The sequence below is a fragment of the Onychomys torridus genome, chromosome 1 (assembly GCF_903995425.1).
Source record: "Onychomys torridus chromosome 1, mOncTor1.1, whole genome shotgun sequence".
Lineage (NCBI taxonomy): Eukaryota > Metazoa > Chordata > Mammalia > Rodentia > Cricetidae > Onychomys > Onychomys torridus.
In genome coordinates, this window is record NC_050443.1 from 93,286,780 (window position 1) to 94,440,212 (window position 1,153,433).

The window sequence follows — 1,153,433 nt, forward strand, 5'->3', positions numbered from 1 at the left end:
GAAGAAGAGCCGAGAAGCCTCAAGTTTCCAGTGCCATCATTCCAGAAGCCTAGAAGCTCTAATGTTCTTTGTTTTTAATGTTTCAAGTTTCTTACGTCCATGGGAAAACTACCCAGTAGGATTTTATTCTGCAAACAAAATCTCTTGGCAAGAATGAACAGTTCCCCCAGGGGGGTCTCTCAGTATGGATGGAAATAGAGTTCATTTTTACCTGCAGATTTGCTGGAGCTGAAATGAAAATCCTCTCCTATGAAACCCAGGGTCCATGTGAGCCATGCTTTCTGCCAGGGTGTGAGAAACTCTGCACATGATCGGTTTGAGTGAATCTGCAGTTGTACTGAACAGCTAGCATGGCGGCTGTCATAGGGGAGAACAGAAAGCAAGCAAAGAGTCTTTGATCCTCAGTCCAGCCAACTTCTTCCAGAAAGTTGAACAGGAGATCAAACATGAACAGCAGTGTAGGCGCTGGGCTCCATCCAGGGCTATCGGAATCCAATACCCAGATAGTCATCCAACTTCGACAGAAGTCAACCCAGGAAGCTTGCCAAGGAGAAAGCTGGACCAAGAAGAGGGCTGAAGCTATGACCAATGAGGGAGATGCAGCGAGGAATGTACATGTCCTTGGGTTGTCCTTACTGGAATGTCCCTCCTGTGCATTGCTCCCAGCACAGCCAGCCTTTCTTATAGCAGCCAGCATCAGGAAGAAGAAGAAAGGTGAAGTTGCATAATACTCTGTACTTCTTGACTCACATAAAAGGATCAAGGGTCTGGCGTGTGTGTGTGTGTGTGTGTGTGTGTGTGTGTGTGTGTACAAGTGCACATGTGGACTTGCATGTGGATGCCAGAAGTCATCCTCAGGCACTTTTTCTCAGGCACTGTCACTCTTGGGGTGTTGTTTGTTTGTTGGATGATTGGTTTTTGTTTGTCTATTTTGTTTGTTTGTTTGAGACAAGCCCTCTCACTGGCCCAAGTATGCTAGGATTCTCACTAGTAAACTACAGGGATATTCTTGTCTTGGCTACTTGTAAACCCAGTGCTGGGATTACAAATGCATGCCACCATGACTGGCTTTGTTATGCAGGTTCTGGGGCTCAAACTCGGGTCCTCATGTTTGCACAGCAAGCACTTTACTGACTGAGGCATCTCCTAAGTCTATGGTCTTTTGTGTTCTATGTATTAAGGAGTCACACAGCCATAATCCATGGAATTAATTTACCATCCAGACAATATTGTGGAAGATGTGTCACTCTAACACATCTTCCCTTTGAAACATGACAGTCACCACAAAGACCTCACACCTGTAAGCAAGTCACACTTTTCTCCAGTGTCTAATGGATCTGAAATGGGGTCTATGTGTTATAGGATTCAGAACTGATTACTCATGACTTCTTCATGTTGTTTTTCATTCTGCAAATCCCAGTCAGAGTGATGCAGGGGTCAATTTGATTTGAGCCCAGGAAGTTGGCCATCATGGTACTCACACTTACTACAAGAGGCAGAATCTTATGAAAGCTGCTGAAGTACAGCCAGCTGATATTTGGCAGGAGACACAGCAGACAAATAGAGTAGTGCTGTCTCCAGGTTCAGAAGGAGATCATCTTAGTTTGGGAGGCTCATTTCATAGACAAGGTAGTACATAAACCTGTGACTTTAGTCTTGGACTGTACTAAAATGCTTGGTCCCAAAGACATTCTTCAGTTTCTGTAGCTCACAAATGTCTTATTATCTACTGCCACACCATTTCTCCCTTTGTTTCCTCTCCAGGCCCAAATACACCTTTAAAGTGCTGATCCCCTGCCAATATCAATCAGGACCTAACAACCCTGTACCTTTAGTATTCTTCTCAAGTATCCTCACCAAAGAATACTATGCAGCAAAATAAGAGTGTGTTAGCAGTGGGGAAACCATCAACACACCACAGGGTGGGATCTACTGTTGAGTCATCACAACCTGCAGAAAAGAAGCTAGCCAGAAAGAATGAGTTCTGGAGCCATTAAATGTGGCAGACTAGGTGTTCATCCATCATCAAGGTGGGTTGATGTTACTCACAATGGGTAACAACACACAGTCACTTCTCTTGGCAGACTTAGAATATACCAGAGAAGTCAACACTCAACTTGCCATTATAGTCAGGGGTGATGATTATGACAGGGCTCCTGGAGAACACTGTCTACCACAATGAATGTATTCACCCTGATAAGCTAACATAGTCCACTGGTCTGGGGGAAATCATTGGCATTAAATCTGGACTGATCACATGATATCAGTGTTACAGGCCTTAACTGCCTCTGGTTAAGATTGAGACTTTCTCTTTTCTAAGCCTCTCTCATTTCAAACGTACAGCTCTCTATACCCCTAAAGGACCCTCTTCAACTTAATATGTCAGCCATTGCCTCACTATAAGTGCTGAGGTTGCAGGGACTCATCTGTTTCTACCACTGCCATATCAGTAGGCCTAGAGCAGGACAAGTTAGCTGATGAGTCACCAGTAAACATCTGAAAATAAAGAAAAGAGTAGCTACTTGTTTAACAGAGGGCTGCAGAGCACATGTTCCCTCCACACTGTAAGCTGTTAAGTCAAGACAAGACATTGCCACTGCATTTAAGTACCAGATGAACAGTGTACCACAAACATGAATGTAATGAAGTCACAACTAGAAACCACAGGCACATGAGCAGGTCAAAGAATGGCTGAGAATTCATAGGAAAATGGATGGACATGGTCCCTTTAGAGAACACCTCAGCTTTCTACTGTCATTACATAGCTTACCAGTGATGCTTCTCAGAAAATCTCACATTGGTATCCTGGCACCAGTGGGTCCTCCAGAGAGGGTCTTGACATCACCTGAACCCAGCATCATAGCAGGGAAGCTCATGAGCAAGCAGGATGGATTCCTTGTTAAATCAATGGAGTGCACAGGACAGCCCTTACTCAGAGTTTGTCTGGCTTTAAAATACAGCTCTGTTTATAGAAATTCTGCCCCCTTGCAGACCTGCTGATTGTGAGCTTCCTGATCTTAGATGATTCCAGCTTTTTGATGTCATCTCCCTCCTGTATTCAGTGGGGATGCAGAGACCATTGTCATGGAGTTTGGGCTGGAGATTAGAACGGTTCTGGGCTGAAAAACAATTGTTCTATTATGCATAAGATGAAAGGTAACTTGAAATTATCTATTCTAAATTTTGACACCTTAAAAATATTTCTATTAATTTTTGAAAATTTCATGCATGCATTTTGATTTCTTTTTTCCTCTTTTAACTCTCCTAACCATTCCCAGATCCACTCTCAGGTCCTCCCAACTTCATATCATTCACACACACACACACACACACACACACACACACACACACACACACACACATCCCACTGAATTCAGTTTGTATTGCCCATATACATATGGGTGTGCAGACATCCACTACAGTATGGGTCAACTTACTAGGAATTACACCCTTAAGAAATGGACTCTTCCTCCTCCAGAAGCCATCATCTGCCAATAATGCCTCAGTTAGGAGTTGTGATTATGAGTCCCTTCCCACTTCCTGCTGGAATGTTGACTGGCTTGATCTTGTCTTGGGCAGGCAACCAGAGTTGCTGTGACCTCATGAGTGAAACATTGCTGACAATGTCTAGAAGACACTCTTTTGCTCTGGTCCTTCCAACTGAAGGCTCTTTCAATCTTTCAATGCCCTTCTTCCATAATGGTGCCTGAGTCTTGTAGGGGGGTAGATTAGCAGTGGTGGTAGAAATTGGAATTAGTCTAATTATTAATCTTTGAGTAACTCTAAAGATAATATTAAGTAGTCTCTATTCCTTGTGTAAATTAAAGCTCTCTGCCCATGTCATTCCAATCGTTTTCTCACCCTTGAAATCAAGACAGGAATCTTGACCCTGTATGACTAGTCCAAGGTTCCAATTATGTAATCTAGATAATGCATTAGTATTTTGTTGAACACTCAGCCCTGGAGGAGGCCATAGCCTGCCTTGAGCAAGACAGAGATAGGGATGACAAAGAATTTGTCTTATCTCTGGGAACTTTAAAATGAAGATCAGCTAGAAGTGAGCAGCCTAAAGTTAGGCATGATGGTTATAAACCTGTACCTAGCACACAAGAGGCTTAGTCAGGAGAGTAACGGTGAGTCCAAAGCCAGCCTGTGCTACATCACAGATTCTAGGCCAGCCTCAGAAGCACAGGGACTTTGTCTGAAAAAGAAGAAATGGGTAACAGAGTGATGACTGGTTATAAAGTCTTGCCATGGCCCTTTAGGAACAGCAAAAGAGGCTTTTTGTTTCACACCAGTGGTGACTGGAAGGATGTCTTAGAATAAGGCTGGAGGGTCAGGTTTATCCTGTCTCTCAAGCCACCTGGTTAGAAAGACAATGATGCTCGGAATGCACTCAAGGGAGGCAGGACTACTGGGAGGGGGCTAAATGTTTGGTTAAAGGAACATTTGTCCTATGAGTCAAGGTCACCCCTCAGCTTCATAGAGTCTTGCCTGTAGCAAGGAGTTCTTGGGTGCTGTTAGTAGTTCCTGTTTTTATTTCACTTTCTCCAGAGGCAGGGAGCCACTACACCTGCTCGGCTGGCCCTTGTAGGATAGCATTGCAGAGGCAGGGATGGGAACATCCCTGGTGTTTCTTGGCCAGTCAGCCTAGGCAAATCAGCAAGCTCTGGGTTCAGGGAGGAAAATTAACATGGAGAGTCACTGAAGAAGACACCTGGTATTGACCTCTGGCCTCCACACACATACACATTATGCAATTATGATAATATTATTGACAAGGGCATTTGTGGTCTAGTCATTTTCTGGGATCTGATATTTACTCAACATCTAGCATATATTATGCAATTTCAGGAGGATGTTATGATGTTATGTACATATGCACTCTCATCAGTCCTCAAGGAGACCAGATAAAGCTCAGGACAGTCTACTTGTGGACTGGTAACATGACTGAGGGTAAAGTGCCTGCCAGGCAAGTGTGGGATTCAATCCCCTAGAACGTAAGCACACTCAAGATCATGTTTCCATTCAGAAGTAGATGGTGACACAGAACTCACTATCTTTCTGCTTCCTCCTGGTCCCCAGTCTAAGTGACCAGCTCTCCCTGGAATACCTTTTCAGTGCTCCAACCTGGTAGAATGGAAAGGAAAGAGGCTTTTAGCCTTACCCTGGGTCCTTTTTGCACATCTAACATTCCTCACCCTTAACAACGATCAAAGCAGAAGCCAGATGGTCAGAAAAGAGCTGGATTAAAATCCTGGAACTCTGTGCTAATCTCTTTGGGCTTCTGTTTCCTCAAGTGCTGAGTGAGAGCTGAAGTCTGGAAGGTTCTCCAGAGGTTTAAATGGAAACGTGTTTCTAGAATGTTACAGAGCCAGAACTAAGGTTTTTCTTCCCTCATACAGGGGCAGGAGCCTGGAGTGAGTTTGTTTTTCCATCTTGACCACTTTCCTGTCTAAATGCGGAGCTTTATTAGGTTCTTTTCTCATTGTTCTGACGGTGCTTGTCAGAGCCACTGTAAGACAAGGACGCTCACTTTGGCTCCTGGGTCCAGGATATAGTCCCTCAGGCCTGGGAAGGTGTGGCTACAGGAGCATGAGGCAACTGCAGTCAGGAAACAGAGAGATGGACACTGGTGCTCAGCTTGCTTCCCACTTTGTATTTAATCCAGAACCCCCAGGCAATGAGGGGCTGGCTCCCATTTTCAGCGTGGTCTTCTCTCATCCAGTAAACCTTAGTTAGGGACTTACATGAAAGGCTTGAGAAGGGCTCAACTCTTGTGTTCCCAGTCTGTGAAACTGACCTTTGGATACAGCCTGAATGGCACACCTAGAAACGTGTCACTAGGCAAATCTACGTCCCATCAAGTTGACTAGACTAGTTATTGGAAAGACCTTCTGGAGGATTGTGATATTTCCTATAAAGGTTAGTTAATTCTGAGTTGAATAAGTACCTGTTGTTACTGATTATGAAGCAATTATGATAGTACCTGGCCTGCAGCAGGTACTACATACAATTTAATTCCATCTATGGTTTCCTTCCTTCCTTCTTTGCTAACTCTAGCTTGGTTAGTGATGGTTGTCAACCTGATAGCGTTAGAATCACCTCAGGGACAGGACTCTGGGAATAGGGGTTAAATGTGTTGCATTGATTCCGGGAAGACCTGTCCACTGTGGATGGCACCATTCCCTAGCTGGAATTGTGGACATAAGTGGAGAAAGGGAACAGAGTAACCGCATGCACACATCATTATCTGTTCCAAATTATGAATAAGACAGAACTAGCTGCTTCAAGTTTGTCCTGCCTCCTTGACTTTCTTGCTATGATGGACTCTACCCTTGAACTGTGAGCCAGAAGAATCCCTTTGGCTCTTAAGTTGTTTTTATTGGAGCATTATTATCACAGTAACAGAAAAGAGACTAAGACCCTGTCTGTTTGGAATCCTCCACATTCCAGCCACCAACTCCTCTCAGCATCAAAGAAGTTAAGACTCCTTCCAGGGCCAAGTGCACAAACCATGTGCTGCTCATTCTTTGCAGAGGCGAAGGCCTTGATCCTTTCTTACTGTAACTACTTCAGGAAATTTGTCGTGCTAATAATGTTAATATGCCTTATTTCCACACTGCTCACGCCCCGAGCTCTCAATCACTTCAAAACACAGTGATTGAGATTTTTCAAAAGTCTTTGATTTGGAAGTTGTTATGTAGAACACCAGTCAAGTATAAATATGGTAGAGTAATTTAAGGCAGTGGAGGAATTGGAATATTTAAGAGACCCAGAGATGGTCACTTGGAATGAAAAGCTTTTTTTTTTTTTTTTTTTTTTTTTTTTTTTACATGGGTTCCCAAGGTTTGGCTTTGGGAGTGTTTAGCCAAGGGGGACTGTGCCCCTTAGTGGTCTCACATACATCATCAGGTTCAGATGCTGATAAGGAGATCTGGGGTGGGGTATACACCTAAGACCTCAATGCCTGGGAGATGATGGACGGAGAACCAGGAATTCAAGGCCAACCTGGGCTACATGAGTTTAAAACATGAATAACAACAATGAAAACAGATGTCCATTGGCAGTCTATATCAGAATACCTACCCTACAGTCATGATCATTATCTGAGAAACTCCTGACCCACTCATCCTCTTGATTTGCCCTCCTCCAGATGTTCCCACTACCAAGTCTGTTGGATCTGTGCCAGTGTCTTAGCTTACCTTCTGTTGCTGCCATAATCACCATGACCAAAGCAACTTGAGGAGGAAAGGGTTTATTTCATCTTACAGCTTACAATCTGCTGTGAAGGAAGTCAGGGCAGGTAGGAACTAAAGCAGAGGCCATGGAGGAATGCTGCTTACTTCTTTTCCTTGGCTTGCTCTGCTCCATTCTTATATAACTCATGACTACCTATCCAGGAGTGTCACATCCAACAATGGGCTGAACCTCCCCACATCAATCATTAAACAAGAAAATGCTCCCACTGACTTGCCTATAGGCAAGTTGATGGTGACATTTTTCTCAATTTAGGTTCCCTCTTCCCAGAAGACTCTGGTTTGTGTCAAGTGACAAAAAAATAACCAGTATAGCTAGACTGTCCCAAAGGTTACTTCATGATGCTTTCTCTGCCTAGATACACAACACGTCCCTTCCACTTTCCACTTTGGATCCTCCATTCAAAGAGGAGGGCCACATTTATATGCAACTGGAAATTCAGGAAGGAAATAGCAGAGGACCACCTTTGGCTGATAGAAAAACATGTTAAGTCTGTGTGTTCCTACTTTATACTTCAGTTGACAGATTAAAGATGCGGTTAAAGTCTTTTCATTTCACCAGGCTCAGGCCTGGGGCTCAGATATCCATTGTTTGTGGCAATGGCCCATTCTTTAGCATCTTTTGATTCAGCTTTCCCAGCCTACACCATTTCCCTCTCTCAACCCTAGATCAAGTTCATTCTTTTCAGAAACCTGCACACACCAGCATATGCTGCAGATCTGTTTCCAGGGGAACTCAGAAATTACCTGCATCTAGAAGGATTGGACTCAAGAAAACAAAAACATTCCAGGCCCCCACACTTTGACTTGGATGGACTGGAACAGAAGGATTCCAGGGACAAAGGGAATGAAGCCAGAGACACCTTCACACAGAAGGACAAGGTGACCTAGTTACCTGAGCACAGAATGACCAAGAGGACATAACTACCTCAGCACAAAGGGTCTGCTTGACACATTTGCTTTCAGCAATACAGAACCTATGAACAGGACTACCTCAGTGGAATGGATGCATCTCACACAGTAGCTACAGCACAGGTGGGGGTATGGGGTAGAGTTAGATGGCAAAAACACCATCTTGTCAGACAGAAGTTTCCATTGCTTCTGTGGAAATGGGTGAAGGCCCCAAGTTTGCTCAGCATGGAGAAACAGAGGCTTGGCATGGGAAGTGAGGTTGGTAGCCTCATTTCCACCACCCCTCATGTCCCCTGTGACACTAGCTCTCTTTCTCTCTTCTGCTTGTGGAAAGCGTATGAGGAAACCTTTGGTTTTGAGCTTGGCAGATCTTCATTCCTCTGCTGCCTTGTGACTCAGGCATTCACTACAAGTGTCCGAAAACTATCTCCTCTTTTATTAATGGGAAATAATAAAGCATGCAAGAGTGGATTTTCACATCTTCTGCAAAGCTGTAAAATACACTTAGTATTGATAATGCTACTCCATAGAAAATGCACACTTCATAGAAGGAGCTGGGGAATGATCATTATTACATTATTACCATTACTGTTATAGTTATTATTAAACAATATTGACATAGCTTTTAATTACAAAGCATCTTCACTCGATCTTGTAAAAAATCCACCTGGCTATTTATGTCATTGTTCCTCTTTCCACAGAGAAGGACACTGCAAATAGCAAGTGGACTCTTCAGACACTTGGGTGCTGAGTGGGCACAGGGCAAGACTTCTAAGTCCATATCCCTTGCTGTGTTGCAACAATCCCAATATACCAGGATGGGCAGCTTTATTTTGAATAATTTCTGAAGATAATTGGATCATGGTGTTCTGACTCCTTCCTTGGGGTGGTGCAGGAGGAGGGGTACCCAGGTAGCACTCACATCATGCTGTCACCAAAAGAAGCATCGGCCTACATTTAAGGTGATGATACATGATAGGCAGTATATTTCTGGAATGTTATTGCATGCTGGGGTGATCGTGGGAAGCTGACCCTAAGGACATTTCTTTGAGTGTCATTTTGTTTATGTTAGGGAATCACATATAAGTCAAATGACAGTCACTTTGGAGGTGAGACTGGCATGGCATCATATCAGCACCAGCCAATCTTCCCCTCTCCTCTCTCTCTCTCTCTCTCTCTCTCTCTCTCTCTCTCTCTCTCTCTCTCGTGTGTGTGTGTGTGTGTGTGTGTGTGTGTGTGTGTGTGTGTGTGTGTGTGTTTGCATGCAGAGCCAGAGGACAACCTCAAATAGACATCATTACTCAGAGAAAGTCTACCTTGTGTTTTGAGACATTGTCCCTCATTGTCTGGGGCTCTCTGGTTAGGCTGACTGGCAAGTGAGCCCCCGGGATCTCTACCTCCCCGCTCCAGTGCTAGGATTACAAGCATAGCTACCACTCTTTCCATGAGTTGTGGTGATGGGAACCAAGTCTTCATGCTTGCACAGCACACACAACTGAGCCATCCTTCCAGGCCCCCAGGAGCCTCTTTCTTACCTAGTCCTCAAGTGATTTGAGGCTTGAGAAGCACTTAGATTCAAAAATCAACCTTAAATATGAGAAATTGTCAGTGTCTTCCAGGACAAGATGGCTTATCCCATGGGGCCAGAACAGCATCACCTGGGTTAGCTGGACTTAGGGGTGTGTGAGAAAGAGCATGCCAATACTCGCCAGTGGATGCTCACGGAATTTACACATCTCAGGGCCTTTGTGGTTGTGGTTGTGGCTTTGCACTTTATTTGGGGGTGAGGTCTGTTCTCTTTGCTAGGTTAAGTGAGTAGCAGGCAGGAATGATGGCTGTCAGGATGATCAGAAACAGACCTCTGAGGATCTGGGACTGGATCTCTGAGCTCTGATGTCCCAGCCAAGGTGAGGCAAATCCAGGCTGCTGGTCTGTTCTCCATGGGTTGTTCTTGTGTGCTGCAACCAGGAAGTGATTAGGACATTAATATTTTCCAGGGATGTTGCCCTCAGGGAACTGACATTCTGGAAGAAGATATAAAACAAATACGCTAAGATGAATCCAATATGGGGCAATAAAAGAACACTTAGCCCAAGTCCTGCTCTGCTCTCTCCTCAGTGTTTGGCACTGAGTTAAGGATGGGGGCTACGTAGACAGTGCCTGCTGAGGGATTGACAGGCCTCAGTTTTATTTGTTGTTGTTTGTTTGTTTGTTTGTTTCAGCTACAAGTAAAGTGAAATCAGGGGAGGGGTCCCTCCTTGCAAAATAGTAGAGGAAAATTTGAGGCTGTGGAGTCTGTTCCATGATGAAGACTTGAGGGCAAGCTTAAAGGCTACAGTGGAGCTCAGGTCCCCAGAACCGATGAGGATAGCCAGGTGGACATGGTGACTGCCTGTAATCCCAGCATTCAGGAGGCACAGACAAGAGATCCCCCAAGTTAAACTGGCTATCAGACTTGCCAGAATTACCAAGCTCTAATTTCAGTGAGGGAGACTCTGCCTCAAATAAAGCGGTGATTGACTGAGGAAAACATCCAGTGTCACTTCAGACCACCACACTCACCTGCAAACACATGCACCTGCACACTGGTACACCCACATACGTGTGAACACACATACAGGAGTGCATACTACATACCCATACACATGGAGAGAGAGAGAGAGAGAGAGAGAGAGAGAGAGAGAGAGAGAGAGAGAGAGAGAGAAGATTTTATGGCCAGCCATAAGCACTATCCAGTTGTGACTAGTAGTGGAGGATCTGATGACACATGTCACTGGCAAGAACAGGAATGGCTCTGAGAGAATTCTCTTGAATGTTTGGAGTCCATGAATATTTCTAGTCTCTCTCCTGTTCTCCATCTCTATGGATGTGAGTTAGACTAGACATTGGTTGTCAAGAGCTTCCATCGACTGACGCTGGGGCAACATCTGTCTTGTATACTAACTTGAGGGACATTGAGATATTTTATTTGTCCTGGGGAGAAGTGATCAATTAACAATACGTTCCATAGATTTGGTTAAGAAATAGGCGGTACATTGATCTTGCCATTATTTGCTTCAGCCCCAACTTTCTCAGCTTTCTGATTGGGCTCCATCTTCCGGTGCCATCCACCCTAATCCATACGTGCTGCTGCCACCAAAACACAATCTGATCATGACACTGTCCCTCCTAAAGTCGCTACGGCTTTTTTTCTTCTTCCCCAGAATACAGCCAAACTCCTCAGCAAGACCTTCAAAGCCCTCAGCTGTTTGATTCCTAGCTTCCTTTTAAATCCTCTCTGCCCAGAGTCCCAGACTGGATTCCAGGGACATTGACAGCACAACCAGCTTCCTTCCCAAGCACCACCACCCCTCCCCAAGTGTCTTGCTGGCCTAAATTCTTCTAGTTTTCTCTTGTGTGCTCATTTTCATTCCTGTGTAGCTGTCCTTTCTCTTCTTCAAGTAAAATTGCTGTCTTCTCCTTCATTCCCTCAGCACACCACAAAGACACCTATCATGGCATTTATCCTCCATGAACAATATTTATTTGCTATTTACCTCCCTTATTACAGTGTGAAATTTGCAATCCACAGGACTATGTCTTATGTATATAGCTTTGTATTCACCCTTACTACTGCTTTACATAAATATGTGCTCGATAAATATTTAAAGAACAAATAAATGAGTTGCAGAAGGCACTGGATTGGCCTGCCATGCACACAGCCCTTTCTATGAGGTTTTGCTTTCATAACCATCACCCTTGGATATGGTTCACATAGGGAGGACACACACCTGAACCAGCTAGTGGGTACCTTGCACAGCACCTCTGAAGAGTACTCTGATGGCCAGCACTCATGTGGTAATTGTCTTCTCATTCCTGAATTTGAATCTGAGATACAGCAAAAGTTAATAGCAGAAGCAGAAAGTAAAGGCAGTTTGGTCAGCACAGACCTCAGAAACTATGACTAAAGAGAACTGCCAGGGATGCCATCCACAGAGAGCAGACTAGAGAGCATGGCTGGTGGATGCTGGATAGTAGGCACAGCCAACTCTGGTCTCCTGGGGCTGATCTTTGGAACCATCTTAGATACTACAGGTCTTTCTGGTTTCCATTGGTACCTTCTGGTTGCAAGGACAATTTCAAACTTCTCTATTTAGGTATTTTGATAACTATGCACTTACTTATTTCTATATTGACATTTTCAATTTCATGTATGTTAAAATATATTTCTCTCTGAAGAAAAGACAGAAAAACATTAAGTGGTTTATACATAGAACAAAATGAATGTTTGTTAATTTAAATAAATGATTCATTAGGACTAGGCACAATGGCCAGGAAAAAAAATCCTGCAAGTTTTATTCACTGATATAAGTATATCTGACATATTATGGGTACCTAGCTAGTGTTGGTTGAATGAATGAAAGTACACCAAATCTGACAGCTGGTGTGTGAAAAACTTATCCTCGGCTCTTACTTGTTATGCTATCAAAACACTTGGCAAGGCAAGAAGCAGGTCAAGACAGCTCTGTAGGTTGTTTGTCACCAAGGCTGATGACCTAAGCTCCACTCCCATTCTCCCACTAACCATCTCCAAAGGGCAGACTTACCCCAGGCTTCACTGTAGCCAGCACTCTTCTGTTGGGACAGTATCGTTTGGTATTAGCTGGTATCAGCAGGGAACATTATTGTCCTGCTGATGTCCCTCATTTCCTTGGTGATTCTTTGGGGCCATCTTGCTCTTGCCCCTGGCTTTCACTCTACCCTCCACACTGGCACTCTTGACCTAGACCTTTGGCTAATGGACCTATCCAGGGTCGATGGGATTCTTGTGTCTATTTCAGCCTCCAATCTGGACTCCCTTCTGACTCCTATATTATTCATACTCAGCATACAGCACAGCTTCAGCAACTCTTTCCCTTCCCACCTCTTGTCCTATTTACCTTAACCCTTGTTGTCTTGCCTGCACCTTCCTCTTGAGCCTGGGTTCTAGAAAGACCTTAGGAGGCCCAGACAAGCCTCTTCCCAGCTCATTGTGGGCTGATGGGAAGGAGATTCAGCCAGCTCTTAGCCACTTCTCTTTGCCTCATTTACTGCCCATTTCTCTAGGCCACAGGTCACACTATGACCCTGCTTCAGTGTCATCCCAAAGCAAGGAAATGGGACTGAAATTGAACCTTGGCCAAACAGAAACTATTTTTGATCGTGCTTTTGTTTTTTGAGATACTCCATAACATGTCTTGTTTGCAAAAAAAAGTGGGAGGACTCCAGTGTCTGCCTGATAAGCATATCTGGCGAGCCCAGGGATCATGGGAACCCTGAGAGCATGGCACTTTGGGGTTATGGAGCCTTGGCTGTACTCAGGGACAGAACAAGTGCTATTGAAAGATGATGCAGACCAGAGCTCAAAGCAGACACGGGTTTGTCTTGTTCTCAGAGGAAAGCTGGCTGGAAATGGGGCTGGAAGACAGGGTCAAGACAGCAAGGCCATCCTGGCCAGCAGCCCTCATCCCCAGTCTTGTCTGCACAGACTCTCTCTGGGAAAAAGACAGAACCCAGAGCAATTCATGGGGCTGTCGTCTTTAGAATTCATCGTGATTGATATTCATCCAAGGAAGCGAATAGATTCAAGAAGGAGAGAGAGATGTCTCATCAGAAGGCCGAGTGGGCTAGCTCCCAGATTTGCTTTCTGTCCCATTAAAGTCTAATTAGGACTACTCCTTTGGGACATCTAAGATAGTCACTTTGGAAGCACTTGGGAAAGCAGATATTTGGGCAAGAAAGAGAACTCCATTTGGCTGTCTTGTACTCCCTGGAAGAAACAGCAAAGACAGCAAACAGAATCACCAGAGTGGAGAAGAAACTTGGAGGTTATCAGAGTCAACTTCTCCATTTCAGAGAGGAGACAGACACGCAGAGAAGAAAGGGGACATGCTCAAGGTGGCAGTGACACAGGCATGGGGTGGGGGAGGTGAAGCAGGACCTCCCTCTGATCTCCTGATGTTGAACCCCTTGCATTTTTCCTTGCATTCAGCCTTGAAGGACAGCCCAAGCATTGGCTAGGATGCCTGCTTCCCTTTGATGTCCTATGGAGCCCAGGCTCTTAAATGCAGCTCCCAGGGAAGTCTCTAGCAGGGTGTCATTGCTACTGCCAGTGCTGAGCTGGCAGAAGAGGGTGGAGAGAAGTGCTTAGAAATCCTGAGCACTGAAAGGTGGCCTGTAATTGTAAAATTCCATTTCCTTTCAATTAGCAGCTGATTGCCTTTGATGAGCTGCGACATTGTTTCCTCCGTGTAGATTAGGAGTCAGAGCAGTCAATGAGCTGTGAAATTCTCTCGCTGCTGAAACAATAGACAGTGATTAAAGCGCAGCTAATCCGATCATTACAGCCAGAGCCCACTGATCATTAGCTGCTAACCAGATCCCAGAGAGCCGCTCTAGCCTGGCCAAGGCAAAGGCAGGCACCAGGTCAAGGCTACCAACATGCTGCCTCCCTCCTCCCATGCAGGGGAGGAGCTGGGAACAAAGCAGGATGCAACAGTGGAGACAGGGAAGGAGCCTACTAAGGGCAGCAGGATTTCAAAGGCATATGTCCCAGAACCGGAACCGAATCCTGCCCAAATCAAACCCAGGCTGAGGCTTAACCTTTGAGCCTGAGATAAATTATTTGTACCAAATCCTTAATAATACCTTCCATGTGCAGTTGTTCAGAGGATTAATATTACAGCCTAGGTAAGATCCTTGGCATGATGCTCAGAGTCGGTGATAGAGTTAACTAACATTTTCAAGTGTTTGCTACGTGCCTAGCACTGTTCTCAGGGCTTTATATGGATTAACTTGTCTAATCCTCGTAACAGTCCTGACAAAATACATGCTATTATTATCTCTGTTGTTCCAAGAGGAAACAGAAGTTCACTACCTCATTCAAGATCATTTAGCAAGGGTAGTGGAGCTGGGATTTGAACCAGGCAAGCCAACACAGAGACCCCAGGATGAACCACAAAAAATCCTAATGTGCATTGCTTGTCTTTTTGGGGGCCTGAAGATTGCAAATTTTACTGTGTGAGAGAATTTATCAGAAATAGGGATCAGCATGCAGATACCCAGGTCCAAGCCATGGAAACTGACTCATTAGGTAAGGGACAGGTCCCAGAAACATGTGTATTGATTACAGAGCTAAGGTCGTAGCCTAGGACCTGATTGGAGAGATACCATGTGTTCTGCTGTGCATGGGACTGTCTGTCCAGGACCTGCACCCTCCTGTATGATGCCACCTCATCCAGTCAGGAAGCCAGGCCCTGATGAGGAAAGCTGCAGCTGCACTATCAGAGGAGAGGAAGGGGGAAGGCAGGAACAAGTGCTAGAGCCCTGTGTGTTAGCTTTTGGCCCTTCCCTTACTGGAGTGGCCATTTAAATCATCAACTAAAGCAGATTCAATGAAAGGAGCAAGTGTCTGTCTTCCTGGGACTGTGCTGCGCAGGTTGGGCACACTGCTAGGGCCCTGTTTACCTCCTATACTTGTCACCTCTAGTACTGAGATCTGCTATCTGTGGAGCCCACAGTCTAAGCCCACAAGCCAGTGGAGGTTCCTGTCCACAAAGCAATATCAACTGATGACAGAGAGATTATAGATAATGCCCCCAGTGGTCTTGCCTATAGAGGTGAGCAATAACCAAATTGTGTTGTGCTCCATCTCCAGAGTTGCCAGCAAGGCTGAGCTCCATGTACCATGTAAGTGTCTTGCTGACTCTATTTACACTTTCTTCTCTCCCATCACGGCTCCTTTTACTTATCCTTTTGTCATCACTTTGAGCTCAGAGCAGACATTTAGGAGCTATGTGACCTTGGGCCTGTCTTGAAATGTCAGTTTTCTTAAGAGTAAAAGGGAATGTGACTGGGGAGATGGCTCAGTGGATAAGAACCCTTGCTGAGCAAGCATGAAGACCCAAGTTCAGACACCAGCACCCACATAAAAATCTGACTGTGTTCATGTGCACCTATAACCCTAGCACTGTGCATGGGTAGAAACAGGAGGATCCCTGGGAATTGTTGGCCAGCTAGCCCATGTAGAAAGTTACAAGCTCCAGGTTCTTTGAGAGACTCTATATCAAAAGAATAAGGTGGAAAGCTATAGAGCAGGACACTGGACATTCTTCTCTGGCTTCTGCATGGACGCGCATGAGTGAATGTATACACAGACATGGTGGGGGGGGTTGTCAGGAATAACAAGAGCATGTAAAAATATAAGATACAGCAACCACTGGGGTCTAATGCAATTCTATCAGTAGTGGTATTTCTCCTGTGATGGTAACATTGGGAAACTGGGGCTCACACCCAAAGGTATCTTTTCTCTGCCATCCTGCATCTGTATCCTATCACTCCTCTGGACTGTTGCAATAGTATTTCAGTGATTGTCTACTCCCAGCCTCTCATACCCCAAGTGGCATTTCCACTGTAACCAGGTTGCTGACTCTTTACTTCATTGCCCCTGTCATCCTGCTGCATAATGGGCAGGTGCTAGGCTCCGAGAAATCTCAATATATTGTTTCCTACTTGCTTTGGGAAATGATTTTGGGATAGCCACTACTAGTGAGCACACACGAGATTTGCTGTCTGCAGAAGCTGACGACAGATGTTAAAGACCAACACACATCTGTGAAGTCCGGGGTTGATCATCCCCCTTTTCAGATCCTTCCATTGCTGCCTCTGAACAAGTCCCAATGTCACTGCCAACAGGTCTGCTGACACTACTTTTACCATAGGCCCCTCCCTCCAGAGAAACAACACAGACCGCCCTCTGCCCCGTGAGGTTCACCCATACTCTATACTTGCCTCAAAGGAAACAAATGAGAAATGCAATCACCTACTCCTTCACATTCTTTTTGCCAAGCACAGTTGAACAGCTGATTTCAGTCATTTCTACCTATGGTTTCCTCCTTAAAGCTAATTAGTTTCTTTTCAAGTAATTGCAAATAGTACATTTTCCAGGCCCTTGGAGTCAAGGCTGACAACTAGCTGGCTGGAGTGGGCTCTTATCAATAGTTCAAGGAAATTAGACATGCAAACATCCCACCAGGGCCCTGAGGGCTGCTCTGAGTTGTTTAGAATAAATGGCTCATGGAAGGCCCAGAGCTCTTTTATGAATGGACCCACTCATGCCAAGTCTCTGGGATGTGGTGAGTCAATATAAGATCGAGGAAGTTCTAGAAGCATCAGTTGGACTTTGTTCCATGTGAGGCATCATGCTTTGTGCCCTGACTATAGTCACTGGGTAGGGGCAGAGGGGATGGAGTTGAGGCAGATAGGTACCAAGAGAGTGGGAAGAACTCTCTTTAGGGGACTAGAGTTGGCCACTGGCCAGTCATAGTACCCAGCCTCCAAGAACCAGAGAAGCACCCCTGCCTATTTAGCTCCCAGCTCAATTTTGGGGTTTTGATAAGTGCTGATTTTCTGACTCACTATGACTCTGGCTTTAGATTCTGAGATGATGTCTTTTCTTTTTCTTTCCCTTTAGCCTTTCTGTCTCTGCTGCTGCTGCTGCTGGGTTTGGACTCAGAAGGAGGGGAACATAGCTCTAAGGCTTCTTAGCTCATCACCACCAATGAGTTCTCTTGAGTGCCTTTATTACAATACTCATTTCCAGCATGCTACAGCTTGGTATGAACTGCTCTTCGCAGACTCAAGGGCTTGAATGATTTCTCTCCCCAGCTGGTGGTGCTTGTTGGGAGGCTGAAAAGCCTTTAGGAGGTGGAGCCTAGCTACAGTATGGAAGGGCCCCGAGCTTGACAGCCTAGCCCACTTCCTAATCTACTCAGAAGTGAGAAGCAGCCCCAGGCTCCTGCTGCCATGGCTAGAAGCTGTTCTAGCACCATGTCTCTCCTGCCATGATGGACTACACCTTCAAACTGTGAATCAAAGTAAACTCTTCCCTCGTTAAGTAGATTTTTGTGAGCTGTGTGGTCACAGCAAAGAGAAAAATGACTCAGGATACAACACACATGCATTCTTTCAAGGTTTGGTAAATTTGAAGTCTGACTCAAATCTTAGTGCCAGAAGGTGGAGGTGCTCACAGGGTGCATCATTTTCATGGTTGCTGTAGACAAGAATGTCTCTTTGCATTTTCCTGCTTTGAAGGGCCCCCCAGTTCCCTTAGCTCATGAGCATTCCTTCCAAATCCAAAGGCCTGGTCCCTTGCGCACCTCCTTTGTCTTAAGCAGTTGTATCTTCCTTCAACTGATGCCCTCTTCCATGTTGAAAGGTCTTTATGGTAATTCTGTGCTCAGGTGGATAGTCTAGAAAATAATCTCTAGATATGCCTGGGAGCAGCCTTAACTTCCTCTATCTACAAACAGAAGCCCCTAATCATGAGACATAACAAGTCTGCAGGTACTTGAGATTCGGATGAGAATGTATTTGGGGAAGGAAGACATTAACATGCCTCTCACCATCTTGAATCCTACTTCCATACCTGTGTTTGCTGATACTCAACCCTATGGCAGCTGACACATACTCTGATCTATGGACAATTCATGTCAATGTTTCAGAAGACAAAGAGGATCTCATGATGGCAGCTTTCATTCAACACATCTAAGGTCTCATCCATTGTCATGTGTCACTGAGTTTGATGTTTCTAACTGGTTGTTATTTCATGGTTTACATCTCTCTCATCTCACTCCTCCATTCCTCCATTGTCATTCTGCAAAAGTGTCTTAAACATCTAGTGGTTCAGATGCATTACCCACTCTCTTTACCCTAGTTCCTGGGGATGGAAAAGAACTAAAAGCCCACCTGCTGCTGTTTTTTCAACTAACTTGCCAAAGTTTAGCCTGGGTCCATTCCTTTCTCCTGCAAATGGTCCTACTCCAATCCCACAGCATTCTTTACCCAGAAAATTGCATTTCCCTTCCACTTGATTATGCATGTTCCCACACTTTCCTCCACTAATCCTTCCTTCACATAGCAGCTAGAATAAATATTAAGAATATATCAATTATACCCAATTAATCCCTCACATCTGTTGACATCCCATTGCCTGCCTATGGGATAAAATCCACATGCTTTGTCCTTGTTTATAAAGCTCCATTGCAGCTGGTTACACCTGTCTCTATGACCTCAAAAAAATGTCACAATTTCCCTTTATCCACCACATATCAGCCTTCTTTCTAGTCCAGAAATAGCTCCCTTCATCTCCATATCTGAGCCTTTGTGGTGATTGTCCTGTCTTGCCAGAGCCTCTCCCCCATGTGATGCTCAGGGATGGCTCTTTCCTGTCACCCATTCAGCAGATCTGCTCTTATCTTCTATGTGGCACTTACTCACTTTTGGGCAGTATTAGTGGATTTCCTTATGGGTGTGAGGCCTATTGTGTTAGTTAACCTTGCAGTGCTATCATCGCAATACCTGGCAGAGCAGCTCAAAGGAAGAAAGATTTATTTTGGCTCATGGTTTCAGAAGGCTTTATATTATATTATATTATATTATATTATATTATATTATATTATGTTATGTTATGTCATGTCATGTCATATCATATCATATCATATTATTATAATATTAATCATATTTAGACAGGATATATTTAGTCCTGGCTAGTCTGAAACTCACTGTATAGATCATAGAGCCCTTGAACTCACAGATATCTATTGTCTGTGCCTCCCAAGTGCTGGAATTAAAGGTGAGCACCATCATGGCTGGCTTAACATTTCAGAAGATTTTAGCCCCATCATTTGGGGGCCTGAGGTGGAGGTAATTTCAGATTCAAACCATCCCACCTGGTTTACCCTACAGTGTCTGAGTTGAATGGGAATGCTTTAATTTCTCTTGGTCCCTACTCAGTCTCTGTCTATGGCAAAACTTTGTACAGACAGGATGCTCAACAATGTCTGAGAAGTGAGAGTGCTTCTCAGTCTTGGCTTCCAGCAAGAATTGCCTGTAGGAATCCCTGCCCTGCCCAGACCATCCTGGGCATAGGGTACAGATATAGGCACTTTTTAAAACCTCTCAAATAAGACATCTGGAGCTATGAACCAAGCATTCCAAGAACAGAGCCAATCTGCAGCAGGCCAGTCTATGACACCTCCCTGCACTTTTATATTTCAACTCAAGCGAACAGAAGAATGTTGCTTACTTCCTCTAAACTGGGATGGAAGTATCTATGTCCGGCTCCATCTGAAGCCTTGTCAGCTTGTCAGCCACCACTGTATCACCACTCCAACTACACCACAGAAATGGAAGCTAAGCCAACTGGACTAGGAGCGAGGATTGAGACAGATACGTAAGAAGAGGGCTGGTAATGTGGGAGCCAGCCACTGGAGCTGTGTATCTCACACCACATAAGTCCTCTCTGGTTCTAAGGCTGGTCACCATTAGGCTCTGTCACCTGCCACTAGAAGAATCCTGACCAATACTCCACCTAGCAGACAAGTATGGGTCTAGAAAAGAGCGGAATAGAACCCAGAGACAGAATACTAAGGCAGTGCCTTAATCAACAGATCGGCAATTCCACTTATAGGCTGTTGCTAAACTAGAAATAATCCTTCACATTGCTTATTTCAGTAAACACCAGCATGTTTACAAAGGGTTGCTGTTAGGCATTTCCACAGATGAATGAGAAGTGTTAGATCACTTATGCTTAATACAGGGAACAAATTAGCCATGGAACTGTCTGTGCATTCAACACACACACACACACACACACACACACACACACACACACACACGACAGTACAAATAAAGATATATTTAAATCAAACAACTATAATGAGATTTTTGTGGGTTTTTAAGATTTCTTTAACAAGTTCATACATGTATGTGTATTACTGTTTCCACCACCACCTTTACTATCCTTCCCTCTCTCACTGCACTCTTTCTTCTTCCCAACAAGTCCCTGCTCCTACTTTCATGTCTTTTGTGTATGTGTGTGACCTACTGAACGTGACTGAGGTGACTCACATGGGCATGGGTCTGAGGTTATTTACTGAAGCAAGGGCAACTTACCACTACTGAAGAAAATGGTGGCTTCTCCCCTCACCAACCATTCAGAGATGAGTGGGGCCTCATGAGTCCCTCCCCTAACCATGATGAAATGTTTATAGGTCCAATCTTGTGAGATAACCACAGATACAAGGAATTCCTGGGATGCAAAAGCCATGCCATGTCCTGAAGGTAGTTATACAGCCCTCCTGTCCATTTCCCATTTCTTATGTTCTTTCCCTTACCTCTTCCATGATGTTTTCTGAGCCTTGAAGAAGATGGTATCAGTGCTCTATGTGACTCAATAGTCACTTATTCTTGACATTTGAAGAGATATGAGGCTCTGCATTTGCTGCTTTCTACAGCAAAAAACACAAGCTTTCCTTAGGGAAGCTGACAGCAGCATTAATCTATGGCCATCAGCATTAGAAGATAGTTTGCCACCGTGTCCACTTAATGAAGCAACAGTAGTTGTTGCCCCTCACCTGGGACTCTTGACCAATGATTCATAGTACCAGTCATGAATTCCCTTCTGTGGGACAGGCCTTAAAGCCAAACAGAGAGTAATTGGTTACCTCCACAACAGTTATACCACTATTGCACCTGGTATGCCAAATAGGCTTTTAAAGGTAAAATAAGCTTTTAAAACAGTGAGTGTCCATGGATTTTTCACATATCTTTAGTTTGGGTTACCCTTACTCCTTACCTCTTTCTCTCTTCTACCCTTCTGCTACCAAGGTTATTTTTTAAAAACTCTTAGAAATGTGATGTTCACTCCCCTACTCTTCCAGTGTGTTTTAAATATGATTCTTCATGTATGAATTCTGGGTTTTGGCCTGTGTCTTAGAGTTTCCACTGTGATGATAAAGTACATAATCAAAAGCAACTGAGGGAGTAAAGGGTTTACTCTCAGGTCACACTCCATCACCAAAGGAAGTCAGAGCAGAAACTCAAGGCAGGAACCTGGGGGCAGGAACTGAAGCAGAGGCCATGGTGGAATGCTGCTTACTAGCTTGTTCCTCCTGGGTGGCTCAGTTTGCTTTCTTATACACCCCAGGACCACCTGCTTAGAAATGGCACCACCCATAATAGACTGGGCTCTGCCATACCCACCATAAATCAAGAATAATGACACCACAGACTTGCCTACAGGCCTATTTGATGGAGGCATTTTCTCAATTGAGGTTGCTCTTCCCAGATATATCTAGGTTTGTGTCAAGTTGACAGAAACCAACTGGCATAGCTTGTTCCTTGGTTTCCAGTAGGATGTTAGTGAACATGGCGTAGAGAACAATTTGTGTGTCTATGGCCACCATGAAAAGAATAAGCTCACTGACAAGCAGGAGGAGCACCTCGAGTGGAACTGAACACAAAGTACAGCTTCAGTCCACGCCCAGGGTAGGTCATCTCTCACTCATTCTTATTCTCACATGAGTGGGGATAAACCAGTTCATTGTTAGCTGAGGTATTCTGCACTCAGTAAGGCTGAGGCATGAAGATTCCATGGCCATCCCAGCTGAAACAGTGAGGAGTCTGAGGCTAGCATGAACTACAATGTGAGGCCCCCATCTTTAAAATACAGGAAGAATAATGAAGATTTTCCAAAGTTTGTTCTGAAAACCAAAAGTCAAAAAGGAAAGCATTCAGATAAGGAGATATGGGGTGAAGTTGGATACCTACTTCTTTGGTAGCTCCCAACCTTATGTATTTGGGGACAGGGTCTCTGAACCTGGAGCTTGAACCTGGCTCTTGAACTTTGACTAGTGTTGCTTGCTCCAGGGATTCTTTGTCTCAGCCTCCTGAGTATTGGGATTACAGGCAGGCCACCACACCCACCTGTCTTTAAGTGAGTTTTGGAAACCCAAGCTTGGTCTTCATGTTTATGAATTACCTGATGAGACATCTCTCCTGTCCCCACTTTATCAATTCTTAAAGCTGTTGGTGGATTTAAAAATTAAAAAAAAAAAACCATAAATTAGCTTATAAATTTCATCTGTGCTGGAAATTAAAAAGTGATCTTTAGTAGATGTGGGTGAGATGAAGGAACCGACAGAAAAGGTTGGGATACATGGAATGTACATGCAGTGATGAGGTAGCTAGGAAAAGGAGTGATGTCACCACTCTGTATGGTAATAAGAGCATTATCCTATGCAGTCCATTCATCTGTGTAGTACCTTCTCCAGAGAGGACAGTGAGATGTCAGGGCATGATGGCTGCATTATGAACCTTGAAATCAAACAGCTGTGGATTCAAATCCTCACTCTGGGAGTTATACAAATAATGCTGCTGAGCACATTAGTGTGTCTGTGTCTTTACATTTATAAAATAGAAGTAAAATCTACTGAGCAGTATTACCACGAGAGGAAAAAAAAACTGAGATAAGGTCTAGAAAGCACTTAACACGAGACCTGTCAGGAAATAAGAGATTGTGGAATGTGGACTCTGCTCCCTTCTCTGAGAAATACCTCCATAGCTAAAACACCTCTTCATGCATTGAGGAATTAACACCACTGTTAAGAGATTAATTCACAGCACTGCACATGAAAACAGTGATTCCGAGCATGGCAAAAAACTGTAATTAAAGTACCCAGTATTGTTTGATTACAGGGTTGACTTGACTCACTTTAGCACTTTGTAGGTAGGGAGCAGCAGGCTAGAAGCTAAACATGGCTTTATTTTTCTGAGGGATTCCTGACCACTTCTCAGGGCAGGGAGATAGTTATTCTTCTGTCCATTGAAAAGTCTGAACCACAGTAGAGATAGGGAGTGGAGATGGGAGAGAAGGAGAGAGAGAGACAGAGAGAGAGAGAGAGAGAGAGAGAGAGAGAGAGAGACTGACTTACATTTATTAGACAGCTACTAATGTCCCTGGCCCTTTAATATTCATTCATACTTTATTATCCCAGAAATCCCCCTCCAAAACTCAGTACCTTCTGATCACAAATAGGACAGAGACACACAGATCAATTCAGGTAGCACCTTAAGATATCCTTCCTAGTAATAGATGGTACTCCCACCCATTGGTTCCCACTGGAACCAATCCAAATCCATTGTTAAGAGGCCCTCTCCTACTTAAGGCACCAAATTTGAGGTTATTTAATAGAGAACACTTTAAAGTACTTTAAATGTTATAACAAAGATTACTAGGTAGCTATTAATCTTATTGTTTTCTTTCTTAACTGCTAAAACCCAAGGGTTTGTTCTGAGTATCCAATCAAAGTGTCCAATCATAGTTGAGTATTCCCCAGTGTTTTGGTTTTTTGTTTTGGGTTTTTGTTTGTTTGTTTGTTTTGTTTTTTTTCAGCTAAGGAGACTCAAATGATCTAAGAACATACACTAGAATTACTAGGGAATTTCCAAGCTGAGTCACCTGAGAGATAAGAGCATACAGCCTCCTTCCCTCCACATTCCCTCCTACTTCTTGTCTAGAAAACACACTGAGAGTTGGTACCTGGCCACCATATAATCCACAATGCTCAAGAGAAGACTTTGCAAATGGCAGTGAGCACTAGCAATAGTACAGCAGAAACTTAAATGGCATATCAGAGCCTTTGAGGACAGTGGCCAGTGACAGACTGACAGCTTTTAAATCTTTACAGAGTGAAGGAAGCCTATAGTAAGTTTATGTCAGTGTTGCAACTGAACACTTCCCATCACCCCTACAACTTCCTGTTGAATCTTTCTGTTACTTCGTTTTCTGTTGCTATGATAAAATGCCATGACCAAATCAACTTATAGAAGAGTTTATTTTGGCTTATAGTTCCAGAGAGATAAGAGTCCATCATGGCTACAAGGCATGGCAACAGGAGCTGAGAGATCACATTTTCAATAGCAAACAGGAAGCAGAGAAAGAGAAGATTGGAAGTGCAATGAGGCTATAAACCCTCAAAGCCTTCCTCCAGTGACATACATCCTCCTTCAAGGCTGCACCAGGTTCCCAAACAGCATCATCAACTGGGAAACAAATCTTCAAACACCTGAGTGAATGGGGGGCATTTCCCATCCAAACCACTACAATCCTTCAGTATCCTATGAGGTTACATACTCTCTAACTCCCCAGCATTTCTTGTGAGATCACTGGCACTGTGCAATGAGGCCCCTCCCACCAGATCAGTGAATGAGTAAGTCACAGAGTGATTTCACCTCCATCCAACTTCTGATGTTGAAACTCATATTAGCCTGTGCATCGGACTCAACATCAAAGACTGTTTCCCCAAGCTGGAGAACTTTCATGTCTCAGTGGAATTTTCCTTCAGAATCAAACTTTTTTTCTGATGGCTTGAGCTCTATTTGCATCTGGCACGAGGTTAGTTTTTCATTTTGTAAGAAATAACATTCTAATGGGTTTTCAAGGGCCCAGTAGACTTGTTAGCCATTCCCTGGCTGCCGCAGGACAAACTCATTAAAAACATCTGAACAAAACCAACAGAACTTGAAGGGCAACAAGAAAAAGAAGACACTCTGTGGGCGGGGTTAGAGAACCCGTGCAGTGTACTGCACATACTGAAGGCCCTCTCACCCTACTAGGACTGGGCTCTGTACCTTAGGCATGTCACCTGTCTATATTCCAGGGTCGCACAGTCTGGAAACAAGAGTCACAATTGCTTATTCATTATTGTCTGAATTTCAATCAATAAGACAATTTGGATGTCCTTAGAGTTTTCTCTTAATGAGGTTTCTCCCTCTGCAGACAAGAAGTTTTCTAAGCAAATGAATGAAGCAAATAAAATTAGAGGAAAAGTAGTAACTGAGCTAAAGAGGGCCAATGATTTTTTTCAGCCTTGGAAAAGTACCAATTAGAGTAAACTATGGTGTAGCCAGGGTGCTCTGTGTTGATGCTTACTATGTGTTTACACTTGGATCTGTAAAATGGGGATAATCCCACTAGCATCTCAGGATGGTGAAGTCACTCTGAGATGCATTTGGATGCTTCTAGCAGCTTCTGGGACCCAAGACTTATCTTCCTGTTCTCTCTCAGCTTCTGCACCATGGTCTATAGAAGATACACAGACTGATTTATTAAAAAAAAAAAAAGAAGAAGGAAGAAAAGTGTATGTCTTCTGTTGCCTCCAAAAACCTGTACAGAGAAGAAAGCAATGGCCCCAGTATTTTTCCAAATTCTGACAGGGTTGTAGTTGTTTTGGGGGTTAGGGGCAGGAAGTACCTGTCATTCAAATCCCTGTCTTCCAGTTTTTAATCCCTGGACCCTAACAGGGGAAGCACAGCACAGAAGGGACAAGCATGGACTCCAAACTCAGTAGGCTTGTCTCAGTCTTCATCTACGGCAGCGCTTCGCAACCTTCCTAACACTGTGACCCTTTAACACACTTCTTCATGTTATGGTCACCCCAGCCATAAAATTTGCTACTGTTATGGCTCATGATGTAAATATCAGATGTGCAAGATATCTGATGTGTGATCCCCAAAGGAGTGGAGACCCACAGGTTGAGAACAGCTAATCTATGTGATCTTGTGAGCTGAATATTTGCAAGGCAGAACTGGTGATCATGGGATAGTTGGTGATGCTCAGATGTCAATCAGCCAGATAATACATGTGAAGGGTTAGAGCACTGACTGTCCAGACAAATCACCACTGGTTAATAGATGAAGATCAAAGTTAGCAATTGAAACTATAATTGCAGGGTCTGTGTGGGCTCTCTTCCCTTCTGGACTCCCCCTCTTGAGAATCAGTAGCAAAACAGCCTTCATAAGAAAGGAATGGAGAGAGGCCCCAAAAGGGGTCCTGAAGATAGTGTGGTAACCTTCTGTGAAAAGATCATAGCTGAAATGTTGGAGCTTGCCACATAGACCAGGCTTAAGTCTTTATTTCTCCAATGATTAACTGATTCTGTGACCTTGGACAAGAGCTTAGGGCCTCAGAATGTCCGTGGAGGTCAAAGTGTGCCTCTGAGTTTGCTAACTGAGGAGTTAAAGGCATGTAAAAATGTTTAACTGTGTAGCCAATGGCCAGGGCTGGCTGGGCCCACTGGCTGCTTAGAGGAATGGCCCACATAATCCATTTAGGGAAGGCTTGCATCAGGGGCCACCCACACCCTAATAACTTACAGTGATGGCCCTTGCCTTTGCTGATTTGCTCTGGGCTCAGATGGGCAGGGAGGGGGAGTGTCTGACTCTTGATAGACAAGTACTATTCAGACTGGTTTAGCCTCCTTTGCACAATTGCTTTAAAGTAAGATGCTGCTAGGTGAATTCTTAAGACAAAACTAAACTGAAATTGAGAGTACTGGGTAGTGAGCTGATAGGCTTCACTGAAAACCAAGAGCCTGGCAGAACACGTGGTCTGTCTTCCACATTGCTGGGAAAGAGAAAAATGTTCATAGTCTGGGCTCACTTTGCCTGCACACTCAATTCACAGCTCTCACTGCATCCAACCTCACCTCTCAGAGGCAGGCATCTAGCAGAGGTTCTGGAGCATTTTCCTGGGCCCCAGATAAAGGATCTGGCAAAGAGCACAAAGAACCCATATCGGCGTTCAACCTGTGTGTCCCCAGGGGCTGAGAATCTGTCAAAAATGATTTAATCTAAATAGGAAGGCCAAAGAGATATTTGCATACTATTGTTAGTGCAGCATGGTGCCTTGATTTAACAGAATGACCTTTTGTTCTTCTCCCTGTATGGTTCTGCCTTCCTGGAAGAACCTTCTGAATCAGCACACTGTACATGCAGCTGTCAAGAGAGACCCAATCACCATTGGCCTGTTCCACAAAGACTTCCCTGGTCCCTCCTCCAAAACACCTAGTGCCAACCCCAATCGGATGAAATAGGATGAAATTCATCAAGTATTGTGATGCTTGGGCATCATTTCTGTTGTCCCATTTATGTCCTTTTCTGTAAAATGGGCATAATGGGGGCATATACCTCATGAAGTTGAGATGGGAATTTGGACCAGTGTGTGACATATAAACCAAGCTCAGTTGTATTGTTGTCAACAGACATGACTGGCTGTGACATATGCGATCTCCTCATCCCTTAGCTGCTGAGGCAAGCACATGGCCTTAGAACCCAATGATACTCAGGAAAAAAAGAAAAAGAAAAAAGAAGAGTGTTTGGTAAATGAGTGCAGGAGAGATGGGAGCCAGCAACAAGAGCAATCACTGAGCCAGATGCATACTGTTCCCAATCCCTCTACCTGCCTGTGCCACCTAATATTACTAAGTGACCATTGTTCAAAGCCAGCCAAACTTCCTTTCCACATTGGCTTCAGGCAGCTTCAGCTTCAAGCAGTAGCCAGAGCTGAGATGCACAGGCATACAGCACCAAAGAAGGAACATCATTGAAGCTGCCCCAGGGGCTCTGTTCCTTGCAGGGCTGGTACAGATGGATGGAACCCATGCTCCTGGCAACAAGGCCTGGTGTATCTGCCATCTCAGTTCTGCCTTGGGCATCCATTAATGAGCACAAGCTTTTCCGTTGTCTCTTGAATTTCTCAATGCAGACCTGCATCATGGATGTCAGACTACGAATTTCTTATCATGTTTATATCTAATAAGTGAATCACCCTGTTTTTTTTTTTAAGTCAGCTTTTAAAAATACTGTGTTTGAACATCTGTCAAGGGCTGGGGATTAGCTGAATAGGCGCTGCATGCCAGGATATTATATTCTCTCTTATCTTTTATACTGTAATTATCTTGATCCTCAAACAACTCAACACCAGTTACAACCACTTTCACAGACTTGTTGTTGCTGCAAATTCAAAAAATTATTTTATTTGAATCTAAATTAAACTGATATGTAACAAGGTTTTTTTTCATGTGAAGTCTCAGAAAAAAAAAAAAACAGTATCTGCAGATGATTAAAAAACAGTAAAACATGGACAATTTCAAAGTTTATTTCAAAAATAAACTCATGAAAATTCATCTAATTATGTAGCAGTGTACCAAAAATAATCTTTTCCAAACCTAAACTCGTTCAACAAAACACACAGTCAGCTCAGCCAAATGAGAGGAAACCTGTGTTTATGCCACTGTTGCCCACCCTCTCCCCTGGATGCGGGAGTGGGCACCAGCGCTTGGCAGTGTTCAGAAGCCCATTGGTGGCTTCTGTGTCCTGATGCTTTGCTTTTGTCCTTTCTGATGGGAGGATCATTGATCCCAGAGATGGACTTTGTGGCCATTCCTGGGAGTGGCCCTGCTCTCAGTGGTACAGCATTGGGGTGGAGAGGCATGGACTGTCAGGAATTTAGAGACACCAAGAAATCACTCACCAGAGCACACAAACATTTTCTGTTCCTTCCTCTGCCTGCTGATAACAGCACCCAGGAAGATGACCGCTGGCGGAGCCTTCAGGCTGGGTCAGGCATGTGTGTGAGCTTCACCTTCAGAGCCATGGTAACCTAGGAGCTGGTTCTTATTGCCCCTGCTTTACAAATGTGAAACTGAGTTCAGAGGTGAAGAGCCATCCTAAGTCTACATAAGTCATGAGCAGAGGCTTCAAGTGCCCTCTTCTTAAGCTGCTACCGACCCACCTTAAGAAGGCACTCCTGAGAGTCACAGCCGTCTTGTTCTCAAAAAAGTTGTTGTCATTCTGTGTTGCTGCTCCCAGCTGAAATGGAAGAAACTGAAGACACAGCAAAAAGTCAAGAACCATCATGAAATATTATCATTCTATTGGGCAATACCTCCCGGAGGAGAAGGGAGTGTGCTTATTTTATTCGTACTGATGGTCCCAGGACCTCCTGTAATCGTGTCTCTCACTGTGTTTGACTTAGAGGAGAAACTATTAATGTGTGGGAAGTAGAATGATAACAGGGGCTTCCTTCCTGTGAGGTGGAAGTTGCTTACACTTTCTTTGCGAAGAAAAAACTAACTGGTGTGAGCAGATGAGAGAACAAGCCCAGCGGGCACGTGTCATCAAGGAGGCTAATTAGCTGCAAATTGGCCACCTATCAATACTATCTGTTGGAATTGTCCCTCTCTAGGCAGCAGACATTAGCTTCTGGTCTCAGCACCACAATTTTGTAGCTGTGTGAATCTCTCTGAATTTCTTTCAGAGACGAGCCATAATGATCTAATGCTGCTTTTCTCCCAATCCTGTTGTGAAGATTCCTGAAGTTCAGAAAGCTCTATCATAGACTGTGTGAAATGTCATGACTGCCCTTGCCTTTGACAATGAGATCTAAGAAGCAAGGTGACCTCAGCACAGGAGACAATAAGGAAAGGCCAAATTGTGAAGGAAGAAGCTTCCATAGTGCACAAATGGGCTCCTGAAATAAGCCATTTCTATCAGTCTCTAAGTTCCTAGAGGCCCCGAGTATCCTGGGAAGCTCGCTCTTGTCACTTGCCTCTAGGAATGAGGAAGAGTCTCAGTGAACATTCTAAAATTGGGATGGATTTCAAAAATATAGTTAAAGCCCTAAAACTCACCTCTCTCCCACTCCACCACAAATCCACTGAGATCACCCAGAAGACTTCATAAAGTCCTGTGGCCTGTGCTGTTGGAAGTCTGCTTTAACTTGGGGTGAGGGTGGGAGTGAGGACGGAGCTGGGCAGAAGGAAGGGGACGATGGACTCCATGGACGCCATAGGCAGAGTTTTCCATTTCAGAAGTGGAGGACCTGGGGTTGTCTGGTAGCAGACTGGTCCCACATCCCTCAAATTCTTTAACACCTGCTTTTCAATGTTTCTCTCCGTAGTGACAGTCTCCTATCTCAGCATTCCTTTATTAACCCATAAAACAGCTTTCATCCCTGTTGCTTGTCTGGACCAAGCTGGTCTCTAGACCATCAGGCCTGTCTTTTTTATTTTTTACATTCTGTCTCTCTTGCCTTGGCAAAACTCTGAATCTCCCTGCTCCTCTGTTTACAGATGGATATCCTTTCACAACCTTCCAGAATCGGTGGGGGAATCTAATGGTGTTAGAGTGATCAGCAGAGGGAGGAACAAGGACAAGAAAGAGCAATGTGGGGGGGGGGGAGATGAAATATCACATTTGCTCTCACATGTGGGATGGAGAATTAACGCGCATAGCAAGACAACATCAAAGCAGAAGAGGAATGAGTCACGAGGGAGGAGGAAAATCACTGGAGGGGACAAGATGGGAGTGAGTGTGAACAGATCACAGTGATTGTACAATGCCAATATTATGATGAAACCCACTGATCCATACACTAACCAAAAATGATTAAAAAGTAAACAGCAGCAAATATAAAATAAAACAGAATGCTTAGCATACTATCCGACACATGGTGATTAAAAGAATTGACAGACAACCAATTAAAGCTTAAAAAAGACATCTTTGCATCTAGCAAGGGGATAGTTCACAGAACTAATGAAGAGGGGAGCGGGAAGTAGTGCACACATATGCAATAACACAAAATAAGAATAGAAAAAAGTCCAATTACATTAATCACCTGCCAAAAAGCACTCGGATGCCCACCATCCATTCCCAGTGAGGTCCACTCCAGGGACTCCAGTGTGAACTAGTATTCACACTTACATTAAGATTCTATAAGGATAAATGAAATGATCTTTGTGAATCAGAGAGTAAGAATGCTGCAGGTCCACAGCCAAGTTTTCATGGACTATCTTTAGTCCCTTTAGTAGCCATGTATTATCCAGCTCTGTATCATACCCAATCCTCTTTTAACTAACAGGTAAAAGCATTGTAATATATTCTCAGGAGAGGGGTAGCTTTCACCAACCCAAAAACTAAGAACGCACCAGATAGTATGTGAAGCCTGTAGCAGAGACTTCACACTTGGCTATAGCTGCCCACCTGCTGCCCATATAATGTATTGCTGAAAGACTTAAACTTATGACTTTCCTTTATTCTATGACTATAAAACTCTAGGTAATTGCTGCCATGTCAGAACCTGTCTTTCAGCAACCCAAATCCACGTTCCTAGACCATGGTATTTGGCTCAGAATAAACGTGTTCTTACTCCCTTTGAGGTGAGAACTATGTATTGAATCAGCACTTGACTGGCCAGCTCTCTCTCAGGCCCACTCCATGGCCACCATCCATCTCTCCTCCTCTGCCTCTTGTGGAGCTGACAGACCAGTTCCCCAAGAGTCCTTGCTCTCTCTCAGCCTTGCTTCTGCCATGGCTCTGCACATGCCACTCCCTCTTCCTGTAGCAGTTAGCCAGAGCAAGCCCAAGGTCAGTTCCACAAAGACCTTTCCTGGTCTAGCCCTCCTGGGCTAAGATTCCTTCTCAGATCAACTTCTCAGCAATGTCCCCTGGCTGAATTCTAACATCCACCCACTACATCTTCATGGAAAATACAGCCAACATGACAGTTAATAAGAAACATATCAGGGGACCTTGCGGTGAGTTTTCTCAAGGCTTTTCTTCATGAATACTCACTGTCAATCACTGAACTAAACATTTTACATACATCATCTCAACCACACTATACAGATGAGGGAAGGGAGGTCCAGGGAGTTGACCCCTTCACCTGAAGTCCCATAGCAAAAGTGTCACTGTGGGTGCCACAATGAAATAGGCTCCATCTGGAAGCGGACAAGAGGCCTCTCTCCACACCCACCCCCCATCTTACTCAGATATCACATATAGCTAGCATCATATTTCTCATTGATAGAACTGTGTGTTATCTCACAGGATCTCAGATAAAGCTGAGGAATAAGCAAGTTCAATGCTGCTCTCTCACAGATGCAGAAATGGAGGCCCTGAGGAGTTGTCCACCTTACACAAGGTAACACAGCAGGAGAACAGAAGTGTTGGGCTCCTTGTTACAGCATCGCCTGTAAAGTGAGATTTAAAAAGAAAACAAACAAATAAAAAACACCAACAAAACATTAAATGCACGAGATAAGCTTGTTTCATTCTAACCTTATGGCTTTGCAGTCTGTCCCAAACATCAGCTCCAGTCATTGCATTTCCTTTTATTTATCTATTCATTGCTTCTGTAAACATTTCCTGGTGTACTAGTGAAGTATGTCACATTCGGGGAAGAAGGGAATTTAAAAAGAATAAGTCTGACAGAAACGAACAGACAAACAAAAAAGTAAAAAGAATAATTGAAAAGAAAGAAAGATGTGGGATAGAATAAGGGAATAAAAGGGCAATTAGGTTGGGAATTTAGCTCAGTGGTTGGGGATTTAGCTCAGTGGTTGGGGATTTAGCTCAGTGGTAGAGCGCTTGCCTAACAAGCACAAGGCCCTGGGTTCGATTCTCAGCTCTTAAAAAAAAGAAGGCAATTAGTCATGTTAATATTATATGAGTCCAAAATTCAAATATTATAAAATAAAAGATGTTTGAAAAAAAAGAAAAAAGAAAGATAAAAAGGAGAGAGAGAGGGAGAGAAAGACAGAGAGAGAGGTTAGTTGACCCCTTGCCTTGGGTCCCACACTGTTCTGAGCATTTTACACATGTGTATGTGTGTGTGTAGAATATTTTCCTTTGTCTCATTGAACACGTCACAGTTTGTAGTTACACATTTAAGTTCTGCATGCACTCATTCAGTGTCTAACTTTTTGAGGACTGCATGTTCTGTGAGAATGGGTTCTGCTCCCTAACCACTGTTCCCTAGGATGTGGCACATAGGTCAGAGTTCTGGGCCATGATAAGTGGCAAGCCTGGCATATTGTCACCTAGAAGACCAACTTGGGAACCTGGGGAGTAGCTGTAAAGTGGAAGAGAAGCCTCTAGGGACAGCAGTGACAAAGAAAGCCTCTATCTTTCTTTCCAAGCTGCTCCACGTGCTTTTAAGGTCCTCAGTGTCTCAGGCAGGAAGTGGGAGAGAATCACCACATAGAGCAGCTGTTGAGGCCAGTCATGGGATTAGACCCACAAGAGCCCCTGGACTGAGTCTTTTCCACACCAGAGCTGTACAACAGATGGATCAGCTCATCCCTTCAGCTGCCTGGCTCCTCATCTGGAGGATGGGAGCAATAGTTCTGCCCAACCTCCCTCAGCGGATTCCACTGACTCAACTGTCCTTTGTAACATCTGTCCAACAGAATGAGTCCTGTTGTGCTTAAGTTTATGTGGATGTTTAGCAGGGCATCAAAACCAAAAAACCTGTTAGAGCTGGACTAAGCTTAGGATGAGGATGTTGGAGAGGCCCAAGAGAGGAAAGCTAAGATGAACTCACTGCTGGTAATGGCAGAGGATGGTTTCTGGTTTAAGAAAACTAGATAATAACCTTCATTCATCATTCATTCATTCATTCATTCAGTTATTGTGGAGCATCTCCTATGAGCCATGTCCTGGGAAACAGTGATTAAGGAGCAGAACCCGTTCTCACAGAACATGCAGTCCTCAAAAAGTTGGACACTGAGTGAGTGCATGCAGAACTTAAATGTGTAACTACAAACTGTGAGGTGTTTGATGAGACAAAGGAAAATAATCTGCAAGACAGGAAAACAGAACTGGGTAGAGGGGGGGTGGTCCGTGAGTCCTTACTTCCCCGTTCCTCCTTCCCTTCACTCACCTCCTGCCATTCAAAGTCCTGACATCTCTATTCCAGCTGATTGCTGGTGTTGGGAAAGAATGGGACCTCAGAACACACTGTGTATACACACTGTGTCCATTACCCATGGGCATCAGGTACCTTCACAGCCATGCTTCCTACAGCCTTCTCTGATGGCCCTCTGCACTTTGTGACCACTCCATTTACACATTGAAAATGTTCAGGTCAGGGTAACTGTTGGTCCAAGATGCTGCTGCTAAGATGGTTGCATGGAGCTCAGAACTCTTCAGCACATCAAAGGCTGCTTCTGTCTACCACATTTGTAGTAAAATCCAAAGGCCACAGCCCTACCTTATCTCTTGTTAATTTCCCTTCCTCACCAGGCTCAGTCCACTTGGGCTTTCCCAGGTTCCCCCGGTGGGACAAGATCTTCCCTGTGTCCCGGTCTACACACCAGCTCTGGCCATTGTCTAGGGCCCTTCTTTGCCCTCTTCAATCCTTAAATTCCTTATCTTCTTTTCACTTTCTTTTCTTTTTCTTGTCTCTTTTCCTTCCCATGCCTTGTCTCACCTCATTTTGGTCTTTTCCATTTCTTTTTTAAATTTTTTTTTCAGTTATTCCATTGGTTAGTTTTTAAGAGATATATAATACAATGAGTTTCATTATGACATTTTTTTTCAGAACTAAATACATATCCTTTATTTCTTCCAGATCAGAGACTTGGGGTTTAATCATATAAATATGAAGAATCAAGTTTTGCAACCTAAAAATATTTACTTATTAAAACTATATTAATATTTTAGTAAACTATACAAAAAACATAAGAAGACAAACATGTACATTTATCGAACTGCATGTCACTCAGGCCAGATCCTGCAGAGGGAATTCCCAGCACAACCTCGTTTATCTGTGAGGACACAGAGCAGCAGCAGTCCTTGTTTAGACATACACCATCTTGTTATGTATATTATGAAATTTTATACATGTAGACAATGCATTTGATTGTCTTTACTCCCCACCACCTTATCTCATCTCCTCACTCTTCACTCACTTCCCAACTAACCCTTATCTACCTTCGTGAATTTGTGTGTGTGTGTGTGTGTGTGTGTGTGTGTGTGTGTGTGTGTGTGAACTAATGAGTTTAATTAGGGTTGCTTATAGGAGCATGGCTAGGCAGCTATTTTACAGGAGCGTGGACACTTAACAGTGACTATACCACTGAAGAAACTGTCTCTCCCTCCTCCAGCAACTGCTAGTCTTTGAGACAAGGTCTTGCCCTGTAGCCCGGGTCAACCATGAACTCCAGATTCTCCTACCTCAGCCTCCAGAGTGCTGAGTTAACAGAAGATACCACTACCTAGTCCAATTTGGTTTTCTTTCATCTTTTAATTTTATGATCAACTTCATCGAACTGTTCTTTGCATGCAATACAATCCACCCCTTTTGGGAATGCAGATCAATGCACTTTGACCTGTATGTGTGCACACTCAAAACACCCTCTGATATGCACCCTCAAGAACAAGATCATTTCTGGGACTCTTCACGTCCAGTCTCCTCCATATACCCCAGGCAACCACTATTTGCCTTCTTTCATCCTTCAAGTTTGCATTCAACCATCTGCTACCCAGACACCACTCTCCCAGAACCCTCTGCTGCCTCCACCTGAGAAGCTCTCCCACCCTACTCATGCACACTTCCTTCAGAGGCCTTGGATATTCTCTTTCATACTCACTTCATTTGTACATCTATTTGTTTGGTTTGTTTTGGAGACAGAACCTTGCTATTCCTTATGTGGCCTTGAACTCCTTATGTAGACCAGGCTGCCCTCCAATTTGCTGCAACCCTCCTGCCTGTCTCCCATGTGCTGAGATTATAGGTGTATAGCACCATGCCTCACTTACTTGTTCTGTCTTCTCCAAACCCTATAAGCTCTGTGAGTGAAAGGCCCCAGTCTTCACTTAGGCTCTTGGAACCCCAGAACATAATGGGCAGCACATTTATTGGATGGATGGATAAGTGGTACTGTTTCCATTATTCTAGTACTTGGGGAGCTCAAAATCAAGTGGAAATCTTGTGACAGTATGCAAATAATTTGAGGCTTTTGAAATCCCCTTACCATGCACTAATAATGCACCTACTGAATGCTAGGCTTGTTCTAGGCCCTTTATAAGTAGTCATTCATTTAATCTCATGACCATCCTGTATGGAAAGCATGATTATTGTGTATTTAAAGGTGAGGAATATTATTTATAAAGGGGTTTAATAACCCCTGGCCAGCCTGTGCAGACAGGACTAGGGCCCAAATAACACAGACACTAGTAAACAGGAGTGATATTAGGAAAAGATGGGAGGAAAAAGCCGAAGGCATGCCCTGCTCAGGGAGGTCAGATGTCCAGCACAGGTGAAGGTCTAACGCTCAGGAAATCAGAAATAGAAATATTTACCATAAACTCCATATATGTCCCATTCTGAGAAGCCACCAGAAGGTCCTTTAATTCCAGGGGAAGGGTTTTCAGATCTCACAAGAGTCCCCCAAATAAGTCAGAGCACCAGGAGTTCAAGAGGTCTGGTTGAGTTGTTTCCACACAATGTACCGGAACACTCTGGAAACTGAGGTTTCAAGTCAATGGACAGGGCGCACCCCAGGGATGCTACGCGTTCCCCAAGGCCGCTTCCAGGAGGCTTGCAGTTCCCAGCTACGGACAGTAGGTGGCAGTAGGTCGTGAGAAATGTGGGTTCTCCTGTGTCCCGGCTGTTGAGACCTAGCCTGCAGAAAAACGTGGCTGGGCTTGGGCTGCGCCAGGGAGTGCTCCCCACACCCCGGGGGTGGGGTGGGGCGTGGGCCGCACTGCCCAGGTCAGCGAGGACCTTGGTGGGCGGGGGTTCTTTGGGTGCCTGGCATCCCTGCAGCTTTGTAGTCATGGGGAGTTCCCAAGGAGGGCCCAAACCAGCCTGCTTCCTCCATCAGACCTTGTGCCAGGCGTGGATTACCCGGTCTGGTCAGACAACCTGTTTTTGTTGTTATTTGGAGATAGGGGGGTAGCTAAAAATGATTTTTTATTTTCTAAGCTAAAGAATAAACTCCTGCTCAGAGTGGTTAAGGGATTTGGCCGCGTCCATACAGCTCATGCCTGGTTGCACAGAGGTGAGGTGTGCTTTTTCCCCCCATGGTACCAGCGCCTGGTGGGGTTCACTGGTAGAGACACCTGTTCTAGCCAGACCTCTGGTCTGCAATTACTGCCAAGATCTGCGCTGCTGCAGTGGCCTTAGTAGCAGCCAGCTTTGCACCATTTCGGTTCAGTGTGTCCCAGGTGGGCTGAGAAGCTGTGAATTCTCTCCCTCTTCTCTCAGGACCTGGGCATTAGCCTGCCTAGGCCGGGTCTAATACCATCTGCACAGACTCTGTCAGCCTCCCTTTCACTGAACTTTGCATCACTCTCCTCACCCTGTCCCCCACTTGCAGCTGGCAAGCTCTGGCAATCACCCTAAGACAAGTGGAGACTGACCAGTAGGTCTCTGGGTGAAAAATGGTTAAAGGGTACAGTCAGTAGTCCAATGCCTGGCCTCGAACCTAGGACTTCAGGGCCTCCTCCACCCCCACCTCTCAGCAGCCACAGGGGTGCTACTGCTGCCAGCATACCCCCCATGAGCAGGGGGAGCAGGCCAGCCAAGAAAGCACACAGACAGCCCCAGTGCCTCTTCCTCTCTCACTCAGTGGGCAAATTAATTCACGCTATCTTTACATTATGTATAATGCTGCATGATTTTATTTTGCTTCATTCCCGAAATCTTTTACAGTAATTAGTAGCCGAGTAAAATATAAAAATTAATGCAATATAACACTTTAATGGTAATAATACACCATCCTGTCTAATTAATAAAATCTGTTGTTTCCAAGCACGATTATTTATTTGACAAATTGATGGCACACATCCTGTTCATACCCCCTTTCCTGGCTCCCATCCTTTCAGTTTATTGAATAAAATTGTATCAGGAAAATAAACAGATTGTCTTCTGACCTGACAAGCAAGTGAGAAAAAAACCCCTCACTCATACAGCCCTAATTGTTCTCAATAATATTCGCTAACGTGCATCTAGAGCGCTTGAAAATGAAGCTTGGTTTCCTATCTCCTGTATTTTTCATTTAATTTAAATCTTTATAATTCTGTCTTCTTATTTTAAGGAGTGGGGACCTAGCTCTTCAGTCTCCCTGGTGGGGGATGAGGGGTGCTTGTTTGTGTGCGGCCAGTTTGTGTGCTGTGTGTTGTCATTCTGAGATGGCCTTACCAAGTGGGGATGGTTCCCATTCTGCAGAGAGATCAGAGCTAGGGTCTGGGCTGTTCTGAGCAGGAGAATGCTGAGAACTCTGAAATCACCTCCAGGGCAGCAGAAGAGGACCATATGGGGAGCAGGGGACAGTCACATTGGAGGACTAACATTAGGGGTTGACGAAAGGGAAAACGAAGAGGGCTTAGGGGCAGGGTACTGAAGCTTGGTCATGTCTGGGGAGAGGAGTGGAGAAGGGAACAATGTCCAGCCTCAGCATGTGCCACTGGGACGGAGTGCTGGTCTAATTACAGGCCCACTCCATCCATGCTCTCTCATGTAAGATGGGACGTTTATATGCTAAGTGTGAAAACATGAAAGCGTTAAGCTATAAATAGAACCTCAGAGACAGAGACACACACAGAGGAAAAGAAGGCAGAAAGAGGAAGTAAAAGAGAGATTCACCACTTGCAGGTTAATTTCCAGCATTTTTCTCTGAAAGAAAAATGATGTGATGCAATCGTGTTCACGAAGAGCCCCTGTCGCCAGCTTTTAAGCTACATTTACTAGAAGAGAAAAGCCCTCAAGTGCACACAGGTGAGGAATCACCCTCTCCTGCAAAGTGGCTTCTATGCAGAGAGAGGAACACACATTTACACAGAGACACACAGAATGCAGACGGGGGTGAGCTCCACATGCGAACATGCCCTGTAGAGTCCAGACCACTGAATCAACACAGTCTCATCTCTGGATGCCTGGAACATTTTACTGGGCCACCACAGTAACACCATCTTTTCTCTGAGGTGAGTGCAGGACTCTGGTTATAGTAGCCCTTCCTTGTCATTTCCTCCCTACCCACCTCCTTACCGTCACCGCTATTTTATGCCAATGCATTATTTTAATAGTTATTATAACAATGATTAAAAGTTTAAGTAAGATTTATCCATGAAGAGGTCACTGAAACTTTCTGGCCAACACCCAGGTACACAGAAGGTGATCAATAAATGTCACGTGAATCATTACCTTCTACAATATGCTGCCTACAAATTTTTCCATAGTCCAAGTTACGCTGTCTTATGAAGAGGGCACAGTCTCCTTCTAAATGGAAACAGTGAGGTGTTCAATGAGAAATGGTATTTGCTGAGCTATTTGGAGGTTCCAAAACTGTTTAGTTTAAAGGCATGCCATATATATATTGCCAGAGCTGAGGACCGAACCCAGGGCCTTAAGCTTGCTAGGCAAGCGCTCTACCACTGAGCTAAATCCCCAACCCCAAATGAAACCTTAACAGTAACTCAAAGAGTTATTGTTACCATCCGTGTGATAGATGCTATGTGATTTCAGAAAGTCTATGTTAATTGGCTTAAAATTACACAGAGAATATAGAATGACTGGGATTTGAACCCACATCTGTCTGGACTGGAGCATCTCAAAGCCATGCTGCAGTCCTAGCTGTGGTTAGCACCTTGAAGAAGGATTCCTGCTACTCTGCCTCAACTGTAGAAAACTGAAGTTCGACTGCTGGGTTTTTACAGCTGCACGTGGCATGGTGCATAGGTTAGGAGGGTCATCCAGTCTAGCTTGTTCCTTTCTTCTTCTGTCTGTCACTCACCTGGCTGGCATCTGACTGACAGCTCTACTGGCTGTGTCTGCACCAAGGGAGTGACAGATGGGCTTCCATGGGCCATTTGACTGTTTGCAGAATAAGGAAATAACAACAACTGGGAAAGAGAAAGCCAGCTGAGGCATGAACAGTCTGTACAGTGCCTGGTTCATGGTTGACATGAACAGATAGGAGGAAGAGAGAGAGCCATGGGAATGATGTCCTAGGTCTCTAAAGGGCCCATCCCACCTAGCCCTGACACAGAGAAGACAGGAATGTTCCAGGGGACAGTGAATGTCCTGTGGGCCTGCTCAGTGTCATTGATCAATATGTTTTATGATGGATCTAATTAAGCTCCCTAACGAGGGATCAGGAGATAACAATTTATACTGGAGCCATCAGTCATTAAAATGCTATTTCAGGAGATGACATCGTTCCAGCCTTAATTAGTGGAGCTCGCGTGACTGGAATCTCTTGGGAGTAGAGATGCCCCTTGTCATTTGCTCATCACCTCCATAGCAAGGGGTCTCAAAGGGCTCTGAGAGCCACATGATTTTTTCAGCATCATGTTGCTTACTATGCTGAGATCCCTGAACAGGTTAGGCAAAGGTCGAGGCAGCAAAGGCCCAGGTCCAGAATCAAGCTCTGGGCTGTAGTCAGTTCCTGCAGGGAACTAGGCAGGCAACCCTGGGAAGAGAATGCACCTCTTAGGGCCTTAATTTTCTTTTCTACAAAGAGACCTGCCCAGTCTGCAGAGATGGCTCAGTGAGTGTCACACTTACCAAAAAAGTGTGAAGGCCTTCATTCAAATCTCCAGAATTCATCTCATGGCCTTAAATAAAGCCCTGTAGAACAATGCATGTCTATATTCCTAATACCTCTCAGCATGAATCTGTCTTGTAGGTGCCAGACTTGGAATTTCTCTTTGTGTTATTTATATATAATAAGTGAAACACTTAAGTAAGAAAGTTTAAAAGCCCCAAATGCAGAGACAAGGAGGATCTTCAGCAGCTCCAGGGTCAGCTAATACAGCATAGCCAGATATAAACAACAAAGATGTCTTTCTCAGATGAGGAAGAAGCTGAATACCGGCACCTGAGGCTCCTCTGGCCTCCACATGTGCCACAGCATGTGAGCTCCCACAAATACATGAGTGCGTACAAAACCATACATGTACATACATCATCTACATATATAGTACACACAATGAATAAAGTAAAGAGAGGACTTTCCTGCCTTCTTGGCCACTTAGAAAAAAAAGGAGATTTGGCATCAAGGTTTTCCTATAGCTATAAGCTGTGTTACTCTGGGAGAGTTGCATTGTGTCTCTGAACTTTTGCTTCTTCATGCAAAAAGCGAATCAATAATAGTGTGTATTCCTGTAGGGTTACTGGAAGAATTTTAAAGGCTTGATGGGCAGCCTAATTTCTGAGGGTCCTTGGAACACAGAGATGAAGAGACATGGCCATGTTCTGAAGGAGCCTGAGGCATATATATCAGAGAATTATCTGTGTCCAGGACACAGTACAAGCCTACAGAGAACTTGAGTGAGTTGTAGACACCATGAAGGCCACAGCCATGAGGGAGGAAGGAGAACATTTGATCTAGGTCTTGAATAGAAGACCTACCTTATCGAGTTGGAAACACATCCTACAACAAGGCAGTGCATATACAGGGGTTGGAGAAAGTCTCCAGAAAAGAGCAGAGATATGGGATGGCTAAAGGACACACTTGGTACCAAAGGGATGGAAAGCCAAAAGGACCAGCAGAAGGCACATTACTAAAGTCCTTAAACATCATACGGAAGCACTGGAATTTATGAGGGTCTTGAGACCTCACAAATGATAAGTTTAATGAGATCTGATTCCAAAGCTTAGACCTCAGGGAAAGAAGAGGAAGAAGAGGAAGTGGAGAAGGAGGAGAAAGAGGAGAGGGAGAAAGGAGGTCGAAATGAAGAGAAAAAAGAAAGGAGGAGGTAGAGGGGAGGAACAGGAGGAGAGGAAGAACAGAGGAGGAAGAAGAGGAGGAGGTAGACAAGAAAAAGGGCAGATTCAGGCACTTTTGTCATGACAGTGACTTTAGGGGATGCAGACAGATTCCACCTGCCCGAGACCAGGAAGCCCTGAGTACCAATGTGTCAAGTGCCACCATTCTGCTGAGGACACACAAAGCTGGGGAACACTCAAGTGGCACCTGATTTCCTCTGGAGATGGAGACTAGTAGGGAGGAAAGAAAAATCTGTGGTTTGAATCCTGGTCAGCTGGTTCCAAGCCAGAGCTTCTACAGCAGCATGCTCTCTAACCAAATATTGCCACTTCAAGGACTGCCAGTCCTCACGACTTTAAGGGACAGGTAATCTAATCTCCACCCTCTCCACTAGAGCAGAGTACTGAAAATAAGAATTCTTCAGAAGCCTTTTGTCCATGCACACTGTCGCGGGTTGAATAAGAAATGCCTTCCCTACGCTCTGGTTTTGAACACTTGGTCCCCAGATGGCAGCAGCCGTTAGTAGTTTGTGTAACCTTTAGGTAGTGGGGTCTAGCTGGGTTGTTGTAGGGAAAGCTGGCCTTGAGGGTGATGGCCTGGCCCCACTTCCTATGGAGTTCTGTTCCCTCCTGGTTTCTGGGGATGTGAGCAAGTAGCCTCAGGGTCAAACTGCCACTAGCTGCCATAAAGCTCTGCCACACTTTTCTGACCATGACATACTGTACCAAATCAGATCGTGAGCCAAAATAAACGATTCCTCCCTAAATTGCTTTGTTTAAGTATTTTATCACAGTAACGAGGAACAGACGACAGGCACTGTACACCCCAAAACTTTGATAGGAAATACAGATGTAATTTTATCTGACAGCAACAGTGCTGGGGAGCCTGCTTGCCCTGGACACTGAGGGGATTTCATGGTCACATTCTAGCTGCCATTGCAGAGGCCATTCATCTTGGTCTACTTGTGACTCCACCAGAAGATGCAGTCACTCATGGCTCTGCGACTTTGAGGATATAAAGGTAGGTGTTGGGGACAGTTTCTTATTGTGTAATGAAGTCATTTCTTACTGTGTCTAAGTCAAATGCTATTGGGAGGGGGGGAATATAGAAATGTAGTTAGAGATAGTTGAAGAAAGAATTCTCTCCTAAGCATGAAGCTGTTCGGGTAGATGTGCTTGTAACTGGGCTTTACAGAGTTCCTGACAGCCTCTACTTACACTGCTTAGAAGTTGCAATTAGTACCAAAGGCTGGGATGAAGAAACAGCCCATCACTGGCATATTTATAAAACAACTTCCATCAGCCGAAGGAAAAACGGACAGAACTCTATTACAAGCTTTTTATATTTGAAGAGCAATTTCTAATAATATCTCTAGCAGCCATTTCCGAAATTGACTTAGTGTGCATGATCTGGGATTAATGTTTTCTGCAAAATCACATGCTCATTTGAACATAAACATTTTGCACTTCCGTTCCACCTCCTGGTTCAGAAGAATGCACCTCCAACGTAGAAAATGATCTATCAAAATTAATTGTGAATGCCCTAATCCAATCAAGTCCACCTCATTAGGCAAACATTTAAATTATTAAGTTAAATAGTGGGATATTTCAATATAATCTTGTTAGGCTATTTTTATGGCATTACAAATGCTGTCTACATATGGGCGCAGCTTCCTAGGCTTCCCTTTGTTAAAGTGTTCCCAACCTCTGTTGCTGGATTTCACTGGTTTATCATCTTCCTACAAACCCCATACACACTTTCTTCCCTCTCCCAGGCGTTACTAATGGAGCACCTAGTATGTGCCAAGGGAGATATAGAAACTGAGGTTCTGAGCAGTTGAATGCTTTTGGACGAATCACACAGCAAAGCTGTGGCAGCACATATGTAGAACCCTGGCTTCCTGCATCTGTCTGCAAGCCTCTCCTCTTCCCCTGCCCTTCCCTTCTCTTCTATGCCCATTTCCTTGTCTGATTTGGATGTAAATGTACAAATAAAACAGATCAGGCAGGCACCTTCTATGATTTTTAAAGATTTGTTTTATTTGTATTTGTGTGTGTGTGTGTGTGTGTGTGTGTGTGTGTGTGTGTGTGTATCTGTGTACGAGCACACGTGTGCCATGTGCATGTGAGTGCTCAAAGAAGCCAGAAAAGGGTGTTAGCTCCCCTTGGAGCAGGAGAAACTGACAGTTATGAGCTGCCTGATGTATGGACTGAGAACTGAACTTGGACCCTCTGAAAGAGCAGAGTGTGTTCTGGATTGCTGAGCCGTCCCTCCAGCCCTCTTGTTTTAAATAATAACTATTGTGCAAAAATTATTCTCTTATCTATGCTGTTGATGTAAGAGCTTTCTCCCAACCTGGTTGTGCTTTGCAGAGCTTTAAATAGCTCATCTCTTCCAAATTCTTCCAGTCAGCAAACCACTACTTATCATTTGATATTTCCTTGAAGTCAGCCCAACACAGGCATGTTGAAGAAATAAGATCTTGATTCCTCAGACTCCAGCCCCCAAATTAGTCTCCAGGTTCTGTCTATGAGAAGGAGGAAGAGCAAAGGAAGAAACTAATAGGAATTAAGGCAGGCTGGAGGGCTAGCCTTGACTAAAGTTCAGATGATATTGTCAGGATCCTCTTGGGAAGCTTAAGAATAAATGCTATCCTTACCTGCTCCAAACTCATTGCTTCACTTCAATAATGTGCTCAGTTCCATGCTGTCGGTTTCAATTTTACAATGGTTCCAGAGAAAGGCTAAGGACCTCCTTACAACATGAATTAAGGGACATGCAGTGCACTTGTGTTCAGGTTCAAGTGCAGGCAGTGTCCTCTTTTTTTTTTTTTTTGTCTTAACAAAGAAGCTTGGCTGAATCAATGCTTCAACCATCACTAAGCTATTCCTGAAGGAGCCTGAACCCAGAGAGTGTCATGAGTCCCAGTTGATTCTCTCTCTGGTTCCAAAGCTGTGCTCTGACTTTCCTGAGCTGTAAGTACAACTGCTTTCAAGGTCTCTGTCTCCCATTTAGATAGGAATGCAGATGGATAGATAGATACACACATACATACATACAGACAGACAGACAGACAGACACACACACACACACACACACAGAGACTAAAATTACGATGATAGCAATACAAAGAGGGGTATATTAATATTTTAAATTACAACATTTTCTTTGACCTAAAATGATCTTCCTCAGGTTTTTCTAAGAACATAGTCTGTGTGTGTGTGTGTGTGTGTGTGTGTGTGTGTGTGTGTGTGTGTGAACTTTGTGGACCTGGCACTTAGATGACTGGGAAGGCCAAGAGGTAAGAGCCACTGTCGATGTTTCTATCTGACAGATGGGTGCTGAGAGACACCAACATCTCAGAGATGACTAGGATCTCTGGGCCTGGGCAGGAAGAACAGCAGACTCTCCAGGCCTCTCACTTCCTATTTCCTGCCCAGAGACAGGCAGGTTGAAAAGCACTGGTGGAAGCAATTGTCATCTTTGTTAACTCCTGTCAAATAGACTCTTCAAGGTCCTTCCTGGAGATGGGATGACCTTTGCTCTCTGCCTTCACAATCGAGATTCAATGTCCTTGCCACCATTACACTGGTCTTGTGTGTCACCACGTCCCTTGTCCACCAACACATGACATATATATATATATATATATATATATATATATATATATATATATATATATATATATATGGTAAACAATCTTCCAAAAGGAAAGTAAACATGGAGGCTATTATGGAGCTATGACACACAAATAAATATAGGAAATTATGTAACCCTGGGACACAACCAAGTCAAAACTCAGCCTTGGTTTTTCTCAGATTGCTAACTCAACTTTCCCTACTCTTAGCTTTTCTCACAGCAGTTTAAACGTGGGAAGAAAGATCAAGAAGAAGAAGAAGAGCAGGAACATGCGCCCCAAGAGGGATCTGGGTGAGTCTACTTGTGTGCTTTCCCCTTTAATTCACGGACCGAACACTGCTGAACAATGACTTTCATCATGCTCATAGTAATGCTCAAAGATATGTGTGGAAGCTGTTGACTTCGCTGCACGGGACGGTCTTAAAGAAACCTGGGAACAAAGAGATTAGCCAACCCCTCCTCCCTCAGGATCTGCATGCAGCATTCCTGTAGCCCTTTGATGCATGTGCAGGCACACAGAGCATGGTATCTAGCTATATCAAGCAGGCAGTCTTAGGATCCATCTACCAAGCTATCTCAAATTCTATTTCCTGCACACATCCCTCCATCTTCTTGCCTCTGACTTAATGTGGTTTCCAGCTTCGCCAAGTCCTCCTGGCATTTTATTGAACTCTCTTGTAGACTGATTTCACTCTCCCCTGGGCCAGGAACATTTCATACCACCCTCAGCACCAGTCTTCACACCCTTGAGTCCCAGAGACCCATGCATCTCTTTTCATGATGCCCTCCCATGCCTGCCCATCTCAGCTCTCAGGGAACCCAAAACTAATACATTATATTGGGTCTTTCATAAACCAGACAGTGCTTTTCCTAGGCTTTTTTTTTTTTTTCACTAGATCTACAATTTCCTCTCTAGACATGCAATTGCTTCAGTTCTTCACAGACTTACTGTACAAAAAAGAAAGAGACCCAGGGGCCAGCACACAGACACTCCCATGGGAGCAGTCAGCCAGCCGCTTGTATCCATTCTGTGCAAACACCTTAAGTCCCAACTACCCCTGTGGAGAGCAAGCCAACACTCCCCAGGAAACCCCACACACTCAGGCATTCACACTTCAGGAAAAATAAAGATTCTGAACAGGAGGGGAAAAAAATCATGGGCCTCAGCCATCACACACAGTGAGAGGCACTAATTATTCTGTGTAGCCTGAGTTTTTCTTAGTAGGCAAACTCTTTTGAATATTAACAAATATTTATTTAGGAATTAATAATTGACATCTATTAAAGCATAATTTATGGAGAGTGAATTCCTCTTGGTTTGGGTTCCCACTGCTCTGCTACATCTGGCTTATCCACAGCTACTGTTTCTTTTGTTGAAAAGCAAGGTGCACAGTGTTAGGGGTGCATTACCAAGGGGGCAGGGTGCACTATGGTGATCACATAGACAAAGGCTGGGAGAGATGGTGGTGGGTAAAGATGCAGATGGAGACTTGCAGTTGCTCCCAACCCCCACTCTTGTCTGTTTGGCTCGGGGAGCCCCTCCTGCACCCCACTGAGCATCTCTGCAAAACTTAGCATCAGACAACTTCCACTCCACCATCGGGTTGGACAAACCTGTTTCTCAGGAAGGAAACTCTTTTGCATCTGGGCTGGAACACTAAGAGGGGGTAGCTGGGTAAAGAGGCCAGGTCACCTCTGGAGGTCCTATACAGAGGTGTGACTGGGCCTCTGGGACTGCTGGTACCAGTGCAGGCAATCCCTCATGCCCTCTGTTTCCCTTCTCTGTGCAGTTTTTCTTTCCTTTGTTTTTTGGTGTCTTCCACTTTTCTGGTCCCCATGGCAAGAGCACAGTCTCCTCACAGCTCCTGAGCTTCTCTGACACACCAGAAAAGACAGCTCTGTGCCTATGTCTGTTTACTCTTTGTCTACATTTCCTTTCATCCCACATCCTGCTTCGTGCAGAGATGCTTATGTGGCATCAGCCATGGGCAGCAGTGCAGACATTTGATAAACCCCTGCACCTCTTCACACATGCATCAATTAAGTCGGTATGTACTTACCGACTTGCACTGTGTGTCAAGCAAGTTCTGAAGGCAGAAAGGTGTGCACACTAGGCACTCTCTCCATAGGATCAGGCCCTTCCGAGGGAAGAGAGCAGTGTCACCAGACTTGGTGTGTGATGACACCAAGATAGATCTGAGGTCCTGCAGAAATATAGGTTGTTGCTATGATCGTGGACATTTTCAGGGAAAATTAAACAAGTTTAAAAAGGAAGAAACGGAAGGAGGAAATCCAAAGTTAAGTCCACAGATTTCAAAATAGGATAGACATTGATTTTGGACCAATAAAGTGATTAATTTAGTATTTGGGTCCTGGAAAACTAAAAAGACAGTGGTGAACTTGCTGTCTTTGTGGAAATATCCAACTCAAAGCTAGAAAGCCCCTGTCTAGGCTGACATGGTCTAGGCAAGAAACAGAAAGACAAGTTGGCTGAAAAGGTCCTCTGACTTTGTATAATTCTGGGGATCAGTTTTCAGAGCCCAATCCAAAGGACACGGTGCCATACTCCTGGCCTTTAAGCAGAGCAGTGGCTCGTCATCTTTCCTAGTCTCTCAAGACGAGAGCATACACCTCATCTTAACGTTAAATAAAAAGCAGCATGTCATCTCCTCTGGAATGCAAAACTGTGAATTTGAGTGAAATATGCAGTTTTCATTATGTTAAAAGATCTACTCATTACAATCAGGGTAAGAGGATGTGAAAAGACAAATTGATCCCCACTTTAAATGTATTAATCAGCTCGCAACTCTTGTCACCAGTCAAAACAGAGCCACCAGACATTTATTCTGTCTCAGTTGTGTTTTAGAGCCCATCCCGGGAGGTCACAGAATCAGTGAGCCACCCTGTGCCATGTATTTGAAAACAGCCACCACACATGGCAGAGTCCTTGCCTGCTTACAAGTGGGCTAAGCAGACACAAATAAATGTTTGCTCATTGCAAGCCTCTGCGCATCCTTACTGATCACATACTTTGTTCCAGACATTGGCCGAAAGTGGTCCTTGCTCTCTGCAGAGTTTAACGAGGCAGCAGGGGGAGGGGGGGGATGAGCAAGCAAGCCCTGACAGTAACATGTAACTGGAGATAAATCAGTGGTCTGTGTGCAATGCTGTAGCACTAAACGACAGACTGGAGGCTGTGGTTCCAGGCAAGTGGGCAGGCAGGAAGGATGACCTGTGTAAGTACTGCCTAAGTTTTAGGTCTAGGAAGAAAGAGGCTTAATGAGAAGAGAGCCAGCCATCCTCAGAGTCAGCTGTGTCAGGAGGGGACAAGGGTCACTTGTCCAGGAAGGGTGTGTCTTTTAGCAGTGTAGAACTCCAGGTTGATGTCCACATTAGCTAGACTCACTCAGCCCAATGAAAGTGAGGAAGTGCCTATGGAGGGCCTTCCCTCTTAGCGGGAGAGAGCTCGGGGTTCTGAAACAGCCTGCATGAGTGGAGGCAAGCAGAGGATGGAAGACTGGTTCACACAGAAGGCTCAGGCTCCTTGGAAGTGAATGTCCAGAGGCAGGATAGGCCGGGAGGAGGTACTGGCGGCTGGACTGGGTTAAACACGAGCAGGAGTCCTACAAATGAGAACCCAGTGGATGGTCTTCATTTTCTGAGGGTGCATTAATGATTTAAGGACTTAGGTATCATGGGGGAGAGAATTATTCATCAAGCTTGGGACACAAGGTAGAAACTTGGTCAGAATCAGACTTTGTCAAGAATGAGCCTCATTGTTCAAGACCAGCCCCTTGAACCTCCTTGTCTAAGGGGGAGGGGAGGCAGGATTAACCTGGTGAGAAAGTACTCCTTGTCCTTCCCATTGTGCTCATTCTCAGAAAGACACGTGAAGTGGTTAATTTTCATCGTCTGCAGAATTAGACTAGACTCTACACAGAAACACTTCTTCTGAGTATGTCTGTTCAGGTGTTTCTGGAAAGGGTTAAATGAGCAGCTAGGCCCACCCTGAATGTGAGTGACACCATTCAGCCAACAAGCCAGCTGAGCACAGCATTCATCCCTCTCTGCTTCCTGTCTCTGGATAAACAGCCAGCTGTCTTGGGCTCCTGCTGCCACACCTTCCCCGCCATGGTGGACTGTCCCCTCAACCTGTGGTCCCAGACAAACTCTTCCTTCAGTTGCTCTAGCCAGGTATTTTGTCACAAAGTGACAAACACAATGTTTATCAGTGCCGGCATAGATCCATGTCAAGCCTAGCTGAACTCAAGTGCTGAAGAGTCAGTCAGGTATCATTGGGAAGGCAGAGGGAACCATCTAGAAACAGGTAATAGTCCACAAGATTTCTTTTGATGCCTTTGCTCCAAGCCTTATGGAGAACACGGAGCAGCTAGCTACCTGCAGTCAAAGAAGACCAAGTCACCACTGGTGTGATCTGCTTTTCCTCTGGGTAGCCCTGGGGTCAGACAATCAATGCATTAAGTTGAACTTTACAAGTGACAGGATTTTTTTTTAACTCCAATTATCTGCTGTTGACAATTCCATTATGGGGAGAGAGAGGAGTGTAAACTGGATCTAGGATTCTCTGGAGCAGGGCACTTATCTGTTTTATGAGCCCATGAGAGACCATAATGTATGTTTTATGAGCCCATTCTCATTTTTAATCTGCTATGATAAGATCAGTGTGCTAGAAGGACAGAGAAACTCACTGGCAAAACCAGCCCAGAAGAGAGGCAAAGCCACTAACTGGAAAAGCCTTGGCTCTTTCAGGGATTACCCATAGTGGGGGTGGTTTCTGGATATGACCTCCTTGGGATCCTTTCCCAATCAGGGCTCAACCTTGCTCATCCTTTCAGACACCACTTGATATGACTCAGGAAAGGTTACCATTGAAAGGGGATACAGACTTCAGACACAGTCAAGTCACCTGAACCCCTCTGTCAGGTCATAACAACAATGGCATTTCCCAGTGAGAGGCTGGTATATACACAGACTAGGAGAATACAGTTTTCATAGTCATAGAAACAGTCTGAGGCACAGATATCAGATGCCAGATCTTTTGGTCAAAGGTTGACTTAGTTGGACCAGGTTCCCTACTCCATTCATCATCCCTGGCATGGCTGTCTCTAGTCACCTTCTACTGGGATCTTCTAGTCCGAGCAAGAGTACTGCTGAGTAGAAAGAGGCAAGCAATCCTTCCTGAACTTCAATATGTTCCCCCTCTGCTTCCTGGCCTCCTATGCAGCTAAGTCAAGCAAAAGCCAGATCAACAGTCAGAGAGTAGAGGCAGCCTGTGTTGCTTATAGCCAAAGTATCAGAATTAGAAGGAGGAATTAAGCCTGGTCTCAAGAGACTATTGCAAAGGTTCTTCTGACTCCCTGACACACGGTGACTTTATTAAGTCACTGAAGCTTGGGGACAGCTTGTTCTTGATGATTAGTCTGTTCCCTTGGAAGTGACAGGAAACAGCCCTGTTTATAGACTTCACTTTTTAAAAATCCCTTATTGTGTTCTTTTGATTACCTCCATATATTCTCTCCCTCCTCCTTCCTCCTCCCCCTCCCTTCTCCTTCCTCCTCCCTCTTCACTCCTCTCTCTCTTCTCCTCCATCCTCACTGTATGCCTGAAGGGTCAGCTGGCAGTGGCTGCTTCTGGTTGAGGTCTGGGATAAATGAGGAAGGAGGTGGGACTTTATTTACTATTGCTCCTTAGACACACGGTCTGGCCATCCTGGGGAAACAGCAGAGAGGCACTTGTCAAACCTCTGGCGTCATAGAGAAAGAGGAGAATGGAGTGGCCTGCTCAGTGGCATATGGTGACTTGGTGACAGTCTGCCTGGAAATGCTGGATCCAGCTGTGCGTTAAGAACTCTCTGAAAAGCCTGGGAAGATGGGTCAATAGGAAAAGGGCATGGAGAGAACCAACTCCACTGTCCTCTGACTCCTACATGCACACTGTGGCACAAATCACCCACTACACAGTTCCTCCTGTGTTCCAAGCGCTGCACTGGGTACTTTCCAGAATTATCTCCACATACCACCATGGATGTTAGTGCTGTTTGGGGAGGTCTAGCAGGTGCCACCTACCACATAAAACTCTATCTTATGCCTGCCCGTCCTGGTTCTAGAGTCTCTAGATCTGTGTTTTCAGAGACTCCCCTGAGAATCCAGGCTGCTGTCTAGACCTGGCAGACTCCACGCTTTCTTCTGGACATGACTGTCACTGGTTTTATTGAATTCAGCTACTGCAGGGTGCCTGAATACATATGAAGTCCTGATTTCCAGGGCTGAAGAGATGATTCAGTTGGTGAGCACTTGCCATGCAAGCATAAAGACCTGAGTTCAGTCCCCAGAATGTACAGAAGGAAGCCAGGCACACCCTTGCTTGTTAGCCCAGCTCTGAAGGGCAGAGACAGGCAGATGCTTGGGCCTCATTGGCCAGGCAGCCTAACCTACTGTGTCATTTCCAAGTCAGTGAATGAAACCCTATCTGAAAGATGCAAGTGAGTGAAACTCTACCTTAAAAAAAAAAAACAACGAACAAACAAAAACCCCACCAGGTAGATGGTATCCAGTGGGATGATTCTCAAGACTGACCCCGTTCTCTACACCACACATCTGAACACATGAGAACTTGCACACATACTGGTACACACACACATACACACACACACACACACACACACACACACACGACACATACACACACACACACACCAGTGTGCATGTAGAGATCAGAAGACAACCTTGTGGAGTTGGTTCTCTCCATCCCCTTTTTCTGTTGACCCATCTTCCCAGGCCCTTCAGAGATTTCTTAACACACAGCTGGACACAGCATTTCCATGCTGACTGTCACCAAGTCACCATGTGCCATAGGGCAGGCCACTCTATTCTCCACAACATCAGAGGTTTGACAAGTTCCTCTCTGCCGTTTCACCAGGACAGCCAGACCTGTGTGTCTAGGGAGCAACAGTAAACTTAAAAAGTAAACAAATGTTCTCTTTATTTACCACAAGAAACAACCGGAAGCAGCCTCTGCTGGGTTTAGGTACACAGTGAGAGGGATGAGGGGAGGGGGGAGCATATGAACACAGAGGGAACTGAGGGAACTGAAAGGGTGAGAATGGAAAGGTACAAAAAGAAGTGGGCACAAGGCTGTCCCCACATGGACTTCTGGTGAAAAGAAAGCACCTCAAAGTTTACTAATTGACTCGGTGGCCCCTGGAAGTTAACCAGTGGGCACAGGCTTCTTTTACTCCAAAAAGAGGGGGTGGGAAGTGTAATGAAAAAGAAGATTTAAAAGCCACAAACACACAGAGCAGAGATTGAAGATACGGGACAATAAAAGTCCTGGTCAAATTGCCAATCCGAGTGTCTGTATTAGGCTGCGTTTTGTAGCCTCTGCATGTTGAGTGATGGAGAGGCCTGATTGTGACCGGGAAGTCACAGAACAATGAGGCTGATGCTTTGTTCCCACTTTTCAAAGGCGCTCCCTTTCTTCCCCTCCCAGTGATAAGGGCCAGGAAATGGTTAGTGACATGCTCGTGGGAACCTCTGGAGAAGAATGCACTGGTATCAATGGTGCAGCCACAGGCCCAGGAGCAGAGCCGGGGGTGGGGGAGCTGAAGGTTCCCAGTGTGGGCTGCAGTAGTGAGATAGCATTGAGGAGGCCGCTGGAGCCCTGAGCCCCTAGTCTGGGGACCAGGCCCCTTTATTCAGCCAGAATGGGTGGAAGGCCAGACAATGTAGTGCTATATTTGGTTTGACAACAAAGGCCTCAAGAAAGATTTGATAGTGTGGGGATGGCCCGGTAGGCGGTACAAGAATCCTGCACAATATAGGCTTTGCAAAGGTATTTAGTGAGGTCTTTTATGCCAGGAGCGTGCCAGGGTATGGATATGTCCTGATCTCTAATGTGTTTCTTTTTTTGTCCAGGTCAGGTTCTGTTTGCTAAAGTGAGGTCCCTAGGCAGAGCTCAGAAGTGCCAGGGTACTCTGGTGCCCCATCCCTCAGCTAAGGCTGGTACTCTCTTCCACACTGCCCAGGCTCCTTCAAGCCCAGACACCTAAACAAGGACAAGCAAGATCGGGGCCTTTACAGTCACACAAGTACACTAACTAGAAAGAGGCAGCTGCAGTTGCAAGTATATTCTGAGCATGTAATTATGAAGTTTACTGAAGTGGTTCACACACCTGGAAGCTGGGTAGTCCCACAATGGCCATTTATTGTGAGGCGGGGAGCCAGAGAAAGCAGCAGATGCTAACCCCAAGATGCTGGGAGCCTTGGAACAAGAGGGCTCAGTGGTGCAGTGCCACTCCAAGGCTGAGGGCCTGGAGGAGCCTGGAGAGCCACTGGCTCAGACTGTTTCCAGTGGCTGACAAGGTAGAATTTGATGCCCACAGTAATGGCAGCAGAAAAAAAATGTTTGAGAAGTTGCCCTAATGCTCACCTCACCTAATGCTGGCCTCATCTCTTCTCCTTGTCATCAATGGAAGTTCCCCACCTAATGGATGTGCAGCCCTCGTTCAGGGTAGATCTTCCACTCAGTGTGCTCACCTAACTCCCAGTTGAGCCTGCCAATGCCCTCACAGACCCACCAAGAAATGAGTTTTACCAATTTTCTAGATATTTGCCAATCCAGCTAAGTTGAAAATCAAGATTAATCTTCCTTCTAACCAGAAAGAAAGCACCAAAAAGGGCCCAGGCCTGCTCAAGAAGGCTAACAAGGGTCTCGAAAAGCAAGCTTCAGGCCATGGGGTATCTAAGGAAAGGATGTAAACTGAAGACAGTAACCTCAGAAATGCAAGGTACAGGGAAGTGCAGTCCCAAGCTGCCCAGCTGAATTAGGGGAGTGTTTTGGACAACAGATGTGGAAATGGGGGCAAGCATTTGATAAGAACTTTGACAGATGGAGGCCAGGCATGGAGCATCAGTGACTATTTTAAACCTCAATTCTGTTTATTCATTATTTGTTTGAGCCTGGTAAACCTTACTGGGTGCTTTTATACCAGTTCAAGAAAATGAATATGATAACAGGCAGACTGGGGCTGGGACAAGAGACAATGTAATGCCCTCAGGAGTCCTGGACCATCAGACAGAGTCCCTGTCATTACTAGAGTAGGGCAGAAGGATGAAGCTCAGTGTAAGGGGGAGACCCCTAGTCTGGGAGTGCTCCCTTCCCACAGATAGCCTTCCTAACCCCTAGTCTGGGAGGGCTCCCTTCCCATAGATAGCCTTCCTAACCCCTAGTCTGGGAGTGCTCCCTTCCCACAGATAGCCTTCCTAACCCCTAGTCTGGGAGTGCTCCCTTCCCACAGATAGCCTTCCTAACCCCTAGTCTGGGAGTGCTCCCTTCCCACAGATAGCCTTCCTAACCCCTAGTCTGGGAGTGCTCCCTTCCCACAGATAGCCTTCCTAACCAGAATCAACTCCATGCGGCAGAGCCTGGTGCAAAGATTTCCCTCAGAGGAGGCTTCCCCAGTACTGTGCTCACCATCAACCCCATAGAAGGTTCTGGAACATCCCTGGAGATTTCCACCCAGCCAGCCACATGACAGACTCACTCCAAAGTGTCAAAGATTACCCCAGTGCTATCAGAGTATTGGGTGCCTAAGGCCCTGATTACCTAGACTAGTAAGAGAGACAGCAGAGTCAACACAGCAACTGATACAAAATCAGAAAGGCAGTCTTTAGGTGCCTCATGGGAGGGAGCATCGAATCCTGCCCAAGAAAACATACCTTCATAGTGAAGCCAGTATTTAACAAATAAGTGAATTTGGTCTATTTTATCCATGGAACTGTGTCCCCTCTTCCAAATTTTTACTTTGTAATTTCAATCCCCCACCCTCAAAATTCTGATCATATTTGGAAATGTGTGCCATGAAGTAATGAAGTTAAAATGAAGTCATTATGGTAGAATTTAATCCAATATGGCTGGCATCATTAAACAAGGAAAAAGTTTGCACATGGGCTAGTACTAAGAGCAGACAATGTGGAGCCACAGGGAGGAGATAGATACTGGTCATCTACCAACCAGAAGACAGCTTGGAATACATGTTTCCCTTATGGTCCCTATCAGAAGCCAGTCCACGGTCACCCTGGTATTTTATTTTATATATGTAAGCGTCGTCTGCGTGTATGCAAATGTATACACATGCATGCGGTACTTTGAAGTCCAGAAGAGCGCATCAGATCCCTTGGAACTGGAGTTACAGATGGTTGTGAGCTTCCATGCTGGTGCTAGGAATTAATCTGGGGTCCAATGGAAGAACAGCAACAGCAGGCTGAGGTTTATTTTATTTTATTGGCAGGGTTTCTCTGTGTAACTCTGCTTGTCCTGGAACTCACTCTATAGAGCAAGCTGGCCTTTAACTCACAGACATCCACCTGTCTCTGCTTCCCGAGTGCTGTGATTAAAGGAGTGCACCTCCCCTCCACCCAGCTGCATGAGACTTTCTCCCAGATCCTACTGTCATCTTGATCCTGAACTCTGAAGAAAGGTATTTCTGTTGCTTATGCTGACCAGTCTATGGCACACTGCCGTGGTAGTCCTAGCTCACTGATCATTTGATCGCTCCAAACACTGACGTTCTCTGAGGGAAAGAGCTCTAGACATAGGCTTGGCGAATAGAGGTGCCTAGGAAGTGCTGAACTGAATGAAAAGCAGCTCGTTTTCACTTGCAATTATATCAACCTCAAGCAAAGCATGCAAACTACAGAGAAAGCAGCCCTGTTCCTAATGGGCACCCAGCTTCCACCTCAGCTTTCATTGCCATGTATTAGCTGCTCTAGTTGTTGTGACCAAATACCTGATAAGAAGCAACCATGAGAAGAAGGGTTCATCTGGGCTCAAGGTTCAGAGGAACACAGTCCATCATGGTGGGGCAGGCATGGAGGTGGTAGCAAGAGGTAACTGGTCACATTGTATTCTCAGTCAGAAAACAGGGGGGAATGAATGCTCATCTTCTCCTTTGCTCCTTATCATTCAGCCTGAGACTCTAGCCCATGGGATAGTGTTGCCTTCAGGGTGAGTTTTCCCTCTTCAGCTAAACATCTCTGGAGACATCATACACATGACCAGAAGCATGTCTCCTAGGTGCTTCTAATTCTAATCAAGTTAATAATTACTATACCTGTATACAGTTAGTTAATAGGCTGGTATTAAGTAATTATGAAGAAGAAGCACCTGTCTGGTTATTTATCACCCTTCTACCCTCAACAGCCACCTCCACCTTAGCAATACTTCTGGAACTGTCCATGACCTTGACCATGGTCCAAATCTACTATGCTGTATCTGGAAAATACCACCGAGCCTTGCAAAGAAAGCAGATATTACTAGACTACTCTAAATTCCTCACTAATATAAGCACCCCCCCCCCATATAATTATGGTTTTGTCTTTAAAAATACTATACCCCTGAACTTGGGCACCAAGAGACTTTCCAGAGGCATACATGAACCCACTCTTGGTCTAGCCATTGATAAAGGACTCAAAACTTTTAATTTGCTTAGTCAGTGTGGTTGTCAGCAACTATCTCATGGATCATTTCAACATCTCCATCAGTCGGAGGCCGGTGCTTCAAGACAAGTTCCACACACCATGGGCTGAAGTTGATGACTTTAAAGAGCATGCCTTTAGTATACCTTGGTGAAGGGCTGAGATAGGGCACATGAACCAGAAGAATAGAAGAGGGACCAGTTAGGGGGTCTTAGGACAGATATCCAGAATTCCCTCCTATTGACCCTTGGGAGTATTCCTGGTCCTAGGGCTGATACAAACTAGTAGATCCCCAGGAAACTATGAGGAGTTTCAGCTTCTAATTGGCAAGCATCCAGCTACCGGTAGTGATGAATGATCAGAAGACGGAGAGCAAGTGTGTGTGCTAATGAGGGCAGGGGAATCAGCCAAGAAGCCACACAGCAGCATCTGCCACAGGATGACAGTGATGGAGGCAAAATACACACGCATTCACATACACATGTGCACACACACAAGCATGTGCAATGTATGCTTTTATTGGCATGGAAGGCATACTTACTATTCTATGCTGTGGCACCTGCACACAACACACAGGGCAAGAAGTACAGGCATGACATACATACAAAGCCTGGCATGTTCAGCATGTTCATGAGCACACAAATGCATGGATGTTTCTAAGACTCCGGCCACTAGAAAACTTCTCATTCTAGGGCATGGAAGTTATGTCAGACTGAAGTTATGTCAGACTTGTTACAGTGTATGAAAGTCACCTTTCCTCTGGGTCGGTATCCTCCTCATTGTTTTAAAATGTCCTCCCAGGGCCCAGAAGAAATAGATGATTTGACCCTCCAGGTGAGAGCTTCTTCATCTTCCCCTACATGCCTTCTATAAAAGCAGATGAGAAAGGCACTCAGTTACTTTGGAAGCCACAAAGTACCTCTCATAGATTATCACCACCATTATTGATCTTTAGGGAAAAAATGACAATATAATGCATATCAAAAAGAAAAAAAGAAAAATAACAGGCTAGCAATCAGAAGCTATCTATGGATAATTTCTCCTCAGATTTCTTTGTAACAGCTATGATAAGGTGTGTTCTGAGGCTCCAAACAGGCTCTTAAAAAAAAAAAAAGTGCCACATTTGATTAGTAATGCCAAGTCAGGATCAAAAGAAAAGTATGTATTAATCAGGCTTGTCCAAAGAAATAGAACTGACAGAATACATAAAATATTAAATATATATTAATACATATATTAAAGGGTGTTTTATTAGATTATAGGGTTTGGTCTTTCTCACACTGGGAAGGCTAAGGACTGGCAGCTGTTCAGTCCATGAGACTGGATGTCTCAGCAGCCCCTGTTTGTCCTTGAAGGCTGGAGGATGCTAGTTTCAGTCTACATTGGAAGTGAGAAGAAGCTGCTTCTATGGTTAGTGAAGGGATGCTGCAATAACAGATAGATGAACTCGCCAGCAAGAGTGGGGGCATGCAGGCAAAGCTGCCTTATTCCATGGTCCCATTATCCAACCTGCCACCAGAGGGTGTGAACCATATTTAAGGTGGGTCTTCCTCCTTCAAATCATCTGATCAAGAAAATCCCTCACAGGAATGCACAGCAACTTATGTTCTAGTTAGTTCTAGATGCAGTCAAGCTGATAGCCAAACTTAACCACCATGGGGTGTGCCTGACCTATATCTTCACAATCAGCTTTAAGTGTGCACCATGAGGACCCTCATTCAGCATCTAGAGGTCTGGTGGCATGAGTGTGGACAGGGACCACACATGCTCCTCTTTCTTCTCTCCCAGCTCTCCACCAAACTTAAGAAAACCTGTGGATTGTTGTAAGACACTCTGTTACCTGTGGGAGTTCCACTGAGACTCAGTTTATCATCTATTTTTGAAGGGAAGATGTCCTTCCTTAAGGAGCCCCAAAGCCATGCAGTAAAGCCTCAGCCCGTGGTCATGAAAAGAGCTACAGGGGCTGCCCAGCTCTTTCTGGAACATCCTCTGCAACTCTGTGGAACAACGTGCTTGCCTTTCAGTTTCCAGGGTAGCCCCGGATGCTGAAGAGCATCTGAATACTCTAAGCCTTGACTGTGACTCAAATGGACACAAGGGTGAGGGAGGACTAAGTAGGACTGAGACCCATCACCATTATAACACTACTCAGATAAAAACAATATCTAATGAAGGAAGGAAGGCCTGTCCTTAATTTCTGCCTCCTTATATCTCAGCCCTTTTTCATTAGGTCAGACAAATTCCCAAGAGTAGCTGAATTTTTCTAATGTGCCAGACACTAGACATTATGCCTCAGGTTACTTATGCCATTTAATATGCTCCACTTGCCTATTAGAGAAATAATATCTGCATTTTTAAAGTCAAAGAGAGGTCAAATTGGAGCAAAGAAAAAGTTGACCAGGAGTCTGTACCCTACCATGGACTGGTTCTCCCATGCTACCTGGCACTGCTGTCAGTGACAGACCAACCTGCCTCATCACTCCTTACTGCAAAATATACTCATCCCTTCCATGGGCATTTCCAACTGAGGGGGATCCTTCCCGGAGTGGAAGAATTGACCTTTAAAAGAGTGGAAGTATTTTGAGAGCTGTAATGCAGGAGAGGCCACCACACACACAGCCAGGGCTCCAAACAGCACCATAATGTGTCTCAAAGAACTGGTTGTGACAAGAGAACCCAGAAAATACTATTTGAAATGTGTGCCTTACCCCCAAACATACTGATAACTTGCCAACCTACAGTTCATTTTCTATAGTCTTAAGACCAAGAGACTCATAACATGATGCTTGAAAAATGCAAATCCAAACCTGTTCAGTGCATGAAAAACTACAGAAAAGTAAAATAGAAAGGATGATCAAAATGCTGAGAATGAGACTGAGTGTGCTAATGGGAAACCTATATTGACATCCACCCTGAAAGTCTCAGAAAATACCACCAAAGAGGAGGCAGAAAGAACCTAAGACCAGAGAATTGGGGAGGAGTGCTGTGAGATGTTGTCTTCTGGACATGACATGGCTGCTCCAGTTCTGATCTCACAGCAGCTAGAGTCACCCACAGAAGATCTTCATAAGCTCAAGCCAATCAAAGTCCCACAAAGATGGGGTAGGTATTCTCTGGGCGCCACCTTTTACTGAGAAGCCATTGGGAGTTGATAACTGATAGTTTCTAAGGGAAGAAGAATCTTCCTTTTGGGGGCTATGGTCACTGGTTGGATTCCAGGGCCCTAGTATGGCCTCATACCTATTCACACACAGGCAGCACTAACTGGTTATCAAAATTATAAAAAGAATAAGACATGAATTTGGGAGGGGGATATGTTGGAGGGAATATGGGGAGACTTAGAAAAGGTAAATACCAGATAGATATGATCAGTTTTCATTGTATGAAATTCTTAAGAATGATTTTTTTTTTATTTTTCAAGACAGGCTTTCTCTGTATAGACTTGGATGTCCTAGAACTCATTCTATAGACCAGACTGGCATCGAACTCAGAGATCCACTTGCCTCTGCCTCTCAAGTGCTGGACTAAAGGCATGCACCACCGCTGCTCAGCAAGAATGAAATTTTTATTGTAAAAGGTAATATATATAAACTCAGAGGAGAATAGATATCCTGTAGATAATATCTCACATAAATGACACAGATTTTTGGAATCATCAAAAATATAAGAAGTAAGACTAAATATACTTGACACAATAAAGCAATGGGGACTTCAAGAGAGAGAAGACATAAAAGACTAGTGGAAATTTATGGGGCTTAAAATGCACTATCTGAAGTTAAATGGGATTGCCTCAATAGTACAAAGGAGAAAGAAAATTAGGAATGTGAAGATGATTCAATAAAAACTGTATGTTCCATCCTCCACCCTCTGGCTTGTTTCCACCTCCTCTAGGTTCAGCAGTCATGGTCCTAGGGTGACTAGGAAGAGGCTGGCTTTGGGATAACTTTGGGATAACACACCATGATGGGTTGCCTCCCTAGAGTGTAAAGCATGCTCGCCCATGCCCACCCATGCTGCAGAAGTACAGAGCATCTTTGGCAGGGGAGGGGGGGTGTCAGTGTCTAACACTAGACTAGCTCCTTTCCTGCCAGCACATTCCTCTATCCTGATCCTGGCTTTCAGGGTCCTTTCCACACCTCCCTTTTCCTCTTTGGTTTTCATCCTGACTTTTAATCTTAATAGCTAAGCATTATCCTCCCTGATTTGACTTCAAATCCTCTCTAAAAACATTGGTTTACACTTACATTGAATTTCCAGTTAGCACCTCAGGATGTGTGTGTGTGTGTGTGTGTGTGTGTGTGTGTGTGTGTGTGTGTGTGTTTATGTGTGTATTTGTCAGTTTATGCATGCACATATGTAATTATGTATGTTGGAGGTGGGACAGGAAGACATCAAATGACCCAAGTCTGAATCTTACCTTCTCAGTTATACACCACTCTGTTCCTGTTTTTTCCTCTGTGGTTTGTATGTCTCTAACATAATATTTTAAAATCACTCATGCAATAGGTGCTTCTGTGGTTACAAATTGTGTTCACAAAATATTTCCAAGTGCTCTTCACTCTCCTCCTCATCCATCTTCACCTTTGAGTAACATAGTAAAGTTGAGTTTCTTGGCCCTTTTGTGAAATGGTAGGGTCATAAGATGAATTGTGTCTCTTGTATATAAATAAGAAATCCCTTAGAACTTTCTTCTCTCCTGCTACAAAGGACATATTCCTGATATCAGCTACCTAGTATCCCTGACTCATACCAAGCAAGAGAATCAACCTTTCTTGTGAGGTACATCAATCAAGAGAATCAATCAGCCTTGTGGGGCCAAATAACTGAGATTTTGGGATTATTTGTCACACAGCACAACCTGACCTATACTGACTCAGTTATCAAAAATAATTAGATAATTTATGTAAAAAAATCACTTGTCCAATGTGTCCACATATCTAGAATATCAATTAATTTCACCGTTAACCATTGACGTTACTGCAACTCTCTTTTAGCATTGTTTGCATGAGTACAGATGTGTACATATTCCTGTGTTTCTCTTGCTGCACCAAACAACTGATTAAACTTCCATTCTTGGCACTCAAGGGGTAAAATGGGGTGTGGCTTTAAAGTCTCAAAACAGTTGTGGTAGAGTCTTTTGACCTAAGGAAATCCCAAAGGAGTGCTTTGGTCTTAGTGTCATCCACAGACTTGGGAAATATGTCCTAGGCATTTTAAACAGGCAAGTCCTATTATCAATGTAACTTCCCCAAAGTAGGCTAAAGCAAAAACAGAAATGGAGATGGTTCCTTTGGCCAAGGATGAGAGACAGGAAAGAGCGGGTTGGATCATCCTTCCCCACAGTCTGAAAGATGGTTGGTCTATGGGGACCACAAAAGACCTCCGATTAATTATTACTGGAGTACATGAAATCATAAACAAAATTCCTTATAATAAATTTTTCAAATGAGATCACATGTTTTATTTACAGTACTGGCCCATTTTGGGCTTTAAAATCTAGAAACAAAAACAAACTTTTTTTTTTTTCAAACAGATGGGGAAAGTCCTCTATAGCTTTTCTTTCTCTGTGTCTGGGGAGTACATGTTCTCTGTGCTGGAGAGGGCAGGCCAGGCTCAGTGAGCTGAAAGAGTAAGTCCCTCATTTGCTGTTGAAAGGATTTAAGCTGTATGGATCTCTTTACTCAGGGATCGGAGAAACAAATTCTTGCTGAGGTTCTGATGGTTTGTTTCTGAATTCAGCATGGTTCTTGGCTAGAAAAAAAAAGATATGTAAAGGGTAAATTTCTGTAAGTGAAGAAGCTTCCAGGGCTGAAGAGATGGCTTGGTGGTTAACAGCATACAATACACTGTTCTTGCAGAAGACTGGAGTATGGTACCCAGCATCCACATTAGGCAGCAGACAACTGCTGTAACTCTAGCTGAAGGGGATCTAGCACCCTCTTCTGGACTCCATGGACCCTCCACTCACTTGTAAATAGCCATACACATATTCACATAACTTAAAATAATAGTGATAATAAAGACACTTCTTTCAGATCGTTCTCAGGAATCCAGTTGACAAGAAATTCTACAAAGAATGTGAACAAAGAGAATATAAGTTGAGATCCCATGTCTTCTTGCCTTTTGTATACCCGTAGCCTCATAAGGTAGTTTATGAGCCTTGGGGAAGGGGTACTACATGGAAACACCCCTGTTCTTGCAGTCTGGAATGTGCTGGACTAGGTGATACCAGTTACTAAATTGTCCATATTATCTATTTGCTGACAAATGTGTGGATGCAGATCCACAAGGATGACAGACTGAGGCATTAAGAAATCAGATAGGTACCCGTTTAGGGAAAAATGCCGCAGCTAAGGTTGTTGTTTTCCAGTGAGTGTTATCAGTATAAACCAGTAATAGTTTGACCTGTGTCCTTGTAGATGCTGCATAAAATCACTATAAATTAAAAAGACATAAATGTCTCCAAAAAAAAAAAAAGCCAACCCCCACCCCCCAAAACATGAATTGTTCTGTTATGGAGGGAAACTAGACAAAACCATTATTTTGATGAAATGAAAACATTTCAAGGCTGTGTAGCCTCCAGAGTCTGTAGTAGAAAATCCCTTCCTTTAATGAGAGTACAACCACAGCTCCAGAGAAGCTAGCTCACAAGGAGGACTCTAAGAGGTACCCAAGGATCGCCCTGGGAAAGGGAAATAGATGAGAGCTCCTGAGTAAACTGGGGGCAATAGAGGGTAGGGGATAGGGGATGAGAACATAAGGGAATGGGATGGTCCAGCTGGAACAGGGACAGAGTAGGAGAGCAATGAAAGAGATATCTTGACAAAGGGAGATATCATGGGGATAGGGAGAAACCTGGTGCTAGGAAATTTCCCAGGAATCCACATGGAGGACCCCAACTTAGACTACCAGCAATAGTGAAGATGGTTCCTGAGCTGGCCTACCTGTATAATCAGATTGGTGAATACCTTAACTGTACTGACATCATAGAGCCTTCATCCAGTAACTGATGGAAGCCAAGCACCAGGCCAAGTTCTAGGCATCCAGTTGAAGAGATGGGAGAGGGAACAGGGATTCCTTGATGCAAGGGGCATCAAGATCATGATAGGGAAACTTACAGAGACAACTAAACCAAGCTAGTGTGAACTCATGAACTTTAGACTAGCAGCTGTGGAGTCTCCATGGGACTGGACTAGACCCTCTGCATAAACCAGACAGTTGTGTAGCTTGTCTGTTTAAGGGACCCCCTGGCAGTAGGATCAGGATCTATCCTTGGTGCATGAGCTGGCTTTTTGGAGCCTATTACCTATGGTGGAACAACCTCACACAGCCTTGATGGTGGGGAGGCTCTTGGACCTGCCTCAACTGAATGTACCAGACTCTACTGACTCCTCATGGGAGGCCTTACCTTTTCAGAGGAGAGGATGGAGGTGGACTGGAGGGGAAAGCTGTGTGGGGGTGAACAGGAGGAAGAGTGAGAGGGAGAATCTGTGGTTGGTATGTAAAATGAATAAAAATTTCTTAATAAAGAAAAGAAAATCCCATCCTTGTATCTCCCAGCTTCTGGCAGCTACTAGTACTCATTGGTTTGTGGTTGCATCGTGAAAATCTCTGCCATCATCTTCTCATGGCCTTCTAGTCTTCCATCTGCCTCTCTTTTCCCTCTATCTTCTTTTATAAAGTTGTCTGTGGTGGTGTGTAGGCCTACCTGCATAATCCAGAACTATCTCACCATTCTCAAATCCCAGCTAGTTGCATCTACAAGGGCACTTTTCCCCCTTTAAGATAACATTTACTGTTTCTAGAAATAGGAGGTTGATATTCCCAAAGATCATTACTGAGTCTACTGTAATTCCCAGTAGTTATGAAACAAGAGCCTAAGAGTCAAGTGTGTCTGAAGCCTTGCTTTTCATCTACACCATCTTGATTTCTTCTGGGTTCAAGGTATTGCTCACCAGAGAAAGAACATTTATTTCTACCATGGGAAACAGAATGTGCTCCATTAAACCTGAAATAGTGTCACCAGGTCATTTAGAGATCCCCATGCAAGTAGAGCTACAGGCAGTGAGTGAGTAGTGCGATCAGGGATGAATGTGCCTAGACTCCAGAAGACTCCCTAGGCTTGCTGTCTGGCTATTCCATACTTAGCAGAGAAGGTGAGTGGATAGATAAAGCATTGAAGGTCCAGCATAAGCAAGGGTACTGAAACTTCGGATTAATTAGGATGACAGTCTAAGTCACAAAAATGGGCAAGTATCTCAGAGTGGTTAAATGTTTATGAAGAGGTACTGGGACATGTGGTAGAAGAGAGAGGTGAAAAAAATCACCAGAAGGTGATAAGAGTTTATTCAGCCAGATCTCTTGAGGTAAAAATTTAAGACCACCTACAGGTCCCTTCTGCACCATATTCAACCTCTCCACCCAGCCAGATCTCCCAAATCCTTCTCCAGGACCTAGCCTGATGACTCTCTCTGACCCTTCCCATTCATGTTTTCTCCCAACACTACAGAGCTAGCCTTGGTCCCACATTCAGTGACCTGCCCTACTCTGGCCATCCTGTTTACCTTGGAACCAACCTCTAGTCTTCTGCCAATACCCTCTCTATATATCCCCAAGAACACAGGCCCCTTCTATGCCACATCTAACCTTTCCCTCTGCCAGATCTACCCTCACACTCAGGCTTGGACCAGGAGACACATCCTGTACACCATTCTAGTCTACTCTACCTACTGGACTTCATTCCATTCAAGCCATTTCCAACCCCTAGGTCCCACCTGCCTGCACATCCTTTCTTTTGATCCAATTTGCTCTGTCCACATCAGGCACAGGACTAAGTCCACATGCCCAGATGTCATTGCAAAAACACCAACAACATGAAACATCAAGTTGGTATGTACTCTCCAGAACCTACCAGTTCTGTAGTAAAGTTGCCAGTGAGAATCACCTAGGTGAATTTTAGGACACAGGATTTAAAAGAACAATCATAAGCTTCATCAAAGAATTCAAGGAGTTTAAAGAAGACACAAAGAAACAGCTCAATGAAACTAAGGGAGAAAAACCTTACTGGGAATAAACGCCCAAATGATACCCAAGCAAACACAAGCATAAGGCTAGTGGAAATAACAAAGGCAATCCAAGACTAGAGAGAAAAATTAAATAAGGAAACAGAAACATAAAATAGGCCTCGAGTTGAAATAAAGATAGAATTGAAAAACCCAACAACAAAACTAGAAACGCCAAAGGAAAACTTCAGCAGTAAAATGAGTCAAGCAGAAAAGAGATTATCAGGATGTAAAGAGGATTCGGTCTCTTTGTTCTGGCCTGTGGGTCAAAATGTGATCATTCAATTTTCTACTCCTGCTGCCACACCTTCCCCACTATTAAGGACGTCTAGACTCTGGAACCATAAGCCAATCTCCATGTGGATGCAGTAGTTACTTTCCTATTTCTGAGATCAAATACTGTGAACAAAAGCAACTTAAGGAAGAATTTATTTTGGCTTTCTGTTTCAGAAGGTTACAGAGACCAGAAGTGAGGCAATGCTACAAACCCTCAAAGCCCTCATAATGTACTTCCTCCAGCATCCATGTCCCCCTAAAGTTCCATAACTTCCCCCAATAGTGCCACAGACTAACAACCAGGTGTTCACATATAGGAGCCTATGAGGGGCATTTCTCATTCAAACATCACATTCTACTCCCTGTCTCTGGTAGGCTTGTGGCCATCTCATGATGCAAAACTCATTTAGCCCAACGTCAAAGGTCCCCAAAGTCTTTACTAGTCTCAATGCTGTTCAAAATTCCAGAGTCTATAACCCTAGCACTTGGAAAACAGAGATCAGCCTGGGCTACATATTGAATTCCGGGCTATCTTAAGCTATGAATTGAGACTTTGTCTCATATAAAGAATCACATAGAAAAGGATGGGATAGGATAGGATAGGATAGGATAGGATAGGATAGAGAGGGAAGGGGAGGATAGGATAGGATAGAGAGGGTAGGGTAGGGTAAGGTAGGATAGGATAGGATGGAGAGGGTAGGGTAGGATAGGATAGGATAGAGAGGGTAGGGTAGGGTAAGGTAGGATAGGATAAGATAGAGAGGGTAGGGTAGGATAGGATAGCATTGAGAGGGTAGGGTAGGATAGGATAGGATAGGATAGAGAGGGTAGGGTAGGATAGGATAGGATTGAGAGGGTAGGGTAGGGTAGGGTAGGATAGGATAGGATAGGATAGGATAGGATAGGATAGGATAGGATAGAGAGGGTAGGGTAGGATAGGATAGGATAGAGAGGGTAGGGTAGGATAGGATAGGATTGAGAGGGTAGGGTAGGGTAGGATAGGATAGGATAGGATAGGATAGGATAGGATAGGATAGGATAGGATAGAGAGGGTAGGGTAGGATAGGATAGAGAGGGTAGGGTAGGATAGGATAGGGTTGAGAGGGTAGGGTAGGGTAGGATAGGATAGGATTGGATAGGATAGGATGGGATAGGATGGGATAGGATGAATAGGATGAATAGAATAGAATAGAATAGAATAGAATAGAATAGAATAGAATAGAATAGAATAGAATAGAATAGAATAGAATAGGATAGGATAGGATGGGATAGGATGGGATAGGATGAATAGAATAGAATAGAATAGAATAGAATAGAATAGAATAGAATAGAATAGAATAGAAATAGCATGGTGACCTAATTTCTTGGTATATATGAGTTTATTTACTCCCTTTAGTCACCCTAAGAGATAAGTTATGAAAAGTGATAGGGTACAGGTTCACAGCTGGTCCTGAACTCAGGACACAGGACTTCAGGCACAACATGATTTCCACCCTCCAATCATGCAGCCTACCTGCAGTGTAGACAGTGTTGGTGAGGTTAGTGAGGACTTACTTGGTATATCAGGTGACTAATTTGGTATTTCTATTAACATGGTGACACATGAGAAAATGCAGACATTGAGGGACACATGGTACTGAGGCTATGCAAGCTGGATCAACTGTGAATCGGCCAGGTTTAATCCATTCATTCTGTGGCTGTGTATGTAATGACTTTGCTCCGTTGTCTCTGTCCCTGAACTGTGATACCACCTAAATTGATAAGCTGGTGGTGTCTAGAGAAATTTTTCTCAGAACCAATTTTTACATTCCTGAGATGTGAGTTTCACCAGGCCAAACATCCAGATGGAGATTTTCCAACAAGGCCAAGAAGCAGGGTCCAGCATGGCTGGCTCTGTCCCCAACTTTCCTGCTTCTGAGGCTGACCCTTGTCAGACAATGGGCATCAAAGCCTGCAGGTAATGGGCAGGGACATCTCGAAGGCTCCTCATTGGCCACGCCCCTTCAAAGACACCCTTGCCAGTCTGCTCCACTGAGTCTGGGTAGATCAAAGGACCCTGCACAGAAGTTGGGTTTCTAGACAGCCCCAGTTCTGATCATCAATTGTCACTTTGGCAGTGACAGCAGAGAGTCCAACATGACAAGACTGCCACAGTCAAGCTTCCCAGGACAGACATCAGAGCAGCAGCTCCAAAGGGTAGGAAGCAACTGAAGGCCCCTCTGGGCCTTGACCCCTGGTGGGAGGGGAGGGAAGAACTAGAGAGGCCTGGGAGGAAGATGTCTGGAGCAAGATCACTAGAGTAAAGTTGCTGCGGGCAAGAACCCAGTCCCTGGCACTGACATTCCTGCCTCTGAGCCAGAACTGACTGCTCACATCACTGGGAAGCACATTTGGCAAGCTCACACACATTTATTCTCTCACACATACATGTGGTTACAAACCCAAATACACATACCTGGCCAGATGCATGTGATTCTGACCATAGCCTGCTCACACAAATTCTCATGCAGACACACTATTCATACACAAATTTTCCTTACAGCACATATGCATAGAACATGGCACACGCCTAGGGATACAAACACATGAACACCTAGGCACACATACCTGATCGTTTGCTAATTATAAGGTCTTAGATTTGGAGTTAATTAGGGGTATTGAAGCAGATAGTCCTTTCAGGTAAGAGATTTATGCAAAGAATTCTTAATGCCACAGACAGGTAGCATGGAGGGGCTTCTACAGTAAGTTAAAAGACACAAGGTTTTGGAGATGGGGCAATGACCCTTGCCACATAGTCAATAAGTAGTCCACAGTACGTGCTTATAGTCAGGTTACCTGTGACTTCTGCATAGTAGGGAGAGAGGAAAGATTTGTCCCTTTAGTTAAGTATCTAACATATAGGATGCGTCACCTATAGCCTCGATTGCTGTTTGGGGTGCTTGATGAACTTCCTGTGTGGATGTGAGAACAATATGCACATACCCTCTAAGGGCTTCTAGCATCTTCTAGGGTCGGATTCCAGCATTCTCCTCTCTGAAGGGAAGAATCATGATTCAACAATAGTTTCCAAGTGCAGAAATTGCCTATAATTCACATCTGATGCCAGCTATTCACCAACTTCTCTATAGAAAAATCTAAACATGACGTCCAAAATCGTATCAAACAGGATTTATGTCAGCTCTTGGAAGGGACTTTCTGCCAACAGCAGCTATAAAAATATCAGCATGTTAGATTCCTGTTCACTGAGGGATAGCTGGTTTCCAGAAATTTCACAACCAATAGAGATATAATTTTTACCTTAGAAAATAGTTACATGTTCTGAATCAATAGGGTTTTTTTCCTTTTTAAAACATAATGGCCTAGCTGTAAATCAGAGGAATTGATTATAATTTGGGAAGCTGAAAACACTTTAAAAAGCAATTAATATTAGAATTCCATTCAGTTTAAGATTTAACTGATGAAATTAAGTAAGGAACCTTTCATAGTTTGGGTATTATTCAAGCACCTCCTGGCTCATGATCAAAACCACATGACTGAGAATGCTAGCAAAAGTCCCTTAAAACAAGTTCAGGGTCCCTTGCTTGAGACCCATTCCTGGAAAGACTGAAGTCAGCACTTGCAGAGGATAGAGGCACATGCTGTCAAGTGCGTCAGAGCAGTGGGCTGCTGGGAGTGTGGCAGCTGCTAGTTTAGGTGGGAGCCCTCTCCGTGGTGATGTTTCCTCCCTGGGGCAGATGTCTATAATGTCTGGCCACTGTGAATGTACAAAGTCTGGCTCTCTTGGCCCCATTTGACAGTAGCAATGGGTTATCCCAACCCAGATCCCTGCAGGACCAGCCGAGGCTTCTGTAATGACTACAGCAGAGTGTGACTGAGAGCCCCAGTAATCCTCCTAAACGCACATTTTTTCAGATGTAGAAATTGGCCCCAGCTGACTTGGTCTATTGTAGCAGCATCTCTCATTAATGTGTTCTTATCAGACCTTGCAGTGTCTTATTGATCACACTACAACATCAGCAAATGTGTTAATGGCATATCCCAAATCTCCTGGTCTCTCTTCATCTCCATTCAGTAAGAGCCACATCTCATCTGGCCTATCTCCATCAGTTTCGAACCTGGTAACTAGGTTTGGCTCTGGATCTCCACATTCTATGCGCCACACAGTAATGAAGGTAAGCTTGCCAAAACGTAATTTAGCCATGACATTTCTTTACTTAGAACCTTTTGGTATCTTCCTGCGTTATTAAGAAAAAATCCCCAATTCTGTGTCTGCTGGCCTCTGTCTTATGTGGCCTGGCATCTCCTTGCTCTGTAATGTCATATCTTGCCTCCTCCTCCTTAATTCGTCCCATGCCCTATGCCATTGCCTCTCCTGTTGTTCCTTGAACACAAAAGGCATGCCACTGGGTGCAGGTTGAACTGGCAGCCTCCATCCTCGGATACTTGGGGATTATTCTTAAATCTATTTGGTTCTTTTCCAAACCCTACTTCACCTGAGAGGTCGCCCCAGCCATTATCTAAAATATCACAATCTCCCACCTGTCACTAGCAGCCTTTTATTGCCAGCACTTTGTAGCCATGATCACCACCTATGATAGCATATACTAAGTTACTCTCTGTATCTACTCAGTGTGGACACCAACCTGTACTTCTGACTGCTAGTGTTACAACTTCACTATGAGCTTCTAGCAAAACACAAGTTGCAAATACAAAGAGGATCACAGTAAACAAGCATTGCTTTACATGTGGAAGTTCTAATCTGGAGAAGAGATTAAAATTTATCAGAGTGGGGAGACTTTGGCAAAGTCCATGAGAATGTTATTAGAGTAGATAGGTGTGTACGTGCGTGCGTGCATGCGTGCGTGCGTGTGTGTGTGTGTGTGTGTGTGTGTATGTGTGTGTGTTTGTGTGTGTGTGTTGAGGGGCATAGTTTGAATGACAAATGTCCCCCATAATCTCAGGCACTTGAAAACTTGGTCCCCAGGTGATCCTGTTTGGAAAGACTTAGGTGGTGAGGTCTTGAGGGAAGAAGATTAAAAGCCTCTCATCATTTCCAGTTTGAAATTTCCAAATTCAAGATGTGAGCTCACTCAGATTTCTGCTCCCACCACCATACCTGCTGTTGCTGCCATGATGCCCCTACCATTATGGATTCTAAACCCAAAGAAATACTTTCTTCTATAAGTTGCCATGATTGTGATACTTAACCGCAATAATAGGAAGGTAACTAATACAATGGTATGTCTCCAAAATAGATCCACACCCTGCCCTCCTGGGCTGAGATCCAGGGCTGACCCAGCGTGAGAGTGCTCAAAATTAGTTATGAGCTCTGGGAAGGCCGATAGGTGCTTAGATGCCCCCATCTTCTGGCTTCAGCCAATGATAACAATAATTCTCTTGTAATCCACCATGAAAGGAACAGGTAGATTAGTTGTAGTGGCTTGAGACATCCAGCCATAAGAATTAATTCAGAGTCACTGTATTTTCCACAGAGTCCGGGAGGTTTCCAAAGTATAGAATCTGTTAGGCGTATGCCCAATCTTTTTTGTCGTCTACCAAGTTTCGACTCAAAAACAGTGCATTGAGTTATTCCAGAAAAAAAAAATCCCCAAAGAATCTCCGAATGTTTGAAGTAAGTTTACAATTTTATGTTGGCCAAATTCATAGTACTCGTTGGACACACCTGCCCAGGTGCCACAGGTTGAACACACTTTAGCATTTAAAAAGTACAGAAGCCATAAGCTGTCCTGTGAAAACAGACAGCTGAGGCTGGCAGGAGTCTAGCTGTCAGTGCAGGAGTAGATCACAGCCACTTCCTCTTCCCCAGGCCATCTACCCCATCTCACAGCTTGATGCCATGTCGCCCTCAATTATGGAGAGCTCCAATGCTACCATTTGGGGGCAGGGGAGGAAAAGAGGAAGAGCCCCCTTGTTATTCTCTGCTAAATGTACCCCCATAGGTTCATGTTTTAAATGCTAGGACTTGTGGCCCTGTTTGGAGAGCTGTGAAGCCTTTAGGAGGCGGGGCCTAGCTGCTGATAGACATAGGTAACTGGGGTCTGGCATTTGGAAATTATAGACCTACGTGTATTTCTGTTTCCAGTCTAGCTTTCCCCTGCTCCTGGTCTGTGCCTTGTGAATAGCCACAGCCATGTGTTGCTGCCACCACAGACAGAGCAGTCTTTGCCAGCATGCTTGCCCAACCAGGATGAGTGAAAATCCCTATGACTCTATAAGCCAAGATAAATCTTTCCTCTGTTTGGCTGTTTCTGTCGGGCATGTTGTCATACCCAGAGGTAAAGTCATGCACTTTGAACCAGGACTGTGTTTCTTTCAACAATGGGCTCCTGAGTTTATAAAAAATAAACTGGTGGGTTGGGAGATTACATTAGCTCCCTAAAACCACTGCAATGGCATGTTGACTGACGAACTTGTTTCAACATCCGGCTGCTTCAGTCTACCTGAGGGAGTGCAGGAAACTCACTAGGAAATGGACATGACAATTGGTAAGAACCCAGGTTTTCAAATGGACAGAGGTTAATTCACATCCTGGCTCTGCCATATGCCAACTATGTGACTTCATTGTGAACTTGTAAGTATCAGTCTCCTCGTTCCATTATGAGATGGAATATCCCCATGATTACCTTACTAAGTGTCACTGGGACCCAATGAGATAACACAGGCCCTGGCCCAGGTCAGAAAGTCAGTTAGTATTGGCTGGTGCCTCTTGCTTCTTCCTTAGCTTCACAGATATGGTTCTCTCCTCTCAAATTGGAACCAGAAACCTCCTCCTTCTATCAGCATATTCTCTAGGCCTAAGCTGAGGTGTCTTCCACTGTGCCCTTCACAGAGGAGGTTTGAAGGGTTCACAATGACCTGTTTCAGTTCCCCAAGCTCAGCCCAATCATAGCATTCATCATATGTTAGCTGATGACTCATGTTCATGTTCTTCAAAGCCAAAGAATCAGGGCTTTATCACTGGGTTCCCTTACAACCTTGCATCCCCTGAACCCTGAGAGGACTCAAGGAATAAATGGAGGCTCTTCTTGAAGGCAGTGGGTCAGGGAGGTGTTAGAGCCCTGACTGAGGAAGAGTTGGACTTATAGTTCTTCCCATGGTTCTGTGAATGTCCTCCACCTTGATTGCTAAGCCCTCAGCATCCTGGCATCCCAGCAGGCTGGGGGACAGGGTTTCCAGGTCATCTTTCATCTTTGCTCATAGTGTTTATACTTTTGATCCTTGAGCAGATCAAACAAAGCTCACTAATCAATGACTTCCTCCTTCCGGAAGAGATCATCAAACATGCATCTCTCCCTGTTTCCATCCTGCCCTCTCTTGTTTTCAGATGTAGCAGGTTGCTCTGAAGTCCAGCCTGTGGCCCACCTAGCACCAGCACTCCAGTACTGCAGGTGTGGTTATCTGTTTAATCTCTTTAATTCTCATTAGTATAGGGATAGTGCAGGACTTACTTGTGGATACATGATGGCTATTTGCCTATGAACATGGTAAGTGGATCCAGATTCATACTATCATTCCCTCAGATTAATCTGGGAAGCACATGGAGGGGGAGATAAATAGGGTCACCTAGCAAAGATGAATTGTTCTGAGTCCCTTTCCAGTTTTTTTAATGGAATGTTATTTCTTGTACTGTCCACTTCACAAGGTTTGAAGTGAGGATCTGGCAAGTTAATAGATGTCAGACATCAGGAGAAAGTGCTGCATTGTAAGTGCATACAAGTGTTACTTCACCTACAGTGGGATTGTGTGGATATTCTAGTCACTTTTCCGTTGCTATGTTAAAAATGACAATCCAAAGCAGGGGAGGAAAAGGTTTGTCTTCTCTTATGCTTCCAGGTCACAGTTCATCACTGAGGGAAGTCAGGACAGGGACTTAAGCAGGAGTAGAGTCAGAAACCACCGGGAAAAGCTGCTTACAAGATCTCGACTGGCACTGGCCAATGATACCAGTTTTCTTACACAACTCAGGATCACTTGCCCAGGGAATGATGCCACCCATATAGGCTGGACCCTTGCACCTCAATCAACAATCAAAACACTTCCCCCACAGACAAGGCTACAGGCCAATCAGATCTGAGAAATTCCTCAACTGAGACTCCCTCTTCTCAGGTAACTCTTGATTAGGTCTTAGTGACAGTAAAAATTAATCATGACAGTATGGATAAACCCATTGTTTACCAAGTGTTACAGCTTAGCAATATGGTACTCTGCTGGGTTGATTATTTCCCTCCTTGATCATGGGGCTGACAAGGAATTATAATTAAATCAAACTATACATTTTTAACATGGGGGGACATTAAATTATAAAAATGGAAGTGCAATTTCTACTGATTGTATATTAATTACCCTTGTCCCCTCTTGAAGTGAAAAAATAAAAAATTATAAGTAGAACTACTGTAGTTTGAACACATAAGTTCTCATCTTTCCACACCGTGACATGGAAGAGCTAGAGTGATTGTACTTCCTGTTTTTTTTTCAAGGACTAAGGCAATTCCTAGGGTACAACCATGACCTTACAGTAAGGTCATACCTGAGAATCTTTGTCATGGCTGAATTGTATATCTTTCTAAAACTCATCTGTTGAGGTCCTAAGCCCCAGACCCACAAAATATAGCTATTTGAGAATGAAATTTTTTTTTTCTTTTTTGGAGCTGAGGATTGAACCCAGGGCCTTGTGCTTGCTAGGCAAGCACTCTACAACTGAGCTAAATCCCCAGCCCCTGAGAATGGAACTTTTAAAGAGTAAGTCTAAATTGTCATTGGAGTAGACCCTAACCCATTCTGACAGATGTCTTCATAAGAAGAAAGATTTCCAATATGAAAAGAGACACTGGCAATGAGCACACATAGATAGGGAAAGGACCTATGCAGCTTCAGTGAGAAACAGCCACACACAAGCCACAAGGGGCTGCAGCAGCCCACTCCTGCATCTCAGACCTGTGGTCTCCACAATAATAAGAACTTCATTTCTGTTGTTTGAGGCACTCAGTCACTGGTATACTGCTCTGACAGCCTCAGTAGATTAATATAGTGCCCTTGAAAAAGAGGAGCAACGGTAAAAGCTAATGGTTATAGGGCAGTAAACTGACATACATTAGCACTTGTTAGTCTTCACCGTAAGTCTGTGGAGGGCTACATCATTTATCCTCACTTTACAAAGAAATGCCCGAGGCAGAGCAAGGCAAATCAGCCTGCTCCAAAGTCATAGCTAGTAAGTGGTGGCAGAGGGGTGGCTTCATTCTGTGTGCTCTGGAGAGCAAAGCCTAAGGCTGGAGTTAGAGGACTGACTTGAGGAACCCCCTACTGGGGTGCTGAGGATGAGTTAAAGTGGAAGGTGAGGCAGGGGAGATTCAAGGCTGTGAATCTAGCTGGCCCAAGAAGGTAAACCTCCCCTGATTGCAGCAGCTTGCCTAGTGGCTAAGCTACAGTGCTGGAGTTTTAGGTATCATTTGCAATGAGAAACCAGTTCTTAGTTATTAAAAAGACGGTGGGCACTTAGGAATGTGGCTGCTGCCAACTCTCTTTTCTCACTGACTTGGGACCACACCATGGGAAGTAAATTCCCTGCACTCTTGGGTTTCACCAGCCCAGGCCCACCTCTAACATATTTTAGGCTAAAAAAGCAAGAATAGGACTGTAGACATTCTTGCACAGCAGTTTCTTTACTAACTGAATCATGTACACACCCTGATTCTTGAATTTTTTATTATTATTTTTTTATTTTTTTAAGCTTACAACATGTTAGAGGTGGACCTGGGCTGATCCAAATTCAGATCTTCAGCACATACATAAAGGCCTGACACAGTGGTGTGTGTCAGGAGCAACATTAGTACTGGGTTGTGAAGGGGACTAAGGACAAGAAGATTTCTAGAGCTCTAGGCAGCACAGCCAAATCAGTGGGTTCTAGATTTAGTGAGAGACCCTGTTTCCAAAGACAGAATGGGGCAAAGGATAGAAGAAGATACCCAACATCAAACTCAGTCCTCCACATGATCACACACACCCATTCACATGTATAAACAAACACTAACATAACACACACACACACACACACACACACACACACACACACACACACCCAAGAGGACAAGAGGCTATGAGTGAAATATGTAGTTGAAAATTTTTATGTTGAAACCCAAAACTCTAATGTGACAATATGTGGTTAGGTTGGGAGTGGGTGTCTTTGGGAGATCATTAGATCATGAAGGTGGAGGAACACTTTCTGTGAGAACAGCAAAAAAGTAACCATTTGCAAGCTAGCAAGAGTCTTCACCAGAAACTTAATCAAGCAGAAGGTTGAGCAATATGTTTTTTTTACTGTGTTTGTATTATTCAGTACAAAGTGACTTGTTATAGTAGCCCAAATGAATTAGGCAAATTAATCCAGAAACCCACATACCATATGTCTATCTAGGAGTGACTCATAAGGAAAACTAGCTGATGAAGGGCCTATTTCTACTCTTCTCTATCAAGCATACACTATTTAAGACTCAAGAAGCCACATCAGAATGTGGAATTTTCAGGACTCTGCTATTGGAGGTTGGATGAAGTCAGTAGGGGAGACAGACACTCCTGGTTCTCAGCCTAAAAGCTCAGCTTATCTTACTCCCACCCAGGTTTGGACTCCATATCATGAACAGCCTTACAAGTTCACATGTGGGAACCAAGTTCCATTTCCAATCTCACAGTCACCCATGGGTCACATTTCAGGCTTGGGACAACTCAATGATTGAAGGCTATTTTTAGGAGTAGAGGCAAGAAGAGGCCCCCAAAGCAGTCTGAAGATTATTTTCTCTGGGAATTATGGTATCCACATGCCCCTAGTGTAATCTACAAAGAGAAAATGAGGATGGTAGGTTCATACATTATGCTAGTGGCCCCTCATTTTTCTCACTGTAAAGGGAACATTATGGGTACTCCATATGACAGGTGGGACCTAGAGCAGAGATCCATACTTCTCCTTTCTGAAACAACAGAATAGATCATATCTCATACCTATGGCACAGCATTCTACCACAATCTGGAGAGCTCCATCCAAGAGAGAGAAAATAAATACACTAGGCTGTCTGAGAAGGGCAGGAATTTCAAGTTAAGCACTACAGGTTTTGAAATTGTGCTATCTGGTTCTCTAGTCTATCCTGTTTGTACTTTACAGTGTTTAGGAGACAGATGCAAAGTAGGGACAGCCAGGAACATTTGAATGAACAGAGGCAGCTAACTGGAAACACACACTTGGGGTTGCCCATGAAGGGCACCTCTCAAGAATTTGAAGTCAGTGATCCTCTTGCCTTTAATTTTGCAAACTCAGTTCTTTGAGCCAGATCTTGCCTTTTTCTGAAGCTAGTAAAGAAAGGCCCCAGGCACTTTAAAGAAAGATAGTTACTCACAAAGGAGTGCCTTCCTATGTAAGTTACACTCATAGACTACCTTTGGATTACACTATAGATTAAGCCATCTGAGGCTTGGAAAGGGAAGTGGCTAGTTTGAGGTGACTGAAGTCGGGATTTGAATTGCAGCATTGTCTTACTCCAGGTTCCCAGTGTACTTAAATTGTGGAATACTGGGGCCGCCCATAGTGACACTAAGTGATACTCACTCATCTGCAAAGGCATTTATTAGGAGCATTTCTGTGCCATCCATTGATTAGCTGCCAGGAGAGAGATGTGGGCCAGACTAACTAGAGTTGCTACAGACCAAGGGGGAATGGACAGGTAAAGTGTGGGAGTACCAAGTGGGTGGTACCAAGAATCAAAGCTTTAGAAAATGCAGGGAGCACCCAGAGGAGAGTTGCCAGGAGTCCTTAACCTGGACCTTTGAAAGTGAACAGGAAGTAGCAGGGAACAGAGGGATACCCTCTCCAAAGAAGAGAGATGCGAATCAGATCAGGTATGGCTGATCCCAGAGCAGCCTAGAGGCCCCTGGACTTGGAGCAGCCTGGAGTTTTGAATGGGGAATTGTCAAGCTTACCAAAGCCTAGCTGGTGATGAGCAAGGCCTCTGAATGACTTTAAGCCAGGAAATGCCAAGATCATAGGCTACAGGGTCATTTATGCATGGCCCTATTTATCTTGAAAATGTCTCTGACCTTGCTTCTCTTAACCCTGTCTGAATTCCTGCTGAACTCTGTACCCATTTCCAGCCTCTGCCTTGGGTGATGCCTGTCATTCACTTGCTAAATGAGCAAGTGAATAGATAAAAACAAATGAGTGAATGAATGAGTGAGTGAGTGAATGATTAAACCATTGCTACATGGTTGCCTCCTGTTGTTTTAGTTACATTTTATGTACTGTGCTGTTTCTGATTTTAGCAGAGCACTGAATGTGGGCTCTGCACACAGGCCCTGAGGCTGTGTGTGTGTGTGTGTGTGTGTGTGTGTGTGTGTGTGTGTGTGTGTGTCTGTGTGTGTGTATTTTTACATCAGCCAAACCAAATAAACACATGGCAGAACCCCAGGCCTGGGGCTCCTCCACTTGGCACATCCAGCTGGCACGTGGCAGCCCCTCCTCAGCCACCCTTAGCACCTCCCTCTGAGTTGGAGGTTTGGCTGGGGATTTGAGAGCACCCCTCCCTCAAACTCAGGCAGTAGCAGCAGGACTCCGGGTGCTTGCAGAGCTGTTCCCTTTAATTAGAGAGAATTTGAAACCATTCTGTCTGGAAACTCTTTGGTGCATTGGTGGGCAGCCCGAAGACAATAATCACCCAGTGGACAGGGCTGGGAGCACACTCCCTGCCAGGACAGGACAGGCATCTGACCCCTTACAGCTTCTTGCCCCACTTTACCCTGTCCAGCTACACCTGCTGCCCACTTCTAGTGAGCCAGGGACAGACGTTATTTCCCAGTCAGAAACAGGGCTAAAGCTAGACACCTTCTTATACCAAGATTTTCACGTGATGTTTCTATAATACAGGGCTCCAGAAAGAAGGCCATTTCCATGCGAGTAGACAGTGTGAGCACATTGTCCCCATATCTTACATACCCCCTTTCTCCCACTTCCCTGAGTCCCATCTACTTTCCAGTCCATTCTGTAGCTACTTTCATGTCATCAAGACATATATGATACTGTGTATCCCTGACATCTAGGACCCACAAATGAGAGAAAATGTATATTTGTCTTTCTTAGACTGACCTAATTCATTTAATGATTATCTCCAGAGGGAGAACTAGCTCAGCACTTAGGGTACTTGCTGCTCTTCTAGAGGACCTGAATTCAGTTCCCAGCACCCATATTGGGTGGCTCAGGACTGTCTGTACCAGCACCTTGGAATCCAGGAGGCTCTAACACCCTCTTCAAGTCTCAGTAGTCAACTGCACGAATATGGCATATATACACAGAAACATACACACACACAATAAAATTTAAAAAAAATTAAACTTTCAGACTACCTCCAGTTTTATGCATCCATTTTTCAGCAAATGACATAACTTCACTCTTTACAGATAGAAAAAATCCCATTGGGTATGCAGGCCATGTTTTCTTTATCATTCCTCTGTATTTGGACGCCTACGTTGATTCTATGACTTCACTATTGGGCCTGGAGCTGTAACAAACACTGATGAGCAAGTGGCTATGTGATGTGCTGACCTGTATCCTTTGGATAAATACCCAGGAAGGTATAGCTGGTCACATGTTAAGTTTAGTTTTAGTTTTATGAGGAATGTTCATTCGGATTTCCGGAGTGGCTAGACTAGTTTACATTCTTCCCAGCCACGTACCAGAATTCCCTTTGAGCTTCATCATTCTCTGCTACAAACAGCCAGACTCAGCAGGCACGGTAGTCTGCTGTCTCACCTCCCTGAGGTGTGTACCCAGCTTGGATCCCATTGTCCATATAAAAGGATAGATAGGGCCCAGAATGTATCTGTAAGAATCCTGGGGCTTGATGATTGCCAACCTAGCCAAAATATCCAGAGCTGTAGATCTAGAGAGAAGTGACAGACACTACATCAAAGAATGTAGGGTAGAGAGTGATAGATGAGGATACCAATGCCTTCCCCAGTCTCTGTATACACACAGGCACATGCATACATACACATATGCACACACATTTCAATTAAAATGATTTTATAAAAGTGACTTCCTCACTTGAACCTTATGTCAACATTTAAAGAGAACTCTCAGCATTCCCTTCACTGTGTACTCTTTGCTCTGTAGTCTCTGTTATTGTGAGAACAGGGTCTCAAGTATCTTCGACTATCCCCAGACTCAGTATGTAGCAGAGGAAGACTTTGAACTTCTGACCCTTCCAGTACATGTATTACAGGCATGCACTAACCATACTTCATATGTGAGATATTGAGAATAGAACCCAAGGCTTGGTGCATGCTAGGCAAGCACTCTGCCAGCTAGGCTACACACCCATTTCTCCATTTAACCTTGAGATTCAACCCTACTTAACCCCCCCCAACCCTGGAATCCATTGGACTCTTATGGTAATCAAGTCATCTCTGTCCTCTTGGTCTCCCCAGTGAGTGTAGGCCCCTTCAATTGGTTCCCTCTATCCTCCAAAGCAGCAGAGAATTTCCCTGCTCTGTCTGGTCTCTTTCATCTCACTTAATCCCATGTGTTCTACACTGTCCCTAAAGATACCCACAGGGAACACATACCTGACATATTCCCCCTGCAGGGAGCACTTTGCTCCTGGGAAAACGATCTTCAAAGAATGCCTTCAGAGAATAGACAAGAAGAAGGCAGGGCCCCACTTGCCAGCCGCTGAGGACCTTAGAAATAACTCCTCCAGCTGCTTGGTTCTAAAAAAGGAAAGCTGAGACCCAGAAAACTGGAGTACTTTGCCTGAAAGCATGCACGTTTTTGCAAAATTCTCCAGCATTTTGGGTACTTCGTAATCCATTTCTCTGCGTGCATCTTGGAAAGATGTTTTAGAGCAGGTGGAAGAGTCAGCGCTACAAACCCAAGCAAGTGCATAAGGTCCTCTTGGTGAAAGGACCTGTTTAGGGATTGGAGCATTTGGGGAGCCTCCATGGTCTGAGTATGTCAAGAGGGCAGAACGTTGAGAACCAAGGCTCCAGAGCCTAGCAGGTGGGAAGCCAGGTGGGAACATTAGTGTGTTTTTCCACTTTGACCCTTTGTCTTTCTTGTTGGCAGGAGCCTGACTCCTTTGGGGGGAGGACAGGGACACCTTGATTGACTGAAGAAGAAAGTGAGTGTGAGAGCCTGTCTTTAGTAACACATTAGGCAGCCTTTTGTCGAAGCCCACCGGTGGGCTTACTAGATGCCACTAACCATAGCTGCACCCTCTGCCCCTCTCAGATAAGGCTGGTCATTTTACAGCTTCACCTCGGCAGCTTTGACCACCCCGTTTTGTTCCTTTAGACACAGAAACCCAGTATTCACGGTGAAGCCCAGCCTCAGTAACTGAGCCTGCAGTCAGGGTCTACGCCACTCATTTCCCTTCCTGAGGGCAGATGACCCCCCGTGTCCCCCAAGAAGCCCTGAGCATTCAGCTTTAAACATTAGGATCAGATGACAGGACTTCCTGCTCCTGGCAGGAGTCTAGAGAACCTGTTGTTTATACAGTGCAATCCACCATCTTGGTGACATCACTTCTCTCTGTAATTGGAACATCAGCATTGTGAATTGGGGTGCTGGTCCAGGGTTTCTAGTCCAAAAGAGAGATGCATGACTGGAAGCCAGAAATGCCACAAGATTCATCCGATACATAGAACAGATTCTGCATACCTTCTTCAGGTCTTGGTGGGGTTTTTATTTGTTTGTTTGTATGCTTAGGTTTTTATTTGTTTCGGTTGGTTTGTTTTTTTGCCTGTGTGGAGTAGGTGCCTTCCAGTGGAACACTGGTCTTCACTTAAGGCCTCTTGCCAAGGATCTGTTTTCTGGAGACAAGACCTGGGACCAGATGTGATGGCAGGTACCAAGCTGAAGAAAAGATTATATTTTAATGTTAAAGGAGAGATCTGAAGGGCAGGTATTCACCCTAAAGTTCCATGGGAAGATGATACTCTTGTCACTAAAGTTCTTAGGACACACACCTGAGCGCTGACATCTCTAATAATTGAGGCTCAGGTCCCCTCCCCCTTTCCCGAGTACGCTATTTAAAGAAACAGACAATAGTGAAAAGTAGAGAAAGGAGATGCTTTTCAATGTGGCCCCATGGAGAAGAGGAACAAATAAGGAGGTCCAGTGTCTTAGCAAGGGTTACTATTGCTGTGATGACACCATGGCCAAAGCAACTTGGTGAGGAAAGGGTTGATTTGGCTTGTGTTTCCATATCATTGTTCATCATTGATGGAAGTCAGAACAGGAACTCAAACCTTGAGGCAGGAGCTGATGCAGAGGCCATGGAGGGGTGTTGCTTACTGATTTGCTCAATGTAGCTTGCTCAGCCTGCTTTCTTATAAAACCCAGGACTATCAGCTCAGGGACAGCACCACCCGCAATGGGTTGGGCCCTCCCCCATCATCAGTAATTAAGAAAATGCCCTAAGCCAGAGCATATGGAAGCATTTTCTCACTTGAAGTTCTCTCTTTTCAGATAACTCTAGCTTGTGTCAAGTTGACATAAAACTAGCCAGCACATCCAGCAGCCCCAAGTCTGTCTTTAGGGTATCAATGTGAGGTTAAGGTTTAAGTGGCAGGCAAGAGGTAAATATTAACTATGAAGTCCTAGCCAAGATATGATCCTGCTTGTCACTGTTTAGGCTCTTAATCTGTCCTTCAAGGTGTTCTGACAAGGCATCCCCAGAAGAGAAACTTCTCTTGATGTACCAGGCTTTAGCCTTTTCCTTCCTTGGCATGAGATTCCTAGGAAAAGTTTAATTCTTCGGGGGCTTGTTTCAGTAGCCTCATGGCCAGAAGGACACAAAAATCTCTTTAGAATATTTTGTGCCTGCCAGGATGGTTATACTTTCATTTTGCTGCAAACACATCTACCAGAGAAGAACTTTCTACTGAAATGGATGAGTGGTTGGTGAGTCTCTTTCCACCCAGTGACAGACCAGAGTGCCTGAGAACTTGTAGCCTCTGCTCAGGCCATATCTTTAGCAGCCCCCTTTCACAGATACTGACAGTCACCCTACTGTGACATTATCTGAAGACTTCCCTGGGTTCCATGATCACTCACCTGAGAAGTGAGTTTACTTCAAAGCCACACATGATGATCCCTAACTCCATCCCAACCTCCTGTGTGGCAAACAGAGAACATGGCCTCTGGCTCTTACTGTGAAACCCCCTCTCATCCTCATACAGTATAAGAACAGTTTTCTACTTCTGCCAGGTGGGCTCTGATGTCTCTTCAGAGACCCCGCTATTCTGTCGTCTGAATTTGGTACTGGGGTCTGAACTCTCTTTGGACACCCTGCCATGCTATTTCCTCTTGTTTTGTCTTTCAATGGCATTAATAACTCTTCTTATACACTCATTAACCCCCAGGAATCCACCCCGATTTCCTCTTGAACCCCTCTTCCTGTCTAAAACCTAACAGAGTCACTGAAAGTATGTACCAAACTACACTGTGGAATGTCTTAATGAAGCAAGAACCTTGCCCTTGAGGGTCTATTGACCCACATATGCTGATAGGGATCCTGGTCCCTAAATTCCTCCTCACTAGAATATTGCTAGAATCTAGAACCCAAAGTGGCCAGAAGACTCCTTTTTCCAGTGCCTTCTTTGTCCCTTTGTCCCTGTTCTTTGTGGTCCACTGACCTGGTGGTGGATTGTACTTGAGGGCTGAAACTCTGCAGTGTATGCAGGTCTTCATCTGCAGTTGCTGTTTTTTTTGTGGTCCACTGATTTGGTGGTGGATTGTACTTGAGGGCTGAAACTCTGCAGTGTACACGGCTCTCCCATCTGCAGTTGCTCAATGTTGCTGACTTCATCAGCTGTGCTTATATGACTTGAGTATCTCCACAATGCTGTCATCTCTTCTGTCCTTGTTTGCCACCAACCTAGCATTGGAAAATGCAACTGTAGTCAATGGGAGGAACCGTTGCTTTCTTCAGTGGTATGTCTGCCAATAACCCTGGTTTGAGGAAGGACCCCGTAAAATGAAATAATACAAAAAGCAGGTTTGTAGGAAATAACATTTTACTATACTTAGAAACATGCGTATGTTTCTTATTGATAGTTGCCTGAAATAAACACCATTAATTCTTTTAGATTTGTTTATTATTTTATTTTATATGTATGAGTATTTTGTTCTCAGGTATGTCTGTGAAACATGTGCATGCCCAGTACCTTCGGAAGTCAAAGGCAACACTAGATTCCTTGTCATTAGAGTTATGGATGATTATAAGGTGCTAAGTGGGTGCTGGAAATTGAATTCTGGTCTTCTGCAAGAACAGCAAGGGCTCTTAACCATTGAACCATCTCTCCAACCCAATAAGCCTTTTTACTGATAGTCTTAGGCTCTCAGTGGCTCCTTAACTGTAGCAACTAGGGTTTAGGCCACCTACTCTCTGCCACTATGGGCTCCCTTGCTTAGCATTTCATGCCAACCTAGATAGCTGGACTTCAATCATTACCCCACTACTGACTCTTAAATGGAATTGCCCATGAAAACAAAGAAATGCACATTTCCAATTAAATTTAGCCACATATAAAGAACAAGATATATACATAAGCAGTCCTGGTCAAGATGTGGTCCCTCACATCAGTGTTTCAGCAGTCCTTTAAGACAACTTGATAGGGAACATGTCATTCATTCATTCTACAAATGTTCTGAGCATTTGCTTTGAGTTGAAGTTGCACTCAAAGACAGGGCTACATTGACAGGTAAACCATGGTTCTTGTTGTCCCTACCCTTCAAAACAACTTTGTAAGCAAAGCTGTAGTGGTTTGAATGAAAATGGCCCCCATAAACTCACAAGAAGTGACACTTACTAAGAGGTGTGACTTTGTTGGAGGAAGTGTGTCATTGGGGGTGGGCTTTGATGTTTCAGAAACTCAAGCCAGGCCCAGTGGTTCATTCTTTTTCTTCCTGCTACCTGCCAATCCAGATGTAGAACTCTTGCCTCCTCCAGCACCATGTCTGCCTATATGCCTCCATGCTTCCTGCTGTGATGATAATAGATTAAACTTCTGAACTGTAAGCCAGCCCCAATTAAATGTTTTCCTTTATAAGAGTTGTCATGGTCATGGTATCTCTTCACAGCAATAAAACCCCTAACTAACACAGAGGTGGTGCATGTTAACTACATCCAGCTATAAATACTTTGTTCTCTTACACCTACCTGGTAAATGTTTCTGGATAGGTCTGTTGAAATGAACCTTCTCCAAGGCTGGAGAGGTGGCTTAAAGGCCAACAGCACTTGATACTATTGCAGAGAATCTGGGTTTAGTTGCATCCCCTAAACTCTTTAATCCAAAACCATTGTGAGTTCATGTCTCTTAGGGTAGCTGTTGGCTGTTCATGAGGCCTGTTCTCTATTAGAAAGGCTGTTTCTTCCATCTTTGTGGGTAAAAGGAAAAGGATAAGAGAATTTCAGTTGAATTAAATCTCTCTGTAAGTGGCCTGTTCCTTGGTAGACAGGAAAAGAAGCCTGAGTGACCCACAGCTGTGCTGGGGCTGCTCCCACCTGCAGGCCTGGCCCTGCCCCAGCTCTGGAGCAAGGCCGGAAGTTTTTAAGCACCTTTGGAACCTGATCCAATGAGGCTTACAGTCATTGCCTTGCTTGCCTTCCTCATAAGTGAGTCATTTCCCCAGTTCTGGGTTCTGAATTCCAGGGCTTCCCCAGCTCATCTCTCACTGTTGGTCTGACCTAGAAATCCGTTTGTAATATCAACCAGGCTTCTGTGTCCCCACAGCCTCCTGCCACCTCTACCTCACGCTTGGAGCTGAGCCTTTCTGTAAAGTGCTTCCCAGTGCAAGACTGGAATGCTTAATCCCAATCTCTGGTGACTTCTCCAGCCACCGTTCTTGTAAAGTGGCTTAGGGGAGGGCATCATAATCTTGCCAGTCCCTTCTCCAGATGCTGAAGTTCTTCTGTCCCCAGCTGATCTCTGACTAGACAAGGAAGGGCACAGTCCCCATTAAGATTTAAAGACTGCAGCACTACTAGGCACTCAGCTCCTTGAAGGTTGAGACTGCATTCTAGAAGGCAGATGGGCCTGTCTCATGTATATCACCAAAAGAATAGTAGATGAAGAGAATGGAAAGATATGTGCCCAACCTTACAGCTCAGCTGTCCTAGGATGAGGCAACAGAATAACCTGGCCTTAGACTATTCACTCTTGTAGATCATATCCTTCTCTTAAATTCTTCCCTTTCTGACAGCAGCTTCTATAGCAGAGCCTGATATCTCAGTTAGGGTTTCTATTGCTGTGAAAAAACATCATGATCATAGTAACTCTTGTAAAGGAAAGGATTTAATTGGGGGCTGGCTTACAGCCCAGAGGTTTAGTTCATTGTCATCATGGCTAGAAGCATGGTGGCATGCAGGCAGATGTGGTGCTGAAGAGGTAGCTGAGAGATCTACATCTGGGTTGGCAGGCAGCAGGAAGAAAGAGTGATACCACGCCGGGTTTGAGCATCTGAAACTGCAAATCTCAGCCCCAGTGGCATACTTCCTCCAATAAGACCACACCTACTCCAGCAAAGTCACGCCCCTAATAGTGCCACTCCCTATGAGCCTGTGGGGGCCACTTTCATTCAGACCACCCCACCTAGATAGCCACATCTCAGTCCAGCTCCTCTGAGCATCATCATTTGCCCCCAAATTTCAGCCCTGCACTACTGTCCCTTCTTTCCTACTTTGACCAGTCTCTTCCAGCACCATATTCTGTGGATTGGTCTGTCCCCATAGAGAGGCATGTCTGTGATGGTTAGTCTTTATCATTTGACACAAATTAGTTATCTGGGAAGAGGGGACTTTGACTGAGGAATAGCCTCCATCCATTGGCCTGTGGTCATGTCTATCATGCATTTCCTTGATTTAATGACTGGTACCATGCCTGGGCAGCTGACCTTGGGTTATATAAAAAAGGTTGTATAAGTAAGCTGTGCAAGTCATGAGAAGCAAGCCCATGAGAAGCTTTCCTCTATGGTTCCTGCCTGTGCTTTTGCTTGAATTTCCGTCCTGACCCCCCCCCAATTATGTACTAGAAGTGAAAGATGAAATAACCCTTTCCTTCCCCTAAGTTGCTTTTGGTCATGGTGTTTATCACAACATAGAAGACAAACCAGGACAGGGTCCTACCATATGAGTTCTAGAGTCCAACTCTCCAAGCCCTTTATTCATCAGAGCCTCTGTACATGTACTTGAACCATCTATATATACTGCCTCCAGGGCCAACCTTGAGCCTCAACTGTTTAGGATGATAGAAAGAGCTTCACAAACAGCCTTTCTACCTAATTCCATAGGAGAATCTCTGTATTCAGGCCCTGCCTCTGAGCCAGCTGTCCCCCGCCCCATCCGCATCACACACAAACATATTTCTTACTGAGATGTAGAGACCTAAAACCATTTTGATGGAACTTACCACTCCCCATGGTTCTCTAATGCTATAATGAAAAGCCCTGTATCATGGCTAAGAAGGAGCATGGAAGGCTAAGGGGGCTAAGGAAGAAGGCCCCCAAACACTGAACCTCTCTCACCATGGTCTCTGTTCTCACAGAATTCTGTTCCAGGGAAGGAAGGGCTATGACCATCATGGCTAAATCCAGCAGGAGCAGGAGGAAAAGGTGGTCAGAGAGAATGGAGACCTGTGGAATTGGGACAGCAAGGGTTTCTGAGGGAAAGCTAGGGATAGACAGCACAAGCTGCAGTTCTTCTTTACTCAAGACATAGTGTTGGGGTAAAGAAATGCTCAGTTGCTTAAGTGAGTTCAATCCCCAGAACCACATTAAAAAAAAAAAAAAAAAAAGAGCCAGGCCTGGTGGCATCTGCTTGTAATATCAGCACAGGAGACAGGAGGATCTCTGGCTTTCACAGTCAGCCAGTCTAGCCGGCTGGTGCTCTAGGCCAGTGAGAGGTTCTGTCTGAAAAAATAAAATAAGTGGCTGGGCAGTGGTGATGCAGCACGCCTTTAATCCCAGCACTTGAGAGGCAGAGCCAGGAGGATCTCTGTGAGTTCGAGGTCAACCTGGCCTACAGAGAGAAATCCAGGACAGGCACTAAAACAACACAGAGAAACCCTGTCTTGAAAAAACAAACAAACAAAAATAAATAAATAAGTAAATAAAAAGTGCCCAGTGTGTGAGGAATGATATCCAAGTCCGTCCTTTGTCTTCCACAAGTATACATGCATATGTACATGTGAACCCACACACCAGAGCACCCCCACACAGACACATAGTCTCTTCTCTTCTCTCTCTGTCTCTCTCTCTCTCTGTCTCTCTCTCTCTCTCTCTCTCTCTCTCTCTCTCTCAGAAGCCATACATTCCAATAGAGCAAATCATTCACAACCCTTTGGTAGAGTCAATCTATACAGAACATCTCAGGTACCAGAGATCTTGCATTGCCATCCCCAGCACCTTCATGTACTACGCTCTTCATGAGTTGAACCGAAGAAGCCTCTCTGTGTCATAAACTGTTAGTATCTTAGCTCTTCTTTCTGTACTTCCATGATGCCTCCACACAGCTTGTGGGGAACTCAGGTCACCCTCAGGAAGGCTAATCATCCCCCAGTTTATAACCCTCTGCTGAAGCAACTAAAATCCCATTTCTCTTTAAATGTCCCTGTGGGGCTAAGTAGAGTGTCTGATAAGAAGATACAGTTGTGAGTTCAGAAGCCCGTTTTGGGTCATTAAAGCACATCAATGTCTTCAAGCCATTTACTTATGCTCTGTCCTAAAGAGAAACATCTCCCACCCTCACTTCATCAGATCCCTCCAGCTTTGAACCCTTGATAACTGAGGGTAGCCCCCACCCTGTAGCCTCCCTCCCAAACTCCATGCCTGCACACACTTCTCATCTCTAACACCCTTCGCCGTGGGGGCTGGCTTTTTTTACATGCAAATTTCACATAAAATCTTTCAAATGAAAACAGGTACTTTTCATTTTGCTCCCATAAACAGACACTTTCTAAATATTTAGACATCTGTATATAATGCCCTTAAACTGTTTGTTCTGAAGCATAAATAGGTATCTACATGTTTGAGTTACTGTCTGATGTGTTTCTCATTTAAGGAGAAAACATAAAAAATAATTGGAATAACCATAGCCAGGAACAATGCTTACCCAGCATGTCAGTGTCGTTTATTATGTCTGAAAGGAAAAGCTCCAATTGTGAGTCTTTCCTTGCTCAGGAAAGGAACCACAACATGTGCTGATTAACCCTTTCCAGGTTTCAAGCAGCTTTGAACAAGGGCAACAGTTGCATGCTCTGTTTCAGAGTTCAATAAGCTTGAGGCAGCCGACTGGCTCTCCATTCCTTATCCTCCCTTTGTCATTGAAGGGGATAGATTCTTCTTCTATTTCCAATGTGAGAAAAGTACGTCCCTTCTTTCAGTCCTCTATTTACCTCCCAAAGTGAAGAAGAGTTGAGAAACAAGGACAGAAGCCCTGTAGACTCACCCTTCTGACTGTCAATCCCTATAGTCTCCATTAGGCAGGCTTGTATTTTCCCAACCATTTTACAGGGATCAAGAAGTCTAGTTCAGGAGAAAAGGAAGATTTACGACCCAGAATAGAGAGATCAAAGCCTTTTTTCTCTACCATTGGGTTTATACTAAATTTATCTCTTTTATCACTCTGACTATAGTGGGCTTTTGTTTATTGTAATACACAAGTATATGCATCTCTTCCTTCTGTCTGTGCATACTTCATGGATGTGGAGGTCAGAGGTTGATATCAGGTACCCACCTCCATCACTCTACCCTTTCTCTTTGGAAACAGGTTCCTCTCACTGCACCAATAGCTCATCAATTTGGCTAGGCTGGTTGACCAATCAGATACAAAGATCCACTTCTGTATCTGTGTATGTCTGTGTCTCCCCTTCCAGCTTTGGATGATAGATGTAAACTGCAGCTCCAGGCTTTTATGTGCTCCTAGGGAGCTGAACTTAGGTCACCATGCCTGCTCAAGAAGCATTATACAGACATAGCCTTCTGCCCAGCCCCTTTGTAGTTGCCTTAAATGGCTGGATTTTAATGTTATACAGTGGGATAAGTTTTACATCTCAATTGTTACTATCAAACAGGATACCCCTGACTCCTGAAGCTCCTCCAGTGAGCAGGTGAAATGTTAAATTTTACTCCATCTTCATGGGGAAGCCTGCACAAATTATTATTCATGACTTGCTTCTGGGAAATCGAATTCATCTCTCCCTATAGCATCTTTCAACAGCCAAAGAGTTATCCAGCTCCTGCCTGGACCTCCCAGCTGTGGGGAGTTCTCTACTGTAGGAGTTCTCTGCTGTAGGAGTCAGTCTCTTTCTCTGTTTCACTCTTTCACTGCTAGCTCTGGCTAGTAGAACTATTTTGCTATTGTTGTTATGTTTTGTTTTGCTTTGCCCATTGGCCCCATTCATTTGTTGTTTGACTTACAAAGTGGATAATGAAACAGCAATTTTATAAGGTACTCTGCTGTGTGCTAAAATGGAAACAAAGGTAAGGAAGGCACCATGTCTGCAGAGTCAGTGAGAAAAAAATAAGATACAAAACCAGTAATTTTGGCTTCACGTGATGGCCATTGTGACAAAGGACCCAGCAGACAGACCCATTTTCGTCTGAGAGGAGGCTAGCACCTGAGCCCCTGGAGAAGAAGGATAGCATGAAATCTTGCTTCCTTAGGGTAGTCTTGGATCTTCTTTGGAAGTGGGGAGCAGCAGAGACCATTCCCACAATGTAGTGTAGGTTCAAGACCTTGAGTCTGTGGAGATCCCAGGATCCATGCACACCCACATATTCAGAGTAGAGGAGTGGGTTTCCCTAGCCTATGGCTGAGCAGCTCCAGGGTAGTTGGGAGTGGGCAAACTCATGAACTCTTCCTCCTCCTTCTTCTCCTCTTCCTCCTCCCCTCCTTTCTCAGTGAAGCAGCCAGAGGGACCCTTCTTGGATGTTAGATCATTCCACTGCTCTTGTGGAAGCCTCTAGAAGCTGAAGAGAACCCAGATGGAAAACCAAGCGCTATGAGGCTTGCCTCCCCAATCTGTCTTCATCTGTCTTCTTTTACTATTATAACATAAAGCTAGATTGGTAAGTGACAAAAAGAGGGGTTTATTTTGGTTTATGATTCTGGAGTTCTAAATTTGATAGGCCTTTGGTCACAAAGTCCCAAGGTGTCATAGGACGTCACATAGTAACAATCAGGGAGCTCATATCATCACATGGTAATAATCAGGGAGCACATATATGTGTCCATCCATATTCTCTCTCTCCTCTCTCTCTCTCTCTCTCTCTCTCTCTCTCTCTCTCTCTCTCTGTCTCTGTCTCTCTTTCACACACACACACACACACACACACACACACACACACATACACACACACACACACACCTTCAGTCTCCCAAACTTTAAAATCTAACAACTATTTCAAACTAAAACCAGAAACAAACAAATAAAATATTGTACAGGCCGACAAGGAATATCTTCATCCCAGTTATTGCCACAGGCTACCACTGAAGACCTTGGATAGGCATTATCAGGCCATACAACACCTCTGTAAAAACTTTAAAAAGTGTCATCTCTAAGCAAATGCACCCTCTTGATACATGGTTCAAAGAGCAAGTAAGACCTACGGCTCAGTGCTCCCAACTCCTTTCATCTGTAGCTTTGTATCACACACAAACTACCCAACCATTTCTCTCCATGCCTCTCTGAATCATGTTGATACCAACCACCTCCAGTCGCTATCACTGGCCCTAATTCACACAGGGCCATGGACTCTCTGGTTTTGTTGTCAATCATGTAATTATTTAGTCAGTGGCTGTCTTTCCAACTGGGTGATTTGTTGGAGGAGGGGACAATCTTTCCTCACAGATGAGCAGTCAGGCACACAGAAAATGCCTGATGTAACAACCAGTTAAAAACAGCACTGCTATGTTTTGGCTCCTTCTCCCAAATTTGAGATGGTCCCAAACCTGAAGCCATTTTATTCCATTGTTTGGGCTCCCTGATCATCTTGACAATAACATGCTCTCTTCTCTACCATGTTGTACCCAGGCTCTGGGCCCCTTGTTAGCACCTTTGGGACTCAGTTTAGCTCATCAGTGGTGTTTGAAAATTGTTTTGACTCTTTAGTGTGTAGCCCTGGCTAGCAGGGGAATGGAAACTTGGCCCTGTGCTATCAGGTATGTGGAAGCTGATACTTTCCCCAAGGCAGAAAACAGAACTTTGGTTAGAACATTTGTCCCATTTCATTAGAAATGATGACTCCTGGAGATGAGATCGCTGGTCTAACCAAAGTCACATTGCATAAGTGGAGGGACTGGGACTTTGATTGTTCTGCCTCCCTGAAGCCATGGTCTTTCCATTATGGCAGGTCTCTGTGTTCCATCGAATTAGATTTACATGCCAAGTCAGGGACCATCCTGGGTCCAGATATCTCAAGCATGAGTGAGCTGGGATTGTGGAGGCAGGAGAGGTCAGAGTCAGGAGTTAGATCCACTGAGAGCCCAGCACCAGCCTCTCCACTGAAAACCAAACACCAGCCCCACAGAGGAGAAAATGGCTGAGGCTGGGGACCGTTGAAAGGATGTTTATCAGGACAACCGGGAGGAGATTATCCTGCTCACTCAGGAAGCCCCTGAGCCTGCACTGCTGTTTACTGCCAGAGCAGCAAAAAGCCAAATAGAAACTTGTTTTTCTTCTTTTCCTGGTAATAGCTTTTGGCATTCATCTCAGGACAAAGAGAAAAGGTTACAGACCTGGGCCAACTGCCATCTCACTCCATCTCCTAAATAAAAGAAACATAACTCCCCAAATGAGGGCAGCGGAAGGCCGAACTTCCTAACCTTTAAATCTCAGAGACTTTGGGGGTCACCAATAACTAGATGGATTATTTGAGTTTGGTGTGATCTTCAGAATCTATCATGTTGTAAGGGACACGTCAAGGCAGCTGGAAAAGATGAATGAGGCCAGTCATCATCTGTGAACAACACCCTCAAAACTCAGCTGGAAAAAAAATCAAACTAATATTTCCAGAACCAAAGAACATATCACCTGTTGATTCTAGGCTTATTTTTATCTTTAAAATGTACAATTAAGACAGGCACATTAAAAAGAATTAGAGAAAAATTTTACAGAAGCAGATTTTTAAAATCACATAGACAGGGTTTGCCTCTGGCTCATCATCTGGTCCAGATGCTCTGTGTTTGTTTGTACTTCTGCCTCATCTTGTCGAGCTGCTATGTGCAACTGGGTTTTAATCACCCAAATGACTATCTGAGTCAGTGCTTCCGGTGATCAAAATATGATCTCAGGCCTGGAAAGGTGACTCGGTAGTTTAGAGCACTTGTTCTTACAAAGGACTTGGGTTCAATTCTAGGCACTCATACGGTGGCTCATGATCATCTGTAACGGTAGTTGCAGGGGATTCAATGGCCTCTTCTGACTTTTGATGGCATTAGGCATGCACCTGGTGCACCTATATATATGCAGCCAAAACATCCACCACATAAAATAAAATAAATCTAAACAAAAGAGAAAAAAGATATTACAGCACCTGCCACCACAGGGAACTGTCTAATGTAGTTTTAATTGTTCATTGACTGTGGCATTTAAGCTACTTCTTATAAAGGGATAAGATAGCGATTATTAATTAATAGATTGCTACTAAATCAATTATTGTTTAAATGTAGTTGAATGCAAGATATTCAAATTCAAAGATATTGAATGCAAGAGGCCTTATTTTGTAGGGAACTGCAAATTATACAGTATACTGATTAAGTAAGAATTAACTACTTGATTCTTAGAATTTTAGAATCAGCTAACTCAAATTCTAATTGTGAGAGTCTCCTTTAAGTCTGGGGTGAGCATATTCAGTTGTGGGAAAGGCTCTGTGCACAGAAGTGGCCGGGTCTACCTTAGTGACCAAGACACATTCCTGTCAGCCACTTCTCCACAGAGTGAGAAAAAAGGAGGACCTTCCTTTCCTGGAAGAGCACCACTCTTCTCCTCATCTAAGAGAGCAATTACGAAGTCACTTAATTTGTATCTAACCATTTAATAAATATTTATTGAGGGCTTCCCACATGTCAAACACTTCCTGAGGCAATGGATTGGAGTGAAGAACCCCACATACACCTCAGCTTCCAGGGATCTTTCAGTATTCCAATGTAGGCATGTTTTGGAAAACAAAAGACACGTATGTGGAAATCTTACACAGACTCCAAGGAAAGAAGAAGGACCCCAGAGCTGGGATGAGAAAGTTGGGTCAGTCACTCAAAAGTCTATGGAAGGTATGTTAGGCAGGACACAGTATCCACAAGGGCTGAGGACTCAGAGAGGCAATGTAAGGGTGACCCCAGCCTGGCCCTCTCTCATGCCATGCACTTCATAGTCAAGCTTCATGTGGGTAACACACTGCCCTCTGACTAAGGAAGCATAGGACTAAGGAATTACAGATATCATATCCCTATGGACTATCTAGAGATGCCATGCAGCCCTGTTTCCCAGAGTGTGTGCCAAGGAACACTGCTTACTTGAGTCGTAAAGGTTCATACTGGGATAAAAAGACTTCTCTGTCAAAATACATCCTGGATACACAAGGTTAAATAGAGATGAGTACATGTCTTCACCGGGTGCTATTAAGTGTGCTTCCCAGGCACACCATCATGGTCATTCTCTAGGTGACTTTGATACATGGCAAGGTTTCTAAGTGCTGTGCCACAAAATCATTCTCTGTGAGATACCTAATGACACTAAACTTCAATGGGAATCATTTTCTTTGGGAAGTTCAGACCAGTCCTGATTTTTTACTAATGGAGACACCAAGGCTAGGGAGGGGAAAAGAACACAGAGAAGAAGAAGAGCAACCAGACCTGACCCTCGGATCTGCTCAAGTGTAATTTGGTGTCTCGCAGCTCTGTTACCCTTGAATGTAAAGTCTCCCTTACAGGCTCATGTATTTGAACTTGCCCCTGATGGGTGTCACTATTTGAGAGATTGGGGACCCTTCAGGAGGTAAGGCCCTGCCAAAAGATATGGATCTTCCAGAGGTGATCCTTGACAATGAAAGCTTGGGCTCCAGTTCGGCCCAACTCTCTGCTTCCTGGTCTCTCCACATGTCTGGTAGCTGGTCAGAGTAATTAGAAAAGGCATTAATACAGTCGCTAAGCTAATGCCACCATAATCTATTTTCAGCCTGTCCTAGAACCTACAGTATATAAGCTGTTAAGTCCACAACTGCCCTGAAAAGAGGTGGTCTGGCGGCAAGGTTTCCACCTGGCCTTAGGTCTATGCCTTGTTATGGGCACCTTTTTCCAAGTCCTGCCTATATTTGCTGGAAGTACCTGGGTTCTGTATTCCATCCTACCCTTCCTTGATGGGCATGCTCTTCTGATACCTCTGTCACTAGTCCTCATGATGAACGGGCCCTGGATTCGGGAGAGGCCAAGTAAAAGTGAGCTTAACAACCGCCCCATCTCAGTCCTACAGTCAACCAGTTTAGAAATGTCCCTCTGTCCTCTGTTGCACTCACAGGATCAGCCCCTCTGGGTCTGGATAGCTTCCCAGAAACAGTTACCCAGGCCCTGTCCAGAAGCCCGGCAAGAGCCCATATCCAGAATCCACAGCTTTCGGGTTTAGGGCAGGTGGCTGCTGGGCAAAAGCAGTTCGCTTTAGAGGCTACCTACCCTAGCCTCTTTTTTTACCTCCAGCTACACTATAGAGGTGACTGGAACCTACCCTGGGGGATCAGTGCTGGCAGCCAACAGCCATCATGTTTGACTTGAGTAGCAAAGAGTTTCAAGATGATTTGTCTAAAGAGAAGCAGCTATGGATTTGCCTTTGATTGCTCTTAATTCTCATAATGAGAAAATCTATAAAAAGCACCAGGAGGAAGAGGGATTTTTATTGTCTTTCTTTCTCTCTTTAATGACAACAGGGAGACATAATGAGGAGAGAAGAGGGCTTTCTTGTGGGTGCCGGGGTCTATCTCCCACAAGAAGGGCCTGGCTTCCTCCCAGCTCCCAGACAAGGAGCGCGTGAGAAAAGAAGACAGTGGAGAACAATAAAACTTCCAGCGACGGACATGTGTCTTTGCAGTGAAAACAGGAGCAGCTGAGGGAACTGAAGGATCTTGATGAGATCAAGATTTGTATTTGGCCCCAGCCGCAGACTTCAGCACAGGCAAGGCAGGCGGCTGCTTCAGAGATGGAATCTCTGGGAGGAAACACGCAAAGCTAGCTCACAGCCATGCTCCACTTGCACTGTGGCTTATTCTTAACTTTCAAACTGTGAGAAGTGTGAGACACTCCAGCAGTGCAAGGCGAGGGCAAAGAGGCAAGTGTGAGCTCTGTCCTCCATTTGTCAGTCTGTCAGGAGCAAGATGGCCACCCTAAAACCCCTGACCCTGATTAGGGGTATAAAATTTTGAGTGCGTATAGACTTACTTCCCTAACTTCCTGGGCCCTCTATGTATCATCCTGGAACAAGATAATGCTGATAAATTAGCTACCACAGGCCCAGAAGAAAGCATCTACCCTTTAGGCCTAGCTTTCTACTTGGGGGCATTGTCTTAGGCCTGGCCTTCAAGGGCATTTCAAGCCAAAGAAATCAGCTGCTATTGGTGGGTGTATGATTGTATGGGATATTAGGCCTGAAAGGTGTCTTGGGATAATTCTTTTGAGCAATTAACAGAAGATGAAATGGAAGCCAGACAGGGAAAGTGACTCTGTCAGGAACATTTGGATGATTGAGCCCAAAGCCAGATGTTTTGAATGCTGTGGTCGCTCTCTTTCCAGGGCTTATGACAGACAGGACCAGGTATGAACAGAGACATATTGAAGATGTAGGCTATAATGCCAGTGAAGGAATAAACTTGACATCATGGGGACAAGCAGGCAAGAAACAAAAGCTTCCCTCTTCCATGTTCTTTATATAGGCTGCCACTAGACAGTGTGGCCCAGGTTAAAGGTGGATCTTCCCACCTCAAAAGATGCAGATTAAAGATGAATCTTCCCACTTAAATGATTTAATTGAGAAAAATCCCTCCCTGTAGAACCCACCTGCTTGAGTTTTAGTTCATTCCAGATGTAGTCAAGTTGACAACCAAGAAATAGCCATTACACATATACTCAAGCAGAGCCTGTCACCAAAGTTGGCCTCTGTGTCTGACAGTCAGATCCACTTCAGGTGACATCTTCTGAGCAAGATGACAGAAAATGAGGCAGACGTTAGCATCATTTATTGGAGGGATCCCTGGCTTCCTGATGTACCATTTCCCTCAAATGTTCCCTTTATGATGCAGCTTCCAGGTATGAGCTTTCAAAAGTTCTCCACAGTCTAGGTTTGGTTAAGAAAGTGGTATGGGAATAAGAGGTTGTAAACCTCCACTTGAGGTTTCCATGAGTGTGAGAAGAATGGGAAGAATGAAGATCTTTCTGGAAAGCTGCAATCCAAGGCACAGAGAAAATGAAATAGGTATTGCTGAACTGGAGAAAGGAGTCCTTCACCCTTGCAACTGGGAAGAGACTAAGAAGAGGGCTGGAAGATGCTGACCATCACATGTTCTGAGAAGAATGACCTACCCTTCCTACCTTCCAACTTCAGACATATATCCTCTCATTGGCAAGCTCACACAAAACTCCAGGGGAAAATCAGGCTGTCTTTCAAAGGGCTTGGAGACGATGCTGTCATGGTGACAATAACCAGTGTGATATAGTTGTATTGCTGGAGACCAGCTTTTTAAAGACATTTATAGCTCAGATACTCCAGTCTGACAACCCTGCCTATTGGGTCAGAGAAGCATGGTACTTCATGCCAACAGCCGTCTGCATTCTGAGATAACTACAGATGTCCTTAGGACAACTTTATGGTACCCAAGTCAATAGTCTAAAGACTGGCCATCTAATCCTAATGGAACCAAGTGATATAAAAGGGGGGCAAAGTAGAAAACCCAGTGGCTTTGGCCACAGGTTCCTGGGTGGGGGAGTGATGCAGGGTAAGTGGAAAGACTACAATGTAGCTGGAGAGCTTCTCTCCAGGTGCCACCAAGCCTCTGCAGTCCCACAACCCAATGTATAAAATAATCACTCAGATGCTTATATTACTTATAAACTGTATGGCTGTGGCAGGCTTCTTATATATCTTAAATTAACCCATTTCTATTAGTCTATAAGTTGCCACATGGCTCATGGCTTACCAGTACCTTACATCTCGCTTTTCACGGCAGCGGCTGGCAGTGTCTCTCCTTCTCTGCCTTCCACTTCCCAGAATTCTCTTCTCTGCTTGTCCCACCTATACTTCCTGCCTGGCTCCTGGCCAATCAGTGTTTTATTTTAACCAATTAGAGCAACACATTTGACATACTTGAACATCCCACGGCACCACAATGCTGATGTTCCAGTTTGGGCAGGGTTTCTATAGCTCTGTCTTCAACAGTATCTGATGTCAGAATCATCTGGGAAAACTAAACCAAGATTCAAGTAGAATCATAAACTGTTCTTAAGAACAGAAGATAAAAACAATTCAATTTCATCATTTTTTTTCTCAATGAGTCAACCAAAATAATATGGAATTATTTTCTTCAAAGTTCCCCTGGATAATTGTTCAACAATGCTTTTATTATACCAATTTTCCTCATGAATAATATTATATTACTTTCTAAGTAATCTGGTTTACATTTTCTGATACACAATCTAGAAAGATGTATAATATTTTGACTACACATTGCTTTATTGTACTCTAGAGTACACCTCTTGTAACTTCAGAAGAAGCTTGAATTCACTCCCTACTTTTTATCCATACATCTAGTTTTTATCTCAAGATCTGCATTGTGATGTTGGGAATGTATTGGAACCTGTAGACATGAGAGCGTCTAATAAATGGATATTATTTCATCTATAAAACCCCCATGACTGTCCATAGAATTGTCTTGTGACTAATAATGATCTGCTCGCATGATGTCAGTGGAAACTTTGAATCAAACAGTACAATTATGTTTAGGAAGATAGACCAGTCTCTGCCCCAGGACTGGAGGGATGCTCAGAAGGTAAGGGCACTTACTGCTCTTGCAGAAAACCCAGGTTCAGTTCCCAGCATCCACAGTGGCTCACAATCACCTCTAACTCCAAGGGATCCAATGTCCTGTTCTGATCTCCTACAGTACTTCACACATGTGATGCATACATACACTCAGGCGTACACACATATACATAAAATAAAGTAAATAAATAAAATTTTTGAATTATTCTTGAGCCAAAGGGGCTCAAATAGGCAAGGTTCTGTCCCTATGGTCATCTCATTCCTAGGTTGGGATTCATACATCCATGCAACACCTGCTAAGCACCCGTTATATCCACAACAACTTCTTGGGTGCAGTAAGGATGCTTGGACATTCTATAGCTGGGTGATAGGGAGAAACATACTACTTCAGGTTGACATCACTGAATCATAGCTTGAGAAATTGAGGTGAGAAATGAAGGAGTAAGATGACGAGAAGCTGGTGTTAGTGACTGAGTGGGTTATTGCTGCATGCCTCAGCTGACCAGCATAACTCCAGCCCTTGCTGTCATAATGGCTCATGGATGGCACTTAAATCACATTGGTTCTTTCTGTAACTAAGAGTGTTTGCTAGCTGAGCAAGAGATTCTCTGGACATGAGCCAGGGCCTAAGATAGCTCTTAGGGCTATCAGGCTACATCTTATCACCACAGGGTCAACCTTAAGATGGAACTGAGCTATAAAGAGGCAAGGAGATAGAAACTGAGTCTCAGTGCCATCCTGAGGTAAACTCAGCTCAGCCCTGTCCATCTCCAGTAGGTACCACAATCTCTAGCTCTTAGGCTAGTTTGAGTTGACTTACCTGATACTTTTTATATAAGAATCTTTTATGGTACATTAATACCACATATAAGGCATTTGTAATAGAAATGACACATTCTAATAGAATATAAATGGTATCTATTACCATAGAAGGAAATGCCACCAAGTGAAATTAAATCTTGTATAGACTCTTCAAATTTGTGTGTTTTTATATGTACACAGGAATTGGGAGAGGGTATATAAAAAGTCTAGAGAACACTAGATGGTGAAAGTTACCACTGTCTGCCTCTGCTAGCTCACCTGTAGAGACTGAAACCCATCAACAAATCTCTAAGTCCATGAGAAACCTCCTCTCTCAACTTCAGTGAAAAATCAGTCTCTGGATCCAGCAGGTGTATGGTCCTATACACTAGGATAGGATGACAATTTCTGGTTCCCTAATGCCAACACAAAGGCCCATCTCAGAGGCTTACTTCTCCAAGTTCCTTCTGGGTCTCCAAATTCCCTGCTAAATTTGTCACTCTAGCCTACACCCAGAGCAGATGGCCAGGGGTTGACAGTTCCATCATCTCTTCATATTCATTTTATCCACTCAACCTTAGTGCACATACATGCACAAAGATGCCCCCACCCCACGGCAGGGTAAGCCTGTGCTCGCCCGGGATTGCAGTGGAGGTACCTGCTTCCCTGAGTTCTCAGGTAATTCTCAGTTCCTGAGCTGCTTCTTGTCAAGATGCACAATGTGGAAGCAAGGCCAGGACATCTACTGCAGCCTGGCACTTCCTCAAGAAGGGAAGAGATTTGGGGGTTCTGTTCCATTAGCTTCCCCCTGTGAGTCAGAGAGTGACACCTGCCATCACTTTTCTTCACTGCACCTATCCAGACAGAAGGACTTGAATTATACATCTTACCCATGCCTATGTTCTAGTTCCTGATTTTATATCTGACACCCAGAAATACCATCAACATTTATCAAATTAAAAATAGATTGTGTGTGTGTGTGTGTGTGTGTGTGTGTGTGTGTGTGTGTGTGTGTGTATGCAAATGGGTATATAGATGATGAACGAATTGCCACCAGGACTAAGGACAGAGTCCCTTAGAATGGGAAGGGACCTCTGAGAAGAGCCAGCATGAGCCTTCATCTGCACAGAACTCCCCTGTGGTCCCCAGATGAGGCTGCACCAATTCTGTTGAACACTGGCTGTAATTGAGTCAGTGTGAAGAGGTGGTAGGAGTTCACATTCCAGATCATTCTCAAGCCTCCAGAGCAAGAAAGGATTAGCAAACACTGGCATCATTTATTACAGCTTAAAAGATCTTTCCTAAAGACATAATCTTTTGACCCTGCCAGCAAATTTATACTGATGAGGAAACACACTTAAAAGAAGTTAAAGAAGTCCCTTGAGCAGTCAGCTAGCCGCTGTTCCATCTCAGGCCTAAATTTAGGTCTTAAATTCCAGAGCCAAGGTTTCAACTCTGTGCTATCCTTTACAAGAAAGGGGTTAGTTTTGTTTGTTTGTCTTCCTTTTGGAAGAGGCAATAGATGCTATCTAAGGACTGCACCTAGAGCCTCATGTATGAGACTAACACTGAGCTGTATCTCCAGCCTTCCTTTTACATTTTACTTGATGACAGGTTCTTACCAAGTTGCTCAAGCTGGCCTTGAACTTATGATCCTCTTGTGAGCAGCTGGGATTACAAGCTTGTACCTCCAGGCCTGGTTCCTTTACATTCTTGAAATGACATTAATTTTTTTTTTTTTTTTTTTTAGAAATAAATGTATATTGTCTAAAGAGCCTGAGAGCTGGGATAAGGCAATGGTTCACTTGGCAAAGTGCTTGCTGCTCAACCTGTGGACCTGAGTTCAGATCTGCAACAACTACAGGAAAATCCAGGTATGTTGGGAAGCACCTGTAGTCCTAGTACCCTGGGGCATGGAGCATGGAGATAGAAGGGTTCCTGAGCTCATCTTACTGAATCTGTGAGTGTTGGGATCAGTACAAGACTCTGTCTCAAAAAATAAAGTGGAGAATGACAGAAGACACCTGACATTAACCTCTGGCCTCCACAAACATCTGCACATAAGTGCACTAATGTGCGAGCACACACACACACACACACACACACACACACACACACACACACACACACACACACACACACACAAACACACACACACACACACACAAGGAGGGGGCACAGAGAGTGAGACAGAAAGAGACAGAGACAGAATTTTCTAGTAGCATGAAAGAATACAGGGAGAAGGGACATAAGAATAGTCTGAGTTGCAGGGGAAAGACATTTGTATTCAATATTATTTTACTTTCTTTTCTTTTTTAGAAAATAAACCACTAACTTGGAACAATTAGAATGTAGTTACAGAGAGCTTAGAAGAGGATGTTTTAAATTAACAACTAAATTGTCGGGTTTCTTTGTAAAGCATTTTACTGGCAGGCACAACATTTGGAGAGAATCAGTCCCGGGTGAGGCCCGTCTGCTGCTCACTGTATTCTGTGAAGCAGATGAAGGCCACATAGCATGTCTCCTCCTTCCTCCCTCCAGATTTTGACACTCTAGCCACGCTTCCTGGGGCCACCAAGAGTGTGTACAGGGTTTCTCAGAAGGGAAAGGACCTAGGGAACAGCATGAACCTTCACCTGTGGAGGAATCCCTCCTCAGTCCCCCTCATCCTCCCTCAGTCCCCTTCATTCCCCCTCAGTCCCCCAGTGAGACTTCATAAATCCTGCTGAGTGGAGTCAGGGTGAGGGGCCAGGAGTTCAAATTCAAGCTCTCTCTAGCTCCAGGGGCTCAGACCAATTCCAAAAACTCTCTGGAATTCATTGTGTAAAAATTTCAGAACTATAGCGAATACATCATGGCAAACAGCATACAAATGCCCAGTCTAGGCCCTGGCTGGCAGTAGTGAGTACTTAATAAATGCTAGCATTCCTTCCATCTGTTCATTGCTGGGGTCCTTTGTGACTTTCTAGGTCTGGTTCATCTGATTGTGGGGAGCAAATCTTTCTGTCATCCTTTGCATACTGACTAAGGGCCCCTTCTGCCCTACATTGCATTTCCTTCTGTACTAAACACATGGATTTTTCTGTTCTTTCTTATCGAGCATGGCTTCTCCTGTGCTTTTGTGTCCAAGTCTCTCTGGTCTGTGTGCACACTGCACTCCAAACACCCCCCCCCTAGTATCTAACCCCAATCAGAAGCTCAGCAGTATAGGCAACCAAGTTAGATGAAGCTAGTACTTCATCCTTCCTAACTCTCCTTCTGTTGCGGAATTATTTCATTTGAATGGAAACATTGTGCTTCTGGGGGGAAGAGAGCTCTTAAGACTAAGGAAGCTAAAGAAATACTAGAAGGTTCAGGAAGCTCCCCAAATGTACAAGACTCAGGAAACTCAGAGGATTAAGAGACCCATAAGGCCCCTCCTCAGCAGTAGAGTGTTGCTGAAGAGGAGAAGAGTCTTCAGTGGATCTGCCTACAAGATGGGCAAAGAACTCCAAAGTTGTAGCTTTCTTGAATTGTCACTTAAACTAGGGCGAGAGCCTTTTGGTGAGTAGCTGACTTTGAACCACCCATGCTCCCGTACCATCAATAAAGTCATCAGCTCACCATGTTAGACTTGGGTGGAATCATTTCTTCTTCTGTTGTCAGTGTCCTTTCTCTCAGGAAAGCCATGCAGAACTTTCTTTTCTTCTTCCACTTTAACCTCAGATTCTTTCTGTCTTTGAATGTTATGAATTACCCACAGATGGCCCAGGGAGAGGAAGGCATGTTGTTGGATTCAGGCAAGGTATAAGTAAATATGCTATGAGAAAGATGCGTGCCCATCTGTCTGTGATGTAACTACATAAAAGCATCCCCCAAATCCCTGTACCATCAGCCCTCCCTGCCCTAATGAAGGAGGACCCACATTGCCCACTCTTGACTTGATGATGTTCTGAAGGACATTCTTACTTCTCTACCAGCTTCTGAGTTACCAGGACACATGGATACATCATGGATGAGCAAGGGCTTATTCATGTGAAGGACTTTGAATTCCTCATAAGCACTAGAAGTTACTGCAAAGGGAAACTAGTAGTTGGAGCATCAGCCAATTTGGGTCCCTCCCATCCCTGTGCCAATTAGGGATGCTTTTGTGAAAAGCCAGGACAGTGCTAACATCATAAATATGGGCTGAGTTCTTTAATGTGCGTCCAAAGCATTAGAATATGTAAAGAGATTTGCAATAATTAGGGGCAGATTTTTGAGATTTTAGCAGCCCCTTCCCCTAATGTCTGATTTATTTATTATTAGAAAATCAAAGAACGCTTTGTGTCAGTGCGGTATCTAGGCTAGGGCCTCTGAATGTGTAGACTTCAGCGTCTACATTAAGATCAGGGACTTTAAAGGGACAGACATGTAATCTAGAAGCAACTCATTTAGAACTGGGACTGAAGAAGCTGAGGCTGGGTGTTGTGGGCTCAGCTTGTTTCAAAGATAAGTCACCCCAGGTGAAGGCTAGAGGACATCTCACACTGCCTGCACACCACCCCGTGGTTTCCTTCAGTGCCTTTGTCCCAGAACAAGTGTTCAGAGCCTGATGTGGGTGTTGATGTGGGACTTCACAAACTGAAGTCCCCTCCCCAAACTGTTGGCTTTCAAATGCAAGGATCTTAAAATGTAACCTTTCTTTAGATCTATTCAGGTCAGGGGCTGTTGAGGTAGCTCAGTCAGTAGTGTTTTCCTTCTTTAAATTCCAGCACTATTTAAGAAATCCTATCTACCTTTTTTTTCCCAAGGAAGTAAAACTCCACATTATCTTAGGATATGCTAACAAATGCTCCATTGAAAAGCTAATTTCTTAGCTCTGTTTCTTTAATACATGTTGTCCGTGTGTTCTAGCCATCACATCTTGTAAAACCCAAACCCCCAAGTCAAATTTGTTTCTTTCCCCTTTCCCAACAAAAATACCAGAAAACAAAGAATCTCAGGGTTAGTTTCCTAGAGTTCAAGACTTGAGGCAGCAAGACCTATTGACCTCCACCGGACACCAGCTGGTAACACTGGAGCCCAGAGAGAGAAAAGCAAACTTAAGAGAAGAGAGAACTTTAAACAGCACCTAAAATATAAAGTGTGCTGTGGGACATGGAGCAAGTGACCTTAACTTGACGGTAACTTCTGGAAACAAAGATCATTTCTAGTGTTGGGGAGGTGCTGTGACCACCAGATGAGGCCAATACAGGAGAACCGTCAATACAGGCTTAGTGTTATAAATTAAGTGTGTTTCTGCAGGCTCTTACTTAAACTAGGAAGTGGGAGCAAGTTGCCAGTGAGCACCATGGGGCATGAGAGTCGGGGAGGGGCCCTTGCCTAGCTTGGAAGCTCCCCAGGGGCCGACTGCTAGGGTCCTGCCACTGCCAGGAAATGGTCCTTTGCCTAGTTCTATAAAGATCAAATAGCCCACTGTGCTTGGTGTCCAAGGAAGAACAAATATAGATGCCCTCATCTTCCCTGAATCATTGATTCTGTTTGTCTTGGGAAAAATTATATGGCCGTCTTTATGGCAAACTGTAAAAAAGTATTTTTGTTCCGCATTTATCCAAGAATAACACAATCCCCCTCTAAGTAGCTATTTTATTATGACCGCAATCAAAGCTGAAAACAATTTCATTTTCCTCCTTTGAGGTCTTCGGAAACAATTTTAATTTCCTAATAAAGTGAGGCAGCCCAGGGTTCATTTCTAAAAGGCAGCAGTCGGGGAGTGTGAGGCAAGAATCCAGAAATCAGAGCAGAGTCTGTGCTGGGGGGCTCTCCTGCAACCTGTATTCCAGATGGCTTAGAAAGCATCCCAGAAGCCATTTTCAAGGCACTTTCTCAGAAGGTTCTGGTCACAGGAGAGGCAGAACATGCATCCAGGTCTCTTGAAAGGCTCTGGAGATACAGCCTCACAGAAGCAGTCCAGAGTTTTAACAGGTAGCGCTGGGCTAAGGACTTCCCAGGGGGCCAAGGGCATCATAATTCCTGTCATGTGTCATGATAGCTACCAGCAACGCTCTGCCTGTGAACCCACTGGGAGAATGGCACCATTTCTGCTGCCCAATGTCTCATGTCCCTGCCTGTCTTCAGACGCCAAGGCTTCCTCATTGTTCCTTTGGACTTTCCTGGGATTTGCCTTTCCCCATCTGCCTGTGACTACTGTTTGTTCCCACGCTACCCTGTGGTGTTCACAGTGCTGCTCCCTGCTGCTGTGGAGTCCCCAGTCATTCCTCCTACTCATCACCAGTTCTACTTTGCATTTAAGTCCTCTACCTAAATTGTTTAAGGCCACTCAATGACTTTGAGCATTAAAGTTCCAGATTCTTAAGACTCATCATTGTTCTGTCTCTGATTACCCCCTGAGCCTTCTCCCCCATCTTATCTGTGCCACTACATATATACTGAGCTGTGGCCATTCAGGTCACGCTTCTGCTTCCAGGTCCATGGAGCTGAAGTACTTCCCCCCAGCCCTTGCCTGCCTAGTGAGCCCCTTCCTCTTTCAAAAGCATTACATCCTTTGAGAAGCCATCATGGACCCTCTTTTGTGTGGACCCTTCAGATGATTCTGTTTTCATTTGCTTATATAACCACGTGTCATCTCCTTGATTAGTCTCTCCGTATTTGAATTATCTTTATGGTTCCTTGTGACCAATGTAGTCTTGCACATGTGGGAGCAAAATAAAGGAGGAAGAGATGGGGAAAGAAAAGACAAAGAGGAGAAAGAAAGGGGAGGGGAGAGGAAGGAAGGGCAGGAGAGAAGGGGAGAGGGGAGGGAAAGAAAGGAGTCTCACTCAGTTCACAGAAACATCTTGTCATGGTTACCCAAAGATCTTTCCACTTGGAGACTTAAACTTGTATGGAATTTAGGCCCTCAATAGGACAGTAAAGATGCATGTGCATGCATGTCTGAGTACGTACATTCCCGAGAGCTTGCATATGTCAGCTGTGTGCCTTTGGGAGTGGTGCAGTTGGTACTGACAAAAGCCCCAAATGTTATTTAGAAGGCATTATCCCCTTAGAAGAGTCTTATAAAAGTGGGGCCAGATCCTCACCGACATATTTCCTAAACATTTTATGGTGAAAAAATTTTAATGGCCAGAAGTTGAAAGAATTATGTAGTGAACATCCATATACTCTCAAACTACAACTAACATCTCACAGTATTTGCTCTCAAGTACTGTATATCCACCCATTTCTCCACCAAGTATAAGTTCAACTTAGTTTCTGGTGCATTTCCGAATAACTCCCACATTTAGTTGTGCTGTACCCACTCCTTCCTTAGACAAGGCTACAAACTGATGGAAAGAACTAAGAGTTACATGTGAAGTTGAGCATTGAAAGATGAAGGCGGGACAATGGGAGAGAAAAGGAACTTACCAGGCATCTCCAGACTATTACCTACTACTACAGTAGATCTCCCATATCCAGATCTGTTGTTTCAGTTACCAACTACAGTCTGAAAATATCAAGTGGAAAATTTTAGAAATAAGTCACAATTTTTAAGTCATTTGCCATTCTGACTCATATGGCGACTGATACTTGCTTCATCTTTCTGTCTTGCCCAGATCATTAATCTATTTTGTTTTCCGGTGTCCACACTACATGTATTACGCTTCCGTTAATCACTTAGTATCAACTCAGTCCCCACAGATGACTGTTGAAGTATCACAGTGCTTGTGTTCAAGTAAGCCTCAGGCAGCAGCCTACTACTGTTTCAAGTGGTAGCCTGAGTCACCTCACGATCATGAGGGTGTTTGATGACGTCACATTGTTGGAAGATGAGTGAACACAGTGTGACAGGACAATTCAGACATGGAGACACCACATCCACGTGCCTTCCACTACAGCCCACTGTGGCAACTGTTCGACGGCACCATTAGCTACTATTCTTAATCTCTTACTGTACCTAATTTATAAATTAAACTCCACCACAGACATGCATGTTTTACATAGGGGGAAATATACTAAGGTTGAGAATCACTTTTAAAAAATTTTTGAGACCTGGAGTGGTTCTGATTTTGGAGCTTTTCAGACTTGAAATATTTGCAAAGACCTTAGAATGTTGGAAACTTTGAACATCACGTCAGTACTTGAAAAAGTTTTATTATCCTCAGAGCATTCTGGAGCTGGGTTTTTCACATGAGGGATGCTAGGTTGAATATTCATGGTCCAGTAGCTGTTCCTGGGCTCAGTCATCACTGGAAGTGTTGAAAACAGAGCATCCTTGGAGTCCACTGACCAGCCAGCCTGGCTGAGTTGATGAGCTCCGGATTCAGTGAGAGGCCATTTCTTAGAACATAAGCTAAAAAGGAGATTAAGGAAGACAACACACACACACACACACACACACACACACACACACACACACACACACACACACGGGCGAGGGGAGAGAGAGAGGTGATAGAGGAGAGACAGGGGAGGTGGAAAGGGGCATAGAGGGAGAAGACTGGAGGGAGAGTGGAAAGGGGGAGGGAGAGTAACCCCAACTGGAGAAGCTCAGGTCTTGATTCCTCCCCTGACGTCACTCAGCTCAGGCACCTGCACTGAGACTTCAGTTTGCATCCTGCCTCCAAACAATTTGCATTCCTTACCACGTGAATTTCTAGTAAGCACAACCCTAGGGAACTTTTGAGTTCTGCACACATTTGGGCAAGGAGAAAGGGGAAGCCTTTCAGCTACCCACAAAATCAAAGTTTCTCTGGAAAAAGTGCCCAGGTTCGCTGAAAGCAGAAAGGTTGTTCCAGTGAAGTCAGAAGACAGCAGAAAGTCCAGTGCCCCGATGGAGGAGTCTGGACTCAGCCAGGCAGCAAGGGCATACGAAGCAGGGAGTAACGAATGGATTTCAGCCTTGTCAGTCCACGGCCTTCACGCCTTTCCGATTATGGGGCCTCGGTGCCCGACCTTGCACTATCACCATGGCAAACGCGATTAGAGTCACCCATATCACAGCAGCCTGTATTTCTGCTGGGTTACCTAAGGACAGGAACATAAAACTTGCTCAGATAAGGGTCGCGTGCATCCCAGCAATCTTGCCCATTATCCCTGCGCTCATTTGCATGCGCGCCTCCTCGGATGGCATCAGTTAGCAGAGGCTTTTATAGGTGTGCATTGTGCTGTCAGCTTGCTTTACAGCGCAGTTAGTCCATAGACACTTACAATGAATGAGCTTCTTGCCAGTGCTCACAAACACATTAACAGAGAGCAGGTAGCAAATTATCCACGGCTTCCCATAATCTGCACTTATGTAAATACCAGGTTCTTAGTAGGCTAGGATTGTTTAAAAGTCCCTCATCATTTGTCAGGTGGTATGTCAGCTTAATGGGTCTCTGGGCTCATTTGTGGGCCACCATACCCCACTAGCATTGTCTGTATTGTCTGGCTGCTCAACGTGCCTCCAGAAACCAACGGTGTCTGAACGTGAACCAAACTAAAAGCCTGAGTATTTGGACCCCGATTTCTTGGAGGTTTTGCTAAGGAATCCACATCCACAAGAAAGACGCAGATGCAGGCAATGATGAAGAAAGCAAGTCTGGACTGAATCTGAGTATCTCTTTACTAGCTGTGTGGGTGGTACATGGCCTCAGTTTCCTCAAATGCAAATGGGAGTACCTGTAGCTCAGACATAAGTATGAAACGAAGTAAAGAGCATTGGACAACAGAAAACTTAGCCAGCACTGAACTGAGAGGTATAAATGGTGCAACCCCACCCCCATAGGGCCCAGCTCTTGTGAAAGTAACTCTATCTGCAAACTAAGCCCACCCCCTCCCCCCAGAGGCTCAAAGGCACAGCTAGCCAGTGATGGCTACTTCCCAGTCTCTATTCTTCTCCAAGAGTTACTGTGCTGGTTGGGGGGGAACCAGAGAAAGATGAGTTAGCTCTCTGAGAGCAGGGAATCTAGAGAGATAAGTGGACCAGGCACCTTAGCTTTCAGAAACACCAGTTTGTGAGGGAGACAAGACCGTTGGACTGTTTGGTTCAGAGTGCCACTGGAGTAACCACACCGCTAGCTGTTCTTGCTACATAACAGTAAGTTATTTGTAACATGGACTCTAAACGGTCTTTTAATAGTAAACAAACAAACAACCAGTGCCAGATATTGAGGTAAATGCTGAAAGATCGGAGAGACAAAGGAACAAGCCACTTCTTACCTCTGGGACTCCTCAGCCTGAAAAGGCCTCTGCCAATAGGCCTCTAGCTGAATGAGCTTCCTCAGCTAAAAAGCCTTTAGCTTTTGTCTCCTTGTGCCTTATATGTCTTTCTCACATTAAAGGCGTGTGTGCTTCCCAAGCATTGGGATTAAAGGTGTGTGCCAGCACTCTCAAGCTCTAACCCCAATACTGAATGCAAAGCATGTCCATGAAGGAGGTATTAGAACCCATTTTACAGACAGAGATACTGAGGTTGAGATAAATAAATGGGGAAACCACCTGATCACATCTTCTGTGTTAGATGCTACTATAAGAGAAGCTAAGGACTGTAGAACAGACCACAGAATAATAGACCGTGTGCAAAGGCATTAAAAACTTGCATGGGGTTGATAAAATACAGTCACAGAGGGGCCCCTGAGGGAGAAGTGGTACCAGAAATGGATCAAAGAGGAGTTCACAGAGGCAGAAAGTACCAGAACAGAAAGGAAGTAAATGTGACACAATGTGAAAACCTGATAAAGCTTGTGGTGGGGACGGAGGCGTTCATTATAGTGTTTGCAACACATTTCAGAATGTGCTGGAAATATGCATAATAAAAATTAAATTAAACAGATGAATCACACAAAGACCTCAAAGATCAGTTACAGCTTTGATCACTAACATTAATTCTCCTCAGGAAATGTCCATGGGTGAATCTCTGCCTGCTGCAGCCACAAGCATGCCTCGTGAGGACATGTCTTGAATGGGTCTTTGAAGCTGGCTGATACAGTCCCAGCTAGACAACAGGAAGTTTACAGTTCAAAAAACTGTTGTGCTCCAGCTGTGGTAACCAGGAACCCAGGAGCCATGCTGGGTAGGGCCCAGTGTACTTCAGGAGACAGAGAAGCAAATGTCCTCAGCTGGGACGAGTCTTAGTATCTGGAGTCACACAGGCCTAGAGGGTGACCTAGAGAGGGACATGCTTTTAAGAGATGAGAAGACAGACGTGGAGTGCTTCCTGCTCTTAGAAATCCATAAAGTTCTCCAAATAGTAAATAGTCATGCCATCAACTCTTTACAATAACTGATCAGTAGCTATAATTATATCCATTTTACAGATGAGGTTGACTATGATTCAAACTGATAAAATGACCTGCACAAGATATGCAACAGGAAACTGAAACACTAGAATCTACCCGTCCAGATCTATTGTGATTTTAACACAGCTGCTTCTATTCTACCACTACGGGTTCCTCTGGGAGTTCCTTTCTTCCCAAGACAGTCTCTTTCTCTGTACATGTACAAGGCAGCAAGAGTGAGTTCTGTTACCTGGAAGACTGAGGAAGACAGAGGCAAGAGCCAGCATGGTCAGTGAAATGTTTGCAAGCATGAGGCTGAGGCTGATCAATCCCTAGAACCTACCTATAAAAGACAGGCATGCTGCATGCTTGTCATAGCTGAGCAGGGAGCAGGGCTGAGCAGAGACCGCCAGGTCACTGAAGATTACTGGATAGCCAGTGTAGTTGATGCAGTGAGTTACAGGCCAGTGAGAAACTGTCTCAAAGAACAAGGTGGGTAGTGCAGTTGCCCTCTGGCTTTACACACACACACACACACACACACACACACACACACACACACACACTTAAGGAAAAAGAAGGGAGTAGGCAGTAAAAGAGAAGTCTAAGCCAGAGAAATCAAGAAGGCAGCATGCAGGGTGGTTGGATGGCTTTGAGTATTTCTTGCCATACAGAATGGCAACAGGCACAGAATTCTCCAGAGATGACAGGTGAAGTTGAGGATCACCCACACTAGAACACCATCTATGGACAGCAATTCCTTCTTGTTTTCCAGAACAATGGATGCCCTAGAAGAAAACAGAATCTGGCCAGCCCCAGGGAGATCAACCACCAAGGATGTGGTCAGGCAATTGACATCCACGGCACTAAGCATGCCTGGTTGCTCAGAGGGTGCCCTTGCCACCCCATGCTTCAGACAAGTTATAGAAAGGCCCCAGTCCCAGTTCTTACATGAATAGCAGACTTCTTCATAGAAAGAGTCTCTTCAGTTCATCTCTTCCCCAGAAGGAATTTCCCAGTGAGAGAAAAATCAAAACAAAACAAAATACACAAAAAAAGACCAATGGTGTGGTAGACACTTAAGCATGTAAATTCACTCCAAAGAAAGAGTTAAAGTGCTTTCTAATATAAATTGGTTTTCGGTATTTCAGTGCCAATATAATTAGGTTGTAACAAGCAAAGCCCTGTAACATAACACAGCGAAAATTTAAAAATTGGATTCTGTCTGGCAAACAACCAAGTCCCTGCGTGTGCGCAAACCTGACATTAATAAGCTACAAGAGATTACATGATTTAGAAAAGAAGCACGTGGTGTTACCAAATCAAATAATAGATCTCTAGGCTATAATTAGGAGAATTGGGACTCAACAATGAAGTCATAATACTGTAATTTAGCTGTGAGTAACAGAGCCACAAAGTCACATTAGGAGGTGGGATAGTGTCGCAGTGGCATGTAGCTCCCAGCGGGGCCACTGTTCCAACACGCCACACACAGCCACTTGTTGCTACCAGGAAGCCACATCACGGACCCTGGCCCTTGGCAGCTTCATGGGACCCTAACAGTGCTTTAGAAACACCACCTTCAGATGGAACTCCCCAGGGAGAGCTTAGTGGGGGGAGGGGAGGGGAGCTCCTGCCAGGGCGATGTGGGGCAAATTGATCCCTCAGTGTGTGTTGAAGCCTAACAAAGGACACATTATAAACATAGAAACACAAGCAAAGCAAAACAAACACCATGGAAAATAAAAAGAGAGAGTGAGAGAGTCCACCAGTACTGTTTATAGTCCCAGGCTGCTGGGGATTGTCAGGTTGGGTGAGTACATTTTTCCTTTGAAATCATTTCAACTTAGACCAGACAGGGTATACTCAGCCACCTCCTGGCAGAGTAGTAACACAATCCTCACTCATAGGTCATAAAACCATATAATTTCATGTTGAAAAGAAATCCTAGCAGGCCTTCTTAATCTAGGGACCCCCCAAAGGGTCTGTGGATAGAACTGAATTTCAATATAATTGGCTTGCTTTGTAATCCAATGTATTTTATGCATTTCAAAATGTGATCCTGAGAGGGGGTCTGTGGTAGATGCTGTAAGTGCCTCTCCTTACATCCCTCTAACTTTCTCATAGGCCCAGCTGGCTTCCAAAGCCAGTCTCTGAGAATGTTCCCCATGAATAGCTATGCAAAGCAGCACTGTCTAGACACCCACAGGACAGGTACAAGAGCCAGAGTCTGAACATCATGGAACCCCCCAGCTCCTTACGTTCTGTGGGATAATTCAGAGAAGTAGCCTTGCATCTTGCCCCAGCATCCCTGTAGGGTAAAGCTCCAATTTTCCACTTTATTGCCTTCTCACATCTCCATGGATATTTTCTGTTCCTCCCAAATAAGTGACTTGTGCTTAGGGTCTGCTTCTGGGAAAAATCCAAACAAAGACAGGGTCATACATCAATCAACTGCTAGGGGGGCTTGTAGCAGTCAGAAAGGTTGGGAGCCCTGTGAGGTCTCTTCTCTCCAATTACCATTTCACAGATGAAGAACCCACAGTGCAGAGCTAAGCACCTTCTCGGCATAAGTTGCAAATCATGGCATCTGCTCTCCTGTTGCTCTCACGATCATATCTTGCTTACGTTTTTTTGTTTCACGAATTCTGCTCTTTCAACCTGGCTTCTTGTTCTTGTCCAAATGCTCTCTACTGATAGCTATGGGAAAGCAATCCCCCACCCCCATCCACACACACACATTCCCACCTTGGATGCATTTGGCAAGGACTTTGTCCTGTTTGACCTACTTCTGCAGCCACTCCCAAGCCTGAACTCCAACAAAGTATGGGCAAGGCATCTCTCTTACTACATCTAACATAAGTGTCAGTCACTATTGGGTTGGAGGACACCAGATTGTTGTCTCCATCCATCACAGGGTTCCAGAAGAACAGCTACTTTGCTTTCCATCGCTGTGATAAACACCACCAAAGCAAGTGGAGGAGGAAAGGGTTTATTTGGCTTACAAGTTACAACCTATCATTAAAGACAGCCAAGGCAGGAACCTGGAAGCAGGAATTGAAGCAGAGACCATGGAGGAAGGTTGCTTACTGGCTTTTACTCCCTTGATCACACTCAGTGGCTTTTTATTATACACTCCAGGCCCACTTGCCTAGAGATGGCACCACCCACAGTGGACTGGGCTCTGCCATATCATTCAACAGTCAACTAAACACCCCTATAGGCATGCCAATCAGATGGAGGCAATCCCTCAGTTGAGGTCCTGTCTTCCCAGGTGACTCTAGGTTTGTGTCAAGTTGACAGTTGAAGCTAATACCGTTTCACTCATATTCATGTGATTGGCTTCTGAAGGACGTTGCTCCAGTCATGATGTAACAATACTACGATGTAAAGAAAGGAGGTTGCAAGGATAACAGATAGAAGGCAAATGAAGACACACTGTGCTAGGGGTACTATAACACATAAATAACACAGGGCCTTCTCATCATAACATCGATGTTGGCAAAGCCACCCACATTTGTTGTTCCATTCACTTACCACTAGCAACTCTAGATGTAGACATTCGTACTTTGAGATAAGAAAACTTTCCAAGAGCATTTCTTTTAGTTTGGTTTCAACTGCTGTGATAAAACACAAAGACTAAAAGCAACTTGAGAAGGGAAAGGTTTATTTCAGCTTACAACTCTCAGGTCATACTCCATCACTGAGTGGAGTCAGGGCAGGAACTCAAGGCAGGAGCCTGGAGGCAGGAACTGAAACAAAGGCTGTGGAGGAAATTGCCTACTGGCTTGCTCTTCATGGCTTGCTCAGCCTGCTTCCTTATATACCCCAAGACTACCTGCCCAGGAGTGGCACCACTCACAATGGGCTGGCCCTCCTACATCAAACATTAAACAAGGATTATTCACAGGCCAATCTGGTAGGGGCATTTTTTCAGTTGAGGTTTTTTCTGTTTAAATGACTGTGTCTTGTGTCAAGTTGACATTAAATAAACACAGCTTGTATTTTACCATTCACTTCTCAAGCCTACAAGTTATTTCCTTTTTCTTACTCTTCCAGACTATAAAAAAGTCTCCTTTCCTTTCTTCCCTCCAAGATGGAGAGTGAATGTCGACTTGCAGTGGAGACAGAATCCAGTTCATATCTTTTACATTTATATACATTCCTATAAATGACTTCTAAGATCTTGTGATAATTGTCTCCAGTTAATCAATACAAATCACCAAGCTTTATATATTCTGACACAAAAGAATGCTGCAAAAATTATTTCAGGTGCTATAAGTAGAATGTCTCCAGACAATGGCCCTTCCTGGATTCCACAAAATTACTTCTAAGACAGGTGGAATTTCTAGCCACTATGCAATGGTCAGGAAGGGAAAGGGAAGGGAGGGGAGGGGAGAGGAGAGGAGGGAAGGGAAGGGGAGGAAGGCAGCCCTAAAGTGGCACATCATTTGTGGGCTCTGAAACCGATTTCTCCCATACAACAGACTTGCCCTCTTTGGTCTGCCCTGCAGCACCTCAAATAATGGAGAAAATGAAGAGCTCTGATGATTTGCTTTCCTCCTACAACTTTTACCGGGTCACTATAAGAGAGAGTTCAGATCTAGGGTCTAGAAACTATATTGTAAGTCCAACCAACTCCACTTTTAAATAACACCTCACAGCAACCCCCTTAGCTGTGGTTTTGATTTCAGGGCTTTTAGTTACCTGTAGTCAACCAGAATCCCAAAATCACCACATCACATTTGTACCCCAAATCACCACATAGTACATTTATATGTTGACAGGACCAGATATCATACTGACACACATGTTGTTTACTACAACATCTTCCTACAGTGCTCAACTTTATAATCCATTATTGTCAATTTCTTGTTGTGCATAATTAATGTATTAAATGTTATTATAGATGTTTATATAGGGAAGAGCACAGAATGTGTAGAATTGAGCATTGGCTGAGGTGCCATGCAGTCACTGCAGGTTTTAAAAGGAGCATCCTGAGGCTGACAGGCCTGCTATACCAGTCTGTGTTCCTACAGGGAGATGCCACACAGCAATTCAGCCTGGTTCTCCCCTTCCCTTGGCTCATGTTGTAATCATTTCACTTCCCCCTTTGCCACACACACAGTGCACTGTGGCTGTGACCGGAGATACTGACTGGAGGGAGGACACACTGGAGACTTTCCTTCTGCTTATTCTGTTGGTCACACCCTTCCTTTCTCTATGCAGACCCACTTTCTACTTTACCCAATTTCCCTATCATTTCTTGTGAGGAGGTAGATAGGTGATGAAGTCTCTGCATTTCTGTTTGTCAGACAATGTCTTCCTTTTTCCTTCTCTGTGGAAGAACAATTAAACAGGATAGAGAATTCTAGATTGATGTTTGTTCCTTTTCATACTTTACATCCTTAACTCAACTCTCTTCTTACTCACATGTCTTCTGAAGAGGAATCTTCTAGGACTCTGACCTTGTTCCTCTTTAGGGGAGCCTCTCTGGTACCCCACCTTGCCTTCTTTCAAGACTCTCTCACCGTTTTAGTTTCATTTTCCTTCACTGTTACACTTAAGTAAAGGGCTTTGGTGTGTACTTACATGATCTGTGGCTTGGTGTCTGTCATTCATTTTGGAAAATTCTTCAAATATTTTTAGATTTCATTCTCTTTTCTTCTGTTTTCCAATCACACATATGTGTTACTGTCTGAATTTTCTCAGTCTTTGAATAGGGTCTGTTAGTCCTCACCTCCATTTTTCTCTTTGCATTTCATTTTCCAGGGAGCCTCCTATTCTACTCACGAGTTACTGATTAGTTCCTTGCCTGAGTCCAGTCCACTGAAAGCTCATTGAAAGTTTGTCTTCACTTCTGCCCCAATGTTTCTGATTTCTAGCATTTCCTTTTGATTCTTAAAATCTGTATCAACCTAGTTACGTGATGTATCCTTTCTTGCACATTGTCTGTTTTCTGCATTAGGATCTTAAAAAAACATTTTATTTTTAATTATGTGTGTGTATATGTGTATGTATTTGTGTTGGTATGTACACATGTGAGTGAAGGTACCCTCCAAGTCCAGAAGAGGGTGTCAAAGGTCCTTGGAGCCAAAATGAGATAGTTGTGTGACAACCTAGGTGGGTGCTGAGAACCAAACGCGAGTCCTTTGCCAAAGCAGTAACACATCTGCTGAGCCATCTCTCCAGCTCCTACATTAAAGTCCTTAGCATGTTCGTTGTGGCTTTGTTAAATGCTACATCTAGTAATGAGGACATCTGTACAGTATCTGAGGCTGGTTCTCATGCCTCACACTGTCTTGACTTTAGCATGCCTGGTAATATGTTACTTGTTGAAAGACAGACATGCTGTACTGAGTTGAGGAACAGGGACTTTAATGTGATGATTTGCAGTGATCTGGCTTGGATTTGGGCTATGTTAATATTGGCTGCAGCTGGGGATGCAAGAGGCTTTGAATTCCTCTAGTGACCTTGGTTTTGTCTCCGGGCTTCACTGAATAGTCTTTAAGAAATCTGTGACTTACCACCCATCTAATTAGCTACAAGCCACTGTTACTATCCGGGATCCCTGCTGGTATGGTGGTAAGGTTTGCAAGAATAGATAGAGTATTCTTTAATTTCAATAAAACTCTTCTTAGTAGGCCTAGGACATCCACCATCAGTGTGACGAAATTGTTCTACACCGCTTCTCCCTTAGGTGAGACAAGAAGGCTAGAGGGGCTTGTGGTAGGAGGAATTTCCTTCCCTCTGGCAAGGCAAGGCCTAGGGAAGTCTTTCCAAACCTCTTCTTCCCACAGAGTGCCTCTCTGTCATAGAGAGTCCTCTGGATGTTTCATAATGATTATTCCTCTTCTGTATCAGAGTCATCCATAGATTTTTCTTGGGTCTTGCTGATAGCAGATATGGGGTTCCTAGAGGTAACCCATGAGAGTAGGAGATTCCCGTGACTGCAGCCAACTAGGCCACACAGCCTTAAACAAATCATCGGAACCACCCTTGCCCTGTCCCTGCCAGTCTGGGCCAGCAGCTTGTGATGCGCTGAGCAGATCTCAGCTGTGGCTCTCAGGCCTACCCAACTCTATAAGTTTGCATCTGTGCTTCTCTGATGGGCCAGTGAGTCACTCCACTTTCAATTGCAGAAGAATATAAATGCATGCAGTTGACTTTGGAATAGAAAGTTTAGACAAAGAAGGAAAAGCCTATTGTTCTGTGTGTGAGCTCTTTCTTGTAGCCAAAGGCAAGAAGCAACCCCTGAAGCAACATTTTAGACTCCCTTGTCACACCAAATTACAGATTGAGCTATGAGTATTAAACACGTCCTGTGATAGCCACCAGGAAGCAAAGAACAACAAAATATTGGAAGTGTGTGTCTGTGTGTATGCATGTACATGAATATGTGGATGCATAGGTGTGTGCCTTTGGTGTCATTTCTTCAGACACAGTCCACCTGTTTTTGAGATAGGGACTCTCACTGACCTGGAACTAACAAGTAGTCTAGACTGGCTGGCCAGTGAGCCCCAAGGATCTGCCTGTATCCATCTCTCCATCACTGCAGTTACAAACTTGCACTGCCATGCCTCATCTTTTATGCAATGGTACAGAGATTGGACTCAAGTAAGGAAAGAACTTTACTGAACCATTTCTCTAGCCCAATTTACTTAGATAAGACACATCTTCTCTGTGACCATTTGACACACTTTGATCAACTTGTCTATATCAGTAGTAGGAGCAATCAAGAAAACTGGCCTGTCTCACTCACCACTGTGTCCTGATCACTGAGGTATAGTCTGCCATATAGAAGGTGTGTGACTAATACTCAATGAATGAATATTTTATAAATCTTTGTCAGTTGAGATACATAGGTGAACCTCAAAATATTGTTACATAAATTGATATCTACTACTAAAGACATTTTGTATATTGCCTTATCTAGATATGTAAAGTCAGTAAGGTTGACAATCACTAACCCAAAAATCTGAAATCCCAAGTGTTACAACATAATTCTCATTGGCACATTTTACAATTGTGATATTCAGACGAGGAATACTCAGCAGGAAATACCCATACACATGTTCAAGCATTTCAGATAAGGGCTACTCGGCCTGAGTTGTTACCCACTGTTTTCAAATGAGGCAGTTGAGGCACAAAGAGCTTATGTGGCACACTCAAGGTCACAAAGCCCTTAAGAGTCAAAGCCAAGATTTCAAATACAGGCCTTGGCATTCTACCACAGCGCCTTCTCCCCTCAGCTTCTCCTGTGTGGCCTCAGCTCACCGCCTCTGTCCCCTCCTCCCTTCATACCAGATGAGCCACAGACGGCTAAGTAGGCAGCGAACACTTCGCAAGATGTTTTCATCGATTTTGCCAACACTCAGCTGCTTTATCGGCTCTGATGAAACACTTGTGACAACCACAGCAATTGCAACGATCATTTCCATGCTGAAAACATTTGCCTACAAAGCAGACATTTTTTTTTTCTCTTTAAAGTAAACACTGGGGCTGCCTATGCTCCCTCTGAATCCTCGAAGGCAAAATCCCCCAAGCGAGTTGGCAGCGGCTGGGGGACAGGACATAGGCCCTCTACTCCAGGGAAACTTGTCTAACATCTCCAGATTTATCTTGAGGTATCTCCGCTCCCACCTCCATCCCTCAGCCTGACATTGGCACTGACTGTGCATGTGGTTGTATCTGCTCTGCATCTTGACTGCATCATGAAAGGAGTGGGTGGTATTCTCCTGATCTTCAGCCCAGGGCTCTATACCTCTGCTTCATTAATGAATTAACAGTACAAAGAAGAATATCTTGAACCACACTTCAGCTGGACTGTTTCCAGAGGAAAAATTAGACAAAAGACAACACAGTGGGATGGAAATGTTTCTCCGTAAGCCCCATTTCAAAGGGTGCCAATGGGCAGCATTGGTTTCATTGCCAAATCGGTTAAAGTTGAATGTAATGTGAAAGGTTATTTGTGGGTCTTCTTGGAGACCTGGGCATGTCAGCTTGCATGTTAAATTATAAAAAAAAGTGTCCAGAAAACGCAGTTGAGCCTACATCAGTTCTTGCCTGGCTCCTCTGGGTCCAGGTGTACCACAAAACAACCTTGCAGAAATGCAATCTACACAGCCAAGGGTAGAACCTCCAAACATTATAATGCTTGCATACACACCAAGGGACAGTCCACAAAGATCATTTGCCTTCCGTAGGCTAGATGACAGAAGCCTTCCAGAGAATAGAGAGATTCTCTAACTTATGTGGCATCTTGGTTGGATCAGCCGGTCAGACACAGGGAAGATCTGGCTGTAGGGCCAACTAGATCTTCTCAGAAACCTAACTCAGCCTCACCAGCCTTACAAATGTGCGTGGCATCTTGTCACCTGGGTCAGAAGTTCTAAGAGGGATATCCAGTCTTGATAGTGCATATGATGTTATTATCTGCAAACATGCTGGACCACATTTATAACTATCATCAAATACATGTAGTCTATGCTCTGAAAGTTGGACATATGTGGCAGAACCATACAGGCTTGGCAGTAGGTACATGTAGGAGCCCTAGTGATCCCGAGTTGCCTAGATTAAGGCCACATCTGAAAGCCGTGCACAATGTGCCTTTCATCAAAGATTTGGGGATTTGAAAGTCTCATCCTGTCTTTGTAGGACCTAACCAAAAGCCAGCTACAACCCATGCCAGCCAGCAGGCAGGTCAGAGAGCCCCACCCAAGCCAGCCAGCCTCTCCCCCGTGTCTCATCTGTACGGCGACTCATGAACTTTGTCAGTTCCCCTAACTGACTGTGACTGCTTCGTTTTCAAAATATCAGTCGGCCCGTTCGAGTAATTTTATACTTAAATTATTTAAATGCAATCTATCTATTGAAGCAATTTCCCCTGCACTGGAGAAGTGTTTTCTTTTTTAGGAACTGAAGCATGATAAATAAATGAATAAAGACTTGGAGCTGTGTGTCTCTCCTGAAGAAGTGCTTCAGCGGCGACTCCCTCCTGCCAGAGATCTTGGAACTCGTAATATTCCCTGTGGCTCTGCTGCTCAGCATTAAAAATAACCAAAGACCCGAGTCACAGTTATTTTTTTTTCCTTCCTAGACACGAAGCACATTTTATGCCACAATGACTGGGACATCACGGGGACAGTGCAGAGCTTGCTAATGTTCTCCGCTGCCTCTCTCCCCAGGCCTGCAAGCAGTTAGAATGGCTTAGCGATGATCACAAACGCTGTCCCATTTGGAAAGCTCTTCTTTAAGACAGCACGGATTAAAATTCATGAAAGGCGGCTTGCTTGCATAAATAAATTAAAAGATGCAAAACTAAAGTTTAAACACCCATACACAACTAGCATTTTGCAAACACCATATGCACCACAGTTCTCAATTCGGGGCTGTCATGCAAGGAGGAAGGAAAGAGGCCTCACTGGGGTTGAAAGCGTAAAATCGGGAGCACCAAGAGCACCTTTGGCACAGAAGCGGCTCTGCAGCAAAGTGTGAACTAATTGATTTGAACCTTGTCTAAGTGGGTATGGATTTTAGAGGCGCATGCTGATGTCTGGAGCATCCTGTAGACTCTGAGAGGGAAAAGTACACCATGCTGGGTTAAATGCTGAGTTCTTGACTGCCTTTGCTAAATCATGGCCGGTGACTGACACCCCAGTTTTGTCATTTGTGAGATAATCAAAGGATGGCTGAAGAGATAGTTCAGGCAGTTCAGTGTTTACCTTGCAAGCACGAGGGAACACATTTGCACTCTAGAAACTGCATAAAGCTAAGTGTGGTGGTGTGCAGTCATCTCAGTGATGGGATGTGTACATCCCTAGGGCTTGCCGACTGCTCAGCCTAGCCTGCTTGGTGAGCTCTGGGTCAGTGGATGACATTCAAAGAATGACAGCTGAGATTTCCCTCTAGCCTACACACACACACTCACTCACTCACATGATACACACTTGAACATACATACTCACAGGTATGCACCTACACAGGTGTATGCATAGATACATGCATGAACATACACACACACACACACACACACACACACACACACACACACACACATTCAACAAGGGAAAGTGAAACTGTGACTTTAGCCTGACATGTGGAAAGGAAGGCCTCTACTGCTCCCACATCAGCTGGTTTAGAGTAGATGCCCCCTCCTATCTATCTCCATCTTCTTAATATCTGCTGGGCTTTTCCCTGTTGTCACATCATGGAAAGAGAGTGGGTTCTGAGGTCAAAAACGTCAGAGCTGAGAGTCTTACATCTGCTGCCTATTGGCTGTGTGGCCTCAAAGAGTTTCTGTTTCTCTATTTGTCAGCTTGGGATGCAACGCCTGTCAAGTATCTGGTCTTTGCAATACTGTGAGTTAAGCATGGCCACAAGCTCATCACCATTCCAATAGAAGTAAGCTGATGCTGAGAGATGGGACCCAAAGTCACCTGCAATGGCCTGAGGAACTCAGCCCTGCAACTCAGTGCCATGTATATTTTTGGTCTTGTTCTGTAGTTCTTTACCTTCTTTCTCACCCTACAGATGACCACCACCTAACAGGTTAACATCTGGCCCAGTTCTATGTAGCCGTGGATGTTTTGGTATATGGCCTACTTTGGTGAGATGAATGATTCATCTTGAAGTTTAAAATCTTTGCCACCCACTTCTGACTCTTCAGTGCAGCTGGCATCAACACAATGGAGTTCATTCCATGCTAAGAAACAAGTGTGCTTTTTGATAAGGCTTTTCAAGGAGCCCAAGCTGCTGGCCTCAGATGGGGAGTGTGATGAGCTGGAAACTGGAAAACCCTTGCACAGGAGCACTGAGTTCTTGGCAAACAGCCTATAAGCATAAACTACCAGTTGTTCTAGCACAGGATCCCAGGAGCATTCACCTAGCATTCTCAGGCTGGCACTGTCAGGAACACAGACCTCAGGCCCAGATCCAAGGGAGCAGACTCTAAATCATCTTGTATCTGTCAATGTTCTTGATGTCCAGCAAGAAAAACAAATTAGAATCAATGGAAAGGAATTTAAATGTGAGCCAACTTTTTGCAAATATCAGGGGAAATATCCTTCCAAGGTAGGATGGTGGCCTGAATTCCTCCTTTCCCAAACACCTAGAAATGCCAGAAAGAAATGGCCAGCAAGGCTGGGGTAATGGCATAGTTGGTAAAGTTCTTGCCTCATGTGCATGATGACCTGCATTTGATCCCCAGAATCCATGACAAAAGCTTGGCATGGCAGCACATCCTTGTCATCCCAGAGATGGCAAGAGGGCCAAAGCAGACAGACCTAGTTAACCAGTTTAGCCTACTTGGCAAAGTTTCAGGGCAATTCGAGTCCCTGTGTCAAGCAGGAAGCAGAACATGCCTCAGTGGAGGAGATAAAGCAAACACCACCCACGCACTGACCTGGGAACTGCTCTGAAAAACCGGTGGGAGGTGGAAAAGCAAGGGAATTCCAGCATCACTGACCTAAAAGATTGAGGTTTTTTTGCTGACATTATAAAACAAACAAACAACAAAAGCCGATAAAACCTGCACAATTTGATGCTTGAACAAAGGCCCTCACAGAAACTTGGGATCCTCGAGAAGGAAAGAACAGACTTAACAGTCCCTTCATGCACAGCCTGCATACAGGATACTCATCTGTCTCAAAAGGGCTCTAAGGTGAAAAGTAAAACCTTATCCAAGAATATGTATTCATAAAATAATATGTTGCATGGGTCTGGATTTCAAATGTATTTTGCATTATTTGAAAGAATGCCTTGCAATGAAACTATGGAATTGCAAAACCCCCCAGAAGCAGTAAGAGAAGAAAATGGGTTAATGGACTGTCAGAATGATTCTCAAAAGAAACCAGAGAAAACAGAACTTAGAGGAATAATATTGTCAAAGCACTAAAGAAAACAGTTGTCAACCTTGAGTTCTAGACACAAATAAATGCCATTCTTTAATCATAAGAGTAATGACAAGGACATTTCTGGACACACAAAGACTAAGAGAAATGGTACTGATGGACCTCCAGTTTTCAAAATTACTAAACATGCCATTTCATGACGATGAACGCTGGGGTGAGAAGGAAGAATTAAGCTCTCAGAGTCTAACTGCTAAGCACAGAGGAAATGAAAGAAACATAGCATTTAGTAGAGAGATAAAATTCCCCTAAGGGCTGAGGAAAAGCATGGGAACTTTTGGTTAAAACTACAGGGCTTGGTACATTATTAATTACACTGTTATGCCTCTGAAGTCTCACTCAATGACAGTGATAAGTTTTAAAAGCTACACCATGGGAAAGGACAAATCAATAAAAACAAAGGCATGAGAGAAGTAAACAGTAAGAAAAATGCTCAACTTGGGATGTTAAATAAATCTGCTGAGTGTAGATCCACCTTCCAGCATGGAGGGGACTGAGTTCAAGACCAAACTAAGTTACACAGTATGAGCTTCATGCCAGCTTGGGATACATCATGAGATGAGAAAAGAACAAATAAATACCCAATGGTAAAACTGAGAAAGCTGAGTACCTAAGCCAGCAATGGGAAAAGTCAAGAGTCAAACCAGTTTACATCATAGAATTTTCCAGAGGCTCAAAACTGTGTAGCAGTAAGACCTTGTGGGAACTGGCATGAAGATTGGGGCTAGAACCCTGTGAATTGGGTTTAAAGTCTGCAGGGTAGCCGCCTGGATCCCACTCTGCTGCCCACATCCGGGCTCCTGTGGCCATTCACCACCAAAGGCCCAGTCTCCAGAACAGCAGCCTCTGCATCACAAACAACCTCAGTCCAGCAAGCCATGGTCCCTGGATGCTGCCTCCAGCTGAGAGGCGGGACCCAGCACCCTGTGATGCACAGCCTCTCCAGGTGAAAGCAGAGAAGTGCTGCTCTAAAGTAAGGGGGCTTCAAGGAGCAGGTTGCTGAGCACATCTGACAGAGATGTGGCTTCTAGGGGGTGCTGGTTGGAGTTTGCTTGCTGAATATGGTGACCCATCTTATTTCCTGAGCTATGGTGACCATCTCATAACACAGCTAAAATCTCTATTCAGCTTGGAAGTCTAAAATTTGGTCAAATAGCCATAAGCTGTAAGTTAGTTACTCGTTATCTGAGAAAGCACCTGAAAGCCACATCTTTTTAATGGCATAAAAATGGAGAATCACCAAGGAAAAGGTGGCCAAGCTCTGGAGACTTTGGCTGATTATATTCTTTCCTTTTTAATGGTATTCTTAGAAAACATGAGTGTAGTAAAATTTGGAAGTGGAATGTTACAAGAGTAGACTGTGGAAATCTAAACCATTCTATCAAAATAGGAAAACAAAGCCGAGACCTTTAAATTAGAAAAGCTTCTATAAAATACAGAGGAAAAGGTAGGTAAAATATAAAATAAGTTAAATATAAGCTTTGGGCACTAGTCATCAAATAATAGAATTTCTGAAAAATTTGAGGAAATGAAACATACATATACGTTCACATACACACATATGTATGTATATATATACATTTGTATATACACAATGCATGTATATATTTATATGTACATATGTGTATGCACATATAGGCATAAATTTATGTGTATATACATATAATATATACATATGACATTCACACATATATTATAATAGAAATAGCCAGGACTGAAGAGCATAAGTACATAAGACAAGATAAAAAACATTCATTAAGACATGAACTTTTTCAAAGTCCTTTTTAAAGACCACACAGCAAGGTTCATTACTGTGAAACTTCCAAATGCCCAAGACCTAGAAGCCAGATATGGTAGTACATGGTTTTAGGAGACAGAAGGCAAATGTCTAAGAATCCAATAGCATTAGAAATATCTGGCCCAAGCTGGGCAGTGGCACACACTTTTAATCCCAGCACTCGGGAGGCAAAACCAAGCGGCTCTCAGTGATTTCAAGGCAAGAGGGCCAAAGCAGACAGATGTTCCCTAGTTAACCAGTTTAGCCTGCAGACAGAGAGGGAAACAGAGTAAGGAGAGGATCCAGGGGCTGGGGAGATGTCACAAGTAGTAAGTACCCACCTTACAACTGTGAGGACCTCAGTTCAGATCTCCAGAACCCACATAAAAATCCAGTATAGTGGCACATGCCTGCAATCAGTGTGACAGTGAGATAAGAAGCTCAGGCAGGCAGACCCCTGGAGCTCACTGGCCAGTAGACCTAGTCTACTTATCAAGGTTCCCAGCCAAGAAAGTCCCTGCCTCAAAGAAAATGTGGAAGACACCTGAGCAAGGGCATCCAAAGTTATCCTCTGACCTATACAGACACACACATGCACCCACATGAATACACATACCTACATGCACACAACAGAAAAGAAATCAAAGAAAAGAGGAACTCAGCACAATCAAAAGATAAAACCTAAACTGAACAATCAAAAGAGAGAGGGTATCACTGAGTGTCACGGGAGTTAGTATCAATGCTATGAGCTTTTGGGAGGGAAGTGGTTGCCTCTGGAAGAGGAAAGATGCAGGCAGGGAAGTTTTGTTTGGTGTGATTTTGAAAAACTATTGAATTCTTTTGTCATTATTCTATAATTCATAATATCCGACTTTGGCTATCACAGCCTGATCATGGTCAGAACAGGAAAACATCTTGACAGCTGCCATCATTGAACCAAGAATGACCTTGGGCCAGATATTTTTTTCTTTTCTTTTCCTTTCTTTTTTTTTCTTTTCAGTTTTTCGAGACAGGGCTTCTTTGTGTAGTTTTGGTGCCTGTCCTGGATCTCACTCTGTAGACCAGGCTGGCCTTGAACTCACTGAGATCTGCCTGGCTCTGCCTCCTGAGTGCTGGGATTAAAGGCATGCATCACTGTCCAGCTTGGGGAGATATTTCTAATGCTATTGGATTCTTCAACATTTGTCCTTAGTTTATTTAAATAAGAGCAATTTAAAAACAAAGGGAAACATTAAAAGAAGGCCTGGAAAGTTCAGTTTTACTCAAATATGATCATCTTTAAGAAACAATGTAACTAACAGAGGTATGGTCATTTTTTTTCTTACTCAAATTAGTTCATTTTACTAAATGTATTTTTAGATGCTCTGAGAGTAGGTGGGGTAGGGATATACTGTTCTGTAGGTGAAATGACCGCTCTGAGATTCTAGTCTTGTTACTGCTCCTGGGAAAGGCAGAAGAGGGGAGCAAGACCCATTGCTTCCAGTTGCTTGGAGACCTTGCTGGAGTCACAAGGCAACTACCCAGATTGTTGGAGACACCCCTGACCATGTCAAAACAGCGAGTGGCCTCATCTTCTGCTTTAGGTTTTTCCTAACAGGAAAGGAGAACGCACAAAATAGTTTTTCTATTTTTTTCCACAGCCCTGAAGGAAATTGACTCCAATTTTAATAGCATTTCTCTTTCTTGTTTATCATCACACAAGCCTTATAAAAACTGCAGACTCTAAATGTGGGGGATGGGTGAAAGAATGAAAAAAAGAAACTGTTTCTTCCATCCAGTCTTTTATTTTATTTAACTAAACATAAGACCTATGTTGATTTTGCAGGAGAAAGTAGATGGATAATAGATGGCTCAGGCCTGCCCAGCCAAGCCCTGAAGTATACCAAAGACCACACCACAGCACTGGTAAAGAGCACCAGACAATTCCTGCCTCACCCAGGCCTGACCTTGCCTCCCACACTCATGACATAACCCACTATGGACAATGTTTAATGCTGCTCTATGCATATTCTCCAGTGATGTTCTGCTCTTCAAATGCCCAGATGACAAGCCAGCCTCCTCTGGGTCACTATTTCCTGCGTCACCCTTCTCCTGATTAGAAGTCCCACTCTCATTTCTGCTGGTTCTCCAGATCATAAATCCTTCCCATGGCTACAAAGAGAGCTAGGAAGGTGTCCATATGGCATTTTCACCCATCAATCAACACCCATGAAGGGCCAAGCCAGGGGCAGGGAAATAACCAGAACACTAACTGCTACTGCCTGTCATAACATGGGCACTGTCACATGGTAGTGACATATGCAGCTTCTACGGGCAGATTACTGAGTCCAAATCCTGACTCTTCTTCTCCATTAGCTATTCAATCAAGCATCCTCTTAGCTCAGGACCTACCTTCCTGCTTCCCCTCTCTGCAGGGTTTGCTTCTTTTGCATATGGGACTCTTCACTGAATTTGTTCTGGTGAGGTACACTATTTACATGCACATCATCCATGGTCCCCAACCCTCTTCTATAATTTTATATGTACCCCTGAAACTTGTCAGCATAGGTTCTGCTATTTGATTATATAGTTTGTCTTCTTCCTTACTGTTTCCCCGTATTTAGCCCTTTTGAATGTAAGATACATGAAAAAAGGGGGCTCTGTCAGTCTCTGCTGTATTGTCTAAAATTCAAAGGTCATCCTATAAATATTTGGTGGTTGGACAAGTTGGAGCAGCTACCAAGTTGCTTCTCTGGATCATAGCTCATCATCTGCAAGATGTATTAACATTCAAGCTACATCTTAAGGTAATGTGAAAGATTAAGTTAGGCCAGAGTTTAGGTAGACAAATGGTGAACATGCCCACTCAGCTACCTTGCCTCCCTTGATTCCAACTAAAGCCTCTCCTCTGGGAGCAATTGGGTTGACATTCCATCACTTTAAGAAAGCTGATATGGTAGAAATAGAGAGCAAAGATGATGCTTTAAAGTTCAATACCCTCAGTCCAGAAGTAATACAGAAAATACCTGAGAGTGTCGCAAGGTATTTGATTACACTGTATAAAGATATGTCACTATGATTGATTTAATAAAAAGCTGAATGGCCAATAGCTAAGCAGGATTTTTAGGGCAGAGAGAACACTGGGGAGAAGAAGGGTGGGGATGCAGAAAGTCACCAGCCAGACAAAGAGAAAGCAGCATAGGTAGTACAGAGTAAAGGTAATAAAGCCACAAGACAAAAAGTGGATTGATAAAAATGGGTTAATTTAAGTTGTAAGAGCTAGTTAGTAACAAGTCTAAGCTATCAGCTGAGCTTTTATAATTAATAATAAGTCTCATGTGTTTGTTAGGAGATGACTGGTGGGATGGAGAAAGTCCTACTACATGAGAGAGCAGGCAATCAATTAACTCTTGTTTTTACTGTCTTATCAGTTACCTGTATAAAATTCTCCAAGCATATGATAGCAAACAAAAGAGGTGTGAAATTTCCACTTGGCTCCATCTCCAACCTGGGTGCCAGTGGCAGGAGAGAGGAGAGATCAGCAGACTTTTGGGCACCAGGGGAGCAGACCCATCCTTAGGGTCCATCTAGCCAGTCAGAACATAGCAGCATGACGATACACAGCATCAGAGAGCAGTGCCACAGCTCCTAGGCTTTTAGGAGTCTACAGTGGCTCCTGCATGGTACTTTGAAAGCTTTGTGTTTCTTTTGCACTCCATGAAATGGTGTTAGGATGCAGAGGGAAAGATGTCATGAAAGGAAGCAGCAGGGACCATGCATCTAAGGACCAGGTAATTTAATGTTGTAGTCTCTGTGTGCCTGGGACAAGAATACCAGTGACCCAGACCAGGAGTTGTATCTTAGTAGCCACTTTCATTAGGAAAAGAATGGCCTTGGGCCAGAACCTCAGTCTTTCCCTTCCATATACCTGAGCTAGGATAATTCTCAACCTTGGAATGGAAATGCCCTATGAGAGAGTGACAGAGGGGGAAATTTTTTTGAACTTTTCCTGAGCTTGAACCCAAAGCAACTTATGAGATACTGCAACATCTGATATTCTCTGGTGGCAACTAGAATTGTGTGCATGCCACCAAGTTGCATGAAGACTTGAAATAAAACATCTAGAGAGATGATTTTTAAAAATTAGAGAAAATTCTAGAGAAATAGGCAGAGAATGATATGTATTTAACTCACAGAGTCTGTAGCTTCTTGCATACCATCCCTGTAAAAATATGCAAAGAACTCATTGCAGTGTCTGGCATTGGTGAGGAGGAAGCTAAGTGTTGGCTGCTGTTATCACAGTTAGACTGGCCTGACACAGGCCATCCACTTTACCTGCATCATTCCTACCTCCCCTAACTGCTCTGTGAGGGAAGTATCTTCTTGTTTTTTATTTACAAATAAGAAAATTGAAGCTTTGGGAAAATTCAAAGATATGCCAGTCACATACTTAGACTTTGGATCTGGGTTGCCTGATTCTGTCTCAGCTACCCACAGTTATGTCACTGTTCTGTTTAGGAAGGGGATAGATAGCTGGTCTGTGGACATAATTAGTCAGGACACACTGACTGGTGGCACTACTAATCATTAAGGTCATCCTATCCAGTCGTCACAAGGGTCCCAGGCTATGAGTAGCTATCCAAGGCTGTGTTGGCTTCTCCAACATTCTCCAGTAGACAGAAAATTTGTTGTGGTATTGAGAGAACCCAGGGCCTCTGGCCTTTGAACTGGGACATTGGTGGTTTTTCCCTACAAGGTCTTTTAATTCCTCAGCCTCAACACTCTCAAGCTGGCAGAGTATATGGGAGAAAAGAAAAAATTTCCTCTGAGAATCCTGAAATATAAGGTGAGGTGCAGAGGGATGAAATCTTTAGCATCTCAACAAGGCATCACAGTCAAAGGGCCACAGCTATGGATCTGCCCTCTTCATGAGGGAAACATAGGTCCAAACTGTGGTTTGCTATCCAAGGGAGGAGCCACAGGGCCCAATGCCCTTCACAGCAACAGTGAGCCACGTGGATTTTAAAGGGGATGTGAGGGGGCTGGGTTACAGAATCAAACACATTTCTATTTCCAAAAACTCATAAATGCATGCTCTTAGATTTTGCTCACTGAATTGGGAGGTGGATAGAGAAACAAAGGGCAATATCATTACACATTGCCTTCTGGGTAACTTGGCTACGTTTCACCCACTTTTCATAAGTCAGACACACACACACACACATACACATTCTGCTCTACAAACTCTGCCTAGTCACTTGTTGGAGCTGTTATTTTTCAGGGTTCCTTTAACCTAACTCCATTCCATCTCCCATTTCTGCACATCACCCCAGCACCCACCTAACATTACCTCCTAGACATAGAGTCTAACTTTCCCTGTAAGTGCTCTATCCGTGGCAAGTCTGTCAAAGGCAGATGTCCCCTGCTTTGTGATGCACCTTCTAGGCTGGGGACATCAAGGAATGTCCTAGGCTCTCACTGAAGAACTAGAAGGACTCAACACAACCCCAGGATAAGCTTCTTGAGCGAGAACCCAGACACGCACCACCACCACTCAGTACAATGAGCCCAGGCAAGAAGAGAGAGAAATTTGGAACCACACTGCTCACTCTGTGAAGGGCCTTTTGTATGTCACCAAGACTGAGTGGCAAGGCTACAGAAGCAAGGAACAGAGTTGAAGTCAATGAAAACTGCCTGATAGGTAGGCACCCATCCATGCCAAGTTGGATCCCTCTATCTGTGCACAGGGATGGGTTGAGGGAGGCATTCTTGTGATGGAATTCTTTGGACAGAAGCCCAGAAGGGCACAAACAGATGTTTTTGCTCTATAGTACTTTAAGACTTTGAGCAAAAAGGCTCTGTCTGGTGACATGCCCAAACCACACCCAGCACAGAACGTGGAGGGCCATGTGTTCCAATTGGGGGGATCTCTATGCCAGAAGAGAGGACACCTCATGGCCTGTGAAACGGTTGTGAGGCGTGCATCTCCCCTGATGCTGATCTTTTTGAACTGTGATGTCTTTGCCCTCTCATGAAAGCTCCCCACTCTGACAGGGAAAGAAGAGGCCCAAAGCCAAAGCATCAAGGTGCTCTCAAAGAATTCTGCTGAGTCTCTGCTGCATGTCAGGACCTGTTCTAGGTGTGATTTAGTTCCCACCCCACATAACCCTTCCCTCTCCCTGCAGGTAGGTACAGTGTGCGATCTTCAGTGTGATCATTGTACAGGCAGGAAGGCTTCATGTTGTCATGATCCTATCTAGTTATCTGCCCCACCCTGACCATGAACTGCCCAAGGGCAGACACAGTCTCTTTTTTTATCTACATTTATTCTCAAATCCCAGCAAAGATTATGACTATAACTAACGCTTAGTAAATGCTTTGTTGAACCCCAGGTCTGTCCTTCAGAAATCTGCACCTCTGTAGAGAGAAAGACAGTGTCTATTGAACTCTGGCTACCTGTGGCCCTGGCTGTGACAAAGATGGATTAGGATTCCTAGATGAGTGGGATCAGGGTCTTTACCAGACACAGAGAGGAGGGAGTAGGCACTAGAGAGTAACGGGAACCAGAACCAACTGCAATGTGTGAGTACTAAGACGGAACAAGAGGGTAAGAGATTAAGAAAGGGGTCAGGGTCCTCCTGGCAAGGAGTCTGACAGCTCCCCAGCAGATCTGTTCAAGGCTGGAGGCTGAGGGAAGCTAATGAGACTTTTCCCTCCCACCACTTGGGGCACAGCCTGGAGGGGGGGTCAAATCTAAAATCGAGGCCTTCTGCCCCCTTGGCCAGACTCTAGTGAATCAGTCACGAGTTTGCCTATTTCCTAGACAAGTTTCCTGCTTGGTGGTTGATGTATACAGTAGTGTCTATCTGATACTTATGTCAGGCATCAATATCCACTCCACACATCTTCACACAGGCACAGACACACAGACACACACACAGACACACACACAGACAGACACACACACACACTCGCACACACTCTCGCACATGCACACGCCTCAGGCACACACAGAGAGACACCTACAAACAGAGAAATACACTTAGACACACAGACACATACACATGTACTTACACAGAGAGATACATACAGACACTTTTACACACACACACACACACACACACACACACACACACACACACACCACCGCTAATGACCACAGGCTTAATGAATTTCTCTCGTTCGTGTGAGTGGCATTCATGATTCTATCTGGTAATAAATAAGCCTCACAAATCGAAACCTAAAAACTTCCAGATTTCACCCTGCTTTTCCTTCTGTCACTTATTTTATGCCGCATGAATTGAATATTAGTTTCCCGTTTCGCTGAAATGTCGGATCACTGGGGTAGCTTGAGCAGACTCAATTTCGCTTCCAGTAATAGAGTGAGATTATTCAAAATTATTTCCAGTGGGCTGCGCCGGCCTATTCCTTCTGTTAGGAGAATAGAAGTAAACAGGTCCCCACCCTCCTCCCGGGCTGACATCCTGACCTGGCGCCCCTCCGCCTAGCTCCTTAATCACGGGAGCATTTTGGCGTTAGCCACGCTCAATTAATTCATCCAGGAAAGTGTCCAGTCACAGGGAGTTGATTTGAAGTGAGATAAACTGGGCATCTGCTTGCAGAACCAGATGATCCCAGACACACATGTCTTCCTCGTCCTGAGAACTTGAAACGCTCTCTCCACATTGAAAGCAGCCACTTTTCAGCACGGTTGTCTTCCCTTATCCCTTGAGAATTTAAGCAGCATCATTGACAGAGGCAATAAATGGCGAGCTTCTCCAGAAATCTAACAGAACACCAAGAAGTCTCCCAAGGAGTTGCTGTTCCCAGCAGACCCCAAGTCTGGCCTGACCAGGTGGAGAGCACTAGGGCATCTGAGTGGAGCAGAGTTTTTCTCCCATGCTGGACATGCGCAGCTGGTTCATCTCTCCAGTCGATCAAAAAGAGCTGAGCCAGCACCTAACAAAATGGGATGTCAACATTTTTTTTCCCTCAAATTTGATAAGCAAAGGGAGATTAGCACCCTTCCTCTAGACTCCATTTGGAACAATGTTCCTTTCAAGGCATCCAAATTGGCAAGGGAGCCCAGGCCCTGCAGACAGCCCTGAAGCTTGTGGGGAGAGAAGAATGTGTTATCATCAACCCAAGCCCAGTTTTGGGTACAGTGGGGTGTCCCTGTAGGGCAAGACCGATCTATCCTGAGAGCCCTCCCAAGGCCAGTTCCACAGTGCTCTGAAGAAAACAGATAGAAAAGGATTTGTCCAGTAGAGAGGAGGACCCCAGCTGCTAGTGGCCTTAAGCCACCCTCAAAATCCTACTTCCACAGTAACGAGAGTATTGCATGGTGCAAGCATTCTGGGAAACCAAGGACCAACGGGAGAGCTGAAAACAGACTTTCAGCTCCAGGGACGGTCAAGGTTTCCACCCTGCTGCCACCCTCACATTTTCCACTGATGTCACGTCAAGCACATCATTGGTGAAAAAGAGACTTAAAGGGGAAGAAAGGGCCTGTATGGAAGGACAGCGGGATGGAGGAAAAGACAAACAGAAGGCTGGGCCGCGCCCCACTGTGATCACATCTTATAGTCACTTGGCAAGCAAGGTTGTGGGCCAGCCTTTTCCTGCAATATGTAGCTTCCTCTCCTGACCACAGGAAACCACACTGAGGGAGGCATGCTTCTCCACCAGAAAGGAAACCTCTTCTTCACCTTGTATCCCATGCAAAGAAGCAGAGAGGTAAACTGAGGCTGGGGACCCTGCCCTATCTCTACTGTGCTGTGTGATACTGAAAGATCTGCAGTCCTTCTCTGGGCTTTGCCTATAGAGAGATAGCCCTTGGCCAGTGTCTGTTTATACAATAAGCTGGTCTCGGAATATGTTACCAACCCAATCTGTAGGTCTCTGCAGGTAGCTCACAACAGTTGACATTTGTTTGTGAAATAATGATTCCATGTCTCCTGTGAGCCAGGCACTGTGCCAGGTACTTTGCTTAGAACAATTTTATTTGACTTGTGTATCAACAAATGATTCGTTACGTGTTCTCTGTGTAATCGCTCGGCTGAGCACTCAGTCAGACAAATATCCCTGTCATCACAGTACTCTAGCTTGCTCAGTTTTACCTGGTGACACCACAACAAAGTAGTAATGGCAGGCTATTCTATATCATACGTGAGGAAATAGCAGCTCAGAGAGATGCAGTAACTTACTCAGGGTCACAAAGCACTCAGGCAGAGTCAAGAAGAGAACCTTGGTCTTCTGGCTCTCAGTCTGTGACTCTGCTCATTCAACTCAGAGCTCCCTGCACAAACCAGAAAGAATGTCAAAATACTCTCCCATTTATGAGAGGGGGACAGTGGGGAGGAGGAGAGGGATGAGGGAGAGTGAAGGAGGGAGGAGAGACAGTGGAGGGAGGAAGAGAGAGAGAGAGAGAGAGAGAGAGAGAGAGAGATCTTTACATCTCTAACAAAATGGTTTTGTGGATCTGCCCCTAGCTACTACTCTCTGGGAGGCCAAAGCTATGACCTGAGCAAATTCTAATTTGCTAAATCCAAATATTTCTTATACCAACCAGGAAAAAAAAATGCTGAAGGGGCCAACAAGGAAAAAAAAAGAGAGAGAAAGAGCCAACCAAAAAATAAGGCTCTTATCATAATAATAGGCTTACATTAAACCAAATAAAGTCATTCTGAAATGACTATAGAGAAATAGCAGAGGCTCCATGCCCCTGGGCTGGCACTCTGTTTATGCACTGCACATTACACCTTTCGTCACAATTACCTAAAGTGGTACATTTGTAATTCCATAATGTATGGAATTCATTACATAGTTTTGCAATGAAATTATCACACTGTGCTTGGGACATCTGCACTCTGTCATACATCATTCTATTCATTTCTAGTTAATTTAATCCCAATATCTGCCCACATGATAAGACAGATGTTCAGCTACGCTGCAGCTTCAATGGCTTTCTGCCTTGAAGAAAGTTGAAGCCGTTGAAAGAAATGGCATCTAGCAGACGGAGCGCTCACAGTATTAAAGTTGGGGCGTTTGCCTCTTCACTGCCATTAGCTTCATTATTTGTTGGTCTATTGCAGTAACCTTTGCCATGAGGATCAATATAAGGCTCTCCGAGGAGGCAGGGGCTGATGGGAGCACTTTTGTGAGCATTTCTGGAGCCTCTGGAAATGAATTCCCATGAAAACTCATTTAGAAATATCTGCATGTCATTCAGGGTGGGGGGGAAGTAGACAATTTGCGCTGCTCCGTGAGTCACATTCCCTGTTTCCAGGGGGGAAGGAGACAGCATGGAGAGGCTCCTGTCTACCTGGCCAATCTGAACTCTTGCTTTTTGTAACAGATTTGACTCCCCTTAGCCTCCCCGGAAGGCAGCCACAGGGTAGCCAGAACTGTGACTTAAATCCCCACTGCTCACCACCTCTCTAACAGAAGCTTCCATTGAAATTCAGTGTCATCCACAGAATAGCTTCCCCTGGGTGGGAATTCCAGTGGGTGAGGCACCATCTGTGTGATGTGGGGTAACTGATTCACCAGTCTAGAACCACATTTTTGCCATTTTCATAAAGTAAACACTAATGGCTAGTCACAGAGGTGGAGCAATGAGATGAGATAAAGTATTGAGTGCTAGACAGGATAAAGTACTTAACTTGTCATGTAAACAATAACATCCAGAATATTTTTAACAATAGAGTCAAACTTCACATGTGTGGGAAGCAACTGGCATGATTCCTGCTCCGCTGTGGCATCTAAGGACATTCACACTAATGTCACTATAACTGTTACTCCACAATGAATCATTTTACATACACGATTTTTGTCCCCAGAAGCTATAAATTTAAATCATTTCTAATGTTTTCAAAAGTCAATTATTGTCCTTATTAGCATATACAAAAGTGGACCCTGGAAATACTGTGGGCATTAAAAGTGTTGATGATAAAACAATGGCAAGTGAAATAAAAACATCATTTCATGTGGGCTAGCAGGATATGGATGTACTCCCCAGCAGGTCTGGTCCCTTAAAGACAGGAGGAGTCACTGCACCAGACCTGAGGAATCTAACTGCTGCTCTGTTTATCCATGAAACATTAGTTTCCACCTAAGAACCAGGAACTCTGATGGAACATTATATTGTTCACCACTGGAGTAGAGCAAGAGCATATGCATACATGCACATTTCACACGTATAGGTACATAAATACACAGACTTACCTTACATGTGACATTTTAATACAAACCCATATTTTAGCACAAAATAACTTACTCGACCTTGGGTTTGGACTCACGTTCTTAGTTCCCCTACCATTCTAGCATGCACATTTTCAACTGAATATCTGTTCAGATGGCAGATGCCAGCTCCAAGATAAGCTGGCAAAACTCTACCCTACAGAATTTTGTCTGTGTAACATAATCTTCAGTGTCTTTTCCCATCGTCCTGGGATGGTAGCAATGTCCAATATAGTCTCTTTATTTTCATTTTTCACTCTGTTCTCAATTCCCATATTTATATTTTCATGTATTCACGCGACTTATTTTCTATAGTCTTATCTTGTTTTTCCCTCATCTAACTTGCCATTGACACAGCAAGAGGCTTTTAAAAGGATCAGTGAAAGGATTGACTAAATCTTGGGGCTCTACCCATCCACCACTCTATTCTGCCACCAAAATCTGACTCCTTCCTGACTCACTCCTTCTGTTATAAATGGAGCATTCAGCAGCAAACCACAGCAGAGCTGAAGGAGGAGAAAGGACTGGAGAGATGCGCTTGCTCTGGGTACTATGGTCTAACCAGAAGCCTAAAGGATGGGATGCCAGATGGAACCACAGATACTGCTCCATTCAGGGACTGAGCCAAAAACAGTAAATACTAGAGAGCTTAGAATTCAGAGCAGCATTATAGAAGATGGAGAAGTGAAGGAACTTTCCCTTTGGCAAGCAAGCCCTGACCATCAGCTTTCCAGATTTAGCAACATTGATGCCAAACAGTGAGAGAGAGTGGCTTGCTCCTTCCCTGGGAAGAGTTTGGGATTCACATTCTGAGATGGTTACCCTGGGTGGCATAGAATATCAGAGGTAATGTTCTCCTATGTCGATGAGAACCATGAAACTGGGGAGAGTATTTATATGTCATCAGCCTACCACTTCTTCTCTTTGTGACCATCCTTTTGACTTTGTGTGACAAATTCTTGCCCAGTTATGAGCTCCCTGGTGGCTGTTAAATGATGGTTAAATGTACCAGAATGAGGTGAAGGCAAGAGAAGTCTAAGGGTATAATAAATTAATGGAAGGATCTCCAGTGGAACTCCCACCTCCAGTCGAAACAACCTTCTTTCCAGACCCTATCACCACCAGATTTGCCTTCCCAGAGTCCCGACTACAGAAGGACCCACTGCAAGGACTGGGAAGCTACTCCCCTGCATGCATCACTCCTAACACTTCTCATTGTTCCAAGCCTCCCATCATTGCCCATCTTGGCTTGAACTCTGAACTCAAAGGTCAAGTCTATTTACACTCTGGACCCCAGTTTTGCCATCTTTAACTTGACCATTGCCTGAGATCACTCAAATATGTTCTCCCAGTTTTTGTTCTCTCGCTGTTGAATTCCTAGTGCTTCAAACAGTACCCTGATGGAGTCAGTCTTCAAATATTTAATGACTACACAGTAAATCAACAGCCTAGCTATTTAATCAGGTTCCAGCTCATGGGCGACCAATTATTAGAAGTAAACCCCCAGAGCCCTGCTTTAAGAAGACATTGAAGACAGTTCTGAGGCTTTCAAGGAATGAATGTAGAAACCAATGAGCTATGCTGTCACAGGCACAGGACTAGTATAATGCTGGTGTTGGCTGATATCAGGCTCAATGGATACCACCAGGAGCATAAGGTTCTTGTGTCCCCAAACAAAGGATCAAGTAGAGGCACACAATGGCAGCAGTAGCAGACACAGTAGGATAAATCCAAGAGGGAAATGAGTCAGAGCAGGCCAGAGAAAGCAAGAGCAATAGCTAGAGTAAGAGAAAGAACCATCCTAGCCTCCACCCACTCTGCACAAAAGATGGGAGTTTTGTGCAACTCTAGAATGGATTTTATGACTCATTCTCAGAGCATGCTGTTATGCTTTAAAAGCGAACTATGCCCCATAGGCTTGTGTATTTGAAATTTTGATCCTAGTTGGTGGCATTGTTTGGGGAGGTTATGGAGCCTTTAGAATATAGAACTTTGCTGGAGGAAGTACGTCACTTGTGGCAGGTTTTGAGGGTTTATTGTAGCTATAGTTTTCTCTCTGTAGTTAGAGTTTTCCTGCCTGGCCCACAGTCAGGACAAATCTCTCTTACCCGCCAATATCACAGCCACTCAGACCCAACCAAGTAAACACACAGAGATTTATATTGCTTACAAACTGTATGGCCGTAACAGGCTTCTTGCTATCTAGTTCTTCTATCTTAAATTAACCCATTTCTATTAATCTATAAGTTTCCACGTGGTACATGGCTTACCAGTATCTTAATATCTGCTTCTTATCATGGCGGCTGGCAGTGTCTCTCTGACTCAGCCTTACACTTCCCAGGATTCTCCTATCTCCTTGTCCTGCCTATACTTCCTGCCTGGCTACTGGCCAATCAGTGTTTTATTTATTAATCAATCAGAGCAACACATTTAACATACAGAACATCCCACAGCAGTTTACAGCCTCACTCCACCTTCTGCTAGCTCAGAGGCTTCCTGTGTGCAGTTGAGATGTGATTGCTCAGCTTCCTGCTTTAGTTGCCATGCCTCACCCTCCTATTTTGAATGGTCCCTCTGGAACCATAAGCTGGTGTAAAACCCTTTATTCTACAAGTTGCTTTTGGTCATGATGGGTTTTTTTTTCCTTCACATTATCAGAAAAGTAATGAATATGTACCCAGTTTTTGTCTCACTTTCATGGTACATGTTCTTGCTTGTCATATTAGCATCTTAAACATCCATGCAGGGTTGTGAGATTTAGTACTATCGTGAGCCATCGCTTACAGGTCGAACATTCTAGAGTTCCTCTGTACCTCAACCAGTGGTGTGAACCAGATTTAGTTGGTCACTGCTCATAGACTCCAGCCTTTCTGTTTGCCAATTTCCCCCCTCATCTTCTAATTCTTTGAATAAGGCTTTTGGGGCCTCATTCTCTGCCCTCTTCTCTCTTGGTATGGCACAGCATTCATTATCACCATACAAGATAAAACAACAGCAGGAAAAGAGAAGAAGGATGGCATGCAGTTTGGTTTTGTGTGAAGAAACCCAGAGTGATAAATTGGAATCAAAGGTAAGATGAAAGATAAAAGCTACCACTTTCTGTCTCCAACACACTCATCTCAAAACAGGGTTCGTTCCTGTTACTGAGAGCTGCCACTTAAGGCATTCCTGAGCACTCCTTCCAATAACTTGGCACCTCCACTTCAGAGGCCCCTCCCTCTTTGCAGAAAGACCTCTTTCTAAGACCCAGAATCTGGCCGAGCTGGCAGGCTGTTTCCACTGAGAGCAGAGATTGCTTCTGCTGTACATAGGCAACACACAGCTCAGGTTCCAGGGTGGTGGGGGGAGGGGGCAAACATTGCTCTCTCTGACAGCCAGCTCTGCAAATCATGCCTTATTTGACACAGGGAAAGTGGTTTACTCTCTCTTTGTAAAACAGAGCTAATAATAACAGCGCCACTCTATAGCATCAGTAGAAATGAAAGGGCTTGGCACTCTGTGAATCTTTGTTTTAAGATATCTCCTTCCTGTCTCACTTTGTCTTAGAACAGTCGGGCTGCCCCAATATTATCCCCAAAGAGCCACCATTGCTTAAGTGGGTGGAAAGAAGAGGCCTCTCCTCTGTGGTTTGATGCCATAGGAGCTGTTCTTTCTAGATTCTGGAAGCCAGTTTAATATTAAGTTTCCCGGCTGGGGGCCTCCAGATACGCCCTGAGCATATTGAACTCCAGCTGTTGAGCTGAGCAACAGCTGGAAATTACACAATTGACACCTAAATGGAGGCGGTGATCCCTGCACAATCGCCTCTCTGTTACCTACATGATACTTTCTGCCTCAGCCTTGCTGATTTTTTCCCCTGTGGTTGCCCAAGGCCATGCTGACTTCCCAAGCTGTCCTAAGCAGGGAAGTATCTGCAGGTGGTGGTCATGGTGATGATGAGGTGTGTGCGTGGATGCTCACTTATGTGTGTGTTTGGCTGATTATCATAGCCAAATTGACACAGAGCCTGGGGAAAGCATACTGATGTCTCTCATCTGCAACTCTGCTTCCTAATGCATCCAAACCCTGCAGCACCCGTTTCAGCAGCCACACAGTGAGCAAAGCAAAGCTCTTCTTGGCCGTTTTCAGCCCTGGGGCCTGAAGTATCGATGGATCCTGAGAGACAAAGTAGGGAGATCAGAATAGCATGGTGGGCAGAACACAAAAATCAGCTCTCACAAAGTCCAAATTCCAGCTCTCTCATGCCCAGCTGTTTGATTTTGAACTGCTCTCCTCACCCCTCACCCACCACCTCTCTCCCATAGGTGACTTACACAGGTCACACTGGGGCGCGCTGAAAGAAAATGATTCAAAGTGTGGTCGTTGTGTGTACAGGTGAGTTTCTTTGTCTGGAGCCCCCGCTTCATATTCTCTTCCCGTCATACTGTGGCCAAACACGGGGCAAGAGGCAGCTCAAACAGAAAGGATTTCTTTTGGCTTTGGGTTTGAGAGTGCAGTTCATTAAGGTGGGGACAGATGGCATGGTACCAGGCTCAGCTATGCCAGGGCCATATCTAGATGAATCAGTAAATTGGGAAAGGACGTGAAATAGGCCTGGCCATCAACCTCAAGCCCTCCTCTACCCCAAACAACCTACTTCCTCCAGAGAGGCTGTACCTCATACACAGCCCACAACTTCAAAAGCAGTGCTGCCAGCTAGGAACCTAACGCTCAAATGCACGAGATGACAGAAAATTTTACAACCAAACCACGACAGTCTTGCCCAGCTCTTAGGCAAATGGCCTTCCTCATGTCTATGCCAACCAAATCTGAGCCCATGCAGTTATCGGTGCCTGTAAGCCTCGCCTAGATCCTCCAGCCCACCTATCTGCCACTCCCTGCAGCACACACTGGAGATGCTTCCATGTCTGCGGCCCAGATAGAAGGAGTCTCCCTGTATCCAGTCCTGGCTCTCTTTTCCTTACAAAAGGCAAGAAAAGAGAAACAACTAGTAAGGTTGTAGAACCTTCCGGGGGCTACGATGGCTAATAAATCTGCTCATCAAGCATCCTTCCTTCCTGACTCGTAAATGGTGTTTCTGAGAATCATGGAGACAACGTGTTTCACCTACATTCCCACAGATAACAAATAAAAAATGCTAACTGGCTTTGGTGATCAGCCCTTAGCAGAAAAGAACGTCCCAGCCAGATGACAAGATCATAAGCCTTGCTATCTAAATCTGTGGCAGTGACCAGGGAGGTAACCTGAGGCAATCGAGCAGGAGTAGTAATTAAAGCTGACAGGAAGGAACCAAATGGCAAAGACCAGACAATGGGTGGAGAAACAGCTCTGAGCCTAAGAGCAGCTCAGGAGAAGAAAACCTTGGGCAGGGCAGTGGAAAGTAAGAGATCCCCGGGAAGATATTATAGTCAGTCTCTCTAGTCAGTCTCTCTAGCCAATCTCTCTCTCTCTCTCTCTCTCTCTCTCTCTCTCTCTCTCTCTCTCTCTCTGTGTGTGTGTGTGTGTGTGTGTGTGTGTGTGTGTGTGTGTGTGTGTGTGACATCTTCCTTAATCTCCTTTTTTACCTTATGTCTTAAGAAAGGGCTTCTCACTAAACCTGGATCATCAATTCAGCCAGGTTGGTTGGCCAGTGAGCTCCAAGGATGCTCTGGTCTCTGTCTCTCTAGCACTAGGATAACAGAGACATGCCACCTTTCCTGGCTTTCTATGTGGTGCTGTGAGCTAGGTCCTTGTGCCTCTGCAGCAAGCACTTTGCCTGCTGAGCCACCTCCCTAGAGATTAGAGACTACATGCTCCATTTCTTCATCACTGAGGCCCCTGTTATTATCATGACTCTCTTCTTCAGCTGGAACAGCTTAACGGAGTCAGACACACATTTCCAGAAAGTGTAACTCTGTCTCCTCATGTGCACATGCACTGCAATCTATATTAGGAAATCGAGCGGAAACTACGCACAAGTACTCTTAGCTGAGTACTCCCTCTAGGCATATAAACAATCGAGACGGCATGGCAAGCCTAGGTCCTTTTCACTAGAGCCTTACTGCCGGTTCCTGAGAGACACAGAGGACAAAGTACAAGCAAAGTAACATAGAGACACGGTAGCCAGATGGTTCCTTGAAATCTGCTTGAGGTTGGCTCAAACCGAACCATTGGGACTGGTAGGAGACAACTAGCTACTAACGCGCGGATAGAGGTAAGGATGCCTCCACTTGGGCGCCCATAAGCACCCGCATTACTACTCTTTCCACTTCATCACGACGTTGAGCGCGAGTTCTACAAGAGAACATGCTCGCGTCCCACAAGTCATACATCCCACCCTGAATGGTTATAAGGGTATATATCAAAACAACACAAAAAAAAAATTAAACTCTTAGCTAATCGCTTTGGAGAGGCACGAAGACTATCAGAAAGTAAATATTCAAACAAGAATGTAGAAATGAGAGAAGGAACTGGTACGGATTATTCTGTAGTCTACGCAAATAGTGCTGGATAACCCAGTTGTTAGTAAAGGTCAGCTAAATTACCACTCGCTAAAGAAATCTTCAAACAATAGAATTAAAAATTCAAGACCAGCACCAAATGCTCCGACTCACTACAAGTCTCTCTATTAACCATGATATTAAGTTACTACATTCCTCTGGAATACCACCGTATAATGCTAGAGTGGTACCGACAGTACTTAGGAACCTTCCTTCTACTAAAATCTCTGTTTTCGCCGTGGGTTCTATGAGATCAAATCGATATTCTTTGGATAGGATTTTCACACTTCGAAGCAAGCTAATAAGGTACAAGACCACTCGATGGTGAATTGGAAGTGGTGGTCAAAACCTGGTGAAAAGCTGCATGGGGATAGTGATAAAGTATGCCGCCACGTGGCTGAGGGGAATGCACCTGGAATCGTATCTCTTCGTCCCCGGGTCTCTAGCACCACCGCTCTGTGGAAACACTTGCCACTCGACTGGACTTTATAAAGGACATTGCTCACGCACTAGCACATCATTCTCCAGAAAGAAGAGTCCAGACGCAATGAAGACTAAGGCAAGGGGTGGAAGGCTGATTCTAAGGGCAGTGTGCGACTAAACTGAGGAGAGATGACATACCTACTTCTCTCGCAGAGTAAGGAGAACCTTCCTCAATGTAACGACTTCCACAAAACACAAAACCACAAGGCTACTTCCCTTAGAAAACACATCTGCACGCATGTTGGCTCCACAAGATCGTTGCATATGAGGACATATTCTTACGTCTTGGCCTCCGTGGCCATAGAACCAGCGTCATCTGCTCCTCTTACAGAATCAACAGGTGACAATCTTAGCTCAGTGAGAGTGACAACTTACTGAAATGAATGATCAAAGATATATGCTATGCTCACCATATGTTAGATAGATCTTGAATGACATAACATGCCACATTAAGAAACTAATGAATAACGCACCTAACATATTAACAGAATTTAACAAGTTGGCGCCAAGCTTAGAACGCACACTTAGTAAGGAGGATCAGATGTGCTACCTACCTGAACCTCTCAAGTAGGGACCACGCCCCACTACCAAGTGAGTAAAATCATCACCCTCTGAACTGCTTTGGTCATCAGATAATCAGGGGCAAGAACTTCCAGCGCCCACAAAAGACTTCATAGCCACGACAACAACGTAGTTAGAAATTTTCCAGCACTATCGTATGCCCAGCGAACTGACCTCACAGAGTTTTGAATCATTAAGTATTCTCTCCATTGGAGCTAATGAACTTGCAGAACAAAAGTTTAGTTAAATAAACTCTGAGCCTGTCTCCTCTATTTCCACTCGGAACCAGCATATATTCACTACACTGTCCCTGCAAGGTTTACAGCAAGTTAGAGTGAGATTTAATATGAAAGGAATGACAAACGGCTCTCTGCACTAAGCCTCGACGCTCTCACGAAATTGTTACGCTATCTCCACTATTAGTAGTGAGGTACTCCTATAAACCCTGCTGGCAGGAACTTACTCACTCACCAGAATCACCCACCGGGCAAAACAGCATTCTTATCTTGATCACATGCAAAGACCTAAGAGAATGGATTATACAGTATGTGATGCTATGAAAAGGCCATGTTTTGCTGCTGAGTCCCAGGGCTGAGTCTCCCAGTTTGGAGTGAGTGGCATGGATGGCTGCTTGGACTTGAACTGCACGAAGCCTGCAGATTCCTGCCTTTCAGAGATCCGTGTACGTGCCACTCACAGATCTGTAAGGCACAAAGCAGCCTGATAAAACAGCAGTGAACTTGCACGGCTGACCATATGCATCTCACACCTGAGGACGCACACCAAGCGAGCGCGAAAGGCCTACATTGACAGTACCGTCTTGTCTCTTTTCCAGGAGCTGCAGGCTGGCCCAGCAAGATGTCATGCACGCTGCCCTGCGGGTAGCAAACCAGGCTTATGCCATTGAAAGTAGCCCGAAAACATGTCCAGCTGTATGTACTCATGCGGGACGTAACATCGGCCTCTCCTCAGGGGGCGAGGCCGCCCAGTGTCCTACTTCCTTCCAGCACCTCACAGAGGCCCAACACCCGGATACTGTACGGCCAACCTGTGATGACATCAGCCAGCTCAGGCTACTCCTCCACCCAAGACTCACCTCACCATTCGTGCGTCAACCACGGATCAACACATAAAGATAAGCGCATTACTTCTAACGAACACTATTCACAGTAAAGGTCACAGCAGCAATTTAAGACTCGCAACTCTACAAGAATGGCACGAAGATAGACAGATATCCTCGGTCATATGTCTGCTAAAGTGCATTCTCGTTAAACAAAATTGAAGAAATGGGTGTGGACTCTAGTGGAGACAGAGTCTAATTCAACAGCGCTCAAGTAGGGGAATGATCTATGATATCGGACCCTTGAGGACTAGATTGCTGAGGACTTAGATACATAAAGCCATTTAGTCAGACGCCTATAGCACTACCACTCACACCCTGGTGCTTCTTCCCCCAAGAACCCCTACCCAGTGAGAGACTTGTCACAGCACACTCACTACTAATCGAATACAGCCCTCACGGAGCCACCCAATTCGCAAGGTGCATCAAATCTAACACAAATAGAATTTGCTTTGGTTCAGTTACACCAGTCTCGCCCAGCGTGCCTCTTCCCTGGGCAGAACTCTGCCTTTGGCTATTTTGCTAGGTCTCCTCAGTTTCGTTATTACAGCTCATTCATCACTTACACATAGTCGATCTACCTGCCGGCAAGAGAGTGTGACCTTCACCAATTCACTGCCAATATGTCCTCACCCCGGCTGTTGAGGTGTTGGTGGCCAAAGAGCGACAGCTCCTCTTACACTACTATGAGTCTTATACATAACGATATTCTTACCAAATAGGATTGTTCAGCAGAGTGGGGGTCCTCCTAAACAATCGCAGGACGATCATAATGAAATAGATATAGAACTGAGTGAGGCAGACCAAACCGTCTATACCGCTAATGACGATGTGCTAACAGAAGTCCAAATTCATAACACGCACGCACATGTGATACGACCTCCGTTGGTCAGTTTCCCGAGCTGGTATTAAGTTATTGGCAGCTATCATTACTCGAATATGTAACGGGAGCCGAGACGCGTATGACAGACATTTGGACAGACAGGCCGAAAGACTAAGAAAACCACAGACATTCAACTCCGGCCACAGCACAACTCTGGATGGTATCACACATGCTGAGACATGCAAAATGAGCAACACATCACCACCAGCACCAGTACATACCTAGCAAATCTACAGGTTCTACTGTCTCTGCTGGTAGATTATAAAACCACCATTACTGATCACTTATGTGCACACAATAAAAGCTAAGAATATATTTTTCATATTAAAGCTAATTACCTACTAGGAAATGATAGGAAAGAGTCATCACAAGATCTCAACGGGAAATCCTTCTCGCATCTAATAGCCAGCATGATGGAACAGAGTTCTATTAATCGACATGCGTACTTTCAGGCTCACACGCACGAAACAAAGAACACAACCGGGCATAGCCACACGATATCCGTGGTCTCTGACATCTTCTTCATATGTGGTCGCTTACTGCGCTGTGTGTGAACACTACGCAGTAGCAACACACGAATCAACACAGCTGGTCGATTTCTATACACAATTCACTCTTCGGCTTCCAGTTCAACTCATTGCCACATGAGGCCCCACCTACACAAAGAAGGTTGGTCAGGGGAAGGCTCATGGAAGAGCCATTGCTAGAGTTATGAGGCAAGAACAGCAACACTTTTAGAATTGCAATGGACGCCACCATACCCTCTACGATAGCCGGATATTATTCACCCGAAAAGGCAGACTGAACACCTTAATCCAGCTGGATCAAGGAAGACTTTATTATCGGAATTTCAACCACAGAGTTATAACACGTTACTACACTAGGGCGGACAACAAGAAGGATTAACTGCACTAGAACTTTCACTGGTTGATGAGATACCCATAGTATCCTGTCTTGGCTTTTTCTAAAAATATCAAGTCTTCTATTTCTCATAATTCAACTATATTCTCCTCGATATCAGCCACAGATGGCTCGGCCGTCTCCTGGCCTCCCTCAGGGCCTCCTATATCCCAGTCCTGCCCCCAAAACAAACCAAACACATATGACCATGCCAAATCACCCACTACCCACCTCCTCATCACAAAGGAAAGAGCTCTCCCCGTGGGGCGATCAGTCAGCCTGGTAATCAGTTCGAGCGCAAGTCGATGTACGCCTACTTCGACAAGATGAGAGCACCTCCAGCTATCTCTCAGCATCAGGCCCTGCCACGCTTCCCAAACAAGCAGCTCAGACCAAGCGAAACGGTCCTGGCTTCTCTCCATCTGCGCTGGCGTGCCTCCCAAACCAGCCTCAACACAGGTAATCGAGACCTGTCTCCACCTTCTATACACGAGAGGCGCCTTGGTCCAGTTCCCATGGGGGGCTCTCAGCATCCTGCGTTTCCTCCAGGCTCTGCATGAATGACCCAGCCATCGACATATCCAACATAGTTTCATGGCCTATTTGCTCTCCTATGCGTATTCTGTTCTAAGGATATCCGGTCCTTCAATAATACTCTCATCCTGTTCCATTGACAATCTGCTGTGCCGTACTCCTCGACCTTCGCCACGATCCCTGGACTCAGGCTGGCACGCTCTTCACCTGGCGTCGCCGTCGGCGGGCCGTCATTGGCATCGCCATATACCTAGCAGTGCCTTGCAAAATTCCTCACGTTTATGGTGGAATGAGTAGTATCCCCAACCACCAGGTTTCTCAACCTCCTTACACTTATAATTTGCCCGGGTTTCACTTCCATTATGGGCCTGTATTGTGTCTTTCCTGGCAGGTCCAAATCCAGCTAAGATAATGTGGGTCAGGTGGAGCCCGATGGACTCTATTATGGACCATTATCACTGATCAAATGCAAGGAAGCCAAGGTTCAGTGGTCAGGCCCTCGTCTTCTCTCTGAAAACCGCATTGGGGTTGATGCTCTGCAAAATACTCAGTCTATGACAAAGTGGGAAGCGAGTAAATGGATTGTATGCTGGACGGGGCTTCGCTGGCGAACCTATCTTCCAGCTACTTCTGCTTACTGTCCTATTTCCTCCATCTGCCTGGTTGGCTTCACATTGGTGCTCATGAAATTTTAAATTCCCCTCATAATATCTCTTAAGGCTGGTGAAATTTCCGGGCATAATTTTCACAGGCTCTCTGCACTGTATGGCCCATCCTCACGGTTCCTCAGAATATATCGTTAAATACCACAATTCTTATGTAAGCAGTAATACAGCAATGACGGTGTGCGTTCAATTTAAAGTGTAAGAGGAAATCAGGGGGTATAGGTGGCAGCTCCTCCTCCATGTATCTGACAAGGACTATAAGGCCTGCTGATCTATGGGGTACTTGGATGGAAGATCTAGATCATAGAGTTACTTTATATGGCACCCTAGTGGTGTAGAAGACACCAATGTACAAAATTAACGCTAGGTACAAACAACAAGCAATCACCTTTTATGGACATGAGGTCCTCTAGGAAAGACTAAACACAGAACAAAGCCAGCAGGAGGAGGGAGAAGAGTAAAGAGACAGGGACTCCCCGTTCGACAAGTCTCAAATTAGGACAACGCCACGATCTGCACCCGCAGAACACTCTGTCGTCTTGAGATGGATTTGTCGTACAGACTGGTCCAAGCGTCATTGTAGATCTCAGCAAGTCATCAGCATTTGGAAGACAAAGAGAAAGAAACCAGAAACAGTAAAATCACAGCTGCATGGACAATAGGCCTTCCTACCAGACACAGAGAAAGCCAGATTTCCACGGCGGCCTCAGTGCACAGGACCTGCCCCTTGCACTCAGGGGAAAATTTTGATAGCTCGAAACATTTAATATCAAGACACATCTCCTTCATGGAACGAGTTTTCAACTCGGGAAAGCATTCTGTCTGTCAAACCTCTTGCACCACACATTTTATCTCTTATCTTCCATCATTTTGTCTCTGTTTCGTCCACCTGCTTTTGAGCCACATGCTTCCACAGCATTCGATACCCTTTGCCTCACTCTTCCCTCTGGGACCCCTTGGTCCTTTTGGTTCGGTACAACAGGGACCAACGTCCTGGCACCTCCATCTGGGGACCACATCCTGGGCTTTCCTAAAGCCTCAATTCAAGGAGGCAGATCATTCCCTTTGGGCCTCCAATAGGTCCGGAGTAAAAGCCAGTCACAACCCTCATCTGCCATCACATCACTTGGGTATGAACCTCAAATTATACATAGCTGTAGGTCTGTGAACTGGCATTTTGATGCTGAGCGCCTATAACTGCCTAGGCTAACTATGCACGGGAAGTAGAGAATAGGCGGATCCTCTCGGTAGGATTTCGCCGCGGTTCCAGAGCAAAACCTGGATCTATTGATTACGAGTTACATTTGTCAGTACAAGGACGCCGCGATTGAACACAATAGTTACTAAGCAGTAGAACCCATGGGCCCGCAACACACATTTGGAAGTACATCAAAAAACCAAGAAACCATAGGCGATCCCACCAACTATAAACAAACAAACAAAAAAAAAAAAACCTGACTCATAGAGGAGATGACAAGATTCTGTATTTAAGCCAAGACACACTATCTCATTGTTTAAGACTGTGGACAACATGCATGTCTGAGTCTTCTAAGCCAAAGCCAACAGACATCACTCGGTGACAGTGGTGGCAGCAGCTGGGTCAGATGAAATGTGCAGAGACTTAGCAAACTCTCGGAAGGCAATTGAGGTTCCAGGAGAATGAATGACCTCACTCAGGAACACCCGGCTGATAGGTGGTGGGACCACATTTCCTGAGGCCTTCCATAGTGCTGTGCCATCCATGCAACCTTTAACATTTGGTCCATCAGTCTAAAGAGAATACATTTAGCTGAAAGTGGCACTATTGAGTGTTTGCATTTACACCAGAATTCCCAAAATTAAAAATGACTTTCAAATGTTATGAATTTTTCTCTTCAAAAGTGATGTATAACTGGGCAATGGAGGTGTACGCCTTTAATCCCAGCACTTGGGAGGCAAAGGCAGATGGATCTCGGTGAGTTCGAGGCCAGCCTGGTCTCCAAAGCAAGTTCCAGGAAAGGTGCAAAGCTACACAGAGAAACCCTGTCTCAAAAAACAAAAACAACAAACAAACAAAAAAAAACCCAAAAAATAATGTGTAGATGATTTTATAATCTGGGTGATTAAATGCACTTTCATTAAATATCTTTTGGTGCCAACTTCCTGTCCATGTGGAGAAATCTGGTGTAGTAGTAAAGAACTCAGGCCCTGAAGCTGAAACTTCTGGTTCTGATTGGACCACTGTGGTGCAGAAACGTGGACGTGACTACTAACCTCTCTTTGCTTTAGTTTCTTCGTCTATAAAGTGACAATAAACACAGTGTCTGTCTTATGAGTTTGCTTATGGCACAAGTGAGTGAGTGGCATGGATGTATTTGGGACAGTGCCCAGGCAGATGGAGAGAGAACAGGAAAAGCCTGCTGCCCAGAGCATCATCCCTGCTCTTTTGCATAGTTGAAGTTTGCCATCCTCAAACCAAGCGTTCAGGATTAGACTCAAGTCAAGTATGCTACAAATGATATTCATCTGCCTGTCTCCACTGAAAACCCAAGTTACTTACTCTCTGGACCTGCCAGGAAAGAGACACCACATACAGGCCATAATGGAGAGTTGAATAACAGGGCATCTATAAAGGTTTAGGAAGGATTAAAAGAAACCAACCAGAACTGGTGGGTGGCATTCTAGGGCTAGCAACAGTGTGGGCTATGACCACTCATTGGCCCAAGGAGCTGACAAAGGGCACAGTGATTAGAACCTAGAGACGAGCTGTCCCAGAAGCCACCTAACAGGAGCTGACCCTTTAAAGAAGGGACCTAACCACTCACAGGACTCTATCAGAGGGGACTGAGTCCTATGTTTCCAGATGCAGCTGGCATTTTCCACACTTCAAAATCAAGCAGAGTCAGTAGACATGACAGTGAGGGAATGTGAGCCAGCTTCCCAGGGAGGCCTCCTGTGACAGGGCTGGACAGAGGAAGTGGGAGGCCTGGGTGGGCAAAAAACAGTGGAGGAGATGCAATCCAATTCCTTTCTTACTTGGCTATCACATCCTTGTTTTTCATGTTTATTTTATGTGAATGTGTGATTTGCATGCGTATATGTTTGTTTATTATGCATGTGCCTAGTGCCTGTGGAGGCCAGAGGAGGGCCTCAGGTCTCTTGGAACTGGAGTTACAGATAGTTGTGAGCAGCCATGTGGTGCTGGGAACTGAACCCAGGTCCCCTGGAAGAGTAGCCAGTGCTCCTAACTGCTGAGCACCTCCTTTATTTCCTTGATAATCGGTGCACTTCGGAGGAAAGGTCTGTGCTGGTGGCCTCTTGGCAGCTGAGTTCTGAACTAAAGACCCGGGTCCCCAGCACAGTCTCTACCCTGGAAGCTCAGGCAGGAGTTTGGAATAACCCCCTGAGTGACAAGGGGCTCTGCAATCTCAGGAGAAGGATAATGAGAACAAATGGTGCAATTTGGCTCGGTCCTCCCCTGAAAGCTGCAAGGAGACAATCAACATCAAAAAGGCTCCTGATCTGGATATCTATGAGGAAGGAACTACGGATTTTGTGCTTTTAATTTTCAGCTGAACTAGGTCTTAATTAGAACAGTATCATTTATTGTGAACTTGTCTCCATGTGGTCTCGTAATCTGCTGCAGATAAGGATTCCTACTGTGGACTAGTTTATGAGTCTCTATGTCCTCTGGCTTGTATAACGGTGACAGGGGAGTATGGAGTGGCTTGTTCTGCTGTAGAGATATCACCACATGCAGCTGGCAAGGTTATTTGGCTTGCCCCTCCTCGCCCAAACAGACAGATCTTCTCTCTCTCCCCTGCTGATGGAATCCCTTGCAAAGAACAGCAATAATTAAGATGTCTGGTCATCAGTGTTTTTAAAACTAACTCCAGCATTTGCCTAGAGAGAAAAGTTTTCAGGCGCTCTCTTGAGCCAAGTGTGCAACTTCTGTTGAACACCTGTGGTACTCTGCAATTGTGGGGATGGTATGTATTAAACAGACTCTCCCAGCAAGTGGCTTAGAATTAGGTTCAAAACCAAATGCAGACATATGAGCAGTAACCAACAGTGACAAGCTAACTGGAGAGCCAGGGATTCTTCCTGGATCCCACAAGCTCAGCTCATCACAGAATGCTTCTGGGCCACACAGTCCTTAGGGTCCCAGTGTGTTCCTCTGTAGGACATTGACGTCTAGCTCAGAGTATTGCTGTGAGAATTAAAGACTCTTTGAAAAATAAAAAATAAAAAAACCACTGTCCTATCCCAGGTAGTATATACCAAAGTGCACAAAAAGTATCAGGAATGTTTCAGAGGAACGGATTCTTCCTTGTTTTTTGTGTGTATGTATGTCTGTGTGTATCTATGTGTCTGCGTATGTGTCTGTCTATGTGCCTCTGGGTGTGCCTGTGTGTGTATGTGTGTCTGTGTGTTGCCATCCAACTGTTTGTTTGAGAGAGTCTCACACTGGCCTGAGCTTTATGATTCAGCTACTCTGACTGGTCAACAAGCCCAGGATTACCTGTCTCTTCCAGTACTGAAGTGATGAGTGGGTACTGTCATGCCCATATTTTTCACATGGGTTCTAGGAACAGTACTCAGGCCTCTGTGCTTGTATGGCAGGTGCTTTGTAGACTGAGTGATCTCCCAGACCCCAGAAATTCATTTTAAGGGACTCTCACGGGGTAAATCTGAAATAGTTTCTTAATCTGACCAAGTAATACAACTAACTATAACCCATGGTATATAAGAATTGTTGAGCCTAGACTAAGAAATAAATTACATTAACAATTTAATGAATGGACAAATTTTGAGAAAAAAGAGATATTCTTCCTTATAGTAGAACATCAACACTAACAACTGTGTGAAGAATTTGATAAAAGGAAGTGACTATAGGGACAAGCTTTAGGCTAAAACTATCAGGTGGAATTGTGAGGAGAAATAGTATATATATCTAGTCAGAGTGTCTTCTAAAAAGATCTATTCAACAAGGAGAGAAATAGCAGATCCATGAAGAAGCCTGTGGTGATCTCCTTAGCTGATCCAAGTTAACAGCATCCTCGTAGGGCAGAGCTAGCCCAAGGCTGATCCTCTATAAGGAGACTTACCACCATTAACCCCTGTGATGTCTGAGCCAAAATAACTCATTTTAATTTGATCATGAAAACTGAAATTACATCCTAACTGAGGGGCTGGTACCCTAAAACTGACCAAAACTCTTTAAGAGTATCAAGGTCATGAAATAAGAAGGGAAAAAGAAGGAGAGGGAGGAGAGGAGGAGGGGGGAGGAGGAGGAAGAAGAAGAAAAGACAAAGATCCAAGGAACAACCCACCCCCACCCCAACCCAATTCCCACCCCAATCCCACTCCCACCCCAACCCCACTCCCACCCAACCCCATTCCCACTCCACCCCCACCCCCACCCTGCATGCTGTCTAAAAGGAAAGACATTACAAATAAATACATGATCTCAGTTAGAACCAGAAGAAGAAATTTTGTTTGTTTGTCATTAAGACTATTACAACAATTAGAACATTTATTAAAGTCTATATGGTAGATGATAGCATTGTGGTCATAATTTTTAAACTTCTATTGTTTGAGATTTCATGCTTTTTTTAAAGGTAACATAACCACATGAGTTCAGAATAAAGAGGAACCAGGTATTCAGCCAATTCTTTTTAATTTTTAAAAATCTTTTATTTTATTTTATCTTATGTATATGAATGTTTTGCCTGTTTGTATGTCTATGCACCATTTGTGTGTCTGATGCTTGGGGAAGACAAATGAGGGCATCAGGTCCCCTGAGTGGAGTTACAGCCAATTGGGAGCCACCATGTGGGCGCTGTAAATCCAACCTGAGTCCTCTATAGGAGCATGCAGCTAGCTCTTAACTACTGAGCCATCTCTCCCACTCTCCAACCAATTCTTACGTGGCTCAGAAAAACAAAGCAGAATAATAAAATATACATGTCAAAATGTAAATATGCAGAAAAAGTGAAAAGGGGGTATTGGAATAATTTGCGCTATTTTTACAACAAATTTTCCATAAGTTTGAATTATTTAAAAATGAAAAGTTTAAGATATAGTGCTGTGTTCTGGGGTTGACTTTACTAAATGATGTTTGCATTTCTTAAACATTCTACAACTAGTATGTAATTAACTAAGATCAGCTCAGATGATCACATGAATACATCCAATGGAACAGTTTTACATGACTTTGTTATCAATATCTCTATTGTGTTTTATGCTTTACTGCAACACAATGATTTTCCAATTGTGACTGATTCTTTAGAATAAAATGTATCACTTGGTACTTTCATCCTTGGGAGCCCTGAAGCCACATAAGTTTTATAATCTGCTGGGAAGTATACACACAGAGGCACTGTGGAGAGGTGACCTGTGACCCATAGAGTGAATGGTCCTAGTTCAAAAAGACTCAGAGAGAGACCATCCATATTAGCACTCCAGCAAACCTTCCCTGATTCTTGTAGCTATAACGGAAGGTCTTGTAAACTACAGAGGCTGATTTAGAAGCACACAGCTTCCTGTTATCTCACATTCAATTGATCCTGTATATTGAATATAGAGCTCAGTCAGGCTGTAGCAGATGGGAGAGGTTGACATTATGCTGGAGGATCTTCCATCAGAACAGAGAGTGAACATATATGTAGTGACAGCCTTGTGGGCGATGGCGTTCCCCTGCTCAGTTTGTATGAACCACAGGGATGGGAGGGGCACCAGGAAAGTCAGGATGTGGGATGGAATTTGGGTGGCATATGCCTCTGAAGGTCAGAACATATAATGAAACAGTCACACCACCTCTCCTGGGGGAGGCAGATTTGTCATGGCACATTCTGGAAAAATCAACTAAGTGGTCATGGGTTCTGTTATTTCAAGAGCTCAGGGTCTTAGAGGAGAAAGAGCAAGGTGAGGTAGAGCTAGCTCTAAGGTGCTAGAATTCTAGCCAGCCTCTCCTGGGGAGACACAGGGAAGTCATTGAAGCCAAGTATCCTCTGAAATAGCCTTGGTTCCTGGAAATGCCTCTAGTCCTTGGAGAGAGATCAAAAGTCCCTGGAAAAAAGCCAGGACATGGGCAAGACAGGAGATACACTAATAAAAGAGACAGCAGCACAGATTCACAGTGTGGTGCCAAGAACTAAAAGGAAAATAAATGAGAGAAAGTTAAATTCACTCCCCACTACTGTGGCCACAGCAGGCCTCAGGAAGGAGGGCGGCTTCACAGGCAGTTGAACCACAAGCCTGGGTGTCCTGGATGATCTGCCAGGATGAGACTGAGCTGCATTCCCAATGCTTCTCCACTGAGCTAGCCCTTCTCTAGGCTAGGGGAATTCTAGGACAAACAGAGCTTTCAGGATTCAGTTAAAACATGGTTGCTTTCTGAGCATCCCAGCAGGAGACTTTTCTAGTTACACCCTGGACAGACCTATCCCAAGTTATGCTGGGACCTCAGCTGTTCAGAATGAGGGGATGGACAGGGAAAGAACTGACCTTAGAGTAAAGGAAGAACCAGGGGACCATGAAGGAATCCACCTGTGTATGGCAAGCTGAAGCTTTAACTGGGATGTGCTATGTGCCGAAAGAAGCCTAGTCATGGGGGCCAACTTGGAAACAAGAAGTCTAATCTAAATGAATCCAGAAAAATGGGAAATAAATAACTGGGGGTACTGGAGTCACAAAGGAACCCCAGGCCCACTTCAGCAAAAGCCAACAGTAGCTTCTTATAAACACAGGGCTGAGCCTGGCAGATATTCAGTTGGCCTTGGTCACTACTTGATTGAAGGCTCTGGTGTCAAAATCTCAAGAATGGATCATGTCAGTGATGGGGGCCTCCAGTTTTCTTCAAATTTTCCATTAGATAAACAAATTTAACCTAGCAAAAGATATAACTATATCAAAGTTCATGTTTTCGAGGGGCCAGCTCTCACTATGTACTTCTATTAAAACCCTTCCTGATGCTGTAACCGGTGGCTCAACATCTCTCTTCTACCAGAGATAGGAACAGAAGACATGTTTCCCTCCCCTCTATTTTCATCACTCTGATCCCACCTGGGAAGATGAAATATTCTTCAGCGACCTCATCTGTACTCTCTTGCAGCCTGGCAACATTCTAAATCATGGCCTCCTTCACCCCAGCTGATTGTCTTAAGTTATCCCTCCTTTGTGCACAAGTCTCATCCGCACCTCTACCTAGACAATCCCCAGACATCTCACAGGCATATTTTAATGAAGAAGAGAAGGTATAAGCAGATCCAAAGCAAAACAAAAACAAAACAAAAATCTACTATGGACGATCTGGACTGGTTGTAGAGCTTATTTTTTTTTCTTTCTGAATAGTATCTTACACAGTGATCTAATCTACATAGATGACAGAGATGTCCCAGGCTGCTAAAGGTGGGGAGGGATGCTGACAAGGCAAATTTTCCAGTCTCTGAGGGACTCACAGGCCCCCACAGGGAAAAATAAAACAGTTTAGATCACTTCACTTAATTGACAAAAGAGAAAATGGAGGACCAGAGAATGGAAGGAGTCTGCTCTGAGTCATGGGACACATTGGTGTCAGAGTCTAAACAAGGACCTTTCTGATTCCAGACTCTGCATCTGAAATATATTCAAGATATTCACATAACAGATAAGCAAGTCATAAAATATATCTATTTTACTCGGACATGACTTGGGAAATGTACAAATAAATCTATTAAGATGTGAGATCATAATTCATTAATTTCATCTCTCCTTGTTAGAGTTATTAGAAACATCTTAGGAAGTAGGTTGAATAGAAATTCATACATTAAAGGAATAATTCAGGGGCTAAGGATATGGTAAGTAAAGAATTGCCATGAAAGCATGGAGGACCTTAGTTTGATACCCCAGAATCCAAATGAAAAAGCCAGGCTCAGTAGTATGTACTTATAATCCTAGTACTAAGACAAGCAGAGACTGGATTTTCTGGCCAGTTGTAGCCAAATGAATGAACTCTGGGGTCAGTGAGAGATCCTGCCTTAGGAAACAAGGTATCGAAGCTGGGAATATGCTTCCACGGTTTAAAAACACTAGCTGTTCTTACACAGAAACTGGGTTTGATTCCCAGTATCCACATGGTGACTAATAATCATCTGTAACCCCAAGGAATCTGACCTCCTCTTCTGTCCTCCATGGGCAGCAGGCATGAAAATGGTACACAGACATACACGCAGGTAAAATACCCATATTCATAAAATAAAACAAAAATAAAATAAAAAGCTTTTTAAAGAAAGTAAGGGACAAATGAGGAGGATGTCAATGCTGATGTGTTGCCCCACAAGCACAGGACACACATACATATTCATTCTTCCAGGCACACATCCCCCAACACACAAAGAGATGGTTCAAATATGCTTTGAGAAACATAATTCTCTAATATGCCACCGAAATAATCTTTTTACTGAAAACTTCATTATTGTTTTAAGGATACTAATAGCTAGAATCGGCATTTGTTTGAAGCAAGTAGCAAGTGTAGAAAACTGAGCAGGATATGAGGTTTGGAAATACCTATAGTTGATAGGAGAACTTAGTCCTGGGACTCAAGTTTTATAACACACACATGGTAGCCATATTTTCTTAAGGAAAAATCAGGACATGCATTTGACAAGCAAGGCTATCCTTATGGGGACAGTGGAATAGATACAGCAGCTTGGTCAGCAACCGGAGACCCTGAACCATATGGTCCAGAGAGCAATCTGCAGAGATAACTTTGTGGGGCTTGTCTCCTTCACAATTTACTGTCACAGTCCGGGGTTTGCAAAGTGATGTATCTTCACCATATCTGAGTCCTTAGCTTTCACTTCGTCCTCCTAAGGCAAACTTTACTAACAAACAAACTTACTCTTTGAAAAGTTCATGCATTGTAGAATTAGGAGCATGTGTTACTATTAACGTGACTATAAAACAATGGACTGGTCACTTTTCTCATTACAAAACTCCTGGCAGAAGCAGTTAAGCAAGAGAAGGCTTTATTTTGTCTCACAATTTGAGGGGATGTGACAGAGAAAGTGTGGAGGCAGGTGTGAGGTGGCTGCTCACACTGTGTCCTCAGTCAGAAAGCAGAGAAACTCTGGGGCCCCAGCCATGAGATGGCGTCACTCACATTTAAGGTGGGTCCCTCAAATCTCTCTGAAAACACCAGCCCAGATATGCTCAGAGATGTGTCTCCTAGACAATTCTGAATCCAGCCAAGGTGACAATAATAGCAATACTTTACAACTACTTAAGAAATCTATTGTTATGTGGACAAAATATGTGTTCGTCTATCTACCCAACAGATATCTATAACATTAGCAGACTGTGTGCTGGACATTGGAGACACAGGGATGAATCATATTTTGAGCCTTCTTCTTCAAGAAGCTCGGTATCAAACCAGCACATTATGATAACCATAATCATAGCATAATGTATATATATGCCTGTTAGCGCCGAACCCACGCTTATATACTTAATGTCTTAGTTCATGGAACAAATACTTTCATTGCAATAAGCCTCCATTACCTCATCTTTCACATGAACAGAATTAATACTCATTTCCCATAGTGCAGAAGGCTAAAGAGACTTATGAACATAATTTGCCATTACCAAAACCCACCTAGAACTTGATGCTTTATATTAAAAGTAGGAAAGTGGAATGTAAAAATAATGTCAGCATATTCAGGTCTTCAGATGAACAATCTTGGCACAACAGACTGTAAACTACTAGAATACAAGAGACTACACAACCACTAGTCCAATTCACTCTGACTCTGAAGGTAGCTTCCTTCAGCTAAGAGGCTGTTCTGCATATTTCTGCTGTAAGTCTTATAGAACTCCACAAGTCTGTATTTTGATTCCCTGTGGTTTTCTGTAATGGTCTCTGTCTGTTGCAAAGAGAAGTTTCCTAGATGAGGGCTGAGGACTACACTTATCTATGAGTATAAGGACAAATATTTAGGAATTATACTGGTTTAGTAAAGTGGTGGTTATAGGTTCTCCTCAAAGATGCATGACTTACTAGCCCGGGGTAGCTGGATAGGTTTTCAATACTGGGCATGTTTTTAATATACATCGTTTTGAGTGGTTCTTAAGTCCAATTAGAGAGCTGTTGTTTAGTGCCAAGGTATGTGGGCCACTACTGCACCTTAGGTTTCTTGTGCCATGCTGGTCCTTGGGGTTCATGGACGTCACAGGTGGGTGGAACTCTTGGTTGCTTTTCCTCCTTTGAAAGCTTGCATGGTGCTTTCTGGTATCATGAAAGGTAGTCCCCAGGAAGGAGACATTCAAGTCAGTTCTAACTCAGGGGCCTCTGGGCGCTATATCTAAAGTGTGTGGTGTCTTCATCAAAAGGGACTTACCTCCACCTGTGGAAGGCAAACAAAGACAATACCAATAGTTCTCTTGGAGAACCCTCACCAATAACTCAAAAGAGGAGTGTCTCAAACCTGGTGTTGCAGCTTTGGTTAGATGGTCTGTGGCTCTTGGAGAGAGCATAGCCAGCTCTGATGGGACATTTTTATTTAACTATATATGCATATTTATAGGCCAATGTGTTTTATAGGTACTTTGGGCTAGAGGGTTAATAGTTAATAGTATGATTCCTTATAACCTTTTGAAACATCTGTATCATTCTTTTACCTCCTCCCTCCTTCTTCTGCATTAATCTCCCTTCCCGTCTCTAATTAGAGAACTCCATTTTCCCCTTCCCTCTCAGATCACTCACACCCTGCTATTCCCATCTCTATTGCTCCATTATTCCCCTATCCCTACAGTAGTCACTTCTTGCTTTCCTGTTTCTGTCTTGTTTTTATTTCCAGGTTTGACAGGTTTGACAGCATAGTATGAGATCCTAGCAGGTCAGTTGCAAGTCCTATCTCCACAAAGACACACCAGATACTTGATCAACAACACCCCCACCTCCCACCATGCACACAACCCTGGTAAGCTTATGCTTTTTACCCTTCACATGTATGTGTGTGTGTGTGTGTGTGTGTGTGTGTGTGTGTGTGTGTGTAATGTGTGAATGTGTGAACATATGTATGCATGCTTGTGTGAGAGTGTATGTGTGTGCATGTGTATAGAGGCCTGAGACTAATGCCAGGAGTCTTCAATGGGTCTTCTCCTTGTCCACTGAGGCAGGGTCTCTCATTTGAGCCCAGAACTCTCAAATATAACTAATCTTGCTAGTCAGCTTGCTTTAAGGATCCCTTGTGTCTGCCTCCTGGAATTACAGGTAGGCTGCCATAAGCACCCAGTATTTAGGGGGTCCTGGGGATCTTAACTCCCACCTGATGCTTGTGTATCAAGTGTTTTAATTACCAAACTGTCTCCCTAGGCTTGTACCCCTTGAAATATTCATGAGAGCATCCCCTTACACTGTGCCCTGATAGGTTGTTCTTTAACCAGAGAAATGTGTGTGTTCTTTGGACAAAGAAATTTGCATTTGATATTGATGGAACATTTAACTTCTATGCCCTTCCATCTTCCTAACATCCCACTAAGGACTCTAGCAGCTGGCAGCCAGAGCCTAAACGCCACCAATGGCTCTCTCCCTTGTTTTCTCCTCCTATGCAAAGTATAGAAGGAGTGACCACAGTGTCTCTTCGGAACAAGTAAATAAGGGAGCAGGGATCACTCTGCACCCAACACCCTACTCAGCAAAAGCCATGATCTGACTCCAGACACCAGAAGCAGGAGGACCAGGCCTCCGTGCAGCAGCAGCAGCAACAACAGCAGCACCCTGTCTGTGGTCTGTGGTTCTCTGCTGGCTACACCCCAAAGGGCTCTCCTCCTCCAGACGTGGAGGCAGTGGAGACAGGAAAGGATTTCTCTGGAGGCCAGGAAGCCGGCCGGGCACCTGGGAATGTAGCCATGAGTGACACATACAGCATTCTCGCCATAACAACTGGTTAAAGGGAATAAACCATCTTTTATTTAAATGACAAGTGATGAGGGCTGTTCATTTTTGCTTTCAATAGCAGTACAAAAGGAAAAATGTTTAAGAGAATGAAAAATGAGCCCAACTCACTACTTGAGCAATGAGGCAAGAATTAGAAGAGGCGTCCTACATTGAGACCCTGGCAGTGGGTCCCCAAATGGCCCCTTTTCATCATCCTGCTCATTGAAATCTCTTTCTTCTCTCCCTCTGATGCCAACCTTCTATTAAGCAGGAGACTTTGTGGGTGAGTGATATAAATCCAATTGCCGCGCTATCTGAATTTTATATTGATGGGTTCTGACTCTACACACAAGCCCCTCTTTTCCCCCCTTTACTTTGCTCTTTTTTTTTTCTCATAGACCTGTATGTAGCGTGCCTGCGTGTACATTTGTGTTCACATGTGTGTGGGTAGACATGTGTGTGCATACCGGCGGAGGCCCATGGTTGACACTGATCATCTTCCTTTACAGTCCTTCACTTTATTTACTGAGCGGGGGCCTCTGGGTGAATTGGGCGCTCATCATTTCTGCTAGTCTGGCCAGTCAGCTTGTTCCAGGGACTCCCTGTTTCTGTCTCACAAAACCTGCCTGGCTTCTACATGAGTCCCAGGGATCTGAACTTCTGTGTTCCTGCTTGAACAGCACGTGCTTTACCTACTGAGACGTCTCCCCAACCCTGCTATACAAACTCATCTGTACGTAAAGCCCAAAGGACAGGAGCCTCTGTCAGGTGTCTTGTTTATCCTGTCTGAGGCCTCCACCCAGAGCCCAATGTTTAACTGTGTGACTTCTGTCCTCACAGAGTTGGTTTTCCTGCACAATTTGTATATTGCAGGTCGTCTGATAGAATTAGAGCACCATCGTCATCAAGGATGCTTTGTCTCAAAGTATAAAAATGACTACACAATCTCACCTGGTTCTCCAGGAAGCCAGTTCTTACTGGGGACATTTGTATCTGTTCTTGGTTGTTTCCAAGTCACTTTACATCGAAGTATTCCTCCGCTCCCACTGGGTGTTGGGATAGAAATCCAACACCTCAAGCATGCTAGGAAAGGGTTCTTCTGCTGACCCGCACCTCCAGCTGACCCGCACCTCCAGCAAAAGAACAGCCTGGGTGAGCTAGCCTTAGCTCTCTCCTGAAGAAAAGCTGGGGACTCCTTTCTGTGGAGTGAGCCCACCTGCATCACTACTAGCTGCTACATCTCATGCCCTGGAAATCTCTGTCAACCTCAAAGAGATATTCAACATGTTTAGAGAAAAATAAAATACCTTAACAGCACTGCCAAATATTTCCTGGGGAAAGAACTGCATAAATCACTACAGGCCTGACTGGGACATCTATGTAAAATCTGTTTAGCATAGGCTCCCCCCAACCCTGGGCAAGTAGAAAGCCCCTGAGTACACAAAGTTGGATGCAAGGACCGTGTCCACACCTCAGGCTGCAGAGAATTGGTGCATTTTTTAAAATGATGTTGATCAGGGCTCGGTTGTTTTTCCAGTTTAAAACTCAGACACAAAAATGGAATTTTTAGCCAGTAACTCATACATTTTGATTCCTGGTTTTTAGGTTTTGGAAAAAATGCACCTACTTGTTTTCTTATTACAATGCTGCTGGTTTTGTTCACCGGTCCGTGTTTTTCTTGGACTGTGGTAGAGTGGAATGTTTTAAATTACGGGCTTTTGCTTTTTACCCTCCGATGTGTACTAAATAAATCCATCGTCTAATTCTAAAATTGGGAAGCAGCAAACTTGCTCCTGTCGCCAACAAAGCTACACTTTTATTCCAGAAAGGGTATTTCTGTTCTAAATTTACAGCAAAATAGCTCCAAAGACAAAGGCGGGATTTTGGCTAAACCAGAAGTGTTCCTTGTAATGGCATGTCGCTTGCGACGTGCTGGCTGGCTCTGTTTCCACCACGCCGAGATCTGTGCATTGTTAAAATCTGTCGTAAGTGTTTGAAACCCCAGCTAATGGTGAGAAACAAACAAAAGTAAGTGATTGGAGCCAGGCGTAGTGGCACACAACTTTCATCCCAGCCTCAGGAGGCAGAGGCAGGCAGATTTCTGAGTTTGAGGTCAGTCTGGTCTACCTAGTAAGCATCAGGACACATAGAGAAACCCTGTCTTGAAACAAACAAACAAAACAAAAACAAAAACAAAAAAGATTGGCTGTGTTTTGATTTAAGCCAATAAAACAAATTGCAATAACCACTGCAAAAACAAACAGACCCTTCTGCCGGAGAAAGCAGGCTGGTGGATTTGAACTGAAAGGCTGAGTTGTGTTTCAGGCTTTCAGTACTGGGCACATCACCAAGCTGTGGGTGGAGCTGTCGCAGGAGGGCTGATTCCTCGCCCCTCTTTTTCTACAGAAATCCTTTCCATGCTTAGGCTCAGGGCTGCATGCTTCTGACCTCCAGTGCCCCTGCCCTATGGGAGAGTCAGGCTTCTTCTGTATCCAACCCACTCTGCATTAGTAATTCTGATTCTCTGTCCACTGTGTGCCACAGGCTCCTCTTCCGAACACACGGTGCTCCCTAGCTGTTCGAAGGACTCATGAGTTCTTATGACTAATGAAGCCAGCACCCTTATGTCTTTTTTTCTCTTTTTTTTTTTTTTAAAGAGGCATCTAGTTATTGATTCTGATCCTGCCAGCAGCCAGGAAACCAAAGGTAAAATGATAGGCACTTGGGGGGGGGGGGGGCTTTTAACCTTAAGTCACTTACAGAAAACAACAAAAACTCTCCATGAATACCTTGCATTATATTCACAGTTAGCATGCCTACTAAGAATAAACAAATCAAATGCAGACAGGAAAGATATTTGGTAATTACTCCCCCTCCCACCTTCTCTCCTTCTGTTTTTCTTTGAGTCTGAACCAGTCAGCTTAGTGACCATGTGAAAACTGCCAGTTGGCAAGGACGGAATTCCGTCACTGGTCCCATGTGATGTTTTAGGAGCGAGGGAAGGATGACTCCACTGTAGCCACCACCTTTCAGCCACCCACACTCTTCAGTCCATCAAAGACCAGCCTCCTGCTGGCCATGCCGGACGGTGAAGTGAGAACGTTCTCTCTTTGTCACTAAAAAGCCATAGGAAATCAATGCCACTGACAGAGACTCCTGTCTTCCATCCTTGTCCTAAGTTACTAAGCCATGTCTTTTTCATTTCCCATCTACTCCAGGCCAATGGCAGGGTCTGGGATCCTGACAGAAGGCTCTAGGATTACAAGACAGGGGAGCAGTGTGGGAGAGAAGAAAGTTTCATGCTCATAAGACACACTGTGCAAAATGGAGTCGGGGGCCAAGGCTTCGCTGATGGTGCGCTTGACTATTATTCACCAGGCCCTGGCTTCAACCCCCAACATGATGTATAACAGGCATGGCTGGTGGGATGTACCCAGAATCAGAGCACTCAGAAGGTGGAGGCAGCAGGATCAAGATTTCTAGGCCACCCTCAAATATACAATATATATTTTGCAGGAGTCTAATTGGTATACTTTGACATCTTCCTTAGGAATTTCTTGTCTTGATCCCTACTGCTTAGGATCTTACCTTTACTCAGGGGCTAACTTTGCTGCTCATTTTCCTGTCTCACAAGCCACTTACTGAGTACAGTTCCACCAACCCCCACTCCTCTCCTTTTCTCTCCCTCTGCATTATATGTGCATGGTGTGTGGCTGTACACTTGATATCTGTGTGCATATTTTTGTGTGGCGGTACATGTATGTTGCATGTATGTTGAGGTCAGAGTTTGACATAGATTATCTTCCTCAGTTCTTCTCCCACCTTATATCCTGAGGTAGATCTTTCACCTGAACCCAGAGCTCCCCGAATCATCTAGGCAAGGCAGCCATCTGCTTCTGAGATCACCTATCTCTGCCTCCTGAGCATTGTTGGTGAGCCCCCCTACTCACCTGACCAGTTTTGAGGTGCAGGCTGGGGATCTGAACTCTGGTCCTGGAGCTTGCAGCCAACATTTCATCAACTGAGCCATCTCTCCAGCTCTAACACAGTTAGTTCTGATGTCTCCCCAGCCCTTCTAAAGAATACTCATCACATTTGCCTGCTGTGACCCTGGGACCTGCTCCTTTGGGACCTCACTCTGCACTGGTCAAGGTTAGGATATCAGAGGTGTGTCAGATGCCGAGAGGGAGGTGGGGCAGTTTTTGTTAGAGGTGAGATACCATGTGATTCTAAACCCATCACTGTAGAATATTATATTCGCCAGAGGGAAAACAGCTGTCACTACCTATGATTTGAAAGACTGAAGTTAAATCTTCCACACTCCTCCATTCTAGGAATGCCCTAGGGTCCAGAATGCATGGGTCAAACCTTCTGAAGTTCCCTATGAAAATGATGTCAATTATTTGGGAAGTGTGTCTACACTTGAGTCTTTTCTGTGTAAAATTGTAACAAATAGATTTTTTTTCATATTTATAAAAGGTCCTCAGGTGTCTCCTATCTGCTCAGTCATTATGCCAAAGGAGAACTCATTCATCTCTGCATGGTTCCCTGCTTCATATGAAGTTAATCCTGTTTAACAGTGATCCTAAGATGCTGGGACATGGCTGGGATTTAAATTCATCTTTATCACTTTGTTTTGGGTTTTTATAAAAACTGTCTAATAAGTAAATACTACTTAATTTCAGTAAAGAGGGTGCCTTTATTGTCTTAATATAGAACAAGTAAGTTCCATCCTATATGAACCAAATCCTGAAACCCTTACACTGTCTTTTGTGACCTTTGTCCGGGCGTCTGACCAATGTTTTAATCTTTCTACCTTATGACAAGCAGGTGTAATTTTATCTTTTCTGCTCCCACTCTAAGTACAAGGTCTCTCGCCTATCAGAAGTGTGATGGTTGGTTTTAATGATCTGCTTGAGAAAATCCAGACTTATTTGGGAATAGAACCTCAGTGAAGGAGTGTCTAGATTACAGTGGCCTGTGAGCACACCTGTGGAGAATTACCTTGATTCTGTGGAGGTGGGAAGACCTGCCTGCCTACAGTGGGTGGCACTATTCACTAGGCAGGAAATCCTGGATTCCGTAAAAGTGAAAAAGGCCAGCCAAGCACTAGTATGCATGCATCACTGCTTTCTGTTTCTGATTATGGATGTGACATGACCAGCTCCCTCAAGCATCTCTTGCTGTGACTTCCTCCCAGGAACTATGAGCTAAATAAACACTTTCTACCTTAAGTTGATTTTTTAAAGTATTTTTTTCACAACAGGAAAAAAAACCTAAGATGATTATTGTTCAACAGTATAATGGATTTTAAATATAAAACATCTAGTCTCAATTTAGTATACACAACAGTGAAGTGTTACCCTCTTTGATATGGGTAGTATACCTCTATAAATACAGCCTTTTATGACCTTTGTGGTGATATTTTATTTATGCAACCCAATAAAGATTATCTGAGGATCAGAGAAAAAAGCCAGCCACTATATTAAACATAGAAGTCAGGCAATGGTAGCACACACCTTTAATCCTATAATTCGGGAGGCAGGAATACTGTCTGGATCTCTGTGAGTTCAAGGCCAAACTGGGAACAGAGCCAGGCGTGGTGGCACATGCCTTAAATTCCAATACTAGTTAACCATAAAGGTTTGGAGGTCTGTACAGACAGACAGGAAGTGACAGAGCTGGGTAGGAAGAGGAAGTAATGTAGCTGGACAGAGAGAGCAAATGAGATGGCAGAACAGAAAAGCATATAGGCATGGGTACACAGGAAGTAGGTCTCTTTTGGAAGCTGAGGGTCAGTAAGGTGAGGTTAGCTTAGGCTTTTCCTATTCCTCTGATCTCTCAGGTTTTAAAACCAATATCTAGCTCTGGGTTTTTTGTTTAATAAAACCATTTAGTAATTCATCTACAGACTCTTTCTTACTTAGCAATCACAACATACTTTAGATTTGATTTTTGTTTTGCTTTTATTTTCCATTGATATAAAAATCCTTTCTGATGTATATATAATTTTGTTTCAATCTTATACTTGAATGATTGATTTTAAAACTTAAAGGTTTGACATTACGTCTTGCACTTTAGGTTCATTATTTTAACTCTTCAATATTCCTATGAATCTTGTTCCTACCATTTAAACACCAGTAATAAATGCTGAGTTATGCTCCTTCAGTGAACGTCATGGTCATGAACTAGGCAGACCTATAGTGGGCCAGGGATTCCCCATTTGGAAAATTTGACTCCAAGATCTCAGGGGTGATTTCTAATTGTCTGGGAGATGGTGTAAATTAGTATATCTAAAGCTTAGTTCCTTCTTGTGATGAGTTCTCACTTCCTCTACTTGAGAGTATTGTAAAGTTAAAGAATTCCAAGAAAATGCCTAGGAAAAATGTCTTGTGATGGTTATATTGTCAACTTGGCAGGGTCTAGGGTCACCTAGGAAACAGGCCTTCAGGAACACCTCTAAGAGATTATTTGATTGGGTTAGTCTACACGCATGCTTGGGAGTAATTGTCTTGATTAGTTTAATTGTAGTAGGATGGATCACCCTAAAAGTTGGGAAGACCATTTCCTTGGGTCCTAGATTGTATAAAAAGGAAAAAGCCAAGTTTTCAGAGTGCCACTAAGTTATCGCTATAGTAAACTCTGTAAGTTATAATACCAACTTGCCAGACAAGGTGCACCCATCAGTACAATAGTGGCACAAAGATTATGGGGGTAATCAATTGGTTTTGGATTCAGTTCAGGCCTGGTACTGAAAATGGGCAAAAGCCCATCATGGCATGGGAGGCCACAGGCCCTAGGAAGAAGCCTACTACTGTTGTTTCGCTAATGACATGTTGTCAAACCATCTTCTAAAGATTTATGTTTATACCCATAGGTTAATGAAACCCTCAACCTTGCCCAGAGAAGCTTCTCTTTGCAGTGGTCAGCAGTTAATGCAGAGCTGATAACTGGAAAAGTGCTGAGAATAAGTTACTACTGAGTTCTCAGTTATAAATGAGATGTCTATATCAAATCTCTCTCCCTCAAAGACTAAGAGAACATCACAGAGGAGAAGCATAAAATAGTATAACAGTTGGAGGAAGAGGTGAATGATGTGAGATGGTGTCTTCTAGACACAAAAGGATCATTGCACTCATGAACTCACTGCAGCTATGGTTACCTGAATGAGACCTGAACAAGATCAATCTGATCAGTTAACATTCCAACAGTCAACACTAAATGGACTCAGTGAGTCATTAACAACAAAAGAAGACAATAATGAAGGAAGGAGGGGCCATGTGGGAGGGATGAAAGGGAGAAGTTTGGGGATTCTGGTGGAAGTTGGGAGTTTATATAATCAATATTCATCATTTATATGTATGAAATTATAAAAGATTAAGTAAAGTATTCTCTTTTCTAAAGGTCAAAGCCAGCTGAACTCCAGCATCCATCATTGCATTCATCATCTCTGCTTCCTAATTAAAGGTATAATGTGACCAGCACCCTCAAGTTTCTGCTGCCAGAACTTACCCATCACGATGAATCGTACTCACTAACTGTAAGTCACAGTAAACCCTTTCTCCCTTAAGTCATTGTCAGGATATTTTATCACAGCAATGGGGAAAATAACTCAGACATGTCTGTTGCAGAGATGCCCTTTTACGAACAGCTTCACTTCCCACTTTGGTGAAACATATTCAAATAACCAGGAACTCAAGTGGCCAGACTGTCCTCCCCCATACATATGGCTAACTGCTCTGCAGAAAGCCACTTCTGTCCTGTATGTAGTAGTTCTGTCTGGAGTCTACAAGATACCCAATAACAGGATGCCCTTCAGTGCCCTTGAAATTCAGCTTTATTGTCTGTCCTGTTTCTACAATAGCCGTGTGTCAATGTCATAATGGTATAAGATTTTAAAAATGTAATTATTTGTAATAACACAGTTTCTCATATTTGTGAGGGATTTGGGGATTTGCAAGAGGTTTTCAAGGACACTGTCATCTGTTTTTCATAGCAACTCTGTCCATTTAGGATTTCTAACCCCACATTACAGATTAGCAACTTGATATCTGAAGCATTTCAGTGACCTGCTCAACGTCACATAACCAATGGCTGAGCTGCTCCACAACTCGGATCTTGTGATGGCTGGTTTGGCACTCCTTCAATCTACCCAAGCCTATTTTAGTTGTAAGAATGACTAATGATCTCAAAGGCTATGAATGAGTAGATGGTGGAAATGGCCTGGCTTAACACAGATCAGAACCATTTCTTCATGAACTACACGAATCTGTTTACCAGATCAGCCCAGGTAGAGAGCAGATGACTTTAAAGGGCAGATAACTTTACATAGAGAAAAACAGGAAGTGAGTACTCAAAGGCCCAAGCAGTTTCGCTAGAGTGTGACTCAACCCCAAGAAACCCGGAAGATGAAGGTAGCATTGGAGATAGTCTTTGTCAACATCACATCACATCCCATCCAATCCAGCTCTGTTTATAATATGTATATCTGTACTCTTCATCATGAGGTATTAGGGAACACCTTTCTGCTCCCCAGTATTCCTCATGAGCCTCAGCCTTGCTTCCTCTATGGTCTGTATGGTTTGCCCGCATTCACTCACAAAGTAACTGCTCGCAGATAATACCAAGGAAAGCATATGCATAGTGTGGTCCTGGTCAGTGTCTGAGGACTCCATTTAACACAGTGGTGCTCAGCTCCTTGTTGCTGAGGATGCCTTCCTCTGTGTTCTCTAAGGAGCTCAGTACATCCAACTACGGCAGCAGTTGACCATCAGATCCATAGGTGGTAACCAGCATCACTAGGCACAGGAAAAGAAATTCCATCCCAGTGCACACACACGTAAAGATGCAGGCATATTTGTAGATTTCTTGACCTTATTTTGAGCAAGTACGTGTTTCCATTAGGCTTACTTATTGATCTAAATATTTGTTTGTATGCATTCATGTCCCATTTCTTTCCACTAAGTATTTGAAATGACCTAGTGCAAAAAAGCAAACATCAAAACAAAAATAAACAGAAAAAGTAGAGGAGTGAAAGCATAAATGGAACATCAATATGAGAAAACAGGGGCACCAATATGAATATACCAAGCTCCAGGTCAGCAGGAGTGTCTTGAAAGGCAGCCATCCTGACACATATGTATGGCAGGTAACAAAATCAATTCCATTTTTATTGAAAGGGGGATTTCTGTTGCTTCAAAACCTGAGAAAGCACTAAAAACTCTTGCTTCATCCTAATGTTTTCAGACCTCAGAGCTTCTAAACAATGCAGCTAAAGGTTCATTCCTGTCTGCACACTTGCTTTCCAATCCTATTAAGTCCTTAATAAACCAACAAGAGGTAACAGCAAAGAAAATAGACCCGCAGACCACACAGCCCTCCTCCTTTCCCTCCCAATTTGGCCTTTTTAGGGAGGGATGGAGAGGGATACTCCTTCTCCCCCACAAGCACAGGCAAACACTATTAAAAGGGTGTGAAACCCAAGAAATTACTCCATTACTGTGGACTATGCACATGGGGGCTCATGAGCTGGAAACAGTGCCAGAATATCTAAGTCAACAAGTGGCCAACTTGCCAGAAGTTAAAAAAACATCAGCAATAGAACTAATATCCATTTTGGTGTTTTGAATAGGGGGGAAATTTCAATAGAAAGTGCTGAAGTGAACTGAAACATATAATCAGCTGGAGGGTGGCAAATTTGCTCTGTAAAAGACTTGCAAATAGTAAATATTTTAGGCTTCACAGGTCATATACTTCATAATTATTAGACTCAGTAAGTAGAGTTACAGAATGAAGGAAGGCATGGAAAATGTGCAAATGAATAGATATGGCTGCATTCTAATAAACTTTATAAGACAGAGTAATATCCGGTTTGGTTCCTAGGCCATAGTTTGGTAATTTCTGCCAAAACTGGAAACCAAAATGCTAAGCTCTTCCTTTGAACAATGACTATTCATAAGAGTGGCTGTGTGCTAGGCAATGGTGGTACATGACTTTAATCCCAACACTCAGGAACCAGAGGCAAGCAGATCTCTGTGAGTTCAAAGCCAGTCTGGTCTACAGAGTGAGTTCCAGGACAGCCAAGGCTACATGGAGAAACTGTCTCAAACAACAACGAGAGAGAGAGAGAGAGAGAGAGAGAGAGAGAGAGAGAGAGAGAGAGAGAGAAGCTGTGCATTGTGAACTCCATGGGTCCTTGGAGTTTACATAAATGCTAGTCAAAGAGCATGCATCATGACCTGTGTTTCTTTTCCAAATGATGCTTGATCTGAGAGTTTCTGCACTACAAATAAACATAAGATCAGGAAGCATGTACTCCAGTGAAAACACTAAAGACACTCTTGGATACATATAAGATGCTTAGTTCTTTCACAGATGGAAGTAAGTTTTGTTTCTCCAGCAATGCTATGACTCTTTTTTGGTTTTTCAAGACAGGGTTTCTCCATGTAGTTTTGGTGCCTGTCCTGAATATCGCTCCATAGACCAGGCTAATCTCAAACTCACAGAGATCCACCTGGCTCTGCCTCCCAAGTGCTGGGATTAAAGGTGTGTGCTACCACCACCTGGTGCTATGGCTCTTTATAATCATCATATTATTAAATCTCTTAACCCTCTGATATCAAGGCCACCCAAGAAAGTGATGTCTCAACCATAGCTCCGATGGAAATATTTACAGGGGTGGAAGAAGATTCTTAATCATGTAATAGTTGTACCAGCCCAAACAATAGTTCCTGCACAATTCATAAATTGAAGCAATTGTTTCTACTTAAAACATTTTGCATAGCCAGAAATATGTTAGGGTAAAGTAAACAATTTTTCCTATTACAAAATATGGCTCCAGAAAGTGGGATGTTTTGTTCTCAGAATTCTTTTAACAGAATAATTGCTGTGCAATGAGGTATTTGACTTTTTTGTAAATATCCATCAACTTTATCATAAACTTCACACCTATTTGCAAAGTACATTTTCATTGTTTCATCATAAAAAGTCCAAATTGTGTAAAAAAAAAAAAAAGTATACTAAAGACAATAACATCTGAAAGCAAATGGATCAAACAACAGGTCCTCTATCAAGATGTTTGTCTTATTGGTCTTGTTTTCTCTGGCTGGCCTGCTATTCACAATATAGCCCAGGCTTGTTTCAAAATCTTCCAGCTTTACCATCAAGATTCTGACAAACCATTTTTCTAGACTATTCCATGTCAGATCCCTGTGTCTTTTGCTCAACAATATGTAGATTTGCATGTTTTAAAAAACAAATGAGTTTCCATGGAATTTCATGTGATGCCATTATACCAATGTCCTACCACTTAGTGACATGCTTCTCTTTCTATTTGTCTGGTTGTTTCACTACTAAACATTATTCTTCATCAAACATACTGACATTGGTTTTTTCCCATTGTCTCCATTAGATAAATTCTTATTAATGGGGCGTCTGAGATCTACAGTGGGCATAGGACCTATCAGACCTTTCAAACCCTGCCTTTCTGTCTCATGGTCATTCTGTCTGTCCACTTCTACTTGAATTCTCCCATTTCCTTGGGTGCCTGCCAGTCTGGACACTGCCTCTTTCCCTTGTTTCCAGTCATCTCAGTTAGCACATGGAACCCAAGTCCTGACTTTCATGGTTTTATTTCATCAGCAGATGAGTTACTTCTTCAGGTGTTTATGGACATTTGTGTTTGTTTGCTTTCGAAGGCAGCCCACAATTTTTACCTAATTTACAATTCAGTTGTTTGACATTTCTCTTATTTGAGAATGTTTCACAGTTTATTCCTAGAATTTTGACTTTACATAATTTTCCTCACACAGTAATATTTAACGGGGTCAAATTCTGTCTTTATTGTTTATGAGTTTTGTGGTTTACCCTAAGAAAATAATAACGTTTATGACCATTTTTAGTATCCATGACTTTAATTTTTATATTTCAATATAAGAGCCGTCTGAAATTCATTTTTATACAAAGTATAAAATATGAATTCATTTTCTCAAATAGCCAATCAACTTCTAACACTATTTATTACCTAGTCTATATTTCCTGTCACTTATATAAAATACCATTCATAAAATATATTCCCACATTTCTTGGAATTTGCCTCTGAACTGATCAATTTTAGTCACTTGAACTATCTTTCTAGTCCTAAAGGAATACTGCACCATTTTAATTAAAACAACTTTATAGGAGCTGGAGAGCTGGCTCAGCTGTTAGCAGGACCTCCTGCCTTCCCAGAGGCCTGAGCTCAGTTCTCATCACCCACATCAGACAGCTCATAAATGGCTCCAGGGGATCGAATGCCCTCTTTTGGCCTTCACAGGTAGCTCCTCTACCCATCACTACACACATATGCATACATAAAAAATAAAACTTAAAAAATAGACTTGTAGGTTTTTTTAGCCTTGCATACTGTATTCTTTCTGGCAAGCCTTGTATATTTAAACTCTCAGAGTTTAATTTTAGGGTAATACTGATTAGTTTCCATGGCGAAGACAACACTGTAGGCTTTAATTCAATTTGATGTTAGGAGGTCTTTTACACTGGCAAGAGTACTGAAGCCAGACAAGGAGATATTCCCCCGAGGCTGAGACTGGAGGGCCAGAGCAGTGCTGCCAACAGGCGTGAGGCCTTAGGTTAGAGACCCAGTGCTGAGAACTAGCAAAGGTGGGGAGGGGCAGGAAGAGAGAGAAGGGGAGGGGAGAGGGGGAAGAAGTAGGGGAAGAGGGAGAGATTTCCCTGCTCATGTTATTTTATAATAATGTGCTGTCTATCAGCTTCTTCAAACAGAACTCACACATTTCTTGTTGGTTTTACTACTTAAGATTTTTTTTTCCTACAAGAAATGAGCATTTTATTTCATTTATTTGTTCTTTGTAGTTGAAATATGGGAAAGCTATTATGTTTTGTTTTCATTAATCATTACCTGAGCCTTTTAACTTAATACTTATTATTTTCTAATAACAGCTGATTATTATGCAATCATATCAGCGAGTAATAATTGCTGTTTCCTTTATAATATTCATTCACACAGCAATCTGTACTAATAGTAGTATGCAATGTAGTGGGAGGGCCTGTTTCCAAGACTGCCACACTATCCATCACCAGCAAGGCCAGTTTACAGTCTTACCAACCTGGAGGTTGAGCCCAGTACGGACTCCTCTGAGCTAAATCCCAGGTATTCACAGGGCTATGCTTCCTTTCTCAGAACTCCAATGGGAAGGGGATTTCCTTGGCCTTCTCCATTCTTCCTGTGGTGTCTCATATTCCCTCCTCCATCTTCAAAGTGAACTACCTTGCATGTCTTTGTGCCTGACCTCTGCCCTCCCCTTTCCACCTTTAAGGACCCCAGTGGTTACCTTTAAGGTCATCTGTTTAGTAACATTAACTCCACGTCCTTCTTTGCTGAAGAATGTAACCTGCTCCCAATTTCTGGGCAAGAGAACCTAGATGAGTTTGGGGCCTTAGGATACTGCCTATCACAGCAGCTGTCTTTGTTTCACTGCTGAATTTAACTAGACTCTGTCTAGCAACTCTCATATTTGACAAGCATATTTCAATAGGTGCACACCCAAGAAATGGAAAGTACCTTTCTATCTACTCTTAGGATGTTGCTGTCATTGTTTTAGAATCAAGAAAAGAATTTTAGTTTTGGTAAGTTTTCTATAACCAGGGCAATATGGTGGTCTTTTTCTTTTGACCTGTTAGGATACTGACTTACACCAATATATGTCATGGTATTTGAGACAGGGTCTTACTATGTAGCCTTGCCTGTTCTGAAACTCACCATGTAATCCAGGCTGGCCTCCATATGACATAGTATGAACACACTAATCATAGCTCAGAATGGGAAAGTCTATGACAAGCAGGGATTCATTCATCTGTTGTATTTACAGTTACAGACCCACACACCAGAGCATCACAGCTCCTCAGCAATGGTTTAGTACTTCAATCTGATCATTGAATTGCTTCTTTTATTTTAAATTGAAAATTGAAAATTTTAATAAAAATTTATGAATAGAATCAAGTCATGCTTTTGAAAACCAAACTTTCAGACCTCACAAACTCATTCTTCCCGAGAGAAAATCGACATTTCAGCTGAGCTATTCTCATCTTGTTTTTACTTTAACTTTACCGTACTTTTCTTTAAAAACTCTACCATTTACAAACATTTTAACTGTGATTACCTTGCTCTGGAGGTATAATTATATGTTTCTCATATTTAATATTCAATTCCATCCTTCCATACTCAGTTTTACCCATTCTTGAATGCTTCGCTTTCATTGTACTCAAATACCCCCAGGCTGCCTGAAATTCTTCTTTCACTTTTTTCAAGAAAAGCAGGTGAACAAAATATTTTCCAAGTCCTTTTATACTTCAGCACATTGTCTTCACTTTACACACTGGTTAGCAGCTCAACTGCTCACAAAATTACTGTCTCTTGCTCATTTTTTCCCCCAAATCCTGGTCAACTTCATTTTTTTTTTCCTTTTACAAATGAAACTCTTTTGAAATTCAGAGGAAATTTCCAACTTTCTTTTAAATTAGTGGCTTTATTGGACAATAGCTGGTGGAGTTTTGTTCCCAGAAGGATCTGTTCTTCAAGTTAGAATTCAGTCCTTCAACTTTGGAACGTCTTCTCTTGTGTCTTTGGATGCATTTCTAGTCTAGCTGTAGTGCCTCCTTTCCTTAGATACCACGGCTATCTCTCTAGTGTCCAGTGTCCATCTGTCTTTCCGGTCACATCATCTGCAGGTGAACATGTTCATCGTTTCCCTGTTCTTTATCCTCTTGTTTTCTTGATTCTTGATACTTGCTCTGAGTGTGTTTTCAGGTGTTGGTCATGGGAGCTCGCACCACTATTACTGAATAGTCTTTTCATTTTATTCCTTTCCTCATCTCTACTAGCTTCCTTCTTCTCTTAATCAGTTGCATAATTATTGATAATATCTCACTGCCCAAAGTCTGTTTCCTTGAGGTTGTGAATTAGCTTCAACTAAAGTGGTTTTGGACACTTGTAAAAACTGGTCACAGCAAAACATGTCTGTAACCTCAGTACTGGGAGGGCAGACAGGTGGATTTCCAGTAGCTCTTGTCTAGTCAGTCTACTTAAAATGAAGAGCTCCAGGTCCAAGGAGAGACTCCGTCTCAAAAAACAAAATGGGAGCACAGTAGAGTAAGACACTTGATATCAGCCTCTAGTCTCTACATGTTCATACACACACACACACACACACACACACACACACACACACACACACACACATACACACACACACACACACATATACATATACACAAATAGAAAGTAAAAGTTGAGATGTCTTTCTATTTTCTTAAACATATCTTCCTTCAAACTTTGCTCTGTTTTGGCAGGGAGATGATTCAGTGAGTAAAGTGCTTGCCAATACACAGTGTGAAAAGACATCCAAAGTCAGCCACAAGTTTCTACATGCAAGCATATACATGTACACCTGCACCACAACATGTGAACACACATATGCAAAAAATAAAATTTGCTCCATTCATAGTTTTTAGTCATATTCCATTATTCACGCACATTTCATTGTTGTCTATTCTCATTTTGGGGGCATTGCTCCCCTTCTGCTTTGAATGACACCATTGTGTCTGAAGGTGCTCCTTCCTTTTTGCTGTGCAGTTACAGTAGCCCTGTGTTCTGTGGAAATCCTTTCCTTGGAAAATTAATTGGGACACTGGATCTTCCTCAACCCCCTCTGGTCACTTAAGTATCCAAAGAGTGTAGACAAGTTGCTGGGGGTTCATGTAACCACAACTAGAGAATTCTGTCTTTTTTTTTTTTTTTTTAAATTTCTCCGTAATCATCGGAAATAACTAACAAGAACGTCCCTTTCTGGTGACTCAGTTTGCCTGCCTTTCATGGAGGATCAAGGCTGAGTTTTGGGTTGGTGCTCGCTCCCACCTCTCTCGATGACTGACATTAAAAAGTGCTGGCATCCTCAAAATCCTTGTCTCCAATAAGCCTCTGACTTAGATTATTCATGTATCAATTTCCACACTCAACTGAGGCTGTGTTTGCTGCTGTTGCTGGATCAGTCCAACTTGACTCCTAAGAAACTGCCTGTCCATTCCTCCCCTACCATCTGTCCTACCAAAGGTCAAAGGAAACATTGGCAGCAATTCCTGACAACTTTATGGTGCATTTTATCAGCATGGGGAAAGGTTCTTCACAGGAGGTAGTTCCCCGGAACAAGCTGCATCTCAATCCCAATGCCTCCAAATCTGGAAAGTCAGCGAGTTCAGTGCTCCCTGCCCTTTCTTCTGGCTTGAAACTTGCTAAGAGCTAGATGCCCACACTAGGCATCTTTGTTCAATGGCATCGAAATCTAAAAGCACCACTCCTCACACTTAGAGTGTGAACTTGGAGCACATGCCCAGTTTCAGTAGCTCCTCCAGAGTTTGCTACAGTTGCTTCAGTACTTTAAATTCTTATTTATTTAAGAAGAACATATGTACAAGTTACTTTCTGAGTGCGGCTTTCTTTGAATTTTATTTTCTAATTCCCAAACCCTTTATTTACTCATTCATTCACTCATTCGTTTATTTATATTCTTTTTTTGGAGGGGAGGGGGTGCAATGCCTTAACTTTGCAGCCCAAGCTGTCTTTGAACTCCTTTAGCCCAGGATAGCCTCAAACTCACAACAATCCCCCTGCCTCATCTTCTTGAATATTGGGATTACAGGAGCGAGCCTGTTGTTTCTCATTTTTACATCCACTTGTCCTGTTTCACAGTATGCTTTAATAAAATGACAGTACATCAGAAACAGCCTATGGAAACATCATTCATTTGTGTATTATCTAGTGTGTCCCTCATCTCTCTGCCATTATCCCCCATGAGGCAGTCTTTCATCACTTTCCCTTGTTCTAGGAGTTCATAAGATGGGAAATGCTAACCTGGATTTTGGAGACCTATCGTTGCCCTTGGTGTTGGGGAGCTGCCTAGAGAGTGCTTGGAGTGACAGGAAAGGAATGAGTTCTAATCTGTCACTAAATCACCTGGATCTGAGAGCACACAACTGTGAACAGTTCAGAGCATCCTGCTGGAATCCCAGCCCTGAGACTTTAAGAGTCTGTCAAACAATCAAAGGAAAACAATGGTTCGGATTTCAGCCACTGGCTTGGAACGTTAACACATCTATCTGGCAAGCCTCCCAACAGACATTGTAGGGGAGGGTGAATACTTGGAATCTGAACTTCACTGCTAAAAATATGTATTCTTTGAGAGCCCTGGTGAAACTAGATGCAGCAGCAATCACCCTCCATCCACTGGCATGAATTCGTTGGTGGCTAATCGCAGCCAACCAACCTTTTATCTTAATGCCAGTTAAGCAAACAGACAAGCATGCATCCCAGGAATTTCACAGATCTCAACCATATTTAAGCAGCTCCATTCCTAAATATGAGGACTAGGCTGTCCTCCACAAAGAGCCATCTTATTTCACTTATCCAAAATCTGGTGCTGAACTGTAACCCCATCATTCCAAGATGGAGGAGCTGTGGAGTTCTGGATAGACAAGACTCCCTAGAGCACAGCATTCTTGTGGTCTGGGTGGTCATGAAAAAGAGAAAGGCAGAGAGAAAGGTGGCATAATAGGGGCCAGGTAAGACTTGGCCAGGCCCTGAAGGAGGTCCATATTTCAATGCTTCCTAGGTTGCTAGCTTGCTTTGTGACTTTTAGTCCTAGTAACTCTGACATTAGCTTGGATCTCCTATCCTCCTTGCTGTCTAGACAAAAATAATAATGATAATAAGGAGTCCAAGTTTCATTTCATGTCTTATATGTGTCTACTATAAATTCCAAAGGGCCTGGGGAGTATTTATTCAGGTGCCCCTGCTCTGGGATGCTGTCTCTTTTCTATATGGATCCAGATATTAAATTCATTCTTGTGCTAATGGAATGCCTCAGTGGGTAAAAGTACTTGCAGCCAACCCTGAAGACCTAAGTTCAATTCCTGAGATCTACATTGTAGAAGAAGAAACTGAATCCCGAAACCCGTCTTCTGGCTTCTACATAGTCATCATGGACAGCTCCACACTCCCCTCTCTCTTACACACACACACACACACACACACACATACACACAACTAAATTTAATATGCTTATTCTTTTTGTAAAACTCTACTGAGGGGCAGAGCTGAGTCAAAATTCTGGAAGAAAAATGAAGACTTGATAGAACATGGCACTGTCTGCCATAACATCTTCTGGTACCTTCTGCTCTTCTTCTCCCCTCCTCCTTCCCATTCCAGCCACTGACCTTTTCACATAATTTAATCACTCTTGTTCTTTCCTAGTGCTCTTGCCTATCAACTATGAGCACAACCTCAAAATGCTGTTCAATTAAGCAGTTTCTACTCCCGAACTTCACCTAACAACACCAATCTATTTACCACCTAAACCAACAGTTCATAAAAAAGGGGAGTTTTAGCCAGTAGATTATGTTAGCAGAGGCAAAATGACTGTAGTCCTAACAGTTGGGAGGCTGAGGCAGGAGATCACCAGGGACAGCTTGCACTCAGCCTTGGCTATAGTTAAGACCCTGTCTCAAAACAAATAAGTGAAGCCCCCTTGAAATGATTGCCTAGATTGTGGTAGCAGGTAAACCTACAATGGACTCAGGTTTGGGTGTTGAGCATGCTTCCTCTGTGTCAGTCATAATCTTTTATCTCCTCAGTTGTGGCTCCCAGTATAGCCACACCCCAAACCACAGTCCCTGGCACAGAGAAACACTTGCTTGGCAAGGGCCAGGATGCTCCAGAGCTGCTGAGTATGTACTCTGCAGAGGACAATGGGAAGGTTGTTCTACTTCGGTGGCCCTGAACTGTTTCCCAAGGCAATCCAATTTCACCTACCTGGGTTTAACTGAGGCCAACTGGAAACAATAGAGTGTCTTTGGATCCAATTAAAGATGTTGCATATAAACAGTAAGTTTTCATGGCATTCATTAGATGGAAACACTATTTTATAGCCAAGTTTCTGAACACAGTTTTCTTTTCTTTCTTCCTTTCTTCTTTCTTTCTTTTTTTTTTCCCCAAGGGAGATTTTTATCCTGGAAAATGTGAAACAAGACTTCGGGGGTGTGAACATGTTGTTGAAACAACTCGTCCAGACACAATGTAATCCACCCAAGTTAATTATTTATCAAATCCCACCTGCCTTCTGGAAACATCTTTGTTTTGGCAGAGTACTTTCCATTCTCCAGGAAGTAGGTCAATGGATTTTTCTGGCACCTTTCCTTACTGTGGTACCTGACTTTAAGAGTGCGCCTTTTCAAGCCAAGCACCCAGGTGGACTGTCAAGAGAGCAGCGAGAGGGCTGAGGAGGTGCTTCAGTGGATAAAGCACTCGCCCTACAAGGGTAAGGATCAGAGTTAGGATCCTCAGAACCCAAGTGAAAAAGCCAAGCAGGTGTCTTGGTCTGCCTGTAATCTCAGCATATCAGAGACAGAGAAGAGATCCCTGGGACAAGTCAGCAACTCCAGGTTTAACAGGAGAACATGCACAATAAATGAGAGTCATTGAGAATGCCAACTTCCAGCCTCCACATATGTACATGTGCACATATGTGTGCACCTGCGTGCATACTCTGACCACACATGTGAACATGTACACACAGCCAGCCACAAGAATACCACAGACACATTCAAAAAAAGTTGTGAGAGAGACAGGCAAGAGTACCAAGGCTTCTGGCTCCTGATCCCCCTTTAGGGGTGATCCTAAAGCAGAATAAGCAAAAGCTTTTTAAATACTCACTATATGTCAGGCCTTGTAAGAGACATATGACTCTGTTTTTATTAGTCCAGTGAGACAGTTATGGGTATATCGGTTTGCGAGGGAATGTAATTAGGCTGTAAGACCTTAAGCGTTTCCACTGCATCCCTGTCTGTCTAACTCCATGCCATAGACTCCCCATGTCTGAGGAGAAGAAGCATGAACTATGTAAACAAGGTAGCCATTAAACCAATAACTAGCCGTAGTGACTTACAGAAGCCTATAGGGCTAGCCTTGACCAAGGACAATCCCTATATCAAGTGAGTTCAAGTTTGATGCCCTTGCTCTAGCCCTTCAGGCTTCTTTAAATTCCCAGGGAACCTCTCTTCTGTCCAGATCTGGAGTGGCCTGCGAGAGTCAGATACAACAGAAGCAGCAGAGAAAGGCAGGAAGAACAGCAGGAGGGAAAGGAAAGAGAGTCTGGTCCTTGATGACTTGCAGCAAGCAGCTTGATTCCCCAGGAGTGCCCAGTTAGGCTGCTTACGAGTGCCATGTCCCTTTTAGATGTTTTAGCTCAGGAGAAGCCTTCTCCATCGTGTCAGTAGAAATGACTTTACAATTTTAAGTGCTTGGGTCTTGTGGAATGACGTCTTTTATTTCTCAAAACTCATTTTCAAACAGTTCTCCCAGCATGATTCCATCTGTCCATCAACCTTTAAGGATGAGAAGGGATCCACAGGGCATCCCCTTCTGAGCAGGAGATCTGTCATCTGCATCTGTTCCCTAGTCCCCATCCCTGCCAGCAATGCTTCCTCCTGATACATAGTCATGTGGTGCCATTGCAGAACTCTGGCCCACTTCCCTGGTGTTGGCACTGAGGCACGTTCGGAATAATGTCTCATTTGTCTCTATCTGCGGCTCAGGCCAATATGATCCTCTGAGGGAGGGTGACCCCTGGGTGACTCCACTCCCTTAGGCCATTCTTGGCCCATACTCAAGGGTGGTAGCTGCTAGAGCCCCATCTACAATCACACATAGCCCTTCTCACCTTCATCCCTTCTAGCCCCAGGGATGCTGTACCTGTGAATGAACCATCACATCCAAGTGGATCAGTTTAATCTAGGCTTAATCTCAGAGCAAGACTACTTGGCCCCCTTTCCCCATACCCAAGGAAGAACTTGAATGTGATTGTTTTAAATATGTGTCATACATGATTCTGGTGCATGTGTTGGAACCCAAACTAAAGAGATGATGATTTAGAAACACAAGCATCCCAGCTTACCCTTGAGTTTGCATAGAGAAGGTAAGAGTCTCTATACACATCACTGTGTTTAGAGCCTCCCTATCCCACACCTTTAAAGTCTTTCTTGCCAAACAAAATGTGCTCCAGTGGGTCACTGATCCATCTGGGACATTGAATTTCCAAGCAAAGTTTGACCTGGAAGCTCTTTCTGAGATTCCCCTAGCTAGGGGAGTAGACATTTGTGGCAGAGCATGGGAACTCTTTCTAACATGAGTTACTCTGGAGCAAAAGGCCATGCTGCAAACTGAAGAAAGATGATACACTAATTTGTCAAGGATAATTTGAAGTTATAACTAGGTTTTCCTTATTTTACATGGAGGTGGCTCCTAGAACAGGGTAATTAGTTCTCACCAGGTATTCCATGCCCTCTCTTTGCTCTCCCGCCTCTCTTGTAATTGGACTGGGGCCATGTCGGAGTTCAGAACAAGCAACCGTGAGTGAAAGTGGCATGGCCGTGCCACTTTCAAATCCAAGCACTTAAAACCCTATGCCTCTCTCTCTCTCTCTCTCTCTCTCTCTCTCTCTCTCTCTCTCTCTCTCCCATTGCTGCAGGCTGAATGAAGACTTTGCATTCCAAACTGGAGTTAAAAGATCTTGGGGTATTTGACAGCTTGGGCCCCTGAGTGACTTCATGAAATCAAGTCCCCATGATGACTGATGGTGATATTATAAAATAAACGAAAAATAGACATCCATGTCACTGAGCAGCTAATATAGCTACAGTAGTACAGAAACATTCTGAAACCAATTGATTTAGCAGATCAATAGGTTGAAAAAACAGTAGAGGGTCAAAAGGCTAATGGCAACCTTCAAAACCGTCAGTACGTGACAGGTCTTACAGCTGCTCTGTAGGCACCCATTTGTCACTTCCCAGGATGAAGAGGTGAAACAGGAAGTACTATGTGTTGAATGTGTTTGTGCTACCCACTGTATATAATTCCTGCACTTAGTCTACCCAAGAGTCTTCTATTACTAGTTCATGTATGCAAAAACAAGCTTTGTTGGTCATACATTACTAGCTAAATGGTAGAGCTAGGGTTTGCAGGCAGGAAACTTGCCATTCATAGCTCTAACTTTGGGAAATGGACTTCTAATGATTGAGGCAGGGATCCGATGGCTCTTACTGCTGCTCCCTGGAGTCTTCAAAGGTCTCTCAATAAGCTCCCGTGCTTTTGAAACCCTTCTGGCCCAATCATTCCCTTTATATCCTCATGTCATCTTCTCTATTTCTATTATCATTTCACTTATTCTATTTCTGGTGCAAATCTCAGGATGCAGTTTTGGGTATCCCTGTATCATGCATTCCCAAACCTGCACACCCAGAACTAGAGATTGAGCCTAGGGTCCCATGCTATACCATTTAGCTCTATCCCAAGCCATAAGGTTAACATCTTATTTTGAGACAGGATCTCACTAAATTTCCCAGGCTGGCCTTGTACCTCAGTCTGTAGTGCTCACTGCCCTTGAACTTGTGATCCTACTGTTTTAGCATCCTGAGTAGCTTAGATTACAGGCCTAGTTCATTGCAGGGATTCTTCAGCTATAAGTAACATTTCTAAGCACAACTCAAAACAATTTAATGCCTTTTCCACTCATATAATTTAAAGAGCCAAGGCAGGGGGTGTGGTCACAGTTTAGTAGGTGCTAGCATCCTCTTGGAGTGACTTTACTTACAGACCGACTTCTCTCAAGGTTTCAGAATGATGCCGAGCCTCAGTCTGGACCACATGTTTCCTGTCCACACCAAAAAGGGACAGAAGAAATCCCATGAGCACTAATATGAAGAACTCCATGTCAGCCTTTTGGAGCACCAGGAGAATAACCTTGGTCTCTTTGTCTTAAGCCTGCATTGCCAAAACCAAGTTGCTATAGTGGGAAGAGACTCAGATTGATTTCCACCAACTAGCACTTACCTGTAGGTTCAGTCCCACCAGACTTGCAAGTCTGAGAGTACACAGAAAGGGAGGATGGAGCAGGGGTCCAGTCACAAGGCTAACTAACCACCCGTTACTTGCAGTTCCTTAAATTGGGGAGGGGGGTTCAAGTTCAAATTAATTTCCACACTCCAGTACTCATTTTTTTTTATATATTTCATTTATTTTATAATAAAAAAGTACATTTACATAAAAATAATGAAAGCAGTAAAACGAAACTGCAAACCAAAGAGGGAGCACCCTCTGAAACACCTGAAGCATGCTCCCAGCATCCCTGCTGCTGGCCATTTCTGTTCTGCGCTTTCTGTTGGAGGCTTTGTTCATGACGTGCACAGGTTTGACTCAGCACCTAATGATGGTTGATGGTACCATTTCCACTTTCTAAGAATACTCAAAAGATGCTACACCACCTCATACCAGAAACAGGTTAGTTAAGCACCTCAGACTTCCCTAGTGACTCACTGAGATAGATACTTTGTGGATAGATTTCAATCCTCGATTGTTTTTCCTTGTGAAAAGTTTCTGAATACCCAGCCCTGTACTATTTTTTCAAAAACTGTATATTAGGCTGAAGAGATGTTATACTTAATCACACAATTGCTTCACTAGCATGGGGATCTGAGTTTGATCCCCTGAGCACCTATGTAAAAAGGTGTTCAAAGTCTTACAATCCAGGCTCGGAAGAGGTACAGACAGGAGAACACTTGTGGCTCACTGATTGGCCAGCCTAGCCAAGTGTTCCAGGATAGCGAGAGATCCTGTCTTGAAAAACAAGGTGGATGGTGCCTAAGCAACGACACCTAAAGCTGACCTTTGGCTGTGATAGGCATGCACACAGATACACATGTACCTCACACACACACACACACACACACACACACACACACACAGGGGGGGGGGGGGCGACAAATCATTTTCCATTATGTAAGCTTTGACACTGACTCAGAGTTCCAGAAAATAATTTTTCATTTCCACATCTATCCCTCAGTTTCTTCTTTCTTCATTCCTGTTCCTACTTTTAACATGACTCCCATAAAGACCAAAATCAGATGACCCACACTGGACTTTTTTTTTTTAAATACTTGGTTTCACTATATACCCAAGGCTGGTCTCAAGACCTTCCTGATTCAGCTTCCTGAGGGCTAAGACTGTAGGCGTACACCACAGTGCTCTGCTCTAGATGTATCTTTCATGGTGCCACTTTCTACACAACCCCTGCTCCTGAGCCGACTTCATGATATAGCTTGGGATCTGATTGGAGCCCTTGGAAACAGAGATACTCTGAACTGAGGACATCACAGCTCAGGACAAAGAGAGCAGGAGGGCAATGGGTCCATAGGGCCAACTTGGTTGAAAGTACGAGTGGCTTTCAGATCTGGTTCTCACCCATCCTTATATAGCAAATCTCTCTGGCACTAAGATTGCCTCTGTTGCTTGCCATATGATCTGAGTGATGCTTCCCCAAAAGGCTCCCTTACCACTTCGATTCACACCTTCACACTGGTCTCCCCGGAGAGAGTTCAGCTATGGCTGTGTAAACAGACAGGAAACATTTGGGGCACTGAGATGTCTTATAAGATTCACGGAAGTTGCGAGACTGAGAACACATGTGTTCACATCCTCCCAGCCCTCGCCTCTGTCCCTGATCTGGTACTTTGTGCTCCAAACCCACTCAGAACTTCTGTTGACCCAGCCAGGTCATTCAGATACACTTAATTGTACAAAGGTACAGCTCTGCCCTGTCCCCCACCAGCCTTCCTGAGAATTGTTCTGTGAAAATGCTATCATTGTGCCCACGGCTGGCCTCAGGCAAAAGTGGGAAGTGGGAGAAGCTTGCATTTGGCTTTCCCCAACCTCTCTCAGACTCTCCCCGCTGCAGCTGCCAGCTGCACCCCTGACCTAGCTTTTCCCATCCCACTGTGCCTCCATTAGAAACCACCCTGTCTGACTGCCACTCCACAGGGCCTTGCTCTTGGCTTGACAGATGCCAGTGGGTTTTCCTTAATAGGACTTTCTTAAGAGTCAGAGACTTAACCCCCAACTGCTGTCAAGTTGGAATGATGTCTTTGGGCAGAAAGAACATTATCCATTTAAGGAGACTAAGAGGCACACCCAGGCAGTCCTAAGCCACCATGCCAGTCATCACTTTGCGCACCAAGCCCCATGCCCCAAGCTTGTACCCCTTGCTCCTTTGTGGCCTTTTGTGCTTCTGGCTCTAAGATCCTCTGCCTCCCATTTCCCATGCAAAGCCTTGCCTCTCCCTTTGGCCTCAGTCCATAGGGATACAGTCCTTAGCCTGGCTACCCCTCCCATTCTTCACAGGCCTCTAACCAAGCCCACCTCTTGAGGTGAGCCCTACCCTCACTATACCCCTTAGCAGTCTCCTCCACCCATGCCAAGTTCTGACCTCCTGTAGGATCTAGACAAAAGTGACCCAAAGGCAGGAGTCCCAGATCTTAATAGAGAAGGAGTAAGTACTTGACCAACACTCACAGCTCACATCTTAAAGATACAGCATTTCTCTGCTTCAGGCCCTCACATTTGAAACACCAATAGTAGTGGTCACTACAGAATGCTCCTGTAAGGTCACTGGTGAGCACTTAAAGACACAAACATGCCCAGCACAGAACATGTGTTCTGAATCTTATCCAGTAACTGGAGTAGTTGTATTCCTGGCAGGAATGTTCTGGGTGTTCTGGGTCAGGTCTAGCAAATGAACTGTGACATGGGTTGCTTGGCCAGATGGGGGCAGCAGAGAGCCATCTAAGGGTCAAGCTAGGCCCCACGGGGCCACCTGGGGGTCCAAAGTGGACGGTCAGGACCCAAAGCCTAAAACCAAGCAAAGCAGGCTAGACAAGCCATGGAGATAGGAAGACCCTCTTGAGCCACCTGGCTTCTTCCTGCCTGTCCTCCCTTTAACCTCCCTTGGATTTCCCATCACCATTGCTAAAGGCTGATATTTCTAAGCAGTGCATTCCCTCTCCAACTGACACATTTGAATGGCTCCACTGTGAGAAAAGTCAAATGACCTTAGGTAGGAGTCCAAGGCTTTCAAGGAACCAGGCATGGACCAAGCATGGCCTTCCTGCTTCCTCCTCATCCAATAGCTGAACGGGTCCTTCCCGAGCATGCCTCTTCTGCTCTCTATTAAGAATGCTGTCTGGCCTATTCCCCCATGCATGCCAGAACTCTGCCTGCTTTCCACACTTAACTCAAATGTTCTCTTTGTAAGGAAGCCTTCCTGGGTTTGGCCAGTACCTAACTAGAAACATTTCTCTTTGGATGTCTCTCAGCCCTTCACATTGGGATTTTCCAGTGGTATCTGTGGCTGTCAGCATCCCATCCCGCATGATAAATAACTAAATCTCTGCCCCATGATGCAGGACCCCTGTCACAAACTGTCTGCTGGGAAAGAATGAATGGAAACTGCTTGGAACCAGCCTAGTGGTGGCAAGCACATGGGGACTGTTTTATCACTACTCTATCTTAACATCTTCATTATGGAGGGGCTTTGCTCTCTAGTGGCCAAGGATAAAGCCTTGAATCCTCAACTTGTCCTCAAGACAAACTCTAGATTGTAAAACAACAACACCAGTAGCAATAATTGAGGCCAGCAAGATGGCTCAACTAGTTGAGATACTCGCCTTCAAGTCTGAGGACCTGAGTTCAAGTCTAGGACTCACAGAGTGGGAGGAGAGAAATGACTCCCACAGGTTGTTCTCTGTCTCCATCACCACTGTGGTGGCATGCGCGCACGTGCACACACACACACACACACACACACACACACACACACACAGAGAGAGAGAGAGAGAGAGAGAGAGAGAGAGAGAGAGAGAGAATAAGTAAAATGTAATAAAAAGTTTAAAACAATAGTAACTACTTGTCTGGGGCCAGCCTAGTCATTTCAAGCCACAGAGTCAGTGGAGGAGCCAGGTGCCCCTGGCTGAGGCAGCATGAGAGTAAAGGACAGACGATGACAGCGACAAGAGAAGGAAACTTTTTGTTGTTATTTGGAAAGATAGGGATGTTTTCGATAAAAATTTCAACCCGGAAATTAAAATTTAAACAACGTAAGTGCCTGGGAGAACCAAGCAGCAGCAAGCAGTCCCTTAATGGCAAGATGCACAGCCTTTATTTTTTAATGTGGAGAAGGCAAGGATTTGTCATTAAAGTTTAAAAATAATCAGAATCTCAGAATCAAAATCCCTTTTGTTCCATCGGGCTGGCAGCGTCGAGGGGTTGCTTGTGTGTGCTGAGTGGTGTCCAGGAAACAGTCGTCACGTGTGTGTGTGTGACAGGAGTCTCATCCAAATCCAAATTTCAGCAAGTGTTGGCCTTCTTGGGTTGCATAATTTTTGGATAAATTATCCCAAACTAAGTGTCAAGAGTAACTTGTGCGTGCTCTTCTCTCTGTCCCCTCCCCCTTCCTCTCCCCTGCATTTAATAATTATAACACTGGAGCCAAAATTTGCTGGCCAGCTGTGGTGGGCTAACTGTCTGGTTCACTCATTACTTCTAGAACTCGATACAATCACAGCCTTTGAGCCAATTAGGATAAAAATTTGGTGTGTTGGTATTCTGTCCCACTCTCCCACCACCTCGCCAATGTGAGACACAGACAGCTTATGCGTATCATACTAGAGAATTCCATCTTCTCAGATCCTATAAGCCACAGTACCCACTGATGTGTCTGCCCTGCTCCCTCCCACAGTCTGAGAAGGAAAGACAGACTGAGAAGAGCCTCATGTGACAGAGTCAGACAGCTCATCTCTGCTTCTAAACTAGCTGTGTGGCCTTGGCTCACTGGACTAACTCCTCAGAGTTTACTTTTTTTGTCTTGAACATGTGGCAACATTGGTCAAGACAGAGGGGCTGAAATCAAATGTCTTGTCTTCAAATCTCTCTCTTTTTTTTTAGTTATTTTTTTACATTTATTTACTTGTGGTGTACATGTGTACATGGTGGAGGATGGGCATATCACAGCATGGAAGTTAGAGGACAACTTACAGGAGTTAGCTTTTCTTCCCACTATATGGGTCCTAAGGATCAAACGTGGGCTTGGTAGCAAGTTTGTCCACTGAGCCATCTCCCTGACCCTTGATCTCAAATTATATGTCTACTACCTTCTACACAACAGCAGATAATGTCTCTGGCCCTCGATATCTTTATCTGGAAAATAGGTGTAATAACACCAACTGCAGCATGCAGTGTGTGTGTGTGTGTGTGTGTGTGTGTGTGTGTGTGTGTGTGAATAAATTAAAATAGGTGAAAAGAGAAAAATACACACACTTCAAGTTTAAACTCTATAAGAGTGTGGGGTCCTTCCTGCCTATCTTGTGCCCTTCTCTATCTATAGGATGTAGGAGAATGATCTCAATTTTCCTTAGACGAATAAGGTGGCTAGTATATGTTTATTCACTCACTCCTGGCTTATTTTTAAAAATGATTCTTCATGATTCACAGTAAAGCAAACACAATGAAAACAGAACATCACAGCCCCGGAACAGGAAACAGCAAGCTAAGGAGGGATATGCTCACCCTCAAAGCCAGCTAAACAGCCTCTGAGGGCCCTTCTATCCCTGACAGCAAAGGCCTCACTTGAGAGTCATAGCCAGGATTCCTGACTTTGATATGATTTTTGCAACTAACTCTCTAGCCCTCTCCTAAGCCACAGTTTTTCCATTTGTAAAATGTGACAATTTCACCTAAAGAGCTAAAACTCCCTGTGGGAATAGAGCCAGTGGCAATGGGGATATGAAGACATATTTGTGCTCTAATCAATAAAGCTTGCCTGAAAATCAGACAGAGGAGCTAGCCACTAGTTAACTCTAGAAGTCTGGAGGTCTGAACAGACAGACAGGACATGAGAGAGCTGGGCAGAGAGAGGAAGTGATAAGGCAGGGTAGAGAGGGGAGCTTGCTTCTCTTTTGGTGGAGGATTTTGTAGGGGTAAGAACTAGTGGCTGGCTGCTCTGCCTCTCTGATCTTTCAGCTTTTACCCCAATATCTGACTCTGCGGTATTTTTATTAATAGAACTGTTTAGCAATTCGTGTTACACAGAACATTTGATTTTTTTATCATCCAGGTCTTCCCAGTTCTTCCAGCATGCTGCAGTGCACACATGTGGGACTCTGAGTCAAGGAGTGTAGCGCACTGCTACAGAAGGAAAGTTCCAAAGCCACATCCCAGTGAAGAAAAAGGATACTCTTGTCTAACGAAAACCAATGCAGCCTTCTGCAAGACCTGTAGGTTGGCATGGTCCTTTGATCATGAAAACAATTAACAGATATCCATGAGGATAGAATTCCTAACTGATTGGAGGAATATGGAGAAGGACTGGAGGCTACAGTATGTAGCTCAGAAATAAAACTAAGAAGCCAAGCAGAGATTAGAGGTGGAAGATGTGTGTGCCCACACCTCCAGACATCTTGCTAGTCAATCACAGGTTTATGCTGCTGAGTCAACATGTGGATTCAGCATTCTCCTCAGCCAGTGTTCTAGGCAGCCACAGGACAGAGGATGGAACTCAAGTTCCCTTACACACATACTCCAATGGTATATATGTAAGCATATCTGTATCTAAAATACACACACATGTTTATACACATACACCAATGATATAAATGTGAGCATATCTATGTCTGATGCATATACACATATATGTGCCAATGATATAAGTGAGCATATCTATGTTTCTATTATATATATCTCACAACTGTCAATGTGTAAATATGTGCACATCTGTCTACATCTCTCACATATCTACATATGCTTATATTTGGTTATATATATGTACATATATGTAAAGATTTGATCCAAAGAGCCAAAACCTAAAGCAGAAAGTAAGCCTACGAACAAGGCAGAACCAAACTACAGAACATTTTGTTGCTATAACCAAGAACAGGAACAATGGACATGCTGGTATACCCCTCCAGGCTCAGCTGCTCTCGTCACACTGAGGGGCTAGCCGTGGGGTTTGTGGGCAGCAGACCTCACAGTCACACACATACAAGAACTGTAGGAGTTGAAGCCATCCCTGCCGAGGATTTCCGCCCTTCATCTGGCCCGTAATCCACCTCCCAGGCCACACAGTGCCTGGCTTGTGCTTAAACAAGGCACACACTGTACCAGTGTTCTCACATCACGCTGCGGGAAGGCAAACAGAGCTGGGGACCTATGCCAAGGTTTTCAAAGGCTGCCCTGAAACGTAAATGTGGCCTCTGTACATTCTTCAGGCGACGCTGGGGATCATCTCTGTGGTACCAGGGCCGGCACAATTACTCTATTACTACCCGATGGCGGCTCTTGATGAATGCATCTCTGTGATGGTTCCATTTAACCTGACGACAGGAAAAGGAAAATCTATGGAAGGGGGCATGAGGCAGAGTTCCATGAGCTCATGTCTAGTGGGGAAAGCTAAAAGCATGTGAAGGCTGGGGGTGAGTGGATCACATTGTTTCTGGCTTCAGGGGCAATGCTATGCCCCTTCCTCTGAAGATCTCCACACTCAGCCTCAATGTGTAAGGACATCTACCAGCTAGAATTCAATGGAGCAGGGGCCACAAAGTGGCCAGGATGTGAGCTCAGGTTAGTGTGCCCTGGGCCACATCTCCTCTCTCTCTCTCTCTCTCTCTCTCTCTCTCTCTCTCTCTCATTATCTAATATATATATATATATATATATTAGATAGAGAGAGAGAGAGAGATAGGTAGGTAGATAGATAGATAGATAGATAAATATAGATATATAGATATCCTCATTAGTTCATCTTCTATCCCCTTTCTAAAGCCTCCAGGTAACTTCCCTTAAGCATTTCCAACATCATGGAAGGGAATAAAATTTAAATAAAAGATGTGCACAGTTTTTGAAAAACCAGATAAAGAGAATATAAAAATCAGGTAAAGCCCAGAGTAAAACAAGTCACTTAGGTTTTCTGTGCCTCCAGCTCCACATCATCAAATAAGGAATAGTGATATCTTTGTAAGATGTTTGAGGGGGTGGTGAAATGTCTTCTTCTACCCGCTACCACAGTAGAAAAATGGGGGCGGGGGGGCAGGGGGTTAAGGACACTCGGGTCTGGTCTAGCCTGGCTTCTGAATCAGCTTCTCCTCCCAGAAACCTCTGCAAGCTTGAAGCAACTCTATGAAGTAGGGAACACCTGCCAGGGTCAGCAAGCAGATAGAGGGATGCTCTGTGGTGTCCAGCATCTGTGGAATACTTCTCATGGCTCTATGGGAGACTTGGATTGTTGCAGCTATGACATATTTCATGTGTGTCTAGTTCCGTCTCTGCAGATTTCCTTGTCCTGCCCAAGGCCACAGCAGGTCAGGAGAGCTGGGAAGAAACTAGCCTTCATGACTAAATGCAGAGTCCCGACCTTAGGAAAAGTGTGGTAGTCCCGACCTTAGGAAAAGTGTGGTAGTGGAATCTGGCTGAGGCCTGTGCTTAAAAGGAAGGGGTCCTGGAAGGAGAAACCAAGTCTGGCCCTGGGAGGTGATTTTCCCCAGGTGCAATGTCATGGGGAGAGTTTCAGACGAAGGGCCCAGGCAGGTTAAAGCAGAAGTACTGAAATGTACGGCAGTCGGCAGGAGAAGCTGACAAGGCTTTTTGCAGCTCACCAAGTGCTCCTCTTTGGGTAACGTGTCCATCACCTCTCCTCTCACAGGGACAAGAAAGCAACAGAAGAAAGGGTCTGACTCACACGCTTGAAGAAGGAAGGGATGGAGTCCATTCTGAAGAGGACAGCACAGCAGGAGGGTTGAGCCAGTCATTCTATATCTGTAGTCAGGAAGCAGAATGTGGACACGAAGTAAGGCTGGGCTGTGAACCCCCGGCCCTCTCCTGGTGATCCACTGCCTTCAGCAGGGCTCGATCTCCTAAGGTTCCACACTTTCCACCATCAAAGATGTTTCCTGTCCAAACCACTGCAGGTAGCAAGCAACATTTGCATTGCCTGGGGAGTTCCTGCTGTCAGACTCTTAATCTATGTGGCTTGAATTAGATTAATCTCACCCTACCTAACTCCAGGGGAAACACGTGGTCTCCAGCCCAGGCAATGAGGGTGCTTTGCCCCTTTCTCAGGGTGACTGACTTAGGGATAGATGTGTGCCTGGACATGACCCAGTGAGCCTCATAAATGAGCCTTCTCTGCAAGACTACAGAAGAAAAACTCTTTCTACAGGCCTTTCTGGGCTGACAGGTCAAGGGCTATTGGTGTGAGTGGAACTCAATTACCCTGAGAAGGCAGGCACCCCAAACAAAAGTCACTCTGGGAAATAAAGCAGGGACAATTGTCAACCTCATGTGGGGTCCCTTGCTCTAGTCACACCCGCACTCCCAGGTGCCTCTTGATTTCACTCTTCAGTATTTTGTAAATATTGTGTGTCTCTTCTGCACTTGACCTAGGGAAGAAATGTTCTCATTTGTATCATACTTAAGCCAGAGCACTCTGCACACCTGCCACTCACATCTCTAAGAATTCTGCCCAGAGATCCAGATGAATGGACATTAGCCACTGCTGGCGAGACTGTGGCTGTGGCTATGAGGGAGGATGGTTTCAGGGTGAGCTCTAAGCCAATAGAGACCAGGGGAGCCTTATTTGCCAGAGGTGATAATGAAATCCTTAGTAGAAGGAAATACAGAGTTCTCATAATTGGAGAAAAAGTTCCTTGTCAATGGGAGAGACCAATGGGAGTGGAGCCAGCAAAGCTGGTCCTGCTGGAAGCTCATAAGAACCCTAGGGCCAATCAGCATTAGGATGGGTGACTCCAGCTCTTCCCTGGCCTGGTACTATGTGTTTGAGCCTCCTGCTGGGCCAAGGAGTGACTTTCCAGGCCCCAATGAATTTTCATCACTTCCCAGGGACCTTTCTGCTTGGGTTTGGCTCCTATGCCAAGGCCCTGACAGCTTTATTAGCACCTATAATTCAATGCGAGCATCAATGTGTTGGGAAACACTTTGGGGCTATCTGTTAAAGTCAGTTTAATTCCCTCTCAAATGCCTCTTTGTTTGCCAAAGTGCCAGGCAGAAGACTTCCAGGTAGGCGGGGAGATGAGCGCCAGACAGGGATCAGCGGGATGTGTCTGCTGAGCGCCCAAGTCACTTTGCTGGAGGCTGATGTCATTTCCAGTTAGTGGGCTCCTGGCAGGAAGGTCTGCAGAGGCTCAGATGACATCACTGGAGACTAGGCTGTCATTGGGGGAGATAACGAATGGAACTCAGCCCTTGAGTTCCTGCTGCCTCAGGAAGTCTCGATTCATTCCTTGGCCTCACTCTGAGAGGTGTCTAGAAAGGAGACACCTTGGACCCCAGCAAACACTCCTGTTGGCTGCTTTATGGAAATGAAACAGTGGGGCATCTGAACTTTTCTCAAAGCTCCCAGTGACTGTTATTACAGTCACAGGACAGCCTTGATGCAGCAGCACACGCTGCTGTCATCTACCCTGTGTCCATTCTCCTTCCTGTTTCTAGAATCTGCCATGGTCACTAAGGTGTGGTGCCCTTCAAAAGACTGAATCTCCCCTCGTAAGTAATACCTTACTGGTCTAAGCCATTAATTCAGTCATTTAACAAGCTTTATCTAGTGAATATTTCAGGGAATATCTATGCACTAAGGATAGCTATTTTAAAACGAAAACTCAAGTCTTTGCCTCCACGAGTCTTAATTCTGGTTGAGATGACAGGAAACTAGCACAAAATGTATTATACAATAAACATGTGATGTCAGGCCAAAGTTGTCTAAATACATGATGAAAACAAAGCTGAGAAGCAGGCTGTCTGTTTTAAATGAGGTGGTGATTGTGGAGATGGTATTTGGGTCTTGGGAAGAATCGTTTCCAATGAGGAATTCTGATTGGTTGAGTGAGTGAGTAAATAAAGTAAAACTGTAAACTCTGATGCTCACTCAGCTCTTTTACATTAGAATCAGAATTGGAAGACCTGGCTTCTCGGTCTGCTTCTTTTGCCTGTTCATTGTAATTCTGAGTGAGAACATGTGCTTTCAGGGGCTCAGTTTCCCCATTTGCACACTGAGGAACTAGGGGGTCAACAGCTTCTGAGGGCCCAGCTTCCTCCGCCATTCTATGAAGTTGTAAAAACACAGACTTTGGGACCTATTGTCCTGAAAATGTCTCCCTGCCATCTTGGCATGCAGCTTCCAGCAAATCAGAGTTCCTATCCAGCAGTGTCCTCATTTCTGGAAGGATGGTGACTTATTTTATGGTCTGTCCAGTCTAAATTTCTGGGAAGTCACAATGTGGTCTCCTGAATTTCCCTCCTGCTGGAAATGGTGAAAACATAGAACAATGCCTGGATATAAACAAACACATAGGCACACACTTAGACACACATGCAAAGTCACATCAACCATGTACATGCACATATATGTACACTCATGGAAGAGAAACTAGGCATTTCCTTTTAAAATAACTGTACCTAGACACCAAGCCTGGTCAGGGCGGTTGATATGATCTAGGGGAGGTATTGGCATCCTTCAACACTTCTCTAATAGCTAGAAGCCACCCTAAAAATCTCAAGCTCAGATCTTCTGAGTCACTCCTGTGTGTCTACTGAGGGCTTGGAGATGAATCACACAACCTGTGGGTCTACAAAGCTGTTACAGGCTAGACACACAATGAGTGTTCAACTGTCTTCTAGCTCAGACTTCTGTGTCTAGAGGACTAAAATAACAAGTGAGCATAACAGTAAAGTATGAGGCATCTATGGAGCTCAAAGTTCAGTGTGAGCAAAGTCAATGGTGTCTTAGTCTAGTTCATTTATTAAAATTTTCTAATAAAAATTGTTAGCTTCTGAAAGAAAAAAACAAAACAACAACAAAATCCAATGGGAAGCCTTTTTGTACTGTACTTATTAAGCCCATCCAGACTAACTAAAATGTTTGGTTTCAAATTATATCTGTTCCATGTTATTAACATTATTGACTCAATATCATATGTTAAAGTTGATTAGAAGTGGATAGAAAATTGTAATGTAAATGGTGCTTTATGTTTTAAGACTTGATCATTTGAAACTTACAGGAAGAGATTAATACAAGGGATCTTCTATACTGAAAGTTTGGGGGTCAGAAGCTAAACCATTGACTTCTGGGCCAGAGAGTTGCTGGGCATTCTATCACTTCCTTTGATGTCCAGATCCCAAGGACCTCTGAGCAATGTAGGAGTGACCCCAAAAGCACAGACTCCAGGAAAAGAGGGAAGACACACTCCACTGACAGTGTCTAATTTCATTTCCAGTTAACTGGCTTTGGGCAGATAGGCTACAGATGTGCAGATGACCTCATTAGGGGCCAGGATGTCAACAAGACAGATACAAAGAATCCTGCACAAGATCCCCACAGGACCTATAGCCTTGGGATCCCATATTTCCTGAGCTTTTCAAAGGGAGAAGATTTCAGCTGATTTTATATGGCATCATAAAGAACTCTAGGGGAGATTGAGTTTATCTTGTTTGAGATGGGCAAGTTGCCATAAGAGACCAGGTCTCCCCAGCCTTTCCACCTCCCTTTATGTCTGCTCTGTCTTATGAAGTCTCTCCAAGCAGATGGAAAAGTAGGCATGGCTTCAGAGGTGTCAGGGTGTGCAGTCACCAACTCTAAAGGAACGAGAAAGCCTGTGCCTCTGTCACTTTCTAAATAGCCCTAATAACCAGGCTGTGTCAGATGTTCTACTATTGTGATGGCCAGAGATGGGATATGTGAGTGGACAGGCTTGGATATGTATCTGCCTCCACACAGTGTGAGGCTGCACATGGCTGAGGATTCTGATTCTGCTTCCTGCCACAACCTGTCCCTGCCTGGAGTCACTCATTAGGGAACGCTCAGTAGATATGTGTGGAGCAGAACCTATTGCTCAGCATAAACCAGGAAAGAACCAGGCCTAGAGAACATAAAAACCCCAGGGGTGTCATAGCCAATAAACTCCTGCTAAAGCCAGGAACAAAACTATATTGCGTAGCACCTTACAACATGATCAAAGATTCTGATTTTACTTTGGTACAATTCAACAATTAATGAGGGTCTCTCAGATGCCAGGCACCACTCCAAAGTTAACTGTGGCAGTTGAAATAGACCTGGCACGTGCCCTCAGAGAACTCTCAATATAGTATGAATGAGATAGCAAATAATTGAAAGAATCATAGCAACTAATCAATTTACACAGGGTACTTGTTGTATGTCACACCCCAGACTGACTGCCTGACACATGTCAGCTCAGTTCATCCTTGCCATAACCGTTTGATATTGGTAGGGGTATGAGCTTTGGGTGACTTATCCAGAGCAAGCAAACAACAGAGCCCGGGTTCAAAGCCCTGTCATCTGGCTCCTAGCTCTATATTCTTCACCATCATAACTGATCCCCTAGTCAACAGCAGTGAGTGCTGCCAGCGTTCTAATGGAGGTAGAGGGGTAAGGGAAGGCTCTAAGCCTTTAACCCAGTCAGATCACAGCACTGGATCTGCCAGTCTTAAAACATGGTGTCCTTCCCAGCTGTGAATGGTGAAAATTTGGGGCAGTAGCAAACTTGCAGATCTCTAGAGGTCCAGATCCAACTTCTGGCTAGCGTTGTTCTGTTGCTTTGCACAAATGGCTTTTAGACATTCATCTCACCTTGCAAGGACTGAGAAAGCAGGAGTAAAGGTAACTTGACTTCAAAATTTGGATATAAGGATATGTTGCTTTGGAAAGGAGTCTCTGCTTTTGTTTCCACAGAAAGCCAGAGGCTGTGGATTTGTTCCAGATTAAGATACATCAGGTTTGATCAGCCAAGACCACCTGAAAGGTCTCCGATGACACCATGGCCCAGATGATCCAACATCCAGAATGCTTTCAAGGCAACTGGCTCAGAGGTTCACCCTAATGGACTACTCCATAATCCTAAAATTTTCTTTGTATCCCCATAAGATACAGCGCCCCCCTCCAGCAGGAAGTAGTAAGAGAAACTACGCCCACATTCCCAAAATTATCAAGCTGGCTTTGGAGATGGAATTGGCTCACTCCTTCTCTAAACCCAGACATATTGCTAAAAGAAAAGGTTAAGAGATTCTTGTGTCCCAAATCAGAAGAGCCCTCTGGTGTGGGACAGAGAAAAAACAATATTTTTCTTTAAAGCAGGTTGATTATAAATGAGATCTCTTTCTAAAAAAGAAAGGGGATATGATATTGATATAATAGGATGAAAGGGTAGATTAGGGAACTTACTTCTAAAGAGCAACAACTTGTTTAAAATGTTCTACATTGGTATAGATTTTAGTCTATTGATATAAACTTAAAGTTAATTTTGTTATACTGTATGTATATTTCTAATCGTGTTTAAGGTATTATGTTTGTATAGCTCATTTAAAATTGTAATAGATAATTAAAAATAGATTAATAATTAGTCATCTATGATAATCATACTCATAGCCATGTTAGTTAAGTCTTCTAGGTATACAAAGAGATATTTCAGGTAGACAGGTAATCTTCAAACACTTCAAAGGTCTACAAAATATGACATTTAAAATATTTTCAAAATTTAGACTTTCTGGACAGTGAGACATGTCTGCTCCTGGCAACACCGATTTACTTCAGAGACAACGATGGGCATTAAAGACACTTCATATCTTATCTTCACCTTGGCAAAAATAGCCATTTGGGCAAGAAACTGTTCTTGCCTGGACTGCTTGATCGACTGGACATGCAGGACCCATAGAAAGGTGACCACTGAACTTTGCTTGACAAAATGGTCCTTCAGGTTCCTTCTTCACAGAGGAAACTGCCAGACATTCTACAGGACACTGAGAGAAATGACCGAGAGACTCTAGCCCTGTGGGCTAAAGACAAATGCCCCAACATTACAAAGGAACATTAGGTGACTGTTCAGGCTGCCAGCTGTCTCTGTCTACTCTTGCAAGACTCCCAAAAAATGCTTGCATCCTTCTCCCGGTTCTCAGGTAATATTATATCCTTCTAAGGTCTTTGATGTGGTTGAAGACTAGATAGTTATAATTTCCTCAGTTATAATAAAAGATAAGTTAGATATAAAACCTTAGACTCACAAATATAAGATAGATAGGATATCTTCTTTAATATTGTAACTGTAATTCTTGCTTGATAATTGTTTTGTTATATGTAATTGTACTATGTAAAAGTTAAAACCTTCCTTAAAAAAAAAAGAAAAGGGGAAGTGCTGTGGATATCGCTCTGTGTAAATAAAGTTCTGATTGGCCAGTGGCCAGGCAGGAAGTATAGGCGGGACAAGAGAGAAGAGAATTCTGGGAAGTAGAAGGCTGGAGAGAGACACCGCCAGCCGCCGCCATGAAAAGCAACATGTAAAGACACTGGTAAGCCACAAGCCATGTGGCAAAGTATAGACTAACAAAAATGGGTTAATTTAAGATAGAAAAGGTAGATAACAAGCAGCCTGCCTCGGCCATACAGTTTGTAAACAATATAAGTTTTTGTGTGCTTTCTTGGTTGGGTCTGAGCGACTGTGGGACTGGCGGGTGAGGGAGATTTGTCCTGACTGGGCCAGGCAGGAAAACTCTAACTACAGTTGTCGAACTTAGTTCAAGCAGGGTGCTCTTGATCTTGAGAACCATGAAGGAACCCTGGAAGGTTACTTGCTTCTGTTTATATTTGAAGTCAAGGCGTTTTCACACACTCATGAACATACATGCAAAGTAGGAGGGTAAGGGGATGAGGGCCTTCGGAGCAGGTGACTGGCCAGTCAGCACACTAACTAGCAGTGAGAATGCTACTCTTGCTGTTCCCTAACTTCTGGGGCTCTTTTGTTCTCTTTTGTTCCTTTTTTTTTTTTTTTTTTTTTTTTTGTTTTTCAAGACAGGGTTTCTCTGTGTAGCTTTGTGCCTTTCCTGGAACTCACTCTGTAGACCAGGCTGGCCTCGAACTCACAAAGATCTGCCTGGCTCTGCCTCCCTAGACCTGGGATTAAAGGCGTGTGCCACCACCACCCCACTTGTTCTCTCTCTCTCTCTCTCTCTCTCTCTCTTTCTTTTTTTTTTTTTTTTACTAAAGCAAAAAGCCATCTCTCTCTTTCCAGAGCTCCCAGAGTACGTGTTAGAATGGGGAGTAAGGTCTCCAGACTGGAAGAAAGGAGAAGATAGTTTGGACTCAAGGCCCTCTCCTTCTCATACTGCAGCCTCTGTCCTTGCCAAGAAGTGCCCCAGCTGACCTTGCCTGCATGCTGTTGAGCAGGTAAGGGGCCTCTACACCTACTAGCACTAGGGACAACGTGCGAGCAGGCCAGGTGGCAGAGTGACGTGGAAATGTTAACACGGGTGCGCTCATGGACACTCAGTGTGGTCAGATGCTAGTCCACAACCCTCTCATCTAACAGGCATTTACTTTGGCTGATATAATTAGCAACACCCCCATTTGAAATACACACGGAGAATGAAGCACTGGGTTCCATATTCAGGAAAGGAGGGGAACCCTAAGGGGAGCTTACATGGGGTGACCTCAGCCCCAGCAGCAGGATCCTACTTAAGTCACCAAATTGCACTAGGTTTGGAGAGCCTTTCCCCAACAATCCTTCTTTATGGTTTCTGCTCCCCCCAAACTTGATGTTCTCAAGTGAAATGAGACTTGTAAGTTTCCATACATATCCTCAATTACCACCAAAGCTCCCTTCTATGGGGAGGGAAGAAGCTGGAGATCAGCCTGTAGGACACAGACAAGTCAGTTCCTGCTGAAGAGGGCGGTAGAGCCAAGCTTCTCACCCCACTGATAAAGGAGAAAGAAACAAAACAAAACAAAAAACCTTTGTGGGACACTGAGGTTTTTTTCCCCTGAATCATTTCTCATTTCTCATTTTTTATTTAGACTTCACACTTTTCCTGGGGCCTCTGGGCACCCTTCCAGCCCATATTCGTGATTGACTCTGAGTTCCCAAAGTAAGTGATCTGTCAGTCCTGGGCCCCGGGAAAGGGGCAGAGGCAGCCCGCCTGGGCTGTACTTGGCTCAGCCCCCTGACATTGTACACACTAATGTGATGTGAAGTAGCAAGTCTAAATAGCCTGTCCAACTTTTTTGATGTCCCTGAACTCACAGATGGGATTCATTTCCATGCTGTTCGCAAAACGTAAACGATACAAGGACATTAAAGAGCATTAAATGACTTGATGACATTTTGGTCACATTAATGAAAAGTGGCATTTTTTAAACTACCAAAAAGAAAAAGGTGGGTGGGTGAGTGGGTGGGGAAGGGGGAAGTAAAGAAGAGGAGAGACCCAGCAGGGTGGAGGGTGGAGGGAAAATAGAAGGATTTGAGTGCACCCAGGATGTGGAAGAAATGTTGGCAGCCTCAGCTCCTGTTGTCCCTGCAGGGACTTCAGGGAGCAAGAATACGAGCTCCAGTGACTGACTGGAGGGGTCTGCAGCACACACGGAATCTCTCTCTCTCTCTCTCTCTCTCTCTCCCTCTCCCTCTCCCTCTCCCTCTCCCTCTCCCTCTCCCTCTCCCTCTCCCTCTCCCTCTCCCTCTCCCTCTCCCTCTCCCTCTCCCTTTCCCTCTCCCCCTCTCCCTCTCCCTCTCCCTCTCCCTCCCTCTCCCTCTCCCTCTCCCTCTCCCTCTCCCTCTCCCTCTCCCTCCCTCTCTCTCTCTCTCTCTCTCTCTCTCTCTCTCTCTCTCTCTCTCTCTCACACACACACACACACACACACACACACACACACACACACAGAGCCAGACTCACAAAGGCTGTGTTCTCTTCCATACTGCCTAGTTTGGCCAAAACAAGTCGAGGACAGGAGAAATGTGATTCGCTTCCTCCAGGATGCTGTCTGTGAATGATCCTCTTGCCTAGACTGTCTCTTCTTTAGACTGCCAAACAACCCTCACTAAAGTCCACAACACTTTGCCATTTAGCTGTGAGTTAAGTTGTCAGAAGTCAACATCCTCTCTGGGTTATGGGCTTCTTGAGGGATTAAGTCCGGGTTAGGAGCATAGATCTAGTGAGAAGAGTTATTAATTGAGTGACCTGGAGCATAACTCATTGTCCTCTCTGGGTGTCAAAAATGCCACCTGTAAAATGGGGTAAGGAGAAAACTCAGCTCTTGGCATTCTAATGGGGCCAAATGAGGTAGGGAAATCACTCAGCCTTATGCCTGGTTCCTAACATCTGTTATAGATTAGCCTCTGCCTTGTGCCCAGCACCCCAAGAACTTGGCATACAGAGAGTACTCAATAAAGCCTACTTAAGAAGAGTTATCTCAACAGCCTCACTTAAGAGGAAAAGAATCAGCTCCTAGGGGAGCTAAGGAATGGGATTTGGAGCCATAGAGAGTAAAAGGGGGTGGCAGAGACTTAACTTACCAAGCCCTATACACCTCACTTGAAAATCCAATTTTTTAAATGTTAGCATTGGAACCTGTCTCTTAGGGGTACCTGGGGAGGTGTCCTGCTCACCTCAACTAACCAACCAACCAACCATGGCTGGCAAGTAGGGGTGAGCAGGCCCCTATTCCCTGCCCTCTACAGCCTTGGCAGGGCTTTCTCCTAGCCCTGGTGGTTACATTAATTGCCAATGACAATGGCAACCTTCACTCTGTGTGGTTTCCTGCCCAGATTCTGGACACTTTACAAGGCTCTCTTTTCTTCTCTTTTTTCCCCCCACAGATAGGAAATGCAATCCGAGACGTGTAAAGAAAAAAAAGAGAGAGAAAGAAAGAAAAACAGTGTGCTTATTGTCATAGCCTCCACTCCTCCTGGGCTCCCAGGCGTCAGGGCTGTGTGTGCTCTGGGGTGCCTGCCCCGCCACAGGGAAGAATAAACCCAGACTCAAATCATAGGAAATTCGTCAACTGTGCTTCTTAGAATTGTGTCTTTCAAGGTCTGTTCCCTGCCATATGATCTCTATAAACCACATCGCTGCTAGCCAGGGCACAGGACCAGAGGCGCCGGGGGCTCCTAGATAATGAATGCCAAATGCATGTGACAATAGTCTGATCAGAGAGCAGGATGGAAAGTTCTGCATTGTGTTTTTATATATACACATAGACCTGCTGCACACCTATGTGTGTGCGCATGGGCCCTGCATGTTCACACTTCCGCACACCCTGTGCATACATACACATAGGTCAAACACACAATAACTCTCCATAGAGTAAGTGTCTGCTGCCAGACTCAGGTAACTAACCCCTCAATTACCCTATTAAATTATGAAGGTAAAGAAGCCTTGTGGATCAAGAGAATCAAGTGAAAGAGGGGAAAAACAGTCAGACCCCACTTCAGCTGGAGCATTTGACATGGAAAAATTACAGATCGGGCTTGCAAAGTCAAGGTCGGCCTTGTAAATTCAAGATGTCCTATGCCCAAGGACTGCCACAAGATACAACACATACAAGGGGCCCACAACTGAAAAATAAAAAGCGAGGATGTGTCCCTAAACACCAAAAGTAAGTGGGAAAAAAAATTGCCCAAAATGTAACGAATCACCGGTGATCTTCCCAATAATCTTTCGATTCCTCCCAAGTCTGTCCAAGTCCTTTGGTGGCTAGCCAGTCACCAATATGGCTGGGGGAGTGGGAACTGAGGAGGGGAGAAGAGGAATTCGGGGAAGAAACTAGCAGGCTTTAGAAGGCCAAAAGGTAATTAATGCTATGGCCTTTTAGGTTCTAGAAAGTACTACACTGAAAACTGCAAGTCAGTGAAGCAGGTTGTTGGCGACCAATAAACGAATGCTTCCACATTCACAGGCATCAGCATTCTTCCCGTTACCCTCCCCCCACAAAAAAGTAATAATACATACATATTAATGGATTACATTTTGTCCTTTGGGGAACATAATTTTTAAAAGGGGCAAGGCAGCAGTAATATTTTCCTTAAAAATTCTAAATGCTGTAATTGTTTTCTCTGAATTATGGTGCTAGGATTTAATTAGTGATGAATGTGCAGTGTGGGGTTTGGACATTTTTGATGAATTCAGCCAAACAGAAAAGTCGTCTTGTCCTCATGGCTCCCTCCTCATGGTCTACTGTGTAGAAGTAGTGTGTCCACATTGGGTTTTTACTTTCCCCTGTCTGGCCAAGTTAGGAAGGAGGTTGATTTAACCAGAGTTCAAGAATAAGCATGAAATGCCCTGCAACTCGGTGCACATTTTGAAGTTCCTTGGTTATGAGAAAGAAAAATAATAATAGGTAAATGGCAGAAACATTCACAAGTTGCACAAATCTTGTGTCTGAGCTCAGGACTTAAAGACTCCTGACTGTTAGCATGAAAGGCATGGCCAGGCTAGGGATTTTTTTTCATTCATCTCACAAATGGGAAATAAGCAAGGTCTACTGGGCCCAGATTCGAAACTGGGCATTGCTCACAGGGCCCTGGCAGTCGAGTCCTTGCCTGGGGGTAAACACAATTGCTTTGTTCTGCTGCTCTGAGCTAAACCACTTCTTTATAAGAGCTGGAGAGAAGCCCAGACCAGCACCATCCACAGGGACAGAATGGAATTGTGGTGGCCCACACAGCAGGGCCCCTTGGGGCCCAGCTTGCTCTCCTCCCATCCACCTTCAGGACTTCTTTCATCTGAGACCTGGAAGCTGTCCTGAGTTCCCTGGATCCCCTATTAACATGCAAATATTCCTGGGAAAGGTGACACCTTGAGGCCCCATCAGCTAACCTCTGGCTCACTGGTTTCTTCTTAGCAAGGATTAGCTGAAACAGAACACCAAATAGGGTCCTGGAGAAGCCTGCCAGAGGTTAGGGTTGGTGGGGAAGGGCGGTAAGAGACCTCTTTCTCATGCTAAGAGTTTTCTGGACAGTCAAGTTTTTAAATTTGGCGACAAGTCAATATTTTCATTCCAATATAGGTTGATGTTTAAAAAACAAAAAAAAAAACAAAACAAAACAAAACAAAAACCAAGTCCAGTTCTCATACCAATAAAGCTGTACACTTAAATCTATTCACAAATCAGGGATCATTCTGGACTCCAGGTCTTCTGATAAGAGCACAGGAATGCAGTCTTCAACTTTTCCCTGATTATATCACCTGCTCCACAGTGTTCCTGGAGAATAGATATGCTGATCCCCAAAAGGCGGGTTCAGATGGTCAGTAAAAATGGCAGAGTCTGATGGTATGTTAAAATGACAGACCTAGGTAGGTAGGTAGGAAAAATGGCAGACCTATGTAGTCAGTCAAAAAGGCAGACCTGGGTAGGTAATATGCCAAAACAGCATACCTAGGTGGTCAATGGAAGTATTGCTCTGTCCAATGCTCCTTTTGTTTTCCTCCATCTTCTCCTTCCTCTACTCCATTATTATTTGCACCTCCTGTTGACACCACAGCAAGTCATCATTCCCACATTCACCCACTCTATTCTTCTCTAGAGATCCGTTGAAACCCATTGGTCCAACTGCCAGGAAATGCTATCCTTCCTCTCAAGGAAAGACTTAAGATGCCATTCTGTAAAGAGTCATGCTTGAGAGCAGAGGACCCGGAATCAGTAAGAAAAACCTTGGTTCAAATCCTGGTTCTGCTACTTCTAGATACTGGAAAGAAGGAAGGAAGTGACTTCTATTCCCTATTCATCTATTTCCTCATTTGTCTCACAAGGGAATGGGTGACATCAGCATAAGGTCTCAAGAAACATCTCTACTGTTGCTGCCATAACATACTCCTATATTTATGAAATAGAACTCCCAAGTAATGTTCAGGTGGTTATATACACATTTGCATCTATGTATATATTATAAACAGACATATATGTATATATTATATACATATGTGTGTTATTCATACATGTATATACTCTATAAATATATGCATATAGGCATAAATATTGTATACATGTGTTATATACATATATGCATGTATATCACATATATGTTATATGTATATAGTATATGTATATGTGTGTGTAATCATATAAAGAGATGGGGGTGATGGTGTCCTTGTGTAGGTGGTCATGACAGGCAGGGAAGTGAACTACAAAAAGGTGAGAATAAAAACTCCATTCAGATTGACTTTGTCAACCTGGATCAAGGCCTCAGGGAGCCTGACCTCCGACAGTTTATTCCCAACAAATTTAAACACAGATAATTTGGTGAGGGGAAGTTTCCCTATATAGTACATTCCCCAGTGCACAAGGAAGCATAATTACATCAAAACTAAATTCAGGGTATATTATTTCTTCCAAGAAGATGTGTTATAGAGATAGGCTACCTGTACTAGCTTAAGGGCCTAAGAAAGAGTCAGTCATGCAGATAGTGTAGAGGTCATTTGGGCTATTACCCACCTCTGGTCTTGGTTGTGAGAACTTGGGGAGCCCCTGGCTGTAAGGATCATTTAGATTACTAGCCACCTCCAGCCATGGTTGTAGGAGCTTGATATCCAACAGATAACACAGGTTATCAGGCTCTTATTCACTTCTAATTCCTAGCCTCTAGATAGAAGAACAGGTTTTTCTTTACATCTTTTCCATTGGTAAGACAATTCTTGTGCTTAACCTTTGTGGTTTCTCTGGAGTTCTGTGAACACAAGGACTTTCATGTTGTGCTACCAACATAGGCACCATAATGAACAGATCTAGTAAGTATCTATCTCCAAAGTTACTCTATTTGGGAAATGGTTCCTTATTTCAACATTGTGTCACTTTACATAATTATAATTCATTCATGCCTTCATTCAGCTGAACAATGATTTAGCATACCTCCACTGAGCTGGGTATTTAGGACATGGAGCAGGACAAGCTTGATCCAGGCTTTTATCAGCTCACCCTAGCAAGTGAAAACAAAGTAAGCAATAATGAATGAAGGTGAATGATTATTAGAAAACTATTAGTAATAAACTAGCTGTTAGTGGGAGATGGGGAAGGAAGATATCTGAGCTCTGAATTAAAGGAGGATAATTATTATTGAAATTTATCAGGACTTCCTTTGTATAGTCACTGAGGAAGAGTTTATCACTTTAATTTAGTCTACAAATGACTATGCAGGGAAATTCCTTCTCATGTGGCAGAGAATCCTGACACTCAGAGAGTTGTATATCTGCAACTGTACAACTCTATATTCAAATAACAGACTTCAATAGCATGCCAATTAAGCACTCATCTCAGCAAAGGGAAAATAATAGTTTATAGACACATCTGCTTTCAAATTCTGTAATATTTATACATACAAAATAATGTACTAATGTATTTATCATGTAGAAATATATACTTATTTTAGAAAAACATGAAGAATGATATATTCAGGTTACAGGTATATATGGATATGTTTATTGTATAGATGAATGTCTTGCCAAATGTCTTCATACATGGAGTAGACAATTTTATCTATATGCAGATATGAGCATGTGCACAACTTCCTTCTTTGCTCCATGACAGACCAAATATCCTATTTCACAACTCAATGCACATCTAGCACACCTTATTGTTGTATAATCTTTGGAGGGATATATACTATTATTGATTCTACCTCATCTCTGTTCAGAAATTTAGAGAAATTTCAATTTTCAAATTATTGTGGTTTGACATGGTGTTGATCATCTTATGTAAAAGATACATTTCTAGAAGAAGAATTGCTGAGTTACATGTTTAATGTTATTTGATGGATTTTACCACATTGTGTCTTATTATGTACAAATTGATATATCTATTAAAAGTTTATAGAGGTATCCCAACATTTTGAGGTTTTGATGTTACTATGTTTCTTTATTTAAATCTTAGTGATTTGTAAGAATTCTTTACATAATAAGACTCAACGCCGGGCGGTGGTGGCACACGCCTTTAATCCCAGCACTCTCGAGGCAGAGGCAGGCAGATCTTAGTGAGTTTGAGGCCAGCCTGGTCTACTAAGCGAGATCTAGGGAAGGCACAAAGCTACACAGAGAAACCTTGTCTCAAAAAAACAAAACAAAAAAAATAGGTTGGGGATTTAGCTCAGTGGTAGAGTGCTTGCCTAGCAAGCACAAGGCCCTGGGTTCGATCCTCAGTTACACACATACAAACACACACACACACACACACACACACACACACACACACACACAAAAGACTTAAGGTTCTTTGCTTTTCATACATTCCATTGCACATTTGCCTTATAAACACTTTTACATTTTATAAATGAAATCTATCATTTTTATGACTTCTGCAATTGATGTAATATTTAAGCAAACCTCTTCACAATTATCATTAGATATGTTCTGGCACAATTTGTTTTTACTTTTTAATGTGTCCACAATGTAATGCAGTATATGGTATATGGAAATAATCCAAATTATATGGTTCCCAGCCCTCCACATAGAAAATACTACTTCTCTTATGATGAAATGTACTGACAAGCTTCTATTATTTTCCATTGAACTATGTCTACTTTTTCCCACAGAATCATTGCTGCATCACATATTTCTTTCTGTTTCTGGATTCCGGGGGTGGGATGTAAGGTGGCAGATGACCTTAAATGTAGCAGTCTTTCACCCGTGACAGAGGACACTCACTGTTCATTCCCACGTCCTGTAGGACTCTCTTGGTTTTCAGAGTTGGTCTGCAATGTTCTATCTACCACTAGAGCAGTTGTGCTCTGTTTTGCAAGGTCCTTGGCTGGCAGTTTGGTTCATTCTGTCCACTAGAAAGCCAAGTAAAATGACAGTTAAGAACACAGTTCTAGCTGTGTGACATTGGGGTAGCTATTCTATGTCTCTGACACTCAGGGCCCACCTTTGCCTTAGGACATTCACATAATTCTAACACACAAATGACCATATAAACAAAATACATTTAACCAATGTTAATTAGCATTATCGCATCCTAATGATCTTGTCATTCCAAGAGTTTTCTGATTTATCTTATAACAGGAGAAGAAAATTGATGGGAAGATATTAAATCAAGAAGCATCAGTTGAGTAAAAGTTTCTAGGAATGAGAAATTACTGTGAATTGTTCCTTCTTCTGAGATTCACAATGTTAAGTCTTTAATGAAGACTATGTATGGTGGTAGCAGGGCCACATGGTATCATGTGAGGATTCTGAGCAAGTCAGTTCATTAGAATCTATTGTAGATTCTACTTGGCATCCTGGCCTTGGCTTTTGTCTGTCAGATCAGCTTGGGGCTCAGATAGTCACTCAGTATGTCTGTTCTGTTGCTGTGATAAAAAAAAACATGAACTAAAGCAACTTAAGGATCAAAGGGTTGTTTTGGCTTATAGTTCCAAGAGAGAGCATCCATCATGGAGGAAAGACATGGCAGGAGCCAGAAACTGGCTGCTCACATTTTCATCTACACACAGGAAACAGAGAGAAAGAACAGGAAGTAGAGTGTGGTTATAAACCCTCAAACTCTGCCTTTGGTGCTGTACCTCCTCTAGTGAGGCTCTCTCTCCTAAAGGTTCTATAACCTGCCAAAATAATGCCAGCAAATGAGTACCAAGGGTTCAAATGCATGAGACTATGGAAACATTTCTTATTCAAATCACCACACCCTCTTTCCTGACTGCTTCTGCTCTACTATCAGCTGACATTCTGTAGTCACATGGCCCTGGATTGACGCCACAACTCTATCCAAGATGAAGACGTGGGGATGCCAGGCTACCCCTTCCAACCTCCAGTAAAGCCTGTGAGCATAAAACACATGGAAGCATTTCATGGAGTGCAAAGCCTGCAATAAGTGATTCATGAGTGTTGCTGTATCAAGAAGAAATGTCTGATTCTTAGTAGCAGAAAACTCAATCCAAACCGGTATAGTCGCATCAATGAAGGCCAGAAAAGGAGATGAGATTGCACACGCTAACTAGGTGATCCACAAACTTCATAGTTAAAACTAAAACCACCTTCATGCTGTGTGTAGTCGGTACTTTCCTGCTGCTGCTCCAGGGGACAAGAGGCTATTGTGGGAGGAAGGCACAGAAGCAAGTGAAAGAGCAGGTGTGGCAGCCAGGGCAGAGAGCTGGGAGATCACATCTTCAACATCAAACATGAGGCAGAGAGCCGAACAGGAAGTGGAACAAGGCTATAAACCCCCCCAATCCCACCCCCAGTGATGGACTTCCTCCAGCAAGGCTGCACTACCCCAAACTTGAGCATCACCAACTTGAGGACTAAGTATTAAAATGCTTGAGGGACACTGGGGGATATTTCCCAGTGGGAACATCTCTCATTTGAATGGCCACACAGGGCCAGAACTGGGAAGAGATAGAAGAGCACAAACTAGGCCAAAGTTGGGTCATTCCTGACAGAAGGGGACATGGTGAGGGGGCGGCCAAAATACCCACTCTTGTTTATTCAGTTCCGCAGCAGAACACGAGTCCACTGCAGCTTAAGGCCTTCAAGTATGGATAGATTCTGGGTCAGCAAGGAGAGGCGTGTTCAGCCCACCACATAGTGACTAAAAGTGTTTTCCTAAACAGCAACAGGGATGGCAATAATGACAAGGTACAGAGTGAAACATGCATTAAAAATAGTCTTTTCTAAAGAACAGAAATGCCATTGTTCTGGCCAAACCACTCAAGAAGCAGTGATTCAGATCTGTGCTGATGGCCAGAGAGCCCTTCACGGGCACAGCTGTTGCTCTCTTCTTCTTTTCTTCTTACCTCCTCTATGTTGCCTCTGTTTCTGAGACTCTCCTCCTCAGGCAACCTCTGGGCTTCTGTTTTCTGGCTTTCTTTCCCTTAGCACCTCAGAAAGTGTTAGAGAGAGGGCACCACAGAAAAGCTGGGGTCTAGGTGAGCCCGTGTGATTTCTTAGCTCACAGGATCCACTGAGGAAGACTTGTCCCCCAAAAGGTCGAATGATCAAGCTCCAGTAAGCCTTTCATGCCTCCAGGTTGCTAAGCAACAAACACTTCAAGCTTGGAAATCTTTATCCATACCGGATATATTATCCTGGCAAATTGGACTTTCAGATCTGGCAGCAATGGAAAGAGTAACTTCTTTAAAAATAGAGACAATTTAGATGATTTCAAAGACATCTGTTCTCTTTTTCCAGCATGCCCGCTCCTCTCTTTCACTAGCTCATGGGATCCAAACACTTCACATGGAGGAAGCCCAAGGTCTCTGAGGAAAGACCCTTCTTAGTCACAAAAACCCAGCTACAGAGAAAGAGGGTTGCCGGGTGGAAAGATCTAGAATGGCCAAGGAGGTGGCACCAGGGCGTGCCTTCATTCCTTTGCCCTCTTCTCAACTAGTTTATTTCTAGTCTTCACTCTCTCTGATTCTCTTAGTTACAACTTTCCTTTCCCCCAGTGTTCTCTCTCTGTGTCTTTCTCTGTTTCTGTCTCTCTCTCGCCCTCCCTCCTTCCCTCCTTCCCTCCCTCCCTCCTTCCCTTACCTCCCTCTTTTCTCCATCCTTAGTCTGTTCTCTTTCTCTCTAACTTGCCTTTCCTCACATCAAGACAACACAGGAACAAGGAACAGCTTGGAGACTAATGACTGGGTTTCTTGATCTCCCTGCCCATCATCTCATGGGACCATGGAGGTGGAAATTCCTCTTTCACTCAGTACTCATAGTTAGGGGGATCTCAGAGCTCAGTTTTTTCTCCCTCCCTACATCCTTTAAAACCAAACACCACATACCTCCTCCACCTGCATGTTAATAGCTGAAATTCCTCCAACAGAAAATGTTACATTCCACAAGTAAAGACCAAGGTTAAAGCATAAATAATAAACAGTTCACATCTGGGCAGCTAGTCACAGTTTTCCAAACACATCCAGCTGTTTCCTACCCTTGTGTGACCCCCACAATCATCTGAGGATGGAAGCATTGGTACTGAGCCTCAGAGATATTAGGTTGGTACACCCTTCTGTCTGACTCTACAGTCATTTCTCTAGCCCTGACCCATCTCCCTGCTCAAGAGGGAACCCTACAGCCTGGCATGAGAGGATACCTTCTCCAGTTTCCCCAAACCTCTGATTTCCTGCTGATTCTTCTCTCTACAGAATCCTTTACATGCAGTACTGCTGACACCTGGCCAGTGAGGTATGCTGCCACCAGATGGCAGATGACACAGGCTTCCACAGTGAGCCCCAGGCTTTTACCATAACTAAAAATGAGCTAGTTTTTTTCTATATTTTATCTTTTTATAATCAAAATTACAGTTCACTAAAAAATAGCTCAGCACAGCAGCATTCCCCATCTATCCAGATGATGATATGGAGGAAGATATATATTTAGAAGAATAAATACACAGGTTGACTGTATGCCTATGAAAATGTTCACTGACTCTTTCAACTCTCTCTCTCTTCTGTTCCCCACAAAGTCACAGCTCACTTCCTGTTCTGAGATACCAGCAAGGCACCCCCACGGTTGCTCTGTTCCTACCCTGACAGAGTTCCTGAATACCAGCTCTGTTGGAGAAAAAAAGAATGGTTCTCCAACCCTGCATCATCTAAAACACCTAAAGGATTTGTGAAAACCCCAACCTGAGTTTTAGATTCTGAGTTTCTAACTCAATGGGCCCAAATGGAGCCAGAGAACTTGGATTTCTAACTAGTCCACAGACAATTGTTGGTGGCCACACTCTGGGGACATCTTTAAAGCTACTAGACTATAGCAACACTCTCTGCTATAGCTCTCATGAGCTACCCCACCCCTTTTCCTTTACCTCTCATCATATCATGGAGTAGTGAGGTTGGTTTTATGGGCTTCCAAGCTTGAGTCTAGGTTCCTTTAACAAATGGTCAACAGCCTAAAAACTGTAGCTGGTACTCAATTAACTTTGGGTCATTTTCAAAAACTGGGACTCATCTATCCCAGGCTATGCTAGAATGTTCTATACCCTCTACACAACTGAACATGCCATTGAAATCTCAGCTTTACCTCGCAAGCATGCAGTACTGTGTCTGTTTTATGGGGTGCTGGAGATAAACCCAGAACTTTCTGCATATAGACAGGCACTCCTCCCAACTGAGCCACATCCTCAGCCCTTAATACATATTTCTGTTGTTTAAGATCCCTTCTGATCAGTTCTCTTGTTCAGTGCCTACATGTACTATACACACTGCTAATTAGGAGAGGAAGAGCTAGCCTTCATTAAAGCTGCCAGTCCTGAGGTAAAGACTGCTTTTATTGACTCATCAAACCATCATCATCATCCTATAAGAAATGATTTGGTTTGTAGCTGGAGAGCTTCTCTCCAGGTGCTACCAAGCCCCTGCAGTCCCATAACCCACTTATAAAATAATCACTCAGATGCTTATATTACTTATAAACTGTATGGCCGTGGCCGGCTTCTTGTTGTCTACTTCTTCTATCTTAAATTAACCCATTTCTATTAATCTATACCTTGCCACATGATTCGTGGCTTACTGTACCTTACATCTCACTTGTCATGGCAGCAACTGGTAGCGTCTCTCTGCCTCCACCTTCCACTTCCCAGAATTCTCTTTTCTGCTTGTCCTGCCTATACCTCCTGCCTGGCTACTGGCCAATCAGCATTTTATTTATACAGAGAGATATCTACAGCAATTTAGTTATGATTCCCTTTTTGCAGAAGAGGAAATAGAGGTCCAAGATTTTAAAACCAGGACATTACAGTATCTGGACCAAATACCAATGTGTTTGTCTCCAGAGCTGTTTGGACTTGTAGAAACTGATTCTAAGTTTTACATGGACAGTAAGTGCGATTTCCTGTCTTCTCAAATTGGTTTCTCTAGGCTCTGGCAGTAAAGGGTGATACTTGTCTCTGCTGGTGTATGTTCATACTCCTACTAGCCTTCAGATGCCCAAATGCCCTCTGCCTTACTCCACTATACTGGATGGAAGGAGACACAGATAGAAGATGGTTCTTCAGGCTCCACTAGCCTCTTAGATGAAGATGCATCCTGGATGGGAACATTAATTTCCAAGCAAGAAAGAATCAAAACGTATACTGAGCATCAGGAAAGGTGAGATGGTTGAGATAAGGCAGCCATAAACATCTGTCCTTTATTCAGTGTAGCATGAATCTTAAAGAGTCTTATTAATATAAACAAACCCAAGGCTAGTTATTGGGGTGAATGCTGGAAGATCAGAGAAGCAGAACAAGCCACAGCTTCCTCACCTCACAATTCCTCAGCTGATCCTGTTTCCTCAGACTGGAAGCCAAATGGATCTCAGCTGAACTGCTTCTCAAAAACCTAAAAGCTTAACCAGGCTGTAGTTCCTTATCCTCGTGCCTTAAATACCTTTCTGCCTCCTGCCATTACTTCCTGGGATTAAAGGTGTGAGCCATTATGCTTGGATGTTTCCAGTGTGGCCTTGAACTCACAGAGATTCAGGCGGATCTCTGCCTCTGGAATGCTAGGATTAAAGGCATGTGCTACCACTTAACCTCTATATTTAATATTGTGGCTTGTTCTGCCTCTCTGATCTTCCAACATTCACCCCAACACCCAGCCCAGATTTGTTTTTATTAATAAGAACTTTTAAGATACTTGCTACAATTTAGGGAAGATCTATGCAAACATTTCTTTTTTAAAGAGAGAGAGAGAAAGTGGAGGAAGAAATAAAGAGGAAAAACAAGAACCAACCTTAGAGAAAACGTGGCAAAGAACAGACAGGAATTTGTCATCACTCTTTCGTGTTGTACACCATCTTAATAAGAACATAAATCCAGGAACATAGGCCTGAAAGACAAGATAATGAGCTTAAAAACAAAAAAAACAGAGATGGAGGATCTAAGAGAGCAAACCAAGGACCCAAGCCACCTCATTACTGAACCAGCACCAAAGTTAGAGAGAGAAGAAACAGGTCGAGCCTCTGAATCTAAATTATTTATGTGGATGTAAGTTTGAGAGAAAGAAAATGCAGATGAAAACAAAGACATAAAAGCTGGTCTAGAGAAACTAGTTTATTTTAAAGCACTTAATTATAAAAAGAGAAGACTCCAAATCCAAAAGTAAAATTTTTTAACTATCCAAATTTTAAAAATTGAATATGGAAACTAAAAGATATGTCATATTCTGGGAAAACTCAAATCCACTCAAGATACAAGCTGGTTAAGTGATGATACTTCAGACATTCAGACAGCCATGGAGAGCAGGCATCAAAGGGGTTACATCCTGGCTCATTTTAGCACTCTCCAGGTAGCACTCAAAGGCAAAAAAGAAAACAATATTCACAATGTGTTTAGAGAAAGAAAATGAACAGGGCATAGGGTAGCATACAATAATGTTATGTGAAAAAACACCAGTTTCTCAAATGTAATAAACCCAGTGATACAATACCCACAAGCCCTCCTTGAACAAAACTCTATGACAGTGGTGGTCAGTCAACTGAGAAAGAAAAAGAAGAGAATAATTTAGGAATAAAACCCTATGAGGAAGCGCTAATGGAGGCAATCCATCCTCCCGGTACTTATACTAACACTACACAACAGCTCTCAATGAAGTTCCTCTGTCTTGTGCAGTTGGCAGAACTGCACCCACAGCATCCTTAAGACCTTTGCGCCACTCATGAGATAACTTGTGGCTGGCTGTCTTCCTTGATGTTGTTTGTTATCCTCCTTCCCTCCCTCCCTCCCCCAGCTATGCAGCTTAGTCTTCATTGTCAACTTCACTGGATTCGGGGTCACCCAAGGGATATGTCTCTGGCTGTGTCTAGGAGAGGGTTTTCAGAGAGAATTTACAAAAGGGGGGAGACCCACCCTGAATGTGGCAGCACCATCCCCTAGGCTGGAGTCCCAGACTGAATGAGAGGATGAGAGAGCAAGATAGGACCAGGACTCATCTTCCTCTTCCTCCTGACTGCAGATGCAGTGTGACTAGCCACCCTGCACTCCCAATGCTGCAACCTCCTGTCATGGCAGACATGACCCCTGAAACTCTTTCTTCCTTAAGTCGCTTTGTGTCAGGAATTTGGTCACAGAGATTGTTTTATCAAATAACCAACACACCCACTGCCCACTAAGAGTAAGTGGGCCAGGGGATGGGATAGTTGTATAAATAGAATTATCCTGGCCATAGAGCCATTGGTCTGAGTGATGTAAAACTAGTAAGGTAACTAATAGTAACCAATGGAACTCCAGCTGTCTGGGGAAGGAGCAGGAAGAGGTCACAGAGCACTCATGAACTCATCCTTTACAGCCCAAACAGCACTGCCACACACCTGGATGTGGGCATGGCCCCACCCCCCCAGGTTCCGACAGACAGACCTGGCTTTTCCTCTCCTTTTTTCCACCCTGTGTTTTCAACCCTATTGATGTCATTTGACAACTCTGACCATCATTTTACCAATTAGTAAGACAGGTGTTATATTGGATGGTTTCCAGAATTTTCAGATGACATTTGGTAGCCTGAGAAGTTCTTCATCGAAGATTCTGGTGTTGGAGGGACCATCCTCTGGGAAAAGGTAATACTGGCCTGTGAACAACTGAACTGTCATTGCCTTTTAAAGTAAATGACGACAGCCTCTTCGGATTAACCTTAGACGTGTTTTTGAGAAATACTATTCCACTGTAAAAACGCATTTCCTCGATACTTCTGTAGTCTTATTTGAGTGTATTCTCTTCTGTTAAATTCCAATGAAATTGAAAGTGGTGCCTTCATGTTTTAAAATAGCATTTAGAATTATGAGCGCATTTTATTAAAGTGTTTCTAGGGGTCTATATTTTTCTGTCTACGTATAGGCAAACCCATAGTACCATGCGTGCTTGCTCTCAGGAAGGGATGTTTCTGATGTCACTGTGTCCATCTTTCAACTTTTTCTGTTTTATTAATTACTTTTAAGGAGCACATTTTCCTCGAATATAATGAAGTGGTTTGGTTTTAAAGAAAGGGAAGGAGGGGAAGGAGAGGGAAGTGGGGAGCACTCACAGAGGAACCACACGTCAAAGCACATGGGAAGCTCGGGTGCAACTAACTGAATTTGGGCCTTCCTCTTCAGCCCTCCTCTCTTCTCCCCCCTCCCACCCCCTCCAAAACTCTGTGTTGGGCTGACTACCCAGGAGGAAGGAAACCAACATTGACCTGAGAACCCCACCAGGCACTTTCCTATAAACTCCTGGTTAAGCTCATGGGGTAAGAATCATGTCCATGGCATAGAGGACAATCCTGAGACTCGGGCAGGCTGAGCTCTGTCTGATTTCATGGAAATAATAGTGACAACTGCATAATTAGCTGCCCTGAGCTGGGCCCCAAGCTAGGCAGATCTACAGAAAACTAATCCCTCTTCCTGATCCTAGATTTAAATATCAGCCCTTCCTACTTCTCTTTAAAGCACAGTCCAGACAGATGAGCTTGTATCACAAATGCTGAACAGTCTGGACGAGGACTGTCAGGGCTGCCTCACACCCAGTCCTCTGCTATTTCTTCTACTCTGCTTTCTCTAGGCTAGAAGTGGAATGGCCTGTGGTGGCTACTGTGTGAGACTGTGGCAGCAGGACCAAAGAACCTCACATGTTCAGAGGCCAGGGAGGGACAAGGAGCAGGGATTCAGGGATGGTAAAGTAGGGTCAAGTAGGATAAGAAGGAGTCAAGGAAGGTCAGGGAAAACCAGAGGTAGTCAGGGAGGGCCAGGAAGAGTCAGGGAGAGTCAGGGAGGGTCAAGGAGGGCTAGGGGGAATCAGGGAGGGTCAGGAAGAGTCATGGAGGGTCAGGGGGAGTTAGGGGGACTATGGAGAGTCAGGGAGGGCCAGGGAGAGTCAGGGAGGGTCAGGGAAGGTCAGGGAAGGCCAGGCTCCCACTAGGAGCTGCTTCCTGCCACTGTCTTCTCTCCTCTTGGATGTCTGGGTTGAGCTGGACCCACAGAAGGGAAGCTCTGATGATTTCCCAAAGTGGGTCCAGGGCCAGCTTCCAGGGAACCTAGGACCTACCTCAGTCAGTGTTTGGTAGGTATCCATGACACAGTGAAGACCAAGAATGGGCATCTCAGTGTAGAGGATGCTCTGTGCACTGGGTGTACACTGGAAAATAGAGATTTCATTCCTCTCCTGCCACTTACCCTGTGGTGTAACCCCAGGGAAGACCCATGACGACTCTAAGACTCCTTTTCGCCATTGGTAAACTGAAGCTGGGAGTTTCTGGAGGTGCAAGTTCAGTGCTTCCATGATTTTGTGGAGGAAAGAGGTTTTCTTGTCCTTGTGCAGCCTGGGTGGTTAGGGATAGCATTTTCTTTGAGAAGGCAAATGGCTGGAGCCAAGCCAGCAAGAGGCCAGAAGGCGGAGGGCATTAACTCCAGATGGGCAAGGAGAGACTTAAAGGAAGCCAGTTTCATTCTGAGGCCATGGGAACTGAGCATCCTTAGGTCAGACCAGTCTCTCCTCCTGCAATGGGTCTTGGCAGGCAGCCTGAAGGCCTTGAAGGATCATAGACTATGAGATTACCTGCTAATCATGGTCTGGACATGAGCCCACAATAGGTGTCATCTGAAGAATGAGATGCTTTTTTATGATGTTGTAAAAGAGAGAAAAATCACCTCGGCCTTTAGACTCAGCTTGCATTCAATAAGAGAGGTACACCAGCACCCAAACTACTGTAGCCAAGGGCTCTGGACTCAGAATTTCCACCTGGGGCTGCTGTTTCCTAATGGGGCCATATTGCAGACCAAAGGAGCTCTCTCTCCCTCTCCAGATGTTAAGGTGGGGCTGGGGATTGCTAGCACTACGGCACTAGTATTTTGGAAGAGATAGAGTCCTATGTGTGACATGAACAGCTTAAAATACTCAACTGGATGGGTGGCAGTGGCATATGGCTTTAATCCCAGCACTTGGGAGGCAGAGCCAGGCAGATCTCTGTGAGTTCGAGGCCAGCCTGGTCTACAGAGTGAGATCCAGGACAGGCACCAAAACTACACAGAGATACCCTGTCCTGGAAAACAAGAAAACAAAAAACAAAACAAAACAAACAAACAAACAAACAAAAAAACCCACTCAACTGGAGAACATATTCCCAGGCATATCTGGCTAGGCATTTCCTTCTAATTTCTCATTCTCTCTGAAAAGTTGACTGTGCTCAGAGTGGCTGTTCCCCCCACTGACCACTTCTATTCACCGTTGGAACATCTAGTGAAGATTTTCACCCCAAAGATAAAGCAGTGGGTTCAACCCTCATCACCTGGCTGCTGAGTGTGTGCTTGCTGAAGGTGAACACCTGAACATCCACCCAAGGGATGCAAAGCTAATGACACCAGTTAACTTCCTGATTTTTACAGCCAGGGACATTCAGCCAAATCCAAACTGTAGCCAAGGGTTTGGGGATATAGCTCACTGGTAGAATGCTCATCCAGCATTCAGGAAGCCCAGGGCGAGGTCCTCATCAACATGTAAACTGGGCTCAATAGCTTCTGCATGGAAGGCTAGCACCAGAGAAATACAGGCAAGAGGATCAGAAATTCAAGACCATGCTTGGCCACATATCAGGTTCAAGTCTAGATTGAATAACATGGTTTCTCCTCATCTCAAGGGGAAAAAAAAGCACAGTATTAATATCACATCTCCATTTCACAGATTGGTGTGCTGAGTCCCAGAGAGGTTAGATAATCTTCTCAGGATGCTAGAGTTGTTGTGTTGCAGAGACACACATCAACCCCAGGCAGGCTTGTATCTGCACTCACATCGGACTCTAGGAACTCAGAAATACTATACCCTCCCTCCTTTCAGGAGACTCCTTCATCTCAATTCAAGGAGGAAGAACTAATCTCTTTTCCTCGCTGACAGTACTCCCTGAGTGGCTTTTGGTCATGGAGTTTTATCACAGCAATAGAAACCTAACCAAGATGGTCACCCATTTCCCAGGCAGAACAGGGTACCTTTCTGTCACCTTGACCTCTGCTTTACCCCCCCCCCCCCAGGGCTGAGGACCAAACCCAGCTCCTTGTGCTTGCTAGGCAATGGCTCTACCACTGAGCTAAATCCCCAACGCCTTGACCTCTGTTTTTTAAAATTAGGTGTGGTGGTGGCACAGGCCTTTAATCCCAGCACTCAGGAGGCAGAGACAGTGAGTTCAAGGCCAGTCTGGTCTGAGTTCCAGGAAAGCTAGGGCTGTTACACAGAGAAACCCTGTCTTGAAAAGCCATAAAGAAAAAAAGAGAGAGAGAAAAAAATAACTGGGCATTGTCTTTACATAACTCAAAAGAACATCAAAGGCTTGTCCAAGAGCAGGAGAACAGATGTCCTATCTGGTTGCTGGGGGAAGAGGAGGAGGGAAACTGAGGATCTGTGTGCAGAGATACAGAGGGGCTCTACCTTCCACGGATATCATTTCTCTCATTAATAGACAGGAGTCTTAGGTTTGGGTATTTAAACAACAGTTCTGGGATCCATAACTGTTAAACAACCACGAGACACAAAATCACTCAGAATCTTTGCTCACTGAAAGCAGCTGGAAAGTGACAGATCCCAGCCCCCAAGCTATGAGAGCCTTTCAGAGCACTGTCCCTGCAGAGGAGTGAGTGGGGGCTGGAAGACTGAACTCTGAAGGCAGCATGACAGGGTAGCCCCCAGGACTTTAGCCCCCATGATTCTTCTGAATCTTCATGTAATGCATTTTTCTAAGGCCCTTCCAGACAGAGAAGTCCTCAGGCTGAAGTTATTTCTCTGATTCAGGCAAATTCTGTTCACTAGCGAGTGTCAAGGACCACAGGCCAGTGATCCCATGTGGGTCATCCTAAAGCCACAACCCATCTCTGCAGAAACACTTCAAATCCTTGCCGCTGCAATTCTCAACCTGACATGCTTTTGTGCAAGAAACAAGGCGTGTGTGTGTGTGTGTGTGTGTGTGTGTGTGTGTGTGTGTGTGTGAAGAGGTACAAGGCAAACTTGGATTTTAAAAGGAACTATCGAGACTGAGAAAAGGTGAAAGCAGGGCACCCTAACTGACAGCCATCAAGGTGTAATCCTAACCCTTCCTCTGCATTAGTTACACCACTAACATCCCCCACTTGCACCTGTCTCCTGCCTCTAGCCCCAGCATCTCCTACTCCACAGTGCACACCACTCCAAGCCCGCTAAACCTCTCTTGCAGAACTATTTTTTCACTGTCCCTTTCCTCCTTGCCTGCTCTCTCCTCTTTGGCTAATGAATGCCTATTTGTCTTTTTGAGGCAAATAGGCTTAGGCCCCTCCTCTAGGAACTCTTCCCAGCCTAGACTAATTGCCAGCACTCACAGGAGGCAGCCTACAACCTCCTATAACTCCAGCCCCAGGGGACCGGATGTTCTCTTCTGACCTCCACAAGCACCTGAATTGACCTCAACACACACACACACACACACACACACACACACACACACACACACACACACATACACACATACACAGACACACATGCATAGACACAATTTAAACAAACACAATTAATAAATTTATTTCTTAAAAGGAAATATCTTCGGATATGTTGCTACTAGTTTATAATCTATCATATGGCATGCCCAAGCCTCTCCATGAAGAATTCTAGAATTCTAAGATTCTCCACAGCCTCCTATATTTCAGCAAGGTCTCTAAGCTCCCTCCCATTCTATTCTTCCTATTGCCATCAGGACTAACATCAGAAAAGGAGAAGGAAAAGACATTGGCATGAACTCTTTTTCTCATCCCCCTCACCATGTTCCTGGGCCCAACATCTTGAGTCACCTGTAACCCTTTTTCCATCTAAGAAAATTATACATGACCCTGGGCATACAGATGTATAAAACAGGTATACAAGGCAGATGTTTACTGATAAGTCATCAGTTTATTTTGATATGCTTTATGGCACGCGTATTGTGATAGTTAATATTCATTGTCAACTTGAAAACCTCCAGAATCACTAAAAAGACAAGCCTCTGGGGTGTGCAAGGAATTTTCTAGATTAGGTTCTATGAGCTGAAAAGACTTATATTAATACAGGTGACACCGTCCCATAGGCTGGGGTCCCAGGCTGACTAGGAGAAAGTGAGCCCAATACCCATTCATCTCTCTCTGCTGCCCTGTGGTGCAATGGGAGCAGCTGGTTCTTACTCCTGATGCTGTGACTTTCCCAATGTGATGCACGGCAGCCTCAAACCATTAACAAGAGTAAGCCCTCCCTTCCTTAGGCCGCTTCTGTCAGGATTTTTTGTTTGTTTGTTTGTTTTTGTTTTTGTTTTTGTTTTTTTACAACAATGACAAGGACAACCAACACAGACATAATGTTACCATTTATTAAAGATGAAAGTAAATACATACTAATTAGATAGGTGTGCTTGTTTATTTTTGCACAAAGAATCACTCTGGTGAATATTTGGTAATGTAGGACACGGAACATCAACACTTTTCGGAGTTGATCAGTATTCTGATTTTAAAATAGTCAGTGTTGAGAACACTGCTTTACATAAATATGTAGTGCACTGTGACAGAAGTTGTGTTGAGGGCCATTTCAGAAACCTCTGGAAAGTCCTAATCTCAAGCTGTAATTCATTTAACAGGATCTTTTGGGTTTTGTTGTTGTTTTGTTTTGTTTTGTTTTTTGTGGGTTTTTTTTTTTTGTAAATAAAACTCAAGTCAGTATGTCAAATAGCAGTTTTTAAAAATCAAACATTCTAATCCAATCTAATGACAATTTGCTATTTTATGCTATGGAATGATAAGTCTTTACTTCCTGAAACTAAATCATTGTTTACATAAGAGCTGAAAACTTTGTATTAAAACTACTGCCATTTATAATATGCTTTTCACTCTCACAGAAACATGTCTCAAGAATCCTTCTGTAACATTCTTCATTGTGTATCTGGATTATTCTATAGTAAATTCTTAGGTCACTTGCTGTGTATACAGCTCATGCATCTTTACACTCAATGTGTGTCTTATGTTTTGCTGCACTGAGTCAAAATTCCCAACAGAACAATTGAAACGGGGAGGGATTTATCTTGGCTCCTGGTTTCAGAGGGTAAAGTGTGTGTTCACTAGCTACCACAAGCGTGGGCTGGATGTTGTGACAGGAGGAACAAATGACAGAGAAGAGCTGCTCATGGCAGAAAGCAGTCAGGAATCATGGAGTCCCACAGACCTGTCCCCAGTGACTGATTTTCTCCCCCTCAGTCCTACTTCCTAGGTTTTCAGAGTTCCTCAACAGCATTACCACCTAGGGACCAAGCATTCAAATCAATATGCATCAATGTGCTCTTCTACCATCTTGTAAGACAGTAGCTGGGTCCTAATGTGCTTATCAAAACTAGAGGTCAACAGTACTCAACTGCTCTTAGTATTATAGCTAAAGCATGGTTTCTCCTCTTAATTTCCATTTTCTTACTACCATAGAAGCTGATAATTGTCTCATGAGTTTAAGGAATCACTGTTTTTACTATGGCTGGCCTGTTTCACCTCATTGTAGATGAACTGCAATGATAGCCCCATTATTTGACTTTTGGTAGTCATGGCCTTGTGTGTAATCTTTTCCCCTTGTAGATGACCTCAACCTAGTGGCTTGCTTCTAAGGGACAGAATAAATGAGGGATGGCAGTTTGTACTTCAAAGGTTAGTTTATAAGGCATGGGCTTCCACACTGTCTCTCTTTTTGTCTCATCTTCAACTAGATAAGGCAAAGTGCCACTGTTTGCTACTATTTTTAGAGTGTTAAAACCCGAGATTAGAACTAGGGCCTTGCACATGCTACACAAATATTCTGCCACTGCTGCCTTCTGATCTATCCTCTAGAGAAGCTCACAAGGCCAAGAACGAAATGTGGCTCCTAGGAAGCAACCAGCAAAGAACTAAAGGTCTCAGTCCAAACCCCTGTGTGGTGGTGTAGTAGGAATCTTAAAAGGTACTTGTTAATGAAATCAAACCTGAGGCCAGTTATTGTGGTGAACGCTAGAAGATCAGAGAAGCAGAACAAGCCACAGCTTCCTCGCCTTGCCAGTTCCTCAGCTGGTCTTGTTTCCTCAGATTGCAAGCTTCTGTGTCCTCATCCACATGAAACTCAGTTAAACTGCGCTGCTCCAAAGCCTGAATGTTAAACCAGCCAAATGCTTAACTAACTACATGCTTTTTTCTCCTTTAATTCCTGGTCCTCACGCCTTATATACTTTTCTCTTTCTGCCCCCACTCCTTGGGATTAAAGGTTGGGTTTCTGGGATTAAAGGCGTGGGTCACCATGCTTAGCTGTTTCTAAAGTGGCCTTGAACTCAGAGATCCACCTGGCTCTGCCTCCCAAGTGCTGGGATTAAAGGTGTGTACCACCACCGCCCAACTTCTGTTAGGGCTTACTCTTCCTATTTTCTAGCCACTATTTTTGGCTTTGTTATAGTGGCTGTCTGTTCTCTGACCCCAGATATGTTTATTTCGGGGAACACACAATATTTCAGGGAACACAATACCCACCACATGGTGGTTTAAAAGGAAATAGCCCTCAAAGGAAGTGGCACTATTAGGAGGTGTGGCTTTGTTGAAGTGTGTATGGCCTTGTTGGAGGAAGGGTGTCACTGTGGAGGCAGGCTTTGAGGTCTCATATATGCTCAAGCCATGCCCAGTGTCTCAGTTCACTTCCTGTTGCCTTTGGATCAAGATGTAGAATTATCCAGCATTGACCATGTCTGCCTGCACACCACCATACTCCCAGCTACACTGCATGATGATAATGTTCTAAACCTCTGAAACTATAAGCTGCCACCTCAATTAAATGTTTTTCCTTTATAAGAGTTGCCATGGTCATGGTGTCTCTTCACAGCAATGGAAACCCTAACTAGGACACCCTGTAGCAGTGGAATCCTGTGGTCCACAAGTGACAGAGCTTGGAAAGGGGCCTTCTCCAGTACACCTTGGGACTATCACTGCCCTAGCCTGCAGCCTCCCAGGAGACCTGAAGCAAAAAAGATGCAGGTAAATCTCATTGCAGACAATGAGACAAATGCTTTATTGTATAGCCAGATATTGTCTACCAAACTCCAGTTATCATTAACTTTGACTATCAACTTCAAACTCTTTAATTTCTCAACTACATACATTATCTATGTCTCTTAAAAATTGGTGCCTTGCTTTAAAAGTCTTTTTTTTTTTTTTAAACTACTGAGTCACTTACATGGTAATTATGCACCTGCTTCATTTAGCCTTATGGACACTGAATTCTGTGAGGACTGGGGCAGGGCATGCTCCAAGGCTTGTTTGTTTCTGGACTTAGAGCCTCAGCCCTGAGCATAGAGAATGGTTCCTCATGCAGAGCTGGCATTCAGAGAAGGCATTCTGCAGACAGACTTAACAAGTCCGCATTCCTCCCTCTGTATATTTGCCCTGATGTCTAATCTGTTACCTGGGTTTCAGACTGAGCAGGTGTGTATCTCTGCTTCCTCTTTGCTAAGATAAAGAACAGATCCCCTCCAGCTCCTCCCAGCCCTTCCATCCCTGACCCTAGTCAAGCACATGAATGCTGCCTTTCTCTGTAACTGCACAGTGGGACTCCTCCAATGGCTACAATGGCAAATACCTTACACTCTAAAAGAGAGAAAACAGAGGAAAGTAACCTGAGGATATCACTTCAAGTGCCAGGAAGGATTCGCTGTCAAGGGATGTAAGAATTTACAGTGAGAATTAAATTGACCAGAAGATGCACTTAAGGAGAATGTGAACCTAATTGAGCCCTGACTCTCTCCAGGCCTTGAAGATAAGTTAGAGGCTAACAGGGACAACAGCCAGCATGGAGAGACTTCAAAGTCAGATGACTGAGGTCGGGCCAGGGGCTTTTGACATGTGCCACAGGACAAAGAGTTAAAGCTTGGCGGGATGAAAGAACCAGGCACATGGCTGTCATTTCATACAGAGAAGGATGGCTAAGGATCACACACTGCACTTCCACCATCAATATGAAACCAAGTCCCAGAGAAGTGAGGTGAATTGTCCACAGAATCATTTCCGGTTGACATGGTCAGGGGCTTTTCCATGGAAATAGACACAGGATCCAGGAGGGAGTCCAGACTTGAAGTAGAGGAGTGCCTATCACTCTCCACATGTCTAGAAGACTCAGTGTGAAAGTCCTTCTCCTGGGGAAGCTGAGAAGTGAGCTAGCAGCTGATGTTGCTGAGGATGCAGAGCAACTGGAATGCCCAGTCATTGCTGAGTGATGACGAGTTGGTACAACCTCTTTGGAATATCAGAAGGATTGACCAAAGATGACCAATCTATTCCCTGTGACCCAGAAATGAAACACTTGAGTTTATACCTAAGATAAATGAGTCTTCATGCCTCCCAAAAAACTTTATTAGTCATAGCCCCCAAATACCCCTTAATAATAAGCACAGGGGAAAATATCTAAACTTCTAAAATGGGATGGAACAAGATATGAAAGCAACAGGATACGGCACATCAGTGAGGAAGAATGATCTGTTACATACAACATGGGAGAATCTCACAGCCTTAGTAGTGAGCAAGAGAATCAGGCACACAACACATATTACATCTTTCTAGTCATAGACATTCAAGGACAAGCAAACCCACAGTGATGGAACACTAGAAACTATCACTGTTGTCTTGGCAAATGGGCACAAAGGAGCCTTCCAAAGTGTTGGGCTGAGTGGTGCTTACATGTGTGTATACACATGGATTTATCATGGATCTATACACACTAAAGAGACACTCTGTTAAACCTCAATCAAAGAACGAAAGAGAAAAACTCACAAGTGCTACATAACAAGGATTCTTTTATGGTTTCCAGATTTCACCAATGAGGAAATACAAATTCAGACAAGGCAGAGGGAATGAAGTTTAATCTCACAGGTCTTTGCAAAGGAGAAAGCCAACTGAGAACCATCTCTTTCTTTCCCTGCACTGGCCTGATGCTGGAAGAGTTGCTGGAGGTGAAGATAGAGAAAGTAATGAGAGCAGGATGTTTTGAATCTAAGCTTAAGAATATGAACTTTGACATGGGGACAAGCATGCTAGAAGCATGCTCAGGAAGGTGAGTGCCATGCTTTTCATTCACCAGTGCATACCCTACCCATATTAGGTGGTAGAGACTAAATCAAGATGTATTAAACCCATTGGTTGTTTCAGGCTGTCTCTAAAGCCTAGCCTGGGTGGAAGAGTGGGGAGTTAATCTGAAGAGATTAAAGGTAGAGGCAATAAGAGACTGGTCAGAAGATCCAGTCCTAGCCAAAGCAGCAGAGAGCCAGGCTCCTGTCTGGAAGGGAGGAGAGGAAGGAAATTAACCCACTCACTGAGCATTCACATACTCAGTTGAGTGACATCTGGCCAAGGCTATGCCTTGGGAAGTCTTTCTACCTGTAATATGGGGATAATTAGAGCATGAATTTCATGGAAATTTGAGGGTCAAATGAGATCCTGGCGCAAAGCTCAGTACATACTCAGGACTCAAAAAGAAGAGTCTTCAGGGTCGATGAGATGATTCAGCAGGTAAGAACACCTGCCACTAAGGCTGATGAACCTGAGCTTAATCCCCAGAGCCTACATGGTGGAAGAAAGAGAACAGACTCCTGCAAGTTGTCCACTGACCTCTGCAGGCACACAACACTTGAATATTTACACACACACACACACACACACACACACACAAACACACACACACACACAATTTAAAGGCTAAAGAAAAATAGTATTCAACAGTATATTGCCATTGTTACTTCAAATGCAAAACCTTGGAAGGAGCCCTACATTGGCAATTTCATGACATCACTGTGGCTCTGGCTGAGTTTAAACTATCATTTTCACTGGCCCTATCAATAAGACCAGAACAACTAACTGACTGGGTGAACCTTTTAGCACTCATTCCCTGCATGCTTAGCTTTGATCCATCAGCCTAGATAGAAAAACAAAAACAAAAACAAAAACAAAAACAAAAACAAAAAAAACCACATGTCAGGAGAGGGCGAGACAGAGACCCACCAGAACAGAGATTTAGTGTCTGTCATATTTTTGGTTTGATCCCTGTGTTGTCGAATATCCCAGAAGCAAATTGGAGGACAAAGAATGTTAAGTGTAACATCTCTTCAAGGGCTCTTTATTAGTGGGATCATTAGTGCAGGGAGGGGGAGGCATATCTCCACATTTCTGAATATCTGTTTTCTTCTTGTAAGACAGGGAACAGAATCCAAGCTTTCAGACGGTTTGTAAAGTAATCAGCATTAATTTGTTCTGCTCAGGTTTTAATTATACACTGCAGGCCATTCTGACAGGACACTGCCACCACCCGAGTCTGTCAGAGGAAATAATTTCCCACCAGGATGACCACGTACCTCATGAATTATACATGAAACTCTGTTTCCCTGTGACTGTTGCTAAAAGATGCTGTCAGCCTCCTGAAATCTCCAAAGATCCACAATTGTTTTTTCGATAAGTCTAATTAGCAGGAAGTGGGTGGGGAGGTGTTAAGAATGACTTCCCAGTGATGTGAGATGCTGAGAGTCCCTGAGTGGTCCCCTTCTCAGCTGGGGACCCCAGAGGGCTTCATGCAGGCCTTGGCTCTGCATTGGTGTTGAAGTCAGGTCAGGGAACTTGCTCCCATGGGTAACAAGATTTACACTTGTTTCGGGGAGACTGAGCCCCAGCCAGCCAGCCCGAGACTCTAGACATAATTCTGTTATTCAAATGGGGGAAGAGTTTGATAGCTATGCTAATGACTTTTATCTGTGAAAACATAACTAATAGCTTGGTTTACATTTGCGTACATTTATGAGCATAATTTTAGCACATAATTTTATTGCACAATAAAACATAATGCAGCATTAGTCTGCTTTGCCAAAAAAAAAAAAAAGAAAGAAAGAAAAGGAAAAGAGATACCTCCAAGTGATCTGCACGTAAACCTTCACATCGCATTTATATGACAGTATCATTTCAAAACACTGGCCTGTTTGAATTAATGAAAGTTTCCTGGTTAACAATTAGCTACATAAGGCCATTTTCTGCAGGCATAATATTGGAGGCAATGCTTATGATTTGCTACATAATTCACCATACCATTTATTGCTAAAGATTGTTTTTCAGCACTATCATTCTTATGGTTAAATTGGATTGAATTGAGGTGGTCCTTTCTGTGTCCATACATAAGCTTTCTCAGAGCTTGGTCTTGTGGCTCCCATTGAAGGGAAAGAGATCAACTAGATCAAAGGGTCTCCCTTTGGGTTTGAGGAACACAAGACCTTGGAGGTGGCACCCCTTTACAAAAGAGATCTAATGATGCAGAATCCAAATATGAGGTTCTGGGGGACAAGGAAGGATGAGAAACCTAGACTGGAGGTGAGGGTCACAACTAGCCAAGGCACAACAAGGACACAGTGATGTTTAGGAGGTCATAAAGAAAGGACTCTGCGTGACCTTAGCTGAAGGAAGAGTCAGAAAGAAGCAAGGTTGGTGATGTTCGGGGCCAAACACAGCTGACATTCCTAGGCACCCTAGGGAGTGCCTGTTCCAGTGGTTCTCAACCTGTGGGTCATGACCTACTGCAGGGGGGGGGGATGTCAAGCAACCCTTTCACAGGGGTCACTTAAGACCATCAGAAAACATAGATATTTATATTCTTAAAAGTAGCAAAATTACAGTTATGAAGTATCAGTGAAAAATAATTTTATGGTTGGAGTCACCATAACATGAGGAACTGTATTAAAGGGTAACAGAATTAGGAAAGTTGAGAACCATTGTGCTAGACTCTTGTTTGTGTGTATGCACATGTGTGTATGTATATATACAGGTACATGTGTGTAGGATGTATACTTGCATGTGGAAGCCACAGGTCAACCATGGGTATCATTCCTCAGGACATTGTCCATTTTGGTTTTTGAGACAGATCTTCTCATTGGCCTAGAACTCAGGGAATTAGGCTGTTTCTCTGAGCCCCAGGGGTCAGCCTGTCTCTGCCTTCCCAGCACTAGAACTACAGATGTGCACCACCATCCATGGTAGAGAAGGGTGTGCGAAGAAGGGGCTCCACAAGAATCTGCCTCAAAAACAAACCAGCAAACAAACAAATGGACTTGGAAGAATGGGTGAGAACACAGAACTGAACAGGGAGAAGAACATCTTTCTGAGTGAAGCAGGAATATTGGAAGCAAGCAGCAGAGAGGATAGGGAAAATCAGGGCCTGTGGGAAGCAGCCCAGGTTCCTCTGCCAGTTTCCTGTTGCTGTTTAACAAGTGTTTTTTGAACCAAGTGGCTTTAAACAGTGTGCTTTAATTTCTTTCTCTACAATATACACCAGGAGGCCAGAGGTAAAGAGGTACAGGACCACCTTCTCCTGGTCCCACCAAAAAGGGCTTCCTGCCTTTCTGGTCCTGATAGCCATGGGCATTCTGTGGCTGCATTACCCAGATTCTGTCTCCCCTGTCTCCCACAGGACATCTGTCATTGGAGTTAGGGTCCCCCCAGGAAATCGAGAAGTGTCTCATCTCCAGATTTTAACTTGGTGACACCTGCAAACATCCCTTTCTAAATAAAGTCATATTTGCAGATGACCTACTGTACTACTCTAGCAAGAGAGGGAGTTCTGACAGGTGGAGTCTTGTGGGAGGCTACCATATAACCACTGCAACCAGCAATCAGTCAGGCTTGAAGTCATCACAGGTGTCTCTTGGTGATGGAAGAGAAGGTGACCTCAGGCAGGGCTAGCATCAATCTCAAGTCCTCAGTGAAGTTCATGATCTGCATCCAAGATGAGGGGAAAGTTGTATCTTTTGTGTATCTGCATATCTCTTAGGAAAAAGAGACAAAATTTCCCCAGTGGGCTGCAAACAAAATTTGAGTCCCTAGAGTTTATCTCTGCATGAATCTTGTTATGTAGATACCCATTTCCTTATTTAGTAAATAACTCTAACGTGTCTGTTAGTATTTCAGAATTTTCAAGAAATAAAGTGACCTACATTGATAAGTAATAGATGCCAAGAAATCAGTTGTCTAGCCAATCGTTGAGACATCTCAAAGAGAGACACCCATCACAGAATCACTAATCAGTGAGAGTGTGGATGGTGACATTCACTGGGTGCTTGGAGGTGGGGGACTGCTCCAAGACGTGGTGGTTTAATCAATCCACCCTGTCTGACAGCTGTCTCTGTCAAGTTCCCTGAAGTGTGACATCTTAACTGGGAGGCTAAAGCTGAGCATGTGGCCATGCTCATACCTTACAGAGGACACTTAGCACCATCAGCAATGAGCTTCATCAGTAGAAGCACAGTGCAGGCCAAGCCACAGTGAGGCTGAGACAAGATGCCCTTTCCTCCTGCTCCACTGTCTTCTACTTGTCCCATTTTGCAGAGGGGAAAATGGAGTGTCTTGGAAGAGAAGGATGCACCCTCTTTCTCACAGATCTTTAGTGGCCAAGTTGATGTTTAAATACAAGTTCCTTTAAACTTTGATATTCTTTTGGGAACAGGATCTTCCTCACATAGCCCAGGTTAGCCTTCAACTCTTTCATCGTCCCAACTCTGCCTCTGTGAGAGTGTTGGGGTTACAAGTGTGTACTACTATGTCCAGTTAATAGGCTACTAATAATGGTACCTAACTTCACCTGTTGGCACAGCCCTTGGGTTGATCTATCCTGCTTACCTGTTTGAAGTAATTGTTAAGACAAGTTCGTATCACAAATATCACATGTGACTAAGCCAGGAGAGGCAATACCATTAGCAATTCTCCTTAAGTTGGCTGATTTCAAAGAATAAGAAAGTTACATTTTCCTTAATCATAGGGAGATAAAAGTATGAGGAGATATGAAGAGAGCTCAGCTTCCAAGTCCAGGCGAATCCCTTTCTTTCTCTGTCAGGCTCTGCAAGATTTAGAAGCAGTCGTGGTTTGAAGATTCATATCTTAATGGTATTCTAAAAGCCTGTTCCTTCTTTCTTTGCCTCCAGTTGTAGAGGGAGACTAGAAACTGACTTGGGTTTCTTGTTTGAGGAATAGTTCTCTGGTCCCAACTCACTTTTTCCTCTTCTCACCTCCTTCTTTGCTGTAAAAAAATAAATAAATAAATAAAAATAAATAATAATAATGACATTTTACCCTTAGTCCTTTGTCCAGCCAGATCATCTTGGAGAAGGCAGTCTACCTCTTTACAAGCCACTAATGACACCTACTTTGGTGCCTGAGGAGATAATGGCTCAGAAAGCTTTCTCTGTGGGACTAGAGCCCCTGCCTATATGTCCCAACCACAGCACTAGGCAAGTTTTGTGCAAGTAGAGATAACTCCATTTAGAAAAAGACAGAGACCTGGCTGGGCCTGTTGTATCTAAAAGACACAGGCCTTTGGAATGTTTTTCTCTCCTTGAAACCAAATATCCAGCAAATTCTGAGATATCTTTCTTAGAACCCATGAGAAAAACAAGTCAACCCCTATAAACAGACATGACCAGGGAAAGGGAGCATAAAGAATATAGGTAAATGGGAAATTCCAGTTTTCTGCTAGTTAACCAAAGGGTCGTCTTGGTTTTGCTTTCCCTACCTGACCCATAATTCCCTAGTTCCAGGTTTTTCTGGAATACTGAGCAAAGTTCCCTGTGTTCTCTTTGGGGTGATCTGAGAAACCCAGCCATTCCCTCCTTAGCTGTTTCAGGAAGTTCAAGTGTCCCCAGGATTCTCAGGACCTTTGGTTCAGTTCTGAGGGCACTTGGCTAAGGGTTACTCATGATTCGCAGTAAGCTGTATCTCTCTTGTCTCTGGGCCCAGAGAATAGGAGGGTCAGTCATTCCCATTTGTTGAGGAAAAGAACAGCATTCAGGCTCAGGGATATTTTATAGCTGGAGACCTTTTTTCCAGCCCCCGCCAAGCCCTGTTAGTCCAACAACCCACTTATAAAATAAACACACAGACACTTAAATTATTTAAACTGCTTGGCCATTTGCTCAGGCCTACCATTGTCTAGATCATACTCTGATATTTAGCCCATTTCTATTAATCTGTACTTTGCCACGTGGTGCATGGCTTACCAGTACCTTACATCTTTCTCGTCATGGTGGCGGCAGGCAGTGTCTCTCTCCCCAGCCTGTCACTTCCCAGAATTATCCTCCTCCTTGTCCTGCTTACCCTGTCCTTCCTGCCTACCCTGTCCTTCCTGTCTGGCTACTGGCCAATCAGCACTTTATTTTAACCAATCAGAGCTACACATTTGACATACAAAAAAATCCCACAGTACTTCCCCTTTTCTTTTTTTTCAAAAAGCAAGGTTTTAACTTTTATTATTATTATTATTATTATTATTATTATTATTATTATTATTATTATGTGTTCTAATTTTATACATCAGCCATGGGTTCCCCTGTCCTCCCCCCTCCCACCCGGATAATTAGGGATGTTGAGCAATTCCTTAAATGTCTTTCAGCCATTTGAACTTCCTCTGTGGAGAATTCTCTGTTTAGTTCTGTAGCCCATTTCTTAATTGGACTGTTGGGCATTTTGATGTCTAATTTCTTGAGTTCTTTATATATTCTGAATATCAGCCCTCTGTCAGATGTGGGGTTGGTGAAGACCTTTTCCCATTCTGTAGGCTGTCGCTTTGTCTTCTTGACCATGTCCTTTGCTCTACAAAAGCTTCTCAGTTTCAACAGGTCCTATTGATTGATTGTTTCTCTCAGTGTCTGTGCTACTGGTGTTATATTTAGAAAGTGATCTCTGGTGCCAATGCATTCAAGAGTACTTCCTATTTTCTCTTCTATCAGGTTCAGAGTAACTGGATTTATGTTGAGATCTTTGATCCACTTGGACTTAAGTTTTGTGCATGGTGACAGATATGGATCTATTTGCAGCCTTCTGCACATTGACATCCAGTTATGCCAGCACCATTTGTTGAAGATGCTTTCTTTTTTCCATTGTACATTTTTGGCTTCTTTGTCAAAAATTATGTTCATAGGTGTGCGGGTTAATGTTAGGGTCTTCAATTCGATTCCATTGGTCCACATGTCGGTTTTTATGCCAGTACCAAGCTGTTTTTATTACAGTAGCTCTATAGTAGAGCTTGAGGTCGGGGATTGTGATGCCTCCAAAGGTTGTTTTATTGTACAGGATTCTTTTGGCTATCCTGGGTTTTTTGTTTTTCCATGTAAGTTGAGTATTATTCTTTCCAGATCTGTGAAGAATTGTGTTGGTAATTTGATGGGGATTGCGTTGAATCTGTAGATTGCTTTTGGTAAGATCGCCATTTTTACTATGTTAATCCTGCCTATCCATGAGCATGGGAGATCTTTCCATTTTCTGACATCTTCTTCAATTTCTTTTTTCAGGGACTTAAAGTTCTTGTCCTATAGGTCCTTCACATGCTTAGTTAGAGTAACCCCAAGGTATTTTATATCATTTGTGGCTATTGTAAAGGGTGATGTATCTCTGATTTCCTTCTCAGCCTGTTTGTCTATTGTATATCAGAGGGCTACTAATTTTTTTTGAGTTGATCTTGTATCCTGTTATGTTGCTGAAGGTTTTTATTAGCTGTATCAGTTCCTTGGTTGAATTTTTGGGGTCACTCATGTATACTACCATGTCATCTGCAAATAGGGAGAGCTTGACTTCTTCCTTTCCAATTTGTATCCCCTTAATCTCTTTATGTTGACTTATAGCTCTGGCTAGAACTTCAAGTACTATATTGAATAAGTATGAGGAGAGGGGACAGCCTTGTCTTGTTCCTGAGTTTAGTGGTATTGCTTTGAGTTTCTCTCCATTTAATTTGATGTTGGCTGTTGGCTTGCTATAGATTGCATTTATTATGTTTAGGTATGTTCCCTGTATTCCTGATCGCTCCAAGACCTTTGTCATGAAGGGGTGTTGGATTTTGTCAAATGCCTTTTCTGCATCTAGTGAGATGATCATGTGGTTTTTTTCTTTGAGTTTGTTTATATGGTGTATTACATTGACGGACTTTTGTATGTTGAACCACCCTTGCATCCCTGGGATGAAGCCTACTTGATCATGGTGGATAATTGTTTTGATGTGTTCTTGGAGTCTGTTTGCCAGAATTTTATTGAGTATTTTTGCATCAATGTTCATGAGGGAGATCAGTCTGTAGTTCTCTTTCTTTGTTGCATCTGTGTTTGGTTTAGGAATCAGGGTAATTGTAGCCTCATAGAAGGAGTTTGGTAATATACCTTCTGCTTCTATTGTGTGGAACAATTTAAAGAATATTGGTATTACGTCTTCTTTGAAGATCTGGTAGAATTCTGCAGTGAAACCATCTGGTCCAGGGCTTTTTTTGGTTGGGAGACTTTTAATGACTGATTCTATTTCCTTAGGGCTTATTGGACTATTTAAATGGTTTATCTGGTCTTGATTTAACTTAGGTATGTGGTAGCTATCCAGAAAATTATCCATTTCTTTTAGATTTTCCAGTTTTGTGGAGTAGAAGTTTTTGAAGTATGACCTGATGATTCTCTGGATTTCCTCATTGTCTGTTGTTATGTCCCCCTTTTCATTTCTGATTTTGTTAATTTGGATGCTCTCTCTCTGTCTTTTGGTTAGTTTGGATAAGGGCTTGTCTATCTTGTTGATCTTCTGAAAGAACCAACTCTTTGTTTCATTAATCCTTTGTATTGTTCTCTTTATTTCTATTTTATTGATTTCAGTTCTCAATTTGATAAATTCCTGGCATCTGTTCCTCCTGGGAGACTTTGCTTCTTCCTGTTCAAGGGCTTTCAGGTGTGCTGTCAAGTCACTAGCATGAGATTTCTCCAGCTTCTTTATGTGGGCATTCAGTGCTATGAATTTCCCTCTTAGCACTGCTTTCATAGTATCCTATAAGTTTGGGTATGTGCTGTATTCATTTTCATTGATCTCTAGGAAGTCTTTAATTTCTTTCTTTATTTCTTCCTTAACCCATTGGTGATTCAGTTGAGCATTATTCAGTTTCCATGAGATTGTAGGATTTTTGTATTTTTTTCTGTTGTTGAAATCTAACTTTAAACCATGATGGTCTGATAGAACACAGGAGGTTATTCCAGTTGTTTTGTATCTGTTGAGATTTGCTTTGTGGCCAAGTATGTGGTCGATTTTAGAGAAGGCTCCATGGGGTACTGAGAAGGAGGTATATTCTTTTTTGTTTGGGTGGAATGTTCTGTAGATATCGATTAAGTCCATTTGCGCCATAACATCAGTTAAGTCCATTTTGTCTCTGTTAAGTTTCAATTTGGCTGATCTGTCCAGAGGTGAAAGTGGGGTGTTGAAGTCTCCCACTATTAATGTGTGGGGTTTTATATGTGATTTAAGCTTTAGTAATGTTTCTTTTACATATGTGGTTGCCCTTGTGTTTGGGACATAAATGTTCAGAATTGAGACTTCATCTTGGTGGATCTTTCCTGTGATGAGTATGTAATGTCCTTCATCATCTCTTTTGATTGATTTTAGATTGAAGTATATTTTGCTGGATATTAGGATGACTACACCAGCTTGCTTCTTAAGACCATTTGATTGGAAAGTCTTTTCCCAACCTTTTATTCTTAGGAGGTGTCTGTCTTTGAATTTGAGGTGTGTTTCTTGTATGCAACAGAAAGATGGGTCCTGTTTTCATATCCATTCTGTTAGTCTGTGCCTTTTTATAGGTGAATTAAGTGATATTAATGACCAGTGATTGTTCGTTCCTGTTGTTATTTTTATTTTTTGGTGGTAGTGTGTGTGTGTGTACTTCTCTTCTTTGGGGTTTACTGCTGTGGTGTTATCTATTGCCTGTGTTTTCATGGGTGTATCTGCCTTCCTTAGGTTGGAATTTTCCTATTAGTGCTTTCAGTAGGGCTGGGTTTGTGGATAAGTATTGTTTAAATCTGGTTTTGTCTTGGAAGGTCTTGTTCACTCCATCTATGATGATTGAAAGTTTTGCTGGGTATATTAGTCTAGGCTGGCATCCATGGTTCTCTTAGTGTCTGCATTATATCTGTCCAGGCCCTTCTGGCTTTCAAAGTCTCCATTGAGAAATTGGGTGTTATTCTGATGGGTTTGCCTTTATAAGCCACTTGGCCTTTTTCCTTTGCTGCATTTAATATTCTTTCTTTATTCTGTACATTTAGTTGTTTAATTATTATGTGGTGAGGGGACTTTTTTGGGGGGTCTAGTCTGTTTGGTGTTCTATAGGCTTCTTGTGTCTTCATAGGCATTTCCTTCTTTAAGTTGGGAAAGTTTTCTTCTATGATCTTGTTAAATATATTTTCTGTGTCTTTGGTGTTGGTATTCTTCTCCTTCCTCTATCCCTATTATTTGTAGGTTTGGTCTTTTCATGGTGTCCCAAATTTCTTGGATATTTTGGGTCATGACTTTGTTGGTTTTAGTGTTTTCTTTGACTGATGAATCTATTTCTTCTACTGTATCTTCAACACCAGAGATCCTCTCTTCCATCTCTTGTATTCTGTTGGTTATACTTGCCTCTGAAGTTCCTGTTTGTTTATTCAGATTTTCTATTTCCAGCATTCCTTCTGCTAGTGTCTTCTTCATTTTTTCTATTTCCCTCTTCAGGTCTTAGACTGTCTCCCTTGCTTTTTCATGATTTTCTTTCAAGGACTTATTGTTTTTTTCTGCTTTAATTGTCCTTTCCTCTAGTTTTTTTATAGTGTTCTTCCCATTTTTTGTTTGTCTGTTCCTCTACTTTATTTTTGACTTCTTCTATATAAGGCTCTAGCCTCTTCATGATGTTACTTATAAGGTCGTTTTCTTCTTCTTCTTCTTCCATTCCGTGATGTTCAGGTCTAGCTGTTGGAGAAGGGCTAGGTTCTGGTGATGCTGTATTGCTCTTTATTTTGTTGTATGTACTTCTGCCTTGACGTCTGCCCATCTCCTCTTGGGTTTGTTCTTGGTCTTATCAGTGTACTTGGTCCAGAGAGAGCCGACAGATTTAGGGAGCCTCTCTCTGGTCCAGATGGAAGCTCTGGGCCAGATGGGAACACTGGTCCAGATGAGAGTGCTGGCTGAATAGGAGCTGGAGGGCTGGACTCTGAGTCTCAGGAAGTCCCTGGGGTCTCCTTATTTTGTCCAGATGGGAGCTCCTCTTGTCCAGATGGGAGTTCCTCTGGTCTCTGGTCCAGATGGGAGTTCCAGGGCAGGATGGAAGCTGAGGGCTGGTCTCTGATTCTCAGGAAGTGGCTGGGGTCTCCGGCAGATGGGTGTGGGGGCAGGGTGTGGAGACTGCAGGGTCTGTCTGCAGTCTTGGAGAAGGGGAGCCTTCCCAAAGGGCCTGCCAATTGGCCCGGAAACTGGGGCTAAGTTGGGCAGGTCCTCCCGGGATGGCCTGTGTCCAGCAATGGGACCCAGGGGCAGTTGCCTCTCTGGCTATAACCCCAGGCACTCACCTCTGGCCCAGATGGGAGTTTCGGTTTTAACTTTATATAGTAAAATTTTAGATAACAAAATAATTATCAAGCAACAATTATAGTTACAACATTAAAGAAGATATCCTACCTATCTTATATTTGTGAGTCTAAGGTTTTATATCTAACTTATCTTTTATCATTACTGAGGAAATTATAACCATCTAGTTTTCAACCACATCAAAGACCTTAGAAGGATATAATATTACCTGGAAAACAGGAGAAGGGATGCAAGCATCTTTCGGGAGTCTTGCAGGGTACACAGAGATAGCTGGCAGTCTGTACAGTCATCCAATGTTCTTTTGTAAAGTTGGGGCATCTGTCTTCAGCCCATAGGGCTAGAGTCTCTTGATCACTTTTCTTAGTGTCCTGTAGAATGTCTTGCAGTTTCCTCTGTGAAACAGGAACCTGAAGGACCATTTTGTCAAGCAAAGTTCAGTGGTCACCTTTCTACTGGTACTGCATGTCCAGTCGATCAAGCAGTCCAGGCAAGAACAGGTGAAGGTAAACTCCATATGAAGTGTCTTCAATGCCCATCCTCCTCTCTGGAGTAAATCTGTGCTGCCAGGAGCAGACATGTCTCACTGTCCAGAAATTCTAAATTTTTAAAATATTTTAAATGCCATATTCTGTAGGTCTTTGAAATATTTGAAGATTACCTATCTATCTGAAATATATCTATATATACCTAGAAGACTTAACTAACATGGCTACGAGTATGATTATCATAGATGACTAATCATCAATCTATTTTTAATTATCCATTACAACTTTAAATGAGCTGTATAAACATAATACCTTAAGAGTAGAAATATACACACAGTATAACAAAATTAACTTTAAGTTTGTATCAATAGACTTAAATCTATACCAATGTAAAACATTTCAAACAAGTTGTTCTTTAAAAGTAAGTTCATTAATCTACCCTTTCATCCTATTATTCTCTGTGTAATATCCATCTTTACATGGCTTATTTTTTTTTTATATTACCTTTACTGTCTCTTTGAAGACTTTATTTTTAAAAACTATCTATTTGTTTATATAACTGCATATATTCCTTTTTTTTCTCTCTTTCAAGCCTATGTATATTTTTATATACATTGTAAAGTATTTAAAGTCTTGTTCCATCTGAATTTGTCTTATTGTGAATCAATTGCTTTAAACTGCAGCATTTCTAAGACTGAAATGGCACTGGCGCTCCCACCCCACCCCCCATCAGCTTCCCAACATGGTGGTGGTCTGGAGACATGTGTACCATCAACTGTCAGAAGCAGTTCTACCAAAGCAGTGCATAGCCCAGAAACTTTTTTTTTTTTTTACACTAGCAAAGGCTAAATCCACCATGTAGCAGAGTAAAGTGCCGCTTGTAAGCTCCTCAGCTCCTCATTCCTGCCACACTGCAGGTCAGACGCACACACCAGGAACCCACCATAGTAGCTCAAACCAGCAGGCTGCCGCTGGAGACCTTCTCTCCAGCCCCCTGCCAAGCCCTGTTAGTCCAACAACCCACTTATAAAATAAACATACAGACACTTAAATTATTTAAACTGCTTGGCCATTTGCTCAGGCCTACCATTGTCTAGCTCTTACTCTTATATTTAGCCCATTTCTATTAATATATACTTTGCCATGTGGCTCACGGCTTACCAGTACTTTACATCTTTCTTATCATGGTGGTGGCTGGCAGTGTCTCTCTCCCCGGCCTTCCACTTCCCAGAATTATCCTCCTCCTTGTCCCACCTACCCTGTCCTTCCTGCCTGGCTACTGGCCAATCAGCACTTTATTTTAACCAATCAGAGCTACATATTTGACATACAAAATATCTCACAGCAATATTTCACCCAGAATTTTGTCCTCCCCACTTACAAATGACCTGGCCAGTGGCAGAGAATGTACAGTGGGCAGAGAAATGGGGAAGGGTAACAAACTGGACTGGGCTCACAAGAGATTGTGACTGTAGAGAAGCAGTTCTGGAAGCCCCAGCAGAGTGCTCATAGCTTCCCCTTAAAGGGAGAGTTATGAGTAAATATTTATTGTGAAGTCTTTTGCCACCTTTATTTATTACTTTGAGATAATGTCTCTAGATGTATCCCAGGTTATCTGAAACTCTTGTTAATCCTCCTGCCTCAGCCTCCCAATCACTGGGATAAAGGTGTGAGCCACCACACTTGCCGCCCTCACCCCCAAGTCCTTAATGTTAACTGTAAAACTAATTAACATAAATGGAGTGAACAATAGATACAAATAGATGTAGGAGGAGGTTGCTAGGGTTGGAACTTGGTTTTGTACAAAGACCTGGGTTCAAATCTCAGTACTCCAAGAAATAGTTTAGGTAAATACAATTTAACCAGCAATAAACTTCTTAGAATAAAGGCCTTCTCAGATGGCTGGTGATGCCAAAAGGTTCAGTGGCCACCGAAAATTAAGGCACCTGGTAAATTGAAACAAGTGTGATAGACAGGTGTCATTCTCTGCTGTGGAATACAATATTTGTTTAACTATGTAAAGATGTATTGCTGTTTTACCTTGCCTGCCTAGGGCACCTGACTGGTCTAATAAAAAGCTGAATGGCCAATAGCTAGGAGAGGAGGGATTAGCAGGGCTGGCAGACAGAGAGAAAAGGGGAGCCAGCCAGCTAGATGGCAGCCAGCCAGGCATGGAGAAAGCAGGAAAGCAGGATGGACAGTATGTAGATGAGTTAACCCTTAGGAAAACACCTAGATTAACAGAAATGGGTTAATTTAAGTTTAAAAAAGCTAGCTAGAAACAAGCCTAAGCTAAGGCTGAGCATCCATAATTAATAATGTCTCCATGTCATGATTTGGGGGCTAGCAGTCCAAGAAAGCATGCTACAATTCTCCTCCTGTTTTCTTAAAAGGCTAGGCTCAATGCTCTGTGTCTCGAAATTGGATGGGGGACAGAAATTTCCAAAGATGCTGTTCTATTAGGTTTTTGACTACTAGGCACAAACTAGAGTTGCCTGGGAAGAGGCAATTGAGTAAGTGCCTCATCAGATTGGTCTGAGGAGCATTTTTTTTAAAATTAATGATAGATGTTGATGTGAGAGGGTCCAGCCCACTGTGAGCAGCATCAACCCTAGGCAAGTGGTAGTTCTGGGGTATAGAAGAAAACAGGCTGAGCAAGGTACAAGGTACAAGGAGCAAGGCAGTAAACAGTATTCCCCATGGTCTCTGCTTCAGTTCCTGCCTCCAGGTTCTTTCTTTGAGTCTCTGCCCTGACTTCCCTTAGCAATGGACTGTGACCTGGAAGTATCATTTCCCTCTCCAGGTTGTTGTTGATCACGGTGTTAATCATAGAAGCAGAAAGCAACTTAGGGCAGTTCCTGGACAGAGTGTCATCTGTCCTTAGCAGTACCCTCAAAGTACTGAGCGGCAGAAAAGGGAGAGTCAAGGCAGGAACCACAGGTGGTTGGAGGTGTGCTGTACAGCACGCAGGCAGCATATCTCCATCTCTGGAGGGACCCCGAAGATGAGGTGTGGAAGCTACTACCTGGTAACTGCCTCAGCCATAAAAGTAACACTGTGAAAACTCCATTTGGTGGGTAACAATGAGAAGTTAATGTAGGAGCCATTGCCCTTTCGTTAGCACAGACGTTGGCCACGACTTTTCCAGGCTCCAGACAAGCCTCTGGAGAGCAGCAAGCAGCACAACCCAGAAGCACTCCATCACTTATATGAGTGAAAATGAGTGCAAACAGATTGTCGAGATGTCTGCTCACATCACCTCTTTTTTCTTGCAAAGGATCCCCTCTGTAATTACATTTTGACTGTCAGTTCATAAATTTTTCTTATTACAAACTGGCCATTATTGATTGCTTTTTAAAAGTACTAAAACCGAGCCCAAAGCTGTAGATCTCTCTGTAAATTCAAAACATGCTGTGTCAGGTCCCAGTCACTGGCCAGGGAGGAGAAGGGGAAAGTCTCTGGGCTCCTTTGTGGCCTCTAAGCAGAGGCAGGCCTCCTACCACACATGCTTCACTTTACAGGCCCAGCTTCGAGGCCTTTGTATTCTAAGCCACAGTGAAAATAATAAAGGATAAACTGGCTTGGCAAACCCTGGCACTTTGACAGCCAAGACCTCGTTGTTCTTCCACTGGGTCTGACTACTCACAGGGTTCTGTTTGGACTTCAGGATTTGTGAGCAGATGCCACCAGCTGAAGAAGAGAAAGACTGTGGGGTGGAAAGACAAGAAACACTTCCATCTGAAGCCTCTGGTTGGAACTTTCTCAAATGTTTCATCTTGTGTTTCATCTTGTGGTGGTTGTATATTTAAGCCTATCTGGTTTTGTTTTGTTTTGTTTTGTTTTGTTTTTTTTAAAGTCTCAGGTGAAGTCTATGTTCTGGGAGAAGAATGGGGTTTATCATGTTCAAGGTTAGAGGGAAGTTTCTGGAATCTTCACTAGTCACGAGGAAGGAAATACACCATCAAAAGACACTTCTGATTCCAAACCTCAGCTTTGGCTGAGAAGTTTGAGCAAGAGGAGGTCCCTAAGGTAGGAACTCCCCGATGCCTCTAGCCCAGCCCCTTCATGCAGTCTCAGGAAACCCCAGGGCAGGCTGCCAGCACTCAGCTCTGTAACCCACAACTATACAGCTTGGGCTGGGCAGAGAGGGGAGGGAGGAAGCTGCCTCTGAATGATGGTTGCTGATTGGGACTGGATGGAGCCCAGCAACCTGAGGGCCCCGGAGTGGTTTGCATGGTCCCCTGTTTTGGGGAGCTAGCTCAGGCAGGCAGTGCTACTAAGCTGGCCTGGAAACAAAGCCTCTTTCAGGTTTGAATCTGTCCTTAATATCAAGATACAAGCTGGGGTCTCCAGAAGGGAAGAAGCTAAGCCAGGCCAGGATGGCAATCACACCTGAGTCAACCAAGGGCGCAAGATGGGAGACAGAGTGTCTGAAAAGTGGAAACACTTAGGGTCCTTGTAAATGTCTGAACAATGCACCAACCACACTTGGGAGTAGGAAGCCATATCACTCAGAGGGTGGCCCTGGATAGGTGTCAGCCTCTAAAGAATGTCAGAAATACAAGTTCACTGGTCCCCTTCTGGCTTCCAGGCTTCAACCATTCCCATGCATTCTTGAGAACTCTCAAGTGTAGAAGACTCTGAGTCAGAAGCCAGTCCTAAATGCCCCCTGGGGATGACTGAGGGGCCAGCAAAGGGCACAAGAAAGCACAGAGCTCAGCATCATTATGCCTTTGCTACCAGCTCAGCCTGTGACTTCTGTCCACACTGCACACTGAGTTTGAAGACGGTTGGAAGGGAGTCACTGTCCTGCTTCTCAGTTCTCTCAGAGCTGACTCCCCATTCCAGAGGAGACCAGCCTCCTCTTCCACCCCAGCCACTGGTCAGGAAGGAGGTGGGTAGGAACCACCTCCAAACCTTATACCCAGAATTCAGTGTCGTCCCCCTGCCCCTGACAATACATCTGTGGTGGCACGTGTAAAGCAAGTCATCCCCATCAGGCCAATGGTACTGAGGGAACCACCAGACAAGCAGAAAAGCCTGAATACAATCTCTGCTCCTAGCTAGAACTGGCAGCCCCAGGGCCTCTGTGCCTTGTGCCTTCATCACGCACACAGCATCAGAGGCCCCATTGCCTATATTCTGGTCAGCACAGTGGGAAGGAACCATGGAAAGCTGTAGGATCCCACTGAGTACAACCCTGCCTTCTGTCCCAGAACAAGTACCCCACAGAAACATCCCATGCAGTACCCTCTGCCAGATCCAGGACAACAGAAAGCTGTGGCCTTCATGGACCAGGACCCAGCCTCAGCCCCTGCCTGAGTGCTGCACGGAGTACTTCCAAGCATCTTTGTAGTCCTGCCTACTTCGCCAGGAGGGGAAAGTTCCCCGGGTCTGCAGCCTAGCTCCCTCTTCATCCAGCTGTGGGGATCACACTGATTTCACTGGGTATGACCTATGCAGAGGTAGGAAGGTTTGGCTCCTCCTTCACTCAGCAGGGTCTGCCTATACCGAGACAACCTAGAAGAGCCCTTGAGGCTCCCTTCCTCCACTGCCATCGAGGACTAAGCTAATACTCTGACGAGCATGTAAATGTTTTTGTTTCTTTCCATTTTCACTGTTTTCCAAGGGGACCAGAAATGGGCTTGCCAGCATTTAGACGGCACATCAGAGCAGCCTCTGGAATCTTCTCTGCCAATCCAGGCTGTCCCCACTGTTCTCCTTATGCCCTGAGCCCACACACTCCACGCTCCTCATTAACAGCAGAGTCAATAATTGCACTTCTTTGACAAGCAAGAGTCAGACCCATCCCCAGGCACCCCCAGATGCCCCAGTCCTGTGTACTTTTCCAGAATTCATATTTAAGAAAATATGATAATGATGGCTTGCTCCAAATGGCGGCTGCTTCCTCCTGACCTGTGGCTTTGGCTTTTGCTCCTGAGCTCAATTCTGAGGCCTGAAGCTCAGGGGCCTTCATGTGCAGGCAGAAGGGCCCCAGAAGGCCTTGGGGCACCCCTCCCCAACCTTCCCAGTAAGTGATGGGAATGGTCTCCTGAATTAGACTCTCTCTTTAAGTTCTGTAGCCTGCTAATGAGTGCTAGCACCAAGGCACTTGGGAGCCCTGAAGAAATTATTTGAGAGCAAAACCAAGTGGCCGCCATAAAATCTCTCACTAGTTTAGTCAAAGGAGCGCCCCCACACACACACCCCGCCATACACAGGACCACCTGACACAGCTCAGCTGGGGTATGGTGAGAAATTAGACACACTGACTTTCCTAGGGAAACAGGCCTCTCTTTGTATTCCCCCAGTCCTCTGTCCTAGGCAAATTATTTCTCTATCAGCTGACCTCTGCTTAACCCTGATTGTCACTCACCAAGTCAGGTACCAGGCTCTCCTTTTGTTCTGCCAAGGGCCCAGAGAGGGTTTATGAATTGTCTGAGGTTGCACAGTAAGGATACACAGGGCAATACTACCACTTCAGGCTCCAGATTTAAGGTCATCCCGTTGAATAGCTAATAATTCTGAGTGTTCCTGAGTGGCAGGCATTGACTCATATGTTCCTTTGTCAGATAATTATTCAATTATAGGCCTGCTGGGCCAAATTCCCTGGTGTCCTGGATCTTACATTTCAACCAGGATAGCAGCAGGTTGCAAACATATAAGATAGTCCCCTACTGCCCACTGCATCACAAAGGAAAATGCACAAGATAAGCAAATAGAGAGGGGCTGGATACTTGAGAGGGAAGTCAGGATGGCCCATCCTGAGGAGGGGCAGCTGAGTAGAGGCAAGTGTAGGGGTTTCCTGTGTAGTTTTTGTGAGGAAACCATTCTAGACAGAAGGACAAGGGGGACAAAGGTCCTGAGGCAGGAGCCTGGTCAGCAATATATAATCAAGGGTCCAGCAAAGGTGGGAACAATGGGGCACCAAGGAGCAGATTATTCATGATGGGTGTGTGTGCATGTGTGTGCAAGAGAGAGAGAGACAGAGACAGAGACAGAGACAGAGAGAGAAGCTGGGCTTGAGGAAGGGGCAGATGAGTGGGTAAAATCATCAGCGACTGTATCGGGTGGGTCCAGTTACAGTAAAGTCACTGGAGCAGGAGAGATTAAGGAGCTGGCTCTATTCCAGTTACTGCAGACAGGCTGACCACGAGTGGCCCAAACCCGGAGCCCCCAAAAGACCAAAAGACACTAAAGACCAAGGAGGGAGTCACCACTTAAGAAGCTCTCCTCTTTCACTGGCTTCTGCCCAACCCTCAGCCCAGCCTCAGTTTACTTATAAGCCAGCATTTGGGGGCCTCCCCATGTCCTGGGCACCAGCAGCCAGGGCTTTGATGGCCAGGATCCAGTCCTAATCCGCCCAGCAGCCCAGGGCTTGGTATATTACCCAGAGTTAGCATATGACAAGGATCCCATTCTCTCAGCAGAGAGAGCAAACACATTCCAAAGCCGATTTGGGTTTAACTCACAGAAACCTCAGCATTTAATCGACCAAACCAGAAAGTAATCCTCCTCTTGGCTGGCCTGGGAGCCTGGGTATGCCTGCAGTCATGGGGATCCATGACATGAATTTACCCATGTGCCCACTGACACATATCCCAGGATCCAGTGCCCAGCAGGTCCCTGAGACACTCATCTCACTGAGTAGGCATCTCAGGGCTCCCTATGCACCCACGCTATCCCTGTCAGACACTGTGCTGTCCTCAGGCTATGTGGCCCATGGCCTATGCCTCTCTCCCTGACAAACAACAGCAGTGGGCTTCTCATTGCCCTTGGTCTGCCTTCCTCTGGCACCCACACCTAGATCCACCACGTCCATGCTGCTTTGTGCTGAATTCCCCTGTATAACTAAGTGACAAATTGGGCTGGCTTACTTCTAAAGGCTGCCTGGAACTTACTGACACTAAGTCACCCTTCTGCCTTTTAAAAGAGGCCTGCTTAGACCTCTGATGGGTCCCCAGTGGCAAAGAAAATTGACAGTGTCTTTGAAGGCAGGAAGAGGACAAAGCCTTTCCTTCTCTAGGGAAAGTCCTTCTGTCAGTGGCTAAATTTTAAAGCACCTACAGTGTGCTAGCTGTGCCTTAGCTGTTCCAGCTAGGGAGTTAAGTAACATTCCAGTAACTCAGTGTATAACTCGGGCATGGCGTGCATGAAGGAGGAAAGGATGAAATCGATCCTGTAAGGTTCTTCACACTACTGATGAGAAGGTTAGAGCTTTCTAGCAGACTACACTGTGAGGATAAAGCCAGTAAAGTGGCATGGTGTAATGGACTGGCTTGTAAGTGTGAATAGGGAAAAATAAGATGTGTTTACTGCCTAATGTCTTATAGATTTGTTTTCTTCCTGGACTCCTCAGCAAAACAACAAAACAAAACAAAACAAAACAAACAAAACTCCCATCCTAAGCATGCCCTGGGGGTTAGTAAAATGTCCTACACTGGTTTTAGCAAGGGAGCAGCTTTGTATTAGTGCTCATAACCTCCCATGGATCCCCAGGACCTAAGGAACCAAGATGGCATGAACACAAAAAGCCCAAGGACTCCTGCTGAGATCCCCAGCCTCTCCCAGTTCCACCCTCACCCCTAAGGGTTTTCTCCTTCTCCAAAGTCCCAAGCTGGAGCCTGGTTCCTGTATTATGATACCATCATGGTCCACCCTGCATCAGAGAGCTCCATGGGAGAGTAAGCTGGCACCATTATGCTTGACTCCACCCTGTAGAGACAAGGAAGTGCTCAGGGCCATCAAGACACAAAGATGCTATCCAGAGATGCAATGGATTAACCCCATAGGCTCTAGAGACAAGGGTCTCCGCCCAGGCTGAACACAGTTTCGGTTTCAGTTTCCAATGATGCTTGACCTCACCTTTCCTCCTAGAGATTTTTAGCTAATTTATGGACAGTGTCATCAGGACACAGAGATTTTAAAAAGCTCTACAGATGATGTTCACAGAGACCAAGGTCAAACCACTGATCTGGAAATCTGACTGTAAAGTTCAGTTCTCTGGGCCACCAGCATAGTTGGTTACCTCAGGTGGCCCAAACTCCCAAGCTCCACGGCTTGGAAGAGTAGAAAAGGATAAGAAAGTGCTGACTTCTGGGAAGGACTGGAAGGGCCGATCAGGTAATGCACACCAGGTTTTTAATAAGAGGGGTACAGTACACATGCAGGCACATCCCTCAAGCTGCTGAAATATGGTGTATGTGCTATCCTTGGTATTCCCAGAGGCAGGGTATGCTAGACTAGGGTGTCTGACTCTCGTAGGGCCTGCACAGAAACAGCCCCTAGGAACTGACTGTTGTTCTTGAATTCCTTTAGTTGAATCCCAAAGGTAGCCATTCCTCCTGGAACTTCCCTGAGAACTTGGCCTCCTTCACCAGGTTGGCCATTTTGGTCCTCTCCAGGACCTTTTCCAAACCAGTTCTATGAAGCAATTGAAGGTTCAATGAAACACATGCCCTGACATCTACCATCACCCCTTCCCATCTCATCAGAGGTTTGGTTTCACGGTCCTCCTGCCCAACCCCAAAGGATTCCAGCCAAGGCCCTCAGCACTCCCACCCCAGCCTCCACGGTCCTCAGAACCTAGAGAATTTCATCACATGGGTTCATAAAGACCAGAGAGGCTCCTACCAAACTCTCAGCTGCCTCTCAGATTTCTCAGTCCCTTTCACTCTCTTGCCTTCTCCTCTTCCCCTTGACTGTCTATGCAGCAAAGGCTAGATCCAACCAGGGGAGGCGGCATCCCTTCTGCCTCTGGGGCACCTTGACAATCAAGAGCAAGATGCTGACCAAACAAACACCTGGTCTTAGCCTGCTTCCTTAGCCTTCTCAACCTCCCACCAGTCCCCAGCTTGCAGGCAGATGTGTGGAAGTCCACAGCTCAGTTATAGGGGAGGGTGTGGGTGCCTCGGGGTGTGTGTGTGTGTGTGTGTGTGTGTGTGTGTGCTCTACTGTTTTGTGAATCAAGAGCTACAAACTCAGAAATAAGAGAGGATCACAACACTCCCCAGAGACACCACTTGGAGCTGCGGCTAACCCTCCAGAGGCCAAGCAAGGAGACTGTCTGTGGAAAGAAAGGAGAGTTAACTTGGGCTAGCTTTTTCCTCGGACCCCTCACAAAGAAAGCCATCCTCACCTGTTGGTAAGGGGCTGGTGCCTGAGCAGCTGAGTCGCCTTGTGGAATCCTAACCCCATGGCTCCCCTGCAGGCCCCAGGGCTCCTTGGTGTGACATGGTTGGTAGAGGGTCAGTGTTGCCCTGCATATTCACTACTTTTCATATTTCTGTGATCAAATACAGGACAAGAAGCAACTTGAGGGGAAGAGGCTCATGGTTTAAGAAGGATAGGGTCCATTTTGGTAGAAAAGAACGGCATAGGAGCTTGAGGCTGTTTTGTCCAGTCAGAGAGCAGAGAAAGATGAATTCCTCTACTCAGCTCAATTTCTGATTTATATTCAGTCCGGGACTCTGGCCTGTGAGACAATGCCTCCCATATTCAGAGTGAGTCTTCCCTCCTTAGATACCGTCTCCGAGGTAAATTCTGAATCTAGTCAATCAACAAATGAAAAGTAACCATCACAGACTCCTAGTCTCCTCTCCTCACCCGACAGGCAGGCTACAGCCGTGTTGCTGACAGTGTGGTCCATGTCTCAGTTGGGCTGTGGGCTGCTTGGTCCTGACCTATGATAGCAAAGAACCTGTACCAAAGTGGAAACTGCCGCCATGCATACAGTTTGGCCCTGTTAACATTTTTTTCCTAGCAAAACTTTCTTGTTGAAAGGACCTCATGACAATTATCCTGTTACAGAGGAATGGTAGGCTGTGGAAGGCTCATGTCAGATCTCTCTGTGCTCCGGCCCATTTTTCATACACACACACACACACACACACACACACACACACACACACACACACACAAACCACATTTCTGTTCCTAAAGCTTTAGCAATTGATGCTCCTCACCAGGTAGCCTGTCCTGTACCATTCACAGGGGGGCTGAGGAGAAAGTTACTGTGATAAGGAACCATGCAGATCAGCCTGCTGACTCTCACCACCTTGTCCAGGATTGGCCTTGGTGTGGGTCACCAGGATACCATTAGTCTGTTTCTTGCCTTGACCTTTTGTCTAACTTCCCAGTTGATGCAGAATATGGGAGCAGACAGTAGTGTTTGTCAAGTTCTCTTGCACCCTCACACACAAGGTAGGTGCCTGTTGCCAGACTGACATATAGCATCACAGTATCACATGTGGAAGGGCACAGTGCAAGCCAGAGGAGGTCCAGCTGTGCCTTTCTCACTTTCCTCTACCCGTAGCTGTCCCTCTAAGCCCTGCAAATCAGGATGGCACCACAGCTGGCATGGAAGCCACCTGGTTTCTGAGCCCCTGAGCCCACTGGATCCCAGAGCCAAATGCCCAAGCCTCAGCCACTGTCGGCTCCCAAGTGGGTGGTAATCAGAGATTCTAGCACAGGCTTTGATGCGGCAGCCGGCGAGGCAAGCCGGCACTGTTTGAAGTGCCTGCCTGTGTAATAAGGATTCCTAATTCGCTCGAACCAAAGCAACATTTGCAGTAAAGATCATTTTTGGAATGAAAAATAAATTGTGACTGGAGGGTCTGGGTTTGTTTCAAAAAAGGAGATCACCCACAAGCATCACGTCTCCAAGAAGCCACCCGCCCGTGTGCGCTCAGATGGAGAGCACGCCACTTGGAATTTCAAAGTGCTGCTAATTAAGAGCAGTTTATTAAAATGTCAATCTTTTCAACCAAAACAACTCTCTTCCCCTGCTTGCTGAGTGGCTTTTCCTGCCACTTTTCCCACCTCAGATAATCCAGTGGGCAGCTTCACCTGGGACCCCTGAAGTAACTGTTGCCCCGAACAGCTGGAGGAGAGCTTCTAAGTATTGCCATTCCACTAAGGAGACTCTCACAGTACCTGTCTTTCAATAGTCAGGAAGGCCAGCTAGGCTTGCTGGCACAGGCCTGCAATTTTAGCACTCAGAAGGCTGAGACAGGAGAATTGAAGTAAGTTTGAGGCTACCCTGGATGAGTTAGAAGCCCAAATCAGAGACTTGGTGAGACTGTATCTCAAAATGACGTGTGAGCCTGAGCGTGGTGGCACATACCTATAGTCCTAGCACTCAGGAGGAGGAGACAGGAGGATAAGGAGTTCAAGCATTAAAAGTCTGAAGCTAGCCTAGGATTCATGAAACATTGTCTCAGGGGACAAGGGCAAAACCAGGCACATGGACCCTAATGCTGTGTGACAATGAGCAAATAATAGTTAAGCTTTTTGTGTCTCAGTTTGTTTCTCTGTAAGTGGAGTGATAGTGCTCCAGTCTACTAGAGGTGATGGTGAGGATCGGGAGCAGTGGTGTATGGAAAGCTGCCGAATACTAACATCTTATGGGCGTTAACACTATAGCTTCCTGAATGTGCCATGAGAAGGCACTCTTATGTCTCACATCTTTCCAGGGACATGTCTCTTGCAAGGTAGAAATGAGCTTTCTCAGTTTCTCAGCCTCAACAGTTGAGACCCAGTAAATGTGAGTTGATAAATGTCAATTATTCTGCACACCAATGAACATGTGCAATGTGCAACCCATCCTTATATTCAGTAAACACAGCAATGTTAGTATGGGTCCCTGATAGCTGTCCACGTAAGATCAGGCTGTGAGGTGGGGTGGCTCCTTGCCCTGCTCACTACTCCCTGGTGTCAGCACCTCCCCTGAGTATACTCCAGACCTAGGGAACGGAATGTAGCAAAAGCAAAGGGAGGCAACAAAGAAACCCTGCCTCAAAACAAACAAACAAACAAACAAACAAACAAATAAAAACAAAAGGAGGCAACAATGAAATCCTGTCTCGAAAGAGCCAAATAAATAAATAAATAAATGCAAAGGGAGGCAATTCCATGTAGCATGCTTAAGCCTCAGCATCTGTCTCTTGGCACTCTCTCGCCCTCTCAGCTTGTTGGCTTTGATGAAGCAGGCTGCCACACTAGGTAATCCTGTCATATACCATGTGAGTTAGTGAGCATAGATCTGACCATTATCCTGTTGAGTTTGGACACAACAGTGCCACCAGTTGGGACCCAACAACAGCCAGTATATGACCTGAAGCTGAGGACCCAGTCAAACTGCATAAGAACCTCTTACCTACAGAAACCATGACATAAGACATGTGTCATTTCAAACCACTGAGCCTGGGGTTCCTTTGTCATTCAGCAGTACAGGCTGTAAGGGAAAGGAACTCTTCACTGGGAACAGGAATGCTGTCTTTCACCTATCTGGGATCACCCATCCTTCACCTTGCTCTACCAGCACACAAGAGTCATATTCCAGTCCAAGGGACCTTAGGAAGAAAGTGCATATAAATATGGTGGGCTGAGTTTAGGTCCTGATTCGTGTTACTCTCCACTTCCCTGTGTTAGAGGAAGATCAGTCAGCTGACGGCTGGTTGTATTGGGAAGTCAACATCATAGGTGAGAAACTGGTTGGCAAAATTCCAGAGCTTTCAGAGTGGAAGCAGCTAGGAAAATGTACACACTCTCACTCTGATGGCTGAATGAGACCCAGCTGTCTCTCACAGGAATCAGCACACAATTATGAGGCATTTATACTGTGTTCCAGGTATGGTGCCAAGCAGCAAGAAGACAGCAGTAAACAGAAGTACAGTCCCAAGCACTCCTCACAGAGGCCCTCTCCTGTGGGGACAGAGGCATTGAAAGAGTGTGAAGTGTGGTCATAGAAGTCCAGGGGCTGTGGGAGAGAAGAAATGAGTGGCATGACTTAGAGGTCTTTTTAAAGACATAGCTTTGAGCTCCAACTGAAAGGGGCAGAGGAGTTCCCTGAGTTGAAAATGTGGATGGATCAAAGGCCCAGTGTACATTGATAACAGAACCAAATCCCTTCTGGACTGTGGATTCAGCATACTCAGTATGCCAGACGCTATTCTAGGCAACTGAGTCACAGCACTGAGCAGAATAGACCACTTCCTTCCTGTGAAAGTGTATGCTTAGGCGGGGTTATCATTCCCAAGGGAAATATAGAAAATAATATAGAGGAGACCTCCAGGGCTGCCATTTGACCTGGAACCTTGGTCATGTGAACAAAGGCAACTTCTGAAGGTACACTGGGAGAGGAGGGACATACTTCCCATGGGGTAGCAGGCAGATGGAACGGTAGGAATGACTTGATACTCAGAGGCTGGGTAGAGTTAGGTCTAGTGCTAGAGCTCGGGCACATGGCACTCACCTCTATCACTGTTAAGTGGCTATAGGATTAAAGAGCCCACCCCAAAGGCTGTGTTTATGTCTCTCCGATCACCAAGACCTGACTTCCTCCTCCACAAGCTTCAAATCCCCGGTTAGAAAAACAAGTGACAGATGGTGTCTTGTTCCTCCTAGCATTGCCACCCAATCAGGCTTGACTTGATAGGTCCCATGGAGCCCAAGGATTTCTTGTTGTGGGTGATATTTTATTTGTGCTCTAACAAAGACAGCTTGCCTGGGGATTTGAGGAAAAAGCCAGTCACTGTATTAAACATAGAAGTCAGGCAATGGTAGCACATGCCTTTAATCCTAGCAGAGGTAGAGATTCATCCGGATCTCTGTGAGTTCAAGGCCACACTGGGAACAGAGGCAGGCATGATGGCACATCCCAGCACTAGTTAACTATAGAGGTCTGGAGGTCTGGACAGACAGACAGGAAGTGATAGAGCTGGGCAGAAAGAGGAAGTGATAAAGCTGAGTGGAGAAAGGAAGTAAGATGGCAGAGCACAGAAAGACATATAAGTGAGTATAGAGGAAGTAGCTCTCTTTTGGGGCTGAGCATTTCCTAGCAGTAAAAATGTGGCTGGCTTCTTTCTGTTTCTCTGATCTTTCAGCTTTCACCCCAATATCTGGCTCTGGGTTTTGTTTTGTTTTTTTATTAATAAGACCATTTAGCAATTCATCTTACATCTTGCTAGTCTCTCCCTCCCTTAAATTGATATGTTCTACATAGGTGAGCTCTATGGGTACCTCCCCCCCTCCATAGTACCAAGCAAGCAACTGGCCAGGGATGTCCTGGCCTAGCAGCTCTGAGTCTTGAAATCTCTCCTTGGTGTCTCTTTTCTGGGGCAGGGTTTGAGGGGGACAGGGGGCTGAGACAATCTTACCCCATCATGGAATCATCAACACCTACCTAGTACTCAATAGTCGTGCTATGAACAAACAAATGAATGACAACTATGGGGATAGATACACAAATGAATGGACAAATGAATGCCTTTAATAATATGTCAGCTACTTTGAGTCATTCATCCAGCCATTGCATCAATATTTGTTGTATGTAGTTCCTTCCCATCTGGGCCTCCAGGGTTTTGCCAACCCCTCACCAGAAAGGTGCCCTTCAGGGGTCTCAGTAAACAGGCACCCAAGAGACCAGAGTATAATAAAAATAGGCTCTGCCCTGCTCCATCTGATGAACTTTGACTGCAGTCCAGCTCTGCTTACACACTAGGGGAACCCTCTCTATAGCCAGCCCTGGAAGGTTTCCCTCCCCACGCACAGAGTGTATAAAGCCTAAAGCCATCTCCTCTCTAAACACACCCCCTTCCCTCATCTTGCAGTTGGGGCCAGGCATCCCTTGGTTCTCACCTTAGCTTGCTGGGTCTGGCCACTCTTGTAAGTATGAAAAGGAGCAAGGAAATCCATACTGTTGTGGAACATTACTTTAACTATGCAAAGGTGTGTTACATTTGTTTGTGCTGCATTTGTACAATGAAGTAAAGATGTGTTACATTTGTTTATGTTGAATTTGTTTAACAATGTGAAAATGTGTTGCTTTGCCTGACTAAGGTACCTAATTGGTCTAATAAGAAGCTGAATGGTCAATAGCTAGGCAGTAGAGGGATAGGTGGGGTTGGTGGGCAGAGAGAGTAAATAGAAGGACTCTAGGCTCAGGAGAATGGAGACAGAATGAAAGAGAAAAAGAGGGAGACACTTGGGGCCAGCCAGCCAGGCAGCCCTAGACAGACAGATGGAGTAGGACATACAGAATAAAAGAAAGGTAAAAAGCCCCAAAGCAAAACATAGATGAAGTTATAAGAGGTAGTGGAACAAGCTTAAGAGAAGGCTGGGCATTCATGACAAATAATAAGTCTTCAAACTGTTAATTAACATGGTGTTTCTTACAAGGCTTCTAGCACATTTCCTACCAATAGCTGATCGATTTCATCATTACCTTGTACTAGAGGTCCTGGTAGACCCATATGGGATCTGATAGTGTTGTGTACAAGGGATGTTTTCTATTTCTTATTATTTGTTGTAGTTGAATAAATATCAAAGTTAATTCTGAATCATCAACAATAAGTTCAACAGTTTCAATATGTAAAACAACTCTTTCTGTATATTGAAAGTCAGGAACTATAATAAGAGCTTCTGAAAAACCTGATATCTTGAGAATAGCATACAATTCTGATTTCTGAAATGAATCCTAAGGACTTTGAGCTACTTTACTTATCATTTCTGACTTTTAACTTCCTTTCCTGATTTATTTGCATCAGTGTAGAATATAGGGGCTTCAGAGATTGGCCCTGCTTATGCACAACTTGCATGGTCTGTGCTCATCCTTGATAATACCTTCTAATATTTCTCTCAGAAGCATTCCTTAACTTCTAGTTTGTTTCTGAGACTGGGGGAATGTTGATCTGTATTTTTCATTACTGCAACAAATCACATCCCCATAAATTCATTGCTGTGCTATCCACATCTGGTTTTAATTTTCCTATCTATCCTTCTGGCCCTATACACTCGACCCATCCTGCACTTAGCTTTATCTAACATAAAGTTCCAATCCCTAGAAGATGAACATTTACCTCCTAAAGAGGCCAATCTGGATGCCATAATTTTGGTGAAATTAATGTTACATCTGCACCTGTGCCTACTGAAACCTCAATTTCTATGCTATTTATTTATATTTTTAGTTTTGGTCTTTGATCATTTATAGAAGTTTGCCAAAATCCTAGCTTTATGGTTTCTCCTGAAAATCTTGTTTTATCTATTGATGCTGTTCTCTCATCCAGAGCAGTGTAGTTTTTAACCACAGGCATTAAATCTTTTAATTGCTCTGTGAAGAGGTTTCCCCAATTCTGTGAGGAAATGATTTAATCAAATTTGATATTGGGGCCTACGGAAGGCCCCTCAGGGCATTTTCCAATGCCAAAGGGTTATCTTGTCTGTCCCTTGTTAATCTGCATTCTACACATGGCAACAAGCCAAGGAAACAATAAGGAAATGTCCTACCTTTTCTTTGTATAACCAAAGTCCACTACCTGCAGGAAGTAACCTAAAGGGTACTCAAGGAAATGAAATTTGGCAAATGGATGTGTTTCATTTTGTAGAGTTTGGAAAATTAAAATATGTGCACCAGACAAGAATACACATTCAGGATTTCAATTGAACACTGCTTTAAGTTCTGAAAAGTCTGATTCTGCAATAACAGATTATTAGAAGTCATAGACATTATAAAGATATCTGTACAACTTAAGATTGATAATGCTCCAGCATATGTTTCTAGTAAAATGAAACAGTTTTTTTTCTTGCATATTACAACATAAAACATATTATAGTTATACCACACAATCCTACAGGACAGCAGTTTATAGAAAGATCTAATTGTACTTTAAAAGATATGCTTAAGCCAGGCAGTGGTGATGCATGCCTTTAATCCCAGCACTCAGGAGGCAGAGCCAGGCAGTTCTCTGTGAGTTCAACATCAGCCTGGCCTACAGAGAGAGATCCAGGATAGGCACCAAAACTAAACAGAAAAACTCTGTTTCAAAAAAAAAAAACAAAAAAACAAACCAAAAAAACCATGCTTAATAACCAGAAAGGGGAAAAAAAGACCCCCAGAGAGAGAGTACATGATGCTTTATTGACTTCAAATTTTTAATGCTAATAAAAGAGAAACAACAACTGCAGATAGACATTGGATAACAGAAAAAAAGCTAAATTAAATCAGCCTATATATTTTAAAGATATGTTAACCTCAGAATGGAAATCAGGATATGTGTTACATTAGGGAAGAGGTTTTGCTTTTCTTTCCACAGGAAAAGAAAAGTTATGGATACCATCAAGATTGATAAAGATTAGTTTTGAACAGGAGAGCCTTCCTGATGAGTAGAGGCCATAGTTTATCAAGCACCTTGGTCATTCAATCTAAACTAACTTATAAGACTAACAAATGTCTTTCATTTGATCAGGTATGAAAATAATAATTTTTATTAGTAAAAGATAATGCTTTTTCTGTGGCCACAAAACATTTTATCTTCACAAAGATATAATCTGACAGAAAAGGAACTCCCAAAAGTTAAGGTTGGAGCAGGGATTTATTTTTGTCTTTCCAAGAGAATGAAAGCATCCAAGTAAGGAATCTGAAGACCACTGAACAAATGAGACACATGAAGCAGGACAAATAATCTCAAGAACAATGTCCCAAGAAAAAGAGTAAAACTGACCTAATGTTATTGCACATTTCCTATAGGATAAAATTTCATAAATTTTCCCAAATAGTTGTTTCTGTTCTCTTTACAAACATAAAAGGCAAATGGTCTTTTTGTGGTCTCAATTTGCTGTGGATATTGCTCTGTGTAAATAAAGTTCTGATTGGCCAGTGGCCAGGCAGGAAGTATAGGCGGGACAAGAGAGAAGAGAATTCTGGGAAGTAGAAGGTTGGGGGGAGACACCGCCAGCCGCCGCCATGAAAAGCAACATGTAAAGACACTGGTAAGCCACAAGCCATGTGGCAAAGTATAGACTAACAGAAATGGGTTAATTTAAGATAGAAGAAGGAGATAACAAGAAGCCTGCCACGGCCATACAGTTTCTAAACAATGTAAGTCTCTGTGTGCTTTCTTGGTTGTGTCTGAGTGACTGTAGGACTGGCGGGTAAGAGAGATTTGTCCTGACTGGGCCAGGCAGGAAAACTCTAGCTACAAATGGCGCCCAACGTGTTGGCAAGAATTTCCACCTAAAACCTGAGAAAAAAGATTCTAAAATGGAGCTAAAAGCAGCTTCCTAGTTGTCTCTCTCAAGTTAGTGGCAGCCTGCCGGTTTGAACTACTATGGCGGGTTCCTGGAGTGTGCGTCTGACCTGCAGTGTGGCGGGAATGAGGAGTCTACAAGCGGCACTTTACTCTGCTGTGTGGTAGATTTAGCCTTTGCTAGTTTAAAAAAGAAAAAAAGTTTCTGGTCTATGCACTGCTTTGATAGAACTGCTTCTGATAGTTGATGGTACACATGGCTCTAGACCCAGAGCTGGCGGTAAACTGTCCCACCGCCATGTTGGAAATCTGAGGTGGGCGGAGCCAGCAGCCACAGTGGCATTTCAGTCTTACAAAGATGGATATTACCCAGAGAATCTGGTTTATATTGTCTTTGGGATTTTTAACTACAAAAAAAGATTTGATCATAGACGCTGTTGAGTTAAACAAATATGTAAATTTTAAAGACACCTTGACTTCAAAATTTGGATATAAGGATATGTTGCTTTGGAAAGGAGTCTCTGCTTTTGTTTCCACAGAAAGCCAGAGGCTGTGGATTTGTTCCAGATTAAGATACATCAGGTTTGATCAGCCAAGACCACCTGCAAGGTCTCCGATGACACCATGGCCCAGATGATCCGACATCCAGAATGGTTTCAAGGCAACTGGCTCAGAGGTTCACCCTAATGGACTACTCCATAATCCTAAAATTTTCTTTGTGTCCCTATAACATACAGCGCCCCCCTCCAGCAGGAAGTAGTAAGAAAAACTACGCCCACATTCCCAAAATTATCAAGCTGGCTTTGGAGATGAAATTGGCTCACTCCTTCTCTAAACCCAGACATATTGCTAAAAGAAAAGGTTAAGAGATTCTTGTGTCCCAAATCAGAAGAGCCCTCTGGTGTGGGACAGAGAAAAACCAATATTTTTCTTTAAAGTAGATTGATTATAAACACAATCTCTTTCTAAAGAAGAAAAGGGTATATGATATAGATATAATAGGATAAAAGGGTAGTTTAAGGAACTTACTTCTAAAGACCAACAACTTGTTTAAAATGTTTTACATTTGTATAGACTTTAGTCTATTGATACAAACTTAAAGTTAATTTTGTTATACTGTGTGCATATTTCTACTCATGTTTAAGGTATTATGTTTGTATAGCTCATTTTAAATTGCAATGGATAGTTAAAAATAGATAAATATTAGTCATCTAGGATAATCATACTTGTAGCCATGTTAGTTAAGTCTTCTAGGTATACAAGAGATATTTCAGATAGATAGGTAATCTTCAAATACTTCAAAGACCTACAGAATATGGCATTTAAAATACTTTTAAAATTTAGACTTTCTGGACAGTGAGACATGTCTGCTCCTGGCAGCACCGTTTTACTTCAGAGAGGAGGATGGGCATTGCAGACACTTCATATGGAGTTTATCTTCACCTTTACAAAAATAGCCATTTGGACAAGAAACTGTTCTTGCCTGGACTGCTTGATCGACTGGACATGCAGGACCCATAGAAAGGTGACCACTGAACTTTGCTTGACAAAATGGTCCTTCAGGTTCCTGCCTCACAGAGGAAACTGCCAGACATTCTACAGGACACTGAGAGAAGTGACCGAGAGACTCTAGCCCTGTGGGCTGAAGACAAATGCCCCAACTTTACAAAGGAACATTAGGTGACTGTCCAGGCTGCCAGCTGTCTCTGTCTACTCTTGCAAGACTCCTGAAAAATGCTTACATCCTTCTCCTGGTTCTCAGGTAATATTATATCCTTCTGAAGTCTTTGATGTGGTTGAAGACTAGATAGTTATAATTTCTTCAGTTATGATACAAGATAAGTTAGATATAAAACCTTAGACTCACAAATATAAGATAGATAGGATATCTTCTTTAATATTGAAACTGTAATTCTTGCTAGATAATTGTTTTGTTATATGTAATTGTACTATGTAAAAGTTAAAACCTTCCTTTAAAAAAAAAAAGAAAAGGGGAAGTGCTGTGGATATTGCTCTGTGTAAATAAAGTTCTGATTGGCCAGTGGCCAGGCAGGAAGTATAGGCGGGACAAGAGAGAAGAGAATTCTGGGAAGTAGAAGGTTGGGGGGAGACACCGCCAGCCGCCGCCATGAAAAGCAACATGTAAAGACACTGGTAAGCCACAAGCCATGTGGCAAAGTATAGACTAACAGAAATGGGTTAATTTAAGATAGAAGAAGGAGATAACAAGAAGCCTGCCACGGCCATACAGTTTCTAAACAATGTAAGTCTCTGTGTGCTTTCTTGGTTGTGTCTGAGTGACTGTAGGACTGGCGGGTAAGAGAGATTTGTCCTGACTGGGCCAGGCAGGAAAACTCTAGCTACAGGTAATGGTCAGAAAAAAAGCTATGCAAATGAGAGTGGATTTAGGGGTTTCATTCTAAAAAGAAAAGGGGGATATAGAAATGATAGAAGGGTAGATTACTAAATCTACTTTTAAACCAAAAAAAGCAACTACTGGTCTTACTGGTCTTCAGTATTTCACATTGGTATGGATTTTTGTATATTGATACAAATTTGAGATTGTTTTTCTATTATACTGTAAATATGTTTCTACTCTTGTTTAAGATATTTTTGTGTATTGATATAAATTTAAGGTTATTTTTGTTACACTGTGTATGTCTTTCCACTTGTTTAAGATATTTTTTGTATTGTTACAAATTGGAGGTTATTGTCCTTTTACTGTACATCTGTTTCTATTTTTGCTTAAGGTATTATCTATACAGCTCATAGCTACACAGCTTATTTAACTATACAACATAAAATTTTAGTCCTTAAATGCTATTTAGGATAATGAAGAGGCTAATAGTCATCCATAACTATCAAACTTATAGTCATGTTAATTAGATTTTCTAGGTATACAGAGATATATTTAGATAGATGGTCTTCAAACTCTTCAAAGACCTACAGAATATGACATTTCAAATGTTTTAATAACTTAAGACTTTTCATGACAGTGAGACACATCTGCTCCTGGCAACACTGATCTATTTCAAGGAAGATAACAGACATTGAAGAAACTCCATATGGAGTTTACTCTCTTTATGGCAAAAGCTAGTCATGTGGGCAAAGAAACTGTCCTTGCCTCAATTGCTAAAAGACACTGTCCAAACTGGACCAGCAGGATGCAAGAAAGGCAACTACCAAACTTTGCCCAAACAAGGTAAGATAGTCCTTCAAAATACTCTGCTTCACAGGAAAGTCTGTCAGATATGCTAGGCCTGTAGGCCAGAGCTGGATGCCCAATGCTACAGAAAAACTTTGAGTGACTGTCCAGGCAGCCAGATGTCCCTATCTTTAGGTAATATTTCACCTTTCTGAGGTCTTTGATGGAGCTGAAGACTAGATAATTATAGTTATAGTTTTTCTTGGTTATGATAAAAGGTAAATTTGATACAAAACTTTAGACTCACAAAGATAAGATAGATGGTAGTGTATTTTCTTTAATTTTGCCAAATACAAATGAACTAGATATTATAACTGTAATTCTTACTTAATAATTGTTTTGTTATATAGAGTTTTACTATGTTAAGGTTAAAAACTTCCTTTTTAATGAGATAAAAAGGGGGAAACACTGTGGAATAATTCTTCTATACATTGTGAATATGTGTTACTCTCACTGGTTAATAAAGAAGCTGATTGGCTTATAATAAGGTAGGATAAAGTTAGGTGGGACAATCAAACTGAGGAGGCTGGGAAGGAGAAGGGAGGAGTCAAAGAGTCACCAGCCAGCTGCTGAGGGAGCAGGACATATAGAAAATTAGGTAACAAACCACAAGACATGTGGCAAAGCATAAATTAAAAAATGCATTAATTTAAATGTAAGAGTTATCTAGTAACAAGCCTGACTTATTGATCAAACATTTATAAGCAGTATTAAGCCTCTGTGTCAGTTATTTAGGAGCAGGTAGTCTGGACAGGAAAACATCTACACTGAACTTTGTCAAGACAAGGCAGGAAAGTCCTTCAAAATTCCTGCTTCATAGAAAAGTCTGCCAGATATTCTAAGCCTGTAGGCCAAAGATGGATGCCCCAGTATTGCAGAAGAAACTTGGGTTTTGAAAGTTGTTTGCTCTGTACTTTCTGGTTACTTAGGTAATAGTATATCCTTTGATGGAGTTGAAGACTAGATAGTTACAGTTATAGTTTTCCTTTGTTATTAAAGAAAGTAAATTAGGTATAAAACTTTTGACTCACTAAGATAAGATAAATAATGGAATATTTTCTCTGAATTTATCAGATACAAATGAGCTGGATATTGTAAATGTAATTCTTTTTTTATTAAATATGTTTATTTATTAAACTTTTTATTAAACTTTTTTTTCCAATTTACATACCAATCCCAGTTCCCCCTCCCTCCCTTTCTCCCACCTCCTCACCTCCCTCCCAATCTGCCCCCATCCACTCCTCAGAGTGGGTAAGGCCTCCCATGGTAGTCAACAAAGTCTGGCACACCAAGTTGAAGGAGAGCCTAGCCCCTCCCTATTGTATCAGTAAATGTAATTCTTACTTGATAACTGTTCTTATTGTACATAGTTTTACTATATTAAAGTTAAAACCCTTCCTTTTTATTTAGACAAAAAGAGAGAAATGTTGTGGAATACTACCTTAACTATGCATAGATATGTTACATTTGTTTATGCTGAATTTGTTTAATGATGTGTAAAGATGTGTTGCTTTGCCTGTCCAAGGCACCTGATTGAGCTAATAAAAAGCTGAAAGGCCAATAGCTAGGCAATAGATGGATAGGCAGGGCTGGTGGGCAGAGAGAATAAGTGGAAGGAAGACTCTAGGCTCAGGAGAATGGAGAAAGAATGAGGGAAAAAGGAAAGGAGATACTCAGGGACAGCCAACTAGGCAGCTGTCAGACAGACAGACACAGCAGAGTAGGACATACAGAATGAAAGAAAGACAAAAAGCCCCAAGGCAAAACATAGATGAAGAGAAACAGGTTAAATTAAGTTATAAGAGGTAGCGGGACAAGCATAAAATAAGGCCAAGCATTTGTGACTAATAATAAGTCTCTGTGTTATGATTTGGGAGCTGGTTGATGGCCCAAAAGAAATCCTGCTAAACCCTGCAGGATCTTACCTTTTAGTAGAAAGGGGACCTACCAGAAGTGTTGTAAGTTTCTAGAAAAAAAAATCACCTATTAAGGAGTAGTGCACACTTCTTTGACTTAGGATATTTTGATTGATGGTTTTTCTACTCTAAAGTGGTACATGAAGCCAGATACTGGAAACCAAGCCAGTAATCCCAACACTTGGAAAGGGGGCAGATAGATGGTTAGAGTTCAAGGCTAGGCTAGGCTACATGAAATTCTATCTCAAATTAAATTTTTAAAAAATTGTGTTGGGATTTTGATAGGAATTGCATTGAACCTATAGATTGCTTTTGGTTAGATTGTCATTTTTACTATGTTAATCTTTCCTATCCATGAGTATGGGAGATCTATCCATTTTCTGACATCATCAATTTCTTTCTTTATAGACTTAAAGTTTTCATCATACAGGTCTTTCACTTGCTTAGTAAGAGTTACCCCAAGGTATTTTATATTATTTGTGGCTATTGTAAAGGGTGATGTTTCTCTGATTTCTTTCTCAGCATGTTTATCTTTTGTGTATAGAAGGACTGTTTTCTTTTTTTTTTTAAGTTAATCTTGTATCCTGCCACATTACTGAAGATGTTTATCAGCTGTAGGAGTTCCCTGGTAGAATTTGTGGGGTCATTTATGTATACTATCATATTGTTTGGAAATAGGGAAAGTTTGACTTTTTCTTTTCCAATTTGTATCCCCTTGATCTCCTTTTGTTGTCTTATTGCTCTAGCTAGAACTTCAAGTACTATATTGAATAACTATGGGGAGAGCAGACAGCCTTGCCTTGTTCCTGATTTTAGTGGAATCACTTTGAGTTTCTCTCCATTTACTTTGATGTTGGATGTTGGCTTACTGTAAATTGCATTTATTATGTTTAGGTATGTTCCCTGTATTCCTGATCTTTCCAAGACCTTTATCATGAGGGGTGTTGAATTTCGTCAAAGGCCTTTTCAGCATCTAATGAAATGATCACATGGTTTTTTTTCTGTTTCTTTTAGTTTGTTTATATGGTGCATTACATTGACAGACTTTCTTATGTTGAACCATACTTGCATCTCTGGGATAAAGCCTATGTGATCATGGTGGATAATGTTTTTGATGTGTTCATGGAGTCGATTTACTAATATTTTATTGAGTATTTTTGCATCAATGCTCATGAGGGAGATTGGTCTGTAATTCTCTTTTTTGTTGCATCTTTGTGTGCCTTGGAATCAGATTAACTGTAGCCTCATAAAAGGAGTTTGGTAATGTTTCTTCTGTTTCTATTGTGTGGAACAATTTGAAGAGTATTGGTATTAACTCTTCTTTAATATGGTAGAATTCTGCATTGAATCCATCTGGTCCTGGGCTTTTTTTGGTTGGGAGACTTTTAATGACTGTTTCTATTTCCTTGGGAGTTATTGGTCTATTTTAAATGTTTATCTGGTCTTTAGTTAACTTTGGAATGTGGTACCTATCCAGAGAATTGTCCATTTCTTTTAGATTTTCCTATTTTGTGGAGTACAGGTTTTTGAAGTATGACATGATGATTCTCTGGATTTCCTCATTGTTAGTTTAATAATATTTTAATAAACATTTCTGATTTTGTTAATTTGGATTCTCTCTCTCTCTCTCTCTCTCTCTCTCTCTCTCTCTCCCCGCCTTTTGGTTAGTCTGGATAAGGGCTTATCTATCTTGTTGATTTTCTCAAAGAACCAACTCTGTGTTTCATTGATTCTTTGTATTGTTCTCTTTATTTCTATTTTATTGATTTCAGCTCTCAATTTGATTATTTCCTGGCATCTATTCCTTCTGAATGACTTTGCATTATACCTTAGAATGGCTAAGATCAAAAGCACTGCAGACAGCTCATGTTGGAGAGGATGTGGAGCAAGGGGAACACTATTCCACTGTTGGTGGGAGTACAAACTGGTACAGCCATTTTGGAAATCAATATGGCAAAAATTTGAGAATCAGTTTACCTCAAGACCCAGCTATACCACTCTTGGGCATATACCCAAGGAATACTAAATCATACCACAGGGACACATGCTCAACTAAGTTTATAGCAGCATTATTCATAAGAGCCAGAACCTGGAAACAACCTAGATGCCCCTTAACTGAAGAATGGATTAAGAAAATGTGGTACATATACACAATGGAGTACTTCTCAGCAGAGAAAAACAATGACATCATGAAATTTGCAGGCAAATGAATGAACTAGAAAATATCATCCTGAGTGAGGTAACCCAGGCTCAGAAAGGCAAACATGGTATGTACCCACTTATAAGTGGATACTAGATATGAAGCAAAGGGTAACCAGGCAACAACCCACAACTCCAGAGAAGCTAACTAACAGGGAAGACCCAAAGAGGGATGCATGGACCACCCTGGGAAGGGGAAATAGATAAGATCTCCATGAGTAAACTGGGGATGAGGAGAGAGCAATGGAGGGTAGGTGATGGGGGATGAGAACATAAGGGAATGGGATGGTTGAGCTGGAACAGGAAGGGAGGGGAATGCAATGAAAGAGATACCATGATAGAGAGAGATTTCATGGGGATAGAGAAAAACCCATTGCTAGGAATGTTGCCAGGAATCCCCAAGGATGACCCCAGCCTGGGCTACTAGTAATAGTGGAGAGGATATCTGAACTGAACTGGCTTGCTCCAGGGATCAGACCAGTGAATACCCTGTCATCACAGAACTTTTCTCTAATGACCAAAGGAAGCAGATGTAGAGATCCACAGCCAATCACTAGACAGAGCTCCAGGAGTCAAGTCAAAGAGAAAGAAGAGGGATTCTATGAGCAAGTGCATCAGGATCATGATGGGGAAACCTGAAGGGACAGCCAAACCAAACTAGAGGGAACTCATGAAATTTGGATCAATTGCTGTGGAGCATTGGGACTAGGCCCTCTGCATGGAGAGACAGTTGTGTAGCTTGATCAGCTTGGGAGGCCCCCTGGTGGTAGGATCATAATTCATTTCTGGTGCATGAGCGGGCTTTGTGGAGCCTAATACCTATGATGAGACACCTCCTCGTGCAGCCTTGAGGCAGGGGGAAGGGCTTAGACTTGCCTCTATTGAATGTGCCTCACCATGGGAGGCCTTGCCCTCCTGTAGGTAGGAGTGGGGGGTGGGTTATAAGGGGGAATCTGGGGGGGGCAAGAGGAGGAGAGAGGGGGATTTTTTTTTTCTGAGACAGGGTTTCTCTGTGTAGCTTTGTGCCTTTCCTGGAACTCACTTTGGAGACCAGGATGGCCTCGAACCCACAGAGATCCACCTGCCTCTGCCTCCCAAGTGCTGGGATTAAAGGTGTGTGCCACCACCACCTGGCCCAAGAGGGGGATTGTTGATTGGTGTGTAAAATGAATGAAAAAATATTCTTAATAATAATAATAATAATAATAATAATAATAATAATAAAATATTTTTTAAAAATCCAAGCATGGCAACACATGGCTTTAATTTCAGCATTTTGAAGGCAGAAGCAGGTGGATCTCTATGAGTCTGAGGTCAGCCTGATGTACACAGCAAGTTCCAGACCACATATCATTATACAGTAGAACCATGACTCAGATAAAATTTTGTGCTTAAGCATGACACATTCAGCAGAAACTATACTTTGGGTTTTGGACTTTGACCATCTCCCAAGCTAGTCCAAAGCTGAACAGGCAATAAGCCACAGCTCTAAACCAGCCCCATGCTCAGGACCCAAGACAGCTGAAGCTGCAGAGGGCCGGGCTAAGCTGAAATCTTAGTAGGTCCAATGCGTGGTCTGCATGCAGGACTTCTGATATGTCCTCTTTGTGATGAGTTTCAGTGGACCTGGAGACTCGCTAAGTGGAACAGCATCTGTCTGTGCTAAAGGAGAAGAGAATCTGAGAAGGCCTCAATGAGAGTGTGACAGGAAGTGACAGGAAGTAAACAAGACACCCACAAAGGCTCTGAAGTTTGTTCTCCTTGACCAAGGACTGGAGAGAAGGTCCAGCCTGGCCTGACCTCTCTCAGGTGCCAAGTGGGCTTCAGAGACTATACATAAAGGGCAAGAGGAGGGAGGGCAGGAAGAAAGGGCAGGGACACTCTAGGGGCAAGTAGGGTGTTCCTGGGGCAACACTATGAACACCCCACTAACCAATGGAGCCACCCTCACATTCCAATTGATGCAGTCTTGGATATTTCACTCCTTAATCCAGATCAAGGCTCAATCCCACTACTCATTCATGTCCCTGACAGCCCTGTCTTCTAAGGACTCCCCTTGGGAACTGACCACCACCCAGACTACAACTCACAGCCAGAACTAGTCCCCAAATTTTCCCATGACCCCAACAGCCCTAGGCAGAAAAAAGCTCGGCACTAAGAAGGGGCTGTACCCACACCTTCCTGCTTCCCTCCTCAGGCCTAGAGGCCACATCAGAGAGCCATAGAGGGTAAGGGGTGAGGCATGAGGGAGGTAAGGGCCAGCAGAGGGCAGCCCTGCCTGTGCCAGGGCCTAGGACATCTGTCCCTGGGGACTCTCCCCCTTTGGTGATTGTTTCCCAGGCTCCCTGGAGCCAGAGGAGGATGGAATGTTCTTATCGCTTCCCAGAGGGAAGGCTTTCTTCTTCACAAAAATGTTAAGCTTCATAATCCGATGGAGAACCTGGACAGGCTGCAGCTGGTGGCCTGGGTCCTACTTCTGGGAACTGCAAGAAAAGGGAGAGACGTGGGGGTGGGTCTGGGTGAACTACTCCAAGGAAGGGGGACTAACAATGATCATGTTCTGTCTGTGGGGAGCTTTCATCTAGAAATGCCTCCTTGGTCCACACTCAGGGATTGGAGCTGCCGGCCTGTGCTCCCAGTGCTGGAGAGAATGTTCAGGCTGCACAGTGAGACTCTGTCGATAAATAAATCAACACATGAAGGTTAAAATATCCCTACTCACAGACTTGATATTGTCACTGCCATCATTGTGGGGAAGAGGCCTTTACAGAAGAGGGTGAGACTGGTAGCCCAGTGAGGCCCCATTCCCCTGAGTCCCTGAGACTCAGAAGTCCTGTTCCAGCACACACAGATCATGTCACCAAGGTGATTTGGCTTTGTTCAGTCAGCTGACCATTTTGTAAATGTTTGCTCAGTATGTCTGGGTAGAAGCCAGCTACAGAGCTACCAGGGTCTTGTGAAGCCTCTCTAGAACCCTTACTGCCATGGGGACCACAGCTGTGGGAGGCTTTCCATCATCACCAGGCCATTAGTGTGAGGGAAGAGGAGTGCCAGGGGACCCAGGGCCAGACCTGGCAGATGAGGCTTGCCGTCTCTCTCTTCTTCTATACTCTATTCTGAAGGGGTGACCTCAGCTAACTGCTTAGCTCCAGTTTACAGGTGTGTGTCTGACTGGTCAGGCTAGGCCAGCACTCCTCTTTACACAGAGCTTACTACCCACCAGGTGGCTCATTTCCCAGTTGGGCATTCTGTTAGCTAGCCCTTTCCACTTTAGTTAAAATCCAGTGTGAGCATTCATGAGCGGAAACTGGCTTCTTAAAGTCAACATGAAGGGTGGACATCTTTCTCCAAATGGATTAATTTCATCTTTATATATGTAAGTACACATATACATATAGATTAAGAAATAGCACTGTGTCTAAGTGGGGTTCCATATAAGATGTTATGCTACCTGAATTTTTATAAAGGATACATTATTTTATAATAACAAGAACATTTATATTCTAAAATTACATTGTTTGGTAAAAGAAAGCCCTTATTTTGGAGCCCTAAGATAAATTATAGAAAAAATGTTAATATTTAAGGGGTTGGGAGAATATGAGGGTAGAATTGATCAACTTGGTGCCCAAAGGCCATCCCTCCCCGTGACCCTTCCCCTCCCCAATCACCAGCATTTCTGAGGTAAGTTTGTCCCAGGAAAGGACCCAGCCTGGTTCCAGAGCACTCCCAAGCCAACAAAATCCAAGTCCAGCCATCAGTCTAAGAGCTGTGCCCTGTAACACCAAGTCATCATCTTTGGGAAAGATAGATATTCCCATGAGACCAGTGTGCTACTGTCCTGGGGACCAGAGACAGAACCAGCTGCAATGTGGAAGACTCTGACAGTGCCACCTCTCCACTGCTCAGGGGACAGACTCCATCCCCCTTCAAGTTTCAGCAGCTGCAGGCTGCACCTCTTCAAAGCTGTCAGGACCCAAGGTGACAGCTAAGGCCTCTAGCCAGGGACCATGGCTCTTCAGGGATACCAACAGGTTCCGTACACATGATCTTAAGTTGAAGAAAACCAGAAAAAAACATTCCAAGAGAATGATAATGAAAGATGGCACCTCTCTCCTCCTGGGAAGATGGCTTCCCAGGGACAGGAGACAGGCACAGCTGCAGGTCTCTACAGAGGACATTATGAGGACACCAGGGGAAGTTGAGACATGAGGGACCTTTGGGTATCCCAGCTCATTTGTCCTTACCTTAGGAAATCAAAACCAAACTAATCTAAAGTTGTAAGCTGCCCACCTGCCTAAACCTGAATTTGTGGGTTCTGTACACCTCTCTGCTAGTCCTTTGTCAACTATGAACATTCTTCTGCATCAGAGGCTTTTTCCCAGAGGTCCTGTGTATAGGCAACCCACCTTTTTCTTTTCTTTCTTTCCTTTTCTTTCTTTCTTTCTTTCTTTCTCTCTCTCTCTCTCTCTCTCTCTCTCTCTCTCTCTCTCTCTCTCTCTCTTTTGACAGAAGCCAGAACTTAATCATCCACATTCTCTTATGGTGAAAACTCAGGCCCAACCTATGTCCTCATCCAGGGGCTGCCCTCACCCAGGGGATCCTCTCACCCAGAAGCTCCCCTCACCCAGAAGCTCCACTTACCTGGAGGCTCCCCTCACCCAGGGGCTCCCCTCACTCAGAGATTCCCCCCTAATTCCAGGTCCAGTGAAGGCAGCTACAACCACCACACTGATTTCATGAGACCCAGAGCTGAGTTTCTGTAACATCTAACCACCAGGGTAACTGACTACAACGTCAGGCCTCAAGGTGACAGCTAAGGCACTCTCCTAGGACTAGCCAGTTTTAGGAGGTGATTTTTGGGTAGTGTTCCTGACTTCAAGGCCTCTAGCCAGGGACCGTGGCTCTTCAGAGATACCAACAGGTTCCGTACACATTTTAATAGAGCTTTTTGGCCCACATTAGCCAGAATTGGTTGCTATGTTTGTGAGAGAAAGCCAGGCCTGCATCAGAAACCTGTGCGAACCAGGGGGCGGGGAAAACACCTCCGAAAGTACAAAGGGAAGAAGAGTCAGTAGTTGCTCCAAGCCCACCCTCCCTGGGGACCTGTTGTCCATGGAGAACTAAGCACCATCTCAGTGGTAAGGCCCCACACCCACCCACTCCCACCCACCTCCACCCATCCCCTGAGACCCTCCACCCAGCCCTGGCCTGTTCCTAGCCCAGCACAAGAAGAAACAAACTCACTCCAGAGTTGTGTCTGTCTGTCACAGATCTTAAGTGTATAGGCCGAGGGGTGAGTTAAGGTCCCCTTTCCCAGAACCATGTGTATGAACTACTCAGTGCAATCAATACAGCCTTGCTCCATACCCAAAGTGATACCCTCACCCTGTACCCCATGAGAGTAACACCTTCACTGGCAGCAGAGAGATGTATTTGGGAGTGAGCCTCTGGCGAGCGTGGGCTGGTAGAGTGGGACATTTTTTGCCTCATCCAGCATTCCAGTCCTCACAGCTTCCCACTGAAGCACCCACTCTCAGGGCTGTACAAGATGTCACAGTCTACACCTTCTCTACTTCCCTTGCTCTAGATACGCCCTCCTCTTGTGCCTCCTTTGATGGTCTCACTACTGAGGCCTGTGAGCATCCCTTCAAGGCCAGTGCCAGAAAGACTTGTGGAGCAGCTGTGAGGCTCTCCACTCAGAGATGGCACGGCCCCGTCGCTGGAGGCCCAACATGCCAGTGGCAGCTCTTCACTCTTGCTCTTCCAGATAACACAGCCAGAGCCACAGCTCCATCTGGGTCTGTGTCCTACGCCATGCCCTGGAACCAGAGGCCAGGTATCTGGGTTTAGCTAGCCAAGCTCTTGGCAGCACTAAGACCTATGCTAGACCAGCAGTTCAGCTAGCCCACTGGCCACCAGTCAGTGGCCTCTGAGCCTATCCCATTAACATCCACCCATCACGCTCTTCCCTCAGCGCAGGTAGGCCTTGCAGAGGTGTAGAGGGAGTGAGCTGGATAGGATGCCCTGGCTCACTGAGCTCCCAGGACCTTTCCATGTGGCAAAGCGAAACCCAAGCTGGGGCCAGAAACAGAACATTTTGAATGACTTGAAGGAAAAAGTTACTCGGACCAATTTTAAGACATCTGAGAGCTCAAAGGGAAACCCACAGCCCCCTCTTCGGGGGCTGGTGTGTGTTCTCGCCAAACCCAGACAGCTTGGACGGAAGCAGTTTAAAGGCAGAGGACTGGCCTGATGCCTGGGCGCTGCTCTCAGGGCTACCAGGTACTTCCTCTCCACTGAAGTCCAGCAAGTCCCCTGTTTTCAGGACTCCTATTGTGCCAGGCCCAGGCTCAGTGGCATACTACCAGCCAGAGTCATCTTGTTGGCCCTGAAGCCAGCTTCATGGTTTCCGCGGCCCCTCCAGGACACCTGGCCACGTTCACATCCCTGACTGAGTCCCAACAAGCCCTAGGCTCTGTGCAGGGAGTTTCAGATGAGTCATCCTGGGTGTGAGGTGTGCCAAGCAGGGCAAGAGGGAACAGCCTAGACTCTGTCCAGTCTTTGCCACTCCGCTGACCTGACCTCCATAGCCACACAGATACACATAATACATACACATACACACAGTAGACAACAGACAGATGTTCTACACACATTCCATACAACACAGATGCCATAGCATAACGCTCACACAACAGAAAACAAATACATAAAAACATGAACATCCCACATATACACATCCCCAACATACCATTATAAACATATACCAAAACACACACAATACATATACCACACATTCTACATAAACCACACACCATGCCCATACATGCCACACCTCACATACCATACCACATATGCAGCATACCAAACATATACCAGCCACACATTCTATACATGAACATATCATACATATTAACTTATCACATGCTGCACATACACACAACATGAACATATTATACATATTATACATTTTACACATCAAAATAATTATATACACATATATACCAGATACATCACAACCAACATGCACCACACGTGCAAATACCACACATTGCACATATGTACATGTACCACAACATCATACATACTATCCGTAATATATAAATATATATATACACATATATATACCTCATACACTGTACACCCTCCACACCATGCACATGTACTGCTCGCCACATACCACACAAACACATATGCACCACACATACCACAATTCATATATATATATATACCATGTGCTCACATAGCACATGACACATATTAACACCTTTGCTACATGTGCCACACGTGCACATACCACACAAATACATATACCACTCATTGCATCCAAACAGTACATATAGATGCCATGCATATCACATACACCACCATATCATACCTACATACATCACACACCACGCAAATCACAGGCAACACAAACATATATGCCATAGTCATGATATACTACACAAACACACTAAAGGAGCATATCCTCCACACATACAATTAAATACATCATGTCCACCACACACACATGAGCACACACACACACAGACACACACACATACACACACACGTGCATGTGCACGCCCCCCACTGCACACACATAAACTTAGCTCGTGAATCCCATGGTGGGCACACCTGAGGGAGTGGAGGCATCAGACCTGACAGGTGAGGCCTGTCTTTCCTAAGCAGTCCCAGTGGGGCCTGCTCATGAGCAGCCTCAGGACAACCACAGTGCCATTGGAAGCTGTGGACCTGCAACAATAGAAGGACCACATCTGGGAGGTTTTCAGTCAGATCTCTTTAAAACAATGTGTTGTCTACTTTCTGTGGCATTTGATCACATTTAATAACAAAAGTATTTTGTTTAGTTTTTATTTTACCCGTTTAAACAGTTATGGGTGCTTATAACAAGTGGAATTTTAGCAGCCAGAGTCCAGACATCACAAAAAACATGTCACCTCTTTCGCTCTTGCCCACTCCCCTTCCCAGAGGTAGCACTTTGACACACCTGACCACTCCTCAGCTTGCTATTTGTGCACGCACGCGCGCACACGCGCACACACACACACAAACACACACACACACACACACACACACACACACACACACACATACACACATGGGTCAGGACAGCTCTCTTATGTAAGAGCTGTACACATTTTTGCTCTTTAAGTATATCATCCAACCAGCCAATAAATCTTTGCTGGGACCCCGTAATAGGGAGTTCAGCCCCTTACCATCCCAGCTTCCACAGTCCAGGGACAGACAGTGTTGAGTCCTTTCACTAGAGGCCGTGAAAGCCCCTGTGTGAGAAGGAGAATCTGCTGGCAGCCAGTGGGTGAAGAATCTTCTCTTGGAGGAAAACACTTCATCTGAGGCCAAAACATGTGTCAGAGGAAAGGCCATCAACACAGAGGGGCCACAGTGTGGGCTGAGGTGATGAACTTGGCTCTGGACTGAAGAACAAGAAGGTTTTAAGAAGGACAGAGATGCTATCTGCAAAGTGATACCCACCTCCAAGATGTCCACATTCTGGTCCAGAACCCTTGAATGTGGCAAGAAGATATGAGACAGAATTAAGGTTGCTAAGCAACTATCCTAAAGACCAGAAGACCACCCTGGTGGTATGGAAAGAATCCAACACCATCATAGAGACCTTAAGGAGGGCTGGGGAGATGCTCAGTGGCTAAAGTGCTTGCTGCACAAGCATGAGGATCTGAGTTCAGGTCTCTAGCACTCACTTAGAATCCGGGCATGGTGGCACACATCTATAATTCCAGTGCTGCGGGGGCAGACATGAGCAGATACCTATGGCTTACTGGCCAGCCAGTCTAGTCCCATCTGCCACCTCCAGATTCAATGAAGAGACCCTGTCTGAAAACATCAGAGTGGAAAGCCATTGAAGAAGACACTGTGCTTGACCTCAGGCCCCTATATGAATACAAACATACATGTAAACACACCTATACCACACACAACACAAATGTATAAGAAATGAGTAGGGGAAGGGTGGCAAGAATGGGTAGTCAGAGTGATTCAGTGCAGGACTAGGCTTTGAGAAGGAATACAGAGGCTTCTAGAACCTGAAAGAGGCAAGGAACTAACTTCCTGATAGAGCATCCAGGATTCAATGAAACCCTACTGACACCGAGTTTCACCTTGTGAGACTATTATCAACTTTAGAACTATAGAATTACGAGATAGAAAAATGATATTGGCTTAAGCCATTACATCTTTATAAAGGTAAACAGAAGCTAACTCAGAGGCTGAGAGGTCCTGGGATGTGAACCAATGAGGTGATAAAGAACTAGATAGATCATAATGAGAAAGAGAGAACTCCAGAGAGGGTCATGGTGGGGGATGGCGATCAATAGGCTGTTGTTCTCTAGCAACAGGAGACTCCTGCATGGCATTGGGATGGGGAAGACAGTGAGGTGTACACTTTGCAAGACCCATGAGGGCAGGGACCTTCTATCTTCTACTGCTGTGTCTCCGGCATCCATCAGGATTCTGGGAACACAGCACATGCTCAGTAACTGCTTGCTAAATGCTTAGCAATTAAATAAAAGAGAATCAGAAGCTCCAGTTTGAGAACGAAAACCATGAGTTCAAAACTCGGTACTACCTCTTCCAAACTGCTAAGTATTCTCTCACACCATCAGACGTATCCTTGGACAGAACACCCTACTGGGTAGAAGAGACGGGGTGCTGAAGAAGAGCCCCCAGCTATACTGACTCTCTGGGAGGGGAAGCCGAACTCAGTGTGGCTGGCCATCCTCCCAGCTAAAGGCAGCTCAGTGCTGACATTACCTACTAATAGGAGGTCCTTAGCACCTGGGATGGAGCTGGACGCTCCACTTAATTCAGGGGAAAGCTACTCTCTGGGAAACAGGTGCCAATTTGTAGCAATCACAATGAGAAACATCCTCTCTCTGGCTGATGCAAGCCAACAAGGTAATAGGGCATTGTGCAGTGGGAAGAGATCAAAAGGATTTCCCCCCCAAGCCCACAGTGTGCACTTAATACATCTTTCGCTCTCTCTCTCTCTCTCTTTCCCTCCCTCCCTCCCTCCATTATAGCCTGTGGACATACTATTTTTGGCACCTGCATTAGCAGAGCCACAAAACCACTTTGGAAGGAAAGTGAATTAGAAATGAATTTGAAATATACAGGGCGGCTCTCACCACCACCTCCCGACCCTGGCCAACAGCACCTTCCTGCCCTATGAAGCCACAACTCCCAGCACCAGTGGCATCCACCCAGAGACTATGGACACAATGGCTACAACCCATGAAGCTGGTGTGAGGGGACGAACCATGGTATACCATGGGTAGAGTGTGTCAACTGATCTGAGCCAGGAAATGCTAGTATGGGAAGAGAGACTGAAAGAAGTACTTCCGGGAAATGGGTTCTGGAGGACAAGTCCCTTTGGACAGAGTCCCTTGTTCGAACCATCATGGCTCTGTAGGGTCTCTGGTCTGTAGGGTCTCCTGTCAGGGCCAGAGACCCAGCCTTCCTTAGGACCTTTCTACTTTAAACTGAGGTAGCCTCATGATTGACAAGGAGCTTCCTATATAGAAAGGCCAGGACCATGGCTGGTAGATGGCCACTGCCCAGCTTCCCGCTCCCACCCGCTTTCTCCTTGACTCTCCCAGAATGCACCACTCTCCCTGATACATAGACACATTCCAGGTGTAGGATAATTCCATGAGGGCAGAAAGTCGGGGATGAGAGTTTTCCCTCTCCTGAGCAGAACCCCAAGCCTGGGTCCTTCCTTGTGCATGAGAAATTTTGTGAATGAGGAGACTTGCCTATAGTCCCTAAAACTGGGACAAGGGCCTGACTTTGCTGACCCTCAGCCAATGCTTTTGTCTTCATTTGAGGAGTTTAAAATCTGAGGTCTACAACTGGGAAGAAACTTGGACTTCAGGGAAACCTTTGGTTTTGAATTGGAGCTAGAGAGGGAGAGAGTCGATTCCAGCTCCATTTAAATTGTCCTATTTGGGGGCTGTCCCTTAAAAGTTTCAAAGTCAGCAATAACCCAATGAGGGTAGAAATGAGGACACATGGTGCACATGGCTGCTGCCCCTGCTGTCTCACTGGTGTGACATACTCTAAGGGTGTTGGGTGACTGACTTCCAACACTCAGGCTTGTGATTCCTTCTCTTGGAGCCAGCTGGGCCCAGAAACTGACTTGCACACATGAGGGTCTAGAGATCCGACTTCTGTCTTGCCCAATCAAACTCATGAGTCCACTCTCTGGTCCCAGCCCTGTGACAGCTGCCACAAGCCACATGGTGAGCTTCCCTTCAAGGAGACCTGCTTGACAAGCACACGAGGACCCAGGCCCACAGCCAACGACACCCTACCAGGCCTATATTCTGAACTCAAGAACGATGAGAGTTGAGGCAGGGTAACTTATCTTGGTACAGAACACAGCAGATGCAGGACACTTTCTGGAAGGGAGCAGTTCACATAAAGGTCCAAGCTGAGGAAGCAGGTGTTGCCATGGGAACGCCACATTATGGTGACCAGTGAGAAGACCCAGGCATCATTCCTGCCACCATTCCTCTGTGTGGTCTTGGGCAAGCTCCTGACTGTACAGCTTCCTCTGTTTTTGCCAGTGTCCTGCTGTGGGGGTGGGCGGGTGTCTGCTGTGTCTTGTATGTGTCCCAAGACTGGGGAAAGGAGGCTAGCTGCCGGAGGTGACAGTTAAGGTCATGAGAAAGAAGATAAACTATCTCTTCTGCTCTTCTCTCCAGACCTGACCCCCATGACACAAAGCCTGGCCTCAGCTTTCAGTGACTCTGTGATCTCAGAAGGCTGGGAGGTCTCCAGAGCCTATAGAGGAAGACTCTAAACACAGGGATTTCTTGGTGCTGTCTTCCTACCCCAGGCCCAGTGTGGATCCCACTTTCTGCCTGAGGGAATTCCAAGTTCCAGTCCTCCGTCCCCTCCAGCACTTACTGAACACTTCTAGCTCAGCTCCTGGCCCCAGGTAGAAGACCTCTCAGGGGCTTGGTGTTAAAAGGAGAACCACAACACCACACCCTTTCTTTCCCCATCAGCAGTACAGGCCCCTGAGAAGAGACAAGCTTCCCCAGGCTTTCCCTTCTGTGCCCAGGAGGGGGATGGGTACCCTTCCCTCCACAACGGGCTGGCATGGTCCCCAAGGTCCCACTTCCCTCCCTGGAGTAGCAGGAAAGCCTGGGAAAATCCAGGCAGTCTTACAGCTTCTGGGACAAAAACAACCCCAAATAAGGGCCCATTTCTGAAACATTCCTGTAGTCTGAAGGGAATGCCAGGCCAGGGCAGGCTCCCATTGCTGCCAGCCCCATGGCAAGGCCAGGCCAGGCTTGCAGAACCCACTCTGGGAAGAGCTATCCTATAGTGGTCCTCTCTGCAGCCCAGGTGATAGGATAGATGGGAACCAACTCTACCCTCCAACACAGGACTGGGAGGCCAGGACTTGTCTGGGGCTCTTGCAGCCACAGTTACAAGGTGCTCCTATTGACCCCTCCCCCCGATGGCTCCTGTAGCCTTCTAGGCTCTGGCCAACCCTCTCTCCCTCTAGTTTCTAGACTCTAAAAGTCTAGAGACTAGAAGCTACTCAATCCTCTTAAACTCAGGGCTTCTCGGCTATTCTACATTGCTATCGGGACTAGTTAGTTGTTGAGGTGGGGACCAGGGGACCTGGCTTTGACCACTTTAGAATGTTTATAAGCATCCCTGGTTTCTACCCACTAGATGTCAGTAGCACACCCCCACCCTGACAATTGTACCAGCCCAAAATATCTCCAGGCCTGCCAGCTAGCAGCCCCAGTGGAGAACCACTATCCGAAATGTGTGGCGGGACATTTTTGCTGGCCACTGGCCATGTGCCCTGGCTGCAAGGCTTAGTGAGAAGGCAGGAAGGAGCAGAGGGGAAGGAAATCCATGGTTCCATGTCTTCATTCCTCCACCAGTCCTCTCTTTCCCAGTAGACACACTGAGTCCAGAGAAGATTAATCCAATGCTCTTGACATGTGAGGCTGGTACAATATTTGCACTGTTAATGAAGTGCCTGAGGGTCAGGTGGCTCTTCCTAGACCATACAGCTAAGCAGAAGCAGGGCTGGGACTGAAGTCAGGCTCACCCTGTAACCCATGTATAACGCCAGGTTGACATGCAACCATTTTACACTGACCACTGACAACCATCAGCATCTTCAAGGTCCAAGAATAGAAGGCATTTCCTTCATGGTCATACTGCTGGGAGTACCACAGTTCACTCACACATATACCCTGCTGTTCCCACCTCTGCCACATTTCTTAGGCTTCCTTGATTGACTGTGTCTTCCAGTTGCTCAGTTGTCCTGATGTCTGGTAATCGATTTGCATACCATATCGATCTCAAGGGCTGTGTAATATGTTTGATTTGTGGCACTTTGCATAATTTTCTGATTAAGTTACTTATTTAACCTATTGACCTTTTCTCTTAATTAGAATACCTGTGTATGGCAAATGTTGAGTAGTAATTAAGTTGTATATTTCCATGAGTGAAATTCATGTCCTCCCCACCTCCCTGCTTCTTCAAGCTCTGCCTTGCTCTGGAGTGGGTTATGTTGAGCCAGCTGGCCCTCCACCTACCCAAGAGGAATGAGCAGGGTACACAGGGGCCAGGCCTTCTCTGTCCCCTGCTGCAGAAGTTTGATTATGAAGCGAGACAGGAAACAATGTTGGCCCAAGTAAGTGTTCACAGCTGAGAGGACATAGTGAGACTAGTGTGACTCAGAGGTTTGGACACTATGTCAATTAGCTCTGTGTACATCACCCAAATGTAGTTGCCTAAAACATCAATTCTTTGTAATAATAGCCATTGCTGTTTTTCAAGAGGCTTCTGGGTTGTCTAGACAGTCCCAACACTCTGACATGATGTAGGTTGAGTTAAGTTTCTTTGCTGGTTAGTTGGTACTGAGTGGGTTGGGGATGGGCTGATCTAGTGTGGCTTCAAGTAGGGTCACCATGGTCTCCTCTACTGTGTCTCATAATGCCTCAGCGTGCTGATTTTCTACCAGACAAGAAACTCATGTTCTCATGAAGCAAAGAAAAAGAATAAGTGACCAGAAGGAAGAAGTATGAATGACCAGAGAGCAATGCCTGGTGCATGAAGATCTATGGGCGTCACATTTATTCCCATCCTAATGGCCAAAGCAAGCTGGCCCAAGTTAAGGGCTTGGTACACAATGGGAAGAGTTAAGAGTTGGAGCCCACAGGAGCTTCTTCTACTTCACAGGAAGATATGCACAACTTAATGATGATAGTCTTCACACATGTGTGAGACCAAGATGGACCTCCTCTTCCTAACACACCTATCCCTGAGTACCCATTTCAAACTTGAAAGCTACATACCATAAACTTGAGGCTCAGGGAAGTGAGAATTCGAGGTGCATGGTCAACCCAGTGTCTCTTGTTGAACACCTGCCTCTTGAAGGACTTGAATAAGCTCCTTTTATAATCTGTTTATCTTCTAGCCACATTGAGGATGAGAAAGGCTGTCACAACCCCTCTAGTCTCTCCTTCCACAAAGCCCTGGATTTTCCTCCAGTCAAACAAGGGATAGCTAGTTTCCAGCTCTCAGGACTTCCCAGGTTGGGGGTACAGGGCTTCTCTCTACTCCCAGTTCATCACACCTGCCTAAAATGGGAAAAGCTAGAGAGAGCTCTAGACCATTGGTCAGAGATACCCTTGTTCTCTCCCTTTTGTGTTAGACTGCCAGTGTGGTCAAAGTCCACTCTCTGCTCCACCAACAAAGGGCTCAAATGAGCATGCTTAGCCCTTTTGACCTTCCACCACAGGAGGACAATGTTCAACTCCTTCTGCCCTGGGAAAACTCAGCAAGAGGGATCATCTCTGAAGCAGGAAGCCTTTACCAAACACCGAATCTGCTTGTATGTTGGTCTTAAAGTTCCCGATCTCTAGAACTATGAGAAGATCATTTTTATTGTTCATACAATGCTTAGTCTAGTGAATTTTGTTGTAGCAGGTGGAATGGACTAAGACAGGGATGGTTACCAAGAAAGTTGTTATAGTTGTGTACAAGTCTACATGTTTTCATTCTCTTGTAGCATCTGTAGAAGTAGATTATCTATGTTGTGTGAAAGATGTTTACTCTTTTAAGAAACTATCAGGCTGAACTGGGTTTAACAACAATTTTTATTTTTGTTTATGAGAAGGTGTGTCTGTGCGCACATGAGTGCATGCAGTGCCTAGAGAGGCCAGAAGAGGGCAGCATATCAACTGGAACTTTAGTTACAGACATGGATTTGGGGAACCAAACTCCAATCCTGTGGAAGAGAAGGAAGTGTTTTATCCACTGAGCCATCTATTCAGCCACAAGCTGAGCTGACTTTTGTCTCATTTTGCTTTTGAGACAGGGTTTCTTTGTATCTTCTTTCTTGGCTGTTCTGAAACTAGTTCTGTAGACTAGACTGGCCTCAAACTCAGAGATCTGTCTGCCTCTGCCCCCATAAATGCTGTGATTAAAGGTATGCACTACCACTACCCAGCTGAGCTGATTTTTTTTTTATTGTTTTTCCTTTTTTTTTTTTTTTTTTTGGAACCAGGGTCTTGAGCTTGTCAGGCAAGTGCTCTACCACTGAGCTAAGTCCCCAACCCCTCTGAGCTGATTTTTTAAAGTGGTAACACAAATATTATATGAGAATTCTAGTTCCACACTCTTGCCAATGTGTTGTATGATCAGCCTTTTTAATTTTAGCCACTGTTGTGGTAGTTTAAAAGGGTCTCATTGGCTTAATTTATCTTTCTTCAGTGACTAGTGAGTTTACATTCATATGCTCATCTGCCATCCATTCTCCTTCTTTTAAGTGGAGAAATTTGATATTTAACTAGAAAATATTCTTTCCAGCCTCTCTTGCAGCTATGTGGACACACTTTTTTAAACTAAGTGTTCACCTTTCATTTTTATTTAATTGCTTAAAAGATTGCTTGCCCTCAACTTGTGTGCTGCATCTGTCAGCTTTCTCTGATGTATAAGATGACTTCCAAATTCAGATGCAAATAAGACTAAGTTTCTTGCTCACATGACGTAGGTATCAAACCTGTTCTGAGCCAGTGTAGAATCCAGGTCAGTTCTACATGCCTCAAAGGCAGACAGATCTCTGAGTTTGAGGCCAGTCTTGCACCAAGCTCTACAGGTGACAGCTACTTCATGCAAACCCCATACATAGCCCAAGTCAGAAGCTGTCAGGAGCACATACCCATGTCACTTCTTACAGCTTTAATGTGGTAGTAAGGCAGGAAAGTTGACTTACCAAGTAAAACTGGGTCCAAAGAAACATATTTGCTGAGCAATGTCTTTACCAGTGCATTCTTCCTTTCCTACCAGGTGGATGTGAGTGTGTCTAGAACTCATGCTGACAGTGGAACAGGTGGAGGAATCTAAATCCCTAATAGTCCTTGTGGCACATGACCGCAACTGTGGCCTACCCTTACCCTCATGAGGCTCACTGCATGAGAACAAAGTATTTTCCTCCTTATTCGTGACATTTATAACCCATTGCATGTGCATGATACATGTTTCATGTATGTCCAATGTATTTGTCCATGTCAAACACCAAGGCCAGAAAAGGGATGCCATAGGTCTTATGCTTTTACTCTCTACCCTATTCCTTAACTGAGACAAGGTGTCTCACTTAACCTAGAGCTCTAGGCTGGCAGCCAACAAGCCATTTTCCTGTCTCTGTTTCCCAACAGTGCTGGTGTTGCAGGTACCCATGGCCATGCTAGGCTTCTTACATAGGTAAACTCGTGTTTGCACAGCAGGAAGTTTAATGCACTAAGCCATCATCTCTCTAGCCCCCTTGAACACACCTTATTTCAGCAGCCCAGACTTTAGTTCATGTTCCAGATTTTTCTTTTCAAGCACAGGGTACGTTTCTGGTTTTGCTTTGCTTTAATCTCTTTCAGGTAGGTGGGGGAAAATTCCACATATCCCACAGGCATTCTTTCATGTCTATCAATCCAGATGAGGAAAGATACAGAGATCAAAATGCAGATGTTATCACATCACATTTCCACCCACAACCCGAGCTTCTGTCTTGATATTTCCAAGCATCCCAGGAACCAATCTTGTCCTGGTGAGACTGTATCCTTCTGAGTACCTCCTTACTCTCAAAAAGGAACTCCTTCCCTCATACCCAGGGCCAGTCTAGCAAAGCCAGGTGTCAGCCCTGGCAGGGCCTCCAGGCAGCCTTATGGCTCCACTCCACAAATACTAAATGACAGGCTGAGCATCTCCTGGAGCTCTGTGCTCATTAGCACACAGGGAGGCAAGTGTAGGCAACTGGGGAGCATGTATCCTGCAGCAACAGGCTTCCCCAGTGGAGGCTAAACACACCCCAGCAGGTAGCAAGTGCAGAGATGGAGTACCTCAAAATGTACATTTTTACCTCCCAAATAGCCATTCCACTAATGCCCACATCTCTTATAGCTCTTGTCCATTCTCAGAGTTTCTTTTAGCAGCCATGGCTGACAGGCTCTTCTCTGGGGTAGTTTCCCGGGAGCCTGCATTGCTACAACTTCACCTGGTACCTCTCCTGCCTAGACACACTCTCTGTCCACCTCCAGTTCTACACCAGTCCCTTGAGCCCCAAACCCTACTGTCTATTCATGTCTGCCTGTCGTATCCAAGGCTTCTTCTCACTTGGCAAACTGCCACACAGTCTCCAAGTCCTGATCAAATTGTACTTCCTTGAGGCCTCCCAAGCACAGTGGTTATTTTGTCCCCTGGCTTCACTCTGTATCCCTGTTCCAATGGCAGAGAAATATCTATTTCTCCCATGTACCAGCCCCCTGCAAACTCCTAGGACAAGGTCAAGATGGTCTACATGTTTGAGTCCCCAGTGCCTGGATTAGTGGCCAATGACAGCACTTGTGCCCAATCAGAGGGAAGAGCAATATACAAAAGCAAACAAATGAGTAAGCCAGCGGCTGGCTGGCTGGATGGACAGAAAGCTGCTTGGATACACTTTCCTGGTCTAGTACTTGGAGCCCATCTCGGGCATTTGTTTGGCTTCTCCTCTCTTACCCTCTTGGCAGCTTCAGAAATTCATGGGCCACATCTATTTTATTGACAACTCTAGCCTCAGTAATCAGGTTGGCTGGGGTCTCTCTCAGAGGGTGCACGATAAATATCCTCCATGTAAGTTAAGGAGGAAGAGCTGGCAGATTGTGGGGGAAGTGGGGGAAGGACTGGTACTCAAAAAAAGCAAGATGGCTCCAGGCATTTTGTCATCTAGGGAGACTTGGAGCTTTCTCTTGGGGGAAGATAGCATTGTAACTGATCTCCTGGGTACTTTGTAAAGTCCAGGCTGTAGTATAGGAAGAAGCAGGGCTAATTACTTTGTAAAGAGAAATAATTCTTTCTGAGTCTTTTCTGTGTACAAGAGCGGGTAGCTGTACTTTCGTGTGTGTGTGTGTGTGTGTGTGTGTGTGTGTGTGTGTGTGTGTGTGTGTGTGTTAAGAAAGATAGATTTCCACTGGGCTGTTTGGTTACTCCTGGTGAGGAGACAGACAGAGCACTCATGGCTCTGAGTCCAGACAGAGAAAAGAAGCAAGAGAAGCCCCTGGGCTGAGTGGACATAGCAATAGGCCTCCTTAGCTCCTGCAGCAGGTGGAAGAGAAAGTATCATGAAAGGGTTCCTCATGTTGGGCCATGCATGACAGGCCTTAGTGTATGAGGTTGAACTATTCCTTGTCTCTCTCACCATTCCCTTAGGATAGCCTCAGGACTACCTGGGACTCATGACAACTTTATGTTCACAGAGCTTGAGAGACTGAAGAAGGCTGTTGCATCTGTGCTTGAATGTGGTTGCCATAGCGGAAGAAAAGAGTCCAGAGGGGCAAGAACAGAGAAGCCAATGTGCAGCTCAGTGAGGGACTAATGTGCCATAGCTAGTGCAGAGTGAGGCTCAGAACTAATACCAAGGGGAAGAAAGATCACAGGCCCTGGAAAATGGGAGGATACAGATGATGGGTAGATGGATAGACAGATGGATGGATGGATGGACACATGATTAAGAGAGATGGATTGATGAATGGATGAATAGTTGGATGATAGATGGATGGACACATGATTAAGAGATAGATTGATGAATGGATGAATGAATAGAGATGGATGATAAATGGATAGATGGGTAGGTAATTGAAGGATGGATGAATGACAGATTGGTGGGTGGATGCATACATGCATGAGAGGTAGGTAAATAGATAAGTAGATGACAGGGGGTGGCAGATATATGAATAGGATGGGTGATACATGGACAGACACACAGTAGATGAATGGATGGATGGACAAATAGATGGATAAATGGATATATAGCGATAGATCAATGAATAGATGTGTTCACTCACAGGATGATAGGTAGGTAAGTAGAGGGATGGGTTCATGGAAAGATGGGTAAATTCATTGATAAAGGGAGACAGATGATGAGTAACTAGCTATAATTGCTGCCTCTACCTTCAGGTTATTGGCCAAACATAGTGAGTGGTTCCCCAGACACAAGCATTATAAAGGAACTGAATGCCTATATGACTTATATGGAAAGCACTTCCTTTTCTAGAGTTTACAGTGAAAACTTCACTGTCTCTTTTGCTTCCTAGCCCTCAGGTTCAGACACCCCTGTCACAGGCAGACAGTCCTTGTACCTCAGTCAGCCTGGGGGAAGAAAGTCCTAGTTAAACACATTCAGCTGAGCACCAAGTATGTACCCTGCTAAGTGAAGTGCAACCTGCTTCTAGCAACTCCATGCAGCAGCGGGCTTTGCAGGCAGAATGGGCAGGCAGAGAGACCATCAGCCTCACTCCCAGCCACACACTGGTCTCTGAGAGTAAGACCTAACCTCATCAGTTGCCAGCTTGGGTCACATTGCTAAGCACCCCATGTAATCATTAAATGACTGTGTTGGGGAAGAGCCTATTGCTCAGCCTAGGTTCAAGTTTCTTCAGTATAAAAACAGTTTTGTGGTCCCTGTAACAAGATAGTGGAGAGCCTCCTCTAACTCACTGGAGAGCCACAGTGGTACCATTGTGGCTTCTAGAATTTTCTATCATTTTATGCTTAGTTGAATTGTTTCTGCTCATGTCCAGTGAGAGAAAACAAGAAGAGAGCCAATGCCTGAAGCCCAGGACATGGCTAGGAAAGCAAATGTTCTGCAGCTACCTCTGGACGTCTAGCCAACCACAAATCAGCCAGGTATCTTTGGTTCTGGGACCCTTTGTCTATCAACAAACCCACAGGTGTGAGGCCAAGGTTGGAGAAGGACAGGCATCTCTACAACCAGCACAAGGGGTTCATTGGTGAGTTTTCCTTCTGGGAATAATTAGAGACTGGCTTGATTCTGTTTTCGGGTGCAATCCTTGGCTGCCAGGAAGAGTGCCACTGTGGAGCACTAGAGTTCTGCTGTGTTTTCTCAGGGACATGGTCAGAATGTACCCAAAGATTTGTTATCAATATTCTAAGTATGTCTTTATCATCATCTTATTTTTTCATGAATTCAGAGACAAGTAATTTGGGGTGATGCAGAATGTGAGATGGCATCATGTTACTCTGGTTTCTCTTTCCTCATCTCCCTCCTCCTCTTCCCTGGTTCCTCTCCCATACTCTTCCTCCCCACATATTTTATTAAGTAGCATTGGGCAATTTATTCTTTGGCCCTTCCACCTAAGAGCTAAAAAAAAAAAAAAGAAAAAATTAATTTACCCTCTAGCCCAGGAAATCTCCTATTGCTACTTTGAAAGCTGAAAGTGTTTTTACAAAGATGTTCACAACAGTGTTTTATATAACAAGATGCTGCATACATAGAAGTAATGTAGAACCTAAAATTGAAAAATAAGGAAAGGGTTAAATAATTATAGTGCAAAAGTTCTGTGATATATGATATAGTCAAGAGCAGTGAGATCCAGGGCAACATCAAGCACTGTGTAGGACGCCAAGCCTGAAGAAGAGCCCATTACCTTAGAATCCTGGCTCATCCACTCAAGACATACTAACCACCTGTGACATGCTGCTTCCTTCTTTCCCAACACCATCTCTCCTTCCCCTCAGTACTGATCACACCAAGACTGTTCCTCTGTGCATTCAGGTAAGATCATTCAAGAAGACTTCAGGATGTTGCCCTGCCCTGCCCAGTGCCTTGGACTCCCAATGTCCTGGCAGCTTCATACTGCTAAGAGCCCATGGTAGAGGCCCAACCAGAGAATGGAATCAGTTCTCTGATTCTATGCTTGGAAAAACAGCTTCAATAGCCTCTCAAAGTCCCACCACTGGACACCACACTGATTATAGCCGATGGAATTCTAATAACTAGACACGATCTTAAGACAGACCATCTCCCCCACAGATGAAGCTAACTCAGAAAGAGCCCACAACAGACATGACCAGACTCATCTGGAATGAGTGAGGGTCAGAGGTTGACAAGCATTTAACCCTCTAGACCTTGGCACATTGAAACTTTAATATGTAGGCCACAAATAGAATCCTATGCTAAACAAGAAATGCCTAAAACATGGAGCTAAAAAGTATGCAAGGAACAGGAAACTACCAAAATTGGCCAAGCAGATATGAAGATAAATAAGATGATTTTTTAAGAAATGAAATGAAATGAATTTTTTTAGACATTGACTTTGGGTGAATATGTTAAAACAGCATAGCAGACACAATTGAATGGAGGGTCAGTGATTCAGATTACAGAGTGGAAGGAATGTTTAAGACTGTCAGTTAGACAGGGAGATGGAAAACACACACAGGGTGGAGCAATGTGAAGAAGAAGAGATGAGCAGTGGGCAGTGGGCAGAAAAACAGCCAGTGGACCTTGGTGTGCTCACACACACTAGGGAGGCTGAGGTAGCCTGGACTATACAATAAGACTACTTCAAGGGGAAAGGAGGAGGGAAGGGGGGAGGGAGAGGAAAGAGAAGGGACAGTATAAAAAGAAGTAATGTTTGAGGGCCTATAGGCCAACAGGATTGCTTACTCGGTTAAGGCACCTGCCACCAAGCCTGATAACCTGAGTTTGATTCCCAGAGCCCCCAGGGAGGAAAAAACAGAACCACTTTCAAAAGCTGTCCTCTGACCTCCCCATGCATATATGCACACACATACACTTAGGTTTTTGTTTTTTTTTAATGTAATAAAAACTGTTAAAAAGAAGTAATGGTAGAGGTTTTTTGTTTGTTTGTTTGTTTGTTTTGTTTTTTTTTTTTGTTTTTTTTTTTCAGAACCAAAGATACAAATCTACAAATACAGAAACACAAATGTGCCAAGCAAGGAGACTGAACAAATAAGTCCAGACCTATAATGAAATCAACACAAAGAAAAGGCCATGACAACAACCCATAAAAGCAGCCAGAAAACAAAAGCAGCTCATTAGCAAGTGGCCAGCGGCAGAACCACAGCCCTGTGGAGGAGTGTGGTGGAAGCCAGCGTGGTGGTAGAACACCAGCGGCTAAAGAAAGCACTAGCTCCAGAACTCCAGAAAGCCAAAGATGCGACAGGGTGGCTGGCTGGGGACATGGCTCTGTGCTTGCCTGGCGTGCACAAGACCCAGGGTTCAACAGAAAACAAGCAACGGTGACAACAAACCAGGTGAGGAGAAGATAAAGTCACGTGACATAAACAAAGTTTGCCCTCGGGCAATTTCTAAACAGTCAACTTCAGAAGGGAAAAAGTTGATCTCCCAATTATCACAGTCAAAAAGAAAGAAGATGGGAAACATGTAGATAACCAGTCTCTGCTACGACTCATGATCACAACACAGACTATGCAATGCGGTAAAGTAAACTGAGCCCAAACACTCAATGACAGTGTCACAGAGGAGAAAGTGACTGCAGTTGAAGGGACTAACTGAAGCACTGGAACACTGGCGTGTTCCTTCTTGGGTTAAGAAGAGACATTTAGACATTATTTACAGTGTCAAGTGTGCAAGATCCAATACAGTAACTAAAACAATGGAAACTAAATTTGTAACTTACAAAATTATAGAAGTGGAAAAAAAAAAGTTAAACCAATGAGCAAAAACCCACAAGAAAGAAACAGTACAGAAGGGGAAGAGCAAAGAGAAAGAATAGAGAGATGTGCAAGGAACAGACACAAGTGTGTCAACAATCAGGACACAGACAACGAAAAGGACTAAAGCCACAAATTGAGATGCAGAGCTTATATGCCTGGACTTTTTTAATGTTCCAAATTTGTCATGTGCGCACTCGCGCATGTGTGTGCAGTGCCCTTGGAGACCGAAAGAGGCATCCCGTGCCCTGGAGCTGGAATCACAGTTGTGAGCAAACCGCTGTGGGTGCTGCAAGTTGAACTCAGGTCCCCTGTAAGTGCAGCAAGTGCTCTTAACTGCTGAGCCATCTCTCCAGCCCCTGACTTCATTCTTTTTAAAATTATACACTTTTGAAAAGAGAAAGGTCTAAAACATAAAGACAAAAAGGTTGAAAGTAAAATAATGGAAGAAATATAGCCAGCTAAGTTTACTTAAGTAAATCCAGGTTGGCTGTATTGTTTTAAACATACACTTTTAAAAAAAACATGGGTGTCAACATGTTACAATAACTGTCCCACTCTTCAAGAAGTTGTAGAGCCTGTTAGCTTACATTAAACTAATAAAAAAGTTTTAAAGATTGTTAGAAATAGAGACGTAATTGAAAAAGAGAGAAAAAAAAAAAAAACAACTTAACTCCATAGTTAAGGAAAACTCAGCACAGTTCCCTAATTTTTCAAGAAAAACAAATTTAACAACAAAACCAACTCCCTGAATTAATACTCCATAACCTGTCATTGCTTGACATGTCCTCCACATAGATGGGAAATTTGTAAGGTTGGGTCACATTTTTGAAAACAAGAAAAACTATCAATCAATCAATCAATCAATCAATTGATGAGCTTAAAAATAATGGATCACACACTGGGCCACACCATAGTTTGCAAACAATTCTCAGCATGATCCCGACCGGTCACTCAGAGACCACTTTGAAACTTCTCTTACTCATTTCAAGCATCAGGATGGCCCTGGACATTTCACAGAGCACCTGACATGCAGGAGCTAAATCTTGGGAAATCCCAGTGAAGCAGGCAAGGTTATTGCCTCAACTGGCCTCTTGGGTTAAAGTGCCCCCCCCCACACACACACACAGCAGCCACTGATGGGCCCCTAAACATGTTCACTGTAAAACAGCACCACACATCTCCGTCAAAAGACTTCCCATTCCAGAAAGCATCCGCAGGGCCTGGGGCAGTTTGGTTCTGAGAAGCCCCAGAAGGCAAAGCTTCCATGCCAGAGGCCAAAGGGCAGCGGGCTGAGTTTAGCAAGCCGGATTCCTCCAGCTGTCCCTGGAAGGGGCCCCTGCCAACTTCTTTGATGTCTCCACTTGAGGATTGGGATGGGATTAGTGTTCCCCCACACCCCACGTACTTACAGATGGACAGGAAGCTATGCAAAGGAAAGAAGGATGGATTAACATCCACACACTTGGAGTTCTGGCTTTGGCGCTGCCATGTACCATGTGACCTGCAGAGCCTCATCTATAATGCACATATTGAGGCTTCTGGGAGCGGGAGTGGCTAGCTTTGGAGGGATGAGTTGGCAAGAGGGAAAGCCATGTTTCTGACTGCATTGTTATTCTTTGTCACAGTCTGGCTGTTGTGACCTAGTCTGTCATGAGTGGCGGTTCTCCGGGGGACCCACAGAAGACCCACATATCCCATATGTGTCTAAGTGGTCCAACTGCTGTGGATCCAAACTCCAGCAGCCCAAGGAAGGTAGAGCTTTCCCCTCTCACAGCACAGGCAGCCCCGGGGTGGATGCTTGACTCCAGGATGGCTGTGGTGTAGGGTTCTCGCAGCTGCCACTGCGCTGGCCCTCTTACCATGCGGTCTAAATGCTGCTCGGCCTGTTTCTGTTTCAGGAAGCAGGTGGAAGGAATGAGAGCTGCCTTCCCCCACTGTCCACAAGCTCCCATTGGATGGAATTCAGTCACGTGGCCATCTCACTGCCCTGGAAGCTGGGTTATACAGCTGTTGACTCTGCTCTAGCCAGTTCTCTATTTTTACTAATAAAAAGGAGGCAAAGACACTAAGGGGGCAATTTTTGGCCTTTTCCATCCTCATGAAGGAAGAACAAGGAATTTCTAGGGTTGAAAACGGACGTTCTAATAGTTTGGGGTTTGGCAAACATTTTCCACTAGCTGTGATTTATTGAGTTCTTATTCAGCAGTCAGTAAGTCAGAAACCTCAGCAAACTAGCACCACTCCATCCAGATCAGTGCAGGAATACAATGAGTGAAGCCCCTGTGATGGTTAACCTTGATTGCCAGCTGTTTGGATCTGGAATCAGCTAGGATGCTCTGGGCCAGTCTGAGGGGACTTTTCCAAGAGACATGAACTTAAGAGAAGATGCTCCCCAGAATGGGTAGCCCCGTCCAGGTGGCCCAGATAGAAAAGGGTCCACTGAAAGAGGATGCTGTTTGAATACCCATTTTTGCTTCTTGCTGCTAAATCCATCTACCATCATCAGCCATCCTTCAGTGCCATCAGAACTCAGCTTCTTCTGCTTTCCAAGGGATGGACAGATCCCAGAGGCTCTTTGGGAACCCTCCAGGAGCATCCTGCCTGGGCCAATGTTGCTTGGTTCTCAGACTCTCTGGTGTATAGCCAGCCATTGTGCTACCCAGTCCAAATGAAGTAAGCCAATCCAATACAACCCTTTCATAATATATAGTCATTCCATTGACTCTGTTTCTCTAAAGAATCTTAATATATATAGCTCCTTAACCGCCATACTCTCAAAGGAGGATTCTGCCACAGTTGCTGAAACACAATATTAGAATGTTCCCAAAGAGGCTTCCTAATAACCAGAGTAATGGTCACACAATAGGCCTCCCTCTAGCCCACGGAATGCCTGGACCCTGGTCACCACACTTCATATCTTCAGGGCAGAAATGAGTGACATGAGCATCCAGAGAGTCCATGAATCCATCACCATGAGCTTGTCATCTGCAGAAAGCAGGTGTGGTAGCATTGTGTTCCCCAAAATATTGAACACCCTAATAAACTTATCTGGGGTCAGAGAACAGAATAGCCACTAGATACAGAGGCTAGAAAATAATAGCACTCGCGCCTATAATCCTAGCCTTCCAGAGTCAGAAATCCCTCTGTATCTCTGTGAGTTCAAGGCCACGTTGGAAACAACCAGGCATGGTGACACTCGACTTTAATCCGAAGAAGTGAGCCTTTAATCCCAGGGAGTAATGGCAGAAAGTAGAAAGGTATATAAGGCGTGAAGACCAGAAACTAGAAGCATTTGGCTGGTTAAGCTTTTAGGCTTTGAGCAGCACAGTTCAGCTGAGATTCATTCTGGATGAGGACTGAGAGACTTCCAGTCAGAGGAAACAGGATCAGCTGAGGCACTGGTGAGGTGAGGTAGCTGTGGCTTGTTCTGCTTCTCTGATCTTCCAGGGTTCACCCCAATACCTGGCTCAGGTTTCATTTTATTAATAAGACTCTTTAAGATTCCTGCTACAAGCAGGGGTTGAGAGCAGAGCCCAAAGCTTGGAGCTGAATCTCAGGGAACATCTTGCCTTCAGCTGACAGGCTGCACCCTCACTGTCAGCAGCAGGCACCAGTTTGAGGCCACCAAGACTGGCAAGGTGGGTAACCAGGCAGATGTAGCTGGAAGCTCAGGTGTCCCTTCACTGCGTTGTGGAGCCCCATTGTAGACCCAGAGCCCAATGACAAGGGTTAACAGAACCTTGTGCACAGGGCAGGAAAGGTGGTAACCACATTCCCCTGGAGCACAGCCCTGGAACGTAGAAGAAAATCAGAATACCAGTGTTAATTCAGTAGTTTATAGAGGCCTGTTTGTGCCAGGAGTCATCACATGGACTTTATGTATATATTTTAATAGAGATAAATTATTTATTCTTCACTGAAAACTGTGGGGAATGAGGAAGGTGAAAGTTAAAGAGATCATATAACTAGGGAAGAAGAAGGGCAGAGTCTGAGTAGTTTCCTGCCATTGGAGAAAAAGCAGGACATGTAGAAAATGAAGTAACCAAACATCAGCTACATGGTAGAACTTATATAAGAAATATGGGTTAATCTTACACCCATAAGAATGGCTAAGGTCAAAAATACTGAAAACAGCTTATGTTGGAGAGAATGTGGAGCAAGGGGAACACTCCTCCACTGTTGGTGGGAATGCAAACTTATACAGCCACTCTAGAAATCAGTATGGCGGTTTCTCAGAAAATTGGGAATAAGTCTTCCTCAAGACCCAGCTATACCACTCTTGGGCCTATACCCCAGGAATGCTCAATCCTACCAGGAATGCTCAATCCTACCACAAGGACACATGCTCAACTATGTTCATATCAGCATTATTTGTAATAGCAAGACCCTGGAAACAACCCAGATGCCCCTCAACTGAAGTATGGATAAAGTAAATGTGGCACATATACACAATGGAGTACTACTCAACAGTAAAAAACAATGATATCATGAGATTTGCAGGCAAATGGATGGAACTAGAAAATATCATCCTGAGTGAGGTAACCCAGACTCAGAAGGACAAACATGGTATGTACTCACTCATAAGTGGATATGATGTGAGGGAAGGGATGGCCAGACTGCAACCCACAGCTCCAGAGAGGCTAGCTACCAGGGAAAGACCCTAGGAGGGTCACATGGATGACCAAGTGAAAGAGAAGTGGATGAGATCTACATGAGAAGACTGGGTGTGTGGGGGGTGCCAGAAGGTGAGGAGTGGGGGATGAGAACATAGGGAAATGGGAGGGCTGAGCCAGAGCAGGAATTGAGTGGGAGAACAGGGAGGGAGATACCATGCATGATAGATGACATCATAGGAATGGGAAGAGGCAGGGTGTTGGGGAGGCTCTCAGGAATCCACAAGGATAAACCCACCTTGGACTGCTGGCAGTGAACCAGAGGGTGCCTGGACTGGTCTACTCTGGTGATCAGTTTAGCAAATAACCTGTCATCATAGAGCCTTTGTCCAGTGGCTGATAGAGGCAGATGCAGAGATCCATGGCCAGGCACCAAGCTGAGCTCTGAGAATCCAATTGATGAGAAAGAGGAGGATTCTGCAGGTGGGGGACGTTGAGATCATGATGGGAAGATGTGCAGAGATGACCAGCTACACTAGAGAAAGTCCATGAACTGTAGACTAGTGGCTGTGGAGCCCCCATGGAACTGGACTAGGCCCTTTGGATACAGAAGACAATTGTTTGGCTCAAACTGTTTGGGAGCACCCACAGGATCCATCCCTGGTTCATGGGCAGGCTTTTGGGAATCCAGTACCTGTGGTGTGATGCCTTGTGCAGCCTTGGTGCAGTGGGAAGGGTCTTAGACCTGTCTAGGCTCAGTGTGCCGGGCTCTGCTGACTCCCCATGGGAGACCTTAATTTGGGGGATGTGGGGTAGCTTGGGAGAAAGGGCTGTGGAGGTGGGAGGAGGTAGATCTGTGGGAGGTATGTACAGTGAATAAAAACTTTCTTAATAAAGAAAAATGAAAAAAATGGGTTAATTTAAGATATAAGATCTAGTTAGTAACAAGCCTAATCTATCAGCAGAGCATTTATAATTAATGATAAGTCTCTGCGTGGTTATGTGGGAGCTGGAAAACTCCACCTACAAATGTCCAAACATCCAACACCTACATCCACATAAAACCTGAGTAAGATTTTTAAAAAATGGTTCTAAACAAAAAAAATGGAGCCAAATACAGCTTCCTAGTCTTGTGTATCTCCTGCTAGCTATGGTACAGAGACATATCTCCCAGCTGCTGCCTGTGGGCTTGAGCAACTAGTGTGAGCCCCACCAACATGCCATGAGCTAAAAAGCATGGCAGGTTCCCACAGTCTCTCACTTGGGCCATGCTATGGAGAGGTGTCTCCTGGCTGCTGCCTGTGGGACAGAGCCAACCACCAAATACCATGCACTACTGCCATATATTAAGCTAAGCAGTGTCAGCAGCTGACATAGCAATCTAAGATTCATCTCATGTAATCAGAGAACAATACAGATACTCAATAAAGACACCTCTAAACGGGTACAGTGTGTTTAAAAATATACATAGGCTTAGGAGAGAAAAGTGAAAGAGCATATATAGTCATAGAGAAAAAATAGTTTAAAAGTAATATGGTCCTTTAAAAGGGACTAAAGTAATAAAAAAAATAGAATAAGCCATGTAAAGTGGGAAATACACAGAGACTTGGATCCTGGATATTATTGTGTTGTCTTTGAATTTTTTGACTGATGAAGGAGCAATAACTGCTAAGAGACATTGGATTATGAAAGATGCTAGATTAAATCAACCTATATATCTTAAAAATATCTTGACTTCAAATGGAAGTCAAAAGGTATGTTGCTTTGGGTAAGATGTTATGCTTTTATTTCCACAGGAAATGAGAGGCTATGGATTTATTCCAGGTTGATGTGGATCAGGTTTGATCAGGGAAGCCCCCTGAAAATCCTGGCTACAGACATAAAGAAATAAATCTAGAAAAACTACAAACTACATAATGCATATTTTACCTGCTCAAACATAAAACATAAATTGTCTTTGGCTAACTTGTAATCAACACATAGTTTATACTTATATTAATCCAGATATGTATGTTACTTTTAAAAGTTTATGTATTTTCAGAGCAAGGGGACCATACACCAATAAAGATAAATGGCCCAGGTGATCCAGCATCTCAAAATGCCTCTGTTGCAGTTTCCTCAGAGTTTTGCATGCCAAACAGCTTCAAGGCTGCTGGCTGAAATGGTCCAGCCTCACAGACTACTCCAGCCAGGGCTTAATAGTTATCATGATTTTCTCAAGTTTTTTCCGAAGATGCCAGCACCCCCAGACAACAGGAAGCAGTCTAGAAAAAAAAAAACAATGCCCACATTCCCCAAAAGATGGGCTTTGGCTGTTTGTTATTATTCAAGGGAGGTTGGTTATAAGATGTTATTGGTCGTAGTCAGGAAAACAGCTAAACAAAGAAGTTAAATTCAAAGATCTCTTTCTAAAGAAAAAAAAGGGGGATATGATATAGGAATGATAGGATAAAAGGGTAGATTATTGAATCTACTTTAATCCAAAAAACAACTATTAATCTCAAAATATTTTGTTGTTATGGATTTTGGTTTATTGATATAAATTTAAAGTTATTTTTGCTATACTATATGTATGTTTCTACTCTTGTTTGAGATATTGTGTTTATGCAGCTCATTTAAAAATGTAATGTATAATTTAAAAATATAGGTTAGTAGCTAGTCATCTATAATAATAAAACTTGTAGTCATATTAGATATGTTTTCAAGGTTAAACAGATATATTTAGATAGATAGATGGTCTTCAAACACTTCAAAGAATCACAGAATGTGGCATTTAATATGTTTAGTAGTCTAAGGCTTTTCATGACAGTAAGACATGTCTACTCATGACAGCACCAATTTGCTTCAAAAGGGCATCAAAGAAACTCTGTACGGAGTTTGGTTTCTTTATGGCAAAAGCTAGCCACACAGGCAAAGAAACTGCCCTTTGCCTTAATTGCTGACAGTGTATTGTCCAAATTAGACCAGCAGGATACAAAAAAGAGACTGCCAAACTTTGCCAAGATAAGGTAGAACAATCCTTCAAAATTCCCTGCTTCTAAGAAAAGTCTGTCAGATATACTAGGCCTGCAGGCCAAAGATAGATGCCTCAATATTCAGAGGAACAAGCAGCCAGATGTCCCTGTTGCTAAGGTAACATTACACCCTTCTGGAGTCTTTGATGAAGTTAAAGGCTAATTAGATTTAAAGTTTTCCTTGGTTACAATAAAAGGTAAGTTAGGTGTAAAACCTTAGACTCACAAAGATAAAATAAATAACAAAATATTTTCTCTAAATTTGCCAAATACAAATGGACTAGATATTGTAACTATAATTCTTACTTGATAACTCTTTTTGTTGTATATAATTTTACTATGTTAAAGCAAAAACCTTCCTTTTTAATTAGACAAAAAGGAGGATGTACAAAGATGCTGTGGAAGAGTTTGTATTACTCTCGTTGATTAATAAAGAGCTGACTGGCCTATAGCTGGGCAGGAAGAGATTGGGTGGGAGAGCCAGACTAGGAGGATGCTGGGAAGCAGTAAGGCGGAGTCAGGGAAGTTGTGAGGAGACTCAGAGAGAAGCAAGATGAACACGCTATGCTGAAAGAACACATGGCAGAACATAGATAAGAAATATGGGTTAATTTAAACTGTAAGAGCTAGTTCGTAACAAGTCTAAGCCATTGGCCCAGCATTGATAATTAATAATATGTCTCTGTGTGGTTATTTAGGAGCTGGCTGGCAGGATAGAGCTCACTGTTCGTCTCAACAAAAAACTCCACCTACAGAGGGGTTCAAACAAACGAAATGGGGGATGGGTTGTTCACATTCAAATCAAATCACAGGTCTATCATCATTGTTCCTTTATCCTTCTTAGCATATTTCATTCCCTGATGTATTAATTATTTTTTATTATTTGTCTGTGCTTGAGAATGTAAGCTTAATTAGGATAGAATTTTTTATTATTTCTGGCTAACTTCTGTACCTTTAATGTCCAGGTAATAACAACAAAATGTGAATACTAGTAATTTTTTGTTTTCTGTGTTTTATTGAGTGGGGGGAGCTTAAGAGCCTTTGCAGAGGACCCAAGTTTGATTAATAGCACCTACACAGAGTCTCATATTAGTCTATAACTTCAGTACTAGGTGATCCATTGCCCTCTTCTGACCTCCTCAGGTACTTTACACACATGGTGCATAGACAACATTCAGGCAAAATACCTCTATACATAAAGTAAAAAATATTTTTAGTTGGGCAGTGGTGGTGCACGCCTTTAATCTCAGCACTCGGGAGGCAGAGGCAGGCGGATCTCTGTGAGTTCAAGGCCAGCCTGGTCTACAGAGCAAGATCCAGGAAAGGCACAAAGCTACACAGATAAACCCTATCTCGAAAAACCAAATATATATATATTACATGTATATGGTGGGGTTGCCTGCAGAGAAGAGAAGAAGGTGCTGGATCCCCTGAAGCTGGAGTCACAGGTGATTGTGAGCTATGTAGCAGGCTTTCTTTGTGCCACCAACCAGCTCCCAAATAAAGACATGGAGACTTCTTAATGATTATGAATGTTTATTTAGCCTTATGTTATGTTTGTCCCACTAGCTCTTATAACTTTAACCTGTTTCTCTTCATCTACATTTTTGCTTCAGAGCTTTTGACCTTTCTTTCATTCTGTATTTCTGACTTTCCTGCTTCTTCCATGTCTGGCTGGCTTGCGGCTGCCTAGCTGGCCTTGAGCATCTCCCTCTCTTTCTCTCTCATTCTCTTCTTCTCTTCTCTTGAGCCTAGATTCTTCTTCCTACTTATTCTCTCTACCTGCCAACATTGCCTATCCCTCCTCTGCCTAGCGATTGGCTATTCAGCTTTTTATTAGAGCAGTCAGATGCCTAAGGCAGCAAGGTAAAACTGCAACACAGCTTTACATAATTAAATGCAGCATGAACAAATGTAGCACATCTTTACATAGCTAAAATACCATTCCACAACAGAGCTGCCTTCTGTAAAAACAGCCAGTGAGCTTTACTGAGCTGTAACCCTGTGGGTTGTTAACTGTTCAGCCATCTCTCCAGCCAGGGGCACCAGTAATGCTTGATAAATGGATCTCTCTACCCATCAGATAGACAACGGTGGTTGGTCTCTACCTATCTTGGGACTAGAAACTTCTATAGATGAAGCCTTACTGAAGTAAGTTGATCACTTGGGGTTAGGGAGGATGGAGGTAGGGTGTGGTTGGTGGGGGTTGGGTATGGTGTGATGGGTAAGGGGTAGGGGTATAGGATGTGAGGGATCATGGGTGGGCCTTGAGGTCTTATAGCCTTGCTTCACTTCCTTTTTGTTCTCTCCTTTCAGTTTGAAGGTACAGTGGGACCAGCCTCCTCATACCCATGCCCTTCCCTTCATTGTGGACGATCTCCTCAAACTGTATGACAAAATGAGCCCAAAATCTAATAGAGTAAACAAATGCTAATAGATTTAATGCAAATGAATGAATAAATGAACTTCTAACAGATTATACAAATGCCTTCATATATGGGTTAAAGAAAATTTGTTGTGCCTAGGTGAGCACATGTGCACACACGCACATACACATACACACACGATGTAGAAGGTGAGAATGTTTAGGTCTTTAGGACTTTCAGACTAAGCCAGATAGGGTGGTAAATGTATGCAATCTCAGCACTCAGAAAGCTGAGGCAGGAGGATCTAAAATTGGAGGTGAATCTGAACTACATAGTCAGATCCTGCTTTGATCTAAAAATAAAATAATGACAAAAAAAAAAATCCCCATATTGCCATGGGTTGGCTTATGCCCTCCTTGAGAAACAGAGACATGGCATAGCCCCAGGCCATCAGTTTCCCTGCCTAGACTCACTCCCTTCCAGCTGCCCACACAAGACGATGAAGAGTCTCTTCCAGCAGCTTCTAAACCACCCTCCACTCCCCCAACTGCCTTCTCTGAGGCCACAAGCCTCTTTAGAAGACAGCCTCTTTGGGTTCCCCAAAGCAGGACACTCTGTCACTTGGCATCCCAAACAAGCTTCTATTTGCTTCCACCACACACAGAGGGTTCTGGAACGTCCTGAGGAATGGGCTTTTCTGGCCAGCAAAGTCAAACCCCAAGAATCAGAAAAACGGCAGCAGCCAGGCCTCCACCCCTCTTGGGGCTGATTCATGAGGCACAGGCGTGCCCTTTAGCTGCCAGCTCAGGGCCCTGTGTGTTCAGAAAAATCCTGCCTGGGGTCTGGGGTGGCGGCAGGCTCCTGAGAAGAGCGCCTCCTTCATAAGCAGGCGTCTGCCTCTGCCTGGGAGCCCATCCGTTATTCTCCGCAGCACAAACACCTTCCACTTTGTACTAACATTTTGGCAGTTCCCTACAAACAAGCACTTAGCACTGCTCCATAACTCTGCGTTGTTGCTGGGCCCTGGCTGGCACAGGCAGCCAAGTGGGCTGTAAAAACAACAAAAAAGGGTCGAAAAGCAAATGAACCATTTGTGCCTTTTTTTATTTCTTGGATAGGCCTCTGCAGCCCCCGCTGCTCCCCCTGCCCTGTGGCATATACACAAGTATGAGTTCAGACCTTGCACCACACATTTTTTTGGACAGGCCCTAAAGGATGCCAGCTCTGCAGGTTTCAACAGGAGGGATTGCAAAGCCCCAGGGTGCCACTTTGTGTCCTGGGCCAGTGACTTCCTGTTTTGTCATCCTGGACTTACAGATTCCACTCACCCACCACTCATTCACAGTTTGGACTTCACTTACCATCTGGGTACCCATGTCACAGGCTGTTCAGAAAGGGAGGATGGAGAGTCTTAAACGCAGTTGCAGGCTGTCCAAAAGTCTGTCTCCACAGGCCTGCCCCACACAGACCTTGGGCCTAACAGATCAAAAACTCCAAGCTTTGCCTGGCAGAGTTAGAGTGTCTCCACCACAAGAAACAGGTCCAGGGTCCTGCCGATGGCCACCACAAGGGCTTGTCTAGCCAGGAACTAGCAAAGGGACTCCAGGGCTAGGTAACAAACTGGCTGCCTTGTGGCCCTCTCTGGACACCCACATGCTGGTTCATCCACTTAGCCATTACCTCTTTGAACATTCCCTGGATCCTCCAAGAGCTCAAATTATTTCCAAGGTACTTGGGAGGGCCTGTCAGATGCTATGTGCTGCTCTGGACACTTGACCACTAATTTCTCCATTAAATCCTGGAAACAAGATTTAATTCTGGGAGTGAGTATTTCTTCCATTAGAAGGCAAAAATGCATGGGCTCAAAGTGACCTGCCCCGGGTTATACAGGAATAAATGAGGATTCTGGAATAGAAAGGAGGCCCAGGAGTACATCATTCTTGGGTACATTGTGAATTCAGGGCCATCCTGAGCTACTTGAGAACCTAATTAAGCTGGGTGTAGTGCTGTATGTTTTTAAAACAAGCACTCATAGAGGTGGATCTCTATGAGTCTGAAGCCAGCCTGCTCTGTGTAGTGAGTCCTTGGTCTCCCAGGGCTACATAAGAAAATGTCAAAAAAAAAACAAACAGTAAACAAAAACACCCTAATTAATTAATTAAAGAATGAATTACTTCTGGGTCATACCTTTACCACCAAACCATCTTGAACATTTTTGCCAACTTTTAGGGATAGCATCCTGTGGTCATGTGCTGTGCACACAAAGAACTGTGTCCCCTCCTTTCTGTCCTGGACATCTGCACAGTGAAGGGCCCAGGCCTGGTCTTCTGTCTATTACAATTATCTGTTGTAGCTCTGGTCCTCAAAAACTGCCCATCCTTCTACTCTGGAGCCTTTCTCTTTCCTGTCCATTCACAGTTGAGGCATTGGCCTCCAGCCACCACCACCCCAATAGGAAACAACAGTGCACCAACAGGAACCGACAGTGCACCAACAGGAACTGACAATGTACCAACAGGAACCAACAGGAACCAACAATGTACCAAAAGGAAACCAACAATGTACCAACAGGAACCAACAATGTACCAACAGGAACCGACAGTGCACCAACAGGAACCGACAGTGCACCAACAGAAACCAATAATGCACCAACAGGAACCAACAGTGCACCAACAGAAACTGACAATGTACCAACAGGAACCAACAGTGCACCAACAGGAACCAACAGTGCACCAACAGGAACCGACAGTGTACCAACAGGAACCAACAATGCACCAACAGGAATCGACAGTGCACCAACAGGAACCGACAGTGCACCAACAGGAACCAACAGTGCACCAACAGGAACCGACAGTGCACCAACAGGAACCAACAGTGTACCAACAGGAACCAACAGTGCACCAACAGGAGCCCCTGTGTGTAGTGTAATCAACCACTACAAAATGTGCACACTCCAGGTCACTGGTCAAACATGTGTCACTGGCATCTACACTCAGGGACAAAGCAAGTGGGAACAGTAGAGGGCTAGGGAAGAAGTGAGGTCCAGGTAGAGCAAGGGGATGCAGCTGACCTAGATCCAACCCAGCTTGACTGAGGATATAAGCACTGGAGAGGGTGGTATGAGTTGGGGGGTAGGGTGGGTGACAAGCCCAGCCTCACATATAACTGGAGGCAGGGCACAGGCTAACCAGAGCTTGGTAAGTCAGCCATCTCGAGAGATGGCTCAGAAGGAAAGCATGCGCTGCACCAGAGCTCAGATCCCTAGCACCCAGATAAATGTCAGAAGGGTGTGGCGGCCTGCTTGTAATCTGGACTTGGGGCAGGCAGAGACAGGGAATACTCAAAGCAAGCTGGTACCTAGAGTAGCCAAATGTGGGAGCTCTGGGTTCAAGTGACAGATCTTGCCTCAAAACAGAAGGTGGGAAAGTGATGAGCTCACCCACATCAACCTCTGACCTCCACACACATGCACGTGGGCATCCACACATGTCTTTCCCACCTTTGCATGAGCATATATACACACACTACACACACAGGCATTACACAAAATGAGTAGGGGGAGGGGAAGAAAAGCCACTGTCACTGCCTCAGCCTCTGGCAGATGAGCTGGTGCTAAGGGCTTTGTCCCAGGGTAACTGGAAGCCATGGGAAGTGTGAGCCATCTGATCAGAGGTCAAGCCTGGCAGAAAATCTCAAAACCCTGAATACCTCACTACCTTGGTGATGAGCCTTGCTATTACTTTTACATAGAGGAGGGAGCCAGTAAGAGGTCTTCCCTCCTAGGCTCAGCCTTGAGTCCCACCAGAAAGGCTCAGACAGAGTCTCAGGGAGATAAGCCTGCCTAGTCATCTTTCCTAGGGGAAACCCCAGCCTCAGACTAGCTGCAAGGTTCTGCAAGCCCTGCCACTCAGGCCTGGGAACTGACAGGCCAAGCCCACCCAAATCACCCTCTCTGGACATCTGCCTTTGGTTAAAGGCACAGCTCTTCTCCGTAGCTCAGAACATCCGCCATAAACAGTGCATCTGCATGGCGCATGGTGTCGTTTAAAAATAGCTCAGGCTTGGGAACCACATTTTCCTGCCCTGGGAGTTCTTGGAATAGAAGAAACATCTTTGGCTGATTTAGTCCTCTAGCTCGCCTCTCCAGTAAGCCATCTTTGGTCTCAGAGCCCTGGACAGAGTGGACTGCCATGCTTGCGCAGTTCCCAAAACAACCACAAGATGGCGCCAGGGCTGCCTTCTGGGGGCCTAAGGGCCCTGGGGCCCCAGCACTGCTGCAGTCCTGGCTCGCCCACCCCTGGGCCCAGGAGCTGGCTGCGGGCAGCCGCTTGGCAGCCTAGAGCTGGGGGCGGAAGGCGGGTGGTGTGGGGTTTCAGCCTCCCCAGAGGGCCCTCACTGCTGTGTGCTGAGCAAACGTTGGGGCCTGATGTCGGCAACATGCGGAACCAATTTGCAAGGGAACTCAGCAGCCAAACCAGCCACCTTTGGGCAGGAGGCAGGATCCCTGTCCCTTCCAGGGGGCTCAGGGTCTCCTGTTTGGGAAAGCAGAGGTCTCCTTATGCCCAGTCCAGCTGAAAGTATGGAGCCAAGGGGTGGGGTGGGTGAGCTCCCCTGCCCTAGGCAGGGCAATTTAATTCAGGGCTCAAAGGTCATGTTTCATAAACTACCTAGTATCCAGGCCATCATCCCGGGCCCAGTCTTTAAGGAGTGCTAAGACATCGCTAGAATAAACTAGAAAGGCGACCTGGGTTCAGGACACTCATAAAGTAACCTGACTCCTCAGTAAGTACTCCAGGGCACTTACACACAGAGCCCTCAAAAGCAAGGCCATGGGGTGGACACCAGAGCGTCTCCTGATGTGGGCAGCAAAAGCAAACTGACTCACAGTTCCAGGCTCCATCATGACAGAGTAGTCATGGCACTGGACCCTTGAGGGACCTGGTCACTTGGTGTCCACAATCAAGAAGCAAAGAGCAGTGATCGAATGCTCGCTCACCTGTCTTTCTACAATCTCAGAACCTCACACAGGGAATGGCTCTGACCACAGTGGGTAAGCATGTGCATCTCAGTGAACATAACCAAAATAATTTCCCACAGGCCTGTCTTCCAGGTGATTCTAGGTTCTGTCAAGATGAGAACACTCACCATTATGCCCTGTGATTGCTGGGAAGCTATGTTGACTAACTACCAGCCCAAGTGCAATACCCTACTCTTCAAACTTCTACAGAAGTCCATCTTCAACTTGCTAAAGACACAGCCTCATCTCAACTGTTCAGGAGACAGGTGTAGAATGATTTCAAGTTCAAGGTCAGCTTGGACAACTTAAGCTCTTGTTTCAAAAAAGAAAATGAAAAACAGTGGGGAGTGTAGCTCAGTGGTAGAACACAAGGCCATGGATTCTACCTGCAGTTCCACAACAAACAAACAAAAAGACATCAAGTCCTCATGTCCTTCCAAGCCAGCCAGGTGGCAGTCCCACTGGTCCTTGTCCAAGAGTCAGCTAGACCCAACTTTCCCTCCCTCCTGCTGCCTGCTTCAGCCACCCCCCATGCCTGCTTTTGCTCCCCCCCCCCCCACACAACCCATTACCTCCTTGGGCAGACTGATACAGGGAGTGGTCAGGCCTGCCCATCTGGCCCTAACCAGCAGGTATGGCCAACATTGAGGACTAGTCAAGATTCATTTCCTTAACTAAGGAAAACCATGGAAGGCCCCAGAGAGTTTATGTTGATTAGAGCTGACAGATAGGAATCTATGAATCACAAAAACAAATGTAGAATAAAACCAGGGCCTGGTGCTGCAGGGGACAGATCTGTGGTGCTAGGCAGGATTCAGCAGGTGTCAGGAGCCTTCTGGGAGATGCTGATGGCTACAGCTAGCTGCAGGTTAAGTAAGGAGGGAGCTAATGCTGGCAAAGGATCTGTATGAAGACACAACAGCACGTACAGCCATGGGTCTGCTGAGGGGGTGTGACTGTCTCCAGGCCATCTGACATAGGAGAGGTGAGTTTGAGAAAGCTGCAGAGGCTGTGCTATGGCCCGGAGCTTTGCCCTTTAGATGAATTGGGGCGGGAGCTGAAAGGCTCGAAAGCCTGTAGGGCGTTGAGCTTGTATGTTGAATCGGGGTGTCCTGTCCCTCCAACCTGGAGAGGGAAGGCATATGATCCATACTCTGGGTAGCCCAGAGGGCCTGTTGCTAAAGGAAAGATGGGGAGACTCCAGGAGTCAAGAGAACCTGAATTGAGGCTTCCTTGTTCTTAGTGATGAGACTGTTCCCACCACACCACATTCCAGAAAATAATCGATGAAGTTCTTGGGTTGACAACATATAGTACTTTTGCATTCAAAATACCCTGTTGTGAGGGAAGCAAGCTTAGGTAGGATATTCTGACCCCTTCCCTTAACCTCACAGGACAACAGTCAGACCATACCAAGATCTCTGGCCATAGGGACAAGGCACATGGAGCATGTGCTGCAATATGTGTGCTGCAGCCAGGATGGAGGGACCTGTCCGGCCATGGCCTCAGCCAACCAGTGCAGCCTCCCTTGCAGCAGGACTCCTTGCCTCAGTGGGCAGGGTTTGCAATTCAGAGATAACAGGAAACAGGACATTTTATACAATTCTAGATATAATGGTATATATTTATATACTTACTCCTGGTACTGGGTTAGATGAGCAAGGGGGGCTGCTATCCGAGACACAGGCATATGGAGACTGGGAGAGCTGTGGACCAGTATCATTGGGATGGAAGTTCCAGCCCCCAAGGAGACCAGAGGATGTGAGGCAGCATGGCTGACTGGCTGCAGCAGGGAGTTCATTTTGACAAAGCAGGATTAGTGTTGAATTGAGAGACATGTGACCTTGAACAAGGCAAGGCCTGTCACCTCTTTTCCTCAGCTATAATACTTGGATAATAATTTGTCCTGTCAAGAAGATCATGGAGATAGTGGCACTCCATGATGTGTAGGGTGTAGGGAATGAGAGGCCTTAGTATTTTCCCACAGGGACTCTGAACTCAGGACCAGGGTAACAATGCAGGAGCCTTCCCCAGAGCTCAGGAAGCAAGAGGCACTTGCCATTTCCTCCCTCCACACCAGGCTGTTCCTGTGTCCTGTAACAGATCTGACCCATGAGTGATGAGTTCCTGCATGCCCTCACCATCTGCCACCCAGGATGGAATGCAAGCAATGTCTGCATGGCTTTGCCCCGATGTTAGTATGTCCTCCAAATGCTCTTCCTTTATTATTGTTCTTTTGTCATGGGGGAGGAGGGTAAACTAACCTTGGACTAGCTATGTAGCTGCAGATGACCTTGAACTTCTGCCTTCCTGCCTCTACCTTACACATGCCCAGTTTTACGAACTGCACAGACTACTAGGCTTTGTGCATGCTAGTTAGGCTTCCAACCAATTGAGCTGTACCTGCTGGCTGTCCCTTACCATCTTAGTCCTGTAGTTTGCCATTAGGCATGGTTTCAGCTATACTTTTGCACATATGCTACAGTGGTAACATTCCTCATCTCTCTGATGACAAACAAATCCTCCAAACCTGAGAGGTGGCTTTTGAGGGGTTTGTTTTGGGCTCACGGTTTCTAAGAACACAGTCCATCATGGTGAGAAAGTGTGAAACCTTGTGGCTGGAGCTTACCTTGCAGTTTTGTTTCCATGTTAGCAAATCAGGAAGCACAGAACTGGGTCAGAAACAGGCAGGGCTGCAGTCCTCAACGCCCTTTGCTAGTGGCCTACATCTGACAGATAGACCTCTTGTCCCAATGTTTCCATAACCACCAATAAGTGTGCCACTAGCTGGGGACCAAGTGCTTACACACATGAATCCAAAGGGAATATTTCTGGTGCAAGCTTTATAACAATGTACTTCACCAGTTAAGAGTGTTCACTTCCACCACTCATGGCAAACACTGATGGCGGTACCTAAGGTAGGCAAATGATGAAGAGAATGCTGCAGAAAGATCGTGAGTTCTGAATTCAAGGTCAGCCAGCCCCCACCCCCCAGAGAGAGGGAGGAAGTGGGAAGGAGAGAGAGAGAGAGAGAGAGAGAGATTCACTAAAAGTTACTGAGAGCAATGAGATGCAATGGGGCTCAAGTGTTTATCTGCATCATTGAGGTAATACATTCGTTTTCTCATTTGTTCTTTCACGTGTGAATTATATTTTATAATATTTATTGCTTTCAAATAGTAAACCAGGAGGCTGGAGGAGGCTCAATAGTTAATGGCACTGGCTGCCCTTGCAGAGGACCCAGATTTGATTCCCAGCACCCATGTGGCTGCTCACAACCGGAAACTCTAGTTTCAAGGGAGCCAACACCTTCTTTTGACTTTCATAGGCTGCTGCCTTCACATGGTACACATGAACTCATGCAAGCACACACAATACATAGAAAAGAAATAAAATTACTGAAGAAATAAAAAGATGGTATATTAAAACAACCTTGAATTCCTGAAATAAACCTCCCTTAGTCATGTTTTATTTTTCTTTTGATACATTGTGGCATTTCATTTGCTAGTGTCAAAATTCTTACATGTTGTTTGTTTTTTACTCTTTTGAGGGGCCCACCACCCATCTCCCAAACAAATCACACACAGAGGCTTATTCTTAATTATGAATGCCTGCCTTGGTATGTTTCTAGCCAGCTTTCCTTAACTTTAAATTATCCCATCCACCCTTTGCCTCTGGGCTTTCCCTTTTCTTACTTCTGTATGTCTTACTTTTGCTCTTACTCCGTGGTTTGCTGTGTAGCTGGGTGGCTGGACCCTGGAGTCCTCTTCCTTCTCTGGCTTTTTCTTCTTTGTTCCTCCTTCTATTTGTCCTCTCTGCCTGCCAGCCCCGCCTATTTCTCTCTCCTGCCTCACTATTGGCTGTTCAGTTCTTTATCAGGCCATCAGGTGTTTTAGACTGGCCAAGTAACACAGCTTCACAGAGTTAAATGCAACATTTAAAGGTAACACACTTTAAAATAATATTCTACAACATACATCTGTGCACCAAAGATGCTGTCAGGTTTTCACTCTTTCCTTTGTCAGTCCATCCCTCCACCCCTCCCTCCTACTTATCCATTCCTCCACCCCTCCCTCCTACCCACTCATCCATCCATCCATCCCTCCCATCCATCCACCCTCCATCCACCCCCCTTTTCCTCCCATCCACCTATCTTTCCTATCCATCTACTCCCTTCCTTCCTTCCTTCCTTCCTTCCTTCATTCCTTCCTTCCTTCCTTCCTTCCTTTCTCCCTCCCCACCACCCTTCCTTATGAAGTATCTGTCTGGTTCTAACATCAGAGTAATACTAAAATCAGAGAAGGAACTAGCTAAAGTAGTTCGTTTCCTTAAATATTTGAGTTTACCAAAAACACCTCCAAACCTGGAATTTTCTTTGTGGGAAGAATTTTAAGCACAAAACCTCAACTTATTTTAAAAACTAGGAAATTATTCATCTTTTGTACTGCTTTTAAATCCCCTTGCTAATTTTTAAAGTGCCCTTCAAATGTATCGGCCAAAGCACAAGGGAATTTCCCAGGGTTTCCTATTATCGCTGCCCTCTGGTTTCTGTTGTCCATGGGGGGTTTGCGCTCCTTCTTTTCCTCTAGCTCACCGTCTGTAGAGGTTTATCCATTGTATTGACCTTCTAAAGGAAGCGGCTGATGGTTTCTTTGATTTTCCCATTGCTTTCTGTTTTCTAGCTCATTGATTTCTACTTTTTACTGTTTCTGCCTTCTGCGTACTTTGAGCTAAAAGAGACTTTCAAGCACTTGGGTCCACCTTCCTAAGATGACAACCACATTTGCAAACAGTAACTCTGCTGGCTCCCAACCTGCTCCCTACCCTGCCTCCTCCGGGTCCATCAGTCAGTAACTTCCCCAGAGTCAGCCTGGCCTGTCACTATCCAACAGCAAGTCATAAAAGCCGACTGCAGATGACATGTTTTTAGGTGAGCATGGCTGTGCTGCAACCCTGTCCTCTCGCACTGGGCTGGAATTGCACAGACCCTCCCTGGGTCTAATGGGTCAGGCCTCTTCCCTGTGCAGTCCAGACACACCTGCTCAGAGTAGCTTTCCAAACAAGTGTAACTCACACTGTAAGCTATACTTCACACTTCCACACTTCAGATGCGGCCAAGCACTTACAGTTATTCGTTGTGATCAGTTTCTATTTTTTTTATTATCAACCCCTTTCCCCCACAGTCACCATTTCAGCAAGTGGTCTGTTAAAATTGATGTTTGTTCCCCTTGCTAACTCAGGACTCCCAGAACCACTGCATCTCTCCCTAAACAAGTCTGATGTCAGCTCCTGGCTTGGGCTAGCTGAACACTTAGCTCCCAAGTCCCCTAACCTCAGCTGTGTCTCCCAGGTCCCCTTTCTGTACCTGATTGGTCTGGTTTTGCCTTCCAGGCTCACTTCCGCTGGGCTCATTCCTTTGAATTCAGAAGGTGAGCCCACACTCCAGAAGATGGCCATCCCAAAGGAGCAGGACCATTCCAGCATGGGCCTCTGCTTGTATGGACAGCTGGAGGCCTTGATGGGAATGGTTCTTCCAAATGCCTCCTCCTTGCTCTCTGTACCACGTGTTCTCTGGCATCCCAGCAAGGAGACTCAGACTGGATAGCTTCTTGTCCAACAACTCGAAGGAGCCACATGCCACATTCACACCTAAGGACCCTCACCTTACACAGACACTTCCTGAACTACATGCCTCTGTAAGTCCCAAGGTTCTCACACAGCCAAGTTAAAAACAAAGAACACTATCCAGAAAAATGTTTTAAGACATTTGTAGTCTATGGACCCAACTAAATTCTCATGGGACAGAACAGGTTCTTAGGGAAGAAGTTGAAAATATGAACACCTGCTGGAAGAGTCTCTCTGTGTTCATACAGCCCCACTGAGGATCTTTGGGATTAACTATTGGAATCCAGCTTTCCATCAGTGGCTGGCCTGTACTTTTCTCTCTCAGTTTAAATTCAGACTGTTTCATGGCTGTGGGGTAGATCCCTGAGCAGAACCCCCTTAAGGCTGTGGAGGCTGTAGCAAGACCTGTTTGAGGTTTCCCAAGCATGCTTTTGTATTTATGACTTCTTCCTAAGTGGCCCCTACAGTTCAAGTCATCCATGGGGTCCATGATGGCCAATGTGGTACTGCTGGTCTCCTGCTAGTTTATGCCTAGACTCTCAGCAGTTGGGAGCTAGAGGTAGAAGGATCAGGAATTCAAAGTCATTCTATGCTACATGGTGAATTTGAGGCCAGTTTGGGCTACATGAGACACTGCTCTTCCAAAAAGTAAAATTAAATGAAACAAAAAATTCAGTTCTCAGTGTTTCTGGCCACATTGCATCAGCACCTGTGGCCAGAGGCCCCTCTGGGCCAGTGCAGGTTTTTTTCTTCTTTTAGAAAATCTTGCTAGGTGCTGCTGTCTGGATCATCTCTGATGGACTGTGTGGACATAAAGCTGACTGTTTCCAGGGCAATGTGGGGCTAGCAGTCTCCTCTCCTCTTAGTGCTGGGTGGGGCATTGGCCTTCTGTATCTGCTTGGAGAAGAAGCAAACCTGCCTTTGGATTGATGAACATCTGCACTGTGTCAGACCCTCTGCCAGGTGTTTCAAGGAAGAGATGAGGGCTGTGCCCTTGGAAGCTGATGTCCAAGGTATAGACAGATCATGGAAGCTTATTACAGCTGCCTTGGACTCAGCACTCATTGGAAGATGAGCCACAGGGCTTGAGAAAACTGTTCAACATTCTAAATGATTACTGGGGACTTCTCTGGCAGTCCCAGCCAAGAAGGGAGCTCCAAAAATGAGGAAGAGATGTTGTGCTTGGCTGAAGAGCAAGGTCTGGACCAAAGGGCTGGGTACTGTAGTGAAGTTGATTTACATGTAGGACAGTTCAACCCAACACTTCCCCCACGTCCATACAAAACACCATACAGGTCAGCTAGCTGCTCAGTAAATATGCAGACAACTGAACACTGGTTCTAAAACCCCAGTGTACAAGAACAATAGTCTGTTATTCTAAGCTTCAGTTGATTTTCTCTTTGTAGTCCTCGTCATGTCTGGATGCAAGGAACTCAGATTAAGGGATTATGGGTAACTCTCTCTGGGGTAATGGATCAGATCTCTTCAGAAGGTTGATCTACTCTGTAATTTGCTTTATGATGTTTCCCCCTTGGTTTTTATTTATTTATTTATTTATTTATTTTTTTGGGACATAGTTTCTCTCTGTAGCTCTGGCTGTCCTGGAACTTATTCTGCAGACCAGGCTGGTCTCAAGCTGGCTGGTCTTGAACTCGGAGATCCATCTGCCTCTGCCTCCTGAGTGCTGGGATTAGAGTTGTGCACCACCACATCCAGCTAATTCTTGTGCTTTTAAGCTGCATAGGGTTCAGGTTTTCTATCATAAAGAGCTCATTTACAAGAAGGAAATTGGGACTTAGAGAATTTGAGTGAGTAGATCGCATTCTCGAGGAAGTGAGAATCACCTGGAAGACATGCTAGAACCAGGATTTCCCAATCCCGTCCTCAGATACAGAGTCATAACCTTGAATTTGAATTGCAACAGTCCCTGGCTGCTGTTATGTAGAAGCATCATTTTGACAGGTTCAGCCTCTACTCAATTGACCCAGAGTCACTCTCTTGTCACCAAGTGGCAAAGTACAGTCTGAAATATGTCCTCTTTGATTCCAAGCTCAGAACTTTTCCTACCCCTGACAAGGCATTTTAGCAGGAGAATACTGTCATGACTACTTCTTGTCAACTTTACACAAACCTAGACATACTTGGGACAAGAGAATCTCAGTTGAGGAGCTGCCTCCTTCAGCTCGGCAGATGGGCATGTCCATTGCTGATTGATGCAGAAGGCCCTACTGGTGGCAGGGCCATCCCTGGGCAGGTGGGCTTGGATTGTGTAAGAAAGGTAGCTGAACAAGCCAGGGGAAGCAAGCCAGTAAGCAGCACCCCTCCATGGCCTCTGCATCAGTTCCTGCCTCCAGGTTCCTGTCTTGAGTTTCTGCCCTGACTTCCCTCAGCGGTGGAGTGTAACCTGGGAGATTGAATAAACCTTTTCCTCCTCATTTCAGCTTTGGTTAGTGTTTTATCATAACAACAGAAAACTAAACTGGATCAGATCCTAAATATGTTTGTTTTATTGACAACCTGGAAAAATGGTTTTATAAAGGGCTAGGGGTAGAGGGCTTGGGTAAGTCGTTTGCAGCTGCCCTTGTTTGAGGACTATGCCTTTGAACTGCCAGTCATGTTCCCTGTCTGGCTATCTCTTACCCTCAGAGACCTGTTCCTCTTTATACACATGGTACTTCATTATGTGGGCCACTTCATTACATGAACAAGGTGGGATGAAATTTCATATGTCCACGTGGAGCTGCACTAGGCGATATTTTCATGTTACTTCCAGTCACTGTGTGAAAGTCATAACCTCACCACCACGTCATTTCTTAGAAATTCACACCTAATACTGTATGAGTAATGCTAAAACCAAAGAAACTTGCTTTGTTCACCCCCCCCCCCCATCCCTGCACCCTTCCCTCAAAAGACCAACTACTGCTGTAGGGAATGCTAAATGCATAGGAAACTCTGAAAGACTGAAGATTCTTAACATAAAACTGATCTGTGTCTCCAAAGCTAAGAAGGCTGGGGACCTGGGTGTCCTGTTTGGGCCAATTTGTTGGGGTATGTGTGTGGGGGGGGTGATGTACCTTTCACCCCTGAATAATTCAGTTTAAATTAGGTTTTGCCTTACTCTGTAGCTTGAGAAAGAGAACAGGAGAATGTCAGTGGAGAAGGACCAGGAGGAAGGGGTGAGAACACACCTAGTAAACCCAAAGCCATGAGAAAGTAAGGTCGTCTGGAGGCCTGGAATTACCCACGTGTGGGTAGCATGCTGGCGGATTTCAGTCCACTTACATGGTGGAATGTAAGCCCATGAGAGTTTGGGCTGTGTTTATTTAAGTCCAGTAAACATTTAGTGTGCTAAAGAGGAGGCTGGGCCTGTGCTAAGTGCTGGGGACCTGGAGATGAAGTGAGTACTTCCCCGTGTGGGAATGATGGCTGGGGATTTAGGTCAGACACTGGTGTGTGGAGGTGGCATCAACCCCACAGAGATCTTCAGCAAGGATGTGATTACAGTTACCATTTGGGGAAGGCCATTTTAGCCAGAGGCCATTGTTATTAGCCAGAGGCCATGTGTTATTGTTTCTCTGTGATAAAATAGTATGACTAGGGAAACTTACAGAAGAAGAATGCATCTACCACGGCTTACCATCCCAAAGGGATAAGAGTCCATCCCGGTGGGAAGGTACGGCAGCAAAACAGGCTGGAGTCGGGAGACTCATATTATCAGTCCCAAGCAGGGAGCAGAGACAGCAAATTTGAAGTAGAGCAAAGCTTTTATCTCAGAGCCTGCCCTCACTCCCCGTGACGTACTTGCTCCAGCAGGGCCAGCCACCTAAACCTCCTCAATCAGCACCAGCAACTGGGCACCAAGTCGTCAAAGGCCTGAGAGTATGGGGGACACTTCCCACTGAAAGCAACAATGATGGAGTGCTGCACTCAGATGCAAAGGTCCAGGCAGCAGTCCTGCCACATGGTCAGGAAAGAACTCTTCAAGTCTGGAGGTCCTGCAGAACTCTCAGGAAAGCAGGCGAGTTGGGGAATGCCAGGGAGGCTAGGATGCTCAAGCCTCAGGTTCAGATGATTGAGAGTTGACAGCAACTTATTCAGAGGACTGTAGCTTTATCAGCTGTTTCCAAAACCGATTCAATTAGTCATCCTCAAACTCATTATTAGCCTTTGGAGATTTCAGGTAGTTACCTCTGCTTGGCAGGGGAGGATGTAAGCATCCTATGTGATTCTCAAACACTGCCTTGGCTGACAGCAGTTCATCTGAGGTTTCTCTAGAGGTGGAGCCAGCTTAGTTCAAGTGAGCCATGGGACTGTCTACCGTTCCTCAGAATTGAGCCTCCCCGTCCTGTGTATTTTGGTGTATGGCCTGATTTCTCCCAGACCTGGCCCATTTCAGAATCTTCATACCCATTCACTTATCATACTCTGAAGACCAAGAGGGAGAGGGATTTTGTGTATCCTGGGGAGACATCAGAGCCAGGGGCTGGCCCATTACCCACAGTGCCAGAGATGTGCTGTACCTGCAGCTCTGAGACAGATGTGTCAGGTACCTTTTGGTTGCTATGGCCAAAATACTTGAAAGAAACAGCTGCCTGAGGCAGTTGAGCAGTTGGTCCCCAGTTGGTGGTGCTGTTCGGGGAAGTCTAAGAGGTGTGGCCTTGCTAGGGAAAGGATGTCACTGCAGATGGGCTTTGAAAGTTTAAGGCCTGGCCTTACCCTTAGTTATCGCTCTCAGCTTTGTGACTGAAATTCAAGGTGATTTTTCGGCATCAGTACCTGTTGTCATCCTGCAGCTTGCTGCCATGACGGACTCTTCTCCCTCTGGAACTTAAGTCTCGATAAACCCTTTCTGCTCTAGGTTGCCTTGGTCATGGTAGTTTCCACAGCAACCTAACTCATACACATGCTCTAGATGCAGATTTTAAAGTTCCCTCCAGAATGGGGCCTGTGGAAGCAAGCCCAAGCTCTAAAGGAATCATTTTTATGTAAGAAATATCAAGGTCTAATTCTGGGAACGTTAGTCTCAGACTTAGCAGCAGAGGCTCTAAAACCATCCTTGCATTGCTGTTCAGAATCAGGCACGTGTCCAAGCCAGCCCTCTACTGCTGCCTTAGTGAGATGGGCAAGACCTTGCTCTCCAATCTGTGTTTGCTCCCTCATGAGAAAACAGGAATGTGGCAGACAGCTAGTGCTGTGTGACGACTACTATGAGCCACACTGAAGACCAGCTGCTGCAGGAGATTGCACAGGTGATGTCAGCAACCAGCTGCCAACAATGCAGGTGATCCATGCTCACACATCCATGCTCACACATCCATGCTCACACATCCATGATCACACAGAATCATGGGGCCATTTCTGGGTCTCTTGAAAAGAATCCTGGAGATTCCACCTGCTGTTCATAAAGCCCTGCCTGTGCAAGGTACCAGGGACGTCCAGTACCTTCCTCTGGCACCAACTTTCATCTACTCAGTCCATATGATGAAGGGAGGGGCTGCTTCTGTCCCTTCCTTTCCTGGGCCATGGTGACTGGCTCTGCCACAGTCCTGTGATGAAAGCCAGTCCAAGGAGACCAAATTCCAGAAAATCTGAAACTCCAGAAATTCTATATTGGAGAAAAAAAAAAAGGTTTTCCTGCTATTGAGCTCAAAGCTGGGTTTATAGAAGTCTGGAACCAGGGAACACTGCTCCATGGGAAGAGAATTCTGAGAACATGCTCTCCTCAGTAGCAGCGAGAGATGGAGACAACATCTCCAGTTGGCTTTGTTGGGTATCTGTATATGTGTGGTATATGTGTATATGTGTGTGTATGTATGTGTATATAGGTATGTATGTATGTGTATGTATGTGTGGTATATGTGTGTGTGTTATATGTGCATATATCTGTGTATGCATGTTTGTATGTATATGTGTGTATATATGCTTGTATGTGTACATGTATGTATAAATATGTGTATTTGTATGCATGTATGTATGTATGCATGCATATGTGTGTGTTTATGTGTAGGTATGTGTGCATGTGTATACATTTGTGTGTGTGTGTGTGTGTGTGTGTGTGTGTGTGTGTTTCAGTTACAAGTCACTGATTCTATTTTGCACTTTAAACCATTTAAGCTGGTTTCCAGTCCCTTGTAGTCAATAACTGACAACCCAAATATAAGTGATATTTGGCTTCACCAATATTTTATGGTGTTTGTTTCTGAGGTCTCGGGTGCTTTAACTCTGAACCAAGCACTCCACAGATGGCCAATCAGAAGACTGACTGCAATTTACAAGTCTGATTGTTCAGATCTTAATATTGCAGGAATCAGTTAATCAAAGAGTCATCAATCAACCTTCAGCCTTGTCTAGCAAGTCCTCCCTTTAGTCTGTCAGCATTTAGGAGCTGAACCAACACACACAGGGTTCCATTTAAGCTCCAAGCAGCCTATTAAAATTTTCGAAGCTAATTTCAGCTCCAAGTTTTGATGGACCCGTTTACCTCTTCTGTGTGTCATCTCCTCAGATTTTCTTGTTTCAATTAACTGGACTTTTGCCACCCCTTGCAGCAGAGAGCCCCAGATACCACACTCAGTTTGGCAGGCATTTGAAACTCAACAGCCTGCAAGCCGATTCAGTGTCTGGCTGTATTTATAGTCGCAGATTTATCCCCCTTGGTGTGTCTTATCTGACACAGTTTAAGGTCCAAAGCTACTAGGTTTCCACAGCATTGTCCAGGACGGGCGTGCTCGGCTCATACCCCCCAGCACGTCCACAACCTGCCTTCCTGGGTTATATACATGTAGTCCTGGTTACCTCTGCATGTGGAGACTCTAAGGTGCTAGGGCCTAGGCATAGGGCACTGTGACTGTGTGGGGATTTACTCACTTCTCCAGTGGCCCAAGTCCAGGCATTCAGCAGGTGTTATTCTTTTCAACATTCACAAACAAGTATCTTTTCCAAGTGAATTAACTTCTGTAAGATGGACAATAATTACACATGGTTTTATGAGGGTATTTATGCAAATATAGAATATGATTGCTTTTTGCAATTAAATGCATTCTAATTTCCCTGTGAGCCATGACAGCAGGACAGTGTATCATGGCTAAACAGCTGGCTTATTCTTGGCTCAGGATTCTGATTGTTCTTGGGTGATCATACAATTCTTTTAGATGTTGTTTCTCTGTCTTAATTTTTCCACTTGTCTGTGTAATCCATTAATAATGACATCAGTACTTCTTTAATTTCCAGAATACCTGCATTCGTCACTAGTTGGGATAGAAAGAATCTCAACTCAGCATTTCCTATGATATGATGTACATCTTCCTATCTCATCGTTTACAAAGGCAGTACTGAGGGGTCACAAAAATTAATATATACTGTTACTTTAAATAGAACTATAAGATTCAGAGAGACAAATGCACTAGTAACCATCCTTGCTTGAGTGTGCATGATAATGTTGATTAGCCTGCTAGCCTTGATCCAAGATCAGAAACTCTGAAGATTTTGTTAAGACTGATAGTTTTCCTCAACCTAACCTTTTATATGTAGTTGATGATACAGGTCTTTTAAGGACTGTTAGAACACAGCACTAGTATTTTCTAAGCCAGAAAACTGTTAAATTATTTTTATGACTCTGTGGCTTCTCTGATGATTATTGCTGGTTTAAGGCATCTTTTGTTGTCGAGCTGACAGAAACATCAATACGGGCACTGTGTAGTCACTGGTATTTTGCTGAGTGACATTACTTTCCTTGATGGGCTTGTATCGAAATGAATATTAGTCAAATTCTATTGCAAATACTCCAGGGAACTCACCCTATTATACACACTGGCATAGACTGGTTTGAACATTTCTTTAAGTATCTGGACTGACAGGGAGCCCAAATCCCTTCTCAGCAAGGCTGTAACTGTAATGCCTGTTACTCACGTTTGTTTGCCAGTGTTTGGTGCTCCATGAGTTACTTACTTCTGGCTGTACTCTTCTGGGATCCTTAGGGGCCTGGGAACTACATACTGGCTTTGGCAGGATTGGACCACAGCTCAATTTAAGACATTGACATCAGTTCCAGCCATTAGTGTCAACACTGGCCCCATGCAAGGCCCTGTGGCTATAAGCTGTAGTTGGGTGTGGGGTACCAGGGTCAGAGGAAAGAGGCACCTAAGATAGCACACTTATGCTTGCCAGAGTGTCACGGCAATACCCAGACCCTACCATAACTCCCCCAACAGAGGTGGAGCTGGTTTCCTCTACTCTCAAACTAGGCGAGAATCCTAACTTGCAGTTTGGGTTATAAAAGAAGACACAACTTGACCTGTTCCTCTTTATCTCATATGCTGCTCACTCTTAACATACAACCACCACCATGTTGTAAGGCAAATACAGCCACACTCTGGCCCGGGTGTGGGAGCAGCTAGACAGGGGCGAGCATAGGAGGAGCGCAGCTGGAGGGAGTGTCTGTGATAATTGTTGACTTGACTGCATTTGGAACCATCTAGAAGACATGTTTCTGGTGAGCTGGGTTTCCAGAGATGTTTACCAGGAGGGAAGACCCACCCTAAATGTGGGTATCCCCATTTGATGGGCCAGGGGTCCTAAACAGAGTAAGGGGAGAAAGCTGAGTACCAGCATTCATTCTCCTTTGCTTCCAGACTGAGTTCGATGTGACTGACTGTCTGTCAGGCTCCCACAGACACTTCCTCCACCACGAGGGCTTGAACCCTCAAACTGTGAATCAAGATAAAGCTTTCCTCCCTTAAGAGACTTTTGTCAAGAATTAGTCAGATCTGTGGGGGAAAGTAATACAATGTCTAAAAAGGTAGGGGTAATTAAAAAACAAAACAGGTGAAGAAGTGAAGAAACTCTGAACTAGAAAGTACTGGAAGAGTCAGAGGTAGCCTGTCCAAAGAGTCACCCTCTGACCGGCCAGAAACCCTAGAAATGGACTTGACTTCTATGAATTTGAGTCTCATCCTCAGAAAAATATTGAATAACAATGGTCACAACATGGGAACTGAGGCACACATGTCCCTCCCAAACTGTTGTGTTCGAGTCCAAAAACTGGGACCTGGGGAAGACCCCAAAAACCAGTGACAAAGGCAAGTGGGAATTTCCCAGAGAAGGGGGAGATTTCCCTCAGAAGAAGGGAAACTGCATGGCCCAAGAGGAGTGTGAGAGATGCAAAAAAGGAATTATAGGTAAATTAGACCTGGGCAAGGTGAGGCTGTGAGCATGTGGAGGCTTGGCTATCAAGGGAGGAAGTGAGTCTGACCTGCTCATCATGAACAGCCAAAGACTACAGGAAAGCATGGGAGGGCAGGCCTGGGTGTTGTGAAGACCAGTGGAGGAAGACAGCCTGGGAGAGAGTGCACCTTGGAAGAAGGAGACAAAGCCTCTGACATGCCTTTTCCTTCACCTGGCTCAGTGGGCAACAGCTCCAATAGTCTCTCTGGCCCAGTCAGACATTCACCTGGCAGAGATGGCAGGTAGTCTCCTGGTCAGGCTCTTTTGCTGACCCACTGCCATGCACCTTACACCTGCCATCTATCTCCACACTGCTCCCTCCACCAGCTCTCCCACCCTGAAGAGTAGAGGTGAAGATCCCATTTGACAGAAGGGAACACTCACTCAGCTGGCAGAGCTAGGCTCCCATGATTCCAAAGTCCATTCATTAATGCCAGGCTTGTTTAAGATGTTCAAAACCTATGGACAACTGGGAGGGTGGTATACCAGTGCAATCTCAGCACTCAGGGACTCAAGGCTAGCCTTGGCTACATTGTAAGTTCCAGGTCACTCTGACCTACATGAGACCCTAGACAGAGCAAACAAAGAAACAAACAACTCATAAAAAAGCAAGAAACAGAACAGCAAAAGCCTTTGGGGCTGTAGGGAGCCTCGTGATGCAAGGTTCTAGATTGAAATCAGCTTGTGTCAACTTGCTTCAGACAAAGTCCCATAGATTCTTGGCTTCTCCCTAAAGAGGACATTAGTATAGGGAATACCAAGAAAAGAAGTCACCCCACTCTCGTCACTCTGGCCTGGCCTAGCTTTGATTTGACAAGTCTACTTTAAGGGGACCCCACCCACTCTGTCATCTCAGACCCTGAGCCCTGTTGAATTTATCTGCAAACACCTTAAAAGCTCCCATTGCTGGGAGCTGGAGCTCCCTCTGCAGGGATTGGACTCTAGAAGGAGCTGGGAGCTTCAAGGAGGCATCATGTCAGCACTCCCATGCACCATAAGCTGCTATGCTTGGAAAGGCTAGGTAGAGGAGGAGAGAGGTGAGGGGGACTGGGGGGAGGAGGTGCTGGGTGGGGGAGGGGCTGATAATGAGGATCTTCACATTTATTCCAGCTCATTCACTCTCAAAAAGAAGCCAGGAGAGGCAGTGACCTTCCCTCTCATCTTTGAAAAATCCATGTCTGCTCCTGCCTCTTATCAAAATCCACAAACACTTCTTGCTGCAGCAATGTGTGGCCATGAGAAACAGGCTTGTCTTTCTGGGTGAAGGGCTGGGAAACTGTAAGGCCAGCCTCCATCCACCTTGCAGTGGGTTCAGGCAGACACCACCATAGGAAGCTTGGGACCTCCAGGCTCTGGCAGTAGGTGTCTATAAGTTTGGGTCTCGCTGTGCTCTATGGAGGAAGGGTTTGGGGGCATAGACTAAGCCAAACACAGATGTCATAAAACAAAATTTATCTTTAATTGGTAAGTGTCAACAGCAGTACAAAAGATGGAGTGATGACAGCTAGTTCAGGGTAGAGGACAGTCTTGAGGTAAATGAGCATAAATAGGCAGTTCCTATAGACACTCCCCCGTGGGCCTGAGCCCCATCGTGGCATATACATTATCATCCAAGGATGGCATGTCTAACACATATCAGGAAAGCACCTTGTGCAAAGAGGGGGGAAAGTAGCTCAGGTGCCAACGTATTCCAGGATAGACAAAGACGGCATGCCTATCTATCTCATCTCTTCCCTTAATGGTGAGGCAGAGCAGGGAAGCCCTGGAGAAGTTCCACTGGAGGGTGTTCCATGCTGAGGTTGTCTCATGCCAATACTGTCCAACAAGATCCAAGAGGTCTGTGTATGCAACAAAGCTAAGGGCAGTGATCCACTCCTTTTGATTCCAATTTCCCATTTCTTTAAGTCCTTAGCAAACTTCTTTTTTTCACTATCCAGAGGAGAGTGTGTGAAAGCTGTGATGGTTACCCTTCAGGTCATTTAAAAACTTTACACTGGACTGTACAAGATTTTTTTTTGATAAACTATTTACATTTTCAGACTTTCAAACATATTCAAAGCAGCAATAGACACTAGTTTTTTTAATGCTTGTTTGTTTTTCTAATTGCCCAAAATAGTTACCAGCCATGGGCCAAGTAGGTACCTGTGGTATTCACAGAATTTCAACAAAGAGAATCTGCACTTAAAATTTGCTGGAGGGTGTGCTGAAGATCCCGAGAGTCTAAAGGGTCACACCCACAGTGTTGCTATGGGAACCAATGCACAGTACCTTGACAACAGAGTTGGAGTTGTCCGGACAGCCCTACACAAGCTTTACACTTCAAAACAGCAGCCAGCATGTCAGTCCAGCATGTCAGTGAGTTGTGCTGATTAAATTAACATAGAATACAATCTCACAATATACATCACAAACAAATTACAATGTAGGCAAAGAAAAGAGTTACAGTAAGATAAGTTATGCAGTAACAGCTTAGAGGCTTGTATAGGGTAATTCAAAATTGTATGTGGCAAATACAAGAATGAGCCAGAACAAGCCCTAAACATCCTGATGTCTACAAGCTGGAGGACACAGTGAAGATCGCGTTAGAGAGCTAGCTAGCGAGGGAGTGAGCGAGCGCATGTATGACGAAGGAAGACGATGGAGGGTACTCACCAGCAGACCTGCGATGTGCAGCAATGATGATAGTATTAGCACATTCCCCAGACTCCAAGGGTACCCACACTGAAGCCCTGCTCTATGCCTGCACTTCCATGGAAATAAGACACCAGCAAGAAACATCACCCACTGCCTGCTTCCAACTCCTTTGTCAACAGAAGGGAATCTGCAGGAAGCCTTACTTTTTCAGCCCTTCCCCAGTCACTCCATCTCTGCTCTCGAGCATCCCCAGTGCCAGTTTATAAGCATTTGGAAATGACAGGATGGGGACAAAAAAGAACTTTGCTTGCGTATCATGATTTTCAATCTATTTTTGATGTGCAGAGCCCTGATCAAGAGTATGTGGCATCAGAAACAATGTGATTAGCAGGAGAAATAGCTGCTTATGAAGAAGCCGTGTCAAGGGTAGAGGACCTAAAAACTGCAGTGCAAGTGAGACCAGTAAGATCACCACTGTCATTCTACTTTCAGAATGAGCTCAAGTGCCAGGCCAGTCCTTGGAGGAAATGTGGACAGCAGGCAAGGCCACCGCTGGTGGTGTTGCCACTTTCTTAGGTAAGAGGCAGACCCCACCCGCCATCATGTTGGTCTGTTCCTCTAGATGCATCTCTTTGCAGTTGTTGGCACTTGGCACAGGACTTCTATGGCTCAAAACGATGAAGGAACTCTAAGGAAGTGGTAAAGTCAGCTTATTGAAAATGAATGAGGAGAGAACAGCAGCCTCCTGGGTGGCATCAGTGTGCCCAGGCCATGTTTCTACTGAGGAAGGTGCTCATCCCTAATTGCTGAGCTCCAGGCTCAGGAGGTGGTACACTAGAGATACAGCCTGGCTTTGCTGAAGCCTTGTTTCAGCTCCAGAGGGCTCACACCCTTCTTGAGCACTCCTGGCTCCCATGAGGCTGATGGCCAGAGGAGGCCAGCACTTGACAAGTGAGCCCACACCTGAACTTAGAATGTGGCCTGGGAGTCTGTGTCAGGCCTTGGCAAAGGAATTCAGGCCCAGGACAGGCTAGAAGGTATCAAATACCAAATGAGGCAAACCCGAAAGGCTGAGAGAGTGTTTGCGAAAACAACAACATGGTCTGGAATTTGCCAGTGAGGAAGAGAAATTGCCAACCAGGCTTCACATGTCCATGGAAGGACCTTCTTGCTCTCTGTCCCCTTAGTCCTTCCTCTCCTCCTTCCTTCCTTCCTATCCATAGAACCCATTCATGAATAAGAGGACTGTCTAACGAAACCACTATTTCCAGTTGACAAAGAAAAGCCTGATCCTATGGGTTTTTTCATGGAGACAAACTTGGGTTTTGATTTAAAGCTAGTGTAAAAGAGGGAATGTTACAGGAAGGTGACTTTAGAACCCCTTGACTGGTACTGTGGGGTTAATACTAATCTTATAGGCAGATCTTTACCTCTAAAACAAAACTCCCACTTCTTGCCATTACAGGACCACAGAACTATCTGGGGAGATGGATCTGGATTCACAAGCAAACTGACTTTCTCCTTGCTCTGCTGGAAACTGAGTGTGTACAACTCCTCAGCTTTCTATAAGGAAAAAGGGGGGAGTCTGAGCTGGGGGACCAGTGGAATCTGGGCCACATGAGAACAGGTGGGGGTCCTGCTGTCTTGGCTGAGGCTGCCTCACTGGAGCTGATAACTCTCTGTCCACACTAAATGTGACTGGCCAGCTTTTAGTGTGGAGCAACACATATGGATAGAGAACAGAAAGAAGACACATAACTTATATGTCACTAGGAATTTATGAACCAAAAATAAATTCTATTTCTATGTTATATTTACACAATTAGAAAACTCTAAAAATGAGATGGTGAAGTCATAAAAACTTTGTTTAAGCCCCACTGATGTAAGTGACCTCTGTGATTGTCATTCTCCATTCCCATGGATAGTTAGAGCCAAATGTGGCTAATAAATAGAATAAACTGTGTATGCACAAAATTTAGATTAGAATACAGCATCACTGTCTGAAACCAATGAGAGGCATTCACACTGATCATTCCCAGACAGCCTTTGTGTTTGAGAACATGGCTAGAAGTTCCTGGACCCAGTGCCGAGGCAGAGCTGGAGCTGAACAAGAAGTTCCTACACACGTGTATTTTGCATAAATAAATGAAATAACAAGACATAAAAATGACTCAGATCCGGCAACTGTGAGGCAAGCCCACACGAGTCGAAACAGATGACTTTTGTTCATATAGTTTCCATACCAGTTTCACATTAGTCAGTGATAAAAATACCATTTATATCCAGTGCTTGTAACACTTATGAAACCAGCATCTGTGAGTGTGTGTGGTTTTTTGTTGGTTTGTTTGTTTTTCTTTCTTTCTTTCTTTCTTTCTTTCTTTCTTTTCTTTTCTTTTCTTTTTTTTTTTTTTTTTTTTACTACAAGCAAATCAAGTTTCAATCTTAAAGAACAGTCCTTTGTTCTGCACCAGCCCAGAATATTATTTTGGCATGGTCATAAAAACAAACAAAATTATCTACTATGCTAAATGTTTGCCTTTGTGCAAAATTAATTTACATACAATACAACACTAGCCATATAACGCTCTACCTATGCAGCACAATTTAAAAAAACAAAACAAAACAAAAACAAACATACCAGTGAGAGCAGAAGCCAAAGAGGAGGGAGGAACATGAGGAGGAGTGGAGGAGGAGACAGAATCCAAGAAATCAGTAAGACATAATAAATACTCACTTTGTTTTTGAAAAGTGACCTCCTCCTCATATGAAATCAATGTACAAGAACAAAGTTCCAATCCCCAAATCAATATTAAGAACAAAACATTCCTATCAGTACCTTAAACAGCTTATGGACAGTGCTCATAGCTAATGACACAGCTGGTCATTTCTTGGCTAGACCTACTTATTGCTATTAGGTATGGCCTGGAGCACTCTTTAAATAAATATGAAGTTTTACTACTTTCTCTCAAGTGACAAAATGGCTCGAAAATTTTGATGGAGCTGTTCTTTGCCCTGATGTTCAGATTCTGGGCTGTCCTGTTCACTGACTTGCTCCCACTGAGGGGTTCTGGGTAAGGCTCCCTGTAAGCAACCAGGCCTGGGTTCAGGAAGGTTAAAGTTACAACATAGTAGAACTGCCTGTAGTTAGGAGATAGGAGAGGAAGCCTCAATACATCCATCCCAGAGGCATGTCTCCAGAGCTCCCCTTGAGTGACAAGATCAGATCACCCCATTTACAAGCAGCCACTGAGAAATGAAGTCTGCCAGAGGAGCTGGTGGGCTGCCCCTGAAGCCATGTGTCCTGCCGGCTAGCCGGCTAGCAGCACCCTCATGCTTCCCCTCCCTGTGCTTTCCTTTCCCCCTTGTCTTTGTGTTGAGGCTTCTAACATCCCGGAAATTTTGCAAAGATCTCCATGGATATGCTAGTCGGGACCAGGTTGCTCAGTAAAGGTGACGGCATGCCAGCTCCACTGTAGACCCCCGTGTGGCCCACGGCCCTTGGGCTTCAGAGTGGCTGCCAGAGGTTACTTGACTAGCAGTGACCACTGCTGACCTTCACTGCTGAATGGAACTCAGGTTCTACTGTTTGCTGAGAACTGAGTGAGGGAGAAACTGAGGTCACAGTGACTCACAGAGGCAGACATGTTTCCATGTAAGACACCTTGACCCAGATGCACAAGCCTGCAGCCAGATATACACTCATCTTCAAGAACAACAATGTTTGCTAGCATTACCTCAGAGATGTCCCCAGAGCCCTGGGGACGTGAGATTGCTATGTACATCTTTTGTATCCAGCAGGAAACGTAGGTGAAAGGGCAAGGAGGGCAAAAAAACATTAAATTAATGCCACCAATAATTTTTAAAATAAATAGTAAGTAGACCCTTGACATTCTGGAATGAATAAATTACTTAAGAGAACAATGTGTTAAGATTGAATGTCAGGGTGAAAGGCAAGGGGAGAATGGATGTAGTGAAAGGTGGTCTCAGGCAGGGGAGACCACCGTGTTGGTGTCTGGTGTGGTGATCACTCTGGTGCATGTCATCCCACGCCACACACTGATGGCACATCAAGAGGCAAACACAATTGGGTTCACGCACTGTGGCAGCCTTGCTCATTCCTTACAATATCTTGTCTCCAGATTCCTGAGTACTTCACCATTTTCTGGAAAAAAAAAATGTGGTTTGCTATTTTATTTTAAGATGCCAAAGATTGTCTAAGACTTTGCAGTGTCTCCTGTAAGACTTTCAAAAACAGTTAAGATTCAAAAGTTATGAAAAAAGTTTGGCACATTCAAAGTTGAATTCTACACATGGACAAAAAATGGAATTCCGAGGCCTTTTGAATATGTTCTATATAGCCGCACACGCCGTGGACTTGTCCGGTTTCACAATATGAAATCCTCAGTTGTTTTCTAAAGTAATTCAGAATAAAAACACATTCACAACCTGTAGCCGGCACAGCATACCTGAGTGAGAATGTTTAACCCCATCTAAAACAGTAACTTAAACCCTTTGTCAACATCCCAAAGAAAAATAGTAAGACAGAAATGTAAGACTTGAAAGACGGCGATGGGCGGAGATAAGTTTCCAAGTCCCGGTGTCTCATATTTAATACGTCTTCACCTAAATAAACAACAACAGTAACGGTAACGACAAAAACTCAAGTTTATGAAAACTCAGGAAAACTTAATCTGTCTCACACGTTACGAAGCGATTAAGACCACTCTGCTGATGTACGGTGGAGCCACAAATGCATGCGGGCTCTTTAAGAACTTGGTTGTTGTTGTTGGGGAAAGGGAGTGAAATGTCAGAGTGTTTTAATTCAGCAAACAAAAGCTCCTCAGTTGGCACTGACAGGCTCTGGGGCCTCATTTTCACTGCTATAGTCTGATTTGGGATCATCTTCGTAGTCGTCATAGGCTTCCATTTCATCCTCTCCATTAATCATGTCGTTCCCAGCCAGGCTTGCACCGTCCATCTTCATACCATACGTGCTCTGGATGACAGGGAGGCTGGGCTCTGGGCTGGCAGAGGTGCTAGAGCAGTCAGATGTCATCTGAGGTGATGGTGTGGTCGTTGCCATAGTAATAGCACCAGGATACACAACACCTGTTCCTGTGGTGATGGGAATCTGAGGCTGTTGCCTGTATAGAGTCAGAAACAAAATGAAAGAGAGGGAGATCTCTATAGGTTCTCACATGAGACCCAGGACTTCCTAACCCATATTTTCCAAACCAAGCCCTCTGTAACATGTTAAGTGTCTAGAAGTGACAAAAATGTTCCTTGGAAGAATCCCTGGACTGTCCCTGATGCTGTGGCTGGTGGTTAAATAATATAACGCAGCAATTTGCTGACAGTTTCACAACATAAAGGCAGAACTTTCAACTTGGCAAATATCACTGAGCTCAGATCACACTTGGCATTGGGTCGGGCACAAATGCTACAGTTAAGACCACAACAGTTCATGTGAGACCATTTTAAAAGAGAGCAGCTTTTTTTTTTTTTCTTTAATAGTCAAGAGGCATGAGCATATTATAATGATACTCTTAAGTGGGTTGGTGTCATCTTCAACTTGGTTTGAGAATTTGAGAACTACGGATGAAAGAGGAAAATGGGAAAGGACCTGGCAAGTTGTAAATTGTCAGATCTGGCAAAGGTTTCATCCCATTCTGTTCTAATGTGTACTTGTTGCCGAAGCTGGACTTGCTAGGCTAGGATCCTTTCAGGATAGTTATCTTAGATGTCACTGCTCCTGAGGCTGAAGATGGAGCTAGGGCTGGAGGACTCATGGTAATAAAGAGCAGTGAGCTTTGCACCCTAATAATAAGATATACCAGGCATGCTACTCCTGCTACATCCCAGAAGATGCCAAGTCAAGTCACACCAGATCACTTCTTCATACTGTGTCCCCAGTTCAAAAAACCCAGCAGATCTCATGAATTTCGAGCTCTCCTGTGCAGGAAGAGCTACCACTGTGTGTCTCCTTTCACCCAACACACAACTAAAGCTCCATCCAGCCCAGACACTGTGTCTGAGGTGACATTTTCAACTATGTAAAATTTATCAAGTGGTCCTCAGTTGTTATGGGCAACAGATTATAGTCAACATACACCTCAGGCTTTATTGTGCTGGCTCTTGCAGAGCCTTGGTATTTATGTTTCTAAAACTGGGGTCAGGGTATTCTGGAAGGTCCTCCTACCTGTTGTAATCAAGGCTTCTAGTCAATTGTTATTTGAGTAATTCTTATTGGCCTTCTACACCAGCAAGACTTTCTGCCCACCCCATTCTCAGGAAAGACATGCATATTTATGAAGCAGCTCTGTTGCAGGCTGGTCAGAATGGTCTCATTTCCTCATAGATGCCTCCAGCCTTGTTTGTAGAAGGAGAAAGGCCAAGATGCCTGGAGATGTGTGCTCACACTGCCTTTAGGGACCTTCAGCCACCACAGGATGTCCCCCTGATTCTTTAACCCTTTACTCACATAGCATGTGTTTGTGTGGTTATAACATGTAAATATAAATATATATACATACAATGACATATAACTGCATTAACAAACATAACCACTCCTTAATTCTCATTAGTCCTGAGATGACAGAAGCTGAGGCTCAACAGTACCTAGCTGAGCTGGTACTAACACTGGATCTGATATTAATCTAGTTCCGATGACTCCTATGTTGAATCTGACCTCCTGAAGGAAGCAAGTGACAGGGGAAGCTACTGTGCCTGTAGATACACACCATGAAATCCTGCTCCCCTCAAATTCTAAAATCATATGCTTCTAAAAGTTGGGGTAAATTGGCACAAATTTAATTTCATGCTAACATTCTCAGGGGTTGCTGCATTACATGTATAACTGATTTTGGATAATAACAGTAGAATTATTTTTGCCTTAATTTACAAGTATATCTAGAACATTCTTCTGCAATATTGACACATTTTACAGATTTCCTGATGTAACAGTTATTCTAAACTTTGCAGACCAACAAAACTATCAAATGGTACATTTTCTTTAAATACAGGAAACATGTGCTTTTCACAAGAACAAGTGGTTGCTTTTTGAAATTTTGTAATTAAAATATTTGTATGTTATGTATATCTGTTATTTTTGTGTCTGAAGTAAATGTAAATTGAGTCCAAATCCTAGCTCTTGGTTTGGCAGAGCCCTCTCCTAAGCTAACTTTCTTCCCATTCCTGGGACTCCCCCATGGTTCATTGCTAAGCTCCCCTTCAGGCCTCAGCTCCACCTACCACCTTCTTAAAGGTTGCTTCACTAGTGGGTCTGGGGGTGGGGTTGCTCTGCCAGGCACTCGATGAACTTGGGTGGAGGAAGTACAATGCATCTGCTTCTGCTCCTACATTTAAAATGTGAGTTTTGCACCGGTCTAGACAGCATACGGCTCATTCTCCCAGCCTACTCTTTCTCCTAGACAGTCTGTAGTACTTTCAACACTCATCAAATATCTGACTCCTCACTCTAAGATGATAACCCGGCTTTTCATATCATGTGGCAACTAGACACAACTAGAAGAGACTTTCTGCAGGCCCACCATCACACGGAATCTTGTGTCTCTGAGCCCAGCCCTCTGCTTGCATTGTGGATGTTTAATGAGTTCGGAATCTGACATAGAGGCTTCTTGCTTGTCCACAGAACTTATTTTCCATGGCATACTACCTTTCCTCTCCTCTCTAGCTGCTGCTCTGCTTTCTCTGATGTTCTAAAACAAAACTCAGGAAGGTTGTCTCTCTCCATTTCTTCCTCTCAGTTCTTCTGTAGACCCATTTCGATTACTCCTAATACTGTACTGAAACAACTCAAGAGGAGATCACCAATAATTTCTAAGATACTAAATCCAAAGTCAGCTTGGTCCACATCCAATACTGTAATTTTAAATAGTAGCCGTGTGCTGGTAACACCAAAGTTTGTATCTCTAGCAAGTACCTTCCTCCTAAACTCTCTCACCAACCCCCCATACAAACTCACACTAGTGAGTGCTTTTATTTGGATGCTAAAGGCTATCTCAGTCTTACAGGTGCAAAACCAAACTCCTAGTCACTCTGGATTTCCAGTCTTTAGTGGCCTTTCTGATCTTGACTAATTAGTACTTCCAATCTTTCCAGTTGTTTAAGCCAATCCTTTGTAAGAGTTCTTTCAATTTCTGCAGTTAATCCATAAGCAAACCCTGCTGGTTCTCCATCAGGAAAATCTCTAGAATCTATCTACTTCTTGGCTCCTCCACTCTTATACACCTGGTCCAACCACCATCAATTCAAGTGTGATTTATCCTAGGAGCCTCTTTTCAAACAGGCTGTTCCTCCTCAGACAAGTTTCAACATAGTGACTCAAGTGATCCTTTCAAAGCTCAGCATCTTTTGTCTGGCTTTGTTTCTAATTCTTCAAAGCCTTTCCTCTGTGCAGAGTCAAACTCAACTTCACAATGGTGAATATGGCCGTTCACAGTGCGGCTCTCTGTCATCTCTCTGACATTTCTAGTTCTTCCTACCTATTGCCTTGCTCTGGCCTCTGTCTTCTCAAAGGAGCAAGCAGAGCTGTGTTGGCAGCCATTGTGGAGTGTCTCCTCTGCCTGCTACCTGAACAACTCACTTCCTTACCAGCTCAGTTCTCATACTCTCAGGAAAATACTGGGGCTACCCTAACCACTGGAGCAGCCTCCAAAAACACCCCACCACTGTCCCTTCCCTATTTACTTTTCTCCGAAGGCATTTGTAGCTATTTTACACTTGTTTATTCATTGACTGATTGTCTGACTTCTTCCACCACTAGAATATAAGCTTTATAAGGACAAGATTCTTCACTAATATAGCTCTGGAGTCCAGACAATGCCTGACCACAAAGCACACTCAGTAAATACCATTTGATTTCATTGAGTTAGTGGATGAGGAAACAGTAGAAAATGGGAGGGAAAAATGGAAAAATGTAAGTGACATTTCAGACAAGAAAAGATATGAGATTAGAAATCTGGAAGGAACAATGACAAAGAAAAGATAAGGATGTGACTATCTTCAGAGGCTAAATGATTGTCCTCATAAACAGGAGACCAAGCTGGAGAACCGGGACCTGCTTGCAAACCAACAGGCAGACTTGAGAGCAGTGAAGGAGAAATAACCTTCTGCTATTGGAGAGGTTTCCCAAAGGAAATAGCTCCCTTGGGAAGTGGCAAGTCAGCCCTCACAGAGCTTTAGTGGAGGTGCTAAGGATCACAAGGGTGGTGGGTGACAGGAGGCAGAGAAGATCTAAGAGCCCTTGGAGGCTACAGCAGACTGTGGGGATGAAGTCCACAGCTATCCACCATTCTGGTTCTGTCTTCTTATTAAAGTGAGCACAGTCTCAGCTGAAGCATCGTGGCTCTCACTGTTGCTACAGCCAGCCTATCTTATACTTTCATCACTACCTTCTTTGTACTATTGGACATTTGACATTTTCTACCTCACACATCCACCCCCTCCTTTATTCTTAGTTATGAATCTACTTTCTAATAGTCAGACCTTCTCAAACCTCAAGTGCTTCCCTCCAAAGCACATATGGCTGGTTTGGTCTTACAACATAACAAACTTCCTTCCTCAGCTTCTATGTGTCTAGATAAGCATTTCATCGTGCCATACTGTGCACACCATCTGTACTGTGGCTGGTGTACAAACCATTATCAGCTAACCCAGTATGGTAGTTTGAATGCAATTGGCCCCCATAGTCTCACAGGGAGTGGTACTATTAGAAGGTAAGGCTTTGTTGGAGTGGGTATGGCCTTGTTGGAGGAAGTGTGTCACTGTGGGGGTGGGCTTTGAGGATTCCTATGCTCAGGATATAGCCCAGTGTCACAGTTGACTTCCTGTTGCCTGAAAAATGTATCTCAGCTACCTCTCCAGTATCATGTCTGCCTGCATGCTGCCATGCTCCCACCATAATGATAACGAACTAAACCTCTGAAACTATAATATAAGCAAACCCACTCAATTAAATATTTTCCTTATAAGAATTGCTGTGGTCATGATGTCTCTTCACAGCAATAGGAACCCTAACTCAGACACCCAGTCATGCATGTGTCTGGCTTATTTAACTACTGAATGCTCCAAAAACTCTTGTCTATAGGAACAATGCCTCATCCTTTGGTGATTTAGTACAGAACTGGGCATCTTGCTGGTTTCTAATAGGCTCTTAACAATTGACTGGTTAATCAATAAACAAACTGGAAAAAAATATCATCCAGGATCATCAAGGGTTGTCTATCAGGAATCACTTTCCTAGAAAGCACTTTTCCTTCCTTTACAGATCAATTTCAAAGACAAAATTCAAACACTGCAAATTTCACAGACAGAAGTAGCTAGCAGGCCTTGGGCTTTACAAATAATGAATGTGCGCACCAAAACAGAAGCTGAAGATATCTTGCAGGGACAGGAACAGAGTTGGCCGAGAACAGAGTAGTACCTGGGCTGGATAGAGATCAGCACCAAGACATGGTTTTTAAATCACTACAGTAGTTCTGGAACAGTTTGGCTTTGCCAAATATAAAAGATTACATGTTTATACTGGCGAACCCCTATGGCTTGCTCACCCTTAGACCCCATCAAGGTCTGTAAGTGTAGGCGGCAGGGCTTGGTTCATGAGAAGGTAAGGTGAGTTGTATGGCTCTCTGTGCTGATGCTGTAGGAAGGGGTGGAGTATGAGCAATCTTGCATTATCTACTGGTGGTTCTAAGCTGCTTCCTTACTGGACAGTCAGTGTCCTACAGGCTTCACTTGACTCCTTTAGATTTAACATCAAAATAGCAGGGTCCCAGATCACCTAGGGCACAATTATCTAATATAGTAGGAAATAAATGCCTGACACATAGATTTTTCTAACTGCATGTTAGACAGTGTTCTTGGCTTTTTCCATTTGCTAAGCCATTCCATCTTCTGAGGGACTCATGTTATTGGTGCCATTGTCATCCTTATTCTACACATAGAAAACTGATGGGCAGAGAGCTTAAGGAAGTATCCTAAGGGCAAGTGGAGGCATCTGAGGAACAAAGAGCCATACATGCCAGTACAGTAACAAAAACACAGTCCAGCATCGGAGCCTGAATAGGCTGGCTCTGGAGTCAATGCCTTCACTACTGTCCTACATGGGCTCTAATTGTATGTAATGGGGCACACACAACATTAAGGCAAACATACATTATACCCATAGCAGCCTGACTTAAATCTCAGCAATGCACCTGACTATGTGCTTTGTACAAGTGACTTCATGTCTACCAACACAGTGCTTGTCAATCCTCAAATAGCGATGGTGTCTATCTAATATACTTGATATATTTTCAATAACCTACATTCTTCACTCAGCACAGCATATTGTACACTATGAGTATTCAATACTTTTCCCATTGCTGCTTAAAACATCATCCCACTTGGATACTCGGCAGTATCTTCGTAATTTCAGGAGTAAACTACTAAATGTGTTCCAAGTAAAAAGCCTATTTAGCAATGATTCATGGGAAAAATATAACATTGTAGCTACATAGGCCTCAGCAAATATCAGTTCTGTATTTATAGAATGATCACAAAATCCTGATACCTAATCTGCCATTTAAAAGAGTTAAATCTCAGCTAGAAGGAAACTCTATTACATATTATTGACAGAATTTTTTTTTGTAATAACTAAGATTCCTAACTCATCAGCTACAGTTGTATAGTCATTGAAATGCACAAAAATGTCAAGTAATGTATGTGGTATGACTGGCTGAAAGGGATGCATGTCTTTTCAAAATCAGCTATAAAAATCGATCTTGCCCCATCAAGATGTCAATAGTAATCTTTGAGTTTTTGTTTGTTTTGCTTTCTGCCTCTCTGGTTGTAACCTTACAACTAATGAAGATCAATTTCCAAAGATAACCCTCAGGGAGTTATCAATCTATCAGATTTAACTATTTAAAAGAAAATACAAATCTGTAATAAGAAGGGATACTACCTAGCTTTATGTAGCAGATATTCCTGGAACTGGGCAGAAGGAAGCAGTCAGCACTGGGGATAAGGAACAAGCCTGATGGTGGTGGCACATGCCTTTAGTCCCAGCACTCAGACAGCCAAGGCTACACAGAGAAACCCTATCTTAAAAAAACAAAACAAAACAAACAAACAAAAACACACAAATGGAACAAAATAAAAACAAATTAAATGAAAACAAAACCCAAAACGATGTTCTGGTCATTGCCTGCCCTTTGGCAGCACCGTTTGCTCCAGAGAGTGAAGCCACCCTTCCTGTAACAGGTCTTCCTGCACTGTCAGGAGCAGCCCAGCCCCCTGCAGCTCACCTCAGCACATCCCACAGTTGCATACTGCACTGATTCCAAGGTCCATATGCCCTTCACAAACTGCACACTGTACTCATGTCTATTCCAGAAGAGTTGTGAGGCACCTTGTGGGGAAACACGGTAAGTTGGGTTTCTTTGCTGTTTGGGATGACAGGTGAACACCTGGAATTGAGCTTTCATGTTTTCTCACCTTTGGGATCTATGGGGACTCTCGAAACCTTAATTTCTGTATCTTATTTAGAGGATCCTAGATTGTGTGACTTGGGGATACAAAGCACCCACTGCAGTGTGGGCACCCGGTAAACTGTAGATGTCACTAAGTCATCTGAGTTTCAGGGAATTATCAGTTTATTATGTTTCAAAGAAACTACCAGTCAGCACCAGTATGCATTGGGATATTTGGATACAGACTCATTTTAAAGTACACTGTAGCAATGACTAAGTTAAATATCATGGGTACAACTCATCTATTCAAGTAAGTATCAGGAAACAAACAGTACTTCTTATAATTCTTTAGATTGTGGTCAAAGAGACCCAGCAAGTATCACTAAACACACAGGGGCAGAAAAAGGCCAGGAATCACAAAAGCTCTCAAATTTAAACTTTTTCAAAGATAAACACAGTCACAGGGATGCAGTACCAGGTTAAACACACAAGATGTTTATCATGCAGTCTTAAATCCATATTGTGTCAAAATGACTAGCCTACTGAAAGGGCACTATGAACCTGCATTTTTCATAAATTGTCTCATTATCATGTGAATGATCTAATTATATTGCATTGTGCTTTCTGTGTTAAAAGCATTATTTTAAAAGGTGCAAACACTCACAGCACAGAGGTATTTGATAAGCCTATTTTGTCACATCTTCATTTATTAACATGTTGGAATCGTCAATTAATAAGGTGGGACAATTCTCTTTATCCCTAAAGGGTCCATTTGCCAGAGTCTAGAGAAACTCATTGGTGAACTAGGATGATATATGGTTTTGCTGGGATAGTGGATACCTAGTAAGTCCAAACACTGATACTGGGTTTGTAGCTACTGTCTTAAGTACTGTCTTCTACAAGTTCTGCCTTCTTGAAGTGTCTCAATAACTATACAGGATGCCCGCTGTCACTCCTCCCACTTCCCACGTGAGGAAATGGAAGCTGGGTAAAAAGGGAAGGCCCCTGCCTAAGCAGGTGACAGGGTCAGCATTTGTTGCTCAGTCATCAAACCCCAAAGCCCCATTTCTCCCCAAGACCCTGGTGCACCACACATAGAAAGCTCTTTTACTGACTTCCTGGTTGTGCTGTTTGTTATTTGAATTCATTTCATCCTTTTAAACACATGCTTCTAAGACCAGCATGTCACATTGGGGTTGGTTTCCCTTGGAGCATCCTTAAACACAAAGAGTGCCCTGCTTCCCTGTAAGGCCTCCCTCTTTGCACCTTTAAGTGGACTCTCTTACTTGGCCAGGGCACAGCTACCCTTTCTCACTCACATGTCCAGCTAATGTGGCTTCCTTTCTGCTTCCTCCATTCCTCTTTCATCCCTCCCTGAGGATTCTCCTTCTGCCTGCAGCTGCAGCCTCTGTCTCCAGAGTGCCCCCCACCCCCACCACCATAGGCTGCTAAGGTCTATGTGCTGGAATCTCCAGGCATCTGCCCCACTTATCCTGACTACTGTGGTTAGGAGGGGCTGCTTTTGAATGCAGACAGCCCGTCAGCCAAGTCGAAATTTATACCAGAAATCTATTACCTAATTTTTAAACAAAATGACATGAAATCAGACTTGAAGATATCAAAAACATGCCCAGTTTCTGATTTAAGCAAGAAAATCCACATTGTTACTGCTTCCACCACAGAATAATTTACTGCAACAGGAGTTCTGGATAAGATGCCAAAAATGAGGTCTTCTAACCACTGTCAAGGCCAATTATCTTGTGGTCGATCCCACAACAAAAGCAGACCATTGTAACTACAGTCAGAAGCACCACCAGAGAAGCCGGGAAGCTATGGGGATTTCTAAGAGTCAGTTTTTACTTTTTCTCCCTGTGTGTCTGTCTAAATAAACTACCCAGATCTCTGTGTGTGGGCACTGGCTATGTCGGGTGAGCATGGGAGACATGCCATCAGCAGGTTTGTGCGGAGTGGGGGCAGGAGACAAGCTGTAGGCTTGTGACAAGGCGGAGTCTCGTCATTACTATGCCCTCCATGTGCCACAACCCTCCCCTTCACTAATCCCTTTCCCAAACACACACGCCAGGAGCATCCTACGGTTCTTTCCCAGGAAGGGGAGGGTGGGGCTCCACTCAGGATCACATACCCCACAGTGAAGAACTGTCGCATCTCCTGCCTCCGGGAGCGCATCAGTTGCTTGTACTCCCCAATCCGGAGCTTCTTGCCATCCACGATGCACGTACGCTTCGGCCGGGGTTTGTACTTGTAATTTGGGTACTTCTCTAGGTGGATTTTGCTTAGCCGGGCCTGTTCTTCATAGTAAGGTTGCTTCTCCTGGTTGGACATGGATTTCCAGCGAGACCCTAAACATGAAAGTAGCCTTAAGTATACAAGAGGTCATGGCGATGGTGACATGTTCCAGATCTAAATGACTGGTCATATCTCCCATTACTTCACTGCCTTTGCTTAGGAGATCCTGTTATCACACACCACTGAGACTCCCAACTTGTCCTTTAAACCACAGAGCCAAACAACAACAACAATAACAAAAAACTACAATGCATTTATCATATTTTTTCTCTCAATATTTTATGGCTGGTGATCTTATGGTTTTTTTTATCATCATTATTCTGAGTGGACGTGGGCGTTTGGGTGTGTCAGGGGACATCTTTGGGAAATTCTCTCCTTCCACTTTCATATCGATTCTGAGGATTGAATTTATGTTGCCTCGCCAGGCTTGTGAGACAAACATCTTCACCTTCTGAGGCAGCCCCACTGTGCAACTGTAAAAGGGTTTTGCTTCCGGAATCAAGAGCTTCCCTACTTAACTGTCTCTCGGCTTCCACCTCTCTCTCCTTCCATTCCCTCTTCTCTCTCTCTCCCCAAGGGTTAACAACACAAACCTTCAAGATATGCTTCTGAGATTGGCAGGGTTCTCAGGGAGCAGAAGCCTTTCTTGGTCTCTGAACTGGGAATCTCTCCCACACTCCCAGCATCTTTAGGCCAATGGTAGCATTCTTACATATACAGAAACCTACCCTGTGTACTATCACCTCTAGGATGACACACCTCTACTTAAGAGGTGGTAGCTATGGAAGGGGAGACGCAGTGGAAGTCACGTGCAAGATTCTCAAATTCTATAAATGATCATTCAAAGATGAACTAATAAAAGCACAGCATCTTTAAAAGTATGGTTTATACAGGAAGGAGGAGAAGCATTCCCTTCTCTAATATTGTTTACAAAGAATTATCTAAACACTTGACGGAGAAGGGATGTGCTTTTTTTCACATGTATTGAATTGCATTTTTGTGTCTGGTGGATAAAGTGGTCACAGCTGTGCAGACTGGATGCTAGCAGTTCTTCAGTGGAGATTTTTCACACGTAAACAAATGGCAAAGTTGTACAAATAGTCTCAGTAGCCAGCAATACCCTGGTTTGCTCTTACAGCATCCCTGTTCTTTCCTGGTGGTTGCATGAAATAGTGCAGATCCCTCGGCTGTGCCAATCAGCTTGTTATGCCGGCTGCCAGCAGTGTAGGGCCCCAGGTTAGGATTCCTGGCACTCTTGACATGTGAAATGCTCGTGCATAACAGTTTACATTTTAATGAATATACTTTTTATGTTCCTCATAATGTTTTTACAGGACGTATATCAATAATAGAGATTCTTCAAGGCTGCCAAGATGGAAACAGAGGGCATCTGTGCCTATCTGAAAGCTTAGAAATGCTGCTACCGAAATGGCAAGAAACAAACATGAAGTTAGCAGCAGCTGTGAGGCTGGAGTAACACTGATTTCTTTTATATGTCTTTGAATTTAGAATATATATATATATATATATATATATATATATATATATATATATATATATATATTCTGCCCATTAGGAACATTTTTAGCTTGTATTTAAATTAAAAAGAATATCATCCCTCTGCCTATCTCTGAAACCCTAAAATTGAAATTTCTCTAAATGGAAGTGATATTTAGCATTTGCTTTAAAATTCAAAAGTAACAAACAAAAAGAAAAAAGCCTGTGTTTCCATGTTCTACCTCTATTTGGTCCAAAGTATGTTTTAAATTTTCTTAGAGACTCCTGCCTCGTAATGTCTCAGAATCAAGTTAAATCATTTATTTTGTGACAAAACACATGTATTTGTGTGTGCCCAGATCACTGGTATTTACTCAGGTTAAATATTTATTGCTCTTGAAGAAAACATTTAAAGAATTAAAGCCACAGTTTAAGCCTGGTGCTTTCCAGAATCTTACGCAGCTCCTTTGGGTTCTGTTCTACAATGGCAGCTTAAACAGAACAGGGCCGTCTGTGTTTCTTCTCTCAGAAGAGGAAGCATGTTGACTGTAATGCTGCATGTTGAATAAAATATGTTCAATATGTTGAGCACAACAGTTCCAAGCTGTGAAATCTATGCTAGGCAAGCTTACCCTGATGGAATATGGCTTGAGTTTAAGCCTGGGAAGCTGGAGGATGGTGCTGGCAAGGCAGGTCTCTGCCCTGAGTTTGCAGCTCAGCTCACGGCTATGAAATTTGAACTGGGCATACAGTGTCAGATTAAATGTAGCTTTATTTTACAAGTCTTCAAGTTGTCATTAGAGACACTATTCTGCACCCCATTAATTTCACACCATTTGGAGTGTACCCCTAGTACTTGGTGAATTCTCCCAGTGGACCATGTGAACCTGGGCTGTAAGGTCTGTGTTTACAGGGCTGCCTGGCCCTAGGAGTCCTGTGACCTCACTCAATAGTTGCTACATTTACAATGTAAGCACATTACTCTAAGAAGTTCAACTCTAAATTTAAGTTTTTAGCCAGGTTTACCCTGATGACTCTGTCCAAGAAGAAAGTTTATAGGCCTTGTCTTAGTAGACACAACAACATCCCTTCACCTGAACTATGGTGTGGTGGCACTAAGAGTAAATGTCGAAGGCTGCTGTGGACACTTTCTTGAATTTCATTTGCCCCTGACAATCGGTCTCCCTTAGGGAGTCACTTCCGCCCCTGCTTCCCACCCTTGCACCCACCCCACCCTCCTTGTAGGGTAAGAGATCAGCATCAGCTGGGCTGCAGCACTCGCCTAAGATTTTGCTAATGTTGGAGTTATGCATGTCAGGAAAAGCCTGAAGAATTTTCCTCCTTTCGTCCTTCGCCCAAACCATGAACGCATTCATTGGTCGCTTGATGTGAGGCTCGCTGCTGGCGCGACCGCGGGCATCCCTGTAGACGCGTGCTTCAGCCACAGTGGCGCCTCCTGTTGGCCAACAATAATACTGCTGTAGTTTAGCTGCAGAGCCATTCACTGCTTTGCTTCCTGTAGTGTTAGGGCAGGAAGAACAAGACGGGGAATGCATGATTACGAGGCCATTTCATGCTTTTCTGCCTCCACTGCTGCCCCCAGGCTCGTCTTCTGTTCTAAGAGACAGTTTTGGAAGCAGACAGTTTTCTACGATGCTTCCATAAGCCTTCCTGACACAGGGTCAGAGACAGTAGCCTGAACTGATTTTGCACGTTGTTCCGTCTCTACACCACACACTACAGTAAGTTGTAGGTGGTAAGAAAGTAAGATTTGGGCTGTGGTCTGGTGGACTCCCTGATGTAATGCCTTCCTTCAAAAGCAAACTCTTACCAGTCATTTCCCAAAACCTGCCACTTCATGTGTATGTGCCCATGTCTGCTCCAGAGGCCCTCTACCCCTCCATGCTAACACCACTATCTTTCAAGTCCTAGTCAATTGCTGTTGTTGCAGGAATGAATTAATTCAATGAAATGTATTCACTGAGCAATCACTTAAAAGGGAAGTTTTATGCACTAGGCACAGAATAAAGCCTTCAAGAAGCTCACAGTCCAGGGAGGCAGACAGTTATGAGCAGGTATGTGGAAAATTCTGCAAGACTGGAATTAGCAGGGCACCAACAGAACACAAAGCAGGATGGTCAGTCAGTCAGTGCATCCTGTGAGACACGACATCTCAGCTGACTCTGGAAGGGTGAACTGGAATCAGCTGGTAAGTGAGAGCGGGGATGAAAGGAAACCAGGAAGGACATTTAGGCTACAAGATGATGATGAGGCTCTCCATCTAGGATGCACTGGCTCCTCTGGCCCCCAGGCTCATGCCCTGAAGTAATTACAGCTTATGTGACTGTCTCCTTCTTCAGTTCCACTCCATCCCTGGAATGTGAAATCCCTAAAGTTAGCAACTCTCCTATTCTCACACTTGTATATTAGGAACTCACAAACAACATAGTAAATAGTCATTAAGTAAAAAGTAATTGGTCTTCAATGCAAAAATAGTAGACTAAGAAATACTGTTTCAAGGGTCCTGATATGTTTCTGTTGATTAAAAGGATTTCTTTATTGTTTATGAAACACGGACACTTTCTGAAGACCTAACTTATTAGCACACAGGATAAATAACTCCACAGTGCCAGGCTGGAGGCTGAGGCCTACTTGCAGCAGTGTTCCTGGGATCTGGTGATGGATCTGGCACACATAATTCTAATTACTAAAGTGTGTTAAATGAATGAGTGAATGAGGCTCTCCCATTTTCATACACCCCACAAGTGTGACACACTGATGGATGCTTTGCCTTATCTTAACTACTGAGTATCTCTATGTAGACTGAGAAGTTCTATGGTAAAATGTGAAGTAGGTACAATTGGTGGCCTCAGCTGGTATTCCTACTACACAAACTAGACATCCTGCCCCCAAATTCAGTATGTATTAAAACCACCACCTCTGTTTTTGTTTTGTTTTGTTTTGTTTTAAGAAAAATGCATTCTGTGCAGGCAGAGGAGTTCTTCAGGAGCAGCACGCCCCATCAATCTCTGCCTTCTGTTCTACTTCCAGACACCTTGCTTAAGGAGCAATTTGTTTGTGTCAAAGCCAGTAAGAAATTAGGACATTAAGGGGTGCTATTATTTGGAAGATATGGTCATCATTTACTACAGACAAAAGACAGGACAAAAGGGTAGAATTTGGGTAATAGTGTGAATTTTTCCCTCAACATGAAGGAGGACAGTAAGACCACTTTCTGAAGATTATGAAAAAAAATAGCACACATTTTATAAACAGCCCTCCTCAAGCCCACTAGACAGAATGATGCGGTTACTCAGAAAGGCTCAGATCCCAAGATGCATAACTAATATGCTACCTTTTTGCCACCATACCCACAGTACATTAATTTCATTTAAAATGCACTGACCATACAGGATAAATTGATTTCACTTTATGTGGGTTTGACAGCCATGTTTATTGTGCAGTGAAATGCAGTGTAGCTTCCAGCTGACAATATCCATCAACATGGGGCAATATGCTGACTGCTGGGCCAGATGAAGGCATGCATTACTCTGGAAGCGAAACACTCATTCAGATACGACAGTGTCTTCTCCTGAGGATCACCGTGGTAATTTATGACACCTTTGGTGCCATTACTTTACAACTGACATGGATGCAGCAATTTATATACTGGCATGTGTACACATAAAAGGAGACGGGTTTGTGGAGAATGTCAGATGCAGAAGCATTTCAGTATTCTTCTCAGTTAACTCTTATGCCACAGGTGAATAACACTCAGGACCTGCTTTTACTGCTGGAGTTTCCTCTCCACTAGCAACACTCAATAGCCAGCATCTCACTCTCTTCCTTTGCAGTGCTATTTCATGGTGACATGGGTTGCTTTTCCCTCCCACAGACTGAAAGAAATCATGGTGGGATTTTAGAATTTAGTCCAGAGACCTTCCATATATTCCACACCACACTACTGATACTGATATCGATTCTTCTAGAGTTGTGCCCAATTCTCTCTCCTCTCTGTTTCTCTTCTCCCCACCCCACCCCCTTAAGGCTGCTACACAGCCCTTGTTTATTCCTCTCTTCAGGAGCTCCAGTGATACTCTGCATCCTACAAGGGACATAGATCAGCTTCTCCCTCCACCCAAGTCTTCCCTTGTTCTCCCTAGCATGCACCACCTACACCATCAGTCCTGGAGAGGAGCTTTAGGGCTCCACAGATGAATCCAGACTGACAAACTCCAGCACAGTGCACAGCACTGTACCACATAAAGTAGGAAGGAGACGGTCAGTACTTGAGGATACTGTGTCCCCCTCCATATCCCCTCCCAGCCTCTTTTTCTTGTCACCTCTTTTCTCTTCCAGAAGGAATGAGCTGAAAAATGGAGGGAACATCTTAAACTGGGAATGCTACTAGGAAAAACCAAGATTTGGAAGAAGAGATTTATCCAAGGAGACCAAAGCTTAAAATGATGAATTGGATGTGATACCTGACTAGCTGTTACTGCAGTATGACTTTGAATATGGTACAAATCTGCTGTGCCCAGGCCTCGCTGCAAACCACAGCTGGACAAATGTGTTTGCCTGGCTTCCCTCCTCTTCCTCCTCCTTTTCCTTCCCCTTCTCATGTTCATATCCTTTCTCTATTGTTTCCACATCTAAGGTAGCTCACGACTATATAAATGATATCTGAGATGTCACTCTCCTTTTTAACCAGTCAATCAATGACAAGTGACAACTAGCTTACATTGCACATGACAACTGGCCCTCACTCAGACTCACTGCTGCTAATATCCTAGAAAGGGGAAGTCCTTTCCAGACCTTACAACACCCAGATTAGTGTTCAGGTTGGGAGAGGAAACGCAGTACTAAACTACAGATGCTCCACAGGGATGTGCTGAGGGCATCTTCTATTTTCAGGTTTTGCAGTGGCTGTACCTAACACAGCTCCATGAAGCTATCTAGAGTTCTCTGTGCAGAAAGATGCTTTCTAACAAAGACTTCTCGGGCCACACCTTTTGATAGGAAACATCTCTTGGTATCACTTTCTTTTTTACTGAAAGATGGTAACTCATCTATCACTTGAGCTTTGGCTCTAGATTTGAAAAAAAAAGTGGGGAAAGAATTTCACAAAGATGTGAGAGGCGGGGGTGTCACTAAACTTTCCTAAAATCTCCTTTATGATACAAGAGGGTTGGGGACTATTGTAGCCCTAGAAATAAATACATATACTATACATATATAAATTCAGAGACTAAAATGGAAATTACATTTTAAAAATCTCTTGAAAAAAATATAAAATGTTTTACAGGACACAATACATTATTTTCAAAAGATTTTCTATCAATCTATATACTAGAAACCCAAAATTGACCTCTGTTTTAAGTAACTTTTAAATTCCATATATCAGGTATGCCATGGCCTATTCAGTTTTGAAAATATCAGTAAGTGCATAAGGAAAAGTATTTCTTCTTAAATAATCAATTCTTACATCAGAATCCAGCACCAGATTCTAATAGGGATCACTCAGTGTTGGATGAAGGACTTTTAACAAGCAGAGGAAAGATTTGTGAAGTCAAGAGGATCGCATAGGAAATGGCTGGAAGGAGTTTAGACCCACAGCAATGCATCCTGGACCATAGCTTCCCTGCTGACCTTTGAGCTCCAAGGACAGCTACTGAAGGCCAGGAGGACAGCAGCACCTACCAGGAGGCTGAAGCCCCTGTTTGCTGGGACCTCCTGCTCTGTACAGTATCCCTGCCGGGGGTGGGGGGTGGGTGGGAGGGTGGGGGAATATTGCTGGGAAGGTCTTGTGTTGGTTAACTCATTACTCATCTCCAGAGAAGGCTATGTAAATACAAAATTTCAGGTAAACAAAGGAATCTGCAGGGAGAGGATGGAAGCTGCCAAGACAAAGATTTCCTTAGGAAGCTGTGAAGTGAGTGATTTAGAGAAGACAGGAAACTGAGTTTTTCCAGATGGGTTGTTAAGAAGGCCAGTTCACCACCACAGCCTATGGCAATGGTCCTGAACTAATCTTACAACGGGGTCTTCCTGGGTAAATCCCAAGGACTGTCTGGGTGAGTGAGTGTTCAGTGTGGGTTTGTGTATATACGAAGTTTTCTCTAGGAAGACATTCTGGATATTTCTATACTATGCTTGATACTCAGCCTTACACATTAATTTAGCAAACTCACGACAAATTTTCAGTGTACTGGAAGCACCAGAATAGGTCTCCACAGAGGTAAATAGCACAGAATTTTTAAGGGGTTGTTTGGATGGGGAGCACACCTAGTTGGAAGTTATACAGCAGTGCTAACAAAGGTGATTTCAGAACACTGCAAAAGAGAAGAGTAGCAGTCAGCATCCTTAGGGTGGACAGAGGTGCATCAGAGGGAGACTTCAGAGATAAAGCACTGCTTTAACCCTTAAAGAAGGGCAGGGTTCAGTGAGCATGGTGTCACAGTGCTCCAGGGAGTCAGCAGGAAGAAAGACACAGACTTGCAGCTGGAGCACCGTAAGATGCTGGCATTGGCTAGGGTTTGTGGCGGCGAGGGGAGGGGAGTACTAACAGATGAAATTAGAAAAATAAACATCGCTGGATTGCTAAGCACCTTGAATGCCAACCTCAGAAGCCTTTAAGGTATTTAAGCCAGGAGAACAAATGTATTCTAGAGCAGATCAAAGCAGAAGCTAAATGAGCGAATACCACCAAATAGTCTCATGATTAAACTGTGAACTCACACAGGGAACAGAGAAGGAAGATGCCTAATACTTTCTAAAAAGCTTTTAAAACTTACATTTTGTCAGACTGAATGAAAAAGACTGGAGTAAAAAAAAAATCTACCCTAGCATCTAGTAGTAGCAGATAGCTTTTATCAGACCAAACCTGAAAGAGATAAACACTTGAAATTCTGGGCCCCAAGCTGAAAACACAAGAGAGTTATCAAAATCAAGCAGAAACTGTAGAGGCCTTTATTCTAGAAGGAAGGGAAGTCCATGTAATGAAATCCTGTTTTTGCAGATTTTCCATGTGAAGATGCTTCCCAGGATGCATGAGACTGGCTAGATGCAAACAGAAAGCCTGTCAATGCTGCTTGTGTCGGAACACAGACTGTGGCTTCCAGTTCTGAACCCTGAATCCCACAGGTAAAGGGCACATCTTTTGGGTTTTTCAACTTATGAATGATAAAGAGATTGAATGTGGGTCAGCAACAGTACAGTGGCTCAGCAAATGGACACAGTGGCTCAGCAAATGGAACTAAGTCACTAAAGTTTAAGAACAACTGAGGACTCTGACACACCCTAGAAAATCATTAGAAATGCAGCTGACCAATCAGCAGAGAGAAGAGGAGGCTTTCAACACAAGGGAGGCAGGCATGAAGAAGCAACATGGAAGATTTTTTTTTTTAAAATGCAGATTATGTGACCTAAGCCCATTACGTTCAAAGTCAGGATAGATAAAAATGCGCTAAATAACTCAATTTTAATTCAGAGATTTTAATAGAAGAATGACACAATAAAAATAATGTTTAAAAAGCAAAGGCTTAGTAATTTGAAAAAAATCAATAAAATTGGCATACCTATTTCAGACTAATCAACAGACAGAAAGAAAAAACAAAACATCAATATTTACACTGAAAGAGGGAATTTCACCGTGGGTCCTATCCACATTAAAAAGACAATAAAGGGATATTTTCAATGACTGAATTTTCCTAAATCTGACAACTTAGATGAAATGAATAAATTGCCTGAAAGACACAGTTACTAAAATTTACTCAATAAGTAGAAAGCATGAATTCTCTGAGAACTGAGGAAGAAATTTGAGTTTATAAGCCAGAAACCTCCCTGAAAAAAATCTAATTCTATGTTTTCCTAGTGCCATGGATTCACAAGGAAATTTCCAGTATGTAAGAAGATGATGATGACCATCATCACAAATAAGACTTGAGGAAGAAGGAACACTTGCCCATCACAGGGCAATCAGCTTAAGTTGAGCTTTAAATCTCAGGAATGTAAGATTAGTTTAAAACTTAAAATTCCAACAATAAACTTCCCTTATTCTATTAGAACAAGGAGGAAAGTTTGACTAACACAGATTCAGAAACCAGCACTGCAAAACTTGCTCTTCTTTCCTTATGTAGAAGAGCAGAGAACTTTGTCTTTGTGTTCAACACATTTAAGAACTACAGCTCACACCACACTGAACGGCTGCTCTTCACCATCGTTAGTCAATAGGTAACAGAAACACACAGTTTAGAGAACAGCACATGCCAAAATCTGTTCAAAATAATTGTTTGCAAAAATAAATTCTAAGGCATCTATAAAGACAATTACTAGAATAAGTGGATTTTTCAGTATTGTGGCATCAAATAACACAGAAATCAATCATATTTCTATGCACTGACAGTAAATGATCAAAATCATTTAAAAAATGAACTAGGCATGATGACACACATCTTTAATCCCAGAATTTAGAAGACAAAGAAAGGTGGATCTGTGATTTTGAGGCTAGCTAGGGCTACACAGTGAGACCCTGTCTCAAAGATAATAATATCTGACAGTAAAATACTAAATTCAACCAAAACGTGTTCAAGACATCTATACTGAAAACAAAACATTGGGACTATCAGAAGGACTAAATAAATCAAGAATGCACCATATTCATGAAGCAGAAAAGTCAACATTATTAAGTTATCAGTACTCGCCAAATTTACTTACTCCTCAAAGAGTTTCTTGTAGATATTGACACATGATTTCAAAACTCCCATGAAAAGGAAAGCAAGGAGAGGAGCAAGGCAGGCTTCAGCAAAGCTGGAAGACTTAGCATGCCTTAGTAGAGAGGCCACGGCAGCCACAACAAGAACTGACAGTCTTCCAACAACTAGCACTAAGGAAGGGAATAAATACAGTGAAAAGAGTGACCTTTGTCTTCTCATCCCACACTCAACAATTCATTTGAGATGAGTTATGACTTAAAATCAAAAGTAAAATTATAACACTCCATACAAAATAAAGAGTAATATTGTAGAGTGACTTTGAGTTAATGGAGTCTTTCCATGGCACATACAGCTCTAAGCTTTTAAGAAAAGCAACCAATTGAATGAACTGCATCAAAATAAAAGCTCCTATATTTTTGGTTGTGAGCCTAGCCTTTAACTGCTGAGCCATCTCTCTAGCAGGAAGGAGGGTCTTGGACCTGCATCAGCTGAATGTACCAGGCTCTGCTGACTCCCCATGGGAGACCTTGCCTTGGAGGAGGTGGGAATGGGAGGTGGGCTATCGGGGAAGCTGGGGGGTGGGAGGAGGGAGGACAGGGGAATCTGTGGTTGGTATGCAAAGTGAATAGAAAAATCTCTTAATAAAAAAGGGAACTATAACAGCTCTATCATCAAGAGTCATCACTGAATGGGAGGCCAGCTATGGGTGAATACCTGTCATCCTACTACTCCTCTGGCTGAGAAAGAGGGTCATCAGATGTGCTAGGCCTGCATGGCCACAAAATGCATTCCATGTCAGTCTGGGCAACAGAGTGAGCCTCTGTCTCAGAAGATAGAAAATAAACAAATAAATACCCAAGTGTAAAGAACAGGCTGGGGAAAATTATTCAATGCATTTGTCTGGTAAGACTTTCAATTTAGGCTGGGCGGTGGTGGTGCACACCTTTAATCCCAGCACTTGGGAGGCAGAGGCAGGAGGATCTCTGTGAGTTCGAGGCCAGCCTGGGCTACCAAGTGAGTTCCAGGAAAGGTACAAAGCTACACAGAGAAACTCTGTCTCGAAAAAAACCAAAAAAAAAAAAAAAAAAAAAAAAAGACTTTCAATCTAGAATAAACAACAGCTATAGAAACAACACAGTAGAGCAGCCACCTCTCTCTGCTTCCTGACTGCAGACAGTGAGCAGCCACCTCTCTCTGCTTCCTGTCTGCAGACAGTGAGCAGCCACCTCACACCCCTGCCATGCTGTCCCCACCATCCACTCTACCCTCCAACTGTGAGCCAGGAGCAACCATCCATTCCTTAAAAACAAATGGATAAATGCAGACATCTCATTTTAAAAAGGGCAGAAGACAACAATTCATAAGAGAAGATATAGCCAATGAAGGCAGGGAAAGCAGTTCTGTATAATTAATCATCAGGAAAATGCAAATTAAAACCACAATGAGCTCTCATTCCATATTGTTACAATGGCTTAGAAATGGGATGTTGGCAAGCATAGGGACAACTAGCAGAAGTGTGAAACAGTAAATAATTTCCTGGCAGTTTGTCCTCTAATATAGCAGTTTCACTCCCAAGCGCCTCTCCAAATTAAATGAAAATTTCTGTCTAAAAATATCATAGAAGTTCTAGTAATAGTAGACAAAATTTGAAATAATTGGAAAATGAGTAAAGTATACAATAGGACACTGCCCAAAGAAAAATGTTTTAAAATCTGTTTAAGAAAAAATAAAAGCAATAAAATTGTAAAATGGAAAGCCAACCAACTTACAGAATGATTTTTTTTTCTGAACATTTTTCCTAGGAGCCCTGAGAAATGTATGTTATTTTCAGGTCATGGTTAACTCGAAGACATCCTTGTTCACCAAAACAACATCATTAGGAAGGGTCAAGAAGCTATCATTGGTTGCTTATGAGTAAATGACAGTGGGACCCAAGTTATGTGGCTCCATAGCACAGTGCACAATCACAGCATTTCAGACTACTTCATTGTCAACAAAATGATGATTTCTCTCTCTGGGATTTTTGAGTTACCTGATGCATGTGATAGCCTCTTATATGGATTAGTTGGATGAAAAAGGAATTCTGGGAAGAAGAGTTAAAAATCACATTCAGTTTGTTCACCACACTTATCCCACCCAATCCAAATGGCTGTGGTAGAGATGCAGCTGTTGACACTACATTGTTGACAGCTGTCTGTCTCCTCAGGAGAGCCCTTTGCTAACTTCTGTTCCTGCTTACTGCCAGAATGGTAACTGACTTTCATTACAAGAATACTTATTGAAATTAAAATTTCATTTCTTCTTGTTTAAAACAAAAGAAAGGAAGTAAAAATGGGGAAAGGAGTTGGCTATCCTAGCAGTTAACTTAGTAGGAAACACATTCGGTGGCTGAGAAAGCCTTCATCATGTTTGAGAAACAGACTGCCAGGCCTGCAGGGCATGGCTTATCCTTCTGACTTAGAGATCATCAGCTAGGTGTGTTCGTTTGTTTATTTTGCTGGAGACCAACCCAGTGCCTTGCACATGCTAGGTAAGTGCCTCACTGCTGAGCTACAGGCTAGGCCCTTGCTGGGCAGATTAGTGACACTGGCCTGCTGTAGGGGAACTGACTTGAGAAAGACATATACAGTCGATAGATGATTGGTTCTTCTGAGTTAGAGACTGGTGAACAACTTAAAGCCAACAGTGCAGGAATGAAAGATGGGGTGCCTGTGGTCCTTTGACTAAGGCATTAATTCTTCATTTGCCAGTGTACGGAAGACCACAGATGAATTTTCATCCCAGGATTCTACAACTCAGTTATGACAAATACCCTACATTTACTTCAACTATAGAACTTGTTTATACCAAGAAACTTAGTAGATAAACTATAAAGGTAGACAGATAGTGACATGTAGTATACAAATGAAACAAAAACCTCCTTGAATACAGAAATAGTTTATCAGTCCTCATTCCAAAAATGCTCTTTTAGGAAGCAACTTAGCTTTTTGATAGACTAGGCAAGAAGTCACATTCTAGGAGAGCACAGCAGGTGTGCTATGTAATTGTGCATAAAACAATATTTACACAGTGCTTTCATGAAATACATGATCTCAGTCCTCCTCATAATACTTTGAAATGGGTATGAAGGTAGACAGCATTTGGACCAAGGCTCCTACATTATGGGACCATTCTCTGTCATAATCAGTGTCCATCATACTAATAAGGAACAGCCCCACCTAGAACTCTGCCAACTTTCAGTCTAGCACACCTCCTCTGGGGCAAAGTTCCCAAATCAGCATGAGGACATTTGAGAAAACTGAATTTCAGAGCCACCATTCTCCAGCTGGAATATACGTTTCTCCCTGTAAGGATGTTCTTCCTTGCACAGCTAAGCACACCCAAGAAGCCGGTGCAGGGTTTGAAGTTCACACCCTTAATTAAGGCATTCTGAAATGCTGTCCCAAAGATGCAGGCACACTTGCAGAAAGCACTGAGGACTGAGATCACAGCAGGGATTAGAAGGGTGCTAAATGAAGGCATCCCCTGATTTCAGAGTTATGGGAGCGTTACTGTAGACAGCGCTTCTCTGTTTTTCTATTAGAAACTCCCTTCTTTTTAAAAGATTAGCAAGAAGAACCAAAAGGGAATTCCCTAAGGTCAGCTCTGAGGAAACATAGACTCTAATTCAATAACTCGGCTACTGCCCTGAAAAAGGCTTTATTATTGCAACATCCATATGGAGCCAATTGGACATTAATGGCTAATCAATCCCTCTGCTTTCTATTCTACTTAAAGTGTCACAAACCATGTTTAGATTAGCCTGTTTCCTGCTAAGGATTGCTCAAGATGTCTTTTGTTCTTTCAGGCCCAGCCTGATGGAGGCAGCTTAAACAAACACACGAGCGGAGTGGCGCAGGAGTTATAAAGTGCCATATGTGAATGAACAAAGGGGGCTATACTAAAGCCTTTTGTGGTATTTGTTAATGTTTTTCATCTGAGCTTAAAAAGGCTTAATGACTTTGTGGTGAGCTGGTGCCTGTGGCCCGTGGCTTTGCCAAATGAAGGGAATTCTCACCAGTGGCTCAGCAGTTTCCTGCTCTAGGTTTTGGTTTAATTTTTTCCTGAATTCTCAAGTTATATTTGCTTTATACAGATAGCTGAACAGAGTCCTTTAGCGTGTTTCAGCTACAGACTCCCATGGCAGCTGGAATGACTTCTGAGCTTGTGTATTTTAATGACCTGAAAGTGTCACAGAGCATGGGACATTCCACTTATCTGTATGCCATGTGGAGCTCAGGAGGGCTTGTGTGCCAGTGAGCCCAGGTGAAAAGCAATGCTCAGTTTGAACTAGAGATCACTGGGGATGAAATAAGACAATAACCAGTTTGGGCTTCATAGGACTTCAGGGGAACCAGGCTCTGGTAAAAGCGGAGGCCCGGAGAGGACACGGAGGCTGCTGAAAGCTGGTAAACTAAATAATTCACACAGCTCAGCAGCTTCTGGCTTCACCCAGTCCTGTTTCTACCACAGACTATATGAAATGAAGCACAAACCAAGGCAAAGAAAAGCTTTTAAAGAAGACATTACTTGTTCCATCTTCCCGATTCTCCCCTTGCTGATTGCCCCGCCCTCCAGGTCTCTACCATACTACTTTAAATCTAACCTTCTGGTTCGTGTTCTTACTTTCCAGGTATGAATACTTTAACCTCCACAGAAATACCATTTTCTGACTTCAGACAGAGAGGAACGTCACACATTCACTTCGGACCAGGCCATTCCTATATCTAAACCTCTCCAATGGCCCACCCATCCCCAGGCCCATCAATGAACCCTACTCCCCAGAGCAGCAGGTAAGTTTGTTTCTCTCTATGGCTCCAGTGCCATTTCTTGCTGCTCTACCCAAAGCATGTTATTGTTTTGTTTTTCTTTTTTAGTAGTCTACTTCCTCTAGTTCCTGCACACTGTTTTCATACTGTGAATCCCAGCTCTCTATTTTCCTGCAGTGGTATGTCCATCTTGCAATCACTCCCTGAAGACACATTTGAAGGACTGTCCATCCTATGAATGTCTAACATGTTTGCCAGGTTTGACTAAGCATTCTAGGTTCCAATAGGAGATACCCTGTGCCTTATGCCTATCTCTAACCTGATGTTTACCCTAATTTATCTGTATCACAAGTTACATGTGTCTACCTTCTCCAAATGCAGTGAGTGCATGCTGTTCTATTCATAGTTCACACCAGGGATTAGCAAATCAGCCATAAAGTAAATGCTGAAACAGGTACCAAGACAGCAGGATACAGCAACTATCTGCCACAATAGAAATTTTAGAGACATGCCTGTTGTTTCCTGGTATCTGGGGGTTTCTGCACTTGGACTGTAACTAGGTACCCATTTGATTTCTGATATAAGAAATGGCAAGTGTCAGGTAAGAATAGCTGTGATGGGAAAAACAAACCTCCCCCCCCAAAAAAACAAACAAACAAACATATGCCTATGGTTTTTTGAGAGCCAGACAATGTCATTTCTCCTTTTGCTACTTCTCTTGACTTGCCACACTGAGCAGCTCTCATCTGCTACTTTACCACTTCCTGGACAACCCTGGCAAAACAGTAAGAGGGTCTGAACTTCTTAAGTCTGAATGCTGTTGCCAGTACCGTAGGGTGTGTGTAAATATGTAAACGGATGCATGCATGAACTCATAAAACCACACAATGGAACCTTCCTTGAATAGCATAAAATTAGGGTAAGACAAGCTCATAAAATCAGAGAACTTGTACATAAAAAGAATAAAAGGAACACTTAATACACACCTATTATTCCATGGGAAGTAATGAGAAGTCAAATGACACCTGAGCCTCAGTTAGTAATAACATAGGCACACTGGAAGCTCTGATGTTACTGCACCAAGATCACATGCTTGCCATCAGCATAAAGGTTGAAAATGGTAGAGTGAATTGTCTTAGCCACCTCTATACTTAGCTCACAAACTCCTAGCAATGAACTTCACAGGCCCCTCTCTCTTCTGTGTTTCACTTTATTTCATTTGTTCTAGGGAGGCTTTCTCTTCCACATTAGAATGGGAGAATGCCATTTATGGGTCCAGGAAAAACTAACTTTGTTTTCAAAGCTGGCATATGTAAAGGGTATGAGAAAGAGGTGGCCCAAGACTCAGAGTAGTGACTGCAACTACAAGAGCCAGCAAATATCTCTATCCTAAAACCTCAACAGAATAATTAATGATATCTGATATCTGTATGGTTCGAAGTATTAAAAAATAAAGCTTTCACACATGCTTTTCCCCCTCGGTTTTTAATGAAAAGCATAGGAAAAGCTATTCCAACATAGGCCATTGGTTCAATCAGTTATTTTTGGAGAAAACTGGGAAACAGTATGGCTAAGATGCTATGTGTGCATTTTTATAGATCTGACAATGAATTATACAGTTAATCTTTCTTAGATAAGTGAATTATTTCTCCAGTCTGTAATTTCATCTGCCTATATAAGAGGGTTAATAGTTTCTACTTTGCAGCATTTTAGTTGAGGAGGAAGTAGAATGCTTGTAAATTCCTAGCACAGGGACTGGAGCCCCAAGAACCTGCAGCAGCAGCAGCAGCAGCGTGTGTGTGTGTGTGTGTGTGTGTGTGTGTGTGTGTGTGTGTGTGTGTGTGTATGGCAGAGGGTGGTGCTGTATTCATTCCAGTCGTGCAAGGGCAGAACAGGTGACCTCAGTGGCATCTATCTTCTTTCTGGACTCTCTTCATATCTGTCTGATGCTTCCTGGTCTGTTCTTTAGATGGTTAAAAATAAATGCACATGTTAGCTGGAGGGGGTGGGCACAATTGACGCCTTCACAGAATAAAGCTCCAAAGCCAAATATGTGTCCAAAGGGTCTGTGTGATGCAAACTAAAAGGAAGCAAATGCTCATAAAGTCCACCCAAAGTCATTCCATACCTCTTGCTTCCCAGACCCCATGTTCCTAGTGTGAGACCCAAACCTGGATGCTGGGCCAAATAAAGAGTCAGTCTGTCTCTCTCTGTCTCTGTCTCTGTCTCTGTCTCTGTCTCTGTCTCTCTCTCTCTCTCTCCCCCCTCTTTGAGACCATGTCTCAGGTCATCTGGCTTTAAACAAACTAAGCAGGTGAAGATGGCCTTAAAGAGCCAATCCTCCTGCATATCCCCCCTAAGTCCTGGGGTCACAGGCATGCACCACGGCCACCCACAGAGCATGAAGTTGGAGGGACTGGACCCTTGGCTTCCGTGTTCTAGGTGGGCACTCAACCAACTGAGCTCCACCCCCAGTGCTGGAAGACAGTGCTATCATATGAACTTAGACCCCAGGTTTTTCATGAAGGACCCAATGGAGTGACAAAGAGTTGGGGTCATTGGCTATAAAACTAACAAACAGATGAGAAGGTCCTGGGGGCTCCTTCAGGCTTGCTTTTCCACCTTACACTCTTAAGTGGCTGTGACCACCAATGCAGAGCCACCGTCACCCTGCTTTTCTTTGTTCTCAAGCAGGACCCACCTTCCCACAGAACATGGGATGGACACTGTGACTTCTCTGCCATGAAAGTAAGCCTATATTATATTTACTTGAGACACTACATTGTAGTTCAGTTACTTTTTTATGAACGAATCCTAAGTGTACCTGCAGACAACATAGGTAAACACTGATAGGTTACTATGCAATCTTTCTGGTACCATAGTCTAACATTGGGAAGGCATGTGTAGGATTTTTTTTCCTCCTTTTTTATTTACTATATTTGTGTTTTAATTTTACACATCAGCCATGGGTTCCCCTGTCCTCCCCCCTCCAGGCCCTGCCCCCACCTTCTCCCCAGCCCCTCCCCTCCATTCCCATCTCCTCCAGGGCCAAGACTCCCCTGGGGATTCAATTCAACCTGGTGGATTCAGTACAGGCAGGTCCAGTCCCCTCCTTCTAGGCTGAGCAAAGTGTCCCTGTGTAAAGGATGTTTTAAGCATATACTAGACAAAAGCAATTGGAACATTCACTCTCCTAAGTGAGGGGTCCAAGTCCAAAACTGATTTGTCACTCAGGCAGATAGGCTTGTCCACATCTCAGAAGAGAGGAGAACAATAGTTGTTTTCAGTAGATTCCCATGAAAACCCTCCTAACACCTGCTCAGCTTTTTTATGGCTCAGCATGGACAGGAGGATTTCAGGGCTAGCTGAGCTCTAAGCCCCCCTTGTTGCTTTCCCTTACTCTCAGCCTCTTGGATCTATATCATTCTTTAACAATGAAAGGTTAATGCCTGTCTATTTGATGACAAAGTCCAAATTCCTCACCCTGGCACTCAAGGCCCTCTGCAACAGGGAGTCCAGCTACTTCTAGAAGGTATTCAAGTCAGCAAATGTGAGTGGAGTATAAACGTAAGTGAGGCTTAGCATAGAACAGAGGAGGGCACAGGCGAGAAAGCTGACTCCGTTCTCCTGGAGCTACCCACCTGCTCTCTTGTCTGGGTCTGTTTTTATTATTCTGTCTGCTGAGTGTCCCCGCCCTTTCTGTCTGTCTACACTAGGCTTGTTTCCAGCAATACCCTCAGGTCTTCCAGAATTCATGCTGTCCATAAGCACTACAGCTTCCTCCTCTAATGGGCACTTCCTCTCTTTCCCTAGAGATGTGCTTAAATATGGAGTATGGTAGACTGCTTTGCCTCTTGTGTGTATGAGTAACTTGCCTCAGCTGTATGAGTAACTCTTTGAGAAACAATGTGGCATATTTTTTTTTAATCCTTTCTTACACATGGGGAGTGGAGAAAGCCCCAAATGAGTAAAATCTTGAATGAATTCGTATTCTTTGACATGGCTATGTCATGTCAAGGATCATACTCAGATGATAGTAAAATATAGGATGAAAAAAAAAAAAAAACGAGGAAGTCAATAACAGAAAAATGGGGAGGTCTTTATAGGTGTTAGTTCTTCAAAACAATGTAAAAACAAAACAAAACAGAGTTCCAACTTTGAGGGAACAGAAAGAGCCAATTAAGCTAAAAGGTTAGTTTCAAGTTCAGTCCTGTCTGTAAGCAAAGAAAATCTCAAGAGCATTCAGAGCTGGCCTCATGCGTTTTGAATCCCACTAACCTAAGCTTGATCGGAATGTTACAACCTCATATAGAAAGCAAAATGGCTCTTGTTGCCAGAAGAGGAGTGAGTATTCTGGGACAGGGACCTAGTCAAAGATCATGGCTTAGGAGCTCTGTAGTCCATGCATACATGCTACATAGACCGCTGTGAGCATGCTCACTCTAGTAGACTAGTTGACATGAAGCTGATAGGCCCATGGCTGAGGAAACAGTCCCATGGGAGCTTGCTCTGGCTATTCTTGTCTTGGGTCTGATTTTCATGGTAGGAGGTATTAATCCTTGTCATTTGTTTGCTGTAGAGTTGGGGACCACTCTGTGATGTAGCAATCACAGACAGGCATCCCTGGGATAAGCACATTCTGTCTGAAGAGTATCAGTGTGTGTGTGTGTGTGTGTGTGTGTGTGTGTGTGTGTGTGTGTGTGTGTGTGGTGATTATACACACTGTCACTGATAGAGCTTTGCAGTGCAGTCCACAGAGAAACCACCCATTGGGTGGGGCTCATTTTCTCACAGGTAGATGGGCTCTTCAAGCCCAGCAACTATGGGAAGCAGGCTGAGTTCCCCTTGTGAAGTATTGGGACACACTTACATAAAACCCTTGACATTTCACTCTCTTGCCCCATCAGGCCCATCTATCACTTGAAGAGTTCAATGGAAATTGTTTTCTCCAAACATTAAAAGTTATTTGGGAGCTTTTAAGACACAGCAAATATATGTCTATAAGAGAAGTTTATTTGCTTGTTTAAGAGCCCTGCACTTTATATATAGAGCTGATATAAAGTGGTGCACAGGAACCTCTAAAACGGTTTATATCCACAGTAAAATACATTTTTGTGATACTCATACAACAGCTAGCCCAGAGCTGAGGGCTTTGTGAACTCTGCTGATCCCCTGCCTCTGCAGCTGTTACTCATCTCTGCATATCTCAGGCCTCCTTCACTGCCCAGCCTGCCTCAGACACCTGCCTACCAGTTCCTTACAGTTCTTTTGCCTAGGGTCTCTAAGATGCCTCAACATGTTGCCTCAGGCAGCCATAAAGGGCCATATGATAGGCCTGAAACACAGCCCTGGCTAATACACCTGCTGATTCATTGAAGTCTTTTATGCTTATAGGTCTATTTCTTCACCCTTTACTCCTGGTACATGTTCTAGCAGCTGGATACCCTTCTGAGAAAAGACACACCAGCTCTGGTATATGTCCACACACACACCAAAAAAAAAAAAAAAAAAAAAAAAAAAAAAAAAATCACTGGGATGGGGGTATAGCTCAGTGGTAGGTCACTTGCCTAGCATGGACAAGGCTCCATGTTCAATTCTCACTACTAAAAAAAAAAAAAAAAAAAAAAAAAAAACAGACCAACAAACAAATGGCAAGATCACATGGTCCCTAATTGATGCTTGCTATATTCTAGATGTGTTAAGAGTAAATGAGTCCAATTACAAGGCAGTAAAATTAGAGAGTTAAAGAAACCAACAGCCCTGTCACTAGAAACCATCTAAATGATATCACTATTTCTTAATCTCTGAGTCACTGCCCGCACTGGACCATTTAGCCAAACATAGAGCTTGTGAAGAGGGTGGTAACAGTAAAAAGGCTCCTGAACACACAGTGACCCAAAACTAATTTAAAACCAAGCACATAATGGACTTGAAGTGTTTCTGGAAGCATCCACCAGTGTTGTAGCTGGTAGGCTCACTGCAGCCTGGGCGCTGAACACAGGCTATCTGCCTGACACTGTCCTTGGCATACAGCAACAACAGTTGAGAGCTGCCTTCCCTCCTCTGCTCAGGTCTGAGATCACAGCATGCTGTGAATCAGTGTTTTCACTGGACTCATGGTGTTATGTTCTTACAAAGACATAATGGCTTTATCATAGAAAACAAAGATTTTTATAATCTTTCTACCATCATCTGTTAACATGTTAGCATCAATCAAACAGTGTGTCTATGGATTGTATTGCATTAGAATGCTCAGTTTTAAAATTTGCCAATTGAGACACTGACTTGGGTTTCATAAAAATCACTAAATTAAATTTTAGCTTGGGATTAGGACGATTTCCAACAATTTCTGAAATGAGCCTAAACACACTTCTGCTATTTTGTACTGCCTATTTAGATAGAGGGGATTTCTCAACATTGATAATTATAAAATCGAAGTGTCAATCAACTCTGAAAAATGCTGAAGGTGCCCCGCCTCTTGTAGCATCAAATATACAGCCAAGATCTAATTCCTCCTGCAAAAACAAACAAGCAGAGCTATCTCAGTAGCTACAAGTGTGCTTTTGTCTTTGATAAATTAGAAAATTAGATTTACACCAAAGAATTGTTTAAAAGCATATTTATTATTTTCTATGAGTAAGTGTTTGATTCAGATACCTCTTTTATATACTTATATGGGTATTTAAAACGCACAAGTTCTTGTCAACTTTCTCAAGTGAAAGTGAGTAATGAGGAAAATTTAGAGCCCTGCTCTTCATCAACCTCCTGACTCCAGGGTTAGAAAAACTGTGGAGAGAAAATGACTGCCTAGTAGGAAAAAATGGGATACAAGTCCTCTAGCTCTTGAGCAGACTTGTGATGGGTGAAGGAGAGGGTGTCATCTAGCATGGTCCCAAGTCTTATTCCGTCGGAGTCTAGAAATCAGGCTAGCCCCTTTAGGTAGAGGTTAAAGGAAGCAGACATACATTGGTCTATAAATTATTAACAGAGAAGTAAGAACATTACAGTGAGCCTTTCAGGAACAAGCCAGTTCATCACTCTGGATCATCTGAACAAAGTGACCAGGGACCAGAGAAGGAACTGCTTAGCTGAACCCGCAGGGGGCAGGAGTCCTCTGCTTTGTTCCAGATCTAAGGATCTGCTGTTGAAAGGTAAAGCAGTGTATTCTGGTGGACGTGAACCAGTGACCCTCACACCCCAAGGTACAAGTAGCCATAGGATTTGAATCCCACTTCAGATGAGGCCACAGTTTCTTCTGCTGCCTCCAATGAGTCCTGTATCATGAGAGCAACTGTCTTTTCCCTGCAGGAAGAAGAATTCAGAGAGAGCAAGAGAAAGGAGAAAGTGTCAGAGACTTCAGAGTATGGGCCCAGGGGGAAGTGGGACTGCCAAGAGAAGACAGGCACACAAGGTAACTGACACATTTTGAAGGAAAAGAAGGAAACACTGCAGTCTTCCAATTCTACAAGCAGAGCTTTAAGCTGGGGATAATAAAACTGACCTAAGATATTAGACTCTGGAACAACTCCTCCTTCAAAGAGGAAGAGGAGGAGGAACAGGAGGAGGAAGGGGGAGGAGGAGGGGGAGGAGGAGGGTGATGGGGAAGAAGAGGAGTTGCTTTAAGAAAGGCAACTTTTGGCCGGGCGGTAGTGGCACACACCTTTAAACCCAGCACTCAGGAGGCAGAGGCAGGTGGATCTCTGTGAGTTCGAGGCCAGCCTGGTCTACAGAGCAAGATCCAGGAAAGACACCAAAACTACACAGAGAAACCCTGTCTTAAAAAAAAAAAAAAAAAAAAAAAAAAAAACCATAAAAAAAAAAAAAAAGGAAAGAAAGAAAGGCAATTTTTGTTGTAATCCATTTCACCACTTAGGAAGCTGAGGAGAGCTACACACCTATACAGGGAGTCCCTAGAATGGAATATCTGTTCCCATCAAATCTACCTGATGGGGTTAGGTCTCCAGCTCTAGGGAAAAAAAAAAGACAAAATAACAAATCTAACCTGAGTGCCTAACACACAGAGGACAACACACTGGTACAATTCCAATGCAGATTACAAAAATCAGTCAAAGGCGATCATCTTCAGAGTTTGTCCCAAAATGATAGGAGCATATTCCATTGCTCCTCACATCAAAAATGAGGGACAGATCCCTCCGAGGCTAGGCATAGTAGCTGAAGGTGAAGGGAAAATGGGAGAAAGCTATGTTTTCTTACACAAAACATGCTGCAAAGCAGTGTAAAACCACAGGTTCAAAAGGGGAACTGAGTGGGAAGGAACAGAGAAAAGAGGAGAGAAATAGGTGGGGGAGGGAAAGAAGAAGGGAGGGAGGGGAGGGGAGGGAGGAGAGGAAAGGCAGGAGAGAAAGATGGAGAGAGAGGGACATGGGGGGAGAGCTTGTGCCGGGGGAGGTGAAGCTCATCCACAATAGGTAACAAATACTGCTGAAGTGCTGTTTTCATTAATAAACAGTGAAGCACAAAGAACATGAAAACTCACTTCAGCAGGTGGCAGAAATAGATCCTTGAAGGCATTGTTCCCTTATTTCTCTGAAAATGAAAACCTAAATGGAACTGACTGAGCTTCCTGTGGATATATCATTTTCCTCACTAGAAACAGACTGTGTTTTCTGAAGACCATTACAACAACCATGGGATTGGAAGGAAATGCAGAGATAATCAAATCCAACGTGCCTCTTCTAAAAGAGAAAGGTACTTATGCTGGGAGCATCAGTTGCTTGTCTCCAGCCATAGAGCAAAGGAGCTGTTTTCCAAACCTCCCAATAACCAAGCCAAAGCCCTTTCCATTGCACAATTCAACTTTGAAATCACAGGATTGGGGTAGGAAGTGAACTCTTGCCTACAAAGAATTGAGAGAGGGGAAACATCATACAGAAAGTCTGTGGACAGTTCAACGGCTGTTTGTCATTTTTAATACAAGGTCACCAACCCAACTAATCAACTCTTCCCATTCTTACAAATCCTAGAGGGAGTTAAAATGTTGTGTGGACTCCATACAAGTTAAGTCTTCATCAGCTTCTAAACATAACAGGACCTTAACCATGCTTCTTAAGTCCCTAGCGCCAGTGAAGTCGTAGCTTTATAAATATCGCGGTGAACAAGAAATGCTGTCTTGTCACATTCAAGCCAAATAACAGCTGGACTTTAAAAATAAAATTTTGAAGACATTTGCCTTTTATATTTCTAATTTCTGTTTTCCTTGCTTATGGTTTTGTCATTTGATTTTGATGAGTGGTTAATACACATGCACAGCTGCCTCTTTGGGTGACCTTTTCTCTGCCTTCATGCCTAAGGGCTGTGAAGCAGGCCTTTAAGCTGCTTACTGAGAAATAGCATCCTTTGCATGGCTGGTAGACACAGACCTGGGAAGCATGGCTGAGACAAGACCTGCCTTCTGGTTGGCATACTTTTGTACTTAAGAAGCTGCACAGGACAGGCAAGAAGTATAAGGAGGGCAGAGATGACTGTTCCAAGGATGGAAGGAACTTGGAGATGATCATGGATGGATAGAAAGAGGTGATCTCCCAAGCTGGAGACATAGCTCACCTTTCAACTCAGGCTCCCTAAAGAGCTTGCTTTCTGGGTGCTTTGTAGAGGACCACAAAATTTTACTTTTAGAGTTTTGTTCTTAATGATGAGAAGGTACCATTCATGCACAGATTTCCCTTTGAATCTTATATCCCCTCCCCTCCCCCACTGGACCATAAGCTCCAGCTACTGAAGGGCATCACTATTTTAACTTCACATGGTTTACCCAAGGTCTAGTGCAGGGGACTGGCACACCATAGGCAGTCAAGAAATGTTGGCTGAGTGTTTGTTCTGTTGGACCCCATGGGCTTAGTGGGGAGTAAATATACCTGATTGTTGTTACTCTGACCCTCCAGCCCTTTTCCATCTTCATGCTGAAGGAAATGAACAAGCAGAGTAGAAAGACTATTATGTGTACCTGCTAACTATCCTGACTTTAACATGAACTCTAACTCCAGCAGGATTTGCAATCAGCTCGGGCTTGAACAGATGCCAAGAACTAGCCTGGAGTCAGCAGAAGGCTGCTCCCCATCCCAGAAGTCCTCACAAAGGCACTGCACTGCTGTCCATATTAGTGCAGGTAACTCGACTCCATTCATGAACTCACAGTCCCCCAGAGGCACATGAGGTCTCAATGGCAACTTTGGGCAAGCTTCTGAAGGGAGGTTTTCACACGCTCCGTAAGCTCCTAGGCCACTACAGCCTGTCTACTGTTACACTCATCAGCATGCTGTTCCGTGTGATGGGGTAACATGAGAACTGATGTATGGCATGACCAGCTATATTTAGGGGAGAGGAAATGGGCCTTACTGAGGAAGGTCACAAGAATTTTGTTTAAAAAAAAAAAAAGGCATTACAATTATCCAACTATACACAGCATAATATGGAAGCTAGGACCTGAGTCTTCCACCCACTTTTCTGTCACTGCTGGCCTTGTCACCTATACCACATTATTCATTTTTTTCAGCCTCAACCTTTTAACCTGTAAAATAGGGAAAAATAATACTAGCCAGGTGTTATGGAATATAGCTAGCATTTGGGAGACTGATATAGGAATATCATGTGTTTAAGGTCAGACTGGGCTACATAATAATAATAATAATAATAATAATAATAATAATAATAATAAAAAAGACTTATTCAAAGAGTATTTCAAGATTTATGAGAAAAGGCTGTAAAAATAACAGATCCTCTGGAATATGAGCACCATATAGATGTTTGCTAAAAAAAATATAATTAGGAAACTATATTTGAATCTATATAATGTGGGCATTGAGTGGAGTTTCCACAATCCTTCTGTAGGTTTTTCTCTGCTGTTAAGGCTTTTATCTTTTTATAATGGCCAGTAGTTCCATTCACCCAAGCTCATCAACTTGATTAGCAGCATTACTGGGAGGCAACTCACTGTATTTAGAGCTAATATATAGTTAAGAAATCACATGAAAATGCTGGCAGAGCAAGGGTCGGTGACAGACAGAGCTGTGCAACTCCTGGTTCATGGCCAAATGAACAGACTGGACTCCCCCAAAGTGATGGAGACTGCTTGCCTCACTATATCTAGCCAAAGATTTAGGCACTCCACAGTACAACTTCGCAAGGAGACTGACACGGGCCTGATCTCAAACGCTCAGACGGCCAGGCCACCTCCTATGTCTGTGTCACAGTCAAACTATTAGCCATGTCGAGCATTTGGAATCCACAGCTGGCCAGATGGAAGAATCTCAACCCTTACCAGTGGAAGCCTGCTGGCAATGACAGTGTTGTGCCTCTGACAGTGTTGCTGTGTCCAATACACACATTTATGGAGGGGAGCAGGTAGAGTCCTGTTCTTAAATGCCTTGTCCCTCACTTTCCTTTTTCTCTCTCCTCTCCTTCTTTTTGTCTTTCTTTCTGCTCTGCTGCATTCTCTCTAGCACACAAGCACACACAAATACATACACACAGCATTCAACATGTATGTTAACCCTTCATACCTTTGCAGGACAACCCTCAAGAAGGAGTATCTCCAACTGACATGGCAGCCATGCCTTCTGGAGACTCTGAGGTCTTGCTGCTGTCTGCCACCACCCAGCTCTCAGGGTTCACTCCAGGGAGTTCCAAACTGTCTGGGGAGGCCCTGTTCAGATGTTGCTAAGAACTCTCTTTGTGTGTGTTTAAGGGTCCTGTAAGAAACTCTACCAGTAAAAGGGTAACCAGCAAGATTCTCCCTTCAAGCTAAAATAGGACTTTCACTAGCATCTGAGATGGGTAAAGGATCCCGTTACTCTTAGGAGAGCAAATTAATCTTCCCTGACTGGTGGGATGGATTCTGCCAAAGAAACAGCTAACGGGAAAGCCAGTCTCCACTCTGTGATGACACAGTAAATAACCAGGCCACATTACTAGCAAAGTGCTGACCTAACCTATAAATTGTACCCAGCCTCTGGGGAACAATTTCTGCTGACGGCTGCTTGGTGCATTTAAGACAAACAAACAAAAAGGAATCAGAAGTCAGGCATAGACAGAGCTGCAGGTAGACATCCTGAGAGTGAAGCTGTTCGTTCCAGCAAACACTGAGAGACCTCAGCCATGGTTAGTGCATGGGCCCAGAGCTGGGTCTTTCCTAAGCAACCAGGGGGCTTCTGCTGAACCTTTCAGTCCCACCTGGTTTACTGTGCCTAGTAATTGCTTAATCTAGATTTTCAAAGAAGTCCTCTTTGTATGTGACTTCTTTTTCTCAATAGGAATCTAGTGAGGTAGGTGATACTCTGAGATCTATTCATGGGAATGTAGGGGATTTTCCACTAAAACTTTTAAATAGTATTGTGAGGGACTTGGATTGTTGTGTGTTCAGTAATAGAGAATCCAGCAGTGTCTCAAAGTCCTCAACTATAATACATACTGAGGACCAACGTTTCTTTTCTTTTTCTTTTTTCTTTGTTTTTTTTTTCTTTTTTTTTTTTTTTTGCCTAGAGAATCCAGCTAGTGACTCCCAAGAATGGCCATGAGGATCCCATGCCTGACTCAGACTCACCTTCAGAAACCCAAGCCAGGGAAAAGGTACTCACCCTCTGCATCTTCGGGCCGAGTGAGATCGATGATGCCTGGGCCCAGCTTCCCATCTTCACCTGACTTCCCTGTTAACTGGGGTCCCAAGTTCTCAAAACGTGTTCTTTCCTAGGAGAAAGAATAAGCAGAGGCTTACCCTAGGTTCACAGCAGCTGCTGGCTTCCTTCTCATTTCTCTTTTGCTTAATTGGCAAAGCATGGCCTTCTGAACATGTCTGACCCACTTGGGCTCTGGAGAAAGACTGCTGCAGGCTGAGCATGTCACTGACAAAACCAGCAGTGTCTAAAAGGCCAAACCTGGAAGGAAGGGGAGGCCCTGACAGGGAACCTGCCAGCACTGCTCTGCCTGTCTGGTCCCCTATGTGTTTGATTTGCTTCTGGAATTTATACAAGGAATGCAACAGAGAGAGAGGGGTCAGATGTGCAAAAACTTAAGAATGTTCGAACTAAAGCCTACTGCTCAACTGAATGAGAGAACAACCTTCCCAGTTAGAGATCAGGCTTTTGATCAGTATTCCTGAGAAAAGTACAGCTTAGAACTTTATGTGCCAGCATTCCAAAGGCAAACGTGTCAACCTTGGTGGGGTGGACATCAGCATTGCTCCTTTTCTTGGAGCAAGTCTTTCAACTGTGAGTTCCTGGGAACTGAAGTGTGTATGACTCTCATCCTGTAAAGAAGCCAGAAAGGTTTAATATCCCTACTGCTTTAGGAGGGAACCCCAAAGGTGTTTGCTTATTTACCAGTTCTTCTAAGAGCAGGAGTCTGAGGCAACATGATGGAATGAGTCCTATGCCTCTCAGATCAGTGGCAAAGGCTCACTGGCCATTGTTAATATGGTGGTGTGATCTGCATACACCCAGCACTGGTACCCCATGCTCACTTCCCATCTCCATGCTTAGTCTCCAGACTCACACTTGGCTTTGTGTTATCCTTATGAATGAACGAAGCCTTGTTGTTCGTTACTATGAAACGATATTAAATGTCATGTCAGCTTGAATGTACAGACATGAAATAGCAGCTTGCAGCTCTGGGAATGGTTTCTGCATGTTATACTAATGCATTATGCAGCAGTAGAGTGCTGATTGCTGCGCAGTCTATTGTTCAATGACCTAGTTCTGCATCGAGCATGTTCGGCATCTGATGGAAACACGCCGAGCGTTCTGTTCTGTAAGATGTTTAGAAACTTGGAAATATTCAGAAGGAGCAAACATACAATTACTTGATAGAGGATGTGCCTCATTTGTACAGCCTCACTGCGTTTGTGCTGTCTAATATGATTATTTTTGAATATCATTATATTTCTATAATTAATTCCCATCAGTCAAATTGTTGCAGTAAATCTTCCAGTTCCCCTTCATCAGAGACCACGTTGAAATCTTCATTGGAAGAAAACACAGCATAAGACGTGCTTCTTAATCTAGCACTGCTTCTAGGAAAGCTTTGCAACAAAACCCAATTATCTAGTCATCATTGCTCCAACTAGGTAACATAACTAGTTTCAACAGCGGAGTGTGGGGAAACCTCTGTAATAGAACACATATAACAGACAGACTGATCATCAAAACCGAAGTGAATGTGGCTCCCTAATACCTCCTCCTCATGTGAAAACACGGCTGCATGGGAACAAATTAACCAGACGCAGTATAAAACACAAAGCCACCACAGCCATGAGCTGTGTGGGAGCTTCACACATGGTCAGGGAAGAACAGCTGCTTTCTATCAGCCCAGTTCTATTTTTGAGTAGCACTTCGGGTTGTGGTGATATAAAGAGAGTCAAAGTGAAGCACACTGGAAAGCCATGTCCAACCTTTGTTTCTGGCACTGTTTCTCTGGCATATCTGCATGTGAATGCCTCTGCTACAGGCCAAGAGTCCTTCTCTCTCCTCGGAGGAACAACCTTTCACTGCATTTTCAGGGCACATGGGGGCGGGACAACTTTCACTGAAAGACAACACTATGCAACCTATCAATATGCATATTCCAAGAATCTTTCTAGTCATTCATTCTCTTTGATTTTACTGGAAAATATTCTCAGTTAAAAAAAGTTCCTGAAAGACTATCAGTATTTTTTACAGGGAAGGAGAAGAGGAAAGATTACATGCCATGCTTTGTAAGAACTCCAAGACAACAAAGCTTACATGATGATAATATTTTTTCTTTTCTCAAAGTGAAGTGCACTCACAATGCAGCAGTATCAGCTTGTTTTTAATCATAACAAAAAACATCAGGATGATCCACAACACATTCACGGTGTCTTTGAAGTCAGACAATTTTTCCGACTTCATTGAAAAAAAAAAAAAGATTCTTCTGGAAAGACACTTTCCCTGTAAAATATCAATATTTTGACAGTGTAGGAGACAAGGAAGAGCATCCTATGATACTGGTTAAATAGGCAGAAAATAAATCAATGATAAAAAGTGTTGGGGGCAGTGGGTTGCATTTTCAATTTGATAATATTAAACACTGTGTTTGAGATTAAAGCAGGACCCTGCAAAGCCAAGCCCTTTCATATAAATTTCCACTCTGTCTCCCAGAAGATTTCCTTCTTTTCTTCAAAGAATAGCTCAGAATATTTATTTGCCAGCCACAGAACCCTAAGACAGGAAGGCATGGGTGTCTACCAGTTAGGTCTGTGCAGCTGAGCTAGGCACAGTTTTACCAGTGCAGTGGACATGAGCCTCATAAACACAGGACGTGGATATGGGCACAGATAAAGTATGGAGATGCTTCAGTGTAAGAAGCTGAGTCCCTGGCTATTAAACACCAACAGGTTTGTTACTGTAAGGAACATAGAGAGTGGAGGACACGTCCTTAGGTCCCAAATAACCCATCCCCATCCCTTGAACTACTTCTCCTAATGTACACAGCTCCCAAGTAGGGTGATTTAGAGATAAGAGCAGAATCCCTTGACCCTGTGCCCACTCTTGCAATCTCCCTGGTTTTCATGTTGATGGTGGAATGCATGTTCTCATTGCTGCTCCATCAACAGACTCCCACTTATGCATTGTCAGTCACAAACATGCAGGCAACATGAAAGTTACTGGAAAAAATTAAAAGTCAGCTCTGCCGTATTGTAGGGACTGTTGGCTCTCTAAGTGCTTTGAAATTATGATGTATGAGGTAGATGTTGCATATTAAATAAAGATATTTAAATGATAAAGCCCCCGTTAGTGAGAGCTGATGAATGTTAAATGTTACAAGCCACAAGATGGTAGCATCCATCATCTTCATGTGTTATCAGCATCAATGATAGGGTGGCCTCACTGCTGACAGACAGACTCCAATTATTATCCCTTATTTCCAGAGCCAGTGAACAAACCATTCAGATCCCCCGGCATTATTTTTAACTTTGCATTAAATTAGCAACTTTTCCCTCCCTACCGTGGCAAGATTGATCAGTTACATCTTGGTACCACTGGAGAGAGAATGAATTTGGGGGTAAATAAAAGACCAGGGGTTTGTTCTCATTTAAGCAAGGAAATCAGCTGCCTCTTCCCGGCAACAAATGTGAAACTGTGATCTGGGGAAGGAACAGTGATGAAACAGTAAGCACACAATAATGGCTTTTCTTTGCACTTAGATAAAAGCGGAATTTTTGATGTGCACAATATATTTTAATAAAATTTTATATACTGTGTTTTATACACTTATTGGCTATTCCATAATAATGTGTGTGCTCACAGTAAAATTGCTCTTAAATTTATGTGTGTTATTTATATGTTCCCACGTAACAATGCTTTTTGTTGTAAAAAATATTCTGTTTATTAATGTAACTTTACAACCACTGCATCCAAGATCCGTGGTAAATTAATGACATTTTTATTATTTTATAGTGTCATTAAATTTTTACTGATCACTCCATCAAACAGAGGCAGTAAAGGCCATAATGTAAACTGGGACACTTAGATCAGGCAGCAGGAAGACATTCCATGGAGTCTGAAGAAAACTGCTGGCAATAAATGATATTTATACTATCTTTAAGCATGTGAGACTACTTGGATAAGTTTGGCAAAACCGTTTCAGTAGTAGAGTGGATGGTGTACTTAAATAACAGTTTGCTTGCCAGTGAGACAAGCCACTTTCAAACCATATGCAAGATGACGGATTGTAGCCGTCTCCAGAAAACTAACACACAAAATGTAATTCTGTTCCTCACCTGCCCTCTGGGTCACTGAGGGTGGCCAGCCTGTACCATGCCCTAAGTCCTTTCAAGGTGGTCCCATTACTACAGCCGGAAGGGGAAAGTGACCCATGCTCAGAGGAGTCTTTGTTACTTTACAAATGGACATATTCCACTCTAGACCTGTCTAGATAATAGTACCATATGCTTTACTCTTGTGGTCTAAAAGAGAGGCACTTTACCAACCTTTATTCAAAAGCCCATTTGTACAGATTGTCTGAGTGTGGTGTCATTCACAGCAGAAACAAAGCAAACAGCTGGGCAGGGGGAGTGTTACCTATATTGTAGTTTTAAAAGGTGAAAATTATCTTGGGTTATTTTTACACATAAAATACATTATAATTGGGATGTGCTCAACACCGACTTTCTTAAATAAACTTAAATGTGTGTTATTAACTAATTGCCAAATATTCTATTTATGTATATATGAGGTAGTAAATAGAAAATTCTGTGCCCATATAATTGTGAAATTAGTAGCACCAATCTCTCGCATGGGGAATCTGACATGATTCTTTTTTATGTAAATAAGAATTTTGTTGTTACATAGACAAATGAGCATTTAAATATTTAAAACATTTTAAAACCTTTCAGGTTTGTAATAAAGGTTAACATCACAGCTGGTCAATCATGTGTTTGTGTCTTCCCAAAGCACAGGTACTGCAGAATTCTGAAATACTGTCTACTCTTGAAGTTCCAGCTCTGTCTAATTATTGAGCACTGCCTGAATGAAGTCTTTTTGCCTTCATATCAGTTCTAAGTTTCAATCTTTTCTGGATATTTAATTTCACTTCTATATTGGACTGGTTCTTCAGTCCAGGAGAAAGAGCCCTGTCCTAAACGAAATAGAAGAACCACACTTTACCCAGCATCCCCCGTGTCCTGCATTTGCAGCAGCACCAACTGACTAACAGTTCTTGTCTCACTTTCTTCTTTACCTTTGTCTATCCAACCACCTGCGACGGCTCATTTTCCATCTACAGAGCTTTCTGTCCGCTCCCCAGGACCTCCTGTCATCTTTAGCCTGGCAGAAGCCTTGTGGCCTGAAGCCTTCCCTGGATGCTGGAGCCTCCTGGCTGGTGCTGGCCCTGGTCACTTTTTCCTCTGGTCTATCTGTTCATACTGCCTCCTCAACTTGTGCAATTCCAAGTGTCTAGGTTAGAACATTCCATCACTTCTGTTTTTTTTTCCAGTGCACTTTAGTCAAATCCCTGGCTTGCAAGGCACTTCATTCACTGCTGCCTACACACCTTTTCAAACCAAATGCTGCACAATTCCCTCATCAGACATCTTCTCCTAGTTCTACTAGAGGTGAACAATGGCTCATCTTTTGACAACTCCACAATCCTGCCTTTCTTCTAGCCTCTGGGACATGCTTTCTTCTCTGTCTTCTTGTCAGGTCCTCTTCATATTAAAAAACCCACTTTGTTTCTGAATTCTGTATCCTGTCTAATTGACCCACTTTCTAATATGCCCAAATTCTAAGTCTTGACTATATAATCAGCCCCTGGTTTTCATGGTACTATGTTCAACAGCCAGGCTTTGGTTCATGTACATTGCTAGATCTCTGGCATCAAGATCAAAAGATTTTACAAGTCAGGGATAATATCTTAGGCCTTGCTATATAGATCTTACACAGCAGCTCATGTCTGTGTCCACAAGGACCTGTGGTCTCACAAGGCCACACAAGGGAGTATCTAGAAAAAACAAGAACCACTAGCTTTGCAACATTCCATGTTTGTGAATGAGATGCTTAGATTCAACACACTCCCCACTGTATTGGTGAGAGTTCCTTGAACAAAAGAAGCCAAACAAACAAAGCTGATAAGAAAATTAAATATCCCTACAGGAGGAAGAGAAACAATTTTAAAGAAAAGAAAAGAAAAGAAAAATTCATTTGATTATATAGCTTAATATAAATCTAACTTGGAATTTCTACAGGTAAACACAGGCACTTTTGCAAAATCTTCGTAAAATTTTGACAACAGAAGACATTCCCTACCAAAGACACTTGGCTTATAAAACAGTAAACATTTTAAAATAGACAGTTTTGTTTTGTTTTGTGATTCTATGGCCCATTATGGCCTGCTTTGGACATATCTTTTTGTGATTCGATTGTCACAAGTCATTCTCAACCATACAAACAGTCCTATTATTGAGTTACCATATACATACTTTTATTTTATATTCTGTAGTTTATAATGAGTAATTTAATGATAAAAAATGTTTCCAAATGATCAATAAACATGCTCAGTGAGTAAGAGGATACGAATTTGGTTCCCAGCATCCACATAGGGTAGCTCACAGTCATCTGTAACTCCAGTTCCAGGGGATCTGCCGCCATCCTCTGCACTCATGTAGTACACATAAGCTCACACAGACACTCATACACACATACATATAAATAAAAGATAAATAAATCAAATGTAGGTTTGACACATAAAAGGGCATAAGTTGCCCTAGAAGCATGGGTATTTCCAGACTCAGTACTGATGATAATAAAGCTGCTGGCCGGGAGAAATGAAGCTCATCATCAAACCATCTAGTGCAGTAATATTTTGTTAGCTAACATTCTTACTTTGTCTACTCCTAATTCATCCTTAACATCAATATTGTATTAGTTAGTATTCATGAATGAGTTAAGACTGAGTTTTCTGACTTATTTGCCCCAGAACAAAAGACATCTATTGGAGGAGAAGAGGGAAGAGAGCCACATGCTGACTATCTTGGTAGAACAGAAGTCTCTCCAGTGAGAATTTTCACCAAGCTGGTCAGTATGTGGCTCTCTGTCCTCTCATTTCTAAAGAAAAATTAAACTGAGATTAAAATGGCTTTGCTTAAGTGTTATTCTACTAAGTTTCATCAGAAATGGACATTATTTGTTTTGTTTTGTTTTGTTTTTCCAGACAGGGTTTCTCTGTGTAGCACTGGCTGTCTTGGAACTTACTCTGTCAAGGCTGGCCTCAAATTCAGAGATCCACCTGCCTCTGTCTCCTCTCAGTGCTGGAATTAAAAATGTGTGCCACAACTACTTGGCAGAAATGGACATTTTTTTTTTAATCAAAGAGAATTGCTAATAGACTGCTAAGTAGTGTAAGAGGAATGTTTGGGGAAGAGTTGAGGTTGTAAGCAAAACTGTTCACATAAAGTCCTGCCATATAGATTAGAGTAAGATGGATTTCCTATTTCCCAACAGGGGCCCAGCCTGACTAGAAGGTCTTCTATTGCTCAACTGATTTACACACCTTAATTTTCATTTATTTGTCTTTTAATAATTAAATATATCTTTTTAAAATAATCAAATTAGATTTCATTGCTTTTGTGAAAAAATGAAAAATAATTTTATTTTGCTTAATAGTAAAACAAAATAGAAGAAAGGGGGGTTATTTTTGGCAGAAGTTAGCTACTGGAGTGTCTAATCTGTTACAAAGCTGGTAAGACAGACACTGTATCTTTAGAGCAAGCTGGGGAGCCACATAAACAGACCCATAAGCCAATTGTCATATGTATTCTCTATGGCCTCAGGTGACAGAAGAAAAGGGAGTGTGACAGATTTTACTTGGGACTGGTAAAAAGAAGTCAACAACTGGGTGGTGGTGGCACACGCCTTTAATCTCAGCACTTGGGAGGCAGAGCCAGGCAGATCTCTATGAGTTTGAGGCCAGCCTGGTCTACAGATCGAATTCCAGGACAGGCTCTAAAGCTACAGAGGAACCCTATCTTGAAGAAAAAAAAAAAGGAAGTCAACACAAGATTTTGTCAAGAAGAAATGCTTTAGTTGAGCTAATTATAATGTCATCAGGAAAAGAATGGCATTTTAGGAAAAAAGTATAATATATGGGAGTCCAAAGGGCTTTGGACTTCTACATTCAGAAAACTCAAGAGTTGTATAGTATCTGAACAGAAAATCTGAACTGAGCAGGACATGAAGCTGAGCAGGGGAGGGAAAGTCACTTCACAGAAAGCCAGGTGAGCCATGGAGTCACTTGTTCCTCACCACACAGGTTGTAGGGAGCCTTTGAGTGCTTAGAAATGGACGTAAGACCTGACTACCACATGACTACTAGAACAAAGGACTAAATTTAGTTGTGAGATGCTTAGTCAAAGCAAAAGGAATGCATCTCTAGTGTGTAGGTCAACAACTGATGCAGGAAAATGGGTAGTTTTAGATTGGGATACTGTTAATGTTTAGCTTGGAATATTTAGCAATAATGTCTTTAACTGTTATGATATTTTATTAATTTATTTCCCCTTCTTTCTTCTTCCTTGCCTTTCTGCAAAGCATCCACACATATGATCTCCCATTTAATCATTTATCTAAGAGGTTATTTGACTAATCTACTCCCTCCCCCATCTCTGTCTCTCTCTCTTTCTGGAAAGCACTCATACATATAACCTTTAATTTAATTACTGTAATCCCATAGCACCAGCATTTCCTTACCAATTTAAGGATGGAGAAAAGACATACAGTAACCAAATTTTAAATTTAATGATCCTAAATTTACCTCAGCACAAATAGCTACCTAAATTGTAATTTAATGGTTAAAAATATTTTTAAAATCTTATATCTCACCATTGTTTTTTAAGAATGGCCATAGATGTAACCTAGTCCAATGAGGTTGTTACAGTCAGGTATATTAAGAGGGAGTTTGGACACAAATGTGTATACACTGAAGAGAGACCATGTGAGAACAAGAAGGACAAATATAGACGCCTAGGACAGAGGCCTCAGAAGAAAACAACCCTGCTGGTATCTCTAGACCTAGGACTTCCAGCTTCTAAGACCAAGAAAACAAATTTCAGTTGTTTGGGCCACCTAATCTGTGGTATTTTGTGATATACAAGAATCTCTTACAATGACAACTTTGCTTCTTACCTCACAGAAGTTTTCTTGTCACGGCTCAAAATATATCACATAATCAAAAAGTAAAGTTTAGAGAGATCATTAGCTTCAGCAATGATCCTTCAAAAGCATTTGCAATCAGAACTGAGTAGCAGTTCTGTGTTGATAATTCTATTATCTGTCTATATGTCTGTCCATCCATCTATCCATCCATCCACCCACCCATCCAACCGTCTGTCTATCTATCTATCTATCTATCTATCTATCTATCTATCTATCTATCTATCTACCTATCTATCTGCCTATCATCTATCACCTAATTTTCATCTACCTATCTTTCCACCATCTAGCTATCTACAATATATCAGTCACCTACCTATCACTTATCATCCTACCTACCTACCTATAATCAATCACTTTACTATCATCTCCATCTATGAATAAATCTTCAAAGAAGAACATTTCCCCTTAAAGAGAAGGAAAGCTTAGAATGACTCATCAAAAGCTGTCAAAGACCAGAAGGGTGAAACTTGAAAAAAAAGAATCATAATCAATAAGAGTGACATGAGCTGTTCAGATTTCTTCTTGGCTGTTGGGTTAGTGTTTTTTTATCCCTGGACTGTAGGGAAGGAAAAGTGTACCACACCACTCTCTCCCTCGCTAGCACTGGGCCCTGTAAGCAGAGAAGTGCCATGCTACATATGCCTGCTGAAATGAACAACTGTCAGCAGAGCTTCTTGGGGATGTGTTTATGGGGCTTTCAAAGACATTCTCAAAGGATGTATGACAAGCTTCCCCCAGGATGTGAAGGGTGCACCAAGCCAGAAGAGTTCTGTCTCTACAATCCTGGCAACAACAGTCCCATGCATTTCCTGCAACATGCTTAGACTCATGTCACCAACCATCACTTGACAAGTGACATGGCCGCATTAGTCCTGAAGACAGGAGGCCATTTTAGCCTTGGGAGCCGCTGAATTCAGTTATGTTTCTCTGGTTGACAGTACTTACTGAAGCCCTGCAGCTAAGTGCTTTCTGTTTTGCTCATATGGTTTTAATATGGTTTTAACCAATTGCAAGGTTATTTATAAGTTTGCAACTCCCAAGTAGACTTATAAAGCACCCAGATTTAAGCAGATCCAGTTGTGTGGCAGCCAGAGTCCTGCTTGCATGTGGTTTCAACTTTTCATTCCTACACAGAGGCATGTGGCAGATTTGTTCCTGAATATTCTCTGATTATTCGGTAACAAGTTCACAAAAGGTTCCATTGTAAAATTACAGAAGCTACTTTGAAGGCTAACACATGGTTTAAAAGGGGAATTCTATCTCACTTAAACCACCAAAAAGACTCTGTTAGTCTAACATTCCCCATATGAGCAAAGGACTTCAAAACAAAACTAATGGTGAGCTAGCAAATATCTCTGTCCAAAACAGTATCTTGGGGATCACATGAATTTGATTTCAGATATCTATGTAATTTGCAGTGTGTATTTTCAACATTGTTTGTGGGAACACAGGTACAATTTATGCAAACTAAAGACATCAAAACTATACAAACCAAGAGTGAATATTTTCTTCAAAATTATGCATTCTACTTCAGTTTTAGCAGGCCAACTGATAATTTTGAAGATGCTTCCCCCACAGAAATATAAACACACAAAAATGGAAAAGCATAAGGCATTACCACAATGTATCTGTTTTAATTTATGAGCTATATAAATACATCATATCCCCTAAGAGGTTTTCCTGTAATTTAAAGAAAATGTGTGTGCTACAAAAATAGTATATGTTCTTAAGAGAAAAATAGGGGTATGGAGAAGCTGTCACTCAGAGAGCACTGAGGCTAGAGAGGCCACGAGGCTTGCTTGAAGCCCTGCAGCTCCTACCAACACATTCAGTGTCCACCCTGGGACCTCCAGGCTCTCAGTCTCCCATTCCTTCTGCTTGGCCACTCTGTGCCAACCATGTTAGTCTCTGCTTACTTCACCTGCAGAATCAGGGAGTTAGCTTATCTCTGTGAGTTCTTCCAGCTCTGAAACTTTCTGACCCAGTGATATCCGCCTCTCTAGCTCTCCTAGCTCTCAGGCACACACTGAACTCACGTCACTGTGTCTCAAAAAGCTCTTAGCAATTATTCATATTCTCAAGAAAAGCACTCAAAATTAATCCCTTTGTTGAACAAGCCTACCAAGCTATGGTCGTATTTGGTCCCCAAGTGCTGCTTGCTGCTTCAGAGACTCTTTGGCCTCCACTCCACTCCACAGGCAATGGAAGGGAGAGGGTGACAGAGGAAGGCAAAGAAAGGAGGTAGTGGAAGTCAGAGGGAAACCTTTTTCATGGAATTGGCTTTAAATCTGCCTCTGTCTCCAGGCTGTAGGGGCATTGGGGTACCAGGTACAGTGCACCCCTCCCACCTGCAAGCAAAGTTAGACAGAATGGCTGCTACTCATTTTTGAAGACAGAGACTCCTTGATGTCAAGATGTTGTGAAAGGAAGCCCTGTAGAGCCAAAGGACACCACCAATGAATTTGTAATAAAAATCATGTATAATTTGGAATTACATCTGACTAGAAAAGAAGCTTTCTTGAGTAAAACTAAACTTAGGAACTGTCCTAGTTTAGTAGTAATCTTTAGAAGTAATTCTAAAAATCAACAATTTTAATAGGCATTTAAAAGAAGAAGAAAATATTTAGGAACCCTGTTGAAAATAATACTCCAAAATGGCATGTCACAAAGGACAAAAGAAAGTGCCCAACTGTGGCGATATGTGTTAATTGTATGGCTTTCCAAAGCTGTGGGAGAACTGGTGTCAATTACAGTATAATTACCATTACTTCCAACAGAGTTAACATGGAGTTACTACCGAGTAGCGCACAATTAACTGGTGTCACTAAATAAGTACAAATTAAAAATTCCCAAACAGGATCACAATATTCTTCTAAAAAATAAAAATAAACCTAAAAATAAAAATAAAATTAAACAAGTTTTCCCTGGTAATGTCACACACAGCCTTTTCACATAATTACTTCAGAGGGGGGTGTTCAATAGATTTAAGTGAGCACACACTATTTCTAGGTATTAAATAAAAAATGGCTCAAAGGCATAAATGCACACATTAACAAAGACTTGAAATTTCTTAAGCTAATTCTATTGCAAATAAAATCAGAGTCTTCTCACTTCTTTCAATCCTTGAACACTGAACAACCCTTTTTGAAATCAAATTCAAGAAGGCTTTCTGTTTTTACTGATGGCCAATATATTTTGCTTTATTTAATCAGCACTGGACTAGAGAGTGCCTGAGTCGTGCTACAGAGGCACACAGAGATGAGTAAGGCTGAGTCCTGGGACAGGGGAAGGAGCTTACAAAGACTAGCAGGTTATTTGCTGTGTGCATCAGTAAATCCCGTCAACTCTTTATCAGGAGGTGAACGAAGAGGAAGACTGGTACAGCTCAGTCCACAGGAGTAAAGTTCCTCTTTGGGATGTCTCAAGTCAGCAGTAACAACACAGGAGACAGGGGGAGTGTGGGAACATGCACAAGCTAAACACATATCCAGGTTTAATTGGAAGGGAACTGTGAAACTGATGAGGGAACAAAGGGGAAGTAGCTGTCTTTAAAACATAGCTACACTGTGTCTGCTGTATCCTTTTCAAACATCTGGGCTTCTGATAGAATTCCTGTGTAAGCGTTCTTCAGAAATACTGCTCAGGACTAGAGAAAGCTGATGGCTTTGTAACAAACTTCCAGGATAGAACTCTTGCTACAGTCTTAAATAATCTGAGTGGAAACTGCTATGGAATTGTCATCTTCTCATTAGCATGCTAAGAATAAACTTTGTAAATAACATGTTAATTAGTGTAGCAGACAATATTTTATTAGCAACTTGTGTTTTGCATATTTTTGAACTTTTCTTTTAATTTCCCATGCCTGACTTTTCTTTCTTCCTTTTTTTTTTCCTTGTGGTGTCCAATGCCTGCTTGAGATTAACTGCAGCTAGGCACATTTGTAAAAGGCCGTGCATCTCCTTTGAAAATGACATAAGCACATTATAGACCCACAAAGCTTTGGGGCCATTTGTTCTCCTGAAATCACCTTTTCCCTCGTTTTACTGAATATGAAGCCTAGGAATAGACATTTATTCTCATTTCTGTTTCTGTAATTTATACTATTAGATTTCTGTCTATTTGTTAGACACCAAGGGAAACCAAGCTGGTTCAGAGGGGTGACAGGGAACAGTGATGGGTGTGTGGTGACGCCAGACCACTTCCTCTTGTTCCCAAGGTGCTGCTACATTCCTCTGATTATTGCAGTCTCAGAAAATGTGCTGACCACTATGTGTGCCAGCAATTCCACCAAACCCAAGGAGCTAACATCCCAGCTAGAGTACATTATGCATGGGATGTAGATGAGCTAGGGGCGCTCCAGATATCTACAGTTTGTCATCAGAGAACCCACAGACAGAGAGAAGTATGTTAGTAATTACTGCCCCGTCCACTGTGTGAATAAACAATGAAACAGATCAAGATCAACTGATTTTGGAGTATTTTATTTATGGTCATTCTATGGGTGGGAAGGTTGTCATCTCCATATTCAGAAATGAGAGACTCGAATGCTTTGTATTATAGCAGAGACAATGAAGTTTGGAGCTGCACCAACTATGTTTTTTAGTAAGTCAGAAATCAGTATTCAGATTTATTGTTGCAACAATTTCAGTGCCAACATGATGGCAGCATTGGAACTGAATTTAATTTGTTCATAACTTTGAGTTTCAGTTGATTAGTTTGGGCCAGGCACTAAATAGCAAGGTGTTTTAAAATCCTAGTTTTTAATTCTTGTGTCCAAGTTTCTATATATTTGGACAGTCATTTCTTCAAAGTTAGAAATAATGCTTCATCCACATGAACTGTTTTCTAAGTGATACAAGAGCAACCCCTCCAAGGGCTTTGGCCTCAAAAAACAAGCCTGTGTGTCCTGCCTTCTCTAGGAGAGACCGGCAAAACCAACAGAGGCAAAGAAATTGTTCACTCAGCCCTAAGACTGGCTAAGGAGAGTTACTTAAAATGGATCTGCACAGTCTCAAGGAAAACAACAACAGTTATTCATATAACAAATAACTTCCCATGTGAATATTATAATTAGCAGAGGTTTGAAATGTTTGCAGAACTTTTAACAGTAATTTCAGACCAATTAATGAGTTGAGAAGATCATAAGAATAACAGTTACAAACTATTGAAGTTTTAAGAATATAGTTCCTTGGTTTTTGTGTTGATTTTGCTTTTGAGACGTTTCATCATATAGCCCTGCTGGCCTGGAACTTGCTATGTAGATCAGGCTGGCCTCGAATTTGCAGTGATTCACCTACCTCTGCCTCCCAGGTACTGGGATTAAAGGTATGCAACATGCCTACTAAAATTTGATTCTTATGAAACTCTACTTACTGTCATATGGAACCCAAAGAAAAGAAAAAACCTTTAAAAAGCTTATATTTAAATTTGTATTAATTAGGACAGTCAGTTTTAATAAATGAGGTGATAGCTAAAAGAGTAGCAAATTGATTAATTAATTAATTAATTAATTAAAATAAACTTGGCCAATCAGGTTAAGACCTGCCATTCAAACAAGATTCTGAGTTGTGAGCTTGCTCTCCTGTGGGCACTAGAGTATGAGGACAGACTATTAGAATGTTCAGACCCAAAGGAACAGGTCTGAAAATAAATACATCTATTTAGGATCTGTCTGGCTTAAAATATTAGCCTTCTCTGAAGATTAGTCAAGATGTCTGTGGGCAAACTCTTGTCTTCATTACAGTTTTAAAATGCACATGTGCTGTTCTAAATAGTCATGAGTAGTCTTACCCTCTAGAAAACCGACTTAACTGCAGAAGGGAGTCTTGGTATGGCTTCTATATGGACCGAAATCAGTGTCTTTGGTCTTTAAACATCCCTTTATGCTTTTGATTTCACTAAGCCACCATCTAACATCATAAAAACCTGGGAAACGTCTCTGGGAGCCATATGAAATCCATACCTCTCAGTACTGTGGCCTTGCCCTGGGCAGGATCAGTAGATGTCAGCTCTCAGCTAACTTTCAGGTCTCACTTACTGCTCTGAAGAAATTATAAAATGTGTCCTCTAAACACCAGAGATCTTGGGCACAGCAGACCTGATTTATTCAATATCGACTCCACTTCCTCTCTACAACCTCTCCTTCCCACCACCACCCCAAGGATGATAAACAAAAAAATTGCTTTATTTATGGAAAACCAGAGAGGACACACTACTTATTTATGTATCAGCCTAAGGCTGCCAAGGAGGTTGCAGCCAAGAATCCCAGAGCATGGCCACACTCCCCTTCTAAGCAGAAGCCACTGCCTTACTTCTCCTGCTGCCTTCAGACACTGAGAGTCCGACTTAGCCATGGTGACATCAAAGAGACTGCCAACCCTGTGCCTACAATCTTATTGGAAGCCATAATCTATTGATGCTTCAGAATTTCCTGAGGGAGGCTCAGTAATTAGAGACTTGCCTGAGCCCCCTAGAAAACAGGCCTCTTGCCTTAGCATCCAGACTCAACTCCCTCTGCCATTTTGCATTGCTTCATTTCCAAGACTTCACTTAGTGTTGTAGGTATAGATCAGGCTATGAGGAAAGCTCCACATCGGCTCCTGAAGCTCTGCCACTTGGTACTCACATCACAGGTTTCAATTTCTGAAGCTCCTCCAGGCCAAGACTTCACACCCTTAGCACTTAAATAAACGAAACCAACCTTAAATTCTGTACAAGTCTGTACCCCTGTCCCCTCTCTACTGTGCTGTCCTCACGCAGCACTTTCTTTGTGGTTTGGGGGACCCTTCACAGGGTGCACACACTGGAGCTCCCACGGCTATATTACTACAAAGGACACAGAACATACAAGAAGATGTAGTTATTACATACAGTAGCCCTTCTCTAGAACAATCCTTACCTTGCTTACAATGCTCTTATCACTGTAGTTTTTGGAGAAAATTCACCAGTAATCAGAGACTGCACCCTAACCACAGCAAGCTTCAGACTATGGCGGGAGTGCAGGAAGGAGGGAGGGGGAGAGAGGAGGAGAAGAAAGACAGGATGAGGCAGAGAAGGACAGCAGATCAGAGAAAGAGAAATGCATTCCCACACACAGGAGGAAGCAGAGACAGCGCAGCACACACTCAACCCCAAACCCAGCACTGCCAGAAGGCGGGAAGTTGGCAGCGAGGCAGAGCAAGTAGAGATTTTGATTGCAAAGCTCTCCTGAAGCCCAGCAAGAAGAAACCTTGTGTAAGGTTCCCTGACTGAGCAAAGCCAGGCACATGCCAGTGTGGAGACAGACTGAAAGAAAATACAAGTTCACAGGGCTAGTATGTTCACAGTTTGGTTTCCGATCACAAGCACACAGCCAGTGCATGATGATTTTAGACTCAGTGTCAGGGAAGAGCACGGGACAATTAGGACAAAGGTTCTTCCTTTGCATTACCAACAACAGTAAGTCCTGGGGGTGGGGGGCAGGAAGACAGAGCACAGGAGAAGTGCCTGCTTTGAGTCCTCAGGGCCCCCCTTGAAAGGGGCCAGCTGAAAACAAGAGCTCTGACAGGGTTTCCTGAGAGGAGAGTAGGGCTCCTGACCAGAGGACTTCTAGTCATAAATGGTCATGAGCTAAGCTAATTACTTCAGTTTTTCATTTGCGTTGATAGCCCCACGTCCCTACCTTTGTCTTGCTTGGAGGGAATAACTTATTAGTCGCTACATAACAAGTTCATTTTCAGGAAGTTTATCTGGGGAAATACACTGTTTACCTCCGCCACTACCCTCCCTTCTCCTCCTCCTTTCTTTCCCCCATCTCTCGCCTCTCTCCTTCATCTCTGTCTGTCTCCTTCACACCTCCCTCTCTCAGTCACAACCATTGACTCAGTCTTTCCTCAGATATTCAAGACCCCTGTCGCTGAAACTTTGCTGTGCCCTACCTTGGAGCATGGAGCTCGTCACAGCTCTTTACAGATAAGAAGATGAATACCGGTGTGCCCGAGTATGCTTGCTTGGGGGTCTCATCTGGATGTTTCTCAGCAGTTTCTATGGGGCACTGCTAGTGCTTCCTGTTGTCCAGACCCCACCCCACAGTCAGCAGGGCCTCCTTTATCTTCAAGTGCCTCAAGCCCCTTACTAATGGGTGCCCTGTAAGTGGCACATGGAACTGACCTAGCTTGTCTCCTAGATGAGACTGCATTTTCCATTAGGGCAGAGAGTGACTGGCCAAGCCTATGCACAAATATGCCCCTCAGATGAGACGCACTTCCTGCCCAGCTCTTTGCAATGCCCTAGTGCTGGAAAACCATGTGGAAGCCAGAAGATTTGCCCACATCTGCCTTACTTCACATATACTGTGTGATTGGATCTTGCACACAGGCTTGTATATTTATCATTTATGCCTTTCCAGTGAGTAAACAAAGGCACTCAAAAGTAGCAAGCCACAGGTGTCACAGCTGTAAGGCCATGTGGTTGAAGTGAATGGAGCATTCATTAGACTGAAGCTGAAATTCTGACCTCACTGTGACTTATTTAAAAGAGTTTGTTCATTCTTCCACTGATGATGTTTGCCTAGACCTGAGGATGTTATGTTATGGCAGCTACATCAGTGGTCTAGAATGCAAAAGACTAAACCTGCTTCAACCTCCTCTGCAGGGGTGTTACTAATTTAGGGAATGCATACTCTTAAAAGAACAGAAGGGCCCTGTCCTATTGGTGAAATTATTAAGGCCACTCCACGTAGTTAAAAGGGAGGTTTATTTTGTGGGGTAACTTACAAATGAAGGGATAGGTTGTAGGGTCTGGCAAAGGTATGGCGCAGTCTGGCGGTATTCTCTGGAGAACTCTGCTCAGCCTACCTCCTGCATCCAGCGTCCCAGAACCAAGAGAGAGCCCTCCTTCCGATCCTGGGTCTTCTGCTTCCTCCTCCGCCCCGCCTTGTGGGCGTGACCATTACCGAAGCCTCAATGGGAGTTGAAACTTCCAGGCCAATGCTGGGATGGCTACCCACTACACTGTCCCCTTCTTTCTATAATGGCAGGGATCAAAACCAGGGTCCAATGTATGGCAGGCAAGTCTGTACCATGGAGTTTCATCTCCAACTCTAGGAAGTTCTTGATATGCCAATGTGACTTTTTAAACTGTGAGTTCATTACATTATTTCATTAAATTTGTTTCTGTTTTAGACGTGGAAACACAGAAACTGATTTTAATGTTGAGAGCTTACTAGCAACATATATAAGAGGATCCCAAACTTAATGTTTCACTTTTTTTATTAAAAATTACATTGATTCTCCCTAATAGAACAAATTCAAATGATCTTTTTGGGAGTTACTGGGGACTGGCAGCCAAGAAGATATATGAACGAGGGCTAGTGGGCAATGCACATCACAAGACACCCTTTGTGTTTCTTCAAAGCCAGTGCAGTTGACTTCATTTATAAAAAGACATAAAGGGCAAATCAGGGTTGTACCAAAAATAAAAGCAAGCATTTTTCTCCAGAGCAGGAAGATAGAACTTTGGAAAATTCTAATCTTAGTTGCAAATGTCAAGATTACAAACTGGATCTTAGCTAAAAGTGAACCTCTGCCAGAATGCTCCTGAAGGTACATTTGGGACAAGCAGCTTCAAGGCAATACTGAGAGGGGATCCAGGAAGGCAAGAAGGTCACATCCATATACTCTAAAGAGGCAGAACTGAGACCTACCAACTGAAATTGAAAACAATAAAACACAGCAATAGTCACCACTATTGAGAGAGTAGAACAGAATCTGAAATAAACACAGATAGACATATGTATTCCATCATAAAGCAGCTACATATGCACATCCAGGTCAACACACACACACACACACACACACACACACAGACACACACAGAGAGAGAGAGAGAGAGAGAGAGAGAGAGAGAGACAGAGACAGAGACAGAGACAGAGACAGAGACACAGAAACACAGAGACACAGAGAGAGAGAGACACAGAGAGACAGAGAGAGTGAGCACCATTATTTAGGGTTCCCTAGGACTCATGTCAGAGACTGACACTGTGGGAGAAGACGAAGTCTGCTACAGGGAAAAGATGTAGACTATGAAACCATGAGTGTGAAGAACTTCACTTCAGTGCTCCTGTATGCATGCCATCCAGTGATTTGAACTCTTGGAACATCACTTTTACCTGCAAAGGGGAATGATAGAAAAAGTCTATCTGTAAGGAGGGCTGTGAGGGCCAAATGTAATAGATAAACAAGAAAAAAGTGTTTTGCAAACAAACTGATATCCTCATTATTCTCAAAACTGCAACTGCTAGAGGAGTCTCATCAGGTAAAGAAAGATGCTAATGTTACTCACCTGCCTATTGATAGAAAGGCTTATGTAAACCTTTGACAACTGAGAACTAAAATGTCATATGAAATGTATGTACAAAAATTCTGTTATTGGCATCAACTTAAATCATTTCATATGCTACCAAGTGCTTACTGTGTACTGAACATACCCAGAAAACAAATGTTTCCTTTGACCTTAACTCTAATAAGGCATTATATACCTATATATTATGTATGTGTGTGTAACATATATCATATATACATGGCTCACTATCACAAGGAGTATGCACTAAAGTCAGTACTATGTAAACTTCTTAACTTAGGACATGGACGCTGTCCTGGGATCTGGAATGCACACTGGCCAGAATGCCAGGGAGGTGGGATCTTGTACCCTTCTCTAATACCTTATATTTTACAGCAGGCAATTGCTCCAGTTCTCTCTGCCTCAGTTTCCTCATCTGTAAAGTGAGAGTCTGTACTGTCTGGTCTGTAAAAGCTTTCATTGCCAAGTCAACTGTCCTTACAGAGTGATGGATTAGAGTGCTGGGTAGTGCGAGTTTGGTTAGGAGAATGCAAAATGTGAATTTTTACTTCTGTAAAAAATGAAAAGGTTCCTAATTTAAACTGCTGGGGAGAAAAGCTGTACCACTTGGGGAGTGAAAACATGGTGCACATCCAACTCTGTAGAGCTGGAAAATGATTAGAATATTTGTGAGAGGTCTCTAAAGAGAAAGCAGACCCTCAAGGTCCCCAGTACTCAGGGTGACAATCCCTGAAGAATCCAGCATCATGAACTCAGACAGCCAGGTCTCAAGAAAGGCCCACACTTACAAGCAGAGAGCCTTCCTCCTAGAGCTGAGAATGCAGGTTCCAGGGCTCAGAGGCACCTAGGCAAGAGCACAGTTATTTCAAGTGGTAGGTGGTGCTTCTCTGACAAGGCTGTGATCCTCAGGGGCCTTCTGTATTGTCCCCAGGTGCTTGGTTAAAACAGGGAATCAGGTTAGAGATTTGTCAGCATTCCTAAGGTTGTGTTTGAAACAGAATACATGTTTAAAGTATTATTAAGTTTTTAAAAACATGACAATCATTTCTCCTGAGACGCAATTTCAGTTACAGAACAGACATACTGGGGATCTTATAACACATTTCCATGTTGCCTGTTTACCAGAAAGCTCACAACTAGGTTTCAATATCCATTAGCAATTTAGCAAATATGAACATCACAAATCGTTGTGTACTTATTTTCCCACACTGTCATGTGACTTCCCCTCACTCTACTTGTGAGCCTTAGTTTCTTACCAGTTGTTTCTTTTTCATACCGTCTCCTTTCCCTGTAGCTCTTGTTCCTTACTTTATAATATGTATCACTGAAAAGCACTCCTAATGATCTTTATGCATTAAGCAAGGTATAAATACAAGTTACACAGTTCTGCTAACAGTTTTTGCCCCCTAACTCCAAGGGAATTAAACCTCAAAACTCTATTTCTAAGCACTTACAATGTTTGAGTGGAAGATGTTGTTAGATTAAGGTGCAAATACGTGTGAAGTGCTATCTAGAACTGCATATAACCCCTGCCCTGAAACTTCAGAGGCCCTTTAGAAGGTCTAATAAGTCAAAATTCTTTCCACAGTAATACTATGACATTAGTTGTCCATTTAGGTTCTTTTCTCTATTGTGCAAACAATGGTGCTCAAAATGTTACATGTCTAGAATAAAATTTTAATGACAAAGCAGAAAAGAGAGCCTGGCTATTTCCAAAAGGAATCAGGCACTACAGGAGTCTGTACAAATTAAAAACAAAGTCATCCATGTTATAATTTTACTTTAAAAAGCACGCTAGTGCTCAAAATGTTGTTTCTAATGATATCTAATTGATCTGTTATTATTTTAAGTAAATTAGTATCCTAATGTTTCAGTTTTATAAGTAATATGATGGATATTGGTTGTTATTATCCATGTAAGATAGCTCATACAAATTCAAAATCTTTGAGGTCTTTAATAATTTTCAGACGTGTAGAAGGGCCTTGGGACCTCAAGAGTTGAAACTAGCTACTAGAAAGACTAGCCCTGCAAGGATGAAGGCTTGGAAAGTGCCTGCTCTGGTGAGGTACTTAGTTAATAAGTACGTTCTACAAATTGTGCAGGTGATAGCTCTTCCAGAAGATGAGTACACAGCTATGACCTGACTGCAGAGAAGCTATACATGTTCACTGGGAGAAATGGTAACTGAATTTGGCATTTTGACCTAAATACTTGTAAACAAAACTAAAAAGGCTTCATACTGCTCCAAACCCTCACCTCTGTCCTTAAAAAGCATCTTGGTTCTTAAGTCCATACTAATTCTCACCATTCTTCCCAGTGAGAGAACAGAGGAAACAAGAACCAGAATCAAGGAGTTGTTGTTGGTTATTTCTTTTCTTTCTTCTTCCTTTCTTTTTTTGATCTCTTTTTCTTTCTTTCTTTCTTTCTTCCTTCCTTCCTTCCTTTCATTTTTTCTTCCTTTTCTTTTCTTTTTTAATGAATTAAGCCTTAAGCCAGTATCTAGGCAACCAATGAAGTAGCCCTGACAACAGGGAAGAAAGAAGGTAATGGTTGCAGTCAGCCAGAGCCTACACACAGCACCTCGAACCTGCCCAGTGCTACTGGTTCAAATGAAAAATGCAGCATTAACAAATCCTCACTGCTCTCTTTCTAATTTTATACCACTTTTGATTTGTGCACATTCTTTTAGGAAAACACCAATGCAAATATAACTATAGCTGTGCATTTCAAAGAGACTGTAGGAACACATGTAGCCACCTGCAGCTCACAATAGTGGGGTGGTCATTAAAATGGATGTTTGAAACTTGGATATATACCTTGGTTCAGAGTCTAAGTAAAATTGCCCCATCTATCCCTGGAGATATGGGGAACAAATGGGATGATGGAGAGAAAGCATGCTGGGGAAGAGTGGTCTTAGCTTCCTTACCTGTAAAATAGGAACAGCAAAGCCCATATCCTTGAACAGATCAAGAGAAACATGGCGTATAATAGATAGTATTTTGGGAGCATAAGGCACTATTTAAGCATTGTTTGTCATGTTGTGAAAAGTATTGTACAATGTCTTTTGAACTGACTGCTGCTCTTCTTTGCAAACAATGATGATCACAGAATCTGTCCCTTCCTGTGAAATCTCCACTGTGCTCCACATTCCTCCAGAGTGACAGAGGAGACACTGCAACTGAACGTTCCAGTCAACTGCAAATACAATAATCCCAATTAACTGGTTCTGTGTACACTTAATTTGAAAACAGTAAGCACCCATTGGTCTGTGTAAGGAGTTCAGTCATTCCACAGTTTGCCAAATAGCTTGCTCTTAGCCCCCTTCACTTGTTGTATGGCTGTATTGACCTTCTGATTACACTTACCCTGTCCTGCAGCAGTAAATATCTGAATCAGCTGTAGAGATAACAAGAAGATGTGGCAACTGACCATGAGAAGCAGAGTCTCCATCCCATATTCCTTTCCCAATTAGAGGGAGAGCTTTATATCACTGTAGTGAGGATGCTCTGAATGTGCAAAGTCAGGTGAGGAGCAAGGATCCACACTTGTAAAAATGCAACAGTGGCTTTTAAGTAACTAGGAACACATTTACAATGTGCCCCAGTGAGGGGCTTCTCATTGTCCTATCTTATTTGACTAGGAAAAAAATACCATTTGGGCATGAGTAGTGATTGTTGCTATCATACCAGGCAGAGTATTTTTAAAGAGAAAGTATGTATTAAAATACATTAATTTGGAAGATAACAAAGCTCCCTACCAACAGCAAATCATTTTGAATATTATCTTGTTGGCTATATACAGATTCTAGCAGTTTAACTAGTACATGAAAGTTCCCTGAGGGTTAGAGAGATGGCTTGGAGGGTAAAGACACTGCAGCAAGCCTGAGATCTGAGCTCAGTCTCCAGAACCCACTTTAAGGCAGGAGAGAAGTGACTCCACAGAGTGTCCTCTGACCTCCACACATGACACACATGCCCACACTATCATGCACACACATCCAATAGGAATAATAAATACAACTTAAAACTTTAAAGTCCCTTTGAAAACAAAAATGCAAAATGCACAGATGGCTTTGTGAGCAGCCCGTTAGGGATTTCCTAACCTTCACTCTGATCTTAGACACTGTGGCCCCCAGGGCACAGTAGCCCCCGACCACTGGAGTATATCAAAGAAAGGTAACGAGAGGAACCACATGGTGTCAAAGTGAGGAGGATGCCCATACCAATAGAGCATTCTCCACGTGAAATGACTGTCACACTCTTCCTCAAACAACCTTCAAGGAAAAGAGCTTACCTTCATCTCACAGCTCTGGTCACTGAAACTCAGAAAGGTAAAGTAACGTACTTAGGTAAGCTCATCAGAAAACATCACAGAGAGAACCAAGACCCATGGTCAATCAACACCAAGACCCGGGCTCTCTATCACTTATTTGTGGCCTCAAATTCTGTTCTGCTCCTCACCTAGCCTCTTCTGTATCTGTGTCTGCATCACCCAGTCTTCTGTTAAGGTCCCAGAGGCAAAAAACAGAGTAGCAGGAACAAGGCACTGTGGAGACAGAAAGGGCCATCTACACAGAGCTCATGCCTCTACACCACAGCTTTCCTTTACTCCATCAAAGGGTTGGGACAGGCAGTGTAAAAGTTCTTTGATATGCCTAAGGCTTACACTATCATAGAAAGTTGCTAACTAACTCTAATACTATACTCTCTGTGGAAATAGTAACCTGGGTGAGGAACACTAAGACTTTATTCCATTTTTGCTGTAATCCCCAGCTGTTGGTAAGCTCCTTCCTTTCAGTGGGTTTATTTCTCCTTTGTAACCAGTAGTCACTACACCAGATGGATGTAATGCTCCCTTCAATTCCCTCATGCTAGCAGGTATTGGTGGTTGAATGGTTTGGTTTGCTCTGATTTTGGCAAACCCAGGACTGTACATAGGCTAAGTAAGCTCTCTAGCACTAACTCCATCTGCCCACACTATAGTTCCAGTTGCAGCCATGTACTCCAGACACAGGTAAGTGTGGTCCTTTGATACTGTGCTCATTTGGACATCTCCTAAGGGTCAGAATCTTTCTCAAGCAATTCCCAGAGGGAATGATTCAGGCCACATGTGTATATCTGCCCATTTCTGAGGGTCACCCAGCATGATGCCTACACAAGAAAATTTTCTATCCAATCACTGAGTACATATACACGCACGCACACACACACACACACACACACACACACACACACACACACACACCAAACATGCCACCACACCACCTCACCTCTCTCTTAGCCAGATGCCCTGAGCTTAGCTCCAAGACATTTATAAGCAGCGTGACTGAAATTCTGAAGTGGATTGTCATGACAAAAATACTTAGAATTGTCAGAAAAATTAAATGTGGTAAATAATTCACCATAATATGATCATATGATCTAATTGCATTGGTGCTCCAGTACAGATGGGGCCGCTGGTGTTCATGGTGGGGAAAGCTAACTGAGAGCCGAGACTCAGCCTTCTGGAGGCAGGACACTCACAGTGTGTGTGCAGAGGAGATGATGGCACAGAAGAACTCCTGAGGTGCCGTTCCAGTCTACTGTCCCCACAATCTATGTATTTAGCAGACCCTGAACACCCTGCACCAGCCACCCAGCACAACTCCACTGGTGCCGTTCTGGCCGATCAAGTCAGTGATGTTTCCTACTAAAGTGGCAAAATAAAGATTTGCTCAGGAAAGTGAAACAGATCATGGGTAACTATATATTCACATGGACACACATATAAACCTGTGTGTGTGATAAAACACAACTTTCCTGTGCCTGGGCCATAAATGTTAGCACACACTTGTTATATTACAGTCTGTTTAGTCACACCTAGTGTGAGAACAGACAACGGTTGGCACTGGGAGTTGCTGCCCCATCCCCTTCAGTACTGGAAGGGTCTATCTATCCCATTCGGCCTTGTTTCAGCCAAAGACAGTCAGCTCAGCCAAGATCAAGTCCTCTTCTCAGGGTAGCTTTTATCCAGGGACTGGTTAGCACAAGTATACAAAACTAATTTCCCTCTCTAAATTTGGAGCAGTTCTCAATAACTTTGGGGTCTTGAAGCTTGTGGAGGAGTTGCTGGTGGAGGCACAGTGCAACCATTTCCTCACCCAGCCCTGCTTTGTCCTTGTCCCTTTTACACATGAAGGTTTGGAGAGGTTGCCCCCACCACACACACACACCTGCCACTAACATCCAGCTAATGGCCTGCTTCCCAGGGAACACAGGTGTGTGCTATGTTCTTTTGTAAAGAATGTTCAAGTAAAAGAGAGAAGTGTCCTTAATAAATGATAAGGTTTGGGGCAGCCATGCTGTAAAACTTACCTAAAACTGAGACACGGGGTCCAAGGAACAAATTACCAAGTCTAATTTACAGGTCTTTATATTTAAAGAAAACTGGCCAATAATTCTAAGCTAGGCAATTTTAAAGACAGCAAATTGGATTTGTCCTGATAGCCTTCCTAGTCTTACTACACACTATATACTTAACCCCTTTGACTTAGAAGAAAAAGTGAAAAGAAATGGTGGTGTTCCTATGGAAGGAAAACCAGAACTTTAGGATGGAGATCTCAATCATAAGCGAACTGAAGCTGCCTCCCTCATGGGACTCTGGTGCTCCTGATGCATTCCTCTAACTCAACTAGCCTAACCAACCTGGCAAGTACAGAAATCCCCAAATAAGGCCCGTACAATCACACCAATCACTTCAAACTGGTGCTGTGGTTCAGAAGAGCCAATGAACATATAGAACCTTCCTAAGGGCTTTTCCGGTGTCCCAAATCAACACCAGAGAAGTTGATGCAATGACTCCCTTCAACTAGGAAACCACAGCTTTCTGGTTCTGTAAAAATGGCTTTGCAGTTTACCTTCAGGTACTCAGTTGTCCTCAGCATGTTGTATTTTAGGTTATAATTTATTAGTGTGTTCAAAGTCAACCCCATTTCTCATTTTTTCTCTCATGAAAAATAGAGTTGGGATTTTTTTCTATTTTTTGCTTCAGATTTCATCCTTACAAATGAATTAATAAAAGTCAATGGGAAGTAAAAATTAATCTTTGGAATTTGAAGTGTATAGTGTCCACACTTGACCTTCAGCTCCAACTGATCATGGCAAATAATAACTACATATGATGCAAGGTATTAATTTTTATTTATTATTTTATAGGTTTTTGTGTGTGCCTAAGTTTATATGTGATGTGCCAGTTTGTATATGATGTGTCACAGTACACGGGCACCTGAGGGAAAATCACATCTTTACTAGGCTTTGAGAAGCCAGCTCTCTCTGGAGCTAAGCTTCCTAGTCCATGTGAGGTTTGGAGTATCCCCTCGTATTACCAGCCCCATTCTACCCTGCACCCAGACATCTCCAAGTCTGGCCTAAGAGTACAGGGGTAAGGGCCAGAGGTGGGAATGAGCTATACTTTTGCACACCTTATAATGGGTCACATTGTTTCCTTAACAGAAAAGTTAATTTTATGCAACTGTGAATGTGACCTTGTTTTGAAATAGAGGTTTTAATAGACGTCATTAAGTGAGAGTAAGGTCACAATGGATTAGATGGGTTAGGTAGCAGACACACAGACAGAAAGCAAGTAGGAAAGACAGGAGGAAATTGGAGTAATGCAGATGTAAGCCAGGGTTCTCACAACAATTAGAAGCCAGGAAGAGAAGGGGATGACACTCCTTGAGGGCTGCAGAGAGCATAGCTGGTAACACCTTGCCTGGGAACTGGCCTCCAGGGCCACACAACTCAAGCCCCCGATTCTTTCTACAAGCCAGTGTGTTGTCACTTGGGAAAGGATTACACCTGTGCATCCACATGGTCTTGTCACACACAGGAACACAAATAGCACCACACACTTCCAACTTCTTCAAGAGCAAATAGGAAAACCCTTCGGGGAACTGAGGAAACCACAGGCTTTTCTCTTACTGTGCAAACTCTGTCCTCAGTATAGTTAGCAAGGACTGAGACAAAGCGGGGTCTCCTGGCCTGAGCCAGCAGCCTGCAGTTTTAGTTCACGGAATAAATACACACAAGTGTTTTAACATTTACTGAACAACTATTTCTGTTGTCGTCTATCACAGTAGTCATCTGTCCTTCACAGTAGCCCTACAACTAAAAGTAAAGGAATAAACATTTTCTCACAGTTCCATGCTGGGCAGTATTTGTGTATGAAAGGACTGAATGACTTGTTCTCCTGGGCAAAGTCCTCCCAGGCACCCATTCCACTCTTCTTCAGGAAGCCAAATGGTCTTTCTGTATGTCAGTCAGATCTCATTCACACACTGGACAGATCCAGTGTGGGATGAAATGAAGAAGCTTCCCAGAGCCCACCAGCTCAAACGTGCTTTGCCCAGGCTATGACTTCTACCTCATGTCCTCAGCTGTCCCCTCTCTTATGATCTGGCCACTTTGGCCTGTACATACATAGCTCTGGAGTGCCTTCCATCCTGCTCCTCCTGTGGCCACACTATGGCTTCATTCAGGTCTCTATCCTGAGTCATATCCCCAGACAGTCCTTCCTGCCACTTCTAAACTAACTGTCTGAAGCTGGCTTCTTCCCTTTAACTTGCTTTTATTTCCCCTTGGTTCCCAGCCATGTACCAAAACAGCCTTCTTCACAGTCTCTGCCCCTACTAGTGTGTACTCTGTTTAGTCCAGGCATTTATTCCACACTCCCTTACTTCTGTATAAGTCTATCCCAGAACAGGTACTGGTTTGCTGAATCAAGAAGATGAAAATTGAATGCAGTTTGAAATTTGCTTGTTTTGTTTTTTACTTTTTGGTAGGAAGCGGAGCATTAAGTTTAAAGGTAAGCAACAATTCACTTAACCGTTACTGGGAGCTCATGGGTATATCCTTTGAAATAGTCTTACACTCTATTCTCACTCTAATTACATAATTTATAGTCTTTAAAAGAACGATCCTAAATATTGCAGGATGGGACAGAAAGACACCAATAGCAGGTAGGTTGAGTACCCAGGAGGCAACCTAAGTGCCAACCAGCGGGGCAGATCTGAGTAAGTGACTAGGCAGCCCTCAAGTTGGAAGCCCAGATCATTGGTAATAGGCAGGTTAGGACCTGGAAGCCTAAAGAAAGAGAAATGAGAGAGTGAGCCAGTGGGCGTGCCATTTAGTGGAGAGGGATGCAGGGTTACCTTCTCATTCCTGCAGTTGCTCAGCCCCATGTTGTTCATGGAGGACAGTTTCCCGTCAACCCCGTGTGGCTGTTGTTGCTGCTCCCGCTGGATCTGTTCTCGCATCTTCCGAGCCTCCTGAATGGCTTTCATCACTGTGTCCTGGTCCCCAAACAGGGCAGGAGAGTTGAGACTGGACAGGATATCTGCATACACAGGGTGCGTGTGTTATTAGAGGCTTGTGGGGCCCCTGTCTCTCAAGTGTTGGCTATGACCCACTCCCCAGGGGAACACGGTATTCTTTGAACAAGGAAGGGGCACATTTGCTATTAAGAAAACTACAATACTAGTTTGAGCACAGAAAGCCAAGGCAAGTAAGCTGTACTGGGTCAGGGTTCAGTTAGGCTGTGGAAGACACCCTGGCATTCCAGGCTGGTAGGTTGTCCCCACCCTCTCTCAGATGATTGGTCCTAGGTTCTAATATTGTATGTACCGGGGGCATATATTTGCTTTGTTTGTGCCTAGAGTATCAATGCTCCTACATTCTATTCCTAGCTCTAGTGGGAGAAAGTAACTGCTTTGCATGTGTCTATACTTAGTGTACAATCTTTCCTGATCAGTGAGGGAGGGACAAGGCTGGGGATAGGCAGAGGGGCGACTAAAATTTCTGTCCAGATACTCTGTTTTATTTGGTGTGTTTTGTGTAGGAGAGCAGTTTGAGGCTTAACAGGATAAGACCTGTGAGGGTACATGGCTACTACAGAGACATCTGTATGTGTGTGTTTATGTATCCACTGCAGGAGCGAGGGGGTGAGAAGAACACACCACGCTCTCCATTCTCCAAGAGCTAGCTGGTTAATGAAGCATTCTTCTTATCATGCTGCCTCGGTTATTTACCAAGAGAATGACAAGCCTGCCCCATCCTCAGCTTGGACACCCACTGCTCCCAGCCCTCTCCCCCACCCCCAATCCTGACGTACAGTGAAACAGTATGTGTAGCAATGGCTTTCACATGAGCAAAACTCCTCCAATCAAGTAAGAGAAACTAATTTTTCTCTACACCTTGAATTTGACTAAGCTTAAATGAATACCTTAGATCATTTTTTTCATTTTTAGACAAAGAAGGGCAATTATTTGGTTACTGATAAGTTTTATCTGTTGTTGTGTATTTGACATGATCTACTTGTGTAAGGTCCTTTGTATTTCATCACACATGTGTGTGAGAGACATGTATGCATATATGCATACTCCTGACACACAGAAACAGGGAAACCAGATTGCAATCAAGCTCATGCCACACACCTTGTATGTATAACACATGTGCATATCCATGTGAGTTGTGAAGTTCTGGAAACTGTCTACGAAAATGTGTTTTAAAGTCAGTTACTTTATAGAATATTAAACAATCGTTTTGTTTTGAAGTTTTTTCTGATAAAAAGACCACTTTTATGCAATATTTTGTGTGTAAGATTGCCGTCTAAGAGCAGATACTTTGACTCTGGCCCATCTGGCCCAGACCTAAGAAGCACACTCTGCTGCTGATAGGAGCAGAGCCTGTGACATACCAGCTCTCTCCCTGTCCCTTTGGATGAGCAGCCCAAGGAACAAGTGAGATGTGGAAGTGGGCTGCATAGGGGCCACTTCAAGAAGCAGGATGCTTTCCTTATGCTGCCTTTCTTTGTTCTCATCTCCTACTGCCAAACGCATCCCAAACAAAAAGCTGACAGTGATGTTCCAGGTGTGTATCACTTCTCTCTCCTCACTGAGCACCCCTGACACAGAGTGAAAACTGTAGCTCCCATGAGATGAACCTGACTGGGAAGCAGAAGAGACTGTTGTCCACATCCTCCCCTAAGTCCCAAGTGTCAGTGAGGACACTGTGCCTCACTCTTACCCAGTTGAGCACACCTCTACCAGTGAGCTTCCTGAGAGCATCAGGTTATGGGTGAGGAACTGGGTATCAGCCCCTGGTTCTGCTAGTTCACAGCACAGGTCTGGGGCTCAGTCATTCTACCGGTAAGAACTAAACTGCCTAACTTGTAAAATCAAGTGAAATTAAACAAAGCGGCAAGACTAGACATAAAATTGTCATGAGTCTACCCACACGTTACCATATACAATTATAATAAGCAATAGGCTCCACAATTCAATAATGCAAGGAAGGGAATGTGGCAAAGAAAGAGTGGTCTAATTCCAAACCCCTTGGAATCTCACTGTCTTTATTTGGCAAGCAAGAGACAAGAAGAGCCCAGGAACAAAATCCTCCATGCTTTTGGTTTGACCCTGCTGAAAAACGCTGTCTTGCCTATTGCTCCAGTCTACCCAAGAACATGAATGTGTTGGGATTTACCTATCACAGTCTTTGAAATTAGAGAGCTTCGATGTCCAGGACTCTGTAAGAACCTTGTCAGGGGGACTATTCTCTTCTGACCTCACAGCAGCCCATGAACTACACAATTGTATTCCCCATTCAGGGTTTAGGAAATACTAAAGTCCGGAGTCACAACATTAACCAGCAAAGGGTTTTGGTTTAGGCATGTCTCATTGTAAAACCCATGCTTTTGCTCCATACTTTCAAACAGGGGTGTGGAAATCCCTAGAGAGCCTTGAAAATGCACATCAGAAAGTAAGAAGGAAAAGGCATATTGTGGCATGGCTTCCTGAATGAAGCCAGTTCCTGATGCCCTTACAGAATTATTTTAAGGCAAAATCTTGACAAAATCCAGGCATCCATAAGTGTCTGATGGCAAGACTCCACTATCATCTAAAAATCGATTGTAGAGGATTTGAGACATTTTTCCAAAGTTCTAAGTTGTATTCTGTTTCAGTAGAAAGAGTATCACTATCCTTCCCAGAGAACACACTGGACCCAAGACAAGCCATCACAGGCCCATTTTGTTTCTATTCTAGGTCCCAGGTCTCTTCCTGAAGTGGACTTTTCCATTTACCTAAAGAGGATCCTCTCCCCAGGCTTGCTCCAATGGGGCTAGGGATGCTGCTCTTGTTTGGCAGGTTGACAGGGCTGGTTTTGCTGGCTGGGAAGAGGCTCTGGGTGGGAGATGTTGGGGACTTCACAGGCTCTGCTGTCTTAGGCCTCGATGAGAGATTCAGTGGCTGGGCTGTTGTTTCATCCTACAAGAGTTTAACATAAATAATTATTTTAAAAAAGACAAATGAAGCACATTATCACTTAGTAAGCCACAGTTATTTTACACCTCCGAGACAATGCCACGTTCTCCTACAATAATAACAAAAGAAGCTAATTATCTACCTCCTTGAAGATTCATCGGAAGGAACCTCATTAATTTCTCTGTGTTATGCTTCTATTTACATTAACTGTGTAGTTGGATCATTCTTTTTGCCAAATTAAAATCTGAATTAGCTCACATTACAGCTTAATTTCCTAATGTGTTTTCAGGGATCTAAATTAACCTAGGGCATTTACAAAGAATTATTTAAAATTTCAGTAGCTCTGTAGTGCTTTTGTGTTAGTCTCTCAGAAAAGTTCCTGTGACTATAAATAGTCCTTGCAGCTAATTTTTTAATATATATTTTAAATCAAACAATTGCAAGTACTTTAGAATGGAAACATGGAGAGTCTTCTTCTGCTCTCCAGGGCCTCTGCCCTCAGAGTCCCATGCCACACCACAAGCTTCTATGTGGTTTTCTGGGTGTGGGTGCTCTTGTGGTTTATATTCTGGTCTCTATTCATGTTTAAAATTAATTTTTGTGAAGAGCAAACATACATTATAATTATGTTTTACATGCTATACTATATGCAATTTATTTTTCATGTTTAAAGTGATGTCTTGTTACAATCTTTGCTACATATATTTATGGAATGTCTATTTTAAGACCATACCCCTCCACACTGAGCCCAGTATTTCCATCTCTGGCTTGGAACCCTAGGTTAGCCAGTGACTTGAAAGTTAAGCAAGTTGTTTTCATTTTGTCTCATTTATCCTACTGTCAAAGAGCTGCAGACAACATTTTTATCATTTAAGAAATATAGATCTGAGTATGTGATTTAAAAGTTCAATTTTAAGGCCTGCATTACTGCATTCTGAAGCAAAATCATCAGCAAATGTCAGATCCTGTTTCGTTTCTGGAAGGGCACAGAGAACTTGCTTTCAATGACATTATTGAAAACACACAACAGAGTCTGGTAACAGAACATTCTCTCCCATGGTAAACATGTGACCTCACTGAGCCTTTATTTCTCCATCTATAAAAAGATGGCCATATACTACAGATGTTGGTCAACAGACATGCCAGAAAACAACATTGGAGGGAGAACAAGAGCATGTGCAGGAGTGACCATGTTCCAGGCACAACACTAAGCACCTGCACTGCATTAGCCCACTCAACCACTGATGCCATTAGGAGGATAGGCCACACTACACAAAATTTACAAATGGGGTGATGAACATCAAAATAATAAAAAACACCTTCCCAAGGCCATCTAAGGAGGGAAGAATCTGAATATAATTTACTGGACTACAAATCTCCACCTTCTCTTCTACCAAATGACCGGGGAAAAAACCATTTGTATATTTTGTAGTGATGATCTATGTTTTGGTTTTTGTTGTTTGTTTGTTTGTTCAGTATTAACAAGAAACAAGTGCTCTGTCCCATCTGTGTTGCAATGCACTTTATATTTAGAATAGGACATGTTCTGGGGAAACAAAGATTAGATTCACTATGAATGTAAAAATTAGCTAATGTACTTAGCTAAATTGCTTCTTTTTGCCCTTAATTCAAAGGATATTTAAACTAGTCACTTCTTTCACTCATATTGGAATCATAGCACTTTATATGCTAAGTATTTGGTTCATGTTCTCCATACTTCTTTCATTTGGGGTTTGCTGAACTTCTAAAATGTCTGAGTTTAGAGTTTTTGTCAAGTTAAAGAAACATTCAGCCATTATTTTTTCAAACAAATTCTCTTCTTTTCTCTAGTTGTGTGTGTTAGACAGGTCATGTGACAGTGCCCAGAACTGAAGGTCTTTCCTGTGTTTTGGTTTGCATAGTTTTGTTCTGTGTCTTCACTGTCACTGTGTTTCCTCTGCCGGTGTTGAGACTGCCATTAACCTCACCATTTACTTACTGCTCATCGAAAGCACCGCACTCGTCACTTGTAGGCAACTAATTAGGTTGTCTGTGCCTTGCCTTATTATATTCACGTTTTTCTTTCATTTTCACAAAAATGTAGAGTTTAGTACAGCTTTTTCAGTTTTAATATTCCATAACTTATTATCTATAACTCACAGTTAATGTCAAGGTGCTCTGCATTGTAATCATGATTGAGGAACAGGATCAGGTTTACTTTTGAAGTTAAGGACCCACCCTCAGGACACAGGACATGACTATTAGTGCTCTTCAGACATCAATGCTAATAGCCTGAGATAGCAATTTCTGAAATAAGTGAATTAGAATTAGACTGGTCCATTTTATTATCTAGAAGGAATTTTTGGGGAAATGGCACAGGGAACTTAGCAGCTTCCCTAAGTAGAGAGTTCAGAGTTTTGAATGTTAATGTAGACAGAACTTTTGAGGTAGGGTACCAGCAAGGACAGACAAAGAGAGGAAGAGAGAGAGAGACAGAGACAAACAGAGAGACAGAGACAGAGAGATAGAGAGAGAGAGGAAGAGACAGAGAGATACAGAGACAGAATGACAGAGAGAAACAAAGACCAAAAAAATGCCAAGGAGCTTCAAAAGATTGGACTGTGTGTTTAGTTAGTTGAGTACTGACCAGAAAATGCTTATAAGAAGGCAACATGGGCCTGGGGAGAGGGAAGAAGGGAGTAGGCAAAATGAATGCGTGTTTACCAAAGACTGGGAATGGCTTCCTCCCCCAGTAACACAGTGAAAGGTCCCTTGATGTCCATATAGGGCATTTAGTCTCCAGGAAGTTGCTGCCTCATAATGGGACTAAACACCCTCTGAGATTCTTGCCTGTTTTGAACCTGACTAAAAAATATGAAACATATATCCAGAGAGGATCCAGGGGTGCTGTGTCTCAGAATAGATTTCAGATACTTAAAGAGATGCAAACACTTTAGCAGCCAACACTGTGAAATTCAAAATGTGTAGCATCTATTTAATAACTATGGACTTACACAGAAACATGAAAATATGAATAAAGAAGAGAAAAATCCAACAGATTCTAAGCAAACCTCAGAATGACACAGATTGTAGAGCCAGCAGGTAAGATAGGGGAAAAAACATAGGAGACTAGGATGCAGGCAAATCCACTCTCTTAAAATCTGGAAAAATTGACAATGACCATGTCACCAGTCGAGAATGTATAATCTGAGAAAACATTTATGTCATTTCTATGTAATAATTGTGAAATTTTGTGACATTTTTGATAGGGTTAACTATATTCACCCTCTACCCAGTCTAAGATAGCACAAGATGTTTTTCAGGGGACAGGCTGCAGGGACTTAGAGAGCCTTGCCAGGTTGAGAAGGCTTTTGCTGTATATAGAACTGATAGGTGATACTCATAGCTCAGCTCAATGATTCTGGATCTTTCTCAGTATGGAACTCTGTATGCAGACACTTCCATGCCCACACTGAAACTACTTTCATCTCCTTCATGATCACCACGAGCATCCTCAGTACCACCACCATCAATAGAATGCTCATTACAAGTTAGAAAACATATGGCTTCATGTAAGGCCCATGACATTATCAACTCCCAGATTACAGTGACAGACTGAACAGATGAAACCCTGTGTTTATCTCTGCTACCTTCAGCAAACATTGCCCTGTCATATTTTACTACATAATGCATGATCATGCTCTGGGGAGGGAAATGACTGTAGTGAGGACCACGATGAAGCTGGGTGATCAAATCTCCTCAGTAAGCAGACTGAGCTTACTCTCAGAAGTTCTTCAGTAATAGGAGCATTCAATTTAAATGCCCACTTTGAGTCTTGGTTTATATATTCCTGCTCACATACATAATATATGATCTAAGAAGTATAAGAAATGGGTCCTTTGTTGCTAACATAAAATACAGGGAAGTCAAACCATACAGAACTCTCATACCTAAGAATTTGCATGTGGTCAAATGAGTAATAAAATCTGTTGGCCCACAAAGTTGGAATGGTAAAAGCAGATAGAAACTTGAATTTAGCCAGGGAACATTTACTCATCCAGTAAAGGCTTGGTTTGGTACAGATCCAGTTGGCCAACTTAAATTACAAAATGACTTTTTCATGTTAAAATATTTAATACCCAAATAGCCCAAGTTTCTAGCGTTTCACAATACTCTTTCTCTAACAACTATGAAGAGACTTATTCCTTGGGTTGAGCTGCTGTGCTGACTTGGATTCAAAAATAAACTTTTGGAACTTAAAATAATCTATTTCCACAAACTTACAATTCCTGTGCTAACTGTTTTAGCTTAAAACCTCTAACAATTAAGTGTAATTTCACTCTATTTCTCTAGAGAATCATTAAGTTAATATTTGGGAATGGAACACAGACAGGCTGTTGTGAGGATGGTCATGTTTTGGTTTTCAATACTTGGAGTCCATTATTTTTGCAGACTTTCTGAAATCTCAACATGGCTATCTGAAAATTTACCAAAATAAGATAGCTTCTATGACTGCAGAGCACCCAGTAGTGGTCTTGGTTGCTCTCAACAGTTTGCTATGTGAAGATTCAATAATGGCCAAACTCCCCACATGTAGTACTTCTGCCAAATCACAACCCGCACCCACACTTAGCACACCTCCCCAAGTTCATAGTCAATTACATACAACAACTGTTTCTCCAAACTGTGTGAATTTATTAATTCAATATAGGAAGTAGATACAGTCCCCACAACCAACTTGTACTATGTAGAGACCACATGCAGCACAGATTTGATGCACCTGATCATTTCCCTTGTCATCAGGCACACCCCCCACCACCACTCCATGAACAGTTTGAGGACACTAAAAACCAGTTAAGAAAACCATGTGTCAACACTCCACCCATAACTGTGAAAACCCATTTATCCTCTCATAATGACATGGTATCAAAAGCACCATCAGCCATTGACACCCTATTCCTCAGCACCTCATTGTACTCAGTTTTGGAGGACAGAGCTCCACAAACTATGTCAAGTCCAGCATTAGATTTTCTTTGATCCTCTTCTAACACTGAGGATTCCAGGCCCTACTCCAGTGCTGTGAGTGGGCTCCCCACCTGTTTGAGGAATGTGGAGAGAAGTGTTGCAAGTCTGTGACAAAGTCTGACAATAAAAGCACAGCCCTTCCTGCCAGAGGACATTAAAAACTGAAACCCAGACTCTGAAGGGAGAAATTTTTTTTGAGGAGTGAGTCTTTGGAGTTAGGGAAGGATCTCACAATATAGCACTATTGTTATCAAAAAGGAAGCACCTGTTTCTCAATGCTCACTCATGACATTCCCCATAAAGAGGGCTGCTTATTCCCAGCATAGCCTGCTTCACCACCTTTCTTACAAAGCTATTTTCCAAACCATTTCCATGATCCTGCAAAGCAAGTACCTTAACTTGAGTTACAGGGCTGGTCCCTCTCTTTTCATTTTTTATCCCAGTAGGTGAGACCGTCCCTGCTGTGTTTGGTGGCTGTGGAGTTGATGGCATCTTTGCTCCAGGTGACACCTGCATGCTGGCCAGCTGAGCGGCATAGAGCTGCTGCAAAACAGAGAAGGTGAAGTTGGTCTCGTTAAATGAAGCTGAAACGGGTTCAAAAAACTTACCCTATTGTCAGATAATATCTCTCACAACTCTGCAATTTCTCTCTCACTTTCTTTTAAGAATAGGAAAATAAGAAAAATCAAGTGACTCAGAAAGGAAGAGGACTAGAATGGGAAACATGGTGCTGTAGGTATCCCAGCAATGACCCCATAGGCTGGGACAGCACTGGTCTCTCAAGAACTAAGTTCCCTCAGTTGTACTAAAAGGAGTGGTTCCTTCTAAGAGCCTGAAATCACTGTACAATGTTCTCTAGTGTCAGGCATGTCCACTTGTGGACTAAGAAACTAACCTGAACTTCCCTAGTGGACCGCAGTCTTCCCATACTTCTCTGGGGATGCAGAGCCTTCCTGAAGATCAGTGCTACCTCTGAGCCCCTAGAGTCTGCCAGCAGTCACTTTCCTCTCCAATCTTACCTCTAGGCACCATAAAACAACCTTTGGCAGGGTTAGCCAGATTGGTAGCCATAGAAACAAAAAGGCAAGCTTCTTTTCCTGGCCCAAGTGCTGAAGGAGATAACTTAGTTTCCCCTTTATGGCCAGAACAGCTCTGGTGTTTCCCCAGGCTCCCCTTTGGCTTGGAACTCTAGGCTTATTTCCCTATCTTTCTACTGCTGTCTTCTGGCCTTTTCTAAGTATTTGCTAACTTGCTATCGTATCCATCCTCTGCTCCCTGTTACAAGTGCTCCTCTTCCTGAGACAAGGTAAACAGACAATCTGATATCATTCATCTTAAAATGATTAACATTAAGTACATTGATTTAACTGAATACAGACTCTAGATTGGGATATGGGCCAATCTCCCTTTTAGATAATTTTAACTTTTATCAAAATAATATTATACATGGTTTCATAAATTCAATATTACTTTAAGGCTTTTAAATAAAAAGAAAACCACAACAACACAGTCACCTTAAATAAGGCAAAACCTCTACAGCCACACATGATGGCCTTGGCCTTCCCACACTGGCCTCTCCACCTCACTCCTACTCTGTGGAGACCACCCCTTTTAAACTTGGTAGATGGTTCTTACTTAGCACCTCGTTTGCATAAGTTTATATGCTGTCTGTCTTTATCTGCTGATCTCACACAGGAGGTTGAAAGCTTAGCTTTCTCACATCACCAGCCACATGTGCCTCATGTTTCCCTCCAATTGCTTAATGTTAATGTCACAGATTTTAAGTTAGTCTTGCTGTTTCCTACTACTTTGGCACTCTTCATAGCTGAGCTATACAAAGAGCTCAGGTTCACTCTCTTCTTCCCACCCATCTCCCTCTGGTACGAGGATTGCATCTAGGTCCTCAGGCTTGCTGGGTAAATACCACTTAGCTATATCCCCAGACTTCTTTCAATTTTTTATTTTGAGGCAGGCTATCACTAAGTTGTTCAGGCTAGACTTAAACTCACTCTGAAAGCCAAACACACCCTGGACTTACATTCTGTCTGTCTCAGCCTCCCAAGTAGTTGGGACTACATGGATTAGATACAGTGGTAACTTTTCTCTTTAGCTTTTTGTTAGATTTAATATTTGTATTGTTTATCATTTTATTTTTCATTTCTCTTTTTGGTTTCTGTAACTATCACTGGGTAATTCCCAGGCTCTCCAAAAGATCAAGAAAACTTAACACAATACAGCTGACTATATGGCTAATCTCTGTATCCATTTTCCCCCTTAGAGAAACCCTCTAGAATTCTCAACACTCTTGCTCCAGTTTTTCATTAGGCTGGTGTTACACAGAAGTCCCCTTTGTCTCTGCTATGTGGGATGCCATTTTCTGTCTGTCATTACTTCCTGTCTCTTAGTTAATTGTCATATTTTCGATAGTGCATACACTCCAGGAAATACTTGAGAAAAGTGCCTGTGAGGTTTGTTTTTTAGGAACTAATGATTCAGGAAACTATTATTATTATAAACTCTTGATACAGAATTCTAAGTTAAAAATGATTCCCAGAATTCCAAAGACAATGACTGTACTCTTCTTGCCAAGTAAGTCTGATGTCATTCTGATTTCAGATTCTTTGCATGAAATTAGTTTTCACTTGAGACAGCAATGACTTCTTCCCTTTATACCATGTGGAGAGATTTCCTGCTGAGGGCTGTCTGCCTATTGACTTTGCACTCACTAGTCTGGAGCCTAGCCCTTCGAATGTATAAAACCATGTGCTTCAACTCTAGGAAACACTCTGGGGTTTTCCCATCAACCCACACTAGTAAATGCTAGACATCCTATTGAACCCTCTGGTTTTAGTTTTTCCTTCTGTCTCACACTCTTAAACATTTTATCTACTCTATAACAGGTTATTTTCATCATCTTCTTCTAAGACTTCTAATGAACTTTCCACTGTCACAATTTTAAGAATCCTTTTTGTTCTCTGATTGCTTCTTTTTATAGCATCTTGATCACTATTCTGCTCAGTAATATTAATGATGGTTTTGAATTTGATTTTTGTTTTCTGTTCTCTGCACTGTTCTCTATCTTTTCTTTTAATCTTTTGAGCTCTTTCTCTTACATCTTTGGGTTGTGAGCCTAGCCTTTTAATGGCTGAGTCATCTCTCCAGCCTTGAGCTCTTTCTCATTGGAGGATTTCTAAAGTCTCTGGTGATCATTGACTACCATAAAGGACATCACCAGAAGCTGACTGGGAAATCTAAGTGGAGGGAAGAATTATTGAATGACAGGCTTCAGTATAAAATTATAATGCAGAAAGTAGATTTTTCCCCCTTGGAGAATCCGAAGTGTCAACACTCATAAATTATTTCTCTTACACAAGCCATCTTCTTAGAGGGATACCCCCAAATTCTTGTCTTAGCTTGAAGATTCACTTAAATGCCATTATTAGGTCTGTTGTTCCAAGATTTAAAAAAAAAAAACAAACTATAAAAACAGCTTCTCAAGAGACCAGACTTTCAGTCTCTTGCTAGGCTATGTCCTGCTCTTGAATAGTGGGAGGAGTCAGTAGCCATTACCATGCATCAGCCATCTTGTCGACCATTCTCCTCCTATCTCTGCCTTCTATGGCATATCACCTTTTTCTTTTCTGATGACAGCTATAACTCAACTATCCATTTGTCATGCCTCCAGACATTTACCAGCTCTCTTTCTACTTGTACACAAAGGCTGCCACTTCTAATCCTTAATGGTCCCTGTATTGAGACTTGTGTGAAACTGGTAATAAATGAATGTGTTAATTTGCCATGGTTGACCAATAGTCAGATATCCCAGACTTAACACTGTTGGAGCTTTAAAATGTCATTCAAATATTTTCTTTTCCTCTTAGAATCAAGAGTACCTTGATGGTCAGATTTCTATCATAATAGAAAGCTTCCTAGTTCATCAACTACAGAGAAAATAGCTCAAACCTAGGCATATTAGTAGAGGAAGAAAAACAGGTGGTTTGTATATAATTTCTAGCATTACTATCATTCAGATGGACAAATAAAAAAAATTACAGTAATCAAAAACAGACCTTTCAGCACATGTAATTAAATGAAAGCTTAATAAAGAATAATTTGCAAGAGCCAGATGTGCCTATGTCATGATTGTTGCTTTCTTTGGAACAATTTTTCTAATATAACAAGCCTCTAAAGAAATTAAAGTTTCTTAATTCTGTATGCAATGACTCAGTGGCAAGAAAAATTCACAAGTAAGAGTCAAACTGCTATAATTTAGGCAAAGGAAAGGCTGTGGTTTTGTTTCTCTTTTACTTTGATGGATCTTTTTCTTTTGAAATTTAGCAAGGCTGAGCATGCAGCTCAGGTGGTAGAGTGCTTGCCTAGCAAGCACAAAGCCTGGGGTTCCTTTCCAACACTGCATGAACCAGGCATGTTAGCACAATGTTTGTAATCCCAGGACTTGGGAAGTGGAAGCAGAAGGATCAGGAATTCAAGGTTCGAGTTCCATATTTATCAAATTTGAGGTCAGTCTGAACTACATGAGACCTTAGCTCAAATTAAAATAAATAAAAAGTTTGTAAGACACAGGAAACATCTTCTCTGGAACTTCTGCTTGAACTAGGCCAGCAAAGTTTGATAATGAATGACGTGGATAGAGGGAGCTACAAATAGAAATGCAAATTTGGGGAGCTATAAACAATAACTGGATATTAAAGAGTCATGAAGTTTTAGAGATACAAGTCCTTATAAATAATCTATTCCTTATTAAAAGAAATTTCATTTTGTTTTACTCAATTTTGAATCTTTCAGAGAGCTGCAACTAATAATGCAAAGGGGAAAAACTTTAGAAATAAGTCTATATTTTCAATGTGTGACTCAATTCAAAGATGCTTCAGATTTACTGGACAACAGTTAATTTTTAGAAATAAGGTAGACTTAATTGCTTTCTCTAAAGTTCTAGTAATCATTTCATACTCATACCCATAACATAACATAAGACATGACAAGATCCCAGAAATTCATCATGCTCAGAACTGGTTCTTGTGAGTTGTGATTCCTGAGGCATTGCAAGCAGGGAGAAGAGCTACTGAGTGAAGTGGACAATAGGATGCAATATACGACTCAGTACAATAAGCTTTGAGATAAGAATCAGAAAACAGAATGCAACAAGAAGAAAGAGGGCACCCGTGAAAATCAATTTATCACATTCTATCTAATGAAGCATAGTCATTTAGCTGTAATAATCATCCTCAAATTGGAGATTTTAGATTTGATTTAGATAATAAGAATGCCATTCATCAAATAGGCATCCATTTACAAAGCAATTTCATAGTTAACTTTCTAAGCTACTATCAGCTGAATGCATTCTATCTGCAAAGCTCTGTACCAGGAGTGGAGGAACCAAAGTCTTGGGCCAACATTCAGCCCTGGAGGTGTGAACTGGAGATCTCCAGCTCTTGACTGTTTGCTCTACTGTGGTATCCATCACTTTTGACCCTTGTTTGGTCATGTATGTGTTGTTTCCTATCCTTGACAGACTGTAAACTTCATGAAGACATGAGAAGACACATGATTCTAATGTTTGTTGAATGCCTGGCACCAATGACAGCAGCTTAGGAGTAACAAGTACCCAAGGAATATTTCTGAATCAATATACTACACAGATCACTGCACAGTAGAAGAGGTTCTGCAAATGAGACAGTCACACTCAGCCATATTTATTATATGTCATGAGAAGTTTCATTATGTTGAATTCTAAAAAAATTAAAACCAAAGGAATATACACTCAGTCTTTGCTAAGTTACATTGCTTCACATGACTAGTGAGGGAGGAGAGGACAAAGGAGGCGAATGAAGTATAAGTCACATAGATACTAACAGGTCTCAGAGAACCTCATCACTTTATATACTAACCTAAAAATTAACTAAAACACAAAATTTAAAAATTATTTTGTTTAACCAAAAAATGGATCTTTTAAAGTGGTTTGATTAAAAAAACAAACAAACAAACAAATAAAAAATAAAGTGATTTGACAACACATTTACCAGGTGTTGAACTACTAGCTTCACTGATTTGCTAAAATTTGTCACACAAATAGCATTTGGAGCATAACTAAGGAATAGTGCCAGGATTTCTTTTTAATATATTTACAAAGAGATCTAACAGTTTTCTGATACTGCATCTTTTTTGGGAGAATATAAAAATATTAGTTATTCTAACAACATAGCTTTAGTTGGAAAATCTCTTAGCAGACTAGAGGGTTAGAAAGGAAAAGGGTCAAACTCTGATTATGTATCTCGTAAGGTTTATAAAAGCTTCATTCCATGGAGGATTCTCAGACCAGAGTTCACAATCTACTGATGATCATGAACAGCAACTCCTAACCACAGTTGAGGTCTGAGAAATTAGCAATATAGAAAAGTGGACAACAGGCCGAGTAAAAGTCCCATAAATAGTTCAATTTGGTGAAAATTTTTGCAAACACAGATTTTTTTTCCACTTCAATTTTGTAAAATGCTTAGTGATTTTTTTTTTTTTTTGGGATATTGAACTGCTTTTTTTTTTAAATCCACAACATATACAAAAGACATGCACATAAAATTGAGCACTTATATTTTGTATTTTATAGTGTATTAAGAAAATTTTTTAACTCCATTGCTAAAACTGCTCCATCCTTACTAGCGGAGGTTTAACAACATACTGAGCATTGGAACTTGGGTAAGTGGAGCAACGGCACACAGAACTGAGGGGCTCTAGCATGTTGCTTAAGCTAGCCTGACATCTTCCTTGTACTGGTACACCGTGTTGCAAGGAGCTGAAGTGGTTTCCCAGGACCATATTGTTTAGTACTGGAACTGGAGGAACCTTCTAGCTCACTTCATTACCTGAATGCCAGTGGAACTAGAAATTGGTTATACGATCAGTCTTTATACCTTCCAAACACCTTTCCTGCATTGATTCATTGCTTCATTCAATTTCAAATTTCAAAGTTCACTGACTAAACTTTACTCCATACTTACTAAGCCTTGTACTAAACATCGGAAGTGTATCAACAAGACCCTCAGAAACAACACCCTTTTGAAGGAGAAGCTGAAACTACATAGCAGCCTAGACAATGCTTGTAAAATTACTCTTAGAAATGACTGAGATACACAGAGGATTTCAAGAAACTTCCTACCAGAGGCATTTGATACTGTCTGGGGGATCAGCACAGTCTCTCCAAGGAAGATACATCTTATGTAAGCAAAATGTTTTCCAGGTGAGAAGATTGACAGGAAGCCTTCTAGAATGAAAAACATCGAGCATTCTAGCTCTGAGGTGGAAACCAAGGCAAGCCTTTGAGGAACTTAAATGCTGGTGGGTCAGGGCTGCCCAGTGCAGGTAGGATGACAGACGAGGAGGCTGGTGGTAAGGTGGGGACAGGCCTGTCTCAGCCCATTTGTAACCGCCGCTGCTGCCACCACCACCACAAAACATGAGTGGGGTGATGAAGGAACAAAAGAAATGTATTTCTCACAGCTCTGAAGGCAGGGGTGACCAAGGCCAAAGCACTGGAAGATTTCACAGATGGTAGGGACCTTCTTACTCCTAGAAGACTGTCTTCTCACTCTGCTTTCCACAGTAGAAAAAGTAAGTGTCCTCTTTGGTGCTCCCTTTATGAGGGCTCCATACTCAGGGGCAAATCACCTCCCACAGGCTTGTTTTCTGACATCATTATGTGGGGATTAAGGCTTTCAGCATATGACTTTTGGTGGGAACATAAATATCCAGTCCAATGCCAGGTTACATTAATAATCCTAGAATTTATCCCTAAAGACAGGTACTTAGAAAGAGAAGTTAGCTAAAATCAGGATTAAGAAAATCCTCTGAGATGTGCACAGACCTACAAATTACATGCCTCTAACAATGCTCTCAGGAGTTCTGGACCTCAGGACCAGCCTGATTACAGCCTTTCTCATCTTTGTATCCTAGCGACCCTCTCAGCAGCAGGTCTGCACAGACTCAGCACAAGGCACTGGGTTCTACCAGTCTAACTCAGCTTTAGGGCAAAATGCTTGCGAGTCTTCTGGGACACACTGGCTGACACACTTTGTCACAATCATGCCACACCACCCTTGTGTTTGGGAAGAGACCAACAGCTAAGGTGATGCCAAATTATAATGAGTGGCAACATGATGAATCTACATTTATCATATTGTAAAAAACACCTTTTATACTTGTATTCTCCAGCAGAGAATGCCACAGAGAAAGGATACATGGCTTTTTTCATTCATAGTCATATCATTTTCATATAACTATTCTGCCCATCACCTAGTTACCCACTCCCATTCATTCACAATGTAATTCAACATACTGAATATTAAACTAAGGTATGGTGGTGCTAAATATTTGGATTTATTATTTTATTTAATCTTTATCATAATTATATAGGAAAAATAGTTAACTATGTTAGCAAGTCTCACCTTTAATCCCATTTCTTCTTTTAAAATCAAATTGTTTTAAGTAACTAAGCAGTGACTCACAGTGAAAACCATATCTGGTTCCTAGCCAACAGACAAGGATCATTGTCTAGGAGAAGAAAGATTCTGATGTGCCCACTGTTCTGAGTTCTCAAACATCAAACTACACCTCCAGATAACTGATACTACTCCTTTAAAAATGGCATTTCATAATGCACAAGTAACTAAAGAAGACTCAACACCACCAGCAGCCATCATATATTTACTCTAGACAACTCCCTCTTCAACCAGTCTAAGCCTCCATAAAGACCGAAACCACCCTTGTTCAACCATCCAACAGATGGGAGAACAGAACCATGCAGAATGTGGTTAGAAATCAGGAGACTCAGTAGGCAGGGGTAAAAGACCCCAGGTATGTTCCAGAAAGTGGAAAATCAACACAAAAATCACAGCATAACTTTATATATTCTGGATTCTCTTTGGAGTAGACTCTCCTTGCATGTCATTTCACCTAATAAGGACATGGAGTGGCCTGCCCACGTCTGTCTCAAAAGAAAGGGAAAATTCTCCTTCAAGCATATATTGCCTATTGGTAGCTTAAAAAAGGAAAGGACACCAATAAATTGTTCAACAAAACCAGATGCCACCATTTCTACCAACAGACTCAACTCTTACTTGTGTATTTATCCCTATTAGTACCTGAGAGCCCAGGCCTAGTGCAGACCCAGGCTAACAGATCCCACTCTGCTGTGTCCCATACTGCTCAAGAGGACAGCAGAACTGGGAGGTAACAAGTAGGGTAGGAAACGGAAGCATCTGGAAGGAAGTGACATTATTTACCTGGCTCATGCCCCAAGCCTAACTCAGTTCTCCAGGCATCTCCTGGGCTCCTCTGCCTACCCAGGAAGCCATGCTATAAAGCTGGACAAGTTCAGCTGTGAAGAGGTGGAAACAGAGGCAGGTAATTAAGAAGCCTGATTTAGTGCTTGTTTAGCAGAGAGGAAAATATGTCAGTACCAGCCATTCCAGACTAAAGGAGAGGTGAGGGGAGAGTTTAAAAATAATTACTTGAAAGGTTTACAAATATGTTTACTTCTCATAAAGCTTCAATGTCAACAGAATGATCCAGGAAATACAGCTGTGGTTTTCTGGAAGGACAGAACTGAAGTCCTGTTTTCAACACAGAAGGTACTTGTGTGGCTAGTCCATTAATACTTGAGGCCAAAGAAGCCTGCCTGTGGGGGTAGAAGGTGAGAGAAGGAATAGAGGAGGTCGGCAGCTTTCATTCTCTGTCCTGAGTTCACTGCCAAGTCAGTCTTGCCTTCCTGCATATTTTATCCTATGCTCTTTCCCTTTCTTTTTTTTTTCCAATTTTTTTTTTTTTTTATTAAACTACAATTACTTCATTTTCTCCCTTACTGCCTCCAACCCATTTCGTGACATCCCCTAGCTCCCTTTCAAATTCATGGCCTCTTTTTCTTTAATCATTATTGGTGTGTATGAGTGTGTGTGTGTAAATATAAACATACAACTTTCTAAATCTGTTTAGTGTTTTTGTCTGTATATGGTTTTTGGGGCTGACCACTTGGTATTGAATAATCGTTTAAGGGGCTCATCCCTGTAGGGTGTGGCTAATTTTCTTTCTCTCAGTAGTCATTAACTGCCTGCAACTCTTTGTCTAGGGGTGGGGCCCATGAGATCCCCTCCATCTACACTGCTATTTCACATTCTACCTACCTTTGAATCTCAAACAGAGCAGTTCTCTGTGAAACGTTCCCTCCCCTCTGGCCTATGACATTCACCTCTCTAGCCTTGTGTACTTTATGGACTTCCCTTTATTCTCTCCATGTCTTTCTCTTCCACAAAATTTCTAGATTATCAAGAAGTGAACAACTGGGTCTTCTTTAATCTACCTTCCTAGTATATAAGACAATGTCTGGCATTTAATAGCGGTCCTGCTCACACTTGGCCATTAAATACCTTTCATTTCCATTCGGTGTCATCTCCTTGGAACTGCTACCATTTCTGCCAAAAGCCTTTTCTCCGTTTCATTTTGGCTGGTTTTGTGTGTCAACTTGACACAAAGTCATCAGAGGAATGAGCCTCAGTTGAGGAAATGCATCCTTAAAATCCAAATTTCTTATTTAGTGATCAATGAGGGAGGGTCCAGCCTGGCCTGGTGGTCCTCGGTTCTATAAAGAGGTAGGTTGAGCAAGCCATGGGGAGCAAGCCAATAAGCAGCATCCCTCCATGGCCTCTGCATCAGCTCCTGCCTTCAGGATCCTGCCCTGTTTGAGTTCCTGTCCTGATTTCCTTCAATAATGAACATCAATGTTAAAGTATAAAAAAACCTTTCCATCCACAACTTGCTTTGGCCATGGTGTTTTGTCACAGCAATAGAAACACCAAGCCACTCCCCAAAAGGATTATCAAAGACAGAGGTCATCTTTGCTTCTGTCTTACTGAAGTTCTGGACATGCAGGTTCATTCTTACACAAAAATACTGGGCAGTGTGACATTAGCAGAATCACTGTGAATATCGTTCTCTAGTCTCTCCTCTGTATACTTGAGGAAATATCAAGTCCAGAGGATAAAAGTGGTGTGCTTAAAAACATTAGCTGGCAAGCAGCAGGAAGAGTGAACCCAGAGCTCAGGTTTATGGCCTTTCCCAACCACCCTGGAAGCACTTGTGCCTTCCTGTCCTCTGTTCCCTGAGGGACTGGGCTGCAAATAGAATTTGTACATTTTATCAGGGATAATTTTATCCTAAAAATGCTTGAGAGCTAATCTGCAGGTACCCAAGAATGATTTCTTTTGGAGAACTTTTTTTGATATTTGTTTTTAAATGTACATATTTAAAAGTGCCACCACAGTAATTAGGTTAAGGTAATTATAATCATGTTGAGATATTCTCAGATTTTTAAAACTAAAGCTTATGCAATTATAGATAAAGGGGTGAAAATGTGTCTCTGGTAGTAGTAGACCTGAGAGTTTGCTTAGTCTTTCTATAGTAGCCCAAAGCAAACTAGAACAAGTAAGCCACTGTAAGCTACTGAATGCCAGGACTTGTTGCATTTGATTCACTACTTCCTGCAGCCAACTCAAGAAGGTCAACAAAGGAAAAAGAATGCAAAGGGTAGACCCCTGGAGGTCCTCTTGCCTAGTTCTCAAGCATGCAGGAACTGGCTTCTGTGACTTGACTTGCAGCAAACAGGGGAGGCAATGTGTTGGGTGTGAAGGAGAGGAGGATACAAGAGAGGCTCAGGACACCTTTTTAAAAGCCAGAATCCACCCAATGGCAGAACTTCCAATCCTCTGCTATAAAAAATAATCAATTGAGATTCATTTTCCCATTACACAGGTTACCTTGGGCTACATTTTAAAAGAGTAATTCCTCACATGTCTATGCTGTGTGGTACAGTTTGCTAAGAATAAATGAAGCATCTCCCTCTCTGTTTCTACTCTTTTCTTTTATGATACTAGAGAAAATACATCAATATATAATGCCTTTTTACATAAATGAAAGCAAGTCACTGAAGCACTTGGTGACTCCACTCATGAAGCAAGGTATCCAAAGAGGTGATAAGAACAGATAGAAAGCAGCATCACCAGAAGCAAGCTGCTCCATGCCCATTTCCAAGAGTTGAGCAGGCACTGCTAAGAGATCCATTTCTCCTAATGCAGTGATGTTACTGTGACTTTGTAATCACAAAGCCAGAGTTCATGAGCAAAACCCCAGACTAGTGCATCTCGACTCTATCAAGAGGACAGACTCAGTTGTGAGTCTGGAGTTTGGGTTTGAAACTTGAGTATTAATTCTCACACACACAGAGATCTGTATTTTTCAGCACATGTGTTCTTTTGTATAAATGTGAGTTTGTCAATATTGAGAGTACAGTTTCTTTACAGACATACAATAAATTCATTCATCCTATCATCAATTCATTCAAAAAATATTTGTTGTGTGTGTGGCTCTATGGGTACTAGTAGATTTTAGAAAAACACAAGTGTGGAGTGCTTTGGTAGGGAGGAATAGGGAATGGACAGACAAATAAGCATCCATTTGCACAATTCTGTTGTGATGTTTACTATGAAATATAAAACAACTGGGTGTGTCAGCATGCTTGGTATTTATTCTATTGAGTAGAAAGATGAGGAAAATTTAAGAGAAGAGGACTAAATGAAGTGAGGGATGCTGGGGGCACAGAACTCAGTCAGAGACAATATGTGAATGGCAGTCCTGTGACAAAGGTGCCCTTAGAAATCAAAGAATCCAGTGTGGTAGGAGTAAGTTGCACCAGGCACCAGAGAAAGAATAATGTGTTGGACAGATAGAAGGTCACATCCTGTAGGCCTTATATATTACAAAATGGACTTTGGATCCCACACTGAATTTCTGGGTTTCTAGAAAATACCATGTTAAAACAATATGGCTGACCTGGAAATTCTCAGCAGTACCAACATGGAAATCTGGAGACAGGCCAGACTTCCTTGCCTGGGCCCAAAATGATTGCCAAGGAACCAGCTGTTGTTGCTTGAAAAATATTCTACAACTGCCTGGCTTCAATCCCTTTCAAATTCTGTCTACAATGAAGCTTCCAGGCCAATACTGAATGAAGACAAATATGGGTTACTATGTAACTAAATAAAATATTTAAATTGTTAAAAATATATATGGAAAAACAAAAATTGAATGTAATACAGTATTTTCTAAGTGGTACCTTCCTGCTTTAGTTATTGAATGGAACAAGTGTTGCTGATTGGAAACGAGTGTTTAGTATGTAGAACATCGTGCTAGTTTCATGATAAACTTGCTTTTTTATTCCTCAGCAGCCTTTGGAAGACTGAGCAGACTCATGCTACTAAACATAGTTCACACCTATAATAAAATCCACAGATTTATTAAAAATCTATTTTATATTAATGCTAAAGTAAAATTTGCATTTTTAGAACTATTGAAGGAGAAAGGGATGTAGTCTGAACTCACCTGTAAGTAATCAGGTAAATAATAAGGAATAATGTAAAATATTCTCTTAATTTCCTCATATTTTCTTCTGTACTTTCTTCAAATTTGAGCAAATGTTTTGCCCTATTTCAGGGCCAATTCTGCTGTCACTGTTTAAACAGCAAATTATTACTATTGCCAACTGGAGGAGTTTGTCATATTTTGTAGTATGTAAATATGCCATCTGCACCTTGCAGTGATACCCATAGTTTGCTCTCCAATTAGCAGAAAAGGAATACTTTGTATGTGGTGGCCATAGTGCAAAGCCATTCAAACGATGGCTAACAGCATAGGACATGCTTTATTGTCAGTAGATACTGATGGACAGCTCAACAATTTACCTTGAACATTGCTTACAGCAGACTAACTAGGGGATAAGTACACAAAGGGCTGAATATGAAATTTAGAAAAATAAGATTGCATAAGTTGCTCTGAGAAGCAGAATGTGCATCATGACCAGACTGCTCCTCCTTCAGACATGGATGCTCACTAATTGTGATCTTCTCTGTGATCTTCAATAAGCCATTTAGTCTCTCACAGGTGAGAAGTGGAGACGCAGGCAGAACATTCTGCCCAGGTTATGTATGCAGTGAACTGAACTCAAGTATTGGAACTTTTTGTTCTTACAGCACACTCTCCTTAAGGGAAGGCCATTCTTAGAGCTGAGGCAGGGGCTTGCCATGTAGGAAGCCAGAGGTGAGGTGGGGGAAAATGGAGGGAGAGAGGAAGAGAGGAAGAGAGAGAGAAAGGACATTATTGGTTGGGGATGTAGCTCAGTGGTAGTAGAGTACTAGCACATGCAAAGCCCTGGATTCAATCCCTAACTCGGTGGGGATGGGAGGTATATCAGAAATGAAAACAAGCAAACAACAAACCAGGACAACAAGGACTAGTCTAACTAGTCATTTACAAATCACAGAAACACCACAGCTGCAAAGGCTTTGACTAAGGGCTCTTAGCTGAGCTTTGCTCCATAAAGCCCCAGAAATAGGCCCTTTGTTAGCTGAAAGGTAAAACAATAACCATGAACAGAATGGGCCCAATCCCTGCACCATGCTTTGGCTGTGGTTAGTAATATCTCCTCTCTGCTCATTCCTCTGGGCTGGGATTGGGAGGCTGCACACTACAGAAATAAGATGTTCATGCCAAGGGTCAATGTGTCGAGTCTATAGCAGTTCCCTCCCCTCTGGTGACAGGGGAGCACCTTGCTATTCTCTGGAGAAAACGAACTTTGTGCTGCCTATTCTTAGAAAGAGAGGAGACTTTAAACGTTCAGAACCCCAGGATTTTGGAGGGCTTTCTGACTCTTGTCATGTCCTCTAAGCCTACTGTAACATGTCCAGAAAACTCTTACTCCTGATGTCAGATCACGGCTCTGGTTTGTTAAGAAAGCTTCTGCACAGCTCTTTGAAGGAATAATCTTATGGTTTCGTGGCTGTCTTGGGTCAGGGGTTCAAATCGGCATTTCTTTCTGTCATTCCTTCTATGCTGTGTGATAATCTACAGCACAGGAAGATGAGTCCCAAAACCAAGTGATTATTTGACTTCAGCAACTAGTTCTAGTTAATCAAAGACTTCCAGCCTCATCACAGCATGAAGTGCTGTGTGGAGAGTAAGAGAAGAACAAAGCATTTTGTCAAGCAACACACCTCGTGACATAAATACACATGTCTCTTAAAGGAAATTTTATCGTTTCCACATTATCAGCACACAAAAGGCACATTCTTGTCACAGACCTGGTGTGACTGTGGAGTCATCGTCATTGGAAACAAGAGCCTGATTAGGTTCCCACACAGATATGAATAGATTTTCCTTTTTTTGTGTGTGAAATAGCTGCTTTTATTCCTTTTCAAACAGACTGCTAATTGTCACCCTAAAAGCACTGAATTGTGCTCAGACAACATTTGTTTCTGCTCTCTCTTCTTGTCATTTTAGAATCGGCCAATAACATGACTGTCCTTCTGGTTGGTCTTCTGGTGAGTCTGAGTTAATCCACAGCTGTGTGGATGTGGAAAAGGTACACAGCAGGCTGCGGCTGCTGGGGCTCTTGTCTGCTAATAAAGTGTGCAGTCTGTGGGACAGATGTTAGGGGATCTGTTAAATAAGTCAGTGACAGAGATCCTGACCTCTGCCAGGGAACATTTTATTATTCCAGAAAGGGGCATAATTACAGCATGTTAACAATGAGAAGAACCAGAGCCTTTCTTTACAGATTTAACTTCTTGTTATATATTTTGGGTGGAATAAGAGTATTCGGGCCTATTCACTGAGAATCAGTTTGATTGGGTTGAGCACAAACTACAGATTATGGGATTTCCCCAAATCCCCAGGAAATGGTTGGACCTTGGCTTTGTGTCAATCTTCCACAGTGTTGTTTATTCAGCGTGTATTGTTACACTATTTCTACAGTGTCACTTGCCACAGGGCACCATTGTTCTGAAGGGACTATCAATCTTACCCAACACAGTTCCCTAACTATTAAATCCAGTAAAATGGGAAATGTAAACCTAGAGATCAAATTAATAGAGGAATATCACACACTATATCTTATATTGCTTTACTATTTCTGGTATGAGTAAAATCATGTTTACTACAGGCACTGAAGATCCCCTCATGTTGAGTAAAAGGCCTGCTGCTCTCTGACCTCATGCTGACCTCTCCAGTCTCACTTCTGATTGCTCCTGCACACTTAACCTGGACCAAGTACTTCTAAAGGTGCCACACTGCCTGCTGCTATTGTCTTCATGTCTCCATGCTGCTCTGTTTGTCTGGGGATCTTCTCTAGGTCTCTGCCACCATGCATCCCTCCCCACACTCTCTTTCCAGGAGTCAGTATTGCCAGCATCTTACCCAGGAAGTTTGCCAGAACTCCCCCAGAAAGAGCTAAGTTCTTCCTCCTCCCACAGTGTTTTCAAACTGGGAACACATCTATTTTAACTATTATTACATTGCTTGCTAGATCATGGGCCCTCAGAGGGCAAGAGGTGAGTCTTACTGATCTTACTATATCCCAAACAGAAAAAAATGCTTACTATGTAGTAGACATTTAATAAACAATTAGGAAATTAGTGTATAAGTGAACTAAAGAATCATTTGTCATGCCTACCAGCACTATAACAAGGTCTTTTTTTAATGGATAATCTTAATTAGATTGGTACAACCAAATGCAAACTCTCCCCCACAACACACACACAGACACACACACACACACTCTCTCCCCCCCTCTCTCTCTCCTAGTATTTATATCACCCCAAATAGGTAACAATACAATGCATATTGTCTTGTTGACTATCGTTCTCAATTCAACCAACACTTGTTTATATGGAGCAATGGGGTTTGCTCTTTGCACTGGTACCTGCACTTCTCTGTCCCTTCACCCAGACCACTGATAAGCACTGCAGCTTTAGGTAAGCTAATCTATCTCTTTGATCTTCAATTTCTTCAACTATAAAATCAAAAGATTCCTATAGCATTTGGCGATATGCAAGCAATTTCCACAGGAAATTTCTTATCCTCACTGGCATCATCCCTAAAGCCACTTAACAGAAGGATTTGGGGATTGGGAAGGTTAATTTGCCCAAGTTCAAGTAACAGACTAGAAGTAGGACTTGGCAATTGAGACTACTGGAGGCCTTTTTATCTTCCCAGCTATGGAAATCTGTGGGTTTGACAATCTTACTGTTGATTTGTGAATTTTTTTTCTTTCTGGATGTTGGGTTTTTGTTTTTTGTTTGTTTGGTTTTTTTTAATCAATAGTAAATCAAAAATAAAGTACTCTAATTGCCAACTGGCTGTGATTCATACTAGAGTGCACTGTATGGAACTTCATGATTTTTGAAGTCAGGAGCAGGAGCATCAGATACAGATATGAGGTCAAAATATTTCTCAGTGCCTAGATTCAAACAGTTTTGTAAATAAGTAAACACCCATAACAAATGAACACCCCTCTGCTATCTGTTCCCATCACTTTGAACCACTGTTCATTACTTGATTTCCTGTCTGGAGTATAAGAGGGTAGAAAATTGTTTAGTTTGCTTGTTTAATTGAAGAACATCAGACGGACATGACTTAAAATTGTTTGGTAAATGGGTTAGAATATAAGCACAAAGATCCAGAGGCAAAGGATACTGAATATCTAACCATGTGCTCTAACCTTGTGCTCCTATGGCTTTAATTCTCATGACTACCAATGGAGACGGGAGTCCCACTTCACAGGTGAGGAAGATGAGGTTTAGAGGATGTTAGGAAGTGGTCACTTGGTTCTTTTAGGGATCTTGTAGCACTAGGAGGTGATGCTTTCACAAAACCTCCAAGCCACTCACTAAATTACAAATCAGAAAGGAAGAGAAGAGTGTGAGCCAGGGCTGGCAAGTTGGCCAGGGGTACAACAACGGCTACACAGGCCTGGCAATCTGGGTCAGATCAGTCTTCAGGAGCCACAGTGGAAGGCTGAAAAGAAAGAACTCTCAAAACCTTCCTCTGAGCTCCACTCATAGGACATAGCATGTGAATGTGGCTCCTGCTTCATGCACTTTTGTGGACTAAAATGAATGATTTATTTATTTATTTTTTTTTAAGAGAGAGCAAGCCAGCTGCTACACAAAGGATGACTTGCAATTTCAGTCACTGGTCCTGACTTGATATATAATGACATTCAGGTCTCCTAGTGAGGTCAGGAAAACCCTGTAGACAGAGGTGCAGAACTAGTAGGTTGTGGCTTCATAGAGGGAAATTCTAGAGGGCTGTTTTGTTTGGCAACTCCTAAATGTTGTTTTCTGAAGACCACTGGTAAATGGATGGGAAACTGAGGCACCTACATCAAAGGAGTCACATGTAAGTATCTGAATAAAGCTTCTCTATTTTGTGTTCCCCTCCGTGCTCTGCTGCTGTGTCTGAGCCAATCCCACAACTACACACTGTGTGGGGACTGTTCCCTGGGGTGTGAAGGCAGCACATTTTGTAGGTAAGGAAGGTGCCTTAAGCAGGTGACCAGCATCCCCACCACAAGGGGTGTCTTCTTGTTCTATGGTGTGGAGTCAAGCTCCTGAGAGTGGAATCAGTGAGAATGCCCTACGCAGCATTTCTCCTTTATTTTAAAGTTTTATATTTTATTTATTTGCTTTTCTCTTCAAGCAGACCAAGTGATAATCCTCTGGGGATGCCACGCTAAAGCACTTTTCCTACTGAGTTTTGAAATGGGGCCTCCGAGAAGGAGTTTGATACAATTCAATGACTGAAACAATACCTTTGTCCATTTGAGCATGCAATGGCCCACTGCAATACAGCTTAGTTAGAGGGAAATTCCAGAAAGAGGACTTTTTTTTTTTTTCTTTCCCAGTTGACTAGAGTGGGGCTTGGAAAATGGAGCTCCCTCACTTCCCCAGCCTCTCACCAGTGTTAATTAAATACAAATCACTTAAAATGGGAGCGGTTAACCAAGAGCAACACAATGTTTCTAACACATTCCTGTGAGCACAGATGCGGTGATCCCGTTATAAGAAGGCTCTCGAGCCCAGAGGTCTCACTGATGAAAAATTATAAGAGGCAAAGCAACATAATGTGACAACTGTTCCCAGAAAAACACATTTTTAAACTACCCATTTCCATATCCATTGTGCTTAAGTAACACGTATCATAAAGGAAATTGGCGTAACAGATGGTTTTGGCGTTGGGGAGCCAATGCAGAGCCCGTTTCACATGGTGCAGTCAAAGCTCCATGTAAGCCAGCTGGCTTCTTACCTACGAAGTCCGCTTTCCCTCAGTTAGAGAAAGTTCGCAACACTATGAGGATCAGCATATTTCTCTGTGTGTCAGCCGCCGCCACATCGTCTAACAGCGTCAACTGGACAAGTTGCCCAAACTCTAAAAATGGAGCTTGCTGAACTGGCGCTTCTGTCCCGGCCACTTGAAATTAGAAAACTCTTCAGCTGCTCCACTAATGGTTCTGGAAGTTTCATACACTGTCTGGATCTATTTGTAAATTAAATCGTTTAAAATAAAGCTCTTTAATACTCCATAATCAGTCCTGTCTCTCAGAACATGACTTTACTGTGAATGCTCCTTCCTGGCTCTCCTATTGTCCCGAGGTTCCCGGGAAGGAGGCACCCAAGCGATAATTCAGCATTATCACTGCTCCAGTGCACTCATCGCTTAAAGAGAAGCAGAGGATCAGGCTCTCTGCCCCTGGCTCCCAGGCCCCCTGGCCCCAGGCAGGCATGGCAACCCAGCCACAGCCAGATGTCAGGAGGCATACTCAGCTCCTCATGCAGCAGGCCCTCACTCCAGTATGGTCAAACATCTGCTTCCTCTGCAGGCGAGCAACCTGCTGAACACAATCCGAGGGCTGTGCAGGGGAGGCATGGCCAAGGACACAGTCCCCAGCTCCTCTAGGAGACTCATCAAAACTCTGAAACTATAAGACAGCCCCAGAAACTCCCCCAAAGATAGAGCTGCACATAGCAGAAGCATCCAAAGCATTTCCTCCAAGGAAAGGAAGCTAAGGAGTAAGATGGGGTTCCTCACAGTCCTTCTCAGTTTTGTTCAACTCTTTTCTTCTAGACAGCTGGGAATCTGAAAAGTATATCAGCTCCTTGGGGTGTGGTGAAGATCCCGCTGTACGATTCAGTTACATCGCCTCCACTCACTCACATGCTACCGTAAGAGGGACTGTGTCGGGTATGGAGTTCCAGAGTTGAATGACTGTCTCACCACCAGTCATCCAAGTTCAAGCAAAGAAGCCTCTCTGAGAAACCATTCCAAACTACACTCAGCACCTACTAGAGCCTCACTTCTCACATGGGAGGGATCCTGGTCCAAATCGCTTAATTCACCTGAGCTTTCATTTCTGCTTTAATCCTTCAGGGATAATAGTAAAAACATTTCTTACAAAGGCTATATATAAATTGCCTTTTAAACCAGAAAACCGGTGTGATGTAAGTATATATATGAATACATGTGTACACATACACAATGTCACAATATTCTGTCAGTATACAATTAGCATGTGAGTGATAGGTTTCATTTTGACATTTTTATGCGCATACATCATTACACCTAGTTCTTATTTCATGATTTTCACAGCTAGCTTTTATTTTGCTTTGTGTCAGAAAGGAATTCAGGTTACCTTTGCATCATTTACTTAATACACCAGATACAGGCCCTTTGCCAAGAATGGCCTCATTCATACTATTGGTTCTAAGGAAAAGTGCCCCCTATAAAAGGTAATGACCAGCTCCCATATCCTCACCAAATTTCATATTCATATCAATCTCATAGATTTGTATGCTGTCGAAGTAAAAATTAACACTCCCTTATTGAAAGCTAAGCACACACTGTGCTTAATTCCGTTGGGAGAGCTATGGCTGCCCTCAGCAGAACTGGCTGGCTAGTATAAAACTTTGAGTTTTAATGATCAGAGAAAAGCAAACAGGACAGAATAATCAAATGGGTCTTGATTTGTAGCAATCTGCCCATGTCTGGGTAGACAGAGAGGTTATTTCTGCCACAGTGAGTGGTTGCTAGGTCCTATTCTTCCCTCTGTTTTCTCTTTCTCCCACCAGAATGCAAGCTCAGTGAGGGCAGGGCTTTGTGGCATCCACTGGTACCTCCTAGTATCTAGATGCCTAGTACCTTTTTTCAAGCTCAGCACTGCTGACAGTGTAGGTAGGGTGTGCCTCCATTGCCAATGGCTGTCTAATGTATTGCAGTATCTTCAGGATTACCTGTCTGGTGATCTCTTCCTAATGCCACAGTAATCTCATCGCCCTCTGCCAATCAAAGCAAAGTGTCTCCAGACACTAGCAATCAAGCCTTCAGGAGAAAACTGTCCTCAGTTCAAGACTGCTATCTAAAACAACATGTGGTAAGCAACAGATACTGAGTAAATAGTGGCAAATAACCAAATCACTACATTTCTTATGTTTGGACTTCCTTACCATCCTTTTCTTAAAAAGACATTAGCTTTAGAGCAGTTTGAGTCTGACTGTGAAATTAAGAAGGCACAGAAATCTTCCACGTCCCAGCCCTTATATACACAGTCTCCCCGTTATCAACATCCCCCCAGAGTGGAACAGGTGGTAAGGATGAGCCTATACAGGCTCATCGAGGACAAGCAAGCCTGCATCAACTTGCATATAGGAAGTTATAGGAAGCTTATGCAGTGTTCCACATTCTCTACAGTTCCACATATCCTGCATTTACAATCTAGAGAGTATTTTCACAGTTCCTAAAATCTCTGTCCTGTCTAGCCCTGCCCCTCTTTACCCGTAACCTTAGAAAGCACCGTTTTCACATATACATTTCATTTTTCAAATTTGTTAAGCATAAATCACTTATAAAATCTCTTAAACATGTATTTTGATACAATCCTAATAATACAATATGTGGGGTTTTATTTTTTATTTTTTAGACAGGGTTCATGCAGCCTGGCTGTGCTAAAATTTGCTATGTGGGCAAGTCTGGCCTTGAACTCCTATTTCTGCAAAGGGCTGAGACTACAAGCATATGTCTCTGTGACAAGCTTAGTAAGTGTTGATTTTAATAGTCATATCCAAGCACATTTTAAAATTTTAATTTTTATTGGTTCTTTAAGACTTTCAGGCTGGTTTGGTGGTACACATCTTTAATCCCAGCACTCAGAAGGCAAAGGCAGGTGGACCTCTGTGAGTTCGAGGCCAGCCTAGTCTATAGAATGAGTTCCAGGACAGCCAGAACTACACAAAGAAATCCTGTTAAATTTTATACAGCATGTTTTCATCATATTCACCCCTCCCCCAACTCCTCCCAGACCCACCCTTCCCTACTCACTAGTAAGATGCAGTAAGATAGATTTTTAAAATATGTATTATTTCATTATATAACTTAAATGGATAGGTAAATTAGCAAACAGTTGATAGATAACCCAGTAGGATTTCTAGATAACAAAGAGTTCTGTCTTGAACTGAATTGAAGCAAGTGCAATACATTAGCACCTTGGAGGAGGTGAAACAGTGAAACACACCATGTGTCTTAAGCAATGCTCTCCATACAGATCCTTTACTTTTATTTTTCTTCATGCTGTTCAATGTCAGCACCTCCAGGGAAAACACTGACAAGGTACCAATGGGCAAAGCCTAGGCTAAGTTATATGTCCTGACATCAAGTGTTGGGACAAGGCATTGTGGCTAGTGTAAAGGAAACAGGACAATGAATGGACTCTTCCACAGCCTACCAGAACTTGAGATTTCTAGCTTATAATGTTTGCCTCACCAATTAAGGATGACGGAAATCATGGCAAATTTATTTAGTTCTTGGCTTTCATTCTTTTTAATTTAGTAAACAGGAATGCAAATTCTTAGCTATATCTGTATTTATTGTTTATTTATATAATGGAATTGTGTCTGTTTATAAAACTGGGGGAAGGAAGAGTTTGTTCCTCTCAAAATTTTGATTTAAAACAACTACTACTAATTATGAAGATTAGAATATATAGTGGTTCTTTTTATATGTGTATCATTCAGCACAGAATAGTTGTTTATAATGAACATAAAAATGAATACCTTGTTAGTATCTACCTATCATCTATCATCTATCTATCTATCATATAACAGTTTAACTCATTATCAAAACCCTTATAATCTCGAATAGCCAAAACTTGAGATGGTTTCAAACAATCACATAGAGGGTGAACTGTTACAAAACTTCCCTGAAGTGACAGTTGGGTAGACTCTTACCAACCTGAAGGCTAGTAGCATCTGAATGCTCCCATGAGCAAAATAGAGAGGTAGATCTGGGAGGACTAACCACAACATGCCAGCCCTCAGTGAGAAGTTTTTCAGTGCACTTGGGTTATGTCTAGGAGGGGAAACTCCTCCAGCTTCTCAGTCTCTTTTATTAAAATATCACTAAGAAATGTTTTAATCTTGATCAGTCTTATCTGTTACCTGATATCATTTTCCAGTACAAATTTCCTAACTATTGACTGTACTTATTCATCTTGAAAACTGAGGAAAGACTCTTATGACACAGAATGTTTTGCTTTCAAACTTTCTGACACATTCTCAGTCATGTTGTATCTCTAACTCCAGTATAGACATATATAGATAATACCAATCCAACATGCTACAAAGCTTATTTGGTGAAACAATGATAACAATGCTATTATAGAAAATCTGTTACTGTCTATTTAAATGCAAGGACAATTGTCCCTAGGTATCAGTGGGAGATTTTTTCTCACCACCCTTTGGTACCCAAATCTCTGGATGCTCAAGACCCTTACACTCAACCCTTATATAGTTTTCTGTGTTCTTCAGTTCATCTCTAAATCTTGTATAATACATAATGCAATGTAAATGCTATGCAAAAACTTGCTATACTGTATTATTTAGGGAGTCATGACAAAAATAACCTGTACACATTCATTAGAGATGCAGTTTTCACAACATTTTTCTCCCCAAGGACAGCTGAATTCATGGATTGTAGAACTCACAAAAAAAAGTAAGGGCTGACCATAGTGCAAGTTTCTTGATTGTGGAGTGACTGGTGGGGTTGAAGCTGAATGACTCTTGGTGGGGGTGGGGAGCTCTTCACCTTAGTAGAGATGAAGGACTTCACAGGTTTTCACTTCCAGTGTACTGGCCTCTACTAACTATATCTGAGGGTATAGTCCAACACCCCAAGAACCAAATAACAAACAAAAGGTAACAGGGTCTATGAAAGAAGAGCTAACTCTCTCAACTTCAGGGCACTTACTTAAAACTAAGTGAAAATCTAAAGGAAAACTCTTTCGCTCAATGTTTGATTACTCACTCATTCATGGGGAAGAGTACAAATTCCAACTTTGCCAACCACAGTAACCAGTTGGATTTCCAAGAACTAGGAATGCCTCTGCATCTAGCAACTTACTTTAACTTGTTTGTATTTCCTTCAGCCTCCATCAAGATTCCCCAAGAACATGTACATTTTCTAAAGGAGCCATCTGGAAATGAAGGCTTGTTTATATGCTCCTTACAGACAGAGCAAAAGACCAAACCTTTTAAGAAAAGTTTTAAAGAAGGTTTACCTGACAGCCAACCAGAGACTAATTAATTAATTCATTTATTTATTTATTCATTCATTCATTCATATGCTCATTTTGTTAAATGCAATGCCAGAAAACAGAAATAGTGCTGGGCAAACAGCAAATAAGCATTGGTAGGGACTAGAGCTCAGGGTCTGATTCCTTAGCTCAAGGCACATTGGATCCAGCTGCTATATTCTCTCAGGTTTTAGTACCTTCTGAAAGTCAAGAAACAAAGCCGAGGAGGTGAATGCAGGTTGATTAATAAGAGGCAAGCATTGCTCCTCAAAGCACAACTCCGTTGATATCTTGGAGAGAAGCTTTGAGTCAACAACTCCCCTTCTTCCCCTTCTCTCCACTAGGTGGGAAGTTCTCTCCCTTCTTCCCCTCTTTCTTCCCCTCTCCCTCTCCTTCTCTCTCTGATAACTATATTAACTTTCAAGCCCATACAGCAAAGCTAACTTGTTCTCCCACCCCCACCCCCACCCCCAGCATGAGGCATGTTTACAATTTTCAAAAAGAAGACAGGGCCCCAGCAGCTAGAGAGCCCCTAAACACAACAGCCAACAGAGGAAGCTGGAGCTAAATTAGCAATGGAACCTTTCCCATACAAATGGACATTGCTTCTCTTTGCACATGAAGCATCGAATTTAACAGTGTTGTTTAAATTAAAAATGTGTTCCTTTTCATGTTAGCAAAACCCTCAATGTTCTCTCCCATCTTTCTAAACTTGGCAAGACTTTTCCTCTAAGCCATTAGGGTAACCAACAAATGTGAAAACCTAATTTTATTGATATTTTTTGAATTTGCACACTCAATTCCTTCATTTAGGCTACTACCCATGCTACCACTATACAAACCGGTTTGTTAAAATATGTTGCAACTAAAGCTTGGTGGGCCTTGAATGCTGGAAATCTTTCTCGATGGCTAATGAAGACAGAAACTCTGCCTGTTACAATGTTAAGTTTGTTTCCTCTGGTGATTCAGAGAAGTGAGCAATCTGTCAGCAGTGCGTTGAGGGAAATTACTTGTCTTGGAGGAATAACTGCTGACAGTCACTTTATCTCAGGGCTGACCCAAACATCTCCCCACTGACAAACAAATTACTGTCTAACTTTGCAAAGGTAGCTAGCTAGTTTTAATTTTGATTGCTCTTTTCAGAATCTCTTATATGCCCACTCCCACCATTTATTATATTTTTAAAAGGGTAGCAGATGCATGCAGCAGTGCATGTGGGAGGGCAGACTTGAATTCATGAGCAAGAAAAGGAAGACAAATGATAAGAAAAGGAACTGCGAGGCTTCAAGACTGTGCATGAGGAAGCTGGAGAGCGACTCGACATTAAGACTGGCAGCATTACCAGGGACTGACTGGGTGAGGGAACACATTACCCACACAGCACTGTAGGAATTAATTTTCTTCAATAAAATGATTTTTAAGGATCATATATTTCACAATCTAAACATATGTCACTGTTTCATAAACAAAATAAATGGATTAAAATAATACATTACCAATATGCTGACATGTGGAGATATTTTAATTAGAAATTCTTAAGCTGTGTGGTGTTTAACTGCTGGATTTGCCAAAGAGAAGCACGCATCATTTAATAAGAAGGCAAGAGGCAGGTGTATCACTTTGCATATGGTACCAGATTGTGTTTAATATAAGCAACAACAACGAGACAACATTGCTCCCAATTAAAAACAAAACAAAGCAAAATTATTGTAGGATCTATCATAATGATAGTTGCTACATGAAATGAATCAATACACTGAAAACACTTTTAAATAAAAAAAATCCAGAAGTCAGGTTCTGAGACAGTATTTTCTTCAGACAGAATCTGACATAGTATCTATTTAAAGGCCATATTTACATGACCACCTCATTATTCTAGTCCCCTTTCCTGAACGTTCTCTTTGACTTATTTAAGGACCAGTGCTAACACAGCTACAGAAAGCAAATGGCAAATGGTCCAGAAATGTATACGGTGAGAGCCTTGGAGTGAGTAGCAATATAATATATTGTTTACTGTGGAAAGTGCCCTCTGTTCTGGAAAGGTCAAAAGCATTGTAACCTCAGAGTTACAGTTTCCGATTGTTCCCAGGGTTAAATACATTATCAAAATTAATGATTCTAGCCCCTCAGCCTTCAGATATATGAGTATTCATCCCTCCATCTGCTCAACTGTTTAACTAAAAATAGCACCTTTGGCCTCCTCTTTCCTGATACTATGCCCCTGAGGCAGAGACAACCAGGCCTTAGATCAGAACAGCTTTCAGTGTCTTCCTTAATTTAAAGACAAACTGGAATATGCTAATGTCAGAAGGGTCATTCGATTTTTAACACCTTTTCTCCACTTGATGAAAACTTTCAGTCTTTAGGGTATAACTAATGCTGCTAAGGTTGCAGATTTATTGACATTAGAAATGACAACTTCTGAAGGAAGGAGGGAGAGAAAGTAAGTTCCAAGCAATGTATTGGATAAAGGCCAGTATGTTACAGAGTACTCCTCCTAGGAAGCTCTATTTGTAACGAAAGCCGGGCACTTTCACAGTTTATCCTTACCCTAGTTATTGACAGAACCATGACATTTTAGCTTGTCAAAGAGAGGAAGAAAGCCCCAGCTTACAGATTACAGGTAATTTAATAGCAGTAAAGCAAGTTATTATTAGGTTTTTGCTCTAAATATTCTAATATTGTTCTAATAGTCTAATATCATTGCCCAGCAGTTTAGATACAGGTCTCTACTGTGTTGTTTAAAGATGTCCCAATAAATATACCATGCTTAGGCCAGGAAATCTGGAAACCTGCCCTTCACACAAGTGTAACCAGAGAAATAACCTCAAAGGCTTGTAGACATGCAGGAAAATAATCTTTTTGATGGAAAGAAAAAAAAACACATATCCTTTTTCAGATACAGATCTAACAGAAAGGCTGCCCCCCATCTCCACACACCTCTTTAGTCCCTCTGGATCAGCTGATTTTCATACTGCCCAGGAACATGGTGCATTTCTATAGCCAATAAAAGGCCTCTAAAAGAAATCTCCTCTGGCTATGTAGAAGACAGCAGGTATTGTGTGGTCTGTGTCTAGTCATGTCCCCTGCCCCCATCACTGGGGAGTGACGGAGAGTACTGCAGGCCATCCTCAGTCCATTTCAGGGTGGCCTTTTATTCTTGTCCTCTTCCTCCTTAGATGTGATCACCCCATCATTTACCATCATTTTCCAAACAAGTAGATTGAAAAGTGGCAGAGGAGAGCATGTCAAAGGGTCAGAGGTTACTGATATATCCACATGGATAGGACCAAAGGGCTGAACATAGATACAGTGAGAGTTTTGAGAAGAGAGGAATGGGTAAAGTTTCCCATCTGGGTTAGAATATAAAGTTTGGTATTTGGTCTCACCCAGAAAATGAATCTTTTTATAAAATCAGTAGCTACCTGGCAATATCTGCCAGTCCCAGAGAGGGATGCTCAGGGTTGACACAGGACAGGGATACAGAGTGACACCACAGAGAGAAGGCCAAGTTCCTGTTGCAGAAGGACTTCATCTTCTAAAGGGACACATACAGAGGAGCATGAAGTCCCTATAAAATGGCGGAGTGTTTTTCTGGGTGGTTAAACACTTTAAGGACACCCAAGAAACTTGTGGGCCCAGCCAGGCCTAGGCACCCAAATTCAGCCAGTGAAAATTGAGTCAGGAAAGCAGTTAAACAGGGTTAGCAACTATGGGTGGTCACCCCGACGCCCAGAGTATTTAACAGTTGTGGCAGGCTCTCTGGACCCCTCTGCCCCTCAGCTGTAGAACTATACAGTCAGAATCACAGTTAATCAAGGTTCCAGGGGAGGATAAGGTCAAATGGGAATCATCTTTAGTTTATGTATTTGTTACACACAATACAAGATTCTACATGAGAATGGGTAAGAGAGTGTGGAAAGACAGCTTTGAAGCTACTCACAAGAACACAGCAGAATATAACCTAGTTCTATTCTTCAGGTAAGGTTTTGCTTTTTTCTCTGAAGGAAAAGGAAAAAAAGAAAAGCCTCCTTAGGACTGAGGAGAAAAAAAGATTGGCTTTAGCATTCAGGCTGTTTGCCACTTTTCAAAAGGCCTAAAATATGCTGGAACCATCCAGTCCCCCACCCAAAGAAGCACCGACCGACAGAAGCATTCATACCTCAATCTGTTTGTGGTTGTAAGAGTGGCCACCACCATGTTCAAAGGTGTCCAAATTCCTGCCAAAACGGTCACTTATGCCCTTTAGCCTTGGGTTAATTTGTGGGTGGGAGATATGACCCTTCTGTTTAATGGCATATTCAGAAAAAAAAAAAAAAAAGATAAAACATACTGTCAGAACTCATGAAACAACACGGAATTCAACGCAGGGTATAGACCACATCAAAGAACAGAATGCAGTCCTAGACCTGGCCTCTCTGTTTTACAGAAACTGGTCACAGGGCCAACCAGTGAGTAGAGCGCCCACAGCACAGCCACATATGTAGGCGAGAACTAGAACAGGGTCACCAACAGGAGGACTCCTTTATAGCTTCCCTGCTGCTGGGAGCCAGCCCAGTGTTGGGAGTATGTAAGGCAAATGTCTTTGAAGAGAAGTAGCTGGCCATCCTGCTGCCAAGATGTCCCTGTGCCAGGTATGTCTAGTGGGGACAATTTTATGCTGCCCAAGTGAGGCCTGTGATAGAAACTTCTCCAGTGTTGCAAAAATTCTCCTTCCTGATCCAACTGAAAATGTTTAGTGTTGTGAGTTTTTGTTTGTTTGTCATTGTTAAACAGTGGCACACTTTTATGGTTAAGTCTCACAGGCAATTGCAACACAAAAATACTATCTGTTCAGAAGCTCTTCCTAGATTCAGAAGGAAAGCTCAAATAAAATCAAACAAAACTGTCTTGAAGGAACTTTGAAGTGTATGGAAATTTAACTTATCATGTATTTCTAAGTAATCTAATACTAAAACTTTGACTCTTTATTTATGGCTTTGCTGGGGGTGTTAGACATGTGTAAAGGCCACCCAGGCCTCTTCTAAATACCTCATTTTGCTATGAGGAATGCAAGATGCAAATACTTTTTCAGTCAGCTTCCAAGCACGATTAGCTTGATAAACAAGGAACACTGACCCAGAACTGAGTTGGGTACCATGCCTAGACCTTTAACCCTGGTGAGAACAAGGTCACACTACACACTTGGGAAGTGTTACTATACTTTGCTAAATAATAAAAGTAACTAGAAATAATGGCTCCTTGTTCCATGAGCTACAAGGAGAAAAAGGCCCAGCGTTGTCTCTGGTCTAAAGCTGATGGTAGATAAGCTAATCTATATATTTGTGTCTAATGGAAACGCAGATGAAACGTTGATAAGGAAAAGGGTAACACATTCAACAACTAGCTTCAAACATTGTAAAACTGTTAACTTTCCAAAAGAGAGCACACAGTACCCAATTGTGACGTGAGATTTCCTTTTTAAAAAGCTGTAACTGGCATTTTTCTCTTCCATTTCCAGGATGCTAAGTACAGAAGGTGTTAATTCTCTGGACTATGATTAAAAAATGATTTACCATTCAGGCCATTATTTAGAATACAGCTGGCTTGCAGGTTTCCACTAAAGCACTGGCCCTTCTCCCACATTCTTCTTACCTCCTGGCACTTACCTGAAGCTGTAAAGGGCTGAGTCCAGAAGCAGCAGCAGCTGCCATTGTTGATGGAATGAACTGTACGGGGTAGTTATCACCTGTCGGGAAGAACAATGCGTACAGGTTTAGACAATGCACAGGGAATCGCAGCAGACAAGTATAAACATGGTCCTTGGCTCGCCCCAGCTTTACAACATTGCCCTAAGCCCAAACATCTGCAGAAACAAAAGGCTTAGCCGGGCACAGGCTTGCGCTGTCGCCTTGGAACTTTTTGTTAACAGATAGCTGGTAGGCAAACTGGCAAAACATGAATGTGATGTTGAAAAAAATTAAATGTGCAATTCAAGCATGTTCACTCCACTACAAATCTTGTAATACATCATTTTTTTTTTAAGAGTCAGAAAAGAAATCTTAAAGCCAGGCAGATGCTCGGCACACTGTAAAAAGTTTTGCTCTTAGAGAAACTAAGTTTGTGCTTGGTAGGTAAAGTGTAGTCTTAGAATCCCAAACAAGACTATTGACTGATGGCTGGCCATAATACTAAGTTTTATCTCATGAAAAGTTAATGACATGATTAAAAAAAAAAAAAAACCAAACCTCTCCTTTAATATGGCTAATCTTCCCTACTAACACCCTGAAATGCTGGCACGTTACTGACTGGAAATCTGTGTCTTTTGATATTACCTCTAGTACTAGAGGAGTGGAGCCTAGTGCAGAATCACACACACAAGGCACTGATTGAACCATTTTTGATGATGATAAATAAATAACTACACATTTTGCATGGGCTATCTGCACTGAAAACCTGGGCGTGAGTGCTCTCTCTGCTACTGTAAGGTGTTTGAAGATCTAGCCAACAGCCACCCAGGAGATGGAACACCTTCTGTGACCTGAGACAAAGGCCATGGCCAGAGACCCAAAGAGCCAAGAGAAGGGATGAGGACATTGTAGAGTGGCAGCAAGTGAACTAAAAATTAATATCTGTGGATGAATCACACAATATCAATGATTTAATGTAGTAGTACTCTGGATCTAACTACTTATTTAAAGTCAGTGTTATGTACTATCTCGAGGCTATATTTTAATAGGCTGTTCCCCCTCACATTTTTGACATTTATAATATCATGCTGTTTTGCATGAACTTTTCCACACTGAACACAGAATGTAATGATGAAGAGACGTTGCAGGAAGAATTCCAGGCACTGAGATTGTCAACTAGAAAGCAAGAGCATCGCTTGTTTTTCTGTCTGCATGGGTGCTAACACCTGCAGCTTGCCTGGTACCTTGCTTCCTTGGAGCTCATCCTGCTTGCCATGTGAAGTGCTACTCAGCCGGCCCAATGTGAATGTTAAGTCGCTTTCACTTTTAACAAATTGTTAGCTTCTGATCTGCAGAGTCTCTTTGCGTCATATCCATAATACCTCATCAGACCATTGAGCACAGTGTGTGCCTGTACACAGTTCAGTAACAATTGGCTTCTGATTGCAAACGGGGTGCTGCTGCAGTGCATCGCTCACGCCATATTGTGCCGGTCTCCTATGGAGTAATGTTCAAAATATCTGACCTTGTTCTTCCCCTTCCATGAGGTTGATTTGAGTCTGCCCTACGCTATGAGCTTTTTAAAAAGATAACGAGGCAAAATTATTTTCATAGTAAATGACTATCACTTTATGCTTAAATAAGTCTACTGATCTTCTGATATTTAAACTAAATTATCTGAAGAAAGACTATCTTGATCTAAGGCAAATGGTATTTTTTTTCTCTTTTGGTGGATATCTTATCAGCTTTAAAAAAACCCACAAATGATACTGAATTAATGATGTTTCAAAAATAGAGGGAAAAAAATAACCATTCCACTCATCAACACAGACCTCCTCCCCAAACATTTTAAAGCTGTTCTTTCTTTAAATGTCATGCATTATTCATGCAACTCTGCACCACAACCCCCTCCCTGGAAGTTTAATACCAGTGCCTTTATTTGTACTAAAACATTTTTCATGTCAAACATATTTTAAAAAATCAAACTCTGAAAGAATTCCCCAGGGCACTCCTTCCCCATAGCTGTCATGCCACTGTGCCGTGAAATAGTCGGCTTTTTACATGGTTTCTGGCTTGCCAGTTAATTTATGACTATCTCTACCACACCCTGTAGTACTCTCCAGCTCACCTGCTGGCTACAAACAGCTTTCTTTCCACTGTTGACAAGCATATTTTCAAAATATTTTTAACCTTTCTGCGGGTTTGAATCTGCATATCTGAATAGATCTTCAGAAAGCTATTTCTCCAGAACCCATCATTGTATCAGTACTAAAAGTCAAAATGAATACATTAGAGCAATGGAGTATATCACCAAGGATGGTTATAAGAGGGAGGGGAGTGGAAAGGCAGGAGAAGGGGATGAGAGTTAACCATAGGGAAAAATGTAAGAGGGAGAGAGATTTCAAGGCAACATGAGTTTAGCTTGTGATAACAAAGTTACACACTTCCTTCTACCCACTTTAATTTTCTAATTTGTAACAGTTGATCAAGAAAAGTTTGCAGAAGCTGACTTGGCAGGGGGTCAGCCAACATGTCCCAGCAGGTTTTTTGTTTTGTTTTGTTTTGTTTATGTTTGTTTGTTTTCCGATTTTGTTTCTGGATGTGAAATGTTTGCATGAGGATCATTCTTTTTAAATTTGTACAAAGGAAGAGGCAGCCTGTTGTAACAGGTTTGCTTTAGACATGACTGTAATCTGGCCCTTCTCAGACTGTAAGTCTGAGAACAGTCCCCAAACATCAATCTGAGAAGCAATGGCCATTCTCTAAGTCTATCTTCTAACCATCTAGCTATTATTGTAAAGCAAGCACAAAACAGAATTGAGACCCACATAAATGTGGCTAACACTGAATTTATTCATTAAAGCAGGCAACATTCCTTTGGCATCCCCTCCACACCAAGAGTCCCAAATGAGAGAGAAAGAGTAAATTCTTAACTTTCCAGAGACACTGAGATAAACCCAAACCTTATAGCATTTAATTAATCACTAGAGGCGGAGAACTTATCCCAAGAACCTGGAACACACTAGACACCCCTCAGAATATTTTGAGTGGATGCATTTCATATATAAATCCTACTTTCTAAAAGGAGTCATTTAAAAAAATCAGAAAAACACACTCAAAATCTCATGGTAAAATTCTGACCAACTATTTTCATTTTTTTAGAGAGGCAAGGGATTGGGAGAGTTGTAGATCCTAAGATTTTTTTTTAATTATAGCTATTAATTCACTGTAAAAGTCATTTTGAGACTTGGGAAGAGTAGAAGGTAGAAAGAAAAATCAGAAATAGTGAGGACTCAGATTCTTCAGTAATGGAATAAAGTCTCTTACTTCATTTTCCACCCTCCAACATAAAAGACCAATATGTTACACATCCCTAACTTGACAAATTATTACGTTGGCACTATAGGAAGTTGACAAATCCATGGGCCATACTTTCATGAGGTATCATTAGAGTAATGTCACTATATAAAAGTTTCTAATACAGACTTGAAGGTGTCACTTTTGTCCATCATTTCTTGGTCCTCTGAGAAGATAAAGTAGGTTCAGACTTACCCTTGTGTGATGCTGCACTGTAGCAAAGGTTTGCAGGTAACGTGATATATTTAAAACTCTAACACACTATTTTCAATTTGTTCAGGGCATACAAAAAATAGAAAGCATTATGATATACATTGCTGAAACCAGCAAACATTCTCATTTCTCCTTCTAAATTTGTCTTCTATTCATCAAATACTATTCAGGTGAAAAGATTTTAGCTTGGTTTTATTTATTTATTTATTTATTTATTTATTTATTTATTTATTTAACTATCACATATATTGCTCTACATGCCTCTTAAAAAGCTAAAAATCATGGGCCATATTTATCCCTTCACTTATTTTGTGGATGCATCTTAGATTCTTGGCCAATCATCTGAAAATCATGGCATTTGCATGATGGCAATTAAGTAAGTGAATATGAATGAACAGATACAAACCGTTCCCATAAGAAATCAACTCAAATGACATAACTACAGCTCATTTGTGACAGAATCTCCACACATGAGAAGACACAGGAAATAAACCTTGATGTTCATAGCACAGGTTGGGTTACACCAATGAGGGTATCTTCTTGTTGGACCTCAGCACTCACACTGAAAATAGAGGCGCTGGTGGGAGCATTGCAAAAATGCTTCCATTCTAGACATGTGGATTGAATTAATCCCTGTTCCAATGTTGGTGATACACCTCTACTTTGAAATATTCTGAAAGAGCAATAGCTGGCTTTGTAAGATATTGCTTGGATAAGCTCAAACAAAATTATTTTTTAAACAAAAAGTTTAAGAATTCTTTAAGATTATACTCATTTAGACTATGTTCCCAAGAGTATGAAATACCCATTTGGAGAACTTTAGCCTGAATGCTAAAACCATTGTTTTTGAAATGTAAAGCCCCAGAAAACGTAATTAACACTTAAAATTTTTAGTTTATTCTTTTCATTTAATAAATAGAATACCACTTATCCCACTTATATCTTAGGGTTGTTATAAAAATTAATGAGATTACTCACACACGGGGTTATCTTGGCAAACAACTGGTATGCGATAAAAGAAAAATCAGCTAACAACTGTATGCATTGTATGCCAACCAATTAAACAACTCAGAAGAAACAGAAAACACAAAAATTACCTAACTACTCAAGCTCAAATAGGACATCTCAACAGACCTATAACAAACAGAGACTGAATTAGAGATCAAAACCCCCAACAAAGAAACAACTGGACTTGAAGGGTTCCCCAGCGCTCTTTCAAATGCTGAAGAAACATTTATACCAGCTTTATGAGCTCTTCCAAAAAACAGAACAATTCTTTCTATTCTATGAGGCCTCAAATACCTTGATGACAGGTAAGTATGTCACAGGAAAAGAAAATTTAAAACCAATATTCTTCATGAGTGTAAATGAAGTATCTTTAATAAAATACAAGCAAATACAATCCAACAGAATATTGGAAGCATTATTTGCCATAACAAGCAGGATTTATCCAGAAATTATAAGGTGGTTCCATCTAAGCTAATCAATTAAATACATTACATAATAGAACAAAGGTGCATGGGGGAGTCTGGCATAATCATCTCAAAATTATACAAAAAGCATATTCAATCATTCCATGATAAGAACTCTCAGAACTATGAGTAAAAGAAAAACTCAGACTGACCAAGAGGTAAAGATTTCCAGTTAACACTGTACTCAATAGCAAAACTAAAAGCTTCACCTCTAACATCAGGAAAAGACAACAATACCCATTTCACTGGTGTCATTCATTGCTGTATTGGAAGCTCCATCCAGTACTACTACACAAGCAAAAGATGGGAAAACATCCAAATTGGTAAGAAAAGTGAAAAAAATAATCTATTTTGGAATACATACCCATTATATATATATAATGTGTGTATGTATATATATATATATATATATATATATATATATATATATATAGTGTATGTGTATGTATATATATATATATAGTGTGTGTATGTATATATATATATAACATATACATATATACACAAAAGCTCAATTTAATTATTTGTGCCAAGAATAAATATAAATAACCCAAAGGGAAATTAAGAAAGAAATTCCATTTATAATCCTGCCTAAAAGAATTTAACACCTGGGAATAAGTCTAACCAAAGAGATGGAAAAAGTTACACCCTGAAAACTATAAAACACTGTTGAAATAAATAATGAAGCCATGAAATTGCCTAAGTGTCCACCAACTGAAAAAATGGAGGAAAATATGGACACACACATGGAACACTATTTAACCACAAAAGGATAAAAGTGTGTCTGTCATCTGTGTCAACATGCATGAAACTGGCTATCATTGTGTTAAGTGAAACAAGCCACAGCACAGAAGGACAAGTATTGCATGCTCCTGTTCGTATGCAGAAATATAAAGTCAGTAGTGCTCATAGAAATTGAAGGTAGAATAACAATTGCCAGAGGTTCGGAGAAACTTGAAGGGGAGAAGGCATGAGATAGTTTGATGAATAGGTACTAAGATACAGTTAGGAGAAACAAGACCTGGCATTCCCCACTGCCCAGCATGATGACTACAGGTCATGATAATGAGGTAGTATGTATTTCAGGAATGAAGAAAGATTTTTTAAGTGTTTCAGCATTAAAATATTACAAATTTTTGAGAAGCTTGGTAGGCTTACCTTGATTGAACATTATATCATCTACCTATGTATCAAAACATACACCATAAATATGAACAATCTTCATTTATCAGTGGATATTTTTAATTCAATAAAAGAAATAAAGACAGATACACACAGAAAAAAGTATCTGTATTGACAAGAAGACAACATTATTATGATGTCAATACTGTTCAAAGAAATCTACATATTCAAGAAAACCCCTATCAACAACCCTTTATACGAAATGGAGAAGAGCTGTTCTTAAGCTCATTTGTAATTGCAAGGGTCCCTCAAAACCACAACAATCTTTAAAAAGATGAATAAAGGTAGAAGACTAACACCACCTCAACACTGTATACAAAGCTACAGTCACTTACACAGTGTTGTACTGACATAGAGACAGGCTGGCCAGCACAGCAGAATGAACAGCCAGAAATAAACCCTCACACATACATTCGATTTATTTTTGAGAAGTTGTCACAACCATTAGAAGGAAGTGGGTGGTCTTTTCCACAAATACTGTGAGAAAAACTGGATGCTCACTTGCAAAACACATGGATAGTCAATTTGTATATTTTGTGTATGACTTTCTCTTTCACAGCAGTCATATATTAAGTTTTAGCTACTAGCATAGAATAAGGAGTGTGTGGAGGGTCCAGGTGCAAGCACACATCCTGTTCTTAGAATCTCTGAGGAAAAGTCAAGGGTGTTGGTCAGACATAATAGTTTTAAAATCCCAACTACATATGGCAGTGGTCAGCTGCCTCATCCTTGGAATACAAAGCAGGCTAGACATGTTTTTATTTTTCAGGCACGTCAACAATGCTCTGATGTACACACACCAACAACTGTGAAGGGGTTTTCTCTTTTGATTTCAAGCATCCATACTCTAGTGTGTTTCCTGTCTCCCTGACTGTTGCATTTAGGTCTCACAGTGGGAGCAAGGAGAGCAACTAATGTCTAGGGATTATGTTCTGGGCCCTTGTGGATCCCTATCTAGAAAGATGTCCTAATTATAGGACCAAATAAGAATAAAAATTGAGGGATTAGAACTTAGTAAAGTTACTTCTAGAAAAGTCAGTCTTGAGATGCCCCCTGAAGATGCCTTCTGTATAGGCATCTGGCAGCATCCTGGCAACAAGCCTCCTCAGCTACTTGGAGGTGGAAGATCTCATTTGGTGTGCGCCACAGCTGGCACCCTACAATTTCTAGAGACACAAGTCACACAAGTCAGATCACCTGGAGGAGAGTGAAGACTCAGAGCCCTAAATGTGTCTGTGATGCTATTCTAACATAGGATCCAAAGCAGCCAACTTCAACAAGCAGTGAGTGACACCCCACAATGGTTCTTACTTCCAGCAACCAGGATAGCTGTTCAATCAGCTGAATCAGTTTAGTTAGCTCACAAACACCAGGAAAATATGGCTGTTCTGGGAGAGGTGGAGGAAGCCAAAGGAAAGGAATTCATGTTCCTTTATAAGGACCAAGGAGACACTTGCTCCTCCTCCTCTCAGTCCGGGAGCCCAGATGCGGGTGTGTGCCACCGTCTTCAGGCTTGTGCACCTCTCCTAGTCTAGCGCTGTTCATGGACATTTCAAAACAACTGATCATAACTGAGTTTGGGGCTAAGTGTTTGCCTGTCCGGTCTCCAGTTCACTAGTGCTTTCCTCATTTCCTGGGATGGCCAAAGACTGCATGGTTCAGTTTCACCAACCTGTAAATTCTCTACTCATAGCCTAGGTGTGTTTAATCCACTTCAAACATATATATTTTATTTATATTAAAGTTTAGATTAATCAAAGGACTTAAAATTCAGGTTAAATTATTTGATATAAGATTGGAGTTAATCAAAAATAACTTGAGATAGCAGCTTGCCTGTGATTGAGACTCTTCCTACAAACCTGACCCATTGTGCTGCTCTCAACAGGGTTGGCCAGCCTAACCAAACACAGCTTTGAGTTCAAGGACACATCTCTGAGTTCACTGAAAGTCACTAAGTCCTATACAAAATTGTCCCTGTTCGTATCTTCTCACTTACATGGTACAGCCTCATCAATGCCTGTGGGAAAGAAACAACCTTAATTCACTGAACACATAGTCATATCTGCCCCCTGAGAAATGATACCATTGCTGTAACAAAATTAGGCAACATACAGTAAGATATCTACAGTAGCAGAGAATAAGGCCCCTGTGTGGTTGTGAGCTGTGGAGAATATCGGTGGTAAGAATATTAAACCAACAGACAGTATCTGTGCATAATTTACTGAAAGGGTCCTCAAGACTGGCTTAGGGATGCCAGTTCTGAATCAAGATGAAACAATAAACCTAGTTTACATCAGTGGTCAAAATGAAGTTGGCATAAAGAACTAACTCAGAGCGCACTGATGGACATATGCTCCCTTGTACTGAATGCAGAGGCCAATGCTAATAGGGAGGGGTAACTTGCTGTGAGAATTCTGTTGTAGGAAATTGAATGTTTAACAGTTTGAATGATGTAATTTCTTCCACTAAGGTTTCTAGAAACCTCATGGGAATACAGGCCCAGGAGCCATAATCTAAGATGTGGAAAACAGCAGTACCTCAGATTTTAGAATATTTGCATAGATTTACTGATGAAGAAAAAAAAATAATACAAAATGTTTTAAAAGCCAAAACTTTTCAACATCATTGTACACCTACCATTTCCTATCTCAGAGTACTTTCTCTCTTTTTTGAACCTGAGATGCCCACCCTTGACTTATTTATGTTTGAAGATTTTTTTTAATCAGCCTTTAGATGGACCAGTCCCTCAGCACCAGGATCCTCCTCACAGATTCCTTCCCCACAGGAAAGGGAGTTTTCTACCAAACACAAGTGAGGCATCCATGGTCAGAGCTTCCAGGCTGTCTCATCAGCTCCTTTAGGATCTCAGGGAAGTGGTTTATATCTGTGGCTTAAGCATATTAAAATGCCTTTGTTCATATTTGAAGCAACATATGCAAGAAACTGCTGCCCTCAGACTGGCTGCACCCTGACTAGGTGGTTTGTATAATCAGGTTAATATGTTATAAAGAACTTGACACAGAAATTATTAATGAGCAGAACAAGGTCACTACTTCTGAGCTGGGGTCACTTACAAAGAACGCACAAATGAAATTGAGGCTGGCTTCTGTGTACTTGGCTGTTTTCTTGCATTGGATTCCTTTGGCAGCCTATCTTGAAACATTTAAAGCCATGTTTACAAGGAGGCTCTGAAAGAGCTTCAAACCATTATGCCCCTAATTGAATTCCCCAGGAGTCCAGTAAACTCAGAGGAAAAAAGAAAAATCATAACATTTGCTAAATCATCTCAAAGCATATTTCACTACAAGGTTATGTGACCTGCTTTTTTTTGAGGTTCTAGGATGAATGAAGAATATTACTGAATGCTTCATTATTTAGACCAAAATCAAAAAGAACTTTACCCATTAGTGGTGAGCTAATTAAATCAGCAGTTTTAACTTATTTTTCCCTAAGAGAAATCTTACCAAAAAAAAAAAAAAAACCAACAACACCAAAACAAAACACCAGCATTTTCCACAGTGTGTGACCGGTTTCCTGGTGTGTGAAGCTCAGTAGAGAAAGAAAAGATCTGTGGACAACCAAAGACACAGCTAACAGTAAAGGTGTGTGCGAGAGAAGCAGCAAGAACAGAACAGGACTTCATCTGTGAGTTCAGAACAAAGTCAAACAGGAGATGAGAAAGCAAAAGTTCTAGAGACCAACTAGTTATTACAATGCCCACCTCACCAGCTCTGCTTTTACTTTAAAATAGGTTTTTTTGGTGTTTTTAACTATAGCTCCCTTGTCTGCTCCTATGTTTGTTGTGACTACTGAGTAAAAACATATGGGCCTGAGCATTTCCCAAACTGTGCGTGGCTCTCCACTTACCTGGCTTGTATGTTATTCCAGGGGGGAAGAGGAATCCCTGTTGGGCGGCAGCAGCTGCTGCCAGGGTCCGCTGGTCATGTGGAAAAATTGGGATCATGAGCGGAGGCATGTGCCCCTGAACCTGCTAAACAGAAGAGAGCCTGTGATCAGAGAGGGAGCAGATGACGCCAAGACCGTTTGTCTCCCACTGCTGGAGGTGCTTTGGTACCCACACAGCTACCCACCTCTAACCTCTTTCCAGATCTGAAGCTGAGAAAATTCAGGCAAATTTCACCTAACCCCTCTCCTGGAATGCCATTAGGACCTCAGTGCCATCACTTCACCACAGACCAACCATATCCCTGCATTCGCTACAAAGTGGTTAATGGCCTTCTCTCCTGACTTGTTTTTCTTACCTTCTTTCTTGAAAGAAAGAACAGGAAAACTAAATGTTCTTTTCTCTCACCCTGTGGGTGAGCAGTTTTGCCCTCTCCGCTGCATTGCATTCTAAGCATCATTGTAAAAAAGTATTCGGTGTCCTTGTCCAGAAAGTAATGTCTAATTGTTATATATTCCAGAAGCTGTGTCTCCCTCGTTGAGGAGCTTCTTCCAAAGCCTCACTGCATTATATTAAACACACAGAGCTTCAGATTTAAGGCTACTATATCTTGGCGCCCAATTAAACTAATATCCTTTGCCATACACACCTCGATGTAACATATAAATTGCTTGTCAGCTTTATGCACTGCCATGTAGCTCAGTAATTATGGAGTTGTATCCACTGAGCAACTCATAATAAATCCTACTATATCAGATTTCATTTGACCTCAATAAACGTATCAAAGACCACAAAAATGCAAAAGAGAAAAATATTCACTTTACATCAGTATTTGTACTCCATATAAAGGGAATCAGAGCTATGACAGAATCATGCTCCTGAAAATCACATTTTAATTTCCTAGCTCCTTTCTTTACTGGCATGCTGCCCTGGTTCCAGCAAAGCAGAGCAGAAAGGCTTTGTCCTGGCTTTGGGGACCTGATTCCATAGGCTGAGCTATGGGACTTTACTCATTTAAAGACCAGAACAGAAATGTGTCAAAAGGCATGCTCTTTTGGTTCAGACAGATCTATGGCTTTTTACTAGCATGAAAGAGCTATGTGATATACTATTTAAGATATAAATGTTTGCCAGCAATTCTACAAACCCAAATGCTTCTTCTGTCTAAATTTCTAAATCTCTTCTTTAGGCAAAATGACCACATATGAGCTGACGCCACTATCTAAAGGGTACCAGCTTGCCTTCTCTTGGCCCTGGCCCTTCACAGCCAGAGACATTGTGCAAATGCTTCTGTATGGGTCTGAGAGGTTTCATTTGCCAACAGTCTTTCTCTGGGGAATGCCCTAAGATGTGGGTTAATAAAGGGCAAGCAAAAAATAAACACTTTACAGTATTTTTTCTGAATTCATTTCTCAGGAAAATCAACGTAAATAAAAAGGTCTTTGTGCAATTACTACCTTGCCAGTGGGGCGTGAAAGAAACTAGCTTTGAGCAGCTATTTCTTCTCTTTTAGCTGAGGTAAGCCCAAGCTTTGTACATGGGGGAACAAACTTTGCCTGCTTAAATTGGTGCTGAACCTCTATTGCCCATGTGTCACCTTTAACCTGGGAGAAAGGCACCAGATTTGCTGTTCAGCCCGTTTTCTGTGACCCTGTACACATGTGCAATGTCCACGATGAAAGTGACGTGTGCCATGCCAGAAAACGAAGCACAATGTCATTATGAGTGATCACTGCTCATCAAAGAACATCCTTTTATGGTCCTCCAGAGGTGTGGCATTCACATGTGCCTAGAGTACCATACAAGATGCTTTACCCTGAAGAGAAGGCAACATGTTGTTTCTTTTTTCTTTCTTTTTTTCACCTAGCAATGAAATAAATTGCTACTGTGTATTAAGGATTTGAGAAGCAGCTGAAAAAAAAATCATCCCACTCAGCTTAAGAAAGAGAGAGAGAATAATATGTTACGTGTCATGTACAGAAGATGATGCTGAGACTGAGCAGTTACAGAGACAGAACTAGTCTCAAGATGGCTTTTAGGGAAGCATTGTACAAACATAAATTTTCTGATAAATTTTTCCAAAAATAGCTCTGAGATGGGGCAGCACCTGCCCTTTCCCTAGAGGTGCTGTATATTTCTACATAAATGTGTGTGCGTGTGCACGCGCATGTGTGTGTGTGTGTGTGTGTGTGTGTGTCTGTATGAAAATACATATACAAAACATATGAAGCCATTCCAACTTTATAATTCTATGATTACTAAAAAACTGGCAGTGGAGTGCCTCAAATGGGACATCTACATCACATCAGCTTCCAAAGGCTCAGAAACCATCCCAGAAGAGGGAGCAGGAAGGTTCTAAGAGGTAGGGGTCAGGGAGGATGGGAGAAATATAGTGTGTTCAGATGTGACAGGATTGCTGCCCTCATGAGTTCACAGCAGCTATAGCTGCCTGCACAAGATGACATCAGTCAACATTCTAGCATAGAAGGGGAAGCTCATGAGCCTCTACCTCTAACTGAGGAGCTACAGACAGTTGATCGCTTCTGGGCACAGAGAATCAGTTTTCTTTAAGGATGTGGCCCCTGTAGATTGACCATGCTCCAAGTGATGGTCTCACACTCAGGAAAGTGTGGGCATCACAAATTGTACTAGAGGAGTTATTTTTAAAGTGATGGGGTGAGGAGAGGCTGCAGAGATGGCTCAGCAGTTAAGGGCACTTGCTGCTCTTGTGGAAGACAAAGTTTGGTTCCTAGCACCCACATGGAGTCTTGCAACCATCTATTACCACATATCCAGGGTACTAGATACCTTCTTCTAGTCTCAGTGGACACAAGGCATGCATGTGGTACATATACGTATGTTCAGGCAAAATATTCACATGCAGTAGGTATAGAGAGGTAGGGATAGATCTGAGAGGAACTGAGGGAAGAGTGAAAGAGCAAGGTGAATGTGACCAAAATCCATTGTGCTACAATAGTTAACAAAAATACTTTTAAAAGAAGACAGTGTGACACATGTCCTTCATTTATTCAACATGTATTTATTGAGAACTTACAATGTCTTTGTTAGTGAACAAGCCAAAATCTGTACCCTACATTTTCTGAGCTGTGTGGTCTTGAAAGACTTAACTCTCCTGACCCTATTTGTCAAATTTGTGAATGCTGACTAGGTACTTTACACAGTCATTGTAAGGATATGACAGACAATCAAAGCCAAGACTGAGCACATTCTCTAACGTAATAAGTGACGTTATATTATAGTGAACATTAGGTCTTTGGATTTTTTTGTATACTTAGTAAAAGAAATTATCAAATGGATAAGCAGAAAACAGTGGATCTTCCCATAACTCTACTTCAAGAAGGAAAACATGAACTAACTGAGTCCTTCATTTGAGAGAGCAGAGGCTTGTCATGCACTTAGCAGACAATGTGCCTCAATGAGTGTAACCCAGTCCCAAGCTTCTAGAAAACCATGAGAAAGAAGAGGTGTAATAACTGTCTGGAGATGAAACGTGGGGGTCTCACTGTTCCTTGTTAAGTAGCATCTTAGAATGAAATCAAATTTAATTTTCCATCTGCCGTGTTCAGGGAGCAGACAACACAAGGAGCAGTTGAGAGGGACAAGGGCTTAGCTCTTGACTGGGATTGTCCATCTGAAAGTTCTGCTCTTGCAGTAAATGGATTGGTTGTTTTCATTTTTATTATGTATATGATGTGTTTTTTTATGGTGTCTGTAGTGTAAATGTGTATGTTCATGTATATGAAGCCTGTGTGTCTGGATAAGTCCACCTATGGAGGTCGGAGGACAACCCTGGGTGCTCGTCCCCAACTTTCACTTGTTTAAGACCATCTTTGTTGTTGAACACTGCAAATGTCAGGCTAGCTAGCCTGTAAACTTCTAGAGTCTCCTGTCTCTGCCTCCCAGCTCCTTCTGAGAGTACTGGGATGACAGATGTGTGCTACCACACCCAGCTTTATGTAAGTTCTGGGAATTCTAACTCAGATCCTCAGATTTGCACAACAAATGTTTTGCCCACTGAGCTATCCCTCCACTCCCTAGGGTTGTTTTTAATGTTAAATACATAAATGTAGGTGTTTCATCCTGTAAGAATTTAGGGTCATTCTTTTCTATTATACTCTACAAATTAAGAAGTTTAAAAAAACAAAACCCTCATTGATAACTATTATCCAGAGGCTGTTTCCATAAAGAGGAGGGAATAGAGATAGTTTGAGAGCAGTAGTGCTAACAGAACCATAGTTGGACTGGAGCACAGAGAAGATGTAGGCTGGTAGTTGACAAAGTGAAGTGTTTGTCCAACAGCATCAGCAGTATTTTCATAGAGCAATTCTCCAGATCCACGGCACATCTTCTGAGTCAGATACTATGAGGTGAGGTCCAATGATCCAAATATTAAAACCAAAATTTCATGGAGAGTGGTGATGCTTTGGTGTGCATCCAAACACACCAGAGGGTTCTTTAAAACAGACAATGCGCTTCCTCAGGCTCATGGACTTGGGGAATCTTTGTATTGGAGGCAAAGCTGGAGCATGGACATTTCTGAGCAGCTCCCAAATAAAGCTACTACTGCTGACCCAGGGACCAGTACTTGAGAATCCGCATTAGTCCAGTCCTCAAATTCAACATACAAGGAAACAGACCACTAGATCACTTAAGATACAAGCCTAGGGTTACACTGCATCTGAGAGCTGAACCTAGAGTCCAGAATGCCAATCACTCCACCTAATGTGTTTGTTATTACATGGTGACTTTAGTAGTAGTAAAAAGAGAGATTGGTTTTTAGTCAAGGGACCTAGAGGTCTCCCGCTGACAGTAATTCTGCATGTCAGGACCATATTCTTGGAGACAGTTCTTGAGTTTGAATAATGTAAACACTATCAAATTTTAAATAAAGTTTTCTCATTGTTACCCAAAATTTATTTGCTCTTGATATTTACTGTCATGAATTCCAATCACTGATTACAACATATTCATTAGCTACAATCATTTAGCTCCACGAAATGAAATTGTCCTTAACATTTTATTCTAAATGATGGGGATCAAACATAGGTCTTTGTACATGTAGGTAAGAGCTCTACCACTGAGCTACATCCCCAGCACCTTGCCTTTTAATTATTTTAAATAAAGCAATAATGTGGTGGGGCAAAGTGCCCTTTTTTAAAGCCAGGATAGACACTCACTGGTGAGAATGTATTCTGAGTGCAGACACTACATTTCCTCCTAGAGCTTTAGAGAGGTAGTGATGCTATCTAATATCTCCCATTGTTCCCTTTATGTCTCCCTTGAAAAGGTGATATGTTTACCCTGTCTCATTTAATCCTCTCAAGCCTGTGAGACACTCACTTTTATCTTTATTCATTTAATGAGAAAGACAAAGCTGGACAAAGTTAAATACTCCATCAACTAAAGAGTGGTATGCCGAAGATCCAAGGTCAGATCAAGATCTAAGTTTGTGCTAGTCAGGTCTGAAGCTTCTATTACGAATTATCATGCTATATTAAGCCTGAAGTTGTATCTTACAAAGCAGATCTAAATGGCATTAGGAATGCAGTGCTCTGTAATAAGAAAGAACTGGCAGTTTTACAGACAAAGTTGCAGGTTTCCATGCATTTGTAGTAAACAATACAGAAGATCATACACAACCTTTATCCAATGTCCTTCAATGGGAAGATGCTAGAATTTATACTATAATAGCACAAGGAAACTGACAGTATCCCCACAACTGACTCAGATTTGCCCAGCATGTTGAAAACATTATCTTAAAAGATTAGCAAGGGTAATAAAGCTCACTGATACTTCTATTGTCCTCTACAGCCTGCTTACCAGCAGGTTCTCCATGTGTACACTATAGTCTGTTGAACATGGGAATGAAAGGGAAAGAAGGGTTGAGTAATGAGTAAAGACTGGGGAAGAGGGCTTGGTGGCCATACAAAAACCACATAACAGACACAACACTTTCTTCTTCTACAGGCTGTGAACTAAGGTCATTGCTCTGAGTGTCACTGATAGGGTGGATGAAGCATTATGAATACATAAAACTTGTATGTGTTCTGAAAAATTTAATCCATTCTGACTTCGATCTCTCTCTCCCCCATACCCAACTCACCCATTTGGTGACATGCTGGGAAGGGTAGTCACATGGGAGAACACAACTTTCCAAAGAATTTTACTAAAAAATAAAAGTAATCAAATTCCCCACACTCCATCAAAGAGTAACTAGTCTCCACATGTCTTGTCATGTGGACATATCAAAATTTCAGATAGCATTTTTCTTTCTTGAAATGGTAACTTTCTTTGTATATATTGAGATATTCTTTAATTATTCTATACATAAAGAGAAGAAAATGATTTTATTAGTATAAGAATAAAGCTTGATGTAGCCAAAATAAATCTCAGCATGAAAATGTCATTATTTTTACTGCTTTGGAAGAAAGCACTAATTGGCAGGGTACTGGGTGAGTTAATGAGAAAGAAGGATCTCATCATGGGTCAAGCTCAGTGCATCCTGGAAGAACAAATGACCCCCAAGCACAACTGTGTCCCTGTCCTACCCTTCTGCAACCCCTGACCAATGCATTTCCCTTTTAGAGAGGGTGGGGAAAACATTGTCCATCCAACATGCCTAGAAATTTTAATTGGTAGGGTGTTCCTTACATCTTTCAGGAAGGAAGACAGCAGCAGATGCGTATGAAACACTTGGGTCCGCTCCCTTCCAAATTCGTGAAATAGCATTGCTGTGTCAAGACTCATGCCTTTGTTTTCCCAGTGCTAAGTTGTTGACGATGCCATTTCTTGCCATCTGCCCCCAGCTTCATTAAAGATACATGAATAGGCTAACTCTCGCCTGATAGCTTGTGAGGGACAGGTGCTATTGTTTGTCCCTGAAGACTTGCACTAAAGATCTGACTCAGAATACTTGAGAAAGAGCATCTGTAGCAGTCAGTCAGAGAGCAACTTGGCAGAGACCTGGCTGTGTGCTAATATGCAAACAGAGTGACACTCAGGGGGCCTCATTTTCTCTTTCATGGAGATGATTTCACTTTTTTTTTAGTGATATGCAATAAGTATTTGTATTGAAAAATCATGTGAAAATTAATGTCTATGTTTGAGCTAAAGACCGAGAAAGTGAGGTTTGTTTTGTTTGTTTTTTTTAATGATCTATTTCTAGAAAATAATTCCTGGTATGGTTTAACTGGAAAAAGTTTTTTGAAATGTTGGAAAGAAAATCTCCAATGTATGTACACCATAACAGAAAGAAAGAGGAAGAGAGAGAGAGAGAGAGAGAGAGAACACAGACAGACACAGTGGAAAAGGGTCAGTGTCTCTAATTGCCACACTTTTCATTGGAAAGAACAGCTGAGTCATTTGCATAATGTATTATTACTACTGCAAAAACTACAGCATCTAGAACAATGAATAAAAGGCCCAGGGAACTTATATGAAGAGCTTTCAAATGTAGACAGGAGTCCCCTCTGTGCCAAAAGGTGCATGTCAAACTGCAGTGCTTGAGCAGTTCATTTTGGAGGATTATGAAAGGAAAGGTCTCATTTGGCAGCATATATTCTTGCCTCAATAGAAACCTTTTAGCAGAAGATGTTCTGCTAAGAATGTGGAACACCAGAAGACTCTGCTCTGTCTGCTCTTTCTTAGAAAGTCCATACACTGAGTTATGTTGGCCACAGTTTCCAGGATCCACTATGCTCTTCAATTCACTAGCCATGTCTTTCTAGGTACACACAAAGATGCTGAATGGCGAGTGGCATTTTTATTTTAATCTGCCCCATTGCGTTCAACATAGGGATAAGAGAATATCAGACATGTGTAATGACTGACCCATGGTTCAGAACAAGAGCAGGAATTTCCATTTTGTGGTGATATTGTGCCTACAGATGCAGAGGGTATGAATCACAGTGTTCTTGTTCCAGAAGAAAGTATCAACACACATCTTCATATAACCTTGTTTTCATTTGCTAGTCTTGTTTAGCAAATGCATAGCTGACTGCAGTTGAAGAATAATCAAAAGGAAATCCTGGCATAAGCAGGTCTGGAACACACATCTCCTAGAGAATTTGCACTCCGAATCCCACCAACAGTCAATGCATGCACACTGGGTGGATGATGCAGTCCACCCACAAAAGGATGCTTGGTTTCTGTCTGTTGTTAGGAGAGCTTTCATCTCACCACCTTTCCTTCTGGCCCCTTCTCCTTTTCATCTACTGTCTCTCTCTTTTATTCTCATCTTTCTTGGGTGCCAGAATGATAATAGACAAAACAATCTGTTGTCATTGTTAATTATTCAATTATAATATAATTCAGTGTCCTCCAGAATTTTTGAAATTCTTACTAATTGGTGCAGAAGATCCCCAAAGGTAGTAAAATTTAAAAGCATCCTGCACAAAGCCTAGCCTCTTACTTCCCTTCCGTCATCTTCTTTGGTGAGCAAATTAACAAAAAGCTAGCATTATAGTGCATGTGTACCATTTGTCCTAGTATGATTCCCGATTCTGGTATAAGCACCATGACAAAATGGAATCTGGGGAGGGATGGGCTTATTTGGCTTACTCTTCCCAATTATAGTCCAACAACAAGGGATGTCAGGACAAGAACTCAAGCAGGAATCTGGATGCAGGAACTGAGGCAGAGATCATGGAGAAATGCTGTTTACTGACATGCTCCTTGCAACTTACTCCTCCTGCTTTCTTCTACTATCCAGAACCACCAGCCTAGGGTAGCATCATCCACAGTGAGCTGGACCCTCCTCTACCAATCAATAATCAAGAAAATGCCCCTACAGACTTGCCTGCAGGTCAGTCTAATGAAGGTAGTCCCTCACTGGCTTTCCCTCTCTCCAGATGACTCTGGCTTGTGTCAAGGTGACAAACTAAGCCGCACATGACTCTATGTACTCCACACCAACAAGTTAATTTAAGAGAGCAGCTACAGCACTTCTTTCTCTTTACTAATCAGACCTTTCAGTAATGAAACATGAAATATTTACAGAAGAAATGAAAGAGACATGGCTTGTCCCCAGCTTCTCATTATGCCCACAACTTTGCCAAGAGTGAGTGAGATAGGCAAAATCAAATCAATTTGCTCAGTCGTCCTTACAACTGTTATTCACTCCTCTTCCAGCCCTGCTCTCCTTGCTTTCTTCTTTGGTTACTGAGGAGAGAAAGGATCTGCGAGAGGACAAGCACAGAGGCTGTCAGTCAGTCAGTGGGCACATGTCCTACAACACTTCTCCAGATACACCCCAAAAAGAAAGGCCAGTCCTGATGGAGACGTGCATCCTTCTCAATACCTCTTCATACCCACTGCATATGCTATCCACCAGCCCTACTCAGACTTTAAATGGCCTGACATCTTATTAATCTACCAGATCCCAATAATAAAGATTATTGCTTTAGTTCTCACTTATCTATATATGTTCTCTCTATGCATGGAACTTTTCAGAGGAAAGAACATGGTTTTTTGTTTTTGTTTTTTTGTTTGGTTGGTTTTTTTGTTTGTTCGTTTTTGTTTTGTTTTGTTTTGTTTCAAGACAGGGTTTCCTTGTATAGCTTTGTGCCTTTCCTGGATCTTACTCTGTAGACCAGGCTGGCCTCAAACTCACAAAGATCCGCCTGCCTCTGCCTCCCAAGTGCTGGGATGAAAGGCGTACGCCACCACCGCCTCAGAGGAAAGAACACGGACTTAACATTAACTGATTTACTTTCTACTATTGTCTCTTACTGTCTTGTCCCTTATTCCTTATTCCAGGAAATGAAGAGCTTGACACATAGCAACCTCTGACACTCTTGGGAGGCATGTTACCTCCTGAAGAAGGAGGAAGTGCCAATTTTAATTCAACTCTTCAAAAAATAGATATCACATGGATGGCTGGTAGCCTGGCACTGGAAATATAAGGATGTCCATGGTCTCATTTCATCACAAAGTACTATTAAGTTAGTCCTCACTACACCCTATTATAGGTCCTCCTGTCCATCAGATTGCTTGAGATAATGCCAACTAAGCAAGGAAGAATTTGCTGAAGAAGAAAATCAAATTATGGCCAAAAAATTCCATTAAGTATTGCTTCATGGTATTTCCATGATGCATATACCAGAAAAAATTCAAGAATATTTATGAGGACATAAGTCAGATCACTTTCTAAAAAAGAAGATAAATGTTAATTAAATGTGCTTAAGTTTCCTTACTATGTTTTAAGAAACTCTCACCAGGAGGGAAATAGAATATCCCAGCCATAAAGAAATTAATAAAACATGTTATGCAAAAGTAAAATTTATGATTCATTTGGAATTAGATATCTACCACCTTTTCAATCCATACAAATGCATAATCTTGTCAATTAAATATTATTGTTAAGGTCTAGTAGTATGTTAAAATCACTTTAAAGTGCAACTAAGGAAAATTCATGTGTGTTTATTACTCCTTAAGGGTCTATTAGTGGGCATTTTATTCAGATCTGTGCTGTAAAATCTGCATAAACTCAGCATATTGTTATCCCCATGTGTGCATTTGTTTGCTTAAAGCAGAACAGCAAATCTCAATTTTTGCAACTTCTGGAAAAGTCAAGAGAACTAAAGCAGTCTTAATTTTAATCAGATACAAACAGTTATCACTACAGAAGTGAAGAGTTGACTATTATGCAAATAGTCACAGTTAGTGGTCACCAGGCCATCACAGAAGACCGAGCTAGTCAATTACTCTGGATATTTCCAAAGACTAGTGAAGATGAATGTCTTATGCTAGCCTGTCTTCTGTCCAGAGAAGTATGAAGCATTTTAGAGACTGATGATTGTTGTTCTTAAGTGGAAACCTCATTAAATACACAATGATCAAAGTGTTTTGCCAAGATGAAAATGATTTCTTTTTCATATTTTGTACAAATGCCATGTGAGTGCATTCCCATTTGTAAAGAATGTGTGTTCCCGCCTCTATAGCAGCCATATCCAGATATAAAGCTTTCATAAACTTTTGACCTGTAATGAAGGCAAACTGGCTTTGACTCACGAACTATTTTATACAAGCTTATTCTGTTAGCAATGACCACAGTTCAATTATTAAATTCCTCATCTAGACATGCAGGTTTACATTTGAAACTGCAGGTCTTGTTAAAGTTCTGTTCCAGCAGCTACAAAGCACGGGCTTTGTACTCACAAGGGCTCAGTGAGGGGCCTTGTACCAAGTAGGCTCACAGGAATTTGTGACAGATGCATCCAAAACTTGTATTGACTTAAAAACCAAGGTGAGGCCACAATGAAGATGTTTATCTGCTTGATCAAGTCAAAGTCTGCAAGCCTCACATGAAGGTGACAGGAGTCAAAACCTCCAAGCACAATTCATGATGGTGAGCTTGCATCTGCCTATATCAAAGTCTATCCTCCAGGGTTACTATTTAGTAAGAAAATTTTAAATTGATTTCATTCATTTATCAAGATTTTTTTCTAATTTTATCAGTTGACATTTCTCTTTACTATAATTTTTAGATAATGCTAAGAGCCTTCACCCATTGCATCATTCCTGCCTAAAAGGATGAAATGTTCTTAACAGAAGCAGGAATATATTTTTCTAAAATAATGATTTTAAAAAGTAAAGTTTGTTATGCCATCTTGGACTGATTATATGATACATATTCTAGAAGAACATCTAAGCTCCAACTATCACAGAGAACAAAAGCTGTTTCCTTTTAAGCAAGAAGGCCCAAGAAATACACAGTGCAGGGTATAAAGAGAAGACTCCCATGTTGTTGAGGGCTGGCATGTGGACAGTCTTAGGGGGCATCATTGGGAGACAGCTCTGTACAGTGTGTGGTTGGAGGACAAGCAGGTGATACTCAGAAAATGGGTCCTGAGGACAGGCATAAACAGTGACTGTCACCACAAGACAGATGGCCTTCAGGTCTGTGATCTACATTACACATCAGGCTTTAGAACAGAAGCCCTATGCCCTGTGATGTCACCCTGGAGAACTATGTCCCACTCCTAGTCCACTTTTAGAATGTATACCACACTTACATACATATTCGCAACACATACAGCATACACACAAAACACTCTCATACAACACACACAGTACACACACAAAAGAGCCACACTTGAACAACTCATGTTAAATCCAAGCCATATGCATGCAAAACACACATATACAAAAACCACATACAGTACACACATATACATATATGCCACACACACAACACAATGTAACACACATATAAACACCGCTATATATGTACATATATATCCTATACACTCACATACAACATACACATGTTCACCCACATGCCATATACACACAAAAAACACACACAACATACTTTAATACACCACACACATATACACACAACATATATATGCTCATACACAACATACACACGCAACACATACAATATATTTTCATATACCACACACAAACTCACACACAACATATACATGCTCACCCACACACTATACACACATAGGAAACATACATACAACATACTTTCATATACCACACACTCACACACACAACATGCATATGCTCACACACAAAGCACACATACAACATACTCTCATCTACCATGCACATACACAGTACACACACTCATACATACACATACTCATATAATATATACAAGCTCACACATACAATCCTACATCTGCAACCCAAACTTGGTGAACAAGTCAGTCATTGGGCCACAGGAAGTTGGTGTGGGAGGCAGGAAGGACTGAGAACTTTTTGGATGTGGATGATCAAAAATGTCTCTAAAGGAAGACAGACAATAATGGTGGGAAAATATGCACTGAGGTTAGCTGAGAGGATAGAGATTCTGGCAGAGGGCTGAGAATGCAAAGATGCTAAGGCAGCAGTGATATCCCAGAGGGGCAGTGACACCAGAAGTGAGTGGAGAGTGGGAAGGAGGGACTAGAAAGTCAGAGACACAGCAGGTCCTCCAGGGCAGGGAGGAGCTCAGGAAGGAAACTGGGTTGTATTCTGAGAGTGATGCAGAGTCACTGAGAGGGCTGAACAGAGTGGAAGCTTAGACCTAACTCAAGCTTAGTACAGGGGAAATGAAAATAGAGAACAATTTAGACTTCCTCAGTGGTCCATAAGCAGAGGCAAGGTGGGCCGATTTCCCTCTTGCACATCTTCTCTGTTCGACAGAAGAAAACATGTGGCAGACACAATCACAAAAGGCTGCCAGGAGAGTGTCTCCAAATGCACTAGGAGAAGAGAGAACATGATATTGGTTGACCCATGGTCTGCTGAGGGCCTCCTTGGAGATGAAAGCACACCGCTTCAACTCAGGTGCTCCTCCACGCTGCCAGTGGAGAAGAGTAGATCCTCCAAACCGCATGAAGCCTGCTGTGCCACCACAACATCCTCCTACCCACTGTGTCCCTTGATGAAATTCCAGGCAATGGAGAAAGTTACAGACAGAAACTAGATGCAAATTCTTAATTCAGTCTCTGTGTAAAAAATGAATATTCAAAACACTTAAAGGTATGCAAAACATGCCTACTGGGAAAATATCAATAATAAAGATCACAAAGCAGAATTTAATAATGCAAACTGGCCCAAATATTGGTTAAATAAAACTTCTCTTACATTCTCTTTTTTATTTTCATTTGTTTATTTATTTATTCATTTATTTATTTTGGTAATTAAGGCTAATGCCTCATTTGCCAAATGAAGGCAGATTCTGCAGTATAGAATCAGATGTGACAGTCATTCACCTCTCAAGACTCCCTGCTGTTAAAATGACCAGCCAATAGTGTTGTTCAATGTAGACTGGCACTAACTCAATAATGCAGTCAATAACCCAACAATATAATCACAACTAAAAAAGCAGAAGCCAGTGGTGAGGAGAAAGGGAAAGAGGCTGGTGAGCCACCAGGATAAAGTGGGAAACAGAGTTCATGGTGGGGACAAAACCAGTGACTCTTCAGTGTGATTGTATTCACTACAACATCTTACTAAGAACTGGAAGAAGGGTGAAAATGCACCAGGGCACTTGGGAGACAGGGGCATGAGCATTGCCACAGGACACGGCTTGTACTGGTTACATAATAGACTGTCTAAAGAGGAAATAAAGAACGAAACAAGCTAAGTATGGTAATTCCAGTACCTCTGAGGCAGAAAGAGGATAGCCTACAAGTCTGAGGCCAACCTGGCTTACACAGCAAGTTCTAAGCCAGCCAGGGCTACTTAAAAAGACTTTACCTCTAAAAAAAAGAACACTGAGAGGAGAGAGAGTAAGAGACAGAGAGAGATAGATGGACAGACAGACAGACAATGACATAGAAACAGAGAAATGGATTTTAAGACTCCTTTCTCCTTTATTTTGATGCATTCATTTTTACTTTAGCACAATATTGCATTCCCTTTGATGACAATTCTTGATGGAAACAACTAAGAATGCACATCTCAGATTTAAAAGTATGCCCATATAAAGTCGCCCCTAAACTTCTGGACCAATAAAAGAACATTGTGAGCTGGATTTGTTCTAATCATGAGATGTGAAGGAAAGAGACTGACTAAAATAGTATGGCAGGAGCACTGAGGGGAAGAGCAGACAGGAGCAAAGGCGCCATCTCTGCAGCAAAGGACATCAGGACACATAGTTTGACCCCTGCTGCCATTCTGTTCCCCGTGTTTCACAAAAGAAGACTCTAAAGCTGAGACTTCCACTACCTTAGGAGTATTATGTCAAGATCAGAATGACAAAATGCTCCTTGCAAATTGAAATTTCTATGAAAACTTTAAAATTTTAATATATAAAAAATGTGTGTGCGAATGTGTGCATCTCTGCATTTATATGTATTTCTTGGGCTTTTCTTTGGCTCTTCTTCTGTTTCTTTGTTTTGTGGTAGGAGGGGAAGTGAGGAGGAGCTGGCTGGAGCTGGGGAAGGAAAACCATAATCAGAAAATATTGTGTGAAAAATCTATTTTCAGTACAAGAATAGAAGGAACCCTTTCATACATATATTCATTTTAATTCTTCTTTTGTATAGATACATGTGTTCATGTATGTGGACATGTGTGAGAGTACATTTACATAAAGTGCATGCATGTAGGAGTCAGAGGTCAGCTTCAGATGTCTTCCTCTATCATCTTTCACATATTTTTTTGAGGCAAATTCTCTCCCCAAACCTGGAGCTCACTAATTTGGCAAGAACGGCTGACTGGCAAGCACCCAGTGGCCCACCTATCTCTGCTCACAGCGCCCCAGGCCCTGAGCTAGAGTGACAGGCATTTACTACACCTGGAATTTTTGGTGGATTTTGGGGGTCTAAACTCAGGTTATTATGCTTTGAGTTATACATTCAGGCCCATATATTCACTTGCATGAATTACTTTAAATTGAAATTTCAAGTGAACATTGAAAAGTTGTGTATTTAGATTGCTAACCAAGTCAGGATAAATACATGGGCTGATCCCCCAGTGCCCTAATCATTAGCAGCTACTCCTAGTATAGGAGGTGGTGCCTATTGTACCATATAACCATTTAAGAAAGGTTATTTCCTAATCAAGCCTTTCAGGCTTATACAAGTCATTTTAAGCCGTATAAATGTTTATAGGTACAAAAGTGAAATGAGGAGAGAGTGAACCTTGCTCTCCTACTGCACCCCTTCAACACATGGGCAGGAAAAAGAAAGCAAAGATGTTCATCTCTTATTTCCACTGCTCTCTGCCCACTACTTCTCCAGTAACTAGAGGCAATCGGGCTTTTTGTTAAAAATTGGAATACAGGAGAAGTGCACACAGCCATGCCCATGTGGCTATTACAGAACTGATTTAACACAATAATCCAGCAGATCCATGTCTCCAGCTGCAGTGCTCATGATAAAGGAATCACATGGCAAAGCCCCAATCCTCAGATTTAAGTTTTGACATTGCATAGGTTTTTGTTACTATCTGAACTCCTAAATATTTAGCTGTCAGTTTGTGAGCAGATACTGCCCATAGTCTTATTACCAGGTCCACAATGATCTGGAAGCATGATCAAAGCCACAGGCAGTTTTTTTGTTTTTTGTTTTTTTATTTAGATGCACATTAAAATTTCCCCAAGTCAATGACACAAAGCCCAGCTTTGATTTTCTTTAGCTCCTTTTTATTTACGTTTAAGAAATAAGCCCTTGTTAGCTCCTTCAATGCTACACTATGGCTGTAGTCTCCATGGTAGAATGAGGGTTGAATGTACATGGAAATTATCGGTCAATAACAATAGGTCTTTGTCCAGCTGTGACTACTTCCCTCCTCTCCGACTAGTCCTTATCTGGCTCAGGAAATGCCTGTTTTAACTGACAGGTAGGAGATTAAATCCACAGCTGCTGCAGCACAATCTCGGCTCTGTTAGATGGGCTTTCATTGAAAAGCACTACAAACACGTAATTTGTTTATGTTGTACCAGCAATCTCTGACAAAGCAGACTGTCTAGCTGAGACAAATGTGGTTAAACCCATTTATTGTATTATTTCTGCTACACAGAACAAGCTCTTAAAATGCAGGAACTAGACAGGGCACAAGGCTCGGGCTGTCTGAAGACATCAGGAATAGACGACTTCTTGCTACACTGGCCTTTTACACGGAGAGCACAGTCTCCCCTGAAAAGCTCTGATCTTGGTTTCTCTTTTAAGAGGACGGCTCGATTATGTTTATGCTTTCAGTTTCTAAGTTTCTTTTGTTCCTTGCCTGCATAAGCATGCATGAAATCCTAGATCCAAACATCTTTAAACTCAGGGACATGATGAATATTTACAGCGAGCACTGTGTCATGTCCTCCAAAAATACCCATAATGATAGATACTGATGACAAATATTTATTGCAAATTCTGATCATGTTATTTGATTTCTTTATTTCATTTAATGAGAAAGATAAGTTCATAACTCATAAGGGCTATGAATAGCATTTCCTTCAAGTTAAATAGTCATGCAAAGAGACATCTAACTTCGTAAAATGTTAAAGGAAAATCTTCACAATAGTAATGGAAAGGGACAGGCATCGTCGTACTGCGACTATTGCTCTCTATTACAAATGACTAGAAACTAGGGTAATAATAAATCTTAAACAGAAATGGAAAATAATTTTGCTTTCATTTCTAAAGTTTCTCCTCTATATTTTCACTTTTATATCTAAAGTATACTTACTCAGCTCAATCTAGTACTCTGAATATGTTTATGTATAAACTGTAACATTAGTAATAGCTACAGGTTAAAACTTTACATACACATATACATATGTGTGGGGTGTGTGTGTGTGTGTGTGTGTGTGTGTGTGTGTGTGTGTGTGTTAGGGGTGATAATCAGTGTAACCAGATAGCAGATGGTATATGATTTAATTTTAAAACAGGAAAACAGATGTTATCATTCAAACTAGCTTGAAGAATTAGGGAGAGTGGTGTAAGAGACAGGATTGTAGAACTGCACATGAAACAGTCAAGGGCCTCACACTTGAATATGTCTTCACTCTTTAAAATCTTACTCTATTTTACCTTAATCATCACCATAAAACAGGAGAGTGAAAGAAGAATCTTCCAAGTTAGAACACTCGGAACCCTGAGTTAGTCTTAAAATACAACAAGTATGCAATAAACTAGCTGTATCCATGGGGTCTCCCTCAAACAGTATGGATAATGAGGGGAATCCATAACAGACATAAACAAACCCAGAAAGATGTCTAGACCCCACATCATTACGTATGATATATGCCCAAGATAGATGGGCAGACATTTGAATGTTCAAGTTCAAACTTGGCTTCTATTAGACTGATTCAGTCACAGCATGGGGCTTTTTTAATAAACAAACCTCAGTGTTAGAAAATATTGGGGACTCAAATCATGTATTATGCCACAGCTAGTTAAAGGTATGGTGTTCTAATGCCTTGTATTCCTTAAAGCTTTCTTACAACAGACTATAAATAATAATAAAGGAAAACCATAGCATGTAAAACATACAGAAGTCTTAAGATTCCTACATTGCCTGTTCAGAACAGCATATGTAATGCTAGCAATTCAACACATGGGCAAGAGAATTTGTATAGTCCATTAAAATTAGAAATGGTTTTAACTATGTGGGTGTTGGTTTTATTTTCCATTATTAAAGATGTGGAATACATCCACATAAAATATGTAACGGTAATTATTTATCTTACTTCAGTAAGTTCCTTGCCAGGCTGACATACATAGTATATATACATGCAATTATAAAAAAAAAATCACTAGAATCATATAGTCTTAAAAAGCTAGAAAGATTTTTAGAAAAACATTTTCCAATGTACTCATTTTAAACATAAAGACAATGAAGCCCAGAGAGAACTGATTTGCCAAAATCTCAAAACCCAAGGACAAAGCCCAAACTGAAAGCCAGGTCTGTCTCTGTTATTACTCAAAATGTCATAAAATCCAATTTCTAGGGATGAAAAAGATTTACAAACTATAATCCAGTCATTTTCACATAGACAAGGTAGCTCTCCTGTGCTTTTCCAGAACTGCATTTGCCCCCACCTGCCTTCTCAACAACCACAGGTGACAAAGAGCCAGAACCTCTCTGGGAAGCTGTGACTAGTTGATGGCATTACCAAGTAAAGAACATATGTGTTATTAAATATGGTGAAATCCTATTTAAGGGATTTTCATTTCCATTGGCAGTTTTTGTTTTGTCTTTTCACTTAGAACTTAAAAACAGGCCCTCTTTTCTTCTCCCAACTTTACTCTAAATGAGTTAGCACAAGTCCATACCATGGGAAGAGAATGAAGACAAATCTCACTTTGTCTGAAGGGATGCTTGGCAAATGGCTACCAGGTAACACTGGTAACTGCCCTTCTTCCTCTTTACCCGCCCCACAAATTTTTATGCCTGTGATATACATTCAAATTAGTCATGCAATATCTTTTTTAAAAATATATGAAACCATTAATTCTGCAAGCAGAATGATAACCTTTACCTTCACATTCCCGCTAATATACAGAGCTTTCCAAAAACACCTTAGTAAAATGTAATTGAGTGTGTGTATGTGTGTGTGTGTGTTGTTCATAATCCTGAAATTAAGTTTTAAAAGCTTGGTTTAGCATTTGAAAACCAACCAATGTAATTCATTATAATGAAACTAAAAGAGCAACAATTATGTTAACAATACAAAAGAATTTTTAAAATTAAAATTTATGATTTAATAAAGAAAACCTTCAACAAACTCAATTGGAAGGGAAGTTCCCCACTACCAGTAAGGTTATTTGATGAACCAGCAGTTGCTGAAAATAAATGAAATTCACACAGTATGGAAAGAAAGAATAATTTTTATCTGTGGAATACATGATCATGACCATAGAAAACCAGAAAGAACCAAAATATTGTAAAAAGCAACGAACTAACAAGTGAATCAACAATCAACTTGTTAATAACAAAAAATCAGTTTCCTTTCTATATTGGCAATAAACAACTAGAAAAAAACATTTTGAAAATTCCACTTGTGCTAACATAAAAAGGACTAAGAAAACCTTAGGCAAAAACCCAAACTTCTGTGCCGAAAGAACATAGACACCAAAAGCCACAGTACATAGCCTAAGAACCAGGCAAACAACACTGTGCTGCTATTCACCACTGGTGAAGAATGAGGACTTTGGGCATTCTTAACCGCTCAAAGGAAATACTTGTGTAAGATAATGGAGACACTGTGATCATTTCATTACATGGAACACATAAAAGTAGGATATTATAAAGGAAAGATCTAACACCAGAGTAAGAAAAAAACATTATATATTCATGGAATGGAAGAGTTATATTGTTAAGACAGCAATTCTCTTCAAATCGATCCATAGAATACAGTATAAATAAAAATTCCAGCAGTATGTGAGTATGTAGCTTAATAGCAGAGTGCTTGCCTAATATGTCTTCGGTCCCAGATCAATCTCAGCACTGCAAAAACTGATAGACACACAGACAGGTAGACAGATAGACAGACAGACAGACAGACAGACAAAAAAGATGGAAAGAATAGGTACACAGAGATGATAGATACAAATAATTGATATATAGATGATAGATGGTGTGTGATAGCTAGATAAAATTCCTTTAAACAATGATGCCAAGGTATAAAGAGGAAAGGATAGTCTCTTAAAAAGATATTTTGTTAGAAATAAGTACATCATGGAAAAATTCTTATTTATCTTACATTATACATAAAATTTAATTCAAACGGACCAATATATAATCATAAATGTTAAAATTTAAAAACTTCTAGACAAAAACATAGGAAGAAGGCTTTGTGACATTGCATTACACAAATAATTAAAATCTGAGTATATAATGAAGCTAAAAATAGAAAAGAATGCATATTAACCAAATTATGAACTTTGCTCTCAAAAATACATAACTAAAAAAACAAGTCACAAACTGGGAGAAAAGATACACACACACACACACACACACACACGTGTGTGTGTGTGTGTGTGTGTGTGTGAATATATGTATGTACATGTGGATCTGTGTTTGTGAGTTTATATATACATTGTGTGCAGATGCTGTTTGTGATGTACATGCATGTTTATGTATATGTGTATGTGTGAGTGTATCTGTGTGTGTTATATGGTGGGGTGGTAGATCTATGTGATTTGAAAATCACAGAAGCATGGTTTAAAGAGCAGCAGGAGATCAGATCCCAAGGAAGCACGCTGCATCTACGTCAGCACCCTTTAAAGGTTTTCTGTGAGATTGAGCAGAGGAGGGATTCATGAAACAAAAACCAATATTTTCAGCAAAATGTCTGCAGAAGGCTAGCAAAAGAGATTCTAAATTACTTTATCAGACACAAAAGTAAGAGGGGCAGACTAAAGACGTAATGACAGATGCTAATCTGAATCTAATGATATTATGGTGTTATTACCCTGCTTTAAGCCACTGTAGTAATTATATGGGTGATGATAATAACGATAATGTAATAATACCAATGAAGGCCACACCAAGCCAGCATCTGCAACACGTCAGGCACTTTTCTATGAGCTTCATATGAACTAACACATGTAATTCTCAAAACATGTAGATGAGGTAGGTTCTGCTGTTTCCCCACTTAATAGATGAGCACTGAAAAGCTTACTAGCTCCCTCGAGGTCAGGCAGTTCATAGGTAGAGGGCTCAGGATTTGAATTCAGCTCTGGGGTCCTACTCTTAATTAGTGTGCCTTAAGGAGGTGCATATGCTTCAAGGCTGGAGCTCTGGGCTACACTGTAGGGGCAGAGTGGAGAGGCAAGGAGAAAGTAGGGGGAAAAGAGGGTGCTGCACGGAGAGGATGTGTATGGTGTCCGTCACTTTATGGAAGTGTAGAGGCACCTCATGTCAAAAATGAGGTTCAACACACAGCCACCATGCTGGCTTTGCCATGGTTACATGGTTATAGGCATGTGTTAAGAGTGCTCTGCTCTCACCTCCCACTGTTTATGGAAAACTCACAAATATTGAAAAGCATGAATCTTGGAAGATAAAAATAATTCTGTTGCCATTATTAAACTAAATTTAAATTTAAACTTCTATATGTTAAAGGATTGAACAAGGTGTTTTTGCTTATCTGGGGACATGTGGCTCTGAGAAAGGTCAGCAAGAAATGGCTATAAAGAGACCAATGTTGTCATCTGTAAAAGTTACGTTGCACTCCTGGATTTTCCTACTATGTTAGTTTTGAATGAGTACGTCTTGGTTTCCTTATAAATAAATGAGAAAATGGTATTTTTGCTTACCTGGAGGGGTCGGGGTAAAATTACCAAGGAGATGGGGAAGTCACATGAAACTGAAATACCATGAAGCACTATGTACTGTGCCAGACTCTACACTAGTGTTGACAGCACCCATCTGGTTTTCAACAGTGACAGTGTCTCACCATGGTGCCACACACAGCAAGGTCTAGGGAGAACGAAGCCCAAGGAGTGAGATATGAATTCCTGAAGTCCCCAGCCTCTCCAGAAGATGCACTCAACCTTCACACTTTATCTCCACCAACCCACAGAACAGTGTAATGCACTCAACCAACCTCAGAAGGGTAAAGAACTGAGTCATCAGATTGACAAAGCCAGGATCTAAAACCAAGCAACCCTGATGCTCATCCACAGACACTAACAGTCCTGAAAACATCCCCTACAGCCTGAGCTATGTCTCCATCTCTTCTGAACTGTAAGTGACCCAGGTCCTTCTTGACCTTACAACCCTAGCAACTTAGAGAACTCCAAGCCAGCTAATTTGTAGACTGTCCCTAAGTTGCTTTGTTTTTCACTGGGATGTTCTTTATAGTTAAATTTGGATTATATGTTTTGGCAGGCATCTGAAAAAAAAAGGGGTGCCCTGTTCCCCTCACCACAAGCCATCAGTCACTGTAGGACATTGTTAGTGTCATCTGAACAGTGTAGTGTTGGCCAGGCTTCTCCACCACACTGACAACCTCTCCCTCTGGCTCCCTGAATGTGGTCTAGGACAAGGCTTTGAGACCAGGTAGACACCCTTCTCTGGCCAACTCCCTCCAGCAGCTTTAGCATCCCTTCACACTCCTCTTCTGAATTCATCATGACTAGCTAGGTTGGGTGCCAAGTGACTTCCCTAAGCTCTTGCACATTTTGTACCTCTACCTATTGTTTTCATTTTTAATGTACATTCATGCATACACAAAACAGTTTTGTTATGCCCCTATAATTCTTCAGGCACTTCTTCACTTTCTAGAATATTGATTATTTTCCCTTTCCCAAAAAAGACTGAGGAGAAGGTATTTGAGGACATGATGTGCAATGTGTAGACAACACTAGGGGATACTTTGTTCCAGTGGTTCTCCACCTGAAGGTTGGGATCCCTTTAGGTGTCAAATGGTCCTTTCATAGGAGTTGCCTACAGCCATCAGAAAACACAGATATTTACATTATGATTCATTAACAGCAGCAAAATTATAAAGTAGCAACAAAACTAATTTTATGGCTGGGGTCACCACAACATAAGGTGCTATATTAAAAAATCGCAACATTAGGAAGGCTAAGAACAACTGCTTTATTCCTTAGGCCATTTCATTCACAGAACTGAGAAATATCCTTATACATGTATTATGTATGCACACATGTACTGACAACTATATTCATATATATAAATAAGTCTTCATATTACCATAGTTTTGATATATGAGATCATGAAATTATATTAGTATTTTGAATTCTAATCTAGCACTTGAATTTATTTTTGTCATGCTCCAATCCATACTTGGAACTCTTTTTTTTTTTTAAAGTAGTGAAAGGCCTAGAAATCATTACATAAACAAATATGCATATATATATATATATATATGCTTATGCATACATACTATATATATATATATGTAATCAACACACACACACACACACACACACACACACACACACACACATACATATTTTGTATATCTCTTCCATGTTGCTAACATATGTCCTCATCCTTGAGTCACTTCTGAATTCAATAGCTTTTATTTAGTGTGCCCTAAGACTTACCATCACCATGCTAAGCCACTTGCCTTACAGGGCTGCTTGCAGCCTAGCCACCTTCCTCAGAGGGTCCTAACCAACATTTTCAACTGAATAAGAAAAGGAAGGATGATAAGAAGTAGGATGTGCTCTAGATTCTCATGTGGGTTCCCATTTCCTATTCATTAACTGCTCTGCCGCCCAACCCTCTTCATTTTACTGGGAGCAGCGTGGTATAGTAAAGTAAACACAGGCTTTGGAACCAAAGAAAACTAAGCTCAACCCCTAGCTATCAGAGTCAGATAGTTACCTTAGTTTTCTCCTCTGCTAGGTGGTAAAAGTTAAAACTCATGTGGTGGCATATTATTAAAATTAAAGAAAAAGCACATGAAAAAAACTGGATTGATGCTTGGTAGATAGAACCACAGATGATAACTACAATTCACTTGTCAAACTTAGATGGTAAAGCATTAACATGAAGTCCTGTGTGCTTTATATGTCCTGGGTTTGGGGTGTAGCAACTTGAGAAGTCAGCAGAGCACTGACTTCTTTACTCGGTTTGACACACAGGGCTTGGCTCCTGGGCCTCCAATGCTGCCTTCTGCCAAGGATAAGTGAGGAGTGTGTTGCATAAAGTATAATAATGGAGCAAGGAAAACAAACTTTAAGAAAGAAGTAAATAGATACTCTGTAAATAGAATCTTTCAGATGCCTCTTCATGCCCAGAGTACAAGAGGTGAGACAGTGAGGACCACTCCACGCCCCCAGCAGCAGCTGGATTTCTCCATTAGGCCTTCTATGGACGTGCCCTCATGAGGGTTAATATTTCCCTACTAAGATTGGAAATGAACCAGATTATTCTTACTCAGACCAAGATCCTAGGGAGGGGCTGAGTTGATCCCAGTCTGGACAGCTTCATTTTTTCCAGTAAAAATATCAGCAAAGCCATTATGTCTTGGAGACAGAACACTTTGTGTCACCTGGGTATCTTTAAAGAGCTACAAGAAATCCTATCGCAGCATATTTCCTTGAAAGGGAAAGGCCAGTAGATTTGATATTGTAAGCACGGCAGGACAGAGTTTGCTTTCTAAGTTATTTCCTTCCCAGGGTTCTGTGCGATCCCTTTTCCCTCCAAAGCAAGGTGGGAGGGAAAGGAGGAGCTTTCTCCTTCCCCATCTCACACTTCTTATCTCCTGTCTTCCAGTTAGAATGCATGTGACTCCTGAGAGCACAGGCAGGGTACTGCTCCCTGCACTCTAGGACAGGTCTCAACTTTTCAGCTCCTCTCCTCTTTCCCCAACTCTGTTACTCACTGTGAGAGTTAAAGCCTGCTAGTGACTACACACCAGAAGCTTGAGGAAGCTGGGAATTGCTATGAGCCTGAAGTGAGTCTTCTACACACCGTTCAAAGAGTACTCTGTCCATCACTTCAGAACAACTTAGCTCAATGTCTTCTCATATAAACACACTACTTTATAGCAGTTCAGAAGTAGCAGATGACCACTGCGACAGGCTTGGGCACATTTGCCTGATCCTGCTTGCAGTTAGCAAACACAGGGAAAGTAATGCCTACCATTTACCATTCTACAAAAATCCAAAGTATGTTCTGCCAATCAGTTACTGAGCTAGACCACCCATGGCCACTTTTTAATTCTTCCATGTTGGAATAATATGGGAGGAAATTTCGTGTGTGCTGTCCTCTCTCTGCATTTTCCAGCTAGATTAAGCTGTTGTCTACGCAATTGCCTCCCAGCTGCTGTGACTTATGAAAACAACAGACCCTGCTCTGTTGTCTGGAGAAAAGCGGGATTGTTATGAGTAACTTTATTGCAGGCACATGAGTGTGTTAAGACTTTAAAACACGCTCAAATGTCATGTGCACACCCAATGACGGGCAAGAATAATGATGAAAAAACAAGAGATCTATGTCTATGAAACTGTGTTGGACAAAATGGGCCATTCATTGTGCTCCCCTGGGAATGCCTGGACTCTGCAGTCAGAAAACAAAAAAGGCACTTTTTTCCTGCCGTAGGCTGAATGCTTAGCTTTGCCATCTGAGCCGTAAGAAAACACGGGCCCCTCTGCTGCTGGTGCACCCACACATGCTAAAAAATATTAATGCCTCTCTCTCTCGGTGGTTTTTTTTTTCCTTTCCAGGCAATCCCTCTGTGTAGGCTGTAGCCAATATAATGTCAACACAAAGGCAAAATAGTTTATCTAACAGCAGTCCCAACAATTTCCCTCTTGTCCTCAGCTAATTGCCCTTCCCCCAACATTCAAAAGGGAAGGCAAATAAAAAGATAACCTTTACTCCAGTGGAGAGCCTGGTACTGGCACAGATTTCATACACAGCAACGTCCCCTTGTGCTCCCTTGCCTGTGGCTACTGTGAACATTTTACTGTCTACAGAAGCAAGCTCCTTCCCTCAGGAAGCTTTCCTGAGGCTTTTTGTTAAGTTTGCCAGATTCTGGAAAGTACCCATCCTCTCCACATCAACTACCAGTGATCCTTCCTGCCAGTGTAGACACACATATTATAGGACAGAGTGACAAATGAACCTCCAGATCATTGTAGCCCCAACACATCTTAATGTGCTTGTTTCGCCAGAAGTTCAAAGCATTTGTGCTTTATTGCAATTTTCAAGCATAATCATTTTATATAAACAGACAAGGTAAGTTATTCAGTGGTTTTCTTAGATGGATACACTTGCACGTTGATGCTCTACTCTAGATGCTACAGTAATTTCCTTGGCAGCTGAATCAGCAGAAAGAATAAACAAATTTCCAAAAGAGTAAGCTTTAGCTCGGGATCTTCAATCTTGAACCCTTCTGGTACACCCCAGGAAAGCAATGGAGGATTCTTGCTCCACCACAAGGTGGGGAAGAAGGTGTCAGAGAGCCAGTGGAAGGCCATCAATCCCTTTCTTCTTCCTTTCCAGAACTCAGCTCCTTATTCTTGTATTCCCACCCAGCAACCACTGACATCAGAGCCTGTCAATAAGCTGGGGGCAAACTGAGAAGATGAACCCCTTCTTTGGCTGTTTCTAAGAGTTGAGCATAGCACACATATGCCAATCTGGCGACTGGAGGAAATATTTGAAAACTCTTCAAATTGAGGCCAGAATTGAAGAAATGAGATACAAATTTTGCCCGTCAATAAAATGTGGTTGTCTTTTATTTAGCTAACTGGTGTTAATGCAGCAGGCAAGCCAAAAGACAGGCAATTGTGGGTGTGTGTATACACCCCAGAAGAAACAGGGTATATTTAACCAGCCTACTGATTGTTTTGAGTGTGCTCTCAAAGCAGTTGATTTCATGGACTAAGCAATTATGTTTGAATCTATGACTAAATTAAAGAAGTCAGAAAGCATTTTAGAAACCATCTAATTGCTTAATGTTGGGTCAGTTTACTCACTTTTTAATTTAAGTCTATTGGGGGCAGCAACACGGACAGAAAAAAACATTCAAGCCAGGGTCAAAGGCAGAATATCAGAGAAGTTGGTGACATCTAATTATCCTAATGAGAGAAGCTTACCAAATCTCTGAATTGGGAAGAACTATGTGGCCAACAGTCACCCTCCAGTGGGAGGGAAATACACCTTCCCAAGGAAGGAATCATACCAGGCCCAAGTCCAGACCTAGAGTTCAGCTCCAATATTTTCCAGAAAAGGCCTCGTGCTGGTACCACCTGTGCCATTCTTCACAGAGGCCTAGCCACCAGAGCACTGAGAAAAGACCTCATTGAGGTCACCAGATATGGCCATGAACAGCACTTCTGGAGCCACTCAGGAAGTGTGAGGTTCATCTCAGGAAGTTTGCTAGCCTATAGATCCAAACCTGTGTCCCAAATCAGCATATTCACCTGACACTGAAGTCACACTGACATGGGCCCTAGAATTAGTCCTGTCTCTCTGGCTAAAAGATAACCACTTACAACCTTGCCAAGCCATCAGAGCAGCTCTGAATTTGTTTTAACAATTCAACAACATCACCATTCCTCATTCATCCACTTAGCTTAATTTTCCTAGCACCACTTGCGATGCTGAGGTTGTCTCTATTAAGCCATTTTTCTTGCATCATTAACTTTTAACCAGGCATCGATAGCTTTATTGTTTAAATTGCGTATGACTTTATTTAACGTCAGCATTTCTTCTAGCTCCTGACAAGAAGTCACATTTTATAACTAATTAAATTGATCCCCGGGAAGCAAAAGCCACTAAACGGAATTATTCGAACCCAAGTGTCAATATATTAAATCAAAGGGCTAATGAGTTGGGTCACTGCTTCTTCTATTGGGAGGCTACGGCAGAATAGGACTCATATTATCCTCTATTTTCTGCCTTAACAATCAATTTTATTTAAACCAAAGGCAGCTAATTAATACTTTTGGATCTTATAGTAAATAATGCCTCTTTTCATAACACACAAATGCGGTGGGAACCTTTCTTTGACGGTGCAAGCAAGGTGTTCTTTGCATCTTTTACAGATACAAGCAAGGTGATGCATATGGTATTCAGCAGGCAGCTGATTTTGAGAAGTTCTAGGTTTCAGTGCCTAGCATCCTGGGTAGAAATCACAATGAAAATTTGCCTTTTGGAACTGACAATAGGGCCTAATGAGTGTGATTGGGGTATAGCTAAATTTGTCACATCAGCTTTTCCTCTCCTGCAACCTCTGAGTAACTCTGCCAATGAGTTCATTACTTCTGTCTGGACATTACATTTCAATACACCGCCTTATCACTCACTCAGTTCAGTCTTTCTGACCTAACTTTGCATCTTCTGACAATAGTCCTGCTGTCGCCTCTGCTTCCTGGCAAAGATTCTGTGGGGAGCAATAGCCCCTTGTTTTCCCTGGCGTTGGCTGCTATGAACATTCTCCTGTGGATGGAAGGAGCTTGTGCACCTCTGCACTTCTGTTCTTCCCCTTAGGAAGCCATTCAGTCACTTTGTTAAGTCTGCCAGCTTCTCAAGAGTACCCTCCTCTTCTCTCCTCTCCACATGACCTCCCAGGGCTCCCTCCTTCCAGTGTGGGCACGCATATCATAGGATGGAATGGCAAATGAACTGCCAAATTGTTTAAGCCCCAACACCTTCATGTGGTTAGTTCTCTGGGATCTCCTAGGGTATTCAGAGACAAAATTCCCATTTAAAATTTTATCTTTTTACACTTTCTTTTGAACAATATCACCAAATTTATCATTTTTTATATTTGGAGAATAGAAAAAAACTAACATAAAATCAGCACAGAATCTCTCACCATCTCCAAAACCATAAATGAAACAATCTTTAAATCACAACTACTATACAAGCACTTAACAAACATGGAAGTCAAAAAATTGAGTCCTACACAATCAGACCTTGTGGCAACCAACCTTACAGCAGTGTGAGACCACCTCTAGGAAACAAGGTGTGGAGGCCGAAGTAAAAAATGAGCACATAGTGAACACATACACAGCCAACTGCAGTTGCTAGACACAATTCAGGCAACACCTTTAATGTGGGTGAAAGAATTTCATTGTGTGTATCTGGCAAAGAGCCAGCATCACCACAATTTAAAGGTGGCCATGAGATCCTTTGGGTTGAATGAATATTATTTTCACATAATAAGTTGTCAAAAGTCAATTCTGTCTCTAATACTCAACTTTGTTGATTTACTGCCAGGATCACATGCAGCATGGAGGGATGCCACCAATGTTTTTGACAAAAACATGTTCTTCCACCCACACATAATTTGCTTTTGCAAATATTGAATTACAATTGCCTACTCTGTAGACACAGTGGTTCTTTCTTGAAGCAACCTTAAATAGTCTCTTTTCTCCATTTACAGATGTGTACACTTTAGAAGTCCAGCAAGTACTGTTGCTGCTTGCCAAAAATGTTTTGCGCTGTTTCCAATGGTCACAAGTCACAGGCATATTTGACTCCACCCACAGACAGCTCTGTTCCTTATCTGGAGAAGTGATGGCTGGCTTCAAAAACAGATGGGAACCCTATCAGTAAGTTACAGGAAACAAAACAAAATAATAATTGCTGCTTTCCATGGAGCAGATACATATTTAAAGTCAGAAAACACCCTTTACCATTAGTACAGATTACTGACATAAGTGAACATACTAAGATATTCTTGATAAACACTTTATTCTGATTAAGAATTACATTTCCCTCAGTTTCCTAGCTTCATGTTAATTTACACACATACACACACATGTATACACATGCATACAAAAGCTGGCAGATCTACTACTTTTAAGGGAAGAAAATAATAGCCTTAGAAAAGAGAAGATTTTGTGAACTGATGGGTTCACCCAATTCGTTTGGTGGTCTATGACCCTATAGAGCAGTTCTGCACAAAAGCCCTACTCTAAACAAAACAAACAGCCTCTAATAGGACAAATTATTCAAATAAATGAAACCCCTTATCCATTAACCCCATCTTCCCAAAAATAGAATAATAGCAAGGGTTCATTTTACCACCACACCCTGAGCAACTGAATATACCCGGGATAGACACCCGCTGAACCCATCCAAATTCCATCTGTCTCACTGTCTCAAGGGCTCCTTGGCTTCTGTAATCTCTGGTCTCTGATCTCCCTGCATACGACATACTCGAATTTTCCAGTTGCTACTTCTCAAATGCCAGGAAAACTAAAGAGGCTAGAATAGTAATTGATCTCGACTTGAGGTTTCTAGCTTCTATACTACTGGCAAGATGTGGAGGATAACTGAGTTACTTTTAATGCTAGAAATGCAAAACCCCAAGTGGATACAAAATAAAGCCTGACTTTCCCCTCAGAGTGTCATGCTCATTGATCCTGACGAGCATCATTCTAAGAACAGACTACGGCATAACAAGCATGGACTTGGCCATCCTGTCCAGTAACACAAAAGGAGTAAGTGAAGTATAAAAATGGCAATTTATTCTCCCTCATTCAGCACATTCTCACCTTTACTACAGTGGCTGGCTACCACATGGATAACTTTGTGGTCTGGTTGGGTGCTTTGTTTTTTGTTTGTTTGCTTTGTGTGTGTGTGTGTGTGTGTGTGTGTGTGTGTGTGTGTGTGTGTGTGTATGCACACATGCACATGTGTGTTGATATTGAACAAATCTGAGCCATAACAAAACTATACAATGAGCTCCAAAACCACCCAGGGGCAGAACTATAAACCTTAACAGAGTTGATGAACTATGTTATGATCAGGATTCTAAGTTTGTCTTACAAACACACAAAAACAGATGAAGAAAATGCATCACTAAACAGTATAAAGAGGATAGGAAGGGAGTATCAGCAGACAATTATCTCAATAAAATTTGTACATGTATACAAGCACATGTGTGCTTGTGCATACACACACACACAAACATAATTTTTTAAAGGTCTCTCATTCTGTGCAACTGTGAGTTCAGCCACACATCTCTATTCACTACCCTTTCCACTCATACGCTATCAACCCTTCCTCTATGGTGTGTGGAAGCTGAGAAACGCTACTGATGCTTCTTCCCACACACCAATGCTTCCGTGTTGTCTTAGTGACAACTTTACACACCTAAACTTGACCTTTCTACTCACCAGCTCTGGAATAAATCAAGTGCAACAGCCTTCTGAAACACTCCACCACAGCTTGAGTATTTTAAAGCCACTTAATATAAGTCCATGAGAAGTATGCACGGTGGCTTTTTGAAAAGATAAAACAATAGAGTTCTAGTAATACTCACATCAATTTTTCCATCTCCATTAACCCATCTTATGGACCAACACAAAGTAGTAAGCAGAATTTTGGCTACCTTGAAAATAAGTTACACCTTTAGTTTATAGCCAGGCATTCCTGGGGCAGCCAGTCCTCCAGGGAGTGTTCAAATATTTGTATGGGACAGTTTGGCTTGCACATATTTGACTTCTTACTCATGCATTCCTCGTTTACAAGTTGTGAAGCTGGTACATTTCCCATTTTTGAAACTATATTGCTCCCTTCCTGTTTTTTCTGTATATGTTTCTTGAATTACACTCTTTGCTTGACCATAGAGTGTAGGCAAAGCTAATTATCAGAAGAAATAAATACATAGAACAATTTTTCACCTGTGAATTGCTTTTTCTAACTTAATTCTAATTTCCACTTTGAACAAGGAATCTAAAGGTTTGTCAATCAAAGCCTTTGTGCAGGAAGTCAGCATGAGTGTGGTTGTTATGGAGCCATTGGCTCTAGAGACACAGACAGAGAAGGGAGAAGCGCTGGACGCAGTCATCAAGATGTGGATTCCAGGCTTGACTCTCAGCTCTGCAGCAGATTAACCCAGAACAGATTACTTGGGTTCTCTATACCTCATTTTTCTCATCTATGAATGGAGATAATATTTCATACCATGTAGGGTTGTCTTGAAAGAATGAATGAGTTCATGTATCTAAAGCCTTAAAGCAGTGTCCAAACTCTGAAATACTATGTGCCTGCTATTGTTAGAATTCTGATGGGGCCTCTTAACATGATACTTGGCCCAAGTTCCTGACTTCTTACACCTCTGTAATATGTGACCTCTCAATAGTCAACAAATAATTACTTTGTTAATCAAACATAAAACATATGGAAATTTATTATGGTGCAAGGGCACAGAGACTAGTAAACAAACATCGGCCATTATATTGACATATATACATACAGCCTACCTTTTTTATCCACCTTCCTCTTCCATTGTGATCTCCTATTGTTTCCTCTCTGTCAAGCACTGTCCTTACTCTGACAGAGTTTCTGAATGTACCTCCCTCTTCCCTAGTAGGAGCTGTATGAACCCAAGACATTAGTAACCCATTCCTACCTCTTCTGTAAGACAAAGTTATACAAAGTTCTTTGTAGCTCTTCTCATCCAGTGTCCTTTCTGTTTCTCAGAGGAACAGAAACATAATGGATCCAAAGGCTCAAATTCCAGACCTGTCATTGTCACTATCAAATTATATGGCCTGAGGGTATCACTCTGTCTCTGGTCACAATTCCCTCAAAAACAAAGTAAGCAGCTTTAAACAGGTGATTTCTTCTCTAAGCTAGTATCTATTAATTGTACAAAGTAATGGGTTCTAATATGACACTTACATGTGTAAATGTACATGTTGATCATAGTCAACCTGCTATTGTCTCTCTGCCATCCCCATTGATCGCCCCCTTCCCTTTCCCCAAAACTCCCTGTTCTAACTTCCTTTTCTGTTGCTGTGACAAAATAGGGGGAAGATAGGTGTATTTCAGCCTACAGGTTACAGTCCACCACTGAAGGAAATCAAAGCAGAAACTCAAGCAGGCACTTGAAGCAGAAACCATGGAGGATCACTCTCTGGTTCCCTCATAAGCCCATGCTTAGCTAGTTTACCTGGTTAAGGCAGGACCTAGAGCTGGTGCTGCCCAGAGTGGGCTGTGCCTTCCTACATCAATTAACAGTGAAGATAATCTCTCCCAGACATACCACAGGCAAACCTGATCTAGACAACTCTTTTAGAGGATTTCTTCTCAGATGACTTTATCAAGCTGTTAAAGCTGACCACTACATTTCCCTTTTTATTTTCACATTGTTCTTAGGGTTCTTTGGTTTGCTTGATTTTTTTAAAATCTAGGTTCAGCATATGAGAAAATATTCTCTTTGTTTTCTTGCTGTTTTTTGTTTGTTTGTTTGTTTGTTATGTTATGTTATGTTTTGACAGGGCCTCACTCTGTAGCCCAGGCTGACCTTATATTCACATCAGTCCTCTTCTGTCAGTCTCCCAAGTGGTAGTCTTTGTCAAGCATGAATGAGTCAAGCATGTGTCACCATTCATACTTGGCTTTCCTAATCTGTCTTTACACTAGCATGATGATCGATCCCATTTCCTCGCATTTTCCTGAAAGTGATTTAAGTTTGCTCTTGTTTGTGACTGAATAAAACTCTTCCATGTACAAGTTTCACATTTTTAATGAATCCATCTGCTTATAACCATTGGCCATTATCTAGTACTATCAGTACAGAGATACTAGTGTCCTCCAGTACACTTAGAGTCCATCAGACATATATGCAGGACTAATGTATCACTGGATCTCACCATAGCTCCATTTTTTCTTTTTTTTTTTTTTTAGGTTTTGAGGAGTGGCATTACATAGTGACCAGACAAGTTTACAGTTCTACCAGCAAATGTACAAGGGTTTCTTTTTCCTGTGTCCTTACTAATATTTGATTTTTGTTTTCTTGATGACAGCCATTGCTACTGGTGTACTGGTATAATAAAGAATCACAGAACAGCTTTGACTTACATATCCCTGAGGATTAAGGATGTTGAAGACTTTCAGGATTTAATGACGTTTTAAAAAATCTTTTTTGAGGACTATTCAGTTCATTGCCTCTTTATTGGGCTAATTGTTCTTTTGGCATTTAATTTTTAGATTCATTGTATATTGTTCATATTTATCTCTGGTCAGACATATGGATAGCAATGATCTCCCATCCTGCAGGCTATCTCTTTACTCTGTTAATGGTGTCCTCAGTGGAGCATAAGGTTTTTAATTTGAGACAATATTCTTTTGTTCTTTCTTGCTTTTATTCCTGTGTTATTCAGAAGGCTGTTGCCTGTGCCCATATCTTGAAATAGTTTACCCCAGAATTTCAGGATTTTGGGTCTTACCTTCAGATCGTTTATCCATTTTGAAATGATTTTTGTGCAGGGTAAAAATTTATAAAGGAATATCCAATTTTTCAGTGCTAATTGTTGAAGAGGCTATAATTTCTTTAATGTATGTTTTTGCCATCATCACAAAATCCAGATATCTGCAGTCATGAAGGTTTATCTATCAGTTTTCTGTTCTTTATCAATGTGTGTTTTATGCTCAGTGTTTTGTTTCTGTTGTTTGGTTGTACAGTGCAATTTGAAATCAGATGTGATACATTCAGGATTATTTTTTGAACACTCTGGGATTTTTTGTGCTTCCATGTGAATTTTAGATTTTATTTTTAATTCTTATAAAGAATGCCATAGAAATTTTAATAGAGATTTAATCTGTGGATAGTATTCAGTAATAATCTTTTTCTCAATATAAACTCTGCCAATCCATGAACACAGGATGCCTTTCTATCTCCTAGTGCATTTCATTTCATTTCTTTCTTCAGTTGTTTAAAGTTTCAATTGAAGAGGTCGATGCTGGCTAGTTTTATGTCGACTTGATTGTTTAATCTCTTGTGACCCTATGGTTTGTCAACCTTTGTTTGCTGTCATACTGTCAATACTTAAAATGGCCCTTAGCATACAGTAGGTACCTGGAAAACGTTTGTGGAGTCACACAATATCCACTTTTTTGGGTGTCAACTCTGGAGACCCATGCAGAAATGTGAGGACTAGCTTACATGTCTTCTTACACCAGCCATTTGCTCATCCTAGATTCATTTCCTGAGTATCTTTCAAGTCGGTTTCCATCTCTAGACCCATTGTAGCTTGAATCCTGTATTTCTTCCCTTTTGGATTGCTTCAGTGGGATATTAAATGCCCTCTGACTCTACTTTGTCCTCCCCATTCTGTTCTCCACAGTGTTATCAAAATGGTCCTTCAGAATTGTAAATAACATCTTGTTCTCTTCCTTCAATTCTTTAGAGAACTGGCTATAGTTTGTCATATGAAGTTCACCAAATTGATCATTTCTGCTTCATTCTGTAACACCTGTACTTGTGTACTCATTTGCAGCCTTACTGAGACTAATTTAGTCACAGCTCATCAACTGTATTAGGTAGCAGTGGTTCTCCACCTGTGGGTCTTGACCCCTTGGTTGCATCTCAGATATCCTCCATATTAGATATTTACATATTTATTCATAACAGTAGCAAAATTAGTTATGAAGTAGCAATGAAATAATTTTATGGTTGGGGGTCACCACAACATGGGGAACTGTACTACAGGGTCACAGCATTAGGAAGCGTGAGAACCACTGCAAAGAAACAGAACTGATAGACTGAATATATATGGGATTTATGATATTGACTTACAAGATACATTCCAGAAAGACCAAAATTGGCTGTCACAGACTAGAGAATCTAAAAGCACAGAAGCTATTAAGTCCATGATGCTGGATGTCTCAGCAGTCCTAATCTGGCACTGGAGGCCTGGAGAGCTGCTGATCTTCAGTCTACATTGGAAAGCCAAAGAAGCTGATTCAAATATTGGTGAAGAAATGCTTCAGCAACAGAATAGAGGGATTTGTCAGTAGAAGTGAGAGCAATCAGGTAAAAGCAAAGACTCCTTCTTCTGTATCCTTTTATTGAGGCTGCTACCAAAAGGTGCTGCCCACATTTAGGATTAGTTTCCTGCTTCAATAATCTGACCAAGAAAGCCCTCCACAGGAGTGCACAGCAGTTTGGGTTACAGTTGACTGCAAATGTAGCCCAGCTAACACATGAGATGAGCCAGTCTACCAGCAAACACTGCTGTATCCCCAAGGCCCTTTGTCCAGAGTCCTCATGCTCTAGTTTACAATCCTATTCTCATTTTAAACTTCAGATTTGGTTCAAATTGCACTCAGATCATCACTAAGACGTGTCAATTGGGAATAAGTGTCACTCTCTGCCTTGTGGTGATAATGGGTGAATTATACAGCATGCTGTTTAGCACACCACAGTGTTGACCATAAGGAATGGAGCTTTCTTTTGTCTCAGTGCCGTACTCAAAGAGTAGTTCAAGTGAGTTTTAAGTAAAATGTGCTTTTTCTTAGAAATCATTAAGGCAAAGAATTAATTAAGGCTAAGTGAACATGTTCCAACATTAACTAAAAACTATATATAAAAGTATTCTTCTGCTCCTATTGCAAGAAAATGAGAAAATAGAAAGGGGATGGAGAGAATTGGAAGGATAAAAAAAGAAAGAAAAGGAGTTAAATATTCTGGACATTATGGAATAGGTTTTTTTAAATATTTAAATTTCTTTAAGTCAGTGTAACTGGTGTATTGGAACATAGGGCATCCCATGGTCTTTGTTGGGGAGGGAGGGGAGTTGATACATTTCACATCATCTGACTGAAAACCATTTTACATTATGCATTTTAGAAAGTGAGCAGAATATAAAATAAATGTGTCATTTATAGGAGAAAGATAATGCCTACAATCCACAGAGAACTCCATGTCTAAATTGTACCTATCTATGACATCAAGGAAATAAAAACACACCATTCAGAGAACACCCTCATCAAACACATCATCAGTACTGCTGGTGTTGGCTAGAAATCTGACATGAGTTCCTTGTCTAAAATCATTTCAGGTCAGCGGTTACTGGTGCCTGAGCTTGCTCCTACTCCAGTTGAAAGAAACGCACATCACCTCTCAAATGGGAACAAGTAACTTCATTAAATATTAACAACATCAGGGTGATTAGTGTTGTTCACATTTCTGTCATACCCATCTATTTCATTTCTCTATTTTATTTCATTTTCCTTCAGCTCTCCAAAATTGTTATGTGAAGGAATTGCTGCTCATTAAAGAAAAGACATGGTTCCTGTTTTGAATTTTTTGATTTGGCCTCACAAGATCAAAAGGTAATTTGATAGAAAAAAAATATTAGGTGATGTGAACTTGTGAACCAATAGAAAAAAATGAGCACAGAAGACTGTTATGCAGTGCTCTGAGTAATATAAGATTTAAACTATAAACCCATGGATTTTAGTAACCAAGTAACTATATAAACAACTGTGGAATCTTTTACATTTTTGACCAAGTGGAATTTTAGGTTAAATTTAAAATGCAATAAAGTTCATAACATATACAGTTACTACTATTAAATAGTCTCCTTTCTATTGACTTTCATTGGCACACAGAACAATCAGACTTTTGATAAGTCTGTTTCTACCTATAAAACTCTAGTTAATGCAACAGAATTCTGGGCTAGGTAAAACTTCATTACCAAATGTGTACAAGTGGTAGGGGTGGGGAACAGGTACTGAGATGTGAACTAATCCTCTTATGCACAGGGTTTTGTCTTGAGTTTCTCATGGAGTAGGGGTGGGACTCTGTAAAAGGACCAACTTACTAGGAAGAGTGCAGGGCTCAACTGCACTGGCCAGACCTTACAAAACTGCCTTGGTATAATACTAGTGACTGTGTTCAAGACTGCAGCAGGGCAAGTTCTCTCAAAAAGCAGAAAGGGATACTTAATAAAAAAACCACACTTGAAAGCTAAGAAGAACCTAAGATAGGGCAGGGCAAGGGACCAACCATCAGGGCTTAACAAAAGGTCATCCAACAGGCAGAAAGCTCTGGATTCAGTGCCTGTCTGGCTTCTGGGCAAAAACATGCCCAATCTTTAGATCTATATCCTCTTCCCATGGAACATCCTGGGGAAGGGCAGGGTCTGGGCTGTGTAGCTAGGACTTAGCTGAGACTGGTACTACATAACTGGTGGACTTAATAGTCTGCCAGCTGTCTTCTTATGCTGGGCATTGAGGCTTTCTTAGAGAGTGCTTTGGACACCACTTGCCTATTTCTCCCAGTCACTCTTCTTAAATACCAGTTGAGCCATTACACATAGTGTGGCAAGTTGCTTAACAGAGATAGAAGATGGTGTGGCTCCTTTTTAGAAATCAGCATCATAAGAATACTCTTCGTGTTAAAGTAGGTTGGTTCACAGACCACTGCAAGGTACTGACAATACACCGTTCAGAAAAATCATGGACTAAGGATAAAAATTAATTGTTGAATGTCTCATTTTCTTAGGCTAGATTTTATTCAAATTTCTAAAATGTCCTTTTTCTAGAGTCTACAGAAGCAGTACAGTTAGCCCAGGGGCTAATTATTATTTCTGGCTGTGAATAACTTTAACATATTTTTAAATTAGTGAAGTTTGGAGCTGAGCTCTCTTAATTTTTTTAAATTAAATACAAATTCTTATCAAAGCTTCAAGAAGTATTCCAACTCCTGATGTTATAGTAGTGATTCTGGGTCCTCAAGTGGTATCAAATGCCCTTAGTTTAAAAGTTGATTAGTTTGTTGTTCTCTGTGATACTTTCCCCCATCACATGCTGGTGAACCAAATCTCAAAGAAGAAAATGCTCTGTGTAACTTGTCAGTTCCCATTGGTGTACAAAGATTTCAATCAACCACATGATTTCACTGGACTAGAATTTGGTACTGATGTGATTGGTTCACGTGAAACACTGGGTTGGTGTGAACCATGCTACACCACTTGCACCTTACAATGCATCTGTTAGAATTACCATATATTTCAAATACGGGAAACATAGGAATGATTCTAAGGAATAGCTATCCATCTAAATTATAATATTATATTGATTTTATTTGTAATGTATGAAAGTTCCATGGTTGCCAACTGATGTCTTCTTCCAGAAAGAAAACAGTGAGAACTAAATGATGAAACACACATAGGTGCATACCCACTCTTCTACTCATCAAATATTTTAGTGTAATTTGTTTCATTCTTGTGCTTTTAAAATATTTGCTTCAGTAACTAATGGACATACAAAAGAGATAAACTGAGTAATTATGGATGAGTAAAATGATTGAAGATAACACTTTTCCAACAATATCCACCAAAGTTCGCCATATGCAATGAATGTACCAACCAAGCATGTACATTTACCTTGTCTTCAAGTGGACACTTATGTTCTAGGATGGTAAGACATGTACAAGTAGCTAAAATCCAGTGTCCATAATAAGTGGTATGAAAAGTCTCAAGGGCTGTGGAAAGTCAGAAGAGAAAGAGAGAACTATGCTAAAAGGTGCAGATCACTGGTGATCAGTGATGGCTTCATTGAACCAGCCCTTAATAGAACTCCAAGGCTTTAGGAGGTAAACACGAATATTAGAACATGGACGAGTGTCTTAGTTCCTTTCATATGGTTACTATGATAAGACACATGACTAAGGAAACTTATAGAAAAGTTTATTTGGGGCTTACAGTTTTAGAGGATGAGTCCATGATCATCATGTCAGGGAGCATGGTGGCAGATAGGCAGGCATGGCACTGGAGCAATAGCTGAGAGTTTATATCTTGAGACACACACAAACACCTGGTAGAGGCATCTAATGCAATGGTGTGGGCTTCTGAAACCTAAGCTTGCCCCCAATTGTACACCTCCTCCAACAAGGCTATAACTCCTAATCCTTCCCAAACAGTAGTACCAACTGGAGACCAAGTATTCAAATATATGACCCTAAGGTGACCATTCTCATTCAAACATTTGCAATGGGTATTCCAAGTAAAAAATAATGTGACAGCTGGATGGCACATTGGAAAGTACAAGCACGTTCAGAAGATTACACACAGACAATTAGCAATGTAAGAAAATATAAAGGGAGCATAAGATAGTGAACCATTTAGAAAGCTGTGAACTTCAAGCTTAGACCTCTGAAAGACCATCATACTCTGACACACTTTACATTTACACTCCCAGTCTCCTTTGAATTCCAAGTTGTATGTCTTCCTGCCTGCTCAGCACAATTACCTGTTGCTCTAACGCTACTTCAACTTCTTAGCTCCACACTGAGTTTCATATGCTCTGTTTTTCCTTGTTGCTTGTTCTTATCAGTTCCCAGTGAACTATACAACCTCAGTGGCAGCTCCATTTGGTCACTTGTTTAGGTCCAAATCTTTGAAGTCACACCTGACTCATCCCACATTCTCTCATGTCTCTTTGTTTTTACCTTCTCATCATATATCTAATCACTTTTCACTGCTCCTATGACTCTTGTCAAAGTAGACCACAGGTTTTCCCAGATTAACTTTCTTGTAGTTTCCCTGCATTCACTTTTGACTCCTTTGCATCATTTACAACACTCCAAATCTTGATCAAGCCAGAATAAGTTTGCTTGACACAACTTGACACTAACTAGAGTCATCAAAGAAAAAGGAGCTTCAGTTGAGGAAATGTCTCCATAAGACCCAGCTGTAAGGCATTTTTTTCAATTATTGATCAATGAGGGAGAGACAAGTCCATTGTGGGTGGCGTCATCCCTAGGCTGGTGGTCCTGGGTTCTATAAGAAAACAGGCTGAGCAAGCCATTTGAAGCAACCCAGTAGGCAACACCCCTCATGACCTCTGCATCAGCTCCTTGCCTCCAGGTTCTTGCTCTGTTTGAGTTCCTGTCCTGACTTTCCTTTGATGATGAACAGGAATGTGGAAGTATAAGCCAAATAAACCTTTCCCTCCCACACTTGCTTTTGGTCATGGTGTTTTGTCACAACAATAGTAACCCTGATTAAGACAGTTTATTAAAACCCCAGTCAGGGAGCTGGAAAGATGATCAGAGCTTAAGAGCACTAATTGATCTTTCAAAGGTCCTAAGTTTAATTCCCAGCAACCACATGGTGGCTCCCAACCATCTATAAAGAGATCTGGTGCCCCATGTCTGTTGTGCAGACATACATGCAGGCAGAACACTGTACATAGTTAATAAATAAATCTTTTTTAAAAAAGTCAAAATTCACATCCTTCTTTTCAATGGCTGCCCATCTCACTAAAACACCAGAGTTACTGCTGTCTGTCAGTCACACCGGCTCCTTGTACTGCTTACCTAAAGCTTGACTTGCTTTCTGAGTTCTGCATATTTCTTCCCTCATTCTAAAAATGTCTCCCATATCCACAGGACTGGCTCTCTCAATTCTTAGGGTCTCTGTGCAGATACCTTTTTTGATCAATGCTTGCTAATCCTATTTACAATTCTAGTTTCTCTTCCTATACTTCCTCCAGCTCCTGTTTGTCACCATGCAACTTGTTCTAGTGTGCTGTCCCAGCTGCAATGGAAATGTAATGGGGCAGAAGTTACTGCAGACCATCAAACCTCAAAGACTAGAATGATGTCAGAAGTACCAGAGCATACAATTAAAAACTGGTGACTGATTCAAAATCATAAGCTAGGGGTCCCACTGGATACATCTAAGCAGAGGAGAAACAAAGAGAAATGGCTTTATGAAGACTGCTTTTGAGCATACATAGTGGAACAGAGACAGAGACCATAAGATGAGGAAGCAGTTTAAAATCATACCAGCAATTTGTTGATGAGGTACAGCCAAAGTCCTGTTAGTAACTGTAAGAATGGGAAAAAAAAAAAAAAAAACAGAGGACAGACGAGGGACACTTGAGGTGAACTGGACTAGAAACAGCAATTCTATGATGTGCAAAAGAAAGCAATTAACACACATGACATGGGAATATAATGATGTTGTACATATGAATGGGAAACCTAAGAACGGAGGGGGGCTTACCACTGGCTATACACTGTTAATTTGGGATACCCTCCTGAATAAAAATGGGGAGCAAGCTTAGCCTAATTGACACATGCTAATAATAAGAGTGTTAGAAGTTTTTTGACTCATTTCTAAACACAGTAATATTTTTCATCATCTTATGCATTCTGATTTCGAGCAAATGTGGTTTAGTCAGCTTAAATGGCTTGCAACATTTTACTTCTAGAGCATTCTTTATGATGTAAACCATAGTATTTCTAGGTAGATAGCAAGGTGCCTAAGAAAAAGCATGTGGGAAGAAAGAGCTTCATAAAATGAATTTGGCAATGTGCCTTCTGTTTCTATTTTGTGGAGTGTTGGCATTAGCTCTTCTTTGAAAGTCTGGTAAAATTCTGTACTAAAACCATCTGATCCTAGCTTTTTTTGGTTTGAAGAATTTTAATGACTGTTTCTATTTCCTTAGAGGTTATAGGTCTATTTAAATTGTTTATCTGATCTTGATTTAACTACAGTAAGTGGTATTTATTGAGAATATTGTTCATTCCTTTGAAATTTTTTCAATTTTGTGGACTACAGATATTTTATGATATTCTGCTTTACTCATAGACTAGAGCCTAACCCAATCATCATCAGAGATGATTCATCAAGCAACTGACTGATAAGATGCAGAAACCCATAGCCAAATAGTAGGCAGCATTCAGGGAACCTGTAGAAGAGAGGGAAGGATTGTAGGAGCCAGAGGGGTCAAGGACACCAGGAGAGCACCACCCACAAAATCAATTAAGCAGGGTTCATAGATGCTCACAGAGACTAAAGCAACAATCAGAGAGCCTGTATGGGTCTACACTAGGTTGTCTGCTTATATGTTATGGTTGTTGGCTTAGTGTTTTTGTTGAACTCCTAACAGTGGGAGTGAGGGTGTCTCTGACTCTTTTGCCTACTCTTGGGACCCTTTTCCTCTTACAGGGTTGCCTCATCCAGCCTTGATATGAGGGTTTGTGTCTAGTCTTATTGTAACTTGTTAATCCATGTTCAGTTAATATCTCTGGGAGGTGCTTCTTTCTGAAGGGAAATGGAGGGGAGTGAATCTGGGGAAGAGGGCAAGAGTGGAGAGGGGAAATTGCAGTTGGAATATTCTGTTAGAAGGAAGAATAAATAGATTTTTTTTTTTAAAAAAAAAAAAGCTTCTACTTTTTTCTTCCTGAGTCAAAGTAGTCAAAATTTTCACGCTTTTAGTAAGGCCATCTCCCCATTTCCTTCAGAGTTACCTGTACTCTAGTTGAAATAGTCATGGGGTGAAATTGTAGTTTTCCTGTCACACCTGCTAATGATACATTCATGAAGACCACTTTATTAGTCAAATGCCATCAAATAAGTTGTCTGTCTGCTGTCCTTCTCTACAACTGTAACGAATGGTTTCCACTTTTCAATTATGTCACATAGAATCTACCATGTGAAGTATAATACCTCTCCATGAAATTTGTTTCCACATATGAAAATTCCACATATGAAGACTTCCTGATTTTATGTTAAACATGTTAAATGTAGACTTAACAGTATTTTGGGGAGACCTTTAAGCAAATCTATTATGAGAACTCTGTAATTTATTTCATATCATAAAGCCATACTTTATTCTTGAAACTTAAGTTCAGAGTTTGAAGAGATCTACAGTTACAGTAACCTAAAATTTACAGTTCACAATAACCAGAATAAGGGCTATTTCCAATGATGAATCAGAAGATACCATTCTCACTAAATGGTCCTACCTTCATAATCTCCTATGTTCCCATACAAACACATTCAAACTAAACAGACACTGCCGCTGTCTGCTGGAAGGTTCTGATCCTGAAAAGAACACTCCTCAGCATTAAGGATCAGTCATCAAAAATAAGATGAAGGGCAAAAAATGTATTTCTTCATTTTTTCCTTTCTATTGAGGCACATGTAGAGTTTATCTATCCTTGCATAAGGCATCTGTCCCCATTGTACAACTGACTGATATATAAGTAGGGGAACATAATATAACTCTAATGGAAATAAAAATGGCCTAGGGTAGAGTCCTGATGAAGACAAGAACAGTACAAAGGGAAATACATATCTAACTTCCCATTTGCACCCTTTAGCAATATGAATCCCTTTGAGACAAATGAAAGATTCAAAGCCTGAACTCCCACAGAAAATGTTGCCATAAAGACCTCCCACATTCGAGGGGAGTGCTGTCAAAAGAAAAGGTTCCCAGTGTTTCCAGGGGTGCCACTCAGTAAATAGTTTAAATTCCTTCCACTTGAGACAGAAATCCCAAGTATATTGGCCTTTCCCCTCCCCCCTCTATTGAATTAATATTCCATGATATACAACAGGACTGCTGAGGGGCATACCTCTCTTCAAACAGCAGAGATCAGCAAATGGCTATTTCACAGAGAATAAAAATATACACTTATAATTTTAATGTGTGTTTATGCTAAAAAAAAAAAAAACTTATGGCAGACCCATGTTAATAAACCTTGAGTAGTGAAAAAATATGAAATAGTGGCTAAGCAGAGAGAGTAATTAGCCTTTAGCATCCTCTTCCTTCGAGAATGCTTCCTCCTGTGTCAGTTCTTTTGAACAGCTCCAGCCCTGGCTGCCTTTGTTGGGCTTGGAAATTGTTCACATATGAGAGAAATTAAGCCCTCATTTAACAGAGGCACATGCCTGTCAAGACCAGAGGAACAAAGACTAGTCCCTGGGGTCTGTTCAGCTCCCAGAGGCTGCCACTCATTCTGTTAGCAATGCTAACCCTTTACAGAATGTGCATAAAACCCAATGAATCATTTCATCTGCTCTGCCTAGAGCCTGGCCAGTTTTCAGTGTTTTTCTTGTACAACTTCACAGCTAGTTGGGAAAAAAAGCCTCCTATTGTTTGTTTTCAAAATGTAATAAGACTTTTTTTTGTAATGAAAATGTCCCACCATAAGTGGCCCACATTAGTGAAGAGGTGGTGTCTCCTCAGATTTCCTCCCACAGATCTTTCCCACGTGGATGGATAATCTTGGCTCACTCATCCTGTAAAATGCCATTGCCTCTCACAGCTGGGTTTAAGCCCAGCTACAGGAGCCATTCCTGGCCACACTAAAATGGAAAGGCCTACAACACCCCAGACTTGCCATCCTATTCACATTCAATACCTCACCCTCTGGATACAAAGGCAAGGCATCTCTCAAGGCAGAGATCGCAAGGACTGCTTACTGCCAGCTCTTTCCACGAAGAAAGCTCAACAGACTTCTTAGAAACCCAAGCAAATACCCTTCCTGAATTCTCATTTCCCAAGATCCACAATGCTCCTCTGAGAAGATAGTGAGGAGGCAATCATTGGAGGGTTGCCTCTCACCCTGTCCTTACTTACTTCTTTCCCGAGGATAAACATAGAGGCTGTGCAGAAAAAGTATCAACCATGTTTTAAGGGTCTTCAGTTTACTGAAAGTAGTAAAGGGATGGCCTCTAGGAAAATGAAGATGTGTCCATAAGTACTCAACTGACTACTGCATCAAAAGTAAATTGCTCATCTCACCTGTGTTACATGGAGAGACAGCAAATATGCCAAGGGTTCACTACAGTGGTGGTAATCTTTCCGGGGCTGTCAGCTCTAATCCTTAAGATTCCCAGAACTCGGGAAGCATAAGAATCTGGTAGCACAAGGACTTCACTCTAAGCAGCAGGAGACAAAGGCATGCCTGGATCTGATAAGTAAAACCAGATCTAGCCAACGGATACATGGCAAAGCCCTGCAACTAATGGGGACCATAAACAACCCATGGGGGCATTGAGGTAGCAGTTTCCCAAGAATCTGCTTCATTCATACCTACTTAGATAGCAGCCAGTTGTACAACAGGCACACATGCCTTATGCAAGAACAGATAAACTCTAAACGTGCCACAGTAGACAAGAAAGGGTGAGGCAGAAGTGCATCAGACTCTTTCTCATTCATGTTTATGTATCCTCCCCAGATGGTTTATCAATTTTCAGATAACAGACTGTTTTCATGATTAAACCACAATCATATCCTGCAGGCCTTGGCAGAGGCAGGCATCAGAATGTGGTATCACAACAAAAATTAAATAACCCTTGAAAAAAAGAAAACAAAGTTTATTTATAAAAAATAACATTAAGGTGAACTGCCTAATAAGAACTTGGATTTGCTTAAATAGAACATTATATGGTTCTGTTTTAGATTCATCCCTAAAGCCCTGAAATATATTAGAATTTTAGTGAGTAATTACCCTATTTACTTCAAACAAAATGGGAAGAAATCAGAAAACCATATTAAGCACTACCACACATCAGAAATGAAATTCTCTCATATTTTCTTCATACAACCCAATAAATAAATTGTAGTTGGAAAATTCATTGGTACCAGAAGATGAAACATAACTAGCTGCAAATGAAGAAATGGCCACAAGGATCCTTATCCACATTATCTACACAGGAAACCTACTTCCAGGAAGCATGTTGGGAAATTGCCCTTCACTGATTGACTGAAGCGCACGCCACCCACCCCAAGGGTAAGACAAAGTTCCAATCACATAACATCACTCTCCAAATGAAAATGCAACTGAGGGTAAAAACAGGAGAGACTGAGAACTGCTGTTGTACATTCTGTAAGCCATTGACGTAACACTTTAGTGGGATGTGTTGTAATTTCCTGCAATTAATACCTTGGAAAGCTATGAATTTTTCCCAAAAATTGTAATATTTTACTTGTAACACCAAAATTAAGTTTGAGTCACCCTTTCCATTATGGATCCCTAGTGCCAGAAATTTGTCATTAGCTACAAGATGTGTTTGCTGTCCCCTGAAAGGAGGCATTTATAGTCCTCTTTCTAATTGGAGTTTTCTAAAAATCCCCATATACAACATCTAGGCAGCAAGCATTACAATCTATCACAGTGTCCCTCAAAGGGACCTCACGATTCCAAGCTCTTCCATGGTTTACAACAGAGGCATCCTCCATGTGAACATGGCCAGTGCTATGGTCAACTGGCATTTGTCCTGAAGTTTTATTAGCAAGAATGCCCATGCCCTCTCCTTTTCCCCTAAGAACCCATGTCCATCCTTTCACTCAGAATCAAAGCTCCTCCTCAAAACTTCAGGGGCAGGGTTTGGAACCCTTGCTCTAACCACAGGAAAGCAGACCATCTGAGGGACATGCAGTGGTGCAGAGCAAAGACCAGGCACCAAGGGCTGAATCAAAGTCTGGGCTTCCTTCTGTCACTGAGCAAATCTTTTGTCTCTGCCCTGATTCTATTTTGTCTCCAACTTGGGTACACAATCCCCACCACCACCAAAAACACAGAGAGCAGCTCAGTCATTGTCATGAATCCTCTTCTATAGACTAGAAAGTTATGGCTTCCCCAAGCCAAGGAGAATATTCAAGTGTATGGAATGAATCCATTGTTGCAGGCAAAGTTAGGGGAATTGGTCAGAAACAGGTGTAGGTATGGGTAAAAACAGGCTTCAAACACTGGGAAAACCTTGACCTGCATATGTTTGCAAGCCATTTGGAGACTTAGTTGTTAGCAACTGAAAGTTCTGTGGAAGCAGCCAGCAATCATAGTGGGTTTTCCAGTCCCAAGAGTTGGGAATTACATATGATTAAGGCAGACACAAAGTGGCAAGATTGACAACCAGTCTTTCCTGAAAAGGGGATAACAACATTAACCAGGCAAGCACTGCATTCTCTTCCAGTCTCTCTCTCTTGAGCCTTATTTTTACAGAACCTTATAAGATCTTACAGTTTTGCATTATTGTATCTTGGGTTTCTTTCCATGTAATGTTAAACTATAAACATTACCTAAAATCATTAAAAACTAAATAGACAATCAATTTAATTTAATACTAAATATTTTTCAATATACACTTAAATTTTTAACTAACATTTTTATATAAAATCACTTAGAAAAAATTTAATCCTAAACTTAAAAAATAGCTTAATTTTAAGTCTACTACTCAAACAAATTTGTCTTACTGAATGTATATAGGACTGGGTGTACAGAGGACATCACAAACCAGAGTCTCTAGTTAGGGATTCATCTCACTATGAATAATGTCATCAATGTGAGGTCAAATTTTAGTCACAGAGTTCAGACAAGCTGCTCTACAGACTACCACAATCTGAACTCTCTCCCACAAGAGATCAATCAACCAGGGCTTAAAAATTCCAAGGATATCTCCCATCCTAAAATGGGGTCTGTGTGAGGGCTGCTCAGAACCTAGTGAATCTAACAATCCAATCAGATTTAAGTCAGAAAATCTCCGCAGAAACACAGCTGGGATGTAGATGCCCACTGCAGAGGCTACTTTCTGCTCTTGCATTACAGATGGTCAGCAAGGAGCTGGAACTTCTCAAGTGGTAAAGTGCATGCTAGTATACAGATATTCCTTTTCTCAAGACACCACTAATCATAAAGTAATCATCACAGAAAACCAAATGTTCTCTTCCTGGGCACTGGTGCTCTGATACCTGCCACTACACTATATTTACTCTTTTGAGTCTCAGCCCCAACATATAAGCTACTGAGAGCTCACAGCAGTTTGCAGTGAAGTGCAAGTCAGGAGAAAGGAGGACAAACACAATGAATGAGAAAGAAGGACTGACTGCCCTATCAGCTGGGGTCCCTTCTCTCATGGAAGTTCCCAGTTTCCAATGGCCTCCCCAGGCTCCACTCAAGTACAATAACGCCCTAGTACCCTGTATTTAACTGATTCTTCAATGTTTACAAACAACTTTTGCCAAATCCAGTTTAAGAAACCCCAGTATACTGGTAACAGTATATAAGAAATGTTTTGTTCACTTGGGACACTCTTTCCTGAAGTGACTACTGTTGGAAAAAGAAAACTGACATCAGTTTTAATTCTTTTTACCTTTAAATGAATATATATTCACTTACATATATATATATGACATATCAATAAACATATATGTTTATGTATACAAAAAAGATGCATATAAAGAGTCAATGCATGCGACAATTCTAGCACATAATGGGCCTGGCCTGCTCTCCAGCAGCCCATGCCAACAGCAGTCAAAGTGGCAAGCCTTCCACCACGTTCATCTCAGCTACTGCAAGCAGACATTCTGAGGAAATCCTTTCACTGAAATACACAGGTGATAAAAGTCAAGGCTACCAAAGACTCATTCTGATTTGAGAACTACTGAAATTTCCTCCTTAAAGTGTCCAACTTTGCATTTTCTTAAGGGATTGGGTAGTGGATAAAATGAACATAGTAATTGCTAAGATACATTACAGGTTTTGCATCATTTATTTTCTTTTATTTTTGAATGGGTAAAAATATTGGACTCTGACCCTAAAAACTTTGAGTGGGAATTACTATATGTGAATTAAAAATGGTTATGTCAGGAAATCCCTCAGAATTCAGAGGGTATTCCCTTGTGCTCCATCAAGTGCATCACAGTATATCAATTTTTATTCCCCTCTCTCAAGCCTGGTATGCATACTGTTTAACTTCTTAAATTCTAAGTGTAGATATAATTCACAGAAGCCAGGCAAGTGCTTGACTTATGGGAGATGGCACATGTAAGATTTATATCAACAACTTTATGTTAGACAGGTCTTCTGTGTTTGTGTAGCCATACTGCTCAACTTCATCTGTGTTTAAAAGGCTATAAAATAAATTGGAAAGGTTCATTTACTATCCTTCTAATTTCTCAAGCACTGTTGAGCTAATAACAAGGCCTGTTTTAGTGTGAGAGCAGAGAATTGGACCCTGGTTTTCCAGAATAAAATACCCTGCTCCCTCTTGATCATCTCCAGGCAGTACTGTCTAATTCTAAGTTGACCATTTTTGCACGCCTCATAAGCCTTACTCCCTGACAATGGAAATCACTCTCATTTGGCAGCCAGAGGAAGTAGTTCCTCTTTCTTTGCCTCTAGTTAATATGGAGATAATAACTGATTACAACATTACATAATGATTATCTTATATCCACATTACCAATTTGTGGGCTCTGAACACACATGTGTGTATCTACATAGAATTACATATGTACAGTGAAAAAATATGTCCACACCTGCTTCTCTAGGAGCTCTGAAACTATTCCTGCACCCCTGCATCATCCAGGAGCAGCACTAATGACAGTGTGGTAACAGACACTAGGCATGGGCTACAGTGAGGTGCCAGAATCATCCATTTTAGGAATTAGGAAATGCAGGCTCGGGGATCTAAAGTAACTCATCTCTCCACTCATAAAGAGTAAAACAGACTACAAAGCTAGTTATGGACTGGATTGGAATTTACATCCTACTTGGTTCATCTCTAGCACCTGTGCCAGATGCTTGTGGTCTAATATAACATGCCTGATTGCTAGGTTTATGGACAAGAATCTAGATTTAGACATTTGTCCTGGATGTTAAAGTGTAGTTGATTTTTACAATTTTAAACACTTTAAGAAAACAAAAGGTTATGAGTTGAGGATGTAGCACAGTTGGTAATGTCCTTGCCTAGCATAAATGAAGCCCTAGGTTGACTCCCAGTATCAAATAAACAAGGCATGGTGACTCATGCCTGCAATCCCAGCACTCAGGAGATGAAAGCAAGGGGATCAGAATGTCACTGGCATCCTCAGCTATACTGGGAGTTCTAGGGTAGCCTGGGCTATGTGAGACCCCACCTTACAATCAATTAACTAATTAAAGAGATAGAATTTTGGACAAGTATATATGTGAACATAGTATGTGTGGTATATAAGCATATGTGTTATGCAGGTGTATGTGCCTGTGAATATATATATACCAGAGGAGGACAGTGTCCTGCTCCATCACTCTCTGTGACTTATTCCCTTGAGACAGGGCGTCTCACTGAACCTAGAACTTAGCTGGTGACCAGCAAGCCCCAGCAATCTTCCTTCTCCACCACTTACAAAGCTAGGTTTCAGGCATGAATATGGCCACACTCAGCTTATAATGTAGGTGCTGGCATTCAAAGATTCTTATGCTTGTCTAGCAAGCACTGTTATCTGCTAAACCATCTATCCAGCTCAAAAAGAATATGTCAGGGTGAGGAATAGTTAATGTTGCTGGTTAAAAAAAATTTGTTTAGAATAATACTGAAAGTAAGTCAGGTAGTCTCTGAAATATCACTAAGTGGTTTTTGTCTCTTTTTATAAAACCATATTTCATTTTTAAATACTCCATCACCTAAAAAACATACATCTAACACCATCACTTTTTTGTGTTCCTCATATACTCCTACAAAAATTAAAAGTCAAACTATTGGAAAAGCTAGCCACAGTTATTTGCTTCATGTATAGTCTGTTTAAGGTTGCTAGAAGTTAAGTGTCTGTAACCAAAGATGAAAGTATATTTTAACTACTCATTTGGTTTTTAAGCTATGTCCCAATTCCCTGAACTAGTGGATGGATGGATGGATGGATGGATGGATGGATGGATGGATGGATGATGGATGGATGGATGGATGGATGGGTAGATGGATGGATGGATGGATGGACAGACAGACCAGATGACAGGTGGGTGAGTGGGAGGGTGGACGGATGGCTGGATGGGTAGACAAAGCCAATCTAAACAACCTAGAATTCACATTCTAGTGTATAATCCATGTTACCATGTAAAGGGCAACATTTCTCAATTCTTATTATAAGAACTTTTAGCCTTGCCCATCCTGAGATTGTACCCTAACTAATTAAATAATTAAATCAAGGATTTTGACATAAGCAATAGATGTCAGGACTTTTAGAAGTCTTTCATGTAATGACAAAGTGCAAACAAGGTTAAGAACCACTAATATGTAATCTATATGAAATGAGCAAGAAACCGTCCCTGCTGGCTAGCTTCCATAGTGCCAGAGGGTACTATTCAGGCTCCTGCAAAAGCCACCAATGGTCTGACCCAGCACTGGACCTTGCATGCTACAATACTGACCTGCTAGGCAAGATGCATTGACTAGTGAAATAGTGGCATAACTGTTATGGGATAATAAACTTATATCTGACTGATTCTGGGACTGTTGTTATAAACATGGTCAAAAGTCCTTGACAAGGAAGATCATTGGACCTAGTGCAGGAACATAGTGTTGTTTTGTTAAACAGTCATGTTGTTAAACTGCCTTCTAAATACTTATTTATATTCATATATTTTTGCTGCTCTCAACCTCAGCCAAAGAAGCTTCTTTTTACAGTGGGAAGTCCCTTATAACTGGTCTAAGTATTGAATATCAAGGACTGAGCACTCAGATTCAATAAAGTATTAGTTTTTAAAGTATTTATTCTAGAAAAAAATAAATAACCAAGTAACTAGATGTAGTGGCCCATGTTTTTAATGGTAGCACTCAGAAGTGAGGCAGAAGAATCCCTGCAAGTCCAAGGCCAGTGTGGGCTATGTAGTGAGACCTCATCTCAAGAAGAAGAAAATGATGGAAAGAAAAAATATACTATTCCGATGTTGTCATATTCCCCTCTCTCTGGCACACACACACACACACACACACACACACACACACACAAAAGGGGGTGAAGAGATTTACTCAAGACTTACACAAACCTGCACCCTCAGTATAAAGAGGACCAAGAAACCAACAGAAGAAAGTAACTTTCTCCTTATAAGACTGAGTCAGCCTTATGTGATGTTGCCTGCTGATACCACCAGGATCATCTTGCCCACTGGAAAGCTTCATGCCCTGCCTAGGAGGTAAGGAGACTTTCTACCACTTTAATACCAAGTAAGAAGCAGAGCCTCTGGCTTCTAGGAATTTTCAGAATCTCTGACTTAGGGATCTGGAGCTAGGATCTGAGAGGTGAACAGGCCTGACAAGCTAGGTAAGTGTAGACTAGACAGGGTAGACAGGGGGGGGGGGGGGGGTTCACACACAGGAAAACCACTGACCTACAAATCCAGTTTTCCCCTGCCTAGCACATTTGAAAAGCAGGGAGCTAGTGGATTAAGTCTGTAGAGCATCTTAGAGGATCTTGTCTATGCTTTTCTTATTTCTAGACCCATTCCAAACTAAACAATCTAGAGTGATTAATGTGCAGTTTTAAACCACTGTAAGAGTTTGTCATTTTAGCTGTTATGGCCCTTGCAATTCATAAATTACAGCAGCTTTACCTATTCTTTATAATCTAGAAACTTCATTATTAAAATGTTTGAAGCAGGCTATACAGCATCTATCATTACTTTAAAAGTTAATTATATTACAGAAAAGAAATAATTAGATTTGCATTTTTATCTTGGTTTTAAACTTCCAAAGAAGATCACCACAGTTTGCCTGTGGGCAACTGAAAACAGCACACAGCAGAGAAATAGAGAGGAGAGAGGGTCTGTTTTTCTTGGCTAATTCATGATTGAAGATAGAATTACAAGATAGTTGAAGGGCTTGCTGAAGCTGGGGACTAATCCTAGACTTCTAAGCTTTGTTTATTTCATTGCGTGGCAAGAGACTACCAGACACATGTACAATGCCAATAGAAGTATCAAATTGCTTTCGATGGATTTATTTGCTACTTTCCAAGGCTTTTGCAAGGAGGTCCATTATGTGATCGATACCACACAGAACCAGACAGGTTGCTAGAGCCCAACCAGGAGCCATGTAATTGCCTTCTGTTTCTCAACCCTACATGCAGTGAGGAAAGAGATGAAACCTAAGCTGGAGAATAGAAGCCAGCTTTGACTGTGCACTGCTCTAGCCATCTTGGAAAGACAATAAATGGAAGGGCCAGCTCTTAAAAATTAGAGGTCAATTAGATACTTAACGATGAAGCATATCCTCAGATATATATCTATTATTTTATGCTAGCAAAAAAATTAATTAACCAGGTCAAGCAGGCCATGAAGGCTAATGTACAAGGTAATTATTTCTGATCTTTAGACAACTACTTCACATAAAAAGGTAGTCCTTTATTCTGCTCAGCAGATACCTGAAATGTCTGTAGTTAATCAGACTGAAGGAAGCCACAGGCAAAGCTTAGCTGAAAGGCAGAGGACATCTCAAACCATCCTGTTTGATTGCTTAAGATAATCATTTTCTTGCTTGGCATATTTGTGTATCTCTGATTTTCTCACAGGGGAAGGAAAACACACATTTATTGGTGCTCAACCACACAAGTAATGCAGACATATATGAAATACACCAAAAGCATGTAGGAATATATCATAACTAAACTAGAAAATACTACATATGAAAACATTCATATGCTCTTAAGAAAAGAATAAAGCTTCCACAAAATAAAACTGAAAAACAATTTGGGGGAAAGTCAATAAATAGTATGTCCTAGAGCAATGAAAAGAGAGGGCTTCTGGCAAGACAAAGGCCCTGTAAAGAAATAGCATGACATTTGTTTCTGGCTTGCTACAGACTGAGTTTCCCATCTAACATGTGTCTGAATGATGAACAGAGGCAAGGAATATTTGGATAGTAACCATAAAATAGAGAGTTAATGATTCTAAGCTCCCCAATTTTACTCAAGAAGATATGTTGCATGAACTGATCACATCAGCTCTTGTCCCGAAAGCCAACTGCCTGAGGAAATCCCCAGTAGCCAGTTCATCTGTAGGAGACTATTCTTTAGTCAGTCTTGAAGACAGGCCACTTGAATGACTCTAAACCCTGGTCTGAAAAGACTTTGATAATTGGATAACTCCATTCATCTCTGAAAAAGTGAGGGCTTTTTTTTCACAAAGATATTTTAATGAGCTGAATTCTCTTGCAAAGACTAAGTTGCAGCATGAGAAGCCATCATTAAATGTATTCCTAATGACAGGTTACAGATGCCATAGTATGGAATATTGTATCCATGAGGAATGGCTTCTCTGATTCAAATCTATGATACAGCCAAATGAGAGTAGATTTAAAAAATCAAAGTATCTGTATTTACAAAATATTTTTCATCTAATATAGCCCTCCCTTGACTAGTTGATTAAAACACTGTAACAACTATCAGATACATCAAAACTGGATTTTGTATGTCAGTTCACATAACTCATGAATAAAGTGCCTCAGAACACTGGCTGAGGTACTACAGTGCACCTGGTGGAGAAGGTAGGTTGAAATGACTGAAACCATTATCTTCCTTTGGAATTACAGTATTAAGAAGCAACATTGCCAAGTAGGAAGATCCACATTCCTTGAGCTTCTAGTTTTACATTCCATGGTCTTACTGTCTCAGGATATAAATCATGCCTGATTTTTCCTGGGTTCCATTGAGAAGATTCATTTAATATGTAACAATTTTGAGGAATCACCATTTTCCCCCAAAACACAAACAGGGATTTGAGTTCACCAGGCAAACAGCATCTGTTAATATTAAACTGTGTTAATAATCATTTAAATTATTATCCTGATTTTTTTTAAATGGTAAACATCAGCTCATCAAAACCATTTAAAGAGTTCACAAAATCATTATTATATTTTTCAACTCTACTTACACAGTCTTAGAAGAATTTCTTAAAAAGTGTAGTTAGGATTCACCAAGGCAAAATTGTGTGTGTGTGTGTGTGTGTGTGTGTGTGTGTGTGTGTGTACACTCAAAGGAAAAAGATAAAAGGAAAATCATCTCAACTGCACAGATGGGTTCTGAATGATTACAAATAAAATCCTCATGGGAACTTTTACAGTACCATCACAATCATGTCTTTTCCTAATTCTAATGAAAGACCATGGTTTTCATTTGGGAAAATCATTGAAGTTTATATTCATTGCTCTTAAAATAGATTCAGATGTGTTTGTATGCAGTTGTTAAGAGAGACTTCCCCCTTTCTACTAAAGTTTGCCAACTGGAAAACAAACCAGTATACAGAACTAGAATAATGTCTTGAATATAGCTACTTAATACCTATAGCTAATTGTGAAGGTAATTCTTGCTGAACATGTGTGCTAATAGGTTCTAGGACTCAAGTTGGGAGAAGGTTAAAGTGTTAAACTTTTCAAAATGTCTTTGTAGTCATTGGGAACTTTAATAAAAGCAGTTAAACTGGCCTTTAATCCTAGAGCTAGGGAAGCAGAACAAACTGCAGATCTCTCTGAGTTCCAGGCTAGCCTGGTCTATACAGTGAGACTGTCTCAGAAAAAAAAGTTAAGAAGCCAGGCGGTGGTGGCACATGCCTGTAATCCCAGCACTTGGGAGGCAGAGGCAGGTGGATCTCTGTGAGTTCTAGTCCAGGACAGGCTCCAAAGCTACAGAGAAACCCTGTCTCGAAAAACAAAACAAAACAAAAAGTTAAGAAGCTAGATTTAATTTTTAATCATCCTGTTAGTTCTGTTTCAGATGGAAGCATGTTTTCCTCTGTCTGTTTTTTTAAAAAGCAGTATTATTGAACTATCCTTTAATCTCACATTTTTCCTCTAAAAGTACATTAAAATTAACTCAACTTTCTCATAAATCAGACTATGTTTATGGCTAGTGAGAAACTATCTTTAAAAATATAGCTAACTATCCTCTGTAGGCTGCTGGCAATGGTCGAGAGAAAGCCTGATCTGACCTAGTCTGGTGATCAGATGGCCAAACACCCTAACTGTCGTGCTGGAACTCTCATCCAATAACTGATGGAAGTGGATGCAGAGATCCTCAGCCAAGCCCCAGGTGGAGCTCCAGGTGTCCAACTGTCGAGAAAGAGGAGGGTCTGCAAGAGCATGAATTGTTGAATCCAAGATTGCAAAAAGCACAGGGACAAATAGCCAAACGAATGGAAGCACATGAATTATGAACCAAAGGCTGTGGAGCCCCCAGCTGGATCAGGCCCTCTGGATAAGTGAGACAATTGAATAGCTTGATCTGCTTGGGAGGCACCCAGTCTGTGGGACCAGGATCTGTCCTTAGTGCATGAGCTGGCTGTTTGAAACCTTGGGCTTACACAGGGACACTTTGCTCAGTCTGGAAGGAGGTGACAGGACCTGCCTGTACTGAATCCACCAGGTTTAAATGAATCCCCAGGGGTGCCTTGATCCTGGAGGACATGGGAATGGAGGGGAGAGGCTGGGGGGAAGGTGAGGGTGGGGGTGGAAGGGGGGAGGACAGGGGAACCCATGGCTGATGTATAAAATTTAAAACACATAATATATATAGCTAACTCATGTACTCTCCCAAAGAACTAACCGAAAGGCTGAACATGAAAACTTGCTTTGTAAGTGTCAGAGATAAATATGTTTTGTATAAGGAGTATTTTCAGCATTTGAAATATTCTTAGAATGGTCTCCCACTGATAAGATAAATGCTGACAAGACAGGTCATGAAGCAGGAGCCCAGGACAGAAGGAACAGTAAACAGAAGACTCACTGCTCTCTTATTTTGAAAAGCACAGATTCTTGTAGAAAAAAAAACCTAAATCTCTAAAGTGAGCCTAAAATTGGCATAAATTGGCATTGTGAACCTCTGTTGTTTTATAACTTGGATTTCTGAGTTCAATTGCTGACTAGCTAAACTTTAAAAAATTTAAAACAATGAAAAATGTGCCAAAAAATTAGGCAATTAAAAATCTCTTAGAAAATGGACTATATTCTGTGTATGTGTGTGTGTGTGTGTGTGTGTGTGTGTGTGTGTGTGTGTGCGCGCGCATGTAAGTTTGAGTAGACACATGTGGGGAAGCCTGCATACACATGTATGTACATTCCTATGGAGGCCAGAAGTCAACCTCACATGCTATTTCTCCTCTGCTATCCATCTTATTTTATTAAGACAGTGTCTCTCATTTGCCTGGAACTTATCAATGAGGCTAATTTAGGTAACCCCCAGGAATACATCTGTCTCTGCCCCCAAGTGCTGGGATTGTAAGTAGGGTCCTGGGAATGAAACTTGGGGCTTCATGCTGCATGCCAAGCACTTTACCAGCTGAGCTATCCCCCAGTAAATGTGGAACACAATCTTCTTATCTTCTTAAAGTGAATATTCAGATTAATATTTTAAGATTGTGTTCTACATTTACTTAAAACACATCAATTTCATGTTACAATGATAAAGCCATATGTAATCAATAACTATAATATTTCATAAAAATACTATGAACTGACTGCTATTCAGCTGAGGTTTTCAATAGCAGGGGGAGATTTCAATCAAGGCAGTCAGTTGATATAAATAGTATTGGTTGAGAAGCAGAATATATTAGAAATACATAAATACATACCCTTATAGGAGTGCCCACAGAGGGAACTAACTGATCGTGTTATTTAACACCACCCCTGAGTTCTTGGAGAAAACTAGAGAAACACGTAAGAAACCACAGACTAAAAATTTTACCCCCAGGAGTAGGAAAGACACTGAAAACTTTAATAAGTGCAGACAAGGGGACACCTGGATAGCTATGTAATTAAGAACCTCAGCATGAGGCATGAAAGAGATATCAAGATGAGAAATTATTCCCAGATTTAATTGTGAGGTCTGACCATCAAAAATGCAAAAGACATTCTATCTTGATTTTGAAACATAGATTTGAATTCAGAATACAGAATCAGAACAAACCAGACAACACATTCCAGCTAAATCCTCCCTCCCAGTGAAGTTGAGAAAACAAAAAGCTAAATTGAGGAGAGGGACCTCTTCAGACACTGTCAGAATTTTCAGTATAACAAAATGGAGAAAGATCTAAGTTAAAATCACTGGTATTCATCAATATAGTTGACATTAGAGGAGGCTATGAGTTTATGTTACTGGTGCTTTGGGGAGGGCGAGAAGACAGGACATCAACCTTAGCAAAGGTGCTATGGAACTTCAGAAGACACTGGCTCAGCTGTGGTGGGCTAGATCCCAACAGATTAGAAAATACAACAAGCAAGAGAAAGAATTCTATGGTTGGCTAAGCATCACTCTGGGATCAGTGTTCTGAAGGTTAATCTAGACAACCAGTGCTTTATTCTTGCACTTTCTACAATTTACACACTTAGGTTTCTATTCAGAAATAGAAGCCTTTCTCCCTATGTATCTGAAACAGCTGTTGAGTTAATCATCAGGTGTCTAAAGGAACAACATAAATCAGACCATGACCTTCCCTGTTATGAACTGCACATTTTTATACTGCTGCTAGAAAAATAAATAAATAGAAATCCTCTAAAATAGGTTACAATTATTCTGAACCATTTTTCTTGCTGTCTAGATTGTAAGCTCCTTGAAGACAGGCCACTGTCCATTGCTCTATTCGTTTTCCTTAGAGTCCAAAGACAGTGCAGTTAGTACTTGCTAAGAAAGAAGTTAATTATGAAAAGGCTTTTCCAAGATTCTTCTCGGAATTGACCCAATCAGTCCTAAAGAGTAAATAAAAGTAATCTTCTCTCTGTGGCCCTATTACATAATAAAACAAAGCAGAAAGTGGCTCTTGGTGGCATTAGGGAAAATGGAAGAAGGCAAGGCTGAGGAGGGTGGGTAGGTGTATTCTGCTCACATGTCACACCAGAGAATGCTGTGACCACCACCTGGCTGTTCCCTTGGACAACAACTGTGTACAGCATTGCTCTTGAATAACAGCCACATTGGCACTGTTGATAAGACAGGCATTCATTTACAACACCTTAAATTCCATTTTCAAGGAGGAGCACATTGGGTAATCAGATGAGATAATAAAACACACTGACCTGGATCTGTTGCTGCAGGAGATTAATTTTGTGCTGCTGCTGAAGAAGTTGCTGCTGTTGTCTTGCGATCTATCAGAAATAAAGTTCCATTAGGTTAAAATGAAACACTTGCACCTTTCCCATTATCTCCACATCTCTCCTGCTATTGCCCAAATGTTTTACTGTACCTCATTGTTTAAGACTCCCTTTGAATAGAGTCAGTGGGACTAGAGAGGAAAGGAGAAGTATCTGAGTCAGCAGTGTGTCTCTACTTTATCTAGAGGTGCAAACTGCAGTCTTGTGTTCTAGCTGAGAGCAAGCTCCTCAGTCTGCATTGACTGGCCGACTACAGGACTTTGGAAACTAGATCCTTGCAGGATAAACAGGGAAACCCTGGCCACGTTTGTCCAAAGAGGTTTGTCTGGCTGTGAAAAGTAAAATCTGCAAGCAAAGGGCTTTCTGATGTGCCACAGATCTATTTCTGTCATTTAGCCTGACACACTTACAAATAATATCAAGGAGATATAAAAACAAGGTAAATAGTGAAAATCTTTAGGTTTTTGGATGGCATTCTCTGATCTATAGAGCAGTTCTAAGATGGCAATGGACTTGTTCTATAGTACAGGATTTGCATACAGGTATTATCATCTCTTTCTTTGCACAGCAATCGAACAAAGCATCGTAAGAAGTTATCTGGTCTATGAAAAGAAATACTAGCCATGAAATCCAAACCCTACTGGAGTCCACCACTGTCTCTTAGGAGGGCAAAAGACTTTTGTAAGAAGGTGGAGCTTGCTACCTAACTAACCAGGAGTCAGCATTCCCTATCTGCTCACTCACTGCCCACCTCACAGATGACCATAGCCTTAGGCTCTAAAAAGGGTTCTTTCAGAGTATGCCATGTGAAACAAGGAGGCATGGAGAACCCAAGAACAACCAGGAGAACAAAATTCCATAGTGCTGTGTGATTAGGAGTAGTCCATCTGCCTATTTCCAAAAGCTGGGAATTCTAGAATGAGCTGTGTGGGGAGTGAAAATGAGTGCAGATGACTCCAATCTCTACCTACATGCACCTTAGGCCTTCACTTTCCCTTACCTAGAACCTAGGGAATGCCCAATCATGTCATCTAGCATATGACAACACAATGGGAGACTTCCTGATGCTGCTCCATAGCTTCTGGTGACAACCTTTTCATACCGGAAGTGTAATGCTGGGGCCTCTAAGGGACTCCAGTTTGAGAACTAGGATTGCTCTTTCCCAGAGCTTCCAGTCCACACAGAAACAGGATTTAATCAGGTTAGGACGGTCTACTCTGCTTGCTGCCACTCAAATCAGAAATGGACCACTCACTCTGCAGCTCTAGGTGTAGACACTGGAACCTCTGCATATTTATTTCCTCTTAGTAACTGGTGAAATACCACCAGGCATCTAATATTGATGGTCCCTCGTAAATGATAAAGTGCTGCCTGGAAATGCATCGGAAACACCACGGTGCAATTACCATCATCCAGTCTACATACATGGGTTTGACACAGTGAAGTATGGTACATAAGCACCATGTGGCTCAAACTCTGAATTTTATTTGCCAATCGGTTGAGCTACATGCTCGCTTCATTGAGCATGACAACCTAGTTTTAAGTGTCATTTAATTTTCATTTTGAAATATAATTACAAAGTGTTCACTGTAAGATATCACTCGTCTGCAAATGTGTCAAGATTAATTTGTGCTAGCTTATTCACAAGTGTCAATAGTTAATTACTGTGTCATCTCTGGATGGCTAAATGACATTCTAACTTCTGATTTTTTACAGTGTTCCTTTATGTTATTTTCCATTAGGGGCTGAGTCCATATTCCTACATGTGGGCAAATACTCAAGCATATAAAATACCAGACGTCACAACTCATTAAAATCAACAGAGCATATACTGCTCTATATATCCCTGTAAAATACATTTAACTGAAAAGATAATTCCAGTAATAATGTCAGATTTCTAAAAACTGCACATTAATTTGGGTCTGTCTGATCTAGGGTGTGAGAGACTATGCTATAGGATCATTGTTATATTAATGCACTCTGGAAGACAAGAAAATCATTTGTAAAAGTGCTTCATTTTCTAAAAGACACACATTTAAATTCAGATATTTCTTCTGCATTCTCATTTCTGAGTCAATCATGTCTGGTCCTTGAGGAGCCAGGTACTCATTTGCTCTCAATGACTTGCCTGCACTCAAGAAAGTGACTATAACTCACCATCCGCACTAGCCCAACCTTCACATGGATGAGGGACGGAATATTAGAAATTACCTTCAAAAGTAATCATAAGCCAGGCAGGGCTATTTCGGGGGAATGAGCTGTATGGGGTTCTCACTTTAAAGTCGGAAGGGAAAAATAAATCACTGGGCCAGTGAGCTGAAGGGTTCCAAATTTTTTTCTAAAAGATATTCCCTTCTTTTCTAGAGAGGAAAGTAAGGCCTAGAGAGAACCTATGGTCAGCACTGGGATTAGCTGGGCATCTCTGTAGATGACTATACATAAGTAATTCAAATCACACCTTCCGAAAGTCATGCCTGCCCTCAGTCTCACTAGCTAGGATGCATTTCTTTGCCCTCAGTTTTCTTGAACCCTAGATTTCTAGAAGTCTCCCTCCTCCTCTTCTCCCTCTTCCCTTCTTTCTTTTCCTCTTCTTCTTTTGAATTTTCCTGATTCTATTTTCTGAAGAAAGCCTACAACAAATAGACCAATCAGTGTGATTGCTTGCTGCGCTTGGCGCCCACCCCACCACATCTCCATTCCCTGGCTCCTTTTGCAAGCCTCACCTGTTCTTGTTGTTGGCGAGCAAGGTCCATTTGCTGCCGCTGTTTCTCGATCTGTGAGGCTGCCAGCTTTTTCTGTTCATCGTGTGCTGCCAGGAGCTGCTCCCGCAAGCTGATGAGCTGGGTAATCATGGTGGAGAGTTGTCGTTCCTTCTCCGCTAGGCTCTCAGGTGTACCTAAAAGGGAAACAAGAAGAAATCTCACAAGCTTGAGGAATGTCTAAAGGAATCAGGGAAAGAAAGGCAGAGTTTAGAAGGGGAACCTCTTAGATAAGGGTCTAGGACAGTGACTATTAGCCACCGGGAACGCATGTGTGCCGTGATATAATTAGTGCTTCCCATGCCCAGAACCATATTGTCACCTAGAATTTCCTTCCACCACTAAAACCAAAACCAAACCAGAACAGCCTACTCCTTCTCACAAAACACCCATCTTTTGATCAAACAAGGAATCTGAGGTTCTATAGGTACTTACTGGCACCTGTGTGAAAGGAGGGATTTTCTTCAGTGGTGTAGCTATGAATAAGGAGCCCCAGCTCCTGTACATGACGCCTTATCCATGTCCCTGTAAGTAACCCTAGTTAAACTCATTGGGTTCCAAAAAATAAATAAATAATCAAACAAAAACAAAATTCAAAACAAACAACAAAGAAGACAAGAAAGCACATGGGGGCTAGGTGAGAAGAGGAAGGACATCAACAAACGTGGAAGAGGACAGGAGTGTAATGAGAGGCAGGTATCATCAGAATGCACTATATACATGTATGAGAATGTTGGGACAACCATGCTATTATGTATAACTAGTATGTGCTAATAAAAATTTCTAAAAAGAAAGCAAAGTTCTACAGTTATGACTGAAGTTCAGAAACTTTTAGTATTTTAATATTCTATAACTTCCCTCCCCTAGACGACTCAGTATCAATAGCAAGGATATGGTGGGTGCTCACTAAACACTGTCTAAGGAGTTTCCTAGTCATTGTCTTCAAAGGCTTTCTATTGTCAAAGATCTGTCTGAAGTTCAGAGGTAAGAGGTCACTCTCTTGGCCAAAGAACAAGTTTTTCCCAAGAGAATAAAAACTGCTTTAGGTAAGAAGGAATTGAGGTTTTGTTGTTGTTTGTTTTGTTTTGTTTTGCTAGGAATGAAGGCTTCCAAGTTCCTCAAAGGCAACAATGTTGCTTGGGGCCCCTCATCCTTCTGCCATTTGTCACTCTTCAAAGGAAGAAAACAGGCTCAGAGGCTGGGAAGGTTATGTATAAGGATGTGCGGTTTAATGAACGCAAAGACGCTGAGCACTTACGGTATGCGTTAATGGCACTGCACAGTCTTTTATGGACAAATTGCACAGCTCTCCTAAGTAAAGGGGACAGAATCCTTTTGTGAATCTAAATTAGAGCATTTTACCGCAGCGTAAGATAAGGATTGCAGCCACTGCATTGGAGCCTCACTGGTTTCATTATAAAGAGGAGACCTATGCTTTGAAAGCTTTTCAGGGAGATGCCAGCAGCTGTCAAAGGGGATGAAGAGTGCTGATTTTTGTGAATGTGGAAGGGGAGACTTCCAGCCCTGTAAAGCCCTACCCACGCCTTCTAAGAAAGCATCAGAACAACCCAAGAAGCTAAAAATATCTTAATTATGTATGTCCCTATTTTCTTAGTGGCCCCCAGGAGAAAGGTGTCTCCAGAGGATGCTGGCTAGCCCTTGCTGACATGTGATTCCTTCAGGGTAAGACAGATGTCTGCAGAAGAGCAACCCAGCTAAAGCACCTTTAGCTTTTTAATACCAACTCGGATCCTTAAAAAAAGAAAGAAAAAAAAAAAAAAAAGACCTCCCTATGTCCCTGAGCATGACTGATCTGGAAGAGTATCTATAATAGAAATGAAAAGACAAGAGTGAGGCACAAGAAAGGAGAGACATGGATTATGATTTGAATAGCGAATCAGAAATAGCTCTTGGAAATCATTGAAGAAGAAAAACAGATTTTTATTTCATCAGTAGGACTTTAGATTTGGTTATAAAAAAAGTTCTTAACCCAGAAATATTAAATAAGAAACCTATAAATGTAGGTTGACAAAGGAGATCAAGCAGTATCCTTAAAAGCACAAAAAGATCCAGTTATGTTTTCATTACTATGAGAAGACACAAGAAAACTAAGAAACTTATTTATTGATTTCATTTTTTTAATTCAGTACATAGCTTTTGGGTGGGAACAATGTGCCAGGTACTATATCCAATAATCACTATGTGAATGTAAACTACTGCTGACAAATTTGCAAGCAAATCAAGTATTTTAAGGGAGGTTGGCCCACATTTGGATCCAAGTTCAAGGAAGGAAATCTAAAAGAGCAACAATTGAAAAGAAGGACATGAATTAGCTAGGTAAAGAGTGGGAATGCCTTTTGATCAAAGAACTTTGTATAAAATATGAAACATTGTCATGGCCAAGGGAAGGGTTGTAAGTAGTGGGTAATCAAAAGCTTTCCAGAAGGAAAAAAAAAACAATATAGGCTTAGGCTCTGCATGTGTATGCTTGGGGTATATGGGCTTTGGTGTATTTCAGAGATTAAATAAAGGTGATTAAATATGAACAAGGAAAATAAAGGAAAGAAGGGTACCAGATGAGACTAAAGAGGCAGGAAAATGTCACTCTGTTTGGCCCATGTAGACTATGTTTGATGAGTTTTCTCTCCATTCTGAAAATAATGCAACATCACTAATATTTTATGCACAGGTAGTTCTGGCTGTTATATGGAGAACAGGCTGGAAAGTTCTGAAATCAATGGAGAGTGTGCATGCTTTATTGCCTATGGTTTCTGTCCTATCCTTAATTCACTAATTTTCTTCTTATACTTGACTAGATGAAGTAAGTTAAGAGGTTTGCTGAAAACTGGACCAGCTGTCCTACTACTGTTCTTGACTAATAAAGAACCCCTTGGTGTGTTTTGGGTAAAGACCAAACGCACACAAGTTGGATTCGTGTTTGTATTTTTCAGTGAAGATGAAATTTTCCTTTCTCCGGTTTTAAAGCCTTTTCAACAATCTTTCATTTATTTCCCTTTCTCTTCTGCTTGGTAAACAGAGAAGCTGAGGACAGTTGAAAGTGACAGCTTCTTGTTCAAGGAGAGGCCAACAGTGCTATCTCTAAATGCTTTGGTGACTCCTGATGCAGACCTAAGGTTACAGAATAATACCACTTAGCTGAACCATTTTATAGAGCATGATGATAGTGAAACTGATTATAAACATTGTCTCCTAAAACCTCTTCCATTGGACTTAGACAGGTGTTTAAGGAGAATAAAACAATAGAGAGTAGTATTTATACTTTAAGTATTTAGGTATTCATGTAATACTATCACTGTTTTTTCCTTAAACTTAAGTAAAATTTATCCAATAGATTGATAGATAGATGATAGATAATTTATAGATGATTGAGATCAATGATAGAAAAGGTAGATTACAGACAGACAGATAATAAGTGAGTTATAGACAAATGTGGAAGATGATAGATAATAAATGATACATAGCCAGATAGATATAGATGACAGGTAATAGATAGCTAGATGATGAATGAGAGATATAAATGATGTGTGATAGGTGATTGATAGATGACAAATAGAAAATAGACAGATGTTTGTATAGCTATAAGCCACAACAAATGGCCCTGGGTGAAATGCATATTTCAATTTTAGCATAGCATATCTAAAATTCCTTTAGAATGGGATATCCTATGTTGCTAGCTCTTGAGTGCAGATCAGGGAGTAATGCATCCAAAAAATACAATAGCTTATGTTCTCTAAATGCATAGGTGTGGCAGGGGGAGTGACCTGTTTCATACCCACTGTATAAGTTTGGCATTATTAATTTAAAGATCAGTATTTGAACCTATAATAATAGATAGTTCTGTTTTAACTAATAAGTGTTTATCTACCCTGCTGTAATAAAAATAATATCATTTGTGAATCATAGTAACCAAACCAACCTGAGAACACAAGTTATTTCATTCCTATAGTTGAAATGAGAGTTCACTATTACAGAGAAACTAAAATAGCCAAAGGGGCTGAAAGAAGAGGCAGTCAATGGGGCATATGGGACTCCTAAATACAGTCAGGGCATGTTAGGGTAAGCAAAGAATTGTAAGATGCTTCTTCATTTAACTTAAGGATATGTGGAAAAATCTTATCCTAAACCATGTTTTGAGATTTGACAAAATCAACATGGTAGATAGATAGATAGATAGATAGATAGATAGATAGATAGATAGATAGATAGATAGATGATAGATAGACAAACAGCAGACGGCAGGCAGATAGATAAATAGATAAATATCAGAGCTTAAGGATGCACTGAGCCAGCAGAGGTCATGGGTAGCCTAATGCCATCTGTTTCACATCTTCAGACTATCTTACAATAACTCTCTAAAACGCATTGCCAGAAAACAGCTTCTTCTGCCTCCCACACAAAGCCAGAGGTGTTTCATAAACCACAAAAAGGGAGCCAGCAAAAAAGCTTCTGTACACAGCTTTTCTCCAAGTCAGTGTGCATGCTTTTATTCTATGTCACACATGGGGTGCGCCTGACACTCCACCATAAACTGTATCTATTCTCCAACTGCAGAGACAGAGCTTCAAGCTGCAGGACCGTTTTTTCTTTCTTCCCTTTTTTTCTTCCATGGGTCATCTTTATCCCCAAACCACATCTGTCTTGAGTTTCTTTCGGATTAGTAAGGTGGATCAGTGCTCCCCAGGGCCTGCTCCAGCTGAAGTATTTTAATTTGACTAAACACCTGATTTATTTTATCTCTCCGATGAGAAAGGCAGTTTGTCTTAATAGAGCCTGTCAGCCTACGGCCCCATTCACAGCAATTTACAGGCAGCCGGGGACGCGGGAGCGAGGAGTGCTGTGGTCCTGTGTTTCACCCTCCTCTGGAAAGCACCTAAAAGCAGCTATTCACTGCTGCTGCATGTGGCATTTTAGAACTGAATTAGCTTTTTATTCAAGTAACTACACTTGTTGTGAATAGCTTATCTGTAAAATTGCTACATTCACTACTGATTTTATTAACCTTTGGCTCGATCACAAAATGGTCTTCAGTTAGGAAAGACCTCTAAAATTGACACATTTTTTTTCCTGAGGGGCCTTTATTCCAGTGACTTCAGATTTACTGAATTTGATCTATTAAATTCTTTACCAGTTGTAGTTAAAATTTTGAGTCTCAATAGGAAGTCAATAGTGTGTAAATAAGGAAACACTTTTCAAAATGTAAATATGGTGGCAATTTCCCTCATCAGAAGTTTTCAAATACCATCTTTTATTATAACAGTTTCAGAATAAGCCCTCTAGCCTTTTTTGGTCAGAATCTGAAGAACCTGCAAAAATTACCTAAAATAGGTAATTTATTTTTTAACTTTTACAAACCTGTCTTCAGGCTCAACACCAAAGGGAGAAAAAAAAACCAAAAATATATAACAATTTATATGAAATCAAGAATTTCTTTCTTAGTATAAAATAAAAGATTAAAATATAAATCAGAAGTCACATTTAAGATTAATTTAAAGGCCTTATCCCCCACAAACATCAGTTCATAAAACTTAGTACCATAATCTGCCAGCTAATTTTGACCACATGAAACTCTTATCATTACAATTGGCAGCACTAGGAAAATGCTGGGCACTGGAAGTGGCCTTGCCTCACTTCTTTGCAAATAATTCCATGCCTATAACTTCTAGAGCACAGGAATTTTTCATAGGTCACCCCCTCAATACTTGCTCTCTCAAAGCAGATCATTATTGTCCTGAGAGCTAGATTTTTGTAAGAAGAAAATCCAGAAGACGGAAAGAGAGAGAGATACTTACAGGGAAGGGGGAGGGCGGGCAGAAAGGAGAAAAGGTGGGGGGAAAGGTCAAAGGGGTGGCAGGAGAGGGAGGAAGACAGAGCGAGAGAGAAAAGGGAGAACAGCTAAATTAAATTCTGTGCGTTCCCTGTATGATTTTTATTTCTAATGAAATGAGGAGCTATGTTGTGAAAGCCAAACTGACCAAGCCACATACCACCCACAGCAAGCAGCAATAGCTGAAGCATGTCCAAGGGGCTTCAGTGAGAAACAGCACCTAACCAGCCTACTTCATTGGATCCCTGTACCAGTTACTTCAACAGACTTGATAGAATGTTACAATGAAATTACAAGAATCCACAGCTAAAAATGCCTGTGCTTGGACTGATGGAGAGGGCGGGCAGAGACGCTGGAGTGGGGTTCCAATGAGGATAGACTTCTCCATGTCAGTCCTAGAAAGATTAAAGCACTTAACAGTAATTCCAAAGTGACATCAATCCAGGATCTCAGCCAATAATCCAGAAAGATTTTAAATTAAGTTGAAAAGAAAGGCTTTTACAAATCAATTCCCCCGGTCAGGTCTGATTGTTTTAAAATGGACATTGTTTGAGAAGAAAGCTAAAACAAACAAACAAACAAACAAACAAACAAAAAACCAATGCCAATCATAAGAGAAAGCCACATTCGATCTTCCCTGCCCTCAAATAACCTGGTCAAACTGCGGCTTCTCCCCCTGCAGCCCTGCACACATCAGATGGGCTGTGATGTTGCTACTTCACAAGCCCAGGACATCATTTAGCCCTGGCCTTTTTTGATGCAATCTTCCTTTAAATGTCACATAATAGGGCATCAAAAAGTCAGTAAAAAATAAACGGGGTGAGCTGAGGAGACCCACAGCACACCAGAAGGTTCCTTGATAAAAGTTACTTTGTGGTGACGGCCTGAGAAAGGAACTCTGTCCCATGGTACCAGTAGATAATTGAGTCCTGAATCCAACAGCAATTTTAAAAGCTTTCTACTCTAAGGGCCCCAGTGCATCATAAAGATAAAGGATTTCAGAAAAGAAAAAAAAAAAAAAAAACCCACAAAGCCCTCTATTATCTTATCAGGCTTTGGTTACAACAGCTGAACCAATAGGACCAAATCCTGAATGACTTTTTTCAAAACAGCAGAACACTGGAATTGCTTTGTTTTCTCCTCAGTCGGCTATTGTCATGGCTCCCATATGCTTCCATCCACTCCTCGGTAAATAAAATGTTTAATAAATGCAGCAGTTGTGCTCCTAGGAATGACTACTTTAAAAAAAAAAAACAAACTAAATATATGAGAATTTCCTTTTCAAAATGTAAAGAAATCTCATTGAAAATGTCTTTCAAATTGTTAAACTGGAGACAAGAAGAGCCCGGTTCTCCCTAAATGAAGAGCAGTCTCCTGTCTATGCCAGGCACACTCACCTCTCCTTAGCTTCCCTTCTTCCTAGCTGTAAAAGGAAGTGTGTTTCCTGGATCGACTGAGGTCTATTCATGTTGCAGATCCTAACTGAGCAAGAACAATCCATGGAACTCTGCCATCTGGGCTCCCAACCTCACAGCTGGGCATCAGCCCATTGTGCTTTATTATCCAATCATTTTGGGGTCCGGAAATGAAGGCATCCTGACACATCTCATCTTCAGCAGGACACAAACTGCCATGACAGAACTGCTAGGTGTTTGTGATGGGCAGTAATGGCTATGCCTCCATAACACACACATAAAAATAATAACTCTGCCTTTCAGAAACATGGAGGAGACTCTGCTCCTCTATGGAAAAGAACAATGACACATTTTGTTTCAATCACCAAGTTTTGTAGACTTGGCTTCTTTGGACAGTCCATCATATCTAGAGGCTGGGAATGGAGAAGACAGACAGACAGACCTTACTAAGGGTACTTTGTCTAATGTGGCTCATGTGTTACATTACTAAGTCTGCACCCTAAACACGGCAATGCTGTGTCCAGTTCACAGGGGAACAGCTACACCATAACTAGATAAACAGCTAAGTGATGTGACCAACTCACAGAGCAGTTGACTGGGTCTGAATCTGAGTCTTTTCATTTCTAATCCACACACTCCAGAGTACAGGCCGCCATCCCTCAGCTCAGACTGAGAATATAATCAGGGAATATGTAGAAGTGAGAAACAATGTTGCAAGGGACCCACTAGATATTTTTAATGCTGGGTAAGTGTTAGAAATAGATAATTGATGTGTTTTATATTTTTTTTATCTTTTTAAGATTTTTTTAAAATTATGTATATGTGTTTGTATGTGTGCATGAGTATAAATGCCCACTCAAACACACACATAAGCCCCACTCCCCACCCCCCGGCCCTGGAGTTATAGGCAGTTGTGAGCCACCCAATATGAATTTTAGGAACTAAACTCGGGTCCCCTGCAAGAGCAGTGTTTATTTTTAACCACTGAGCTGATTCTCTGGTCCCAAAGAAAAGAAATCTACAATTTCTCTTTAAAGTTGTATTTACAAAATAAGTTTAAAAGCTGGACTAGGAAATCAAATAGCTAGAGGTCAGCAAACTGGACATTGACAGGTTATAGATGTGAAAACAGATCTTGACATTGAATGACAGGTCTAGAGTTCCTCAAGATTCTAGCATCCTGGCTCACAGAGAAGACCCTCTATGTACTTATTTCCTAAGCCTACCCTCCTCTCCCCAAACAACATATGGCCTCCTGGTTCCAAGCCCAGACACAATGATTATGCAGGCCACGGCATTCTACGACATTCTCTAACATTCCAGATACAATATTTACAACACCCATGAAAGTCTGAGAACTTCTCAAATATTTGCATGTGTCAAGTGTCAAGTGTGCTGTTGCCCTGAATGCAGTGCATCTGTAGACCAAGATAAGTGCTGGTCAAGAGGAAGTTACATGGGAAAACCTTGCAAAGTCAGAGAAAACTCCTAAGTACCACTAAGGTTGGAACAATTTCTGCCAGCATACCACACAGACACACACACACACACACACACACACACACACACACACACACACAAAATGTCCATTTCCCAGGTGTTTTTATTTATTCTTCTGAACAGTTCTTGGTAGAAGACTTTCATTTTTATTCTAGTTTATGTTTTGTTTACCTGATCAATTAAAATATGTATGTATATATTATATAAATTCTGTAGTTATTGCATATTGCATGCATATGAAAGAGAAAGTCTGTGTTTTTATGTAACCATATGTGGTTGGTAGTTTACAGATTTACATGGCTGAGCACCTGACCAGGTAACAGGTCATTTGTGCATTCCACCCATCACAAACTCAGATGATGGATCTGTAAAGGCTCATAAAGTTGTGAAAGTTTGCATTTTCTTCAATTGTTATTCACAGTTAAACACAGATGGACATATGTATATGTTCTTTTCATTCTCAGCTTTGAAAGATACTGTCTTCTAATTAAAACAAGTGTTGTCAAATTTATCTCATTGCAGTTTTATGGAGATACACTATGCTGAGAATGATGCTTTGAAGGCTTTCTATTAGTTTCCATTTGTAGTTCACAATATTCAGAATAAAGGAATTAATAAATGTCAGAGGCAGAGAAAAAGACAATTAAACCTGGATCCAGAAGTGATCAGGAGTCTTCTGTCACAGAATGCTTTGTTCTACCTCTGTTTAGGATGTTTTATATATTGATACATATTAAGGATATATTGTTATTATATTACACTATATATTTCTACCTCTGATTGAGATGTTTTGTATATTGTCACAGATTCAAGGTCATTGTCTTTATACCATGCATCTGTTTACAGATTATTTATTTTTATAATGTGAAGCTTTAGTCTTTAGGCTATTTAGGTTGGTAATAACTATAGGTTAATTAATAATCACCCATGCTTGTCATAGTTATAGTTATAGTTATGTTAGTTATATTTCCTAGACATACAGAAATATATGTCAGATGGATGGGTAATCATCAAACACTTCATAGACCTGGAGAATATGGCATTTAAATGTTTTAGTAACTTATAACTCTGTTGATATAAGACATTGTTGTTCCTGACAGCACCAGTCTAGTTCTGAGAGAATGTTGGGCATTGAAGACACTCTATATGAAATTTGTCATCTTTCTGGCAAACATGGCCTGTTGGGCACAGAACTGCCCTTGCCTTGACTGCTAACAATAAGCACACTGTCCAATCTAGACGACCAGGACACAAGGAAAAACAACTGTTGAACCTTTCCAGACAAGATAATACAGTCTTCCAAAATTTTCCTGCTCCTGAAAATAGTCTGTCAGATGTTCTAGGCCTTTAGCAAAAAGAGGATGTCCCAACATTGCAGAGAAACCTTGGGTGACTGTCCAGGCAGCCAGCTGTTTCTGTCATTCCTTGTATTTTTTAGAAGTCGCTTGCTTGCACTTCCTGCTTACTCAAGTAATATTATTTTCCTCTCGGGTCTTTGATGGGGTGGAAGACTAGATGGTTACAGTTACAATCCTCCCATATCTTAGCTAAGAACATATCAGGTACTAGATTTAGATTCTTCAGGATGAGACAGCTATTGGAGTAATTACTGTATTTTCCCATTTACCTATATTCTGAACATCTAGTATATGTTTCTTGCTTGATGTTGCTTTTGTTGGTTGTATTTCCATTTTTGTTTATGTTATTACCATTTTTTCTCCTGTATAATACTTGATAATTGTTCTTATTAAATATAGTTCAATACTGGGTTTAGAACCTTCTTATTTAGACAAAATACAGGAAGTATAGTGGGTGTTCACTCTGCCCACGACCTTGGGATACCCAGCTTGATAGTGGTGCTTCTTGTCTGCCACATGAACTCTTAAAAGGGAAGAGATGGGATTGCACGCTCTTGGTTGTAGAGACTGAGTCAGGCCATGTAAAATGGCATGTGTCGATCCTCATCTTTCCTGGACAAAGCAGAAGGACTTGGTGACTGAATCTACCTTATCCTGTACCAGTGAGTCTGTAGCCCCATAGCACCCATTAATAAATTCATATATATTCTTATATACACCTTTTTGGTTCATAATTCAAATGAATGTCAAAGGCAGAGAAAAAGACAATTAAACCTGAACCCAGAAGTGATCAGGAGTCTTCTATCACAGAATGGTGTTGAACATGTTAAACTACAATATGAGGAAAAGATCCAGAATATTCTCTAGACTTTTCTTATAAAACTTAAATTAAAAGTTAATGTATATTTGTTCAACTTATAAAAAATAATTTCTTTATACTCTCATAATAATAATACATCCATAAGTAGATAGAAAGAAAGTTCAATTCAAGGTCTCCAAAGGATCATTTTATATGATTGTAGATTATAAGAACTTGGAAATAATTTCATAAACTCACTTTTAACTTTAAAATATTTAAGGTTTTACAATTTCCTATCAATTTAATATAAGAGATTTTAACTAATATTTTAACATAATGGCAAAATCTGAGTGTGCAATATAGAAGCGAGAGAGAAGAACTACTTTAAACTTAAGAGAACAGAATACAACATCACAACTGAAATAATGGGGGAGAAATACAACTCAGCAGTGATGGGCATCACAGTCTGAAGAGATAAAAGTCAGAAAGGTAGTAAGATTATTTAAAGAAGTTGGATTTAAGTGTAAAACTTTTCTGAAGATGGCAATTTGAAGACATGTAAACTTCAGGCACAACCACAGACCATCACAGACAGACCTTGATTCCAGGCCCAAGTTAAATACCTGCTCTATTGAACAGTGTGCCACACAAACTGACCAGGAAGGTGGTTAGCAAGGGAGGACAAGTGAATAGCTACCATATATACTTCACATCTGAATGCCAGCTCCTCAGTGGCAATGACTACATCACCAGCATCACTGAGACATGGTGCTGACTAACACTCCTGGGCTCAGTAAAGTTAAAATGACCTAACAACCAACTCTGTATCAGGAGTTCTCAAACAGTTGAAGGTGAGCAGCCCCAGCAGTTAACAACCCAGATGAACGGCTCTGAATCCCAGGGATCCTTGTGACCTATGTGACTTTCTTCCAGCGTGGGGACCAATGTAACCAAACTACCCTACTGGCCAGCTCCATCATTATGTATGTAGCAGCAAATTTAATTCAGAAAAAAAGAGAGAAGTAATTTAAGGATGTTAAATATTAAATTTCACGTTTAAGTTAATAAACATTTTCAAGCACTTATGATGATCTCAATCCCCACTGTATGCTAGGATTAGTCATATTTTTAATCTGTATTTTGACAAACTTGGGAAAGAGAGAATGAGAAAGGTTAAAACTATGTCCAAGACCACATGACTTGTAATTGGTTGAGGCAAGACTCTAAACCAGTTGGTCTGATATCCAAGTCTCTATTCAGCAAATCACAGGTGTTTTTTTAGGAAAGAAAAACCCAGATAAATCTAGTTACCAGCCACTTTATACATAGTTCTCAATAAGTACTCCTGGGTTTTTTAAATTTTTAAATACCTTATTGGTAGATACAATATTAATAAGTAAGGTATACTTAGGAAAATTATAATTTAATATTAAGATCTTGTAAACATAAATGGAGGGGACTAAATATATAGGAACTAATTTGAAAATACTCAGAAAAATGTTATAACTGGAAATTTAATTTCAAACTGTTTGAAATGTTTTGTCAAATAATTCTATGAATTTAAACTGTAAGTTAGAAGGAAAAATTAAGTGGAGGACTGTATGAATTACATAGTCTAAGCATTTAAGGGAAACATTTTAAAGAGGTTTATATTATTAAAGAAACCATTTCTAAAATCACTTCTTTCCATAAAATTGGCTTATATACCAAACTTTGACATTGATCCATATCTGTATTTCCTAACATTTTAAAATCAATGTATCTATTGCTTTATTAAACAAACTATAGAAGGTCAATCAGTTGAACAAAATCTCCTTGGCTAATGGAAGTATACAGAGCACACGAAGAAAGCTGGCACATTGAATAAGCTTTTATATTCTATTAGCAACCCCATTTGAGACTCCAACTCTACTAATCAAGAAGAATTTTAATTAATGGAGCATTAGCAGTTTGTTTCCAGTTCAAACAATCTCAAGCACTCTGACTTTATGAAGACAATGCAATTTTCCCTCACACTGATGCACACACAGAGCATCTGTGGATCTCCTTTAAAGTAGGTTCTTTCTATCTAAATAATGTGCTGGGATCCTAAAAAGACTCAGTTGTCATGCAGAGTTAATGTTTATTTTTTTTTTATGTTCCATGGCAAAGAAAACTGACCTAACCTCATTTTTGGCAACCATAATATATAAGATCTTGTTTGTCTCATAACTTGCTCACTCTTAGCTTCCTAACATCTACAACATATCCAGGCACATAAGTGAGTAGACTTTTAACAACTATTTGAATTCTGTCATGTGAAGTCATTTGGACAACCTATCATCCATGCTAGGCGATTCCTTCCATGAAATGAGATGCTATTAATATTATATCAACAACATGAGTGTGAGTTCCAGGACACCTGGTAAACCTGGACCTCTAGGAACTCTGGTTATAACTTACTCTCAGTGCCAGTATTTAAGTAACATCAAGACACAGAAGATAGAACCCATAGTTGATAAATAAAAATCTCCCAAGAGTCCTATGACATGAGTCTACATCGTTTGCAAACCTGAGATAAGGATGGTGAAATTCTTTAAAATAAGTGGATCCAAATAGTTTAAATATGTAGATATTTGCAATACAAAACTACGGGACAACCAGAGCTATACAGAGAGACCCTGTCTCAAAAAAAAAAAAAAATGCTGAAAACAAATGGCTGAATCACTGCAACCCAATGTCACTAAATATAGGCTTGCACCTTTGAAGTTTCTTTTCCTTTCCTTCTAGAACAAATTCAATTAAATTGTAATTATTTACATTTGGAGAAAACTTGGTCTTCTGATGTCCTTTTTAAAGCTAAGAACTAATCAAGTCAGAGTAGAAAACAGCAGAAACGGAAAATAAGCATTCATGTTTTCTATGTGGCAGAAAGATAAACAGGACAAACACTGGCCCAAGAAACTCACAATGCAGGAGATTGGGGCCAAGTGTATTCTAGATGATAAAGTATACTTTGTATTCAGACAAAACCACTTTCAAGTTTTAATTATCTTTGCATCAAACCAAACATACAGGAAAGCAAAGTATCAGCCATGGTTATGGTCATGTGTAAGCACGCAAGCCCATTCCTGAGCTAAAAAGAGCATCTGTGAAGTAGCTGACCTGAGCTTTTCATGCAAATGAGAGCACAGTGAGCAAGCTGAGCACCACTACCCCACACCACCATTCCTTCAAATCAGCTGGACAATTGCTGTAGCTTAGATCTCCTGGGAAAAATCAAGACAAGTTTTTCTTGATATCTCAGGAAATTTAAAGCAGAGGTCATCAGCAAGGTGAGGTGATATAGTCATTTATCTCACCTTTAAAAATCAAAGCCACAATAGTCTACCAGGGTACTATCTCTTCCAATTAAAGAAAATACACAGTAAGTAATTTTGAATATGAAGTGATTTGTTTTAGCCTACTTTCCTGCTGAATTAATAAAATGATAAAAAAAAATCCATCAACAAAAGGACTTGCCAAAACAGGTGTCATATGAGATCATGTGAAAACTTTAGCTTTCAATACATTAAGACAGGAAGGATGACATTGTCTTGGCTAAATTTTTCGTGAGAATCAACCAGATACAATAATAATCCAAAGACTGAAAAAGTCTGGGATGTGCTTTGAAAGCTCTTGTGCTATTAAATTCAATCACTATTTTGTATCATAGATACAACAAAAATGGTAACATGTTATAATACTAGCTAAATGTAGTTAATCCACAATGCATATATTATAAATATCAAATAATACACAATACTACATACAATTTTGTCATTTAAAAAACTATCTTTAATAGTTGATATTGTCATCCCCACCAATTTACCAATGATGGGCCACACAGGGAATGCAACACTCACAGAGCACATAGCCACACCTTGGACTCTAAATTCAAACCTATTTGCCTTTCTCATTCAAAACATGCAGGTTGTATAGGTACACACACTGATAGTATATGCTGAAGAGGCAAAGGCAGGCAAGTCATGAGTTCTAATTCAAAACACATTGTTCTTTCTTTTTTTTCCCCATACTTCATGTTAGTATGTGGGTTTGCTTGTGTGGGGCACACATGTATGTGTAGGAGTGCATACTCCTTACACAATGTATGGAGGTTTGAGTGGTGTCAGGGGTCTTTCTCAATGGCTCTCTACCTCACTCATTGAAAGTAGGTGTCTCCAATGAATCCAGAGCTCACAGATAGAACTAGTCTCAGGGGACCACCAGTCTCTGCCTTCCAAATGTTGAATCACAAGATGGGCACGGCACCACACTGCCCAGCATTTATGTGGGCTCTGTGGATACAAACTCTAGTCCCCATTCTCATGCACTGAGCACTTAACCACTGAGCCATTTCTCCAGTACCCAAACATATTCTTTTAGACTGGTATCTGAGAACATTTTCCTCATCTTGAATTTCTTTTTTTTTTTTTTTTTTAAGCTAAGGATCGAACCCAGGGCCCTGTGCTTGCTAGGCAAGCGCTCTACCACTGAGCTAAATCCCCAACCCTCATCTTGAAATTTTTGGAGTGCTCATTAGCATCAACACACCATCATACTTATTTTTTTGCCAAAGTCCCAGACAGGCCCCATAGACAGCAGTGTGGAGAGCCGCAGAAGGAAGCGTGAGTGTGGCTGTGTGCATGGTAGCATGTGTCTGTGTGTCTCCACTGCAGCTCAGGCTGTAAGATACCTGAGCGTACAGGGGAAAGGAACTTTATGCAAAGAAAAGTACTTCCCCCAACACTCTCTACTGCTCCTCATACTGGGTCTATCACCAGATGGAAATGACTTTTAAAATCAATCTTATCTATTCAAAAATTGCAAAGTCTTTTTTGAAAAGCATGCTTATCCAGTCATAGACTCATAAAATCACTGTTGTAAAGAAGCAAGGGATCATTAAACCCCACATTTTATAAGTAAGGAAGCTAAAAGCAAGAAAGGGAGGGAGGCATAGCTGATGTCATGTAGTTAATTAGCTAGTGGCAGAGTTAGGAATGGAACCAGAAGTCATGTGTTTGTTGCTGGGAATTGAACCCATAGCCCTGTGCATACCAGTAAACTTGCACCAAGTTTGTTCCCAGCCCTAGGAATCAGACACCTTGAGTCTCAGAACAGAATTCTTCCCACTGTAACATGTTTCTTAAGCTAAATAATTCACTTTAATTTCTCATTAGTTGACTTTGTTAATCATTTTCCTGCATTAAGAAGTAACATGGATTCTTTACTTATTTTAGCAGATTTGATTTTCCCAAGGATACAATCCAATCTATCAATGAAATGCCAATCAAATGACTGAAGCAATCATGGGGAGAAAATGATACCCTGACTTTCCCTCTAGACTCTAGAGTCTAAAGCCAGCATGAAAGTCTTCCATTATGCTGGTTTGGGGAGGTCAATAATAGTTTGAGTGAAATGAATATAACAGAGTCAGATACCTACAATATATGCATAAAACTTTTTAAAATAAAATTACTGGTTTCTTTTTTCTTTTTCACTGTATTGACATATGCCTTGATGGTGTAGAAGTAATGACAGGTGAACATGCTGTGGCCTTAACATGAATAAGGCAACAGCATGGCCCTCTGCTAGTGTCCACTGATGCCTCACATTCTATTAACAGTTGGCTTCACTCAAAACTTCTTGATAAGGAGCTGGAGAGATGGCTCAGCAGTTAAGAGCACTGGCTGTACTTCTAGACGTCCTGAGTTCAATTCCCAGCAACCATATGGTGGCTCACAACCATCCGTAATGAGATCTGGTGCCCTCTTCTGTAGACACAATAAATAAATAAATTTAAAAAAAAAAAAAAAGCTTAAGAGAAACTTGATTTAAAAAAAAAAACTTCTTGATAAAGCAGTAAAATAAATTAATTTTTTAAAGTTCAATTTGGAGTAGACTTTATAAAATACTGTGCATAACCAAATGAAAAATAAGAACTATTTCTGCTACATGCTAAAAACACAGCAGTTGTCTTGAGGTAAAGCACTTGTGTGATGCTCTGAGACCTAAACTGGATGCTTTTTCTAGAGAAAACAACATTCGCTTGAGAAAATGAATGATAGACACAGGATAGTTATTCAGACTTACATTTTTAACATAAATTTTGAAAAAATAAACTAAGTGAACTTTTGAAAAAAAGATTTTAAAAATTAGCTCCACATTTCTTGGTCTTTGTGGTTTAGAACAGGTTATTTGTATGTTTCTAGACTCTTGACTTTCCTACATATGAGATTTATAATACCTACCAAGGGGAACTGTTGTGAAACAATGCTAGAGGAGCTACAGGTGGTTGCTGGCTGCCGAGAGAGAGAGAGAGAGAGAGAGAGAGAGAAAGAGAGAAAGAGAGAGAGAGGGAGACTTCATCTCCTCTAGGATGAGGTCTTGCACAGGTTGTCCAATCCCAAGTGGTCAGACTCAGAGAGTTGTGTTTGTGTGGTTGTGTGTATACAGACGCAACAGTCATAGTCAAGAAGAGGCCGTGACTTTGGGAGTAGAGAGACTTTGGAGGAGTTACAGGCAAAGGAAGGTAAAGAAGTGACCTAGATGCAGTGCTCAAGTATTCTCTTCTCCAAAAAGTACTTTGAAAGCATGAGTGTGTGGTGAGCCTACAAGCCATGCACACTGTTAGAAGGCAAAGCAGCAGCTATTAACTGACAGCTGAATGAAGCAAATGTGGTCTATCTGTGAATCACAAAACAGTATTTGACAACCAAGAATGAAATGCAGTCACAGAAGGTCAATTCAAAGAGGCAAAGAGTATTCATTCGGGACTTAGAAAGAACAGCAGGGACAGCGCTGAACCCTGGAGCTGGCTGCAGTGTAAACTGACCTGAAGGACAAGAAGATGGGTCCTGGAATGTAAGGTCATGAAAAGGTCAAAATCCACCCCAGCATTCAAACAAGAGAGCTGAGAGAGGGAGTCCACACCAACTCCCTGGGCCTCTGCTTCTTCTCCTTGTCTCTCGTTGCCCCAACCTGGAATCCAGTCACTACTGAAGTCCATACTGCCGGGACTTGTGTTGTAAAACCAAGCTCAGAGAGGTTAGAGCAGAGGTGTTGGAGCCTCTGGGACAGCATGGTATATCTGGGAAACAATGTTGGCAGTACCTTTTAATTTTCAGTGGGAAATGGATGACAGAAAGCTGCCTCTGTACTGCTGAAAAACTCAGAGACCAGGTCAGTGCTAGAGAAGTAGGCACTCTAGCTGTCCAGAGTTAGACACACTGAAGAAGACATGATGATGCTCTGCAAACCCAAGTGACTCTTTCTTTAATATACAATCCTTCTATTATCTTGAAGAAAAAATAAATCATAATTTGACCAATTCCTCTTTCACATCCTCTGAAACATGAACTAAAATCAATTGTCACCTAGCACATGAGGACTTTGGTATAAGTGTTTGTCATAGAACTGGAGAGATGGCTTGGTGGGTAAGAGCACTTGCTGTACATGCCTGAAAACTTGAATTGGGATCCCAGCACCCATGTAAAAGTCCAGGGCATAGCCAGGTAACCTGTAACCCCTGCACTGTCAGAGACAGAAACAGGAGAGTCACTGAGTCCCCAGCCCAGCTCCAGTTCAGTTACACACCTTGTCTCAAGGGAAGAAAGTGGAGAAAAGGACAGCCAATAGCCTACTCTGCCCTCTACATGTGTACCCACACACATGTGTACACATACACACAAAATGCACACACTGAAAAAATGTGGAGCGGATTAATGGATCTGGTGAAAATGTAAAAGGGTGGAAAAGCCTGGGGAACTGCAGGTAGTCCCCAGAGTGATGTCTGCAGTGCAGCACTAGTGAGAATTGCTTGCTTCTACAGAAAGAACCTCCTCAACTGACAGCAGACTCCCGGTGTCCTCACCCTTCCTGGGGCAGGAAGTCGGGGGGGGGGGGGGGGAGGACAATAGACACACTTCTAAGGGACAGTGTAAGGAGGCTAGGCAACTCTCAGAGCTGCTGTGAAGCTGACACCATGACAGTGGGTGGTGACAAATCACATTTCTCTGTTTTTCTCCTCTGCTCTGGAAGCACACACAGCCTCCTTTCTATTTAAAACAACAAAAACTATTTAATGGACTCAGTTGTATAGGAAATGTGTATCAGTTCAACACATTTCATACTGTGACCACATGAGTTTATATGAAAAATCTACAGGGGTGTTTTATGTTTTCATTTTACATAAATTATATACTAGATATGTAATTGTGCAGTTTTCATTTAATGTTTCCAAACTTGTACATTTTGGTTTTGGTAGCTCTTTCTTTGTGTCTGTGGTTTGATTAAAAGCTACACTAGAAGAACATTCTCATGTGTACGCAGGAGTTTCTTCAGCACAGAAACGCATCAGCACAGAGGCACCTCCTCAGTTTTGCTAGGTGCCCAGCAACTGGGCTGCAAGTAGCTTACTGCCCGTTCTTACTTCCTACACTGACCACTAGCCTGAGATGGGATAGCGTATGTCTGTCACTTCAATTTGCCATTGCCTTTTCTTCAGATAACTCTTTCCATGAAGTGTCCATTTCATGTTGAACCAGTTTGGATATTGCAAGAGGTGTTGGTCACATTTTTTTCTGGTTCCATAACCTTAGTGTTCAGGTCTGTGAAGAATTTTCACCAAAGACAAAAAGCAGTACTCTGAGCAAAGGAATTTTGAGGGTTTCCTTGTAGAAACCAGAGAGTGCAGTAGCAGCTCTCTGGACATCCTCCGTTATAAATCTCCTTAGTGCTGTCCTGGGCTTTGGTAGCCTGAGCTCATTTCATTACTAGACCCAAATCTAGGATGAGTGACTGCACATCAGCATGGAAGAGGGGTAGGAAGAGGCCCATGTGTTAAAATGTCTCCATTCAATGTCATGAAGGAAAGCTCGAAAAATTTAGATGGGAGAGGGGGTGAGGGGGAGGGGACCGACAAATGCAAATGCTCTGAGTTTCATTCGCTTTGAAGGGAAACACTAATACTCTATGCACTTCCATTCCTCATCAGTGTTTTCCTTGGCCTGTGTAATCGCTCTCTTCCTCTCTTTCACTATGGACACTTTCACATCTAACACATACTTAAACACACTAAGTAAGAATTAGATACAATCAACAATGCATGCATTAAGGCCACACCAGAAGCTGGAAGCTATCTGTTGACACTTCGCTTTTTTAAAAATAAGATGCTAGAATGGACTTTCCTATCAGCTATTAGTGGAGATAACTTAGAATTGTAAAGTGGGTTACCTCATACACTCACACATGTGAGGAAAAGACTTCACTTCACTATCACAGCCTTGTGTCTGGTTACAATTCATTCTGATGGGAATGAAGTACATCATCATCATGAACAAAACCAGTATTGTAACAACATGCAAACAGATAAATACAAATTAGGAACACCAATTTCAAAACTAGCCTCACAGAATAGAACTCTTTTAGTGAAGTTTCTGGAAGAGAATTTTGCTAGATTCGACAGAATATAATTTCTTGGCATCTTTAAAGTATATTATCACAGAGATTATTTGCTGAGGATATTTATACCTACATTTTGATAATACTAGAAGGTCTTATGATTTTCATACCTTACGACAATACTGTCCAATAGAACTTTCTAGATAGAGATTTGCTACCTCTTTGCTGGTTAATATAATAGCCACTAAACAGATATGATAATTAAGCAGTTAAAATGTGGCAAAGAAATTAAATTTTAATTCTGGTAACTTTCCATTAACTGAATTTATTAAATAGCCACATACTGCTAGTAGTCCATTTTGAGTAGCAGATCTAGACTTATCTAGAAAACCTCTCCATTTATCTAAGCCTAAACATTGCTTTCCAACTATACAAAATAGGTAGCCAGAATTGGAAAATCTCATCACAAGATAAGGGACCCACTATTCAAACACTATAAGCAATGAGTAATTTTTCTCATTTTAGTGTTGAAATTCTACACATTTGCTGTCCTGTAGCCCTGTGTCTTGTAGTCTGGATCCCATTTCCAGCCCTGTTATCCAGCCTATGGCTTCCCAGGCAACTTAGCTCTGTGTTCTGATTTCTCCTGCCTTGGATCCTTAGGCATCTCTGCTTGGTCATGCAGAATGACTCAGCTGCAATACACATGAGTCCAGACCCCCATGCTCTCTTTCTCCATAAGGAGATGCAGTTTCCACTTCCAGATCATGACTAGGCACCAAATCCATGGTTCCAAATTCATGCCTGGTTCTTCTTTCTCATCTCCTCAAAGCTGGAACTCTTTTCATGGAAACTGTTGCAGACAATTTGTTGACATGATCATCAAAATAACACTGTTATGTTTAAATACAGCAATCTTCTGTATCCTCTCAAATCCAAAACAATGGTCACTCCAAAAGTAGCAGCAATCCTGTTGTTTTGGTGAGTGAAAAAGGCTAAAACTGACTTCCAATATATCTTCACAGGTAGCAGAAAATTACACATGAATATTAAGAGTCGAAGAACCAAATAATTAGCAGCACCTGTTGTAATGGAGGATCTTTGAGCAGAACCACACAGGGTCGTTGTTGCAGAGAGATGGCAATCTTCTCTAACTGCTTCTCATAGTTTTAACTTAATAATTAACCACAGTACAATCTGTTATTAAAATTCTATTCATGGTTCATAAGGTTTTTCAGTAAACACAGAAGTCTGCATGCCATTGTGCTAGAAGTATAAAAGGCCCTGAGCATTACTAGCAGCCAGAGTGTCTGTAGCTTGTGTTCTACTGTTGTTCAGGTGACATCCCCACATCCTTCACTGCAGAACTGTAGATCAGACATCCATAAAACCAGAGCATACTATAGAACAACAGCATGCAAGGAGACAGTGCAGGTCTACACTGCAGTTAATAGCAAACTAGAGAACCCAAGGTGCAGATACACTAAAGGACCACTAAGAACCTCAAAACTGGAGAATTTAAACTAGCAGGAAAGAGGAGATTTGCACCCACAGGATTTTAAATAAAACATTACAGATATAAAAGAATAAAAATGATGAGAAAATTCTCTAAACAAGAACATGTACAGTTCCTATTGTATGTCACAGCCAGGGTGGAAGTAATTGGTGCCTGTTGTTTTGCTTGCCCATCTCGGTTCACATCTGTCTGATCAAACACCAGTTTGCATGAGTTGAGAAACACATGAAGTGTGGCCCAGTGGTGTCTGGGTGGCCCAATGAGGGCCAGACTGAAGCAGCTGCAATCCCAGCAGCCCAGGCAGAAAGAACAACAGCTTAGCAGCATATAATCCTTGATTCAAATCTTGGCATGGCCACTATTATCTTGGTATCTGGAGAAAACTGTTCTTTCTTCCTGAACCCTTCTTTCTCTTTAGTAAATGAAGAACGATGATGCCCACCTCATAGCCTTAGCTTGAGGAATGTGTGAGCTAAAATACACTAAACACTATGACACACAGCATTTCTTAATAAGTGTTATTTCTTGTTATTTTCATGCTCTCTGCTCTTGGTTCTAAGAAAGTCTTTAAAATAAAAAATTCTTGGGACTGGAGAGATGGCTCAGCAGTTAAGAGTACTTGCTGCATTTGCAGAAGACCTGGTCTTATTCCCAGCACCCACCTAGCAGCTGACAGCCATCTGCCGCTCCAGTTTCAGGGGATCCAATGCCCCCTTCAGGCCTCCTTGGGGACTACACATATGTAATGCACAAACACATATGCAGGTAAAGTATTCATACACATAAATAATCTTCATGTTTGAGTAATGGGAAATATGAAATAATATAAACCCCACAATAAGCAGTCAAGATGGATCTGTAGGTTGACAGAAATTCTACAAACACATCCCTTCTTGAAAGACAGAAGAATGAGTGAGCTGGATTCTAAAGATTTCATCTTGGCCCTGAGATTTATGTCTAATAAGAAAAGGTTTGCTCTAGTTGGCAAGATGGCTCAGCAGATAAAGATGCTTGCCATCAAGCCTGACAACCCAAGCTCACCCCCATGGACCCACATGGTACAAAGACAAAACAGACTCTCACAAGTTGTCCCATGCCCTGCTCAAGGGCAGCATGGTCAGCACCCACACACATACACACCTCTAGTTTTCTTCATGAAACAGAATACATAATACAGATCTCCTCAGAATCCTTTCTGCTATTTGACAAGAAAGAAAATGTGTTATTTCCTTTAGTATTTCATTTAAGCTCACTGGTCACTTCTTATGCATTAGTTCTGATGTCATGCCAGATGAGAGTCTATAAAGAATAACCCTTCAGGTCACAGAAGTCTCTTCTCCACTTTCCTGACATCCAAACTGAATTTACACAGAGACCTGGGACAAGCAACAAGCTTGGAATAGAATGCATTCCACCTGGAGGGTACCTAAAACCTGATAGCCACAGCAGGCAACACAGTGCACAGTGAGGGCTAGACAACAGCCACCATGCTTCTAGGCTAAGGCCCACTGGCACAGATTGTGCCTGGAAAAATAAAATGGCTCCTTTCAGTAAGCAGGAGAAAAGAAACCCAGGGCTCTTGTGGAGCCAAAAGCCTGTGTTTAAGCAAAACCACAGTATGGCTGTGCCTATTTTGTTTTCTTTAGCTTTCTTAATAAACTTCTATTTATGCTCTCCTGATGTTACCAACTTAAACATTGGCTCTCAGGAGGTTCCACTGTGTTCAGCCCAACAGACATGTGTAAAGCACTCTTTGTGAGTTTCACTGATTCGTACCCTAAGCTCCAGGGTTGGAACAGTAGAGGTGGCCTCACTGACTGTGTCCAGATAAAACAAGATGCTTCGGAAAAAGGCAAAGAAGCTGAAAGTTACTGTAAATTAAAGTCAAAGTAGTGAAAACCTACTTCTTCACAAGACAACCAAAAGTTTATCTCTCTGCACTCCTAGGCTAGAACATAAGTCACAATTTCTATTTAAGACTGTTGATGAGCCAGTACTGAAAACATCCTAGGTTAATAACAATATGCAGGATTCTTTTATAATCTCTCTCCTATAGTAACTACACTGCTTCTAACAGACCTTAAAATGAGTCTACTCCCAATAGGAAACTGAGATTTCTCTCCAATCATCTCAACTTCTGACTTGATTTGAAAAATGTGGTCAAAGCCGGGAGCCATGCACACGTGTGGATTTGATTCCATCTGCACTCCAGCCCTAATTCTTGTGGCTTGGACCTACTCCAGATGCTCTGCCTTACTCTGTGGTTTGTGTTTGAGATCCCTTCTCCTGATTCATTGCATTCTCCTGATTGACAAACAGATTTAGATAGGAAAACAAACAGTTACCTGCCTGTAATTGGTTTCTAACAGCTGCACTGCTGTAGAGCTTTGAAACCACAATGAGGGTGCCACCCAGATATGCTTCCTGCTCAGTTCATGGATGGGCAGGGGTCTGCGTTTTTACTTGTATTCTATTATTTAGGGCCCTTGACTGTTCACCAAGATAATCTGTAACTTAGATGTATCTATGATCTATTTATTTTATAAACTGAAATATGTATAATTTTATATTCCACAAATTAAATTTAAGTGGGCATACACTGGATTTTAATTTTCTAGACTAGTGGGCCTCCTGACCAAATGCAGAATAATCATCAAGGGGGAAAGAGTTACCTGCTGTGATATGCACCACTTACTGACAGGTTAAAATATTAGACCTAAAGTATTATCTAATAATGGTTTGCCTTATAACACCAACTGAATTACACAAAACACATCAGACTAGTTACAAGACAACTTACACACTACCAACAATGGTAATTCCCTCTGAATTCCAGAGCAAGAGAGGGGCTTAGCATTTTAAAATTCCCATGGAAATCAAATGTATTTTAAGTATCAGCTTTGATTATTTAATCAGACAACTTGCATTTTGCCCTGGCTAATTTTGAAGGCTGATAATATTTTACTCATAAAAATAATTGTGCACCTGTTGTGATGAGAGTCTGGTTAAACAAATGTGAACAGGGATGCGACTCTTTGCTTTAACTGCAAGAACACAAATCTCTTATTATTACAAGAAGAAACCTATTTTTTAAAAAGCATGGAATGGATCTCATTTAGACCCGATCTCTTCTACAGAGAGATATTTAAGAATATCATAAGAGCACACACAACAAATAGCTGAGAGAAAACACTGGATGAGTCTACTGAAGCAGATGCCTGTGGAATCCCACCTCTTCATCAAAACCTGCCTTCATCTGCCTCACTCCCTCTCCTGGCCAAACCATCTTAATGATGTTGAGCCATTTCTGTGAAATGTGTACTTTTCTTTCCAGTTTATGATCAAAGGAGAAAATAAAATGTGGGTCAACAGAAACTCTACCCTTCTCGCACTTTTCTTATTTTCAGACCCTTTCAGCATTAGAGGTCTTTTCCAGTACCCAAATTCTCTAAGCTTTTTAAAAAAAAAGTCTGGGCAATCATGAAGAGAGTCAAACTTGGACCTTTTTCTGTGGTTTCTGTCATTTTGAACAAACTTCCTAAAAGCTACCAACTTGTGTCTATTTAGTCCACTTCTGGGTGTAATCAATACCTAAGTGCTGGAAAGAGGCTCAAGGAAAAATAATTTACCTGAAGTTAAACTAGCTAAAACATGTAGTGGGTAGCCATTCCAGCCTTGGCCTGGAAGTTCCAACCCCCATTGAGGCTTCGGTAACGGTCACACCTACAAGGCCGGGCAGAGAGAAGACACTGAAGACCCAGGATCCAAAAGAGAAGGATCTCTTGGTGCCTGGACTCTGGATGCTGGAGGTAGACCGAGCAGAGTTCTCCAGAGAACACCGCCGGACTGCGCTATACCTTTGCCAGACCATACAATCTACCTATCCCTTCATTTGTAAGTAACGCCACAAAATAAATCTCCCTTTTAACTACATGGAGTCACCTTAATAATTTCATCAATAAAAACATGCATTCAGTTATAGCGTTTCCCACTGACTCTGAAGACAGGTGGTGTGGTTGATGGTCCACCCTCTGGAAGGCTGTATTCAAAGTGGAGTTATTTTATGTTACCAAACTTGGAGGACTGTGTTCTTTACAACGTAGAGCCTATGCTAATTTTATCCTGGTAAAGCAACATATGTTTACCACTAGGGTTCAGAAAGTAAGTGAATTTTTAAAAGTGACCTAAATTCTACAGAGTTTTCTTTTTCAATAGTTTAATGTAGACATTTGGATTGAAGGGGAATCACAAATAAATGAATAATTGCATCAAATTTCCACAGTGCATTAAATATGCACTCAGTGGTAATTACCAACATTGGTAACAAATTTAAAATGTAGAGAATAATGTACAATTTATGCTCAGTGCATAGTCCTTATTCATAAGAACAGCATTTGGACAAAAATATACACATTTTATTAAGTGGTCTGCCTGTTCTTTGCTTTTTTTTTTTTTCCATTCAGATAAATGACCTAAATACTAGGATTGTGGGAGGTCCAGAACCATGTGCCAATTTTTATGGGATGTTACCATGACCCCCTGAGAATGTGCTCAAGAGCTAACTCTAAACTAAGACAATACCTAGGGTACACCTAGCACTTACTGTGCTAAACACAGAGCATTGGTAGGGTCCAACAGAACAAGAGACTAAATAATGTCCTATGAGTTCTTCTTCCAAGAATTAGTCATGTGTAAATATTACCACAAATGTATATTTTAAGCACTTATAATTTATTCAAATGAAGAAGGCTGAGGTGAAATACAGCAAATGAATGCTAGTATATTTTAAAAATGTTTTTCTCTAGTTTGCATTTACTAAAATCTCTGTATAAGGGCTAAGACAAATGTATACATAGTAAATTTCAGCTACCACAGTTACTTTTGAAACAAATTAAGCCAAACCAGGAAAGGTAGCTCAAACAATAATCTCAGCACTCAAGAGGCTGAGGCAGGGGGATTGCCATGAGTTCTCGGCTAGCCTGAAGTATAGAGTAATATTTTTCCAAAAAATACCCCAACCCCTCCCCAAACAAAACAAAACAAAAAACTTATGTCAACTATGTGTCAGAAACGTTAAATGTAGATACCCTATTTTAACAAAAAAGAATCAGCTACATTGGAAATCACTTAAATTTTTGAGTGAGACAATTTGACCTTGACCTCCTTGCTTAAACACAATAGTTTAATAATACTACAGAAGGCTTGGGAGGTCTATGGTAGCTAACCTGCCTATTGTAACAAGATGGAAATAAAGCTGGACTAATGTGTACCAGGCCTAAATTATCTGAAAATGTTTTAATTATCAACAACTTGATTTTTGTTTGATCAAACATTAACAACATACTCTGTGTTGTAAACTTGACAGGTCTGTATGATAATGTCAGTTTCTTGGCCTATGAGATCTCCTCTCAGACTTATACATGCTGGTTCATTTCCTATAAAATCATTTGTGATATGAAAGATGGCTACAAAATACCCTTCTTCCTGTTCCCACTGGAAACCAGCCAGAAACTTCTTTTTTTTTTAATAACACTATATGAACTAATGAATACATATACTTGCTTCTATGTCCCTGCCACCACTAAAGGTTCCAGACATCCCAACCCACTTGAAGCCAACCAATCATTTCAGATAAGCTGCAAATCTCTACAGGGCTGATTCCACCTCCATGGAATCATCAAAATGTAGAGTAAGTAAAACTTCAATTGATGTCTTGGGAAACATTTTATACTCAGTTCTTCTCACTTTTATGGAAAAATGAGACTGAATTTGTCACCCAGTGTTGTGAAATTATCATGCCAACCTCTGAGAGCAGTTTCTTTCTGCTTGGCTAAATGTGCCATTCCACTTGCAGACCCTTCTTTTTATAACAGTCCCTGTCAGTGAGTCTTATGTGCTACAGGTGTGAATTAAAGTATGGGTGAATGTATGGATGTTAATGGCTATGTTCTGGGTTTGTATACTAATTTTGAAATTTAAAAAAAAAAATGTTTCTGTTCAAAGAACATTACCTACTGTGGTAGAGAACTCCATCTCCTATAGCCCCCCATCAGCCTACATCTGATACACATCATTAAAACTCGTGTGTTTTCACTAATTCCACCAGGAGAACTACAGATGGCCTGCTAGCCACCATTTCCTGGTAAGCCATCTGAAGGGCTTCCAGGAAATTGCTAATGACCTTCATTTGACTTAAAATCTAGACTGCAATTAGTAAAGGTTTTCTTCTCCATACTGGTTGTGATGTTTATTTTCATCATAGCAATCAGGAAGGAAAAAGGTATGGTGTGCTGTTTTCATGTTATATCAAAATTTATCCCTTTTAATTTTGCTATATCCCCGATGGACTAATGCATATTAATGTAATCATAATTGCACAAGAACATTTTAGTTCTTTTTACTTCTACCCAATTTTGCCTTCTTTCTGACTCTGGTATGTAGCTCTTGCTAAAATTAGCCTTTTAAAAATGGAATCACTGGGAATATTTTATAATTGGAGACTATTTTTACATTTAAGAATCTTTCATAATTAAAACTTTTGAAACCAAATATGATTTTAAAGTTTTGTGTTTTAATTATAATAATTAACTACAAGAAAGAAGTTTCCGATTCTTATTCATTAAATTTAAAATATGATTATGTGGTCAATGCAGTAACAATAAAGAACAATTTTAGCCAGTGTTATATTTATCAGCAGAACCTGCTATTAAACTTTAGTATTTTCTTTTATGTAAACATTGATTTCGCTAATTAGATTCATCTGATCTCACCCCAACATATCGATTTCTTTTAATCCCAACAGTTAACAATGAGTCTAATGTATCATAATACTTTAGACCTTAATCATATAGTAGGAATTTTTGCCGGTAGCTTTTGTTAGAATTTTAATTAAGAAGACCTTGCATCTCCAACCTCCAGTGGAGGGGGGAGGTTTTAATTGCTTGCGTGTATATCACACAGACTTCAAAAGAAGGAAAAGATGTCTATAACAGAGAGTACAAAGGCAAGCTCTGAGATGTCTACACTCATGTAAAGCGGTGTAATTAGAAACCGTGGGTGCTGCTGGATTCAAATGCGTATATGGGTTCAGAAGGGACTGCTTTGTGCATTTGGTGCTGGCTAAAGGAATCCAGGAGTTCTCCTGTAATTACTTGCTATTGATTACAAGACAACCAAAAGACTTTGTGAAATTGGCTAAACATGTTATTTGGAGCAGAATAGTAAGTTTCTGCCTTAGTAATTTACCATGTGGTTTAGAGCAGTGACATTCTGGACTGCTCTGGAGAAAAGCAAGTCAGATTGTATTGCAGACAAAAAGCCTCCAGCCCTAATTTTTGGAGTGTCTGTGATTTTCAATGTGACTCTGAAGTTGTACACCACAGGGACATTTACAAAAGGCACTGGATCAATCAACTATACCATCTCATAAGACTAGTAGGTAAGAAGACAGCACCCCTGAGTTCACAAGCTAGTGTCTAAAACAACTCAGTGCATTAAAAAAAATTCAATTTAGAAGTTTCAAATGCATGAAATCTAAACAAACCCAGACTCATTATTATTTGAAGCAGTTTTTTTTTTTAATCACCAGATGAATAAACTTTGCTGATTTTATTGGCAAGCTGGCACAAGATTCACCCTTAAGTGTTCTTGTTTTGTTTGTAGGATTTATTTATTTTTATATGTATACATGAGAGCCTGCTTATATGTATGGGTACCATGTGTATGCCTGGTATCTGTAGAGGTCTGAAGAGGACATCAGGTGTCTTGGAGCAGGCAACTGTAAGCTACCATCTTGGTACTGGGAATTGAACCTGGGTCCCCTGCAAGAGTATCAAGTGTTTTTAGCTACTGAGCCATCTCTCCAGGTCCATTTCTTCTTTTTTGAGGAATACTAGATACCATTTATGAGTAGAAACTCAAGAAAAACTCACTTATAAATGAATATACAAAGTATACAGTCATAATTCCTTATACAGCCAAATAAGTCCTATGATTGTTTATAACAGAAAAGAGATTCTGCTAAAAAGAAGATTCTGAAAAAAGAAAAAGAAATAGAAAAGACTAAGTGAGCACTTTAGTTTAGTAGGAGGCACTGGGCATGTCAGTCAGTCAGTGACTATGATGCAGAACCCTGATTCTGACCTTGGAGAGAATAACCCTGCCTAATCTACTTCTAGAACACCCTGCCCTCTTTGATCTCTAAGACCCATCATGCACTGAAATTAAGCCAGGACTTAAGCCATACCTGTCCTTTCCTTTGAGGGTTCCTACTAGCAGACAAACTGAAATGAACCAGGCCCTCAGAAGCACTTCACAGGGCTGTCAGAATGAAGTTCCCTTGAGGTCCCCACTGTGTGTTACTTGTGTGCTGTCTCTTTGGTTTTGGAGACAGTCTCACTGTGTAGTTCTGGCTCACCTTGAACTCACAATGTAATCTAAGCTGGCCTCAAACCCACAATCCTCTTACCTCAGCCTCCTGAGTTCTAGGATTACAGTCCTGACCACCATACCCAGCTTATGTTTATGTTTTTACTTCAGTATTTGCCAAGCATGGTTGTGATAGCTTGGGTTATGTGATATACAGTTCCTAACTTTAACTCTTCTTTTTTTTATTTGTTTTGTTTTTGCTTTTCAAGACAGGGTTTCTCTGTGTAGTTTTGGTGCCTGTCCTGGATCTCGTTCTGTAGACCAGGCTGGCCTCGAACTCACAGAGATCCACCTGGCTCTGCCTCCTGAGTGCTGGGATTAAAGGTGAGCACCACTGCCACCTGGCTAACTTTAACTCTCCTAGGAATGACCCTGATGGAAGAGCAGTGCCACACCTCTGCTCTTTGGTGTAAATGCTGAGAACTGAAGCTGACTAAGGTGAAATCCCCCAGACCCAGCAGTGAATACTACACATGACTGTACTTCAGTAATAGCTTTGAAAAACACTGGGACCATTTGCACAAATGTCACAGGAAAGCGTATTTCCAGTCATTTTTCCATCAGGAAAAAAAAAACAATAAAAAACAAACAAACAAAAAGAAACCACTTCATTTTTCTAAGCTGTAGAAGGCTGGCCATACCTTAACTGCATCTACCTTATACCTAAATGTGTATAATGAAACACTTAATCACAAATAACACTAGAAAGGAATTCTTTTCCTTATTTCCTTCATCAGCTGGGTGCTTGACAAACACAAGCTAACTCAAACCAATGTCACTGTTTCCCTAACACAGTGCCCAAAGAAGCGCCTTCACATAAAGCATGAGATGCCAGCCGCCATATCCAAGAGAAGATATGCAAAGCAGGAAGACCGGCACAAAACCTTTCCTATAAACTGGAAAAGGTGAGCCTCTGCACAGCATAGGGCACAAATCCTCATGCTGCAAGCATGGCTCAGGGGCTATGCCTTCAGAAATGTGTCAAACCGTGGCTCTCCTGGAATCCCCCCACACACACACATGGCACAACTCAAACCTGCCCACACTCTGTCTTCTTGCCACATGTCTCCACCCTTCTCTCAGTTATTTAAGAACAGATGGCAACAAGTACTGTATAGTGAGCCCATGTTGCCTGTGTCATGCTGTGTGTCAAAACCAATGGTATGTGCAGAGCCAGTGTGTACCATGAGAGAGGCCAGGAGCCTGGCCCAACTTCTCCCTCTGACAGTTTAAGGACTCAGAGAACTTACCACCACTCTATTATATTGAGCAGAGACTTCTGAAACCAAGTTCAGACCCCACTTCTACAACTTTCAGCATCATTTTGAACAGCTTATTTTCTGTTGTTGTTGTTTTTTTAACTCAGTTGTAAGAATCAACTATCATAAACATAAAATATTTTAGATTTTTTTTTGTTATTTTCTGTCTGGTTGGTTGGTTGGTTAGTGTTTTGAGACAGTCTCATTATGCCCTGGCTGGCCTGGGAACTTGTAGCCTAGGCTAGCCTCAAACTCACAAAGATCTACTTGCCTCTGCCGCCCTAGTGCTAGGATTAAAGGAGAGAGTCATCATACTTGGAATCTTTTGTTTTGTTTTGTTTTTTTCAAAGAGGGACTCATTATGCAGCCCTGGCTGTCCTGAAATTCACTATATAGACCAGGCTGGGCTCCAACACAGAGATCTACTTGTCTCTGCTTCCAAGTGCTGGGATTAAAGGTTTATACCATCATGCCTGGATTCCCTTTATTTTTTTTTTTTTTACTCATGGTAATCCTCCTGCGTTAGTCTTCCAAGTCTGGGATTAAAGATGTAAGTCATTACTTACAATTTTAGGTACTTTTATGCTTCTATTTTGTAAACAATAAAGAATCTCACAAGATTTATTACCATGATTCCTGTTGATATGGGATGAAAACTTCTATGTTCCAGGCAACCTGAGTTAACACATATAAATCTAACTGTATCAATGTCAGATGCCCCAACTTCTTCAAATGTTGTTTTGTGTTTTAAGAACAAGCTCCCTGTTACCCCAACTCCCTAAAACAGCACAAAACAGACATTTGCTTTTCTACTCAACACAACTTCAAGTCAGAGAGCATGTATCAGGCTGATCCCCTCCTGCCTGTCACAATAAATATTCTGGGCTCTTCACCATAAGACTGCTGCTATTCAACTCATGAAAGTCACCATATTTTATCCCCAAGTAATATGGTGACTGAAAAGGAGATGACCTGCAGAAATATGGGAAATATGGCAGTACACAATGTTGTGGAGCTTTCTCCTGGTGTATTTAAAGGGTGTTAGGGGATATTTTAGGTGTTCATATCACATTGAGAAAAACAGAATTCTTTGAGGTGATGTTCCTATCAATTGGCTTGGCTGCAACCACCCATTAATACAAACATACTGTTTTATGCCTTAAATATAAACAATAAACCAGTGGCTGGAGAGATGGCTCAGTGGTTTTAAGAACTCTTGCTGCTCTTCCAGAGGACTCAAATTTGGTTCTCAGCATCCATGCCTAACAGCCCCCAAATGCCTGTAACTCCAACTCAATGGGATCTGACCCTTCTAGCTTCCTCAGATACCTGCATTGCTATGTATATATCCTCACATAGGCAATTCTATACACATAACTAAAAATAACAAAATACACTGTTAAAGAAGCAATATAAACACGAGTGAAGACACAGACTCCACGAGAACCCAGACTGATTCTCAAACTTCAGCTGTACTTTGCCCACTATCCACTGGTCTCAGCAGTCTCAGGGTACTTCATTTGGACAGTATTGCATGAAGGAACTTTTAAGTGAAATCTTTAAAAGACATTACTGCTTCTTAGTTGTGGGGGCATATTAAGGTCTCTGGATTGAAGGTTCATTTTTCAATATTCTCTAATCTATTCTCTGGCCCCCACTTTTTTGCTCTGCTCTCTAGTTCTTGAATAGTCCACTAGAATTGATGTAGCTGTTCCTTCCTTTCAAAAACTTTGTTACATTGTATGACTTTAAAATAAAATATAAAGTTACAGAAAATATATAAACATAGATTAGTTAGCAAATCAGGTAATTATTAAATACTCATAAAATGATACAAATTCTAAAAGCACACAGTGGGGGGTATATAAAGGTATTTATAGAAACATACTAGCAACCAAGTACCTTTATTATTAAGTTTAAAAGGTTTTAAATGAAGCATTGAATGTGGGAAGTTAGAGTATATAAAAACAAATAAAAATATGACTAAAATAATGAAGAAACAGTTAAAACAGAATCAAGACAATGTGACTGGTGTGCTGAAAAGGGGTAGCACCAAGACACAAGCCCTGACACCGCCTCTTCAAGGGACATGGGTAAATGTAGGGAAATTACTGCCAGGGCAACAGGAAAGACAAAAGGAAAAAACAAATTTGCAAAAGTGAAATTCAGATATGTAACAGGAAATACACAGAAGACCTGAAATGACAGATGCTATACAATAAATCAATGATAACACATTTGAAAATCTCACAATCTATATGATGTTAGAAAAAAATATGACAAAACTGACCTTACAAAGTAGAAAATGTTTTTAGGCTTTAGTGTTTTTCTGTATATATTATTCAGAATTTCAAGAAAGAAGTAATATACGTATAATCTACTTGCTAGTTTATATTATCTTAAAAAGGGAAGAAAAGGTCCATTCTACTTTGAACTCCAAAAGTAATAATGTTATATAATATGTACATATGTACAGTATATATACTACCATATATATACATATAGATAGATAGATAGAGATATATATAGAGAGAGAACAAATAAATAAGTCACAAATCTGCCCAATTTATGAGAGATACATCCTGTAGGACATTTGGAAGAGACTACCCCACAATTAAACTGAGTTTATTTCACAATAAATTCAAAGCCCCCAAACCAGCAAGGTGTGCCATGAAGCATAACACAATTCCTCATAGTGAGTTCTAAGGGACTAGAACTAGAAGTATATTGTTAATGGGAAAGAATAACTGGTGTAGGCGTGGTGGTATATACTTATCATTGGCATAAGGGGTAGAGGCAGGGGAAGCAAGTGTCCGGGTCATCCTTGAGTATTATAAATTCAAGGCCAGCCTGGGCTATGTGAGATGGTATTTCAATAATAAATTAGGTTATCTCAATACAAAGTATGGAATACTAAAACCAACACTATAAATGAAAAATTATATCAAAAATATTTGCTACTGACTCTATTGCTCAATACTCTTCTTAACAGACTAGGCAATGTGATATGAAGTAATGAGACAAAGAGTCATTCTTGTCAGCTGCAACATGATTAGACCTAGTAAGCCCAATAAACTAAACCAGCAAAATTAATTTATAAAACTTAGTATAATCTCTAAATATAGTAACCGAAAAAAAAGGAAGATTAAGTGTATCTCAAATATGGATAAAACACAAAAGGAAATGTGCAGAATTAAAACCAAACCTTTCCTGAGGAGCATACAAGAATTAATTAAGGAGATGGAAGATAGCTTGGTGGCTAAGAGCATTATAGCAAATGATCTGAGTTATGTTCCTAGCATCCTCATGGTGGTTCACAACTGTCTGTAACTCCAGTTCCAGGGGAATCTAGTGCCCTCTTTTGGACACAATGTTCACTGCATGCAAATACATGTAGGCAACATACACTCTCACACACACACACACACACACACACACACACACACACACGCACAGGCACACACACACACACACACACTATAAATAATCTTTTAAAAAATAGAATAAATTGTTATCAATGAAAATATGCAATTTTATAAAGATTTCTGTTCACCCAATAGTTTTATATAAAGGTAATTTTAAAACATTTTGGAATGTTAATTAACACACTGATAAAAAATAATCCAAGATAAACTTTAGAAAAGTATGAAAATACCTTTGATAAAAGTTATGATAAATGTGAAATATACTATATTAATAATTATTAAAGTACTAGTAAAAGTTTATATAAATGGTTCCAAATGCATAATTAAAGAAAGATACTACTCCCAGTCTAAAGAGATCTGAGCATTCAGTCATAGTGTATAATGTTATTTTTTAACTACTTAAAAAAAAATATAACTCTAGTTGACATAATACATCAAATATATTCAGGAGGGAAGACAAGTTTAAATGTTTCAACACATAACCAACTAACTGAGAGAGAGAGAGAGAGAGAGAGAGAGAGAGAGAGAGAGAGAGAGAGAGAGAGAGACTGTAGATCATCTTTAAATCCCAGAGAAATGCTACCAAGAGCAGGACTGCAGCTGGCCAAGTCACATATAGAACAACAACAAAAAAAAAGTGTGTTCTCTCAGCAACAGTTAAATCAAACCACTTTAGCTAAGATTTTTAATGTCTAAATTAATGTATGATTGCTATATTTTCTATATGTAATATATAGTGACAACATGCTAAATGTATGAAAAGAAAAATGTACAAGAAGTTAAATGGAAAATTCAGTAATAATATTATCATTTATGTCTATAAAATTCAAACTGGCTCACCATTGGAAGCTCACATAACCTACAAGACCTCCAGAGAAATGGGGTACAAAGGCTTGATTCTGTGTGTTTCACTTTTGAGAATTACTCATTTTGAGCATCTAAAACTTATGCTTTTTTTGGATTTTAAACTCATAATTAGAATTAAGTATAAATAAAAGTGAAAGGTATGGGAAAACATACCCTGAAGTGTATAAAAAGCCAGGGTTTATTATCAAGGAGATAATAAAGTGTTAGCTTCCAAGCTGCTAGGAAAAAGCAAGACCCCCATCACTCATGTTGGCAAACGCTTGCCTTTGCATAAGCCATTTCTGTCCTCACTGTTATAAAAGCAATGGCTCTGGAAAGAGAAGAAAACACAAAATGATGTGTGAAGTCACACAGCCCGTGTTGTTGCAGCTGGATGGAGAATATGTCACTAATGACTTTTCTTTCTACCCATCAGTTATGTTGAGATTCCATTTTTCCAAAATAGCAAATGGCCTTTATGAGTACAAAGCAGAAGCAGTAAAGTTCAAAATAATATTCCATTTCCACTTGATTTTGACACTCTGTTAGTTAATGGAATGAATTATTAATTACTCATGATGAAAGGACAACTGTTCTCAGCATTCAAGTTGAATGGGACAGAGCTCTACCAACTTTCTGTGATAAATTAAAAACATTTTCATGAGATATCTACTACCAAATGGTTGTCTGAAGCTAAACAACCCAAATTGGTTTGGTAAATCCAGAGAACTAGTGGGATTAAGTCCCTGACGTGTTTGTTCCTGCAGACAGAGTGTGGAAATCTGTGAGAGATGACTGGCAGCATTACTAGGTGTCCTGGCTTCCTCTCATGGCACAGAAGTAAAAGACTGTAACACTTCTTCTCCAGGAGTCCACAAGAAGAGCTGGAGTAGGCCAGAAGCACAGATATTTTTACTCACAGGCTAATGTAATGCTGAAATACACTGTACTCCTCCGTGTCTTAAATTTTAGAAGAATGACATACAAGCAGGGGGTGAAGCTACAGGGCTTCCTAGCACCTTGCCTAGTTCCTGTTCAGTTCAGTTCCCAGAACCACAACAATAAATAAATTAGAAAACAAAGATATTCTTGGAGTCTAAGCACAGGAAGTGCTAAGTCTCAGAACTCACTTTGCCGCGAATCGATTCCTAATCCTCTGGGCTCATCAACAGTAACCATCACTGTAACCTGCACGCCCCAGTACTCTGCTGAGTGCCAAGTGCTACAGGTGTGGGTCCTTACCATGTGTCAACTTTCCCAAGGATCTTAGGATTAGATGCTCTTATCACCTCCACAGGGACAGGAAGTACAAAACAGAAAAACCCAGTGCTTTGACAAAACTACTCAGGTAAAATGACAGAGGCAGGATGGGAACCTAGGTAAATAGGTCTCAGAAATCAGCCATAAAATGTGATGCAGGCCATATTCCATCTGCTTTTGTAGGTATTTCATGGATATCTTCTTTCCAGCAAGAGAAATTCACACAAATAACTTCAATCTATAAACTGAGGTACTATTAGGATTCTTTAAACTGCTCTGCACTGTTTACAAAACTTTGCCTCCATCATTTTTAATCAAGTAAATTCACAAGGTAGTTTGTACACTTACATCAGGGACAGCAAATGTCCATAGTGTACACCTTACAGAGAAGACATTCAGGAATGTGTCACACCTACTTTTCCCAGGATAACCTAGTTTAGAAGTAAGAACTGATCGTCCTGGCACAAAGAATAGCAGCTGTGTGGGGTATGTGAAGTAACATCTGACACATATGATACTTTTTATATTTTACCTTTGATTTCTCCAAGAAGTTCACTCGTATTTAGTCGTTCCATTTTTTCCTTCCAATCTTTTGAAAGTAGTTTTTCCATGCAGGAGGAATCTATTAATATACAAAAGTAAGTATTAAAGATGTATATTACAGAGTCAGAGAGCCCTTGGGAAACAATCAAAAGCTGTTATTTGAATTCTACCATTACTCTATTATAAAACACCATGACTAAGGTAAACTACTGCTCCAGGTGATAGTGTTCCATAACCCACACTAACAGCTGAAATCTAGGGATATTTAGTTAACGTTTATCATTTATCAGACTGATAAGACAGAACAAAGGTTCACCCCTACAACTTTAAATTTATATGATACTTCTTTTAGCCCAGGTTATATTTTAAAAGTCTAAGCAAAAATTATATGCTGTACAAGGAACAATGATAAATTGTTAACAGAGAAGAGGCCAATTGACCTGTAACCACTTAGCCCTTAAAAAAAGAAATCCAACTTTTGCAAAACTAAATCATAGACAAGTAAATAAATCAAGACACTCTTCGTACCCTCATAGTGAAAACTGCTAAAACTTTTATATAAAAATAACACACATGTTTATTAAGGAAAACACTTATTTAATTGGATCATCTGTCCTAGCACATGTTCAAATAATGTTCTAGAATACAGGGAGCAATTACATCTGTTTTATAAGGATTCATAAGATTACAGAAATATAAACATGAGAACGCCATAATAATGATCTATTTTTTCCTACATGCACTGTTTTCTTTTCTGGCTTCAGATAGATTTGCAAGCAGGCCTCCTGCTTACAACTGTCTGCATGTATGCATGTACCTTTTCCAGACTCACCTCTTAACAAATCGGCTATGTTTCCAGAGAATGCAGATTTTAAAACTCCCATTAAACTTTAGCATTCCAACTGTCAAAGTGTTGATAATTTTCTTTTAGCATTATATTTAAAATGGTTTCTCGGTTCCAAATGCTTTTTCTCCCCCATATCAGCACCTATCTCTTGAGCATTTTCTCTTTCTTTTTTCCTCCTCTAGCTTCCAAATCGGCCTTGAATTTTTCAGATTGACAGTTAGGTTAAGATGTCTCTAAAGGGCTTTAGAAACTAGATAAGCTTTGGAAAAGGCAGTGGTCCTTGCTTAAGAGATGGGAAGACCTTCACATGATTAGAAAGTATTGCCGAAAACAATTAACATGTGTTTGTGACAAGATCAATCAATCAGAGAATGGATGGAAGCCAGATCCTAGTGTCCTGAAAGGGCTGACATTGTCACAGGACCCTGTGACATTTCTACATAGAAATTCCATTAAGTGAAAACCATCTGCTCTTTCTTGACTTCTTCCACTTCACATTCATATGTGGGGTAGTTTGTTCAATGCCTATATTTTTCCAATATTAAAACTGAATTTATAGGGCTAAGGAGGCTTCAAATCTTCAAAGGCATGCCTGCGAGACATTTTTGTTTCTCCAATCAGTTTGGGATTTCTGAGCGAGATGGTAGTAACATTAGATAACAGATGAAAAAAGATCAATAAAAGATCTTAAATTTTATACTCTACTTTAGCTTGCTATATTTTCACCCATTCTTGTATGTTCTGTCCTTGCACTATACTGATACCCTCTGGCACAGAGGCAGGGGTCCAAAATGTCTGGTTAAGCTAGAGTTGAGATGATATACCCATAAGACAAAACCCCAACACATCAAGGACAGCTACAAAGTCAGGTCAAGTGCACACATATACACTAGATGTAAAGCATGTCTCTAATTTCTATAAATAGACTCAAAATACCCCAGAGATCCAAGGAAAGAATGCTGAAGCTCCATAAGAGATAAACATAGCTCTATGGACAACAAGAATGTATGCTGCAACATAAACCCAGCCAACTTCACACGGGAGCTACACATTGGCAGGCTCCAAGGCATTTGACATCTACTAAAACATCCATCCTTGTTAATGCTGAGATCCAGCTACACTAGCTCCTGCTTCAGTAGAAAAAGCTGAAGGAAAAAAGAAAACAAATTTTGTATGTTTACATTAATAGGCAAGAAGATATTTAATAACAACCACTGATAATATTTATCTAAGGTCACTAGCAGTCACTACATGCAACTTTATCATCCTTTAATCTTAATTCTAGAAGCCCTGAAATTAACACACAGTCTCTTGACTCCTCAACTGACTGTCAAGCCATCAAGGACCACATTGGTGCTGTAGAACAGAGCAAGTGAGATGAGTACGAAGGGCCAGAAGCTGGTTGTTACTGGAAGTTTCTCATCAAAGATAAGGAAACATGTAAAAGGTCCAAAGCTGCACATGAAAAGTTGTGTTGTCAAAGGTCAAAATACTGAACCAGTGCACACTCAGTATTTTAGTAGGGATGCTGGTTAAATGTGAGGCTCCCTCCCCATTCTACTACAACCTTCCTACACATCAACAGGATGGTAGCTTTGCAGAGGCAACTGGTCAGAGCAGATTTTATCCCATTGTGATTTAGCACAACCACAGAGATCAAAGAGGAAAAACTATACAAATGAGCCCTTACAATATACATAGAAAGAACAAAGAACAAAACAGTGTCTTCATACAACAGTCACAGTGATTCTGATGGGATAAAAAAGCCAAATGTCCCCTGGATAGTTTATGGTCTGTCACAGAACAAATATTTTTTTTTATTAATTTGAAAACAACTTTCCACTCAAGGAGACAATGACAATAAGTTTTATTATCTAAGTTTGACTGTTCCAACTTCTGTGAATAAACTGTCTGAAGCTACAGAACCAAATGACTCAAGATTGACAGAAAGAATCATAATACTACAGTACACATTGTAGTATCCCTACAATATAGAAACATTAAAAATGGGCATAACTTACAGTGCCTCAAATTTGTGTGGCATGTCATGTAGCATGTAGCTAGAGTTCACCCCTCTCACCCTGAGAGAGTTTAATTCCATCAGATAGTGCCTACTCAATGAAACACAGAGCCTCAGGTTATTTTGCCTATTATTTTATGAATGATGGGGTTTTTATTCTAGCTAGTTTCTATTTGAAGCAAAGATGTGACAATTCCACAGCTCTAGACGAGTACTCAGGTATACAGTTTTGGATAGGCTGGTTTTGGGGTGAGGGTGGGGTTTTTGTCTGTTTGCTTATTATTTCAAATTTAACTTTTTATCTTTCAGAAAACTTATTTTAAACTTTTTATAACAAAAGAAAAATACATTTCAGGACTGTTTTTATTTAAAATGTTCTGTACAACAGATTGCCAACATGGTTATGCTTCTTAGAAATTGAGATTTGAGGCTAAGTAAAGGAAATGCTTTACCATGGTGTACTAATGCACTGGCTTATAACAAATTTTATGGAAGAAGAGATGCTCAAGGTGGGATTATCTCCAAATCTGTAGACTGATATTTTAGGAATCATTTTCAGCTTGGAATATATATATATAATATACATGTACATATATATGACTTCAGGAGTTCTAACTATGATAAAGGTTTATCTTCTGTGTTGAAGAGAATAAATAAATCATAATCAAAGCCAAGAAAGAAGACAAAATGAGAAATGCTTCATATACTTTGAAACAGTTTATCTGTGAGTAAACATTTATTATTCCTTTCACTTCCATGTGATATTGAAAGTCAGAGGGCTAAAATGACACAAACATGACACACAAAAAAAGAACTTTCAAATATTTTAGTGAAGAAACAAATGCTTCAGTCCCTGTATACACATTTCTTCTTGTTCTAGTGATGCTTAAGACAATAGTAAAGGCATCCCTTTATTTCACCATCAGAAACATGTGTTTCAAATGCAACCACTTTCTTTGCATTCACAAACACTGACAATTTATCTGAAGTGCTCATGGCTTTTGTTTCCAGCCAAACCTGACAATGTACATTTATTCGCCCCTCAGCAGCCCCAAGCATTTTCATTAGGGACATACAGATACAGTTATCAGCTACTGTACAGTATTTTGCACAGTGGCAAGAGCTCCACAATACAGTGGGATAAAATTGGAGCTTGGAGAGCTTGAAGAGCACTCTTAAATTTTAATTAAAACCCTCCAAGCTCACTAAAAATAATTAGACACTAAAATGTGCCAGTTTTATTTTGAAGTCACTATAACATACAAAGCAATGCTCTATGATGACTGCCCCTACATGCGCACGTGCGCACGCACACACACACACACACACACACACACACACACACACACACACAATGAAACAACTGACTTTCCAAATAAGAACAAGGGGTATAAATAGAGTCTGTTTTCAACCAAGCTCTTCATGCCGGGAGCTGACAGAAAAGCCCACAAAGTGTGTTTTTCAGACTGAACCAAACAATCCTAGAAATAACTTCCCTAGCCCAGTGTGCAGATTGCCAACCAGCTCCACAGAAAATCCAGTGTGGAAAGAACAGTGCACACTATATCACTCAGCTTTTCTGATCCAAGAGCCAAACCTTTAACCTCTTAAATGTTTCTGCTAACTTAAAATATCTCATACAATGCTATACCCTGTCCTATTTTTAGGCAAGTAGCAAGAGAAAGCATGCCTTTCCCATACAGCAGGGCAGTGGTCTAAACATCAACACCGATGCTCTGCCAGGAAGAACTGGACTTCTCAAGCACTTGATCATTAAGGAATGCACCAACTGTTTTGGATAATCTCGTGCCAGTCCCCTTGTGCTCCACACTCCCCGGTGGGAGTGGCCAATCTTGTCCTACTCCTAACTCTTCATTTTCCTCCTCCACAGCAGGCCCTCTCTCCAAAAGATGAGAAGTAAGGCATTTATGCCTAGCAATGAGAAAGCAGGCTCACTTCCCCAAACAGACCAAAACTTTCAAACAATTAACCCTCCCCTCTTCTTTCAGATAAATTGCTAAGTATAAAATGCAATCTGTTCCCTTTGTTTACTCAATAAGAACAATTTGTAAATGACTCAAGGATAAAATTCAGAAAATGTTGTGCTAAATTAGAACCATTATAAACATGCTAATGACTCAATACTCAAGGAAAACATGCATGATCGGTGTGAAGGGAGATATTTCATTCCTGTAAAATTCTGTAGTGCTGCCTTAAAATGATTTGGTCATTAAATCAGATACAGTTCTTGCAGGAAAAATGTGAATTCCACAACCACTTTACTGAACAATATGCTGGGAGTGTGGGGGTGTTTGCAGGAGGGGCATGTAGGGGAAGCCACTGAGGTGTCGGAAATGTTGTTAGAAATGTTAGATGTGAGACTCTGGGGTGTTCGGAAGGAAGCAGAGGTCCCACATCTAAAACCTGCCAGACTCACAAGCAGGCATTTTCATGTCAGGCAATCTTTTCTCCAGGTGCTATTTTTATCTACCAGACCTTTTCTTAGGCCACTCTGACAACTGGCACAAAGCCTACATTCATGAAAGTCACACTGCTCTATATGAGCAAGCAAGAGGCATCTCTCTCATCTGCTTGCCAAGGCTCCTACCACCTAAACCATGAACACAGGGATCATCAACAACCCAACTCTCACCTGCTCATCAAAGCATAACCACTCAGGTGCCAATACAGGGAAGAAAGGTGACCTCCAGCTCGCAGTCTGGTGCTAGAGCTAGAGCACGAGCACTCTCATTTTGGAAATGAGGAGAAACTAAGTGGAGATGAGGAAGCCACAGGCATTGTGGACTTCAGACAGTGACAGCTCTGGCGCGCTTCTGTGCTTGCTTTACTGAAGACTATTTAAGTCACTGTTTGAACATCAGTTTTATGGTCTGTACAACACAGCAGCCAGCCACGGCAAGGGAACACTTTTACACTTACTAACAGTTGCTTCAGATGTGGACAGAAACACAAACTCTTTGGACAGGGGTGTGAACAATACAGGACCAAGCAGTGGTATCCAGCAGCCCAGTCTCCTACACTTGTTGCTTGGCTAGTCTTTCAGACCCTCCATTTTGCTTTTTCCATCATGCTTCATATGGTTTGAACTAAAAACTTTCCTCTCTTGAATACCATCCACTAAGCACTCAGGACAAAGTTCATTAAAAACTGCCCTGAACTCAACAGGTCATTTCTTCTAAGACAGGTTTCGTTTTTCCTGAGTGAGAAGGGCATGTGGGCCTCGGTTCTCTACTGTCAGCCCTTGCACATGAAACCTTCAGATGTCCACAGATTCACCATGATAGAAGTGTCTGTTAGAAACTGTAGGCACCCATATTTACTAAGCTATAGCCTATCAATGGCATTTCACCTCAGCTCCTGCTGCCTCTGCCACTTATAATCATCTACTACTTGTTTTACTATGTCAGATTCAATAGAACTGATTTTAAAAACAACATTGGATTATAGATATAATTTATTTTTGTGTGTCTAGTGTATCCTATATTCCATTTGTTTGTTCACTTTTTTTTATATAGGATCTGGTGGATCCTGGCCTGACCTAGCCTAGAACTCCCAGCATAGCCCAAAATGATCCTCCAGCTGTATATTAAATGCCAGGGATCTAACCCAAAGCCTTGTACCTTCAATCAATGACATCTCTTTTGGTCTATTTTATTGTGAATTGGCAACCCATGAAAGGGCAACATAATAGGAGACTGTAATATCCAGTGCGTTTCAGGTCCCTTCATTATTGGCCCTAGTGATACCTATTTGGAATTCTTGGTTTTTCCATGTTTAGACAAGTCCTCAAAAAATTGTCTCACTCCCTTCTGCATGCCTGGTGCTTTCTCAACCATCCTTTCATATGTCCTCATGACCAAAATGTCTCCCTCTTCTTGATAAACACACATATGCACACACACACACACACACACACACACACACACACACACACACCACCACCACCACCACCACCACCACACCTACTATTCTTAATGGCCTACACTAACTTACCACTTCAAATATCAAAGCTTATTCTCTAGATAGAATAACACTTGTCAAGCTTCTATTATCTCATTAATCTACCACTTAACTCTGAGCTTTACAATTCCTGTATCTGTTACTACCACTATTTATCAATTTTCACCATTGTATAGACTAATATATGGTCAAGTTCACTCTATTTTACATAACATTAAGTTGTTTGATGAAAAGAAATAACTCTAACACCACTTGGTATTTCTCAAAATTTGATTAACTCCAAACTCTGAAAAGTCCTTGATGTTGTTAAAAAAATCATTTTTATTGCACACCCAGTAATTACAGAAATAGTTTTACTAACATTTGTATTATTTTTCTTGGTTTTTATGTTTCAATATGTTTATATTAACTGGTATCATATATTATACCTATATACTTAAGAACAATTTATACATATGTCAAGTATGTCATAATATATATCTTAAACATTTTACCTTCTCAACAATGTGCCTAACTTACACTATAAAGTACTTTTTGATGAGCTACAGATTTTATTATTAACTTTTTCCTTCATGTCTAGTATTTCTAAGTCCAATGAAATGTTGTCTACACCAAGATCCAAAGGCTTTTTCTCCTATTTTCTTGTAAAAGCTTTATAGTTCTGCTGACTTGTATGCCTATCCTTGGGGACTAGATTTCACTCTATGCAAACTTACAAAGGAAAGAAATAACCAACAGTATTATTCAGCAATGACATCTATGAACCCCATGAATCACCAACATGGTATGATAACGCTAAGGTGAAGTAGTGGCACACATATCTTGTCAGTAACCGACAACTCTTTAATTGAATTTAAGACCTACCTGCTCAACAAGAGGGAAATCATACCTGATACTGGCAACCTAGCCAGCTACCCAGAGATAGTAAAGTCACAGATCTTGGAAAAGAACCCACAACACCATGTTACTAAACCACCATAATCTCTAATTACATTATAATTATTGGTCCTTATACCCACAGGTAAGTGTAGTCCTTGCCCCTCATCAAGGAAATTTTTCTTTGCAACAGACAGAGATCATTACAGAAAACCACAACCAATCAAAATGCAGAGTTCTGGAGCCCAGTCCCAGTGAATATATCTCCAAAACAACTTCCATCATAAGGTTGGGAGAATTTGCAAAAGAGGCAGCAGAAAGATAAGAGCCAGAAGACCAGGGAATTTACTGTGTCTCCTGGTAATGTCAAAAACTACACCCATAAAGTCTCACCGATAGGACTCCCTAAACATGAGCTGAACCAGGGTAACAATAGACATGTTAAATGGATGGGGAAAAACCATTAGGCCTCAACCCTACACAAAGAACTACAGGAACCTAAGGAAAGCTGAGAGTGGAAGAAGTAGTCTTCTCCCAAGAAGAGCACACAAATCAGTTATCCAATACCAAATGACCAGCCCTGAAAATGCACACACACACACACACACACACACACACACACACACACACACACACAGTGATATATATTGTGAGATGTATATATGTATATATATATATAGAGAGAGAGAGAGAGACAGAGACAGAGACAGAGAGGCAGAGAGAAACATAGATATACATCACAATTAAAAGAAAAGAAGCCATGGATTTTAAAAAGAACAATTTTGACTATTTTGGAAGGTATAGAGGGAGGAAAGAGAAAGGGGAAATGATGTAATTATAATCTGTAAAATAAAAGTAATAAAAAAGTTTTACAGTTCTGGTTTTATATTTAGAATGAAGTTCATTTTGTTTTGTGTGTTCTGTGAGTGAAAAAACAAAGCAAACTTTGCTTCATGTGTGTGTCCAGTTGTTTCAACACTATTTGTTTAACAATGCTTTTTTTTCCTTCTTAACAGAGCTGGGCAGGGCTTTCAGAGTCTGGGGCTTCTGCTGCTGGATTTCTGCCTGTTCTGCTGATGGTTCTAGCACTGCAACACCTTGAGCTTACACAGAACCAGAGCATGCTTTTGGCTGTACTTGGTCTTTAGCAGTTTTAAATGTGTCTTACTACAAAACAAAAGGTGGGATTTTTCTGAAATTTATAGGCCAATTTAAAATCATACTTATTGCTTAACATGTGCACGCAAAGTTTCAAATTTCTCTCCAGCATTGTCTTATCTAATCTGATACGTTCTTGTTAGAGTAATTTTCTATTATCATATAGTTAAATATATTTTGTAGCTGTATATGATATTTTTTCCTCTAATCCATAGTTGATTTAGAACATGTGATTTAATTACTATTTGGGAAATTTTTAATTTTCCTTTTATCATCAATTTTTAATCTTTTTCCATGTAATCAGTGAATCTACTCCTTATAAATTTAGAGACTTGCTTAGAGCACAACCTAAACTTTATGCAAAATGCTCCAAATTCAATTAAATGAATAATTATGAAGAAGTTTGCATGTGCCATGTGCTGTCACCTGCAAGTCCTGGGGATTTGCGGTTTTGTTCAGATCCTCTAAATACCTGGAGTTTTTAACAATAACTGAACTGTGGGTGTGCCTTTTGTTTCGACCCTTCTCTTTATTTTGAACCTACGTTATTAGAAGCACATAGAGATTGGAGCAGAAATACCACTGACACTTGTTTCTGCTCCATGGGACTGGAGGCTAACATTCTCAAACAAATTTAGATTTCCAGTAATTATGTCTTCAAAACTCCCTCAGCTGTCTCCTTCAGGCACTCCGGCCACCTGCGGGGCTCCCATCCGCTCCACTGGCTCTGCAGCCCTTTCATTGTCATGCTTTCCCCTTGCTCTTGTTCTCTGGTTTGGACAGTTTCTACTGAGGTGTCTTCAGTTTGACTTCTTTCTTAACCTGCACTTGGCTGTTGCAGTTACATTTCCTAAACACTGCTTTTCTCAGCTCTTGGGTATGCAAATATTCTGGTTTCCTGTTTTCTACTTTCTCCAGACACTTGAAGGAGGTTCTGACTGCTTCTATCAGAGGGGGTCAACCAAGAACCAGTTATTCTTGTGTGGCCCAAAGCAACAGGAGAATATTTTTTAAATGGCATTGTAATACAGAAAGAAAACAAAACAATGTTGATAATGACAGATTAGTATAATAATTCATGGTTGATATAAAGAACTTCATCTAATAAATGAAAAATTTTAGATAAAATACAAAATTTTCTGGAAAATGCATATAGCAAGATAGAAAATTGATCACTGAAGTAACCAGGTACAAATTGCCATACTGGTGAATTTTTCTAAACAGTTAAGGAAGAAATGTTAATAATCTCATACAAACATTTCCCAAGCATGTAAAACCAAACACATACATACACACAAACACACACATAATAAATATTTTATAGATAATTTATAAATAAGTAAAATGGTAATAAACATTTTAAGTTATTTACACCCACAAAAACATGTTGCCAAGTATAACTACTGAAAAAAGAACAAGAAGGGTTTATTCTGGGACTGTAAAGTTCCATAAAGATTCAGATGCCATGCAGTATAATGTCTCTTATTGTAAGAAAGATAGAGAAGTATCAGATCATTCTGTTGGGTATACATAAAGCACTTAACCCCATTCATGGTGTAACTTAAATACTCAACCACCTAAGAACAGGAGGGACTTCTAGCAGGTGTGATTAATAAAGGCAAAACATGGAATGTTGTCCTATGAAAGGAGGAATAAGACAGAAATATCTATGCTTACTCTTCAGTTCTCTGTTATCCTGAGGATTCTAGTCAGAGAGATGCGGGAATATGGTATATATAAATAATATATATAGTCAACTTCCAGTTTCCAATCCAGCTCAACAGAGTGAAAGTCAACAACTCTCCCTAGATACTTTAGAGAAATGAGATCATACAACAAACTGCTATCCCTGAATGAGAGATGCAGAAGTTAGACATGAAGAATCACAACTCATACACAGACAGACACACAGAACCACAACTCAAACACAGACATACATAGAACCGCTACTCACTACACAAACAGCCACACCAAGAACCACAGCTCACTACACAGACAGATATAAACAGAACCACAACTCACAACACAAAAGGAAACAAACACCACTCACAACATAGATGGGCCCATAACGAACAACTCACAACACAGGTGAACATAAACAAAACTCACAAGAGATGCAAAGAATGCCTAGAATGATTCATGCGTACTTGCCAGTTTTAAGTTTTACATGTGTGCTTTAGTGTTTTCTGCATCTCCTCTTTCTGTGGTTTGGTCTTTGACATTAAATTATCAATAATCACTGTTTGGATACTCTGAACAGTGAGTTCAACTATATGCATATAAATGATGTACAAACTTCAACATGCACTGCATCTCTAAAGGCAGTTGTGTCTGATTAAAAGATGTATGGCAATAGTAGGGAGTTGGACAGAAAGACTTCGAGTCAAAGGTTGCTATTATAAGGTTCTTGTCGTATGTGTGAACTTGGGCAGTTGCTTGAAAGTTGACTTGGATTCATTGTAGATCCAGACCGCAAACTGTAGGCAATGACTGAGAACTGTTTTCTTAAAGCAGCTGTAGCTGACAGGCTAAGAGAGGAGTAAATGGAATCATGTAAAGTTCTAGATTCAGACCACAGAAGGAGTGGGCAGAGAAATATACAAGAAGGCAGGGTAATGACACATATGTGTGAAGATGCCATGATAAAACCCATTACTATATTTGTAAACCTACAAAATTAATTCAAATAGACCCACAACAGGTAGAAAAAGTATAGAAGATAAAACTCAGAATACAAACAAAGGCAAAGCATAGACAATAACACCACATAGATACATATCAATCCAACTATTCGGAAGCCATATACAATCAAGGGTATAAATACACCAAGTTAAAGGAGTAGAGTGGCCATCACAGAATACCCAATACTATTTTATCTAAAAGAAATCATTGTTGATACACAAATACAAAGATCAAGTAATGAGGTAGAAGAAGCTTTGCCATACTAACACTGTGCAGAAGAAATGAGGTAGCTGTAGTGAGTTCAGACTGATCACACTTCAGAGCAGAGGATGTTATCAAGGTTAAGGTGGTCACTGTCCCTAACAACCCCACAAGACATGACAATCATTGATGTGCATACACCAGCAATAGAACATCCCAAAACACTGGGCAAGATTTGCTTGGAGAAATAGATGTATCCACTCTCACAGCTGGAGACTTCAACATCCTTTTGTCATAAAGTGGACAGAGCCAACAAACATAAAATCAGTAAGAACATGTGTGACCTTAACATCATCAATCAACTGGACATAATTGACACCTACAGACTACCTCCCACCCAGTAGAATAGTTTTTAAACTCACAGTAAATGCTCACAAAATCTGAGCATGCTGTGAGCTGTAAAACACAGCAGGCAAGTTTAAAAGAAGGGAATTTGTACATTTCTCTTAGACAAAAGTGGAATTAAGACAGTAATCAATAATTGGAAAATATCAAATACATAGATATTAAACAATATGCTTCTGAATACTACTGGGCCTAATGAAGAAATCTCAAGGGAAATGATAAAATATTTTGTTTTAAATGGAAATAAAAATACAGGTTATCAAAACTCTTCAGAGGTAGCAAAAGCCATGCTTAGAGGGAAATGTATAGCATTTATCTAAAATTAGCAAGCCTAGCCTCTGCTTTATGACATTAAAAGGAGGGCAAATTAATCTCCAAGTAGGTGAAGAGAAGAAATAAGAATAATGAATGTGATCGACACTGAAAACAGACATCTCAAGTGTGGTAACTTAAATCATATTTGTTGTCCCAACATTTGGGATGCTGAGGCAGGAAAACTGCCATGAATTCAAGGACTTTGAGACCAGTTTGGGCTATAATATTATTCTTCTCAAAAACAAGAGAGAAGAGGGAAGGAGAGGGGAGGGGAAGAAAAAAATTAAGGTAAGGAAAGGAAATAGGAAATCAACAGATTAAAAGCTACTCCTTTGAAAATATTAGGTAAGTTTCTAGACAGGCTAAGAAAGAGAGAGAGAGAGAGAGAGAGAGAGAGAGAGAGAGAGAGAGAGAGAGAGAGACAAAGAGTGAGAGAGAACTTACTAAATCACTAAGACCAGAAAGGAAGAAAGACATTGTTGCAGATCCTGAAATGAATAAAGAGAGAATAGAGAAATGTCATTAAACTTCCTTAGCCACACATGTATTACCTGTCCTAGCTGAACCAGGACACAATAAGTAAACAGACACAATCTGCTAAAACTTTAGCAAGCAGTGAGAGGACTTGAAGGCCTATATCTATATCCATTGAAGAAACTGAACAGGATGTACCAGATGTGGATGAATTCTATCACGGATTTCAGGAGAAATGACACAAATTCTACATCATTACTTTCAAAAGGTAGAAACAGAAAGAAAGTCTCCTAGCTCATTGTATAGGACAGCATTTCCCAAATGCCAAAACCAAACCAAGATATTCTAAGAAAATTATAACCCCAAACGCTACCAACTCAAATCCAAAAATGCTTGAGAGGAATCATACACAACAATCAAGTGAGATATGTCCAAGGTAAGCAAAGGGTGATTCAAGATTCAACACCAATCATGCCAGCAAGTTTAAGAAGGGAAAACCACATGATCATATTAATAAACAAAGTAACTTGAAAAAGAGTTAAGTACCCATTCCTGCTAAAATTGATAAGAATCAACTTCATAAAAAGCATCTAAAAAAGAAAGACAGCTAATACCATACTTAAGAATTGTGGGACTCAAAGCCTATCCCAGGGAGACTAGGAATAAGTTATAGACACCCCTTCTCATTGATGCTCTTCTGTGCCAGACTGAAGATCCCAGTCAATGAATGTGACAAAAAAAGAAAATAAAGGACAGACAAGAATTTGAATAATGAAATAAATTGATCATCTGTGTAGAAAGTACCAAAATACTGACCAAAGGATAAAATTAGTATTAATTTTCATTAAGTGGCTACAGCAAAGCTGAGGGATACAAGATAAATACACAAAAAAATCAAGTATGTTCCTATCAGTAGCAAATGGGTCCTGACATTTAAAACACATTGCAGTTTGCATTAGTATCACCATAAAAATGCAGTATCTAGGTATGAATCTAATAAAGTATGTCCAAAATTTATATAAGAAAAACTTTAAGACTCTGATAAAAGATATCAAAAAGTAATTAAATAAATTAGACCTCTTCCATTTTTAGAGACTGAAGTACTCAATATTGCCAACATGTTGACTTCTTCCAATCTGGTCTGTAGATTGAGTGCAGTCCCAATTAAAAATTCCAACCGTCTCAACAACATCAAGTTAAGTTTAAAGTTTGCATGGAGATACAGAAGAGCCTATAACCAAATTGTAATTAAAGGACAGCTCAGTCAGAGGACTGACACTAAGTCAACTTCTGGTCTTATTAAATTACAGTAAACAAGATCATTGGATAGCAGAAAAAAGTCCATGAATGGAGCCGAATAGAGAACAAAAATTGACCCATCTATTTTGTTGTTGCTGTTTGTTTTGACGCAGGGTTTCTTTGTGTAGCTTTGGAGCCTTTCCTAGAACTCACTGTGTAGCCCAGGCTGGCCTCAAACTCAGAGATCAGGTTACCTCTGCCTCCCGAGTGCTGGGATTGAAGGCACATGCCACCATTGGCCGGCTTGACCTTTCTAAATTTGACCACTGATCTTTGATAGAGTCATAATAGAAGGGAGAAAAGATAAAACTTCTCAATAACAACTGGAACAACTGGATATCTACACACAAATAAAAAAATCTAAACAGAAACCTCACACCCGTGATAAAACATTACTAGGAATAGATGGCAGTCCTCAGTGAAACACACAAAACAACTAAATTCACAGAAGCCAGCATGGGAACCGTAGGCCTAGATGATTGGTTTATAATGATGACTTTGTGGTCAGGATACCAAAGACACAATCCAAAATCAATGACAAGTTGAACTTCTGAAAGCTCAATTTTCATCTTCAAGACTGAAAGAATGCTGTTCTGTCAAAAACAGCTAAGAGAAACTGAAAGTAAATTACAGAGTGGGAGAAATATTTGCTAAAGACATTTGATACAGGAATGTTATTGAAATCACACAAAGAACTTTAAGGTGATAATAAGAAAACAGACGATACAATTTCAAGTGTCAAAGTTACCTGAAAAGACACCACAGAAAGACACAGATGGTAAGCATAAGGAAGGATGCGCAGAACCTTTGCCACTGGGGCTTGAGATGGGCACTTCACACCTATCAGAATGGCCAAAACTGAGACCATGACACCAAATGCAAGCAGGATGTGGCATAGGATATATAGTAGTATAGCCAGTGTGGGTAACATGTGACAGTTTGTCCCCAAACCAAACATTCTCTAATAACACAGTTTAGGATTTTTTCCCCCCCACACAAACTGAAAACTTAGATATACAACAAAACCTGCACATAATGTTTACAGCAGCATTACTCAAATGCCCAGACTGGGCACCAGTCAAACTTCCATTTGACATGTGGATAGATAATTTGTGGTAGATCCAGACAGTGGAATATTATTCAACATTAAAAGTAACTTTGCCATCAAATCATGAAGATACATGGAGGGAACTTTAATGTATACCATAATACCAAGTAAAAGAAGCCAACTGGAAAAGGTTGCACACTATTTCTTAATACAAGACATTCTAGAAAAGAGAAAACTGTGCTAGTTAGTGGCTGCTAGGGGCTGCTTGGGAAGAGAGAATGAGTGAGCCTGACTGAAGACTGTCAGGACAGTAAAACCAGCCATGGTGACAGATACACCATCTAACACCCAGAATGTAGAGAAGGAACTTTAGTGGACTGTGGACTTTGGGGAGTCCATGATGTTGACACAGGCCCACTAGCTGTAATAGATATGTCATAGGTTAACAGCTGGGGAGGCTGAATACATGACAAGAAAGAAGGCTAAATGAGCATGCTCCATCCTGCCCACCCAATTGCTGTGAAATTTATTTATCCACTTAAGAAAGCACAGGAGAAAATAAGTAAAATACATTACCACTTTATCCTCTAAAGGAAATAAATGTAAGCCTAAAATAAGCTATAAGAATCAATAAGTATATTAACAAGATCATTGACTATGTGGTTAATATAAAATACATTTCTATATATTTGAAAAATATAAAAACAATGAATTTACAAAATATGCAAAATTTTTACATATGCATATAATAAAAACCCAATAAAATAAAATTCTTAAACTCCAAACAAATGGAAGGATGCTGTGCTCAGATTTTGAAAGTCATAATATGTTAAGATGTAAGTCCTGCCCAAACTGATCTAAAGAGGCTAATTTAAATCTCAAAACCTTTTTCTAGAAATTGACAATTATAAAAATTATATATTATCAGACAGGACCCCAAAGAATCAAAAACATTTTGAATAAGAAAATTATCAGAGTGGGCTATCACATAGGTATATCACAAATCTAATTATTAAATGTTGGGTTCCATCAATGATAACCCACACATATGGAATGTTAGTGAGAAAATGGAACAAGCTCCCTACATCCAAGACTCATGACAGAGACACACTGTTGAGCAACAAGAAGATCCAGGGAGGAAGGCACCATCTCTGCATGAAGGCTAAGAACAGGACACGTGTCTATGGACCATCTATCTGGCAGAGGTTATCGTGGGGAAGAAGAATGAGGGGACCTCTGGAATATTAAAATGTTCCAGATCTTGCTACAGGTAGTATATGCATACATATGAGAAAATGCAGTTATGCAAAAACTTGTTGAAAGGCAAACTTAAGATGAAGCACACACATTTCTTTAAACCAATTATTACTGTATTTGGGTAAATTCTTATGGATTGTGTGCTTATATTATGAATGGTAATGAATAGCATTTTGAAATGTTACTTATGAGGTAAAATGTTTAACTTAGCAGTTGTCTGAGAATACCCAACAGCCAGATATGACTATTGTCCATTACAAAAAGAGGTTTTCTAGCAACTGGCTATAGATAAATGCAATTCCTCAGACTAAAATGAGAAAAATCATAGTGAGCTGACAAAATGGCTCAATTGGTAGAAGCACTTGCCAACCTAACTACTGGAATTTGGTCCCTGAAGAAATGTCCACAGGTAGTCCTCCACACAGTGGCACATGCACATATCTACATGCATTATATGCACACACATGCATTCACATAGACACACATTAACTGTATAAATGAATAAATAAATGCTTTAAATTTATATCAGAATAAACTTTATTATAATAGGCCACGAGTACTTGAACAGAATGTATTCTTTCCTTGGTTTAGAGAGGGACAGATGTCAAGCTACTGTGACCTTATCCTGCTTCTAGGGGAGGGGAATGGAGCAATCCAGGGAAGGTACAAGCTTCTCCAGCCTTTGATTTCAAATCCTCAAACATTTACCTTGGAGTAAGGTCCAAATTCTTTAGTGTTGCTTCAGAGACTTCCATGTTCCAGAAGGTGTTCTTCTCTCCACCCTTTCTCAGCACTCCCAGCTCCATCCATTCCACTATGTAAGTCTCTCACACAAGTGTTCTTTCAGCGCCCCAAAGACCAGCTGCCACCAGCTAAGTGTCCTCTTGCCTTGGACTTCATGTGTACTCTCCTCAGCATACTCTTTCACCCAACTAAACTGCTGATTTTGTGACAATTTAACATTCATGTCTGAGCCAATGAGATGGCTCAGTGGCTCAAGGCACTTGCCACTAGCCTGGTAACCAGGCCCCAGATGATGGAAACAGAGAACTGATTCCTGTGAGTTATCCTCTGACCAGATGCACACTGTGGCATGCACATGCACACACATAATAAATGTACTTTTAAAAAAACAAACAAAATCATTTCCTCAGGGGTGTCTCTGATATATTCCACTAGAGCGTGCCAACATCATGACTTCCAATGCACTATTATAAGTACTTTATCATTGAGCTCCTCAGACAGTCAGTAAGCTCTGTCAAACCAAAAAGCCCATCCAGCTGTTCTCAAGCATCCCCTTACTGTTCAGCATAACAAAGATTTTATTTAGGAGATTTTAACTAAATTTAGATTAACTAAAGCCTCACACCTACAGTTAGTGAAAATGAATTAATGGCAGTGGGCTTTGGAGTCCAGATCTCCCAGGGGATCCACTGAATGGGCAGACAGTATTTCATAACTTTAGTTTTGCTTGCTGTTGATGTCATGAGCCAGACTCATGCTATGGAGCCCAGACTGAGCTTGTGACATGCCTGCCTCTGCCTCCCTAGGGCTGGGATTACAGTCATGTACAACCATACCTAGTTGTAGACTTTATGAAATTGCTTGCCTTTTGCTCTCATAGACTTCAGTTGTTTGGTTCTATGTGGAAAGGGTACCACAGATCCCAAATGTTCAGCTCCTGCAGGAGAGACCCAGTGAGAACCTGGGATGGGGAGGCACAATCGCAGAAGGGATGCTCCCTATGACATACCCTCCAGCCTAAAGTTTTCTGTAGTTTTTTTCTAAATAACCAAATGCACCCTATTTATATGAGAGAATGACTTACACATGAATGGGAACTTATAATTCACAGCAGGTTGAAGCTATCCATTAGTTCTTCAAAGAATCCCTTCCTCAGAACTAAGACAATAAATTAAGTAATCATCGCGATTATAAAAACTTCTATCTGAACATGATTTTTTTTTTCAGTTTTAACCTGGCTTGGTTTTCAACATTTACATTTTGAATGAAAAGAGAATCTAAGCTAAAATTATGTTTTTTAAAAGGAAGAATGCTAAAGCCTCAGAAAGCCCAACTGAACACTAAGTAAATCCCCCTCTTTCTTTTGAGAGAGAACAGGAAGAAGGACAACAAATTCTCCACTGACTATTGTCCTGTGAGGATTCCAAACACTGACCAATTCTCTTGATCACACAGAGCACAAAGGCTCTTTCAACAGTTCCCTGCACAGCTTGAAGATAGACTACATGTGCCTCTTAATCCCCTATTCAAACTTGGCAACAGTTAGTGGTGTCAAAGGGAATCCAGCTACAAGCTAAGTTAGATGCTAGTAATTCTGTATGGCTGTGAATCTGGGTGTGCAACAGATATAAGTACTGAGCAATTTCTAACCACAGAAACCACACATCCAGCACATGAACAAGTGAACCACTAAGTCACGCAACTGCCAAGATTCAAATGCTGGTCTAAATGTATATAAGAAAACACAATAAAATATACAGGCTCAAGCTACATAGTCACCATCAGAATGGGGAGAGAACAGTCTTCTGTTGTCAATGGTAGAAGCCTAGGCTAAAATGTGATATCACTGAAGAAGCAAACCCTGAAGAATAGGTCCTAAAGTATACTCCAAAGCAAAGATGATGGCTCAGAGTACAAGCTCTGGAAACTGTTGACCACAGCCACAAACTAGGGAAATGTGTACAGAACAGAACAGCAACCCACGGCCACAGGACCCATTCTGCCATGGATTTCACAGGCTCTGGTGTCTATAGAAGGACAGTCATTATAGCAGATCTGTTAGCCAGATAACACCATGCTTTTTACATATAAAGCCCTGTTCCATTTAAGTGCTTAGAGAAAAACATGCAGGCATTGCCTTAGCTATAGTCAATGACCCCTGTCAATCAGCACAGGAAGAGAAACTGCAGTAGCTTCCCAGGGTAGAAACAATGGTGCATGAGGATCAAAGTACTGAGAGGAGTTTAGAAGTAGGAATCATAAATGACAAAATAATTAACTGTGGACAAAGACATTTCTGTGGGCTGTGTGATGCTTCCATATCTGGAAAACTGCAAACCCCACTTGCATCTCGCCTGTACACATAAGTCCTGTCAAGAGATCTGCTGAGAGGTGACTTTACTCCCTTGAAGTCACCTAACACACTCTTTGTAAAAAGTTCTCAGACTCCAAAGCTTATACATTTGCAGGTAAACTAAGAGTTCTATGATCAGAGTTTTATTTCAAGTGGCTTCTGTAATAAAATATTAATAATAAAAATATTAATAATAACAGTTAAGGTGATGACACACTTGAAAGAGCCTTAGACAAGAGTTAAAAGACTGAATAATAGTCTTGATGTCACTTCAATTTATAGTTTCCAGAGAGCCCTAAGGTTCTTCTCGATATAACTTCTGTAGCACAATACAGAGTCCCAGTCACTCCAACTGCCTTCCTGACCAAAACAAAATTCCAGGAGTAATTGCACTCAGCTTATCATGGTTTCACTGTGCGAAGGAAAGAGGACACATTCTGTGCCTCTTATTCCAAAATTTCATGAGGGATGATTGATTGGGAGACTCTGAGCAGATGCTTGATATCCCTTCAGGTAAACCATTCATCAGATAGGGAAGAAGAAATGGTCCATGAGTGCCTGGTGGTTTATCAATTTATGTTCTTAAAGTTCTCAGTTACCAGCTCCTGGGCACTTGGCCTTTCCAACAATTACTGGCTATCAGAAGTACCGGTCTAAGTAAGACTGCCAACAGTCTTAGAATTTTTTCAACACTCATCAGGAAAACATGTTTTTTAAACTATGGCCAAGGTTTCTTGGGGTTTGTTTGTTTGTTTTTACCTTGAACACACACATGCAGAAGGTGTTAAGGAGAACCTCTATCCATCCTTTACCTAGACTCAAATGTTAAGCTGTCCATAGATACGTTATAGTTCCGTGTCTCTTCAGAGTGTGTTCTTTAGTGGTTCTGGTCTGTAGAGCTGGGCTCCATAGGTTACTGAGGTCAGGTCAGCCACCTCACACACCCACCATGCTTTCACTGCAGCTGTGTCCTTTGCAGCACAGTGACATCATTCTGTGGTGACACTACTTTATCTGTGCTCTAACAAACAAAGCTTGCCTGGGGATCTGAGGAAAAAGCCAGCCACTATATTAAACACAGAGGTCAGGCAGTGGTAGCACATGCCTTTAATCCTAACATTCAGCAGGCAGATTCATCCAGATCTCTGTGAGTTCAAGGCCACATTGGGAACAGAGCTGGGCATGGTGGCACATGCCTTTAATCCCAGCACTAGTCAACCATAGAGATCTGGAGGTCTGTACAGACGGACAGTAAGTGATAGAGCTGGGCAGAAAGAGGAAGTGATGTCGCTGGGTGGAGAGAGAAAGTAAGAAGGCAAGGCACAGAAAGGTATATTGGCATGAGTATACAGGAAGTAGCTCTCTCTTGGACTGAGTATTTCCTAGCATAAGAACTTGTGGCTGGCTTGTTCTATCCCTCTGACCTTTTAGCTTTCACCCCAGTATCTGTCTCTAAGTTTTTATTAGTAAGACCTTTTAAGATTCATGTCACAACATTCCTCATTGTTCTTTTCATCCATTCAGGCTCTTCATGACTGTTTACTTGTGTATTCCGAATAAGTAATATAGTTCCAGCAGGAACAGTGATACAAAACTGGGCTAAGCTACAGACAGGGAAGACATCCATGCTTTGCCTTTCCAGTGGCCTCACCTCCTTGCCCATCTCCTCTCACCTGTTCCACCATATCCAGCTGTCCTATTCCACTTATGCCTATTGTCTCTGTGTATCCACTCACACCACTTTCTATCTTACATCCTCTGTTTCTCTCTATGTGATTGGACAGATAATCCTTGTTTGTATACAATACAGTGTTTCTTAAATCCCTGGGGCGGGGGGCGCTAGGATATATTTATATTATGCTAGTAGTAACTCCAAGGCAGTTTAGTTTCTTCAACATTTTATACAGCTACATGGTATTCCATTCCATATAACATGGTTGTTGCCTCACATATCCAATCATTCTGATGTGTGAATATTTAGGCTTCTCTGCTTGACATTAATGTCACAGTGACTCACTTTATGTATATCCTTGAGTCATTTCAGGGGTATCTCTAGAGTCAGTTATATGGAGAGCACTGATAGATCACAAGAAAATGTATATGTAACACTGAGATACAGTGTTGCTGAGTTGCTGGTCAGATATTAGTTGTCTTGAGTGTCTTTGGGGATGAAGTTCTCCCTCATAACCAGCAGCTTAGAAAAGCAGGAACTGGAACCATAGGATTCAGGTTACTGATTAGGACCAGATCTGAGGGTGTCTCTGGCTCTTGTTGAGAAGACATTCTGAATTGCACCAAGGGTTCTAAGGCTGTTATATATCTGGAGGCTTTCTGGTAGAGAACAAAGATACACCACTGTCCCATCCCTTAAGAATTGATGTAAACAGGCCTGTCAATCACTTGGTCAGGGAAGTGTCCCTTAGAGAAAGTTGCCATTTCTAGGTTTTGGAGATAGTACAAAGCCCGCCTAACTGTAAGTCTGTGTGAGGTCCCCTTGGCTATTGCTGCTGTCAGCCTTGAGAGAGCTTCATTTTATTCAATAGACTCTTGTCTCCTACACCATGCCCTTGTCTCATCTGAACTCTCACAGGGACTGGGGAACAAGAGGGAGGCCAGAGCCAGGTGCTAGAAACACTGTGCATTTCAATTCCAAATACCTGTGCCAATTTTCATTCTCCTCAAAAAGCATCCTTCTCTTCACTTTTCTTCATAGACTTACCAAAAGAATGTGTTTCATGGTTTTAATTTTAAATAACTTGATACATTAGAGTAGCATTCCATTTTGTATGAGTTCCTCTCCCACTTCATTTTTGAGTATGGTAGACACTGAAGTTATTTTGTTTCCTAAATTATGTTCAAAGGTGAAAAAATCTTTATGAATAAGATTTCACAGATAAGCTACCTGATGACAGAGAATAGAATTCCCTAAGAGATGCAAAACAAATGAGTGAGCCCTAAAGTTGGTCTAGCTCACTACCAAGCAAAAGAGCCCAGGCGAAGGCTACCTACATTCGTGAGAAGAAATAGTACTACAGGTTCCTGGAGATTGAGGTGGCTGGAATTTGCAGGACAAAGAACAGAGAAGGGGAACCATACAGAGAGAAAAAGCTAGCCATTAACCATCTGCAGTATTATACTGATTACAAACAGAAGCATGCACAAAGGAACATTAGAGAAGACAGAGAAAAATTACCTGAAAGGATGAGAAAAAAAACAATCATAATTAATAACCTGGAATAGCCCTCAGTATCCAAAGTGGAAAGCATCAGCACTTATGGACATCTCATAACATACTTGAGGAGGTTTGCCACTGTAGTGGGGTAAATCTACTCTAGGACAGATAAATGCTACCTAGTCCTATTGCAAAAACTTAAAAACAAAACCTAAAAGGAAAACAAGAGCTAAAAGGATCAAAGTGTTTCCAAGTGATTTAACAGCATACTGGAATGAGGCCTGAGAATATTGATAGTAAATACCTGTAAGGTAAAACTTATCTAGATAAAAACCACAAGATGATGCAGTAAGAATCCCAGTGAAATCCACATCTGAGGAATAGAGGAACATTGTTCCCTTATTACACAAGAACACCCCTAATTACACTGCATATACCTTGAAAGGGAGAAGCTTGGCAAGTTAGCAGTACTTCCTGGAAACACATAGGAGGAGTACCAATTCTCCACTGAAAACAAGGAAGGTCCAAAGACTATTATGCAACATTTTTTACATCGTAAAAGAAAAAGATAAAACAACCTACCTAAAATCTTATACCCAGCAAAAATGTCTTATAGAAGCAAAAATGAAGTAAGACGTTTTTGACCATACAAAACTGATGCAATTAGTTGCAGTAGATATTCACTCCAAGAAATGTTCAAGGGAATTCTTCAAGTAGGAGAAAATTACATTGGGGGCTCTGGATCTACCCAGTGGAACTTAGGGTGCCAGGAATAGGAGTAACAGGGCTATATGTGAATGCTCTCTACTATTTAGTCATTATTTAGATAATTTACTACACACACACACACACACACACACACACACACACACACACACAAAGAGTGGGCCTAACTGGATGAAGAATTACCTGGAAAACACACTGTTGACTCTAGGCACATCAGTGGTGTTATCTCCAGAAAGGTTCACTGAGAAGGAGAAGTCCATCCAGCATGGAGGTAGGACCATCCCAGGGGCTGGGAGCCTACACTGAATAAAGGCAGAGGGGGGAAGCCTGATGACCAGTGGTACCCTCTGCTCTGCACTTCCTGACCTCTAGATGTAAAGATGCCCCTCTCATCTTTATGGGCTGGACCCTCAAACTGGAGACACAATAAACCTTTCTCAAGCTTCTCTTCACCAGGCATTTCTTTACAGCAAGAAGAAAAGTAATGAATACATCATGTATTGTAGGACTTCTACAATTGGCATAATTAAAATGTACAGTTTCAGGGCAAACTCTAGAAAAGGAAATGGAAGAATGCTGTGTAGTTCCTGCACTAATGTGTGAACAGTTTGACAGCTTGGGGGTAACCTATGATTAAATTAAACACCTGCATGTTCATCACAACACAAATACATAATTAATAATCTGACAAAGGAAGGAGGAATTATTTTTAAAGCCTGTTAAAAGAAAACAAAAAGGGAAGATAAAATAGTGAGTGTTGCATTTAGAAAACAAATGTCAAAATGGGTGATTCCATACGACCACAAACCTACCTACACCACCAAAATTAAAATGAAGGAAGGAGATGGCTCAGCAAGTAAATGTGCTTGCTGCACAAGCCTAAAGACCTGAGTTTTGTTCCCAGATTCCATGTAAAAGAGCCAGATGTGGTGGTCTGATCCCAGTACTCCTATAAGAGAAGGGAAACAGAATTGCCCAGAATCTTGAGGACAGTAACCTGGAAGTCAGGATGGCAGAAGCAAGGGATTCAATAAGGTGGAGAGAGAACTTGTGAAAATTAAAAAAAAAAAAAAAAAAAAGTCTGAACTTTTTGCTGGCCATAAGGTATCCACATAAAAAATTGGTTAAAAGTAAAATTATAGAAATATCTACACATCTTTACAAAGACTAATTTATCAGATAAAGTCAAGTTTAGAGGAAAGGCTACTGGTAGATAAAGATAAGCAGGGGCATTTCCTGAAAAAGGTATGAAAGATACAGAATATAACAAACAATGTGTCAATGATAGCATGGAGAACTGATACTTTTAAATGTTTGTACACCTAATAACACAGCCTCACACATGCAGTATCAACAGACAAATGCTGTGGGATGTCCTTCTGTAGTCTGTGAATATGTGCTGCTCTGATTGGTTGATAAATAAAGCTGGATTGGCCTATGTCAAGGCAGCTTAGAGGCAGGCAAGAAATACAAGCAGATAGGAAGAAGAAAGGGAGAATGAAAGAGACACTATGAGCCACCGGCAGTAGAAGCAAGATGTGAAAATACTGGTAAGCCACAACCACATGGGAACTTACTGATTAATAGAAATGGACTGAGTTTAGTTGTAAGAGTTGCCTAGCAAGAAGCTTGGCCATGGCCACACAGTTCATAATTAACAGAAGCCTCTGTATGTTTATTTGAGTCTGAGCAGCTGTAGGACCAGGTAGGACACAGGAAAACTTCCAGCTAAAGACCAATGTGTAAGTGGAAAGGAAAAACCAACAATTAAAAGTCAGAGATATCAGCCCTGTTTCTCAAGAACAGATAGTAGGAGCTCTTCACTGTCTTTGTTTCTACATTATATATGTATGTATGCATGAAGACAGGGCACATGTGTTCCATGGCCTGTGGAGGTGACAGGCTCAAGTCAACTTACAGGAAGTTGTCACCATCCACCATGTGGATCCCAGGGATCAAACTCAGGCTTGGCAGCAAGCATCTTTACACACTGAGCTATCTCCTTCTGCATAGTTTTAAGAGATATTTTTATATTTGTGTTTTAATAATATATCCTGTCTTTCTTGCTCTATCATATTGTTATACCTTTTTACCATCATGTTTTTCTTTAACAACAACAAAAATGTGAAACACATATACTACATTATATTCTCCTAACACAAAGAGGGTGGATTTATGATTACCAAGACATAGCAAAACTACATCACACACTCCAGTGGATGGTTCAACATACAGAAGTATAAGGGCAGCACAAGTTGGAGTCAACAAGTTATTTTTTAAAAAGATACAAAGTTAGGGGGCAGAGAGATAAGGGTGCATCTAGAAGTCAGAGAAAGGAGTTAGAGGTAAATGTGATCAAAATGCAAAATACGACATCCTCAAAGAATTAATAAAAAAAATATTTAAGAAAAACTAGGTCGCACATTTTGCTTCCCCAATTAATAATTAAATAAACAAGGGTTTAGGGTTTTTTTGTTTGTTTGTCTATTTGTTTTGTTTTCTCACCAAGAATATGCAAACAAGCAAAGTAAAACAACTAAACATAACATGTCAAAAACTTGCGGCCAAGAAAGAAACAGGAGTGACAAAGATGAATCAGTGAAATGTTAAGAACTGTCATTAATCATCACAAATCTGAAAAGCAAACAAGCGAGCTTTGGTGGCCTTTTCATCTTCAGCCCAAACTAAAGCATCAAGCAAACTAGCAGGGAACAGAGAAGTGAAAGCCAACAGATCTTTTGCCTTACAGACATGACCATTCAGGTCTATAGAATAAATGCAGTAAAGAATACCAAGAATGTCTACCTCAAGGAATGATGGGCCCTGATCTGTTCTTCCTGGGACAGATGGAACTATGATGTTAGGCACAAAATCTCAGAGAAGACAACTCAGCCCAAATAGGAGTCAGGTTGCTTCAGCTGAGATCTCCTGACCTCACTCTGCTCTCACTCTGGGGGAGTAATTTTTTTTTCGGACTTCCAAAAAAGAAAAGCAAAGAAACAGCAAAGAAGAAATATACACAAAAATCCAAGAAGAAAGCAACCCTGAGCAAGAATATAATGCTAAAGAAATGTGCCATTCATATATGAAGAGAGAAGGTTAGGTGCAAATGTGAATTTAAAAAACCCAAGCTTTTTGTCAGGGGACAGTGCCCTTAAGCTTCTGCAAGGAAAATTAATTGTTCTAAATTCAGGCAATCAAAGTGAAGGAAAGTCAGAAGAAATGAAGTGTGTTTAAAGGAGTAGAGATGGGTATTATAGTGTGTAGCTACGGGATAACGCTAAGGTGTGACCACCACAGGCCACAGAGTGAAAGTTGCCACCAGCACAGACAAGGCAGGAGTAAAGCAACATAAATGCAGCATGGAAAGTCGCAGGAAAGCCAGCTCGTTCTGTCAAACAACTAATTGTTCACAATGCCCCCTCTTGGTTATAAGATGAAGGGGAATCTGACCAAATAGTATTTCTGGTAATTGAAATAAACATTTATTTAGAATTCAGCAACTCCTTTAACTCAAATTCACTTTCTTTTCTATGAAAGTAAAAGAAAAATATTTCTGTTCACAATCACATCTACAATATGACCCCACATTTACAAGCCTTCCCATCTTACCTCAGTATCTATCCACCCATACCCATTCTTTTATGAATGCATAAGAATCATGTCTGCCTGGTATTGATGACAGTTTCTAAATGGTTGCTTTGACTCTTCTATCTTCAAAGTTTTCTATTTTTTAAAGTTTACTCCAAAAGACACATATCTCTAATTAAATGAAACTTATTTTTCTATCAAAATAAACTAAAACAAATATGCCTAAAGACTGACTGCTTAATTGTGGATGGTATGAACACAATTGACTATCTCACTTCTTTGTTTTTTTTTTAATTTGTTAAAGATAAACTAAAAATTGTAAGATTTAAAGGGCAACACTCATGATGTTGCCCCAACCAAAAGCTAATCCCTAGAGACCTAATACAAAGCCCACAGCCATGCCTTTGTTCTCAAGTGCTTTTACACAGTTACCCAAGTTAGCTGAGTCTCTGCTGAGTCACTCATTACCTACAGAACATGCATGAGACTCCCAGGTCTTAGAAACAAATAAGCACCTGGCCTGGCATGAGAACACAATGGTACAAACACAATGCTACAAATGTAGGGCAGGGAATTGGAAAGCTGAGGCTTACTTTTTAAACTTGCCCATTATTTTGTGGGAAAGAGGAAATAAATGCTAAAAATGAATATAGAGTGGCAAAATCTTTAAGTGTTTAGAACCTAAGTAACAGTCCATAAGAGTTTATTATAACATTTCTATTTTGTATGATCAAGAATATTTTATTATACATTTTCTTAAATCCCCTTTATATGTTACACAAACTATGGATTCATTGTAACATATGAGCTCATCTCAGAGAAAATCACCTCTTCCTTTGAAGAGTTAATGAATCAATTGGTCATTAACATCTTGTTATGAGTTATTTCAATCAAATATTTAATCAAATCTATTTTTCCTCCTAGCACCTCAGATCACTTGTACAAAGTGTCAGTTTGACAAATGGAAAGGAAGTGAGCGTGATTATAGGGAATAGGGTGCTAAAGAACACATAGCCAGGATGGGAAGAGACCTGGGGAAGGGTGTTAACTACAAAGAAGCCAAACATGCCTTCCACTTTCTTTAAAAACAGTCTGGTTTTGAAATCTCACTCATGTACTGTCTAAAGTTTGCTTGGAACATTCAATATCATCTTAGATCTTGTCCTTCAAATGGTGATAAATATAAATGCATTCACACTGTACTTCACAATTCTTGAACTCTGGGAAACTTATTTCTGCTCATACAGTTAATAATTATTTACAGTTGTTAAGTCCTTATGTGATCACACTTGACTGTACCTGATACGCATTATACTACAGAGAAGTCAAGAACTTCCTGTATAACAGACAGCTAATGTGTGGTAGAAACAACATTTGAACCCAGTCTGAGTCCAGAACCTTTGCTCTCAGGCCTTCACTGAGGTTCATCAAGTGTGTTTCTGCTATTTTCCATAAATGTACCAAAATTCTTCCCGAAAATATACTAAAATATAACTGTTCTTATATATATATTTTTTAATTATAAGTAATACCTGCCTCGGATAAGCTCAAGACTTTGATAGAGAGCAAATGAAATCAAAGGACTGAACCTATGCTTTCTTTCCTGTAAGAGACTTCTAGCCCATTCATAACCCCTTTCCTTCTCAACTGCCTCCCATTAGAAAGGCTGGACAAACAAGCCATTTGCTTTTGTCTCCTTCACAGCTGCGGTAATCGGCCATATAACCCAATTCTAGATGAGACGGGGGAAACGTCTGCAATGAGGCTATTGAACAGACTCCCTTGTCTTGATTCCCTCTACCCTTCCCCTGCAAAGAAAGAGGAACAGATAGAATAATCCATTCATGCACTGTTTTCTGTTCCCACTCTTTGACTGTGGGGCTACTGCAGTTAATGGAAGGCCATAAGATTTGTAAGTATGCAGACCATGTCCCTAAATTATTAGCCTCCTGTACTAAGAGCAGCGTCTCTCCTCTCCAGACTGTTTGTTATGTGAGAAAGTTAAATAGTCATTTGTTTTTAACAATATTTTTATTTGTTCTTTGGGAGTTTCATATATTTATACAGCATATTTTGACCATATGAATTTACCACTTCCTCCCTCCAACTTCCTCTCTGACCCTACCCCTTGTCTCCTCTTACTGTTGTTATTAATAATACCTCTGAGCTATAGTGTGTTGGGTATTTTGTATAGTTTGGTCTCTCTTCTTGTTTGGTTATTCATACTTGTAGCCTAACACATTCCCAACACACAAGTTTTATCATTTAATTATGCCATGTGAAAAATGGCTAAGCCATATTTTCCTCAGGTGCCACTCAAATTAAATGAAATACATCTGAGAATCTAAGGTCTTAATAGCACACTGTCTGGTAGAAAACAGTTTCATCTAAGAAATAAATTTCTGTCCTATCTGTCATCACACACACTCTAGGAGGAAATGAAACTAATACTATTTTCACCATCAATCCATGCTCAAGGGCTGAGCATCTAAGGGGACAGGAGGACCGTGTACTAGGACTGTTTGTGTCCTCAATACTGCACAGTTTGAAGCCTTGACACCCAGATTCATGGAATACACAGAAAGATTTGAGGGGAGAGTTTGGAGAGGATGAGATCCTGAAGATGGGGCCCTCAGATGGGATGAGTACCCACAAAAGAAGAGACACCAGTGACCTCTTCTTGTCCCCTTACCCCTATGCCTCTCACCCTTTGCCATGTGAAGACTCAGGCAAACATGAGCACCTGCCAGCCAGAAGAACCTTACTAGGAACCTTAATCTTGGACATGTTAGCCTATGGAACTACAGAAAAAGAAAAACAAAAACAAAAAACAACCAACTTCCTATTGTTTAAGCCATCCAGACTATAGGATTTTGTGCTAGACAGTGGCCCAAACAGGCTGAGAAACTAGAGGATCAGCTCCTCTTAGAAGTAAGCAGACAAGGGGACTGCAGAGATTGCTCAGCAGTTAAGAACACTGATTGTTCTTCCAAAGGACCTGAGTTCAATTCTCAGCACCTACATGGTGGCTTATAACCATCTGTAACTCAAGCCCTAGAGAATCTGACACCCTCCTTTGTGGACACTGCACATACATGGTACACAGTCACATAGGCAGGCAAAACATCTATACACATAAATAAATATTTAAGAAAGGAAGGAAGGAAGGAAGGAAGGAAGGAAGGAAGGAAGGAAGGAAAGAAGGAAAGAAGGAAAGAAGGAAGGAAGGAAAGAAGGAAGAAATGAAGGAAGGAAGGAAGGAAGGAAGGAAGGAAGGAAGGAAGGAAGGAAGGAAGGAAGGAAGCAGACAAACCAGGCATAGAGGTGCACAGATTTAATCCCAGCACTAGGGAGGCAGAGGCAGGTAGATCATGTGAGTCTGGTCTACATAGTGAGTTCCAGGACAAGAAGTGACAACCTGCCTGGAAAAAAAAAAAAGAAGAAGAAGAGGAGAATCACATTGCTTAATAAAGTTTTCCTTCTCCCACAAGTATTTAACAAAAGATAAATCTTCCTAGTAGACTATCTACCTTCCATTTATCCTCAACCTGTAACTGCTCCAAAGGCTCCAACATTGCCTGGATCAGAGGTGGGAAAAAGAACGCTAGTTCATTTGTTTTCCTGTCCTCCCAGCTGGGAGAGGGAGCTGGAAAACTCCCTAGGCAGTCAGTTTCAGCAGTCAGTTTTACTACATAGCACACAGGGATTCACACTGGGTTTGCAAGGACTCATGTGGTTTGAAATTCGAGTTCTACCAATTTCTAACTTTGTGGTTTTGATTAGGGAACACACGGAGATCATCTGTGCTAAAAGCACATTAGCCCAGTTGTTGTGTCTGGCATTGTGAACTTGTTTGTTAAGTATCACAAAACACCAAAGTATCAGTGAAAGAATTAATTTATGAGCTGCCCAGAAAACTCTCTCCCCAAATCTGATTAAATGTTTAGGCATTAACAAAGATAGATTTCTCTGTGTCTGCTACTGCTTAGGCTAGCTTATTTCCAAAATGTCAAAAGATTTTAAAAAATGATTTAAGCAAAGAAAATGTGCATTTTACTCCAAGTACTTTTCATTTAAATAAAATATCCCAAATGGGATCTAATTATTACCTACCAGAAAGCTTTCAAGTTAAAAACAAATGTTTCGAATATCACAACAAGATATAATTGCCTAATGAGTGTGTCCTATAAACACTAATAATTATGACCTACAGTACAACTCAGAATAATACAATCTACTTTCCCCACAACTGAACTCTCCATCTGATCAACACCGTATGTTAGAAGCAGTTCCTCAGAGCCCAGAGCTCGGATGCCAAGCTTTCCAGCAGGCTTTAACTTGCACCTGCAAAAGGATTGGTTAATGCTCCTCTTCTAGGTAAAAACTCAATCAAACATGGAGATCTGAGGATCTGAGGCCTCGGAGCCTCAATATCAAGTTTAGAGAATGAAGTGAGGAGGAAAATAAAGGAGATGAAAGAGAGGGAGGGGAAGAGGTCATGGGGGAAGGGGAGGGTAGAAGGAGGGAGGAGAAACAGAAAAGGGGAGGAAGGTGAGGAAAAAGAAAGAGACTAGAAAATAAAAACAATATTCACCCATTGGAGCTTGGATAAAGATAAAAATTACAAACCACCTTATCAATAAAGATCTGAGACCTAAATGATAACATTTTTACAGATGAACAACTGAGGGTGTAATACAGGTTTAGAATGAACAGGAAAGGGAAGTTCAGAGGCCTCCAAAGATGGAAACCTAGACAGAAAATCCTAGTGATCTAAGATTTCACATTCCTGATCTTAGGCATGAGATCAAGTTTGAATGGTAAATGATGAGTCAGTACCAGGAGGGAGAGGAAGGCAGCTGTGAGCTAAACCCAAGCTTATAGAACTGTTCACCCATTGCTTCTGTGGATGATGCAATGTAGGATTCCGGAACTAGATTGCTACAGTGGCTACACCCACTCCTTTCACTGGGGAAGAATTAATTTCAGTCACAATGGAAGGTCACTACTGAAATACTAGAGATGGCACACCCTAAACCATACAAAGCAACTTGGAGAGAAACAAGTCCAAAGGACAGAAGCTTGCTACTGTAAAACTGAAAACTGAAGGAATTTAAATTCTTAAGAAATTTATTTGAGATTATTTCAGTTCTATAGAATGCTAATTAGCCTCTCTGAAGTATGATAATACATCTTAAGAAATTTAGAGTAAATGAATGATAACTCTTCCCTTTTTTACCATGACCTTTGGAAATCCTAGTGTTCAACCTTACTTGTATGATTCTGACTTTGTGACAAGGTTACTCTGCTATGTTCACTCAGATGGTAAACACTGCATTTAGTGAATTCATCAGTGTTGCTTTCTTAACATTCTTAATAGAGACTCCTTATTAACCTCAAGAAGATCATACTTTGAGCTTCTCAGAGAATCAAATTGAAACTTACCTTCAAAATAAGTAACAAATTTCACAATTTAAGTATTCAAAAACCCTGTATCTCAACTTAATTTTATATTTTTATTTGACTTAGTTTTTGAAGACCCATTAACTTTTTCTTAATCCATGGGAGAAATAACTGCTGATTTAATTGGTACATATTATAAACATAGTATCACTGAGTAATAGAACTCCATACCAATAAGTATATTAACTCTAGAAAAATCTACACTAGAAGCCATATTCAGATTTGACTTAAGATAATCAAATCAAAAAAGAGTGGAGATGATCGGGATCAGAATGATCCAAAACTCAGTTTTCCCACATCATTTGAACACAGTATCTTCAATGAAATACAAATAGCAAAACTCATTGAAAAAGTTAGTTGGTCTAAAGAGGCAACTTCCTTTTCAATGCTAGACTCAAAAGTTTTAATGAGCACACCACAGAACATATATGCATTTTAAAAGTTTATGTGAGAGGTAAAGACTTCCTTGGACATGTAGTTTTGTCAAAAATGCAGATAAAGTATTCCTGGTGCCAAAAAAGGGTATCAAATTCATTTCCACCCACAAAAAAAAAAAATTGGATTTCATCCTTGCTTTATCAAAAACAGAGACTTCTGTGGAAGGAGGAATGCACAAATTGGTTAGCCTACCAAAATGCTAAAACAAAATAGAAAGTTACCATACTTTATTTGAGCTGGTTTTTATAGGAACCGTATGTATGACTTTCACTCACTAGAAAGTGGTTTTCTCTTGAACACACATCAGAACCATTCATCATAACATAATTGCAAGCTGTCAGTCAGGGCCGCACCCTTAGCTTGTGGCAAACCGCCAACACATCTGTCAGAAGCACGCATAAGCTTCCGTGTGTCACTGTAATCCTTTACAAAGGGAACAAGCCCAGTCACCAATTTTACATTCTCCAAATGAAACAATGACTCGATTAAAACCACAAATGAAATTGTCCTGTTTCTCTATAGACCATGAGCTACTTTCTTACCAAGTGACTGACTGCAAGGGTACTTCAAGGGGATCGTGGATCTGTGCTACAGTAGAATTCTTTATGTATTTGGATATGCTTCTCTAAAAACAAAGAGATATGCACATTTTGTCTGGCTATAAGTAGGTAGATTCAAATGCTGTTCTTAACTGGCTGGAAGACCAGTCAGTCTTACTATTCTGTTTTAATAAGTTGCTTTTCCTTACTCATCATTCTCTAGTCCAAAGGCAATGCATTAAGAGAAATCAACCCTGTTTCAGAAAGAACAAAATTCATTCTAGAGTTAACAGTAGTTAGTTCAATTATAATTTATTTAAATCACCCTTACAGTCTGAAAAATCAGTTCCTGAAGAGTAGCAAAGAAGAAATAGTACGAGATTCCTTGTAGCCACCAACTAAATGATGGCCTTTTATTCATTCTGAAGAAGTTTCAGTATCAGACACATAAATCCTGTAACGAGACTACAGAATAAACCTATTGATACAAATCTGGATCTGAGGTGTCAAATCCTTACAAGCCCTAACTTTTTCCTTTGGTTAGGGTTGTGTACACATACAAGCAAGAGGGGAGGGAGAGGAGGAGTGGTGGGGAGGGGGGCGGGAGGGAGGAACAGTGTGAGGAGGGGGAGGGGAGAGAGGAGGAGGATTGCCACAAAACACTGCCACTTTTCCTGAATCCATCAATCTCTCTCTCTCCTCTCTCTCTCCCTCTCTCTCTCCCTCTCTCTCTCTCCCGCTCTCTCTCCTCTCTCTCTCTCCCTCTCTCTCTCCCCCCCCTCTCTCTCTCCTTCCCCTCCCCTTCCCTCCCTCCCCTCCCCTCTCCTCTCTCTCCTTCCCTCCCATGTAACTGCTACATCAGAAAGGTTTTTTTTTTTGTATCTATTATTTGAATGAGCTATGTGAGTGCTGTATCAAAGAAATGAGAATCTACCTGTAATATAGAAATCCTCACATACCCACGTGTTTTGTTGTTGTTGTTGTTGTTTTTGGATTTTTTGTTTTTGGATTTTTTACATTATCAACACAAATATACATAGTTTGCCCAGTCAGTTTCTCCAGTGATACTAAACCTTACCAGAATTATATGGACAAAATCTCTAACTACAGTAAAACTTTACTGGTTCTCAGCAGTTAATAACATATACATTTTTACTAGATCTTTTGATGACCATGCCAAACACAGACTCCATGTTAATATCTATAACAGAGTACTTAAGTATGATGATGCTCATCTGTAATCTCAAGTTCAAGGCTGTACTGCGGTACATAGGGAATTCCAGTCCAGCCTGGCCTACAGAAAGAGACTCTTAAAACAATAACAACAAAAATATCAACAACAATACATGAGTGAGTCAGATTTCAGTGTATTATACTATTAAACTTTGTTTACTGGTACTTAGATGTTATCAATTACTTGATAATAATATTCCAATGTTACAAAACTATTCAGAGATTCAGTAGCTTTCCCAAGTACACACAGCAACCACAAATGCCTGCTTCAGATTCTAAGAAATCCATGTGTGTCTCCACTGAGTTATATTCGAATATAAAAATAAACATTAACATGCAAGCAAGTTACAATATCTGAAATGCAAGCATGTCATATGTACTGTTACTACCTGTATAAGCTGCATATATTACAACACAGTGTACTTTAAAATACACAACACATACTAACTTCTACACACAGTTGTCTATATGTCATATATGAACTTCCATTTATATCAATGTTTATATATTGACTCATAAAACTACATGTACCTTTATATTGAAAATGAAACTATTGATTTGGGGAATGCAGGTATATAATAATGCACAATAATTACAAGAAAAATATTTAAGTGGTGGTATCTCATAATTCAACTAATACTTTAGCTGCAATACACCAATAGACGTCTTTCACTATAAAATACAGGCACAAAGCACAGAACTTCTCATATCCATTTCTTCCAGGATACTAAGGAGACAATTTATACCTCACTTAATTCTCTAAAAGTTGTGCTGCAAGTCTTTACTGAAAAAAAAAAAAAAAAAAAAAAGACAGCTAGCTACTCATGGGCTTTACTTGTTCAATAAACTGGTTAAAATTCTAAAATAACAGTGAAGTTTGTTTGAATATATTTACAGGTTTAACTGTTGGGAAATTGCAGTGGAGTGGCTGTTATCCAGGGTTAGTAGGAGACTCTCGTGCACATGGCAGCTAGCGATATCAGACTGACTGACTACCTACTTTCTGATGCTCTTATTTTAAACCAGCTACCTCCCAACAGATTAGTTTCTCAGGACCCAAATACCTGTTCATATAGAAACACAAAATCTTTCTTTTGTCCAAGTCAATACCAATACAATCATTTTTTTAGAGACTGCTCTGGATCAATTGCTTCCCACAATGAAATTTCAAGACAGTCAGTGCAGCAATGTAAACCACTCCAAACCCAATCAACACTAATTAGTGTTTGTGCTTGAAATATTATGGAGCACAGACTGTGTTAAAGATGATTATAACAGTTATTTGTTTTACTATAAAATTCAATTCTGAAAATAATGTGTATAATTACTCCAATTTCCTCACATAAAGTCCAAAATAAAATATATAAAGTATTTTAGCTAAGACTACCACATACATTTTTTCCTTTTTAAGAAAAGAGATATGGAAAAAGTATATTTCCATAATAAGAATCTTTGAGTTTGAGCAGTTTTTTAAGTCTTTTAATTTTAAATATATATACTTTATTATTGTTTAAACATTAATTTTTATTTTTAGTTATCCTAAAAATGTAAATTTTGAATGCAGTTATGGGAATTACAAGATAAATAAAAATGCAAATATATTAATACAACTAAGAAACTATACATTTAATAATTAAAATCTACTTTGTCAGATAAGAAAATTATAGGTATTTTAAGCCCACTTTATTAAAAATAATACTTTCAATACTTGAAATCTGATTATGCATGTGTGTGTGTGTGTGTGTGTGTGTGTGTGTGTGTGTGTAGTATTTTGGAACAATATCAAATATAAATCTATCAATTATGACAGAATTAATAGGGTGTGCTGTTCTAAGTCTATAATCTCAATACTCAGAAGGCTGAGGCAGGAGGAACCTAAGCTACATAGGGAATTAACCTGGGCTACAAAGTAAGATCTTGTCTCAATAAATAAATAAATAAATAAAAATAAGCAAGACAAAACAAAGAGGTAGAAATGAAATGTATTTAATGTTTACATACAAGAATGAGAATCCTGAAAAAAAGACAAAGAGGACACATACACAGACAGACAGACAGACAGACACACACACACACACACACACACACACACACACACACACACACACAAAGGCTTGCATGGCCACTTGAGTTTCAGGTCAAGATATCAGGTAGTAGGTAATTAAAATAGAATCCTTGCAAGTAATCAGCAATGTGATTATGTATAAACAATTGTAAACTAGAAAATATGCCAACTTTTAAAGGTAAGTTTGATTCAAAATTTTAAAACAGAAATATAACACCAAAGTCATTGCATGAAATCCTTATGTGTTTTGCAACAAGAACAAATGTGTTTGTATTACAAAATAGAAATGCCCAACATATCATCATACTTAAAAAAAAAATATTGTTACAGTATACTTATAGAGTTTAGTAGTGAACTGTTATCTTTTTCTTAAGAAATTTTTTATTCACTTTACATACCAACCACAGATCCCCCTCTCTTCCACTCTTCCTGCCCCTCCAGCCTACCCCCCCCCCAAGCCCACCCCTCATTCCCTTCTCCATAAGGTAAGGTCTCCCACAGGGGAGTCAGCAGAGGCTAGTACATTCAGTAAAGGCAGGTCCAAGCCCCTCCCCCTGCATCAAGGCTGTGCAAGGTGTCCCACCATAGTTAATGGGCTCCAAAACGCCTGCTCATGTACCAGGGATGGATCCTGATCCTACTGCCAGGGGGTATCTTTAACCATAGCTTATAAAGGAGAACAGAAACATAGGTACACACACCAGCATGGGACCTTCTTAAAAATATTAAAGACTGATTGGTTTTGATTTTATTTCATTGAAGCTAATAAAACTTGCTTAAAAATCTTTGAAAATGTTGGCTATATTGTGATTGTGCACAAAGCAACAGGATCTTCAGTCTCTCAAATAATGGTAAGAACCTATAAAGGAACAAATAAATGGAAATAAACCACAAAGGAACCTACAACAAGAATAACTAACTATATTTGCCTAATGTTCATGTTTTGCAAAAAGGAAAGACAATTCAATGGCAATGTGCAGAATCTCCATTTTTTTTTTTTTTTTTTACAAAGTCCCCTAGGTCCATGGCATCCTTTTCAATGGTTATAATTAAACTTACTAAAAGAAGCCCTGATACAATGAAAGAAAAAATCTATTGCAAAATGCAACTATGGCCAAGTTCAGATCACAATCACAAACAATTTATAATGCTGGCATGTAAACACTGAGCTCATATTTAATAGGATGAAATGTTCTTGTTTTATGCTAATGTTTAACAAGAAGAGGTGTTATTTCCCATTCTAAAATGTTAAATCCAAATTCCTTTAAAAAACACCTCTCTATCAAGTGTACCAATTTGTCTCTGGTATCTATTGAAGTCAAAACTGGGATATTCTTGTTAACCCAACAACCTAATTAAGCAGCTACTATATTCACAACATGTAGATCACTATTTTTCATAGAATTTTGATGATCTGCTACATAACTTAGGAACTTATAAAAACATAACTTAGTTTTTATTGCTTTAGGAATTACTGCATAATTTGAATATACCATTTTCATTTGTCAATAGACTAAAATGTCTACTGAAAGAGTATCCTCACAGAATACAAACTAGATGAATTTTCACTACATCCAGATATAATATTTCCATACTTACTTCAAAGAAGATGGCCTTGAGGACTGAAGGGTTTGTAGCTGGGTTGGAAACAAGGCCTTCCAAATAGAGCCAAGGCTGACACACTATGAACTCAGAGACTGTGCACAGGACCTGCACAGATCAGGATCAGATGGGATACCAGTGTTGAGAGGGGAAGTAGGAAAAAGCCTCAATTCCTAAGCCCCAGGGTATCTCCAATTGACAAGTGCTCACAATAGAAAAAGCAGTTTTCTCCAACAGAGTCTCACTATGTACATAAACGACCTTTGTTTTTGTTTTTCTTTTTGTTTTGTTTGTTTGTTTGTTTGTTTGGGTGGGTGGGTGGTTGGTTGGTTGGTTAGTTTTTTGAGACAAGGTTTCTCTCTCTGTGTAACAATCCATGCTGGAATTCAATTTGTAGACCATACTGGCCTCTAATTCACACAGATCCACCTGCCTCTGCCTCCCAATTCTTGGGGTTAAAATGTGTGCCACCACCATCCAGCTTACAAATCACTCTTAAAGACACACTCTATGCCCAGAAGTAGAAGATTGATACAAAATAAATTTAGTTGCAGTTTTGAAGATTCTTTGTCTCATATGCTTTGTCTGGGCATTATCTTTATTTTTTTCTGTATTTTTTTTTTCTCCTCCTCTCCCTTACTGGTCTTTTGGGTATGTATTATAGTATTTCCAGTGTTGTGTTTCATGGGATTTCTGTATGGGAACATGTGTCCCTTGGTCTATATGTTTCTGGCTCTTTTTCTTTGGATCTTTTTCTTCTGTCAGTTTGTTTTTTCACCTTATTTTGGTTTATTAGCATTTTATCATTATGCTTTAGATGCCTGTTTGTATTCTAATGAAAGATAGAAAGGAAGGGCATGGACTTGGGGAGGTGGGGAGGTGGGGAGGATCTGGGAGAAGTTGGAGGAGACAAAATCATAATTAGAAGGTATTGTATGCAAAATGTCTTTTCAACTGAAAAAGACGGTGACGGCTTTCCTCTCCTGTGCTCTTTAGTCCGCATCATCCCTTTACCAATGCCTCTTCCTTTAGATCCATCTTGTGACTCAGGTACTAAACCAGGTTAGGGGAAGAAAAGGGTAAATTTTAAAAGTGGGGTGTTGTGTGTTTGGGCTTCAGTCTTGAAGGAAACACTAGACTCTTAACCAGCAAATTTCAAAAGCCCATGGAAGTGCTATGGTAGGGTGGCACTGTAGCTATAGAAACCAGTACCACAGTCTGGCCTACCTCCTCCCATGACCCTGTCCACTACTACTCTCCTTCCTCTTCCAAAAGTTCTGCTTTGCCCAAACTTTTGTCACATGACCTATATCTATGGTCATTTGAATTTTTAAATTTTCTGAATTACTTTTTAAAAAATTACAAAATATGTTGTAAACTCTAAATACTCTCTTATCTCTTGTTATTTATGATCATTAATAATAGTTCATATAACTAAAAAAAGCATATAGCATATACTATAACTACAAATTAGATTATAAGTTACACATTGTTGATATTTTTAAAAGGTATTTTCTACCTTTGAGAAATATGAAATCTTTACATTTTGACAAAAGTATATTCAAATAATGTCTAATGTAATTGTTTCTTAAACTGTCTTTTCTCTTACACCAATTCCTTCTCTTTTTTCTTATAAAGCTAAAACAACCTACAAAAGAGTTGATAGGATTACTATTTTAGAATTTTATCGTATTAGTCAATCAAAGGGTAACCTTATAATAGATTATAACTTATGCTTTGTTATGGGAAGCAGGTTATTACTAGGTTTATTTGGTGAAGCTGCGCAGTCAAGTAATGTTGACTGTCAGACACACCTGCCAGTCTACTTTTAGTGAATAGCACAATCAAAGGAAATCACATTAAATTTCAGTTAACAGATTACAAAAAACATAATGCTAACTTGCTAACTAGACTTTTATACTGAACTGATAGAGAAGAATAATTGTTTTAACAGGAGGGATAGAGTGTGCTGGTTAGGAACTGGGTTAGGTCCCCGGATCCATGTAAAAGAGCTAAGTGTAGTGCAAATTTATAATTCCAACACTGAGGGGCAGAGCCATGGCACTCCCTGGCAGCCACACTAGCCACTTGGTGAGCACCAGACCAGTGAGAAATCCTGATTCAAAGAACAAGAAAAGGATAGTTCCTGAGGAATGACAGCCAAGTTGACCTTTCTACAAATGTGTACACACATGTGAGCACATACTCTCACATACAAGCACCTGCATGCATATGCATGAAGGAGCACATGTAAAGTGTAGTCACACATATACATAGTCACAGATAATAATAAGAAAAAAAAAATAGTGTTAGAATAGTTTTAATGGCTGCCACTGTGCTGTGGCATACACCAGGAGTTCAGCAAATGTTTCTGAACAAATGAATAATTCTCTCCATGTTCTATGTGTCTGTCACTCAAAGACTCAGTGTTATCCCTGAGATATTGCCTGAGCCTAAATCAATAAAAACTTACTCAAATTATGTTACCTATAATGAACTGCTAGGGGAAGAAACCTACCAAAAACTTTTATAAATATTTTCAATAGGTGTGGGAAAAAATGATTTGTCTAATGAATCCTTAAAAATAATCTCATAGATTTTTAAAAATTAAGTAATACAATGCCAGTCATTGCTGCATTTAGTATGTCTAGAGAAGATTTCTCCAACAAAAGTGTGCTCCAGACTTAGGGGCTAAAGATGATTCTCAGAAGATCGAGGTAGCTCAGTGGAACTGCAATCAACTCAGCTCGGCCTGCCGGCAGAGCAGAGACACAGCAGTCTAAGGGAGCTGGAATAGATGGCGGCAACTTCCCAATGGGCACACCTAACAGCAAGAAATTGTGAGTATACACCAAGGCAGACAGAGTGCTCCAGCAACACCTATAATCCAACAGCAGACCCGAGTGCCTCAGTTAAAGTACTGTCACCTGACATATGACTGTCACTGTGTTCAGGAAGGTATTTAGGAGTCACACCAATTGTTATGCAGAATTCTATTTATATTATACCCTTCTTAGTTTTTGTGCTCTGCGTCTATTTTCAATCTTTCAATTATTACAGTTCATTATCATGTTTGACACACAAAAATAATGTATGCTGACTAATAGTGTCAAAAATTTAAGTGCATGTACTATTATTTTCTAGATGCCTGGCATATTTTATAATTTACATTTTAAATTAAACTTTAATCAAATAAAAATAGTGAGTTAGGTGAAATATTGATAATGTTTAAGCTAGATAAAGGGTTCATAAGGAATCATACCATCCTCTGATTTTTTTTCCTGAAATTTTTCTTAAGAAAATTGGGGGCGCTATCTTGTTTAAAAACAGATTATGATTATTGTGAATAATTTCAAGAAAAATCATAAAGCTGACAGTTCTTCAAGCAACGTGAAAACACACATGTCCTCTCCTTTTCATTGTAGTTCATGCAGTTGTGGAGGTGGACCACTGAGGTGTAAACATGTTCTGATGGAACCAATCACTCAAGAAAGAACAATAGCAGGCAGCTGAGGGCAAAGAGACACACTTTTCTGTCCGTGACACTCTTTCAGACTCTCCTCCCCTCCTCTCCCTCTCTTCCTTCTCCTCCCTTTCCCTCTCTTCCTTCTCTTCCCTCTCCCTATCTTCCTTCTTTCTCTCTCCCCTCTCCCCCTCTTCCTCTCTCCCCCTCTCCCTCTCCCTCTTCCCCTCCCCCTTCCCGCCCTCTCTCTCTTTACAAACTTACTATCCCTGCAGGGAACCACCTCCTCCCCTGAAGGCAAATCAACTGCACAGAGAGGCTCCTAAGCAGCTGAGCCTGCTTCTTCTCATCTAGCTCTTCCACAAGACACCATGCTTATCATATGCAACATAACACAGGAGACTAAAAGGGGTCCTGAAGCCACAAGTGACCTGAATTTTTATGCCCGCTCCTTGTTTCCTGGGTAATCTATATGCTAATCATCAATCCCCTCCTTCTAGAACAGCACAAGAATAACATCCTGTCCATATTCCCACTCCAAACTTGTATGGGATTCAAATGATGCACGAGAAAGATCTTTGTAAACTCTAAAGACCTATATACAATTAAAGCATTATCAACCTAACAACCTAGGACACAGAGATTTCCTGGCACACCCAGTTATGCAAAGTAAGGCTTCTATCTGAGCCTACACATGGAAGTGTGTAGAGATCCCAAGTACTAATACTGGGTTCCTAAGTTTCTCACAAACTTTAAAATAGTAAGTAAGAAAGAAGCCATATTTTGTGAGTTGAATTTATAACGTCTTTAAGCTTTCATACATTGATTCTGCAGAGCCTGCCTCCTAGCACTTTGTGATCCACCCTCTGGCTTCAGGCTGCCATTCATTCTTTATGGGAACATTGGCTATTCATTAACCAGATTTTACTTGAACAAAAATAAATAACTAAATAAAAAGGCTTGGTCAAGGGACCGAGGTAGGAGTACAGTATGATTTCCCAAGTATCCAATATCTTTAGAAAAAGTCTGTGGATGCAGAAGCAAGCCTTCAAATCACAACCAATTCCCTCAAGTCTTTGCTTAAGTTCTGATCATGCCGAAGTATTTGAATTTTTAATGTTCTTACTGTAATAGTCACCTAAATAGCTTGCTCAGTTTCTATTCATGTGACCTCATGCATCTATTTTTGTTGTTTGTTGGTTGCTTGGTTTTTTAATCTTTCTTCAATCTCATTCTTACCATTTCCAACTTTACAATATAATAGCTCATAAGCTTTTTGTTCATTTACTTGAACATTAGACATAAAAAGTACAAAGGAAAGCAGGTATTAGTGTAGATAAAGCATATACATTTGAAAGCCAAAGTTTACTTAAAATAATTCCCTCATTTAAAAGCATCCCAGAGAACACTTATGGATGCCTGGGATATGAAAGCCTACATGGGTTTGCCAATGGTACAGCAGGCAGGGAATTTCATAATGACATCTCAGTCAAAAGGTGCACCCTAGTTTCCTCAGTATCACTGTGTGATGGCTTCATAGAGAAACTTGGCATATGACAAAAGGAAGGTATTGTGTGGAAGGCTTTGTTTTCCAGAACAAATCCAAAGCTCTATGGTTCTATTGTATCTCATGTTTCTAATTTCTATTAAACAATTCATATTTGACATAAATACATTTAGTGCATAATTTCTTACAAATTAAAATTAAACCATTTTTGACCATTGCTTGTAAATATTCCAATCAATAAACTGATGGGTATAAAAGTCAGATAAAGTATTATAAAGAATTCTTTTTTTTTTTTAACGAAGAATTCTGAGTGCTAAATATCTTCATATTGGTGGACTTAACTGAGGGGGAATAAATTTAGTAATAGTATCAAAATGAATTATAAAAATTTAAACAAAAAAAAAGACCAAGAAATTTCTATCAATTATATAGCTAAAAGCAATGATTTGTCTCACTAAAACCAGTCAAATAAAACTAGGTTAAGATTGCTCTTGCTGGGCTGTGATGGTGCATGCCTTTAATCACAGCACTCAAGAGGCAGAGACAGGTGGATCTCTGTGAGTTCAAGACCAGCTGGGTCTCCAAAGCAAGTTCCAGAACAGCTAAGTATGTCACACAGAGAAACCCTATCTCAAAAAACCAAAAAATAAAAAGACTTTTCTCAACTTTTTAAAACAAGGTCACCTAACAATTATTGGAATGCAAAATAATTTAATTACAAAGAACTAGGGTTTCGTGAATAAAAACTGAGCCTCAAAGTATGTGTCTAAACCTGCATTCTGAAGTACCTGAAGAATTTGACCTGTGGAGGAATCTGACTTAAGACCAGCATGGAGGAGGTGCTTCTACTTTCTGTTTTTAGTTTAGGGGTATCTATCTTCTATTTGTTAGTTTTAGTGTGGAGATTTTTTATTTGGTACTTCTTGAACAAATCTACATTGGAATTTTCAATCATCTAAATAGCTAAGTTTTCAACAGCAGTAAATAATGTGTTTGTAAAGAACTGGGGTATCTAACTTTTATCATTTTTATCAAGAGTCAGATTGCAATGCCTAAAGACATTTTCCCTCTTCAACTTAAAGAAATGAACATGTCAGATTAGATAAATCACTAGACAGCTGTTAACAAAAACCCTAGGTGTGCCTCTTAACTTCCTTGGGCCCAGATGCAGCCAAATCAAAGAATGAAAAAGCCCACAACTGACAAGCCCCTAGAAAGCCTTCTGGATACAGTGGGACTTTATTCAGAACCTATCAATTCTATGTCTGACAAACTAGTGTTGTATTAAATTCATGTAAGAAATAAAGGCAAGAATCTGACTGTCCCAAGAGGAAAATGAATTTATCAGAAGCCTGAAGTCCAGCTAAATATGCTATGATGGCTATGTCCCAAAGAATACCATCTTCAAGGAAAGAATATAATGATGGAAATGAACTTCATACACTGCCACAGTGGTACTTCTGTGAGCTGAAGTCTAATTAGGGTGATTGGATATAAAGTCTTTTAACAAGCATCATTTTAATAAGGCATAAAACCTGAAATTTCCTCCACTTGCAATGATTTGCTGGGTTCCAACTTCAATTGCCACACGCACTGGGCTTGTTTCAGCTACTACCTGCAGAATGGAGTGAGTCAACCAGGAAGTACTGCCTCTTAAAGTGGCAGGAAGACCTCCCCTAGGCCATGAATCTCCCCTCCTGACAAACCCAAGCCAAGCACAAGATCTCTCAAAATTGGAGTGAAAATAAACAGCCCAGAGTCAAAGAGAAAATAAAATTGCTTTCAAGTTTCCTCAATAAGTGAACTATCTGCATCTGAAACTTGGGAAATCATCCATTTTTATGACTTTTAATAGTAATATTTGGGATTATTAGCATGATAAACTTCTCACCTATTCATCTTTTACTTTAAAAATCTGCTCATCTTATGACTAACACCTTGGCATTCAAACAAATGTGATACTGAGATAGAAAAAAATAAAACCTGTATAAATGACAGAGTGTTCAACCATGAACACATTGTCTTTTATGAATATTATAATCACAGAATCAATAAGCCTACAAAGAAAAAACAGGACACAAAACGTGTTTTGTCATTTCTGACGAAGTTATAAAAACAACAGACATTCAATATGCCAAGTGTTCTTCAATCCCTCATAATCATAGCCTTATTGAAGTGAGGACAAAAAGGGTCTAATTGCATAGGAGCAATCTCAATGTAATAGGTTATACACCCAGGCACTGCTGCACAATACAACAAAAACAGCGTTCCCTGTGTATAGCAGAATGTCATCTCTCATTTTCAGGCAATTACCTTCTTTCTTGTCAACAGTTTTAATAACCTCCATCATCTCTAAAAGACTTTTGCTTCAGTTAAATAATTTTCAGCTTTTTAATATGCAAATGTGCTTGTTCATATGCATGGGTGAAGTGGCACTGCTACTTGAAATGTGTCAGTACATTGTGGAGCACCTGCACCTCGGGGAAGCTTGATTTAATTGACACCTAATACTATTCATTATTCCACTTAGTGAGCAACTCCTATTAGTCACCTGTAGGTTTGCCTATAAGCACTGCTTTGGCCACCAATAAAAATATGATATTTCTATAAATAGAATGTCCATATTTAGCAAACGAGGTTCACTACTGTTGAAGCTTTAGGGGGACATAGGGAGATGGTATGGAATCAATAGGTTTTTCAGTGGGCAGTTTATAAACTCATTTCTCTGTAGATTTCAATACACGTGAAGACTTCCACTGCTTTGGTAGACACAAAATGGTATGTTTTCTATTACATGGTTCAATAAGTAGCGTCTTGCTCTATGGAATTAATGACTGGGTGGAGGGATGGATAGGTAGATGAATATATGGATGATGGATAGACAAATGAAAGAATAAATAAACAAAACTATCCTCTAAAACATACTCCTAGTTTGTTGGTTTATTTCAATCTGGAGTGTATTCTTAATTCTAATGGTCTCAGCTTATGGTGTTTTTTAGATTGAATTGTTTACCATATAGTTAACAGCCTCAATGTGTCACAAAGTTAAAAGACAAAAGTAGAATCTTGTAGATAAAGAGCCATTTGTTGGTAGCTCTTCTGAAGTACATTCATGGTGAAAAGAGTGCTACTGTGAGGCATGTGGAGCATTTTAAACAATTTCCAAATATCAGCTCACAGAATTATAACACATATGGGATTTTGTGTATTTGTTGGTATTAATGTAATAAACATGTACTGTAAATGATTACAACGTAAGTCTATTAATCTTCTTGCCTTTATGGAAATGGAAGGATTAGTGTTGAAAAGAATGTGCGGACTTAGTAATATTGGGGATGCTGCTTTGCCACATGGTCTGTGACCTTATTGTCCAGGCTACTTTTCTTTCTGGCATTAATGCATTTGTTAGTCCCAGAGGCTTAAACTACAGATGTTTAACATCCTGCTTATGGACAGATCATCTGGAATACAAAGTGAGAAATCTATACTACTTATTAGTATATATTATGAGTGTAACAGAGATTTAATAGCCCATTCAAATAAGATTAGTGGGACCATAGCTCAGGGAAAAAAAGGGGGGATCATCTCAACCAGACACTCTCAAACCTCTGATGGGGGAGAGAAAGAAAGAATGAAAAGCATATTTTCATCTGGAATATGTTTTAGAACACCAAAGAAATTGTCACTAATTAATGTTGTTTATATAGTAGCATAAGAAACATTAATTATATCCTTCAATGTAAACTTAAAACCTTTTTATGGAAGGGATTTATAAATAAGGTGGTAACCTGTACTGTGGAAGCTTATCTGTGGCATGCTCTGAGTGATCATAAATCATGTTTATGTCTAGAAGCCAAAAAATAAAAAATAAAAAAAGTGAGGTCACAGTGGGAAAATACTGAATCCTCCTTCCCCCAGCTCCAGTCATTTCTAAGGAATACAGGAGAAAAAGGGAAAGAGAAAGCAGTGGTCAACCAGACCTTTGTTGGTATCCCCCAAAATGTAATCTCCAAACTGAAGAATGGCAGCTGGCAGAACAGCTGGTGAATAGGATTAATGTCAGAAGAAAGAAATAAAACTCAACATATGTCCAAGCCTGCGGTGCTGGGACCAAGCATGATTATACCCCAACGGAGAGGCTGAGTACAGCTGCAAAGGGCCACTGTGCCATGCTTCTCTAGCCCACAAGGTCAGTGCTGAGAAGCACGGCAATGTCTGAGCTAAACTCAACTTCGCCTGAAGAATTCTGTACCTGGGAGGGGGAAGGCGGGGTTTTTACTGTGCTGGTGCGCTGGGCACTTCAACCCTTGGTGCCTGTTTCGCTGTAAAGCAAACCAAATGGCAGATTACCACTGAATCTAACAGATTGCTCTAAAGTAAATATAATTTTTAAATCATTTAAACCCCTTAATCTCATCTCAATCATATCAAATATTTAGAGCAAACATATTTCCATCTTTCATTTAGAGTTTAAATAGGTACCAAGGGGGGGAAATCTAATTAAACAGATGACAGCAGGTAGGGGTTTTATAAATTGTCAATGTTTTCAAAGTGAACATTTTTTTCTTTTCTTTTCTTTTCTTTTTTTTTTTTTTTTACAGTTATGGCATCACAATTGGCAAACGAATAATGTGAAAGGGCTGTTTTCATTGCAAGATTCTTGTGTTCTCACATCATGTAACACCAGCAAGTGCCATCTCCCTGCTGGCCTGGGCCGAGTTTAGCTTTCTGTAATAGTAGATGAAAGACGACATTGGAAGTAAGCATCCTTGCTGCAGCACAAAACAGCAACCACGTGGATATGACGGATGGATGAGAAAGGGCTTTATTATTTATGGAAACTTAGGCAGAGCTCGAACTATCCAATTGTCTCTCTCCTCTTAAAAGAGCAGTAAGCACTGCTGTGGTTCCTGTGTCCTTCCTGTCCCATGATGACTGTTCCCATCAGAAACTCAGCTAGTTTGAGCCCAACACGCAGGTTCTCAGAGGCCAGAGACTACTTGCTCATGTAAAGCAGAGAGCATGCCCACTGTCTTCCTTGAGTAAGGGTGGCTGTGTTGGGGTCCACGGAGAATTGTGTCATGGAGAAGAAGGGAGATGCTGTTCTTGAGAGCCCAAAGGTACACTCCCAGACCTCAAAAGAAACCCATGCAGAATCCACCCAGCAAACAGAAACTAACTAAGCAGCCACACCCCTGAGAAGGTACATTTCACTTCTCATATTCAGGATTGGTTGTAGGGGTCCTCAAGATGAGAAAGGGCCAGCCCTACAGCATGGTGTTGCTCTGAGGCTGTGGAAACCCCAGTAAGCCCACACTCTGACCTCAAAGGTAAACTAAGCCATCTCCAATTCACTTCCTGATTTTTACCCCTTTACATATAAACTAATGACCAGTGACATGAATCACAACAGCCTCAGTTAAAAAATAAGACAGAAAGAAAGTCTAGAAATTAGCAAACACAACCTCAGGTGTTTTAATGTACAGCCATAGTTTAAAATTCAAAGGGCCGGTCTAATTCTTAAAGGGATTTCAAATAAGCAAGGCCATGTTTGTAAATCCAGGTTCAATCCCAGATGGAAATACCCAGTGGGCTTTTCAAGTGATATTTTGAGCAATATATCAGGACAGAACAATGGTCTATGATATTGCTGGTTTTGTACAGGAATTATTATTTGTAAATATATGATCATTTTGTGGACATGTTAGGCTCTACCAACATCTGGGGGCAGCAGCCTTCAATGCCTGCAGACATTCAAACATCCTCATTTTATATGTGGATTTTACTAATTCACATTTTAAGAGCCTCCTTAGTATTTGGTATTTTTTAAATGTTAATGTGGTGCTGTCTATAATTCCATAAAAACTCAATTTTTCTTATATTAAATGTTTAAAAGTAAGATAATAGTCATTTCTGCAAAATACAAATGTTAGAAAACTCTAGATCAAGTCTGAATAAGGATCTAAATAGAGTTACCAAGTTCTGTGTTCTTATAATGACTGCTACCATTTCATAAAATCCCAAGACTACAAGCGTGGAGTTGTAGCAGCATGCAACATTTCCTGGAATCATTACATGTTGAAAAAAAAAAATGTTTCTATTTGTCATTGTAGAGTATGGAGAGAAACCCACATAGCTTATTAATGTCTTCTGAATTGTTTAAGAGAATTTTAAGATATGAGTTAAAAGAATTTCATAATCTTAATTTCAATTTCTCCTTTTCATTTAATAGTAGACATTCATTAGGACCCACACACTGTAATAAATTATAATAATTTCAAACAAGAATTAAATTACTAGGTACCTAGTGAAAGAGCCATTTTTTCTTAGGTACCCTGTAATCTAACTGTCAGATTTAAAATCTATTCCCAATCAACTCTTCACAACACTCACATTTATTCATCTATGTTAAATTAATAAAAGGTGTGAATAATACTGACAAAATTGATCATTATTGTTCATGTAGATTTAGAAAATTATAAGGTAATCTAAAATGTAAAAAGAATTGAGAGAAACTATTAAGGTTCTTATAAATAAATTCATCCTATGCTATTTTTTCAAATCAAGACTGAAACTTCTATGAGACTTATTTAAATTGACTACACATGCTATTTGATAAATTGTACATTTTTAGAGCATAAACCATTTTCATTATTTTTGACAAATATCAGTACAAAGAATCTACTATAGCCTTAGAGTATAACAAATACTTTAGGAGCATATGCCAAAAGGATTCCAAAAGTAACAACCTAATAGTAGGCAGGGACAATGTAGCTTGCTAAAGAAAAGATATACTCTCAGGGAAGATCAGAGAGCCTTCCAGAAATAAATTTCACCCCCTTTCTTTTTCTCTAGGTGTAGCAATGCATGAGAGTTCTTACACAGCCACCAAAGACAAGGGCAAATCTGCGCACTAACATGCCCGATAGGACTCCCTGTGTGGACCCTGTTTGCACACTCTAGTGTGCCTCCCACCCTCTAGCCTCGCTGACCCTCTCCTTTCTAATGGGCATCCCTGAAGACAGTGGGAAACATGGCGACATCTGTTCCCATTCACACCGACTTTAATTTACCAAAAGAGTTCCGCTATTTTCAGAGCAGACTGCAGAGCACAATGACAGATTTAGGGCCTTGGCTGAGGTTGCATTTCCAGTGTGTCAGCATTTCCTCCTCACTGAGAGTAAATTCCAGGGGGTCACAACAGAGGAATTGCTGAAATCCTAGCTTCAACGGAGACACGTTTCCCACCCTTACTTATTTCATCATAACTGGAACTGCCACCATGCTGCCCTATCTGCTGGCACCAGTGGTACGCGGCACAGTAACTGGTCAGAAGTTACTTCATCTTAAGCAAAAGTGGAGGTCCTTTGGACCCTTCCTGTGAGGTTCTCCACACAAATACTTCTTCTAGAGCTGGTTAAAATTTAGTAACAATTTTGTAACTACACATTTGGAAAGGACTCATTTTTTAAAACATGTCCACACAACCTGTTTCATAATTTGATCACGGGAACAGTGTTAAGTTACAAATATTCTTCCTAACCTAAGAGTTCCAGTTACATGATTTTTTTTTTTTTTTATGGTGTGCTTTTTGCAGACAATTTAAATACAAGCAAGGAAAGTCACTCTCACCCACACCACGACAGTTTCCCTGGATAATTCAGAGTTTTCAAGGCACAATTTGAACAGCAACTTGGGAGAAACAATGCCCAAGTTGTGTTGTGATTACTCAGATCTGAGCAGCTGAGCAGGGAAGCCGGGCACTGGAATGCTGCGCAGCAATCAGCACTGTTGACTAATCAGAATCTGAGACACTGGAAGGTAATAGGGTATTATAAAGAATGGCTTATTGAGGAGCAGCTGTTTATGTGCCGCTCGCTAGACTGCCATGGTATGTTTTGGTGAAAATGTTTAACTCCTTTTAAAATGATCATTAGAGAAGAGGCAAGTACCAAGTGGCAAGTTTGGAGGAGTCAAAACACCGAGATTTAACAGCTTTGGGATGGTTATCTGGGTGCTTGGAAATGGTCAGAAATGCCTATTCCAAGGAGCTTTTTAAATGAAAAGTACTTATTCATTCCTGTTTTTACAAGCTTAGCAGTTAGGCCCTCATCATTACTAGGTTGATGGGGTGCCCAGTGAGGCAGCAATGTAGTGGGGAACTCCTCAGGGCAGGATAAGAAGAAAGAGGCAACTGGAAACAGCCACGGGGCAAACCCAAACCAGAGTCTGTCTTGGAATTTAGAAATGGGCCCATCGTCTCAATAAACAGAAAGAAGGAGATGCCCATGTCAGTCACAACTTCAAGTTTCAAATGCTGTTTTTGCTCAAAATATAACTACTAACACCCTCTCCTATTTGGGCGTCAGAGAAGTAAATGATTTTTAAGATGTGAAGGGCGAATGTCAAACAGTATATCATTCACTGATGTTGTTTCCACAAAAGGACACCCACCCCAGTTGAACTGCCAGTTGTACCGTGTGTTAGCCTCATACTCAGCGCTGATTCACTGTTTATCTTCTTAACTTTCACCCCAGAAGCAACTGTCTGCCCTTTTTTCTGCCCCAACCACAATAGGAAAAACAACAAAAATCCATAAAGTGTACTATAAAGATAACAAGCATTTAATTTGTTTATTATAATATAGCATTATGAATATTTCATTCTGACAAGTGTTCAGTAATATTTGAAAGCAGTCAGCAAGTGGTCAAAACTCTGCTATCTTTTGTAACAGTTCACATGTCAAACTGGCAAAGTGCCCACAGTGTAAGGCTGGAAAAAAATCTATTTAATGTCTGCCCCACAAGGCGACATGAGGTTTGATTGGCAGAAAGCAGAGAGTGGCTTTTGATCATGTGTCCTAACAAGCAGTTCCAGCTCCTGTCTTCTCAGCTGATGGGCTCCGCATTACCCATTCAAACAGAAGTGACAGACCACTGTACCACTCCCTGGCTGCAGTCATACGCAGTGGGAGAGCTAGGCTGGGGACAGCGCCACTGATTAAATATATCACTTTTTCAAGACAAGCAGGTTGTCTGAATCAAAGTTGGACAGAATAGACTCAACATTATTAAAAGGGGATATAAAACCAGGATTGAGTGATGTTCAGCCAGTTTGCACAGCCTCGGGGATTCCCAGGCTGACAGAGGGAATAAGGAAGAGCAGAACTCATAAAACAGGGCCAGAAATTAGCTGTGACACCTTGCCTATTTTCCCGTCATTTCAGAACCAGTGAGTTTCAAAATCCTGAAGTCTCCTTTTCCCTCTTTAACTTTCATTTTAAAAAAAATAAAAAAAAATGAGTTCAGTAGAGGAAGAAAAACACACGAGAGCATGATGCCTGCAGTTTGTCAATTACTGTCTTAACCGGAATAAAATCCAGATGCAGGCTTCTGCATCTCATTTCAAAATACACTAATACAGGTTCTTCTAACGAGGATCCTTATTTTAGAATTTTATTGCATTTATTCACTTGGCATTATATTGTAACTTTCAAATCTAGAAATATTAATCATAGAAACTGCAAGTAATTTAAGATTTTATAAGTTCTCTGACTACTAGAGGGCTATGGGAGTGCCAGTTGCCATATTTAGCCCCTATATTCTCTGCTATAGTATATACAGTGGTTAAACATTTTCCTAAAATATGTTTATACACAAACATACAAAATGAGGACATACTCAATACAAAATTTTATTGTCTCCATTTTATGTTTTTTTTTTTTTTAATTACTGAATGTAGCTTCTTATAATCTGCAGAGCATTTAACAGCTACCTACGAAATGTGAAGAAATAAAATCTAAAGTCATTTTCTATTTGGTAAAGTAAAAATAAATGTCCAAAGAAATAAAAATCATAACCAGCTATCTGGCAATAGGAACTAAAGAAATGGACTAAAATATAAACAATTGCATGAAACAAATTACTTGAAATCAAACTACACAGGCAAGTAAATAGTCAGTCCAGGTGTGATTTTAAAGCACTCAGGAGAGTTTCATTTCTTCACATCTCTGCTCTGAGGGCCAGCTTTTATTTATTTACAGCTGTTAGTGGCACATGCTAGCTATTTCTTGGAGCACCTATGCTCTTGTTATTCACTTTGGCATCGCTGTGCATATTTAGCAGCAACCTGCTTGTTAGATATTTAAGATATTATTAAAGGATTAACTATTCCTACCAAGGTGAAGACAGCTTTAATAGAAGAGGGTAAGGTGCTCAGCAGCACCCTCAAACAAGATACAGAAGTAATTGGAGGTGGACAGGACCAACAGAGGCAACTACTGATAATGGAAAAATTGCAGAGAAAAAATTCTGGAGTTGAATTTATAGAGTCGCATATTGCTTATTGTATAATTCAGCTAAATTACTTTAAATTTCAAAGTTAATTTAATGCTTGCTGGTATATATTGGTGAAGTCATGTACTATTTCTCAGAATAATCTTAATACAGACAGTGTTTGATTTATGTTCCATCTACCATAGAATGTGCTACTTATAATTGATAAATTACTCCATATTAATCAAATACATATTCTATTGAATGAGAAATAAGTTACATGTTGTGTGGCATCTGTACTTTGTATAGTGAAAGGTCTTTGAGGATAATGAAAACGATGATGATAAATTTTATCCAAGTCCTCAAAGGCGCAACCAAGCAATCATATTGAAATCTGGGGGTTTGATGTTAGAAAATTACCATGAAGAGGATAATTTGACTTCCTGTGTGAACCCAGATTTTTCTTGAAAAAGGAAGGGTGGGGGAGTCTTCATAGGCAAATGCTTCTGAAAACCTGAAGTGCAGCAAAATTGTATTTTCTTTTCTTCTCCCATTTATAGATTTATTACCTCCTCCCACCACTGCCACGTGCACTTTCTAAAGCCTAGGAGAAGGAGAGGACATCACTATGATGAGCTGTCACCTGAACCAGGTCCGAGGAAACTAGACTGGCCACAGTACTGCCAATGAAAACACATTAGGCCAAGTAAACCTGAAGCTCTCCAAAGCACACTCTTGCCATTCTATAATCCAGCTGTGGAAGAAGGAAAGAAAATCCATTGTTCAGAATAAAATTTTATATTACTCCTGTTTTACTAGTTGAGTCTTTCATATTCTATGCCAGGAAATCCAAAGAAAGAGAGAATAAATCCACAAAATGTTTTGCAACAACATTATAAAAATAGAGAAGGAATACTTTATTTTTTAAAAAAAAAATCAAAATAATTAATTATTTTAGCCACTATATTATTGCTTACAGTAATACACGGCAATAACATTTACATTGATTGAATTCTGTTTCCTTAATGTGAAATTTGTTTGGGGTTAATTAGCACGGCTGAGGAATAAGCTTAATAATTTTATCTTGTTTACACTGGAGGCAGTTCTCTGAGAGCTCTGCTCAGGGAGGAAGTGACATCTAATTCCAGACAAAACATGGCGGTGAGGGCGGCTGCTCACTGTGGGGTGGCAAGCCAGGCCTTCCTCCTTGAGTAAGACCCCCACTACTTGGGGAGTCTAATGGGAGCCACAGAAAGTTGTCAAATTATTTCTCAGACATGGCAAGTTTTTAAAACAAATATGGAACTGAAAAGGGAAGAAAGAAAAGGACATATACAAATGGAGAAAGTCTACGATATTAGACATTTTTACTGTCCCTTTCTAAAGAAAAGGCAGGCCTAATTAGTTGTCTTCCTAAAATGCGTACCTAGCATTTTTATTATGTATTATAACATTTTGCTCAGAGCTGACATTTTTATTCTGACAAGCACTGTCTGGAGAGCTCTCAATAAATAATACATTGACAATTTTCAGTAAATAAGCAGTGGACACAAATCGTTATCCTTACTTACAGCTGCCCTACTCTAATAGTGCTTTTACAAGTGAGGTGACTATTCAGTCTAATGCAATCCTCTCAGTGCTAGAAAGACATTTTCATTCATTACCACGGTCACAAGCACTTAAAGCACTTTTAAGCCCTGTTGCAAAACAGCAGGGATGGCAGAGCAAGTGGGGCTGACGAAAACTGAAGTTCATCACCAAAGAAACCTGAGGTTGTTCACCTAAACACTGTGAAATTCACTTCTGCCCAGGCCACCTCCACACCTCTAGAGCTGCATGTCTAAGAATACAGGATTTCCTTTGGTAATTAAATGTCTGTCATCTTAATGCTCAGTTCTGTGGTGGTGGGCTTTGTTTTCTGTAGTAAGTATAGCTTCATCAACCAGTGCTATTTTTTAAGCACCATAGAGGTCATGTTGCAAACAATGGCTATGTCTTGGAGGAAGGTACAGAAACTTCAATAAAATTGGAATCCAGATAAATATATTTGAAATCTTCTTTGCTTTGACAGTGTGTTTTCACTGACAAGCCCTTGACACCAGTTCCCTAACCAGTCATTAGACCATCAAGGCAGACTTAGATTTCATTTGTCTTGAAGCAATGACATCAGTTTGACTGTTAAGCTATGTGAAAATGCAAACCCACAGAATAAGTAATCAAATTGGAAATTCATGTCTATACATCTTGACCGAGCTCCACCACAGCTAGTATTTTCACCCAACTACTTAAATCTCTGAGCAATTATTTGAACACTTTGATCACGGAATTGTGTTACCCTATTTGAAGGTAATTCTATAGTGTGTCGTTGTCATAGGCCATGTCATGATGTTTTGGTCAAATCCAGAATACATACCACAGAAGTACCAGATGATAATGGAGTTAAAACTCAAATCACTATATTGACCAGGCCGTAATAATGTAGCTCACTTATCAGGCATTGTAGTGATCCTGGCATAAACAAACCCACTGTCCCACAAGTTCCCAAGAGTCTGTCTTTGCCACATGCAGTTGTGTGGAGCATATAACACTTGGAAGTAATAGTAAGCCACTGTCATTAGTATACTGGGTTTTTTTCTCAAAAGTATTTTTTTACTTATAAAAGCTTAATATAAAGCAGCATGCCAGCTTAATATAAAGGCAGCACCCTTGTTCATCTTGTGTCTACTGCACCTTTTGATGGCACTAAAGGGCTAGGTGTAGTGATTGCACTGTATCTTCAAGAACTGTGACCCATCCAAATGGGTACACTACAAAAAGAGATCCAGTCCATGGCAATGAGAGGCAAGGGACTCCAGAGGGTATTCTTTTTTTAATTTCTTAGATAGTCCTTGTACATCTGCACACTGGGTTATTTTCTGTCCACAGAGAGAATATTCAAAGTCAGAACATCTAAAGCCAAACCTTTCTATGAAACTTCTCATCCACAGTAGATGGACCATCTCACTAGCCTCACATCTCTCCAGTCTCAAACACCACAGCCAATTAGATACCAACTTCAATGGTATCTCTAATGGCTAGTTCCGGTATGTCCTCTGCTGGTGCTTTAGTGTTACCAGTACATGCCGAGGCCATTGCAACAGCCTGCAACAGTCTGCAACAGACTGCTCCTCACTGCCCATTGCCTTTTTGCAACAGATGTCATCATAAAAACAAAGTTACTTTTCTTAAAAAAAATCCAATCTATCACTCACCCCCCTACTTAAAAGTCCTCATCTGCTTTCCATCACTAAATGACCGAATTCAATCTTTTTAGCATGACTTCAACCTATTTTTCTTATATTCAGATCACCTGAATTAGTTACAACAAACTTCTTGAGAAGCTCACTCATACCACTGACATTTTATGTACATTTCCTCTCCTTGGGTCCCAATCTATCTCCTGTTCAGGACAATGATCTCATGGTTACTCAAAATCCAGCTCAAATCATGTACGTCCTTTTCTAGCCTGAGACAAAACAACTGTTTGCTTCTGTCCAGCCAGACTCTGACAGCACCCTTTTATTGCAGCATATACAGCCTTTAGCACCCTCCTATTACAGCGCACACCGCCTTTACTTACTTCATGTTTTCCCTCCAGACCATAAGCTCCTAAAATTATCTGTCCTTATATTTGTTTTTTTTCCTCCTTTCCTGCTTTTACCTCCCCCACCTCAGTCCACTACAATGTCATTTCAAAGAGATTAATAAATGCCTTATAGAATTACATGAGCATGGCCCCATGCAGTCAAAGACAGCTATGGATTTGGTCCAACACAAAATCATAAATTTCCTTTAAAAATTATAAGATTTTAATGATCTATTTCATAACTTGATTGCACAGTTCTCAAGAATGAACCTTACGAATGTTGCAATGTTGAAAGGTTGGATGTGCCTGCAAGTCTGTCTATAAAAAATTCAAATATGATTATGTACTATTACTTACTAGATCTTACCAGATTTTAATAGGAACTACATTCAATATGTAGGTCATTTGTGGGAGAACTGACATCTTCAACACAGTAAATTTTCAGGTATATGAATATCATGGTCTGCTTTTAAATTTATGTTGTTACTTTTTAATGAACATTTTGCAATTTCCACATACAGATTCTGCACATAAGTACAGAATAAGGATAAGTACATACCAAAAAATTTCACTTTATTTGGAGAAATTGTAATAATATTGTTTTTAATTTCTGTTCTAATGTTTCTGCAGTCCCAATATTTCTGTCCTCCCAACCCCACATGCTAAAACTGAATCCCCAGTGTGAGGTGTTAAGAGATAAGGATTTGGTGAGTGGATCATGAGTGAAGTTAGTGGCCCTATTAAAGAGGCTTATGAGTGCTTATTTGTCCCTAATGATATATGAAGACACAGCAACAAGGTATCAAACTAAGAAGAAGGGAGCATCTGAGACACCAGTTCACCTAGCACCTTGATCTTGAGATTCCTGGACTCTGGGCATGTGAGCAATGGGTCTCTGGTTTTTGTAAGTTTCCTAGTTTGTATCACTTTGTAGCCTCTATGGACTAAGACATGTCCCTACTGCTGTGGAGAACTGTAGTTGATTTCTGTTGATCTTATCCTGTAACTGGTGAGTCATCAGCTCCAGAAGACTTCTGTTCTAGCCATTCCTACAGCTGCTGTTGTTTTGCTGTGTTCTTTTGTTCATGACTCCTAGGGGCTTCCTATGTAGCCAATCTCGTAATTCATAGTATTAATCAAGAGGCAGACAAGCTTTTCAGCAGAGGCAGTTTAACTATCCATTAACTAAAATCATAAAAATGAATTCTGACTTAAATTTCACACCTTATACAAAAGTTACCTCCAAATTATATGTGGACTTAAATGTAAAGTGTGCTCTATACATCCTCTAGGGAAAAAAGTAGGAGACAATGTTTAAAATCCAGGACTTGGCAAGTTGTCCTAACAATTTATATCAAAAGTATGATTCAAAAAAGTATGATTCAAAGAATTGTTCATCTAGACCTCATTAAGACTTGCAGCTATGTGGGCACATGGACAGACAAGCTAAAGACTGGGAGAATATACCTCCAACCCATATCTCTAATGTAGGCCTACTACTTAGAACAACAAAGAACAGCCAAATACAAGAGTAAAAAAGAATATCTGATTTTGTACAAATGGGCCAAAGGTCTGGAAAGATGTTTCACCAACAAAGAAGTTTCAAAACAAGAAATGGCAAACAGCACGGACAGTGAGTATCACTAGCCATAAAAGAAATGCACATTAACTCACCATGAGATGTAACAACATGCCCATTAGAATGGCTAAAAGGAAAGCGAGGAAGCTGACTATTTTGACTGAGATGCAGAGAAACTGAGTTACTCCACTGCGACTAGTGAGAAAGCAAAGTGGCGCTCTGATTCTAAGCACAGCGCAGCAACTTTTTGTCAAACTAAAACTAAGACCACCATCTAACTGAGCAATCATTCTGGGTATTGATGTTAGAGAAATGGAAACTTTTCAGCCAAAAAGTGATGTTTTATACAAGTTAATAGAATTTATTTGTGATAGCAGCACACTGAAACCTATGCAGACTTACTTGATTTAGGAAATGTGTTGTGGATTCATACTATGGAATAAAGGAAATAGGAACTACTCATATTCACAGCAACATTGAGGAAATATTAGAAAAATCTAGTATGGATGAAAATATCACCAAAGCTATTTTCCACCAGGTAAAAAGAGAACACCTTATCCCTGAGGCTGATGCCACAGCAGGCAAAGGGTGAAGTACCCACAATTAGGGAGCTACTGAATTCAGATTGTTGTCATGATGTGACTTCATGCAAAGACATATGACTTCATACACCTGTGGTGAACTTAACTCTGCACAAGGCTGAACTGAGTACTAATGGGCTATGGATTTGGAACAGAGAGTGCATCTCCAATCCAATGGATGATGGAAAAAGACAACATACTAAAATTACATTCCCATTGACATATGACCTTTAAACAGGTCTTCTAGGCCTAAAAAGAAGGGGAAATAATGCCATTAACAGAGAAAATTATTTGGTTTTTCTCTACTGAGCTGCATGCAGTAACATTAATGTTATATATAGAAACCTAATTGTATGGGTGGGGTAAGTGCAAAAGTAGGGGAGGCAGAAGTAAAAACTAGAGGCAATATTCAAGATAATTTAACAAGTATTCTTTTAAATTAATCAACATTTATTAAGAGTTACAAGTACTGGGAAAGAGCCTTGGTTGACTCCCCACCTAAATGAAATGAGAGACAATACAGAAGAAAATAAGGAAGTCACAAGGCAGTAAGGCTATAAAAATGAAGTACATAAATACGCCCAAGAGAGACTGTAGGGCTGGGACTGATGGAGCCCTGCTGCCAGAGTTTTTACATGGCACCCATGAAGCCTACATCCAGAGACCCCAATACACACACAACATACAGCCAGATGTTATAGCAGACAACTTTAATCCTAGTACTTGGGAAGTGAAGGCAAAAGAAACAGAAGTTCAAGGCCAGCCTGGGCTAAATGAGACCCTATCCCCACCCCACTCCACCCCAAACAAAAGAAAGAAAGGAAAGGAAAAGAAAGGATCTCCTTTAAACCTGGATACTAGGATTACAGGCATATAAGATTTCTCCAAGGAAGTGGAGTATTTTTGTTTTGGTATTCCCTATTCTATTTATTTGTGTGTGGATGTGGGCAGCACACATGTCATGATGTACGTGGAGGTTAAGGGACACTCCCCAGGAGTCAGTTCTCTCCCTCTACCACATTGGTCTTGGGGATTGAACTCAGATCATCAGGTTTGGCAGTGAGCTCCTTTATCACCAGCCATCCAGGCCTGCCTGGAATTGAAGTCTGAGTAAGTAGGAGCCAGACACAGGAATCTATAGGATCATCCTTTAAAGAGGCCAGAGTGAGGGACATGACTCAAGCGTAAAAGTGCTTAGTGGACACACTTGATGAAGTGAGACCTACATAAAAAGCCAGATGTGGATATGGTGGCATGCATCTGTAATCCCAGCACTCCTAGAGAGATGGAAGGCAGAGACAGCAGAACCAGCTGGAAGCTGGCTAGCCACTTATTCTGGAATATGCTGTGCAGAAACAAAAGGAGAAACCAGCGCCTCAGAAATAAGATAGGAGAAATAGGACTCCTGAAAGAAGTTGTCCTTTAACCTCCACACATGCACCACAGTATGTTCACAATACACTAACACACACACACACACACACACACACACACACACACACACCACAATTTATTCATTAACCTCATTAACCAGAAATAAATGAATAAATAAAAGCATTTAAATGAATTCCAGTCAGCCCAGTGATTGCAATCTGGAGTGTGATGGAATTTCAGTGCACACAGTTTATTGGGCCTCTCTTAAGACTTCCCTTGAATCTTGTTTGCATTCATTAAAAAATACACATTGGTGTGACTGTTTTTGCTGTTAATGATGCTATGGCATTTCTCAGTACAATTCAATGCTTTGTAATAATTTCATAACTATTCAGTATACCTTCATCATGTTTTTCTAACCTTCCATCTGTATTTACTTGTTTTAAACATATTCCTTATCTGTGAGCAGTTGTGCAAACCCACAAGCCTCTGACTTTGGCACTCCTGGTGGTAGTGGACAGTCTGCGTCCTCTGACTTCATTGTGGAGGACTTGTCTGGACTTGTGTGGGGCCCCTCACACATACACTCTCAAGACATCAACTGAGAAAGTGCATACATCTCGGTGCCACAGATAATTCAGCGCTAAGCTAGGGCCTTGAAGCCATGGATTTGTAAGTACTTCATTGGACAATGTCTTCTTTAGACATCAAAACTGCATAGCTGCTTTTATCTCTCACTTCATAAATATTCCAGGATCAAAAAGAAGAGATAAAAATGAACACTTTCAAGAATAAAGAAAAAGGAATCATGAGATTGGTAGAAATGAGTGATTTATTCTGAAAATAATTTGGGAGAGAGGCACCCTGATTAGTGGACTCTTAAGTTTAGATATGAAAATTAAAAACAAAAAAAATCAAAATATCATAGAAGTTTAGAATTTATCCTTCAGTAAATATCTAAGCCAACATCATTTTATAAATTTAAAAAATAGAATTTAAATCAATTAGTCAATTACTTGATACCATGAAGTAAGTTACCAGGGATAATGAAAGAATGCACACCAAGTCTAAGCCAACATCTGAAAGAATTTCTCTTTTTTATTTTTACTGGAGGTTTGCACGTATGCCTGGTAAGTACATATTCACATGTATGAGGACTTGTAGTGATCAGAGGTTGACTTCAGGTCTCTTTCTCTATAAGTCTCCATCATAAATATTGAAGAAAAGTCTCACAAGCCCAAAGTTCATAGATTTGGTTAGCCTAGCTAGCCAGAATGCTCCAAGGATCCTGTCTCCACCTCCAGAGTGCTAGGAGTATAGGCAGACCTCCAACCCATTTGGTGCTGGGTATCTGAACACTGAGCCACCTTCCCAACCTCCTGGAAAGATTCTCAGACCTTTTTGTGATTAAACCTAGACTCTGCATGCATGCATCCAAGCACACAAATGCTGAGGTATATGCCTGGCTCTCTTCTTCCTTTGCTTATTTTGAGACAGGGATGTCCAGGATGGTTTTGAACTTACTATGTAGCTCAGAATGGCCTTGTACTTGTGACCTTCCTGCCTGAGCCTCTTGAGTAGTTGGAATTACAGGTCTATGACATTCTAAGAGAGAAGCAAAGATTTCCATTGAACAAGTCAATTGGCTAGAAAAATGTCTATGTCAATAGAAATGATAGGATAGAACAATAATCAAAAGGATTGCAATTTTGAATTTAAAATATTTCAGAAAAATATGAAGGTTGTGAACCCAAGATAATTAGAGGTCAGGAATTACTCTAATCCTAAAAACACATCACAAAATGGAAACATCAATAAAGAAGATCAAAAGGGGAACAGTGTGTTTCCTAACAAATCCAGTAATCACAGTCAGTAATCACAGTCCAGCAGGAGAACAAGGCACCTGTGTTTGGCCATTGTTGAAAGGGCTGAAGACATTCTATTATGATACAACAAAAAGAAAATCGCAGCAAAGGGCCCACTAGAGACTCTTGTTGAGTTCTGAAAATGTTAGTGACTAAGGGAAAACATGAAGAAAAAAAAAAAAAAAACCTGAACATTTGAGGAAGATAGACCAGAGTTCTAGATGGTTAAAGCTTTCAGAGAACACATGCATGAGGCAGGGAAGAGAGAGAAAAGGGGAGACAGAGACAGAGAAAGCAAATTCTTTGAAAGCAAGGGGGAAAAGAGTACACATATTTGTTACTTCCCCTGGAGGGAATCCTAGGGAAGACATGTGCATCATGTCAAGCTCAGGAATCTCCCTGACATTATTGTCTGCACTACTGAAAACTGTGAAAATCAAGTATCTAGAGAGAGAAAACAGTAGAACACACTGTTACATGCCACACTACAGAGTAGTATGTGGAATATTATACAAAAGCAAAAATGTATTATACTACACAGCACAATAGTCATATAGTACCATCATGAATATACACAGCAGGGGTCTCAGAAAAATAAATGGTAGCATCATTTATATAAAATCATAAAGCAAACAAAATTAAACATATTATTTAGAAACAAATTCCAAATTATTTTAGAACAAAACCAGAAGAGAAGAGAGCAAAGTCCTGGCATATCTGAAGCAAAGACTGCACGGGTGAAGAGCACACGGGAGTCATGAAGACTGACGTCTACAGCAAGCTAGATCCACAAGCTCTGTCCCCTGCTCATGGGCTAAGCAGCAGTTGCCATGTCTAAATGACCCATATCCTGTTCTGTTCATTTCCCTTTTCAAGTATAAAGAAAATACTAAAGATCCAAACTGTCCCCTACTTATTTCTTGAAATTCACAGAATAAATTCTGAAGATATTGTAATGGATTTTCAAGGGAAAATTCAAAGGGGAGAGGAGGAGACTGGCTCCAGTAAATCATTAGGAAGCCACCACTTTCCAAACAACAAAATGCCTAGAGCACCTTCAACACCCTTTCACTTAGAGACAAACCTGAAACAATTGCCTGTATCTGCTAACATTATTAGTGAAAAGAGCCAGGAAAAAAAGAAAAAACAACCTTTTAAATTTGAGGAGCTAGAAACAGGCCAAGAAATCTACAGCATCTTTTCAAAGCAGAGGCCAAGCAAAGAGAAGTTAAGGAGAGTACTCAACTGGATAGTAAGTTACCCGGACTGTAAAGGGGCCACAAAAGAGCTGCAGATAGAGCTAGCTACCATTTGTCCCAAAGGCCTGAGGCCTCAGAACACTTGCTCATTCTGTGAGCCCTAGAGTTAGTTACATGACAGGATGACCAGTTTCCAAAAATTAGAAAGCAAATACACCTAACTCACTAATACACTAAGCATAATTTCTACACAAAACAGTCCAAAGCAGCTGCAAGAACACAAACATTATCTGGGGAGAATATATTATAGAAGAAGAAAAAGTGAATTTAAATGTAGTTCTGACTACTCAACTCCTTCCTCAGCAAATGGTGAGCAGCTTGTGGAACCTTAGTGTTCACTTGATATTTTAGAAATGATATCCTGCAAGGGCTGGAGTGCATAATCAAAGCACTTCTGTGTGCATGTGTCCATGTGTATGTGTGTAATATGTATGTATGTATGTGTACATGTTTGTGGGGGTGTACACAAATACATATGCATAGAGGCCTGAGGTCTGGGAGTGTCTTCCTCAATCACTCTCCACTTATTTTTGAGATTGTACCTGGAGCCATTGTACCAGAAAAGGTTTAGAGATGGTAAGACTTCAACAACCAATCAAAATAATGGTAAAACCCTAATCTTCATACATTCTGCCTTAAAATTGTTTGGATGCAACAGCATGGGCTGAATGTCAAGGTGCTCTTTCTTATTATTACACCACAGGATTTCACTGCAACAGGAACACACATTGTTCCTGACAGGAGTCTGAAACCTCATCCAAGGCTCCAGCAACCTCGGTGGCTGACAACACTGCATTCCACATTTCACAGCAGGGAAGAATGGCTTCCAGTGGAAAAACTTTAGTATCAGCTTTTCCAGAAGGCCTAAAAGGCCAGCAAAACTGAATTGCTCTTCCAGAACACAAGAACACCATCGCCACCAAATATTAAATTCCTTAACACCCTGGGATATTTCCTACAGTCTGTGGCATACAACGAGATTTTTATAATATTTCCCTTTGAAAGTTTCTTCAAATAACAACCACTGTAATAGTTACGATAACAATAGCAATAATAGATGTAATGAGAAAAGTGATATCCAGTCCCGACAATCCAGCTTCACAGATGAAGGAACTGAAGCATGGAAGGGTTAAGTCACACACACAAGTTCTCATGGCGAGGAGATAACTCTGGCTCCATTTGAGTACTATCCTGTGTATCCATAGTGTTCCATGTGCCTTAGTGACTGACTAATGCTTGATTTTCATAGCAACACTATAATTTTGGAGGTTTGAAAGAGAATGATAACCATAGGTTCATATATTTGAATACTTGCCCCCCAGTTGGTGGAACTGTTTGGGAAGGATTGGGAGGTATGGTTTTGTTGGAGGAGGTATGTCAATGGGGGCAGGCTAGTGCTCTCTTTCTCTCTCTGCTTCCTGGTTGTAGATCAAGATTTAAGCTCTCAGCTGCTCCCTCACTTCACTAACATGGACTCTAACAATCTGAAACTGCAAACTAAATTAAATGCTTGCTTTTTATCACATTGGTCATGGTGTTTTATCACAGCAATAGAAAAGTAACTAAGGCAATAATGATGCACGTTTAGGGTTTAAAAAAAAAAAAAAACAAAGCACAGAGAAATTCAGTAATGTGTGCTTTGGAGTTCATGTGGTAAATGCTGAGTGACCATAAACTCCAGCACCCTGATTTAGCTCCCGCTCTAACTCTGCATGGCAGTTTGTAGTGCTTTTGTTAGTACTGAAACTTGGGCTCAAATCCATATCTACCTCAATATAACATATGACTTTCAAAAATGAGTTTTCACATCTTTTTAACTACACTAGACAACACCTTTAGTACACTGAAACACACCACATATACCCTATACTTCAGTTGGAACACAGGCCAGATGACTGTTGAGAGATATAAATAATGATACCAGTGTACCTGCTACACACAGAAACACGCAGTCATTCTGGTACTCCCAACAGCTACAGCATCCTTTGAGAAACTTGCCTTGCCAGAAACCCAAGCTCATTGCCTTTTGTGTGTGAGCACAACAAAATGTAGCTATGTGTTTGCATCACCCTGATGACCTAAGGTACACCATTCAGTGGGAAAAATTCATACTCTAGTCTCTGACCCAGGCACATCTCCAGAACCCTGCCTGAGCTGTGTACTCTCCATGCTCTCCAAAAAGGCTTCATCTACTCTGATATTTCTGCCTAATTCCAAGCAACATTGCTTTCTCATGATGACAGTAATTATTACCCAAAGGAGAGTCTTGAAAAGTGCAGGGAGTCAGAAAGTTTTGTCAGACTGTCTACTTGAAGGTGTTCCTGTTGTGTCCCTGTCTCTCACGTGACTCCCAATCCTGACTGCGACCCATCCCAGCGGCCTGGGATCATACACTTAGTAGTATGATACACGAGCCATGACAGTGGCTGGAGCACTATTATTAAGGAGAGATTAAAACAGCTGTACATTATGCTGAAGCACTCGCTCTTCCCTCCACAAACAGACGGTCCTGGATTACAAGCAGCACTTGACCGTTTAAATCACGACAGCCACCACATTTAACCAGCTGGACCATATTCTCCTAGCGCTGCCTGTTGACCTCCTCAGTCGCAGCTGCTCAAATGCAATTCTCATTAGACAACTTATTTTCAGAAGCCAAAGGATTCTCTGATTAAATATATGTATTTAGATATAGAAGTCCTTTTTAAAGTCTTCATTTTCTGACAACTGTCACTTATGTTAGGACCCAGTTATGCTAGCAACAATCTGGGTAACACAGGGATAACTGGAAGTCATCATCAACTGCAGCTGAAGAATTCTTACCCTGGAAGCATTCTAACCTGACTCTATCAATCAACGCCTTTCTGCATGCATGCTCTACCCACCAGTATCAACTGGGTTTTAGAAAGAAGATTCTGAGATGTCATCATTCAACCCATCCTGGTGTCTATCTACTCACCCATCACTTCCCTGCCTGCCACCTACCTTCTCATCTTAGGACACACAATCAAAAGTCAAATTCACAGAAGCAGAACCCCTGTTCATCTTCCCACCAGCTTCACTGTTAGAGAAGGGGTGCTTCTAACAGAATGCCATTGTTCACCAGCTTCTCGGCAATCTAGTCAGAGCAATGCTCAGGAAAACAGTAACACAGTAGACCAAGGCATCTGCCTGGAACATTGCTGTAAGCAACGCTTTAAAATGGACAGTGATAAACTTCATATAGATGAGTTTCTGCACTAACAGGAATGAGAAGGAAGGTGTTCTTAATTTGACAAAGAGTCAAAACATTCTCTGGGAATAACTCCAGAAAGGTCTTCATTTATCATGTAATCCACACAGGCTTATCAATCAGCTGATCCTAAAATATGACCCTCAAACCATGAAGTAGAAGTGAAGGAGGGATGATATATGTGCAAAGTTCTTACATGCCCCATGAGTTGGACCAGACCAGAGTCTTTGAAGCACAAAAGCCAAGCAGGTGCTGGAGAACTAACTGACCTCCTGAGACCTACACTATAATCATTTTAGAATCAGAAATCTACCCTAAACTTTAATGATCTTTCTACATTTCTTTGTTCTCCCACTATATTACTCTATTCTATTACCAAAAGATGACTGAAATCAGTTTTCAGAGCTGTGGAGTGACGGAGTGGGTACAGTGTTGGCTGTGAGAGTGCCAAGACCTGAGTTTACGATCCCAGGACTCATGTAATGCTGGACACAGATGAGCATCTGTAATCCCAGCATGCCTATGCAACCAGAGAGGAGGAGATGGGACAGTTCTTCCAAGTTTGTGGAGCAGTTAGTCTGATGTACATGGAGACAAGCAACAAGAAACACTATCTGCAACAGGGTGCAAAGTGAGGGCTAACACCTGAAGTTGTCCTCTGATCTTCATACAGTCACTAAGGTAGGTGTGCTGTACATACACACACACACACACACACACACACACACACACACACACACACACACACTTAAAAATGGGATTAAAAACTAAAAAATTATAAAAGTCAGAATAAAAATTAGAAACCATATCTTGTTCCCATTTGCAAACCATATTTGTTCATTTTTTTTATGGACTGTATTACCACTGAATTACATCCTCTTGGATGTTGGACATCCTCTTGGTTTCCACACTCATGTGTCATCTTCTGAATGCCTCTCCTGATTCCATCTCCATATGCAGCCCTCCTTTCCCATTTCTGCTAGGTTAGTTCAGGCACTTATCATCTCTAACCTAGAACAATGTCCTTAATGTCTGTCTTGGCTCCCATCCACACTACACCAAACTTCCAGATTCACTTTCTTGGAAGAAAGTTCCAATCCATTACTTTACTGGAGTAAGACAGTCAGCTCCTCCATCCCTTTCAATATAGCATTACAATTCCTTACCCAAAACAGCCTGGTTTTTCATCTTTATATCCCATATGCAACTTCACCTCAAGTTAGAAGGCTGGCTGTTTTAAGTGCAATGCCTGTTCCCTCCCTGAAATGCCTCTCCCCACATTCCACCTATAGAAATTCCTTCATTCTCCATGACTAGCTAGGACTTATTCCCCACCCCAAACATTTTATCTGTACAGCATGCTTTCATGGACCCTGCCACTGTTAGACTTCAAACTAGATTTCATTCAATATATGTCTTTTACCTTTTACTAGAATACGAATTGTTGAAAGTTGGAGATTACTGTCTTATGCATTATGAGCACAGCATGTCACTAGCATCAGAAACCTCAACCTTGAGTCCATAGACTCTAAGAGATATGGGTAGGCAGAAAAAAGCAACCTTTCCCCAACTAAGCCCAGCTGGAAAATTTGCATTTCCTTAAGTGATGGGTGAAAGCAATAGTCTATTGTGGCTATAATGTCATCACACTAACAACAGGCAGCTCTCTATCCCACTGTACTCCTTAGAACTGCAGATGTTAGGTATAGCATCACGAAACTAAAATGGCATTGCTGGGGCCTACCTTAAGCTTTATTTTACTGTACTAGTAAAGGATCACATTCTGCCTTATCACATTTTAAAAATTTTTTGGTACTTTAATATAATTCACTTCTCTGTAAGTCTGTATTTCATTTTCTGAGTTTGCCATACCTCTAAGAAAGGAGATATAGGCTTCAGTAGACTGTTGAAGGGAGTCATAGAGAAAATAAAACTCTGAAAGAGCAGAAGGGTCAACACAGAGTTCACACACTAATGATCACATATGTTCCCCTCTAGAGCATACTTGTTCATGTTTTAAATATAGACCAGAATGTACCAATCATCTTATTTCACAATCTAAAGACAAATAGAAGAAACAGATTACAAACTACTGACAACTGGGAAAGAAACAAACAGCTTGCAGTCCAATATTGAAGAAGCAATCAGTGTACATGAGCACACATCCACACACAGGTGACAAAAGAGACACACTCGTACATGGGTGTGTAAGAAGATGAATATGGATGCAGGCATCAAGCAAACACAAAAACTCTAAAGGTCTGTAACTGAAGAGAAATAACTGTAAAGCTGAACATCCTGATTACTTCAGTGGTCTCCAGAGGCATCATTACATTAAAGCATAGTGGAATAATTGACATTTATAATGTGATAATTATAAGGAACATCTCAACTTCACATAGTTTGCAGCTTATAAGAAACTTTTATATTCACTGTTTGAGTTAATTCTCAAAATGTTTGAGTTACCATGTCAAACACAAGGACCACAGTAACATTTGAATTCTGTGGCTTAGATACATTGAAGAACTTGGGGTCCAGTGGGTGTTAGATAGGGCTGCAGTTCATAAGCTATCACAGGGTAACTCTGGGTCATCATAAGCATCTATGTACATGCCAACAATCTGATTGGCATGACAAGGATGTGAGAAAGACCTTTTATAAAGAGTTCCACAAAAATCAATTAAAAGCAAACTTCAAGTCTTCACAAGAATAAAATTGTTAGGTGTACTACCTGTTCATCAAATCCTAATTACCCTATAGTGCCATGGAGGTCTAAATTTCACTTACAAGTGATAAATCCAGGGCTATGTTAAGCCTGAAGTACACAGTTAAGAACACATGTACACACCCATCGTGATAACCACACAGAGCATTTTGTTTAAACATGTAGTCCACTGGGGATTCCTGTAGAGAAACTGAGTGCAGGACATCCATGGCAGGTACACTTCAAAGCTCCCCACTGGAGGTCATTAGCAGCTCTCCACTCTATTCCAACACTCAGGGTCGAATGTAAAATTTAAAATGTATAACAGTCATAAAATGGAAGAAAAAACACATTAGAAAAAAAGTTTTCTTGGTTTTTAAATGGGACATACGATCATAAAAGCTATCTGCCAAAAGGAAATAAGAGGAAAAGCACTAAAATTGTTGTAAGGAAAATTCCCTTGCTATCTTTTTCCAGGGTGATGGGTAAGGTTAGTTCAAATCCAAGCGGAGGGTGGGGGGTGTTATAAGAAATAAAATGTACAGGTTTTGAGAAACCCGGGGCTATCTGCTTAGCACTCCTGGTGGACTTCAGGCAGCTGTCACAAGCTAGGAACAGTCAGTCACCTCTGAGGTTCCTAGCTTGTGGCACTTAGGTACTTCAGGCCCTTGGGATTCTGGTCATTTTGCTATGGCTGAAAGAAGCCCAGAGGGGAGTTCACATACCCTCTTGTTCAGACCGAGTCATCTCCTCCAGCTTCTTCTGCTTCAGCGTATCCACCACATCGGCAAGGCTCCCTTTGCGGCGTTCCGGGGTTCCAAAAGTAACACTGTTCATTATCTCGCGCTCCCGACTCCCTTCGTCAGGCTTATGTGGTGAGGTAGACGTATTTCGGAAGGAATATAGGGAACATAACTTATTATTTTCTGACTCCTAGAAAAATGAAAAGAGAGTATAAAAAAGAAGTCATTAGTGTATAGTTTCTTTCAAAAATACTGAAAAAAAAAACCCTAACCAAAGAATAGCATATGATGGTCACTGGATCAAATAAATTATATTAATAAAATAAAACAACCCACTCAGCAAAGCAAACAAACCTGCCTTTCTGATAAGCAGTGTTGAACTCTAAAGTTCTTAATTACCAAAGGATCTCAACTCAAATCCCAGGTTCAAATTGTTTCATTTTTTGAGGTAATAAACAACAAAACTGGACATTTGGCTTTTCATTCACTCATGCTTTGAATTTATGAATGTTCAGGTTCAGTGAACCAGTATTAGAATTGGTGAAGTTTGTCTCCCCAACTAGGTCTTTTTATCAGCAATACTCTTCCCACAGACCAAAATATGTACATAACACTGCTGTGGATATCACTCTGTATAAATAAAATGCTGATTAGCCAGTAGCCAGGCAGGAAGTATAGGTGGGACAAACAGAGAAGAGAATTCTGGGAAGTGAAAGATGGAGGGAGAGACACTGCCAGCGACCGCCATGACAAGCAACATGTAAAGACACCGGTAAGCCACAAGCCACGTGGCAAAGTATAGATTAATAGAAATGGGTTAATTTAAGATAGAAGAAGTAGATAACAAGAAGCCTGCCACGGCCATACAGTTTGTAAACAATGTAAGTTTCTGTGTGTTTACTTGGTTGGGTCTGAGCATCTATGGGCCTGGCGGGTGAGAGAGATTTGTCCTGACTGGGACAGGCAGGAAAATTCTAACTGCATAACACAGAAATGTTTTTCTTCCATTTAGAAAGAGTGGAAGTTGTTTCAGTGCCCAATATTCACTGCTCACTAGAAATTACATAAAATGTCTAAACCTCTGCCAGAGAGTCAGCAATCTGAATATTGTGCCATGCTGGGGTTTGTAGGAATTGCTTTTTTCAAGCTACAAATGTGTCCATAGTCACTGAAGCTCCCATCCATCCCTCAGCCTTGCTCCTGATGCTCCAGCATGCTATAGCATGCTTCTCATGTGGTGTTTTAGAGCTGTGTTTAACAACAATAAAATACTCATTGCAGAAATGTTTGCACAGGAATTACTTCACAGTATACAAAGTTTGCTAACGACTAGTCAGCTCCATCTATCAGCTGCAGGGGAGGGAGCAAATTTTAGGTTAAAAAATAAACACCGCATGGAGATTTTTGAAAAGGAAATAGTTTTGTAACTCTGAATCAGAACTGAGGACTCTGGGATAGAGAGATGGTTCAGCTGTTAAAAGTGCATGCTGCTTTTGCAGAGGACTAGAGTTCAGTTCCTAGCACTCACATGGTTCATTTCACAATTCTATAATTCCAGCTCCAGGGTACTCGATGTCTCTAGTCTCTGTGTGCAATTTTATTCACAAAGTCACATATTCACATTCACAAACCCACACACAAACCCAAACATAAACATAATTTAAAATAAAATAATAATAAAAAAGTCTTTAAGAACCAAGGATTAGAGGTAACTGTTACATGGCTATAGCCCTCCAGTAGTCCTCCATACACATTACCTGAACATAAATATTCTTTTCCTGATTAAAAACAATAACATCTACAAAGTGTCTATTCTTTAGAGGCTGCAAAATCCTAATGGCTCCCAATCTCTTTCCTTCCAAAGGCAGCCCAGCCAGCTTGAGTGAAGGAGGGCTGGAGCTGGGTCAGCAGCAGAGCACTGGGCTGGCATGCACAGTGACAGGTTTGTTTTCCAAAGAGGCTAATGCAACAGAGTCAGCACATAGTAGTGGGGAACATGAGACCTAAAGCAGTGGGTCTCCATGTGCATTAAATGGGACAACAGCTACACTAAACAGAGGCTGGGGTCTGGGTGCTCCTGATCATAGGGTGGAAAGGGCTCTATTTTCAAGGTTGTTGGAATCATAGGATAAGGTAGTACTTTAAAAGCCTCTGGGCATGGTGCTGAGCCCCGTGAGCTGAGGTGATGTCCTGAAGGAAGGGATAGATACAGGACTAGGGTTAGAAAGATTGTGAAGTAAAGGCATTGATACAACTTTGAGATTAACTTAAATACCATGAGTTCCTGAAAATCTACTAAATTGTCTGTGTTAAATGGATAAACTGCACAGTATGTATTTCAATAAACTATTTAAAATAGATGAGATGAGTCTTCAGCTCCCTGCCTTCACATTATTGCAAGCACAATGCCCGAGGGGATGAATGCAATGGCTTCAATCTGAAACAACTCAGAAAGGACAAAGTAAATAGGTGAGGCCTGAGCTGGAATTCTTTATCTTACACCTAGATCATCTCAGGAAAGATTCTAAGAGCCAGAGGCTTGGGAGGACTGCTTCAAAATAGTGCTTTCTGGATATGACAGGGCCATCATACTCATGAACTCACAGCAGCTGTGGTATCGGCACAGGGTCTGTACAAGATCAAGTTGTTGACACTCTCACATGGATAGGGGAGGGGCTCATGCAACTCCACCTCTAGTGGAGAACTCTTGACAAGTGATCAAGGCTGAAGGAAGGAGGGTCAACTTTCTTCCGCAGCATGGACTGCCAAGTAAAATAAACATTAAAAAATTTTGAAATACCAGATATGAATTTGGAAGGAGGATGGGCAAGGGAAGAGTTGGGGGAGTAGGAAGCTACAATCTAAAAACACTGTATTTTTGTATGAACTTACTAAAGGAAATATCATTAAAATGGAGGGGAAATGAATACTTAGAGAGAGTAGCAAACATACTTTGACAAAACATTTCTAACCATCCCAGAGAGTTACATTATTTTGTGGAATTTTTCTTAAGGAATTAGTTTATTTTGTAATTTTCTGGGGCCAGACAGGTCCTATGCCAGACCAACTGAGGTAATTTGTGCAAAGACTCCTTCCTGCATTCCCTGCATGAGCTCAAGAACATGAGTACAGTGGCTAGGAGACATACGTCTGGACTTCCCGGTAGGAACTATTGCTCCCTAAGGAAATGGTAAAATAAATGTAGGTGGGAACTGGAGAGCTGGATCCATCTGTAAAGTGTTTGCTATGCAAGCATGAAGACTTAGATCCTCAACCCTGATGTAAATCTGGGCATGGTTTCATACACTTACAATTCAGCTGCTAGGAAAACAGAGACAAGCCGATTCCTGAAACTGATTAGCCAGCTACTTTAACACAAATGAGGGAACTATAGATCCAATGAGGGACCCTATCTGGAAGTAAAGGTGGAGAGAGAAGAAGATGCCCAGTATCAACTCTGGCCTACAAAAGGACACACATACACATACTACAAAAGTAGTTTTGTAAATTTTTAAATGGTGTTTGGCCTTAATATATATATATATATATATATATATATATATATATATATATATATATATATATATATATAAAAGACAAAATCAATAACTCTAGTGAGATATGGCTTTTTATAAATAACAAGGCAGGAGATGGCTCCCCTTCTTTTGATCTTTCTTTGGAAAACAATTATTAAGTCACATGAGTGATCACAGGAACATCACAGAATGAGGAACTCAGTGAGTTCCTGAGCTACTGCTGCATTCAATAGAAATTACAATAGACTTGTTTCCTCTCAGCCCCTAATCTCAATGCTTCTACCAAAAGTAGCAGTAAAGAAAAATCTTAATATCTTTTAAAAGAATTCCTGTGCCAATACAAGACTAAGATGATGCAGATTCAGACTGTGTAAAAAATACATCGGTGTGAATCAATTAAACACCTGAAATGTATGCAGATGGCTGAGATAGCCAGAGCAGTGCAAAGACCATCAGTAGCTCCAGAAGAGAAAAGGCCGTTTTCACAAATCAAGAATTTCAATGAAAATGTTTCCCAGTGGCTGGGGGGACAGATAAGTAAATATTTTTAAACACAAGATACTTTTTAATTGCTCAGATTTTCTAGAATTCTTACTCAAAAGTGAGTGCTGAGCAGTAATATTCAGAGGAATTTGAATTACCCCAATCTATGCCTCTGCATGCTTATCACCTCCCATAGAACGGCCTGCATCCTCCTTGACTGGGAAGGCCATGTGTCAAGTTCAGAGCAAACTGCACTTCATCCCTGAATCCTCCCTTCCTGACAGCACAGGCCTCACCAGTCAGCTGCTGCCCAGATCACAGAGTGAAGAACTTAACGCATGTAATCCAGCAGTTATTAACATGCTATAGTAGATGTTTCTTTATTATTTCAGGTGCCATGGAAACATTTACAATTGAATTTTAACTCTTGAAGTTACATACTAGAAACTGCGGACTGAAGAACTTCCAACAAAGCTCTCCAAATATATCCAAAGAACTAAAAATTAAAGCCGAGAGAAGATTTCTTTAACAACCAGGTGAATGTGTAAACAAAATCCTTAGAATGCATATACTTAAAAATAAGTGATTGATGATACAGATAGAACACAGAGTACCACAAAACCATCAAAATTCCTCTAACACAGTCGAATATAGTATGTATAATGGCGAATACTTATAAGCAATCTCTCTGCCCGATTGTAGGAACTATTTGAGAGCACTGTGCTTTATACACATAATGGAGTATTTTAAAACCATTAAAAACCATAGTTTGGCAGAATGTTTAATCACATGCAAATATGCACAATGTACTATGAATGAGAAAATAGGTTGGGAAAAATCTTTAATATGCCTATTTTGAGAAAAATATACACATTTAGAGGCCAAAATATCTAACAAACAAAATACTGATAGTGCTGATTGTTGGAATATTATTTTCTTTTTGAAGTTCTTTATTGAAAATATTTCATATAAATAGTGTAGCAGGAATCTTTATTAATCAAAACAAATATTTTAAAAGTTGAATTGGGCATTTAAAAAGTTGTAGGAAAAAAACCTACTCATAAGGAAGGTACTAATCAATAGAAAAAGAATATGTATCACAGCATCTAAAATATATAGGTGATTCCTTCTACTTGTGCGTAAAGGTTAGTGTCTGCCCCTCCACCCTTACACTAGGAAAATATATTCCAAAACATTTAGGATGAGTTCTAAATGATGGTAAGATTATTGAGAGTCTTATTTTTATATTTTTGCTCATTTGGTCTTCTAATTTTTCATCAATGAAGAGATTACTTTTGTAATACAGAAAGACAAAATTTATTTTGTAGATAAACACTTAGGAGAAATGGAAAAGATTCATTGATGATCCTGAGCCTAAAGCCTGGCCTGCTTGAGGATCTTCAGAGTCCCTTTGCATGGTCAGTCTCCCTGAACCAAACCAGAGAACAACTGCTTCCATCCGCAATTGAAGGATTCCAAATAGTATCTAACACTAAATATAATTATTTACAAGAAAATCCTTATGAGCTAAAAATCTAGATCCTCACTTCTGTAGTTTAAATATATATCCCCTCCTTTAGAGAGAGAGAGGAGGGGATAGATAATATAAATGATAGATAGATAGATAGATAGATAGATAGATAGATAGATAGATAGATAAATGTATAGTCTAAATATAGACCCTAAGTTAGAATCTATGATCTAAGCATTGTATTAAGAAGTGGGGTCCTGGGTTGGGGATTTAGCTCAGTGGTAGAGCGCTTACCTGGCAAGCACAAGGCCCTGGGTTCGATCCTTAGCTCAAAAAATAAAATTAAAATTAAAATTAAAAAAAGAAGTAGGGTCTTAAGGAGATAATTATTGATGGGGGCAAAGCCCCTGTGGATGAAATTTGTGACCCAAAAAGCCTAGTAACAACTTAGCTAAACCCTTTTGGACATCCTCCCCTTTCAACAGTAAGGACACTGCTAATTGGACCCTTTCTCTAGAGGGTGCAGCAACAGACACCTGCTAACCACCTCAAAGCTGAACAAAGTCCTACCAGACTGAAACCACCAGTGCCTTGATGTAAGACTTTCGGACCACCTTAGTTTTCTATTGCTGCACAAATACCTGAGATAAAATCAACTTGTAAGGAAGAAAGCTTCATGTTTGTCTTATAGCTTCAGTGATTGTGATCTCTGACCTATGAACCCCAATCCTACTTTGGGACAGTGGTACATATCATGATGAAAATATATTAAGGGGGGAAGTTTAATCATGGAGAGAGTGAGAATGGGAAGGGAAAGGAGGAAAGAGACCAATATTAGCACCCCACAATCCCCTTCAAGGATACAACTCCAATAGCTAAAATCTCCCACTAGGTTCTACTTCCCAACACCTCACAATATCACCCTGTGCTAAAAGCCAAACATTAAAACATGCACATTGGATACACTCATCCAAACCATGGCACCTTCAGAAGAACTGTGTGGTATTAACGAATTTCTGTTTATAAGGTATTTTCTCAGGGGATATTTTGTAGCAGCAAAAAGTACTAAGACTCCATTACATTTCCTGTTCACCCTCCAAAAGTATGCAACATCAATCTACGTCCTCTTCAGTATTAAAGCTGTTGAAATAGCTTAAGAGATCAAATTAATAATCAGTATCTAAATGAGACCTTTTTACCTTTCCCCTCTCATTTCTCATTTAACATAATTCCCAGGCCCTTTATACACTCCAATCTCTATATATCTTTAAAAATACTCCACCAGCACTAAATACTGAATTCCCAATCTTCATTTTGAGTGAGAAACAAGCCAGCCCTCAGCAAGGGCTCCACCATGCCACTTGAGTGGAACTTGAAGGCTAGTATCTAAATGTGGGTTTTCTGACTCTGAATTCCAAAGTTCTTTCTATTCCACACACCTGTAAATATTCACCTCAACAGTAAGATGCTGTAATTCTAAATAAGCCCACCTTGTAAACTTTTCTATTCCCATACATCTATCTTCAGGAAGGAGATTTCTTTACTAAAAGGCTGAAATTGTATTTTTATTATTAATGTAACCTGAGAATTTGTCAAAGGAAGTTGTAGTGCTTGAGTGTTGTCACATAACAAATCCTTCCAAACTTAAGTACATATAACAACAATCAGAACTGCCCAGGTTCTGTCTCAAAAATCTCTTGTGAAGTCTGCAATGGCTGAATCACACCAGAGACGTTCCTACTCTTAGAAATGTGGTACCTAAGTAGGAATACTTCAAGAGCTCTGGGTTGGAATGGCTAGGTTTTCATGGATGCCTTTCTCTATTTCTGTGGGACTGCTCTCTATCATGACTGCTCAGGAAGAAAGTCAAATGAAGGCTATTGTCACCATTGTTTAAGTTAGTCACAGCTTTCTATTCAATACTTGAGTCATTGGGGCTTGCCCACAGTCCAAAAGATGGAAGTTAGACTCTATCTTTCTTTTTTTTTTTTTTTTTTTTTTTTTTGGTTTTTCGAAACAGCGTTTCTCTGTGTAGCTTTGCGCCTTTCCTGGAACTCACTTTGGAGACCAGGCTGGCCTCGAACTCACAGAGATCTGCCTGGCTCTACCTCCCGAGTGCTGGGATTAAAGGCGTGCGCCACCACCGCCCAGTGGATTAGACTCTATCTTTCTATAGGATGGACTTATAATTAAATCCTCAAATAGTTGTTATGAGAAATGAATCACTCAGAAAGCATTTCATAGGGTACATACTACTAACTATTCAGGAACTCGTATTGCTGAATCCATATGTCCTTTGTCCATGTGCTTTGTGCCACGTCACTTCTGCATACTGTCATGAAAGCTACTGACACATTTTTAGGGTTTCATTCATACTAATTCATCTGCATGGAGTAGCAAGCCTAAACTATATTATGCCCTTTGCTTCCATGCTGAATCCACTAAGTACTAGCTCCTCACAAAACTCCAGAAACCTTAGCAATTAGATTTTTTTTCTAGGAATGTTATCAGTGAGCACTTATCCTCCGTGCAAGTGAACTATCTCCTCCTTATACAATGCTCTGAGTCAGCTGGGCTGCCACCACACCTAGGTGAGGAATGTAGATGGGCAGCCATCATAGGCAAGCAGAGGAGTGAAGTGGACTCATGTTGCAAACATCAGAAATGTGCTCAGAGCTGGGAGCTGAAGAGCATAGGTTAGGAATGGGATTTTGCCTATATACTGGAGTTGGGACTCATAAGCATGTGGAAGTCATTGCTGCTAAGAGAAAGGCTTGAGAAATGATCTAAATAGTTGTATGAAGCCACTCTTTGACTAGCTGCCCAATCTGACTGTTGGGACAAAGCATTGTCCTCTTTTACCCTTCCTTGAGCCCATAAGCAAAACAGAATGAAATGCATCCATTTTTGCTACATTGTAAATTATCAATTTGATGTGTTTTCCTGTTTATTTTTTTAATTTGAAATATTGCTGCATGAAACCAAGACTGTCCTGTAACTTATAAAGTAGTCAAAGATGACCTTGATCTTCTGAGTCTCCTGCCTTTACCTACTGAGTGCTGATGTGCATCACCACGCCTAGTTTCTGCGGTGCTAGACCCAGGTTCTGTGCACGTTAGATAAGCCCTCCATCACCAGAGTGACATCCCCAGACCCTGATGCCCATGTTAGGTGCAGCTTTTCTAGTCACAGCTTTATCCTCACTCTAGCCCACCCTCCTTAAGGATAGGTTTATTTAAATGAAAAAATGTGTGTTTATTCATTATCAATAATATAATTTAGAATTACATAGTGTAAAAACCAAAACAAGTTTCTCAGTGTTTTCAAATTCATAGGGTGTTATTCTTTGAGATTCAGCAAAAATAAATCAGAATTCCAGGATAGTCTCAGAGTTTTTAAACTTCAGATATTTTAAACTTATTTCTAACCATCTTCATACTCTATAATCTGAATAGTAGAGACTCTTGTTGAAAGAGTAAAAGATACTAGTTTAGTTCCATGGAGAACAACAGCCTACAGAGTAGTCAATGAAAACAGCTCAGGTCTCACAGTAAGGTAACTCCCTCACAGGATCACAGGTACCTACTGTCCATTCCAGGGCTGCCCATTATTTTGCAATGACTGATATATGTAGAGAGATAATTCAAAGGATTTACAGGAACTATACTATATATGTGAACTCACTGGTGAGCATTTTGTTTTTTTTTTTAATTATCCTTTCTGTTTTCCTTTCTAAATGTTATACTGTATCACACATACATTTGTTTACTTGTATACATGCATGTGCTATAGGCTGAGATCCACAGATGAGGGAGAACATGCAGTTTTCTCCTTATGAGACTGGGTGGTCTCACTTAATGTTATATAGTCTAAGTCCATCTTTTTTACTGAAAATTTTGTGATTTCATTTTTTCAAGTTGAATAACATTATATTTGATATATGTACCAGATTTCATTATCTGTTCATCTGTTGATGGACAACTAGATTCGTTCCAACACCCTACTACAGAGTGAAGAGACCTGCAGTAAATATGGCGGTGCAAATATCTCTGTCACAGGCACAGCGTTCTTTGGGTACACGTCCAGGAGTGAAATATTGTGGTTATATGGTAGTTCTAGTTTTAGTTTTTGAGGAGCCTCCAAAACTGATTCCCACAATGGCTGTACCAATTTGCAATCCCAGCAACAGTGAGTCCTCTTTTTCAGCATCCTCTGCAACATTTGTTGAAGCCATTATCACTAAGTGAGTGCTACCTCGTTCAATATAACGTTTACTGAGATTCTAAATCATAGATTCATTCTTGAGCTCTGATACCACTCAATATATAGTGACTATCCTCAGCCAATACATAGAGTCATTTGAAGAAATCCCAAATCAATAACCAATCAAACATATTTAATACAGTGTGTTCTTGGAAATTCTAGAGAGAATTACAGAGGTGCAGTATCTACAAAGATGTTAAAAGCAATAAAGTATCAATAAAACTTGATATAATAAAAATAAACTAAAAGTTGTGTTTGCCTAAAACATAACATGTCAAATGGTTAATTTCCTCTGCCAAGATGGAGAGTTCCCACCACAACCACAAGCCTCTTTTTGGACACTGCTTGTATCTATTTTAAGTCCCAATGGGTTGTTTGAGTTGTATTAAGATAAGTTGCATGTATCTTCATTTCCCATATACATTCAGTGGCATAATGTACATACTATATATGCACCATATTTAGTTGCAACTTTTCCAGTCACAGCTTTATCCTCACTGTATCCCACCATGACTAAAGATGAGGTTTACATAAAGAAAAAATGTTTATTCATCAATGATACAGTGTATAATTATAACATATAATGGGTGAAAAAAAGTTTATCATTGTTTTCAGATTATCACTTTAAAATGTTTTCTGATTAACCAAAACTCACCTGTTGGTTGCCCTGTGGTATAGGCCTTCTACTGTCTTGGTGTCAGGAAAGAGCTACCTGCTCTAGGTTCTATATCTTCTGGCTACAAGGAAATTTAACTTCTTTAACATGTTGAAGACTAAATGTCTAATACACGTATCGGAAACCAAAAAGTTTTCTAAATTGTCTAAATGTTATCATGACATGTAACAAATGGAAGTTAGTATGTTGATCAAAGTATACACAGAAATGGAAGGAAGGAAGAGAAAGAGGGAGGGAGGGAGGGAGGGAGGGAGGGAGGGAGGGAGGGAGGGAGGGAGGGAGGGAGGGAGAGAGGGAAGAAGAAAGAAAGAGAGAGCCTTAAAGCCCAAACTGTGGAGACAAGTTTGTAAGAACACCTTGTGTTATGCCATATAATCACACTTTCATGTGAATGTCCCTAAAATCATAGTTCTCCAGTCACAGCCAGTGCATGGATCCCTGGGTAGAACATGATAAACTCCTCAACTAGGGATAGGCAGTAGGGCCTGGTTGTCCTAGTCTAACTCCAACTTTTCCATCTGTCATCCATTTAAGCTTAGACAACTTAATTAAATTCTTTTAGCTTTGATTTCCTTCTCTCTAAAATGGAAGCAATAGCACCACCAATAAAGACTAGACCTCACTGCATTGTTATTAAATGCATGACTAAACATAGGGCTCTCAGACCTGCGCCAGTGCTAACTGAGTGATGATGGTACCAGTGGTGGAGAGACCTGACAATCAACTGTGCAGCTGCTCTGCAAACACCTCCCCCTTCATGGAGGATTCACTGCCTCCCAAAGCTGTCTATTCCATATTTGGGAAGTTGGCAAAAATTTCTCTTTATAGGAATATAAAATCTATTTCAACCTATAAATCTGTTCCATGGAAACATTCAGATTGAAGCACTTTTAATACAAACACACGGCTACTGTAGCACCTTTGTACTTTATTTTTCTCAAACTGGAGTAACATTCCAGTTTCCCTCATTTCTTCTCATAAAGATATGGTTTAGAGGCAGATATGAGGTGGCACACACCTTTACTCCAGCACTCAGGAGGCAGAGGCAGGTGGATTTCCATTAGTTTGAAGCCAGCCTGACATACATAGTGAGTTATAAGCCAGCTAGGGCTACAAAGTAAGACCCTCTCTCAAAAAAATAAATTTAAATTAAAAAAAAAGACAGTTCACTTATTCTGATCAGTCTCCCTGAAGTATGTGCCAGCTTGCTTTCTCTCTCCCCTGAAGAATAATGAGCTGAGCAAACTCATTATTGACTATATAAGAATTAAGTCACCCTATCAACACTGCCTTAGTGGTGCTATTTATAAGACCTAATGCCATGGCCAGGAAGCCTCAGAGATGGCAATACTCAGTAGCACTGTAATGTTTGGTTTTTGTTTTTGTTGTTGTTCTTTTGGCCTTTTGTTGTTGTTGTTGTTGTTTGGTGTTTTTGTTTTGAGGGGGTGGGTTTGTTTGTTTGTTTGGTTTGGTTTGGTTTTTTTTTTTCTTTTTTGGTAGTGGACCATAAGCTTTTTCAGGCAGGAAGGCCTAATGTTGAACTCCTTAGAGACCAAGCCAACAGCTTATATATAATACCAAGGTTCAGCTCTTGGCATACTCATGTGCCTACTATCACAGGCAGTCACTCACCTGAAACATCACTGGATGCTAACAATGCTGCTAGGTTGAACTAGCTCAAACAGCTTTAACTCTGAAACAGGGAAGTTACAAGTAGTTTGAGATCTGGCAATTACAGTTCAAATCTTTCCTTTCTAAGACGAAGAAATTCAAGTCAGGAGTTAAGAGTGCCTTTCCTGAGGTCACATGACAAATCAGTGGCAGAGATGACAATAGGCTTTTTGTAAGGTAACAAACTTCTGACATGTCCCCTCACAGTCACCAGGGAAAACAACTCCACTGAAAAGAGAGGAGTCCCTTGTTCCCGTTCTTGACAGTCTGAGGCACTGGGTGTGGGGAATTATGCAGAAGTTGGAGATGCTGCCCTCATTCTTACAGACCAGAGATCCTCTGTGTAGAGAGGCCCAAGATTCCACAGTTTTTATCAAAGCTAACTGTTTGTTCTAATGTCAACTCCATTGCCTCCTGCTATGCTCTGTGCAGATGTTTTCCTCTCTTCTTATCTGAGAGCCACTGGGGTGCTTACAAAAAACAACCCTGTGTTATCATTATTGTTGTTATAACCAGCAAGGGAACTGGTGTGCTTGAAATTAGACAAACTACTCAGGCCATGTTCTTCAGACTTTACCCCTCTTAACATTAAAAAGCACCAGATCCCAATTAGGGCTTGTCAGATCCATTTGTGCCTTAGTAGAGATGCTTCTCTACAGACAGTGAAGTCCTTTCAAGGCTAAGCTAGTCTAAGGGAAGAGAGACCGGACAGATTACACACTGAGTCAGCCTTCAAGGCCTCTCTCAGCCCCAAAATTTTTCCTCACTGGATTCTGTTTAGTACCTCTTCCAATCTGAGGACTTCACTGCAAAAATCTCCAAATGTCTTTCTAATACATCAAATACCTACAAATGTCTTTCTAATACATCAAATACCTAAGATGAGCTTAACAGGCAACTTGTGGCAATCTAGGGAACATATGTAACCTTGCTAGCATTCTGATTTCAGTTTCTACAATTAGAACCAATTATGAGCAGACTACAAATTCTTTCCAGATGCTATGGTGTTGCAAAACCACCATCCATCCATCCATCCATCCATCCATCCATCCATCCATCCCTCCATGTGTCTACCTACTTATCTCTATATTTGCAGAAAAGGGAAAAACTAGGCACTTAATGTCCCAACACTGACACAAAGCAGCAGGAAGTCTAACCTGCCATCCCGTAGTGCCTGAAGCGCTGTCTTTCCCCATCTCAGGCAATAAACCTTCAATGGATGTTACTGAACAATCACATAACCAGCTGCCAGTGCTTTCCCTCTGAGATGGAACTTTCAAATGTAAAAAACTAAGGTTCATTCCTTAACCTATTTTGTCATTTCAAAAAGAACAACAATCAAAACCATTATATTCAAATTATAAACAAAATACAGTAGTGTTTGTGCAAAATGAAAGATGTGTTATCAAAGACTAAAATTAAAGTTAAAACAACTGAAGGTCAAATATTATGATAAATTCAAGTGCAAAAGTTCTCTCAATTTCTTAATGGAGACAAGAATGAATTACCTAAAGAATTCTGTACAGGAAAATATGCGTAAATCCAAACTTGTGGACTGAAATCATCCCTGTAGAGTTCTTCATTAAGCAGAAAAGTATTGGTGTCCTCAATTTGTTTAATCCTAGCTAGTTACCAGTAATTACAGAGACGTAGACATACCAATAGACAACACATACATACACACACACACACACACACACACACACACACACACACATTCCAAAATAAAAATGATTGTCATCTAAGTGTTATAATTCTTCCTTTTCCATTTCGTTGACATTTCATCTGTGTTTAAAAGGGCACAATTTCTATCAGAGATCTGATGAACTTAAGAATATTGTATTCAAGGTACTCCTAACACACGGTTGGTGGAAATAACTTGGAGTGAAATTATAATGAAAACAAAAGTTTATGAAATAATTTCAAAACATTTTGTTAAACAAGGTTTTCCATTTTCTACAGTGCTAATGAAATATAAAGAAGATAAATGAAATGCATAAATATTAATTTCTAATTTCAATGTAACTATAAAATTTTATTAGTAAAAGTTTGTAATTTATACTTTGAATTTAAGAATGTAGTTTTCACAAAGATACATTATTGAACTCAATTTGCATCACCTAGAAAAATAATGCCTAGGGGTTATGAGAATGTAGTAACACCAAAATAATAGTTAGAAGGTTAATATTACAAAGAAATAAATGTTATCTCATGGGAAGCTATGTTAACATGGGGTAGTAGCTTAGTGTTGTTCTTTTAAAAGGTTACACTTCTCTTGGGAAGCAAGAAAAACTTTTAATAGAAGGACAATCAAACAGTGGGATAATTTACATATTAAAGTGCTTGAGGCACATTAATTGGAGGCGTGTTTGTGGAGAGAACAGGGTGGGGCCTCTCCTGTTTGATGGAGGTTGGAAGTTGGAGTCCTCATCAGAGCCTTTCAGTCTCCCCTCTGACAGTGCAGGTAGGATCCAATTGTCTTTTTGGAATTATAGACGACAGACCCTCAGGAGAGCAAACAGCCCTGGCTTGGGTTTCAATGCAGAGTGCTACCACAATTGTCCTCTTCTCATCCCATCAGTCTAGAGGTCCTAGAAGGTGAGTTGCTGCTCCCCTAAAAGTCCAAAGGAGTCCCAAAAACCACTACATGATGCTCAATCTACACCCTCCTCTATAGAATGTTGCATAGAACACCACAAATGTGCAGGTTTCATTATTCCAGTTACTGTTTTTATGCTGGTGATGTACCCAAATCCAGGCAAGAAGGGATGACATGAAATATTTTGAAGAAATGCATACACAGCCACAAACCATCTAGACTTAAAGCAACCTATGGAGTTCTACTTTAGCAGAAAATCATTGGTGTCCTGAAGTAATCCTCCACTGATTAATGATAGAAAATTCTTTTTGTTTTCTTAAGAAAAATTTTTTTATTCATTTTACGTACCAATCACAGATGCCCCTCTTCCTACCTCCTGCCCCTCCAGCCTCCCCTCCCCCAGTTTACTCCCCATTCCCTCCTACAAGGTAAAGCCTCCCATGGGGAGTCAGCAGAGCCTGGTACATTCAGCAGAGGCAGGTCCAAGCCCCTCCCCCTGTCTCAAGGCTATGCAAGGTGTCCCACCATAGGTAGTGGGTTCCAAAAAGCCTGCCCACGCACCAGGGATAGATCCTGAGACTACTGACAGGGGACACCTAATGATGACTAATTCTAATAGGATTATTTTAAAAGTAAAAATCTTCTTCATTCAAATATGTTAATCAGAAAAAAGTAAAACCTGAGAATCATTCTGTTCAAGCTGTTTGTTCTACACTAAATTATACCAGAGTTTCTGCTGCAATCAAATCTTGCTTTAAATAATTATTACAGTACAATGTCTGCTCTCTAGAAATGCTGTGGACCCCAAGATACACTCTACAGTAGACCAGCAACACAGGGAAGAGCAGAACAGTGACATGACAAGATACACTCTATAGTAGACCAGCAACACAGGGAAGAGCAGAACAGTGACATGACAAGATACACTCTACAGTAGACCAGCAACACAGGGAAGAGCAGAACAGTGACATGACTAGATATATTCTACAGTAGACCAGCAACACAGGGAAGAGCAGAACAGTGACATGACAAGATATATTCTACAGTAAACCAGCAACACAGGGAAGAGCAGAACAGTGACATGACAAGATACACTCTACAGTAGACCAGCAACACAGGGAAGAGCAGCATGTATACTTTTGTAATTCAGAAAAAGAAAGGAAAATTACTCATGGAAAAAATCGATAAAACTGAAGAAAGTTAGGAAAAGATAGCTGAATCCCCCACAAGACAATACTCATAATTGGGCAGAAATGTGTAAATGAAAAGTGACATTAGTGATGGAGTTGAGATGAGATTCAAGCTCTAGTCAGTGTTCTGCAAATGCAGCCACTGGAGGTTTACACAGCCTAGAAGAGCAAAGTGAGTTGAGCATGGCATAGCCCAGTTCCTTGAAGAGACTCTATACACTGTTTTATTATAGTGGCAGAAAAGATGTCAGGGTCTGATTTTCCTCAAACTGTCAAATTACAGAAGAAATGCAAGTCTTTGCATGGATAGAGCAAAGTATAGTATTCTTAGAATTTGGCATGTGTTCAATATGCAGCCCACATAATCACATGTTAATGACTGGATTGTGCTAATCAGCCTGCATACCTGATCCCTTTCGTGCCCAAGGGGAAGTCAACCATTGCAGAGCAGTTAGTGTTTCTGCTTCTGATAAAGATTTGATGATGTGCCAGGTAAGAAGAAAAACTTTTCCAGAAAGTGTCTTTACAAAGACCTATGACATCACTAATAGGACAACTACTTTGTCCTATTAGTGACAAGGCCACTCAGACTTCTATAAGCATCAAACCTTTCCTAAGGAACATTTCAGCAACCTTTTTCCTTTTATTTAAAAAGTCTAGGTTTGAGAAACTCTTTTAGAGTACACTGGGAGAAAAATAACAGAAAAGAAATGCAGGGCATGATCCAGGCATGAAAGTTACAGTAGAGTATCAGTATGTTAAACATACAGAGAAGTTTCCTATTTCACTGCCACAGCAAGGTTTAACAAATTACACAGTGAACACATTTTTACTCTGTAGCATGAATTGCAAATAAGTTTGAGATTAAATTTCTTAGATAAATTAAAAAAAAAATAAGAGAGACAGTACTGTGTGCTAATTTCAAAGTTATGAGAAAAGAGAACCTTTCCTAGAGAATACTGTTTGGTGGCTTCTGGGCCATAGTTGGACATCTTCACTTAATCAACACCTAAGTTTGAACTCAAAGTTGAATGAATTTCCAAAATCAGAAAAAAAGATTAGTAGTATGGTAGTTTGAAAGATAACGATCCCCTTAGGCTCCATATGTTTGAATGTTTGGTCCCCAGTTGGTGGAACTGTTTGGGAAGGAATAGGAAGTGTGGCCTTGTTGAAAGAGGTGTGTCACTTGGAGTGGCTGTCTAAGTATTCTATTGCTGTGAAGAGATATTATAAACAAGGCAACTCTTATGAAAGTATTTAATTGGGGCTTGCTTATAGTTTCAACAGCTTAGTGCATTTCATGGCAGTGGGCCTGGCAGCATGCAGGCAGGCATGATACTGGAGAATTAGCTGACAGCTTTACATCCAGATCTTCAGGCAACAGACAAAGAGAGTGACACTGAGCCTAGTGAGGGCTTTTGAAACCTCCTACAACAAAGCCAACCTCCAACAAGGCCTAAACTACTTCAGCAAGGCCACACCTCCTAATCCTTCCAAACCCGGGAACTATATATTCAAATATATGAGCTTATGGGGGCCATTCAACATTCAAACCACCACAGAAGGCATCAAGATTTCAAAAGCCAATGCCATTCCCAGTTATTTCTCTCTCTGCCTTGTGCTTATGGATCAGGTGTAAGCTCTCACTACTGCTCCAGCACCATGTCTTCCTGCCTGCTGCCATGCTTCCTACCATGATGGTCATGGACCCACCCTTTGAAACTCCCATTAAACTCTTCTATAAGTTGCTTTGGTCATGGTGATTTGTCACAGCAGAAGAAAAGCAACTAAGACAAGTAGTGACTAACTTTCTCAAGAAGCCTAACTCTTGCCAGTCTCTGAATTTTTTTCCCAAGAGGCTCAGAGATTAGTCAAGTACCACACAGTAGACATAGAACAAGTTGACCCTTGGGTCTGAGGACTACATGCTAGTCAGACCAGGTGAACCACACTTTCTGAATTATAGTTCCAATAAAAGTATTGAAATTAAATTCATCTGGGTAGTGTCTACTATCTTAAATTACTAAATCTCTGTCTCTCACACATACATACAAAAAACCTTGGCAACAACTCAACATTCTTAAATCTTTCAAAAAGAAGCAAGATGGGAAATCTTCTAAAAGTCTGTCACAACATGAAGTGTGGCTGAAGATTAAATCCCCAGTAAGAATTCCTGGACTATGCTATCACACAGAGACAACAGCCCTGTTCCCAGAAATGGTACAAAGTCCACACCAGAAATTTTATGACTCCAAGTGAACTACGGAAAGCACTCCAGAGCTGACTAGCAACTTCTCTGAGCTGAAGCAAGAAAGGCAAAGAGAAGCAACAGCTTGCAAACAAGGAAGCATTGTTCCTGGTCACTGTTGATTAAGTGGTCTGACATGACTACTGTTATTTTCTTTTGATTATAACAAAGGACATTCTTCAAATCTTTTATTGATGTGGATCTTACTTTAAAACTTTTCAAAAAGAATAAAAATTGGCATCTAAATCTTGCTAATTTCTGTATTTTTTGAGTGTTTCATAGATTGATCAGGTACTACATCAGTCCTATGGTAGGTTGCATGTAATCAGCACCAGACATACTACACTTGCTCATCTACAGTCCTAATACAAGCAAGGAAAGCTATCTCATTTGCATCTCTAAAATAAAGGATTTAGACATTCTGGGCTGAGGATATAATGCAGTTCTTTCTACTTAATTAAATAGAGTAGTTCTTTTTTTAAGAGTTTTTTCTTTTTTTGTTTTAAGATTTATTTATTTTTTTTTTTTAATTTTTTTTTTTTTTAATGTGTACAGAAGAGGGCACCAGATCTCATTACAGATGATTGTGAGCCACCATGTGGTTGCTGGGAATTGAACTCAGGACCTCTGGAAGAGCAGTCAGTGCTCTTAACCACTGAGCCATCTCTCCAGCCCCATAAATAGGGTAGTCCAAATTCAGATATACATTTAAAAATATTTTGCCTAAAATAAATATCAATATGATTGTGAATGTAAGTACACAGGGGCATACATGTATGAATTCTACTTTAAATCTAATTGTAACATTGTGCATTTTTTAAGGAAGACCTTTTGTGAACTGGGGATATGGCTCAGTGGATAAAGCACCTCCCAGCAGGCCAAGTTTGAATCCCTAGGACTCACATAAAAGCCAGGCAGGTAAGGTGGCCAGCTTGTAATCACAGAATTCCTGAGTTAGAGACCAAAACTCTGGGGAAAGCTAGTTAGCCAGAGTAGGTAAATTGGCAAGCTCTGGGTTCAGCAAGAGACCCTATCTCAGTAAATAAAATGAAAAGAAATCAAGGAAGACAACCAGTGTCATCCTCCATAAACTCATACACATGTGTACTCCCAAACATATAGCTGCATATATTAATCCCATGCATGTGCATATGCACATGCACTCTACACATAAATTCAGAAAGAAAGAGAGAAGCAGACCATTGATGCTTCACCCACATTTTCATGTTCTACCACAGAAGTCACCATGGTTTGATCAGGAATATGTCTGTTCCCTTGTCCTTGGTCTCACGTTTTTCACTCAATTTTGACTAAGCTCATGCCTTAGTGTTCTCCATGGATAACCTCCCTAGCTGGCCACTCTTCTAGTCCCATCCCAGTCACACTTGCACACTGACCAGTATGATCTATCAGAAAGCTAAATAAAGCATTATTACTGTCTTGCTTAAAATCTCCCAACGGTTTCCTCTTACACTTGAAATAAAGTTCAAAAATTTCATTAGAGGCTTTGTGTCTCTATAATAAATAATGTCTAAATCTGTCAGCCTCCTTGATTTCATTCCAGATCATTCTTTCCTCCCCAGCCACTCTTGCTGTGTTCTGTTGTTCAAATACACTAATCAAAAGATATTTGTACTAACTGCTAGAGATGCTACCTACTTTGATTGCAAGACATTAAGAAATCACAAATTGACCAGGAAAGTCTCTCCCTGATAGCTAGCTTTTGAAGTGACAGAAGGTGATATTCAGGCTACTGGAGCAGGAAAGACATTTCCCAGTACCAGACCCTGCATGCTACAACATCAATCTGCCAAGGAAGATGTTTCCACTGGTGTAATTGTGGTATGACTATTATAATAGTAACCAATTGTTTCTGGTTGGATTTGAGTCTTTCTCTACAAGAGGATGAAACTAGCATAAAAGTCCATGACTTGGAAGATCATAGGCACTATAGAGGGATAGACCAAGGTTGTTTCACTAAATGTACAATTGACAAACTGCTCTCCTAATATTTATTTTTATGCTGGTATCATTGTGCTGCTCTCAACATTGGTCAGAGGAGTTTCTTATTGCAGTTGATAGTAGTTAACATAGAGACTCATAACTTGTCAAAGTGCTAACTTTAGGTACTTAGCAATAGATGAGTTGTTTCTATTAACCTCTCTATATCCAAGGTTCACAGACCATCATGGAAGAGTGGGAATAAAGGATAGTAGAGCTGGAATTTGGGGAGGAAAGTTGTGGAATGCTGCCTTCTGGACATGGCATAGCTGGTGCACACATCAACACTCAGTGGTGGCTACTACATGAGTCCTGAACAAGACGAAACCAGTAAAAACTCCAGCATCGATGAGGAGGGATTGCTTAGGCTCCATCTCTGCCAGAGGATGTGCCTACCAGAAAGTTGTCTGTGCCCCAGTGGATGACCCTACATCCTTTTACATGTGTTTAGCACTAATTGGACTCAGGAAACTATTAATATAATTTATTGATATAATAATAAATTTTTAAAGAGTATGAAGTCAGGAAGAAGTTGGATTGGTGGTTCCCAGAGAAAATTAGTGAGAGGTGGTGGGCAGGAAGTGGATAAATATAAATACAATCTATATATGTATAAAATTTACAAAGAAAAACATATTTTAAATTAAAAAATATAAAAAATAATAAATTTTAAGAAGACCTTTATACTTATTACACACTTGCTAGGTACCCACCCACAAATCTCTACACAGTTGACTTGTTCCAAATTCCAACTTAAGATTCTCATCTCCAGCAAGCTCTTCCTTCTGCTCTGCTGTTCTCCCTTACTGGATTTCCCCCACTGTATGAATTACCTTACTCTGAGACTGGGTGCTATGCAAACTCCATTAGAACAGAGTTTTGATATTATCACAAGGCAGTCTTAGTATCTGGAACTGAGCTGTCATTCCATACTTTTGTAGCCAGTGATGATGATGATGATAGCTCTTTAAATTATAGTTTAAAAAAAAAAAAAAAAAAAGATTGTACTGGAAGGAGAACTCATTCACCTCTCAACTCATTCATTTGATACAAGTAGTTACATATAAATACCTTCACAACATCCCCACCCCCTCAAAAAAATCTGTGTATTTGCAGAGAAGTTTACTAGCAACACCTAGGCTCATATGTCCTTTCTACACTTGGAACGTTCATGGAAAATAACTACATACAAGAACAGATATGGGTCACTGCAAACTATCACAGAGATGTTCCTTTACTGACATAAGAAAGAATGATGCCCTGTACATTTTCACATGAAGAAATTTTGTGGGTACATTCCCTACTAATGGCACAAGGCCAGTGAAAACAATAATACATGTCACTGGACAGTGCCAATGTTCCTGTGCCAAAAATGCATTGGTATCCTGAAGCCATGACAATAACAGAGTGGTTGTACACAGAAGCAGAGAGTGATTTTTATGTGTACTAACTTTTCAACCATCAAAAAATATCACCAATTTATATAAGACGCAAAATTTAAAGACAGATGTTTGGTTTCTATAATTGTGTAAAATGTGTCTAAATGTTTTATATTGCATTGGTCTGTGAATTCCCTTCCCTAAATTCTCAATCTTCCTTCTGTGCTTAGAATATTACGCATTGTTCTACTTGTTGGAAACTATGTGTAGCATCTTATTTTGTTGAATTTCTACTTCAAAATAACGAGAATTCTAACATGTAACTTTTTTTCTAGTCAAGTCAGGAGATTGGCAGAATTTCATGCTTTTTGTACCTTTGCCTAGAGAAAGCCACCTCCCAGGTCTTCCCAATGAAACCCTTCTGAACTCAGTAGAAAAAAATGCTGTTGGGGAGATAAGGACCATCATGGAAACTAAATGACAGAAATGGAAGAGATCTTAACACTGTTGTGGTCTGTAGACTCATTCTTAGCTTTTATTTCTCCGCAGTAGTTTATGGGACTCAGTGGCCCAAGTGGGAAAACTACAAACAACAAAAGAAGAACACAAGATCCAGTGAAGAGAAGTGCAAATTTCAGGTCTCTTCATCACTGCTCCTTCGGACTTTATAGTTAACGAAATAATTCAAATTTTACTTCAGTCACAGTCTTCCTACTCCAACACACACACACACACACACACACACACACACACACACACACACACACACACACACACTGGCAGGAACCTAAAATCCTTCTGTTGTTTTTCTTTACAAAAAACAGAACCTGATTGGTGACCTGATCTGTGTCCTAGGTCATTGCAGGTCCGAAGTTACAGTTGCCACATTGTTGAATCTATCTGGTGAAGAGGGAACACAAAGAGAGTTTCCACATGCAGCTGCTATTTCCCATTTGTTAAATCCTTTTATTGCACCATATAAGCACACAGCTGGGAAATGCTATAGAGTGGGAGTTAAACAAATATTTTGGCTTCCCAGCGTTCAGAGAACACAAAAGCTCTATCAAAAGTTTGGAAACATTTCTATGAGAATGGTCCCTCTCACACTAATCTATAACATATTTGCAACCTTAAGCTATTTTATACTATCATAAATCATATGTAACATAAGTTATTACATACACATTAGTATCTATTTTTTGACAAATTCTGCATAACGAAAGTTTCAGACTAACTCAGAAAAGGAACTTGCCAAAAATACAGTTTTTCTGGGAAACATAAAAAAGTGTCCTCTGAAGAAACAGAACTTGAACTGTATTGTTGCTGCCTCTACCCATACATTTTCCATTCCAGTTACTTTTAGTTGGTCAGGCCTGCACATGGCATCAAAGGAAAACTATCTTGAACCAATCCCTCTCTGTGCCCCCTCTTTGTCTACACTAATCCAAGCCACTGCAATCTTCCATCTAGATTTCTGAAATAGAAATTCCCGTGGCTCCTTCTTTCACTATTGCCGCCTGCCCATCCATTCACTGTGCCACAGTTGGACTTATCTGTGAGAAACGTTCTTCTGCCCTTCAAAGGCTGTTCCCACTGCACTTAGATGAAATCTCACCTCCACAATGCCATCTCCCAGGCCTCTATGATATGGCCTCTATCTGTTCTTCCAACCACGTCTGATGTGTCTTCATTCATTATCCTCTGACCACAAAAACTATCTTTCATTTCCTTAAATTCATCAATTTATGGTTTTATCACCTCAGATACTACACACACACACTGCTCTCTCAATGGATTTCCTCTGCCCTACTCTGACTACTTCCTGTCATCCTTACCTTGGAGAGGGCATCCTAACCATCTATTCAAAGTTAGACTCACTTCATTGTGATTTCAGACAACATTCTGATCTTCACAGCACATGTCACAACTTCAACTATACATGTTATTTGCATGTCTATCCCCTGTCCAGCAATACAAACTCCAGGGTGACATGGATCACATCAGCTTCACCATAATAGAGACATAGTTAGTAGAATGCCTGGCATCCAGGAGGTGCCTGATAAATACTTGTTTAAATAAAGACCAAGCAGAGTCTTGTTGTCCTGCTGATGAGTAAGGGGCAGAGACTGGCTGTCCATCTTAGCCATGCTGCCTTGGAGACAAGGAAGGAACAAGTTCAGTTCAATCAGAAAAGGTACTTCTTCCTTGCCTCATTACATATTTGCCTTCCCTCCTATCTTGAGAGATAAATCTCCAGACAGAAAACTGTACATTGTTGATTCCTCACATGTAGAAGAACAAAATGATGTCATTTGGGAAAAAAATCTGGAGATCACCATGTTAAGTGAAATAAGTCAAATGCACAAAGACAAATATCCCCCCATATATGCAATTTCAGTCGAGTATGGTGGGAGAGGGGAACATTGCCCTAAAAGGACTATTGGGAATGTAGAAAAGAAAAGGAAGAAGGTGCTTAAGAAATGATAGTAGAGAAGGAAACCATAATAAAAATACTTTATGCATGTATGGAAATGTCATAATGAAATTTGTTAATCTGTAGAATTAAGATATGCTAAAAATAAATCAAAGTCTTTGGATCCTGGAGTAAAGCTAAAATTATTCAAGACATGCTTCATTCATCTTTTGATTCCCTGCCCCTTTCCCACCAGAGTACAGGCTATTTCAACAAAATCATTTGAAAACTTTCTCCCTATTCAAGTTATTCATCTCCATATGCACTTTTGTTAGTAAAGGCATTTTGAATGATACCTTGGTTTTTGTTAAGGAATAAAACTCTCATTGTCTACTTAAGATTTTTTCCATTAACTTAATTTTTGGTTACCTACAAGTTAAGAAATACAAGCCAGGGTTGAAACCTCTAATTTAATAAGACATATTAAGGCTCTGGTTTCTTCCATATGATAAAAAAAATAAAGATTTTTGTTTGGACTAGATAATTGAGTCACTCCTAAGGTTTCTATTTTGATGGTTAGAAGATAGAATTTACCATGGGAAAGCTGCCTAGTCTCCTGCATCACCTGACATGTCATTTCTGCTTTTAGTGAAAACCATGCAGTCTGATTTGATGGTTACCCAGGAGCCTTGTATGTCCCCTTGAAATTAATATATAGAAAAGTCTTTATTATAAATCAAAATTTATCATTAAAAATGATAGATACTGACATTTTGTTATTGAAGATGTAGTCACACTATGATCTCATTCATATGGACATATTTGCTTAATTTCTCAACATTAATACACAACCACATTTCATTTTACTACCTATTTATGACATTACTAAATTTGTCACACTAAATTGGAGTAGAAAAAATAAGATAACTGACTTCCTCTTGTTTAAAAAGCAAATCAATATTCTTTTGTCAAGTGGGCCTAATGGACATAGCCTAGGTCACAAACTGCTTTCCAAGTTTTCCCAGTTACTAAAACAATGCAAATGTATGTCCCATGTTCACTTTGTGACCTGACCAGGAATAACACTGAAACCACGTATTTTAGCTTTCCTTAAAGCATCTACTGATAATGAGGATGAAGACACCATTGACAGCCATCACCAGGCTTTCAGTGCTCACCGTTCTTTGCTGAGATGATAGAACGCTGTCCCAGTCAGCGTCTTGTTGAATGGTACTGACAAGCGTTGGTAGCTCCTCGGAGTGAGGTTTGTTGTGCATTATGGGGTGCAGAGGCAGATGGGAGGCTGCATGTTGATCACTGCCCTCTTCCTTTTCCCTTGAGGTCAAATCCTGGGTCATTGTTTCCTCTCCATCAGCTGTACAGGCAAATGGAGAGGTAGCTTGCTTGGAAGACATTCTTCTGCAGAAGAAGGAGAACACCATGGATTAAAGAGGACTCTCAACAACAAAATTAGATGCCATCCATTGTATTTGAGCATAAAATAAAATCCTTGAAATGTAGAGATATTAACAGTCTAAACTGCAGACAAAGGATTGATGGCCTATCTGTTCATTTCCCTTTTGCTTTTCACTCTCTAAACATCTTCCCACTAACTGTTACCTATTTTCTCTTACATAATCCCCAAATATGATCCTTATAAGTTTTCATGATGTACAACCAGATTATGAGTTTGGGGGAGTAATTAGGTTGGTGGTTGGCAATGAAAGGAATGAGTGAATGAACTGACTGATGAGCCAGTTTGAAAAATGACTTCAGAGCAAAAATATCTAACTTTCTCCCATAGCTCTGAAGGAAAGGAATAAGCGTATGTAAAAAATAGAAACTGAGTAAGTAATTCATCCTTACTATGCTAAACAAATTGGTTATGACTTCCTCGCTTACACCTTGATTGTGAATGCCAGACCTCACACTTTTCTGAAGACTTCAAGGTACTTTAAGTATTGCTTCTTAATTTTTTAAGTGACATGTTGACTGAGTAGCTTCTAGAGTTAGATAAATCTTACAACAACTTTGTAGCATTTAAGTTGAGTTTCTGAAGTAATTATGCCTCTATTTCATGACAGAAAGTATGTACATGATTTATAGCATTTATTATGAAAAAATTAAATGCTTACTGTACATACCAAAAGCTCATAAAACAATATCATTTGTTGAAGTCTCCACAAATAAACAATCAAGAGACTGTGTGATGAGGTCTTTATTTTGTACTTCATATGAGATCAGAAATCGTGATGTCATACAAAATTACAAAACTTTGAAAACATTACTTTAGAAAGATGAATTTCTTAGGAAAGTGGTTAGTGATAAAGCCAAAGTTTACGAATTAAGAAAAGAAACCATTTTTTTCCCTAAAACTTCACGTTGATTTTCATTTATTGTATTTCCTTTGAAACTGCTGTGTAATGAAGGGAATACAATCGCCACCTTAATTGCTCTTTAACATTAATTGATTTCATACCATCTTTTAAATGCACAAATCAGTTAACATAGGGAACCACATGAGCATTTTTCAAATTAGCAAATCATTAACTTGCCTGTACTGTTTCTACAGACAAATAAATACTGATTAAAGGGTCTAGAAATCTGAGATTAACAGTTAAATTTACAAATCTGTCACATGCTTTCATGAATATTGCAGTGAAGGAAATATCAAGTGCAAGGAAAAATAATTAAGTTAATTCCAATTTAAACAGTAGTTTTTATGTAGCAGCCCATGTTTCACATAGGATTTAACAGCTAATGCTAAATTTCTCACAATTAATGAGGGGGCTCAGAGTTAGTATCCTACAGTGAAAAACATTAATAGAAGATCAGCTAATCTAATTATGCACAGTTCTAAATAAAAGTATTACAGGCTTTTGAAGTGCTTTGAAACATATTAAAATGCTGATACCTACTTATAATAATCATTGTACAAATACTAAAACTTTCATCTATTTAGAAGAGACTGGAGAATAAAATAGGGGAAGTGTGCAGAAGAATAGCTCTATTTCCCCTAAAAAGAGAGAAACTGAATGTTCTAAAGAGTACTGTTTCAAAGACTCGGACACATTCATGAGTGACTTCTTTTGGTAAAACCAATGGACAGCTACATGCACACATGGAAAATCATAACCAAAGGATGAGTCTCAGTATTAAAAGTCACTACAGAACCTACTTACTAGTCCCAAAATACTATAGCAAAACCAGGCAATTCTAACTGTCCTGCAGGTTGTCAAGGGGTGGTAACAGACAGCAAGTGTGTTTGCATTGTTCAGATAATGGGCAGTTAGCTCTAATATAATCATACACATTAGAAACGAAAGAATGAGTAGACTGTCACCTTTAGAAACAGTTAAATACAAGTGAAAGTCATAATCCCAAACTCAGAGTGACTTTGGTTCTCTCAACAAACAGCCTCTTATTACAAAGTTGTCTGGTGCCTTCCAACAGCAGTATCTGTGATCATTGCTTTAGTAAAAATTAATCATGCTACAAAACCCAAAAATGCAAACCATCTCTTAAAGAATCATTTTGACAACAGACTACACTGGTTAACAATAGTGTATGATCCTCACTAAACAACTCTGCAGCTGTAAAAATAGACTCAATCTGTCCAAAGCTATGAGTTGAGTTTAAAGGCTGGCTGGTGAGAGTGTTTTTCTTAAGGAAAGCTGGGTCTTCAGTCTTAATCAGCCAATAAATTATTTCCTGCAATTACATTAAATAGAAAATTATCTTCAAATGGGGAGTGTTAATTGAAAATCAAAATTCAGAGGGAAGTTTAGAAATTACACGCTGAATACAATTAGTGGGGAAAGGCTTCACCTCTCCTTCATCGGCAGTCTTCTGGTGAGCCCTCCAGTGACCCATCAGAGCCTATTTACATTGGCACACAAGCTGTCTTTTATTTTACACCCACAAACACAAATGTGTATCAAGGTTGCAAATACCAGTTAGGCTGCAATATATTAAAGCCGACTGTTCATCCTCAGCTCACATCACAACTGGGACACAGAAGTAGGGGAGGTGGGAGAACCAGGGAAGAAGTTATGCCTGGCTCCCCAGTCCATCCCTTCATAAAGAGGTCAACATGCTGTGTCCCAAGAGTACTTTTTGGGTCATACTTTACTTCCTTCTCTATGCTTGTTGTATTAGCATTCTTAACTATGCAGTCCACAGAGGAAAAGAAGACTCTTGTTCTCTCACCAAGGTATTTCCTTTTGATAAAAATGTTGGGCTGTTCAGTTTGTTCTCAACAGTAGCTTTGTTGTTGTATTGTATTATTCTAGGCCAGCAGTTCTCAGCCTTCCTAATGCTGCAACCCTTTAACATAGTTCCTCATGTTGGTGACCCCCAACCATAAAATTATTTCATATCTATTTCATACCTGTAATTCTGTTACTGTTATGAATCATAATGTAAATATCTAATATGCAGGATATCTGATTGATATGTGTTGCAACCCACAGGCTGAGAACCACTGTTCTAAGTGGTAGTTTTGTTTATTTATAGGAAAATGCATGCAATTTATTTTTAATACATATTTTTAATATTATATTCATTGTGTGCATGCGCACATGCACAGGCAAGCACGTGTGGAGGCCAGACAGCAACTTGCAAGAATGGATTCTCTCCTTCCACTTTATAGGTCCTAGGGATTGAACTCAGTTTGTCACTGCCTTTTGCTGCAAGCACCTTTATCTGCTGAGCTATCTTGCTATCACATAGTTTAGAAAATAAATCATAGATTTACTGCTACTGGATCTGGCTTGCTAATTTTTACATGTAAATTGTTACACAATCTTTCAATTTAACTGATTATATCTTCATTCATTTCCTTTCTTTAGTATTATCCTTTTTCTGTTGTTTTTAATATTTGGGTGTGGGGAATGAAGGAGGAGGTGTAAACATGCACTTGCTAAGTAGTGCATGTGGGGCTCAAAGGACAAATTTCAGGAGTGAGTTCTAGGAATTGAACTCACTTCAGTCATGCACATCAAGCACTGGTAAGTAACCTCACCTTGGCACTCTAGAATTTCCCCTTTAACACATTTCCGTCAAGCAACTGAGCTACATTCTAGAAAGCACAGACAGACACTAGACCTTGGCGATACCCTTACTCCCACCACTATAGCCAGTCAACTGCTTTATGAATCCTTGAATCCATGTACCTAGTTAATTAAGATTCTTCAGCTTTGTGTGGAATTCTTGCACTTGCTTTGAATGCACTCATGGATGATACTATCCATCACAAAAATATTCCCACCCACTCCCCCACCCCCTCTATATATTGGATAGCACCTTACCTAGCTATGTCCCATACAACTAATGAGCAAAGAAAAATTAAAATCCTTGAGAAAATGGTCAATTTCCATGTGACTTTACTTTGTTTTATTTTTGCTTTATTATAACTTAAAATCATTCAAATGAATTGTTTTTTTTAATTTGTATTAAAAAAAAAATATCTTCCTAGTTAGAGCCCCTGAAAACAGGGGTTTATAATGGAAGTGCTGACACAACCCTACTAAAGCAGCGCAAATGTTGCCGCTATAATACACAAAATCAAGTTCTATTATTCTCAACTCTCCTCACTCATGGGATTTTTCTTTGCTGTGCTCCCAGCCAAACTGCTGAAGCATGAAAAATTTAAATGCAATCAAATGTGCCCAATTCTACTTTACTAGAACAAGTGTCTACAGTGGTACAATCTTAAAAGGAAATGCAACAGATTTGTTTGGTGTTTTTTTTTAACTGTTTATTTATAATACAGTGCATTGGAGATCAAATAAAAGAGGAAATTACACTCACATGGTACCAGTGTATTGACTACACAGAGCACATTATAATCAGAGAGGAAAACTACATTGTCAACTTATCACACTGGTTAAACAAGATGGTTTTCGGGGCATAGCTATTATCAAGGAAAACCTCCAAAAAGATTTGTATTATATGTCTTTGGGACATGTAAAACTCATGTGTTCCTGTCATGTGTTCCCTACACTAGAACTGTCGCTGTCCAACAGATCAAGTGAATTTCCATGAATGCTAGATCATTGGGAATAACTTCCAGCTTAGGATTTGGGGGAATGAGATGGATGAAAATAATGCCTCCATAATTAATAATGCTCTCCAGAATGCCAACAGGAACAGCTCCATCTCCACAAAAGTGACCTTCACCTCAAGCCCTGGAGTAAGGTATGAATGCTTAAATCACTAAAGTAACTCAGATGGTAAGGGGACTTCCTGTTCTTGAACAAGAAAGGTGAAGTGGTCTGAGTTATATGGAAGAATGAGGATGGTGGGCATACATACATACATTAAGTCTTCTGCTTCAGAAGTTTGTTATGCATAACCATTCCAATATGATGGCATAGAATTATTTTCTAATATTTCATTACTTTTTATTACTATCAAATAACACTCACTTTAGGGGTATGTTACACGTATTCAAAAGAATTCTGTACCTATACATACATGTATGTGACAACAATAAAAAAATAATTCTGTACCTATACATACATGTATGTGACAATAATAAAAAAAGAGGCCATTTGAAAGAGAGCAAGGAGGGGTATATGGGAGAGTTTGGAGTGAGGAAAGGGAGGAGGAAATGATGTAATTATATTATAATCTCAAGAATAAAAGAAGCAATAAAAACTAAAAATAAAAAAGACATGCTGTTCTAACATAAACCAGCACTTTAATAGTTCATTTACTTATAAGATACATTTTAGAGTTCAGTCCAACACTTACTTTTTTTTTTGGAGATCAGCTCTGGGCAACCCATGTGGACTCATCTCAGTTAGATAATTCATTACTACTTGAACACAACATTTGATCTGATACTGAGAAATAAACTGGTTTTCCAAAAATATAACATAGTGCCTCTCACTCTACGGATCATGAGTAACAGTTATGTTCAGCTGCCAAAATGCACAATACCCAGGAACCTCACAAAGGATTCCAGTCCACCCAGCCCAGGGCAAAGAATGACTTCCAAACCTCTTCCTGTGCCTCTAATTCCCACGTTCAGGGACTTAAGAGGGTTACAAAGAAAAGCCTAACTCTAAAGTGAAGAAAGTCCTGGGGGGCTGAAGAGATGGCCCATTTGGTGAAGAACACCTGCTGCTCTTGCAGAGGACTTGGGTTCAATTCCCACCATCCACATGGTAGCTAACAACCCTCTGTAAATCTAGTTCCAGGGAATCCAATGTCCCCTTCTGACATCTGAGATCACCAGGCACCTGTATGGTGCACAGATGTACATGTAGGCAGAACACCCATTCACATAAAATAAATAGATCTTTAAATGTTTAACTAAAAAAATAATAATAAATGAAGACACTCCTGTAGGACCTTCCCCTGGAGAGGTCACAACTGCTGCTAGGTCTCAGTGTTCTTTGAAGCCACAATCCCATGTCCTCTCTATTCTACCTCCAAACGCCTGTGGGCTTTTACAAGTTTTTTCTTCCTTGTCCAAGTTTAATAAGCAACTGAGAGAATGCAAGAGTAGTGCTCTCAGGGCTACTGGAAAACTTACAGCCCTGTCTTCCTTCTATCATTTCAGCCCCTCTTTCAGAGTTCTTTAGAGCCACCGAGAGCTGATACCTGTTAGGAAACTCACTGATCTGAACAAGCTGTCAAGTTGACAGAGATGAGGCAAATGAAATACACTTGACATGTAAGTAAGAAGGGGCTTAAATTAATGGGACTTGACTTTCCTAAGGCCTCTAATTTTCCATACCAACGCACCAAAATTGTCACGAAAGGCCCTCTGAGGTTCTTACAGAACAGGAGCTACCTGGAACAGATTCCTCTCAAGTCATCCAAGTTTGTGTCTCTGGAGTCTATATTTAGCTGACAATGTTGCTGTCACTTTATATAGCTTAAGACTGTTCTTTGGACTAGATCTCATATGTCTTGGAATGCTTTGACTCATGAATTGTTTCTCCTGATAGTGTTACATCACGTAACCACCTCTGTCTAATTGGTCAGTGTGTGCTAGAAGGCACAGACAACCCACCCAGCAGCTGGCCTATGGAAAACCTACAGTTATCACATTTGTTCCTTCATATCCAGTTTCTTACTAAAATCAAAACAACTTGATATCATGGAGCCACTACACTTTTTGCTTGATAGAAATAAAACTGAATTTTCTCACAGTTTATCTACTAGTAGCTATTGGGAATTTTGCTTTGGAAAGCCACTACCAGAGAGTATAAATAAAATCAGTGGCTTGACAGTCAGATCAAAACCAAACAATGGCTACTATAAATACACTCTCTAACTCAGAGGGTTTTAATCAAGCTCAGCCACTGTACAGCTAAACTGAAAGACCTCTTCGTGGCTTGCTTGAAAAAAGGCTGTCTAAAATAACAGCATAATGAATTGATTCCCACATGTTCACTTAGAATATCCTCTTCACATAGGTTCATGAGAATCCTAATTTTTCAAGGGGAGTCCTCACTAGGCTGAAATTGATCCACTAATAGAGGTGTCCAATTTTGGGACATCTCATCCGCTTATTAAGAAAACTCACAGACCAGAGCCACATGTCAGACAGAAAGTATAGGAAGCTATCCCTGGGTCCCCCACTCTCCCTCCATTGTCACTCATTGACTAATATTTTCAGAAAAGAAGAGAGAGAAAGAAAGATGAAAACATGATATCTCAAGTATGGCAATTCTGGACAAAAATTATGTAAAGAGGCTGATTTTCTAGGTTCCCTTCAGTTACATAAAGCAATTCTCTCTGGTAAGGAAACATCAGACATATTTCAAATTCCTATTTAAGAAGGATGGGAAAGAGGAGAAGGTGGGGAAAAGGAAGGGAGGGGAGAAAGGAAGAAGGAGGGGGCAGAGGAAAGGAGGGGAACAGAAGCCTGTCCTTGCAGTTCATATTCAGTCTGTCTACTTAAAGAAAACCTCATTGCACAGTCCTGAAAACCGTCTCTGAAGCATTTCTGATTCAGCAGAGGTTACACAAGCATCAAAGCAGTTAAATATAGGTGCCAAACTGTGTTGCCAGGAGCTCTTAGTACTGTGAGTTAGTGTTACCTGACAGCTTAGGGAATACAAAATTACTTGTTTCTCCAATTGAAGACAATCAAATTGTCACCTTCCATTGTAATAATGCACAAGTAGTGATCAGCAAAGTGCAAACATAATTATCACAAAGAAAACAAAAAATCAAATCTAAACCTCTCTACAGAGTAAACATATCTATCTGGCTCCCCCAAGAAGGAGTGTGTTTTAATCCTGAGTGTGGATGCAAGCGCCATGTTATGTAACAGTAAGCTTTATTAGTCTTACATCAAAAAAAAAGGAAAACAACAAGAAAGGCCAATTTGTGGAAAATGAAAACAAATATGAATAGGAGCCCTGCAACCTTGCCAACAGGATACAAAGGCCTACAGGTGACATCACAGTGGCTTACACCCAATATACTCAGCAGCATGTCCATCCCAAAAGTTTCTCACCTCTAGAAATTTCCTTCTAGCCTAGAATCCTTCCTGAGAGTGGAAAAGCAAGCAGAATTCAACTTCATTAACTTTTACTTAACTTTTACTTAAGAGAGAAAGAAACTGTATGTTTTATCTTTGTCTTCTAAATTGGCCTAAATTTTTGAATTTGGAATTTTATCTTCAAAATTGATTATTTCTATCCAAATTTAGAAAAATGACCATGAATAAGATACATTTCTACAATTGTTTTTGAGACTTTCAGCATCTCAAATTCTTGCCCAAATCTGGTGACCAAATTGATTCACTCTCCTGACGACCCCAGTAAATCCAAACTGGTTTGGTTTTAAAGTTCTAAAAAAACTTGACTGGTTTTCCCACACGCTGAAGATACTATGGTCTAGGTAAAAACTATTATCATTAGTAATCTGACACATCAAAAGGAAACCTACTCTGTAAAGCTTCTTTCATATCTAACTCAAAATGTAAAATGCTCAGAGTCAGCTCAGTCCCTCCAATATGGAAAAAGAAAGACCCTTCCCTTCCCCAAACACTCTCACTTTAGAGGACTTTCCCTTTCTTCCATCAATATTGTCTTTCCTTTACTAGGAAGGTGTGTAAGGTTGCTGAAGTCTGGTACTCCGCTTTTGCCTCTTACTGCTCTACAAAGTACCAGTTCTAATTATTCACCCTCAAGGAGCAAGTCTAGCAGAGGGGCAGAGAGACCCACACCAGGTGAAGGAACAAACTGGGCACCATCAACAGCTCAGGACTGCCTGAGCCTGAATCTGAGAAATCAAATCAGAAGGTGACAATCTGGTATCTCACTCCCTATCTGGACATTTCCTTAAGACCAGTATGAACTGGACATTCAGTCTCCTTGTCTTCCACTTTCTCCATTCTCCTGTGTTAGAAGGGAAGGGTAAGAGATGCTCACACGCAGACTGTTCACACAGTGCACAGTCGGAATCTCTAAACAGGGAGAACCAGGAGAAGAGAAGTCAGGTCTCTGGGGCAAGTTTTGACTATGATATGTGATAATCCCCTGTCATCCCAGTGAAACATTTGAATAAGGAAAAAATAAAAAGACTTTTAGGAAAACATTTTTCTCAATCTTACAATTTTCAAGTAATATAACAAACTTTTTCCTTCTAAAAGATCCTACATGTGACCTTACACAGTAAAACCTCCTACCTGAGGAGATGTGATCAGAAGTTTTGAACTTTAGAGAAGGCTGTTTTAAGACATTCCTTGAAATAATGCTCCCACATGGTATTCCTTACAACAGAGAGATAATCCACAAGATATCCACAAGAAAAGGCACACCTTGTCAGACAAATACTTCCAGGGTTCCAGCAGACATCGTTACAGGCTTCCATTATGTGGAAGAAAAGAGTAATCATTCAAAGATTTTTATCCCATGTGACCCACAGACAGGCTTATACCTGTCCATTTCACTACTGGATCTTAGTGCTTGGCAGCATGCACCACACCTTACAGATACTCAATAGTACTAGAAAGAAAGGCAGAAGGGAGAGTAGAGAGGGTGATGAGCACATAGGTCATTCTCTTTTACTTAACACACCACTCCAGTGCTGAGGCAGCCACCCTCATCTCTATTCTGCCCCTGTACTCTTGGTCAAGCATCTTCCTGCTTTATTTCTACATCCCATGTCTATTTTTTTCTAGTCCCAACATTGAGCTCTCTTCCTTCCTGAAAGGCCCCAAACAACCACAAGTTATTAACAGTAAGATAAACTCCGCAATGCCATAGCAAGGAAACTTAAAACCTGCTTCATCAGAATTTCCCACAGCACCTTCCCTTGTTCACTCGGGTCCAGAAGAACACAATTCTCAGAAGGGTCACTGCCAGCCTACCTCAGCTGCAACAAACATCCTTGGTGATGTCTCTCAGGCCCTCCTTGCTCACCATACTTATAATGACCTCAGGACAGGGTTTACTGTGCATCAGGCTCAAACTCCAGTAGCCTAAACAAGCTTATCTCTTTCATTGCCTTCCTCTTTCAAATGAACTGTGCCCATTCCAACTGCCTCCACTTTCCTAATCAAAACACATCAGTAGCTCTCCCCTGGAGACACAATGAAATCTAAACTCCTGGCCCAGGCATTCAGGCCCTGCACCCAGATCCACCCAACCTTTCTAAACCCGCCTGCCCCAGGCTACACCTTCACTTTCTGCTCTGTGTACACTGTGCTCTCAATCTTTGCTCACTTTGGCTGCCTCTGTGCTACCTGCCCCCTGTCAATTCCCTCACCTCTCAGGAAGTCATTCTTGCAACATTTATTCAATATCTGATGCACACACCCTACACAACCTTTTTTTAATGAAAAAATGATAAATATAAACAATTGTGTAAATTATCCCAACCAGGCTATAGAGTTTCCAAGAAAGAGAACAATATCCATGTTTCTCTGCATCCCATGGTGTCAACCTAGTACAATATTTAGTGCAAAGACAACATCAGTAAGTATTACCCAATTGTTTAAATGCTATTAAATGAATAAGGAGAAACAGGTAGGGTATTAAACTAAGCAGAAACACAGCTGTGACAGAAGGTTCAAAGTGAAGCTTCTATAACTACATACACAATTGTCTTCTTTTCCCACATGCTCTGACCCATTGGAAACAATTGAAATTTTAAACATAACTGTAATTAAAAGGCCAAACCAATCATTAATTTACGTTTCCAGGAATGTTAAAAAGATGAACAAATGGGGTAATAAATGGATAGATGATGGTTAGACAGATGGATATTGTAGAAATCACTGAAAGATGCATGGTTTCCACTAGAAGCTTAGAAAATCCCTGCCCTGTGTCCTGTGCTACTACATACAATGTAAGTTCATGTTCTCAGGCAACTGTAGGAGTTAAATGATATCGCTGCCATGTTTAATGATGTGGAAATCAAAGAAAAAAACTGCTTATTAAAAAATATAAAACTTAAGGCCAAGTGAGATGACACATGCCTATAATCCTATCACTCAGGAGGCAGAGGCAGGAGGATAGCTTCAGCTTCAAGGCCTTCTCAGTCTACATAGTAACTCTGAGCCCAGCCAGGACCACACAGCAAAAACTCTTTCTCCTAAAGACAAAGAGAAAATAAAACAGCACTCACACATGGCCATACCAAGCAAACAGAGGGCAGAGTAGAAACGCTGATAATCTAACTCCTAGGCAGATCCTAGGTTAAAGATCTGTGAAATAAAAATTATTAACTATTTCCAATTATCACATGAATCCTTCATTACTAATATAATCCCTTCATAGTAGTTTATTATGAATGTTCTCCCCCCCCCCTGTGTGTGTGTGTGTGTGTGTGTGTGTGTGTGTGTGTGCTCACGCGTGCGCGTGCATGTTCTAAATTGCTCACTTAATTAAGCTTTAGTGAAAAGATCCATTCTCTTTTGTTTTCTTTTGGGCCTGAGGTATATACTCCATGGCAGAGTGCTTTCCTAGCCTGGATTTGATCCCTAGTACTTCTAAAACAAAAAATAATTCCTAATCCAGAGTTGGAGGCATCTGATTACTAGATAACAACTGGGAATAGAGTGGGTAAGACAGGCAAAGAGAGATGAGAAAGGAAAAGGAGAGAGAAGAGGTGAAGGAGCAGGGAAAGAAGCGGAGCAGCATGGGAGTCGAATGAGAATGGCCCCCAGGCTCCTAGACTTGGGTGTCTGGGCAGTTGGTGGTATTGTTTGGGAAGAATTAGGGCCTTGTTGGAGATATGTCACCAGGGGTGGGCTGAAGCCATTCCCAGTTAACTTTCTCTCTGTGCCTCATGGTTGTTGTCTCTCATGTTAGCCCTTAGCTGCTGCTCTGGCACCAATGCCTACTGCCTGTTGCCATGCTCCCCACCATGATGATTGTGAACTCTCTCTGGAACTGTGGTCCCTCAAATTAAAAGCTTCCTTTTATATGTTGCCTTAGTCATAGTGTTTTTGTCATGGCAATAAAAAAGTAAGACAAGCAGGAAGAAGAGGAGAAAGAGGAGAAGAAAGAAGAGGAGGTTGTTGAACAGGCCATCCTGACTCTCATTCTAGACACTTTGACAGCTCAAAATCAATTGAGCAAGTAACTACAGTTTCTAGTACAGGAGACTGAAAGGTGCACTGTAGTTTCTAAGAACAGTTTCTTAACGTAAACCATGCTTTTCTAGCTTGCATTTTCTGGTCATTATTGATGACCCATGTATAACTATATCCTTAAATGGTCAATAGTGAAATCTGAAGATACCACTGCTCATTCATTTCAAGGCCTAAAGGATGGGAACCAATTTCCACTCACCAGCTCTGACCACAGAAGCTACCCTGACACAGTTCAGATCTGGAACCACTTTAAGAGGTATGACTCCTACTGCTATACCAGCTATAAAAGAAGGTGTTGGAGCCAGGCAGTGGTGGTGCACTCCTTTAATCCCAGCACTCAGGAGGCAGAGGCAGGTGGATCTCTGTGAGTTCGAGGCCAGCCTAGTCTACAAAGTAAGATCCAGGAAAGGCACAAAGCTACACAGAGAAACCCTGTCTCGGAAAAAAAAAAAAAAAGGAGGAGGAGGAGGAGGAGGAGGAGGAGGAGGAGGAGGAGGAGGTGTCAGGAGCCCTGAGGAAAGGGAAACAGGAGCTCCAGTGATATTCATTTAGATACGACTATCTCTTTTGATCCCAGTAAGGGCACAGGAATTCAAATAGCCTCTTAAAACCTGACTGCATAGGATATTACATATACCCTAACTTCTAGGGAAGGAGGCATAAAAGCTTCATACACAAGGGCATGAATTGTTCTAAACTATAGATGTCTGTAAAAGCTGAAGAAAGGTTTTCATCAGCAATACAGACTTCTGCATTTTTTTAACATGCACAAAACACTCTGTTTCCACAGATAGCTAAAGTACCACTACCTTGTGTTTTTTCTCTCCACACCTCTGCAACTCTCTACCTTCCTTATAGCTATTTGCTTTAAATTTCTCACTTGCAGTTGCTGGTAACATATTATCATAAACAGCTCCAAGGAGAACATGAGAATCCAATTGTCTCCATGAATCACTGCACAGAATTGTTTAGCTTATCATTATGAAAGTCAAATGTGGCTGCCCACAGCCTTGCATATTAAGAGACTCTCCACTGAGCATCTAACTACATGTATCAAGCTAAGAATCTCTGGCTTTCCCCAGCTCTGGTGTTTGCTGTAGGAAAGAACTGGATAGTATTCATAGTCATGAGCCCAGATCATGAAAGCATGCCTTTCAACTTCCCAAAACTGACTGAAACAGTCTCTGGATAACTTTTAGTACTGCCATGCCTAGTCTATTATCTACTTAGATTTCTTTAAAAATAAATATTTATTTGTATCTATGGTGCCTAAAACTGGGAAAACTCTACGTGTCTTAACTGAATCTATTGCCAGATGGAAGACTGTGGTATGGTAGGAAGGTTTTGAAAGGGGATTTAAATCTTGGATCTCAAACTTCATAGAACTGAGGACTTGAGAAATCACTCATCTCTCTGACCTCCATATCAATATCTGTACAACTGGGTCAACTCATGTACCTTTATGGTGATGTGAAGATTAAATTAATGTCTGTGAAAGTACCTAGCAACTATTTAGTAGAAGTGGAAAGAATGCTAAATTATTTCAAATAAAACTTAAAGGAGGGTTGGGGATTTAGCTCAGTGGTAGAGCGTTTGCCTAGCAAGCGCAAGGCTCTGGGTTCGATCCTCAGCTCAAAAAAAAAAAAAAAAAAAAAAACAAAAACAAAACAAAACCTTAAAGGAAAAATATTTTGATCCAAACAAAACCAATAAAAATCCTTAAAGAAAGAAATTCTGCATTTTTAGAAATCACATTTAAAGTTCCATTCAGTTAAAGTTTCCTAGTCTCAGTCTGTCTATGACTCAATGATAAGTAGACCAGTGACAAAGTATAAGAAACCCTTTACACTGGAAAGACCAGATCCTACTGACCACACTACTGAGAGCCGTTTCCCAAGGCTAGAGGAGAGGAGAGGCTGAGACTCTGGTTATCCATTTGGGCATCCCTCTTCATCTCTTCCCTTGATTTTCAATAGCAAAAAAAGAAAAACAATAGTTCAAGAATTTGGATACTGTAAGCCATTTGTTTTGAATTGATTTTTAAACAAAAGCAACCTTATTGTAAACCGTACTTATATCAGTACTTATGTTAACTTGACAGTGCATAAAATGTCTAAGCCACTCATGTTCCCTGAAATGCATGAATGCTTTTCAGAGTACACACTCAATTTTCTTTCAGAGAAACCAATGTCCTGAGCACCAGTGATCCCTGAGCCCCACATGAGAGGCTCCAAAATGTTTCTCATTTTACACCAGTTTCTCTGTTTCTAAATCAAGTTGAGGATCCAGTTCCTATCGATGTGCTAAAGAACCACAATGCAGCTTCAGGGGCTGACTAAAGACACATGACATTTATCCTTCACCGCCATTTACTTTAAAGAAGTAAAGTGGCCTGTTTGGCGTTTTAGTGACTTTGTTAATTGCAAAATAGATGTTCCTCACCGAGGCTCAGTCAAAAACACTATTCACTGCAGCTTGGGGTACCTATTTGCATTATTTGAAGCTGAATGTCCCAACAGGATAAACTTGCCTGAGGATGGAACTCATAAACAGTGAGGTTTCTAGGGCAGCTGGATGAGAAAAGAAACAAATAAATATTTTGAACTTTGCCAAGCACTACAGGGAACAAACCCAGGGTGTGTGCTGCTGCTCAAAAAAAAAAAAAAAAAAAAAAAAAAAGTAGAAGAAAAATGACAGAATAAAGGGGGTTGAAGTGAAAGGAATTAATGAAGCAGCACTCTTGTAACGCATTTCTCAGAAGTCAATTCAATTCACTGTAGTTTCATAGAAAAATACCTTTATTTAATATAGGGATGATGTTCAACACTGTCAGTCCTGGTAGGATAGCAGTTTTTCTTAGCTAGAATTGCCGTGTGAGCACTGACCACTTTAAGTTCTTTAGTTAAAACACACCAGTAATTACCCAGTGGCCCGCTTGTCAGTTGTGCCTATTTGAAATGTTTGTTATGATGAAATATTTTCATTAGAGAATGTATCTTTACCACAGTACATAAGTACATAAGGTCAGATGCAGCATGCCTTAGAAAATGCAGCAAGGAATGGGAGACAGGCTGAGCTTGCTAAAGAGTTCATGTATGAAGTTTGTGATTCTTCCTACATAATGATATGCCAGGACCTTACATTACATGGGGAAAAAAATAAGTACATGTTTTAAAAATCTAATATGTATTACTCAAAACAGTGTGTGTGTATTAAACCCCCAGGAAAATGAAATCTTTTTTTAAAGAATCCATTACAATTCCCTAGCAAGATTACAAATGTCATACAAAAATGTCTTTCAAGTTATTAGTTCATTACCGTGACATCAGCGACTCCTCACACACCATCATCCCAGCCAATCAGGTAGGCTTTGAAGTTTAGAAAATTAGAAGGGAAAGTAACACAGTTGAGACCTGTGACAGCTGAAAGAGGCACAAATCACTCACACGAAGTGGCTGCTCCTCCACGCTTCAATCCGGCTTGCTCTTGCCACATCAGCCAGAACTTCAGAACTCGAGGGCATAGCCCCTTTGACACCTTCCCAAATCACAAAAACCACTAACTGCCAACCAAAAAAATTTATTTAAAAAAAACAAACCACTAATTATTCTCTCCTGAGTCCCAGGCTACAACTGCTGCCATGGCTTCAAACAGCATCTAGTCTGCTTAAACAAAGCAGTATCAATTCTGTTCAACAATTAAAAGAGTTAAAAGCATAAAAGTCGATGGAAGAAGTAAAGACTCCTGGCCTGTGGGGAGATACAGTACCCACATGCCTTCTGCCACTGCTGCTACAGTTAAGCAAACTTTACAAGCTAGTCAAGCCATCATGCAATAGAGCCTATTTGCTGAGCAACAGTGGAGCTTTGTGGTCGGCCTCACAGTTGACAGTAAGTTATGAGCCCTTTGTGAGCACAGGGGAAGGAAAACAGAGATCGGAATTTGGCAGGAAAATATAATACAGAATTCTCCTGTCTGTGGAACCTGAATTTTTGTGAAAACAATCAAGCATTGTTGAAAGAAAGAAAAGCAACTTTGACAGATGAAATATAGAGGGGCCCCTTTTAGGAAAACAGTAAACAAAGCGCCATTCAGGCCAGGTCCATTCTGTCATTTATAAAGATAGCTCCTTCTGTGTGTGAGGGTTTACAGCAAAGAGTTCAGATTCAACAAATCAAGTGTAAAATCTCCCACAGTCCCCACTCAAAAAGGCTGCTAGGAAAAGACAGGAATGCCAACGAGAAAAATATCACTGTTTTTTCTGTGTGGTAGAGAGGACACAATGAGGAGATGGGGTGAAAGGGACTCTAAGAGAAATCTGAGAGACAAGCCAAAACTCTAACAATTGTTCATTATAAAGGGCTAATTTTGTCAGAGACAGGAAAAGAGAAGGACACTGGAGATCACTCAATAGAAATATGAAAGGAAGAAGCCATTCTTCATCATCGTTGGAGAACTATGTCTCTCTTTCTCCAGGCTGGACCTCATGAGGTCATCATTGGCACGAAAGCCTCCAAACCTTGGGCTTGGGTCTACTCTAGCTTGGCCATCTGGAATGCCAGCGCACAGTGCAGTACTTTCTCCAAAGTATCTTAATTCCTCTTTCCAAAAATAGGCACCCTGGCCAGCTTTAGTCACCCAAACTGGAAAATGTACAGCAGAGAATGAAATGAAAAGCATTTTTGTTTCCTCACCCTCCTCAGCTAGAACTGAGATTTCAGGGTGGGGGAGTCAGAAAAAGGAGTTCAAAACACTGAAGCTCTCTCTCACTAACAGAGCCTGTTTCTGCTAAGCACATGGTCACAAATTGTCTGGTAAGTATTACCAACCTGAGATTGAGACATCCAAGAGATTCTTAAACACACATGTCTTTGCCACCAACACAGTTATTGTTTAGGCTTTAAGGAATTTTTTAAGAGCAGAAGCCAATAAAGTCACAGTTAGAATCAAATGACATACAACTTGCACATCATTTGGAAAACATGTATAAAACTTCTTGGTTTTTGCTACACCCAGCTGAAGTGACAGCCTCTGCTGTGTGCTAATCTGGAATCAAACCAAGCCACACCTAAGCAAACAATGCTTAGGAGATGCAAAATAATACAGATTCCTTTATTTAGACTACCCAAACAGTTTATTTCACCAATGAAATCCCATAATAACTAGCTACATTTTAAACATTCCTTTTAAAACAAAGCCCACAAAATGCTCAAGTGTGCCCATAGGTCAAGAATAATAAAAGCAAGCATGCATATGGATTCAATGCTGCAGATTTATTCAGCATTGGTTAATGGTTTCTATAGAGATTGATGTCAATCTCTCTGGCCTTTCTTGTGTCAACAGTAAGTTACAACAAGAAAGATCGTGGCTTTTGCCTTTGATTAGAAGAGGTGTCTTTCTCTGGTTGGCTGAAGGTCACCGCACTGCAGTATGCACTCACTTATTACAGCTCCCAAGCAGAGTGTATACAGAAAAAAGCTTATTTACTCCCCAAAATGGCCAGAGCCAAAGGGAACAAAAGATGTCTCTGACCACATTAGCCAGCTTTCTTCTCAAAGAAATTTTATCCTGATAAACCATTAAGCACAACACAGAGCTAATAAACCATGAGTGGGAGACCAATGTCTCTGCCATTTTCTTTCCATCTATCACTTTCAAATCATACACTATCAGGTGAATTGTTATCCTGTTTTATTATAAAAAGCATATGCTACAGGAAAATTCAGTTTGATTGTGAACATGCAGACGACTCTGCCCCTAGGGTAATCCCTTGACACACAGAGCTGAAGAACAAAGGGTGGTCCAGGTTAGCCTGTCTCCAAGCTGAAGGGGAACCAGAGATGAGGCACTGCTGATATATACCCTCGACTAGATGACCTGGGAAACAGTCCACCAGAGGAAAGACAACTAGTGGACTTTAAATTAAGCTGCTTTTTTAATGTTAGAGAATTTACCAGGAAAAGACTGTGTTCTGAAGGAAAGGGACCATTGTTTGCCCCGATGGAGGGGGAAAAAAAAAAAAGATTTTCCTTGTTGTTCTGAATTCTTCATCTACAAAATGAGATATATGAGGCAGTGGCTTTGTGGTAATCCTCAAATTTTGGCTAGCAAGACTTAGAACTCATCAGACCTGAGCCCGCTACCTCTTCAATTTAGCACAGAAATATTTACTACCTGCTCCATATCATGTACTGTCATGAGTACCAAACTCAGAGAGGCAGACGGTACTGTGACATCTGACACACATGTGCCTCATCTTATGACAGGGTTTAACCAGATGAAACCATGACTTGAAAACTTCTAAGTCAAGTGCATTTCATAGGCCTCACCTACCAAGTAGCCGAGCTTAGCAACTGAGCACCCTGTGCAGTACTGGCTGCTGAACCTTATGACCAGGTATCTGAGTAGGAGCTGTGGCTTGCTGCTTTGCCAGCAATGGCTGAGTAAGCCACAGCTCAGGCTGCTAGCCTGGGGTAAGAAGAACTGCATGCAACATTTAAAGTACAGCTCCTACTAAGAGTGTATCATTTTTGTAATAAAGACATCAAACTGTAAATTGAACAAATGTAAGTTGGGGACCATTTGCTTTACACTATAGCAAGAAATACAAATAGAGCATAAATCATTGTAAGACAATATACATAGGCAGGTGCTCTCTAGATACATTTCAGAAACCCCAAAGTACAAATAACTCATTCTGGAGAGATCAGAGGAGACAAAGAAATCCCATTCAGTGGGTTCCTGAAGGAGGAGTAGAAATTTGTCTGGTGGGAAGAGGAGGTTCCATAATGTGTAAAGGCACCCTGAAAATAAAAACTTCAAAGCAACAGAGATATAGAGTATCTTGGGAAAGTATCAGGGAAAAGTCTGGAAAGACAGGTAGCCAGCAAAACAGAAAGGATTTCAAGCAGTTAGGATTTATCCTCTGGGAGATAAAATGTTGATGAAGAAATTTAACCAAGGGAGCAGTATGGTCGAAATTCCTCTTAAGAAGAAAATCCCTCAGTGGCCTTAATAAGGATGACTCGGTCAAAGGGGTGCATGTGTGTTTATGCTCCGGCCGCCTTACTTCTGTGTGCTTGGCTGCCCTTTCCTTATCTGCTCTGTGCCGTTCTGCTGGGCATGTGGTGCCGACCAGTTACTCTACCTCCACATTCTTCCAAGCCTCTCTTTGCAGTGCTGCAGCTGCAGCTGATAAATGCTGTTGAAAGAAGACAGATGAAGAGAAGAGCAGAGGCAAGCGAGACTAGACTAACTGCCATGACAATATCAGCGAGAAAACAGAGCTGCAGAAGAAACAGTACAATGACTGGGCGTTGAGAGCATTCTATGTGCTAAGCTCACTAGTTATCCTTCACAGTACCTCACTAAGTCTCAAAACAACTCTGAAAGAAACCTACTAATCAATCCCCATTTTCAGGGCCATTGAGGTAGTGTACATCTTTCATCCCAGAACTTGGAAGGCTAGGCAGGAGGATCCAGAATCCAAAGCCAGCCTGAGCTATACAGTCTCAAAACAACAATAAAAACAAAATTGATCTCATTTTCAAATGATCCACCTTAAGTGCTGAAGTAGTTCAGTAGCTTGGCTGTGGTTATGTGCCTCGGTTCCTACTCCCATGCTTTCGGCTGTTAAAGTGTATATCAAATGATGCTGTTTCCCAAATATTAACTGTATCAAAACCACACTAGCTGCTTTACATGGGCAAATATCCCTATCCCCACTTTACAGAAGAGAAAACTGAAGTTTGGGAACTTAAATAACTTCACTCTGACAACACAGGAAGTGACATACAGCACCCTATCCTTGCTTTGTTTGGTAGCAGCCATCCATACATTTAGGTATGTACATTCCCAACTCCCTCATCTTTCCATCCACCTCCCTCCCTATTTCCAGATCTAACCAACTTCCAGGCTCAGCTAGTAGCTCAACTCCTCCAGAAGCTTTTCAAGAAAACACCAATTTTTCATGACTTTCCTATTGCAACTATTTATACAGTATTCATTTAACCTGATCAAGATAGACGTGTATTTATTTCCTCTTCTGTTTATGTGGTGTGTTCCCCCCAGACAGCTAACATAGAGACATATCCTTTGCAGGTTCCTTGGGCACTCTATACCATCCAAACATACTTCACACTCAGCTTTCAAGATGGTATAGGAATTGTACCTCAATGCTGTGTGACCCCCAAGACAACTAGCAGGCTCCCAGCTACATGAACAAGGTGTGGAATGACTTCCGTATTTTAATAGTAGGAAGATTACAGTATATCTACAAATTCAACTGTCACATAACACAGTGATACAGGTTCTCCAATCCTATTTTACAAAGGAAACTGAAGGAAATTTAAAAAATTACAGTTAAGTGATCTGTCCAAGTTCCACACTAGCAAACCCACATTTCTCACTCTGGAGTCAGTATGTCCTTAACTACTTTTCAACATTATCTCCATGTATTGTAGCTCCATGTCACTGGAAGATACTGTTCCAACATTAAGCAATTCTTCTACCTTAGGAGAGAATGGTAAAAACATTCTTTACGCATGCTGCAAACAGTGTGGAGATGTGAAGGGAAAAGAAAGATCTCCCAATCTGAACAGCAGCCATCAAAAGGAACTGTTGGGAAAACAAGACTAAAGAAAATCGATGAGTGTGCCAAGTATGTCATTTTTTACATGTTTCTGTGAATTATAAAGCATCCACGTCATGCCCTCAGTAATACACCAAATTATATAGCATACCTCAGAACGAGCAGCCATTGTTCACTAAGAACTGAAACTCTATACCAGATTCTGCAATCCTAAACCAACACAAGGCACCCTCCTCAGAACTGACACGCGACAGCTGTGAGGGGTCAGAGCCATGGTTTGGTGAAGACACCAAGGAAAGCCTGGAGCAGTGCTGAGCACCATGTCGATTCAGCTTGAGGAGGCTGTTGCAAAGTCAGGAGAAAACCACAGGTTACAGTCTTACTTCAGCCAACCCCCTAAGTATTCAGATGTTGGGAAACAAAATACGACTGTTGTTCACTTTTAGATAAATTTATAATTGATAATTTGCCAAGCCTACACATGATTTCCTCTGCTTCGCACAGTAATTTGGTGAGAGAGACAGTCTTCTATCTATGCAATCATCCTCTACAAAAAAGATGACATCCCACATCTATTCAGCTTGAGGGGTGACTGAGAGGGAAACCCAGGCCCCCTTAAAAAAAGGGAAAACAACAAAATTACATAGCCCTCCCCTTCATCATGTGTTTCCTTTTGAAGAGAGAGATGCAAGACCCTGTTACTTACAGAGAGGAAAGTAAAAGTGACTGGAAAAATACACAGTGACCCAACCATGAAGATGGTACTCCTCTGTCTCCACTCTTTCAAGGAAGGTCCACACCTTCTACTTTGAAAGAAGGATAGCAAGTAATGAACAACACCCTCCTGGCTTTGTATCCTCACTAATCCCACCACTCACTCCTCCCCCACTTCACCTTATAGAACAGCAGGGCAGCATGGCCACAGCAGTGTCCCACACAAGTCTCTCCACTCTGCTGTCGGAGAAAACTAGAATAGTGAAAATACAGCAAAAGTGAAAATACACTTCCCAGTGTGGAACCACATGCTAATTCTCCAGAAGAATGCACACTATAGCAAGAGTATACAGAAACACTGTGAAGGGAGTCTAATGTCTACTTAAGGAAAGGGCAAGTCTAAAGCCTGAGGGTACACAGGCAGAGAAAGGTACCCAGAGCTGAGGAATTCTATACCACAGAAGTTCTCTATCAGACAGAGATCAATAGACACATTGACTCTTTCTCAGAACATGGAACATTTTCACATTCATGTAATGAGTGACTCATCACCTATCTTATTCACAAGTTGCCAAAGTGATAATGGCCACACAGAAGAGCCCAGAACACCTCTCTGATCATAGAACTGTCCATAAGCTTGGAAGCCTTGCTCAACTAACATGTAAGTTCTAGATAAGAAAAGTGCTACCTAATCCAATTATCCTTTCTTTCACTATTCTCCCTTATTAATTAATGGGTAACTATGGATACATATGTACATGGCACAATTCTAGAATCTAGAGATAAAGCAGTGAACAAGATAAAGTCCCTTCCTTAACAAGTTTTCTAATCCAAGTGACACCATCTCCCAGATTTCCTCCAACTCTGTGGTCCTACAGGTTCACTGTCAATGGAAAGAGCTTATGAATTGCACAGGTCCATAGCTGAGAGGCAGTCTCCACAGCTGAGGAAGGAGTTCCTTCTAGCCTCTGGACCTGATATACTATCTAGTGATCAAAATAAGTGTTTAAGCTTAACAAAGATAAACTTTGTTTGGGATGTAGAGACAGATTCTCATCGTTAAGTAAATGACCTAAGCAGATGGTGAGTGGAAGAGCTAAAATCTGAAGACTGGCCCAGCATTATTTTATGAGCTCATAATCTGGGGAGGAGGGGATTGTCTTAAAAACATGTTAAGATCTTATTTTTAAGGAATTCTGTTAATAACAATTATTTTTAATATCAAGTCTCTTTATCTCTGCTTATTCTTATCAGAAACATGGTTTAACATTTAATGTTTCAATAATTGGCACCAAGAGATTATATTTGCAAGAGTTGAATGATAAAAGTACACATAAAATTTACCAAAAACATCCTGGAGACAGAGGTAGAAGGAAGAATCCAGCCTCAGCTACACAGCCATCTTGTGGCCAATCTCCTTGAGTCTGTCTCAAAATAATAAACAACAAAATAAAACAAAACAAGTCATCTAGCTCTACTATCTTGCTTGTCAAGTAAGGACAGATCAGAGAAGGGAAGCAGGTTGTGCCAAGTCTACATACAGCTACTTCATGGTGGGCCCAGCACGGACAGCCAAGAGTTCTCTGACCTAGCCAGTACAGGATCAGGAAGTATTCATAGATGGCTGAACTGTTTTCCTTACTCCACAGTTTGAAAGGATATAATGCTACTAGCATACAATATTCATAATCTATTACCTATAAGAAAAGTTTCATTTTCAAACCTAACTCTTCTTTATCCCCAAATTTCTCTATTCAATTAAGCTCAAGACTTTTTTTAAATTTTTTTATTCATTTTACATGCCAACCACAGATTCCCCTCTCATCCCTTCTCCCATCCCCCTGCCCCTTCCCATTTTTCCCTTCCCCTCAGCCCACCCTTCATCCCCTCCTCCAAAAGTGTAAGTTCTCGCATGGGGGGACAGCTAAGCCTGATACATTCAGTTGAGGCAGGACCAAGTCCCTCCCCATTGCATCATGGATGTAAGCTCATGAATTTTTAAAAAAGCTCCTAAACCAAGACCCCAGCCTAACAGACCCCATCAGGAATTTGGTATGCTTAATTCATAACAATAATAACCCTATCAAAATATCCTTTTCCTAGATACAGCATCAGGACTTGAAGGATAAGCCCCAACCCTACCTCCAAGGGAATTTTTCCAGAAAATGATTGAGTGGCCAAAGACTTGCATTTTCAGGGAAAGAAAGACCCTTCTTCTTAGACTGGCTAATGGGATATTCTGGCACTTGTATAGTCACCATTCTCTGTGCTGAATCAGCCTCCCTGGATACACACCACAGAGGCTGGACAGTATTGCCAAATTAAGGACAAAATGTTCGTAGCTTTGTCACTGAGAACTGTCTAACAAGGGAAATCAACGCCATCTCTGGGCTTGAAAATAGGGAGAACAGTTTTATGGCAGTCAGGTAGAGCCCACTACTTTGCAGACATAAGATCAGTGTGGAAGACAGCATATACACACATGAAAGCAGTGAAATTGTCATGAGTATTATCTCAGAACTATTATTGAGTTTAGAGACCAGGAAGTCATCTTGCAGAGAAACTTAGGAAAGACTTAAGCAGTGAGGCACAAAAGAATATCAACACACAGACATTAGATAACCCTAGTAAGAAACCAGTCTTTTGCAGCCTTAAAAGATTATTTAAATTCCTTAAGCCTCAGCTTCCTTGTCTATAGAATGGGGATGGTTTTGTTTTAGAACTGCTATGAAGAATAAGTAATAAATACAGAAAGACACCTTGTATCATCTAGAATGCTAATTGAAATTATCATAAAAAAATTTTCCTTCTAGAGAACTTCAAATCCCAAGGCTTCCTTTAGCATTCCCATTACATAAACATTTGAAACATCTGTAATATAAAACAGTATCAGCACAAACACCATTCTAGGGCTTGAAGAGAAGGCTCAGTGGGTAAAGTGCTGGCTGTACAAGCTTAAGAACCCCAGTGAGAGTTCTCAGAACACACATAGAGCCAGACATGGTAATGCCTGCATCAGTGACCCCAGACCTCCTGTGGTGAAATGGGAGATGGAGACAATTGGATCCCCAGGAGCTGGTACGCTGTTAGCCTAGTGTGTGCAGCAGCTGAATATACTAAATCCTGTCTCAAACAATGCAGAAGCGATAGTGCTGGTACTCAAGCGTGTCACTAACCAGCACACACAGATGCAAACATATGCACAAACAATAGCATTTCTGATCAATTCAGAACAACAAAAATTAGAACACAATTAATCGACATACTAGTAACTGGGCCAAAGTTTAGGAATCAGTTCTGAGGATGGGTGTTTTCTGTCACTCATCCCAGTGCTGTGCACATTTCAGATCCTGGGCTCCACAGCCTTATTTATGGTCATGCACTATAAGGATGTTGTCTTCTGAGAAAATGCCAGATGTACAGATGCCTCAGTCCTGAGGTAAAATGTTAGTCCTAGCATATATCATCTGTTTGGTGTCCTGTTGACACCTATTGGTGATGTTCATGACTTTATGCCTCTATTTCATTGTTTGTTTTCAATAAAAACATGAGCAAAAAGCCCTAAGACTGATGAATTCAGACATTTTCAGATACAGCCTTACTTCCCTTCCATGAGACCAGGAGCAGGGACATTTCTGGTTGTAGACATATGTGGCACAGACATGAGATCACACTCTGAACTTAATAGGAGAACATAACAATCTACTCATTGTTTACACTTTAACCCACAGGGCAGCTGGGAATCACATCCAGCCATATGCAGTGCTGAACAAGTGGTCATGACTTCATTAAAGCCAAGCCTTAATGCATACAGCTTGGACAGTGTTCTGAGTGGCAGGACTCTTGCCCTGGGCTGCTCTGAATCAAGCCAAAGGGCCTAGACAGTTGTTACAAATGTCCTCTGGGATTAGACTGTTCTCTTTGCCAGGATTTCATCTGCCATCCTTCCCTCTTCCCCGTTCTCCCACACAGTGTTTAATCAGCTGCTAGGGTGGCTAGAGAGGTCTCTCCATTCTTACCTCCTGACATCCTGAAAAGGCAGCCAATTATAAAATGATCTGCATACAATTGCATCAACCTACACATACAGAAGTGCTTTTTGTGTCATAAAGAATGAATTCAAGTAGAGAAAGAAATGAAAGGGATTTCTTACTTAATCTTTCCAAGTCTATGACAGGTATGGGGAATATTATATCCAATTTACAGACAAGAGACTGATATTGAGAAGGAATACTGCAGGCAAATTGCAAGACGGAGATTTATATGTGGGTCTAAATTTGCTGTTTTTATTATTCAGTGGCTCAGAGAACAAATTACTTCATAAGCTGTAGCCTATCACAGTCCCTTTCTACACGGGGCTCGGTACAAATTGACTGGGAAAATGTGCTCCTCCAGATGAATCACTATTTAACAGGGAGGGGTTCTTTTGTACAACAAGTTCTCCATCTGGGTGTTGCTATTGCTTTGGTTCTGGTGTTTGTTAGTTTGCAATGCTAGGACTTAAACACAGGTAAGTGATCTGCCTCTGAGCTACATCCACAGCCCTGCTTCTTCCATTTCTTTTTCACACCTAACCCACTATCAAGATAAAATACAACAAAAGTAAAAAAATTTCAGGACAAGTATGCGAGAACAGACAATGAAAACACTTCCAATCTTTCATCAAAGTGAATGATCCTTCTTAGATCTTCTTAGAGCCTTGGGCAGGAATTAAACATTCAAGCAGATCATGGTGGTACATGTCTATAATCACAGCATTGGAAGGCTGAGGCAGGAGGATTACCACAAATCAAGGCAACCTGAATTACATAGTGAAGCTTTGTCTCAAAATAAGTAAATGAATAAACAAATAAATAAATAAAGGTTCTTAGTACGATGCCTACCATCAGATGGCTGATAGAATAAATCAACTTTCACAGTGAGGTTTATCAGGTGTGAGAGAAGGGAACTCAAGATTTGTGATCTGCTTCCTCAGGAATTAGCATGCACTATGGACCCTTCTGAGGAACACTTTAAACCCAGGCATTCTGCTTGGGGTTTTTCTTTTTAATTTTGTTTCTGAAACAGGAGTGAAACTTATTTCAACTACATTTTTGTTTTTTTGGAATTTTCACTGTCTGGATAATTATACCTTTCTGCCTCCATTGGACCCAAGATAGAACTAGGAAAAGAAAGCAAAGGAAAGCACCATGTTCTGAATGCGCTCACTCTTGCACTGTGTCAGGCTCATGATTCTCAGGGAGAGCGAGTCCTTCTCAGAAACCTTGTGATGTCACTGGTGCCCAAGTCATCCACAAAGTTATAATACAGGATACAGCCACACTTCTCCCTTGAGGCTTCCAGAGAGGAGAGGCGAGACAGGCAGAGTGTGCTTGCTCTCACAGATGGAATCCAGATCTGACCATGTGTATATACATACATAGCAAATGTATACATGTGTATGTATATGTGTACGTGTATGTTCCTGAGCTATGTCTACAAAAGCAGAGAGCAGAAGAGGAACTATCTGGAGGGTGAGGGAACCAACAGTAAGGGAAGGGGAGAACAGAGGAGAACAAAGTACAGTGATATACATATCTGAATGATCACAGTGAAATCCAATATTATGTATGCTAAATTGAAAAAATAACTAAAAATTCCTCATGGTGTGTTACAATTTCTACTTATTCTGGTTCCTGTTACTTCACTTATTGGACTCCAATCACTCTGGCCCTCACCCCTATTCTGGAATATGCTGGGCTCACTTCCTCCCCTTCTGGGATAGAGGATCTTTGCACTGACAGCTCCCTCTACCTGGAATTCTGTTCCTCAGATGCCTGAACACTCCCTTTCTCTGACTCCAGTTCTTGTTTTTATTCTGCTAACTTAGAAAGTATTACTTTCCTTGCTGGAGTTGCCTTTCTGTTACTGTCTGTTTACCTCTGCTAGAGGGTAAGCTCCTGAGAGCTGTGTTTTCTCTTTTGCTTGCAGATGTGTTGCGGTAGACACCTAATATGTGTTCAGTGAACACCTGTTAAGAAACGCTAACCTCCAAAGAATGAGTGGATATATGCACAGATGGAAATATTGTACAACACACATCATAAATTCATCTGCATATGGTCTTGACTTCATTCTGAAGAGTGAAGCTTTATTATAAACTCTGCTATGGACCAGCATTACACATCCTTTCCTACCAAAATCTCACACTTACAATCTGACATGATTAAGCCTCTCTAGCATCATGTTAGTACAGGCTGCCTGCCCTAACTCATTCTTATGCTATTGGTTTTGTGGTCCCAGGCAAGTTACTTGACCTCTGTACTTCATATTCTTTACCATAAAATCAACATAATAAAGCATAGCTCATGTAAATTATATAAGAGATTAAACTATGCAGCATACCTACAAGTCTTCAGCACAGTATCTTGCTCATAGATAATCATGAATCTCAACTATCATTATTCTAAAAGTATTTGTTAAAAGACATGAAACTCCAAATTCAGTATTTTACACTACTTTAACTGGTTTATATTGCTTCCTTGATTAAAAATTTACTAAAGATAAGAATCTCTTTAATTCAATAATATTTGATTGAATAGTTGATTGACCTATGTTACTTGTGGTATGTGTGTGTGTGTGTGTGTGTGTGTGTGTGTGTGTGTGTATAAATGTATGTACCTGTTCTTCTGTGCAGGTGCATGAGGAGGTCAGAGGATAACCTCTGCTGTGACTCCTCAGGCATTATTGACCTTCTTTTAACATTCTATTTGTTTAGTGTGTATGTTCAGATGTATGTACTATGGCACAAATACAGTGGAGGAGGACAACACCAATGTGGATCAATTTCATGTCATCAGGCTTGGTAACATCTATCTCATTACCTGACTTTTGCTTTTTAAAATAGGCTTTCTGACCAACCTAGAACTGTCAAATAGGCCAGACTGTCCAACCAGCCCAGAGATCCACCTGTCTCAACCTTTCCAACCTAGGATTGCAAACAGGTGCCACCATGCCTGACTTTGTTTTGGTTTGTTTTTTGGTTTGTTTTGTTTTTTGGTCTTTCGTTTGCTTGTTGTTTTTAACATGGGTTCTGAAAATTAATCAGTATCTCATGCTTAGATGGCAAGCATTTTGCCAACAGATCTATCCCTCAGCCCCCAATCTATATTATTAAATCTAGTAAAGATACCGATTGTAAATTCCAGACTACTCAAAAAGACCATAATAAATAACACAGGACTTAAGGAAAAGCAAGTTTATACATCTAGTTACCTTATCTAATTATACCACATGGGGCACTAAACTATACCAAAGTATATTAAAGATTTTTTTAATTATATAATAGTGTGTGTTTTGTAAGAGAGAAGAAATAACCATAAAGGAATGGTACTGGAAGAAAGAAGCAAAAAGAAGGAGAAAGTGGAGTCAGAAGGCAGGCTTTGCCACTGAACAACCAATCCATCAGAACCAGCAGCAAGAAGAAAGCACTAGCAAAGACGGGCTGACAGCTAAGAGTAAACTCTGTTGGAAAGACTACTTCTCCCAAGGATCACTGAACAATGCACCCAGTGCAGAGAGACAGTGGCTAACTCCAAGGAAGCAGCAGTGAGTCCTGGTCACAGAGAGCTGGGCACTGCACTTTCAAAGGAGGACAAGTGCAGAGGACAATGACAGGAGAGTTAAATATTCCTCAGTTGTTTTGAAATGGTGATTTCAATTTTTAAAAAGGACTGTTCAGCTTAGATTAGTAGTAGTAAATAGGATACCACCTGGAAAAACCTAGATAGAATAATTCAGATTCTAACATTCCCTTACCATGAACCCTGCCCATAACTGAAGATATTTCATTGTATACTTCACTTGATGCTATAAAAACTCCCATTACTATTGTAAATGACATTTGGAATTTGTCATGCTGGTATATATGACATAAACACTTTCTTAAAACTCTCCACAAATATAGTTCATAATGGGGGGGGGGTGACAGGATGACAGTATGCAGAATACTGCTAATAGCGATATGACATCATGTGTGCCAGCTACAAGCACCAGTACACAAAAATACAATCTCACCACAAAACATTAGCAATGACACCAAACATTTGAGCTACTTGGCTATCCAGTCCCTGTATTCAGCGACAGTCACTAAGGATAAGTTGTGATGCTCACTTCCATATACAAAACAATGGATTTTAGACATGAGTCCAAAACAGACAGCCTACTCTTCCTCTCATGCTTTGTTCTTACCCCTTGGGTCTAACTTCCTCCTCTGAATTATTCTCTCACTCCCAAATAAATTAAGAATCCACTTAAGTAACTCTTGTCATCTGTAAATTTCTCTTCCTGCTAGGGAACAGTGAACCTTGCAAGTAATTATGCATCTTTGCACCTTTAATTGATGAGTTTCTACCATTTCAAGAGGCACAATGCCATCCAGTAACTAACCAATTTTTACCTCAAGAGTTTGTGGTTGTATGGTTTAAATATGCTTAATTCTGAAAATTTTAAATCTAATGGTATACAATAAATATAGTAAATAAGCACATAGGTACCAATAGGGAGATGACTCAGCAGATTAAGGCACTTCCTCCCAAGCCTGACAACATGGGTTCTATCCCAGAAACTCACATAGTGGAAAGAGAGAACTGATAACTTCTGTAAGTTGTTCTCTCACTACACACACACACACACACACACACACACACACACACACACATACACACACACATACACACCTACTTTTCAAAATATGTAACATCCTGGGTACTATAATAATTGTGCTGGAAAGAAGGAAGGGGGAAGGGGAGCAGAGGAGGAAAAAGAAGAAAATGAAAAGGGAGCAAGAAGAGGTAGAGGGAAAGTGGAAGAGAGGAGAAAGAAAAGGAAAATAAAGGAACAAAGAAGGGGTAAGAAGGGAAAGAAAAGAAAAGGAAGAAAGAATGCCAAGAATGGAGGGGAAGGCAGGGGAGGGGTGGAGAGAAAGAGAAATGGGGGGAGTGGAGGGGGGAGTGGGGAGGGGAGAAGGGGAATAACAGGAGCAGAAAAGGGAGGGTAGAGAGAGAAGAGGAAGTACTCACCTTGACAGCTAATGTAGAAACCATGTCTTTGATCCATGTTTTACTCAATCAACTCCCCAAGCATCTATTCCCAAACCCTCTTACAACACCACACTGTCATACTAGCTTAAATGACAGAAGCCAGCTCTTATTCGCTGAGTTCTTCATGGGCCTCTTCATCCTTCAGTGTCTTAAGAAGGCTACGCAAACATCTGAGACCTAACACTTATGAAACGTTGAAATCCCACAGAAGTCTACCAAGAACATAAGAAACCTATTCAACAGCTGCTTCACCAGGGACTCTGCCTGACTTCTCATTCTTTAGCATCTTTACTCCTGAAAGCAGGAACTCTGTCTTACACTGTCACCTATTCCCAGGTCTGTAGTTTTCCTTTCTAAAACTTTTTCAGTCTTAGTGATTTGTCAGATAAAATTATGATTATGTATGTCAAAATAATTTTAAAAATTAACTTTATAGCAACTCAATATATGGTACCTCAAATAACATGTGAGATACATTTTTAAAAAAGAAAAATCATGATTCAGTATTAATGATCTTATGCTTTTTCATACCCAGCACTTTGACTTACTTATTTCTCAGCCTCTGCTTAAATGTGTCACAATGTGATTCAAATACTTTACATAGTTATAATGTGGGGACCAAGAGAAAAAACTGCTCAGCAGTTAAGAGCACTTGCTACTCCTGCAGAGGACCTGGGTTCAGGTCCCAGCACCCACATAGTGGCTCACAACAGCCTGTAACTCCAGTCTCAAGGGATCTGACACCTTTTCCAGGCATCAACAGGCAATGTAGACATATGGTGCACATACATACATGCTGACAAACATTCATACACATTAAATACAAATAAATCAACCTTTTAAAATTCAATTCAAAGACATATTGGAAGATGATACTTGTGTAATATAAAACAAAGAAATCCTAATGTGGCAAAACAATTATTTAATCTCAAAATTTAAGAAACAGCAGACAAAAATTGTGTTTGGGGGTCAACAGAGAAGTATGGAGAGAGAGGAAAGAGGAACCATCTGTGCTGTAATTTCTCTGATCATACCTCTCCCCTCTCCTTCTCCATACTTCTCTCCACTCTCTATTTCTGTAATGATTGTATTGCCACTGGTGTATCATTGGTTTTAGAAAAGGAGACAATCGTGGTCAAACATATTGGATGAGTATGGCATGCTAACACACATCTACAGTCCCAGGACCTGAGAAGATGAGACAGGAGGATCTCAAGTTCAAGGCAGCCTATGATACATCAATTTAAAAAAAAAAAAAAAAAAAAAAAAAAAGATTATAGGCTAAAAGTCAGTCAGTGCAACATCATGACTAACATGAGGTTTTAAGAGTGAGGTTTGAAAACATAATTGGAAACTCAATTACTGCTATCATTAGCTTCAATGAGAAAAATTCTACCAATTTATTTGAAAAAGAAACCTCAAATTTATATGAAAAAGAAACCTATTAGTAACAAACATCTCTCAAAACCTCTTCAAAGTTTGCTAGTTCACATCAATGAATACTCTGGCTCCCCACACATGCAGAACTTACACAAGTCACGAGACAGGGTAATGGCACTCTGTTTTCATCAAAACTTATCTCATGAAAGTAGAAAGAACACTCTAAAAGGAGAGAAGGAACTCAGAAGAAGGGGAGGAGGTTTCAGAACAGATGTGTCATAAAAGCAGACAGCTGAAGTAGATGGGGGAAAGGGATACACTGGAGGGAGGAGAGAAACTCCACAAGCAAGCAACATCTGTTCTTATCAAAAGATCACAAGCATCTTCACAAGTATAAAGCAATTTAAGATAGGGAAAAATGCCCCTAGAAGACCTGATCCTAAAATAACAATTGTTGGGGTTCCTGATTACTGCCCTTATCTGCTGTAGTGCACACGTGACTCCACCCAAGTGCATGGGCACCTGGCTCTTACTTGCTCTTTCAGGGCTGGAGCAAGGGAGTCAGGGTTTCACTGTCCATGCGGCAAGTTCAACATGCTGTTTATCTCCTCCACACTTAGAAAGTATTAGCACACTCTAAAAGTAAAAACATTTCTCTTCCACAAAACATCCATTCCAAACTCATTAGAGTGACTTGCTGCTTAGGAGAGACAGAGAAGAAGCTGACTGAAGCCTCTTGGTTTCCAGCTGTTGGTAAGAGTCTAACTCAACACACCTGCTCAGGGAGTCGGCTCCATCGTCCATTTCAAAATCCAGGCTCTGCCTAGAAATCTAGAACTAATGCCCTCAAGAGACCCTTTACCCCATCCTACAGGAGGGAACTAGATCTGAGATGTCTAAGAATTCATTTTATTTAAGTTAAAAGATTAACATCAGCTTGCTTTATAAATGTAGTACAATTCTATTAAAATTGTAAATCTAAGCAAATTTTTTAAAGGGAACCAGAAGAAGGGATTTAATAAAATGACCCAGACACAGATGCAGGGATGTAGTCCAGTGGTTTAGTGGCTTCTCAGTACACACAAACCCTAGGTTGAGTCTCCAGTACTGAAAAACTATAAATAATGGTAATTCAGTTCAAATAATATGAAAGCTCATTAATTAAAGTTTGTCAAAATAATAGGCATATTAAACAAAATAAATTGAAAACCAGATCCCAAATGTCTCTAAGAACTTTATAGTAATTGTAACATTAAAAGAAGGATAATGCTAGCAATGGTGGTACATGCTTTTAATCCCAGCACTCAGGAGGATCTCCATGAGTTCAAGGCCAGCCTGGCCCACATAGTGAGTTTCAAGCCAAACAGGGTATATAGGGAGACCTTGTCTCCAAAAGGGGAGCAGGGAATTGTAGTAATATTATGGTTGGAACAGTTAGTTCTAGCTTGGCAAAGATGTATGCACTACAGTCCAGCTATTCAGAAGGCTGTCATGGGAGCATCATCCCTTTAGCCCAGGGATCCCAGGCTGTCTGGGAATACAGTGAGCCCTGTCTCTAAAGGAAAGACATAAAAGCAGAAAAGTCCTCACCATCTATGACAAAGGGTTAAGATTTTTAACATATAAATAAATATCTCTTAAAAAAACAATATCCAATATCTATTTGAATAACATATACTTCTTTGTGTTCAACTGCTCAAAGTATTTATATACATGTATATATTTATTCATTTGATCCTTACAACAATCTGATGACATACAGTTATGAGCAAGAAATGTATTTTTTAAAAGAAAGACATGCAGACAGTCCAAAAAATAAAGAGGTATTCCATTTAACTACTAATCAAATAAATGTAAATTATACTAAAAACAAGCTGTCATTTTCTACATGTCACACTGACAGTGGTTAAAAACAATGACAATTTGTTGGTAGAGATGTGGTAAAGTGATCTCATATGCTAGGGTTAAGAATGAACTGAACGAAGAGAATCAGCCACAATGCATTTCTGAGAATTTAAACAAGAAATAGTTGCAGAGGGTGGGCAAAGAATGAGTTGTAGTGGGGCTTAACAAGATGTTGCTAATAACAAAAGAAAATTGGAAGTAATCATAACTATAGCTATCAGCCAACCTGTGCATTGTCCACAATAGGATATTATGAAATTCCAAAAAAACAATCAAGTAGGGCTGGTGAGAAGTCTCACTCAGCTGGGAAAGGCATTTGCCACTGAGCCTGACGACATGAGCTCAATCCCCTGAGCCCACAAGGTAGAAGGAGAGAACCAGTTTCCTTCAGGTTGCCCTCTGACCTCCACACATGTACACACACACACACACACACACACACACACACACACACACACACACAATGATACTTTTCTCAAGGTATAATTTTATTTAATAAAAGGGAAATTATCATGCTAATGTACATGTAGCACCATGGAAATGATAGATTGTTAAAAAAAAAAAAAAACAGAAAATGAAACATTTGCTACTATTTGATCCCATTATTATTTTAAAAGTAAACATATACACTATATATATTATAGATAAATGTAAATGACTGATAGATTATCCATAGACTGAGGATAAGTAGATGGGTTTGATAGGTGGACAAACAGGTAGGACACTTTCCTAATGGAGCTGGTTAGAGCAGAACAAAGGAAGCAGGCTGTTTCACCTGACTATCTATGTCTTCTCCAGACTTCTCAGACGCAGTACCTTACTCTTACCAGATGATGCAGTCATTTTCAACAGAAAATGCTAGTGAGAATGAGTATTTAGTAATATGTGGGGAAGTGCTAATGAGATGCTAATGTTCAAAAAGTAGCTCACACCTCGGGGCCATACGTGCTGTTGCCAACATCCTATTCCTTGGACATGGTAGTGGGCATGTGGATACATTCTTCTTTACAAACATAAATTAGAAAGTAATGTAATGAAAAAGAATCATGACTTGGCTGGTTATAAAATAGTGTCAATGCATTCATGTAGAGTTATGATAAAGTCAGATAAATTTTATAATGTAAATTTTGCAAGGGGAAGAAATAAAGCATGATAAGCATTAACATCTCTGGGTAGTTAAGATTTCAAAACAGTTTTCATTTTTGCTATATTTTATAATTCCTTCACAGTAACTACATATAACGTTTCTAATTTTTTTCAAATTGAACCTACAAAATAGCATATTCAATCGTATTTCATTTTCTTCTAGAAATAGAAACACCTAAGGTATAAAATCATCTAAAACATATTTTATTAAACACTTTGCAGTATTTCTCAGCATCACCCTAGGAGTTTCCTCATTTTTGGTTTCCTTTTTATATTTTCTGATTTTCTCCAATAATCATAGAGTGTTTTTAGGTAGAAAAAAAAAGTCAATGGAAAAGATTGTATTTTATCCTTTTCTTCAAATCACTTTTATCAACTAACTTTTAAAAGTCCATAATTATGCTTATTAACAAAAATTAAATAATAGACTGACTTATTACCAAAATGATATCAACAAAATGACAGTTCTTCTAAGCAAAGCAAATCTCAGAAATGTATTGGTGTATTCTGTTGGGGAAGAAGATCCTTTGTAACAAAATGTGCATAAAAGTATCATAGTGAAGCACATTAGTTTGTATAGTAATGAAAAACACAAAGAAAAAAAGAAATTTCAAAAAAAAATCGCATTTAAAGTGTGGCACACCTGCTTACGAGTTGTGAGTGAGACCTGAAGTCAGGCCTGACAACTTCACCCTTGTCAACTGCCTGCAGCAAGGCAGCGAGACAAGTACTGCACATGGGTGCAACAGATGACAGAGCAAGCTGACAAAAGGTCCCTGGTACATAGAGACAGGAAGCAAACCAAGACCAGAGTCAGTTATTTGTCAGGGAGGCCTTGCTTTGGAAAGTCCTGGCCCGACCCCTAAGCATGCCTTCCTGAACACCAGGTAGGTCCTCTGGGTCTTAGATCCTTGGCTTGAAACCGAAAGTAACACGTTAGCTGGTTCAGCTTTTAAATTACTGCGCAAATTTGTACAAATACGAAACATTTTTATATGGGAAGGTTATTTTTGACCCTGAAGTGTCTTTGAAAGTAATGTTAATTTAATCGACCATGCATGAAGATGTCCATGATGGCAAAACCACCAAAGACTTGGAAGTAAATGAGGAAAGAAAGCAGCTTCTGCCCTGGGCACCAGAATCTCTCCTACAGGAAGGGAAGGTCCAGCAATGGCAACTCTCTCATATTTCAGAAAGCCTGGGACGCAGTGTTTCTCTTCTGGCTGCCAGCCCCAAGCCCAACTAATCACCCCAGAGCATTCTCCACATGGAGAAATTGATATGGCATCAACAAATTCTTTATCGACATCAACACTTCATAAGCCTGACAAAACGAAAAGTGCTGTCATCTGTAACTGGCCCGGCCTGTTCTGTGACAACTTTACCCCAGCTGGACAGCATGCTCCAGACTATGTTCAAAAGTGTTTTCTTCACCCCTGCCTCATTGTTTGCAGTAAATATTTTTCTTCCATTTCTAGAAAGTTTGCTTGCTCTTACAATTTTCACATTATATTCATAAATATTCCTCATGGAAATATGTATCATGCAGTCAGTTGATTTTTCTCACTAAGGGAGAAAACATAAAAAACTTTTTATTTTTCAGTTTAAATTTCCAGTCCTCTGCATCAAATATCATTGATTTTCCATTCCCTCAAAATTTCACTCTCTCTCCACTCCTCCCCCAGTCCAAACATACACCCACACGAGTGCACACAGGCCCACTCACAGGCATGTACAAACTGTGTCAAACTCCTGGAAATACATGTTTAAACACCACCCAAAGGTGACAGTAAGATTGAATACTGGTTCATAGCAGGGGGATGGAGGGAGTTGGTTCAGGTCCTAAAACAGTATTATACACGTGCATGAGCGTCTGGTAACTTTTCCTCTGAGTCAATGTTATTAGTCAAAAATGATAAATCACTATGATAATAAGCCACTCTCACAATTAATTGGTATAATAGAGAAGCAACAGACCTAAGAAGCAAAAGTCTTGGTCTATCAAAACATTGGATTTTTACACTGCTAATTGCAGGTGTCCTGGATACCTCAGGCTGCCCTCTCCAAGCCACATCACCAAAACATGCAGACAGCATCTCTGTCAAACAGTCACATCAATTCATTGACAGCAATGTCCCAGGCACCTGCACATGCAAGGCAGTCTAAATGTTGAATCCAATACCTCTCTGTCAGGAATGACCTCCTTTCCTTCTTCCTCTGATGGCCACGGTGTCCTCATTGGAAGCCTCAATTGCTGTCATTATTTCTATTTGAATTACCATCTACCTCCACACCCTTCCACGAAGGAAACATAGCTTTTATCTTTGTTTTGCACATGCATGCCACAGAGGAGGGAGTAGTTCGGTGCTATTTGCTATTTTCTTCCAATAGCGAAGTAGCAGATGAACAAGCGATGCTGGTCCCATACTCAAGTCGGCTGCTGAACAAAACTGCACTGTCACCCAGTTTGTCCAATGGACACTCACATTTTCAAACAGCACAGGAAATGCTCATGCCATGTGGGATATTATCCCAAGGTGAAGGGATGCCCTTTATGACCCTTCATCTGGAACTTGGGTCCATTCTAAACAAAACCTTGCAACTTTAGATTGTTCTGTGTTTAGGTGCAAGAAATAAGCCCAAAAAGCAATTACAGAGTTCACTATGAGGTCACTCTCAACTTGAGAGTAGACTTTAAGAAAACAGAAATAATGAGACATGGCATTAGTTATTTGTGAGATAAAAAATGAAATATGTCACTTGGTGAAGGCTTCTACTTTTCAGAGACTGTTAACAGTTTTCACAAACATGGAGTTTTTTTTTTTTTTTAAAAAATGTTTAAAATTCAAATTAGAACCATAATAGCTAACATTTGTAACTCAATTATTATACAAGTTTTATGCTAATTTTTCATACATTAACTTCTTTGGTTCTAAAAACAAATCATGTCACTATCCCCATTATTCATTCATAAGAGAAACCAGATACATTCCTGAACTTGCCTGGGTACACCATTCACAGTAAGTTAGGATTTGAAAGATGAACTTTAAAGGCCCATTCTGAACTCCTGTCTCATTTAAATGCATACAAAGAGGTTAACATCTGCTTCCCTGAGAAGCATGATCGTTAGGATCACTGCCATGCTGGTAGAGGTTATCTGCTTCTTCCTAAATCATGAATCATATGACCTGAAAGAAGAAACATAGCAAAAAGTGCACTTAGGATTCTGCAAGTCCTAAAAAGCATCCCTGCAGGAGGATTACCCGCTCCTGGTTGAGGGCTTTGAAGGTCCTTTCAGTATCTGTTTGTCCTGAACACAAAGCTTCTTAGACCCGTCCACACTTACACCCTTCAACAGTGCACCAGAAGCAATGCTGTGGCAATGGTGAGAATCAGCATGGATGCAGATCCCAAAGAGATGTCTCAAAGTCATGTGTTAGAGCTTCAGAAAGGAGAGTCCTCAGTTCAGAATCTACTTACTGTACTTCAATGTCACTGTATTCTTTCCAATTCCTTGAGAGCCATACCTGCTTTCAAATTCTGCTTCTAACATTTACCAGTAACACAGTCGGGTTATTCAGTTTCTCTGAATCTATGGACTTTTATCTGTACAAATGGTATACCTTGCTGGACTATTTCAGGAATAAGCCCAATGGGCAGATATAAAGCTCTCGGCACAATGCCTAGCATATGCTGAGTGCTTAATTCTAGTTCTTTGATACCTGAAGAAAAAAGGAGTAACTGTTTAAGAATTTAAAAGTAGGGCTGCAGAGATGGCTGAGGAGTTAAGAGCGCTTGGTTTTTTTTTTTTTGTTTTGGTTTGGTTTTTGTTTTTTTTTCCCAGAAGATCATAATCCAGTTCTCAGTGGTCATGTCAGGTGGCTCACAACAGTCTGTAACTCCAGCTCCAGGAGCCATGGTATCTGACACCTCTGGCCTCTGCAGGCACCTGCATTCACATACACATATCCACATGCAAACATACACACATAATTAAGAATAATAAAAGTAAATGTTTTAAGTATTGAGAAATAAATGGTAAAATTCCTGTGCAAGAACCTAAATCATGTTTGATTTAAATTAAATTAAATTTAAATGCTATTTTCCTGTTTTTACCTAATTTGGCAGTTCACAGACAAATGTAAGAAGCAGCTTAAAGTGTAAAAGAACTGATCTTGGGTTGGGGATTTAGCTCAGTGGTAGAGTACTTGCCTAGCAAGTGCAAGGCCCTGGGTTCAATCCTCAGCTTAAAAAAAAAAAAAAAAAAAAAAAAAAAAAAAAAGATGTGTTTAAAAAAAAGAGAGAACTGATCTTGCTAAAGGCCAAAATACTAATTGAAATAACAACCTCGAGTCTGGAGACAAAGGTAAAAACAGGAAGCCCGACTACAGACAGAAGTTCAGAAGGCACAGCAGTTGTACAGAGGCAAGAGATCAGCAGACCCTCCTCAGCTCAGGGGACAGCTCAGGATCAGATGTTTATGGTGACTTCTCTGAGCCATCATGATAAACTAGCAAGAAATGAAACTGGAAAAAAAAAAAAAAACAGAAAATAAAACTCTGATATGACATCAGCTACACACATCACACCAAAATAGTAACAGGACTGCTTACTCTTAAACATTATGTATTGCCATTATTGTATAAGTAAGTGCACCACCATGTATGTACCACAGTGTATATGAACCAACTTTCAGGAGTTGATTCTCTCTTTCCATTGTGAGTTCTAATATTTGAACTCAATTGCACAGGTATGTTCAGTGAGAGCTCTTACCTGCTGAGCCATCTCACACAGCCAGGAGCTGTATTTAATACTAGAGTTGTAGATCATTGCAATTACCTTCATTAACTTACTTCTGTATTTACTGCTTAGGAAATCAGCATGCATAGTTAAACTGTAAAAAATAGAGCTGACTTTCAAAGAGGAAGCCTAGAACTCAAGGAGCACACACATATATGACAGAGAGGACTCACTGCCTTATAGAATCCTTCTCACATAATCTGCACTGTCCACAGAAGAACAAAGGTTAACCAAAGCGTAACATAAAAAAAAAAAAAAAAAGAAAGAATTGTTATCCAACAAAATCACCTGAAAAGAATGGTAAAAGAGCAGTTAACATAAGCACAGAGCTTAAATTATGGCCCATGTATGAGTGCCTCTGTTACAACAGTTCTGACACACCCTTACTCTAAGAGTTAAAAATATATATATTTAAACAACCCTGGGGAAAGAACAAAACACATGGAGAATAAGATGGAGGAAGTCCAGAATGCATCATCATAAATGAATGTATTTTACCTTCTATAAGAAACTATACTGCCTTAGCAAATTTCAGGATTACCATTACTTGCTGATTGCACAGATGCCAGAGAAAGGAGCAGAGCAGAAAGCAAACTGCACCATAAGAAGAGAACCCATGGCAACAGAACTCATTTCTGACCCACAGAAGCTCTCTTTTGGAACTGTCCCACCACAGAGGGACACATAGCAGACATCAGAGGATGATTTCATTCCAAAAAATGTAAATCTTCTGGAAGTCCAAAATATTTTCCACTTCTTCATGAATCGGAGCTTTTACTTTAAGAAGAATGAAAAGCCAAGGAAAGAAAAGACACAAAGTCCTGGGACACTGTAAAATCTCTATTATTTTAAAAACTGACATATTACCAGCATTGTGGTATAGTGCTGGTACAGACTGGAGATGGACTTAAGGAAACACCCATCATAAGACTAACCTCTGGTAGAATCAGGACTAGAATTTAGAATGTATGTATCCCATTCCAATTAATATTCAATTCACTCTTTTATAAATTTCCTAAAATTTGACATCCCCAGATATGATGCTTTGCCTGACTCAGCTAACATGGACAGGTATTCCTGTATTTTTTTTCCTCTGCCGGGGATTAAAGGTAATGGATACTATCTCTGAACACATTTCATAGTGCAAAGAGGATGACTCTAATCCATCCTATAAGATATATTCAGAGGTGCTCTACCCTTGGCAGTGTTACTATTTTCAAGTCTTCTTTCTGTCACTTAAAGGGAAAAAATGTTTCCATTAAAATAAGAGTTTAAAAAAAATAATGAAAACAAATATCTTCCCGTTACTATTATGTCTGGGAGAATATTTTAATCCATTTTAAATTGGATATACCCAAGTCTTAGAAATGCAAACTTCTATGATCACAGGAGACCCTGAGAGTTTTGAGATCTTAAAGGAAAGAGGGGCATAATAAATAAATTTCTGGTTCTGATTCATTTTTTCCCTTGTTTGAATTAATTAATGCTGTGGAAATCCCAGGCAACTGCTATTTCATTTGTGACTGAATTGAATCCAAAGGAAAAAATATGTAAAACATTATTTAATTAAATTTTCACAGTTCTTTTTCCTTTCCCACTTCCTCTCCTACCAGCTAATATACATTCGAACTCAGAGGAGAGTTTCCTGTTGGCAGCTGTAGAGTTGCCTTGGGCAGCTTTCCTGTGTTCAGAGCTCTGTGGTATCTGGAGTCATATTGTTCTTCAGCTCAAACCCTTGAGTGCGAGTCTCATTCTCCTGGCCTAACTTCAAAGCTGTCTTTAGCAAAATTCAAACCTCATAGGAAGATTGCATGTATTGACATGTGTAAGACTCTTGAGGGGTGATGTGGTTTTTTTACTTTTTATTGTTGTTTTTATTTATTTATTTGGTCCTCATATATATGGATTTGCCTTTACCTTGGGAAGTAGCATAATGATGAGAACTGAAGAAACCTATAAGTCCATTCATCTATAATGATTTTTATTGCAAAGCAAGAAATACAAAATGCAAGTTTCCTTTCCGGATTCCAAGTTGAGAATTCTTGGAGGGGTGGTGTTGGGAAGTAGAAGAGGTGGTGGGCTGGGAACATTTTTTTCTATATCTGCAATGCCCCCAAACAATATCTAAGTATGTTAATCTACTGTTTTAAGAGCTTTGTTATCCCCTATCACCTACCATACATGGACCTCTTGGTATATCTATGTCTCAAGTGTGACCTGATTGTGTGCTGTCTTTCTGGTCTCACTTCCTGGCACCTGTGCTCATATTAAGCAATGTCTTTGTATCTTAGATCATCACTACTCAGTGATTTCAAATGTGGGTGCATCTTAAAATAAGATAAAGACCTTAAAAAAATATTGATACCTGTATCTCATTTCCAAAGACTGATTTCCTTGGTTAATGGATAGCCTAATTGTGAAGCTACTTTTTTTTAAATTCCAAGTATTTGGAGTCATGGAACAGTATTTGCCTACTATGTGTGCTCTCTACCTTATTTTTTTTTTTTTCAGGAAAGATCTCTTATTGAATCAGGGGCTCATAGATTCAGATTTTCAGACCAGCAATCAAAATTAACCATCCCTCCCAGGAAGGGATAATTAAAACTACAGGCCTTTTGAAAATCCATGTGGAAACCTACTATTCTAGAAGCTCCCTAAAAATATATACATAAATAAAAGGAATGTAAATGGAGTTACTATATAATGTGGGAGACAATATCCCAGCTAGATCTACATCATATGCTTGCAAGTAAAGCTTCTAGTCACAGGAACGGGTTATATCTTGTTGAGTTGTTGGTCAAAGGAATCCCATAGACTCCACAGACATTACACATGATTGCCAATTGGTTATACTATTACTATTTACTATTGCTATTGCTATTGCTATTGGTTACATTCCACAATAAGATAGTAAGGCACTATTGATGAAGACACCACTTACTAATGCCATCAAAGATTAAGAAATTTAGCTAGTGACAAACTAGGAGTTTCACCCCTACTAACTAGTGTTCATAGTGCTGGAAGTCTCTACACACACAACCAGAGGTTAAAAGTAATCATCAGACCCACTCAGTACAAACCCTATGACCTGTAACAGCCACCTGCCTACAGTATAAACTGGTGCAACAGTGGCACAAAGTTTATGTAAGTGCCCAACCACTTTTTGCTAGGATGTAAGGCTCACTTTAAGAGCTGGGACCCACACATGATACTCATGAGGCCAAGAACCTGAGAATACATAAGTCCCTAAGGGAAAACCTATTTTCTAAATGAACATAGCAATAAAATAATTCTCAATGACATATTGCTATATCTTTAGATCACTCCATCACTCAACCTTCACCCAAGAAGCTTCTTCTTACAGTCAACAGTAATTAACATATTGACCCACAATTAGACAATGTGCAGACAGTGAGAGATCTCGGAGTATTCATCCCTTAATAGAATGTCTATATCAAATCCTTCCCCTGAATGCTTAGGGATCTATGTAGAAGAAAAGGTGAAAAGATTGTTAAGGACCAGAGGCAGTAAATGGAAAACAGCATTCTCCAGACACAACAGGGCTAATGCACACATGGACTCACAGATACTGTGAAAGTATACATAAGACCTGAACAAATTTAAGCCAGACAAAATTCCAGCACAGAGAATGTGAAATGGACACCAAGTCCCACACCTAATCAAGAAGCTCTTTGCCATTGATACCTTCCAGAGGAAGGAAAATCAGTTTCCTCCAACGGAGTGATGCTAGAGAAATATATCAACCACACTTCAGAGTAGGTCTCATGCTCAGGAGTAGTTGGCAATACAAATGAACTCCATGGTGTGTGTGTGTGTGTGTGTGTGTGTGTGTGTGTGTGTGTGTGTGTGTGTGTGTGTGTGTGTGTGTGTGTGTGTGTGTGTATGCATGTTTGTGTATGTGTACAGTCCTCTGTAATGTTGTTGTTTGTTATTTGTCTTTATAGGTTTGGTTTGGTTTTTCTTGGGCATTTTTGTTGTTTTGTTCATTTGGTTGTTTTTGTTTTAGAGAGAGAGGACATAAATATGTGGGAGGGAGGAGCTAGGAGTACATAGGGAAGAAGAATACAATCAAAGTATACTGTATGAAATTTTTGTAATGAAAAAAAAATTAACCATCAGAGTTGACCTCACAAAATAAATTAAGAATTGTGTCCTTTCTACTTTTTGAAATATTTTTTGTAAGACTGGAGGGGTTTTTTCCTTAAATATTTTATAGAATTTACTCAGTGAAGCCACTGAGCCTGGAGTTTTCTTTGTAGAATCTTTTAGTTTGAATTAACATTCAAATTTCTTTAACATCCAAATTTTAATTAACATTCAGACTTCTTTCATAAATGTACTATTTAGATTTTCTGATTTACCTTTTATTACTTCTGGTAAGCTGCAATTTATTTACTTCATCTAAGTTGTACAATTTTTTTATATAAAGATGCTCATAAGCGCAGGAAGTAGCTATGTAGCTTGGGCTGGAGCTGGTGATCCTCCTGCCTCTGCCTCCCAATTGAACTTGCTACAACTGTGCACCATCATAGAAAAAAATAGTTTAACTTTAATTGTTCTTGTTTCTATCACCTGTGATGTACATAAATGTGCTTTTCCTTGTACTTATGTGGCTTTCTTAAATCTGTACATTGGGGTCATCATGTCTTCAGAAACTTTCCCTCTGGGTTCTGAGTAACAACACAGACTGGAGACTGTCCTCATATCTGAAATCATAACAACAAACTTGCTCAGTCCTTCTTTCTTCTAAAGGTCTTCCAAGATTTTGCTTCCTTTAAATGGCTTTTTGGCCCCCTTAAATAGTTACTTTTTGTGTTTTTTCCCAAGGTTTTTCATTATTTTTAATCAATTTTCACATGTGCCTGTGGTATGTGTGTATATAAGCATTAGTGTGTGTATGCCTATACAAGTAGAAGCTAGAAGGTTTCCTCACATGTCCCTTTGGTATGTGTATGTGTGTATATGTATATATACATATATATATAAAGCATTAGTGTGTGTATATACATGTATGCCTATATATGCAGAGGCTAGGAGCTTTCCTCAAGTGGTTTTCTCTATGTCTCTGCATTTTGAGACAGGCACTTGCTGAACCCAGAGTTTACCTATTTTGCTAGATTGACTTGCCAGTAAGCACCAAGGAATCTTCCTCTCTCTGCCTTCCTCCCCCTACACTCAGCTCTGTTGGGGTTACAGAAGCACTCAGCACCTGGCCTTTTACATGAGTACTGGGGATCTGAACTCTGGTCTTCATGATTTCACAGCAAGAATTTTACCCACTGAGCCATCTCCTAGACCTCCTAACCAATTTTCAGTGGACTCAACTGGCCTTTTCTTACTCCAGCCCCTCTCTATGCATAAAGACATCTTATATTTTCTCAATGACAAATTAAAGGGCACCTTGCTTTGCTCACTTCTCCAAACCCCTATTGTACCTTCATTCCTGCCTGCCATCTCCTTTGTGTTGTCTGTTCAATAGCAAATCTTTAATCTCTACCACAATTGTCCCCTACCCTGTAAAAGCCTTCCTTGACGACCCCATTCTTGATTTATTCAGTCTTCTGTCACATTGCTCTGCATAGTTTACTAGTTAATGTGTCTGTCTTGCCCACAGAGGTATGAGATTCTTATGAACTAGAGACATCTAGACCCTGCATGTGTGTATAAGGACATGGGTTTCTTTCTCCTAGAATGAAAGACAAAGACGAGAGAGAGAGAGAGAGAGAGAGAGAGAGAGAGAGAGAGAGAGAGAGAGAGAGAGAGAGAGAGAGAGAGAGAGAGACAGACAGACAGACAGACAAGTCAAGGACACCTTGAGTTGTCACCTTAAGCAACTGTTAGACCAAGGATCAAACATTCAATAATACACACAAATAAATCAATATCGTATTGGAAGAGACCAAAACAAGACTGTCAGTAATGGCATATCCATAGTCTTCCAATGTAAATGACTTTAGGAAAGATGGGTGGGAGGGAAGGATTGATCTTTGCTGGGTATATAAGTACCAGCTACCCTTACCTACCCATAGGATTGTCTTGATCTTTTCCAACTGCCTTACTTAGATATATTTTAAAGATAACTTATGTTTTTACCATTTCCCAACTTTTAAACATCTAAAATTTCACTTGAGGCTCTTTAAGCTGGATAACTCAGAAGTCTATGATGTAGCAATGGTATACACATAGCATAATATCATGTAGAGAAAAATGAGGTAAAGCTCTTTAAACCAACACAGCATAATTTTAAATGAAAAAAAGAATAGGTAAAGAATAAACCAATAGGGGTTGGGGATTTAGTTCAGTGGTAGAGAGCTTGCCTAGCAAGAGCAAGGCCCTGGGTTCGATCCTCAGCTACAAAATAATAATAATAATAATAATAATAATAATAATAATAATAAACCAATAGGTTTGAAAGGGGGAGTGTTGCCTAACCAAAAATTAAAAAAAAAAAAAAAAACAATTCTAAACAATTATATATATGACTATATAGGAAGAAGTATTGAGGGAAAAAAAATTGAAAATAGCAGTTAGGAGAAAGTTAATTTTGGAAGTAGAAACAAAATTTAGGCTGAAGAGAGACATTAAGGAAATTTTGCTTACTTTTTTCAATAATTATTCATTTGAGAAGTGTCTGATGGTTCTTTGGGAAGTATCCAATGCTATTCTATGACAGAACTCACTGGACTATGGTTAGTTTCATATTTAAATGGTTTTACTTTGTCAATAGTCCCTCAGTAAAGGGAACCTAAAATAACAGAATAATGTAAGGACTTAAAAATGCAATCCAAAGTCTTCTTAACACACCAAATACAGACCTTGAAAGAGGGATAAGTGAGTCTTGCTTGCTAACTTCTCTTCTCTTGCTAACTCAGATTAAAACACACTCTTGTTTGTTTTCTGCCCAGTACTGAGGCCTGAGCTCCAGACCTTGCACCTTCATTGTACACCACTGAGCTACAGTCCAGCCCCAAATCCCTACCTTCCCATTTCCCTTCTTCAAACCACACTTCTCTGACATCCATTCTTTTGTGGTTTGGAGATAGTTGATGGAGTCTAAAATCCTCACTTGGGCTAATGGTAAATATCACTTGCCTAAGTACATATAAAAACGCACACCACATTTTTATTCCTGGTATGAACAAGCCAGAAAGCAAACTTGGACTTCATGAAGTTCATACACTAGAGGAATACATAAATGTATGTTCCTTGGGTCAAGTAATTTTTCTTCTTGAACTAAGAGAGTTGTAGAAGACAGTTTCTTTTAAGAATTAACATGAACTCATTTGACATAGCTCAGCATTTTAACCATTGTCTGCCTAACAGTAAAGCCTTCACTAAGAAGCCTCCTGTATTTTCAGCAACTATAGCTTACAAACATCCTTTTGCATGCTGTAACCATGGTTTGTTGTGGCTCAAACACTGGTGCACCATGGTATAAATTCTTTCTCATATGGCCACATCCTTGCTGTCTAGGGAGTGTATTCCCATTTTCTCTCTGAGTATGGACTAGGGACTGAACCTGTACTTCATGTATGCTAGGCATATTTGCTGGGCAAGTGCTCTACCACTGAACTACATCCTCATCCCTCTTTTCTGCTTTTATTTTGAATCAGAATCTGGCCAGGTTTACATAAGCTGGCCCTGAACACAGGATCATGCTGCAGCTTCCTGAGTAGCTGGGGTTAAAGGACTGTAGCATCAGGCCTGAGCAGGCCTTACATTCTCTTAAATTCTGTTCTTGAGGGTTAACATGAATGGTTCTTTAAACTTCAAGAAGCTTCTGCCACCTAGCCCAAGCAAGCATGAGCAGACATCTTCTCAGCCTTTGTCCAAGTGAAACAAAGAAGTTTGTCCTTCTTCATGCACAACAGCTTTCTCAAGTAATCATTACAAATACCTCCTGGAATTCATCTCAAAATAAAAAAAAAAAAATCCCTCTACTTGCTACTTGCCACTTCTTTGACCGTGTGTGTGTGTATGTGACATGAACACATATAACCTTCACTTTCTCTTTAAGATAATCTAAATGGACACCTTCCTTTGAACAATTAAATATGCACACTTAAAGAGGCCTGAGCCAGCTGCTATTACATGGTTTCACTGTCTCATTCTTTTCCACATTTGTGCCTTATTTTGAACCTGTAAGATATTAGGAAAGGACCTAGCTCATTAAAGTTCACTCAGTAATCCTTAACATACTGTATCTCCATGTGTATCTCTATTGATTACAAGCACCTAGATAATTTGGTTCCGTTTGTTAGAAATCGCTAACCACTTTGCCTTTTCAAGAAACAAGGGGAGGGAATGAAAATTCCAAGTCAAAACAACATCTAGAGGACATCAGCCAAAGCCACTGAACACAGCCTTTGCCTTTGACTTAGCCTTCAGTGGCCAGGGTGAGCGAATATTCATTTTCCTGGAAAGCTATGTCTAGTAATTTCTTTTAAAATAGGTTTTAGTCCTGGCTCCCATTTGAGCTCTTGTGAAGCAATGATAGCAAAAAGCCTTGTTGTCATTATTCCACAGGTTCCCATAAGAACTGTTTAAGAGCAGCTGGTGAGACGGCTATGCAGATAAAGGTGCTTGCTGCCAAGCCCGACAACCTAAGGGGGAAGAGGCCAGGGAACCAAAGGATGGAGAGTAAGAACCAACACCTGGAAGCTATCCTCTGATCTCCAAGTATTTGCTGTGGCAGAAGCACACACACAAAGTAAGTAAATAAATAATCATAAGGGGAGAATCTCAGAGGAGTTGGGGGAGGGGAAATCATAATCAGAATACACTGTATGAAAAGATACATATTTTAATAAAAGTGGAGAAAAATAAGTAAATAATAAATGGAATAAAAATTTTAAGTTTATAAAATGATATGTAAAACTTTACTTAAAAGCATAAACTAAATTTTTCTTTTCATCTTCTTCATTTTATCTTTTTTCCCTGCTACCACTACCACCAAAAATATTTGAGTATAATCTCATAGCCGTGGACTTCATTATAAATGTCAGCAAAGACATTTGATAAGTTCCACCTATTTCACAAACTGACTTCCTTTTCTTTATTCAAAAACAAAAAACAAAAGCAAGAACCCTTACCTCCCATTCTCCTGAAAACAAAGCTGTGTAACAGTATCATGATAACTGTCCCCACCATAGAAACTGTAACTCTTGTTACCTGCTGCAAAACTCCTGCAAGTGATCTCATGGCTTTTTAGTTCCTCAGTTAAGTCTTAAGGACTCCCAGATTTTAGGAGTCCCTTAGAGCACTCCAACAATAGGATTATTGTCACTGGGCTACCCTATAGACCTGTAATGTGGAAGCTGAGTCCCTGTGTCTCTACAAAAGAGCTGCTGAGAATCCTAGAGTCAGGCAGAGCCAAGGGGGTCCCTACCACCTCCTCATCTCATTCTTTGCTGACATCAAAATGCAGAATTCTGTCTACACCACATATCCAAACAGAACAACAGACTACAGACCTCATTTTTAGAGATTTGTCTTCCTTCATATCAATCTCCCCTTTCTCTTCTTTCTTGTTCACTACTTCCTCTCTCTGATAGTAACAGATGCTTATTGAATGCCTGTGATGTGAAAGACCACATATGCTACATGCTAAGAAAAATTCAATAACAAAATAGCCCATTGCAAAGTAAAGAGATGTTATCAAGCAAAAAGTTATGCCTATCAATAGACCATTTAAAATGGCAATATCTGCTATGAGATAAATTAAATGGAGTGGCAGGCAAGATTTTGTAGGTAAACAGTTTTTGAATTGTAAGGATCAAGGAAGTTTTCTCTGAAGAAATTACTTTGAAATGAGGACCTGGGCTGATGAGATGGCTCAGCAGCTAAGAACACTGCCTCATATGCCCACAACTTAAGCCCCATTCCTGGAACCAACAGGAAGAAAGGACAGAACTCTGAAAGGTGTCCTCTGACCTCCAGATGTATACTGTGGCACATAAAGGCCCATATCTACTCCCTGTCTGCAAAAATGAATCAATAATCAATTAATGGGTTAAATTAAAACCTAAAACAGAAACATGAAGGATGAGTCAGAACTGTGCTGTTAAAGACTGGAGAGATCTTGAGACAGGAAGTAATTTGGAGGATGCAAGGAACTAACGGGAAACTGGTCCAGCAGCTGGGTCAGAAAGGATGAAGACAAAAGCAAGATTGGCTGCCAGGTGGAAAGTAAGATCCTGTGTGAGAGGGCCTTGACCCTTGATGGTGGTTGTTTAGTCTGTTTTAATCAAAGTATGGTGGGAAGCCAAGGATCTCAAGAGTGGTAAGTAGGGGTCTTCCTACTATACATGAACATGAAATTTGAGTCAGGTTAGATGGAAAACAAAAGAAATGAAACACCAACTCAAGAAAGGCGTTGCCTCTGGCGTGAAGAGGGGAGAATGAAAGACTGAGTGATGCTTGGACTTCATGGTGACATTTTACTTCTTACAAACGTGTACATATTTAATACGCTATGCTATACGATTGATCTCATTTGTATAACTGAAATTCCACAATAATATTTGTTAAAGAATTCATGAATACAAAGAATCCACTGCTTAGTTCCCTACCTTTCCTTCCTGGTCTTACATCAAAGTCTCTGAGTTTTAAGACAAGCATACCAAATTCAGGTATTTTCCCTTTTACACATTCTGGTTCCTGAGCATTGACTCTGTAGACTTTTAATATCAGATGCTAAGGGATCTTTAATTAGCCTAACTTTTGTTTTAGCATATACCTTAATCCTCACAGGTTTCCAAGAACCAGAGAGCTAATGTGAGGATTAAATGAGCTAAGACACACACTTAGCTCTAAGAGCTTCATAAATTTAACTAATATTCTCATTATTTCATTTACTATGCTCTGATGTTTCCAGTCCTAAATACAGGCCAGGACATGAGAAATAAAACAGGACCTAAGTATGTGGGCCCTGATGTCCTGGTGCTCTGAAAACACACTTTTTATCTACATTCAAATACATTCACAGACACACACGCACACACATAGTATATTCTTCCAACCTGGATTCATTGTTTTTAAAAAAGATGTCTGCATTCATTTAAGCATTAACTAATAAACTATTAATCTGAAGTGAAGTCATCTCTAAAAATATGTATTTTCAAAAGAATTCATTTGTTGTACACAACTGCAATTTGAGGAAAGTATCACTGACTTCTAAGAATAATAACATCATATTCAAATTATTTACTAACAAGGTTTTGCTGGCACTCATTATGCTCCATGTTACATTTTAAAGGCTTATTTCTGTACTATTGAGCAAAATTTCAACCTTACAGAATTGAATATTGACATCATTTTTTTCAACAGGAGCAGTCTTTGGTGGGAGAACATTATTAAAATCCTACCTTTTCACTTAATTTTCGTTGTACAAATAGCACAGATCTTCTCATTTCTCTTCCCTTCCAATTCACAACTATAATAAAAGCTGTCTTTAGAAAAGGACTTTAAATTAAACAAGGCGAGAAAATGAGTCCTGGGACCCTGAAAATATCAAAACCTATGACAGTTTTTGTTGCCTCAATGTCTGGAAAGAAACGCAGTGAATCTTTATATGAATGTTAGACTTTAAATTACATTTAATGCCAAAAAGTCCAGCATGTGCTCTTGGGGGGGGGGGGGCAGGAAGCTAGTGGGGGGGAGAGAGAGAGAGAGAGAGAGAGAGAGAGAGAGAGAGAGAGAGAGAGAGAGAGACAGAAAAGAAAGTAAGTTTGTCACTGGAGATTCTTCAGTTTATATTACTTGATGTTTGGACTTAGACTATCTTACTAATCACTCCTCCATGCCCACTTCCGTGTTCTTAATCAGCAATCTAATCCTGTGTTTTCAAAATTAAATACATTTATCCACTCATACAAACACGTTCTGTGAACTTGTACCGATAGAGTGTACAGGGATCTCATCAACAAGAACATTTGAAACTTTTTAGAATGTTCTAGCAGCTCGTTAATTCATATTAGACTTAATTGTTTACATACATCAACATTTTACTCATTCAAAAGTGAATATAAAATATTAATGCCAAGTTTTGTTTTACTTACCAAGCTCTGCCATTCCACCCCACCGCCTGAGCAATATTATCCACTCTTTGGATACTCATTCTTGCTAAGTAAAAGGATATTTCTTCTCTAGCTGGATTAATAATCAACTTTCTAGATAGTTCATTTGTAATTCTCTTCTGGTTAACCCTTAGCACGACAGCAGTCTGCCCAGCTCAAGCAATTCAACTTACGAAGTGGGAAGGAAAAGAGGGAAATTAAAGATGACAAATGGGAAGTAAAATTAAAAAAAAAAAAAAAAAACTAGGTTAGGCTAAAAGAACCATCTGCCTCACAGTCTTACACAAAAGGTATAAATGTTTGTTAGACATTACAAAAGCACTTGGGTCATAAACACAGGAAGCAAGAGACATGAGGAGAAAAACGCAGCAGGTTTACAGCACCCCGGGCCAGAGCATACCAGTCCATGTTTACTGCTTTCTTGCATGCAGAGAAACACAACTGGACTCTGAGCATAAGAGATCTGTTTCTTTCAGCCAAAAGGTCTGACTTTCAAATTCTAAATGCCTCCCTTCCTCTCCCAACAGCAGTAGCCACTAGGTCCCCTATCCCACAATAAGTACTTCCTGACAATTTAGGGCAATTTTCTCCAAATGTGGTCTGCAAACACTTGAATCTGAATGATCTGGCATGCTCATGGAAATGTAGAGACCTGGCCCCCATGTCACCAGTCCTAAGCACCCAAGGCAACTCTCCTGTGCTTTTAAAATACCCTCTAGAGGAATTATTTCTGACCTCCTGCCAGAGACTCCAGTATAAATTCTGGGGGATTAAGAATGAAATTTCTGGGCTGGAGAGATGGCTCAGCCGTTAAAGGCTAGGCTCACAACCAAAAATATAAGAATGAAATTTCTTACTCTTGCTGCTGTTAGGTTGACCTTGACCTTTTCAAGGTTTATTTTTATGTTTTTTAATTATATGCATGTTAGTGCTATGGGACGCAGAGGCAGAGGATGGCCCCTTGCACCAGAGGTACAAGCAGTTGTAAGCTGCTGGGAACCAATTCTGGTCATCTACAAGAACAGTACAGACACTTAGCCACTGAGCCAGCTCTTCAGCCATATGACTTTGACTTTTTGCCTTGATTTTAGACCCTAAAATCCAGCCTTGCATTTTACTATGTGCAAATGGGCTGGTCCACTAAAGACTGTGGCCCTTCCTTCTAGGGTGCTGCTAATCCTCCATATGCAGACCACCCAGTCTATCCTCTAACTCTGTTTGGTGCTGGGGTCAGACCATAGGCTAAGCTCCAGAGAGGCTTTTTTCTTGGTCTGCTTTGTGGGACACTTTAACTCCTCTTTTGTGCCTCATTTCCATATGGTCCACACACTTGCTAGTATCTAATGGCCAATCTCTTAGCTGACACACTGTGTTTACTGTTAACTTAAAGACTATTCTCAGCCTAGTTTGCCCTTAACAGTGTTCTGTGTCTGCTCTGATGTATAGTCATACTTGGAGACTAACAACCAGTGGTTTCAGCTGCCACATGAAAGCCCATGTATGCAGTAAGAATGATGAAAAATAGATGACAGTCAAGAACAGCTAAAGTCTTTGAGAAATGAAGTAACAGCCCCAGGAAAACAAAAGCCAAGATCTGGACCCAGAGCCCAGGACTGTGATCTTGGCTAGAGTAGAGGCTGATACAGCAAGATTGGGGGTTCAAAGCCAGTCCAAATGAATGACATAGCAAGATCATGTCTCAGAAAAGGAAAAAAAAAAAAAAAAAGCAAATAGGATTTTAAACTTGCTTCATTCTAAGCATTTATTTTTATTTTCATGGAGCCTATTAAGGATGGTCAACAAAAAGATGACGATTTAATCCCGAGAAAAGGTTATAAAGTGGCTCACACCATGCCAGTGTCTTCACCTGTGGGAGCATGCATAAGTATGGACACATGTATGTGGCGGCCAGAGGTCCATTTCAGGTGTCTTTATCAATCTCTCTCTCTATCTTTATCTTTTAAGACAGGGTCTCTCATTGAACCTGAAATTCACCCATTAGGGTAGGTTGTCTGGCAAATGAGCTTCAGGAGTCTACCTACTCTGCCCACTCCCCTGGAGTTGAGACTACAGATGCCAACACACCCGGCTTTGGATGTGGGTCTGGGGCTCTGAACTCAGGCCCTCTTGCTTGTGCAGCAGGTACTTTATCAACTGAGCCTTCTTCCCTGCTGCTGTTACAATATTTTAAGGAAATGTATAAAATTAACCCAGTGATATTAACCAATATCACTTGGGAGCAGGATATGGTAACATCATGCCAAATTTTAATCAGATAATCTGAGATTGCAAATCAGACCAAAACCTTAGGGGTCTTATCAGAAGAACTTGGGGACGAAAGAAAAGGGATGAACTACTGTGATAGTGGTGACATTTGAGGTATGGAAACATCTACCTAAAGCCAGAGTTCAGATGACTTCATGTAGAAAACTTCAGGAAAACCCAACTAGCAACACTCCTGAATATTATGACTTTACTCAAACAATAAGGATATACCAAAACTGGAAAAATGGGGTCTAGACAGATGATGGTTCAGCAGTTAAGAGTGCTTGCTATCCTTGTAAAGAACTGGGGTTCGGTTTCAGCACCCACACAGCAGCTTACAACTGCCTGTGACTCTAGCTCATGAGCAAGTCCTGCATACATATGGTACACATATACTCACACAGGTTCACATGTATAAATACACATAAATTTGAAAATACACCTAAAAACTGGGAAAATAGAAGTCCTTGGCAATTGTACTAATTGGTTAATAAGTTTTCCTCATATGTGTAAAAATCCTTGACTTGAAATTCTTAAAATAAGCATTTCTTTTTTCAAGTCTCAGTTCGTTTATTCAGTATTACTGTGGAGACATTGAAATGGTGTGAGCATTGTTCTAGGCATAAGAAGTGAACAACCACAGCTACCCATAATTCCCTGTCACTACAGAGGTGGTATTCTGATGGAAAAGAATAACAATGTCAGAAGATTTTGAAAACTGGTAAAATGAGAGAGGTCAGGGATACAATGCAAACAGATGGACTTCCTAAGGGGGTGATAGCTAAATAAAAATATGAAAAGTTGATGGCATTTCATGGGCTAATGAAATCAAGAGGGGTTTGTTTTATTAATTAAAAAACACTACTTTAATAATAAATAGATAATACTTGTCTAAATTAACTTATGTGTGCCAATGAAAATTACAGAACGTTTAATTAAATGGTAAAACACAGTATGGTGGATCATGATATGATATAGTCATTTGAAAATGTTCTTAAAAAATGAGCAAATATAATAAAATTATTCCAAAATAAAAATGTGCCTATGGGGGCCTGGAGAGATGGCTCAGTGGTTAAGAGCTCTTGACTGCTCTTCCAGAGGTCCTGAGTTCAATTCCCAGCAACCACATGGTGGCTCACAGCCATCTGCAATGGGTGGGATCTGATTCCCTCTTCTGGTGTATATGTAAAAATACATGAATAAATAAATCTTTTTAAAAAATGTGCCTATGTTATCATCCATGTGTGTGAATTTGTTTCCACATACTCAGTAACTATTTGTTAAGTGCCTAGTATAAGACAAACACTATCCTGGGCATCAGAGGGAGAATATAAACAAATTAGCCACATTCTTTCTTCTCACACACACAGATGAAAGAAAGGCTGAAATAAAGTATATCTAGTGTCATGGAGGGGCAAATATGAAATAATAAGGTAAGAATATGGGTTATTCCCTTTGATGTCTAAACAGTCTAAAATTTCTAAATACTTTCTAAGTGATTCAAAACATAAACTATGGCATTTATATTGATCTTATTAAATATCATGATCTATATTTGCTTTTGAGTATCTGTTTGAATATAGCACAAATTTATGGTCTAACCATAGTCTCCCAACTGTAAATTGCATTTTCAAATCATGTAACAAATCTAATGTCCTAAAACATCCAATAAAATTGAATAACCTCAGGTCCCTTTCTACAGACAGAAAAACAAGAAACAAAGTAACAAATCTGCCACTTTTAAAAGAAAATGTTAAAACCATCAATTTTAATAATATACTTGAAAGCATATCAGAAAAAGGCAAGATGAGGAAGGTCTGAGGACTCTGGTTACCAGGCTTCCTTCCCAAAGCTCATCTCTCCAGGGTTATCCAGATGCAATCTTAAACTGCACTGCCATATTTGTTTTGTTCCTGATATGGGAAGTTCCATTTATGTAAAACAGAGCTTCAATTGTTACCAAAAATGTTTATCTGAATCCCACTACCTTTATCAGATATTAGCTTTATCTTACCTCTCCTAGCCACTTAGAGAACCAGTTAGCAAGTTAAACATGTGTGGATAATACTTTCTCATTCTAAACAATATAGCAAATAGAAGCCGTTTAGCTCTAATAAGTAGGATTTCCTTGGGCAAGTCATTTCCATCTAATCTCTTCATTTTTCAAATTTAGGAATGTGACTAGCTGATGACAAAAGTCCTTAGAGTTTCATGACTGCTATGTCAAGTCTATGAGCTCCTACAGTGAACTAAAGGAACACAGCTTCTCCAAAGAACAAAGGTAACCAACCACAATGAGGATGGTTTGCTGGGTGGGTGGGAGACCTGGAATAAAAGAAGATCTGAAATCTCCCCAACCCCTGGCGAAGTTCAGCTTCAACCACAGAGTCATGGTGGGACAGCAGAGAAGAAAAACCATGAAGGTTTCTGAGATCAACGAAGACAATCCTTTTTGTTTATAAAATGCAATAGTCCCTTCCTTCATTCCTTTAAGATCTACACACACACACACACACACACACACACACACACACACACATATACACACACACGGGAGGGGGAAAGCAAAACTAAATGTTTTAATATTGATATGGAGGGAAAGAGAAGTCTGCCATTTTGCTGAACTAAAAGTATTTTAAACCTGGGGAGAGTGATTTGGTTTTGAGGATTTTAAAGAAATGGCACTGTGTTCAGTCTTTTTCTACCATCATCCCCATATACAAAGACCCTAGTAGATCCTAAAATTGTAGCATTTTCTTACGTACATAAAAAAATTGTGCTGCTATTGCAGCAACATCTAAACAGTTTCCTGTAAACTTTCTGTGATGGAAGTCACAGAATTTATGGTAAAACCCTCTGGAGTGCTGAGACAAATTTCTTTCTTATTTATCATTCATTTTATTCCGTGTGCATTTTAAGGCAAACCTTTTAAGGGTGCCAATAATGGGAGAAAGCGACAACAACTAAATGTATTGTCAAGTATCACATCACTGATCCTCCAGGGAGCCGAAGAGAAAGCTTAAATCAGGCTTCTCACACGCTGGAGAGGTTCCAGAGATGTGCTGACCAGAGGCAAGCCATCCAGAGCACACTGAAATCTCAGATGGTGACAAAGAAATACCACTCTAACAGAAGCAGACTGGAGTCACCCGTTTTCTTTCTTCTTCTTTTTTTTTTTTTTTAAAGCATAGTACAGATTCTCTCCCTCACATTTCTCCACCCGCCCCCACCTCCTGTTTCACCTGACTAAACTGTAGGTATTTGTCCCATCACCTGACTTAGGGGCTGGCTTGAAATATTAGAGGGGGGGGGGAAGACCCACAATCTACTATTGTCTCACCAGACAGCGACCTTTCGTGTCCTTGAGGCTCACCGTGACCTTTTCATCTTTCCTATCCCAATGGTCTCTCCTAACAACTACACTACACTCAGTTGGGCTAAATTCCAGATTGTCATAAAAAGAACCCTGTCCTTTCAAAACAAAACCAATTTTTACACCAAGGTGGGGGAGAAACACAAGTCCATTGTTCCCTCCCAGATGGAAGTTGGAGTTACTAAGGCAACTGCCCTAATCCTCCTTTTTACCACCTTTTTCACATCGCTGGCCTATCAAGTACGCTACCTTTTAACTCATAAGCTCAAAAGCTGGTAGTCTAACTGGCTGCCCTAATTAGCTACGATTTTCACACTACAGACAACATGATGAGCTAATCGAAATTTGCAAAATAATGACGTACCTCCAGCAAATATTCCTCCTCCTGAGGCCCAGTCTTAGAATAACAATAATGAGACCATTATTAGAGAAGGGCATTAAAATGCTGCACTGCTGCTAAACAGAGAACTTAATTGTTCTGGTCTTGTCCATTGAATCAACAACCTATTGTTGTGGACTTGAAAAATAAAGGACTTTAGAATGGGTGCCATGATGATTGGTCTGTGGCCATACCGGCACTCTGTAGAATTGTTTTCTTTTCAAACTCTTGATGGACTAGTAGTTTTGTTTAAAAGTAACATAAAAGGCGATTGTCTAGATTAAAAAAAAAAAAGTTCTATTTATTGAAATCCTTAGAAGCAGTTGCGTGGATTTGTTCCTGACCCCTGAGATAAAAACACAGTGATCATAATAGCACCATTTGTGGAGCCCTGTCACCACTGCCTACAGTAACACAAGATAAGAGACTGTCTTTTCTAGCTACAGTAGGAAGGAAGGAAGGAAGGAAGTACTTCTGAGCAGAAAGCAAGAATGATGAAAGGTCAAATGCTGGAGAAAGCTCATTAATCTCTGAAAGGGAGACTTTAAAAATAATGCTAATAAGAATTCTGTGTAATTGCATGTAAAAAGCACGCAGCTTTTCCTCTTTGCCCACCCCACCCCCAGCCCTTGAGATTCCTTCCTTTGGTGAAAGACAATTAAAATAAAATGATTATTAAATAACCTAGGCAACGTGTCTCAGGCAACCTGGAGAACAAGAAACCTAAAGGCTTTCAGGTCGCTATTCTTGTGGTCACCTCTTGTCTGTGGCAGGAATAATAAAACACTGAAGTTAAAGGTTAACTACTGCAGGATTCTTACAGGAGAAAAGCCCTGTTTACACATTGGAGAAGTGTCTTCCATATGGAGCCATGGCTTGCTTTCTGTGAGGTCAGGCAGGAGCTCCACGGGGAACTGTTGGGTGGGGGATGGATTTTGTTGTTAGTATTTGGGTCTGTTTGTTTTTTAAACCAAGTGAAATCTGTATTATAAAAATGTATTAAACTGTAAATAAGACCTCTTGCTTCATTCATCTTCATCTTGTTAGGCTACATTAATTAACAATCTCACTGCTGCACACTTTCTCTTTTCATTACATCAGATAATGGCGGGCATGTGGAGAATGCCCTCTCCACGGGAATTCTGCAACTGTAGGGCCAGGAAGAGTTTCTAGGTATCAGTGCAGGAAGATTTTCTGGTAAGTATTTATTCAGTATGCCTTTCACAGTTAACAATCAATTAAGCACCTAACTCCTGAATGTATTATCATAATAAAAAATTTTTCAAATAAAAGAAAAACTAAACTAAAAGTTGCAAGATACTTTAAATACACACACACACACACACACACACACACACACACACACACACACATATATTCCACAACCAAATCTCACTGTCCATTTCAGCTAAAATAAACTTTCCAAATTTGGCAGGTGTGTTTTCACAACCGCAACATGAGGCTGCATGGAAGGCTGAAAAGACACACCCCACACTGTTCCGCCCCTTGCTTTGGAATGTCTAGCATGTGATAAATTGCATGATTAGAATCGCACGGGTCAGTCCCATTATTTTAAATCTATGAGTGCAATGTGATCAGGACTTTTGTAAGTTTCCTTTTCATCCTGAAACCCTGTGGCATCTGGGGCTATGCAAATGGACAAAAAACGGAAAGCCCTTTTTAATCTTTTCCCTCATCAACCGGTGCTTCTTTCTCCAATCACAGCTTTGTGCGTGATATCTTTCTGCTAGCATTTCTTATTTAATTAAAACAGACACTGACAGAAGGACATGGATTAGTACTGTAATGATGCATTTACTCAGATTAATCGGAGGCTCCTTTTAGAGTAATGGCTTAAACAAAGAACAAAAGGAAATTGTTATGAAACAGCCTTTTATCCCAGGCAAAGGTCGCATTATGAGGTTTTTAATTTTGTCAGCTTCTGTTATGCTCTGCCTTGCTAGTGGAACATGAGAAGTGCTTTTACCCCCAATAAAGCCAGTTATTATAAAAACAGCCATTAAAGCTGCAAATTAAAATGTCTGGTTTTAAAACAGGTTACTTAGCTTTCAGAATCCTCTAATTAGCATGTTGTGCATTGTTGTGAGGGAAAGAAGACTAAAATGCTAATGACCTCCCGCCAGGTGACCGCACTGCTGCATGAAGTGAGGAGAACCTTCCCAAGGAGCTGGAGAGTTAACCAAGGATGACAAAGTGACAAGGCCCTTCCCAAGGACCTGGGTGAGTTAACCAAGGACAAAGTGACAAGGTCCTTACCAAGGAGCTGGATGAGTTAACCAAGGACAAAGTGACAAGGACCTTCCCAAGGAACTGGATGAGTTAACCAAGGACAAAGTGACAAGGACCTTCCCAAGGAACTGGATGAGTTAACCAAGGACAAAGTGACAAGGCCCTTCCCAAGGACCTGGATGAGTTAACCAAGGACAAAGTGACAAGGCCCTTCCCAAGGACCTGGATGAGTTAACCAAGGACAAAGTAAAAAGGCCCTTCCCAAGGAACTGGATGGGTTATCCAAGGACAAAGAAACAAGGATCCTCCCATGGAACTAGATGAGTTAACCAAGGACAAAGTAACAAGGATCTTCCCAAGGACCTAGATGAGTTAACCAAGGACAAAGTAACAAGGCCCTTCCCAAGGAACTGGGTGAGTTAACCAAGGACAAAGTAACAAGGACCTTCCCAAGGAGCTGGATGAGTTAATCAAGGACAAAGTAACAAGGACCTTCCCAAAGAACTGGGTGAGTTAACCAAGGACAAAGTGACAAGGCCCTTCCCAAGGAACTGGATGAGTTAACCAAGAGCAGGAGCAGACCAATGCCCCTCAAGTACAGCTCCAGAAACAGAAGGCCACAGCTTCCGGGAAGCAGTCTGCAAGACTCTGCCAATGTTCAGAGGACTCTCAGCCAGCTCCTTTTTATATCAGCACTAAAATGAAAGCAGACTTCTTTCTCCCACAAAAGGAAAGGAAAGGAAATAGCAGTGCTTTACAAAACACTTACATTAGGAAAAACAACAGTCTCTGACTTCCAAGGTCAAAGTGCAAAGTAAAGAATCATGCACCCAATAAAACTTGCTTTGCCTCTTGTCAACCAACCTTACCTCTCTTGGGTAAGCTAGACCTGCCATGTCTGGAGTTAAGTTTTAATAGCTCAGTCTATATTCATAGTGTTCATCTATACTGTTCTACCTTTAAATGGCCTGGAGGTAAAGTAGGTTTTACTTCTCTGAGCCTCAATTTTCCTCATGTTATTGACTCTACTCAAGACAGGTTCTTGGTTAAAACTTGCTCTTGACTAAAAATACTGTCATGTGTCACACAATGACAGGGGTATGGATTTCTGTAGCTGTACATCATAGATGGAAATACTCAGCAAAATAATCTTACGGAATTACATACCACACTATTGCACACAGGGTCTCCCACTAACCAAACTGCCATTGTAAGCCTGTAACTCTTGTCATGTTTCCTACTCGATGACTTACCTGTATCACTCTTTATAGACTATATGATTCCACATTCTAGAAGGTTACTATACACTGGGTCAATGCACAGACTGAGGAAACAGTACTTTTAAAATTCCACAAAAAGAATACTTACTTTACCCACACAAGTACCACTGAATGCTTTGCTCTCTGAACTTCTTGAGACCAGCAGGGGTCAAGGTTCCCTTCTCCTCATCCCAGCCAATGTAAAACAAACTGTGAGTGGGACAGCAAGAAATAAGTAACTCAGGATCATTAATGACCTTAGTTGAGTTATATCCTTGGGGGGGGGGCGGGATTATCTGAAATTATATGAAATATTTATAACTACAAGAACATTGGAAAGTTTGACTACTGCCAAAACTTAATGGCTTAACACAATTTATTCACTCACATGTTTGCAGGTCATCTGATTTTAGGTGAGTTCATGAACTTACCTTGAATGGCTGGCTTTTTGGTGATCTAGGATGGCATGGTAGGGACAGATGGGGTCACTAAACCTCCTACATCTATACCTGGTACATCTTGTCCTTCATTAGGAGAGCTCAATCTGATCAGAATGTGGAAGCTTTGTCTGTGACACATTTGCTCAATGACTACTACTTCTCAGGAGGGATAAGACACTGAAATTTCATGGCAAAGGCTGTGAATATGAACAAGAATGGAGAATAATCAGGTCTTTAAAATGTCACCCCTAACAAAGAAGCCAAGATCATTTAAATGATGACCAAGTCTCTGCAGAAGCCTCCAACTCATTCCATGTAACTAATCTTGTCTAAACAACTACTCAAGAGTTGACAGAATACTCATTTTGATAGTGAGAAAAGTTCTTCACAAGCAATAAACAAATAGCCCTCTCACCTCTTCTCCCCACTGATTCCCAGTGAGAAAACTCAAGTTTGAAGGCAGTCTTCAAATGTGGCCTACACAAATTCAATATGTATTTTATGTTCTGATGTATGTGAGCTAGCTATACATTAATAAAAGGAGATTTCAAAACTTCACTATAGTGATATTTTATTTGTATTGAAATGTGATTTTATTTGTATGTCAATAAAGTTGCCTTGAGGTCAGAACAAGCCAGAGCGGAAGCCGAGCAGTAGTGGGGCACACCTTTAATCCCAGCACTTGGGAGGCAGAGCTAGGCAGATCTCTGTGTGTTCAAAGACACAGCCAGCATGGCAGACACACGCATTTAATCTCAATACCAACCATAGAAGACCTGGAGGTCTGTACAAACAGGCAGTGACGAGGAGGTCATGTGGCTGGGTTTACAACCAATGAGAAAACAGAACAGAAAGTTTTTAAATAGACAGGACGCACAGAAGTGGGTCTCTGGCGGAGAGGAAGAACCGCAGAAGCAGTGAAGGGTAAGGTTTTCCGCTTGCTCTGACCTCGTGGTTTTTAACTCTGCAATCTGTTCTGTGTTTCTTATTTAACAAGCCGGTTACATCTACACTTCACACTTCTGTGAACCAGTCTCCCATGCCACACAGTATCAGCTAGGTTTGAGGAAACATGAAGTGGTTCTCAATCTGAGGGCTGCGATCCTTTGTGGGACCTAACAACTCTTTCACAGGGGTCACCTAAGACCATCAGAAAACACAGATATTTACATTAGGTTTCATAACAGTAGCAAAATTAGTTATGAAGTAGCAAAAGAATAATAATTTGATGGTTGGGGGTCACCACATCATGAGGAACCGTATCAAAGGGTCACAGCATTAGGAAGGTTGAGAACCACTGATTTAAGGGATGAAGAACCTATATTTTCTCTGTATCTCAGGAAATGTACTTCCCTTCCATAAAAAGACAGAAAAAGAAAAAAAAAAAAAAAAAACAAATTGCTGTCCTTTTCTATAACAGTGTTTCAATACTACAAGCGCAAAATTATATAGTATTTCTTTAAAATTATTTTTAAACCTCAGTCCATAGCACTCCCAAAACTATTGTTCCTCCTGCATCTTCAACTATGATAAAGGAGAGCAAAGGAAACTGACCTGAAGGTATTCCACAAGAAGGCATACTTGAAGACAATTAAGAAGCTAATGTAGCACTCTATAAATTCTGTGTTTGATCTTAGAGGTGAAATAACAGTGTGAAAGGCATCCACAGTGACTGTACCTACTTCCTCAAGTTGATCTGGCAGAGAAACTACTCTAGGGATGTAGCTAAAGCCAATCACCTCACAAATGCCTACCCACTAAGAGTAGGGGCTATAACTGTGCAGGATTACTAAAGTCTGTGGAAAGGGAAATCCAATCCTATAGCATTACTGATCACTTTCTCTTGGGAGCAACTAAAACAGACAGCAGAGTGAGTCTCCAGCATCTTCAGACACTGATGCCTCTGAGCCAACACAGATAAAGGCTGCCAAAGCCAGCAATAATACTCAAGGAACAAAAACATAAAAGCCAATAGGAGAGAAGAGTAGAGGTAAGAATACAGAGGTGGGATAACTATTACTTAAGGCATTTTGAAAAATCTATATGGAAATCTACGGTATTAGAAGGTTCCTAAAGAGTATACATACATACATATATATATAAGTATAAATGAAGTTACCCTATAATGGGAGGGCAAAACCCCAACTAGACACCACACACTACCAATAAAAGTACCAATACCAGGAATGGATTATCTCTTTTTGAGCTGTTGGCCCATGGGGTCCTAGAGTGCCCCAAATATTACAAGCTATTGCCAGTGCTTTTGATTACCCTCCAGATGTTAACAGTAAGATTCTATTGCTGAAGACACCACATGATTACCCTCCAGATATTAACAGTAAGATTCTATTGCTGAAGACACCACATATTTGAGTCATAAACATAGAACAATAAAGTGGATAATGTCTGGTAAGCTTCATCCCTACTAGCTAGCCTTCACAGTGCTAGGAGGCACCAAGAACACTACTAAAGGAGAAAGGTAATCACCAATCTCACCCAGCTATGAACCTGCAACCTGTCTGGCAAGACTTGGCTCCTGATGCAATAGTGGCATAAATGTTATGAAGGTAGCCAACCATTCTCTGCATAGATTTAAAGCCTTCTCCACAGTATGGACCCCATAGCTCACACTGATAAAAGGGAAAAACAAAACAAAACAAAAACAGAATCCTGTGGCCAGATAAGTCATAGGCTTTAGGGGAGATGTACTATTACTCTGCTAAAGAAACATAGCCTTAAAATGACTCCTAATGACTTGTTGTTATATCCAGAGATCAATACACCATTCAACCCACATCAGCAAAGTTTCTTCTTTAAGTGGAACCACAAAGAACCAAAATTGGAGAACATGTAGAGAATAAAAGACTTTAGAATCTTGGCCCTAAATGGGACATCTGTATCACTCCCCTCTCCTCAAGACTCAAGACATTTACAGAAGAGGGGGCAGAAAGATTTTAAGAGCCAGAGTCAACAGACACTTCAAGAAAACTGCATTTTCCAGACACAACAGGCAGATGCACATCTGAACTCACAGAAACTGTGCCAGCATGTACAAGACTTCCACAAGCTCAAGCCAGGCAAAATCCTAGCATAGGTTCAGGGGGAGGTAGACAAGTAGGCCCATCTTTACCTGAGGAGCATTGCATTTTGATAGCTTCTGTGAAGGGCAGGGAAGTGGTCTGAATGAAAATGGTCCCCATAGGCTCATATGTTTAAACACCCAGTTGGTAGAACTATTTGGGAAGGATTAGGAGGTGTGGGCTTGCTGGAGGAGATGTGTCATGGAGTAAAGTGTGAGGTCCAGCTCAAGAGGTTTTAGAGGAGAACAATACTAGTAACTAGGCTAGAGGCAATTCTTGTGCTACACTGACAAAGAATATGGCTGTCTTCTGCCCCTTGTCCTAAGAATTTTCCTGAGGCTAAATTGAAAAGCAACAAACTGATTTCTTTGGTGGAGATTTCAAGACAGTTTAATATTGACATTGTTGTATGGTTATTAGTAATCATTCTCACACAGGTTTACAATTAAAAGAACTAAAAGGGCAAAAAGAAATATAAAATGTACAAAAAATACAAAGAAAAAAAGCACCAAGATTTGATATTGGAGCCAAGGCTTTTGTTAAACAAGACAAGGAAATTAAGGACAGACCTGATTGCCTTAGAATAGAGAGGTAGGCGCACCTTCCAGGCAAGACCCCACCCAGCCAAGCTTCCAACTTGTGAAAACAAGAAGCTTACAGAGTTGTCTGCTCCAGAAAGCAGGGACAAGCAAAAGCTGCTGCAAACATGATTTAAGGGGTCTAGGCTCATCACCCCAACTTGGCAATGTTGTCCATGTGGTTCTGGCTTTGGAGTCATGAGGACACATGAGTAATGGGATTGTGGACTCTTTTTCTGAAGTTAAGGAAAGCTGCTGAGGTCAGGAATGTGGCAAAGGAGTTGCTGCATGGAGGCCTTAAGAGACCACTTTGTGAAACTGTGAAAGTGAAACCTGGATTATGTTGAAGATTCTAAGATGTTAAAGGTGACAGAGCTGTGGGATGTCTGTCAAAGACAGCTACAGACAGGAAATGAAACCAGACCAAGAGAGAGAACTGTGTTGCAGGCAGCAAAATTGAAGGTCAGAGCCACCTAAGCCCTCTGACATCAGACATAGAGCTATAGGATGCTATAGGATGTGGAGTTTGCCTTGCAGGGTTTGATCGTGCTTTGATCACATATTTCTGCACTATGCTCTGTTGTGTTAACAGTTTCCTCTGAGATTAAAACATTCCATACTTCAGGGAAGCTCCTTAAGTAGGAAGGTAAACAACTCAAAATAGCTTCAGGAAGTTCCTGGAACTGACTAGGTTTCAGATTCACTAGGTCCCTTCCTATCAGAATAAGCAATAAAAGCTTTAAGAGTACCTCTGAGCTTAGCCAAACAGAGCTGCAAAGAAAACTCAGAGACCAGACCAGCTGCCTGAAAGCAGCAGAAATCAGCCAAAGTGCCTGGAGGAGAATTAGATCAACTGAGGGACCTTGAAAGGACATTATCCAACCTGTTGAGCTGCCTGCAGAGTGTGGTTCAAGTTCCCTGCCCTGTAAGCTGTCACCCATGCTGGGGTAGGATTTGGTGAAACAGCTGTCTTTTAGCCATTTCTAATCACATAAGTAACCCCTCAATCATATTCCTGTAAGCAACCCCAATAAAACAAGCTGTACTTTGGTAGTATCTGTACTTTGGTCTGTTGTGAGCTCCCTATCTGGGAAGAGTAGAAATGTGTTGTGTCTTCCCAGGAAAAGTTTCACCCGCAACATACCCCAATTCATCCCTTTTGGAATGGCAATTCATATTCTGTGCCATTGTATGCTAAAATCATACAATTTGCCTTTTGATTTTTCAGGGAGTTACAATTAAGAGATTATCTTGAGTCTTGGAAGAGACACTGGACTTTTAACCAGTGTTAAAACTGTAAACGACCATGAGGAATTTTGAAGTTGGACTAAGTGCATTTTGCACGATATTGGCCATGAGCCTATGGGGTCAGGGAGTGGAATGTGATAGTCTGAATGAGAATGGCCCACATAGGCTCATATGTTTGAATATTTAGTGCTGGTTGGTAGAACTATTTAGAAAAGATTAGGAGGTGTGGCCTTGTCGGAGATGTAACAGTGGGCAGTTTGCAGCTTCAAAAGCCTGGCACCATGCCCAGTGCACTCCGTTTCCTGTTTGTGGATGGAATGTGAGCTCTCAGCTGCTGCCTGCCTGATGATAAGCTCCCACCATGATGGTCATATACTCCTGTTCCTCTATAACCATAAGCCCCAAATAAAGCTTTTCTTTTATAAACTGCCTTGGTCATATCTTATCACAGCAATAGAAAAGTAACTAACACAAGCAGATTCAGTTTTGTTTAGTGGTGTGACCTCTGGTTTATTGACTACACTCCAGGACAAGACTCATTCCTAAGAGAAGCTGGCTACCACAAACTATACTTGATAGGGAGCAGGAGAGGGAGGGAAAAGTGGGGAGGGAAAGAGAGGTTCCACAACTTCTCTGGGTATGGAGGTAGGGGTAGGTCTGGTAGGAGTAAGGGGAGGGAAGGTGAATATGATCAAAATACATTGTATAATATTCTCACATAAATAATTAAAATATTATTTTTAAAACAGACCATCAAAGCCCACCACTGCATCTAAAAAATTAAAAGGGAAGTGCTTGGAGAACGCTATCTTGAAATTTACCTAACTGGAGAAAAAAAAAATTGCATAATAAATCCATTTAAGTGTCTCTTGCTCTTACAAGATTTACAACTTATCTTAATAATGATTTTGTTTTAAATCAAAGCCCTAAATTATGATTTGCATTTTGTCAACAAGCACAACATCAGACAAGCATGCAGCTCGCACTGGCTTTCCATGGTCTGACCCTCTATCCTCTCACCTTCATGGAGTCTCTGTCATTGGGGCAGCAATCCAAGAGCACAGGACAGAAGAAAGGAACAAGTCTCTGCGAGAGTCAGCTTAGCATTGTGCCTTCACTGACACTGGGTTCTAAACAAGCATATAAGCCAAGTTCACATAACTACGTCAACTGTTCTCAGGAAGGAACTTGACTTTAACTTGAAATTTCATTAAAAGGCTTTTTGCTTTGACAGAGAGGCAAAGTGAAGGAGAAACATGTGGGTATTATAAAAGGAGAGAACCATAGAGGAAAAGACAGAAGATGGAAGAACAACTGCCTGAGAATCCAGCACCTGGCATGGCTGATTAAAACTGTCACATATTTAGAACAGACAAGGATTCAAGACAATGAGCTCATTTGTAAGAAACCACATCACCAGCCACAGCACACATTCAGGAAGCCCAAACCTGAGCATTCCTAACATTGCCATCAGTCTGCTTTTTCACGGGAGCAGAGGAACCACAGATAATTCTCCAGATGTAGAGGGCCATTTCAGCCCCAAGAAGAGACTTAGAGAGATACTGGCTCAGCATGACCAGGAGCTGGGAGGGGAGGGGCCTGAAAAAGAAGCTCTACCATTTCCCAGGTGGGTAGGGCTTGGATGGGATCAGAGCTGGGGAAGAGCTGATGTCTCAGATTAACTCTCATTAGGTGCATGAACCTTCTTTTTAGTTAATGCCTTTGCTGATATTCTCCCGGAGCCTGCTGTTCTCTTGCTCCCAAATGACTGTTTCAAAAGCCACATAAGAAATAATCAAGGACAGAAGCAAAATAGTCACTCTGCTACTGTAGAGCAAATGGAGCCATCCAGACTTCTCCATATTCTCTATCTCAACTTCTTCCATACCTGTGTCTCCCAACAATAATAACAACACTATCTTAAGTCAATGTTACCAAATTCATTAAGGAAAAAATAATCTCTCTCCTAGTTGCAGTGTACATTTAAATTGCCTCCAAGTAAAGGCAATGTCAGTAGCCCTTTGCAGACTGACAAGTATATGCTCCTCAACTCAGTTTACAAGGCTAAAGTGTTCTTAGTTCCAAAGCAAAATGCAGACACCCTACAAAGAGAAAATCATGATTAATCTCATTTATGAACACTGATGAAAAACGCTTTTCAACTTTAACCAATTCTAAAACTGAAAGAGGGTAGGTTCTATGCTATTTCTCCTACATGGCTCAGAAAATCTGCCAATAACAGCATATTTACATATCAAAAAAATTCTAAGAAGAAAGAAAAAGCCTTCATAAAAGTTCATAGCTATCAGAAAAATGTCAGCATGCATTCCCACAGAAGACAGGAACCTTGTCTTCCTTTGGGAAAAGAAGAAACCTTCAGACTCATGTGGGAAGGAATACTCCAAGGCCTTTGGGAAGATGAAGGCCTAATTGCAAAGTCAAAATCTACATGATCTCCCTTGTAGGAAATCTAAAACAATCATTTTAAAGAAGCAGGATAGTATGTATATGGAGTAGGGAGGGAGCCCAGAAGCAGCTCTGGGTCAAGAGACAAAGTTGCACTTGAGTAGACATTATCAGTGACAAGAATGGAAGGGGACATTAATTAGCTTGATTCTAGCATTTCACTTGACATACATATCACTGTATCCCCTAATTACACACAATTATTAACTTGTCAAACTAAATGAATTTTAAAAAATAAACTATAAACTTTAACTAGTTTTTAGGTAGAAAATAGAGTAGTATCCTCACCCAAAGCAGGGAGGATCCACTTGGGGTCGCATGCACATCTGTATGACATGCTGAGCAATGTGGTAGGACTGGATGATTTGAAAACACAAACTGGAGCAGGGAATAGTGGCTCACATCTGTAATCCCAGCACTTGAAAGCTGAGGGAAGAAGATTGCCAAGAACCTGAGACCAGTCTAGGTGAGGAGCATGAGACAGTGTCTCAAGAAACAAAACAACAGCAACAAGGACATGAGGGCTGGGCACTTGTGGTATGGCATACAAGGGCTCTCCTTTTCCCCCATTCTTGCAATGCAAATGCTTAAACGGAAATAATAGGAAAGCTGTGAGGTCCTGCTGTGAGTCTCTTCTGTCAGCAATAGGAATGAGAGAGACAGTGAGATGAAAAAGGAAGACAATAATAGAAGGTTTAAAGAACTTCTGTCAGAGCAGGCCAGGCCTCAGAATTATGTCCACTGTGAGTGTGATTTACCCTGGGTTAAAATTCTGGGTCAGCTGAAGAAAGGATAAAGTCTTCTTAATGACTAGAAATAAAACTTCAAACACTATCTCTAAGAAATTCCACCATATGGCTCAGAGACAATGTCTTCCAAAGGTGCTATTGGAGTAGGTGGAGGGTGAAAAGATTTGGCTTGACCCTAAATGGCTCCAATGTGAATGTTATTCTTCTAAACTAATAGTCAGCACCCCAAATCTGAGCAAGAGCATTTCCTAGTGAAAGGCCCCACACACCTGAGAAGGTCCTGTCTGAGACTGTCAGGTCTGAAGGCCTGCGCCTTTCAGGACCAGGAGAAAATGGCCAACTTAGAGCAGTGGCACTGAAGGCTGGCAAGGTAAAAAAAAGAGCAAATTTGATTAAGGATGTTCTCATGAAAAAAAAAAACCAGAAAACAAAACAAAACAAAACAAAAAACCACGAAAACCAGGATGCCATTTCTGATGATGTTTTTAACTTTTAAGCAATAAAATCCTACAACACAAAGGCCCAGAATATGTTTAAGAGAAGCACAATTAGCCTGGTCTTTTCATGTGTAATTCAGATTATATTAAAACAGACAAATGGAGGAGTCCTATATGGCTATGTACATGCCCTTTAAATGCAATTTATAAGAAACAAATAGATTCCCCATTGCTACATTTGGAGAGTAATTTTCCTATCAAATGCAGATTATTTTTTCAAGGCAACAACAAAAATCTGTACTACAGCACTATTCCTATTTTATTTTGTAAACTAGTGAGAAAATCTCCACTTTGAAGCAAATCAATTACAGTTGATCTTAAGTAGAATTATATACTAATGAATAGGATTAGCATCTGAAAATGCCACACATAGGCAGATGAAGTAAGGGAAGGCAGGCATCTAACAAAAATGTCAAACTGAAACAGAGAAGTTAATATTAAAAACATAAGCAAATTTCAACTTCTTTTATTTAAGGAAAGGGAAAACTATACTTTAAACTCAAGAGGAAAAGAAATCTATAAACTTTTCTATTTTCAAAATAACATAAACTGAAAGTCTGAAATTTATCTAGCTATATCACCTTGTTTGCATTCTATTCTTTGACAGTGCTAATAAAATCATCTGGTAGTGGCTGTTTAAACAGTAATGACTTTCATTACATCACCCACACTCCTTCATGCTGCTAGAAAATGAAGCATAATGAATAAACCACACTACCGGATGAGTCAGTGGACACCAAAACACTGTTCCATGTGGTCATCCCACTCCAGGAGTACCAGCTACGGTTGCATTTATTACAACACTTTTAGTTGTAAGTGATAAGAACCAATTCAAAATGGCTTTAATAAAAGTAATCTATATGTTCAAAGAAACGAGAAATCCTGGTTTCTGACGGTGGGACTCCGTCCCCAGGTGATCTAAGTAGGAACCAGTCTTCTTCCCTCCTCTCAGGCTCATTCCCGATTTGAAAGGGCCAATGACCACCTGCAACTCCATTAGTAAACTCAGTAGAAAGACGATGTTTCATTTTCACTAATCGGAGAATATACCCCAATATTGAGTCCTCTGTCATGACTTAGACAAGTTTATTTCTGTGCTGATCTCTGTGTCTAGGCACATGGAATGTCTACTCACTAGGAATTGGGTGGGTCAGGACCTCTCTACCTTAGCCCCTGCAACACATGAAAACCTTTTTCCTAGAAGAAAGCTGGGGAATGCTGGATATGAAATTCAGGAGACAACCAAATGCATAGGGTTTGTTTTTCTAATAATTATTATAATTCAGGAATAGGGTGGAGGTGAAATTCCAAACTATTTATCATATGGAAGCTGCAGATCAAAGGTTTCTTTGGGTTGTTTCTAGAAGTCCTTGGGATAAAAACTATGAATGAGCAGTTCTAAGTTTGATAACCTCAGTTCTATGCCCTGGATTCAAAGATGGACACTCCAAAAAACTATTTCTGTCCTCCTAAATTTAAATTCATATAATACAGAGATCTACGGGGGCCTATTCATCAGTGTGTGTGTGTGTGTGTGTGTGTGTGTGTGTGTGTGTGTGTGTGTGTGTGTTTGAGATTGTTTGGATCTATAGATTAGTCTGGCATTGAAATCCTGATCATCCTCCCTCAGCTGGAATTACAGCCTTGGACCATCACACCAAACTGGCATCTTGAAATGTTTCTATTCATGGCCTCTAGGAACTACAAAAACTGTTTAAAAACCTCTCTCTGGCAAGCAAACATTTACTGTGAATGAAGAGTCCATGCAATTTAACCATTTATCTTAATTTTTTGTTGTTGTCAGTGTGGTGGTGGTGGTTGTTGAGACATGGTTTCCCTATGTAGCTTTGGCTGACCTAGAACTCACTATATAGACCAGGCTGGCCTTAAACTCTTACCTTAATTTTAATTGAATACATATGCCACAAAAGAACAGCATACCAAGTTAGCATGTAGGGCCAGTGAGGTGGCTTAATAGAAAAAGGTACTTGCCTCCAAGCCGGGCCACCTGAGTTCAATCCCCAGGACTCACATGGCAGAAGAAGAGAACTGACTCCAGCAAGTTGGCTTCTGGCATACACAAAAAATAAAAATGTAACTTAAAATGTTACACTACTATTGACTTTTTATACCTTGAGTTGGAGCAGTCATCCAATCCATACATAAGGAAGCTGTGTGTTATGGAATGGCACAATGCAAGAAAGCCTGATGAGAGTAGAAAGTCATTGAAGGATGGAATTGCTAAGTTATCAGAGATGATTTTCATTAACATCACAATGGTTCACACATTTATTTTATGCATGTATTTAAAGCACTATGTGCAAACTGTGGTGTTAAGAGGATATAAACAACATGACCTATGGTGCCCCTGATCCTCTAGTAAGATAAAGAGAGTAATGATAATAATGAGGCTGACATAACAATTCTTTCTCTTCCTTCACTCCATCAGAAGCTCCAGATTTTCCTCAGCATCTCATGGCATATAAAGCACTTTACATTTTTAAAGATGTTTGGTCAATTCATCTGCAAATGATTTCTTTGCTTCTTGCCTAACTCCCAGGATAACATGGAAAAACAAGCAGTGCAAATAAGTAAAACTGAATGTAAGAAGACCAATGTAAATTTGGTGCATTATGGAAAGGATTATGATAAGTACAGTTATTTTAGAATAATGCTTAATTAATTTGATCAATAATTCTAACCTGTGTGCTTACTGGATAGTAGGAATTATATAACTATTTATGTTACTTAAGGTAGATTAGATGTAATATACCTTCCTGATTAAAAAAAAAAAAAATTCCAATTAGAAACAAAAAGAAAGGACTGTTTGCAAAAACCACCAAAAAGACCAATTCTGACAAGCACAATAAGAGAGCTAGAAAACACAATGGGAGTTCAGGTAAAGTGAGATCACAAGACTACAGGAACTGGCCTCTGATGACACAAGGTTCCTACAGGTGAGCATGTTTGTCAGAAACAGGCAAAGAAGAGCTGGTGAGAAACACTGCAAACACAGGAGAGGCTCCTGATACTAGTGGGTTAGTTTTGGATGAAGATACCTTATATGTAAAAGCTATTTAATGCCCTAAATTTTTTAATACATTGTATTATTCAAAACTAAAATATTTTGAGAGCTATAAATGATATAGCTAGAATACTGTGGCAGTCAAAATATTTGCAATGTGTAAAGAATGGGACTTTTCATATACAATCTGTGGCCAGCATTACATGCCAAAGATACTCAAGATATATGTTCTTCTTTATTATTTACATTTTAGCAAATGAATAATAAAATATGAGAAAAGCCATATAAATGGGAAGTACTTTTAATATTTGAGAGGCCATATAAATTATCTGCTTAACTGGGCAGGTAAAAATCTATATCGCCTTACTGTAAAAATAACTGGGCATCCAGGAAGATTTCTGTTCCCCTGTGGCCAGTAAATAAAACATCTAACATTTGTACAAATAATACACCATGGACTATGTAAGCAGAATAAATTATCAATCACGAGGGGCTTCAGCAAAACTCGAAGTTTTCTGGTGGTCTAAATGGTATTGCGCTGAGCAAAATAATAGGAAAAGAATCTAAAAAGAAAAGCTGCCTCTTAAGTACACCAGTTGCTGCATTAAAACAGTTGAGACATGGGAACACTAAAGAGATTGGATTTGAGCAGCAATTTGATTTTTAAATATTCAAAGGAAAGCTTAGCAGGTACCTTCACTGTGTATTTGTCCTAACATATGGCTCTATGAAGAAAATGGCTTCCTTTCCATGTGCAATGGACAAGGTCACAGAACTTACCCATGAGCATTGGAACTAGGTCAATGTAATGGATGGCACTCTGGCTGACCCATTACATTGTTTATTTAGCCTGCATAAAACCTACCTGTCTGTTTAGAGTTACATGTAGACAAGTAATTAACTCACCACCAAGCTTCTGTTAAACTTCCTGTAGACAGGAATGGTGACTTTCTTACTCGACAATATCATGCCTCTAACACTTTTTAAAAAGCAAAGTAGCAGATACAGAATTTTCCAAAATGTCTCTGGTACTGCCTAGAGGATCCCACTATTCTAAAACAGACTTGTAAAACTGAATGCTACCTGAAAAGACTTGGGGGCCACAAGTGGTTAACTTGTGCTATCTAGAAAAAAGTCTAAAAATTTGTCTAAATTACAGAAAGCTACAATTGGTCAAAATGCAGAGATATCTCTATACCAGAACCCTTACACCTAAAACTCAGGGAACAGCATGAAAGAGGAGGTGGAAAGATTGTAAAAGCCAGAAGACCAGGAATTCCACTATGAGATTGTGCCTGTGAACGAGAAACTACACCCATGAAATATCAACAACATGGCTGCCTAAACAAGACTGGAACCATGACAACACCAATTGACATCACATTGTGGATGGGGAAAATCTCACAGGGCCTCACCACTAGATGAAGAACAATTAACAACTGCTAAGAGAGGGAGAAACCATCTTCCTCAGTGATGAACCCTCTAATTGGTTATTTAATACCAAGTAGTCAACCCTAAAAACATATACACACATGCAATACTAAATGGGCTCAGCAGTATATATTTACATATATATAAATACATATTTGTGTATGTGTATATAACAATAACAAATAAAAAGAAGTCCTGGATTTGAGAAGGAGTATGGTGGGACAGAGATAGAAGAAAGGTAGGGCAGTGATGTAAACATAGTACATATATATGAAATTTTAAAAATAAAATAATTTAAAATATAAAAAATAAAGGGCTGCCTCATTTAATGAGTGACGGTTAATTGTGGAATCTAAGCTTCAAGTGAGAATAGCACTAGATGCTTCTGTGACTTGCCACTCCTCTCCTGTCAACATTTCCCACACTTCACTCATTCATTGGCCAAATACTTATTGAATGCTTACTCTAGCAGGCCAAGTAACGAAGAGTCAGAGGCTTTGGGTTTGTTTTGGATTGTTACCCTCTTTGAGGAGCTATATAATCTGCAACAGAAGATGATAATAATGCAAAGACACTGCCAAATAACCAAACACTTTCTATCTCAGTTAGGAGTGAGGTGTGCAGGATAGAGAACAAGGAGACTGGAATAGTATAGGAACAACACTATCTGCCTTACCCTGAACCATGGAGTAAAGAGTTGAAACTCCACCATGCAACTTTGGTACCTCTTCATAATGAACAAACTCACCTACCCCAATGTAGGACTTGCCGAAGAATTCTCCTGTTTGAAGAGAAAAGGTGAACTGATCTGTCTGTCTGCCTGCCTGCCTATCCATTTACCCATCTTTCATCTATCTATCCATGTGGTCCTGGGGATCAAGGCTAGACATGTGCTTGATCACTAAGCTACATCCCCATTCATAGCTACTTCTGATGACAAGGAGCTAGGCAAAAACACAGAACACAGAAGATCATAGTGATGAAAAGATATTACCAAAAAAGCAAACACTTTAAATCCAAGGGTACTTGAAAAAATCAGGGTATTGGCACTCTAAGACTAACCTTGATGATATAATTAACAAGAAAGGTGATGGCAAAATGTTTACTTGGCTTTCCATCCAGACTGTACCTGCATTGCCTCCCAGACATCAACACCCTGCCCTAATCCCATCAAAGGGCAATATATTGTGTTTTCTATCTGAAAGGCTCAGACCCAGGGCTAGAATACAACTAATTAAGCAAAATTCGCCTCCCCTGAGGAGGTAGGGTAAGCAGTTCAGTTCAGGCTCTTGACTGCTTTTCAGGGATTAAAAGGGTCCTCATCTCCAAGAAGACCAATACAAAAACAAAGAGTAGGCCCAGCAGTGATGGTGCACAACCTTAATCCCAGCTCTCCAGAGGCAGAGGCAGAAGGATCTTTGTGAGTTCAAGGGCAGCCTGGTCTGAAGAAAAAGTTCTAAGACAGCCTTTATCTTCTTTGTTGGACAAAGAAGCCCTATCTCAAAAAAGAGGGGGGAAAAGAGTAATAGAATGAGATAAGATCAGGATGCACTTGAGGGAAAAAAAGATCAGGAATAGATTTTAGTGCAAACTTGCACTAACTTGATTTGAAAAAGGAAAATTAGAATAAGCTAATTCTCACATCTGAATATATTTCTCTTTAACATGTTCAGCATCTCAAACACTTTCATAAAGAAATGCTAATATAGTTGTGGAGCACAACACCCTAAACCTTGTATAGATATAGATATTAGTACACAGAAATTGCCAACAATGTGAATTTATTTTCCATTTCTTCAGGCAGAGATCTTCACTTAACTCTCTGGGCATGCAATTTTAAAGCACCTTGCCCATTACAGATTACTCCTCATAGTTTATTCTGCATCCAGCCTATTCTCATTTTACTCACAAAAGGGTGAAGTACCTTAAAGGCTCTTTAAACAAACTCTAATGTTCCTGATGCCACATTAAAAGGTTAGTTTAATTAAAAATCATACATTTCACAAACTGCTGATCTAGGTGGTCCTTGTACTTTAGCTTTCGATGCCTAGAGTCTTCAATCCCTACATCACAGACACCTTTCAAATGTTGTCTTCCTCTCGTGCCTCCATGTCCTGATGGAGCCACTGATGGGGAATGCACACAGATGATTGTGCCCCACAGGATCTACACAGGCCTTCATCTCAGCACTCCTGAGGAGCGCACACAGCCTTGCCTGGTTTAAGTCAAAATGTGTAAAGCATGTTACATGTCAGTCATGGTGTCCTCACTGTGTCAGTTCTATTCTGAAGAAGGAGAGGGAAAGAAAGGGGCCTGAGAGCCGAACACACTGAGAGACGGGCGAGTTTAAGATCACATTTGTATACTGGGAACATGGGACTCAGGCAAAGGTAGCCCCACAGGGTGCTTGTCATCTTTAAGCAGATGCCTCCAATCTCTCCACTGGTAAGCAGAACATAGCAAGGAGCCATAAGAAGAGGACCTCAAGGACAAGAGAACTGGGAAGAAGAGGGAAATGTGTGGCTCAAGCCTGACCTCTAACTCACAAACATCTCCACATATTCTTAGCAGAGTTTAGTGGGCCAGCTATCCTTGGTTTAATTGCCTTTTATTTCTGTGGAATTTATAAAAATGGTGCATAAAATTGGGGGAAGGGCCAAGAGAAAGATCAGGGAGAAATGGAAGCTGGACATGCAGCTTTGGGCAGTTTAACTAAGTACATACACCTTCAACTAATATGGAAAGTTCGACAGAATTTTTTTTACAAGCTTGCACCCACCTCCATAATGAGAAGCATTCATTGTCAATCCTCACTAAGTGAAATATTTGTGTTGCCATGCAGCTAAACAAATGCCCTTTTCCACTTTCACCTAACACAGCCTCCCACTCCAATGTCTCTAAACAGCAGAGGCAAGCCTGGCCCATAACACATGTAGTCTATGAGCATGCTTCCCACGCTACAAAAGGAGTATTTATATTAACATTCCAGATTCACAGGAAATTCTAGAAACTCCATGCATTAAGACAACATAAATCTCTGCTATTTTAATATCTTCACTTATCAACCAGTGCAACTTCACACAAAGTGAAACCATCAAGTGTGTTAACTCACCAAGTGTTCCAGAATAGGGCTGCTTTCTGCTAGGTCATTTGCATATTACTATGTGTGAGACTGTGGCTCTTTCCTGCATAAAATGTGATGAACTCACAAGGATGATTATCCAATTCATAGCATGTGCTCACCACACCACACATTATGTTTGCCCTAAAGTAACAAAGATTTGCATAGCATCCAAATGAGTGGTCTACACACACCATAGTTAAGATATTATTGCACTTCTATGTGTTTCCATATAAACCAGTAAAAACAAAACATATTTCTTTCTTCTCTAGGGCAGCATTTTATTACAATTAAATGAAAAGCTGAGCTCGGCTGCTTCTATGAAGACAAAATCAAGATCAAAAAAGAATAGTTGAAGAACTAGAGCCAATTATAGTACAGAGTTTGAAAAAACAAAACCTTTCAACCCAAAGGTTAACCAAACAGCTTGTTTTAGGTCTAAGACAAAAGTATTATTCCCTTGAAAATAAAAGAGCCCTGAAAACCCTCTCAGGCACTTGACATGCAGGTATCATGAGGGCCCTCTTTAATCTTTGCCCGGTATTTGGGCAAGACGGCATCTCAGCACCCTGCCCTATTACTACTGCACCATGCATGATGTGGTGATTTTCCCAGCTGCCCACCTCAGTGAAGGCTCCCTGGACCTGGGAAGTTATTTTTCACAGACTTCAAAGTTGGAAAACATTCCAGTGAGCAATTCCCTTTGAATTTAAGGAACATTCCTCCACAGGGACAAAAGAAAAGGGGAGGGGCAGAATGTGTCTTGAAAACATTTCTGGGATTTCTCAAGGTGAATCTAACTCAAAAGTACCCCTCCAGCTCTGCTTTAACCATTATTGGGGAGTGCACCGTATCTGGCTTGAGACTTGGCTATCTGACAGCTGTCATGAGCAACTGTTATTCTGTCACAGTGACCTCTCAAGCTCTAGATCCAGCAAAAATTAAACCATGTTTGAAACAAACAAGAGAAGAAAGAAGAATAGAGGAAATTCTTCAGAGTAAATATAAATTTAGGGAAAGGTAAAAAAAAAAAAAAAAAAAAAAAAAAAAAAAAAAAAAACCAAAATGACTAAGATTGGTGAGCTACTATTATTAAGACGTTAAATGGGAGAACTCTACAGCTTTACCTTGTCTAGTTTGGGATGGCATTTGCTTTCCATGAGCAATAAAAAAAAACTTAGCAAAATCTTCCAACTTAAGATGACAGTAACAGACTATATTTTTCAAAGGGAAGTCTTTAAAAAAAAGTGAAAATGTATATTCCTTTCTATTCTCATAAAGTTTCAACATTGACTCTGACATTTATTTAAGGTGACAGTTTCTGTGGCAATGGGGTGTGCTCGGCACAGCTCCCCACACACATTCATCTACTTTGGAACAGACACTATCTGTCCTGTCTAGAGAAAGGCAGCTGAGGGGAAGAGGTAGATAAAAGTCAAGAGTATGACTCTAGAATATTTCTGACACACTAATTTCTTGGGGGTGGCATATTTTCTAACAGATTTCTCTTCAATGTCCAGATCCTCTGTACTAAGATAAGCAAGTTAAGCAAGAAACTACTTTAAATTTGTATTGCACTCCAATCTCTTTGTGAATATGAGGGTTTATTTCTGATTAAGACTTAATCCTTTGGGCTATCTACTGATTAAAATATAGTAATCCTTGACCTATTCCATGCCTACATAAGGGCTATTTATCAAGAGTATCCATAAGAAGAGACAACAGACCAAGGACATCATGTCTTTCAAGCTCAGAGGCACTTAACAGATTCCAGGCCCTCCAAGGCCTAACAGATTCAATGAAGACTTTTCACACAATCAGGTAAAGAGGTTCTGCTGGACAGCAGATGTCTAATTCAGATAACAAAGAGAATATCTTAGTGACAATGTGAGAAGAAAAAAAAAAAAAGAAAAGAAAAACCCAGCAAAAAATGGATGTAAATCCATTGGACCATGTCTTCCCTTTTGCTCTGCAGAATTCAGCCTCAAGTCTGACAAGGGCATTATCTATATTCTTGAGTAAATATGAAGATAATCGTGCACTTTTAGTTATAAGCAGCCCAAAATAAAATACTCAGAGAACACCAGCCTATCAGTGTCAAGCAAAATAACACATCTTAACTCCTTCTAAAGCTCTAATACAAACATAGTAACTATATATTGATATTCTTGTCTTTAAAAAAAGAAAGAAAAAAAGAGGAAAAAATAAAAATAAAATAAAGAAAGAAAAAGATTTTTGTAGTATTGCTGAGCAGCTTATCCTTAATTTCATCTCTGACTTAATATTAGCATTTAATGAGTCTACTTTTATTGCATAAGATATAGAAAATGTACAGGAGCTAGAGAGATGGCTCAGTGGTTAAGAGTACTGACTGCTCTTCCAGAGGACTGGGATTCAATTCCCAGCACCCAAGTGGCAGTTAACAATTGTCTGTAACTCTAATCCCAGGAGAATCATCTCTCTTCTGGTCTCCATGGATATCAGGCATACAGATGGTGTCAAGACATACACAAAAAATACACATAAAATAATATACATAAAAGTAAATATTTTTAAAAGAAAATGTATAATAGTTGTTTATAACCTGCACTTACTCTGCTTTATAAAAAATGTAGCTGTATTTTCATGTGAACACTAATTTCCACATTTGTTACTGTTGTTTCCATGCCTGCAGGTAAGCTTTTTGTTGTTCTTGGTTTGTTTTTAAGGTAGTGTCCTAACTGTGTAACCCTGGCTGGTCTTTACTCTCTATGTTCACCAGACTGGCCTTGAACTCATAGAGATCTGCCTGACTCTGCCTCCCAAATGCTGGGATTAAAGATGTACATTAGCATATCTAGCATGTGTGGATAATCTTTTAAAATGCCCATCACCTCACCTAGGCATAACCTGAAAAAGCCATAATAATGATGCAGAGACCCCACCGAACAAAATAACCTTAGTTGGAGTATAGTTTTGGCCTAGATTAAGGAGGAATATGATTATCCTTTTAGAGACCAAACTTAAAGATGAAATGTTTTGAATAACTTGGGCCCCATTTCAACTTTTAAAAAGAAGCTATGAATGAAGACACTTTACAGAGCCACTTGGTGCTGGGGTGGAAGCATGGTAGGGATCAGTCAGAGCAGTTTAGACATCGCCTGGCTTCCTTTCCAACCATCTGTATCAAATATGCTTCATTAAAACAGAACCATATGGAAAACAAGCTGGCAATTAGCACAGCTTCTGCATGTGCTCGTGGAATGGTAGACTGCAGACTGTGAGCAGAACTTGTGACCTCCTACCTCCATAATGCTGCTATGGAGGACCTGGCAGCAGTCTTTCGATCCACAGCACTACACCGTTTCAAGATATCACTGGGTTATTGAAAGAAGCACAAATGAAATAGTAAGGGTTTGTTAAGTTTTCCTTGTAGTCAGGTTAGCTACTCAAGCACAGGCACATTGCAGCAGTTGGTCTTTCAGATGACACTAATACTGTACAAAGTCCCCAAAATCCACTTTCAAGTTATATAAATCACTCAGTGGCTTTACATTCATTAGCTCAGGTCTCCTAACCATAGAGATAAGCTGTAATGACTAGGTTTTGTTGGCTTGATGAACTGTTAGGCCTCAGGAATTTAGTATAATGGCATGTGTAAAAAGATTGCCATGAAATAATCTGGTCTTTGTCTCCATCAAGAAGTACCAAATGACAGGTGTATCAAGTCAGATACTACTGAGGCAAAGGAGAAGTCATCCTGGCCTAAAAATGTAACTGGAGATATTCAACATGTATGAAGAGATAAGGGCCTGGATGAGAATAATGATGATAGAAAATCAATTGGATTGGGTTGTGGTGTAGATTGTGATAGGTAAGTAGGTAGAGTGTTTGCCAAGTAAGCACAAGGACCTGAGTTCAATTCCAGAACCCATGTCAAAAGCCAGTTATGATGGTATAAACTTACAATCTCAGAGCTGAGGAGGAGGAAACAGGTGGATCCTGGGACTCACTGGTCAGCAAGACCTCAATGAGAGACTCCTCCTCAAAAATCAAGGTGTACAGCACCTTAGGAAGGACACGTAGGTTGTCCTCTGCCCTCCACACTCAGGCGTACACACACACACACACACACACACACACACACACACTTTTTTTGTATCACTCACTTTCCTCCTATTCAGGATGGCTACACATCATAATTTCACTTAACTACTATACCAGGATGCTCCAATAAAGAAGGGAGTAGACTGCAAATCTAGCCAGCACCCTGCTCCCTGAATCATGAGCACTGGACTATAGCTACTAAAGGAGAAGACACCTGGAAGGGAAGAATTTGCCAACTCACCAAACCCCACTAGGGAAGACAGTCTAGCAGCAGAAGGGTTTCTCTTCCTCCAGTCTACGCACACACAGCACACTCTGTTTCCTATTACTCCTGTTCTAATCCAAGCCTGGTGTTTCATCTAAACACTGTGTATCTGCCCGCTGGCTTGGATCCAGGCTTATACTTACTTTTTGTAGCCTATTCTTCCTATAGGGAACAATTCTTTTTAAAGTATAAATCACATCTGTCTCTCTCTCTTGGCTCCCTCAGTGACTTCCTAGGTCACTTAGAATAAAAGCCAGTTTTAGTTGTGCTTTGAGGGCACTCCTTGAAGCAACAGCTCTCTCTTGGATATTTCTTCCAACTCCCCTTTTACTCTCTCCTCTGACTCGTTGACTTTCTCCCTTTGCAGACAGAACTAAAACTTAGGATGGGGCTGGAGGAGAAGGTGTGAGATTCACTTATGTAGCATTAAAAGGCACAATAACAAACCTGAGATCCAAGAAAGAAGATAGAAAAAACAACAGAGAAAAAAATAACTTGGAAAGCCTATATTTAAAAAGAAATGAATCCATCTAAAACAACAAATGGCAGCCCCATTTACTTACTGAAACCTTTCGAGGATCTAACTACATGTTAAGAACTATGCTGAGCCACTTTTAGCCAATAATATCAATGACCACTGAGTGGTTATCCAATACCAACTAGTCAGTTCTATAAACATATACACAGCAACACAAAATGAACTGAGCCGGTCACATTTATATATTATTCATATATACATAACAATAATAATTAAAGAAAAGAAGCCATGGATTTGAAAGAAAGTGAGGGAATTGGGAGGGGTTGGAGGAAAGAAAAGGAGGGGGAAATGATATAATTATATTTTAATTAAAAAACAAAAGAAAAGAAATATAGACTTTAAAAAGACAAATAATTTGACCAAAGCCCAAAAAAAGGCAAAACAGGGATTTTGGAATTACAGACACACACACACACACACACACACACACACACACACACACACACAAGACAACATCTCTGGTGGGGATGGAGTTTTTAAAAAGTGTACAGATGTCTCCTCATAAAAACCAGAGGTTAGAGTTTTTCTTTTGAGACAAAAGGTCAAAGAAAATGGATGAGACAGTGAAAGGACTGTGCTATGTGAGATGAAGTGAAGGGTATTAGAAGGCTTGCAGCCTGAATCCCAAGAGCAGAGTACTTGGCAGTGCTGAGAAAAGCTTGTATTGGGCAGAAGTAAAGCCCACATTTCAATTGCAGGCTCAGAACCACATGTCAAAAGTTCTGTGCATCTCAAGATACCAGAGAACCCAATGGAAAAATATTTGGGAGAGAGAAGAACCAACAGAAACCCATGAGTAAATCCACACAGAACATGGGACAGACTGTGAAAGCATGGGCGGCTGTACCGCTGTGCAGCACAAAGTTGGCCAGGAAGCCCTCTTGAGCTGAGAGCCTTCTCACCCTCTACCTCTGCCGTAGCTCCTAGGATACTACTTTGCAAGTGCTCATCCCTCAGAGCACTTAACCCCTTTACCCTCATCCAGCAAGGTCTTTGCTTCACCCTGTTGGATTGTGCTGGCCTCAGGCAATGGCCCCTTTCAAATAGACAGAAGAGACAGCCTGCAGCTCAGCTTTGTACCTGCACTTACAGGTCTGCACCAGTCATGGGTCAGCTCGGACCCTGACCATGGACCTCGGAGGGAATACACCTCCAATTTATTCTCTCACAATTCATCCAGAAAATATTGAGCACCTGTCAAAAGTTCCTAAGGACATGGCATCAAATGAAAAAGGTCTCTGCTCCCATTTAATTGGCACTCTGACCAAGAGAGCAGGGGTTTGGCTTTTCTAATTCTTAGCCATCAGACCCTGAACAAGATTCTTTATTCCTGAAAGCTTCAATTTCTTCATCTTTGAAATTGAAAATAAACAGGAACTAACTCCCTCAGACTACATATGAGGGGGAAAAAAGGAGCATGTCAAGTAATTAGTATTCAGATGTCAGCACTCTGAGCTTTGTCTCCCCAGAAATCTGCCAGCTCTCAAAACACGACTTACACTCTCACCACAGGACCTTTGTATATGCCCTTTCTTTTGTGTAAAGTAGTGTGTACCTCTGCTACCCCTACCCTAACCCTTTTATCTTATTTCTTTCCTATTCTTGGGATCATAGCTTAATCCTTACTTCTTCAGGAAGACTTACCTAATTCAACCAATTCATGTTAACGTTTGTTCACAATGAGAGGTGAACTACTGTCTTCTTAGTGGTCATTCATTCAGGGATCTAAGACACCACTGTTATCTGGGCTACTCACAAGTCTCCTGTTGGTTTGAATGTTCATGTTTCCACACAGTCCTCCCTTATCCCTAGGGTGATTTATTGTGAGATGGGCATCTCTGGGAGGTGATTCAGTCCTAATCACAGAGTTGTTATTAGAGGTCTGGAGAGAGATCCCTTACCCTTTTCGCTTTGTACGGTGAGGGTTAGAAGACAACTGCATGTGAAAAAGCAGGCTCTTCCTACACATGGCATTGGCTGGGCCTGGTTTTGGTCTCCCCAGGTTACAGAACAATGAAATGTAAGTTCTTCTTGTTTATAAGCCCTTTGGCCTATGGCATTTTCTTGTCTCCATTATGGAGTCCATACTCAGCACAGCAGACAGTGTATACTTTTTGAAACAGAAGATCGCTTTCTGCTGAGAACCATCCTTCTCTGGTTTCCCTTCATCCTTGGGGCACACCATTCTTCACAATGGCTCAAGTCATGTACATCCTTGCTTTTCACAATATACAACAATGCTGTCCTCCTCAACTCTGCTCCAGTACTTCTCGAGTTCACATCTGCATTAGGATACTGGGTCATCTTCCTGACAGTCTCCCCTCAGAGGCCTCAGTATAAACCTCACCTTCTCTGTGAGGCAGTATTGTTTCCACGAACTAAACTAGGAAGATCTGCACTTGGCCTCTTGACCTCTTTCATCCATTTGGTGTTTTCTTTTAGCACTCACTTCTTTTGCAGACCACAATTCCATATTTGTTATTTGGAATGCCTTTCCTTCCTCAACCACTAGAACATAAAAAGTGAGAGCAAAGACTGTTTCATTTGCTGATGCAGGAGCCCTGCATCAAACAGTATCTGGCACACCATAGATCCTACTCCTACCATGATAATGTCTGTGGAATAAACCTGGTAAATTCCAAAAGTAAATAATTTATACATGGGGGGTTCAATTATTTCACAATAGCTAGGCAAAATTCCAATACCCTTCAAGAATTTCATTTCATAATAGAATTAGGATATGTGTCCTAAAAAAGAAAGAAAGCCACATTTATGAACTAGATAAAAAAGAAACCCAAGGAAGAACAATGTGGAGCAAGAGGTTATAAATGATAAGGAGAGTGCGCTTCAGATGTGTCTGAGGCTGCCAGCTCAAGACCTTGCGTGAGCTGAGCAAGCACACTGCCACTAAGCTAGAGCTACAGCTCTGTGTATGTACCTTTTCCATGGCTGTGAAGCATGTTGATGTTAATAGCTGTTAGCTGCTTAAATTTACTAAAGTTCCTACTGTTTTAATTGCCTCATTATGACTCAGATTTTATGGTTAAGTATTCATCATAGTTAACTTTTCAATTTCTACATTCTTTTTGGACTATAGAAGGAATTCTCAATTCTTTGGCATTTTTACCAGTATAAATGTAATGGTCCCATCCAAATACCAACAAACAGTTCCCACAGTATAGTAGTCAGAGAATACTTCACAGAGAATAATTCGGGACGAGAAAGAAGAGGAAAGCTTCAAATAGCGGTTCATGCCTGCAATCCCAGCACTCAGAGGCTGAGGCAGGAGGATCATAAATTTGACGCTAAGGTGGGCTACATAGTGAGACCTTAAGGAGGGAAGAAGTGAGGCAGGGAGAGGAGGGGAAGGAAGGAAGAGAAAAGAAAGTAAAGACAAACATATTTAGAAACTAGGAAATGATACTGTTTAGGACTTTTTCCCTAAGTGCCTTTAACACACCAGCTATCACTGAGACTGTGCTTTATTCAACTGGCATTAATTTCACAGTTTCTGAACATCTTCTCCACTTCTGATCCTTCTACTCCTAACAACGTGAAATCCTATCTTAACTGAAGGAGATGAACATTTAATTAATACCACTTTATTTGGGACAAATATCTGACCTCACCCAATGATATAAGGACAATGAAAACAATCAGCGCCACTTGCAAAGCTCTTGGAGAATTCAGAACTCCTGCTCTTGCAAAAAGGCATATGCCAAGGTTATAAAATTATAGTCAAAGGTGGACTGGACTTGTGGGAACTGTCAAGTCAAAAGGTTCAAAAGCAATACAAATTAGCTGTGGCTGTTGTTTTAGTGCTGGGAACTGAACCTTCAGCTTCGCTGGGGTCCACAGCACCACTGACCACCTTCCATCCCACTCTTAAGAAGCTGACATTTAAAATGAGTAGTTAAAGAGGTGAGACTTCACTGTCATAGCTATGGCAGGTGCATTTGGCCATAAAACTGCCTAAACCCAAAACCTAGTCTTACATTTGTTTCATTTTTTTAAGGTCTCAGATTAACCACTCTTTTTTTTTTAACAGTGGGGGTGTAGGGGGTCTCCATTTTTGTGGTGGAGCTAATCACCCAACAATACTGTTAATTCCGGTTCTTGAAATGTCCGCATGCCTTAGACTACTCAGGGCATGGCATGTAAATCATTGTGCAAGAAGGGTTAGGCTCACAGATGCACCCCACGATTTAGGAGGCATTAAAGGACCTACCTTGGTACACCAGATTTAGAACATGACCCATAAAAATACAATCAGCATTCAGTCACCTGCCAAGGGATCCTCACTTGTCATATCTAGTTACATTTCTAGTCATTGATACAATCATCCTATAAATAACAGCTGTCCAATTTGATTATTTTATTGTTTCTCCCCATACCAAAAAAAAATATATATATTTCTTGCTATGTACTATCCAACACACCCTTAACCTCCAAAGAGAGAAGGTCCATGTTTAATCATGGCAGTGAGTGTCTGCAGTCTGCTCACTGCTGTGGGATGTCTTTCTGTATGCTGTGAATATGTGTGGCTCCCATTGGATAATAAATAAAGCTGTTTTGGCCTATGGCAAGAAAAGCTTATAGCCAGGCAGGAAATCCAAGCAGAGACACAGAGAGAAGGGCAGAGTTGAGAGAGATGCCAGCCATTGCCCAAGGAGCAACAATATGTCAACAGACCGGTAAAGACATGGCCATGCGGCAACATACAGATTTAGAGAAATGGGTTAATTTAAGATGAAAGAGTTAGCTAGCAAGAAGCTGAAGCCATATGCCATACAGTTTGTAATTAATATAAGCCTCTGTGTGTTTACTTGGGACCTAGTGGCCGTGGGACAGGTAGAACACAGGAAAACTTCTAGCTATAGCTCCCCATCTGGAGGGAACAACCAAGTAACCAAGCAGTATGAGCAGATTGGGAATGGCAAGCTTGTGCAACAGAGGATCATGAAAAGGATAAATTCTACTTTGTAAGTGGTGATAACATTTAGGAGCTAACCAATACTTATCAGCTCCCAATCACACACAGGACAGTTCAGACTCTAATTATGCAAGGTCCTTCAGCATTTTAACCATTTGAATCCTTCTAGTCATACACCTATCACATTCTCAAAAAGAAAGTAATAATGACTTAATGATTTATGTTTTCCAGTGAGTGAACATGTTACCAGGCAGTTCATATGGTCATATTATATAAACAAATTATTATGAAATATTTTTGAAATGGGGTATCATGTATCTGAAGTAGTACATAAACTTATTATATAGTAAAGAGCAATCCTCCTGTCTCTACCTGTGGAGTGCTGGGATTGCAGACATATGCCTAGTTACGAGGGTATGGGGAATCAAATCCAGGGGCTCATGCTTGCTAGATAAACCCTCTACCAATTAGCTACTTCCTCAGCCTTTTTACTAGCTGTATTTATTTTATTTATTATAGTGGGGGGGTGTCTGTGTGTTTTCTGTGTCTGTGCACACATGTATACCATGGTCAGTGCATATATGGGGGTCAGAGGACAACTGATGGGCATCAGTTCTCTCCTTCAACCTTGTGGGTTTAGGAATTGAACTCCAAGTCATCAGACTTAGCACCAAATGAATTTATCCAACCACTAAGTCATCTTAACAGCCCAACTGGCTATACATTAAAGTGGGAAAACACTCAGCTTTGACCCTTTATCACTAAAAGTGATCTAAAATGAAGACAAGATTCAAAGTCTAAGTCTGACGATGTAGCTCAAAGGCAGAGAACTTACCTAGCTGACATCTCTGGATACTGAAAAATATTTTTCTTAAAGAACCAATTGCAAAGTTCCTGCTCACATTTGCAGTATTTGTAGCCTTCCTCGTGGGTCCCACTCCAGTCACGGAAATGAGCTTGTGCCTATACGTCATGATCTTCAGTATCTGAGTTGTCACTGGTATCTCTGCTCCTGGGAACAAGCTTATTTGATCACGAACGGTTGCCAAAACTTTGATTATGTGTCTGGCATAATTCTAGGCAAAAGCATGGAAACATTTGGTATCATAGACCTTGCTTTCTGAGATTAGTTCCAGGTTCCAGTGATGGCTATTCTAATGAAATTTTCATTTAAATATGCTTTGTTAATCTCTTTCACAGCACTTTATACAGACCCTTACTGCACTACCATAATCATTTACGTATCTAGATCATCTTCCCTATAAATCATCAACTCTGACACAAGGAGCCCTTTCTTAGTTAGATGTGATCTAGCCCAGGAGAATACCTGATTCATAAGTACTCACTAAGCATTTTGTTAACCCATAGAAAACCACATCAAATATTCATCTGAGGTGGTGTATTTATGGTCCATATGAGTTAAACATTAAAATATCTAAGAAAAAAATCCTATGATTTAATTCATAAAATCAGTACAGAAAAAAAAGTAATAGCCATGAAGATGTAAAGATGTTTACATTTTCCCTGTGTATTTTTCAGTGTTTGAGTCTATATTAGATGTCGTGCTAGATATTAGACAGTAAACCTGTCTTACATATTGAACCAGCTGCTAAAAGTACATAACTATTCTGCCTCCCAGTTCATCATGTAGGATTAAAGAATAGCATTCACCATAGTCAAAGCTTGATATTATTTATAACTGAGAGCTTATCTGCTCTGCCATTTGAATTGTAGATATTAATTCTACAGTGTTCTGCTGATGGCTTATTAATAGTCATAATTCAAAGTAAGTATTAATTAAAAGTGACACAAATACCAATGATTGTATAGATTATAAACAATTTTATATCTGTTTATTACTGTTAGATCACAGAAATTAGAATGTAATCAAATTTCTTAAAAGGTAGTAGTTTCAAGGACTGAAAAATTGGGCTTAGATATTTTTATTTTTGTCTCTTTATTTTATTGTGTCATTGTGGGCTCTTTTGTTTGTTTGTTTGTTTGTCTGTTTAGAAAGGCCTTGGCTGTGCAGCCAGGCTGGCCTTAAACTTGAGAGCTTCCTGCCTTACCCCGAGTGTTGGGTGTATATTGCCATGCCCAAGTTATTAGAATATAATTTATACTTGTTTTAATTGTTTGTTTTTATATGTTTCCCAAATTCCAAATTATCTTTAAAACTGTTTTCACATGATACACAAAACACCGGCTTGCAGGCTTAACAGACAAACATGAAATCTGACACACATCTCCCTACAAGAACACCAACTCTGGATTCTAGATCTGCGACCAGTGATGCCACCAAATTGTAAGAAGCTAGAAACAGACAATGAGAGTCTCAAGAGGAGTGAGCCTCCAGCCCCTTGGTTTTGAAGTCTAGCCTCTAGTAGTGTAAAACAATAAATGTCTATCTTTTTAAGCCACACAGCTTACAGTGCTTTGTTATAGCAGCTGCAGGAAACCCACACACCTAGCAAAAGTCTTCAAGTAAAACTATTTCAAGAACAGAGGTGTTACATTCTCTCTTTCCAGTGTCTTCTTTCAGTCTTCTGCCTCCCCTCTCCTTCTTTCCCGATTGTTTCACATCTATTTATAAACATGTTTGTGTTTTTCCTATCAGAAAAAGAGGAGATGGTGAGATGGCTCAGTTAGTAAACATGAATGCTGCACAAGCCAGATGACCCGAATTCACTGTAGGAGGGAAACAATTCCCAAAAGTTGTCCTCTAGCCTCCAAATGCACCTACTGTAGGATGCTCTCCACTAAGGGACTGCCCACTCCTCACCACTTGTTTTAGAGCAAATTCCATCTCTCATGATTCCTTTATCATCTTTATACAACTATCCTTGGCCATTCATGGCCTTAGCAACAAGCTGCTGTTGACTGATTTCATTGGCAGAGCAGATGATGATCTCTCAGCTATAGGTGTGTTGAGTTGCAACTGTGATGGATGTTCTCTCCTTTACCTCACATTCTTCCAAGGCTCTCAGCAGGACTCATGCTTCTCAGGTCAACAACTGCTGTGTGCTCATTCTCTTTCTGGAGGTCTCCTCTTTTGTGTTCCAAGACATTAAAAAGTTCCACTTTAGTTTCAGTAAGCCTCTTGTTCCCTTTCCCTATTTCCCCATTGATTCCATCTTGGGGTTCTTCCTCCCTCCTTCCTCCTGCTCTTCCTTCTCTCATCTGTCTCCTCTTTCACCCTAGCTCCTTTTATCTTTCCCTCTCTCTTTCTCTCCCTCCCCCTGTCTCTTCTCTCCCCTCTCTCCTTCTCTCTGTTCTCTTCTCCGCACCAATGTGTGTTGCTGTAGAGATAGGAAATAACTTCTGATAAGATGTGTAACTGTCAATCCATTGTAAATAACTCCCAAATCTATAGCCCTACCAGCCACACTTTCACAAAGCGCAGTGTTAGCAAGCACTGTATTTTGGACTTAAATGCCCCCCTAGGCCCTCATGTTTAAAGACTTGGCATTATTTGGAGGTGATAACACTGTAAGAGGTAGAGCCTAGTGGGAGGTTTTAGAGCTCTGCAGGTGTGCCCTCAAAGGAGACACTGAAACCCCAGCCCTCTTCCTTCCTGTCTGTCTTTCACATCACAGCTTTTGGCCCACAGCCCACTCCCTCTATTGCTATACTGCCTCCACAAGCACAGGCCCCAGAACAACAGTGCCAGCCAACCATGGACTGAAACCTCTAAAACTCTGAGCCAAAACCCATCTTTCCTCTGTATGTGTTGACCAATCTAGCTCAGGTATTGCTTGGTTTTTATCCTGTCTCAGCTTCCTCACTCATAACAGACATTATTATTATCTATTTCTAGATGGTTGGAAAATCAAGTGAAGAAACACATTCTGAGCAATGAGTAGCTCCTCGGGCCCTTCCATGGCAAGTTTTCAGTAAATGCAGCCTCGCTACAGTGTCACCTGCCCGATGCCTCTTCCTATGGTCCAAGTAGAATCTTAAGTATGAAATCACGCTACTGCACTCTGTCCTTTAAACACTGGGGACAGAATGTTAACAAAGTATGAACTCTGATCAAAGGCCATAGCAATTCTCTCCTAAACTACTCTAAAATATAAAATTGATCATGTTCTACCCAGGATTACCCTCATTATTCCCCCATACAACGTGCTCCCACCTCCACTAGACTGAAAGCAGCAGAGTAGCAAAAGCACTTTCTGATCTCAAAGCACCCAAAGCAAGCTTCACTTCAGCATTCAGAGAACTCCTTACACAAGTTAAGATCCAAACTTTCCAAGTACGAGGTTCACAGGCTGGGTTTTCAGGACAGCCAATCCCGTTTCTCCACCTCCAGAGTAGTCACCATCATCACAATAATGAAGAGAGTCAGCAAGTATCGATGTAAACTCTGGGCAACAATAGCAACTGTGTTGGCTGGTTTTACCAACTCGACACAAGCTAGAGCCACTAGAAGCACAAACCTCAATTAAGGGATTGCTTCCATCAGATGGGCCTGTGGGCATGTTTGTGGAATACTTTTTTAACTAATGATTAATGTGGGAGGGCCCAGCCCAGCCTCTGTGGGTGGTACCATGCCTGGACTGGTAGTCCTGAGAGGTATAAAACAGGCCTTTGAACTTAAGCTTGAGAGAGAGCAAGCCAGTAAGCAGAATTCCCTCCCATAGTCTGCTTCAGTTCCTGCCTCCAGGTCCCTGCTCTGTGCTACTGTCCTGGGTTTCCTTGATGATGGACTCCCTGTATGATGAAATAACCTTTTCCTCCTCAAGTGGCTTTTGGTCATGTAGTTAATCACAACAACACAAGTCTAACTAGGTCAGAAATCAATATGAAGTAGTTGACCTTCCGTATACCAGGCACTGTTCTAGGCACTTGATATCCTAACACAGTCATACCTTGTCCTGTAACCTATGTAGTATAACAAGATTATTTAACCTGTTTGTGCTCAGTTTCTTCATAATAAAAGTAGAATGTGTACACACACACACACACACACACACACACACACACACACACAGTAACCTCAAAGAGTTTTTTTTTCCTAGTTTCACATAAGAACATCCATATAAAATGATCACCACAATATCTGATATTGTGGCATCCTCAATAAATGTTAGCTGTTGAGACTGCTCCTGAAACATGAGCAGATACAAGTAAAGGGAAGATCATGTTCATAACTCCAGTCACCAGTGAACCACTCAGATACACCTGAAAAACAAATGAATTTGACTCAGAAAACAAACATACTGCTGCTGTAAAAGAAGGCACTGATGAGATTATCTAGGAAATACAAATTAAATCTTGGCCTCATGGAAATAAGTGTGTGTTTATGTGTATATACATATATTATATACATATATATATATGTGCAGAACAAATAATGGACTATCGCTTATCTGTTTTTAAATAAAATTTAACATATGATTCAAGTTACTTTGATTCCAGTAAAGAGTACAGAGGAACAAACTTAGCATATTTCCTAGACATTAGCTTTTAATTATAATAAGAGAGTTTTAGAGATTAAAATGATCAAAAACAGTCTAAGTGACTTTATGAAAGAAAAACTATTGAAATTGGGGGAATATTTGCCTCTTTGTTTATTTTTCTGGCACACTTATGGAAGCACAGGAAACATTTCAAGTGTCTTTCCTAGAAAGAGACTGGAGCTGGGCAGACACAGAACCACATGATGACAAGCTTCCTGTGCCCAAGTCGGGAACTTGTGGTAGATTCGCATTAGAAAGAAAGCAACCCTCACTTCTTCAAACTCACAGTAGTAAGTATATCAGACTCTGACCAGGGCCACTGATAGGCCTTGAGTGCTAATCCTTTGCAATTTCAATGGAGAACAAATAAGATAAGGGCCAAGGGGTGGAGGATCTCCTTCCTTTTCTAAGACACAGGAGAAGTCCATGATTAGGAAGTTACAGAAGGCCTGCAGCCTGTGGGTGCAGGGGGCAGGGGGCTGTCCCCTCCTTACTCGCCAGCACATCCTGGAAGCTTCTCTGGGTACAATGCCACAGACAAAACCTCAGAATAGCCTTGCCCTCACAAGAATAGTGCAGAGGGGCGTGAGCTGATGAGAAGAGTGTGTTTGCCCCAGACTCCAGTCAAGGGGAGCCCACTCCTCCATCAGTTGAGCAGAAAGGAAAACTTAAAAAACCTAAGCCTGAGAGTCACCTCCAGTGATTGATGGAGAGACTCAAACTAAGTATCTAACAAGTGAATGGGCAGCAGAAAATGTATTGGCAACACTAATGCTATTTTTCAGGGTAATTATACTCCCATCTTCAATTCTCCTAAGTTAAAACTTGGAGGAAATGCTCTGTGGAGATACAAAAACAGATAGGCTTTATTACAACATCCAGACACAATTCTGCTTCTTTTATTTAAGTTTAATTGTATTTCCAGCTTCTGTCTTAAGTAGTATCTTGTGTATTCATTTTTCCTGTTAATGATAACAATAAATGGCCGCATGTGTTAGCATTTATTAGCCTCTCACTAAAACAAAGAAACCTAGCAACCAGTTTACAATGAATACCACGGATAAAGAAAATCCTATAAAGAACACTGCACAGAACTTCCAATTTATCCGGCTGAAGACTGTCCCAATCTGACAACAGCAACAAAATGCCTCTTGTCCCTTATTTTCCCAGGTATCCCTGCTTCCTTTGTGGTGGGCATGAGATCTTCAGATGCCTAATTCACAAATCTTAGAATAAACTATCCATGGTATCATTACTCATATAAAACTCTGGATTTTCAAAACTGAAACTTATGATAGGGCAACAGTATCTTTTCCTAGCAAGGCTGTCCTGATAACTCCTACACCTCATAGCTTCCATTTAAAGCTGCTAACCACAGACTGTAATTAAGCTTAGCACTGAGACCTTGCTGCACCTCTCTGGAAAGTGCAAACATGATTTGGCACACAACTGGTATCTCTGAAGGACTAGGGATTCCTTCATTCACACAGCTGAGCTACCCCAGTGCACACGGTAAGTTCTAGGCGGAGCCACGGTGCTAAGGGGACTGGGAGACACTATGCTAACATGGCTTCAGTATTGATGAATAAAAAAACATAACCCCAAGGCTAAGCTGCCAAATAAGTAGTGAATTAATTCCTGTAAAGTACTCCAATATTACAAAGGTGTGTTGAAAGGTGTCTGCTCATGTTTCAAATTAAACGCACTGCTGGTCAGCGTTAGCACTTCGGCTTTGAACACCAGCCATTTGCCTATAACACTTCAGGGGCTAGGAAAAACGGATTTGCCGTTCACACTGGAATAATTAGAACATGTCAGGAAGAATTAATTTCCTCATTTTTCAAAAGGATACACAGAAATTACCATGTTATTATATGACAGGGTCCCTTGGAGAATTATATTAAATTTAATTTCTAGCGCAGCCCACACAACAAATTAAAGTCATAAATAAGATGGAAAGAAGCGGGACGCGGAGCATATGTTTATGGCAATGAGTGAAGCCAAGGGACCAGAAACAACTATCTTCATTTCATTTTATTTAAATCAGCCAGACACTGTGTAGCTGAATGACAGCACTTGTTAATGGTGCTGAGATTACAGGCTCCCTGATTCTAGAAAACAGAAGCAGCCAGTCAGAATCTAAAATAGTGCATTTCCTACAGTGTGAAAATTAGTAGGAATTTACTCCCCTTTCAAGTCCATTTCCTTTTTTGCCCTTCAACAAAGATAAACTTATTGTTTATAGCACTCTTTCTCTATTTGTCTTCTCTCTGGGCAATTTTCTGGGGTCAGGAAAATGAAAGAAGTGGAGAGTGACCGGGACAAGGGGATGCTGTGAACAGTCTGTCAGAATATGCTTCCTGCTCCATCCTGTAAAGGCCACTGAGCACTGGGAGGCAGATTTCTCCAGAGGAAAACTTGGTTTTCACAAGAAATAAAAGACTATCTTTTATTGGAGCAAAACTGAGAAGGATACCTCGTTCCACCAACCAGAAGTCACATTCCTTTTCAACTATTTGTTAAGTCCAGTTGTGTGGAACAAGAGGAATCCTGTGCCTACTATCCATAAGCCGAACTTACGTCCAGGGACCTTCCAACCAAGAATCTCACCCTCAACCTGGTCAGTTCTGGGGCCTCAGAAAGGAGTCTCTCCTCAGGCCTGCTTATCCACACTGAGATCAGCCCAAGCCAGCATAAAAACGTAATAAAACTTTAATAAATGTACTATAAAATATTGATGGTATTGATTCTCCCTTCTGCTTGTACATATGTATACTTTTATTTGTTGTTTAAGTTATGGGTGAAATAACCAGACTGGAAGCAAGTGTTTACGGTGCTTTTAATTTGTTCTTATATGCTATTTTTTAAAAGCCTCAAGGTATCTTCTACAAACTGACTGTATCGGCAAGGCGGCACTCTCTCCAGAACTTACAGCTGGCATCATAGACTCCCTAGGAGCCCAAATGCTTAAAACAGCAATTATCAAAACAATTCATGTTGTGTTATCGCCCATTCAAGGCTTTTAGAGGATGCATACTTACATTGTCTTTCAATGTGAAATACATTTAATATCAGCACATCCAAAAATTAAAAGGACGATTTCTAGAAAATTCTCACAGATTATTAAAGTGAGCACCAAGACAAATGGTCTCAGGAGAGGACACTAAAGTTTGGTGGGCCTTTCCCCCTCTCCTAGGAGACAGGATCTCTACATACTCACCTATGCATGCTGACTCCTAGGGTCTAGAAACATGTTATTTTGTGCGTCTTAATCACCCAAGATATTCTTAAGGTGAAAAAAGGAGTTTGTGCACTTTAAGGAATGACTGTCGTGAAACAGAGCACTCCCTTGGGTGCAACAAACTTTAAATAATTTGTGAATCAATTAACTGGCGACTCTTCCTAGCACAGATTTCACACTCCCAGGTCACTGCATTATCAGTCTGATACGAATCATAACATTTTGAAGAAAAGATCATAATTGAAATCATTAATTAATTTAACAGGACTTTTAGTTATGCATTGCATTAAGCAGCTGTAAAGGAGCAGAGATTAATTAGTTGTTTCTCTGACAATTTTCTCCACTGCTGTGACTTGTGGAAAACTTTCTGACTTGTGGAACACATCCTGCTCTGTGTTCCGGCAGTGACCTGCCCACACCATTTCAAGTCAGAGGGGCTGTGATGCTAGTGAAATGAAGCTGGGAGCTTCTGAAGTGTCCCTCTGGAGGAAAACAAAGTAATAATAAGGACTGCAAAGCCTGGTCTCCCCTTCAAAATGAAAACCTGCATTAGAGGAAAATCATTGATGTGGATGTGTAAGTCACATGTAGAGCACAGAAAGGAAGATGCCAAAGCCACAAGTGACCAAGATAATGTGCATTTTTATATTTTCTGTATTCATGTTTTCTTTAAAACAGTAATAAAAACTATGACTCCTAAGCACTATGCTAAAACCCAGTCTGTACATCTTAGAATTTAGACTCTGTCTGACCTACAAGTTATCTATAAAGTGAATTGATGCCAAACTACAGGCAAGTCCAAAGATTAACTTGAGAAAAATAAGTGAAGGAAAACCGATCAGCGGTTTGTCTACTACTACATTTCAAAGTTCTTTCATACTCTGTTCGTCTCTGCACCACTTGTTCATTTGAATGGGCTAGCAGCTCGCCTACTTTAGAAATGGCACTAAGAGGCATATATCATAGAGATGTAATAAAAACAGGAAAATCACTGCAAAAATGCATGTCCTGATCCAGCAGCGGTGGTACGCACCAGAAATCTTTGCATGCCAGAGGCTGAAGCAAACAGATAAATTCTTGGCCAGCTTGGGCTACATAACAAGAACCTATATTAAAAAAGAAAAATACACTTTTACCAAAAAGTTGAAATTAAACATTTTCTAAGTTCATATAAGAAAAAAGCCATACCAACAAAATCTCATGTATGTTTTTCAGCCTTGTCCTTTTCTCCATTCCTTTTACCTAATTTGTGGCAATTGTGGTGAGCTTCCAGTTTCTAAGCATGCTAGCTCTCTTTGTACATACATACTTCTACAAATACTATACCTCAACTTAGAATGCCCTATTGGCTTCCACATGGTCTCCAAACACAGGCTACCACTCCTACAGGAAGCCATTTGAATGGAACTACTCAATGCAGACTTGCCCTAGTTCTCCCTAGAAGATTTCAAATTTCTTACTTCATTCATATCTTGATTCCAGTACTAAAATGCCATTATAATTTCTCTCTTCCCCTACCTCTGTTAGTGTTTTAAGATACATCAAATTGGCTTTTTTATGTTAACATGTAAATCTTCAACATGGCCTGTTGATGTAAAATGGAGACTAAGTAAATGAGCCTGTATCACTTCTTCCCATGCCCACCTGGGTATGGGTACACAGTTAGTACCAGCTACAGATCAACCATGGGGCTAGTGTTGGACAAAAAGTATACACAGGTTTTCACTTAAGCATGAAAGCAGGCATGGTGGTATATGCCTGGAATCCTGGTAATTCAAAGTGAGGCAGGAGGATTGCTTGAGCCCAGCAGTTAAAAATCTACCCTGGACAATGCAATCATACAAAAATAAAACAAACAAAAAAGTCCTCTGTGATTTTTAAACCATTGACTCTTTTGGTTTTTTTCCATATTTTGTTTAAATACTGGTAATTTAACTAGTGAGATTTAGGATAAGACAATAAGGAGTAGAAAGTATTTTTTTAAAAGTTAGTCATTTGATAATTTTTAAAATCAAAGTCTCTCTACCATCAAAAGATACATTTCCTGAGAATCAAATTAAATGCACAAGTTAAAACCCTGTTTATGTTTTTGGCTCTCCTGAGATTCTTTTACCTACTTGAGCAGAAGAGTAAGTCATCCCTCACTTTTTCTGAAACAATGCTATAAAGTAACATTCAGTGCAGTAAATACACTATTTCTGAGAACTTACTGCTGAGGTGAGGCAGGATGTAAGTGCTTCCTGATCTCTCACATTTGGCCAGGCATATCTATTCTATCTTCCTTATTTCTCACTGGTCCCTATAATATAAAATCCTTCCCATAAGAACTTGTGGCAAGCTCACTGTTTTTACAGTAATGTTCCCTGATTCCAAATATTCTCTGTAAATGTAAAGGTCAGATCATGGAGCTCATGTAAAAAGTAGATGATGCAATATGTGTAGGCACTCCATAAGTGTGAGCTCTCTTTCCTCTGTGCCAGCCTGGAACACACACACACACACACACACACACACACACACACACACATACACACATACCTAGAAACCCTGTCTTCAGGCAGGACACTCCTGTCAAATCATTCTGACATGACAGTGTACATCCTGGCTTGCATTCTACATTCATTGACAAAACTATTTAACACAAGTTCAAAGAGAAGGAAAGTCCTATGAGTCTTTGTTAGTACTATCTAGATATGCAAACAGAATAAGAATGATGATTGCCAATATTTAAATAAAATAGTATGAAAAACTGAAAAGGCCAACCACTTTTTAAAAATAAAAAGGAAGGCTGTGTTGCTTGTTTTGATTAGTTTTGAAGTATCTGTAAGTAGAAATACAGGTTATTGAAAATGTGCTCATTTTTTCTGCCAATTTTTCTTATTGCCAAGAAATTTTTCTTATTGCTGGCCATAGTTAGATAGATGGCCAAACTCATAAAACAACAAAGCAAGTTAATAGGTGTATAGTAATCACGTGCAACATGTTGCTGCGTTTCCCATCATCCCATCATAAAAGTATCCTAAATAATTACTACAATCTCAGGTGCTATAGGAAGGGGATATCTTAATGATCTAAGAACAGAAGAATGATGAATCAATAATAGAATCCATATCTTAAAATGTATAGACTTAGGTTCTACATAAAGATGCATTAAAATATTTGAACTAATTAATAGCAGGGCAACATTAGATCAATAAATCAGGGGTTCATAAAATCCCTTTAACTCGTGGCCTATCAGCTCCACGAACACTTTACCTAATTGCTTTTTCACCCCAACATTGTTGAAGACATTTCTGACTGGGCTATTGTTCTGAATTTACTCAAATTACTCCATGACTTGCAATTTTGTCCATTGTGGCACAGCCAAAGGTCTGTGGGTGTTTTCACATCCTTATTCATGAATCAAAACTGTCTACCCACAGAACTACTGGGGAGCTTTATCACTATATCCTCCATGTGCCTCTCATTGACTGTAGTCTGACTAGGCTCTACCATCGCTAAAAGTACTTCTCACCATCTGGCCCCCAGAGTGTGTTTATACAATAGTTCTTTTCACCCAAGTTCATCACTATATCTTGTCTGAATACCCTTGAAAAGACTCATTTTAGAACCCCAGCTTGACTTCAACAAGGCCTAAACCCTGCTTGTGTGTTTCAGTGGTTTCATTAGAGAGACAGAACTGTCTGAGCCAATCCAGTTCTAGGGTGAATTTTTGCTTTCCTTTCTAACAGACACACATTATCCCTAAACAAATCTCATTCATGAGAAGATAGGCAGTGGAAGACAGTATCTCAACATTTGCAGAAACAAGTCACTATTTCTTTCTGAAACTGTGCTGATATGGTGGAAAAAAGAGAAAAGTATAAGAAGGCAGAGAAAGCAATGTTCTTCTAGATGACCCCTTTAAATGGCAAACACAAAGCCCCTTTACACCTCTCTTACAAGACGCAAGAGAACAAAGGTCATAATGGCAATTGTAGAGACTTCACTTAAGAAATCAGAATGATACAAGGAACAGAGGGATGATAAAGCAGAAGAGAGAGTAGTGGAGAAAGAAGAAGGGGAAGAAAGAAGACAAGATATAAGACAGAAACAACAGTGGAGGGAGAGAACAAAAAGAAAGGAAGAGGTAAACTGGGAATATGGTGGGAGTGAGGACAGAGAAACAGAAATGAAAGCCAGCCACGACTGGTATTTTCTTTTTGAAGTATTTTCTCTTTTACAAAGAGGAACTAGGAAAAGAGGTAAGTGACTTTCTTTCACAGATAGTCATTCTTGTATGACTCGGTTCCTCTAGTGGACACAACAGCCTCACACATTGCCTAGAACTTTGGTGGCCACAGTTCTGCAAAGTCAAAGCAGTACCAAATAATTTCTCCAATGTCTTATACACACAAACAAGTTGTTCTTTAAAACCAGGCATGATGTTCATTTTTTCCTCCGTTTTCTCTTCAACAAACATAGCTATTATAGAAAATGAAAGGAAAATTCCATGCTTCATTCAGGTCTGACTTCCTTTGGCTTGCTCAACTATCCTGGCCTGTGGAATAAGATGATATTCCTTGTCTATCTACTTCTTTTTCCATTAAAAAGAAAAGTCTTACAAAATTCAATTATGCAATACTTAAATACAGCAGTAACATTCTGTCTGCTACTGTAAGATTGCTTTTCCGTTCTTTTCTTCCTTCACCCTTTATTTTCTTCTTTTTGTTTTTCAGAAAGAAAATTATCACAAATTTCAATTTACATCTTAATGCAGCAATCATTATTACAAGTCTGCATTTCTTTGCTTTGTGACATATACTCTTCACAGTTAAGAAATTATTAGGACTGAGGGAAAGAGAATGAACATTAATTAAAATGATCCCAAACTGAAGACTGGCTCTACCAGTATATGCTTTTTTGGGAGGACAATAATCCTTAATTCTACCTGCCAAGGTAGTTACATAAAGTAAATGAAGCATTCTTTTGCTCACTCTCTCACTCTCTCTCCCTCCCTCCCTCCATCCCTCACTCCATCCATATATATGTGTGCAGTAGAGACACATAATATACATTATATATACATTTATAATTTAATACATAAGGTACAGTTATACATGGCACCATAAATAAATTACATGATCCCAGTAGAAGGTAACTTTATCCTCCTCATGATTTTAGCAAAACAGGAAATGCAGCTAATACACTGTGGAAGAGACTTAGTTCTTGGAAAACAACTGTAAACCAAAGAACATGAAGTTTAGTACTTTATGAAAAAGAAAAGTTCTTACTTTGATGGAATATTTTTCAAACTATGAGTTGAATGCATGATAAAAATCAAATTTTCTGAATCAACTGGTATTTTTAATTCAAAAAGGATAAAGAGCAAGGAGACGAGGCTAAGGAAGATTCAGGGACATGGGGGGGGACAATAATTCTTAATTCTATCTGGCAAAGCAGTTATATAAAATAAATGAAGCATTCTTTTGCTTGCACCCTCTCTCTCAGTCTCTCCTCTCTCTCTCTCTCTCTCTCTCTCTCTCTCTCTCTCTCTCTCACACACACACACACACACACACACACACACACACACACACACATACACAAAGCAGGTACTAAAAATAAATACCAAAAATAAGTGCTAGGGGCTGGAGGAAAGGTCAGCAGTTAAGAGAGCTTGCTGCTCTTGCAGAGAACCCAAGTTCAGTTCCCAGCACCCACGTCAGGCAGCTTACAACCACCTGCGAGTACAAGGTGACTTGCAAGACTATGAGACCAAAATATCTGCCTATCAGAGTTCATCTAAGGACAAGAGAGAAAAGCTAGGTGGATCTAAGTAAATTTTCAAGTTCTAGGATCATAAAACCCAGCAGTGATTTAAAACAAAGAAAAATGTGTGCAATTAGAAGAGTTTTTAAAATGTCATATTTTTTATATTTAAAAAAAATTTTACAAATGAGAGGCCAAGGAAATGTCTCTCCTGGTGTGAATGGATGTAGAATAAACAGAAAGCTAAGTACCAGCCAGTGGCTAAGCTTTGCTTGAGAAAAGTTCTTGTCCCATTCCTTTTCTGAGGTGTATAATAAATATGTGTGCATAGGAAGGTAGGGAAGGTGAGACAGTAGACAAGAGGATGGTGTACAAAGTGCATATGTTCACTTTGGTCTCATTTTAGCCAAACAAGTCCTGGAGGCAGCTGTCAAGAGGGGGCCAATCAAGCTGAGTTAATAACCCAGTCTACACGGCTTGCACCGAGGTCTACACGGCTCTACTCGCTGCTGTGCAGTGCAGCTGGCAGCGCCAGAGCAGTAACTGGGGTTTTCTACATGGCACTTAAGAGTTTGTCTTTACCATTGGCTTCTTGCTAGTGAGTGCAGCACACACACCAGACAGTTCTGTCTATGGGTGACCCAGCTATGTGCCCATACGATGGAGTTCAGTTTTCACTTGGGTAACATGAAGTCAGCTGAGTTTTTAGTTTCTATGTTTCTCCCTCTTTTTCTAAATGCCCCAGGTTAAGAATAATACACGGTCTATACCATCACGCACTTTGCTCTGCCCTGCATTTTGAGCTGATGTGTATCCTTTGGAATCTAAATCTTTCTATTTTATCCATAGCTTATCAAACTGTTTTTCCTACACTGGTAACTTAAATCCATTGAGTCTCTAAATTCCATCCCCTTGTCCTCACTTCTCCTTCCTTCGTAGTTCCCCTATTTGACAATACAAGTAAATATAATTTTCCAGATCAAAAATTAAAGAAATAAACCTGATTCAAAACTGCTGAAATTTGGATATGTTTTAGCATGTCACCAAGTCTCCTAGTACTGTTCAGAATATACTAGGGTTAAACAGTAATGAACTACTGTTCTGTTTGTCGTCTATTAAGGAATATTTAATTCTGAGTCAACTTCAGCTATTTCCTACGGGTATATTCACTTTATCTCTTGGTAGACTTCCTAAAAAATGTTTCCAAGACTGTTCAAAACTTCACTCTCACTAGTGCTGTTGGATTAAAAACAACGAGCCCAAGATGAGGGGGGAACAGACTAAGTACAGACATGCTGTACAAATGTGTGGATTCTGTGGACAGCACAGAAGGGCAGTAGTGCAGCTCCCCACTCTTTGATTCGTTAGTGTGAACTTCAGCACAGCTCTCTCCACTCTCACATTACACAATCCTCCAATTAGATGACCACTGTGCTTAAACAGACATCTGTCCCCCACCAGGGTCCCCAGGCCACACACTCCTGCCTACCCAGTTACTCTTTCTACAGAAGGGTTATGATGAATCCCTGGTCTCCCAATCCCATCTCAATGGGGTTTTATCTCCACTGCTTCACACTAATAAAGTGAAGTAGCCTCAGCCAGTTCTACTATCAGGCATTACCAGAACATTATGAACCTAGACTTTACAAGAAGCATTAGGCAGTTGTTGGCTATTAGAGTTACAAATAATATGATGAGGTTAAGTGGGACTCAGGAGGTTCCCTAAGAAACTATCTATGACAGAGTTCCTATGAAAAAACTACTCCAGCTGGGCGGTGGTGGCGCACGCCTTTAATCCCAGCACTCGGGAGGCAGAGGCAGGCAGATCTCTGTAAGTTTGAGGCCAGCCTGGGCTACCAAGTGATTTCCAGGAAAAAAGCGCAAAGCTACACAGAGAAACCCTGTCTCGAAAAACCAAAAAAAAAAAAGAAAAAAAAAGAAAAGAAAAAGAAAAAACTACTCCAGAGAGCAAACTTTCAAGTATATCTTTTGTTTCACCAAAAGAGAAGTACAATAGAGAAATACATAGCAACAAAATCAGTGTGGAACATTATAAATAATTTTTATTGACTATATATGTACTCCGAGGTTTTAAAATACAGAACTAGAAGTGTACAAAAACAAATCATTTGGGGGACTGTAACACAACTGCTGAAAATAAGTGAAAGCCATATGCCCATATTATGAACTAGAAGTGAGGGGGAAATACAAACAGCTTCTAAAACTATTGCTGTTTTCTTCTGATCCTAAGCAACTCAGATAATACCTTGCAAAGCACCGATCCAAGCTTCCAGGGTAGCAGCACTGGAGAAGTCAGCACAGCTATGAGTCAACCCATCCTTGCGTGAATTCCAGAAATAGAACTAATGTACATTCAGACTTTTGCATGACCCAGTGCTTTGCTTTCCTAAATGAGCAAGGTTGCATGGTCCCTAAGAACATCATCGGGGCAGAACTTTGTACATTTGTCATCAATACTTCTCAAATGTCTCATACACTATGAAGCCTAAATCATTACCAAACAAAAGCAGCTTTCAGTGGTTATGAAACTAGACTGGAATAGAAGGCAAAAAAACATCCACTGGCAAAGCTGAAGCCTACAGCAAGGATGGAGGAACATGAATTATAACGGTGTTTAAAAAAATACATAGACTTTTATTTAAAATAAAAATAGAATTCAGGCTATGTAGCTCAGTTGGGGGGATAGCTCAGTCAGTACAGTGCTTGCCTTGCAAGCATGAGGACCTGAGTTGAAGTTCAAATAAAAATACCAGGTACAGTTGCCCACCTTTGTTATCCCAGGGAAGGTAAAAGCAAATCAATCTCTGGGGCTCACTGGCCAGCCAGTCTAGTGCAATTGGTGAGCTCTAGGCCAATGAGAGACCCTATCTCAAATGAGGTGCATAGCATTGCTGAAGATTATAGCTGAGATTGTCTTCTGGCCTAATTTTATACACACACACACACACACACATACACACACACACACACACACACACACACACACACACACACACACACACACCAAAAATATAAAACATAATTTACCTTTTTAAGGAAACTGGTGTGGGAAATTTAGCCTTCTCCTTAAGTACCATAAGGGATTAAAGGAATGTCAGATGGTTGTCTCAGTTTTTAATAAGTAAGAGATTTGACATGTACAGTCTAAAACAAAGTGAAGCCATTGCCAGCTACCTGGTCAACCTGACATTCCAAAATAGTTGAAAACTCTGGATATTCACTCAGACTTCCACAAAGCTTTTCTAGAGCACATGAACTATCACATACCACATAATAAATGCCCTTACTTGTTCTAGGACCTCTTTGTCCACTATCACTGATCTCTTCCCTCACCAGCCACAGAAGTCATACATGGAAATGAAGACCTGCTCAGCATCTCTGCCAGTGTACAAAGACTGGGGGCCACTCATTCCCTTTCATCCACTGAAATGGTTCCTCATCTGAATGTTATTTATTCTGTTTAAGTATAAAGCCCTCATTAATGAGGTACATTTAAATGATATGCCCTTATTTGTGACTGGACAAAGTTATCAGTGTTAGTGTGTGTTGGATGAAGGTAGAAAAGGTATGGATATGGATGGAGGTATGCATGTGGATGAAGGTATAGATGAGGGTGAAGATGTAGATGAAGATCCAGGTGTGAATAAAAAGGAGGATGAAGGTGTGGATGAAGATGATGATGAAAATGATGATGAAGATGTGGATGTAGATGAAGATAAAGGGCCATATCTCTGCATAAACCTACATTCAAACATCTGAAAGTACAAGAGCTTCATGGAACTGAGTTCATCATTTTCCCATTGAAAAACATCTGTGCAGGCAAAAGATGTTAGTTTACACTTAGCATTTTATAAAACGAATTGTGTTTGTAGGGCTGTACCTAACAGGACTTCAGGACAGGCCTCTCACACATGAGTAATGGTGAATGTAGGGGATACTGTGTACTTTCTTTGCCCATACAATGGAGATTTAGACTATAAATCTCTTAGCTGGACATGTCACCACATGACTTGTAATTCTGGCACTTGGGAATTAGAGGCAAGAGGATCAAAAATTCAAAGATCTCCTGAGCTACAAAGAGTTTAAGGTCAGGCTTAACAGGCTACATGAGACCCTATCAGAAAGGATGGAGAATAAACATCCTGGCAAAAATAGTCATCAAAGGAGGGAGTGAAAGAGGGAAGGAAAAATTGTTTTTTGTTAATTATTTGAGACAAGGTCTCTCTACATAGCCCTGGATATCCTGGAACTCACCATGTAGACCAGGTTGCCCTCAAGCTCACAGAAATTTGCCTACCTCTTCCTCCTGGGTACTGGAATTAAAGGCATTCACTACCACTCCCAGCTAAAAATTAATATTTTAAAAGTTGTTACTTTTCCATGGAAAGAGCAATTAAGGAAGATGGAGGTTTCATAGGAAGAAAATCCATCAGCAATCCTTCCTGATAGATGGTGTGTTCCTCTAAGGATATATGGAGACAAGAGGAATGTTATGGTCAAAAAATCGAGTTCAAAGAAATGTTCCTTTGCAAAGCTGATCAAGATGATATCCCAGTGTTCACAGTTTCTGTTGTGCTCTAAGAAACACTGTGTGTCATGGCTCACACAGGGGTGAATGGTGTGTCCCTACACTGTGAAGCTGTAGCCTGTCAGGTCTGAACAGCACAAATGACATGTCACGGGATTTTATTTTTCCTTAGAAAGGAAGCTAGGAAGAAAAACATTTTCCAAGTCGTGAGGCACAGGGCAAGAGACAGACACTCAAATAACAGCTAGCTTGGCTTAGCTCCCAGGGAATAGGGAGCCCAGGAAGGGCACACATCAAATAAAATGGGCAAATGGCTTTATTTTAGCTCAAACTGCATTCCCTTTGCAGGACTCCTTCCTTCCCTCTGGCTCACTACTGACAATCCACAGACAGCCTATAAGTGAGACAAGTTCCTGAATAAGATGAACAGGGCCGCTCCCAGTCAGGTAAATAAATTTGTTTCCACTGAGATAATTATTCTTCCTGTGTGTCACCAATCTTGTGGCATAAACAGGACAGGTAATGACATCCTATGAAATGCAATTTTTATTCCCCTACTCCTGACACTGAAATACATAACTCATTCCATTCTTCATTTTTTTTTCCTCTGAAGATGAGTGGGGTTTTGTTAGTGTTGTTGTTTTGTCTTTTTTTTTTTTTTAAGTTATCACTGATTGTGTGATACTGTTAGCAATAGGGTAGAGTTGCTAAGTGGTTAAGAGCACTTGTTCTGTAAGCATAAGGGCCTGAGTTCAAATCTGAGTACTCACATAAAAGCTAAGCATGACACTGAGAGACAGAGACAGAGAATCAAGAGCTCTCTTGGATAGGAAATCCAGCCTAGCTTAAATGGCAGCCCTCTGGTCATGTAAGAGACACTGTCTCAAGAAAATAAGAGGACAGCAACAGAGGAAGAATCCTCATGTCCTGTCCCGACTTCTAGATGTGTACGGACATGCATACCCATTCATATACAACATGCACAGAAGAGACAGAGGGAGGGAGGGAGGTGGATGGGTGAGTGGGTGGATGGATGGATGGATGGATGATGGATAGATAGATAGATAGATAGATAGATAGATAGATAGATAGATGAGAGAAATCTAGGCAAAATAAGATTGTCATTATTTAATGTTTCTTGGCAGCCTATCAGGATTTTTAATGTTATTATATAAGGCAGCAAATGTAGCTGTTAGATTTAATATTAGCCTCTGTATCATATAATTCTGTGTGGTACCTGCATCCTCAAATCAGTACCCTCTCCCAAAAGCCACTGCCCTTTATCCCTCACCTTGGGGAAAAAAAAAAAAAAAGGAATTACCAGTCTTTGTACCAACAAATAATTTTTGCAACTATAATTCATTGCTACCTTATTCCAAAGGCATATGAATACTTACAAGATGGTTAATCCTCATTAAAAACTAAGATTACATGACATAATTACATGTAAATAAGAAAAGTGAATTAAACTCTTACCCTTTTCTATGCTGGGCACTAGGTCTGAATCATATATACAATTATAGTTATATTGCTAAGCTAAAAATATTGGTAAAGATCTAAAAATGACAAACAGTGCCTTTTAAATTAATGTCTTATTAGTTGAGTGAAGTACGCTGACAAAGAATAATTTATGCTCATTCAAACTGCACTCGACATCTTCAGGTGTTTCCAAATGAGCTCACAGAAGAGTGATTAAATGCATCTGATAACAAGCCACACATTGCTGAAATTACTTACCGCCTCATTTTATGATTAATTAAACATGTAGATTAAAGTTGCAAAAGAATTTAGATTAATGAGCAAGTTAAGTCTTGCTGATATAAGTGAATTGGGAATTGGATGCTCTGTGGAACTTTATAAACATGCATTTTATAATGAATAAGACAAGGCTACATGCAGAAGCGTGGCCACCAGGGCCTTCTGACGATGCAGTCTTTTTTAACATGGTTTGACAGCTTTCAAATAACATTCTTCTGTAAGCTTTAAACTTTGTGCTTTGCTGTAAAACACAAGACTGCATAACTCGTGTACCAGGAGTAAGATTATTTCCCAGCTCTCCAAGGTAATGACCCCCTGTAGCAGCAGCTGTTCAGAAAGAATTACAAGCTCAATTGTTATTTTAATCAGAGCTAGTTTAGTCGTTAAATACAGTTATGCAACTTGTAAAATTATATGACACCTCATCAGTAGCTTCTCTCCAACACTCCTTCTTCCCAAAAGGAAACTATGCCCCACATCCCAGCTTCTAGAGGACTTAGCAAAGCAGGGTGTATGGCCGTTCATAAATATCCAAAGCCTTTTATTAGTGGGGCTTCTCTTCTAGCAAAAGTAATATTTAAATTTGTGGCCACTCCTGTCAGCTGTAAGAGTTTCCGTGCAGCCCTGCTGAGCATCCAGTTTTTCTCTTTTAAGATGAGCTTTACCTAATCCCAGCAGCTCAGAGTGGGTCAGAAGCCAAGTTGGACTTTATGATTTTCCACGGCAAGAGAAAAAAGCAGGTTGTTCCCAAAGATGTAGTGTGCTCTCCTTTTCAAAAGGCCCAGGAGAGGAAAGAAATTGAACCAAAGTCCCTAAGCTAGTCTGGTTTAAAATCTCATTTTTATTACTGACAGTGCAGCACAATGCTATTTGTTAGCACCACAGCACAGGACAACACTCCTGGACAGCTTTTATGGGGATCGGCTCTGCTACTGAAAATACACTTCTCATCCTTTTCAACTCAAGTGCAGAAGTAACACTTTTATATGCTGTTAAATCTTTTTCTTCTTTAATTCCGTTTTTTTTTTTTTCTAAATACTTACCAAGAAAACTATGGAAATTTCTAAGTGGGAATCAGGAGGCGCTTCCCAACACAGGTGGCAAATTACCATCATTATCTTCACGTATGTGTCATGTGGACATAATTGCCCACTGGATGATTTATGTTAATGAGCATATAGTATCAAGATATATCTCTGGCTATTTGATTTATTCTAAGTTAAAATCAACTTCATAAACAGAAAAAACACTCACCATCTTATTTTATCATTTCCTTTTAGTTTTATTGTCAATGCCTTTCACCAAGTAATAGACCATATTTCACTAATGTGGCTATTTTAAATGTATTCCTTTACTCCCTGGGTGTCTGCCCTGAATGTTGTAGTAGAGATTTCTAGGAACTAATACAAATATTTAAATGCTTCAAGGAGCATACAAGCATACCTTTTCTCTAAGCAAAAGTTGAAATCTTTCACTTCTAACCTTTGGTAACCTGAAGTCACAGCAGCCACAGCAGCCTGGAGCACTGCCTGGAAGGATGCTTTAGCTTAGTTCTCCTGAAGTCACAAGCAATTTTGTGAACTCCAGGAGGACACAGCTCCATAAGCCACCACATCTCAGGAAGCCAGGTCTTTCACGCCAGCCACTGAATATTGTTCCTAGTCCCCACAAACTATGACTATGACAAGTGTGCGCTAGGGTCACTAATGTTTAATAGAGATTGTGTCATCTCTATGGTATTTTAATATGAGAAGGTATATTTATCTTGGCCTGAAAATAATTTTGTAAAATGACCTTCAAGTCCTAAGCACTGAGCTATCATGTGAGTCTATCATTAACATGTCATAAGTTCCCCAACTTTCTTATACTTAACCTGAAATATAAAAATGTGCATTTTACTTGATATTTTGGACTAAAAAACAATTTAAAATAGCCAAAATCAACCAAAATATGATATAAAAGTCTTCAGCATTATTCTCACTAAATCGAGATGGGAATTGATGTAATGCTCACTTTTGTTTCACATTTCATACTCCTGTAGGCTACAGACCTGTATTTCTAAGGTAGGTTCTGCAACTCATTTATAAGTTGAAGTATTAAAATGTTCACCACAGACCAAAACAAGAGGACTACACTTATTTTCTCTCTTGACTATACCACCTTTGTCCAGAGGAACTATGAATGCTGCGCATCTACAGCATTACCAAACACTCACATCAAGCTTGGCTGTGCCTTGCTTGTTCTTTCCCTATAGAGAGATTTTGAGAGATTCACAAAAACACTGTGTTGCAAGATGTTTACAAGCATCCTGGTGGCATATCTGAAACTAAAATTAAGGAGGGTCTTACCAAAGAACCCACCATCAGGCCAGACCGACGGCTGGAAATGTAAAGACTAGGCTGAAGTGATGCAACCTTAGGAAGGTGGGTACTTGCTAGCTCAACAGACTGCAGCTGACAAGCAGATGTCTACAGGCAGTAAATCTGATAACTGTTTCCTGTAGTCCATGCAAAGATTCAAGAGACAATGGCAAGACAATAGCCCCGAGTGGTATGCCAATCATTTATCCTACTAACTGTAGATTCTTTAGTTCTCTCAGACAAAAACAGATCAATACAAATGGAGGAATGCTGAACATTTCCTGTGGTGAAGAAACTAGGATGTCTCTGTTTCTAGATTAGTTATGCTAGAACCACCTTCCACATTCCCAGAGGTCCATAATAGTTCATGGGCAAGTACACATTGGCCACAGAATTTATAAAACTGATTGGGGATTAAAAGATAATTGCTTTGGAATGTCAGAGTTTCTAATTATTATTTTCTGCCTAGTATCATATAATTTCAATGATGAAAATTAAAAGAAAAACTGATTTCATTCAGAAAATAATTAAGTTAAGTGAATAAAAATGGGCTCATTGCTTGAGAAAATTTAAGATGTCAGAGCTTCATATTTCCTATCCTCCATTCAATAGGCAGGATCCTCTATTTTTAAAATTCCTGAAAATACTGAGTTGTGGCAATAAATTGTATATAAGGTTTAATTAACAACTTAATAACTCTAAACACAAGTTAAAAGTAGAATATGTGAGAAATTCTGATATACACACTACCTAATGTATTGCACAAAACAGTGCAATGTTATCCTAATTTGCTATTTGAGATAGGCAATATTAATAAATGGGAACATCAGTTACAACACACATATTATACTTCAGCTGATTACAGATTTTTTCTTAGGCTGACCTTGAATTCACTATAAAGATGGCCTTGAACTTTTCATCCTCCTGCCTCTTCTTCCCAAGTACTGGGGTTACAAAGATAGGCCATCATATTCAATTTATGCAGCACTGAAGATTGAACAAAGGCTTTGTGCATATAGGCAATTGCTCTATCAAGTGAGCAACATCCCCACTGGGCTCTTTATAAGTTAATGAAAGACCACAAAGTTCTAGAAACATTTTCCTCACCTCATCAGAAGTTAAAGAATGTCTAAAATAAATAAATAATAGTAGTTATTGGGCCCATTAGCTACCAGATACAGAATAAATGTCTATTATCATATCAACCTTCCCTGCAACCATATCCATTCACAGATGAGGGAACTGACACTCTCCAGTAGAAGGCTATTAATAATATCTAGACACTTGGAATGCTAGAGTGAAAAGTAGTCAATCAACCTGACTATTCTTTGCTATTCTTTTAGGAGCTAACCTCTACCTGAAGCCTTCCCTCCCCCCAGTATCCTGTGAATTGTTCAGATACTAATCATGCAGTGAATAGAACACATCCCTATGAAAGAGGCCCCAGGTTCTTTGCATCCTCCACCAATAGAATCTATACTTATGCTTATCACAGATGTTTCCTCTAGGCCTACCTAACCCTGAGCTTTGTTTATTAGCCAATAGAATTCATTCTTATTGTAAAGGTCACAGGTCATAGATTCTACTGTGTTCAAATATGTAAGAAAAGTAAATCACAAGGTCAGTATCTGGGAGATTTTTGACCCAGTGCCTGCAAAGATGGTACTGTTTCATTCTTTACCTCTCCTGGATAGTCCCCCTATGGTCTAGGAGGCTTTCAAGGGGTCGGGGGAGGGGTCCCTGAAATAGTCTCATCCAAAGTAGAGCAGGAATGAAGTCCTTATGTACCTAACTCCAAGGTCCAACTGTTCTAATATAGCATACTCAGTTATGGTTCATGATATGGTTCTGCTTTTCTATCTAGAATTCCTTTCTACTTCTTAATCTACCCTATCACTCCCTTCTAAGATTCATCTACTCCAAAAATAAGTCCCCTAGTACATCTTCTAGAATCTCCTATTGTAACAGTCTAAGTTACACTAATTAACATGATCTACAATGACATATGCTACCAATGCTATGATATAAATGGCTACTGTTTATATCACTAGCACCATGCTGAAGACAACACAGATTTTATTCCATTGATATACTGCGATATAATGCCCCCATCTTTTATTTTCCATTTCTCTGTACTCTTACCATTTCAGGACCTTTCGTTACTATTATTATTATCCTCATCCTCATTATCAATTATCCAATTACTCAAGTCAATCAACAATTATTTTTTCTCTCATAGATCTCTCTAGATCTCCCAAACCTTATTTCCCCTCTCAGGTTTTACTTTACTTAAATGCCCTAATACTCTCCAAACCTTCCTCTTCCCTTACTGGTCAACAATCTAGTCCTGAAGATTTTGTAAGAAGTTTAGCACTCTTGGTTATTCTTCTGTACAACAAATAGCAAAGCAAGTTCTATAGGTTGGAAACTAGAGGTAGATATGCAAGATAGATCTTACTTGTTTTTAAAAGCCTGATCAACTTGATGCAAGAGACACAAAGAAACTCAAACTTACAACATGGATTTTTGTCATAATAAAAGAAGATAGAAAAGTGATGTGTATGTGAAGAAAAAAAAATGAGAATTATCTGGGGAAACAGCCAGAAAGATTTCAAGGAGGGGTAGTATATAAGATAAAGCCTCATTGATGAACAAGACACAGCAGACAAACAACAGTAGTAACTATCTTGTATTGAATGCTCTCTAGTATGGCACATGCTTAACAAAATGCATGGGGTACTTAGGTTATTTTCCTCACATACATGATGACTTCTGCTTCTAGCCAAGATGGCCTAACAGCAGCCAGATTTACAATGCAAACAACTAAAGATTTGGGAAAAAACATGAAAACAGCATTTTAAGAGCATATATTAGGCAGCAAGGAATAGTGGCTCCTGAGAAAGGGAAAGTAAATGTGATCACCTCTACAGCTGTCCTGTGTCATTGCACGGAGCAGTGACAACTCTGCTACTCAGAGAAGGAATAAATGGTTTGGGTGAGCTACAGTGATGGAGTTGGAATCAAAGGGAGACCATGATGTCTGTAGGTTATAGGACAGGATAACAGGGGAAAGAGACCCTAATATAGCAAGTTCCAGAGTTCTCTAGGGAGTCTCTCAAAAGGATTTAGCCAGTTCCTAATGGTGCTGATCAAACTGGATGGCCGCATGTAGAAGAGTGCAAATAGATCCACATTTATCACCTTCCACAAAACTCAAGTTCAAGTAGATCAAAGACTTCAACTTAAAACCACTGAACTTGGAAGAAGAGAAAGTAGGGAATAGTCTGAACACATTGGCACAGGAGATGACTTTCTGAACAGAACACCCATAAAACAGGCACTAAGATCAATAATCAATAAATGGGACCTCATGAAACTGAAAAGCTTATGTAAGGCCAAGGACACCATCACTCAGACAAAGCAGAAGCCTAAAGAATGGGAAAAGATTTTCACCAACTCCACATGTGATAGAGAACTAATATCCATAATATATAAAGAACTCAAGAAACTAGATATCAAAAAACAAAGGCACAATTAAAAAATAGAGTACAGATCTAAACAGTGAATTCTCAATAGAGCAAACTCAAATGGCTGAGAAACACTTAAATGTTCAATATCCTTAGCCATCAGGGAAATGCAAATCAAAACTACTTAGAGATTCCATCTTACATCTGTCAGAATGACTAAGATCAATAACACAAGTGGCAGTTCATGCCAGCAAGGATGTGGAGTAAGGGGAACACTCCATTGCTGGAGGGAGTGCAAATTTTTACAGTCAATATGGTGGTTCCTCAGAAAGTTGGGAATCAATCTGTCTCAAGATATACCACTCTTGGGCATATAGCCAAAGGAAGCTCCATCCTACCACAAGGACACTTGCTCAACCATGTTCATTGTGGCTTTATTCATAATTGCCAGACACTGGAAATGACTTAAATATCCCTCAACAGAAAAACAGATAAAGAAAATGTGGTCCAATTACACAATGGGATATTACTCCACTATTTAAAAAATGGCATCATGAAATTTGCAGGCAAATGAATGGAACTAGACAAGATCATCCTGAGTGAGGTAAACCAGCAATATAAACATGGTATGTATTCACTTATAAGTGGACATTAGCCATTAAGTAAATGATAACCAAGCTATAATCCATAGACCCAAAGAAGTTAGGTAAAGAGAAGGGGTCTTCTGGAGACACATGGATCTCCCTGGGAGGGGAAAATAGAATAGATTTTATAGGTGGCCTGGGGGTGAATCTGGACAGGAGCAGGGTGATCAGGTTGCCACTTCTTAGAATGTATGGAGTTGATCCTAATGAGGACTCTGAGTAGCAGAGGGATACAGAATCTCAGCTGGCCATCTCTTGTCACCAGGTGAGTCTTCAAATACTGACAGAACTGGATTACATTCAGCTGAGTTGTTGGCCAGGGGGATCCCATGAAAATCTGCAAACAACCCAGGCTATTGCTAAAATAAAGAGTTGTTCTCTGCAGACTTACATCAGGGTCCCAATTACCGAGGACGATGCCCACACAACTCATTGAATATGGAGAGGTTAAGCTGGTGCCTTCATGGAGCTTTCACTCCTATGTTCTGGTTTCTTTGGTGCCTAAGGGCACTCTGCAGGCTGCCAGAGGAGAGGCATGGACATCAAGCCAGCTAAAAAACCTTTGACCAATGAACTGTCCTACCTGCAGAATATGCTGAGGCAGTAGTGGTACAGAACTTGTTGAAGTGGCCAACCAGTATCTTAGTTGACTTAAGGCCCGCTTCATACAAGGGATCTGGACTCTGCTTGAGTGACCAAGAACAAGAGACTAGATACCCCAAGGGCCTAGAGTAATACCAAACACTACCGGTCTAAAAAAAGTATCAATAAAATTACTCCTAATGATATTTTGCTGTACTCCTAGATCAGTATCCAGTCATCACTGGAAAGGTTTCCTCAGCAGCAGATGGGAACAGATATAGAAACTCACAGGCACACATTACTGGGAGAAAGTCTAAATGGGAGGTCTCCATCAGCCCCTTCCCTTGAAGCTCAGGGATCTCCAGGAAAAGGAAGTAGAGGGATTGTGGGATTCAGAGTGGATGGTGGACACCTGGAGAATAAGGCCCTCTAAATCAACTAAGCAAGGTATATATGAGCTCACAAAGACTGGGCAGCAAGCACAGGGCCTACATGGGTCTGCACCAGGTCCTCTGAGTATATACTGTGGCTTTTAGCTCCGTGTTTTTATGGAACTCATGACTGTGAGAACAAGTGGGTCTCTGACTCTTGTGCCTGATCTTGGGACTTCTTTCCTCCTATTGAGCTGCCATGTCCAACTTCAATATGGTAGTTTTTGTTTCATCTTATTATATTTTATTTTGTCATGTTTTGGTGTTATCTCTTAGAGACCCTGTTCATTTCTAATGAAAGACAGAAGGGGAGTGGATCTGGAGGGAAGGGATGGTGGGAAATAACTGGAAGGAGTAGAGGGAGGGGGAATTATAATTGGTATGTATTGTATGAGAGGAGAATATATGTAAAATAAAAGGTATATTTGAAAAAAATAAAATAGTAGAGTGATGAGGATAGGAAAATAAAGAGTCAGTGGAAGGGATAACATTATTGTTTTTTTCATTAAACTGCATTTTTGTGAGAAACAAAATAAAAAAACACCCCCCCCAAAAAAGCAAAATTAAAATATTCCAGAGCAGCTATCTCTTGAAGAAAGAGGAGGAGGGAAAGGAGGAAGAAGAGGAGGAGGAGAAGGAGGAGGAGGAAGAGGAGGAGGAGAAGAAGGAATAGGAGGAAGGGAGGAAGAGGAGAAGGGGGAGAAGGAGAATGAGGAGGGGAAGGAGGAGGAGGTGTTGTGAGAAAACTAATGTCAAATGATACATTTAAAAGAGCAGGAAAAAAATGGTCCCCAGAGCACATCCAAATCAAGGAGTAGGTCATTTTCCTATCATCACATCTACAAACTTCATAATACAGAAAGCATTGGCCAGGGTACTCAATTCTATGCCTCAGTATTGAAGAGAATTGACCCTATGCTAGATATATCAGCTGCAGCTGACATAATTCAGATGCAGGCACTGGAAATTGTTTTCTTGCCGGGACTGTCTACCAGAGAAAAGTGTAAAGTATCATTAGGAATACAGAAACACTGAGCCTTCGATATAGTAAAAATACATTGTTTCTGATATCCCATAAAAGATTACTGCCCAGGACTGGGGAACTGGCTCCTCAGTTAAGAGCACTGGTTGCTCTTCTAGAGGACAGGGACCCAGCACCCACATGGCAGTTAACAAGCATCTATAACTCCAGTTCCAGGGTATCTGACACCTTCTCCTGGCCTCTGTGAGCACTGCATTCAACTGATGCACAGACATACCTGCAGGAAAATTACTCATACACATACAAAAAAGTAAAATTTTACTGACCATGCATAGAACTGACAAACTACAATTTCTAATGAGGAAATTCAACCAACTGAAGCAGAAAAGGATAAAGAAATGAGTAGAGGGAGCAAAGTGGGTGTGATAACTGCTTCTATTATTTGCTCAATCATATTAACTAAAAAAAGGAAAACATTTCAAAAGACTCATAGTGAGCTTTTTATGATTAAAAAAAACAGTAAGATTAGAAAACATTGGTAATTAAATGTAGGACATGATAACTGAACATGAAGACATATCAACAGCAGCAATCCAAAACAAAACAAAGCATAGCAAGAAAGAGGAAGATGTAAACCACAGAAGTTCAAGATGTGTATTTTGGAACCTCCAGAAGAGGGGCATGAGAAAGCAAAACTTCAGAAGAAATAATGGCTAAAACTCTTTCTCACGTGATGAAAGGCATAAACCCACAAGTATAAGCATCTCAAAGACCCAAAGCTTGCTGGGCAGTGGTGGCACACACTTTAATCCCAGCACTCAGGAGGCAGAGGAAGGCGGATCTTTGTGAGTTAGAGGCCAGCCTGGGCTACAGAGCAAGATCCAAGAAAGGCGCAAAGCTACACAGAGAAACCTGTCTCAGAAAACCAAAAAAAAAAAAAAAAAAAATCCAAAGCTTGAGAAATAGGTAAGAAGACCTCTGTGAGGCACATGACAACTAGACTGTGTAAAATCAGTGATAGAATCTCCAAAGCAGGCAGCCAAAGAACACATACTACATACAGAACAACATGTATAACAGTGGTTCTCAACCTGTGGGTCACAATCCCTTTGGGGAGTCCAATAATGCTTTCACAGGGCTCACATATCAGATATCCTGCACATCAGATACTTATATGATGAGTCACAACAGTAGCAAAATTAAAGTTATGAAATAGCAAAGAAAATAATTGTATGGCGGGGGTCACCACAACATGAGGAATTGTATTAAAGTCTCAGCACTAGGAAGGCTGAGAACCACTGGTGTATGAGAACTACAGCAGAGTGTTTTTTTTGCAAGCCATAGGCCTATCAAATCAATAAAGAAACAGTCAAAGAAAAGTTCATCTGAAATACATACAAGAAAAAAAAGCTTTCTTTAGATGATGGACTTGGAGTAATGGAGTGGCCCTGGGTCCGAATTACAGCTCTAAAATAATGAAAGTGCTAGTGATACCACAGCAGTAACCGTGCACTACAGGAAACTACTATCTGTAGGCGTGTGAGTAAATTTAAAAGAATTTGTATTTTCATCTTCTGTCTCTTTTTAAAGTATCTTCTAAGTCTTACTGAAAATTCAAAGCAAAAATCAAATATATTCTGAGGATCATAGCATGTGTGAAGTAATGTGACAGGGTAGAGAAGTGGGGCTGAACGTTCCCTTTAAGACTTTATACCATGTGAAATGCATGTGAAGCCGATATTGCTAAGTCTTAAAGAACAGAGTGGCTATAAGCATTAAAGCAATCACAAAGGTTAACAAAACAAACAAACATGCTTTTATAAAAGGATTTAATTTAAAAAAAATTTAAATTCTCAACAAATTTAAAAGAAGGCAAGAAAAAAGAAAAACTGAGGAATGAATAGGTAGCAAAATGGAAAAGAAAGACTACATATTGATACTGAACCAAGCTAATAACTGCACTAAATATAAACAGTTTAAACATCCAAGTCAAAAGTCAGGAAAAAAGAAAGAAAGAATATACATAATACAGTAACACTAATAAAAGACTTCAATAGGTTTGCATACAAGGTAAATTTCAAAGAAAAAATTACTATTGGTTAAATAAATGATTTATAGAAATGCTTGTGTAATCACATTAGATAGGCATAATGGCCTAAATATTAATCCACCTGGCACAGCTTCAAAGAAAAGGAGGCAAAGGAAGATAAAATTTAAGTAGAATAATGAAATTTTCAAAATCTCTCTTATTGGGTGAAAAAACAGTAGACAAAAAAAAAAAAAAAAATCAAACATGTAGCACACACCTGTAAGCCCACACTCATCAGACAGAGACACAGGGGTCATGCAGAATGCAGGCCAGCCTGAGCGACAGTGTGAAAATCCTATTTAAAAAAAAAAAAAAAGTCAGTAAGGATAACAAAAGGCCTGGACAACTCTATCAGTCAACCTTACCAAAACATGCCATCCAACCACAGAACAATCACTCTTTCCTGCACACGTGGCATATTCTAAAATGGAGCATTTTCTTAGCCATTATACAAGGCTCAATGTGTTAAAAAGTCATTTAGATCATACAAGGGGTCTTCTCTGATACCACAGCATTAAACTGGAAATCAGTAACAGAAGAATGACTGGACAATATTCAAATATTAAAGTACAAACTTACAGTTGTAAATGAAACATGAATTAAAGAAGAAATCAAGAGGGAAATTGGAAAGCATCTGAGCAATTGCAAATGTGGATGTGACCTCTCAGGGCTCGAAGGGTATAGCCAGAGCAATGCTTGGAAGCAAGTTCATAGCATCACAACTGCTATTGCAAGAACCACAAACCAGCAGCCTCAGCTTCAGCTTAATAAATTAGAAAAAGTTAAAACCAAATCATGAAGAGAAAGGGAAACATTAACATTAGAGCAGAAATAGACAAATTAGAAAACAGAGAATCAATATTAAATTCTAAGATGCTGTATTTATATTCTCAGATCAAAAATCAGAGAAATGGTTTCATACCATTTCTAAATAGCTTACATACATTAAAAGTATAATGAGTGGGTATTATGAACAAATCCATGCCAATAAAACCAACAATTTAAGCCAGGCGGTGGTGGCACACACCTTTAATCCCAGCACTCAGGAAACAGAGCCAAGCGGATCTCTGTGAGTTTAAGGCTAGCTTGGTCTACAGAGTGAGATCCAGGACAGGCACCAAAACAACACAGAGAAACCCTGTCTGGAAAAGCCAAAAAGAAAGAAATTTAAATTAAATGCACCAAAAAATATAACTTAGAATATGTAAAAAATTATTACAGCTCAATGAGAAAAACAACCACAACTCAAAAACCAGCAAAAGATTGAAAGATATTTTGGCAAAGTAGATAAACAAGCAAGGTAGTCAACATCATCTATCATCAGGGAAAGACAAACGCACAAGGCAGGCCAGTGAGATGGCTCAGCTTGCAAAGGGCTTGCACCATGCCTGACCACCTGACTTCAGTCCCCAGAACACACACCATGCAAGGAGAGAACTGATGTCCACAAACTGTCTTCTGACCTACACATGCACACACACATACATGCTAAATTAATTATTCAATTAATTATAATTTTTAAATATACACTAGGAAATGCTGTTATAAGTCATAAATGAGAATAGGTAAAGGTGAGGATAAATGTAACAATTGTTGCTAAGAATATGGAGTGCCTCAACTACTCATTCACTGTAACAGGAACATAGGAATGTAATGTTGTACTTTGGAAAAGTTCGGCAGCCTTATAAAGTTAAACATACATTTTTCCTCTAAACACCCCATCTCCTCTCATGTGCCTATCCAGGATACAGAACACACAGGCCACACAAAGATTAGTTAGTGTTCACAGCAGCCTCACTTGAAATAATTCAAAAAATAGGAAAAGACTAAATGGACAATCAAAAGCATGGCATAGTGACACGATAAGACACTATTCTAAAATTTTAAAAATAAGATATTGGCATGCACATGACTCAATCTCAAAATAAATGTATCCAGTGGAAGAAATTCTAAAACACAGAATATATACTGTATGATTCCACTAATGCAAAGTTCTTTCAAGTGAAAGCTGCACTATAATAACATATCAGTGACAGCCTGGGGCCTGGGTCAGGCAAAAGAGCAAAAATGAGAAACGAGAGAGGATCATGAAGACCCACTGGGAATAATGAAATGTTACCTTGCTGTGGAAATGGCTTTATTACTGCATCCCACCTCAAAATTTACCTAGTGAAGTGCTTCAATTCATACAATTTACTGTATATCAATTACAGTTACAGTTCAATAAAGCTATCAAAACCAGCATGCACAGGTGGCAGTCTATGCTTTTTCTAACATCACTGCTAGCTCAAGCAAAGCCCAGGGTGTCAGGAATCCCACAGGTCTTACTTCAAAACTGTTATAACACTTTCACAGTCTTCCCATAGTCAGTGGGGCTGGGACTTGATAGCTGATACTGAGAAAAAAAACCTTCAGTACACTGTACCTTGACACTGTGCTAGAGGCAGCTGTCACTCAGAGAAGTGGAGGGAAGGAAATGCACATGGACACCTAAATACACTTTAATCCACAGAGGAATTTTAAAAGTTATATTCATTGTTTTGTTTATTCTTTTTTGGGGGGGGATGAGGATCAACCCCCGGGCCTTGCACTTGCTAGGCAAGCACTCTACCACTAAGCTAAAGCCCAAATCCCTTGTTTATTCTTAAAGTACAGACACATAACAAGAATCTAAGATGTGAAATATCAATAAATGTTAACTTTCTCATAGGATATTCAAATTTTTAGGATTTTTAGCACACAAAAAATCTTAATTGATAGAATGTATATGTGAGATACAGAGTTTGTGCAATTCATGTGAAAAACATTTTGGTATTGTATACACACACACACACACACACACACACACACACAAATGTATCTGATATTCATGTTCATTAGTTCCAGGAACAAGTAAGACAGGTTTTTCAGTCACACAAAGGTTATGAAATAGCATTAACTGCGTCCAGAGCTGAGACAGATATATTTAAATACAATACAATATGAATGTAACCAGCCTGTTCAATCTATGAAGGATCAATGAACAGCTTCCCAGGGAGAAAATGCTAGATATTCTGTCAGTTTCTTTGGCATTTTTCTGATGTGTATTTTTTCATCTCTTCTCACAGATTATAAACTCCAGGTCTATTTTAAATCTATCCCTTTTCTCTTTTGAATTCTGCCTCATGTAAAAGATTCTTGAATTCAAATTCTTATGGAGGACTGGAGAGATGGATCACTAGTTAAGTACATTGGCTGCCCTTGAATAGGACCTGGGTTTAGCTCCCAACACCTATATGGCAGCTTACAACTGCATATAACTCCAGATCCAGGGAATCCAATACCCTCTTCTGGACTCCTCAGGTCCCAGGCACACATGTGGTACAGATACTTACATACACATAAGTAAAATAAATCTTTTTTTAAATTCTCATGGAGAGTTCATATTGAGTAGATAATAGTTGGCTGGCTGGCTGGTTGGCTGGATGGAGGAATGGATGGATGGATGGATGGATGGATGGATGGATGGATGGATGGACGGATGGACGGACAAATGAACAGATGGATAGATGATGAATGGACAGATAGATGATGGGTAGACAGACAAATGTATATATGGATAATTGAATAGTGGATGAATGGATGGATGGATGGATGGGTGGACAGATGGATAGAAGGATGGATAGACAGATGGATTAATAGGCAGATGGACAGATGGGCAGGTAGGTGGATGAATGAACAGATATATGAGTGGATAGAAGGTGGAGAATGAATGTGTGGGTGGGTGAATGGATGGATGGATGGATGGATGGATGGATGGATGGATGGATGGATAAATAGGTAGATGGACAGATAGACACCTGGGTGAATGATTGGGTAGATGAGTGGATGGAAGGATTATGGATGGATAACAGATGAATAGATGGTGTTTATACAGTTGAATGGATAGATGGATGGATGTCGATGTTTTTCTGAATGATAATGTAACAAAAATAGTCAAGATCCTCAAGGAAGCCGTGTGGCTACATGTAATTTCATGAAGTGCCTATTTTCTGTTTCACTTTTGTTTCCTGTACTCTTTTGGCAGTTTATATAGAACACTGTAAGCAGACTGAAAGATTTAAACACAAATCTATGGCATGAGACAAATATTGCATTTATTCTCTCATATTCATTTCCTCCTTGGTTGGGAAGCAGAAGAAAAAGATGCCATAAGACTATTTTTAAAAGTGGCAACAGAAGTAAAAAATGATCAACAGAATTTTGCAAAAGCAAAAAATTTTCAGAAAAAAGATTGCTTGACCATCATATATACTATTAGCAAAGAAAAAGACTAAACAACAAAAATCAGATCACTACTAGAAGATGAAAACAAGTACTTCCATGCTAAGAACTACCCAAGTTGATCCTGCATGCCCCCATGGTGACTTGACTCTCCAGGAGAAAATTCAGCTGGTCATGCAACAATCACTGCCCATGACCCAAACTCAAATTAGCAGCACAAAGACCTAATCTATGGGTCAATCTCAGAGAATAAAGACTAGAAAAGTACTGTCTGTGGATGAGGAAGATAACCCTGAAAGTCTGTGCTCCTGGAGGAAACTATTAGCATAAGACAGCTGAGTTGCAATGGGATGGAAAAAGATGAGTTAGGACTTTTGCCTGGCATTCAGTCTCAAGCCAAGATGCAACCATGCAATGGCCAAATATTTCAACTGCTTTGAGATAGGTACAACATAGGGAGACCTTCACACCCAAGAATATCTAAATGAAGTCAATCCCTCTTGAGCATTGTGTCTCAGCTCTGTCTTTTACTTCTTTGAATTTCCATTTGTCCTTATACTTTATTTATTTATTGTTCATTTATTCACTCTTTCAATAAATATTTAGGGGGAACTTCTCATATATCAGGCATTGTGCTAGAAGCTGGCAAGGCAGGCTTAAACAACAGTCATAGTATCTTCCCCAAAAGAACTATTTTGGTTTTTTCCAAAACAGGGTTTCTCTGTGTAGTCCTGGCTGTCCTGAAACTAGCTCTCTAGACCAGACTGGTCTCAAACTCATAGAGATCCACCTGCCTCTGCCTCCAGAGTTCTGGGGATTAAAGGCATACACCACCACCACCTAGCTCCAACAGAACTTTTGTTCTTGAGAAGGAAATAAGACATAACACATGACACATATCTAGCATTTTAAATGCTATCATGGAGAGAAAAAGAAAAGGAAACCATCTAATATTTAAAAAAAAAAAAAAAAAAAAAAAACACATGCTGGGGAGAGTGCATGTCTCACAAGATCTCTGAAAGCTAGTCCATACAAGTGCTTAGTAAAAGCCATGACTGCAAATACTTGACTGCCTGGGCCCACCCAATTCCTCTCCTGCTGCACTTCTATTAAATGCTATCGCAAAGAAAATTCCCTTGAGGAATTTCAGATTGTTGTGAACCTTGCCATTTGATAGCATGCATGCCTTAACCAAGCCACAGCCTTCTTCCCAGTAAATCTGGCTTCCATTACCTAAATATTACTCCTGAAATAATATATAAACTTAACCCTTCTGGTACTATAGAATATTTATCCCATTTATTTATAAGTGAAATTAATTGTTCTTAAGAAATAGTAGTGTCAAGAACTGAATCTAATTCATCCTCCAAAGAACGAATACCCAAGAGGCACAGCTGGGGATATACCTAGTGACTGGTAAGTGTACAGTGATAGCTGTATACAGAAAGCTCACTGTTGGGCACCTTCTAAACCTTTTTAAAGAGATGCTTGCTCCTTTATCTTGTTCTTACAAAACCTTCAATAAGCCTTAAAACTTAACAAATCAACCAGGGGGTGGTAGTACATGCCTTTAATCCCAGCACTCAGGAGGCAGAGGCAGGTGGATCTCTGTGAGTTTGAGGCCAGCCTGGGCTACAGAGTGAGTTCCAGGGAAGGAGGTGCAAAGCTACACAGAGAAAGTCTGTCAAAAAAAAAAAAAAAAAAAAAAAAACTTGACAAAATATATCCATATCTATCACCCTGCACAAAACTTAAGTCCAAGTGGATCAAAGACCTCAACATAAATCCAGTTACTCTGAACCTGGTAGAAGAGAAAGTAGGAAGTAGTCTTGAACGCATTGGCATAGGAGATCACTTCCCAAATATAACACCAGTAGCACAGACACTGAGAGAAACAATCAATCAATGGGACCTCTTGAAACTGAGAAGTTTTTGTAGAGCAAAGGACACGGTCAACAAGACAAAGTGACAGCCTACAGAATGGGAAAAAGTCTTCACCAACTTCACATCTGACAGAGGGCTGATATCCAGAATATATAAAGAACTCAAGAAATTAGACATCAAAATGACCAATAGTCCAATTAAGAAATGGGCTATAGAACTAAACAGAGAATTCTCAACAGAAGAAGCTCAAATGGCTGAGACATTTAAGGAATTGTTCAACATCCCTAATTATCTGGGAAATGCAAATCAAAATGACTCTGAGATACCACCTTACACCCGTCAGAATGGCTAAGATCAAAAATACTGAAGACAGCTTATGCTGGAGAAGACGTGGAGCAAGGGGAACTCTCCTCCACTGCTGGTGGAAATGCAAGCTTGTACAGCCACTTTGGAAATAAATATGGCGCTTCCTTAGAAAACTGGGAATCCATCTCCCCCTCCTCCACTGCTGGTGGAAATGCAAGCTTGTACAGCCACTTTGGAAATAAATATGGCACTTCCTTAGAAAATTGGGAATCCATCTCCCCCAAGACCCAGCTATACCATTCTTGGTCATATACCCAAGGAATGCTCAATCATACCACAAGGGCACTTGCTCAGCTATGTTCATATCAGCATTATTTGTAATAGCCAGAACCTGGAAACAACATAGATGCCTTTCAACTGAAGAATGGATAAATAAAATGTGGTACATATATACAATGGAGTACTACTAAGCAGAGAAAAACAATGACATCATGAGGTTTACAGGCAAATGGATGGATCTAGAAAAAAATCATCCTGAGAGAGGTAACACAGACTCGGAAAGACAAACATGGTATGTACTCACTCATAGGAGGATACTAGATTTAAAACAAAGATGACTAGACTGCTACTCACAACTCCAGGGAGGCTACCTAGAAAACAGGACCCTAAGAAAGGCACAGGGATTGCCCAATGACAGAGAAATGGATGAACAACCTGGACGTGAGTGGGGTTAATGAAGGGGCAAGGTTCAAGGGAAAGAGAGCTTAGGGGAGCGGGAGATCCCAGCTGGATCAAGAACAGAGAGGGAGAACAAGGAATAACAGACCATGATAAGTGAAGACCACATGAGAATAGGAAGAAGCAAAGTGCTAGAAAGGTCCCCAGAAATCCACAAAGATACCCCCACTGTAGACTACTGGCAATGGTTGAGAGAAATCCCAAACTGACCTATTCTGGTGATTGGATGGCCAAACACCCTAACTGTCATGCTAAAAATCTCATCCAATGACTGAGGGAAGCGGATGCAAAGATCCATGGCCAGGCCCCAGGTGGAGCTCCAGGAGTCCAATTGGCAAGAAAGAGGAGGGATCGTATGAGCAAGAATTGTTGAGACCAAGATTGGAAAAAGCACAGGGACAAATAGCCAAACTAATGGAAATCATGAACTATGAACCAATATCTGAGGAGCCCCCAACTGGATCAGGCCCTCTGGATAAGTGAAACAATTGAATACCTTGAACTGTTTGGGAGGCACCCAGGCAGTGGGACCCGGACCTGTCCTTAGTGCATGAGCTGGCTGTTTGGAACCTGGGGCTTATGCAGGGACACTTTGCTCAGCCTGAAAGGAGGGGACTGGACCTGCCTGGACTGAATCTACCAGGTTGAGCTGAATCCCCAGGGGAGTCTTTGCCCTAGAGGAGATGGGACTAGGGGGTGGGCTGGGGGGAAAGCAAAAAGGGGAGTTGGGAGGGAGAGGACAGGGGAATCCAGGGCTGATATTTAAAATTAAATTAAAATATAAAATTAAATTTAATTTAATTTAAAAAAACCCTTGACAAACCTTAATTCTGGCTTAGTAAGCTTCTGAGACAATAAAGTTTATAATTTCTTTCCAAATATCCTATCTTCCTCACCTCAAAATAATAAAACTAATCCCAACAGCTCCTCCATTTCCTTTGATTGCACAGAATGGACTGGAGGGACCTTAGTTCATTCTTTAAATGAAACAAAGAACAATCAGGACTGTAGCCCCGATCAGAACAGTGATTCTGCATAGAACTCAAGGGGCAAGTGCCAACTGTCATCTTCAACTTATCACATGGTGCAGACTAAAAGCAAAGCAGCAATCAATGAGACAAAGAAGGGATAGGGAAAAGGAAGAAAGCAAAGGGAGGGAGGGGAGAGAGGAAGCAGAAGGCAGACCTACCACACTGTAACTTGCCTTACAGGATTGGCTCCATATGCTTTCCAAAACCCAAAATTAAATATGGCATATTTCCCTCACATGCATAATCTAGACTTAAAGAAAAGAAGATGAGAACTAAAAGAGGGAAAACATGTCATATTGTCTTTCTATGCCTGGCTTATTTCAGTTAATATGACAACCTATATTTCATGTGTTTTCCTGCAGGAAACATCATTTTATTCTTCTTTATGGCTGACTAGTATTCTGTTGCATATATGTACCATATCTTCTTTATCCTTCATCTCTTGATGGTTATCTAGACTGGTTCCCTATCTTGGGAGTTGTAAAATCTGTGCAATATGCATGGGGGTACAGCTATCTCTGGGAATGCTGACCTGATGAGTGAATTTTCTAGTTCTCCCATACAATTAACATGTGCTATGTGGGTGGTTATTTTCATATACATCTATATGAATCTACCCAGAAAAAGTGAGATTATTCTCATTAGTTTCTCTCAGAGTCTACACTACTTGGAATGTCTTAAGTTGTACTTTTAAAAGCATCAAGTTAAAAAAAAAATACATTTGCAATAAATCAGGAGAAAATGTAGAAGGTCTTTTAAATAACTTACCCAATCCCAACAAGTATGTCTACATCTTGGAAAACAATCCTAAAATCCATTTTGTGATCTGCAAAAAGCCTCCTATTTGAGTTGTCTCTTGTCCACATATCTCTCTGTGTCTCTGTTCTTCCTAGTTACTCATGATACTGGAGGTACAAAGGTTGCCCCATCTCTTCCGCCATATCTCCTTCTCAAAGGCTCTGGGTTCTTTAATACTTGTCTTGTCTGTCCCATATCATACTTAAGTTTCTCAGTGTACCCAGATGTTTCCCTTAACTGTCTGCCCTGCAACTGTAGGTTCATGGAAAAATCTACTTAATTAGTCATAGAATCAACACAGTCAGTGGGTTCATAAAATGCCATTACTAAGAGAAATTCCAGAATGTTCCCTTCCCTTAAAGTTGTCAGTCTTCAGTGAATATGAATTTATAAGTCATCTGTTCTAACTTGTGATGCAATGATATACATAATAACAAAAGAAAATAGTATTCCCATGAGGAATAATATATCTAAACTTCTTTATTACTTAGTTTCAGGAAACTCGAACATTAGTGAAAAACATTAAAACCAAGCCATGGGCTTCTTAAAAGCCTGCCACAGCTGAAAAAAAAAATGTATTCTGTTCAGTCCAGGTAGCTACAAGGGCAGAGACTGGATTCCATTAATGCTGGTGCTTATGTTTATAATGCCAGGCACAAACATGGAAAATAACAATTAACTGGCAAACACACCTTGTGCTTGTGAATTTCAAAGCTCTGGAAGAGCCAGAAAGGAGATGAGATGGAAAGTCTAAGCTGTCAGTGGGTCCATTCACTTCTGCCCATAGGAAACTGAGCTGAAGGGGGACAGCAGCCACTCTGTCCAGAGAAAACTCCACCCTAGAAACTCTCTAGTACCAGTTCAAGCTTTCAGCCCTCGGCTGAAACCACCTCACTTCTCTTCTAAGTACTGTGCTAAACTCTTGGTGCTCAGCAAATAATAATAACAATAAGAAGCATACATCACAAGGATCAACTTTTTGACTGATAAACATTAGTCTCTTTTGCCAGTCATCTGGGCAAAGTGAGGTTTAGAAATGCATCTTTTTCACTATAATTAATTCATGTTTTTGAAAACTCCCAGCAAGAAATATGTAAGTAATACACCAAAAAAGAGAGTAAATATACACCATGTTTCTCCTTACTAGCAACATCTAACTCACATTGTGATACTTTGGAACTGGCAAAATTTGATGAAATGATTATCGTTATACCAAAGTTTCAAAATAACATGCCAACATGCTGAGCATAAAAAAGTAATGCAGAGGCAAAATGTAATAAAATATATTTCCTTGTTTTTCAGTCTTCCTAAACTCCATAGTTACTAAAATACTTGTGGTGTCAATGACATTTTTTGCTAAATTATGGGCAGATGATATGTCCTGTCCTTAGCTGTGCACAAGTGCATTTGCTGACACTCCCTTCACCTTATAGTTGAGAACACTACCCAGCTGAGGCAATGGCTGTATTTACCCTTCTCTACATGCATTTGGTCCTTTCATTGAGAATGAGTGTCATGTAAGAATATAGGGAAATAAGTAAGTCTCTCTTTTTGGTTAAAATAGGCTCAGAAAGGAAATTGGAGCAGTTATCTCCAGGCTCCACTGTCTCCTTTCTCCAGTGGGCACTGACCAAGGCAGCATGGACCCTTGTGTGGATCCACCACACCTTCAAATGCAGCCATTAAATGCAGCTTTACCATAGTCCTATAAAAACATGAAAGCATCTAAAACTGAAGTTGTTGGTGCAATTGTTGGTTTAGAGAAAACCTTATGAATGCTAAAGCAAAAATGTAATGATACTTCTCTTAGTTGCCAAAAGCATTACAATAATTCTGTTGTTGTAATGTGTGAGTTATCTTGGAGGCATCAGAGTATTGCCAGGTAGGATTCAATGAGTCCTCAAAGCCACTGCTCTTGGGGACATGTTTCATCATCAACAGATAATGAGCACATGTGTCACTGTCCCTCTGTCCTTCTATTAAAGCTTCCCCACATGGTACATGACCACCAAGACATTATTCCACACCCTTCATAAGCTAGCCTCCTGCACAGCACCAAGGTAGGCCCACCTTCACCAAGCCCACTCACTTTACAGGGGGCATGTGACTGTGAGTTTCTACTACAACACTCAAACAGAAATCTGTGCACTTCTACTTCCCTTTTCTTCTATAAACCACCCCAAATCACTGGCATTGAAAAGTAAACCAAGATCAAATTTAGACAAGTTGTTTGAAATCAGTGAAGATGAAACATTTCAGCGCCAGACAAAAGTCCTGATTTTAAGAGTGAGTTTTGGCCTTTTCTGAAATGCCTAGCTCAGGCTGTGTATTTTATGTCTGCATATATTGGCATGCCTCACATTTAAGATTATGACACACCAACTTATTTTGAAATTTTAAAAATCTTCCATTGCATGTGTTTCAAGTCCTCTGTGACTATCACTGATAATTGAGCAATTAACTTGAAATTACCAAGTGAGCTATGATGGCACAATGTGTAGCAAGCCACATGAAAGAGGAAAGACCAGAGGAGTGCTTCGAGGGAGAGAAGTCATAAGGAGGGAAAAAAGGCCATAATGACAGTAACAGTTCTCAGGACGTTTTAATGGTCCCAGGTCTTGGGTCTGAGTGTGCTCGTAGAATAAGTTAATGGAACAAGTCCTGAGTCTTGAGAACCCTTTGGAGCAGCGTGTTCTAGTGCTACAAAAAGAAACTTTCTAACTAGTCTTGTGTAACACTAAGGGATTGCTCCAAACAGTAAGGGAATTTCATTAGACAACAAAACAATTAGGTTCAAAACCTTGACAAACAGATCTTAAGAAATACAAGCTCATAAAAAAGTAGTTGGAAGGTCTTACTCTAAATGTAAGCCAGACAAAGCAAAACCTCTAAAGTCTGAGCTCAAGAAGGCATTGAGCTACAAACCAGAAATGAAGAGGCAAGGTGTGGCATGGAGATTGTGGAACCTCAGCTCTACCGGAAAACTCAGAATTCCTCTGAGCTGCTCATCGGATCAGGGTCTGCAGAACCGGGCTTTTTCTCTAAAACTGCAGTTAGTCTGATGAGGAGCATAGTGTGAGCTTCCACACAGGCAGTGGAGCAAGCTCCACAAACCAAAGACCTACCTGACTCCAATGCAGGCCATTCTAAAGGCTTATAAGGAAAACCAAAAATGTAGGAAGTCAGAGTAAAGAAACACTATTAATCACAGTTTTTTTCTGAAAATCCCTTGGATATTACTCCAAAACACCAGTCTGATTTTGTAAGAGTAGAGCAGGCTGGCCTTTCAGGAATCAATTAGAAAGACAGCAGAGTGCATATAAAGAGCAAGAGTGCAAGGACACCAGTATATAAAACTTAAAAGCTTGTGATGTCATGGATATGCAGTCAGATTAGCCGCTCCTTTCAATTAAAGTAGATTTCTGGCCTTGGTTCACAAATGTATAGTAGGTCTGTGCATTAATGTAGATACTTCAAATGTCAGTATATCTCTAATTAACATGAGCACACAACTGTAAAACTGAGAAGGCACAATTCTAAATTCCTTACATTCCCAGCATTAATGCTTTCATGGGGCAGCTCCCGTTGTCATGGAAAATGGCATTCAAGCCCTATTTGTGGATTTTCACAGCTCATCTTTTTTATTTACCTGCTCTATGTCAAGATTAGACTGGAATAATATTTTTTAAAGATAATGCACTTAGACCTATTTCCCTTAAATTCACAGATGTTCTCCCTGAGGGAGCCTTGGTCTGGGCTATGCTGTTTGCCACAGATTTCTTTTCATTAAAAAAAAAAAAAAAAAAAACACAAAGATGTGAATTAATGATTCCTTGTCTCCCCCACCCCCCAAAGAAATCTATGTAATTCAAAAAATTCCAGCTCAAGTATGACATGTAGTATTTGGAACAAAAGTGCAGGAAAACACACAGAAAGATGGAGAATGAGTCGGGACAGGGGCTGGGCACTGGTCCCCTGGACCTGCTATACAACAAGACCCTGTGGTCAGGGAGAACGGCAAGAAGAAGCAAAAGGAAATGCAGACTGTCCCTCTGCAGACAGCACTGCTCTCACACACTGATTTCAGGTGGGAGTCCTGCTGCGCTGCTATGTCATGGTAACCCCTGCTCATCTCAGACCTCTCATAAGATCCACACACTTTAATGTCTGTAAAATCAGGTGTTATGCCAAGCTAAGCTATTATTCCTGCCTCCAGCCTTTGGTTAATCAATATTCTCTATCCCTCTGTCTCTCTGTGTCTCTGTGTCTCTCTGTCTCTGTGTCTCTCTCTCTCTCTGTGTCTCTCTCTCTCTGTCTCTCTCTGTCTCTCTCTCTCTCTCTCTCTCTCTCTCTCTCTCTCTCTCTCTCTCTCTCGTGCGTGTGTGTGTGTGTGTGTGTGTGTGTGTGTGTGTGTGTGTGTGTGTTTGCACCAGACCATAAAATACTTGGTGGTCTTAGGGAAAGACTTACTGCTCTTAAGACCAAGAGGAGGCAGCATTTTCTATATGGGAATTCATTTCAAATTGCTGGAGTGGTCTGGGTAGATTAGAAAACTAAATATCTACTGAACCATCTTTGAATTTTGTTGTTGTTTGTTAGTTTTATTTAATCATTCATTATCCTGATAAAATTTGATAGAAAGGATTACATAATTATTTTTTCATCAAAAATAAAAAATTAAAAGTGACATATTGCATACAGAACAAGATCATTTTGCCAATGCTTACTTTGGAAAAAATATGTCATTTTATTCCTTAACAAAGGAGCAAGAGAAAGAAGAGAGAGTTCTAGAATCAGACATGGTGTCAGAAACCACAATCAATCTGCTTCACAGTGCTTCCTCCTCTGACCAGGGTGGCAGATGTGAGCAGATAGATTCCAATTAGCCCTCACACACCCTCGGTATGGTCTATTCATCATGGATGTGAAAATGATACCCCACCTTCCTTATCTCCCAGACTTCCACCGAGCTGTGAGGTATAATGTTCCACCTTCAGTTATGCAGTGAACAGGCAGTTCCAGGGAATACAGCTCACAACGCCTCCTGTGCTGACCCCATCCACTGCCCTGATTGTTGGCCTGGCTAGGTGAGGATGTCTACCCCTGAAGCTGCCACTCAGTGTACCTGGGGACTAGCTCCTGAACTAGCAACTGGAAGAAGCAGCGGATCGATCAGTCACAGCACTGTCACATCTTTCCCACAGTCCTGTAGCATAAGACAGCCTTACCAAAGCTTGACTTACTGGCCATGCACTAAACTAGCATTTTCTCAAGACTGGCTCCTTCCTTATCACAAATGTATATCAATTAAAGCATTTCAATTATTCTTTGGTAGTATTCAATTTTTCCCTTAAAATTTACCTTCTCTCTTGAGAAAAGGTTCTTTCTTCTCCAAAATATGGTTTAAAAATATAAAGCTATTTGGGGGACAGGAGAAAGAGGGAAATGCCACCATCTTGATGTACAGTATATAGTCACCAATGAGTCTGGTTCCATGGCACATAATCTCCCTGCACTGACTGCTCTTTGGGATCTGTCTTATCTCACTCTTCTCTGAGCACAGGCACATGACACTTTTCAAGCCCAGATAACCAGAAGATGTACAATGTTATCAGGGCAAATTACACATCTATATGTACAGGAGAATTTTTAAGGTAACCCGTTCCTACAGTGGGGATCTATTTCCCAACATAACAAGTTTATTGTTTAGGCTTCTGGTGATGGGGCTGCAATGTGTTCCTGCACAGGAAGTCACAACAAACAGGCTTTTACAGCAGCTGACATTTTCTTCTCTGCTCTTGATCCCAAAATAATCACTTATGAAAATTAATAACCAGAATTTACATACATGTTGATTTGTTTGTAAATTGCAACTTTTCTTTTATATAATGAGAAAAGTAATGACTGAATCAATACTCACAATTACACACGAGGATCACCCCAGCACCCAGAAGTCACTGGTAAATCACCTTTGAATTCATGAAAGTGACCTAAAAAAATTGGATAAAAATGAAATGAAAAAGCATAAGTAAAGTGTGTTTATATGCTTTGTTGAAGAACTGCACATTCTGGCAATGAGCAGCAACATTCAAACAGAGTCAGTGTCCTCACCTTCTCTAAGAACTTTGCCAAGACTGTCATGTTGAAAGTCTTTTATGTTATTGTTCTACATCTAAAAATATAACATCTCCATCCATGATGGCTTTTTCTAAAAACCATCAGCAATAACAGAGGTGTTTAAAAGTCCGAGTGACAACTAAAGGAAATTTTTTTTTCAGAAGGGGAAAATGAAAATTGCAAGTTACATTTGAGAACCAGGCTTCACTTATCCTGAAGGTTAAAAAGAATTCCCTTCATTGGGGCTATCCTGAGCCATGTTCAACAGAAATGTCACATAGGTAGAATTAATAAATAAAAAAAAAAAAAGCTGCAGGATTTGCTCTACGCTCAGGGGTGAACTGCTGGCTGCTGAAGCTATACACAGTGCCTCCTGAATGGGCCACAGTTCTCCCCAGCATTCTTGTGCTGCACACACTTTAGTATACACTGAAGTAGCAGATGTAGTTCAAACATGCAGAGCCGGCTTTATAAAAACTACACTAGCACAATGAGTCACTTATGCCTCTAAATATCTACGGTTTCCTCCCTCTAGAGCCACCATGCATTGGAAAGTAGTTAGGTCGTTTGTTTTTATTGTTTGGCCTAAATAAAGCACATTTGGGTTCCATGAAAACAAAGGAACTCTGTTACAGAAGCTGTATTCTTTCCAGAATGTGAGGACGCTGATGAGTGGTGTTCAAATGAAAGTAATGATGGAACTTGAGTTACAAATTTAGTTCAGAAACTTTCCTGGACTCTAGGGATGACTTTGACTCATTCTGCAACTTTAAAAATATAGATGGCAAACATACAAGTTAGAACAAACTAGGTCTAAATAAAATTCATTCCGGAAAACAAAGACAAATGTGGTCTATATTGTTGCAGGAACCACCACAATCACCCCAAATAGATTAAATTAAAGGTGAGCATCTGAAAATGAGTGGTGTAGTAAACAAAGGAAATATCTAATTCTGCCCTTCCACAGCACAGCCCTTCCAAAGTACACTTTGACCTAAGGGATTGTGATAAATTATTAAGGATAGATGGATGGTGGAGGCCTGGCATTTGAGCAGAGGAGGGTTTGGTTAGAGCAGTGTTTCTCAACTTGGGGGTCATATATCAGATATTCTGCATAGTAGATACTTACATTATGATTCATAACAGTAGCAAAATGACAGTTATGAAGTAACAGTGAAAATTATTTTATGTTTGGGAGTTACTACAACATCAGGAACTGCATTAGGAAGGTTGAGAACTACAGATTAGAGCATCACTGCATTTCTTCATGACATGCTTTTGAAGAAACTTGTGTCTCAGGTCATCCCTACTCTGCTCACCACTGTTCAGCAACTATGTGATGTGACCTCCAGGGAGGGAAGAAATATACGAGTCTGTCCAGGGAGACAGCATTTTCACTCATGCTTGGTAGTTTACCCTTCCCTGCTTTGAGACAGCAGACATTTTAGGAACTAGGAGTACAATGTTACCTGGAATACAATGACCCTATCTAGACATTCAGCATGAATTACCCCAAAGCAGCAGAGTATTTGGCTCTTGGGGGGAGGCTTATTTTATTTTTGTAGGGATCCCCTTACTTCTTTATGAAGACAGCACTTAGATTCAACTCCAGTGGCACAGGTCTGGATCCCAGCTACTGGCACAGATGAGATAGGAGGGATGCACCTCAAAGCCAGCCTGGTCTACAGAGTGAGTTCAAATGAGACCCTGCCTCAGCAGGGACACTAAAAAGAGGGCTTGAAAATGCAGCTCAGTGAAAGAGCATTTGCTTAGCATGTCTGAGGTCCTGGGTTCAGTCAGTTCTCAAGGGAAAGAAATTAAGTTTCTCAAGAAAGAATCTGCAGCAAAATGCTAGTAATCCAAAAAACCTAGCCAGTTTTTTAAAAAAAATGTCATACCTTGTTTCTCTGGTGACTATTTTTTAAAGGCATGAACTGCAATTATGAGAGAAGCATAATTCGCTGTCATGTAAATAATATGGAGGCATAAAAAAGCAACTAGAAAATATTGTGGCTAATAAGGAAGAAACTTTTCAATCATTGAGCTGTTTACGAGCTAATATCTCTAACTCTGAAATATTTTAAAACTTGGAACAAACCAGATTCCAGACATTTGAGGCAAAAATATATTCTAACATATATATATTAAAGGAAATTCTCTATATTTCATCTGTCAAATCATTGCAGTCTTGCTACATGTAGATAAAGGTATCTCCTGGTCAGACTATTGACTGACTTACACTTTGGTAAATTCCAGAGCAAACAATTGGAAGAGAGTATATATTCCTAACATCACATAGTTCATTGTCATAAACAACAACAACAACAACAACAACAACAACAAATGCTGCAATTTCCCCAAACATAGAAAGCAGGCATAAGGAAGTAACATGTTACAACAGGCCCAGCACAACAACTAGCACACATCGTACGTTCTATAAGATATGCCTTTGAGATCTAGGAGAGATTAGGCTAAAGAAGACATTTCCAAAAGTACAAGTGGCCGCTTTGGTCCTGAGGGCAGCACAGAAGTGAGAAAATCTAGAGGAAACGCCCAAGAAAACCACAAACTGTTTAGTCAAGGGAATCCCCAGAACACCTAGTACCCACAGACTACCCAAACCTCTGCCTAGTCACTCACCCTGCAAACAGTGATGATGGGTAAAGGGATCGCACTGGAGTGTAAATACACAGAAATGAATTTTAAAAAGTCTTCCTCTTCAAAATTTCTATCATAGACTTTAACATTTAACACAGTGGTAACCTGCTCGTTATATGTGTCAACCCTTCACACATTCTTAGCTAAATTTTAAATTTTATTAGTATACTTCAATATAAAAAATCATGAAAAATCTGAAGGAAAGGGTACAGTGAAGAAATGCCAATATCCAATAATATAAAAATGTTAATATTAAAATATTAAAGTATTAATCTTATAACCAGAAAGCTATAAGTAAAACATTTACCCATAATACTAGAAAAATGCATTAATAAACTGGATCAAATAGTACTGGTGAAGTAGATAAATAGGAACATTCATGTATCATGAATTGGACTATAAATTGGGGTAACTTTCAGAACAGAAATTTAGCAGTGTTAAAGTACTAAATGTCTGTGTCCTTTAAATTGTCTTAACAATTATCCTAAAAGAACCAATCACAAACACATGAAAAGATACAGCCCATGTAATATGAATGCTCACTGTAACATTTTTATAATAGTGAAAAATAAAAAAGAACCTACTGGTTGGAAAAGTTAATTATGACACAGAAACATTACTTTGTAACCATTTAAAATTAGAATGTAAATCTTATATTTACTGACATAATGTTGCCACAATATATTTTTGAATAAAAACAATTTATATACTAGAAACAAATTTATAGTAAACTAAATACCTATTTGCACATATGTGAAAATCAAATATATGTCCATGTATTCAAATTTAACAAAGTACAATATCACAGAAATTTTTATGTTAAGTAATGTCACCAAGTTCATATTTATTGTTATTGTTACTATTGCAGATTGGTTGTTATTTGGGGGTTTTATATGTAACATGTTTGACAGATGCAAAAATAATTCTAAAATCCAGTTTGTTATTTACACATTCAAAAGAAATCAAATATATGGTAACTTGCTATTAGTCTAGGAACAAAAGTCAAGTGTTAATATTAGGTGTTTTTAGAAGAAATAGAAACTCAGAGTTAACAGGCAACTTCAGACAGTATCTGAACATCAAATAAAGAAACCATGAACACTCAAAAAAAGCCTGTCCCATTCTGCCAAATATAGCTGACAGATCAAAGGTAAACAGCAAATAAAAACACAGGGCACCTCCCCATATAATTACAACTTTAAAAGCTCTCAGGCTAAATTTTTTTAATCCTACATAAAGTTCTGTCTCTAGGCCACACCCATTTCTTTTTTAACACTCCTTTATTTTTTCTTTATTGTTTGATTTAGCAAGAAGGTTCAAACATCAACTAGGCAGTTACATTAAATGACCTTCCAATCCTGACAGCTCAGTGTTTTTTTTAAAAAACAAAAGCAAAAAAACACTTGTAAACAAAATTTTGTTCACCTTTACATTAAATTATAGCTAACTGATGAAGTAAAGAATTCACTTTGTAGATTGGTCACTGATTTGACAATGTTATACGTAGTGAATCACTGAGTTAAACTAATTGCCTTTAAAAAATTTCTTTCCTCAGTGCTAATCTTTTACATTTCAAAATAAAAACTGAGATATTAAGTTATCTGCAATAATCTGTGTATAAATCTAATGCATTTCCTGGAGATATGAATTTACATTAAAACCTTTACTATCCTGCTATACACACATACTTAACTACATGGAGTTAAAACAAAACAAAACAAAAAAACTTTTTCTTCATAGTTTTATGAGGCTGAATTCATCTTTCCTGAATTCTACAAGGGTTAGCTTTATTCATTTAATGTTTTTTAACAATCATAAAAAGTACTGCAGAGTTTAGCTATACAAATACACTATGATTATTTTTTTTTACTTTCAAAAGAATTGATACCCAAGTGGGGTATTGGGAGTGTTCATGTGTGAACAGGTACACATGAACCTGTGCACACATGTGTGGAAGCCAGAGGTCAACTTTAGGTGCTGTTCAAAGGAGCTGCACACCTTGTTTTCTGCTGGTGCAGTGCCCTTTCCTAGAAGAGCCTTCTTCTCTAGTGAAATGGGAGTTCTACTCTTAAAGAGTTCCAAAGACATTATTAATGAAGCCAGATCAAATAGCTACTCATATATTCTGTGTGCTCAATCTATAAGGTCAATAGTATTTCAGTACTTGTCCCACCTCAAAAGGGATGTTAGAAAAGCAACCAAAGGAGATAACTGAGCAGCACAGAACCAGACAACATTAAGATGCTCTCATATTCTAAAGACATTGGCTACTCCATTAGTAGTCAAACCCCTGGAGGTCAGGACTCCTTCATAGTCCTTAAATTTTACTATAAGCCCCCAAAGGCTAGTGCTATATTTTGAAGTATTCATTATGATAAAAACTGAAACTTAGTTTTTAAAGTATTTTATTTAAAATAGCAACAATCAATCTACTATGTAGCAGTAAAATAGTTAATGAAAATCATTGTTTCTCATTTTTGTAAGTTTCTTAAATGCTTTCTTCCCTAAAGACAGCTATTTCTCCTGAGTGCCACTAAAGTCAATCTGTTGACAGGCTGGCTGGTGACAACAGTGAAGAGTAGCCATTTTTACAAAGATACATACTTGGAAAGAGGCACAGTGTTTTGTAGCCTTTCCAGATAATTGTGACTATTATTCTTTGATCTATATCAAAAACTGACAAGTAACAATTTCTCAAAGGTCAAGGGCAACAGAGAATCTGAAGCCTGAACATCAATATACTTTTTGTACCCTCTGACTTCAAGCCCTCTGGTCCTCACCTGGGTCTTTTGGGCATTCATGACTGTAAATTCATTCATTCATTTGAAAAGTACTGGCTCACTTACTGAGTTACATAGACGTCCCAAACACTGACATATTTGTGCCCCCTAAAATATTGTGCACCCTAATAAACTTACCTGGGGTCAGAGAACAGAAAAGCAGCTAGATAGACATAGAGGCCAGAAAATGGTGGCACACACACCTTTACTCCTAGCATTCTGGAGGCAGAGATCCATCTGTATCTCTGTGAGTTCAAAGCCACACTGGAAACAGTCAGGCATGGTGACACACACCTTTAATCCCAGGAAGTGATGGCAGGAAGCAGAAAGGTATATAAGGCATGAGGACCAGGAACTAGAGCTGGTTAAGCTTTTAGGCTTTTGAGCAACAGTTCAGCTGAGATCCATTCAGATGAGGACACAGAGGCTTCCAGTTTGAGGAAATGAGATCAGCTGAGGAATTGGCAAGGTGAGGTTAGCTGTGACTGGTTCTGTTTCTCTGCTCTTTCAGCGTTCACCCCCAACACCTGGCTGCAGGTTTGTTTTTTATTAATAAGACCTTTTAAGGTTCGTGTTACTCATGTTTTACTATATAATAGTTTTTAAATGACATTTCCTAATATTTCTACTGATTCTACCGGAAATGTTTTTAATTATATTGGGAAGTTTTCAAGTTCATTGTGGTAGATACAGGTTTTCCAAATTATTAATTTTCTCCTGAAAGACTGAATTTTTCTAACAAAGAATAGTGTCAGTTGGCTTTCTTTCCTTCTTTTCTTCTTCCTTCCTTTCTTTTTTTCTTCTTTTTTAAGTTGCATTTCCTAAAATGAATAAGCTCACTGCTCATTTTTTGAAGCTATGTCTGCCAAGGGCCAGACATAGCCATTGTGTATCTTGTTACCTGTGCTTTCAAGTGAAGACAATACTCCACCAAAACATGCTCATGCACACAGATGACTTTACTCATGATGCCCATAACCCTGGGTTTGCAGTGTGAGTACTCTATGTATACTTCCAACTTCAGAGTATTAAAATAATACTAAAGAATTAATAAAACCAATAATTTTTACTTGGGTATAAAATTAAACAACTTTGTCTTTTTTTTTTTAATCATTGGTGATTAGAAATGAGTTCTGTACTGTGTCTCTAAGACACCTCCCAAGATCCCATCTGGTAAATTATGTAACCTCATCAGGCTTACGTTCAGGTACTGCCTCCATACAACTGCCAGTCTAGGGAACACAGAAAACACAACTATATAAGATGGAGGGTTGGGGACTTAGCTCAGTGGTAGAGTGCTTGCCTAGAAAGCACAAGGCCCTGGGTTCAGTCCTCAGCTCCGGAAAATAAAAATTAAAAAGAAAAAAAAAAAAAGATGGAAGGTGGTTTCACCTTGGAAGACAAGGGCACTTGAGGGTTTCTACTATGCAGGCCACTTTTTGATGACTGCTCATGTACTCTAAAACTCCACTCTGCTCTAAGGGAAAAATAACTAGTTTAATATTTTCAAGTCAACAAAGAAAAGGGAAGGAAATTGAGAACAGCAATTATGATATTGTAAGTACTAATTAGGAGGGGTTTTTTTTCCTCTTTCCAAAAGAATAATGGGTAGAAATCACAAAGTGGCCAATTTTAGTTAAGTCCAAGTAAAATATTTTTTAAAACAATGGAATAATTTGCTCATAAAATAAAAGGTGGTCAGTCTGCCTGGTGGTGGTGGCCTGGTCTTTAATCCAAGCACTCCAGAAACAGAGCCAGGCAGATCTCTGTGAGTTCAAGGCCACCCTGGTCTACAGAGCTATTTTCAGGACATCCAGTCCTGTCTCAAAACAACAACAACAAAAAGTGTGTCCAGTCTAAGCTGAATGCTTGCTAAGGGGATTATCAAAAGAACTCTTATGCCATACTAGAAGTTGTGGGATGGATTGGTGGGTAGTATTGCCGTGAGTTCAGGTCCTAGAACCCAGGTGAAAACTACCACAGTGGTTCATATCTGCACTCCCAGTGCTGGGTGTGGGGAAAAAAAACAAAACAAACAAACAAACAGGAAAATCCTGAAGGCTCGATGGCCAGCTAGTCTGACTGAATCGGTGAGCTTCCTCAGGACAAAAGGAACTGATATTGCACAATGTAGGCCCATGGTTCACCTCTGCCAAGCTGTGCAGCTGAATTGTACAGTAGAACTAGGATTGCCTAAGTGGGACATGTTTGCACAGCACTGCGTTGCTCTTTAAGTTATTGTGGACAAGCACAGTGGGCACAAATCAGCACTCACAGGAAGAACAAGGAGGTTGTTTAGAAGAAAGCATGTCTTTATAAGGGCATCTTACAAAGGCAGATTATCACTACAAACCCAGATCAAAACACAGACCCCAAGCTTTCAAGAGCTGTTTCTAGACTCACCATGTGACTTCATCCCTAAATTGTTCACACTGACTACGGAAAAATTCCCCATACTTTATGACTGCAACATAAAAGAGCAAGTCCATTTGAGCAGGACCAAGCATTGTTAATGGGTTAAAAAAAAATACTGGGATATATTTCATAATTTCTTCATTCAATAAACATGTACACTTTTCATCTTTACCCCCCTTACTTTTCTTAGCAAACACACTTCTTTGAAATGCCTATCGTGACAGAGTTTTCCATTTGTTTTGTTTTCGAGCTGGGGATAGAACTCAGAACTCTGTGCTTGCTAAGCAAGTGCTCTTCCACTGAGCTATCCTCAACCTCCTGTTTATAAATTATCACCTTTTTCCTTATCTCCTCATCGTCTATGTGGTTTCAGGTATATGTATGCCGCTTAAAAACAAAAGGCAGTAAAGAAGGTCTTATGTGAGTAGAACTGGTAAAACTATAGCCAGAGTGTTTGTTAAAATAAGATTTGAAAAAAAAAAAAAAAAAAAAAAAAAGATTAGGCCCATCCAGACATACCAATTGTGTGGTCCTACATCATGGTTTGCCCAGGAACCTATTTTTATGCATTATCCCCAGGTACTTTCTACCATGCTAAAATTCAAGACCTGCTAGGCTGAAAAGCCAGTGTACCATGGTTAAGATCACAAAAACTTCAGTAAATTTTCAAATTTTTTTATCTTATTAAAGACACTTAGTGATTTGGGTCTTTTTATTTTATTTATTGATTTGATTTGATTTGACTGATTGACTGATTTGATTGATTGATTGATGGTTTTTTTGAGACAGGTTTTCTCCGTGTAGTTTTGGTGCCTATCCTAGATCTTGTTCTGTAGACCAGGCTGGCCTGGAACTCACAGAGATCTGCCTGGGATCCATACTGGGATTAAAGGTGTGTGCCACCCAGGCGGTCTTTTTATTTTTAAGCTATGAGGTATTTCCCTGAGTGTAAACTGGAATTGGAAACTAGACCTAGGCTTTACTTGGAGATCTTAGCTATTAATGGGTGGGCTGTTTTTGCTTTGAATATGAGGTAAAGATACAGGAATTTGGTTAGCATATCTAAGAACCCATGGGTATGTGGCATGGACAAGGATCTCTGAGGATTCATAGCAACTGTGATCTGGGTTCCTCCTCTTATAATAAAATCTGTAGCTAAAAGTCTCACATTGGTGGAGAGGATTTCTTCCCCTACTCAGTTTTCCCTTCCTGAATTATACTCATTGGTAAGAATGGCGAGGCAAAATAAAATAAAATTAAAAAGAAAAAGAAAAAAAAGAATGGAGAGGCAGAACACTGAAAATAACAATAATGTACAAAATCTTGCAAATAAACACCTAATACCTCAGATGTGCAGACATTACTTCATTCAGCCTGCTGTTTTCTAAACAGTACGCTGGTGAAAACAAGTAAGCCAGGGCTGTTCTTTGCACCAAGACAGTTAAACCAAGATACATTTAAAGACATCTTCAAAGGGTCAGTCTGATCCTGGTTCTAAGAACCACTCCCTCTTAACCACAAATAATGACCTGGGTAATGGAGCTTGGTAATTGAAAGTATCAGGCAAATAACACCAAGATGAGTTGACACCGCCTGTTGTGCAAATATGTACTTAGGATGATTATAAAAATAACAGCTGCATTATCAACTGGACACCAACCAGAACAACTTACATGAGTACAGAGGGCCAATGTGGTCTGAACTTGCTGTGTAGCATGGATGTGGCACTTTATATGTTTTAAGCATTTCTAAATTCATGGCAGAAATTTAAAAGAGGAGAGATTAGAAAAACAAAGATTTAGTATCTTGAGTTATTAAGAGCCAAATTTCTTGAGTGTGTCAGTTACTCATTGGGCAGTGCATACTTTTTCTGCTGGGCACCATGCTAAGCCCTGGAGAAGCACAAGTAACTGGTGACATCGAGGTACTCATAGCTGGGAGAGAAGCTGCTGCAGCAGTATAGAAATATCCAGTAAGGAAGGTAGAATATAAATTGTAGAGCCTCGTGTTCTCTGATAAAGAACGTGTATGCTAGAATGATAATATTGCTGTCCTTTTCCCAGTTTTTGTGATAGTCAGAGGTAAGAATCTGACTTCTGCATGGGACACAGCTTTCACATAAGCATCTCTTCTCTGCCCTTACTCTGAGATTCAGCTAAAATGTGTCCAAGTCACAAATTATACAGATGACATGCTGGCTGGTACAGCCACCAACTTGAGTGTGCTTAGGCACCTGTGCAGAAGCCAGAGGTCAAGGTTTGGTACCTTTTTCTATTACTTTCCAACTTATTGTTTGAAACAGGGTCTCTCACTGAACCTGGAGCTCAATGCCTAGGCTAGAACTGCTAATTAGTGTAGGGCCCACATGTCTCCACCTCCCAGTGCTGGGATCACAAGTATGTGGTACCATGCCTGGATTTCACACAGGTGCTAAGGATCTGAACTCAGGTCCTCATGCTACTCAGTAATCACTTTACCCATAGAGCCATTTCCTCAGCCCTACAAACAATACTTTTTAAAGAAAAACGACTTAAGGGCAACAGGACCCCAGAGCTGAGGCCCCTGGAAATGCTGTCATAGCAGTAATGTGCTCAGTGACTAACCACTGCACACCCACTGGAGGTTAGCTGCACACCATGAGCCAGTCCTCCCCAATCTAAACAGGTCATTTGCCCACTCTCAAAACACAGCAACAAGCATCATGGAGAGATCCACTTACCCCTTCACTACAGTTTCAGAATAGCTTAAGGGTCTCATTGTGAAGTACAGAGGAAACCCAATCTGGCATCTCACGGAATTTCCCCACCTCTGAGGTGCAAATCATGGTCAAGGAAGCAAACGCATGGCTTAAAGAAGGCCCTGCAAGAGGTTGGTGGCAGAGCTTGCATGCTAAGTCCAAGTTCACAATTGCTAGGCTATGTCCACTCCAAGGTGAAATGGGATGGTGAGCATTGAGTTTCAGTCCTTCACCTTTACACTTAACTCACTTAACAAAAGGTATTTTGTACTTAGTTCAAAAGGGGGCAGGAATAGCTTGGGCTTAAACACATTTTTCCAGTGATAGCACCCTCCCACCTCCCCAGCCACAAAACTGCCAATCCCTTTTTCCTGTCCAGAAATTTTCCTTGTTTTACTTTATCTTGATGACTCCCTCTCCAACAGTGGTGTGTGTGTGTGTGTGTGTGTGTGTGTGTGTGTACACAAGAAAAATGCCCTGCCTGCTCTAAATCATTCTGTCTCTGATGTTACTGTGCTAAGGCCAGAAATTGGCAAAAACTTTTTTAATTTGAAAAGATGGATTTGTCCTAAGCTCTCCTATGTCCTAGCCCTGGATCTAATGTCATCCCCATCATCCCTGATTCTGTGGAATTGATGGTAAGAAAGGAAGACAACTAGGGCCAGCAAGATGGCTCAGTGAGTCAAGGTGCCTGCCACCAAGCCTGGGGACCCAAGTTCAATCCTGGAAATCCACACAGTGGAAGAAGAGGACTGGCTTCTACCAACTGCCCCCTCAAACACACACACACACACACACACACACACCCCTTCACAATACTCACACACACACACTCACACACATATATACATACACACATACACACACCACAGATGATAGATAGATAGATAGATAGATAGATAGATAGATAGATAGATAGATAGACAAATGTGATTTATAAAGAAAGGACAAATATGAAACAAATCTATCACCCACACATAGTTCAGCTGATGTCTGATTTTCGAGTGATTCTCCACAATGGCCTTTAAGAAGGGATTACTATCCTACTGTATAAATAAAAGATAAGATAAATTATCAACAAGATTAAATATTCACTTCTTAGCAGGTGCTGTGGTCAGTGCTGAAACTCAACCAAGTCTCATTTCAAACCTCCTGCTCACTGCCTGTCCCATAAGCAATGCTGTTCAGCATCTATGACCCCAGCCCCTTCAAAGCTTGTTGGTTCTTATGACAAGAACTCCTTTTGAGAGATTCTAAATGCTGTCATCTGTGTCCACTGACCCCAGCCCTGCTTTTCAGCTCCCATTATTCCTCAAGACAGATACTATATCAAGCACATATGTCAGCCCACCCAAGCCTTCTCCGTGCTGCTTCCGTTTCTGAGTAACTTCTGGGATAGACCTGGAACCTTTGTACATGCTAAGAAAGCATTCTACCACCTAGCTACCTCCACAGCCTCCAGTCATTCCTCTTTAAAAAAAAATCAAAACTAAAATTTTAAAACATATGTATGACATACATAATATGAAAACTTAAAGAAACTAAAGCAGAATATCCTCTGGTCATGGATGTTATATCTGTGCTCAAATAAACAACTTAAATCTTAGGTGATTTAAAAAAAAATAAAGTTTTATATCTTCCCAAGAACAAAATACTATGTATGAGCCTTAGGTTAAAACCTCTAGTGTAACTAGTACCAGAGTACAACAACTGAAGAAGGGATTAGTGGTACAGAACTTCACTGGCAGACCAATGGACAACAGAAAAGCTTTTGAAAGATGAATATGTAGAAGAACTTAGCATGCTGACACTTCAAGTTAATAAAGGAAAATAAACTACTCAACAAATGATCCTGAGAAAGTATCTATTCAAGAAAAAGCAACAGTATTGAATCCCTACTTCACATGTCACACTAAAGTAAATTCCATATGGCTTTTTTATAATGTAAAAATGAAAACCATAAATAATCTATCAGAAAAACCCAGATGATGATTTGTATAATCTTATAGAGTGATAATCTAAGCATGCTATTAAAATAAATAAATATTAATACAAATTGTAACTTTATTGTTTAATTTCTCTGTGAACATAATGAAGGGACACAGCACGATTTTTAGATGTGTATGTTGGGAACAGTATGACAAAGAAGAATGCAAAAAAGGTCCAGAAGCCATTAAGAAAATGAGAATATGTTACAGAGGTTAGTATTTACAAAAGACAAAACAAAATAGCAAGTAAGCTTCAAAACATGTCCAACATCACAGTAATTTTCAAAATATGACATTCATGAACATCAGGACAACTGGTCCCTCTTGTTCACTAGTGAGAACAACAGTGCCTTCCAGAAGACAACTTGACAGATTTACATTCACTATACATATCACCAATGGCAAAAATTCAAATGTGGAAAGATATAAAAAGTAAAAGATCCTGGTTCTAATACACATAAATTTTAAATGGAGATGTCCTTTGACATCTTGTTTGTCTTGTTTGTCTCTTGCCTAAGTAAAGTGTTGAACTAGAGGGTAAAGATAAAAATGTATAACCCTCACAGTGTTCTCCCAACAATAAGTGACTGGGAGCCAGCAAAGGCTTCTTGGAGCAGATCTGAGTAAGAGCTGTGCTCAGAACAGAGTACAGTGAAGCTTTAAAGCTGGGACATACATTAAATGTTATATTTATCAGAAAGGAAGACAGCCATAGCTATGGAAAAGAAAGGAGGCTGAAGAAGCCATAATGTGTTCCATTAACATAAAAACTAGCTTGTGTATATAAATGCACATTAATATAAGAAGGATGATACACAGGGAACCAATCCTGAGTAGTGACATATGTTTGAGTGTAGAAATATATGCATAAATAAAAACAAAGGCCTATCCAGGAACTTTTGATAAGTGTTGGCAGCATGTTGTCTGCTCCTCTTCCTCTCTCTCTTCTCATACTGCCCAAATTATTTACATGCATGGGTACTCATTTCTCATAGAATCAGAGAAAAGGGCTCTTTCATTTTTAAATATATTAAAAAATTGGGTAAAGATTAAATTAAGACTCAAGCACAAGTTATTTTTAGGACAAATCATAAGGTCAAAATGACACTGGAAAAGATAAATGATAGGTTGAAATAGTGCTATAAAATGATTAAATTTACCTTATTAAGTAAATTCAATGCTTATGTATGTATATGAATATGATACACCTACATCATACATTTATCTACTTACATTATAAGTGATTAACCCTTTACAAAAAGGCTGAAGGAAATTGGAAAACTGTTTCCAGAAAGTCTGTTTTGATGTGAGCATGATTATTCTTATGATTTAAAATACAGAAGAAAAGGAGATGAAATGGCAAGGAGAGGAATTCAAAGCCACCTGTGATCACATATTTAAGTAAAACACGGTCTATTCACAATGCATAAAATTATTTAGTTATTAAAATGTTTATTTAGACTCCTAGGCAATAACTCAACAATATGCTAGTGTCACTCACACAGCAAAAATAGGGACACAGATTATATTTACATGCCTCTAGGAAAAACCAGTCCTGTGCTTGAACAAGAGGCTAAAAAGGACTGTTGAGCTGTAACCATGGCTGCTGCTGGCTTTGGAAAGGGGTAAAGTTCATTCTTTTCTTTCTAGTTTTTAGTTTTTCATAATGCTGAATATTTTTCATTTAAAAAAAAAAAAAAAGCAGCCGGGCGGTGGTGCCACATACTTTAATGCCAGCACTCAGGAGGCAGAGGCAGGCAGATCTCTGTGAGTTTGAGGCCAGCCTGGTCTCCAAAGAGAGTTTCAGGAAAGGCACAAAGCTACACAGGGAAACCCTGTCTCTAAAACAAAACAAAACAAAAAACCATAAAGACCCTGAAAAAGTATACAGTTCCAAATGGAGTTCACATTTGCAAAGTTCACAATCCTGACCAGTATTGTGCACTGTATTAACATGCAGGACATCTCCTTAACTAGTAATATGAGCTCCCTTGCCTATATTCAAAAGCCCATCTTCTAGAATGGCATACCACAAATCTGTCTCATGATTTTGACACTGAGATTATGTAGAAGGACAGCAATCAGTTTTGTCCCTAGCATGGAACTGTGGTAATATTTTGTTTGTGATCTAACAAATAAAACCTGCCTGAAGATCAGTGTGCAGAGCTAAGCCACAAATGGTAGCAACTGTCACTGTTATGTTCAAATATTTAAGTTCATTTTACAGTGTTGAAGCTCTTTAAACTTAATGTTAATGTTCTCCTCAGCATCTTAGTTTTCTCATCTATAATATAAAAATAACCTTATCTACCTCAAAGAGATTTTTAGGATCATTAAGATTATCCTAGCTGGGTGGTGGTGGTGGTGGTGGTGGTGGCGCACACCTGTAATCCCAGCACTCGGGAGGCAGAGGCAGGTGGATCTCTGTGAGTTCGAGGCCAGCCTGGGCTACAGAGTGAGTTCCAGGAAAGGCACAAAGCTACACAGAGAAACCCTGTCTCAAAAACCAAAAAAAAAAAAAAAAAAAAAAAAAGATGATCCACCAGTGGGTTGGAGAGATGGTAGTGGTGGTTAAGAGCACCGTCTGCTCTTCCAGAAGACCTGGGTCTGATTCCCCGCACCCACATGGCAGCTCATAGACAGCTGTCTAACTCTAATTCCAGGCTACAGGCTACCTGACACCCTCATGCAGGCAAAACACCAATGTTTAAAAAAAAAAAAAATTATCCACCTGATGGTGGTGGTGCACGCCTTTAATTCTAGCACTCAAGAGACAGAGGCAGGCAGACCTCTATGAGTTTGAGGCCAGCCTGATCTACAGAGCAAGTTCCAGGACAGCCAGGGATACATAAAGAAACCTGGTCTCAAAGGGAAGAGCCTACAAAATAATGAAACAATTTTTTGTAACTATTGTCAGCAAACTTTTTGTAAGATACCAGACAATAAGTAATCACATTTCTGTGACTCACACGGATCCTATCACATACACTTGACCTTCCCTGAAGGAACAAGAGTAGCCATGAGGACTCTATAACGGAATGTACCAGCTGTATTCTAACAAAGTTTTGTTTATACAAATTAGGGCCCGGGGGGGGGGGGGGGGGTAAATTTGGTGATCTGCACATCTTTCCTGCTCCCAGATCCCTGGACTCCCATGCCAATCTAGCAATACCTTCATTATACCATCTAGGCCAGTGCTTTCCCAGAGTGTGTCCTATGAAACACCAGTTTCCTAGTATACAAGGGAACTCAGAATGGTTCTGTGGTCACATACGTTCAGAAAACCCCAGACTAAACAGATTTGGGTTTAAGGAACTTTTGTGCACATTACTGTCTATGGAAATCTCAAAACAAACAGGTAAAGAGAAGTTTGCAACTAATTGTTTTGTCATAATTTTTAAATGTGTATCCACTCAGTGATACATAGATCATAAACAAACCAGGCAAAAGTCTACAGTTTACCTTCGAATGGGAAGGCAAGCAAGACACAAAGCAATGAAGCGGCATGAACAGTATTTCAGACAAGAGCAAGTAATGAGAAGTAGCATGAAGCCATGAGCACGGTGCACAGTAGAGCTGGAGTGTGGGACCTCAGACGCCCAGAAATAAAGTGTCATCCTATATAGTTTACAAAGGGTATTTCTAACCAAAAAAAAAAAAAAAAAAATGAATTTTCAAACGAGCACACACACACTAGCCAAAAGAAAACACTAATAACATCAGATAAGAGTGGCTTGAAGTAAAAAACAATCACTGGAGAAAGAGAATAGTAATAATGATAATCATAATAGTAACAATAAAAAAGCAATTCACCAACATAATGTAGCAGGGCTGTTTGTATGCACCTAATAACATCGTCTCAAACTACTAGTTAAATTTAGTAAAAATATAAGGAAGAGTAAACAAATACATAATCAGAGATTTTTTTTTAATTTCACTTAATTTTTTTTATTATAAAAGGAAGTTCTGTTGAGATAGATCAATGGATAAGGGCATTTACCACTAAGGCTGGTGACCTGAGTTCAATCCCCACAATCCAAGTGGAAAGAGAGGAAAGACTCCCACAGGTTGTCCTCTGACCTCCATGTGCACACTGTGATGCTCATTCACCCCTGTGCACACAAACGCATTCATACACACACACATAATAAATTAAAATTTAATTTAATTTTATATACTTTTACATAATTTTATATATTAGATAATTCTCTTGGTAGCTGTTAAAATATAGAGACTAGGGAAAATATAACCAGTATTATCAATCTGAACTAATGGATTTATTGAGACTGGTGCAGCCAACTTAGAGATGACTAAGAGTAACCATGGTCACCTCTTCTGTTCTCCGTATGGCACTAACTAATACAGTAAATAAAGAAATGTAAAATGTAAGGACTGACAGAAGCAAAACTAAATAAATAAACAGATAATGTAAGCATTGAAAAGAAGACACTAAACCACATTAACCCTGTAGTAGTTAATCTTGCCAGTCAACTTGACAAGATTTACAACCTCTAGAGGACACACCTCTGGGTGTGTCTGTGAGGGAGTTTCCAGGGTGGTTTAGCTGAGCAGGGAAGGTCCACCCTGAACATGGATCACACCATGCCATGAGCTGAGGTTCTGAGAGAACAAAAAGGAACAGAATGAGCTGAACACCAGCATTTGTCTCTCTCCACTCCCTGACTGCAGACACAATGTCGCCAGTCCCCTTGGGGTCCCACTGCCATGTCTTCCCACCACAGTGCATTTATAGCCTCAAACCAAGGGCAAAATAGACTCTGAAATTGTTCTTGCCAGGTATTTCATCAGAGCCACGAGAAAAGTAACACATATAAACTATAAAGGAGTCCATAGAGGAAGAATTGTATGTGAATTTGGCAAATTTGTTTTTTGCCAGAGCACTGTACAAAAAAAAAAGTATACTATGTATAATCCCAAAGAGAATAATATTTATCAAAACTATTTCAAGAGCACATTTATATAAATACCAGTACAGACACCAAATATCTAAGTAAATTTTTAATGAAAGCCATATAAAATCTCCTTATAATAAACTGAAATTCTTTGAGAATAAGTATGAAGACTGGCACTGGAACCTATACTTGTTGTGGAGTAGATGATTTAAAGTTCTATAGGAGTCATTCTCCCCAAATTAACCTACAGTTTCGATGCAATATCCAACAAAGTTCCAACGGTCTATCAATGTATAGTTTCTTAAACTGAGTACACATAAGCAGAGAGAGAGAGAGTGCAGGCTTCCTAGGCCAGACAGCCAAACTTAGAGAGCAACAGTAACGGCCAGACCTGCCCACAGGAAGACACAGGCAGCACAGACTCCTGGCAGGGTACACAGTTGCTCAGTAATGTGGGCACCATGAAGTGATGAGGAGAGAGAGGAGTCCCATTGGACATCTTTACAGAAAACAGCAACCAGACCTGGCCTGGTTCTCACACTCCTAAATCCATTCTGGATGCTTCAAGAGAGGAAACTTTCAAGGGGAGACAGTAGCCGAGAGTCTTAAATGAAAACTCAGTAGAACATAGGTACTCATAAGTGTTTCAAGACTCCATTACCACGTTCATATTATTCAAGTGCTGCATTTTTCTAGCGAAATGAATGGCAGGTGTCCCAGTGTCAGGGTTCCTTAGCCCAGTGCAGTCTGCAGAATGCAGTGTTTCTTCTCACCTGGCTGCTCATTTGCCATCTTCTTCGGGCCTTCTCTGAAGGTACCTGGAGGGTTAGCCCAGCACAGGCTCAGCAGGAGCCAGGGGTATAAATGCTGGTGAAGGAAAATCTCAGCCTCTATAAAGCAAGGGTCTTAGGCTCTTCCTTTAGGAAGGCACCTGTGACCCAGTCAAGGCTCTTCCATTTTCTCAGCCTCTCAGTCAACACTCCTGCACTCTGAAGGTGACCACCTGAAGGCTGCCCTGCCCCAGCTGTTGCCACAGCCTCCACCGCTGTTGGAAAGTACCTATCATGAACTAGTTTTCCTCCAGAGCACATCTGGAGTTCCAAGTCAGAAAGGTGAGGCAAATGACTGAATAAGACAGAGGTTAGAAAATCAGTAAGATTCGTAAAGGAGGGCTTCTAAATGGCCTACAAATAGAAAAAGGCATTAAAATTTAGTCCTACTTTGAGACCCAGAAGTTGAAACCATAAGATGTCCCAAGATGCCCCTAGAATGCCACAGCCACAAAACCTGACAGCAGCAATGATGGGATCTGGAGCTGGCAAGAAGAGCCCTCCTGTCCCACTGGTAGGAGTAGGAAAGGACTTGTCTCTCAGTAAAGAACACACCTCATCCTAGGATCCAGAAACTCCATCTCTCAGATTCTCCCAACAAAGGTGCATGCACCTGTGCACATGTGAGAGAAAGCTTTACTTTTTACTGGAAATGTTGGCCAACACAAGAATGGATAAATTGCCACCAGTACCCAATGAAATACTATACAATGATGAAAAAAAGCATACTATCATCACACAGAACAATCAGAATGGATCTCTCACAAACAATGTGAATTGAAAAGATCTAGATGGAAAAGGACAGAAATCTACAATTCTATTTATATTCAAGTATAGAAAATAAGCAAAGCAAAATTGTCCTGTTTAGGCATGTCTGATCTAGGGTGAGACTATAAAGAAAATAAAAGACATTGCCTCAAAAGAAAGGCAATGTCAACTTTATCTTTGGGTGGGGGTGGGAGCTTTCAGGTGCTGAAAACACTGGGCCTCTTCTTCTAGACAGTGGATGTAAATGTTTTCCCCATGATAAAACACCTTTTTAAAATCCAGGTGTAGAAGCACACTCCTGGATTCCCAGCTCTTGGGGATAGAGAAAAGGGGCTAAGAGTTCAAGCTCAGCCTCAGCTACACAGTAATTTCTAGGTCAGCCTTCGATACATGAGACTTAGCTCAAAATAAAAATTTTAAGAAATGAAAAACTTTCTTTTTTGTGTGTACCTTTCTATATAGGTGATATATTTTATAATAAAAATTTAAGAACAAGTATAAGCGTCTGACATTTAATCATAAGACAAACAATCTAACTGAAAATAAAAATGCAAACTAAAACAATGAGGTCTGTTTTTGACTATGTGGTGTGGGGTGTGGAGAAAGAGGCATTGATGGGAATGTCAGAGTTAAAAATGGACAGACCAACTACAGAAAAATATTTGGCCACATCCATTTAAAATTTCAAGTCCTGGTCAGGCCTAGGGGTACATCCTTGAAGCCCAGAACCTAGGAATTAGATGAGAAGGATCAGAGTTTAAGGTCAACCTCAGCTATGTAGAGTTCAAGGCCAGCCCTGGATACATAATACCCCATCCCCACCCCACCAAAAAAAGTAAAATAAAATCTCAATCTATATATAACCTTTAGCCCACAATTCAATGTCTAGAAACTTCCCATATATCATTTGTGCATAATCACATATTCTACAGGGATATTTGCTACAATATTGTTAATACCGAAATACAAGAACCAGTAAAGTGTCCATTAAAGGGGATAACATCAGTGCTAGTATACACATATATTTGAATATAGTGTAGCATGTAAAAAATAAGAAAATTATATAAAAACATTCTCAACACATGGTAAAATTTTCAAAAAAACATACAAACAAATATGTTTAATACAGGACCATTTATACTGAGGAGATAAATCCACTTTACAGTTTTTCTCTGTTGAGTTTATAAGAAAATAGTAATAACCATGGCACTGGGGAACAGAACTTAGGATCCTGAGGGACTTGAAGTAAATAAGTGATCTACTTTTTAAGCTATATATCTTTTGTAACTTTATAAATTTTTACTATACATGTGTGAGCTTTTCAAATAAGTAAGTTTATTTTGGAATTTAATTTCACAGAAGTCCTCACAGACCTTAACACATAATAAATGTTACTCAAGGGAAGGTTACTGAAGCCAGGCCTTATTTTTAACACACACTAACATAGGCACAATTGGTACATTGGGCAGCAACATTTCTGAGATGCCCTGGAGGGAGCGCAATTGACAAAGCCTAAAAATGCAATTTGGAGACCTATGGTCCTGGCATGATGGTCACACTGCAATGGAGGTGCCTTTAAGAGCACATATCTAAAAAAAAATACACTACTAAATACTGTTGAACAGAGCAAAGATGAGAGACATTTTAGCCTTGTGCTAATAAACGCAGAGTAAACATCACAAGCTCACATACATGAAGGGAGAACAAGCCGTACCTGTGCCCAAACAGGCCCATAGAACCTACACGCCCAGTATGAAATTTTTAATAAATTTCATTTCTCTTTACCTAGGCATACTTGAGCAATAAATGATTCTTTCTTCCAGTTGATTTTTGCCTATCTGCTGGTACTCATGCCCTCGGGGACATGGTGAGGCCTAACAATTTATGCAGAAGTAAAACGGTGACTGTAGGTTGAATCAAATTGTTTCAACTTGACTCCCTTCCTTGCAAAGGCAGCTCAACAAATGAAGCAGTGCTGTGGACACAACATTAGCCCACACTCCATGACCACTCTGGAGTCTAACTTTGTCATGGTGTCTATGAATACTGCATTTAGTTGTTCTCATGTCTGCTTTTTAAGCTAGTTCAGTCATCTACAGGCCTTGTTTGTATACAGTTGTGAATGACGTGCAGATCATTGACCTGAGTCCCATCAGAACAGGAGTGAATTGCACTTGGATGAGGTGTACACTGCCATTCTGCAAACTCGGGAAGCTGGTCACTCACGAGTTGGTAGGTGGTGGTGTGCCTCCCTCCTTATTCACAGACTACAGACGCCTGAGTTAACATTTAGCCTACAGGGAGTTTCATCTACCTACTTGCTTGTTACAATCTACATAAGAGCTATCGTTCTGACCAAGCCAGCCAGCATCAATAGTTTTATCCCATTTTTTTTTCCTTTCCACAGATACTGAGTACTACGGGGACAGTACACCTAAATTTTTTTTCAAGTTCTATCCAGTGTCAGACCTTTTATTGCTTGATTAATTTTTTAATTTTCAAAATAATGAGTTTCATTATGACATTGTCTATCACTGTACTTCTCTCATGTCCCCCGCCCCCCGTTAGTCCTCCTCATAATGAACCTATTGAGAGAATTGTCCGATCTTTCCTTTTATACTGTACCTTACTTAGTATACAGCCTTCAGTAAACATTTTATTAAGCCAAAAAGTTCAATTTAGTTAGTACAATTTTATAAATTGAAAGTTTATATCATCAAAGTACATTTTTTTAATCATCCATTTTCTGTGGTAAATTGTGATTATTAACATCCTGGCTTTTGCTTTCTGTGAAATATCTCATAGGGTACGTTATTTGAACTTGTGTGTGTCACAGCTTTTGTTGTGTGCTGGTAGTGTCTTGGAGACTGCTGCCAAATTGCTTTCAATTTCAAGTCCATTACAGAGACATCCAGTATAGAACCTGATTTTTATCCCCCCATTCTTCAAAATAGGGAAACTGATCTGGAGCATGGGAGGTAGTGGGAAGCAGTGAATAATCCTCTTGCTAGCTGATTGCAGAAAAATAATAAAAACTCTCAGGTTTTTATCTTAGTGAGAATCATCACTGAATAAAAAGCAAGCTAAGAATTCAAGATCATTGCCCAGAAAAGAGGGAAGCAGAGTAAGAAGAAAAGGCTGTGGGTTGTTTACAAGCATCCTGAACTTTCTTTGGAGCTGGTCTGGGAGCATTTTTACTTTTAAAATATTGTTTCATTGTTCATCTCCTTGTCACAGCAGCATATGGATGTGTTGCTATGGAAGATGATGGCTACAGAACCACAAAGTGTACCACAACATCAGTCACCAGGGCTCCCCCCATCGAGTGTCACCCTCACAGACCATCTGGTGCTCCTTCTGCATAATGAGCAAAATATTGACTTAGCACTTAACACTCTAGGGAGGCTTAAACCAATTTTTTAAAGCAAGAAAAATTCTTGCCAATTCAAAACAGAATTGCACCATATAAATCTTTTCCAACAGAGACTTTACATGGCCAGGGTTACCTGTTGTAGAATTGTTATTGTCACAGGTGAACTGTGCAAATAGTGTGACCCATGAGGACAGTGGCCACAGAGCAGATGTTGCCCAGAAATCCACCCACTAAATTCCTGTTCCTGGTGTAGTCAGTCCACTTCAGGGGTGAATCATAGCAAGGTGACTCAGTCAAGCTTGATAAGGGACCTCGGAATTTCTCCACCTTAACGCAGAAAGATTAAACTACTAAAACCTAAAAGTACAGGAGCTAACCAGGTTCCAAAATAATGTTCCCAGACAAGCATGGCTTCTCTATCACTCTGTTTTTCTCAGAACAGCTGTCTAAAAGGAGTTCCTCACATTAAAGACAAAATGGAGGAGATCAAGGTTCTGAACTGTGCCTCTGACAAGCCCATCTGAGTGTCTCACCATCGTCAGAATGCATTCAAGGGGAAAGCAAGCAAGGCAAATCGGAACTCAGCAAAGCATCACACTGAGAAATGTCTCATTTCAGAACAGCAGATTGCACATATGTTCTTTTTTTTGTCCCAACTTCTGTGAACCAAATGCTTACCTAAGGACGACAAAACCAACCATCATCCTCTAAATGATGTGTGCTAGGGAAACATGTTGTCATGGAAGATGAGAGATGCGCATAAAGCTGTAGCTTGCAAAGCATGTATCAAAGCACTCAAATACACCCACTCATGATAGAAAATTTACGTGAGCACTGTGGGATAGTTTAACTCTGCAAGAAAAACAGCAGTGCACAACATCTTTTGATCAGCAGCCAGCTACAAATGGATTGTTTCGGAGTCAGTATTACATCACACTGTGTTCATGCCTATGACTCCTCTTTGAAAGACTGGATTTTCAGCAGTTACTATGATAAGCAGCTGTGCTACAATGAATGTGAAACAGGAAATTAGGGTGACAATGTGCAGTCTGTTTGCATAGTTTAAAAAGTGGCAAATATATCTCATTAGCAACAATGGCTTAAGAATGAGATCAGTCAGTTATGGTGCACACCTTTAATACCAGCAATCAGGAGGCAGAGGCAGGCAGGTCTCTGTGAGTTCAAGTTGGACTGGGCTACAAAGTGAGACTTTGTCATACAAAAATAGAAAGGAATGAAATTAATGGTTTTGCTCACAGTTTATCTGTATTATCTTTTTCAAAGAGGTGCAAAGTTAAGAGCACATAAATACCTAAACTGGGTGATTCCAGCCATATAATGAAGTGAACTGTGGCTATTTCCTTTGGGCAAGAATCGCTGTAATAAAATCATTGATACCCTAAGTACATGACAAACCAAGTAACTTGAAATCTGGGGTGAACCCTTTAGAGCTGCACAGTCCCAAACGTATACAACTCAAGGAAGCCAAGGTACTGCTTATAAATAAAGAAAAGTGATTGAAATGGATCATCCACTTCCCAAGCAATGCAGTCATCTGCATGCAGAGGAGCAGGGCTGCCCTGAAGACACTGGAAACAAATCCCCTAGGTGTCAGTACCTTGCAAAGCAAACACACTCTGAAAGAAGCCCCTGAGAGGGGTTTGGGGAGATAGACTACACCAAGGATGAAGCCTCTGGAAACACCTCCATCCTGCCACCTTAGGGAATGACTGCCACATAAATAATGTTTGTGAGACTTCACACTCCATGTGCTGACCGTATCCAACCATACTGATCCCAGACCAAGTGTAACCAGGAAAAATGTACAAGACCTGTTGGGGAAATGGATAACTAAAAATGAAAAACAAAAAACACAAAATGGGAGACTCTAGCCACCATCCCATCCCACACCCAAGAGACACGTAAGAGGGTAAAGCTGGGAAGAAGCAAGGAGAAAGATCTTCACAGAATAAAGTAAAAAGAAGCAGGAACCTATAACTATCAACAAATGATCTCAAAGGTAGAACACAGATGAGGTCGGGCAGTGTCCACAGCTGTGATCCCAAAACCCTGCAAAACACCACACCCAATACAGCCTCAGCAGCCAATTAAAAAAAGACTCAAATTTGAGAAGTTCACATATTCTTACTAGCAAATGAGACTTTTTAGTGAAAAATCAATTTTTCATGTAAATATATGACTACAAAGTATCAATAAAAACATTTGGTAGTTTCCTTTAATGCCAAGAACCACACTATTGTTCTGCTCTTGTGTTCTTTAGTGAACTCAACACAATGGACTGATTATATGGACTTATCTGTGCAATTATTTTACTAAAACTAGGTCAGACCAAAGGAAAACTTTGGTACAAGCAGAGTAAGTTGATACATAATAGTCAAAAGTCCCTCGTGTTCCTCCCTGCTAAGAGCTAACTGTGCCTGTAACTGTTTCCAAGAGTCCTCAAATTTATAAAACATACATTTTTTTTAAAAGATATGTTGGACAAGGAGTGCTATAAATGAGTTAGGGTGACAGAATGAAAATAATTCAAATACAGGAAGCTCTACACAACCATGTTGTTAACAACCATGAAACACAGACTTTCACTTTCACTCTCACATGAGCTGCAGGAGTAGCAGGCTTGCAGCTCTCAATACCCAGATACACAACAGCTCACCTGCACAGACACACCTCTAATCCTATGACTTAAACTCAAGGCCACATCACATACCTGGCCATTAATAATTGCCAAAGAAAACAACTGCCATTGGGAGTGGGTATTAAAACTGCACATGAAAACTGTTTCTGAGGGCTGCAGGTGGAACTCAGTAGTTGAGTCCTTGTCTAGTATGTGCCAGGCCCTTAGTTAAATCCTCAGTATCAAGTAATAATACATTAACAAATAAAATGATCCTGAATAAGTAACTGCAGACAGAAAATAAAAATAGTCTGTAATTATCTCCTTTTCTACTAAGAACGTGTGTTAACATTGGTCATTTCTAAGGTGATTCTCAGCCTACCCTACACCACTCCCTCTCACCAGCTTGAATAGCCCTTTTCTTGTCTCTCACCTTAATTTCTATATAGCCTGATACCTAAGCTCCAACTTCTCCTCTTATCAGGTGACTGCTTGCTCCATCCACAAGCTTCCAGGTATTTTTCTTAAATACAGAGGTGAGCATGTCACTGTCAAACTCATAACTGGCATGGTTCCCCAGCATCCCTTGATATAACACTAAAATCTATACTACATTCAAGATTTTTGTAAATCTGGCCTCAAAATAAATTATACATTCCTTTCATTAGGCCTTTATTACTGTTCTTTTTCCAAAGCCATTGAAATGTATTCCTCTCCACCTCCAACTGTCACATACAAATGCTACTTCCTGCTACTTCCTCCATCAAGTCATCTCTCTTTAACATTTATTCACTCTGTGCATGAGTGTGTGTGTGTGTGTGTGTGTGTGTGTGAGTGTGTGTGTGTGTGTGTGTGTGTGTGTGTGTATGTTTGCATGCGCACAAACCCATGAGCATGTGCTTGTGGAGATCAGAGAACAACTTGCAGATGGAAGTCAGGTTGCCAGGCTTGGTGGCAAGCACCTTTATCTCCTGAACCACCATGGTAATGCCCCCTGACAAGCACTCTTGAGAGTTAAAGTATACAGACTAGAATGCATCCCTCATGCCTTAAGGATTGAGAACATGACCTTTATGTCTCTCCTGGATATGTAAGTTTGCTCTGTATATAATGGCTTTTGTCCTCTTCACTAGGCTGTCTTCTCATGGAGAGAAGACTTATCTTGCTCATTTTAATTTCCCCAGCAAAGTCTACACAAGTTCTCTGACTATCAGGAACTCAGAAACATTCTGTGAAATTTAAATATGAAGCAATTTATGCAAACAAAACTCCTGGAGAAATCACAGCTAAGAAATTAATAAGAGGACATTCCCAAAGAGGAAAGATAAAAGTACTTGCTATTGGCATGCTATACCTTATTATATACATCTTATCCACTCCATTCAGCAACTATTTAAAAAAAAAACAAATTATAAAAGCATTATGTGTATCCATCAACATGTTTTAAAAAGCACAGGGTAATGTCTTCAGTGACAATGTTTCTCAGCAAAGCAAGTGTGTCTGCCTTTGCAAAAACCTTTATTTCCTGAATTTGATTCTTGAATATAAATAATTATCTCTTAAAGGCTAGATAGAAAAGTAGATTATTATCTAAAATATATTTTATTCACATCTCATTAGATTTCCCCTTTATATTTGGAGCACTGACAGAATTTCGGTTATAGCACTTTTCCCAGTAAGAAAGGCAGAGCTTGCTGGTGTTTTTATTCACTGTTAGATTCTGAGAAAATGAAAATCAAAGGAGAAAAATTAGATAAATGAACTTTCATTTTCAGCAACTAGGATAAAAATCCAACATATTATTAACCATGTATTCCAGGTTCTATTCAATAAACTAATCTTGAAGAAAATTTATTTTGTTAAGTTTCATGGTGTGATATTAATTTTTAAAAGTACTGGTTTTGGCTAAAGAGATGATACAGCAGTTAAGAGCACTGGTTCATCTTCCAGAGAACTGAGTTCAATTCTTAGCATCTACAGAGTAGTTCACAACTATCTGCCACAACAGTTCCAGGGAATCCAATGCTTTCTTCTGGCTTCTATAGGCACTAGGCACTACAAGCACATGGTACACATACATACATACATATATGGAAGCAAAAAATAAAAATAAAATATACCTGAAAGTTAGTATTCCTTCTTCCTATATCAAGTTTACTTAATATAAGATTGAGATGTATTTTGGGTAAGAAGAAATAGGTACCTAAAACACAGAAGAGAAATCAAGGACTCATAATGAATTTCAATGTAGCATGGGAAGATGTTCTTAATTCTACCAAATTTTCCCCCAGTCACCTTCTGAGGTACTCTGAGCCACAATACAGGTATAAATGTAGGAAGGATAGGGCTGGCAAGTAAAGCTATCATTGTATGAGCCTGACAATCTGCATTTGGTCCTTGGAAAGTTGTCCTGTGACTCACTGTGGCGCACATGCACCCCAGTTTACACACAATATACATATATGTATACCCATGTAATTAATAACAATGATGATGGTGAACATTAATAATCAATCTAAGGAAGGAACTTTTGCAGGCTATATGACGGACAAAGGCTTTCTAAATGGATTTTCATGCCTGAGACCCAAATGCCAATCCAGAGAAGTGAGTCAGGTGTCCAAAGCTTGGGTCTGGTGTCCAAAGCTCAGCAACCAGACTGCAAATATCACCTGTCTGCTGCAAGCATCCTGATCAGAATCTCAGTTACTTTAAAGAGCCTCATAAAAATTCCTAGAGTCCTGAGGAAAGGAAAGAAGAAGAAGGAAAAAAAACAGGCAATGAGTCAAACGGAAAGTCCCACGGCTACAGCCATTTCATTTTAGAGTCCTGGAAATGTGACAACATCATGAATTGTGTTTCCAAAGTGAAAAGTTTCCTGACTCTAGAAAGCATCTGCATGGATCCAGCTCCTTCTGAGAGCTAACTTTTCTCTACACTCTTTCTTCTAGCCTTTGAAGCCTCAGCTGGAACCTGTGCTCAGAGAAATATTTTAAAAGTCTACAATGAGTAAAACAAAGCTAATTTCACCTGCCACTCTCAAGCTTTTTAGTACTTTATACCTCCTCGGTCATCCTGGAAAGGAGAGAGAAACTCTACAGACAGAAGGATTCTACAAGTGAAAGTCTACTGTGGCTGCCCTGTGGTTACATGGCTCTGCATGGACTGTCTGTGACCACCTTTGCCTAGCACTCTCAGGGCTCTCGGTAGACAAAGCAGATATCCCTGACCCATCACCAGGCTTTGAAAGACAGTAGAATAGGAGAATATGTGACATAGCCCTACCTTTATGGAAGCTTTAAGTGCACATGTGTGGGTTTGATGAAGCCTCTTTTACTCCTGGATCTGTTGTGGGAACAGCATGTCCCCAACAGAAGCTGTTCCTTCAACTTAGGTCACAGACTAAGAAGACATTTGGCCAAGCAAAGCAAAACACAGCCACAGCCAGCCTGTAGATCCAGGACTGAGAAATAAAAGTTTTCACTTGTAAGCTGACTTGGAGTTCTTTGTGACTGCAGCAAAGCTGACACATTCAGAAACTGGTAAACAAGGTGGTATTGTGTTACATAACAACCTCAAAGTCTCTGTGACTTACAGCAACAAGTATTCATTTCCCAGCTTGTGTTACATATCAGTGGGAACAGGTCATCGTCCATGCCTGTGTTCCAGGTCTGTTCTGTTGTCTTCTCGTTCTGAATCTCGGGTAGAGGATGACAAATCTCATGGTTGAAATATGCCCTTCTCATAATAGAGGACATAGCAAGAAGAGGCTTGATACAAGCCTATAACGCTTCTAGAAGAGCCTGGTGGACTTACAATGCTTCTAAAAGAGCCTGAGAAAGCCTGCAATGCTTATAGAAGAGCCTGATGGAAACCTGCAATGCTTCTAGAAGAGCCTGATGGAAACCTGCAATGCTTCTAGAAGAGCCTGATGGAAACCTGCAATGCTTCTAGAACAGCCTGTTGAACTCACAATGCTTCTAGAAGAGACTGTGGGAGTCTGTAATGCTTCTGGAATAGCCTGTGGAAGCCTGCAATACCTCTAGAGAGTCTAGTGGACCTACAATGCTTCTGGAAGAGCCTGGTAGAAACCTGCAATGCTTCTAGAAGAGCCTGATGGAAGCCTGCAGGCTTCTATAAGCTTTTGCCCAGAATTCACATGATTAAGACCCAAGTCAGTAAGAAGGATAACACAGCCTTCATCTTTATGAAACAGAGAATAACTGATCCTCTGGTGGATAAGAGTAGAGCACACCCTGAGGATAGTCTCCTAGTTGTACCAGTTGAGTAGTTATGTCTCCCTCATACCTGGTCCCCATTCTGTAACGAAGGCACTAGATTTTGTAAAACTCAAGTTCAGGGATGTTAGCACTTGTTGAAAGCCATTTGAGGAGAGCTGGGGGCACCAAAATGTGTGAGAGGAGAGCTGGGGCCCCAGTCTAGGATGGCAGGACTCTGAAGCATTTCCCTTACCCCCACCCAGACTTGTGTGCCGGGTTCCTCAGGGAGGGTTAAATATTAACTCAACAGGTGGGCTTCTTTCTATGGAAGCCAGCATTTGCCTAAAAAGGGCTTCAGTAAGCAACCATTCTATGTGAAAATAGGAAATGTGAGGGTAACAGAGAAAATGGGAGAGGCCTATGAACACAGACTCAAGGAAAGACTGGCAGGAATGAGCCTAACAATGAGAAGGAGGACACAGGGGACTAGAAAAAAAAATGGAGAGACTACAGCACTTCTGTACAGGAGCATGTATAAAATAGCCTGCCTGGGGGAAACTTCTACTCTCTGATTCACAGACCATAAGTAAAGCACTAGGGTGTTTTCCTCATCTATAAGAGGTATACACTCAGGTTTTCTTTAAGCTGCCTGAACACTACCACATCTGCACAGAGGTGCCTGTTTTGCAGTCTCCTGACTTAACCATCAACTGCTTTTTAAAACCACTCCATTTCCAGTGCCTCTTCTCAACACAACACAGGAGCCCTTGCTCATCTGAGCCACTACAGTCTGCTATGCCTCCCACTTTCCATAGTTTTAATTCCATTTAAAATATTAACATGCTATAACAATAATGTCAGGTCTAAGCTGGTATTACCAGTTATTTAATTCAAATTTTTAAAACATTAAATAACTAATTACACCAGTAGAAAGTATTCTAGCCATCAGGTAAGTGATGACAACTGTGGAATCTCAGTGGGACAATACTTGCGACAAAAAGCAGGAGAATTGTCATAGCTGGTCTCTAGCCCACGTGGCCAGACTAGCACTAGAGCATAGTACTATGAACAGAATCTTATACAAGTGTCTAGTGCTATCGTGTTTGGGAACACTCACCTTTCTCCTTACACATAATGGGAGAAAAAAATGAAAAAGAAAAGCAAGCAAATATTCTACCAGGTAGAAGCAGCAACAATACAATGCCATACAACCCAGGACTAACTGGTCACCCCATTCATTTCCCTCTAGATGCCCCCAAATGTTGCCCTCTAGTTAACTATGCACAATCTTCCAGAAATACGACTAATTGTGTTGCACAAGCACAGCCTTGGATATTTTCTTATAATTCAAAATATTCAATAAACCACAAAGGGGATAGAGACATGTCTCACCATTTAAAAGCACTTATTGATCTTACAGAGACCCTGGTTCAATTCCCAGCACCTACATGGCAGCCCACAACCATCTGTAACTCCAGTTCCAGTGGATCTAATCCCTCTTCTGGCCTCTACAGGAACAGGAACACATGTAGTACACATACATACATGCAGGCAAACATACATATAAAATAAATAAATCTTTAAATTACAAAGTAGACTAAATCAATATGCATTTACTTGATACATTGCTAATGCATCTTAGAAACATCCTCTTGTTCATTCTCAGGCATCAATCAATGGTTCTGGTTGATAATACTGACCAAGCATCTACTCTGGTCCCTGTCATAGATATCCCAAGTAGAAAAATTGTACTCATGTGATATGTGACTCTTCATGACAAGATATGATCATCAAAGTCAACTCATAACCTATAAGACTATCATAACTTATATGTGTGATTAGATGAATGACAGATACATTTATTAAATTTAAATGAGCCAAAAAGTGACAATAGAAAATCTAATTATAATAGATGGCATAATATATCATTTGTTCAAAAATTGTAATTTTACAAACAGGGACCATATGGCAGAAAAATTATACCATTGAAGTCACAAAGATATGGATTCTAATTTCAACTCTATTATAGTATGACACAAGCAATCAACTTAATCTGAATCTCAAATGGCTAATCTTTAAATAAGATAGTATTGAAAACATACTGCATTTTTAAAGATTCAGAGTGATAATAGTTACTTACAGTTCGTTGAACAAAACTTAATACATGATTGGCAATAAAGTTTAAGAAATGTAGCCGGGCAGTGGTGGCGCACACCTTTAATCCCAGCACTCAGGAGGCAGAGGCAGGCGAATCTCTGTGAGTTCAAGGCCAGCCTGGTCTACCGAGTGAGATCCAGGAAAAAAAAAAAAAAGTTTAGGAAACATTTGACCAGAAAAGTGTAGTGAATACATTTATAAATCCCTTGTTATTTTGTTTTGTTTTGAGACAAGGTCCTGGCTTCCCTGGAACTTACTCTGTAGATCAGGTTGTCCTCGAACTCACAAAGATCTGCCTGCTTCTTGCTCCCAAACGCTGGGGTTAGAGTGTGTACCAACATGCCTGGCTTATAAATCCTTTTCCAGTGACAAGTCACAATACTAGCTCAAGAGGGCACCTGAGTTTGGATTTGAAGCACTGACCAAGCTGGGAGTGCGGGGTGCTGCTGTTGGGTCACTGGGCAGCTCTGAGAGCTAAGTGGAACTGCAGCCACTTCTCTTCTGCTCTCTGACCTGATGACGCCAGCAGTGTGCTCACCACACACTCATGCCACGTGATGCTCATCACCACAGCCATGGAGTCCAGATCACAGACTAGAACTTCCAAACTGAGCCAGAACAGCTTTCCCTCTTTGCAATTTACTCCAGTGACAGAAAGCTCCAAGACAGATGGAATAAATCATTTTTCTCTACTCTTTCCTCTTAAAAGCAACTAAAAGAATGAAAATGAGAAATGACTTAATAAAATGATAAAGAAAAACCTACAAGATCAATGAAAAAATTATCTTCCAAATGCATTCAAACCAGAATAAGGTTTCAATGATACATTCTGACACCAACTTCACACTCAAAATAAGAATATATTTCTCTCAAAATAAAGGAAGCAGACCAAATGATCCTTTGATGAAAGTGGTATGCATTAGGAACATGGAAAGCAACAGAACTAGTAAGGAATAGTCCCATGAAGAAATATCCTGGTTCTGCTCCAAGGAAATTCCAGGTAAAGCAGAGCTCAATAAAGAAGAAACACACAGGCAGACCATCTTGTCTATGATCTAATATCTTCAGATACTGTCGAGGTAGAGAAAAGTAAGCAGAAACCAGCATATCACAACACAGATAGCCTGACTTACAGAGCATCAGTGTAAGCCATACCAAAGCTCTAGTGCTACAAACTGGGGAACCGACAGACATAGACTATGACAGGTGAGGAGGGGGTGACACCAAGTACTAGCAAAGGCTGCTGAGACAATGAAAAAGAAAATATAAAGACTAAAAAATCTCCTGAGAAGCTTTGAGACGTGGGTAGCAGTTAAGGCATAAACTTGGAATGGATTAAAGTATAAAGAGTAAGTATCTGTGGAGAACTCAGCCACCAGTGGGTTATCTACACCATGGATTTTCCCCACAACTCTCAGGGAACATCACCAAAGAGGAGGCAGAAAGACTGTGAGATCCCATGGTCATGGAAGACTGGGATGAAACATCTCCCAGACATGACAGGGCTGATGCACTCATGAACTCACAGAAAATATGGGTATCCATACAAGACTTAACACAAGCTCAAACCAGTCAACACTCCTGCATGGAAAGGATAAGGATTCATGGAAAGTTGATGGCTTCTAAGGAAGGAAGAGCCAGTTTTCTTTAGAAGCACAGTCCCTCACATATACACAGTACAACACAACACAAATTGGACTTGGTGTGGTACTTTTTTAATGATATGAAGTTGGAAGCTGTGTGACAGAGGTGACTCATCCTCTACTGACTTCTAGACTCGCTCTTACTCTATCTCCTACTGAAGACACAATAACAAAACCTGACTTTCCAGTCTGTTTTTTGTTGTTTGTTCTTGCTTAAGGACAGGATTCTGCTGTACTGTGTTTTTTATTATTTTTCCTCATAATATCCATGGTTCCTTTTGATTTGAGGTCACAATACAAAAGCCCCTAAAGTAATTCTACCTATTCTAAGTAAAAAGCCAAAGTTAAGTTTTATTGTCTGAGAGCTAGAAGAACTCAAATAACAAAAGACTCCTTTTGACGTAAGTGAAAATTATTCCCAGTGTCCTTTCTATTTACATATCTTTGATCATTTTGTATTTTAACCATTCTTATTTTTAGGACTTTTAATTATTACTATATATCAACTGTATATAGTAATGGGTTTCATTGTGATACTTAGCCATTCTTTATTAATGTTTACCACCTGAAGAGCTTAAAATAGGATTCTTTTCCATTGAAAAAGGTGATGCATATTCAGGCTAACGTGGAAGGGTAAAAATCTCATGGGGCTCCACCCATAGACAAAGAACTACAGACAGTTAATGACTGCTGAGAGAGGGAGGATCAGTCTTCCCCAGAGATGAGGCCCTAATTGGTTATCCAATACAAAATGGTCAGCCCTGAAATCATGTACTTAAAAGCAACACTAAACGAACTCAGCAGGTTGTATTTATCCGTGTGTGTGTGTGTGTGTGTGTGTGTGTGTGTGTGTGTGTGTAACACTAATAATCAAAGAAGAGGCCATAATCTGAGAAGGAGTAAGGGAGATCACATGAGGGTTAGATGAAGAAGAGGTGAGAGAGATTGGAGGGAGAGGACAAGGAAGGGTTGGAAAGAGGAAAGGGAGTGGAGAAATTGTATAAATCTTAAAAATTTTAGACACTAGGCTGGGATTCAGATTAGAGCATTGCTCAACCCTTATCAGAGAAGCTTCTTCTTACATTAGACAGCAACTTAACCAAAAGACTCAGCACTGGACAATGTGCAGACAGGGAGAGACACTGGAGTACTCAGCCCCAAATGGAATGTCTATATCAAACCTCTCCCCTCAAGGCTCTAGGGCCTTTGTGGAAGAGAAGGTGGAAAGAGTGTAAGAGACAGGAGTGGTGGATAACTCCAAGGAAACAGAAGCTTGTAGACACAACAAGACTGATGGCCACATATGAACTCACAGAGACTCTACCAGCATGCACAGGACCTACACAGGTTCAGAGTAGACAAGATCCCAACTCTGAGAAAGGAAAGTGGACACAAAGTCCCACCCCTAACCAAGAAGCTGTTTGTCATTGATATCTGCTAGGAGAAGGAAAAATCAGCTTTCTCCAATGAAGCGTCACTGGGTATATCAACCACACTCCAGGCAGTGCTCAGTTCTATAATAGTGTTATATTAGTGAAATTTGTCCTCTGACAGTTTACATGTGTGCACAGTCCTTTAGCACTGCTCTCAGTCCCTGCTCTCACATTCTTCCCACCCTGTCATATTTCCCTCCCCTTGCAGGCCCCTTCCCATGTTCATGTCTTTATATAACAAATGCTCAATCCTAGTGATCAATATGCAATTATATCTAACTTAGTTAATTAACAAAAGTAATCTAATTTATTTAATTAACCAAATTAAACTACTTAATCCTACTTAGAATATACTATGTCATGCTATAAATCTTGTTTAAATAGCATATTCCTAAGAAACTGGAGAAAACTGTTCCATGAAAACAGACTGAGAAGGGTGTAGCCCAGTGGTAGAGTACTTTTGGCACATGCATGACACCCTCAGTTTGCTCTCCAATACTGCCAGGAAAAACCAGACCTAGAGCTTTGTCTGCTTCCTGGCCACCGAAAGGTGAGCAGCTTTGCTCTACTCAGTTTCCTACAACGATGCTCTGCCTCACCACTCCAGACCTATGAGAGCATGAGTCAAAATCAATTGTTTCTCCCTAAGTAGATTTTCTCTGATATCTCCCATAGTAAGAAAACACTCACTAATACAGTCACCCTGGAGGCATGCCAGCCTTTAAGCACACTGCTGTTTCAATGACTTCTAGTTAAAAGCTTCAGAATCATCAAATCCTTTGATATTTCTCTAGTTTAAAAAAAAAGTCATACTTTCCAAACATTTTCCTAGAGAAAAAGAGAGAGAATAGAGTAGAACACTTGCCTATCATGCCTGAAGCTCTAGAGTTTAATCCCCATGCTCAAATATATATCAGACTTGCTATAATATCAATATAAACACAAAATAAAATGTAGTGTCAATGTGAGTCTCTGGTCTCACTGATACAAGGACAAGATTGTATCAGTGAGACTATTGACAACAGTCCAAGTGTCTTTGGAAGCATATGACAGAGCTGCAGACACTGGGCACTCAGAGCTGTGGTATGAACTGCAGCTACAGACACTGGGTGTAAACTGCAAAGATTCTATGACTTATGAAGTTTAATCATCCTTCACAGGTGAAGTATTCTGTGCATTCCATGGAGGAACACTTCAATTTAAATTAAACTTTTGGATGTTTGGTGATTTCTGGGAAGAGAAAAGCATGTGGCATCATGTTCAGCATAATACAAGTAGAATATGAATTTCTGATAGAAATATTTTCAAGAAAATGAAATCACTGAATTAAATTTTCATTTAATATTGATGCCCTGTATCATCAAAAATACTTAGACACAAAATTACAGATTGGCATCTATTTAAAACATAATATTAGCATACTGATTATATTCATTCAGGAAAAAAAATCACAAAAATGTTCAACATAAATCAAGAGTATATAACACCACTATCTTGTGATAGAAACATAATATTTAAACACAAGTGAACATATCTTTAATATTTTGTAGATAACTTAGTCTGTGGGTAAGATAGCAGATGACTGGTGGCTGAAAACATTTATCTCCTAAAAATTGGGAATGATGGAGAACTAATAGAAGGTTACATGAAGAAGATTAACCTTTAAAAAAAAGACTTGCATCTTGAGATTTTAAAACTCATACTAGACTATTTCTCAGTGAGAAAAGTGCTTGTTGCATGAGCATGAAGACCTGGGTTCAGACCCAATATCATGTAGAAACCCAGGAACACAGCAGGCACTGTGACCCCTAGAGTGGGTAGAGGTATTACAGCAAGGTAAACAGGCAGATCACAAGCTTGGTGGCCAGCAAGTCTGGCTACAGTGAGAGATCCTGTCTCAAAAATAGGGTGAAGAGCAACAGAGGGAGACACCAAACCTTGACCTCTGGCCTCCTCATGTACACACACACACACACACACACACACACACACACACACACACCATACTCTAAAATTTTAATTCTGAAGAAATCAAAGATGAAAAACACATTTGAAATCCACCTATTGATTGCTCTTTGCTACCCCTTTTTCTGAAGCATCGAATAGTTGCTATGATTTTTTTGTCCTCAAGTAAAGATGTTTAAAATGAGGAGTTTTGATGGTAGTAGAATATATGCCTTTGTTGAAAAGTGAAATTCTGTCTTAAGTGTATCAATAACATCTCTAACTTTTTATTTTATCTTATTACAGGGTATGCTTGGATAATAAGAAGTAATAAGAAAACTGTTAATATTGTAAGGAAATTACCTATATGCTAAAATGCCACATTTGCCATTTGGTAACAATAAATTTGTTTCAAATGTCACTTTAAAAACAAATGTAATTCTTCCGACATATTTATTTATATTCAATATCATATAATGTCTGACCCCATCATTGCATAACTCAATCATGTTTTTGTCCTGCCTCCCTTTACATAGCTTGCCCACCTATGTATTATATTAGTACACTATTAGATACTACCGAGGGTATATGCAGATTCAAAGAGACACACACTAAATTTTAAAGTTCATCACTTCAGGACCAATAACCAATCATATAAAATAATTCTGTGCCCGACACATCATGTTTTCAACATGACACTAAATATACCTAATAAGACAACATAAGAGCAGAAGCAAGTGAGTCTAATGAAACATACTGTCTCACTCATCTTTTACCTGCAGCTTGCATAACATTGGTTTGAGATGCAGAAATCCTCCCAGAGATGCCCAGAAAATTCTCAAAGGATGAGTTCTTGGGCCTTCACATCACAGAACTATGAATAATTTTAAAAACTAAGAATCTTGGACCCACAAAGAAGTAAAGCTATAGATTACATTAGGTTTTCTCAATGCTCTAAAGATACAATCCCATGAGATCACTTTTCCAGTCAAAATGGACTGGTGTTTCTTTTAGAATTCTGGCCTATCTATATCATAAATTTGAAATGGATGACCTCCAAGTTTCCTTCAACTCTAAAATAATACTGTTCTCTAAACTGTAAAGTATCAGAAATCCCCAAGTGGAAATGGATTAGCCCCAGAAGTTCTTAACATTTGAAATGTTGCACCTTCACATAAAAAGATCAATACTACAGCAGTCAGAATTCTATACCAGTCCACTCATAGCATGGTGGAATGCTGGACTGTAACACTCTCATTTCTTTGTTGAGCATGGTTATGCCTCAGGAGACTGATGCAGGTGTGCCATGCTTTGAGGCCAGTCTCGGCAACAGAGAGTTCAAGAGCAACCTGAGTTACGTAGTATGAGATCCTGTCTCAAAAAGAGAAAAGAAGAGAATAGAGATGAAGGGAAAGAGATCTGAAGAAACAGTCTGCCTACAATCCAACTCGAAAGGAGGGAAGGGACAAAGCAGCAGAGACAGGAAGAAGAAAGGAGAGAGGAGAGGAGGGGAGGGCAGGAGAGGGCAGAGAAGGGGAGACGGGAGGGGAAGGGAGTAGAGGCTTATTGAATTCCACCTGGGAATTCCCAGAATAAACTGTACTCCTGACTCTCACATGTGTACCATCCTTTAAAAGACTCTACTGGCAGCAATACTTTCAAGAGCATGAGACCTTAGCAAAACTTCACCCATAAACTTTTAACTGGGGCTCTAACTCCACCATGACCTACAGGCAGAACTTAAAAAAGGTACAGACAAGCACTAGTGAGATCATGTAATTCCCAGAGAGAATGAGGTTTCTGCAGAAGCTTTAGGCTAAATGGTGCTCAGTAAGGACCTATCTTTACCTGAGCCCAAGCAGAAATGTGCTCATGTTTTTATAGCCCAGAGTTCCATGATGATGGAATCTTACCTGTATAGTTGTGGGTTTTATTTAATTTTGAAACACTGATATTGACTCTGCAATCAGTAGAAGGATCTCTCTAAGAATGGATACACTTTCTAAAAATGAAAAAAAGAGAGAGAGAGAGGGAGAGGGAGAGAGAGGGAGTGAAGGAGGAAGGAGAGAGAGAAGGAAGGAAGGAAGAAAAGAAAGAAAGAAGGAAGGAAGGAAGAAAGAAAGAAGGAAGGAAGGAAGAAAGAAAGAAAGAAAGAAAGAAGGAAGGAAGGAAGAAAGAAAGAAAAGGAGAGAGAGAGGAAGGGAGAGAGAGAAAGGAAAAACTTGTAAGCTAATGAAAAATGACTAAAGGTAATGGTATTTTTAAATATATTTGCATAATTGATGTAATTCTTTTTTAAATATTTATTTTATTTTGGGTATGTGTATGTATGTGCTTGAGTATATGTATTACATCGAATTGTGCAGAAGCCCAAGGAAATCAAAATAGATGTAGGATCCCCTGAAAATGAAGTTACAGAGAGTCGTGAGTCACCATGTGATGTTGGGAACCAAACTTAGGTCCTTTGCAAGAGCAACAACGACTCTTAACTGTCAAGCCTTCTCTCCTGCACAGAATCAATATCATTCTTTAGCTGACAAGCCACTTTCCACAAAACTACAGAGCATAAAGGTCTAACCTATGCTTTAAAAGCAAATGATAACTCTACTTATATTTCCTTTTGAAAGATGATCAATAATTTCCAAGTTTAGTCCTAAATGATAAATAATTTTAGTTTTCCATAAAAGCAGCAGTAGTAAAATCCAGGCACTGGTTATCAAGCCTTTGTAGTTGCAAAAACTGCCCAATTCTGACTTAGGAAGTCATTTATCTAACCAGGCAGGAGCATAGTATGCACACTCACAAACAAGGTACAAATCTTCCTGAGGAAGAAGCTATGAGCCAATCAGCTGTTAATACCTTCTTTTCTCAAAATATTTGGTTAGATAAGTTTGTTTGTTTTTTTCACTTTTGTACAGGACATTTATCTCAGCTTCTGGAACTTAATTCTGTAAGTGTTACTTTCCATCTTGGCAGCATGTTACTCTCTCTCACATGAGAGGACCGACATCGATTATGAAGGCACAACAGGTGGGTCATATCAAAGGTCATAGTAGTTTTGTTAGTGGGCTCAGACATGAGATTTTCATTATCCATAATAGAAACAGGAGCTAGCAATAAAAGCCTATCATTGAAATAACATCTCTCTCCATCCATTCACATGCAATAACTCACACAGTAGAACATTCCAAATTCTGCTGCTGGCTATCAGGACATGTTTATTCTGTGGCGTTAGTTATTTTTTTAAGTATAAATCTGATAACCCTTCCTGAAGAAGTAGAAAAGCTGATTATATTATAAATGTATATGAAATTGCTAATGGCCCTGAGTAACCAAAACGATCTTGGAAAGGGTCTGCACTAGAATACTAAACACTTCCTAGTCTCCAAATTTACCAGACAGGCACAGTAGTCAAATGTGGTGCTGGCCTAAGGATGAACAAAATTAATAGAACAGAAGAAAGAACTCAGAAGCAAGTCTAGGCACCCACAAGTGGATGAGCTCCAAGGCATTCAGTGAGGAAAACGTGGTCTGTTCAATAAAATGTAAGGAAACTGGAAATATACATGCAAATCCTCACTTCATACCACATGCAAGAAAAGTTATTGTAACATGTATCAAAGACATAAACCTATGAATTAAGGTACAGATTCCTTGGGTGAAAGCCCAGGATATAGCTTACTAATCTTGGACTTGGCAATTTCTTCTTAGCTATACCAGCAAAGGGGCTGGTGAGAGAGCTCAGCAGTAAACCGCTTACCATGCAAGTAAGTCTGCTGATCTGAATTCAATTCCTAGAACTGCGGTAAAGGTGGAAACAGAGTTTTGATACAGCTAAGTTGTTTTCTGACCTTCACAAGCATATGGTGGCACATGAGCATACACACACACACACACACACACACACACACACACACACATGCAAACATATATACATACACATATAATAGACACACAGATACACACAGACATATATACACACTATAATAATGATAAGATTAAAGATAACACCCAAAACACAAGTAACTAAAGAAAACAGATGTATTTGAATTCTTCAAATTTCAGAACATTCATATTTTATTATTTTTAATTATGTGTCTGTGTAGGTGTGTGCCCATGAGTGCACATGCTCAGGGAAACCAGAAGCTTTGGATTCCTTATTCTTAGACTTATGAACAGTTGTGAAATACTAGGCAAGGATACTGGAAATTGAACTCAAGTCCTCTACAAGAGTAACAAGTACTCTTGTGTCATCTCTCTGAAACAGTGATTAAAAACCATCCAGCACCCAAATTTTGGAAGTTTTCTGTATCAAAAGTTACTCCTGAACTTAAAAAGAAAACACACAGAATATAGAAAAATCTTAGCAAAACACAGTACTAGTGAATATCTAGTATCCCAAATACAAATGAGCTCTTTACAACTCAACACTAAAATTAATTCCTGTAATTACTGAAGTCTCAGTTATTTCCCAAACAAAATAAACAGCCAAGAAGCAAGCACATGAAGAGATGTTCCACAGCACTGTACATTAGGAAAATATAAGTCAAAACCACAACAAGGTACCACTGAGTGCCCACTATGATGGACATTGAAAGCTTCTGTGCATTGCTCGTGCGAATCTTAAAAACACATCCACTATGGAAAACAATTTCACACTTCCCCAAAAAGTTAAACACAAAAACCACCAGATCCCACAAATCAAAAACAGGTGCTAGGAAAAACTTCCATGTGGACACTCCTCACAACTTTGTTCACAGCAACCAAAAATAGCCACAGCCAATATCCATCAATAGCAGACTGGACAACCAAAACTAAGGAATTGCTGTACAATGGAACACTATTCACCCATGAAATAAAATTTCATACATGGTAATGAACCAAGAAGACACACAGAAACATAAGCTAGAAACAAAAGAAGCACATTTGCCAGTCATATAATGTATTCAAAATTAGCAAGTCCAGAGGAATTACAAGATTGGTTATTATTTTTGAGGATTGGAAACCTCCTTTCTTTTTTGGCATATTAACTTGGCATTCTATGAGCTTGCTAAAGTCATTTATTGATTGTAAGAATTTGCAGGTTCTGTGTGTGTGTGTGTGTGTGTGTGTGTGTGTGTGTGTGAGAGAGAGAGAGAGAGAGAGAGAGAGAGAGAGAGAGAGAGAGAGAGAGAGATTGTGTCTGTACCTGTGTACACATATATATGCATGTAGTGGCCACAGACCAACATTAGGTGTCCTTGAGTTTTAAAACTTGTTACTATATGAGTGTGAGGGTGTGGATGCCAGTGTGTGTGTGTGTGTGTGTGTGTGTGTGTGTGTGTGTGTGTGTGTGTGGTTCAGAAGACAACTGTGGAACTGAACTCAAGTCACTGGGCTTGAACAGCCATTGTTTTACCTCCTGACCATCTCACCAGCCCTCCACCTTTGCTTGGGGATAGGTCTCTAAGTAACTCTAATGCTCACTGAGACTATTGGCTATCTGGCCAACACAGCCCAGGGATCCTCCTTGTTTCCAGTGCTGGGCTTACAGATGTGTACTGCCTTTCCCAACTTTTTGCATGGGTGCTAGGGATTCAAACTCAGGGTCTTAAAATGTGTTAAGTACTTTATTGACTGAGTCATCTCTCCATCTCAGAAAAAAATACACTTTTATTGGACAATTCTTCTATCTTGGCAAGATAGGAAGTATTGGGCTAAATGGGAACCCAAAACTTCCTCTAAAAGAAATAGTCAGTTTTACTAGATTTTCTTAATCCAAAATGTATGATCACATTGATAACATATATGTAAATAATTTTACTATGAATTTCAAATGTGAATTAGATGTTATAGAAGAAAATAAAAACAATTTGAAATTATCTTTTGCATCTTGTGATGCTGAAATTATGACTAGCATTTAATTCTTTGATTTATGGCCCTTAAAACATTTTGTTACAGGCTGGAGAGATGGCTCAGAGGTTAAAAGCACCGACTGCTCTTCCAAAGGTCCTGAGTTCAATTCCCAGCACCCACATGGTGGCTCACAAACATCTGTAACAAGATCTGGCACCCTCTTCTGTGTACATAATAAATAAGAAAATAATCTTTAAAAAAAATTTGTTACATTTATATATTTATTTATTCACGTGTATATGAGGGGTATAGTGTGCTAAAACATTCATATAAAGATTACAGGACAATAATCTCCTTCCTTGTGTGGGTTCTGGGATGGAACACAAGGAGTTGGGCTTGGCAGCAGACACCTCTACCAACTGAGCCATTTCACTGGCCCTGATGCATGACTTTTAAAGAAAGTGAGCTAGCTGGACAGTGGTGTATGCCTTTAATCCCAGCACTCAGGAGGCAGAGCCAGGAAGATCTTTGTGAGTTCGAGGCCAACCAGGCCTACAGAGTGAGATCCAGGACAGGCACCAAAACTATACAGAGAAACCCTATCTCGAAAAAAACAAAACAAAACAAATTTAAAGAAGTGAGCTACCAGGAAGATGATCAAAATTTGAGTTATGCATTCTTATTAAAGTTCCTTTTTAAATATGTTTATAAATGACGAAAAGTTAGCTGTTTGTTTGAAAAATAGAAATCTGGTAGAAAGTGCAAATTTATATTGCCAGGTGTTTCATACATCTTTGGAAGTTCTGACTTTGAAACAAACAAGACTCCAGTTTGTCATCAGATTGGAAGTTCTAGGGTCACAGATGAAGTCAGTTTGGAGAGTCAGCTGGACTCTCACACTGTGACCACCTATCTAGTGGATATTTAAAATAGAATGACTGTAAAAGCAGACAAACAAAGCTGTCCATCTGCAGGAGGAAGTGAGAAAATCATCCTTTTTATTAAAGCCATTTCCCTCGACTTTGAGTATCACAGTTTGGAGAAGAAAATGACTGGTTGTGCCTTTTCTTGTTTTCCTGTTCTCTGATCTCTCTTCATTTTTATAACTTAACTGCAAGATTTATTAGATAGACTATCCACATAGGACAACAAAAATTATATGAAAAAAATTATTCCAAGAATGGGTTTATATAGAAGCTTATCAATTTAAAAATGAATAGGGTTGTAGTCTAAGAATTATGGAAACATAGGAATTGATGATTCCTCTATAAATCTTTTATTGAGCTGAGGATCGAACCCAGGGCCTTGCGCTTGCTAGGCAAGTGCTCTACCACTGAGCTAAATCCCCAACCCAATTCCTACATAAATTTCAAGCCCAGTGTTGCATTAATTAGTCCAATTTTGGTTTCAAAAGCAAACAGAAAACAGACCAGTGAGTACCAGTGGAGCCTATGCACAGTCCTACTGGTATTCAGAGCCTCCTCTCTCACACGTGTTGACCTCTGGCACTTTGCCTCTAACACAAACACAATTTTAAAAACTACTTAATAAATTTTCCTATCCTGACCCTTGGCTTTAAATTTGCTAGTCCACTTCACTTTTGCTCTATAGTACCCTCTTTAAACATAGCTTTTCCTAATGGGACCTGTTGAAACTGAGAAGCTTTTGTAGAGCAAAGGACATGGTCAACAAGACAAAGCAACAGCCTACAGAATGGGAAAAGGTCTTCACCAACCCCACATCTGACAGAGGGCTGATATCCAGAATACATAAAGAACTCAAGAAATTAGACATCAAAATGCCCAATAGTCCAATTAAGAAATGGGCTATAGAACTAAACAGAATTCTCAACAGAGGAAGCTCAAATGGCTGAAAGACATTTAAGGAATTGCTCAACATCCCTAATTATCCGGGAAATGCAAATCAAAATGACTCTGAGGTACCACCTTACACCCTTCAGAATGGCTAAGATCAAAAACACTGAAAACAGCTTATGCTGGAGAGGATGTGAAGAAAGGGGAACTCTCCTCCACTGCTGGTGGGAATGCAAGCTTGTACAGCCACTTTGGAAATCAATATGGCGCTTCCTTAGAAAATTGGGAATCCATCTTCCCCAAGACCTAGCTATACCACTCTTGGGCATATACCCAAGGAATGCTCAATCACACCGCTTTTTCCTAAAGAAATAAGATTGTTTTCAAAGCTCTAATGGCCATTGACAAATGGCATTAGCCACCTTTGTGCTTCTTTTCGTTCATCCCAAAACTGTAAAACCATTTGGACCACTCCTGAGCTTTCATCTCTTTTTCAGTCCAGTTCTATGGTCCCATATAACATTGTGGGAGCCATATACTGATAATGATCTCAACCAGCCAGGTGACACCATCCCAGCTTGGAATTCTACCTATCTACTTTTGGACAGACCTGCCCTCACTCTCTGAAGTCAATCTGAAGTTGCCTGTGGTAAATTCAGGTAAATTCAGCTTCTTCACCAATGCCAGCCTAGAGCCAACACAGCACTTACTGACAGAGGCTGGATAAGCCTGGGTAGATGCTTTGCATGGGCTCAGTTAAGGCCATTCCACCCTACATGCCCAATGCATTTATAGCACTTAAGGGATTCAGACAAGAAAATATGTGCTGTCCCAAGAAGGATGAAGCCTTTCTCTCCTGTCCAATTAGATGGCTTTTCCAGAATTTATGGCATCATGTCACTTGAGAAAGGATTCATCTTAAAGTCTTGTTCAGGCTGAAAATGTCCATACTGGTTGTTTCCTTGCAAAGATCAGCTGATCCAGCAGGGAGCTGATGAAGAAGTCCTGCACTTCAGAGGCAGCAGGAAGGGTTACTAAGTTCCACTGCTGACCTGATGGAGCCATTTTGCCCCCACAGAAGAAGACAATGTCTTCAGTTTTTGTGGGATAGAGTCCCTTGCGCTTCTCATGCACAAAGTACCAGTGTCTTATATCTGAATACATCTGCAATTCTAACGTCTCACCTGTTCTGAGGAGCTAAGTCCTCCAATTCAGCATCTCATTTGAATTAAAAAAAAAAAAAACATGTTTAGGAATGTAATTAAAGGAACAGGCATAGCAAGGACACCAGAACATACAGAAGTAAACAGTGAAAAATCTGCCATATTGTCCAGTATTGGAAAAATGTAGAAAATTAAAAGGAAGTAGTGATTGAGAAACATTCCCAAAAAATATAAATATAGATAAAAATTACCAGAATACTTACAAAACACTGGAAATATTCAATTTTCAAATCTAAGAAATGGACAATGGGTATAAAATATACAAAGGCTTCAGACACATAGGCAGTGCAAAGGTTCCTGAGAAAGCAGATATACCCAGGCTGCTGTAACCTTGAGCTGTGTACTAAAGGCTGGCACCTGCACACCTAGCAAAGAGTAACAGACAGTTGTTGTGGGGATTCTTGAAATGCACCCATGATATGCCAAAGCACTGGACCACCAGAAAGACTCATGGTATATGATGAAGTGTTAGCTGATGTTAAGAACACTCAAGAGACAGACAATCAAATGTGCAGGCAGCACCACTGAAAGTCAAACAGAGGGTAAAGGCACAGAAAGAAAGTGAGAATGGGAAATGTTTGTTCCTCCCAGCATGCCCACACTTGGGAGGATAAGCTGTTCTGGAAACAAACAATGGAATAACCTAGAAACATCATGAATGTGCTACACACTACTGAATTATGCACTTGGAAACTGATTAAATGAACTAATGTTACGTGAATAGTAAAATATTACAACAGATTGTTTTTTAAAAAAATGGGAAGTATAGGCTTAGAATTACAAATAAGCAGAAAAACATGACCTATGGCCAGGAGAAAAGTAAGTCAATAGAAACAGAGCCAGAAATGAAAAATAACAGATTTAAAGGTAAGTATGCCAAATAGCTATGTAAAATGCCAATGTGTTCAAAAATACAAACTTGTTAAAAAGAAAAATGGAAGGTACAAAACGACAGAGCTTATAATGCAATAAAGAAAATAACAGCAAGAATGGAAGCATGTCAGATTGGATTAACAATAGAACTTGATGAGGTAGCAACACAAACTATTCAAGATGAAGCACAGAGAGAAAAGAAGAAAATTAAAAGGGCATCAAGTAGTCTACCATACATGGAGTCCCAAGAGAAAAGAGAAATCAAATGAAAAATCTAACCAAAGCTTTACAAATGTGGAAAAAACTAAACTCACAGATCTGGGAACCTCTAAAAAGGCACAAAAAGAATTAACAAACATAATCACTTGAAGAAAACACAAGTACATCACAATCAAGCTACTGCCCCCCCCCAAAAAAAGGACAAGAAATGCCTTAGAATTAACCACAAGAAAAGCTAATTAATACATATAACACACTACAGATAGAGCAACGGAAATTATGACAGTAGATCTTGCATTAGAAGCTATGTGAGCCCAAAGACCATGACATAACAACATTAATATACAAAAAAAGGTAACCGACTTAAAATTCTAAGCCTATAGAAAATAGCTTTCTAAGACCAAGGTTAAAACAAAGATTTTTTTTCACACAGATAAAAGTTAACAGATAATTCTTTATCAGCAAACCTATACTACAAGAAATGTTAAAGTTAAATAAACTGATCATTCACATACCAAACAACACCTAGAGCCAGCCATAAATTAAAACAATTGTTCTAAACATTTATCCACAAATTATTGCTACCCCTGTTTAGCTCACTTAGGATAACAGAGGTTTGGAGTGTGTGTGTGTGTGTGTGTGTGTGTGTGTGTGTGTGTGTGTGCGCGCGCACATGCATCTAAATGCTTTATATAACATTTCTGAAAGTTATAAATGAAGATCTGAAAGGTTACAATGAGACCCCTGTGCCATAAGTAATCACAGCCTTTCTCTGTGCTGACATTTGTAAGTCAGGATTTGGTAAATATCACAGGTCTCTGACACAGTTTGAAAACCAGGAAAATTAAAACAGCATTGCATAATACCTATCTTAATGGGAATGAAAATTTCCAAATCTGAGAAACAATACTATATGAGCACATGGACCATTTCATACAATGGTAATTACTTCATAATAAATACAATAATTACTAAATATTAGTAGCACCAAAAGAATTGAACTCTAAACCTGAAGCCTGGGAATTTATCATCCTCAAAAATATTTTCATTGTTTGGATCTCTCCTCCTATTGACTAATCTACCTGACACAATAGCACTTCATAACTACCCAATATCCACCTCTTCCTGCTGAGATCAGATGTTTTTTTAAAGAGGTACAGACCCCAGGACCATCGAGCAAAGATTTGCCCCTGGTATGATCTAACTCTTAAACATCCCTTGAAGGCCATATGTTGAGCACTTGGCAGGGAGATTGCACTGCCACTGTGAGTCAGAACCTTTAAGAGATGGGGCCTATTGAAACAAGTTAGGTCACTAGGGGCACACTTTTGGAAGAGGGTTAGGCTGCTGGCTCTTGCTCTCAGCTTCCCAGCTGCCATGAGGCTAGCAGCTTTGCTTTCCCGAGTGCTCAACTCCATGACTGAACTGTTTTGCCACAGACCAAAAGCAATGGGGCCAAGTGACCATGGGCTAAACTCTCTAAAACCGTGAACCAAATTAACCCTTTTTTTCACCATAAGTTGGTTCTTTCAGATATTTCTGTCATGGCAACAGAAATCTGACTAATACATACCCAGGAAAAAGCATTAAAATAAAAAATTCATAATGACAGAATAGATAAGTTTCATTTTGATTACAAACTTCTTAAATTATAACACTATCATCAAAAACCTTACCTACAAGATAAACAATATATTACTTTCAATCAGTAGACTAGTAAATTCCTTTTGGCTTTAAAAATGTTCACAGTTGTCATCAAAGTTTTCCTTGCAAAGTTCTATGTAACTCTCTCTTCTTGTTGTTTCAAACACTAACCAGTAGAAATACACACATGGAAAAGAATAAAGCAAAGGGCTTACAACCCTTTGGGATGGGGTTTCTGAAACTTCTGCCATGTTCATGCTCAGAGTAAGAATGATTCGCCTGTTGTTTTGCAGTCTAGGGGAAGAGCAATTAGATGAAAATCACCACAAGAGGATGGCATGGAATTTAGGACCGAGTCTCTCTTCCCTCCCGTTGATCCCCCTTCTCTTTCAGTCACTACTGAATATCTACTACATGCCTGCCCATATATTGAGACAGAGAAGTTAAGAAGACATCATCCCGGCCTTCACATGCATATGTTTGATTTTTACTCAAGATTCAGTAACTGTGACAGCTAATTATATGTTATCTGGCCCAACTCTTGATAACAATTTCCCTCAAATTACCTAAAACTGTCCTTATTCCCTTAACAATCTAACTATACCATAAATGTTGACAATTTCAGAAAACATAAAATAATAATTTCCTGTAAGCTACTAGAATTAAAATGAACTTTTTCAAGAGAGAGGTCAGTCTGAACTCCTCCGATAAGCCCTACATGCAATGAAAACACAAATGCAGAGGGAAAGGAGAGAAGAAAAGAAACCTTTGTACCTGCCAAAACTCAGCAGTTGAGTTCTCACTTAAAAAGTCAGTTCTGCACAGAATGATGGGGGTAATTATAATTAGGTAACTATTTTGATTTCTCTTGCCATAGTATATGTATTGAATGTCACTTGATTTGTGCAAAAAATAAGATATATATTATATATATACAGGATTACTCCTGTGAGTACTTCATGGAGAGATGTCAAAAAAAATGGGGAATATCTCCATTTTAATCACATACTAACCAGTTGGACAATTTGCAAAATTCACAACCAAAACTAAATAGTCAAAAACACAAACAAATAAGCAAGTAGAATTTATAGTCTCAATAGCAAAATTCAACAATCTGAAAGAAAAGAATGTTTTAACTTGCACCTTAAAAACTTGACAATGCTATGAAAATTTACTAGTGCTTTCAGTGTATGAATTTAAATTAAATTACTACTAATTAGCTGATCATCTACCAAGATAGCTATAATTATTTCTTTTTAAATCATTTTTTCTCAGGTGTGATATGTAATTTAAGCATGTGCTTCTCAAAATATACTGTCATCAATATTACATATAAAGTTTTAAGAACATAAAAATTTTACCAAAGAATTTTGTCTACCAGAATATTAAATCACTTTTAAAAATAGAAATATTTTTAAACATAAATGTTTTAACAATGTATCTTTGATTATTTAGGTAAAATTGTGAATATATTCATGTTTACCAATGTGGCACTCCAGTAATTTTACATCCAGATGTGTTTAATATAAACACTTCCCAAGATTCTGATCTAGATAAGCTGATTGAGAAGCTGACATAGCACTTCTGGATTTCTTACATCTCTATTATTTATGTAATAAAAGCTTTCCTGCATTTGATTCAAAATGGGATATACAAGAAATCACAGCTCTCATTTACATTCTATTATCTTCTACCTCATTCATCTAACAAAAGGCTTCTAACTGAACATATAGAAACTGATCCCTTACTGACAGTTCAAATAGTCAGAATGATTGGGAACATTACTCAGATAATTATGATAATTATCAAAAATTCATTATGGCCTGAAAGCAAGGAAGAAAACAAATCAAAACCACTGATAGCACAGGTCCCCAGATGAACACTATCAATAAAATAAAGACTGTCGCTGTGTGGTAGCCTACCCATTGTCTCCAAGCCACCACAATTCTTACACTTTAACTCAAAATAAAATTACCCCCAAGATTCCAAACAGCCAGCTCATGCACTAAGGACAGGTCCCGGTCCCACAGCCTGGATGCCTCTCAAACAATTCAAGCTATTCAACTGTCTCACTTATCCAGAGGGCCTGATCCAGCTGGGGGCTCCACAGCCTTTGGTTCATAATCCATGTGCTTCCATTTGTTTGGCTATTTGTCCCTGTGCTTTTTCCAATCTTGGGAAGGATGGGACTGGACCTGCCTGTACTGAATCCACCAGGTTTAAATGAATCCCCAGGGGAGTCTTGGCTCTGGAGGAGATGGGAATAGAGGGGAAGAGATGGTGGGAAGGTGGGGGTGGGGGAAGAAGGGGGGAGGACAGGGGAACCCATGGCTGATGTGTAAAATTAAAACACAAATATAATAATAATAAAAAAAATTACCCACTAGATCTTGTTTGTTTTGTTGTCTGTCTGTTTTGAAACAAGGTCTCACATTTCCCAGGCTGGTCTCAAACTCATTATGTAGCTGAGGATGACCTTCCACTCCTGATCCTCCTGCTTCCACCTCCCAGTTGCTGGGATGACAGGCATGTGTGACCATGCCGGAATCCACTGGGTCTGTCATCCCAATATTCAAATGCATTAAAGTACAACATTTGCGTAGCTTGGTCTTCTTGTGGACTCCTAACAGTGGGAGCAGGGGCTGACTCTGACTCTTTTGCTGGCTTTCAGGACCCTATTCCTCATACTGGGTTACACTGACCAGCCTTAATGTAAGAGGAGGTGCTTGATACGCCCTGTTTTGTTGATATTCATGGGAGGCCTGCCCTTTTCTGAGTAGAAGTGTTAGAGTGGATGGGAATGGGAAGAGCCAGAGGGAAGTTGGGAGAGAGGGAGCTGGGGGAGAGGTAGTGGGAGAAGAGGAGGGAGTGGAAGGAGAGGAAGGAGTGGAAACTGCAGTCAGGATGTAAAATAAATAAAAAATAAAAAAAATTTTAAAAGCACAACTTTAAACCTTTCTTTATCGGGATTATTCAAATATAGTCACAGGATTACACAGAGAATCTGCCTTAAAAACAAATATTTTAACCTATGCAAGTCTCTATAACCTCCTCTTTGTAGATTAAAATATTTAATGTTCCAGTCAGATAAAGTACCTAGAATGAAGCCATGTAAAATGGTTTTGCTTTCAGCAGATAACATTTTATTCTAATCATAAACTTACTTTTAAACACATTGATGTAACACTTAAAAACTGTTCTTTAACTTCATTTTTAATTGAAAAAACATGGAAATTTCACTGATAAAACATAGAATGCAAACAAATTTGATTTTATGGGCCAATAACAGTATAACCCATAGGTCTCAGCTAAGACTACCAAGGTGATGGTAAGTAGATTCACAACAAGAATTCTGACTTGACTCTCTGGTTGTTCATTATTTTGACACATTTTCAATGTCAATGTATTCCAAGTATGGTGTTTCTCTTTAGTCATATTAAATGCCTTGATCAGAACTTGTAAATACATCTGTCTTTTACATATAATTTCAAACCTCCATCCCAACTACCCTTATATACTAAAAAATGTTATTGAAGATGGCAAAGTGCCCTGAACATAATCAGTTTGTTTGTGCCCATGTGAAGAGTGAGGACAGGCCAAGCAGGGCTAGGAAATTTTCAATGGGGCATATGAAATGCATGTGACACATTTCTTAACCCTCATTCCTCTCCATTTCAACTATATAACTTTGCGTACTTTATAACCTATATCTCCCCTGTAAATGTAAAGGTCTCTAGTAAACCCATTTCACATCCAAATCCCTACTTAACTATATACTACTACCCCCTGGAATGTTCTTGCTAGTTCCACCTTAACAATTTCCACTGTGAAGCTGTTTGTTCAACTGACAGAGATCTGGCAATCTCCACATGGAAGCTAATCTAAACAAAATTCCACCCCTTATCATTCTGTAATTACCCTTTGCTTATATATGATATTTTTTAGGTGACTAACACAGATATCCTCATTTCTCACCTAAAATCTTACCTTTACAATTTCAAACCATAACACTGGCAAGAGCCTTATTTATTAGGTATAAACAATAATACCAGTAATATTACCATAATTAGCTCTCACAAGGCCATGGAAGTCTTTCCTGTCTCACGTAGCACAAGAATTGCCCCTTTTTCAGACCAAAGTATCATCATTGTATTTGAGGTAACAAAGAGACCCCACAGCCCTTTTGTTACAGAGCTACATCACAATGACTTACAAAAGCCAGCTTGGTGACAAGATGAGCTCCATCAACTAAAGACTCCTGCACATTTTACATGCTGGATCTGCCCTTAACAACTAAAGCACAGTTTCAAAAATCAGCCAACATCTTAAATATTGGTCTACACTGGCTTTCCAATTACCAAGAATATGTGAGTCCTCTTCACTTCACCAGATGCTCAGGGAAGAAGTTAAATTGATGCTCTTGGGAACTGAAGAAGTATCTAGAAGACTTCCCCAAGTTGTGGAGTACAGCACAGAACGTTCTATAAACTAACACTTCTGGCCAAAAAAAAAAAAAAAAAAAAAGCTATCAAGTAGTTTATTCTCAACTCCATGACCCCTGCCCTCATAACCAACTGTCCTAGGTTTTACCTAGAAAGGTTGTTTATCTAGCACATGAAAATGTTTTGATCTTTCATCTGCTCAACACTCTCCAGAAAGACATCCAGTCTCTTTGCCGTATCTTCAAGAGATTTGAGAATAGCTCTCATGCCTTTCAAATCCTAGTGAGCAGAAAGGATTAGTTTCTTTAATGAAATTGTTCGCTGGGGACTGTAGGCAGTACTCACAGCTAGGAATTTCTCACATGTCCCTTTGGGGGTTTTTGTCTACAGCAGAAGCTCCCAATTTCCAACCTTCTAAGCGTGAAGGGCTGCACTCTGGTCAACTGAGAAGACAAGGCCCTTGCATTTCCGCTGCCATTCTACAAAGATTTGAGTCTAGGACTGATGGAAAATGTGAAAGCTAACCCTGGGAGCAAACCAGCCTGTAGCAATGTGTGCCTGTTGTTGTTTTAACACCAAGAGTTCTCAGCTAAATAGCAGCCTTTCTTTCAGAGTGAAAAACAAAGCCTTCTCACAGTGATTTGTGATACATCTGTAAAAAGTGGCTTTTTTAGCATCAGAAAGCATTTTAATTGTAGTAAACTGAACAATGCTGAAATTGTTTGAAGAGGAGATTAAATTTAATGAAATTCACAAACAACCCCTTTTAGAAAGTAACAACAATTTTTGAACATTAAAGAGGAGCTCATTATATCAAGACAGCTCCACTGTGAAAAGCGGTCTGACTTCAATCACTGCATATCCACATGTTAATGAACTTCTGTGTAAAAGCAGGCAGTGAGAGGGAAGGAAAAGGAACACTGGCTCCATGCGTGTTTGCAGGAGGAAAACCTCCTTTAATCAATAAAACACCTCCTCACATGTACCTCAATACTACCCGAGACTCTTTCAAAGGACACAAAAGGAAGATGCTGCTTGAAAGTTTCAAGACATTACACAGCTTGCTTTTTCTTCAGGGTTTACATACTGTCAGCAACTTGGCTCCAAAGACTCTCAAGTTCCGACAGAGCCTAGCACAGACTTGGTTGCCATCATTGCTACACAGATCAAACAGACAAATCTGAAACTGAAAAATGAGAGGCAACCGGTGGCCTCTGATTAGGACCATGAGCCTCTGTTGTAATAAAATGCCTCATTCATTGCTCTCTGGGACCAACAAGGAAGCATATTACTGACTGAAAGGATGTTGCAAGCAGACTTACACCCTCACAATGATTTCCATCATTAACTGTTAAATTTTTATCTGCAGCAACTGGCACCAGGTGTTTTTAAAATAACCAAAACAGAGAAAAGCAGTTTCTACCTTGCAAATAAATGAATCATTTTACCCCCAGTTCTCGTCTATTTGCTCCTGACTTTCAGGCCTTATTAACTGCATTGTACTAATCTTGTTGCTATTACGTAGAGTCTAAGGAGTGCTGGTAAAATTTCCTGTTGAACCTCTGACTTTTTAGGCTATTAGTGCACCAGTAATATGTATGCCCATAAAGTTTATTTTAATTAAAGCAAAGTTTTGAATTTTAAGTTTATTTTGCCTTGCCTTTACAATGTTCTCTGCCAAGAAGAAAGTCGGGGGAGGATTTTTCAGACTACAGCCATAGTTAGATGTTTTGATGGCAAGTATTAGGCTGCCCTTAAGAGCAACCACTGAAGAGAGTAAAAACCAAGTTCAATTATGATTTAGGTACTGGATGTAGAGATAGAGTGGGAAACTTTTCAAAGCAAACCCATCATAAATGTGATGGAATCTCACAAAGGAACTGTTAAAGTGAGTTAAAATGGAAAGCTGTAATGAGTAGGAATATATGGCTCTGTAGCACATACACCTCACAGACACTTCAACACATCACATTAAAACATTCTAGTTCCAGCTGAGTGAAGGCACACGCCTTTAATCCTAGCACATGGGAGGCAGAGACAGGCAGAGCTCTGCGAGTTACAGAACAGCCAGGGCTGTTACACAGAGAATGCCTGTCTCAAAACAAACAAACAAACAAAACAAACAAACAAAAAAAAAAAAACATGATTCCAATTCCTACTCTAAACCTTCAAGCTTCCCATGTAATGGCCAGTGTTGTCATCTTTTAGTGAGCCCCAAATTTATCAAGTACTCAGCATTCCACAAATATACATTGACATATGAATGAAGAATCTAGAGATATGCATGCACTATGTGTATTCCAATTTATACAAATTGGAAGGTAAGGATTAGAAAAGTGATCTATCTAATTCAAACTGGAAGGAGGAAAGAAGGAAAGAAAGGGAAGGGGAGGAGAGAAAGGAAAGGGAGAAGTCAGAAGAAGGAAAGACAGAGGGAGGGAGGGTCTGCTGTATCATTTTGTCTGGTCAGCAACTATGTAGTGCCACTCACCTGATGACATCATTCTACTGTTTTTGAATATTCCTCCTGTCAACATCTATGGCTGTAATGCTTCGCCTAAGATAAACAAAGGCACCAAACTGAGACAAATCCTGAAAAATGAATGCAAGGACTTGGCCTAAGGTAATAGAAAACTTAAAACTTTAATCAATTGCCAAGTCAACTAAGTCAAAAAACTGAAGCTCATGAGGGCCAAGCCCTTGTTGATATGCTGCTGTATCTCAGCACTAGAATAATAGGCACTTAACAAAAATTGCTTTAAAATACATATTATCAGAGGCTAGAGAGATGGTTCAGTGGTTAAGAACACTTGTTGCTCTTTCAGAAGACCAGAGCAGTGTTGCCAGCGCCCACACAAAATGGTAACCCCTGGCTCCAAGAGATCCCATGCTTTCTTCTGGCCTCCATAGGCATCTGCACACACATGTGCATACACACACATAAATAAAAATAAATCTTAAAATAAGAAAAATGTTGAAATTTTTTCATGTTGTCAATATGAATGCTTTCTGATGCAAGGCAGTAAGTAGTTCCTAAGACAGGGTCACAGGATCCTTCCAGGGGGCTTCAAGGCAAATTTTATCATATTAAGGCTAAGATGCCATTTTCCTTTTTCAGTCTTTTCTCTGTATCCAGAGGTTGCTTAATGACATCATTCCTCTGGAGATAACTGTGCTCTTATGTTGTACATCTCTATACCTCCTTCCCAGCTGCAAAAAGATCTGGCTAATACAGAGGTTTTTCGTAAGATATTACCAAAATGTCCAGTTTTAAATCAAAATGCACTGACAATGAACCAGAAAACTCTCCAATCAGATGAACAAGTCAATCAGTAGATACTATCACCAAAATGTTAGGACTATCTGACAAACATGTTAAAACAGCCATAATTTAAGAAAGTGTTAAAATGTCCTGCACAGAAAGCAGCCATGGGCCAACATGGAATGACAGGATCCTGTAGCCCAATCTCCAAAAGGACTGGCAGCAGTAAGTGGGCATTTAATTCAATCAGCCAGACCAAAAGATCTACAGATCAAGGCCCAGCTGGAAAAAGCATGCCATGTTGGTCCATACCTTGCATCTGGCCCACAGTGAGAAAACACACTAAGGAGCAAAATCACAGGAGGCTTCAGCCTAGAAGGATCAGGGCAGCCAGCATTCACAGGAAAACACCCAGACCATGGCATTTCTGTGAAACCATTGGGATGGTCCTCAAGGCTGATACATAGCAATGAAGGACTCGTCCACAAACATCCTCTTCCCCTCAAAACCCTCTATCACAAGAAGTGAAACAGATCTGCTAAGTGGAAACCCAGCTAACATCCCAGAAGTCTACAGAAAGGGAAAGCCAGCATCATCGTGACCAAAAGAAGAGTTTTATGGCTTTTGGCAGTCTCCATATGGTCCATGCCAAGGCATCCCAACAAACAGGGCCAAGGAAGCTGTAGAGCAAAATATTGAATAGAAAAAGTAATGGTCTCTTTAGACACACTAATAAATTTTAAGTAAAACAGAAAAAATGAAGACTTTTAGAACTGGAAAGTACTGTAATTGAAGTAAAATATTCAATAGAGGGTTTGATCAGGATGAAAAAGCCTGAGAGATCAGTGCCTCTTACAGGAAACAGTAGAACACATCCAGTCTAAGCAACAGCAACAAGTTAGGCTTCAAAAAGATGAACCAAGGCTCAGGAACCTTTGGGACTATAGCAAAAAATGTAACAGTCATGTCATCAGAGTCCTAGGGGACAAGAGAAGGATGAGTTTGAAAGATACCCAAAGTAATGATGGTTCATCCAAAATCTAGCCAGACATAAACAGACCTATAGAGTCAAGAAACTGAGGACAGCCCATGCAGGATACTCTCAAAGAAATCTATTCCAAGACACATCATAATTAAACTTCTGAAAAGGTGAAACTCTTGAAAGCACCCAAAGAAAAATACCATATTAGTTATGGGGAAACAATTCACATGGGAATAGATTTTCCATCAAAAAACATCAGAGTCAGAAGGAAGTGGTGTGATATTTTTCAAGTGTTGAAAGACAGCCAAAATCCTACACAGTGAAAACATTCTTCAGGAATGTGGGTGAAATCTAAACATTTCTCAGAAGAAAAAATGAAGAGTTTATCCAAATCAAGATCACACACAAAAAATGTAGAAGGAAGTTCTTTGAGCAGAAAGGACACTAAACATTGAAAGATCAGGAAGAGGGGACCAGGGCAGGTAGCTTAGTGGCAAAGTATTTCCTAGCATGTATGAGGCCTTGAGTTCAGTCCTGGGAAGGAGCAAGAAAGGGAAACAAGGAAAACATAAGTAAACCAATCAGCTTTGCTTTGAGTTTCCTGGGTTATATAATCTCACTGCCCATGGTTCTAAATGTAAGTAGAGGAAATATTTAAGCCAAGTGTATTACAAACAAGCAAAGTAAGGAGACATATGGTCCCCATTCTCTTTGGACTAGTACAACCACTATCCTAGCAGGAATAGCTGGTAGAAATGCACCAGGAACACAGAAAGGCCACTGAACTCAACTAATGATCAAGAGAAAATACTCAAAGTTTAAAAGTGCTCCATCTAGCCACACAGTACCCATTCTTTGTAAATGTCCCCAGATCACACACCAAGATACACTACAAACTGCTATAAAATGAGCCCCAGGAAGATGACTGAGTCAGTTCACAGGAATACTAGTTAGACATCTAGAATTCACATTTAAAAAAGAAAGAGAGAGAGGGAGGGAGGAAGGGAGAGAGGGAGGGAGGGAGGGAGGGAGGGAGGGAGGGAGGGAGGAAGGAAGGAAGGGAAAAAGAAAAAGTCAAATGACCATGATGAATTTGAGAATAAGCAGGAGAAGGGGTACATGGAAGTGATCAAAGAAAGAGATTATGATATAATTATATTTTAATTAAATAAAAACTTGAAGGGAGCTGGGCAGTGATAGCATGCACCTTTAATCCCAGCACTCGGGAGGCAGAGGCAGGTAGATCTCTGAGTTCAAAACCAGTCTGGTCTACACAGTGAGTTCCAGGACAGCCAGAGCTACACAGAGAAACTATGTCTCAAAAAAGAAAAAAAAAAAAAAAAAGTAAAGGAAAAAAAAGCCAGATAAGGTGTTGGACACTTATAATCTCAGCACTAGGAAGGCAGAAACAGGAAGATCCCTGGTGCTCCCTGGCCAGCCAGCCTAACTTGACTGGCAAGTTCCAGGCCAATGAGAGATCCTTTCTCAAGACCAGGGTGTGCAGCTCCTGAGCAATGATAGCTGAAGTTGTCCTCTCTGACCTACACACACACACCGGCACACATACAAAAACTAATTCTGAAGAATTGGTACACAGCATGTCCTCTAACCAACATGAAGTCAAAACAGACATCATAACAGAAGAACAAATCCTTAGAAACTATGCAATGTTTAGGTCAAAGGTGAAATCTCAAAATTAGCAAAAATTTGAATGAAGTAAAAAAAAAAAAAAAATGAGAACATACTGAAGCATGTGGGGCATAGATAATAGAGGGCCAAACAGGACAGCTATAGCACTGCATGCACACATAAAGCAAGAAGTCTCACATCAGTAACTGTCACCTCATGACCACACAGAAAAGGGATAAGGTTAACTCAAAGGAAGCAGAAGAGAAAAAAACAATAAAATTAAAAAGAGAAAAATATCTTGGAAAAAATTCATGGAACAAGACTTGGGGTGAGCTCAATGGTAAGGTACTTGAAGAACATGCAAGAGACCAATGCCCGACATGCAAAAATAATAACAATAATCATTATAATAATGAAGCAATTGCTTTTTAATTGTCAATAAAATTAACAAACCTTCATCAAAACTGACAGAAAGAGAGGAGATGTAAAGTCTGGTGTCAGAAATGACACCAGAGACATCCTCAACACACTGAGATGAAGGAGATGTAAGTAAAGAGAGGGTGAGCGCTCCAAGAACAGCTTTGGCCACTTGGGTAAATGGCAGCCCTCCCTGCACTGCACTACAGCTCATCTAAAGTGAAGCAGTGCCAACAGTTTTGTGACTGGTAAGGAAGTTGAATTCACAAATTTCAATACTTCCCAAAAGAAATCTCTAGGCCCAAATATCTGTCCAAATGTCGAACAAACAATGACAGAACTCTACATAATCTCATCCATAAAACAGATGAGGAAGAAATATAGCCTAAGACATTCATGGTGCTTATATTATCCTGACACTAAAACAAACACCAAAGAATCACAGAAAAATCAGCACAAAAAAACTTAAAAAGGTTCCAGCCAATATCTCTCAATAATCCTTGTCTTTGCATTAGAAAGCCCTAACTACAAAACCCTAACAACCTGAGTTCATGAGTTCAGACCCCAGAATCCATGTAAAAGTCTGGTATGGTAATGCAAGTGTCTGCCATGCCAGGGCACCCCAACCAGACGATCTGGGAAACTAAGACCAAAGAATCATGAAGGAAAGCTTGTAGGCCAGCGAGGCTAGCCCACACAGCGATTAGCAAGAGGGTCCCTGCCTCACACAATGTGGAAGACACAGGCTAACACTACACTGTGGCATGTGTATACACCACCACTAACAACAACAACACCCACCCACCCCCAGACACACACACACACACACACACACACACACACTCATCATATGCACCATTTTTTAATGTTTTAATCATTAAACAGCATCAATCATAAAGTACTACACACTCTCTTCTTCATGTATGAAAACAATTCTAAAGTAAATTAAATAATCATCAGGGAAATAATCCCAATGCAGTAAATACCTATTAAAATACCATGTGAACAAAAGCTTTTTTAAGTGGGCAAAGAGGCACCAACAGTAAGGAGCATAAGAGCCTCTGATTAACAGTTCTGGCTCTTCAGGTTGTTCAGAGTAACCTAAGACAAACATCAGAAGCCTGAAATACAACATCTTTTTTGGCTCATTATCAAAGTCCTGTAAGACTGAAAAGAACCTTACCAGTTTCTAAAATATGTTTAATTTTCACATGTCCTAGGAGAGTTGGAATCCTGCTCTTGTGACATCAAACCCTGAAGAATGAACCATCCACATAGCATTGAGGTAATTCAGATAGAGGTATCTTTAGGAAACAGGATCATTCCTGCTGAGGGAAAAAAGTAGACTGAGCTTTTAAGCCTAGTATATTTCCCCATATCCAGAGTTCAACCAAACTCCTATTATGCTATTGTTTTAGGGGCTCTTCAGCACTCTCCCTTCAAGAAATAAACATCACAGAGGAGAGGAGGGAATGTGGGGAAGGACAAGTAACACTACAGATCTTTCTAAAAGTCATATGGAAACTTATACCTGTGGAAGCTTTCATATATATATATATATATATATATATATATATATATATATGAATTAAAATTAAAAGGGCCAATAATGCCCCTACCTATTAGGTAAAACAGTGCCCTTACCTTTTAGATAAAAACCCAGTGACAGGAGTAGGTTTCCTTTTTGGAATTGTTGTCCAGTAAGGTCCCATAAATCCTCAGAACATTACAGGCTATTGTCAATGCTCTTGATTACCCTCCAAAACTTGATGCTAAGAGCCCATCACCACCTACTTGAGCTACTAATAAGATGATAATGCTCTATGTAAGATGATAATTGTCTATAGCTTCATTCCTACTTCTTAGCTTTCATAGTGCTGAAGGTGCCATGCAGGCTACCAGATTTAAAAAAGTTATCAGCAACAATACCCAGTTGTGAACCCTGCAAGCTACAATAATAACTGGCTTGGCAAGACGTGCCCAGTAGTGCAATAGTGGCATGAACATTGTGGGAGTAGCCAACCACTTCCTTTTTTTGTTGTTAATTAAATTTTTTATTCATTTTACATACCAATCATAGATTCCCCTCTTTCCTCCTCCCACCCCTCCAGCCTCCCCCTCCCACCTATCCCCCTGCCAACCACTTTCTGATTGAATTTAAGTCTCACTCCATGAGATGAAACCCATACTTGGCACCATAATTGGACCAAGAATCTATGGCTAGACATGTCATAGGCCCTAAGAGAAAACCTACTACTACTATTCTGCTAAGACATAGTATTAAACTTTCAATGACTTATTATTTTACCCATAGATTTAATGTATCTCTTAACTCTCACCAGAGAAGCTTCTGTTTGCAGCAGATGGTTATTAACACAGAGATCCATAGCTGGCTAAGGGACAAAGAATAAGAGACTTCAGAAAGCTCAGCCCTGAAGAGAACACATATACTGCACTTCCTCCTCCCAAGACTCAGGGAATTATTATGGGAGAAGGGGAAGAAAGATTGTAAGGAGCAGAGATGGGGGATGGCTACAAGGAAACTACCTTCTGGACACAGCTGCATATATGTAATCTTAGAAAAAAGACTCTCGTTCTCCCAAAAGCTTCTTGGCTGGGGTGGGACTTCACATCTAACTCCATCTCCATGCTGGGATTTGGTCTGGCTTGGGTTTGCACGTATTTTGTGCATTCTGTCATAAACACTGTGAATTCATATATGTGTATGGCTGGTAAGCACTCTACTGATTAGATACATCCCCAACCCAAGACCTTGAGTGTTTTATCCAGAAGTTTCTTTGCTGAATTCCTGCAGCTGATTTTGTTCTCTTTCATCTCAGAAGGTGTACACTCACCCACTGCCTAACAGTTGAGCAGATGCCTTCCTATATCTTACTGTTAAGTTCTCTGTGTTCAGTGACACACTGCTGTCCCCATGACAGCTGGCAATAGCCAGCATCTGATAAGTACTTGTTGATTGGAAGGATCACTTCAGACATATTTAAAGTGAGCACTGATGGATTCAGTAGGGATTTCTTATTCCTGGAGGGATTTGGTAGACAGATCCTTTTTTCTAAACTGACAACTATACCTCCTCAATTATAAACCTGTCCAATAGGTCTCTAAATGTATATCATGAAAGCCTTTATTTTAACACATGCTTTTCCTTCTGATACACCTCTGCAACCCCTCTCAGAAAGAGCTGGTTCCACCCACAGACAGTGTCCTTGGAACACTACTGTTCCCTTTCTTGCAGACATTTCTCAAAGTTTATTTCCAAAGACATTTTTTTAAATAAATGTAAAGCTTCAAGACATAATCCTACCACATCAGGTCAAATATTATTTTCCCTTCTATCTCTGAAAGCACAGCTCCATTTCTTCCAGCACCTTCTGTTCACTGAAGACACTGTTGGGTTTGTTCTTTTGTATCTGACACTGCTTTCTTTCTAGAATGTGTTTCCCTCCTGTTTGGTGTTGTTTGGTGTCCTAGGACTATGCCTCGTAAGCAGCACTTTGAAATTCATACGCTGGACAGTTAAGGCAACCTTTCCATCTGATGATGTACAGTTGGGACAACTCTTCCATCTGATGGGGCCAGTTTTACAGGCATTGTAACTCATGAGACTTTAATGTAATTTTTAAACCATTCACATAAGCTAAATTATCTATACTTCAGTGCCCTATGATACAGAACAAACTCTTCAGCCCCTGAAGATTGACTACTGCTTATAAATGAGTAAGCATTCATCTCAATAGTCTCCTTTTTTCCTACCAAATACTATAATTTTAAATTATAGCACTTTTAAAAGAAAAATATTGAATATTCTTAAACAATTCTGAGATAAGAGTTCTTAGGTGCTTTAAGAGCTGTTAAAACATTTTTCTGTGAACAAACTGATACTTCTTTCTGGTTTTTTGTTATGCCAAAAATAAAATCAAACTAAAACATCGAAAGCATAAAAGCATTTTAGATAATGAAATCCACTTCAAACTGCAGTTCAAGTTATCACATCCCACAAGTGACAGATACACACACAGCTCATGGGGCATCAGCCTGTAATCATTCAAATGACATTAGAGGACGGAGTAGTGAAGCGCAGGCCAGGGAGGACCTTTATGTTCTGCTTCCTGACTATTTTCATGGCTATATTATGCATTAGTCTGAAATGGAAGAAAACTAGCTCAAAGCACAATCAAAATCATAGGATCTATGAAGATTTAGGGAGGTTCTGTTCCAGATACTTTTCAAATATCAGCATCAGAATTTTAATATTAGAATAAATGTACTATGTCATATCTAATCTATAGGTACCAAAAGTTGTGCTTACTATGTAACAAAAAATAAGTATAATTTTTCAGCTGTGTTCACTTTAAAATTTAGCTCTCTTGCTTGGCTTCTAAAATCAATTTCATAATCTCAGTACTCACGAAAATAACATAATAATGTTACAGTAACTGAAATTTGAATTTCTCCACACAAAAGGAAGGAAAAGCACTTAAAATCACAATGCCTCATTTATTTTTAACTACAAGGCCTATTCAGACAGAAGTGAGGAATAATGATCCTCAACATCTCAGTCAGCTTTTCCGGAAGACAGCACAGAGATCTGATCAGACTCCGAGTCACTTCCAGGTGTACAACGGTAGCAACCAAGGCTCTGCAGCTGCAGGTGTGACTATGTTCACTCCCATCTGAAACCTGCGAGTCTGTGACTCTACCCAGGTGTGCGGGCTGGTCTTTTAACTAACTTGTTCATTGGTAAGAAGGGAGTCAGGCCACCGCAATCCCTGTCCACATATTCATGCACACCAATGCTCTGTGAAGAAAACCACCCACTTTTATTTCACAAAAGGCTATTGCTTCTTTATTCCACAATGTCTTTCTGCAAATGATCAACTCTGGCACTAACACAATGGTCATTTGTACTAGTTGTAGAAGTAAAAAGACATAAAATGTGGCTTAAACAAGGAAAGACTAAGTGGACAGTCCATGGATTCATCATTTCTTCAACTTTCCTTGCACCATTCTAATTCTGTCTCTATCTCTTATATTCAAGTCTAACCATATATATTTAATTCAGTTCTTTAAAATTTCAGCAGACAACTTCAGTGCTAACCCACTACTGCCCTGTCTGAAAATCTTTGATGTCATAGCATAATAGCTCCTGAAAGAACAGTGCTAATACCTAATGTAACATGAAACCAGGGCTCTGCACTGGGGCTGTCTGCTGTCAGAAGCAAGCAATCTCACTGCTGCTCCCCAGAAGTGACAAGGTTAAGACCTAGCTGTACAAGCAGCCCTGACTACCAATAAAGACTTCTGGTTGTGACAAATCCCAACAACCTGCTTCATTATCACTTTTTTGAAAACAAACAATTAATTACATGTTAAGTCAGATGCATTTGGCTTAATTTTGCCCTGGAGCCTACAAATTTCAAACTAAAGAAAGCCTCTGGTGATTTCAGAAAGTGAATAGAGGCAAAATGGAAATGACTAGACTTCCTACTAAGAAGCAACTCAGGAGAGGCATCATTTTGTGACTTTAGAATTTACAATAAGCACACGTTTCAAAGATTATATAACATATTTAAATTGGAAATCACTGTGCAAATCTTCCCCAAAACATCTACTTAAGACTAGGTACTTCAGGCAAAGGGTCTATCCACACAGAAAAAGAAACAGACAATGCCAGCACAAGTAGCCAATAAAACAACCAGGACACTGATTTTCTCTTTTACTTATTAACTAAATGAAAATATGGTAATTTACATATTTTTCCATTTTACAAAACACCTATGAAGGGACAAATACAATACTTTATATTTGTATTATAGAAATTACCTACTTCGGTGACTCCATTATGAGACACTTGGTGTCTTCGCTCCTGTCACAACAATTTACACTACTTGAATTATTCTTTAAGCAGACAACTCTTTGTTTCTATTTTCTTAAAATGCTTTTTATTTCTCTTAATGTCCATGTTGCATAAGACCTATAAGGAAAAATTAAAACTATATTGGGATACTTTAAAAAATAGTAAAATAAATAAAGAATACAATATGTTCACAGGGTTGGAAACTGAACATTTCTCTCCTTAAAAAATTGTTTTACAGATTAAATACAAGCAAACTACATCAAAAATCCTGTGTGTGTGTGTGTGTGTGTGTGTGTGTGTGTGTGTGTGTGTAACTTAACTAAATTTATACAAAAACACAATAGGGCAAGAAGTACCAAGATACTCTTGAAAAAATAAGAATCAGGCTGGGCAGTGGTGGCGCACGCCTTTAATCCCAGCACTCAGGAGGCAGAGGCAGGTGGATCTCTGTGAGTTCGAGGCCAGCCTGCTCTACAAATTGAGTTCCAGGACAGTCAAAGCTGCAACACAGAGAAACCTTGTCTCAAAAAACAAAAAAGAAAAGAAAGAGAGAGAGAGAGAGAGAGAGAGAGAGAAAGGAAGGAAGGAGGGAAGGAAAGAAAGAGAGAGGGGGAGGGAGGGAGAGGAGAGGAGAGAAGGGGAGGGGAGGGGAGGGGAGGAGAGGGGAGGAGAGAGGAGAGGAGAGAAGAGAAGGGAAAAGAAGAGAAGGGAAGGGAAGGGAAGGGAAGAGAAGGAAAATAAGAACCAGGTAATAAGATTTAATCTATGAGGCAGTGAGATTCACTGCAATGCAAATATGAGGAAGACAGAGGCATGAACACAAGCACAAACAGGAGCATCAGAGGACATGAATTCAAGGACAGGATGTCAGAGGGCACAAATGAAAGGACAGAGAGGTACATAAGACATGAATGCAGGCACAGACAGGCACATAAAAGGACACAAATGCAAGAACAGACAGGCACATCAGAGGACACTAATGCAAGGACAGGCACATCAGAGGACACTAATGCAAGCACAGAGAACACAATAAAGATTTGAAACAAATTCTGAGGAGCAGCTGATAGAAGACAAAGGTAATTTGTAGAACAATGAGGGAGAGATGAGTTTTTAATAAATTATCTGGAACAGGTGGACATCCATTAGAGGAAAGCATATAATACACCTGTATGTCAAATAATACGCCAAAACAAATCCTGATTCAATGTAGAACTCTCTAGAGATTATTTTGTGGCCCCAGATAGACAAATGTTTTCTGGTCAGCACAGAAAAGCACTAACCATAAAGAAAAACTATCAATAAATATTCAACTACAAACTAAACCTAAAAACATCTTCCCATCAGAAGATTCTCCACATTAGAAAACAAACCAAGTGCTAGAGAGATGGCTCAGTGGTTAAGAGCAGTTGATGTTCTCACAGAGGACTTGGGGTCATGTTCCCGTGCACACATGGCAACTTATAACTACCTATACTCCATTTCAAGTGGATTCAACACACTCTTTGGGCTTTCTTTGGCACTAGGTACATACACAGAGCATATACATACTTGCAGGCAAAATACTCATACAAATTAAAAATATATTTCACTAGGTGAAATACCATAACACATGTGAAAAGTTCCTTTTCAAAATCACAAACAAGTATGTGCATGCTTGTTTTTAGGTTGGTTAAGTATTAGAATCAACTTCTCTCATAATTACCAAGCAGGAAAAAAAGCCTACATTATAAAATCCCCCTACCTCACAAACATGTTCTGTCACCTTAAAGCACTGGGTCAGATCCTGTGTAATACTTTTTGGTTGGTTGGTTTTTTTGAGACAGGGTTTCACTGGGTAACCCTGGCTGTCCTGGAACTCTGTAGACCAGACTGGCCTCAAACTCATAGAGATCCACCTGCCTCTGCCTCCTGAGTGCTGGGATTAAAAGTATGTGCCACCACTGCCTGGCAAGTAATACCATTTTTAAAAAGACATTTTTAAAAACACCAGTTTTAAAGAGATTCCCTACTCTGAATTGAAATATAATCTTTTTAACTTAAAATTCCTCCAGAGAAAATGTATTAACAGAGAACTAAGATTGTTAGGAATGTCTGAAGAATTACAATATGAAGCCTCAGGGACTCTTAGATTTAGAATAAGTATTTTGTGTCTCCTAATAATATTTTTGTACCAGAAGTCTTTATCCCATCTAATGGTCTCCCTAAGATATTGTAGATTAGATAGTTTTTAAAATGTAGAGAAAGCTTTATCAAAGTGTTTAGTAACTAATGTAAATAAATATTTAAATTAAACAAAAGAAGAGAAGGAATTAGAGAAGGAGGAAGAGGGAAGCTGTTTTCACAAATTCATATTTTTAAAAACAAAATCTCAGATACACTCAAATTCCATGTCCAAATATATACACGTGGATGTATATGATCTGACTTCTTTGACTGGAAAATTAAATTGGCATGAATCAAAAAGTACTTAGACACATTATGCTTTCTAAAATAATAAACATGTGTTGTTTTTTTCACTGTCCTGTTTCTTTACTATTCCTCGTTGCTCTTTCTAGCAAAGCTTTCTTCTTCATGGTCCTAGTTCTGAAGAGTCTGAATGTCTCAACCAGTAGGAATGGGACAGTTGGGACTCACAGTAACTGCATGCTTAGCTTTTAAAAATAGACTAACTGCTTTCTAAGTTGGCAATACCATGTTATATACCCATAAGCAATGCATGGGCATTCCAGTCTCCACAAGCTCATCCACATTTGTTGGTTTCTGCTTACAAAGTGACCCTGGAATGTGTGCAGTCGTGAAACAGCACTTCAGTGTGATTTTGATTAACATTCTCTAATGTTTGATGACATTGAGCATTTTCTGGCTGTGTGCATATTGGCTAGCTATCTATATTACTTGGGAAAATATTGGTTGACTCTTCTGCCCTTTATTGAATTGGAGTTGACTTCTTTTTTTTCCAAGAATTTTCTTATTAAAGGGGGGTACAACACTATGTAGTTGTCTTTTCATTGCTAAGAGCTCTTAGTATATTTACACAATCTGTAAATCTCTCCTTCCTGCATAGTATCCTTAACTTTTTGGTGGTTTCCTTCTAAGCACAAAATTCTTAATGTTGATGAAATCCAATTTCTCTTCTTTTTCACAGCATATCCAAGAAACCATTCCCTAAACTCATAGAAATGTATCCCCTTTTGCTTCTGTGAGTTTAATCTCTTACATTTAAGTCTTGGCATATTTAAAGTTAATTCTTGTACATGGTGTAAGGTAATGTTCAGCTTCATTTTTAGAGGGACATTTTATCATCTCAGCCGCATGTGTTGCAGACTATTTTCTCATTATAGAAGCTAGGACAAGACTCAGTGGAGAAGCACTTGCAGAGCAAGCACGATGGTCTGACTCAGTTTCCATCCTGATGTGATCACTAAACCTAGGAATTTCTACTCTTGGAGCTTCTTGTCAATGAACACAGTCTAGAATGTGGAGTTTGAGGTATCAGTACACAAATCATTCAACTGAATGTAGAGATCTTTTTAATCTTATCTTTTCATGTTTTAACTTTGTCTAGCAACCTAAACTAATTTTTGATGGCCTAAAAATACTAGCAGCCAAGACACCACCACCACCACCACCCCTATGCTTCTGTTTCCTTGCCTGTGAAGTGACAATGTTAGGCTATGTTATGTTTAGTCAGTTCCCAGAGTGCACCTCTGTGGGACAAACAGGAGTGAATGGACTAAGAGGGGTGAGCTGACAGTCAAACAAAGAGGAAGTCAAAGTTTTGCCATCTTTGTAAGATTTTCATGAATCAGACAACTAGAAAACTGAGTTCTCTTACGTACAAAAGGCCTGAAAGTTACAGAATCCTAGGACCACTAATAAGAAAGTGTTGGACAAAATATTGGAGATCTAAACAGAGATAAAGCTAGACTAGGTTCAGGATGTGTCCTTAACAATACACAATGAGGCCTCCTAGGCAGTGAAGAGTGACAGTGTGGGGGAATCAGGCACCAGAATAAGCAGCAGAAAATTACAAGGAGAAAGGGAAGGCCATCAGAATAAAAAGACCTCCATTTAATGTTGTTTGTTCTGTATCTCCAACAGGGCTCAAGAAAGCTTCTTTTCTTCAGATTTTCTCCTCTTTCCTTATACTAAAAAGATGAAAATATTTGTTTATTTAAGCTGTGTCTCTTTTATTCTAAAACCCAATGGCAACTTAAGTAACTTAAGAGCCACCTAGCTGCATCAACTCATTACTTTTAATTATGCTTTCCATTCTTCCATGCTGTAGGTAAATATCAATGCGAGCACTCCCTTAGAAATCAGCTCCACTGTGAATAGAGTTGGAGAGATGGTCCCTTTAGAACCCAGAAATTCTTTTCTCTTCTGTTGCACCCTCTGCATTTATGAAAATGAACATTTTCTGCCAGGCAGTGGTGGCACACGCCTTTAATCCTAGCAGGCAGATCTTTGTGAGTTCAAGGCCAGCCTGGTCTATACAGATCAAGATCCAGGAAAGGCACAAAGCTACACAGAGAAACCCTGTCTCGGAAAAAAAAAAAAGAAAGAAGAAAGAAAGAAAGAAAAGAAAAGAAAAACGAAAGAGAACGAGAGAAAGAAAAGGAAAAAGAAAAAGAACATTTCAGTATCATGTATGTAGATAAGGTTCACTACTCTCAAGTTCAGGTAATAAATGGGAATGTGGATATAGTATTCTTCCATGTTTCCATCACCCAGACCAAAACACAAAACATTCCCCAAATCCACAAGTCTCTTAAACTTCCTTTCCTAACTGAAAAGTCATCCCCAAAGGTAAGCACTTCATCACTGCATGCTTCCTCTGTGAGGGAATGGGCAGCATCCCAGTGCACACCCCATGTCCTCTCTCCAGTCTTTTCCTCGCTCTGGTCTATGTCTTTAACCTACTTCTCTATGCTCACGGAAAGGCTGTGAGTATCATTCCTGTTGTGAATACCAGAAGATTTTTCCTTTACTGATAAATGGTATTTCACCGAGCATCTGGCTTGTTTAGTACCTGGTTATTAGAAACAAAGATCTACACTCACACTAAGAATGTGTTTTGGTTGCAAAGGCCCCTTTTCTTCTGAGTTATATCCAGAGCTGTATCCACTACTGTAGAAGATGCATAAACCTTACTTCAGTAAATATTCCCAAATATTTTTAATTAGTTATAACAAGGGATACTTTCAACAACAATATATGAGCTCCAGTTGCTGTAAAACCTCACCAAGATGAAGCATGACTGTTGGCCTTTTAATTTTAGCCTAATGCCCTGTTTATTACTTTTATAAAATGTGTCCTTTTGTTACTTACAGAACAAGAGACACCGCATCTTTCTACCCTTTACCTTTCAACTACTTAAAGTGTGGTACCAGTCACCAGCACTGAGGGGGCTAGACTTGTTGGGAATTAATGAATCTTAAGCCCCACTCCAAAAAGGGTCAGAATCTGAATTTTACTAAAGACCTCCAGGTGACATACATCCCTGCTTAAATTTAAGAAGCAATTTTTCTAGTTGATAAAATTTACAAAGTTCTGGAATGATTAAAACATCCCCTAGAAGTCTTCCTAACAGACTATGAATTTAAGTACCAATACAAGATGCCCAGATCTATAAAACTACCAGTGAGGAAAGAGATATGTGGACCAAGCATTCAGCAGGGGAAAAAAAAAATAGGTCCTATCTTATTCCTGTTTTTCTGGATGCAAGGATATGTTAGAAACAGAATGTCATCACCTCAGCATGGTGTTTATAATCAGCCTAAAACATTCTTACTACACTGTAAGGTTCTTAAGGCAGGATCCTGTTATAATCACCCTTGAGTCTTCAGCATCTCTCTGGAATATAGACGAAACTTACTGTATTTGTTGAATTGTATTCAATTAAGCCTTGTAAATATATAATGAATGCAAACTGTGTGCCAGAACACTCAACCATTTCTAATAACTAATGTGTTAAATGATATAATCAGATTAAAAAAGATCACAAAAAAATTTAAAACAAAATGAAAAATATAGAATATAACCCATAGGTACAGAAAAATAGAAAACAATTTTAAAAGCATGTTAATTAATGCCAATATTTTATAGAGGGTTCTTTGGCATCTATTTATTTTGTGTGTGTATGATACTGGGCTGTGTGGGGGTCAGAGGACAGCTTTTGGGAGTCAGTTCTCTCCTTCCACCATGTGGGTTCTGGGGATCAGACTCAGGTCCTCAGCCTTGGCCAAATGAGGTATCTCACTGACCTCAATATATTTTTAAATCAAGAGAAAAAGAGGGTTCCATAACAAAATACAAATTACAAAGACTAACTCAAGGAAGAATAGGAAATATGAATAAATCAAGAAAATATAAATGAATATCTCCTTAAAATGTACAGTGATAAAATAGTTCTATAGTTAGGATTTGGATTTTTTCTTAACAATTGAAGAACTGACAAATTCCTGTGCTCTCCTGGTGATTCCAGAACATTCCTATTCTTAACTCTATAATTATAGCATTAAAACACATGAATTATAAATATAAACTCATATATATATATATATATATATATATATGTATATAATTTAAATTCAGTAATATGCATGTATATACAATATAACCAGCTAGTTTAGTAAATGGATATAAGGAAGTTTAAGCACTAGAAAATCTACCAAAATGTTTTCCATTATATTAATAATATTAAGAAGTAAAAATTGTTTGATCAGTAAATGCCACAAAAAAAACTGTTTGAGGAAACTATAAGGCCATATAACCCAAAATAACTCAAGAAAGAAAGCTCAGGTGAATGTAGCCAGACAATGACTGACTATATGAAATGAAGACAAGGTCCTGCACTGGGGCCCGAGGCAGCCAGCACAGGGCAAATCACAGTAAATAAAAGGCTTATGAGTTTGAGTTGGCAGCAAGATTAATGAGTCAACAGTAAGAGGTGGCTTCCACTAAAGAAAAAAAAAAAAGGTTCTATTAATAGATGATATCTAGGACAAGAAAGGTGATAATTCCTAGTACTCTATAACAGTTGTACTTAAAGTTTCAAATCCTGGCCACTATGTCTTAACAATGTCACCTAAAGTAAATTCTTTAATTCTTAAGTGCCCTTCATCTGTAAACCATAAATAATAACACATATTTCACAAGGTTAAGGAAAACTTATATGAGATAATACTTGAAACATATCATCTTTGAACATATCAAATAAAAAAATGGGGCTTTTTTTCTTACATTCGCTTTTTTGGGGTGTATATGTATGTGGATGCACATGCCATGCAGCATAGTTGGAATTCAGAGGATAACTTTCTCTCCTTTTACCATGTGGGTTGCAGGGACTGCACTCAGGTTATCAGGCATGGTGGCAAAGAACCTTTACCCTCTATGGCTTAGAGCCATCTTGCCAACCCAAATCCAATCAAGTACTCCAGGTATTCTCTCATTGAACAGTATCTGCCCAGCCCCTCTTAGGTGCCAGACACAAAATTAACTATTGAACAGACATACAAATATCAAGTCCACATGGGGGCTATATCCTGGTGTACAGGAGGTCACATCCATCATTGCTCCCCTGTCAGCAATGGATAACCACAGCCAATCACATCATGAAAGGGTGACTGGTGCAGTCCTTCAGCTCTGAGTGTGTTTCATAATACAAAGGCTGGCTTTATAATCTGAAGAGCACATACTCAGAATGCATCCCATAGCTCTCACATGCCCATAGGGACTCCTGTAAACTGCAGCACAAACCTCACAGCATTCCAGCACACAGGAAGCTCCTAAGTTTCACAGATGCCTTCTCCACCACCACCTCACCATCAGTGTAGATGCCAAACCCATACATGCCTCCAGTGATGCTTCTCCTGTCTTTCTCCCAGTGCACTCTTCTCTCTGTGCCATCAGACAAACTTGGGTTCAGATCCTAGACCCAACAGCCTGTCTGCAGCCTCTGCTAGGATCCTGCTGAGACTTAAAGATTCCTGGCACTGTTGGAGTGAGGCTAAGCCCCTATGGAAGGATGCCATCAGGGTAAAGGGATCACCTGGAGTCCATGAGAATAAAAAGCTTAAGAGAAATAGAGGATTACCAATGCTGCAATCCAATCTCAGCCAGACACCTCCACTCAAGTCTTCTGGGCCTAGAAAGCAAGGTACAGTCAGTGGCCCAGCCAGGCTGCATCTGGGCCCTCCCTGGGAGTGAGCTACTAGGTCCAAGCTCAATGCACTAAAGCTCAGTGGGCAGCTGCTGCCTCCTGAAAGCTCCTGAACCTACTACCCTTGCCACTTCGGATACAGGTCTGAGCCCGAGAAATCTCACACCCAGACTCACTGAGTACCTGTATCAGCTCCTCCCCACAAATCATGACACTGAAGAGGAATGAGGCTGACCTTGTGATAAAAGAATTTTAGCTCCAAGAGGTTTATTGGTTTGTGGTTGAACTGATCTCAAAGTACAAGTTGCTATAGATCAGTTAGGCTTCTCTCAAAGGTCCTATGGATCTTTGTGGTAGAATATACAATGCTTTTGCATTACATCTAGTGGTGTTCATTTTTATCCCTTCAATGAAGTATGTTAAATACAGTATTCTTTAGTTTTGAATCAGATTTCTCTTTTACGGGCATTCACTGTAATGATAGTTAATAATATATCATGGACTATCTTAAGTACTAATATTTACTCCTTTGCATCTTAAAACATCCCTAAGAAGTAAGTACAATTTTGAAGATAAGAAAATGGAACTCTGAGGAGACTGACAATGCTCACACCACTGAGTTTCCTTAACCCCCAAGCTTACTCTCCAGCACTGTACAGGTCAGAAAGCAAGTGTGCCTGCCCATGAGCTCTGGCCTTTGGAACACTTGACTCAGAACTGGTTTTCCACATCATCTTACCACAGAGTGCAATAGAGACTTGAGGAAGAATATTTTAAGCTTTAGGGTCAAGAAGAGATTCAGAGCTTCAGTATTTGCATTACCTCACTCTAAAACGGATATCTACACAATAGCCTTCAAGTTGAAATGATTACTATCCTTAAAAAGCACTTAAATGTCTATATCTGAAGAAAGTTAAATAGAGCCAGTGCTGCTTAAAGGTTACCTGTCACTTTCCATGTAATAAAACACCAACTGAGAGAGAACTGACCACACTGGCCTTGGACCTAGCTAACACATACAGAAAGAAGTGCATCCACTTAGGAAGACATTGAGGCACATAATGGGAGATGGGGAGACATCAGAAGTGAAAGGAGGCAGGTGTTTATATCTAGACCAGTGAAGTTCCACCACTAAAAACAATAAATGTCAGAGACATGAGCCTCCAAGGAACAGCCTTAGCAGGAGCAGATTCCTAACAGGTACACAGGAGGCCATCAATTGAAAGGAACCATCCAACTAGTCCAAAGGGAAAGTCATTGGAGATTTCTGCATGTGAAAGTGACACTGAGAGAAACGCAGATCATCCCCTCGTGTTGGCTGAAACTAGTTCACACTGACCCATGGCCTCACTTTGTAAAGACTATCATAACTGACATCAAATCCCAGCACAGAAACCATTCAAAGCTGAGACTGCGGCTCTCGATATGAGCACTGCAGTCAATACCAGGTCATGTTCAGGGAAGACTGCTTGAATAACCACACCGGTGAGATTCCACAACACATACAGCTCCTGAGTACCCTGATTATCCCACCTGTTTGCTCATTTGCCTTTTAGAACATCTTTGTTAGCAGCAGACATGCCACAAAGATCTCAAGCTAGGACATCTATGCCTACCATGGTTTTGCTACTCAATGGCTGCTTGATTGTGAGGAGGGCATTTTTCCTCTTCAATTTAATTTATTTTATGTAAAACAAATATTATAATATCTACTTCTAAAGTAATTGTTAACTTTAAATAATAAAATAATGACAAATGTTTAATGAGAACTTACAATTCTTATTATCTCTTGTGGTGATGTATTGTGTACCCTAATAAAGTTTGCCTAAAGATCAAAGAACAGAACAAACCACTAGATTAAATATAGAGGCCAGGCAGTGGTGGCATACACCTCTAATCCTAGCACTTGGGAGACAGAGATCAGTCTGGTTCTCTGTGAGTTCAAAGCCACCCTGGACTACATGAGATTGACTCAGTCTAGGAGAGAAACAGAGCCAGACAGTGGTAGCACACACCTTTAATACCAGGACTTGGGAAGCACAGACGCCTTTAATGGCTGAGCAGAGAAAGGTATATAAGGCACGAGGAGACAGGAACTAGAAGCCTTTTCAGCTGAGGAAGCTCATTCAGCTAGAGGCCTATCCGCTGAGACTTTTTCAGGCTGAGGAGTTGGTGAAGTGAGACGTGGTGGCTGTGACTTGTTCCTTTGTCTTTCTAACCTTCAGGCAAGCCTTATTAGTGTACACAATATATCACCACAATATCTGTTTCTTCAAGTATATCTGTTCATTCAAAGTTCTCAGGAACTATGATATTAGTGCTACTGTCACCTCTGTCCTATGAAAGGACCCAGAAATAAGCGTGGTGTATAGCAACTTCTGGCAGTAATACTTGACACCCATCCATTCCTTTACTCAACACTGCATCCATGGCAATAAGTAGGTCCTGAAGAGAAAAATGAAAAAGACTGAAGTCTGTTAATCTACAATAAAGTCAAGAAAAAAAAACTAGTGGAAGAAAAGTAAACTTTTCATGAAAATAGTAAGAGTTTTATGTTCCTAGAGATCCTTTATCCTGCTCCTCTTGAGTGCAGGTTGCACTTAAGATTCTAGAAGAGGCTAACTAGCACACTTCAAAGACAGCCAACTCTCTTGGTGACAGAAACCATACTCAAAGAGCCTGGCAGTGGCCACTGCTGCCTGCCTCGCCAAGCACATGCAATGAATTGATGGCTGTATCCCAACACCCTTCCTGTCTCATCCAGCCCAAGCTCCTTCACAGACACAAGCCTTCATATGCTAAGTCTCCCTTCCTGGGTACTCCCTAGATACTGGGAGAAAGCAAGAGCCCTCCCAGAGCACATCATAGAAATGCATTCTGTCAGAAGCTGTCTGGAGAAGTAGAGTTCTACCGTATTTGTTCATGAGCCCACTAGCATGAGAATCATAGACTTAATTCCTAGCATGTGTGGCTTTAAATGGCACTGTGTACATGGTGGTCTAAGACTGGTATGCAGAATAGGAAACCCCACTAAAAGCTTTATATAAGTGGCATTGTCGCAGGAGGGACAGAACCTCCTTTGAGATCATCACTTACTTCCCAGTCTGACAATGAAAGAACTTATCACTAGAGAGAAATGATACAGCCATCATCACCCAGAGTTTGTTAGCTGAGCTGAAATTTCCAAACTGTTTTTGTTACGCTAGTAAACCACCTAGAAAGTATACCATTGAGTTAGGTGGAGCAGAAGACAAGGAGCAAATGCTGGTGATGATGTTTGCCAAGCAGCCATTCCTGGGTGCCGCCTTTCTCTCCTTTCTAACTTCTACTCTGACTCTATCTAAACCTAAAGGAGGCTGAGTAAAGAAGCAACAAAGATCCCCAGATATTCACATTGGTGACCCTCACTCAGACCACCACAAAGAGCTTAACTCTAAAATTCCAAAACCTTCCTTGTCCTGTCACATAAAAAAGGTTGAAATTATTTGCTATAAGAAACAAATGGTGTCTATTTGCCTCCTCTCTTATATCAGAGGCCCCAAAAGTGCCATACTACTTCTTCTTGAACTCCAACACAGGTGAATCAGCAACTGCACTTCCTGCTGCTGCCCAGGGTTTCCAAAGTCAGCTGCATTCTCCCCAGAGATGTTGTCACAAGAAGACACCTTAGGATCCCCTTATTTCCCTTTCGATCACTGTGCTCCCCCATCATTCCCACATACTTCTCCACCCGAGTGGTCTCCTAAGTGGATGTACCATCCTAGAAAAATATGATGAGCCGGGTGGTGGTGGCGCACGCCTTTAATCCCAGCACTCGGGAGGCAGAGCCAGGTAGATCTCTGTGAGATCAAGACCAGCCTGGGCTACCAAGTGAGTTCCAGGAAAGGCTCAAAGCTACACAGAGAAACCCTGTGTCGAAAAAAAAAAAAAGAAAGAAAGAAAGAAAGAAAAATATGATGTAAAAAACAGGGCTTATATATTTATTTAAAAGACAGAAAATGACTCATTTAAATCTAAATACTGAATGACACACTGGTCTCTATATCAATCATTAATGCCTCATATTCAATATAAGAAATATTCTGGGGGGTTGGGGATTTAGCTCAGTGGTAGCTTGCCTAGCAAGCACAAGGCCCTGGGTTCAATCCTCAGCTAAAAAAAAAAAAAAAAAAAGGAATATTCTGAATAAAAAAAATGGAGCTTAATTTTAGATATTAATATCTAGTGTTTTTATTAAATTAAGTCTGAATGAGTACTCAAGTATTTTAAAAGTTCTTTCCAAAGATACAAGCTAGTGGACAATCCTAATACCATAGCTTCAATGACAAGTTGTGCCACTGTCAGCCAGGCTCTTTAATGGTTCATTTCAGGATGGATGATGATTCAAACAGATCTGGCTAAAATTAGGCAGTGTTCCTCCTAATTATCAAGAAGACAGTTTGGAGATACATATTTCTATCCTGTGACATTGACAGTGTACCGAGCCCTAGTGTGTTTGAGATGCTATATAATGCAAATATGAAGACTTTACAATCTGTAAGATATTTAAAAACTAAGTACATAAACATAAATTTAAATTGTTGCAATTCTTTCCAACAACATCTTTAAAAATAATACAAAAATTCAATTCAGTATTTTACAAATTTTTACCAACACATTAGAGGCTTAGAAGCCTTCTCTGAGTTCCTTTGTGAACAACAGGCTACATGTTTGTGCCTGCTGCTGCCATCCTAAAGACTACAAAATACACAACAAAACAAGGCAACAAAATAAAATCCCTTCCTGTGATTAAAAATCATAGCTGCTTAATACACCACTTGGGAGTAGCCATTTACCCAGAATGCAGTGTGAACAATGTCCTTTGGGGTTGGTCACAGACAAAATTGAAAGGCTCACAGAAAACACGGCTGAAATTTTGCAAAGACTTACGCCTTGTTTTTCAGATTAGTAAATGAACATATTTCATAGCATGCCTGAGGGCTACTTCTGAATGAACCACTCAAATTTGAGAGAAGATATGATCTTGGCCATAAGTTTTGCCTTTAATAAAAGTAATTTTCAGGGATAACTAGGGAAGTGTAACCACTGGTTAAGTGGTTATCCTGGCTGAAACAGAAGGAAAAAGGATGTGATTATAGACCTCACCATGGGCCCCACTAACTACATTGTTCAGAGCCAAACAACTGCCACCAAATGCTTAAGTATCAAAATGTAACATCTACCTTTAAAAGCAATCCCATGAAACAGTGAAAACCTTCATAATGCTTCTTCAAGTGAGTGGAAAGCACTAGGGAGAATTATTTGCACTGTTCACAGGTCCATCTGCTTAACTCACAGCAAAGTTTGCAGACTTAAAGAAAAGGAACAGAATCAAAAGACTTAACATATTAAATGTGCTGAACTTTCCTGTAATAACAAGAATCTATGTGCATCACTAGGTACATAAGTCAAGGAGGGAGATACATGATAGATAGATAGATAGATAGATAGATAGATAGATAGATAGATAGATAGATAGATAGACAGATAGATATTCACACAGGTAATTAAATAGATAGGATAGATAACAGATAAACTGATGATAAGGTATACAGAAAGATATTCAGGTAAGTAATTAGAAACATACATACAAACAATATCTCTTCAAGGTAAAGGTCATATTTTATCAACAAAGTAAATAAGTGCCATTTACACATTGATTTGAAAACAGACTTATTGTGTGGTTTGGTCACCAAAATTCTACAACTATTACTTTTAAAAACTTTCATCTGTTTTCAATTTTAGAGTTGACAATGGAATGATGTTCAAAGAATTTTGATGAGTTTTTAGTCTTTATTAAAACACTAAAATTCTATATTCATTCCCCATGGCAAAAATAATCAATTGGAAGATGGTGATTTAGCAGTCAAATGTTTTTTTAAAGGAGCCTTTGCCTGCTTTTTGCGTAGTATTAAAAAATTAATATCACAATTTAGAAAGTCTAATTGGTGATGTAACCCTTCCACTGTGTGCATGTGCTTTCCTTGTACAGAATCACTACTTAAGTGTGACAGCACACACAGAGCACACAGCAGAGTAAAGGAAGCTAAGAACCAGATGCTGAATCACTTCATCATAGTGTGTAGCCAAGACACACAAGACAAATAGCAAAACATGTCCTGGGTTAGAGTATGGGAAACCACAGTTAATCTTAGAATATTTACTCCATCTATAGCTTTCCTTTAAACATCTATAGAGGGATGTTTTGTAGCATACATTACCACAACATGACATGCCTACAATTTCAAATATATATATGAACATGTACTAGGGAACATACTCCATGCATGATTCTGTCAGTTCTCCTGAACCTTACCACTGTCTTGTTGGATTCTCTAGTTGTGCTTAGATTCCTACACATCCTTGGATCTCTGTTTCAATCTCTCCTTGAACATCCTAAGTTCTGTCTCTTTGACCTAAACTGCAGGAAGTTTTTCTTCTGCTTACCCCAACCAAGAAATATGGGTGCCAGCTATGTGCTCCTGTGCTCTTACACTGGAATGAACATTTTGTTAGTTATCAAGGGTATTTTAAGATATACCAGCAATAGCCTTAGCTGAACAGAGGACCCATCTAGGAAATTTTCAGATGACCATATAATTTAATGCCCTTCTTACTACATTTAATAATTGTACTTCTTTTTTAAATTATCTTAATATAAACTTGATAAGCAAGCAAAACTAACATACATATTATTTCAGCTTCTTAAAATATAAAAGACATTGACACAAATGTCCTATTATATTGATATTTAATAACAAAGACTAGCTTATGTCCACATCAAAAAGCAAAAAGAATAAGAACACAGAAAAGTAAAAGCTGAGCTAAAATGCAAAGCAACCCTAACACACAATATAAAGGTCATTTCACACATGTGATAGCACTGATGACCTCTCTGCATGGCTTTGATGGAGACATGAACACAAATTTCACAGCTTACATTGTCTAAATATGAACAGTGATGTGGAAAATATGTCATAATCTCTACAACTATTTTTCATTCCTCCCTTGTCACATCACACATAAGAATATGAGTCCCCACGTTCACTTATTCTATCCAATTTAATCTGGTTATATACAGGCATGTACACACACACACACACACACACACACACACACACACACACACTGAAGAAAACAAGCCTATTCCAAAATACTACAAAACTTAAAATACAAAACTATTCTGTAAAATGAACATCACATAAACCTATACAAATGTACAGCTCAAAGCACCCGTTGGGAATATTATCTATGAAACTCTAAAGGTTCTAACCTCAGAGAGGCTAGTAATTTCTGTTACTGATGCCTTAGATTATTGTAGTAGAGTGCTTGCTGGGCACATACAAGGCTCTGGTGTGACAAAAAAAATAGAAATTAATTATTATGTCATACAAGTTTAGGGATGCCAAGATTAAAATTATTTTTAAATCTCAATACATCTACTCTCAACAAAAACTTTAATAATAAGAAAGAACTACAACCAGGTGTCGTGACACATGCCTTTAATCCCAGGACTTTGGAGAAGAGGCAGGTAGATCTCTGAGTTCAAGGCCAGTTTGGTCAACATAACAAGTTCCAGGACAACCAGGACTATGCAGAAAGACCTTGTCCCAAAAGAATACATACATACATACATACATACATACATACATATATACATACATACAGGAGAAAGGACTATAGCTAAGAAATTTTAAGTAGTCAAATTTTCTTTCAGCATACATTTGGGTTTTCTAACTCAAGCGTGTGTATATATATGGTGTGTGTGTGTGTGTGTGTGTGTGTGTGTGTGTGTGTGTGTGTGTATTCATTCCTGGAACTCAGTTAGCTAATACTGTATGCTGAATTACTTAAACTTTCTTCAGCCTCTATGTTATTTTAATTTATTTTCTTTTTGTTTGAGTTGTTGTTTCTTCAAAAGAAACACAATTAATTTTATATAACTTAGGATGTGTTAAGACTGTCTTCTACAGGTTTCACATCCCTCCTATCCTTGGCTCAGCTTCAGGACAATTCTTTATAACGTAGAGGTGGCATCATTTTTTTCATGTTGCTGTTAATAAACAATGCAAAAGTCCATAAGCCAAAGAAGTGTCAAAGACAAGAGCAGGTTAAGGCCACTAGAAGCTGGGGCCACTGCTTCTGCAGCCTGTATGACCACCAGTCCTTTCTCAGTCATCCACTATGTGACAGCCACCTGAGCTGTGAGATCTTTGGTGAGCATGTATCATTTGGAGAAATGAGCTGTTAAACACTGAAGAAACTCCAGATCAAAACCAGACAAGAAGCTGCTCTGAGAAAAGGCCTTTAAGAACCAAGAAAACATGAGTTTGCAGATTACAAAACAAACAAAAATGAATTCAGCAGCAGTTTAAACATTCTCAGGAGTAGGAAGATGCTACTGCTCCTACCACAGTCGCTGTTCATTATCAATGTATAATAATTCCTACTTCTTTATTCTGAGGAAGAATTTATTTTCATACTACCCTCCAATTCAAAGTTATGGAGGGTCTAGGGAAATGGCTCCATTGGCAAAGCTCTTACCATAAAGCAAGGATGAAGATCCGAGCTCAACCTCTAGAACACACATCGAGAGCTTGGCATGGTGGTGTGCACTTGTACTCCCTAAACAAGGGAGACAGGCAGACAGATCCCTGGAACTTTCCAGCCAGCCATGCCAAACAACTCAAACAACTGCACAAGCCCTAGGCTAGTGAGAGACCCTGTCTCAAGACACAAAGTAGACAGCATCTGAGAAAAGACATTAAGGTTGACCTCTGGCCTACACACACACACACACACACACACACACACACACACACACACACCTGAATACAAGTACAGACATGCACACACAAACACAACAAAAATATGAAATATGCTAACTTTATTCTTATTAAAGTTAAAACTATTAATATGTAGCACCAGAAACAAATAAAAAATTCAGAACTAATACCCAGATCTGAAACTTTCCAAATAACATTTCTCTGAAACTATGCTTGTCAAATGAATAAAAGAAGCATGTGACAATACAAGATACAAGAGTGTATTAATTCATAATCTTGAATCAGTAGGTCATTTGCTTTGACAGTGTTTTGGGGGGGGGTGTTGCTGGGAATTGAACTGAATTGGCCTTGTATATGCTAGACAAGCACTCTACTTCTGAGTTATATTCCCAGCCCCAAGTTTATTTATTAATAAACCACTTCTTCTAATTTTCATATCTATCTGACAAACTTGAAGAAAAATCTGACAGATTTCTTTGTATCTTCAAATATACCCATGATGTTACTGACCACAAAATCCAGCTAAGAAAAAGAAGTGAAGAAGTGCGATGATTAAGCTAGTGGTCTATGGCCATATCACATTTATAACAGATATGGCCTTTCTAGAACTCACAAAGATACAGTGAGACATTTCACTATCAGACTCACCAAACAGTAAGTAATGAGAGTGAATGTTGCCCCAGTGCTCCCTGAGTACTTCCTCACTCCTATCCCCAGCCATCCTTTATATCACATACCAAAGACCACCTTGGACTAGAAGCTTTACTCATCATAGGAACTTCTTCTCATATGCATATCTCTACAGTAGTAATTACCACACTGCTCAGAATTACTCATATTCATAGCTCCTCAAGGACTATGCATTTTCAGCTTTGAAATCATGTAATCAAGTGATTTCCAACCTTTCCACCATCAAGGACACTTGCATATATTACCCTTCATGAACCCCATATTTGAAACCAGTCACCTATATTATGCAACTGTCAAATCATTTTCTACTTTTCATTCATTGAGGACATACAGAGCAAATGTGCAATGCTCCTAACACATCAGGGCATTACTCATTTATGTTGGCCATGGGAAACACAGTGATGGTATCTCTGGAAGTGAACACAAAGATAAAGCAAGTGAGCACTGAGATGGCAAGACAAGAAGGTTAAATAGCCACTCCTACAGCATACAAACTTTGTTTGGAATAAATAATATCCTGAGAAACATGCATTCACATCACAAAGGCAGGAAGGCAGTGTGACAGTAAGTCTATCTATCCTACATAATCATTATTGAAAAAGACAGTGGGTATGACTGCAGTTTAAATTCTGGAGAAATGTATAAAATATTAGAGAATAAAGACCACTTCTCATGTCAAGGGTCTAGTACTGATCACACAACCACTGTCCATCTATCCTAATGCAGCTATCCCGAAGTATTCTACACACTTATATTGAGTATCTTCACATTTGATCTTCTCAGCAATTCTATGTGATAAATTCTACCATTGTTCCACCTTTTAAATTAGTAAATGGTCAGACTTGAAAAGGTTGCGTAACTTTTGCAAGGTCATACAACTAACTAGAGTAAGAAAAGGAAAGAGTCAAGAAATAAAACTGAAGGTCTGATTCTGGTCTTTTCAGATCTATCATTCAAATGAAGAAAAACATTTGTTTCCATTTATCCTTAAAATATAAGCAAAAGAAAAAGACTGAAATGTGTATATTGGACAAAAGAACTCTCCAGTGTTGTGAACCATTTATATACATAACCAAATGCAGTTATAAAATATCTTTCATTGCAGGCATACAAAGTGTAGAGAGATACTTCATTGATTAGAATGGAGTAAGGATCATCAGTATTAAATGGATAATGACAGATGAAATTACTTTCACAATCTCTTCCAGAATTTAGGACTGGAGTTTCATAAAATGTAAGAAGTTAGAAATCAAGACACTACATTTACTCACTTGGGACTCTCCCAAGTCTTCTAGAATCCAGGTGAGTTCTTTCTAGGAAAGAAAAAAATATACATAGATGTTTCTATTTTACAGAAGGGGGGGGGAAGCAAGTTGTGCAACTGTCCAAACGCTTGTTAGTAAACAGTTGGTAGAGCTGGAATGGAAAGCTTAAGCTTCCTGGAACGAATATCAATGTCCTCAGCAGAAGGAAAAGATCTTTGAAAAGTAAGGCTTCTGCCTTTAAAGCTGTTCTTTGGGTGCTGAGAACTGAGTACCCAATCACATTTCCCAGTGGTATGTCTGCAGTACGAAAGGAAGCCTTCACAGCCACATGCCAGAATGGGTTCCTTTTTAAACCTATGCTCTTCATTTAAATTTTTTTAAAAAGTCACATTTCTTCCTACACACACTGAGCTTCTTTAGACTTGGCAAGTGAAGCATTTTCAATTTTTTTGTCTAATTTTAAAGAACTACTTTCTTCAAAGAAGCAGAGACTGTATTTAGAAGGTGAAATCAAAAACAGCACTGATGTTCCTTTTTGCATTCGGATGAATATATTAAAGACAGACAATTCAATGTATCTCTTTACTCTGACTAGAAACAATGAGCTGACAAAGGGGACAGGAATGAAATATCATGTAAGGGGTTATCTTGTAGTATTTTTGGAGAAAAACAATCAAGAGAACACGAGATAGCATGAAAAGTCTGCATATCATAATATGCACAACAGATGATGCATTTATCTTAATTCTTATTGTGCCAATTTACATGTGACATCACTGAAAAACATCAAATCAATATATGTAAGTAATCTGACCCAAAATAATGAGAACGTGGGGAATTCTTACAGGATTCATATCATATCAGGCCTCCACACCCAGCAATACGTCTGTACAGAGAAAGCATTAAGAGGCTGCATTGACCCTGAGATTTCTGATGAAATCCGCCAAGTGAGGCATTGCCACAAGAGCCATAGCATCATGGTCAGAGAGAGAACACACAGAAATACAAATCCAGAAAATCACAGCGCACATTCGAGCTGCTTCCCAGAGATGCAAAACGCCTAAAATAGACACAGCAGTAGAGTACCAGTTGTTAGATCCTCCTACTTCACCGTGCCATTCATGACAGGTTTCACTGCATCACAGTCCTGTCCCCAAAAGGTTAAGACATTAATTCAATTCCTTATAAATAAGATCAAACATCTCCCTGTAAATGCAAAGAAATAACTCTTTAGATAAATAGCAAGATTTCTACAGTTTCAAAGTATTGCTTTTCACTTGGAGTATGAAAGAGAATGTCACCACACATTTTTATGCTACAAAAAAAAGTGAAACGGAAGATTTCTGAATACTTCTCTAAACATTTTGAAAAGAAATTTCCCCAACATTATATACTATGCAAGTTACTGAGGATTACTAAATATATTAGCATTGTAAAGCACAAATAACTAGGCAGTTGACTTTTAATGTGGCTTATTAGTTTATAGTGGATTGCAGCATCTCCAATTAACCTCAGAAAATGACTCACATCCTTCCTAAAGATGAAAGTTTTTTGAGTGAATAGTAAAATGAGTGATATATTAGGGGTCTTAGAGGAGCAAGAAGAGATTCTGAATATAAACAAGCCATCATTCTGGTAAAAAGAAATACAAACAACTAGAGTAAAAATAGTTGATGCACAAAAGCCATAATGAGGGGGTAGCTCGAAAAATAACTTCGACTTTGAATGGTTTGGATGAAATACAAATTATCCACAGAAAAGTGTGGACTGGCATAAATGTTTGTACAAAATCATAAGTGTATTTCGAGAAGTATGCAGAGGCACCCGCCTGCATGCTGCACAAGGCCCGGCGATGCTCTAAGTGCCAGCGCAGAGCCCAAACCACTGCATCTTAATTATCATGCAGCCTCAGATATATTGCCTTTGATATGGAAATGTTCTTGTTCTCTCATCTTCACATATGGTCTCATGCACAGAAATCTTTATCTGATTCATAAAAAATAAAGTAGAATCCAATCTCAACACCTGACCTCAGTGCTTAGAAGTTTTTACTAAGCATGGTGCCACTATAAAAAGAATGGCTAATATTGGTGCAAAGTTAGATATTTTGAGCAATGATATGAAGGATTTGCAGTTAAGAATTGAATCAATACTGCTTCTCTGAGATTTTAGGGTTTCATGTTCCCTTTTTTTAGACTATCACAGATTTGAAGAAAAACATCAGCACCCTGTTTTGGAGGTGAGAGCCTGGAGGAGAATTAAATGTTATCCTATTTCTCAGTCTCTATCCACAGTCTCCAATTGATATTTATATCCAAACTATGACAATCAGATACTAAATACTTGGAAAGCTCCATCAATGCCATAATGCAAATTTTGAACTATTTCCAGTTTGACTAAATGTCTAAACAAAATAATTAGCTGAAAGCTTTACCCTCTTCCACAGAACAAGGAAAATAAAAGACATCCTTCCTAAGAATGAATAATGAATATATAATGATAGGACGGTGAAAATCTCTGATACTTCTTACCAAACAACTAGTGCTCAGCTAACAATTGAAGAAATTAAGCAACAAGACCATATCATCCATTTGAAAAGTACATGTGTCTAGTAAAAATTGTTTTCATATACTCCCAAGCACTAATTTTTTTTTTAACTGGACTATTTTCACATTTGGGATATAATCACAAGGAAATGCGAAATCAGGTTGAGGACATGATATGCAGCTTCTATCTAGCATCTTATGTCTCCCTGTTCGAAAAAAGAAAGAAAAAACAACAAATCATATTCTTAAGCAAGTTGCACTCCAAACCCAGAGACAGTCCATTTCTTCTTCTGAAAAGGCAGTGAGTGCTTATTTTGTTCATTATGGCAAGTTTCTATAGTAATACCTGCCCTCATTAAACCTCATAGATCCACATAACTTGATCAATCTGAAATGGCCTAGATTAATTTTTAAATATATATAGTGACGTGACCCATCTAACCTCATGACAGTAGATAATACATACCATCTGCAAATCATCTTACATTAAGTTATCTGTGTTTTATCATTTCTAGTACCTGTCTGTGCCTGATATGGTACACTCAGATCATATTAGCTTGGGGATGTTTTACTTGACTTCAAATACATATATATATATATATATATATATATATATATATATATATATATATATATCCCAAACCATGTTTAAGCAAATAGTTCTCATTTTAAACCAAATTACAATTTCATCAAATGCTGGTTTTAAGTAGTAGAGATATATAAATGATATACATATAGCTATATGGATTATCTCACTGGTAAAGAAATTATTTTTAAAATTTGGAGATAAGCAAACTAACCAATCTGAAAAGACAAAAAAAAATACTAAAAGCATTAAAGCCAGTGTATCATCTTATTCACAAGAAACACCATTCCTTCTAATACCTAGTGTATTAATTGAAAGAGAATTATATAAAACATTACAGATTTATTATATTTAAAATAGATATGTGTAGCAATTTGATCAGTGACTTAAAACCCAGTATCTCCTAAAACAGGACAAATAGAAACTGATATAAAACCCTAATAATGCCACCAAAATTTATCATTTATGTGTTTAAAGTTATGAACTTTGAAGCTTTATAAAAAGAAAGATTTGCTGGCATGTTGACATGTTGTTGTAAATCTTTGCTTTTCCCTTATAAAGAAAAATATCTGTTGTTTTCTGCCGCTACTGAGAAGATGCTTGATAGACAATATTCTCACTACATATCACTCCATCTAAGACTGATGCTGAATGCATTACAGAGTCAGCTTAAGGCACAGACACATGATAACTGCTTGATAAGTAGTCTTTCAACATTTGTTGTTACAATATATTATTGAGTGTTGTAGTTATGTAATATATTACAGACTATATCATACCTCATAATTCTAAAAAAGCTCAAATTTTTGCATTTTAAAAAAGCACATATCCACTAAGAGAACATTCCTTTTCATCACTTCAAACATAACAAATAAAAGCAACAATGAAGCAGATAAACAATAAACAAAAAGCTCCTCATCCTGCCTTAATAATAAATGTGGAACGGCTAGGGGGTAAGGTGTTAGCAGCTTGCCTGAGGAGCACATAGTCTCTTCCTGGTGGTCAGGTCCTGGTTACTAGCTGTCTCTGGCCATAATCTAGATCCAATGACTGCAGTGCACATTTGCTTTCAAAATGTGAAACAGTGTCTGGTGGCTTGTTCCCTTTTCTTAAGAACAGTAGCAATATCTCTTATGAGGTTTCTCAAATATTTAGAAGAAATCTACATGTCTTTTTGCCTATGCACATGCTCACATGTATATAGTATATTCAACAAAGACGCTCTGGAAAGTGCATAGAGAATACGTTCATGGGCTGAGATAACTGAAAATTCAGTTATAACCTTGTTCCTACTATTAGAAAATACTGCACTGGTTCAATCAAAAGCAAATGAAACTTAATAAGCCATGGCCCTACTTCCCACCATGGAAAGAACTTTGGATGCTGAGAAAGCTAACTCTGTCCCACTAACTTGTGGAAGGTTTGGGGAAATGTTTTGTTCATTTGTTTTGAAATAAAGAGAACCTTTCCCAGTAGCATGTCTGAGAGGCCTAGAAACAAGGGAGGAGGCAGACTGATGCCAGTGCCTAATGCTGAGTGCTGAATCCCACAGGGACTGCACAGGGTGACAGAGAGATGGCAGAGGGAAGGTCATGTTCGAGGCTGTTCTGCACCAGACAGCCTTAGAGCTGACCTCAGGCTATGATGGGAAAGCTGAGCAAGAAACTCCAGCACCCATCTGAGCAGACAGAGGGGACGAGGTACTGCTCCAAAACCCCAGAAATGAACAGGAATGAGGAGGGAGCCAACAGATCTTCCCAGCTCCCCAACAGGTTCACCAGCAGCCCGGAGAAGCTAGGCGTGAAGCGAGAAGCAGCAGCTACAATCAGGGCACCGACACTAAATTACTGTGAGAGGGGAGGAAGCAGGTAGACAAGTGAGCAGTTCTGAAGTCCCTTCCCAAGCCAGGACACACAGTGCCAAGTCTGGCTGTACCCAATAGATGAGTGCACACAGAGGGGTCCTCGCAGACTCCCCAGTGCAGCAAACCGAGAAGGGCATGGCCAGATTGTCTCTGCATTCCCCTTCCCCCATCTAGCCTGCAACCTGCTGCGGATACTGAGTACCCTCTCCTAACCAGTATTTCCCCCTCAGCCGAAAACTAAGAAAAACTGTAGAAGCAGAAAACGCAAAAATCAAAAGCGAAGCTTCATGGTCAGTCTTTCCTGCCAGGGCCTCCCCGGGCTGTCTTGGCCGGTTCAGCTTCCCGGGAATCCTCTAATCCAGAACTGAACTGAGCTGTTCAAGACAGCCAAGCCCGTGCCTATGGGCCTTGGGGATGAGGTGCTGAGTGCGCAGGCTAATTATACATGTGGCATTTGGGCAGCCGACTGTCCAGTTGACACCTTACCTTATGAGGAAGCGTCCACCCCAGCAACTGTTCAAAACAAAATGCCATCTCGGGATCAGCTTCGCCTGCTCTGGGCCGGTTCAGGGTTGCCTTTCCTACGGCCTCTTGCACTTAGCACAAGAATGTGGCCTAAGGAGGCCAGTCGCAGGCAGTCAGGCCCGCCAGGGTTGGGGGGGACAGGCGGGGCGGGCCTTGCCAGGTGTCCGTCCTGTCCCCCCTCACTGTGGCCCAGCTCGGGAACCTAACCACTTGACCTTTTTATTCACCAAACCCACCTTCTAGAAATAGACTGGGCGGGGCTGTGTCTGTTCTCGGGACCAGGGGGAAAACCCGGACATGTGACTACAAAGGACAGAAGAGAGGAGACCCTGGTGGGCGGGGGAAGGGACACTCTCCCCACTGGGTTTCTGGCTGGCCGGTTCCGCCAGGGCCAAAGCCAAGCCACTGGAGTGTGCGCTGGAGCCCAGCGTCCAGGACAGAGGAGTCACCCGTACTCCTTCACCGACAGTGAGGCTGGAGGTCGGGAGCCTAGTCCAGTGTGCCGCTGGGACAGCTTCCGACTATCCTGAGACTGAAACTTCCAGTGCGGCCCTTACAGGAGGCGACACACAGAAGCAGCCTAGAACAGCCCATCTTGCTAACTGCTAGTCCTGCCAGCCCAGTAGATGAGTTATTTTAGACCCCAAATAGGAGCGGAAGTCAATAACTGGTCATTCACACAAACAAGCATATTCAAACTTGGTCAGAAGCAGACAAGCTTAAATAAAACTCAAAATACGCCGGCAACGACCACCTTTTATCTGTCCGAACACACCAATTCTCTCTTTTTATCTTAAAGCTGCGCGGACCCGGAGCTAATCTGTCCTCCGCAGAGCCCGGCCGTTCCTTTGCGGCAGTTCAACCCCAGCAGCCTTTGCACAAGCCCGGGTCCTTCTACGCACTGCCCTTTAAGGGAGAAAGCCGAAAGCAGCTCCCCCGGGGCAGGCGGGCCTCCGCAGCACCGCCTCCCACCCGGGGCCCAGCCGGTGCTGCGGACCTCGGCCGGCCGGCAGCAGACAGGACAGCCGGCGGCAGACCGGGCAGAGAGCCTAGAGGGACGAAGGTGGCGGGCCAGCCTCTGAGACGCGGGTGCCGGCAGAAGCGCCGAGGACCTGGAGGCCGAACCCGCGCGAGCCTTACGCGGCCGCCCCTCGCCCACGCCGCCAGCGGTCCAACCTGCGCAGCCTTAGTGCTGAGCAAAGAAAGGACCACCGTTGGGTTGCTGACTGCCTTGGAGTTCGGTTTGTTTATTGCTGAGAAGATCATAAAAAGTAAAGTGAAATAATGGAGGGAGCGAGGGGAACTGGAACTCGAGCGTCCTGGGAAAGTCGTGGGCAGCCGCGGTGGGCGAGGGCTAGGAGGGAGCGCGCGGCTTCTGGCCACCCGGGTTTTCTTTAGGCGCTCCTCCGGGTAAACTTCACTACGGCACGGAGCGCTGGGGAGATCCTGCAGTCCCGCCCGACCTAGGCCAGCGTCAACCCCACAACTAGCCAACGGTCCCAAACCGAAATGGGGGGGTAAGAAGCCCAGCGGGACCTCCCGTCCCCTGCGCCCCAGCCTGGCTGACACTGACGCCTCTTACAACTGCAGCGGCTCAATCACACGGCAAATCAACCCGACACTTTTCAAGAAAACAAAATACTCATTCGCTAAGAAAACTTACTTCGCATTTAGTCTCTATTTGGGGGGATGCGGTTTAGGTCGGCTCTAAAGGAAGCCCGTTTTGTCCAGGTTGGATATTGTCTACTTATGGATCAGCCCTTGGGTAAGGGTTTAATTTATGGCTTATGCATTCTTTTAAGGTCGATTTACATGACCTCCGGCTACAACTGAGACTGCCGAGGAGGGCACTCCAGTCGTCAGTCGGCCAAACCCACAATTACAACAGCCCTCCCCCGTCTCCTGTGGCTCTAACTCCCCTGGCAAGCTAACTGTTCTTCTCTTTTCTCTTCTCTCTCTCTCGCTCTCGCTCTCGTTTCTTCTTTTTTATGACTTTACTTATTAATATTATTAATAAGATGAGATATCACTTTGAAAGTTTCGTTAAAACTTTCTCAAAACCCAAACAAGCATGCCGCGATGAGAAATCCAGTGTTCACAAAGCCCTCAAGATGCTGCCCTCTTGTGGGCATCAAGGGCATTACCACCCAAGAGCCCCATCTGAACCTTAAACTGCAAGAGTGAGAGGAAGAGAAAGAGGAGGTGGGGGTAGGAAGAGAGAGGAAAGGGGAGGGAGGAGGGAGAGGAGAGAGATACGGGGGGGGGGGGGGGGAGGGAGGGAGAGAGAGAGAGAGAGAAGAGAGAGAGAGAGAGAGAGAGAGAGAGAGAGAGAGAGAGAGAGAGAGAGAGAGAGAGAGAGAGAACGAAACACAGGCAGGCACACCAACTTCTTCCATCCCACACTTGTGCGAACTTCCATGAAATACCTACCTCGAACTTTACGAAGACTTAACAATTCATTCTCTAAGCCACCTGACTTCTTTTTCATTTCATTCCCACTTCTATAGATTAGAGTATCTATTTGAGGAAGCGAAGGTGGAAGAATTAGGTGGGCCAAGAGGGCAGACAGATTTCCGGACGAATACTTGCGATGGCGATAACAGTTCTGCTGTCAAAGGTGGCTTTGCCTGTCTTTCCCTGCCCTTTTGCCTCGGTGTCCTAGGCACAGTTATCTGAGGCTACAACATGTGTTTTCTCGGAGTGATTTGGGGAAAAGGGGCAAGAAAACCAGAAACCCGCCTCGCAGATCTGTCACCGACTCTAGAGTAGGGCACAAGTCTCCTCCGAGAGAGGCAGGCATCCTGAGGATCGGCGTGTCCACCGCAGGCGAGCAGCGCCGGGCCCCTTTCTCTACCTCGGCTCGCCAGCCCGCCCGCCCTCCAGCGAGCGCCCTCCTCCTAGTCCCCTCCCGGCAAGCCAAGGCTCTGCCAAGGGCTCCGCTCGCCTGCCTCGCGTCCCTCCACTGTCCCACCCCAGCCGCCGTCCCCACTCGGAGAAACTAACCCCAGAGGTGCCGGGAAAGGCCGGAGTAGGAGGCGCTGGGGGCTCCGGTCCCCTGCCCCCTCCGGCGCCCCAACAGGTAGCTCTCACTGCTGCTCTCTCACACTGCCTCCCTCGCTCTCTTAAGTCGCTCGCTCCGTCCCGGTTACCTGGGCGGGCTCCAGGATGGTACCTCACGGGAGGGCTCCTTGTGCGCTGCGCCGCGGGAGTAAAAGGCATTAAAGAAAAAGGGAAAGATACAAATTTTAAAAAGTAAAGAAAGGGGAGTCGGTGCTAGGTCAATTAGCTGAGCCTGGGGAGCAAGGGAGCAGATCCCCAGGGCTGCTGCCCCGGCCTGCCGCCCGTTAACTCAAGTCTGCGGGGGTGTCCTGCCCCGGGCCAGGGGGGAGCGCTGAGCGCACAAGTTTGCTGCCGGGGTGCCAGGAGGTGCACGCGGAGCCGGGTGACAGGGGGCTTCCCCCCTTGAAACAAGTGAAGGCGATGGTTAGTGCTGTCAATCTTGGCAATCAGTGTGAGCGGCCATGTCGTAAGTATTCAAAGCATTTCCCGTCGTGCAACATCAGAAAGTGAGTGGCCAGGGCATTGATCTGAGCGAGGGAGAGGAGGCAGGGCTCCCCTCCCAGACAACACAGGCAAGATGAGACAAGAGGCGAAGGAGGCAGCAAGCCAGGCGGGGCGGCTGGGAGGGAGGGGGAAGGGCTGGGGAAGAAGAAGGAGGGGAGTGCAGGAGGCAGAGGCAAGAGCAAGCCTCCCAGAGAGGAGGGCAGAGAGACCGCGCGAGCGGAGACTGGAATTGGACACGCCGAGGGACGCAGAGTGGAGCACCCACTGCAAGGGGAAAGCAGAGAGCGATTGCGGGCAAGAGGGGACCAGGGACAAGAACTAGAGAGAGGAGAGGCAGGCTGAAAAGAAAGGACCGAGGGGGCAATGCTGGGGCTGCTGAAGGAACCAAGAAAAAGGTCAAGTGAGGCCGGAGAAAGGTAGGCAGCTCTCGAGAAAGAGGAGCAAAGGAGAAGGGAGGAAGTCAAATTGGGAGGAAAGCAAGGAAGACCACTTGAGTTTCGGAAAAGTTAAGCGACTGGAGGTGAAAAAGATACCGTGAGACTGAACTAGACGGTAACAGTGAGAAGTGGGAGAAACACAGGAGGAGGGCAGGGTTGAAGTGGCCAGGGAGGAGAAAAGTGACTTTGGGGTAAATTCTAGAGATGAGAGAGAAGTAGTCAGCAGAATGGAGAGAAAAAGATTCAGGAAGCAGAGATCATGAAACCTTAGTAGAACCTCAGTAAATGAGAAGAAAAATTAAAGAATGTAAGAAAATTTGAAAGAAAAAGAAATTGACATACAAATCCCTAACTTTATGGGTAGCCTTGTCCTAGAGGCCATATGATTGATGGAGTTCACAGAATAAATTTTCTATAAAAAGATAGGTACAAACACCACAGTTGGCTTTATACCTGTATAACAATAAATAAAATGGCCGAGCATCTATCCTATGGATGAGCCTTGTTTCATGGAACTGAGTGTGTGATACATGTTCATTACCTCAACCTTGCAAAGATAGACTTGGAATCTCAGGTGACTGAGCTGGAGCTTGGAGAAGATAGAGAGTTTCAAGTCAACCAGAATAGCATATAAAATTGCATAGTCAGATTTAGACAATTCTCTAATAAAAGGCACCTCTTCCCAATGAAAGCCCTACTACACATGTTCAAGATCCCCTCTGAGCCATGTGTAGGGTAGGGTATTGGTGTGAAGGATACAAAATGGCCTAAATGAGTAGAACTTTATCTCAAGGCAGAGACAGCTGGGGGTCCAGAAAAGGAGGGAACATTGTTGGTGCCCATACCATAGTTGAGACAGAAACAGACAAAGAGGTGAGAAAACTATCTGTGACTTCATTGTAGAGCTGACAAGAGGCAGTGTGTAAAAGGTGAGGTTGGCTTGCCTCAAACCAGGCCCAGAAAAAAAAACCCTGAGGTCAGTGGAGACCTACATGAGGAATAAAAGCTAGGAGAGAGGCTCTGGCTAACCAACATACCTGCAGAGACTTGAAAGGCTTCTACTTTGTAGAAACTGACAAAAGAGGGCTCCTCTGAGCTGCCTCCTAAAGAGACATGCTAAAATAAGGCAGAGAAGGAACAGGAATGATAACCAACATAGGGAAGACCTCCCACAGACATAAGCAAGGGTAAAGGGGGAGAGCCTCATCTCTTGTTAACTAGGCAATGGAAGGGACTGGCTCCTTACTGTACACTTCATGTTAGTTAGCTTCCATATGAACTCCAGACAAGAGAGAAAGGATGGGATAAAGGTACAGGTCACACCTAGGATGAGCTTGGAAGAAGGCTGAGACAGGCTGTTTCTGCTCTATGGGAAACAAAATGCTTTAGGGTTTGGAGTTTAGGACTATATGTTAAAATGACTTGAAGGTGGGTTGGAAGGAAAATAGTCCTAGGAAAGAAATTTGGAGATTTCCATTGCTCACAACCACCTCCAGGCACTGGAGACCCATGAGGAGTAATCTCTAGCGCCTAGCAGGCCAGATTCTTATTTGACTGGGTTCCCCAAAATGCTGGACCTCTTAGACCGGACAGAGCTGATAAGCAGGAGGGAAGGCCAAACCTGCACTTCCAGCCTAGAAAGCGCTGCCACTTGTGTCTGAGCTAGGTTCCACCTGGCCTACCTCTGAATTCCTGAACCTGGACCTCTTCAGCTGGGAGGGGGCGGGGGGGGGGGGGGGGGGATGGGGGGTGCAGAGACCCTCAAATCCTACGGGTCAAACCAAATGACCTGCTCTAAAAGCCTACCAAAAAAAGAAAAAAAGAAGCGCCAAGTTTGGTCTCAAAGACCAATTCGCAGGGAAGAGCCACCAAACAGATGAGCCTTCGCATAAGCAAACATGGGAGCCACTGGGTTCCTCCAAAATGCTGAGACAGGTTTGACTTTCTCAACACCAGCGCACTAGTCTTTTTAAAACACAGAGTTCTCGGGCGCTCTAGGAGACAGACCCAGTGGACCAGAAAGCAGGCCACTGGGTTGGCGGGAGGCAAGAAGAAAAAGGAAATGTTACTAAGATTTCTGTGATCCAAGACCCTAGTGCCTTCTGAATGGGCGCTCAGGAGTCCGCTTTAGATTTCAATTCATAAAATAGTACCAAGATAGATGGCTGAGGGATAGGCAACTGGAGCAGGTGACAATATTGGGCCCCAAAAGAAAGAAAATAAACTTTGGGGTCTGGGTGTTACAATCCAGACTGCACTGAGTGACATGTGCCCCGGGGGAAGTAGGGGTGTGTGCTAGCTAAGGGTTTCCTCCAAAGCCTGGGGTACCAGCTGTACTACACAAGTGGATGAGGAAGAGAGCCAGGCATCCGCTAATGTAGTGGGCTTTCCACCTGGTCCTCACCGTCTGCGGATTCCAGGAAGTCTATGAAGGGCACCCGACATCGCATTCAGATCCTGGAACACACTAGCTCACTTCCCCTGGGGGCCGGAGCCATCTCGACGGGAACCCAGGCGGTGAAATGCGGGAACTGAGGGAGGGAAAAAGGGGCCAGCGGGTGAGGCTGACTTACCTGCCTGCTGGGGTTGCTGCCTGGGCGCCCGCTGTGTTTGTGTCCCTGTGCACCTCGACCAACCAAAGGCAACTCGGCTTTGCTAAGTTTGGCCTCGCACCTCCAAGAGAAGAGGCACGAACTGGCAGAGACAAGGCGCGCACGGTTCCTGGAGAGAGGTTCCCCCTGAACTTGGGAAGGGCAACGCAATTAACCCTGCTTCAGAAGTTAATATTTAAAACACCCACGCAAAAAACATAACAGCCGTTAAAACCTCGAATTCCCCCTTTGAAAGGCTCCCTTACACCAGCCGAGAGAATCGTTCACCTACATGACTTCATCTTATGGTGGCCAACTTCTCGAAGGAAAGGCTTCATAGCTACTGTGTCAACAGGACAAATATGTCACTCACTCCAAAACACCAAGAACTTTTAACAAAACGAAGAATACGTGAACGAGTGTAAAAGGCTAGAGGGAAGAAGTTGAAAAACTTTAATTACAGCGTGGAGAAAACTTTTCGTCATTGGTTTCCTGAAACCGGGATAACAAACACCCCAATGCTCCAGCAGCCCGTGGCACTTCATTTAAGTTTGGGAGAAGCAGATAACATCAACTCCCAAATAACTGTGCCCTTGGGACAGTACCTCAAAGAGATCGGAACTCCTGTTTCAACAACAAAAGCAACTGTGAATAATATTCTTCATCCTTTAAGATGTCATTTTGCAGAAGGACAAGGCACTGCCCCGGACTTTAAACGATGGAGGGTAACATTAGAATTCATTTGAATCTGCGAGTCATCCAGCTGAAAAAGCACAGCCATAGTTACAGTAGCAGCAGAGCACCGGCACAAAAAAGGTAGGGAAAGTGGTAAAAATGCATGAACTTCTGTTTTCAAAGAAAAATAAAGATAAATCAAAAGTAACTTTTATAGATATGCCTTTCCTAGCTCAGGAAAGTTAATTTCCCAGTGTGCTTTGGCTGTCAAAGGTGCAAAGCCAAGGCGAGGGAGTGCGTGGCTGGAATCTGCATGCTGATAAGAGAAGGGTGATGTACTTACAGTGACAGAGGGCAGGCTGCGGGAGAAAAGCTGTTTGTGTTAGCCTGCGAGTTACCCAGGGCTGCAGTGAGAGCCGAAGGGAGGAGGCGTGGGAGTGCCCGTCTGCGTACACCTTCACCGCGTCTCATTACATCTGCCAGCCTCTCTCTCCCTCTCTCTTTCATTTCCACATTCCCTTTGTTCCTGAAAAAAAAAATCTACACGTCACATCAGAGTCCCCAGATGCAGTCTACACCAAAGAAAAAAATGAATAATTCAATCAAACTGTGCGTAGTCTCTAAGGCAATAAATCTATCGCACTTAAAGAAACGAAGGGTAATTACTACCATAGAATTAGAATAAGGCCAAAGACCAGCGATGTCGCTAAGTCTCTGGATTAACTCCACAGTCAAATAAAGTTTTATTTATTTAATCAATTTTTACATCTCGAACAGAAAGTCAGACAAAGATTTTTTTAACTTATTTTAGAGCTATTCGCGTCTTTTGAAACACATTCTAGAAGGTGGGGGAGGGTAGTGGAGGGTCTACCTTGTTCAAACGCTCCCAAAGACATCAGCTGCGCACCCGGCACTGACACCAACCAAGACAATGCGTGCCGGGGGAGCCTGTCCAGAGCCGGTCTCTTCCACTCCACCCTCCTCCGCTCTCCTTTCAATAGTGGAGCGTACTCCGCTAGACCACCACTGCGACTCTGCAGCAGGGCAGCTGCAATCTGCGAGCCTTACCTGCGGCAGTGCGAAGACTCAAAAGAAACCGTCTTTCGCTGCCACCAACACCCCGTGCCATTCCTACGCACCCTTCCAAAGTCCTGTAACCATCTACTTCTTCCATCTGCCCACGAGGAACTGTAAACCGGATATCCCCCCCGCCACGACTGAATGGAAGCTCTATACGGACTGACTTCTGGATATGCCCTAGGTTGAATTAAAGCGATGTCTGGAAAGAAAAAGAAGGGGAGGAAAGTAGGAGGGGGCAGCTCAAGCCCTGTCCAAGTTATTCAGAAGGCGGTGTTAGGCGGGAAGCGCCTACGGAAGAAACAGCTGGGCCACACACTGGCCATACAGATCGCAGTTCTAGGAACCGTGTCCTTCGTCCCAGAGGTAAGACTGTATGACTGTCGCATGCTTATTCTTCTCACTGTCTGTGTCTCTCTTCCCCACCCACAACTACTCCTACCCCTCGGGTCCGCCTGCGTGCATCCTGGAGAAGGACTCCAGCGCTGCGAAGAGCTGTATTTTCCGGACCCACTCATAAATTGTGGTTGTCACTGAACAGAGATCTGCAAATCTGCTGTATGCGACAGCGACCAAACCCTCTGTCCTGCCAGTTGCTCACTGACCCAGGTTACTCGGACGGCACAGTGGACAGGAGTCCCAGTCTCTTGGGTCGCAGAGCCTGAGGGTCTTGAGGACCCAGGTGATGCTAGGAAGGCTCAAGCGTCCCAAACGGGTTGGAGCTAGAGTTTCCATCCCAGAAGCGCTTCTGCCTGCTTCGGGCACACATGTGCACGCAAGACACACACACACACACACAAACACACACACTCACGCACGCACGCACGCACGGTTGACATTTCGGCCCAACGACCCATCTTCAAGAGTCCCTTAAACAGTCAATTCGGCCCTCTGGGGAGCAGCTGGGAAACTGAAATTCGTGGATGAGCCCCTGGGTGCCAACCGCCAGTGCAGCCGGGCTTTGTTTACGTGCCTCGGTCGCCACCTTGAGGTGGGAGCGCAAGAGTGCGCTGGGCTCAGAGTCTCGAGGACCCACCGTGCAGATATCACTAGCAACTAGGGCAACCTCCGGGACAGTTTAAAAGAAAAGCCCAAGAAGGACCCCCTGGAGCAGAGGAGCCCCGGAAACAGGACTGCCGTGGAAAACCTGGGCCAAGAGATGGCAGGGCAACACCTGCAAAATAGCTAAATGCCAGTGCCGGGTGCATTCTCTCAGTAGAATACAAAATTGGTGTTAGAGAACAGATCCGAGGCAGGGACTGCGGTTCGGGAACTTTTGTCACTAACTATCCAGGCTAGCTTGAGATGCAGTCTCATCTGGGCTCCCATGGGGCGATGGGCCCTACGCTCTTCTGCAAGGACCTGGCTCGAGGACCGCAGTCTTAGGTTGCTTTGCTTCCCATCTCCAGGAAGGGAGACAAAGATCTTAGAGATGCAACCATGCCCCAAGGTCATAAGCAGAGGTCTGTAGGTGAGAACTGACGACAGAAGAGAAACATTCAGAAAGCACAGCTATCTGCTGCAAAAGCTGGGTCTAGGGTGGCCCAATTTCCAAGAAATCAGTGCTTCCAGGTGTCTTAAGAACGGATTTGGTAAAACTAAGTAATGTGTTCTTAATAGTAACACCTGCTTTCCATCTCCTGTCCTTCCATCTTCTGAAGCCCGTTTCAACTAGCAGTTCTGCAGATAGTTTTGCTATCTGGATACTAGGCTTTAAAGAGCCCTCTTGCTGACCCCTGCAACAACCTATTGCAGTTGTTCTGTTTTTCCTGGAAAACTGCCTTCAAGGCTTGGAGGCATCTTACAAGGCCAAAGGGCCTCCTCAGAGAAGTGCCCCTAGGGCACTCCTGAGATTTTTCACTGCTACTTGGGTCCATAAATGTTATTTAAATATGATGTTTTACAAAAGAAGAATTGTTTTGTTTTGTTTTGTTTTGTTTTAAAAAAAAAAAAAAGACACTTGGGAACTATTTTGAGTTATATGAAAGCTTAAACCAGAGCTGGCTGACACCAACTGGGGCCTGCCAGTATTTGGCCAGCAATAAATAAATAATGAAATAAAATTTGTAAATAGGTCCACAGCAATCTGATCCTAATGGCCAACAGGAAATGTTTTCTCTGAAAGGAGAAGCAACAGGCCTCTAAGTCAGACCCTTCTCTTCTGATTCACGCCACAGCCCAGCAAATCAACAGTGCCTTCACTCATGTGGAAAGCTGAGTGTTATTGAATACAGTACTGAATTTTCCCGGGGAATCCCAATTATAGAAACACCTGTGCTAAGTAATGTTATTCTAATCCACTATGAAAACTGTAAGTATGTAATAGCCCTCAAATCATCTCATTTCTCAGTCACAGTGGGGTGGGCCAACTTCATGGAAGAACATTAGACTTGTACAATGCCCCAGAGCCTTACCTCAAAGGAAGTTTAGCTTTGCTATACATAATTCTGGCCATTCATTTTCTCTTAAATAGAAGGGGTATACAATGGAGCCAACATACCAGGCAGAAAGCAAGCTTAGGTAGAAACATCAGTTAAAGAAACTGGAGCACACATTGAATGAGAACAATTCCATGACCTTTAAACAAAACCCTTGCAGTATAAGCTGAGATTATTCAGTGGATACACTTCACTTTATTGTAAATAGAATACTAATGGACAAACGTAATGAAATTAAACTATCATAAATAAAGGTATGGTAGGGAACCACTGTAGCCCTCTACTAGCACTCCAAACCCATATAAATCAGCTATACTTTAAAAAATATCAAGCTAACCTTTTTGAAACGCTCTGTGAAAGAAGGCATCAGGACAACAGCTGGTTTATCACTGAAGCTAATGCTGCTGAAACCGACACATGAAAAGAGAAAGGCTAATCACACACCCAAATGTTTCTCTGACATTCTACATGGAATTGTGGGATTATTTTAAACCAGCCTAAAAATGATCCTGGTAATTAGCACATGTATCACACACACACACACACACACACACACACACACACACAGAGAGAGAGAGAGAGAGAGAGAGAGAGAGAGAGAATACAATGAAAAGTTATATTTCAACCACAGAAGTAAACTTTCCTCACTAAAATTCCAAGTACCTCTCACAATAACTGTGATACTGTGTTATCTTTTCATCATCAAGTGAAAAGCATTCACACTACCTCATAGGTGCTGCTAACTAAAGAGACACTTGCCTCTTCCAAGGACTGAAGTTTGCTATTTGCTAACATGACTGTCATTCTATTTAGTATGCACTCAAGCCACACCAGAAACACTGAACAAATCAACATGACACACTGACTATAATGCCTCATAAAAGACAGACAAGGGTCCACTCCCCAGTAGGTACCAGGGGAGTTGCTTACTGACATTACCCTTCTGAAGAAGTCTAAGTATTTGCCTCAGAAATTTGATGTTTTATGCATTGTATTTTTAAGACTGAATTTGGTATCCTACAATTTTAAAATTTGGTCCTTAACAATCTTTCTCCTCAAACCATAGATCACTTTTTAAAATGTCTAAACATAGGATTTCTGTTGCATATGTATTATTTCATTAAGGGCCTAATATGTGAAAAGGAAATAATTAAAAGCATGTTAACAAAGAACTCTTTTTTTGTATTTTTATAATTCAATAAACATTAATAAAAAATGATTTTTATAAAATATGCCAGCAAAGTATTATGTTTGGTGTTTGATAATTCCACATGATGTTATCTTATCTTATTAAGTATATACTATTAAATTACCCAGTTATTTTTATCAACCAACAAATTATACACATTTCTAAAATACAAATTCTTAAATTATATATTTCTAATTTATCAAGTAATATATCTAAAAGTATCTTTACTTAACAAGAGAGTTTATGGTTATATGCAATTCTAATAGCATAGTTTATTATAAAACCAGTTCTAAAACATTCAAACTGTATTTCAAATCAAAATGTTTAATATAATTGCTAGGCAAAATGTCTTTAACCTGATACATGTCTTTATCACATATCATAATCATACATATATGATAGAGATGTCAGTTTCTTGAACTCAAACAATACAGGTTGAAGGAATAAGCCAATGTTCCTAAGGATCTGAATATTCACTATTATTTAAGTAGCTCATTGGATTTTATTGACTTACTAGTTTTTATTAAAATTTGTTATATTGGGTTTGAGTTTATTGTCTTTCCAATAGGGGTGGAGGGAAACAGCCATGTTGAAAGTCTGCAGCATGTGTTCACCCCACACTCATTTCTATCTCTTCAAGGAAAAAAGGGAATGAAAAGCTTCTCTTGTGCATGCTTAAAAGTTTAGGAATTGTAGGCTCTGAGGAAAATGTTTGAACTCAAGAGTTCATACAAAAACATCTTTTAATTGTATGTAGCATGTTACCATCAGACTTTCAAAGTTGATGAAGCTCAGTACTAAAATGAATAGTTAGCAAATAAGTGCTGACTACACTCACAAGGATTAGCATACTTCAGATTATAGTTCATAAATTTTTAAGGACATGAGCATCATGATATGGTTGTCATAGAAACTGCAACAATATGTCACTTAAATTAATTTTCTATGCAGTGATAAGGCCTAGTTCTACATCACTCCAATACAAGTTTGAAAAGCAAAAGAAATGCAGAAAGGGTCCACTTCTTCTAACAACTTAGAAGATGGTAAAGTACAAGTTAAAAACATACTTTCTAATTGCATAGTAAGATGGAAATTTAATAAAGGTTATAAAATGCTTCTAAATGAGTACATTCTGAAAAAAGTTTGTATTAATAATCAGCTACTTCTCTTAGTATTCCTTACTCTTGTTACATGGGCCTATTTATAGGTAACAAAAATTATTGGTTATTATGTGTTACTTAATTATTAAATTATGGATGCTCTTTATGTTCTTGAGAGATGGGTGCAGTTTCTTTCACATTATAAATTCAGAACAACTAGACCAGAATTTTAATATTTTTGGTGATTATTTCAACAGTTCCTCTGATTTAGAAGGAAATGTCACTGCATTACTGCAAAAACCTTCATAGTATATCACTGCCAGGGATACTCTGTTGACATTAATGGCTCAATTATTGGAACAGGAAAAGCCTATGAAAATAAAGCATATTTCCTAAAGAATAGTTACAGCAGAAGGTTTGAAGTCCTAAATTAATCTGTCTTTTGGACTACCAAATACCTTTTCCATATATTTTCTATCATTGAACATTTCGATATGTAATATACCCATGAAAAATTTGAATATACACATTATATATTTAAACTCTCATTTATCTTACATATTTTGTATGTAATTTAGTCTTTGTTAGTAATAATTTCAATTAATTATAGAAAGAAATTTCATGAAATCATCAATAAAAATATTGTACTTCTAAAAGTAATTTTTGAAAAGTGAATGAAGGATAGCACATTTCTTAAAGTCTGAAAAACAATCTGAAAGGGAAAAGATAAATGTATATAACAGATTCTTCTTGATAAGATTAAGAGGATTCCAAAGCTTTTAAATGCCAGTTTTCCTGACAATTAACAGTGAAAAGCAGATATTTACAAAGCTGTTTCCTATGGTGTCTTCAAAGATGATAAAGGATGGTTTGTGGATAGTAGGAATGACAAGCCAGATAACTGCTTGCCGGGTGTGTATTTAAAAAGCATTTTCATTGGCTCACTTATTGTTAATAGAGAAGGAAAACACTTTGTGCTGCACACACTGTGTGACTGTGACTATAGAAACTGCCATCGTAAAGTCCTCAGAAACTCTTCAGATGTAATTTACAAAGATAATAATAACACAGAATTATTTCACTTCTCTGAATGCCACACATTTGCATACCAGGACTTCATACAATGTAGTCATAATGCACATTCAAAATGGCAAGGGCTCCATAGCACTTTAGCTGCAGCACACGATCTGTGCATTACACAATCTGTCTCACCAAATTCTACTCACTGTTATCTAAGTGTCCATCTTAGTAAGCCAGGTGTTCAATGCATACAGAACTGAGGAACCACATTAACCACTGCAGTACCATTGTAAGAAAACTCGAAGAAGCTGAAAACCATGTGACCTTGAAAACAGTAACAGACTATTACATGGGAAAGTTTCAAGTGAATATTTTTAAAAGTTATATGTAATAACCACAGGCCTTTATTACCAGAAATAAACTTCAAAAATTGCTGGTGTTCAGTGTCTAGATGGGTTTGATAGTATCTATTGAACCAAGTATGTGCTAGATGATTTTAAAGTTTAATTTTTTTAATATTCATTTTGGGGTTTTTGTGGGGGGTTGTTTTTTGTGTTTTTGTTTTTGTTTTTGTTTTAGCTTTTTGTTGGTGGTGGGTTTGGGTTTGGTTTGGTTTGGTTTGATTTGGTTTGGTTTGGTTTGGTTTGGTTTGGTTTGGTTTGGTTTTTCAAGACAGGATCTCTCTGTGTAGCTCTGACTGTTCTCGAACTTGCTCTGAAGACCAGACTGACCTCAAACTTGCAGAGATCCACTTGCCTCTGCCTCCCAAGTGCTGGGTTAAAGGCTGTACCACCATTGCCCGGCCACTTCTGATGCTTTTTATATTTGTCAAAATGTAAAAGATATTTTTGAAGCACAGTGAGGAGAAAAATAAAGCAAGAAACACAACTTGTAACAGTACCTAGATGAAATAAACTGAGTATAAATACCTAATTAGGAAAATTTTTGAATACACTAAAATATTTATGTTAAAATTAAATTTTTATTTATATGGAAAAACATGACAGGTAATTTTTGTCCCTACAGCTTAATAAATATCACTAAGCAGTAGGCATTTATTCTTGTGAATACTATTGCTGAAATTAAGTATATTTCACCATGAACTTTCAATTCGTCCTCAAATTATGATAGCATGTAAAGTACATTCACATACTTGGCTTCATTCAATTAAAAAGGGTGTTTTGAAATGTAAGTTTAGCATTACATGAACATTGCAATGTGTATTAAGACCATGATACTGAACCATAAGGAAAAAGGAAACTCTTTTAGCCAACAATATTTTAGCCCTTGGAATTATTTTGTTAGCTAAAAGATCACTAAAATCTCCAACATTCTCTCTATGACCCTATCTTCATATAACATTTAATATACAACAGGGAAAAGTTTGTAAAACTGCCTTAGTTTGAAAAAAAATCAAATTAATGAAAATCTCATGTATTCTAAATTTTACAGATGGGATTCCAAAGTTTTTACTCTCATTCTCATTTTCAAATAGCTCTTTAGGATAACATTATCCACTAATGTTTAAGAAATAGTTTGCAAAGTCAGTAAGATATTTGCTTTTATCTCTGCCTTCTCTTTCTCTCCAGGGCTTTACTGTATCTCAGGATATCCTGGATGTAACTCAGTATGTAACCCAGTCCAGGCTTGCCTTGAACTTTCAGTCATCCTGCCTCAGCCTCTCACATATCACTGGTGTTTTCTTGTGAGGGTCAATTATGTATATGGATTTTTTTTTTAAGTCAGAAGAGCTTCTAGAATGACAGGAAGTGAAACACACTGTCAACATCAACAATGAAAAACTATTTTAGGTACCAGACTGCTCTAGTTAGATTTTTGTTGCTGTGAAAAACACCATGACCGAAAGCAACTTAGAGAGAGGAAAGGGTTTATCTAGATTATATTCCCAGGTCACAGTCACTCAATGAGGTAGTCAGGGCAGGAACTGAAGCACAAACCAAGAAGCTGGTGCATTCTCTCTCTCTCTCTCTCTCTCTCTCTCTCTCTCTCTCTCTCTCTCTCTCTCTCAATATATATATATTTCTCTCTGTGTCTCTCTCATGTGTATCTCTGTCTCTCTGAGTAAAAGATCATATTTTATTGTCTTCATAATAAAATCAGTTAGAACTGGATACTTGGTCCTTTCTCTCCTTATAGCCTCTGAGTTCAAAATGCTCACACCTCTTACTAGCCAGCATTCTCTAGAATCACAGTGAGGCTCAACACACTCAAGTCTCAAAACAATCTTCTTATAGTTTTAGGGTTTTGTTTTGTTTTGGTACCAGAAACTAGGCTTTGTCTGCCCACCGCAGCCACTCTGTTTCCTGTCATCTGGTCACTTTCCCTGGGCAGACAAAGAACTCTTGCCCTTCCTCTACTCTGTCACTTTGGTGGGGCTGGTGCTTGCCACATTTCTTGCAGAAAATCTGGCGGGTCTTAGGAATATTCAACATTTGCAGGAATGGTATTGATATAGAAAGCTGCTCTCTCTTACATTCAGGTACCTTTCTTATACAGCTCAGGCCCACCTGTCCAATGATGGATCCTCCCGCAATGGACTAGGCCCTCCCACATCAACTGGCAATCAAGAAGATGCCTCACAGACGTGCCCACAGGCCAGTCTGACAGAGGTTTTAAGACTGGGTTGTGTCACACTGACTTGTTCTAATGTTTGATCTATTTCCTACTATTGCACAGATTCTTCTCTAACAGTTATTAGAAGTACTATTCTTTTTTTCTTTGACAAATCTGAGCACACAAAATGTGAACTTCAGCATCCTGCTTTCATTTTTATCCCTACATCTGGAAAAGCATCAAAATATAAATGTTTTTTACCAAATGACTAATATTTATAAACATACAGAAGAGGTATCTTGCAATGAGCAGATGTCTTTTGGTCTGTAATTACAGGTTCTCTCTGACTTAAAATTCTTCAACTTTGCAATGATAAAAAGTGATACATATCCTTGAATACTCATCTTCTTCTGAGGAATTTAAGACCCTCTACTGAGATGCTGGACAGCCACAATGAACTTCCAGTCAGCCATATGAACATGAAGGACATAAGAGACCAGCACGCCATATTACTAAGCCCAAATGGCTGGTAGGTTGGGTTATTACATGAATTTTTAACTAGTGACACTTTCAGCCTGTAACTAATTATGTTTTCAACTTGTCAAGGGTTTATCTGGATGTAATTCCTTACATAGAAGACATCTGCACTACTTCATAAGCAGTTACTAATTCAGTAGCTGATAGTCTACTCCATTTCCATAGAAGTGCTCAAGTGCTACTGCAAATTATTTTATGATGTCTTCAGGAGTACTAAGAAAATCAGACCAATCTAGATTGTGAGATAAGATTGCTAAGATCCAAGAAGAGTAAGAAAAAGAATCATAGTGTCTGGATCTCACTGGTACAGGACACATAACCCTCAAAAATCATTGCAAGAGATTCACTGGATGCTGCATCAGATACATGGAAAGAAATGGTCTTTCAACTGTCCCAAGAGGCAGAGTCTACCCATAAGTGGGAGTAAGCATCATCTTTGCTGAGCACATATGGATGTACAAAAAAGACAAGCTAAAATACTAGAATGACACTGTACTAGACAAGATGCCAACATACAATCCTATCAACAAGCTTTGAAAATACCTTCTATAGATCATCCAACCGCAGGATTTTTTCCACTGCAATGTCATAGAGTACATATATTGAAAACTCTCCATTGACATCATCCCTTCTTCCTGAGTACCATTGCTTTTCTTTTTTTTTTTTAAGATCTGTTTTTATTTTACGAGCATGGTTATTTTCCCCAAATGTATGTCTGCACACCACATATATGCAGTGCCTTGGAGGCCAGGAAAGGGTGATGGACCCCCTTGGAAATGGAGTCACAGATGGTAGTTAGCAACCATGTAGGTGTAGGTATCTCTCCAGCCCTCTAAATACCACCTCCTCACTTACTGTTGAGAAAAGCACCTCTCATAGCAGGTGTCCTAAAAATTCCTGTACATGAAGACTCCACGAAACTCAATCAGAATCAAGAACCTTGAAATTTATTTTGTTCATAATCCAAATGTATTTGGTCTAACTATTTTTCTGCCTAGTCCTGATTTCTCATCCTTGAAATACACATATTTCTTTACTTTGTTATGAAAAATCAATGAAAAGGGTGTTTCCAGGCCAACTCATAAGGAATTTCATTTTTTATTCTTAATTGATTTTTTTAAAGTAATGCCGGCAGAAGATAAAAGCTAACATTTCACTAAAAAGCTTATGCAATATTAGGTCCCTGTCACACCCTCCTTCTTCCCATACGTGTGACCCCCAGCAATCACAGCCAAATCCTCTGGCTTTCTTTTGCTATTTAGCTCCACATTTTTTAAATACCATGCTTTTAAATGTACCATAAGGTTTTGCACATGTGCTGATTTCTTTAGTCACTACCCAAAATCAAGGTCTTCTTGTTTTGGCAGGTGAATATTTAGCTCTCTCATATCTTCTCCCCATTTTCTCTGTGTAATAATGCAATAGCCTGAGGCTGAATCATTTATTATTCAGCAGTTAACAGCACATACTGCTCTTTATAGAGGACCACAGTTCAATTCCCAACACGCCTATCAGACAGCTCACAACTCCCTGTGAAGTCAGTTCCAGGATCTGACACCTCTGACCTGTGAGGGCACTTGCATTCACATGCATGAACACATACACATAATTAAAAATAAAAACAATAATATAACTTTAATCTAATTCAAGTCAATGCTTCCATCATCATACAAAATAAATTTTGTTTACAGAAGGATCAACCATCATACTACAAGTGCATATTACTTTTTATACCTTTTTTTTTTTAGCTTACCTGTTGAAAACTCTGTTTATAAAATTTACTTTTTTCCTCTTGACCTATCATCACTTTCTCCATATTTGTCTATCAGCATTATTTCCCCAATAGTCAAAATATTAGTTAATGTATGCCACTTACTTTGGCAATTATCTGTGTCAATTTTGCTGGATCACAATGTCCAGGTATTTAGTCCAATACTATTCTTGGAATTTCTGTGGGTGTGATAGGTGGGTGTCTTAGTTAGTGTTATATTGCTGTGAAGAAACATCATGACCATGGCAACTCTTATCAAGGAAAACATTTAATTATGGTGGTTTGCTTACAGTTCAGAGGTTTAGTCCATTATCATCATGGCAGGAAGCAAAGCAGTATGCAGGCAGACATGGTGCTAGAGAAGGAGCTGAGAGTTCTTACATCTTGACTCACAGGCAACAGGAAGTGGTCTGAGACACTGGGTGTGGCTTGAGCATATATGAAACCTCAAAGCCCGCCCCCACAGTGACACACTTCCTCCAACAAGGCCACACTCACTCCCACAAAGCCACACCTCCTATAGTGCCACTCCCTTTGGGGACCATTATCTTTCAAACCGCCATAGTGGGCTTCATCCACTAGGTTGAAGACCTCAATAGAACTAAGCACTGAGCATCCCCCAGGGGACAGTCCTTGGACTATAACCAGGACACTGCCCTTCCCAGTCTCTAGGCTGACTGTCATCTACTATATTCTAGACTTCAGTGTGACACTGAGACAGCTGATTTCTGGTTCTATGTGACCTACTATTTTCTCTTTCAGGATGCCTTCAGTTCCTGACACTTTTTAAATTTTTATTTCTTTTTCTTCTCTATTTGGTTTTCTATTCTCTTTGCCTGGAATGCATTGAACTTCTAAAATTACTGTCTGAAATGTGAGCCTCTTCTTTGCTTCCCATCTCCTTATCTTTACCCTAGACTCCAGGTGCTTCTTGGAAGGCTTTCTTACTCTTACAGAAGAGCACAGATCCATAAAGACCCTTTACCAAAACATCTCTAAACTTCCCCCTTTTAAAGGTGGCCATTATACCTTGAATGGCAAGAACCAGGAACCATTTAAGTACAAGGATGAAAAAGGTAATTACAAAAATTCAAAAATATATAAAACTGTTCCCAGCATACAACAATAATGCTACAAATTTGTAAAATGAGATTTTAACTGAAAAAATGATAGCTAAAGGATGGAATCTAAGACTTCAGTGATATTACTGCACTGTTAACCAGCCTAAACTTCAAAACTCCAGTCTTATAAAATACATTCATTGCTTAAGACATTGTAGTCAAAAACTTTCCTTGCTGTTAACCTTGTGATAACCACCACACTATAGAGGACTTCTCACTATTATGGACTCACCATAAGTATCCAGATAATGCTAATCTCAGCTCTATTCAGGATGCCAATGTCTATGTATATTATTAGCAATATGGTTTCCCTCCACCCCAAAGTTTCATGCATGGAAAGCTTGCATGATTACAGTGTATGGTGGTGTAACTTACCAGAGGTGGGACCAAATGGAAAGTATTTAGGGCCTGGGGGCTCCAGCCTCTCAATGCGTTAATGCTGTCCGGAGAGACTAGGGAAAATATGGTAGAAGTGAATTTATTCCCATGACTGTAGGTTGCAAGATGAGGAAGACAAGCAGCAGGCCTGGCTTCCTCCTGGCTTCTTACTTCCTTGAACACACAAATCTGCCCCTTTGCACTTAACCAGTTACCATTCTGCTTTTCCACCACACTGTGAGACAAGTAGTACTCACCAGAAAGCTGGCAACCACAATGTTTGGACCTTCTAGTCACCAGACTTGTGAAGCAAATAAACCTATTCCTCTTCTACACTACCCAGTATCCAGTATTTTGTGATAACACAAAATGGATTAAGACAATTACTCTTCTCCGTATGTCCAATCAAAATTTTAGTAACACTTGATGCTCTGCCCATTGGGTTCTCTACACCCCTTTAAAACTGTGGGTCCTGGAGTCATGTACTACTCACTAAAAACAATTGGCATGTATTCTCACAAAATGTCACAAGAGGAGAGGACATTGATTTTTTTTTTTTGTCATATAATACTTTTATTTATCCGTAATCACACTTGGTGTTTTTGATCATTTGCTAAATAAAGCCAAGCTCTGTGGTGCATTCCTCTTATCTAACAGCTGGGAGGCTCAGGAAAGAGGATGAAGAGTCAAAGGTCAGCCTTGGGTACAGAGTAAGATCCTGCCTCAAACAAACAAATAAAAAAAAACTACAGCAACCACAAAAGTCCTTAAATGATTCTGATCAGTGATAGAGTGTCTCCCCTGAAAAACAGTATTCCTACAAGCTTACAGATAATCTTGCTTGACCATGCTCAGTTATCTTTTGGTACAACCTGTCTCACCTTGAATGGGCAACTTCCGGGAGAAAGGAACTACAAGAGGGAAACACAGCCTTATGCTGTGATCATACCTGTCCCTATAAGGGGTGGAAGCCATCTTTCTTCTCTGGTGTCTCTTCAACCACCCAGGTGGGAGAGAGGCTGCCCCTCACTGTGTGTGCCAATAAAGTCCTGTCTGCTGAAAGATCAGGCTCTTGTCTCTTTTTCTGCCTTCAGTCTCTTTACACAGTCCCCAAAATCTAACAACCAGCATGTTGCATTCTGAAAACTGTATTATATTCCTTTTTAAACTTTCTAAAAGAATAAGCCTAATACTCATTGTAACTAGAGAAATAATTTTAAGGTTATTGGAAAAAGGTTTTGTATAGACTCCCACACCCTGCCCCAGACAAGGAAACTGAATAGCCTCAATGTAGTTTTCAACGTTTTTCTATTTATTACAATGGATATGTATATATACAAAGAAGCATAAGGAGAAAAAGCCAGAAAGACTCATAATAAATTCAAGTTTCAACACTAAGTAAGATAGGAACTCATTGCTGGGCTTACTGCAAAGAAATTACATGACCTTGTGTTTTTACATTGTTCTAATGTGAATCCTAAAGGGGTAAAAGCAAGGAAAGGTAAAAAGCGAGTTCCAGGACAGCCTCCAAAGCTACAGAGAAACCCTGTCTTGGGGGGGGGGGGGGGAAGCAAGGGTATCAGAGAGAAGTTTGGTGAAATAATCCCAGGAGAGAAAGACAATCACCTCAATGGAGTCAAACTCCAGATGACTTTTGAAAAAAGAGCTATTGGATTTGCTGAGGACTCCAAGAACTACATGAAAAAGTCCAGTCTGTTTGCCTATTCTTTGGCTTGATTGCCTGGGAGGGGCTTTCTATTTGAGGTTTATATAATATAGACAAGGATATAATCCTCTGACAGATTAGTAGATAGCAAAGATCTTCTTCTATAGGCCAGTACTTCACTCTGGTGATTATTTCTTTTGCTGCATGGAGCTTTCTTATTTCATGTAATTCCATTTGTTTTTGTTTGTTTGTTTGTTTTTCCAGAGCTGAGGACTGAACCCAGGGCCTTGTGCTTACTAGGCAAGCATTCTACTACTGTGCTAAATCCCCAACCCTAGAAGATTTACCCTTTTTTTTAAGGGGGGAGGGGGTTTTGAGGCAGGGTTTCTCTGTGTAGCTTTGGAGCCTGTCCTGGAACTCACTTTGTAGCCCAGGCTGGCTTCGAACTCACAGAGATCCACCTGCCTCTGCCTCCCGAGTGCTGGGATTAAAGGCATGTACCACCACCCCCAGGCGTAATTCCATTTGTTAACTCTTGCTATTGTCTCTTAGGCTATTAGAGTCCTATTTGGAAAATCCTCACTATGATTTATATCCTGTAGTGCTTACCCTACTTTTTCCATGGTAATTTCAAACTTTCAAGTCTTGTTTGTTTGGTTGGTTTTGGTTTTTGAGCCAGGGTTTCTCTGCATAGCTCTGGCTGTCCTAGAACTTGCTCTGTAGACAAGGCTGGCCTTGAACTCAGAGAGATCACCTACCTCTGCCTCCCTTTAAAGGCATGCACCACCACCACCTGGAAAACTTTCAAGTCTTACATTAAGACACTTAATTGATTTTGACTTGATTTTTGCTCAGAAAGGGAGTGGGGATCGCATTTCATCCATCTGCATGTGAGTATCCATTTTCCCACAGCATCTGTTGAAGAAGCCAACATGTCTCCAATAGTTGACTTAGTCCAGAGCAGATGGCTGTAGCTGTGTGGGTTTATTTCTGGGTCCCCATTCTGTTCCAGGATTACTGTGTCTGCTTTGAGTCAGTGGCTGGAGATTTCATCACTATGACGTATGTCGTGAACTTGGACATCAGGTACTGTGACACTCAGCATTGCTCTTTCTACTAAGATTTCTTTGACTATTCAGGGTCTTTTGTGATTCCATGTGAATTTGGGGACTTTTTTCTGTTTCTGTGGTGAATATTAGAGTTTTGGTGGGGAGTGCAGAGACTCTACATATAGATCACTTTTGGAAATGGGGGCTCTACATGTAGATCACTTTTGGAAATGGGGGCCAATTTCACGCTATCAAGTCTCCTCATCCATTAACATGGGATATCTTTCCACATTCTAGTGTATCCTTCAGTTTCCTTCTTTGTTTCATGGGGTGTTGACTTTTCAGAAGTCTTCTCCCAACATATTTATTCCTCAATGCATTTTATGACTGCTGTGAATGGACTATTTTTCTTGATTAGTCTTTCTAGGCAAATTCATTACTGATCGTGTATGCTGATTTTGTTGTATCTCACAACTTGGCTAAAAGTGTTCATTAAATTTAAGAGTTTTCTGATGGGACCTCTGGGGACCTTTAGGTATCAGATCATGTCATCTGCAAACATGAATAATTTGATTTCATTCTTTACTATTTATATCATTTCTTTATCTTGACTTACTGTTCTGACTAAGGACTCAAGCACTATAGTGAGTGGTCAGAGTGCACACCCCTGTCTCATTTCTGATTTTAGAAGAAAGGCTTTAAGATTTTCTCTAGTTAGTATTAGTTTGCCTTAGGTTTGCCTTACAGCTTCATGATACTGAGGACTGTTCTTCCTATTCCTAGCTTCCTCAGAGAGTTCTTCATACATGGTACTGGACTTTGCCAAAGTCTTTCTCTACCTATTGACATGACTGTGCGATTCCTATTCCTGAGTTTATGTGCTGTTACATTTATAGATTTGAATATGTTGAACTATACTTGCATCTCTATGCAACCAACTTGATTGTGTTTATAAACTTTTTGATAAGGGAAGGGGTGGTGATCTCATTTCATACATCTATGTGTAAGTATCCATTTTCCCACAGCATTTGTTGAAATGGCCATTGTTTCTCAAATAGTTGATTTGGGCCTCTTTGCTTGACAGCAGAACTCTGCTGTGGCTGAGTGGGTTTATTTCTAGGTCTTCTATTCGGCTCCAGTCTTTCTAAGCAATTTGGTTTATACGTAATTTATTGAGAATTTTTGCATTGATGTTCATCTGGGAAATTGGCCTATAGTGTTCTTCTCTGCTGGATCCTTGCTCAGTTTTAGTATCTGGATAATGTTCATAGAGTGAATCTGATGGAATTTCTTCCCTTTCTATTTTATGGAATAGTTTCAGGAGCATCTGTGTTAATTGTTTTTTAAGATACTGGTAGGATCTAGCAGCAAATTAATCTAGTCCTGGGCTATTCTTGATTAGAAATCTATTATTGCTTCAGTCTTGCTACTTATTATGAATCTATTTAAGTTATTTACATCCTCCTGATTTAATTTTGATAGGTTACATGTTTCTGTGAATTTATCCATTTTTTTCTAAAATTTCAAGATATTCCTTAAAGACCTTTAATACTTATTGTAATGTCTTTTTCATCTCTAAAGAGTCTTTTTAGAGACCTTGAGTCTTCTTTCTCTCTCTCTCTCTCTCTCTCTCTCTCTCTCTCTCTTTTTTTTTTTTTTTTTGGTTAATTTGGCTATAAATTTGTTGGCATGCTTATCTTTTCAAAAAACCAACTCTGTTTTATTGGCTCTTTTTATTGTTTTCCATCTCCATTATATTAATTTATAATCTGCTCTTTATTATTTTTCTCCACTTATTAATGGGGACATAAGTTTACTCTTATTTTCCTAAGGCCTTTAGTGCATTATTGAATTATTCTAGTTATCCTTGGCTTTTATTGGTTGGTTGGTTGGTTGGTTGGTTGGTTGGTTGGTTGGTTGGTTTTTCAAGACAGGGTTTCTCTATGTAGCCCTGGTCATCTTGGAACTGGCTCTGTAGACCAGCTCGAGGCTGGTCTCAAACTCAGATATTTGCCTGCCTCTGTCTCTGGAGTGCTGGGATCAAAGGCATGAGCCACCACTGCCCAACTAATGCCTGTTTTGTTTTGTTTTGTTTTGTTGGGCGGGGGGGAGTTAATACATACACATTCATAGCTACAAACTTCCCTCTTAGAACTACCAAAGATTCAGGTAAGTTGTTTTTGTATCATTTGATTCCAGGAATATTTTAATTCCCTCCTGAGTTTTTTAGTGGCCCACTGTTAATGCAAGCACATTCAGTCTCCATGTGTTATTACAGTTTTTGTATTTTCCTATTGATTTCTAGTTTTATTCCATTATCATCTGAGATTACTTTGAATTTTTGTATACAGAAGATTCTATAAACATCTGTTATGATCATTTTTCTTTATGATGCTATGTAACTCAAAAATTGTTGATGGGGTGGGAGGTCTGGATTATCTGTTGATGACAATAGGGTTGAAGTCACCTAGTATTACTATACCTGGAACTTTCAGAGCCATCTGATGCTGTGGTGTCTGTTAGTGTTTGTTTTATAAAACTGGGTACACTCATATTCCCTGCATGCATATTTACAATCATTATGTCTTATTGACAGACCATTTACTTCTATAATTATTCTCTTCTAAAATGCATTGTTTAGTAGGATGTCTATTGCTGCTTGGTATGTGAGGATTTCCTTTCAGCTGCAATTGTTTTTGGCCAAGATGGGAATATTATACATTTCCTCCTGACATGTACACTGGTGGCCATATGCAGGCCAAAGAGCATGGGGTGAATATCTGCGGCATTTCTGGGCATAAGCTTTAACAGCCTGTAAAGGATTTGTTATTTACTCCTTTTCTTCTACCATGACAACTAGGAATGTTTTAAGTACAGATTGGCCTATCTGCCTAAATCCAGGTATGAAGAATACAAATGCAGAAATGACTGGTCAATCTGATCAATACAAAACATACAAAATTAGTAGAAAATACAGCTTTGCAAATGCACACTAGTGATCCTATAGGATCACCTGTAATTCAACTTAGTGATTTGTACTTAACTTAGTTAAACCAGAATGAAACAGGTACTTTTCTAACTTTCTTCTAATTTACTCTCTTTTTTTTTTATGTGTACATTTGTCTGTGTGAGGGTGTCAAATCCCCTGGAATTGGAGTTACAGACAGTTGTGAGCTGCCATGTGGGTGATGGGAATTGAACCCAGGTTGTCTGGAACAGCAGCCAGTGCTCTTAACCACTGAGCCATTTCTCCAGCCCTGGATTTATTCTTACTATGGACTCAATTGTGCACTCTCCAAATTCATGTGTTGAAATCCTTAACTCCCAATGTGACTGACTATATCTGCAATTGAGGCCTATATTGAAGTAAGCTAGTGAGCTTTCTGTCACTGTAACAAAATATCTGAGATAATTAGAAAGAAAAAGAACTTTATTGTGGCCAAAATTTTGAAGGTCCTCAACTTTTACTGTCTTCTTTGCTGTAGACCTGCAGCAACACAACACTGTGTCAGGAGTGTATAGTTAAATAAAACCATTCATTCACATTAGAATCCAGGGAACAAGAGAAACAGAATCCATTTTCCCATAATCCCCTTTGAGCATACACTTAGAATGACCTAGAGACTACCTACAAAGTCTCATCTCCCAAAGGTTCCATCATCTTTGAAGAGCATCACCCTAGGACCAAACCTTAAGTGCATGAACATCTGACATTCAAACTCTTGCAAGCCATAAGGGTGGGGCTGGCCCTGCAGGAATTGTGTTCATATCTGAAGAGACAAAAGAGAGCCCAGACTTTCTCTCTGCCCACCATGGCAGACATAGCAGTAAGACTTTCATTAGCAAACCAGGAAGACAGAACAGAGCTCTTCTAGCCTTGAGTTGGGACCTCTAGCTTCCAGAAAAGTGAGCAATGCACTTCTGCTGGTACTATGCTTGCATCTTTTTCTGTAGTGTTCTATTATGGGAGCCTGAGCAAACCCAGGCAATTCTGTTGTTCTCTTCTCTGACTTCTTCTGTTGAGCTTTTCAAATGTATTGATTGATTTGATGCTTTTCCTCTTTTCTAATAAAAATACTTTAAACTATAAAATGTCTGGGCCAGGGTACAAGTTAGTACAAAAGTACTTGCCTGTATGTACAAGGCCATGATTTAATGTCCAATTATAAAAAATAAAATAATTAAAAATATTTTTAAAATAAATTAAAAAATAAATTTTAAAATAAATGTCTGAACACTTTGTCTGCTATTTGATGACTATTAAATTCTCAATACTACATTTTAATGCTTTCTACAATATTGATTAGTTACTTAATGTTTTAAAATTTCTGAATATGTGGGGGGTTGGTTTTGGTTTTTTGGGTTTTTGTTTTGTTTTTTGTCTTTTTTTTTTTGAGACAGGGTTTATCTGTATAGCGCTGACTGTCCTGGAACTTGCTCTTATGACCAGACTGGCCTTGAACTCATAGAGTTCTGCCTGCCTCTGCCTCCCAAGTACTGGGATCACAGGTGTGCGCCACCACTGAGGGGCTTAGTTTTACCTATCCTATTGATCCAAGAGTTAATGACATTTAGGCTAGAGAATTCAGTATGATTTTGAATCTGTTAAGATTATTTTGAGGTCTATCTAGTATATGCTCAATTTCTAAATATATTCCACGTGTAACTGAAAGGAATAAATGTCACCTAATTGTTGGATAAATGCACATTGGATTGATTAATCATGTTGTTTTCAAATCTCCTGTATCATTACTATATTATATCTGCTTGACAAATACTGAGAGAGATGTGTTAACTTTATTTGCTAATTTCTCCTTTCAGAGCTAGAAACTTTACAATGATATACATTGAAGTCAAATTCAGTTAGAAGAGTACATGTTTAAAAGTTTAACATGGCACAGAGAAACCCTGTCTTGAAAAAGCAAAAAAAAAAAAAAAAAAAAAAAAGCTTAACATGCACTGGAGAGATGGCTTAGTGGTCAGGACAGCTTGCTGCTCCTCCAAAAACCCTGAATTTAGTTCTTAGCACCCACATTAATTGGCTCACAAGTGCCTGTCATCCAGCTCCAGGGGATTTAATGACTTTTTCTGGCCTCTGAGCACCTACAAAAGTACACATAAATAAAAATAAAATCCTTTTAAAATGAAAGTTTAATATTTTGAGTTACAAATGATAACATGCACCTATAATCCCAGCATTCAAGAAGTTGAAGCAGGAGGATCGCTAATTTTAGGCCAATATGGGCAACACAGTGAGACAATGTTTCATAAATAAATTAAATTTGGATCTACTGTTGTTTCATAACTTTTATTTATTTTTCCTTTTTCTTCCATATATAGTTCTTTTAGTTATTTGTATAATTGTTTCCATTCTTACTTTGTAACAACATGTTTTATTGTTACTTTTTAAATAAAAACATTATTTGAATTTGAGGAGGAAATTAATCTTTTGGGGGGGGCAGTTCAAGACAGGGTTTCTCTGTGTAGTTTTGGTACCTGTTCTGGATATTACTCTGTAGACTAGGCTGGCCTCAAACTCACAGAGATCCGCCTGGCTCTGCCTCCCAAATGCTAGAATTAAAGATGTGCTCTACTGCCACCCAGCAAACTAATAATCTTAAATAGTCAAAAATGTAATATATTATTAGTAGTCTGTTCTTTTATTATCATACAATTACTTTATCTGTGATGATTTTTATTTCTATAGTTTACAACCTCTATAAATTTAGTTACAATGTCTTTCTAATTCTATTTTGCTGATAGATTTATAACATACTCTGTGTTTTTACACTGTCTTTATGTTTCATAAATAGCTCCATAAGTCCCACACAGATATATGCTAGTCTCAGATAATATGTAATAAGTAACATTATATCTGCATTTTGCAGCTATCTATATAACCATTCTGTTTTGTGTGCTCTGATGAGCTGCTTCTTTCTTTCTTTCTTTCTTTCTTCCTTTCTTCCTTTCTTTCTTTCTTTCATCTTTCTATTGATTGTTTGCGGTGCTGCTTCTCTTGTCATTCACTCTTTCCTTTGGGTTCTCTGGGCTACTGTGTGTTTTAATTTTGGTTTTTCTGACTGGTACTTCTAAGACAAAGTTGAAGGAATGTGGTAAAAATGGGTATCCTGCTCTTTTTTTCATATCTTAAGGAGATGTTGGTAGTTCACATCTGGTACCATGTCAGCTGTGGGCTTCTTTATGGCCTCTCTCTGCCATCAACCTATATTTAATTTGTTCAGAGTTTTTCTCATAAAAACTGTTGAATTTTAAGGAATGCCTTTCTACATCTATTGAGATGACCACATGATTTTTATGCATCATTCTGCTAACATGAGGTATCACAATTATGGATTTATATTGAAACTTCCTTGTACTCTGTGATTATCACATCTCATCCTCCTGTGCCCTATTGGTTGGGGATTGCTAGGGTTCTGTTTAGGTTTTCTTTCTTTTCTTTTCTTTTTTTCAACTATTTTATCCAAGAATACTTGTCGAGGCCAGCGGTGGTGGCACATGCCTTTAATCCTAGCATTTGGGAGGCAGAAGCAGGCAGATTTCTGTGAGTTCAAGGCCAGCCTGGTCTCCAAAGCAAGTTCCAGAAAAGGCGCAAAGCTACACAGAGAAACCCTGTCTTGAAAAAAAAAAAATACACAGCTTTCATTTTTGGGGTGTTATCTGATTTTGTTGCCAGATAATTTTGTCTTTATAGAATATGTTTGGAGGAAAGAATTCTTTCCTTTCAACTTTCTGGAATACTTTGATAGGAACTGGCATCAAAAAAAATAATTGGCATCAATTCTGAAAAGGTGAATAAAAATTTAGCAATGTGTCTGTCTGATCCTGGGCTTTTCCATGTTGAGAGATCTTTTATTACCCATTCAGTGTTGTTTGGGGGGAAAGTCTCTCTTCTCTCTCAATCCTCTCTCTCTCTCTCTCTCTCTCTCTCTCTCTCTCTCTCTCTCTCTCCACCCCCTTTCTGTCTGTCTCTCTGTCTCTCTCTTTGTGTGTGTGTGTGTGTGTGTGTGTGTGTGTGTGTGTGTGTGTGTGTTCATGTTATAGCATGCTTGTGGAGGTCAGAGGACAACTTGTGGAAGTCACGTTGTGTCTTCCATCATGAGGTTCTAGGGGAGAAAACTCAGGTCATCAGACTTGGTTCCAAGCACCTTTATCTACTGAGCCATCTCACAGACCCGATCCCTCCATTTCTGAAGGATGTCTTTACTGCATGTGGTAGTTTTTCCCCATAGGCACTGTAAATAACCCTGCTACCTCCCCCCTTCTATACTGTGGCTTTCACAGAGAAATTGCTGTCAAGTACAAACACCCTTATGCATTCCTTTCCTCTTGCTACTTTGGGGTTCCTGTCCTTGCCTTAAACTTTGAGAACTTTATTGTAATAGGTCCAAGGGTAGACTTGGTTGAGTTATATCTGACTGGTGCCCTTTTATCTTCCTCTACCTGGGTATTTACATCTTTCTCTACATCTGGGGAACTCTCTGTTATCTGTTTTGAATATGTTTACTATCCCTTTGGTATGGCCAAGGCTCACTTGCAACCTAACAGCCTGAAACTACCCAGTATGATCTACACATGTAGTTCTCTTCAAAATTTTTGCTCTTTTAATGCTGTACCAAACTTCCTGTGTGTTTCCTTCAATCCTCCTCATTCTTGCTTTGTTTGGTTTTGTTTTTCTCCCTCAACTGTGTATTTTCAAATAGCCTATCCTAGATCTCACTGATTATTTCTCCTGTTTAATGTATTCTTCTACAAATGTCTTTCATTGTGTTTATCATTTTATTGAGTGTACTTTTTAGTTCAAGGATTACTGCTTGTTTTTTTATTACTTCAATCTTCCTGTTGTTTCTCTGATAAAGCACTAAATTGTTTCTCTAAGTTTCCTTGAAGTTTATTTGGGTTTCCTTAAAACAACACTTTGAAAAAAAAAATTTCCCCAAGTTCATACATATTGACAGCTTTATGGCCAGTTTTTGCTGCTTTATTCTAATACATTAGATAGGATACTCCTGAAATCATGTTGGTATATGAAGAGATCTGCACTTTGAATCAATAGCTATTTATTTTCTATTTGTAATCTGGCTTTGTGGCTATCCTTCCAGAAATTCTAAGCAGAATGCGTCCTTTCACAATAAGCCATTGCCACTATTTCATCCTAAGGCAAGGTTTACTGTGATACAATCAGTGTATTGCTACTATTTCAGCACTAGAGGGATCTCCAAGGCCACATTTGCCAAAAATCCAGCTCATGTGTTTAGGATGCTCTGAGGGAGTGCTTTTAAAAGGTTAGTGCATTGTTGCATGCCTCCTTGGAAGATTCAACACATGCTAATCGATAGATGTGGTATTACACCAACAGAATAAAAGATTAACCACCATATGACCATCACAATAGATGCAGAAATGGCCTTCCTTAAAATTAGCCATCCATTCAAGAGAAAAACCAGTCAATTTATGTACTTTAACATCATAAGGGCCATTTAGAAGCCACATATAGCATAATACTAATTGTAGAAATGCTGAAAACTTTCTAAAGTAGGACAAGATAAAGATGCACACTTCCATCACCTTTTGCACATGCTAAACCCCCAACCCCAATTCAAATGCTTTCCCCACTTTCATTCAGCATGTTCCTGAAGTCCTCACCAACACTATCGGGCAGCAGAAATAAACAGAGGGTATCAAACCAGAAAGAGGGTGTTAAGCTGTCTCTGTCCAGAAAACATGAAATGGGAATCCCTAGGAGCCTACCAAACACCTGTCAAAAGGATAAAAGTCACAATGTTGCAGGATACAAAACCCAATATACAAAAATCAGTAGTGTTTCTATAAACTAATACTTTTTGGAAAAGAGAAATCAGGAAAACAATCTTGCTCAAAATAACTAGTAAGTAAATAAATAATCCAGGAATAAATGTAACCAAGGAAGTAAAAGATGTGTACAACAAACATGATGAAGAGCTAGGGAAGAACACAATCTATAACTGCATTCTTGGCAAGCATGAGGACCTGAGTTTGATCCTCAAAACCGATATTTTTTTTTTTAAAAAAAGAGAAAGCCAGGAGCTAGAGCGGTGACTCAGCAGTTAAAAGTTCTTGCTTACTCTGCAAGAACAGAGGACCTTGGTTTGGTTCCCTGCACCCATGTCAGGCAGCTCACAACTGCCTGTACTCCAGTTCCAGGGGCTTCAATGCCATCTTCTGGTCTCTGTAGGCATCTGCATATATTTGGCATATAACACACACACACACACACACACACACACACACACACACACGTTAAAAATAAAAACACAATGTTGGGAGCTGGAGAAATGGCTCAATGGTTAAGATTACTTGCTGCTTTTCTAGAGGATCTAAGCTGAGTTCCCAATACTCATGACCAGCAGCTTACAGCTTTCTGTTACTCCCTTTACAAGTATCTGATGCATTTCTGGCCATCACAAGCATCCAAACACATATCATCTACACCCTCAGACACATACACATAAATAAAAATTGATATAAACGGATAAATAAATAAATCTCATTTTAGAAATATAAATAAAGATGGTTGGCACCTGAGGAATGACCTTTGGTCTCCACATGCACATGCACAGACAAGCATGAGCACTCACCCACAGCATACTCATATACGAAGTAACAAAAACACCATTGAGAGCCACAAAAGAGGGACCAGAGTGTAGCTCAGTGATGGGATTCTTTCAGAGCATGTGAGGCTTGGGTTCAACCTCAAGAACTGAGAGCAAAGAGGGATGCTGAAAATAACACACACAAAACATGAAAAAGACATGTCATATTCACAGATTGGAATAACCAATATTCTTAAAATGCCTGTATGACCCACTATGATCTTTAGATTTGATGTAATCCTTTCAATACATCAGTGACATTCTTTACATAGAAAATATAATACTCAAATGCAAATCAAAACTACACTGAGATTCCATCTCAGCTCAGTCAAAATGGCTATCTTCAAGAAATCAAACAAGCTTTATATGATGGCACCTTATATGCCATTAGTAAGAATATAAATATATAAGTCAGTACAACCACTCTGGAGGTTATTATGAAAGTTTCTCAAAAAGTTAAAAATAGAGAGTATGACCCAGCAATATCCTTCCTAGGGAATTACTCCAAGGATTCCAAGTCAGTGTCCTAAAGTGACACAAACACAACTATATTTATTGCTTTACTATTCACAGTATTCTAGGTGTCCATCAACAGATGGAAGGATTAAAAACTATGGTACATATGCATTGTGGGATTTTGGTACCCTATAAAGAATACTGAAATCATGGCATTCACAGGAAAACAGATAAAGCTGAAAATCATGTGGTAAACAAAATAAGCCAAACTCATAAAAACAAATATCACATTTTCTCTCACACATAGAACCTAGACTGAATTATGTGTGTGTGCATATCTATGACAAAAAAGTGGGAAAGCGTCATTCAAAGGAGAGGAAGAGGTCTCAGGGAGTGGGAGGAAAACAGGAAAAGGCAATGCAGTCTGTGTTATGAAAGCAGGAGCAGTGACTGGGAAGAGGAAAGAACCAGCAAGAACTGAACAGGAACAGAGAAGGACAAGGTGGGCAAATAAGAACAAGGCATGATTTTAGATGTGTACATGAGAATGACACAATGAAAGCCATTTCTTTGTGTTCGAAACTAAAAGTTAGCTTTAAAAAAATAACAAAAACAAAACTGGAGACAGCCAGAATGCCCTTTAGCAGCAAGTGGGATCACTATACAATGGAACACTACTCAACAGAGCTGGGACCCACACATACACACAGGACACAGGTGGACAGCAAAGGCATTGTGCTGAATAAAATCATTCCTATCATAGGATTGTCTCCATGAGGCAAAATCTAATGTCAGAGAACACGTGTCAGTTAAGCACTGAGAAGGAAGAAGGCTTGGTGCAGGAAATTAACTTGAATACATTGTTTTGTATCCTGATTGTGGTGGTGGGTATATGGAACTGTACATATACTAGGAACTAGAAATACATTAAGTCATTGAAATGTTCATTGTATGTTATGCCAGAATTTCATAATAGAAATAAAATTTAAATGAAGAGAAATATGCACAAGGCTTAGGTCAGATGCCCTAGAAAGCATATGACAGCATCCAAATAGTCATGCTCCTTTGCTTCCCACTTTCATTCTTTGAATATTCATTCTCTCAGGAGCATGGCTATACATTTAAATATCTTTATATTTAATGGAATATAAAGGATTTTGTATAAGATTACTATAAGAGAAGAACAAAGTCTTCCTGTCTACTTATGTATACATACAAATGCATAGTTATTATAAGGGGATCTGAAGAATGGGCCTTGTTCTGTTGCGACCCTCCATAACTTTACTTCTCACCAATGGCTACCAAGGCATAAGAATTCTTCCCAAGTTAAATGTGGACTTGATAAAACACAGTTCAACTCTTCTAGATAATCTAAGTTACAACATTATATGGAATGTTTTGGAATATGAAGACAATTTAAGGGCATTCAGATATTTTCTTGGCAGCTTTTAAATGCATTATTTAACAACAACAACAAAATTATCTTTTCCACAAAACAGAGACTGAGATCATCTAGCTTTCAGCCCTGCTCATTATTCTCATGGAAGTTGGAATCTGCCAATCACGAAAAGGTTCTTCTCTTCTGCCTCTTAAACAATAGCATGAAACTTGCCCATCAGATACCCACATCAGTCATCTCCATCCCTGTGTCAAGCACTGCCTTCTCATTATGATCATCTTTCTAATTAAAATGAAAGGTCATGGAGCTGGAGAGATGGCTCAACAGTACTGGTAGCTCTTCCAGAGGACTGAGGTTCAATTCCCAACACCGGTAAGGTGGCTTACAACCAACCATCTGTAACTCCAGTTCCAGGGAATCTGACACCCTCTTCTGGCCTCTGCAGGTGCCTGCATGTGGTACACAGACATACATACAGGCAAAACACCCATATAGATAAAACAAATAAATCTTCTTTAAAAAAAAAAAAAAAAAAAAAAAAGATATGGGCTGGAGAGATGGCTCAGCAGTTAAGAGCACTGACTGCTCTTCCAGAAGACCTGGGTTCAATTCCCAGCACTCACACGGCAGCTCACAACTGTCTGTAACTACAGTTCCAGGGGATCCAACACCCATGGAAAAAACACCAATGCACATAAAAAATAAAGTTAATTAAAAAATAAATATAAACAAACAAATAAATAAACAGATCATGGAGGGTGACAAATAGCCTGCCCAAGCTCTTCCTAGCCTCCTAGAATTAATTAAGACCACATCAAATGAAGGTGCTGGCTATTTGACAGGGTGGAGTCACTGAGATAGGAAGTGGAACAAGAAAAGTAAGCAGGAATGCCTGAGCAAGTAAGGACAAAACAGGTCTTTAGCATCACTGCTTCCTCAGAGTAATCTAGAGAGTAATCTAGGTCCTATTTTAAGAGCAGAAGAATAAGGAAGAGTGTTGTGAAATCCATCTTCCAGACATGGCCATTGCAAACTCAAACTCACGAACTCACAGCAGACATGAGTACCTGTACAAGATGTGGTTTATGTACATTCCATCATAGATGCTGGAGAGGCTCAGAAGGATGTACTTCTGAGGAACTATTGGCATTTAATCATTGCTAGGGAAAAGAGAGTCATTTTTTCAGTCACTGTTAAGCTGTCCACACTTCAGCAAATAGCACCCACTTATGGGTAAACTCAGTGGGTCACACAAATCAAAACAAAGCAAAGCATATGGATGTGGAAGGGAGATTTGCTGAGAAAGAAAGGTTTAGCAGGAGTTGGAGGGGAATGAGAGAGTAACTTGGGTGAAAGTGACCAAAATATAGTGTGACCCTGTGTGTGTGTGTATGTGTGTATGTGTGTGTATGTGTGTATGTGTGTGTGTGACTGTGTGTGTATGTGTGTGTGTATGTGTGTATGTGTGTGTGTGTGTGACTGTGTGTGTATGACTGTGTGTGTATGTGTGTGTGTATGTGTGTGTGACTGTGTGTGTGTGTGTGTATGTGTGTGTAACTTCAGATAATTTTCAAATTTTTAGGTAAAAGACTGACAGAATAGCTGGGCAATGGCAGTGTACATCAGAGGCAGGCAGATCTCTGAGTTCAAGGCCAGCCTGGTCTACAGAGCAAGCTCAAGGACAGCCAGAGATACAAAAAAGAAACCCTGTCCCAAAAAAACAAAATGAAACCAAAAACAAAGACTGAAAGAGAATGTGTCTTCTCTTCAATAATTAGATCCCCTTTTTTGTTGCTGTTTGTTTTAACAGTTATTTTGGGAGGGAGAGCATGTGAAGGTCACAGGACAATTGACTTGAAGGAGTCAGTTTTTCCCTTCCCAGGTGAATCTAGGGAACAGAACTTAGGTCACTGGGCCTGGTGGCCAATGCCCTGAGCCATCTAATTGCCTTCTTTTATTTATTTGGATTCTCCTGTCTTAGGTTGATTCCTTCTTTGGTTTACTAATTCACCATTAAACCTGATTTCACTTATCTTTCTCAACCTGTACTCATAGCAAGGGCAGACAAAAATTGAACGAGTTTGTTTATTTAAAGTATAACAGTGAAAAAAAAAGAAAAAAAAAGTATAACAATGTTCATCCTTTCATCCTACAAATATTTATTAAGAATATGCTATGCATAGCACATACCTGTGAAGACAATGAGAATATTATATTAAACAAAATAAGCCAAGCCCTTGCTCCATGGAGCTCTTGTTGTTATAATAAAAATAAACAAGACACACAATAAATAAAATAGTTATAGATGATGAATGGAAGGAATGAAACATGTTGTAATACTAGAGAAAGTGGCGATGGACCATCCCAGGATCCTAGAGAACTTTTAAGTAATATTCATCCTTATAACTGTGTGTGTCTCTGTCTCTCTGTCTGCCTCTCTCCCTCTCTCCCTCTCTCCCTCTCTCCCTCTCTCACTCTCTGTCTCTCTGTCTCTGCCTCTCCCTCTCTGTCTCTCTGTCTCTGTCTCTGTCTCTCTGTCTGTCTCTCTCTGTCTCTCTCTGTCTGTCTCTCTCTCTCTCTCTCTCTCTCTCTCTCTCTCTCTCACACACACACACACACACACACACACACACACACACACACACACACACACACAGATTCCAACCCCAGGCTCATGTGCTTTGAGCCTTATTTGCCAGCTGGTAGCTCAGCAACTGGGCCTAGCAGAAGGAAGTAGATTCCTTGGGTAGGCCCCTGGAAGTATATTACTGCTGGCTCCTTCCTGTCACCCCCTCTGCTCCATGGACTAAGCAGCTTCTGCTACAATGTCTTCCCAACACAATGGACTGAAATCAGTGCACAAATAAACTTTTCTTCTCTGTCAGGTATTTTTCCACAGCAACAAGAAAAGTAACTAGTGAAATGCTTAGGTAATGAAAAATACACTGCAAGTCTATCTAACTCTAGGGCCAGGGCCTACCTCAGTGGTATAGTGAATGCCTAGCATGTATAAAGCTCGGAATTATATCCCCCAGAACTGCCATTTTTTTCAAACCTAACTATAATACCACTAATGTCCATAATTTCACAAAGATTGATAATTTTTGGATAATTATACTTAAAAAGTACAATTCTTTTATAAAAAGTGATCAGATAACCTAATCAATTTAAATTCAACCTATGCTTTCTGTTGACAAGCTTTAAGAATATTTTGCTTTGATTTTTCTAAATATAGTAAAAATTAAATTGTCTTGCATTGAATCAGTAAAACTTTTATACTTTATGATAAATTGGTTGTTTTAAAATACTTTATATCCTCTTTTTCTACAACATCTGATAGATACTTATTCTAGGCACAAATTTCCCCATTTGATTTTTTTATTTTTATTTATTTTTTAGATAGGGTCTCACTATGTAACCCTGGCAGGCCTGGAACTCACTCTGTAGACCAGGCTAGACTCAGAGATCCACCTACCTGCCTCTGCCTCCACTCCTGCCTGTCTGACTCTTTGGTAAGCAGATTGTCTGTCACTCCTTCCCCAATTAACCACTTCACTTTTTGGTGTAGGGAATCTGAACTTTCAGAAGAACTAAAATAGGCATTTGTGAACAAATGTATCTTTCCATAACACTATTATTCCTTTAAATGAGTAAACTAGTTCAACTGAGGCAGAGTCTCTCTCATTATGTGGCTCAGGCTGGACTCAGACTCACAGTTCTCCCGGCCTAGTGTCTCGAGTGCTGGAACTCTAGGCGAACCCCAGCTGCCATGCCCAGTCAAGGCTGGAGCTAAAGTGTGCTCTTCTTTCCAATGTCACCCAGCCCTTCCTCTTTTTCAGGATTACTTCAAAATGATGCCAAATAAAATCCTTCACACGGAATTCTAGTTCATATGTCACAAATTAAGTAAGACTTTATTTTATTTAAAATAAATTAGCAATTCTCTCTAATTTTTTGTTTAACCCTAAGAAAAGCAATACAGTTCGTTTTAAATGTGAAACTTAGTATATTATTTAAATCATGTCTGGGTGTCAAAGGAAAATAACAAACTTAATGAGAATTGTAAAAAATAAAATAAAAAACAAGGAGAAGCCATTAGTTTAAAGATATAAGGAGCAGCCAAAGATGACAAACATGTCTGAAATTCAAAACATGCTGGGAGAGGCAGTAGGCACTGAAACACATAAATCGATGTTTTGAATTCTCTTTCTCTGTGGGTATAATTGTACCTTATTTTCTTATAATGATTTATTGAGGTAGATATTCTGTATGGTTTAACAGCTACAGCTTCAAAGTGTCAGGCACAAGCTCTCCTTTATTCATGAGGCAGCTGAGTATTGGGATGTGAATTCACTTCTGTATTCTGGGACTTGGCAAAGTTTGTTTTAAGGTCCTTATAAAGAATTCATGTTGATGTGGTCTATTCAAATGTGAAAAACACTGTGCTGTAATGAGTGAAATAGAAAACCTTTACAGTAATTCTGCAGAAAAAAGTAAATAAATTGAAGTAAGACACACAGAAGTACTTTAAGCAAAGTACAGAATGCCCCTGAGTTCATCTCAGTGTACTTTTTCAGATTTAGGAGAGGCCTACAAGCCTAAACTGGGGACTGAATTTGATATCAAGACAAAAAGAAAATGATCAGAATTAGAAAAAACCTCAGTAATAGTCACCTGAAAGTCTTCTGGGCTGATTTTCAATATGCACAGACTGCTGCTCTGGGACCAAAGTCTATCCAACAGTAACTAGTAAAAACAACCACATGCCAGATAAAAACTTCATAGTTTTGAAAGGGGAAATAAGTAATTTACCAGGTAAGTTTGCTTTAAAAGTATCATGCCCATAGAAGTTAGACACAGACACCTAAAGCACAGAGAGACTTTAGTAACTTATCACTCTGCTATCTAAGCTGAGGGTTTATGCAGGAAATTCATAGTCTTGCCAGAAAATACATGCACCTTATATTTACAATCTCTGCAGAAAGTGGACATTCAACCTAGATGCACAGTAGTTCCCTGGTACGTCTATAGTCCTACCCATAGGCCACAGGAGCACTGGAACTCTAGGGACCTGAGTGCAACTACTGGCACCCATGTCCAGCAACTCACAAATGCCTTTAACTCCAACTCCAGGGATCTGACACCTTCTGGTCTCAGAGTCGCACGTACATACACACACACACACACACACACACACACACACAGTTAAAAACTAAAAGTAAAATTTTAAAAACCCTACAGGTTTAATGAGATTCTTTCTTGTCTATAATAGATATATTATGCTTTGTTCCATTAAAAGAGAAAGGGAGAGAATAAATGGGTTTTTTTCTAATTCTGGCTAAACCTTACCAACACACTTATTTCTATGTCCATATTTGTTTGACAATAATCTACCATTAGAAGCAGACTTTATGCTGGGCGGTGGTGGCGCACACCATTAATCCCAGCACTCGGGAGGCAGAGGCAGGCGGATCTCTGTGAGTTCGAGGCCAGCCTGGTCTACAAAGCAAGTTCCAGGAAAGGCGCAAAACTACACAGAGAAACCCTGTCTCAAAAAAAAAAAGCAGACATTGTGAAATAAGGGATCAAAGAGTTATCAGGAAACTGGACATTCTCACCTTCCAGAAGGCTGATGAAAATCTGTGTTCAGCAGAAGCAACTCCTATCACTGTTAAATAGGTTCTGAAAGTTTCTAGTCTGACCTAGCCATGGATTTCTTCCACTAGCCTCAAAAGTGCCCCACTGTGTTTTGTTCTTATGTTAATAAATGGCTTTTTTTTTAATTATATTCTTTAAAGTTAAGAATTAATTTAGAACAGTCTAGTATAGTTATGCATGGAGCAGATGATCAGTACATTAGAGCTTAAATTAGACAACAACTTACTAACTTAAAATGGCCCTGCAGAAGTTTTTATCACTGTTCAGATTATCTCATCCCTTCCAGAATAATAGCTATTTTGCAAACAATACATACATACACACACACACACACACACACACACACACACACACACACACAAATATAAAGCCTAGTGTTTTGACATCACTTTCAGCCAAAACACATACCAATAATCTTAACACAGTTTCTAGCCAGAGATTCTCATCTGACAAACACTCACGTCATATTTCATGTTGAAATTACTTCCAAATACTTTCCATAGTTGATAGGAAAGAAAGAGACAACACCTTGACAAACTCTAAAATCAATTTTCTGGACTAGATTTTAAGTTCAAATGAAGGCAAGACAATAATGAGTCTCCAAGCCAGGCAGTAGTATCGTTCGCCTTTAATCCCAGAACTCAGGAGGCAGAGCCAGGCAGATAGATCTCTGTGAGTTGGAGGGCAACCTGGTCTACAGAGTGAGATCCAGGACAGGCACCAAAACTACACAGAGAAACCCTGTCTCAAAAAGACAAACAAACAAAAAAACCAAAGACAAACAAATAAACCTCTTTGAATACTCTGTATGGGGGGGGGGGTGTGTGCCTATCACTTGGCATGCTAATTTTAAAATTAACTTAAGAAGAATTTACAAATATAGTTTAGTTCTGAACTTTTTGTATATTTTTTGTTGTGGTATAAAGCTCCTAGGCAAGTGCTCCATTGAGCACTATTCCAGAATTTTCTATCTTATAGCTTTCCACAAAATAGAATTTTCAGAAACAATTTAATATCTTTGACTGTTGGCTATGCACAATCAGTTCAGTTTCAAAGAGCATCACAAGGCTAGAACAGAAAGGAACTAGTATCTAGCAAGCATCCTGCATTTGTCAGACAGTCCCAATGAACAGCTCATTAATCCTCACAAGAATGTGTGGGAAGTAGATGAGAAAACCAGGGCACAGTGACTTGAAATGAAGTGCTGCCTGTCATCCACCTAGTAAGCAGCAGGGAGTCAGAATTCAAGCCAGATGCTGCCAAATTCAATGGCCAAGTCTGGACTGTCTAGCGACTTAGCAGCATTCAGTGTCAGCTTCTTGACTGCTGACCTCTTGTAGGCTCCAAAGATTGCACTCTCTGGGTTTATTCCATCCCCACCTAGAGCTGCTGCCTCTCAGCTGCACTGAACCTGTCTCTTCTCTCTGACTGTAAGTCCTAATGCTCCTGCAAGGCAGGCCAGGGTCTTCTGAGACAGCTCTTGTTTCCTGGGTAATTGCATCTACTCTCTTGGTTTTAATACACTCTTGTTTAGAATACTCCCTCCCTTGCCCCTAAGAATAGCAACATTTTGGGAAAAAATACAAAAGTAAATATCCTATAAGATATAGTGTTGTTATCTGATTGAAGTACTAACTTGCTGATTATCTATTCCATGTGTTAACTAATATGAACTTCAAGTATGACTAATTGTCTATTCTGTCTATTGTTCAAACCAAAAACTCAAGAGCCATCTCATTGCTTCATTACCATTATCTCTAATATCCCTAAAGTAAATTTCTTGAGGAAACTGTATTTCATCCCTAATAATGTACCTATGTTTTCCTGATAGGCAGTTTAACTCTCTAAAATGGAAACAAAATGTAAAATGTGTACAACTTTTAAAGTAAGCAATGGTAACTGATGCTTATAATTTCAGTACTCAAGATGCTGAGGCACAAGGATTGCCCAGAGTTTGAGATCAGGCTATGCTACAGAGAGCATAGTGGAGGCGGAAGGGAGGAAAAAGGAAGGATGGAAGGGAGGGAGGAAGGAAGGAAGAATAAAATAGGAGTTGCTCATGCAGAGGACCAGGTTTGACTCCCAGCACCCCCATGGCAGCTCACAACTGTCTGTAACTCTAGAGTCAAGGAATTTGACAGCCTCTCCTGATTTCAGTGGACACCATGCATACATGTAATGCTTAATACATGTATGTAAGCAAAACACTCATAAATATAAAATAATAATTTTTTTTGGTTTTTTGAGAATAAAGTAAATTTTTAAAAAGCAATAATAATATAAATTATTTTATTTTTAGCATTGTAATAGTATTAATTTCTAAAAACAGTAAATATTTCATCTATACTATAATTCTATCAAGTTTATGTAGGTTTTCTAAGTGAACAAGGAAGTTAATTGTATACAGTTGCTCTAGAAAAAATATTGCTTCCATGAACCTTTGTATTTTACTGATTTCCCAATTATCCCATGATTACTAAATTTCCAAGTTCTTTTTGTCAAGTCCATTGTTTTCCCCTATAAAATATTTATGGTTTTCTATATGCCTTCATGGTTTACTTACCAGCAGCTCTGCATATTATATCTCTTAATTTTCTTTGGGTATTTCTGCCCGCCAGACATGGATCTTGCTATTGCTCATTCCAATACACACATTCCTTTAAAATATTCTGAACTTCTACCATCTTGAAAGCTCTAAGTTGAAAGTTGTCATTCAGAATCTGTCATGACAGCCCTGTTGGAAAAGTTTCAAAACATTAAATTTAGTCATAGAGTCCAGAGCACTTTCCTGCTCATTCTAGAAACTCAAAATCCTATGTAAAACCAACCGCCCATTGTTAGAGTTCTCTTTGATGGAATGCTGCTAAAAGTATGCTTAGCAGTAAGTCACAGCTACCTTGTACAGTGAGGATCACTTCCTGTTCTATCAAGGGAAGCCCAAATCTCTGCTATCAAATATGGTAACAAACAGCCGCTTGAAACTTTTGGGTACTGGAAATGTGATTACCACTGACTGAGATGCACTGTAGGATCAAAATACACACCAGACTGCTGAAGAAAAGAGGATATCTCACTAGCTATATTTATTATGATTACGTGTGATTATGATTATTATATTACACTTCTACTATTTTAGGAATATTGGGTCTTCTAAAAACACATTAACATTAATTTTACCTGTTTCTTTTTATTTTAATTTTTTAAAAGATTTGCTTTTATATTTCTTTATTTATATGAATGTGTATCTCTCTGCTCAAAGTGAAAAATACTATACATTCAAGAAAGCTCTAACAGTTAAGGGAAATAATATGTTAGTCTGGCCAGGTAGTGGTGGCACTTGCTTTTAATCTTAGCACTCAGGAGGCAGAGACAGATGGATCTCTGTGAGTTTGAGGGTAGCCTAGTCTACAGAGTGAGTTCCACTGTTACACAGTGAAACCCTGTCTCAGAAAACAAAAATTATTCTGCCAACAAAGTAAATAATATCAAAACAATAGTTTATGATTTTGAAGTCTTTCTTTTTTTCTAATTACTCAGTTCTATGAAAGAACAAAAATTAGCAATAAATCAGCTCCTTTCCTACTTATCAAATTATATTTGCAAGGGATTCCACAGATCTAGTTAGCCAAAAAGAACATTACAACATTTTCAAAAACAAGATGCTGAAGAGATGATGGGTCAGCAGTTAAGAGCATATACTGCTCTTGCAGAAGACCCAAGTTCTATTTCCAGCACCCAGATCAGGTGGTTCACAACTACCTTGTAACTCCAGCTCCAGGGGATCCACCAATACCTGCATTCATGTGCACATACCCACACATATACCAAAATACACACAATTTAAAATGTTTTTAATTTTAAAAAATGGACAGTATGAAACTAATGTATCTATATATTCATTTCTTTTTCAAATGCTTTATATTGGAGGTCATTTCACTGTAACAGCCATAAAGAATCTGATTCAATTATACTATCTAAGCAAAAGAGAAGATAAAGTGATTCAGATACTCTGGAAAATCTATTAGGCTTATTTTCTATTCCTAAACATAATCCCAGTGCATATATGTAAAAATACAAAATTCTTTGTAGCTGGATAGTTCATAATAGTGAAAAAACTGGAAACAATCCATCATACACTGTATGGTTGTACTAAAATCATATAGCAGACTATGTCTCAAACAGGTTGAAGCAGATGCTATCATATATGAACAGTGATGGTCCTCAAAAAGATCAATGTTAAAGAAGACACTGGGTGGAAAACAATATACACTGTACTAGTTAAGTGAAGCTCAAACAAAGAGAAAAGTAATTTATGACCTTCACAAAAGGTAGCACTGGCAGAGAAGACTTCAGGGCATTGAAAATATTTTATTCTTTGACAAGGCAGAAGCAATATGAACATGTTCACTTGGTAGCAAAGGAGCATCTGAGACTTACACATATTTCTGTATGCTACTGTAAGAAAAAACTTACAAAGTACAAATATGTGGTTATACTAAAATCTGTGTTTTATATTGCTAATTCAGATAGAATTTGAAATTTAAGAATTTTTAAATTATACATTCTTTTAAATTATCTTACAGAACCATCAGTTTCTGTGTCTTTTTCATGAATCCTTGGTTTTGGTTAATGCACCCCTACTCCTGGGAATTTTTTTTAATTGTTATTTGGGTTTGGGGATCTTGGAGTTTCCTCCAAGACAAGGTCTTGCTGTGTATACGCAGCTGGGCTCAAACTCTTATGCTGGGATGAAGTGAGCATCCTGGAGAGATGGCTCGATGGTTTGGAGCACTTGCTTGCTTACTCTTCTAGAGGACCTGAGTTCAGTTCTTAGGTGCATGACTGATGACTGTCACCTGCCTGTAAATCTGTCTCCAGGAGATCCAATTCTCATTTGGTCTCCTGAGGTATCTGCATTTAAAAGTGCAACACACACACACACACACACACACACACACACACACACCCCGAAATTAAAAATTAAAGTCTTAAAAAACAACAAGCAAAATTCTAACATTTGAAAATGTTTGAAGGGCTAGAATTAGCCCTGTGAGATTTTTTTCTTAAAGATTTTGTTAAAATTATTTTCATACTTATTCAATTAAAAGAATTACAGAGTTTAGAGACAGAAAACCTTAGAATAAACTTAATTTAGTTCTGTAAACAGTTACACCATCTAGCCAAGGTCACATCAACAGATTTAAAAAAAAAGAGAGAGAGAAAACTAAAAGTTAGCACTTTAACATTCCACTGCAGGACTTTAAAGTGTTGAATTTAAGTACAGTTAGAGTCCATAGGTAGACTTGGGTTTCCTATGAAATCTTGACGGTTCACAGTGCTGAAAAGAAAAAGAAGAAAACAAAAGCCAATAAAAATCCCAGCACTCGGGAGGCAGAGCCAGGCAGATCTCTGTGAGTTCAAGGCTAGCCTGGTCTACAAAGTGAGTTCCAGGAAAGACACAAAGCTACACAGAAAAATCCTGTCTCGGCAAAAAAAAAAAAGAGTAGCAGCTTAGAAGTTGAGAGTACTGACTACTCTTCCAGAGGACCCAGGTTCAATTCTCATTGCCCACATGGTGGCCCACAACTGTCTAATTCATGAATGTGATATACGGGAATATATGCAGGTAAAACACCAATACATATAAAATAAATAAAATAAAAAATGAATAAATCATAAAACAAGGGAGGAAAGTCATAGTCTTTTTGTAGTCTTGTAATACAAGAATAAGTATTTCAGGCCCTTTGATCAGTTTCTAAAAACTTACTGTTCATAAAGACAAGCATGGAACATTGCTTTTTAACTAAATACGGAATCAGCAGAGTGTCAATATATAGCCTGTGTTTGCAGCTTATTTACAAACACATTTAGGAGCAGCAGAACTAAGAGGTGCCGGTTCCTGCTAGAAATGCGCCTTTGGAGCCGCTAGCAACTGACAGCATTCTGCCAAAGGCTTGCTCACTTTTCTTTTTCCCTCACTTTCATATACAGCAACTCTTCCTCCTCTGTTCCACGCCCCCCCACTTATTATAGTTCAGAAATTTAAAATAAGATATGAGTAACATCCTTTATGTCTGGTCTTTTCAGTTTAATCCCACACACACACACCTTCCAAGTATTTTGTTGGGGGGGGGGGGGTAGGATAAGACAGAGTTCTAAGAAAAGCTTTTATAACAGGTTCAAAAGTATAAAAGCCATTTCAAGCTTCAGACATTTGTAGCCCTTATGTCCTTAGTCCCTGAAAGGGCTTTTTAAATGTTAGCAGCCCGAATAGGGCCGCTCTCCTACATTGACATTCCCAGCTTTAGTTCCTTTGTAGTCTTGAGTTCTCCTCTACCCTCAACCTCCAATAACCTCTACGCCAGCCTTTAAAACAAAACAGAATAACAATTTAACAACGACGACAACGAAGGCTTTCATTCACCATTATAAACATACAGAGGCAATTTCCATATGTGTGTTTCCTATAAGTCATAAAACTAAATAATTCCAATTCTATACTGGGGGATTTAGTATGTCAGTTTAACATGCTTCTTTTCGAACTGGAAAGTTATTACAGCCTAATGTTGGCCTTTTCTCCTCAGAAATGCTGAAATACAATCATCATCATAAAAAAAAGATCAAAAACATGCTCATCTCTATACTCTTAAACTTCAGAAAGGGGAGTCAATGAATATGTGATGTGTCAGTCTAGTTTACAAGAGAATTACTTGTGAGTAAAATATCAAGTGTGAAAGGCAGATTATAATTGCATTTCTTGACTTATTATTTTGAGACACAGCCTTGCTAGAGAGCCCAGACTGGCCTCCAACTCATTATCCTCCTGCTTCAGCCTCCTAGTGCTAGGGTTAAAGGCATCCACCACCACACCTGGATCATGTTTTTTTTTTAATTTTAAATATTTTAACTTATTTTCAAAGCATATTTACTATTTACAAGGGGAAATAGTACTTTTTAAAGTATTTGTTCACCCACATATACAACATAAACACATACACAGTACTGTACTGTTTTTATTTTTCAAGACATCATGACCCAAGAGATCTTAAGAAAATGTTTTAATAAAGAGGGCAATAAAATATCTATGATAGAAGAGCAGAGGGGAGGGGCTGGAGAGCAGACTCACCTAGTAAGAGCACATACTGCTTTGCAGAGGACCCAAGTTTCCCAGCACTCAGATGGCTCAACCACCTCTGGCCTCAGAAGGCACCTGCACTCACATACACAAACCCACACAGACAGACACACCCAGAAATGCAAAATGAAAACCAGAATAAATCTTTAAGACTTGTTTTAAAAACAGAAGGGGTCTACTAGGGAGAGGAAGGGGGCTAGCTGAGTGGGGAGAGAGCAAGGATGGGGTGTGGCAAGAAGACCCCCCAAAACAAGGTGTGTACAAAAATGCCACAATGAGACTCATTATTATACATGTTGATTTCGTGGGTTTTGGGTGTTTATTTTTAAGACAGGGCGTCACTACATAGCTCAGGTAGTTCAAGCTGTCCTGGAACTCACTCTGTAGACCAAGCTGGCTTCAAACTCACAGAGATTCACCTGTCTCTGCCTTTCAGGTGCTGGGATTAAGGGTGTGCGCCACTATTTCTAGCATGTGTGTTGATTTTTTCAAACTGAAAAGAAATAAAGCACATCCATGCCCCCTGCCTTGCTAACATTATAGTATTAGAATTAAGATGAGACTGGAGAGATAGCTCAGCTGCTAAGAGTCCATGTTGCTCTTGCAGAGGACCCGAGTTCAATTCCTAGCTCCTGCATCAGGCAGCTCAAAACCAACTATAACTCCAGCTATAGGGGGAACCTCACACCTTTGGCTTCTTTCAGCAACTGCAACATGCACATACCCCCATATACACACATAGATAATTAAAGATAATAATAATAATACTAAATTCTTCTTAAAATTTAGAGGTACAATGGCCACCAGTAACTGGAAGAGGAGTAGTGGGGGATGGTGGAATAGCTGGAATGTTTTTCTGAGAGCTTCACTTTAAAATTAAACTTGAATTAGGCATGGTGGTAGACTCCTGTAATCCCACACTTTATAAACCTGAGACAAGAGGATTAGGAGTTTGAGGCCAACCTGAGCTCCAGACCATGTCTCAAAACATATAAATTATTAATTTTAAAAATCGAACTGATCCTTTTCAGGAGTGTGGTAAAGTCTAACAGAGTGTACAAACATTTCTCAAAAGAGACACACAGCCAACAGATTGATGGGAAAATGCTCACCACTGCTAACCAGTAGAAAGGAACAAACAAAATTATAGTGTGATTGCCTCAATCCAGAAAGAACTAGTATATGTGTACAAACACACACACACATACACACACACACAGTGAGGATGCCGAGAAAAGATGAAGTTTGCGCACTATTAATGGATGAATGTTGGTACAGCCATTATAGAAAACGGCATGGAGGTTTCTCAGAGAATTAAAAATAGAGCTATCTTATGGTACACAGCAATCATCCAACTGGTATGTATACAAAGGAAATGAAGGCACTATGTTGAAGAGACATCTGTGCTCCCATTTTTATCGCAGCATTATTTATATAATAGCCAAGAAATGGAAGCTAAGCATCAATCAATAGATGAATAGACGACATAGTATATGTACACAACAGAGCACCATTCAGCCTTACAAAGGAATGGAATCCTGTCATGCGTGCCATTATGCATGGAAATGGAGAGCACTGAGTGAAACACACAAGAAACAGAAAGACAAGTCCTGAGTTATTTATTCATGCACAGACCATTTAAAAGTTGACCTCATGGAAGTTGAGTGTTTACCAAAGAAAGAACTGAGATAAGAGAAGACCAGGGAGGGACAAGGTGGTGAACAGGTACTAAAGTTAAAGTTAGATAAGTAGTAGAAGTCCTGGTGTACTATTGCATAGTAGAGTAGTTACTGATGATGACAGTGTAGATAATGTGCTATATAATTTTAAAAACTAAAAGCCAGGTAAGGCTACACACACTTGGGAGCCGAGATAGGAAAATTGTGAGTTCAAGAATTTCAGGCCAACCTGAGCTAGTGAGATCTTGTTTCCAAACATCAGCAAAAGATAAAAAGATAGGAGAGAAAGAATTATGAATGTTTTCACTATTAAACATGTATCTGAAGAGCTAGATATTTCTAAACAATAAAAGTGCACACTCATTTAGAATAAAATAAGCCTTAGAGGTTCAGTCCCTAGACATTCAGCACTCCCCAGACTGTAATTCAGTAATCATTTTTGCTCACCTCTGTCTTTAGCAAATAGTCCTGATGTACTTGATAAATTGATAAACTGAAACTTGAACTGTTACAATTAAAATTTAAATTCCTTGAATGGATATATAAAATATGTCCCTCATGTACCCACTAAAAGTGTTTGGCAAAATTTCCTTAGTGTGTACACACTCAAGGATTATCAGAGAATATCTGAGATAGAACAAACTTAAGACATTCACTAACCACCACTCTGTGGTATTGTGCTATAACACACACACACACACACGCACACACACAATGGAGCTGGAATAGTCTCAGTGCTAAAGAAGGTGTCTAATAGTTCCATTGGTGACTGAGTCTCCTCTTGTTAACAAGGAAGAACATTACTAAGTCTCTGTGTCATATATTTCTACTACTATATAATTTCATCTTTCCATCTAGCTTTCTGAACATGAACTGAGACAAGTTTGTTCTAATGATACAGTCTTTATGCTATTCTGAGGTTTGACTTGCTGTGATGATGTTTTATAACTTAAAGGCATAGCCATCCAGATGTGCCACAAATCTGGTGAATAAAGGTATGTTATTAACTCATTAAAAATTTCTAGACTTCTATCTATTAGTAAAGCTAAAATTACTTAGTATCTATTAATCTTATTGATGATCTTTTCTTTTTTTTAAGATTGATTTATTTATTATGTATACAGTGTCCTGTCTGTGTGTACTCATGCACGCCAGAAGAGGGCACCAGATCTCATTACAAATGGTTGTGCATAACCATGTGGTTGCTGGGAATTGAACTCAGAATCTCTGGAAGAGCAGTCAGTGCTCTTAACCTCTGAGCCATCTCTCCAGCCCTAATAATCTTTTTTATCCTAGAATTACTTAGCTGTCTTTAAGTAGCTATTGAGCCATCTTATTTTGTCAGTAACATGACTAAGAGTTCTAAATTGTTTATTTCAATTTGTCAAATCTTTTTGAAGTGAATTATAATCATCCTACTTTGTAACTTAAATGTGATTCCATTATAATTGCATTTATAAAAACTAAGTAGGTTTATGAAGTAAGTAAAATATTTTAATTCTAGTGACTAAGAAACCACTTCTAAAAATGTTTTTCCTCCTCATAGGTTTGTTCCTTTATGTGGTTTAACATAGAAATAACAGATTAATCTGTGTTTTGCTTGGTTATGCTTATTAAATATAGCTTCAAATGTATTTCTATATAATTTACTTAAAAGCTATTCTATTTCAAAAATAAGGGAACAGAATTTGGATCTATGACTGCAGAAATTAAGAAACTGTCTTTCAGTGTGCACAGTTCTAAGTTTTGGGTTTGGTGGTGGTAGGGGTTGTTGCTTTGTTTATTTAGGTTTTTTGAGAGGAGGTCTCAACTGTAGCCCAGGCTGACCTGTCTAACACACTTCTAAACTTCCTTTACCACCTCCCAGGTACTGTTTACAGGCATGGGATGCTTCACTTTGGGCAAAATTCTATCAATGCTTCAGCTTCATTTAAAATTTAGGACAGTAATATTTGTATACAAGCAATTAAACTGGAATAACAGGAGCTGACAGTTAAGTGTGTTTCACACGCCACCAGTATGGAGATTTATACTAAACTTTTTTTTTTTTTTACTTTAAATAGCAATTTTTTGCTAGGCAGTAGTAATGCTTGCCTACAATCCAATCACTCAGGAGGTAGAAGCAGGCAGATCTCTGTGAGCTCAAGACCAGCCTGGTCTACAGAGGGAGTTCTAGGGCTGCCAAGGCTGCACAGAGAAACCCTATCTCGAAAATTCAAAAAAACAAAAACAAAAACAAAAACAAAAACAAAAACAAAAAAAAACACTTTTTTTTTTTTCCTTTTTTAAATCAAGGTCAGAAAGTTTCAGAATAAGAGTAAGGGAAAGTCATTCTGACATAATGTTAGATTCAGATGTGTATGAAAATTCAGATTCCCTAACATGTAGAAGCTCATTTTCAGTATCTGAACACTGGACTACAAGGTTTTAGGAGAAGTTAGTCATGGTAGGGCTGGGAAGAGAAAAGGGATACGGGGAAGCAGGAAGTGGTAATGGGCTTGCAAATGGGGGCAACAGTGAAGTATCTATACAACAGGGTGGTGTTTTGGACTAGACTGAGGAGACAGTTGAAGGTGTGTATGTTCCTAAATGCCACTGTGTTGGAACTTTAAAAGGGTTTACTTTAACGTAAAATTCACTCCCCAAGGGGGATAAAACCGTTACAGGATTTTCTGGCAGAGGCAGGCTTCAGTTGGTGAAGTCTCAAATACTCGGTTTGGGAAGAACGGGTCAGAGGGGGTCACTCCTACCTACCTCACACTAAGCCCCATGGAAAATGTTCCACACCTTCCTCAGGTGGACCTCGGTTTCAAAAACAGCCAATTAGCTAGCCATCAGCATCATACTAAACTCATTTCAGTGAACACTAGAAAATAGCAAGAAATTAATCAGAATCGTCTAGACATCCCGAGCAAGCAATAGAGACCACATTTTAGGGAGAAAGAAGCCATTTTTTAAAGGTTTTTGTCTCGGGCCGAAGAACTCGTATTCAGTAAGTCTGAAACACTACATCTAAATTTATGTGTTTAACTACGACAGATGTGTTTGCCAACAGGGCAGAATCTCACAGGAAAAAAAAAGGGCGAAAACCCCCTCTAGGCCTTTCTGTGACAACGAAGTTGTTCACCAAAATCACCACCATACCCATCCGCGGGAAAGCTCCCTCTACACGCCGCCGGAGAAAGCGTAGCCTCCGTGGGCACTCCCGCCACGCCGCGCGAGAGGCCTCCTGGGAATTGTAGTTTAAGCCACGAAAGACGGCTTAGTTAGGCCAGTAAAGAGCGAGTCCGAAAAACTACAACTCCCGGAGTGCTCCGGGGCGACGAGCGGCCGCAGCAGTGACGACTGTGGCGGAGAAGGCCCGGAGGGGCTCTGCGTTCTGGAGTGGCGCTGCTTGGAGTGAGGGCTGCTGGTGTCGCGTTTGAGGAGAACTGCGAGTGTGTTCGGCATATCCCAGTCGGGATCCCAGCCACGATGAGTGCTGCCCGGGAGTCTCACCCGCACGGGGTGAAGCGTTCAGCCTCCCCCGACGACGATGTAAATAACAATGGATGAGGGTTGAGGCCTACTAGAGACTGGGGGTAGGCCGGGAAGGGTGGAGGGTGTAGGAAGCGCCCGAAGAGGCTGGAGGGGAGCGGGGCGCAAACGAGGGAATGTCTCCTTTTTCTTACTAGAATCTGAGGGTTTGAAGAGGCCCGGAGCTGAGATCCAGAGACCAGCGTAGGAAGGGGAGATTGAGGAAGGAAACCCTGAGAAGGCTCGGAAAGGAAAAGAGCTTAATCCAGATGTCCCTGCGGTTTTTGTTTTTTTTGGTTTTTTTTTTTGGGGGGGAGCGGTAAAGCTCCTTTCTTGGGCATTTCAGGATAGATATGTCATATCCCTGTTTTAGGTTTAAAACGCTCCCCTGACAATGGCGAAATGTTCCATCACATTTGGACAAATTTTCCGGCCTGAGTAATTTTTTGCAGTATGCTGGTGATTGCTACCCTTATCTGCACCAGTCGTAATACACAGAGACCAATATTAAGCCAAAGATTGTGGTGGGCAATTTACTAATGGAATAATGGCGAGGTCAGAGGCAGTGAGACCCAGAAGCCCATTTTGATGTCAAATACCTTTCTGCCTTTCCTCTCATGCCTTCAGCTTGTCAGTTTAAATAATCAACTAACTGCCCCTTATAACCTGTTAAATACTGACTGCAGTGACAGATACTGGGAATTGAAAGATTAATAAATATGATGCTTATGTTATATTTCTCATAGCTGTAACATAGTGTCGTGGAAACTTCAGGTAACTTGTACACTTAAAACTAGGTCCTTCTGTAATGACATGCTTTGGGAACATTGATGAGGAAATGAGTGGGAAGGAGACATGAGGAAGTCATCTTTATGATAGATTAAACCTGGTCTCACTTAACTTATTAATACACTGTCAGCTTCAGATTTATAATTTTTAGTGCAGTTTGGTGTCTTTCATGTGTCCTTGGTGAGCCATAAAAGGTTCCCTGAACGATTTTGTAGTTAATGAGAGAATACTCAATAGCCACCCTTCTTTAACTGGAAGATGAGGTGAGGACCAGAATAGTAAGAGCATTTAAATAAATTTTAACTCTGTAAGGAAGATTAGTAATCAATAAAAAATGGGGAAATGATTGGTTTTACTAAATCTACTGAGATTTATTCATGCCCCCTGTCCTCCCTGCTACTGGAGTTTAGGTCTTACAATCTTAATACAATCCTTCTGAATTTGTTAGGAATTTGTCTAGGTTTTTTAGCAACCTAGACTTTAAAATAGATCTAAAAGAGCTGTTTCATTATTTTCCTCCTGATACTATCTGGATTGCTGAGATGTCACATGCCTGCTTTGAGAGACTCAGAAATAAAACAACTTTTAGCTGGATTGAAAAGTCTAGTTGACATTAGAAATTTAACAGAAGGCCTTTGATGATATCAATTTAAAGTAGATGAGCTTTGATACATTTTCAATCCTGTAAGCAGTGTCATAAAAGGTGATTAGAGTTGCATTTCAAGGTTGGGACCTGGCACTTTCCCTATACTATCATAAAAATGATTGTGTTGTTAACCTTAACAGTGGTTTTCTTAAGTTAGTCCCTTTGTATCTGCTTATTATTTTCACTGCTAATTGGATGTTATCTTCCTTGGGTTTTGTTTGTTGTTTTTAATCTCATCTGTATTTTCAAAATATATCTGGAAATTGTAGAAAATCAACTAACAGTGATGTGTTAGTATCCACTGTATGTAAAAGATTTAAGTTTTTTGGTTCAATGACTTCACATATAATTGAGGGCAACAAAACACTTTGAAAAGCTACTGGAAGTAGTTATCACAGAATACAGTGCTAGAAAAAGATGACATAGAAGTAATCTCAAGTATATAGTTCGTGGGATATGTATATGAGGAGCAAAGTTGATTGCAGCCTGTATAAGGAATAATGAAGAGATTATTGGGGTCTCGTTTGGTTTGGTTGAAGTGAAGAATGAAGGCTGTTTCATTGGAGTGAGAGATAAAGAATCACAAATAGTTGTCAGTGTGTTTCAGAGTGTAGCAATTTTGAAATATGGTTGCTATTCTTGGAAAGGAAGATCCCCACCACCACAAAAAAAAAAACCTACTCTAAAAACAAGATTAGAGATTGTAGAAGATAGGGTAACTTAGGTAAAACTATTGTTAGGATGTTGGCTGCTATGTTCTTATGGATATGTGTGTGCTGGTCGTTGAAACCTGGGTCTTATGTATAAGCTACAACCCCAGCCTGAGGGTATTCTTGTAATAGAAAGGGAAATTGGAAAAGTTGGGTTCTAGACAGTTGTGTTTTTCACTTTTTACAGTTTTGCAACTGTGACACATAGAACACTAGCTAATTTGGTCTCGTGCAGTATGCCGTGAAACAGGCAGAAGGGTGGCCAGAGCATGGGATTAGTTTACTTGGTTTCTGTGCCTTGGTGTCCTTATTATCTGTCCATTGGTTTGCTTGTTGAACTGCTCTAAGAAGCTCTAGAGGGAATGAATGGAAGTGGAAGGTTATTTGTAAGATAAAGAACATTGCAGGTTGAGTACCCCACAGGCTGAGGACCAAGAGTGTTTTGGGTTTGAGAATTTGTTGGACTTGGGAATATTTGCATATTCATAAGCTTTCTTAAAGATGAAGTCTCAGTATAGATAGGTGATTCACGTATTTCATGCATGCTTAAACAGACGTGACTGAAGGTAACTGCTCAGTAGTTTGAATGCACCTGTCGCTGACTATGAGTTACCTTGGCAAGTCAGATGAATAATTTGTTCCATGTTGGCGTTCAGAAGAACTTTGAAGTCAGAGCTTTTCAGGTTTTCAGATTAGATTCTTAACATGTATGCAACTCTTAGTGTATTCTTGACACTGTTGGTAGTGGTGGTTTGGTTTTTGGTGCTGGGAATCAAACCCAGGACCTCATATGTTCTGAGCAAGTGCTCTGCCACTGAGCTGTGTCCCCAGCTCTTGGGATTTTGACTCAAAACTGAGGCTAGTACTAAATTTTCTGTGTAGCACCAAGATAATTAGGATTAGGGCACTGCTGCCTTCATCTCTCAGGATTATAGGCACGCACCATCACCCCAGGCATAAAATGTACCTCTGAAAAGTCTTGGTAAAAAGGAACTAAAGCTAAGCTAAATGTCAGTATTGGCTCAAGTGGTTCCGTGAGAATAAGAATTGAGGTAGTATTGGTACTTTGTTGTCATATTGAGCTAGAAATAGTTAAGACTAATTGACCTATAAAAAGATCTGTGCAGTCATATGGAAAGAAATAGAGATTTATAACTTAGGCAGCCAAGATTATGAGAACATATAATCTCCACCAAATATAATTTAGAACAAGTGGGTCTGGTATGGTACAAATGCTTTAACTCTCATATGCCAAGGAAGAAAAGTTCTCATTGTTTTTAAAAAGTCTTTATATTTTTATTTTAAATAAAATTTTATTTAAAATTTAAAAAAATTCTTTATATGTGTATAATTTTCAGAGAAATAAAAGGGGAATATCAATGACTACTAGGAATTTTAATATAAATTTAACAATAACAAATCCAAAGTTTACTCTGTAGGTTTCTGATTTTTGACAATCTACAAACCCAGAATACAGCTGATTGCTCATTGGCATCATGTGTGGACTAGAACATAATGGTTAAAGATTACTTATTCATTTCTAATAGGTTTTAGTTTTACCATTACCTCACTTGCATTTTCATAGTCAAAACATAATACTTAGATACTTTGAAAACTGAGTACTTACCATTTTGTGTTGGAAGTTTTTCATCTTTGCTCCATAATTGTAAAACATTTTCATTCTTATTATAAAATTAGTTAGAATGATCAATCCAATGAATGTCTTCATTTCTATATCATCTTTTTCTTTTAGTCACCTTTGTATGTACACCTGCCTTCAGCCTTTGCCCATTACAAATCAAGTAAATGTTGCACACATATAATAAAAGATGAAGTAAAAGTCAAGCATCCTTTTAGAAAAATGAGATGGCCCCAGCTCTTCTTGCAAAATGGAGCCCTTCCTATTGAATGGCTTTCTGGATGAGGGTACCATATTCTTTTATTCTTGTTTTTGTCTCACATTGACTCATTGGTTGGAAAAGAACTCATTTAGTACTTCATAATACAAAGAATCAGTCTGAGTTATTCACATGTAACTTCTTTATTTTTAGCATATAATTCTGTACTACATGCTATTTTGCAATCTTTTCTTATTGTTTGTTAATTTTTGTGTGGAAGTGCCTTTTGCCTGCATATGTGTCTGCACCACACATGTTTCTGGTGCCCATTCAGACCAGAAGAGGGTGCAGATTTACTGGAACTGGAGTTAACAGACGGTTGTGAACTGCCATGTGAGTGCTGGGAATCAAACCCAGGTTCCCTAGAAGAGTACCCATTGCTTTTAACCGCTGAGCAGACTCAGGCTATCTTCTTCTTTTAAATCTTGATTCTGAAATGCCTTCTGTCAGTTTTCTTTTTGGGTGGAAAATTAATTCTGTCCCACAGAGCCATGATGACTTGATCTTTTGACACAATATAGTGCAGTACGTAAGTTTTTCACCATTTCCTTTTCAGTCATATTCAGTATGGCTGGAGGTGATTGGTAGAATATAATGAAGTTTTACATTTGTTTCAAAACATAGAGAAAAATACAGTTACTAGGATTCTGTAGTACTTAAATTGACAAAACAGTCCAGTGGACCCATTGTTACTTGAAAGAGACAATGATTTTTTTTAAAGATACAATGATTTTTAGTCTTTTTGACTGCTTTTTATTTTCTCAAGACAGGGTTTCTCTGTGTGGCCCTGGCTATTCTGGAACTCACTCTGTAGAACAGGCTGGCCTCGAATCCAGATATCTGCCTACCTTTTTAAAAGTAAATTTTCTTCTTGTTCTTTGGAGGGTCTCTAAGAAAGAATAAAAACTATAATATTTTGGTTCTAATAAATAATTACAATTTCTCCCCCCCCCAAAAAAAAAACCTGAAAGATTATGATGCCATACTGTCTCATAGAATATCAGCAAAGGACATTTTTTATTACATTTTATTTGTGTGTGTATGTGTGTACATACACACTCAGCATCATTGCATGCCACACATGTGAAGTCAGAGGACAGCTTGTGAGAGTCAATTCCCTCCTTCCACCTTGTGAGTCCCAGGGACCAAGCCTAGGTTGTCAGGCTTGGCTGCAACTATTGAGCCATCTCACTGGCCCAAACCCAGAATTTTTAAATCTCTGGTTAACAGTGCTGGCAGCCTTTTGGTACTAGGTGCTCTAGTCCCCTTCAAGGCTTGATCTAGGGCAGTGAGTGTCACAGATTTGTATCCTGGATCACAGGACCCAAAGATTTTGAAATAGAAGTGTGTACACCGTTTTATATGAGCACTCCATGTCATTCTGGCATTTGCAGGCTTTAGAGACGGAGCTGTGGCTGTAACCAGAGTAAAGTGTTCTGTGAGGTGAGAGAAGGGAGCCTGGCTGAACTCAGATGTGCCATGTTGGTTAACTTCCTAAGAACCACGGGTCCCAGTTAGTTCAAACTGACAGAAGAAAAGTTGGAGTTACAGATGGATTTTAAATATTTTAATATTTGTAAATGCAAGAACAAAAAACAAGGTAAATAATCTCTTGCAGCTTGGATCTAGCAATTGGGAAGCAGCAGACTTAGGCAATGAAGAAAGAAAACAAAAGTTCTTGAGACTTATGGGTGCAGGGAAGGTAAGCATTATATGTTTATGTTTTTATCTTTTTAAAAACAATGCTGTGTTTGTGCTGGTTAAATGAGGAGGATGGGGCACCTTGAGTTATGTTTTCTTCTGCTTGGTTTATTTTTGGCTTTGGGAAATACACCTAGCCTAACCAGACACTTTGAGTTTATACTATTTCTGAACCATTTCTGGGCTTTTCTACACCTTTGGCTGTGTGGTTAAAGACTGTATGGAGAAAATTGGATTTGTGTAGACTCAACTAATTGCTTGCTACCTAATGGTTTTTATAGAAGGCATTTCTAAGCATATTATTTTATAGAAACTTCTGCCCAAAGTCAGAATTCTGTATTTCATGGCCCTTAAAGTAGCAGCCAAGGGAATATCCCTTATCAGAGGCCTAATTTTAGAAATGTTGCATGTATTTTGTAGTATGTCCCAGTTTAATTAAAGGTGTAGTTACAGGTTCTAAGAAAACGCTCTTTGAAAACCTTTCTTTTCCTAGCAGTCTTGTTATATAAACTACATTTGAAAGCATTAAGAGAGCATTTTCTTTTCAGCACTCAGGATGAAACCCACCTTTTGTTTTTGTTGTATGTGGAAGCCCTAGTGCATTTCACCAGCAGTTACCAATTACCTATGACATGCTAGCACTACCCTGGGTTCTGGGTGTCACCAGTGGTCAAGTCATGTGTGGAGTGCTGTTGTGTACTTGAAGAAACTAAAACTAATACAGACTCATCACTGTGAGAGAGCGTATAGTGATGGCCAGTTCTCTCTGGCTTTGCTGCTCAATAAAGCTTCCCAGAAATAGATGTGGGTAAATCTGCAAGCTGAGTTCCCCAGATCCCAGCAGAAGGTTCCAATTGGAGAGGGATTGAGGAAGTCAGGCCCTCACAGAGCCTTCAGGGAGCATTTGTGTAGTGAATATATAATCCTTGCTTCCTAATGATTTTCAGTTTTTCAGAATACACATTTTCTCTTGGCCTTTACAAATAAAATTTGTTGAAAGGTATATAAAGTAATAATTTAGTGTACATGTTCAACTACTAGAATAAAAACTCTGAAAGTACTAAAAACATCCTAACAAAATCTGTAAAATTTGGTGACCAGTAAATGGACTCTCTACCATCATGTAAATCTTTGCCTAAAGGGTTGGAGGTGGAGCTCAGACATAGGATGTGTCCTTAGGTAGGAGGCACAGGTATCTGCACATGTGCTTTTTAACAGTGCTTTGGAATCACATTTAATCTTTCCCTCTTTTCATGAATCCTTTCTTTACTTTTGGAAATGAAATAGGAACTTCAAAGAGTGGACTGGACTAACAAAATGAAACTAGCTGTATAGTTACTTTGAATCAAATTATTTTTGTTTTGTATTAAATTGTTGTTAAGGTCTGTTTTTGACAAGTTGAAGTTGAGGGTTTATTGTAACTTGAAGAACTAGCTAGTTAATAAAGAGTAATAATGGTCATGTTCATTTTCTATTACTTGGTACATTATAAGTATTATTTTGCTTTAGTCTACATAAATAATTTCTTTGCTTTCTTTCTAAGATACTCTTGAGGCATCACAAAGAGATGATAGAAAGGTTTTTAAAAAAATCAGGAGGCCTACACATGATGATGGCACACACTTTTTATTCCCAGTACTCAGGAAGCAGACAGATGTTCTGAGTTGTAGGCCAGCCTGGTGTACAGAGCAAGTTCCAGGACAGTCCAGATTCAGCAGCCATTATCTATCTCATTTAAAATTCTAGTCTGGGCTGGGCATGGTGGTGCTTGCCTTTAATCCTAGCACTTGGAAGGCAAAAGCAGTCAGATCCCTTAAGAGTTCAAGGCCACCCTGGTTTACAAAGTGAGACTTTGTCTCAAAAAAAAAAAAAAAAAATCCAGCCTGCTCTAGCCTTTGAGTTTTCTGTCCCCTTAGCCTCTGTTTTGTTTTGATGGTACTATACTACCTTCTTGCATCATATGATTTTCATATGGATTGTGTTTATGTACCACTTTCTAATTCTTCCCCTTGCTAGGATGTAATTCCTTAAAGACAGGAATCTTGATTGATGCCTTGGTCTTCAGAATATTCCAGAAGCCTCAGGTAGTTTCCACCACATAGTAGATATCCAGTAATTACATTGAATGAGCAATTTCAAATTTTAATACATTCTTCACCTTCTTACAGAAAGAACACACTGGTCGTCTTGTTATAGGAGATCACAAATCAACATCTCACTTCCGAACAGGTAAGAAAGTAAAACATTAAAATAGAAAAACTAAATCTGTATTTTACGCTTTTCTGTGCATAGTTCTGTTAATTAAAAACATTTCAAGGGAGATTGGAAATATATCCTATTGGTATAAAGAGTTGCCTAGCATGTACAAGGCCTTGGCTTCCCAGCACCAGAAAAGAAAAAAGGGGGGGATTTTTTTCTTTTTTTTTCTTTTTTTTTTTTTTAATAAAAACCGCAAATGAATTTTAGTTGAATTCAGTCTGCTGGAAAGTAAACATTAGTCTTGGTTGCTGTTAATTAACAGCATAATCTAAATTAAATGAATTAACTAAATCATTTAACTTTATACCAATCTATTTTATGTAGTATTTTTCAGGAATCAGTTGATCTCTCATTTTTCTGACATTAGCTATTTCAGAATGATTTGCATTGTTCCATAAGGGCGGAACATCAGCTTTGCAAAATGGAAATGCATTTTAGCATTTAACACTTCCTCTTTTAAAATTGAGAAGTGTAGCAAAATGAAATGATATATATGCATGAAAATGCCATAACAAAATTCAACACATGGTATGCTTGCTGAATAACAAATGCTAAAACCCAAACACAAATATTTGTGATTGGAACCTAAAATTGCTTTATACACCAAGCACCGCACCCAGAGTCTTGAGTGGACACTGTTGGGGACCATCAGTTTTAAGTGGGGTTCACTAGGCTGTTAGTGTTCTGTTTCAAAGTATGAAGTAAGTGCAAACACAAAAATGTTGCATCATTAAATAACTTGGGCTTTTTTAGTTTGTTTCTATTAGCTGTTAAGCAAAGACAGGCATAAAGAACCATTACCAATTACCAGGCCACTTTGATTCTATAAGTAGAATGCTCACAATTTTATTCTCTCTTTAAAAACAGGTGCTCTTGTTTACCAGAGGTTTTTAGGTGATTTGGAGAGAACCTTCAGAGTGGCCATTAGACACTTAATTCAGAACATTGGCTCCTAAAAGTCACTGTAAATATGTCTGTTGGCTACTGTGTTTATTAGGTGGCCATTGTGCTATAGAAACTGTCAACAGAACGCAGAAGTTAGTCATAGTTAGAGAACTCAGGCCTGACTAGAATAGCATCTGTGTTGTGAGTCTTTCGTGTAATCAAATATTTTTGTTGATTTGACTGAAACATAACCAAAGTACAATGGACATGCAGGGGAAGAAGACAAGAAAATTAATGAAGAGCTGGAGTCTCAGTACCAGCAGAGCATGGACAGTAAACTATCAGGCCGATATCGGCGACACTGTGGACTCGGCTTCAGTGAGGTAGGAGCTTTGTTTTCATTGACTGGGACAGAATCAGTTTCACTTTGATATTTGGGGTGCTGGAGCAGCCAAGAATGCTAATAGAGAAAAGAAAAAACCAAGAATAGACTAATAGACAAGAAAGCGCTTGTTGGGGCTGGAGAAGATGGCTCAGAGGTTAAAAGCGCTGACTGCTCCTCTCCTCCGGAGGTCCTGAGTTCAATTCCCAGCAACCACATGGTGGCTCACAACCATCTGTAATGAGATCTGGTGCCCTCTTATGTGTGCATAATAAATAAATAAAATCTTTTTTAAAAAGAAAAGAAAGAAAGAAAGCGCTTGTCAAATACTTAAAATATTCTTACAGCACATCTGTGTCACTACATAATCAGAATGATGTTCTTAAGGATTTAAAATGAGTTTTCTAATGTTGGCTTAGTGTAAATTCTGTTTAACCTCTAGGCACACCTTTAATGGGTATGAACAAATGTTTATAATTTCATATAAGTTTAAAATCCTGGCTTAGGTTTCTTTGCTGTTTCCTGGGTGGTCTCTATGATGACTGGTGCAGTGTTAATTTGCTAATAGATGCTGTTTCAGGAAGAGAAAATACAGTGCTTCTCAAGCTAGGGGAGGGAGACAGGGGAGTGCCCCTGAGAAGCTTTCCTTAAAGCCTGATGTGGTTGTCCTTAGTCTCTCCTCAGCATCCAGGAATTTTAATTTGTTTGTAAAATATTGACCTGATGCTATCAAGTGGACTGGTTTTTTTTGTGTTGCTTTGTTTGTTTGAGACAGGATTTCAATATGTAGCCCATGCTGGAACTTGACCTCATAGACCACCTGCCTCCAGCTCCCAAGTGCTGGGATTAAAGGCGTGCACTACTGTGCCCAGCTAAGTGGGCTGTTTTTAAGACAGACAGAAATAGGATTGATCCCACTTTCTACGTTGGCCAGAGGTGCTTGGTTTTCTTTAACAGGCCTTCGCTTGGTGTCTTAGGTAGAAGATCATGATGGGGAAGCTGATGTGGCTGGAGATGATGATGACGATGACTCGCCTGATGCTGAGAGTCCAGATGACTCGGACAGTGACTCTGAGTCTGAGAAGGAGGAGTCTGCAGAAGAACTCCATGCTGCTGAGCATCCTGATGACACAGAAGACCCGAAGAGCAAAAAAGATGCAAAGAGCAATTATAAGATGATGTTTGTCAAGTCTAGCGGCTCATAACTATTAAACACTTAGTCTTTGTATTAAAAGTAAGCCTTATTGTTATAATGCACAGTGGAGGACTGCTTATAGAGCACAGACCTTTGTATTATAATTTTTAAAAAGGCCCTTTTAAATAACTACAAAGAGTATTTGCTTTCAAATGCCATGGGTTACACTTTTCCAGGCATGACTATAACCATTTTTGTAAAGAGTCAGAGTTGTATAAAATGAGAAATAAATACTGTACTCAGCTTCCTTTCATATTAGCATCGTTAGCCCTCTTACCACCTTTCCACCCCTGCAGATGCATTATGGGGGCACTTACTTTATTTGTGGTAGCTCTTTCATCTTTGTGTTTTAGGTTTGTTCCTATTTTTCTCTTATATAATTCATTTGATACTGTGACGTGTTCATGAGAAATGTTCCCTTGATTCCACTTTGTTAAAGTAGACCTGTCCCTGTCCATCATGGATATTCCTGCCGCCGGCCATGCTGCCACACTGCAGACCATTGTTGACAGTCCATGCTTGTTAAGTCTCTGCTCTCAGACCAGAGCAGCACAGGAGCCAGCACAGGACAGTGGTGGGCGGAGGTGCAGCCGTCACATCGTTCAGAAGGTTGTGAACCAAAATATCTTATATAATTTAATTTCACTGTGTGGTAAAGTTTTGATAAAATTTGGCCAGTTTTTACAGAAGAAATTATTTCTCTGCTCATTTAGTCCTGTGTATTTAGAAATATGTAAAACTGGATTTTTTTTTTTAAGGTACTATGTGACCAAAGTTCATTTTTTTCTTCTAAGGTCTAAATAAAGAGAAAGCAGTTTCCCATATTTGGTTGTGATGCCTTTATCCTCATTGTCTGTAAATGGGGAACAGGCTTACTGAGTAAGAAACTTGAAACACGTTCATCTTACACTCTTCTCTAGACTGATGGCTGAACAGAAGCATTACCAGCTAATTGTGCTGCTGCTTGATAAGACAGGATTCATCTGGCTGCTTTCTACTCGATTTGTATAGCGGATTAACACAAGTGCATTATGGGTTAGTAGATGGAGCTTTGAATAACTGTCAAAATTTTAACAGGCTTACAGATGAGAATCCAACCTGTATGAGAACTGATCTCTTACATGTGTGGACTACACTTTGTGCCTGATGGGCTAGACTTTGTAAAACTGCCCTTTTGAAAATTCAAATATGGGAGATGGAGCACAGAGCAGGTGATTTCCGATTTATAGACTATATTTTGTATTTTCACACAAATGGTCTTTTTGTTTTGTTTTTAATTCCTTACACTATACAAGTAGACACTGCCCATATGTTAAAATTACCCTCTGGATGATAGACAATGTGTATAAAACACTTGAAAAAAGTTGGGTTTTAGTTTGAACACTTTTAAATCCAGCTTCCAGGATTGCATATTACGATTAATTTAAGTAAAAACTAATTCATGTTTAAGAATAGATGAGGGGCTGGAGAGATAGCTCTGTGGTTAAGAGCACTGTACTTCCAGAGGATCAGGGTTCTATTCCAGCACCTACATGGTAGCACACAACTCTTAATTCCAGTTCCAGGGAATCCAACACTCCCTTCTCATTTCTGCAGGCATCAGGCACACAAGTGATGCACAAACATGCGGGCAAAACACACATATACAGAAATTTTCTAAATTTAAGAAATGTGAGGGTACTGGCCTGTAATCCTAGTGCTAGGGAGGCTGAGACAAGGATTACCTTGAGTTCATGGAAAGCCTGGGCTGCATAGAGGGACTACTAAAATAAGGGAAGCTGGAACACCCAGGTGCCTGGGAGAGTGCTTTGCTACCATATGTAAGGCCTTAGACTCTATCCTCAAGACACAGAAGAATAGAAGATCAGAAGGTTTTTTAAAGCATTCCCATCAATTCATTATTAAATATGCAGGGCTATTCATAAGGTTTTCAGAGTTTTGGTTTTTCGAGACAGGGTTTCTCTGTGTAGCTTTGCACCTTTCCTGGAACTCACTTGGTAGCCCAGGCTGGCCTCAAACTCAGAGATCCGCCTGCCTCTGCATCCCGAGTGCTGGGATTAAAGGCGTGCACCACCACCGCCCGGCAGTTTTCAGAGTTTTAATACGTTTTTGGAGTATTGGTCCATGAAGCACTGTAGCCTATAGTCCCTAAACCACATTAAACACCTTGTATATCTTATATAAATGAATGTCAAGGAACTTTAACAAAAATGAAAGAAAAACAAAAGGCTTATGTGCCATGTTATACCCACTTTTTTAAAAACTCAGAAAATGGGACCAGTGAGATAGCTCAGTGGGTAGCAGCACTGGCTGGCAGTCCTGACCTTGACCTGAGTTAGATCTCCAGTACCCACATGGTATACGTCAAGAAACAACCTGCGGCTGAACCTGCACATGCTGTAGCACCTGAATGCACACTAATTAAATGTAATAGGAAAGTCAGAATACAAATTATTTTTGTACAGTTAGACACTAGGTGGAAAGGTTACAACTTTCCATCCTGATGACTTCATCCAGAAATGTCCTTGTCCCAAGACAAGGTTCACCCTTAGGCAGGGTTCCAGCCACCCTTGACTAAAATTCATGTCATTTGTAGTAGATAAAAACCTTCCAGCTATTTCACATCTGGGAGAATTGAAGGTGCAGAAATGTCAGGAGTGACAAAACAGACTTGAAAACAAAGTTGGGTCACCCTTCAAGTTGTGGGGAAATGAATTTCAGCTGCCAGTGAGCACACGGATGTATCTTGGCGCTTTGTCACCACTACAGCCACACACTTTGAGCCCTGTCCACTAAGGCCAGTAACTTACCTTGCTCCTGAGCAGTGCAAGTCTCAGTTGCTCTGTCAGTTCAATGTCCTGGACACTCGTCTTCTCGACGGCTGGCTCCAACCAACATCATGCCTTCCTGCCAAGTACCTCCCACCTCTGGATGTTCTCCTGGCCTGTAGTGGAAGTTTTTCTGTGTCCCATTCAGTCCACAGCCGCTCAGACCCAAAAACTGCTCAGCCATTAGCTCAGGGCTACCACTGATAGTTCTTTCACTTAAACTCAGCCCATTTTCATTAATCTATATGTTGCCACGTGTTCCATGCCTTTACCTGTGTGCCATTACACATGCTCCCTGGATGGTAGGATGGCGTCTCCTCCTCAGCCTTCCTCTTCCCACAGTTCTCCTTGTCTGCTTATCCTGCCTATACTCCTGCCTGGCTACTGGCCAATCAGTGTTTTACTAAACCAGTGTACAAAAGCATTATCCCACAGCTCCTGGCCTGCAGGTTATTTCTGGAAAAAGATCAACAACCCACCAAAAACTGTTGGAGGACCTCACCGTGCCTCTGACCCTGACTTAGTCTGTGAGGCTGGACCATCATCTTAGCTAGCAGCCTTGAAATTGTTTTGAATGCAGAACTCTGAGGAAACTGAAATAGAGGCACTCTGAAAGGCTGGATCACCTGGGCCACCCATTTTCAGTAGTGTCTGGTCTACTTGCTCTGGAAACACACAAACTTTTAAAGGTAGCTTACATATCTGCATTAACACAAGTATAGAATGTGCAGTGTGTACAATCAGCTAAAGATTTTTGTTGTTGTTGTTCTATGTTTGGGCAGGTAAAAGACGTGTCAACTTTATGAGTTTGTTTGAACTGCAAAACCAAACCTCTATTCATGCTATATGAAAGGATGGATGTAACAATAAATCTTGAGGACTCTGTGACCAACAAGATTTATCATGTCTCATCCAGTCTCAGAGTCATTCCCATGTAAAGGAATAAGCATATATGTCACCTGCCTTGTAGTTTTTTTAGGTTGATTTCTTTATGTCTGTAGCCAAGATTTTTAGAGGGTCTCCCCCAGTCAAATCTGGTCTCTATTAATTTTAAAAGAATCCACAGCCTTTCATTTCCTATGGAAACAAAAGCATAACCTCTCCCCAACACAATACATTTTCTGAATTCCATTTTAAAGTTAAGACATCCCTAAAATATCAAGGCTAGTTTAATTCAGCAGTTCCTTTTGTGTCTCTCTACAATCTTGTGTCTCTCAGCAGCTATTGTTTGCTCATCAGCATTAAAAAAAAATTGAAAGTCAACAAAACATCATACAAGATCCAGACTCCTTGTGCATTTCCAATCTTTACATGACTTTTTAAATATTGCTTTACTCTTTCTTTAAAGAATTTACTTATTATTATACTATTTTATTTTTTCCTATGACTGTCTATACCCATTTTCTTTTCTTTCTTAAGCACCTACACACACCATAACCTGTTTAAAGTTTTGTGAGGTTTTTGTTGTTGTTTTGGTTTGTTTTTGGTCTGGGCCTGTTTCACTATGTACCTGTTGTATTTTCTCCCCACATAAGCTAAACCTTAAACTGCTAAGCAGCTCTGCCCCCTCCTTGAGTCCATGAGAGCTGAACCTTAAGCCCAGGGGCCTGTCCAAGAGATGTGTTTAACTGGGAGCTGTGTTTAACCAAGAGTGCATTTAATCATCCCAGCTCTAGGAAGCTTGTGTCTACATTGTGGCAGTCCTTTTTATTTAGCTTGCTGTTTCTACTTAGCGTGCTAGCTGCTCAAGTGCTCTGCTGCACAGCAGTGCCTCCTAAAGGAGACGTGTATGTTTTTGTTGTTGTTATTGTTTTGTTTTACAGCTTTCTCAGGCCCTATGTAGAAATTTAGGCACCATGTTGGGTGCCATATTTTTGTTTCCTTAATTTAATAATGCAAAAACGCATGTGTTGATTGACTGATACATATTCACATATAACTTTTTTCTCATATCCACAACTCAACAATGGGTGAATCCAGAGGAGTGACTATGATCATCATATGAGGACTATATTAATATTTCCAAGGTTTATTCCAATTCATTTCTTTTATACTCCAAAACATCTTCATTATGTTGTTTGATGAGATAAAGTCACAGGAAAACCATGGTTCCCAAGGTCAGCCCGACTTTCAGCCAGTTAGATTTGACACTGGGCTGCTCTGAGAGGTAGAACTTTGACCACATTGAAGAGCAGCTCAGGAGTAGAGTTGGGGGACCACTAGCCACAAACTCAGACACAGTGCCAAGGACAGCATCATCTTGTCCTGTCTGACTTCTTATTCTTAACATATTAAAAACATTCTGCAAGTTGTGACCCTTTTTTATCTTCCCACGTCTATAACATCTTTTTCTCCTGACTTCCATGAACTGAGCTGACTAGATGGCTTCCCAAGTACAGATACTTTCCACTAAGCCAAGCAACCTGAGTTCAATCCCCAGATCTGATATAGTGGAAGTTGAGAGACAACTCCTACAAGTTGGCCCCGACCTCCACACATCACATCATGCACTATGCTATACATTCCCCATATATATATATGTATGTATGTATGTATGTATGTATGTATGTATGTATGTATGTATATTCCTTATTTTTTGGTTGTGAGCCTAGCCTTCAACAGCTAAGCCAGGCTGGCCTTTAATCCCAGCACTAGGGAGGCAGAGGCAGGCGGATCTCTGTGAGTTCGAGGCCAGCCTGGGCTACAGAGTGAGTTCCAGGAAAGGTGCAAAGCTACACAGAGAAACCCTGTCTTCAAAAACAAAAAACAAAAACAAACAAACAAAAAAAACAGCTAAGCCATGAACTTCTGCCTATTAAAGCCACAGCATGGACAGGTGTTCCACAATCCCAGCTCTCCATTATTGGTGATCAACTAAGCAACTTGAGCAATGTGCTGAGTGGCCTTTCCTTGCCACAGTAAAATGATAGCTGGGTGACTACCTTGATTAGTTATTGTGAGAGAGTAAAAAGCTCTAGTTCCAGACAGGTAGTGAGGGGCTAAGAAATGCCAGCACTGTAAGAACAGGTGCCGGGCCAGAGAATGGCCCAGCATTTAAAGTCACTCGTTGCTCTTATAGAGGATGCAGATTTTATTCCTAGCTCCCACATCGTGGCTTGCAACCACCTGGGACCTGAGCGGTTTTAGATGATTGTGAGCCACCATGTGGATGCTAGAAACCAAACCCAGAATAAGTGCTCTTAACTACTGGACAAATTTTGCAGCCCCTCCTATAATGAATTTTAATAACTTTCTATTATTACCTGCTTCCACTCCCTCCTGCAATCCACTCCAATATTGTCTCTACCAACCCTTGACACCACAGTGCCAAACTTTGATTATGCCAGATTCCTATTTTCCTAAACCTTGTCTTAGCTTGTTTCTTCCTTTACTTATTAGCAGTATCTGTCATCATGACCCAATGAACACCACACAGGGATGTATACACCCCTATGCTGAAGAGGCTCTGCTGAGAATCTTCCATTCCTGAGCATATAGAGGTCCTTCTCTCTAACTCCATCTCCCTAGAAGATCTCACTGGAGGAAAATACATTGCTCTCCAGCCACCTCACAGCCTGCTTGTTTAATAATCTCCAGGAATACAGTCTTTCAAGGCTCCTAACAAAAGCAAAATTGGAAGCTTTTGTTGGCTCCTTACATTCAGATGGTATGTGCTTAAAATGTTCTCTCTGGAGCAGATGGCCTGGAGGGTCTAGTTTTCTTGAGATGCTGGAGATGTAGTCTAGGACCTTACCATGGGAAGCAAGCACTCTACCCCTTAACCACATCCACAGCCCTACATGCTGAGATCAGGTCCTGAGGGCACTGGCCTGGTGAGGTAGTTACTGTAAGAGCAGATGGCTGTAAAGCAGACAGAGGGCACCACATGCTTGTCCACACACCTTTCTTGCCCTCTGCTCTTCTGCCATGGATGACACAACACAGAGCCCTCAACACTTGTGGGTACAGTGTTCTTGACTGTCCCAACCTCAAAAATAGAAGAAAATTGTTTTTTCTTTTTGAGTTGAGGCTGGTAGAACCCAGGGCCTAAACACATTAGGTATATGCATCACCACTGAGTTATATATAGCATAGCCCCTAATATTTTGTTTTTGATTGTTTGTTTTTGTAGACAGGGTTTCTCTGTGTAACAGCTCTGGCTGTCCTAGAACTCATTCTGTGGACCAAGCTGGCCTTGAACCACCTGCCTCTGCCTCCAGAGTGCTGGGATTCAAGGTGTGCACCACCATCACCCAGCAATTTTGTTTTTTAAGATGGGGGTCTTACTTTGTTGCCCAGGCTGGTCTTGAACTCCTGGACTAAAGTAACTATATGTATGACCCACCACGCTCAGCTAAAAACTGTGTGTGTGTGTGTGTGTGTGTGTGTGTGTGTGTGTGTGTGTGTGTTGCTAGAGGCTGCACCAGGGTTTCACATTCACTAGGTGAACACTCTATCACTTAGCTGCATTCCAACCTTCTCTTCTTTATAAATTAACCAGTTTGTGGTATCCTGTCATGGTAAATAAAACAGACTAACAGAGCCAGTTACATATCCTCAGTGAAACTGGTAGAGAACATGAGGCTAGAGAGATAGCTCAGTGGTTAAGAGCACGGCTGTTCTTGTGGAGGACCTGGAGTTCCAGGGGGATCAGATGCCCCCTTCTTCTGTCCTCTGTGGCACCAGGCACACACATGGTGGACATACATACATGCAGGTGAAGTAAAAGCAAATCTTAAAAAAATTTTGGATGAGAACTGTCAGCTGATTGGTTTATTCAAAATAATTTTGGCGAACAATGATTAGAGGTCTAAACTTCCAAAGAGTTAAGGGGATTAAGTGCAGTTTCTGAAGCTCACTGCACACTGTTCAGTGCTGTCATCTCTAAATGCAAGCCTTTAGAGCATGCTGCCTCTGTGGCCTGCATGCCATTTCCATTTCTGTCATTCCTGTCTCCTATTCTCCCTCCTGTGATTCCAGCAGTGTCTGTCATTGTGAATAGACATTTCCTCTCCCAACTGTTCTGTCCCAAATAAACACACAGAGACTTATATGAATTATAAATACTTGGTGAATAGCTCAGGTTTATTATTAACTAGCTCTTACATTTTAAGTTAACCTGTATTCCTTATTTACAGTCTACCACATAGCAGTACCTTTATTAGCATGTCACATTCATCTCCTGATGCCTCTGCCTCTGGCTGGCAATTCCAGGCTCCGCCCTTCTCCTTCCCATCATTCTTAATTTGGTCACCCAGCCTGTACTTCCTGCCTGGCTCTGGCCAAGCAGCGTTTTATTAAACTAATTCAAGTGACAAATCTTTACAGTGCAAGAGGATTATTCCACAGCATGTCACTCCAGTTTGCATTGTATGATTATCAGGCTAGAGAGATGGTTCAGCAGTTAAGAATGCTGGGTGGTGGTGGCACACCTTTAATCTCAGCACCCAGGAGGTGGAGGCATGTGGATTTCTATAAGTTCGAGGCCAGCCTGGTCTACGGACCAAGTTCCAAGACAGCCAGAGACAAAAAAAAAAAAAAACAAAAACAAAAAAAACCCAACCCAAATACACACACACACACACACACACACACACACACATACACGAATGCTTCCTGCTCTTACAGAGGACCCAGGTTCAATTCCCAGCACCCACATGGTGACTCACAACCATCTGTAACTCCAGTTCCAGGGATCTGGTGCCCTCTTCTGGCCTCAGTGGGCACCAAGCACTCACATGGTGTACAGACGTATATAGGAAAAAAATAAAGAAAGAAAGAAATCTTAAAATAAATACAAAAAAAATCTAAATAAAAATTTAAAACCCCCTAGATCTTCCAGCTCACACTCATTCTTCACTCTTTTGTCCCATTTTCTTGTATTTGCGCCAATGTTTCTCTAAGAGTCAGTCTTACTCTGGAGAGTGTGTTCCTGCCCTCTGCACTGGAGTTTCCTCACACAAGCTTAAGCGCTGCTCCTGCTGTTCTTCTTCCTCCTCCTCCTCCTCCTCCTCCTCCTCCTCCTCCTCCTCCTCCTCCTCCTCCTCCTCCTCCTCCTCTTAGCAACTTCCCGCCTTCCCCTCCTCCTCTCCTTCTTCTTTTACTTTGATCATCTTTACTGAGAACCTGCTGAGTACCAGGCACTCTTGCAGAGCACCTGAGTTTATTTCCCAGCACCCACACCAGACAGCTTACAGCCCCCTGTAACAACAACCCTAGGGGATCCAGTCTCCTCCTTTGGCTTTTACATGTATGTCACATGCGCGCGCGCGCACGCACACACACACACACACACACACACACACACACTTACAGATAAGATGTGTGGCAATAAAACAGAAGCAGATGCCGTATACCCTGTGCTGCCCTACCACTTGACAGGAGGCTCTGACAAACAGTCTCACCTGAGGCAGACACTGGCCATCTGACCCATATCCTGCACAAGAAGACATCCTTCTGTGCTCAGTTGATGTTATCCACTTCCTTTTCAGCTCTTCTATGCATTTTCAAGTTTGTTTCAATGCCTCTGAGTTCCGTGGAAGCCAGTGTCTGAACTTGGGTTTCTCCTTCTTCTCACTGCTTTGAGTGATTGCCAAAAGAAGAGCGAGATGACGTCACTTCTGCCTCCAAACCGGAAGTGCGCATTATCTTGAACCAAATTGCTGCTGCATGAGCTGCCTTGATTTCTGAATGGCAGACCCCGTCTTGTACTCAGAAACCACCCTTCAATTCAGCAAAAACCAAGGGATACCTGCTGTGCGCTTCCCACAAACCATGCCCCCATTACCAAACAGGCCCTTCCCTATTCTCCTTGCAGCTCACTACCAGGGGGAGTTCCTTCAGAGATCCTAACTCGAACTCAGAGCGGGCTCCCACCATTGCCAGGGCGTTACCGCCAAGACTGAATTCCACACTGTCATTTTGCCTGCCAATCTTCAAACAACATGAAGCCATTTCCAAAATAATTGCTATATTAGAAACAAAATATTAGGCCTGAAAATTGAGTTCACATAACTAAAGTGGAACACATGGAACTTAGCCACGAGCGTCCACACAGCCCAAACCAAAGACAGACAGCTCACAACCCACAGCTCTGGTTCCCCTGGCCATCAGCCTCTTTTATTACACAGACTCCTTCTTAGTATTGCTAACACTGTGAGGCTTTCTTGTCTGGAATGTTGTCCTTGGACCACTGCTTCTCAACCAGGAGTGGCTTTGGCTCCTTCCCCTGGGTACATTTGGCAATGTCTGGGGACATTTGTGGTTGGTCACGGTTGAGAGGTACTGTTGGAATATAGTGGGCAGAGGCAAAGGCCACTGATGAACGCCATCCCACACCCAAGAGACTCACAACAGAGTGACCTGGTCCTAGATGTAAGTGTTGTGTAGTCTGAGAAGCCAGCCATTAGGCCTAGGGAAGGTGAGAGCCTGTTGTAGGAGCTCTGACTATTACCAATACATATTTATCACAGAGTGTGTAGGTACCTCTATCATTCAGAATCTGGCACTAAAGCCTGGGACTTGCAGCCAATCAGCTTGAAGATGTCCCCCCATCTTTTATTTATTTGTTTGTTTGTTTGTTTGTTTTTGTTTGCAGCATGTATGACTACAGGTCACAAGAGGGCACCAGGTCTCATTACAGATGGTTGTGAGCCACCATGTGGTTGCTGGGATTGAACTCAGGACCTCTGGAAGGGCAGTCAGTGTTCTTAACCTCTGAGCCATCTCTCCAGTCCAGATGTCCCCCATCTTTTGCTCTGTGTCCTTGAAATAGTCAGTACGAATAAGTGTCATGAAGGTCTGTGGGATATGCTACCACGTGTGTTAGAGAGAAACATTGTTACGAGATTCCAGGAGAGTGTGGCAAAGGCCTTCCATTCTGTGTAGCCCCTCTCACCCAGACGGTCATGGTTCCAGTAAAATGGAGTAAAAGGCCAGCATTCATACAGAGGAGTGCCTGAAAGAGACGACTGGGAGAGAACAGAGAAGACCAATTTTTAAGAGGTAATACCAGGCTGCAGAGATAGATGCTCATGGTTAAGGGCACTTGCACAGGACATCAGTTCAGTTCTCAGCACCCACATTAGGTGGCTCACAACTTCTCGTAACTCCAACCCCAGGGCATCTGATGCCCTCTTCTGGTCTCCTCAGGCACTTGTACTCATGGGCCCATACTTTCACGACATACACATAATTTTAAAAAGAGAGAGAATGGATGGCTCTTCTCAAATGGACTGAAGACATGTACCCACAGGTTGAAAAATCACTGCAAATCTCAATTAAAATAAAGACAAAAAAATCACACTGAAGCCAGGTCCAGTGGCAGGTGTATTCCATCCCAGCACTGAGGAGCAGACTCTTCAGAAGTGGCACCCTATCATCTTTTCATATCCTTCGCTAGGGTGAATTACTAGCTCCATCCCATATTTAGGAGGAAGAGACTGTAGTGTGTGAACACCAAGAGGGAAGAGTCAGGAGTGGTCTCAGACTGCCTACCACAGAGAAGCTGGGTAGTAACCAAAGATGTCAGCGGAAACACAAAGTAACACTACTATTGTGGGCAACATTTGAAATTTTTTCTTGCTTCCTTGCTTGCTATTTTTAGAGGTCTCTGTAATTCAGGATAGACTTAGATATTCCGTCCTCCTGCCTCAGCCTCCTGAGTGCTGAAATTACAGGCATGTGCCTTGAGGCCCAGCTTCAATTTGGTGCTTTCTAAGTTGAAGATATACTTTGACCTGGGTGTTTGCAATATTATCTGCAGCAGCTCCAAGCATGAAGCATCCAGTGCCCTTCAGCTTTGCAGAAGAAAAGAGTTAGATGTCTGTACAGTATGTATGATCTTAGAGCAGAGGTGAGGGAGTTAGGTGCAACATGACCATTATAAGCATGATCTTCAGTGGGAAAGAAACAAACACATTCTATGGTTAACCTCCCCTGTCAAGTAGCTTTGGAACTGTCTAGGAGATGCTCCTGGGGCACTTCTAGGAGTGCACTTCCAGAGAACTTTACCTGAGGAGCAAACCCTTATCCCAATTGTGGGTCCCCACAGGCTGCAGTCCTGGATTGGATGAAAAAGAGAAAGTGAGCTGTGAGCCAGCATCCCTCTTTTCTGCTCTCCTCCGGTCTCTGTGGTCACCTATGCATGCGTGGTACACATACAAACAAGCAGGCATACACATACACACTTAAGAGCAATTTTTCATTAAAAATCAAGCAAACAAAAGAGATACGTTGCATAATAATATACATCATTTCTGTTGAAATTTTCTTTATTCCTCTAATTTCGTCTTTGTTTTATCAAGGAAGAAACAATTCTTCAAACTAAAAGAATTATATATCTATAATATGTATACTATATAATTATGTATATATATGCATATTTTTAAGACAGTCCTATTATATATCTAATACATAGTGGCCTTAGTCTCATTAGATAGCCTAGGCTGGCTTTTAACTCCAGGTAATCCTCCTGTTTAATCTCCCAAGTACTGAGATCAGATGTGTGCCACCATATCCAGCTGGACTCCCCACACACAACTGAAAATTAAGCCCAGAACTTCCCAGGTTTATGCTCCAGTCCGACTTGAGAACTTTGGATGGGAATCATATTCTTTCAGTATTGACCAAGTGAATGGAAAACCATATTTATTAAAATGTCTGAGTCAGGCATGATAGTACACATATAATTCCAACATTCAGGAACAAACGAGGTCAGGCTGGACTACACAGTGAGTGGCTGTGGGTGCTACCTCACCGCCCTACTGTCCTGTCCTTCCTGTCATGAGAATATCCCTCCTTAAACCATACACCAAGACAAACCCTTCCCACATTAGGCTGTTTATATGAAGTATTTGTCATAGCAGTGAGAAAAATAACTTCACAAAGCATGTCAACCTAATGTATGTATGGTCTTTGAGCTGGACATGGTGGCACATGCCTTCAATACCAGCACTTGGGAGGCAGAGTTAGGAAGATCTCTTCGAGTTTGAGGCCAGCCGGGTCTACATATTGTGTTCCAGACCAGCCAGAGCTACATAGTGAGACACTATCTCAAACAAACAAACAAACAAACAAACCCCCCAAACAACAACAACAAAGATATAGTCTTTGTCAGTACTCCATTAGGTTAGGTAAACCATAAAGAAAAGCTGGTGTGTGACTAGCACTGAAGTGGGCAGTGACCTCCTGAGCAGTCTAGCTGGGGACAGCTGGTATCCTGGCACACACCTGGTTCTGACATGTGTGGGATTCTGTGTACCTTCTATATGAGCACTGTGCTTTGTCTGCATCTCACATGAGGACGTACAAAGCAGATGCAGTGTGTTCTGGCCAGTGTCTGTGTCTCCTTCAGGTGGGATATTCACAGCATCCTCTTGCCGACCTTGGCCCTGGACACTGTCAGATAGTAGATGGGAAATGTGGCAAAGGGAATCACAAACCCCACCATTTCCAGCAGGGTTTGCCTTGAGGGGCTGAGGCCTCCCTCCCCACAAGAGGCTCAACCTCTCACTGATCACACCATGGCAGAGCAGAGAGAGGTGGGGCGGGGTGGGCTGAGTAGCTGGTGTCAAGAGTGCTTGTTTGCAGGGTTAGTTACTGGGACTCATTCTCAGAAACCACCAGCCTTCCCCATGTGGCTTTCTTGAGAAGACACGAGAACCCTCTCCAACGCCCCCACCCCCGACTTCAATGAAAAGGTCAAGGGAATTTTCCTTCTCTTTAAATGCAACGACTCTTTCTTGGGCCCAGAAAGAATTATTTATCAGGGGCTCACGGTACTCGGAGTGCCTTTACAGGGCCCAGCTGGTTGCTCTGAGGCACAACAGACAACTTTCTTCCTGAAAGCTCAATTTATAGGCCAACTTCAAAGCCTGGGTCCTCAGAGCAGGGCGCCAGGCTCCGGTTTGGGGACTGACATCAAAGGCACTACACAGGTTGATGTGATGTCAGGTGGACAGCTGCAGGGCTGCAGGAGCAGTCCTCCAAGGACCCGCCTGTCCTCGGCACCTGGAGGGCTCAGGGAGGAAGCTCCATTGTGGCCAGGTTCCTTGAATCCTAGCTTCAAAAGCCTTGGGCTGCTGGAGGTGAGTGCCTGAGATGGTGGAGGGTGAGAGCAGACCAGGGCAGAGGGTTATAGCAGAGGACCCCCAAATCTGTGCTTCTTGGCCAGCCTTTAAGAGGGACAGGGTTTAAATATGGGTGAACCACCTCAAGCCTGCGGCTCACAGAAAGGATCAGACACAAGGGCAAAAGTGGCTGGTGATGTGCTGAAAGCTCTCCAGCCAGGGACCGTGCATCACAGTGACCTCATGTCACGTGGGCTCCAGAATGACCCAGGCAGAGCAGACATTGCTAGTTCCTTTTTTCAAACGAGGGAACTGAAGCTTGGGGAGGGAGGGAGTGACTTGCTGGATTCCATACTTGCTGCTTTTACCACTGCTCAGGGAATTAGGGGTGCTTCCTGGGAGCTCAGACACACCAGAGACAGGTAAAGCCTTCTAAGACAAGTGTCCCTGGCAATGGGACGTCATCATTCAGTCATGGAACAATGGTGTTTTGTTTGTTTGTTTTGTGATTGTTGTGGACACTAGGATAATAGGAAAATAAGTCAATATCCCAACTCTCATATAGCTTATTTTATTATTATTGTTTTTATGTACATGGACATGCATGCCACAGTGCCCACATGGGGGACAGGGTACATCTTTGTGGAATTGGTTCTCTCCTCCCTCTTTATGAAATCCAGGGATTGGACTTGGGTCTCTAGGCTTGTGTGGCAAGTGATTGTTCCTGCTGAGCCATCTCACTGGCCCACTGGTTTATGTTCTTACAAAGAAAAAGACTAGAGTTTGATACATGGTATATTCCTATAACTTAGGTGTAGATAGACAATTGTAAATATGTATGTATACATACACATATACTTAAGGTTTTGAGATTTGTATTTACTTTTATTTATGTGTATGGTTTTTGCCTAGTGTATATGTATGGGATTCAGTGCCCCTGAAGGCCACAAGAGGGCACCAGATCCTCCGGAATGTGAGTTACAGACAGTTGTTAGCCTTAGTGTGGATGCTGGAGACTGAATTCTGGTCCTCTGGAAGAACAACCAATGATCTTAACCATTTATATTTTTTCTTAGTGTTTCCTATGGTATCAAGAACCATTTTTAAGCTGCTGGTGGAGGTGGCACATGCCTTTAATCCCAGAATTTGGAAGACAGAGGCAGGCAGAGCTGTGAGTTCCAAGACAGCCTGATCTACCAAATGAGTTCCAGGACAGCCAGAGCTGTTACACAGTAAAATTCTGTCTCTAAAACAAACAAACAGCTCCCTCTCCCCCACAAAAAAAAAAAAAAAGCTATTTTCAGCTGGGTGTAGTGGTATACTCAATCTTTTAATTCCAGCACTCTGGAGACAGGGGCAAGTAGTCTTTAAGTTTGAGGCCAGCTTGGTCTACATATGAAGCTACATATGAAACTCCTGGCCAGCTAAGGCTACATACTAACACATTATCTCAGGGCTGGGGAGATGGCTCAGTGGTTAAGAGCACTGGCTACTCCTGAAGAAAACAGGGTTCAATTCCTAGCACCCACATGGCAGCTTACAACTGTGTATAATTCCAGGGAATTCAGCACCCTCAAACAGACACATTTGAAGGCAAAGCACCAATCCACAGAAATAAAATTAAATACTTAAAAAAAAAAAAGATGCTTTCAAACCAACCAAGAACCTTTTTGTTGTTATTGTTGTTTGTTTTTGTTTTTCAAGACAGGGTTTCTCGTATAGCCTTGGCTGCCTGGAACTCACTCTGTAATCCATCCAGGCGGGCCTTGAATCTCAGAGACCCGCCTGCTTCTGCCGCCGAGGGCTGGGATTACAGGCGTGCGCCACCATGCCTGGCGGTCCTAGAACCACTTTCAATGCACTCTTGTTTAATCCTTACAGCAGCTTGACTGCGGGCAAACCAGCAGTCGCCTTACTTTATAAGCAGGTGGGGAGTAACAGAGCCCACGAGACAGGGCTGCTGGCAAGGCAGAACTGGGTTCTGGGTAGGCTGTCTCCCACATGGCATTTCCACCTTACATGAGAGTTGCCCAACCATGGCCCAAGTGTGAGCAGCAGGTGGTGTGATCCTACTTGGAGACAATGCCTCTGCCTGATGTAGCTCAGCCAGCCAGACACGCCAAGGCTACCTGGTCCCAGGACTGTCAGGGAGGCCAGTATTGCAGGACATTTGATCACACCGTGACCCCCCAAGATTGTGTCATTTACTAGAAAAACCTGTTTCTAGTTGTAGGGTGGCTCACCCCTAGCACACACCTTTAATCCAAGAGGTTTCTGCATGAATACTGTAAGCAGGATTAAATAAAGTCAACCATAGGTCAAGAGGCAGAGCAAGCAACCAGTTGACAGGAAGTGAGCATAGGATTATTAAGAAAAAAAAAAGCCATAGAGAGTAAGGGGGAGTCAGGAGGACAAAGAGACACATACACACAGTAAGGAGAAGGGTGGGACATTCAGTTTGAGGAGGCTGGTTAGAGATGGCATAGGAGGAGGAGGAGAAGGCTTCTGGGTGCTTTCTCTGCCTCTCTGAGCTAGCAGGTTTTCACTCCAACATCTGGCTCCTGAGTCTTTATTAGTAAAATAGAATGATTGAGATTTTGTTAAAAACAACAGGGCTGTAGCTCATCAGCCTGTGCTGGGTCAAGTCTTGGTGATTAGAATTGGAGGAATGCCTTGCTATAATTTTTTTCCCATTAAAAATTTTATTTAGGGGCTGAAGAGATGGCTTAATGGTTAAGAGCATTTGCTTAACGGAACCTAGGTTCAGATCCTAGCACTCAGCCCAGTTCCCAGGGAGCTGTCGCCCTCATCTGGCCTCTGCAGGCACCAGGCATGCATATGATTTGTATACATACATGTAGGCCCATACATATACATACAAAATAAATCTTGTAAGAGGTGTGTGTGAGTACATGTGTGTGGAGGTTGGCGAACAGCTTAGGGGAGTCAGACTAGGTGGGTCCCAGGAATCTAACTCGGGTCAGTAGTTAGGCTTGGCTAGAAACCCCTTTGACCTCCGAGTCAGTTCCAACATTGCTATAATCACGTCTGCTAAGTGTAACAAAGTATCTGACACATCATGAATGGGAACAGGTAGAGCTAGTGAGATGGCTCAGCAGCTCCCCACCAAGCACAACCAACTCAGTTTAATAGGACCCCGCATAATAGGAGGAGAGAAGTAACATCTAAAGGTATCCTCTGACATCTACACACAGGCTATGGCATGAGTGCCTCCCTGTCCCCCAAAATAAATGAATATATTTTTTTAATGATAGCAATCATCATAAGTAATAAAAATCGAGCAAACGAGTCTAACTGGACGCTAGGGGAATGAAGTATGACCTCTGGAGCATCAGAAGTAGGCAAGCTTCTGGGAGTGGGGAGAGGTGCTGGGGGGTAACCAAACTGGTCATCCTCAGGCCCCCTCGGACACGCCCTCCTCCTAACTGAAAGCTCCATTAGTGAAGCCCTATATAGCCTTGCTTCACTTCCCAGCTCCCCAGGGGCTCACCAACAACTCTCTAAACAGCGCCACCTGCTGGTAAACAAGCACTCAACGCAGGCGCCCACAGGAAACACTTCCTATCCAAATCACAGAACACACATTTCCAGACCACCTCTCATGCCCCCTGAGACAGTTTCACTATATATCCCAGTCAGGTCTCAAACTCACAATCCTCCTGCCTCAGTCTCTCAAGCACTGGGATACAGGTACATGCTACCATGCCTGGCTCAGGCCTGAATTTTAAAGGCCTAGCAGTCTAGATTCCCTAGGGAACCAGTTCAGGTGAGAAGCTCATCTCTCCCAAGACCTCCATGCTGTAAGAAAGTCTAAGCAGTCATGTGAAGAGTCTTGGATAGAGGTGGATGCTCAACCATCCCATTTTATCCAGACATCCCCATTGCAATGCCACCACAGTGAAAAAGCCACCTCAGACAATCTACTGCCTGTCTCTACTAGATGGAGCTGAAAATCTGCCCAGCTGATGAGCCTGGACAATTGCATAATCATGACAGATAATTAACTATGGTGTTAAACCACTAGGTTTGGGATGCTTGACCACACAGCAGTAGCTACTTGAAAGGGGATGAGATCCCTGAGCAGGGAGAGATACTGAGGCAGTTGCCAAGCTCAAAGAGAAGGGACCCGGGCAGTGCTGAGGAAGTTGTCTGCAACCTCTTGGCTTTGTTTTGGGGCCAAGAGATAGAACCAGAGGAGCAGCAAAACTTCTCCCTTACGTGTGCACCATGAGCTTGGCTGGGATGGGGATAAGGATTTAGAAAGAAAAAGATGCTCTGGTCCCTCCAAGGGCTGCAGCTTGGTGTGATGACTACAAGCCAGGAAGGGATGAGAGGCCATCCTGGAGCACTTTCCCAGCCTGCAGAAGTCGCCAGTTGGGGAACTCAAGCTGGAGTGGACTGCAGTACACTCAATGAGGGATGCCCATGGAGTCCCAGGAAGGATTAGGGGGTGCTGGCAAGGCTCCCCCTGGGAAACAGACTAATGGAGACACAAGGCTTGTTAATGTTGCTCTCACTGGCTACTGTAGTCCTAGAAACACTGGGCACAGCAGGAGGCCTGACTGTGAAAGCCAAGAAAACAAGTGTGTGGATGAACTGAGGTGTCAGAGGCTAGGTTTGGGGGACGGGCACAGGACTGAAGTGGGTATGGCTCCTGCCTTCATGGGTAGAGACAGGCACAAAGGGCCAAGCTTTGCAGTGATTCTGACCTTATGGCGGTGACTCTCCCTAGCCACTGTCTTTGAAGTAGTAATTTTGCCCAGAGGACTTTGCAGAGACACCAGCACCCCACATTCTTTAGGTGTAGGGAGGGCTGGTCTTATTGGCTCCTCTGGGGTGATTCTGCCTCTGAGTCTAAACTCAGGTCTAGGAAGAAAATACTTTTGAGAGTCAAAAGCCTCCAGAGTCCAACAGAAACTCAGACCAACAAGGAGCCAGGTACTTGGCCAGAGGGAGCCATGACGGAGCTGGAGAGGTGGTACAGTGAAAGAGCATTGGCTGCTCTGCCAAAGGACCTGGGTTTGACTCCCTGTACCCACACAACAGCTCCCGGCTGTCTGTAATTCCCATTCCAGGGGACCCAATGTCCTCTTCTGGCCTCTTCCAGCACTGCACACATGTGGTACACATACCCACACATGCGAAACAACCATACACATAACATAATAGTATTATTATTATTATTCATTGAAAAGGGAAGGCATGAGCCTGAAGTGGACCAAGAGCCTCTTAACTATGTTTGAGAAGAATGAGGCCACTAGATGGTTCTGGGGACCAGGGCTGGAATGACACAAGGGATTCACACACATAGCAAAACTCCCAAGACCCTAATCCATGAAGGATTAAGATGTAACTCAGAGCTCAGAGGGAGAGCCCCTGTGACGGACTAAAGAGGTCTGCCTAGGGCTGGGGGACATTGGCAAGGTGTGGTTACTCAAACTGGGACCTCAGCTAAGGGACTTTGCCTGCCTAGTTCCTTCTCAGCTTCATAAGAATGTGGGACCGTGGGCAGCTGAGCAGCACACAGGCCTCCATGGAAGTGCTGAGATTGCTCTCCTGTGGCTAAGCTGGACTCGTACTCAGGAAGGTCCCATTTAGGGTCTATGCTGTTCCCCAACCTGGGGTTACCCTCTCTGCAAAGCCCGGCTCTCCCACACTGCAGGGTTGGTCCACACCCTGCACCCCAGCTCTACCCACACTCCTAGCCTCCTCCTCCAGGCTCATCTGCATTTAACATGCCTTGTTGGGCTGTGGCAAAGAACACTCAACAGATTCATATTAAAAATGCCCTTTAAAATTCAAAAGCTTTGAACTAAAGAAATACCTCGAGAAGTTCTTGTGGAAAGTTCAGTCCCGTTGATTCTATTCACTACACTTAGATGCACCTTTTCAAATAATAGAGAAAAAATGTAACAGGGTCAGGCCCAATCAATATGCTTGTTCAAACAGAATTGCGGGGACTCTGATGTGCGTACATTTTGTGCTCTGCCTTTGTACACCGCCACTCGCTCTGAAGAAAGGTTTCCTTTGCTTGGGGAGCAATAAAAGTAGTCGCCTTCTGAACGCAGGCGGCAAAGTGATGGCATGTTTACCGTGCTGGGGAGAGGCTGCCATTTTTTCATGTCTTCCCCAGCCTATTCCCTTTGTTCTTTTCAGAACAACCTGAAGTCCCTTGCAAAGCCCCCATGTGATACCGATCCTGAAGCAGAGGGCTCCCAGCATCAGCCCATCACGTCTCAGAAATGTGATTTTATGGATTAGACAAATAATTTGCTGTTTCATTCCCACCCTTGGTGAGAACACAAAAGGACTTAGCACAGGGTACTGTGCTGCTACGGTGGGAACTCCTGAAGCCCACAACAGGCTCCTGGCTGGCTGGGCCTGAGTCTGGATCCATTACCGTCATCCTCCTTCACACACACTGACGGGAATCTGCAGGGCCCTGGAGAACTGATGGGAAGACGCTCTGACCTTCGGCTACCACCTAAAGTAGCCAGGAAAACTCTGCAAGAGCCCTGTCCATGTGAAGGCAACCAAGGGCCTACTCCACAAACTGTATATAAAGTGTTTTTATTTAGATGGCACCTTGGATATGGTAAAAATGCAGGCAGTTCTGGAAGGTCAAGTGAGGATTAGGAGAGTTTACATCCAGTTTCTATTTGACAGTTGCTCTTAACATTTCCTTGTTGGTTCCAGCCATGATTAGACAAGATAGCCTGGGTCTCACCTGGGGCCATGTTACAGTCAGAATTATGAGGTGGCTTAATGGGTAAAGGCTCTTGCTGCCAAGCCTGATGACCTGAGTTTGATCCCTGGGACCCACAGAGTAGGAGTGTTAAATCTTGTAAATTGTCCTCTGACCTCTACATGCAAGTCACAGAACAGGTGCACCTACACTCATACACATAAAATAAATGAATTCAAAAGAAAAGGTGATTAATTAGTAGACGCAAGAACACGTCCACTTCCCCCACTACTGCTAAGGCCTTGGGGCCTGTAAGGATATACATTTTGAAATGCTGGGCCACCCAGTTCTTAATCATGGAGTGCATGTACCTAGTCAGTCAGTCTACAAATAGCCCCATCTTGTTTTTAAATTTGCACAAGCACTGTTTGTATGTACTTGTGTGTAGGTGCACATGCATGTGTGTAAGGTAAAGGCTAATGACCAGTTTCTTCCTCAATTGCTTAGATTTACTTATGAGTACATATATGTACTGCTTATGTGCCTAGTGTCCATGGAGGTCAGAAAAGGGCATCAGATACCCTGGAATTGGAGTTACAGAGGTTTGTGAGCCACACAGGGGTCTGGGAAGCAAACTGGGTCCTCTGCAAGAGCCAGTGTTCTTGACCCTACACCATCTCTCTAGCTCCTTCTACCTTACTGTTTGAGACAGCATCCCTCACTGAATCTGGAGCGAGGCTGGTTAGTCAGTGAGCTCAGGGATGCTCCTGGCTCCATCTTCCAGGGCTGGGATTAACAGGTGAAAGCCACCAAGCCTGCTTTTTCACTTTGCTTCTAGCAATTGAACTCAGGTCCTCATTCTTCTGTAGAAAATACTCTCCTGACCAGCTGTCTCCCCAGCTCCAAGATGATCTCACCTTACTTCAGGCAGTCAGCCTGATGCCACACTGCCACCTACACAGACACTGCATCCTGGAACTTTCTTTTTTTTTTTGAGTGCTTTGCCCTGAGTTTGGCTGGAGCCACAACTGTCCTAGAACAGTGCATACTTCCCTCCCTGATGGAAGACCTTAGGAACAGCAGCCACGGCCCTCACACACAGGGCTATAGCAGTGAAACACAAACCCACACCAACAGTCAGACCGGCTGATGTGGCTCTGCAGAGAAACCACCTACAGACGGCTCCCCTGTGCGGTTTTTGTCCTTCGCAGGTGACTCCATGCAGCTGCAGAATCGTCCCCTCCCTGCTTTAATCTGTTATGTGACATTTCCAGCTGATGTTTAAAACTAGAAGACTATTTTTTATTTTTAAATTCAAAACGATCAGTGGCTAAAATAGCAGTTCTCCCCTCTGCCCTTCCAGAATGCCTCGGAATCCATTTTTCCCAGTTTAAATATTTGGAAGGCTTCTCCAAACCTCCAACACACTTCTTGGCCGTGTAGAAACTTGGAAACTGCACACATCCCTAAACCAAACTGGCCCCTAGCCTTCTGCCTTAAGCAGGAATCACAAGTCAAGATGAATTAAATGCAAATCCAGTTTGCAATGGTCCATCACTAACAGGCCTAATTGGAACAGGCAGGGTATGGGTTGGATGGGGGCCCACTGTACCCCTTGTGCTATCTTGGGTTAGATTGGAGCTGGCTAGCCCAAACCAGTCCCACATGGGGTCCATAGCCCTGAGGCTCCTTGCCTGCTGGTGGGACAGGGATCCTCACACCTCAGGCCTCCAAAGTCACTCAAATATCAAGGAATGGTCAGTGAGAGGGATGTTTCCTAAGTGAACAAAGTAAGTAGGAGACAGAGATCTGACATGGTAAGAATGCACACAGGCCATGGTGGATGAACACAGCCAGCCAGAAAGAGGACATGGATGATGTTAATATTTTAATCTGTACATCACTTTTTTTGCAAACCATTACACTTTTATTTAAATTAACTTTTTCTTGCAAAATATTCATTTCATTTTCCAACAAAATCTTATAAAGGCAAAAATAAAATCTTATTTTGGCAAATGTCATGAAGTTGATACTGGCAGCATATGGAGTTAGTTAAAAATAGACAGCAACTTCTAAATATATTCAAGGATTTCTTTTTTCTTTTAAGCATAGTTAAAGACAAATTTTCATTTAAAATGTGGCTCCACCCAAGAGAGATGTTTTTGTTTGTTTTTTTCTTCTAATCATTGCTTCCTGTATGTAGACTATCATAAGACAAGTTAAATAAAGGGCCAAGAACACTGTGTCAGGCATGGTCACCTCCTCAGCTGGGCTGGATCAGGTCACAGTCCTGCATCCTGGCCCTGCCTGCCCTCCTCACCAGTCCTAGGGAAGCTGTCCTGGGTTTCCCCACAGGCAGGCAGCAGAGGTCCTTCAGCCCTACCTGGCTGGAAGGATGGTGTCAGGTTAGGCCTTTGTATGTAGATACCACCCAATGGGGAATTTATTGCTACAGCACATTTCCCATCTCCACAGAGGCTTTTGGTTTTTTTCTGATAACTTTTCTTTGCTGAGGGAACTTTACTGCTTCACAGACAGGCTGAACACACATAGTTGCTCCTCAGTCAGAACAAAGGCACAGACAGGCTCCGTGGGCCATCCAGGTGGAGTTTCCAGGGCTGTGCATGGGCTCAGGATGTTGATTTCTGCAGTCAACTGCCTCCTTTTTTCTGGGAAGCATGGTAACAAGCCTCATGCAGGGACCCACTGGAAGCCGCTCTCTGGGTTCACAGGCGGTGGGAATGGCCCTTCCTGTCCTGCTCTTCTCCCCAGCCACTATGCCACCCCCGCAGTACCTGAATCCCGGTGTGTGGCTACAAAACCCTGCAGTCTCGCCTTTCCGGCCACTCAGCCCTTGAGGTGAGCGCTACAAAATACATTCTGATTCTAAAATACAGTATGTTTCACAAGGTGTATCAAAAGTGCTTCTGTCATCTGTAAAAAGGAATCTGGACTGAAACAAATGGGCAGGGGTTAGGATGGAGCCCTTGCTCCATGCTGCACCCACCAGGCTGGGTGGGCTGCTCTCTCCTCCAGCCAGAGCCCCTGTTCAGCTGGAAGGATTTCCACTGGGGCAGAGAAGACATTGTTTCAGGAAGATGCTGGTTGAGCTGGGTCCCCGGCTCTAGGCTTCTCCTCTGCACACTGGATCATGGGTCTGTTGCTGCCTGGGCTGGCAAAAAGCACAGGAAGACAGTGAGAGGCTGGCAAACCTTTGGTCCTGTCCTCAGAGTGGGCATGTTTGTGCATTCGCATGACGGGCTGGCAGACAGAGCAGGAGAGCAGGGGGCATGGGCAAAGCGGCCGCTGTCATGGGACCTAGGCTTCTAGGACCCAGCACACTGGGTTTTACTTTCCTTTCACCTCTGGAAGCATACTGCATTCATGCGAGTTCATGAACTTGTCCTCTTCAGTAGGCCAAGACCTGGGCAATCCACTGGGCTAGTTAATGGCTCTGCCCTTCATTCTCTGGAAGATTAGATAGCCCAGCATCTGTGACCTTGCGTGCTTGCTTGATTTCTTTGTTTGTTTGTTTTTATTCTTCTTTCATATTTCTAACCTAAGAACAGAGTGGTTCTAGCCTGCCTCTAGTGCTGGGAGAGAACACTAAGTCCGGGCACAAGGCCACCAGGGCTTGAAAAACTATGGTAAATGGAGCTTATCCCTGGCACCTCTGCCTGCTCAGATCTCTAAGAAGAAAACATTATATAACTGTGGTCCTGGCAAGTCCTGTAGGACTTTACAAAAGGCATGGCTGGGGCTTTCTGTGGAGCTCTGCAGCTCCAGCTCTCTGCTCCACCCCTGAGGGCCAGGCTATGCCCAAGTCAGCTGACCTCCTCCTGCTCCCAGACTGGCTGGGGCCTGCTGGTTCTGAAGCAGGGGCAGTACAAAGTTGGAGGGCCCATTGTAAAGTGATGTCCCCTTCACCCTCTTCTGCAGATCCTTGGAGCTTCTGGGGGTGGCCCGGATGAAACCATTAGCCCGCAGTCATGGAGAATGAAAGTTGTGGGTTCACACTAAAAGGCTTTGCATCCGGACACACACTTCAACTCCTTAGGGACAAGGAGATACTCAGCACAATGTCTAGCATGCAGTAGTCTCTCAACAAGGTTAACCACAACCCCATTAAGGAGAGAGAAGTGAACTCTGCAGTGACAGCCAGAGACTTCTGGGACCTCTAGTGCGACCTCTGGGGACCAGGTAAGGATACAGACAGGGGCAGCTGATGCAGGCCATGAATTCACTCACAGCTGGTCAGGTGCTGGGTCTGCTGGGTCCTGGGGGCTCCTTCCTTTAGCCCGCTGACTGTCTGGGTCAGCCACTCACTCCGTGGAGTCATACCAAGCATTGTGATGGATTGTGGACCTGGACTTACTCTGGGTCTTCTCTAAGGCTCTCAGGGACTGATACAGTCTCAGGCCTTGCTGTGTGGCGACCCCTGGGGTCTCAGCTTGTCTTTTGTAACTTCTGTAACTTAACAGTTCCTGAATCCCTTTGGGAAGATCTTGAAAGAGTGAGACCTGACCCCTCTTTTCCCTGGAGACTGGCAGTGTGGCCTATGCTGGTCTCTGGGACATCAAGCTGCCTTGGGAAAGAGAAATGGGCAGGTGCAGGTAGGGCCCTAGAAGACATGTCCAATCCATGGTCCATAGACTACATGTGAGCCTGTGAATGCAGGCCAACACAAAATCCTAAACTTACTTAAACATGGGAAGTTTTTTTGCAATTTTTTTTCTTTACCTCAATGGCACAGTTCTGCAGCATGAACTCTATAAACTCTTTACATCGTATTGTAAAATCAAGGATTGGAAACTCCCCCGAGGTACTTCAGCACAATAGCACCTTTGATGGCAGCCTCTGTGGAGGCCTGAGGTCAGAGTTCCTAAAAAGCGAATCACCTCCAACTGCCTACCATCTAGGCAGGTCCCCCAGCGGCCGCGGTGCCAATGGAAGGGAGCAACAGCAGGTGGCATTGCAGTGAGCTCAGCAGCAGCAGGAAGGCAGGGGACATGCTCAGACTATGGGTGCACAGCAGCGCAGGACAGCCAGGCAGGGGCTCTTACTTGGAAGGTGTTAGACAAAGGTGTAGTGCAGTCCGTTGCTTAAGGGGGGGTAAGGTGGCACCGTCCTGGAGGACAGGGGGGCTTTAGGCGGGAGGAGGGCCAGCTGCTGCACTGGACGACAGAGGACACAGGAATCAAGCGGTGTGTTGGAGCCGTCTGTCCACCCACACCACCATATGCCCTGCCTGGCAGGACTGTGTGGCCTGGCCCCTACCCACAATGGATGGCCTGATGCCGGGGGCAGGCCCACGGGGCCTAGCTCACCTGTAGTTTCTGATTAAGGGGAGAGAGGCAAGGGAAGAAAGGTACAGACTGGGAAGTAGGACAGAGGGCGTCAGGTCAGGGGTCATCAGCTGTGTGGAGGGAAGCTAAGGGGACTAATCAGGGTGAGGGCAAACTGGGAATGTAGCTCAGTGACTGGTGGATGGGCCTAGCATGCCAGAGGCCCTGGGTTCAAGCCCCATCACCACCTAAGATGTGGAGGCAGAGAGAGAGCAAGCACAGCTGTGAGGAGGGTGCTTGGAGAGCGGGGCAGCCTCACGGGGGGGGGGGGGCAGCCTCATGGGGGGGGCAGCCTCACGGGGGGGGGGGCTGCTGAGATGAGCTCTGGGGTCACCAGGAAGAGGGGCTGCCTGAGTCCCAGCCACAGGGCAACCCAGACCACTGTTAGCCCCTCTACATGTCTCAAACAGAGCAAGGACAGCAGACATTCCAGAGACGGGTTTAGTCTGGTTTTGTCTTAAAACAGGGCCTCAGTGTAACCCATGCTGGGCTTGAACTTGCAGTATAATCAAGAATGACTTTGAAACCCTGACCTTCCCACCTGTACCTCCCTAGTTGGGATTAGGATGTAAACTAAGACACAAGGCTAGATTTCTAGGAACTCTGGAAGGTCAGGTTATGGGGGCAGAATAGGTCTGTCCTCAGGTCTGGCATCTGTCCTAGTCATTAGTCACTCACAGGGCCTCCTGAAGTGATGTCAAAGCTGCTCCCCACACCAGACTCAGGGCCAGCGGCCATGTGGCCTGCAAGGCCTCATCCTTGGTCAACTGGATCAGAGGACCAGTAGAGAGAATGGCACCACTTTGGGTCCTCTGCCCGTCCATCCCTGAAGGACACCTGGCCAGGGGCACCACATACATACACAAGAGCCTCTCATCAGGGCGCAGACTACACAGCGTGGACTGTGAGGCTGCCACAGGAGGAAGATGTGGGAGGAGGAAGGAGCCCAGAGTCCCTTTTCCCACAAAGAGTCTCCTTTATTGTTTTCTTTGTGACCGGGTCTCACTCTGTAGTCCAGACTAGCCTAGCCTATAACATTTATGCAGCAATTCTCCTGTCTCAGCTTCCTGACAGCTGGGATTACAGGTATGTGCTTAAAGCAGCCTTCATACACAGCACACCCAGGGGCTGCTTCTACACCAGTCTTTTGGCAAGGTTGGCAAAGCCTGGATTCTCCATTCCTACTTTCTGCCACAGGGTCACTGACAAGGTGAGTGGCTTTGGCTTGAGGGCCCAGGGAGGGTTTCCAGGCAGAGATCAGGAGCCCCTTTCCTCTGCCCCACCAAGAAGTTGCTGCTGCAGCATCACTTCTGTCCCCCTCTCCCTAAGGAAAGAAACTTGAGCCCTGTCCCCTTGCTCAGAGCCGGCAAATGTGGAGCTGAGTGAGGCAGGACAGAGAACACACCCTTAACTGCCAATGTCTGCTAACATCCTGGCTCTAGGACAAGTCATACTGGGAGCAGCAGGCAGGAACTGGGCCCTGGAGGTTGGCACCCACGGCCTTACCTGCTACCTGCTTGCTGCGCTGAGAGGCCTCTGAGGCCAGAGCATAGGAAATGTTGATGATACGCTCTTGCTCCTGCAGCTGCGAGTCCAGACCTGCCAGGCTATTGCGGTCCTGGCCTGTGGGCTGCAGGTTGCACATGCTGTGGGGACCAGAGAAAAGGCCATGAGTCTCACCACCCTGGCCTTCAGCCTCACATGTGGAGTGTCTCCTTGGCTGTGGGGAGGGGGAGCCATCAACACTTTGGGGGCATCAGATGTTCACTGTCTGTTTTCTTCCAAGACAAGAATGTCTCCTTCTCCCCAGACCTACAGTGAACATAGCTCTATTTCTCCTGTAGACCTCAAGTTAAGGGCTCTAACTGGAGACTCCCGATAAATCCAGACATGAAATGGGTAATGTAACTCTGAAAGGGAAGCACACAGGCCAGGAAATCCACTTCCTTGGGTCCAAACTCAGTGTTCAGAAAGTAAGTAAAGCCCCTAGAGCCGTCAGGCTTACAAAACTGAGCCCCATCTATGGAGTCTGTGTGAGGAACACAGGCCTAAATAAAGCCTAGTCTAGCACCTCCTGACCAGCCTGGGCCCATCCATGGATCTATAGTAGAGTGTGGGCACAGGTGTTAAGAGGACCATCATTGGAGGTGACCTCAACCGAGTCTAACTCACTAATGTCTGGGTTGGTGGCCCATACCTGCCAATCACTTGCCAAGGGCATGGACTTTGGGCAAGGGCCCTTTACAAGTTCTCCAGATCCTTTTAGGTGACTGGGGCAAGCTTTCTCACCTGAGTACCTGCCTACCTCATTTAATCAGAGGCATTCATTTGAAATAAAGCCTAGCGAAGTATCGACCACTCAGGCTGACCTGGGTCTCCCATGGCTGAGATAGGGTTTGTGAGACTTCTAGACTTGAGCAAGCAAGGGCTGACCTTGACCGGGTGAGGATGTTTCGTATCTTCTCAGCCTTTCGGTACCGTGCCTGCAGCTCTTCAAGGCTGGGTGGCTCCTCAGGATCCAGGTCCACATACCGCTCGGGGATGGAGACCTTCTCTGGTTTAGACAGCTGGGGAGAGGATCGGGAGGTAGGATGCAGGGTAAGCTCAGATGCTTTGATTTGAGACCCGTTTTTTCCACCCTGCCCACCTTGTGAGGAACCAACCAGAACCCACAGAGGTGAAGAAACTCACTAAGATCATCAAATGAAGCAGTGGGGAAGCAACAACTTGGACCTAGGTCTCATAAAGCAAGTGCTTTCTAGAGGCCAAGGGCAACAGCAAGGCAAGCAACACAGAGAGGATGTCACAGGAAGCACACAATCCTTGGTGCTACACTCATGGCCCCAGTGACCTGACTCTCTAGCGACACCCACTCAGTGGGAGCTCCAGTGTCCTTCACACCAAGGGCCTTTCTTCTGCCCTATCTAATTGAGGAATCTGGCAATGAGGAGCCCTTCAGAAAATCCACCACAATGGATGAATGATGGATCAATGGACAGAGGGAGGAAGTGAGAGTCCTCTCTGTCCTACAAAAGTGCTTCAGGCCTTGGATGTAGCATATGTATTTAATTCCAGCACTTGGGAGGCAGAGATAAGTGGATCTCTAGTCTACATAGTGAGTTCCAGGCCAGCCAGGGCTACCTAGAAAGATCCTGTCTCAAAACAGAAAACAACAACAAAACCCAACCAACCAACCAACCAACCAAATAAATAAACAAAACAAGACAAACCACAGCCTGGCAGCTTAGAGACCACCCAAAGCTGATGAATAAACTGAGGACATAATCATAGTGGAACACTTCTGCGTCTGGGGACATAAAGATCAGACTAGCTGGGCGGTGGTGGCGCATGCCTGTAATCCCAGCACTCGGGAGGCAGAGGCAGGTGGATCTCTGTGAGTTTGAGGCCAGCCTGGTCTACAGAGCTAGTCCAGGACAGGCTCCAAAGCTACAGAGAAACCCTGTCTTGAAAAAAAACAAAACAAAAAAACCAACAACAACAACAAAAAAAAAGATCAGACTAGATGATGGAAAAGTTGAAGCCAACAATAACAGCATGCAAAGGGTTAATAACCAAGGTGGCTTTCACACTTATGGGCAGAGCAGATTTTACACACGTCTCAATAAAAGCCTCAGTGGAGGAGACTGGTGGCCCTCTCTTTAGTTCTCTACCTCCTCCCCACAGCCCGACGCTGCAAGGTAGATCTCTGTCACCTTTACTAAAAGCTCTCCTCCTTTCCTCTGGGAAAGTGTTCTAGGGGAACCTGACCTCTAACCTTAGGGGGCATCACCCAAGGACAGATGTGATTCTCTAGTTCCCAGGTGACAAGAGCCTTCCCCTCATACTACCTACAGACTCAGCTCGCGTAGCACCCTTTCCTACAGAGATGCTTCATTTGTGCCAGAGAGATGGCTCAGCAGGTAAGGGTGCTTGCTGCCAAGCCTGATGACCCAAGATTGATCTTGGGGACCCCTGGTGGCAAAGAACCAACTGTACAGGTTAATCTCTGTCCTCTATACTCAAGGGTAGACAGTGCACAAGCACAGGTGTGCACACACATGCACTAAATTTTAAATTAAAAAATTAAACAAGGGCTGGAGAGATGGCTCAGAGGTTAAGAGCACTGACTGCTCTTCCAAAGGTCCTGAGAATTCCCAGCAACCACATGGTGGCTCACAACCATCTGTAATGAGATCTGGTGCCCTCTTCTGGCCTGTGGGGATATGTGCAGACAGAACACTGTATATATAATAAATAAATAAATCTTTAAAAAATAAAAAAAAATAAAAATTAAACAAAAAGAATCTGAAAAGGTCACCTTGCCATCACCAAGCAGTCAGAGTCCCTGTTTTAAACCAGTAGTCTAAAGCCCTAAAAATCTCTGACCACACTTTCAGGACCATTTAAGCCCCTGCTTTAAAAAAAATGTAATCTAATTTGCCTCAAAGTAGCTTCCTTTGTTCTTGCCAGGATTGATTTCAGTCTCAGTAACAGAACTAAACCCATGTGGCCCTTCACATTGTTGGAAGGTGGCAAGAAATATCAGTTCTCCCCAACCAGGACAGATCTAGAGGAAGGAAGTGGGTGACACTGTAGCAGGATTCAGGTTAGAGATGAAGAAGGACATTTTCCCTGGGCTGCTGGGCCAATTAGGACAGCAGAGGACATCCTTGCGTTGCCAAGGTAGCACACGGAGGTTCTTTGTGAATGAGAAAGCCCAGACTGCTGTCAGGGAAAAGGCCTTGTTGGCTGCTGGAACAAGCGTCAAGAATGCAGTGAGTCAAGCATCGACTTACCTACACTGTTCTTTGTTCTCAGAGCCCTCTCCCTCATGAAACCCTAACCATTGGACAACCAGCTTGCAAATGGATCTGCCCTGTCTCTTCCAAACAGGAGGGCTAGTTATGTAGTTCTGTGTGCTTGGCATGTGTGAGATCTAAGTTTTAACACACACACACACACACACACACACACACACAAACACACACACACCCTACAAGAGTGGCAACCCCTCCCTGAGGAGGGCATTTGAGGCTCTGTCTCATGTCAAATTGACCTGTGGAAGACTTAGAATCCCACCCAAACTCATCCTACACATGGGGAAAATGCAGTACCAAGTCCCAGCATAAAGGTTTGGGGACAGAGAAAATTCATACAGCAGTCTTCCATCTGCAAACATTTATAGCACACCTACTGTGTGCCATCTCAGAGCTAGAGATGCAAAGGACCAAAGCAGCTGCAGACACTGCCCACAGACCAAAGGTGCTCGAACAGGGATGTCTAGAGACTGATTGGCACTCAGGCACTTGCCCCTTTTCCTTTCTCTTGCTTCTTTTCCTGGGCCGGCCTTGTCATGAGGCAAGGGAGCCACCAGAGGGCACCAGAAGAATTCAAACCAAAATTGGCTCCAGTCCTGGCTGGAAATGTCTTCTGTGATTTTTTTCAGACCTGTCCTGTATTTCACACCACATATGATAACTACAGTCTGCCTAACAGGCCATTTGCAAAGGCCATCACTAATGATCCAGAAAACATTTTCTAAACCTCTTGGGAACGTCCGGAGTCACTTAATCCTCCCCACACCACCATTAAGGGAAGAGGGCCACAGTTTGCTCCCAATTGCAGAAATAGGCTTAAACATTGAAACACCAATGACTTTACGGTCTCAAGCCACTATTCACGTATGTGCCTTCTTAGTCTTCAGCGATGCTGAACCCTGACTGGGTGAGGCTGCAAGTCAGTGTAGGAGTCCACGGCTTCTAGGAAGCATGAAAGAAGCCCCATCCTCACCTCTCTGTTGATGTCCAAGTCATAGTCTTGCGGCTCTAGGTCCAACTCCATGACGGGTATGGCTTGCACTTTCAGCCAGCCGTCTTCTTTGTCTTTTCTGTCCCCCTGAACAGCCCGCTCCAGCAGCTGCAGGTCAAAATCTTGTTCTCGCTTCCACTGGCAACAGAGGAGAGAGTTAACCTCACTCCCCGACCCATCAACGAGCCACACGGGGCCCTGAGGCCTGGTGTCCGTGTGTCCATGTGTCTGTGTCCGTGTGTGTGTGTCTGTGTGTGTGTGTGTGTGTGTGTGTGTGTGTGAAAACAAAGCCTCTGCTCTGTCCTGCAGCCTCTTCCACACTGCTGGCTGTGTTCTGATCTAAGACCTCAGAGTATTCAAATGTGCATCCCTTAGGGTACTTACTGGTGGAAGATCCATGACTTTATGTTCACAGTGGCTCACAGGAATCTAAAACGTCCCCAGGTATAAAAGGGTGACCCCAGGATGACCTGCCCCATCCAAAATCCCCTCCCCAAAGCCTTCTGGTTTAGGAGCCATACACTCCAAGAGAACAAACAATGGGGGAGAGTAAGTCTTTCACAGCCTTCAAGCTCCTGGGGATGATTCAAGAGTTGGGGAGCTTACACCCCAACAGGGCGGGAGTTCTAATCAGTTCCAAGGAGTTGGCTGGTGGCCAGTGTAGCAAACAGCTGCGGAAAATGGTAACCATTTGAGACAAGACATTTTCTTTAAACTAGAAAACAAACTAAAAATGAAACTAAATGTGGGATCAGATGCAATTGCTCCAAGGCTATTTCACAGTGGCAACTTTGTATCATCGGTCTCTTCGTAGGAGGGGGAAAAAATCTACCCAAGCGCGTCTGCCCAGCTCCGAGATGGCTTCCGGTTCATGCCAGGCCTCTGACCTTAAGAGAACAAGGCTGTTCTTGTGAGGATGAAAGGACACTTGAGCATGGAGTCATAGCCTGTCTCACCCCATTCACTTCACAATACCCTAGCAGCCATAGATGCTTCACACCCCAACCACAAGCCTGTCGCCACATCAGCACGCTCCACACGTTCATGCACAAGCTCAAGTTCACGTCAAACCAGAAGAATTGTGTTTGCTGATGGTTTTCCAATTAGAGTTGGGAAGAATTGGGCAATTAAAGTTCAGGGATAAATTGAATGGTTCACAAAGAAAACACACATTTTCTTACACGCTCACACTTGCTCAAATAGAGACAAGTCCTCATTTAAACCCAGCCTGATTGCTTCCACAAACAGCAAAAGTTCACCACACTCTACAAAGTGTCCTGGGGAAGAACCACGCCAATCCGTCATAGGAAGCAATATGTTTATTGGCGTTGATGAGACTTACACAAGCCTTTTTTTTTTCCCAAAGGAAAATTACAAGGTATTGGAGTTATGGTTCTGAGATACTCTCTGCATTTCAGACAGCACGTTATAGAAAGTCGGGGTTACCCCATATAACACTTACTTATAAAGTTTAAAAGTTAATGGGTTAATAGCTTTTTAAAGACATTGTTCCAGTCCTTTGGTGACAAACAGCTGCAGAGAGGCCCTCTGAATACAGTTTATTTTGCTATCCATTCAAGTTACTAAATCTGAATTGCAAAAGCTTTTCCATAAGGAATCGTGTGATGGGATGGGAGGAATTAAAACCAGATGGCCTCAGACTTTGTAGAAGTTACATGTGCACTCTCCAAAGTTGATGTCTACTGTCCAGCGTAAGGCATGGAATCTGATGAATTCCCATCGCCCAGACCTCTGCTAATGATCATGGCCCTCGCAGAACAGCTTTTGAGATGAATGCATTATCAGTCAGTTGGCCTACACAAAGCAGACAGTGGAAGGTAAGCCACCCCTAGGGATGCCTGCTAGGATCGGGAGACAGCTGCTAAGACAAGCCTGGTCAGAGACAGCACTGGCCGGTTAGAGAAGGCCCAGTGCCAACAAGCGAGTCTGTAAAGACAATCAGGCAGGATTAGAGGCAATGAGCGGCGGCGGCGGCGGCGGCGGCGGCGGCGGCGGCGGCGGTACTAGAAGCCAAAGAGCTTGTGCAATGAACTAGGGAGAGCAGTCAGGCTAGAGGGCTGGGGAACTAGGGGCTCCAGACCCAAAAGCCCGATGGAATGTCCCCACAATGGGCCTAAGGCAACCGTGGGCAGGTGCAGCACCAGCCAGCAGGGGGCAGCACCGATTTCCCCAGCCCTCCTGAGTACCTGAGGCCTCAGCACTGCAGGCTGTGGGAGACCACCAGCACCTCAGGGTTGGGGGGCACCAACCCTTTCTTATTCAGTTGCCTCCCCTGGATCCTGCTGGGGAGTTTGGGAGGCTGTGTGGTTGACTCGTACATCATCTCTTTCCTCACCATCTTCTCCTCCTCCATCAACCCTACATTCTCAAGTCCTTAATTCAGCTGAGAGGCCCCGCCCACTAAGCTTGGAGAATGAGGGCAGCTTCTGCTGCTAGGTCCTCCCTATTACTCTGTTTCCGGGTCATCCTCTGGCCAGCTCACACGTGCAGCTGGGGTTGTGGACAAACAGTCCCTCAGGATGTTCTGTCAACCATGTAGGTCATCCTGGGAGGTGACATGTGTACGCTTGGGGGACTTGGGGAAACTCCGGCCTCTGTCCCAGCCCCATCTAACATACTGAGCCAAGATCTCCAGGCAGTGGCTGGCTGAGATATCGGGCTGAGAGTAGGCCCGGTCTCTCTCCTTGGCTCAGATTCCTCTTGCGCTCCCGGACCAGGGCCTTCTGGTGTCTCTTCATCCGCTCCAGCTGTTCCTCGGCACTCATCTTGCCCCGCTGGTGGTCCCCTGAGTACAGGCGCTCCAAGGCACTCTTGGGTCTCTGAGGAGGAGGTGAGACAGAGTGGATGGGGCTAGAAGCATGGCTGCTTCCTACTTTGAGTACAGGGTCTGAGGTAGCCCAGGCTGGCCTTAAATTCACTAGGGAGCTGAGGATAATGTAAACTCCTGACCCTCCCACCTGTTCCTCACAAGTGCTGGGATTACAGATGTCGGCAATCAAACCTGATTTATGCAGTGCTGAGGACTGGTCAGACCCAGGATCTTGTACATACTAGGCAAGAACCCTACCAAGTGAACCCCCCCTGCCCTCTCCCTGCTTAGTCTCTTTGTAACATGCTATATGGGTTCATTTTGGCCACAGAAAACCATTTCCTCTCAGTACCCAGTGCCCCTCTCCCTAATGGGTTTTCTAGGCAGAGGCAGACACTGAGGCTGGGCCTATCCAGCCGAGCCAATAATTCAGAGTGGACCTAGGGTACAGGCTTTTTGGACTTCTTATGACCCTGACAGGCTTGGTAATCATCAGAAAATAGAGATGGCCTTCTTGGTGAGCAGGGGGTGACAGGACCCTAAATTCCCTAAGGCTCACTGGTCACTGCCCATCCCAGGGTCCCTCCTACTGTGAGTCCCTCCACATCCCAAGAGCACTTACAGAGAAGGTCACACTGCTGTTTTCAGCATTCAGAGCCCTCCGGAGTGTGACGTAGGGAGCAATGGTGGACGACTGCTGGAGCCTGGAGGTGGAGCCCGAGAGCCCTTGGCAAGGAAGGAAGAACCAGGTGTCCAGTGGCGTGACTGGACACTCCCCAAGCCCTCCCTAACCACCACCACCACCTCTCTCTCTCTCTCTCTCTCTCTCTCTCTCTCTCTCTCTCTCTCTCTCTCTCTCTCTCTGGGCCAGCGGGGCTCCACTAACAACCTACTTGTCTTCCTCTTTTCTCCTTGAGCCTAGATAAGGCAGGCCCCAGGAAGAGAGAAAGGTTGGCCTGGGGGTGCCTTTGTCCCTGCAGAGCTGTGTGAAACTCTGCTTCCAAGCAGAGATGCTGGGCTGGGGCAGGTGGAAAAGGGTACAGAGCCTTCATCCCTCTGCCATAGGGAATCCAGCCAGGGATAAGCAAGGAGCGCAGTGAAGGAGACCATGGGCTTAAGAAAGGATCTGATGTGGCCTCCTCAGTGCTGGCCGTTCCTAGCACCCCAGCCTGCAGGCTGCAGTGATTTGCATTCTGGGATTGTTGGCTTGCTCTGTGATCAGCTAGCTGGCACTTGTTTAATTCCTCTTAGTTTCTTTCTTTTTTATTTATTTTATGTGTATTGGTATTTTGCCTGCATATATATCTGTACGCCATATGCATGAGTTATGCACAGTTGTGAAACACCACATGGATACTGGGAATTGAACCAGAGTCCTCTGGAAAAGTAATTAGCACTCTTAACCACTATGCCGTCTCTCCAACCCCTGACTCAGTTTCTTGATCTCTAAAATGGGAGTCATAACAGCACCTGCCTACCAGCACTGTTGACTATGAGGCTCATACAAAATACTTCAACAGTGTCGGACTTTAGGGCAATCACTGTGGTTGCCCCTGGAGACAGAAAAGAGAGGGAAACAGACTGCTCAAAGAGAGAAGAGGGAGGAAATAGGCTGTGGGCGGGAGGAGGTTGGTCCAGTCCTTCCTCTCAGTAGTCACAGCTAGACCCAAGCTGCAGATCAGGATCTGAGGCCCAGGTGGAGGCTGGTGGAGTGGAGTATAAGAACCCCCGGAGGGCTCCACAGAGGGCCTTGCCTTACCTCTGCCTGGCAGTGTCTGGTACCTGCTCTCAGAGCCCACGAGGCCCAGGGAGGGCTGAGGCACGTCCTCACTGAGGCTGGCCAGCTCTGGCTCACTCACATAGGACCGGAGCTCCACCTGTGGACAGAGTCTGAGGCTATGAAGTCACTCAGGCCACACCACCCTTCCCACACTCAGAGGCATGCTCAGCCTTTCAGCTCACCTTTGAGTCGCCATTCACACACTGGCCCTGTTCCCGGTCCCTCTTCCTTTCATCTGACTGTCGCTTGAGGCCCCGCACAGATGTGTGCCGTATGACGGTGGCTTCTCTCGGCAGAGGTGGCACAGCTGGAGGCTGGTCCTCTGGGCTGTAGAGTTCAGGAAGTGGTGGCCTGGGAGGTGCCTCGTCCTCCTGTTCAGAGAGAGAACCAGACTGTGTCCAGCAGGATGGAATTAAAGTGGGGAGGAGGGTCAGGACTGCCACAGGGCCAACCATTTCAGAGCACAGAACCACCCCAGCCAAGGAAGCTGTGAAGGGGCCACCTCCATTCCAACTCTTCTTTTTGATCCAATATGCCTTCTAGTTTCAAAGTGTGTGTCCCCAGCTCCAGCACTGTGTCCTGGATCTACATTCCTGGCAGTGTCAAACGATACCTGCTTCCTCGGCATGGAACACAGGGGAGGTAGGAGACTGCCTGTCTCTTCTGAGCCGACGATGGCACCCACCCTGGGAACAGACATCTACCAGCCCCACAGTGATCACCATGAGCAGACTCAGTGGCTCGGCTCATGGTCCTGGGTCCTCTGTGTGGGGATCCGCTCACCTGTCTGCACTCTCCTGTTCTTTCTCTTGGAAATGAACATTCCTACAGTCTCTCCTCCTTCCCAGCTCTGACAGGAGGGCAGGAGAGGTGGCTGCAGTACTGCTCACTTCTGGGAGACAGGGAACCAGACCAGTCTCCTTGGCACTCAATGTGCTTGGCTGGTTCTTATGGGCTGTGGCTCCTTCATGCTATGAAGTTTTCATGCCAGGAAAACTCACTCAGATGACAGCTGTACCTCCTTCCTCCCCCACCCCCTTTTGGTTTTTGGAGATAAGCTCCATGTAGCCCTGGCTGTCCTGGAGCTCACTCTGTAGACCAGGCTGGCCTCAAATTCAGAGACCCGCTTGCCTCTGCCTCCCGAGAGGTGGGATGAAAGGCGTGCGCCGCCCCCGCTGCCACCGCCACCACCGCCACCACCACATTCCTCTTTGACTCTCCCTCCATCCTCCAGCTCGACCTTATACTTCAGGATTTCACAGAATTTAGGAGAGAGTCCAAGCTAGTTTTGCAAACAGTCACCAGCATTCTTTGAAAATTTTTTCACATTTTATTTAGTGTGTTTGAATGTGTGTGTCTGTGTATACATGTGTGTGGGCACACACATGCAAGTGTAGGTCAGAGGCAACATATGGGAACTGATTCTCCCCTACCCTGTGAGTCATGGGGGATATAACTCACAGCAGGCTTGGCAGTGAGCACCTTTACCAGCTGAGCCCCTATGGGCAGTCTCTGAAAGCAACACTTCACTGTTGGGCAAAAGGCAAGCCACCCGCCTAAGTCAGGCCCGGGCTTCCTAGAATCAGCAGTTCCCAACCCTGACAAGACATCAGAATCACCAGAGTCTAGAAAGCTCTTCTGAAAGATAAACCAAAATATCCACTCTCTGTGACGGAAGAAGTGGCGAGAGACAGGGTGGGAGGGAACACTTTCTTAGACACTCACTTCGTGGTTCTTGTCTCTGTGTTCTTTGAAATGACTCAATCCTAGTTTTTATTTATTTATTTCAGTATTCTGAGCACATGCCTCTGCCAGCATTAAAGGTTATGTGCCATCATGCCGGAACCATAACTAGTTTTTAAATGATAGTAAATTAAAGAAATAAGCCAAGCAGCAGTGTCAGGTCCCTTAGGCAACAGGACGAAGTGCACAGTGTGGGACACACAGAAGAGCTGTGGTTCTGTCCTGGCAGAATCCAAGTGCTTAGGGCTACAAACGGAGTCAAGGGAAGAAAAGGATAGAGGAATTATACAAAAGCCAAGACCACAGGGGCAAGGGAAGGGTGCAAGGTTGGAGGCCTTCCGTGGTTGCCATGCTCTGCTCATTGGACTAAGTGTTGGCACATAAAGGATGTGCCCTGATTATTGTTCACCGACACATTTTTTGTTTGTTTGTTTTTGTTTTTTGAGATAGGGTTTCTCTGTGTAGTCCTGGCTGGCCTTGAACTCATAGATCCGCCTGCCTCTGCCTCCCGAGTGCTGGGATTAAAGCATGTGCCACCACCACCCAGATCACTAACACATTTTAATGTCATTTTCAAAATGGCTATTTTAATAAAAATCTTCCATTATATGTGGGTGCATGTATTAGGTATGTGTAAATGGGTGCAAATGCCCTTGGAAGCCAGAGAGTTCAGATCTGGAGCTGGAGTTGTAAGTGGTTGTGAGCCACCTAATGTTGGTGCTGGGAACAAACTTAGATCCTCTGGAAGAGCATCAAGCGCTCTCAATCACTCAATCAGCTCCTAGATCCTTCTTTAAAACTTTTTATGTTTATTTTTATTTTATGTGTATAGGTATTTTGTCTGCATGAACATCTGTGCACAAGTACTTGGTGCTCACGGAGGCCAGAAGATAGCATCAGATCCCCTGGAACGGGGTTACAGTTAGTGTTAGCTGCCGTATGGGTGCTCTTAACTGCTGAGCCATCTTTCCAGCCCCAGGACAGACACTTCTGTTACACAAATATAAATGTCTAAAACAACCACACAAAATAGTAAAATCGGGGCTGTCAACAGTCAAAAGCACTGACTGCTCTTCCAGAGCACCCAGGTTCCATCATATGCTCAGGAAGAAACTGAGGTGGCTCTGATTTGCCCAAGGAGCCAATGAAACCTCTGTGCCCAACCCTGGCTGCCAGGCACCTCACAGTCACCAGCAGCCTCAGTCCAGCAGGCTCCTGCTCTAGTTTGTACCTCACATCGGGGTTGGGGAAGGAGATCTCAGGATGGATTACACACAGTGATTCTGCCAGTGCACCTTCTGTGAGTCATTACCCAGGCTGGGGTGCACCTGCTACTCTACAGGTGCCGAGGCGCCACTCACGTCACTGTAAGCCACACTTCACCCCTGCTTAAGGAAGCCCACTAAACTCCTTGGTCACCAGGTACTCGGGTGGAGTCACTTCTTTGGTCTGTTGTCTGTGCTTCATGTGAGGTAAACAGACTTCTACTCATCTCTCTGAAGAAGTCACACAGCATGCCCTCAGCTCCTCGCTGCCACAGCTTACCACCTGAGGCTTTGCCTTGGTTGGTGACTGAAGAGGGGACGTCACTTTCCTCAGCTGGGGCGGGTGAGGTCGGTATGGCACGTAGGTCTGCAGCTGTGGAAAGAGTCGGACCTCCAGAGGAGTCCGCACAGGGCTGGTGGGAGGACTAGGCTGCAGGGCCGGCTTGCTCTCAGTTGGAGAGAGTGAAGGCACGGAGGGGTGAGGGGACAAAGGCACCGTTTTTCTTTCTGGACAGAAACATACAAGGGTGGAGTCAATACCCTGGTTCTTGGGGCACAGGTGAGGTCACTACCATGGAGACCCAGCCCCTCTGAGGGCCATCCCACCTGCCTCACCCTGTGCCTACATTCAGGAAGATGGTTGCTCTCTTACCTGGATTTCTGACAGACCCCACCAGGACTCTGTAGTTCTCTTTATTCACACTCAAGCCCGCCATGACATCTTCGATTCTCCACAGGTCCTTCTGTATCTGTGACTTCTCCTGGGGAAGACAGGGGGCTGGTTCAGGATCTTCTTGGCTCCTCACTAGAACTTTCTTCTGAGGATTTGTGATACCTCTTCAGTCAGAGTCCCTCATCATAGGGGTGGTGAACCTTTGAAAACCTGCCAGGGCAAGCACCAAGCCTACTCAAAGTCTCCTTGAGAAGCAGACCAGTGAGGAATGCTGGGGGCAGTGCTCACCAGCTCAACTGGCCTGCTTTACCTCACTTAAGATAGACTGCCTTGAACAGCATAGGACTCAAATGATGTATACAACACCTGGTCAATCTCACAGACACAGGGAAGAGAACAGGGGAAGCCAGGACGGGGGTGTCGGTGGGGGGCAGACAACATATTTTCAGTTTCACAAGGTGGAAAATTCTGGAATATGGCTGCACAACATGTGAATGGACTTGACACTGCTCAAGAGAATTCTTAGACCCTTCCTGACAGCACTCGGGAGGCAGAGGCAGTCCTGGTCGTCTACATAGTTGGAGGCCAGTCTGGGCTACATGATGAAACTCTAGCTCAAAAAAAGAAAAGAAAAAAAAAGAAGAAGAAGAAGAAGAAGAGTTAAGATTAGCATTTCAAGTTCAAGCCCAGTCTGGGTTATATAGTGAGACCTGTCTCAAAAACCATGGGCAACAGACATACCTCAGCAACAACTAGAAACAATGTTGGGAAGATTTTATCAATAGCAGTCGCTTAGTACATTCAAGCTGTTACACTACATACTGTGGAATGTCTCCAGTGAAGAGAATTATGGGGGGAAATAACAGTAGGAGAAAAGAATATTCTGGGGATACTCTAAGGTCACCCCTGAACCAGAGGCAAGAGTCTCCAGTGTCCTGGGCTGGTCTCCCAGAACCACCTGAGTGGAGGACACTAGGCCCATGGGGTAGGGGGATCCCCAGAACCATCTGAGTGAGTGGAGAACATTAGGCCTGTGGGAGGGAGGGTCCCCAAAGAACTTCCTTGGTGTCCCAGGGTTAGCACAATATCCAGAGTCTCCTCTGGGTCAGAACTCCATTGTCATTGAGCAAGGCCAGCTCCCAAAGTGGCATAGGATGCTGCCCTGTGCACAAGAAGCCTCCAGGAACACTTGCTGATTCAAATACACTGAATCGATGTCAGAGAACCAAGAAAAAAGAGACAGACCTGAAGCAGAGCTGGAGAGCAGGCCACTTTCCATATTTAAAAATTTGAGGGTGGGAGAGAAGCCTGATGCTTATCACAATAGGGGAACATGGGCCAGCTAGAATGGCCTGACCTTTGAGCTAAAACCACCTTTTCCAATAGGCCAGGGGTCAGAGATAGGGATCACCTAGCCTGGCCTCCAGAAAGGCAAATGAGCATAAATGAAAGAACAGGAGCCTCCAGGGACTGAATTCACACTCTCTCCTCAGGCCAAGGAGTCACTGCCAGAAGCAAGACAGAGACTGGACTTGCTACTGTGGTCCAGGGAATCTAGGAGAAACTCGCCCTGGCCCTCCAAAGTGCCCTCCAGGTGGGTACGGGTACTAGACTGAGTTCCTCTTGGCTCTGATCTTTTGATGGACCAGCTCTTCCCAAACACTGAGGGATAGGCATCGAGAAAGCGGGGAACTGAGGTGAGGCCTCTCATCGTGGCAGAAGGAATCCCGAAGGGAGAGCCTGGCATAGCTGCTTGGCAGAGCTCACAGAGCTGACAGGAGGCTAGGGAGTCGGGGGAGGTGACAACCCTTTCTTGGTCACCTGGAAGAAAAAGGCTCTTCTGTGTTGCTCCTGCAGGGTCTGCTTCAGCTGCTCCACATCCCTCTCCAACTTCAGGTACTCATTCCAGGCATTTTCCATCTCCTATTGGCCAAGGAAACACTCTGGTCCCCAGATGCCCCTCACGCTGCTCCCCCACAGCCCAGTCCCCCACCTCCCGAACACCCACCCCTAACCTGCTGCCTGCTAGGTGAACGAGAAGGGGAGGCTTAGGCAGCCTGGTGGAAAGCAGATGAGAGCGTGTGACTGGCTATGTGCTGCCCACTCCCCACCTCAAGATGGCTTCCCCCTGCCCTGCTGGGATGTCAGCACCACACTGGACTGACAACTGCAACGGCAGAAATTCTGACATCTTAGAGCGCACTGAGCATGGTCTAGAATACAGCCTGAAGACTTCTCCACGAAACTGGGTCTCCCTCAACTATCCTGATGGAAAGAAGCCTAAGGTGAGGAGAGCCAGCCATGTTACCCCAGATAACCCGCCACAAGGAGGCGGTGACAAGTTCTCACCCCTGGCCTTCAACTCAACAGCAGGGCTGATGGGAACACAGCCATGGCCAGCCCCCAGGGAAAGTGTCTGTCACCTCTTCACCCTCTACACACCGTGGACTCTCTGCAAAGCTCTGCCCGGATGTGGACGAGGTCCTCCTGCAGGAGCCTCTGCTGGCAGGCGATCTTGTCCAGGTGTTGTGGCTGGTCTCGGTATTGCTCTGTCTGCCTGTGCAGCACCTCCAGCACGGATTCTAGCTGGTCCTGTGCCAGAGAGGGCCAAGAGCGACAGGATGGGAGGGCTGTCCCCAAAGGAAGCAAATGACTGAGGCCAAAGAAGCCAGTCTGAGCTGGAGCAAAGACACAGGGCTTCAGACAGCAGCTCAGACTGGCCCAGGAGGCAAGTCTCCAAAACTCTCCAGGCCTGTTTTCTCATCTAGAAGGTGGGTGCAGAACCTTCTGATTCCTTATAGAGTGTATGGAGACAAAGGAAGAGATGCAGGAGAACTTAGTAAGTAAGCCCTGTGACAAAACGGCACGCCACAGGCCTTCACCACCACAGAAAAGGAAAAAAGTCGCTCTGAGAGTACTACTGTGCCTTTAGCTCACGCCTGTCTTCCCATCTAGACTTGCTGCCTTTACAGCCCAGATCCCAGGGGAAAGGAGCCCAAGGAAGTGAAAGGCTTTGTCACTGTGACAAAGGCCACTCTCCAAGGCAGCCCTTTGGGTTTCACATGTCAAGCCACCAGACCTGCAGACTGGGGTTCTCCCTGAAAGGAGGGGAGGCTCAGATGCGAGTCTCTGTGGAACACCCTTAGACAAAAGAGACTGAATAAACTAACACCTGTTTATGTATTCTTTGTGTGTGTGTGTGTGTGTGTGTGTGTGTGTGTGGTTTTTAAGGAGAACCAAACACTGTGTAGCAGAGGATGACCTTAAAATTCCAATTCCCCCTAGAGTCTACCTTCCAAGGGCTAGAGTTATAGGTGTGTGCTAACCATACCTGGTTTATATGTGATGCTGAGGATGGAAGCTGGGGCTCCGCGCATGTTAGGCAAGCACTCTATTACCTGAGCTATACCCCCGCCCCCCTGTTGATTGATGCTAACATGAGAGTGCAAACGTGATTTCAGCACAGACAAGAGTGACGCATGCCCTCCACCCACCCCACTACGACGCAAAGGCCATGCATACTTTATTCTCCTTGAGAGCTCGGATCTTGTCTTCCAAGTCCTGGAGGATCCTGTCTTGTTCACAGAACACACTCAGCTTGACCTATAAGCAAGAACAAGTTGGAGAGGGTGGGGTGGGGTGGGGGTGAGTGAGAACAGGGCCTGGCCTCAGGAACAAGAGCAGAAAGCCTCTGGCCAGAGCACCCCCAGAGCCTTTGGGAAGCTGCCCAGGTCCAGTCAGGAGGTGCCTGTCACTGGTCACTCACATCAATGTCACTCTCCGCGATCTTCATCGGCTTCAGACTTCGATCCTTAAGAAGATCTCGGCCTGTCATCTGGGAGGTGAACAATTTAATGATTAACTTGGTGTGTGGAGCCAAAACTCAGGAAGGAAGGTTAGTCCTATGGTGGATGGAGGTGGAAGTCTCAGCAGAGGCAGAGGCTCATGGCACAAAATGGGCAAAAACTTGAGGACTATCTACATTGTTTTAATGCCTACTTCATTTTATGGAAAAACCAAAACCTTTTGGTGATCCTAATACTATTAAATTTCTCAAACTAAAGAAAATGCAGGTACTCAAGTTACAGGGTTATCAATTTTAAAGGTGTTTGCCCAAAGAGCATGACACATTTCTGTGGGTCTTTGGAGATTTGCCAAGGATAAGAGAGGCCTGCTATGGCACCTAGGGATAAACACAGGTCTACACCCCATGCCCAGCCTGTTTCAGGTCTCTGAGAATCTCCCTCACCTTCGGCTGTTAAAAGATCCAGCCAGAGGGAGAAGGAGCCCAGGTGAGGTCCAGCTAGTGTTTTTAGAGTCACACCCAGACAACAAGGCTTGGTTGTCCTCATGTGACTTAACACCTGTCTTCCCATCTCAACAAAACAATGAACAAGTCCCCCACGCTTCCAGACCAGTGGAGCATCCCATTCCACATCCTCAGTCAACTGTAAACAGGCAGCTTGCTGCCTTCCTGCTCCCATCGGCACCCAAGCAGCTGATTCCAACTCTCTACCCCATTCTTCCACTTCCATGAGGCACCTTCTGTCACAGGCTGTGTGGATGTGGGTGGGCTCCCATGGCCAAGACAAAGCCAGCTTTAATGCATCTCAAATCGTGAGCCCATCTCTGTTCTGTTTGGAAGCTCTGACCAGTGGACATGGAGCACAGGGTAATCATAGCAGAGGCAAGTAATGTGTATGTGTTAGGCAGAAGGCCCTAGGATGAATAGACAGACAGTTGCTGGAAAGATAGCCTGTGTTTTCTTCCCACTCCATTTGGAAGGCTCAAGAAGTTTGCTAGAGTAACCCAGGAGTCAAAATTCATTGTCAATCATCCCTTCAGATTAACCACATCACGTGCCCAACTGTTCTACACTCTACCTCAGCAAGTCTAAGCCAGCACCAAATGACTTCTTTAAAAAATATTATTCATTTTAAATGTATGGGTGTTTTGCCTGCATGTATGTCTATGTACCATATGCATGAGTCTGTGTACTCATGAAGGCCAGAGAGGGTGTTGGATCTCCTGTAATTAGAGTTACAGATAGTTGTGAGTTGCCATGAAGGTGCTGGGAATGAAAACCATGCCTTCTAGAAGTGTAGCCAGTGCTCTTAACTTCTGGGCCATCTTACTACCCCATGAAATGACTTCTTGCTTTTAGCTGAGGACTGATTCCTTTTGGCCACATAGCAAGGAGCAGGGACTCTGGCCTTGTTTATTTTGTGGTAAAGCCTGAGTATAAGGCCTGGCATAAGGGAAGGCACTCAGCAAGCATTCATGGAACTTCTTGGGGTCTGTGTCAGAGTATGTGTACATACTTGTATGTACACACAGTTTGAACATATGGAGCCCTGCAATGATCCCTCCCAAGGGGAGGGCATGAGTGGGTAGCTTCTCTGAAGAAGCTGGCCTAGGCTCGTTAACCAGCTAGAAATTGCTTTCAAATTGAGGTGCACTCTGGGGATCTCCCCCAGCAAACTCTTCCCCCTTTTCCCCTGAAGCTTTTTATTGAGGAAGTCTCTGATGCTTAAATAAGGCAGAGGATCTAACTGAGCAACGCCTCATTTATCCAGCACCATCAGGAAAGAAATGAGGTGTCTACACACAAAGGCATTCTGAGAAAGTGAAATCTAAATTAAGCTTCTGGTGGCATCCCCCGAATGTGCCCTTCACTGCTGTCCTCAGCGGCTCTGAATCCAACTCTCTCTCTCTCTGGGGATAGTCACATTCCCTCTTTTCTAAGAAATAGGCCTCTCTTGTCCTCTTTAATATGCTGTTTATAGGATGTTGGGAGCTAGGAATTCAAAGTGCTTGCCTTTCTTCTTCCCTTTGAGTAGGTCTGGGGCCCTACAAGGTATCCCTCTCACAGGGTGCCTGACACATCTGTGGTGCTCAGAGTATCCGATTACAATGAGGTTTGCCCAGTTCTCTCCAGATACATTAACCACATTAGGGGTCACTGTGGAGACAGTGATGTATTTTCTAGCCTTGAAGCCCAGCCAGGACCTGGCATATTGAAGAGATACAGAGAAGGTTTGCTGAGTGAGTTCATGAACATGTTAAAATCAGACTGGCTGGTTTGGCTTTCAATGGAGTAAAGGTCGCAGGCCATAGGACACCAGCTTCCTGAAAGCTCCTATACAGCTCAGAGGTCCTTGAGCTTAGCTCTGTTCCAGAGAAGAAAGGATGCTCTAATGAATAGTTATAGCCACAAGTCATATGTGGCAGCTAAGTTTCCCTCTTTAAATTGTGCTCTGTGATTACAGTATTTATATCCACTTAAAATGTCAACAAGTGTCCCCGCTATCTGGCACCAGAAAAATCAAAGGTCTTGGGTCCTCACTCATTTTAAAGAATCTCTACAAGAGACTCAGGGCCCATGGACCAACTCACTTCTCCTCTACCACTTCAGGACATGACATCTGCCCCCCTCCCTGCCCCACATCTGTAGCCTCCCTCAGAAGGTCCCAAGAGCTGGCAACATTGCAAAAGAGACCATCCAAAGGGTGGCCATCCAGTTCCAGAGGAGACCTGCCTGTCGACACCCTGCCCCAGAGACAGTGGCATCTAAGGCTGCTCTAAAGTGGTTAGGAACTGCTGCTCCCTCCCTCCCAAGAAAGTCATGCTCAGCCCTATCTATGTGGAGGCAGACAAATGAGGATGGAGACATACACAAGCTGATGGCAGCCAGGCAAGCTCCCCATCCCTCTACAACACAAAAGATGGAGCCACAGGACACCACAGATGAGCAGCTCAGCCCAATGTATTGGCCACAATGCTGAAGAGAGCTTTGGGTTAAAGAAAATCAACCGAAATGACTTGCAGGAAGCGTGGGGCATCAGGAGAGCAACTGCTTAAGCAAGTGATGATGCCGGCCCTGAGCCAGAAGCAATGGAATGGCCCCGCCTGGAGACACGGATCCGATCATCTTACGCTTCTCCCGGGCCGACAGCCCCGTGCTGACTTCTTCAGCACTTTGTAAAGCACGTTGATCAAAGGTTCATTATTTTTAATCTGTTCCGAACAGAAAGGCAAATACAACAAAACGTAACAGGTAAGACATCCAACGACACTTGAAGCAGCCACAGTCTGGGGGTTGGCGAAGGGGAACCTTTGCAGCAAGGCGCGCAGACAGTTAGGACAGGCTTGGTTCGGGAACTCCTGACTGGTCGCCTGCCTCTGAAGAACAGGCCTAATCAGCTTTGCTTACTTTGGGGGCAGGGGGCTGTGTAGACTGACCATGCACAAGGGCCACTTCCTGGCTCACTTCCTTCCTACTTCTTCTGCAGAAGGCAAGGGGAAGCCTGACAGAAGAGATCCACTTCCTCCTGCCTCCCTCTCTACATCTGTGACATCTGGAAGCTTGGCTTAGAGAGGATCCATGCCCTCGTCTCATTTCTAACAATTATTTTACACAGAAAGTCCTTGAATTTCACCTCCACATGTGCGGGGCAGCTAAACGTCCATGTCTAACCAACGGTCCCAAATGCTCATAACTGGAGCTGGAGATGGTCTGCCAGGCCTTCGAGACGGCCCAGTAGGCAAGGCTGCCACCGAACCTGAGGACCTGAGCGCAATCCTGGGACCCACGTGGTGGAAGGAGAGAATCAGCTCCTCCACATGCATGCCTTAATACACACACACACACACACACACACACACACACACACACACACACACACACACCTCCAGCCTTACCATAAGCACACAGACAGATTAAAGAAATGCAAAGAAAGAAAAAACCAAAACACTGTCCCCACCCTCTGGGTGAGTAGATCCCAGGCCAACAGAAGTTTTATCTTTTTTTTTGGTTTTTCGAGACGGGGTATCTCTGTGTAGCTTTGTGCCTTTCCTGGATCTTGCTCTGTAGACCAGACTGGCCTCAAACTCACAAAGATCCGCCTGCCTCTGCCGCCCGAGTGCTGGGATTAAAGGCATGTGCCACCACTGCCCAGCTAGTTTTATCTTTTATTAGAGGGTTGGATACTGAACCAGGGCCTTAGGTATACTAGACAACTATTTTATCCCAAGTTATACCTCTAGTCTGACATCAGGATTCCTATGCTGGCTCTCCAACTTCAGTGTGCAGAATCACCTGGAAGGCTCAGGCAGAGGCAGGCCTGGAGTAGGACTCAAGATTTTCCATTCCTAACAGATTCCCAGGTGTCCGCTGCTGTAGCTGGTCGGAGACCACACTTTGAGAACCACCACTTCTGAGGGAGGTGGAGCTCAGTTCGTACAGGGCTTGTCTAGCCTTCACGAAACCCTGGGCTCCATCTAGTACCACATAAACCAGGAATAGATACACCTATAATCCCAGACTCAGGAACAGAGGCAGGAAGATACAAGTTCAAGGTCATTGGGCATTCAAAAACAACCTGGGATAGGTAAGACAGTGTCTCAAAACAAACAAACAAACAAATACAAACAAATCACTTTGAGGCAATCTTTCTCAACCCTGGCTGCACTTTAAAAACACTAAGGAATTGTTTTTTGGTCTGGTTTTTAAAGAGTAATGCTTGAATATTATCAATTAAGTCAGAGTCTCTCAGCATGGCACTCAAGTATTAATGTGCATTTTCAAAGTTCCCCAGGGGTTTGTTTAGCTCACAGGCTGGGAGAGTAATCTCTGTCCCTGAACGGCAGACCTCAACATTTAGTGTGCACAAGAGTCATACCAGAGCTTGAGATCAAGAGTGCTAACTCAGTAGAGACCTCCAGATTTGCCTTAAAAACAAAACATATTTACTTACTTATCTGTGTGTGCATCCTATAGTGTGTGTGTGTGTGGGGTGTGTGTGTGTGTGCCAGAAGTCAGCTTGGAGTTAGTTCTCTCCTTCCACTACATGGGTCCTGGGGATCAAATTCAGGTCATGGGGCTTAGCAGCAAGTACCTTTACCTACTTTACCTACAACCCCTGGTATTCATTCATTCATTCATTCATTCATTCATTCACTTATTTATTTATTTATTTATTTACTCATTCATTCATTCATTCATTTTTGAGTCAGGGTCTATGCATCTTTGGCTGGCCTGGAATTATGTAACCCAGGTTGGCTTTGAACTTGAAGCAATCCTTCTGCCTCTGTCCTACTGAGTGCTGAAACTGCAGGCATGGATCATGCCAGGCTCTGAAGTTTGTTGACTTGTTCTTTGAGACAAGGTCTCTATGGGAAGCTTTGGTGGCTGTCCTGGAACTCCCTATGTAGACCAGGCTGGCCTCAAGCTCACAGAGATCCACCCACCTTTGCCTCTCAGTCCTGGGATCCAAGGCGTGAGCCACTATGCCTAGCCTAAAAAAAATTTTTTTTGTTGTTTTATTTTGTTTTTCAAGATTCTCTGTGTAGTCCTACCTGTCCTGGAACTCACTCTGTAGACCAGGCTGGCCTCAAACTCACAGATCCACCTGCCTCTGCTTGCCAAGTGCTGGAATTAAAGGTATACACCACCACCTTGAATTTTTTTTTTTTTTTTAAGGGAAGAAGTCATTATGTTCTGTAAGCTGGCCTGTAATTTACAGGCTCAAATCATCCTCCTATTTCAGTCCCCTAAGAAGCAAGATCCACAGGTATGTATCATCATACCTGGTTCAGATCTATATTTTTAAAAATCAAGTTCCTAGGTGTTCTAGAAATAGCTGATGCCCTAGATAACAACCTAAAAAACTCTGCCCCAGAAGCTGACTTTGAAAACCGACAAGTCCTAATCTCAGGCTCAAACTGTCAGAGAGAGCACACAGTGTTACACTCCTCCCCAGAGACAAGGAACTTCCTGGGGTTGAAGGCAACCTTCTGTATTTGCAAAGACATTGTCTGAGCAGCAGAAGAGACCCCGCTCAACGTTGTGTGAATGTGTTTCGCAGCTGTCTACCAATAGCTCAGAGCCAGGAGTACAGGCACACAGCCAGGAGCATCACTTGAGCCCAGGTATTTGAGAACAAACTGGGCAACACTACTAGACTCTGTCTGAAGGAACAATTTGTTTAAATGCTATGGACAACAGCGACCCCATCACAGCCTACTCTTGGAAGCCAATCAACGCAGTGCAGGTCCTGGGAAGCAGAATTTCCATGATGGAAACACAGCCCAAAGACGACAAACTCAGGGCTGAAGTCAGTTACACTCATGGAACTTTGCAGAAGTCCTTTAAGTCTCTGAGACTCGGGTTCTTGGCTAACAGGATAGGGACAGTAGTTCCTATCACTTGGGGTCACTGAGGAGAGAATTAACACCAATGCACTAGGTGCCCACATTGCCAGACACTGAGAGAATTAACACCAATGCACCAGGTGACCATGCTGCCAGGCAGAACAGGAGCTTCATCACTGCCCCGTCCTTTCTGCCCTGGCACCAACAAGAGAAAGGCCAGAGGAGCAAGCACTCTCCAAACAGACGCTACAAGCATCTTCTAAGAGGTGCCTTCATCTAATCCCCTGGCCCCATCGCAGCAATAGTCATCTGAGTGAGGAAAACCGAGAAAGGTGCTAGGGAGAAAACACCACCACCAAACTCGGGAAACTGGTGTCAGCTGGTCCGAGGGTGGACAGGTCCCGGATCCTTGGCTCTTGGGTCAAGAAGATAAAAGAGCCTAAGTCAACACAGCAGAGTGAGGGAACCAGCAGATCAGATGTGGGAAGGAAAAATCTCTAGAGAAGCTTGTTCAAGGACTGGAGATAGAGCAGTGGTAGTGCACCTGCCCAGCAAGCACAAGGCCCTGGTTGTACAGACAGACAGACAGACAGACAGAAAGACAGACACACACACACACACACATACACACACACAAAATTGACTTTAGGAACCCAGGCAGTTATCCCATCTACTTGAGTGGCTGGTGCAAGTTCAAAGCCAGCCTGGGCTACAAAATGAATTCAATGCTAGTCTGGGAATCTATTAATAGTAAGACCTTGTCTTAAAACAAAAGGTAAAAAGAGGGCTGGTGACATAGTTGAGTATGGCTCAGTGGTAGGGTGTTGGCCCCACATGCATGAGGCTGGAGGTTCAATCCACCCCACCACAGGAAGAGGAAGTTGGTCCTAGAGAGGCTGAGCTGGTCTCTCATAACCAGAATGGTCTTCAAGGATCACTCAAGTGCATCTACTTTCCTAGTGTGTGATCTCTCCCTGGTCTGTCTCCTCTGCAGTGCCACATTCACATCGCCTTATTCCAAGGAAATTCTGCCCAGCATGTCAAAGATCTGTGAACTGATAGGTCTTGGAGTTCCAATCTGTGTAGCCCAGTGACAGGATATTCACTGCTATAGAGAAGGCCCTTCCAGAAAAAAGCATTTCTACCAACTGAACCCTGTCTGCCTGTAGCTGCCATCCACTCGGCTTAATCCTCTTTAGAGCCACAAAAAATGCACTGTGACACAGCAGAGCATTACAGCCTGTCTCCCTTTCTCCCACGTTGTCCCTGACTCCCTGCCACTGCACTGCAGCTGTGCAGCTGCCTGTGAGTCTACTCAGGAGCACACTTCCTACTATGCAGATCCTCCCTGGCTCCTCAGACGCTGGGGGAAGAAGAGAACCTGAGTTTGCAGGTGAAGGGGACATCAGCATATCAAGGTAAGCAGAGCACTGATATGGTCAAACCCCTGGACCACTACTCCAGACAATGGAAACTGGAACGACCCTTTTAGTCTTAGCAGGCTGATTTTGAACATCTGTAAACATGTTCATCTAGAAACCCTTAACCCTGGGCTCTGGGTCCTGCAGTTGGCCACTCCTCTGAGAATCCAATATCCCAGCTGGGTCTGTGCAAGGCAGAGCAGGTCCCTGCCCTCTGGTGGAAGCCATGGAGGTACACGAGCCTTTCTGATCAACACTGCACACACAGTCTAGTATCTTCTCTCACACGGGCAGTGGGAGAGTCAAGTCTCTCTCAGCTGCAGAAGAGGCTCATCTAGGGACTAGCTCTCTGAGAAGAGCTTAGTAATTGCAGTGGCAGACACACAACCAGGAAAATCTGGCCACAAGCTCAGCTGTTCTCATGACAAACAACATCAGCAGCCAGAATGCCCCCTCCAGTGACATAGCTCCTAGTTAGGAAAGCACCCCCTGGATGCAACTTGCCTCTCCAGCCTATCAAATCCATTCCCAGCCATTGGAAACCCAAGCTTGCCCCCCCCCCAAAAGTTTAATGCCTTTGGAACCAGAGCAGCACAAGACATGTTACGAAAGGATAGTAGCAAGGTGAATATAAGCTTTAGAATAAGCACTGGACCCAAATTTATCTGTCTCCAGTGTGGCCTTGAGAAAGTAATTTACTTCCCTTATGGAGCTACTATGCAAGCTAATGCAACAAAGTAAAACACATGACATGGCCATCACTACTCAGCTTCTGTTGGAGTCTGGACAAACAGAACTTTTGCTCTGAGGTCTGTGCCTCAGTTTCTCCTCCTTTAATCTCTGTGCTCACTGAGCCTTCCTTCCTAAGGCCTAGGACAGAATCAAGAGTCAGCATGATTTGTTTCTACCTCACCCCATGACTCTGATCTCACCACTGTACTCCAGCTCTCTGTGGCTCACTCTGGTCCTGTCCCCACCTACTTCTTAATAACTACTCCGCCATGATTCCTCAAAGCTCTGTTCACATGCTCCCCACTTCCTCCGAAGCCTTTCTCATGGCCCATAGGAATTCACATGATTCCAGCTCAGAAGTGAGCCAAATAGATCTTTGCATGATCACTGTATATAATATTATTTGGGGATATTTCTTTTCCCAGCCCATACTATTTGGAAATTTCTTAGGACTAGAGCCTGAGGTGGTTTTTTTTTTTTTTTTTTTTTTTTTTTTTTTTTTGCATCTGACCTTGTCTTCTGTACAACTGGGCACACAGAAAGTGCTTAACAGATGCATAAGTGAACTGGGAGATATCAAACCAAAATCCTTGGTAGACTGTCAGCATGGGAAAACCCCCACCTGCCTTAGGTGCTAGTATCTACAGCTGAGCCCCATGAGGCTGGAAGGTCACTGCATTAGAAATGACTTGAGCCAGGTACACAGTGCAGTAGAGATAAGCATGGTCCATAGGCCCCTTCCCTCCCTGGGCTGATTAAGATTTCTCCCCTCTAGTCTGTTCCACAGCCACAGCACAAGGAGGGCTGTCCTCAGAAGGAATGTACAGGGCTGTGGCAAGTCGGTAGCAGCTTTCTCCAGGAAAGAATGCATCCCATTTCCCCAGGAGCCCTTCAGGTCTGTTGTGAAGGCTGAGTCAGAGCCTGAGCTTTAAGCCTGCACAGGCTCCTAGTGCTCAGCTCTAAAGGGAGAGGTTATGGGTGGGCCTCAAGGTCCCATGACTCCATGTAGAACTTGCAACCTATCAACAAACCCAAAGGACCCACCAAGCCACTTGTGGCTGAAAACTCACATTAGCCACTCCCTATGAACCAAACACACTCCCACCAGCAAAAGAGACTCTGATGAAGCCAATGGCTATTTTCCAGGAACCTCTGGGTCTAACTCGGGGAAAGAAAAAGATCAAAATCATGACCCCCTTTCTCTAATCCAGAGACCTCTCAACAGGGCTCACAAGCAACTTCACAAGAATCAGACTGTAAGCAATGAAGTTCTTCTGATTCAGACAATGGTTTTCACTTAGGGTGTAGACTTTGAGTGTTGGGCTCAGTAAGTAATACTCTCAGAAAGATGAGTATCTGTGGGAGGTGGGATCCTGATGCCACTCACCTTCAAAGATGTATTATCTTTATTTAGGAATAGTGTGTGTACTATGTGAGCTTATTCCCACTTTTGCATGCAGGTGCTGGTGAAAGCCAGAGGGAATTGAATGTTCTAGAACATAGTAATAGGTGGTAGTGAGCTGCCTGAGGGGGGTGCTGGGAACTGAACCTGGGGCCTCTGCAAGAGCAGCAAGTACAGCTGAACACCGAGCCATCTCTCCAGCCCTACCACCCACCTTTAGATCCAGGTACTCCAGGTCCTTCTTCAGCTGGAGGTAGGTGTCATCAGCCTTCCCAGGAAGCAGAGAGAGAAACAAAACAGTTACAAACACTAGGGGTTAAAAGAATCAGGTCTTCTCAAGTAGATCATTCACATTACACAACTCCGGAGACACAGGACCACAGCAGACTGACACACTGGGCCATGGAGAAAGCACAGATGTCTTGCTGCAACTCAGAGCCCTCTTTTGGCATGGCAGAGCTTGGGGGTCACTATGGGGAAAGCCAGCTTATCCCTGCACCCACTGTGGATTGATGAAGAGGACCCAATAGGGGAGCTAGGCAGTAGAGCAGGTGAGGTAGATGACGGGCTCCTGAGGCAGAACCAGGAGATCTGCCTGGAAGAGCACTTGCCACACACAAGCCAGGCTCCCACTGATGCCACTGCTCTCATTCTTGACATCAAGCCTTTGGGCTGGGCTGGCTCACGTGCATGAAGTAATACGACCCCCAGGGATGTGGATGGACGGATGGAAAAGGCAGAGAGACAACTTGGTGATCTAGCAGGTCTCAGTATGACCTTGACTCCAGGAGGATAAGTAGCAGCTGCTACAAGTTTGCTGGAAGCTTTGCTCCTTTTGTTCAGCAAGAAGCCAAAGAGACCACACCAGGGCCTAGGGAAGGCTCCTGGGTGAGACTGCTGGTGGCAGCTCTCATGGCCCATCAAGCTCTTCAGTGTGATTATTGACAATAAGGCTCCTCACAAGTCACACTCCTGTTCAACAGGTCACAGAGGCTAACTGAGGCAGAAGACTTGCAAGAGCTTAAGAATGGTGCAGTCACCATGTTCTCAGTGGACTGAGGGCCTCCAGCTGAGCAAGCCAAGGATGGGAAAGGTAGACAGTTCTGGTACGAGACCATCCCATACAACACACGAGAAGTTCACATAGTGCTTTAGCAGGGAAGCCCTGTCTGTAAGGGGTGCAATGGCTTGCATAGGCTTTCCCCATACTGACTCCTTCCCCACTGGCTTCCCCACACTCTGAACAGGAGGAGAGAAGACAGCTGGAGCATGTTGTTTAAAATCAAATTCACGCTTAAGATGTTTTTCTTTTCCTTTCTTGTGTGTGTGTGTGTGTGTGTGTGGTATGCATGTGTGTGTACATGTTCTTACATGTGTGGGGCACACACATATGTGTGAATGTGTGAACACTCCATTGCTCTTCCATCTTATTGATAAGGCAGGGTCTCTCAATTACCCAGAACTCACTGAAACTGCTAGTCTTACTAGGCAGCTTGTGGGGGGTGGGGAGGGCTGGCATCACAAGAGGACAGCCCCACCCGCCCTGCATTTACAGGTCTCACACACTTTGATGGTGAGCCCTCTGTTCAGTCTCACAACTCACGTTTGTTTGTTTTTAACATGGCCTCTCTTAACGCCTGTCTTTCTAACTACATTTCCTGGGTCCTTCAGGTCTTGCTAAAAGGGGTCCGGGAAGGAAAGTGACAATCCTAGCATCCGCATCTGTCCTCTCTGGCTCTGTGCCACATGGAGGCCAGGCTTATGTGGCTCAACCTCTGCTGTCCAAGGACAAGTGCACACAAGTCCGTTTCCTTTAGCTGTTCCAAGAGCCCAGGAGAGCCACTCCCTGGGCAGTCTCAGGAAGCCTGAATGCCAAGCCCAAGCCCTGGTGCTATTTAACACTCTACAACAGGGATTCTGGCTCCGGTCTGCAAGCTCCTGGGGGCACAGCAGCGAGTCACTGCCCCTTCAGGGTCCTCTTGTCCCATAATGCCAACTCGGTCCCACTTTACCTACACAGGTTCCTACAAGGCTAAACAGGACAAACGATAAGAGCTGTTCCACACTTCCCTCCAGGCTGACCCACATGTCTTCAATGAGTGACAAGGCTGAGTGACGTGAGTGACAGGGCACAGCTCTTAGACAAGATGACCACATGCCAGCCTGGCAATCACTCTGCATAGCTCAAGAAGCAAGGTCCAGGTGTGTCCCACCCCATGCAGCCCCTCCCCTGCACCAGAGCGGGTGGGGGTGGGGCGCTCCACCGTCGCCCACAGTGACTGGCTGTAGCATCCAGAAGCAAACAGGCAAGGAAGAGGGAGAGAGCCAGCCAGCAGGACAGACCAGCGCACATGGCACAGGGGAACATGGGTGGCAGGCCATCCCTGCCGGGGCTCAGGAGAGCCCACCGGCGCTGACCTGGCAGGCAGGAAAGGTCAAGTAGTGGTGCAGTAACTGGCCCACGGCGAAATTGCGCACGCTGGCCAACTTGGCCTGGTGCCGCTGCAACCGGGTGAGCAGCAGCGAGAGCTCTTCTAGCTGCGGGCGTGTAGACACATCGGGAGGGAGTCAGCCACCGCAGGGCAGGGCGCACGGCTGCAGCTACACTCTTCACCCCGTGCCGGGACCACACTGCTGTGACACCACTAGGCAATGATCGCATTGGCTCTGTCATCAGGGCAAATAAAGGCACCACCAGCACAGGGCACAGGAAACTGTTTTCCCGGAAGCCACCAGTTCAGCTTCACCAGAAGGATGAGTGCTTTGAAGGGAGAGTTAACCAATCACAGTGAAGGCCAGGGAGGAGGAGGGATGCTAAAGGAGAAAGCAGGTAGCTAGGATAGCCAAAGAGGGGACCAGCCCAATGTGCTCCTCCATTCTCCTCAGTCTTGGGAGAGCCTGCTACAAAGCCTGGGTGAGCCACTGGGCCTCTGTCTTCTCATCACTAAGGAAAGGTTAAAAGCTACCCTATGGGCTGCAATTGATTGGCTCTGAGGGAGGAAATACCACGGGCTAGGGTCTCCTATGCGAAGGTATGTTGATCACCTGGAGAGGGTGGTGAGGGGCCACTTACGGATTTTCCGTGTAAGCTGGGAGCACTGACAGTGTGAGTCATGTAGCCCATGGACGGCATGGAACGTCGGTCCACATGAGAGGAGTTCTGTAACAGGAGGGGAAAAGCCAGACTGAGGCCAGGCAAGGACTCCTCAGTCACTCACCACCAGGCCCACCTATCATGTGCCCTTCCACCTGTCTGAGCCCAAAATGAATACACCGTGGTCCCCACTGGGCACAGCACAGCAAACTGAAAGGTCCCTGGAGAGTTAGACCTCAGTTGGGTTGTTACGGATAAATGAACTGACTGAACACCAACACCTTTTCTTGCTTGTAGGCTGCCAGGAAGCCACTGAGTGACCCTGTCCCTCAATGCCAGACCCCAGTCACCTGGCAGACGGTCCCAGGCCTCACCTTGCCAGCATGACCCCGTGCCTTCCTGGGAGAACCTCCCAGAGAGATGTCCACACTCCTCCTCTGGTCAGGTGGCTTCACCGTGACCCTTTCTGCTGGTGTATGTGGCCGCCGGGATGGGAAGGGCCTAGGAGGCCCTAGGCTAGGAGGGATGTCAGAAGGAGACGGAGGCACGGAGATGGAGCGGGGCACCTCCAGCAGGCTCCGGCTGCGGCCCTGCTCCATGACCTCGGGGGAGCCAGCTCCTATGGGTGCTGTGGGGCTGCCATGCCGGAACTGCTGCCTCTGCTGCCACTCATATAGCTGCCACACGGTACCATCCCTGTGTGCCCGGCGCTCCTCACTGGACATCTTCAGGTGGCTGGCTCGGTCCTGTGCGTACTTGTAGTCACTGGGCAGGTTCCGGGGAGGGGGGGAAGAGCTCCCAGAATGATGTCTAGTATTCTTGGGAAGAGTCTGGTAGTTTTCCGGGAAGGATAGGGGCTGACTGGGACCCTGGCGAGGAAGTGTCGTCTGGTCTAAGGGCAAGCTGAGAGAGAGAGAGAATGATGTCAGGCCATCACACGAAGCAACACAGCTAAGGAAATCCATGAGGTCAGCTTACTGGGGAGACTATGAGGACCCAAAACAGTGACTGAAGCAGACACATAGGGCTTCTCACTGAAGAAGACCCCAGAGGCAATTTTCTCTGACAGCCAGGACCACCATGGGTTCCCTTGCCCATCATTCCTCAGCCAGCATGATTAAACTGTCCTTTCTCTCCTGCCAGCTGCCAATGGCAAGCAATGTGTGTGGATCTGGGAAGGTCTCAGTTCTCTCCTGCTGCTGGGGAGCCTAGCACCAACCCTCACTGCTCACAAAGAAAAGGGCTGGAGCAGGAGTCTTCCCTCTGCCACCCTCTAACCCAGAGACTGGTTCCTCCTCCTCCAGACAACTCTGGGAGCCTCCTGATGTGTTTCCAGTACACAGTCACCTGATCTGATCACCCCAGTGTGCCCCAACCCTCCCCAGCCCCCACTGCCCATGTACCGCTTACATCCTTGGCCTGGTGCTCATGGCTAACATCTGATATCTAACATCACACCATCCTGCTGTCTTCTCACTGCTCCTTCCAGGGCCAATAGCCTAGAGGTCAACCCATGCTGCCTGTCAGGGAGCTCCCCCACCTCAGTACCTTCTCACTACAAAAAGCAAAAGTAGGGTGTAGCCTGTGCTAGGTTCGAATCTGAATTCTACCATACACAGGTTATGTGGCCTCAGGAGGCTTACTGAATGCTGAGTCTCAGTTTCCCTACCTGTACGTGAGGTAGTATTACTGCTTCATCTAGGGGTTCTGAGAACTAATGAGACCGGCAAGGGAAATGCATCCTCTGTGGCTGACAGCCAAAAGGTCCTTCACCAATGTCTGCTTCCCTCTGGTCCTTACAGGACTGCTCTTCCATCTGTATTCAGGCTCCCCACACCCTGTTTATCCAAGACTTACTCATTCTCCAGGAAAATGGCCCACATTTCTCCCAGGCCCACAAGCCTGCAGTATGTCTACTATTCAACTTGATGTTTAAGTATGGGACTTTTGCAAGGTTCTGAACTGATGTGATTTTAATATTCCCAAGACATCTCTTCCCCAGCCAAGATGAACATTCTTAAAAGACAGAAAATGTGTCTCACACTCCATGGTCTGAGAAAGTACCAATGCAACAGCCAGGTAGGACAGGAAGCCACTGGCTATCCCATTTCCTGACGGAAGAAAAGCAGCAGCAAGGGACAAAATATGAAATTCTTAAAGAAATTAAAATCCAAGCCAGATGTAGTGGCATATACTTATAATTCCAGCAAGAGGGAGGTGGAGGTAGGAGGATCAGAAGTTCGAGATCATCCTCAGCTACATAGTAAGTTCCAAGCCATCCTAGGATACCGGAGACCTTATCATAAGGAAAAAAAAAAAAGTATAGGGGTTGGAGAGATGACTCAGCAGTCAGAGTATTGGCTGCTTTTCCAGAGGACCCAAGTTCAAACCCAGCATCCACAAAGGGTTCATAACTATCTGTAACTCTAGTTCCAAGAGATCTAATACCCTCTTTCTGACTTCCATAGGCACCAAGCATGTGTGGTGATGCACAGACACACATGCAGGTAAAACATCCACAACATAAATTTAAAAAAATTGAGGCTATGGCCAGTGAGATGGCTTCCTAGGTAAACGTGCTTGTCATGCAGGCCTGACAGTCTGAACTCAATCCACGGAACCCACAGTGGCTGGAGAGAACTGACTCTTAAAGTGTTCCTGACTGCTATATGTGCTCTGTGGCACTCTCATGTGCCTGCTCATGTGCGTGCGCTCTCTCTCTCTCTCTCTCTCTCTCTCTCTCTCTCTCTCTCTCACACACACACACACACACACACACACACACACACAATTCATTGTTTTTTGTTTGCTTTTTTAGTTTAATCTGCAAGGTATTGTAGTGTTTTAAAGAGAAGAGGCTCTGGGGTTACAGAAGCCAGAGTTCAAATCCTGGTTCTGTCTTATCAACGTCACATAGCAAACTTGTACACAGTGTATTACTGTGTGTCAGACATTGCTCTGGGCCGATGTAACTCCAAGCATGGTCAGTGGAGGCAGTGGCAGCAGCAGCACCCAAGGCCTCGTTCAAAAGGCAGGTTCCCGAGTTAAGCCAGACACTGTACACTCTCACTTCTCCGTGGGACGCAGAGAAGGAATGAGTAAAGCTGTCGTTACCAGAGCTGGGGAAGGCAGGATAAAGAGGGAGATGTTGGTCAGTGTGTGCAAACCTTCAACCAGATCAAGGGAGCATGTATTAGAGCCCCACTGCACAACATGGTGACCACAGCTACTAATGATATATACTTCAAGACTGAGTATTCTCACCACATACACACATAAAATATATGTGGGTGAGGTGATGAGTATTAATTAGCTTGTTTTAACCACTTCACAATGTATGCACATACTAGAATGTCCCATCTACTCCATCAATATATAATTATTACTTTTTAAGATGCATGATGCATGTATGTGTGTGTGTTTGTGTGTGTGCACATGTATTTGGGTGTGGATGCCCATGTACATGTGTGTATCCAGAGGAGGACATCAAGTATCCTGCTCTAACACTCTGCCTGTTCCCTTCAGACAGTGTCTCTCACTGGCCTAGAACTTCTTGTTCAGACTAAGCTCGCTGGCCAGTGAGCTCCCAGATCCATCTGTCTGTCCCCTAACACTGGAAGTGCATTAGTGAAACACCTGGCATTTATATGGACTGAAGCTAAACTCAGGTTCTCAAGCTTGCCAACTCCCATCTCTCTAACTCCATAATTATTCCTTTTTGGTTAAAAGTAAAAGATGGAGGGAAGCCTTAGCATTGGCTGCTCCTGCAAAGGACCCAGGTTCAATTCCCAGCACCCATGTGGTGGCTCACAGCCATCTGCAACTCCAGTTCCAAGGACTCAGACTTGTTTTCTGACCTCTGCAGACAGCAGAAACACACATGGTATACATGCATGCAGGCAAAACATTCATACATATAAAATAAATCTAAAAAGTCTTTTAAATACAGGGCTAGGATATAGCTCAGTTGCTAAGAATCCTTGCAAAGAATGCACAAAGCCCTGGGTTCAAGACCTTATCTAAAATATAGTTTTGAGGGCCAGGCGGTGGTACTCATACCTTTAATCCCAGCACTTGAAAGGCAGAGCCAGGCAGATCTCTGTGAGTTCGAGGCCAGCCTGGTCTACAGAGTGAGTTCCAGCATAGCCAGGACTGTTTCAGAGAAACTTTGTCTCACAAAAAAACTAAATAAATAAACAAACAAACATAAAATCACTTGTATCTGTCTGACCTCAGGTCTGTGTCTTTTCTGAGTCTCACTTCCCTTTTTATAAAACGTGAGTAATAAGAACCTCTGACTAGATCATTGTGAGGAGTAGAAATGGGCGCCATCAAATATGGTAGCTTCCCTTTAATAGTTTCTTTTCATTCAGTCAGGGTAATTTTAAGATTTCTTCAGCCAAAACCTGACTAGCATGCAAGTGTGCCTGCTTGCCACTAGGTGGCAGAGTTTTCATTCATTTTCCCAAAGCCCATGTCTGATGTGGTAGCAGCACCCAAATCCTCAGAGGTGGCGGCTGGAATAAAAATGTGGGGCTTCCCCTGGAGGCCAGGACTTTGTAACCATTGTTCATTCCGCCTGAAGTAAAACTTGAAGTATGCAAAGTATGTCCCGGCCAAGCTCCTTCTGTCTTTCCAGCCCACGTGCGGCCCTGCCTACCATGTTCAGATGGTCACAGCACCCCTCTACCCACTCCCCCACCAGACAGTGCCCCAAATGCCGAGCCCATGCTCCAGTCCATGCCTTCCATTTACGCACTGTCTGCCATTTGGGGTGACCTCAGATACTAAGATGATGGTGGGCATTGGCTCCTGCGGCCAACTGTAACAATGAACTGGCTGATGGAGGGAGAGCCAGGACAGGTCGACAGGCGGCAGGAGCAGGAGCAGGCGGGCGCTCCTGGGGAAGCTCTGCCCCGAGAACAGGCAAGTGTCCAGCCTGGCCTTCCACAGACAGGATCAGGAGCTCCTGGTCTCTTACCTGCTCTGTGGCTCCAAGAACAGAAAAGTTAAACAGGATATCCTGAGAAAGTCGCTCCAGATACAGTCACATCAGAGCATAAGATCAACTTGGTGACCACTCATGTGTGCTACAGGAATTCCTCACCCTAGCTTCCACATCAATCATGCAGGCTTTTCGTTTCCTATTGTGTTCCCCCAAATCCACTTCTAATCCCGGGCCCCACCCCACCTTTTTATTTAACAAGTGCACTTTACTTTAAACACTGGTGCAGGTGGACATAGCAGGCTAGAGTTTCAAAAACAAGCTCAAAGAATATGAGGACTCAGGGTATGGGAGACTCTTGCTAACCCCATTCCGACAGAGTTAAGTGATAGGGAGTGCAATAGAGATGTATCTCAAAATATGGGGATGTTAGAAATAGTTCCCCATGTGGACCAAAGCAGTCTAATAGTCTTCCTTCCAACGCTACAACGTGCTCTGTCCAGTGACTTGAGGCCAGCACCGTCTTAACTATACACAAAGCAGAGATAGCCGGCTTCTTTCTCTGCATTTTCAAATGGAAAATGGATCAAGTTCCTTCATTAAGCAGCCAGATCCATTTGTCACTCACTATTGGACATTACAATTATATATATACACACACACACACACATATATATATATATGAGAGAGAGAGTATGTGAGTGTAGAACAGACTGGCCCGGAACTGACAGCTACCCTCTGGTGATTACAGATACGTGTCACGAAGGCCAGCTACATACATCTTTAAGGATAAACATCTGGGAATGTAGGATGCAGTCCTTTCGAGACATGGTGCAACCTCGGGCTGATGGCCATTCTCCTCTATACTCTGCTTTCGGGACCCACTTCAGGACTGATTCACTGTGACCCACTTTCGATCCCACTAAGATCAGTTTCCACCACTGGGCTCTGCAGTGACCTCTGAGGCTAGCGAACTGTTCTCTATGGACGGATGACTGCCCCTCCCCCTGCCCTTTAGGTAAGAACGGCACCAACTCCTACCTCACATCCTGGGGAATGCTAGCACCATCAGCCCTCAGTGCTACCGCCTCTTGTTCCCGTACTGACCACTCACCCTTTTGGCCCCCTGATACATGCCGCCCCCATGCCTCCTGCAGGACAGGCCATTGTGTGTAGTGGAGTAAGGGAGGTCTGTGGGCTGTCAGAAAGGCTTATGGAGACACATTTCATCAGTTAGAACCTCAGTTGTTTGCTTTTTTGCAAATACTTTGTCCTATAAAAGGTTCTCACTGGCCAGGCATCCCAGTGACTCCTTCATTCCTACAGTCAATTGCCTTAGGCCTACACTTGGAAACTAGCTCTGCCTGGTTGTGCTGTGCGCATCTCTCATCATGGCACTTGGGAGGTAAAGGCAGGTAGAGCTCTGTGAGTTTGAGGCCAGCCTGGGCTACATAGTGAGATAAGAGAGAGAGAGAGAGAGAGAGAGAGAGAGAGAGAGAGAGAGAGAGAAATAGAGAGAGCGAGCAAAGGGTATAGAGAGACAGCTTGGCTGTGGAGAGCACTTGCTGTTCCTGTAGAGGACTCAGGTTTAGTTCCTAGCATCCACATGGTACGGTTTCTAACTCCAGTTCTAGGGGACCCAACATTCTCTTCTGGCCTCTGTCGGCACTGGCCACATATTTAGTACACAAACATACATGCAGGCAAAACACCTATACACACAATTTAAAATTTTTTTCAAGTGAAAAAAGAAATTAGCTCTATCGAGATGGGCAATACAAGATGTCCCTACCTAAGCCAAAGACACTCATTGGAAGAAAAAAAGACCTTCCTCAGCCTTCCTCATCTCAGCTGCTACTCACTTGCTCAAGTCCAAATTCTAGGGCTTATTCTCACCCCCTCCCCTTCACCATGCATATCTAAAGCACGGACACATACACCACCTTTTCTAACCTCATCTGTTTGTTTCTATGTGTGACATTACCGTCCTGGGCTGCTGCAGCAGCCACCTCCTCCCAGCTCAGTAGCAGTGATGTCATCAGAGCCCATCACTCCCTGTATAAACCCTTCCAGTCACTCCTCCTATTGCTCTTTTTGTTAATTTAAATGCCTGACCTTGAACTATGAGGCTCTATGATATGACTGTACCGGCTCTGCAAGCTCACTCAGCCATGGGTCACCTCACGGCTCAGCACCAAGGACAACAGTACCACTCCCTCTGTTCTGGGGCCACAGCCTTTTGTTTTCAGTAAAACACGACATTTAAATAAATAGAGCTGACACCTGCTCTTTCCTAAGGAGAAGGGGCAAGTCTCTTAGTTACAACACAGAAGCCTTTCCCTCTGGTCAGTCCCACAGCCATGTCGCTAAATGAAGTTCTTTAGTGTGTTCACAGCCTTGTGGGCCACACATACATGGACACCATGCCCACCTCTGACAACAGGCCTCAGCTAGGAGCCATAGGTGGACCCTGTACTCCCTGACAGGACGGACGAGTGTCTGTAGAGCCTAGGTTCCTCCTGGACTCCTCCAGGCATCTGGGGGTGACAGCTGGGTCTCAGTGCCTTCAAGAGTCTATAGGGACTCCTCAGAAGCAGAGGGGCAGCAGTGTAAGAGTTGACCAGTTAGTGACACTGCTGGCCACGTCTTTGTCCCCAGACCACACTTTAAACTCTGTGTGTCCTAGGCAGGCTGCTTCCCTTCTCCAAGCCCATCCCTCTGGTCTATAAATTAGAGCTACCACCCCTCCTTGGAGGGCTATTAACGGTATTTCTCATAGAGGTAGAGAGGTTAATTAGCTGAGCAGGTACTGGGGAAATGACAGCTATTCTCTCTCTCTCTCTCTCTCTCTCTCTCTCTCTCTCTCTCTCACTCACACACACACACACACACACACACACACACACACACACACACCGTTACCATGTTCATTAGCACATATCAATACCATGACTGACCTCCTTCCATCCCCCTTCTGAGCCTTTGCCCAGTGTTCTGCCTGGGCCATCTTCCTCTGGCTGTGTTTCTCCAGGTTGGCCCTGGGAGGAGCAGCACGCTGGTACCCACTGGTCCCATTTTGTTCTCCTGGGCCATAAGAGACAGGTGGCACACCATTCTTCTCAGCCCGCTGTGGCTGTGCTTGCTGGCCTCGGGGACCACCGGGTAGATCCACAAATAAGGCATCCTCCTCAGCTGGCAAGTACGGGGACCTGGCCTTGCTCCTGTCCCGCCTGCCCTCCAGTGGGTCTCTTTGAGAACGGAAGCGCTCCTCCTCCGGCTCCCTCCTGTCGAAGCCATAGGAGTCTTCACAGCCTCGATGAGGACAATCTCTCAAGTGCCCAGGTCCCACATGGCCGCATTCTTGACAGGTGTCGGTGTGGTTGGCCTGTGGCATGGCCTGCCGCTCCACCTTGTCCATGTCCCTGTAAAGGCAGCAGTATATTCAGCCCACACCACAGCCAGGACCCCCGATGGCATTCTATACTCATCTCTGGAACCTGCCCCCCTCCCCGCCCAGTCCTTTCTACTGCTGAGGGGACCTGGTTTAACTACCACCTCCTCCAGAAAGCCGCCCTTGACACACTCTCTCAGTGTAAAAGGACTGCTCCCCAACACAATCACCACACTGAAACTGCCACGCCAGACCACACACTTTAGTGTCTGTCTCCCACTGCCTTCCCAGCCTCACCCCGCCACCTTCACCTCCACTGGGTGACTACTAAAGGTGTGAGCTGAGGCTAGACGAGGGGCTCTGTGACACTGGGCAGGGCTCACCTGTCAAGGCTTGCCCACACTGTCCTCCAAGGGACAGGTCCCAGTTCTGTATGTAGTACCACCACTCAAGACAGAACAATGGCTCGCTGGAGTCAGACGGACTCACTCCAGCATAGGTGGAAAAATGAGCAGGAACTCAGATGGGGCACAGTCTAGCTGTGCTCCGCAGTGAAAAGGTTCTGCCCTTCAGATACATGGCTCTATGATGGCACTTTGATCTGGGAGCACAGAGCAGGACCCCCGCTGTAGTTATAACACGGTGATGAGAGCCCTGTGACCACCCAGAAGCTCAGCTTTCCAGGATGAGTGCAGACTCACTCTAGTCTAGGGGACAGAAGAACGCACAGGGCTGCTTCTCATGTTCAGGTCTAAGTGTGGGCTGCAGAGCCTGGCAAGCAGTCTCACCTGCCACTGTCAAGGTTCAAATGCCTTCTCCACAGAAATCCCAAGTTATGTGGAAATAAAGTTTACCTGTACTTCTCTACAATTTTTTGTTTTGTTTTTCCAAGTCAGGGTTTCTCTGTGTGGCCCTGGCTGTTCTAGAACTCGCTGTATAGACCAGGACGGCCTTGAATTTAGAGATCCACCAGCCTCTGCCTCCTGAGTGCTGGGATTAAAGGTGTGTGCTACCACTGCCCAGCTTCCCTACAATTCTTTATTATTTGTTTGTCTACCTATTATTTTGTGTGTGCACATGTGCCATGGTGCGTGTGTGGAAGTGAGAACACAGCTCACAACAGTCAGATCTCTCCTTTCACCATGTAGCTCCTGGGGACAGAACTCAGGTTGTCAGCCTTGGTGGCAAGTGCTTTCACCTGCTGAACCGCCTTGCCAACACTATGCCTCAAGGAGGAGTCCAGGCTGACCTTGAACGTGCACCACCAATAACACTGACAACCCGAGTCCTATCCCCAGAACCCACATGGCAGAGGAAAGAATCAACTGGATGGAAGCTGTCTTATGAATGCCACATGCAGACCTGCATTTGTATATACACAGACACACACAAAATAATACTTTAAAATCAAGTCTCACTGTAAGCTCACAGAGAAATTCTGTTGCACAGGATAGCTGAGTGGTTTGATTGGCCTCTATTCCTCCCCTTTGTCAGTGGACCCCACCAGCAGCTTGGAGGTGCTGACCTTGGCCTCTGTCCACAACACTGTCTCTCATCCTTACAGGCTGTGCTCTACAGCTGCCTCCTGGCTCATCCTGGGAGAGGCACAGTGGTTCTGTGCTTTCATGTGTTCCCACACTGCCAAGTGGTCACTCCAGCTTGGAAACCCAAAGAGCTGTATCTTTTTTTTTGGGGGGGGGGGTCTCACAAATTCCAGGCTATTCTCAAACTCTTATGTAGCTGAGGAAGCCTGCCTCTACCTCTCAGGTTCTGGGATGCCAGGCCTGGTACATGCTATGGTAGGGCTGGAACCCATGGTTTATGCCTGTTAGACAAGCATTCTACCAACTGTGCCCTATCTCCATCTCCAAGTAGCTCTATCTTCTTACTACATGCACTGGAGATAAGCAGTCCGACAAACACTCCACTATCATGCGCTCGTTAGGACTGGAGGAGACACTGCTGACCCCAAAGTCATGGAGTTGGCTGGTGTCCTCTCATCTCAGAGCTAACATTATAACAATAAATCTTGGTTTTTACTGTACATCGAAGGAGGATACACCCTTCCACACATGCTAACACTTCCTAGAAATCAATTTGATGGGGGGACAATTACATCTATATTTGGATTAACACCAGAATTTCCTGCAGAATAAACCTCTAGGGAGTGGTTGAGAGACAAGGGTCTGGTACTGTTTTCACCCCTAAGATTTGGGGGTTACAAAGCTCCTTATCCTCATGGCTTCCAGGACTTAAGAGACACCTTTATGCCCCAAATGTTCAGTCTGTGACTCAGGTAGGCAAGCAGCATTTCCTGCTTCCTTAGCCTTGCCTGACTTCAACATTAAACAACTTACTAAGTCAGGGGCTTTAACCCCCCCCCCCAATTTGTTTTCTCCTGGTCTCTCTACATTCTCAATAATTTACCACATGACTTCTTAAATCAGAAGACCTGTCACAAAAGAAATCTGCACTGTTCAATTTAGCACAGGGCAGGAACCGGTGAAGTGGCCCTCACTGCTGATGACTCTGTCATTCAGAGGGCTGGCCACCAGACCACAGGGGTCTAGAACTGGGATGTCATAAACCCTTCCCAGATGGGTTTCTGCTAGAGTCCTGAGCACTGGTTCCCAGGCTCAGAAGGAGGTGAGTTCAAAGCGAGGACCCACCCTGGGCACCATCTATAGCTTTGTGCAAGACTGAGGAGATGGGGCCTCACAGTACCTGGAAGGCAGGCAGGTTCCTTCACTCTGTTAGTGTTTAGCGTTGAGGAAGGAGCCGCTGAGAGCAATGGAGGCCGGAGTCACTTCCTTCTTCCCTCTCCATTAAAAAGGGCAACCCCCGGCCTCACCCCAGGGAAAAATCTCCCACTCCTCTTCAACTGGCTCTGCTTTACCTGAACTACAACAGTGGATCTGATTGTGCTAAGGACACTCTGCAGCCTTCAGCTGTCTCCCCAGTGAGTCACTCCTACATCAGAGTGGCATCGACAAAATCCTTTGTGAAGCTGAAAACTCCACAGTCGTCTCAGCCAGGTCATACACGTTTTAAAGCATTGTTGCCATATGTGCAAGGTCATATTGTGTGCCAGGAACTTGACAAAGCCCACCTCTCATCCCTGCAACAACACTGCCAGGTCAGCTCTGCCATGTCTAGGGAGGCTGAGGACACCCCCACGTGGGGGTACTTACAACACGTCTCTCATGGAAGGGAGGGGCAGTAAGTGGGAGTGCTGAGGTAATCACTGCTCACAAGGCAGACCCCTGAGCAAAGCACATCACTGTCTCTTCCTGTCAGCCACTAAAACCCACAGACTGGATGAAAGTGACACTCAGAGCGCCGAACCATCTTGTGCCAGACCCAGTATCAGTAACACACATGGGACTCCAACCCCATCAGATCTGACTCCAAAATCTGCAGACACAAGGCTGAAAACGTGTTTATCAAGTACTTCTGCTGCAGCTTGTCTAGCCATACATCACCCAGGGTGAACAGATTCTGGAAGGCCAGAGAAAGTACAGAGAGCTTGAATGTGGGGCCATTTCTGAGAAGGCTGGTTCCTTACACAGAATCCCAGAGCAGTATCCACGTTGTACCCTGTCATTCCAACCTTTGAAAATACTTTTCTTTGGGGGTGTTGGGGGAGCAATGTATCACTGTGCAGGTGTGGAGGACAAAGATCAACCTGTTGGAGCTGGTTCTCTCCTTCAACCTTGTGGGTCCTGGGGAATCGAACTTGGGTTGTCAGGGTTGGAAGAAAGTGCCTCAACCTGCTAAACTATCTTGCCAGCCCCAGCCAAGTCTACCTGAGAAATTTACAGGTAGAAAGTTTTCACAACTGTTTAGTTCACCAAGTCACACTTAGTCATGGTAAAAGTCATCTTACCAACTTACGTGCGCTTTCCCCCACTCCCAAATGCAGGTTGATCAGACACTACCTCTCCTCCTGCTACGACTTCAGTATCAAATGCCCTTCATGAATATTTGCAGAATACAAGATAAATAGATGACCAAACGTGCAAGTCTAAGTTCACGGAGGTCCAGGTGGCTGGGCACAGAGAATAGGGAAGGCATATGTGCCAGCTTCAAAAGCCCTGTCAAGGAAATGGGATTTTATTCCAAAGGTGACTAGAATTGAGTTCCTTCAGTCCCAAGACAGGACTGGAAGCAAAGCTTAGAAGCTGAGGGGACTTGAGGTACCCTCTGATAAGCCCTCACTTGTCCATTTTGTGAGCTGCAAATGCAAACGGGCCTCCCTGCTCAGTGCTTTGGCTCTTGGGGAGAGACGCCGCCCCATCCTTAGACAAGGTGGGAAGATGGATGTCAAGACAGCCCCAGGGAATCAAACGAGGTCCAGATGTGATGGTGAGAATATAGAAACGGAGGGGGGGCAGGGATGGGACCTCATCTCCCTTCCAACCCAGGAAGTGGGGTGGGGTGTGTATCACAGCGATCTGAAACCTGTGTAGGAAACAAGATGATGAAAATCAGGTGCAGCCAAGGAGGTGTAAAAAGGAATTCCCTGGAAGAAGGCTAGAAGAAGAGGGAGGGCTTCGGGAGCTGGGGCTGAGCTAAGCACACTGCTAGGAGATACACTGGCAAAGAAGAGTGTGTGATTCTCTCAAACACTCACAGTTGAAACTGGAAGGGTGCATAGAAAAAAAAAGGGCAGATGGTGTTAACTATGCCAGGAGCTACAGAAGCCAGAGTATCTGACACAGAGTACTGACTGCATCTCAGACTCCTTGCTAAGTGTGTTTAATCCTTGGGAGGGTCTTAAGAACTGTGAGAAACTGACATGTGAAAAATACAAATAATTCTCACACAGTGTCAGTGGTGGGTGGGGAAGGGAGCTAGAATCTAACCCCACATCTGAAAAGCTGCAGAGACCAAGTCCTGGGAGGAGGTGGTCAAGACAATAGGAATGGAGGGTGGGCTGGGCAGGGGTCTGGAGAGATGGCTCAGAATTTAGGGGCACTGGGTGCTCTTCCAGAGGACCTGGATTTGATGCCCAGCACCCACAAGGCAGCTCACAACCATCTATAGCTCCAGGTCCAGGGAATCCAACACCTTCTGCTAATTCCAGTGGGTACCAGGCATACACAGACATACATACATACAGACAAAATATCCATACACACAAAATAAAATAAAAATTAAAAAGATAATACTACATATAGCAGGAGGCTAGGGGTGCATTGGCCAGCCTAAGTGATGGCCACTAGTATTCTGCCACTCATCCCAACAAGCCATTTCCAGGTCTTCAGCCTGATGCCCTCAGCCTTCTCATGGGACAGACCCTCTGCTACAGTCCCTGTGGCCCACAGGACTCCACTTTTGTCCTAGGGGTGAGGCATGTGTTTTGAAGGGCCAGTGGCATCATCATCGAGTGCCTTCTCTGGCCACCATGGGTGGTGGAGAGCCTCGGTGTGGCTGAGGTCAGCCTGAGGGTGCATCTCAGTGCTTCTCGGGCAAGCCCCTAGCTCTGCTGCTGGGCTCCAAACAGGATGGCCACAGCTGAAAAGTGCTACCTCTCACCCTCAGATCCAGATGTTCCCAAGACCTGCCCAGCCCAGAGCCTGAGAGAATGACAGTCTCTGAGCCCCAATCCAGCTGCTCTAGAGCTAGGTATATCTTGAACTCTTCGGGAACCTGAAGCAATAATCCCCACCCCTTAGAGGCACCTGCAAGCAACAGACCTGATAGATGCCATGTTCCTAAACACGGTACAGGACAGAAGATCTGGGTGAGAACTACAAGACAGGAGGCTGATGCAGGGGTAGGGGGGCACAACCACTAACAGGGAGGGAGGGTGTCAGTGGACCACCAGACTGGAGGAGTGAGAAGATTCTGTCCTACCCAACATACACTGTCACTAACCAAACGTCTGAGCATCTTATTCTAGAAACCCAGAACAGTTAATGAGTCTCTGTTTGGTTGACATTTCATCTCCCAGGTGGTTAAGGGAAAAAAACGGTACCATGTCTTTATTCTGACTCAGAAGGCAAGAGTTTTTCCAACTTTTGAAGGGGAAGGAAACTTGAGCAAACATGATGGAATTTTATGAGTTTGTTGGGAGCAAAAAAGGGTGTAATTTTCAGAGAAAATGCTTAAGATAAGAATCCCTTGCAAAACCAAGTATCAACTGTAATTCATCAAGATGTCCAAATCTTGAAGTAATTAATCTCCAAAAGTCCTGGGCATGTGGTGCTTTCTGTTAGAGTACTCTCCTGTTATAGCCAATAGCATTCTCTGCTGTCTTTACTCACCATGGGGACACAAGCATTAACATAACCAGACACCGCTTCCAGCCTGGCGTGCTAGCATTTGCACATTCTCCTGGAAGTACTTGTTCTAGAATGTGCTTGAGAGAGATGGCCATCCTGAACATAGCACAAAGAGCAGAACTGAAGCTCCATGGACTTTTTCTAGCCCCCATCCTGGGAACCCTCCATCAGGACTGACCTCTTCAGTGATGACCGAGACAGCACCTGTGCAGCCTGGTTCATGGCCCTGACCCAGGCGTTCATGTCCTCTAGGGTGTCAGCACTGAAGTAGTAGGTTCTCATGCCCGAGTACTCAGCCTGGGAGCCCGCTGTGGTGGTGCTGTAGATGAGCGCCCTCATTCCTGTGTGCACAGCCTGTAGCAGGAGGACAGACAGGTTATCACACCTTCTCTCTGGGAGCAAGAAAGAGGGGGAACATCGGCTGTGTCCCCGCTAGATGAAGCCCCAGCGGTGGCCAGTTTGTCTTCACATCTGAAAACTGTCACACCCAGATGCCATGTTCTTAGATTGCCAGACTCCAAGACTGAAGTGGTTCAGTTTCCTGGGCTTCAACTGGCATGAGACGTGATGTGTGCCTAAAGCAGCAGCTCTTGTCTTTTAAAGACACTGTGGATCTGGGCAGAGCCAACCAACATCTGACTGGGATTCTGCAGTGCTGGTGCATTTGGCCCCTCAAGACTATACATTGTGGGGAGCCTAGAAAGAGCAGTGACTCTGAGGGCTTCTAGTTGGAAACACCACCATATGCTGAGCCTGAGAGGGCAGTGGCCTGCCTCCTTACAGTTAAAACCTCACCCCATCTACACAGGAAGATGCTGCAGAAAAGGGAAAATCATGAAAGAACCCATCCTGTGGCTCCTGCCCAAAATTTTAGTCTCTTTTTAATACCAGCAGCCTGGAGAGGCTGGGCCAGACCTGTTTTGCAGATGAGGCAAATGGATCTGAAAGGCTCAGTAACTCTCCCACATGCCACATCTGGAAGAGGTTCTTAGAGCACTTACCATCACCAGACACTGCTTCTTTTACAAACTTCACACGAAAAGGAAACTTCCTGTTTTGCTCACTACCATATAACCAAGAATAGAGCCTGGCATATGGTACATGCTCACTATTGGCTGAACGAATGAATGAATGTGAGTGAAGCGTTAGAACTTTGGTCTAACTCCCAGCCCAGGCTTCTCTGTGTAATGCTTACAGGCCCTATACAAAATGCAGGTAATTCTGTAATGGGATCTAGGCAGATCCTACCAGTGACCAGTCAGAGGAAACACTTATAAGTTGGGGAGTAGCATGCTTTCAGTATGCATGGACAAATCCTCTCAGAGACGCCTTCAGCATTTACTTCTCCCCACACTCGACATCCAAGTCCCACAGTGCACATTAATTATGGCAAAAAATACCATTAATATGTCTGAGTCTACCTAACCATGCCTATGGAGACTGGGCAGACTTTGCCTGCAGCCAGGGTCTCCACAGTGGGAGAAGAAACCACATATCCCCACTTTGAATATCTTAGGTGTCTTTTCGGTCCCCTCTGTTTTAGCAAGCAGGAGCTATAGCAATAAGAACAAGAAGAGACTTGTGCACGCCTTCCCATGCACCAGCAGAAATCCTTAGACAGGTTCTCTTAGACCATGAGGCTAAGATTCTCTGCACACCACAGAGGGTTCTGGGGCAGTCACTTGTAGTGGGTAGCCATCCCAGCCTTGGCCTGGAAGTTCCAATCCCCATGGAGGCTTTGGTAATGGTCACGCCCACAAGGCGGGGCTGAGAGAGGAAGCTGAAGACCCAAGATCAAAAGGAGAGGCCTCGCTTGGTTCCAGGACCCTAGACGCTGGAGGGAGACCCAGCAGAGTTCTGCAGAGAACACCGCCGGACTGCGCCATACCTTTGCCAGACCCTGCAACCTATCCCTTCATTTGTAAGCTACCCCACAAAATAAACCTCCCTTTTAACTACGTGGAGTGGCCTTAATAATTTCACCAATAGTCACTAGCCCATCAGATGCAAATGCAGGAAGGTCTCCAGTGCAGCCTTTCAAAAGAGCAAGTCCCTGCGCTAAGAGCAACCTGAGAGCCAGCCTTGTCCAGCAACTAGCCTAGGACACACTTCAAGCATGCAGCCACCACAGGAGTCATGCACAGCACAGAGCCTTGTGCCTAGCTGCTCACCTGAAGACCAGGTTCCCAGCTGTGCTCTGCCTGTGCTGAGGCAATCAGATGCTCTGACTGTAAAGGTAAGAAAGATACAAGTTCCCTGAATCTGGCCCAGTGACCTAAACTCAAAGTGCTCTGTGCCTGAGGAGGTATCCATGGTCCAGCAAGAGGTCCTGGGGATGCTCCCTTCCTCTCAGCTCCACGCTCCTCAGCTATCACAACCCTATAAGGCAACTTTATGTGACTGAATAGAAACCAGACTACACCAGAAGGAACGAGAGTGGGGAGCATCTACCTCAGAAACAACCTGCCCCAGAACACGGCTGTGCTAACCACGATACTCAGAAGGAAGCCCAGATCCTCCCTCCTCAAACCCCAAGATCAGATTTCAGGACAGCAAGAACCTACATGGGTAATAAAGGAGCATGCAAAGGCCACCAACTGACTGACATATTTTCAAGTGTACTCCCCTCACAATAATTCACCATCTATTGAGTGTTTACCATGTGGGAAGCACTGTACTAGAAGGCAGAGAAACAGCCTTACATGAGGCCACGGCCGCTCACAAACACCACTCACAAATGCCTGTGGATGAGTGCTGCAGTGTGGCTACCATTGTCACACTGATAGGTGTTATCAAGAGGTTCAGGGGCAGCCAGGCAGTGGCAGTGGCGCACGCCTTTAATCCCAGCACTTGGGAGGCAGAGGCAGGTGGATGTTTGTAAATTCAAGGCCAGCCTGGTCTCCAAAGCGAGTTCCAGGCCGCAAAGCTACACAGAGAAACCCTGTCTCAAAAAACTAAAAACAAAAAAAAAACTAAAAACAAAGAGGCTCAAGGGCTGCGGAGATGGCTCAGTGGGCAAAACACTTGTTGCAGACATGAGGACCTGAATACATGGAACCCACAGAAAGCTGCACATGGCTCTAGCTATAACCCCACTGTGCGGGCGGGGGCGGGGGGCAGAGGCAAGTGGATCCCCAGAGCTCACTAGACACTACCCTGGTCAAAATGGTGCACTTCTGGTTCAGTGAAAGTCCCTGTTTCAGACAATAAGGAGGATATGGAGAGAGGAAGACACCTGTGGTCCTGCTTTGGCCTCTGGATGTGGACACGTGCATACTTACTGTAGCCGCCACATACACACATACAAACACACACACACACACACACACACACACACACACACACACATTCATGCACGCACACATGCATGCACACATATGCATAAGGTTTGGGACGCTGTGGAAGAGGGAAAAGGGGAACACCACCTGACCTGGACTCATCTAAGAATAGACATTCAAGCTGCCTTCCTCCTGACAGGCAACTCCTAGATAAGAGGAAAAGACTCTCAGATGCCGAGAAGCAAAATCACTTAGTGTACATCTTCACAGGTGAGGCCAGCATGGCCAGCTTGGGGGAGCAAAGGGAAGGGCCTTGCAGGTCACATTAGGGGTTTGTGTTCAGTTAAAGATCAACGAGAACCTACTGAGGGAGCCAAGCTGGGGCTGCAAAAGGATGTGATCAGATCTTGGAAAGACCACTGGCTGAAGTACAGAGGAGGAGTGAGGACACATCGGCATCTATCTCACACCCTACCATGAAGTGTGAAGGTAAACTGCACACAGCCCCTCCACAGGCTGTCTCTCCTGGTCCCCAGTGATTTACCCCTGGTGATACTCAACCCCAATGTGGCAATTTGAATGAAAAGCATCCCCCACGGGTTCCGGTATTTGAACACTTAGCTCCAAAGTGCTGCTATCTGATGAGGTTCAGTTAGTGCAGCCTTGCTGGAGGAAGAAAGCTCCTGGGGGCGGGCTTTGAGATTAAAGACCTGGAGCTTCTGCCAGTTCCCTCTCTCTGGTTTGTACTTACAGTTTAAATGTGAACTCTCGGCTTCTACTTCTGCTGCCCTGCCCGCCACACCTCCCTGCCCTGATGAACTCATCCCTCTGAAACTGTAACTTGCTTCTGGTCATGGTGTCTTTCACAGCAACAGAAAGGGAAGACTTAGAAGCCACTGAACCAAATGATTTCAGAGCAGCTCCTGGTCTATGAATTAGAAGGGGCTGAACTTCATGGCTGGGTGATGACCTATTTTTTTTTTTTTAAAGAAAAATTAAGAAAAAAAAAAAGGTAGTGGCTATAGTAGGTCAGTAGGCTCCGTGGACCAGCCCAGGCTGGCCTCCACTCACAGAGTACCAGCCTCTGTCTCCTGGATACCAGGATGACAGGTGTGGGCGCACCATGCCTGGCCATGATTTTATTCTTAAGTCATTTACACCTTGTCATCCTGAGTCTGAGACTCTAGCCTTTAACTTCCTTTCCCGCTCCCCCAAGGCAGCTGCGTCCATGAAGGTGTTCCTGAGAACAGTTTCTTAAGATGACTGACTGACTGAAGAAGGACAATACCTTAAAGGAATACTTGCGGCTTATGCGATCCTCCGGGGCCACAGGGGAGATGACGTAGCTGGGCAGAGGGATGCTCCCGAGAACTGCTTCTTCTCGGCTGTCTTTGGATGGAAAAACACATCAGAACAACATCTGGGAATCCTGTCTAGGCTGCGTCTCCCCAGCCTGCACTGTCTCCTTCCCTTGTAGCACCTCTGCACTAACGGGACCACAGAGGTGAGGCCCATGGGCACTTTCCCTGAGGGCAGAGAGGGCACAAGAGCACTGTCAGCTCACCCTGCCACGTGCTGTGGAGCAGAGACAAGGGTGGCACTTCTGGTCTGTTCTTCTGCACCTTCATCCACCAGCCACCCATCACTGCAGTGACAGAATTAGCCCTACTGCTCTTGCACTCAAGACACACATGCCTCTCCACCAGACACAATACTAGGCCCCATGTCCCCGCCCTTTTGTGGCAGCCCTTGCATTTGGCCCTCTCCCACCTCTTAAGCCTCATCTCCTAGGATAATCCCTATGCAAGCTTCATCCAGCCCATACAGATGTGTCTGTCCTTCCACCTCCTTCTGCATCTAGAACTTTCCTCCAGTGTGTCTTCTCCCACGAAGACAAAGCACTACCCACCCTTAAAAGCCAAATGCAAATCCTAAGCCTTCTAAATCATCTTCCCAGAATTCCCAAAGACAAGCACTTGCTATTTCCCCTGAAGAACCTATGGACTTCGGTGTCTTCAAAAGCACTCAGCGGAGTCTACACTTGTCCTTCTCTTCCGTATTCTGAGATTCCACACTGCCTAGTCCCTGGCCTTATACAGAACTCCATAAATGTTCAAGTGCCCTGTCCAGTGTCACAGGAGACACCCAGACAGGGTGGTTCCACTGCTTCCAGCTCCCCAGGGGCCTCCAAGGTAACCTAAGTCCAAGTGGGGCAAAACACATGTGACTCTGGGTCTCGAGACCATAACTGACTCTTACTTGAATTCAACAACTTGAACTTCTGGGGCCTGGATGGGTAAAGCTCAAGTCACCAGACATACACACCAGAGAACATTCTTGCAGGCCACTGTTCCAACAACGAGATTTGAGAAGCTCCCATTTGGACTCCCTCACCAGTCTCTCTAGCACAAAGAACTCTTGGTGCTCTGTGACCCCAGCTCACCTTTATAATAAAACAAACAGTAATCGGCGAGCACAAACCACCGTCTTTTCCACAGCCTCATTCCGGAGCTGTCCTGCAAAGCACAAACAATCAGTCAGGGCAGCCCATTCCACTCCACGCCTCCACTCATGTAAAACTAATCCTGGAGCCACGCCTGCCCATAGCTACTCTTTTACATTCTTATTTTTTTAAGATTGATTTTTGGGGTTAGAGGGATGGTTCAGCAGTTAAGAGTACCAATTACTCTTCCAGAGGGCCTAGGCTCAATTTCTAGAACCCAGATGGCAACTCATAACCACCTGTAATTGGAGTCCCAGGTGATCTAACATCCTTTTCTCATCTCCACAGGTACCAGGCATGCACATGGTGCACAAATATACATGCAGGAAAGATGCCCATGCACTTAAAATAAATTTACACATTTAAATGTATTTAACACCCCCATCTCTCTCTCTCTCTCTCTCTCTCTCTCTCTCTCTCTCTCTCTCTCTCTCTCTCTCTGTGTTTGTGTGTGTGTGTGTGTGTGTGTGTGTGTGTGTGTGTGTGTCCATCCACAAGGGCCAGAAGAGGGTGTCAGATCCCCTGGAGCTAGAGTTATAGGACATTGTGAGTCACTGATGTGGGTGCTAAGAACTGACTAACCTTAGGTCCAACTTTTCATATATCTCTCTCTCTCTCTCTCTCTCTCTCTCTCTCTCTCTCTCTCTCTCAGCAGCATTTCTCTCTGTAACCCTGGCTGTCTAGGAACTCATTCTGTAGATCAAGCTGCTGGCCTTGGACTCAGAGATCCACTTGCTTCTGCTTCCTGAGTGCTGGGATTAAAGATGTGTCGCCATGCCTCTTTCCTTTTCCTTTTGCTCTTTTGTTTGTAATGAGATGGTCTCATGTAGCCCATCACACCACACGTGGTTTATGTGATCCTGTGATCTGGTCCAGGACTTGTGCTCGCCCTGCATGCACTCCACCAACTGAGCCACATATCTGGCCCCCATATTCTCTCCCTCTTTCAATAAACCAATGAACATCTTATTGAATAGCTACTCTTTGAACAGGACATTAAACTTAGACTAACTAATGGCTTAAATTTCCTCCCTCTTTCAATGAATATCTTACTGAAAAGCTACTCTTTAAATAGACATTAACTTTGACTCACTGATGGTTTATCACAGGAAGCAAGGTTTTCTGGTCTCCTAGGAACAAATTATTATAACCCATTTACTTCTAGAAAGGAAAGTTCAAAAATAGAAGTTAACTACTGATAACTATTAAAAATGAAGTGTTTTGGTTTTGTTTTAGGATCTAGGCTATAAAATATCTTCATTCATTCTGATTAGAAAGTGAATTTACATAGCATTGAATAATTTTAAGTTAGATAATTGAAATAAAGCTCTCAGTTAACCAATTCCATTCTCTACCACAGGACTGGTTTTGTTATTTTCTTTCCAGACAATGTAAAGGTAAGAATTCTCTTTGCAATCAAATTTTCTCATAATAGAAGTTTAAAACAAACAAACAAACAAACAACAACAACAACAACAACAAAAACTTGGTCACAAGGAAAATAGCAATGTTAGATGCCAGTTTTCTCCAATGCTTAGGAGACTCTCAGAGTTGGGTTTAGCCGGTTAAACATCTTTCCTTGAGGTTGGAGAGATAGCTTAGTGGTCAAGAGCACTTGCTGCTCCTGCAGGGGACCTGAGTTCAGGTCTCAGAATTACGTGACAGCTCACAACTATCTGAAACTCCAGTGTCAAGGGATGAGATGCCCTTTTCTGGCTTCCATGCTCACCAGGCATGAACATGGTACACATACATACATGCAAGCAAAATATTCATACACATAAAAATAAAGCCTTTTCCTACTCAGAAGTTTTTGACAGGCTTGAATTAAAACAGAAGAACAGTTTCTAACTCTAAACATGACATGAGGCTTGTTTGCCATGCATTCCCCTCCCCCAACACATACTAAAGTACCAAAAGCAGATTAACCTGATGTTGTCATCTGATGGTCAGCTTTACAGTGTGCAAACGGGCAAATGATTTCTACAGTCTAGAGAGCATTTGCTTCCCTTTTACTGGTGGGCCTTTAGCCATCCTCCATATATGGTTCAAATGCCATTTTCTGGAGGAGGCTTCCTGGGCTGTGCGAACACAGCTCTTCCTTCTGCTGTGAATCTGCAATGCTCTGAACAGACCCATCATGGAAGCAGAGCAGCAAAAGGGTGGGAGGTGGGAAGAATTATTCACAGTCCTTTCCCTTTCCTGCCACATTTCCAACCAGTGTCCTTATTTAACAGGGCAAGCCAGATTGGAGAATTACTCAGATAGAGACATGCAGGTAAAAAGACCAGAGCTGTGAAAGGTGACATGTGACCAGAGGCAGAGGAAGGGATCTGGGACTTCTCTCCAAGGAAGGGGCCTCTGGAGCCCCTCCTATACAGGTACAGTGCAAAGCACTTCTCACAAATGCTTTCCTCAGGCGGGATTCATTCCTCTTGGAGTTGACTGGCTTCTGTAGATGGTGGTAGGTGACAGACTGAGGATGAGTGACAGTGTGGGGTGAAAGATGCCTTCTTTGTTTCCCTCTGCATGTGATGAGTTCCTGAGGGAACCTATTTACCTCTTCATGCATGCTGTGTGAGCCCCACAAAACATGGCACAGACATGGGGAGCAACTGAATGAAGAAATGGCAAGGAGAAAAGGAAGGGGCCAAGGAGACATAGTTCTGGACTTAGGAGCTCGGAGCTGGCTGGAAGACCAGAGACAAAGCAATGGGGGCAGTATGGGGGTAATAAAGGTGAAGGATAGCCTCAAGAGACAGGCTAAACAGATGTGGGAACAGAAGCTGTAGGTGAAGGTGCTGAGGTCTCTTCCTGGCACACCCGAGAGGTAAGTGATGGCTCCTTATTACCAACATCCAGGAAAAGTGGCTGGAGAGAGGGTTGAGGAAGGAGCAAGTGGTGAACTTGGCAGATTTGGATTTCGCACACTAGGGAGCTAGCCATCCATCCCAGGCGAGGGACAGATGTAGCCAACCGATAACAAAGGTACTAGCGCTAGGAGGCAGGTGCTGGCTGACTCATCCACTCCCACTCTGGCCTAGGCTCTAAACACAGCCCCTCCCCTTCATCTCCATCACCCTACACCTCATTGACCAAGCCCGTCACCAAGAGCACCAGGGGCCAAAGTGGTGAAGTGGTTTTGGGGAAGAGAAACTGCAACCCTTGAGCAAACAGCTCACTCATAAACAATGAACAGGTCACTGGGCACAGTGGGCAGAGCCCACCTGCCCCAAACAAATCGGGAACAAGAAGTTTCTCCAGCTATTCACAGCCTCCCCGGGCCGAAGACGAGAAGCAAGCAAGATCCATTCTTCCACCTCACTCCCACCTCAGTCAGCCTCCTCACCTGCTTGTGCAGCCAGCCCCTCACCACCACCGGGACATTGAGGTTCCTCCGAATGGCCTGGTCTCTCTTCCCAAAGCTGTGCATTTTACTGCTGGACTTGACGATCTAGGAAAAGCAGACCTCAGTTCTAGCAGCAGGGACTTAGAGGGGCACACACATGCTTGTGCGTTAGGAGGGCTGTTGGTGGTCTCTGGCATCCTCTAAGTGACAGCACCTTCTCTCACTGTGGGCCTTGGTCAGAGCGTCCCTCCCAGTCAGACAGCAAGCCCCAGATACAGCAAACTTCTCAACTGGTTCACATAGAGATAGGTCGAGGGATTTTCCCTTTAACGTTAAGAACTGCTGCCTTGGCATTCTGGAATGAAGAAGCCACTTTTCAGTCCCTGACTTTGTTAGTACCCAATACTTGGTCCGTCAATCTGGTTTACCTAAGTCAGAGATCTGACATTTTGAACAAAAACTTCTGGGCACTTCCCTTCCTCAAGCCTGTCTGTCACTGAAACCTGCCAGGATCTAACACCAAGCCCATTTGAACAGAGGTGTTGCTTTCTGAGTACACGCCAGGACAGTGAAGAATGCACTCAAGGAGCTAGACACCAGTCTTGGTCTATCAGCAACCATCTGTTTCCTTGGGCAAGGCCCACAACCTTCTTGGCCTCCATTTCCTGATCTGAAATTTGTGGGGAGCATTTATCATGGGTATACCCCACAAAGCTGTGATAATCAAATGGACTTCTGGTTACCAAAGGGCTTAGAAAAATATAGAAGGGACAGGAAGAACTCAGTGACCAGGGGCTCACCTTGGGTCCAGGCTTGGCCTCCAGGGTGGACGTGGTCCCAGCTGTGGATGTCTCACTGACCATGCTGGACGGTCTTTGGTTTCTCTCTTGCTTCGACATGTGTGGGTGTGGTCTGCAGGGAGATGTAGGGGAATCCAGTGAGTATGTGCCCAGTTGCAGAGTGGGAAGTCCAGTCTACGACCTGTCCCAAGCTGGAGCTGGTTGCTTGGCCTCAGAACAACTCAGGTCCCATTTTTTGGGGGGCTGTCTGCTCCCAGATTGTAGACAGAGGCCACAAAATCCACCTGTCTCTGTGCTTCAGGGAACCAAAAGATGGCAGATGGACACACCAGCACAGCCAGACACTCCAGAAAAAGGTGCACACTGCATTCACTGTCTGTAGTCCTGAGGTGCCCACACTCATTCTCCTACTAGGGTGTCCCTGGCAACTGCTCAAGGCACACAATACTCTTAACAGAAGGAGGGAGTCATCATACCCTACACACATACACCTCCACTTCCCCGACTCCTAAAAGAAGCTGTTTATAATTAGTAACAAGAAATCACTTGCGCACACATCCACACCCCCAGATATACACAGAGAATGCTTACATAAACACCAGTGGGGCTTGCCTCCCAAAATAGACTACTCAACAAAGAGTCCTATTCTGGGAACACTCCATTTGCCCCAAAATAGAGCCACTGGAGACATTAACCCCTGTATCATGACTGGATAGCAGGGAGTCATGAAGTATATGTGAGACCACTGTAAGGAAGCCTCGTGCTTCCCCCATCAGCATCCCAGCCACTTGGACTTCCTGCCGAGAGGCTGTGGGAGGGCCAGAGCTTGGTGTACTACTCTAAAGAGATGTGGAAGAACATCCTTCTCACCTGCCTTCCAAGGAGCCCATATCTGTACCAGTCTTTCCTACACAGAAGTATCAATGCCTTCTTCACCTAAGCTCAGTAACTATCCTTGAACAGCATGATGCATGACGGCAAGACCCTGCCGGCTCCACAATCTATAGGCTGTCCTGAGCAGGAAGCAGAAACCATGGCATTCCTTGGCTGCATTTTGCCTGCTGCTCCAATAGGCAGCAGGATCCAGGCAGGTGATTAGCATGCAGACTACAAACAATACATTGAGGCTTCCTGCTTCAGGAGTTGAGAAAAATTACTTTGAAAGACTTAGCTAGAACCCTGAAAAGATGGAGTTAGAAGATTCAGGCCAGACGAAGGTGAAAGAAAAGTGCTCAAAATGTCCCACATCACTTACTTTTACAGGGTGTGATGGAAAAGTCTAGTCTTCACCTAGAGATACCATGCTCCTTTCAGGTATCACCATTGCTCAAAGGGCATGGATTCTTGTAGTGCTCTGGGTCACAACACCAATATTGCCCCAGGAGGGGACTTCTCTGCAGAAGTGTGTGGCTGCTATGCCTCCTCTGTAGCAGGCATCAGCTTCCCAGTGGGTCAGCCCCATGAGATGTTCAGCAATGGCAGCCGCACTAAGCACCAGGCAAGCTGGCTGACTCCATATCAGCCAGGCTCATCCAGAAGCCCTGCCCATGGCTTCCATCCCAGCCAAAATGTTGTTACTGCTCACTGCTCAGATGGGGAATGTCACCAGGCTTGGCCTCTCCCTTAGCAGAGGCTGTGGTAGCAAAATCACAGTTTGGAGGTGGGAAGAGGCTCTGTGAGGCTGTCTTGTCCTAGCTCTGCCTCTAAGCAGGACAACCGACTATCTTCCTAGGACCTGCTCCTGCCCAGCTTTCCAGAGAGAGGGACAAAGGAGGAGAACTCTTCGGTTGTCTGTTAGGGTGGTTATACCTCTCCATTGAAATCTAAGACCCAACGGGTGGGTGAGACAGGATAAAGGTGCTTGTCTTTACCAAGTCTGAGGACCTGAGTTCAATACCCGGGACATACATGGTAAAAGAGAGAACCAATTCCTATTAGCTGTCCTCTGACCTACATAGACACACATAGACACAGACAGACAGACAGACAGACAGACAGACACACACACACACACACACACACACACACACACACACACATTCAAGACATAAGCGCCAATCTCATAAAATGTTTATCTGTGACTTAAGTTCAATTGATTTTCCTTTGAGATACTAATAGAAACATTATAGGATATTAAAGAAAATACAAGAGAAACCTGAATGGTGAAAGGAGAAGAGGGATGTCCCATAATCCTGCTACCCAGAGCAAAAATATTTTAACATTTATTTATGCCTGTCCTTTCTGATATGACTGCTTTGATTTTGGGGGCATTATTTTGTTTGTTTGCTTGTTTTTTGTTTTTCTCTGTAACTGTGATGTGTTCATGATCTTATTTATACCCAATGTTTTAAAGTATTTTAACGCGCAAGATACAGTGACACATGCCTTTAATCCCAGCACTCAGGAGGCAGAGGCAGGTAGATCTCTGTGAGTTCAAAGCCAGCAGGGTCTACATGGTGAGTTCCAGGACAGCTAGAAACACATAGTGAAAACTTGTCTTAGAAAAACAAAAACAAAAACCAAAAAACAAACACACACACTCATACACTTTAATATAAACATTTTCCTCATCATTTTCTCTTTAGGGGAAGGAAGGGTTGAGACAGGGTTTCTCTGTGTCACTGCCCTGGCTGTCCTTAAACTCACAGAGACCCACCTGTCTCTGCCTCCTGAATGCCCCATCACTTTTAAATTATCCAAATTATCTTAAAGAAACATGACACTCTTTATTGACAGCTCCCTCATGCCCTCTCTACAGGACAAAGAAAAAAAAGACTATATGGATTTGTGGCTGGCCCAGGAAACCCAGGATGAGTGAGTACGTTGCCATTTCTTTGCCTTCGTCTGGCCATCCTACCTTTAGCCCTGGCTATGGGTGCTAGCTGGCTGGGAGTTCCCTCAGCCAACAGCATGAGGAGAAAGACAAAGCTTGGCCACAGGTTTGGTGAGAAGAGGACAGAGCTCCTGTTGAAGGAGCCAGCTTTGGAGAGACCTTGTTTGGAGAAAGACTGGTTACAGACACACGCTGACCTCCAAGAAACAGTGAGAGGCAGGGAGGAAAGGAAACCCCAGATCTGCCCTAGAGAGGTGACTATGTCGACTACTAACACTGCAGGAAAGACCCCCATTCAATCAACAGCCTTCAGAGTTCTATGCAGCCTGACCCAGCTCTCTGAAAGAACAAGACACACATCAAGACAAAGCTGGCCTTCAGAGGATGTCTGCCAGATGCCTCACCGTGGGTCATACCAAACGATGGCTAAATGACCACAAGTTATTTACTAGAATCACAACTAGTAACTCATCTCATCTCAAAATTAGACATGAGAAGTAGTATCAAAACAACTTTCTCAGTTGGATGAAAAATTGGCACTTATGAAAGTTTCCAGAGTGGTTTAACCCCATTGATTTAAGCATAGGAGCACCCATGATGTATTTATGAAGCCTCCTGAATAGATAAGCAAGAAAACCCAGAATGAGTGAACAAGGCGTCATTCAACAGAGGAGTTCTGGTCCATTTGCTTCAGCTAGGCTCACTAGACAGGCATGTTCCCCACTGAAGACTATGGCTGGGCAGACATATTGATCTGTCCTCAAGTCCTCAGCCTGGATATACTCCACTATTAAGTTTCACCCAAGAAAGGTCCCCAGAAGACATACAGTTCCCCATCAGCATGCCCTCAGGCACACTGCATCCTACAAAGGAGACCACAGAACCTGCATGCTCAGACTCTTACTGTCCTTAAATAAGACCTATTCACTCTAAGCCTGCTTGTTCGGTTTCTGTGCTGTCTGGATTCCCAGTACAGTGGGATGGTTGAAACAAAGACCTCCCTTTCCCTCACTTAAGCTACATGAATGCAGATTATTTTGCTGCAGGGGTGTGGGCTGAAGTTCAAAACAGTGAGCTAAACTTTGAGCTCAGCTGCCTCCTGTCAGAAGCAAACAAAAGAAATGAAGAGTAGACGGAATCAGCCAGGAGAAGCCCCATTGGGAAAGGGCTGGATTCTACCCCGAAGAAGTGACCTTCTCTGCCTCCAGACAAAGTGCACATACCCTGATGGGCAGAGCAAGAATCCTTCTAAATATGGAAGCCATTTGCTCTGAGCACTGGCATATCATCACAGCAGGACCCCGTCCTTCTGCAAGTCACTACAGACAGGTCAAGCAAGCCCAAGGGACAGGTCCACTAAGTACACAAGCAGGGGGACAAGGCATTGCGTTATGAACAGCTAAGTGCCAGGAGCTTTCCCTGAATTCTCTCAACTATGCAATTGGTTTTATCACTCATGTTTTGAAGATGTAAACATTCAGCCCCAGACAGATTAATGACTTGCCATAAACAGCGGCTATGCTCTAAAACCTGGACTTACTCGGGAGTCTGAGGCAGGGGAATTGAAAGTTCAAAGCTATAGGGTGAGTTCCTGGCAAGCCTAGGCAACTTAGTGAGAGTCCATCTTAAACAGTTAAAGGGGACTTGATGTAGCTCAGTGGTGGAGTGCTTGCCCAACATGCATGAAAACCTGGGTTCAATCCCTAGTACTGTAAAAATGAAAATTAAGCTGGGTGATGGTGATGCACACCTTTGATCCCAGCACTCAGGAGGCAGAGGCAGGTGGATCTCTGTGAGTTTGAGGCCAGCTTGGTCTACAAAGTGGTTTACTGGACAGCCAGGGCTACACAGAGAAACCCTGTCCCGAAAACAAAATAAAACAAAACAAAATAAAAATTAAGTTAAAAGCAATGAACTGGATGGGGTCTGCCATAAAGAGATCCCAAGTGCCAAGTGCCAAGGTCAGTGAGACATAGACCTTGCTTATAACAGCCCGAGGCCAGCCCCCAAACCTGGGGACCTGGGGTGGCAGAAAGTGCTGAGCTTTGACCTGTTTTGACTCTTCCACAAGTCAGCTCTCTGAGCCTCAGTTTCCTTTTTTTTTTTTTTCAGAGCTGAGGACCGAACCCAGCTCTACCACTGAGCTAAATCCCCAACCCACTTTAAATGGAGTGAAAACCACCTCTCTTTACAAGGCAGCTTGTGCATTGAGATGACCTTCTGAGAACCAGGAGGTACTGTAAGATGGCACAATTCCTGTGTCACCACTGGAGACCCGGAACCTAAATCCCATCTACAGTTTATTTTTACTACCACGCCACTTCTCTCCAGAAAGTAGCTCAGACCACAATGGTTTCTTAGCAACGCATCACCTGAGACTTTTTTTTAGTCAAAGTATAGAAACTATGGCAGGCTTCCCTTCTAGTGGTCAAGGCAATGGCTGGAAGTCAGCCGGTTAGGGGAAACAGAACTCTACTGGGCTGGGGGTATGGCTGGGTGGTAGTGTATTTGCCTAATGTGGACAAGACCCTCAATTTGATCCCCAGCACTGAAACAAAACAGAACAAAAAGACCTCATTTCATGTTATCTACCCATGAATTCTAGATAAATGGAACCCCAACCTCAGACTCTGTTCTCAAGGATTCCAAAGATAAGGGAACTCAGTTGAGTGGCGGCTGTGAATGGATGGGGGACTGCATGTAAGAGGGGGCACACTTGTAAACACAAGCACACATTTGAGGAGCACAAGCTACAGTGAAGATGGGGGGAGGGGCAGGGAGGGCAGGAGAGAAAATGAGTTGCCGCCCCAAGCAGGCAGACACACCTTCATAACTCTTCCCAGACGAAGAGACACTGCCAACGCTTACTGTCAACTCCCAGCACCCGGGGAGGCTGTCTGACATGGGATTTCATGAGGCACCCCCTCACCTGGCATGAAGACAGCTCTGACAGTTGTGCCCTCATCCCTCAATCAGAGCATTGTCCTGAACTTGGCATCGGAGTCCCTAAGCTGGACTGCCTTGGGCTAGTCTCTTCCCCTCTCCAGACTGTGCAGGAGAGGCAGACATGGACCTCTGAGATGCTCCCGTTCTAATCTGCCCCTTCCAACTGCCTGCTGCTCCTGCCTGATCTACCAAGCAGCCACGCTTCTCATCTGACTACAGCATTTGTTAAATGACAATCAGAGCAATTCCCGCAGTGTAGAAGGGGGAAGAAGGGGACTAGAGAAGTCACAGGAAGAAATGAGACTTCCGTATTTGAGCAACAGCCTCCCTTCCACAGCAAAGCCACCACGACTGTATATTTGGCCAGCAGAGAAGAGCCGCAGACAAGGGCAATAACTGCATTCTCAATTGACGATGCCCTTCAAAACATCCACACCAAAAACTGCCGCTAGGCCCTGAGCGAACTAAGGGCCCCATTCCCATGTCTCTCCCCTTACCTGTGACTGTCACAAATGCTGTCTGAAAATCCGGAGAAGGAAAACCAGTCAAGTTTCTGCATCTGCTTGCCAGGTGTTCACATTTCTCCTCATCTTTTCTGCTGCCATGGCAACCAAATGCAACAGGCAAAGCTAGCCCAAGACTATCAGTGTCTGGAGACAAGGTGCTGGTTCTACCAGCAACTGATGGCAACACAGGAGACTCTGACAGCCCAGAACCCTGAGGATGAGCGCAGGCTGGCCTCCTGAAGGGCGAGTGCCTGCTCCCCATGTTCACTCGCTCTTATCTCTGGCTGCCAGCTTTTATCAACATGTAGCTGCAGGAAGAACAGGAGACAGAATTGCCTAGCAGCAGGAGATTCCCACCTAAGCCCACAATCCTCACCAGCTTCAGCTGAGTTTTGCCCTGAAACCCATTAAATAAAGCCTCTTCTGCAAAGGGGCCGAAGTTCAGTGAGAGACCGCCTACCTTCAGGAAGCTCAGATCTCTCTTAGAGCTGTCTTCAAACACCACTCACATTGCCGGCAATTCCAACCAGTGTTTTCTTTCCAAACACACAAGTGAGAATGGGAGGACAGAGGAAACTCACTGGGCACAGGGAAGTGCAGGCCAAGTGCGGGTCCCCTTGGTGAGGACCCCAAGCTAGCCCACATGCCTTGCAGTTGGTTGCTCAGCACAATAGTGGGTTTCTGAACTTCCAAAGCAAGTGCACTCCCTCTTAACCCAGGCCCCACCTCCACATGAAATGCTTAGCAGAGTCTGGGGATTGGTGTACACAGCTCGCTGCCAGTCAGCTGCCGTCACTGCTCAGGAATGCTTCTCTCTTCCCCAAAGCTGTACAGGCACCCGCACTGAGGAGAAGAAAGCATGTGCCTGTGCTTGAAGATCAGATATGGAAATCACATTCCTGGATCTTCCAAGTCCCTTGTGTGTAGGCAGACCTGTTAGCTACTGTGATGGCTAGCTTTAATGGTCAACTTGACACAATTCACCTGCCAGGAGAGCCTAGATGTGGAGTTGTCTACATTGGGCTAGCCTGCGGGTGTGTCTATTGGGGATTGTCTTCATTAAGTTAACTAATATAAGAAGACCCAGCCCACTGTGGGCAGCACCATCCTCTAGGCAGGAGATCCTGAATCATATGTATTAAGGGTGGAGAAATCAAGCTGAGCATAAGCAAGCAAGCAAACAATCACACAGGCATTAGTTTATCTCTGCTCTTGAATGTATGTGCCATGACTAGCTGCTTGACTTGTTTCCCCGTAATGACAGACTGTAACCTGGAATTATAAACTGAAATAAACCCCTTTCCCCACTAGGTTGCTCTTTTGTCAGGATGTTTTATCACAGCAATAGAAATAAAAGTAGGACAGCCACAAAGGGCCAGACACCCACTGATATTAAAGACATTCAGTGAGCATCAGCAAGAGGCTTCAGAAGGGCGGCCAGATGATCGGCCATGAGCAATGAGGCCCTGTAACACAGGAGAAGGGTTCCTACAGAAAGACAGCAGAGGAGGCTTGGCGTCTTTGAAGCAAGCCTAACATTACTACAGGTCAACTCCAGCTAGAATCTCTATGCAACAGCGATGTAGCCCGCTCAGTTAGCACAATGAGTACAGACTAGAGTTTTCTCCCTGAAGACCTCTGAGCTGGGCAAAGATCTGCTTCCTCTCCTGTAGACCTCAGCTTTGTATTCCTACTTGATGTCTTTAGAGGTTAGGTTTACATACAATTGTAGCAAGAGAGTAGGATGGAAATCAGTCAAAATTAGCATATGAAAGAAAGACTGGAAATCCTCTCCATCAAGGTTGACATGCAACCACAACAATAACAAAAAAAAAGTGAGCTATCCAGCGACCCAAAGCCTACCATACTGAAATCTACTAGTCCCAGTCCTTTGCACAGCATCTGCCATGGAGCCTTTGATCTGTTTCCAGCTCTGGCCTGTTTCCACACTTGGAAAAGCTTTTCTTCCTTAGTAAACGTTTCTGTTATTATCCACTATCTCTACCCAAATACTTGTTCAGGGACAAAAACCTGGTTATTCCTGAAGGTAGCCTTGGCACGAAATCTCACCTCTAACACCTTCCCACCGGATGAGAAGTCCAGTCAGAGCACAGCTAGTGTGCAAGGCAATGTCATAGAAGAAAGGGGATTTTTAAGAGGCTATGATTACCACCACAGCACATCTCGCAGCATCTCTCCACACCCACATCCTCTCACCAGACAAGTAAAGATGGAGAAAAAAACCTCCTCTCACTTGGAATCAACCAATCCACTCCAACACCCTCTACCTGACCACAGAACAAACAAACCAGAACAGCAGAAATAGCCCAGCAAGTTGTGTTTTGAGTTCATGTTTCCAAGCTCTCAAACTCTGCCTAAGTAAAAACATAAAGAGATACTTACTCCTCCTCCTGAAGAATGAATTCACTGTTTTCTGAAGAAAAGTGCCCAGTCACAGGATGCCTGAAGGTTGTGGTCTGCTGGTTGTGGCTAGGGAGACAGAGAGATGAGAAGTCATGTGAATGAGGGGACAACAAGATATCAGTGTGCCTAGGGAGGGACCCAGGTCATCAAACATTCCTCAAGGAAGGCCTGTAACTCACTACACATGTAGCCCAGGCTGGCCTCAAACTCATACAGATCCCCAGCCTCTGACTCCTAAGTGTCCAGTGGTTTTGTTTTTTTGAAACAGGGTATAGCTATATATCTTTGGCTGCCCTAGAATTTTTGTGTAGACTGGGCTGACCTCAAACTTTGGACAATTTTATCTCTGCCTTGCACATAGTGGGATTACAGGTATGTGTTACCACGCCCAGGAAAATACAAATATCTTAAAGACACAAAGTTCCAATACATTGAAACACTAAGGAGAAAACGTATCTTTAAGATAGCACAAGCTGATACAAGAATGAAGGCAAAGAGGCGACATTCTCAACAGCTTCCCCACACTGATGCCAGGGAAAGAATCCCAAGAATTCACCACCCACCCAGCAAATCCTATCTTCTTAAAATTCTCCTCGCCGCACCAAATGTCTTCAGTTCACTGAAGGGATAATAAACGTATGGGCATGTCTCTGCAACAGGATCTGCCCGGTTCCAACACCCAAGCCTTCTCCCACCCTTTTGAAGTCAGGAGGGGCTGCTTCCAAGCCAAGCTGACAGACTCAGTGGTGTGTAGGTGTTTTGTGTGTTGACAAAGACTGCCCGGAGCTTCAAAAGATGTGGAGCTGGCTCTGGAGGCTGCTGGGTTGTTTCACAAATAAGCAAATAAAGGAATTTCCTTTTTCAAAAGAGAGTATGATGGATTGAAAAAGAATTTCCCAAGCACAAAATCATACTTGCTTTCAGATTTTTATAAAATCTAGAAACAAACTAACAAAAAGCACCTGTGGCATCATTATATGTGTGGAAATCTCTTTCCAAGGTAGTTTGGGATTTATTTTTTTGTCTTCTGTTTAAAAAAAAAAATGGCATTTTTTTTAAAGAATTTTTGTTACTAAATTACATTTGCTTGTTTGTAGGTGGGTGGGTGGGAGCACATGTGCCAAGGCACACACGTGGGGGTCAGAGTGCAACTTCCGGGAGTCATTTCTCTCCTACCTTGTGGAGGGGTCCTAGCATTGAACTCAGGTCATCAGGAATAGTGGCAAGTGCCTTTAACTGCTGAGCCCATGTTGGCAGAGACTTTCTACATATAAAAAATATTTTGCAGGTTGGAGAGATGGCTCAGCAGTTAAGAGCAATGGCTGCTCTTCTAGAGATTCTGAGTTCAATTTCCAGCAACCACATGGTGGCTCACAACTATCTATGGTGGGATCTGATGCTCTCTTCTGGCATAAAGGTGCACATGCAGACAGAACACTAATATGCATAAAATAAATAAATCTTTTAAAACAAAAACAAAAATGTTGCTCTTTCAGTTTTTATATTTGATGTTAACTTTCTTTTTTAAAAGATCTTCAAGTCAACATACAAAGTAAAGGTTTCCATTGTGGTTTTTTACTACATCTAACTCACACAGGAGAAACACTTTGATGCAGATGCCTTCATCTGAATTGCTGAGTACGTGTGACATATGGACATAATCTTTTTCATACAACTTCAAAATATATTGCCTGTGAGTGAGGCAGTGCTGTGGATACAGGGGCACAGGGCAACAAAAGCATCCCTACTCCCCAACTCCGTGGTGCTTCTGTTTAGACTCTGATACTCTTCTAATGGTGGATATTTTAGGGGTCTCCCTCCCATTATAGTCAGCAATTGTGAGCATAGATGCCTCCTCACTCCAGTTCAAATTATTTCCTTGAGTTAAAGCCTCCAAAGTAAAATTACTAAATCCAAGGGTATGGGGCCCTTTTTAAAAGCTTTTAACACAGGCAGTGAAGAGACTTTTTGGTGTCACAGCCAATAGATCATCTCAGTTTAGTGATGTTAAGATGTTAGCTTCATCCCCTAATTGAGCACTGTGCCTCTCTGGAAATTAGCATATCAACATCAGCACAGCACACAGGTTAGGAAGACAATCCCTAAAAGCCCAAGACTTTCTTTACTCTGTCCTGACATCCGATGTAACCTTAGCACTAGTAGCTGGAGCGGCCCAGGTCCTAACAAGCCATCAGACCAGGCTGCTTGCTATTTGACCCAGCCACAGAGAACCACCCCTACCAAACCCTCAGTCATCCCAGCACAGCTGGCTTCTCAATTCCCATTCCTATTCTTGGCCAGCCCACAGGATCCTATGACCTCATCTGGCAGGCAGGCAGCAGCCTGGGCTTCCCAAAAAGGCAGCTTTCCAGTTGGGATGGGAGCAGCCCCCTGCAACACCTGTTTCAGACGGCCTTGCATCACATTCTAGGGTTGGGCCTTATTTGCACCTAGCTTTTTTAGAGTCATCTCCAGGAAGCTTGAGAACGTAAACTCTGGGTGGGACCCATTTGCAAAATGGTGGGAAAATGCCCTGCTCCAGAGAACAACCAAGCAGTAATGCCATCACCTCTAGAACTCAGAAGCACTTCACAGTCTACAGAACATTTGCTCACACATTGGGCTATCAGCACACCAGGTCCACATTCTGTAAGAGAAAGTGGGCTGAGAAAGTGAGGGGTGTACACAAGACAACTTCAGGGAAGAGTGTCGAGACAGGGTTGTTTGTGAATCCCATGCCTTCTACATGATCTAGCAGCTTCCTGATTATGGTTAGAAAGCCCTGCGGGTGGGCAGGGCATCAGAAACAGAGTGCCACCTCCATCTACCCCTCATCTCCCATGGGCCCAGGGCCAAGTTCTGAATGATACTTGTATGGTAATAAGTGCCCCCCCACCCCCAGGCAGCCTCTGCTCCTATCATAAGGTCATCTAATGGACCCTCTGGTAGACTGGAGCACAGGGCAAATCTTTTATGTGCCTAGAACAGATACAGAAGCCAGTGGTCACCTTTTCTACACACAACATCAACCCCAAGGGCAATTGTTCTGCTCCCCATCCCCAACTCATGTCATCACAAATAAACCCAGAGTCCCAGGCTCATGAACACTGAGCTACAAAGTGCTGGCGCTTAGTTCAAAAGTGCAAGTGTTCTAACATTAGAAAGAAGGTGATTAAGCTGATGAAACATAATTGTTGCCTGGTCACACCTAGAACAGCCCTCCAAACTCCCTCCCCTAATATGCATGCTGCCCTCAATGCCAACATTGCCAGCCTCAGCATCAGCCTTACCAGTTTCCAGCTGCTCACCTTCATCATCCAACACTCTTAGGTAACCAAGGAGGTCAGAGACACAGATCATGTTATTTCCATGATAGAAATAAGAGAAATAAGGCTCCAGATTATGAGATATTATCAGAATTTAAAAAAAAAAAAAAAGGACATAACCATGGGGAGAGGAGATGGACCCACAGAGATGAATGCAGCCTGACACTGGGGTCCTGAAACGTCATCACATTTGATTGGATGTACCCAGCTTGCTCCTGGCAGAGCTCAGCACTCTGAACAAAAAGCCATGAGTACAGTCCCTAGGCTACACCATTCAACCTTAATACCAGTAGGGCAAGTTACCTGTTGTCACCAGGCCATTAGGGAGAAAAGTGAGCCCCACAAGAGGTAGACAACTTGTCTACAGACAGTCAGCTACTGTCCTCCTTATACAGCTCCAGGCCACTACTGCCCAAGGAAGACTGCCTGTTACAGAAGCTTGGAGACTGCAAGTCCAGTCATGCTGCATTCATTGTCCCTCTTTGGCCCTGAAACTCCAGTCTGTTTCCTGATCCTAAAACCCACAAAGAGTCGCATGTCCCATCACCCTGACTCAAGAAGCATTTTGCAGGCCTGTACTGACACATCCCTGAAAGACCTGTCCTGAAACCTGACTTGCCACCTCGCTCCTCAGTATGGCAGACACGGCCAGCCTGGGAGCCAGACAGCTGGGTTCAATGGAATAGAAACTCTCCTCACACAGAAGTTTCTGCTTCTCTTCAGGCTACTGAAAACAATCTGCCAAGTGATTTAAAACACAATCTAGTCTTCTTTTTTCAAATCCCACTCTTTTTCCCAGAAGCGCCCTCTCAGAAAGACCCGGAAGCCAGTGTGACCTGGAAAGTACCAGGCAGCAGGAAGAGTAAGCACCCAGGTAAACAAGCACACCTTCACAAAGCCCTGGGCTGGGAAGGACCACAGCTGCCCCAGAGCACTGACAGCAAACACAGGAGCCTTGATAACAGAATAGAGGACCATGGAGAAGAGGGAGCTGCTCACCTGCACCACAACACGCGAGGCTGGTCAGAACACAAGGGCCTGACAGCTTCTTGCAAAGTTTTGGGAAGGTGAATTTTTCATTCCTATAAGCATAGACTGGTATGGTGGCAAAGCCTTTAATCCCAGCACTTGGGAGACAGAGACAGGAGGATCCCTAAACTGGAGGCCAGCCTGGTCTGCAGGAGCATGTTCTAGGGCAGCCAAGACTACACAGAGAATCCCTGACTTGAAAAACCAAAACCAAATGGGGGCAGGGTCGGGGAGTGACTTTGATTGGTTAAACATAAAAGTTCCAACTATTAACTAGCAAATTCATTTTTTATTAATTATTTTTAATGCAGGGAGCTCTGGAAAGCTGTGAAAGATGCTTGACAGGAGGTCAGAGCACACGTTGAGTGTGGCTCTCTGAGGCTGTGGCACTGGTATATGGAGTGTGGCAGACATGCTGTCAGCCCCAGCTCTTATCTGGTCCTAGCTATAAAAAGAAGAAGCAACTTAAAACGTAAGGAAAGTATCCGGCCAAAGTCAGTAGAGGGTCTCATCAAGCATACTGAGCAGTGCCTGTCAGTCCCCTGTCGCCAAGCTTCCAACCTTCCGTGTGCTTCCCAGAACACTGGAGAAAGCAGTCACCCTCAGGCTAAGGCCACCTTCAGCATCGCCTCTAGCCTTCTTAAGGCACATTTTATCTTTGTGCTCTTTGTGTTTCAACAGAACTAAGGATTGTGGGTCACTTAATAGTGCCCCAGAAAAAGCTCAAAACTGAAAAGTGAAACTCCACAAACGAGAAGAAATTGCCTTAACTACATCAGCTCTCATCTGGGCTCCTCAACAGAAGGGTTGTAATCAAGAGTAGAAACCATCTTCGAGGGCTAGGGATGCCTCTCGGTAGACAGTGTTTGTCGAGCATGCGCAGGGCTGTAGGTTTAATCCCCAGTGCCATGAACCCCAGTGCCGCGGTGGCCCACACCCAGCATCCCAGAACCAAGGAGGTGGAGACAAGATCAGCAGTTCAAAGAGATCCTCAGTCACATATCATAAGTTCCAGGCCAGCCTGGGCTAGATGAGACTGTAACAAAAGAACAAACAATATCTTTGACTTGCCAACATCTCCTAAGCTCCTTTTGTTTTATTTTATTTAGCACTTTTACTAATTTGTTCACTTAACAGGAAGTGCCTGAAGTGCCACATTAAGGTGGCACTTCTCAGGAGGCTGACAATCTAATGAGAGTGGTCTTTCAAGTTTGCAGATTTTTGAAGATGTCAACATTGACAACAGCTCTCACCACACGGCCACTCCCCTGCCACCCTCTTCCTGTAGCCTATGGTCCCATCCTGTCCCCAAGGGGAGCTATCCACTCAGTACTAACCTATCTCTTTTAACGTGTGCCCTGAGCAACCAGTCAGTCCAGAGCTTTGGAGCCTGGGCTGGGCTCAACTAAAGCAAGCCTCCTCACCTCTCCAAGCCGTGGCTCTGTCATTACAAATGCAATTTTAAAAGGTTCCTAAGAAATTCAAAGAGGGTTAAAGTAAAGGGGCATACACACTTGAGCATGTAGATGGTGTTCAATGTTTGTTTAACCCGACTGAGCCTTGACTACGGCAACAACAGACATCTAAGTTTTAACAAAAGGAGAATAAGCCGTCTTTGCCCCAAACCAAACTTGTCCAGTACCAATGTATTCCTCAAACACTGGAGGCATTCTCTGTTCCTTCTATACCTTAACTTCCTCTTGTGGTAAGCATATGAGCTCTACCAGCTTCTTCTCAAAGATGCTCTGCATTCACCCTCAGCGCTCCACCATCTCCACCTGCTTGCCTCTGGCCCACATACCACCCCACCTTCCCCACACCCATACTAGGATCTGAACCTAGGGCCTTGGGAATGTGAGGCAAGTACTCCATCACAAAACTAGATTTCCAGTCTTCTTTTTACTTTTTACTTTGAGCCAGGGTCTCACTAAATTGGCCCTGAACTCACTTTGTGGCCTGGGTAGACTTTGCAGTTACAATCCTCCTGCCTCAGCTTCTAAAGTAGCTGAGATTACAGCCTTGCATCCACCAGGCTTAGCTTCTGTCTCCTAAGCACATCCTTTGCTTCTATCTCAGCTTCTGTGACTTCCCTAGAAGTTCTCATGGGTCTTTTAAAGTAAGTGAGATCATGACAACCCCTCCATTAAATACTGGAAGCATGACACCATCCAGAGTGAAAATAAGGTCCTTGCCTTGGCTTAGAAAACCCTAGAAGAAGGGCTAGGGCTTGAGCTCAGGTGGCCCAGTGCTTGCCCAGCACACGTAAAGCCCTGGGTTCCATCTCCAGTGCCACATAGACGGGCATTGCGGCACATACTAGGAGAAGCAGGAAATGTAGAAGCTCAAGGTCATCCTCGACTACAAAGTGAGTTCCAGGCTACCCTGGGCTACACAAGAATCTATCTCATAACAAACAAAACCTCAGATGACATGAGTCCTACCTAGCAGCAGCCTTCTCATATACTACTCTGTCCCTGCCCACCTCATTTCCTGAACACCCAGGTTTTTCCTACTTGGCAGCCTCTGTCCTCTCAGGCTGCACGCTCCTTGCCTGTGTCCATGGAGCTGGCACCTTGTCCTTTAGACCTGGGCAGGGCTATCACTACCTCAGCCCTTCCCACTGTCACCTCACACCACATCAGCCAACTTTAGTTATTAACAGCTGTAACGTTTCTCACTTCCGTGCACGCGATTACTGTGGGTTTCTTTGACTAGCATGCAGTCTGGCCTGTCTCTTTACTACTATATCAGTTTGGAGAGGTGTCTGGCACCCGGGAGGTGCTCAGAAGTCCCTTTTGGCTCAATGAAGGAGAAAAAAACTAAGGAGGTTCTGACCTTCAAGTGAGCCTTCCAATGAGCTGCCTAAGCCTGCAGAAACCAGAACGCAGGCAATGGAGACAAGAACCTAACAGTCACTGGCATCAAGATGTAGCTGCCTTCTACTGGCATGCCAGAAGCCTCTTAAGGCCTACAAGAGAAGGTTAATACCCTCAATTCAGAAAGTAATGAATCAAGTGCCCAAGAGGAAACTGCTGAGTGATTAAGAACACACGGGGTGGAGGTGGAAGTATAAACACACATCACCTCTGTCTCCCTTTTATGAACTAGACAGAAGGTAGGGTTAAGCTCATAGTTCAGGGACAGCTATGAAGGCTCTTGTATTGTTCTCTGCCACCTACAACTAGTACTTACCCCAGTTTGCACCACCTGCCAATCCTCAGTTCCTTGGGGGCTGGCTCCTGTATTTTTTGTGTTTTACCTAGACCATGGCAACAGGGATGCTCACGTGGGAGGCACCCAAACTGTTACCTTGGGAATGAGCACCAGCCACCTTCAGCAAGAGATTGTGCAAAGCCTATCAACCCATCACAAAGCCCCAGAGATGGGTGAGTGGGCCAGGGTTCCTAGGCCCTGACAAAGGATCCTATGCAAGTGCTGGAAGTACCCACTATCCCTGGGGAGCAGAAATATAGCACTACCCATATCTGGCTTACACTTACCCCAAACTAGGCAGCAACTTGAATCCAGCCAAACCCTGGGGCCACCACTTGAGGGATGCTCAGGTACTGCCTGCCTTTCCTGAACCAAAAGGCACAGAAAAGTGGAGTCTGAGAGGGTCACAGCACAACTGCCCACCTTGAAAAGAGGTGGCTCTGTCCTTCTCGTCCCCTGCATAGAGCAAACTGATGACTTCCAACATGATCTAGAAAGCTTTCTCTCACACAGGCTATGGGTTTTACAAATCCACTCAGTGGCCACACCATTTGTAAAATACCTCTTCTAAGCAAGTAACCTGACCAAAGGAAGCCTGCCTGCATCTCAGATCCCACAAGGGGTTGCATACCTAGAATTCCACCTGCTGAATAGGGAGTTGTAATTTTGGATCCCTGTGATCATGAATGAAAAGATTAAAGGCAAACTCGTACTAGAATGAGGAAATCAAATGCAGACAGCCCTTCCCATTTTTGAAGGAAGTTTTCAGAGAAACAAGGTAATAGAAGCCAGTATCAGCCTTGTTAGCAGTGACTCCTCAACCTCTCAGGGCTCTGATTTCCTCATCCTGGGCTCCCCATTGCAGAGGCCACCCAGGCAGATCAGATTGGACACAGCCTGGAGTTCAAAACTCAGCTCTGCCCCATGCACGCATGGCCTTGAAGGAGTGGGTGAGTGCTGAGCTTATCTGTAAATGGAGGAGATATTCTAACTCTTCAAGCTTAAGAGGAGGCTGTAATGCCAGGGCCAGGGCAACACTTCCGAATTTGGGGGCTGCTGGGCTTTTCCTTTGTTAGCTCTAGAACTGCTCTCGGGTGTCCTGCCTTGCTCTGCATTCCAACTCCAGCAGGACAAGCCTGCAAAGACAGGGACTCAAGCCCATACTTTCCCCGCTTTGAATTAAGGTACACAAAACCCCCAGGTCCCTGTTAACATCTATTTAAAGAACTCGCCTGCCAGGCAAAGCGGTTTCAGATCAGCAGACACAGTCCCTCAACCACACCCTTGCCCCTCAGAGGGTCTGTCTCCATGGTGCAGAAAGTACAGACCAAGAAAATCCGTTTCCCCCACAGGCTGGGCTCAGCCAGGGACACAGAGCCTACAGGAGTACTGAAATGACGGAGGAGCCATTTTCAACCTCAGAATGCCCGGTTATAATTCCATTCAGTGCTTTCTTCCCTAAACTGGTGCCTCAGCAGCCACTTGAGAAGACAGGGCCAGCTGCTACAAGACTCTCCAGGGGAGTGAGAACGTTTTAGGTGACTGAGGATCTTCACAAACTCCTACCATCCAGCCAACCCCAGTCGGAAGTTCAACAACACTACAGGTAACTTAAAACATCATCTGCCAACAGGATACTGTTCGTAAGAATATGAGGGAGATAAGAGTTCAGACATTTTTGTCCTACTTTTTCCTAATTAAATGGCATTCTTGCTGAGTAATGGCACTCCTGGCCATCTGAAACTTCAGGAACCAAAATATATCACACACTGACTCCTTATAGACCCATCCAAGACTCACCTGCTCACTGCATGTAGACAGGCCCACACTCGCTTTGAGCCCCATGTTCAGAACTGTGTCTTGGTAGTCGGATGAAATCTGCACTCAGCTCAGGGCAGATCGAAAGGAAGGCTTCCGGCTGCCTGCTCTCTCTTTCTCAATTTCAGTTCTCCCCAAATGCTCCCAGGTGTTACAATCCAGCAGGCACACTGTTCCTGCTCATTCATTCTCCTTCCTCTCCACACCCCAAGCAAAATCAGGCACCAGGAAGGAACACAGCTCCAGCTCTGAGTCACCACCCCTGTGGCCCAAGGGGATGAGGATGACTAGCTGTGCACATGCAGGTAAGCACTGTAGGCTAGGTCCCCACGTGCTGTTCTTGGAGCCTGTGAGGTTGGTTCCCTCTAGCATCTGGACACAGCCTAACATCTAGCCCTGATGTCAGAAAGAATCATCCAATTAGTTTCTTCCATCCTGCACTGGGTTAAAATCAGCCCTGAAACCAAACCTATTCCTAGTGGAGAAACACCACTACCATATCCACCTACTTCGAGGTAAAACTCCGAGGTTCTTTCAGAATTGCCTGGGAATAGCTAAGGCTCTTTCAGGACAAATTTTAGCCAGAAAGCTTTCAATCCCAAAAGAGGTAGAAGGAGACAGAAAGGGAAACTAAGATACTGACGTCACAGACCAACAGTGGCTTTTTCACTGTCACCTACACAGGTCTACCCATCACAAAGTGGGTGACACAGCTCCTTGAGGTTGGGGGGAGAGGGAGTTGCAGGCTGTTACACAGCTGCATTCTAGAGTTTACCACAGTGCTGGCACACAGTAGGAGCTCAAGATATATATACTGAGAAAAAAAAATAAAGGGGATTTTTGTTCTCAGTTTATTTAGGATGGCAGTTTGGTAATTTTTCTAAACTTTGTATCTGTTACTATTTCAACACTTGGGTAGTGAAACCTGAGTTGTTGCCTTTAAAAAAAATGTCTTAAAAAGCCTTCCAAATTGTAACTCAATGTGAGTCTGCCACAGCAAAGTGAGAGTGAGTGACCAGCAGAAGGAGTGTCAGCTCCAAAGGAAACTCCAGTTCCCCAAACGCCAAAAAGCAGTCCAGATATCCAGAGATGGGTTCAGCCTAGACTAGAGGAGGATTTCTGGAGGTTAGGTAAGAGCCAGCATTCCTCAGAAACTTGTGAAGCCGGTTCCCATCTGCCAGAGTCATGTCCCTTCCTACTGGCAGAAGGGACAAATGGCTGCCTGTGGTGCCTATTAGCACACCAAAACAACCACACTGGCCTCCAGGCTCCCTCTTCCAGTTAACTGGCTTCCCTCCCACCAGCTACACATTCTCCTTATAACCCTGCTATTCTGCTATTCGTGCTTTTGAGTGTATGTGTGTGTGTGTGTGTGTGTGTGTGTGTGTGTGTGTGTGTGTGTTCTCTCTCTCTCTGCTCCTGCTTGTCTGTGTTTTCTCTATTCTCTATCCCCTGCTGTTCTCCCCTCTCTCACAGACAGCCCTGACCATGTCCAGTCTACTTCTTTTTCTCTCTGCTCTGGACTCTTCTAGATGCTTCTGTCTGTTCTCTCTCTTATATCTACAATACAACTTTCCCCCTAACAAGGAATGGTCCCATGTCACCTTTACACAAGGATCTACTGCTTGCTGCTGGTGGAGGAAGAACATTCTCTTTGAGGGGTTTCTAGTGGGCAGCCCAGACCCATCCACAGACAGGCAGTACTAATGGGACTAAGTGGGCCATCGAAACAAACAACAACAAAAACATTAAGTTGGGAGGGTATATAATGGAGGGAATAAAAGGCGAGTTGGAAGACAGAAACAGGAAGTAGATATGATCATATTTCATGTATACATGTATGAAATACTCAAAAATAAAGAAAAATATTTTTAAAAAATGAGTGATCAGGAGCCATTCTCACAATTGTCTTTCCTAACAAAGTAGTTTTAACTACAAAAGAGACTGTAATTAATCACAAATCAATTGTTATAAAGACTGAATTAGTGGGAGGGGGTGCACACCTTTAATCCCAACACTCAGGAGGCAGAGTTCAGCCTGGTCTTCATAGTGAGTTCCAGGACAACCAGGACTACTCAGAGAAAACTTGTCTTGAAAAAACAAAACAAAACAAAACAAATAAACCTGAATTAGGCTTACAAGCACAAACCCCATACAGTTAATACTTATTTGGTCCTACCGTATGCTTAGCACTGTGTTCTTTGGGGGATAGACAATGATTACCACCACATAGTCCGCCACCTGATACAGGCACTCACACCCAACAGGTCAGATAGATGTGGTCATTTGTGCCCTGCACCCAGGTTGCAGCAGGCATCCAATGTAAGCACAAAGTATTACTACATCTAGAAATCATGCTGTAAAGACAACAACCTTTGAAGGTAATACTATTTCCATTTCACAAATGAAGAAATCAAAGCAGACAGCAGCCCAGCGTCTTTCTACAATCACAGGACCAAATTTCAAGTTCAAATTAATACAAAGTCGGGGCTTAGTCTTCCTGCTTACTCTTCAGGCAAAGGCCACCTCTGGGCCCAGTGGCCAGATGCCAAGGAGCCAGTGGAGGGACAGGAAGTGTCCTGGGCTTAGTCATCAGACTTAACCCTCCATCACCAGCAACACCCTAACAGAGATCAGTGACAGGCATGTGAGAGCAAAAGTACCACAAAGACTGTCTGCAGCTCTGCAATGGCCCTGCCTCAAATCCTTGGCCCTTATTGTCCTGGCTGTCAGACCAGTTGTGCCAGAACCCAGGTTTCTTCGACTACCCCCGCAACCCTGCTTTTGTACCTCACCACTCCATATCCCCCCAAGTTCTGCCAGATTAACTGTCCACCATCCAATCACTGTGTTGTTCCCACCCTGAGTGTGTCTCCCACTGTTATCTTCCCTGCTAAATTCTGTGCAACCTTCAAGGTCTCTTTTCTTCCAAGTGGCCCTTCTTGGTCACCTCCAGCCCCTCTGACTCCTGAAGGCTTAGACTAGAGTAGTATACTTCCCAATTCCTATTTGCTTTTCAAAACTTCCTCAAGAACTGCATATTCCAGAAGGATTATGAGCCAAACTGCAGCTTCTTTTCCTACCTTCAACCCAGTGTTGAATCCTGGTGGCAAATACTTGTGCCAGATAGACAGCCCCCTGTGTCATCATTGTCGTTTGCATTTATGGATTAGTTAGTCCTTTAACATTGTAGGTGGTCGTGGGATAGCTCAACAGGTAAAGGCTGTCATTACTGAACCTGACGACCTGAGTCCAATCCCTAGAATCCACATGAAAAAAGAGAACTGATACAGCTGTCCTCTCTCTCTCTCTCTCTCTCTCTCTCTCTCTCTCTCTCTCTCTCACACACACACACACACACACACACACACACACACACACACACATACACATACACATACACACGGGGTGGTTAGAATATTTCTAAAAATTTTAAGGATCAACAAGATGGCTCACTGGGTAAAGGCACTTGCTGCCAAGCCTGATAAGCTGAGTTTAATTGCCTAGAACCCACATGGTGGAAGGAGATAACCAAGTCCCTTGTTTTGCCCTATGACCTCCACATGTGTTGTGGTACACGCAATACACAGGATACTGTACATGTTCTCCAAGTTGCTTTCTACTTTACATAGCACGGACTCCTCCATGTCCATAACAAGGAAGGCCATAGCACCTGCCTCCTCATACAGCTTCCAGGGCCCTCAGCACACCTTATGCAGAAACAACCCTGGATCCCATCCCATATGTCAACCTACCCAGACACATAGCAGGCATCGCAAACTGATGACTGTGAACTAAGATGAGCCCAATACAAGTTTTATTTGAATTCCAATGAGGTTAAAAATCCAGTGGAATTTTAAAAATCAAAACTTTCACATACACATTTTTTAAAAAATCCAATCCACCTTGTAAATGCACACTTTTGCAAGTCTGGGAAACAGACCCACCTTTCAGGTCACTGTGGTCACTGTGGTTGCCACCACACCTCTGTTCCCAGGGTTGACCTGGGAGCCCATCTGTCATCGGTTTTCTCACACTCACTTCTTTACATCCAAAGCTCAGCCAGAATGTGGAAAACAAAGAAGTAAGCCTTGGTATGAGTGCTTAAGAAACAAACTGGAGCTCACAGACACACGAGCTCTACTGCTTGGTGAGCCCCACCCTCTGACGTTGCAACATTGGCTGTCACCTACAAAGCTCACAATGGAGTCTTTGAAAATAATCTAATCATGTTTTAAATAAGTTTACAATCCTGTGTTGGGCCAACTTCATAGCTGTGCTTGGCCATATGCCCTGGACCTCGGGCCGGATGCACCTGCCAGAGTGGATACTCTACCTTGTACCAACACCGGCAACTAGAAAGAACCTTCCTTCAGCAAGATTATGTTTAGAGGAATCTGACATGAGAGTAAGAATCAAAGGAAGATGGCAAAACTTGGTTAGTAAGTTTCCTTCTTATCGAATAAATAAGTATCATATATACATCCATCCTATCTTGGAAGAATCTCCCAGTGGCTGATGGGAACTTGCCCTTATACCTTCCTGCCTGGGATACAGCACAGCTAAACCCAGACCACCAGACTCTCCCCCATGGAGGAACAATCAAAAAACTGCCACTGGCATCAACCTTGAAGACATTTATTTATTTATTATATATACAGTGTTCTGCCTTCATGCATGCATGCCTGCACATAAGAAGAGGGCACCAGATCTCATTACAGATAGTTGTGAGCCATCATGTGCTTGCTGGGAATGGAACTCAGGACCTCTAGAAGAGCAGCCTGTGAGCCATCTCTCCAGCCCCCAGCTCTACTAATTAATAGTCCTTCTAGCATGGAAGATAATAGCTGTCTTATCACTATTGCTAAACACCATGACTAGAAGCAACTTGGGGAGGAAAAGGTTGATTTGGTTTCCACTTCTACATTGCTGCCATCATCAAAGGACATCATGACAGGAACTCACACAGGGCAGGGACCTGGAGTCAGGAACTGATGTAGGGACCATGGAGGAGTGTTGCTTACTGGCTTGCTCCTCATGGCTTACTCATCTTGCTTTCTTATAGAACCCAGGACTACCAGTCCAGGGATGACACGACCTACAATAGGCTGGGCCCTCCTCCATCAATCATTAAGAAAATGTCCCCCAGGTTTGCCTGCAGCCTGATCTTATGGAGGCATTTTCTCAATTGAGGTTCCTCCCTTTCAGATGACTCTAGCTCATATCAAGTTGACATAAAACTAGCCAGCACAGTAGCCATGTGTAAAGAAAGCATCTTCCCAGGCCACAAAAAGCTCCAGTTCTTTCAATGATGAGGACCTGTTTTAGTCCTTCCCAGTCATGGTCCGGCCCTCCTGTGCTTGCTCCGGCTTTCCCATCTGGTATGTGTATGGATCCTGAAGCAGATGTGACATTTGAGTGGGCTCTGACCAGTTAAAAATGTACGAATATTTACTCTTTGGACTCTGTTCTAGTGTTGAGTCCACAGGTCTCTTGGTGCGCCTGCAGCTTTTCCACACTGGACTAATTGGATCTAGAGTCAGTTAAAAACCTTAGAACTAATACAGATTGTGTTCTCTGGGCTGTCAGAACAACGGACCACAAATCCAATGACTCCACACAACGGAGATTTATTCCTTTATTGTCTTTAGCTTCTGGGGGTCAGAAGTCAGCGTGTGAGCAGGCTTGGTTCCATCCCATGGAAAAAGTAGAGCTGGACAACTAAACAACCATTTTTTTTAATGTTCTGTGGTTTAAGGGGGGTTGGGAGGATAGCTCAGTGGTTGAGCACTTGCCTAGCAATCATAAAGCCCTGGATTCGGGTTCTTAGGATGTGTGGATGGGGTGTCAATAATGTCAGAATGCCTCTGACCATGACTTGTGTTGTACGTTTTGAAGCCCAAGCCAAAAACCACCTACCAAACACATTAGTAATCTCTGCATTCCATCTAGTCATTGCTGGGTTTAGAACATCCTCCTCCCCTGCCCCTGCCACACCCCATACCCCAAAATCTCAGCTCCACATAGTGGCACACATCTTTAATCCCAGCACTTTGGAGGCAGAGGCAGGCAAATTCCAGGACATTTCTGCTACATCTTGCTTGTTACAAAGAGGCTGAAGTTGGGTCCTCATGCTTGTTAAGTCTATCAACCAAGGCACTTCCTTAGTCCCTAATAGTAAACAACACATGTTCATTTCTCACACTCATGGAGACCAGAAAGTCTAATATTACAGTTCCCACAGACTCCCGGTCTTGGTGAGGGCCCATTCATCATGAACAGATCTTCTTCCTGTTCCCTCAAATAATGGGATGTAGTAAACAAGCTCTCTGAAGCCTTTTCCTTCTTCTTTTATGTGTATGTGTAGTCTGTGTGCAATTATGTATGTGTAATTACATATGTGCAAGCATGTGCAAGAGTGTGTGTGTGCCTGTGTCCACTAAAGGAGGCAGCCATCCTCAATCACTCTCTACCTGATTCTCGTTGAAGCAGGATCTCTCAGTCTAACCCAGAGCTTGTTGATACGGTTAGTCTCACTAGCCAGCTTGCTCCAGAGATTCCTCTCTCTACCTTCCCAATCTGGAATCACAGGGAGCTACCTACCCACCCAAGGAGCCTCTTTTACAAGGGTGCTAATCCCATTTGTGTGGGTTCTGCCATTCCATTGTCTCCACACGCAGCTCTCATATTTCAGTGTCCAGTGTCCACCAACCGGCCACAGGAACTATCTGTACCAGTCACCATTTCTTGCATGCTGACCATTGTGACTGGAGATAACTGTATGCATCATCCCTAGTGGTCACTATGAGGTCTCATCATTTTAGGAATAACCCACAAGAGGGGAGAAATCAGTGGCTCAAGGCTACACACTGTAGGACGCCAAGTCCAGCGCCAACTGCCTCTTCTGAGTCATGTGGTCTCCTTTGCACCCTTCTGTAGGGTGAAGGCCACCAAGTGGGAGGTACCATGCTGCTGCCCTATAAGGGGATGTTTTCTAGATTCTTCTTCTCTTGGAGCTGTAGAGAGGGTTCAGCAGTCGAGAGCACTTGCTGTTCTTCCAGGGAATCTGGGTTCAATTCCCAGCCTGTCTCTAACTTTGGTGCCAGAGGAGCCAGTGCCCTCTTCTGGCCTCTTTGGGGGCTAGAGGTGCATATGGTCTTCACACATAGGCAGGCAAAACATTCATACACATGTAAAGATTTATTCCGTTTTCTCCTAGAATTACCTCCCCATTGTTGGGGATGAAAAACTTCCAGCAGGAGAGGTGGTGCCTCCCTAGAACCTAGGAGATAGCCCCAAACCTTGCAGTAGGAGCAGCGCAGTAACAAGGGGAGCAGCAAGAGGCAGAGTGGGCGCATGCGCATGTGCTCACTCAGTGGCCTACTAAATCCCAACCTTCTGCCCTCATCCTGTCAGCCCCAGGCTGTACTTGGGAGAATCAGCACATAAAGATTTATCACATATACAGTGTTCTGCATGCCACCATGTGGTTGCTGGGAATTGAACTCAGGACCTCTGGAAGAGCAGGAAGCACTCTTAACCCCTGAGCCATCTCTTCAGCCCCGTTCTCAGCCTTCTTAATGCTACGACCCTTTAGTATAGTTCCTCATGTTGTGGTGACCCCAATTGTAAATTTTTCACTGCTACTTCATAACTGAACTATTGCTACTGCTATGAATTGTAATGCAATGTGTTTTCTGATGACCTTAGGCAACCCCTGTTGCCTAAGGTCGTTCAGCACCTCCTCAAAGGGGCTGCAACCTACAGATTAAGAACCACTCTGAGGGCTCAGGATGCCCAGAGCCCAGGGGACATTCCCAGAAACCAAAGCACAGGGTCTTTGTGTATCAGGGTGTAGGAGATAAAGTGGCCCAGCACATTCCAATGGGTGGAGCCTCCTGTAGTAGCTTCGGTATTGTTCTACCCTAGATGGTCCCCATGATCAGGTTACTCAGGTTACTCAACCTCCTGCCCAGGACCTGGTAAACCTGCTGTTTCCTAAGTGTCCACTCAAAGAACTTCTAGCAATAGAATCAACAGTCTAGGGACTCCAGGGGGAACCTGAGGGACAGTGCAGGACCCAGGGAAGAAGGACCCTACTCTACCTCGAAGCTGAGGAAACAAATTCCAGACGTCCAAGCAGGGAGAGGCTCCCTGCCTATCTTACCTTTAGAAGAGGGTAGGGCAGGATAACTCCAGAAACGCCCCACCTAAACAGTTTCCTGCTCTGTTTCTGAGCTGTGCCATTCAGGAAGGGAGTCCTGTCTGAGGAACACAGGAGGAAGAAGGGGTCTGACCCACAGGGACCCCACGTACCCAGAGTTTCCACTGTATACACCATGAGCACACACACAACGCCCTGGCAGAACTTTCTGTTTTGACTCTAGTATTTTCTTTTTCCTTTTGATTTTTCAAGATATTAAATGGGATAGGAGAGAGGAGAGAGGAGAGAGCTAAAGAGAGATGTCAAGTCAGCAGGAAGAGAGTGAACTTGAAGATAGAACTGGGCCCTTGGCTCTACCCGCCAGGACTCCCACTTACAATATCATAACACCCAGTACCCTCAGCAGTGTGTACACTTCACAGAAAACTTTTCTGTTATGCCTGGCAGCAAGAAGGTAAACCAGATGTTTTCTTATTAGGGTCTACTGCCCCACCCTAAAGAAAACCTGCAGATTCTCCACATCCTCAGCAGAGGGCCCACCATGCTGGTGTATCAAGACTTCTCCCACAGGCAGCCAGAAATGGACATTGCTGGTAGACATAGATTACCAATGCAAGATGGACATCCAGAACAATAACTCTAGTGCGTATACTCTTTTATTTTATTATTTTTAATTATGTATAATTCTGTGTGTCTGCATGTGCGTGTCTGCATGTGCACATATGCACCTGAGTACAGGTGTTCATGGAAGCCAAGAGGTTGTTATGTCTCCCTGGAGTTGGAATTACAAGTGTTATGATACTGTGCAAGGGGACCCTGGCCAGCCAGGGTATCCTACTGTGAGGGAAAAGATGCCTGGCAGATGCAGCAGCAGGCTGTGGCGCATGGACAGTCACTCATACCCCAGGCACTGCATCCACATGGAAATAAGTTTATTATAATAGAGAGATGAAGAGAAAGAAGAAAGGGGGAGAGCGGAATCAAGGGTGCACACCTTGTGGGAATGGAAGGAAGAGAGGGAAGGAGGGAGGGCTTTTTCCTTAAATGAGGTTTTCACATAGGATACAGGGCAGCCCCAAGGGGCAGGTCAGAATACTAACAACAGGTAGTTGTGGGTGCTAGAAACTGTACCCAGGTCCTCTGGAAGAGCACTAAGTGCTCTTAAGCATTGAGGCTTCTCCCCAGCCCCCATATCACATTCTGCATCACCTTCAATTCCAGGCATCTCCCACCTGAATATAACCCTAGGAGCAGGTACTGTTCTCTTCATTTCACAGAGGAAACTGAGGATAAGAACCACTAGGAGAGCCAGATGGTGGTGGCTCACACCTTTAATCTCAACACTCAGAAGGCAGAGACAGGAGGGTCTCTGTAAGTTCAAGGCCAGCCTGGTCTACAAATCAAGTTCTAGGATAGCCAGGGCTACACAGAAAAATCCTGTTTCAAAAAATCAACCAGGGGTTGGGGATTTAGCTCAGTGGTAGAGCACTTGCCTAACAAGCGCAAGGCCCTGGGTTCAATCCTCAGCTCAAAAAAATCAACCAAAACAAAAAACCACTAAGAGATCTATCGAAGGTGATACAGCTAGAGAGGGCTAGAACCAAGGTTCAACCCAGGCCCTCTGACCTAAAAGATTTGGGGGGAGGTCAAAGGTTGGACTACTCTCCATTAGACAATAACGCAAGGGCTGAGGATGTAGCTCTGTTTGCAGAGTGCCTGTCCATCATGCCCAAGGCCCAAGGGATGCATGCAAATAAAAGTCCAGAATTTCATGATGGTTTTCACTAATAAGATTACTGCCTTTTTAAAAAATGGTTTATTTATTTTTATTTTCTGTGCACTAGTGTTTTATCTGCACATATGTCTGTGTGAGAGTATCAAACTGCCTGGAGCTGGAGCTCCAGACGGCTGTGAGCTGCCATGTGGGTTCTAGGAATTGAACCCAGGTCCTCTGGAAAAGAAGACTGTGCTTCTAACTGCTGAGCCATCTCTCCAAATCCAGCATTCCTGCTTTTGAAGAGGATTGTGTAAAGAAATGACCCTGGCCATGGTGGTGCATGCCTTTAGTCTCAGCACTTGGGAGGGAGAGGCAGGTGGATCTTTGTGAGTACGAGGCCAGCCTGGTCTACAGAGTGAGTTCCAGGACAGCCAGGACTGTTACACAGAGAAACCCTGTCTTGGAAAACAAAGAGAGAGAGAGAGAAATGAGAGCACACAGCATCCTTCCTAGCACCTCCCACTCTAGAGCTGCACATCACTGCCTCTGAATCACACATTGAAATCAAGCCTTTCCCAATCCAAGTTCCATTCCCCAGTGTCAAACTGTGTGGGCAGGGAAGGACACAGACAGCAGAGCGCTTGCTCAGTGAGCCGCTTTCTCTGCTGAGTGATGCTATCTGATGCATGTTAAATGCCTCCCTGCAATTTCTCAAGTGACTATTAATCAATGAACCAAGAACAGAGGGCTCCAAGGGAAAATCTGCCACTGCAGAAGAAAGCAAATCGTGAGTGGCATCCTAGCTGATGCATAAGGGACAGATGGCCATGGTCAGTACAGTCACTTGAAGGAGTTGGGCCTACCAGTCACAAGGTAAGACAACAAAAGAGCCATCTACAAATGGGCAAAAGCCTACCTTTTCCCAGGCTTATCTGGGCACTGGCCAAGCCAAGAAGAGAACTTATCACAACTGTCTAAAGAAGCAATGTGGATCAGTGCAATAGCACATAGCCATAGTCCCAGCTGCTTGGGCCCAGGAGTTTGAGGTCAGTCTGAACAATATTGTGAGATCTCATTTCAAAAATAAATATATAGGGCCGAGGGTTGCTAAGCGTCAGTAGAATATAAGAGGTCTAGGATTCAGGCCCGGCATCTATGTAAAAAGCCAGGTGTAATCTCAGAATCAGAGAAGCGGAGGCAGAGGGATCCCTGGAGCTCACTGGCTGTCCACCAGGCCAGCCTGGGCAAGTCAGTGAGCCTTGGGTCCCAGTGTGAAAGCCTGCCTCAAAACACAGAGAGGACAGCATCTGAGGAATAACACCCAAGGTTGTCCTCCCTGGACTCAGTTTCCCTCCCACTGGAAAAGTCATCTCAAGACGGAGGCATGCACCGTGCTCCGCCATTCCCCTTCTTCCAACACAGTGAGACAGTCAGAGAGGCTCCCAGTGCTGAGGGATGGCGGAGGCAGGTGGCAGCTCTCACAGTTGCCGTGCATTATCTCCTCATTCTGAGTTCCTACAAGGGAAGGGCTGTGGGGATGGAGCACCTCTGCCCTCAGTGGCCCAGAAAGGCTGCTGGTTGCTAATCACTTTCTGTGAGTGCTCACGGGCACCTCGCACGTACTGTTTTTGCTTAGGGAACAGAGCAGTTAGAACGGGATTCGGCCTTCATGACTGCAACTGTGGCTGTCGTGGGAAGGGCTGCCCACAGCACACATGTGGCTCAAATGTGAACTGAAAAGTCCATAAAGGAAATACGCAGTTTGGTACTGAAGGCCTCTCAGGGAGTGAGGAAAATGGCAAATGCTCATTTCAGGGCTCTGGGTAGCAATCACTACCCACTCCCGGTGTGTTCAGTCACCATGACAACCACCCAAAGTCTTCCTTCCTTTGTGGCAAAGACAATAGAAATTTTAATTAAGGCCATTTTTTTTCTTTGATCAGTTGGAAGAAAACATTCAGATAATGTCATCCAGAAGTACATGACCAGGAACAGTTTAGGAATTGAAAAATATTTTCATCAAGTCACATGACCCTACCCCTATGTCCCCAAAGCCTAGTCTCTGGCCTTCTCAACAACTCAGATTTTACAGAGCTCATAAATTTAGATTTGTCTGGATATTTGATCCAACATCATAAAGCTGTGTAAACATTCCAATGTAATTTTCTGGCTCTGACTGAGAACAGGGTTCTAGCTATTTTTATTTCAGTAATAAATTCAAAAGGTCTGATCCATTTTACATAGGCTTGATGTGCAATGGCCTTTGGACAGAACAGATCTGGATCCCTGTGGTGCACCCTGTGTTTCAGGGCTGGCCTTTTACCTTCTCTAGACCCTTCCTACCTGGAAGACAGAAGTTGGAAGGCCACTGTAAAAAACATGTCAGTGAGAAGTAATAATGATCATTTTATATATGTGCATATGAGCTGTCAATAACAACAATGAAACAAAGCAATTATTATTTTGCTCCAAGTAACAGAAGAGGTCTGGTCCTCTCTTCCTATGAAATATCTGACACATACTGGCTCCTCTCCCTCCTCCATCCTAAACCCAGGCTCTTGTATCTCTTTCTTGGATTATACTGCATAACCTCTTACCTTCCAGATCCTTCTGTACAGCTCTTGGTCCTCAGGACCACCAACCCATGTAGATTGCTCACTCTGCTCTTCCTACTTCCAGTAGGATTTTTGGGGTGGGGGAATGACATTGAATTTTACTGGAAACCATTTTTATTTTAAAGGCCTTTGACATAAATGGAGGGCTAGAAAATACCAGTGTTGCCAGTGAGATGGCTTAGCTGAGGGGTGCTTGCTGGCAAGCCTGACACCCCAGAACTCACATGGGGGAGATGAGCAACTTCTGAAAGTTACCTCTTACCTCCACATGTGCACAGTAATAATGCATATTTGAATACACACAGACTCATGCTGTTTTTAATGGGATGGGAAAAATCTCAGGAAGGGTGACTCGTCAAAGGCAAAGAGCCTTTGTAAACCTGACAGCAGGACCAGAAGCTTGCTCTGGGGTCTTGGGTGGAACAGGGAGCCACAAGGCTACGGGAAGGCAGGGAAGTGTTCAGCAGATGAGGTGCCAGGAGTAGGCACTCAGCAGAGCTGCCCTCCATTTCCTCCACCATGGCACAGAGACCTCAAGTGTAGACAGACACCCCTTCACAAACTGAGCAGGAAGGCTTTGAAGCCCCAGATATGCTATCCATGAGCCCAAGAAATGCAGGTCATACTCTATGCTGCCAGTGTTCTGTGTGCTAGGAAGGAACTGTGCATATTTCAGCTCTCACAGCTGTAAACCTTCAGCTGGATCCCAACTGTGTGACTACACGTTCTGCTCTCAAACATACAGTGTGTGCAAGGTTAGCCTAAACAAGCATGTTTGGACGATGCAGTGAATTAGTCTTAGGAGCACAGACACCATGACAGTTCTTTCCTGGACTCCAGTGTAGCTTGTTACATCTCCTCCTCTTGACCTGACCACTCAGCTCCACCACCATCTAGATCATCTCCTCCTTGTCACAGAGTTCACACAAATTTATACAAATCCAAGTGATGGGAAGAACTGGTCAAGGTCCATAGTGGTTGGGTAGGGCAGGGAGAAAGGAGGTGATAAAAGGCAGGAGGCTCTGAAGTAGGACCCCTCACTGTGTTTGTCAGGCCAGTTTGTGGACAACCACCTATGAGATCTGTCACATTTTTTTTTTTTGCCCTAAGAAAACTATTTTCCTAGAACAGAAATTCTAAATTTAATCTTTAAGCTGCTCATCATGTGGAAGCCGTGCATAAGCCAACAGAATATATATTGCATGAAAGTTTATTTTTTGCTTGTTATTTACAAAAAGTAATATGCAGCCCTTAGGAAAAAAACCTAGAAATGGAGAAAAGCTGAGGGGGGAATATCACTTCTAAATATTCAATTATCTGAGAGCTAAATATTTAATTTTGTGTTAAAGCAAGCCCTTGTCCCCAGTAGATTTTACTGAAGATGAACTAATAAAAGCCAAAAGTTTTTAAAAATTTGTGTGGGACTTAACCACTGTCCTCTCAATTCTACCTCTAGCAGCTCATCTTTAGGTGAGCAAGGTTCTTTCCAGTATGTCTGCTGTGGGGGAGAGAGCAGAGAGGACAGCTTTATTGAGATTCAGTTCACAAGTCATTCAAGTCTCCATTTTATAAGTTCATTGCAACAGCGCTGAGTACATTTAGAGTGGTACAGCCATCACGCCTATCAGTTACCCCACAACATCCCCTGTCCCACAGTGGTACCTTGACTTGTGTCTGTAGACACAGCTAAGGAGGGCCAAGACAAAGGGCCACTTGAATACAAGACCAGCCTGGGTAACAGCAAGACCTTGTCTTAAAAAAATAAAGTTAAAAAGGCTGTCTACCCAATCTTCTAACCATCACCCCCTCACTCCATCCCTGGGCAACAATGAATCTACTTTCTATCTTCATAAACTTTTCTTCTTCTGAATATTAGCAGAATCATATGCTAGCTACATCATCTCTCATGACTGGCTTCCTCCACTTAGAATAAACCTTTTAAGGCTCATCCTTATAACATTCTCAATATTTTGCTCCTTTTCATTGTCAAGTAATATTCCATTGTGCAGAGCTATACTGCATTTTTTTTTTTTTTACTCCACTGGTAGACATCTATCTGGGTTAGACTATATTCACTTTTAGGATGTCATAATAATGCTGCTGTGGACAATGAAAGTTTCTGTGGGAACTTTCGTTCTCATTTCTCCTGGGAGTGGAATTCATTAGTTTTTGGGGAACTCTAAACTTTTGAGAAGCATCAGACTGGCTTCCTCAGTGGCTCCCCCACATGAATCATTCATCTTTGAAATGTAGAACATGGGTGGCACATGCCTTTAGTTCCAGAACTTGGGAGGTAGAGGCAGGTGGATCTCTATGAATTCGAGGCCAGCCTGGTCTACAAAGTGAGTTTCAGAATAACCAGGATCATTACACAGAAACCCTGCCTTGAAAACCAAAAGCCAAACAACAAACAAAACAAAAATAAGTAAATAAGATGTAGAATGCCCCAATCTGAGTTTTCACCCTCCATGTTTTCAGGCACTCACTCTCAATTATGACCCCAAAATGTTAAATGGAAACCTTTTTTAAATAAATGATTCCTAAGTTTGAAGCTGTTTGCTGTTCTAAATCACATAACACAATCTTGCACCGTCTGCTTTGTCACCCCAGATGCGAACCACCCTTTGTCCATCACATCCATGTCACACATGGGACCTGCCCATTCGACACCTGGTATCATCTGAGTTATCAAATGAACTATCTCAGTGTCACAACACTTTATGTTCAAGTAACCTGTATTTTACTTAGTAACAGCCACAAGCAGCAAGGAAAGTGATGCAAAGTTGGACGTAGTAGTACACATCCAAGATGCCCAGCTTCCTGGGAGGCTGAGATGGGAGAGTCACTAGCTCCAGGTCAGCCCGGGCTACAGAGAGACCCCGTCCTAGAAAGAGACTAGAGTAGTGATGGGAAGGAGGCAGCAGGGTGTGGGAGGGCAGACAGCTCTACTCCGGTGCTATGTGGTGGCACTGCAGGGCACAAGGGGAGAAGCACGGGATTACTGGGTCCACCATACCTCTGGGGTGATGGTGGTGGTGAGTACCATCTGTGATTTAAGGTAGCACTGGAGTCTTGAGACACATACCAGCAGATAGCAGGACTACCACAGAGACATCATGCTTTCCTCAACAGCTAATGCATTCATTGAGCATCTTCCCGTGTGCTCAATGGACATTTATAGATCTTATTTGGCCCAACTAAGCTTAAAAAAAAAAAAAAGGCAATCCTAGGGGCTGGAGAGATAGCTCAGCAGTAAAGAGCACTGGCCATTCTTCCAGAGGACCTAGATTTCCAACAACCATGCAGTGTCTCACAAGCAGCTGTTAACTCTAGTCCCCCCGGGAGATCCAACACCCTCTTTTGGCCTCTGAGGGCACTGCACACACATGCTGTACAAATAACACATGTAGGCAAAATACCCAAACACAAAAATAAAAGTAAATAAGTCTTAAAAATTTAATTGCAAGTCCTCTGGTCAGGGACAGTATCTGAATTCAAATGTCTTTTATAGTTGAACTGTCCTGGGCAAGTTGCTTTTTATAAGCTTTAGATTTCTGATTTCCATGCAGATAGCAATCTAACTACCAGAGAGGGAGCACTGGAATACAGTGTGTCTAACACACAGCTGGGCACACATGCCTAGCACATAACAGTTACTAACAACGGACTTGATGTTAACACTTTGTAACACACACATCCTTTGAAACAGTTCAACACACAGGGAGATGCTAAGACCTGCAGAAGACTATTAAGAACTCAGGGCAGGGAGAGCTGGGGAGGTAGGGGAAGGGCAGAGGAATAGACCTGCAGTTAGAATAGCCCATTTTCAGTCTTCTTCTGGCTATCACTGTGAAAGTCAGTTTTGAACTTCCCCCATTCAATACTGATTCAAGCACCAAACCCACTGAATTAAGCTCTGAACTTCCGTTTGGAATAGCTTGAGTAGGCTGGCAAGACAGCTCAGTGATGACCTGAGCTCAATCCCTAGAATCCACACAATAATAGGAGAGAACTGACTCCTGCAAGTGGTTCACTGACCTCCACATACATGCTGTGGCACCCCCACATACATATGTACAAATACATACATGTAATAAAAGTGAATTTGGAATTGTGTGTTAAGCCTCTTACCCCACTGAATTCTTACTGAACAGGAAGGAAGCAGGTCTTACTTGCTGGATCTCAGGATAGCCAGACACTGCATGGCAACACAAACATCAAGGATGGGTGGACAGAATGTGTTTGGGATCTATCTCATGTGGGGAAGAAGGAACTCCTTCCCAGAGGCTCCTGGGAAAGGTGAGAGCCACAGAGGGCTGGTTAGCTAAGCTTCCCACAACCCTCCAAATCCTCTGCATGACACAGACTCTCTGTTAGGATTTTTCTCTCTTTGTGACGGGTCCTAAGGATACTGCTTTCCTCTTCCAGCTGTGGGTGAGGAGGGGGAAAGGCCTCCTGCATGCAAGCCTCCTGGCCTATAAACAGCTCAGAGCAGAAAGGGGAGCAGTAGCTCCAAATTCAGAGGAAAGTCGGGCTGTCCTTGACAAAGCTCACATCGTACAGCACCACAGGTAAGAGTAACAAGAGACACTTCACAGAGAAAGTCTGTTTGCCATTCAACACCCAAAGAAGAGTAGAGCCAAAAAGAAAGGGAAAGCCAGCTGGCCTCCCACAAACTGACAGGGTTCCAGAAGCCATTTATCTGGACAGTGCACAGAGAGCAATCAGCCCTTCTGGCATTTGTTCTTTCTAGTAGGTCCCCTGCTTTGGAGACCCAGGATTGTATTGCTGCCACTTGACTGATCAACAAGGTCCAAAGCCAGAGCAAGCTCTACATCCTTGCTGCACAACTGTGCACATCACTATTTACCCTGGTGTTTTTAACAGATGAAATGGCAGACCCTTCCCCAAGCCCTTGAAGCTATCAATGTGTGACACACTTGCATTTTTCAATTTCTTCTGAGGTCCTTCTGGACTGGTTGTCACTGCCTTAAAATAATTCCCTTGTTCCTGGGGCTGGAGAGATAGCTCAGTCATTAAGAATACTTGTTCTTGCAGAAGACCTGGGTTCAGTTCCCAGCACCCACAAAGTTCCTAAGAACTCTAGTTCTTAGGATGTAATGCCCTCTTCTGGCCTCCATGAGCATTGCACTCACTTGGCTAACTTAGATGCATGCAAAACATCAATCAAAAAAAATAAAGTAACTTTTTTTAAATACAGCAGCACATATACTAAAATTGGAAGAAGACAGAGACAATTAGCATGGCTGCTGCACAAGGGTAACATGCAAATTTGTAAAGTGTTACATATTTTTTTAAAAATCCTCATTTTTTCCTGTGAACATTTATTAAAGTTACCTACAATTCTATAGGAATACATTGCTTTACTTATGTCCCTCACTTACTAACACAAGCAAGAGCTGGTGCCTACAATATCGCCATTCATCAGAATATAAAACCTCAAATTCCACCATAATTTTTCTCCAGATCAACACTACTATAGTCTGTTTCATAAGCTGGTCAGCGTGGTTTTACACTGTTTTCACAGTGAAAGAATGGAAATTATCCACATGTCTGACCCTCAGAAGAGGGCTATGCCAATCACGGTGTTTCTATTTGATTGTACAATCTACAGATCCCAAGCTTAAATGTTTATGTAATAAAAGCCAGGCAATATCTGTATTGTATCTTAAACATTACCTTCTAGATGGCAAGCCCCTATTGCTGAAGACACCACATACTTTGGCTGCAGGACAAATCAAACTATAACTGAGATGGAAACTCCCTCCCTGCAGTCAAGGCTCCATAGTGCTGGGATGTGTTAACAGGCTGCTGGGCAGAGAGAAGCCATCAATGCTTTACCTAGCAGTGGATCCTGCATAACACAAACACCAACCAGGCAGGTAGGATGTGTCCACTGTCACAATAGTGTCATGATTGCTATGGGGGTAACTAACCACTTTCTGATTAGATATGAGACCTGCTCCACTGACGGTAATCGATGCCTGGTTCTGTAAACCGTAACTGCTAGAAGGCAACCTACCACTATTGTTTTCTAAATGGCCATTTGTTAAATTGCCTTCTAACTGTTTATGTCTATTCCCTAAGATTAGTCCAGCTTTTCAACTTTGGTCAAAGAAGCTTTGTGGTGATATGGTGTTCCCCAAAATATTGTGCATCCTAATAAACCTATCTGGGGTCAGAGGACAGAACAGGCACTAGAGAGACATAGAGGCCAGAAAATGGTGGCACACACGCCTTTAATCCTAACATTCCAGAGGCAGAGATCCGTCTGGATTTCTGTGAGTTCTAAGCCACACTGGAAACAGCCTGGCATGGTAACAAGAGCCTTTAATCCCAGGAAGTGATGGCAGGAGGCAGAAAGGTATATAAGGCGTGAGGATGAGGAACTAGAGGTGGTTAAACTTTTAGGCTTTGGAGCAGCAGTTCAGCTGGGATTCATTCTGAATGAGGGCTCAAAGGAATCCAGTCTGAGGAAACAGGATCAGCTGAGGAATTGGCAAGGTGAGGTGGCTGTGGCTTGTTCTGCTTCTCTGATCTTCCAGCGTTCACCCCAAGAACTGGCTCTGGGTTTGTTTTTATTAATAAGACCTTCTAACAATTTGTGCTACAAAGCTTCTTTTTGTAGAGACTCATAACTAGTCAAAGTACAGAGACTAAGTGACTGCTGAGTGATCAGCCCTAAACAGGACACCTTCCTCTCTCCCTCTCTCACACACATATACCAAGGCCCAGGGACATCCTGGAAGAGGTAATGAAAAGATTTTAAGAGCTGGAGGCTGGGGAGGGGCGCTGTGAAACACTGCCTGGATTGAACATGGCCATTACACTATGAACTTACGGCAGCTCTGACTACCTGCACAAGATCAAGCCTGTCAATATTCCAGCAAGATGGGAGAGAGAGGATCCAAGGCCTTGCCCCTAATTGAGGAGCTATTGGCAGCTGGCTGATGGGAGAGGGGGAATCATTTTCCTCAGTGTTATAGCCACTAGTGAGTTGCCCATGCTCACACAAGTAGCACTAATTAAACTCCAAGAATCATAAGAAATAAAATAAAATACAAGGCAGTAGTGGGAAAGGTTGGTGGGAAGAAGGGGTCCGGAGGGAATGAGGGAACCAGGGAGGGAAATGGGGTGTGTGAGAATAGAATCAAAATGCATTATGTACATGCATGAAGTTGTTAAATAAATAAAAATACACATGTATGCACATGCATGCTTGCTCTCTCTCTCTCTCTCTCTCTCTCTCTCTCTCTCTCTCTCTCTCACACACACACACACACACACACCAATTATGTTTGTGATAAATAAGAAATGAATAGATAAAAGCAGATCAAGAATGTTAATTCTAAAATTCTGAAATTATGAATACTATCTCTTCTGCTTGCTTCTGTGAAGATCTTGCTCATTGTGGAAAATTCATAAAATAAAGTAGACTGAGGAGGTGGCTCAGTTAGCAAAGTTGCCTACCATATACAAGGCCAAGGGCTTGATCCTCAGTACCACATGAACCAGGAGTGCTGTGCACACCCATAATCCCATCATCTGGAAGACAGAGGCAGAAGATTCATCAGCTACACAGTGGCTTGAGGCCAGCCTGGGACACTCAGGGTCCTGAAGCAGGAGGGATGGAAAGAAGAAAAGAAGCGGGAGGAATGGAATAAGGAGGGAGGGGAACCATAAAGACGTAAAGTATCCATAACCACCACCAGTGATACTAATTTGGTGTTCTGTCACCTGTTATTTATGTAAGAATTAAAATTCATAAATACATTTTGCACGTATTTCTTGCAAAGTTTTTTGGCCTTTAAAATGGGGGAGTATATGAAATGTTTAGACAAGTGTGGAAGACACAGCAAGGCAAAGCATGGGGACTGTGTGTACAGGGTGGCTGAAGGTAGCTTGCCTGTTGCGCCCAGCACCTGGCCACCCGGCACCATATCAGTACACCTACTCTAAACAGGGATGCCTTCCCAACCTTTCCCTGAAGCTCCAGAAGGCACATACAGTGAAATGAACATGGGTGCTTCACCTCATTATTTACTTAATTGTTTTATTATTTTAAGCTTTTGAGGCAGGTGTAGTGGGTAGCCGGTCCAGCTTTGACCTGGAAGTATTACCCCCATTGAGGCTTTGGTAACTGTCATGCCTACAAGGCGGAGCCAAGAAAGGACCCCTGAAGACCTGAGATCCCGATAGGCTGGTTCTCTTGGTTCCTGGACCCTGGATGCTGGAGGTAGGCAGAGCAGAGTTCTCCAGAGAACACTCTTGGACTGAGCCACACCTTTCCCAGACCCTGCTACCTATCCCTTTACTTGTAAGTAACCCCACAAAATAAACCTCCCTTTTAACTATGTGGAGTGGCCTTAATATTTAAACCAATAGGCAGGGTCTTGCTATGTAGCCCTGGCTGACCTAGTATTCATAACAATTCTCCTGCCTCAGCTTCCTAAGTGCTAAGAGTATGTTGTGTACCCCCAAGTCTGGTTTCCTTCTTTAAAACAAAAACCAAGATTTTCTTTAATGGTGTATATTGAGTGCAGGTACACACAGAGTCAAGAAGAAGGCATGGTATCCCTTAAAGCTTTAGTTAAAGATGGCTGTGAGCCTCCTGATATGGATCCTCTGTAAAAAAGAACATTTCTCACTCTTAATCACTAAGCTATCTCTCTAGTGTCCCACCCCTCTCTCTATCCCTCCCTCTCCCTCTCTCAATTCATTGTCATACACATATGAATATTTTGCCTGCATATCTGGTCCCTGCAGAGGCCAGAAGAGTATGAGTATAACTCCCCTGGAACTGGAGTTACAGATAGCTGTGAGCTGCCGTGTGGTGCTGGGAACTGAACCTGGGTCCTCTGTAAAGAGCATTCTTGACCACTGAGACATTGCACCAGCCCCCAATTTCTTTATTCTCCTACATCTTCTACACTGAAGTAAAACCTCTATCCTAGTGAAAACAAGTTTAAACCACTTTCCTCAAGGTCACCAGGACCCAAAGCATCTGTTAGGCAGTTTCCCTTAGGGCAATCTCAGCCTCCCTCCCACTCATATCCCTAGTGGGCTGCATCTGCAAGAAATAACCGTCAGCAACTCTTTTGAGCATGTCCGCCAAGTGGACAGAGAAGCAGAAATACCCTGGAGAAGCAGGTTGAGAGGGTCAGTTCTCAGTGGTGGGCTTTACCTAGTTCTATATGACTCCCCAGACCCTTGGGGACCACGGATCAAGCACTGGGTGTAAGTCAGACCCCTGAGATCAGAGCTTACAGTTCATCTTCTTCCCCCTGTTATCCAAAACAGAGTCTCACTGCTATGTAGATTGCCCAGGAACTCACTCTGTAGAAGTAGTTGGCCTCGAACTCACAGAGATCAGCCAGCCTCTGCCTCCCAAGTGCTGGATGACAGGAATGTCCTCAGCACTTCCAATAGGAAGCATTTCATCTATCCAAGGCAGGCCTGACTTCCACTCCACAATAGGGAAGGTTATAGGTTTGCCCAGGCAGATGCAGACCCTGTGGATAAAGGTGTCATTCCTGACAGCAGGTAGCCTTGAAGCTTCTGGGCTCAGCAGCAGCCCTTCTCTCAGGCTGTTAGCACTGCCAGGGGTCAAAGAGCAGCTTAGCAAGCTGGGTGCCACCCATCAAAATGGCTACCTGACAAACAGGATTGCTGTGGGTCGACCCACGTTCCCCAACAAAATTCATGTTTGAAGTCCCCCCACTGCCCCCATGACTTTAGAATGTAGTCATATTCAGAGGAGAGATCTGAATATTCAAAAGGTCACTGAACCCTGGATTAGACATGACAATGGCACCTGAAGACCCAGCTGCTCACAGACTGGAGCAAGGGGAAATGTTGAGACCAGCATGGACAGCACAGTGAGAGCATGTCTCAAAACAAGCAGGTCTTAATGCGTATGACAGGACTCTGACAAGATGAAGAAGAGCTGTCAACTAGACACTGGTTGGCCACAGTCTGCAAGCCAAGGACACAGGTGTCTGAGGACAAACATACTGACACCTTGACTATTAGCCTCCAGGCTGAAAACATACATTTATGTTGCTTAAGCCACCCAGCATTTTGCGACAGCAACCCAGGCACACTAACAGAGGAACCTATGAGCATCTACTGGTGAGTGGGAGGAACTGCAGGTGGGGGCACTGCTAATTGCAGGGCAGGAATGAGGCCACCTAGGCTTCATGAACAGAAGGGATCTCATTTCTCCTACTGTGTGACTTGGAGTGCGCCATTCAACCTGGTTCCTTCTTCTAAAATGGAGAAAGCATGGTGCCTTCTCTGAGGTGTCTGGGTGGATGAAATGAGGTGTGCAATAATGGCTGACCACACATGCATTGGCACAACATTCAACAGTAAGTATCATTCATACTACTCATTAATATGATAGCCACATTATCAGAGCAACTCTCAGTAGAAGAAACTGGCCAAATGTGCTGGCTAGTTGTTATGTTGTCAACTTGTCACAAGCTAGAGTCACCTGAGAGGAGGGGCCTCAGTTGAGAAAATGCCTCCAGAAGACTGGGCATATGGCAAGCCTGCAGGGCATGTTTTAAATTAGTGATTGATGTGAGAGGGCCCAGTCCACTGTGAGTGGTGCCACCCCTGAGCTTGTGGTCTTAGGTTTGATTAGAAAGCAGACTAAGCAAACCATGAGGAACAAGCCAGTAAGTAGCACTCCTCTATGCCTCCAGGTTCCTGCCAGGTTTGAATTTCTGCCTTGGCTTCCCTCAGTGGACTGTGATTCAAGATATGGAAGCCAAATAAAGCTTTTTCTCCCAACATTGCCTTTGGTCATGGTGTTTCATCACAGCAATAGTAACCCTAACTAAGACACCAAGGGACAAGATTTGAAGGTATGGGGAAAATGAAAAGAAGATTTCAGCTCCTTTGGTCATTATTTTTGCCAGGCATCCTCACAGGAACTGGAACCCTTCTGTGTTCTTGCCTTTCCTTCTTGAGAAGTTCTAAGAATCAAAGACAATCACGCATGTGTTATGTGTATTTTGATGAAATTCTATCCATAAGTTACTGGGAGCAAAACTGGTTCCCAAGACCTACAGAGCAACATTTGAAGGGGTTGAAAGCAGTGACAGCAGCCTGCATGTCCTTCCCGACCCACCCCACCATCTGATGCAGCAGCTAGAATGTGCAGATGTCACACCAGAGCCTTAGAACCTGGAGCACCTGGGCCTTTGTCCCACCCTGCCCTGGGACACTTCAGATGTTTCTACCTCTGGGCTGCTTTTTCATCTGCAAATGGAAAGACTACACTAGCTGAGTCTGCTCGAGTTCACCTAGGAGCATCTTTGCAGAGGACTGCTGGCTTCTCACCTGACCCTCTGTGAGTGCCAGTAACACCAAAGGAAAAGGTGTCAATGGCTTGATTTTCATAAAACATTTGACAGCCCTTCCAAAACTCACCATAAAAAGAAAAATAAATAAGTAAATAATAGAAAAAAACAAAAACTGGCTTCTGTTAGTCAAAGGAAAAACCAACTGACCAGTCTTGCAAGACAATGTGCCCCAGAGGGCCTTGCAATAGTCACTTGGGAGGAGGGGAAGATTAAATTTAAGGTGAGAAGGGAGAAGATTAAAATCCCATGGGCAGAAGATGAAGGGTAATATTCTTGGCCAATTCACAACTAGAATCACTGTGCTGAGATATGCACTTTTCAACCTAAGAAATCTCAAGTGCTGGTAATTAGACCTGAATTTTATCATTGCCACTTAATAGATGAATAATGTTTTATAAACATTTCCACATCCAAGGTGTCACTTCATTCTCATTGACAACAAACAATTTTTTTCATCATAATCAGCTAAGGCAAGGCACCATAGAAGGTTAAGTGACTTGCTCAAGATCGCACAGCTGGGAAGCACAGGGCTGGCAGAGAAGCCACAGACTAGAAGCCAAAGCAAGAAGTCTTTCCAAATTGATTTATGCCTTCCTCCATGGGCCAAGATGCAGATGAGAGGAGAGCTCATATGCAGTGTGACTTCTATTTATGTGTGTAACCTGCACATTAGCCAAGCTAGAAAGAAGCCAATTATGCAAATTATAAAAGTAAAATCCCCAAACATAAAGCTATCGGGGAGCAGCTCAAGCCACAGCTTCTCCCATGAAACTAGTGGTCTTGACTGGGATGATTCTGCACCCGGAGGATGTTTGGCAACAATGGAGACATTTTTCATACTTACAAGTAGAGGAGCTAGTAGAGTGTGTGTGTGTGTGTGTGTGTGTGTGTGTGTGTGTGTGTGTGTGTGTGTGTACACAGCTCCCCAGAACAGGGAATAATGTGTTTCCAGAAAACTAGAGCAGAAAAAAGATGGGCCAGGCTTCTCAAAGGTATGAACACTATGCAAATTTGATGTAATGGTGTTAGCCTTCCAGGTTCTTGGGTAAGTTAACCACATGGCATCTCTTTACTATAAAACAAGATGGGGGGGGGGACAATGTGACATAGTAATTCTCAAATCTTCTTGTACCCAGGCAACAGCCTTGGAGTCTCCCTAAAATATAAAATCTATCCTAGAAATTCTGTAGCTGTCACCATCACCCAGGGCATTGGTTGCAGGTAATCAGCAAACTACAGTCCGAATGGTACAGGTGAGCAGGTGACTCCTAATCTTTCTAGGCGAAATTTGCAAGTCTGGGGAACACTGGCTAGCCTAGAGGTGACAAGGGCTTTCTCTAGGGAGTGCTAGCTTCTGCAAGGCTGAGAGGGCTGGAGGCAGCCCAGGAGATGGAAAGAGCAGCTGCCCCACAAAAACAGCCCTCACAGAGCAAAGCTTCAGCCACAAGCACCCAGAGAGGGTGAGGAAGGATGCTCCAGCCATGGAGAACAGCTATGAGCTAGTCACAGAAAGACACTGTGGACACACTCAAGTGTGGCAAAGGGGCTTTTATCCAACCCAGCAATGACTTGCCCCCATTAACTCCTTTGGGGAAAGGTACCCACAACATTCTTCAGGAAGCTGGCTGACCTGAGCCTCAGGATAGAAGAGTGCCACACTGCAGGCACCCAATCCTTTGACTGGTCTTTTCTCAAGTCACAGATCAAACACTTATGGTCTGATAGTACAGCTTTATCCTAACGTCCAAAGAGCTAAAAAAGAAAGAAAAGAAAAATCGAGGGAGGAGATTCCAGGTCCTGGCTGAGAACTACACAGAGGCAAATGTATATCCTACTTCTTCCTTTACATCTTTTGACGTGAGCTAAGCATCCTCATCCTGCCCACATCACCTGCTCAATTACCAGGTAGAGGGACACAGCTGGAGCACAGCCTGCACAGGATCTCCACAAAGGCATCCCAGCAAACTGACCCAACTCAGGAAAGTCTGGGCACATGCCCATCTATCATCCTCCCCTCTGCTTCCCAAGGTGATATGAAACAAACTTCTGTGGCAGGCATCTTGGTTTTCAGATACTCGTCTTCCCATAAAGGACAGTGCTGATGGGATGTGCCAGGCATGCCTTACTCCTAACTTTAGGAGAATTGGAGGACATTAGGAGCACCTGTATAACATTGTTTTTTGTTTGTTTGTTTTTTTAAAGATACTCCCATCCAAAACAGAACCTCCACACCAGGTCCCGGGCATCTAACTCCGGGATTCTAAGTATAGCCAGAGAGATAGCATTTGTGGGCACAGACCCTCAGTGGGGATCTTGGGCTCCAAGTTGGAGCTAAGCACCAGGGACATTCAGCATCAAAGTGAATCCAGGCTAGCAATGAAAGGAGGCAGAAAGGCATGCTCTTCAAAGGAGGAGAAACAGTCTGAGTGGCTGGTTAAGGTGGGAGCACACAAGACGCTGGTTTTATTTCAGCCCAGCATTATACTGTGCCCAGCAGCAACGGGGAGGGAAGAGCACATTGTAAGAGCTAAGCATCTCCTTTTAGGACTATTCAGTCACCCAGGCATCGATGTGTTCACAAGGAAGAGGATCTGCTAGTGCTGAGGAAGGGAAGGGCAGCATGCAGCTAGAGGAAGCCAGCCAACCTGGGCCAGGTCCCTGAGGCTGGGGGCCTCCAGTCCTGGACTTTATCCTCAGAGACTGGCTCCACCCTGATGGGGCTGTCACCAGTCAATTCTAAAATGCACAAATGGGCAACAAAGGGTGCTCTGGCTTCCTGCATGTCATCTCCCTTCAAAATTAGCATGCTCCTCTCTGGATAGAAAGCTGGTGTCTTCTGATAAAGGACACTGGCTAAGAAAGGTGGCCCAGCTATTCCCAGTTGCTATTGGCAAGGTTGGGTAGCCCAGACCAGACCCAGCCTCTTGCATTTGCAAAAGCTGTCCCGGGACCAGAAAGGACCCACTGCCCCTCCCTTCAGGACCATCTTCCTCAATGTATACCAATAGCTCAGTCAACTAGCTCTGGAGACAATTCCATCAGCTGCTCCAATCACGTCTTCTCCCAGAGAATGAATCTGATGCACCCGCTGTGTCATGCACCGCTCTGAGGGATAACTGCCCCACAAACTCTGTAGAAGGCAGGGAGGTCTGGGCGATGGCCTCCACAGGATGGCCTCTCTGGGATGCAGAAACCCTACCTGGTGTTATCAGCGGCAACTTGATGCGGAGAGCGCCCTCCCAGTCGTGACAGCATTAGCCAGAGCCCCTCAAGTTTCCTCCAGGGTAACATAAGGCTGGTGGCTGGAGTTAAGCTGGGCTGCTTGAAGATGGTGTGCAGTTCTACTCTGCTCCACTTCACTGAGAGGAACCAGCAGCAGGTGAGGATTTAAAATGCAGCAGATGAGATTTAGGTTAGATTCACGGGTGAACTTCCTGACTAAGAGGGAAACATTGGAAAGACTGACCCATTACTTAAATTTCACTGACAAGCCACAAGAGGTTGATTGTCCTGTCTGCCAGGACTGGGGGGTAAGTAACACAGAGGCAGCATCACTGCACAATGGTCAGAGGCAGGGGCCTCACCCTGACTGCCAAGAACCGCTTCACCGATGACAGGCACCTGAATATACTTATCTCTGAACTAGAAAATCAAGTTCAAAGGACTGAAGGAAATAGAAGAAAAAAGTCAAATGTTCTATGCACTTCAGGAGAAAAGGTCTACTAAACAGGGAACACCAACCACCATGACAAAGCAGATGAAATACTTCAAGGCTTCGATGACCGGGCCGTGAGTGTGACAAGTGTGTGAGACTCATTAAAAGCTGTCCTCTGCCAAAATATGTATCTGTGCATTTCAGAAAAGAACAGAGGCGCTGTGGTGCGGGCCTGTGGCAGAGTGTCCAGCTAGCATGCAAGAGTTCGGTCTCCAGCACTGAGGGGAGAGGAGGACTGGGCCTATTGTGCATGCCCTTAACCCCAGCACTCAGCCCCGGAAGACCAGCCACACCACGGGAAAGAAAGGGAGGTAGGGAGAAAAAATAGCTGCCGTGATTGGCAGTAACTATCTGTGAGTGTGGGAGGTATACAATCTTATTTTCTTCTTGTCTGGGTATTTCCAAAATACTGTAAAGTAGGAATAATCAGAAAGCATTCCCAAGGTGGGAAAAAGCTGAGAAAGAGGAGAGCTGGTCTCTGACAAAGCTCTAGAGTGAGTCCACCTCATCCACACAGCCATTATTCTCAGAAAGCAAAATGCTGACACTTGATCTTGTACTTGGCAAGACAAACACAATCTGCCTTCCAGAACAGCCTGGCGTGCCCACTGAAGCACCTGGAAACCGCACATAGCTATTCCACTGGGAGGCACAGGACTCCTCCTCAAGAGAGTCCGGGGTTCCCAATTCTTGTCCAGCCCTTTCTGCTCATCTCACTCAGTGTGAGGGTGAACAGCAGGGGAGGCAGGAGGGGTCTACTGAGCAGGGCCTCCTGGAGCAAACCTGTGAACATTCCAGAGTCTGAGTCAGCCCCTGCCAACTGCTTGCCAATGTAGCCAGGGGCACCGCAGACCTCATTCACAGTCTACAAAGTAAAAACTGTTGGCTTTGTTCCATTGGAAAAAAAAAAAAAAAGGCAACTCTAAAATTCAAGGCAATTTACCACAAGTCATACCAAAAGAAATTAAGTGGCAGGGCTGGGACAAAATCCTGCCCATGCTCCCCAAGTCAGGAAAAGTATCCTCCTCAGCCACTTCTAGCAAGGACATCCATGAAGAACATGCTGTAGATCACACCTCTCTCCTAAACTTTCCTACTTGACACTCTAAGACAGGATGCTTCACTCTCTCTTGCTACTATCCATGGACGTAGATTAGTAGCTCTCCAAGGACACCTCAGTGGCTGACTGTGGCCAAGTCCCCCAACCCTCCTCAAGGACACTGAAGGATGCTGAGCCATCAAGAGGTAGGGTTCCCTGTGAGCATCCTCTCTGGAGGACTATGAGCAGTTTGTGTCCTGGAGTTCACAGATCCCGTGAACAGGATCCCTTTCCCACTCAAGGCACATCTGAAGCAGGCAGACCCCTTAGCCTTCCTACAGATGGGGAAACTGAGGCTGAAGAGGTTGACTTTCTCTGAATCTATGAAGAAGCAAACTAAGGACTAGAACTGAGGTGTCATGGAACTCCTCCTGAAAAGTTGCAAACAAGAGTCTGACCCTCTCTATAGGACCCCAACTGTGCCAAAGGACAAGTCTAGAAAGTCCACTTTAGGAGACAATGAGTTCACTGGTCTGACTTACAGGACAAAGTGACCCCAAAGCATCAGTACCGCATGTAAGTGCCACCCCAGCAAGGATGATGATCCCCATAGCTGTAAAGACAGAGCCCCCTTCAGCTAACCTACAGTCTTGCTCTAAGCTCCTCCTGAGAACAGGAGGCTACAATTTGAGTAGAATCACATACAGCTGGCCAGGAGGTAGAAGAGGGACGGTCTGGACTCTGAGGTGAGGGACCAATGGTGCTTCTCATCCCCTCATTCTAAGAACACGTGTCAACATCAACGGGTCTGACCTCTTGGAGAGCTCTAACCATAGTCCCAGCTGCTCTTAATGAAGCTGAGGGCTGTTCTGCTCCAAGGGTCACACTCGACAAGATGAAGTCTATTACACTGGGCTCCATGATCTTTTCACAGAGGCACATTGAGAACCTGGGCTCTGGGCCTGGCTTCAGATTTCAGCCCCACTGTCTCCTACAGATGTAGGAGCACAGGGTTTTTTTTGTCTGAAAACAGGACCAAGAAGTTGAGGGATGGGCTACATCAGCCTAGGAAGAGGCAGCTTGTCCGTGTGGAATGGCCAGTAGCCCCCACCTTGCTTTCAGATCTTACTTAGAGGACCCTGAACACGCTCTTCTTGTTGTAGTAAGGATCTTTCTGCCTCCCTTCCCAACCCATCCTTCAGGGCTCCTAAGACCTCAGATGTACAGTCCAACCAGGGCCTCATGATGATCAAACTGGCTGTTTGACAGCAGGGGGCTGACTGTGCTACTTCACCGTTGAGTCCGCAGTATCTGTCTACTGTTTCATGTTATGCTACTACAAACTACCTGAAGACAACAAAAATGGCACAATCTAGTGGGAAGGAGCCTTACAACACTAAACGAGGCTGGGTACAGTGGCACACACCCATTGTCCCAACACTCGGGTGGCTGAAGCAGGTAAACTGCAGAAATTTCAAGGCCAGCCTGGACAATATAGCTAGTACCAGGCCAGCCAGGGGTATGGAACACAACCCTGTCAAAACAAAACAAAACAAACCCACAAACATAAGTCAAACAAATAAACCTCTTATAAATTGTGTTAAATGTCACAGAAGGACAGGAATCTGCAATACATAAATAAAGGGCTAGGCTGGGAAGATAGTTCAGCAGGCAAAGGCACTTGCCACCAATCCCAACCCAAGTTCCATACCCAGAACCTACATGGTGGAACAATGGATCCAACTGACACAAGATGTCCTCTGACCTCTACATATGGCCATGTCAGGTGGAGGCACATAAACCCTCTACACACACACACACACACACACACACACACACACACACACACACCCAAAAAAATTTTTTTTCAGCTGGGAAGGATACGTATCAGAATTTAGAAATCAATGTGACAAAAAGTATTTACAAGGCTGGAGAAGATGGCTCTGAGGTTAACGGCCAGCACTGCTTTTACAGAGGACATGAGTTTGGTTGGTAACCATTACCCAGACACCTAGAACCCCAGTTCCATGAGGATCCAATGCCTTTAGTCTCCACAGTTGCACTCACATGCATGTGTACAGACACACACAAATAATTAATTTAAAAATTTTGGGCCAGGAGGTGGTGGCGCGCACCTTTAATCCCAGCACTCAGGAGGCAGAGGCAGGTGGATCTTTGTGAGTTCGAGGCCAGCCTGGTCTACAGAGTGAGATCTAGGAAAGGCGCAAAGCTACACAGAAATCCTGTCTTGAAAAACAAAAACAAACAAACAAACAAACAAAAACACAAACAAAAAAACAAAAAATTTAAATGTTTATGACAAGAATTTGATTGTGGCTGGTGCATGTCTGTGATCCCAGCACTCAGGAAGCTGAGGGGGGAAAGTGCTATGAGTTCAAAGCCTGCCCAGGCTAGAGTGTAAGTATGAGATATTTTTTCAAGAGGGAGAAGAGAAGTTCATGGCTTCTTTTCAGTGGTTAAAAAAAAAATAGAGGAAAACAACTTGGATATCTGTAAATAGGGGAACTGATAAATATGACTACTAAATAAATAAATTAGACACCTATACATTGACATTAAAGGCTGGCTGGAGGGGCGGCACGGGGGGTAAAGGCATTCGACACCAAGTATGACAACCTGAATTCTGGGACCTTTAGGGTCAAAGGAGATCATCAGGTTGTCTTCTGGCCTACACACGAGCACTGGTGCACAGATGTGCACACATACAATAAACAAACAACAAACAAATCAGTATTTTAATGGATAATAAACTGAGCATGAAGTACACACTGTAATTCTAGTACTTGGGAAGTGGAGGCTGAAGCAGTAGTTTTCAACCTTCCCAACACTACAACCTTTTAATACAGCTCCTCATGGTGTAGTGACCCCAATCCTAGAATTAGTTTTGTTGCTACTTTATAACTGTAATTTTGCTACTGTTATAAATCATAATGTAAGTATCTGATATGCAGGATATCTGATATGTGACCCCTGTGAAAGGGTCATTTGACTCCTCCCCAAAAGTGGTCGTGACCCACAGGTTGAGAACCACTGGGCTACAGGATTGTGAATTTTAGGTCAACCTGGGCCACATACTAAGACTCTATCTCAAAATAATAATAATAGTAATAATAATAATAATAATAAATTAAAATTTTAATTTATTAAATTTAAATTTTTTAAAGGAAATTTACTACATACTTTACTTTTCTCATAAACAAACCTGAATTCCTCTATGGACAAAGTACAGACAAAGGTCTACTGATGGGAGAGTAACTAAAACACATTCACCCAACACATACTCGTGCATGTAAAGCTCTAGTGATCACAAATACAAAATCTGCTTCACTGGGCATCAACAGGCTATCAGAAGGGCAAGGGCAAAACCCACCTCTGACCTCTGTCAGCCTCCAGGGGCTACCTATGTCCCCAGACTCAGAGCCCATATCCCTCCAATCTCCACAACCAGCCAGGCCTCCTTCTCTCTGTTCTAACTGTCTAGGCACCCAGTAATCCAAAGCCCTTCCCTTCCTCACACCTGTAACTCTCCTTACCAAGAGAGGCAGCACATCCATGGGCTCTGGGATTAGAACCCAGACATCTTGGGGCCACTTGGTCCAGCTGTCACAGCATCTATGTGTATGTAGCACATGGTCAGTGACTGCCTCATGTTTAAGATGATGAAATCACGGTGGCAGGCGCTATGGAAATGCCACAGCGAAAACTCTTTAATCAGTGCTGGTACTATGAACTAGCCACTGTAAGAAGGTACTCTATTCACTGGGACACGACACCAGTAAGTGGCCACACTTTCTAGGCTGGGCTAGGAGGAGAACAAAACTTAGACCTCTAGCCTCTATCCCCAAAGCAGACCACGAACGTTGCTCCCCTCGACAGCCTGCAGTTCTGGGTTTCTTCAGCTACGGAGGCAACAGCTCGCACCTCCTTCTACCTTCTACCTCTGCTCTAGGTGCATAGTCTCTGGTTGATTCTCTGAATGCTGAAAACACAGACATATGACTCTCAAAACTCATGTAACAAGTGCCCTTTAGAGAAACTGACAGGCACAGACCACGTCTTCCTGGAGCCATGTGGCATCACCACAATGGGAACACATGCCAAATGGCAACAGGATAAGTGCTCTATCACTTAAACGCATGAGTCAGATTTGATAAATTCCAGTCTTTGAAATTCTATCAAAATGAAGCTTTAAATTAACGGGCTATGATGGCAACCTAGCAACCCAGCCTCATTCACTGCCACCTGAGCCTGGTACTGAAGAAATAGGATCCTAACAGGCATCAGAGCTCAGACAAGAGGAAGGCTGGGTCCCCAGGACACAACCTGTGGGAAACTAAATGCTAAAATGAGTAGTTGGAGCAGGCTGAGAGCTGAACCCTAACTCCATTTTTCCCCTCCTCTCTGACCTTGGGCTTTATGGACCTTAGGAGCTTTCTGGATACCAATAAGCCTGTTCTCACTGACTCATAGGTAAGACACCCAGCAAGTAGAATGTGTTCACTAAGGGCCAGTTCCTTCTTCCGGTCCCTTAAGTTACTAAAGCCAGCAGGGCAAGTCCCTCTGTCACTGGAAGAGTGCTTACCACACCCACTGCCTCTGAAATCTCAGCCAAGGCCCGTCCAACCTGTACTTCTACTTTTTTCTTTAAATAGACAGCACAGATTCTAGCCACATCCAAAGTAATAATAACTGCCAAATGAGGAGTTTAAAGTTTAGCTGCATTGTTTTTCAAATCCATGCAAAAAAAAAAAAAAATCCCTAATATATGCAACTATTAAAATTAAAAGTATGCACCCCTGTATGACCTCATTGCACTGAACCTCGAAACATGGGTGAGTGGGGGGAGCCTGAGTTCTGGATGTTTTGGATCAACTAGAAATGCTCTGTATTGTTTAGTTAGGTCTGAGACTCAGTTTCCCCTATTAATAAAGGTAATAGTCAATGCGTTTCCATCCCTTCCAGTTTCAATAGTCTGACATGAATTATCAAGTGGCCCAAAAAAGCAAAATAATCCAAGCAGAGAAATTCTTTAGACTCAGCCCTGAATGTCTTGTTCATCTTTCTCTCCACCCACGGTGCAGAGACAGTCAGGGTGACCTGACTCCTCCGTAAGGAGACAAGGTTTATAGAAAGAGTGCCTGCTCCAAGGCACAAAATCAGATCTGCCCAGAGACAATAATGACCTAATCTCCCCTGACAAAAGACAAATGCCCCACTTCCTTAGGAGAAAAAGTTTTTAAAAACTCCACCAAAATGCAAAGTGCTTATCTCCAGACTCATCCACAGTTCTTCCCTTTTATCTTCTCTTGTAATATTTAAGTTTTATAATGCATAATTGAAAAGAAGAATTATTAAAACTGTTAAGCAAGACTGCCTGCCGCTGAGCCAGGGCAGAGTACCATGTGTTACCAGCACCCATGTGGGTACCTGGCCTCAGGCGGGTCGCTGCATTTTGTTGTAAAATGAAGGGAATGCCACCTGCTCTGATGACAGCCATCTTCAGGCTGCTGTGGGGCAGAGGCCGCAGCAACACACTGTGGGATCTCCGAGCCTGCTGGAGCACTTCACTTCCCGACTCCTACCAGTTGCTTTCACTTTTCCTTCCAAACCAGAACTGATTGCTTCATGTCACACCTTCCTAATGTTGCTTTACCATTAAAAGAGAATGGCCCACAGGCTGCAGCCTTTGCTTATGAGCAAGCTAACAAAAACAAATTGGAGGCTGAGCATAACTCTGGTAATGAGCAATTCTGAGTTGAAAACACCACCAGCTGTGAGCCCTTGTTTTCCCAGGGTGTTCTGTTCCTTTCTTCTTGCTGACATTTTTTTCCTCTAATATTTTGGGAACTTCAAACCTTAGTGCATACTGGCAGATTGTGGGAAGCAAAGGCAAAATGAGGCAGAAGCATTCATTGAGAGTCAGAGAGCTGGGACCTTTGGAAATGCTGGGCCCAAGGGCTGGCTGGCTCTGACCAGACTTATACTGCCCAACACCAAACCAAAGAGATAACCTTTGTTTTTTTAAATCTCTCTCTCTCTCTCTCTCTCTCTCTCTCTCTCTCTCTCTCTCTCTCTCTCTCTGTGTGTGTGTGTGTTATGTATATGGTATATATGTATGCATGTGTGTGTTAAGATGCACTCACCTGTACATATGGGTATATAGGCTAGAGGTCAACATCTTCATCAAAGACTCTCCACCTTATCTTTTGAGACAGGATAGCTCACTGAATCCAGGGATGGCTGTTTTCAAGGAGAAGCTGGCCAGAGAGCCCCAGTATCAGCCTGTCTCCTTTCTCCAAGTTGAAGCAACACCCAGCTTTTAAGTAAGTGCTGGGATCTGAACTCAGGTCCTCAGGCTTGAGCAGCAGGCACTTTACCACCAAGCCATCTTCCCAGCCAATGACAACTTCTTAAAAGTAGGGCTAGAGGCAAGAGTCCCACACAAGAGACATTCAAAAGTCACAGACATTAGCTCCACAGCTTGTGGGATGATGGGAAGGGAGAGATTCCCAAAAGAACAAGAGGCCAATAGGAACATCCCACCTATTTTACAACTTATACCTGATTTTGCCTACAGCAGCAAGACAGGTCAGTGAAGAAAGGTACGCAAACATATTTGAGGAAACTTGAATTCAGAAACTCTCAAATGATGGTTTCTAAGAGGCAATCAAATAATTCCTAACAGCTCAACTTCCTCATCAATAAAATGTGAACAATAACATCTGCCTCTAAAACTGTTGAAAATTCAATGACACAACACAAGAAGGCAAGTCCAACACCACCAGGTGCACAGCCCCATGTAACATGGAATGTCATGCCACTTTCACACACAGGATCCCATTAGATCACAAAGGCTGTGTCTTTCCTGAGTCGGGTTTCCTTACCCCTATTTCACATGTGAAGAAACTGACTCAGCCTCAAGTACACAGAGCAGAGACTCAGTTCAAACCCAAGTCAGCTGAGAAAACACACACACACACACACACACACACACACACACACACACACACACACACACACCCTGCCTCAATCAACCCCTCATTCTCTCCCTTTTCTGCATGCCCAGAGCACACAGGCCTAGAATAAGGGTCTTTGCCCCTCACAAGAGAGTGCAATCCCCAGAGGGTCTTTATAATTTTGCAAACACAACTACTGGAGTCTTTTTCCTTATCACCTGATTCAGAACAAACCTTCAGAGCACTCTTCTCTTGCCCTCAGAGGCTCGTGGAGTCAGTGTCCAGCAGAGGCCTCAGCTGCTGCTGGACTCAAGTCTATCTGTTCCACTCAGAGTAGAGACAAGGAGCAAGATGGGGGAGGGCGGGCACACAACATGTGGACACTTCCAAATAGTCATAGCCTCTGACCCCACAACCCATCCCACAATCCCAAAGCCTCCCTGAAAACTGCTTTGCTTTCCCTGAAACCCTCCAATCCCTGGTCCCTCCCCATTCAACTCACAGTGCCTAGGGGAAACTACTATTCACTGTCTCTTTACAGAATCCCCTTGGATGGCTTCACCAGGCAGAGATGGGGCCATTATCAATGAATATTGAGACATGGACAGCGGCATTATTAGACAGTGTGTTTGGGTCAACTTCCTAAACAGGAAAAACGGCTCACAATCAGAGGTGCCTCCAAACCCTCTACACAGCACCAATGCCTGGATCACCACTGGAGAAGATAACGCTCCTGGGTGCTGGCAGTGGTACCCAGAGTGTACAGACCAGCAGGCCCTGCTGAAGAAACCCATGGTACAGTTTCCTCAATTATCCAGGATATTAGGGAAGCAGTGTCCTTACAGACAAGCCCTCTATTTCTGCCTGAAAGACTGGGGTGAGATAGCTCTGTCTCAGCAGCCATTGGCCTGGCCAGCACAAGAGTGGAGGGGAAGAGGAACCCGAATGAGTCAAGTTCCTGAGGAAGTCTTCAGAAAGCTGGAGTATAGAGGGTACTAGGCCTGCTCCAGAGCCTCTGTCACCTGACAGACAGCCTGTAGGCAGAGTTAAAATTGGCCTCCTTGCCCTCCTCTCCCCCTCCTACCCCCAACAAGTCCACCTCCTTCCACTTCCAGCACCCTTTCTTCTCATCACACACACTGCACCCTTCATTAACCAGACCAAGCCCTCTCTCCTAAGCTGGAAAAGCAGTCCATCACAGCTTCCCAGGACTCAAGACTCAAAAGTGCTAGGAAGGATGAAGGTGCCAACTCTCCTCACGCTTACTTCCATTTATACCCAGAGTTCATTCACATCCACAGCCTCCTCCATCACAGCAGCCTGGGCTCTTTCCGTTCCTTGGGGCCCAGGTAGAAATACCCTAAGGTGCACTGCACACCGGGTGACACAACCCCTGCTCTCCTGCAGGGCCGAAAGGAAACTGGAACAGCCCGAGGGCAAGAGCCTCACTCCACCCCGCCCCCACAGTTCCACACCTAGGCTGGTCTTCCTGTCTACTGGGGGCACAGGTGGGGCCAGGCTGTCAGGGTCCTGCCAGAGGTCCTCCTAAGACCCAAGTTTTCAAAGAGGCACCAGAGGCACTGTAGAGTGGAGGCATTGCACAACGGTAGCATTTGCAGCTCAAACTCTAGGTGCACACGGAAAGAGCTCAGTCTGGGTTAGAGGACAGTTGGTTTCCAAAGGCAGAGAAAAGGTGCATACTGTTAATTAAAAAAAAAAAAAAAAAAAAAAAGATAAAAATGAAGGAATATTGGCTTGCTGTCCTCCCCAGGGAGTCTGGTTGTCCCACAGACAGGAAAAGGGTTTCCCTCCCGAAAACTGGTTTCCTGGGAGAATGCCCACATTCTCCTTGGAAATACACTGCAGCATTATGGACTAAAACGGCAAACCGGTGGTGGTGGTGGGGAGCCACCAATCTCATTTCCAGAGTCTCTGTCACCAGCCGATACATATTAATAATTAACCTGCCTACCAGGAGCTGCTGTTGCCAGGAAAGATGAGTGACAGCACGGAGCCCTAGCCCTAGAACCCCAGGCTTCAGGGCTCGGGTGCAAAGGGAGCCTGGAACAAAGCCCTGCCTTCTTTCAGGAAGATGTGTCTGACACCTGAGATGTCACTCATGAGGGGCTGACCCCTGACCTTTCCAAAGCAGGTTCAGGCTTTCACTCTCCAGAAAGTGTACAAGGAAAGGCTCTGGGAAGGCGGGGAGGTGGGATCATAGGCCCACCGGGTGCAGAACCACTAGCCACCTCCCGCCTCCTTCAGAGCCTGCCTCGGACCTGCAGCTCCCACACCTCTGGGGCCTCTCAGTTCCCACTCACCACCGGCGATTTTGGAAAGCGTACTGTCTGCAGAGAGAGAATCCTATTACCATGAACACAGGCAGGACTTGGAGACGCAATTCTTAACCCTGCTGGGCAGCTACCGGCGCACCCTTCCCAAGAGCAGAGAAGCTAGGGGCCCGCTGAATTCTCTCTTAACCCACCGCGCCCAGACACAAAGCACCAGACCACAGCCCACGATCCCCGCGTCCTGCCCGAGAAAGTTCGTGCGTGCACACACCTGCAGGCTGCCCGCGGCTCTCCCCAGCACTCCAGGGTGGCGGGGCGTGCATCCCGGGGCGGGCAGCGCCAAGGCTCCATGCGCCCGCTCCGGCCCCAGTGGTCCACCGGTCAACAGCTTTGGGCCACGGAACGTGGCTGGGCCTCCAAGCGCCCACCGCACATCGTGCGCCCTCCTCGTCCTCGCCGGGGCCTTTGCGAAGAGCCCACACCCACTTGACATCAGCGCCGACCCAAGCGCGCCGCGCAGAGCCAGACGCCGGCCCCTGGCAGTCCAGAGGGCGCCCTAGGTGCTGCCGTGCGGCCAGGACGGCGCGTCCCAGACTGGCACATTCCTTCCCTTGCAGAGGATGCTGCAAGCTGGAGGTGGCTGAGATGGAGGAGGGGAGGGAAGCAAGCGCGCGGGGAGGGCAGGACCTACGGCCTCACCACTGCGGCGCTCTGGCACTCAGCCAGCCACCAATAGCCCTGCCAAGCCCTTGCACCAAGCACCCATCAACTATGAGAACCAGGCTGTAGGTTACGTGGTGTGATGTCCACATGCCGCCAAAAACCCTCTGAGAGCCCTGACCTTGAATTCTTCTTCCGCACAATGTTTCTGGAAGCTCGGCTTTAACAACCAACCCCTAGGGGATTGCCCAGCTGATTCCAGTAAGCCAGGAAAGAATGCTTGGTTGGATGTGGCTGCTGACCTCCATACCTAGGGGTCCACTGACAGGCACCAGAGAAGTACACCATACCCACTGGCTTTGGCAGCCCCAACTGTGTTTTTCTTCTCTCAATGCCCTTGGTAATAAGGGACTTCTCTTCTGCTTCTGCACGCAGTCGGAAACAGAACCGCCCAGCAACCCACACACACTTCTAATTCATTCATTAGCATCTAAATATTCAAATAAAAATAAGGCTTAGAATATGCCTTCAGCTACAAGTAGAAGATAAAGTTCCTGCACTCACAGCCAAGATAGTCTAGTCAGGATGAGAGCTTAAATGCTGAACTTGTTACAGTGGTCGTGCAAAAGTACAGGGGCACGCAGGCCGAGAGCCAGAGACCCCAAACTGACTCAGCAACAAGAAAGCCTTCCCTGAGGAAGTGCCCCAGCTGCAGAGGCTTGAGGAGGAAGTACACTGGTAATTAAGGTTTACTTGTGCTCCCATCAACAGGTGGAGATGACTGGGCAGAAGTGGGCCTCCACGCCTGAGAATCTTGTCCAGAGGGTGTGTGGGGCAGCCCACAGGCCCTGAAAAACAGTCTACCTATGGGTCCTGAGACCTTCAAGTGCATTCTCATCTCTGCCTGACCACGGCTGCCTCACCTCAATGAGCAAACACTGAGCAGAGTTGGCAACCTTCACATATGGCTCCAGGTCCTTCAGAAACACCTTTGCTCTAGTCTACAGTGTAGGGATTGGATAGGACAATGCTTCTCCCAAGAGCTGTTTAACTCGTATCTCCTTTAGATAAATATACAAATGCTGTTTTCCATCCCCTCTATGATACAAAACAGTAAACTATTTTCCAAATCACAAATCATACTAAAGGGCTGGCTCAGTTGGAGCTAAGTTCCAATTCCCAGCAACCATGTAATGCTGGGTGGGTGTCATGGCCTGCCTATAATCCCAGGGCTAGAGAGGTGAAGACAGGTTCTGGAGGCAAGCTGGCTAGCTAGACTAGCTGAATCAGGAACCTCCCAGTTCAGTGTGGTTATAAATAAGGTGCCAATATATGTGGTGGAGAACAATCAGGAAAGACAGCATCAACCTCCAGTCTCCACATTGTGGAGGGCCATCATTCACCCCACATTTCCCCAGAGTATTCTTGAGTGGAAGCAGCAAGAAATATTAGTTAGAAGGAGAGAGAAAGATAGAAAATACAGAATAGCCTCGAGAGGGTCTAGATCCTAATCTATCAGGCCTCGACTGTCTCTGCCCCAGGATATTTAAAGGAATGCCAAGGGGTGGAGCAAAAGACCTTCCCCCAGCACAGCCAAGTGCAGACCATCTCTGACACCTGCACTCAGGCCTGTGGTCTAATTAATCATCCTCTCTATGCGGATCTGCTGGGTAAAGCCACTCGGAAACCTAGAAATGGGCTCCAATACCACATGAACAAACACATACATGCATACAAAACTAGGAGTAAAGTCAGTGTGGTTGCAAAGATGGTGAAGGGCACCACCTGTGCCAGGTGATGGCACACGCCTTTAATCCTGGCACTCTGGAGGCAGAGGCAGGCAGATCTCAGAGTTTGTGGTCAGCCAGGACTACACAGAAAAACCCTGTCCTGGGGGGAAAAAGAGCACCAATTACTTCCCCAAAGGGCTTGAGTTCAAGTCCTAAACCCACATCTGTCTCCAACTCTAGTTCTAGAAGATCTGATGCCCTCTTTCAGCCTTCTCTGGCATCAGGCATGCCTGTAGTATACATACATGCAGGCAAAATATCTATACACATAAAAAAATTTAAAGGAAATTTTAAAAGAAAAAGAAAGAAACCTTAAAAATCACACCAAATTCACTTGTTAAAACTGTATGTGCCCTTTAAGTATTACTATACTGTCTTTAGATGTCTATCAAGGACAGTTTGAAAAAAATGATAGCAAGCCCATCTTGCCACCAGAAGTCAGTCACCAGTGTTCACTTATCTCTAGCCTCACTTAAAATAAAATTCTTCACCTAGACAAATTGGCCAAGCAATGAACAGAAACCCTGGGCCATCCAAAAATAAAGAACAGGAATGCTGTGGAGGATTCTTTTGAATAATTTCTAGTTCAGTGCAGGGAAATAGACAGACCTATTATAGGATGTGTACAATGTTCCTGAGGACAATTTGGCAATATGAAATAAAAGCCTTAAAAACACTCAGCTTCTGTGAGCTGTGGATTGGATCTTGTCTTAAAAAGGGGAATCACTTTGCCCCCAGCCTTCTTGCAGAGATTTGTCAGTCATCCTTCTAGCTCACAGGTATTCAAACTTTAGTATGCACAAATTACTGTTCATGGTGGAACCGGGTATGTCTGATTTCAGCATACGGTTCAGTAAAGCAGACAAGCAGGTGGTGAGCCAATATGTAACAATGTCAGAACCATGGTGGGCTTTTTATCTTCTTCCTTGAGATTTTCTGGTGTTGCTAACTTGTCTGACAATAAACATATATTACTTTGATGATCAGATCATAAAATGGCTGCTTAAAAATAACTGAATTTAGGAAACTTTTAAAAATACAGGTGTGTGTAGTGCGTGCCTGTAATCACAAAGCTTAGGAGACTGAAGCAGGAGGATTGCTATGAGTTCAAGACCAGCATGGGCTACGGGATGAGGCTCAGCGAGTGCTCTTCACCACTGAGTGAGCTCTCCAGCCCCGGCACTAATTTTTAAAAGGCCAACTCTGATTGTGCCCTTCATATCCCTCTTTTTGGTCAGTGCTGACATTGTCCTAGCCAGTGCCCCAACATCCAAGGACAGCCAGACCACCGTCGCTAGGATACCACACAGAAAAAACTGGCAAGAAAATTATTTTTACATTTACCTCCTGGGATGTACTTATAAAAATGCCCAGAAACTTAGTAAAGGTTCCAAAATGAAACAGCCATGACCAGGGGCAAAGGGTTCTGTCCCTGCTCCCAAATATTACCATTGTATGCTAATTATTATATTATTCAAATACTAGGTGTAATATTCTGGGTTCCTAGTGAGCTCAGGGAACATAAAGCCTACACCTTTGATCCAAAGGAAGAAACAAAAACCCTGCTTTTTCAAGGTCTCTTGGGGTCACCATGCACACACACACACAAGTCACACATTAATCTAGGTTTGGCTGATAAGGAGGTGGGTGCTCTGTGCCTCGGCTTCCTCTTAGTAGAGATGAAAAAGCACTTAGATGGAGTAGCTAGCACCCCAGCATGAGCTTTGCGACTTCATGAAAGCATACACAAAGACTTGCAGGGAAAGAAGGGGGCTACTAGCTGTGGTGCACACCTGTAATCCCAGCACTCAGGAGACAGGCGGATCTCTGTGAGTTTGAGGCCAGCCTGGTCTACACAGAGAAACCCAGTCTCAACCAATAAATAAATAAATAAATAAATAAGTAAGTAAATAAATTTACACTTATTTATTCGAGAGAAGGGCATGTGTGCCATGATGTGCATGAGGAAGCTAGGACAACTGCCTGCATGAGCTCTCTCCTACCACCATGTAGGTCCTGGGGATTGAACTCTGGTTGCCAGACTTGGCAGCGGGTATCTTTGCCTGCTAAGCCATCTCAGAGGCCCTACCTCCCATTCTGAGCTCTCCAAGAACCCTGAAGGTTCCCGGAGGAGTGAGTAGAGGCAGAGTGTGACTGTGCTAACGCTTGTGGTATAACACATCAAGGACAGAAGGCAGGTGGACGGGCTCTAAGCTGTGGGGTTAGGTTTCTCCAATTTTAATAGGCTAAAAACCATGAGGCATGATCTAAAGATTGCCACTTTAATTCAATCATCCTTCCATACCCCCAGTCACTGTGACACTCACATCCTGTGCACAAAATAAAATGCATGACTTCCAAGCCAGGCAGAGATGCCATTAAGTTACATTTTTAAATCCACCTGGAGCCTAATCAAGCTAATTTTACTGTTATTGAGCCTATTAAAACCCGAAGTCTTTGTTTAGAGAGAACAGAGGGGAGGAAAGCAGGGCCATTAATGCTGGGAACTCTGATTAGTCCAGAGCTGTTTCTGGGAAGGAAGTTAACAAAAACAAACTTGACATCAGGCTGATGATCCAAAGCCAGTGATCCAGGCATGCTGGGAGGGAAAGCAGGGCAATCAGGAGCCGCTCAGGATCAGCCTGGACTGCAATACAGAGAGACTCTGTATTAAAACAAAAACCAATCCTGAATTTTGAAAGTAGCTTCAGATGGTCCAGAAAGCTGACCCCAGGACAGACAAGAAGACACACTAAACACATGACCAAGGAAGCAAACATGCCTGAGATGTGGGATCTGGGGTGAAACGTCTTCCTGCTCCATAGTCAGAGACCAAAAGCCACCCAAATAAAGAGTTCTGATTTAAAAAAAAAAAAATTAAACATTTAATTCTTTTTTTAGATCTATTTACTTACTTATTTATTTATTTACTTACTTACTTACTTACTTATTTATTATGTATACAGTATTCTGCCTACATTATGGGTGGTTGCTGGGAATTGAACTCAGGATCTCTGGAAGAGCAGTCAGTGCTCTTAACCACTGAGCCATTTCTCCAGCCTGAGTTCTGATAAAATTAATAATTAAGGGTACTGGGAAGATGTTTCAATGCTTAAGAACACTTACTGCTCTTGCAGGAGACTCAAGGTTGGTTCCCAGGGACTTACTTCCAGAGAATCTAAAAAGGTCTAGAGTGAACCCAGAAACCAGGCCTTGTTCTATTTATTTGTTTAGTTGCTTGTTTGAATGTTTATGTGGTAGCTCAAATCACCCAGGACCTTGTGGGAGCTGCTCTCTAGCCCTTAGTTCTATTCCCAGCTGGAGTCTGAATTGGATAGCTCCACCCACCCATCCCGCCCCTTCCCCGATTTGGCAGCTTGCAGTTTGGAGCCCAACTAAGAGACTTTCTAAGCTTAAAAAAAAATTAGTTTAACACACGGACCACCTTAGCAGTGATCACCCAGGTAGTCACGGATTAATTCACAATCAAAGCTAAACAGAATCTAGCGGGTACCTCTTATGAGTTCTCACCCCACACAAGACTATAGCATGGTGGATGCTCAAAAACACAGGGATGGAAGACTATTCACTTTCAATGGGGATGGTCCCAGCCGGCGCCCAAACCAGGGAAGAACTCTCTCATCTCACTGTAGTTTTTATCTAAAAAGTCCACAGACTTGGACCTGAGTAAAATCTAGGCTCATTCTCTTCACAGTTGGATAATCTGGTATCAGTTGTTCTTCCTTCTTAGATTCTCATTTCTTCAACTCCAAAACAAGATTTAAACAGTTACTCCTGCTGTGGGGTAATAAAGATTTAGTAACAGAATTGGGCAAGTGTATGGGACGCAGGAAATAAGAAGTGATAGTTGTGATGGACACTGGTGAATTGGCTCAGTTAAGAGCACTTGTTTTTGCAAAGGACCTGAGTTCAATTCCCTACATGGAGGCTCACCACCTCCCCAGGCACCAGGCACACATGTGGTACACAGACATATACAGGCAAAACACAAATTAATAAAATAAAATCTAGAGAAAGAAGTAGTGGTGTCATCATTCGGTCATTGGTAAGGACTAATTAGGGCTTCTCCAAGGAAGGCCCAGAAGGCCCCCGAGATACAGTAGTGACAGAAGAGAGGAGGACAGGTAAAGACTATGAAGAGCCACACATGGGGAGAGGGGAGCACCAGCAAAGGCCTAAGGTGTGGCACTTGAGCCAAGCTCTGAAGAAGGTTGGTCCAAACATGAAAAGAGGTGGGCAGAAACTAAGGGTGTCCATGGAAAAGAAAAAGCACGAGCAGGGGAAGGAACCTGGTGGCCTGTGGACAAGGCCATAAAATATAAGTCTGGGTAGGCACATTAGTGAGAGGTGCTTATGGCCATGTAATTAATACCTAGTGGGAATTCAATTCTCTTCCAAACCAGGGGATGGGCTAGAAGAGACAAGATCAAAGTTGTTTCTTACAAAAGTTTCTGTAGCTTCTATACTGAGGATGGCCTGGAAATCGGTGGCAACCAGTAAAAATCCACTACGTATCCAGTGCTTAGCTCTGGGCTGCGCTAAGAACTCTGTGGATGTGAAGGACTTTAATCCTCCTGAAAGGTTTTGGTATGAGCCCTACTGCTGCCCTGATTTCACAAACAACAAAACCAAGGCATAGTGAAATAAGGAAACTAACCCATTCCTCTTAGTCTTTGAGGGCAGCCTGAGTGCAGTGCCAGGGACAACACACAGTGGGGAAAAGCAGGGAGAGGCCATGAGGCCCCTGCAGTGTGCAGTGGGAGGCTGGGAACTGGCCCAGCAGCCTGAAACTAGAACCAAGGCTTACTAGTGGCATTTACTACAGGAACAAGGTAAAGGAGAACCAAGGCTTCTTCCAGGTTTCTGGCTGAGAATGGAGGCCAGCTTTATGACTGAGAGGATGGGGGCAAAGGCTTTATGAGCTGGACCTGTCCAGTGGATGGGGGTGGAGGTCATGGAGGCAGTGAGAGGCAGCAGGAGACGGCTGACAGTGAGAAGGTGAGGAGAGGGCTCTCCTGGCTATGGACCTGTGTTGACTGGACAAGCAAGGACTCCCTCGGAGGCTCACAGCACCTGCTCAGCCTACCCTTTGTGACCCAGCAAGATCTGCATCTCAGCTGGATGCTCTGAGCCAGCTTCCCAGGAGCCTGGGCAGCAGAATGCTTCCTGATGACCTCCAGAAGGCAGTGGAGTTCACTCCAGCATCCCTTCCACATCAGCACTCCCTTTTTTGGTCCCCTTATCACTGCAGCCCACCAGAGTGTGATGTCCTGGAGCCACTTGCAAGGCTTGAGTGTCACGATAATAAAAGGTTTCTTAAAATAAGCTCCCTACAACGGCCCCTTCCAAATGCCTGAAGTCACCCAGGTCACAGCACGAGGCTGGATAAAGCAATTTCATCTTGGCGCCTCCTGGGCTCTCCCAAAGAGAGAGTATGCTAGAGGTTGAGAAGAGGTAGTGGGGAGCACAATTTCTGAGATCCAGCTGGACTGGCAGGCACATCAGGCAGCCGTGTTTTCACACAGCTTTCCAGAACTGGGCGTGTTTCAGCCTAAGGCACTACTCCCACCCTCCTGTGACCCACCTCTCTCGGGCTCAGGGCTTCATCTCCTGAGTGGACGTACATTCTTGTGTAATTTTTAAGTCATTTTTGCCCCTTCCCACAAGCTGCTTGGAATCCATGGTGGAACAGGATGAAGAAATAAATGAACTAAGAGTGCTCAGTTGCCACCGTCCCGGATGTCATGCTGTCAGAACCATTTCATCAATGGAAGCTGGTTATGCAGAGAGTAATTAAAGATTAGAAGGAGGAAATACCCTAATTAATAAGTAAGATACGCTAATACTTTGATCTCTTTATGTTTGAAAAGGAAAAATAGGTGCGGAACAGGGTGTGGAGGCAGACACCTTTAACCTCACTCAGCTCTTGGGAGACCGAGGCAGTCAGATCTGTTCAGATCTGTTTGAGCTGGAAGGCCAGCCTGGTCTATACAGGGAGACTGTGTCTCAAACCAATAAACAAACAAACAAAAAAGATCAGTTTATATTTAGCACCTCTGTCCTTATCTCTTCCCTCTCCTTAACTACCTCAACAGTCGTCTAGTGGGAAGAGAGTAAACACTGAAGCACTATACTTGTGTGGCGGCTGTGGCTGTTGTCATTCACACAAGGTCACCAGTTCCACAGTCTACTTCATCTTCCAGTGGGACCTGCCAAAGCCACTGCAGGGAGGCAAGCAGACTCGATCCGAATCCACCTCCGATGAATCTGGGCTCTGCCCGTCCTCTTCTGGAGCCTGCCACTCTTCCCAAGAATCTTTCTGAGCACAGACACAAGCTGGCAAACGTGAAGCAAACAGCAGCCTGGCAGCACAACTTTACAGACATAAAAATTATGACATTTTCTCCACACGGTCTCGAGCCAAAACCCTTCCTGAGCCTAGCAAACCAAAGATAGAAACAAACACCTCGTCTTATGTACAAACACCACCAGGGCCCTTCTTCTTCAGGGACTCATCTTCTCTAACAAACCCAAAGGCAGCAATTATTCCATTCCCATGTGCAGGCCACACGTGTTTGTGACAAGGCTCACTCTCCAGGGAAGGAAAAGGATGGATTTTGCCTGGCATGTGTGAATCACTAGAAGCCACTGGAACCAGTGTCTTGGCACTCCTTGAGCACACAGTGATGACAGATGCTTATGTTTGTCCTGAGTCCTGGCATCCTTGTAGAAGCATTAATTGACGCTTGATGGAATTTAAAATGTATTTTTATTGCCCGGTATTTCTGAACACTGACAATCCACGCAGCACACACTGGGGGGCAGCACTGAGCAACAGGAGCGGCTCATTTGCCAACTCTGCTGAATAATGTTTAATTAAATAATGAACCCCATTCTCAAAATTAGGTCTCTATTAAAATAATGACAACAGAGACAAAGTAATTAAAAACACATGCCTGACAAATCCAGACCCACAAGCACCATCAAATGCATTTCTTGGCATGTTGTCACTTCCCACAATGACTGGATAAATCCAATTATTCCTTCAGATATCCAAACTCTGTCTTTCCTTTCCCCTTCTCCCCAGTGGCTTTTTTGAAAATAATATCCATCTTTAATGTGCCTGCACTTCAGGAGACGGTGTGACAAGAGCAATAAACACATTCACCATGTGCAGAGACCAGGGAGAATGAGCTCTGAGGACTCTGCCAGCCCCAGGTGTGGGCTTTCCTTTCCGCAGACGGGAGGAGGGCTGGAACGAAGCAGCTGTCAGAGGCAGCCATGGAAAAGCGGCTCTGAGCTGCGGTGGCCCCAAGATACACGAAGCAGGACTGCGGCTCAGAAGGAGCCAGCAGCAAGGAGAGAAGCAGGCTACAGCCAGCCACTCTTCAGAGCAGTTCCAGTTGGTGCTGTGACCTTCAGCCAGCTGGTTCCCCATCTGTGCCTCAGTCTCCCCACCTGTGGCAACCGGTGGTAATGTGCACAGCATGCCACCCCAGGACCAGGCCATCTGTAGGCACATCGCCACCCTGGAGTTGTTATTGCTATTAGCACTCCAGGAAAGGCATTGGGGGATGGGGGGGTAAAGTGAGCTGAGAGATAGAGATAAAGTTCTCTGGACTAGTGGGAATGTGTACTCTTGAAAGGGCCTTGCTTTTCTGAGAAGACAGGACCAGAATCAGTCACCAAGGATTTACAGTCACATGGGGTCACATAAAGCAAAGAACAAAGGGCAGGCTCTGCCCTAGGAGACCAGAGGGGTGAAGGAGCTGCCCAGAGAGGTAACTGACTGTGGTGAAGACCAACTGCACTACACCAGCACCCAGATCTGCTGTGAGCCAGATAAGGCAGGAGAAGAAGAAACCAGGGGACTACAGACAGGCCCCAGTGGACCAAGCCAAACACAGGCTGGGTAAGAATTGAGGACAGGGCCACCAAGAAAATGGCTTATGTGGATCTGTCTCCTTCCTAAAGCCCCAGAGCTTAGAGCTTTCCGCTGTGGGGCTGAGCATTCACCCTGCTGGCCCATGGTACAAGACTAGGTTCTTCCACAAGGTGTCTTTGGCTCCTTTGCATGGCACACAGGAGGGGGCAGGCGCTTTGGACAGAAGAATCTCCTCTCTCCTGCCCCCTGCTGGCTGTCAGAGGGTTTGTATCTGTAAATGCTCTTTCACAAGCAAACAGCCTGACATAATTGTGTTTAAAATTAAAATAATTATCATTGTTAAGATAGCATGGGCCAGGGATACAGCTCCATGGTAGAGTGCTTACTTATGGTACACTAGGCCCCAGGGTTGGTCCCTAGCAGTGAAGAAGGAAAAAAAGGGGTGGGGGGGGGAGAGAGGAGGAGGAAGAGGAAGAGGAGGAGGAGGAATCCAGTATTTTTCACTTTCCATTGGCAACTCCAAGGTGGTCAACTTGACTGAAGCAGAATTAAAACCCCCCTGTGGCTTCTCAGAGCTGTAGACACTTGCTGGCTCCTCCAGGAGACCCTGGGATCTCTTCAGGAAAGCGAGTTAACCCTCAGAGGTTCCAGCAACCAGTTGCACCCCGGGCAAAGCATTCTACCAAGAAGTGGCATATCTCTCTCCAACTCTATCTACTACTGCCTGGCTCCAAGAAGCAACTCCACTAAGGCTGGGCACCTGTAATCCCAACACTCAGGAAACTGAAACTGGAAGACCAAGAGCTCAAGATCAGCCCAAGCTGCATCAGGAGACTCTCAAAAACAAAAGCCCAGAGAATGTAATAGTGGATTCAGGCAAAGTACGATGTTAGTGATACAAGTGTATGAAAACGGTGTAATGAAACCCATTATTCTGTAAACTAAATAAATATGAAACAATTAGTTTAAAAAATACTCCCAGAAAAAACAGGTGTCCAAAGAGCAAGGCCAAAGTGACCCCCCACCCCAAAGTGCAGATGCCCTTCAGAAACACACGTGGTCCCATCAGAAACTGGTACCCCTACAGCATGTCTTTACACAGCTGGGTTAAATGTTAATGTCCATAAAAATCAGAGATGATGCAGCCTTCAGAACCACAGTCCAAGGCTCATCCTCTTCAGGACACCCATAGTGAGATCCAGCCGGGACACTCTCTGCTGATGACCCTCAGGAAAGCCTATGTCTCCTGACATCCTGAGCCATGTCTTCCTCCAATGGAGACTGTTTCCAAAGCCCTCTGGAACCACAAGACTACAGAGAGGAAACAGCATGGTTTCCCTTCCAGAAGCCAGTGGAGTTTCCAGTTTGGAGCTACTGACTCAGAACCCCTGCACTCAGAAGTGCTGCAAGCAGCTAGTATTTAAGAACACGTGCTATGACTCCAGCACATGCACAGCATTTAGCTCCCAGATCTCCTCTGTACAGTATTATTGACTGCCTTTTTATGCATGAAGAAAGAAGGCCTCTGAGCTCTGGGGAACCTACTTGGTACAGGAAAGTTGAGGGGTAAACTATGTATGAAACCCAGGCTTGGGACTATGAAAGCATGAGTACCTGAGCTTGAATCCCCACCACCCATGTGAAAGGCTGGACTCCACAGTGTACACCTGTAACCCCAGTGCTGGGGGCTGGGGTGGGAGGACTGGGGGATCCCAGGGTTTGCTGGCCAACCAGTCTGGCCAGTCAGTGAGAGACTGCTTTGGATATCTCTTTGTGTAAATAAAATGCTGATTGGCCAGTAGCCAGGCAGGAAGTATAGGCGGGACAAGCAGAGAGGAGAATTCTGGGAAGTGGAAGGCTGAGTCAGGGAGATGTTGCCAGCTGCCGCCATGACAAGCGAGATGTGAGGTACCAGTAAGCCACGAGCCATGTGGCAACTTATAGACTAATAAAAATGGGTTAATTTAAGATATAAGAACAGATAGCAAGAAGCCTGCCATGGCCATACAGTTTATAAGTTATATAAGTCTCTGTGTGTTTACTCGGTTGGGTCTGAGCAGCTGCAGACTGGCGGGTGAGAGAGATTTGTCCTGACCTGGGCCAGGCAGGACCAGGAAAACTCTAGCTACAAGAGACCCTGTCTAAATAAGGCAGCTACTGTTTGTCATTTGTGGCAGTGCATTCCTTTAATCCCAGCACTTGGGAGGCAGGGCCAAGCAGATATCTGTGAGTTCTAGGCCAGCCTGGTCTACAAAGCAAGTTCAAGTTCCAAGACAGGACTACATAGAGAAACCCTGTCTGGGATTGTGGGGAGAATAAGGCAGAGATCAACAAGGAAGATATTCACACACATGCATGCACACATGCAAAACTACATTCAATTTAAAAAAAAAAATAGGTTTCTATTCTGTTCTATTTAGCAGTACAATCTTACAAAAACAAAGCAAAGCAAAACAAAACAAAACAAAAAAAACCCCCTCATATCAAAGCCTAATAATATACAGAAAACAAAGCCACTGTGGTGAAAGGCCGAAAGCAGTACCTACAGTTTCTCTGTGGAAGGCGCTCGCTCTCTCTCTCTCTCTCTCTCTCTCTCTCTCTCTCTCTCTCTCTCTCTAACACAGTGGCTCTCAACCTTCCTAATGCTACAACCCTTTAATACAGTTCCTCATGCTGTGGTGACCCCCAACCATAATATTATTTTGTTGTTACTTCATAGCTGTAATTTTGCTACTGTTATGGATCATCATGTAAATATCTGATATACAGGATGTCTGACCCTGAAGGGTCTTGACCCATAGGTTGAGAACTGCTGCTAATGGACTCTGCAGCTTTGTTCACTGCTGTGCTGAGGGCAGCTTTCAAAGAGGACCTGTGGTAAACTGCAGTCGCTGAATGAACCAGTTTACAGAGGTTTTCTGCCCTCTAGGATCTCACTCCTCAGGGACCTCACATAGCTCAGGGACTAGGGATGTGGCTCACCTGGTGGAGTGCTTGCCTGCCATGCTGGAGGACCTAGGTTCAAGGCCAAGTACCACACAAACCAGGCATGGTAGCCCATGCCTATAAACTCAGCCCTTAGGAGGCAGAAGCAGATGGATTCGTTCAAGGTCATCCTTGACTAGAGAGAGAGGTAGAGATCAGCCTGAACTACATGAGATCCATTCTCAAAAACAAAAACAAGCCAGATGTGGTGTTGCAAACCTTTAGTCCCAGCACTTGAGAGGCAGAGGCAGGCAGATCTCTATGAGTTCAAGGCCAGTCTGGTCTTCAGAGCGAGTTCCAGGACAGCCTAGGCTATGTAAAGATCCTGTCTCAATAAAACAAACAAAACAAAAACATTGAACAAAATCTCATGTATGAGCTCAATTCATCCTCCTTATCCCCATTCTACAGATAAGAAAATTGAGGCATCATGCTTAAGTGACTTTCCCAAAGTCACATGGATGAATTAAAATTCAAACTCCAGGGTTTAGACTCTCCTTCACTGGCAATACAGAGCTGATCCACTCCTTAGTCAGATCTCAGGAGGAAGACCTGAGGCTACAGGACTCGTTTAAGGACATATAAACAGCTAATGGCAGAGGCCCTGATCTCTGGCCTAGCTTCTACTGGCAATAATTTCTCTGCTTCTGGAATCCTTTTATTTCTCTCTTCTTCCCATCCTGCCTAGAGCATGACAGGTACCACTTTGGAGGAGAATGTTCGGAGTGCTGGGGCACCTGACAGGAAGACAGAATAGTGGTCCTTACTCACAGCTGCCACATAAGCACTGAATGACCACTTCTCATCCTACTAGAGGGAGTGCTAGGGTGGCATTTCCATTGTAATCCCAAAACAGGTTAAGAGAGGGCAACTGAACACCAGATTAGGTGAAGAAAGACGGGGCTTCAGAAACTCACAGCATTTTACCCAAAGCCGCAGTTTTCAAATGAGCCTGGGGCCTGAAGAGAGCTCTTCAGACAAGAGCTCTGACTGCTCCGGCAGAAGACCCAGGTTCACACAGCACACAGGGTAGCTCACAACTGGTTCACAAAAAAGGTTTCTTGTGCCTTTTCTGACCTCTGAGGGCACCAGGCACACATATGGTGCACATACTTATACATGCAGGCAAAATGCTCAGACATGAAATAAAACAAATTCTGAAAAGGCTGTAGAGCACTGTGCTAAAGCTTCAATCTAAGCAAGGCAGTTTCTCCACCTAGGCAATCTTCCTGTTCCTCCCAGAGACGTAGAAGACTCTTAAAGTTCTTTAAAATAGTAGAAACTACTAACTACCCTTTAAATCAGACTTCATAAAATTCCCACTTCAAAGAATAGCACTGCAGATGCTCAAGGTCAAGTTGAATGACTCAGAATAGCTGCTCTGGATGCCTGCCTCAAATTAAAAACCTACCTTTCCAAAGCAGTCCTAGAGACCAAGACCCTGTGGACCAAACATTACTCAGTAGCACCAGGGGCACAGCAAACACAATCAGCTGCCAGTCATGGAGGTACAACTTTAATCCCAGCACTCAGGAGGCAGAGGCAGGAGGATTTCTGTGAGTTGGAGGTTTGTCTGATCTACATATTGAGTTCCAGGACAGGCAGGACTACACAAAGAGACCCTGCCATTCTCAAAACAAAAAAGATTCTTTTTTAGCTTTATCACTATACATGTGTGTGTGTCATATTTTTTTGAGGTGTGTTACTTTTGTTTATGTTGCATTTGTTTAACTCTGTGAAGCTGTGTTACTGTGCTTGTCTAAAACACCTGATGATCTAATGAAGAACTGGCCAATAGCAAGGCAGGAGAAAGGATAGGTGGGGCTGGCAGGCAGAGAGAATATATAGAAGGAGAAATCTGGGAAAGATCTAGGAGCCAAAGAAGGAGGAGAACTCCAGGGGTCAGCCACCCAGCTACATAGCAAACCACAGAGTGACAGTATGGTTTACCGAAGTTAGAGAATAGGAAAAACCCAGAGGCAAAAAGTAGATGGTCTAATGTAAGGAAAGCTGGCTAGAAACTAAGCCAAGCTAAGGCTAGGCATTCATAATTAAAGAATAAGCGTCCGTGTGTGATTTATTTGAGAGCTGGGTGGCGGGTCTCTCAAAAGAGCAAAGAGCAAAACCAACCAACAACAGGCTGCCTTTTGTTCTTAAGATTTATTTTACTATTTATTATTTATGTGTATGTGCATTTCTCTATTTCATGTGTGCACACGTGCGTGTGCGTGTGCGTGCGTGTGTGTGCGTGCGTGCGTGCGTGCGTGTGTGTGTGTGTGTGTGTGTGTGTGTGTGTGTATACACATGCAAGTGCAGAGGTGCCTAGAAGCCAGAAGAGGACATGGAATCCCTTGAAGCTGAAGTTACAGGTGATTGTGAGCCACCCAGTGAAGGTGCTGAGAACCAATCCCTTGTCCTCTGCAAAAGAATAAATATTCCTCATTGCTGAGCCATTTCTCCAGGCCCCTCCTCTCACTTTTTTTTTCTTTAAAGGTAGGGTCTCTTGTAGCCAGGCTGGCTTGAACTGCTGATTCTCCTACTTCTACTTCTTGAGTACTAGGATTAGAGGTATGGGCTTGTTCTCATGCATACCAAGCAATCACTCTACCAATTGAGCCACATTCCCAAAGTCAGAGGATTTTTGAACATCAAGAATTTGCTGCTGAGCCAAACTCCTAATTTTACAACATTAAATCCTGTCAGATCAACTGCAGGCTTAACTGATAAAAGCTCTGGTGTGGTCCTGATTAAGTTCTGGGGCAGGAGCAAGACTGGGAAGATGGGTTTTTATACCAAGTAGAAAGACTGGTAACCCCTCATGTTCAGAGGCCACTTGGGGGAGTTGCTTGCACACCAGTTCTCATCAGATACCCATGCCCAGTAGCCCTTCAGTGATCCTTGAACAGCAAGGGCCAGTGACCAGATAGATCACCCAGGAGCACCAGCAGAAGGGAAGCCCAGCAGCTCAGAGTCCAGGGATCCCAAACAGCCAGAAAAGCACAATTACCTGGGACGTTTCAAACCCAGACTGCTGAGCTAGAGGAGGTGGCACGACCTTGGGAGGTGCAGGCCAGGGAGGGTCTGGAGGGTCAAGGTCATCCTTCCACTCTAACTGGAGGTGGGACATTCTGTACTGTACACCAAATTATACCTGGCAGCCACTTCCCAAATTACCAGAGGCTTATATTAATTATAAATGTTTGGCTGATGGCTCAGGTTTATTACTAGCTAGCTCTTACATCTAAATTAACCCATATTTCTTATCTATGCTTTTGCCACGTGGTTCATGGCTTGCTACCTCACTTTCTACTTGTCTTGCTTTCTCAGCGGGTGGCTGACATCTGCCTCGACTCTTTCCTTCATCTCTGTCCTCAGTTTGATTGTACCACCTAGCCTTACCTTGCCTTGCCATTGGCCAAAACTGCTTTATTATCAACCAATGAGAGCAACACACATTCACAGCATACAGAAGGCCATCCCACAGCATCCACAACATGAGGGACTGTATTAAAGGCTCACAACATTAGGTTGAGAACCTCTGGTCTACAAGAAGAAATGGGAAGAGGGGGCATTGTACTTGATGTATTTGTAAGAAAATGCCTTTATGAAACCCATCACTATGTACAGTGAATATGTGACAATAAAAGGTAATTTAAAAAACAATTAAAATGCAATGTGCCTTATCTCGGAGTTCTCCCACCTAGGACTCCATTCAATAAACTGAAATAACTTTTTGCTCATGCTGAGGTTTGATACGAAAGATAGGATTGTGAAACTCTGAATACACACTGAGCAAAGTGTTGAAGACATTTTACCACACAGCTGCAGTATCTCCTCCAAAAATCCTGGAGAAAATATCTCCTCCTTTGATAATAATTGCCATAATCAATAGCCAGCTGAGCATCAACTTTCTTTCACAGATAGTCTTAGATACTCCATTTCATCTTCCATCCTTGGAGGCTGGTGTTGTCAAAGGATTCTCTAGCTAGGTGTCATACATGACTTTAGTCCCAGTACTTAGGAGGCAGAGGCAGAGGTAGACAAATCTCTGTGAGTTGAAGGCAAGCCTAGTCTACAAAGGCATTTCTGGCCAGCCTGGGCTACATATTGAGACTCTGCTGTCCCCGCACCTCCCAAAAAAAAGGAGTGCACCACCATACTCAACCAGTTAATACTTTTCGGTCGATCCATCAAACTTAATATGAAAGAGGTCTCCATAATACAAAAATCATCATTACTCCTCCTAATATTGAGATTCACTAGTTTTGTTGTTGTTGTTGTTGTTGTTTTCCTTTTCTGGCATCCATAGCAAACCCCTGCCTTTACATAGACACCCCTTCTCTAGTATCACAGCACACACACCTGACTATTGTCCACTTTCCCAAACAAGTCCCTGGAGAATGGCAAATCTTTCACATGTACCCCTACACCCAAGAACTTGGTTTCTAAGTGGGGAGGAAGGAAAGGAGAGATGAGACGCATGGCAGATGGATGGATTTCGGGGGAATTTCCCAGGTGATTCTGATATTGTCTCAGTTACCAGTGGGCTACACAATGGATGCCTGCTGGGAGAAAGGGACTAGACAGTCAGACATTATCAGCTTTGCAAATGAAGGCTCCATCAAATTTCTGAGCTGGAAGCAGGCTAAAAACCCTCATCTATGGTGTCTGGAACTCTCTGGGTATGAAGGACTGCAAGAGGACATGGGGGAGAAGCAGCAGCAGATTTGGGAAGAGACTCTGCACCCAAGGGCAGCATCAGCCACACTGGGCAGTCTGAATGGACTCAGGAGAAGGTTGGACCGTGGCTCCCAAGGGACCTGAACAGGATCAGCAGTCCTGTGAAGTTGGTTCCTTATTATTCTGGCCTTGTAGGATACCACTGCTTTGTCCACTTATCCAGGCACCTAATGATACTGACTTTGTTTTCGGGGAGCACAAGTTGCTCTAGGGCCCCCAGCTTGATCACAGCAGACAGATATCAACCTCCCGCCCCCACTGCAATCTGTCCTCTCTTAGTGGGGCGGTCACTCCCTTCTCAACATGTCCTCATGGGGGCAGCAGGAACCCGCAGGGGTAGCCACAGCTCTTCCCCATGAGGGCAGCTGACTTCCCAGGCCCAGTCCTGCTAGAGGTTAAGCCACAGCAGCCTGGGAAGCGATGCATGTCGAGCCAGCCCAAGGTTGACCCTTCTGGGCTTCCTTCCAGTTCCTTCTTCCAGACAATCCAGTCATGCCTACCCAGTCCAAAAGAGGAATAGATGTGTCTCTTACCAAAGACCCCTATATGTCTGAGCTCTCCTGATGTTAGGAAGCCTTCTTTCCTTACCTCACATCATATAGCAGGATAATACAAGTCTTAAAGCAAAGGCTAAAAGAACTTGGCCCTGGGCTTGGCTGCATTTAGGGTTTGGAAAGCACAGGATGTGAATTGTTTGTAGCACCTGTTCTGATGTACTGAAGGACTTACACTCTAAGGGCCTCCCACAGGCTCCCAGAATCTGGAACTTAGGGATGCCACGAACCTGCCCACAAAGTCTCCTCACTGCTATTTGGAAATGGCAAGTCAGGGAGTGTGAAGGCTCCCGGCTTTGAAGTGAGGTTTCTGTAGAAAACAGCATTAGAGAACTCACTGTTGACAGGTCCTGACTTGCTGTACGTGTGCTACAGAATACACAGGGCCACACAGAGCACACAGGGTCACAAGCACTTCCTATGCTGCCATTGTGCTTTCTAAGGGTTAAAACCCTACCCCAAATGAGGGCTGTAGACTCCCAAACTCTTTGTGAAAAGTGAGAGGACTAGGTAATCCTGTTCAAGACGAGCTATGCCAGTAATCTGTGAGGCATGGAAGAACAGTCTGGACCTGCGGGGTGGAGCATTTTAAGCATCTCTGGTGAACACTGACAGAGCTACTGCATTTTCAACAAGTGGGTGATGAAAACTATTATCAAAAAGACAGGGCCAGCAAGATGGCTCTTCAGGTAAAAGCACTTGCCACCAAGCCTGACAACCTGAGTTTGATCCCCAGGACCTACAGAGTGGAAGGAGAGAACTGACTCCTGGGAGCTATCCTCTGACCTCCATACAGGAACCACGGTACACACATATCCCTCCATACACTCCCCATCTCCCCAGATACTTGTATGTGCACTCACACATACACATGATAGATAGATAGATAGATAGATAGATAGATAGATAGATAGATAGGTAGGCAGGCAGGCAGGCAGACACAGACAGAGGGGGAAGGTAGATGGATAGACAGACAGACAGGCAGGCAGACAGCTTGGGAGATGAGAGGATAGCTCAGTTAGTAAAACAGTAGTTGCCTTGACAGAATGAGGACCTGAGTTTGATCACTGGCACTCATTAGAAAATGGGGAATATGCATCTATGATCCAGTGCACAGAAGGTGGAGATGGGCAGATCCCTGGAGCTTGCTGGCAGGCCAGCCTAGCTGAATTGGTGAGCTCCAGGTTCAATAAGAGACTATTTCAGACAAGATGGAGGAGGGTGAAGAGTTATCTCCGCAGTTAAAAGCACTTGTTGCTCTTGAAGAGGACCCAGGTTCGATCCCAGCATCCCCATGGAAGCTAACAACCATCTCTAACTCCAGATCCAGGGGATATAGAGCCCTCTTCTGTCCTCTTAAGGCACCAGGTTCCCACATGCTGCACAGATTCATGCAGACAAAACACCCAGACACACAAAATAATAAAATAAATCCTAAAGGAAAAAAAAAAAAAAACACAAGATTGAGTGCAAAGTAGAGAAGACGACACCAAATATCAACTTCTGGTTCCATATTCACATGTGCTCTTGAACACACATGTACACAACCACGAACACACAAAGTAAGAAAGGGGGGCAAGGAAGGGAAGTATGTTGATGTAGAATAGTCCCAGTCCCTAAGCATGGTCCACAGGGCCCTTCCAATGAAGTGTTCCAGTGCCACTGGACTTTCATCACAGTCTCTCAGACACCTTAGGTGATGCCTGTCCTCACCCTATAACCTGGCCTCAGACCCGCATGCCTATCCTTACCCTTAGATTTCTTGTGTCTCTGTGACTGAAAACATTTTCTGTTCTTCCAGAAGCTCTGGGTTTGGTTCCCAGAACTCACATAGCAGTTCACAACCATCCATAGTTCCAGTTGCAGGAGATCCAGTTCCTCTTCTGACCTCCAGGGGCACTAGGCATGCAGACGGTACTCACACATACATGCAGGCAAAAGTGCTCATACAGGTAAATAAATCTAGATAGATAGATGGATGGATAGATAGATAGATAGATAGATAGATAGATAGATCAATCTTCCCTTTCAGCTCCATGCTCACTTCTTCCCAGCTACTTACTCCCTGCCTTTAGGTTCTCACAACACTTGGTGAATCCTTCTTGGCACTCAGCACACATGGAGAAATCACCCCTTCCATGCCTGCCTCCCACACACAACTGTCAGCTCCCGAAGAGCTGGAAAGCATTCTGTTTCTATCGCCAGTATCCCTTCGCTATTTTAAATAACATCTCCTGGGTACTTGCTATTTGCCACATGCAATGCTGGGAATTCTGTACCATTTCTTTAACCCTTCCTACCTCACAGAGGCCATGATGGTTTTGATAAACAAAGCCTAGAAGCATTAGGTCATACACCTGAGGTCACTCAGCTAGAGTAGGGTCTGAGGACAGGAACCCAGGCAGCCTCATTGCTCAGGTCAGCTTCCTCACCAGCACGGGAGAGGTGAGATGACCTTAACCTTTGCTGAGTAAAGAGGGGCAGCCTCCACCAGACATGCCCTTCAAGGAAAGCCTGACACCCTGAGGTTGATTTCTAGAACCCACATACAGTGGAATGAGAGAAGGAACTCCACAAAGCTGTCCTCTGACCTCCATGAGTGCTATGCCCATGTCTACACATTATGCACACACAATAATAACATTTTAAAAATTGAAAGCAATGAAACTTCTCCCTAGGATCTCGATATCTCTCTCTCTCTCTCTCTCTCTCTCTCTCTCTCTCTCTCTCTCTCTCTCTCACACACACACACACACACACACACACACACACACACACACACACATCTTATGCTCCATCTATTTTTGCATCAATAGCCCTCACACTGACAAAGTTCACATCAAGTGTGCTGGGCTGATTAAATGCTAACATGTGGGTAACTAGCACTTCATTTAGGGCTCAACACAAAGTCTTTGCTAATGGGATCAAACTCACCCAGTTGTCTGCAAAGGAACATGCTGTTTTAGTTTTATTTTCCTGTTCAAGTATATAAAAGTCCTACTTACTCTGCAGGAAAATGTGAAGCAAGCTAGTCTGTGTTCTTCCCCTTCCAGCTCCAAGAAACTGAGTTAAGGACTGTAATGAGTTTATAAAATAGTAAGATGTACTTGATTACAAAACTGATTCAATCTGAGAGTCTTGGACAAGGTTCAGAAATTGACCCCTCTGACACAGAGGCATCTACACTATCAAGGAGTCAGACCGGAAGTTCTGGGCTGTGCCAGCTAAAAAGCACACTTCAGTAGGGCAGTGGTGGCACATGCCTGTAATCCCAGCAGTTGGGAGGCAGAGGCAGGTGGATGTCTGTGAGTTCGAGGCCAGCCTGGTCTACAGAGTGAGTCCAGGACAGGCTCCAAAGCTACAGAGAAACCCTGTCTCGGAAAAAACAAACAAACAAACAAACAAACAACAACAAAAAAGCACACTTCAACACAAGCATGGAGAGAACATCTCAGGCTAAAAGGGGCTTGCAGAATGCCTGGTCTTACACAGTTTAATAATAACAGGAGTTATTGAATAAAAACATAATCATAACAGCCTTCTTGACACCACTGAAGAATAAAGAATTAGGGGGACAGAGCTCAACTGGTAGGTGCTTATCTAGCCTGGTGAAGCCCTGTGTTCCATCCCCAACCCCACATAAACCATGAACAGGCACAGTGAAGCACACCTGTAATCCCAGCCCTCAGGAGGCAGAAGAAGGAGGATCAGAAGTTCAAGGTCATCTTTGGATACTGAGTGTTTGAGGTCAGCCTGGGCTATGTCAGCCCTGTCTCAAAAGAAAACAAAACAAAAAGAATTAATGAAAATTTAAGATTGTTTGAAAAGTCACAGAAACAGAAATGACTCAGAACACTATTTGGAAAGGAATAAAACAATGTAACTTATATAAATCAAACAAAACAAACAAACAAAAACCAATATATTAACCACTCGCCCTACCCCTGGCTTCTGCTTGTTTGTTTGTTTGTATGTTTGTTTGTTTGTTCTGTTTTGTTTTTCCCTTTGGTTTTTATTTGTTTGTTTGTTTGAGACAGGGTTTCTCTGTGTAATAGCTTTCACTGTTCTAGAACATACTCTGTAGACTAGGCTGACCTCGAACTCACAGAGATCCACCTGCCTCTGCCTCCTGAGTACTGGGATTAAAAGTGAGTGACACACTGCCCGGCTTCTGTTTTGGTTTTATAGAAACCATTTCTACCCCCGACTTCATGGATGAAGTTTGAAAATTTACTCAAGTATTTCTCAAACTGTTTCAGACAAAACACTATGCTAGACACCTGTGGTGGTTTGAATAGGTATGTCCCCACCCAGACTCATGTATTTGAGTGTTTGGCCCCCAAAGGGAGTGGCACTATCAGGAGGCATGGCTTTGTTGGAGTAGGTGTGGTCTTGTTGGAGGAACTGTGTCACTGTAGAGGTGGGCTTTAAAGTCTCATATGCTCAAGCCATGCCCAGTGTGACACACAGTTGCTTTTGTTGCCTGCTGATCAAGATGTAGAATTCTTAGCTCCTTCTTCAGCACCATGACTGCCTGCATACCAGCATGAAGATAATGGACTAAACCTGAAACCGTAAACCAGCCAATTAAAGGTTTTCCTTTATAAGAGTTGCCATGGTCATGGTGTCTCTTCACAGCAACAGAAACCCTAACCAAGACAGCACCCTACAAAAAGGAAAATCTAAACTTGTAGTGACCCATGTATAGGTATAGGCTATAACAGACCCTCAGGAGAGAGGATGTGGGGGGAAGGAGAAAGGGAGGGAAGAGAACCCTTCTGCTACCCTTCCCATGGCACCTTTCTATCCACCCTTGGGGCCCATTCAACTGCTGGCTCTGTCCTGCTCAACATGGGGCACCTTCCTTCCCCCATGGGGCACCCCCATCCCATTCTATACAGATCTTGCTGTCTTATGGTTGTTTCCACTTTTTATCATGTAGGTGTATCTTGAGGAGCCATGACTTCATTTTTACTCCTCAGCATCTACCACAGGGCCTGGCCTGGCAGACAGAAGCAGTTTGGTTGGATATTGAATTGAATAAATCAGTTGCTTTCAGCAGCACATCAGGAGAAATGATGATACACTTGAGCTCAGAATCAATGAAACAAAGAATATCCTGAGAGGAGTTTGTGATTTGAGGTTTCAGATCATATCAAACATGAGTCAGGTAATGACAAGACAGTAGAGATAACTTCAGAAAGTTCTAGAATGGGGTAAAGGGAGGAAGGACTAAGGGATGTTTCTGGCTATGTAAGATGAAGGTCACCTCAGTGAGATTATAGGAGAGCTAGTTAGAGGCTGTGGTCCTTTGAATGAGACTGTCCCCATAGTCTCAGACACTTGAAAACTTGTTTTCACTGGTGGTGCTGTTTGGGGAGGTTTCAGTAGTGTGGCTCGCTGGAGGGAGTCACTGGGGTAGGGTTTGAGATTCTGTTTCCAACTTGTGGTTCAAATTGAGAGCTCTCAGTGTCCCACTCCTGTTGTCATGCCTGCAGCTTGCTGCCATGGTTTCCAGCCACGATGGACTCTAATCCATCTCAAAGTCCAAATAAGGTTACGGTGTTTGACTACAGCAACAGAGACAGACTCCAGCACCTGCACGCCTGGAGAGTCCAGAGAACTATACAGCTGCTCAAAAAGCAGAGTGGAGTTTTAGGAAATGGCTTCACTTACAGAAATTTGGTTACTGTTTGTCATAAGAATGTGCTGACCACATTCACTCCACACACACTGGGTGCTCACCCTGCACTAGCACTGTGCTAGGCTTGTAGGGAAGAGGTATCAGTAATGGCCCCACATACAGTTCTTCAAAGAGCTGCAATCCTCCAGGGCAAGTCACCACCCACTGATACTGTGGACTCCCAGGGGAAATGAATGTCTTGGTCAAGTTACACAACAAACATCAGACCCCACAGCTCATCACTCTCCCATCAGCCACCTTAGTGGCTCCGTCTACTGACCACAGGACAGTGCCTCAGTGAAGTTCAGAGATGGCTCTATTTTAATTACATATAAGCCAAGTCTGTGACATGGAAAAGGGAAATCCTTTTGTGAGAGATCCATAGTTACCTCCTGGCTGTAACCCTAACTCCCAAATCTATCCTCACAGGACACCACAGCCAGCCTAACTCTAGCCTTGACTTGACCCAGGCGAGAGACAGATAGCAGTGCCGACCACTCAGTGTCTGCAGCATACACTGTCGCCCATCCATGCAAAAGCTAAGCTGCACTTAAAGAACACAAAGAGCCACCAGACAGTCCACACACCCCAAAACACTGGAAGTGGAAGGTAAGTGCTACCTTTGTGCAAAGTGGGCATTGTCACCTTCCTGGTTCCGGCCAGCATTAGTCATCCTCGCTAAGGAAGTGCTTTGACAAAGGAGATAAGACTTTCCACATCACATCAAGGAGTGGAAGGTTAGAGATGGGGAGGGCGTTGAAGTGGGGTGGGGGAGGAAGAATGAGACAGGGAGAGACAGTGAGTGAGCACACACGCATTTGCACAAGAGCCTGCAACCCTCATTTTTAAACTAAAATGCATATAGGATACATAAGCTGAGACATAAGAATGTATTTGGTAACAAATGTGTTAAGCACATTATAACTTACAGGCATTAACAAAAAACTAAAGCCAGGTGATGGGGAACACGCCTTTAATCCCAGCACTCAGGAGGCAGAGGCAGGTGGACCTATGAGTTCAAGGCCAGCCTGGGCTACAGAGCGAGTTCCAGAGCAGCCAGGACTACACAGAGAAATTATCTTGGAAAAAAAAAGCATAAGAAACAAACAAATAAATAAATTAAATACAGGGCTGGAGAAATGGCTCAGCAGTTAAAAGCATTACTACTCTGCAGAGGACCCAGCTTTGATTCCCAGAACCCACATGGTGGCTCACAACCATTTGAAACTCAAGCTCCAGGGATCCAAATACCCTTTTCTTGTCTCTGTGGGCAAGGGCATACACTCATGGAAAACACAAATATACATAAAATAGATGTTGTTAATTTTTTAATTAAAAAATAAAATGAGACTATTATATTACATGAATTTCATCTCAATGAAGACTTCAAAAAAATTTGTGTGTTGGGGGGAACCACGGGATCTATATCCTGGAACTCGCTATGTAGACCAGGCTGGCCTTGAACTCACAAAGATCCACCTGCCTCTGCTGGGATTAAAGGTGTGTACTACCACCATGCCTGGTGATTTTGAAAATATTTTAATTATGTGGCTGTTAGGGAGGAGGGTATATGTATGGATTTCCAAGCAATAGTGAGCTGGCCCATGTTGGTGCAAGGACTCAGGTCCTCTGCAAGCGCACTATGCACTCTTTACTAGTAAGTTCTCTCCAGTGCCTCAGTAGATTGTTTGTAGTTATTCACTTACTATTTATTTCAGTGGTTTGTTTTGTTTTGAGGTAAGACCTCACTATGTATGTAGCCCCAACTGGTCTGGAAGTTCCTAGCCTTAAACTCACAGAGATCCACCTTCCTCTGCTTCCTGAGAGCTGGATGAGAGGTGTATGCCACTCTGCCTGGCTTACGTATTTTGTACATGTGTGTGTATGCTACAGTGCACACAGGAAGGCTGGAGGACAACTTACAGAAGTAGTTCTCTCCTTACGCCACGAGGGGCCCAAAGACTGAACTCGGGTCAGGCTCGGTGGTGAGTGCTTTTACCTGACGAGACATCTTGCTGGCCCTCAATTTAGCATCTTTGTGGTCATCAGCATTGCCAACATCACCATCATTTAGGGGTTTTGCCGGCATGTATATCTGTGCAGTGTGTGCAGGCCAGAAAAGGGTGCAGAATCTCCTGGAACTAACTGGAGTTACAGACCTTTGTGAGCTGCCATGAACATGCTGGGAATTGAACCTGGGTCCTCTGGAAGAGCATCCAGGGCTCTTAACCACTGAGCCATCTCTCCAGCCCCAGTAATTTTTTTTTTTTTTTTTTTTTTTTTAACCAGAGCTGAGGACCGAACCCAGGACCTTACGCTTGCTAGGACCACTGAACTAAATCCCCAACCCCGGCAAATTATTTTTTAAAGCTCATGTCTCAGAAGAGAATTTCATCAGATAATAAGAGGAGGGGAAGATGCACAGGCCTGGCCCAGCAAGAAGGAGAGGAACTATGCCATCTCTGAGTGTATGGATAGAGCCGAGGGATTGTCCCGGGGGACACAGCAGAACTGTGCTTCCGCTTCTGTGCTCCTCCGCCCTGGTTTCCATGCTCACGTATATAATAGTTCCGCTTCTATGCTCTCCCCCCCGACCCCACTCCCACCCCCCACCCCACCCACCCCCCGGTTTCCATGCTCACGTATATATTAGTTCTTTTGTTTTGTTCACGTAGGGTCTTGCTGTGTAGCCCAGGCTAGCCTCAAACTTGCCACCCTCCAGCCTCAGCCTCCTAAGTGTTGAGATTATAAATGTATACCATCAATGTCTAACTCAAATGTGCATTATTTCTATAATAAGAAAAATAATTAACTATTCTCTAAGATTTTTATATGGAAAACATGAAGACCTTAAAATGCCTAGGGGGAAAATCTAGAAGGAAAACCCCAAAATTTTGGTTCTCATTATCTTGGATAGTTAGATGGTGGATGGTTTGTTGTCCCCTCTGAACATGCTAGAATTTCGCAGGTATAACCACAGAGAAATTGTGCAAAGGAGACAGTGTGGAGGCCCAAGCAGCACTGGAAGAATCAAGGCTTGGTGATAGGGTCCAGCCCAGCCAGCCAGCTCTTCCCTTTGCTCTCGGTGACAGGCCACCAGCCACTGTCCCCTTTCACACTTCAGTCTGCTATCCACTTCTGATGACTTTCCATTTTCTCTCCACACAGTGGGAGCTGGTGGAATTATTAATAAACATGACTAGAGGAAGAGAATCCAAATCCCATCGTGTTTGTGCCAGATTATGTCAGGAATTTGCAGAAAACATGTTTGTAAATGTTTAATGAAATCTCACAGCCAAGCAGTGTGCTTACATGTCTGAGTTGCCTTATTCCGGGCCCAGCATCCTTCCTGGGTGTAGATATCTGAGGGAGATGTCAGCCAGGAGAAAACCAAGTTTGAAAAACTGGCCATAAGTAATAACATCGGGACTGAATGCCCAGGGCAGTAATGGACCAAGGTAATGAACCCGAATTGACTCTGAGAAACCACAGAAGTACCAAAACCATCTTGATTAGAAAGGCTTCTGCAACAAAAGCCCCACTCAACTGAAATCTAATCTGTGTTAATTAACGCCCCCAGAATGAAAAACATCTTTATCAGCCTGTGGTTCCTGGCTCAAGCTCTCCCACAAACCTGGCTCCTGGAGGGAGCTGTGGTCCTTTCTGGGAGGTGGGGACGCCCAGGTGCAGTGGGGCGGAGCCTGACACTGGCCAAAGCCAGGGAAGGAGCCAGCTGAGCTCCATTCTGCTCTCCCCAGGACCCTCCAGGACCAGAATACTAGTACTGACAAGGCCCTCCACTGTCCCACAAGGGCAGAACCCACACTCCTCACTTCCAGATCTCCTCCATTCGCTCCTGTTCTCTCAGCTCCCCACTTGCTTGAACCACATCCTTTCAGTCCCTCCCTCAAGGTCTGAAACTTGCTTCCTTCTGACAGGAACACACATGCTTGTTCCTGTCACCAGCTCACAGCCTCAAGTCCCACCAGCCCTAAGGAAGCCTGCTGCTGTCGCCAAGCATTAGGCACCAATGCAAGAAGCACAGGCACCCAGGAAACAGGAATGAGCCAAGAAGTTACCAACACACTAGATTCCAAATGCCCCAGTCCTTATTTCCCGAGAGCTGAGTGCCTGGCACCATGGGAGTGAGGGTAAGGGCCACTGAGGCCCTCAAGGTGAGTGAAGGGTTGGAGTGGGGGAGATATGCACCCCAAAATGAAAGGAACGGTGCTACAATCAGTCAGAAGATGAGGGAAGAATGTCCTGGTGGACTCTGAGAAGGCTGTTCAATCACATGAAGCTAACTCATGTGAGGAATGGAGCTGTGTCCCCAGCAAAGGCAGGTGCAGCCTACAAACTCAGAAGAGCAGGGTGCAAAGGGAGCCCAAAGCTCAAGGGATACTCCACCCTCCACCAGGACGCTGCTCAGCCACAGGAGAGGCGCTTAAATAATAAATATCAACAACAATGGCTGTGTAACAGCTACACCCAAGGCTGAGGTCTCCCAAAGCCTGGGGCCAACTTAACCCCCAACATCCAGATGGGAACAGTGAGGAACACAGGGCCTGGCCAAGGATAGAGAAGCATCTCTTCCTCCAGAACCTTCCAGTTCTGTGACCCCACACTTGTTCTCAAACTTCCAGCTTCCCTTCACCACTCTAGCCCCCATGGCCCTGGACTGACCTCCAGAGGACAGACCCAGACAGTAGCTGCCCTCCATCCCTCCAGACACACTGTCCCTGTGCCCCCAGGGTCTTGGGCTGAAGAACTTCATTCTCTGAACTGCCCCTTCTCATTTTCTGGGTACAGCTTCCCCATCCCCAAACACAAAGCTCTCAAGTTTTAGGAAAATTTAGTCATTCAGAAAACCTTTCTCATTGAGATCCCCAAACCACCCAATTCCCAAGTCATCTCTCAGCCACTCACTAGGACTACCGAGGATCCAGATAAAAGGGCAGAATCCCAGCAGCTTGGCCGGTAAGGCTGTAGAAGGCACCCCAGCTTCTTAAAAAGGTACCTGCGTTATGAGGGGCTCATCAGAGGCTGCGTCTCGGGGGAGAAGCACACCTGCGTCTCACACCTGCACTGGCCCCGCAAAGGCACTGAGCCTCAGCTTCCCACCAAGCAGCCAGCGCTCTGGGGTGGTTACAGTTACAGCTGCACGCAACCGGAGAACAGAGAAGTGGCCCAGAAAAGAGGCCCCACACCCACGCCTGGCCACACCCGAAGGGGACATCCACAGCTGTTATTCTGCCCAGCACAGCATCTTCCCTGGAAGAGGTCAGGCACTGCTTCAGCCTTGGTCCTCCAACCCTCCTTGGCATCATCGCAGAAGACCAGCTGTTAGCAGAGCCAGGACTAAAAGGTCCATGGCCTCCCTGCTGCACCCTCCTGGGTCAGGGTGGCAAGACCACAGGTCTCTCAGTCAGCCCTGACATCTAAATAAGATTCTGCCATTATTAGCTGTTTAACTCGGGCAGCCTAACTTATTCACCTCTCAGAGTCTCAGCTTCCCCCACTATGTTGGGAACAGCAACATCCTCCTAACTGCCACGGTGTTATAGGTGGAAAGGCCGCCGGAAGGTCTACTGTAGGGCAGGTGCTCACAAGTGTGTTCTGGTTGGTCAAAGGCACCAGGCAAGAAGCGTGCACCACACAAAACCTGCCTGACACCACCCCCACCTCACAAGGGAATAAGGGGGGCAAGTGAGTTGACCTTTACTCTGCCTCCTTCCTCAAATAGGAGCAGTGGAATTGAGACCCCACTCTGCTTTCGTACCTAAGCTGCATAGGCCTGGAAACAATGTCCGGCCTGCATCCCAGCCTGACCCCCTTTTGCAGGGTGTGGCTCTGGGCAGGAGTGAGCCACTGTTGATTTTTTTGTTTTGTTTTGTTTGTTTTTTATTTTCGAGACAGGTTTCTCTGTGTAGCTTTGCACCTTTCCTGGAATTCACTTGGTAGCCCAGGCTGGCCTCGAACTCACAGAGATCCACCTGCCTCTGCCTCCGGAGTCCTGGGATTACAGGCGTGCGCCACCACCCCAGGCTCACTGTTGCTTTTGTTTTGTTACTCTTAAGTGGACACTGCCACGGGGGCTGTTGGGAGGCTGTTTGCTGAAAGACCCCTGGAGGTGGACAGGGAGGGCAGGAAGTGCCTTCCATCTTTCAAGTGTGGTTACCGCTTTCACACAGCACTCCAATCCCAAAATACCCACAGAGCCTCTCTCTCCCTGCAGACTCAGTTCTGCCGGGCACCTTGCTGTGGCGTAGCAATTGTGTTTGTGAGGACGTTTCTGGCATTCTAGCCTGCCTAACATCCAGGAGCAGTAAAAACCAAACAACCACAAGACCAAAACTGTGGGCCAGCCATGGGCACCATGGAAATGGAGTAGCACTAGGTAAAGAGAAATGGCGGTGCTTGCTCCTCCCACCCTGGACAATCAAAGTGAATGTTCAGCCCATGAAGGGGCTGAGGAGAGGCAGGGGAACCACTGTGGCCTTGGGAGACACTGGGAGGCAGTATTCCCACCCCCACCTCCCCATGCCTACCCAGGTCCAAAGGCCTTGTTTCCAGCCCAGCCTCCCAGGAGGGGCTGAGCAGACATTAGCTTCCTCTTATGCGCCCAGAACTGCAACAAGGGGTGGCAGGCACAGAAAACCAAGGATCAAGCACCCGACCCAGCAGCCATTTTTTTGTATTTCCCAGAGTTCAGCACCTTTTATTTTTAGAGGTATGTGTTCCAGTTTGGTGAGGTACCTGTTTAATTTAGGACTTTTTCTTTCATCTTTGATGGTGGAGGTAAAGTGAGGGTTTTTCTTACCCACCATATGCTAAGCACTAAATTTAACTCCACAGATACTTTTCTGTCCTCCTTCAGGATTGCAGAGACCCCAGCACGTGTTTCTGAATATCAGAGCTCTGACATGGAGCATCGGGGAACTGTCCCTGACCACAGGGCACTGAGTTACAGCGCTGATGCTGCAATCCTCTGAAAAGGGAAAGAGGACAAGAAGGGGGACAAATGGTTGTACTTAGTGGCCTAAATCTTGGCCATTTCCCCTTGGGGAGACAGGAGAGCTGTTGGTACAGCCAACCAGAATGCCCAGGGTGTGGCCACAGGTGTCCGATTCTAGCAGGCCTGGTGTCTGGCAGAAAGTGTCCACAGAAATAGGGACATTGTGGCTCCTGATTGGCAGCTGTTCCACATCTGAACAAAAGAATTAATGACATGGCCTTCTGCTACAGCCCAGACCCCTCGGTGCTCTGCTTCATCAGTTACAAGGCTTGGTATGTTGTTTTTGGTGTTTGTTTTGAGTTGTTTTGAGACACGGTTTCTCTGTATATAGCCTTGGTCACTTTGTAGACCAGGCTAGCTTTGAACCCAGAGATCCACCTATTTCTGCCTTCCAAGTGCTGGAATTAAAGGCATGTGCCACCACCACCTGGCATTTGTTTTTTAAGACATGCTCTTATGTAGACTAGGCTGTCTCTGGACTTTCTACGTAGCTAAGGATGGCCCTGAACTTCTGATCTTCCTGCCTCCCAAGTACAGGCCTGCAACAGCACACTCAGTTTATATAGTCCAGGACTGAACCCAAGACATTGTAAACACAAGCAAACATTTGACCCACTGAGCCACTTCCCCCGATTTATTTATTCATATGTATGTGCATGTACCTGTATGAGTTGAAGGAACCCTGTGTGTGCAGGGAAGCGAAGCTAGGCCCTGTTCAAAGTGCAAATGCTCTTACTACAGAGCCTTTAGTCCAGCCCCAGCCCAGCACTATTTCTACGTTTCCATTAGACAAGACAGGTGCTGTTACCATTAGTAAGCACCAGCTCTCCATTTCTGCCTCAACCAACTCTGGGAACCTCTAAAACACTCTGTCTCTATATATTTTACTGTTCTACGTGACTCGGATGCTTGGAGTCATCTGCTGTTCGTGTTTTTGTAACTGGCTTATTCCACTTAGCATAATGTCTTTGCATTCATCCCTGCTGTGTGTGGGGGCAGGTAACATTCAATTGTATGCAGATGTCACATTTTGTTTATCCGTTCATCTGCCGGTGTACACTCGGACCCTGTTCATCTCTGGGCTACAGCAACTACTGCAAGAGAACCAGTGGACAGCTAACTGCCTGAGTCCTGCTCTCAATTCCTCTGGGTCTACACCTAGAGGTGGGATTGCTGGATCACATGAGGAGTCAGTTTAGATGTCTGAGGAGCCCCAAACTGTTTTCTAAAGCAGCTGCCCTAGTTTACACTCCTACAGTAATACACGAGAACCCATTTCTTCTCCACACCCTGAGTTGTACTTAAGTCCCAGGAAAGTCTTTCTCTTGTACCCAGGATATCTACAAACTGTTGTGGCCTCAAACTCCACTATGTAGCCTAGGCTAGCCTCAATTTACAACAATACTTCTGCCTCAGTTCCAGAGTGCTAGGAATGCACACACAAGCCACAACATCTTTAGTTCTTTTTCTACCTCTTTTTGTTCATCTGAAAAACAATGACATTATGGTAACAGCATTTACTTCTCAGAGCAGTTGTGAGAAAGTCCACACAAACGCAGCAGTGCCTGCTTATGACATGCTAGTCTTTCAAACACATAGGAATGAAGGTATACAGAAAGGCTGAAAGAAAATCTGAAGCTGGTGAAGATTAACTCATGGCAGGATAGAGGTGTGTGTGTGCATGTGTACATATGTATGAATATGCATATGTGTAGGAGCATGAGTATGTGTGTACATGTGTATGCATGTATGTGTGACTATGAGTGTGTAGAAGCATGAGTGCATGTGTGTTCCATGTATATATGAGCATCTATCGATGCATGAGGGTGTGTGCATGTGTGTGTACTCATGCTGCACAGTATGAAATCACTAATGTATATATCGTGAGAGATATGGACTCAAGTCAGAGTCCAACCTTAGGACCTTACACGATAAACCACAAGGTCACCAGGGTCCCAGGAAGAGCGAGCAAGGCTTAGAGGCACCTGGGGTCACTAACCAGAGTGTGAAACGAGACCCAGAGTATAATCTGGAGTGGCCCAGACCTTTCCCACTGGCACATCTCTGGCAGTGACACACATGGCTCAGAATCCAAGGGGAGCCTTTGTTTCAGTTCCCTTAAATTTTCCATTCAGCTTTTTTTTTTTTTTTTTTTAAATCTTTTCTCTTTTCTAAAGCAAACTCCTCAGAAGGACTTTGTCATCTCAGATATCTGAGCAGTAACTCCACTCCCTGCTTTATTCTTGGGGCCAGCCACACCCTGCTTGGGACATCCTATGCTTTGGCCCCAGGATTGTACTGCTGCCCATGCCTGCCACATCAGGGACATCATGGATCCTGGCTCCCTTCTCCACCAAAGCCTCCTTCCCTGGACAGCCCCCTTTGGGAAGAGCTGCAACAATCGGCTTCACTGAGTTCTGAAACAGCTCGCTGGTTTATCTGTGCTTGGGTTGAACACTGTTACTTTTCAGATACAAAAAGTCGGGATAACCACCTCCCAGAGAAGAGCCAGCAAAACCCCCAGTCAGCACAAAGTCAGAGACGGAAATCAAACTCCAGGACACAGCGCTCTCTGTGCCCTATTTGTTAAATTCCCTACCTCGTGTTTTTAAACTGGCTGTTAAATTTCAGCTCAGCAACTCGCCGAGTACATTATTAACTGCAAATGCTTCAGTGGCTTTGCTAGTTAAAGTTTAGAAAAGAGCATTCTCATTAAAGCCTAATTTCTCCAGCGACCCTCTAAACAGCAGTCTATCGGGGCAAGCCTCAGCCAGCCCTCCAAGTCCACCACAGCTGACATTAGGCTTTCCCAAGCATGCTTCTGGTTTTTTGTAGCAAAGACAACAAACAACAACAACTCTGAGTGATTCAAAATTCCTAAGTTGGGTGGCCAAGATCTGGCAGGTACTGGTCATCCTGAACCTTGGCCAGGTGGGAAGGGAGGGGACAGTGAAGCTCTGCTAGGGCCACAGGCCCTCCAGCTCTTAAAGCTGCAGTACGGCATCCATCAATCTTGCTAGGGAGCACCCCCAAGCCCCAGGGAGTACTGCCCCCACAGCACCACAAGTCCTAGAGAAAGAACCCCAAAGCCTAACCCTTCTCTCCACTTCCCACCACTCATACCTGTTCCCCAACACACAGGCACTCTCCAAACCAGGTCCCTGAATGGATGGATAAGCTCAGAGTAGCCAAGACAAACACTTGTACCAGGATGGTTTGGACACCGCCATCTGATACTCAGATGTGCCCCTTCCTGCCTCTCCCTCCACACACAACCAACCTTAGTGTCAACTCTACTTCTTTGGGTCTACTGCCCAGGAAAGGTGCTATCCAAAGATGAGGAAGTCAATACCTGTCTAACCAGCACTCAGCCTCTCTTAGGGCCTTCAGGGCATACAGGAAAAGAGGCAAAAAGAAGAGGAGAGGAAGGGTGGAGAAAGGGAGGGAAGGGAGGGAACAGAATGCTCTTTAGTCCAAGCTAAACCAAAGTTCCAGCCATGACCTGGCGTAGGCAGAGGAAGGAGAGCTACTAGGCCCCACTGAAAAGACAATATCTGGGTGTGAAAGGGTTGGAGAGTTAGATACCAAGAGGCTCCCCAAGCTTCCCTTGGGGTGAGGTGGCCTCCTTCCTGCAATACTCATTAGACAGAGATCTGCCTCTCCCTCCTCCAGACGCAAGGAGAGGAACTGCTTGAGGCAGATCTAGACAGCCTACAGCATTCAAGGTGTTCCAGCAGACCCACCGGCTATAGGTAAAAGGCTGCTCCAGCTCCAGCCCAGCAAGCCAGGGACTGAAGCAGCCCTCCTTCTTCCTGGCCATCTGTGGACTCACAGCCTTCCAGGGAAGGGCTCCTATCACTGCCCTCTGACCTCCAGGAGACCTCTGGGTACTGCTGTCCAACTCTGCTTCTGCCAGGCAGCCCCGGGGTTGCATCATATTAATTTGACACAAGGACAGAAGTTCCTGCCCACCCCTTTCTGAAGGGATGCTTTGTATTTCTTGCTTACCAAGAAAGAAAACTGTTTTAGCAGCTGAATGACACTGTTCCCAGTCTTTAAAAAGGCCACAAAACCCAAAGCCACTCGGCACGCCCATGCCCCTCCATCATGAATGAGTGCCTGTGTGCACGGGCTGCAGGACTGACCTGCAAACTCTAGGCTCAGAGACTTACAATCCTTTGCTGGACACCTCACACAACTCATGCTATGTCCCAGAAGCATGTGTGCCAGCGCCTGGCCATGCCTAGCTGTGCAGTTACTGTGGCTTGCTACTATAGACCTCCCACAGCCTTCTATGCCTGGAGATTTGTAAGGTCTAGTGAATCTTTCCCACTTGTCCATTTGGGGCCTCAGTAGAAAAGTTGACTGTGACCAGACACAGTGGCACACATCTATAATCAACTCTAAATGCTGAGGGAGGAGGATAATAAATTTGAAGCCAGCCTGAGCTATATGGCAAGACCCTGTTGAGAAAAGAGAAAGGAGAGGAAAGAAGAGGAGAGAGGAAGAGAGAAACAAAAAAGGAATTTAAGAAAAGATCTCCTTCTTGGTGGCCTCTGATATACCAGAAACCCAGCATGCTGCACTCATGGGCCAAGTGAAAAAAACTACAGAGGGTTTGGTGGAGGTGAGGGTGCAGGTGATAGGAGGAGACTCACTCTTTTGAAGCAGTCTCCCCCATCTTCCATCCCCTTCCCCTCAAGGTCACTGGCAGCCTATCACCAGATTACAGGAGCACGGGACTTGGTGGGGTCAGTAGGAAGCAGAGTACAGACTGGGGCTCAAGATATCAAGGTGTGGTGTGGCCGCTTGTCTGTGCTCCCAGCACTTGGGAACTAGAGGCAGGAGGATCAGGAATTTGAGGCCATGCTCAACTATAGCTGGAGGCCACCCTGGGCTACACAATGAGACCGAACTGAAAAAGATAATAATAAAGAGAGGGGAAGCACCTCAACAGGCTGACTCTCTGGACTCAAAACAGCCACGTGAAGTCTAAGTTGAAGTCAGTGGTCTCCCAGCAGATGTAGCAGGTGGGCTAAGTATTTATCACGATTCGAAAGTAATGGGGGCTTCAATCAATTTCAAGATTCACTAATAAAATTACAATGCTGCCAGGCATGGTGTACCTACTCTATAGCCCAGGCTTGCCTGTAGCTCACTACATAGCTCAAGATGGCCTCAAACTTGTGATACTTCTGCCTTAGCCTACCAGATGCCAGCATAATAGATATGAGCTACCATGGCTGGGTTGCTATTGACATTTTGTTAGGTCTTGATCTGTGTGTCAGTGGGCATGTGTCAACAAAAATGGGACAACACAGTATCTTGTTATAGTTTTCTCCTTATTGCTTATCTACATTGCCTAAATTTACAAGGAATATGAATAACCTTGTAAAACAAACACTCTCTTAAAAGATTTGGAGTAAAGATACAATTTCTCTACCTTCCCAACTTCCAGACAGAACCGTGGCCTTCCTCCAGCTGGTAAGTGCTGTTAGGTCTCCCCTCTGGGACCTATTTCGTTCAAGGCTCAGCCCAGCAGATACAAATGGGCTGTGGTCATTGCTCGCCTCGCTGATGCCCCTAAAAACCCAAGCACTCACCATGGACCTGAACCTGCAGCCACACCGTGGATTGCTTAGCCAGAGCCAGGGGACCCAAAGGAAAGCCTTCAAAAGTAGCAACATCTTGCCCCTCATAAACTGAGTCTTCAGAAATAAGCCCTATGAGAAAACTACCACCACTGAGGAACTGATGAAGGCTTGAAGCCAGTCAAAGCTGCCTTGAACCCCTAATGTGGGATCTTTGCCAGGAGCCTCCATGTAGCTTGTTACTCACATCCATCTACCCCCTCCATGGTCCTTTGAAACAAGATCTGATGCAACCCAGAGTGACTTCAAACTCCTTATGTAGCCAAAGATGACCATGCCTTCACCTCTGAGTGCTAGGATCAATCACCCAAGGCTTTGTGTGTGCTAGGCAAGAACTTTCCAACTAAGCTCCATCTCTGCCTGTTGAGCCCCCTTTCACCCACCTTTCTCCTACCCAAAACAGCAGGCAGTCTGGAATGGCTGGCTCAGCCACACAAGCAAAGCCAACATGGCATGGGACAAGGAGTGCTGGAAGCATGGAGACCTCAGAGAACAGCTGGACAAACAGCTGGAAGGAATGCCCCAACTTGTCTAACACCCATTTCCCTTGCCTCTAAATTAAGTGGGTTGGAGTAGATGTCTAAACTCCATGCCTCTGGCCAGCTCATCTGTCCAGAGCATCCTCTAAGGTCCTGTCTTAAAAAACAGAGCTAACAGCTGGGCGGTGGTGGTGCACACCTTTAGTCCCAGCACTCGGCAGGCAGAGACAGGCAGATCTCTGTGAATTCAAGGCCAGCCTGTTCTACAGAGCGAGATCCAGGACAGGCACCAAAACAACACAAAGAAACCCTGTCTCCAAACAAACAAACAAAAGGCAAAAAAAAAAAAGAAAAAGAAAGGAAGGAAGGAAGGAAGGAAGGAAGGAAGGAAGGAAGGAAGAAAGAAAGAAAGAGAAAGAAAGAAAGAAAGAGAAAGAAAGAAAGAAAGAAAGAAAGAAAGAAAGAAAGAAAAGAAAAAAGGAACAGAGCTAACATTACACTTGGAGGTAGCAAACTGCTCTCTCTGAGGACCATTGCTTACTGGGGCAACACTTGAGGTTCTACAGTCCAACTCAGCCAGTGTGTCACCATCTTCCCATCCCCAACCATCCCCAATGTCACAGCTGAGTAAATGTCCTAGCTCACCTCCTCCCTTCCCCTTCCAGATACACTGCCTGGAGACTGTTTGCTGATGGGTCAACCCATCAAAAACACCCAACAGCTCCCTGTCTCCCAGAAAACTTGGTGGAACTCGTCAGTCAGTATCCAAGCCTCATCTTCAAGAACCCTGTGTTAACACAGGCTCCCCATCTCTAACCACTGCTTACCCCCACCTTGATGAAGCCTTCCCAACACTCGTTGGTTCCACCAGCTGTCCCACTGATGTCCTCTCTTCTCTGTGCTTCTATTTCTACCACCCACCCCTGCCCTATCACTCCAGATAAATAAACAAGTGACTTCAACCAGATGGCTGAGCACACAAATACAGTGTCATCCTGGCTTCTTTTCTGTATCCCCTCAGGACCTGCGATCTACACACACAGATGAAGGAATAGCTGACTGCCCATCATGCCCAGACCACACCCTCACTGCAGGAGTACTCACCTCCCTGGACGTGGCCCAGGCCCTGCCCTGCGATGACTGGCAGCTAGTGTAAAGCACACAGATCTGAGGGCAGCTCTTGGCTCCACCATTTAGAGCGACATATTCCTTCATCTCCCAAAGACGAATGGAGATAAGGCAAGGTGCCCAGCCTCTAGTACACATGAAGGAAAACCTTCCACTCCCCTCTGCCATCCACCAAAGCCCCTAGGCTTGAGTGTTGAGCACACACGCACACACACACACACACACACACACACACACACACACACACAGACACACACAGAAAACCGGTTGGACAGCAGGCACACCTCATCCCCTGGCTGCCAGTTGGCTCCTAATGCAGAAGAAAACAAAGCCTGACTTTACTCCTGCCCCACTCAAGCAAGGTTTAGAAGAAGTCTTTGTTAACACTGGGGCTTAAAGGCTTCTTTATGGGCCAGACACTGACTGTGTTTACAAGAGGGAGGCGAAGTCAACCTACAGTTCAGCATAAGCTAATGCTGAACCGGGCCTTCCCTCTGCAGTTCTCAATTAATTTTGGTACTAGTTAGCAGCCCCTTGAAGAAAACAAGGGGTGGTGGATGGAGGTCCCGACACTTCCTAGAGATCAGACATAAAACAGTTAGCACCAGTGACACAGAACTTCCACAGGCTGAGAAATACTCACTTGGGGAAGCACTTGTCTTGAAAGCAGGAGACATGCAGGTGGCATGCAATGTACCCAGCATTAAAGAGGTAGAAACAGGCAGATCCCTGGGGTTCACTGACCAACCAGTCTAGCCTATTTGGCAAGTCCCAAGGCAATAAGGGACCCTGTCTCAAAATAAACAAATAATAAAAATTTAAAAATAAGGTGAACTGCACCTGAAGAAGAATGATGCCTGAGAGTCTTCTCTGGCCTACACACACACACACACACACACACACACACACACACACACACACACACACGTGCACACACTGGCAGACATCTGTGCCCACTCTGTCTTCTTCTATGTATTCCCTGTTCTCACTTCAGGCCAGAATGGCATTTAATTTAGATAGTCACGTGTGGTGCCAAAACCCTGTAATCCCAGCATTTGGGAAACTGAGGCATATTCTGGGCCAGCATAGACTAGCAAAACCCTGTCTCAAAACAAAACCAAAATCCATGGGATTAGAAAGATGGGTTGATGGTTAAAAGCACAGGCTGCTCTTGCAGGGGATCTGGGATGAGTTCCCAGCACCCACATATCAGTTCAAAACTGCCTGTAACTACAGTTCCTGGGGATCTGAGACCTCTTCCGACCTCTGTAGGCACCAGGATTATTAATGGTATACATACATACATACATACATACATACATACATACATACATACACAAACACACATACATTGAAGCAAAATACTCATACACATAAAATAAAAATACACACACACACACACACACACACACACACACACCATCCTAACAGTTGTCTATCAGGTCTCCCTGCCATTGTGTGGCCACCAGAATAAGATTTTCAATGTATCACATGTGCTACAGGGGCCTTGGTTATTCTGTTCCACCCTGGTCCCAGCTCCCTGGCCACTCTCCCACACTCCCTTTTACCTTCTTCAGGCCCCTCGCCATGGCTGTTGTTTCCAATAGGAGCCACTTTCAAGATAATCTTTGAGAATTTGGCCCCATAAAGCCAGCAATCTAGAGGAGTCACTTCCTGCCCCTGAGCAGAGACTGTTTTCCTGGCTCTGTTTGGCATGAAGTATTTCCCCTCATTTGGCTACTTGGCAGCCCATTCTCAGCAGACAAGACCTCCAGCAGCAAACAGGTATGTGCACCCAGGCCAGATCCCCACATCTCCTGAGGCCACCCTGTGTCTGTCACTATAAGAGGTGCACCCAGAGGCTGAGAAACAAGAGGTTCTGCCATAAACAGTGGAAGGAGGTAAAGGTGGCTATGAAATATAGTAACACCAATCACCATAGGAACAGCAGGACCACAGCCTGTGTGAGACCTCACTCACACCTGAACATTCTCAACTACTGGTTCCCCTAAAGAAACTCAGTCTAATTAAGCCTAAGAGAGAATAAAATCCAAATAGAAACTTCCTTGGTCTTTGGAAGAACACGGGTGGCAAGAGGCTTGTGTCTGTGGGGCTCTGCCCGCAGCTAGACATGGGTCACCATGCTTTGCACACAGGAGCTCGACTTCCCTGGGGCCCGCTGCTATTAAGCATGGCTAGGGGCCACAGGGCACAGTGGAGACAGGATGCAAAGATTTCATTCCACAGACAGAGCCTGGCAAGTGGGCTTTTGTACAGATGAGTCTGTTAGGGATGGTGGTGAGGGGACAAGCCTGGCAGATGGCAGGTTGAGCATGAGTGTGGAAAAAAGCTGTTCTTTGAGACATATGTGTTCTTATTTGGTTTGGGCTTAAGATAATGAGGGAGAAAAATGGGCAAAATAGAGCCACATGACCAAGGGTCTCAGTCTCTAAATGAGAGTCTTGAGCATGCAGTAGGTCTTCAATAAATGGAAGTTTTGTGTACTCAGCAAACAGTGGGCCTTTAACAAAAAGAGTTCTTATGCAGAGAGGTCAATGAGACACCCTGAAACAGGCTGAGTCAAGGAAACAATGAAATCAAATTTGCATTCTGGTAGGAATGTCGTGCTTGTCCTCGATGCTCTGGAGCTCCTGAGGTAAATGAAATGTCGGCAACACTAAAATGGCATAAGGCAAAAAGAAATGCAACTCTAGAGTTCCCTGAGTCCAGGAATTATCCTCAGAATTTTCTGTTAAAGTTCTTTAACCTCATAATAATCCTGCGGTAGGCATGAGGGATGACACATATTTGTGTGCGCATGTACATGTACTGTAATGGCTAGGAGCTAGGACGAAATGTCGTGTGTTTAACCACTCTCTACCTTTTTTTTTTTTTTTTAATTTCTTCTTTTTTGTGTGTGGTTTGTTTTTGTTGTTGTTGTTTGTTTTGGCTTTTTGAGACAGGTTTTCTCTGTGTAACAGCTCTGACTGTCCTGGAACTTGCTTTGTAGACCAGGCTGGCCTCAAACTCACAGAGATCCACCTGCCTCTGCCTCACCAGTGCTGGGATTAAAGGTGTGCACCACTACCACCTGGCTCCACTGAACCTGAAGTTCACCAATTCTGCTAGATTGTCAACTAGCTAGCAAACCGAGGTTTACCTGCCCTACATGCTCAGTGTTGGGACTACAAGCACACACCCCAGGGCACCCTGATTTTTCAAAGGGGATCGACCTTGGGCCATCATGCTTGCATGGCATGTACTTCAACTGAGCATCTCTAAAGCCCATGGGAGACATGTCCTTCTACATAATTTGCAAATGAGGAAACTGAGGCACAGGGTTTAGCTGAGAAACGTTGCCACCAGGATTCCAACCCAGTCCATTTAACTTTGAAGCCAGCCAGGTCACAGGGATGTCACTAGACCCCTTTGTCCCTCACCCCAGCCTTTCTCTTACCACTCTGGAACAGAAGCCAGCCCAGGCTGGGAAGGGAACGAGGGGGCTGCAATAACTTGGCTCTGAAGCTGCAAAGAAAAAAATGAATGGGCGAGGAGTGGGCCACCAGATCCCCACAGATCTCAGGGTGGAAAGTGCTCAATTAAAATGCATTTGTTCAGAGCCCAGCCTCAGTCTTTCAACAGAGCCACCATTGTCCATCTCAACTGCCGCTGCCCACAGCCTGTCGTCATGGAGCCGGAATGTGGGGTCTTGGCCCTCTCTGACGGCACCAGAAATGCTGCTCTGTTTACCCACGCTGCCCTTATTTAAAAACAAAACAAAAGGCCCACTCCACCCTCAGCCCTTCAGCGTCATGGCACCGGGGAAGGACAGGCGCTGCTAGGCAGACACTCCATATGACAGTGGGGTGAGGCCAGGCTGAGAGAAGAGTCTCAGTGACCCAACCAGGCCTCCCTCGGGATACTGGGAAAGCGCTCTGAGGAACCAAACAGAAATCTGCATGGGATATAAATACAAACTGTGAAGCCTTAGAAAGGCCCCAAGCCCCTTTAGAAAATCTTTATGTCCAAAGAATTTGGAATGTTTGGCCAAGGGCTCAAGCCCAGGCTCCTATTAATGCAGACTCTCTGGCTACATCAAACAACCTGCAGAGCAGAGACAGGCTTGTGTGTCCAGTCAACTAAGGGGCAGAAGGCCAGTCAGCCAGCCAGGGCCACAGAACCCAGGAAAACGGTGCTCCAGAGGCCAAGGGCCTAGAGTTCTGCTCACACTGAGTCCAGAAATGTCCACATCCAACATGCTGACCTGTCCTGACTTTATGTGTACAGGTTCCAAGGACAGGTTTAATCAGTAATGCCATCCAGAGTAGGAAGGAAAGTCGGGGGGGCCTTGGAAACCCAGAGCTCTTTATGGGTGAGACCCATGGGGGTGCCCAAACAGAGGGGCTCTAAACCCACTCTCCCAGGCAGCCTGCTGACTTCAGGCACACAGGCCCATGTGCTCTGGGCTGCCTGTTACTTCTCAGCCTCACCCTTCCCTGCCCCAACACTCACACACAGGCACAAGTATAAGGTCAACAGTACCAGTGACACTCAACCACCTTGAACTGCAGGATTCTACATCACTAAAAGATGTGCCATTACTTCGTGGCCCCCTGTGCTTCAAGAAGATTCCCTCACCTCCCACCCAGAGTGTTGCTCCAAGTAACACCGCAAGAAGCGAACAAAGCTTCTTGGGAAAGTCTCCCCTCAAGGAGCTAGGGTGAGTAAAGGAGAAGATGGAGAGAGGCTGTTTAAGAACTAAAAGCGCTGGGCGGTGGTGGTGCACGCCTTTAATCCCAGCACTCGGGAGGCAGAGCCAGGCAGATCTCTGTGAGTTCGAGGCCAGCCTGAGCTACCAAGTGAGTTTCAAGAAAAAGGCGCAAAACTACACAGAGAAACCCTGTCTCGAAAAACCAAAAAAAAAAGAACTAAAAGCAAGGATAATGGGGAGGCGGCTCAGTGGTGAAGAGCACTGGCTGTTCTTCCACAAGACCTGGATTCTACCTCGCACCCAGATGCCATCTCCTTAGAGGCCTCCATCAAGTCCTCTCCTACCAAGCGCCGCCCTCCATGCTCACCAACCCCCACCTCACACACCTGCACTCCTCCAACCATACATTGTAACCATTTGATTTATCCTCTTTCTCTCCACTACAAAGCAAGCCCAATGAGCAGAGTTGGTGGATTACTACACTGTCCCAGCCCCACCTCTGCAACAATGCCTGGCAGCAACCAGAAGTCAATAAAGCTCTGTCAGTGGACCAATGACCAGTAAGGAAGGCATTCTTCCTAGATGCTGATTACAAATGGAAACTGAAACTCAGAAAGGGCCAGGGACACAAAGAATGAGGACTTGTTTGTCTGAAAACGTCAAGGTGGCTTGCCTAGTATGCATGAAACCCTGGGTTTGAGTCCTAGTACCAAGTAAATGGTATATGGGTATACATGCACCTGTAACCCTACCATTGAAGAGGTAGAAAGAAGTTCAAGGTTAAGGCTAGTCTGGGATACACGGAACCTTGCTCCTCCCCTTATTGGTGAAATTATTAAGGTGACTCCACATAGTTAAAAGGGAGGTTTATTTTGTGCGGTAACTTACAAATGAAGGGATAGGTTGTAGGGTTTGGCAAAGGTATGGCGCAGTCCGGCAGTGTTCTCTGGAGAACTCTGTTCAGTCTACCTCCAGCGTCCAGGGTCCCAGAACCAAGAGAAGCCTCCCCTCTCGATCCTGGGTCTTCAGCTTCCTCCTTCAGGCCCGCCTTGTGGGTGTGACCATTACTGAAGCCTCTACAGGGGTTGGAACTTCCAGGCCAATACTGGGATGGCTACCCACTACATCCCCTCAAAAAGGCCACAGTGAAACCTACTTATTTATATCCTAAACAAAAAATAATTCTAGCTGGACAAATGGTATACACCTTTAATCCCAGCACTTACAAGACAGAGGCAGGCAGATCTCTGTGAGTTTGAGACTAGCATGGTCTATATAGCCAAGATCCAGACCAGCCAGGGTTACATAATAAGACTCTCTCAGATACATGCGCGCGCACACACACACACACACACACACACACACACACACACGAGAGAGAGAGAGAGAGAGAGAGAGAGAGAGAGAGAGAGAAATATTGAGAGAGATTAATTCTAAGAAGAAATAGGCTCCTCAGGCAGATGCCTCATCCATCATGGAAAACCAGTACCTTGCCCAAAGCTGGCTGGCACACAGTAGGAACTTTGAATAAGCCGGCCAGCCACCCCTAGGCACCTGGTATGTCCTTACACTGTGATTTCTTTACACTCTGCTTATGTAGTACCTTTCACGCTTACTGATATATGGAAGAAGAGCAGAAATCTTAACATACAAAATTGAACCAGAAATGGACAAAAACCAACAGAAGGAGAAATGCAGCTACAAAGTCGTCCTACAAGGCAAGCCAGTTCTCAGACACCACTGCAGTGCCCAGGAGGAGCATGTGGGGGGGGGGGGGAGAGTAGGGGGTGCAACAAAGTGTAGCCCTCAGCGCCCTTGTAGGATGCTGCAAAACCAGCAAGGGGAGATGCTGACAGGGATCCCCAAGACAAGCAGGGGCCAGGAGGAAGTCAGGAGAACCCTCATGAGTCCTTCACTGTGGACATCACTTTCCCTTTGAACACACTAGGCAAGTGCAGTGGAGGAACCTGGCTAGAGTCCCAGCTGTCACCAGCAACATGAATAACCTTCAGGAGGTGAGCTCACTGCCCAGGCTTAGTTGTACTTATAAACACCGGGAGATCCTCCAAGTCATAGCTTCCTAGAAAGGCTCCAATCAGATACTCAAGGCTTTCAGAAAGCACCTACTGTGTGCTCAGATTTGAACCAAGTAGAACTCCCAAGCAGGTACCACAGGAGCTAGGGGAGAGGAGAGCACTATCACATACACCATCAGCCAGTCCCACTGCCAGGGAGGATCGGGAGGAAGGAGGAGCTGGTTTGCAATCCATCAAATTAATTGCCTCAAATGGGAAACTTAGTGGCCTCCTCCAGCCTCCTGTGTATGCCCTAATCTCCCCAGGCCCTACTGTCCAGGAAAAGAGTGTGAGAGCTGAAAACGGCTCAGCCTTCTGTGTTCAGAGTCCATTCTTTGGAAAACCTCAGGCACCACCAGGCAGTTACCCAAGCAAAAAGTTTCCTAGTTGGTGGCTGGCTCAGGCCTGCCTCTACCCACCTCCTCCACCTACCCCCCAGAAACCAGCAGAGAAACCTTGGTCTCCCCTTTGGCCTTTAACCTTGCAAAGTAGACCTGTCCAACCAGCCCTTTGGTAAACAAGACTGCTGCTTCCTCTACTCTTTCCGCCTAAAACCAAAAGGCCTGGTGGGGTGGACCAGGAAAAGCTGGGGTTGGCCAGGCCTGGACAGGGGTTACCTTATAAATGGGTGGGGTACAAACAGCCCAGGCTGAAGCCAGGTTCTAACTGGGGCGGATCCAGCTCTTCTGGGAAGCCACCTGCCCCTCTCTGGCCTCAGACTCCTATGAAGAATGAGGGGAATGCAAAACCGCCTCCAGGAACCTCTCTGCTGTTTATGACTAGGTTTGACCAGAGCACTCTAGTAAATCTGACCTTTAGACACCCGAGGGATGCAAACACTGGGTGGGAAGCAGAAGGAGCCCTCTCTCACACCTTGGGAAGTTCCATGCCAGTTCCAGTGTCTTCTCTCTCCCAGATTATTCTACCCTGTGATCCCTTGACTTCCCAGATCTTTGATTCTGTGATAACCTTTGTCCCCTTCCCTGCATGACAAAGTTCTGAGACACATTCACACAGAACTTCCTTGGTAAAGGCTTCCTGGTTTTTCCCTCCCAACCCTAGCCCCAGTCTCTCCTGCCTCCTTCCCTCAGCTGGCTCTGGGAGCAGATTCCCTCACCTACTGAAACATCACAAGTGAGTAATCCCAGTGGCCATTGAGGAAGAAGGATCAAAGGTCCAACCCAAAGTCAGCTAGTTGAGTGTGAGGCCAGCCGGAGCTGTCTGAGATTCAAGTCTACAAAGCCAGAACAAGACCAAATAACAATAAGAGTGATCACAATACATCGCCAAGGTCTCTGACCAAGCCCTGAGGTAATGGGCATGAGCTAAACATATAGCGGACTGGGGCCACTTATCTGGAGCCTGTGTCTGTCTGTGTCTGCCCACCTTGGCAAAGCCTTTCCCAGCCACTATGGGCTTTCCTAAGAGGTCACACAGCTACAGGGGGCAATGCCAATGCTCAAAGTCAAGACTTCTGACTCCGGCTCTAGTCCAGTATGTTCCCTCACACGTAATCTGGCTACTCTAGGAACCTATGAGATCTGAGCTTGAAGAGATGCTCTAAATCCTCTCCTGAGGACCCTGGAGAAGCCACACCCCAAGCAGAAGTGGGACAAGGACACTCAGGGACTCTGAACAGAGGGCATTTACAACCTGCAGCCTCCACCCTTGATAAGCTCTGCTGACAGCGAATTCATGCATGGCCCTGGCAGGCCCAGAACTCAGCATGTTGAGAGAGAAAGAGAGAAACAAACCACCCAAACCACACCCATAGTAACCAAACTCTTTATTCCTCTAGACCCCATAAAGAAGGCCCAGGCTTCTCACTCCGCGGCCAGCTGCTCTTTGATGGCACATTCCTCCCTGACCTGTACAATTCACTGAAAAGTACTCTTGTTCCTTACAAAGTCCACATGCACCCTCTGTCTCTTACGCCCTAGATGCTCAATCATATCACCTAGACACAGCACAGCTGCTTACAAGAATATACAAAAGCACAGTTGGGACCATCTGTGACCTCAAGAATGTATAGGGCCCTAGAACTCACTGGGTACAGAACGCTAGTTATTAGGCCACCCTGCCTTACTTCCCTGTGGTTGGTCACTTGTGCACAAGCAAAATAGCAATGTCTGTTTGCAGCTAGTACCCCCAACACACACACACACACACACACACACACACACACACACACACACACACACACAGAAGGGATGACTAGAAGTTGGCAGAGATCTCAACAAGGGTTCTATATGGCACACAGACTACAGAGGCCTCTCTAGGGACTCAATCCATTCCTCTGCCGAGTGCTGGGAGGAGGGAAGGGCAGGAGGTGGCAGAGGAAATGCAGAGGAAGGTACTGGCCTGTGAGTGAAGGTGAGGACTGCTGTCATGTTGCCAGGAGTCAGGTTTTAAGTAGGCCACCCCTAGGACAAGCACACTACCCCTCTCTATCTCTGTCCTTTCTATTTTTAAGACAGAAGTGCTGCCAAGCGAGGTATATGTTACTAGCTTTCTGCTTCCGAGGCCTCACCTGCCAGGCACAGCCTCACACCACCTACTTCCACTCGCCCCACCCTGTGGACATCAGCATGAGCTGTCTTAGAATGACAACCACCTTCCACACTCCCTACACCCCCGTAGTCCATGTTCCTCCAGTGGCAGGTCTGGTCACACCCCTGCTAAAGCTCTTCCAGGAAGCCTTATGATGCACAGGATGCAGCTACAACTCCTCTAAGTGACCAACTTTGCAGTCTCCACTCTCCCGTATCTCCAGTATGACATGCTTCATGTGGCTCAGCCCAATCTTCATCCCCTTCCTCAAACATCCAAGATCCCAAAAAGCCCAGGTCTGGGGGCTTGACCTGCATCCCAAGCTTTCCCTGACTTGCCCTCTGCCCCCAGAGTTCCCAGGTTCCCCTTATCAAATCACTTGCATGGTGTCCTCTAGTTGGTGACACAGCCGTGTCCCGTCTAGCCCAGGCTGGGGCTCCTTGGGCACACCAGTGGTGCTGTGAATCATTAACTTGGTGCTTGCTATGTATGTTCCAGAAGTTTCTGGGAGCACTCAAAACATCAACCCACACAAAACATCTACCTTGAACCGACCTTCTAGTACTAATAAAGAGCCAGAGCACACAAATCGTTTCTATACTCAAGACCTTCCTGAGTATGCCACATTAGCTCATTTAAACCCCACCACAGTTATCATTATTGCTATTTCACACAGGAGGAAGCCGAGGCCCCAGAATATACACCTGATCACACCACAAGCCAGGAAGTGGCAGGCTGAGCCTCACACGCAGACAGCCCTGAATCAGAACCTGGGTTGCTAACCTCTGTCAAGTGATGCTTTCTCTTCTCATTTGGATGCTCACAGTGCCCGGGCCTGAGCCTTACACACATCATGGGCTCAAGGAAAGTCCACCTCATGGAGAGACCCATAATGACAAATGCTGGATCAGTCCTCACTGCCACCCCAGCTGGAGAGCTAAAGCTTCCCCACTAGTCAGCCTGTTCCCTCCTAGGTACTTCCCTCCATGCAGCACCCACACTTTTTACCCTGGGACCTCACCACACACCTTCTGAACATCCCTGCACCTGAAGCTGAATGAATACCTTGATTTACCCAGCTACCTGGACACTTAGTAGAGGCACAGCAAAGGTGGATAAAGAAATGCTAAACCGAGTTGAAACCTCCCCTCTAGCTCCCCAGTTATCCCTGTCATGGGAAGGAAGGCAGGGCTCAGGTAAGACATGACTTGTGCTACAAATTATGCTCAGATTGCCTCTACAAGTGGTAACAGTCAAGGTCACAACTAGGATGCAGCACTGGACACTGGACCATCTTATCCACTTGGTTAAACCTGACAGAAAACTGATGCTCTCAACTAGAAAACGCCCATCACTAAGACGCTGAACTGCCTGGACAAGACATCCAGGTGATCTCTGCTATCAGAGGACAGGAGGCCTGTGGGATCCAAGCCAAGGAACTGAGGAATCTCCCACATACATCTGGGGCAGCACAATTACTAGAGGATAAACCGCCCGTGTACACAGGTAAGTGCCAAGTGTACTAAACAATGCTGCTGTGTTCTGGGCATGAATAAATACCCCATATTCTTTTGTTGTTGCCTTGGGGGGGGCTATTCTGTTTAATTTTCTTGAGACAAGGTGTTACTATGATGCACAAGGTAGTCTTAAACTCACAATCCTTCTGATTTAGTCTTACAAGTGAATACTACAGCCCTTGGCCATATTATCCTTGTTTTTGATTTTGGGTTTTTTAATATTTATTTATTTACTATGTATACAGTGTTCTTCCTGCACACCAGGAAAGGACACCAGATCTCATTACATATGGTTGTGAGCCACAATGTGGTTACTGGGAATTGAATTAACCTCTGAGCCATCTCTTCAGCCCCATATTATCCTTGTTTAATCAAGGCAAAAGATTCTTGGGAAAGATACCAACATTCACCCCATTCTATAGAGGCTTAATAACTCACCCAAGTTCCACGGCCCAGGTGCTCTCTCATGACCCCACAGCCACGCTTCCTGAAGTCTAGAGTAAGCCGGCTGAAGCTGGTGTAAGGCCAAGTCGGGCTGAGGCCCCTGTGCTGGGGAGCAGGCAATCTGAGCAGTTGTCCCTCCTCTCCCATCTGAGCATACACCAGGCCTAGCAGACTCTCCCCTGGGAAGGAGTGCTACAGTGAAGCAAACAACAGAAGCCCAGAGCACTACATCAGCTCAGAGAGACAAGAGAGGGAGACTGAGGCACCCACCAGGAAGAAGAAAGTCTTCCAGTAGTGGTGACATAAGCTTTTAACCTCAGAGGCAGAAGAAGCTAGCAAACCTTTATGAGTTCAAGGACAGCCTGGTCTCCATAGACAGTTCCAGGCCAGCTAGCGCAACATGGAAGAGAAAGGGAAGAAGCAGGTATGTTGGCTGGTCTTATGTCAACTTGACACAAGCTAGAGTCATCTGAAAGGAGAGAACCTCAATTGAGAAAACGCCTCCATAAGATCCAGCTGTAAGACATTTTCTTAATTAGTGATTGATGGGAAGGGCCCAGCCCATTGTGGGTGATGCCAGCCTTGGACTGGTGGTCCTGAGTTCTATAAGCAAGCATGATGAGCTGGGCAGTGGTGGCGCACACCTTTAATCCCAACACTTGGGAAGCAGAGGCAGGCAGATCTCTGAGTTCAAGGCCAGCCTGGTCTACAAAGCAATTTCCAGGATAGCCAGGGCTACACAAAGAAACTCTGTCTCAAAACACCAAATAAATAAATAAAATAAAATAGAAAATGAAAGAAAGAAAACAGGCTGAGCAGGTCATGGGAAGCAAGCTAGTAAGCAGCATGCCTCCATGGCCTCTGCATCAGCTCCTGCCTCCTCCAGGATGCTGCCCTGTTTGAGTTGCTGTCCTGACTTCCTTCGATGATGAACAGTGCTTCGTAGTGTATGTTAAACGCTTTCCTCCCCAACCTGCTCTACAGTCATGGTGGTTCGCCGCAGCAGTAGCAACCCTACTTAAGACAGGTGGGCTGTGGGGAGTATGAATATGAATGAATGAAAATGAGCCTGAGCCTGGCATCGTGGCTCACACCTAGAATCCCAGCACTCAGTAGCTGAAGCAGGTGGATTGCCATGAGTTCCAAGACAGCTTGACTACAGCTCCTGGACTACAGAGTGAAAACCTGTCTTTTACAAAAGGCCAGCATAGTGGTGCACCTCTTTAATCCCAGCTGTGGCAGATCTCTGAGAGTTCAGGGTCAGCCAGTCTACATAGTGAGTGCCAGGCCTACACAGTGAGACCCCAGAAGTGTCCTTGGACAAGCTGCTGAGCAATAACCTCCAAAGTGACTCCCGAAGCCCAGTCACAGGTAGCAGGAAAGCTCTGCATGAGGGCAGACCCTCCCCCTGGGGACACACTTTAGCTTTATTTCGTGTGTGTGTGTGTGTGTGTGTGTGTGTGTGTGTGTGTGTGTGTGTACACATGGAGAGGTCAGAGGACAACTTTGTAGAGAAAAGTCTCTCCTTCCAACCTGACATGGATTGCAGGGATCAAGCCTGGTTCTTCAGGCTGGCATAGCAAACAGCTTTGCCTATTGAGCCATCTCATGGGCCCATTATTTTTGAAATCCTATCTCCACTTCAGGTGGGGTTGGGGAAAGAGACTCCATCTCTACAGGTAGCCAAAGCAACATACATGAACTAGGAAGGCTGTCTCCTCTTCCAGTCCTTATTCTCCTTGTGGGAACCTTCAGCCTGCCAGATATGGGAAATGGAACAACTCAGGGAGAGGTGACCTAAACAGCTGGCAGCTTTCCTGTACTCTTCACACCTGGTACTTGGCATGTGACAGGCAGAGGGCAGCATGGCCAAGACCCCGGGCCTGCCTGGCCAGGCTCTGGCCCCCAGTGTAGCATAGTTCATGCCCTCTACAAAGCCAGCTACCTCTCCACACTCCCACAAAGCCCAGGAACTCATCCACTGGCCGCCTGTTATGGGGAGAGGTGGCAAAGCCTGCCACCAGAGGGGCTCTGCCCAGAAGCTCCCTCAACAAAAGGCCCCCAGTGTGTCCCCTGAGTGTTATTCGCCTCTTTCACCTTTTCCTTCTCTGCCAGGCCCTGTCCTCTCTAAGTGAACCTGTTCAGTCGGAGAGTTTTCTCTGAAACAAATCACCCCGCCTCTGCAGTCCCCAACTGTCAGGGCTTGGAGGAGGCAGGGGAAGGGCCAAGAGGACACAAATAAAAGGCAGCAATCCCTTGGCCTCCTTGTGCCTCCATGGGGGTCTGGAAACAGCAGTCAATCAGATAATGGTTAAAAGAACTATTTCTGTTAAGTCTGGTGTGCAGGTCAGCACAGACAAACATAGGTAAAATAAACAAATAAGTAGATATGTGCTGCAAGCCTGTAATCCCAACACCGAGGAGATAGAGGCAGGAGGATTGCCCACAAGTCCCAAGCCAGATAAGTCTAGATAGGGAGTTCCAAGCCAGCCACACTACATAGTAAGACTTTGTCTCAAAATAAAATAAGACAAGAGCAAAACCCCACACAAACACAAAATAAGTAAATTAGGACTTAAGAAAACCAACTGGCTTCTCGGGGTACCAGCCCTTCTACCCATCATATAGCTCACTTTTAAGAACAAACTCTGAAACCTTCCTGCTTGTTCTAGGAGGTAACCAGTACCAACAGCCCTCTCTTCAGATGCCAAGATCATCCTCAACACAGCATCACCCTCCAGCCTTGAGCACATCCCACCCATGCTGCTTTCAGAATAAAGGGTACACTATGGGTTCTAATTTAAATATCTATTCTCAGAACTTGATGCTAATTACTTTCCTCTCTCCCAAAGAATTAATGTCCTCTACATTTCAGAACCCATCTGGTGACAAACACAGAAACCCATCTACAGTCTCAGGTGAGGAGGGTTGGAAAACCAAAGGCAGCCAGCCCAGAGAGGCCAGCTGAGCTCTCTCCAGCTCCCGCTCATACCTCAAAGAGAAAAAAATAATTATTCAAAGCTTACATAAATGGATGTAATTTTAGGTGCCACCAGTTCCATTTAAAAATGCATCCATGGGTACAGTGATTATAGATATTTAGCTCCCAGCAGCCGTCTGTCTATTATTTTCTAAATCCCAGCTCAAAACGTGCTAAGAAAAATACTTTTCTGAGCACGCCCCTAGCCAGGCTAAGTAGGCATTTCTCCTCCCTTGAACCTGACCATGGGCTCTGAGCCTTCTTCCCATCTCAGCTCACAAAGCCTTAATTACTCCCAACTCTAAACCCACTCTCCTCCTTGGAAACAGCCTGTTTCTGGAGAGACAGGTCAAAGGTTAAATCAGCAAACCTACATATCTATTTGGCTGACCATTGATCCTGAACCTGACACTGTCCATGGGGAGTTGTGGAGCTGTTTGGGACACAGAGTCACAACCCTATTCCTGCCAGGATCCCCCAGGACCAGCTCAGAGAGACGAGAGCAGCATGGTACTGTCACTTACCATCACCACCATCTGCTGGCACTCTTAGGCTCCCACACAAGACAGTCATTCCTGGTTCTGAGTTGCAGTCTGCTTGCCCTTAGCCAGGCCTCCTCTGCCCTCAGAGAATCTTTAAGTACTTGTGGCTTCTGAGGTGAGAGATACCACCTTCAGGAAGACATAGTCCCCACTTTATGGTCACCCTTAAGATCAACCAGATCGTTTTGAGACTGGCAGCCTCACCTGGGCCGAGGTAAGAGTGGCACAGCCCACCTCTGGGGAGGAAACAAGACCAGACTGCTGCTCCCAGAACTTCCTCTGAGCACTGACAGACAGCTGTACCCCACTGCCCCCCAAGACCTTTCACCCAGCTCTGTCTGACTGATTGGGATGGATGAACTTCTGTTATGAAAGACACATGCCCACAGGCCTACAATGTGCAGAGCAGTGGGCACGGACGGACGGACGGACGGACGGACGGACCTGCAACTAGGCTATCACTTTCCTTCTCAAATGACACCCGGAGGAAAAGAACATCACCGCACTACCTGCTGATGTAGAAGCTGATGCTAGGCGTGGTTTCGCTTTCAGCACCATGAGAATCAGCTGCGGCACCTGGGGGTTCCCAGCTCTGCCCCCCCCCCAGGCTTAGATCCACATTCTAGACTGAGGCTCTCGCTCGAGCACCTCAGTGTGTCTAACACAGACACCAAAGTCACAGCCTACCCCCAAATGAGCAAGATGCTCTGCCCCATAGTCCAAGCAGGAACCACAAGGAAGCCTTTCACAAGGGTAGCACAGCGAGCAAGTGGAAAGCACATACCAATGCCGAGCCCAGGAAACCTGTTCACGCTCCCTCTGGATAGACAGCCACACAGCTCTTCCCGGATCAATAGCTGCTCTTTGGTGTTCAGCACCAATCATTTAGTGCTCAGCTTCTAACTACAGACAAGTCTCAGTACAGAAGCAGAGTTCTCAGTGAGGCAGGCTGGCAAGCCTGCAGTCCCAGTGCTTGGGACGCTGAGATAGGAGGACTGCCGTGAGTTCAAGGCTAGTCTGGACTACAAAATGAGATCCTGTCTAAACAACACGAATAAAGAATGAAAAGAAAAAGCAAATAGGCACAAACCTTCCTCCCTAGCCAGGCCCCAGAAGACTTCCCCAAGAACAGAACACCAGCCCCTTAGCCAACGGCACTGCACCTCTCCTAGCAAGGCACTTCCTTCCCAGAACTAACAAAGCAACCATGATAAGGGTTAATTCTCAGCATGCACACTGCTCTAGCTGGTCCACGAAGTCACTGCCCCCACTTTCTAGCTAAAGAAACATGTGGACACAGGGACTGATGTGGCCCAAGCTAGAGACAGAATCAGGGTTTTAAGCCATCGCTGATTTGTTCTTTTTGAAACAGTGTTTCATGTAGCCCAGACTAGCCTTGACCTTACTGTGTAACCAAGGATAACCTTGAAATTCTGATCCTCCTGCCTTCACCTCTGCAGTGCTAGGATTACAGATGTGTGCCACCCATGCCAGGTTTATGCAGCGCTTGGGGTCAAACCCAAGGCTGCATTCGAACCGAGCCTGCACTTCACTAATCAAGCTCCACTCCCAGGCCAACATCTGTGTTCTACAACCACCGTGAGGCTCAGACTCAGACCCAGCAATGGGAGCCCCTTGGGCAATGCCCCTCACCCACCTGTTAGCCCTCTTTCCTGAAGCCAAGTTGCCACTGCAGGCTTTGATCCAGGGCCCACCCAACACCTCCACTCCTCATACAGGTGCTGTGGCCCACACCACCTGCTCCCCAGAACATGTCACCACTGGCCTGCTCCACAGCTGCCTGCCTTCCTCAGTCTTCCCCTGAAGGTCCCTCTTCTCAGAGCCCCACCTCTAACACCCAGACTGGAACCGGTCAGGGTCCTCTCTGCTCTTGCACTGGGCATTGCTGGAAGGAGGTATAATGTCCTCCGTCTCTGTCCATAGGGCCCAGTGTGAAGACCCTTCAGCTTCACACCTGATAACTGAATAGATGACTCATCCACCAAAACCACCCAGCCTCTGGTTAAATTCTCTAATGAGGCACTCACCTCTTCACAGCCCAGAACAACTATGGCCAACTCAGTTTACAAATGGAGACAACACAAATATGGCAGTTTTGAGACCCTGTCTGGTCCTGGCCCACAGGAAAGCCAGGCAGCAATGCCCTGGGCACAGGATGGAATGGGCCTCTATCCGCACTACATTCCTACGTGGTAGAGTGGGTTCCTGGGAGGCACGCAAGAGTGCATGTTAGCGCCAAGCTGTCAGGTCTAAATAGGAAATGCAGGAGAGCCCCTGAGACTGGCTGGGACTGGCTGGGATGTGGGCATGCTCTCTGGCAGGCCCTGAAAGACAGCCTGGCTCTTTAAGCGGATTTAAGAGGCTCATCAGTTCCTAAGCTGGGTCAGTTGACATCTGGGGAGGAGGGAAAAGGAGAGGAAGCAAGGATTAAGGTGGGGGTGACACTCCAGATGAAGAGATCCACACCCCCCAGAGAACCAGGAATCTACTCACAGCCTCACCTGCCTGAAGACCACAGCTCCACTCACTTTCCCCCAGTGGGGTCTTTCTGAGGAAGCCCAGGATGCTTCTGCTTTGGGATCTTCTGGAAAAGTGCAGAGAAGGAGTGGTGGTGGCTGGTCCTGGAGGTACCATGGGCCAGGGTAGAAACAACACTAAATTTGGAGCCAGGATGACTCAGGTTCAAGTCCCAACTGATGCTCTGGTTTCTTTAGCTCCCCACCTGTGCCTCAAATGACAGCTGAAATGCCTGCCTCTTGAGGGGATGTGTGGTCAGCTGCAAAGCATCAGACGTTGACACCTATGATCTGAAAAACACCAGACAACTTGCCTGTTCTCCAGTGGCCAAAGCTGATACCAGGTGGCTGCCAGGCTAAGGAGCAACATTCATACAGCCTCCAAGAGCCTAGGAAGGAGACAGACCCCAGCCTTCCCACACCACCTTGGGCACTTGCAGCCTAGACCCCTGTGCCTCGACACACATGTGGTGCATGAATATAAACGACGAAGGAAAAATATTCATACACGTAAAATAAATAAATCTACTAAAAAGTTTTTTTTAATTTATTTATTTTTTGTTTTTTAAAGACAAGGTTTCTCTGTGTAGCCCTGGCTGTCCTGGAACTCACTCTGTAGATCAGGCTGGCCTCAAACTCACAGATCTGCCTGCCTCTGCCTCCCAAGTGCTGGAATTAAAGGTATGTGCCACCATATCTAGCTAAAAAAGGTATTTTTTTAAGTTGCAAAAGAACAATAATAAAGTGTCCCTGGGTACCCCCACCCAGACTCAGCCACTGTTAACTCTGTGTCCCATACACACAAACACACTTTCCCCCATGACCATTTAAGAGCAAACATTTCAGTGTGCATTTCCCAGAACTAAAGACATCCTTTTGGTACTAAATGGCTTTCTAATTTTATTCATCCAAATAAATTTTGAGTTGAGTTCTGCAGCTGACATGCTGCTAACTCAGGCACATCAAGCTTCCCCTGGATTGGCCGAATGCAACCAGGACTCAGCATTCCTGCTCTTGCCCCATCTCTGAGCCGTGTGAACGGCTGTACAGGAGCCCAAGCTGATTGGCATGTACTCTGCATCAGACATGGGCCTTTCCTATTAGGTAATTCATGCAGGGCTGGAGAGATGGCTCAACAGTTAAGAGCACTGACTACTCTTCCAGAAGACCCATGTACAATTCCCTGCACCCACATGGCAGCTCGCAACTGTCTGTAACTCCAGTTTCAGGGGACCTGACGCCTATGGCAAAATACCAATGCACATAAAATAATTTTTTAAAAAGTAATTCATGTAATCCTCACACTAACAACACTGAACCTTTAGGGAAGTAAGCTTCAAGAGAGCCAGCAATTTACCAAGGTCAGAGAGCATCAGGTGCCCAACTGGGATTGCATCCAGGTGGCAAGGCTGACTCTTCCCACAGGTGTCAGACCCACATCCCCACACCTAGCCACTGACTATAGGATGCAGGGCCTGGCTGTGCTTTGGGCTTCCCAAGTGGCAAGTAGCTGTGAGCAAGCTGGATGAGAGGTAGTGTAGTACAACTCAGGCCAAGCAAACTCAGTCCAAACGAAAAGCCAAGCCTAGCAAAGTGACACATGCTTTTAATCCCAGCACTCAAGAGGCAGAGGCAGAGAACTCTGTGAGTTCAAGACCAGTGTGGTCAATCTAGAGAGTTTCAAGACAATCACAGCTGCAATAGTAAGGCCCTGTCAAAAGAGAGAGAGAGGGGTTGGGGATTTAGCTCAGTGGTAGAGTGCTTGCCTAGCAAGCTCAAGGCCCTGGGTTCGATCCTCAGCTCCAGGAAAGAAAAAAAAGAGGGGGGGAGGAAGGGAGATGGGGGAGGGAGGGAGAGAGAGAGAGAAGAGAGAGGGAAAGATGGAAGAAAGGAAAGAAGGAAGGAAGGAGAAGGAGGGAAGGAGAGAGAGAAAGGGATGACCCGAAGCCACAGCAGCTGTTGGTGTGGCTTTCCTCCAGGCACTTACAGTGTTTTGGGGACTAAGACTCAGAGAGACCAGAAAACCAATGACTGGTCTCCCCATACTTCCTTTCACCTAGGACTTTGGAGAGAAGCTGGCACCTCCTGGGGCAGATGTTTCTATTTGGGAAAATGCAAAGCCGCACAGTAGACCTGACACAGCTTACCAAAACAGTGATCCCAAGGTAGGTAAGGGAGAGGATGAATCAACTGTAAAGTCTACAGAAGCCAGATGGTGCAGGCCTGTAAGCACTGGGGACGGGAGTGGGGGGTAGGGTTGGGGTGGGAGGGAATCATGAGTGAGGCCAGCTTGGGACTCACAGTAAGACCCTATTTTGACAACCAAAGTCTGGGGAGTCATTCAGTGGTAAAGAGCTTGCCCAGCAATCCCAAAGTCCTGAGTTCCATCCCCAGCACAGCAAAACTGAAATCTGCATGCATGACATTTTCTGCACCCCAGTCTCCTAGGAAAGCAGACCTTCTCCTTCTGTCCTTAAATTTGTGGTCCCATGTCCCCTTCTGTCACTAAGTCTGTGGTCTCTGTGTCTGAGAAGCCCACGCTAGGGTACCTCCAGGCCTCTCCCCTGAGCCCGGAAAGGTTGAACTAATATGTGACTGTAGGAAAATCACTTTACCCTACGAGTCCAATTTCTACAGCCAAAATAAAATAATGGTAAGAACTGAACCAGATCATGTTCATGAAACACTCTGCAGACAATAAAAACATTCATTCAAAATGCTTCTCTTTCCCAGAAGTCAAAAAGCAAATGTTTTGACAGCCATGTGACAAGAGGCAAACACCACCATATTCCTCCAGACTCTTCCCTCTGCCAATATTTACCTACAATGCCATGCCAGTCCTAGATCACAATAAGTCACCCACTATCCCACATCCTAGCCGGTCCCCCCAGCTGCCCACCCTCCCAAACTGTGACATGACCTAGAGTCTTGCACATGCCATACAATGATCCACCACTGAGTAGGAACCCCCCATCCTTTTCTTTTTACTTTGACATTTGAATCCAGTCTCACTAAATAGCACCAACTGGCTTTGAACTCGCTTGCTCTGTAGCCCAAGAAGATCTGAGATTTGCCATCTCCTGCTTCCTGCTCATAATCTTTCCAAAACCCTAAGAAGTGCGAAATGTGTCTCCTCAATATGTGAAGAGAAGGGAAGGGCTGTCGTGAGGCACAGCGGGTGGTGGTTATTATTTTCTTTTGTAGTGTTGGGAACAGAACCCAGGCATCATTGGCATGCTAGGCAAGCATTCTCCCTCTGAGTTACCCATCCTCCAGCACTATCAATGCAGAAAAGACTCACACTACCCTCTGCACACACAGATCTACCTGCTGCAGGGGCAACTGGCTCCCCCATGGGTCAAGAGCCATAAGCAGCTTTAATCAGTTTTCTTAGAGGTTTCTCCAGCTCTTTGGAGGGCCTGTTTTGAGAGTGTGATGCAAACCACAGGTTTAAATCCTTCCTCCAGCTTTCTACAGAACACTCGGTGTTAGTGCTTTCCCACAGACTTGGTGCTAACTAAATCCATGATCTGGCTTTCCCTTTTGATAAAGCCACCAGGAAGTGCAAGGTCGAGTGTGGGATTATACCAAAACCAGCAAAGTGGGAGAACCTGCTTGCCCTTCAACAATGAGGCTTCGGGACTTCCATTTCAAATACACGTATGCCATTAGCACCATAATTCACTGTGAGACTGTCAATTTCTGGTTTGAAATAAAGTTCTGGAAATGTTGTGTCCAAGTTTCAATAGTTTTCCTAAAAGGCCTTCCAGCTAATAGGGACGTCCCCCTTGACATCTGTCACATGTGGGCCGCTCTTCACTGCCTCTTTAAATTGATTGAGAAATGAGGCGTTGCAGGTAAAAGGCGCATCCTGAAAACTGGGTATGGTCTGCAGCAGGGTGTCTCTGGAGGAGTCTAGAAGCCACGGCTCTCCCCTAGCCCAGCTCTCCCTGCTTCTCCCTAGGCACCACTTGGCCTCCCTTCACCGCACCCTGTCCAGAGGGCCCTGAGCCTGCACACTCCTATACTGTGCTTTATAATAGGGCATGGTGCCGATGAGTCATCTGGACGCTGGAGGTAGACCGAGCAGAGTTCTCCAGAGAACACCGCCGGACTGCGCTATACCCTTGCCAGACCCTGTAACCTACCCCTTCATTTGTAAGTTACCCCACAAAATAAACCTCCCTTTTAACTACGTGGAGTGGCCTTAATAATTTCACCAATAACTGTCTCACCCACCCTCCCAAAAAAAGACATGAAATAGCATATTTAAAAAACCATGACAAGTCTGGCGGGGAGGGGGGGGATTGGAAAAGAAACAAGTTTTATAATGTAGATTTGTTGATTTGTCTCCTTTTGTTTGACAAAGGGGCTCAAATAACCCAGGCTGGCTTCTTACAATTCAATATATATATCTGAAGATGGCCTTGAACTCTTGGACCCTCCTGCCTTTACCTCCAAAATGCTGGAATTGCTGGCTGAACACACTGTCTTATACTGCAGTTTTGTTTTGTCGTTGTGTTTTGGAGACAGAGACGCCAATAGCCCAGAGTCTCATGTAGCCCAGACAGGGCTCTAACTCAGTGTGTCACCAAGGAAGACCTTGAACTCTTGATGGCCTTACCTCCTACTCCCAAGTGCTAAGATTAATGTGCCGCCACACTACATTTCACTACAGCACTTTCAATGGCACCCCCTTCCTTTCTACTTCGCATGGAGGACCTGCAAGCTATGTTACGGGCTCTGCCCCAGGATGTTTCAGGCCACAGTGCTGGGGAAACAAGGAAAAAACAGCTCACTCCAAGCCTTCAGTGTGTCTTTCCCAAGTCCTACTACCTAGGGAATGGCATCTGCACAGGATGGCCCCACAAGTCCCCGAAGATAAGGCTGGAGGACCTGAAGCTAGGTGGCACCTTGTGTAATCAGCTGGTCCCTGTCAGGACCTTGGAGCAAAGTCAGAAGATGCCAAGGGAAGCCAAGGAAAGAGGGGGTCTAGTCCCATGGCCAGTACATGAGGAAATCCCCAGATGTAGAGAGCTAAGCTCAAGAGACCAAGTAGCCAGAAAAGGCTGCCTGAGCCTCTACCGGCCAGGTTCCTGCTTTGAGTATTGCCGTTGACAATGAGTAACTACATCCAAAATGCCGGAGTCCAAACACCAGCCCCGACAGGCCCACTCCTGGCTTCCCTGCTTCTGTTCCATACACAAGTCTCCTCTCTAGCCGGGAATTTTAAAGACTGAACTACTTAATGAACACCCAAGGTTTCTTGGGGATATAGCCTCTTCCACAAATAAGGACAGACGATTGGGTGCCCAGCCTCAGAAGCAGTGAACAGGTCTGCCCTCAAGGAGCAGCCTTTGAGCAGGGTGTGTTGCCCACACCTCCTCTATCACACAAGTATCTCAGGTAGAAGGATCATTCACAGAGCAGCCCTAGAGCTGGGCCTATGGCTCAGACCTGTAAAATCCCAGCTATCTGTAAACTAAGGCAAGATTGCAAGTTCAAGGCTGGCCTAGGCAACTCAGTGAGAGTCTGTCTCAAAATGAAAATTTTAAAAAGGCTGGGGGGTGGGGGATGCATAGTTTCCTGACGAGTATTTGCCTAACATGCTTGAGCACCTAGGTTCATTACATGAGGCTATGTCTCAAAACAAAACAAAAAGCTAGGTACAGTGATACATGCCTATAATCCTACGCTAGGAAAGCTGAGGCAGGGGAATATTACGTGTTCCAGGCCAGCTGGGCTACAGCTGTAAATAAACTAGCAGTTCCTGGATTTTCCCAAGAACTCAAAGAGATGAAGTTAGCATCATGTGGTGCTTAACTAGCTCTTAGGGAGCTACAAAGTTCAAGGTCAGCTTGGGCTATGCTGCAAGGCCAGTCTTTATTAAAAAAAAAAAAAAAAAGATTAAGGCCAAGCATGGTGGCACACATCTTTAATCCTAGCACTAGAAAGGCAGAGGCAAGCGGATCTCTGTGAGTTCGAGATCACCCTGGTTTACGTGAGTTCCAGGACAGCCATAGCAATATAGTGAGATTTTGTATCAATAAGACCAGGAGCTGGATAAGAGCCCTGGCTGCTCTTCCAGAGGACCCAAGTTCAATTCCCAGCACCCACATGGTAGCTCACAACTGTCTGTAACTCCAGCTCCAGGAGATCCAATACACTCACACAGCCATACATGCAGGCAAAACACCAATTTGTATAAATTGAAAATAAATGAATCATAGGAAGAAAGAAAGAAAGAAAGAAAGAAAGGAAGGAAGGAAGGAAGGAAGGAAGGAAGGAAGGAAGGAAGGAAGGAAGGAAGAAAGAAAGAAAGAAAGAAAGAAAGAGGGGCTGGAGAGATGGCTCAGAGGTTAAGAGCACTACTTGTTCTTCCAAAGGCCCCAAGTTCAATTCCCAGCAACCACATGGTGGCTCACAACTATCTGTAATGAATTCTGGTGCCCTCTTCTGGCCTGCAGGGATATGTGCAGACAGAACACTGAATATATAAATAAATAAATAAATTGGAAAAGAGAGAGAGAGAGAGAGAGAGAGAGAGAAAGAAAGGAATGAAGGAAGGAAGGAAGGAAGGAAGGAAGGAAGAAAGAGAAGGAAAGAAAGAAAGAAAGAAAGAGAAGGAAAGAGAGAAAGAGAGAAAGAAAGAAAGAAAGAAAGAAAGAAAGAAAGAAAGAAAGAAAGGGGCTAGAGAGGTGGCTCAGCAGTTAAGAGCACTGACTACCGCTCTTTCAGAGAATCCAGGTTCAATTCCCAGCACCCACATAACAGCTGAGCTACCTGTAATTCCAAGATCTGACACCCTCACACAGACATACATTTGCAGGCAAAATACCAATGTGTTGTAGAATATTGTTTTAAGATGTGTTACATTGGTTTATGCTGTGGAATATTTGTTTAATAATGCAATGATGTGTTGCATTCTTTTATGTTGCATTTGTGAAGCTGTGCTACTTTGCCTGTCTAAAACACCTGATGATCTAATAAGTAGCTGAATGGCCAGTAGCAAGGCAGAAGAAAGTATAGATGGGCTGGCAGGCAGAGAGAATAAATACAAAGAAATCTGAGAGGAGAAAAAGAAGAGCAAGAGGGATCAAGGAGAAGGACATCAGGGGCCAGCCACCCAGCTACACAGCCAGCCATAGAGTAAGAAGGAAAGTAAGATACACAGAAATAAGAAAAGGAAAGGGCCCAGAGACAAAAGGTAGATGGGCTAATTTAGGTTAAGAAAAGGTGGCAAGAAACAAGCCAAGCTGAGTACCGAAGGAGATGCTATGTGGGGCTTACACCACTGCCGGGTTCCTAGTAAGTACCTCACAAACACTAGCACTGACTGTCAGCACCGGCAGCTCAGAATCCATGGCTTTTATTTAAAGGGTAACTGGAACAAGGTGTGAGCAATAGTTTCTAAAAGCAGTGAGCGCTTTGACATTTCACCTCTAAACCTCTCTTTAAAATGGAAGGACTTGCCTTTACAGTGTGCTCCAGCCATAAACTACAAAGGAAGGGGCCTGCCATCATACATGGTCACACACAACAGTACTCTCTCCATCTCCTTCATGTTTTCTCTTCTACATTCTTATTCCATTTACTCTACACAAGAGGCTACAGAATCAAGTCAACTTCTTACATTTCTTTTTAAAGATGTTATAATGACTAATAGTTTAAACAGGTTTAAATTTTTAAAACTATCAAAATATATTATATATATCAAAATATTTTATACTATATATTATATAATATATTTTCTTGGATCTTTGAGTGTAAATTATGAAAATCATGGTATCAAAGTCTTCTTACTGCCACATGTTTTGTCTCAAAATTAAATAATTGATTAAGAAAAAAAAAAGAAACAAGCCAAGTGAAGGCTGGGCATTTATAATTAAGAATAAGCCTTCATGTGTGATTTATTTGGGAGCTGGGCCGAGGGCCCCCAAAGAGCTAAGAGCAAAAACAGCAAACAACATTTTGGAATTCCAATGTGGGCCTGTAGAAAGCTGAACAACACCAACAAACATAGGTACTGGGATTAAAGGCATGTGCCATCACCACCTGGTCACAAAACCTTTTCTTAAAGGGGATGTCTGCACTACTTTACCTGCAGTTGGGAGAATCATTAATGCAAAATGTAGCCAAAAGTGCAGAAATAAACATTTCATAGTTCAAGGTTTTCTGCCCCAAGAAACAGACTCTAGATTAAAATCTCTGCTACACAGGACGCAGTGGCACACACCTGTGATCCCAGGCCTGGGGAGATGGAGACAAGAGGACTCTGAATTCAAGACCAGTCTAAGAACCACAGTAAGATCTTATCTCAGAAAACTGGGGACAAGGCTTGGAGGGGACACACTTGTCTAGTATGTGCTATCCCCTGTGGTCATACCTCATTACTCCAAAGAAATTAAAAAACAAACAAAAACCAAACCATGAAAGGAGGAGGGGACTTGTGAGAAAGAAGGGATCCAGAGGGAATGGGAGTGGGTAGGAGAATAATGGGGGACAAATATGATCTGGACTCATTATACAACTTGACAGGATCTGGAATCATCTGGGAAACATGCTTCCAGGAAGATCTGTGATTTATTCATTCATTCAGATTGTGTTAGTTTCTGATATTGAAACAGAAAGACCCCCCCAAAAAAAGTCAGAAGCACTATTCCTGGGCTTGAAAAGGAGAAAGCCAGTGGGGCAAGCACTTTCCTCATGACTGTTGGGGCAGTGTGAGCAGCTCCTTCAATTCCTGCCACTTTGACTCCCTGCCTTGAAAGACTGTGACCTTGAACTGTGAGCCAAAATACACCCTTCTGTGGCTCTATGAATGAGAATGGCCCCCACAGGCTCATATTTCTGAATGCTTAGTCACCAGGGAATGGAACCATTTGAAAGGATTAGAAGGATTAGGAGTTCTGGCCTTGCTGGAGGAAATGTGTGGGAGTAAAGAGCCCATGCCAGGCCCAAGCTCTCTCCCTGTGGATCAGGATGTAGCTCTCAGTTATTGCTCCAGCGCCATGCTTGACCCATGCTCTCTGCCATAAAAATAATGGACTGACCCTCTGAAACTGTAAGCAAGTCCCCAATTAAATGCTCTCCTTTAGAAGAGTTGCCCATGGTCACAGTGTCTCTTCACAAAATAGAACAGTGACTAAGACACCTTCCTTCAATACGTTGTTCCTGTCCAGGCATTTGATCACAGCTACAGGAAAGAAACTAAGGCATACATGCATGGCTTTGTCAAAAATTAAAAGAAAAACAAAATACCTCTGTTAAGTACCAGGAACAATCGTCACATCCTGAAAACACCACACACCTTTCCTTCCACTGGGGAAACAGTCAGACATGACTCTGTTCTCTCAGACTTTACTGACAAATCCAGAAATTCTCAGTCTAAGAAAGCACACAGGGCCAGGCAGAGGGTTCAGTAAGCAGAAAGTACTCACTACCAACCCTGACAGGTACTCACTACCAACCCCGACAATGACCTGAGTTTGATCCCCCTTCTCCAGGAACCACATGATGCAATGAGAGAACAGACTCCCCAGGATTGTCCTCTAACCTCTACATACTCCATGGTACACTGTGAACAATCCTTTTCTACACTATGAATATGAATTACTCTCATTTGCTAATAAAAACCTGATTGGCCAATAGCTGGGCAGGAAGAGATTGGGCTCAAGAGCCAGACTAGGAGAATGCTGGGAAGAAGAAGGGCAGAGTCAGAGAATCACCAGCAAATGCAGAAAAGATGAGAATGTCGTACTGAGAAAAGGTACCAAGCCACGTGTATAAACATAGATAAGAATTATGGGTTAATTTAAGTGTAAGAGCTAGTTAGTAATAAGCCTGAGCTATCAGCCAAACATTTATAATTAATATAAGCCTCTGTGTGGTGATTTGGGAAGTGGCTGCTGGGTATTTGGGAACAGGTGGTTGGAACAGGAAATGTCCAGTTACACACTATGGCACACCGAGACACACACACACACACACACACACACACACACACACACACACAAAAAAAAAAAAAAAAAACCCGCACACACTCTTAGAATATAATAACTTGTTTAGAAAAAAACCACAAACTCTTTAGAAAGCATATAAGTGCAAAACTTCATGGGTTGTGGGGCAAGGAGGAAGATAATTAATCCGAAATATGGAGGCATCTTCAGAAATTATAATGTAGAAAACACAGCAGCTACCATAGGATCCCAGCACATAGACACCATCAGCCTCTGAGGGTGGAGGCCACTATCAATGTTGCTGTGGGTAGGCCTTCCAGAAAGTATGGGAGAATTCAGATGGGGGGACAGAATTACCAAAGGAGAGTTACACCAGGGATGAAAGCCAGATGATGGGGACAACAGCCTAGAGTCTTACAGACTGCACAAATCCCAGCTCAAGACTACACTGTAAACCGCTCACAACCTCTCCTCACTACCCCAATAGGTGACATTGTGATACAGACCTGGACCTCTCCCTCTCACCTCCACAGAAACTCTGCTCCAGTAACTGCCCAGTCTCTTACCTACACCATCTATTTCTCCTTCTCCCACCAGAACAAAAGATGTTGTACAATCTTCCCCTGAAAAGAGAAAATCCCTCCCTCAACCCACACAATCTAAGCTGTCAGCCAATGTCTGGACTCCTCTTTGCAACAAAACTCCCATGAAGATGTGATGTCCTTCCTGGACAGGTGTTTCCCACCTACTTCCTCAGCCATGGGCTCCCGTCAGCTATGTACTAGAGGTTCCGGTGACTATACGTCTGCTGTGGAATAATTCTCTTGTACACTGTAAAGATTTGTCACTCAAATTGTTTTAGTAAAATGCTGATTGGCCAGTAGCCAGGCAGGAAGTATAGGTGGGCAATGAAAATAAGGATGATGGGAAGGAGTAGGGTAGAGTCAGGAGTCACCAGCCAGAAGCAGTGGGAACAGGAGATGAATGTGTCATGCTAATAAAGGTACCACCATATGGCAGAACATAAATAAGGAATATGAGTTAACTTAAAATGTAAGAGTGAGCTAGTAACAAGCCTAAGCTATTGGCTGAGCATTTATAATTCATATTTAGCCTCTGAGTCCGTTATTTGGGACCTGGTGGTTGGAACAGAAAAAATGCGATTATAACACATCTTCTTACCTTCTCAGTCTCTCCTCTTAAGTTTACCCCTTTACCAACCTCAAACATTGCACATCCCCAGGCTTAGAGTATTGCACTAGTTAGTTTCTATAATCAACTTGACACAAACCAGAGTAACCTGGGAAAAAAGAACCTCAACTGAAGAATTGCCTCTGATGGGCATGTCTGTGGGAAATTGTCTTGATTGGTGATTGATGTGGAAAGGCCCAGCCTGCTGTGGACCATACTATCCTTGACAGGTAAGCATAAGAAAATTGGGCTGGCAAGCCAGAGTCAATAAGCAGCCTTCCTCCAGGCTTCTGCTTCAGTTCCTGCTCTGACTTCCTTTACTGATGAACTGTGACCCAAAGTATAAACTGAAATAAACCCATTTCTTCCCTAATTTCCTTCACCATGCTTTTTGGTCATGGTGTTTACCACAGCAACAGAAAGCAAAGCAGGACAGAATTTTTTGGTCTGAACTTGTCCTTGATGACATCATCTACTCCTCATGGCATCATACAACTGCTATCTATAAATGGGGTATCCGCAAACCTCTCTCACTCTCAACCCCAAGCTTCAGACTCATACATATGTATCAACCTTCCTAACGGTGAGACCATTTAACATAATTCCTCATGTTGTGGTGACACCAACCACAAAATTATTTTCATTGCTATTTCCTAACAGTAATTTTGCCACTGTTATGAACTGTAATATCCATGTTTTCCTGCTACGAGTTGTAATGTAAATATTCACATTTTCTGATGGTCTTAGGGTAACCCCGTGAAAGAGTTGTTATACCCCAACAGGGATCACGACCCACAGGTTGAAAACCACTGATCTATATGCTATATTCCTATTTTAATGTAAAACAGCAAAATAAGATCTTTTTGTGTGTTGTTGTTTTTCAAGACAGGGTTTTCTGCTGTCCTGGAACTTGTTCTGTAGACCAGCTGGCCTCATACTCACAGAGATCTGCCTGCCTCTCCTTCCCAAGTACTGGGATCAAAGGTATTCGCCACCACTGCCTGGCATACATCTTTTTTTTTTTTTTTTAAATCATCTATTCAAGCTTGTTTCTCCCCCAGCCGTCTCATCTCAAAGATATGGGCACCAGCTGTTCAGGTACTCTCACCTCTAGGAGTCATCTGTGTGCATGGGTAAGTGTGTACATGTGTACTTGTGTGTGTTCTTGTGTGTACAGGTGCACATGCACATGAATGCATATGTATGTGTATACCTGTGAATATAAAAGCCAGAAGACATGTCAACCTCATGTGTTGTTTTTCAGATGTCCATCTTGTTTTTTGAGACAGCTCCTCTCACTGGGACCTGCTTACAGATTAGACTAGGAGGACAGGCCAGCAAGCCCTAGATTTCCTGTCTCCACCACTCCAGAGCTAGGATTACAACTGCATGTGACTACACTGGATTTTTATGGGATCTAAAGTGAGTCCTCATGCTTGTGTGACAAACACTTTATGAACTATGTCCCTAGAAGTCATCTTTGAATATTCTTTCTCTCAGACAGCATCCGATCCGCTAGAAAGGTCTGTAAACACTACATCCAAAGCACAGCCTGAATCTGACGACTGTTCTCCATTTCTGTGCTCTACTCTCCACTAGAGTCTTCTCTGGACCACAACCACAGCCTCCTACTCCTCCCCTGCCCCCCTGGCACAGCTGTCCACACAGACCCCATTCTTCCTAATACTGCGAAGCATAGCATACCACTTTCCCGTTTAAAACCCTCTGAGTTCTCCCTGGGCTCAGAATATAGCTTACAGCCATTTACCACGGTCCAGCTTCATAATTTACCTCCCTACATGTGACCCCCCTTTAGTGCCACTCTCCCTTGGTCACCTTCGAGCCACACGAGCCTCTCTGCTCATTGAACTTGAAGGGTTTTGTGACTTAAAACATTTTTCTGAAATGTTTTGCCCCTAGGGGTCATCACAGCAAGGATCCTTCTCATCATTCCAACTTCAAATGTCACCTGCTCAGAAGAAGTCATCACGGCCTTCAAATTCAACAAGTCATCCAATCATTCCAAATCGCATCCTCTCATGTTAATTTTCTGCACAGCAGTCGCTGCTACCCGCTATTATTATTGCTCACTCTTTGTTTCCTTTCCTCCTGCGGGCTTCAAATCAGCGAGCAGCAACAGTGAGTACCTCCCTTCCATAAATCTCATCCATCAGTCTCAGCCACTACACAAGAGTCCCAAGCGGGGAAGGAGGCTTTCTTCACATATTCTGATCCAGGTCTAAACAGTGTTTCCAAGTTGGTGTAGAAATGAATTCTGAATCACGGTCCCCCACAGTACACCTAGTGCCAGTCAAACCACCGGCCGGAAGACCTTTGGCTAGTTCATTCATTCGATAAACAAACATTTACCGAGCTCCTACTCTATGCCAGTGGGGCAAAGGATCAAAGGCAAGTTCTCACTCCCAAGAACCACAGGTAGCAGAGCGAGGAACGCGGCAACACAGGCACCTTCCCCGAGCGGAAAAGATTAAGACTGTACGCGTGTCCCTTATAGCTCCGAGAGCAGATCCACAGGGCCCAACAGACCCAGAGTAACTGGTGGAGCAACACCCCGCGGCTGGGGCGCCAAAGCTCCCACTCTACTAGCCCAGGCAGAGCCGACCGACAGTCCGCCTTCGTCGGCATTAAGCGCCCGCCGAAGACGCGCGGGTAGAGTTCCAGGAATCTCATTGGCTGACCGGGAGCCCCACCCCCATCCCATCCCTAAGGAGCAAGGATGCAGCCGCCGGGGTCGCGCTCCGACTCTCCTGGCGATCCCAGCCAGCGCGGCCAGACACCACCTTCCACTAGCGTCGCCGCCCCTCTTCCCCCTCCCCCACGCCCAAGCCCTGAGGCCACTCTCCCGAGCCACACGAGCCCTACTCCCTGACACCCGCCTCTGTGCCCAACGCTTGCCCCGAGGGTAGGCGTGTCCCGGGAGCCGTGGAGTTGGCTAGCTCGGCCCGCGGGCCGGCGGGCGGGAGAGCGGGCTGGACCGGGCCAGGCCCCCTGCGGCGCTGCGAACCCGGGTGCACAGCCGTCCCCGCGCCCGCCACCCTCGGGCACACAAACCCCGAGCGCCCAGCCCGCCGAGGCTGCGGAGGAGCGAGTCAGGTGCGGCCGCGATGCGGGCTTACTCACTCGATGAAGAAGCTGGCGCCCTCCTCCGTGAAGCCCTCCTCCCAGCCGCGCGGCAAGTCTGCGGGAAGGCGAGAAAAGTCGGTCAAACTCGCGCGGCCGTGGCGTCCCCCGCCCCCGTCGCCCCCCGCTGGCCCCGGGCCCACCTGAGCGGATCATGTGACCCGAGTTGACGGGCTCGCCGGTACGCGGGTGCAGCCAAGTCGTGCAGCGGAGCTGGTCACTGCGGGAGACGTGCACCTGTTAGCGCCACCGCCCCCCACGCCCGCCCCGGGCCCCGGGCCCCCAGCGCCCGACCCCACCCGAGTGCTGCCGCCCCTCGCGCACTTGATAAAGAAGACGCGGCCGTCCCGACATACGCCGTACGACCAGTGCTCAGGTAGGGTGTCCCGCCCGACCGCCGCCGCCATGTTCGCCCAGCACCAGAGCCCCAGGCCGGGGGAGGGGGGAGGGGGAAGGGGCGGGGCAAGGGGCGGGGCGGGGCGAGTGGGAGATAGGGGTGCCTGAAGTTGGACAGAATGGGAGGGGCAAGAAACAGGGGAGCTGGAGTAGAAAGAAGTGGGATGAGGATAGGGAGGGGTGGGACAAGACGTGGGGAGGGGTCCGGGAAGTTGGAAGGAGCGAGGCGGCGAGGCAAAGAGTGGGAAGGGGCTGGGACACAGTGGGGAGCTGCACCCCACTGTGTTCTTCCGTGCTGGCTGCAGCGTGGGCTCCCAGCCTTGGTGACTCGCGGTCTGGTGCCTGAGCACCGAGGTCGCTGCCGGTAACTCCAAAGTTCACTAGGGCAGGGGACGGCTGGAGCGCTGGGCCCCTCAGCCTTTGTCCCCGAGACCCGCGGGCGATGGAGCAGACTGCCACCCCACACCCTTGCTTCAGGAAAACCAGCCAACCTGCACGCCGAAACTTCTTTTCCCCGGAAGTGTGCTTCTTAGCCTAGGAACACCGAACAGGTTTCTGCAGGATTCCGGAGCAGCCTTCAAGGCTTCTGGAAAATAAGGGAAAAGCTTGCCTGTGGTTCTAGCTCTGGTAGACTGAAGCAGGAAGGTTGTTGCGAGTCGGGAGACAGCCAAAGCTGCTTAAGAGAGTTTCAGGACAGCATGGTCTACTATGAGACACTGTCTCAAAACAAACAAACAAACAAACAAACAAACAAAACACCGAAAAGTAAAGAATGAGGTCTAGAAGGGGCTGTGTGTAGAGTAGGTGGAGCAGCTAGCTTCTTTGGAACCTGGCGCACAATGGGTGCTCTAGTAGCCGCTAGGACAATCTTGCATTCATTTTCCCCATCTCACAGCAGGGACAAGGGCCAAGACCAAACTGGTCCTCTCCATGCCCCCACACATCTGAAGCTGCAGAGATCACAGGCTGCTTCTGCCTTCAGTTTTCACAAGTGACAAAAAAGAGGTGCCGTCTGGATTTCCCTGCTCTCGCTTTGGAAGGGCTGTCAGCCCTCAGTCTGTAACATTTGCCTCTTTTAAGTATTCAACTCTTGGGGGGCTCCCCTGAACCCCCAGAGCAAAGGAGACCCTTCTGCCCCCTTATCTCACTTGTTTGCACCTAATTGACATTTGTGTGTTTACTCTCTTGTTCTCCCAAAAACTAAATGTGTCAACTGGAAAGAGAAGGGGCCTTGGTCTGCCCCAAACTACAGGGGCCTGAACAATTCTGGCGCATGCTTTCAGTAACTCCGCCGGGAGAATGTGAACCGCTAAGACACCCTGTCCTGTCACACTGCAAGTGGGTGGAGCAGGAAGCTAGGCTCCTGGGCAAGGGTCAGGCGAGCCTTGCAGGGACACAGACTGCAGGTCTGAAGAGGCTGACCTGAGAGTGTGACTCAGAGTGGGCACCGGAATGAGAGAGGTGGGGATAGGCTGGACCCCGGAAGAAGGCACAGCTGGAGCAGTCCAGATGAACCTAACGGAGTGCAGGGCCACCTGTGGGAGGGGTGTGGAGGGCTAGGAAAAGCATAAAGGGATCCTTCCTCTGCAGCAGCTAATACAGAGAGAGCAGCTGGGTGATTGGGAGTGCAGGGCCTTCTGTCTCTGACCCAGTTCTTGACCAAATGAACATAGAAAAATAGCATCTTTGTTATTAAACACTGATTTAAAAACAATATATTAAATGGGCAAGGATATGAACACACAGTTAATAGAAATGAAACACAAGTGGCTTTTAAGTAAATGGGAAGATAATTGACCGTTGCATAATATCAAGTATACACATGAAAATGACCGTGGGATTCTGTTTTGTAGATGTTGGGTTGGATTTTTCTCTTTTTTTAAGTCTTGTTCATTGCTACTGGGACTATAAAATGATTCTGCCTCCTTGAAGGCAATTTGGCAGCAGCTGTTACAAGTAAATACACATTGCTTTGACCAGGCAACTCCACCACCAGGAGATATCCTGCAGGAAATGTTATATCCCTTCAGTGTGGCTCAACGGCTAAGAGTGCATACTACTGTTGAAGAGGACCTGGGTTCAGTTCCCAGGACCTACTGGTGAGTCACAACCTTTTCGCACTCCTTTTCCAAGGGATCTTACACCTTCTTCTGAACTTTGAGCACACTGCACACGTGTGGTGCACATGAATGCATGCAGGTAAAATGTATGTAAATAAAATAAAAAATATTTTAATCATATGCTACCATATGTCTCTGAAAGTGTACTCATGAGGAGTTACTCCAGAAAATTAGATGTTTTTATTTCCTCATAAAAATGTGTGTATGATCATTTACAGCAGCTTCATCTGTAAGGGCAAAAACTAGAAATGGCCTCCTAAGGCTGGGTGGTTAAATAACCAGTCCATCTCTTCTCCACAGAATTTGGCTTCACAACAAAAACCTGATACACAGCCACGTGGGTGGATCTCAAGATGTTAATACCAGGAGCTGGAGAGATGATTCAGCGGTTAAGAGCACTGGCTACTCTTCCAGAGGACCTAGGTTCAATTCCCAGCACCCACATGTCAGCTCACAACTGTCTGTAACTCCAGTTCCAGGGAATCTGACACCCTCACACAGACATGCAGGCAGGTAAAACACCAATGCATATAAAATAAAAAGAAATGTAAACCATTTTTAAAAATTTTTTAAAAGAAAGCCAAAGTGCTAGTTAGTTTTAAAAAAAAAAAAAAAGTTCATACCAGCTCGTTGGTAGTTGCAAGTGCCTTTGATCCCAGCATCCAGAGGCAGAGGCAGGTAGATCTCTGAATCTGAGGCTTGTCTGGTCTACACAGCTAGTTCCAGGACAGCCAGGGCTACACAGAGAAACCCTGTCTTGAAAAACAAAAACAAACAAAAAAGATCTTATTACCAAGTTTTCAAAGAGCAAAGTCAGCCTTAAAAAATCACATTTGACTTTACAGCATTCTCAAAATCCAATACCCAATATTGATTTTAAAAATTCATTAGTGCTGGGCATGGTGGCACATGCCTTTACTCCCAGCACTGGGGAGGCAGAGGCAGGTGGATCTCTGAGTTCAAAGCCACTCTACAGAGTAAGCTCCAGGACTGTCAGGAGTACATAGAGAAACCCTGTTTCACAAAACAAAAAAACAGGGGGCTAGAGAGATGGCTAGAAGTCTCAGTGTTTAAGAGCACTGTCTGCTCATCTGAAGACCCCAAGTTTGATTACCAGCCCACATGTCTACTCACAACCATCAAACTCCAGTTCCATGGGATCTGATGCCCTCTCTGGCCTCTGAGGGCACTGCATGCACATGGTACACAGACATACATGCAGGCAAAGACACCTATATACATTTTTTAAATCTTTTTTTGTCTTGTTTTATTTTTTTTAATCTTTTTTTGTTTTGTTTTGTTTTGCTTCTTTTTGAGACAGGGTTTCTCTGTATAGCACTGGCTGTCCTGGAACTTGCTCTGTAGACCAGAATGGCTTCAAACTCACAAATATCTACTTGCCTCTGCCTCCTGAGTGTTGGGATTAAAGGCATGTGCCACCACCGCCCTGCTCATTTAAAAAAAGAATTAAAACATTATTAAGAGTACAAATAAATAATGACCGCATGGCCAATGAGTGTGCAGAGGAACTGTGCCTTAAATACTATAGCAGGAGTGTAAGATGATCTAGCTACTCAGTTTGGCAGTTTAATTTTTAAAGACTTACTTATTTTCAGTTGGGTGGTGGTGGCCCATGCCTTTAATCCCAGCACTCGGGAGACAGAGGCAGGTGGATCTTTGTGAGTTTGAAGCCAGCCTGGTCTACAAATCGAGTTCTAGGACAACCAGAGTTGTTACAAAAAGAAATCCTGTCTCCAAAAACAAAATATATATATATATATATATATATATATATATATATATATATATATATATATATATAGAGAGAGAGAGAGAGAGAGAGAGAGAGAGAGAGAGAGAGTATGTGTATGGGTATTTTGCATCTATGTCTGTGTATCATATACATGCAGTCCCCTTAGAGGCCAGAAGCCTGTTGTGGAATATTGAATATAGGTGGATTTTTCTTTCCCACCCACCAGTTCTCAAATAATCTACATGGAAACTTATTGTTTATAAATGTTTGGCCAGTAGCTCAGGTTTATTACTAACTAACCCATTTTAATTAACCCATTACCATTGATCTATATGCTGCCACATGGCTTGTGGCATTACCTATCCTCCAGCATGTCTTGCTCCCTCTGTGTCTCCTGGTATCTCCTCTGATTCTGCCCTTCTTCATCCCAGCATCCTCAGTTTGGTTGTCCTGCCTATACTTACTGCCTGGCTACCAGCCAGTCAACTTTTTATTAAACTAATTGGAATGACAAATCTTCACAGTGTACAAAAGGATTATTTAACAGCAGTTGAAGATGTGTTATATTTGTTTATGCTATGGAACATTTATTTAATGATTCAAAGATGTGTTGCATTCTTTTATGTTGCATTTGTTTAACTCTGTGAAGCTGTGTTACTTTGCCTGTCTAAAACACCTGATTGGTCTAATAAAGAGCTGAATGGCCCATAGCAAGGCAGGAGAGGGATAAACTGGGTTATCAGAGAAGAGCGAATAAATAAAAGGAGAAAAAGAGCAGAGAGGGGAAGGAGAAAAGGAGAGGAGGATGTTAGGGACCAGCCACCCAGCCACCTAGCCAGACACAGAATACAGAGGAAAGAAAAAATATACAAAAATAGAGAAAGGCAAAAGCTCAGAAGCAAGAGATAGACAAGATAATTTAAGAAAAGCTGGCTATATAGCCGGGCAGTGGTGGCGCATGCCTTTAAGCACTTGGGAGGCAGAGGCAGACAGATCTCTGTGAGTTAAAGGCCAGCCTGGTCTACAGAATGAGTTCCAGGACAGCCAAGGCTGCACGGAGAAACCCTGTCTTGAAAAATAAAGAAAAAGAAAAAAAAAAGAAAGAAGGAAGGGAGGGAGAGAGGGAGGAAAGGAAGGAAGGAAGGAAGGAAGGAAGGAAGGAAGAAAGGAAGAAAGCAAGCAAGCAGAGGCAGGCAGATCTCTGTGAGTTTGAGGCAGCCTGACTTACAGAGTGAGTTTCCAGCAAAGGCACAAAGCTACAGGGAGAAAACAAAAACAAAAAAAGAAAGAAAGAAAGAAAGAAAGAAAGAAAGAAAGAAAGAAAGAAAGAAAGAAAAGAAAAGAAAAGAAAAGAAAAGAAAAGAAAAGAAAAGAAAAGAAAAGAAAAGAAAAGAAAAGAAAAGAAAAGAAAAGAAAAGAAAAGAAAAGAAAAGAAAAGAAAAGAAAAGAAAAGAAAAGAAAAGAAAAGAAAAGCTGGCAAGAAATAAGTCAAGCAAAGGAAGGCCAGGCATTCATAAGTAAGAATATGTCTCCGTGTGATTATTTGGGAGCTGGGTGGTGGGTCTCCAAAGAGTCGAAGAGTAAAATCAAGCAACAGAAGCCAGCATCAGACTCCCTGGAACTGCAGTGATAGACCATTGCTAGCTGCCTATAGGTGCTAGGAATTGAACCCAGGAAGAACAGCCGATGCTCTTAACCACTGAACCACCTCTCCAGTCCCCTAAATGTAATTTAAAATATTTTATTTTTTTAAAACTACAGCAACAGAAGGTTGAGGAGGTAACTCAGTGATCACTTGACAGCACTTGCCTGGCAGAGGCAGGAGAATCAGGCTTGAATCAGAATTCAAGCTAGCCTGGGCTACATTTCCAGACCTTGTCTCAAAAACAAAACAACAACAATAATAAAACACAGTTGTGTAAGTCACAACTATGATGGTGAAAAATCACAGAACTTTGCAGAGAAATGATGCATGACAACTTCAACTTCATTTCATATTTAAATGTATAAATATAGAAACAACAGTAAAAATCTATACATATATTCTGTGAATTTTAGAATTTCCTTTATTTTTGGTGTTTTTTGTTTTGTTTTTGTGTATTTGGTTTGTTTGTTTGTTTGTTTGTTTTCCAAGATAGGGTTTCTCTGTGTAGCCCTGGCTGTCCTGGAACTAGCTGTGTAGACCAGGCTGGCCCTGAACTCAGATATCCACCTTCCTCTGCCTCCTAAGTGCTGGGACTAGAGGTGTGTACCACCACTGCCCAGCCCTTCTTCTTTTTCTTTTTAAAATATGTGGGTGTGAGTGTCTATAGAGGCCATGGATGCTCAAATTCTAACTCAGGTCCTCTGGAAGAGTAGGGAGTTGCTCTTCACCACTGGGCTATCACTCCAGAGGCAGAAACTCTTGCAAGTGCTAGTAACATAACTCAGCAAATTTTTGACCAACAATTTACGCTGTATATTCTAACTCTACATGCCCCAGACAGTAGCTGCTGACATGAGTTACAGCTGATCTACACTCTGAGATGAAATGCCCTCTCTATGTGAGATGCCCACAGGTCCAGCATGGTGTTCCACATCAATAACCCAAGCACTTGGAAAGTGGAGCCAGGAGGATGGAGAGTTCAAAGCCAGGGTACCTAGAGAGCTTGAAGCCACTCTGGGCTACACAGACCCTCTCATACTGCACTCCCACCCCCACCCAAAATGAGGAGGAACTGAGGAGCTAGCTCAGTGATAGAGCAGTTGTCTAGTATGTGTGGGTCCCTGATCCATCCATCCCAGTACAATGAGACAGACAGACAGACAGAAAACATAGCCTTTGTGGATCATTTCTTTGTATGGATACAGACCTTACTGCCCCTTAGAATTACCTGGGAAGTTTAGAAAAACAAAACAAAAACAAAAAACTTCCTGGATCTCACCGGTGGTGTTGAGTGACCATGGTGTTATTGAATTCTCCCCAGGTATTTCTAATGTACAGCTAGCTAAGAACTACTGCACACTTTTTCACATTTCCCTCTCTGTGATTAAGGAGATGCCCTTTAGAGGCTAAGAAATGACATTTAAGTCTGGATTCAGAGAGGCCATGTCATTCCATCCTGGACTGATGGGATTAATCCAAATAAAAAGTGATGTTTCCCCAGCCCATGTCTGGTCATGGAAATCTGAGTAAGAAAAACAAATAATGAATATTTAATATTTTTATATGTTCTTCACCTGAGTTCATTTAACAGTACTTGAGCTGGTCCTGTGGGGATGGGGTTTAAGATAGCTCAAACACATAGAATTTGAGAGTTTTGAGGTGGACAAAATAAGAGCTTTTATCTCCATTTTTAGAAGAGGATACTGAAGCCCTCAGAGAGGGCAAGTAGATTGTCCAAAGCCACATGGCTTAGGATGTAGAGACGTCCAGGCCAGGGCTTCATAAACTTTTATACTTGCAACCCCTTTTTCCTGAATATTTTTGTTTGTTTGTTTTTGTTTTTGTTTTGTTTTTCCAAGACAAGGTTTCTATATATATATATATATATATATATATATATATATCAGTCCTGGTTGTTCTGGAACTCACTCTGAAGTCCAGGCTGGCCTCTGAACTCACAGAGATGCCCCTGCCTCTGCCTCCTGAGTGCTAGGATTAAAGGCGTGCACCGCCGCTGCTGCCGCCGCCGCCGCCGTCCCACCACCACCACCACCACTGCCTGGCTTTGCCTGAGTCATTTTTATGCAACACCAAATACATAGATATATAAGATAGATATACAATAAAAATGTTACTGGTAATAAATCATAAACTTATTTTATTTATTTATCTATATCGGGGTTGTTTTTTTGTTTTGTTTTGTTTTGTTTTGTTTTTTTGAAACATAGTTTCTCTGTGTAACTAATGGCCCTAGCTGTCCTGGAACTCACTCTACAGATCAGACTGGCCTCAAACTCACAGAGATCCTCCTGCCTCTGACTCTAGAGTGCTGGGATTAAAGATATGTGCCACCATTGCCTGGCCATAAACTTATTTTAAAGTGATTATTTGGAATACTTATAATTTTAGTATTTATTAAAGACAAAGATGAATTTGCATACTAATGAGATGGGTGTGCTTATTTTTACATAAAAATTCAATCTTGGCTGAGAATCTACAATGTTTTTAAGGAGAGTGTGAATTTATAGTTGTTGATGCTGCTTTACATGAACTCATAATGCAAACTGAGAGAAGAATGTTTAAGACCTTTTCAGAAGTTGTAAATTCTGTCCCAATCACAAGCCAAAATTCGTTTAATGATTTTGTTATGAAACCTAAGTCATAATTCAAATAGCAGTTTTTAAAACCAGAATTTCCAGGGCTAAAGGGATGGCTAAGTGGTTAAAAGCCCTGGTCGAACTTCTAGGGGACTCAGGTTCAATTCCAATACCCACAGGGTAGCTCACAACCATCTGTTATTGCTAACTGGGGGCCATCCTCCAGGCAGCACCAGGGTATGCAAACAATCGTAAATAAGGAAACACACACTTTCACTTTCTGATGGTAACTTACTCTTTCACTTCATCTTGAAAAAATCCTCTCTGAAAATCTCTTGCTGTCTTTCCTGCCTACCTGCTCATCTTCTCTCCTCAGCTCCCTCTACACACCCACCCACACTCATTCACATTGTACAGCTCTTTACACAGCAGCTCTCACATGCTCACACACATACACACACACACACATACACCTCCCTTTTTCATCTGTCACACTTTTCTCTCTGCCTATGCAGCTACATCCCTCACTCAGCCCTCTCTCTCTCTCTCTCTCTCTCTCTCTCTCTCTCTCTCTCTCTCTCACACACACACACACACACACACACACACACACACACACTTCAACACCTCTTCTTCTCTGCCCAACTTTGGACAATTATGAGTTACATTTTCAGGGTCTGACCCATTTTTTTTTTTAAGATTTATTTATTTATTATGTATACAGAAGAGGATGGTTGTGATCCACCATGTGGTTGCTGGGAATTGAACTCAGGACCTCTGGAAGAACAGTTGGTGCTCTTAACCTCTGAGCCATCTCTCCAGCCCCCCTGACGATAAGTCACAGTGTCTCTCAGGTTAGGCAGGTCACATTGACTGGCCAGTGAGTAACGCTTGGCTGTGCACATAGCTCTTTCACAGACGGAAAGTAACACTGAAATTCGGGACTTAACTATAATAGTTGGCTGAACCTTGAGCCTGTAACATAAACTGAGGCAGGGAGTACATGCAGAAAGCCAACTATTACAGGGGGTTATGTCTACCAAAGTTGCTTCAAGCCTGACCTTGATTTAGCAATAAACACCTGGGATCTCGTCTTTGTGCATTTTCTGCAGGGGCAGCTTAGTCTCTTTTTAATTTGTTCTGAAATCTAAAATTAACTGTCTTTGTGACTGAGAATACTGTTTCTTTCCTGTGTCAATTAAGAAAAATATTCTGGTATTATTTCTATTCATCAGAATTATACAGAAACCATCTTCCTGACCATCCACAGCTATAAGTATGCCCAAAGGATGGCATATTTTCATGGGATAAATACACAAGCAGTAGGGAGAATACTCATAGCTGTTTTTAGGGAAGAAATGCAGTGGCACATGAGAGAAATTACAAACAGGAGCAACTCCACGGCTTTGCTAAGTGGGGCTCTTCTACAGAGAATTATTCATCTGGTAGGTCAACCTGTTGAACACTAGTTGTTACCTGCTATATACTCTCATGGCCTCTGGTAAAGTCATTGCTACCAGCAGCTCTCAGCCATCTGTAACTTTCTTTGCTGGCCTTTATGGGCACATACTTGTTTGATTGGCATCTCTAGCTTGCCTCTGCATGATCCAGAAAGCTCCATTCCTGTCTCTGTCTCTCTCCAAACCAGCCACTCAGAGAGCCTCCAAACAAAAGGAAGGCACCAAAAAGCCCAGTTCTGCACTCTTGGTGGCTGCTGCAGCCTCCTCACCTGAAGTTGCCAGTCGCCCAAGTCCCCACCTAAAGTGGTCAGCTTTTGACCTTACTTGAGCATAAACCCAGATTGTGGCAGACATGTCATCACTCCTTGCTTACAACCTAGATAAGCTCCCTGCTTTAGTTCAGGCATATGGCTTCTCCAGCCTTGATCTCAGGGACTGGAGAACCCACCTGGGAGTTGCCTTGCTGAAATAAACCTGTTATACTTTTTCAATTTTGTTTGATATGGCTTACTGCATTGGCAGAGAAACCTATTATCGGGGTATAGAAACCCTATTAATACATGCAGGCAAAACACCTTTACGTGTAAAATAAAGTATTTTTTTTTACATTTCTTTATGTGTATGAATGCTTTGTGTACATGTATGTCTGTGTACCAGATGCATGCCTGGTGCCCATGGAAGTCAGAACAGGGGGCATCAGATCCCCTGGAAGTGGAGTTATGGATGGTTGTAATTCCCTAAAATAAAATGTTATATCAAATATTCTAACACAATACAACCCAAAGATATGCTATTTTGACACTTGCATCTTGAGGGATGAATCCTAGGGAAATATTAAAGTCTTTGTTTCCCATGGTTAAACCATTACATTTCTCTCAGAGCAGAGAATAGTATGTACAGTAGCAACACTGAAGTTCATAACCAAGTAGCCTTGGCTCTGAACCAAATGTTTCAGGCAGTGTTGGCTGACATTGCATGGCATGATGGCACACACAATTCAAAGTGCTAATGCTGTGTGTTCAGAACCATGTAGGCAGAAGTTTCTCTGCTGCCTACCTGTTCCCAAATACCTGGCAGCTTCTTAATTGACTCTGAGGCTTCATATCACTTATGAGTGCTCAGCCAGTAGCTCAGGCTTATTACTGACTAGCTCTTACACTTAAATTAACCCATAATTCTTATTAATTCTTATCTATGTGTAACCACATGGCTTGGTACCTTTTCTCAGAGCAGCATTCTCATCTTGCTTCCCTGAGTCTGGCTAGTGACTCCTGACTCTACCCCTCCTCTTCCCAGAATTCTCCTAGTCCAGTCACCCTGCCTATAATTCCTGCCTGGCTACTGGCCAGTCAGTGTTTTATTAAACCAATTCAAGTGATAAATCTTTACAGTGTACAAGAGCATTATCCCACAGCATTTCTGCTTTGTTGTCCAATTAAAAAGGAAGGTTTTAACCTTAATATAGTAAAACAAAAACAGTTATTAAGTAAGAATTATAGTAACAATATCCAATCCATTTGCACTTGACAAAATTAGAGAAGATACATAATTATCTGTCTTATCTTGGTGAATCTAAAGTTTTATATCTAATTTACTTTCTATTATAACTAAGGAAAACTATAATAATTATAACTATTTAGTCTTCAACTCCATCAAAGACTCCAGAAAGATGTAATGTTGCCTAATGACAGAGACATCAGGCTGCATGGACAGTCACCCAAAGTTCCTCTGCAGCATTGGGGCATCCATCTTCAGCCTACAGGACTACCATATATGACAGACTTATCTGTGAAGCAAGATTTTTGCCACCTTGTCTTGGCAATGTTATGCAGTCACTTTCTTTTGTGTCCTGCTTGTCCAATTTGTACAGCATACTGTCAGCAGTCGAGGCAAGGGCACTTTCTTTGCCTACATGGCTAGCTTTTGCCATAAAGAAAATAAACTACATATGTAGTTTTTTCAATGCCCATCATCATCCTTGAAGTAATTGGTGCTGCCAGACATGTCTCACTGTTGAGAAAAGTCTAATTTCTTAAAACATTTTAAATGCCATAGTCTTTGGGTCTTTGAAGTGTTTGGAGATTGCCTATCCATCTGATATTATATATCTCTGTATGACCTTGAAAACATACCTAACATGACTATAAGTGTGCTATTATAAAGGACTATTAATCCGTATTTTTTAATTATACATTACATTTTAAATGAGCTATATAAACATAATAATCTAAACAAGAGTAGAAATATACATATAGTTTAACAAAATTAACTTTAAATTTGTATCAATAAACTAAAATCCATACTGTGTAAAATATGTAAGATTAATAGTTGTTTTTTGGATTAAAGTATATTTAATAATCTACCATTTCCTCCCATAATTTCTTTATCATATCCCCCATTCTTCTTTTAGAAAGAGATTGAAGCCAGGCGGTGGTGGTGCACACACTTGGGAGGCAGAGCCAGGCAGATCTCTGTGAGTTTGAGGCCAACCTGGGCTACAGAGTAAGTTCCAGGAAAGGCACAAAGCTACACAGAGAAACCCTGTCTGGGGGAGGAGAGAGAAAGAGATTGACTATGACCAATAACAATTTGTAACCAAACTCCCTAAACAAAAACAAACATCCATAATCCATTATTTTTTTTTTTTTGGAATGTGGGCATAGTTTTCTAGGCTACTTCATGCTGATTGGGGGCACTGTTAATCTTATGTGGACCCTGAGAAAGTTTAGGATTATGGTCAAGGTCTGACTGGAGTCATCTGTGAAGGTGGATCATCTCAGCCAGCAGCCTTGAAGCCTTTCTGGATGTAGAACTCAGAGGAAACTGCAACAGAAGTGCTCTGAAGTGTTGGATCGTCTGGGTCATCCACTCCCATCAGAGATTTTTCAGGGAGTCTTCCTCGAACAAACCTAAGTTTTCTTAACCCAGAATCAATCTAGAGCCTCTCATTTCCTGTGGAAACAAAAGTAACATCTTTTGACTTACATTTTGAAGTCAAGACATTTTAAAAGTATATAGGTTGGATTGATCCAGCAACATTTATAATCAAATGTCTCTTAGCAGCTGTTGCTCCTTCCTAACTATCAAACAATTCAGAGACAGCACAATAACATACAGTATTCAGACTCTCTGTGTATCTCCATCTTTTTGTCACTTTTTTTATATTACTTTACTTCCTTTTTAAGGACTTTATTATTTTAAAACTATATAAAAAACTATGTATTTCTTTTTTAATGACTGTCTGTACCTTCTCTTTAGTCGCCCATGCCTACATATATTTTTTAACACATGTAACCTGCTTAGAGTTTTGTTTTGTTTGTTTTTTTTTTTTAATCTGTCTTCACTGCATCTCTCTCTCTCTTTTTCTGACTACATGAGCATTTAAGCTGCTATGTGGGCATGGCTAGGACTAAAGCTGTGGCTTTGGTGGTTGGCTCTGCCCCAATCTTTGGTTCCTTGAGAAGCTAGTCTTATGGCAGAGGCACATTTACCGCCAGCTCTGAAAGCTATGTTTACTGCTCCAACTCTGAGAAGTTTTTGGGTCCACACTGTATAGTGATATTTTATTTGTATTGAAATGTGATTTTATTTGTATGTTAATAAAGTTGCCTTGATTGAGGTCAGAGCAAGCCAGAGCAGAACATGGGCGGTAGTGGTGCACGCCTTTAATCCCAGCACTTGGGAGGCAGAGCTAGGTAGATCTCTGTGTGTTCAAGGACACAGCCAGCAGGGAAGACACATGCCTTTAATCTCAATACTAACCATAGAAGACCTGGAGGTCTTTACAAACAGGCAGTGATGAGGAGGTCATGTGGCTGAGTTTACAACCAATGAGAAAACAGAACAGAAAGTCTATAAAAAAGACAGGACACACAGAAGTAGGTCTCTTGCGGAGAGGAAGGACAGCAGAAGCGGTGAAGGGTAAGGTTTTCTGCTCTTGCTCTAGCCTCATGATTTTTAACTCTGCAACTGGCTCTGTGTTTCTTATTTAACAAGAACAGTTACATCAACAACGCTGCCACCAAGTAGTGTGCCATCTACTGTTCATAAACTCCATTTAAGTATTTGGTAGCACATGGGTTTTGCCACTAATGCTGAGTCAGGAAGCCATCTCTTAAAGGAGCTGTGTCTCTGCACACTGCCAGCAAACAGAGCCTACCAAAGAAAAGACGGTTACCAAGAAGTTGACTCCATTTTTTTTATGTTTAGAATCCTCTTTTTTTTTCTTAAGCTTTTTTAGGCTTTATGTGGATGTATGTATCCCACGTTGGGCACCAGATGTAAGCAGAAATTTCTCTCCCACCTGCTTGTCCTCAAATACCCGGCAGCTGCTTCTTACACTTAGCCCATAATTCTTCTCTATGTTTAGCCATGTGGCTTGGTACCTTTTCTCAGTGTGACATTCTCATCTTGCTTCTTCTGTGTCTGGCTGACAACTCCTGACTCCTCTTCCCAGAATTCTCCTAGTCTGTTCACTCCACCTGTACTTCCTGCCAGGCTACTGGCCAATCAGTGTTTTATTAAATCAATTCAAGTGACAAATCTTTTTTTTTTTTTTTTTTGATCAAGTGACAAATCTTTACAGTGTACAAGAGCGTTGTCCCACAATAGAACCAAGGCTGTGGTGAGGTCATATGATGCCATATGGGCAAGAGCATGCAGACACACTTCAGAATTATTACACATTTTGTTTTAAATTAATTTTTGGTGGCTCTGTACTCAGAAACCTTTTACTGCTTCCACCCTCTTATGACACTCATACTGAGTTATTCAACTCCATATGAGGTCATGACCCACAATTTGAGAAGCTGGGGTCTAGGCTTGGACCCCTCTCAAGATAGCTTCCGTGAGCCCTTGCCTATATAACTGTCTCAGAACAAATTACCAACTATGGTAAATGGAGTTTTCTTCCCAAAGGCTCTTTCCCTTGACTGGCCCTAGTGCTGGACTCTGTTGCTGAGCCCAGCAATGTCCCATCATCTTAAGTGCTGCACAGTAATCCTTGTTCAGATGTGAGTCCAAAAGTGACTTGGAGCTGACATGGTGGCTCAAAGCTGTGATTCCAGTGGTAATTTCAGGAGACTGAGACAGGATGATCTTGAGTTCCATGTCAGTGTGAGCTGCAATAGTGAGACCCTGGAGAGGATGTGGAGCAAGGGGAACACTTCTCAATTGTTGGTGGGAGTGCAAACTTGTACAGCTACTTTGGAAATCAATATGGCAGTTTCTCAGGAAAGTGGAAATCAATCTACCTCAAGACTCAAGGAAGGATACTACTCTTGGGTATATACCCAAGGGATACTCAATTATACCACAAGGACACTTGTTCAACTATGTTCATAGCAGTATTATTCATAATAGCCATAATAGCCAGAACTTGGAAACAACCTAGATGCCCCTCAAGCAAAGAATGAATAAAGAAAATGTGGTACATTTACAACAACAACAACAAAAAAAAAAAAAAAATAGTGAGACTCTGTCTCAAATAAACAACAGAAAACATGATTGGGTCAACCAAATATGTGTGAGAGAATTTTCTACTTCCAAGTAAGCAATAATCCATCACTACCATATGTGAAAGGTATGCTTCCTATCTAGGGACAGCACAGCCTGGTGTCTTTAGAGTCAGCCACCCCTGTGACTCCACATATTGCTCTCCTCACCAAACTATGGGGCATGGTAGCAGACTGCAAAATCCTAGAGCTTTGTTGGCCCACACATCCTGGTTCCCACATCTGGAGCTCTCACTATGGGAACAAGGACTTAGGAATGAGTCTTTTCAACATGGGAAGACAGGAGGATACAATCACTATGGAAGCCTCAAGATGGGACACAGATAGAGCTATCCCTTGCCAGGTGCCCAATAAGTCCCCCACCTTTCCCACCAGATTATTGAAGGTCTCCTAGAAGACTTCAAGGTTCCTACTGTCGTGAATCAGCCCCACTAGGCTATTGAAGGTCTCCTCAGCCCTCAACCCAGGCAGTGTGCTATTCTTCACTGCTCTGATGTCATCAGCTGTTATTTCTGTTGCTGTTTTTCATTTAAAATCCCTTTCCATGGCTCAGTTGGGAGAGCGCTTGCCTAGTTTGCACGAAGCTTTTGTTTCAATCCATGGCACCACAAAAAACTAGGCATGGCAGCACATACCTAATCCCAGTACTCAAGAGGTTCAGGCAGAAGGATCCAAAGTTCAGGGTCTTCCTTGGCTACACAAGAGTTCAAGGCCAGGCCAAGACACATAAGATCCTATCTAGAAAAATACAAAATCCTACCCTTTCTTAAGAAACTGTTGTGTTAGTCCAATAGTCAGAGACTTGTAAGGGAGGAAAGAGTAAGAAAATAAGCATCTTAGTCAAGGTTCTCTGGGGAACTAGAAGAGAAAATGGATACAGGAGGGGAGAGTGTGGGGGATGATTGCTCTTTAATCCTAGCTATATGGGAAGCTGAGGCAGGAAGATTGCTTAAGCCAAGGAGGCTAAGGTCTGGCTGAGCTGCATGGTGACTCCTATCTCCAAAAATTAATTAGCTAAGGTGAAGATCGTGTGTCTTCATGTCTTCCTGCAGCTCCTCCAGGCTCAGCTTTCCTGCCCTTCTGCATTCATTTTCCATTTAGGTTCAGCAAAAACTAAGATCTCTCTCTCTCTCTCTCTCTCTCTCTCTCTCTCTCTCTCTCTCTCTCTCTCTCTCTCTCTGTGTGTGTGTGTGTGTGTGTGTGTGTGTGTGTTTCTCTTTCAATTATAAATAAAGTACAAAGAAAAAAATTTTCTCAAATTTTTATACACATACATTGCCCACATAATGTTCTGGGACCACCTAACCCACCCCATCCCCAATACTGTAAATATTTCCACGGCTAGGGATAAGTTGAGGTAAGGAGCTTGACTAGCTCATGTTAGGACCTGGGTTCAATCCCCAGCCCACAAAACAAAACAAAAAGATGTATTTCCTGTGAACAAGAGCATCCTCCTATGTGAGCAGTATAAGCCTCAAAGATTAAAACCAGGCTCTTTTTTTTAAAGGATGCTCTTTCTTATGGTACCTCTAGCTGCATACTGCCTTCCAGCCAATAGCAGTCAGTAACTCCCTGAAGCAGACAGTGAACACGAACTTCCTAACTTCTATGGGAAGCCACCTTGAGAACAAGCACAAACTGTTACTACCAGATGACTACCCTCCACCCTGTTTGACTGACACAGGCTCTCACTATGTAGTCTTGGATGGCCTTTGGATGGCCTGTAACTCACGGAGATCCTCCTGCCTCTGCTTCCTGTGTGCTGGGATTAAAGGCATCCTCCATAAGGCTGGCTTCCCTCTAATCTTAAAGTTGCCTCATGTATCCAATGTTGTCAGCAAAAGCATTCTGGAGGAACCTCCTCTCAAGAGGCCCTATCCTTTTCCAGTCATGCTCCGCCTCCTTGAACCATCACTCAAGAGACATCCTCCTTACCCTGCTTTGTTTCTTTGGTGCCTGCCCTGTTCTTGACCAAGGAGGTTCCCCTCCTTTCCTTTCCCTACTCCTCCGCAGGTACACATCCAGCATGCACTGCCTTTCCAGACCCTCCTAACGTCTTCTAGACTGTTCTTGGTTAAGAGGAAAAGAGAAAGCTGAGAGCCATGGACACCTCTTAGCAGGCTGGTGTGCTCTGTTGTCATTTCTCTGCTTATGAGTCAGGCAGCTTTCAGATTCACAGGAACTACAAAACCATAAGTGTGGCACAGTGTACAGGAGAGTGGAGTGGCCCTGGAGTTCTCTGAGCTGTGATCCTGTGCAGTATGTACTGTCTGTCACACTGTTTCCATGACTACAGATTCCAGAGCACTGGGCAATACCCTAGCCCCATGCCCAGAGCATCTGCAAACATCACCAAGGCACAGTCTATAAAGTTCAATGACTGTTTTGGAAGCACTTTACATTAGACAAAACTGAAGTCCCTAATGCCTTTTCATATAAAAGGTCCTGCTTTGCAACTGCTCTCTCGTGGGAATCAATGGAACACCATAGAAAGTCATAGCCATGCCTTGTTAGACACTGGAGACAGGTCCTAAGAAAGGTGACCTTGGAGCCAGGTGTGTAGGTGGTTGTCTGTCTTCCAGCATTACAGAGACTGAGACAGGAAGATTACAAGTTTAAGGCAGCCTGGGCTACCTAAAGGACGCTGTCTGGACATTTTTGAGTGATTTCATTTCATCCTGTACAAACATCTTAGAGTGACTTCTACAAAACAAGATGACTATAGTGTCACTAGATGGTATTTTATGGTACCATCACCATGTCTGCAGTCTGTTAGAGAATGGAAATCAGCAATGTGTGAACATTCTTTTTTTTATGTTTTTAAGATTTATGTGCTGGTGTGTGTGTGTGTGTGTGTGTGTGTGTGTGTGTGTGTGTGTATGTAGTCTGTGTGGGTATGTGCACATGAGCGTGGTGCCTGTGGAGGCCAGAAAGGGCTGTCAGATTCCTGGAGCCCCCACCTAATGTGGGTGATAGCCTAACCTGGGTCTTCTGGAGGAGAGCAAGCACTCTTCACTGCCCTCGGTTGTTTTAATTTTTAATTTTGTGGATGTAAGTACTGGCTTCCTCTTGGAGACTGTTGGGTCCTCTGGAGCAGCTGAAGTTTTGAGTCACCAAATATGGGTGCTGGGAGCCAAACTCTGCAAGAGCAGTTCATAATCCTATTGCTGAACCATCTCTACAGCCCCCAGTGACTGTTCTTAAACAAACCCTGCTGTGGTATTTGCTGAACATTTTCTGTTTGTGCACAGTCTAGTGTGGTCATAAGTGTCACAGATGAGGAATCATGTAGCGGGCTGGAAAGATGGATCACTGGTGGCTTTTGTAGACAACTTAGGTTTACATACCAGTAACCACATGATAGGTCACAACTGTCAGTAAATTCAGTTTCAGGGATTCTGACACCATTTATGCATATAAAATAAATAAATAAATTGTGGGGGACTGCCCCCACTTTTTCCCCAGGGTACTCTTGAGTAGGGAGAAGTAAGAAATATTTAGATAGGAATGTAGAGGGGAGAGATACAGAAACACAGGATAGGGGCTGGAGAGATGGCTTAGAGGTTAAGAGCACTGGCTGCTCCTCCAGAGGTCCTGAGTTCAATTCCCAGCAACCACATGGTGGCTCACAACCATCTGTAATGAGATCTGGTGCCCTCTTCTGACCTGCAGTCATACATGCTGTATACATAATAAATAAATAAATCTTTTTAAAAAGATTCCAAGAAAAAAAAAGAAAGAAAGAAAGAAAGAAAGAAACACAGGATAGCCTCGGGAGGGCCTGGATCAAAACTCACTAGCCCCTTCTGTCTCTTTCTAAAGGGCTATTTATAGAAATGTCCAGGGGTGAAGCAAAAGCCCTCCCCCTAACACAGCCAAGTGCAGACCCTTCCAAACACATGGTTACCATGCATGTGGTCAATCCATCCCCTTATGCAGCACTGCTGGGTAAAGCCATTTCAGATCTCACTAGGAAACCTCTGAGGACTCCCACAATAAATCTTTTTCCTAAAGGTTATTTTTTAAACAAGTCATATAGACACTGTATTAGTTACTTTGCCACTGTTGTTATAAAACATCATGACCAGGCTGGAGAGATTGCTCAGTGGTTAAGAATGTTCACTGACTGCTCTCCCAAAGGACCTACATTCAATTCCTAGCACCCACATGGCAGCTCACAACTGTCTGTAACTCCAGTTCCAGGGCATCTTACACCTTCACACCGATGAACATAAAATAAATTTAAATAAATTATATAAAACAAAACATCATGACCATTTTAATAAAGAAAGGCTTTAATTTGGGCTTATGGTTCCATTACCAGCACTGGGAGGCTCATGCCTTTAATCCATGAACACTTGGGAGTTAGAGACAGGTATAATGTGATGGAGACAGGATCTCAGTCCCACTTTAAGTCTGAAGATCTGGAGAGATAAGAAATCACTAGTGGGGCAGGGCAATGGTGGCACATGCCTTTAATCCCAGCACTCGGGAGGCAGAGCCAAGCAGATCTCTGTGAGTTTGAGGCCAGCCTGGTCTACAGATATAGATCCAAGACAGGCACCAAAGGTACATTAAAAAAAACTCTGTCTCAAAACCTCCCACCACCACCCCCAAAAAGAAATCACTAGTGGCTGCTCCTTTGCTTCTCTGATCATTCAGGTTATTACCCCAATATTTGACTCCTGATTTTTATTGATAGTATTAATTAGGACTGTACTACATATGGTGCCCAACATGGGGCAAGAATTTCCACATAAAGCCTGAAAAGGCTTTAAAAAGGATTCTAAACACACAAAAACAAAGTCAAAACTTGACTTCTTTTTTTTTTTTTTTTTTGGTTTTTTGAGACAGGGTTTCTCTGTAGCTTTGGAGGCTGTCCTGGATCTCACTTTGTAGGCCAGGCTGGCCTCAAACTCACAGAGATCCACCTGCCTCTGCCTCCCGAGTGCTGGGATTACAGGTGTGCGCCACCACTGCCCGGCAAAACTTGACTTCTTGGTAACTGCTTGGGGGGTAGGTTCTGTTTGCTAGCTGCAAGCAGAGGTGTCTCCTTTAAGAGACAGCTTCCTGACTCAGTGCTAGGGACAAAAAATGTTGCAGCTCTTTTAAGAGGCCCTGCTAATAGCCAGGTGGTGGTGGCACACACCTTTAATCCCAGCACTCAGGAGGCAGAGGCAGGCAGATTTCTGTGAGTTTGAGGCCAGCCTGGGCTACAGAGTGAGTTCCAGGAAAGGCACAAAGCTACACAGAGAAACCCTGTCTCAAAAAAACAAAACAAACAAACAAACAAAAAACAAAAAAAACAAAAACAAAAAAAAAGAGGCCCTGCTACCAAACACTTAAACATGGCAGACAGTGTGCTACTTAATGGCAGCATGGAGCCAGAAGCTCCCCAGAGTTGGGGAGGTGAACATGACTCTCACCAGTGCCTCTGCCATGAAGCTGGGCTCTTAGGGAACCAGGCAGGGCAGAGCCAGTCACCAGGGCAGAGGTGGAGGTCCTATCCACACCACTTAGCAGTTTAAAGGCTCATGTGGTCAGAAAAAGATAGAGATATGCAATAAAGACAGCTTCACACACACACACACACACACAAATGTAAATGGTTCACAGTATGTTTGAAAAATGTGCATAGGCTTGGGAGAGAGAAGAAAAAGGCTAGAAATAGTCATAGATTTAAAAATAATAGTAAAGTCCTTAAAAGGGAATAGAGTAATAAAAAATATGATAAGCCAAATAAAGATGGAAAATACAGAGTCTGGATTCACATTTTATTGTGTTGTCTTTGGATTTTTTGATTGTTAATGGGCAAATGATAACTGCTGAGAGACATTTGATTGTGAAAGCTACTAAATCAAACCAACTTATATATTTTAAAAATATCTTGACTTCAAAATTTAAGTCAAAAGATATGCTACTTTGGGAAAGAGCTTCTGCTTTTATTTCCACAGGAAATGAGAGGCTCTGGATTCATTCTGGGTTAAGAAAAATCAGGTTTGATTGAAGAAGACCTCCCTGAAAAATCTCCGATGAGAGCAGATGGGCCCAGGGATCCAATATTTCAGAGCACCTCTGTTGTGGTTTTCTCTGAGTTCTACATCCAGGACACTTCAAGGCTACTGGCTGAGATGATCCAACCTCATAGAATTCTCCAGACAGGATTTGACCTTAATCCTGAATTTTCTCAGGGTCCCCCAAAGATTACCAATGCCCTGAATCAGCAGGAAGTAGTCTAGAGAACTGTGCCCACATTCCCAAAAGATGAGTCATGGATATTTAAGGGGGATTGGGTGCAGTTGTTATTGGTAATGGTCAAGAAAAATGCTGAACAAAAGAGATTAGATTCAGGGATCTTGTTGTAAAGAGAAAAGTAGGGATATAGAAATGTGGTAATGCAATTTAGGATAGAAAGTGAATTAGGTACAACACTTTGGACTCACTAAGACAGGATAGATAATGGAGTATTTTCTCTGAATTTATCAAATGCAAATGGACTAGACATGATAAATATAATTCTTGCCTATAGTTATTGTACTTACTGTATTTAGACAAAAAGGGGGAAATATTGTTTAATATTTTGTTTGTGTTCTGACAAAGCTTGCCTGGAGATCAGAGGTCAGAGCTAGCCACTAGTTAACCATAGAGGCCAGGCAGGGGTGGCTCACACCTTTGATCCAAGCACTTGGGAGGCTCACACCTTTAATCACAGCATTCAGGAGGTGGAGACAGGAAATATAAAGTGGTTGGAAACAGGATCTTGGCCTTGCTTCCAGTCTGAGGATCTAGA

At 42.3% G+C, this 1,153,433-nt stretch overlaps 3 protein-coding genes, 1 long non-coding RNA gene and 1 other non-coding gene across 27 annotated transcripts; 3 read left to right on the plus strand and 2 right to left on the minus strand.

The window, feature by feature from the left end:
- Positions 1–324,424: 324,424 nt before the first annotated feature.
- On the minus strand, positions 324,425–868,148 carry Sox6 (SRY-box transcription factor 6). 13 transcript variants are annotated; one of them, XM_036195526.1, is made up of 19 exons: positions 791,394–791,406; positions 787,636–787,637; positions 786,996–787,002; positions 770,996–771,065; positions 636,652–636,892; positions 611,526–611,733; positions 540,838–540,927; positions 503,200–503,372; positions 500,402–500,470; positions 441,164–441,287; positions 431,052–431,131; positions 429,566–429,688; positions 401,283–401,432; positions 395,705–395,888; positions 392,778–392,962; positions 364,169–364,277; positions 339,336–339,569; positions 336,393–336,609; positions 324,425–326,920 (listed from the first exon to the last, which is right to left on the minus strand). In XM_036195526.1, the coding sequence occupies exons 5-19, from the start codon at positions 636,886–636,888 to the stop codon at positions 326,617–326,619; spliced, it is 2,487 nt and encodes an 828-aa protein (XP_036051419.1). In that variant the 5' UTR covers positions 636,889–636,892; positions 770,996–771,065; positions 786,996–787,002; positions 787,636–787,637; positions 791,394–791,406; the 3' UTR covers positions 324,425–326,616. The 13 variants fall into 13 exon arrangements, with proteins under 13 accessions (XP_036051419.1, XP_036051412.1, XP_036051438.1 ...); XM_036195519.1 differs by lacking the exons at positions 786,996–787,002; positions 787,636–787,637; positions 791,394–791,406 and adding exons at positions 854,855–854,896; positions 860,331–860,727; XM_036195545.1 differs by lacking the exons at positions 786,996–787,002; positions 787,636–787,637; positions 791,394–791,406 and adding an exon at positions 867,980–868,148.
- Positions 868,149–912,854: 44,706 nt separating this feature from the next.
- On the plus strand, positions 912,855–924,338 carry C1H11orf58 (chromosome 1 C11orf58 homolog). Its single transcript, XM_036202706.1, has 5 exons — positions 912,855–913,070; positions 918,711–918,794; positions 920,962–921,022; positions 922,211–922,320; positions 923,297–924,338. Exons 1-5 carry the CDS (start codon positions 913,008–913,010, stop codon positions 923,522–923,524), a joined length of 546 nt encoding a protein of 181 aa, XP_036058599.1. The 5' UTR covers positions 912,855–913,007; the 3' UTR covers positions 923,525–924,338.
- Positions 924,339–946,248: 21,910 nt separating this feature from the next.
- On the minus strand, positions 946,249–1,131,581 carry Plekha7 (pleckstrin homology domain containing A7). 11 transcript variants are annotated; one of them, XM_036190112.1, is made up of 30 exons: positions 1,131,484–1,131,581; positions 1,131,303–1,131,379; positions 1,131,160–1,131,217; positions 1,013,604–1,013,690; positions 1,004,916–1,005,027; positions 1,004,116–1,004,220; positions 1,000,707–1,000,779; positions 999,552–999,652; positions 995,164–995,339; positions 988,265–988,729; positions 980,737–981,265; positions 980,342–980,428; positions 979,687–979,806; positions 977,483–977,536; positions 970,498–970,578; positions 967,328–967,396; positions 967,084–967,164; positions 966,004–966,153; positions 965,383–965,484; positions 963,541–963,649; positions 963,169–963,395; positions 960,063–960,251; positions 959,860–959,977; positions 958,723–958,826; positions 957,910–958,110; positions 955,253–955,408; positions 951,896–952,029; positions 950,969–951,108; positions 949,181–949,291; positions 946,249–947,289 (listed from the first exon to the last, which is right to left on the minus strand). In XM_036190112.1, the coding sequence occupies exons 1-29, from the start codon at positions 1,131,564–1,131,566 to the stop codon at positions 949,191–949,193; spliced, it is 4,089 nt and encodes a 1,362-aa protein (XP_036046005.1). In that variant the 5' UTR covers positions 1,131,567–1,131,581; the 3' UTR covers positions 946,249–947,289; positions 949,181–949,190. The 11 variants fall into 11 exon arrangements, with proteins under 11 accessions (XP_036046005.1, XP_036046043.1, XP_036046033.1 ...); XM_036190150.1 differs by lacking the exon at positions 979,687–979,806; XM_036190140.1 differs by lacking the exon at positions 970,498–970,578.
- Positions 1,040,714–1,040,821, plus strand: LOC118576833. Its single transcript, XR_004944040.1, has one exon. It is a non-coding gene; the product is annotated as a U6 spliceosomal RNA (small nuclear RNA).
- LOC118585526 lies at positions 1,130,816–1,134,082 on the plus strand. Its single transcript, XR_004945206.1, has 3 exons — positions 1,130,816–1,131,535; positions 1,133,536–1,133,654; positions 1,133,976–1,134,082. It is a non-coding gene; the product is annotated as an uncharacterized LOC118585526 (long non-coding RNA).
- Positions 1,134,083–1,153,433: the final 19,351 nt, after the last annotated feature.

Coding starts and splice junctions, on each gene's coding strand:
- Plekha7 (XM_036190112.1), bottom strand. CDS start 1,131,566: ATGGCGGCGGCGGTCGGGCGGGACACCCTACCTGAGCACTGGTCGTAC. Junction 1,004,221..1,004,915: donor AGGCCAAGCCTGGACCCAAG/GTGAGCCCCTGG, acceptor TGCTTTTCCTAG/ATCGTCAAGTCCAGCAGTAA. Junction 955,409..957,909: donor TGCCTGGAGATCTTGGCTCA/GTATGTTAGATG, acceptor CTCTGTTGCCAG/TGGAAGCGAGAACAAGATTT.
- C1H11orf58 (XM_036202706.1), top strand. CDS start 913,008: ATGAGTGCTGCCCGGGAGTCTCACCCGCACGGGGTGAAGCGTTCAGCC. Junction 918,795..920,961: donor GACTTATGGGTGCAGGGAAG/GTAAGCATTATA, acceptor ACCTTCTTACAG/AAAGAACACACTGGTCGTCT. Junction 922,321..923,296: donor GTGGACTCGGCTTCAGTGAG/GTAGGAGCTTTG, acceptor TTGGTGTCTTAG/GTAGAAGATCATGATGGGGA.
- Sox6 (XM_036195484.1), bottom strand. CDS start 652,566: ATGCCCTCGAGTTCTGAAGTTCTGGCTGATGTGGCAAGAGCAAGCCGG. Junction 431,132..441,163: donor TGGAATAACATACAAGCCAG/GTAAGTGGAGAG, acceptor TCTTCCCGACAG/GTGATAACTACCCCGTACAG. Junction 326,921..336,392: donor CGACAGTTCTTCACTGTGGG/GTATGTGATCCT, acceptor GACTCTATACAG/GCAACAGCCTCAGATTCCCA.